We start from the raw sequence: 1,146,706 nt of genomic DNA, 5'->3' as shown, positions 1-1,146,706 counted from the left end.
TTACATATACAGGTGAACAGTGCCCTTTGAAAATTATAAGCAGCTCATTTGGGGAAGGGCGGGTACCCCTTGGATAAATGACACCAAATTTGCACTGCAAACATTACTCAGTTCCTCTTGAGGCACATGGGTTTTCAAGAAAATCTCCCTTTGCATGTGGAGGAACTACTTGGTCAGATGATTCCAACTGGGACCTGTGTCCCTTCCCCAGTCCATAGGTGACACAGCAAAAGCGTGATGGAGTGATAGCACCATCACAGTTCAGGCTGCACCAGGATTTCCACTTTAAAAGGGATATGAAAGTCTACAAAAATTCTGCCTGTTAGCTGCTTGGTTTTTCTATAGCAGTTTGTGTGACAACATAGAATTTGAGCTTTGCTCTAACCTTTTTAAAAAGCTCCATGTGACTAACATTTTTCCAGTGGCTGACGTTTCTTTCTGCCCCTTTTTCTCAGAAACTCCAGTGCTTGGGGGTGAAACTGAGAGACGGGAATATCTGGTTTGTGTCAATTGGATGAATTATTGCAGAAAGTTGTTTTCTGCATTTATTATTATTATTGTGACTGACAACAATACACTGGCTCCGAATTAGTCAATGCTGACCTCAAGCCAGTCCTTAGTCTATTATGGGTGCCTTTCCTGAGACTCAGCAACCCCTGTCATTATGCTAAAAGAAGAACAGGAGTACTTGTGGCACCTTAGAGACTAACAAATTTATTAGAGCATAAGCTTTCGTGGACTACAGCCCACTTCTTCGGATGCACTTCTTCTTTTTGCGGATACAGACTAACACGGCTGTTACTCTGAAACTTGTCATTATGCTGACATTGATGAAAAAGTCCCACGTATTTGCTTCACACTCAGTCCCATTGTTCAGGAAATGGGTGAGGGGCACGGGGCATGAGTGCATTGATCTACTACTGCTGCTTGCTAGAGTCTTTCATCTTCCCTTGGCAATCATTCTAAAGTCAATCTGAGTTTGTGCGTGGAAATATCAGCTGTTAAGCCAAAAGCTTCACTCTCAGGGCAGAGCTTCCAGAAGGAACCTCTGCTGGCAGAGTGAATCTTGTGTGCACAACATGCATGCTCAGAAAATTGGCCAGGCAGGACAGGAACTCATAGTCTGCAGGTGCCACTTGGGTTCAAGGGCCACAGCTTGTCACAGAGACTCTTCCTCCCACTCTGACAGAGGCCTGTTAGCAAAAACTCTGGCTCCCATCAGACCCAGGGCCGGCTCTAGGTTGCCGCCCCAAGCAAAACAAAAAACAAAAACCTCTGAGAGCCCAACTGCCGAAGCAAAAAAAAAAAAAAAGGAATTGTGCCAGCTTGGTTTGCTAGTGCCTAGAGCTGGTCCTGCTCAGACCCCCAGTCCTGCTGCACTGGTGCAAATGTCTTTCTTGGGCTCATCAGTTTGGTTCAAGCCATATTGTAGATCCAGCTTTTAGCCTGAATATCTTTCTAAATATTCCTTCCTGTGATGGGGTATGTAAACCCCACACAGGACAAAAAGGGGTTAAGGAGCTGCTCCAAGCTCAGGTAGCTCTGCCCCGCCACACCTGTGGGGCATGCCCAGGCTGGAGGAGGAGTTAAAAGGGGGAGGCAAGGAGCTCACCTGAGGGAAGACTAGAGATGAGAACAGAGGAAAGGGCTGACTGCAGGCAGGAGCCACCCAGCTGAACACTTCCTGAAGGCTCCTCCCTGAGGGAAGAGAGAGCTAGATTCTGATGCAGCCTGAGAGGGAGTCATTCCCCCTCTCTCTTACTGACTCCATTTATTTGTGTTAATTCCCCTTTCTTTTTGTTCACAGACTACTCTGGAGGGGGAGCTGACCAGCCCAGGCTAGAAGGAGGCTAGTCTGTAAAAGAGGTTTATTAGAACATCTCTGAGGGTGAGATTTACCTGCATTTTAGCTTTTTTACTGTATTAGGCTTAGACTTATGTGTTTTATTTTATTTTGCTTGGTAATTCACTTTGTTCTGTCTGTTATTACTTACACAAAGAAGGATTTAAGTGGTTCTATTTAGTAAAATCACTTTTTACTTATTAATTAACCCAGAGTAAGTATTAATACCTGGGGGGGGGGGGGTGCACACAGCTGTACATAGCTCTTTATCAGTTTCAGAGTAGCAGCTGTGTTAGTCTGTATCTGCAAAAAGAACAGGAGTACTTGTGGCACCTTAGAGACTAACAAATTTGAGCTAAGAACCATGAGCTACTACAGCTTGAGCTACTGAGCCTGGCCAGGGCTAGGTGAGTTCCAGTGACACAATGATTGCATGCCACAGGGCCACACAGGGAAAGTGGAAGGTCTCAAGCTGAGACCCTCGGCTGGGGTTTTAGGCACACCTTGAAATCCTTAGGCCCCTTTAAAAATACCAGCCTGGTGACTTAGGGCTAAGCCAACCCCTGTGGTTCTACCAGTTGGCAGCCAGTGCAGGGGGGTGAGCACAGGTGTCGTGCCTGATGGCTGAGAGCAGGAAGGTGGGGCTGGAGATGCAAGACAGGGAAGGAGAGTAAGAGCATTACCTTCATGAGAGCATCACCACCCAGGGGCTGCCCTCATGGTCAAGGTGCCACTGTGCTGGGGGCTGTACAGACACAGAAAGAAACGGTGCCTGGCGGGAAGAGCTTCCCCTGTAACTTATGACCAGGGGAAAGGGGTGAGTGTGACACAGAACGGGGGGCGTGAGGGTGACAGTGAGGAGATCACACTGAGCCATGGGCTGACAGTGACAGTTCAGGGGCACTTTGACCTACCAGCCAATGCTGCTGACCCAGTCAATAGGGAGCTGACTTCTTTTATGCCTCCCGGCAGAAGCGGGTCTTGAGGAGGGATGTGAAGGAGAAGGCAGAGGCCTTGAGGGAGGGCATGCCATGTGGAAGGGAGCATGAAGACAGTTGGGAGAGAAGGGGAGACACCTTGGGATCAGGGCTGGCACCGTTGGCAGAACACAGGGGTGATGTGACAGGATACCAGAGCTGCAAGAGAGGATCCGAAGGGTGAAGACAAGCTGAGGAGCAGGCAAGCCAGTGGCAGGATTGATAGAGGGGGGGGGATGGAACCTGGGGGATGAACTGGGGAGATGATCACAGTGGCTGCATTTTGCCTGGCTCTGAGTGAGGCAAGGTGGGTGTCAGGGAGGCCAGAGGGGGGAGGTGAGGCAGTCGAGAGTGAGTTGGTGAGGGCCCGCCTGGATGGGTGTTTTAATGAGGCAGGGAGGGAAGGCTGGATTTAGGCCCCAGAGGAGAAGCAGCGGGATGCGGACATGACCAGCCTCGGCATGATGAAGGATGAGTACAGTCAGAGTTGATACCATGTTTATTTCTGACCTCCCTCCAAATGCTCAGATCACTCCTGTTTTCACTTGTCTTTTTATTTACCATAAAAGCCGCTGGGGCTCCAAGTGCAGGGGCAGGACACAGCCTTAGCATGAGGTCTAGATGGGACCTGGGATCCTGTCTCACCTCAGCACAGGACTTGTTGGGTGGGATGCAGCTCTTTGAAGACCAGTATAGGATGATGGGCTTTGTGCTGGGTTCATCTCCCAGTACAAAAGCAAACTTTACAGCAGGGCTGGGATTCCTGACTGCCATGAGCCCCTGAAGATGACACCTTCTCCAGTGCCTCAGTCCAGCATGCTGCTGCTGAGGACCTGCCCAGAGGCCCTCAACAGGTTCAGCTTCATGGAAGCATCAAGCCCCAGGAATAGAAGCCAAAAGAAAAGTTGTGATGCATAAAGTTGGCAGAAGTGTGGTCATGGACTGGCCACTAGGTGGCAGCATAGGGCTTTGTCATGGGTTTGCTCCCTGGTACTGTGGCATCACAGCCTGGGCCCAGCAGCATGGGAGGGTTCACGCAATCACTTCACTGATCTGAATGCTGGAGCTGTGGAACCCACCGGCCCGTGGGAGCAGAGTGATACGGTGACAGCACCTTGCTAGTCAGTTCTAATGGGGCATGTATCCTGCTCTCATCTCTGCAGTATCTGAGCCTTCAGGTCGCGCATTAAGCAGTGTGATTGATATCTGTCCTATGAGGTTCGTTCTCTCTCATCTCCATCGGGAGAACTGTGTGCAGGATGGAGGGGGTTGTTTTGGTAGTTTGTTTTATACATACACACTATCCTGGGTTTAGCTTAGGGGGGAGGGATGGCTCAGTGGTTTAAGCATTGCCCTGCTAAACCCAGGGTTGTAAGTTCAATCCTTGAGGGGGCCATTTAGGGAGTTGGGGATTGGTCCTGCTTTGAGCAGGGTGTTGGATGAAATGAGGTCCCTTCCAACCCTGATACTCTAAGGCAGGTCAGAGGAGGTAACCCAGCACTTGGAGTGCACAGCAATAGTCATTTGTTCTTGGGGGCTTTTAGGGGCCAGTCACAGACTGGAACAGAGGACACTGTCTCTGGCAAGACAAGCTTCACCTTGATGGTAGAAAGCTCCATTGTTCCTCAGGAGCAGAGAGGTGTCCCTGCTGCAGAACTTTGGACTTTTTAATGCGCTGGGCCTGGGCCCAGCCATGGAGTGTCTTGAAGATAAGGACTGAGACCTGAATGTGATGCATACCATAGTGCTGTATAAGTTTTTCACATATACCACGGAACGGCAGCTGCTTTGGAGGCAGAACACAGCGGATTTGCAGCAGTGGGGGTGGTGAAAGTTGGATCACAGATACCAGAGCAAACTCCTGCTCTTGGACCCTGCTTTTCCTGATTTGGGTGCAGTCAGCCTAGTCTGCGTCCCCTTAGGGCATGTCTACACTGTAGCAGGGAGTGAGCCTCCCAGCCCACAGCTTGGGCAGCCAGCTCAGACTCTTGAGCCCAGACAACTCCCTGGGTCTGAGCTCAGGTAGCTAGCCCAAGTTCCAGCCTTAGTTGCAACACCCACCCAGGGCTCAAGCCCTGCCAGTGTGATTCTGCCTGCCTGGGCTGGGAGCCTCTCTGCCAGCTGCATTGCAGACAGACCCTTAAAGGCCCACTCCCACCTCGTGCCAAACTCTGCAGACCAACCCAGCTTCTGAGGGCTCACTTCTGTGCTTCCCATGCACCCCCAGTTCTCCATCTCCAGGGACACCCACCTGGTGGCGGCTTCTTTGTATCTGTGAATTTCACTGGCTCTGCTCTGCTGGTGACATCACAGTTGGTTGGTGGGGAGATGACTGTCATGTCACAAGCAGACAATGATGATCTCAGGTGAGCAGGGGCCGGCAGCTTCTCCAAGTACAAAGGCCAGGTGAGGGCTCCCTACTGTATAGGACGAGATGGAAGCAGAACATTCTCCGGAGCCACCCAGGAGTCTTTCCATTCTTCATTTTCTGAGTATTCCCTTGTTTGATTGTGTAACATACAGTGAGAGACAAGGCAGCCCCTCCCTTCTACTGCCTCCCACCCCCATTATCCCCAGTGAATCACATTCCAGCCCTGATTCTCTAGGATCTGAGAGTTGGGATTTGGAAACCAGCTGGGCACACTGGAGTGAAAGGGATTAATAAGGAAAGAGCAGCACAAGTCAGTGCAAATGTGAGGTAGGGAGCACAGTGAGGGAGACAAGATCTCGGCTGAGAAACCGCCCCAGAGTACAGGCAAATGCCCCTCCTGTGCACTGTGCCAGAGTACAGGCAAACGCCCCTCCTGTGTACTGTGCTACCCTGTGCTGCTTTGGGCCTTAAAGCCTGTGAGCAGGAAGACTTGGATTCTCTTCCCAGCTCCACCCTTGAGTTCTTGGGCAAGTCCCGTCACTGCTTTGTGCTTCAGTTTCCCCAGAACCAAAGGGCGTGGGCTAAAACGCACCAAGTGTTCACACTACATAGGGGCCAATCCTGCAAGATGCCAAGAGCCCTCGATGCCCATTGGCTTCAATGGGAGGATCAGGCCTGTAGTGATTCCTGAGTGATGCCTCCATTCTCAGGAGTTTGGTTCTACCCAGAGCCTCCCACTGGCCCCTTGCCAGGAATTGCCTGTGTCCAGGTTTTCCAATGGCTCTCTTGCAATGAGGTTGATAGGGAGCTGAGGTACACTGCAGGGAAGAGGACAGCACTGTAAACTGTAGGGGCTTCTGAAATGGCTCGGAAGCCAGAGAAGGTGCAATGGATGTGCCTGGAGTGAGGGAGCTGTCTGGCTGCAGCATGGGAGAGTGGTGCAAATATTGCTGCCAGGAAACACCATTCAGGATCTACAACAGTCTTTGCAAATACCTTTTCCCACAACCCTCTCCATTCTAACAGCTGTGTCCCAGGCTGGAGCTAACACTGGTGCCCTGGGTTAGACAGAGAAGAGAAGGTGACCAAGGATAGATCCCGGAGCTGCCCTGTAGTGAAGGGGAGAAGATGGTCAGAGAGATAGGGTTCATACTGAGAAAGGGGAATGCTGGGGAGGTGGGCTTCTTGATGAAGAGCCACAAGAAGAAAAGAGTGACTGATGAAGATGAGAAGGAGCCAGACTGGAGAGAAGCAGGTGTGCAGCCACCTGGAGAAGGACAAGCTCAGTGCTAGGTTTCACCCTCTGCCTACGCATGGTGTCTGAGTGTTTTAGGGGATGAGAGAGATGGGAGGAGCCCACTGTCACCAGATGTTTGCTGAGGGACAGGAGATCAGAGGCTGGAAAGTAATTGCTAGTAAGTGAGGAAGGGTCAGTGAGGGTATTTAAGAAGAGGGATGATAGGAGCAGTGTTGAGTGTGATGAGAATGGACCAGGGTGGGACACAGAAGACCCCACCCAACTAAGCCAGAAAGAAGCTGGGAATGAGCGACAGGGATGGATCACTTGATGATTGCCTGTTCTGTTCATTCCCTCTTGAGGACCTGGCATTGGCCCCTGCCAGAAGACAGGATACTGGGCTAGATGGACCTTTGGTCTGACCCAGTATGGATGTTCTTGTTTTCTTATGATCATGCTGTCAGGGTCAAAGGCCTGGGACTCTTTCATCCCCTCAGACTCTGGAGGGCCTGCTGATGTTGGAGCCGGAGTTACAGCCCGTGAGTGGATGTTCCCACAACGGCCCCTATTGTGGGAGGATGATGGCATTCCCGTGGGCCAGCTGAGTGCTTGAGAGGCCTGCTCGGGTTATGGTGCCCTTTCTCTTTGTTTGGCCAGGTGGCTCCACTCCAAGGAGGCTTAGTCCTTCAGGCCGGCTGTTAGACAAATCTAGGGAGAGACGTTCGGAGCCTGGGCAGCATTTAGAGAAAGGGTAGGTGACTGTTCATGATCAGAGCTAGGATTGTTTCACCAAGGAACCCCTTCCAGCACTGAACAAGAGGGGGCCACCCACCCCAGTGGGGAGAGGGGCCTCAATCATTTCCAGGATAAAAGGAGAGGTAATCTCTGTCAGACATTTCCTCTGCACACTACAAGCCAGATCCCCAGCCGGTGTAAATCAGAGCAGCTCCACTGGAGTCCCAGAGACAATCTGCAGTGAGGACAATGGAGCTGCATCAATTTACGTCAGTGGAGAATCTGTCCCTGCTTCTCATCTGCCCTTACACCATCCCCTCATCGCAGCAGGAAAGGCTGGCTTCCTGCACAGCTCCCTCCTACAGCAGGCCTGCCAGCACTTCACCTTTGATATGGAGCATGGTTTGGAAGGGGAAGGAAGGTTGATCCAGTGCCAGTTAAAGGCAGATAGTGAACTGGTGTCAGGTGGACACCTCCAACCAAGACAGAACCAGATAGGCCAGAGCAATCCGCCAATGCCCTGTGTTACCAGCTTTGCCTGTTACTTTGGGGTATGCTCATCTATTAGGGTTACTCTTTGGGGAAGGGGGGGGTCTGTAATTCTATCAATGTATTGCTTGTGTCACTTGTGTTCTCATACGGAGCTCTACTTCTCCCTGCTGCAAGATCCCGCCCCATGGAACTATCCTGCAGGACCTAGATTCCCCAGGGCTGGGTTCCTCCAGCCCCAGAATCAGACGGACACACACATTAACAGAGCACGTCTGAGAGGACCAGGTTAATCAGCACTCCCAAGCTGACCCCTTATATGTCCATGGACTCAGTAGGCTGGGTCGAGCAGCATTTCTAAGCGCATCCTAATAGGCCCTTGGATTCAGCAGGCAGGGTCAAACAGCACCTCCAAGCTGTCACCCTCATATGCCATGGGTACGGCACCAGAGTAGAGTACACCTGAGCACCTGGGTCGAGCAGCACTTCCAAGCTGCCACCCTTATATGTCCCAGGTTCAGCACATCCCTATCCCCACTTTCACATTACAATTGTTCTGGTAGTAATCCATTTGATGAGCAAACCCCACTTTGGGGCGCTGCAGGGATCTTTTAGCTTAGTAGGGTGACCAGATCACCCAAGTCAAATATTGGGATGCGGGGGGGGGGGGGCGGGGGGCATGGCCAAAAAAAAAAAAAAAACCCTTCCTCCGCAAGCGCTGGAGGGAGGCCCGGGAGACTCAGGGGAAGCGCGGGGCCGGGGTGAGTGAGAGCCCGGCCTGGCCCCGAGCAGGCAGGACTCAGTTGGGTGGTAGGGCGAGGAGGGGGCGGCCCGCGGGGCCGGGCGGTGGCTGTTCTCACCCTCGGGCAGCGGGACTCGGGAGCAGCCGCTGCTGCAGCTCCCACTGCCGCGGGGGAGGAAGCGGCCATGGCGCTCCGCGGCTGCGGCTCTGGCGCCCCCGAACCCCTAGAGCCGGGGCCTGCTGCGGGGACCCAGCAGTGTGCACTCTGCGCCCAGCCCCTGGCAGTCGCGTCTGGGCTGCTGCCCAGCTGGTACTATCCCGCGGCAGCCCCGGAGTGGGGACAGCAGGCCCCAGCCCCCCCGTCCCGCTCAGGTCCCGCAGGGGAACGAACGGGGCTGGGCTGCCGATGCCTCCGCCCCGGGGCTGCTGCGGGATAGCACCACCTGGGGAGCAGCCCAGACGCGACTGGCCAGGGGCTGGGCGCACCGTGCGCGCTACTGGGTCCCCGCAGCAGGCCCAGGTTCGGGGGCACCGCAGCCGCCAAGCGCCATGGCCACTTCCTCCCCCGCGGCAGTGGGAGCTGCAGCAGCGGCTGCTCCCGAGTTCCGCTGCCCGGGGGGTGAGAACAGCCACCGCCTGGCCCCGCGGGCCGCCCCCCTCCTCGCCCTACCGCCCGACTGCGTCCTGCCTGCTCGGGGCCAGGCCGGACTCTTACTCACCCCGGCCCCGCGCTCCCTCTGAGTCTCCCGGGCCTCCCTCCAGCGCTTGTGGAGGGAGGAGGAATGGTGAGCCTGGGGAAGAGGCGGGGATTTGGGGAGGGAGCCAATCAGGGGAGGATGGGGTGGAGTCAAGGGCCTCCTTTCCGTGGGTCCATATGATGAAGATGTCATCAATGTAGCGCAAGTAGAGGAGGGGCACTAGGGGACGAGAGCTGAGGAAGCGTTGTTCTAAGTCGGCCATAAAAATGTTGGCATACTGTGGGGCCATGCGGGTACCCATAGCAGTGCCACTGACTTGAAGGTATAAGTTGTCCCCAAATCTGAAGTGGTTGTGGGTGAGGACAAAGTCACAAAGCTCAGCCACCAGGCTTGCTGTGGCCTCATCAGGGATACTGTTCCTGACAGCTTGTAGTCCATCCTCATGTGGAATATTGGTATAAAGTGCTTCTACATCCATGGTGGCCAGGATGGTGTTTTCAGGAAGAACATCAATGCACTGTAGTTTCCTCAGGAAGTCGGTGGTGTCTCGAAGATAGCTGGGAGTGCTGGTAGCATAGGGCCTGAGGAGAGAGTCCAAATAGCCAGATAATCCTGCTGTCAGAGTGCCAATGCCTGAGATGATGGGGCGTCCAGGGTTTCCGGGTTTATGGATCTTGGGTAACAGATAGAATACCCCTGGTCGGGGTTCTGGGGGTGTGTCCATGTAGATTTGTTCCCGTACTGTAGCTGGGACACAAATCAGACATCAGGAATGGTAACATACACAAGCCAGTAAGTGAACACTTCAATCTCCCTGGTCATTCTATTACAGATTTAAAAGTCACTATCATTGAACAAAAAAACTTCAGAAACAGACTTCAAAGAGAAACAGCAGAACTAAAATTCATTTGCAAATTCAACACCATTAATCTGGGCTTGAATAGGGACTGGGAGTGGCTGGCTCACTACAGAAGCAGCTTTTCCTCTCCTGGAATTGACACCTCCTCATCTATTATTGGGAGTGGACTACATCCACCCTGATTGAATTGGCCCTGTCAACACTGGTTCTCCACTTGTGAAGTAACTCCCTGCTCTCCATGTGTCAGTATATAATGCCTGCATCTGTAACTTTCACTCTATGCATCCGAAGAAGTGAGGTTTTAACTCACGAAAGCTTATGCCCAAATAAATCTGTTAGTCTTTAAGGTGCCACCAGACTCCTTGTTGTTTTGGTCACCCTATAGCTTAGGTACAAGAAGCATTTCTGCAGAGCGAATGAGGAAGCCAAAAAACACCCATTGGGGGAGAGAGAGAGAGGAGCAACCAGCTTAACCATGAAAGTTATTTATTGCCAGGTAAGAGCCAAACAAACAAAACAGTTATAATATTAAATCTAACTTAAATTTGATTCTAAAAATCAAGTTTAGAAAACTATAACTGATCACACAAGTCAGGGTCAGAAGGCTATACTGAGAGAGAGAGAGAGAGAAAGAGCTGGGTTCTCACCACTCCGTGAAGCTTGAATCAATTGGGGGTCCCAGGTGGTAGTGGTAGCTGAGGGTCCAGAGTGCTGGAGACAGGCAGAGCCCCCAGCACAATCAGTCAGGAGAAGATGAAGTTTACTTGGGGTGGGATGTGTGGAGGCTTTGCACTGTCCTCTAAAGGAGGTAGCACTCTCTTTGTGCACACGAGTCCCGCAGTTAGACAAAGTGGCGTCTAGTGGCTCTAGGACGCCTGGGTTCCATGCCTGACCCCACCAATGACTTGCCAAAGCGGCTTGTCAGAGACAGTCTCTGGCACCAGGTGTCTTTTGTCATCCATTCTGTTCCCATTTCCTTGGAGTTCCTCATTGCTATCCCCAGAGAACGTGTTACTGTCACCCTCTGATGGGATAGGCCAGTCTCCCCGACAAGTCGCTGCGAGGTGTCCCAGCCTGGTCTGGATCACGGACCCTACTGTGGATGAACAGTATTTGGCCCGTTTTTCCCTGCACCCGTCTTACAACTTAAGAGTCCGGAAGCCCTGGATCACTGGCCCTGTCCAATTCACCCCACTACACTGCGCTGCATGTGGGACTTCAAAGGAGCTTGAGTGGGTGCCAGTAATACTCTAGCTAGGTGGGGCTGGGTGCACCAGGCAGGACAGAAGCCTGAGAAGCTGCAGTTGAGCTGAGGACGTTGCGGCAGGGAGCGAGACTGGGTCCTGCAGGAAGGAAAGGAATTGAACCAAGCGCTGAACCCTGGCTCCCGGAGAGAGACACTGAAGGGGGGTCGGGGCATGGGAGGCCAGTGTGTAAAGACTAAACTGGGCCCCAGAAGGGGAAAGCTTTCATTACCATTAGACTGTGATGTGCAGATCATGAGGGGCCTCCTGAGAGAAGGAAACTGAGGCAGGGTGTCTGCAGAGCCACCCCCAGCCACAAGGGGGTGCTCAGGAGGCAGCGGCCTGATTATATGGCTCCACACAGTAGTCATCTCCCAGCCCAGCTTCGTAGCTTACTGCTCCCAATGGGCCAACGTTGGAGTAGAGTTGAGGGGGTCCCAACAGGGATTACATTCAGCCTTCCACAGCCAGAAGGAAGATGGTCTCAAGGGGGAATAAAAGGGTGGAAACACTGGGGGAATAGCCATTCTCCCCCCCACCCCCACACCCCATGAGAAGCAGGGAAAAGAGACAAGAAAATGCAAGGTAGAAATGGAATCCACAAGTTGTATCTACACCTGTGATGTTATTGACACAAACTGGGACCGTATAGATCATTGTTGCAACCAAGGTCCTGTAGTGGCACCAAATCTTGTATAAAGGGGATCAAATAAGGTGTCTAAGACAAGGTTGTGATTTGCTGGTTATGATTATGCGATCTGTATGTGTGTATCATTTTTGTATTTGAAGTTATGAATGTTGTGTATGTACTTGTATCTCAATGTGTTTTGATTCTAAGTAGCCTCAGTGAAGCATTTGGTCAGCTTCTTGAGAAGGGAATATTCTCAGTAAGTGCCCAATCAAGAAACACTTAACTGACAATGGACTTTGGGAGACGCCAATCCACATCTGAACTTTTCTGGAAACATTCAAACTAACATGTAAACAATGGCATCAGCCTGCAAACTGAGTCATGCATGGACATGTGACTTGCCCATGTGACTTCAGACTCCATCTTGCTGCTGTGATTTTCCACAGTAAGAACAAAGGGGTGTCCTTCCACGGGCAGAGGATATAAAAGACCCTGGAAACTCCTCCATCTTGTCTTCAATTCTGCTTCTGACCTCTGGAGGAACCTTGCTACAAACTGAAGCTCTGAACAAAGGACTGAATGACCCATTCCAGCTGTGGATTTACTCCAGAGACTTAATTTGAACCTGCAGTTTATTCCACCACTGCTACAAGCCTGAACCAAGAACATTGCCATGTAATTGATTCCATTTAACCAATTCTAGCTCTCATCTAAAACTTTTTCCTTTAATGAATAAACCTTTAGATCTTAGATTCTAAAGGATTGGCAACAGCGTGATTTGTGGGTAAAATCTGATTTGTATATTGACCTGGGTCTCAGGCTTGGTCCTTTGGTATCGGGAGAACCTTTTTTCTTTTACTGGGGTGTTGGTTTTCATAACCATTCGTCCCTATAATGAATGGCACTGGTGGTGATACTAGGAAACTGGAATGTCTAAGGGAATTGCTTGTATGACTTATGGTTAGTCAGTGGGGTAAAACCAAAGTCCTCTCTGTCTGACTGGTTTAGTGAGCCTTAGAAGTGGAGAAACCCCAGCCTTGGGCTGTAACTGCCCTGCTTTAAGCAATTTGTCTTGAATTGATACTCTCAGAAGTGTCCCACCGAAGCCAACATTGTTACACCTGGTAAACAGGGTCACCTGAGCCTCCTCTCCCCTCAGCCATCCTCTGACCCCCTCTGGCCGGAACCGGCTGGTCAGGTCACCGGGGTCCTCTTTCCGCAGCGCATTGTGCTCCCACTGGCCAGAACTGGCTGTGACTCCTGAGCTGGGCCTCCCGGTCACCAGTTGCTGGGGTATCCATTCTCCACGCCATTGGCTGGGGTTCCAAGTTCCCTCGCTGGTCCTCTGTAACAACAAACTCCCTCTCCTATCACCTCGTTAAACCAGTAACACCCAGGGACGCTGCATCCCACCCCCTCTGCATGCAAACCATTGGGAAAAAAAAAAAAAACAAGAAAACCGCTCACTGAACAAAAGTCAGTTGTTGCATATGCAGGAAGGAGCTGTGTTTTGTTAGAAGTCATTGTCCTATGGTAGTATTAGTAGATGATAATGAACTGTATTTTATGACTTATGTTTTTGCAATATTAGGAAAATTATAAGTTGTGATTTTTGAATACTATGTACCTGTTCGGACTGTAAACTACTTGAAGTTTAAACCACAGTTGTATCATAATGTAACACCTGTAACTTTAGGCATGAATATGACCATGATAAGAAAATTGTTGTCCATCCTATGTTATATTCACATTTACAATATATTGCACAGACAGGAGAAGAAATACGTATTGAAGTACAACATGATAATACAGAAATCAGCCAAGTGCTGAAAACTATTGCAGATGTAGAACATCACTCTTGGTGGGAAACACTATTAGGGTGGTCGCCTTCTGCAACTAGTATGCTAAATTACCATTGTGGTGATCATTGCAATCCAATTGGCTTTATTAGTGAGCATAATAACTTTGGCTTGCTGGATGAAGAAAACTGTTTGAAGAATACAGGAAGCTGGCATGCAAAGTCAAATAAGGCCCTTGTTAATTATACCCAGGAGGCAAGCCCAAGCTCAGCCGGTCTGAGTTTTGGACTCCTGGAATAGTAATGACGGCTTTGGTAAAAGTGTCATTAAAGAGGGGACTGTAAGGAAAAGGCCTTTGTCTGCAGCCAGATTAAAAGAGCAGCCAAGCAGCAGCTATTAGCTGAGAAGCAGGAAGTCTCATCCTCACATTCCATCTAAATTACATTAAAACAATGTGATTTCGGGCTGTTCAGAAGGAGGCCCAGTCCTAATGGCCCCCACTAGCACCAGATTAAAAAAAACAGATCTTAAAATGGCTAAAGAAAACTAGCATTCTGTCTGTCAAGAAATCACTTACGAATACCCGTGGTTGTGAAATCCTCATTTCTTTATTGTTTTGTCATTATGGTCCCCACTTCCCTATTGTTTATCTCTATGGTCTCTGTCTGGTTCTTTAATTGTTTCTGTCTGTTACATAATTAATTTTGCTAGGTGTAAATTAATTAAGGTGGTGGGGTAGGATTGGTTAGAGAATTTTGTTACACTATGTTAGGATTGGTTAGTAAAATTTTAGTATAATGATTAGTTAAGGTACAGCTAAACAGGACTCAAATTTCACTATATAAACTGGGGTCCAAAAGGAAGTTCTTTGGGAACCAACTCCAGGACACAGCCCCAAAGATCAGAGCTGCCAGATCTCAACAGTCTGCCAATGACACCGTGCAGAAACTGGAGTCCCCCAGATGGACCTGATCCTGACTGGCCATCAAGAAAAGTTCACCTGTCTTATTGGGAGTGGTGAGCACTGTATGTGTAGCGTGTGCAGTCTGGTTTTGGTGATTGTTAATAAATAGAGGGTATGTAGTATATCACTGTGTAAGGCTCTTTCACTGGTAAAAGACCAGGTAAACCTGCAAAAGATTAGGCCCTGAGTCCACAGGGAAAGGGTGTTTGCTCTGAGTCCACGGAAGGATAAAGTTAGGTGCTTTTCTCCTGGAACCCAAGGAACTGGGATAGGGTGGAGGTGCCTAAATTGAGAGGGTTATGCCTTGAGCCCTAGGAACTGGGTAAAGGTGGGTGCCCTTGAATGTGTGAGTAACAGAGACTTTTGTGCAGGTAACACTCCCAATAGGTGGTGCCTAGAGACCTGACCCGGGCCTCTCTGTTCTTGAGAGCTGGACAAACACAGAACAAAATGACTGCTCCTGCCCCACGGTCCCTGCACTCTAAATATAAGACAGATGGGTACAGCAGACAGTGGAGCACATTCGATTTTTGTGAATGTGTTGTTTCCTCTCTTAGTGAGGCTACAGAGCAGAGTTAAGGATGGTTGGGTGCACTTGTTACCTTAACATGTTTGGATTTTTGAAAGTGTCACTTTAACTCTGAATTCCCTGTGTCTATAGTCCTCCCTAATATATGTCACGCCACTGAGACATACCTGTCAGCCATCACAAAGTTTATTGGCTGGGAATTTCCTTAACTTTCTGTAAATGATTTAAAAATCCATACACAAGCACTAAGCCCGAAGCCCAAAGGGACCACTCCCATGTAATGTTTCAAGATTTGTAACACAGGTCTGTCCCAGATCCTAGTGAGCACCCTTGTTCTCCACCCAGCAAGGCTGCTGCGAGGTGAATCCAAGCCTCTGAGCTCAGCATCCCGAGGGTGCTTCAAGCTCCTGGAGCCTAAATGGAGTCCAGCCTCTGCCCCGGTCTTGGTGTCACTAGGCACACACACAGACCTCACTTCTGGCCACCCCCCCTCAGTGCTAGAACCCACTGTCCAGCTGCCTGCCCTTCGGGGCGTAGCACTGACCCTTCACACTCCCCAGTGCGTGAACACACCCCATTCCACCTGAAGGGTGTGATACTTCTGGTTTACAGTTTAACTCTCTCGGTGGCTGTGACCATGCGGTTCTAGCAGAACCCAACTGAGAGTGCCAATTCAGGACAAATTGCTTAAACAGGGAAGTTACAGCCCAAGGCTGGGGCCTTTCCACCTCTAAGGCAAACCAACTCAGCCAGACTAAGAGGACTTCGGTCTTAGCCCACTGGCTAACCACAAGTTTCACAAGCAATTTCCTTAGACACTCCAGTTTCCCAGTATCACCATCAGTGCCACTCGTTATGGGGACAAATAGTTATGAAAACCAATACCCCAATAAAAGAAAAAAGGTTCTCCTGATCCCATAGGACCAAGCCCCAGACCCAGGTCAATATACAAATCAGATCTTACCCACAAATCATGCTGTTGCCAATCCTTTAGAATCTAAAATCTAAAGGTTTATTCATAAAAGGAAAAAGATACAGATGAGAGCTAGAATTGGTTAAATAAGATCAATTACATACAGTAATGGCAAAGTTCTTGGTTCAGGCTTGCAGCAGAGATAGAATAAACTGCAGGTTCAAATCAAGTCTCTGGAATACATCCCCAGCTGGGATGGGTCCTCAGTCCTTTGTTCAAAGCTTCATCTTGTAGCAAAGTCCGTTTAGAGGTAAGAAGCAGGATTGAAGACAAAATGGAGATGAGGCATCAGCCTTATATAGTCTTTTCCAGGTGTAAGACCACCTCTTTGTTCTTACTGTGGAAAATTACTGCAAAATGGAGTCTGGAGTCACATGGGCCAATTCCTGAATACTTGGCTGAGTCTCAAGGCATATTTGCCTTCTCTCAATGGGTCCATTGTATAGCTGATGGTCCTTAATGGGCCATCAAGCAGGCTAGGCAGAGCTAATCCCAGCTTGTCTGGGATGTCACCCAGAAGCATAGCATAAGTTTGAAATACAGACAGTATAGAGGCAATATTCATAACTTCAACTACAAAACTGATACACACATATAGACAGCATAATCATAACCAGTAAACCATAACCTTGTCTTAGACACCCCATTTGACCCCCTTTATACAAGATTTGGGTGCCACTACAGGACCTTGGTTGCAACAATGTTCTATGTGGTCCCAGATTAATCAATAACGTCACAGGGGCACACTGCAGTTGTGAAGAAGTCAACACACATTGCCCAGTCTTATGCTTGTGCCTTACAGATAAAGTACAAGACATACCTACAAAGCAATGAAACACCCTAAGTGTTCTGTCCCTCACTAGATTCATAGATTCTAGGACTGGAAGGGACCTCAAGAGGTCATCGAGTCCAGTCCCCTGCCCGCATGGCAGGACCAAATACTGTCTAGACCATCCCTGATAGACATTTATCTAACCTACTCTTAAATATCTCCAGAGATGGAGATTCCACAACCTCCCTAGACAATTTATTCCAGTGTTTAACCACCCTGACAGTTAGGAACTTTTTCCTAATGTCCAACCTAGACCTCCCTTGCTGCAGTTTAAACCCATTGCTTCTTGTTCTATCCTTAGAGGCTAAGGTGAACAAGTTTTCTCCCTCCTCCTTATGACACCCTTTTAAATACCTGAAAACTGCTATCATGTCCCCTCTCAGTCTTCTCTTTTCCAAACTAAACAAACCCAATTCTTTCAGCCTTCCTTCATAGGTCATGTTCTCAAGACCTTTAATCATTCTTGTTGCTCTTCTCTGGACCCTTTCCAATTTCTCCACATCTTTTTTAAAATGCGGTGCCCAGAACTGGACACAATATTCCAGCTAAGGCCTAACCAGAGCAGAGTAGAGCGGAAGAATGACTTCTCGTGTCTTGCTCACAACACACCTGTTAATACATCCCAGAATCATGTTTGCTTTTTTTGCAACAGCATCACACTGTTGACTCATATTTAGCTTGTGGTCCACTATAACCCCTAGATCCCTTTCTGCCGTACTCCTTCCTAGACAGTCTCTTCCCATTCTGTATGTGTGAAACTGATTTTTTCTTCCTAAGTGGAGCACTTTGCATTTGTCTTTGTTAAACTTCATCCTGTTTAACTCAGACCATTTCTCCAATTTGTCCAGATCATTTTGAATTATGACTAGCTCATCCTTCCCTTGGGGAACATCTGTGTTCTGGCAGGTGGGCACCCCCTTGCCTAGCTTGCCCCTGCCACAGCCTCCCTCTTCTTCATCAGCTGCAAAAATACTCTCTCCCCCAGTTTTCCCCCCTACTGGGGTCACCTGCTTCTTTGGTTCTGCCTTTTGGTATTTGCACTGCTCTCAACCCCCTGCCTCCTTCAGACAAGGGGAAGAAGTGTTTTCTCCCAGGTAGAGCAACCCCATTGTCCCAAAGTGTTTTACTTGGCATGCTGATTGACAGAGACATGGCACAGCCCTGCTAACTCATGGGGGATTGTAGTGGGGTGGTCACCCGCTCCTGCCCCTGAAGGGCTTGAAATCAGCCCCGGGGACAGGGCTGAAGCTGCGTGAGGGCTGCTGCTAGGGAGAGCAGCAAGCCTCAGCTGATTGGGGAAACAGCCACAGCTGGGGCCACGCCCCAATCAGACCCTAGCTGGCCTTATAAAGGCCAGGGAAGCCAGGAGCTATGGGACTCTCCGTTTAGCTTTTGTGGGAGAAGGGCCTGGCTGCCTAGAAGCTGAGGAAGGTACCTAGAGTGGAGCAGGGCTGGGGAGCTCCAGCTTGGCAAACCCCCAGGCTGCAGGCCTTGTTAAAGGCCAGAACAGGTACTTGGGCTACAGAGGGGTAGTCTGGACTAGGCAAAGGCAGTAGGTCCAAACCCTCCTTGCCAATGATGAGTGGCAATTAACTGTACTTTGCCCCAGTGAGCAGGGGCTAGATGGTGACTGGCAGTAGCCATATGCTGAGACCAGGTTGGGATAGGGGGTTGGGGGTTCCCTAGGGAGGGGAGACCCAGAGACTGTGGGGGTACTGTGAGGTGGCAGCCCCCAAGGGAAAGGGGCACTGGAGTCCAGGAGGAACACAGGGGCCAATGACACGTGAGACACTGGCTGACAGAGGGCGCTCTGGAGGCTGGTGAGCTAATTCCCTGGATGTCCAGCAGGAGGTGCCATGCCAGTGAGTTGCCGCATCGTTACAGGGATTCACATACACACTGGTGTTCCCTGACACTGTCATTTCATAAAATTATCCCCAGAAGTGGTTGTGACGTTATTGACATAAACTGGGACCGTATAGATCATTGTTGCAACCAAGGTCCTGTAGTGGCACGCAAATCTTGTATAAAGGGGGTCAAATGGGATGTCTAGGACAAGGTTATGGTTTACTGGTTATGATTATGCTGTCTATATGTGTGCATCAGTGTTGTAGTTGAAGTTATGAATATTGGCTCTATACTGTCTGTATGGCAAACTTATGCTATGCTTCTGGGTGACATCCCAGACAAGCTGAGATGAGCTCTGCCTAGCCTGCTTGATGGCCCATTAAGGACCATCAGCTATACAATGGACCCATTGAGAGAAGGCAGATACGCCTTGTAACTCAGCAAAGTATGCAGGGACTGGCCCATGTGACTCCAGACTCCATTTTGCTGTAATTTTCCACAGTAAGAACAAAGAGGTGTTCTTACACCTGGGAAAGACTATATAAGGCTGATGCCTCATCTCCATCTTGTCTTCAATCCTGCTTCTTACCTCTGGAGGAACTTTGCTACAAACTGAAGCTCTGAACGAAGGACTGAGGACCCATCCCAGCGGGGGATGTATTCCAGAGACTTGATTTGAACCTGCAGTTTATTCCATCGCTGCTGCAAGCCTGAACCAAGAACTGTGCCATTACTGTATGTAATTGATTCCATTTAACCAATTCTAACTCTCATCTCTATCTTTTTCCTTTTATAAATAAACCTTTAGATTTTAGATTCTAAAGGATTGGCAACAGCGTGATTTGTGGGTAAGATCTGAATTGTATATTGACCTGGGTCTGGGGCTTGGTCCTTTGGGATCAGGAGAACCTTTTTCTGTTACTTGGGTACTGGTTTTCATAACCATTTGTCCCCGTACGAGTGGCACTGGTGGTTATACTGGGAAACTGGAGTGTCTAAGGAGATTGCTTGAGAGACTTGCGGTTAGCCAGTGGGGTGAGACTGAAGTTCCCTTAGTCTGGCTGGTTTGGTTTGCCTTAGAGGTGGAAAATACCCCAGCCTTGGGCTGCAACTGCCCTGTTTAAGCAATCTGTCCTGAGTTGGCACTCTCAGTTGGGTTCCACCAGAACCGCATTGTCACAGTGGTACAGACTGCAGACAGAATCCCTCCCACCCACCCATCCCCCGGCAAATCATCACAGTATCAACCCTCTGTTGTCTTTTGAAAATGTTCACTGGTAAGGACAGAGCCACCGATATGATTAGGCCTCAACTGGAGTATTGTGTCCAGTTCTAGGAGCCACATTTCAGGAAGTATGTGGAAAAATTGGAGAAAAGTCCAGAGAAGAGCAACAAAAATGATTAAAGGTCTAGAAAACATGACCTATGAGGGAAGATTGAAAAAAATTGGACTTGTTTAGTCTGGAGAACAGAAGACTGAGGGGACATGATAGCAGTTGTCAAGTACATAAAAGGCTGTTACAAGGGGGAGGGAGAAAAATTGTTTTCATTAACCTCTGAGGACAGGACAAGAAGCAATGGGCTTAAATTGCAGCAAGGGAGGTTTAGGCTGGACATTAGGAAAAACTTCTTAACTGTCAGGGTGGTTAAGCACTGGAATAAATTGTCCAGGGAGGTTGTGGAATATCTGTCATTGTCTAATGTGATCTTAAAAAGCTCCGAACACCCATCAGGGATTGTCTAGATCAGGGTCGGCAACCTTTTAGAAGTGGTGTGCCGAGTCTTCATTTATTCACTCTAATTTAAGGTTTTGAGTGCCAGTAAGACCCTCTAAAAATGTTAAAATATATCTTTCTATAAGTCTATAATATATAACTAAATTATTGTTGTATGTAAAGTAAATAAGGTTTTTAAAATGTTTAAGAAGCTTCATTTAAATTAAATTAAAATGCAGAGCCCCCCTCTCCTGCCCCCCGACCGGTGGCAAGGACCAGGCAGTGTGAGTGTCACTGAAAATCAGCTTGCGTGCCGCCTTCGGCACGCATGCCATAGGTTGCCTACCCCGGTCTAGATAATGCTTAATCCTGCCATGAGTGCAGGGGACTGGACTAGATGACCTATCGAGGCAGAGGAGGATTAAGGTTTCATGGGGCCCTTCCGTGTGCAGCCCCACCAATGGCCCCACTGCATTGTGCCCCTTCCCCCGTGGCCCCGCTCTGCTCCACTCCACCCACGCTCAGCCCTATTCTGCCCCCCCCGCGGCCCCAAGACCAGAGAAGCTCTGTTTCCCCCTGCCTGCCATGGCCCCCGGGCCACAATGAGGAGTGAGAGCTCCCCCAGCCCTGAGCAGGGCCGCCTCTGGCTTTTTTCCGCCCCCCCAGCGTGGCAGGGGAGGGCGCTGAGTCCACAATCCCCGACTGGCCGGAGTGCTGGGAGCAGGGCGGAGAGCCCAGCCGGGGCTCTCTGCTCTCCCCGGCGACCAGAGCACCGGGGGGAGGGCGGAGAGCCCCCGGTGGCCAGAGCGCCGGGGGGAGGGCGCCGAACCCGGCTGGGGCCCCGCTCTCCCCGACCGGCCAGAGCACCGGGGGGGAGGGCGGCGAGCCCGCTGCGGCTCCACTCTCGGGCCAGAGCGCCCCGCTGTGCCGTCCCCCTCCAGGCACCGCCCCAAGTACATGATTGGTGGGCTGGTGCCTGGAGCCAGCCCTGGCCCTGAGGCCCGGCAGGGAGATAGAGCTCCTTCAGTCCCAGGCCACAGCCAGGGTCCAGGTGCTGGGGCTTCCTCTGCCAGGGAGTGGGGTCAGGGTGTGGGGGGGGCGCCCCAATTGGCCAGGGCCCCTGGGCAAAGGCCCCATTGGCCTGGTGACTAATCCGCCACTGTCTTGAGGTCCCTGCCATTCCTACGATTTTATGCCAAGCAGACAGAGTGCACCAACCAGTTCAGCTGGGTTCACAGCAGCTTTGCATTGACAGAGCTGTGCAAAGCAGCTGGAGTGAACTGGGGGATTGCAGTTGATTTATTAGCATAACGGGCTGTGGCAGTGAGACTGGTGTTGTGTGAAAGGGGGCAGGGAGAGATCAGTCCTGGAGTCCCAACATCTCTGTGCATGACCAGCCACCACTGCACTGCAGCCTCAGTTCCCCTGGTAGCACCACCTCGGTTCACAGCCTTTCATGCACTGATGCCCAGGCTGGTTGGCAGCCATCTACCAGTTGTCAAGTCCCCATCATACCACACTGAAACATTATACCCAATAGAATTATCCAATGCAAATTAGCTGTAAAGAAACGGTAGTGATTGATGGAGTTACCTGTGATATCACGAAGTCCCCACCTAAGGCTTGGTCTACACTAAAAAGTTAGGTTGACCCAGCTACATCACTCAGAGGTGTGAAAATCCATGCCCCTAAGTGGTGTAGATAAGTCCCCCCCACCGCCTTGGTGTACCTACCACCTCTCAAGGAGAACCCCACCCATCTGCATAGCTAATGTCTACACTGAAGAGTAACAGCAGTGTAGCATTTCAAATATAGGCAAGCCCAAGAATTACCTGAACTGTTGGCGTGACTCTGTCTGCAGCGTATTTAACAATAGCAATTACACACCCCAATGGTTAATAGCTTAGTTTGACTACAACCTAATTTTTTTAAGTGTAACCTATGCACAAGATTGCAATGAATTGTAAATTCTCAGACAATTCATTCTGTGGCCAGAGAGTAAGGGCTGTAAATTTGGGGAGAATACACTTTGTTCTTCAGACCAAACACAGAGGTTGAGTCCCTGCTCTAAGTGGAAAACCCAGCTCACCCTCAACTATTCAATCATGTTCACTGCCTCTATAATGTATGAAAAATACCACTATTGTACTTCTCTACCGCTGTTCATCCATATGTACTGCACAGTCACCAGACTTGCTCCAGGTCCTCTGCAATGCATCTTTCTCTGGGGTGGATCACAGCAGCAGTCCTGACCTAGCAGTGCTACGCAACAGCAGAGAGCATTACATGTATAACTTCTCTAAGCAGAAATAGGGGGAGATGTTAGGTTGGGAGAGTGTAACTCCTCTAGCTGGAATTCAGCCAGGCCTCTGGGGTGAACACTCGGCACTTATGAAACATGCCATGGGCTCTCTGGTGACCCCAAAGAGGCTGGGGTTTATGACTCATTCAAAAGAAGGCGCACACAGCAGCTCTAGTGTCATGCTGAGGCTGGCCCTGACTCAGAAGAGCAATGTCTAATGCGTCACTCACTGCTCCTTGCAACACAGCACCTTCGAGCACTGACCGGGGAAGGTGGCCTCAGCACTGATTCAGAAGAGAAAGCCACCCGGAGTCACCCACCCTGCTTTCTGCAGTACAGTGGCTCCTGGCACTATGCTGGGGCATAGGGGTCAGCACTGACTGTTACTTGCACACTGCAGGGCACACACCTTTACCCAGTTCCAAGGGCTCAAGGCATAACTTAGTTGATTTTGGCACCCCCACCACTTTCCCAGTTCCTAGGGCTCAGGGCGAAAGGCACCTACCCATACCCAGTTCCTAGGGCTCAGGGCCACCCATACCCAGTTCCTAGGGCTCAGGGCATACTTTCCTGCAGGTGTGCAGGATCTTTTTTACCAGTGAAAGAGCCTTACACAGTAATATCCTTATCCTCTATTAACAATTACCAAAACAGAATGCACACACTAAGCATACAATGCTCACCGTTCCCAATAAGGCAGACCAACTTTTCCTAATTGCCAGTGTAACTTTAGCGCCCTCGTGGCCAAGATGGAGTCTGCTCTGCAGGCAGCTCTGGCCAAGAGATGGCGCGCGCAGGAATGCAGCAGGAGAAATCCCCTCCACCCCAGGGGCACCTGTTCCAAACCCCCCAGAGTGAACACACCCACCCACAGGAAAAGTACAGTGGATATAACAAGGGAGATATTTATTTACAGAGGGATGAGTGGAGAAAAACAACAAGGGGAAATATAGGGGGAGCAGTAAAACAGGGTTGCATTCAAACCAAGGCCCCACGGGCCCAGTGGTAGCACAGTCTGGAAGGGCAGACACTGAGGCCTGGTCTACACTACGAGTTTAGGTCGACTTTAGCAGCGTTAAATCGAATTAAGCCTGGACACGTTCACACGACGAAGCCCTTTCTTTTGACTTAAGGGGCCCTTTAAACCGGTTTCTTTACTCCACCTCCGACGAGGGGATTAGCGATAAAATCGGCCTTAGCAGGTCGGAATTGGGGTAGTGTGGACGGAATTCGACGTTATTGGCCTCCGGGAGCTATCCCACAGTGCTTCATTGTGACCGCTCTGGACAGCACTCTCAACTCAGATGCACTGACCAGGTAGACAGGAAAAGCCCCGCGAACGTTTGAATTTCATTTCCCGTTTGCCCAGCGTGGAGAGCACAGGTGACCACGCAGAGCTCATCAGCACAGGTAACCATGATGGAGTCCCAGGATCGCAAAAGAGCTCCAGCATGGACCGAACGGGAGGTACGGGATCTGCTCGCCATATGGGGAGATGAATCAGTGCTATCTGAACTCCGTAGCAGTAAAAGAAATGGCAAAATATTAGAAAAGGTCTCCAAGGCCATGAAGGACAGAGGCCATAACAGGGACGCACAGCAGTGCCGCGTGAAAATTAAGGAGCTAAGGCAAGCCTACCACAAAGCCAGAGAGGCAAACGGAAGGTCTGGGGCACAGCCGCAAACATGCCGCTTCTACGCGGAGCTGCATGCCATGCTAGGGAGTGCAGCCACCACCACCCCAACCGTGTGCTATGACTCCCTCACTGGAGAAACGCACAGGGAAGAGGGTTCGGGGTATGAGGAAGAGGAGGATGAAAATAATGTGGATAGCTCACAGCAGCAAGGAAGTGGAGAAACCGGTTTCCCCAACAGCCAGGATATGTTTAGCACCCAGGACCTTGAGCCAGTAACCCCCAAACTCACCCAAGGCGTGCTCCCAGACCCTGAGGGCACACAAGGGACCTCTGGTGAGTGTACCTTTGTAAATATTACACATGGTTTAAAAGCAAGCGTGTTTAATGATTAATGATTAATTTGCCCTGGCAATTGCGGCCAGTACATCTACTGGAAAAGTCTGTTAACGTGTATGGGGATGAAGCGGAAATCCTCCAGGGACATCTCCAGAAAACTCTCCTTCATGTACTTCCAAAGCCTTTGCAAAAGGTTTCTGGGGAGGGCTGCCTTATCCCGTCCGCCATGGTAGGACACTTTACCACGCCAGGCCAGTAGCACGTAGTCTGGAATCATTGCATAACAAAGCATGGCAGCGTATGGTCCCGGTGTTTGCTGGCATGCAGACAACATCCATTCCTTATCGCTCTTTGTTATCCTCAGGACAGTGATATCATTCATGGTCACCTGGTTGAAATGGGGTGATTTTATTAAGGGCACATTCAGAGGTGCCCGTTCCTGCTCGGCTGAACAGAAATGTTCCCCGCTGTTAGCCACGCGGTGGGGGGAGGGGTGAAGTGATCATCCCAGAGAATTGGGTGTTGGGGGCGGGAGGGGCGTTAGTTGGGTTTGTGCTGCATGTTAACCTGGGAACCGCAGCCCCTCCTTTTACATTGCAAACCCATTTTAAATGGCCAACCCAATGGGTGCTTGGTATGGGAAATGAGGGCGCTACAGTTTGAAACCATTCCCACATGTTAAGAAGGTGAAAAAAGCCAAAAGACCATGGCTTACCATGGCTGCCTGCAAGCCGAAATCTGTTGCCTGGCACTGCGTGAGTGGTCTCTCACACCAAACCAGCAGGCCCTCAATATAAGAGGAAAAATGCGACCTTGTAACGAAAGCACATGTGCTGTGTAATGTGAACAGCAAAATTTAATGTGAAAAAGTGTACCCATTGTTCTCTAAAATGTCTTTTTTAACCACCTCTCCCTTCTCCTCCACCAGCTACAAATGTTTCTCCTTCACAGAGGCTAGTGAAGATTAGAAGGAGAAAACGGCGGACTCGGGATGACATGTTCACGGAGCTCCAGATGTCCTCCCACGCTGAAAGAGCACAGCAGAATGCGTGGAGGCAGTCAATGTCAGACTACAGAAAAGCACAGTATGAACGAGAGGAGAGGTGGCGGGCTGAATCGTGGGATGAACAGAGCAAGTGGCGGGCTGAAGATGATAGGTGGCGTCAGCTTGCAGACAGAAGGCAAGAGTCGATGCTCCGACTGCTGAAGCATCAAACTGATATGCTCCAGCGTATGGTTGAGCTGCAGGAAAGACAGCAGGAGCAGAGACCGCCGCTACAGACCCTGTGTAACCAACAGCCCTCCTCCCCAAGTTCCATAGCCTCCTCACCCAGATGCCCAAGAACACGGTGGGGGGGCCTCCGGCCACCCAGTCACTCCACCCCAGATGATTGCCCGAGCATCAGAAGGCTGGCCTTCAATAAGAGTTAAAGTTTTAAACTGCAGTGTGTCCTTTTCCTTCCCTCCTCCCCCACTCATCCCGGGCTACCTTGGCAATTATCCCCCTAGTTGTGTGATGAATTAATAAAGTATGCACGAATGTGAAGTAACAATGACTTTATTGCCTCTGCAAGCGGTGCTCGAAGGGGGAGGGGAGGGGAGGGTTTTTGGTTTATAGGGAAGTAGAGTGAACTGGGTGGGGCGGAGGGTTCATCAAGGAGAAACAAACAGAAGTCTCACACCGCAGCCTGGCCAGTCACAAAACTCGTTTTCAAAGCTTCTCTGATGCACACCGTGTCCTGCTGTGCTCTTCTAACCCCCTGGTGTCTGGCTGCGTGTAATCAGCGGCCAGGCGATTTGCCTCAACCTCCCACCCCGCCATAAATGTTTCCCCCTTACTCTCACAGATATTGTGGAGCGCACAGCAAGCAGCAATAACAATGGGGATATTCTTTTCGCTGAGGTCCGAGCGAGTCAGTAAGCTGCACCAGCGTGCTTTTAAACGTCCAAATGCACATTCCACCACTGTTCGGCACTTGCTCAGCCTATAGTTGAACAGGTCCTGACTACTGTCCAGGCTGCCTGTGTACAGCTTCATGAGCCATGGCATTAAGGGGTAGGCTGGGTCCCCAAGGATAACTATAGGCATTTCAACATCCCCAGTGGTTATTTTCTGGTCTGGGAAGAAAGTCCCTTCCTCCAGCTTTCGAAACAGACCAGAGTGCCTGAAGACGCGAGCATCATGTACCTTTCCCGGCCATCCCATGTTGATGTTGGTGAAACGTCCCTTGTGATCCACCAGGGCTTGCAGCAGCATTGAAAAGTACCCCTTGTGGTTTATGTACTCGGTGGCTTGGTGCTCCGGTGCCAAGATAGGGATATGGGTTCCGTCTATCGCCCCACCACAGTTTGGGAATCCCATTGCAACAAAGCCATCCACTATGGCCTGCACGTTTCCCAGAGTCACTACCCTTGATATCACCAGATCTTTCATTGCCCTGGCAACTTGGATCACAGCAGCCCCCACAGTAGATTTGCCCACTCCAAATTGATTCCCGACTGACCGGTAGCTGTCTGGCGTAGCAAGCTTCCACAGGGCTATCGCCACTCGCTTCTCAACTGTGAGGGCTGCTCTCATCCTGGTATTCTGGCACTTCAGGGCACGGGAAAGCAAGTCACAAAGTTCCATGAAAGTGCCGTTACGCAAGCAAAAGTTTCACAGCCACTGGGAATCGTCCCACACCTGCAGCACGATGCGGTCCCACCAATCTGTGCTTGTTTCCCGGGCCCAGAATCGGCATTCCACGGCATGAACCTGCCCCAGTAACACCATGATTTGCACATTGCTGCGGCCTGTACTTTTTGAGAGGTCTATGTCCATATCAATTTCCTCATCACTCTCGTCGCCGCGCTGCAATCACCTCCTTGGCTGGTCCTGATTTTGCTTTGGCATGTCCTGGCTCTGCATATACTCCAGGACAATGCGCGTGGTGTTCATAGTGCTCATAATTGCCGCGGTGATCTGAGCGGGCTCCGTGATCCCAGTGCTATGGCGTCTGGTCTGAAAAAAGGCGCGAAACTAGTATCTGACGGAGGGAGGGAGGGGTGAGTGACGACATGGCGTACAGGTACAGGGAATTAAAATCAACAAAGGTGGCTGTGCATCAGGGAGAAACACAAACAACTGTCACACAGAATGGCCCCCCCCAAAGATTAAACTCAAAACCTTGGGTTTAGCAGGCTGTTGATTTCACGGAGGGAGGGGGAAGCAAATGAATACAGAACAAATCTATTTTTTACATCTTAAGCTGGCGATGGTGCAGCATGACTGATAGCCCTCAGCATCTTCTGGGTGCTTGGCAGAAAATACTGGGTGCTTGGCAGAAAATAGCATACTACGACTGACAGCCATCATCGTCAAGACTGTTCGATAGGACTGAGCATGTCTGCCCAGGTGCCCATGATTGACAGCCACTGCATTACAACGACGACGGATATCAATTGTAATATACCATGTTCTACCAAAAGGCAAGGGGCTGCTGTTGTGTGCAATGCAGCCCCACATCTGCCAGCACCCAGATCACCGATGAAGGCTACCAGTCATACTGCACCATCTACTGCCAAAAGGCAATTAGCTGCTGCTGTGTAGCAATGCAGTACCACGTCTGCCGGCACCCAGAGGACATATGGTGATGGTGAGCTGAGCTGAGCTGAGCTGAGCGGGCTCCACGCTTGGCGTGGTATGTTGTCTGCACAGGTAACCCAGGTAAAAAGGCGTGAATCGATTGTCTGCCGTTGCTCTGACGGAGGGGGAGGTGCCTGACGACACATACCCAGAACCCCCCGCAACACTGTTTTGCATCATTCAGGCATTGGGATCTCAACCCAGAATTCCACTGGGCGGCGGAGACTGCGGGAACTGTGGGATAGCTACCCATGGGGCAATGCTCCGGAAGTCGACGCTAGCCTCAGTACTGTGGACGCGGTCCGCCGACTTCATGCACTTAGAGCATTTTATGTGGGGACACACACAATCGGCTGTATACAACCGATTTCTATAAAACCGGCTTCTATAAATTCGACCTAATTTCATAGTGTAGACATACCCTGAGCAATGTGTCTGCACACAGAGTTCAGAAGTCCTGAGCAAAGTTCCAGTCCAGTGGTGAGTCTTGGGTGCTCCTGGTCGTCTTCGGCGCCAGTGAACTTTCCCTCGACAAACCCCTCCAGTGCCCTCTTCTGCCGCTCTCTGCAAAGCCACACAGAGCGATCCCCTCCCCACTTAACTATCTAGCAACCTCCCTCCTTGTTCCCAATGCAGAGTCAGAAGCCCCAGTACTCACAGCCCCATGCAGCTCTAGGCAGCCGTGATACTGGGTCCAGCTCTGGCCTGTCCTTCTCGACAATTCCCCCGGCTCAGCACCGCCGGCCCGGCCCCGGCCCCGGCCCTGGCCCCCAGCCCCCGGCTCAGCACCGCTGGCCCGGCCCCGGCCCCCGGCTCAGCACCGCCGGCACGGCCCCGGCCCCGGCCCCGGCCCCTGGCTCAGCACCGCCGGCCCGGCCCTGGCCCCGGCCCCGGCCGCCGGCTCAGCACCGCCGGCCCAGCCCCCAGCCCGGCCCCGGCCCCCGGCCCCGCATGTCCCGATTTTCCCGGACATGTCCGGCTTTTTGGTATTTCCCCCCGGACGAGGATTTGAAGCCCAAAAAGCCGGACATGTCCGGGAAAATCCGGACGTATGGTAACCCTAGTCCTGGGGTGTCCCTGATTGGCCCTGTCCGTCCCAGGCCTCGGGCAGGTTCTCTGCTGCTTCACTTTTCCAGGGCCTGCAGGCTGCCTCCACCTCTCCTTGGAGCTCCAGCGCTGCCCCCTGGAGTTTCCCTCCTTTTTCCTTACTCTCCCCCTCCCCCTTAGGAAAAAGATTTAAAGGGCCATGCTCTCTAAACCCCAAAGGGGTTACACCAGTCAGGATCAGGTCATCTGGGGTCTCCGGATTCTGCACATTGTGATTGGCAGGGTGTTGAGGTCTAGCAGCTCTGATCTTGGGGCTGCGTCCTGGAGTTGGTTCTCAAGAACTTTCTTTTGGACCCCAGTTTATATATAGTGAAACTTGAGTCCTGCTTAGCTGTACCTTAACCAATCATTTCACTAAAGTTTTACTAAACAATTCTTTGACCAGTCCTAACATACTGTGAAACAATTCTTTACCCAATCATACCACACCACCTTAGTTGATTTACACCTTGCAAAATTAGTTGTGTAGCAGACAGAAGCAAACAAAGAACCAGACAAAAACCATACAGATAAACAATAGAGAAGTGGAGACCATAAAAGCAAAACAATAATGGAGTCTGACGAAGTGGGTATTCACCCACGAAAGCTTATGCTCCAATACGTCTGTTAGTCTATAAGGTGCCACAGGACTCTTTGTTGCTTTTTACAGATCCAGACTAACACGGCTACGCCTCTGATACTTGACAATAATGGAGTAGAGATTTCACACCCACAACTGTTGATATGTGGTTCCTTGCCAGACAGAATGCCATCAATCAAAGTTTTCTTTAAACATCTTAAGATCTGTTTCTTTATCTGGTGATAGTGGGTGCTATTAGGACAGGATCACCTTCTTAACAGCCCGATATCACATTGTTTTAATGTAATTTGGATTGAATGTGAGGCTGTGACTTTCTGTTTCTTGGCTCATGGCTGCTGCTCTCCTAATATGACTGCAGAGAAAGGCCTCAGACCTTACATGACCTCCCCTCCCGACTGAGTCACTCACCCTGCTCCACAGTGCCCCCTAGCACCACACTGGGTCGATGGCTTCCTACAGAAGCTGGGCTTTCGTTGGTGGTCTCCCATATCCAAGTACAGACTTAGCTCCTGAGAACTGAGGAGCACCAGGGCACAGCCAGTACATTAAACTTGCCCTCTTGGCTATTTGGCCGAGGCTATTGATTGCGGGTCATTTTGGCTGAGGGCTATGCTAACTGAATCCAAGCTGGCCTGTGTGCCAGGGCTGAAGTTACTGAAGGGGAAGAGGTCACCAGTCTCCAAAGCTGCACTCCCCACAGCTGCACAATGGGAACGCCAGAGCACTCCAGAGTCCCACAGAAATCCGCCTCTCTGCGAGCTGAAGTCATCAGCCTCAAGAGGGGCCTTTCTTCTTCCCACTAGGGCCTGCATCAAAGGGCTTCTGTTGCAGTTGTGTGTTGGCCGGCCCTAATTGCAGACTGTGTAATCCTCAGGCAGTGCCAGCGGCACCTACGTAGCCCTGGGTCTTGAAGCTCTGTGGGGAAGCTGCAGACAGAAGAAGGGACCCAGGGTTAGGGACAGATATGATGCCTGGCCCAGAATACAAGGGATTTTTAACCCTTATAATGCTGGTGTTTTCCTGCCAGCCAAGGAAATGCCTAGAAGAGTTTATGTACATCAATTACCCAAAACCCCCACTATCTGAAGTGAGGTCTCCTCCCATGACAGCGTTAGCTGGAGACACTGCCCGGGTTTCTGGCTCTGGGTTCTTTGGATAGGTGTTACTCAGATATGTGAGCATGGGAGCTGCTAGGGAAGGGGACTCAGGTTCTGCCCACCGAGCCCCACCCTCCCCTCACTCTGATCTGGCCTTCCTTTGGTGCGGGGGGTTCTGGTAGGGTTGCCAATTCTGGTTGGACGTATTCCTGGAGGTTTCATCACACAAAATAATCTTTAATTCCTGGAGACTCTAGGACAATCCTGGAGGGTTGGCAAACCCAGCTCTAAGCAGGTTTCCCAGGGCAATTCTATCCAACTCATGGGTATTGTCTCCCCCCTCACAGCCCCCTGATCCAGGAGGGAGATGGTCCTGCAGACAGGCTCCAAAGGAAGAGTGGCCCCAGTGTGGGTGGGAAGGGAGCATCGCTGGAGACTGGGGGGGGTCTCAGCACTACTCTGGGGAGGCCACGTCCCTCTACACCCTGCTGCTCACCCAGCCACTCAGATTAACTCTGCAACCATGCCGCCCTCCCCTGGTCTGGCTTTTCCCTCTGGCCTATCCGGCGTGTGGCAGGGCATGTGTCTTAAGATGGGGTTGAGCTGGATCTCATTAGAAACCAGCTGAGCACGTTGACCTGGGGGGCTGCAGCTGGGAAGCTGGCGTGGAGAATAGCTGTGTCCTGCATGGCAACAACCACTGTGTGTGCCAAGGGCAACCAAGGGGCTGCTGGCTTTATTATATATTCATCCCAAGATGCACTGGGGCAGCTGGGACTTCCTAGGGACATTTTACTCCTGGGGTACAGTATGGAGCATGCTCCTATACGCGGAGAGAAGTGCAGGCTGGGTACAGGTGTTGTCATGAGCGGCAGGGTGGAACAATAGGGAATGTGAATATCAGTACAGGGGGGATGACACATGGCCACTGGGGGAAACACTGTCTCCCTTTCAATTGGCTTAGGGCTATTACCCAAATAGTGATGCAACCATGAATGACTCCTCTGCACCCTTCCCTGCTGCTGGGGGAATGGATTCCCAGAGATGAGACGATCCTCATCAGAGCTGGGCCAGCTTAGATCAAAGCTGAACATGTTCCTCCATCTCTCCCTCATCCTTTCCTCCTCCCTCCCTCCATCTCCCTGTCTCTGCCCTGCCTCGCAATACAGGCTCAGGTTTCCTCACCCTAACCCCCCAGCTGGCTGCGCCCTGCTCCTCCCGTGTAGTCGATCCCTGTCAGCCCCTAGGGGCAGTGGCTACCCAGCACAGTTCAAACTGCCCCAGCTGGGATGCATGTGCTGGTTTCAGGCTTTCCCAGCAGTGATGAGCCAGAGGCTCCTGGAACATTGGAGTCTCTCCCAGCAGTTGAAACTAGCAAATACGCTTTCACGTAGGGTGCTGCATTAAGGCAGAATCCCAGGAGCAGGGCCCTGCGCTTTAATAGGGCTCCCGAAAGGCACTGTTCCCCTCTTCCTCCAATGATATGCACAAGAGGGGTTGGACATTTGGGGGCAGTCTGGCCACTCTCAGCATGTCGAGGGTTAACCCCACCTTCCAGGCTTTACCATGGATTTTCTGAACCGTAATTCCCGCAGATTCCCCATGGGCCCAGACGTGCTCAGCTAAAACCTCCACAGCAGTGGGTTCTGGGGAGTCAGTGCTGGCCTTTGATCTGCATATGGTGCCGTCAGGGTTCCCAAGGAGAGAAGCAGATGGCAGGATGGCCTGGGATGCCAAGCACATAGCAGGCCTGGGATCTTTCTCCATGGGAATATGCCTGGGGAGCTGGGAACAGCTCAGTTTAGTGTGAGTTTGTGCATGTCAGGAGAGTTCAGAGTCCCGTCAGCCCTGGAGCTGTCCAGCCACGGATATACCACAAAGGGCCATTGCTAGGGGGCTCCAGGAAGCACCCCTCACATCTCCAGGAGGGAGGAGCAACCATAGGCTCCATCCAGAGGTGCCCATCTATGCTGCAGAGCACTCTCCATGTCCATGTGGCCCAGGGAGAGGAGTGGTGCCTCTGCCAGGATCAGGTGTTCATGTGGCAGCCTCGCCCATCGCCCCCAGCCCCCCGCAGAGGGAGTGAGCAGATGGCCCTGTACAATGGGGCCCTTTGCCCCACACTGGAGAGTGGGGTGGCATGCTGCCCTTGTTCCTGCCCTGGCATTGGAGCCAGGGAGTGAGTGAGCAGAGGTCCTGGGTGCTGGGGCCCAGGTGTGGGAGCAGCACAGGCAGCGAGCTGAGCTTGCGTCCCCGTCAGCCCAATGCTCTCCTCGGCTGTGTGAAGACCATGGCTGTGTGACACGCTAGCCATGCACAAGCCAGGCATCAGCCTGTGCTGGGAGAGGCCGAGGATACTGGGTTGCAGGAACCACGTCAGGCAGAGCTTGGCCATGGGCAGGCCCCCTGGGGCAGGGAGACCACATGCCATGAAGCCAGTGGGAGGTAGAGACAGGATGGAGCAGCAGCTCCACCTTCTGTGCTCAGTTGGATGGTGAGATTGGGAGTGGCAGAGAAACCAGTGACCTTCCCAGCACCAAGACTAGGAAGCCCCATCACCCACTCACCTATCGGTCCATCCATCCATCCATCCATCCATCCATCCCCACACAAAGATCCATCGCTCTCCCTCTCTTAGAGAGGGCCCAGAGCACCCCAGACCACCTTCACTGCAGACAATAACATAGACCCAATGCTGCCTGGGTGCCAAACAAGGGAGATGCTGAAGGGGGCCAGAGAAGGACCCTCGAGCGGGGGAGGATGAGTCACTCACCCCGGGCCCTGGTGAGCCATTAGAAAGTTTCCTCACTCTCAGCACACAGCAAGAGCCAGCGGGCGCAGGTCAGAGCCAGGGCTCGGACAGCTCAGTGCGACTGCAGGGTGTGGAGGAAGTTCTGGGCTCTGACTCAGCGGCTGCTTACAGAGGGCACAGAGGAGTCATTGATGTCTCCCTGGCATCAGGAGTGGCCTTGTCTCAAAGCTGCTTCCTTGTTCTGGATTAATGAATGGGCCATCAATTAATAGCCCGCAGCCAGCGCTCCTGCCCCCTCCCCACAAAGCCCCCTGCTGGGAGAGACTGGGACTGTAGTAGCTGGGAGCTCCCCCAGAGCCAGCGCTCTGCCCCACCCCACAGAGCCCCTGCTGGGAGAGGCTGGGGCTGGACCAGGGAGCTCTCCCCACAGCCAGCGCTCCTGCCCCGCTCTCTACAGCGCCCCCTACTGGGACTGGGGTAAAACGGTTTCCCAGCCATAGCTGGCGATCTAAAGACAACAGGGCGCCTTTAGAAAATGTATTATTACTACAGCCAGAGATGTTAGGGCCAGAAAGGCCCATGATGACCCCTCATCTGACCTGCCCAGCACGGACTGTAGTCTGACCAGCCCTGGAAATCTGGCTGAGCCCGCGCCGATCTCTCAGAAAGACACAGAATCCAGACTGTAGATGGGCCCCTGGAGAAGCAGAGTCATGAGGGGTTGAATGGGCAAGGAGAAGCTGTGTTGGACTACATGGAAAGGCAGATTGGACTGTCTGAGCCCTTTAAGGCCAGAGGAGGTAGGTTGAGGGGCTGGTTCCCCTGCTTCATGTGTCCATAGAAAGTGGATGAATCCCAAAGAAATAACTGAAGCCATCACTGGGAGAGAGGAAGTGGGTCTGGGGAACTGTCAGGCCCAGAGTAACCTTTAAGGGCCTGGGACCAGGGCCTGGCAGAGGGGGTGGGGCAGGCTCCCCCGCAGCCAGAGCAGATGGGGCTTGGGGTCATCAGACTCACCTGAGAAGGATTAAGAGCCCGACTGGTGACTGGGGGAGTGATCGAGAAGAAGGCTGCAAGGCCAGGCCCGGGAGGGAGCTACTGGAGATGCTGCGGGGGGCGGGGGTGGTCGTCTCTGCTGGGGTGTAGCCCCGAGGAGGAGAAGGACAAGGAGGAGGATGACTGTGAAACCCCTAAGCTTGAGGGGTGAGCTATGGACCGGGGAGGCTTGGATTTAAAGCCACTGTGCCAGGAAGGGGGGCTGTGAAGCCTACACCTGAGCAGAGAGGGACGTCAGGAGGATGGGGGGGGGGATATTGTTTTCAAGACCTTGGTGTGACTGGATTACTTTTAGGAACTTGCAGGGAAACTGAAGCAGAGGGCTGCCGTGACACCGCACGTAGAGACACTACCGCTATCTTCAGGCGCCCCCATTGATGTGATCCTGCAGGCAGCCACCTCAGGGACCACCCCCCATCCTCCATTCTTGTGCCAGCAAAGAACAGGAGGGTGACCCAGCTCAAGCAGTGTGGCCAGCTGCCCAGCTGGTAGCCAGTTGGGTCAGTGGTTGCACAGGGCTCAGTATCCAGCGAGTCAATCACCCTTTGTTGGCATCAGACGGAAAGGCCTAGGTTTCGGCTGCTGACTCACCTCTTTTGCAACCCAGATCACGCGCCCCCAGAGAGCAGCTGTCCTCCCTCCTGCGCCATCCATGCACCCCCCCCCACCGCTGTTACTTGGACCCATCACCCGGCGAAGTGACTGTTCAGAGTTTAAAGGTCAGAAGAGGCTGTGGCATGATCTCAGCCCGCAGGCTGACAGGCCAGGGAGGGGCAGGAGTCTCTGCCAGCCTGATGCCCAGGGACAGGGGAGCTTGGAAGCAGAGCCAGCCCATCACTGCCAGGAAGGTAAGTGCGATGCCCGCAGGGCTGGCGCGTGCTAGAGAAATGGGAGATCCGTGCTCACTGGTTTGAGATGTGGGGGGGCCTCTGTGCCACCTCAAAACACCCACCTGACCTGTCCCAGCCTGGGACCCAACCCCCACCAGGGAGGGCAGAGCAACATAGAGCCGGTGATGTTAGGGGACTGATCTCATTGCTTGTCTCTGTTCCTGGTACCCAGCAGGATCCAGAGCTGTAGGGCAGCATCAGACCCTACCTGCTGGGATGGCTCCAGCTAGCACCTTGTTCTGAGCAAGGTGCCCGCTGCATAGGAGGGCAGGGAGGGCAGGCCCTTGTGCCCTGGGCAGGCTGCAGGAGGGAAGACTTGGTCACTGCGGCACTCGAGAGCGTGGTGGCAGCGGAGTCAAGGTTTACTCATTGCAGCAGGTCACGTTGCCCTGGCGAAGCCCGTGGCCGCAGGAGCTCTCTGTTCTGCCAGGCCATGCTATAAGCTGCTATAGGCATTGCCCCTGTGGGAGGCTGTGACTGGGTACCACCTTCCCCACACCCGTGGGAAGAGCCCCTCGGAGCACCATCCAGGCTTGTGGTGAGACCACCCCCGCCTCTCCCAGCAGGGGGTGCTGGCTGGCTGACCCTGTGCACTGCAGCAGCGGGGTGGGCTGGGCTACAGCCACTCCTCCGCCCCACTGCGCAGTTCTGAGCAGGCTATCACGCTGCAGGGGGACAGACGGGGTTTCTCTGGTTTTGAGCACTGGGGGCCTGCTATTCACTGAACTACTGACTATGCGTGTAGTATTTGCTGGGCCCTGCAAGGCAGGAAATCTCCCCCACAGCCAGCACCCCTGCACCCACCCTGCAGCGCCTCCTGCTGCCAGGGGAGGCCAGGATAGATATTCTCGCACGCTGAGAGTATTTTGTGCTCTCTGTCAGAGCTGAAGCTGGAAAGCCCCTTCCCACACCAGCTGACTTGCTGAGCTGCTCCTGAATATGGGAGTGCCCCTCTGTCTGCATTTACCGCCTGGCCGTCCCCATCCCTTGCTTTGCCCTGTGCCTGGGATTTTTCCCTGGCACCGAGATGGATCTGAGCTGTAAGAAAGAAGAAAGAAACCCTCCACGGGTCCCTGGGCCCTCAAGCAGTGCTGGGAGATCCATCACCAGACAAGGCCCCATTGTGTCTATGCTCTGGACTCCACTGGGCCTGCTGCAGATCAATAGCTGCATTATACACTCTTGTGGGCTGCCGGGGCTGTTCCCAGCCGCTGCTGGGCTGTGAAAGCATCGTGGGATGGTATTCCAGGCAGCTGGAGTGATCTAGTTGGGAGGAGATGGGGGGCAAGAGAGGGAGAGCAGGGCAGGAGGGGGAGAGTGCTCATGAGCCGCTTGCAAATAACTTAATGGCCCTATTGCACAATGAACAAATGGAGGTTCCGCACCATTAGTTCTAGTACAGAGAGCTGGGAACAGGTGTTCCCGTCTGGCTTAGTCATTAAATGTGACTGGCTGCCCCTGAGACTCTGTGGAGAGGGACAGAAGAATAAGAATCTCTTACGTATGTTTCACTAGCTTCCCCGCAACCAGCTTTATGGACAGGAACCGCTTCCCTGCCACAATGCAGCCAACTCTGGGCTGGAACGTGGCTGCTGTTTAACAGCACACAGCAACACCACACGAGAGGTTAGGACAGAGAGTGAAGATGTCTGGATTAAATTGAAACTGCCAGGGGTGGGGGAGGGTGGGGGGGGACGCGTACTTAGGGAGACAGAATGCAACAGGCTGTGTTGGAATTTGGCCAGGACTCGGGGATTTGTCACCCCCACCCTGCCAAGATGTTCCAGGGTTTCCCTTGGAGCAACGGTCCAATACATCCAAGTTTGTGCTAGCCACACTGCATCGCATTAGACCATGAGTAGCCCGTACAATTGTTTGAAGTCTCCTCTGAAACACGGCCTCCCTACTGCTAGGCCATTCACTCACTCCTGCCCTATCAGCGCTGCAGCCCGTGGGGTTTTTCTAGGTGGTCTTCCGGCCCAGCACTGCTCTGACCCCGCTCAGCATAGATCTGAGCGGCTGAAAGCCTCATGCAGCCACATCAGTGCCCACCCAGACGAGGCTGCAGAGCTGTGAATAAAGCCTGAAAGTCCGCGCCAAAGAAGTGGCACCATCTCGCCTTCCCAGCCCACGTCCCAGCACATCCCAGCCGCCCTTTGTTCCCCCAGACAGTTGTTTGTCAAACAAGGAATTGAAGGGAGAAAGGGAGCCCCCCACACACAGACACACAAAACCCTCCCTGCTCAGCTTTGTTCTTCTAACACAGGCGGACAGTAAATTCTCCCGGCTCCCAGCGGCTTGGCTCGGCTGAATGGCTGTGCATGCCCCCCCCTCGCTGGGAGGCGACACAAGGGGACGGGCATCACCGGTTTGGAGCCTGCGTCCCAGACCTTGCTCCGTACGGCCGAGGTGAATGGAAAAGTTCCTGGGAAGCCTTGTGCCCAGGATCCCAGAATGCTCAGGGCACGGAGGTCCCGAGGGGGAGGGCGATGGGTTTGCCAAGTGCAGGATGTGCTGGAGTGTGGGTGCATCTGAAAAGGCCACCAGCAGGGGGTGAGTCAGAGCCTCCTTGGGGCCTGCTGGGTGGGCTGGGGGAGAGACACCTGCAGACATGTTCATGTTGCTCCCCCTTCCCCTGCTTCCCGGCTTTCTCACCCGGGCACAATAGAAGGGGGCTTGTGTTGCAGGCTGTCCCCAGATCCACAGAGCTGTGAGCAGGGGGAGTCCAGGACTCGGCTAGTAGGGGGCTGCTGGTCGGGACTGAGGGGCACAGGCAGAGCTGTGGGAGGAAGGGAAGCCAAGGGCTGGGATAGCAGGGGCTACGGGTCGGGAGTGAGGGGCACTGGCAGAGCTGTGGGAGGAAGGGAAGCCAAGGGCTGGGATAGCAGGGGCTACGGGTCGGGAGTGAGGGGCACTGGCAGAGCTGGGGGGAGAGCCCAGGGCTGGGATAGCAGGGGCCGCAGGTCGGGAGTGAGGGGCACTGGCAAAGCTGGGGGGAGAGCCCAGGGCTAGGATAGCAGGGGCTGCGGGTCGGGAGTGAGGAGCACTGGCAGAGGAGGGGGAGCTCAGAAGAGGAATAGTAAGAATTCCTTTCTAGGAGTATGAGGCAAACCCGGCCGTGGGGTCTCACTGGGACCTTCGTAGCAATAGTGCCATATGCTGTATTCGAATGAACACTCCAGGCCTGTTGAGCTTTGTCACCCGTCCGCACTGCAGTGAGTTCATGGGTCCGATTTCTAACTCTGTGTCTGGAACCTCATGCTTCAGGGTGCCGGATGCTCATTCAGGAAGGAATCCCCACTTCCTCCCCTCCCTTCACACACACACACACCAGTGTCCAGGTGCATAATGGCTCTGTTGGGTTTTATTTAACTTCCCTCTGAAGTGTCAGATCCTGGCCACCCCCAGAAACAAGTTCCTGGTCTCGATGGACCATTAGTCTGATCCAGTGCGGCCGGCAGAGGGATGTAGAGCCAGGCTGGATGGGCCATTGCTCCGACTGTGCAGCAGGAAGTGAGATACGGGGCTGAATGGAGCCAGGTTCCAATGGCTCTCCTCCCACAACGCTGTCCCGTCCACTGTCACACTCCCAGTGCCCTGTGCCTGGCAGATCCTCCCAGAGCTTGTCCCTTACTTGCTGTGTTTGATTTTGGTGACATCAACCCACACAGCCAGTTTGTCCAGTTGAGAGGGATGGATCAGCTGCAGAGCCGGGCTGGGGCCAGGCAGGGGGCCAGGCCCATGAGGGGTGAGCAGCTGCTGACAGCGCAGGGAGATTTGCACTGGGCCTTGCTGGCTGGTTGTTTGCAGCCTGGGGAGAGGGCAGTTGGGAGAGAGCAGCTTTCCACAGCCCTTGTGAGCAGAGAGGAGGATCTGGCCTGTTTCCACAGTGGGCACACCCAGGCCAAAAATACCGGCCCATGGCAGGGTGGGGCATGCTGGGCACAGCCCAGCTATTTTTAAGATCTGGATGTGTTGGAACAGCATCCAGACGGGTCCTGTGAATCAGAGAGCGGGGCAGGGAGAAAGCGGAACTGCCAACTGGAGAGAGAGATAGAGAGAGAAGCAGCAGAGTCTGGATATAGGAGTCTCCCCCGCCTCCCACCACAACGGTGACCAGATGTCCCGATTTTATAGGGACAGTCCCGATATTTGAGGCTTTTTCTTATATAGGCTTCTATTACCCCCCACCCCCCATCCTGATTTTTCACAGTTGCTGTCTGGTCACCCTACCCCCACATGTCCTCCCTTTCTGGAGATTGTGGGAGGCTCTGCCCTGGGAAGGATGTACAGGGGACACTGGCTGTCTCTCCAGCTCCCCCTTTTAATTAGGGTTACCATTCGTCCGGATTTACCCGGACATGTCCTCCTTTTTGTTCTAAAAATAGCGTCCGGGGGGGATTTGTAAAACACTCAAAATGTCCGGGATTCCCCCCCTCCCCCGGCAGAGCAGAGCGAGCAGCTGGGAGGGCTGCAGGAAAGTCCCGGGCTGGACTCTGGAGCAGCTGTAGAGGAGCCGGATCCGCCCTGCATTCTGAGCTGGCAGCTCTCCCCTGCAGCCCGGTCCAGCAGCACTGTGCAGGGCCAGGGACCGGGTTTTGTTGTGCTGGGGAGTGCAGCCATGTGTCCGGCTGGGCTTGCACAGAGCCCAACACCCTGTTCTGAGCAGCAGGGTAAGGGGGCCAGGGAGGTTCTGGAGGGGGCAGTCAAGAAACGGGTGGGGGCTTTTGGAGGGGAGTGGAGAAAGTTTTGGGCAGTCAGGGTACAGGTAGGGGGTAGGGTCCTGGGGGGCAGTTGGGGGGGTCTTAGGAGGGGGCAGTTAGGGGACAAGGAACAGGGAGTCTTAGGTAGGGGGTGGGGTTCTGGAGGGCAGTTAGGAGCAGGGGTCCCAGGAGGGGGCAGTCAGGGGACAAGGAGCGGGGGGGTGGGGAGCTGGGAGTTCTGGGGGGGGGCTGTCAGGGGGCAGGAGTGGGGAGAGGGATCGGAGCAGTCAGGGGACAGGGAGCAGAGGGGTTTAGATGGGTTGGGAGTTCTCGGGGGGGCTGTCAGGGGGCAGGAGTGCGGAGAGGGATCGGAGCAGTCAGGGGACAGGGAGCAGAGGGGTTTAGATGGGTTGGGAGTTCTGGGGGGGGGGCTGTCAGGGGGTGGGGAGTGGTTGGATGGGGCGTGGGAGTCCCAGGGGTCTGTCTGGGGGTGGGGGTGTGGATAAGGGTTGGGGCAGTCAGGGGACAAGAGGCAGGGAGGCTTAGATAGGGAGTGGAGTCCTGGGGGCAGTTAGGGGCAGGGGTCCCAGGAGGGGGCAGTCAGGGGACAAGGAACGGGGGGAGGGTTGGGGGTTCTGGGGGGACGGGAAGTGGGAGGGGCAGGGGCGGGGCTAGGGCGGGGCTCCTCCCGTCCTCTTTTTTGCTTGCTGAAATATGGTAACCCTATTTTAATATGTGTTTGTTCTGCTGTGTTACTGGTTCATTTGTTTCAGGGGTGTCATCATCCCTCCCCCTTGTTTTCCCTGGGGGCGAGGGGCTCCCCATGGGGGGCCCTTCCGATGGAGTGAGCACTTTGCCCCACAGACAGGGGCTTGGTGTGTGCCCACTGCGAGGGGCGTAGTTGAAGTTATTGGCTCCGGTCGATACAAAATCTGCCTCTCAAATGAGCAAATCCACTGTGATTTTCCTGGCCCGGGAGTAGCTTGGAGGAATGTCTACACAGTATTCAAGCTGGAGCCGGGGCTCTGGGTCCCCTCCCCACCATCGCAGGGTCCCAGAGAAGCCTGAATATTTACAACACAGTTTTTAAGCTTGTAGCCCAAGCCCTGCAAGCCTTAGTCAGCTGACACAGGCCGGACTCGGGTGTTTAATTGTTGTGTAGAGGTACCTTGGGAATCAGGTTGTCCAGGAGGGACTCTGGGTCGAGGAATTTTTTATTCCACTTGTCCCCTTCTTTGTTCTTGCCTCGAACATCGTTCATTCCAAGGCCTCCCTTCCACGACAGTGCAGAAGCCCAGCTGGTGCCTACTCTCTCCTGCTATGGGCAGTGGGGATCCTGTTTGATGTGGCTTTACAGAGCCCTGAGCAGCCTTGGATGCTGGCACCATTCGAGGGGAGGGATCATAGTGTTCGCCACAACAGAGAGTATGAAATGTTCCTGGGACGGGGAGCTGGGTCACCTGGGATCTTTCCCACACTCTGCTGAAACTGGAGACCCTGGTGAGAATTCAGGCCCCAGAATAGAGGGGTGGGGGCGGGGACATCGTGGGGGCAGCAGCAGACAGAGTCTGTACCTGCCCCTCTGAGATTGGCACACCCCCCTTTGCCCTCAATGGGCTGCTGTTATTCAGCGGCCAACCCCACAAGTCCCAGAGATGAGGACCTTCTCCTCCTGGAGCGAGCATAGGTAGATGCTGGAGATGGGGCTGTGAAGCCTGCTAGTGAGGCGGATTGGCCTGGGATTGTTATAAAAAATGCCTTGACTTTGGAGACTCCTGGGCTGCGGCTGTGGCTGAGGGTGGAGGTGTGCAGGCCCCTGGAGGACACCGTTGCCACCTTTGTCCCAAGCGGTTAGCCCATATTTGGGGCTTTGCTGGTTGTTTCTATTAGGAGGAGAAATTGACAACTGAGTCAGGTGTTTTTTCGATGCAATCCTGTTAACTGACAGAGAGTGGACAAAGTCCTGTTCCCCCAAGCACTGCAGGAATCAAATAGCAGGAGGCAGGTTTTTTGCTCACAATTCTAAGCCTCTTTCTAGGCAGCACTCTACCCAAAAAGCTGCATCTCATCACTTTCCTTTTAGGCCATGTTTCCAGTCTTTCTCTTGCTTTATGCTTGGCTTTTTGGCTAATCCTCTCTGCCTGTTCCCTGGGTGCTTCTGCTCACAGACACATGCCTCCATCAAACAGTACCCAGCGCAGCCCCTCCACCCACATACCTCAGCTCCTGACCAGCCTTCTTTCAGAGAGCCCCTGTGAAATGGCTACTACAGCTGTGAAATCTACCCTCCAGGGCAGGCCTTGCCCATTTTATTCACTGTCATAACTCTCCCAGCCTCAGCTGCTCTCTCAGGTTTGGGGAGCAGCCACCATGAGGTGCACTCATTCCCTTGAGTACCCAATTCCTTACTCTCCTGCTTCGGGCAGCAATTGCAATTGGCCCCCAAAGAGGCCATCTGGAAAAGGCATCAGCAGCTCCATGCGTGTGGTTGTGCAATCATAGCACTGTCCTTTCTCCAGCCACCTGGCAAGCTGCCCCTCGGGGTTTCTGATGCCTGCTCTGGCCTGACTGTGAATTTTCTCCCATACACAGCATGGGGATTTAACCACTGCTAGGAGTTCCTTTGGGTGGGGCAATAATTCCTCTGCAGAGAACTTAGACATTTGCTGTAACAAGCCACCGCCCTCTTCAGTCCCTTGTGTCAATGCTGCCCCCGCACCCTGAGCACCAGCAGCTGGGCCCAGTAGGAACAGGGTTTGGGGTTTCACAAGACCCTCTTTTCAATGCTGAAAATGCTCCATCCCACTCGGCTGACGCTGCGCTGGCTTCTCTGCCTCACCCAGCCTTGCAGAGGGTTTGCGATATTGGCAAACCCACAAATGACCCTTCTGTAACCCTTCTACAAAGCTCTGCGCGTCGGTGAGTGTCCGGGGAGTCGACCAGTTCTGCACAGCCTCAATTGTCTTTTTCTGAGTGGAAACTCCCTGCTCATGAATTGGACTGAGCAAGGTAAATCACCTCTTTGGGTTCGGTTCAGACTGGAGGCTTCACGCTTACCCCAGGCCATGTGTAAATGTAGCCGTTCCTGCTCAAAGGTTTTAACACACACCAGGATATCCGCTAGGTGTAACAGAAGACTGAGAGGGGCGTGCTACGTAATGCCGTCTCCATTAGCCTCTCAAACGTGGCTGGTGCATTGCAAGAGCCAGAAGCCATCACTTTGAATTGCCACCAGCCTTGCCCTGCTGTGAAGGCAGCATTTAGGACCCACTTCCACTTGCCAATACCCACTTTTAAGATCCAGATTGAACCCGCTGCAGCAGCCATGGTACCATCTATTTGTGGTAATGGACAAGACTCCTTTAAAGTGATTTCATGTTGTTGTCTACACAGGATCTGGAGCTGCCATCTTTTGTCTTTTGCCACTACAGGTGGGGCCCAAAGACTGGTGGAAGCTTGATTATACCTGCTGGATACCTGGCCTCAGCAGCTTGCTGCAGTGGCTGTTTAAAGGGGCAGTTTTCCCCAGTATCAGTGCAGTACACACTATCTCTTTGTTGGATCAGGAGAACAGCACCCGATTCCTAACCTTAGGCTGTTCTCATTTCCAGGTGTTGCACTGCACTAGAACAGGTGCAGTGGAAACCCTGGGAGCTTTCCCCTGGGAGATTTCCTCTATCCAGGCACTTAGTAGACTCACTAGTTTACATTGTGGTTTTGTGGTTCCCTTTTTATTTGCTGCTTGTCAGAAACATTCAGCAAATGAACAGGGATCCATTCCAGCTTCAGGCTCACAAGAACTTTAGCAGCTAAAACTCCGCCCAAACCTTGGGTCTCAACCACTCTCCGTCTTGGAAAGCTACCACAGCATGTAGCTGCTGTTATGGTTTTTGCCGCGGCAGGTAGGACAGCTTTCTCAGCACCAACCAATTGGCTACAAACTATTTGTCTCACCTGGGCCGCGTCTGTAAAGGGAATCGCCGCTGGCTGAAGCAGTAAGACACCTGCCCTGGCGTTGATTGCACAGTTATTAGCCAAAACGGAATCCAAACCGATTATTTGCCACTAGCTCGGCAATCCAGACTTCTCGCTCAGACTCCAGGGGTCAAACTTGCAGTCTTGTGGACAGGTGTCCTTGTCTTATCTGGTCACAGGCTCCATTTAAGAACAATCAGGTGGTTCTGTTTTAGATTCCCTATTCCCTTGCATTGTTAACATGTCTGGTCTGATAACTGTTGTGGCCAACTTTTAATGGAACGACTTCCCTTCCTTTTTGCCAGTTTCCCTTATTTAACGACCAAATGTCTCACTTTTTCTAATCTTTAAAAAAAGTCACAAACTGTCTAGAACTCCCCTTGCCAGCATACGTACCAGACACATAGCTGTACGTGCAGGGCTCATGGTATCAGCATCCATCTTCCTCCCCAGCAGTGCTTCCTCTTCTGATGCACTGCTGCAAAGAAAGATTCATGTTCCACAGCTAATTCCACAGCCTCTCGGAGTGCCTTTGGCCTCCTTTTGCTGATCTTCACCTGCAAGACCAAGCTCAGCTGAGGGTCTCTAAATTGATCCATTGCTGATTTAGCCTCATTGATATGTAGACATGCCAGGAACCCATGTCTCTGCAGATCCTATGGCAGTTCAGGTGGGATTTCTTCTTTCCCTCTCCTAGCTCTTAGCTGTGCTCTGGCCAGCTCAGATTGATGGCTGGCTCCATTCCACATGTCAAGAGCTTAGCCCAAGTCTGGATAACTCTGCCTCGATTCTGGGGGTAGGTTCTGCAGCACCAGCGGAGGTGGCCAACCAAGCCAGCTGCTGGTAACCCTCCTTTCTGTCCCTCTCCTCAGCTGTTCATTTGGGCTATGAGGTTGAATATGCTTCCCGGGGACTTTCATCCTCAAAGCTAGTGGGGTTTTGCCTTATTTGAGCTGTCACAATCCAAGCTCTCCCTCCGCTCTGGGCCTTGGTGACCTGTTACAAACAGACTTGTCATGTGGGCCCGTTTTGGTTGACAGGGTGTTTTAATAATGTCTGGGGCGCTCGGGGTGCAATGTTCCCCAGGGGGAGGGGGTTCTCTGCATTGAGTCCTTTCAGTGTGTTTATTGTAATGTACAAGAGTTTCTCATGTTTACAATGCTTTTTAATGCGACTTCTGTTTGATTTTTATGGTGAATAAAGGTGTTTGTCACATCATCTTTCTCCTCCTCCCCTACCAAGGCAGGCGGCTTGTCCCAGAAGTCCTTGTATACTTGTACCCCAGGTGGGAGGTGTGTGTGTGGACAGTATGGCTGTAAAGCACATGTGACAGAGCATAGCACTTCCTACTGTGTCTGCACAGCGCCTAGCACAATGGGCCCTGCACTGTGATTAGGAGAGCGGGGGCTCGATGCTACTATAATATGAACAGTAATAAGCATTAAGAACCTTACAGAGTGTTCCTAGAGTTGTAATGGCATGTTTGCTTGCAATATGTTATCCAGCCACTAGGTGTCTCTGTGGGCTGTGTAACGTTCCAGGCAGGATGCAGTCCCTGGTAAACACAAGAGACCAAACGGGGGCTCAAGCTGTGTGGAAACTGGTTTGTTTGGGTCTGCAGCTGTGTCTTTTAATCAGCACCTACTATCTGAGGCAGGCTGTTCCACCGAGTATGACATACACCGCTGGCAAACAACGGTGGGGAGGTTAAAGCGCTTTGCGAACTGACAGCTCCTCAGGCTGTTGGACTTCAGCTGGAGCACACAGGCCATGAAGGGGACCAGGTCCCCAAACTCTCCTAGTTCTGCCATCAGGCTGCCCCTCTCACGCCTGTCCGACACCCTTTATCTGTGTGTATCCAACATGCATGTTAATAACTCACTCCTGCTCTGTGTTGCCAGCCCAGGCCCCCTGCTCTGCTTCCTGGAGTCCAGCAGCTACCTCAGACTGGCTCCTTTGCAGGTGGCAGCTAGCCCTGCAAGGGAGACCAGCTCCGCAGGACGCACGCTGATACCTTGGTTCTGAGTGAGGCTGTTTTATTGCAATGCGGGGGTCCAGGCCTTGGGCACACAATGAAGGGTTTGGGCCATGCTCTCGGGAGACCCTGGGCCCTGTCTCGTTCCTTGGCTGGTTATGCTGGCAGTAGCGAAAGGGTTAACCACCCAACCCCTACCCCCATCAGCTGTTCCTGTCGCAGATTGACAGGCCTTTCAGTCACGCTCTGAGAACTTTTGCCAGCTGCTCTCGGTGCCCGAGTGCTCCCAGCCCTGTGTGGCATCAGCCTTCAACGGGTCCTCAGAAATCATGGAGGCTGAAGAGAGCATAGCAGGGAGAGGCAGCTTCCATTAAACTCCTATGGTGCTCCGGGAGGTAAGGGGGCTGGCAGATTGAGGGGCTGGGCAGGATGGAAGGAACCCACATGTCTCATTGGTTCTGTGCCAAGTTCTTGTCTTGGGGCTGCAGCAAAACCCTGGATCCAAACACCCCCAAGTTGGCAGAAGTTCTAATCCCAATCCAGATCCCAGGGGCCCAGACCCTTGTCCTGGGCTGACCTGCGCAGCCCAGATCTGAACAGTCCCCCCACACAGGGCACAGGTCCAGCTCTTGCTGGAGAACTGGGTTCTGAGGAGCTGCTGCTGGTGGTTTGTGAGGCATCCAAGCCCCTGCAATCCATATCACCTCACTGCTTCCATCATCTAAGCCACATGGAATATCCTTCCTTCTCCTCATTGGCAGCCAGTGGATCCAATCCTCTGAGGCAGACCCTTGGGTGGCTTATAGACACCATGGAGGCTCCAGTGCCACCCCTTCTCAGCTCCCCCCTCCTTGGCGAGGGGGCATATCCAGGAGAAAAAGGGGGCAGCCAAAGCGGCTCTTGCAATCCCCAGCCATTGGAATGGCCCTTGGGGGCCACTGTCAGCCAGCACAAAGTACTACGTCTGGAATTGAACTGGGAGCAGGCTGACCTGAGGGAGTGGGGCCATGAAGGTAACAGATGATGTGGAAAAAACTGAACTACTCAAGGCTTTTTTTGCCTTGGTCTTCACAGACAAGGTCAGCTCCCAGACTGCTGCACTGGGCAGCACAGAATGGGGAGCAGGTGAGCAGCCCTCAGTGGTGAAAAGCCAGGTTAAGGACTATTTAGAAAAGCTGGACATGCACAAGTCCATGGGGCCAGATACAATGCATCCAACGGTGCTGAGGGAGTTGGCTGATATGATTGCAAAGCCATTGGCCATTATCTTTGAAAACTCATGGTAATAGGGGGAGTTCCAGGATGATTAGGAAAAGGCAAATATAGTGCCCATCGTTAAAAAATGGAAGAAGGAGAATCCGGGGAACTACAGACTCACTTCAGTACTTGGAAAAATCATGGAGCAGGTTCTCAAGGAATCCATTTTAAAGCACTTGGAGGAGAGGAAGGTGATCAGGAATAGTCAACATGGATTCACCAAGGGCAAGTCATGCCTGACCAACTTGATTGCCTTCTATGATGAGATAACTGGCTCTGTGGATATGGGGAAAGTAGTGGAAGTGATATACCTTGACTTTAGCAAAGATTTTGATATGGTCTCCCACAGTATTCTTGCCAGCAAGTTAAAAAAGTATGGATTGAATGAATGGATAGAAAGCTGGCTAGTTTGTCAGGCTCAACGGGTAGTGATCAATCGCTCGATGTCTAATTGGCAGCCGGTATCAAACGGAATGTCCCAGGGGTCTGTCCTGGGGCCGGTTTTGTTCAACATTTTTATTAATGATCTGGATGATGGGATGGATTGCACCCTCAACAAGTTGTTAGATGACACTAAGCTGGGGGGGGGAGAGGTAGATACACTGGAGGGTGGGAATAGGGTCCAGAGTGACCTAGACAAATTGGAAGATTGGGACAAAAGAAATCTGATGAGGTTCAACAAGGACAAGTGTAGAGTCCTGCACTTAGGATGGAAGAATCCCAGGCACTGCTACAGGCTGGCTAAGCAGCAGTTCTGCAGAAAAGGACCAGGGGATTACAGTGGACAAGCAGCTGGATATGAGTCAGCAGTGTGCCTTTGTTGCCAAGAAGGTTAACGGCATATTGGGCTGCATTACAGTAGATCGAGGAAGGTGATTTTTCCTCTCTGTTCGGCACTGGTGAGGCCACATCTGGAGTATTGCGTCCAGTTTTGTGCCCCCCACTCTAGAAAGGATGTGAACAAATTGGAGATAGTCCAGCAGAGGGCAACGAAAATGATGAGGGGTCTGGAGCACATGACTTCTTAGGAGAGGCTGAGGGAACTTGCTGTTCTCAGTAGTGGCAGATGACAGAAGCAATGGTCTCAAGTTGCAGTGGGGGCGGTCTAGGTTGGATATTAGGAAACACTATTTCACTTGGAGGGTGGTGAAGCACTGGAAGGGGTTACCTAGGGATGTGGTGGAATCTCCATCCTTATCAGTTTTTAAGGCCTGGCTGGGATGATTTAGTTGGAGATTGGTCCTGCTTTTAGCAGGGGGTTGGACTAGATGACCTCCTGAGGTCTCTTCCAACCCTAATCTTCTATGATTCTATGACTTAATGCTGCATTTGCCCCTCCCCTCTGAGCTCAACTTGGACCCTGCCCATGACCTGGGCCTTTACATTTGTTCTTACTTTGTTGGTGGTTTCCCTTCGCGGGAGGTACGAGTCATCTGGCCACAGGTGCACGTGTGTCTGGGGGAGATGTACCAGCCAGGTGCCCCCAACCCCATGTGTGGAAGAGGAGCAGGGGCAGCTTGCGGGCAGCAGCCGTGTTGTGTCTCATTTCTCACCCTGCATTTCTGCCGTGGCCGTTTCTACCCAAGGAAAAATGTTCCTGATCGGCTTAAAGGCCCCTTGAATCTATTCCGAAGGGAAGTTCAGCTGTGCCTTGTGCCGGCTAATTCCCAGAGGCGCCCTGGGGGGGCTGCCCAGGCAGTAAGCCGGGGGGTGTGGGGGAGGCAAGTGTGCATTTGCAGATTAGCCGCTTACTCGCCTGTGTTGCCCATTCCAGCTCTTTTCTTAAAGGCACCTTCTCCAAATTCTCTGCTCCTCTCTAAACCCTGGGCTGTGCTGGGAAATATGGGGGGCGTTCTCAGGATGGATCGGCTGTGCCTTCCCTTCCAGCATCCCTCCCTCCCACACAGACCCAGCAGAGCCCCGTTTCCTCGCCCCCAGTGGAACTCGGGAGCAGGATTAAGCGGGTGTCTCTCTGCAACAGTCCATGCCATCCTGTTTGCCCCGCCATGCTCCCCAGATGCCTTCCCCCGAGCTCCCTCTAGTGTTTTCAGGTAGTTATTATATCTGCTCGCTCCTGCTCTGTTCCATGATTATGCTTTAAAGACACCACGTCCCTTGACTTTAAAAGAGTCCCTGTACAATGTGACACACAGCTACGGTCCTCCTGACTGGGGTCTGCTTCAAGGGGACCCAAAAGGGGTTTTTTAATGGTGCGTGGGTCCTGTGTCACTCCATTACCATAGATAAATACAGGCTGGAAAGGGTTTTCTTTTCAAAAGCGGGACAGTGTTTCTCTTTCAACTTGTCTTTTATCCTAGGCCTCATCTGCATGTGAAATCTCCCCCCTTCTTGTTTCTGTCAATGGTACTAAAGTGACGGATCAAAGCCCTGAACGGACATTCGCACAGAGCTTTATATCCACACAGGGCGACGCAGTGCTGCCCCAAGCACGTGGCATTCTGGGTGGGTCTCGCAGAGTGCCCACAGCTGCTGTGAGGCTCTGTGCACTCTGGGTAATTTGGAGCTAGACATTGGGGTCTCCTTCAGTGCCCGCAAGGATGTGGAGACCCTCCCGGTGTATCCCAGAATTCCTCTGGCACTCTCGGACAGCTGTCAGCCAGCATGGAAGGGGGAAAGGACCCTTCTATCGCTGCACTCTGTCAGCTAACCAATCCCTTAGCAATATCTGGATTTGGAAGCCCAATGATTCTGGCCATCGCCGGGGGATCTCCGGGAACTATGGTTACTGGGATTTCGAACACATTAAACAAAGGGGTGAGAGTGTCACATCTTTAACTCAGGCTTCCTTTATCCAAGCTGTGAGCTAGTCGTTGCAGTTAAATGGGCATTAACAAATGGCACTGGGTTTAGCGCAGTGCCCCGCATATCCCTTCCCCTTGCTATGGTCTGACTTTCCCTCTTGTTTCTCTAGTCCTCCAGTCACCAGCATCTGCCTGACTAGACAGTACCCACGTTCCAAATGCTGAAACAAGCTGGACCCCCCTGTCCCCCAAAAGCTTTTCCAGGCTCATCCTTTTAAAGCCAGCACTCTGAGGGGCGGAGCGATATGCTGCTCGCAGCCTGTCTCTTCCTACCACTTCCCCCAGAAGGATCTCTCTGCTCTGCTGAGTTTGTTGGCATCGCTCTCTTCTCCTAATGGGATCCAGACCAGCTCTCCCGGCCCGGCCCCTCCCCTCCCGGGCAGTGCTGGGATGGTGTCATTCCCGGTCACCCCAGCCCCCTCCCCCCCTTTCCAGCAGGGGGAAGCTCCTTTCCAACAGGGGGAAGCTGGAACTCACGTGCGTCCCAGCCACACATCACTTTCCACACGTTCCCAGTGGAAACGGAGCCTGGCCCGCAGAAACCACAGCCTGTACTGTGCAAAACCATGGCCTTGTTTATCTCCCCATGCCAGCAAACCTCAGCAAGCGCACCCCAGGCCCACCACACCCTGCACTGCGTCTGAGCCCCCAGGGAAGCAGGGAGGGATGAGGGTGAGAAGCCACGGCTCTGCCTCGTCCCCTGATCTGCCAGCACAGGCTCCAGCTGGCTTTGCAGGACGTGCTGCAAGTCTGTACCGTGAACCGAGCAGAACAGCCAATGAAGGAGGAATGTGGCAGGGACCAGGCCAGCGCAGTAATACCTTCAATCTGTCATGTGCACCACCAGACTAATTTCACAGGCAGTTTAGGAATCCCCTGGCCACTGTCTCTTTTTCCCGTGTGGGTGGGTGCACAGGTTGGGGCTGCAGTTAGTTGTCAGTGGCTCAACTCTGGCGGAAAATCGAGCCTGTGTCTCCTGTGGGAGCTTCTGGGTGCTGATCGTATGAAGATCTCACCCGCTTTTCTAGTGCCATGGATATTACGCCCATTTCACAACCCGTTCCTCACGCTGCACCGGCACCTCCCGCTGAGTTGATGTGTGTGAATGCAGTATGAGAATCACTGCAGCTCTCCTTTGATTCCTAGGAATTGGCCTCCGCTATTTTCCTAATCCTACTACTTACCCTCAGGACCAGTGCGTCTTGGATCCTCCAACTGGAGGGCTCATCTAACCCAAACAAGGCCTACCAGAAAGGGATGGCCTCATTTTTATCCTACCTCGGGTGGTCGCTCGGCAGGAGTGATAACAAAACAGAAATGGCAGCTTTACCCACAACATCTTCATGCTTCTGAATTCTGGGGCTTGCTGAAGCCCGACAAGCTTGAGGTTATCCAAACCTTTCTCCTCCAATGGAGCCTGGAGATATGTTTCCACAACATTCCCCCTGGCCTGGATCCATCTGAGAATAGCTTTGGTACGGAGACAAGTACTCGCTGAGTTTTGGGTCCTTTGGATTTTAACTCACGATGTACAGCTCTGCATCACAGGCGTCTCCAGCATTGCCTGGCTGGAGCTATGAAGGCTTCGCTCCTGATGAATCTATTTCCTTTGTTTCTCTGGGTTGGGTTTCCTTTGACTCCGGGGTAAAATTAGCAGATACACAATCTCCTCTAAGAAAGTCAAGCATATGGTGGTTTTTAAATGTGACCGTCGGATACCAGTAGGATATTGCATCTCTTTCTATCACGAGTTTGGCAGGATCGCAACTTTCTGCGGCTACGAGATGTATCTGCATTGGCTAATGCCGTGGAAAGCTCCTAGCGCCTCCCCTAGAGAGCGGGATTTCCATTGGCCAGTCCATGCTCCCACTGAAGTCACTGGGGGATTTCCCAGCAATTTCAATGGCAACAGAGTTCGGCCAATGCTGGGAGAGCTTGGAAATGCTGCCTGTTGATTCCAGCTTTTGGAATGAAAGGCTGGTTCAGTGATTAGGGCGCCAGCCTAGAACTCAGGAGCCCTGGGCTCAAGTCTCTGCCCTTCCACAGATTCCCTTGGGCAAGTCTTTTGGGCTGCAGTTTGTCACCTGCCCAAAGGGGATATCAGCAGTGCCCTATCTCATAAAGGTGTTGCCAGGCTACTGGAGATTACAGCAGTGGGGGCCAGAGACTTATCTGATCTACACTTAAAATTTAGACCGAACTAGCTACTTCACTCCAGGGTGTGAAAAATTCACCCCTCCACACTGTCTTCCGCAGTTTGGCCCTGATCCTTCAACTTTAAACCCTGGGAGAGGAGGGAGAGCTAGTGACGCTGAAGGACAACATTGGCATGAGACCAAATGGGGATAAACTGGCTGTGAGTAGAGGCTAGCTGTGAGTCAGACAAAGGTTTCGAAGGCAGGCAGGCTCTGGAATACCCTCTCAGTCGAGGAGGGGGGCAAACAACTGACCTAGTTTTAAGATGGTACTTGGTAAGTTTAGGAATGGGATGATCAGCTGGGACTGCCTGCGATCCTGGGGGGATCAGGAGGTCCCTTCCCATCCCATGTAATTTACAGACCAGCCACTGCAGGATCGGTGCTTTTGACTGGAGATCTCTGGAGGGGTGGAGGTGCCAACACGAGACTGATGTAAGGGGACTGTTGCCCCCTTACTAACATTCAGTGGGGTGTTTTGGTTGCTAGCTCCCAGCACTAAAAGGGGAAGGGTCGATGGCAAATCAGGAGCCTGAGACTGACAGTCCCCAGGGGCAATGGGGAGAGGCCAATGCTCCAGATCAGCCTGATTGACAGGGCGGGCAGGCTAATCAGAGAGTCAGGAGGCCAGGGTGGGTCCCCTCCTCCGTGTGAGCTGGAATGGCCTGAGTCAGACAGAGTGGGGCCGAGCTAAGGAGAGAGCAGGGGCCCGAGCTAAGCTGCTGGAAGCAGAGCTGCAGCCCCAAAGCCAGAGCACAGCCCAGAGAGAGCAGACCTGCCCTGGGAACAGAGCTGTAGCAACCAGAGCCAGAGGGGCCAGACAAGCAGCCAGGGAGCAGGTCAGAGCTGGGAGCAGAGTCACAGAAGCAGCCTGCAGAGCAGAGCTGTGCTGGGGGCAGAGCTGCAGCAACCAGAGCCAGAGAGGCCAGAGAAGCAGCCCAGGGAGCTGGAGGCAGAGCAGCAGCAGCAGCCGTGCTGAGGCAGAGTGGAGCTGGAGCTGGGGCTGGAGCAGTCCGGAGCTGGGGCTGGGGCAGTCCGGAGCGGTGTGCAGTCCGAGTGCAGTGAGCAGCTGGGGAGAGTGAGGGGGACCCTGGGCAGTGGGCCCAGCACAGGGAGACGCCTCAGCCAAGAGGCCTTGCAGGCCAGACTTACAGGGGGATCATAACCCCGACTGGGCGGGGGCGACGCTGGGAAGAAGGGTCCTGCCACCTAGAGCCTGAGAGCGTGTGGCCACCGCCAGAGCAAGTGTCCAATCCACAGCGTCTCTGCAGCACGGCCAGGGCCTGAGAAGCAGGCCTGGGACCTACAAGGAACAGACTGAACTGCCCTGACGTTCCAGAGACACTGGTTGTAATGTTCCCTGCCACAGAGCAGGGTGATGTGTTTTCCTCTAACCTTTCCCATTTTTCCTTATTCTTTTTTAAAATTAATTGTTAATTAAACAACTTGTATTTGCTTTAAATTGTATGAAATGATCAGTGGGTCAGGGAGGTGCCCAGTGCAGAGAGAGTACCCCGGAGTGGGGACACCCTAGCCCCTGTCCTGGGTGACCACCGCAGGGTTGGGGGTCGAGCCCCCCAGGAACCCTGGGCCCAGCCTTGTCAGGGTTTATGAGGACTCTGCCAGACAGGAGAGTGGAAGGGGAGTCCTCAAGGGCAGGGAGGCCTCTGGGTAAAGGAAGTGGGAGCGAGGACTCGGATCCTTTCGCTAGCCCTCTTCACCGGGGTAGTGCAGAAGCCAGGAAAGTTCCCCACAATAGCGGGACCATTCCCCCGCTTACACTTTCATTGCACACTGGCAGCTAAATCCTGCCAACATGTAGCCACTGCCTCGTCCCCTACTCACCTTCCCCAAGGGGTGCCGGCTCCAACAGACATCAGATTGGTCTGGTCCCTTCGTGCGTTTGTGTGGCCCAAGTAAACCCCATGACTTCCCTGGAGTTACTCTGAATTGACCCCACTGGGAGGGGGAAGAAAGTGTGGCCCAGGCTGTCTTCCTGTGTGTCTGGCTGAACAATCAGCATGCTGGCTGCATTTACAATAATAATTCACTGCAGCTGGAGGGAGAAAACTCCCACAAATCTTTAAAGGCAGGGCCCAAATTCTCTGGTTCAGATGAGCTGCGCTCAGCTCCAGACCAGGAACAGGCAGGGAGCAACAGATACTTTCTGCCACCTTAAAAGGTCCCTGAGCTAGGAGCTGGCTGGGGGTTGGTATGACCCGCCCACAGTAACTTAGAGCAGATTCAGGGCGGCTCTAAATTGCATTCAGCTGCCTATGCCCACAAGAGGTCCTATGGGCAGCTGGGGATCACCAGAGCGTAAGGATGCCCTGGCCACACACCCTTTTCCCTCTGTATCACCCCCTGCACCAGGACCAGTAAGGGGTGATGTAGAGCCATCACCCTGGCCCTGGGCCACTGGGGGCTTCCCACTATGTTGGGAGAATCCTACGGGAGCCAGATCCGTGTTTCTGGCTCTTCGTTCCCCCAGAGCAGGGCAAAGCAGCCAGAATAGAGGTGAGTGTCAGGTGCCGGGGCTGGGATCGTGTACAGTACCTGGTGTCTCCCCTCGTGCATGACAGCAGATAACGCAGAGGCCGGCATGCCAGGGCAGCAAGCTCCGGAGTGCCTGTCAGACACAGCCCCAGCGTGCATGCAAGAAGCGACTGTCCGTACGATCCCTGAGAGACAATATTTGCCATTCGCAGAGGATCAGCAGCAGTCTCAGGATTATTAGTCTTGTTACCAACTGGCACTGGGGGGTTATCACCAGGGGAAGTGCCCGCTGGGGGTCCAGCTCTCAGACACGGGATGCCAGAAACTGAGGGAGGCCGATGGCTGTTCTGGCAGAGAGCCCCAGCACAGGGGTGGTTCGATGGCATCTCGCCTCGTCGCTCAGCCCCCTCAGAAAGGCTGGATATGCCAGTGAGACATGGAGACAGGTCCCATCCACTCTCTACACAGTCACCCTGTCCCCTACCCCCGCCTCTACCGTGCAGGACCAACACCCCAGCTCCCAATGCTGGGCTGGGCCCCAGGAGTCCTGGGGAAGCTCAGAACCAGACTCAAACTCTGTACTGGACCCTACGTCTGTAATGGGCAGAGCCAAACCCCTGGATGGATCTGGAACCCAGGCGAGCTGGGATCTGGATTGGAACCCCTTAGCACCGGCCCAGCTGCCCTTTCAAAGGAAAGGCGTTTTCCATTCATAGCAACACAGCCCGGACCTGGGGAAGGGCCTCTCCTAGATGGGAAACACTGCTGGGGCATTTGTAGGGGAAGAGCCAGGGAAATTCCTCCCTGTGAACATCCCAGAATGTCCCTGAGGAACAGATTCCCCCCATCCTTTGGTGCTGGAGATCCCACCCCTGGCTGGGCCATGAGTTGCAGGGACTGAAGCCAGAAGCTCTAGATCTAAGAGCATGAGCAACTGCTTCACAAGCTCAGAGACCTAACCCGGGAGCTGAGGCTGTTGCAGGCTCATCAGCCTTTACGGGGGGCCTGGCCCCGGTCACCCGGCACACTCCTCTGTCCCACTCCATATACCCCTCTCACCTAAGGGGAAGGGCAAGTCCAGCCATATCCCTCCCATCTCGCTTCCTCATAGCAGGACCTGCCGCTCCCCAGCCCCCTGATGAGGATCTGACCCCAAGCCCTCCAGTCCCACGAGCTGTGAGCTCTCACACCCCATAGCTTGTGACACACAAATAGGGAAACCAGATGTCCCAATTTTATAGGGACAGTTCCAATTTGGGAGGCTTTTTCTTATATAGGCACTTATTATCCCCCACCCCCTGTCCCGATTTTTTACACTTGCTATATGATCACTCTACACACAAAGAACAGTCAATGACACGTTGCTCGAGGACCCACATATTTCCTGGCTGGTCCATGCACAGGAGCCTGAGCCATCAAGTTCAGATCTGGGTGCCGGTGCCTCTGCCTGGCCATTCCCTGGGCACAAGAGCTGCAGAATCCCCCTTCCCATTCATAGACTGCCCATGCAGAGCCATGGCAGGGGGATTTTATACTCAGCTATCTGCCCAGCCTCAATTCCCTTTGACGGACAGTTGATTCAGCCAGTCACTGCCTTTCCTTTGCTTAGCGTGATGGTTTCACAGTCTCCCGTTCCATTTCATGTGCTGGGATGGGGGTGTCTTGTTCCTCAATGGCTGGCCGCTGTTTCACAGCAGCCCAGGGCTCAGCTGGGTGGGGCTGGGCTGTAGACATGAGGGAAGGAGGTGCCTGGGCTTGGGAGACTTACTGCTTTATCCAGGATCTGCCTGTGCCACGTACCCACGGCACTCCCCCCTCAGCGCTCAGTAGTATGGACAGAGGATAAGACAGTTCCCAACCACCCCTCCCCAGGCTGGGGGAGCCCTCTGGCTTCCAGCATATGGGCCCCTGAGTCTCTTCTGGTCCAGTTCTCTCCGAGGTGCCTCAGGCTCCCAAAGGGGAGAAGAGAACAGGCTGCTTCTCCCCCACACCTGCCTGCCCCCCGGCATTGCAGCAGCCTAGCCCCTCAGCAGCGATTTCTCTGGGGCAAGGCCTCTCAGCCTCCGAAAGGGGCCAGGGCTGCCCTCCTGTGTGCTGCCCAGGGGCCCTGCTTTCCCTCTCCCCTTCCACAAGGAGTCCTGCACGCTCTCCATCTCGCCCAGCCCCCCGCACGGTAGGGCAATTAAAAAGGGATTAGCCGGCCCCGGAGCGTCTGGGAGCTGGAGCCTAATCCAGGCAAGAATTCTGTACATGGCTAGGGCAATATTTGGGGGCCCCTGAGTGACAATGGTGATTGAAGGCTTCCCCTGCGAGATCCCCGTGACCCACCCCTATAAACCTCAGAGGGAAACCTGAGCACTGAGGGAGCTTTGACCAGCCACGGGCACTTGGTCTTCTCTGATGCGTTTGTGCCATGGCAAGTTCTTCATGATGGGAAAGCAGTGAGACCAACTACCTCTCCGGCAAAGAGCTGGCTGCTATGTTTGTGCCACTGTCCTCTACTGGGCGGAATTCAACTGTGTGTCATAGGCCCTGTACTGCTATTGGGGATTCTCCACCAGCTCAAGTGGCAGAGTCTTTTAGCTCAAGCAAGAGGAGGGAGCTGAGTTTTAATGGATTTTATTTTCACAGCACCCCTGTGAGGTACAGGAGCATTACCCCCTTTTACAGGTGGGAAACTGAGGCACGGGACAGCTTGAGTGATTTGCCCAAGGTCACACAGGGGACCATGGCAAAATCAGGTCTCCTGAGGCACAGTCCAATGCCCTCCTCACGAGTCCATCCTCCCTAGCATGTGTTGCTACGGGATACTGTCTGGGGTTCTGGACAGATGTGTCCAGTGCTCTAGAACTCAGCAAACACAGACAACAGAAAACCAAAGTTGTTGGGAAGGGACCGAGGCCCAGATCCTCAAAAGTATTTAGGCGTCTAACTCCCATTGAGCTAGCTCTGTCTCACCCACCCAGCCCCTGCCACTGGCTGAGGCCAGCCAGCCAGCTAGACTCCCTGTTAAAGACACCTGAATGGCATGCAAAGTGGAGACCGGCCGAGAGGAGATCGTGCTGCCCTCTGGCCTCCTAGAACAAAGCCAACGAATGCCCCGAGAGCGGACAAGCCCTTCATGACGGGGAGGGGAAATCTGCCTGAGGCCGCTGAGATGGTGCCGCGCATCATCCGCCACACAGCAAAGCTTGTCTCAGCATGCACAGAGAAGCATGGGGGTGTGTTGAAAGGCTCGGGCAATGCATGACACTGGAAGCAATCTTGACGAAAGATCCAACCTGCCAGGTACAGAGCCTTGGACGTGTCTGTCGCCCTGAACCCACGGTATCTGCAGATATAACTGGTAGCTATGTAGGTTCGTGTCCTGCAGACAGCAGGATCTTTGCCCTTCCACTTAGAGCCAAGGATTTGACCTTCCAGCCCTGAGCTCCAGGGGGAGGCAGCAAACGACGCATTTCCGCCATGCTGGGGGCATCCAACACTGCTGCTTTCCTGGCGGATTCCCCGACTAAGGAGATCCCAGGCATTTGCTGCTGTTTGGAATCTGCTCAGAGCTTGGGGCATTCCACAGAACCCTCCTCCAGTGCCAGGATGCACACCGATGCGATTCTTATCCTGGGCTGCGTGGCAAGAACGCCACATGTGTCTTGGCACCAGGCTGGCAAGGGCGAGAGGCTGGAATGGAATAAAGCAGCTCCAGGGACCAGTGCTCTCTTCTTTGGGAGCAATTAGCAGGATCAGACCAGATCCACTCTGAATCCAAGCCAGGCCCAGAAAGCCTAGTTCAAAGGGCTTGCATGGCTACCAGCAGCCGGGCCATAGGGCATCTGCCCGCTAAAAGAGAGAATGCAAGAAAATTGCTTGTCAAGGCTGAAGTGGGCTGGGGGGCAGGAAAGCGAATACAAAAGATCCTCTGTTCCCACGGAGCCATGGCAATGGGTCCTGCCTCACAGAAACATCTGGGGATGCTTCAAAGGCTGCATTGGGTCTGGGACAGGCTGGGACTGGACACCGCTAGCACAGGCAGCAACACCGGTTGGATTCTGCCACAGAGAGGGATGGACACCCCAGCATTAGATCTGGGCTCTGAACGTGGGGGCTTGCCTTTGGGTTGGCCCCATGATAAAGATGAAGGCCGAGATCTCCAGCTGGGGGCTGGCTTGGAACCCTTCAAAGGGGCCTGAGGCTCAGAGGGCTGGTGTGCCCCAGTGGCTGAACAATTGGGCCCCTGGAAGGTGTCTCAACTGGGGCCCCCAAACCACTAGCCACTCTTGGAAACCTTGGTCGGCTGGAGTGACCCCTCTCCTCCAAGCTGAGCGGCTTTGGGTGGTGGGTTGGGGCAGGCCCAGCCCTGGTCACTTCTACGCTAGTTCCTAGATCGTCATTGGGATCGCCTGGTCTGACCTACAAGGGGAGGGATCCAACTTACAAGGCTTGGAGCTTGTTCAGTGGCCAAAGCACATCCCCTAGAGCCACTCACGGCCACCCGGGGTGTCTGCAGCACGGATTGCTCCCAGCACCCTGACTCCCACGGGGGTTCTTCATCACTAGGCCAGCCTTCCCCTCTGCCATGTGCTAGCTGGGTGTGGTCCCCTCTAGACACACATCCTCTAGGCTTGGAGCGTATGTGTATGTTCCGGTGCTTGTGTTCACGTGGGGGAGGGGGTGCGGGATGCATGCGCACGAGTGGCTTGGAGCATGTGGGGCAGGGAGGGAGCCCTGGCCTGTGTCTCCTCACCCCCACCCCCTCCCCAGCATTATTTTCCTCTCTTGGTGAACAAGCAGAGCCTCCACCCCCGGGCTGTTCCCCATCCCAGTACACACAGCACAGCAGCTGAATGAGCCGGGTGTGACTGGGCATTTGTCCATCTTGCCACTCGCCAACATCTGGCTCCTCTTCAACCCCCCCCCCCCGCTTTGTTTGTCTCCCTTGTGCCATTTGTCCCACTCCCTTTCCGCAGAGGCATTTGGGCTTAGCCATTCCCCAGCTCCCTATAAGGCAATGGGGGCAGAACATTCGTTAGATGTGGAGACTGGGACTGTCACTGCGCCGCTGGGGCATGCTGCCCCCTCCACTGATGAGACTGGTGTGAGGCGCTTTGCCCTTCCGCCTCTGTGTCACTCTAACTGGGCGAGAGGCCAGCGTGGGACAGCCCAGTCTGTCCTCAGGTAAGGATGGTGCTGCATGGCCAACGTGCCATAGGCCTGCTGGCTACCCAGTACTTGGTCTCTCTGCCAGGGTAGCACCAGGGATTGGGTGCCAGTGGGCTCAGGAGCTGGACAGAGAGCTCCCGAACGCATTTCATGTGGGCCACCAGGCAAGCCTCAGAGGGTTGTTTCTGGAAGTGCCCTCAGCTGGATTTGAACTGGGAACTGGGAAACCTCCGTAGCTCGTTCCTAGCCCCATGAGCCCCCCAGTCCTCATGCAGCACTTGCTGCCACGCTCCTGCATTGTAGAGAGGCTTTGACTGGCTGAGTTGTACTGGGTCCTGTGCTGCCAGAGATTTGTGGTTATTAGAGAGCTCCAAGTGGAGGGGCCTTAACCACTGTGTCCCAGCCAAATCCCCTTTGGGATAACTGTAGTCGGCCTCCATGCATTCCCACTAAAGGTTTAGATGGACACAGGATGCTTCTTCCCTTCCTGTCCTAAGCGGTTGTTGCTGTGCACTGTTAAACAGCTGCTGTGTTCCTCCCCAGCAGTGGATGAATTCCAGTAGTAGGAGAAAGGACTGTACTAGATAGTGTAGCAGGAAAGGGCTTAGGGATCCTATGGGGTGGGACGTGCTAGATGAATGCATGACACTGTGATGACGCCATTAGGCCAGTCCACTCGCTTTGCCCTCTGAGAGACGGGGCAGATCTCACCTTAACATAAGAACATAAGAATGGCTGTACTGGGTCAGACCAAAGGTTCATCTAGCCCAGTATCCTGTCTACCGACAGTGGCCAATGCCAAGTGCCCCAGAGGGAGTGAACCTAACGGGTAATGATCAAGTGATCTCTCTCCTGCTGTCCATCTCCACCCTCTGACAGACAGAGGCTAGGGACACCATTCCTTACCCATCCTGGCTAATAGCCATTAATGGACTTACCCACCATGAATTTATCCAGTTCTCTTTTAAACTCTGTTATAGTCCTAGCCTTCACAACCTCCTCAGGTAAGGAGTTCCACAAGTTGACTGTGCGCTGTGTGAAGAAGAACTTCCTTTTATTTGTTTTAAACCTGCTACCCTCCAGCCGGTCAGGGAGAGTGGGGCCCCGGCCGGGCTCTCCACCCTCCTCCCGGCATTCTGGCCGGTCGGGGAGAGCGGGGCCCCAGCCGGGCTCTCCGCCCTCCTCCCGGCGCTCTGGCTGGTCGGGGAGAGCGGGGCCCCGGCCGGGCTCTCCGCCCTCCTCCCGGCGCTCTGGCTGGTCGGGGAGAGCGGGGCCCTGGCCGGGCTCTCCGCCCTCCTCCCGGCGCTCTGGCCGGTTGGGGAGAGCGGGGCCCCGGCCGGGCTCTCCGCCCTCCTCCCAGCGCTCTGGCCGGTCAGGGAGAGCGGGGCCCCGGCCGGGGGTGGCAGGAAGCTTTTTTGCCACCCTAGGCAAAAAAGCCAGAGCCGGCCCTGCCAATCACTTAGTTTTGTGAGATCTTTTTGAAGTTCTTCACAGTCTGCTTTGGTCTTAACTATCTTGAGCAGTTTAGTATCATCTGCAAACTTTGCCACCTCACTTTTTACCCCTTTCTCCAGTTCATTTATGAATAAGTTGAATAGGATTGGTCCTAGGACTGACCCTTGGGGAACACCACTAGTTACCCCTCTCCATTCTGAAAATTTACCATTTATTCCTACCCTTTGTTCCCTGTTTTTTAACCAGTTCTCAATCCATGAAAGGATCTTCCCTCTTATCCCATGACAACTTAATTTACATAAGAGCCTTTGGTGAGGGACCTTGTCAAAGGCTTTCTGGAAAACTAAGTACACTATATCATAGAATCATAGAATCATAGAATATCAGGGTTGGAAGGGACCTCAGGAGGTCATCTATTCCAACCCCCTGCTCAAAGCAGGACCAATTCCCAACTAAATCATCCCAGGCAGGGCTTTGTCAAGCCTGACCTTAAAAACCTCTAAGGAAGGAGATTCCACACCTCCCTAGGTAACCCATTCCAGTGCTTCACCACCCTCCTAGTGAAAAAGTTTTTCCTAATATCCAACCTAAACCTCCCCCACTGCAACTTGAGACCATTACTCCTTGTCCACTGGATCCCCCTTGTCCACGTTTGTTAACCCCTTCAAAGAACTCTAATAGATTAGTAAGACACGATTTTCCTTTACAGAAACCATGTTGACTTTTCCCCAACAATTTATGTTTTTCTATGTGTCTGACAATTTTATTCTTTACTATTGTTTCAACTAATTTGTCCGGTACTGACGTTAGGCTTACCGGTCTGTAATTGCCGGGATCACCTCTAGAACCCTTTTTAAATATTGGCGTTACATTAGCTATCTTCTAGTCATTGGGTACCTAAGCTGATTTAAAGGACAGGTTACAAACCATAGTTAATAGTTCCGCAATCTCACATTTGAGTTCTTTCAGAACTTTTGGGTGAATGCCATCTGGTCCCGGTGACTTGTTACTGTTAAGTTTATCAATTAATTCCAAAACCTCCTCTAGTGACACTTCAATCTGTGACAATTCCTCAGATTTGTCACCTACAAAGGACGGCTCAGGTTTGGGAATCTCTCTAACATCCTCAGCCGTGAAGACTGAAGCAAATAATTCATTTAGTTTCTCCGCAATGACTTTATCGTCTTTAAGTGCTCCTTTTGTATCTCAATCGTCCAGGGGCCCCACTGGTTGTTTAGCAGGCTTCCTGCTTCTGATGTACTTAAAAAACATTTTGTTACTAGCTTTTGAGTTTTTGGCTAGCTGTTCTTCAAACTCCTTTTTGGCTTTTCTTATTATATTTTTACACTTAATGTGGCAGTGTTTATGCTCCTTTCTATTTACCTCACTAGGATCTGACTTCCACTTTTAAAAGATGCCTTTTTATCTCCCACTGCTTCTTTTACATGGTTGTTAAGCCACGGCTCTTTTTTAGTTCTTTTACTGTGTTTTTTAATTTGGGGTATACATTTAAATTGGGCATCTATTATGGTGTCTTTGAAAAGTGTCCATGCAGCTTGCAGGGATTTCACTCTAGCCAATGTACCTTTTAATTTCTGTTTAACTAACCCCTAATTTTTGCATAGTTCCCCTTTCTGAAGTTAAATGCCACAGTGTTGGGCTGTTGAGGTGTTCTTCCCACCACAGGAATGTTAAAAGTTATTATATTATGATCACTATTTCCAAGCAGTCCTGTTATAGTTATCTCTTGGACCAGATCCTGCGCTCCACTCAGGACTAAATCGAGAATTGCCTCTCCCCTTGTGGGTTCCTGTACCAGCTGCTCCAAGAAGCAGTCATTTAAAGTATCGAGAAATTTTGTCTCTGCATTTCGTCCTGAGGTGACATGTTCCCAGTTAATATGGGGATAACTGAAATCCCCCACTATTACTGAGTTCTTTATTTTGATAGCCTCTCTAATCTCCCTTAGCATTTCATCGTCACTATCATTGTCCTGGTCAGGTGGTCGATAATAGATCCCTAATGTTATATTCTTATTATAGCATGAAATTACTATCCATAGAGATGCTATGGAACATGTGGATTCACTTAAGATTTTTACTTCATTTGATTCTACATTTTCTTTCACATATAGTGCCACCCCTCCCCCCACCCCCCCACACGACCTGTTCTGTCCTTCCGATATATTTTGTACCCCGGAATGATTGTGTCCCATTGATTGCTCTCAGTCCACCAGGTTTCTGTGATGCCTATTATATCAATATCCTCCTTTATCACAAGGCACGCTAGTTCACCCATCTTATTATTTAGACTTCTAGCATTTGTGTACAAGCACTTTAAAAACTTGTCGCTGTTTATTTGTCTGCCCTTTTCTTATGTGTCAGATTTTTTTTATGTGAATGTTTCTTGTCTGATCGGGCCCCTACTTTATCCTCTTCCATCCTTTCCTTTTGACTAAAACCTAGAGAATCTCTATCAATAGACTCTCCTCTAAGAGAAGTCTCTGTCCGATCCACGTGCTCCTCTGCTGCAGTCAGCTTTCCCCCATCTCTTAGTTTAAAAACTGCTCTGCAACCTTTTTAATGTTAAGTGCCAGCAGTCTGGTTCCACTTTGGTTTAGGTGGAGCCCATCCTTCCTGTATAGGCTCCCCCTATCCCAAAAGTTTCCCCAGTTTCTAATAAATCTAAACCCCTCCTCTCTACACCATCGTCTCATCCACGCATAGAGACTCTGAAGCTCTGCCTGCCTACCTGGCCCTGCGCGTGGAACTGGGAGCATTTCTGAGAATGTCACCATAGATGTCCTGGATTTCAGTCTCTTCCCTAGCAGCCTAAATTTGGCCTCCAGGACGGCTCTCCTACCCTTCCCTATGTCCCTACCTACATGTACCACAACCACCGGCTCCTCCCCAGCACTACACATAAGTCTGTCTAGATGCCTCGAGAGATCTGCAACCTTCGCACCAGGCAGGCAAGTCACCATACGGTTCTCCTGGTCATCACAAACCCAGCTATCTACGTTTCTAATGATCAAATCTCCCATTACTAACACCTGCCTTTTCCTAGTGACTGGAGTTCCCTCCCCCGGAGAGGTAACCTCAGTGCGGGAGGATACCCCAACACCATCTGGAAGGAGGGTCCCAACTATGGGAAGGTTTCCCTCTGCTCCCGTTAACTGCTCTACTTCCCTGGGCCATTCATCCTCCTCAACAGTGCAGGGGCTGTCTGACCGGAGGTGGGACAAATCTACAGTGTCCTGGAAAGCCTCATCAACATACCTCTCTGCCTCCCTTAGCTCCTCCAGTTCTGCCAACCTGGCCTCCAAAGCCCGAACACGGTCTCTGAGGGCCAGGAGCTCCTTGCACCAAATGCACACATACGCTACCCGCCCACAGGGCAGGTAATCATACATGCTGCACTCAGCACAATAAACTGGATAGCCCCCACTCTGCTGCTGGGCTTCTGCCTGCATTCTCTCCTACAGCTACTTAGGTTAATGAAAGGGTTTTGTTTAAATCAAAACATTTTAACCGTGATTGGCTCAGATGAAAGTCCATGAAGTTTGTGCCAGGATCCGACAGGTGGGGGCTCTGTTACCTGGCCTGGATTCCTGTATCCCCTGGAACTAGGGTTACCATATTTCAGCAAGCAAAAAAGAGGACAGGAGGAGCCCCGCCCTAGCCCCACCCCTGTCCTGCCCTAGCCCCGCCCCTGTCCTGCCCTAGCCCTGCCCCTGCCCCTCCCACTTCCCACCCCCTTCAGAACCCCCAACCCTCCCCCCCACTCCTTGTCCCCTAACTGCCCCCTCCTAAGATCCCCCCACCCTAACTGCCCCCCAGGACCCTACCTTTACCCTGACTGCCCAAAACCTTATCCACTCCCCCCAGAAAGTCCCCCCGAACTCCCAACCCCCCCATCTCTTGACTGCCCCCTCCAAAACCTCCCTGCCCCTTCTCCGACCCCCTGGCTCCCTTATTGTTGGCCTTCGCCTAACGTCTCTGTGAGCTTGCTCAGGAACTGCCTGAGCCGTTCGTCCCAGCACGCTGCGCAGCAGTGGAGGAGGAGCAGGGGAGGAGCTCCAGACTGCCGGAGGCGATCTGCGAATGCAGGGAGGGAGGGAGGGAGTGATCTCTGCTGCAGGGGAAGCGGAGGAGGGGCTCTCTCTGGCTGTCGGAGCCCCATGTAAGTGGCACCATCCGGCCGGCTGCCCTGTCAGCAGCGCGCGCTCTGCATGGTGGGGGAAGTCCAGACATTTACAAATTCCCCCCGGATGCTATTTTTAGCTCAAAAAGCCGGACATGTCCGGGGGAATCCAGACGAATGGTAACCTTACTGGAACTGGCTCTGGGTGCAGCCGGCATACCAGGAAGTACAATGCTTGGAAGAGTTTCCTGTTGATTTCTGATTCTGAGATGGATGCTGGTGAGTCGGGCGACCCAGATCCGAGCTAACACGGGCTGGGGTGATAGAGCCCCCTCGGGCCTGCCGCCGCCACCAGCCCTTGTTTCCGCTGGTGCTGGGGGTGGGATGGTGGAGGGAGGGGCAGGAAGTGGGTCAGCCGTTGGGTTTTTATAACCAAGAAGAGGAGCCTGCGAGTTCCTCGGCAAAGGCAGGCATGTCTGGCTAGTTACTGGGCAAACAGGCGACTCCTAGATCCTCAGCAAGAGGGAAAGGGGCTCTTCTTACAGGGACTGTGTCAAAACAGCCCCCTCTCAGCCCACAGGCCTGCTCCCTGGGTGTGTCTCAAAGTCAGATCTGCTGACTTTAGTGTTACTGACCAGAACATGGTATTGCAACTTTTTGGTAACAATGGTCACGAAATGAAGGTTTTTTCCCCAAAAAATTGCATGTTTTCAGCAAAAAATTGAAATGCAAAATACTTTGGCCAAAAAAGGTTTATTTGGGATTGCCACCGCAGTGCCTCATGGGAGTTGTACTTTGGTTACCTCAGGCTCCCGTTCTCCTCTACAGTGCCAGGCTCCCTTGATCGACTACATCACCCATGCTGCACCTCAGTCTACCCTCTTGGTGCGAGGAGCCAGTGCATCATGGGAGATGTAGTCTGGCTGGAGAGCCCAGAGAGGAGAGGAGAATGGGGGCACGAGGCAGCCAAACAACAAATCCCACAAGGCACCAGAACAGCATTGCAGTGTTAAAAGATTTTGGCTTTCAGGTTGGTTCAGTTCTTCGATGACAACTCGCAAATGCCATCTTTCGACCTATGAGCTGAGCCTGTCTGATCTGGGGTCCCCAAGAGACCCCAGCCATGCAGCCCACATGCCCATCAGCCACGTCCCCGGGCACAGTCACATTTTCACCACCAATATTGTAGTGCAATGAGGTTTTGTCACCTGTCAGACTGGGCAGTGGCAGAGAACCGGGGCTCTGGGGTTTGCTGCTCACAGAGCTGGTGATATGAAACAGAACAGCGCTTTCAAAGCAATTCGCTGCGTTTCATGGGGGTGCGGGGAGCTGGCCAGACGGATCTGGGGGCTGCCTGCATCCCTTCCTCCGTCCAAGTCAATTCATGGGGCTTAGCTGGGACATGAGCTCATGGAGATGAATTTCACCTGCCTCCAGGACCGATGCCATACGAGTAACGTCTGCCACCTCCCCGGCTGGTAGCAAACCTCAGCACTGACCCCGGGTGCCTGCTCCAGGGCCGGGCAGCCAGGTCACTCTTACGGACCACTTGGATCTTGGCCCCTCTGTTGCGTCTGCCCACCATAGGGCAATTAGTGTCTGATGAACCAGTGGGCTCTGTGCCCACCACCTCCAAGAGCTTCCGTCTGTTGGTTAGGGTCAGAGCAATCACCCTTGGGCCTTGCCCTGCATTTTCCAGGAGAAATGGGCTGTTGACATCTGTCTCCTAACTCACCAAAGACAGCTCTGTGGGGAGAGACAATCCCAGGGCTGTTTTATTTATTTCCTTCACACCCCAGCCTGCTCCTGGGTGCCAGTGAGTGAGGACAAAAGCCCTTTTCCTGGAATCCCACTGCTGCTGGCCCCGTTTTGTTAAAGGACAAAACACTGTTTGAAAAGCAGCCGTTGTGGATAATTAATGAGTTTCACCCCCCACACACACCATAGCAGGAGTAGGAAAGGACTAAAGACTGGCAGCTAGACAGACAGTTCAGGAGAGATCAAAAAGATTGGGACTACTTAGTTAGAGATGAACTGTGTAACAGGGGATACGGTGAAGACATACAAAGTTGTGAGCAGTATGGAGGACAGAGCTCCTGTTTACTAGCTCGCAATACAAAAGCAGGGGGATGGTCCAAGCCAACACATTTAAAACAGATACCAGGAAATACATTGTTGTTAACCCGAGGGACTCCCTGGCACATGATATTATCAAACTTTTCAAAGGATTTCAATGGGAGTAAGGTGCCTAAATACCTTTGACATCAAAGCTATATTTATCAGGATTTACTTTAATCTTCCCCTTGCTAAGATTCTTTCAGGAGGATAACTGCCCCCTCTGATCAATAGCTCCTGTCCCTTCCAGCGTCCCAGTCTCCCCCCTACCCAGAAGAAAGTGTTGGATCCCAGCAGTGAAGGGAGGCGTGTGGGTGTGGAAATGCCTCCCTGCCCTGCCTCACCCTTGGGAGGTGAAGGTGCATTGATCAGGCCGTCACTGTCCAGCCCCTGGCACAGCCGTTCTCCGCCCCTCCTGCGCCAGCCGAGGGGAGCTGAACAGAGGTTATTTCAATATAGTGTGAGCATTCAGTCAAGCGAGTATAAACCTGTCAGGGTGTCTGCTGGGCGCCTCCGAAAGGCAGCCTCTGATGGATTCCCCCTGCGGCAGGAGCCAGTGCACCAGGCTTGTCTTTAACCTCCTTCCCCGGGTGATGGATTGCATTTTTGCTGGGGAGCTCTCCTGAGTTTTGTTCTGGCATGGGGGACACATGGAAGCAGAGATGGAGGAAGCCTGCATTGTTACAGTGCCCCCTGGCACAAGCCGTGCCCTAGGCAGGCCAGCGGGTTGGAGTCCCAGCTGGCATTGTCAGGGCATTCACTAGCCTGCAGTCTCAGAAGCTCAGCCATAGAGATGCTTCTGTATAGCTGGCAAGAGCAGGGCACTGCTGTGAGAAAGCTCACACTGTTGGAGTCTGGGTGAGTGTTGGACCAGGGCACTGCTGTGAGGAAGCTCACAGCATCTGAGTGATGGCACATGGCACCAAGGAGGGCCAATCGGGGGGGGGGGGGGGGGGGCAGGAGGGCCATTTGGCCTGGGCCTCAAGCTCAAAGGGGGCTTCAAATTTAGACACTTGTTAGTTTTTTGGCATTTGATAAGTTTCACAACTTGGTTTTATGTGCATGCCTATCGGACCAAAATGTGACACACTCTCAGCCTAGAGTTGCAAATTTAAGCAAATAGGAAAAATATTCAAATTATGTCTCACTCTTTTTTTGGTGCCTTATTTTGTTTTCATGTGTTGTCATTTTTAATTTTTTTATGGCTGGGGGCCTCAAAAGCTGAAAGTGGCCCAGGCCTCTCCGGACCTCTGAGAGGGGCTGCATGGCACCACCTGGCCATCACTGTGGTCTCGGGAGCCTCACAAGCGCCAATGTATTTCTCCAAACCCCTGTGCAGCAGGGCAGCTCACAGCACCTGAGGGCAGGCTTGCATGGGCACATGGCACTGCCCTCCCAGGAGCTGAGAGTAACAGAGGAGAAAGGGCCAGAGGGGGTTTGGCAGAGCAGGAGCGTAAAACCCAAAAGCTGCAGTGATGGATTTGGGGGAGGGGCCTGACTTCTGGATGTTGCGGGGCAGGGCCGTCTCTGGCTTTTTGGCCGCCCCAAGCAAAAAAAAAAAAAAACAGGGCGGCCAGAACGGCAAAGCAAAAAAAAAAAACCTGCCGCGGGGCTGGAGCACGGGTGCAGGGGGACCAGCTGGGAGGGGAGGGGGAGAGAGCGGGCGGGAGAGAGAGAGAAGGGGGTGGCCAGGGCTACACCAGGGGCGCTGCCACGCGGCCCCTCCCGCTGCGCCGCCTCCTGCCGCCTGCCAGGAGGGCTCTGCTCCGGTCGGGGGAAGGGAAGGAAGAGGACTGCCCTGCAGGGCGCTCTGGTTCTCCGCGTCGCCGCCCCCTACAGGGGAGCTGGAGCGGAACAACAACAACAACAACAACAAAAAGCGGCTGTGCCGCCCTAGGATTGGGCAGAATGCCACCTCCAACAATCTGCCGCCCCAAGCACCAGCTTACTCAGCTGGTGCCTGGAGCCGGCCCTGGTTGTGGGGGTGACTGATGAGCCCCCCAGAGGGGTTAAATGCACGTCCAAAAACTGCAAAGTACCTGGCCTCTGAACCATTTATCAGCAAAAGGCTCCAGGAGTGGGGCTGGTGAGGAGCCAGCAATAATCGGCCTCTTCCTTGTGGTGCCAGGCAATCCCTCCAGTGAGAGGTGGCTCAGAGCTGCAGTCTCCCTCCCAGACGCAATGGCTGCTGTGCTCGTGGGGGCTGGGCTCTGTGCTGGGGGCTTTTCTCTTTGGCCCCGCAGCCACCTTGCACTGCTACACATGTAGCTCTGCCAGTGCCCCTCAATCCCGACCTGCAGCCCCCTGCCAGCCCAGCCCTGGGCCCCTCTACCCAGCTCTTCCATTCTAGCTTTAAGCCTCTCCCAAGCACTAGAGCTGGAAAAGCCCCGTTAAATCTCCTCTAATCTACTGCCTTTGGGCCCGGGAGGATTCTTTCCTATAGCACAATCTTAATGCCTGTCCGAATTTAAATGTCCCAAATGAGGGAGCTTTCACCCCTTCCCTGAGGGAGAGGAAGGAGGGCGTGTGATCAAGGTGCTAGCCCAGCACTTGGGAGTGCAATTCCTGCTTTACCATAGACCTCTTGCGGGGTCTCAAGCAAGCTGCTTACGTCTTGTCTGCACGGCGCTGGCAGAGCCCACTAGAGGGGTGCGAATCACAGAATGCTCTACCTGCCTTGCACAGACCCTTCTGGTGTGCTCTAATGGTACCTCATTCACATTCACATGATCCTATTTGAAACAGGCCAATGGGAGCTGGATACCTCTTAGCACACACCACCAGCTGGCTCTACACAGAGCGGTGTGAGCACAGCACAGGAGCACGTTTCACAAATCATGCCCTTCTAGTGCGCTTTGCTGGCGCAGCGTGGATAAACCCCTTCGTCTCACCGTGCCTCACATCCCCATCTGGGGATGACAGCCCTGCCCTGCCTCATTGCGGTGTGTGCAGATAAAAGATTAAAGATAGGGAGGTGCCCAGATACTAGGGTGAGGGAGGCCAGAGAAGCCCCTAGCTAGATTGGAGATGCTGCCACAGCTTCATACATCCAGGAAGGTTTTCCTGATAGTCACCTATGCTGAATTTCAGATCATCCTTCCTAGCTACCCCCTGTTGTGCCAGGCTGTCATTGCCCAAGGGGCTGCTCACGGTTTGGGGTCCTGGGGCCGTTCCAGCTGGAAGGAGAAATTGCCGGAGTCTGGTGTTTTCTTTGGTGCTGGCTTGTTTATTTCCAAGGGCCTCTCTGACCGCAGGAGGAACAAAGAACAAGAGCATGCAGCTGCAGGCCTCAGGAGCCAGCAGACCCCGGCCCTCCCTCTTTAGCTTTTCCTTGCTCAGAGGTGACTGCTGGGCTGCCCTGCGATTCGCCTCTGCCTCTCTCTGTTCTGGTCTGTTCTTGGTGTCCCTGCATTCTGCCTGTTTTCATACATCCACCTCCTTCCCCAAATCAATACCCAGCAAAGCCCACACCGCCCACAGCTCCAGGGTGGGTTCCCATAACCTGCCTTAGGTGGGCGCTGGTGAGGAATGCCATTATGTTAATTGAAAGGGCAGTTCACCCAGCCCCTCTCAGCGGTCCAGAGGGGCCCAGGCCACTTCCAGCCCCCAGCCATAATAAAAATAAAAAATGACGACACATGAAAACAAAATAAGGCACCAAAAAAAGAGTGAGACATAATTTGAATATTTATTTAACAAATGCTTTTCTAGCCTTTTTCTGTGCAAATGCACTAATTATTAAGGAAAAATCTAGATTTCGTTCAATGTCACAGTTGATATTAAGCATGGCGAGCCCATTCAAATGCTCTTATCCCATAGTTGAACGGTGATCGTTTTTTACCTGCTTCAACACGTTGAAGGTGTGTCACTTGAAGCCACCGATGCAGGAAAACTGACAAAAATATTTGGCTTGCAATCCAATTTAAAGTTCATGGAATATATTTGTTTGAGGAAGATGACCTCGTCACTAAGATCTTTTGAGATTTCTTTGTTGTACTGAATTCGTTCAGCTGCAGAAAGTAGATCTTCATCACTCAGTCTGCTGAACTGCCAAAGAAACCCCAAAAGGGTACAAATTAGTCGCAGTAACTCAAATCAACCTGTAAGACCTGATTGAATAGTGTCAATGATGACAAGGAAGACACTGCCCCTATAATGCTGCTCAGCATCGAATTCAGTAGGTAAGTTGCGATTGGTGGAGAACTCAGATGAAATGCCAATATTCTGTGCTACTAATTTGGACTCAGTCAGGATCACATCCCATTGTTCACGATTCTGTTGAATGTCATTGATAAGACTTTCGATGTTATCCCTCTCAACATCAAGTGTAACATTGCATGATCCGATTACCAGATTAGTTTGGTGGATCATTGTAAGTAGCTTAATTCACAAAGATGACATCAGAATGTATTCAAATTTGGACATGTGCTTCTGAATAGACTGAAGTTCAGTTCGAGCCTGTGCAGTGAGATTGAGAGATTCAAGCTCATTTAAAGCCTTTCTCACTGAATTCAGATGCTGTGCAACTGGTTGAACACGATCAATCTGTGCAGACCATCTAGTTTTGGACATCCCATGCAGTGAAACAGGAAGATATTGCTTCAGAATTTCCCACCTTTGTGGACTGCTACTGAAGAGATTGTACATTTGCTGAACAGTTCCAAAGTAAATAGTTGCCTCCTTGAATGATTCAGCACAGTCAACAGCTACAAGGTTTAGTGTGTGGTTTCCATAGCTGGAGAAAATACAGTTTGAATTATGCTCAAGCAGAACTGCTTGTACACCTTTGTACTTCCCAGCCATATTAGATCCATTGTCATAGGCTTGACGAATGCAGACTTGAAAATCTAACTTAAAACCTTCTAGAACTGCTAGTACTTGAGCAGCAATTTCTTTTCCAGTTTTTCTCACAAAATTATCAAACAAAATAAACCTTTCTTCAATTGAAAATGTTTAGCTGTCTACAATCTTAACATATTGAATAACCATAGTAGTCTCTCCCTTGTGAGAACAATCTGGAGAGGCATCAACAATGATTGAAAAATACTTAGCATTTCGAATCTCATCAAGAATTGGTATTTGTACGAATGACCCACATAGCTCAATAAACTTGTTTTGTATGCATGTGGAGAGAGAATGGACTTGCATGCGCTTTTGACTCTCTTGCAATTCTCGAACACATTTAACATGCTCTGAGAAAAGTGTGTCATATTTGCTGAGGAGCGCAACTATGCCTAGAAAGTTTCCATCTGCATGATCACCAATACGTTGACTGGAACCAAAGAAAGCCAATCCCTGCTCAGAAAGAAAAAGGATGACATTCAGGATGCGCTCAAGAAGTTTTTTCCAGTTATTAGTTTCTGCAGAGAGTTCAGTCAAGAGTAAATTCTCAATTTACCTTTCAGCTGATGCTGCCCTACTGGCTGATTTCCATGCAACATAGTTTTCTTTGGGTGACGTTGAACTCTCATGTGATGGTATTCGCTCTTTCAACTTCCTCCAACCTCTGTTGATGCTCCATCCTGATTGATCAGAGAGAACTGATGCATTCTGTCCAGTTTTGCATCCAGTTTTGGGCGCCCACTACAGAAAGGATGTGAACAAATTGGAGAGAGTCCAGCGGAGGACAACAAAAATGATTAGGGGGCTGGGGCACATGACTTACAAGGAGAGGCTTGGGGAACTGGGATTGTTTAGTCTGCAGAAGAGAAGAGTGAGGGGGGATTTGATAGCAGCCTTCAACTACCTGAAGGGGGGTTCCAAAGAAGATGAAGCTCAGCTGTTCTCAGTGGTGGACGATGACAGAACAAGAAGCAATGGTCTCAAGTTGCAGTGGGGGAGGTCTAGGTTGGATATTAGGAAACACTATTTCACTAGGAGGGTGGTGAAACACTGGAATAGGTTATCTAGGGAGGTGGTGGAATCTCCATCCTTAGAGGTTTTTAAGGCCTGGTTTGACAAAGCCCTGGCTGGGATGATTTAGTTGGGAATTGGTCCTGCTTTGAGCAGGGGGTTGGACGAGATGACCTCCTGAGGTCTCTTCCAACTCCAATCTTCGATGATTCTATGATTTGCAGCACTTTTGTTCAAAATGAAGCAGGGTGCACAACACAGAGATTGTTTTTCCGTATTCCAACATAACCAGTCTCTTGTGCAGGTCTCACCATTTGGCAGAGTTTTTGTCATCAGACGAGTAGGGAAAGCATGATTAGCAGCATCTCGTGGAATGTTACCTAGAATTTCAAAACAACTAATTTGAATAAAAGATTGCATTTGGGCAGCATTGCTCTTGTCAATAATTCTAATGTCAGTCACAGTCAAACCTTTAATACTCATGAATTGCTCTCGCTGCATAAGATCTACATCATGATCTTCCTGTTGCTGTTGAGTTTCTTGATTGTATACAGGATCTTCTGCTGCATCTGTTACTGTTGGCACATCTCCTTCTTGACTACTGTCCTCATGTTCAGGTATTGGCATTGAAATGTCACAGACACAGATACAGACAGAGGGATAATGTCCAACATTTTCAAATGTGTGTCCTCACAAAACTCACTGTACAAGATTATCCTCACAGATTTTCACCTTGAATCTGGGCCTATAGACTATGATGGCCAAGCTAAGGATCAATCAACCAACCAGTCACCTCTTTTAGCTACCCTATGAAGATAATAATGAGGAATTCTCACACATAAATAATTCCTTAGTCAACTAGACGTAAAACTATAAAGACATGAACATGTAACAATTCTCTACCTTTCAACATGCACTTGATCCAGCACCAGCCACTAGTAGTGGTTTGTTTATATAATCAGCTGATCTGAGAGGACACGTTCATCATGATCTAATCTTGTGCCATCAGAACCGATATATTTTTATTAATATTTATGAACATTTTTTACTCTTTAATATGACAAAATCTATATCAGTTAACAAAAAAATTATGTCTTTTACCAAATCACATCTCTTATTTGCTAAAATTTGCAGCTCTAAGCTGAGAGCGTGTGTCACATTTTGGTCTGATAGGGATGCGCATAAAAACAAGTTGCAAAACTTATCAAATGCCAAAAAATTAACGTGTCTAAATTTGAGGCCCCCTTTGAGCTTGAGGGCCAGGCCAAATGGCCCTTCTGCCCCGCCCTCCCCCCGATTGGCCCTGTTCACACCCTTCTATCTCAGTCAGGTTTGAACTTGACCCATGCCAAGATTTCACCCAACTCATTACACTGTAATTCATCTATCTCTCTCGGGCGTCCCCCTGGCCCTTCAGGTCACTCCACCATTCCTCCCCTCTGCACTGTCAGCGTCGTCCCAGTAAGGAGGAACCCTGAGCCCAATAGTCCAGGTGCAGCAGCTGGTGGTGTGGAGCCTGGTCCTTCCATTGACTCCTTTTGGCTTCGTGCCGTGACCTGCAGCTGTGGGCTCGTTTCTCCTGCAGAACCCAGCCAAGTGCCCTCAGCCCCTCCCTGCCTGGTTGCCTTCCCCTGCTGCAATGACCTGCTGCTGCCTTTAGACAGGAGCAAGAACATCTCTTCACAGCACGGAGGTACCGGAGCCCCATGGCACATCTTATCCACCCTCTGTACTCTGGCCGGCAGTGGGAGATGGACTCTCCGAGCGGGCCCCACCCAGGAGGGCACTCTGACAAGGCAGCTCAGAGCCCTTGAGGAAGGCCTGTCAGACTGGGCCAATCCCCGCGAGGGGGAGTGATTTCCCGTGCCAGCCGTCTCTTGGGGCTCATGCCTGGTTCTGGACGATACCCCATGTTTGTCAGACTCAGAACAGCCACCAGAAACCCCACACGGTCTGCCCCATGGCAGCTGGCCCTTGCAAAGGAGATGGGGCTCTGCCTCACCTGAGACACAGCCCTCTCTCCTCCCCAGATGGGAAGAATGAAGATGATGGGCCTCAGCCAGGCCTCTGCCTTATCTAGGCCTGAGGACAGGGAAGGGAGGGATGCTGATGGGCTGGCAGATGGCTGCCAATGCTGCAGGGAGGAAACCAGCTCCTGCAGAGGACCCTGAGCAGCAGGGGAAGGAAGGACTCCAGCTAGGTAGGGCTGGGAGCGACCTGCCCAGGGAGGCAAGAGACCAGCCACCAGGAAAAGCCCTGGAGCCAATGTGAGAGGAGCTGGGAACTGAGCCTGGAGGGGTGAAAGACCTTTTGTTTATTTAGCTGGGGTCTCTTATCCAAGGTGGTGATGGAGATGTCCAAGGGACTGCGAGGGGCCTGAAAAGGGGCTGATTCTGAGCGACCCAGCCAGACGCCTGAGCCAGCAAATCCCAGGATGAGATGGAAAAACTTGGTGAGGGAAACCAAGGCAGGGGCTGCTGCAGAGCCCCTCCTCCCCATCCCAGGGCATGAGGGGGCAGTCTGGAGCCCTGTGACAGGTGTAATTGTGTAGCTGGGCTGCAGTCCATACCACAGGAGTGGACTGAAATAAAAGAACAACTGATATTTCCACCTGTTCTGGCCCCACATCTGGCAAGCTGCTTCTGCATGTCTAGGAGCAGTGCTCGCAGCCGGGCAGCCAGCAGGAGGCCCGAGATCTGCACACACAGATGCAGAAAGCTCTCCAAGCCAGCGCAGCATGGTGTGCAGGTGGATAAAGAAGCTCCAGCCACGATGCAGCATTCAGTCAGGCCTGATATGACGGAGACAAACCCGAAGCCCTTCGTGGCTCCAGAGGATTCAAAGCCCTTTGTAACCTTCCACCCTGGATCTGCAGCTCTGACCAGCCACCCCGATTTCCTCTCTGCACCTCACACTCCTCAGGGAGGGCTCTCAGAGCACAAGGCTCTCGCTGGAGATCAGACAGCCCTGTACGGGTGACGAGCAAAACTGAAAGCAGCAATTCCAGTGCCTAGTGAAAGAAGGAGACTTGCCAGAAACATACGCATCTCTGGCACAGTGGACCTGAACTCCCACCAGACCTGCGCCACGTTACTGGGCTGCAACCACCTCGCCAGGGCAGAGTGGCTGCTGGTGAAGGAGCGGAATATTCATATCCCTGTTGTGCTCTGGAAGGGGATTCTCTCTAAAACAGCTGCGGGGCTCTGGGGTGTAAACGAGTCCTGGGCAGGAGGACGACAGTCCCTGGAGTCGGCAGAGCTGATGGGTGTACAGGGCTGTGGAGATAGGGACAGACAAACACCCACCCGGATCATTACTCCCGACAGAGCTTGGCCACATGCAGCGAGAGATTTCCTTTCCTGGATTTGAAACTCTGCTGTCCTTGCCGTCAATGACATCTCCTGATAGCGCGAGCTCTCAGCAATGCTCATCAACACGGGCCTCATTGTCGTGTACATTCGGGAGCTGTTCCCAAGGTCCCCGGGCCCGGCAGCAGCTCCCAACATCTATCACGGAGTCCCAGGCTTGGTACTCGGAACCGCTCGGAGTGAAGCCAGGCAGGACTCTGGGGTAGCATGTCCCCTCGGGGAGCACTGTCACCTGGGCAAGGAGCCTCCTTGGCTTCAGCGCCTCCTGGGTCTGACCTTGGAGCGTTCAGTCCCCTGTTCACCTTGTGAGCTTCCCACAGCGAGTCCCCCTGGATGGGATACCTGGGGAAGCCTCACTTGCCCCCAGAGGGACCCTGCACCCCACTCCACATCCAGCAGTGATTCTCAGCCAGTGTGTGACACAGAAGGTTTATTAGTCGACAGGAACACAGCATAGAACAGAACTTGTTAGCACAGAAATCAGAGACTTTCAGCCAAGTCCATCTTGCAGGGCGGAGTGGGGGAATCCAGAGCCCAGTCTGGCCCTCCCCCCCAGTCCCAAATCAGGAAATCGACTCACCTCCTTCAGCCCGGCCTACAACTTGACCTGCTGCCCCTCCTCTTTCCTTTGTCTCCTTCCTGGTCTGCCCCTTCTCTTTGTTCTCCAACAGATGTGCTGGTTCTTGCAGGGGATGGGCCCCAGACATTAGTTGCCAGGATACAGCAGTGTCACGGAGCCCCTGGGCGATGTTCTGGAACTGCTCCCCACAAAGCCAGTCAGGACTTTGGGGAGCCTCCTCTCCCTCGGAGCAGACTGTCTTCAGGGCAAGAAGCTCACATGGCTTCATCTCCTGGGTCTCTCCTTGGAGCATTCAGCATATGCCCCTCCATGCGCTTCCCACAGCGAGTCCACCCAGGCAGGGTCCTGGGGAAGCCAGAGGGTCCTGCATGCACCCCCACTTCGCAGTCAGCCGTGACTCTCAGCCAGCCAGTAAAACAGAGGTTTATTAGATGACAGGAACTCGGTCTAAAACAGAGCTTGTAGGTACAAAGAACTGGACCCCTCAGCTGGATCCATCCTGGGGTCCCGCGAGCCAGACACCCCCGTCTGCCCTCCCTCCTAGTCCCCAGCCAGCTCCAAACTGAAACCCCCTCCAGCCCCTCCTTCTCTGCTGAGTTCCTTTCCCGGGCCAGGAGGTCACCTGACTTCTTTGTTCTCCCACACCTTTAGCATCCCCTTGCAGGACGGAAGGGCCTGGCCATTAGTTGCTAGGCGGCAGAGGGTCGGTCAGAAACTGAGGCACCCACACAGTATTCAGAGGAAACATTAAGAACAGTCCCACTTCGTCACAAGAGGCTCAGCCGTTCTCTGTGCCCAGGCAGCACCTGCCCTCTAGGGGTCTCTGCAACGATCACACTCCATTGTCCCACCACCTACATACTTGAGAGCACACGGGGAAACTGAGGCACAAACACACAGTATTCAGAGAAAACATTAAGAACATTCCCACTTCGTCATCCATAGGCAGCACTTGGAGCATTTGCACTAGAAGGAGGAGACTACATCGCACACCCCGAGAACAATAGGGGTGGGGGAAGAACTGCTACAAGGCACAGGAGTAGGGTCGTCAATGCTACTTGCTTGGGGACTGTCGCCAGCCAAATTTCTGACCGGGAAAAAGGCCAGGAACCATCTCTGAGCAAGCATCAAGCCAAGCGGCCAGGAGTGATTCCAAAGGAAAGAGGCAACAACCAAAATTCAGCAGCGACAAAGCTAGAAAGTTTGCTGAAGAGTAAAATGCATGACCAGAGCTGAGCCCAGGAGCTGGGTTTGGGCTCGAGTGAGCCCAGTGCTTAGGAACAGTTCTGGGACCAAGAAATCTCCTGGTTCGTGCAGACCCCCAAGGGACTTCTCCACCAGGGACGAAGCGTGTTCCCGGCCAAGAGAGGCCAAGTAGGAACGGCACAGCAGACCTCTCCTAAAAGACTTTGGGGGCCAGATCCCCAGCTGGTTCGAACTGGCCCAGCTCTACTGACTTCATGTTTATTCACCGATTCACACCAGCTCGGGGATCCAACCCACCCACTGTAGGGACTGTTGGTAGTTCAGGTTAAAGCGGCTCTCTCCGTGTGAAGGGTTTCAAAAGGCAGAGTTGGTTTGGGGTGAGACTCCCCCAAGTTTCCTCACACGTCTCCTGTCAAACGGGGTATCCAAACGGGATCGCCGGCTAAAGGAAGGGAGGGGTGGAGTTAAATGGGAACTCAGAGTCCTAGAGAGGACCAGGTGGTGCTTGGAGGTGGCTGTTAATAAAGGTGGAGAGACTTCTGGGACTAGGGTGGTTTCTCCAGAGAGGGGGAGAACTCCCACGCATGGGCCAATCAGTTAGGTGAACACTGGCAGACTGGCAGGTGCCTGTAAATAGCTGGCCAAGCCCCAAGCCATGGAACAGTTATCCCCTACCAGCTGTCCCCCTTGGGGTACACTATGGGCTCCCGCTCCATGACCAGCCTGCAGCTCACCGAGCCTTCAAGAGAGGGTTCCCTGGGTGTGAGGAATGTGGCGTCTGGGGAGTCAGGCTGCCCTGGAGCTATGGAGATATCAGAGCCCAGGGCTCAGACTCAGACAGGGATCCGGATTGGGACGCCCAACGGATCTGGTGGGAACCCCACTGGCCTCTGGGATATGGAGCTCTGGAGAAGCAGCAGGGACATACGGCCCTGTGCGTATGTATTGGGGAAGAGGTCAGGCTGGCTGTTCCCAGCTCAGAAGGGGATTCTGGCCTCATGGTGAGAGCAAAGGACTGGACATCAGGACTCCTGGGTTCTTTTCCTGGCTCTGGAGAAGTGTGTCTTGGGGTTAGAACATGGCTGCTTGGGGAGGGAATGTTTTCCCTAGTGGTTAGAGCCGGAGGGTGGCTCTGGGTCAGGACTCCTGGGTTCTGTTCCTGGATCTGTCACTGATTTGTGGGCCCTTGGGTGAGTTCCTTTGCTACCCCATGCCTCAGTTTCCCCTAGGATCTGACCCTTCCCAACCTCACTGGAGGTGAGTCGATAAAGCCTTAGGAATTTTCAGGGCTTTCAGAGCTAAGGGACAGACGGGTTCACAGGATCGCCCGGGACCATATCCCACTGCCAGCAGCCGGCCCCAGAAGGGAGGTGGCGTTAGGAGGCAAACGGGTGATCTCAGTCCCCAGTTCAAGCGCTGGGTGTATTTGATATGTCCTCGGCCAGCTGTCAAAGTGATTCATGTCAGACGGGGTCCCAGGGCCCGGCCAATAGGAAATCATCTGCAGGCGCCCTTAGCCAGAATGTCAATGAGTGGGAGTTGGCAGGAGGGATGTGGACAGTGCATGTGTGGTTTTAAAGGGGCAGTGTGCAGCTCTGCGGCCAGTGAACAATGCATGGCGGAGCTGAAAAGCGCCCCTCAGTCTTTAAGGTAGCGGGGAAATTTCTGTGAGCACCTCTGTCTCAGAGGGAGTTTCCATGCAGCTGTCCTGGCGCTGGGAATCTCTGGCTGGAAATTCAGGGCCCTGTGGTTAGAACTGGGGAGAGGGAGCCAGGACTCCTGGGTTCTCTTCCTGGCTCCGGGAGGGCAGTGTGATAGAGTGATTAGAGCAGGCGGTGGGGAGTCCACATTCTGAGTTCTGTTCCCAGCTCCGAGAGTGCAGTGTGATATAAGGGTTAGAGCAGAAGACTGTAACTCAGGACTCCTGGCTTCTATTCTCAGATCCACCACAGATTTATGTGTGAATTCAGGGGCAAGTCACTGCGCTGCTTTGTGCCTCAGTTTCCCCACTTTGCAAAGTGCTTGGAGGTCTGTGGAAGTGCAGCATCCCAGGAAGAGATCATTATGACGTGAGTCTCTTGTTTTCTGGAGAGTAGGGAGATGTTTGGTATCATCTCTGCCCCCCCTCCCCGGCATCTGGCAGGTTGGAGAAGGTGGGGGTTGTCCCAGTGGGGGAAGAAGAGCTCCCTCTGGGGCCCATTGAATGAGGAGATCCCGGTGACACCCCAATTGGTGGCGTGGTAAATAACGGTGAAAGGTCAGTTCTCCGAAGCAATCTGGGTCACGTGGCCTCATTCAAACAACGTGCGTTTAACACAGCCAAATGCCAGATTTCCCATCTGGGAATCAAGAGTATCAGATATGCTACCAGGATGGGGGGCTGTCGTTGGGAAAGCAGCGACTCAGAAAATGACTTTAAGGCCGTGGTGGAAACTGACCCAGGTAGAGCGTCCAGTGCAATCCTGTAGCTAAGTGAGCTAATGCGACCCTTGGATGTATGAGCAAGAACATCATGTCAAGTAGACCCAGGGAAGTGACATTACCTATGTGCATGGCATTAGTGTGGCCATTAGTGGATACTGTATCCAGTTCTGGTGCCCATGCTGCAACAGGACCCTGGCAAATTGGAAAGAGTTCATAAAAGAGCCACAAGGATGAGCAAAGGTCTGGCCAACCTGCCCCATAGTGAGAGCCTAAAGAAGCTCAATTGATTTAGTTTATGTGAGAAAAGGTTAGGAGATGACTTGATCATGGGCTACTAAATACCTCTCCTGATAGCAGCCTTCTCTTCTACCTAGCCAGCAGCAGGAGGAGATCAGTTGCTGGAAGCTGAAGCTAGACGCATTCTCATTAGAAATAAAGCTCAGCTCACCCTTTTAACTGTGAGGTTGATCAGCCATTGGCAGTGGGTGGTAGATTCTCCATCATTGAAGTCTTTGCCTCAAGGCTGAATGTCTTAGTAAGAGATTTGCACAAGCTCAGCTAGTAGGTGTGGGTGGGATGCAGCAACCCCTCGGGGATGCTCTGTCTGTTTCCTACAGGACCTCAGACTAGATTCTCACCTTCAACTCGGTGCATCAGATTGAGATTGGCGGGGGGGGGGGAGAGGGGGGATGTGGCTGTTATCCGCGTCCCTGCTGAGTGTTTTGATTGGACGAGCTCCTTGTGCTTGGGCACTTCGAGCTCCCATCCTTTGGAGTGAGGTTTTGTTGCCTATGTACCATTATCACCACAACTGTGTCCCTCTGAAGAGAGCCTCCATCAAAGGGAGCGGTTCTGCGAGGGCCATGTGGTGGCCATCCGAGCGTACCTAGGCAGTGGGCCATCTGGGTGGCATGTCGAAGGGCAGGGGGGCAGCTGGGACAAGGCTGGAATTCTTCCTGGAGAGGCAGCGGGTGGGAGGGGGGGTGCATGTGGGGCAAGAAGGGGGAGTTCAGGCCAGGATTTCATGCGAGCTGAAGAGAACGGTGCCAGGCTATAGCAGTGTTGTGCCTGCGGAGAGATCCCTGTGGCTGGGGCCTGCAGGGTGTGCTGTGGGGGGCCGAGTGGACCGAGTGGGTCTAGGGCTACGAGTGGAAGGAAAGCGGGGAGTGGGTCTAGGGCTACAACAGCCCGGTGCCCAGGGAGGGGGAAGCCCCAGAGAGGGGTCCCGACTCTACGCCCAGGAGCCCGGGGTTGTCACTGATGCCTGTGCAATGTGGCACTGTTGCCCTCACTGGGGAAGTGTCTCAGGTCCACGCTAGGGCCAAATGGGGCCTGGGAAGCATTGTGCCCAGTGGCCAGTGCTGGGATGTGGCCCTGTGCCCTTCCCAGCTCCCTTGTTGGCAGGCAAACCCCACTGGCCCTCAGACATTGTCCGCAGCATCCACCCCACCTGGCCTGATGCTGGGAGCTTCCGTTGTCCTGGCCTTGCCCAACCTCTGCCATCCACCCCTGGCACCGCTGGGGCAGGCCCAGGAGCCACAGTGAAGATCCCAGAGACGCCAAAGGAACAGAGGATTCTGGGCTGGGGCAGAGGAGGGATGACCAAGAAATTGCGGAGCACCTGGCCTGCTCAGCCTCCAGACGGGCCAAAAGCCGTCAGCCGCGTGGGGGAGGCAGCTGTAGGCACTGGGTGGGCGCTGGGACTGGATGGGCAGGGTGGGCGACCCGTTGGGGGAACCACGGGGCACTCACAAACTGGCCAAGAATTCTTCCCATCATACTGATCGAAATGTGCCGATAGGCAGGGTAAGAAAAATGCTGCTTAAGAACCTATTGGGGTTTAATTGAAGGAGATTTACTGTTATGTTATGTCGACAATTTGTGTCTTAACTTTGCAAATCTCCCCGCCTGCTGTCATTAAATCATTTGTCTAATCCCCCCGCGGGAAGAACTTTCTCCTTGCTGTTTTCGCCAGCTCATGTCCTAGAAAATGATGTTTCCTAATGGAGAAACCATCGACAACTGGGGGTTTTGGCATCTCTTTGCCAGCCAATCAAATTTGAGGTTTGGAACAAGAAGTAACCTTTGCTGGAGGAGTCAAGGATCCTTTTCTCCTTATGCTTTTACAGTCAGCCTGTTCCAGTGCTGATCTCAGTTAGATTCTGGCTGATTAGTTTATTTATTTATTTATTTATTTATTAAGGTTGGACCGTGTATCTTCAAATGACCGAGGTGCTTTCTCCTATTCCCTGAAGTATTCTTTAAACTTTTTTTTTTTTAAGGCACAAAGCAGATGTTGCTCTTAACTCGAATTTGCCTCACTTCCTCTTAGGGGATGGGTTTAATTTTTGGGAAATGGGGAGGGGAGAGGAAATCCATCCATTTCTGAGTTTGAAGGACTTAGGGTCCATATACTGCTCTCTGTGGCCAGAGCGGGAGGGCACTGATCTGAGAGTCAGGATTCCTGGGTTCTCTTCACGGATCTGGGCAGGGAGAGGTGCCTGATATAATGGTTAGAGCAGGGGTCGGCAACCTTTCAGAAGTGGTGTGCCGAGTCTTCATTTATTCACTCTAATTTAAGGTTTCGCGTGCCAGTAATACATTTTAATGTTTTTAGAAGGTCTCCTTTTTTAAGTCTATAATATATAACTAAACTATTGTTGTATGTAAAGTAAATAAGGTTTTTAAAATGTTTAAGAAGCTTCATTTAAAATTAAATTAAAGTGCAGAGACCCCCGGACTGGTGGCCAGGACCCGGGCAGTGTGAGTGCCACTGCAAATCAGCTCGCGTGCCGCCTTCGGCACACGTGCCATAGGTTGCCTACCCCTGGGTTAGAGCATGGTGGGCTTGGAGTTCGGACTCCTGAGTTCTGTTCTCAGCTCTGAGAAGGGAGAGTTCTCTCATGGCTACAGCATGGGGGGTGCTGTTAATCGGGACTCCTGGAGTTTGTTCCCGGGAATGGGAGAGAAGTGGGGGCTGGTGGTTAGACCAGGTAGGCTAGGAGTCAGGACTCCTGGATTCTAGTCCCAGCTCCAGAGCGGGGAGTGGGGCCTAGTGGCTAGCACATGCAGGACTAGTCAGGACTCCTGGATTCTGTTCCCAGCTCCGGAGCAGGGAGTTGGGTCTAGTGGTTAGCACATGTGGGTCTAGTCCAGACTCCTGGGTTCTAGTCCCGGCTCCAGAGCGGGGTCTAGTGGTTAGCGCACTGGGAATCAGGATTTCATGAATTCTATCCCTAGCTCCCCCAGTGACCCACTCGATGACTTTGAGCAAGTTGCTTCCTTGCTCCCTGCCTCTATTTCCCTCTCTGTAAGAGGGTGCAGGGGACCATTCCTCCCGTGCAGGCTGCCAGGATGGGCCAGGCCCTGAGCTCCTCCCAGGGCAGACAGGAGAGTGATCCCCCAGGAGTCATGCCAGAGCAGGGATGAGTTCTCAGTCCTGCTTCTCCTACCCAGCTGGGGCACCACCAGAGCCCCTCTTCCAGGAGCAGGGGCCTGCAGCGGGAAGCAGGCGGCTCTCTTCCAGGAGACTGCAACATCATTGCCAGGCTCAAATTTCCTTCCTCCTCTGGCTAGTTTTGGAGCTTGTTTTTCTCCCCTGCAGCCCGGCGCCCAGCTGCCGGCCTGCACCCATGTGTGCGGGAAGAAAGGCTGGCGCAGGAGGAGTGGATGTGGCAAGCACTCCCCCTCCCCCAATGACCTAAGCAGAGAAGGAATCCAGGCGATTGCTGTGCCAGGTGTTTGCAAGAGGGCTGGGCCGCTGCTTGGGAATTGCAACTGAGTGGGACTGGCACTGAGCATGTGCGGGAGGAGCGGGAGCCAGCTGTTGCAGGAGCCATAAATCCTGGGGAGACCGCATGCTGACCCCCGTTCTCTGGTGGCAGTGCCAGCAGGGCCGGATTAACCTTTTGTGGGCCCGGCACCAATCTTATTTGTGGGCTCCCATGGAGGCAATGGAGCATGATGCGTGGAGGTCAGTCCCCAGAGTGAGGGGCCAGCCAGGGGCAATGGGGCATGGCAGGGGCAGCCCTGCTCTGCCCAGCCCAGTGCAAGGGCACGATTTACAAACTGGCAGTTGCCAGACACACAGTGGCCTGCCCAGCCCTGTGCTGCCAGCATGCCCCTTCCCCTCGGGGGGTGGGCCCATGTTGTGCCACACAGCACCCCTACCCAACATCCTCCTGACTCCCTATGGCCAGCACCCCCAACCCCCTCCACACAAATGCATAGCGCCCTGCACAACACCATCCCTGCCCAGCACCCCCCTGCCCACAGCCCCATCACAACTGTCCAGCACCCCCCACAGAACCCCCACTCCCTAGTGCCCCAACATACACATCTTCCCTGCCCCCTCACAGCCCAGCACCCCCCTCCCTGCAAGAAACCCACTCCCCCAAGCCCTTCCTCCCAGCCACACTCACTGGCCCTGCTGGGAGGCAACTGAGTCTGCCAGGCTGAGCTGGCAGCGCAGTCAGAGATAGTCCCGGAGCGGGGAATCGCTCTGGTCCCTCGGGAGTGGTGGGATCAGCCAGGCCAGGGCCTTCCCCGGCCGGGCTCCCTCAAGACACACTTCCCCTGGAGGGGCCCAGCCAAGCTCCCCACACTGTCCCCTTCCCCCCCCCTCCCCCTCCCTCCAACCCTGGCTGAGACTGGCCAGGCTTCTGCACCAGTCCCAGGCGGCTCAGCTCCGGGGAGACAGGTGGGGTCCCACAGGTGGTGGGAAGCAGAGACTGCCCAGAGCTGGAGGTGCACTGGGGTCCGGCCAGGGGGCAGAGAGGAACAGGAGAGTGGGGACGAGGAGGCAGCAGGTGGGCAGGCCAAGAGGAGCAAGTGGTGGGTGGGGGAGGCAGCGGGGTCTCGGGGCTCAGTGCAAGCGGAGCAGGCCAGGGCCCCTTCTGAGCATGGGCCCAGCTCCATGGAGCCACTGGAGCCATTGTAAACTCGGGACTGACGCCAGGACCCCGCACTTCCCCCTGTTCACTGGTAGCAGTGCCAGGGACCACGTGCTGACACCCGTTCTCTGGTGGTGGTGCCAGGGACCCCGTGCTGCCCCCTGTTGGCTGGTGGCAGTGCCAGGGACTTGGTGCTGTCCCTGTTGGCTGGTGGTGGTGCCAGGGACCATGCTCTGTCCCCATTCATTTGTGAAAGTGTCAGGGACCCCACGCTGCCCCTGTTGGCTGGTGGCAATGCCAGGGACTTGGTGCTATCCTTGTTCTCTGGTGGTGTTGCCAGGGACCCCGTGCTGCCTCCTGTTGACTGGCTGGGAGTCAGGACAGGACCCCTGGGTTCTTTTCCCAGCTCTGGGAGGGGAGTGGTATCTAACAGTCAGAGCAGAGGACTGGGCAGCAGGACTCTTGGGTTGTGTTCATAGTTACTGCTGATTCATTATGACACTGAACGAGTCACTTCCTTTCCCTGTGCCTCAGTTTCCCCCTCTGAATATATTTATCTCCTCTGGGAGTTCCTGGAAAGTGGGTGTCAGGATTTGGAGGGCTGTGGTGATTGCTACTCATCCGTCCCTTGCTCCAGCATTGCCAACGCCCCTGTGCTGACACACCAGGCATTGCGTGACTCAGCACTGGAGGCGGATGGCCCGCAGATGTTCTCCCGGTACCTCTGGAGGAGCAGCAGCATCTGCTGGGTTCAGGGTGGAGCCCTTAGCTTTGCCCTCCATACTGCACCCAGCTTGGTAGGACAAATCCCCCCTCCATGCCCCTAGTGAAGGGGTCTCAGAAGGTCGCAGTGACTGGACTCCCCGTGGCAAATTGCTGGAAGTCCCCAGGGGCTGAGCTGGACTATGCACAAGGGAACACGTTGGCATCGCATGGGGCTGGATTACAGTCATGTCTCAGTCTTGCGGCTCATGGCTGCTGGGCTCCGTCTGCTACCATGGGAGGTGGGTCTGGTTCTGTCCCATCAATGCTTCCATCCCGCCGGGGTAACGGAGCAGAAATGGCCCATTAGCCCGGAACAGCTGCTGGAGCGGTGGCCCTTGGCGATACCTGCAGGGGGCAGAACCCCTTTGGTTGGCACTGACCGAAGGCTGTGGGGAGATCCTATGTCCTTAGGACCCGGTAGGCAGCATGCAGGGCTGTTTCAGCGGCCCACACAGCTTCCATGAGCTCTGGAGCCTGGAGCCTTGCTGGGGGAGGCCTCAGGAAGGACCCTGGACAGGCAGGCAGGAAAGGCAGAGCCGAGGAAACAAGACATGGGCAAGCACTCGGGGAGCATCTGGGATGGTGCCCAGAGGAGATGCTCATTCCCATCAATTTCGGCCGCTCTGGCTCTGCGCGCCAAGGGACAGGCCTGCTGGAGCCAGGAGAAGGTGCCCAGTGCACCAAGGAGGTTGGGGCGAGGAATCTCTGATGATGAGCAAGACGGGACCTTCCATGGAGGTGTCCTGTCTCAGGGCCGGGCATAGACAGGCTGCTGCAGAGACCCCACAGGTCTGTGAGCCACACAGGTGCTGTGCTCTTGGCCTGAGGTCAATGCTTTCAGCTCGGGATGATGCCAGGCCACAGGATATTGCACCATCCAAGCCATTGTCTGACAGCTGCTGCCCTATCTGTCCAGCTGCTCACGCCCTTGGCAGGACTCGCTACTGCATCTACCTTGGCTGGCATGGCTGGATTGCTGCGGAAACCACCGTCTGCTGAGCAGTGCAAGTCTAGACACTGCTGCTGAGCAGCAGGAGCTGAGACGCTGAGTGGCCCCAGGTCACAGGGCTTCTCTGAGAGAGGCGTTCCCAAAATCAGGGAGCCCAGCCGGCGCTGCCCAGCACGTCCGTGGAGAGCATGGCCCCTGCAGGGGATAATCTGTGCCAGTGGGACCCAGACTAACCCATGTGGGTTGCTGCCCCTCTCTAGTGGCTATAAAATCTGGGAGTCTCTTACTGCACCCAAGATAATGGGCATGGCCCTTTAGCTCAGGCAGGAGAGACTTGTGCTTTGAGATCCCGTGATCTAAAGTCCAGTCCCTGCAGACGTCCCAGTCAGTGCAGCCCTGGCACATCGGACGCTGGATGAAATGGACTGGACGCCATTATTATTTGCATGGCAGGAGCACCCAGGAGCGTCCTCCCAGACCTGGCCCCAAGGTTCCAGGCGCTGGACGCCACATATAACGAAGAGCTCACAACCTATGGCTGGAGTCAGCAGGAGCAGACAGGTAGGCGGACAGGGAGCACAGGGCACCGAGGAGAAGACACCGATCATGCGGATTCTTCGCAGCAGCTGCTGGACAGAAAGAGCTGTGGTTCTCCTGGGCTCTCCTGCTTGCAGCCTGGGCTGTCTGTTGTCACCACCAGGGGTCTCCCAACACTTTTGCCCAGGCTGAGTGTTGCAGAAGGGCCTGCGGTGGGTGTGTCCCCAACCAGAATGGGGCTGGGCCTGGGTCCCGTGTGGGTCCAGCATGCTCCCCGCTGGGCCAGCAGTGAAAGGGTTATGTGTCCGCACGCAACCTGGGAACTCCTTGTTTAAACAAACAAGCCAGGGCGGGAGGGCGTGGGCGAGGAGAAGCGATAACGTTCCTCCCCTGCGGAGCCACCTGAGTATCCCGGCCATCTGGCATAGGTGGCCAGCCATGGGCAGAACTGCTGGCACACCCCCCATATCCCCTGTCAGTGCCCGCTGCCATGCCAGGCAGACATACACCAACCTACTCCCTGATTGACTCCCGGACCTCCCCGCCCAGCCATCTGGAAATGCTGTGGTGACACGGCTGTGGACTTTCACTCGTGAGGTACAGCCAGCTTCTCTGCTGAGCAAATCAGGCAGCTCTCGGGGCCAGATCACCGAGGGGCAGGGTGAGCACATCCGGGCACCTCGGTCACATATCTGGTGGGCAATGGGCACAGCTGGTACCAACAGCTAATGAGGCACATGGTGGCTTTCTTGTGGTCTTACAGGTGGTAAAAACCACTGGCGTGGCCTGTAATCTCCCTCTCTCTTACAGCCCCTGATGCCAGAGCACCCTCCTCACTTATAGACCACCAGCTCCCCGAGTCAGGCCAGGGCTAGCAGAACCAGTTGGGAAACGTTTCCCTGCCAAAAAAAAAAAAAAAAAAAATTCCTCTGAAACACTTCGGATGTTTTTTGGTCATTTTCTTTTTTAAATGTTTTAGAAATGTTTCAAGTTTTTGTTGAAAACCCAGAAACCCCCAACTGTGCTTCAATTGCTACAATCTCAAACAGCTGCAGTTTGCAGGGGGAGGGGGACAACGTGGAAGATTTTGACAAAAATTAACAATTTTTGTGAACATTTCTGGCTTTGCAAAAAAAAAAAAAATGTGTGTCAAAAAGTTTGGCTGGAGAATTTTTTCCAAGATCTAATGAACTTTCTCTTTCTTTCTTTCTTTCCCACGTGGCTCACACTGGGCCCTGGGATTTTATTTTATTTATTTATTTTTTGGTGCAAGAACAATTGCAAAGCCCAGGCTGTTCCTTTCCTTAGTTTCTCAGTTCAGATGCAAAATTTCCACAACCTGGTGGGACTTTTGGTGGCGCATTTGGTCACGCTTTCCAGAGTCTTTTGCCCCCTGGAGGCGGTGGGATACATGACAGCCTGTGGATGTGGCGGGTGACGGGGGAGATAGACACCGCCTTTCTTCCATGCTAGTTTTGTCTTGTCTAGTTTGCTGGAGAGCTCTTTGGGCCTGGGGCTGGCGCAATGAGGCCCTGGTCGAGTTATTAGCTTGTATTGCTGTAGCACCGAAGAGCTCTGGAATCCCATTGTGCATGGAGCTGTACAAACCTGGACTGGGCGCTGCCAGTTGCAATCGGGCTATTGGGGGGTACTTACTATGCACAAGGAGGCTGAGGGAGGAAGGCAGACCCTGGACTGTTTTGGAAGGTGGGAAAAGGGCTGTTGAAACGCGGGATTATGACTAGGGGTGAGGGGATGGTGGGATGATGTGCAATGCGTAGCTCTCTCTAATGGGGGGTTGGTCATGCTGTGGGGTCCCCAGGGGGACTGTGCCGGCCTATGGAGGAGGTGCCTTGAGGAACCAGCCCTGGGCATGGGGCTGATGGACCTTCGCGGGTGCTAGGGAGAAATCCAAGCAACGTGTTTGCTCAGTGCTGACCTTGACCTCTCCCCAGAGGAGCCTCTGCGACGGGCTGAGACCTTCAGCTGGGGACATGCCAGCCAGCAGCCAAAACACGGCCCAGCCAATGCTCACTGCTCCCACCGGGCCCAAAGCGCTGCCGGGAAGTGTTTACATCTCGCTCCGAACAACAGGACCCCAGCACTCAGCAGGCAGATATGAGGCAGCTCCCACCCCGCCCTTCCCTCTGCTAGGGCAGGCTGGCAGCATGAAGCTCCAGGCCATGGGACAGTCCTGCAAGGGCTCCCCTCTGCCCTTCCCCTACCCCACAGCTACACCACCTCCCCCGACTACCCAATTCCCTGGGCATCAGATAGCCTTCCTGGCTCCTGGGCAACCTAAATGGCCTGACTAGCTGGCAGGTAGCCTCATGGCTGGTGTAATTCTGGGAGTGACAGCGGGGCAAGCAGATGCCATGCCAGGAGCAACATGGGCATACGCACTGCCATCATCTCATCACTTAGTTCTTGGTGAGCTCTGGGCAGGCGCCAGGTCTGGCAGCCCTGGAGACGGAGCCTGCTACATACCCCTTGAGCGGGAGGCCAGCATGAGCTTCCCCCGCCCGGCTTGCCTGGAGCAACCCTTCCGTGGGTGGAAGGAGACCAGTGGCCTGGGAAAGGATGGACCAGGACTCCCGACTCGGGTCACCCAGGCCCCTGGAAGTTGGCATGTTGCAATGACTTCACAGCGACTGCTGAGCAGGGCTTAGATTTGAACCCCACTCCTCATCTTTGCTAGCCCTTTCCTGAGCATGCAAGGAACTGCCCCAATCCAGAGAGGACAGATCTGCCTACACAGCTGCTTCCACCCTGCCCCCAGTTCATTGCTTTCCCATCCCCGAGCCTGTGTTTCCCTTGGAGTGCAGCCCTGGGCGTGGCGATGCCAGTGGCCGAGGGATGAGTGCAGAGGTATTGATGTGACCCGGCAGCCCCCGGCTGGCCGCAGGACATGCAGAAAGGTGGGAAGCGCGCAGCACCATCCACTGCACAGCACTTGCTATTCTTGGCAGCGCTGGGTGGAAAATTAGAAGCATCAAAAGAATTTTGTTTTCCTTTGGCTGGGCCAAAGCCAGGCAGCTGGGCCACAGCTGAGCAAGGAGGAGGCTGACGGATTCCATCATCCACCTCTAAGCCGATGGCCAATGACTTGGTCTGTGGGATCTGTGACCCCCCCCCCCATGAAATCATTGCACCTGAGCAGGCTCCTCCATGCATTCTATGTCGCCTTCGCGCACGCTGGTTCTGCTGATACATACCCCATTGGGTATATAGGTGCTCTGCTGGGCCATCGCTAGAGGCCTTGGCTTGTCAGCTCATGTTATAGTGACTGGAGATCCCAGGTTCAATCCCCACCCTCTAAAGCAGCCCCTGCAGGAGCCAACCAGAGGAAACGGGACCGAGCTCCTGGTGTCTCCCAACAAACAGGGACCATTTGCCCCCCGTCGTTTCTGCGCCAGCAGGCAGGGTGGAGAGCCATGGAGCATCCTCCCAGCTCAGCAGGACGATCTCTATCCTCTGGTGTTGCTAGAGAGCTTCTCCCGCCTTCCTCCTTTGGCCCAGGAGAGCAATCAGGAGGCGCCGAGCTCCATGGACTCCTTGCCTGAACACTTGGGGATGGAGGTGGACAGCTGCTGTGCCAGCATTGGGTGCACAGCGTTGGGCACAGCCATACAGCCACTGACATTGCAGGGGATCCTACAAGCAGCAAGGAGCATCCATGAGCTGAGAGGCCAATCTCCAGGGAAAATGTCCTCACTGTGTCAGCCTATTCACATGCTGGGCTTCTGCCCAGCTCTGCTGATGCCCCTGAGTCCTGCCAGCAGCCCCATCTGCACAGCCTGGCCTGGGCTGAGACTGCACTAATTCTGTGCAGCGGATCAATATTCCCCCTGGATTGGATGGACCTGAGTCCTCAGGCCCGCCACTCAACAAATTCCCACCCAGCTGCTAAATCCCCAGTACCCCCCATGGGTGAACCCATGGAACAACAGCCCTGAAGGCCAGCGCCCCACAGCCTGGGGAAAAGCCGTGTCTCGGAGAGGAAGGGAAACAGAAACCCACCAAGACGCTCATGTGGCATCTGCCTGTGGAGCCCAGATCTGCAGCTTCTCCAAAGATGGGGGTGTCTGGTCTCTGTCCCCTCCCCCCCCCCAATATAGGGCACAATGTCTGGTCCTAGATCAGAACCAGAGTTTGAGCGTTTTAATCCGACTCAGGCCTGTGCCTACCCCACATGGGAGCTGCAGTGGAGGGGACCAGGACTGAAGGAGGCGTTCCCTGCGTGGCTGGGCAGTGGGGGTGTGATGGGGGAAGGGCAGAACTTAATTTGTAATGAAATAGGGGCTGGGGCTCAAGCAATTTTTTTATTTTCATAACTAACACGGCAAGCCCAGGGGCGCCGGGGCTGTGAACTGCTAGGCTCGGAGGTGCCGGCCCGGGGCTGTGAACTGCTGGGCCCTGAGGTGCCAGGGCTCTGAGCTACCAAGCCCAGAGGTACCGGGGCTCTGACCTGCCAGGCCCAGAGGTGCCGGGGCTCTGAACTGCGAGGCCCAGAGGTGCTGGGGCTCAGCCCTGGCACAAATTAAGCACTGGGAAAAGGCGTCCTGTCCCTGCTCTGGATGGCCCCCCATCAGTCTGAAGATGGGTGCAGGCAGGGAGGGGTTGGGAAGAGGCAAGGCGTGCATGGGGAGCAGAGATGTGCTCAAGGTCACTGCACTTGGATGGTTCCGTCCCGCAGCTGCAGGCCTGCCAGAGCCATTTTGGCCCACACACATCCCAGAAGATCCGGGGCAGGCGAGGATTCAGGGTGAAGGTGGCGCACAACCCGGGGGCCTGGCCATGCTCCAGGGACTCTCTGGCCGCTGCTCTGGAGTTCTTGGGAGGAGACAAGACTGGGCCCCTCTCTTTGCCTGTCACCCCCCTTCCTTTCCCCAAGGATCACACAGGGAGCCCCAGGCACAGCCATGGGGCTTGGCCAAGGAGGGGGCTGGGTCATGGTGGCTCTGTGGGCAGCTATGGCTGTGCGGAGGGGCGGCTGCCAGCCCTTGGGGCACCGGCAAACAACCTGTTCTGCAGGATACTGCGGCGAGCAGGATGGTGAAGGGTCGGCTCCCGCCTTGGACAAAATGCTGGTTGCAGTGGCCAGATGCTGCCCGGAGCCAAGGAGTGAGCCACTCACAGCCCATGGGGTGGCAAATGGGCCCTGAGACCCTTTCCTACCCCTCTCGCTTCCTAGGATAAGGGCAGGAGCAAGTGCAGGGATCAGGGCCTTGGTGTGTGAGGGGCCCTGCTGGCAGGAGCATGGCTGTGCATGGGGGTGGGGGAAATGGGGGGGTTGTGTGGGATGGAGTGTAGCAGGGGTGTGAGGGATGTGTGTCTGGGAGGAGCTGCATGCTGGGGATGTGTGTGGGGGAGGGCTATGTATGAGGTGGATAGGTCTTGGGGGTGCATGATGAGGGAGCAAGGGGGTGTTGGGGTGTATGGTGTGTGGATGTGTATGATGATGAGCTATGTGTGCATGCCGGATGTGAGTATGAGGACAGGAGGTGCTCTGCAGGTACAGGAGGAGGGGTGTCAGGGGTGCATTGAGGGTACAATGTGGGGTGTGGGAGTGCAGGAGGAGGTGAGCGCTAGGGGATGCCCTGGAGGTGCAGGGGATGCGCTGGGGGTCGATGAGGGTGTGGGGGTGCACTGGGGATACAGAGGTGTGTGCTGGGGGACGATGAGGAGCGTGAGGGTGTGCTGGGGTGCAGGAGGAAGGGTACACTAGCGGGTGCGATTAGGGGTGTGGGGTGCCCTGGGGGTGCGATGAGGGGTGTGGGGGTGCAATGGGGTACAGCAGGAGGGGGCGCTAGGGGGTGCCCTGGGAGTGCAGGGAGGTGCGCACGCCCTAGCTTTACAGCTCGGCAGGGCCCCAGCCCACTGCCCAGGGAGCGTTTCCCCCTCCGCCCCTGCAGCCTGCGGGCCGGGCAGCGCCCCCTTTAAGCGCCGGGAGGGAGCCGCCCTGCCTGTGGCTGCGCTGGGCGCTCCCCTCCCCTTGGCCCCGCCGGTCCCCGGGGTTGGAGCCAGCAGCAGCAGTCGCCGCGGAGGCGCAGGCCGGGTTCGAGGAGCGGCGCCGAGCGCACGGCAGCCTGGGACTCCAGCTGCGTCCTGCCGGCTCCTTCCAGCGCCCCGAGCCTGCCCCTGCTGCTCTGAGTTCGGGGCCCCCGGGGGCCCGCGGCGAGTCAGGTTGGTTTCCCTCCTTCCCGGTCCACGCGGGCTCTGCAGCGCTGCCTGCCCGAGGGGCGGCCACAGGCGGGAGGCGCAGCCCCGATTCGGGGCGCCGGGGAGGGCCCGGGCTGGGCGTCCTCCTCCCTCTGCTGTAGCCCTCTTGGGGTCCCCCAGGCGGGCGATGGGTCCCTGCCGGCCAGCCCTGGCGCAGAGGCAGCGCTCGGAGCAGGTGCTGCGGACGGAGCCTTTCCCCAGAGCCGCTGGTTTCCTACTCCTGCGGGGCGGTGGACGCCACGGTGAGGGGCGCGAGGTGGCTCAGCGCGGAGAGGATTGGGCGGGGAGCAGCGGACGGAGAGATCCTGGGGGGTGCAGAGGGACCATGTGTGGGTGCTGCGGGGAGCGATGGCGAGGCGTGTGGTGTAGTGGTTAGAGGGGACCAGGGATGGACGTCATAGAATCATAGAATATCCCTAAATGGCCCCCTCAAGGATTGAACTGCGGACTCCTGGGTTCTATTCCTGGCTCTTGGAGGCGGTGTGGGTGCAGGAGCTAGGGACTGAGGAGACCTGGTTTGAATTCCTAGCTCTGTCCTTCCTGTGTGAGCCTGGGCAGTCACCCCACTCCCTGTCTCAGTTTCCCTGGCTGTGCAATGCAAGTGCCCCATGTACAGCACTTTGAGTTGAGCGCCTGTTAGGGCTGGATCGGGTGTGCGTAGGGGCAGGGGCACAGAGTCCGGGATCAGACTGGGGCTACCAGTCCCTCCTGGGGGCTGGGGCTGAGGCAGAGATGTCAGAGCCAGGTGCTCTGGCCTTCAGGGCTGTACAATGCAGTTAAGTCTCTTAGGAGAGTGACCGGCTTTCCCAGCATCAGCACTTCCCTAGGCAGCTCCAGAACCAGGCTTGGGGGGATGGGACAGAGACAGGCCCAGGGGTGAGCTCTGTGATAGATACAGGCTCTGCCTGTTGCTCCCCCATTTCAGTGCCACCCCTCTCTCTGACAGTGCTGTAGTAGTGAGGGGCCTGGATGCCAGTGGATGGTGAGGGGGCTGGAGGGAGCAGAGGGCCCCAGCACCCCCTGCCGGCTCCCGGCAGTGATCTGGCGTGTCCAGTGTGGAAAAGGCTGTTTGGGCAAGAAAACTGGGTCCCCAGGGGCTGATTCTGGCAGATCTAGGGTCTGAGCAGGTGTGTGGGGGGAGGTGGAGGGGAGAGTAGCTTAACTCCCTGAAACCCCCCTGCTGTCTACAGTGTCCCCTCGTCCCATCATTCTCCTCCCCCAATCTGGTGGCAGGCCTCTGGGGAAGGCACAGATGGCTGGTCTTGAGGCGTTTGAGGCTGGGAGCCATGCTAGTGCAGAGGAGGGAGCTGCAGGGGCAAAGCAGGAGGGGGAATGCTGTGGGGGTGGGGGCTAGATAGTGAGCGAGGCTTCTAGGGTAGAGCCAGGGCACCTGCAGAGAAGGCAGGTTGCCCTCCACCACAGCCATCGCCCCCAGTCTCCAACCTCCCATCCAGCAATGCCATGTACTGCCTTGCTGGCCTTGATTCCCTTCCTCGTGCTTCCCCCAGAGCAGGCGGCTCATCGAGGGGTCTGTCCCAGGCCCAGAAGGGGGTGTTTTTAAGCATGCTGGGTTCACAGTTGCACCCAGTGCTGGCCTTGACAACCAGCAGCTCGTGTGGGCTCTGGGGTGAGGGGGCAGGACTGTGGCCTTCCCAGCTGACTTCTATTTTGCCTGTCACCCGATCCCATAAAACACTTTTACAGCCTTTCAAGTGTACAGCAGTTCGCAGGCTGGCACCGGCCCGAGCCCCGCCAGCCAGCCACAGCCTCACTGGAGTTTGCTTTAAAGGGACAGCGTGCGTCCTTTGGCCAGTGGGGAGCAGGGAGCACATCCTGTGAGAACAGCACTGTCTCGGAAAGGAGCAACGTCTCAGGGGGTGTCCCACCACCCTCCAGGAAACTGGACTGGAATGGGAGGTGTGTGTGACGCCTCACTCCTCTGTTCTCACGGGAGAACAAGTGTCACCTAGCTGGATTATTCTGCACTCTGTATTGCTGTGATGCCCACACAGGCATTACCTGCTCGATGGAATGCGTGTTATTCTGGTCAATCAGTAACGAGACCTTCCATTTCTCTAGGGAATTATATCAAAGTCCATCCATCCATTTCCATACACACACACCCATCCATCCATCCATCCCCGTGCGCGCACACACCCATCCATCCATCCATCCCCCGTACACACACACACATACATACATACATCTGTCCATCCCTATACATACCTGTCTATTTCTCTATCCCCCTTCAGACCCACCTACCATCAAAATGCAGCTGCCTCTGTGGAACAACACTACTCAATGGGGGGCGAGTGGTTTTTTTTCATGGGGGAAGGGAGTGAAGAAAATCTTCCCCACCAAGGGGGCAGAACTGGAATGTGGTTTGGCTGGGACACTGGGATTAGCACTTACAGGATCACGGGATTTTTTTTAATGACTGCGATGGGCTGTTAGTCATGGCAGAGGGCTAATGAGTGCTCACAGATCTCGCAGCAGGGTTTCTTTGGGAATGGGCAGTGATTCTATCCTCTAGGGGCAGTTTAGTCGCCCACCCACACATGCCATGCTGAGAAGCTGTTGACTCCTGTGACTAAGGACACAGCTGGGCACAGGGTGAGAAGCTGGCAGCATGCTCTAAGCCTTCCATATCTGGCTAAGGACCATTGACACCTGCCTTGTGTAGGGAGGTGAACGCCACCTGTGCAGGGAAGTGGGAGATGTGTTGGCAGGTATTTTCGTGGGGTGCTGGCTGGAGGCTGCAGTGGGTGGCGGCTGGCCAGGAAAGGAAGATGCTAAGAGGTAACAGTAATTGTAGTTTTGTTATTTCTCGGTTCTCCCCTGCTACCTGCAGCTCCTCTTGGTCTGTAAGTGTCATGACCCCACGCCCCACAGTGTTCCTGAAGAGGTCAAATCAGGCTCTTTCCAGCACTGACCTATGCTGCGCTGCCTCCCCTCCCCCGGCAAATTGGACCCCTGCAGCTTGACCCATGGCCAGTCGCTGTTATGGCTGGTGATGGCCTTGCAGACGGTTTTGGGTCCCCCTGGCTGCATGTCCTCAAGCTGATTTGAATTAATTGTTCAGTCTGGGGTTCTGAGAGTCACAGGGTCCATCACTGGAGAGAAACCAGGACCTGCCACATTTCTTCCCACGCCCCCCTGCCTTTTCCTAAAACTGTGTTTTCACGAGGAATTTATAGTGTGGACAGATCTAGAGGTCACAGCTTGACCAGCCCCCGCTGTGCCAGGCGCTGTACAAACCTGGAAGAAGCTGCCAGGCTAAAAGACAAGACCTTGATGATTCAATTTCAAGCTGTCCAGCATGATCGGGGGTGGATTGTTTGGTTTTGCAGGGGCAGGGGAGTTGTTTAGCTAATGAACGTACCATGGGGTTATGCAATTAATCCAGGGGGCAAATGACACCCCTCCCCCCAGCTCCAGTATGAAAGTGACCGGATGATGTTCAGAGCTGTCGGCATGCTTGCCTGCGTCTGCCGCTAACCAAAGCTGCTCTCGGCTTCACCAGAAATGGGGCATGAGCTAAGGCGCGCCTCTGCTGATTTCATGGGGTGTTAGATTGGGCCCGGGGACAGCCAAGCCATGAAAAGTCAGATGTGACTCTGAGGCGGCAGCCAAGTGTTTTGATGTGTCTCAGCCCCCGTGTGACTGGCCTACCCAGACTCCCAGATCGGGAGCTGGTTCCCATCTTGTTCAGGTTTTGAAGGGTCAGATGCTGTGGGGGGAGGCTCCCCCCAAGAGCTGCAGGGGGCCCCTGCATCCCAGGGAGTCACTGCCATGCCATCTCCATGACTATGGGCAGAAATTACAGGCTTCCTTCCCCAGCAGTGACGCTGGCCTCTCCCCGGGCTCCGGCGCTGAGCTCTCCTGGCTGCCATACCGGTGCTGCGAGCCTCAGACCCGCGGTGCGGGCACATCCCCCGATGGCTGCAGGCATTGGCTGGGCTGGGGGACTGAAAAGCAGGCGCCCCTGTGGCTGAGATGCTAGGGCCCTTGCAGAGCCGATTTATGCTTTGCACGCGTCACCTGAGGCAGATCGTGGCTCGCCGGCTTGGTCAACTGGTGGGGGTTGCACATTGCTCTGGGATGGGCAGCAAGCTGCGTCTCTTACCTACAGTCCACAGGTCCTAGCCCTGGACCCCTGAGAGCAGCTTCCAGGCAGTGAGGGCACAGATTGATCTCCAGCATAGCAGCCACGTCTTCAGCCCAGGGTATGGAATGGCCTCCAGGCGGCAGGGGGTCGTGGCGCATGGCACAGATGGCGTGATGCAGCATCGCAGTGCTGGGCCATGGTGATTTGATTCCCTGAGCAAAAGCCAGGAGGTGGCCACCTGCCTGCCCGGCAGCCGCTTCACTAGGCTCAGCCCTGCCTGGCAGAGGAGAAAGATGTTACATATGTATAGATGTTACCTTCCTAAGTACTGGAACCAAGGAGTCCTGGTGCCCAGGCCCCTGCTGTAACCACTACACTACACTTCCCAAGCAAGAGATGGGGATAGGTCCCAGACTCCCAGAAGTCCTGGCTCCCAGCCCCACAAATCTCCTCTCCCTCCCAGAGCTGGGGAGAGAACCCAGGAATCCTGACTCCCAGCTCTCCCCCCGCCCCAGCAGGCAGCTCCCGGCACTGCGGCCTGCCCAGTGCCTCCGCAGCTGGCTAACTGCACCTCCGTGTGTGAGCCCTGATGACTCGGGCTGCCCCCCGCCCAGTCCAGGGAACTGATGCTATGGGAAAAGAGGCCGTGTTTTCTTGGCCGTCTTCTCCTTCTCCTCCAGTCGAAGGAGGCAGCTGCTTCCAGGCAATCGCATGGGGGAATTTTCTGCTTTTTGATCTAAAGCGAAGCGCAAGCTGCTTTGGCTGGAGCAGCCCAGCCCGGCGGGGTGTGGGACAGCAAGCGTGGAGGGGAACAGAATCCATTCCAGGGGGCTCAAGAATTCAGATCCAGTGGTTTTTCTCACCCTCGTTCCCCATGGACTCCCAGGGCAGAGAGCTCGCTGGTTGCCTGATTCAGATGCAGACCCATGGCCCCTGGAGTAGCTCTGGAAGATGCCCTGTGCTGGCTCCGTAATTGCTTTGGGAAGTTGATGTCACTTAATCACAGTCAATGCAAGGAAGCCATTGCACAAGCCACATTGGCTGTGATGCTGCGGTCTGTTCCCTTGGCAGAGGAGCAGGACAGGACCGGGAAATAATTCCTCAGGTGGTGTGGGGGAGGGAAGCCAGGAGGATGAAACTCAAAGGGGGATTCACTCCCAGGTGCGGGGGTGGGGCCTGGCAGCCCTGCTCTGCTAAGCTTCTGTCTGGCAGTGGTTAGTGGGCCTCATTCTGCTCTCCTTTGCACCTGCTGACCCTCACTGACTGCCCAGGGGCAGCATAGAGCAGCATTTAGCCTCTTCTGTGTCTAATCAAATGATATCAGACAGATAATCCAGCTGTGATGGGGCTTGGGCACCGATCCAGCAAGCGTTCTAAAGTTACTCGCATCAGAATGACATCCAGCCCTTCTTGTCCGTACCTCCCAAAGGTGGGGGAAACTGAGGCACAGAGCAGGGATGTGGCTTGCCCAGGGTCACATGGCCAGTCAGTGATCAGACTGCCTCAGTCTGGTCTGCTCCTCGTGCATGGGGCAAGCCGCAATTGACTCCACAGGGCTCTGGGGGAAGAGAACTAACTGGGGCTGTGGGAGACTTGGGTTCAATTCCCAGCTCTGCCACAGACTTTCAGTGTGGCCTTGGCTAAGCTACTCTCTGTGCCTCTGTTTTTCCTCTGTGAAATGGGGCATGAGCCCTGCCCTGTTGTTCAGTAGATACGTAAAAGGTGGTGGGTTGAGCTGCTCAGACACTGTGGTTGCTGGGGGGTCAGCCGGGCACATAGCCCTGAGACTGAAATATTTTAGAATCATCTTTTGTCCTGACATTGCACGTCATACGGATTATTGTTTTCCCCAGGCTGTCTCATGAAACACTCTCCTCAGCCACGTGCTGCTAACGGCGCCGAAGATCCTTCAGCCCAGGCGGATCTAGTCTGATCTCTTGCATAATGCAGCCAGAGAACCGAAGGGGTAATGAAATCCAGACAGGTTGCTTTTCTGCTGGAGGCCACTGGGTGGCATTGTATGTGTGGCTGGGGATGAAGGGGGTATTTGCTGGAGGCAGACAAAGCAAACCTAGGGCAAGTGCTTCCAACCATAAAACTTTGCTCAAGAAAGAGTTAAGGCTAGAACTGTGGTTTAGGGGGGCCCGGCGGACTCCCTGGTGCAATATTACTCTAAATTTGACACCGTTATGCTAGAAACTCTGGAAATGAACAGCCAAGCCAGTGCCTGCCCCACCCAGCCGCCTCACCGTCCGATCCTGTCCCCCTCATTCATCCTATCCACATGACCTTAACTCTGCCCCCTGAAATTTGCAAAGATACATGCAAAGGTAGAAATAAGCAGTGCCTGGAAGCTCATTGAGACTCATACCCTATTCAAGGGATATGCTCCCAATAGGCTGCGGCCCACACCCTGCAAGCAGTCTTCGTAAGTTCACTTACCCGGGTAAGGCCCATAATGTTCCCCACTAGCAAGAAAGCGACATGCAAGAGTTACTCTGCAATGTAGTTAAAAATACAGACTTGCAAGGTTAATGGGCGTGAACGTAAAACCTACACGGCCATATAATCGACGCACTTCATAACAGCAAACCGCTCATTCACAGAAATATTCTTCTCCACCCACACAGCACCCTGTGACATGAGAGAGAACTCTGGCCTAACAATGTGCTCCCACTATATTCCTTCTGAAATTATTATTACATGTTTAATAAGCAATATGTAACCTACTGCAGCGATAACGGAACAGAGCAAAGGAGCAGGTTTCACCTCATTGAGCAGTGTGAGTCGGGGGAGTGCGGCAAACTATCGAGCATCATCACTCTGCCTGGATCTCTTTATTGTGCATTTCCAGGTGTTGACATCTGAGGGCTTTTTCAGGGGTAGGATCTGGGCAGAGAAAGTGTAAAGAGGTTTCAGGAGAGCATTACAGCCTCTGGCTTCTGCTCAGCCAAATTCGCTTGGTTTGAATGGAGGGCTGGGTTGGAGAATTTCCCGTGGCTTGTCTTATTAGTGAGAACCAAAGATTAAAATCAAGTGCTCCTCCAACATTCACAGGCAGGCTCTGCACCGGTACCTCTGGGTCTGATGCCATGCAGAGCGGAGAGGCTGTTTGCTGGCCTCTTGTATGGGTTGTGCCTGGGTCCCCCTGAGGGAGCTTGGGCTATTGCTGCAGTCCCAGGGGGTGTGGACTGGTGGACAGACCATTGGGCTAGGACTCTGTAGCTGTGGGTCAACCATTGATCTGCTGAGTGACCATGGGCAGGTCACGTCCCCTCGCTGGGCCTCAGTTTCCCTGCCCGTCCTTTGTCTTGTCCCTTTAGATTGCCGGCTTTTTCTTGGCCCAGTGCCCAGATGTTCCAGGCTGCTGTATCGCTGTGATGCTCAGTTGATCGCAGCTTATCGGGGAAGCTCAGTACTCAGACCAGAGAGGAATGGGTTCCTTCGCTGTTTGCTTTATGGCCCCGTGTCACACTGAGCTTAGAGTGGCTTTAGTGGGAGGCTGGGGAATGCCAGCACGTTCCCAGATGCACCGTTTGTTCTGGTGGCGGTGCCGCTGCAGTTACGTACCAGAGCAGCCTCCAACCCTTTCTTCCCTTCTGCCCTCCAAGCTGCCCACTGCGGTTTGGGGGAGGGGATAGGCTTTAATCCACACTGGAAACATGTGAGGCTTAAAGTTTTCTCTCTAGAAGTTTTTAAACACGTGGGGTGAAAGCTGGGGGCTGTGGGGCCAGGTTTTCATCCTTAGAGTCCTTAACGTGGGTCAAGTTACGAGGAGATTTAGTTGGGGTTGGTCCTGTTTTGAGCAAGAGATTGGACTAGATGACCTCCTGAGGTCTCTTCCAATCCTAATCATCTATGATAAGTCCTCTCTCTTCCCTGTCCCCTCTGTGCCCCCCAAAATACCCCACCTGCTCCCCTGATTCCCTTTCAATCCCCCTCCACACTCCTCCAGTCTCCTGCTGTCCTAACCCCACTAGACCCTGGCCCTCTTTGCCTCTGCCACCATCTTTGTGACCACCACCCCCCCTGCTTCACCACCAGACCTCTGCCCCTCTGGATTTGTCCCCTAGCCTCTTGTCATCCCCGTTTTCCCCCACACACACCCATGAGGGTGTATCCTGGGGCAGCAGCAGCTCAAGTTCTAATTTTAAATCCTGCTGTGTAGATGTCTTTGCTGATCTCTTTCCCCCCAACCTCCCTGTGGAATTCTATTGTGGAGGGGGATTTCAAGGGGATTGCTTTGTGTCAAATCAGAGCTGTGACAGGAAGCTCCTGGCTTTAGCTTGAATAATGTCACAGCTCCATAATGCAGTAATGTAGAGGCTAATGCAAATGTGCGCCATTGCCCTCTGCTGGAGGACATCAGAATTGCACCCCTATATGTCATAAGCCCTAGATTGTGTGCCTTCAATGGTGATTCTCCGTTAGCTCTGGGGGTCAGCACTGAGCTCAAAGTGGGTACAGAGGGGTCTTTCTGCTCCAATTCACTCCTTCCTTCCACCCCATCTGCAGATGTTGCATTTCCCTTGGGGAATACAATGGTTTCATCATCCCCTTTGGTTATGCATGGCAGTTTTCCGCTGTCCTTTGCATAGCCACTTCTGCAATGCAGCTTTGCATTCCCGGCTCAGTCTCTTTGTCTCTCGCTGCTTGTAATGCAAAGACCTTTTGTTGGCTGGTTTGCGTTCAGTTGGCATGGGGAGCAGCGCTGGCCACTGCGAACCAGCAGGGGGCACTCAATGACACAAAACCTGGCTGTTCTTGTAGGCCCTACTTTAAAGGAGACAGCTGAGAAGTGGCTGACATTAAAATATGTAAATAAATAAAAATAAACTCAGCCCAAGTTGCTAATATGAGGTCAGGCACTGGAGTTTTCAGTGCTGCTACATTAATCCCCAATTGCAATTTGGCCCTGTTGTGTTAGGTGCTGTGCAAATGGGTCATCAGCGACTGTCCCTGGCCAAAGAGCATATCATCGAAACAGCTGAGGGGTAGGAGCTGAAGTGACTTGCCTGGGCTCTCACAGTAGGTCAGTGGTAGAGCTGGGATTAGAACCAGGTGTCCTGACCCCTTGCCTCCTGCTCTACCCGCTGGTTGGCACTGCCTCGCTAATTGCTCCGTTGTAACTGAGCTGATCTTCGCAAGGGGGGTTCACAGCAGCTGGCCAGGAAGCAGTTTCCTCAACCCGCAAATAGTTTTGAGAGTTCACATTTTTTTCCCCAACTCGAGTGAGGAGGAAAAGTGGAAATCTCGGAAATATTTGCAAATTGAAACACTGATTTTTTTTTATTATTATTTATTTATTTTTTTTTCCATTTTGGGTCAATCGAAATGTTTCCTTTAAAATATTTCCTTGTCCCTCTCTACTTGGCACTGGTGAGGCCCCAGCGGGAGTACTGTGTCTGGTTCTGGGCCCACAGGAGAGCAACAAAAATGGTTGGTTTAGAAAACCTGACCTGTGAGGAAAGGTTAAAAAAACTGGGCATGTTTAGTCTTGAGAAAAGAAACCAGAGGGGGGAACCTGTTAATACCTTCCATTACGTTAAGGGCTGTTATAAGGAGGATGAGGATAGATTGTTCTCCGTGGCCACTGACAGTAGGACAAGAAGTAATGGGATTAAGCTGCAGCAAGTGCGATTTTGGGGTTCAATATTAGGAAAAAATGTCTAACTATCACAGTAGTTCAGCTCTGGAACAGGCGTCCAAGGGAGGTTGTGGAATCCCTGTCAGTGGAGGTTTTAAGAACAGGTCAGACAAACCCCTGTCAGGGCTGATCTAGGGTTACTTGGTCCTGCCTGAGCACAGGGGGCTGGAGTTGACGGCTTCTTGAGGTCCCCTCCACCCCTGCACTCCTGTGGTTCTATGATTTCCACCTTTTTTTAATCTTTGTTTTTAGTCTAGTTTGCTTCAATTTAGAAAGGAAAAGTGGCTTTGAACCAGCAAATTGGAATTTTTCATTTCAAAACTGTCAAAACAACCCGATGACAAGTTTGAAACTTTTTTCCGAGCTGGGAGATTGGCCGAGCCCGGCCCTGCTTCGGGTACAGTTCCAGTTTCAATGAATTGGCATCTTCTGACAAAACACAATGAGTCACAAAATCCCCGCCCGGCCCTAGTGCTCGGCCATGTCGGTTCCGCATAAGCCCAGCTCAGCTGGGCTCCAGATGTGCAGAACCCAATGGGGGCTCCTGGCCCAGATGTGGCAATTCTCAGCAGGCCAGATGCAGATCCTGCCAGGAGGCCACGTGGGCATGCTCCGATGCCAGATCTGACCCACCTGCTGTTTACCAAGCGAGTGCCAATGTGCCCGGATCAGAGAGGGGCTGGCCTGGGTATAAACAGCTGCGCAAGGTGCAGGGTGAGCGAGTCTCCGTCTCGGCCCCTCATCCAGAGCAGAAACCCCTCCAGCTGCTGGCTTTGGTGGGGTCCTCTCACTGCAAGGGTTGGACGGATCTGGCCCAAGTCCCTCCCAGCCACCTGCCCCACTCCAGGGAGAGCAGGAGGAATGTGTGTCTTGCCAAGGGTCATTTCTCCTCCCCTGAGGCGGACTCTGAAATCACCCTTCCCCCCCCCCCCACGCCTTGGGGAGGGGGCTGTAATCTGAGCTCACTGTCTCCCTCGCTCCTCTGCCTTTCCAGCTGTCTGAGGCTCAGAGTCCAGCCTGCGGAGGAGCTGGAAAAGTGACCATGATCCCCGCGCTGCTGCTGCTGTTGCTCCGGATCCTGGGCGGATGGGGCAGGATGGCTGGCCCCCACCCCAGGCTCAGACTGTCCTTCCAAGGTAAGCACAGCGCGGCCCAGGTGCTGTCTGAGGAAAGAGGTCCCGGCCGGAGCACGCGGATCCATGGAATCCCCATCCTGCCACCAGGCCTCGGGGAGGGTGTGTGTGTGAATGACCTGGTTGGATCTGTAGGGGTGTCTCATGGGCTGCACCTCCCCGCGCCCTGTGAGAAAGGTGGTCGCGTGGAACCCTTTTGGCATCTCTTATCCAAGCTGTATCCGGAAACCCACGCCCGAGTTAAACAATACGGGACGCAGTGATGAATGACAGATTCCCACAGGACGGTTTCCGCCATCAGCCACCACTGGCATAAATCCTGTTGCTCTGCTGACTGCCGAGGAGTCCAGGCCATATTCTGATCTCGGTTGCGTCAGCAGGTGCAAATCCTGAGCCAGCCAGTGGAATTACTCTGGATTTCGGCCAGGGTAACCAGGATCAGGTTCTGACTCTGTGTTTGGTGAATACGGTACATTAAAGCCTCCAGTCCCAGAGACAGAAGAAGGTGTATTTTCCTGGAAACGAAAGCTGCCCTCCCATAGCTGTCCCGCCATGCCCTGCAGCATGCGGGGTGGCATTAGGGAGTGGCGTTGGCATAGGCTTTTGTGATCAGTATTCAGGCTGGATTCCTAGCAGCAGCTTTGGGAGCTAGATCCCCAGTAGGCCGAGCCACGGGTAACTGTAAAGTAACTTCAGCAGAGCTGTGCCGGTTGGTGCCAGCTGGGGATCCAGCCCTCAGGGCTTGGCTGCAGCTTATGCGGGTGACCCCCAGCAGGCAGAGTTCTGGGAGGGATTATGGGGCTTTGGGCTGGGCCGTGTATGGCACCAGGAGGGCCTTTCTTGTGGGGTTCTGGCTGGGATCAGAGCCAGCCTACGTGAAGCGAATGCTCTGTCCAACCCGAGGGGCAGGTGGGGGCTTGCGATGAATTCTTATTACAGCCATGCCAGGCCTCCCAGTAGCGTGTAGTGCCCCTCGCCCCTGCCAGGCTGACACTGGGCCAGCTCCGCACCCGGGCCGGGGGCTCCAGCTGACGCTGTAGAGAGAGCATGGGGTGCAGAGATGCTGCATCCCCCTTGGTGGCCCGGGAATGCCCACGGACAGGCAGCAATGTCATCCACAGCACTCTGTCCCCGCACGCATGAACCCTGTCAGTGCTGCAGGCCAGCCCAGGAGCTGGACTTCTGCAGCCTGGCTGGACGCCCCACTGTGCGGGGGCCTGGCCTGCCCCATTCATTGTGGATGGTTGATGTTGCTGGGGGAGCAGCTGCCTTCCCATCTGGCGGTGGGGGCAGGGCTATAACTTGGGTCACCTCCCCCATCATCCCCCTCTCCCCCCCACACACACACAGCTCCTCAGGTAGGATCTGGATTTCAGCTCAAGGAGATGTGAACTCTCCCCCTTTGCCCACACCCCAGCATGTGATTGCCCCATCTTTGGAAGGTCTCAGGGTTACATTTTCAAAGCAAGAGGAAAGGGGGTTACCCCCAACCCAGCCTGTACACCCTGCCCTGCTGGGACATGTATATGTCTTGGGAGCTGGCTGGCTCGAGGAGGGGATCTGGACCTTTTCATCTCCAGGTCCCCAGTTCTGATCCGGCCCTGGAGCAGGGGGGACTGGCTGGCCCCAGGTTTGGGAAGTGCAGTCCTGAGCAGCTGCTCTCCGATTCACCCCAGGGTGCAAGTGACCCCTGGCATTTCCCAGGGGTTAATGACCATGTGACATGGGTTCGGGGGTGGGAGGTAGCAGGTGTCCCCCAGCCCCTACCCTTTAGGCAGCCTTGTCCCCTTGCTGGAAGCCTCAAACCCAAGGAGCAGCTGGGGGGTGGAGACATCTTCCCCTCTTGCTCCTTACAGGACCCTCCTGGGGCAGGTGGGGGTGGGGCTGGCCCTGCTGCTACAGCTCTCTGGAGAGGGGCCTGGAGGGCTGGAGCCGGCCCCTCTCAGCAGCAGGAAGAAAGGGGCCTTCACAGGGGTGATGCTGTGGAATGAGTGGAAGCCGTGCAGCCCACCCACCCCCCAGGCACAGCTCCAGACAGCCTCTTGCTGCCCCATGCCCGCTGACTCCAGCTCCACCAGGAGCCCAGGGCGCTTAAGGAGCTGGGGCACGGCAATGGGCTGGGCTGCAGCAGTGCCTGGGCTCAGCGCTGATCCCCCACGCAGCGTGCCACGGGGACTGGTGCTCGCTGGCCTCGGCACCGAGGTGCCTCCTGGCTTCGGGGACCGGTGCAGGCCCTGGTGCCCTTGGGGGCCGGGGAGGGCTCTGGTGCCCTTATGGACTGCTCTGACTCCCTCCCCCCCAGCACTGGGAGCTGCCAGGGAGGGTGGCATGAGGCCATTATGCCAGAGAGCACCCCTCACCCCAGGGTACCCTACCACTGGGCAGATCAGTCCAGTTCTGGCCCCTTCCCACGGCCAGGGCAGCAAACAGGAGCTGGGGTGCAGCCCAAAACAGGGCTCTGTGTCCTCCCTCCTGGGAGATGAGGTGGCTGGGGCAATCAGTGGCAGGGTGCTGCCGCACTGAGAGCGGAGGCCTCCGGGAGGCCTTTGCCCTTTCCACTAATTTGTCCATCAGCCAGAAACTCATTAAAGAGGTATGTAGGGGGGGAGGGGGGCTGCCTTTTGAGCGGTTTCCAGAATAGTTGCTAAGCAGCAGCCTGGGGTTGCTGGGTTACCTCACGTGATGCCAGTCCTTGAATGCTCCCAGTCAAGTCCCTGAGCAGCCGGTGTCAGGCAGGATTGAACCAAAGGGGAAATGGCCGGCGTGGGACAGGGAAGGGTTCACTGTGATATGTGGGGGAGCTACTGACTTCTCCAGCCCCAGCCTCTCTCAGTAGGGGGCACTGCGGGGAGCGGGGCAGGAGCACTGGCTGTGGGGCCTCAGCCTCTCCCAGCAGGGGGTGCTGTGGGACACGGGCAGGGGCGCTGGCTGTCAGTGTCCCCAGTCCCACCTAAGTGTGTTTGCTCCCAGTTCCTGTATCTGCTGCAGTACTATCACACCTGGTTTCAGCAGTGTGTCACTGACCCCTGGATTGGACCCTCACCCCCATCCCCACTTTAGAAGTGGGCCCAGCTCGGGGAGCAGCAGTGCCTTTTTCCCAGGTGTCCCACTGCTGGACAGGGGCCATGGCTGCCAGGCTGAGGGTCCCTCATACTTGGAGCTGGGACTGTCTCCGCACTGGGAGGAGACCTAGCTGGGCTAGCCCGTGGGCAGCCAGGGCAGTGCGAGTCCATGCCTAACCAGCAGAGCCTGGGGATTGCTTGTGGTCCCTTCTAGCCATACTGACTAGAGAGGAATGTGAAACTGACCAGCCTGGCTTCGCTCTCCTGTCCAGTTAGAGCTGAGAGGCCGTGGAGCAGGCGGGCGATTGTCCCCTCGTGTCCTGGCAGCAGAGGGAACCTGCCGGCCTTGTGCGAAAGGAAAGCCACAAGAGGCAGTGGGGTACTAGGCACAGGCTCCTCCCTGTGTGCCCCCTCCTCCCCCCACTGCATTGAGCCCTCCCCTCCTTAGGCTGGCTTCAGGGTCCTGGACGGCAGGGGAGCCTGGGGGGGGGGGGGCGTGCAGGCAGGGCCTGGGCTGGTGCGGCAGCAAGAAGGGCAGCAAGAAGGCGTCAGAGCGCAGGGAGGGATGTGCTGGCACAGTGGGGGAGGAGGCAGGAAGGGGTGGCCTGGGAGGGGGCATGGAGCAGTGGGGGAGGGGCAGTGGGGTGGCCTGGCAGTGGGGGAGGGGATGGGCTGATGCTGCAGGGGAGGGGGATACGGGGTGAGCTGGCACAGTGGAGGGGGCTGGGAGCAGTGAGGGAGGGGGAAGAGAGGGGATGGGCTGGCACCGCAGGGAAGCGGATGTGGGGTGAGCTGGCAGAGTGGGGTGGGGGCAGAGGGGGGGGGTGAACTGGCGCTGCGGGGGAGGGGGCAGAGACCTGGCTGGACTCTGGCCCCTGAGCCATGCTGGGCTGTGTGGTCCCTGCAGGCGCCTCTGGCACAGGCAGCCTGTCCCCTGCAAGTTGCTCTCCCCCGCCTCCCCACAATGGCCCGTTTGTTCCTGCGGGGGCCAGCAGATCAGGCACTGTGGGGCCTCTTCTCTGGGGAACAGCCTGTTGTGCTGTGCTGCCACTGATGTGGTGAAGCTGGTGGGGGGAGGGGGTGCCAGGACAGAGGATCCAGGGACAAGCCAGGGATGCAGAGGGAAGCAGCAGCCCCTGGGTACCCCCTTCACCCCATGCACCCTCTGACCATTCTTAGATGTCCCCAGCCAGGGCAGGCTGAGCAGGCCTGTGGGGTGCACAGCTGCCACAGCCCATCTTCTGGGATCATGGCATCCAGCTGACTGCCTCCCCCAGGGACCTGGGGGTTCTCTGTGCTGGGGTGCCCCATACATTCAGAGCCACCGGTGTCCAGTCCCGCTCAGTGCCTCTGTTTCTCCTCCCCGGTCTATTTAGATTGTGAGTGCTGGAGACTCTCTCTCACTCAGGGTCTGGCACAATGGGGCCTCTAACTGCTCCCCTAAGGCACAGCACTGTGCCCAGGTGCCTGCTGGGCAGGGAAGCCCTCTCACCAGTGCCATGGTCCCTGGGTATCCTGATGCCAGGCAACATTACTTATGGGGCACCTGGCCCTGAAGGATTAATTCCTTCTGCAGGAGACTTTGCTGGCCAGCTCTGGGGGACAGCAATGCCAGTGTTGGCAGCACTGGGACCGGATCCAGGGGTAATTCCACAGCCTCTGCCTTCCCTGACATTTAACCCTGCCAGGAGGCAGCTGGCCTGGCCCTGTACTCCCTAACCCAGGGCTCCAGCCTCTGTATTAACCTCTTCAGTGCTGCCTCTGGCATGGACTAAGCACAGCTCCAGGGCTGCGGGCCGGCCTGCAGACACTGCCAGCCCCAGCGTGCCTGAGCTGCACACAGCCTGCGGTATGAAATCCTATGGAGAACAGCGGGGGCTAAATGGGAAACATTAACTCTTGGGGTGACATGAGTGTTGTTGGGTCTGCCTTCTGGAAAGGGAGTGGGGTCTAGTGGTTAGAGCATGGGGGTGGGGGATTGGGAGGACTCCTGGGTTCTATCTCTAGCATTGGGAGGGGAGTGGGATCTAATGGTTAGAGCAGGGCAGCTGGGAGTCAGGACTCCTGGGTTCTGTCCCCAGCCCTGGGAGGGGAATGGGGTCACCTTCCTATTGGAGGAGAAATTAGTGACACGGAGTGTTGGTTGTGTTGTTAGGGTGACTTGTTTACGTGCATGCCTCAGTCTTTGAACTGAGATGGTCAGTCAGCATGCAGGGCAGTCCCTTCTCCCAGCAATCTCAACCGAAGGGCAGCGTTCAGCTCCCAGGAGCAACTCAGCCTTGAGATGTGACTCCAGTTAGAGCCCACGGCAGAGCAGATCCTCTCTCTTCCTGCTCACACACTCCTTCTCTGCTCAAGCTGCCTCTACGCAGACCCCGTATTACTACAATGCATGTCTTCCCAAGACTCAAAACTTGCTCGCGCACTCAGAGAAAACAATCAGAAGCCTTGACAGCATCACCTGCTGATGCCGACCCCAGCGGTGTGACTGTGTCACCCTCTGGTGGTGCACATATGGCTGGGGAGGTGGGCTCAGTGGGTTAATGTTCATTCCCGGGGAGCGATGTCCCCATGTTCATTGCCAGTCAGAGAGTGCTACCTGGCCCCATAGCAGCACAGTGCTCGTTTCAAAGCTTCCAGAGGGCTGGGCTGGCTCCCACACGACTCATGTGCAAGAGACTTTGTTCCTGGGTCTCCACCCCAATTGTCTGAGTTGGAAAAGCACCAGAAATGGGGGTGATCTCTCTGATCCCATTGGAGCCCCCAGAACTTTGAGGGGGGGCAGCAGCCCTAATGGGCATCCACCGTGTTTATTTCACTCCGAAGAGAGCAATCCACCAGTGGTTAGAGCAGGGGACTGGGGCTCAGGACTGCTGGGTTCTATTCCTGGCTCAGGGAGGAGAGTGAGGTTTTCTGGTTAAAGCAGGGGACTGGGAGTCAGGACTCCTGGGTCCTATTCCTGGGGGGGGGGGGGAAGGGGGTCTGATAGGATGGGTTACAACGGGGGGGCTGAGGGCCAGGACTCCTGGGTTCTATCCCTGGCTCTGGGAGGGGAGTGGTGTCTTGTGGTTAAAGCAGGGAACTGGAAGTCAGGATTCCTGGGTTCTTTTCCCACCTGTGACCGTATCCTTGGATATGTCTACACTGCGATAACTTAGAGCCCAGATCAGCTGGTTCAGGCTCACGGGGCTAAAAGCAGTGTAGACATTCAGGCTCCGGCTGGAGCCCAGTTTCTGAGACCCCCACCCCCTTGGTGGAGTCCCAGAGCCCAGGCTCCAGCCCCAGCCCAAATGCCTACACCACAATTTTCCAGCCCCGCAGCCCAGCCCAAGCCAGCTGCCCCGGGCCAGTCCCAGCCGCATTGCGGCTCTTTCACTGCAGCGGAGACACACCCCCGGTGGCCCAGCTCTCAGAGGGGCAGTGCCCATGGCTGCATGCTGGCTGCCCTGCTCTGAAAAAGCGGGCCCCCAGCGCTGTTTGAAACTGACCACAGTGGCACCCAGGGCAAGTCCTGTGCGGCAGGTGCCAGGAACCAGATGATCTGCATGTGGGGCTTGGGGCGGCGCTGTTCTCTGGGCCTGTGCTGGCGTCCCTGACACTGGCCATCTCCAAAGCCCAGATCCACAGAGGTGCCTAACTCCCATGGGAGGGTGGGTGTCTAAATACCTTTGAGGACCCAGGCCCGGGGTCTTTGCATTCCATTCCCTTGGCCTGTGATCCCGGAGAGAAGCTGAGAGCCAGGGCAGAGCCGGCCTGATCCCAGCCCCCATGTCTCCCTGCAGAGTTAAAAGCGCGCCATGGGCTGCGCACCTATGGGCTGGAGCGCTCCTGCTGCTACGAGGCGCTGCTCCTGGACGAGGAGCGGGGCCGGCTCTTCGTGGGCGGCAAGAACCACCTGGCCTCCCTGAGCCTGGACAACATCAGCAAGCAGGACAAGAAGGTGACTGCTGCACAGCAGAGGGCGGAGGGATCCGGGCACCCACCATGGGGAGGGGCAGTGGGCAGAGGCGCCCACTCGAGAGGCGACATTGCTGGCATTCCAGCTGCCTCGCCTCACCTCCCCCATGAAATCGCCCGTAACGACCGTCCAGCTTGGAAGCCGCGGTGGGGGTGGGGGGGTCGGCTGATGCCTTCGCTGCTGGGACCTTGAGTCCCCACCACAGCTGCTGGAGGAGCCCCTGCTCCCAAGGCACCGTGTGTCTTGTGTTGCATGTCTTGAGCGTACTGGTGCTCAGCTGGGCAGGCACAGCCCTGCCCAAAGAGGTGCTGAGGACTGGCACGCTCGAGCCACTTCTCCAGGCTGCTCTGGCTGCTGCTGTTCCAGGGCATGGGATGGAGAGGGGAATTGGGAGCCCCTCTACAGGGGCATGGTGGAGCGCATTGTCAGGGCAGGGGCCTCATTCTGCCTCCAGGGATGCTGCCCCTCAGTTCCTGGTGTGAACCGAGTTGGGAGGGTCTCGGCCTTACGCTCCACAGGCTGACCCTCCCGAGCCCAGCACCACAGTTCATGCAGGAACTCGGGGCTGGGCTGGCGGGGGGCTGCGGGTTGGGATTGAGGGGCCCATGGGGGGAGAGGGAGATGCCTCTCCCTGATCTGTTCCACTCTCTTCCCGCAGATCCACTGGCCGGCGCCTGTGGAGTGGAGGGAGGAATGCAACTGGGCCGGCAAAGACATCAACGTAAGTGCTCCGGCCAGGCTGAGCTGGGGGTGATTTAACTTAGGGGGGTGGGCAGGCTTCCCTACTGACCCCGGAGCACCCGCCCTGGCTGTGCAGGGGTTGCCAGCCCCCCGTGCCCTGCAGGGGTTTCAAGCCTGGCCTTTGAGTTGGGCACCATGGAGCGGCTCCCCACAGCGCCTTGTCACAGCGATGGAGCCCTGCTCTGACCACCCTCCCCTGGCCTGGTCTGTTTGGGGGCATCCTGTGTGGTGCCCAGTGCGGAGAGTGGGCAGCCCAGCCCAGCACTTCCCCATGGGAGCCAAGTATGTTGGGCAGGGTCAGAAGTGTTTGGGGTCTGCCCCCCGTTCAGTGGAGACGGGACACCCTGTTCCACTCTGAGGTAGGGCATGGGGCCTCGTGGAGCCCAGATCTCTTGGCCCCAGGCCACCTGGGGTCCCATGACAGGCTGGGGTGAGACCACATCTGACTCACAGGGGGCTGGCCAAGGGGCACAAGAACAGTGTGGGGTGAGCAGGCTGCCACGGGGTGAGGCCACTGCCCCCAATGGTTCTGCCAGCCCCAACGGTGAGGGGCCCCAAGGACTAGGCGATGCCAAGGCACCCAAAGTGGCCCAGCCAGTGTGCTTTTGGGAGGGGCCCCTGTGGGGCTTGGGGTGACATGGCCCCCCTTCCATTGATCCCCACAGAGGGAGGCTCTTGATCCCCATTGGGCAGGGGTGAGCCCCTGGGGGGCAAAAGGGGTCTTTCCCTGCCCCCTTGCTGTGGCACTGGGAGGACCAAGCCGGAGGCTACCCACCAGCCTCTCTGCTCCTATTGGGCAGCATGGGCCATGCCATCCGTGGACCTTGCCCCGCTCTGACCAGGCCACTGCCCTCCCTGGAGATAGACAAGGCCTGGGCGCCGGGACCCGCCCCTGGCTCGTGTAGTGGGGGGTTCCCAGAGCGGCTAGCACATAGCAGCAGAGCCTGCAGGGGGTGCGGGGAGGCTTAACACTGCCGGGGGGCCAGGGTCTCTTTGGGGAGCCCCCTGGGCTGGGATGCGGGGAGGAAGAACCATCCTGGCAGGCTGCTGGGAACTGTCCGGGGGTTGGGAAGTAGTCCCGGCCAAGGGGGGGATCAGTGCAGTGATGCAGAGGGGCAGCAGTCAGCAGGCTGCGGGACACGTCGTGGGTACCGAGTCCCCCTGAGCTGAGGGATCCCCCGGGGGCCAATTGCTGCAAGGCTGGGCCCAGGCTGGATCAGGCCCAGGCAGGATCAGATCCAGGGAAGCCTGAGGCTGGAGAGGGGGAGGCTGATCCAGGCAGCTGGGAAGATGGTGGGTGAAATCCCAGCCCCACGGCAGTTGGAGGCTGAGCTCCTATGGGGTGGCCGTGCCTGAGTGACTGTTTATTGAGCATTTAACCCCTTCACTGCTGGACACCTGCCTGCCACTTTCCAGCACGAACTTTGCTCTTCAGAGCCTTGTCCATGCCCGGCAGAGGGGGAAGGGATCCCGGGATCCTCCCCGAGGCCCCAGTACCAGCTACTGACGGGTGCTGCCCCTCCCTCCACTCCCCCCACCTCACCTTCATCAATCAAGTGGCTGGGAGAAACAAGGGCCGATTGTTTGCCTGGCTGGGCAAGTGCTGGGCCTGTCTGCTGGGCTGGGGTGGGGGTGGTTGTGGGTCACAGCCCCAGGTGCTCCCCGAGGGGTGCTTTGTGTTTTCCTGCCCCAGTGCACTCTGGAATGCCTGGTGGCAATGTGTAGGCAGGATTGGGGGGGTGGGGCGGTCCTCTGGATGGATGCGGGGGGGGGGGGGGTTGAGCTGGGAGGTGAAGGGGATCGAGGAGTTTTTGCAGCCTGGGCTCCTCCCAGGGACCTTGGGCTAGTCGTTGCCTCGCTCTGGGCCTCAGTTTCCCCACCATGAAATGGGGATAATATTTCCCTATCTCCCTCTACTGGTGCCCCTCAATCCCACCAGGTGGGAGGCAGGAGGGCCCCAGGCAGGGTGGGAGGGGGCAGGCAGGGCTGAGGGCAGGTGGCAGGAGGGGCCCAAGCAGGGTGGGGGCTGGGGGCAGGAGGGGCCCAGGGAGGGCTGAGGGCAGGCAGCAGGAGGGCCCAGGGCGGGGCTGGGGGTGGGCGGCAGGAGGGGGCAGGGCAGGGCTGGGGGGTGGGCAGAGGAGGGGCTGGGCAGGGGCAGGTGGGTGGCAGGAGGGGCCTGGACAGGGCTGTGGGCAGGAGGGGCAGGGTGGTGCTGCATGGCATACTGGTCTGGCTGGACATGGCCATGGCGACTTCACTCCCATCTGGTTTCCTGCCGGCAGCGCTGAGCCTGGCTCCTGCACTGGGGTGAAAGGGCAGCAAACAAGCAGCCTGAGGCCTGTTTGTCTGTCTAGGGGCGCTGACCGGCCCCTGCTAATGCTGGCCCCACTGTTTATCCAGCCACTGCCCTTAGAGGAGACATTGGACAGAAGTAGCCTTGCAAGTGCTCTTGCTCCTGGTCGGCTCTGCCCTCTGCCAGGGTCCCTGGGGCCAGATTCAGCTCCTGGGGCTCTTTGACCCCCCACCCCCTGCAGCTGGGGATAGCTGGGGAGGAAGCCAAGGGCTGGGCTAGCAGGGACTGCAGGTCGGGATTGAGGAGGGGCACCGGCAGAGCTTTTCGGCAGATCCCAGGGCTGGGCAAGCAGGGGGCTGCGGATCAGGATTGAGGACATTGGCAGAGCTGGGGGACAGCAAAGAGGGGGTCCAGGACTGCAGTATCATAGAATCATAGAATATCAGGGTTGGAAGGAACCTCAGGAGGTCATCTATTCCAACCCCCTGCTCAAAGCAGGACCAATTCCCAACTAAATCATCCCAGCCAGGACTTTGTCACGCCTGACCTTAAAAACCTCTAAGGAAGGAGATTCCACCACCTCCCTAGGTAACCCATTCCAGTGCTTCACTACCCTCCTAGTGAAAAAGGTTTTCCTAATATCCAACCTAAACCTCCCCCACTGCAACTTGAGACCATTACTCCTTGTTCTGTCATCTGGTACCACCGAGAACAGTCTAGATCCATCCTCTTTGGAACTCCCTTTCAGGTAGTTGAAAATAGCTATCAAATCTTCCCTCATTCTTCTCTTCTGGAGACTAAACAATCCCAGTTCCCTCAGCCTCTCCTCATAAGTCATGTGCTCCAGCCCCCTAATCATTTTTGTTGCCCTCCGCTGGACTCTTTCCAATTTTTCCACATCCTTCTTGTAGTGTGGGGCCCAGAACTGGACACAGTATTCCAGATGAGGCCTCACCAGTGTCGAATAGAGGGGAATGATCATGTCCCTCGATCTGCTGGCAATGCCCCTACTTATACAGCCCAAAATGCCGTTAGCCTTCTTGGCAACAAGGGCACATTGTTGACTCATATCCAGCTTCTCGTCCACTGTAACCCGTAGGTCCTTTTCTGCAGAACTGCTTCCTAGCCATTCGGTCCCTAGTCTGTAGCAGTACATGGGATTCTTCCGTCCTAAGTGCAGGACTCTGCACTTGTCCTTGTTGAACCTCATCAGGTTTTTTTTGGCCCAATCCTCTAATTTGTCTAGGCCCCTCTGTATCCAATCCCTACCCTCTAGTGTATCTACCACACCTCCTAGTTTAGTGTCATTTGCAAACTTGCTGAGAGTGCAGTCCACACCATCCTCCAGATCATTAATAAAGATATTAAACAAAACCGGCCCCAGGACCGACCCTTGGGGCACTCCGCTTGAAACCGGCTGCCAACTAGACATGGAGCCATTGATCACTACCCGTTGAGCCCGACGATCTAGCCAGCTTTCTATCCACCTTACAGTCCATTCATCCAGCCCATACGTCTTTAACTTGCCGGCAAGAATACTGTGGCAGCTCAACTCCAGGCTGGAAGTGTAGGGTTGGGGTGCCCAGCCCGGCCATTCCCTTCCCTTAGGTTCTCATTAGTGTTACTCATTTTCCAGGAGCTGTCGGACCCTCACTCTGAGTCATGTGAGGATCTCCTGATAGCGCCCTCTCCTGGCGCCACGGCCCTGCCCACGGCACCAACAGGGCCATGATAAGTAGCAACGAGCGGAGGCTTAGGCATGCGTGTCTGGGCCCTGGGTGGCACCATCTGTGCCATGGCCTGGTGCCCTGATCTGTCCCGCATGCAGCTATTACCCAAGCGGCAGGGACTGGGGCGGCACCTGGTGCCCCCCCTGCTCCAGGAGCAGTGCCACTGCTCTTGGGGTTCCCTTCTCCCCAGCCCACTGGCCTGCTAGTGGGGGTTGAGGTCACACCCCAGCCAGGGCAGCACCTGCCTGAGAAGGCAATTCCAGACGGACAGGCCCTGCCGCTCACCAGGCACCAGGCCCAGGTGACTCAGGGCTGGGATGGAACATCCCTGTCCACACACCTGAGAACAGTGAATCACTGCCCCGGGCAGGGATATGGGCGGGGCCCCTCTGCCCTGGGGGCAGCTCTGGGGGGGGACCGGCCTGGATCTTTGTGCCCCTGGAATGGCTCAGGGCAACCGCAGGGGGGAAGGATCAGCCTGGATTCCCATCGCCAGCTGCCCTGGTGTATGAGTCAGCGTGGGAGGCCTTGGCCTGGGGGCTCCTTGTGTGGGGCAGGAGCTCCCCCACAGCCAGCACTCCTGCCCCACTCACCACAGTGCCCCCTGCTAGGAGAGGCTGGGGCTGCTGGGAATTCAGTGTGTTCAGTGGGGAGTGAGCAGTCTTTGGGCCGTGCTGCAATGAGAGCCTGTTGGCCAGGGACACTAGCACCCCCAGAGGCGTAGCAGGGAGCCAGCGTCCCAGCCTCCAACTCCTGGCCATGGATCCCAACGCTTGAACCTTGCATTCCAGGGGCCAGAGCAGAGGGGCCAGAGGGCCAGCTGGAGCCCTGGGCTCAGATGTGTTGTTGGCCAAACCCACCCAGAAACTCCAAGGGGGCTGTTGCTTTGGTCTCAGCCCTGTGAGCTGTATCCTGGGGGAGCTGTGGGTCCGGGGCAGCCGCTGCCCTGCCCAGGACAGATAGAGGGGAGCCCACAGAGAGCTGGGCAAAGTGTTGACCAGGGTGGTGCCAGCTATGGGGGCGCAGGGGGGAACATGCCCCCGCCAGGCCCCGCCCCACTCACCCCCATCTCCCTTCACCCTGTGTCTTTCAGGCCGAGTGTATGAACTTCATCAAGATCCTGCACCTGTACAACCGCACCCACCTATACGCCTGCGGCACGGGTGCCTTCCACCCCACCTGCGCCTTCGTGGAGGTCGGCCAGCGCATGGAGGTAAGCCCGGCGGCACCCCTACTAAGGGACAAATGAGAGATGGTCTCCCAGCCCCAACGCCCAGGGTATCCCCTGCCCCCCACCTGCCCTGCAGGGGCCAAATCTGGGGCAGATGGGACCGCTACCTCTAATAGAATCATAGAATACCAAGATTGGAAGGGACTGCAGGAGGTCTAGTCCAACCCCCTGCTCGAAGCAGGACCAATCCCCAACTAAATCAACTAAATCGGGGGGCGGGGGATGGGGGGGATGGTTCTGTTAGCAGCCTTGGCCCCAGACACCCCTGCCATTGCTGACGTGCTTCGTTCCCTCTCTCTAGGAGCCCGTCTTTAAGCTGGATCCTGCAGCCATGGAGGACGGCAAAGGGAAGAGCCCGTACGACCCGCGGCACGTGGCTGCCTCGGTGCTCGTGGGTAAGAGCGACGGCCCTGAGCTGGCATGTGGGGCCCTCTGTATCGTCTGCTGGGCCCTGCTGACTGCCACATGCCCCTGCTCCTGCCCCTCCCCACAGCACCCCCTACTGGGAGAGGCTGGGTCTGGAGTAGCTGGGAGCTCCCCCCACAGCCAGCACTCCTATCCAACTCCCCACAGCGCCCCCTAAGGGAAGAGGCTGGGCTGGCTGAGACACTGCTGGCTTGTGCCCTCTGGGGGGTGCTGAGGGCAAGATGCCAGTTCTGTGCAGAGCCAGTACACAGGAGCCCCTGTGGGTCACCGGGGACTGTCCCAGCAGAGGAATCTGAGCCTTGAACTCACCACTGAGATGGGGAGGAGGGGTGAGCGGGGCCCAGGTGGTGGGAGCCGGGGATTCACTTGTTAACCCCCTGATCCCCCGGGGGTGCCCCTGTAAATTCCCCCCCTCCAGTGACGTCTGGTGAGGAGCGTGGAGCGGATCCCTTGGCTGTCTGAGGAGCAGGGCGCCTGGCCTTTCCCCTGGCGATGAGGCAGGCGGAGGTAGGCAGGGAGGACTGGGCATGCCCGTGTTTAATGCCCCTGACCCCTCTGATCCCTGCCCCAGGGGAGGAGCTGTATTCTGGGGTGGCCACCGACCTGATGGGCCGCGACTTCACCATCTTCCGCAGCCTGGGGCTGCGCCCGTCCATCCGTACCGAGCAGCACGACTCCCGCTGGCTCAACGGTCAGTGCCAGGGCTAGGGGGGTTTCTGGGGAGGGGGGGTGAGGCCCAGGAACGTAATCCTGCTGCTGCCCAGGGGCCGATCCCTCGGCTCGAGGATGCTGGGCTGCGTCCTGAGTGTGGTGAGTTTGGCAGCCTCAGCCAAGCTCCTAGTGAATTTCACTCCCTGTCACAGACTCGTCCGGGCCCAGCTCCGGCTCAGCCCCCTGCGCGATGGGTGGGGGAGGCTCCCAGATCTGAACATGCCAGTCGCTGGGCACAGGTGGGAACAGTAACGTCACGGGGAAGGCAGAGCTGGGCCCTGAGTGTCTGTCTCTGGGGGGAGATTTCAGAACTCGGGAGCAGGCGTGTGTTCTGTGCTCCTTCCCATTATTGGGGGCCCTGTGCCCCTGCTTGTCCCCTCTTGTGCATGCCCCTGATTGGGGGTCATTTCCCAAAGGCTGAGGGGCACTGGCAGGGCTGGGGTGGGAGGGGATCCCAGGGCTGGAATAGCAGGGGCTGCGGGTCGGGAGTGAGGGACACCAGCAGGACGGATGAAGAAGCTTTCCTGGCCCTAATCCTGTGGGCATCTGTGCTCCGTTCATCCCCTTTGGCATTTTGCTGACTCGCCCTCTGAATCCCACCATCTGTCTTGCTGGGATAATGAACCCGTCGTCCTGCAAGAGCTTCTGGCCTCATTCACCCTTGGGGGGGCCTCATTCCCACCCTTCACCTGGCAATGCCTGGCCCTGGGATTCACTCTCGGCTCCCTCACAGTGTCCCCATCCCTGCAGACAGCGGCTGGGGGGGCTGCCAGGCTGGGGCTGCCTGTGGACCCTGCCCATGCTAAGCCCCAGCCCTATTCTGCCTGGAAGGTGCCATCGCCTGGAAATGGGCAGCACCAAGAATAGCAGAGCCCCTGGGAGCTGCTCGAGGTCACCCTGAGACAGTGCAGTGACCTGGCACCCCCAGGCTCTGCCTCCTGGGCACCAAAGCTGGGACGGACCGGGTGCAGGAATTGCCAGGCAGGGTTGTGGGGGGGAACCCAGGGCTGGGCTAGCAGGGGCTGTGGGTCGGGAGTGAGGGGCACCAGCACAGCTGGCTGGGGGAGCCCAGGGCTGGTCTAGCAGGGGGTATAGCTTGGGGGGGGGAGCTGGGATAGCAGGAGGTTGGGGGGCTGTGGGTCGGGACTGAGGAGCATCACCCGTCTACCCCGTACCCAGTCTCCCTTCTCTCTGGCCCTGGACCCGCTCTCATGGCTGGGCTGACTCTCCTTGTGGGAGCTGGTGGATCTAGGCTGCCACCTAGTGGCGTGTGACTGCAGGGCCCCCTTTGAGCAGGGGGCAGTTGTGGAGTGATGGAGCCAGGGGGTGGTCTGGCTGCATGGGCATGGGGATCCCCGCAGCTGCACGTTCCAGGGGCAGGGGGATGAGCACAGCCAGGTGTGCCCAATCCCAGCCTGGTCTTGCTGGCCTGGGCAGGTCCCTGATGCGGCACGGATGAGGGGGGTGCTGGGGGAGCACGGAGCTGCCTGTGGCAGGGCAGGTACCACGTTGGGGAGTGGGTGGGTGCCCTCCTGCCTCCCCCGAACCTCCCCAGACAGGCAGGGGACCTGGGTTGCAGCTCCGACCCCAGGCCCCATTCACTGCCGAGCCGGTTCCAGGCAGCAAACCACCCCTCCGGCACTGGCTGCAGGTCCTCCCTGACAGTCGGGGCAGGGCCCGGCTGATCTCCTGGCAGTGCAGAGCCCACGTGACCCCTGGCCTGGTTCAGGCTGTTAGCTTCACTTCTGGGGAAGGGAGGGCTGGGGGCTAGAGCAGTGGGTGTCAGGACTCCTGGGTCCTATTCCCTGCTGTGCCACTGATTCACTGGGTAACATCCCTTCTTCGTACCTCGGTTTCCCCCGTGTCAGTCGGGGGTAGGGCACTGCCCCTGCATGGGTTAGCACGCAGGTCAGATAGCAAAGCTCTGGCAGCCCTGACGTGGGCCGAGTGCAGCTGTTATTCGCTCTGCTTTCTGCCTGAGCACCTGTGCTGGATGGCATGGGTGCCCGGTGCTCACCTCATGCCTCCCCCTGCCTGACCCTCCCTTCCTCCCCGTGTTCTGCCTGGCCCAGAGCCCAAGTTTGTGGACGTGTTCTGGATCCCGGAGAGCGAGAACCCGGACGACGACAAGATCTACTTCTTCTTCCGCGAGACGGCGGTGGAGGGGCAGCAGGGGCTGGGCAAGGCCAGCTTCGCCCGCATCGGCCAGATCTGCAGGGTGAGCGCTCCCGTGCCCACCCGGCCCAGCTGGAACAATGGGCTGGTCCCTTTCACTGCATCCCTGGGGGGCCGGGAGGGATGGGTGTGACCCCCATCTGTGCTCCGCCTGCACAGCAGTGACACTGGGATTGGAGCCGAGCCCTCCTGGCATGTGGGCAGCGGCTCTGCCAGCCAGGCCTGTGGGATCCTTCCCCAGGAGCCCCACACTGGGGACAGCTCAGTCGGGCTCTCCCATGCCATTGCAGCAGGTCCAACCGGGAGACGGGGAGTCCATCGTCTGTCGTGCCCTGTGTCAGAGAATAACAGAGTTCTCACTTTTTGTTTGGGTACAGCAAGTCAGATACTTTATTTTCTCTAGCAATTGCGTAGAGGGAGAGAGCTAAACAGGTCTCTCAACAGGTAAACAATTACAGCAAGCATTTATACCTTTTGTTACAGACAATAATGAGCAACAGCAGCATTTTGTTTATACATAGGTCATTCTGATATCTTGTTTTCCTCGCTTGCTTGTTTCGACTCTAGTCTACATACAATATTATCTACACAAGGTCGCAACAACTTCTCACACAGTTCTTTCCCACTCGCCTCACCCAATCCTTGCTTCTACAAATCTCGCATTATTAGGGTTACAGTTAGCCTGACTCTTGCTAACAAACTGTCATGCATTGCAATCCCCTTCCTGTCAGTTCTTTCTCTGCTTCCACAACCCCCCCTTTTGTACTACTAGTACAACAAACATTTTCAAATCTCTATTTGCATTAAGTCTTGGAATTCAGATTCTACAACAGATGCTTCAACCTTTAGGGGTTTTGATTGGATGTAATGACAATGCATGATGAGCATGGACATGAAAGGTATTACTATTACGTCCTTTACAACAACAATAACGTAATCCTACACTAACTAACACCAACACAAACAATAATATTCCCATAGCAATAATATGATGGGGTTGTTGTACAGTCTTAGTCATAAAACACAATACATCATACTTAGTACATAAGGTGGACACTCTATAAGCTGTATGAAAGGCATACTTTTCAACTTGATATATATATTTTTAAGCATGTGAGTTTGCCCTTGTACTTCAGAGACTTTCTGAACCTCTGGTAACAGTGAAAGCAAATTTTGAAATCGATCAGGTACTAAACTAGTCCAATTAAAGGGTATCTGGAACCTAAGGCCTACTTGGAAAATTCTGCCTGCAGGCCAGTAAATAATATGATTGCCTGCAGTGGTAATGAGATTAAAATGTATGTCTTGCAATGTGGTGGCTTTACCATACACACAGCTATCATTAGCTTGAAAAAGTAAGTGTCCTGTCGGGGTAGTTCCTTGTCCCCTACCCTCCCAGCAAACGTAGACATGAAGAGTAACAACTTCTCCTGGCTTCAGTTTATGGTTATACTGAAGCTGTGGGGGTTCTAATGTCCATTGACTCCCTAACCCCATCCAAATGTCAGATGTAATCCCAGGAGCACTGACTAAAAATCGATTGGGCATATCAGGTAGTCTAATTTCCCAGATGTCTCGGTGAATTACCCAATCCCACATGCATCCTCCCCATGGACCCAGCAGGATTTGGTATGTGGGACCCCACAGCCCCCTAACCGGTCCATATGCATGGAAGGAGCATTGAGAACGTCCACACTTCCACCCAGAAAGTCTCCAAGTATGTCTCCATGGCCACAGATCAGATTCATAGATTCATAGATTCATAGATTCTAGGACTGGAAGGGACCTCGAGAGGTCATCGAGTCCAGTCCCCTGCCCGCATGGCAGGACCAAATACTGCCTAGACCATCCCTAGTAGACATTTATCTAACCTACCCTTAAATATCTCCAGAGACGGAGATTCCACAACCTCCCTAGGCAATTTGTTCCAGTGTTTAACCACCCTGACAGTTAGGAACTTTTTCCTAATGTCCAATCTAGACCTCCCTTGCTGCAGTTTAAACCCATTGTTTCTGGTTCTATCCTTAGAGGCTAAGGTGAACAAGTTCTCTCCCTCCTCCTTATGACACCCTTTTATATACCTGAAAACTGCTATCATGTCCCCTCTCAGTCTTCTCTTTTCCAAACTAAACAAACCCAATTCTTTCAGCCTTCCTTCATAGGTCATGTTCTCAAGACCTTTAATCATTCTTGTTGCTCTTCTTTGGACCCTTTCCAGTTTCTCCACATCTTTTTTAAAATGCGGCGCCCAGAACTGGACACAATACTCCAGCTGAGGCCTAACCAGAGCAGAGTAGAGCGGAAGAATGACTTCTCGTGTCTTGCTCACAACACACCTGTTAATGCATCCCAGAATCATGTTTGCTTTTTTTGCAACAGCATCACACTGTTGACTCATATTTAGCTTGTGGTCCACTATAACCCCTAGATCCCTTTCTGCCGTACTCCTTCCTAGACAGTCTTTTCCCATTCTGTATGTGTGAAATTGATTTTTCCTTCCTAAGTGGAGCACTTTGCATTTGTCTTTGTTAAACTTCATCCTGTTTAACTCAGACCATTTCTCCAATTTGTCCAGATCATTTTGAATTATGACCCTGTCCTCCAAAGTAGTTGCAATCCCTCCCAGTTTGGTATCATCCGCAAACTTAATAAGCGTACTTTCTATGCCAATATCTAAGTCGTTGATGAAGATATTGAACAGAGCCGGTCCCAAAACAGACCCCTGCGGTACCCCACTCGTTACGCCTTTCCAGCAGGATTGGGAACCATTAATAACAACTCTCTGAGTACGATTATCCAGCCAGTTATGCACCCACCTTATAGTAGCCCCATCTAATTTGTATTTGCCTAGTTTATCGATAAGAATATCATGCGAGACCGTATCAAATGCCTTACTAAAGTCTAGGTATACCACATCCACCGCTTCACCCTTATCCACAAGGCTCGTTATCCTATCAAAGAAAGCTATCAGATTGGTTTGACATGATTTGTTCTTCACAAATCCATGCTGGCTATTCCCTATCACCTTACCACCTTCCAAGTGTTGGCAGATGATTTCCTTAATTACTTGCTCCATTATCTTCCCTGGCACAGAAGTTAAACTAACTGGTCTGTAGTTACCTGGGTTGTTTTTAGTTCCCTTTTTATAGATGGGCACTATATTTGCCCTTTTCCAGTCTTCTGGAATCTCTCCCGTCTCCCATGACTTTCCAAAGATAATAGCTAGAGGCTCAGATACCTCCTCTATTAGCTCCTTGAGTATTCTAGGATGCATTTCATCAGGCCCGGGTGACTTGCAGGCATCTAACTTTTCTAAGTGATTTTTAACTTGTTCTTTTTTTATTTTATCCGCTAAACCTACCCCCTTCCCATTAGCATTCACTATGTTAGGCATTCCTTCAGACTTCTCGGTGAAGACCGAAACAAAGAAGTCATTAAGCATCTCTGCCATTTCCAAGTTTCCTGTTACTGTTTCTCCCTCTTCACTAAGCAGTGGGCCTACCCTGTCTTTGGTCTTCCTCTTGCTTCTAATGTATTGATAAAAAGTCTTCTTGTTTCCTTTTATTCCCGTAGCTAGTTTGAGCTCATTTTGTGCCTTTGCCTTTCTAATCTTGCCCCTGCATTCCTGTGTTGTTTGCCTATATTCATCCTTTGTAATCTGTCCTAGTTTCCATTTTTTATATGACTCCTTTTTATTTTTTAGATCGTGCAAGATCTCGTGGTTAAGCCAAGGTGGTCTTTTGCCACATTTTCTATCTTTCCTAACCAGCGGAATAGCTTGCTTTTGGGCCCTTAATAGTGTCCCTTTGAAAAACTGCCAACTCTCCTCAGTTGTTTTTCCCCTCAGTCTTGATTCCCATGGGACCTTACCTATCAGCTCTCTGAGCTTCCCAAAATCTGCCTTCCTGAAATCCATTGTCTCTATTTTGCTGTTCTCCCTTCTACCCTTCTTTAGAATTGCAAAGATGGTACTCCTGATGCGTCTGTAAGGGCAGTGGGCCAAGCCTGATACTCTAGATCATTCCGAATGGCCATTAGCTGGTCATTCAGGAAATCCTGAATTTCTGAACATGCTAGATCCCACTGCAATTCCTTCCCAGCCTCAGTGATATTCAATACCATCTCTGTCAGCAACTTCTGGGTCATTGAACTAAGGGCGGAAATAACATTATTAGTCACTGGAATAATTTCTATGCAGGTAAAATTTCCAGTGGCAAAACCAACTCTTTGGGTATTCGTTTAATTGTTCACTGATTGGGTGACCAAATAACAATAAGGGCCTCTCTCGTTTAACACAGTGCAAATTCCAGGAACAGCCATCATATCTACTTCGCTATAGAACCCATCAATTGCAATTACAGATTCTTGGGGTTCACTGTAGTGATATCATATACTTTTATCTCCACTGATCCATTCTTTTCCATTCAATTGTTCACTTATATGGGATATCCTGAACCTTAAAAATATTTTTTTCAACCAATATTTAAATAAATCACTAAAGTGCGAAGGCCTTGGCCATTGGTTTTATCAAATATATGGCATTGTCTGTATTTGGATGTGTTACAGGAGTAATAGTGTAATGGAGGAGATGGCGGGGCAATGGCAACAAGTTGCCTTTGGTACTTATTTAAAATCCAATTAGGGAGGGCAATACATGCTGAAGGACTTATCCAAAACACAGGGCGCAGCCTGTAGAATAAACCCCAAAATCCAATCAATACCACATTCCCAAGCATGGGTCCCACAAGTTTCTTCCTGCCAGTGTAAAATTCTTTGTTTCTTCACCAGGGTCAGTTCTTAATGTCTTTTGTAGTCAGGAATCCCTGGACTTTGTGGTTTCAATGAAGCAAGTGTTCCTTCTTCTCTTTTCCTGAAACAGTGTGGTTCAGCATCATACAGGGGAAAATGTTACTAGCACATCACCCTGTAATGGTTTTGCGTCTTCTAGAAAAATCCAAAGGTACATTAGGTCTGTCAGTGGACAAGGGAGAGGTTACTAGCACTTCACCTTGTCTTTTTTTTTTTTCTTTTTCCTGCTGTCCAGAAGGCACAGCACAGCTAGAAGGAGAAATAGGCTTATCAGTCGGAGAGTCCTCCCGAGGTGGAGGGGTCTTTTTGCAGTGAGAAGCATGGGTCCAGGTAGGCAGTCTTTGGCACTTCACAGCGGTGTTGGTGGTTAACAGGACTTGGAAAGGGCCTTTCCAGTGTGGAGCCAAAGCAGTCTTTCGTTGATGGACTTTACGTAGACTCAATCTCCTTGTTTCAATGAAACAATGGGTAGCACTTCTTTTATCTGTGAGAAAAGAAACCTAACACATTTCATTAATGTCTGGCAGTGTTTTGCAGATCTCATAGTTGCTTGGGCACATTCAGGCCCCCCCGCTTTTCTTGGTTGTCAGCCCAGTCTTAGCTGTAGCAGTGTCCTTGAATGAGGCCAGCGTCTTATCTTTGGACTGAGCTTGCTAGCTATTTTTTTCCAGTTAACTCGTTCTGTTCTTTTTCCTTCTCCCCTTCTTGGCTTCTTTTAACCTACAAAGGAAACTTCCACTCTTCACTCATACACCTTTTCCCAACAATGAACACATACACATTGCCATTATACAGTACATTAGTCTTATTATTCAATGTATGCCATATACACCCTTCCAGTAAAATAACTTATATACAGAGCTTTGGAGCAACAAACCAGGACAAGCACACCCACTTTTGAGGAATCCATTTGGTACAACCTCTGATGTCCAATAGCTTTCCTCCCTCCCCACTCTCTGGCTAGAAATCTGAGGTAGCCAGAAGGATCCCATGTGCAATATGGGGAGTGGGTTAACCTTCCATGTCCTCGCTTCCAAAGACTGTTGGTATGCAAATTTTAACAGCAATTTTTCAGTTAAAAAATCTGGCCAATGAAGTTTATTTTTCTTACTTAAGCAAATGTATTAGACTTTAGTATATCACATTTTCCTGATTTATCCAAACACTTTGTATTCCAAGTTGAATAAAACAAGTATCTACTTTTTGATTTAACCCTTATATTTAATTTTGAACTAGACTGTCTTATGAAAATATTAAACACAACAATTCTGGCCACAAGACAAACACCACAAGACAGGACATAGAACACAAAAATAATTCCTATTGTACCAGTAAATGCATGGTACGTTGAATGCTGTTCAGCTGGCATCCATTTTCTCTGATGATCTGAAAGACAAAAGAACAGAGGTCTACCCCTTCTGAGCAGTCAGTCATTGCTTAAAATATTTCCTTTATATACAAATACTCTTATTGATTTCAGGCAAAACAGAGGAATTACCCCATATTTCCTTGTATTTGTTTCATAGGCAGCCCAGGTTTCAGTAGCTTCTACCTTATCAGTTAGATAATTTGCATTAGTACAGATGCTTTCTGGCTTGCTTCTGGATCCAAAGCTATCCACGGCTTAAAGACTCTTATTTAAAAAGGACACAATTAACTTTTAACTCCTGTTTTCAAACACACAGTGATCTGAAAAAGACAACACAACCTATTTTGGTAGGTTTGCATTTCTTTTACCTCTGCTACAATATACACTGCACATGTTCTGGGGAAAATGCACATCCTCTCCACAATTCAATTTCCACAACACTAGCAGCATCAATTTCTACACAAGGTATAACTGTTTCTTTTGTGCTTACAAAATCTCCATGCACCCCTAGTAAAGTGACAGCTCAACCACACAGAGCCAGGGGCACTGTCCTTCTCTCTCTTTACCAGATCTTTTATCTGCTATTTTGTTACCCAAAACCAAATTCAAATCTTTTATTCTCCTGGCTTTGACTACCCTGCTGCAGCCACAACCTTTGGTCTTTAGTTAAAACATTTTAAATCTCGTAAAGCATTAAGTCACCTTAAGGATTAAATGCTAAATACCTTAAACAACACTAGTTTCCTGTGTCTGGCAAAACTATTCTCAGTTTTGCAACTTTAAAACAATACCAATTCATCTCAAACTTATAAAACACAGATTGTACACAGCAGGAGTGTTCTTCAGTAAATTAGATTAACGTATTCATAGTCAAATAATTCCACTTAAATAAACTCTTGCCTGGATTACTTACAGACATTCCTACCAAGTGTCACTGCTTGAGTCCCTCTAGCAACTACAGAGTTAACTTCTCACTCTCTTTTCTTAAATCACTTGCTTGTCTCCCAAACCACACCCTATCAACTCAGTTTTTACCATTCCAATTATTGTCCTGGGGATTTGAAATCCCCATGCTTATAATTACTTACTCCTTTCCTTCCACTATGCCCTCAAAGTTTTCAACCTGTTTTCCAATCTCTCTATCTGTTGCCTGCCCGCTTGGGCCTGATCCTGCTTTTCTCGCTGAACCGTCCCTTCCTTGTTCCACTACCAATTTAGCTAGGAGGGTGGGCTTCTCAACTAGCCTCCACCCTTCCTGGTCTCTTCCCTTAAACATTCTTACTCACAAGGCTACCCGAGTCCTCCCTCATGAGGCTTGCCACCTGGGCAAAACACATGGCCCATTGGCGTTTAACTATTAAATTTTCTCTTGTGGCAAATACACTGCTGTTACAGCATATGGAAACACAAATGGTTAAATTCTGACAAGTCCCTGAAGGACTGGTACTTGCTTAGCCAGTGCTTCCTTTTCTGCCTGGAAGTCCTGTCTCAAGGCTTGCAACTTGGCCTGGGCGTAGGTTTGAGTTGCTGCCTGGTTCATGATCTGTGCTCTTAATTGCTCAATTCTAGTTATCAAGTACACAACTCTTCCCTTTTCTCCATACTTCTCTATTGCCCAGTCTTGCTACGACTGGGGTAGATCCACCTGACACCCTTCCCGATCAACCGGGGTGGACAGAGGAATGCTAAACCCCTCTCCGGTTCTCAGACTTACTACGGCTGAGAGTAGGCACACTTTCATACTCGCACACGTACGTCCAGACTGGCCACGTCTGTGTATAACGTTCAGAGAAGGCGCTGTGCAATCTCCAACTTGCTTCCTCTCTTTTACGCCCTGGGGTCTCCAGGGGCGTCTTTTCAGTGATTCCAGTCCAGGCCGGCTGCCTGTGGCTTCTTCAGCGTCCCCAAACCACGCCGGCTCCAGGGTCGCAAAGGCAGACTGTTGGATCTCACTGGACAGTTAAGCTTTGCAAATGTAATCTCAGCATTGTAACTTGTATTGCCTTTGGTTTGACTATGTCTATATTTTTTTCACAGCCAGCTGGGACCGAAAGCAGTTTTTCTTTGTACTTAGCCTGATCTGCATTGATTTTTGACCTTGAACGCAGATCAACTTTCTCTTTATCTCTGGACCAAGCTGAATTTCAAATTAATCCGTTCCTTTCCTCAATAGACAAATTGCTCCCATTGTGTGTCAGAGACTTTTTGGTGATTAAAAGCTCCTCTGAGATGTATGATCTTATCTAGATTGAAGGTACCTTCTAGTGGGCATTGTTTAGATGAATTTTCACGCGTGTAATGATTCCAATTCTCTAAATACCTGCAGGTTTTAGAACCATAATGTACGTACATGAAATCAGATGGGGTACCCTTAGGGGGTGAGAGGGAATGCTTAGACTGTCCCCCACCCATTTTCCAATCACACACACGCAGGGAGGGAGGATGCCCTGTCCGCTCTAGCGGCACATAAACTAAGGATCTCTCCCTACAGGGTACTCACACAGGAGAGGCTAACGAGGATGGCCATGACCCTCCTACACCTCCTTTCAGCAAAGAGCGTCGGCTAGTCTCTGAGAGACGGCACCGCTCACTCTCTTTGCATCCAGCGAGATGATCAGACTGTCAGTGGCTCACACAGAGAGGAAAGGGGAGGGAAGATGGGTTCACACACTCCTAGACCCAGGTAGCTTCCTCGCCGGACGATGTCAGGCCGAGTTAGCCCACCGTGGGTGGGATCTCCTTAAAGATCCTCTAGTTACCGGGCTTGCGTTAGAGTAGTTCTGGTCATGAGCCAAAAGACTTCGCAGAGTGTGTGTGTGTGTGTGTGTGTGTGTACACACACACTCACTCTCTCTCTCTCTCTCTCTCTCCAAATACCACGATGCATCTGTACCTTATGTCTGGACTCAATACACTATGAGGTCGTAACAACCCCTCTTGAGGCAGTTAAAAACCCCTCAGCACCGGTGCATACCTATGCATATGGGGGCGGCCAAGCTAACAGTTCTGATCTTGCTGCACAGTCAATAAGTTCAGATGGCGTGAGCCCAACAGGGAGAGACGGCCCCACGGACAGTCCTCCTCCGACACCCCAATAGAGATTTCAAAAGGTCTCCTACCTCTATTGTGGCGCCATGGGGTTCGAAGGGGAACAATCTGTAGCAGCTGCCGGTGCCTCTGCGGGCGTTGCCATCCCGGACGAGCCCCCAAATTAGAATCATAGAATATCAGGGCTGGAAGGGACCTCAAGAGGTCATCTAGTCCAACCCCCTGCTCAAAGCAGGACCAATTCCCAACTAAATCATCCCAGCCAGGGCTTTGTCAAGCCGGGCCTTAAAAACCTCCAAGGAAGAAGACTCCACCACTTCCCTAGGTAACGCATTCCAGTGCTTCACCACCCTCCTAGTGAAATAGTGTTTCCTAATATCCAACCTGGACCTCCCCCACTGCAACTTGAGACCATTGCTCCTTGTTCTGTCATCTGCCACCACTGAGAACAGCCGAGCTCCATCCTCTTTGGAACCCCCCTTCAGGTAGTTGAAGGCTGCTATCAAATCCCCCGTCATTCTTCTCTTCTGGAGACTAAACAATCCCATTTCCCTCAGCCTCTCCTCATAAGTCATGTGCTCCAGACCCCTAATCATTTTTGTTGCCCTCCGCTGGACTCTTTCCAATTTTTCCACATCCTTCTTGTAGTGTGGGGCCCAAAACTGGACACAGTATTCCAGATGAGGCCTCACCAATGTCGAATAAAGGGGAACGATCACGTTCCTCGATCTACTGGCAATGCCCCTACTTATACAGCCCAAAATGCCGTTAGCCTTCTTGACAACAAGAGCACACTGTTGACTCATAGAATAACAGAGTTCTCACTTTTTGTTTGGGTACAGCAAGTCAGATACTTTATTTTCTCTAGCAATTGCGTAGAGGGAGAGAGCTAAACAGGTCTCTCAACAGGTAAACAATTACAGCAAGCATTTATACCTTTTGTTACAGACAGTAATGAGCAACAGCAGCATTTTGTTTATACATAGGTCATTCTGATATACCTTGTTTTCCTCGCTTGTTTAGACTCTAGTCTACATACAACATTATCTACACAAGGTCGCAACAACTTCTCACACAGTTCTTTCCCACTCGCCTCACCCAATCCTCGCTTCTACAAATCTCGCGTTATTAGGGTTACAGTTAGCCTGACTCTTGCTAACAAACTGTCATGCATTGCAATCCCCTTCCTGTCAGTTCTTTCTCTGCTTCCACACCTGGGACCTGGCAGCGCTGGCGTCCTGGTGGGTGAAGAGGCTCCCTGGGGGCAGGCATCCTGCTGAGCCCCCTGCCCAGCCCCCACTCAGCCTGTCTGCCCCTCCCCACAGAATGACCTGGGTGGGCAGCGGAGCCTGGTGAACAAGTGGACAACGTTCCTGAAGGCCAGGCTAGTGTGCTCGGTGCCAGGCAGCGACGGGGGCAACACCTTCTTCGACGAGCTCCGTGAGTGGCGTGGGGTAGGCGCCAGCTGCAGGATCACTGCCTGGCATGGCGGGTGCTCTGTGACAGGGCATGTGGGGAGGCTGCGTGCTGGGGAGGAGGGCCGGTCATGTCAGGTGGGGGGAGGTATTGGCGGAGGCAGTATAGGCAGGGGGAATGTGTGCCTGGGGTGGGGGGCTGATCAATGACACGCCCATCCCTCTCTGCCACTCACAGGTGACGTCTTCCTGCTGAGGACGAGGGACACACGGAACCCCCTGCTCTACGCCGTCTTCTCCACCTCCAGGTACGGCGAGGCCCCACTAACACCCACCCCCCCAGCGCTGCCCAGCCCACCCAGTTCCATGCTGCCCCCCCAATGCCCGGCTCCCCAGCCAGCTCTGCGCCAATCCCCAGCTCGCCTGCCTCCCCACATGTCCCCCCAGCTTGCTCTCCCGCCAGCCAACTCCACACTGATCCCTCTGCTCACCCAGCCCCTCCCATGCGCCCAGCCCCCTCAGCCAGTTCATCCAGCCCCCCCCAGCTCATCAGCCTCCCCAGTGCATCTGGCCCTCCAGCTCATTTCCCCCCACCCCCAGCCAGCTCCACGCTGCCCCTCCACGACCCCTTCACCAGAGCACCCACAGGTTCTGCAGCTGGACCTGGTATAGGGGGGTGCTCAGGGCCAGGGACCCATAGTTCTTCCCCTCCTGCCCCATGCCCACTCTGACCCCTTCTCCCTGTTCCCCTTGCCCTTCCCCCACTCAATGCCCCCTTTGCTTCCAGTGCCCCGTGCCCCCCTTACGCCCTTGCCTGTTGCTTTCCCTGCAGCTCGGTGTTTAGGGGCTCTGCCGTCTGCCTGTACAACATGCACGACATCCGCCGAGCCTTCCTGGGGCCCTTCGCTCACAAGGAGGGACCCAACTACCAGTGGGTATCGTACCAGGGCCGTGTGCCCTACCCTCGCCCGGGCATGGTACGTGCCATGGTCCCCAGCTGGCCGGGAGGGACGCAGGGCAGGGGGCTCCCCCTGCAGCCAGTGGGGATCAGGCGCCTCCCCCAGCGTCGTCCCTCAGCAGGGCTATGCAGCTGCCCGAGCCCCTCGATACCTGCAGCCCTGCATCATGCCCCAATCCTGGACCCCTTTTGCTCGGAGCCTGGTACCTCAGTGCCCACACACAGCTTTGCCAGCCTGACCTGGGGGGAGAGTCCACCCTGCCTCCGCCAAGAGGCCTGTGGGGGCAGGGGGTGGCCAGCTGTGAGAGGGGTCTGGGCAGCAGGGAAGGCTCAGCTGCTGTCAGTGCTCTGCAGGATGCAGCAGAGCCAGGGCTGTGTGCCAGGTCTCAGCACCAGTGGATTTGGTAGGGAGCTCAATGCCCAGTGCAGAGCGAGTCCATTAGCCAAAACAAGCCGCCACCCTCACCCAAAGGGAAATGACTGAGCTGGCTCTGGCCAAGGGGCCCGGAAAGGATGAACCACAGGGGCTGCGGGTTGGGATTGACAGGCACCGGCAGAGCTGTGTGCGGGAGGAACCCAGGGCTGGGATAGCAGGGAGCTGTGGGTCGGGAGTGACGAGCAGCAGCGTCTCATGTTCCCCGGTTTTCCCCAGCTGACCTCGCCCCTCTCTGCCCCCTCAGTGCCCCAGCAAAACCTTTGGCACCTTCAGCTCCACCAAGGATTTCCCCGACGATGTGATCCAGTTCGCCCGCAACCACCCACTCATGGCCAACCCTGTGTTGCCACACAACCAGCGACCCATTTTCCTGCAGACCAGCGGGGACTACACCTTCACCCACATCGCCGTGGACCGGGTGACGGCCGCCGACGGGCACTACGACGTCCTCTTCATTGGCACAGGTGCACCCGCTGCCCTTCCCAGACCGAGGTCGCTCCTGCCAGCCGCAGATTTCCCTGGAGCCGTCGCGGGCGGAGCCCGGGACCTCTAATGTTTCACCCACGCCACACGTGCCCAGTGAGCACCTGGACTGCCCCAGCTGCCCTGAGGCCCTCCTGCAGCGCAGGGAGCTGGGCGTGTGGTTAAGTGCAAGGACAAATAGGGGAGCGACAGTGGCTCAGTGACTGGGGTTCTGTTCCCTGCCCTGGCACTGGCCTGCTGGATGAGTCCCGCTCCGTGCCTCAGTTTCCCCTCAGTAAAATGAGGATAACAATACTGCCCCGGCCTGAGAGCTGTGGGGGCTGAGAGTAAGGGGGTTATGCTGGCCTTGCTCATACTAAGCCGTGACTGTGACCCCTTGTCTTCCCTGGGACTGCCTTTGCCAGTCAGGGCCCCCTTCTCTCGATGCCCACATACAGATCTGGGAGGTTGACCCTGGGCAGTGGGGTCCTGGGCCTGCGTCTCTTCCGAGCCGGGTGTGAGTGTGTGAGAGCTGCCCAGGGGTGGGACATCTCAGCTGTGGATGTTGTCATGCCCTGTCACCCCCTCCTTCCCTTCCGGCAGACGTTGGCACGGTGCTGAAGGTGGTCTCGGTGCCCAAGGAGAGCTGGCAAAACATGGAGGAGCTGCTGCTGGAGGAGCTGCAGGTGTTTAAGGTAGGACAGTGGTCAGGGCAGGGAGGTGCTGGGGGCCTGATTTTCCCCCCCACACACACACACCTGTCTTGTTGCAGGCTGGCGAAGTTGTGCCCCCCCCTCCCCTTCTACCCCTCTTCCGTTCTTGGGAGCTGGCGAAAAGCAACCTGAGCCATGGGCTGGAACTACTTTGCCTCAGCGTATCCCTTTCCCCTTCTGGGTGCTAAAAGCCAGTGCCACATCCTAATGAAATGGGGGCTGAGGGAGCTGTGGCCATGTGGCGACCAGCCCCCACGGCAAGGTGTGTGACTGGGTGCCTGTCACATGGGCCCGTCCCCCTCTGTCCACGTTGGGTGGGGCCGGCGGTGCTGTGGGCAGGCAGCCCTGCCACCCACGTTAACCCAGCGTCGCCAGCCTGACCCAACGGTTGGAGCCAGGACTCCTGGGTTCTATCCATGGTCCCGCCACTCTGTGCTCTCAGGTGCGTCACTTGGGTTCTTGGCACCTTGCCCATGGAGCAGGGCAATGGGGCTGACACCACCCTCCAGAGAAGTGCGGTGACACACACACCACCACCCCCCCAGGCATGGCCTGGACAGACGGGCAAAGCACCAACGACTGGGCTGTGCTAGGAGCCTGGTGTCTGCCTGGACTCCCCCTTAATATGCCTTGTGCTGTTTGTCTCAGCAGGATTCGTCCCCCATCACCAGCATGCAGATCTCGTCCAAGCGGGTGAGGAGTCCGGCGGGCACAGGCAACATCTGAGAGGGTTGGAGGGGAAGAGATGGGGGTGGAGAAACAGCTGTGGGATGTGCTGGCTCTGATGCTGTGCCAGAGTGCCAGCTGTGGCACTGTGCCAGCTGAGCTGGGGTGCTAGTCGTAGCTGGATCCTGGGCAGGCACTGTACCATCTGTGTCTGTGCAGCCCCTCACCCCCCGTGCCCTGGAGCTAGCCATTGTAATAACAAGGGTAGGGCCTGCTGGGGATTAGCTCCGTATTCTGGCACAGCGTTGTCCTTGCGCCACCGGAGACCAAGGAAAAGTAGTCCTGGGTACAGGGGCTGGAGGAGGTGTAGGGAGACTGACCCATGTGTCGGCCCATTACTTGGAGAGCTCAGGGCTGCCCTGGTGACACGTCCAGGGCAGCCAGTGCAGGTGGGCGCCAGGCTGGGCAGCCGTCTGCCCCTCCCCCCAGCTGGTGTGCTGTGCCGGGGCCCTCGCTGCAGTCCCCATGGCTCTCCTTTGGCATCATCCCCTGCAGGAGAGCTAGGCTGGCCCTGACCTGCCTTGACCCAAATGCCCGCCAGTGGTGCCCAGTGGGTGAGGCTGGGCACTGTGGCCACCCCATCCCAGGGGAAGATTCTCCCCTCCTTTCCCCATGCTGGCACCTCCTGAGACACAGGCCCCATGTGGGCGGTGACCCCCTGGCCACATGCTGCGTGGGCACCTTCCCAGGGATGCGGTGCCGTGGCATGCACCCGGGTGCTGGATCCGCCCCCGACCGTCTGGCCTTGCCTCTCCAATAGCAACAACTCTACGTGGGCTCCCCGACGTCCCTCTCCCAGCTGCCCCTGCACCGCTGCGGGATCTACGGCAAGGGCTGTGCCGAGTGCTGCCTGGCCAGAGACCCCTACTGTGCCTGGAACGGCACCAGCTGCACCCGCTACATGCCCAACACCAAGAGGTACAGCCCCTTCCGCTCCAGCCACATGGGGCCCAGGGGCTCCTCACTCAGATCATTTTCTCGCTGCTCCTGGAAGCGCCGAGCCATGGGGAGGATGCCATGGGACCGGAGAGGATGCCGGGAAACCGGGGAAAGGCACGCGAGGGGTGCTGGCTGCATCAGAGGTGCCCCCCACACTGCAGGGCTTGGGGTGACGTCTGGGGTAGGGTTGGCACTGGGGTGATCTTGTGCCAGCCTTATCCTGGGCCTAGCTGAAGCGGTAAGATCCAGCCCGGGGCGGGAGGCCTCTGTTCGGTGCCACAGGCTCCCAGGGTGACTTTGGCCTCAGTTTCCCCATCTGTGCAATGGGGAGAAGAGCCTTGCCCAGCCACCCAGAGGCGTGTGAGGGGAGCGACATTAAAGAATGTGAGGCACCCAGATGCTAGGGTGATGGGGGGCCTGGTAGGAACCTTGGCGCTGCCAGCCGTCAGCACAGCAACAGCCTGTTCAGGACAACGACAGCCCCTCGCTAGGGACTGATAGGAGAGACTCCTTGGCCCTGTGTCGCAGAACTGTGGGGCTCCGTCCCCAGGGTCCAGCAGGGTGCCTGGCTTAGGGTGCTCCTGGTGGGTGCTGGGGGGAGAGGGCTTGCTCCCCAGGCGCTAGGAGAGGCTGCCAGAGCCCCTGTGCTCCTCGGAAAATGTCTGTGCGTCTATCTGTCCCCCGCTGTGCCCCCACCTTGACCCCTCTTCCTGCTCCCCCCCTACAGGCGTTTTCGGCGACAGGACGTCCGGAACGGCGACCCCAACACGCTGTGTTCTGGAGGTCAGTGTGCCCTCTCCCTGCCCCTGGGGTACCAGCTCAGCCCTTAGCCCTCTGCGTGCCCATCCTCCCAGAAAGAGAAGTGCCCAGACAGTGCCACTGCTGCCTGCTCGTGTGCCGCAGGATGTGGGGCGGGGTGCTCCCCCTGCTCACACGCCTGGCATGAAGAGACATGGGCACAGGTCATGGCCGTGTCTCTGCCCGCTCAGCACAGACGCCTTTGGGGGCGATAGCTTATGCCTGCTGCGTGGCCCATGGCTCTGGTGCATGCCAGCCACACTCTTCCTGTCCCAGCCACCCTGGTGCATTCGCTTGTGCCTGCTCCATGCCACGTGACCCAAAAGGCTCGGGCATGTTCGCTCGTTCCGGTCCCATGGCCCGGTTGCCCTGGTGTGTTTTCCCATGCTCACGCTCTCTGTGGCCTGTGCCCGGCAGATCCCCACCAGAGCAGCGTGCCGGAGAAGAAGCTGTATGGGGTAGAGGGCAGCAGTGCCTTCCTGGAGTGCGTGCCCAAGTCCCTGCAGGCCCGGGTGCTGTGGACCTACCAGAAAGCCAGCAACACCCCGAGGAAGGAGGTACCAGGCCCCCCATCTCCAGGAGCCAGGCTGCTTGGCCTGACCCACGTGCCGCATTGATACAGGGGCTTTGTGCTGGCTGTGCCCAGGCTGGTCAGAGCCAAGAGAGACAGGCTGGCACCTATCATACCCCAGGCTCCTGGATCCCTGTGCCCTCCCGGCTGGGCTCCAGCACCCCCCTCCCATCCTCTGCCCCTTCCCACCTCCTCACTGCTGTGTATGCATGCCACATGGCCACCCCCAGCCGGACCCCTCCCAGCTGCATAGACCCTTCAGCCCCACCACCTCACTCTCCCCTCCTGATCCCTCCCTGGTGCGAGGACACCCAATCCAGCCGGGCCCTGCCCTGCCCTGCCCCGCCCCGCTCCAGCAGTCCCGGCCCATCCTTCCCCTGTGCCAGCTCAGTCAGCTCCAGCTCTGAACCAAGCTCTCGGCACCTATCAGGCATCTCTTTGCCCTGATGCCCCTTCGGCCCATCCCCACCCAGCAGCACTGGCGCAGCCCATGGCCTGCTAGCAGCAAGCCCTGCCCCCGAGCTACCCAGCCCCGCCTAGGAGGCCAGGGTGGTGCGCTGAGGCACTGCACTTTGGCCCTGGTGCTGGCCCTGCTCCCCCAGCTTCAGCTCTGCCTTGTCTCCCCGGGCCTGCAGGTGCAGCTGGATGAGCGGGTGCTGCTGACGGAGCGGGGCATCCTCCTCCGCAGCGTGGCGCGCAAGGATGCCGGGCTTTACCACTGCCAGGCCACGGAGCATGGCTTCACCCAGACCCTCCTGCGCCTCTCGCTGGAGGTGATCGGCGCCCAGGAGGAGGCACCCGCCGAGCCAGCCAGCAGCAAGCTGTGGTACCAGGACTTCCTGCAGCTGGTGGACCACCCCAACCTCAGCGCCATGGATCAGGTCTGCCAGCAGTTGTGGGGCCGCACAAGCCACCAGCCCAAGAAGAAGCCACCCCGGCCTCCCCCGCTGAGCATCCAGGCCAAGCCCCACAAGTGGAAATATGTGGAGGAGACACGGAAAGCCCGCAAACGGCGCACACACGAGCTGCCCCGCGCTGAGAGAGGACCCCGCAGCGCTGCCGCCTGGTGACCTGCCGGACTCCTGCTAGGAGGCGGAGGGAGGGGAGGGTGGGGAGAGGGGAGACCGGCGAGCCGAGCTGGCAGTGGGTTCCCTCTGTGCGTAGCTAGGTGGGGGTGGCCGCGCCCTTGAGACACTCTTCTCCCCAGCCAAGTGCGGGGGGAGCCCCCGGGGCCTGCCCCACAACCAGAGATGGGGGCCCAGGCCTCAGACCAAAGGCTTTGGGAGACCAGTGGGAGAGGAGCAGGGGCCTTGCGCCATCCAGATACTGAAGAGGCCTCCTGGATCTGACCGTGCCCCAGCCTGGATCGTCCCCCATGGGGCAGATCAATCCAGCAGGGACTGTTTTTGTTCGATTGGCCCTCGGCCCCTGCCCAACATCCTTTAACCCAGCCCTCTCCAGAGTCAGGAACCTCCCGGAGACAGTTCCTGGCAAATCCCTGTTTGGCATGCGCTGGGGGGCAGGGAAGCTGGTACCTGGGTTCCCCCTGCTCCCCTGGGGACACGACCACTGATGTATTTATTAATGGACTGTTACTGATGAATGTAAACCCGCCTCAGGCTGCACCCGGACTGGGGGGCGCTGGTCTGGTCCTAGGTACATGGGCACATTCCTGGCTGGTGGCTTCTGGGATGGGTGTGTGTGGTCCCATGGTGCAATGGGGGTGGGGGGGGCGCAGCAGGCAGGAGATCAGAGCCCAAGCCGCTCCCTGATTGGAATTAGGGGCAGGGTTCCCGCCTAATGAGGCAGCACAGGAGAGAGCACTGTGTGGCTGGGAAGGTTCCAGCTTCCTGCAGGGTGTGGGGAAGGAGGAGCAAGTGACCCCAATGCCCCGAGTCTTCGGCCCGATCCCAAACCCAGGGCAAACTGATCCGTGGCCCCTGGGGAAGCATGGGGCGTGCCGGGCATTCAAGGCCAGGAGCCAGCTGGCCTTGAGGCCTGAGCCACAGAGTGGTTCCCCACGACCACCTCCCCAACCTGGCTCTGTGGGAGTGGAATAACCGCAGGCCTTGTGGAAGTGGGATCTGGGTCTAGACCAGGCACTTTCAGCCCGGCTCTGGCAGTGCCTGGCGGCCATTCTGGCTGCTGGCCATTGGTGACTGGTGCTGAACAGGTGAGCCCATCGCAACTGGCCTCCCTTGTTGGGTGTCGCCACCAGAAGCCTGAGGCCTGTCTGGGGATGGAGAGCGGCTGTCACCCATAGGGGGGGTCAGGGGAGGGGGCTGCCCTGGGGTGGAGGCAGCTTTCCCAGTTGCTCCTGGCCAGGGACAAGGCATTTCAGTCCCAGGCTGCGTCCGTGCAGCGCCTTTCACCAGCTGGGTAGCGCAGCGGGCTTCAGGTGACCAGGAGTCCGCCACTGCCCTGCCAGGGGACCTTGGCCAAGTCCCTTCACCTTTGTGGCCCCCTCCTTCCCCTGGCCACGAGGCCCGGGGAACAGCCAGCGCATGGAGAGCAGTCACTGAAATGCTCCAGGTACGAGCTGCGTGTTATAACGTTAAGTCTGAGCCCTGGCTGGCCGTGCCCACACAGAATGGAGTGCATAGCTCAGCAGGCACAGCGGCAGGTCATCAAAATGGGGCCTCTCCCCCGAGGATGAGATTTCAGCCCAGATCTACAGTGGTATTTAGGCTCCTAACTCCTGTTGTAGTCAATGAAAGTTAGGCTCCTAAAGACCTTGGAGGATCTGGCCTTTGGGTGGGTATATCGTTCGCGTAGCCCCTTCGAAACCTACCAGCCTGGGTCTCCTGTCTTTCCTCTCCCCTTTGGGTGTGACGCCACTGACCCTGCTGTGGAGACGCGGGTGAGCGAAGAGGAAAGCACCACTTAGGTTTTCAGGAGCCAGCCCGCATGGATGCGATCACCGCTGCGCTGACAGTGAGGCAGGAAAATAGGGGGTGGAAAGAGAAGGAAGGCGGCGGTCACAGGCCGGGCGGGCCAGTGCAGCCCTGGTGTGGGAGAAGGGAGCATGGCACAGAACTGGACCCAGCCCGGCGGGACTGTATTATATTAACACAATAAAAGCAGTTGATGAACCCTTGTGCTCCTGGTTTTCTGAAATGGGCTGAACCTGCTTGGGCAGCACTTTGCCCCTGCTACGGGTGGCTGAGCCCAGAACCAGGCTGAGGAGCCTGGGCTACCAGAGCTGCACTTAGCCAGGATCAAACCTGAGGCCTCGGGAGCTAAGAATCAGGTGCCTTTGATGGAAGCTCCTGGGCTCAAGCAGGCTCAGATGCTCTCTGGGGTTGGACCAGCAGGCAGCAGGTGTATGTGCAGCAGAGGGCGCTATTATAGTGTGCAGAATTGGTTCAAACGGCATCCGTGGGCAGGGTTGGCTCCAGGTACCAGCTTTTCAAGCAGGTGCTTGGGGCGGCCGCTCCGGAGAGGGGCGGCAGGTCCAGGTATTCAGCGGACGGTCCCTCACTCCGCCTGGGAGTGAAGAACCTCCCGCTGAATTGCCACCGCAGATCGCGATCGCGGCTTTTTTTTAGATCGTGATCGTGGCTTTTTTGTTTGTTTTGGCTGCTTGGGGCGGCCAAAACCCTGGAGCCGGCCCTGGTCCCAGGCCCCAGGAGGTGCCGGGGGGAGCTGGGCAGGGGGCAGGAAGCGAAGGGACACCCCAGGAGTGATGGCTGGCTGGATCCTGAAGCCTGCTCGCTGCCCAGGCTCGGGGGGCATGATGCCCGCGTGTGCCTGGTCCCAGTGGCTCTAGCAGGCCCTGCTCTGGCTGGGGATCCTCTCTAGCTGTCTCTCCACAGGACAGGGTCATCTGAGTATGCGGCGTGACTGGTCCCTCTCCAGGGCTGGGATTGCACTGGGGAAAGGAGGAGGTCAACCGTCACCCAGCTCCTCTGCCCATCAGCCTGGAGGGCTTTGGGGAGGCTGGAGGCACCCCTCACATTTGCCCCATCTCACCCCCCACATCCCTGTGGGACCTCCCATGGTACCCCTCACAGCTGCCCCATCTCTGGCCATTCCCCTCACAGCTGCTCTCCCTTGCTGTGCCCCCACCTTACCCCTACAGCCCCATCTCCTCCCCACCCACCCCTCCAGTCCAGTGCAGGTCCCCTTGCACACCCTGTCCATTAGCCCCTCGCCCCGGCCTTTGCTGCCTGACCCTGCTCTGGCCTGGGCAGGGTGCCTGCGCAGTGACCTTTGGGCGGAGGGTGGGGTGGTGCCACCCAGTGGGTGGTTGGGTGACTCACAGGGCAGGGCAAAGCCCCGTCACAGCGGCACGGCACGGCACAGCCCAGCCCAGGGCTGCACCTTGGGCTCTGTTCAGTTCCCCATTCGCCCAGGCAGGGCTGGGGCAGCTGCCCAGCCTCAGCGCCCTCCCAGCAGGATTGCAGGCGCACACACCCCGGCTCACCTAGAGCATTGAGAGCTCTCCCCTTACCCCCCACCCTCCACCAGCTATCTGGGCCCTGTGATGCTACGTGTCTGGCTGCTGCCCCCTGCTCCCTGGCTGTGAGACCTGGCAGCGCCAAAGTCACCAGCTCCCAGCCACTAGAAGAGGGAGAAGCCACCTGCGGCACTCACTGGCCAGTGCTGAGCTCTGGGGCTGTGGCTGGGAGGCAGCCCAGACCCCCTGCCCTTCCCCGGTGCCAGTGGGGGAGGGGGTCTGTGTCCCGGCAAGCAGCCAGAACTGTTGCACGCATGGGAGGGAACTGGGGGCAGGAGACACAAGGGTTGAGTCTCCTTTGCACTATGCCCCTTTTAGGCCCATCTGGCAGCACTAGGGGCCATTATTGCTCACCCCCCCCCCCACTGGGGCTCCCTCAGCTACTGGCACCTCCTAGCCCTGGGGCAGGCAGCTCTAACTGGCAGGGGGACAGGTCCCCAAATGGCCACCTCCCCTCAGTCCTGCACGCCGAGACTCAGAGGATGGGACTGGGGCCAGAGCGGGAGTCTGAGCAGGAGGTAGGAACCCAAGGGCTGGGCCTGGGGTAAAGGGAGGCCCAAGGGTCCATTGCAAGGGCACCACCTGGGAGCAGCAACCGGCCTGGGCATGTGCTGCCTGGCGCCACCCAAGGCCTGACCGACTGTGATGGCTTCCCGTGCACTGATCTCCGCGAGTCTCTGCACCGGGCCAGGGGTGATGCCAGTGCAGGTACATCAGCCCAGAGCAGCGCCCTGCACTGTTGGGGGAGATTGTGGGAGCTCCATCACTGGCCAGTCTTACACCCAAATTGTCTGGTTTTCCACAAGCTCTGCCTTGGACGTTAGTGGGGGACAGGGCTCTGGCCTGTGACAGGGGCTAGGGGTCAAACTAGCTGATAGCAATGGCTTCTTCTGGCCTTGCAGTCTTTGATTTGCCCCTCTAGGGCCCCCGGGACATTGCAGGGGTGGGGAATCACTGAGGGGCAGGTTTGCCCCAATCTGCCCCCTCCTGTCTCTTTGGCCCTTCATTCCCAATCAGCATTAGGCTGGTAAAGGCTGCCCTCTCCTCCAACTCTACATGTAAACGAAATCCCCCCAGTTTCGCTTGGGCTCTGCGTCGCCCGCTCTCCGGTGGGCAGCGCTGCTGGGACATAATCTTTGCAGCTGGTGACATAATCTGCACTGCTCAGTTTCCACTTCCAGCCAAAGCAGGCCAGGCTGCTTCCTTGTCACCTGCTGGCACTGGCTGCGCCACCCCTCCGCCCCGGGCCAGGCAGGCATGGGAACTTCCCACGCAGGGAAGAAATGGAAACCGAATCCGATGTCCCTGCCCCAGCCAAGGAGTGATCCCCGGCTTCCAGCAGCAGCCCACACTGGCCCCTCCCTTGTCACCCAGCTCGGCCTTTGCAGTTTCGTTTCTCTAGTGAATGGAAAACGAAACTTAGCAGATCAAAACCGGAGAAACCCTTAGCTCTGCTGCTGCCAGTTAAGGTGGCCTTAGGGAGCAGCTCCAAAGTGCTAGCCCAGGTGCTTCTCTGCCCTGGCTCCCACACTGGGGTGCACTGCAGGTGCCCACCTCCCCCAAATCCTGCTGTTCTTCCTTCAGCCAGGCTTGAAAATGCCCCTCAGCCAGTGGGCGGGTAGTCGCTGTCAGGGTCAAGGGGGAACCTCTCCATCATTTAACCAGCCCTTTCGTAAAGGAAGGGGCCGGCCTGGCAGGCTTGCTGCTGGAGACAAAGCACAGCAGTGGGGAGGCTGCCACGAGGCTGCAGACAGACGGCTCCAGGACCCCCACTGCCGCTCAGGGGTGTCCAGACAGCAGGCGGCAGAGTGACATTAACAAGACTCTGAGCTGGGAGTTCATGTCCCCCCCACGGCCCTTCATTTGGGTCTCCTTGATTCCTAAATTCCAGGGCCAGAATGGACTCTGCTCTCCTGTGCAGCACAGGCCAGTGACCCTGCCCCAAAATAACCTCGGGCGCAGCCCCTCCAGCAAAGCATCGGGTCTTGCTTTAAAAATGGCCAGGGATGGAGAAGCCACCATCCCCCTTGGGAAGTTGTTCCAATGGTTAATTACCCTCCCTGTTAATTACTGTCCCGGGGGCAGTTAGCAGAGAGTCCCTGTGTCCCAGCCTGGGAGCATGAAACTGACACGGGTGAGGTCCGGTTTCAGAGTAGCAGCTGTGTTAGTCTGTATCTGCAAAAAGAACAGGAGTACTTGTGGCACCTTAGAGACTAACAAATTTATTAGAGCATAAGCTTTCGTGGGCTACAGTGTCGCTCTCAGGTGGGTGGGGGAGATAGACACTGAGGTTAGGGGCTGGCATGAAGGACAGCGCCCCCAAGCATGGCCTGAGGGCAGCCCCCTCCTAGGAATCCCTGAAGCTGGGGATGGGGGAAGTGCATTGGGCTGCCCCCTGGAATTGGGGATGAGGACAGACCCCAGGTTTCTCTCCTGGCCCATGCCCAGCAGGTGTCTGGTGGACAGTTCCAGTCCTGTAGCCCAGGCCACCTTAACAAGCTCAGTCTGACGCCATCCACAGGGGAGGAGATCAGCAAGGCTGGGCTGTGCCCGAGTTGCTTAAAAGCAGCAGCAGTAGAGGAAGGCAGGGACAGGGTGCAAAGCAGCAGAGATGGAGCTGTACCAGGTGTCCGCGGGCTCACTGGATGCCTGGATCGCGGAGCATCTCCAACCCAGCGAGGAATTCCAGCTGCAGGTGAAAGACACTGTCCGGAGGATCTGTGATTTCCTGAAGGAGACGTGCTTTGACAATATCAAGGTGTTCAAGACGGTGAAGGTGAGTCTGTTCTGGACCAGCTGCCGGTGTGAAAGAGCTTGTAAGGGCTCCTTTGGTGCAGGCGAAAGCCTGGGTGCCTACGCTGTGATCAGGGGAAGCCGAAACCCCCAGCTGGACAAGCCAAGGGATGCTGAACAGGGCTCCCACTTACAGCTGACTACAGGGGGTCATTATCCCAAATCCACCCTGGCTTCCTAGTTGCCAGTGAAGTCGGGTAGGAAAGTAGGAGCTGCATTGTCAGGTCAGAGCAGTTTTAGCCCAGTAACCTATCCTTGACAGTGACCAACACCAGCTGCTTCAGAGGAAGGCACAAGATCCCATCTCATGGACAATTATAGAATTATTTGCCTATAGGGGAAGTTTCTTCCTGACCACAGGCTGTTAGTGGTTGGTTTATACTCTGAAGCATGAGGGTTTGTCTCCCTTGTACATTTCCCTTTCTGCTGAAAACAAGTAGGGATGTTCTAGTTATCCTTCGAATGTCTAATCCTGCGGAGAGTGGCCTCATTGAGTGAGTTCCACAGGTTAACTATATGCTGTGTCACAAAAAATACCTTTGAGCTGTTTTAAATGTGTTGCCTTTTAATCTAGCATTATTAGACATCTGATATATCTTCTCTGAATCAATGGCTTCCAACCTTTCTCCTGTTGGGTCACTACCTTGTAATCAACACTCCCTTTACCAATAACAGCACAGGAAGTTTGCAAAACCTCTCCCCAGTCCCATTTATTACGTCCAGAAAAATTACACTAAAAGAAAGTTATTGAGATTGCAACTCAAACATTAGGAAATGCCAGAGGTAAGGTGGCCTGTTTAACCTCAATTCGGCCCCATTGTGCATATGTATTACAATACAAGCTTTAATTACATGATTGCATATTATTTTTTCCATGGGATCCTGCCTCATTCAGAGCACAGGGTGCTCTACGGGTGAATCAGGGCCAGGTAGTGAAGGAGACTGGTGTCTGTAGGATCCCTACAGACTTTGCAGCAGATGGAAGATGTGCAATGAATGGGGCAGGAGGTTCCAGGAAGGTCTCCTGTGTAAGACAGTTGAATGCTGCGCTGGAGAACTGGATTCTCTCCCTGCCTCTGCTGCTGAGTTCCTGTGTGATGCTGGGCAAGTCACTTACCCCAAACTGTGCCCAAAGTGTGCATTCTTCATTTTTTGGGTGCCCAGTTGGAGCCCCCGAGGTCTGATTTGCAGAACTGCTGAGTGCTCACAGCTGCCACTGACGCCAACAGGAGCTGGGCTTTGACTGTACAATGTTGTGACGGTGCCGCCTGTGGGAGCCAGCTGAAGTCACTCAATTAGGGTGAACTGCAAACAAAATGGGGCAGACAAACCCCAAACGCTGGTGGATATTCCAATTCTTAGATTTACCAAGCCAGCACAAAACAACTTCTATATTGCCTCACTGGTTACTCAGAAGTTCAAACTACGCAGTTCCCTTAAAGTGCCCAGCCTCAGGACTCCATCCAGACACACGTCAGATATGATGATGATTACCAAAAATCTTATCTCATCATATAAAAGAAAAGGTTCTTCCAATCCCAAAGGATCAGCCACATACCCAGTTCCAATTATAACTTAGATCTTGCCCAAAGTACACGCTTATAGTCAATTTTCATTTAACTAAACTAAAATTTATTAAAAAAGAAAAGAGAGAGAGAGTTGGTTAAAAGATTAATATACATACAGACTTGAATTCAACTCTTGAGGTTCAGATACATAGCAGAGATGAGCTTGTAGTTGCCAAAAGTCCTTTTAGAAATAGTCCATAGGTTATAGTCCAATGTCCATGCTCAGGGTGACTTCAGTCAGTGACTGGGGATCTCAATCCTTATGGCTTAAGGTTTCCCCCTCTTGAAACCCAAAGCAGATCTGAGATGAAGCAGGATTGTGTCCCAGGGTTCTTATACATTTCTAGCAGCCTTTTGGCCTGAGAAAACAATAGGCTTAACTCTCCTTCTCCCAAATATCCTGGCAATTAGCACAGGGTAATTTATCCATTAAACAGTTCAGATACAGGTTACCACAACCTTCAAAGAGATATATAGACAATAATACTATTTCACTCAAGTATCTTCCTAAATGTTAATATTACCTTTTTGATCTTTGAATCAAAGCTATAGGAATAGACTAGACTTGTTTGCTTACATCACGAGACCTGAGCAAACACCTACCCTTCTACCTCTTAACAATGCAGACTTGCATTTCAAAGCTCTATTCATTTACATATCTTCCTAACCAGTTTCTAAAGTTCGGCCATGGGTCAGGTCAGTCTGTGAGTTAATTAACTCTTTCTGGCCCTGTCATCTTTCAATGAGCTATTATATCACACTCATAACGTCACAAACATGCTATATAAATACTATGTTATCTATGGGACTGGCCAAACTCTGACATATCTGTACTGAGCATGTGCGAAGGGAGATATTTCAAAGGTTCTTAGCTTGGGCAAAGTTGCATGGATTTTCACGGGCATGGCAAAAGGCGCATCCCTGAGACGCAGGTCACCCCACTGCCAATTTCAACTCTCTGCCCCAAAGCACGAGTGGGGGATGTTAGACCATCATCAGTGATCAGAGGAGGCTGCGGGGGGAGGGCGCCCCAGCAGTGTACAATACAACACTGGATTCATCTCAGGAATATTTTCTATCCCATCCTAACGCTTCTGGTTTGTTTCTGGCTGCCCAGCATGGGGGGTTGTGCCAGAGGGGTGACCCGGCTGAGCGGGCGCAGGGCTACAGGCCCCCATGCAGCTCAGCGCCCTGGGTTTGTTGAGAGGGCAGCGCAGTGAGCAAATGCTTCTGTTCCTTGGCAGGGCGGCTCCGCAGGGAAGGGGACGGCCCTGAAGAACAATTCGGATGCGGATCTGGTCCTTTTCCTCAGCTGCTTCTCCAGCTACCAGGACCAGATGGAGAACCGTGCGGCTGTGCTTGACACTGTCAAGCAGAAGCTGAACCGGTGCCGACAGACCATCGCCTTCAGCGTTGATGTGGAGGTTTCCCAGCCGAAGGAGAAGGGCACCTGCCCGCGCTCGCTCTCCATCACCATCCAGTCGAAGAAGCTGTGGGAATCCATCGAGGTGGACGTGCTCCCGGCCTACGATGCCTTAGGTAGCAACTGTATCCCTGCCCCTCAGCTCGGCCTTCAGGGATCCAGCAGGTTTGGGGGTACCCACCCCCCTCAACGGCCTCATGGGCCCCAGGGCTTATCCTGAGAGAGCTCATGGGAATGAGGGTGCAGCCTATGTATGGGACACAGCAATAGCTCAAGGCCCATTGGGACTGGATTCCCCTCAGATCTGTGTGTGGTGACCCTCCCTCCACTGTCTCCCCCAGGGCAGGTGACTCCTGGCAGTAAACCTTCCCCCCAGGTCTATGAGGATCTGATTCGGGCCAGAGCCGGGCCCGGTGAGTTCTGCACCTCCTTCACCGAGCTGCAGAGGGACTTCGTTAAGCGTCGCCCGGCCAAGCTCAAGAACCTGCTGCGGCTGGTCAAGCACTGGTACAAAGAGGTGAGTTGCCCTGCCCTGCCCCGCCCTGGTCAGTGATACCCCCCTTGCTCCTTCTCACGCTCCGCCAGCCCTAGGGGTTACCACTCTATGTTAATGCGGGTTCAGCTGAGGAGTTCTTCTGGCTGACAAAAGAACCTCCCACACCTTAAAAACCCCTCTGGAATAAAGCTACTGAAGGTGATGACAGGAGCCCCTCCCCCTTCCAGCGCTTCTCAAGTCGTTCCAGAAGATCACTTTGCTTCCCAGCATTTTGCTTGCCAGAGGTGGTGGTCATCTCGGCTTAAACTGGTCTTTCCTAGCTCGCTGCTCTCCTGGATGCTCTTGGGGTGGGCTGCGGCAGCTGGGTTCCATTACCCCATCAAAGGGCCCTGGGTGTCACTGGAGACAGATGGGACACTGGACTAGATGAATCTTGGCTCTGATCCAGTCTGGCGAGTTTGCTGAGTGCCTCTCTAGCAGTCCCAGAATATCTGTCCAGATCACTGGTCCCCAAACTGTGGGGCACACCCCCCTATGGGCGCACAGAGGAACATTCAGGGGGGACACCGCAGGGCCTGGGCCAGCCTCCACAGAGGGCAGGGAGGGAGCGCCACCCAGCCCTGCTCTGCCCCCAGCTCCAGCTCTGCCCCCAACTCCATGGCTCCGCTCCCAGCCACAGCTCTGGCCCTGGCCTTGGCCCCCGGCTCCCAGTTCCCGCATGGGTGCAGACAGATTACATTATGGGTAAAGGGGGCACGACATGAAAAGTTTGGGGACCACTGGTTTAGATGCCTTAGGTCACTTTGAGGCAAGCGCTCACGAGAGCTTCTGATCATGGACTGGACCAGAGGTTAAACAACAGAATCGTTGGCCATCTTGAACAGAGTCTGACTGGGAAACAGAATCCATTAAAAATAATTCAAAAACAAAACAACAATTTATATATAGATACAGATACAGAGAGATAAATTCCTCATTGGAACTAAATTGTGTAGCTTCATAACAAACAAACACTCAAACATCCAATCTCAAATGTGTCCTCCTCTAATCTCAGGGCAAGCAACTGAACAAAGAGCAAATTTCAGATAATGATTTAACGACCTATTTGCTGCTCACTTGAGTGGAAATTACACTAGCCTGTCCAATGACACTTTACAGGGTCAGGAGAGAAGGATTTTCTTTATCCTAATAAACACCTGAAATGAGTCAGTGCCTGATGCCACAGCCTGTGGGGACTTCACACCAGCAGTGGAAATAAAATGTGGAGCCTTCCATTTCAGAAGCACGGACCTCTGCCACCTGAGCTAAAGGAGAATCCCCACTAGATGTTAGCAATATAGGGTCTTGACACACAACTGAGCAGGTCTGATTACACATACACACACTCTCTCTCTCTGTCTCCAGCTAGTACATTACACCCCGGCTCACCTTGTCTGGCCACTGCAAAGTGGTTGAGGGTTGTGGTGAGCACAGGACGTGGGCAGGGGAAAGGTCAGGGGAGGGCACCCACCGGACCAGGCAGCAAGAGGAATTTTGAGGCCCCTGTACTCTCAACACACCCCATGTCTCAGGCCGGCTTCCCCCCATCTCCTTAACAGCTTTCCAAGACAACGTCGGGCTTGCCCTCCAAGTATGCCTTGGAGCTCCTGACCATCTACGCCTGGGAGAGCGGCACCAAAGGGGCGGAGAACTTCAGCACATCCGAGGGGTTCCGCACGGTGATGGAGCTGCTGTGCCGGTACCAAGAGCTCTGCGTCTACTGGACCGAGTTCTACGATCTCCAGTCCTCCCTGATAGGGCCCCATGTCAAACAGCTGCTGCGGAAGCCGTGGTAAGACCCCTGCATCTGCTCCTCTCATTTCTGCGCGGCTCACTCACATCTGGCTGCAGCTCGACCTTCCTTCCTGCGTGGGCGGGAGACTCTGTCATACCCGGGGACATGCGAGCAGGGAACTGGCATCTCTGCTCAGCGTCTCTCAGCCCTGCCACCCCCGAGACCCCTGCGGTTACACTCAGCACCAGCCAAGCAACATGGCCAGCCCAGCACACCCTGCACCATGTGCAGCCAGGCTGCCTCTGGGGGCGTACACCCAAGGGGAGCACCAGCCCCATGGAACTCACTGGCCAAACCCCATTAACTGAAGGGAGCAGGATTCCACCCAGCAGCACCCGTATGAGCGTGAAAGGGTGGGGGGCTCACAGCCTGGCACAGGTCTGTCCCCCACTCCGCCACCATTACCCTGTGCCTCAGTTTCCCCATGGGCATGATGGGGATGACGACACTGACGGGGTGAGGGCTCGTGAATGATTGTGTGTGGTACCCGGCAGCACCCCTGGGCCAGCACTAGAGATGGGTGCAATAGTATCGCAGGGACTAGGGCAGCAGCTGTCTCCAGCCCCTCAGCTGCCTGGACACTGGCTCTTCCGGGGGGGTGACCCCGGACCATACTCACCCTCCACCATTGCCCCATCCCCGAGCCCCTGGGACTCTGGCTCCAGTCGGCCAAGCCTGAGACTCCCTCCTCCAGCTCCCCTCTGCAGTGCCTGAGCCAGGCAGGCAACGTGGGCAGCAGGCAGCTGAGATGTGTCAGCAGCCTGGACGCAGAGCAGGGCCCGGCTCATGGGGGAGAGGGAGCGCGCTGGGGCACACAGCAGAGCCTCTGGCCACGTGGGCAGGTGGCTCAGCCCAAGAGACATAGACAGAGAGAATCTGTTGTGTGTTCACAGCCCCGTGATCCTGGATCCAGCCGACCCGACGGGAATCTTGGGGCAGGGAAAGAGCTGGGACCTGCTGGCGAGAGAAGCCGCCGTGTGCCGGGACCAGCTGTGCTGTAGGAACGGCCTCGCCCCCATCCGCTGCTGGGATGTGCAGGTACCGACGCCTCTCAGGGCCTCTTCCCACCCCCGCCTGTGACGAGCTCTTCCCTGTTCAGAGCCTCCCGAGCATGGAGTAGCCGGGAGCTCCCCCCACTGCCAGTGCTCCTGCCCCCTCCCCACAGCACCCCCTGCTGGGAGAAGCTGGGGCTAAAATTGCTGCCCCTGCCCACAGCCAGCACTCCTGCCCTCTCCCCACAGCAACCCCGCTAGGAAAGGCTGGGACTGAAATAGCTGGGAGATCCCTCTCCCCCCACAGCCAGCGCACCTGCCCAGCTCCCTGCTACAGAATCTGATGGGCCAAGAGCTGCAGGAAACGTTCGTGTTGAGATTCCACTCCCCAGCAGAGGTTCCTATTCTAGGGTGCCGTTAGAGGTTCGCCGCTGCCCCACCTGGGCTGTCTGACCCCCACCCATCCCCATCTCCTTGTGTCTATTCCAGCCAGCCAGACCCATGCAGGTGATGGTGAAGCAGCTCTCAGAGGTCAGCCTGGCCCTGCGTCTGAGCCCATACACTACCATATGGGAGATTAAGGAGAAGCTCGAGCGTGCATTGGGCATCTCTCCCTACATGCAGCGCCTGGCCCTGCAGGAGCCTGGCCTGGGAAACCAGCTGCTGCTGGACGATCAGACCCTGGCATCACACGGCATCTTCTACGACACCACAGTTCTGATGCTCACGACCGAGCCCCAGGAGATGGAGATCTTCGTGAAGGACCATAACAGCAGAACCATCCCCTATGGTGTCCGCGCCAGTGACACTGTCCTGGGCCTGAAGAAGAAGATCGAGGATCGTACAGGTGTCTCCGCCAGCCAACAGCGGCTGACGTTCAACAGCAAAGAGCTGCAAGACAACTACACGCTCTCCCATTACAGGATCCGGAGCAAGAGCACGGTCTACCTGCTTTTGCGCCTCAGGGGTGGGTAAGATGCTCACTGAGTCACAGGGACCTGCATCCCAGCAGAGAGAGCATCACAGTGGACTATGTTTCCCAAGATTCTTTGCATGATAATTCAGGCTTTGCTAATGCCCCCCACGTTCCAGAATCAGCACCGCGTCCTTCTGTAGTGCCAGCCCATCCCACACCTCCTGCTGCAGCTCTTGGAAGCTCTTTCCCGCCGCTCCATGGCCCGTTTCGGGATGTACTGCCCCCAGTGCAGAGCTGGGTGCTGGGCGCCCACCAGACATTGTTCATTAATCCCATTGTTGTAGTCCCCTTCCTCCTCCCTGTCCCGACTCCACTGCTGTGTGTCACCATCTCTGTTATTATGTCGTGCCAAATCCTGACCGGTGTGTGCTGCTTGGAATCTGAAATAAACAGCTTCCGCTAATCCCAGCTCCTGAGTGTTGTGTCCATGGGATGTGGGTCCCACCTGCCCCGTGCATACAGCCGGGGGTCATGGATTCAGAGATTCATTTACTGAGATCATCCAGTCTGACCACCTGTGTCACACATGCCGGAGACCTGCCCCACATTAATTCTTCCAGCATATCCAGCAGCAGTTCTGTGACTGGGTCGTGGCCCCCTCATCCGACCTGGCTACAGCAAACTTGGCCAAGTTGTCTCCCCCAGCAGCTTTGTTCAACGCACACAGCCCCACTGGCTGCCTCAGCAGGGCAGTGCATTGTGCATCCCATAGTGCCTCAGTGGAGACAGCGTACCTGACAGATGGGGACACACAGCGGCACCAGCAACATGTGGGCCAGTGCACGCTGGGATATCTGTGGCACAGGGAGCTGGGAGTGTGTCATGGACACGGTTATGGGGGCAGGACCGGCTCCAGGGTTTTTGCCGCCCCAAGCAGCGAAAAAAAAAAAGCCGCGATCGCGATCGGCGGCAGCTCCACCATGCCGCTTTCTTCTTCGGCGGCAATTTGGCGGCAGGTCCTTCCCTCCGAGAGCGACAGGGACCCTCCACCGAATTGCCGCCGAAGAGCCCGACGTGCCGCCCCTTCCCCTTGGACGCCCCAAGCACCTGCTTGCTCAGCTGGTGCCTGGAGCCGGCCCTGTATGCGTGAGGCTCATTTACAAGCCTGGCTGAGCTATAATCAACCTGCTGGCTTGTTACCAAGTGCCCACCTCCAGGCTGAGCTGGAAAGGCACAATCCGGGAGGAGTAATGTCCTGTATCGAGCCAGGAGGGGGCGCTGTATGGAGGGCAGGGGGTGTGGGCTCAGTGAGGGAACCAGAGGGTTGGAGGGTGGAGACTGTGCCCATGATAAGAGGGACTCTGGCCCAGTCCAGTGCAGCCCGCTTGGAGGTCTGAAAGAGGGATTTGCACACCATGTTTCAGCTCAGCCGGCCCATGGGACTGTCAAGGCCACGGGATGCCCAGACGATGTGGGATGGGACAGGCCATTGCTTATAGGCCCAGGGCAGCCTTCGCAAGTTGAGCACAGCGGGGGGGGGGGGGGGGGGGCATTCCCTTTGGTGAAAAAGCCCATCAGCCGTTGGGGCGGTGGCTGGTCGCCTCCTAGGCTGAGTCTTAGAACCGGATCCCAAAATGCCACCCTCTCGGCTTGAGGCTGGCGACAGAGGCTGCCTGTGACGGGGAGAGCCCAGCAGGGCCCTATTGAGATTCCAGGCCTAAGGCCAATGGGGATAGGCTGGGAGAGCCACCTGGGGTGTGGGTCTCGGGAGCCACGGGGCAGGGTACCAAGCTACTGCCCCCAGAGGCTGGGGTAGGAACAGCTGGGTTGATATTTTAGCAGCACCCTGAGAGCTCACCAAAGACCCTTGTTCTGCTGCCAGGCCTCTGCCACTTACTGTGCCCCACCTCTCTCTGGGTAATAACCCTGTGGGGGTGGGGCACAGTGATAGAGTCACCCACTGGCCAGCTGGGTGAAGCCCCATGCCAGGCAGGGCCCTGTGATGGCACAGTGCCCCTGGGACTGTACCTTTTCCTCTTCCAAGCTCATCTCTCACCGAGGCAGGGTGCTGCTGGCCCCCGTGGGAGCAAAGATGAAATCAAGCCCTCCATGATAGCGTGATCTGGGGTGGGGGAAACAGGCGATGCGCTTTGGGAGTCAGGGTATTGCTGAGCACTGCTCCAAAATAACCCCCGAGAGCAGATCTTTCAGGCAAACGGCCAATATGGATTTTAAAATTGCCAGTGATGGAGAACTCCCCACACCCCTTGGTTAATTCCAATGGTTAATTACTTTCACTGTCAAAAACCTACGCCTTACTTCCTGGCTGAATTTGTCCAGCTTCAACTTCCCCATTATGCCACTCCACCTAAGTCGTTAAACCACATAGAGGACCTCACTAAACTACGAAGGCAAAAGCACCATAAAACCAAATGCCCTTTGGCAGACCAAGCGATGATGTCTCTGGACTGCTTTCAGAAAACTGCTTTTCTCATTGATTGTGAGATGCAGGAGACCTTAACTGCTCCTGAGCCCCGACACACTGGGCAGTCCAGTTCCTCCATTGGTTGTGGTTGCTCACTAGTTGTGGTGCTTCTTCACAGGTGATGCCAGTGCATTCAGCATGGTCACCCTTTTCTGCCATGTTTTCCTCACGTTCTCTTCCTCGCTGGGGCGGCCAATTACAGGCTTGCGTAGCAGGTCTCCCATCTGCCATACAGTATCTAGGTCCCAACCGCACAAGCCTTTTTTGTTGATGATATTTTCTAACCTGTCCTGCTCTGCAGCTCCCTTCCTTTCATGCTGGTTGTTTTGTTTTTCCACAAAATGTGTATTTGCAAATGCACCATTTGGATCATTCGGGCACTGCAAGGTCAGTCCATATGCAATATAATGATTTCCAGGGGCTATTGGAACAGGTATGGGGGAACATGGGGCTACTTCTAGAGGCAGGAGGAAGTGAACCTAGAAGTGGTATCAACCCAGCAGCTCAGGAAAGGTGGAGAAGCAGCAGATCACTAGTGATGGGCTTATAATTATTTTGAGCTTTGGTGGCATTGGCTGGTGTGAATTGCTGGAGATCCCTGACTAGAAAAGAGGCCAGTTGCTGCAGGCCGCTGGGAGCAAACCACCCGTCTGTGCCATGGAGCAGTTTCGTTGTCTCGTGCCCGCTGAGTGCGCGAAAGACTGACAACGAAGCATGAATGGCAGGTTGGGGAGAGAGACATCTAGCTGCTCAGTGTTGGGAGCAGCTGTTGAATGAAACCGCACAGGAGTGAGGGCATAGGCGCCAACTCTGTGGGTGCTCTGGGACTCAAGTGAAAAAAATAGGGGGTGCTCAGCACCTTCTGGGCCTGATTAATCTTTTGCAGGCCCTGGTGCCCAGACTGTGGCCCCGCCCACTGCTCCACCCCAAGGCCCTGCCCCCCGCCCGGCTTCTTCTCCCCCAAGTCACCACATGAGAGGGGGAGGAGGCGGAGAGGAGCACCCACCAGCAAAACAAAAGTCAGTGCATGTGAGTGAGGGGGTTGGTGTGTGGTTGGGGGTGTGGTGCTGGAAACACTGCAGCTGTTCCCAGCCCAGAGAGAGATAAGGGGGGGAGGGGGAAGGGGGAGATAGTGAGGATGTGGCAGATGAAGGAGGGATGTAGGGGCCATGGGGAACATTCATACACCCCTATCCATGCCCCCATTGATGCCCACACAAAGGGTTAATTATATGCGGAAAATATCTCTGTCCAGCCTGCTGCCCCCCAACACTTAGCAGAGAGGATGAGCACCCAGCGGCAGATGCAAAGCCAGGATCAGCCAGCAGGGGGAGGCAAAGGGCAGCATCCAGCTTCCCTCCTGTGCCCGACTGTGCACACAGCAGCACGGACTGCAGCAACAGGAGGGGGCGGGGAGCCGCTCACTCTGCAGCGCAAGGCATGCTGGGATCTGCAGCCTCCCTGGGCCTGAGGGAAGGGGAGGGCAGCAGTGGGGCACCACAGAACACACTTGCCATGTGGCAGGAATGAACATTTGACTGGGCCCCAGCTTATGGTGGAGGGGCAATGACCGCAGAGCTGACGTCACAGCAAATCATTTCCACTGCACATGAATTAATGTGGCATTGCCACAGGCTCGGCTTTGGGTGGGCCTGGGTGTTAAGTGGGATGGGCTGTGGCCCCTCCGTGGCTGTGGCCAGTGGTGAGCTGGAGCCGGTTCGCAAGAACCAGTTGTTAAATTTAGAAGCCGATGTAGAACCGGTTGTAAAGGGGCTGGTGGGTGGGCAAACTCCAGTCCACGGGCCACATCCTAGGATTACCATATGTCCGGGTTTCCCCAGACGTGTCCGGCTTTTGGGTCTTTAAATAGCCGTCCGGGGAGAATTTGTAAAAAACTAAAAATGTCCGGGATTTCCTCCCAGACGGCTATTTAAAGACCCAAAAGCGGCTGACAGGGCAGCCACGCCGGATTGAGCCGCTCACTTGGGGCCTCTCCGGCAGCAAAAGCTCCTCCCCTGCTTCCCCCCTCCCCTGCAGCTTCAGCACACCGGCAGTGCTGCGCGGGGCCTAGGCATAGGCCCCGCTCCCAGCTCCGCCCCTTCCCCGCCCCCATTCCAACCCCTTCCTCAAATCCCAGGCCCCGCCTCCTCCTCCGGGCACACCGCTTTTCCCCTCCTCCCTCCCAGACTTTTGCACGGCAAGCCTGGGAGGGAGTGGGAGAAGCGGAGCGCTCAGGGGAGGTGGCAGAGCGGAGGTGATCTGGGGCAGGGGGGCGCGGGGAGGGCTGCCCGCAGCAGGTAACCCAGAGGGGGAGCGCAGGGGAACCGCTCCCTGCCCCAGCTCACTTCCACTTCGCCTCTGCCTGCTGCCTTGAGCGCACAGCCGCGCTGCTCCGCTTCTTGCCCCCTCCCTCCCAGGCTTGCCGCATGGACAGCTGATTCGAGGCAAGCCTGGGGCGGGGGCGGAGAAGCGGGGCGGCTGCGCGCTCAGGGGAGCAGGCAGAGCCAGAGCAGGGGCGTTGGATGCGGCGGGGGTTCTGGGGGAGGCTGTCAGGGAGCAGGGGTGTGGACAGGGAATGGGGCAGTCAGGGTACAGGGAGCAGGTGGAGGGTTGGATGGGTTGGGGGTTCTGGGGGGGGGCCTGTCAAGGAGCGGGGGTGTGGAGAGGGATTGGGGCAGTCAGGGGACAGGGAGCAGGGGGAGGGTTGGATGGGTCAGGGGTTCTGGGGGGTCCTGTCAGGGGGCAGGGGTGTGGAGAGGGATTGGGGCAGTCAGGTGACAGGGAGGGTTAGATGGGTTGGGGGTTTGGGGGGGCAGTCAGGGGACAGGCAGCGGTTGGATAGGCATGGGAGTCCCGGGGATCTGGCGGGGGCGGGGGTGTGGATAGGAGTCAGAACAGTCAGGGGACAGGCAGGGAGTGGGATCCTAGGGGGGCAGTTAGGATGGGGGGGGTGTCAGGAGGGGGCAGTCAGGGACAAAGATAAGGGAGGCTTAGATAGGGGGTGGAGTCCCGGGGGGTGGTTAGGGGCAGGGGTCCCGGGAGGGGGTGATCCGGGGACAAGGAGCAGGGGAGTTGGATGGGTTGGGGGTTCTGTGGGGGGCAGTCAGGGGGCGGGAAGTGGGAGGGAGTGGCTAAGGGGCAGGGCTACACACACACACACCCCCCCCCCGGAGTGTCCTCTTCTTTGAAAGTTCAAATATGGTAACTGTACCTAGGGTTACCATACGTCCGGTTTTTCCCGGACATGTCCGGCTTTTCGGTAATCAAACCCCGGTCCGGGGGAATTGCCAAAAAGCCGAACATGTCCGGGAAAATGCCAGCCGGGCACTTCCCCTCCCGCGGCTGCTCTGCTCCTCCCCTGACTCTTCGGCTCTGTTTAAGAGCCGAACTGCCCGAGCGCTATGGGCTTCAGGCAGCCCCCTTGCCTCCGGACTCCAGCCGCCAGCCGGGCACTTCCCCTCCCGGGCTCCGGCAGCGCAGGGTCCAGAGGCACGGGGGCTGCCCGAAGCCGGTAGCGCTCGGGCAGCTCGGCTCTTAAACAGAGCCGAAGAGTCAGGGGAGGAGCAGAGCCTCTGGCCGCGGCGGCTCTGCTCCTCCCCTGACTCTTCGGCTCTGTTTAAGAGCTGAGCGCTACGGGCTTTGGGCAGCCCCCATGCCTCCGGACCCTCCGCCGCCGAAGCCCAGGAGGGGAAGTGCCCGGCCGGGGGCGCAGGGTCCGGAGGCATAGGGGCTGCCCGAAGCCCAAGCGCTACCAGCTTCACGGTTTGCCGGGCAGCCTCCAGACCCTGCGCCCCCATCTAGGCGCTTCCCCTCCCGGGCTCCAGCTGCGCTGGGGAAGCACCGGCCGGGGGCGCAGGGTCTGGGGGCTGCCCGGCAAACCGTGAAGCCGGTAGCGCTCGGGCAGCCCTTTTTGCGTGGCTGGGAGTGGGAGGGAGGAGGGGGCCGAGTTAGGGCGGGGAAGGGGCGGAGTTGGGGCGGGGGTGGGGGGTGAGGAAATGGGCGGGGCCAGGGCCCGTGGAGGGTCCTCTTTTTTATTTGTTAAATATGGTAACCCTACTGTACTACATCCGGCCCACAGGACCGTCCTGTCCGGCCTGCCTGAACTCCCAGTTGGGGAGGCTCCCCCAGCCCCCCCCTGCTTTTCCCCCCCGTCACAGAGCCCCAGCGCTCTGGGCAGCTCTGCAGCTCCTGCCACTTTGAGCAGCATGGTAAAGGGGCCAGGGCTGGGAGGAGGGGTTGGATAAGGGGCAGGGAGCGGTTGGAGGGGGCGGAGGTTCTGGGGGGGCGGTCAGGGGACGGGGAACGGTGGGGTTGGGTAGGCATGGGAGTTCTGGGGGTCTGTCAGGGTGGTGGTGGATGGGGTCGGGGCAGTCAGGGGACAGGGAGGTGGGGTGCTGGGGGGCAGTTAGGGTGGAGGGTCTCGGGAGGGGGTGGTCAGGGGACAAGGAGCGGGGGGGTTGATGGGTTGCGGGTTCTGAGGGAGCAGTCGGGGGCTGGACGTGGGGTGGGGTCGGATGAGTGGGGGGGGGAGACAGGCACGTGGGGCTTGTACTCACCGCGCGGTTCCCTACCTGGTCTTCACTCGCTCCGGGTTTTCGGTGGCATTCTGGCAGAGTGTCCTTTACCCGGAGCGAGTGAAGGCCCCCCCCGTCCCCCCACCACCACCACCGAAGTGCCACCAAGTGTGGTGACGACGCAGGAAACAGAACGCCAGGTTTGTTGGTAGCCAGAGAGCTTTACAAGCCTCTTGCAAAAAGCCTCCCAGGAAAACTTTTCCTGGGGTTTTTATTTCTCTCCTTACTTTGTTTACAACTCTTCTTAGTGGTTACATTCTTGCGCATAGAAGAGCCAGGCAGTATACATGCACATAAGATAACGAACCCATCTCTTGAGCGCGTGAACACCAGCTGCGAGGGTACAATCAAATCAGCCAAATAAGTTTCCCAAACACAAACGCTGGATTGAAGGTCACTCCTGCCTCGTAGCCATGGGAGCAGTTTGCCGCGCCTGTGGACTGGCGATTCGGGAGCTATGCATCTCTACAACCAAGGACCCGGTAGGGAACCAGTTATTAGGATTTTGGGAGCTCATCACTGGCTACGCCCCTCTGTCCCACTGGTTGCATTGCATTCTGCTTTCTCTTGCAACCGAGCCTGCTGCGTTTAGAACAGCTCTCTACGAGATCGGGCCCGCTGCATGTGAAGCAGACCCCTGGCACCAGCCTGCACCCGATGCTTACATCTAGGGTATTAAATGGGAAATCAGTGGGACAACCCCCTCCATGCAAGCAACAAGGCAGATTGGGGTAGATGCTAGGTAGATGGCCACTCGCTGTCCAGTTCGAGGGTTACTCAACTCCACAGTCTGCTCAGGCTGACCCCAGTCATGGGATTGCACATTGATGGGAAACAACACAGCTGCACGGTGCAGCCCTCTAACACCATCCTGATTGTGTAAAAAAGAGAATTGCAGCTAATATCAGCAAGAAGAGAAGGATCCAGTTCTGATCTGTGCAGTGTGGCCAACCCCACATAGGCTGAAATCGTGAGTCAGGTCCCTGCAAAAATCATGAGATTGGCTTATAATATCATGATATTTACAAAATAATAAATGTTGTCTTTTTTTAATTTGCCTTCCGGTGTTGCTGCGCTTCGGGGTCATATTTTCAAGCTTTTTTCTGGAGCCACAAGTGCTAGAAACTTATTTTCATTTAAAAAAAGAAAGCCGAGAGTCTTTCATAGTCATCTGCCTCCAGGAGCTGGGGATTTAAGAAAAATACCAAATGTCTCATGAGCCTCGCACTAAAATCACAAGAACTGGCAACACTGTCTATGGATAGCATCAGCGGGAAGGCTCCTAAGCTTTGATCCATTAAATTGAGAGGCTTCAGAGTGGTAGCTGTGTTAGTCTGTATCAGCAAAAACAATGAGGAGTCCTTGTGGCACCTTAGAGACTAACAAATTTATTTGGGCATAAGCTTTCGTGGGCTAAAATCCACTTCATCAGATGCATGGAGTGAAAAATACAGTAAGCAGAATGTACATTATAGCACATATTCTGGCCTTGCAGTCTTTGACTTGCCCCTCTAGGGCCCCCTGGGACATTACGGGGATGGGGAAACAGCGAGGGGCAGGTTTGCCCCAATCTTCCCTCCTCTCCCCCCCACCCCCCGTCTCTTTGGCCCTTCACGCCCAATCGGCATCAGTCCGGTAAAGGCAGGCCCCTCCCCCCGCCCCACATGCTGGGGTGCTGAAAAGGGGCCTCGAGCAGTGATGGCTGAGGCCTGGGTATTTCTGACCCACTCTGCATGTCTCCCACAGTATTCTTGCCAACAAGTTAAAGAAGTATGGATTGGATGAATGGACTATAAGGTGAGTAGAAAGCTGGCTAGATCGTCGGGTTCAACAGGTAGTGATCCATGTCTCATTGGCAGCCGGTATCAAGCGGATTGCCCCAAAGGTCGGTCCTGGGGCCGGTTTTGTTCAATATCTTCATTAATGATCTGGAAGATGGTGTGGACTGCACCCTCAGCAAGTTTGCAGATGACACTAAACTGGGAGGAGTGGTTGATACGCTGGAGGGTAGGGATAGGATACAGAGGGACCTAGACAAATTAGCGGATTGGGCCAAAGAAATCTGATGAGGTTCAACAAGGACAAGTGCAGAGTCCTGCACTTAGGATGGAAGAATCCCATGCACTGCTACAGACTAGGAACCTAGTGGCTAGGCAGCAGTTCTGCAGAAAAGGACCTGGGGGTTACAGTGGACGAAAAGCTGGACATGAGTCAACAGTGTGCCCTTGTTGCCAAGAAGGCTAACGGCATTTTGGGCTGTATAAGTAGGAGCATTGCCAGCAGAGCGAGGGACGTGATCATTCCCCTCGATTCGGCATTGGTGAAGGCTCATCTGGAGTACTGTGTCCAGTTTTGGCTGAGGCCTACAAGAAGGATGTGGAAGAATTAGAAAGAGTCCAGCAGAGGGCAACAAAAATGATTAGGGGGCTGGAGCACATAATTTATGAGGAGAGGCTGAGGGAACTGGGATTACAGTAACTCCTCGCTTAACATTGTAGTTCTGTTCCTGAAAAATGCGACTTTAAGGGAAACAATGTTAAGCGAATCTAATTTCCCCATAAGAATTAATGTAAATGAGGGAGTTAAAAATTCCCCTGGAACCTGTCACCAGATGTAAGAGGTCGGACTCACCCCTGCGGCTCCTCCTGCTGGTCATCCAGGGAATTAGCTCACCAGCCTCTGGAGCGCCCTCTGCAGGCCGGTGATCCGCTTTGCTGCTTCTACTGGGCCCCCATGTCCCTCCCAGGACCCCGGTGCCCCTTGCTCTGGGTGCTGCCCCTGGCAGTACCCACACTCACTGGGTCTCCCCTCCCAGGGGAACCCCCATCCACTAATCCCACCTCGCCTCAGTGTAAGGCTACTGCCAGTCATCGTCTAGCCCCATTCCCTGGGGCAGACTGCAGTATCAGCCACTAGGAATTTTTAAATTCCTTTCTAGGGGTAAACAGGATACATCTGTTGGACTTCCTTGATTGATTATCCTTCTGGGGGTTGTCAGGATACATATGTCTGACTTTCTTGACTGATTGTTTTGTATACATGTATGCGGAAAGCAGCTTCGTGCATGTGGGGAGCAGCTGAGATAATAGGCAAATAGTTGACCTTTGCTCTAACAAGGTTTTCCCCCCTTAAAAGCATTTTGAGAGCTCTATGGCCCCCAATCCTCAGTTTTCACCGGCTGGTATAGCGCCATCATTTGTCGATATACAATTTGATTGGTCATTTGTCGGACTAACGCAACTAAACAGGGAGCAAAGGAAGCTAGGATTAGTAGGGTTGTAATGAAGAGTACAAAGAAGAGGAAACCTTTTCGGAGCCATCCTAGTTGCGGTAAGCAGGAAGTAAACCAGTCCATATCCCACCCTCCCCAGGTCTGAACTGGGACATGGGCTAATTTCCTCATTTCTTTCGTTAACTGTTTTACCGCTTTTCCATTATCGTCGATTTGTAAACAGCAATTGGACTCATTTAATTTTGCACAGACTTCTCCTTCCTCCGCCAGTAAATAATCGAGGACTATATGATCCTGATAGATTGCATTCCTCATCTGGGTTGATTGATCGGCCAAAAGGTCAAGAGCCGCGGCTGTTTGGTTGGTTAAGATATCCAAAACAGCCTGTAACCTAATTATTCAATTTAGGTTATAAATAGGTTCTCTGGCCCCGGATATTAATTCATTGGGATTCCAAGTGCCTGGTCCATAGTGTTGGATAATCCTCTCGGGGGGCCACTCCTGAGCTCCCCACGTTTGGGAGCTTCTGGCGGCCAAGGTAGAGTCCACGAACCGCCTTTCTCTGATCAAATCTTCATATACTTTAACTCCCAACTTATTTCCCTGCATCTGGGGTAATAGAAAGAACAAGGGTCTAATATAGCCAACGTAACATACCCCTGACCAATTTGGAGGCAATCTGCGGTAGGCATAGGATCCACAGATCCAATAATGGCCTTTCAGGGCCCAGGTTCCATTAGAAAGGGACCATCCCAGGCCTCAGAGTCCTCTGGTTGTTCGAAATATAAATAATTATCGGTCCCTAAAGGTCCCCCAACGGTTGAGTCACCGTACGAATCGCAGTAACTACACTTCCACGCCCCAGCTCCTGCCTTCCAGACATAATCACAGCCCCATCTTGGCTGATTGATGCTAGACCAGAACTGGCTGAAACCCCATACTCGAGTTCCATTATGATGCTGCCATGCCCATTGAAACCACCGTACCACGTGGTCCTTGCTAGTGGTATTGTCTCGCTGGCAAGTTAAAGATAGGGCATCAAAGAACCTATCCTGTCCTACCGCCTTGCAACCTTCGCCTTTAGGTTGTTGGTAGGAACATTTCACCCAACTATTATTGGTAAGTTTCACATGGGTGTGGTTCCTTCGCCCTTGATATTTAGACCAGTCATACGGGCGACAGTGGGGATCCCAGCAATCAAATCCTGGGGATAGAGTCCAATCACATTTGCTTTCTCCCACGTACACTCCCTCCCGCCTTGTCCGATTAAGGCAAAGAATACCCATTCCAGAAGAATAAAGTCGCCAGGGACTACTATCCTCAGTCCAAACTCCTGTTCCATCATGGACTATGCTTAAATTACTGAGCCACCATTTGGACTATACCGGCTGGGCTACCCAAGGCCATTCATTCAATTCTCCTGGGCCTCCACACACCCAACAGTTACTGAGATTAAAGGAGTTTGCTATTGTCTCCCCCAGTTGTAAGAACCTATTTTCCCAACCACAATTGTGATGGAAGTACATAAGCAGAAATATTAACAATAATTTCATTATCTTTTTCTAAACAGTCCCTTTAGTCCGTCCAGCTGCTGGTATTCCCAGGTGGAGTCTTCACCTGTGCCACCCCGGGCGTCCAGAGCCGGGGCGGGCAGAGGGCTGGTGTCCTCTTCCGCTGATTCAGTCTCCAGGTTAGGGCTCAGAAACCGCTTTACCTGCGTATGGTGCATCCATTTGTCACTCCCAAGAATTTTAACTGCAGCTTGGCTGATGAGCAAAACAGTATATGGGCCGTCCCACCGTGGTGTGAGGGGGTCCCGTTTCCACTTCTTGACAAGGACCTGATCACCGATCTGGAACGGGTGCACGGGCTGATCCAAGGGAAGGGCCTGAAAAGGCACCGCGTATCGATGTAACTGTAACAAGACAGATTGCAGCCCAGAGACCGGTTTCCATAAGGAGTCCTTCCCCATTTCCCAGTTTACATCCTCCCGGAACCCCGGGATAAGGATTCAGGGAGGGAACCCGAAGACCAGTTCAAAGGGTGAAAGCTTAAGACCCTTACGCGGGGCCCTTCGAATGCGGGTAAGGGCGAGCGGTAGCGCATCAAGCCACTTTAAACTAGATTCTGTGCATAGTTTAGTGAGGGTATCTTTGAGAGTTCTATTCATTCTTTCTACCTGACCCGAGCTCTGCGGCCTCCAGGGTGTATGCAACTTCCATTGTATACCGAGTGCCTGGGACACCTGTTGGACCACTTGTGAAGTAAAAGTGGCTTCCTTGATCAGACTCAATCGTTCCGGGATGGAATCGGGGAAGTATTTCATGCAACAGGGCCTTAGTAACAGCCCGGGCCTGACAATTCCAGGTGGGGTAACACTCTACCCATCCAGTAAGCTGATCCACAAATACGAGTAGGTATTTATAACCCCTGCAAGGGGGCATTTCTGGGAAGTCAACTTGCCATTTTTGGAAAGGGAATGTGGCCCAGGGCCGGCCTCCCATTGGGGCGGGAGGGCCACATCCCTTTTGGTTGGTTCATTGACAAACAGGGCAATTACTAACAATTCTCTGGGCTTCCATGTGCATGCCCAGCCCCTTAAGGGATTGGGTGGCCAAATCGACCATTGCCCCCGACCCCATATGTCCCTCTTTGTGTATGAACCGAAGAATTTCCTGAAGCACTGGTCGAGGGACAAAAATCTCGCCCCCCCGGTAATTTCCACCATCCAGAGGGAACCTGCCGGGCTCCCGCAGCCTGTGCGTAGCATACTTCCTCAGCGGTGTATTGGGGAGGGGCGGTTTTAGCTTCTGTATCTTGAACCAAGAGGAGACATGAGGCCCCTTCTCGTGCGGCCTCCTTTGTGGCCTGATCAGCCAATTGATTATACCTACGCTGTTCGGCCTCCGGGGCCCTTCCATGGGCACGTACATGTATTACGGCAACCCGGAGGGGAAGCATCAGGGCCTCAAGAAGTGTTTTGATGAGGCTCCCATGTTCGATTCTTTGGCCTGAAGCTGTGATAAATCCCCTTTCTTTCCACAGGGTCCTGTGAGCATGTACCACCATGTAGGCATATCGACTATCAGTATACAGGTTAATAGTTTTCCCGGTCCCCAACCGGAAAGCCTCAATAAGAGCCACTAGCTCCACCGCTTGGGCGGACAAATTAAGGCTAAGTTTAAACTTGTGTACTCCTTTGTTCTTAATTATTACCGCTGCTCCGGTAAACCGCTTGCCATCTATCACATAGCTGGACCCGTCAACGTACCCTTCAATTTCAGGGTTGGGCCAAGGCAAGTCCGAGAGGTCAGGGCGGGGTTTGGTTTCCTGTTGCAAGACTTCAATACAGTCATGAGTGGGGCTGATCTGATGGGAGACCCGAGGATCGGGCAAAAGGGTAGCTGGGTTGAGGGAGTTAACTGTCCTAAAGGTTAGGTTGGGGGCTAGCAAGAGCCCCACTTCATATCTAGTATGTCGACTGGGATTTAGATGCTTTTCCCCGGCGCCTGTCCCCAGTATTTGAGGCACCCCGTGGGAGACCACAACCTCAGCGTCCCCTCCCAGGGTCAACTTTTCGGCCTCCTGGACAAGGAGAGCAGTTGCTGCAACGGCCCATAAACAGGCAGGCCACCCCTTGGCGACAGGGTCCAACACCTTTGAGTAGTATCCAATAGGTCGCCAGGTTGGCCCCGACCTTTGGCACAGAACTCCAGCAGCCACCCCTCCCCTCTCGTGAACGTATAGGGTGAATGGTCTCCGGGGGTCTGGGAGGGCTAGAGCGGGAGGCTGAACCAAGGCTTCTTTTAGCTCTCGAAATGCTTTTTCCTTCTCTCTGGTCCACGTCCAATGGAGCAGACCTTCTTTAGTTAAGGATTCATATAATGGTTTGGCTCTTCCCCCGTAGTCAGGGATCCAGAGCCGACCAAAGCCAGTCAATCCCAGAAAAGCCCTTAATTCTCGGGGGTTCTGGGGTTGAGGGCTATCAAGTATAACCTGGATTCTTTCCTTACCCAGACTACGACTTCCCTGGCAAAGATGATATCCAAGAAAAGTGACCTGCTGCTTAACCAGCTGAGCTTTCTCCTTTGAGACTTTATACCCCTGTGCCCCAAGGTAATTAAGGAGCTCTATAGTTTGCTCTTTACAGGCTGCCTCTGTTTCAGTACTTAAGAGCAAATCATCGCAATACTGGACTATGTTACATAAAGGGTGTCTAGCCAGGAATGGGGCGAGATCTCTTTTTAACTGGCTGCCAAAGATCTCGGGTGCATAGGTAAGTCCTTGTGGGACAACGGTCCAAAGGTATTGAGCTTTGTAGTGGGTATCTGGGTCCTCCCACTCAAAGGCAAACAATCTTTGAGACTCCAGATCAAGGGGAATGGAAAAGAAGGCATCTTTTAAATCTACAACAGAGAACCAACTGTGGTTCTTGGGAACCTGACCCAGAATAGTATGGGGATTCGGGACAACTGGATAGGGGGCTTCTATTAACTTGTTAATTTGTCTTAGGTCCTGGACCAACCAATACTGCCCATTAGGCTTAGGCACCCCCATTATAGGAGTATTGTATGAGGATGTGCCTTCCCTGAGCCACCCGCACTGCAGAAACTTTTGAATCAGAGGCTTTAACCCGATTTGAGTGGTCAGTTTAAGAGGGTATTGTCGAATTCGGACCGGGCTGCTTCCTTCCTTAAGGGAAATATGCACTGGTGAAACATTCCGGGCTGAGCGACGCCTCCCTCCTCTGCCCAAATCTCAAGGTTAACCCCTGACAGCTGGCTCCCTTCACCCCTCCCCTGGCATTCCGGGGAGAGATTTCTAGCGACTATGAGGGCCATCTGGTAGTTGGAGGTTTGCTGTTTAGGAAGTCTAACTTCCATAGTCCCATTGTCGAACGAGATTTCCACCTGCAGTTTAGTAAGGATATCTCGTCCAAGCAGCGCGATGGGGCAAGAGGGGCTGCAAACAAACTGGTGGGAAATTTGACGGTCCCCTATTTTTACTAGGAGAGGCAGAGTTTTTTTCCAAAGCTGTAGTTTGTCCCTCAATCCCCTGGACTCGGGGAGCATTATTAAGGGGAGCAAACTAAGAGTGGCCCCAGTATCAATAAGGGCTTCAATTGGGCGGCCCTCCACTTTTTTACTGTGGGATCCAGGCTGGCAGCTTGCGCTGCCAGAAGGGGCCACTGGGTCCCCCGGCCCCCCTATAGGGAAGATCCCTCCCCCAAAAGTCCTGTACTGTTGTAGAGGATGGGAAGGGACGGGGTTCCATTTTTACGTTCCTTTCCCATGGCCTGTCGCCGGGGGCATTCATTCTTCCAGTGACCCTCTTCCCTACAGATGGTGCACTGATTTCGACCCAGGTGGGGGCCCCGCCCCTTCCCCGGTGGCCCTGGCCGTCCCTTAACTTTGTCCCCCCTTTCTTTGTATCCTTCCCTTAGGGCCATGGCTAAAACGTGGGCCCCTTTCTTCTGCTCCTCATCGTCCCTCCCATCATAAACCTTCATGGCAATTTCTAAAAGTTCCTCAATATTCTTGCCCGACACCCCCTCCAACTTCTGCAACTTCTTCCTAATGTCCTCATAGGACTGTCCAATGAAAAGGGGGATTAGGACCCGTTTCCCGTTGGTGTCCTCAGGATCAATGTCTGTGTATCTTTTACAGGTATTACAAAGCCGCTCATAAAAAGCAGCTGGGTTTTCATTTCTTTCCTGTCTTATATTATATAACTTAGCCCAATTTGGGGTTTTTCTAATGCAGCGTTTCATCCCCGTACTATAGCCATGGCATATCGGCCGTGGCGGGCTCGGCCTGCCGTGTCATGTGACCAGTTGGGAGGGCTTTCAGGCAGCTGCTCAGCCACCACGTTTGGGTCTCTCTCTGTTTCAGTTACCCACTAGCTGGCCCTCGAGAGGACTAAACGCCTCTCTTCCACGGTTAGTAGAGTGTTAAGAGCGACCCTCATGTCGCCCCAGGTAGGGTTATGGGCCGTAATTAAGGTTTCAAACACTGCTGTTAGCGGGGCGGGATCTTCCGAGAACGGGGGATTCTGTTGTTTCCAATTATATAGATCACTAGCGGTAAAAGGAACATATACCATAGTGAGATTGCCCTCAGGGGCTACAGTTTCCCGCAGTGGACACAAATAATTCTGTTGCAGGGGCCCTTGGAGTACCGGGCCACCCTTGCTCGATGAGCGAATAAGGGTAAGCTTAGTATCCCCAGGGTGATATTCAGATGACACGTTCCACCGCTTTTCGGAGTCCTGATCTGTCACGGGGCCAGTCTTGCTCTTGGTGCGATCAGACACTGAGGAGTTCAGAGAGGTTGGAGGGGACTCCTGTTTGGAAGAGCCCTGGTGGCTTGGCTCACCCCTTTCAGCTGAGGCATTATCCTCAGAGATGGGAAGCACACCTTACAAGCGCAGAGCAGGCCTTTTTATACCCAGTAACAAACAACTTAGCATGCATACATTCTGCTAACCTATGGAATTTTTAAATTCCTTTCTAGGGGTAAACAGGATATATCTGTTGGACTTCCTTGATTGATTATCCTTCTAGGGGTCGTCAGGATACATATGTCTGACTTCCTTGACTGATTGTTTTGTATACGTGTATGCGGAAAGCAGCTTCGTGCATGTGGGGAGCAGCTGGGATAATAGGCAAATAGTTGACCTTTGCTCTAACATATATATACATACACACATACAGTATAAGTTTTAAACAAACCATTTAATACTGGTACACAGTGATGATGATTGTGAAGCTTGGTTGAGGTGGAGGAGTCAGAGGATGGAATATTTCCCTTACTGCTAAATGATGAACTAGCAATTGGCTAAACCCTCAAGGATTAACTCTCTCTCTACACAAGGCAGCAGGAATGGAGGGAGACATGCGCATTTCCCTTAAGTACACTGCCTTGTTAATTAGATCAGCTTGCTGAGATGCAGCTGCTGCAAGCTCCCTCCCTCCTGAGTCCTGGTGTGTGTCCCCTGCTCTATGGAAGATGGGGTAAGCGAGGAGCAGGGAGGCAGGGGACACCCTGACATTAGCCCCCCTCTTCCTTCCATCCCCCCCGCACAGCAAGCAAGAGTCTCGGGGAGCAGCTCCAAGGCAGAGGGCAGGAGCAGCACATGGCAGTGGAGGGAGGGACAGCTGAACTGCAGGCAGCTGCTGCACAGGGAACTTAGGGGAGTGGGGAGCTGATAGGGGGCTGCCGGTCCACCCTGGTTCTAAGCCCCCACCAGCTAGCTGCAACGGGCTGCTCTTCCTGCAAGCGGTAGACAAAGCAGGCGGCTGCCAAATGACCGTTAGAAGGGAGCATTACACAACTTTAAACGAGCATGTTCCCTAATTGATCAGCAACGTAACAACGAAACAATGTTAACCGGGATGACTTTAAGTGAGGAGTTATTGTATTTAGTCTGCAGAAGAGAAGAATGAGGGGCGATTTGATAGCTGCTTTCAACTATCCAAAAGTGGTTCCAAAGAGGATGGATCTAGACTGTTCTCAGTGGTGGCAGATGACAGAACAATAAGCAATGGTCTCAAGTTGCAGTGGGGGAGGTCTAGGTTGGATATTAGGAAAAACTATTTCACTAGGAGGGTGGTGAAGCACTGGAATGGGTTACCTAGGGAGGTGGTGGAATCTCCTTCCTTAGAGGTTTTTAAGGTCAGGCTTGACAAAGCCCTGGCTGGGATGATTTAGTTGTGGATTGGTCCTGCTTTGAGCAGGGGGTTGGACTAGATGATCTCCTGAGATCTCTTCCAACCCTGAAATTCTATGATTCTATGAAATCCCCCCAGTTTCGCTTGGGCTCTGTGTCACCCGCTCTCCGGTGGGCAGCGCTGCTGGGAGCTTTCTGCTGCTCCTTGCAGCTGGTGACATAATCTGCACTGCTCAGTTTCCACTTCCAGCCAAAGCAGGCCAGGCTGCTTCCTTGTTACCTGCTGGCACTGGTTGCGCCACCCCTCCGCCCCGGGCCAGGCAGGCATGGGAACTTCCCACGCAGGGAAGAAATGGAAACCGAATCTGATGCCCCTGCCCCAGCCAAGGAGTGATCCCCGGCTTCCAGCAGCAGCCCACACTGGCCCCTCCCTTATCACCCAGCTCGGCCTTTGCAGTTTCGTTTCTCTAGTGAATGGAAAATGAAACTTAGCAGATCAAAACCGGAGAAATCCTTATCTCTGCTGCTGCCAGTTAAGGTGGCCTTAGGGAGCAGCTCCAAAGTGCTAGCCCAGGTGCTTCTCTGCCCTGGCTCCCACACTGGGGTGCACTGCAGGTGCCCACCTCCCTCAAATCCTGCTGTTCTTCCTTCAGCCAGGCTTGAAAATACTCCTCAGCCAGCGGGCGGGTGGTCACTGTCAGGGTCAAGGGGGAACCTCACCACCACTTAACCAGCCCTTTCATAAAGGAAGGGGCCGGCCTGGCAGGCTTGCTGCTGGAGACGAAGCACCTCTGCCAGCAAAGCATTGGGTCTTGCTTTAAAAATGGCCAGGGATGGAGAAGCCACCAGCCCCCTTGGAAAGTTGTTCCAATGGTTAATTACCCTCCCTGTTAATTACTCTCCCTGGGGCAGTTACCAGAGAGTCCCTGTGTCCCAGCCTGAGAGCATGAAACTGTTGAGTCTGAACTTTTGATGAGCTTAAACTTAACCCAGACTTGATGTCTCTGTCTGAACTTTTAACCGAAGCTCTGACCTGCGAACTACTCATGACACCCCCCCTCCCCTTAAGTAGCCATCTCCCCTTATCTCTTTTTGAATTTACATTTTAACCTGTTTTATCCTGTAAAATCTTGTTTGATTATGCATGACCATTATGATCTGTTAATCACTTTGTTTACTTCTGTGTATAAATATTGATGCTCACCCCTAATAAACTTGCCACACTTACTCTGAAGCCTTTCAAGCTAAGGATAGTGTGAGCCCGTTGATCAACGAATTGGTGTCTGGTCTCTGACAGATTGTGAGCCCATACCAACTCTGCACGAACTTGGGTGCTGGAGAGGTGAGTGAGGACTTGCTTTTTTACCTAACAATTTGGGGGCTCGTCCGGGATTTCCTTCTGGTGCGGTGCCTCTGTCCAGTGGTCAGACCACTCATATACGAATTGGCAGGCGCCACGGGAGATTTCTCCCAGCCAATTCAATATTGAGGGGTCATGTACTGGACAGCAGGGTAAACGCCAGTTGGAGGGCTCCTGTCAGACACCATGGGTCAAGGGACTAGTGTGCCTCTTGAGAGTCCGTTGGGGATTGTAAATAAGTTATGGAACGAAGGGAAACTCCCAGTACAGACAGGAATGTCTAGGAGAAAGTTGTACACACTGTGTGTAAGGAATTGGACTGGGTATACCGCGGTATTGGCCAACCCGGAGATGAGGTGGCCTTCGTATGGCTCTTTCGAACAGGCTGCCTTAAGAGGAGTAAGGAGCCAGATCGAAAAAGACCATCCGGGACAGTTATGTTACTGGTTTTGTTGGGACACAGCAGCAGAGCTGTGGAGATCTTTAAAAATTATGGCAGTCGGGTATTCTCCCGAGAGTGAACCCCCTCCATGTTATTTCGATGAAGGGTGTAAACCACGGCGTGTTTTGACTCGTCAGTTGGTCCCCACTGCACCTGCCCCTATTCCTCCGCAGGGGGACTCTCTCCAGGGCGCAGAGGGGAATCTGCAGGACTCCAGGTCGGAATCTCTGCAGAGGGATGAGGGGGAAATGGAAGGGCACACCTCGGGAGGAATAATTACTAGGCAAATGACCAAGCAGATGCAGCAGGCTGCATACCCCTCCCCTGAGAATAGCCCAGAGGCTGCCTCCGCCAAACCTTTTGTGAGTGATAAAGGTGAAAGTAGAGAAATGCCTTTACAGGTGCACGACCAACCTTTTGTGGGCAATAATAGCCAGTTACAACATACTAATATTGTGGAATATAAAGGATGGCTAGAATGGGACTTGAAAGAGTGGGGACGGTTGTCAGGGTCCTTTGGGGAAAATCCCCGAAAGATCACAGAACTTTTAGAAAGATTGTTTTCAAGTCATAATCCTACTTATACGGATGTAGATCAGTTGTTAAGTAGAGTTTTGACCGGAGAGGAACGTAGTAGATTGTGGATGGCAGAAAGGACGTGGGGGGATAGCGATGCGGTTAATACTACTTGGATGGATAGGCGGGATCAAGCTGCTGGCTGGAATCCCCTAGACTGGAGTCAGCCAAGGCTGACTCAGCTGCGAACAGATCGAGAGCGATTGTTAGAGAGACTCAAAGAAATGGCTCGCCGCTCGCCTAATCAGGCTAAGTTCATGCAGATTCGGCAGGAATCTGATGAGCCACCCAGAAAGTTCTGGTCGAGGCTATTGGAGGGGGCCCGAATGTTCACTCAGATGGATCCTGAGAGAGAAGCAGACCACCCTACTCTTATTTCGTTTTTTGTGAATCAGTCAGTGCCCCCTGTAAGGGAATATTTCTTAAAGTTTCGCCCTGGTTGGGGAGGTGAGTCAGTCACTTCAGTGTTGGACGTAGCTGATTTTGCATGGGAGAAAGAAAGGGAAAGTAGTAAAAAGAAAGAGAAAAAGGAAGACTATAAGTTGATGGCTTTAGCTTTTCGCGGCGGTGTTCGAGGCAGAGGCTGTGGCCGTGGCAGGGGATTTCAGGGTGCTCGGGGAAGAGGGGCCTGGCAACCCCAGCCACCAGGAAATTGTTTTCAGTGCGGACAGCCCGGTCACTTTAAGCGTGAGTGCCCCTGGGGACGCCCAGAGGGTCCGGTTGCATCCGCAGATACTTACACCAGGGACGAATACACCCCTGCACCACCAGCTCAGCCCGTTCCCCAGGCCTGGATCAACTACGGGCAACAGCAGCAGCTGCAGCAAACTCAGCCTCCTCAATGACGGTACCCCGGGGGCGAAGGCAAACAATGTGATGGTCTTATTTCCTTAATGTCTTTAGCCGGCTCCTTCCTCACTTTCTCCCCTCCCAGCAAAGAGCCTCATCTAACCCTTTCAGTCCAGGGACTGCCTGTCTCCTTCCTCATTGATACTGGAGCTACTTTCTCTCTTTTAAATCATGCCCCCTCTCCCTGGCTATCCTCTGAGGTTAAAACTGCAACTGGGGTGGAGGGCAACCCACAGTCTCTGGGACTCACTTTGCCTCTAAATGTTATTTATGCTGATAAATGTTTTTCTCACCGTTTTCTTTTTTCCCCAGCTTGTCCGATCCCTTTGATGGGCCGGGATTTACTCTGTAAGCTTGAGGCTACTTTAACCTGCACTCCTGAAGGGGTAGGATTATTGATGACAGTGTTAGGAGATTCGGCCCCAACTCAGGGTAATTGGGAAACCCCCCCCTCTCTCTCCCCTGACCTCACTGACTTGCCTTTAACCCTCTGGGGAATTTCTGACACTGATGTTGGCCTGCTCCTTTCAGCAGAGCCAGTAAGGATTCAAGTGAAGCCCTCCTTAACCCCCCCGTCAGTCCCTCAATACCCCCTGTCGTTGGAAGCCCAGGAGGGCATCCGCCCCATTATCGAGGGATTCATTGCACAAAAGCTAGTCCGCCCTCAGCGCACCCCCTGTAACACCCCTATACTGCCTGTCAAAAAGCCTCCTAAAAAGGACGGAGACCCTATTCGTTGGCGCTTTGTACAGGATCTACGGGTTGTTAATCAGTATGTGGTCCCTCTTCATGCAGTAGTTCCTGATCCAGCTACTATCATCAGCCAAATCCCCTGGGATGCTGAGTGGTTCACTGTTATTGATTTAAAATCAGCTTTTTTCAGCATTCCTGTGCACCCAGACTCTCAGTATCTCTTTGGTTTCACCTGGGAGGGACAAAGTTATGTCTGGCAACGACTTCCTCAAGGCTACAGAGACAGCCCCACGATTTTCAGCCAATGCCTCCGCCACGACTTGGAAGGCTTCACCAGTCCACAGGGATCCACGTTAGTCCTATACGTAGATGACATCCTATTAGGTAATCGCGAAGAAGCTGCCCTCCGCATCGATGGTAAGGCACTTTTATTATACCTACACACCAGAGGCCACAAGGTAGACCCTAACAAGATTCAGTGGGTCTCACAGAAGGTCCGATATCTGGGCTTCCTGTTAACCCCAGAGGGAAGACAAATGGACCCAGTCCGCATAAAGACTATCCAAAACTGCCCTCTGCCAAACACCAAGAAACAACTTCGAGGTTTCTTAGGATTAATTGGCTTCTGTCGCCCCTGGTTACCGTCCTGCGGGGAGTTAAGCAAACCGCTCCACCGACTCACTGCTAACCTTGCTCCTGACCCTTTGCAGTGGTCCCCAGACACAATCCAAGCCTTTCAGTTACTCAAGGACAGTGTGGCCTCCTCCATGTCTCTCCGCCCCCCCAATTATAGCAAACCCTTTCACCTTTTTGTCCACGAGAGGGGCGGAATTGCTAGTGGCGTCCTTACCCAGCTGAGCGGGCCCCACCATTTCCCGCTTGCTTTTTACTCTCAGCAGATCGACCCTGTCGCTCAGGGAACCCCATCCTGCACCCGGACTCTGGCAGCAGCCGCCCTGCTGATCACAAAGGCAAAGAGCCTGACCCTGGGTCATTTTACCACCGTTTGGACCTCTCATGCCTTGTCAGCCCTTCTGCGTAGGGGCACAACCCAAGTCTTTTCGGCCCATCGCCAGCAACAGCTAGAGGCCGAACTCTTGGAAGACACTAACCTAATTTTTGAAAGGTGTGGGCCCCTTAATCCAGCTACCTTACTTCCTGACCTGCCAGTCCTCCAGGATCAGCACGACTGTGTGGAAGTAGTTTATAGCATCTTACAGATAAGGGACAACCTGTTTGACGTGCCACTGGACAACCCTGATTGCATCCTCTTCTCGGACGGAAGCTCCTTCTATGTTGATGGCAAGCGTTTCACCGGTTATGCAGTCACCTCTGAATGGGACATTCAAGAGGCCGCCTCACTGCCAGGCAACTGGGGAGCCCAAGCCGCCGAACTCTATGCCCTGGCCCGAGCTTGCCAGTTGGCCGCTGGTAAGACCGTTACCATTTTTACTGATAGCAAGTATGCTTTTGGAGTTGTGCATTGTCACATCCACCTCTGGAAGTTTCGAGGTTTCCAGACAGCTGCCGGTAAACCCATTCAGCACCTCCCCCTCATCCACAAGCTTTTGGACGCCCTCCAAGAACCCTCGGTCCTGGCTGTAGTTCACTGCCGGGCCCATACTAAAGATGATAGCCCCGTCACCCGTGGGAATGCCCTGGCTGACGCCTCCGCCAAGACGGCTGCCGTCTTACCCTTAGCCATGCCCATGTTGGCTATTGCAGCTTCCTCCTTTACTCCACCGTACCCCGTACCAGTACCCGCTGCTGAACTACAGTCGTGGGAGAGCCTCGGAGCCACTCTGGTCAAAGGGACCTGGCTTATGCCGGATGGCCGAGCCTGCCTCCCTCGCTCCACATACCCCGTGGCAGTTCGCTGGCACCATGATAAGGGGGGTCACTACGGCACGCACGCCCTTGTGGACACCATCGCTCGCTTTTGGTATGCTCCAGGCATTCAACCCTACTGCCTGTCAATAGTGAAAGCATGCAGCACATGTCAGCGTAATGGACCTGCTCCGCCTCTTAAAAAAATTAAGGGTGGAAGACCTCCGCCTGCTGCTCCATTTCAACATCTTCAAATTGACTTTGCAGATATGCCAAAGGCTTTTGGAAAAAAGCACCTCCTTGTTTTGGTTTGCCCTCTGACTTCCTGGGTCGAAGCTTTTCCTACTGCTAATTGTACTGCTGCCACAGTGGCGAAGATTCTCCTTAGAGACATTGTACCCCATTTTGGCATCCCTCTCGTGCTTGACTCAGATCGCGGACCTCACTTTACTGGTCATGTCCTTGGCCGTTTAGAACAAGGACTGGGCATTTCACACTCCTTTCATACACCCTACCACCCTCAGTCTAGCGGGAAAGTTGAGCGTATGAATAGGGAGCTTAAGTTTACATTGGCTAAATACTGTCAGGAAACAGGATTAAAGTGGCCTCAGGTACTTCCCTTGGTCCTGTTTCACCTTCGTACTCGCCCAACCCGTGTATTGGGATTATCCCCCTTTGAACTGCTCTATGGACACCCCCCTTTCAAAGGCGGGGCGCTACCACGTGCTGATGTTTCACTATTGGGAGGGGATCATATGACCGCGTGCCAGTTTCTCTCCCTACAGGCTCGCCTCCGTACCCTTTGGAAAGCCTCGCAGTTTTCCCAGACCGTGCCGCTGGAAGAACAGATCCACCCGTTCCAACCAGGGGACTTCGTCTGGGCCAAAAAGTTCATTCGTGGCGACACCCTCCAGCCGAGGTTTACTGGACCCCACCAGGTTCTTTTAACAACCCAGACTGCAGTGTTCCTGGAAGGAAGCAAATCCTGGATCCACCACTCCCATGTCAAGCCAGCCGTAGTGGACCACAGTGACGGACCAGCAGCTCTTGACACCACTGAGGACACTGCCTCTGACCAGTGGACCAGCTTACCTCTTTCCGACATCAGACTTAAATTGACTCGGAAAAAATGAAAGGACCTTTTATTCTGACAACTGTATGTTTTTTATTGTGCTTTTTCGTTTATTTTCTGCTTATGAAGATAATGCTTTTATTAGATATTCCCACGAGGTTAAAACTCGTATTTTAGGAAATAGAAGTAATTGCTGGGTATGTACTCAATTTCCAGTAAATGTAGAACAGGGACTCCCCTTCACACCCATTCCCCTGACACTTTTCAACGTACCAAACATCTAAGGGAAATAGCTAAGAACTACTCCTCTGGCCAGCCACCTTATGATTGGTGGGGAGCCTTATGGAATTGGCTGCCTGGATTTGGGTGGGTTAAAAAACTCCTGGTGGGTATTGTTGGGGCCATAGTAATCCTTATAATACTGTGTTGCTGTATTCAGTGTGTCCCTTCCCTCATAAACTCATGTAGGTCAGTTTATTCTTTTCCTACTTCAGCCAAGGGCCTTACTCTCTTCGAGTTGGCCCAGGCTGAAATTGCCAAGCGGCCCTTGGCTCCTTTAAATGGGGTGTAGCTTTTGGTAAATAGTTATCCCAAAGCTACAAATGGAGGAATGTTGAGTCTGAACTTTTGATGAGCTTAAACTTAACCCAGACTTGATGTCTCTGTCTGAACTTTTAACCGAAGCTCTGACCTGCGAACTACTCATGACACCCCCCTCCCCTTAAGTAGCCATCTCCCCTTATCTCTTTTTGAATTTACATTTTAACCTGTTTTATCCTGTAAAATCTTGTTTGATTATGCATGACCATTATGATCTGTTAATCACTTTGTTTACTTCTGTGTATAAATATTGATGCTCACCCCTAATAAACTTGCCACACTTACTCTGAAGCCTTTCAAGCTAAGGATAGTGTGAGCCCGTTGATCAACGAATTGGTGTCTGGTCTCTGACAGATTGTGAGCCCATACCAACTCCGCACGAACTCGGGTGCTGGAGAGGTGAGTGAGGACTTGCTTTTTTACCTAACAAAACTGACACGGGTGAGGTCCGGTTTCAGAGTAGCAGCCCTGTTAGTCTGTATCCGCAAAAAGAACAGGAGTACTTGTGGCACCTTAAAGACTAACAAATTTATTTGAGCATAAGCTTTCGTGGGCTAGTGTGTCGCTCTCAGGCAGGGTGGGGGAGATAGACACTCAGGTTAGGGGCTGGCATGAAGGACAGCACCCCCAAGCATGGCCTGAGGGCAGCCCCCTCCTAGGAATCCCTGAAGCTGGGGATGGGGGAAGTGCATTGGGCTGCCCCTGGAATTGGGGATGAGGACCAGCCCCCAGGCTTCTCTCCTGGCCCATGCCCAGCAGGTGTCTGGTGGACAGTTCCAGTCCTGTAGCCCAGGCCACCTTAACAAGCTCAGTCTGACGCCATCCACAGGGGAGGAGATCAGCTGGGCTGTGCCCGAGTGGCTTAAAAGCAGCAGCAGCAGAGGAAGGCAGGGACAGGGAGCAAAGCAGCAGAGATGGAGCTGTACCAGGTGTCCGCGGGCTCACTGGATGCCTGGATCGCGGAGCATCTCCAGCCCAGCGAGGAATTCCAGCTGCAGGTGAAAGACAGTGTCCGGAGGATTTGTGATTTCCTGAAGGAGACGTGCTTTGACGACATCAAGGTGTTCAAGACAGTGATGGTGAGTCTGTTCTGGACCAGCTGCCGGTGTGAAAGAGCTTGTCAGGGCTCCTTTGGTGCAGGCAAAAGCCTGGGCGCCTACGCTGTGATCAGGGGAAGCCAAAACCCCCAGCTGGACAGGCCAAGGGATGCCGAACAGGGCTGCCACTTACAGCTGGCTACAGGGGGTCATTATCCCAAATCCGCCCTGGCTTCCTAGTTGCCAGTGAGGTCAGGTAGGAACGTAGGAGCTGCATTGTCAGGTCAGAGCAGTTTTAGCCCAGTAACCTATCTCTGACATTGACCAACACCAGCTGCTTCAGAGGAAGGCACAAGATCCCATCTCATGGACAATTATAGAATTATTTGCCTATAGGGGAAGTTTCTTCCTGACCACAGGCTGTTAGTGGTTGGTTTATGCTCTGAAGCATGAGGGTTTGTCTCCCTTGTACATTTCCCTTTCTGCTGAAAACAAGTAGGGATGTTCTAGTTATCCTTGGAATGTCTAATCCTGCGGAGAGTGGCCTCATTGAGTGAGTTCCACAGGTTAACTATATGCTGTGTCACAAAAAATACCTTTGAGCTGTTTTAAATGTGTTGCCTTTTAATCTAGCATTATTAGACATCTGATATATCTTCTCTGAATCAATGGCTTCCAACCTTTCCCCTGTTGGGTCAATACCTTGTAATCAACACTCCCTTTACCAATAACAGGACAGGAAGTTTGCAAAACCTCTCCCCAGTCCCATTTATTACGTCCAGAAAAATTACACTAAAAGAGAGTTATTGAGATTGCAACTCAAACATTAGGAAATGCCAAAGGTAAGGTGGGCTGTTTAACCTCAATTCGGCCCCATTGTGCATACGTATTACAATACAGGCTTTAATTACATGATCACATATTATTTTTTCCATGGGATCCTGCCTCATTCAGAGCACAGGGTGCTCTACGGGTGAATCAGGGCCAGGTAGTGAAGGAGACTGGTGTCTGTAGGATCCCTACAGACTTTGCAGCAGATGGAAGATGTGCAATGAATGGGGCAGGAGGTTCCAGGAAGGTCTCCTGGGTAAGATAGTTGAATGCTGCCCTGGAGAACTGGATTCTCTCCCTGCCTCTGCTACTGAGTTCCTGTGTGATGCTGGGCAAGTCACTTACCCCAAAGTGTGCATTCTTCATTTTTGGGTGCCCAGTTGGAGCCCCCGAGGTCTGATTTGCAGAATTGCTGAGTGCTCACAGCTGCCACTGACGCCAACAGGAGCTGGGCTTTGACTGTACAATGTTGTGACGGTGCCGCCTGTGGGAGCCAGCTGAAGTCACTCAATTAGGGTGAACTGCAAACAAAACGGAGCAGACAAACCCCAAACGCTGGTGGATATTCCAATTCTTAGATTTACCAAGCCAGCACAAAACAACTTCTATATTGCCTCACTGGTTACTCAGAAGTTCAAACTACGCAGTTCCCATCACCATCCAGTCAAAGAAGCGATGGGAATCCATCGAGGTGGACGTGCTCCCGGCCTACGATGCCTTAGGTAGCGACTGTATCCCTGCCCCTCAGCTCGGCCTTCAGGGATCCAGCAGGTTTGGGGGTACCCACCCCCCTCAACGGCCTCATGGCCCCAGGGCTTATCCTGAGAGAGCTCATGGGAATGAGGGTGCAGCCTATGTATGGGACACAGCAATAGCTCAAGGCCCATTGGGACTGGACTCCCCTCAGATCTGTGTATGGTGACCCTCCCTCCACTGTCTCCCCCAGGGCAGGTGACTCCTGGCAGCAAACCTTCCCCCCAGGTCTATGAGGATCTGATTCGGGCCAGAGCCGGGCCCGGTGAGTTCTGCACCTCCTTCACCGAGCTGCAGAGGGACTTCGTTAAGCGTCGCCCGGCCAAGCTCAAGAACCTGCTGCGGCTGGTCAAGCACTGGTACAAAGAGGTGAGGTGCCCTGCCCTGCCCCGCCCTGGTCAGTGATACCCCCCTTGCTCCTTCTCACGCTCCGCCAGCCCTAGGGGTTACCACTGTATGTTAATGCGGGTTCAGCTGAGGAGTTCTCCTGGCTGACAAAAGAACCTCCCACACCTTAAAAACCCCTCTGGAATAAAGCTACTGAAGGTGATGACAGGAGCCCCTCCCACTGCCAGCGCTTCTCAAGTCGTTCCAGAAGATCACTTTGCTTCCCAGCATTTTGCTTGCCGGAGGTGGTGGTCATCTCGGCTTAAACTGGTCTTTCCTAGCTCGCTGCTCTCCTGGATGCTCTTGGGGTGGGCTGCGGCAGCTGGGTTCCTTCACCCCATCAAAGGGCCCTGGGTGTCACTGGAGACAGATGGGACACTGGACTAGATGAATCTTGGCTCTGATCCAGTCTGGCAAGTTTGCTGAGTCCCTCTCTAGCAGTCCCAGAATATCTGTCCAGATCACTGGTCCCCAAACTGTGGGGCACCCCCCCCTAGGGGCGCACAGAGGAACATTCAGGGGGGACACCACAGGGCCTGGGCCAGCCTCCACAGAGGGCAGGGAGGGAGCGCCACCCAGCCCCGCTCTGCCCCCAACTCCAGCTCTGCCCCCAACCCCGTGGCTCCGCTCCTGGCCGCAGCCCCAGCCACAGCTCCGGCCCTGGCCTTGGCCCCCGGCTCCCGCATGGGTGCGGACAGATTACATTATGGGTAAAGGGGGCACGACATGAAAAGTTTGGAGACCACTGATTTAGATGCCTTAGGTCACTTTGAGGCAAGAGTTCACGAGAGCTTCTGATCATGGACCAGACCAGAGGTTAAACAACAGAATCGTTGGCCATCTTGAACAGAGTCTGACTGGGAAACAGAATCCATTAAAAATAATTCAAAACAACAATTTATATATAGATACAGATAGAGAGATATAAATTCCTCATTGGAACTAAATTGTGTAGATTCATAACAAACAAACACTCAAACATCCAATCTCACATGTGTCCTCCTTTAATCTCAGGGCAAGCAACTGAACAAAGAGCATATTTCAGATAATGATTTAACGACCTATTTGCTGCTCACCTGAGTGGAAATTACACTAGCCTGTCCAATGACACTTTACAGGGTTGGGAGAGAAGGATTTTCTTTATCCTAATAAACACCTGTCAGTGCCTGATGCCACAGCCTGTGGGGACTTCACACCAGCAGTGGAAATAAAATGTGGAGCCTTCCGTTTCAGAAGCACGGACCTCTGCCACCTGAGCTAAAGGAGAATCCCCACTAGATGTTAGCAATATAGGGTCTTGACACACAATTGAGCAGGTCTGATTACTTACACACACTCTCTCTCTCTCTCTCTCTCTCTGTCTCCAGCTGGTACATTACACCCTGGCTCACCTTGTCTGGCCACTGCTAAGTAGTTGAGGGTTGTGGTGAGCACAGGACATGGGCAGGGGAGAGGTCAGGGGAGGGCACCCACCTGACCAGGCAGCAAGAGGGATTTGAGTTCCCTGTACTCCCACCTCATCCCATGTCTCAAGCCGGCTTACCCCCATCTCCTTAACAGCTTTCCAAGACAACGTCGGGCTTACCCCCCAAGTATGCCCTGGAGCTCCTGACCATCTACGCCTGGGAGAGCGGCACCAAAGGGGCGGAGAACTTCAGCACATCCGAGGGGTTCCGCACGGTGATGGAGCTGCTGTGCCGGTACCAAGAGCTCTGCGTCTACTGGACCGAGTTCTACGATCTCCAGTCCTCCGTGATAGGGCCCCATGTCAAACAGCTGCTGTGGGAGCCGTGGTGAGACCCTGCATCTGCTCCTCTCATCTCTGCGCGGCTCACTCACATCTGGCTGCAGCTCGGCCTTCCTTCTTGCGTGGGCGGGAGACTCTGTCATACCCAGGGACATGCGAGCAGAGAACTGGCATCTCTGCTCAGCGTCTCTCAGCCCTGCCACCCCTGAGACCGCTGCAGTTACACTCAGCACCAGCCAAGCAAGATGGCCGGCCAGCACACCCTGCACCATGTGCAGCCAGGCTGCCGCTGGGGGTGTATGCCCAAGCGGAGCCCCGGCCCCATGGAGCTCACTAGCCAAACCCCATTAACTGAAGGGAGCAGGATTCCACCCGGCAGCACCCGTATGAGTGAGAAAGGGTGGGGGGCTCACAGCCTGGCACAGGTCTGTCCCCCACTCCGCCACCATTACCCTGTGCCTCAGTTTCCCCATGGGCATGATGGGGATGACGACACTGACGGGGTGAGGGCTCGTGAATGATTGTGTGTGGTACCCGGCAACACCCCTGGGCCAGCACTAGAGATGGGTGCAATAGTATCGCAGGGACTAGGGCAGCAGCTGTCTCCAGCCCCTCAGCTGCCTGGACACTGGCTCTTCCGGGGGGGTGACCCCGGACCATACTCACCCTCCACCATTGCCCCATCCCCGAGCCCCTGGGACTCTGGCTCCAGTCGGCCAAGCCTGAGACTCCCTCCTCCAGCTCCCCTCTGCAGTGCCTGAGCCAGGCAGGCAACGTGGGCAGCAGGCAGCTGAGATGTGTCAGCAGCCTGGACGCAGAGCAGGGCCCGGCTCATGGGGGAGAGGGAGCGCGCTGGGGCACACAGCAGAGCCTCTGGCCACGTGGGCAGGTGGCTCAGCCCAAGAGACATAGACAGAGAGAATCTGTTGTGTGTTCACAGCCCCGTGATCCTGGATCCAGCCGACCCGACGGGAATCTTGGGGCAGGGAAAGAGCTGGGACCTGCTGGCGAGAGAAGCCGCCGTGTGCCAGGACCAGCTGTGCTGCAGGAACGGCCTCGCCCCCATCCGCTGCCGGGACGTGCAGCTACCGACGCCTCACAGGGCCCCTTCGCACCCCCACCAGTGATGAGCTCTTCCCTGTTCAGAGCCTCCCGATCATGGAGTAGCCGGGAGGTCCCCCCCATGGCCCCTGCCCCACTCCCCACAGCGCCCCCTGCTGGGAGAATCTGGGGCTGGCGTAGCCGGAGCTCCCCCCACAGCTAGTGTTCCTGCCCTCTCCCCATAGCACCCCCTGCTGGGAGAGGCTGGGGCTGAAATAGCTGGGAGATTCCCCTCCCCTCACAGCCAGCACTGCCCTACACGCAAGGCCTGGCCCTGCCGGAGCCTGGCCTGGAAAACCAGCTGCTGCTGGATGATCAGACCCTGGCATCACACGGCATCTTCTACGACACCATGGTTCAGATGCTCACGATCGAGCCCCAGGAGATGGAGATCTTCGTGAAAGACCATAACAGCAGAACCATCCTCTATGGCGTCCGTGCCAGTGACACCGTCCTGGGCCTGAAGAAGAAGATTGAGGATCACACGGGTGTCTCCGCCAGCCAAGAGCACCTGACGTTCAACAGCAAAGAGCTGCAAGACGACTACACGCTCGCCCATTACAGGATCCGGAGCAAGAGCATGGTCTACCTGCTTTTGCGCCTCAGGGGTGGGTAAGATGTTCACTGGGACCTGCACCCCGGCAGAGAGAGCATCACAGTGGACTATATTTCCCAAGATTCTTTGCATGATAATTCAGGGCTTTGCTAATGCCCCCCACGTTCCAGAATCAGCACCGCGTCCTTCTGTAGTGCCACCCCATCCCCACGCCTCCTGTTGCAGCTCCTGGGAGCTCTTTCCTGCCGCTCCATGGCCCGTTTCAGGATGTACTGCCCCCAGTGCAGAGCTGGGTGCTGGGCACCCACCAGACATTGTTCATTAGTCCCCTTCCTCCTCCCTGTCCTCGTAGGCTGAGTCTTAGAACCGGATCCCAAAATGCCACCCTCTCGGCTTGAGGCTGGCAACAGAGGCTGCCTGTGACGGGGAGAGCCCAGCTGGGCCCCATTGTGATTCCAGGCCTAAGGCCAATGTGGATAGGTTGGGAGAGCCACCTGGGGTGTGGGTCTCAGGAGCCACGGGGCAGGGTACCAAGCTACTGCCCCCAGAGGTTGGGGTAGGAACAGCTGGTTGATATTTTAGCAGCACCCTGAGGGCTCGCCAAAGACCCTTGTTCTGCTGCCAGGCCTCTGCCACTTACTGTGTGGGTGACTGGGCCCCAATGCGGGCTCCAGCCGGTAGTGGAGGGGGAGATAGTGAGGATGTGGCAGATGAAGGAGGGATGTGGGGGCCATGGGGGACATTCATACACCCCTATCCATGCCCCCATTGATGCCCACACAAAGGGTTAATTATATGGGGGAAATATCTCTGTCCAGCCTGCTGCCCCCCAACACTTAGCAGAGAGAATGAGCAGCCAACGGCAGGTGCAATGCCAGGATCAGCCAGCAGGGGGAGGCAAAGGGAAGCATCCAGCTTCCCTCCTGTGCCCGACTGTGCACACAGCAGCACTGGCTGCATCAAGGGCGGGGGGCTCACTCTGTAGCATGGCCCCCCACATGTGCTATAATGTATATTCTGCTTACTGTATTTTTCACTCCATGCATCTGATGAAGTGGGTTCTAACCCACGAAAGCTTATGCCCAACTAAATTTGTTTGTGTCTAAGGTGCCACTCCTCGTTGTTTTTATTAAATTGAGAGCGACTCTCAATCAGCGTTTGCATTGCAAATAGGATGACCAGACAGCAAATGTGAAAAATCAGGACAGGGGGTGGGGGGTAATAGGAGCCTATATAAGAAAAAGACCCACAAATCGGGACTGTCCCTATAAAATTGGGACATCTGGTCACCCTAATTGCAAACCAATTGCTGAGAACCCAAGAGAGTAGGGTTAGGTCATTTTTGCTGCATTCCCTGAAATCAATTTATTCCTGGACTTGTTTGGGAACAGACAGAGCCTGGATTTTTTTTTTCCCCTAATAACAAGAAGTGTTCTACGTTAGATGCACTGAAGTACTGACAGATTTCAGAGTAGCAGCCGTGTTAGTCTGTATCCGCAAAAAGAACAGGAGTACTGAGAGCACCTTCTAGACATCGCCAGCTCATTGAAAGAGAAGAGAAAGCTCGGCTGGAGGTCATATCTGTTGGATAATGTAGTATATTTGGGTGTTTTGTTAACTGCTTTTGCTTTAGAAAGGGCGGAAGAAGGGGAACAGAGAGAGATCAGGCAACGAGAGAATTAAACAGAACCAAGGAGTGTGATGGATTATTTTTCACTGGCAATTTTTAAATCAAGAGTGGATATTTTTCGAAAGGACCTGCTCTAGTTCAAAGGAGAATTAATTCAGGGAAGTTTTCTGGCCTGTGTAATGCAGGAGGTCAGATTAGATGATCACAGTGGTCCCCCTTGGCCTTGAAGACAATGAAAAAGAGCAGAGGACTGTGTGTTAAAGGGGGAAAGAGTCGGAATGTGCCAGTGCCCCAAATCTGCGACCTCAGGTATGTCACATCACCTCTCTGCGCTCGGGTTTCCCTATGGATAACACTGGCCCGTCCTGCAGAGGGGCAATGAGAATTTACGCTATGCTGCTGGCAATGTGGGCTGGCCAGGGGGATTGTAGGATGGTCCTTTTCAGTCAATGGGGGGGAAGGTCCCTGTGGGATGGGAAGCTGGAGTTACCCCAGGGCTTGGGGCTAGCGGGGCTTAGCCAGTTCCTGCGCACCCATGGCCGGCACAGCCTGACCAAGACAGCAGTTCTTTGGGACTCACAGTGGGGGAGCGGTGATGGGGCTGGCAGATGTGTTTGCTGGAGGGGGGACATCCCTAGGTTGTCTGAGTCCCACAGGTACCTGGGGGGGCAGCCCGGGGACCCCCTCTCTGGAGTCCAATTTCTTCAACTGCTGGCAGCTCTTCCTTACTGAGTTCAAATCAGCCAGGCCGAGTCAGTGCCATCCAGGGTCAGGGCCAGATGAACGCAGGGGCTTTAGGGGCTGTAACCCAGGGCCTCGGCCTAAGGGGGACCCCACAGGCCCGCAGGCTGGATGTGGCCCGCTGCTTCTTTTCATCCGGCCGTACACCAGTCCCCGAGCCTCAGCGCCGCCCCCACCCCACGGGGTTGGAGCCCCGAGCACCGGCTGACCGGCATGCCCCTAGGTGAGGGGCGTTCAGGGAATCTCTGCATGCTGCCCCTGCCCCCAGTGCCAGCTCTGCAGCTTCCATTGGCCGGGAAGCGCAGCCAATGGGAGCTGTGGGGGCACCGCCTGGGGGCACGGGCAGCATGCACAATGCAGACCAGCCTGGCCCTTCCGCCTAGGAGCTGGACATGCCAGCCACCTCAGGGAGCAGAGCAGCGCGGAGTCAGGGCTGGCAGGGATCCTGCCTTAGCCCCACTGCATTGCTGAGCAGGAGCTGCCCGAGGTAAGCGCTTCCAGGCCGGAGCCTGAACTCCCTACCTCAGTCCAGAGCCCCCTTCTTCACCCAAACTCCCACCCAGAGCCTGCACCCCAACCCCCTGCCCCATCTCTGGCCCGACCCCCACCCCCAGCTGGGGCTGCATCCCCTCCCACACCCCAATCCCCTACCCCAACCCTGAGCACACTCCCACACTCCGAACCCCTAGGGGCCCCACAAAATCTAATAGCCCTGGGCCCACAGGAGAGTTAATCCGGGATGCTGGGGCCAGGCTGGGGGGCTCCGAATTTCGATGCTAGCCGGCCACCAGATCCATCCCCCAAAGATCAGAGCACTTTCTTTGCTGCTGTCCCAGCTCTCCCCAGGCCGGAGAACCCAGCCCACGCAGCCCCATGGCCACCGCTCTGCAGCTGACTTCGCATCTCCCTGAGGGCCGCCCGTAGCTGAAGGGTTAACACGGCTCCGGTCCGCGCGCGGCGTCTGCGGGGACTTGTAGTCCGTGTCCCAGGCCGCGGTGCCCCAGGCGCGGAGCATCATGGCCCTCGTAGTCCCGGGCGCCTGTCACAAAGCGCGAAGGCCGCAGCGATCCCCCCCTCGCGGACTGCGCCTCCCAGGGGGCAGCGCGGCGGCAGCCGGCGAGTGCTCCGCCCGCGAGCAAGGGAAGATGGTGGCGCCGGCGGCCGCCGCGTGGTTCCCGTCTCAGGCAGCGCCTGGCCCCGGCCGTCCCGAGCCCGCAGAGCGCGCCCGGCACCGCACCGCCCCCTGAGAGCGCCCTGTCCGGCCCGCCATGCCGCGCTCCCGCCGGGCGCACGCAGCCCGGAGGGGCGGCCGCGGTGAGTCATCGTCGGGGCTGGGGGTTGCCTTGTGGGGAGCTGTGTGCGCCCCGGGGGGAGGTGGCCGTGGAGCGGGGAGTGCTCGGAGACGTGGCTGTGGGACCGAGGTGCCAGGAGAGGTGGGTGCCCGGGGGTGGAGCTGGCCGGTCGGGTTACCTTGTAGGAAGGGTGCCCTGGGCACTAACCGTGGGCCCCATTCTCTAGCCCCGATTTACTGAAGCGACCCCCCCCCCCTCCGCCGCTAGGTCCGTGGCCCCGCTGCCTGTGCGAGGGGTGTTGTGGCTGCGGTCATGGGGCCGCTGGGGCCGGCAGACTCTGACAGCCGTGGCAGGGCTGGCAGCGGGCGCGGGGCCGTGGCAGGGCTGGCATCTTTGGGGTGAATCTCCCGTGACTGGCTGCAGCGAGTGGAATTGTCTTTCGTGTGCCCAGAGACCACAAGGGGCAGGCTAGGTGGGACCCGCTCACCCTCTGCCAGCTGTGCCTTAGGCCTTTCCAGGCAGGGCTGCATGGCCTTCTATAAACTCCACTCCCCCCTCAAACAGTGTCTCCCCCCTCAAACAGATCTGTAGGTTGCTGCCCTCCCCCTGCCTATGTCTCCCATGACCCTGCTTGGGCTGCCCACTCCCAGCAGTAGTTCTGGGCTGGGCTGCATGTGGTCTCACTGGCCTGACTGAACTTACTGTTCAGACTGGGGGTGGGGTGACTGGGAATGGGGGAAGCATTTTGGGGCAGGTGCTATCATTTTGTCCTGTGTTTGTGCAGCACCTGTCACAGTGAGGGCCTGGTCTGTGCCTGGGACTTTAGGTGCTTCCACAATAATATGCTGTTATCCTCAATGTACAGAGACTGTGGTCTGGTCTACACCAAAAACTGAGGTTGATGTAGTTACGGTGCACAGGGTGTGAAAAATCCAGGTATGCCAACCTAACCTCCTCTCCCCCATGCAGTGTAGACTTGGCTAGGTTGACAGAAGAATGCTTTAATCGCTCAAGGAGGTGGAGTTACTACACCATAGGGAAAACCCCCTTCTGTCACTGCAATCTGCATTGACATTACTAGTTCCTTTAGCGTAGATGTGGCTTAAATGACTGACACAGGGAATCTGTGGAGGAACAGCAACTTGAACCGAGATCTCCCAAATCTCGCACTAGCACCCTATCCGATAGACACTGTCCATCCTTCCTCTTGTTGTGGTTGACTGAAGTCTGCTTAGCTGAACAAATCTTGCCTTTCCTATTCATTTAGGGCCCTGTGAATTGAAACAGCAGGTGCAAATACACTTAGTTCTGTGTGCAGTTCTGTTTGTGTTTTGTGCATTGACTGTCCCCTTGTGGTGATACTTGGTCAGGACATCTGTTTAAAAATGATTAATTGCATGATACATTTACAGGGTGCTCAAACTTTGACTTAGTACTAAAAATATAAATCCAAAAGCATTATTTTGCTGTTGGCTTTTAAGATTAAATTGGGGGCAGCGGGTATGCCTGCTAAATCAGGGCAGCTCAAGATCATCTTCAATATTGCTTTTCAGTCTGTGAAGACTACAGATTCCAGCATGCATGTTCCGCTTTAATAAAAGCACCCAGAAGTGTAGTTGGCATACAGCACCTCATATTAAAGATGAGGACAGCTGTGATCTGCTTCCTTTTCCCAAATTAGGTACATACTTTCTGCCAAAATGGAACCCTCAAATGTGTGTTTTTTAAAAAAATAAATAAATAAAAAAGTTTAGGAACTGAACCTAGTTTTAAAGGTGAACGAGGGGGAAAATTGAAGTAAGTGGAGATATGTCCTGTGTGCTCCCACTAACAAACCTTAGAGGGGGGGAAGATTTCAGCACAAGAGGAAAAAAAATTAGACTCCAATGGAAATTCTGGATTCAGTAGAGAACATAAGAACGGTCGTACCAGGTCAGACCAAAGGTCCATCTAGCCCAGTATCCTGTCTACCGACAGTGGCCAATGCCAGGTGCCCCAGAGGGAGTGGACCAACAGGCAATGATCAAGTGATCTCTCTCCTGCCATCCATCTCCATCCTCTGACAAACAGAGGCTAAGGACACCATTCCTTACCCATCCTGGCTAATAGCCATTAATGGACTTAACCACCATGAATTTATCCAGTTCTCTTTTAAATCCTGTTATAGTCTTATTCTTCACAATCTCCTCAGGTAAGGAGTTCCACAAGTTGATTGTGCGCTGCATGAAGAAGAACTTCCTTGTATTTGTTTTAAACCTGCTGCCTATTAATTTCATTTGGTGACCCCTAGTTCTTGTATTATGGGAATAAGTAAATAACTTTTCCTTATCCACTTTCTCCACATCACTCATGATTTTATATACCTCTATCATATCCCCCCTTAGTCTCCTCTTTTCCAAGCTGAAGAGTCCTAGCCTCTTTAATCTCTCCTCATATGGGACCCGTTCCAAACTCCTAATCATTTTAGTTGCCCTTTTCTGAACCTTTTCTAGTGCCAGTATATCTTTTTTTAGATGAGGAGACCACATCTGTACGCAGTATTCGAGATGTGGGCATACCATCGATTTATATAAGGGCAATAATATATTCTCAGTCTTAGTCTCTATCCCCTTTTTAATGATCCCTAACATCCTGTTTGCTTTTTTAACCGCCTCTGCACACTGCACAGACATCTTCAGAGAACTATCCACGATGGCTCCAAGATCTTTTTCCTGACTTGTTGTAGCTAAATTGGCCCCCATCATATTGTATGTATAGTTAGGGTTATTTTTTCCAATGTGCATTACTTTACATTTATCCACATTAAATTTCATTTGCTATTTTGTTGCCCAATCACTTAATTTTGTGAGATATTTTTGAAGTTCATCACAGTCTGCTTTGGTCTTAACTATCTTGAGCAGTTTAGTATCATCTGCAAACTTTGCCACCTCACTGTTTACCCCTTTCTCCAGATCATTTGTAAATAAGTTGAATAGGATTGGTCTGAGCACTGACCCTTGGAGAACACCACTAGTTAAACTCTCAGAATGGAGAGGGGTACCATTAATTCCTACCCTTTGTTCCCGGTCTTTTAACCAGTTCTCAATCCATGAAAGGACCTTCCCTTTTATCCATGACAACTTAATTTACGTAAGAGCCTTTGGTGAGGGACCTTGTCAAAGGCTTTCTGGAAATCTAAGTACACTATGTCCACTGGATCCCCCTTATCCATATGTTTGTTGACCCCTTCAAAGAACTCTAACAGATTAGTAAGACACGATTTCCCTTTACAGAAACCATGTTGACTATTGCTCAACAGTTTGTTTTTCTGTGTCTGACAATTTTATTCTTAACTATTGTTTCGACTAATTTGCCCAGTACCGACTTTAGACTTACCGGTCTGTAATTGCCGGGATCACCTCTAGAGCCCTTTTTAAATATTGGCGTTACATTAGCTAACTTCCAGTCATTGGGTACAGAAGCCGATTTAAAGGACAGGTTACAAACCTTAGTTAATAGTTCCGCAACTTCACATTTGAGTTCTTTCAGAACTCTTGGGTGAATGCCATCTGGTCCCGGTGACTTGTTAATGTTAAGTTTATCAATTAATTCCAAAACTTCCTCTAGTGACACTTCAATCTGTGACAGTTCCTCAGAAGGCCCAGAACATATCAGTGGTTGTGTGGGACTTAAAGTGGCTCTGGCTTCATGCATCTTAAACCAGGAAGAACAGGAGGATGTTCTAAAACATTTAAAGGATTGCCTTGTATTTTTGAAACTGACTAACTTAAAATCCCAGTTTCTGATAGTCTCCTTTAGATAGTAATGTCTATGCTTTTGTCTAATTTCCTCCCTTTTAAAAAATAGAAGGGTTAATTTGCTCTGCTTGCTGCTTCTGTTCAAAGGTCTTTTCAGCAGGGGAAAAACTGATTATATATGGGAAACAGAAACTGACTAGTGCAGTGGCTCTCAAACTTTTTTTACTGGTGACACCTTTCACATAGCAAGCCTCTGAGTGCGATTTTCCCCCCCCCCCCTTATAAAAAGTGTTTTTAATTTATATGTTTAACACCATTATAAATGCTGGAGGCAAAGCGGGGTTTGGGGTAGAGGTTGACAGCTCACAACCCCCCATGTAATAACCTCATGACCCCCTGAGGGGTCCCAACCCCCAGTTTGAGAACCCCCGGACTAGTGCTGTCAAATGCGCAAAGTACACTGGAGTAAATAGAGAATTTATTCTCTCTCATTTCATTTTTAGTCATATTATTTGGGTCATGGACCAAGTCCCATTGCGCTAGGCATTGTAGTAACACAAACAAAAAGCCTCTCTCTGCATCTTTTGTGTTAGTAACTATATAATAGATTTAACAAAAAAGTTGACAGGAATGTGACCTTTTTTCAAGTTGACAGCGTCTTTTTAAATCTTATTTCTGTGCTGAAATCCCTCTTTCCAAAGTACATTTTTGTTTTATCTAGCTCCGTTTTCACTTTCCAGTTCGCTCTTAATCTTGTTCCTAAGCAGCATCCTTGCATGAAAGAATACTACAAATAGGGTACGTTCTGTCAGCCTATGTCTGAACTAAAAGGAAGCAATGTGTCAGTTACCTAGCCTGTGCTTGCTAGCTACTAGAGTCTTCTGATACCTGGGTGCAAACAGGAAGAGCTTCCAGGTGGGAATTTGTCATGGTTGTTATACAAAGCTGTAGCTCTTTTGCAAGCCACACTTGTTCTGCTATTTCTGTGCGTGCATCTCCTCTGAAATCAGGTACGCCATCTCATCTCCATTTCATGTTCTTTGCTGCTAGTGAAGTGCCCACAATGAGATCTATGCTGTATGCCATGCAAAAGTAGCCTGTTTCTGCCTCAGGTAGCTTAGCATCTGGAAGACACTGAAGACTAGATATGCTGTGAGATCGGGAGGAGGGAGCAGACGTACCTGGATGTATTATTTTTCAATATCCGTAAAATGTAGTAGTAAAACTTCTCACTTATAGAGACAAATCTTTGAGTGGACAAATCATGGAAGCCGATACTGTCTGTCTGCAGTTCAGTGACTGCTGGGGAATGCATTGCTAGCCATGTTTCTGTTCTTTGCAGACCACGTCATAGTTGGCGTTATGGGGGAATCTTCAGTGAGGTTATTCCAAAGGGAATAACTTCAGTAAGTGGGATGAATTTTACAGCTTGTGCACTGCAGTGTCCCTGACCCAGCCTGGAGCTTTCCATTCTTCACATCTGTAAGAGAGGCATGCCCAGTGTGTCTCTTCTGCAGGTGTGTTGGATGAGTGCACGTTCACCCGTGCAGCTGTTTGCAGTACTCCAAATACACACAGCTGCAATTGTGCCAGACTGCTGTTTGCTTACTGGCTTGGAAGCCAATGTTGTGCAAACACCTGTTTGGTGTCCTGGACATTGTAGGATCACCTGGAAGGTCTGGCTGATGTGGATCTACTCCAAACCATGGGACGCTCCTGCCAATGGCACAGCTTATTCTTTAGGTTGTGGTAGCACCTGGATACGCAGGGTGCTCTCCAAACAACCAGTTTAAGCAACTGTATTCAACAGAGATGTGAGACACTCTCCTACCAAAGCTGGATTTGAACATGGTATTCTCTAACATGGATATAACATGGTTTTAAATGTTTGCTACATGTAAACATAGGCTATTAACCAGGGCTGGAGTAATTTTCTAGGTACTTATTAGCCAAAGGGCTAAATCTAATAGCCAGAGAGCAATGCAAAAGATGAGGGTGCAGGATAAGATCTGGGGGCTGTTTTTGCTGAAATCCACAGCAGGGCGCCCTGTGCCTGTGCTGCTAGGAATGGGCAGTTCCTGGATTCTGCTCGGGCAGCCCCATCTTGGTTTGGCAAGTGGCCATTTGGCTAGAAGCCATTTTACAGAGACTTCCTTCTAAGGCTCTCAGAATGCAAATCTGTTAGTAGTAGGTGGGTCCATGCACGCCTGGCTGTGGTGTAAAGGAGGGGATGCAAAGGGGGATTCTCTCTTCCTCCCCTGCTTGGGAGGCATGAGAGATCGATGCTGAGAAGTGGGATGAGCCTTGCCGTGTGTTGGGTGTATCATTAGACAATACAGAGCTGTCTTTATTGTTCGCCTGACAGAGCTTTCTGTACTGCTACTTGGCGTCAGCATGAGGGGCAAATTGCGGGCACTTAACCTCAACAGCAGCTAGCTGAGCATGTAAAAGTTCGCCCATGTGCTCTGCAGAGCTCTGTGCAGAAGGTTGCATGGGGTGGGCTGTTCTCGGGAGTGGATCTGAGCCCCATCCCGCTCCGCATGTCTCTCACCAGCCCAGGGGGCTCGGGACAGGTTTTGTCTCTCCTTCGGGTTTGAAAGGCCCATGACCCCCACGTGCCCTGTTGTGAGGGACATGCTGACTCTGATTCCCAAGGATCCCAACCTGCTGCCTTTCCCCCTGGCTACTGCATTGTGCAGCACCCTGCTGGCAAATTCCAAGGGGAGGGATCGCTGAGAGGGTGGGCTGTGTGCTCAGCACTACGCTTTCATCTCTCTGCCAATCCGCTCAGGCACTCAGTGCCACGCTGTTCTTGCAGCAGGCATGGAGCCCGAAGAATATTAACCTTTCAGTAGCATGTCACTGGTGCTCTGCTTGTTGTGATGAGTAGGACTCGATATACCAGCTGCCTTCTGGTCTTAATCCTTGTGCCTTAGCAAGAGGCTAAAAATAAAACCCAAAGGTTTGTCCCAGTTCCCCTTCCTTAGCATCCTTCTGCCTCAGCCTGTGCCCCAGTCCCTGTTCCCCTTCTCTCTCCTGCACCCCAATCCAGGCGCACCCCCCCCCACCCCCCCCGAACTCCAGCACTCCTCTGCTCTACCGCCAACCTCTTTTGGCAGTGGCTGCCTGTTTAGTTGTGTCGCTGTAACTTAATGTGGTGCTGTTTTGTTCTGGTTATAGCAGCAGAGGCCTTGGCTCTCTTCCCACGAAGCTTGTCCGCTTCTGTGTGGGATCATGTAAGGTGAGCCAGCCTCTGTTTACCACTCAGCTCAGCTTTCTTATGCTGCATCAGCACACAGTTTCCAGGGCCTGTGTACCTCTGGCCTTGTGAAGAGGTGCCTGATGCAGTCTGTGCATGCGCCGCACTCCCACTATGGGAGCCTGCTTGGGTTAAAAGCTCACTCCATGCAGTTCTCCAGCAGGGCTCCTCCAAACTACCCTCTAATATGTGTATAGCACTTCTTCCCCCAATGATCCCAAAGGGCAGTCACGTCTACCACCACTGACCTGCATATGAGGGGGAGGGGTGCAGGCAAACCCTCCATGCAGTGTTCTCTGCCTGGCCTCCTTCCAGCTTCTTCTGAAGTGCTGGGCTTTAAAGAGCTGACAGGTGTGTGCCGTGCTGGCTCTGGCTGGTTTAACACTGAAAGTGGCATTAAGTTGTTTGTCAAAATAGAAAGTTCCCAGCTGTGAGCAATGTCCTCCCTCTCCCAAGTCAGGCCTCAAGTGGGGAGGGGCAATAGGGCAGTCTGAAGGGGTATGGATCCAGATTGCCCTTGGAGAAATACTGAGGCGAGTTCAGTCTGGACTGGACTGGGCTTTCAGGGATCACAGCTGTTTCAGGAAGAGATGCAGTTGAAGACTACCTGTGATGTCTCCAAGTGGTTTAGCCTCTGAAGCATCCTCTCTCTGATGTCCAGCTTTCTGCAGGACCCGTGCCTTTGGCCAGTCTGGCTTGCACTCTTCACCACTCCCTTGGGGACTGCCACTGGTTTGCTTTGTGGGGATGAAGGAGGACAGTTGGCTCTGTGAGCTTACATGATTAAGACACTTATCTCTCAACGGCAGCTGCTGGCTTCCTGTTGCTGCCCAGTGTGTCACTGAGTTCCCCCATCGAAGCTGTGCATGCACCACTTCTCCAAAGCACCGCTCTGGCGCTCTCATGCCCTAGGGCCGGCTGCAACCCAAGCTGCCCAGCCAACCCCTCCAGGACACACAACCCTGCGTGGGGAGCACCAATTCAGTGGCTCGACTCTGCCTGGCAGGCAGAGAGGGAGGTCAGGCGTGGGCACTTAATCCTGGACTTCCCTGGCATTCAGCACTTGCTCCATCAACACTCCTGCTGCCTCCTCCACTGGCGTCCCCCCATCAGTCGCTGTCCATGCGCTCAGAGGCTGCTCTGGATCAGCTCAGCCATTCATGATCCTGTTGCCTGGTTCCTGTGCTTGCCATGCAGAGTAACTGGTGCTGCTTGTTATTCATGAGCTAACTTGAGCGTGTAGTCAGTGCGCTTGGTCATAGTGCTCCACAATGGTCATGAATGGGCCCTGCCCCAAAGAACTTGCAATCAAAGCCAACAAGGGGGAAGATGGATTGGACTGGGATGGACTGAACTCTTAATAGCAACATACCAAGTTGTCTTGTGGCCAGTCTTGGCTCCCTTCTCTCTCATCTCCTGCGCCTTGTCCCCTTTCCATATGCTGCTGATTATCAGAGGCTCCAGGTTTTGCTTCTTTATCAGCAGGGCATGTCTAAACTGGGGTTGCTAATTTGCCAATATCCTCCCTTGCTATCTGCGTAGACACTTGCTGCTTCCTTATCTACATATGGTGCAAGCTAATATTCCCGGCCCCATCAGTGCTTGTGGCAGTAGTGGCGAGGCGTGTGAGTCGCTGAACCCAGCCCTCGGGACAGACTCATCACCGGTGGGGATCTAGCTGACACCCCGAGTCAGAGTACAGCTGGCTACAGGCATGTGGCGTCCACACAGCATGTTGGGAGGCATGGCACTTTGCAGGCATACAGCTAGGTCCCTACCTGGCAGAGTTGGCAACCTGAGTTGGATGACTCGTGAGTGAGGCTTAATGGGCTGAGGATGGGGACTTGAGAGATCCAGGGGAGTGGAGGGGGAATTGACTAGATCTCCCTTCACAAGCTTCCCTGGCATGTTACGTGGGCAAGTTCAGTCTGCCTTTGTACACCTTAAGCTACTGGCAGCTACAGGAAGCTGGGCCAGCTAGTTCAGTGATGGCAGATCCCAGAGGAGGAGGATCATATTTCTTACAGTTGCTGGGGCAGGGTAGGAAGGTGATTAATGGGACAGTCGAGGATCTCCAGGAGAGGAGTATGGGGCTCTGCTCTCTCTGGCGGCTGCCCCTGTCAACCTAACCTCAGCCCCCTCCCCTTCTGGTTCCCCAGGAGCTCGGAGCAGTGCCAAGGCAGAGTCCCAGGCCAGCGACGATGAGGTAGCCAGTGAAGTACTGAGTCACTACAGCAGTGCCAGCGAGAGCACCAGCGTCGCTGAGGAGGGGGCCGGTGAGTGAGTGGCAGGGGGTGTGATGGGCGGAGAAGGACTGGCTAGAACCTGTGGCCAGACGAGCAAACCAAGCACGTAACAACAGAGAGCTCTGTGTCTCACCAGAACCTCCCTTTTCCCCAGCATCCTCCACCCCCCCCCCCCCCCCCGAGAGGTGGTCTCAGTTGTGTAAAGGACTTTAACTGATGGAGCGCGAGGGCTTGTCCCAGGCCCAGTCACTCTAGCTGACCATGGAGCTGCCTCCAGGTCAGCCCTACAGTGCTACAGTGTCAGTGGTTCTGATCAGGTGTATGAAGCATATGGGTGCCAGGTGGCACAGCTGCTACTCTTCTTCCTGGGACTGGACGTGGGGGTTGGCACTGGGGCCCGAGGTGGGAAGAACTTGTCCATCTGGCTGCTGCTTGCAGGGAGTGATGCTGTGGACGAGCAGGCCCAGCAGGAGGAGGTGGAAGACAAACTGAAGGAGTGCATTGACAACGTGACAGACAAGAGGTGAGACGGGAATGGCCCATGCCAAGGCTTCCTCCTGTTCCTCAGCCCTGGCCCTTCCTCAGGGAAAGCACAGATGTTCAGCATGCTTCAGCTGTACTGGGAGCTCTCACCTCCTCTCTCTCGCCCTTCTCTCCAGAATCCCTGCGATGGGTGTCAATAGGTGCCGGGAACCCTTTGCTCCTAGTAGGTGCAGCATGCTAGTGGGCTCAGCCAGACAGGGAGGAGCCTTGAGAGCTTGTCTCGATTTCATCCCTGATGGGAGGCATGGCAGATAGGGTGCAAAGGCAGCTCCCCTAGGACCTTGCCCTGTACAGCCTCAGAGAAAGTACTTCTGTTCCTCCTGTAGCTGCAGCGAGGTCACACTGGACAGGACTCCCCTGGGCTGCTGTGGAGCAACCCTTAGAAGCATGTAATCATAGCTCACACCCCCTTTACTCCGCAGCCCTACTGGGCTGGGCACCTCCCTCAAGAGGGGTAAGCTGGCCTTGGAAGGGGTGTGCTCTGCACCCCCTGTTGAGAAGAACCCATTGGGATGGTGACTCACCCTTTTCTCAGGGCTTCCCTGGCTTGGGAGGTTTGTCAGCCCTCTGGGACTGGCCCCAGAATGTCTTCCCTCTCTTTCCTCCCCTCCCCCCGCCAAGCCTGCCTGCCTACAAGGAAGCTGATCTAGGTGATGAGTGGCTGGGGTGGCCCTTGCCAGCCTTTTCAGGTCCCCGCCTCCCCCTCAATGTCTAGCACAGGGTATCTTTTCCAGCACCAGGACCCGGCAGGTAGCCCTGGAGAGCCTGCGGCTGGCTTTCTCCTCCAAGACACTTTTCGACTTCTTGTTGGAACGCAGGCTCACGCTCACAGACTCCTTGGAGAAGTGCCTGAAGAAAGGTAAGGCTACCTCTGCCCTTCCAGCCCTGGGAAGGCCCCCCGTAGCAGTGGGGCCACCATCTTCCCTGCAGATCCGGCTCCTTGGTATGAAACCAGTCTTTATCTGCAGCCAAGATCTTCTCCTGACCTCAGCAGATCATAGCAGGAGCGCCCACAGAGCATCAGCTGCAGGGGGGCGGGGTAAGTAGCAGGAGCAGAGAGACCCAAGGGGGACGACCAGCAGAACATGCAGTGCCTTGAAACGAAACCTTTGCAAACCCACCTACCTTTCCTTTGCTTGCCTGGTAGGGCTCTGTTCTGCCAGGGCCAGCCCTTAATGCAGTTTAGGGAATGCAGGAGCTAACTCTGTCTTCAGCTCCTACAGCGGGAGCGCTGGTTTCTTCACTCTGCTCTGGGCAGGTTGAAAACTTCAAATCTATCAAAGAAATCACCTTGGTTGAGAGTCCCCTCCAGTCTCAGGAGACCAGCCCGAAGTGCTGAGCAAAGTTCTGCTTTGTCTGCATTGGACATTTGCCTCCATCCAGCAGCTGAGGGGTGTCGATGCACCTTGCTGCGTGTTCCTTGGTTGCACGCACGTGCCCTGTGCTGCTCTGATGCTTGAGGCGGCCTCCCAGGTGGAGGAAGGGAGAAGATCTTGAGGCTGATGGAGGTTCTCTTCTCCTGCCCCACAGGTAAAGGGGAGGAGCAGTCTCTAGCTGCTAGCGTTCTCACACTACTGTGCCTTCAGATGGGCTCGGGCCCCGAGGGGGAGGAGGTATTCCGCAGCCTGAAGCCCCTCCTCATCAGTATCCTGACTGACTCCTCGGCCAGCCCCATCGCTCGCCAGAGTGTAAGTAGCAAGTCTCCGGGACACGGGAGCCCAGCTGGGTTCCAGGGGCACAGAGCAGAGAGCAGCGCTGATGTGCTTTAGAGAGCTGTGTGCTGTGTGGAGCTGGGTCTCCCTGGGAGCTGGGTCTGTCTCGGGTTAGATCTAGGCTTGTAGCAGGACTGTGGCTGGGTTATCATCACAGAATGTGTGAAACTGACCAGTGGCCGTGGAACTCTGCATTAACTTTCCACCAGCTCCGACTTCTACAGGGAGGAATGCAGCTGTGGGTGTGATGGGGAGATGTGGCTCTGAGACAGGCTGAGTGCCGGTCCTGGCTGGGCCAACCTGCTTTTGGACTCACTCATGCTGAGCCTGCAGACCTGGCCCCTGGGAGAACGGACCAGACTCAATATTATGTCAGAGGACGGGCTGGGACAGGGTCCTCTCTCCCCTGAATCCTCGTTCTCTTCCCATCTCTGCTCTGTTGGTGGTCTTGTCTGCGAGGCTCGCTCCGCGATCCAGGGAATGAAACCATTCGGGAGTGGGAGGGAACTCTCCAGAACTGAGACGTGGAGGCCTGACCTTCCCCCTTCGTCCAACCCACCTGGATCCAGGGACACGGGCTAGAGGAATCAAAGCAGGCGGGCCAGCCCCAGGGATTCAGAGACAGGAGACCTCCCTCCTGAGCCGCCCTGTGCGCTGTCCCTCGGGCCAGCAGGGCGGCACCCCAATCCCTGTTCTGCTAGGAATCAGACTGCAGCTTGCCCCGGACACAGGATGCCCAGGCTCCTGACTACACTCAATCCTTAGCTTCACGTGCCACGGGGTGCGGCTTTGGAAAATGCTAGAGTAACAGCTGCCCTCTTAGCCAGCACCAGGGTATGAACCGGGAGCTGCCAGCACTAAACAAAGTCTCTCCAGCTTGGGCTGCAGATCCAGGGCTCCCTAGCTGGGCTGTAACACACCTAGCCTCTCACCGACCCCCAGAGCTGGCACCCCCCCAGTGCTGCTTGTGTGGTGTGCTCCCACAAGGAGAACAGCCTCAGCCTTACTGACTTAAAGTGGTTCAGTATCAGCCCAGTTTCCTGGGCCCTAAGGGATCACGCAACCCAACTGCCCCCGCTTGTCCTCCTCCCTGGCATGCTCAGAGGCCAGGGATCAACTGGGCCTGGGAGGCTGGACCACTGTCTTGCCCATAGACAGGTCCATGCAGGGCATAGGTGACGTAACACTGGCAGGCAGCATGAGAGCAGCTTGCCCTGCCTTGTGCCTGCGTTGCAGAGAGAGAGCCCCTAGGCTGGCCACCAGCAGGAAATCACCCGAACACTGTCTGCTTCTGCTCTGTGCCCCCTGCTTCCTGCCAATGTGGGGCATGCTAAGAGCCATGGAGGCCAGGAGCCGGGCCACATCAGCCAGCGCAATCCCTGGTGTAAACGGAGGGCTTCCTGGCCATTTCCCACAGGAGGGGAGGGGAGGGGCCCAAGCATAGCCTTAGAGCAAAGGTGCCTGTGTTAGCTTGTGGCACCGGAGGGTTTTACCAGAGGGGTGGCTTGGAAGGAGTTAGGCACTGGGAGCTAGGGGCAGGGATTGGCCCTGCATTACTTTCCATAACCCGCTCCTCTTCCTGTCTAGTGTGCCACGGCCCTGGGTATGTGCTGCTACATCGCTGCTGCGGATGTGGAGGTAACTATGCCGTGGGCTAGCACCCAATGGGTGCTTTAAATGGAAAAGCCAGGGAAGTCTGCTCAGCCCCAATAGGGTTGGGTGTCCCCTGCCTTCCACACCCCAGAGCCAGTTGCACCGAACCACCACTGCCACCATCTCGAGGGGTGCAGCAGTTGCTACTGCTCGTCACATGACTGCTTCAGGGAAGGTGGTCTTAGCCTTCCTTGTCTGCAGTGCTATTGTACCAGCCTGGGGGTCCTGCCTGGCTGCTGTCCCTGCCCTGGAAATGTCCAGTTCACCAGTCACTAGCTTTGCCCTTGGCTTGTTTTGTCCCACCTGGCTCTGCCTAGTTGGGTGATGGATGTCTCCCCTCCGGTGGGGAAGGGGCTGTGATCCTCATGCTGTTACCAGAGCAGCTGTTCCTGTCCCCCATGATCAGACCCACCCTCGGAGAGACCCAGGGAACTGGCTGCCATGTTGCATAGGATGCGGGAGTCTTCAGCGCTCATCTTCACGTCCTTGCACCTCCAGCTGCTGCCAGTATTCACAGGCAGCCAGTCTCTGGGGCTGGTTCTTCATCTGTGACCAGGACAATGTGGAAGCACCAAGAGACACCCTCACCCCCCCTGCAGCTCATGACTGGGTTAGGCCCGTTCAAGGAGTTCCTCTGCCACAGAACCTGGAGCTTCTCTGGATAACAGGCTGCTTCTGGGCTGGGCAGTCGATGCACAGTCAACCTGTGGAACTCCTTGCCAGAGGATATTGTGAAGGCCAAGACCATAACAGGGTTCAAAAAAGAACTAGATAAATTCATGGAGGATACGTCCATCAGCCAGGATGGACAGGAATGGTGTCCCTAGCCTCTGTTTGTCAGAAGCTGGGAATGAGCAACAGGGGATGGATCACTTGATGATTACCTGTTCTGTTCATTCTGTGGGGCATCTGGCACTGGCCACTGTCGGAAGACAGGATACTGGGCTAGATGGATCTTTGGCCTGACGCAGTAGGGCCATTTTTATGGGCAGACCCCGGATGTGTTGACCCAGCTGAGATGCTCTCATCAGAGGCTGCTGGGGCTCATTTCTGCCCTTCGATTCCTCTGGCTGTGTAACTCCCTGGTGTGCTCACTCTCTCTCCTGCCCTAGGATCTGATTTCCTGTCTTGCCTGCCTGGAGGGCATCTTTGGCACTTCCTGCCCAGAGGAGGGCCGCTCTGTCCCCACCCACCACAGCCCCCTGCTCCAGACTTTGCACTGCAACGCCCTCCAGTCCTGGTCCCTGCTCCTTACCATCTGCCCCAGCTCCCAGATCAAGAAGATTCTGGACAAGTGAGTGACCTGGCAATGCTAAGGAGCTAGATGTGGGCCGGGGGTGAGCTGCCATTTGACTCTTTCATGCCAAGGGTTCAGAGGGCAATGCATGTCCTATTGTACCGGCTGGGTGGCAGGGCATTGGACTGTGGAGCTGACTGAGGAACAGCTTGACTGAGTGGAGAAGTATCCCATCCATTGTATGTGGGGAGCTAGCCCAGACTCCAGCACTGGCCAGGTCAGTCTCCATTGTGGCTGGTGAGTAGCACAGGAGTGTGCTAGCCACTCTCCATAGGAAGTGTGGCAGACTGGCTCCCTTGGTCTGTCTCCACCCCCTCTTGCCTGAGCAAGGCCCAAGAAGGTCTCTCCAGGCTGCCCATTGCCCTCTCAGATGCCCAGGCGAGCGCACGTATCTGGCGCTGGCTCTGCCTTGATTCCCCAGCTCTCCTTCTGCAGTCACCTACTGAAGCTGCCGCTGCTGCTGTCCAGTGACAACGTCAACCTGCGGATTGTGGCGGGTGAGACCATCGCGCTGCTCTTCGAGCTGGCCCATGAGCTGGAGGTACATCTTGGGGTGCTGCTAGGGCTCAGGCAGGCTCAGTGCTTAGTGGGGCCTGTGTGGAAAGGCTAACCCTCAGCCGTGGTGTGTCTGCCACAAGCTGGTGGCCAGCTCAGTGCTGCAATAGCGAGGAGCAGAGGAGGCTGTCTGTCTGGGGAAGCCTGCCCAGGGCTCCTGCTGTAAGGGGGCTGGCTTGCTCTCACCTCTTGCTGTTTGCTTTCCCTATGCTCCTGGCAGGGTGCCTGTCTGTCCCCTGCTGCCACGATCCACGTCGCTGGCAGGGGATGCCCAGGGGCGTGGGCTGGTTATGTGTTCAGTGGGTGGTGTCCATTGGGAAGACTAGCAGTAGGACCTGCTCCCCCACTAGAGAGCTCTCCCAGCCCAGCTGCCCCTATCCAGGGAAATCCCAGCAGCTGGGCTCCAGGCACTCCTAGCACTCCAGCCATGGCTAATCCCTGTTCTCAGCCAGGCTTCGAGCTGTGGAGTAAATTCCAAGCAGGCTGCTCATCTCCCAACCTCGTTCCCTCCCGCGCAGGAGGAGTTCTTCTACGAGGACACGGACCTGCTGTGCACCAAGCTCAAAGCCCTGGCCACCGACAGCAACAAGTACCGGGCCAAGACGGACAGACGCAAGCAGCGCTCCATCTTCCGCGATGTGCTGCACTTCATTGAGGTGCCCACTAATCCCTGCCAGCCCCAGAGAAGCCTCACTGATGTGTGTGCTAGAACCGGGCACACCCAAGACAGAGGCCAGCCTGGGTCCTGCTAGTGGGCTGCTTGGCAGGGTTCTCTGTTGGGATACAAAGCTCTAGGCCCCCTTCAGCCTGTTACTGCCCCGGCCCTGACTGCAGATCCCGGCTGGCACCTCGCTGGAATCTCTCTGGGGGTGGGGTCGTGCCACCCTGAGGTGACCCTGCCCTAGTGGGGTTGGAGGTGTAGCCCAGCAAAGGGCTCAGTCACTAAGGACTTTGAGTGTCTCAGTCCAGCAGTGCCCAGTGTGTGACCCACTCAGGTTGCAGGGCTGAGCATGTGTCAGAATGCCAAGGGGCTGGGGTGGCCGCTGCCAGCCAGTCTGCAGGGATTATGAAATAGTAAGTGGCTGGCGGCTATGTTGGCACCTCAGCTGTCCCAAGGTGGGCATCTTCCGCAGGGCACAGGGGCCTGCGCATCTGAGGAGAACTGCCAGCTGGCTTATGCCAGTGCACTGTGGGTGAGTCATTAAGCTGTGCCTGCTGGGAGCTGCTGGGCTCATGGGCCCTGCTTTCTCCAGTGGCATCCCCTGCTAGGGGTGGCTCTTTACCATGCTCCTTGGCTGTGTGTGGGATTGGGGGTGGGGGGCACTCGTGCTCTCCTGGCGAGGCACTAATGCCACCTCCCTGTCCCCAGAATGGCGAGTGCCATGAGGAGACCATCAAGTTTGGCCTGGAGTGCATGTACGTGGACAGCTGGGTCAGGAGGAGAATGTACAACGCCTTCAAGGAGGTGCTGGGCTCCGGGGTCAGGCATCACCTGCAGGTACTATACTGGGAGCAGGGTGCTGAGAAGGTCTGGCTGGGGAGAGGTGGGATCGGAGACCCTCCCAGGTCAGGGGGAGTGTCTCCTGAACAGGTGCTTGCCTTGCTCCAGGCGATTGTGTGTGGCGGGGGGGTTCGTCGGTGGGGCGGGGAAGCGGCTTCCCCCTCCCTGTGAAGCCCGGAGGGCGCACCAACAGGTCTCGTCTCATGTCACCCTTAGAACAACGAGCTGCTGCGTGAGATCTTTGACCTGGGGCCTCCTCTGGTGCTGGACGCTGCAGCTATCAAAGCCAGTAAGATCTCCCGCTTCGAGAAGGTACGTCGGTCAGCGCCTTGAGCCAGGCCTGTGGTCCCTTTCTGCCTGCTCCAGCGTCCCCTGCAGGGGCTGCCTGTGTCGCAGGGGGTGCTGGGCAGGGCAGAGCACTGGTTTCCCAGCCCTCCTTGAGGGGAGCCTTGCGGGGAGGCACCAGGGGAGGACTGGCAAAGGCTGCAGGTTGGCAGAGCTGTGATGGCTGGGAGGACTCTGCCGACCCAGCTAAAGTCCATCTCTGGCTCCTATGGCCAGGCTGGAAAGAGCAGAGGGGACAGCTCCCATTCCAGGTGGAGCTCTCCCCACGAGCCTCAGGGGTCCAGAACCAGGAGCTCCCTTCCCACTTGGGGCCAGGTTCCCGGGGCCTGTTGGGATGGTGGGTCCAGTGCCAGGAGCTCCGTTAACATGGGACTGGGCCCGGACACCTCCAGGTTGCGTGGCCAAGGCACTGGGCTCTCCCAGCGAGTGAGACAGAACCCCACTTGGCCAAAGCAGCTGCTTCCTTCTCTGGTGAAGGGATGCCCCCCCCCCCGACTGCGCCGGCTGGAAGGGGGAGGATCTGGTGGAGTGCCCCGTGCAGGGATGTAGAGGATTAATAGGTGGCATATCAGGAAGAAGCCACCAGCGTTGGCTGAGTAATCTCCCCAGGGAAGGGCTGGGAGCCCCAGGGCTGGGGATGTGGAGTGTACCAGCATTGCTGCCCACAAGCAACCCTGCCTTGTGCTCTGGGGCCAGCCAGGGTGGGTAGATGGTCCCTAATGGCATAACCCCATAGTCCTGTACCTCCCCATCCAGCTGACTGTTCCCTATCCTCTCACCCCCAGCACCTGTACAACTCGGCCGCCTTCAAAGCCCGGACAAAAGCCAGGAGCCGTGTGCGCGATAAGCGAGCCGACGTCCTGTGATGGAGGCTGCTCCCTCCACCACCTCCTGGACAACCCACGGACTGCAGACCCTGACCACTGTGACACAGGGGAGGAGCTGGGGGGTGGGGCTCTTGGCCCTCCCAGCTCATCAGCTCCCGCCACGCCCCTCACCCCAAATCGGGGGGGCTTTTAGACATGTACAGACTTGTATTTAAATGGTGTGGCTGGTGGATTCCAATGAGAGGGCCATGGGGCGGTTTTAGTTTTTTAACCCCAAAAATGTAAGCGAGGTTTGGGTGTGGGGGAAGCTCCCCGCTTTAGCTGGTGATTTTAGCCTCCTCCGGCCACCCCCACTCCCCACCCCCCCGCCCTGCTCCTGCGAGCGCATTGGGCCTTCCAGGTGCTGTCCCATGGAAATGCTGTGAATCAGTGCACAGCCTGGGGGGCAGGCTGGAGGCAGCGGGGAAGGGAGGAGGTGGATTTTCAGCTGAGTGTCTTGTTCTCTCCCCTGCTGTGGGAGCTGTTTGGCTTGGCTGGGTGAAGTGGGAATTGGCAATTGAAGTGGCTGGTGAAATGCTGAGCGTGTGGCATTAGGAGGGACTGTTCCCCCTCCACTCTCCTTGTTCCTCAGTTACCCCCCCATAGCACCCATGTTCATGCCCTGCTGTCCCCAATACACAATGGTTTGCATTGGGCCCTTCCCATGTGCACAGGCCAACCAGCTCTTCCCCTGCCCTTCCATCAGCATGGCTCAGGATGTCCCCAAGGGCCTGTGGGCCATCAGCAGCCACTGGTTTGAGAGAAATCCCCAACCACTGTCAGGATGGAACTAACAGAGCCCTATGGGGGTAGGGCCATTGCTGAGGAGCTGCTGCTCCCCTTGGGTGCTCTTGTTTTGTAGGGTGGGGTCTTGGGGTTCATCTCCCATAGCGAGATGCAGGGAAGGACAGAGCTTGCAGTGGGGATTGCTTGCTGAGAGGGGTTGATGCAGTCCCTAGTGTTACCAGTGAGTGGGAGATGAGAGTCCGTGTCTCTCCCCCCCGGAGAGAAGCCGGAGATCTTGGAGTGAGCGGCAGCCTGCTCGGGGCCCTGGGCCCCTGGCTGCTAGGAGATGAGGATGGGGATTGTGGGTGATGAAGAAAGCAGGGCCTAGAACTGAGCACTGGAGCAGGCTACCAGCACATATTCCCCCAGCTCTGTCCCTGTTGGACAGATCTCACCCCGTTAGCCAGGTCTGACTCAGTCTAATAGTAATTAATGGAGTGCACTGCCTGGACTAGCCCCAGCCCTGTCTGCCCCCCACCCCCACCCCAGAGCTGAGAGAAACTGAGCAGGTGGGAAAGGTGAAACTCACCATGCTGAGGGAGCAAAGGTCCACCGTGGGGGCAGGACAAGCTTTGTAAAGGCTCAATGAGGCATTGCAGGGCTGGGAACGTGCTTGCTTTAACCAGGCATTGTCTCTTTAAAAATCCCCTTTAGAAGTGATTCTTCCTCTTCCCCCACGCTGACCCCACCCCCAAAACACAGGCAGGCTTAGTGGGACCCAGGGCCGGCTCTAGGCACCAGTGTCCCAAGCATGTGCTTGGGGTGGCACTTTTTCAAAGGACGGCATTCCGGCCCTTTGGGGTGGCACTTTTTAAGGGGTGGCACTCTGTCCCCCACCCCCCTCGTTTTGTTTTGTTTTTTTGCTTGGGGTGGCAAAAAACCTGGAGCTGTGCCTGGTGGGACCCTACAGCATGTGGTGGGAGGGGAGGGTCCCCTGTTTCTGTAGTGCCCCCTCTTGCCGTGCTTGCGGGGGGGAAGGCCAGGAAACACCCTCCCTCTGCCCTCCCTGATGAAGACTTGCCCCTGTGAGGGCTGCAATTTCACTTTCTTCTGAGCCCTGTTGCCTGCCTGTTGGGGGGGCGGGCCCCCACCCAGAAGCATCTCAGCTGGAGTGCTTTGAAGGTGGCTCCCTGCCTGGGGTTGAGAGGCCTTCCCTATGGTCTCCCTCTGACAGCACAATGGCCTAAGAGGCCGAAGCTGGTCCAGGTGCTGTCTGGCTAGGAAGATCACATCAACTTCTCGCTGCTGCTCTGCTGGACTGGGCTCTGCCATAGCCAGGGGGCACACAAAACAACTGTGCCAGAGGGGGAGAAGAAAGACAGCAGGGGCAGAGCGAGGTGGGACAGGACAGCAGCATGGCCCAGCTCATGCTCTGGATCATGGAGGGATGGGGACTTTGCTGAGGGGAGCCTCAGCTCCCAGCAGAGGCTCTGCTTGGGCCCAGGGCCTCCTGGTGCTGCTGTTTTCAGAGACGTCTTCCCCCGCCCCCAGGCCATTGGGGTGCTCACCCCATCCTACAGGGCTTCCCTGGAACGGATTGCTCGAGTGATTTTATAACAGGGTGATTAGCAGAGATCATTAAAAGGCAAATGGCTGGGCTGCCTGGTCTGATTTCAGAGGTGATAAGTGTAGGGCAGCACCCCCTGCTGGGGAGGGGCAGGGAGAGGTGATCAGAGCTTTGGATATGGGAGGGCTTGCTGGGTTGGGATGGGCTGTTCAGGGCAGCAGTGTGCCCCAGGGCCATCTCTGCAGCTCCTGAGCACACACTTTCCCTGCACCAGGGCTGCCTCCTCCATGCAGGAGCCAGGCATTCCCTCCTCCTGTCTGCATCTGGCAGTGCAAGATGGGACCCTTGCCCTCTCCCAGCCTCCTGACATGCATGCAGAGCTGGTGCCCCCCGCCAGCCTCACCCACAGAACCATCCTGCAAAGGGAGCAAGAGGCAGCATTCCAGGGGGGAGGGATAGCTCAGTGGTTTGAGCATTGGCCTGCTAAACCCAGAGTTGTGAGTTCAATCCTTGAGGGGGCCACTTGGGAATCTGGGGCAAAATCAGTACTTGGTCCTGCTAGTGAAGGCAGGGGGCTGGACTCGATGACCTTTCAAGGTCCCTTCCAGTTCTAGGAGATGGGATATCTCCATTATTTGATTTGATTTGCACCTGTGCTGTGGCAGCTGCCCCTTGCCACTGGGGGGAGCCAGCATGGAGCTCTCTACTGCTTTGTCTCATGGGTTCCATCCAGTCTGACCACCTGTGTAACACAGGCCTGAGTCCTCCCCTACTAATCCCCAGAGCAGAGCTTCTGCGAAAACACTCTGGCTTGATCTGAACATTGAGAAGGATGGAGAATCGACCGTGCCCATTAGTAAATACTTCCAGGGGCTAAGGCAGTGGTTCTCAACACGGGCTTCATGTGGCCCCTGTGGTGGGGTCCCAGCTGCCCACCTGGCTTGCACGGCAGGGTCCGGGCTGCCTGGCCGCTGTGTGGTGGAGGGGCTGCTGACCAGACCCACACAATGCACTTTGGGCTCTGCTCCTGGCCCCACTCTGTGGAGGGGATGCTGGGCAAAGGGGTTGGGGGGGGGGCACTGTGGTTCTCAACCTGCAGCCCAGGTAACACATGGGCTGCATATGCCGCCCACAATGATAAATAGATTGCGAACCCTGGGTTAAGGGTGGGAAGAGACTCAGGGCTGATTCTCTACAGAAAAGGCCTGAAGTCCTAAACAAGCCCTCATGGGCTCTTGCTTTCTGCAGCCATGGAAGGTCAGGCTCCAGTGTCTGCCATTCCCGGTCTAACTGCCGCTCCCATCTGGGCTGGTGCCCCTCAGGCCTGAGCCCTGGGCTCCCCCAGCCACCACTGGGCTGGGACCCCTCTAGCACAGGCCCTTTATACCCTCCCCAGCAAAGACAGAGCAGCTTCAGGGTGTGCCTAGGCTCAGGCTGTTTGGCAGGTGCCCACACCTGGAGGGCTCTGACCATGGCCCCTCCCTCGGGGGCAGAACCAGCGGAGGTGGGGGCCATGCCCTGAACTCCAGCCACAGCAGCTTCCTGGCCTGCTCGAGCCAGCTGGTAGCCAGCTCCCATGGGGCTGTTGGAAGGAGGAGGTTGATGGGTGGGGGGAGGGTGCTAGCACAGCTTTATTGTCACATACAAAATCTGTATTCATAGAATCCTAGAATATCAGGGTTGGAAGGAACCTCAGGAGGTCGTCTAGTCCAACCCCCTGCTCAAAGCAGGACCTAATCCCAACTAAATCATCCCAGCCAGGGCTTTGTCAAGCCTGACCTTAAAAACCTCTAAGGAAGGAGATTCCACTACCTCCCTAGGTAACCCATTCCAGTGCTTCACCACCCTCCTAGTGAAAAAGTTTTTCCTAATATCCAATCTAAACCTCCCCCACTGCAACTTGAGACCATTACTCCTTGTTCTGTCATCTGGTACCACTGAGAACAGTCTAGATCCATCCTCTTTGGAACCCCCTTTCAGGTAGTTGCAGCTATCAAATCCCCCCCTCATTCTTCTCTTCTGCAGACTAAACAATCCCAGTTCCCTCAGCCTCTCCTCATAACTCGTGCTGCAGCCCCCTATTTTTGTTGCCCTCCGCTGGACTCTTTCCAATTTTTCCACATCCTTGTAGGTGGGGTTCCCAAAACTGGACACAGTACTCCAGGTGAGGCCTCACCAATGTCGAATAGAGGGGAACGATCACGTCCCTCGATCTGCTGGCAATGCCCCTACTGATACAGCCCAAAATGCCTTTAGCCTTCTTGGCAACAAGACTCATAGACTTTAAGGTCAGAAGGGACCATTATGATCATCTAGTCTGACCTCCTGCATGATGCAGGCCACAAAGCCGTCCCAACCCTTACCCTTGACTCTGCTGTTGAAGTCCCCAAATCCTGTGGTTTAGAGATTTCAATTAGCAGAGAATCCTCCAGCTAGCGATCCCTGCCCCATGCTGCGGAGGAAGGCGAAAAACCTCCAGGGCCTCTGTCAATCTACCCTGGAGGAAAATTCCTTCCCGACCCCAAATATGGCGATCAGTAGAACCCCGAGCATGTAGGCAAGATTCTCCAGCCAGACTCTCATTGGCCATTATACTATTTACCAGCGATGGCACGCTGTTCCTTTGACGAAACTTGCGTTATCCCATTAAACCATTCCCTCCATAAACTTATCTAGCTTAATCTTAAAACCAGACAGGTCCGTCGTCCCCACCGTTTCCCTCGGAAGGCTGTTCCAATATTTCACCCCTCTGACGGTCAGAAACCTTCGTCTAATTTCAAGCCTAAACTTCCCCACGGCCAGTTTATATCCATTCGTTCTCGTGTCCACATTAGTACTGAGCTGGAATAATTCCTCTCCCTCCCTAGTATCTATTCCTCTGATATATTTAAAGAGAGTAATCATATCCCCCCTCAGCCTTCGTTTGGTTAGGCTAAACAACCCGAGCTTCTCTAGTCTCCTTTCATATGACAGGTTTTCCATTCCTCTGATCATCCTAGTGGCCCTTCTCTGTACCCGTTCCAGTTTGAGTTCATCTTTTTTAAACATGGGAGACCAGAACTGCACACAATACTCCAAATGTGGTCTCACCAGTGCCTTGTACAACGGAAGCAGCACCTCCTTATCCCTACTAGATATACCTCGCCTAATGCATCCCAAGACCACATTGGCTTTTTTCACCGCCACGTCACATTGTCGACTCATAGTCATCCTGCGGTCTACCAAGACCCTGAGGTCTTTCTACTCCTCCGTTACTTCTAACCCATGCGTCCCTAGCTTGTAACTAAAATTGTTGTTCGTCATCCCTAAATGCATCACCTTACACTTTTCACTATTAAATTTCATCCTATTACTATTACTCCAATTTACAAGGTCATCCAAGTCTCCCTGCAGAATATCCCGATCCTCCTCCGAATTGGCAATACCTCCCAGCTTTGTGTTATCCGCAAACTTTATCAGCCCACTCCTACAATTGGTTCCGAGGTCAGTAATAAATAGATTAAATAAAATGGGTCCCAAAACCGAACCTTGAGGAACTCCACTGGTGACCTCCCTCCAACCTGACAGTTCACCCTTCAATACGACCCGCTGCAGTCTCCCCATTAACCAGTTCCTTATCCACCTCTGGATTTTCATATCGATCCCTATCTTTTCCAATTTAACCAATAATTGCTCGTGCAGTACAGTATCAAATGCTTTACTGGAGGGCACACTGTTGACTCACATCCAGCTTCTCGTCCACGGTAACCCCTAGGTCCTTTTCTGCAGAACTGCTGCCTAGCCACTCGGTCCCTAGTCTGTAACAGTGAATGGGATTCTTCCGTCCTAAGTGCAGCACTCTGCACTTGTCCTTGTGAACCTCATCAGGTTTCTTTTGGCCCAATCCTCTAATTTGTCTAGGTCCCTCTGTATCCTATCCCTACCCTCCAGCGTATCTACCACTCCTCCCAGTTTAGTGTCATCTGCAAACTTGCTGAGGGTGCAGTCCACGCCATCCTCCAGATAATTAATGAAGATATTGAACAAAACCGGCCCTAGGACCGACCCTTGGGGCACTCCGCTTGAAACCGGCTGCCAACTAGACATGGAGCCATTGATCAGTTGAGCCTGACGATCTAGCCAGCTTTCTATCCACCTTACAGTCCATTCATCCAGACCATACTTCTTTAACTTGCTGGCAAGAATACTGTGGGAGACCGTATCAAAAGCTTTGCTAAAGTCAAGGAATAACACATCCACTGCTTTCCCCTCATCCACAGACCCAGTTATCTCATCATAGAAGGCAATTAGGTTAGTCAGGCATGACTTGCCCTTGGTGAATCCATGCTGACTGTTCCTGATCACTTTCCTCTCCTCTAAGTGCTTCAGAATTGATTCCTTAGGATCACTTGCTCCATGATTTTTCCAGGGACTGAGGTGAGACTGACTGGCCTGTAGTTCCCTGGATCCTCCTTCTTCCCTTTTTTAAAGATGGGCACTACATTAGCCTTTTTCCAGTCATCCGGGACCTCCCCTGATCGCCATGAGTTTTCAAAGATAACGGCCACTGGCTCTGCAATCACATCCGCCAACTCCTTTAGCACCCTCGGATGCAGCCCATCCGGCCCCATGGACTTGTGCTTGTCCAGTTTTTCTAAATAGTCCCGAACCACTTCTTTCTCCACAGAGGGCTGGTCACCTTCTCCCCATACTGTGCTGCCCAGTTCAGCAATCTGGGAGCTGACCTTGTTCATGAAGACAGAGGCAAAAAAAGCAGTGAGTACATTAGCTTTTTCCACATCCTCGGTCACTAGGTTGCCTCCCTCATTCAGTAAGGGGCCCACACTTTCCTTGACTTTCTCCTTGTTGCAAACATACCTGAAGAAACCCTTCTTGTTACTCTTAACATCTCTTGCTAGCTGCAACTCCAAGTGTGATTTGGCCTTCCTGATTTTACTCCTGCATGCCTGAGCAATATTTTTGTACTCCTCCCTGGTCATTTGTCCAATCTTCCACTTCTTGTAAGCTTCTTTTTTGCGTTCAAGATCAGCAAGGATTTCACTGTTTAGCCAAGCTGGTCGCCTGCCATATTTACTATTCTTTCTACGCATCGGGATGTTTTTTTCCTGCAACCTCAATAAGGATTCTTTAAAATACAGTCAGCTTTCTGGACTCCTTTCCCCCTCATGTTATTCTCCCAGGGGCTTCTACCCATCAGTTCCCTGAGGGAGTCAAAGTCTGCTTTTCTGAAGTCTAGGGTCTGTATTCTGCTGCTCTCCCTTCTTCCTTGTGTCAGGATCCTGAACTCGACCATCTCATGGTCAGTGCCTCCTAGGTCCCCATCCACTTTTGCTTTCCTTACTAATTCTTCCTGGTCTGTGAGCAGCAGGTCTAGAAGAGCTCTGCCCCTACTTGGTTCCTCCAGCACTTGCACCAGGAAATTGTCCCCTACACTTTCCAAAAAGTTCCTGGATTGTCTGTGCACCATGGTATTGCTCTCCCAGCAGATTAAGAAAGGATAAATAGTGGGGGGGAAGCTCCTGTTAGAGGGGGAAGGGTTATAAATAAGGTGTGACTGGAGAGGATAATAAATAGGGTGCTGGTGGGGGGGGGGGAGTAAGCATGGGGATTCTCCTCACTACTCCCTGCCCTTAGTCTATTGCTAGCTGCTTGCTGCTGAACCAGACCCCAGTACTCCAGCACAGGCCCCCCAAGGCCAGGAGTGCTCGGCCTGGCCCCAGAGAGCCTGGTCTCTGGTCAGTCCATGTTCCCTGCAGAGAGGGGGTGCTGTCTCCTTGTCCTGGGGTGCAGGAGGCAGTGCCCCATCAGAGAAAGCAGCAGGCTGGGCAGGGTGACTCACATCTGGTCCCCGGCCTCACTGATATTCAACCGCTTCCATAGCTGCAGGCTTGTGGCCCTCATCTGCCGCACAGACTCCTCCTGGGCCTCTAGCCACTGGGACAGGACCCGCAGCGACTCGCTCTGCAGCACTGCAGGGGAGAGAGGAAACCCTGTGGATGGTGCTCCTGGCCCCCAACCCCATCCTGGTCCTTCTTGCCTATGGCCATGGTCACCATGGGCTTAGAACTCATAACCTGCAGTAGAGGGACCGGCTCTAGCCAAACCAAGCCACGAGGGGGCAGGCCCACCCAGTAGCACCTACTACTGCTTCAGCTCTGAGCGCCAACTGAGGCCAAGAGCCCCCTCTGTTGTGCCGCAGTGCCCCCTTGTGGACAGCCTGGGAGCTCAGCTAGAAAATGGGGTGATGCTCAGGGAGTCTGCCCTTGAACCCAGGAGGATCCCCACCCAAGTGCTCTGATTCTACATGGGCCACCCCTGCCAGGTCCCATTTGCCCAGCAGGTGCCCCCAGCCCAGTGGGGTGGGGTCAGTGTGGTGAGTGCTGAAGGAAATGGTCCCACATACCACTCAGGTACACAGCCAGCGTGGCGAGGGCAAGGCTGGCCAGCACCAGGGCCCCGAGGAGGCCGAAGAGGGCTGTGCGGCAGCAGGCAGGGTGGAAGCAGGGGCAGATGGGGGTGGTGCGGACGGCTCGCAATGTCGGCAGGAGGGCTGATCCAGCCACACGGCGCTTGGTGGAGTGGGCCTGAGGGGTCTGTGGGGTGGTAGACTGAGACGGGCTGTTCCCTGGAGGGAGAGGTTAGAAAAGAGTGAGACACCAGCCCCTAATGCTCCCGCTGCCCCCTTACTGCCCAGCAGCCCTACTGAGAAGCATCTGCATGAGGGCGGGTGATGAGCTTCCCTGCTGCAGTGCCAGGCCCATGCCATGCAATGGACCTACTGCAGGGCCATGCCAGTGCGGGCTGTCCCAGTGCCACTCCCAGGCCTGTGCCCATAAGGGCATAGCGCTGCTCGACCCCTGCCTAAGCAATCCCAGGCTGGCAACAGAACCAGTCGGGCGGCAGGTGTCCTGAGGGAGGAACCAGCCTGATCTGGGCAAACCCGCACCCCGTGACAGCTCCTTTCCTTCTCCGCCACCCCAGGGCTATCCCGTACTTGCCCTATCACTGGGGGGGGGGGGGAGACTTGGCATTAATTACCCAGGCTGACACCCCCCAACAACCACAAGCCTCAGAGCCAATCTCTCCCCTGCCCCCCAGTGCTGAGAGCCTCTTTGTTTCAGCCCCAGACTCGCCCCCACCTCAGCCATCACCATGCTCCTAAAGTGACCGTGATGCTGTGGTCTGTGTAGTGCCCTGCTGCCGCCCTCTAGTGGTGGCTGGGCCATACAGCAGCTGATGAGCCTGCTATGGCCCTGGCTAGCCGACCTGGACCCTTTCGCTCAGGGCAGAGAGATCCAGACACCAGAGGTTCAGTCCCTGCTGCCCCAGCCCAGCTGGCCTGCAGCACAGGCAGCCCCTGGGGGGAATAGTCCTCACCCTCCGCAGCCTTGTGGCCACCAGACACCCAGTACAGGTCGCTGATGGACTCCACCGAGTGCAGGTTGATCTCTGCCAGGTCGTTGCCATTGAGGTCGATGGGCTCCCTGGGGGAGGAGGTGTCTGACTTCACCGCAGTGTCTGTCAGAGGAGGAGGAGGAGGAGCTGTGAGGTCTGCTGGCTTGGCCCCTGGCCCTCAGCCTGGTCAGTTTCACTCTGACTCTGGTTTGTTTCAGTGGAACATAGCTAGCCATGGCAGTGCAGGAGGCAGGATTGTTCCCTACATTCTATTCCCTGCAGTGTCCTGTCCAGGTTAAATGGCCAAGTTATGGGGCTCTCACCACCTCTCCCCAGAACTTATGGGGGTACCTGTTAGCCTGACTTCACAGCCAGGGCCGGTGCAACCATTGGGCGAGCTAGGCAGTGGCCTAGGGCGGCAAGTGGTTGGGGGCGCCCGGGGCCATCCTCAGGCATAGGCAGCTGGGTAAAGCACCTGAAAATTTGGGGCACCACTGGGTCTTAGTGTCCACCCTACTGGTTTTCCTATCCCTGTTCTGACCCTTCCTGCAGGCTCTGAGTCTTCCTGGGAACGTTTCAGAGTAGCAGCCGTGTTAGTCTGTATCCGCAAAAAGAAGAGCAGGAGTACTTGTGGCACCTTAGAGACTAACAAATTTATTAGAGCATAAGCTTTTGTGGGCTACTGCATCCGAAGAAGTGGGCTGTAGGCCACGAAAGCTTATGCTCTAATAAATTTGTTAGTCTGTAAGGTGCCACAAGTACTCCTGTTCTTTTTCCTGGGAAGGGGATCTAGTAGTTAAAAGAGAAACAGTCTCCAGCCTGCCAGACCTACCTTATTAGCACAGCACTGAAACTGTTAAAGAGCCATTCAAGGGGTAATGAAGACATTTAACAGGCATTTGCCAATGCCCAGATATCTACTGTCAGTTTCTGAATGTACTGACAAAAACAGTTGTGCATGACTGTAATTTACTCAGAACATGTCAGTCTACCTACAGGACCTTAGTTTAAAATTTGCTTTAAAAATATTTCATTAGTGAGTTGGTGAAGATTATAAAATCACATCTCTAAAAAATCCTTGCATAGATTTTTAGATGCATAATCATCTTTAGCCTTAAATGCTTGGATCTTCAAACATGTTTTTTTAAATAAATTCTTCAAAAGACCACCCTTATCTAAAATACACATTTTAATTATTATGGTAAAAAAAACTTACTTCCAAAGTCTTCCTGTCCTTTCTGTCCATCCATTTCTCCCTTCACCCTCTCTTCCTCCCCCCCTCCACTGAAGGAAGCAACAACCCTTTGCTTCCAGATAGCTGGACAGAGTTTCCCTTTCTTTACTTCTGACTATCTGATGAACTAGTTTTAAGCAAAATCAGTACCTTAATAAGATATAAAATCCTTTGTTCTGCCTAAAATCTTTGGAAACATATTTTTTAAAGTTGGTGAAATTTCATAAACATGTGTATAGTTATGGAGATCACACACAGTAAATTAGTGTTCCCTTTTTCTAAAAGCAATGAACATTGTTATGAACACACTAAACTTCTGTGACTGATTCATTTAAAATAATGTCAGTTTCAGTGAGTTAAATATGTAGAAATCTGGAATGATTACTTTATGAAGGCTTAAGAGTACATTTAAAATATAAAATCAGCTTAGAAATACTGATTAAGTAAATGTAAAACAGAGAAGAGCTGCATCATGTATTCCATATTTAATGTTGTATTCAGCTGACTCGCCCTTACTACAAAGTTTTTGCAAATAAACGTCTGACAAACTTCAGGGCATATCAAAAAATCTGTGACTGACATTTTTTATTTCCAAGTTTAGTGCTTTTAATTAGGTACCTTCTGCATGTCCATTCTGCGTGAGGGAGAGGGTACAGGGGTCTCTGCGGAGAACTGAGACTCTCGGCCACAGTGAGGCAGGCCAGGCGTTTTGTTATTCTTTCTGCCTTGTCCCTCTGCCCCCGCCGGGCTGCAAGCTCAGGCTGCCATCAGGCGTAGGGGCACCAGTTTAATAATACTGCATAGGGTCCTATAAATCCTAAGGATGGCCCTTGGGGTGCCAAAAAGCGGTGCCCTGGCTCAGCAGGGAGAAGTCGCCTTCCAGAGGCACCGGAGAGCCAGAGCATCGGCTTGCGGGGGCAGTGAGCCCCAGCCATGGAGGAGCCGGTGCGGCGCAGGGGGGCAGGAGCCCTGCAAAGGCGGTGGCGCCGCTAGCAGGGAGCAGCCATGCCCCCGCCCCTCCTGCCCAGGCTGTGGCCTGGCCCCCCTCAGGGGGCTCCTGCAGGCTGTAGCAGATGCATGCGGGCAGAGGCCCCGTGCGCTCCCCAGCTCCCCCCTCGCCATGCTCGGGCTCTGCGGCTCCTGGGCATGTGAGCCACCACCTGAGTCAGCTCCAGGAAGGGGAGGGGCGGCGGCTCACACTCCTGGGAGCCGCAGAGCCTGAGCACGGCGAGGGGAGAGCCGGGGGGGCGTGCGGGGGCCTCTGCCCACATGCATCTGTTGCAGGAGCCCCCAGAAGGCAGCTCCTCCCTGCCAAGCTGCTGCAGCAGCCCAAGCCCGGCAAAGCCAGTGAGTGGATTCGGGGCAGGGGCCGCGTGGTGGGGTGGGGAGGGCTCATGGGGGGGCTGTGCACCCTCCAGGGAAGTTCAGGGTGCAGGGAGCGGGGAACCTGGTTTGGGAGCAGCCCCTGGGCACAGCTGGCCCCTGGAGTCTATAAAGGCTCGTTGGGATTTGCCCTCAATGAACCAATGTTACGGGGGGCATAAGGTGGAAGTTTCGCCTAGGGCGCAAAATATCCTTGCACCAGCCCTGCTCACAACACTTTCCCTCTGGTTCCTCCAGGTCTCATCTGGCAGCTTCTGCCCATGCAGAACCCCTTCTTGTGTAGAGTCTCTGGGGGAGCTGCAGATGGACTGGTCCACACAGTCCCACTGCTTGGTGCAGGCAACCCGGAGTCACGTCCAAGCTATGCCAAGCAGGCATCGCTATAGCGTGTTACAGCCGGTCACACCCCTGTGCACTTAGCTGGATTTATCCCACAGGATGCAGCGGATGTGTCATTCCCGGCCAGCCCATGGCAGGACTCAGAGGCTGGTATGAGCCATGCCCTAAATGAGCATTGCACACTGATGTTATACTACCACGCGGCCATAAATACACAGCTGACTTGTTAATGCCACCTGGCTTAATCATGCTAATGCCCCACTCGCCTAAAACGGTGCCTGTCCTTAGCTGTGTCCATGCAAAATCCATTTGGTCTGGACATTGGAGCCTAACTGCCACCTGCCATTTGACAAGCAAAACCTTCTGCAAAATGGGACAAATCATTGCTAAGAGGAAGCAGTTCATTGCCCCCACCCACCCAGAGAGCCCCATTGAGTCCTCCTCATGCTCTCCCCAAACCCTTTTCCTCAGCCCCCACAAATTCTCAGGGTCAGTTCTGGTTACCCTTGTTGCTCATAAGGGGGTCCACCTTACGTCATCCCAGGAAATGGTTGGCCCTTTTTTAAATTGGCACTAGATGGCTGGGGGAGAGAGGGCAGGCTGGCGCCTTTCCAGGCTGGCTCACTAGTGTGATCCAGCCCTTATCAGCACTGATACAAAGTACAAGAATGGTTAATGCACATCTGGAAATGGGGGCAGGGGAAGGGTGTTGAAACCCCCATCTATTCCACAGACTCACTGCTTGACCTTGGGAAGGTTGTAGTGCTGCTCTATGCCTCAGTTTCCCCAGCTGTATAATGGGGGGGGAATCCCCCCTGCCTCACAGACACGTTAATGCACATGGTGGTGGTGCTGCTCAGACATGATGGGCAAAGACTCTGATGGCTGACAATGCAGCAGCGATGGACGATGCTGACTAGCAGTGCCAGACTAGCGAGCATTGCTTTGCTCACAGACCAGATACCAGCAGCGTGTCTCTCTGCCAATGCCCCAGACATGTCCTCTGGGACCTGTTCAACCCTTGGCCTCTCTGATCAAGGACACCAGGTAGGGCCAGTTGTGAGGCTGCAGTTTGTAACATGAGCTGATGAACCAGTCACAACCTTGCCAGAGCCTGTTACCAAGGCCCCACCCCCACAGACAGCTTTTGTGCACAGCTTTGGATTCCCACAGGTCCAAAAATTGCCCACCGTCACCCAGGTCTGATGCGCCCGTTTCAGGCTCAGGCTGTTTAGCAGCAGTCATCCCTGCCAGGCTCCTGGAGCTGCGTGAGAGGGAGGAGACACCTGGCCCATGTGAAATGTATCCACCGGCAACAGACACTGGAGCCTATTAGCCCTGTCACCTTAACATAACCGTCACACTGCCAAGCTGACCTGGGGGGAAATTCTGTCCCGAGCCCAGATCTTGGGATTGGATGGACTCTGAGCATGTGCACAAGCCTCACCAGCCAGGCATCTGTACTAGTTACTGATGAGACCCTTGCGTTGTTCTGCTGCCCACACCACAAAGCCAACGGTTGCTCCAGCCTACGTGCCACAGGGTCCCCTTCCTGTAGGGTTTAGTTTTCTGCTTCAATGGGACCCAGCCAGCTAGAAGCAAGCCCAGTGTTTCGAGCTGTTTAACCAACCCAGCGCCAGTGAGGGACTCAGCCATCTGGCCAGCCCCAACAACCATGGCAGGCTCCAGCAAAATCATGAGAGTGTTTTAAAAATCATGAGATTTTTTAAAAACGCTATTTTGGGGTCTTTTCCTTTGTCTTCTCACTTTGGAGCCTTCAGACACCTTGCGGGGGGGGGTGTCACATTTTCAAGCTTGTCTTTGCAACCATAATGGCTAGAAACGTACTTTTAAAAAAAGGTGCTCACATTTTCATGTGTTCCCATGACTCCAGGAGCTGGGGCTTTAAGGATCATCAACCTTAACACAGCACGTGTGTCCTACTGCCCTGTGTGGTATGGGTCTGTCTCTGGTCCAATCAGCAGAGACTATGAACCGATACAGGCCCCCCAAGCGTAAGCTTGGGTCTTTAGTACTGGAGAGCCATGGCTCAATCTTATCATGTGTCAGCCAAGCTAAGTGAGGGTTGGGGGGTTGGTACTTTAAAACAGAGATGCCATAGCTCATGAAGGTCTCCTGCAAGCAGGTTAAGCTGGCGCTCATGTTCAAGGTACTCCCAGTTCTCCCAGCGTCTCCCTGTTGCGCGTTCTCTGCTGCCCTAAGCCTGAGCTGATGGCACCCCGGTCTTGTGCCCAACTGTCAGGGAGGGGCAGTGCCCAGCCTGGGGTTAGCGAAGTGCAGAGCAGGCACTGAGCCAGCCCCATAGGACGTGGGGATGGGAAACCAGGGGGTTAATGGGGTGTTAACACCCTGATAGGCTGGCAGGAGTGACAGTGCAGTTATCCCTGCATGCCGGCCTGTGCTGCCAGCAGCCTCGCTGGGGTCAGCCTGGCCTTGGACCCACCTGCAGCTGCCTGCCCCATCTTGGGCCTGAGCTGGGGGCGCCACCTTTAAGCCTGGCCTCTCCTGGGCTGGGATCATGCTGGGGCCCCCTCTCTGGCCTGTGCTGGCAGCTACTTCCTCCATTCTGATCTTGCCTGGGGTCGCTGCCCTCCCAGGGCTAGGCCAGGGTGGCCTCACTTTCCCCTTGTAATCCCACGGCTGTGCCTGGCAGGATGAACACTGAGGGAGGCAGCTCGAGGCTGGCACAGGAGCAGGGGAATGGCTCCCATGCCCTCCATCCCACCCCCTTCCCACACACTGACGGGCACAGTGCCCCTGACGACTACCCTTCCCCCATACCTTCTCCAGCCTCCCTGGGCATCGCTGCGGGGCCAGCAACCGCTGCAGCCGTTGTGCCTCTGCCAGTGGCCGTGCCGTGGGAGCCGCCAGAGGAGGGCTCCGGGTCCCTTGGGAGCTGCCCGGGAAGCCGGCGCTGGTGCTGAGAGCACCAGCTGCTCGGGCTTAAAATAGGCCTGAGAGGAGCCCACCAAGCAGCTATAAATAGAGGGGGAATGAATTGGGGCGGGGGTGCGATGGGCTATATTAAGGGAATGCCTAGGATGCCGCCACAGCTGGGGGCAGCCAGGGGAATGGGAGGCAGCCAGCCTGGGGAGCAATGCAGGCTGAGCCAGAGCTGGAGAGGGTAGGGAGGGCCCAAAAGCTGAGTAGGTAGGGGAAAAAGGGGCCCCAGCCCATGACTTGTCTCAGACCCTCCTTCAGAGCTATGGCTGGCTAGGAAATAGTTAATCCCATGAGACACGTATCCACTTCATGGCTGGGAATGAGAAGGGCTCGAGCCTTCTGGAACATCCCCAACCCCCAATAGGAGCAGGGGCAGGGGCCACCCCCCCTAACTAATCTGAGGCTGGAACTGGAGGGGCTGCTATGGCGGTGTGGCCTGTGCAACTAGGGACTGGTCTTGCCAACCCAGGAAGGCCCTTCCAGGCTGATGATCCAGGTGGGGAAACTGAGTCACGACAGAGCAGGTGACCTGCCAGAGGGTCTGCAACAGCACTGAGGAGGGCAAACCTGGTGGTTAAGGCAGTGAACTGGCACTTGAGGGACATGGGGGGACTCCCAGTCACTTAGTCCCTCCCTGTGGGAGGAAGAATAATTCTGCCCTGTCTAATTTGTCGGGACTGACCCTCACCAGGGCTGGGTGCAATGGTTGGTGAGTCCCACTAGAGCATACTGCCTCTCACATGAAACCCTGTTACTGCATCATCTGCCCTGGGTTGGGAGCTTTTGCTGGTTCCAGACACATCACGTCAGCTGCAGAGGAACGTGACAATCCCATCAGGGAATGGGAATGAAATCAGATTACAAAAATTCCTGGGGTATCCTGGGGAAAGCTTGGAGACCTGCACCCTCCATTTCCCAGGCAGATTCCATGGTCCTTGCACATTCAGCCTCCCCTGCTGATGTCAGTGGGAGTTTGACATATACAAAAGCTGCAGGCTGGTACTTGCTTGGTGCTATGCAAAGAGGATGTCTGGCACCCCAGGCAGAGGGCCAGCACAAAGCCAAGATACCCCGTAAGCCCTACCAGGGGGTTTCAGCAAGGCACAAGCCTAGTGGGGCCCCTCTACGGGAGTGACTTACACCCAGAGTGTGGGGAAGGTGGCAGGTTTCTTTGAATCAGAAAACCAGAGTTCTCCTCATCTATCCGGGACAGCGACTTGCTCCAATTAACCTCTGCTGAGAACGCCAATCACTGAGGAGCTGTTGGTCCATCCTGGACACTACATAAGAACCTGTGACCCCCAACTGGCAAAGGGCACAGAAGGGATGCCTAGGGGGTTACAGGGTGGCATGTGAGGGCTCTGCCAACAGTAACACACTGGTCCTGTTAGCCACTGTGAACTTGCAGGTGATATTTAAGGCATGATGGATCCAGGCTGGAAATTCTGACCTTGAAGTTAAAAGCAGATTGCCAGGCGGTGACAGGCCAGGGACTGACTCTGTTCAGCCAGGGGGCAGGAAATGCTTCCCTCTCTTTGCCTGCTCAGGTGTGTAAGCTGAGGGGTGTCCTGCTTATGAACAAGAACAAAGGCTTGTCCTGCCTTAGCTAAGGGCCCCAAGCGATGCCTTTCAGCCTTCACAGAGGAGACAAGTCGAGCGTGTGGCTGGGTCCATGAAAAAGGGCTTGCAGGGCTACCTGGCTGGAAAATGCTGCAGACGGCTGAGCTAAACGTCATTATACAGGACAGTGTTGGCCAATATATGCTGGTAGCACATGTGTATATATAATATTAATCATAGCATATTAGGGGTACCATGCATTAGTTTGCACAAACCACAAATAACATTAGGCACAGCCAGTTTTATAACCTAAATTGGCCTATACCTTTGCTCTAATACTGTTCTCTTTGCTAAGTAGCCCACACCACATTGCAGAAGTCAGTTTTTGGCTTAAGCAAATAGAGATGCTGTTGAGTTCAGGTCAGAGGAGTGTTTTACCATAGCAACAGAAAGGGAGTTACTCTCACAGGTGAACATGGCCTGTCCCAAAAAAGGAGGACAAGACATACGATTGTTCTACACCAGTACAAACCTAGGAGGTGTCTTCATGCCCCATGGTACAGTACTTGGAATGTGTGTGTTCAGAACAAAGCGATAAGGGGTACCAGAAAACAAGACACAAAGCTGAGTGGTTACCTGTAGTTTCCGGTGTACCCTGTACTTGTAACCAGGCAGGATACAAACCGATGGCTGTAACTTTGGGAGCTGTGTAAGGTGAACAAAACAAGGCTGCACAAGCCAGCTTCCTGGAACTGTACTGAACCTTTTTCCTTTTCTATATTCTTCTTGCCTTTTAGCAATAAACCCACTGATACTGCGTATTTGATCTCCTGACTCTATTTCATAACGAACCAAACTGTGGTCAAGCAATGGCCTATGCAATTTCTCAACACCAGTATCTTGTTAATGAAGTCGCAGCTCCAGAAGGCTTTTATTTGACATGTAATGCCATGGTCCCAAGCTTGCTACTTGCCTGCACTTAATTCGCGGCTCTTTGGTAAATACACTTTAGCGCGTGTTCACTACAGACATGTCTAAGTGCTGGGTGTGTGAAGCAGAGCTGTGTGCAAAGGGGAAGTAGGGACATACTGTGAATCCCACGAGTGGCCAGTGGACCAGGGGTTTGGCACTCCAGAACCTATCACTAACCTACCAAGGAACAGCAGAGCCAGCATGGCTGGCGCAGCCAGGGAGCTGACCCCTGGCGGGCACAGACAAGGTTTCCTCACACTAAGGGCAAGTGGTAGCAAGGGGCTTCACAACCCTGGGTACCCCTGGGAAGTGTCATAGAGCCTCTAAGCAAAGCTCCCCGTCTGGGCTTGTCGGGGCAGTGGAGAAAGACACCAGCTTTACACAGTTAAGGCTTTAGTTAAGTTATATTGCATTCACATGGAGGTAACACGTATCACTCTGGTTCATTTCATCCTTGGGAGCAGGGCTAAAAGTGAACAACCATTTGAGGGAGTGGCCAGAGTGGAAAAGGTGTGGTTGATTGGACGCGCAAGCTTTTCACTTTAATTTGGGGGCGGGATCATAATAAATACTGCTGGACTGTGATTGGCTGAAATCCTTTCCCTCATCTGAAGTCATCTTAATGGACTGGTTTTAGTTGGCCATTAATTGAAGCTGTAGGAGTGGGGCTGGGGGTCTGATCACATCCGGGCTGAAGCCATGGGGAGGAGAGACCACGATGGGGCTTCCAGGGATGTAGAACATAGAGATGGGACCATGCCACACAGCTCAGCCATTCCCAAGGGCTCGGGAATCAAAAGCCAGTGGCCAGTCAGTGAGATCTGACCTGCTGCTAAGGTGAGGTGCGTGGGAGCCCATGGCTCTTGGCTTGCTCCCCTCACTAGAGCATCTGATGGCTGAGGCCCTCAGAGGTGCCCCGCAGTGCCAGGGCCCCTCTTGAGATGGCAGCAAGAACATGCGCAGCTGGCCCTGTTCCAGAAATGCAGCCCTCAGGGGTGGGGAGGGTTGGTGTAGGGGCATTGGGGGCAGGGAGGAGGCTGAGGTGGGGGAGTCATGCTGCCTCCTGAAGATTTGGGGCCTTTGAACTGCACCATCCTCCCTGCCAAACTCCCCCACTGCCTGCGACTCCACGAAGCAGCTCCTTGCTGATCTAACAGCAACTGAGTGCCTATTACTCACTGGCCATTGTGTCTCTCACTAGCCCTGGCCCTCAGAGGAGATAAGAGCTAGAGCCTCCTATGAAGAGCAATTTATAGAGCTCATGGGGTTGGGGCATGTGCTTTGGGGATGGAAGGTGTCCTGGTTCTGTCTCTGCTGATACGGCTCATGTTGGGTATGTTCCACGGGGCTAGTTTTCCCCTGGATGAACTTGTCTGGGACTGGGCATCTCCTCCCAGAAGGATTAAAGATTAAAGAATCCTTATTGAGGTTGCAGGAACAAACCATCCCGATGTGTAGAAAGAATGGTAAATATGGCAGGCGACCAGCTTGGCTTAACAGTGAAATCCTTGCTGATCTTAAACACAAAAAAGAAGCTTACAAGAAGTGGAAGCTTGGACAAATGACCAGGGAGGAGTATAAAAATATTGCTCAGGCATGCAGGAGTGAAATCAGGAAGGCCAAATCACACTTGGAGTTGCAGCTAGCAAGAGATGTTAAGAGAAACAAGAAGGGTTTCTTCAGGTATGTTAGCAATAGGGTGACCAGATGACAAAGGTGAAATATTGGGCTGCAGGTGGGAGAGAGGGACCGGCAGAGGAAAAAAAAAAAGGTGGTGGCGGAGCAGAAAAAAAAAAGCCACCGGAGGGCCCCCACACACACACCAGCTCGCCTCGGAACCCCTTGGAAACCTGAGGCATAGTCTGTGGGCCCCCGGGGACCCCAGGTTGAAAACCACTGCTGAGTTCAGCCAGCCCCTCCAACCGCACCGCAGGTGTCAGGGGAGCCCAGCAAGGGACAGGCATGACAGGACCACAGCCGAGTAGTGCAAAGAGGAGCAGAAACGGGGTCCCAGCCGCAGAGCTGCGCCCACGGAATTCTCCAGCGGTGGCTTCAGCGGGTGGGAGCTGGGCCAGGGGGAGCCGAGTGGGGCCACCAGGCCCGGGGAGCAGTGGCAGCTCCCTGCAGCCCGGCTAGACCCCCTGCAGCACTAGATGGGGGGCCAGCGCGCCTGCAGGGCAGAGTCTTTTTGTGACGGCCGCCGCTAGGCAGCACAACCCCGTCTCCACCTGTCTCTATGGTGGCCACAACAGCTGAGCACGCCACGGCCCAGAGCTGCCAAGCCCACGTGCTGCGCTAGATTCCCAGGGCAGCCTGGCTTACTTCCCGGCCGCCCTCCCCACCCGGGCCGGGCCGGCCCGCTCCGTGAGCCATGGGCACGGCGCAGGAGGCCCAGGCCTGCCTCACCTTCTACCGGGGGCTCGGGCGGAGGGAGCCGCTGCGGGATCTCTGCCGCGCCGTGCTCACCTTCCTGGAGAAGCTGGACTGGAGCAGTTCGCAGGGCGCCAACCCCTCCCTCCAGCGCTTGCGCCGCCTTAAAGCTGATCAGCGCAAGCCTGAGAGGGAGGAGGAATGCAGTGTGCTTGGGGAAGAGGCAGAGCAAGGGTGGGGATTTGGGGAGGGATCCAATGGGGCAGTGAGGTGGCAGGACTGGGGGCAGGGCCAGGGCGGGGATTTGGGGAGGAATCCAATGGGGGGAGGAGGGAGCGGAGTCGGGGGCAGGGGGGGCGCAAACCCCTCCAGGCTCCGCCTTGTGCGCCGGAGTGGAGGGCAAAATTGCTTGTTTGTCCCGTGTCCCGACCGAACATCGGTCGGGACACGGGACAAACAAGCAAATATCAGGACAGTCCCGATAAAATCGGGACATCTGGTCACCCTAGTTAGCAACAAGAAGAAAGTCAAGGAAAGTGTGGGCCCCTTACTGAATGAAGGAGGCAACCTAGTGACAGAGGATGTGGAAAAAGCTAATATACTCAATGCTTTTTTTGCCTCTGGTCTTCACGAACAAGGTCAGCTCCCAGACTGCTGCACTGGGCAGCACAGCATGGGGAGAAGGTGACCAGCCCTCTGTGGAGAAAGAAGTGGTTCAGGACTATTTAGAAAAGCTGGACGAGCACAAGATGCGCTGCATCCAAGGGTGCTAAAGGAGTTGGCGGATGTGATTGCAGAGCCATTGGCCATTATCTTTGAAAACTCATGGCGATCGGGGCAGGTCCCGGATGACTGGAAAAAGGCTAATGCAGTGCCCATCTTTTAAAAAGGGAAGAAGGAGGATCCAGGGAACTACAGGCCAGTCAGCCTCACCTCAGTCCCTGGAAAAATCATGGAGCAGGTGATCCTAAGGAATCAATTCTGAAGCACTTAGAGGAGAGGAAAGTGATCAGGAACAGTCAGCATGGATTCACCAAGGGCAAGTCATGCCTGACTAACCTAATTGCCTTCTATGATGAGATAACTGGGTCTGTGGATGAGGGGAAAGCAGTGGATGTGTTATTCCTTGACTTTAGCAAAGCCTTTGTTACAGTCTCCCACAGTATTCTTGCTGGCAAGTTAAAGAAGTATGGGCTGGATCAAGGCCGGCTCCAGGCACCAGCGTAGCAAGCAGGTGCCTGGGGCGGCCAACGAAGAGGAGGGCGGCACGTCCGGCCGTTCGGCGGCAATTCAGCGGCGGGGCCATCACTCCCTCTGGAAGTGAAAGACCTGCCACCTACTTGCCGCCGATCACGATTGCAGCATTTTTTTGTGTGTGTGTGTGCACGCTTGGGGCGGCAAAAACGCTAGGGCCGGCCCTGGGCTGGATGAATGGACTATAAGATGGATAGAAAGCTGGCTAGATTGTCAGGCTCAACGGGTAGTGATCAATGGCTCCATGTCTAGTTGGCAGCCGGTACCAAGCAGAATGCCCCAAGGGTCGGTCCTGGGGCCGGTTTTGTTCAATATCTTCATTAATGATCTAGAGGATGGTGTGGACTGCACCCTCAGCAAGTTTGCAGATGACACTAAACTGGGAGGAGTGATAGATACGCTGGAGGGTAGGGATAGGATACAGAGGGACCTAGACAAATTAGAGGATTGGGCCAAAAGAAATCTGATGAGGTTCAGCAAGGACAAGTGCAGAGTCCTGCACTTAGGACGGAAGAATCCCATGCACTGCCACAGACTAGGGACCAAATGGCTAGGCAGCAGTTCTGCAGAAAAGGACCTAGGGGTTACCGTGGACAAGAAGCTGGATATGAGTCAACAGTGTGCCCTTGTTGCCAAGAAGGCTAACGGCATTTTGGGCTGTATAAATAGGAGCATTGCCAGCAGATCGAGGGACGTGATCGTTCCCCTCTATTCGGCATTGGTGAGGGCTCATCTGGAGTACTGTGTCCAGTTTTGGGTGAGGCCTACAAGAAGGATATGAAAAAATTGGTGAGAGTCCAGCGGAGGGCAACAAAAATGATTAGGGGGCTGGAGCACATGACTTATGAGGAGACGCTGAGGGAACTGGAATTATTTAGTCTGCAGAAGAGAAGAATGAGGGGGGGTTTGATAGCTGCTTCCAACTACCTGAAAGGGGGTTCCAAAGAGGATGGATCTAGACTGTTCTCAATGGTACCAGATGACAGAACAAGGAGTAACAGTCTCAAGTTGCAGTGGGGGAGGTTAGGTTGGATATTAGGAAAAACTTTTTCACTAGAAGATTGGTGAAGCACTGGAATGGGTTACATAGGGAGGTGGTGGAATCTCCTTCCTTAGAGGTTTTTAAGGTCAGGCTTGACAATGCCCTGGCTGGGATGATTTAGTTGGGGATTGGTCCTGCTTTGAGCAGGGGGTTGAATTAAATGACATCCTGAGGTCCCTTCCCAACCTGATATTCTATGATTCTATGATTCCCCTTTAAACGGGCTATCCCAGCATAGATTCATTATTGTTTTATTTGGGGGAGGGAAGGATGGATTCTTATGGCTGGACTGGGCAGTCCCGGTTGATCCCCTAGGAACAGTTGATCATCCTGTGGCAGATCCAGCTGTCTAGCCAGGAATAAAGGGCGCGTCAGTGCAGGAATTTCCACCACCACCACAGGCTCCCTTCTCCCCGAGTTCCATATTTGTGAGCCTGCTGAGGTCACAGGAGCCACTCCTTGATCCAGGCAGTCACCTGAGCTCCATCTTCCTCTCATAGGCAGACTTAGGGCAGATCTGGGAGCCCACAGTGTTTCTGTCCCACACTGTGCTGCAGATGTCAGGATGATGGGCCCGCGCAATGCAGTCCGGACCCCTGATGGGCTCAGTCCACCCCGGCTTCTCACAGCTAACTCCCGTCCACCCGTGGTAGCAGCGGCAGCAGAACTGCCCCCATGCCCTCTGGCCCGGCTCGTCCATGCCCACATAGTTGTTCAGCATGGGATCCACTCCCCACTGCTGCGGGCTGAGGTGCAGGAAGGCTCCCAGCTCGTCGGGGCGTTGCCTCACACACCGTCCATGCCCATGACACAGCTGGCGGCTGCACAGCTGGGCCGCTGACGTCACGTTCACCACGTAGGGCCCCAAGGTGTTGATGATGTAACGGCGGAGGCTCCTGCAGCTCTCCTGGGGGCGGAAAGCCACATTTACACCCAGTTCTGCTGCAGAGGCTGGCATGACCAGGGAGCAAATGCTGCCACCCATCTGCCCCACCATCGACCCCAGCCCTGCCCTGGAGGGACCCCACCTCCAAACTGAGCTAGGGCTCAGGGGCTCATTGGCTCGTGGGCCTCCCTGCCGAGAAAGAGGAGCAGCCAGTGCCAGCCATGCAGGGCCCCGGGGAAGGGATCTGAGAACCCACACACTCATCTCACACCCCTAAGAGTGAGTCCCTCTTCCCAGACATCTCCTACACAGCTGCTTGCATTACGACTAACACATAGATGAGTAAATGCAGGCATCGGGCCACGTGGATGGGCACTGTTCATGCCACATGGACAAAGGGCAGGGCCGCCAGAAATGAATGTACAGACTATTGCACCTCTTAGTATCTAGGCGACGACCCCCTGGGTCTGCTGAGGGCCTGACTGGGGCAAACTGGGGTACTTACAGCTGAACGGGAGTAGGATTTGTCCCCCCACAGTGCCAGGCCGATGGCACCGAGCGCCGCGCTCTCCCCGATCGTATGGACCAGGTCAGCCTGATCAAGGAAAGAAGGGAACGAGAAAGGGACATTTAGACAAGTAAAATTTGGGCACCAACTCTGGCACCAGTCGGTGGGAGCATGTTACCGTACAGGGCTATTTTCTTTGCTGGTCTCATGGCACTGGCACCGCATCATCTGTGCATGTGTGAGAGGCAGTGCCCGTGGGATCGGTACCCGCCTGGTTCCGGACAGGTGCAGCGTGGTCCTAAGGGTGCCCACGAGGCGTGAACGTAATGTTTATGTTGGTCTGCAAGTGATATTGGCATCCCCCATGACACTGCATGTGCCCCCAGTACAGCACAGCCCCATGGCACTGTCGGGGCAGCATATGAGCCCCTGGCCCCACCTGCACTGAGCAATGCCCCTCATTCAGCGGTCGATGTCACTGATGTGCAATGAGCCCTAAGCAGAGATCAAAACAAGCCGGGGTTTGCACTGACTGAGGCCGTGTCTACACTACAAAGATAAATCGACCTATGTAAGGTCGATTTACAGCCACCACATCTATTACTGCGGTGGCTGATGTTCACACTGCCCTCCTTCTGTTGGTGGTGCACATCCTCACCAGCAGCGCTTCCACTGACTGAAGAGGGACAGTGTGGGAGACTGAGATCCAGGGAGTGGAGACTGTGTGGCTGAGGAGCCAAGAGCCGACTTTCTTGTCAATTTCACAGCTGCAGTAGGGGCCTGAAATGGACAAGATGACCAACAGCAGATGTTACTACAGGAAATTCTGTGCCAAAAAATTAAAAATTATGCACATAAAATTTTAAAATTTTACTAATTGTATTTGTCAATAAATAAATGTGGCTCCAGCATGGGAGTGGGGAGCACAGGCCACTGGCTGCACTGGGGTGGGCGATCACCCTGAAGCCCCCACCTCCCCCTGTACAGTGACTGGCAGTGAGGCTGCACCTGACTCTGACACAATGCAAGGGCTGGGCCTGCCCCAGAAATGCCCCGTGGGCCCTGCCACTCTGCACCACGTGCTCCAGGTGTGGGCAGGCTCAGTGCATCAGGATCCAAGTGTGGAGGGGCTTAGTGTGGGGGGATTCAGGTGTGGGGTGAGAGTGTTCTGTGTGGGGCAATCTGTGTGCAGGTGGCTCAGTGGGAGACCTGGATGCACAGTGGCTCATTGGAGGGTTCCGGGTGCAGGGGCAATGGGAATCTGCAGGGGATCCAGGTGAAGGTGGTTGCGGCTCAGTGCAGGGGTCTGGGTGAGGGGAGATGTGGCTCAGCGGAGGGGTCTGGGTGTGGGTGGCTTAGTGGGGGGGGTGTCTGGGTGCTGGGGGAGTGGGGCTTGATGAGGTGGGGGTTCAGGTGCAGCTGGTTGGGTCTCAGTGGGGTGGGAGCGTGGGGGAGGGGTTTGTCAGAGGGGTCCAGGTGGAGTGGGGAGGCTTGTCAGGATGAGGGTTCGATGGGCCTGCTTAACAGGGGAGCCCCAGCTGCTGCCGAGGGGAGGCTGCATGCTGGGTTCCCGCTCGCGCCCCCCCCCCCAGCAATTCCTCTATCCCCTTTTCTTCTCCATTCCCATCCCCTCACTCCCACATTCCCCTCCCCATGCCCTGTTCCACACCCCCTTTCCTTCCCCACTGCCTCTTCTCCCCACCCCATTACTTCCCTCACTTCCCCTTACCCAGCCCCACTGCGGGCACTCACTGTTGCACAGAAAACAGGAAGGCTCCCAGCACACAGAAGGAGAGCCCGACTGGCACTAGGACCCAGGAGGCGGCATACAGCTGCAGTCTGCAGAGCCCAGATGCAGCCTCCTTCAGCTGGGCAGCTCTGCACTTGCAGAAATGGGGGGGGGGCAATGGCATGTAACCCCATGTACCCCCCATTCCTCGCCTCTGTTTGGGGGGCAATAATATCCCAAAAACTACACCCATTATCAAACCCCCCCCCCCCCCCCCCAATGTGTAGCTTCCCTTTGCTTCCCTGACATTTTCTGCAGGGAAGCACAGGAATTCTGCAGGGGGGGGCAAGGGGGGCATTTTCTGTGGGAGCACAGTCATGCAGAATCCCCCCAGGAGTAATCAGATATAAGGAAGGCAGTGTCTACACAGACACTACCTTGTCCTAACTACACTGACATAAGGCTCTCACTGAAATAGTTTTATGTCAGCATAGCAGGGGAGTTACATCGGCAGGAGGAGTATTTCAGTGTGTACACCTACACTGGTTTGTCTGCAAAAGCTGACTTTCATTGACAAAACTGTGTAGTGTAGACAAGGCCTGAGTCAACAGCCCCCACCCTTGCTAGCCCCTGGCTGTCCTAGAGGTGCAGCTTCACCACCTAGTGGCCATCAGCGGCTGATCCAGGGCTATTCCCAACCACCAAGAAGGCTGGAGTCTACTGATGAACAGGATACCAGGCACATGGATCTCCAGCTCTGGCTCTCTTCGTGGTGTCCCAATCCCTGGCTCTTACCTCGGACAGGTACCTGGCGGAGTGCCGATAGGAGACTCGGGAGTATGCTATCACCGGCAGGGGCTGCTCCAGGCCAAACCGTGCCACGCGGAAGGCCTCTTGCAGGCGGTGGTGAACGTAGCTCTGGCGCTTGGCCAGCGGAAGCTTGGGTGGGAGGTAGATGCTCGGGTAGAGGGCGGTGGAGGCCTCCCAGAGCCACATGAGCCGATTGTTCCGCAGCACCTCCATGGCATGGCACTCCCCCGTGTAATTCCCCCCCTTCGTCCAGTTATCGTTGAAACAGTCAGGGAACCTGTAGAAGCCCCACAAACCCCAGGGCCTCAGCTCTTTCCCCAGTGCCAGCGTCCTCTCCATGAGCTCCTGGGCTGCTCCCTCGAACTCTAACTCGGCCAAGTAGACTCGCTTCTTGGCACGCATCTCTGGGAACCTCTCCCGGACCCACTGCTCAGAGGCCTCCTTGTACACTGCCTTGGGGCCCCAGTTCCGTTTCCACAGCGGCCTCCACTCCTCCCAGTCGACCACGGCCAGTCCGTGGAAGTCTGGCTGCAGGAGCTGAGTGATCGCTGCCGCAGCCCTCTCTAGGTGCTGCTTGAGACGGACTTTCTGGGGGATCCCCCCATTGTGGTGCTCGCCCTCCGGGGAGATGTAGGGGTAGAGTCCAAACTTGTTCTTGTAGAAGATGGTCATGTTCTGGCCCTGGAATGCATTGCCTTGGTTCTCCACGATGTCGTAGTCCTCGAGAGGCAGGGCAACCCCAAAGCGCTGGTAGCACCGGGCTGTGGGCATGTTCCACACCACCACAAACGGCTCGTGCTGGAGAAGGGGGCCGGCGGATGCACTCTCCCAACTGCACCCTCTCAAGGGCAGGATGGCTCCGAGGCAGAACAGGACCCAGGGCCAGACAGTTAGGCCCAGAGTCATGGTGGACGTTCTGCAACTATGTCTGGTCCAGACCCCCTCCTGCTTCCTTCCTGAATGAACACCCTACAAGGGGAGAGCAAATCAGAGGCGGGGTGAGACCAGGGAGCCACGCCTGATCTAACACTAAGGGGAACAGCTTGTCCACAGCTTCCTCTCTCAGCCCCACAACCTCTCCCTTGAGCTCCAACCATGGCAATGGGAGCAATCAACACAACCTGTGCCCCAGGACAGACTGTGGCAGGTCACCCTGGAATCCTGGGGAAAGGCCCCAGCCCATGTCACCCACCTCAGGCTAAGGAGGACCTGATGCCAGCTGAGAACTGGTCTTTTCTTGCTACATCCTGAGATTGCCCAAGGTCGGCTTGTGGCTGAGCCCATTGGGGCGCCAAAGGGCTACTGGCGAGGATAGCTGTGCAAATTATGCCCCAGGATTGAGAAGCATAAAACCCCATGGCTTAGTTTGCTCTGGGTTCCTCCTTGTCCTTTGTTTTCCCTTCCAAATTACAGGTGTAATGGGTGTTGAAACCTATAGGTAGTGTTTTCTCTGATTGCATTAATGCATCCCAGCCAGCCCTCAGCCTGGGCTTTGTCTGCCCCCATGATGTTGTCTCCACTGTTTCCTGCCCCTTGGACTGGACCTCACCTCTGACCCGGCCTTCCCACCAGATCACACTTGGACCAGGGACTCGTTCTCCACAGGGAAAGAGCCTGAACTCCCAGTTGACACCAGCAACCAGAATCACCCCCAGATCAGTGCCCCAGGAAAGGAGCCCCTGCTTGGCCCGTCTGGGTGCAGCTCCCAGGCTGGGATGCGCAAGAGGATCTAAGGCTCCTAATTCCCAATGGAAGCTGGGAACCTTTGTGGATCTGGGCCTTAAGTTCTTTGGGGCAGGGAGTGTCTCTTATTATGCACGACGGGCAGAGCTGTCCCTAGGTTACGGCGAATCGGGGTGACCGCTCCGGACCGTGTGCTTTGGGGGCCCCACGGGCTGACACAATTGGCCAACATGGCTGGTCCCAGAAGTGACGGGTCAGTCCCGGAAGTGACAAATTCATCACTTCCGCCCCGGGCCCCGCAACCCCTAGGGATGGCCCTGATGACGGGGTCTTGATCTTGGAAAACCTCCTACAATGAAACAGCCACATTCTTGTCTCCTGCCATCGCTCTGATCTGCGGTCAGGGCCTCAACAGCATGTGGCTAAGGGCAACGCTAGGTTCTCTCTGCTGGTGCCCCTCCACACCAGGGTACACAGATGGTCCTGAGTGGGCACCAAGAAGATCAGGCTGGAGGAACCACCTAGGGGGAGATTTGCAGGCAGGGGTGCAAGTAGCGCAGTACCCTCCAGTACGCAGTATCGGCAAGAGATTTTTAGTGGGTACGGGGTATCAGAAAGACTTGGGGCTAGCTCCCCACTCCGGAGGGCGGGGTGGGGCTGCACTCTGCTCCTTAAAGGAGCAGAACTGGGCTAGGGAGAGCATTCATTCTTTAAATGGCTTTAATAGCACAATACATATGCTAACAAATGTAAACAAAGGCTTTGTTTAAGTTTTTTAGCATATATATTGTGCTGTTACATTGGTCAGGGGTCCTTGAGGGGGATGGGGAGGATAGCGGGTGATGGACAGAAGGTGTTTAAACAGTGTTTTTGATTCTATTTCTCCCCATTGGTCTGAATTATCCATGACATTCATACTGCATCACATCAAGTCCAAATCATTAGAGGAATGCCTCTGCTTGCATCAACCAGAGGATGTTTGGATTCTGATGTCAGCCCAATTCTGCAGCCTTATGGAAATCAGGTGTTGTCCCCAGTGTACACAGAATTCTTCTTTGCAGCCAAACTAGTCTAACATGCATTTTGTTAACTGGAACTGGAGCAGCAAAATAAAGAAAATAAATGCTTCATTTTCCAGCTTTGTGGGTGAGAGAACTATAAATGAAGATTATAATGCCGGACACTGATGGCCATAAACCAGCTGCCTCAGGAATCTGCCAAGAACTTTGCTGGAAATATGTTCCTCATCTTAGCAACGGAGCTACAATTTATCAGACATCTGCCCACCTTTATTTGAATGAAACTGCTTCTGATCTGACAGCTCAGGCATTGTCAGTTTCATCCAGAACAATTTACAAACTTGGAACCTAATCCTGTAAACTCTTAATCATTTGATCAATCCCATTGAAGACAATGGGACTATTTGCATGACTATGGACCACTTTTGTGGACTAGTAAGAGTTTCAGAAGTCTGTTCCTATAAAAACAATGAGGAGTCCTTGTGGCACCTTAGAGACTAAGGCACCTTAGAAACTAACAAATTTATTGTGGTTGTAGCCCACGAAAGCTTATGCCCAAATAAATCTGTTAGTTTCTAAGGTGCCACAAGGACTCCTGGTTGTTTTACTGATACAGACTAACATGGCTACCTCTCTGAAACCTGTTCCTATAAAGGAAGTTGAATGCCCCATTGAAATGCAATGTTTGGGTACAATACCATAAAGCAGTTAAGGATACAGTTCTACTTAAAATTTGTCTTTTAATAAGTCAGACCTATGCTGAAATGGCTCCTCACCAAACTCCTATATTCCATATAAACAGACTGAATACTATATATGTGGGGGGAAAGAGAGTAGTTAAGCATGTTGATGTTTGTATATACAAAGGGGGGTGTCAGAGGGGACGGGGAGAGCGTGGGGTCCCCGGGCTGGGGGCAGGGCAGGGAGGAGTCACATGGAGGGTCACGTGGGGAGGTCACGTGCCCCCCCCCTTTTGTCCCTCCCATGAGTGCTGTACCGGCAAGAAATGATTTCTACTTGCACCACTGTTCGCAGGGGGCAGTTAGGCACCACTGGGAGTTGGGCGAATAATGCTCAGGCTGCCTGTAAGCCGCAGCACCAGCGGGGAGCATAAAATATCACGTTCCTGCTCATGCACAAGCCATGCCACTGCCCCCCTCCCCACTGGCTCAGATGCACCCTCCCTGCGGTCGCTCCAATGGCCAGTGAGGCGAATGCAAGGTGGGGGAAGGGGTCCAGAACAGTTCTGGCTCTCCCCACTTAAGACCTGATCCAACCGTTGGACCAGGCCCGGCTGCAAGCGGCCAGGGCAGCCAATGCCAGCTCGCCACTCCCCAGCTGCGACAGAGATATCTTCGGAGAGAGAAGATTAGGAACTAGATCGGTCTCGGGTGCCACATGACAGCCCAGAGCCACGCTCTAATTCCCCCCAGAATGCACTGCCTGGGCTCTCACTGCCTCCTGGCACCCCGGAGACAGGCTCTAATCCCCCCCGAATCTGCTGCTCAGAGCTCAGTTACAACTGACCTTGTTGCTTGAATGTCACCTACCTTTTCCCCTGTCTATTTTCACAGCCCTGGTAATTCTAGGTCTGTGTTTTTCCCAGCACAACACTCCAAACTTATCTATACACTGCACTCGCACCAGCAGCCCAGCCCTCCTGGGAGACCCTGCAATAACAAACCCAAGTGCAACACTCAGCACTCGCAAGCAACGCTACAATAACAAACCCACATGTGTATAGCCCAGCACTTCCAAGCAACCGTACAATAACAAACTCACGTGCAACATCCAGCCCCTGAGAAACTCTATAACAACACCCTAGTGTGTGAATTCCAGTGCCAACAAATGACCCTGCAATAGCAAACCAATGTGTGCAGCCCCTGTGCCCCCAACAACCCTACAGTACCAGCGTGCATGTAACTAGCTCCGCTTGAGCCCTTAGCGGGGTTTGATCGATGGCACTAGAAGCACAAGCACTATTTGAGCTAAAGAAATACCTCTTAGCAGGCAGCTGTAGTAGACTTTTAGCCTCTTACATGAGCCAGCCACTAGAGGGAGACAGAGACACACTCTCCCCAGTGTGGGTTACATGTGCTCTTGAGCAACTCTGCAATGACCCGTCCCTGAATATAAAGCGCATCATCAGAAGCAAGCTCCCCACAGAGCAGGACACTCCACCTCACACCTGCCAGAACAACAGATGCAAAACCTGCAGCCATATCTCCACTGCTACAATGATCAACACCCACCCTCCCCCAGCACACCTTTCAAGATCCACAGGTCCTACACATGCCAATCACAACATGTGCTGTACCCCATCCAGTGCACTAAATGCCCCAGTAGCAACTATGTTGGTGAAACTAGGCAATCCCCATGCTCTGGAATGAACCCTCACAGGAAAATGATAAAAGACAAAAGCACCCTATCACCCATGGCCGAACACGTCTCACAAGGCGATCACTCTTTGTCCTTTGACCACTCTTTGACCACTCAGTCCTCAGCCCCAAAGGAAACCTGCACAACACTTACAAGAGATGAGCCTGGGAGCTTAAATTCATAACTTTGCTAGACACTGAAAATCCCGGACGGAACAGAGACAGACAATAGATTTATGGCTTATCACAACAATCTATAACCCACTAACAACCCCCTTCAGCTCCTTTCCTCCTCTAACTGCAAGGGTGTTAATGGGCCACCCCACCTTGACTGGTCCCTTGAAACGTGTGTTAAATACTTATGCTAAACAATTGTTCAAATCTGGGATTTAATTGTGGCACTTTGAGGAAGAGCTCTGTACAGCTCCAAAGTTTCTCTTTCACCAACAGAAGTTGGCCCAATAAAAGATATTACCTTACCCACCTCTAATATCTCCTGTCTAATGTCTCTCTAATATCCCCTAGAGTCAGAGAGCACATGGGCATGTGATGGGGAGGGGGCATTTTTGCAAAGGAAGCTTCCGAAAGGAGCTCAGCAACATTTTTAGATGGGGGGGGATAGAACGGGTGCCCGACAGGTTCTGCAGAGATGCTGTACTAGCCGAAACATTGCCAGGTCAGTACAACTGGCCCCACGGAGCTCACAGTGTGTAGTGTTCAGGGATGCACAGACAGCTGTTCCGTACTTGGCGCTCCTCAGGGGGCTGGGATATTGACAGGCCAGCATTCAGGGTGGCTGACGTCCCACCTGGACTCATTCTCATTTCCCCCACCCCAGCTGAGGGTCCTTTCCCAGCAAGCTTCACAGCAAATGAAGATCCCGGCAGCAGGGAGTACGGTGTGAATGATCACATGACTAACGATGACTACATAGAACCAGCTGATGGCTCTTGAGGGTGATGGGGTAGGGCGGGATGCAGCAGATCGATCTCAGCCACTCTCTTCCCCAGTTCTCCCGGTGTTGTCACTGGGATTCAGAAGAGCTACAGCCACGGCAAACCCCATTGCCACCTTGCATATCAACAGTGCTTCCCCACTAGAGCTGCTCCCTTCCCAGGTGCAGGGGGACAAGTGTGCAGGAGGCTCCTGGGGGTTCCCCTCATCATATGGGAACATGGGTCTCTGCAGAGAGTGCTGCCTCCTACAAAGGAGCCTTGATCCTGGTGACTCCAATCTACTGGACAAGAGTGGATCCAGTGGGCCCACAACAGAGGTAGGGATTACCAACCCAGAAGTGGCTGCATTTCACCAGTGGGGGAAGTGACTCCTGTATAGTAACCATAGGCCAAGGAGGCCAGGTTTGATTTTTCTTGAGAAAAAATAGGGGTGGTTCCAATGCTGGTTCCATTTTATCCGAAGCCTCGATCTTCAGATAACAGCCAGCGTGGGCCCATCTCTCTTGTGAATACTTAGAGCCACATTCTACTTTCAGATCCATACACGCATCTCCACTTACAAGAACCCAGTTAAACTCATAAAGACGGCTATAGTGGGTCAGACCAATGGTCCATCTAACCCAGTATCCTGTCTTTGGCAGCGTCCATGCCAAGTGCTTCAGAGGGAACAAACAGAACAGGGCAATTAACGAGTGACCCATTCACTGTCGTCCAATCCCAGTATCTGCGGGTTTAGAGACAGCCGGAACATGGCATTGTGTCCCTGGCCATCTCAGTTAACAGCCACTTATGGACCTTGCCTCCATGAACAGATCTAATTCTTTTCTGTGTATAGAGTAGGTTGGCAACCTTTGGGAAGTGGTGTGCCAAGTCTTCATTAATTTAAGGTTTTGTGTGCCAGACCGGCAGCATGAGCAGCAGACGGAACCTCAGACCGGCAGCGGGCTGAGCCGCTCAGCCCGCTGCCATTCTGGGGTTCCATCCACCGGCTCCTGCCAGCCGGGGTCCCAGCCTCTGGCCCCGCTCAGCCCACTGCCGGCCCAGGTTCCGTCCATCCAGGCTGACAGTGGGCTGAGCGGGGCTGGCAACCGGGACCCTAGACTCGCAGCGGGCTGAGCGGCTCATCCCACTGCCGGTCTGGGGTTCCATCCACTGGCCCCTGCCAGCCAGGGTCCCAGCCACCGGCCCCACTCAGCTCGCTGCTGGCCCAGGTTCTGTCTATCCAGGCCGGCAGCAGGCTGAGTTGGCCTGGCGGCTGGGACCCTGGCTGGCAAGGAGTCGGCGGCCGGGACCCTAGGCCAGCAGCAGGCTAAGCAGCTCATCCTGCTGCTGGTCTGGGGTTCCGTAATCCAAGCCGGCAGAGGGCTGAACGGGGTTGGCAGTCGGGACCCCAGCTAGCAGCAGCATGCCACTAAAAATCAGCCCGTGTGCCGCAGGTTGCCGACTCCTGGTATAGAGCAATCCCTCACTAAGCCCACCCCCCTACTCACACACAAAACCAGCTGCTTCTCCTCATCTCTCAGCACAGTTAAGAGCAGACAGAGCTGTGGCAAGAATTCACATTACCAAGACTTCCCTCTACTTACGAAACAAGTTGCCAAATGGTTCCCAGTATAACACGAAGCAGCCTTGTGGGTCAGAACCCACCACGATTGCCCCAACAGTCAGATCAAAGGCCTTTTGGAGAGGCACTTGCCTGGTCTGCTGAAAGTTGCATTTATTCCCTTCCTTGCAAGATACGCTTTCGCAATGGGGTTTCCCAGCCATTAGCCTGGGGAAATTCACACCTTAGTGGAGCCTGCTATGAGTCAATTGTCCCATTGTGCTATCTAGCACATGCCCAGTACAGGATCATTTGCAATTAACCCCTAGAACAACTGACCAAGGGTCCTGGGCCTTCTCCATCACGAACAATTCTTAAATCCAGATTGGTTCTAGGAATTATCATGGGGCAGTTCTCTGGCCTGTGTCATGCAGGAGGTCAGCAGATGATCACAAGGGACCACCCTGGCCTTGAAATCCATAAGTCACATCACACAGTTTGCGTGACATAGGGGAGTTGGCGAATGGGTCTGGAACTAACCCTTACTGCTCTCCCACCTGTATATATAGGACTTTAGCTCCATCCCTAATTCAATTAACCTGGTCCCTGGGAGGGCCTTATTTTAAAATGACCCATTCTCCAGTTTGGGTTCCCCCCTCCAAAGAGAGAGAGACAGACTAGAAGTTGGCAACCAAAGAGATGAGGGAAAAAGTGATAGAAGAGCGATGGGTCAGAAGACGGCCCCTCCAGCCAGTCTGTCCTCTCTTGAACAAGAAGGGTGGCACCTCCTTGATGCCAGCTGGGATGCCCTTCTGACATCCGCCCACCATCCCTCTACATAGAGTGCCCCAAGAACTTCTTCCGGTCCGTCTCGTGCCTAGTTATAAATGCCTCCCAAAGGATCTATTTGCAGCAAGACAGTGGCCACCGCTGTCTTCTCTCCGTGTACCTCACACATTGCAGATATTCTTGTCTGTCCTGTACGGGCGCCTGCATGTGACTGTCGCCCTGGGGGTCTGTCTGTGAGACTGATGGCCTGGCAGTGTGCCAGGCCCTCCCTGTGTCTCAGCTGGAATGTGTCTGTTATTAGCTGCAGTAGCTCAGGGTGATGGTTGATCCCAGGCCGGGGAGCAGGTTGTGGGGGGCCCTGAGAGAGAGGCACCTTCCCCTCTGCGCTTGCCATAAACTCCTGCAGTGTAGCCTAGTGGGTCGAGCACTGAAGTGGGTTCTATTCCTAGCTTAGCCATCTGGGTGACCTTGGGCAAGTCATTGTGCTATATGTGCCTCAGTTTCCCCATCTGTGAAAGGGGGCTAATGTTCCTGACCTCCTCTGTAAAGCACTTAGGGCTAGATTCACAATAGGACTTTAGACACAACTGCTACTTTACACACCTGAATCAGGGATTCACAAAACCACTGCCCCTACCCCCAATCTCTGTAGGTGCACAAACTTGTTCAGCACCTAAAACTTTCAGGGTAAAAGTTCCCTGAGCACGTCTATTTCTGCCTCTGAGCATGCACCCTGCAGCCCCAGGCCACACATCCAGGCACCTACACCCCAAAAAGCGATCCACAAACCACAGGTCTCGCAGGCGGTGAGATCAGCGCCCTGCTGCTTAGCCAGCCGTGCCAGTCTCCTGCCCTCGCTGAATCCTTGCCTGCTGGAACTGGGCACATGACCATTCAAGCTTGGCACAGGTGTAACCCACCAGAGCTTCATCATCAATGCACAAGGACAAGCCCCATGCAGATTTGTTAGCAGGGCTCTTAGCTGATCGGCCTTGGACACACAAGGAGCAGGCCTGGGGAGTCCCTTTGCTACCATGCTTTCAGCTCCAAGCCCCATGTCCCATATCTGGGCCTCAAAGGCCTTCCCCTCTGGCAATGCAAATAGAGTAGGAGGCCACTTGATGATTTCCCCACCCCGGCAGCTTCGGGGGGCCCCCCATCATAAGGCCGGCCCTGCTGCTGCTAGAGATTTCTCCAGCTGCTTCCCCAATGATCCAAGGAGGCGGCTCTCGTGAGTATCTCTACATCATAGATTTGCAGGGTCTTTCTGTAGAAATCCCCTTCTGGCTGGACCAGGAGAGATACAGGCTCCCTGATTTACCCAGGTGAACATGGCAGATGGCCCAAAAGGGAATGACTGGGATTTGGACTCCCACCCTACCACCCACAGGAGTTCGTGGTAGCCCAATCAAAACTAAAACAACCAAGCAGTGGGTAAGGTGGAGGGGGAGAGTTCTCCCCACCCCCAACTTTTAATCACCATCTCATTGGCACACTGTGCGGGAGTCAAATGTCCTTCTTCATCCAAAAGATGGGGAGCCCTCTTAGGTCGCGGTACGGTGTCTCCAGGAAGGTGTGACCATAGGGATCCTTCCCTGGTGGACTGGAGGCGATGGGGCCAGGAGAACCTGGTTGGCCTGGCAGAGGGAGGAGGCGCGGTGGAGGACCAAGGGGAGGGGGCAGAAAGTGTGCAGAGCTTACATGGGCAGCTTGTGCAGGTAAAGGGGGTGGTGGAGGCAGCCCAGCAGCAGCAGTCCTGGAATGGAAAGGGGAAGCATGGGGAGGTGAAGGTGGCAAGGGGAGTGGAGGGGGAATGGCAGATTGTGAGGAGTTTAAAGAGCAGGTCGGTGGAGACAGAGATGGTGGCGGAGGTGGTGGTGGGCACACAGTGGTGGTGCAGTGGGCAGGGAGCGTGGAGGAGGGTACTGGAGGCAAGTTGGCTCCTGAAGTTCTGCTGTTAAGATGGGAGGTGGTGGGGCTGGGCTTTTCCAGTCCCCAAGCAGGTGCTCTAGCATGAGGAGGGGGGCTGGAGAACATCTGCAGGAACTCCATGGGGACCAGGGAGCTCATGAACCCCATGCTCTGCACCGGCTCAGATGCGGTGTAGCCCAGGTGGGCATAGAAGTGCTGCTTGTCATGTGTAGTCAGGTGCAGATGCCTGAAGCCACGGGACTTGGCGTAGCACTCGGTGGCTTCCATCAGCTTCCGGCCATACCCTTGGCCCCGCAGCACCCTGGAAACCACTACCGTTTCCACAAACAAGCTCTGGGGCTGGCTGACTACACGGGACAACCTGGCGTGCCCAAGGAGCTGGGTCTTCTCCATCTTCCCTTCCTCGGCAGCCTCTGTGGCCCTCTGGGTTTTAATCAGCACCAGGCACAAGGGGAAGTTGTCCGTGGACTTCTGGAGTGAGTACATGCGAGAGGTCTTGCTTTTCTTCCACTCTTCGTTGATGAGCTCGGCGCAGACCTCCACCAGATCCGGCCTCTGGTGAAGGGGAACTGCTGTGAGCAGCTCCGAAACTGAGCCCATTCTTCCCACGGACGGGAGACCAAGTGGGCAAAGCTTTGCAAGTCACAGAGAGCTAGCACCGCTCCCCGAAGCCACGATACACCTGGGCGGGTGCACACAGCCAGATGCAACCTTGCTGCTGGAATTCCAACGATCACTGCAACGGGCCATTCCCACCGGCCTTGGGCAGATTTGCGGCAGGGTAGGGAGACACCAGGCCCCCCGGGGGGGAGGAAGAAACTCCCCCAGGTGAATCCAACCAGGCGCACGCCCAATCTTGCAAGGGTTCAGTAAGTGCTATGGGTCGTCTTGCACCAACAGCTGATGGAAACAAAGCAATCGGCAGAGCTGTCACCATCTCACTCCATCTGGCACCTGGAGAGTTTATTCCTTTTAATTTTTTCCATTTCTGGATGAGCATTTGAAAATCCACCCACAAAACTAGCCCTATAAATACCACATCTATTAGAGGAAGGGATAATAAATGGGGCAGGAAGGTCCCGGAGGAATACTGGCTGGGTCACAGAGCTGTGCTGGTCCCCTTCCCTGCCCCAGCAAAGGGGTATGGGCCAAAGAGTGCTGGCTCCGACTGGTCACACCTGGCAGATGGCCCCTGGGGGCCAGGGACACAGAGTGTAAATCCGAGCATGCTCTAGCTTACATCCAGGGGTGGGTGACAGCTGGTCCAAGAGTACATGGAGGGCAAAAGTGGCCTAAAGCCATCTCAGGCCAGGCGCCCTGCTCCTGCATAGACAAAGAGGAGTGGGGACTCCACAGTCTGCACAGGAGATCAGACTCTGGGGCTGGTCGAGTCCTCACTGCTGAGTCCAATGGGGCTGATCAGTGCCAATTGCGATGCCAGGTTCTGTGATCGGGACACCTGTCCGAGAAGGACAAGGCTGAGAACCACCAACTCATTGCACGCATTCCCTTGCTGCCCACTTGAGAGAAGGCCTCGGCCCGACCGTCAGGACAAAGAGGGAGAGGGCTGTGTCAGGCTGGGCTGGGCAAAGTGGGAAGGGGCCATGCCACAATCACAGTCTGTTCCAGATGGGCACCGTCTGTACCAGGCCGAGGAGGTTCCTGCCCCATCTCAGCTTTGGCTTGTGCCGAGCTTTAAACCCAGGAGACACATGCACGCGCTGAGGCTTGGTGACTACTTTAATGGAGGCTGCCTGTGCCCCCCAGGAGATGGCAGCAAGTCATGGCATACAGGGTACCTCTCCTGTGTGCCAGCTCATCTCAGAGCCTGCTGTCGGGCAGCTGGATTGGACCCTCACAAACCACCTGTGCACCTAAGCTAGGGGAGACAGAGCACAGTAAAGGCTGCACCTTGCCAGTGGACAGTTTAGGTAGAACGTCCCTGCCTCCCACAGTCACCCCACCCACTGGCACTGAGCCAGCAGGTCACAGCCCAGCAGATAGGCCTGGGGATGCAGTGAAATCCTCACCCTGCCGCCCCTCCCCCGACTTCCGCTCTGGCTGGGTCATGAACCTTGTGAAATTGCAACATGCACAGTCACCACCACAACTTCCTCTGAGCCATCCACTCGCTGGATTTAGAGACACCTTGAAAAGACCCCAGCCTCTCCCAGCAGTGGGCGCTGTAGGGATGGGGCAGGAAAGCTGGCTGGTGGGGGGGGGGGTCCTAACTACTCCAGCCCCAGCCTCTCTCAGCAGGGGGCGCTATGGGGAGCAGGGCAGGGGGTGCTGGCTGATGAGGGGGCATCCCAGCTACTCCAGCCCAGCCTCTCCCATTATCAGAGCACCGGTCTGCAGGTTGCTCAGGCCAGCACCTTTCATCAGCACTAAAGACAGTTAAAAAGACCCTGAGAGACAGAGCAAACACTTGCTGTCCTCTGTCCAGGGCTTACAGGGACCAGCCCACCCTTGGCACTGCGCCCTGGCACCACTCTGGAGATGCTGACCTCACACCCATCAACGGGGCCTGAATTTCCTGGCACTGGCGTGCGCCTTTCCCCCAGGCTAGTTCCCCTTGCTAGGAGCTGGCGGGCTCTGGGAAGCCACAGGCAGTTTGCAAGAGGAACCACCAGCTAAGCAGTTTTCTCAATACAGTTCGATAGCAATGACTGTGCTTCCCTGCCAGGGTCTGGAGACAGAGAAGGGTCTGGCCTCGGCAGGCGGACGGACTCCCAGCCCTGCTGCAGCTCGACCCTGAGACAGGCTAACATCTCCTGACCTGGGACAGCCCAGATCTGACTGTCCTGCACCCCATAGTACCTGCACAATCCACCCTGGTGCAGCCAACCCCAGCTCAGATCCCCCCACCCTGAGCCACAGCCTCATCTCCGGGGCTTCGTCCAGTCTCGTATTAAAAGGCCCAAACGAGGGGACGCCCTGTTCTGGGGAGGAACAATCACAGCCTCGTCCATCTCTGCAAATGGGCCCCACTCTCCAGCCAGCCTTTGCCATTGCTCCATTTCAACCTCGTAGTGAGAATCAAAATACCCATTCAGGCCCAGCGGAATGGCATTAAAGCCAATGGCATTCCCCTCTCGGGCCTGCCTGGAGCAAAGCCAGCCTCCCAATCCCCTCTGCAGGCTAGGTATCATCACCCCCACGGGGGAAACTGAGGCATGAGGCATGTCCAGAGCCAGTAGTGGAGTTGGGAAGAGATTCCAGGAATTCCTGGCTCCCAAGCACTATGGAGACAGAGTCAGCTCTGTTAGCCGGGGAGCATGTTTTTGCTGGGTGTCCACTCACCCTGCCCAGCATCAATGCCCGTCGAGCTCCTGTGCTCTGCGTCTCCTCCCTGCCTGGGGATCGGCTCAGAGCCTCTGCTCTGACTGAGGCCCCAGAGACGCTGTCCAGCCTCTTTCACAAGCACCTCACAGGAAGCTGCACGTTCTCCAGCCAACCACAGACACTGACACCCAGTTTTGCTTCCCAGCCATGAATGACGTGTCTGTTTAAACACAGGACAAGCTCTTGCCCACGGACCTGAAATGGAAATTGGTGTGGGGCAGCCCCTCCCCAGCGCTGGCACGCAGCCCCAAAAAGCTCTGCTCGCTGGGGGCTCCTAAAAACCAGGTAGGGCACGGCAGGATTTCAGTTCAAAGGTGGCCGAGTTGGTGGGTTCTCAGCCTGATCTCCCCATGGAGCCATCGTGTGGGCACAAACCAGCCCCTTACGGGCAACTTCAGCACAAAGGCCAAGAAGGGGGATGGCGGTAGAGACGGAGTTCCCTCCACAGCTGGCAGTGAGGGGAACATCCAGGGGGGCACAGTGAGGAGACAGCTTGCCCTGGCGCTGGCTGAGCTAGACCTGGTCTCTGGGGCTTCAGCCTGGCACCTTCAACCTTCAAATAATAACAAGACCCCAGCACAAAGGCCCGGGGCATACAAAGGGTTAATCCAGGGAGTATTCACTATGGTACCCGGCGCACTCCGATAATTGCTATGCCAATACTCAAGCCCCTGGGTGACCAAGCTTCAGGGCAGCAGAGTAGGGAGGAAGGAGGACCAATCTCCAGATAGGCCTGCCTGTCTAGTGAACCTACCCAGCAAGGGTCCTAGCAGGCACCCACAGGGCATTGCCAGGGAACACTCACCCTGCCAGGGTCCCAGCGGACACCCACAGGGGGTGTGTTTACATGGCTCAGAGCACAGAAGTGGGCTGCATCTGTGCAGCCTGGGGAAGTGTGGACACATGCCTGGGCAAACGGATAAACCCCTGCAGTGTCCCTGGTGAGAAGGGGGCCCAGCTGCACCCTGCAAACATTCCCTGGCACTGGAATAGAAATTAGAGGCAGACGAGGAGGTTGCCCCCAGGGTCAGACAGAGCCGTGGGGCTCCCACCCACATTCCTGGGGGGGGAGTGGGTCACCAGGGCTCCACTTTGCTCCCCTAGGGGTGGGGAGACCCCTCCACAGCAAGTACAGCTCCACTTCCAGGGCATCGTACCTGCCATTCAGCTCTCCTGCTCCGGAGGTTCGTCCTAATTCTCCCTCTTGGGACCAGATCCCTCCCTGCACCTGGCCCAAGAGGCAGCAGCCTCCCCTACTCAGGGTAAGAGGGGGGTAGGGGGACCCCAGAGCAGCCCCAAAAGTGGCCCAACATTGTGCCTCTACCTCATTGAGCCCTATGGGGTTTGCAGGGGTGCAGAATCACCGATCGGGGTGCTGATCCAGCCCCACATCCTCCCACCCCCATCTGCTCCCTTTCTCTACCCCTTCCCCCCAGGATGGCCCCTGGGCCCAGAGCTGCTGCAGAGGTGGTGTAAAGGCCAGAACTATTCCCCAGGGGCTCACGCCTGCCTGGCACAGCCCCTTGGCATCAGCCTTGCTGGCACAAAGGGCACCTGATTCCCCATTGCTCTGTGCAGCCATTTAAGCCAGGGCAAAGTGTGGGTGAAACTCCCTCATGGTGACTGAGTGGCACTCAGCACCCTCTGTGCACTGGCATAAATAACTACCCGGGGCGTAATGGAGAACCTGGCCCCAGAGCACGACTGGCACAGCCCAAGACGTTCACACCCTTCGGGTGCTCCCACCACTGTGTCCCTCTTGTGGCTTCCACAGACATGGGCTGGCCAAGTTTCCTGCCTTTACCACCAGGGACGGCTAAGGTGCAGGGCAGGGCCCTACCCACTGGCACTGTTGGCAAAGCACTAGCAAGAGCTGTGGGTAAATATGGGGCTTCCCTCCCCAGTGCAGACAGGGGGTCTTTTGTCTGAGATCCAATGTGTCACTAACCCACCGTCTAGACGGCGCAGGGAGACAGAACCGCCCCAGATCACGCCTGTGAGTTTAGTCCCCAGCTGCCAGGCCGGGTCACAGCCCGAGAGGGGCGCTGTGGGGCAAGGGTTCCTCCCCCGCTGCCAGGCAGGGTACAACCCCGAGCGGGATGCTATGGGGCAGGCGCTCCCCACGCTCAGAGCCCGAGCGGGGCTCCCCCCCGCCGCAGCCAGGTCGGGTCACAGCCCGAGCGGGGCGGTATGGGACAGGGCCCCGTTTTCCCGCCGTTCCACCCCCTCGCAGGGCCCCGGTACTGACATGGCGGCACCGTGAGCTGTGGCTCGCGCGTCTCCTCCCGTCCCGTCCTGTCCCGCTGCTCTCCCTCGGCGGCAGACACAGCGCCGCCTGCTGGCCGGAGGCTGCCGACCGCTGAACCCGCTCCTCGGCCGTGTGAACAGAGCAGTTCCCCGCGTTCGGTCAGCTCCGGACTACTGACACCCGGCCTGGCCAGGCCCATTGACACCCGGCCCAGCCTGGCCCATTGACACCCGGCCCATTGACTCCTGGCCCAGCCCATTGATACCCGGCCTGGCCCGTTGACACCCAGCACTGCAGGGTGGATAAAAATCAATGATTTTTTTTTAATCAAAAACATCAGATTTTTTTTTACTTAAATCGGATTTTTTTTTTTATAAAACGCCTTTTAAGGAAAAAACCTATCTAAAAATAGTTCTAATTAAGATACATTCTAGCTCAAAGATATCTCATCATGGAATAGGGATTATAAATTCTAATTCTATAGTATGAGACAATATATTCATGTAATGTTTAAGACAAGTTTTGTAAATGCGTTCCAATAGTTCATGGATTAGTGACCCAATTTTATGGGATTCCAGGGGCTTCTGTATAGATTATTTAGGTTAATCTTTCTATCTACCCAGTGGGATTCAGTGCTCAGTCTAGAACAGAGGTGGGCAAACTACAGCCTACGGGACCCTCCTGCCCAGCCCCTCCTCCACTATTCCCCCTCCCCCGCAGCCTCAGGTCACTGCGCTGCCAGCGCAATGCTCTGGGCGGCGGGGCGGTGAGCTCTGGGGGCAGCGCAGCTGCAGAGCCCAGACTGACCTGGTGCTCTGTGCTGCGCAGTGCGTGGCTGGCTCCAGCTGGGCAGCACAGCTTCAGCACCACCAGCCACTGGTGCTCCAAGCAGCGCGGTAGGGGGGCAGGGAGCGGGTTGGATAGAGGGCAGGGGAGTTCGTGGTCAGGGGGCGGGGGTGTGGATAGGGGGCAGGGCGGTCAGAGGGTGGGGAATGGGTTGAATGGGGGCAGGGGTCCTGGGGGGGCAGTCAGGAAGGAGGAGGCGTTGGATGGGGCGGCGGGGGGCAGTCAGGGGTGGGGATTCTGGGGGGGGGTCAGGGGACAGGGAGCAGGGGAGGTGGATGGGGCAGGGATCTCAGGGGAGCAGTCAGGAATGAGAGGAGGGGTAGGATGGAGTGCCGGGGGGCAGTCAGGGGCGGGGTTCCTGGGGCAGTCAGGGAATGGGGAGAAGGGGTGGTTGGATGGGGGCAGGGGTCCCAGCAGGGCAGTCAGGAACAGGGCCGGCTCTAGGCACCAACAAAACAAGCTGGTGCTTGGGGCGGCACATTTTAGGGGCGGCATGGCCGGCGCCAGAATGCCGCCCCTAAAAATGTGCCCCGGCCGCCCTAGTTCACCTCCGCTGTTGCTGCCACGGTGCGCGAAATAGCTGATTCGTGCGCCGCTGCTCGCCCTCCCTCCCAGGCTCTCAAACCTGGAAGGGAGGGGGAGATCCCGAGCGGCCGTTTCGCACGCCTCTGCTCCCCCTCCCTCCCACACTTGAGAGCCTGGGAGAGAGGGGGAGAAGCGGCGCCCGCGCCGCGGCCACTTGGAGTCTCCCCCTCCCTCCCAGGCTCTCAAACCTGGGAGGGGGAGACTCCGAGTGGCTGTGGCGCGGGCGCCGCTTCTCCCCCTCCCTCCCTCCCTCCCTCCTAGGCTTGAGAGCCTGGGGGGAGGAGGCAGGGCTGGGGATTTGGGGAAGGGGCGGAGTTGAGGCAGGGCCAGGGGTGGGGTAATTAAAGAACGGGGAGGGGCGTGGCCCAAATTGTTTTTGCTTTGGGCAGCAAAAATCCGAGAGCCGGCCCTGGTCAGGAAGGAGAGAAGGGGTTGGATGGGGTGGCACAGGGCAGTCAGGGGTGGGGGGTCAGGGGACAGGGAGCAGGGGGGATGGATGAGGCAGGGGTCCCAGGGGCACCATCAGGGAACAGGGTGGTTTGGATGGGCCAGGAGTCTGGGGAGGTTGTCAGGGGGCCAGAAGCGGGGGGTGTGGGTAGATAGGGGGGGGGCCGGCCCACGCCCCCCTCCCCTAACTGGCCTGCCATACAATTTCCAAAACCCGATGCGGCCCTCAGGCCAAAAAGTTTGCCCGCCCCTGGTCTAGAAGATACCATCAGAGATGCTTAGTTTTGCAGTTCTCAAACTGTGGATTTGTGTCTCCAGAGATAACATGCTTGTTAATAGCAAAAATGTTTTAAAATAAGTAAATAAATAATATTTATTGAGAGAGAATATGGTGAGAAATAACAGACCTCAACCATATTGTCCCTCTGCAAATTTTTGTACACAGAATCAATCCCTTACCTTTCTCTAAAAGTGCAAAGTTTCAAAAAGTTCAGTGAATAGAAGATGGTTGGGGTCAGAATAGAGCTTGACAGGGAGAAGAAGTCTGGAGATAAATGTGAGAAGGGAGGGACAGGCAGTAGAAACTAAAGTGAAACTGAGCAGCATATTCCAGAAGTCTTGAGGTCTTTCTGAGTGTAGCTTTCATTGATTTGAGATCTACCATACTGTTGCCGGCACAGAGGCCCGAGGACAGCAACAGTGGGGTTCGTTGCCCGGTGTGTTTCGCGCCAATAAACATACCGGGGTGGAGAAACAATCAAAGTTTATTTGAGATCTCAAAGTGGTGCAAGGAGACAGACAAGTCTCAAATCAAGCACACCAGCAAAACCAGTTTCTCTCTTCTTACACATTTTACAACTAAGCCCCCCCTCTCTCCCCCTCTCTATACCACCCACCCCTCTCTACCACCTCCCCTCTATCTCTCCCTCTACTCCCCCTCCCCTCCCTACTGAAGGCATGTTTATGCATTTAAGCAATTAAATCATTCTAGGGCTATAAATCTAGCTTGTTAGTAACTTCTCTCTAAACTGTTACCTGGTCTTGTTTACCCTTGGTTTATTACCTCTTCAGCCAGAAACATGCTAGCCTCATCATTATCGCTTGGTACCTGGTATGAGGGGAGGGGGGTTTGTAACTGAGAACTGTCTGTTTACACATTCCAATTCCTGTCCTTAGCTTTTGAGGTCGATTAGAGTTAAACATGGAAGGACAGAGTTTAAACATGGAAGAACTTTGGCTCAGGCAGCCTAGTAACCCCAACAATACCATTATCTCACTATGTAAGGGGGACTGTTGTTCCCTTACTAACATTCAGTGGGGGTGTTTTGGTTGCTAACTCCCAGTACTAAAAGAAAGGGGAAGGGTCGCTGGGAAATCAGGGCCCTGAGACTGACAGTCTCCAGGGGCAATGGAGAGAGGCCAATGCTTCAGGTCAGCCTGATTGACAGGGCGGGCAGGCTAATCAGGGAGTCAGGACGCCAGGGTGGGGTCCGGTCCTGCATGTGAGCTGAAATTGCCTGGGTAAGACAGGGTGGGGCTGAGCTAAGGAGAAAGCAGGGGCCCAAGCTGAGCGGGGGAGCAGAGCCACGCCAGCCAGAGGGTCCAGACATGCAGCCAGGAAGCAGGTCAGTGCTGGGAGCAGAGTCGCAGAAGCAGCCTGCAGAGCCAACCTGCTCGGGGGAAGAGCTGCAGCCACAGAACCAGAGACATAGCCCAGAGAGAGCAGCTCCTGAGCTTTGAGCAGAGCGGCAGCCACAGAGCCAGGTGCGGTGAGCAACTGGGGCCAGCCAAGGGGGGATTCTGGGCAAAGGGCGCAGCGCAGAAAGACACCCCCAGCCTTGTAGGCCAGACTGGGAGGGGGATCTTAACCCGATGGGGGGCTGATGCTGGGAAGAAGGGTCCCACCACCCAAAGCCCAGAGCTGTGTGGCCACCATCAGAGCAAGTGTCCAACCCGCAGGATCCCTGCAGCACAGCCAGGGCCTGAGAAGAAGGCCTGGGACCTACAAGGAACAGACAGTGAACTGCCCTGATGTTCCAGAGACACTGTTTGTAATGTTCCCTGCTACAGAGCGGGGTGATGTGTTTTCCTTTAACCTTTCCCATTTTTTTTTTTTTAATTAATCGTTGATTAAACAACTTGTATTTGCTTTAAATTGTATGTATTGATCAGTGGGTCAGGGAAGTGCCCAGTGCAGAGAGAGTTCCCTGGAGTGGGGACACCCTAGCCCCTGTCCTAGGTGACCACAGCAGGGTTGGGGGTCGAGCCCCCCAGGAATCCTGGGCCCAGCCTTGTTGGGGTTACGAGGACTCTGCCAGACAGGAGTGGAAGGGGAGTCCTCAAGGGCAGGGAAGCCTCTGGGTAAAGGAAGTGGGAGCGAGGACTCAGATCCTTTCGCTGGCCCACTTCACCAGGGAAGTGCAGAAGTCAGGAAAGTTCCCCACAATAGCAGGACCATTCCCCCACTTACATAATTAGAAGGGAAAACCTATAATGGCAGCAGGTCGTAAAAGAGACCCAGTTTGGAAATATTTTAAGGAAATTCCTCTACCTCTGGGTAAGACAGGCATGCGTGCAAAATGCAAACAGTGCAACAAAGAAATGCAAGGCCTGGTTGCCATCATGAAAAAACATCATGAGAAGTGTTCCTTCTCAGAAGGAAGCTGTGTTGAAGATGATGGAACATTGCTTCAGGTTGGTAAACTTTTTTATTTCATACTTCTTTCTTAAGGTCTGCCTGACTTCCTTCTGGACTATTCTTGAATTCTCATGTTTGAGCAAAAAATATAGTTGTTACTCTATGGTACTATCATTTTAGATGCAGTTGTTATGAAAAATAAATAGCTGAAATAGGCAGATCTTCCTTTTACAATTTCACCTTTAAAGTAGTACTGAATGTCAGTGAATGCAATGAGTAATACTAAATGAGCAGTGTGGTAATAATAATTAAATAACTGCATCGACTTATTTTGTTTAGGAGAATCCATCCTCAACATACAGGATTCTGAAGACTATCCACCTTCAAGATCACCATAATTTTCTATAGTTTCAGAGTTATCTGCCAATGATAGTGTTTCAGTCACATCAATTATGTCTCATAGTATATCACCTGTAGCAAAAAGAAACAACCATATATAAGTTTGTGATAAGAACCAGCAGATTACAAAAAGAGGTAATTGATGAAAAAATTGCCCGGTTTGTTTATGCAACAAACTCTCCTTTCCGTATGATTGAGGACCCACACTTCATTAACATGGTTCAGTCATTAAGAGCAGGATACAGTCCACCCAACAGAGCAGATGTCACAGGCAAATTGCTGGATAAAGTGTATGAAAGAGAAATTGAGTAGTGTGCAAAAGATCTAGAGGGTGAAATTATTAACCAGAGTTTTGATGGGTGGAGCAGTGTCCACAATAATCCTGTTATGTGCTTGTGTGACAACAGAAGAAGGGAATGTCTTCCTTACCGAAACAACTGATACATCAGGAAATGCACACACAGCAGAATACTTACAAGCAGTAGCAGTAAAAGCTATAACAAACTGAAAAAAAATTCAAATGTCTACTATGCAGCTTGGTCACAGACAATGCTGCAAATGTATCCAAGATGAGAAGAAATTTAGAAGAGAGTCCCAAGCTAATAACATATAGTTGCAGTGCTTATTTGATGCACCTCCTAGCCAAAGACTTCATTGTTCCAGAAATAAAGGCTAATGTTGTTGAAATTGCAAAATACTTCCGTAACAACCACTTTGCAGCAGCTGCTCTGAAAAAAGTGGGAAGAACCAAGCTAACTCTCCCACAAGACGTGTGATGGAACTCAGTAGTGGACTGTTTTGAGCACTATTTCAAGAACTGGCCTAATTTGATGACAGTTTGTGAACAAAATAGTGAAAAAATAGATGGCACTGTCACAGCCAAAATTCTCAACATTGGGCATAAGAGAAGTGTTGAACACATGCTGAGTACCCTGAAGCCTATTTCTGTAGCCTTGAACAAAATGCAGGGAAATAGCTGTTTTATTGCTGATGTTGTTGAAATTTGGAAGGAACTGAGTTGAGATCGCAAAAAGAGAAATATGCAATGACAGAGTTAAATTACAAGCATTAAAAAAACGAATGGGACAAGCACTATCTCCAGTTCATTTTTTTTTTTTTTTTTTTTTTTTTTTTTGGCAAATATTCTCAATACTCAGTACCAGGGTCAAACCTTAACTGCTGAAGAAGAGGAGTTGGCTATGACATGGACATCCAGCAATCATCCTTCCATAATGCCAACTATAATAAACTTCAGAGCTAAGGGTGAACCATTCAAGAAATATATGTTTGCTGATGATGTTTTAAAGAAAATCACACCAGTGAACTGGTGGAAGTCACTTAAGCACTTGGATTCAGAGACTGTTGAAGTGATAATCTCACTTTTAACAGCAGTAGCTTCTTCTGCCGGTGTAGAAAGAATATTTTCTTCCTTTGGATTAATTCATTCCAAATTGAGAAATGGTTTGGGACCTGAAAAAGCAGGAAAACTTGTTTTTCTTTTCTAGATTATGAATAAACAGGAAAATGAAGCTGAAGATGACTGAGTTAGCTGCAGAAGCCAATATTTTAAGTTTCTCATGTTGACCTGGCTGACACAGTTGATTTAATTTTTGTTGCTTGTTTTTTTTTTAAATATGTCATTTAACTATTTTAGTTAAAAAAATTTTAACAAAAACAAACCTGCTTTTAAAAAACTTGAATGTTTAACTAAATTCAAAAATTCATATACCTGTTTTGTTAAAATATTGTTTGCTGTTGAAGAAAAAAATCCAGAATACATGTTGTTGTTGTTGTTTTGTTTTAGTTAACTAAAACAATTTAAATGTCTGTCTGGTGATGTTCTCCTCCTAATACAGCATGGCAAGAAAATCCTCCAAATATGAATGATTAACCTGTTGAATTGGAGATAGTTCACCTCCCAATGACTTCATAAATATCTGCTCCCATTACCTTTGGTAAATTAAATAACAAAACAATCATTTATTTTCTGATATACCTGTAAAAGTAATCTGAAAAGTTTTCAAAATAAATCACTTTAAATATGTATAGTATGTACCTACTAAAAATGAAACCTACATCTATCTGAGTTGTGAAGAATATGTATTAAGGTTATAACAACCAACAAGAATGCACTTTTATGTAGAAATCCAGGATTAAATTGAGTCTTTCTGACTAGTGATTTAAATCAAATCCACCCTGACACCCAGCCCATTGCTACCCACCCCATCGACATCCGCCCTATTGACACCCCCAGTCCTTTTACATTCAGCCCATTTTCACCTGGGCTGGCCCCATCCATTGATATCCGTCCCGACGCGGCCCAGTCCTTTTACATCCAGCACATTTTCACCTGGCCCAGCCCCATCCATTGACACCCGCCCCAGCTCATTGACACCCAGACCAGCCCATTCAAAATGGCCCAGCCCATTGACACATGATGCATTGACACCCGGCCTGGCCCACTGAGACCCGGCCCATACACACATGGCTCGGCCCATTCACACCCGGCCCGGCCCAGTCCTTTGACATTCAGTGCATTGACGCCCGGCCCAGGCCATTGGCACATGGTGCATTGACACCTGGCTCAGCCCAATGACAGCTGGCCTGGCTCATTCACACTGCGCCCAGCCCAGTCCTTTGATATTCAGCCCATTGACACCTGGCCTGGATCATTGACACCCGACATGTCCCAGTTCTTTAACATCTGACCCATTGACACCAACTCGGCCCACTCCTTTGACACCCAGCCCATTGACACCAGGCCCAGCCCAGTCCCTTGACATCTGGCCATTGACACCCAGCCTGGCCCAGTCCTTTGACATCCTGCCCATTGACACCTCACCCGGGGAATGCTATCACACTTGCAGTGTAGTCAGACCCATAGAGAGAGACTGCCCGTGCCCCAGAAAGCTTACAGTCTAGAAAGATGACAGACAAAGGTCTCATGCCTATGATTGACTTGCCCAAGTCATCCAGCAGATCATTGGCAAAGCCAGGGACACAACCGCATCCAATCCCCCAGAGCAGAGTCCTCTCCATTTCAAAGGCTTTGATCTTAAGGCCCATCAATATGGTCTCCTGCCTCCCGTTTAGCAGTTAGTGCAGCAGCTGGAGTAGCATCCTCCCAGTGACCCGTGAAGTACTCTGAGGAAGGAACCTGCTGGCAATGAGGCTCCGTGGACTCATCTTTCCAGACAAGATGGTGTCTGGTGGGATGCTATTCCCTCTCTCTCTCTCTCTCTCTCTCTCTCTCTCTCACACACACACACACACACACACACACACACACACACACACACACACACACCCTTTCAGTGGCTACCATGTTGGTCTAACAAGCCCAGCATTCCATTGACATTACTTGGGGGGGGGGCAGGGGAGTGCTAAATAATGAATCATCCTGATGGTCATTTTCTAAGCCTTGGGTTTGGGAGTCTGTTGATTTCATCTCCTCTGGATGAGCCACCAACTTTCCAGTGTGGAAAGCTCTACCCAGGAGCTGAGATGTCCAGCTTGTCCTAGTTCAGTGTTTATGAGGGAATCCAACATCGGCTGAGTCTTGTGAGCAATGCTGATGTCCCTTAGGGTATGTCTACATGGCGGCTGGGAGTGGCAGATAGACATGCACTAGCTTCACTTGAGCTAGTGTGCTAAATATAGCAGTGTGGACATTGCAGCATGGGCAGTGGTACAAGCCCTGCTCCCCTCCCCCTGCCATGTTCTGACTAGCCTGTGCCATAATGCCCACACTGCTGTTTTTAGCGCACTAGCTCCAGCTGAGCTAGCATGTGCCTGTCCATTTGGACTGGGAACTTCACTTCCATCTGCAGTATAAACATACCTAGAGCCCTCAGTACCACCCCCTTGCAAAATCACACCTCCTGCAGCTACCTACTTGCATCCCTAGCCTGTTCTTCCTTTTGCTTCCCACCCCTCACCAGCACCATGTCATAGAATCATGGAAGATTAGGGTTGGAAGAGACCTCAGGCGATCATTTAGTCTAACCCCCTGCTCAAAGCAGGACTAATCCCCAACTAAATCATCCCAGCCAGGGCTTTGTCAAGCCGGGCCTTAAAAACCTCTAAGGATGGAGGTTCCCTAGGTAACCCATTCCAGTGCTTCACCACCTTCCTAGTGAAATAGTGTTTCCTAACATCCAATCTAGACCTCCCCCACTGCAACTTGAGACGACTGCTCCTTGTTCTGTCATCTGCCACCACTGAGAACAGCCGAGCTCCATCCTCTTTGAAACACCCCTTCAGGTAGTTGAAGGCTGCTATCAAATCCCCCCTCACTCTTCTCTTCTGCAGACTAAACAAGTCCAGTTCCCTCAGCCTCTCCTCATAAGTCATGTGCCCCAGCCCCCTGATCATTTTCATTGCCCTCCGCTGGACTTTCTCCAATTTGTCCACATCCTTTCTGTAAAGTATCAGAGGGGTAGCTGTGTTAGTCTGGATCTGTGGCAGATCCTTTCTGTAGTGAGGGGCTCAAAACTGGACACAATACTCCTGATGTGGCCTCACCAGTGCCGAATAGAGGGGAATAATCACTTCCCTCGATCTGCTGGCAATGCTCCTACTAATACAGCCCAATATACCATTAACCTTCTTGGCAACAAGGGCACACTGCTGACTCATCCAGCTTCTCATCCACTGTAATCCCCACGTCCTTTTCTGCAGAACTGCTGTTTAGCCAGTCAGTCCCTAGCCTGTAGCAGTGCCTGGGATTCTTCCGTCCTAAGTGCAGGACTCTGCACTTGTCCTTGTTGAACCTCATCAGATTTCTTTTGGCCCAATCCTCCAATTTGTTTAGGTCACTCTGGACCCTATCCCTACTGTAACGATGCGGCCTCTGGCAGGACACTACTGAGAGTATCAATTCAGGACAAATTGCTTATAGCAGGGCAGTTACAGCCCAAGGCTGAGGGTTCTTTACTTCTAAGGCTCACCAAACCACCCATACAGAGAGGACTTCGGTTTCACCCCACTGGCTAACCAGGAGTCATCAAGAAATTCCCTCACACACTCCAGTTTCCCAATATCACCACCAACGCCACTTCTTATGGGGATGAATGGTTATGAAAACCAATACCCCAGTAAAAGAAAAAAGGTTCTCCCAATCCCAAAGGACCAAGGTCCAGAACTAGGTCAATATAGAAGTCAGATATTACCCACAAATCATGCTGTTGCCAATCCTTTAGAATCTAAAATCTAAAGGTTTATTCATAAAAAGAAAGAAATATAGATGAGAGCTAAAATTGGTCAAAGTAATCAATTACATACAGTAATGGCAAAGTTCTTGGTTCAGGCTTGTAGCAGCGATGGAATAAACTGCAGGCTCAAATCAAGTCTCTGAAGTACATCCACAGCTGGGATGGGTCATTGAGTCCCTTCTTCAGAGTTTGAGTTTGTAGCAAAGTTCCTCCAGAGGTAAGAAGCAGGACTGAAGACAAAATGGAGGGGTTTCCAGGGCCTTTTATATCCTCTGCCATGTGGCAGGAAACCCCTTTGTTCTTACTGTGGAAAATCACAGCAGCATGGTGGAGTTTGCAGTCACATGGGCAAGTCACATGTCCATGCATGACTCAGTTTTTTACAGGTAGAGCAGCCATTGCTCACATGTTTCTTGATTGGGCACTTAATCTGAAGAGTCTCTTCACAATAAGCTGGCCAAATGCTTCACTGGTGCTACTTAGAATCAAACACATTGAGATACAAGTACATAGCCAATATTCATAACTTCAAATACAAAAAAGATACACACATACAGACAACATAATCATAACCAACAAATTACCACCTTTTCATAGACACCTTCTTGACCTCCTTTGTACAAGATTTGGTGCAACTATAGGACCTTGGTTGCAACAACGATCTGTACAGTCACAGTTCATGTCAGTAACATCACACCTACCCACAAGCGTAACTACCTCTCCTCCCAACTTAGTGTCCCCACCGTGTCCCCTTCCAACACTCTCATGTAGCTCCCTGCTCTCTCCCTGCTACACCTTCAGCTCGGAATTTCCTTCCAAAATCCATTCAGCCAGTCCCCCTCGCCTCTGTCACTCCTAAATACCAGATGGTGCACCATCAACTGAAAAATGCCAGCACGTTTGTGATCCACCAGTGGGTGGGGATATTATAGGTCTGATCCACACAGGCTGAGAGCCTTGTATAGGCCCTGCTAAGACGCCTTGACTCTTCAGCTCAAGCTTGCAGTCGTTCATGTGGTTAACTCTGGAGGTCTCCTGTTCAATCCCCTGGGTATCAGCCAAGATGGAGGCCATCACATGCTTACACTTGTGCAAACAAAAAGCCATTTGATTGGGTGGCAGTGCCGGGTGCTCTGCATGTGTGAATCGGCTCTTGAGGTTGGCATGTGAATTCTTTGCATGGCTCTAGCTTGTGATTTCTTTTTATTTTGGAATGATCACTTCAGCCAGGTGCTGTGCGTCTTTGTGAATTGCACTTTGCATGGTGCTGTGTATATGTATGGTGTGTTCCAGGGGTGGGGTGTATTGGCTATGTGAAAGTTACTAGTGACCCCCCTTTAACAGAGCAGCCTTTATGTTAACCAGTGGCCTGCAAATAAAGTTTTTCAAGTAGCCCTTAAGTTCCAAATACCCTTTAATTAAACTAGTTTAGTATTTAATAAATTTCAGAATTTGTTTTCACTGTTACCAGAGATTCAAAAAATCTCTGAAGTACAAGGGCAAATTCACATGCTTCAAAATATATATCAAGTTAAAAAGTATGCCTTTCATACCGTTTATAAAGTATCTATTTTATGTACTAAGTATAATGTATTGTGCTTTATAACTAAGGCTGTACAACAACCCCATTATAGTATTGCTATGAAAATGTTATTGCTTGTATTGTTATTAGTTAGCTTAAAATTATGTTATTATTGTAAAAAATGTAATAATAGTAATACCTTTCATGTCCATGCTCATCATGCATTGTCATTACATCCAATCAAAACCCTTTAGGTTAAAGCATCTAAAGTAAAATCTAAATTCCAAAACTTAATGCAAATAAAAATTTGAAAATGTTAGTTGTACTAGTATACAAAAGGGGGGGTTTTAAAAGCAAAAAAAAAACTAACAGGAAGGGGATGCAATGCATAACAGTTCGTTAGTAAGAGTTAGGCTAACTGTAACCCTAATAATGCAAAATTTGTAAAAGCAAAAAATGTGTGAGGCAAGTGAAAAAAAACTGTGTAAAAAGTTGTTGTGACCTTGTGTAGATAATATGGAATGTAGACTAAGAGTCTACATTAGTAAGCAAAACAAAATATCAAAATAACCTATGTATAAACAGAATGCTGCTGTTCCATGCTGTATCTCTTAATCACACCTTTAGTTTTGAGGACCTCCTTCCAAACCTTGGGTCATGGTTTATGGGGCTCTTTCAAACAATTGTTAAATAAATTCTTTTCTTTCTATGTGTTATTTAAACAATAATACAATGTGCCAAATGCCTGTGTAATGCTATGATCAAAAGCTCTGCTGTCCATAAAAAAACCCAGTATCTGTCCCTCCAGCTTAATCGCAAATTGCGTAACGGGCCTGACAATTTTTGGGTTTGTCAGGCCCGAAGGGGGGACTGAAAAAGTTACTAGTGACCCCCCCTTAACAGAGCAACCTTTATGTCAACCAGTGGCCATTAGGGGAAAGCAGACACTTCAAATACACAGTAGCCTAAACTTTTCAACTGTCTTCCCTTCAAGGCCTTAAGGTAGTTGGAGCTGGTCCCAAGCCGGTTTTCACTGACCAGATAGCAAAAGCACGGGTCTAACAACCACCAATCAAGTGTTAACACTGCAAGAACCTTTGTCTAAATGTGTATAAAGAATCTGTAAAATGTGTGTAAGACAGAGTTTTTGTACTAAGGTGCAAAGCTCTCCTTTCTTCTGCAGAATAAAGCAACTCTTCCTTATCCCTGTCTGGCTGTTATTGGCTCTCAGCTAAGTGGACCCAATATTTCGGTAACAGCTACATAGGGTGCACGGGCCCATGTGTGGGGGGGTTATTTAACAGCCCCACGCTGAATGGTTCAATGTAGGAGGCTTACACCGCAGTAGCCCTTGCATGCTGCTAGTTACAGCGCACATTTCGGGCTATGAGGTATGAATCTCTTTCTGTTGTTGACATGACAGAGATCGCTATACGTGGTATGCACCTCCCGGTGAGGTGGTTTTAGCATAGGGATGGATCTGACACTTACATGTCAGTTTATGATGGGGTTCCGCATATCATGCATGTTTCCTGTTACAAAGTACAGAGTTACACTATGTGAGGGGTACATGACAGAAAGGAATGAACTGCATCCCAGACTGTGTCCATATTGGTGTTCGGGCGTGTTTCAAGGTGAGGGGGCCATGTGGATGCAATGGGGCCACGTGGGGGTTGTTTCAGGGGTTGGATGTATGGGGTTACATAAGGTGCATGGGCCCACGTGGAGGTGTATATGTGGGGTGTGGGTGTGTCGGGGTGGGGTGTATGGAGCCATGTGGGATGCATGGGGCCATGTGGGAGATGTATATGTGGGGTGTATGGGGCCATGTAGGGGTGTATATGTGGCCTGTAGGTGTGTCAGGGGTGGGGTATATGGGGGAATGTAGGGTGCATGGGGCCATGTGGGGAGTATATGTGGGGTGTGGGTATGTCAGGGGTGGGGTGTATGGGGCCATGTGGGGTGCATATAGGGATGTCACTCTGGGTTGCCCTCATGTTCACACCGGGTCCCTGCCCAGCCAGTGTAGCACTGGCAGCTGAATTCTTCCACCAGCTTGGCTTGCTCCTGCTTTGCCAGTTGTCCCTGCAGGTGGTGGTGGGGCCAGCTGCGGTGCCTCCGGACAGTGAAGCTGGAGGGGCTGAGGTGCAGGAACGCGCCGGGATGGCCGGCCCGCCGCACACAGCGCCCGTGGCTGGAGCACACCGTGCGACTGCACAGTGTGGCGCTGCTGGTCACGTTCACGATGTAGTGGCCCAGGCTCCTGTCCACGTACTTCTTCAGTGCCAGGCAGGACTCCTGTATGGGGGGCACAGTACAGGCCCAGGCAGGGCTCTCTCAGGGGAGAGGAGGGGCCCATTTTCCTGTAGTGCTTCCCTTCCACACAGTCCCCCTGGGACCCACCCTCCCAGCTCCTGAGTGCAGGGGGAGCCAGACCCCAGGGCTCCCACTCTCATCATCACACACACCTGGGAACTGCCAGTTACACACCACATGAGACCCTCACACACACCTTCCCATCCTCTGAGCGCAGGAGCATCCACACCCTGGCCAGGATTCTATTCCCAACCCGTAAGCGGCCGTAGCCCCCCATGTAACGTACCCGTGAGTGAGTGTAATCCTCGTTGCCCCACAGCACAACCCCTGAGGCACCTTGAGAAGCACTTTCCCCAATGGTGTGGACCAAGTCCTCCTGCAAGAAGCAGAGAATCACCATGAAGATAACAGCTTCGGCTACTAACACCTGGGAGGGGTGGAAGGCTGTTCCCGTAGGATCCACGCATGCATCCTTCCCACACAGATCGCCCCCTTCTGGCACAACAGGAGACAACCACCAGCACCTGCTGCCTCAAGCCAGATTGAGGAACCTCTGTGGTTCTGTTCCAGGTGAGAAAGGTGCATCAAAGACAGTGCCATGGACTCGCTGCCCACTTGCAAAGCCATGTTATGCTGACAGGTGTTAATGACTGCCAGCAAGCGGGATCTACAAACAATCACACACCTGGTTAAAGCAACCTTCTTGCAGGCTAAAAGGAAGGAGCAATTAAGCCCCTTTATGTAGTGACAGCTGGAAACAACAGAAGTCACCATCCAATGCAATGGCAAGCCCTGATCAGAAGGTAAGCTGTGCAGGCTGTGGGGTTCCCTAATGGCAAATGCAGGGGCTAGGAGCTGGTTTGGCAAGCTGTGAGGGGGTGCTAGAGCAGGCAGGGAGATGTCATGGCCCTGAGAGAGCAGAGGGACAGAGCTCGGTGGACCCAGCACAGACTGAAGAGGCAGGCCTGGGGATTTCTCAGTAAGGAAACTGCCAGCTGTTTGTTTCTTTCTGTTCAGGGAAGCTGGACTTTGCGCCCATTCTTTGCAAATAATCTTACTCAGAACCGACCCAGCAAGGCCCTAGCTGCTGGCTAACCACTCGGGGCCACTGGGACCACAGCAGTGTAAAACAAAGACAGGTCTCTGCTAAGCTGGGGTGGGAGGGGGGTGGAGAGTTGGCTGAGTTGGGAGTATTTTCTTTCCCGGAGGTACAAGGAAAAGACAGGGGAATAGCCTGAAACAGGCCAAATGTAGTGAAACCCTCCAGGAGCCCAGACCTTTGTCTTGTGTAAAAACATTGCTCTCTTCTGGACCCATGGCCCAGGATATGGCCCTTGTCCCTCACACGTCTCCCACTGGGATCCCTATGGATCCCCCTTCTGTCCTCCAGGGCTTCTCCACCCCACTTCCCCGAGCTGACTTCATCCTACCAGACTTCCTCCCTCTGCCCCTTCCCCACCAACGGCTGCTCCTTGGCCCCAGGTGACAATGGTAAGCAATGGCCGAGAGGACCTGGGCTAGAAGATGGGAAACACCCCCGCCCCTAAAGCTGGCCTCTGCCTCATGCTGCCCCTCTATTCGGCGCTGGGGGGGCACGGCAACGCTGGCTGGGGGCATCACCTGCGAGAGGAAGTCCTCTGTGAAGTCGTACTGGATACGGGCGTAAGGTAGGACTGAGAGGCTGCCAGTCCCCGTCTGCCCCTGCACCCGGAACGCCTCGGCCACACGGTGCCGAACGAACTTGCCAACCTGGTCTGTCACCCGGAGCTCCTTGGGCAGGTAGATGCTGGGGTAGAGCGCCCGGCTTTGGTTCCAGAGCCACCAGAGCTGCTCGTTCCGCCGCTGCTCCACGGCGGGACATTCCCCTGTGTAGTTGGCCGCTTTGAAATCATAGTTATAGCAGCTGGGGAAGCCATAGAAACCCCAGAAGCCCTCAGGCCTCAGGCTCTTGCCAAGCACCAGGGTCTGCTCCATGAAGGCCCGAGCACTTTGCTCAAATTCCTTCTGAGCTTCCTCGGCCACCCTGTCTGGGGGCCAGTCGGGGTGCCGCTCCTGGACCAGCTCTTGGGACTTCTCCTTATAGAGCTCCATGGCATCCCAGTTCCGAGCCCACACGGGGCGCCAGCTCTCCCAGTCGATCACCGCCAGGCCCCGGAAGCCTGGCTCCGAGATGGTGGCCTGGATGTCGTGCCGCGCCTTGCCGAGGTGGGCCTGGAGGCTGCCATTCTGGGGGACACCCCCGTGGGCCACCATCCCCTCCGGGGTGTAGTGTGGATAGAGGCCCAGTGTGTTGCTGTAAAAGAGGGCGATCTCCTGGCCCAGGAAGGACTCGTTGCGGTTCAGCACCATGTCAAAGACCCCCAGGTCAAGGGGCACATGATATTTCGTGCTGCACTCCTGGCTCGGGGCGTTCCACACTGTGACAAAGGGGCGGTCCCAGAGAACTGGGCCCCCGTCTGCCGCGCTTCGAGCCACCAGGGCCAGGCTCAGCAAGCATGCCCAGGGCAGTAAGAACACAGTGGCCATGTTGAGCCTGCGTGCCAATGGCTGGCGTCTAGTCCTTGAGGCCTCGGGAGAGCTCCTGGGGGCCCGGCTCCTCGAATCGGGAGAGCAAAATCTCAGTGGATGCTCTGGCTGCCCAGTTTCCCCACTCAGCCCCCCAGGGATGGGGAAGCTGGGAGAGATGGGGGGTGGGGTGGATTCCTGCTGCCCCCCAGGGGAGCCGAGTGCTGTCAACTTTCCAAAGCTAATTCCTACTGGTTTGTCCCAACCTCATCCCTCCTAATAACTCCCAGACTCTCCCCGCAGAGGAGCGAGGGCTGGGATCAAACCGCTGGCTTTCGCAAGGATTTGCGGTGGGAGGCCTGGCACCTGCTCCAGAGCTTTGCCCTCCCCATGACCTTGGCTGACGTGTCAGTGGGTTCTATTCCCCGCCCCCATCTCTTCCCCTAGGAGATACCGAACTGGACCCGGCATGGCCCCTCCCTCTTTTCCTTGCGCTCCTGTCCTCAGAGGGGGTGGGGTGTGTTTTCCCCATGTGAAGGGACTGCTGGGCCATGATCCAGGGCCGCTGCTCCAAAGGGGAAGCAGTGTTTGCAGATGGGGTGGAAGAGCCCTGGGTTAGCTGCTCTGTGCCCCGGTTAAAGATTTACCTGCGGGGGGAAAGAAGGAGCAGGGAGAACGGGTCAAAGAGATAGCGTGGGGTCAGCGGAACATGGGTTAGAGCTGCAGTGCTAAACTGCAAGGCCAGAATCCAAGCCATGGCAACAAAGCCACAGCTCCAAGGAAGATCTCAGCGCTAGGGATTAGCTGGCATGGGCAGGCACTGCTCCAAGGAAGTGCACAGCACTGGGGATTAGCTGGCATGGGCAGGGTACTGCTCTGAGGAAGCTCATAGCACTGGGAGCCAGCTGGCGTGGATAGGGCACTGCTCTGAGGAAGCTCACAGCACTGGGGGCCAGCTGGCATGGGTAGGGTACTGCTCCGAGGAAGCTTGCAGCACTGGGGGCTAGCTAGCATGGGCTGGGAAGGCAAATCATATCCTGGGGTTGGATGTGGATCATGCCCATATGCTTGTGGCTGTGCTCAGTAGCAGAAGCAGTGGCCCACGCTGACTAGCCTTGCCAGGATCCAGTGGAGCCAGCCAAAATTAGCCAGGCTACTTCTCAGGCCACAGGAGTCAGTCCTCCCAGCCCATATGGGGTGGGCCCCTTCCCTTCCTGCCCCGCTAGAAGCTAGGCCTGCAGCATCAGTGGGGAAGCTGAAGAAAGTGGAGACCTGTCTATAAATCTCTGGGCTGGTGTCGGGATGCAAACTGATGTGGGGGAACGGGGATAAGCAGGGGCCAAGGGCAGAGAGACTCATGGGAAATGCAGTCCTGGGGTGGTTCAGCTCCATCCCCAAGGAATCCTTGCATCCCCATGCTCTGCATAGCCACGTGGTGCTGAGACTTCACCTGTAATGCCCCAGCTGGGCCGAGGGTGTCACAGCTCACTACCGTGAAGCCATCCTGCCGCCCAGGGCTTCGGAAGCAGCAGATTTGGGAAGCCAGAAATATGGCCCTGGCATCGGGCCGCCCCCGGGAGGGAGAGCATTTTAAAAGGGGGCAGCCAGGGTAAAACACCAGGCCCAGGGCTGGGCCCACTCCCTGAAGGACCTCTGATCACAGCCCTGCTCTGCCTGTGGCAGCATGTCCCTGTGGGCCTAACATGACCACGCAGGCCCGAGGACGGCTTAGGACCCAGATGAAGCCCACTACCAGACCCTACACCCTGGGATTGGTGGGGCTGGAGAGGAGGGGATGGATGAAGCTCAGCTAGAACAATGCCTCCCTCTGAGCCAGGAGCTTACTTTGCTATAAGAAAGCTCCAATCTCCCACCAGCTCTGGAATCCTTCCTCCCAGTTTGCCTCCTTCCCCAGCCAACGGCAGGCTGGGGGAGTGGGATGGAGCAGACCCTTCCAACCAGGGATTAAGGGGATGAGTGAAGCTTTCCAGCCTATGAGAGTCTTAAGGGGTGGCATAATGGGGGAGGGGCTGTTTCCACCCCAGTAACCACAGCCGGTGTCTCGGGGGCTGGGGTCTACTCTGGAACATTTCCAGGTGGTCCGTCGAACAGGATGGGGGAGGTGCACATGTGCAAGCCAGATGGTCCACATCCCGCACAGCCCTGGCGCTAGCCAACCCCGAAACCAGAGCTCTGATCCAAACCAGGATCCGGATCCAAAGCAGGTCCTGATTTCTATAAACGGCCAAACCAAAACTCAGGACCGGACCACCCCTTAGGCTGCCTCAGTGTTTGTAATGGGGGCAGCGTTGGGGGCTCCAGCCCTGGCCTCCAGAGTATCCTCTTGTGGCATGGGGTGGTCCTGCAACATCCATGCCTCAGTTTCCCTCTCTTCAGGGCTCCTCATTAATTTCACAGACTAGTTTGGCTGTTGCAGTGACTTGACCCTCTGCCTAAGTCCCTAACAAAAGATCCACCCCATCCCGGGTATACGATGCCAAAACCAAACACAGTTTTCACACTGGGCCTGTCTAAGAGTCTGGTTGGTCTACACTAGCCCAGACACGCCTCTATCTGCCTGCCCTGGGGCTCAGCTTTTCCCCCTTCCCAGGCTCCTCTCCATCCCTCCCTCCCCCCCAGCTCCTTTGTGCTGGCCCCTGCTCCTTCCTCAGCAGCCACCCCCAGGCCTTCCTGCCTGGAGTCCCTGCTCCCCTGGCACATCATGATACCCTGCCAGAGCCCTCAGTAGCCTTCTCCAGGCCTCTACCTTCTCTAGCCCAATGGGGTGACATGATTCACCAGTCACATGACTGTCAGCATTCACCCCACCTAGGGAGGTGAACTGACTGGGTCACAAGTCTGCTGAGCCCCATCGCCTCTGAATAGGCCCAGACAGCCTAGAAGAATGTGCGATAACGGTGCAGTGCTGCGGGGTGCCCTGCAGGGGGCGGTGTGTGATAACGGTGCAGTGCTGGGAGGTGGGGGAGCTGTAGTCCAATCCCCTGTTGTGATTAGGGGCGCAGTTCCAGGCATCGATCAGCAGGTGGCAGCACACGCACGCACACACTTCTCAGTAAAGCAGCCAGCCATGGGGAGGAGGAGGAGGGGAATGGGGCAGAGGCAGAGCTCAGCCCCCCTCGAGTGCCGAGTCTGGTTCCTATTACACTGCGGTGGGGGAGCCGCCAGGGAGATTGGGAAAGGAAACAATCCAGCCTTCAGCTTCTGGAGACCCGGGGCCTTGACTCGTGCAGCTCAGGCTATTAACTCTTCGCTGGGCAGCGGGCGTTTCAGGCCCTGTCCAGGGCGCCCTGGGTTGCGCCCGCACTACGCCAGGGGAGGCTGCCCCGTTGCAGTGCAGGCACGGTCGTGGCTGGAGTAAACTGGCTGGCTGCAGCCTTTAGCCAAGCAAACGCCCCAAATAAAACAGTCACCTATTTTGGACGGGCTGGGGAGGAGGGGGTAATGTTGGTTGGAGCAATTGGGGGGGGGCTGCACCTCCCCTTCCCCATCCTGCCCCTGAGTGCCCCCAACTGTGCACTGCACTCACTAGCCACTGCTTTGTCCATTCTGGGAAGAGACGGTGACACCGGAGCCTTCGCAGTGCCAGGATTGCTGAGGCAGAGGAGGACACCTTGGGGTGGGGAGCAAGGTGTGCTGATTTGAATGCAGCCCCAGGCGGGAACTTGGTCCTGTCTGATGGCAGCCCTGTAATCGGAGTCGTAATCTCCGCTAACTGACCCCCTACTTGGCACATTGGCAGAGGGGGGCCAAGGACAGACTGGGTCAGTGGAGACCAAATGCCCCTCTCTGGTTACAGCACAGAGGGAGAGGCCAGCGACAGTACTGCCTGTGCTGTGGCTGATTTCTGGGGCCGTCTGTGGCTGTCACGGCCCAGGAATATCAGCCTGGCCTGGGCACAGCACCATACCCACTTTTGCAGTGGGGAGAGGAGATGCCCCTATGCCTGGGGAATGCCACGCTGCTCCCACCATACTGACAAAAAGGTAGGCCATGCTAATCACCCTTCTGGGTGCCATTTCTCCTGCCAGGGCAGAGGAACTGAGATTTCAGCAGGTTTCTGGAAAGCCACAAAGAGTTAAAGCACCTCTGAAACATGGAAATGACAGGACTCCTCCACCCACACACCTCTCACTGTCATAGGACAAAGGGCTTGAAGTGATCTGGGCCAGACTGCATGGGGGCGGGTAGGTGAGGAGAAAACACGCCCCCATGAGCCCGGATCAGAGTCTGGTGGAGAGGAGGAGAGTGATTCAGCCTCTTGGCTCACAGGGGGAAGTGGAAAGCAAAGGCTTAGGTCTAACCCCTGCATTGCCCCTCGCCCAGGAGAGCAAATTCAGGGCCAAGAAAAGCACTAGTGAGCTGTGAAGCCTCCCAGAGCAGTTCATAACCCAGCATCTCCACCAGAGCCTGCATTCTACAGGCCGTTGCAAATGAATGGGGTTTTACAGCTGGTCAAAGGGGACAGATGGGGCCGGCTAGAATAAGAGACAAAGGTGGCAGGCACCTGGCAAGAGTTTCCCCATACAGCCCCCTGTAGGTTTTCCCCATGCAGCTCTGCCAATGCACTGAAGTCCTGTCCCACAGCCCCCCACTAGCCCAGCCAGGGCTCCCCGCACCCCACAGCTCTGCTGGTGCCCCTCAGCCTGGCCTCACAGTGCCCTGTGTATCCCAGCCACAGGCATGTTCTGAACAGACAGCGAAATTGTTGCACACAGTAGTTTTGGGGAGCAGATGCATCTCTGCTTGACTGCAACCAGTGGATCTGATTTCCCTGGGGTGGCTAGCGAAGAGGCCGCTCGGAGGCTCCAGCTGGCAGTACCCATTGTGTGATGAGTGGGGAGGGGGCTCCGGCTGCCCATAGCAGGCACTGTCTCCACATCACACAAACCACCTCATTGGTCACCTCAGCTGGGCGGCCACAGACTGGATGGGTCATTGAAAGGGCCCCTGTGGGCCCTCCAGGGCAGGATATGTGGTGCTTGCCCTGCTCCCATCTATGCTGCACCCACTCCGGGTATGTGCCAAGGTGCTTGTGCCCCTCTCCGGCTTTAATCCCTCACCCCATGCGTTGTAGGGCAAGGGCCCCCCCACCTCAGGCCAGCACAGGCTCCCGTCACAGCCAAAACTGGGGACTTGTAAAGGCCCTCCGGTGCAGGCACTGGAGAAGCCAGTGGAAGTCTGGCCCTGCCAGACAGCAGCTGCCTCCTCCTTGCAGCCAGGGCAGGGCGCTAGCCCTGCTCCAGGCCCTGCGGAAGTTCCCCCACGCTGGCCTGGGCTGTGTTTGCTTTGGCTGCCCAAGCTCAGCTCCTGCCAAAGCTGGCAACAGGAGCCTTAGAGGCGGGCAGCAGGGTGGCGGTGCCAGCAAGGAACACAGTGCAAGGGGCAAGGTTGGGGCAAAGGCACATGCCTAGGCAGCAGGGAGGCCAGCATTGCCAAGGGGAACTGGGCTGAGAAACCTCCAGGGAGGGAGAGCACATGGGCTGCTGGGCCTGCCCCATGGACACCTAGCAAAAGGACCCCGTGGCCTTCCCCATCCCCTTCTCCACTCCTTCCAGCCCCTCCATCCCCTCCCTTCAGCTCCCACCCAACTGGCTGCACAAACCTCTCCTTCCCCAGTACTAGGTTTACAATGGCTCCAGTGGCTCCATGAAACCAGGCCTATGCTCAGAAGGGGCCCCGGCCTGCTCTGCTTGCACTGCGCCCTGAGACCCCGCTGGCTCCCCCCACCCACCACTTGCTCCTCTCGTCTTACCTGCAGGTTGCCTGAGGGCTCCTCTCCACCCCTTGGCCCCACCCCCTGCTCCTCTCAGCCCCCTGGCTGGAGTCCAGTGCACCTCCAGCCTTGGGCAGTCTCTGCTTCCCACCACCTGTGGGGCCCCATCTGTCTCCCCAAAGCTGAGCCACTTGGGACTGGTGCAGAAGCCTGGCCAGTCTCACTCAGGTGTGGGGAGGAGACAGTGCAGGGAGCTTGGCTGGGCCCCTCCAGGCAAGTGCGTCTTGAGGGCCCCCATCCGAGGCAGGTCCTGGCCTGGCTGATTGCACCACTCCCGAGGGGATGGAGCGATTCCCAGCCCTGGGACCAACCCTGCCTGCGCTGCCGGCTCAGCCCAGCAGACATACCCAAGCAGGACCCATGAGTGTGTCTGGGAGGCAGGGCTTGGGGGAGTGGGTCTGTGGGGAGTAGGTGGGGGTGCTGGGCTGTGAAGGGGCGGGGAGGATCTGTGTGTGTTGGGGCACTAAGGAGTGGAGATTCTATGGGGGGTGCTGGGCAGTTGTGGTTGGGTCTGGGGGGGCACTGGGCATAGGGAGTTGGGGGGGGTCTTGGGTGGGGGGGGCTGTGTGGCATCATATGGGCCTGCCCCCAAGGGGACATACTGGCAGCACAGGGCCAGGCAGGCCACTGTGCATCTGGCAACTGCTGGTTTGTAAATAGTGCCCTTGCACTGGGCGGAGCGGGGCTTCCCCTGCCATGCCATGCCCCGCCCCATTGCCTCCAGCTGGCCTTTTGCTCTGGGGACTGACCTCCCTGCACCGTGCTCCACTGCCTCCATGGGGTCCTACAACTATGTTTGGCGACGGACCCACAAAAGGTTAAGGCGGCCCTGTCCTTCCCCTTTCCCACTGAACACTTGCCTCAACCCCCATATAACCCCTTCCCCTCACTGTCCCATGGTGCTTTGGGGCATGGTGCCTAGCGGGAGTGGGAGTCAGGCTGGAGCCCTCTGTCCCCTCATCTCTCCCATCCCCCTCTTCTTCCTTCCCCTTCCTCCCCTCCTCTGTCCTGGAACAAGGGGGGCCATTCTTGCAAATTGCACTGGAAGGCCAGCGGCCGCATGCAAGTCAAGCCCGGCCTCATCTTTGAAATTATTAGTAGGTAACGAAAGTGCCAGCCACTCAGCCGCCCTCCCCCTACTGACCCCAGCTCCATCCCATCCAGCCACGTGCCCAAGCCTGGCAAGCTGCTGGGGCCCTTCCCCATGAGGTCAACATGGCCGCAGCTCCAGGACTTTTTCTAACCAGACTACCGAAAAGCCCTGTTGGGCTGTTGCCCCCTGAAAATGTACCCCAAAGCATCATGGGGGAGACATGCCCTGCAAAAACACACAAAAACCAAAGACACTAGGCTGACCCTGGCAGAGAGGAGCCAACTATGTGATACTGCAGCTACCTTGCCTGTGCATCTGCTGGCTGGCACACAATAAGCAGGGTTGGGCTAGCCCAGACTTGGGTGAGTGACCACCACACAACCACCAGCTGCTACAGAAAGTGGGGTGGGGTATTCTCAGCTGGTGCTGTGATGCAGGGAGTATAAGTGGGTGCAGGGTTGGTTCGAGAGTCTCATTACTGGATCTACTTTGGGGGCCCTGGATGTCACGAATAAATAAAATAAAACAACCCCCTGGCTGTTGTGTGTTAGACCACAGGGAAATCTTGGATTTTAAGCATTTACCAAAGTAAAATTTAGCACCTGTCTCTTGCTCTGTGATTTCTATTATAGAAAGGATGAAGACTGGCATGTTTTGGCATTTCTGACAATAATTTGGGGGCCCTAGAAAGTTGCTGGGGGGGGAAACACCCCCATATCCTTCCAGTAGCACCAGGCCTGAGTAAAGGGCTCAGTAGGGGGCACACCCCCTCAGTCACTGCTGACCCCAATGGGACGCTCAGAATGCCATGTTTCAGGGAGCAAAGGGGACTACTCAATAGGGGGCACTCTCCTGTCAATCATGGCCACTCTCCAGGTGCTGCTGTATTTCAGGCCAGCTGTAAAAGCAAGGCCCCTCCCCTAGTGCTGGTACCAACACAGGGTGATCATACCCGGGGCATGGGGCAGTGCTGGTATGGGGGAGGGGGGTAGCACCCACTGCATGTGCACTGTTTAAGGAGAACACAAAGACGAGTGGGCAAAGACAACCCCCCTCCCTACTGGCTTCACACCATACTGAGGGGCATGAGACCAAGGGGAAGGGAAACATCCCAGAGCAGCAGGCACCCCACTGAGCCAAGTTTCCAGCACTCAGATCTGGGGTCTGGCCGCAGGGGGTGAGCCATGTAGCTAAGTGCAGCACCCTGCAGTGCATGAGCAGGGCCAGCTGTCAGAGATGGGTCTCACCTCCTGTAATTAACCCCAAGGCCCCAGCCGCGTGGCTTCCAGAGAGGGTCAGTCACCGATGGTGGTTTCAGCAGCCACAGCTTTCCTCCTTGCTGCTGGCCTCGAATGAGCATGCAGCATTGCTGTACGCAATAAAAATACCCCTGCGTATCTCCCCAGCACTGGCTGCATTTCAGCCCCCAGCAGCAGAGAATCCATGCAGAAACCACACTGCTGGTGCACAGGGCCACCAGTAGTTTTATGGACAGATGTTGGAGGACAGGCCTCCCATGAGGTACCAGCCTCTGTACATGGAACAAGTCACAGGCTGAACAATAAATGACCTGGCTGGGCTGTGGAGACATGGGGCTAGCTGCTGCTCCCCCCTTGCCCTGGAGCTGCAGGCATGACTCACACCAACTCCCTTAGTACCCCCTCCACAAGCTAGCCTTCCCCACCGCAGTCTGCTGCTGACATCCCAGGGGGAAAGGGAATCCAGCCCAGCAGGAAGCCACTGCCCAGCCAGGGAGAGTGCACACCCTACAGGAGCAGGAGACCTCACAGGCAGATGTCTCTATGCCATGTACCAGGAGCTAACAGAGGGCAGCCCAGTGAGCCGGGGAGGGAGGGGTGCTTGGTACCGTGCACACTGGCTGTTGAGTCATACACCAGGAGAAACGGGGAATTGTCAGCATTGGGGGGGGGGGGGGGGGGGGGAGAAATGGTCTGGACTTGACACAGATATAGGTGCCTCCCTATCCCAGGCACTGTGCCAGCCAAGATGGGCCCAACCATAAGCCCCGGGAACACCTGCCCCAGCCTCCCCTGCAGCAGGGGTGGGGAAATAGGGCTGCCCCCTGCTCCCAGGGCAAGGGGGAGCCACGCTGTAAGCAAACAGCAGCCGCCTGCTCTCTTGTTCCGCCTTTAATGGTGAGGTAAAGCACTTTGGTTTCTCGGTGACAGAGGCAGGGCGCTGGTTCCTGGGATGCACCTGGCCCAGCCCCTGCCTCACTCAGGCACTGAAGGGCATATCCACACACATATAGTAGTATTTGTCACATCAGGCCTTGTCTCCCCAACACTCCTCTGCTCACTGCCTATCCACCCCCCTCCTTACAACAGAAGAAGGGTCCTGCCATCCCATTGCTCCTCCACACCCCACAAAGCCTACAGTAGAGCTAGGGGGTACCCCACACCCCCTGTGCAGCTTGGCTCATGCTGAGAGGCCCCTCTCCCTCTGCTGAGCCGGGGAGGGGATGAGCATCCCCCCCCACCCACACACCATGGGGCACGGCTCCACACTGGGGCACACCCAGCAGCAGGGAAGGAGGAGCTACCTAGGCCTGGGGGATGAAGCTAATCCAGGGCAAAGCCCTTGTATTTCCACACCAGGGCAGATCTCCCCTGACTCCCAGCTGCAGGCTGCCCCCTACATCACTGCCCAAGAACATCCCTCATCCCCCAGCTGCAGGCACTCTGCTGGCCAGCAGGGAGCACTAGAGGGACCTCTTGCCCCCTTGGCTGTGGCAGAGGTAGAGGGCCACCTCCAATAGATCCACTACATCAGCACTAAATGAAATACAAAAGGCTCCTGGGTTCCAAGTCTGTCTGCCCCACAGAGGGGCACACCAGGCTCTGGCTACAAGTGCCATCTATTGCACCCATGCCCCTGCCATGCTAAGCACCAGAAGACTGCCTACTGCCATGAGGACCTGAGTAAGGGGCCAAGCTAGTCCAAGCAGGCCAGGAGCCCCAGCACCAGGAGTCCCAGAGTGGCACAGGTCGGGCAGGCTCCACTGTTGTGGGTGCTCAGCTGCCGCTCGCACGCATCCCCACGCCAGCCCTGGTAACACTGGCACCGGAAGTGGGTCCGTAGGTATGCGGTGTCAGCGGCAGACAGCTCCCCCTCCACCCGCAGCATTGGCTGCTGCCCGTCGGCTTCACCCCGGGGCCGGATCTGGAAGCTGAGAGGGTTGAGGTGGAGGAAGACGTTGGCGGTGCTGTCCCGGCGCAGGCAGCGCCCCCAGCCCTGGCACAGTGCCCGGCTGCAGTGCTGAGCCGCCGTGGTGACGTTGACGATGTAGTGACCCAGCTCCTCCTCCAGGTAGGCCTTGATAGTCCGGCAGGTGCTCTGGGAAGGGAACGAGGGGTGAGCGAGAGCCAGAGGAGAGCTGTGGACTGACTAGGAATCCAGGGGCAGTTCAAGCCCACCAATAGCACTGCCAGGCGTTAGCATTATTCTTTCACCTACCTTCAGATCCCCAGGGGCTGGCAGCACTATTGCTGCATGCAGGGGGTGGCACTACCCTATGCCCAGGCCAAGCCAGGAGGCAGAAATGCTGAGCAGGCCAGGCTCGGCAGGGCTCCAAGGAGACTGGCAGCTTCCTCTGCCCCACCGATTGCAGTGGGTCAGGCACCATGGGATGCTCAGACCTCATGGGCACAGACCAGAGCGTCCAGCAAGGCCACAACACGCACTGTGCGCAGCCCCGGCTCACTCACAGCACAAGCTGCGGTAGGCAGATGCAAGCAGGGCACTGGGCCCAATCCCATTTCAGTCTTTGACTCCACAGGGGGCAGGAGCAGGCCTGTTGAGAGGTGCTCCCCATGCTCAATACCAGAGGTCAGATGGCAGGTGGATGCTTCCCTACTGCGGGCAGAGGGGGACCTGTCCTCCCCCGGTACCTACCTGGCTCTTGGTGTAGTCTGTATCACCCCAAAAGATGGCACCAGCTGCCCCCAGGGCTGCGCTCTCGCCGATGGTGGAGACCAGGTCCATCTGCCAGGGAGGAATCCAGACAGAGCCAATGGTTAGGGTGGAAACTTGCAGCAGGAAGTAGGCAGGCGCAGCTCCCTGAACCAACCTGCATATTCTAATCTATTGCTCCCACCTGGATACTCCAGAGGCAGGAGGCTCAGGCCATTGGCTCACGTGGGAGGGCAGTGCTGCAGCAGTCAACCCCTGGTTGGGGGTGGTGGTGCTCAGACTCCAGTTAGAGACTAGCGGAGAGCTCAAGTCTCTGACGCAGCCTGAGTAGGGCTAGGCCTGGCCAGGACTGTGCCAGGAGGCCTCCTGGGTGGCACTAGTGCCCTGCTGTGGTGTTAGAGGCAGGTGCTTTTGGGCACGCTAACTTGCCATTAAAGATCTCAGTGTACTTTTCCTGCTCCCCCCACCCCCAATTCTGCTGCCCAAATCCCAGCTCCCTACACTGCACCTCCCTGATTGCTCCCCCAGTCCAGCTGCCTGGGGAATTCTCCATAACATGCCCCACACTGTTGCTGGGTGTGGTAAGAACAGCTGCTGAACTCTACCCCAGAGGTGGCTGCCTTTCTTGCACCAGGGAGAGCAGTCCCACCCTCCCCCCTTGCAGTCCATGAAGCAGCTGGGGGTGAAAGGTTGCCAATTACCCAAGATTGGAGATATCCCAGGGCTGCACCCAGCCTAGTTGCACATGGGGGTGGAGCATCCCCACCCCATGCTCCTCACATTCCTGCCTCTCCCTTCCTTGCCCCAGGCCAGCATGCATGTTCCTGGGCTGGGCCTAGCCACCAGGGCTGCTGAGACAGCAGGTGGCCTGATGGAACAAGCACTGAAAGTCCTGAAAGTCAGGCAGGAGGGAGGTGACTGGGCCTCACAGTACTGGGAGCCACCAGCAGCCAGGGAGCTGCCCTGAGAGCACCAGAGGTGGGAGGCAGGGCATCCTTGCAGCTCAACTCCAGCCTGGGATGGGGGTGGGCAGCTGCAGGATTAACTTGTCTAACAAGTGGGACTGATGGAGCTATTGAGAACCAAGCTCTGAGCAGCCTCCCCACACATGGCCTTGCCCACATACCTGGCTGCTGCAGCCCCCCCGAGATCCCTGCCCCAGGCTCTCCCCACACAGCCCTGCCAATGCCCCTCAAACCTGACCCACAGCAGCCCCCTGCTATCCTAGTCTCACAAAGGGGTTGTAGCTTATTAAAGTCCCTTCACGTCACATTAATCCAAACAGAGTCAGCTCTTCAGCACAGAAGTTAGTGCAGGGGTTCTCAACACAAATTTTGGTGGCTTCAGAGTGTGACCACCAACTCTTGCTAGTGCCACACTGACTTTTTCCTAAAATACTTAATTAACTTTAGGAAAAACAAAAATATACACATCCAAATCATTGTCATTTATTTATGTAGCATGGGTTTTTTGGGGGTACAGACTCAAAAATAGTGCTGTGAAAAGTAATATTTGTATGTTGGTTAATATCACTTTTCACAGCACACTGGGTAGCTAGCTGGGAGGCTGTGATAAGTCTGCTGGGAAAAGTGATACTTGCTGAGAATAGTGATATTAACAAACATGCAAGCCCCAGGACAAATTAAGGCCTGGATGGGGGAGGGGGGTCTGAACAGGAGCAGTGGCAGGGTTTTTGCTGCCCTAGGCGGCAGCGCTCCTCCTCTGAGCATTTGGCGGTCCTTCTGCTCCACATCTTCGGGTCACTTCGGTGGCGGGGTCCCGGAGCGAGTGAATTTCCTCCACAGACCCAGAGCGGAAGTACCCCCTGCTGCCGAATTTCTGCCGAGGGTGGCAAAATGTCACCCCCCAAATCCTGCCGCCCTAGGCGACCACCTAGGGTTGCCTAATGGAAGCGCCAGCCCTGGGTCAGAGGAGGAAGTAGTGGGGGCCTGGGGCCATGGACGCAGGGCCAGGGGAGACAGCAGGGGCCCAAAGCAAATGGGGGAAAGGAGGTGGTGTGCCTGCATGGCTGGAGCTGGGGCTGGGGGTCAGTGCCCATTGTTGCGTGGTCAGAGCCAGGGTCCATGCAGCTGAAGCTGCGGGTCAGAGCCTGCTGCCTCACAGCAGGGGCTAGAGGTCAGCACCAAGGGTCGGCTCTGCGGCTGGAACCAGGGACCAGAGCCTGAAGCTGGGGCCACACGGCCAGAGCAGAGGGTTGGCACCTGCAGTCCTATGGCCAGGTTCCTGAAGGCCCACCACTGGAGCCTGCTGCCCAACCACCCCAGGGCTGAGCCCTACCACCCCCTATCAAGTTGGGTTGAGAACTCACCTTGCTCCTGCAGTGCTGTACCCCACCAGTCTCTAGAGGCAGTGCAGGGCACTGCATCCAGGAGCAACAGGTCGGGGGGGGGGGGGGGGGGGGGGAAGGAGGTGGAGTCCACCCCCCCCCTTCACTGCCCAGGAGGCTCTTGTGGCCATGCAAAAACCCCTGGTGGCTGCATGTGGCCACAGTGCCACATTTGAGAAATGCTGGACTCGTGGATTCAAAGCAATGCTGGGCAAGAAGGGACCTTGAGAAGCCATCGAGTCCAGCCCCCTGTGCTGAGGCAGGACCAAGTAACCCTAGACCAGCCCTGACAGAGGTTTGTCTAATTTGGTCTTAAAAACCTCCAGTGACAGGGATTCCACAACCTCCCTTGGAGGCGATTAGTCTTTGTCCTACTGTCAGTGGCTATGGAGAACAATCAATCACCATCCTCTTCGTAACAGCCCTTAACATATTTGAAGACTGGTATCAGGTTTCTCCCCCACCCACCCCCAGTCTTTTCTCAAGAAGAAACATGCCCCAATTTTTTAACCCGTCCTCACAGATCAGGTTTTCTAAGCCCTTGATCATTTTTGCTGCTCTTCTCTGGACTCTCTCCAGTTTGTCTACATCTTTCTAAAGTGTGGTGCCCAGAACTGGACCCAACACTCCAGATGAGGCCTCATCCATGCTGAGCAGGACAATGTCCTCCCCTCCAACACTCCCGTAATAATGAAATTAGCCTCTTTGGGGGAGGGGGGCAACTCTACCACATCAGTTTGATCCACTCTAAACCCCAGGCCCTTTTCAGCTGCACCACCACCTAGCCAGTTAGTCCCCATTTTGTAGCTGTGCATTTGATTTTTCCTTCCTAAGTGTAGTATGTTGCACTTGTCTTTACTGAAGTTCATTTTGTTGATTTCAAACCAATTCTCAATTTGTCAAGGTCCTTTTGAATTCTAATCCTGCCCTCCAAAGGGCTCACAACACCTCCCATCTTGGTGTCCCCTACATATTTTTAATAGGCAAACTCCCCACTCCATCGTCCAAGTCATTAATGAAAATATTGACTAGCACTAGACCCAGGACTGATCCTTACAAGACCTCACTAGATGCACTCTCCCAGTCTGCCAACTAACTATGAAGTACCATCTTTCAGCCAATTGTGCATCCACTTTATCATAATGCTACCTAAACCCCATTTCCCTCCTTTCCTTATGAGGATGGCCAGCAGCCCACTGCCCTGCTCCTTACCAATGCTACGCCTAAGCTATCACTAGGGCACTTGCCAAACACCAGCATCCAGTGTCTCATAATTAACCCTCATTGCCTCCATGAGGACTAGTGTGCCCATGTTACAGAAATGGAAACTGAAGGGACAGGAGAGGATTTATTCAAGCTCAGAAAAATTAAGTGCCAGGATTGAGAATAGAAGCCAGGAGTCCCGGCTCGCTGTCTCTTCTTCTAGCCACTAGACCCCACTCCGCAGCCAGAGCCAGGAATAGAATGCAGGAGTCCTGGCACCCATTTCCCACTCTAACCATTAGAACACCTGGTCCTTCCTCCCCTGCACACAAGATCGGGCCTGTCCAGTAAGAGGGGAGCTGCACTCTAGCAACAATATGTACTACAGAGAGAAGCAGCCTGCCACCCACAGAGACCCCACTCCCATCCCCCCCCCCCCCCAAACCCCTCTGCCCCCCCAGAGCACTTCCTGTGGGAAGTGACCCCAGCCAGGAGCTGCACTCAGGACACATGAGGAAGCATTTAAGCATGTGCTGCCCTGGCAGGCAGTGGAAAAGGAGGACACAAACACCAAGAGCAGGGGGGCAATCTGCCCAGCTGGGGTCACTTGTGTCCTCCCACTCATCTCCACCCCCTCAATATGCCCAGAAGGCCAGGGTGGAGAGGCCCCCTCCCATGCAGCTAGGAGCCGCTCAACTGGGCAGGACAGCATGGGGACCCCGAGAACCTCTGACTCCCTGGTAAAGTCCATCCCCTTGGTATGTTCTGGTGCCTTTGCTGTAATATGCTGGGAAGGTGTGTGATCACACTGCCCCCTAGTGGTGAGCCCATCCACTACCCTCTCCCAGAACCAGAGAGCTACAGGCCCAGGAAGAAACAGGGTTCTAGCTCCAACATTTCTGGCAGAAATGGGTCTGTCCCTGGGGCGCCAGCACCGCCTTACCCTGCTCAGCACGTCCAGCTTACGGCTGTAGGTGGGCCTGGCGTAGACGAAGACAGGCAGTGAGTAGCCGTCGTGGTGCTGGTGGGAGATCCGCAGAGCCTCCATGACCCGCGAGCGCACGAACTTGCGGCCGTTCTCAGAGGAGGCCAGGACCTGGTCTAGGTAGATGGAAGGGTAGAGGGCTTTGCTCTCCTTCCAGAGCCAGGACAGCCGGTCATTGCGTGTCTTCTCCACGTCAGGGCAGCGTCCCGTGTAGCTGTCAGGGTTCTTGCTGTAGTCGTGGTTGTAGCAGTCCGGGAAGAGGTAGTAACCCCACAGCTGCTTAGGCCGGTAGCTCTTGGCGTACTGTAGGGTGCGGAGCATGAATTTCCGGGCCGAGCTCTCAAACTCGTACTGGGCCTCCTTGTTCACCATGTCCTCCTGCCAGTCGGGGTGCCGCGACAGCACCAGCTGCCGGGAGTTCTTGCGGTAGATGTCTTTGTTCTGCCAGTTGCGGATCCAGATGGGCCGCCATTCCTCCCAGTCAATGACAGCCAGACCTTCCTTGGCCTCTGAGCGGATGTACTTGCGGATGCCCTCCTCTAGCCGGTCCAGGTGCTCCCGGAGGCTGCTGTTCTGGGGGACACCCCCATTCACAGCCACCTGCTGCTCATCGTAGTAGGGGTAGAGGCCCAGGCGCTCCTTGTAGAAGATGGTGAGGTTCTGGTCTACAAAGCCCTCATTGGGTGAGGCCTGCAGGTCAAAGAGGCTGAAGTCCAGCTGGACCTTGAAGCGGGGCCTGCAGTCCTGGGTGGGTGCGTTCCAGGCCACAATGAAGGGCTTCCGGGTGAAAAGGGGGGCAAAGGTTGGCTTCTCATCCTGCCCACGGCCGCCAGCGACAGCAAGGACCAGGAGCCATGGCACTGCCAGCACAGAGCCGCCCCGCATTCTCTCTCACTAGGCTGCTCAGTCACAGGATGGCTTCAGGTCACAGCCTGCAGAGGGACAAGGCTGTAAGAGGGTAGGGCAAAAGGCACTCCCCCACCCCGCTAGCAATAGAGCTTTGCAAGCTTCCCCCAGTTCTGCCAATGCCCCGAAGGCCCCCTACTATCCCAACCCCACAAACCCAGCTTTGCCAATGCCCCTCCAATCCATTGAGGTACTCAAATCGTCTGCCACTGGCCCCCATGTGAACACCTCACAAATGTTGGTGCATCTCTGCTCTGAACTGGGGAGAATACTTTTCCACTTTGCTGAAGGGAAACTGAGGCACAAAGCTCAAGTGACTAGCCTGAGGCCATACAGGATGACTGCAGTGGAGCTGGGAACTGAACCTAGATCTCCTACATTGCAGACTAGCATCTCAGACCCCAGACCAGCCTTCCTGCCCTACTCTGCCAAAGCACTTTGGTCCTGACCTGCCACAACCCACCTGAGCCCAGTACAACTTGATGGGCAGCAGAGACTCATCCTTAGGAGGGGAAGCTTCCAGCCACAAAATCCTCCAGCACCAACACAGGTACAGGGCTGGGAGCAGTCCCAGACCCAGGTCTGTCAGCACAGCAGGCTGAACAGCCTCCCCAACCCCAGCAAAGGGCCGGCTCCAGCGCTCAGGTCCAACAGTATAATTCCAGCATAGCTTTCTTGACAGTCCCACCAGCAAGAGCCAGGCCCCATCATACAGCAGGCACATAACCTCCCTGGAAGGGAGCTTGCAATTTAGGGCCTGGTTCCGATCTCTCCCACACGTGGCGCCGACTACTCGGGTCGAATCACTCCGGATTGAGGCTGGCGATAAACCGGTAGGATCGGGCCCCACGCCGAAGGTTTGAAGCCCTAAAACATCCCAGGAATGTGCGGGCCTTAGCTTATCAGCGCAGTCGGTGGGTCGGACACGCTTTGTTCCAGACCGATCCCTCCCTCTCCCCCGGCTGCGCCCTCGTGCGACCCCCAGACCCCCGCCGGGGTGTGCCAGCGAGGCCACCTTTTGTTCGGCAGCTCCGCGCACGGAGCAACAGGCTTCGCACGAGCTACGGGACAGCACGAACTTTTTTCCATTGTAATAGCCTGTGAGGCCAAGTGATCGGCGAGAAGCAAGAGCCGGAGATCAAATAGCAAAGGGGGAGCGGGGGAAGAGAAAAATGTGGGTGTCAGCAAAGCAAGCGCTCGCACAAAGCCGCACAGAGCAGCCCCAAGGAGCGGTGCTGCAGCGAGAACAGATCTGCTCTCAGCCCGGCCGGCAGGCTAGCGGCACAAATCCCAGCAGGGCGCAGAGCCGGGAGAGGGAATCCGTGCAGCGGCGCGTCCGGGAGAGAGCCGGGGCTCCCCAGAGTTACCAGCTCCCCAGGCTTGGGGGGGTCTACCCGCCCGTTGGGCCCCCCCTCGCCGAACCCCCAGCCAAGCCGCACGTCGGGATCCAGACCACAAGCTGCTGGAGCGGGGCAGGGCAAGGCAGGGAAACAGAGGACCTTTCCCGGCCACCCAGGGCTCCGCTCCAGAGCGGGACGCTCGCCAGGCAGCGGGGGAGGTTGGCAGCCCCCGCGTTAGAACCGGGGCCGGTAGGAGCGCCCCACGCCGCTGCTGCCTCCCGCCCCGCTCCCGGCAGCTGGGAAAGTTCCCGCCCCGCCCAGTCCAGTCCCGGCCGGGCCGGGCGAGCGACCCCAGCAGCTCGCCTGCGCTCCGGACTCGCACTCACCTGAGACTCAGCTCCCCCATCACCCCCCAGCGAGCCCCTTTTAAAGGGCCACGAACCCAGCACCGCCCCGCTCGCCGCTGCCAGCCTCGGCAGCCCCTTTAAAAGCCCAGAGGCTGGAGCGGCCCAACGCGAGCTGAAGGGGAGGCGAGATCCCCAAGGAGTCCCCCCGCCTCTAGGGAGGCACTGGCTCAGCGCGCGGCCGAGTGGCCGGAAGCGGGAGGGAAGTCTTGCGGCCCTTGGCTCGGTCTGCAACGTTTTTAACGCTCCGTGGCAACGGGGACTGTTCTTTTTTTTGTGCCCTAGTCCTCACTCCCTTCCCCAGCCGACAGGAGCCACTTGGTACAGCCCGGCTGTCTTGGCATGCCAGGCGCCGCTTGCTACTGAACTACAGGGGGGCGGCGCACGCCGGGGCAGGGCGGGGCTGGGGGAGCGGCCGGGCTAACGGAGCCCGCCCAGGGCGGCAGTTAGGGGAGCGGCGAACTGCTGCAGCGCCGGCCTCTGCCCGCAGGGGGCGCTGTGGGGAGGGTCACTGGCTGTGTGGGAGGTCCCAGCTCTCCAGCCCCAGCCTCTCCCAGCAGGGGGCGCTGTGGGGAGTGGAGCAGGAGCACTGGCTGCCTGGCGTCCCGGTTACTCCAGTTTCAGCATCTCCCAGCATGGGGTGCTGTGGGTAGCGGGGCAGAGGTTGCTGGCTGGTGTGTGTGTGGGTCCGGGCTGCCCCAGCCCCAGAGTCCCCTGCGATTCCAGTGTTCGGAGCCCGTTTTCTCCGGGCGCTGCAGACAATGGGGCAGGCATGTCTGCTGCCTTGCCCTCGCCCAGGAGGAGTTGGTCTAAGGATTGATTTGGGAGCACTGGTTCTCTGATCAAGTCACAAAGCGGTTGTTATGTCAACGTCTGGGAATCCCTAGGAACGTTTGTTTCATTATGGATTCTACATAAACATCTGCTGGGGGAACAATGTCATCCGCAGTGAATGGCCTTTGTCTCGGGTGGGCCATTTTCCTTCCTAGGAATGCGCCCGCCAATCTGCTGGGTTCAATGGCTCCCCCAGAGCCCTGGCAACTGACTGCCGGGGCAGGGCTTGGCATGCCAAATGGCTGGCACGTTCCAGCCAGACGGCGTTCTGGAACCCCTCCAAAGTGCCACTAGAGCTCAATCAAAACCAACTCTTCAGAGCCAGAAGGCCAAGCGGCTGGATCTTCTCCCATCTCAAGGTTATTTGCATGTTCTTGTGATAGCAGAAGCTGACGGCACTCAGGGGTTCAATGGGGCTTGTCTGAGTTTGGCGGCTGGCTGGTGTACGGTGCCAGCTTGGGAACCTGCAGACACAGGATGCTGAGCGATGAGCCCTAGTTGAGTTCAGCTGCAGTCGAGGGTTTTCCTCATCTCTGGAAATCAGGCTTCTGTCTAACTACATAACAGAGCCACTGCTTTCCCCATACCACCTGGCCAGCAGGCCTCAACCCTGTCCCAGAAGGGCCTTGAGACCCATGGTGTCCCAGGCCTCTCTGCTGAGAGTGCTACCACCAGGAGCAGAAATGGTGCTTGTCAGCTCAGGATGTCTCCAAGGCTTTACGCTTTGCTTGAACCCTCCTCTCTGGGAGCCCTGGGCCGTGCCAAGGAACATGGGTGTTAAAGAGACAGTGCTGCACACTGGATTCCTTATTGATTAAAGCCTCCAAAAAGTGTCTTCAGTCACCTACGGTACTGGGGACTGGGATGGCTCTGGGGATGGAGATGGAGTCTCTCACCTCTAGGTCCCTAGTTCCATAACCCAGCCAGGTCAAAGGAGACCAAAGAGCTTTGCCTTGGGGTGGCTGATCAGTGGCCTGTTGGCCATGAATTAGATGGGGAGGGATGTCCCAGTCCATTTCCAAATGGGCCAGAGTATCTACGTGACACCCACTGCCACCAAACCTGCCGGCACTCCCAGCAGCGAGACCAAGAGCTGAGTTGGCCACAGGGTCCCTCTGCAGTAGGGAAACGGCCCACAGGCTGACCTAGGTGGCCCACTGCAGATCTCTCTTGATCCACCCAGGATTGCTGCTGCAAATGGGGATAGTAGGACGAGATCATTGGGGACACCATTACAGGGTGCACAACTGGGCCCCAGTTCTCAAATGGTTTGGGCCCATCTACAGTAGCACTTCCCTCAATGGTGAGGGTGGGTCCAAGGGGAATGTATTGATTGCTTTTGCTGGCCTCCAGCGGACTTCCCTGTCTCACACATAGATGTTGGGCTCTGCGGGGTGGGGCTGAGGCATGCGGGTGATATGGAGGCCGTTTGCCCAGCCGCTGCCCATGCTGTATCTTGGCTGCAAGCAACCAGAGGCCTTTGAGCTCCAGGGCTGTCACCACAGCCCCAATCTCACCCCCCCCCCCTCCCCACACACACACACAATCCAATGCAGTTTTATGTTTGCACTGCCAGCTGGCCTGGGCACCTCCCCTTCCTTCCTCTGCTGGGCTCTCAGGGCACCAGGGAAATAACCTTGGGGCTTGCTTCTAGTTGGGCCCTGCTTTTCCAGCCACATGTGAGCCACTTACAAGCCACTGTGGGTGTAAAGTAATTAAGGGCTTGTCTACATGGGGAGTTTGACCACATACACTTAGTCCAGAAGTGCCTGCTTCTGATTTAGCTTAGCTCCCTTTGGCTGTCCACATGTAGGCTTACAGTGGTTTAAATTTACTCCCTTAGCTTCTACTGGTAGAACCCTCCCCCCCCAAACACACACACACAGGGTAAGGAGCCATCAGCACCGTGGCAAGCCCAGTACAGAAGATCCACTCCCACCCCAGGCATTACTCGCTGGTTACACAAATGGAGGGACAAACAACAGGGCATCACATTAGGGCTGTTCTTAACAAGCAGCCACCCCACAGACAAGCACTGCTACCGCCCCACTCTACTGCTTCTGCTGGGAGAGGCGGGCCTGGTAACTGGGGGCTCCCCTCACACCCAGCGCTCCTGCCCCCTCCCCACAGTGCCCCCTGCTGGGAGAGGCTGGGGCTGGAGTAGCTGGGTGCTCCCCCCACAGCCAGCGCTCCTTCCCCATGCCCCTGCTGGAAGAGGCCGGGGCTGGTGTAGCCAGGAGCTCCCCCCACAGCCAACGCTCCTCCCCCACTCCCCGCAGAACCCCCTGCTGGGAGAGGCTGGACTGGAATAGCTGGGAGCTCCCCCCACAGCCAGTGCTCCTGCCCCACTCCCTACAGCAGGTGCCAGAATCATCAGGGCAGAGTGGTACCAGCAATGCCCCTGAGCAGCAGCGGGTGGGTTCTGGCAGTGCATGCCCACCGTGTGAGGCCCAAGGCCAGGGAATAACAACACAGAGGAGAGCTACTGGATTAGCTGGCGCCTTTGTCCCAGCTGAGACGGATCTCCAGCAGCAGAGGAAATGAAGGGATGCTGATCTGTAATCCGATCACAGCCCCCCACACCACTGCACTGGGGAGGGGCAAGGGGGTGAGGCCCAAAGGCTCCCTGGAGAGCTGGAATCTGCAGTTCGGGGTGGAGGGGGTGAGCTCCCAGCCAGAGGAGGGGGAAGGCACCGGGGCTAGGCTGAGGAAGGGGGCCAGGCCAGCCAAACAATGGGGGCTCCCAGAGGAACTGGCTGTGGAGCTCGGGGCTTTGTTCCACACAAAAGGCTCAGGAGGCAGCAGTGGGGCAGCTCCCAGCACTGAGGCTAGCCAGCCCACATTCTGGGAGCTGGGGGCTTTGTCAGCCCAACCCCAAGCCCCGCACATGAGCATAGGCAGCCAATTCAGGATGGATACGCACATCCAGCTATGCCAACTACGCCTGCACTTCCCCTCCGTCCGCCCAGAGCTACACCCCCTCATTACAGGCCCCAATTCCCACACTCCCCCCAATAAAGACTCCAATTCCCCCACCCACCCCCATTACAGACTCCAATTCCCGCTGCCCACCCCCCCCATTACAGATCTCAATTCCCGCTTTCCACCCCCCCACCCACCCCCATTACAGACCCTAATTCCCCCTTCCCACCACTCCGCCCACCCCATTACAGATCCCAATGCCCCCTGCCCACCCCCCATTACAGACCCCAATTCCCTCCACCCCATGTTACGCCAGGTCTCTACAGGGGCCAAGGCTGACTGTCACTAGGAGATGCTGTTCTGCCTGGGGGGCTGCCCCGTGGGTGTAACACCGCGCAATGGCTGCAGCGTAGGATTATCATTCCATGCCTCCTTGCTGGGAACAAAGCAAAGCAACCCAAGCTGGGGCTGACGGAGGAGATAATACACGCAGCCTGCCCATCCGGCTTCTTGACAGGCCAGGAAATCCATGTGCCTGGGATGAGGGAACAGCCAGGAAGAAACGCAGGAAGCCAGATGTGTTCCAGGCTGGAAGCATGAGACACTCACCGACCAGAAGGAGGGGCAGAGGCTGGCATAACTAGGAGCTCCCACCACCAGCCAACACTCCAGCCACCTCCCCACAGTGCCCCCTGCTGGGAGAGGCTGGGACAGGAACTGCTCTGTGTCTAGCACTCTCACTTTTCTGGACAGTGCCTCCTCTGTTTTAATCCTGAAAACACTGTAAATAAGCCACTTGTCCCCAATACAGAGAACTGAGATAGCAAGTCCCTGCTGAGTACTCTGGTCTGGATACAGAACCAGAGCACCCCCCCGCCACACACACTTACTTTCCACACACAAACCACAGCCTGAGACCCACAGCCCTGTATCCTTCCAGTTACCGAGTCTCATGTTGCCACACTAACAATATAACTCACAAAGCCCTTTGCAAAGCTGGGGGTCATTATCACCATTGCACAGATGGGGAAACTGAGGCACTAAGAGTTACCCAAAGACACATTGAAAGTGGGTGACAGAACCGGGTCCTGAGCAGGTGCCCATGCCCAGCTAGATGAGAGTAATGGACATTGCAAGTCACTGGATGTTCTACTCCCCTCTGGGACAGCTGGCCGGGGTGGTTCTAGCACAAGGCACTGGGCACTCACAAGGCACTCACGCTCCAGTTAGTGCATTAAGTCTTGTCTCCTACCCCTGGCCTGGCATTGGGTCAGGATCAGATCCTTTGCTAGCCTCCTGCGGCCCCTCTATAGGTTAACACTGGATGTGTCCTTAGCACCACCCATTGGAGGGTGTCATAGCACTTTGGGGACATTCATTTACCCACAGAAACTCTCTGGGAGCCCAGTCAGTATCATTAGCTCCATTTTATAGATGGGGAAACTGAGGCACAGAGGAAGCAACTTGACATGATCATGCAGCAGACCAGCAGCAGAGCTGGGCCTAGAACCCAGCTCTTCCAAGGCCTAGCCCAGTGCACCAGCCACTAGGTAACACTATCAGAATGGGCATGTGATGGAGCTGGGAATAGACCCCAGGAATCCTGACACACATTGCCCCCCATTCTCACTGTTAGATTCCCACGCCCCCCACTTTCCTTCCAGAACTGGGAATAGGACCCAGGAGTCCTGATTTCCACCCCGCACTCCCCTTCCAGAGCTGGGAAGAGAACTGAGGCATCCCAACTCCCTGCTCTTATCACTCCCTTCCTGACCTTGTTTCTATTGCTAGGTCCATCCCAGCCCATTATTCTCTCCAGGTAAAGCAGGTCCCTTCGCCCTCCCCAAGTATAAAAAATGACTCACCCACCTGGCTTGGCTTTCTGTGGCTCCGGGTGGCAGCAGCAATGTTGGCGCAGGGAAGGGTGTGGTAGGGAGATCAGTCCACACTGGGGGAAACCCCTCACGGATGGCGCCCCAGTGAAGGAAGGAAGAAAGAAATGAACGAAGGAGCCGTCGAGGAGAGTTTTGACCCCTGCAGGGGATCTCTGAACAGTCCAAAGGGTCCGGATTGGACAGAGACGCTTCCTGGGCTGTGCCGTCCCGGGGCTAGGATTCCAGGGACAGCGGGGCTGGACAGTGGCTCTGTCTCCCAGTGTCTCTTTCTTCTTCTCAGCTCTCCTATGCTCGGTCCCCCTCTCCAGAGGTGCACACTCTCACTCCCTCCAGCCCAGGGAGTTGTGCGCTCCCCAGTTCTCACCCGCCCCCGTGGAGCTGCCCTATGTGCCTTAGCCAGTGCCCACCCCCTTGTTCCCCTAGACTCCCCCCTAGCTTGGAAGGCCTTTCTCCCGGAACCGAGCCTCATTTCCTGCTGGCAAATGGAAAGGGAAGCAGTGCAGTCCCTGCTCAGCAACCACAAGGCCTCCACAAGCTGAGAGGTGGGAGGGAGGGTGGCTCAGAGGTCAGCGAGGGCTCAGGGGATCTCCCCTGCGTTCGCCTCCACTTGCAACCCATAGCGATTGCTACTGTTCCATCATGCGCCAGCCCAGCTTCCCCCACCCCTGCCGATGGGGCAAGATTGGGGCTTAGCATGGGCTGGATTGGGCGCCGCTTCCCATCCTGTTCCTGCTGTTCTGAAGTCGTCACCTGCCCCACCCCAAAAGAAAACACTGTTACAAGAGTCACCCAAAAGCTCTCCAGACTCTTGGCTCCAAAGTGCATCTCTCCCAACCTGTAGGTGGCACTGCAGAGCAGCCAGGCCTGGCATAGTGCCCCCAAGCTGTGCTCTGAGTGTGTCCGGTACCACCACAATGTGTCAGAAGGTTCTGCTCCCCTTGACTGGTTCTTCCTCCACTTCTGGGTCTGCCTGACTCCAGCAGGAGAGCACTGTCTGCAGGCGAGGGGACCGGAGCCTGCACTGTTAGAGGATGCCAGAGAGGCTATAGCCCCCATTGCTCCCTAAGCTGAACTGCACATGGGTGCAGGGCCAATACAGGAGCCACATTCTGGGGCTGGCGCAGAGGTCCCTCGCCAGTTGTTCGTGGAACATTGGCGGGTGTGCCATGGAGATCTGGCAGGGCACAATGGCGCAGGTGCCCCATCTTCTTTACAGGTGCTAAACCCCATAAAAGACATTAGAAATGCACAAAGACTTTCCCACAGAAGTACATGCCGGAGCTGCCCCAGAGATGTTCTGCAGTCACCCGGGAAGTGGGGGGTGGGAAGATGTCCCCATGACACTCTCCTGGGCCCAGACTGAGGTTGTAAAGGGAATTTGCAGGACCCTGGGATGTGTCCTGAGTTGATGTCAGGGAGGTTGATCCTTGTCTGGGCTGGCCTAGAATTTGTGGGATTTGGTATGTGGCAGGCGGGGGAGGAGGTGTCTTCTCAGGCCTTGTTGCCTTAGAAGGGAAAATTGCTGGAACTCTGCAATTGTAGCTTTAGTTCCAGCTTGTTCCCAAGGATGGTGCAGTTACAGTTCAGCGCTAAGGAGCAGTTTCCCGAGGGGCTGTTTGCTATTCCTAGCCCAGGGTACATGGGTGCTGCCAGAATCCCTTGGCTAGCAGGAGGGTGAAGGGGCAGGTGAAGGAGCAGCAGGACAGAACCAGCATAGTTCTCTCGGGGAGCATCATGGCTGTGTGGTCCCAGGAAACGCCGGCATTTCGGGAGGGGGGAGGGGAGGGAGGGATTTCCTCTGCCCATCACTGCACCGCTGAGTGCGCGGGTTGTTCATGGAACTGCTGGGTCAGCCCTCCAGTGCCTCCCCTTTCTGACCTCACCATGGTGACTCAGCAGCTTTCTAGAACCAGGAGCAATACAGGAAGTGTTTCCTGTCCCAAGCTCTGCTGGGCTGGGGCCAGGAAAAGAAACTGTAGAGATCTGTCCTGGCCTCAGGATGGAATGGACCTGGTAGGACCTAGCAGAGGTCAAGCTCCCATGATGCTCAAGGGTTAGCCATGCTGTTCCATGAAGAAAGAACTCACCTTTCTCAGCAGCCTGGGGTGGGGTGGCTGTCGTCATGTTCCTTCAGACAGAGGAACATGTTCCTTCCTTCCCCCCCACCACCCAGCATGGGACCCCAGAATCTAATGGCTGATGCCTAAAGCCTCATTTAATCCAAACACCCCTCCGCCTGAGCCACATGAGTGATGGCTGCCAAGGCACCCGAAGAAAACCTGCCTCCTTTCTGAATGACCCCCAACCAAGTCTCTGTTGCTATCCCCATCCATCCATCTATGCAGGGTCTCCATCAGCATGATACCCATGCATCTTCTATGTATCTGTAAGTGTCCTGCTCCCTGCGGCTCTCCTACACCCTCGCCATCCCCTGGCCCCTCCTCTGGCGCATGTTGCTTCTCCAGTACCTCATCACTGAGCCCACCTGCTTCCTTGGGATGGGTGCTGGGATGGCAGCCAGCAAGCCGCATGGGGTGGGATTCAGGGGCAAGTTCTCTTATGCCAGCAGCCCCAGCTGTGATCCCAAGGCAGCCCCCTGTGTCACCACTACCCAAGTCCTGTTCACTATCGCTCTGTGTGCAAGGGCCAGGCTGGCTCACGGATTCGAGCTCGTATTGGTGAACCGGGAAGTGGGCGGGCTCACCCGCCCACTACTAAAGGTCCCTCCTAGGAAGGCTACACGGCCTTCCTAGCTCAGCAGTGACTGATGTCTGCCCAGAGGTCTCTGGGAAATGGATTGCACGGTCCTACTCCAGTTCCTAGTGGACAGAAGCCCACGCCGGCACTAACTGGACCCCTTGCAAGCAGTCTCAGCTGATGGGTCAAGGACTGAATGGGCCACGGAGACCAATCTCCCTTCTCTGCCCACTGAGGTCCTTCCAAGCAGGACAGAGGCACAACAGTGTGTGATATGGGGAAGCCAGCCCTGCCACAGCCCATGCTGTACCTGCTCTGTGGATAGAGGAGTCCAGGTTCCAGGAACATTTCCCCAGCACAGGAGCCATTTAAATCAAAGCACCTTCCCCAGGATCCACCACTGGCCATGGGGCAGCGCCATGGAACAGCTGAAGGTGACACTTGTCTCCATGCAGACTGAGATCAGGCAGGGAGGCTAGCCTGGCTGGCATGGGCTAGGGTGGGTGGGCAGGGCATCAGTCCTTTGGCTGGCTAGCTGGCAAGTGCTGCAATGACAGACCAGGCTTCAGCCAGCGGCGCTGGAGTCAGCCTGAGCAGAACTGCAGGCTAGCAGCCCAGCCTGGCACTCTGGAGCTGCCCTGGCCGTCCTTGTGCATAAGAAAGGCCCGTCTGTCTATGGGGCTGATTTGGTGGGTTTTTTGGCCATGCTTTTTCCAGAAGGCAGAGTCAGTTTTTTTCCACTGAGAACAGAAGCGAAGGTCCTGTTGAAGGCTCCTTTATGTGTGTGTTTGTGCAGGTCCCTCCGGGTGCCTGTCCAAGAGGGGGGAGAGAGAGAGAGAGAGAGAGAGAGAGAGTGTGTGTGTGTGTGTGAATATGTCCAGGGTGTGCATGTGTGATTCCTGGCACACGCCCAAACATGGAGCTGGCCAGGAGGCTGCCAGGGGCTGCTAGTCTGAGGAATCTCACAGCCCCCAGTTGGACAGACTGTCCCTGATCTACCCTGTCTCTGCCAGGGCCGCTGCTCTGACTCCCCCACAGTGCAATGGAGTTGATGTGCCCAGGACAGGACAGGACAAACTTCACCCACCCTGCCAATGAGCATGAGAGCTGAGCGGGGAGAGCCGTCCCCATATGCCAGCCTCTGCTCAGCGTGAAAGTGCTGCCTGGCTTCAGAGTTCTGCACCCAGCGAATGTTGCTGTAGGGACTAAATCACCATTTCTCAAATGCGGCCACCAGGGGGTTTCCCTGAGGCCACAGCAGTTTCCTGGGCGAGGGGAGGCAGGGCTGGCCTTACCATCAGGGGAATGGAGGCAGCCGTGGGGTGACCAGACAGCAAGTGTGAAAAATCGGGACAGGGTGGGGGGTAATAGGAGCCTATATAAGAAAAAGACCCAAAAATCGGGACTGTCCCTATAAAATCGGGACATCTGGTCACCCTAGGCGGCCGCCTCAGGTGCCAGACGCGAGGGGGGGAGGAGGGGGGCGGCGTCACTAGGACCCAGAGTGTAGAAAATTGTGTCTGCTGCTGGTGCATATGTATTCTCTCTGCTCTAGATGCACAGAGATGGTGGAGTGCTGTGCTGGAGGAAGGAGGGCTCAAGAGACGTAACAGGCAGGCAGGAGAAAAGGTGAGAGGGAATAACAGAAAACAGCAGGAGCTGCAGGGAGAGAGAGGAGGAGGAGCCTCTTATGTACCTCTCTAGCACCCACAGGAGCCTGGACTGATTAACACCAGCTTCTCAGGGAGCTTCCTGTTTCCTGCTGCTTCCCTGAACCCACTTGAGGAGAACAGGCAGTCAACTGAAGTAGTAGGAGCCAGTTAGGCCCTTAAGACACTGATATCTTCCCTCCCTCAGACCCTGCTACCAACCTGCTTATTTGTCCCTTTCTATTGAGTGTTGAGAGCCACTATAGCTGGCACAGAATAGCAGTCATGAATGAAAGAAGAAAACGCCCCTCTGGGACAGCATTCAGAAAAAGAAAGAAAGCAGGAAGGAGCTCTCCTGAGATACATAGAAACAAATGTTCACGGTGAGCCTTCCGGCCCCAGTGAGGATGTGAGTGGTAAGGAGATGCCTGATCTTCCAGTTAGTCAAAGTGCAGGTGACCTGGCAGCTACTGCAGCATCCATATCTCCATCTCAAATGGATGTTACCATACACATTCCTGAAGAAAAGTGTAGATCAGAGAAGAGTGTGGTGGAGGCGCAAGAAATAGCTGCTGCTGAGTTTAATTCCTTAAGTCTAGATGATCCAGGACTGTGGACCCACTTGAGCAGTAGCCTGAGGGACTTCCTTGTACTGCGTGGGCCACAGCAAGTGAAAAACTTCATGTTCCCCAAAGACAATTAAAATAGAAGTTTCCATCCAATACATTACTGGTGTGAAATCCCCAACGGTGACAAAATGGAGAGGCCATGACTTATGTACTCAAAAATCCAGAATGCTGCAAACTGTTTTGTTGTAAACTCTTCCAGTCTAATGTTCCAGCCACATTGGGATCTACAGGAACAAAGAACTGGAAAAATCTGGCTAGAAATCTGGGATGCCATGAAAAGGCAGCTAATCACCAGAGAGCATTCAATAGGTGGAAAGAGCTTGAGATGAGACTAAGGTTAAAGGCTACCATAGATGATCAGCATCAAGAGAAGATTGCAAAATGTTCTGAAAAGGCTCATTGCCATTGTGAGAATGCTTGCTACCCAAAACCTAGCACTGCGTAGCACTTCAGATCAGCTGTATGTGCCAAACAATGGAAACTTCCTTAAAATTGTGAAGTTGATGGCTGAGATTGATGCTGTACTCCAGGAGCATCTAAGAAGAGTCACCACCCAAGAAATGTACACACACCACTACCTTGGAAAAACAATTCAAAATGAGATCATACAGTTACTGGCAACAAAATTCAAATAGAAGATTGTGGCAGATCTGAAGTCAGCAAGATATTACTCTGTTATTCTGGACTGCACACCTGACATCAGCCATATGAAACAAATGACTTTAATGGTGCGTTTTGTAACAACAACAGAACCTAGTGAAAATGTCCCTGCAATGGTGACTGTCAGAGAGCATTTTCTAGAATTTATTGACATTGATATACTACAGGAGCTGGTATGACAAATGTGCTTCTTAAAAAGCTGGAAGATACGGGAATTGCGATAGCTGACATGAGAGGTCAGGGCTATGATAATAGTGCCAACATAAGAGGAAAGAACAGAGGACTGCAGACACGGATCCTAGAGTTAAACCCTTGAGGGTTTTTATCCCATGCAGTTCTCATTCATTGAACTTGGTGGTCAGTGCTGCAGCATCAGCTTCTAGTGAGGCTGCTGAATTTTTTAATGTAATTCAAAGCATCTATGTATTTTTCTCTGCATCAACTCATCAAAGGCAAATTTTGAAGCAACATCTGGGAACATCCTCTCTGACACTGAAACCACTGAGTGCCACACGATGGGAAAGTTGAGTGGAGGCGATAAAGCCTATCAAACACCAAATTGGGAAGATAAATGATGCCATAGTTGCCATTATGGAGGATAATGCTATGACAGGAACTGTTCGTGGAAGAACAGTGGCAGAGGGAAATGGAATCAGCAGAAACATACATAACTTCAAATTTCTGTGTGGCTTAGTGTTGTGAAATGACATACTGTTTGAAATAAATGTTGTAAGCAAGAGACTCCAAGCTGTTGACCTTGATATATCTGGAGCAATGGAACAACTGGACAAAGCAAAATCATACCTACAGTCTTACTGGTCAGATGAGGGATTTCAAAACATTCTGAAGAGTGCACAGAAGTTGGCAGAGGAACTTCACACTGAAGCTATTTTCCCACCCATTCAAGAATACAAGAGTCACCGAAGAAGACATTTTGATTACGAGGCACAGGATAATCCCATAAGCGACCCCAAACAACAATTCAAAGTTGAATTCTTTAACCAGGTGCTAGATTGTGCAGTCAGTTGAAGAACGTTTCATGCAGCTCAAGGAACACAGCAGTATATTTGGGATGTTGTGTGATATTCCAAAACTCCTCACTATATGTGAAGAAGACCTACAGCAGTAACGCATGGCACTAGAGACAGTGTTGACACATGATGACATGCGCGATATTGATGCAAGTGATTTACGTGATGAACTGAAAGCCCTTTCAAGATACATTTCAGCAGGATCAACTCCAAAGGCTGTTCTGGAATATATGTGCACAAATAAGATGACCACCCTCTTTCCAAATGCTTTTGTTGCTCTGTGCATACTTCTAACACTTCCTGTAACAGTTGCCAGTGGAAGAACGCAGCTTCTCTAAGCTGAAGTTAATAAAAACACATCTACGCTCCACAATGACACAGGAGAGGCTGGTTGGCCTTGCAACCATCTCAATAGCGCATGAGCTAGCCCAGACTGTGGACCTTCAGGAAGCAGTTCAAATCTTTGCAACCCAGAAGGCACGGAAAGCACCACTTTGATTATTCAAACAGATAAAAATGCCAGTGTTTACTATGCAGACAAGAAATGTTACATTTGCTGTTCAGGTGTTTGAAAGTTAAGTGTTACTTAAAATTTTTGAACAAGGCATTTTAAGTTGTTAATTCTCCTTTATTGGGGTAGGTAGCAGAGCAGTACCATGAGAGGAGTAGAACAGGAAGAAGGCAGAATTGAGACCTTTCAGAGTTTTGGCCCAAGCGAGGCGGTATGGGTGTGTCATTTGAGCTCCCCACCTCAGGTGCCAAAATGTTGTGGGCCGGCCCTGGGAGGAGGGGAAGTGTCATAGAATATCAGGGTTGGAAGTGTTATATGTTAGTCCTCAGAACCCTCCCCCGGTTGTAATGGCAGAGTTGGTGTCCCCTTTGGCTCCAATTCCCCCACCGTATAAAGATAGGGTGCCTCAGGTCCCAGAGATTGCCCCCTCGGTGGGATTCTATCCATTGATTACTGAGACTCGGATAGCCCGTACTGGAACAGAAAATCGCCCAGCCACTACAATGCAAGTTTATACCCATGTGCCTTTTAACCCAGTGGACCTAGCAGCTTTTAAGGCACAGGCAGGGGAATTTTCTACGAATCCAAGCAGGTTTATCTTGGTCTTTGAAGGGTGTCTGGCTAGCCATAAGCCTGACTGGGATGACTGTAATGTCCTTATGCAGACCCTGCTGTCTGAGGTAGAGCGTAATCAGGTTGTGTCTAAGGCACGGGAGGAGGCACAGCTTAGACATAAGGCAAACGCAGCAAACATTCCTGTTGCTGCAGTTCAGGTCCCTACAGCAGACCCCCAGTGGAATCCCAACGTGCCGGCAGATCTCACCCGTCTCACTGTATACAAGGAGCTCCTATTACATGGTCTCCGACACTCAGCTGTCTGACATAACAATTGGGCTAAGCCGTATGAGCTAGTACAGGAGCCAAAAGAGACTCCGGTTGCTTTTCTGCAGCGTATTCAGGATACCATCAGGCAAACTACTAATGCAAACCCCGATGATCAGGCTACTGAGGCAATTATAAAGGGTATCTTTACCAGCTGTGCTGCCCCTGATATTAAAAGGAAACTTTAGAAAAAGGAGGATTTGATGGGCATGACAATGGCACAGATTTTGGAAACTGCAAACAGGGCTTACAGCCTTAGGGAGGGAGAAAAGGAAAAGAGGCAAGTGAAAATGATGGTTGCAGCAGTACAGGCTGGTGGCAGGGGAAGATTTCAGGAAGGTGGAAGGGACCGGGGAATGAGAGGTCGTGGGCGTGGGCGCCCTGGCTCACAGGAAAGGCGTCTGGGTCGCAGCCAGTGTGCCATATGCCGAAAGGAGGGACATTGGAAAAATGAGTGCCCCGAAAGGGAAGGTACCCCTATGATGGCAGCGGAGGATCAAGAATAGGGGTGTCAGGGGAGACGGACTATCCTGCCCCCGGAACCCCGAGTAAAAATGCGGGTGGGAGATTCAGACATAGACTTTTTAATAGACTCTGGAGCTGCACGAACTGCTGTAAACCAAAACAACAAGGAGTCTGGTGGCACCTTAAGACTCCTTGTTGTTTTTGTAGATACAGACTAACACGGCTACCCCCTGATGCTGTAAACCAACCCCTTCAGCTGCCTGTGGCAGATTCCCTCACTGTGGTGGGAGCCACAGGGAAAGGAACTAAGTGCCCAGTATATGCCCCAGCGGAATGTGCTTTGGGAAACAGAACTCTATCTCACAAACTGGTTTACCTCCCCGATTGTCCAACGCCACTATTAGGACGGGATCTGCTTTGTTGCTTAGGTGCCACCCTGCATTTCACTCAAGATGAAATAAGCCTCACCTTACCTCCAGAGAATGCCTGGATAATGTCCCTTGCAATTGAGCCCTCAGCCATGCAAGCCCCAGAGTGGAGTCAATGGGAGAAACGGGTTTTTCCTCTGGTATGGGCATCAGGGATCCCAGGAAAGGCAGCCCATCATACTCCTATTACTGTTCAGCTCTTGCCAGGAAAAGGTCCAGTGCGAATTAAGCAGTCTCCGATCAAAAGGGAAGCCAGAGAGGGATTGCAGGAAACTATAAACCAGTTCCTAAAGTGCGGGGTACTTCGAGAATGACAGTCAGCTTGGAACACTCCTATCTTGCCTGTACAAAAGCCCAATGGTACATACCGGCTGGTCCAGGACCTGAGGGCAGTTAATGAGCGGGTTAAAACTCTGCACCCCCTTGTTCCAAATCCGTATACATTGTTGGCCTCTATAGGGGGGCAGTACACCCATTTTTCAGTCCTGGATTTAAAGGATGCTTTCTTCACGATTCCGGTTGACCTCCAGTCTCAGGAGATTTTCTCTTTCGAGTGGGAGGACAAAAGGAGGGTTAGAAAGCAGCTTTGCTGGACAGTGCTGGCTCAGGGATTTAAAAATTTCCCCACCCTTTTCAGCCAGGCCCTGGCCAGAGACTTGGAGGAGTGGGACAAGGTGGATGACTTGTTAATTGCTGCAGTGGGTCTAACCTCTTGCCTTAAAGCCACTGTGAGCCTCCTGAACTTTGTTGGACTTCGAGGATATCGAGTAGCACAGAGTAAGGCTCAGATTGCCCTTCCAGAAGTTCACTACTTAGGATTTTATATAAAGCAGGGGGAACGTCAGCTTTCAAACGAAAGAAAGGAAGTTATCTGTCAAATTCCTATCCCAAGCAATCGTAAACGGCTCAGGGCATTTCTGGATATGGTAGGCTTCTGTAGGATATGGATTCAAGTTTCGACTATGGGCTAAACCCTTGTATGAATGTGTTAAGGGAGCGGATCATGACCCCTTTTACTGGTCTTCAGAAGCCGACAAGGCATTTAAGGTTTTAAAAAGGAAACTGATGGAAGCTCCAGCCCTGGGTCGGCCAGACCTCTCTAAGCCATTCCAACTGTATGTCCATGAAAGGAAAGGAGTGGCCCTGGGAGTGCTTACTCAGTTATTAGGCACCTGGAAATGTCCCGTGGCAAATTTCTCTAAACAACTGGATCAAGTTGCTAAGGGATGGCCGGCATGTTTGCGAGCGGTCGCAGCAACTGCCCTAATGCTTGGGGAAGCTGAGAAACTGACACTGGGAGGAACTGTGCAAGTATATACTCCCCACATGGTTCAAGCCCCGCTGGATACTAAAGGTGGTCTCTGGCTTACACAGGCTCGAGTTGCTCGGTATCAGGCAAAGCTTGTAGAAAATCCTGAAGTTACCTTACAGACCTGTCCCTCCCTTAACCCAGCTACCTTGTTACCGGAGACGGAGGAGCAGGAACATGACTGTTTGGAAGTCATAGATGCCCAATATTCTAGCCGCCCAGACTTGAAAGATCAACCTCTCCTGAATGCTGATTATGAGTGGTATACGGACGGCAGTAGTACAGTTGTAAATGGGCAAAGGAGGGCTGGCTATGCTATTGTATCTCTCCATGAAACTGTGGAAGCAGAGGGTTTACCTGCTGGGACATCAGCCCAGCTGGCTGAATTGGTAGCCTTAACTCGTGCACTTGAACTGTCAAAAGGGAAAAGAGTTAACATTTTTACTGATTCCAGATATGCTTTTGGAGTACTATATGCCCATGCTGGTCTATGGAAGCAACGAGGAATGTTGACAGCTCAAAGCTCTCCTGTCAAGCATGGACCCCAGATTCTCCGGCTTTTAGAAGCGGTACAGCTCCCCTCAGTGGTAGCAGTACACTGCAAGGCTCATCAAAAGGGAGATCAAGATGTGGCCAGAGGTAATGCTAGGGTGGATAGGGAAGCTAAGCGAGCTGCTACCCTGGAACCACTGGAAGCTGAAGTTGACCATATGCATGCCCTTATCCCATCAGTGGGGGAGCTCCCGACTCCTCAGTACTCTGGCAAAGAAAGGGATCTGGCTGACAGACTCGGTCTCCAGGAAAAAGAGGGGTGGTTCCACTCCCTGGAAGGAAAGATCCTACTACCAAAGGGCCTAATTCAGTCAGTGCTGCAGAAACTACATCAAACCACTCATGCAGGGAGAGAGGCTCTCTCTCAGCTAATGGGTAAATATTTTTTAACCTCTGGACTTAGGCCTCTGGCCTCCCAGGTGCAGGCTGAATGTTTAGTCTGCCAAAAGAACAACCCTCGACCGGGAGTGTCAGTACTGCCAGCCACTCTGGAGCCTACCCCAGGCCCGGGACTGGTTTGGCAAATAGATTTTACTGAGTTTCCCCAGACCCAAGGATTCAGATACCTCCTCGTCTTGGTAGATCGATTCAGCGGATGGCCTGAGGCCTTCCCATGCCGTAATAACACTGCCAAAACAGTGGCTCTTAAATTTGTCAAAGAGATCATTCCTCACTTCGGACTCCCCCAGTGGATGGAATCTGACAATGGAACACACTTCACATCCCAAGTTGTTCAAAAGATATCGGATGCCCTACAGATCCCCTGGAAGCTTCACACGCCATGGCGACCGCAGGCCAGTGGGGTAGTGGAGCGTACAAATCAGACACTTAAGCGGCACCTCTCAAAGGTTTGCCAAGAGGCTTCCCTTAAGTGGCCTGATGCTTTGCCCCTTGTTCTGCTCCGCATTCGCGCTCTCCCTAAGGGCAGGTTAGGGCTCAGTCCCTTCGAGATTGTTTGGAAGGGCATGGCCTATGAATGGTACACTGGTTCTGGCAGGGAAGTGGGAAATGGGGTGTGGCTTCTTATCTCAGTACATGTGCTCTCTGTCTGCTGTTCTCTGTTCTCTCCACAGGTATACCAAAGATTTGCAACCTCTCCCGCTGGATGCCCCGATCCACTCCTTGCAGCCAGGCGATTCCGTACTCATCCGGACCTGGAAGGACGAGCCTCTCCAAGAGAAGTGGAAGGGACCCCACACCGTCCTGCTGGTCTCCCATACAGCAGCAAAGGTTGAGGGACACAAGAACTGGATTCATCACTCTCGTCTGAAAGCAGTGCCTGCTCCTGAACGGTGGACCGTCCAGCCTGCAGAGAAAACTGCCAGCGACGATTTGGGACTTAAGCTGTTATTCAGACGACAATAGTGTCTGTTGGGAATGCCCTGTGATATCTTTGGACAGTCACAGCGCACTCCCCGCGAGACCTCTGAGCGTTGGTTGTGTTTATTTTCACAGGACCGGCCTAACCTGGTGGCCTGGTCCCTTTTGTTTTTAATCTGCTTACTATTGATAATTGTTATTTTGTGGGTATTTGGGAGGCAGGCGGGGGGTGGATGAAGAGGTGAGCGGCGGGCGCATGGGTAGCGGGTGGAGCCCCCCTTTGGGGAGGCTAGCCCCCGCCACAGCAGCCAGAGCCCCGAGACCCCTCTGCCCCACCTCAGCTGCAGCCACAAGCCCCCCGCCCGGAGAATCCCAAACACCCCCCGATCTCGGCTGGAGGAGCCCCAGCTTGCTGAAGCCCCGAGTGGCCCCCATACACACCCTCAGCCAGAGTAGCTCAGGGCCAGCCGAAGCTCCAAGCCCCACCACCTGCCCGGAGAAGCCCCTGGGTCAGCTGCAGCCACAGCCGTGCCTCCCCTCCTTTCCCCTCCCCAGACCCAAGCCGCCCAGATGTTTTTCATTATTATTTGGACTTCTATTATGTCAAAGCATTTTTAAATTTACTTCAGAATTGTTGTACAACCACTTTTACCAAAAAAGCAAAAGAAACAATAATAACAAAAGACAAGAACATGCAAAGCACCTTATTTGTGTGTCTATTCTGTTAGGTCCAGTAAAGAATAGAGCTAACTGTCCATTATTTCTATTATTGAGTCTGCAAAAAAAAAAAACCAAAAAACCCAAAACCTTACATACCGTATTTTCCGGCGTATAAGACGACTGGGCGTATAAGACGACCCCCAACTTTTCCAGTTAAAATATAGAGTTTGGGATATACTCGCCGTATAAGACTACCCCTCTTCCAATGCACACCAAAAAAAAATTAAAAAAACATCAGATTTGATTTCAATATGGTAATTTTAATTCAAATGCTTATGACATGCAGGTACTTAGCAGGAAAACTGTCACTTATAAACATAAGGCTGTTTGTCAACAAACATGTAAACATAAAACAGTGCAAGTGGATTAAACTTTTCCTAATTCACTCTAAAGCTGAAAGGAAGGATAAGACAATAAACCCATGGGAGCTGCCATGCTGTTTGTTTTCTAAGCTGTCAACCAAACTGGAACTGATGATGATAGGAGGAAGATAACAAACAAGAGAGAGAGAGCAAGTGCCGGGCAAGTCCCTGGCGAGTTAGCAACGCCCATCATAACTGCAAGCTACGGTATTTTTACAGGTTTTGCTGGCGTGACAGTTTCCCTTTAAAAGCCTTCAAAATCCTCCTGTTCGTCATCTGATATCATAAGTACATCAATGACATCTTGTGATACATTTGTAAGGCAGTCGTCGTATGGATCGAATTCCGTATCAGATGGTGTGGTCTCAGCTTCGGCTTCCTCTTCATCTTGCCACAAGTAGTCGTCCTCCATACCATCTAATGAATTTGATATGCCACACTTCTTGAAAGACTTGATTACTGTTTCTGCATCAATATCATTCCAGGCTTTTATGACAAACTTGCACAAAACATCCAACTGTGGAGCACGCATGTTTCCTCCTTTTGTGAATGACTTTTCGCCGCTAACCATCCATTCATTCCACTGTTCTTGAATGCGATCTTTAAATGGCTTGTTTAGGCACACATCCAGTGGCTGTACCAACGATGTCAATCCTGCAGGAATAACTGCCGCATCTGTGTTTAGTCTTGCAAGCATTTGCTTGGTGCTGGGAGTTAAATGAGCCCTGAACATATCCCACACCAGTAGACTACATTTTTGAATAAGTCCACCTGGTCGCCTGCTCCATACATTATCAAGCCATAGCTTTACCCCTTCTTCATCCATCCAGCCTTTTTCATTCACATGTACAAAACAACCAACAGGGAACTTGAATTTCGGCATTGTTTTTCTTTTAAAAATAATCATTGGTCTCAGTTTGGCGCCATCAGCTGTGCATGCTAGTACCACTGTAAAACTGGACTTCTCATGTCCTGTTGTTTTAATTAAAATTGTTTTTTCACCTTTTTGATGGACAGTTTTATTTCCAACCATATCAAAATTCATTGGAGTTTCATCCATATTTCCAATACTACTTAACGCATAGCCATGTTTAGTGCGCTGTTGTATTACGTATCGATGGAAACTATTTACTTTGCTATCAAGATCTGCAGGTAATTTTGGGGCAATTTTCATCTTTTGCCTCAGTACCATATTATGCCTTCCCATGAATCTAGTACACCAGGATACAGTGGCCTTAAATCTGTTGCTGTGATCTGGGTTAGATTTGGCCCACTGAAGTGCAAACAAATGTATTTTATTTCGTGTCACTACATAACCGTTTTGGCGATGCTCATTCACCATGTCTGCTACATGTTTTTCGAGTTCTGGCCAATGTGGAGTGCCTCTTCTTAATGCACACTTACCCCTTGGCATACTCTTTAATGCTTTTTCATTTGCTTTCCAGTCCCAAACCATCTTTTCTGTTACTCCATATTGTCTTGCAGCAGCGCAGTTATTATGTTCCATGGCAAAGTTTACAACTTTAAGTTTGAAACTGGCTTCATATTTCTTTCTTCTTGCTGGTGGAGCCATGATGGGGTTTTGACTGTTGGACATTTGTATACTGTACTGTATGTACTGGTGCTATACTGTATGAACAGGTACAGATACTGGTGCTGTACTGTATGTGGTACCCAGTATACAACAACCAGCCAATCACGGCAAGCGATGTACCTTACCGGCGATTGGCTGGTTGTTGTATACAAAGCCTGCTTGGATTGGTCAGCTCTCCCTGCCTGCCCAGCCCTCCCTGTCTCCAAGACTATCAGAGCGGTAGCGCAAACACGCCTCTTTCACCCGTCTGGCCCGCCCTTGTATCCTATTACCTCCTTCTCTGCCTCTCAGATCTCACACATGCGCACCTGCGCCGCTTCACTGCAGTCCTCAGGAGCGAGATCTGAGAGGCAGAGAAGGAGGTACGGTAATAGGATACAAGGGCGGGCCAGACGGGTGAAAGAGGCGTGTTTTTCTGGGCACAGCGCCGCTCTATCTCTTTTTTCCATACCCCAGGCGTCCCGGACGCCTGCAGCTTGCTCCGCCCTTCACTTACACCTTCCCGGTGAGGCGCCCCCTCACCTCGTCATCGGGCGGGGATGCGGCCGCGGCCGTTTTTGAGCTCCCCCCACCATATGCGGCGACCGCAGATTCTCCAGTCCGTCTTGGAAGTTTCAGCACCCGCCCTATAAGACGACACCTGGCGTATAAGACGACCCCCGACTTTTGAGAAGATTTTCCTGGGTTAAAAAGTAGTCTTATACGCCAGAAAATACAGTAAATAAATTGGATGTATATATGTGTATATTACATTATTAATTTAGGAAAAATAAATTATCTTAGGAAAAAGTGTCTGTGCAGCCACCAGCAAGCATTGGTGGCCGCACTCTGAGGCCACCAAAACATTTGTTGCAGGAACCCCTGGACAAAGCCGACTCGCTGTCTGGCCTCATGCAAGTCCCTGTCCCTCCTGTGCCTGTTTTCCCATTTACAGACTAGGGGACGATGACACCAGGCTGATGGGAGGGGCTGGAGAAAGACAAAGTGTCAGGTGCGATCCTGGGAGGAGGGTATCGTTGTGAGGGCTCAGCCCATGGGAGCACCGTTTCACTGTTCCACGCAGCTTCTCCGCATTAGTCTGCTGCCCCGAAGCAGACAGGAGGGGCCGCCCTCCTCTGCCTTGCAACCTAGCTGAGGCTGTCATTGCCAGCTTCCTGGGGCATGGGTGGAAGTTCTCCAGAACAAGCTTACCAAGCTGGGGGTTTAGCCCAGAGTCTGCCCCTTTGGAATTAACGCACCACCAGCAGTTTTGGCCACATGCTCCTGCTGCAGGGGAAGTGCAGGGTGGATGATCCATGCAGAGCATCGCTTGCATGGACGTAGATGAGATCTGACCTCATCGTGAGTGTGTGTTCCACAGGAAATGGAGTGTGTCTTTCCTGCCGGTGAAAGGCCCAGAGAAATGAAGTGACTTGCCCCAGGTCACGCAGGAAGAGTGTAGCAGACACAGGAACTGAACCCAGAATAAATCACTCGGGCAATGTCTATGTAACCCACACACCTCCTGGGTGTGGTGTTCTGTCCCATCGAGTGGCATCAAGACCACTTAGAGAGAGATTAATGAGTTTGCTCCACAGCCATAGCTAACAGCTATATGGCTTTAGCTCATGCAGTAGAGACTCATGCATTTAGCTCCAGAGATCCCACGTTCAATGCCACCTGCCGACGACCGGGGTCTGGTGGTGTTACAAGTGAGGGCTTGTCTGGGATTTCAACTGGGAAGTTTCTGAAGCTCAGGACATGCTTCCTCAGCTAGAGGAAGCCACACACCTCCTAGGCGTGGCACTCCATCCCATAAAGTGGCACTGTAGCGGGGTGGTCATCCCGCTCCTGCCTGGAGGCGTTAAAAGCAGTCCTGGAGGGGGCTGCGACTGGGTAAAAGGGATTAAGAACAGCTGGGGAAGCTGAGTGAGTAGCTGACCACAGCTGTGGCCAGCTCAATTAAGGCCCAGCTGGCCCTGATAAGAGGGTTGTGGGCTAAAGGCTAAAAAAGAGACTCTCTCTCTAGCTCTATCTGGGCTGCCTGGGAAGCTGAGAAGGGTCTCTAGGGTGGAGCAGTGCTGGGAAAGGGCAGAGAGAGCTGGGGAGCTCCAACCTAGCAAAGCTGCAGGGCAAGTTAAGGGCCCACAAAAGGTACTGTGGCAGCCCAGAGATAGGCAGAGGCAGCTGGTCCAACCCCCCTTGCTGATGATGAGTGGTTTATAGACTGCCATCTGCCCCAGGGAGTGGGGGCTAGATGATGACTGACAGTAGCCACTGAGGTAAGGTAGCGATAGGGGGCTGGGGGTTCCCCTGGGAGATCCAGACAGAGGGGGTACTGCAGTGGGCAGAGCCCCTGGGCAAAGGGCACCAGGGTCCAGGAGGGACATGGGGGGCCAGTGTCCAGTGAGACACTGGCCTGCAGAGAGCACTCCGGAGCTGGAGAAGAGCTAAGTCCCAGGATGACCAGCAGGAGGCACCGTGCCGGTGAGTCATTGCCCCACCACAGGCACCAAGACCACTTAGAGAGAGATTAATGAATTTTCTAACAGCCATATGACATTTAGCTCCAGAAGTCCCAGGTTTGATCCCGCCCACTGACGACCAGGGGTCTGGGAGAGAAATGAGAAGAGGCAGCAGCCCCAGCCTCCTGCTCCCTGCCTGTTCCCAGGCACTGAGTGCCGGAATGTGACCCATACTCAGGAAGAGATAGCCTCCTGTTTGCCATCGGATGGCACAGGACGTAAAGGGGACAAGGAAACCCCCGGCCCACAAAGCTGTCAACAGGAAACTGCCACAGAGTCACTTACTGAAAGCTTTTTGGCTTGATGCACACTGAGCCTTGTCTGTGCAGTGATGACTTTGCAACAGCAGCCCCCAGGCCGGGTGGGCAGGCAGGCAGCTGGGTCACTGCTCCCTCCGGGCAGTATTTCTCCCCCGCCAGCAGCTCGCTCACCTTCCAGCACCTGGGGCTCAGGGCCTTGAACAACTCTCCCTGTGTAGAAACCCACCCCACTGGGTTTTGGTGCCACAGACCCTGGCTGCATTAAAGACTGCCGGCTTCCTGATCCCTTCTGTGTTTCAGGGATTGCCCTGGGGGTTCTCAGGGCAGCCGGTGAGCCGGTCATGGGGAGGCCCAACACATCATCTCAGTCTTTTCCTCCGCACAATTCACCATCGTTAAATCGAGGAGCACAGTCCATGGATTTCTACTATTCAGCCTCTGGCCATCCTCGCCTTCCTGCGGAGGTGTGGCCCACAAACACTACATGTCCCAGCATGCAAAGCTCCAGCCAGATCCTCTGGCCTAATATGGTGCCAAAGGCCATATTCACTACAGAGACTGTGACACTCTACCTCAGGGGAGCACCCTATAACCCCCATATTAATCATTTATATATAATTGGGATATTTCATATAAAGCATGCCATGTAAGGTATCATGGGAAAGGTTATGAATTGCTGAAAGCCATTGTTCTATCTAAGTATGTATATCATTGGTGTATATGAAGTTATGAGATTGTTTTATGGTTGTCACTAAAATCTGCTGTGAGCTGGGGGATCGTCCAGATATTCGCTTACAGAGATTACCAGGGAGCTAAGCAACACCCGGGTGGGTGTCGAAAAAGTATCAACAGCCATTGTCCAGCAAGGGAGTTACAATTCAATGACTCACTTGCACAAGGTCATACCAGGGGAATTAGGACGGAAGACTCCCATCACCTGCTACAGACTACGGACCGAATGGCTAGGCAGCAGTTCTGCAGAAAAGGACCTAGAGGTTACAGTGGACGAGAAGCTGGATATGAGTCAACATTGTGCCCTTTTTGCTAAGAAGGCTAACGGCATTTTGGGCTGTATAAGTAGGGGCATTGCCAGCAGATCAAGGGACATGATCATTCCCCTCTACTCGGCATTGGTGAGGCCTCATCTGGAGTACTCTGTCCAGTTTTGGGCCCCACACTACAAGAAGGATGTGGAAAATTTGGAGAGTCCCCTGGAGGGCAACAAAAATGATTAGGGGGCTGGAGCACATGACTTATGAGGAGAGGCTGAGGGAACTGGGATTGTTTAGTCTGCAGAAGAGAAGAATGAGGGGGGATTTAATAGCTGCTTTCAACTACCCGAAAGGGGGTTCCAAAGAGGATGGATCTAGACTGTTCCCAGTGGTACCAGATGACCGAACAAGGATCAATGGTCTCAAGTTGCAGTGGGGGAGGTTTAGGTTGGATATTAGGAAACACTATTTCACTAGGAGGGTGGTGAAGCACTGGAATGGGTTACCTAGGGAGGTGGTGGAATCTCCTTCCTTAGAGGTTTTTAAGGTCAGGCTTAACAAAGCCCTGGCTGGGATGCTTTAGTTGGGGATTGGCCCTGCTTTGAGCCGGGGGTTGGACTAGATGATCTCCTGAGGTCCCTTCCAACCCTGATATTCTATGAATTGCTCAGCCTTGCCTGTGGACTCAGAAATGCCCACCAGACATGCCAGGACTTGTGTTCTCCAAGCACATGGAGTGAGGATATAAAATATGGGACATAGGCTGCATGGTTGGTGCTTTCTCCTACCTCACCCATGTTGAAGGCAACAAGAATGCTGCAGCTGAGGAGACTGGTCCCCAGGCTAACAAGGAGAGCCTGTGTTTGAAGGACTGCAACCAACCTGAAGTATCCAGTGGGCTGAGAATCTGCTTAGTCCAGATATTGCCTAGTCTAATATAGTTGAGAATTGAGACTGCACGCTTAACTTTTTTCTTTTGATAACTACTCTGACTTTTTGCCTATCACTTATAATCACTTAAAATCCATCTCTTGTAATGAATACACTTATTCTAATGTTTATCTTTACCTGTGGGTTTCACTGAAGTGTTTGGTAAATCTGCTCACATTACAAAGGTTGGTGTATGTCCACTTTCCATTGAAGTGGTGAACCCATTAATAAATTTCATTCTTCAAGAAAGGTTCTTGAGCAGTGCAATATGGCATATTCCTGAGGTAGTGCTGGGAGTTGGGGGAGGGGGATTTGGCTGGTGCCTTTCTCTGTGTGATTCATGAGTGGCTCTGGGAGCATTCATGCAATCTGGCTGGGTGTGGGGCTCCACATGCGATTGTACTGAATGGTAACAGCACCTGGAGGGGTTTGCTGCTTGTCACCAGGCATTGTGTGAGATGATCCAGATTTGTGACTTAAGGAGGCACAGTGGTCCACCAGTCCCAGGTTACACCCCCAGGGATCCCATCACAGAGGCACAACCACAGGTCCCAGCATGCAATGTTCCTCACTGCCAGAGATGGGGATCGGCACCTGCCATCTTTATGGGTACTACTTGGAGGGCTGCATGCTAAGATCCATAGTCCCTCACAGTCACAGGGCCGCAATGTGCCCTGTGTTAGGTGAACGCAGCTGTTGGTCAGGGGAAGGTTGGGTGCCTTGAAATAAGTGAGTGAGCCATGCCTGGGGTGGGGGGAGAGTGCATGCAGCAGGTACTCAAAGGCTGAGGAATAGGGTTCTCCAGGCAGTGCACAGCTTACACTGAGTCTCACTGCCTCCAGCAACACAGACTATTAAACAACTCAGGAAAGAGCAGGTCAGCACCGTGAGCTTGCTGGGGCCCATTGCCCAAGGCATGACCTCACAGGCAGCCAATGGGAAAGCCCCCCCCAGTGAGCAGAGCTCTGGAGCCCTTTGGCAGTACAAGCCCCAGGGAGCAGGCAGCAGGGGTGAGCCGGCTAAGGAAGGAAGTGACCTCAAGGCAGATGAGATATGGAGGGGGGCCAGAGAATCAAAGGGAGCAGGAGCGCTGCCAAGGGACGTGGTCACCAGCAGCAGGGGAGCCCAGCACTGACTTTTATTGTTCAGAGTTCAGCGCAAATGGAATAATCCCGAAGCAGGGGAAGAAAACACAGCTTGGGCCATTTCTCCAGCTGCTGTGGAAACAGCCCACAGCCTCCTCCCTGCCAGCATGGCTTTTGGCCCCCACGCCCCCCTGAGCACTCCCAATGTGGGAAGACCCCTGCAGTGGGCTGGAGAACCGGGACTGGTGGAGGGAGCCTTCCTGAAGCTCCTCACACCCCGAACTTGGAGGGTGGATGGCTCCCACTCCCTGTGCAAGGGAAGGATCTTCCCATTAACAAACAGGAGCATTCACTGAGGTGGAGTTTCCTTCTCCTACTGCACAGCCTGCTTGGCTGGTGTGAGAGCATGTTGCAGCTGACTACTGTATATTTAACCCTTCAGCGTACACAGTGCAGGATTTCACAGATAGGGTTGCTGTTCAATTTTACATTCACCAGCAGGCACAGACATTGGGGCTTAGTCTCTGCAGTTGTTTGGCTAGATGGGTTAGTTTCCAAGCAGTATTTCTATGCAGGAGGCACCAGATGGTGCTGTTAGGCACGCTGTTAGGCAGAGCCTTACAAGCCCTTTTCTTAGCATGCGAGCACAGGCCAGTCTTTAACAACACACCATATTTGCGATGCACGTTCTTTGCTTGGGAGCTGGTGCAAACAGCAACTGTTTGCTCTCTACCTTGGGCTCTTGAGCTAGAGTTGGTGCAGAGGTGATCCCTGGGAGCCAGACATCTGGAATCCCTTTGAAACTGCAGGGGAAATTCAGGGAGGCAGAGTCTAATTGGAATCGGGCCTGGATAGCAGGGCTAATGAACGTACTCTTGCAGGACCTACCCTGGGAATTTTAATAACCTTAAGTGATCAGCAGCTTAGTTTTAAGTCTGCCAAAAGATGGCACCTGCAATGCCACAGCACTGCAGTCCTGGTTTAGAAAGCAGAGCACGCCCTAGTGAGTCACTGGAACTGCTCCCTGCTCATCCCTTGCCCAGCTAGTCCTGACCTGGCCTGCCTGTGCCATCTGAGAGTGGCACAGAATGGTGTGGTGTGGCTTGGCCGGAGCCCCTGTCATTTGGTATGGAGTCTCTGTGACGCTCAGGAACAAGCTGTTCTCTAGCCTGTGCCAGTTTAAATGTTGCAAATGAAGAGAAGAAAATTTTGTCCCTCCCATCAGGAAACAATTCTGGGCAGACAAGGCCATTGTACTTAAACAGAACCTCCTGTCCCAGTGTTTCCTACAGCACAGCTAGAAGGGAGCTGCCAACTGCCTTCCACTGCCTCTGCCCAGCCCTCACACTAGGACAGGGGTGAAAGGAACAACGAGGAGGAGGTCCCTAGGGAGTGTTGGTTAAGCAGTTTGCTTGTGAAGGCGGTAGTTGGCAAGTGACTGACCCCTATTCCTGACCCTGCCAGCGACTCCTTGTGGGACTGGGCTGAGTCACTTCACCATTCTGGGCCTCAGTCTCCAAGGACAGTAATACTGGCCCAGTACTGGAAAGGGCTCTGAGCACTTCATGGTGATAGCTCTGGGTGAGCCATGTGGGTAGTAGGCCCTTTCCAGTGGGGCTTCCTATGCTGAAGGTAACAGATTCCTCTAACCTTAGGCACCTTTATCTGCCACTCTTTGGGTATAGAGGCCAGGCACCTGGTGCAGTAGGTGCTAGAGATTAGGGAGCGTTTAAGGATGTGTGTTGGTTGGAGACAGGCTCCTCCCTCATGATCCCAGCAGCAGAAATGTTTCTGCTGTAGCAGTTTGGGGAACTTAGCACTGCATCACTCCAAAGGCTCTCAAATCCAACATGCAGCGATGCCTCGAGCTGGACTGGCCTATGCATTCCTGGACATTGATTATGCCATTGTCGGTACCTGCGTAGTCCTGAAAGAACAAGAGCAGGCTCTGAGCTCAGCAGCACAGGCTGCCCAGATCACATCACGACAGCACACTGCAATCAGCATTGGCTCCTGGCTGTACACTAGCACCACTTCAGTCCTCGTCTTCACTGGACTCCAGGGGATGGGCCCATGACACCAGCCTGACACCATCACTGTGCATGATCACACCTCTGCTCCAGCACAGTGCAGGAGACACGTGCAGGAGACAGAGCGTTCTCGGGGACTAGCCACCAATCTAGAACTCATGGCCAGAAGAAACCAGGGGAAACAGAAACATAATATGAAGGAACCAGCCAGGCCCAGTGGGATCCAAATAGCTCTGCTTATTGAACATCCTCAGCATCCAGGCCTGGCTACATAGAGCTTGCTGCTGTGGCTGGGTTCTGCTTCTGGCAGCTTCTTAAACAAAACACAGTAAGCGCCACTAGAAGGTGGTGGGATAGCTCAGTGGTTTGAGCATTGGCCTGCTAAACCCAGGGTTGTGAGTTCAATCCTTGAGGGGGCCACTTAGGGATCTGGGGCAAAAATCAGTACTTGGTCCTGCTAGTGAAGGCAGGGGGCTGGACTTGATGACCCTTAGCGTCCCTTCCAGCTCTATGAGATATGGATATAGGATATCTCCAAGGTTTACAAATGATTTAAAGGGTTATTGCCCTATTCCTATACACTACAGGCTCCTCCACCTTTAATGTAATTGTAAAGTGCCAAAAAGTTACAATGCATCACTCACTCAACACACTACAAAGTCAGTCTGAGAACTAGTTTGTAACTTCTCTGTGGATCACATCTCACTGGCATCCCACCCATTTCGGAACAGCGTCTGCACTTTCTCAGGTCGCTGGATCAGCAACAGCTTTCTGCCCTATAGCATTCTGGTCTCTTGTAGTAGAAACAGGGCCCTGAGGCTCACTGGAGCTATCACAAATTGCTCTGGCTGTATTGCAAGTTCAGTGTTTTCAACAGGCGTTGCTGTGGGACAGAACATTCCACAGGACTTGTGCTCCAAAGCAGGTCTCTCTGTCTTCTCCACGACATGTCTGGTGCCTCCTCTATCTGATAAGGCAGAAGACTAGTCTGTGATACAATCTCTAGATTTCCATGACTTATCGCAGGGATCTCTTATGAAGACTTTCTCCCATGTGAAAGCTATGCAGTTGGGTGGGATTATTTTGCGGCCAGTTGATCACACTGTTTCTTAGGAATGTCTCTCTGTAGATCAGGCCTTAACAAGTCCAGGAGAGACCTTCAATTACATCCCATAAACAACAGTGCTGGCTCCTGATTTGTAGCAGCATGGACTACGTTCCTATAGGCCAACATAAAATTCGCAATCTTATACTGTAAACTGCCTTTATCCGGGGCCGTAGTGCAAACTGTTTGTTTGAATGTCTGAATAAACTTTTCCGCTACTTCGTTTGTGGCAAGAAGGGAACGTGCTGATGTGATGTGGTTGATCCCATTTCTTTTGACACACAAATTAAACTCTTTTTGGATGGGAATTGAGTTCCATTGTCACTTACAATCTGGTCAGGAACTCCTGTCTGTGCAAACAAGTCTTAACACTTCCACCATCTGCGTGGAATTAGCTGAGTTCACACAGAATACTTCAGGCCATTTAGAATGGGCATCTTCTGGAATCAAAGACATATGGTCCATTAACAGCCCCTTGAGGCTTCGTGGATCTGCTGCCATGGGACAGATGGCCACCCCCAAGAATGCAAAGGAGCATATCTAGGTCTGCGTTGTTTGTTAACCATGCCATTCCTCTACTTGTTTGTCAATCCCTGTCCACCACGCACAACTCCCAGCCAGGGTTTTCATTCCCAAAGGGTCTCGTGTAATTCTTGGCAGAGGTGTGACCTGAGCTACATTGGAACAATGACCCTAAGGCCACACATTAGGCATAGGTGGTGGGTGGGCAGGGCTAGAGAGGGCTCATTTTCCCCCCCCCAACCTCTCTCTGCTTTGCCACCCCGCTGCCCACATGCACGCCCAGCTCAGTAAGTGAAGCCCTCTAGCCAGTGGCACTCTGCCTGCATATGGATGCACATATCGCACAATGCTGGGGCAGGCTCCTCCGAATCAGTGAATGCCCAAGCGGGGAGCTGGGCCCAGCCCCACGGAACTGGAGCTGCTGATTTCCCCTCTCCCTCTGAGTAGGTCCCTTCCAAACACCCACAGGGGTGGGACTCAGGCCCCCTCCTCCCCAAGAATATTTTCACTAGCCACCTGTGACATTCGGCAGCCTGGATATCCACGTAACTAGTCATTTCAAGCAAAGAAAGCTGGTCATAGTTGTCCGTGCACATTAGGCCATCCATTCATCAGCCAGCATGGACCGTTTTCAGTGGAAGATCGTACCATGGCGTTTGTCACTGGCAAGGGTTCAAGCTGGGCCATGGAGAATATACAGACTGTCTCTGACTCCACTTGAGGAGCCGTCCGTGCCATGGCTAGCATGACAAGCAGAAGCTTTGAAGTTAATCTTGTAACAGCAAGCAGCCAAAAATACAGCCCCTCTCTGCAACCATTGCAGGGGCTCCTTTTCTTTGGGTTTCAGATTGCAGGTGGAGGTTGATGATCTAGACCCAGAATAAGCCAGTTCCCTTACAGAGATTGGTGAAACTTTGTAACTCCCCAGCCTAAGCTCAGAGCTGCTCTTTCAATGGCATGTAGCCCATCTGCGACTGCTGCCAGCAAATCTCTCCAAGAGCTGGAGATGGGACACTAGATGAGGAGGGCTCTTGGTTACTACAGAGAATTCTTTCCCAGGTGTCTGGCTGCTGGGTCTTGCCCACTGTCATGGAGTCATCTGGAACTACTCCATACGAAGCCAGTCAGGACTTTGGGGGAGCATGCCTCCTCTTTCTGAGCATACTGTCTCCAGGGCAAGAAGCGTACACAGCTTCCACCTTCCTGGGTTTGACCTCAGAGCTTTCAGAATCCCCCTTCCGCACCTGTTAGTTTTTATTATTTATTTCAGGACCCTACTTCCAGAAGACTGCGGGAATCCAACAGAAGTCTCCCAAGATTCCCTCAGTATTGCCCATCTATCAGCGCTTATCTAAAATAATCACAGAGACCACAACTTAAACAACCGATTCTTTATTAACTAGGGAATTAGGAATAGGATAGGCAAGAAGGGAATGGGGAGGCAGGATTAATACTGAACAGATTTTATAACCAGGCACCTTTCACACAGGAATTACAAAAGGGTAAATGATGGCTGCTCTCTATACCATGTCCAGATGCTGCTGAGACCAGGATTCGATGAATAACTCACTGGACCACGATCACCACAAACAATGACTGCACTGGATAATGACTATGAGGAATCAGGTAAGAGGCCTAACTAACTTCCCACCCTGACCCCTTTGCGACATCCTGTCTGTGAGTAAGAGCCCTAACCACACGAGGTAGAAACCCTGTGGATGCTGCTTCCCTTAAAACAATAAACCCCAACAATAAATCAGATCTTTTCCCATTCAATTAGAGTTAAGCTATTACCTAGACGGATAAGTGGTGTCTGATCTCTTCCCTTCTCTCCGAGGTAAGAGCAGAGGAAGAAGAACCCCTTCCCGCTCTTTCCCAACCTATATAATCCCTCCCGTTGCCTAACAACAAGCCACTAGATTTCCCGCCTTTTCTCTCCTAAGGGAACAAGAAGGCTGTCTAACATGGCGGACTATTTGTCCTTTACAAACCGAAATGGCGGACAATAAACAAAACCATATTAAACACCATTACCAAGTATCTGGTCATAATTTGATTTGGGTGGAACTCACATACCATGTGCTTCCCGCAGCGAGTGCACCCAGGCGGGGCTCCTGGGTAAGCCAGAGGGCCCTGCACCCCAACTCCGCAGTCAGACATGACTCTCAGCCAGCCGGTAAAACAGAAGGTTTATTAGTCGACAGGAACTCAGCATAGGACAGAACATGTTAGCACAGAAATCAGTGACTTTCAGCCAAGTCCATCTTGGGGGGAGGGGAGCCCAGAGGCAGGGCTCTAACCCTCTCCCAGGGCCCCAAGCCAGATGAGACTGACTCGCTTCCAGCTGCCTGGCCACTGCCCTGCCCATTGCTCCTCCTCCGGCCTTTGTCTCGCTTCCGGGCCAAGAGTCACCTGGTCACATCCCCCTCCTGGGTCTCAGGTTACAAAGGGGTGGTCATAGCATCTGTGCAGGCAGCTGGAGCAACCCCCACAAAAGTCAAACACCCTTATTCCCACCACCTAGACATTAGTGTAGTACAAGGGGAAACTGAGGCACACACAGCATTCATGCAAAACAATAAGTCTCACATAGAACATAACAAGGGAAATCCCCACTTCATCACACCCATATGTTCAGGGTCTAACTGATCGCCACATTGGGGGTCAGAAAGGAATTTTCCCTTGGGTCAGTTTGTCAGAGACCCTGGGGGAGTTCCGCCTTCCTCTGCAGCATGGGGCACGGGTCACTTACAGGTTTAAACTAGTGTAAATGGTGGATTCTCTGTAACTTGAAGTCTTTAAACCATGATTTGAGGACTTCTGTAACTCAGCAAGAGGATAGGGGTCTATTACAGGAGTGGGCGGGTGAGGTTCTGTAGCCTCCAATGTGCAGGAGGTCAGACTAGATGATCATGATGATCCCTTCTGACAAAGTCTATGAGCATAGTTCTGTTCTGCCAAATGAAGAGATCTAGACGCAACAGGCATGATCTTCCGCCACACACAACCTCACTGTTCCTATTGCATATGGGGAAGTAACACATGCTGACTTTACAGGCAAAAATGCACCTTAGTGCGGAAGAGCCCTCTCAGACGATATGAGCTTCTTGGCCTCATCAGAAGGCCTGGGTGCAGCATATGGGCCAACACCAATTCTGGGTAACAGTTCGTTTAGGGGATGTCACACTGTCCCTCTGTTTGGCAAGAACCTGTGGTCATAACTGACTGTCCCTAGAAAGGAACATAATTGTGACACTTTTGTGGTTGGGGAGCCGTAAGGCTTGTCTTGTGATTGAATCAAACAAGCTTTGTCAATGGTTTAGCCACAGAACGCAACAGGGTCCTAGAACAAGTTCCATTTCCCCTCTTTGCTCCCTGAGCGCATTCAGGCAGCCTCACAAGTACCTCTAGGGTATTCTCCAGGTGCTCTTGATCATAGAATCATAGGACTGGAAGGGACTTCGAGAGGTCATCTAGTCCATTCCCCTCAGGGCCGGCTCCAGGGTTTTTGCCGCCCCAAGCAGCCCCCCAAAAAAACAACCAAACAAAAAAGCCACGATCGCGATCTGTGGCACTTCCGTCACGACTCTACCGCCGCTGCTTCCTTCTTCAGTGGCAATTCAGCAGCAGGTCCTTCCCACTGAGAGGGACTGAGGGACCTGCCGCCGAATTGCTGCTGAAGAGCCGGACGTGCCGCCCCCTTCCATGTGCCGCCCCAAGCACCAGCTTGCTACGCTGGTGCCTGGAGCCGGCCCTGATTCCCCTGCAATCATGGCAGGACTAAGTATTATCTAGACCATCCCTTACAGGTGTTTGTCTAACCTGCTCTTAAAAATCTCCAATGATGGACATTCCACAACCTCCCTGGGCAATTTATTCCAGTGCTTAACCACACTGACAGGAAGTTTTTCCTAATTTTCAACGTAAACCTCCCTTGCTGCAATTTAAGCCCATTGCCTCTTGTCCTATCCTCAGAGGTTAACGAGAACAATTCTCCTCCCTCCTTCTTGTAACAAACTTTTATGTACTTGATCCTGGCTCCTGTGACCAATATGTTGCACTTAGGAACACTGAGTACCACGAAGGCCCTGTAATACCTGGTCCATGACTTGCGGCCAAATAGCAGGTGCTATTCCAAACACAAGCTTCTTATATGGAACTAAGCCCTGGTATGTGTTAATTATGAGCTATGATTTGTCAGTCTTTGTTTCCAAATAGGCTTGGGCAAGGCTGGTCTTGGAGAAATGCTTCCCATCAGCTGATGAGGCAAATACAGCCTCTGTTATAGGCAAAGGATACTAAGCCACATGCAATACTGGGTTAATGGTAATCTTAACATCACCATCGATGTGAACAGCCCCTTCCTTTTCATTGCTGTTACTGTAGGGGTGTGCCATTTAACCTTGGATATAATTCCGGAGTCCTGCCAATGCTGCAGGTCTGCCTTTACCTTTGGCTGTTTTGCAAAATAATCTGCTACAGTGGAAGCTTAAAATGGCTGCCATCAATTGGGTCTTCGATCTACAGCCAATGATAGATCTGGTTAAAGCCAATAGGGGGGCCAAGCAGTCTTCTTTCAGGTTGAAGTGGAAGGAGCAATTAAGCCCTCTTGTATCGTGAAATAGCTTAAAAACAATATAAGCCACCATCCAAGGCAATGGTCTGCATGGCAAGAACTGATTAGAAGCTAAGCCATGTGGGCTGAAGGGTTCCCTAAGTGCAAATACAAAGGCTAGGGGGATTGGCAAGCTGTGGGTATGTGCTAGAGCTGAGAAAGCTAGCAGGCAGGGAGAGAAGCAGTCACGAGTCTGGCCCTGAGAGGCAGCAGAGAGACAGAGCTCTTTAGGCACAGGAAACACTGGAGATACAGGTGTGGGGATTTCTGCATAAGGAAACTGCCTGATGCTGTTTGTTCTTACTGTGTTCAGGGAAACAGGACTGGCTGTCCGGTTTTTGTAAACAGGATTGCACCAAAGAAATACCTGACTCGTATCACTGGTTCCTCCTCCTAAGGGAAAGAACCCTGCTTGACCCCAAATACTGGCTGACCGCGCAGGCTAAAGGGGAAGCAGTGATGGAGGAGCGATGTGACTTTTAGGAGTTGCTGTCTCCTCAAGCACAATTGTGACTTCCCAAAGGTTGTGATTCCACCCTGAAGCCAGCAGCTGCCTCGTCCAAAAGTTCAGCTTCATTTTTGCTTGGGGATGGAATTTGGGTGGTTTTTTTTTTTTTTTTTTTAAACCTGCAGACATTTTATGCTTTGCCAGGATGGCTGAATTTCTCTTGGCTATTCTCTAACCCCATTGTAATTTTGGGAGGCATTGAGGCAGCATGCTGATGCGGACCTGGATAGATACAGCACAAGACAAGCATATGTCCTTCTCTATGGGACTCATCTGTGCACTGGGGTAGGCTCTCCCATTTAAGTAAGCAGGGGAGCAGCTGCTCATATTTCCCCAGGAACACAATGGTCTCCCATGGTTACAGCTGGGGAGATCTTGCTGGGTCATTGACCTGCTAGCAGCTTGGAGAATTTTGCCTGAAAACAGGCCAGCAGGTGATATAGGACTTGGTTGCTGGTGGAAGGGAAGGGGTAAGAGCTACATTGCTTGGGGCATTTAAAATTGGACGGAACAAAGGCTTCACAGAAACAAGCCTGCCTTGGCCAAGGAGAACGGCACCTCATGCTGTGGAGAACTCCTCCAGAATCACACTTTTGGGTCAGGGGGTCTCAGGCCCAGGCAAATATAGCCAGGTGGGCTGGCCAGAATGCAGAGAGGAAGGTTAGAGATGATCAGGGGTTGGAAGGGCTGATTTAAAAGGTAGGAGGAAAGGAAGGGAATTGGCAGGGGTTTGTCTGAAAAATGGCAGAAAAGGAAGGCGATGCTATCTGCAAATGTCCGAAGGGTGGACGCAGCCGGGAGCAGAGGAAGTGCTCTAGCAGGAGCACTAGGGCGTTAACTAGCAGGGAGTTAAGGAAAGGAAACCTTAGGCTGAATCTCAGGAAAAGGTTGCTGGCAGTGAGATTGCTGAGGCTGCAGAATCCTCTTCCCAGAGAACAGGGGGAGCCCTGGAGACTGGAACAGTTACTGTTTATACCACAGTAGCACTCCGAGACAGAGATCAGGGCCAATGCAGTGCTTGGTGCTGTATGTGTGCAGAGTGACCAACAGAGCCTGCTCCAAAGAGCTTACATTCTAGATGGACAAGATGAGGTGCAGGAAAGGGAAGTAATTGCCCAAGATCATTCAGGTGATTGGGGTGGAGCCAGCAACAGAACCCACATCTCCTGAGTCTCAGGACAGCGCTCTGCCTGCTGGACCCCCACCCCGTATCACTTGAGAAGACTGGACATACTTACCTCACATGCTGCCTTCCCAGCTTCATCTTCCCTCTCCCTTTTAATTGCTATTGCCTGCTCCATTGACAGATCGGCACAGCCGTGTCATTCTCGGTGCTGACTGGTTTGATTTTCAGCATCTCTGAAAATGGAGCAGCGATGAACCACCCTGCTTGAGGGCCATGCTGGAATCCTTTGCACCTTCTCTTGTGATGCAGGAGGCTTTTTTTGAATTAAAGAAAATTGGGGAGGAGCCACAAAGCTCTGGACAATACCCAGTAAGGGCCGATCCTGTCCTGGCCCTTGGGAGCTGTGGATGGACCGGATAGGATTTAATAGCTTTCCCATCATTAGCAACCAGGGATATTCTGTAAAGACCAATTCTGCTATCTTGTCCATTTTCCCATCCCCATGTGATCTATTGTCCAATTCTTCACCCAGACTGCGTTTAACTGCCACCAGCCCTGAGCCTCACACCCTTTCCCCTGGGGAGATTAAGCTGATTAGATTTCTCTTAAACTGATTAGATTAGATAACAGCTATTCAGCCTGGATGTTCCCTGGCTCAGTCTCCCTTCAAACCAGTGGCCCAAATCAAAGCCTTCTTGTCCCACAGTTTATCAGCTGTCCCTGAGCCTGTGATTCTCTACACACCGCATCCTCTCCCAAGCTGGGCAGCACTGATAAAGTGCAGGAGTTGCCTCCAAGCTCCATCCTTCTGCATGGAGGCTGGTGGCAGACGGAGCAGTCACATTATCAGGGAAGGGCTTTGTGCCAAATTCAGCCAGTTTCTCTCTGAATGACATCTGGGTTTCTGGCTGTTGGTAGATTGAAAAGGTCTAAGGTAAATGGCAGCCAGGTGCTTCACTGATAAGGGAACTCAGGAGTAGAAAGGGAGCAGGGGGAATCCGGTAAGCACTTCACAGAGTCAGGAGACTTCTGGTGCAGCCCTGGCTCTGTCCCTGCTTGGCTGAGCTTGGGCAAGTCCCTTCCTGCTTCCGTGCCTCAGTTTCCCCATCAGCATAATGATGATGATGATGATGATTCCGCACACACCTCTGGAGGGGTGTCTCGATTCATGTGTGCCGAGATCCTCCCTTAGGAGGAGCCATAGAAGGGCAAAGTATAACAGTGAGATAGGGCTTCTGCCCCTCTGCTCCACACGCCTTGCCTAACTCTTGACCGTGTGCATGGCGCTTGGTTTGTGATGGAGACAGAGCACCACATTTACACGCTATTACAGCACGAGCATCCAACATTTCTACTGGGCCCACGCTCCTGAGAGATCCCAGAGTATATCGCAGGCTAGCTGCAGGGATTGTTCAGTGACCTGGGACACCTCTGGGGAGGAACATGGCAGCCACCTTGCAGCAGGGAACAGAGCCAGGAAAGATGCTGGGGAGCATTCGCGATCACTAGGCTGACCACACATGGTCAGGGGCCCTTGCTTCTGCATGGCAGCTGAAGACAGCATCCCCAGCCCTCCACTGGTGTAGCACCCATTCAGAGTGGCACACCACATACTGAATCATCGACACTCCTGTGGCAAGAACCAGCTCCTCCAGTCTTGAGCTGGCATGGCCCTGTATAGTCTGATCGTCTCAGTACTGGAGGTGGCCTGACCGCAAATGGTCTTGTAGGTCAGTAAGGTGACTGATCTAATCACATGAGCATTCACACACACTGGGAAATGTAAGACACTGAACTGGCTTAAAACCAGGGGTGTGTCACTGAGATTTTTCTTTTCCCAACATGCAGGCTGTCTGGGGGAAGTTCCCAAACAGATCACGAAAGCACAGGGTGTCTGATGGGGAGCCCAAGGCTCAGCAATGGGGTTAACTAGGCTCTTCATTACTGTGTCAAGACTTGACCACTTCTTCCTGCAATCACCGCATCCTCCCCCTTGGCTCAATCGGCAGGGTGAGCATCTTCCTCTGAGCCCAGAGCTTGGGATGAGTAACCTCTCCTCTGCTAAACTGGGAAAGTCGGCAGGTCTCCCGTAGAGTACACTGCCAAAGCTCCAGCCTTCCAGAGGCAGCTGCGACTGCCCGGAATGGAGGTGGTGGTGGTGTGGGGGGTTAGAATAGCTGACTGATCATACTTCCTTTTCAGCCCTAAGTGAGCACATACAGCCCCCTTGGACCTCCCCTGCGTACAGTGGTCTCATGGAGAACATGAGTTGCAGTTTTATATGGTGCTAAAGCCAACAGAAGCTGCAGAAGCCCAATGCACCCTGAGACAGGAATTGGTATTATAGAGGTTGCAGGAGTGTCTGAGAGCCCCAGGCATGGGCCAGGACCTCACTGTGCTAGGCACTGCACAAACAGAATAAGAAGAGCTGATGAGCCCACACCTGAAGTTCTGATCCAGGTGTCAGTCCAACACTGCTGAACATGCTAATTGCTGATCTAAATATCCCCACCCACCTCTGTGGCTGGGCCTTGACACTGGCTCAGAGGAATGGGATGCAACAATCCAGTCACTGGCAATCAAAGCTCAGGAAACCAGCTTATCCCAGTACAGGTAGGGGACAGCTATTTCCTTAGGAATTTGGGAAAGCCACTAAGGGAAGCTCAGTCAAGGCTGTGGAAAGGCATCTGGCCAAACAAAGCCAAGGGCCTCTAAGGGTACATCTACATTGAAAGACCCACAGCCCCACCGGGTCTGGCCTGGGTCAGCTGACTCTGGCTTGGGGGCTATAAAATTGCAATGTAGACAGTCAGACTTACGCTGGAGCCTGGGCTCCACCAGGGGGCTGGGTCGCAGAGACATCACGAGGTCTGAACATCTACACTGCAATTTCCAGGCCCAAAGCCTGAGCCCTACGAGCCTGGATCAGTGGATCCAAGCTCTAGGTCTCGGTGCCCTGGGGTTTTTATTGCAGTGTAGATCTACCCTCTGGTAGCTAAGGTCCTGCCCGGCCTCCTCTGTTGCAGGACTCCTCCCATCTACCCAGCAGGGGCTGTTGGGACACTAGAGGGGCGCACACATCTTGGGTCACACACAGGTTTCTGGAAGCCTGACAGTAATACAGCAAGATACAGGGAAAGAGGAGCCTAGCTGCAGAGGTGCTTCCTGTTTTGGGTGCTCAACGTCCGAAGCCTGCAGACGGATTCATCCCCCGCCCCAAAGGCGCTCACAACTCCCAAGTGTCGTGATGAGAGGTCAGTACCTCTGGAGTAGGGGAGGAATCAGTCTACACCCAAAAATGGAAACATCCAAGATTCATGCCCACTTCCCTGCAAACTGTAGGGCAGACTTAAGGGGCAGCTACTCTTTATGAGGGGCATTGCATGGGTTCACAGTGGCCGATGAGGTTTGTTCCATTCACACCCAAAGAGATCATTTTTCTCACCAGCACCACTGCTCACTCTCAGATCTTAGTTTGAATTGCACCTCTGTTCTTAGACTTCAGCCTCCTAGCTCATCTCCTGTTAAAGATTGTGCAATCAGGGCTCAGCTGACCTTTGGACAAGGCAGAAGGGAATCCCTCTCGCTCTGCAGCCTGAAGAAAAGCTAGCACTCGAGGCGTCACCAAAGAAGCGTCATTTGACCAGATACACTTTTCAGACCATAACCACACTCTGCTCAACCACTTGGAGAGAAGAGCTCTGCTGGCCCCAGCAGGCAAACACGGACGGGTCTTGTCAAATTTCACCAGTCAAAGCAAAACTCTCACCAGCGGGTGAAATACCACTGAAGACAGTAAAAGTGGAACAAGTGGCTCATTGTCTGGGATGGCCACAAACCCCAGCGCATGTTCCTCCACATGGTCTAGAAACACGAATGAAAATGTGAATTGCAGCTTGGATGGCTTAAATCTCTGAGCTAGATCAGGACATAGCTTATAAGGACACAGAGCCGCATGCTCCTAAAGCAACTGGATGCTGCCCTCATCTGGGCAGCAGCCAGAATGACAGTTATTTGTAGTGCCTGGGTGACCCTAACTTCCAGCGCTCTTGGGACGCAGCATGTTGAAGCGTGGGAATCAGTCATTTCGCTGGGTGATGTAGGTTTTGAAAGGAGAAGGTCGCTGAGCTCTGGAAGATTAGTTTCCAAGCGGGTAGGGCCCTTTCTAGGTCACCGGTCCAAATGCAGGGAAGCTGAGCGTTAGCATCCAAAGGCCTTTCTGAATTTAGCTTGCGGGGTCTACGTCTGAATCTTTGAGTCAGAATCACAAAGGACATGCCTGGCCCTGACCAACCTGGGCTCATCTGAAAAGCCAAAGCCCAAACAAAGCTGAACTCCCTGCTCTTCACCTTGTCTATTTATATTCCAGGCTCTTTGGGGCAGGGACTGTCTCTTGCAGCACCAGTACCTAGCACAGTGGGCCCCCATTTCTCAGCCAGGGCAAGACTGACAGAGGAAGGGGGGGTTAACCACCCTGCTGCCAGAGAAACAAGAGGACTAGTCTCCTGGGCCATGAGTCCAGCTGCCTCCATGATCAGCACTGTGACGGTGCCCCCCATAAGGCTTTATAGAAATATGCTTAGGAACATATATATACGACATAACTGGAATATGTTTTATGCTACATATGCCATGTGACATACCTATGTAAAGGTTATGATCTACTGAATCTATTCATCCTATTTGTATGCATGCATCATTTTTGTATTCAAAGTTATGAATATTGGCTAGGCACTGGCTTGATTTTTATGTAGCCTTTGTAAAGCATTTGGTCAGCTTCTTCAGAAAGGAATGTGCAAATTAAGTGTCCAATCAAGAAGCACTTAAGGGACAATGGATCTTGGGAGGCTCCAATTCACATAAGAAGTATACAGGAGGATGTTCAAGGTAGCAGGTAAGCAATGGCTGCTGCCTATAAAAACTGAGTCTCGTATGGACATATGACTCCAAAACTCCATCTTGGAGCTGGAATTTGCATAGGAGGGGGTCTCCACCCACAAGAGAAAGTCTACTTAAACCCCTGGGAGACCCCTCCATTTTGTCTTCAGCTGGCTAAAGAGATAGCCTCTGCATCCCAAAAGATACCTGAAAGAAACTGGAACAAAGGACAGTAACGACCGGGGGTGTGTGATTGCTAGATCCAGACTAGAAGGAGACTAGTCTGTAAAAGGAAGCTTACTGGGTGAAGTTTTTATCTGTATTCAGTTTTTTTTAGACAGACTTGCATGTTTATTTTATTTTGCTTAGTAATTCACTTTGTTCTGTCTGCTATTACTTGGAACCACTTCAATCCTACCGTCTGTATTTAATAAAATCACTTTTTAATTATTAATTAACCCAGAGTATGTATTAATACCGGGGGAGAGGGGGAAACAGCTGTGCATAGTTATCAGTGTTATAGAGGGTGAAAAATTTACGAGTTTACCCTGTATAAGCTTTATACAGGGTAAAACAGATTTATTTGGGGTTTAGACCCCACTGGGAGTTGGGCATCTGAGTGTTAAAGACAGGAACACTTCTGTAAGTTTAAGCTTTCAGTTAAGTCTGCAGCTTTGGCCACGTGGTTCAGACCCTGGGTCTGTGTTAGAGCAGACTGGCATGTCTGGATCAACAAGACAGGGTGCTGGAGTCCCAAGCTGGCAGGGGCAGTCGTAGTCTTGGCACATCGGTTGGCAGTTCAAGGGGATTTCTGTGATCCAACCTGTCACAAGCACTGTTCGTTCTAACCCAGGAGAGATGGCCGAGGCCGAGCAGATCGTCCACTCACGTCCATCTGCAGTTCACAGCCATAGGCATGGAGCCTAACTCAACTCTCACTGAAAGCCCATGGAGTCTTTCCAGTTGCTTCAGCAGCAGCCGGATCAGAACCCTACTAAGCATTATTTATCTGGACAGTTGCTAGGAAGTCCAACGCTGATCTGATGTGTTTCTCTCCCTAAAATTAAGTGCTCCTGTATGAACTTTCCTTTGGAGAACTGCACCCCATTATCCTATTATGCCCTTGTGGCAGCTCCTCTCCTGTATGTTACTCCTCCAGTTTTGTAGGTGACTTTTTCACATCCTTCCCCCAAGCTACACATGTATGCTAGATCACAGCTCTTGTCAATTCTCCTAAGGCTGTTGGCCAAAGACCAGTGTCTGCCATTCTTGACAGACATCTCAGCCTGAAGAAATGTCAGCATGGCCTTTTAGTCTGAATCTGCAGTTGTGGGTTCAGCTCTGGTGTTGATACTGCTAGCAGGTGCTGTGCTCAGTTTGTCTGTTAAATGGGGTTGGCTCTGCAGCCAGGCTCTGCTGGGAGGCAGAAATCTCATGAGTCTGAAGAGCCAAAGAATTTCAGTGTCCTGGCCAACATTTTCCTCCCCCACTTCAGAATGCCCAACATCCAGGACTTTAAATGGCTGCTTGGTTTGCCTACAGAAGAAGTGTCTAAATTTTTCCATGATCAAGAGCCACATACATTCAAATTGGAGCCTGTAGCTGCCTTCTCTTTAATGCAATGGTGGGGACGACAAATCGCCACAGAGGTCACTTGGTCAAGAAAGAGCGCTATGGGCTGGAAGTCATGGCATTAAACAGAGAAGTAAAGGCTACATGGTTCCTTGCTAGACAGTAGAGCAACCTTGGGCTACACTATGGAATGTCCTGGAATGTAACTTGGCATGTCCCAGGCATACATGGGCACTGCTCTGATAGGAAGCCAACTCTCTGAAAGTTACACAGAGCTTGGGACACCAAATTCACAAGGGGTCATGCCCAGTCTAGTCTTCCCTGTTTTTGTTAGTTTCAGAGACAGAGTTCTCAGTTTTCAATTGCAGGGTCACGTCTTTAACAAATAACTTCTCTCCCAACCTTACAAGGCATCTGAGTTAAACAGGTGTTAAGAAAAGGAAAACTTGGGAAGTCTAAACAGAATCACATCACCTTTTAATTACGTTTTACAATCATGGCACCCTAATCTTACCCAGTTCTCCAGTCATCTGGGAAAAACAGGATAGGAAGAACCTGAATTGCTAATGTAAGAAAAGTCAGGAGTTCCCATTCCAATTAGCAGCATCTAAGCCATTTCAATTTTCCCCTCCCAATCCACATCCCAACAAGAAATGCTGGCAGGACAAGCTGCTTCCAGCAACTGCTGCTTCCCAGATGCTTGCACATCATCAGCCAAGACTGCCGACAAGATTTTCACTGCATCAGTCACTCTCATTAGAGCTTTCGTCAATGGCTCATTTTCTCCCAGGGACCAGGCCTGTGCTAAGGAAATGATGAGTGCTGTGGTACAGCAGGAAACCATTTACAAGCCGTTTGGCTGTTCAGGGGAGGGGAGAGAGAAGGCAGGATCCAGCACAGAAAGCAAGACAGTGTTTATTTCAACATACGCTGTAATTGGTATCAAAGGCCACCCACATGAGGCAAGCTCCTGGAACAGCTCCACACTCAGTGTTGAGACACTTCTTGGACCACTACCTCCATTGATCAACTGACCTGTCACTCTCTTGAGTGACTGCTGAAGATGTGGTTCTAGATTTATTTTCTAACCCGCAGTGGTGCTCTGTCAGACCAACGAGTATATTTAGTGTAAGTTAATTTTTTAGGGCTTATCTAACACTAAAAAATTCTTCCATTTTAACTCTAATCAATATAGCTAAAGCTGCCAACCCAGGCTACACCTACACTAGGAGCGCTTTCCTAGTATAGGAACACACCGCAGTGTACTACACCAGCAAAGCCCTCCTAGTGTGGCTGCAGCTAATACCAGCAAAGCTGTACTTTGTACCAGTAAAGTAAAATCACCCCCAAGAATGAAATACATCAGTTAGAGGGCAGCTGTGTTGGTATAACCGCATCTACACTAGGGGCTTTTACTGGCATAGCGATGTTGGTCAGAGAACACACCTCTTCACAGCCTTGACACAGGTGGGCCAACAGAAATCTGTAGAACAAACCTGGTCCTAGTGTGGATGCATTCATAATGGCATAAGAGTACTTATACTGGCATAATTTATTCTAGGCCGAGAAGCAGAACTAACTATACTGGTATAAGGCACCTTTATACTGAGAGCCATGCACAGATAAAAAATTTGTATCTCCATCCGATCCGCAAAAATGGTCCACGGACTTCAATCACCCTGACATCTGCTGGGAGAGTAATACACAGACAATCCAGGAAGTTTTTGGAAGAGTGTTGGGAACAACTTCCTGGTGCAACTACTGGAGGAACCAACCAGGGGCCATTCTCCTCTTGAACTGTTGCTTACAAACAGGGAAGAATTGGTAGGAGAAGTAGAAGTGGGTGACAACCTGGGCAGCAGTGACTATGAGGATAGTTGAGTTCAGGATCCTTACAAAAGGAAGAAAGGAGAGTAGCAAAATATAGACCCTGGACTTCAGAAAAGCAGACTGACTCCCTTAGGGAACTGATGGAGAGGATCCCCTGGGAAGCTAATATGAGGGGGCAAGGAGTCCAGGAGAGCTGGCTGTATTTTAAAGAAGCCTCATTGAGGGCACAGGAACAAACCATCCCGATGTGCAGAAAGAATAGCAAATATGGCAGGTGACCAACTTGGCTTAACAGTGAAATCTTCGGTGAGCTTAAACTCAAAAAGGAAACTTACAAGAAGTGAAAGCTTGGACAGATGACTAGGGAGGAGTATAAAAATATTGCTCGAGCATGCTGGGGTGTAATCAGGAAGGCCAAAACACAACTGGAGTTGCAGCTAGCAAGGGATGTGAAGAGTAACAAGAAGGGTTTCTACAGGTATGTTAGCAACAAGAAAAAGGTCAGGGAAAGGGTGTGACCCTTAATGAATGGGGGAGGCAACCTAGTGACAGATGATGTGGAAAAAGCTGAAGTACTCAATGCTTTTTTTCCCCCCTCAGTCTTCACAGACAAGGTCAGCTCTCACACTGCTGTCCTGGGCAACACAGTATGGGAAGGTGAGCAGCCCTGAGTGGTGAAAGAACAGGTTAAGGACTATTTAGAAAAGCTGGACATGCACAAGTCCATGGGTCCAGATCTAATGCATCTGAAGGTGCTGAGGGAATTGGCTGATGTGATTGCAGAGCCATTGGCCATTATCTTTGAAAACTCGTGGTGATCAGGGGAGGTCCCGGACGATTGGAAAAAGGCAAATATAGTGACTATATTTAAAAAAGGGAAGAAAGAGAACCTGGGGAACTATGGACCGGTGAGCCTCACTTCAGTCCCCGGCAAAATCATGGAGCAGGTCCTCAAGGAATCCATTTTGAAGCACTTGGAAGAGAGGAAGGTGATCAGGAACAGTCAACATGGATTCACCAAGGGCAAGTCATGCCTGACCAACCTGATTGCCTTCTAGGATGAGATAACTGGCTCTGTGGATATGAGGAAAGCAGTGGACGTGATATATCTTGACTTTACCAAAGCTTTTGATACGGTCTCCCACAGTATTCTTGCCAGCGAGTTAAAAAAGTATGGATTGGATGAATAGACTATAAGGTGGATAGAAAGCTGGCTAGATTGTTGGACTCAATGGGTAGTGATCAACAGCTCAATGTCTAGTTGGCAGCCGGTATCAAGCGGACTGCCCCAGGGGTTAGTATCTATTAATGATCTGGATGATGGGATAGATTGCACCCTCAGTAAGTTCGCAGATGACACTAAGGTGTGGGGAGAGATAGATATGCTAGAGGGTAGGGATAGGGTCCAGAGTGACCTAAACAAATTGGAGGATTGGGCCAAAAGAAATCTGATGAGGTTCAACACGGACAAGTGCAGAGTCATGCACTTAGGACGGAAGAATCCCATGCACCGCTACAGGCTGGGGACCGACCGGCTCAGTAGCACGTCTGTAGAAAAGGACCTGGGGATTACAGTGGACGAGAAGCTGGATATGAGTCAACAGTGTACCCTTGTTGCCAAGAAGGCTATCATAACTATAAAGGGAAGGGTAACAGCTGTCCTGTGTACAGTACTATAAAATCCCTCCTGGCCAGAGATCCCAAAATCCTTTTCCCTGTAAAGGGTTAAGAAGCTCAGGTAACCTGGCTGGCATCTGACCCAAAGGACCAATAAGGGGACAAAATACTTTCAAATCTTGGGGGGAGGGTGTGTGTGTGTGTGTGTTTGTGCTCTTTGTTTGGGAAGTCGTTCGCTCTTGGAACTGAGAGGGACCAGACATCAATCCAGGGTCTCCACATCTTTCTAAACAAGTCTCTCATATTTCAAACTTGTAAGTAAACAGCCAGGCAAGGCGTGTTAGTTTTACTTTGTTTTCTCAACTTGTAAATGTACCTTTTACTAGAGTGTTTATCTCTGTTTGCTGTACTTTGAACCTGAGGCTAGATGGGGGTCCTCTGAGCTCTTTAAGTTTAATTACCCTGTAAAGTTATTTTCCATACTGATTTTACAGAGATGATTTTTACCTTTTTTCTTTAATTAAAAGTCTTCTTTTTAAGAACCTGATGGATTTTTTCCTTGTTTTTAGATCCAAGGGGTTTGGATCTGTATTCACCAGGGAATTGGTGAAGAGTTTCTCAAGGCTTCCCAGAGAAGGGAATCCACTTGGGAATGGTGGCAGCGGACCAGATCTAAGCTGGTAGTTAAGCTTAGAAGTTTTCATGCAGGCCCCCACATTTGTACCCCAAAGTTCAAAGTGGGGAAGCAGCCTTGACATGGTGGCAGAGCGGTGGGATTCATTTTCAACCCAAAAGCCAGTAAGATTTTTTTTTTCCTTCTAGCTGCTTGGAAAGCAGAGCTGAAGGTAGATGCATATCTTATCTCTCCTTGCCTGAAGGCAGAGGTTTTAAGTCTTTTTTAACAAGGGAAGGGTAACAGCTGTCCTGTGTACAGTACTATAAAATCCCTCCTGGCCAGAGACTCCAAAATCCTTTTACCTGTAAAGGGTTAAGAAGCTCAGGTAACCTGGCTGGCATCTGACCCAAAGGACCAATAAGGGGACAAGATACTTTCAAATCTGGGCGGGGGGGGGGGGGGGGGGAGAGAAGGCTTGTGTTTGTGCTCTTTGTTTGGGAAGTCGTTCACTCTTGGAACTGAGAGGGACCAGACATCAATCCAGGGTCTCCACATCTTTCTAAACAAGTCTCTCATATTTCAAACTTGTAAGTAAACATCCAGGCAAGGCATGTTAGGTTTACTTTGTTTTCTCAACTTGTAAATGTACCTTTTACTAGAGTGTTTCTTTCTGTTTGCTGTACTTTGAACCTGAGGCTAGAGGGGGGTCCTCTGAGCTCTTTAAGTTTGATTACCCTGTAAAGTTATTTTCCATACTGATTTTACAGAGATGATTTTTACCTTTTTTCTTTAATTAAAAGCCTTCTTTTTAAGAACCCGATTGATTTTTTCCTTGTTTTTAGATCCAAGGGGGTTGGATCTGTATTCACCAGGAGTTGGTGGAAGAAAGGAGGGGGGGTGGTTCATTTCTCCCTGCTTTAAGATCCAAGGGGGTTGGATCTGTATTCACCAGGAGTTGGTGGAAGAAAGGAGGGGGGGTGGTTCATTTCTCCCTGCTTTAAGATCCAAGGGGTTTGGATCTGTATTCACCAGGAGTTGGTGGAAGAAAGGAGGGGGGGTGGTTCATTTCTCCCTGCTTTAAGATCCAAGGGGTTTGGATCTGTATTCACCAGGAAATTGGTGAAGAGTTTCTCAAGGCTTCCCAGAGAAGGGAATCCACTTGGGAATGGTGGCAGCGGACCAGATCTAAGCTGGTAGTTAAGCTTAGAAGTTTTCATGCAGGCCCCCACATTTGTACCCTAAAGTTCAAAGTGGGGAAGCAGCCTTGACAAAGGCTAACGGCATATTGGGCTGCATTAGTAGGAGCATTGCCAGCAGATCGAGGGAAGTGATTATTGCCCTCAGTTTGGCACTGGTGAGACCACATCTGGAGTATCATGTCCAGTCCCATCCCCCCCCCCGAAGCGATGTGGACAAATTGGAGAGAGTCCAGCAGAGGAGAACGAAAATGATCAGGGGGCTGGGGCACATGACTTGAGGAGAGGCTGAGGGAACTGGGCTTGTTTAGTCTGCAGAAGAGAAGCGTGAGGGGAGATTTGATAGCAGCCTTCAACTACCTGAAGAGGGGTTCCAAAGAGGACAGAGCTCGGCTGTTCTCAGTAGTGGCAGATGACAGAACAAGGAGTAATGGTCTCAAGTTGCAGTGGGGGAGATCTAGGTTGGATATTAGAAAACGCTATTTCACAGGGAGGGTGATGAAGCACTGGAATGGGTTACACAGGGAGGTGGTGGAATCTCCATCCTTAGAGGTTTTTAAGGCCCGGCTTGACAAAGCCCTGGCTGGGATGATTAGGTTGGGGTTGGTCCTGCTTTGAGCAGGGGGTTGGACTAGATGACCTCCTGAGGTCTCTTTTGACCCTAATCGTCTATGATTCTATCCACGGATATAAAGTGGATATCTGTGGATTTGCAGGACTCTATTTATACCAGCCTCTATACTGGGGCTTTTACTAGCACGATCATGTTGGAAAAAAAAACAACCACAGCACAAACAACAACAACACACACTGATAAGACAAGTTTTACCAGTAAAACCCAGTGGAGACCAGCCCTAAGGGAAAATTAACTTTAGTTAAGTGTTGCTGAGTGTATTTTGAAACAAGACATTCCGTTACACACCAAAACCCAAACGTTACAAACCTGAAATCACAGAATCACAAATAATTCAGATGCTACTCTTAAAACCCCCATTCATTCCCTCACCAAACAAAAATTCTGCACTTTAAACAACCTTAACTTTGCCCTTGTAACAGGCCAATTGACAGTCTAAGCCTTCCCTTTCCATCCATCACAATTTTCTCACAGCAGTGCATAAAAGCTTTAATACCTTCCTCCGATTCGTACAAGTTTGGTCTCTCATAGAGAAAGAATGGATAAAACAAAAGACACTAACTTCTGAATGCACAAATCGCACTCAAATCTTCCCCCCAAAAAACAACTCCACCTACTCCTAATTAGACAAATATCAGGGAGTGTAGGAACATAATTTGACATTAAGTTTTACATTAGATGATAAAATTATGTCCCTTACATTATAACAGCCTTTACTGAAAAGCAAAAGTTAAGTACAGTATAACTTAAAGCACAAACTGTATGGAAATTTACACTTAGCAGCTTAGCTGCTATAGATTGGATCATTGTCAGCAACTACTTCAGATTATTACTTTGTTCCAACACCAACTTTGTTCTCAGCATGAGTGCATGCGGACAGACCTGCCCAAGACTCTGTGGTTTTGCAGTGCCTATGTGTGAGAGGTCACAGAAAAGTCATGAGACGCCATCCTTGAGTTTGACAGTTTGAGTGGTTGGCATCTAAAAATCTCTTTAACCAGAAATTTGAAACTCTGGGGACAATTTTTTTTCCAATCCCAAATCTATAATTTAAAAGAAAGTTATACTTAGAGGTTGTTCCAATCATAAGTCAAAAGTGGGAATCAAACCAAGGCTCCTGTCTGAACCCACTCAAAAAAATCATGGAACACCACCATCTTTGCCAACACCACATTGTTTACTCGACTGGAGTGTTCTACCCTTTTTCCTTCACTCTGTGGGTCTGTCTCATCTAGATTACAAGCTCTTCGGGGAAGGAACTGCCTCCTGTTATGTGTTTTTACAGCTCCCGGCACAGTTCTTGATTGGTCCTTAGGCACTACTATAAACAAACATGATTGATGATCATCCGAATTCCAGTTGCAACTACAACTGTGGTGTCAGGGCCAACAAATTTGCAATTCTTGCTATATTAATCCTTGCGAACTAACTCTACCAAATCCATAAAGGACTTGCCCATTTGCTTCTCCAGTACCTGCAAGGGGATCACTCACATCTTAGGGAATGTCTTCACTACCAGTCAGCGAGCGATCCAGCAGAGATCGATTTATCATGTCTGACACGATAAATCGATCCCCAAGTGCTCTCCCATCAACTCCTGTACTCCAGCTTGGCAAGAGGTGCAGGCAGAGTCGATGGGGAAGCAGCAGCAGTCGACTCACCGTGGTGAAGACACCGCAGTAAGTAGCTCTAAGTACGTCGACTTCAGCTACGTTATTTACGTAGCTGAAATTGCGTAACTTAGATCGATCTCTTCCCCCTTCCCCCCCCCCAGTGTAGACCAGGCCTTAGGACCGCAAGATCACAACCAAGACCATCATGATGTAAATAAACTTCAACACCACATAATCCAAGCTTCAGCACTCAGATAGCCCCCAAGGCTAACTGTTCATGTGTTCAATACCACAAACTGCATCCACACACATGGCACTTGAACGGCCTATGTAGTAATAATGTGAGGTGTAAGCATGGCGAGGTACCACATGCCTGTGATCTCAAGTGGGCTGGGGTGATTAGAAGCATTCAGTGGGCTGCAGGAGTCTAAAAGAGCAGCTGTGCTTAGCTTTGCCTCTCCCCCCCCCCCCCCCCCCATCAGTTGAAAACAGTTGTGAGATTATAGGGGATAAGCTCGATCAGCTGGAGATAAGCTCCGTTAATTTTGTAAAGACTTCACAGATAGATTCCAAAGCCACTACGGCTGTTCTATTTATGAATCTGTTAATGAACAGCCCAGCTTGGTGGCTTTCACTTACTACCACAAAACAGAGGGCACAAAACACCATGCTTTAGAGACATCGATTGAGATCCTGAGGTGGATGTAAGCAGACAGATTTGTGTCCCTCAGGCAAGCCCTATGTCTGAGCACAATTCGGAAGTGTCTTTCCTTGTGTCAGTACAACTGAAGGGGAGAGAGAATCAGGTAAGGCCCCTGAGTAGAACTGGGGGGGGGGGGAGGGGAGGAGGGTTGGGAATTGCTACAGGGGCTGTGACATCTGTATGGGTAAAGCCTGCATGGTAAGTTCACACCCTGTTAGCTCTAATATGTCCTGTCTGTCCATTACATACAGAGGCAGTGAGACCAGTTACTAAATCACATTCCAAAAATAAGACAGCTCTTGAACTTTTGGGATCTACAAATAGTTTTATTGAAATTTAACAAAATTTGACATATGCACTCAAAGGCAGAGGAAGGAGGACCATAAATATTGTACATGTTTGAATTGGAAACTCCTATCCATTCGCTAGAGGAGCTGTAAGTGTAGTGTTGGTGGGTACAATTCTACACATCCACACTTGAAATCACAAAGTCACACAGAAAGAAGTTGTAAAAAAAATTGAAAAGAAACCAAGTGGGGTTTTTTTTTTGCTTGCTTCAACAATATAGTGGACATAGATACTATTTACAATCACCTTCACATTTTAAATATCCCTTCAGCAGTTCCCAAGGGTGGTCCTCATCCCATCTGCGTAGGCTCAAGGGGACCGGGGCTACTAGGAAATAGGGTTGGTGGAGAGAAAGGCTGGGATTCTAGAATCCATGCAGACTGACTGCACAGCTTCAACCCCAGTGTGCTAACCAGCCTAGAAAGAAAAGGGTCAGGAAGAGGGGTAGGAAGCCTGCTGACTTAGAAGTAGGGTGCAATGAGCCCTTCCTTGGGGGAAGGCTCTGATCGGATTGCTCGGGGTATGTGAAGAGAGGGAGTTTCCCCAACAGGCTGTCTCAGAGCATTTAAAGGACAGTGAAAGTGGCTATAGGTTACCCATGGTGCTTTGCTGAGTGAAGGGTGCTCTGGCCACCTCTCCCTGTTCAGAAGCAAGAAACATGAGAGGGCTCAGCTACTATGTTACGGTCAGACAGTGAGAAACAGACACTGTACTCTGCACACAGTGGTATGCCTGCACTGTAATTCGATACCACAGCTGGCCTGTGCCAGCTGACTCAGGCTCAGGGGCTCTTTAATTGTGGTGTAGACTTTCAGGCTCGGACCCTCAGCTCTCACAGGGTCCTTGAGGCTGGACTTGAAAGTCAACACTGCACTTAAACAGTCCCTTATCCCTGTGAGCCCAAGTCACCTGGTGCAGGCCAGCCACAGGTTTTTAATTGCAGTGTAGACATACCTAGGGCCTTTTAGTCTTGGCTGGGCACCTCAAGAGTGTTACTCACTGTGCACTGGGCAACCCCTTCCCGCTCTCAAGACCAGCAAGGGTTTGCCAAGGTGAAGTTGTGCTACACAAACCCCCATGCAAAGGGGAGGGCATGGATTCCTCTGTGAAAGCCATTCGACAAGCTCCGCCTGCCCTGCTTGCTGCTATGAAACACACCATCTCCTTCCAGAGTCAAGCGTTTCATCCCGCTGCTTGTGGTGTGCAGATGGTTTCTGTGAATCACAGAAGGGAGAGCTCAGCCTGCTCAGGACTCTAACCCCCCTCCCTGCTCTCTCTCTCTTATACTAGTGGGAAGCATCTTGCCTTTCCCTCCATACAATCTTCCCCAAAAGAGCTAGCTCACCATTCAGCTCACTCGTTTCTGACCAACTCTTGGCACGGAGCTTGTTTAACAACGGCCGGCTCCACCTGACGTAGCCCATGACACTGCCCTAGGCCAGTTTGGCATTCAGAACACAGATCTAACCCTGCTGCTCCAAACCTGCCCAGCACAAGGACGAGGAGCCTATTCCTGCATTTGTAAACACAGGTACCACATCCCACACCAAAGCACATGGGAGGTGATGCCCTACCAACCTCTTCTCCAGGGGACATGCAGGGGGAATAAGATACTGGCCAGCGGTTCTCATTTCTCTCTCCCCATGCACTCTCCTCCATACCAAACACCTCATTTCTCCAGTGCTAGATTCCACCCACCACTCAGTACCTAACCAATACTGCTCTTCACTCAGGAGGAGGCCAGTGGCCTCCTGCAGTCTCTCACCTCCATCAAGAGAAGCCAGGAAGGCTCTCAGCCCAAGCTGTCTCCTGCACACACCGCACAAGCAGCAGCAAGAGCATAGTTTTCACTGCTAAGTCTCCCCATATCAGAGCAGGGGTCCTGGGTTGAGTCAGCCTCACATAGCTTGATCCCTTCCTTTGTTGGAGATGGTGTCCTCCAGCCCGGCTCTGCCACCAGAGATGTGCCTCTTTCAAGGAGATCTGTGAGCCTTGGTCTGAGATGAACCCAAGTCACCTGCTAGAGAATGGCTGGTGCAAACAAGAGACACTTTAATAGGATTTTTTTTAAGAGCGACTTTTCCAAGTAGGTGGAAGAACACTGATCTAGAAGGAAATGCTCAGCGTCACAGTGTAAAAGTGCTCTCTTCTGGAGCTGTAACAAGCATTCTATCTGTGAAAACCAACTTCCATGCCAACTGGGGAGGAGAAGGGGGGAGCAGAATCTTTGGTCCCTCAGTGCTGTGGTTTCACTCCAACCACTACAGAGAGCGATCAGGGAACAAGGCCGAGTCTGAGGTTATGGGGAGACAGTGACACAGAGCCAGCATTGCTATTGCTAACTACAAGACCCCATCAGAATGGCATACAGCCCCTAGAACTGTTCTCAGGGGTGTGGAGCGGGATACATCCAATATAGACACACCAATACTGCTAGCAACTTTGCACTAGCAGCTTAAATTAAAAATCGAGGTAGCAAATGTCTGAAGTGCTCAGAACGTAAATGACATGCTCTTGAAGGGGAAACGAGATGTCTCTAATAAGCTGACCACTGCGGGAGCCACATCTTGATCCAGTTTTAAAGCTTCACAAGAGTTCTTGGAGGGGTAGATAGCGGTAAGGATCCCTGACATCCTGCTTGTGCACAGCGACTCTGCCCATTCTCATGTAAGCTGGAGCCGAGAGATCACGATTTCTAGTGTTTGGGATGGGGTACTCTCACTCTGGCTCAGCAGCAGCCAGCTAGCGCTCAATCCTTCAAACGAGGAAGCAGGCATGAAGTGGCAGATGCACCAATTCATAGTTTCAGTGCTGCCACCAAGAGTCTAGCTGGCAGAGGAGGCCACCCCAATAGCTGCGTGTTTCTTTATCAAGTTGGGTGGGGAAGAGAGAACCTTCCATTAAAGTGCATTGCATTCCCTCTTGTCACCACAGGGAGAAAGAGAGGAATGGGTGCAGTGGAAGAACCCAGGCTTGATACCTCAGTGGGTTTCCAAGACAGGAGGGGGCTGACGCCAACTGCTTTAGAGGGTAAAAGCCAACTCTTCATTCCTGCCTTGGCTCTATAATAGTTACACACAGCCAGGGCATGCTGTCGGCACTGGGGCACAACTGATCAACATGTGAAAGTTACCCAGAACCGCATTCTGAGAGGGATTGAGCCCCAAAATAAACACTATGGCTAATACAAGAGGTCATACCTTGTACCCTGCACTTCAACACACCAGATTCAGGAGGGGGAAGAACGCCACTCAACAGGAACGCAGCCTGCTCCCGCCAAGGCAGACGCATGCTAATGGGTGGCAAGCTAAGCCCTGCTGTGCGAATCCTAACTGCAAAGCTGTGTGGGTTAACATGGGCTGCCAGCCCAGTCACTCAGCTCTAAGCACTGCTGCTGCTTTCAGCAGTGTCCATTGATCTTGCTGCAAAGATCAGACTGTTTGCTCTGCTGGCTCTGCACAGTGCCATCAGTGGCCAATGGATTTTCGGAGAGGTCTGAACACCAACAACTGAGCCGGGGTATCTAAAGCCATTGGAAAGGCTTCTGGGGACCAGACGAGCCATATCGCTATGAAGTACAAAATAACGCTGAGCACGGGAGGGGGCCATATAAAAGAGGAGACTGAGGTCTGATGCAATGGAATCTGGTCTCCTACCTTCCCGAGAAGTGCTACTCTGTTTCAGTGGGGTTCTCAAGATTAGCTTCACCTCAGACCGCTCCATTTACACTCCATTCCAGACCAACTTGGGGGCAGTACTGCATAACCAACCCCCCAAAAAGAATAAACTACACCACTATCCTTTTATTCATCATCACTTCGTAGGGAAGGGGCATTAAGGGTCTGCCCCTAGCCCCACAGAGGTGAATTAATTGACCTCAACTCTACCTGGGGCAGGTACCTGCGAAGCAGGGATTTTGTTCGGCGAGAGATGCAGGATGGCTCTCCCTTTAAAACCTCAAACACAAGTGTCACAGGCAGTTCAGTGATCCATCCAAACATCTGACGGCAGCCACGAGAAGGATTTCAATCTTCCGACTCAGTCGAGGATATTGTTAAGCATGTTGCTAAACAAGTTCACATGTCTTGTCTGACTTGTGAACAGATCCCTAGCCAATTCTATTCCAGGTAACTAGCCGATTCTGCACCACCCCATCTCATTCTGCTCCTCCAGGCAAGAGGAGCTCTAAAGTCAAGAGTATGTGCATCTGTGCTTGCAGTCCATTGTGGTTCAGGGACACAAGGCAGCCTTGTGTGGTTACATTAGGTGCAGTAAGGCTGGGCAGGTCGTGTGCACTGACAGCACACAGCAGCAGCTCACGCTCCCCCTGCAGCTCAGACCTCACAGATGATAACGGGGAAGTCCACGTGAATGCGAGGGTGCTCCAGTTTCACTATACCCTGAAAAGAGAGCAAGGAGGGTAGTGAGGCGGGGAGACACTGGCCAGAGCAGAGTCCTAAGAAAAGGCCAGCAAACAAAGGACCCATGCTCTGCAAGTCACTGCAGATGGAGACAGACAATAGAGCTTATGTCCCAGTCCAGTTCTTAATGGACAAGAGTCCATTAAACCATCACAACTGAGCTGTTGGTTGACACTCTGAGCACCAGGCAGGCAAAACAGACTGGATGCGCTGCTAGAACTAGCCCCTAAAAGTGAGACTAAGATGCTCAGATCCTAGGATGCTGAGCATGACGGATCTGAACGACAATGGCAGGAGAGTGAGGGGAAGCAGCTCGGCCTGTCACTGCCCATGTTCCACCTGATCCATGACTAGAAGGTCACCAGCTTCCAGGGCTGTTAGTCTGGCACCTTTAATTTAAAAGTCATTTAAAAGACTGGAAAAGAAAGGCCTCTAAGTGACCGAAAAGAAGAAAAGATCTAAGACCCTTGTGCATAAGCAAGCTTTCTGGCCAAGGAGTGATACTGTGAACGTAACAAGCATCTGTATCAATTAAAGCAGAACTCTAAGCCTTAGGCATTTAATGTGCTCTGGTGTGAATATTCTTCCATTACAAACACAACAGAAAGCAAAGTAGCTTCAGAGTTTATAGGCAAAGGATGTGTGCGCTAGTGGGCTTTATGCTCTGGTTTCACAGCAGGATCAGAACTAGACTGAACCAGGGCAATCCTCACTAGACTTACGAGAGGCTGGGAATGTGGTCTAGTGTTTAGAATATGGAAAGAGAAGACATTTCTCCACCTGCAGTATGGTGACTATGCTTCCTGGAATTGAACTGGTTAGTTTGTGTTTGCAAGGCTTCTGGAGGGCCAGAACTATAAGGCGCTAGCGAAGGACAAAACGCCTAGTGCAAGGATGACAAAAACTGAGGAAAACAGTTTTATTACATTTAATAAAAGATCTGTATTTTCTGGAGAACAGCCACAGTTTTTGCAGGAGTGTAACATGAAAAAAAGCAGCTAGGGAATGGCTTGACCTGTGGCCTCCCAATTAATGGGCCTTGCTTGGTTATGACAACGCGGACTGGTTCTGTCACATGGCAGCTACTGCTAGAAAGTGGCACCAGCTCATATGGGTGCCTGGGTATAGCATGAATGCAACAAATGTATTTTGCAAAATAAACAAGACCTTCATAATTATATACAAAAGCCTTGGAACAGATGAGAATTCCCATGGCCCATGCTAGCAGGGGCCATAGAAATCAGGGATTCATCCATACTCATTGTTATATCAGTCCTGTCAAAAAGCCACAGCTAGGCAGAGTTTATTTTTAGTGCTCATGAAAGGTGCCAGCCCAACAGTCCTGGAGAATGAGGTCCCCTATCCATAAAACAAATACATCACAGGTAGTGGTGGTAGAAACTGCATCCTGTCTATGTGCCTCACTCCACCGTCCAAATGAATCCCCTCAAGGAGTGAAAGGGAACCTTGCATCCCACAGCCCATTCAGCCTCTCTCCTGAGAATGCCAACAATGGCATCAATTAGTGGCAACTGTGCAATATGGACAGCTGCCCACTAGAAGCTAGATTGAGACAAACTCATGTCACAGTAGCCACTGAACTGCTGTCAGATGGCGACAACACACCCATTTTCACTAACCTAGAGGCAGTACTGCTGTGTTGGCATGAAATCTGCTCTACCCTAACATCTGCTTCAGCACTTCTGAATTTTAAACCCCTGAAAACTAGTCAAATCATAACCAATACCCCACATTTAGAATCTCTGGTCCCCCCGGTCCCTTCCTATATCTGACTCTCCCGCCCCATTTATTCTTTTGCCTGATTTTAGGCCAGTTTGTTATATTGTTCCTTTTACAGTTCATAATAAAAGATAACTCCAAGGACCTGAGCGAAAGGTTTAAAAATGAAGAAGTTTTATATCAATGCCGAGTGTTAATACCGTAAATCACAGAACAGGGAGTTAATGTTCATTTTTTAAGGCCAGATTGTCGGCTTCAGAAAGCAGGGACTTCCTGACACAAGTGTATCATGCTAATTGGTTTCCCTGACCTCGCTGTGCCGGTTCACTAAGTCACTGTTTGGATTTTGTTCCAGTCTGGCGCCATCAAGTGGCTCCATGGGGTATACCAATGCTAGAGCTTCCCTGGCATTTGCTGTCAGGAAACTAGTGTTTAAAACTGTCTAGTTATTTAATAGTTGTTTCTCTCACCCCTGTCAGTGAGAGGTAGGGAGGTTGAGCCAAACACCCCCATACATAGGTGCTCTCTACTCAATCTTATCATTTCTGCTTCAGAACAAGGAGACCTGGCCACGAGGGTGGGGGGTGGAATACTCACCCTTCCCTTCAGTAGCTTTGAGCAGAAAGAGAAATCTGAGCAAAAGATTTCCATGTACTGTTGAAAGCCACTGTCCCATAGGCATATCTAGTCAGGATTGCAGTCAGCTACCACTAGACTTCTAGGGGATGAGACTTGGCACAAATCCTAGGGGCCCCGTGGGTAAGAGATCACAAAGGAACCCAGGCGACCTGCATAGCACGCTAATACATTACCAGTCGAGTCCCCACAAGGGTCACTTTTGTTTCTGAGCACGTTACCTGAGGTATCAGGTTCTTGTGGATCCTTTTCAGTGTGGCACGCTGTGATGTTTCACTCCCTATTCTTTATAAAAATATGCTTATGATATGAATATGACATAATTGAGATGTACTTTATGCAAGATGGGTCTTGTAAGATGTCATTGGAAAGGTTATAATTTACTGAATGTGATTATCCAATTTGTATGCCTGCATCATTTCTATATCTGAAGTTAGGAATATTGACTATGTATCTGTATCTCAGCTATGCTACTTTGGGAGACACCCACTGCTAACACTTCTGGTACTACAATGGAAAAGCCAGACAGGCTGATGATCCATCAGCGAGGACAATGGACTGTGAAAAGGCTTGGCCTTCCTGAGGATGCTCCATACTGCCACTGACTCATGGACAAGGTGATACTACAGAGTCAGGTGGTCTTATCACCTGATACTAGGTTTGCGCCACAGCACATTACCTGGGACTTCTTGTAACTTTCCACTGGAAGGGAAGGGGTCAAGTTTGGGAAACAAAGGATTCACGCCTTATGTGAATCCTATTTAAGGGTGAGAAGGAAGGAGAACGGGACTCCTCTCCATTGCTTGTCTGCCCAAGAAGAAAGACTACTAAAGCCACCTGAAGGGAAGACAGGGGAGGAGTCCAGATTGAGACAGGGGTCCAGTCTGAAAAGAAATATAACTGGAACTCTGAACCACATAAACTTTGCAACCTGCCTAAAATAACATTTAGAGTAAGAAATTATATTTTGTAACCTGTTTCTTAATTATATTGAGCCCAGCTTGCATATTTTGTTTTATTTGGTCAGTAATCTGCTTTGTTCTGTCTGTTACCTCTTATATTCACTTAAAATTCACCTTTTGTAGTTGTTAAACTTATTTCTTGTTTATAATATAACCCAGTTTATGTAATTTCTATCGGGGGTGGGAGAGGGCAAGAAGTTGTGCGTATCTCCCTCCATTTTAAGGGAGGGGGCGAATTTCATAAAACCTTTGGGTTTGTACCCCTTAAAGGGAGTGGGCACCAGAGTGTTGGGGTAAGCCTCTAAGGCTAAATTTTTCCAGAGTGGATCTCTGTCTCTCTGTACAGCTGGATGTGGCCCTGCCTGTGTGCTTGATTGGAAGAGGCTTGTGAGCCTAGCCCAGCAAGACCAGGTAAAGGAACCCAGGCTGGCAGAATAGGCTGACTCAGTGGCTCCCAGCACATCAGGTGACACTTCAAAGGGCCAAAATCTCTCACAGTGGGGTCACTTGTTTCTGAGCATGTTACCTGAGGTATCAGGTTCTTGTGGATCCTTTTCAGTTTGGCGCGCTTTCTCCCATTCTTGGTGACAATTGTCTCCTCATAGAATTCATGGGCGAGATCCCCATCCTCATCATAATACATGGAGCTGCAAAGGAATGAGGAGAGGAGCACATAAGAGACTGGGAGGACTGGCCATCAATGATCCCTACCCAAAGTTTTTGGGAAGAGGGCATGAGTGGGCTAGCAGAGATCAGCGGTCTTGGACATTACACACTGGAGAGGGCTGGGCATTATGGGACTGGGAAATGGAGCCTGTCAGCTTGGGTCAGCAGCCAAGAGTCATTTCCATCTGACAGCTGTGAAACAAGAAGTTGGCCTCAGTGCAGTACCTAGCAGGACAGAAATCTGCATCATAAAGCCACTCAGACAACTGGCATTAAATACATACAGTGCTCAGATTTCAATGGAAGTGTCAGCAGCTGCTGTGTAGACAGATCAGCCCACCCCGAGGTTGCACAGTCAGGCTCAGTGGAGAGGTAAGGGACTAAATGGACCATGGAGATTGCAGTCCCTCCATCACAGGGGCCTGGCCAAACCACGGGTGAGATGGGAGAAAGAAGAAGCTGGAGCTACTGCTCCCATTCTGCATATGGAGATAAGGTTTGCTATCAACTCACACAGCTGGAGGATTGGTTTTGTACAAAAGCAATTATAAACAGTTAAATACAGACCAATGGAGCCATGGTAAATCAGCACCAAGCATGCTTCCCAGCTCTGATTCCATGCATACACTGGCAGATCTGTAGCACTCAAGGGTACAACGGCCACCAGAAGAGTTTCACTCTTGGACAAGCAAGCTTAAGCTAGAAAGCTATTCAGCACAAAGAGTACAAGGCCATTTTTAACTACAAGATCAAGTCTTACGTTCACTGCTCAAACACACCTAGTTTTAAGTTAAGAGAGAGCACACTTAGATCAGGCATGAAATAAGAACCACAAACTAAGCTCACTAAATGGGGACCCTGCAGTTCAATAGCACTCTCTCCTACCCAAAGAGAGACTGCTGCAGTTAAAGGGGAAAATAAGTCACTAGATGACTTCGGGATTTCTTGTGGCAAGAGGGGAATTCAGTCTGATCTATTCAGTGCCTGGCTTATCTGCTAGCAATGGAGCTAATCAAGGCACACGGATGGTGGGTTTTGTGATGTAAACACCTCTTTTACTAGGATCCAAAGTGAGATGGCCAGTTTATTTCACAGGAATCTAAATCATCAGGTGATAACCAACTTGGGTCACTACTAATGGATCTATATCAGAACCCGTGACCTGGTGGTAAAAGGCCCCAGAATCAACTCAGCTATCAACTTCCCCCTTGTCCCAGTTTATGATATGTTTGAACATCCTTCCCTTTCTCTATGGGACTGAACCAATTTTACCATATAGCACTAAGATTGCACATATGAACTAATGTAAACACCACAGCTCCATGCACACACAGATACTGAGTGTGCCAAGATTTGTACAGCTGACCCACATGTATCTGAAGTCCTCCAATGACACGAACGACAGCTACAGCACTGACATCTCCCATGCTACACCATCCAATGCTACCCTATCCATGAAATAAACATAAGATACAAAAGCAATATATTGGTACCTCTAAAGAAGCCACACATGGGATGAGAGAGTAGCAAAGTAACCTTTCTACACAGAAGCCACATATAAACAAAAAATAAAGGCCCAACTGCAGACTTTTGGATTGCTGTTGAATCACCCTGTTTCCACACATTGCAAATCCTGAACCTCCCGACTGGCTTGTGGGCATAAAGAGAGACAAGCTACTGATTTGGTCTAGACAAAAGAGGGGTATTGAGATGATGCCAGTTCCCTGATAAACATCAGTTACTACACCTTCCTTTATATCCAAGGAAGAGTGGTAGAATTTCAGCTAACCACAGGCAACAACTTGCCAGCTACGCCATTTGATTCAGATGCACCTGGCCACTCTCCTGTCAAGAGAGGAGGGACACCAGTATGCCAACAGCTAATTAGGAGGAAATGAACCCAAAGCAAGAGTCAAGGATTTTGGCACAATATTAATCACAATTTAAGAACTGGCAAAAAAACAACTTTGTGGTGCAAACAGGTTTGACGGAGGCAATCCATTTCAACCTAGTCACTAAGATAAAGGCATTAGCTGCAGTTCTACATTTACTTTCCTCTCTGCTAACAGTCTGCTAGCTCCCCAATAGGACTATACGGCTGCCCCTGCCAGATTTGCTCCACAGAACACCACAAAGATCAGACAGAATTTTGTTGGCAGGTACAGTCTGCTTCCAAGTTCTTGCCAAAAGGCTTTGAGGCTTTTCACCTCTGGAAAAGCCTCAAACAGCTACTGATGGGAAATAACTCCAGACACAGTGATCAGCAAAAAGCACAACAGGAGCCACAATCTAAACTGGTGATAGGACTTGCCCTACCCCCAATGCATGAAGCTGGGATGGCAGGCAACCAGCAGGATCCCATGTCTTTGCCTCAGTAAGTACAGTCTGCGCTTCTCACTGAAGGAGTAGCTGCTCTTGAACACCACTGACTTTGCACATCTAAGTGACTGGTACCTCTATAATTGAGGGGCTATTCCTCAACCCACATAAGGCAGGGAGCACAGCTCTTCTTGGGTCCCTCTTTGAGACCTTGACACAGCTGGGTCGCTGGACTCAGTCGTTCACTCTTCCACCCCAATGGTAAAGTCTCATCTCCTTGGCCCGACAGTCAGTTCTATCTCCTTAAAATCAGATCTGATTAAGAGCTGCAACTAGCTGCACCATTTATTTTTAAATAAAAAGGAGACAAATCAAAAGAAATGATATACTCTTATCTGTGCACAGACGCCACTGAGGGGAGCTATATTCCAAAGGTTAGTGGTGACAAACTCCACTCAGAGCCTTTTGTTTTGACCCTCTCCCTCCCCCATTCTTGCCAAGAGCCCTGGGAAGTGTAACATTTCTGTCTTCCCAGACCTCAGCACCCTCTCCCTTTATAAAAAAAAAAAAATGAGGAGTCCTTGTGGCACCTTAGAGACAAATTTATTAACAAATAAATTAACAAATTTATTTGGGCATAAGCTTTCGTGGGCTAGAACCCAGTTCATCAGATGTATCAAATAAATTTGTTAGTCTCCAAGGTGCCACAAGGAATCCTCGTTTTTTTTGCTGATACAGATTAACACGGCTACCACTGAAACCTCTCCCCTTTATAGTGAATGCCCCTTATAGGCAAATCCATCCTCCTCCCAGCCTGCTACATAGGGTGTCAGGGTGCAAATCCTTTATCCAAACTGTACCTTCTAATCATTAAAAAAGTGCATAACTTTAATGGAGACTCTGCAGTCCCCCCTAGAGGGGCACCACAGGGAATATTCCATGGATACAAACATATAGACCAGAGGTACTTGCACGTGCTGTGTATCACTGGGTGCTATAAGGCTCCAGATAAGGTTGCTTAGGGCACAATGGTGCCCACCTGAGCCTCAGATTTGCCAGGATGTGACAATTTACTCAGATGTTACAGCTGTCTGGTGCAGACCCCTGGACCTCACATGCCCACCAGGACACCCCAAGGGCCACTTCACAGCAGAAGAATGTGGCCTGTAAGGGAGAAAGGCATCGCAGGGCAGTAGAAGATTGTATAGCAAATTATAGAATATCAGGGCTGGAAGGGACCTCAGGAGGTCATCTAGTCCAACCCCCTGCTCAAAGCAGGACCAATCCCCAGGCAGATTTGTGCCCCAGATCCCTAAATGGCCCCCTCAAGGATTAAACTCACAACCCTGGGTTTAGCAGGCCAATGCTCAAACCACTGAGCTATCCCTCCCAACATGATGTGCAGCCCCCAGCCATCGCTTCCCTCCAGCTCTGACACCTTCCTGCCGCATGGAAAGCTGCTGGCTACCACCTGCCCCACAGGAGCCCAAGCCCCAACACCCCCCATTCCCACAGCAACACAACCCATGGAAACCAGCCCCCTGATCCCATAGGACCCCACCCCATAGCAACCCACTCCCTGCCCCATGGAAACGAGGTCCTCTGCCCCATGGGAGCCCAGTCCCCAGCAACCCATCCCCTGCAAACCAGCCCCCCATCCCATGGCAGCCCGCCGCATAGCAACCCACCCCCTGCCCTACGGAAACCAGCCGCCCGCCCTTACCCGCGGCGGGTGAAGACGAATGGGGTAGCGCTGCGGCAGCCGCGCGCCCGAGCCAGGGCCTGCTCCCCGCCGGGGCCCGCGGCACCGCCCGGCCCAGGGGAGGCGAAGGGCCAGAGGCCTCGGGCCTTGGAGCCGCTGGCGCCCATGCTCAGGGCGGGAGCATGGCCCGGGGAGGCGGGAGCCGCCCGGCGCCTCCGCGGAGCCCAGCAACGGAGAGCGCCCTACGCCACTTCCCGTTCCGCCCTACGCCACTTCCGGCCGCGAGGGGCGCCCGCCTCACGTGCCGCAGGGGAGGGGCGGTGACTCTGCCTCACGTGATCAGGAAGCGAGGGTGGGCGGGGAGAGTGGGCAGGGGCGGGGCTACACTGTGAGACTCCTCTCCCTCACGTGCTCCCATTCCGCTTCCGCTGCCTTCGTCCTGATCGCGGTCACAGAGCCGCTGCACACACATGCCCCATCCAGCTCCCGCTACCTCCGCTACCTCCGCTCCTCCATCACCACCACCAATCACACAAAGCCTCCATGCCCCTGCTGCCTCCACACACAGCCCCCATCCCGCGCCCTCCGCCCCGACCCCAGTCACACATAGCCCCCAGTCCACCTGCTGCCTCCACCCCTCCAGCACACATAGCCCCCATCCCCCTCACACACACCCCGTGCACACAGCCCCCATCCACCTCCTGCTGCCTCTGCTCCTCCACCCCCCCTATCACACACAGCCTGCCTCCTGTTGCCTCTGCCCCTCCACCCGCCTCCCCGGCACACACAGCCCCCTTCCCCCTCCCGCTCCCTCTGCCTCTCCACACCCCCTGGTACACACAGCTCCCAGTCCCACTGCTGCTTCTGCCCTTCCACCCCACAGCACACACAGCCCCCATCCCCCTCCTGCCTCCTCCTTCTCTGCCCCCTGGTCACGCACAGCCCCCAGTGCCCCTGCTGCCTCTGCCCCTCCAACCCCCCGGCACAAAGAGCCCCCTCCTGCCCCCCCCATCACACACAGCTGCCAGTGTGACATAATGGGGATTTTCCCTTGTTATGTTCTAAGTGAGTCTTACTGTTTTGCATGAATGCTGTGTGTGCCTCAGTTTCCCTGTGTATTGCACCAATGCCTAGGTGGTGGGAATAAGGGTGTGTGACTTTTGTAGAGGTTGCACCAGCTGCCAGCATGGATGCTATGACCACCCCGACATAACCTGAGATCCAGGAGGGGGATGCTACTAGGTGCCTCTTGGCCCGGAAGGAGACAAAGGCCGGAGGAGGAGCAATGGGCAGGGCAGGGGCCAGGCAGCTGGAAGCAAGTCAGTCTCGGCTGGCTTGGGACGCAGGGTGAGAACCAGAACCCTGGCTCTGGGCTCCCCTCCCCCTATGGACTTAGCTAAAAGTCACTGATTTCTGTGCTAACAAGTTCTGTCCTACGCTGTGTTCCTGTTGACTAATAAACCTTCTGTTTTACCGGCTGGCTGAAAGTCACATCTGACAATGGAGTTGGGGGGGCCCTCTGACTGCCCCAGGAGCCCCGCCTGGACGGGCTTGCTGTGGGAAGCGCACAGTGTGGAAGGAGATGCTGAATCCTCCAAGGTCAGACCCAGGAAGGTCAAAGCTATGTAAGCTTCTTGCCCTGGAGACAGTATGCTCAGAGAGAGGAGGATCCCCCAGAGTCCTGACTGTTTTCATAGGGAGTAGTTCCAGAGCATGGTAGTTGGGGTTTTCCAAGATATCGGGTGTGACCTCCTGTTGGGGGATGACTGTGTCTCTTTGGGACAGGATCCATGCCCTGCTCCTAGAACAGCAAAGGATTTGAATCCGAATCCAGGGAATTAATCGGCTGAGACTAAAGCGGTCAGTGAAAATGCAAATGACCTGGCTGGCAGGGGGCAGGAGTTGCTAAGCTCGGGATACCTGCCTGTCTGTAACCAAAGCCCTGGAGCTGAGTGGGACAGAGAGATGCACCCCGCCCAGGGCCGGTGTAACCACTAAGCAAACTAGGAGGCTGCCTAGGGCGCCAAGATTTGGGAGCGCCCAAAAGTGGTGCCCCAAAATTTTTTTTTACACTATTTCTGGAAAACGAATGAATAAAGAAAAGAGAAACGTCGTTGAACTTGCATTTTAACTTGTCATTCTTCTCTCGTACATTACAGCTATAGCCTATGCCAGCTCTGCATTGCGGACACAAGCGTACTGCTTCACTACGGTACAAAGTGGCAATGACATAATTTTTCTCGTCGTGTGCAGCCGTTATGGGATCTGACAGGCCGTTATGGGTTTATAATGCTAAGTTTACTAGTTTTCGGAGGTTGTAGACTGAGGCTAACTATTTTTGTTGAAAGCAACAGAGGGGTCCTGTGGCACCTTTAAGACTAACAGAAGTATTGGAGCATAAGCTTTCATGGGTGAATGCCCACTTCATCAGACACAAGGCCTTTGTATATGTTTATCATGTGCGAATATGCGTGTGTAGGTTGTTGAAATTTGTCATATTGATATTGTCAGTTGTTGTTGTATGACGGAGTAGTTATTTTAAGATCCATGCTATGTTGTGCAAAGTGAAAACAATAACAATGTCAACACTGTCAGGTTATTCATTTATTTTCTTTAAATATGTAGACTAAATAATGAAATTAATTAATTTTCAAGCTGAACATGTATTAATTCTAATAAACAATGCCACATTATGCAGCATTCATTTTTGAAAGTTTATAATAAGCAATGCTCCAGGGGGAGGAGAGGGAGGGTTGTGTGCAAGGTGGAAGTTTCGCCTAGGGCGCAAAATATCCTTGCACCGGCCCTGTCCCCACCCCCCTGCACCCGGTGGAGGTGGCTCATGCTGGCTCTGATGCTGTGAGCAAAGCAGCGGGCTCATCCCGGTGAGAAAGAATAAGCTGCAAGCTGCCTGGGACAGGCCCTTCAAGGTCATCAAGCAGCTGAATGGGGAGAATGTGTGGCCAGTGGGAAAAAGGTGAAGATCCCCTGGTGGGTCTCTTCACTGAGACAGGAGCCAGTCCCAATTCCCCTCTCTGACCAGCTAACCCTTGCCCAGCAGGCAGATCAGAGAGATGCTGCATTCATACCAAAAGCTGTTTTCCAACCCGCTTGGGCTCACTAACGGAGCTGTCCACTAGGTGGAGACAGGAGCCGGCCCTCTCATCAGGTGTTCCCCATTCAGAGTAACTGGGAACACAGCTCAGTCCCTGGAGGGAGAGGTCAGAGACATGCTGGCTTTAGGGGTGACCCAGCAATCCACCAGTCCCGGGGGCCCATCCCCTGGTGCTGGTCCCCAGGAAAGATGGGTCGATCCGATTCTGTGTGGCCTATCAGAAGCTCAATGCCATCACCATGTCTGGTGCCTGCCCATACATAGGCCTGATGAGATCCTAGACAAGTTGGGGGAGATTCGGTACTCCATGACCAGGGATCTCACCAAAGACTACTGGCAGGTGACTTTGGATCCAGAAGGCAGGTTGAAACCTGCTTTTGTCACCCCTTTGGGGCTGTACAAGTCCCTGGTCCTACCTTTTGGACTCCAGGAGGTGCCGGTCACCTACAAGCACCAGGTGGATCAGTTACTGAGGGGGATGGAGAATTTTACCCTAGCATACATTGATGATTTTTGTGCCATTAGCCAGACCTGGGAGGGTAGGGTTACCATACTTAACAAATAAAAAAAGAGGACCCTCCACGGGGTCCTGGCCCCGCCCATTTCCCCAACCCCGCCCCAACTCCGCCCCTTCCCCGCCCTAACTCTGCCCCCTCCTCCCTCCCACTCCCAGCCACGCGGAAAGGGCTGCCCGAGCGCTACCGGCTTCACGGTTTGCCGGGCAGCCCCCAGACTCTGCGCCCCCGGTCGGCGCTTCCCTAGCGCAGCTGGAGCCCGGGAGGGGAAGCGCCCAGCCGGGAGGCGCAGGGTCTGGAGGCTGCCCGGCAAACCGTGAAGCCAGTAGCGCTTGGGCTTCGGGCAGCCCCCTTGCCTCTAGACCCTGAGCCCCCGGCCGGGCACTTCCCCTCCCGGGCTCCGGCGGCGTAGGGTCCGGAGGCATGGGGGCTGCCCGAAGCTGGTAGCGCTTGGGCAGCCCAGCTCTTAAACAGAGCCGAAGAGTCAGGGGAGGAGCAGAGCCGCCGCGGCCAGAGGCTTCGTGCAGCCCCCATGCCTCCGGACCCTGCGCCGCCGGAGCCCGGGAGGGGAAGTGCTCGGCCGGCAGCTGGGGTCTGGAGGCAAGGGGGCTGCCTGAAACCCATAGCGCTCGGGCAGCTCAGCTCTTAAACAGAGCCAAAGAGTCAGGGGAGGAGCAGAGCCGCCCCGGGAGGGGAAGTGCCTGGCTGGCATTTTCCTGGACATGTTCGGCTTTTTGGCAATTCCCCCCGGATGGGGGTTTGAGTGCCGAAAAACCGGACGTATGGTAACCCTATGGGAGGGCCATGTGTCCCAGGTGAAGAGAGGGCTGAGTCGCCTCCAGGCTGCAGGGCTGACTGTAAAAGCTGGGATGTTCAAGGTGGGGATGGCAGATAGGTCGTACCTGGGCCACAAGGTGGGGAGCGGCTGCCTAAAGCCAGATCCAGCCAAGGTGGGGGCAATCAGAGACTGGCCTGCTCCCCAGACTAAGAAACTGGCCTAAGCCTTTATTGGGATGGCAAGGCGCTACCGGAGGTTTGTGCCCCACTTTAGCTCTGTGTCAGCTCCCATCACTGAGCTATGCAAGAAGGGTGAGCCAGACAAGTTGGTCTGGACTGGGCAGTGCCAGAGGGCTCTCTGCATGCTGAAGGAGGATCTGGTCAAGGGCCCGGTGCTGGGAAACCCAGACTTTGATAAGCCCTTTATGGTGTTCACCGATGACCCAGACACAGGGCTGGGCACAGTGCAGAGGCAGGTGTGACAAAGTGGGGTTTTATTCATCTTGTTATGTTGCATGTGAGTCTTACTGTCCTATACTAATACTGTGTGTACCTTAGTTTCCCAGTGTACTGCACCAATACTTCCGTGGTGGGAATTGGGTGTGTGATTTTTGCTGAGGCCCTCAGGGCAGGTGAGGCTGCCCAGCTATTTGCACCTATGTAACCTGTGACCCAGGAGGAGGATGTGACCAGGTAGCACCTTTTGCCCCGGAAGTGAGACAAAGAGAAGGAGGAGGAGCAACAGGGGGTGTCAAAGGTCAGGTCAGTGAAAGCTGGCAGTATGCATGGGGTGACTGGAAGAAGGGGATGACCTCCGCCCCTCCACCCCCACAGCACACACAGCCCCCATCCCTCTCCTGCTGACCTGCCCCTCCACACACCCCTGTCACACACAGAACCCATCCCCCTCCCACTGCCTCCACTCCCCCATCACACATAGCCCACAATCCAACTGCTCCCACCTACATACAGCCTCCATCCCCCTCCTTCTGCCGCTGCCACACCATCCCCCATCACACACAGCTCCCCTCCCACTCCCGGCTGCCTCCACCCCTCCACCCCACCCCCAGGGCGCACACAGCCCCCATCCACCTTCCGCCTCCCACATCACAGACAGACACCATCCTCCCTATAGCCCCCACCCTCTCAGCACAAACAGCCCCCATCCTCCTCTTGCTCCGCCCCGGCACACATCACCCCAATCCCCCTCCCACTGCCTCTGCCCCTCCACCCCCCCCCCCCCCCCGTCACACACAGCCCCCATCTTCTTCCCACCTACTCCCAGTCACACACAGCCCCCAGTCCCCCTGCTGCCTCCGCCACACCACCCCCGCCACCAGCGCACACAGCCCCCCATCCTCCTCCTGCCCCCACCCCACACATAGCCCTTATCCTCCTCCTGGGCCCCCGTTACACACAACCCCCTGCCCCTTCCCTGCTGCCTCTGCCCCTCCACCCCCCCGGCACACACAGCCCCCATCCACCTTCCGCCCCCCATGTCACACACAGACACCATCCCCCTTACTGCCCCCACCCCCCCGGCACAAAGAGCCCCCTTCCTTCTTCCACCCCCCCGGCACACCCCGCCCCCGTCCCACTGCCTCTGCCCCCGGTCACACACAGCCCCCATCCCCTCTCGCTGCCTCTACCCCTCCACACACACCCCTATCACACACAGCCCCCAATCCCCCTGGCATACACAGCCCCCATCCCCCTCCCACCCCCCCATCACACAAAGCCCCCACCCTCCTCCTGCTGCCTCCGCCCCTCCACCCCCCCATCACATCCCCCTATTGCCTCCCTCTCCCTCCCCTGGCACACACAGCCCCCATCCTCCTCCCACCCCCCACACAACCCCCATCCCCCTACCGCTACCCCCCATCACACACATCCCCCAGTCCACCTGCTGCCGCTGCGCCTCCCCCCTACTCACATACAGTCCCTGCCCCCCAACTGCCCCACACTACCCCAGGGCATAGCCTGGCTGGGGGTGGAGGTGGTAGAGGAGGGTTGGGCTCTGTGGAGGCAGAGTGTAGAATAGTCGTAGCATGATCCATTGGCACCTGCCACCAGGCTGGCACCTGGGCGTCCCAGTCTAGTGGGGCATTGTCCCTGGTGGGTGAGCTTTCCCAGCTGTGATGAGTGCTGGGGGAGTGGGAGGGCATCTCCCCTGCTCTGGTTCCTGTACCCCTTATGGTGCCGCCCAGAAACAGAGCCAGGGGGCCTGCTGGAAGCCCTCACCCTCAGACCTCATGTGTAGTCGCTCATTCTCCCAGGATCAGAAGCTTGGATGGGGTGGGCAGAGAAGGAGTCATGCCGGGGAAGCAGCTCTGTGGCAATGGCACATTGGTGCCAGGACTTCTCCTTCATTCTGCTCCAGCAGCAAATTTAGCTGGCTGGTAGCATGTGTCTGAAAGATTCCTCCACCCACTGGCACTACCTGTCGTGTGGCCAACAGTGCTGAGGCCTTCCATGCTGTGCTCAGGAATCCAGCCTGGGCTGGCAGTGGGATGGAACCCACCCAGCCCTCCACAGCTACATGGGCTCTGCATAGGGCCGACTTTAGGCCGATTCCCTGGAATCGGGCCCCGTGCCTTAGGCGCCTTTTTAATTCTTTAATTTTTTTTACTCACCCGGCGGCAGTCTGGGTCTTCAGCGGCACTTCGGCGGCAGGGGTCCTTCACTCACTCCAGGTCTTCAGTGGCGGGGGGGTCCTTCAGTGCCACGGAAGACTTGGAGTGAGTGAAGGACCCCCCGCTGCCAAAGTGCCGCCGAAGACCCGGACCGCTGCTGGGTATTCGAATCAGGCTGTGCAGTCCTAAAGCCGGCTCTGGCTCTGCAGGCCCGACAGGGACAGGGCAGGGGGCTTGTTCCCAGGCTGAGCAGGGAATAGAAAGGGTTTAGGGTAAGGGTAGAAGTAGGGAACTCCCTCCCAGGAGGCAGCCCTGCTCTGCCCTGACTATGGCTAATGTCAATCCACAGCACACTGTCTATTACTGTCATCAAACCGCCGGGGACAGTTCATCCCGTTGACCCGCCTGCCCCAGTAGGGCTGAGGAATCACAGCTGCAGGCCTCAGCATGGGGATCCTGAACTCCAGCCCCCAATTTTGTTCCCATTCTGTCTCCCATCTCCCATGGCCTTGCTCGACCAATTGCAATGAGTCCTCCTCAGACATCCTGTAGATCAGTGCCCCAAATACTGCTATGCCGGGGTGGGATGTACAGTACAGGGTGGGAGGCTTGCGGGGGGGGAGGAGGGTACTGAAGGTGGAGTCATGGGGGGGAAAGGCTGCATGGGGCAATGTTCTGGCAAATTCCCAGCAGCGAGAATTCAATTCCACCTCCCTAATTCCTCCTTGTGGATACTGGCATCAGCTTCACTTCCTGGTCTACACTGGTGCATATCACTGCTGTGGGTAGTTGGAAACCGCTGCCATGCTTCACCCCAGAGATGGCTGCATTTTAGGGACAGGGGAAATGAACCTTGTGTTTCTAAGAGGGTCTGGCTTATGCAGGGTGAGTGGCATATCAGTGTAACTTGTTATATGCTCACCCGTTCTTCCTGAGGGTGGGTCCCTGGGAGATTGGTTCACCTCTGACCAGCGCGGGGTGGGGGTGGGGGAGGCGGGGAATTGCACAATTCATAGTGTGAGACAACAGCCTGAATCCTTGCAGGTTGCCCCATTGCTTACCAACAAAATTTGGGCTATCGTAGTGGGCCAGCCAACTCATGACTCAGCAAATCTCTGACTGTGAATCCGGTGTTGCCAAACCAAACAGGCACCCCTCAGAGAAGGGCAGCCTTCTGCAATGGCCGTTAGCTTGCAAGGGAGGGTGCAGTGCACTATACTATGGATTCTACCACTCCCCCCCGACCACCATTCCCCTCCTGAGAGAGGAGAGCATTGCCTGGACTGGGATACAGAATAACAGACCAACAGGCAGCAGGTCCTCAGGTCACATCAGGGCTGATCACAGGTCCATGTGGAAGATGTGGGCACAGCTATGCATGGCAGCAAGTGGAAGTTGCACGGACATGGTGAGGGGCAGGGTCAGTTTGCCCCCATGGTTGAATGGTCCCTCCCCCTTTGCCTCCCTATTCAGTGTGGCCCAGGCATCCCAACTGTTGCACCTTTAGGCTTTGCCTGTTCCTCTGGGTGTGGCTGGCAAAGCATGGTGGGAGGCCACTGGGGTGGGGGTGGGGAACAGGCTCAGGAGCTGATGCTGGGCAGAGACAGGACACCTGTCCTGCAGCTGATTTTTTTCCCCTGTGGGTGGAGTGAGGGAAGCCATGCCCACACAACCCCTTGTAACATGCCCCCAGCCAGCCGGATTCCACTTTGAAACACAGAGGACAATCAGCACAGATGGGAGGAAGGGGACAGCCCCTCATCTCTCAGCTCAGTGCTAGGAACACAGTCCAGGCAGGTGGTGACTGAAAGTTGCTACCACAAGCAGGCCCCATAGGTGAGTGAGCTAGACTGTGCCCGGCTCGGACGCACTGGCCCTCCCCTGGTTGCGCCAAGGACTGGATGGGGCATGGGGACTAAACTCCCCTCTCATCCCAAGGGCTGGCTGCTTCTGGGCAGTGCTGGCTTATGCGAATAGGAGCTTGCCCTACTGCTAGTCATGCAGACACCATCTGCCTGCAGGGTTGTCGTTCTGGGGCCAAAACTGGCTCCAAAGAAACAAAACAGCAAAACAGCCTTGCCCCGAATCATTTATTGATCCACACAGAGCCAGCACCACGCACAAGCCGAGCCTCCAGGAAGCGCGGTCCTCCTGGCAAGCTCGGGATATTCAACAGAGTCGAGTTCAAAAACATTCACTGAAAAACTCAAATTCCCACACAAGGCCCTCCTGCAAAGCAGGTGGCCTCTTGGATGCATTCGCATGGCCTCAAGTCCCACATGCTCATTGGGAGTGGCTCGGTTGCTTCACTCCAGCCTGGCAGCCTTGCACCAGTGCCCCAGCTCCCTGTGTACCGGGGGTCTGCTGCTCCTCCAGGGAAGGGTTAAGGTTAGGGCCTGTCCAAGGCTAGGGCTACATCCCTCTCCCTCCAATGCTATCTACTTGCCATTGCTATTGGCCCATGCTCCCGCCAGGATGCACCGAGGTTGCTGGGGGCAGGTTGTAGGGCGTCATCCCTCCATTCATGTGATGGACCTAGTCATGCAACAGCGCCCAGGGCCTCTTCTCCAGGATACCCATGGGGGTAGACCCATCCCTGGCACCAGCTCCATTGAGGATACACTTTGGGATGGGGTTGCCCCACGTGGTCCCCTGAGCTCCTCCTGGCCTTCCTTTGGATGCTGCCCTCTACCGAGGCCACCTTTGGTAATGGGGATCCTGGAAAGACCAATGCAGGGTCTTGAGGGCTGCATTGGTCCCTGGAGCAATTCCCCTGGGCTTGCCCCCACAGACAGCCCCAAGCGCAGCTGGATCAAGAGAGTCCTCAGGTCTGCCAGCACAGCGCCCTGTGGCTGCACCTGTCCAGGGAACTAGGGTCTGGCTATATCAGGCAGTCTTGGCTGTTCTGTTTAACAAGCCACAGGGCAGGGCTGAACGGATCCAGGGCCCTCCCACTCTCTGAGTCCATTGCTACCCCCCAGGAATGGGAAACAGGGTTCAGGGGCTGCCATTAAAGTCCACATTGAGCCACCATCTATCCCTGGACACGGCTAGGCCCAACGGAGCCAGAGGCCCTGACAGGAGGATTAACCCAGACTGGCTGTACCGCCCCACCTCTCCCCAAGGCGCAGCCAGAAGCGGCCATCCCAGCAGTGACCCAGCAGCCCCACATATATGCACACATGATGGGGGGGCAGTTCACCCCACCCCCCCAAGGGAAATGTCCCACACAGCCCCTCCATCGCTCACACTTGTGCCTCACACGGCACCAGAGCCCCCCAGGGGGGAGCCACCCACCTCCCATTCCTCCGCCACCCCCTCCCACACTCCCCCCCCCCCCCCCCACCTCCCTGCACCACGCAGGGGAGCTCCCAACCCACAAGCATAGTCCCGGAGCGGATCCGTCCATGTCCGCCTGGTTTCGCCGCCTCTTCTCCTAGCCACCTGGTGCCAGTTGGAGTGTCAGGTCCGGGACAGGGTGGCTCAGCCCGGGGTGCCGGTAGTCAGTGCCTCCTGCATCTTCTGGCGGCAGCACGCATACTTGTGCAGGATCTGCCGGACGTGCTCCTCCTCCTCGCGCTGCAGGATGCGCAGGAAGTTGTGCAGCTCGGGCATGCTGAAGGCGTCCCACTGCAGGGCGAGAGGGAAGAGAGCCTGTCACCCTGGGAGCCTGTGCCACGGTGTGCAGCATCACCCAGGTAGTGGGTCTGGGCTGCGGGGCATTAGCAGAGCTCTCGGGAGATTACGGGGTTGAAACCCAAGGCTGGACTAGTGTGCGGGGGTGGTGGGGGAAAGCTGTGGGTCAGGATGGAGGGGCATCAACAGAGCTGAGTGGGGTCCATAACAGAAATAGCAGGATGGCTGCAGGTTAGGACTGATGGGCATTGGCAGGGGGAGAAAAAGAGGGAGCCCAGGGCTGCAAGTCAGTTGAAGGGCACTGGTAGTACTGCATGGGGTCCACGACTGGAACAGCAGGGGGCTCCGGTCCAGTATCCTTCAACTACACTGCCCCATACCGACCTAACCTTACAGGAATCAGCAGTGATCTCGGATTCCCTCCTAATGGCAAGAGGGGTTTGAGGTTCTTATGCTGGGGCAGTGCCCCGCACCTCACTGTCCCCATCTCATGCTCTCAGGCGTAGCCTTCTGTTTCTACCCTGTCATGCCCACGTCCCAAATGGGACCTTGCCGAGCTCCCCTATTTGATCCCATTGTTCCCCTTATCCTCTGGAATGGATGATTTTATGAAATTGTAGCATGAACTGACTGTGTCAGGGAACACCTGTCTGTATGTGGATCCCCCAAGATTTAGCAGGGTCATGTCTGTCTCTGCCAGGTCAGAGATAATGGGGACTAATCAGCATACAACAATCAATCCTCTACTCAAAGTAAAATGCTCTGGGACAAGGGGATTGCTCCAGCTGGGAAAAGACACTTCCTGCCCCTGTCTGAAGGGAGGGGGGTTTGGAAAGTTACCAGGAGGAGAATAAAGGAAGCAGGTGCCCCCCCCCTGGAGTCTATAAAGGAGCTCACAGAGGGGAAAGGTCCAGGAGTGAGCCATTTTTTGCAGCAGATGAAGAAGAGGAAGGCTGCAGCAGGGACAGGCTAGGCAAGGGGGTGCCCACCTGCCAGAACACAGATGTTCCCCAAGGGAAGGGTAAGCTAGTGAGGGACATCGCGTTTAGGGTGTTTGATTGTTTTGTACGGTCTATAATCTCCTGCCCATCACATCAACATATATAAAGAGCATCAAATTGAAAGACTGTACAAAGCGAGTGTGCGCGTGTGCACGGCTTCCCAACTATTGTGCGCCCCTGAGAGAGTTAAGTTGAAACCGGCATCACCCCTTTCGGGAGGAGTTCTGAGAGCGGGGTGTGCTCACGCACTGGGGAGTGTGAAGGGTCAGCGCTGTGCCCCAAAGGGCAGGTGACTGTACAGCGGGTTCCAGCACTTGGAGCGGGGTGGCCAGATGCGAGGTCTGTGCCATGAGTGTGCCTAGGGATCCTGAGACCAGGGCAGTGGCTGGACTCCGTTCAGGCTCTAGGCAGGGCCGGCTCCAAGTTTTTTGCCGCCCCAAGCAAAAAAAATTTCCCGTGCCCCCCGGCCCCACCCCAACTCTGCCCCTTCCCCACCCCATTCCAATCCCTTCCCCAAATCCCTGGCCCTGCCTCCTCCCCTGGGCGTGCCGCATTTCCCCTCCTACCCCTCCCTCCGAGGCAAGCCTGTCGGGGAGAAGCGGAGCAGCGGCGCGCTCAGGGGAGCAGGCGGCAGTGGAGCGGAGGTGAGCTGGGAGGGAGCGGTTCCTCTGCTCCCCCGCCCCCCGGTTACTTTCTGCGGCCCTCCCCACGCCTCCACCGCCGCAGCTCACCTCCGCTCAGGGCCGGCTCTCGGCTTTTTACGCCCCAAGCAAAAAAAAAAAAAAAAAAAGGAGCTGGAGTGTTGCCCCTTGGAAAAAGTGCTGCCCCAAGCACATGCTTGGAGTGCTGGTGCCTAGAGCCGGCCCTGGCTCCAGGAGCTTGAAGCATCCTGGGGATACTGAGGACAGAGGCTCGGATTCTCCTTGCAGCAAGCCTGGTGAGTAGCCAGGAAGGGGCGCTTACAAGAATCTGTGACACCCCTCTGCACTCAATTCCCCCTTTCCAGCCGTCTGGCCCTGCCATCAGGGCCAGTCAGCGAAGCAGCCAGCAGGGGGCAGTGCTGTAACACCCTTCCCACAACCCATAGGCTTCCAGAGGGACTCAGGCTCCCACTCGAGACACATCAGGCATTCCCAGACTCACATTGACCTCTCCGGTTTCATTCTCCTTCAGAACGAAGCTGAGGACCTTCTCGTTGGGGCCAGCCAGCAGCCGGAGATGCAGGGGCTGCTCCTCGTCTGAGAGCTTCCGCAGGTACACTGCAATGACAGACGGGCCACGCAGCTCAGTACAGTGGAGCAGATGGCTCCAGCTACTCCAGCCCCAACCTCTCCCAGCAGGGGACATGGGGCACTGGCTGTGGGGAGTCCTGGCTACTCCAGCCCCAACCTCTCCCAATAGGGGGCGCTGGGGCAGTGGGACAGGAATGCTGGCTGTGGGGGGGAGCTCCCAGCTAGTCCAGCCCCAGCCTCTCCCAGCAGGGGGCGCTGTGAGGAAGTGGGGCAGCCACTGTGGCAGGGTAAGACTTAAGCCCTGCTGGTCAGTGTAATCTAGGGTGACCAGACAGCAAGCGTGAAAAATCGGGATGGGGGTGGGTGGGTGGAGGGTAATAGGAGCCTATATAAGAAAAAGACCCAAAAATCGGGACTGTACCTATAAAATCGGGACATCTGGTCACCCTAGTATAATCTACACACCGGGAATAGCTCTGGCTGGTTTTAAAGCCGGATGAAATAGGGACTGAGCCCAAGGGAGGAGAGGAGGCCAGGTACCTTGGTCATCCTTCTCAGCTCGCTCGAAGAGAGCAAACTTGCGGGGGTTGTCAACCACCATAAACTTCTTGAGCAGGGCCTCGATGACCTCGCTGGCGCGGGTGCGGGAGATGATGTGCAGGTGCTTGACCGTGTCCTTGGGCAGGTAGAAGGACGTGCGGCGCGTCACCACCTGGGAGCGTGGTGCCTTATTGACGTCCTGAATGGAGGGCGCCTTCTTGCTGGCTGGCACCGAGACCGGCCGAATCAGCTTCAGCTGCACCTTGATGAAGCCAGTGTAGGAGCCATCTTTGTTCTGGGAGGAGGCAGAGTCAAAGAGAGAATGAGCTGGGCAGAGCTGGGGAGTGGGGCAGGAAAATGGGGTGGTGAACATGAAATGGGCTCTGGGTGCAGCCCCTGGGGGGCAGGGAACACCCAGAGTTGGATCCTTGTGCCCCCTGGAATGGGCTCCGGATGCAGCCCTGGGAGCACAGAAGACCTGGACATGGAGCCATGATCCCCCTGGAATGGATTCTGGGCATAGCCCCTTTTTGAGAGTTTGAATCTGAAGCTCTAAGCTCTTTGCTATGCCCCATCGCCCAGGCGCAGATCTACTGCGCTCCTGGCCTCACCAAGCTCATGAAGAGGTTGCTGTTGATCTGGCTGTTGTATTCCTTTATCTTCTGCTCAATCTCGGCTTGGGTCAGAACCGGCTTCTCCCAGTCAATCTGCTCATCCTGCAGGAGAGAGAAGCATAGGGTCAGCCCACCTCCCTGGATAGCAGGGGCTCCCACGCGGCTCCTATCCCCACTGCTACCCCCTGCAACACTGCCCGGCCACAGGATGAGTTCCCTGCCCCCACGGGAGAGGTAGATACCAAGTCTGCTTTAATCACACCTGCTCTGCAGGACAGACCAGAAACCCCCGTGGGCAGATACCTCATACGAGGGGTGCATCTGGAGAGAGATAAAACCCTGCTGAGCCTTCCTGTAGGATCCCCCCAGCCCTGGCTGGGGGCAGCTCCCTGGATCCACAGGTAGGATCAAAGTGGGGCGTCAGGAATCATCCCCCCTGCTTGTTATCCCAGAGGCTTCTAAGAGGCTGCGAACCAGAGAGAGGTTTAAATCATGCAGCAGCCAACCCCACAGAAGCCACAGGCTGGCCCAGCAGGTGGGCACTAGGGGAGGCTCAGGGCAGAGGAAGACTATGCCAGCCAGCAAGGCAGACTGTCATTACCACTGGAGAAACCACTTCAAAGCCAAGAGCTACAGCAGCTGCTGGCCTGATCCAGGGGCGAGGAGACACTCGCTGCCGAGCAGCGGCCACTGGCGGGTGTATAGCTCACACCCCCATGCTGACACAGGGAACTTACACAGACGGGGCTGGGGTGCAAGTCAGCGACCAGCCTCCAGAAGAAAAACACAGGAGGCTCCAGCAGGAGATCCCATCTCCAGGGCGCCTCAGGCAATTGCATCCCCGACCCTGCCAGCAGGCCAGGTGCCTCTGTGCCACCCTTGGCCAGGGGGTAATCAGTAGATGCCCTGCATTTGAGCTAGAACAGACTACTCGGATCACCTGCTCTGAGCCCCTGCAAACACAGGCCAGAGAATTCCCAGGATTACTTTCAAGGGACTAAGTGGCCCAGGCCCTGTGGTACTAAATGGGGAGCGGGCACAGCATGGGGGTTCCAGGCTAAACACCTGTCCCCCCTGACCAATGCGAGGCAAAGAACAGCTGCTTGGTCTGGGGTATTTGTTTCAATGCACATGTCGCTCTTCAGGGGCTAACTCGGCACTGCCCGAGTGTGGTTTTGGTTTAACCCCATGGCCATGCGCCTGCAGTTTGAGTTGCACCATAGCAAGGGTTGGGGTGGGGGTGGGGGCATGGAAATGGAGAGAGAGGAATTTATCAACTCCATGCTGCTCAGGGTTGGCACAGGAGATCTAGACACAACTCTCCGCTAGGGCATGTCCCCAGCCAGGAACCTGGTTAGGAGCCCCAACACCACAATGATGGGCCATCTTATAGCACCTCAGTAGGACAATGCAGCCAGCTCATGTATTACCAGCTCTTACTTCCCACAGATCACACACAAACACGCCCAGGACACACATGCCGCCAGAGCAGGAAAGCCAACCCTCTCTCTTTCCGCTGTCACAGAACTTCATTGCACCCTCTTGCATCAGCCTGGCTTCCTGCTGACATCAGCCCTCTGCACGCCACCCCCCCCCCCCCATGCAAGGGGAATTACAGATGAGCTCACCACAGACCAATCAGAGCTCTCCTGGGATTTCTGGGAACCACTTCCTTTCCTTTCCCACCACAAAGCCGGCAGCTGCCTGCGCAGGATGGCAGTGGGGGAGAAGAGAGAAGCGAATGGAAGCGAATGGCACGTGGCACACACACCCCTCCACTGCATGGCACACATCAGACATGCGTGGACACACCCCTGGATGCTCACACCCATATACACACAAACAGATACTACATAGCGTATGGGTAGTAACTCGCACCTGGCATTAGCACCTGCGGCAGCTGCCCAGCATACTGTCTGGGGAGAGAGATGGCCAATGAGAGGGCAGATTGTGCTGGGGAGGGGGTCCCGAAGCCAGTCAAAGGGGCAACTGGCAGAAGTGTTAGAGAAGGAGAATGGAGATGCTGAGCTAGCGGGCGAACCGGAGCTGGGCTGAGCAAATAAAAAAAGAACAGGAGAATACAAGCAGGGGACTGAGAGGCGAAAAAGAGGAAAGAAGGAAAAATAGGAAAAGGTTTCAGGTCAGGAGAAGCAGGAAAAAAACAAACAAACAAAAACAGACCTGGGTATGTGTGCAGACACTGTTAGAGAAGGGAGGGAAATCAAATCTACAGACTTACTGGAGAGAGAGAATCAAAAGGGGGAAAAAAATCTGAAATATAATTGGGGAAAAAGGGAATTGATCAAAGCTGCGTGAGATGCCGACAGATCCTGAAAATGGTAAACGAGAACCACCCCGCCCCCCTCCAAAAAAACACCTACAGTACTTGAAAACAGAGAGAAACTCTTTGAACATCTTGACGGAACACAGCTCAAAAGATGCCCAATGGCCAGGTGAGGGCCCACTAGGTGTGGATAAACTCGGCGCAAAGAGGTACAGCCACAGAATCTAAGGAGCACTTTGAGCCGAAGAGGAGCAAAAAAAAAAAAAAAAGGGGGGGGGGGGACGGGACAGCAAGAGTGGAACTAGCAAGAGTGGAACTGGACTTACAGCCAAAGAGAGGAAACATTGATTCTTCTCTGAAGTGACACAGGATATTGTTGAGTGAGCTCTTGTGTTCTTGTTAACAGCAATGCATTTGGTACCAACCGCACAGCAGGGACAAGCACACAAAGATTAATGAGTTCGTCACCTATATAGCTTATTATTATAAGTAGTAAGTCTTTGGTAATGTTCGATATTATTTGTGCTCCTGGTACAATTGGGGGTTTTCCCTATAAAATGTAAAGGTATCCCTTTTGCCTTGGTTCGCCTCTGGCTCTCCTCACAGCTAGCACAGCCTCACCTAGCCAGGTCACCACATGTGCAACATATACACACAGTTCAAAGACAGCCTGCCTGCCTCCCCTCTCCCTCTCCCTCTCTCCTGGTGCTGCACGCCAGAGACCATCTCATCTCAAACAGAGGCTACAGCAGCTTCTAATTTACAATTGCTAGACCTGTTTTCTCCTCTTAACCCATGTCCACCTGCCTTCCTGTATCCAACCCTAGACAGTGCAATCAGCCCCTTACTACCACCCTCGCCACATTTACCCCATCAGGTCTAGCAAGCATTCACGGAGGGTGGCAGGACTGCTTCCCCATCCCCAGGCTGCCTGCTAGTTAATATCTATCAGAGAAACTGGAGTGCTCTGTGGCTTACCTGAGCCTGCTTTATCACCCACCAAGCTGTGGTTGCTACTCTGGTCCTTCCCCGAGCTCCCATATCTCTGACCCCACAGATCAGTCAGCTGATGATCCTCTAGGGCAGTGATTTTCAAACTGTGGGTTGCGACCCAGTACTGGGTAGCGGAACGTAAAGCACTGTGTCGCAGCGGCTCTGGTCAGCGCCGCCGACTGGGCTGTTAAAAGTCCCGTTGGCGGTGCTGCCCGGCTAAGGCAGTCTAGTTTCTACCTGTTCTGACACACCGCTATGCCCCAGAAGTAGCCATCAGCAGGTCCAGCTTCTAGGCGTGGGGGAGCCACGGGGCTCTGTGCACTGCCCCCACCCCAATTACTGGCCAGCCAATGGGAACTGGGGGCGGTGCCTGTGGGGGCCAATGGGCAACCGCCAATGGGAGCTGGGGGGAGGGGGTAGGCGGTGCCTGCGGGCAAGAGCCGTGCACAGCTGCTTGCATACCTCCGTCTAGGAGCCGGACCTGCTGCTCACCGCTTCCAGGGCACAGCACGGTCTGTGGTGCCAGGACAGGCAGGAAGCCTGCCTCTGTACCACTGCTGCATCACTGATCTGGAGCCACCTGAGGTAATCAATCCCCTGGCCCAGCCCTGACCCCCCACCAAACCCGGAGCCCCTTCCTGCACCCCAAGCCCTTCATCCCCGGCCCTACCCCAGATCCTGCACCCCCAGCCCAGAGCCCTGAACCCCTCCCACACCCCAACTCCCAGTCCCAGCCCAGAGCCCCCTCCCACACCCTGAACCACTCATTCCTGGCCCCATCCCAACCCTCGGCCCCATCCCAACCCTCTGCCCCTCCCACACCCCAAACCCCTCATCTCCAGCTCCGTTGGGTCATAAGCATCAACAGTTTTCTTCAACTGGGCCACCAGAAAAAAAGTTTGAAAACCACTGTTCTAGGGAATGGTTCTCCAGTGTGATCATTCAGCCTGCACTGCCCTAGCTCTGGGCACGTGCTTGTCCCCTGGTTGTGGGGGAGGGAGCAGGTACCCAGGTTCTGCTCTACAAACAAGAGACCAGGGAATAACTCAGAGCGGCAGGCAGGGGGCCCTTCAGGCTGAGCCACAGACTCTGGGGTCTGAAGCACATTAATAGCAGGACACGCCACTAATCACGAGGAATTATCCAACACATTTGGAGCTGTGGAATCCCACAAAGCCTCCATCTAAAGCCGGGGACGGGGCTGCAGTGTCCAGACATCCATCTCCTGACAAATGCCATTAGATCAATGGCTTGTCCCACCAACACAGCATGGCTGGGCATTACAATTACCCTGATTTTCCCGGAAGACTTGACAGACAACTGGAAAACTGCCGGGTTACGTCAGCACACACCCGAGAGATGAACGATGATTAATGAAAGGGAAGGAGAGAGCAAACGCTCAGAGCTGTCTGTCTTTGTTAACACGCATTTAACTCAAATGCTCAACAAACAGGCAGGAGGAAAACTCTCCCTGTTAAAGTTTCAATACCCTTCAATTAAAGACTGAGAAAGCTCTTGCCCCATGTTACCAGATGCTCTGGAACTACTCCATATGAAGCCAGTCAGGACTCTGGGGGAGCCTTCTCTCTCTGAACATACTGTCTCCAGGGCAAGAAGCTTACACAGTTTCAACCTTCCTGGGTCTGACCTCGGAGCATTCAGCATCTCCTTCCACACCGTGGGCTTCCCACAGCGAGTCCGCCCAGGCGGGGCTCCTGGGGAAGCCAGAGGGCCCTGCACCCCAACTCTGCAGTCAGGTGGGACTCTCAGCCAGCCGGTAAAACAGAAGGTTTATTCGTCGACAGGAACACAGCGGCGTAGAACAGAACTTGTTAGCACAGAAATCAGTGACTTTCAGCCAAGTCCATCTTGGGGGAAGGGGAGCTCAGAGTCAGGGCTCTTGTCCTCCCCCTGCGCCCCAAGCCAGCCGAGGCCAACTCACTTCCAGCTGCCTGGCCCCTGCCCTGCCCGTTGCTCCTGCTCCAGCCTTTGTCTCGCTTCCTGGGACAAGAGTCACCTGGTCGCATCCCCTTCCTGGGTCTCAGGTTAAGAAGGGGTGGCCATGGCATCCGTGCAGGCAGCTGGAGCAGCCTCCGCAAAAGTCACACACGCTTATTCCCACCACCAGACATTGGTGCAATACACAGGGAAACCGAGGCACACACAGCATTCATGCAAAACAGTAAGACTCACATAGGCTCACATACAATATAACAAGGGAAAATCCCCACTTAGTCACACCGCAGGGACATCTCCAGCAAAAGCAGGGGAGACACAACTGCACATTCCTGCTCTTCCTACAGAAGCAGTCAAAAAAAAAAAAAAAAAAAAATACAGAGCCAATGTCTAGTTTTCTGGTTGCCTTCCCAAGTCACATTTAAGACAGGAAGTGCAAAGCTGCTTTAAACTCCTGCATGCTATGGTTGTAATGTGCTCTGTTAAACAAGGACCGCTGCCCAAGGCCCAACATCTGGCTGCCCCCGAGTCTGGGAAGAAGGTTGGGTCGTGTGGATTTTGCCTCGTCCATGTAGCCTTTGGGAATCAATACATTAAGGGCAAGTTACTAGCACTGTTCTCTGTCCACAACTGTAATTCCATGGGCGGGAAGCTCTGCTCTGCAAGCAGGCCTAGAGCAGCTTAGGCAGAGACTTACAAAACCCAGCCCGGCTACGCATCGACAGGATGTGGGACCATGGGCGTGCGTCGGGGTGGAGCGCGTTTCCCATGTGCAGAGATCAGATCCAAGGAACTAAAGGGGGAAATCTCTGTATCCTGAGGACCAGGGCAGGCGGAAGCCTGCGAGGGTGGGGTGCACAGCTCATGGCTGAAGGATGAAAAGTCACAGGGAGGGACACTGGCATCCTGTTTACAGAACAAAGGGAATTTTCTCCAAGGCCCATTTTCTGGGACATTACATAACGCATCACTCCCTGCTCCAATGCCGCAGCACCTCCTACAGGCACCCCTGGCTCCAGACATTCCCTGCCAGCTAATGCTAGGGCAGTGATAGAGTTCCCCACACACAATCTCACACACCTCCCACACACCAGTACCCTCAGCTGCTCCAAGCCCAGCTAGGGGAGTAGCTGCCGCTTTGCTCAGATCAGCCTTGTTTTGCTTAGAACAGCTTTGAGGTTGCTCTGCTGCTCCGCAACGGAAATATCACAGGGCTGGTTAGTTACCGGGCAATGGCAACACAGACGCACAGGGCGAGGGTGTGTTACAGGCCCCCTCACCCATGCCAAGCCACACAGGAGGAGTCCACCACAGCCTAAGCTAGGCAGCCTCAGCTCTGTCGCTCAGCTGCTTGTGCATTTAGCCCTGGTGGTCCCCGGAGAGTCAGCCCCACATATGCAGGAAGAGGCCCCTAAGTGGCGCCTAAAGGGGTGGTGAGATGCCCAGCCCACCTGCACATGCCGCATGTCATGATCAGCACAGGTCAAAGAGGGGCAGCCTGGAGCACTGGCACAGGACATTGCGCCAAGAGGTAGCGGATACCGGGCACCCATGGGTATGCTGGACCCAGGGAAAAGGAGGTGCGCCCCCTTGGAAAGGGAGAGGGAGGCCCTGGCAGCAGTGCCCCCTCCCAATGGCATTAAGTCATCACGGCCACACCCCACCCACAACATGGCACACGCATGGGAAACAGCTGCTATGCCAGGGTGAAGACAGCAAGGTGCCTAGCAGGTATAGGGTGCCCTGCCAGCTGGGAGGGAGCACCCCCCAATGCCACATGCCCAGCTGCCTGCCACCAGCACCAGTAGGCATGAGAAACGGCCATGAGCCAGGAGGGAAGTTCAGCAATCAGGGTGCAGGAGGCCAGGCGTGCAGGTCAGCACGGTGCCACTGCAAACCCGTCAGCCAATCCATACTGCCTGCACACCCGGTGCAACACAGCCAGCTGATCTTCCCTGGATGTCTCCTCTCCTGGCCCCAGGCTGCCCTTATCACTCCCCTGGCCTGCGATAAGGCCCTGCTCACTCCCTATGCCAGAGCCAGCAGCACCTTGAGTTATCACACAGCAAGCAACCATATACAGGCATAACGCCCTCTCTCACCACTAGAACAGTGTTCTTGGGGATGGGCCAGGCCCTGCTTTCTATGGCATTGGCATTACACACACACACACACTCTGCAGCCTCCAGCATGCATTCAGACTGTTTGTCCAGGGTCCATGTCCCCTCCCCAAATCCCCACAGGAGCATCCCACGTTCCAAGAGCCCATCAAGCAGGAGCAGAGCCTGGGCTGCAAAATGGACGAGATCTGTGTTTGGTCCCTCTCCCGACCCCAGGCAGCCCGGGGACCATAGCAGATTTTCACCCTGGATCCAGCAGGGCCGTAGAAGAGCTGTTTACATGTTTGAGAGGCCTAGGATTTTTGGATCCTAACTAATATTTAACCCCCGGTGACACCCGCTGCCTCGGCTGAGATCCCACAACCTCCTGCCTTTGCTCAGTAGGGGAAGATGGGGGTGGGGGAGGGAATTTCCTCCCAGCCCACTCCCCTCACGCTTTCTGGCTGCATTTCTCTCTCTCCTTTCTCCAGTGTGGGGGCATCCTGCCCCTCCAGTCACTGCAGCTGGGTTCTCAACTGCCCCTTTCTTGGGCAAGGCACCAAAGCTACAGCCAGTCCAGGCCGGGGGGGCATTGTTCCCAACTGCCTGCAACCTCCCTATCCCTCTGACTGCCCCTACTGGGGGGACAGCTGCTCAGTGACATGGTGAAATGGTTAACAGACGGTGTGGCTGCTTCCGCTCTCCAACTGAGTCAGATGGATTGTATTACAACCCTGCTGCATCACCCTTAGTCATGGGTGAGTAGCACTCCCACTAGGCACAGCACCGTGTGTGTGTGTGTGTGTGGGGGGGGGGGGTACTGCTCCTCCAGTGCACAGACACCACACAGCTGGCCCTTTGCACGGAGCCCAGAGCGGGAGGGCAGCAGCCCTGACTCCCCTTAAACTTCCCGGGCCAGGGACAAAGAGCCAGCGTCGCCTGGAAGGAAGCGGACAGGGTTTACCCTGGGAGCAAAGCTCAGCCTAGCCCCATCCTCAGGAGAAGGCCCTGTGCTCTCCTGGCCTGTGCCTGGGAGTCAGCCTCAGGCAGGCTCTGCCCCTCCCCCTCCAACACTCCCATTAAGAACCATCCTGCTTTGTGCTTTGCCAGCCCTCAGGGAAGCAGCAGCTGGTGATGCTGGGCAAGGCCATGGTGACACTAACCCAACAAGGGCAGCACTCGGAATGTCTCCTGGTATCCAGGACGTCCAGTCGGCCACAACCTTGGAGTCCATTCGGACTCATTGGTGGCAGGAGAGGTCCCCAGAGCCAGGAGGCCAGAGATGCTCCCTTCTTATTTGCCACTGGCCAGAAAGTTGCCCCCCCACCCTCCCCATCACAGCCAGAGGCAGGTCCCAGTATCTCACACAGTTGTCACCTCCAGACACGAAGCTCCCCACACTGAAAAGCCTGGCAACACAGATCACTGCCAGCTGCCCCCGGCCCCTCCACAGTGCCCTGCCCTCTGCACCAGCTCCCCATTGAGCAGAGAGCCCAGGGAAAGGTCCCAAAGCCCGCCATGGCCCTGATTATCCAAGAGATGCTTCTCCTGCTGCACCACAATCTCCAGTGGACCAATGGGGAAGAAGAGGAAGAGGGGCCAGTGGCTACAGCGCGGGACTGGGGCTCAGCAGACCCGGGCTCAACTCCTGGCTCTAGCACTGGCCTGCCGGGTGAAGTGGGATGAGCCCCAGATTTTCTTAGGAGCTCAGCTCCCCGGTAGGCACCTAAATGAAGTCGGCTGATGAGAATAGCTCTGCTTTGTAGTGGTAGTCTCAGCACAGTCACTGACTCACACACAAACGCTACTTCTCCTGCAGGCCTGGCAGAGGGCGGTTTCCATCATTAAGTGCTTGGGAGTTCTCAGATGGGGGCCAAACTCAGACAGAGCCAAGGATCTGAATGTACTTTACACCTGGGAGTGAACCAAGCTTCACAATCCATCACACCCAGGATCATTGTACATAATGGGTAAACTGAGGCACGGAGCTTTGAAGTGACTCACCCAAGGTCACCTGGTGAGTCAGTGGCAGGGCTGGCAACAGAGCCCGGGAGTCCTGGCTCCCAGCACCTCTGCTGTAACCACTAGGAAACACTTAATCACACAAACAGAGGAGACTAACAGGGCTCTGTCACTCACATAAGGACACTTCGCAGGGGTGTCTCCAGGGGGTTTCCTGAGCCAGCTGGGGGATTTACCCTTCTGTTGGGGTCTTAATGTATTACAGCTGGGAGGCTACAGCCTTTGCCAGCAGCAGATTTGGCACTCGGGGAACAACTGCTTTCCACCAAGCTCTGCAGAGTGGCAGGCACTGGCACAGCTGCAGGGGGCAGCAGGGCCCCCTCTCCCGCCGCTGACAAACAGGCACCACACAAAGGCCAGACTCTGCTCAGCAGCAGCCCAAGACTGGCACAGCAGAGGGTGTTGCAGAATAGGATCGAGGGGCATCAGTCAATCTGGGGGTCAGGATAGGACCAGCAAGAGGGGCTGTGGCCAGGAACATAGGGCACTAGCAAAGGGCAGGGGGCTGAAGTTTGCACAACACCCATTCCCACTTTGCTTAGTTTTTGCCAGCTAAATCAGCAATTCCCTTTGGGGAATTAAAAACTCCCCCAATTCATCCACGCCTCCCCGTATGTACGTATGCACACACAATCTGTTCCAGTCACCAGTTGAGTGGAACCAACTCATCCACACCCAACCTCACCCCAGAGGCTGAGATCATCCCATGTCTCACACCCTTGTGTCTCCTGATCTCAGATCATCTGCCAAAGCCACGAGCTGAGCCAAAGGTCAGCCAGATTCCCGGTCCTTTGGTGAATAGCACCAAGGGGCAACATGTCCCACAGTGCTGGCCCAGTTCAGCTCCTGTAGGGCCACAGGCTGAGTGGCCCCAGAGCACTCTGTAGGGCTCCAAGGGGACACCATGCGCAAGGACCTCCCTAGCCACTGTTATCCACTAACAATGCAACCTCCTTTGGCTGGTGGCAGCTGGAGGTTTGTCATCGCAATGCTGGGTACTGGCCCATGGAGCCCTTTGGCCAGTGGGTGGCACAGACGCTACCTACCCTGCAGCTTTTAAGACAAGTCCAGTCATCTCTTTGTTGGGTTCTGAGGGCTGAGCGCCAACCCCTCAGGTCCCACAACTTCTTAGGACAGATGGAGACAGAGGCAGGGCACGAGAGTGGCTAAGACAGCAGTGGGCAAACTATGGCCTGCCAGCCATTTTAATCCGGCCCTCGAGTTCCCGCTAGGGAGCGGGGTCTGGGGTTTGCCCTGCTCCAGCCGGGGGGAGCAGGGTTGGGGGCTGCTCCACGTGGCTCCTGGAAGCAGGGCATGGCCCCCACTCTGGCTCCTATGTGTAGGGGCAGCCAGGGGCCTCTGCTCTGCACGGTGCCCGCGCCCCAAATGCCACCCCTGCAGCTCCCGCTCCCTGAGAACCGCAGCCAATGGGAGCTGCAGGGGCGGTGCCTGCAGACGGGACAGCGTGCAGAGCCGCCTGGCCGCGCCTCCGCATAGGAGGCGGAGAAGGGACATGCCACTGCTTCCGGGACCCACTTGAGGTAAGCACTGCCCGGATCCTGCACCCTTGAGCCTTTCCCTGGTCCCCAACCCCTTGCCCAGTCCTGATCCTCCTCCCACCCTCTGAACCCCTCGATCTCAGCCCAGAGCATCCTCCTGCACCCCAAACTCATCATCCCCACCCCAGAGCCCTCCCGCCCAACCAAAGCCCTCACCCCCCCTGCACCCCACTCCCCTGCCACAGCCCGGTACCCCGTCCCTCACCCTGAACTCCTTATTTCTGGCTCCACCCCAGAGCCCGCACCCCCAACCAGAGCCCTCACCCCCTCCCACACCCCAACCCCAATTTTGTGAGCATTTAGGCCCGCCATACAATTTCTATTCCCAGATTTGGCCCTCAGGCCAAAAAGTTTGCCCACCCCTGGGCTAAAAGGTGGCCAGGATCCCAGTGCTGGAACAGCCCTGGGCCCTTCAGTACAGCAGCACCCTTCAGGCTGGGTCTCCATCTCCACACCAGCTTGCCAAGTTCAGACACTATGTCCTTCTCCCCACAAGCCTGCCCTCGGGTAGCACAGAGCCAGGTGGGTTGGGCCTCCTCAGGCAGAGAAGGAACCTGGCAGATGCCCCATCACAGGGCAATGGTGCCATGTGGCAATTTGAGCCTGTCCCTCAATGACCATTCACCGTTCTGGGTGCCAGACATAGCTCAAGCTGGTGCCCTGCCACAGGGTCCTCCGGGGCAGATCTCCCTAACTCAGACTCCATCTGCCACCTCCTCACTCCTCCCTCCCCCATCTGCCAGGATGACCTGGGAGTGTTAGATTGATGCATAAAACCAGAGAGCTCCTCCTGCCCTTACCACCACCTCAGTGCCCAGCACTCTGGGGACGGACACCACAGGAACTGGAAGCCCGAAGACAGATGGAAAAGGTGAAGAATTCGGAGAGCCGGATAACAATGCAGCTGCACCCAGTCTCAACCCACAGCCCCCGCCCGCAGTTCCAGTCCTGGGTCCCTCCCAGTTCAGCCAATGCCCCTCAATCCTGACCCAAACCTTCCCAAAAGCCAAGTCTTCCAGTGGTGCCAAACTAAGTGATGGTTTTACACTAAATGCCCATTAAGAGGTTGGCAGGAGACCCACCAAACTCACGCCATGTGTGATGTCGCCACAGCTGAAGGGCAATACCCCACCTCTCTTTACCCCACAGACCTCAGTGAGCCATGCGCCAGCCAGGCCAGGAAGACAAGAAACCCCCCCTCCCGACTGGCCCCCCCATGGCATTTGGCCAAGGTACTTCAGCCCCCGTGACAGCAGCGAAAAGGTTAGTTTCACATACACACACACACCTCAAAAAAAAAAAAAAAAAAAAAAAAAAAAAAAAAAAAACACGGTTCCCGGAAAACACGCCTACCCAACCAAGCGCATTTGATACACCCCTGGGAAGGCTCAATGGAGGCGTATGGAGGACCAGCCCTCCGCCCCGGTACCCTGGGATGGGCCCAATCAGCCTGCTTGCTAAGTGCCCAGAGCCTGGGCTGACGGGGTACGACTCGCTGGCTAGCCAGCCCCCCTCCACCAAACTTCGCTCACCTCGGAGACACATAGGGCAGCCCCCCATCCGCGGCCTGTTCAGCCCGTGTGGCTCCCCAAGGCACATAGGGGACCAGCCAGTGGAGAAGCAGGACCCAGGAGTAATAGGCTCGGGTCCGAAGAAATCGGATCAGGCGGCAATGAGGTCTTTTGGGCAGGGGTCTTGTTCATCCCACAGTGTGTCTGCGCAGCGCCAAGCAGACCGGGGCTCTGGGCACAAGGGCAATCGAAATAACAGTCATCTGGTTCAAAGGAAGGGGGGCAAACTCCAGCTCGAGGATCTGGATCTCCCCATCCACGTACAGGGAAATCCGGATTCTTCTCCCCTCCCCCGGCACGCTCCAAGTCGGGGCTCCCCTACCGGGCACTGGGGTGGGGGGGATCCGGATCCCCCCCCCCACTCTGAATCGGGGCTCCCCTTTCGGGCACTGAGGGGGATCCGGATCCCCCCCACACACACACTCCGAATCGGGGCTCCACCTCACCTTGTCCTTGTGGGGTTTGCGGATGAAGGAGGTGCGCGCCGTGAAGTACTGCTCCAGCTCCGAGTCCGAGTCCTCCTGGCTGCAGTAGCCGCTGCTGGTCGTGCTGCTCCAGGTCATTTCGAAGGACGGGGTCCCCGGCTCGCACTCGCTCATCCCCTCCCCGGCCGCTGCTCGCCCTCCGACCCTGGAAACCAGCCTCGCCCTTCTCCGGCCCGGGCTGGGAGCTCTCAGGTCACCGAGCCCGCTCGGAACAAGCCCGGATCTACCGGCAGCCTCCGAGGCTCGGTCCGAACCGGGCTCGGACGATGAAGCAGGTCGGGGCGCAGCGTGCACCCTCACGCCGAAGCACTGACTGCCCGTCTGCACGCCCGTGGTCCCGGCTCCTCCTCGCCCTCGCCTGGCTGCAGCTGAGCCGTTGAGATTGAAACGTACACACTGCACCAGGGGCCGGCCCGCATTGGGGAAGGCTGCGCAGCCAGCTGGGGCGGGGCGAACCCGCTCCGGACCCTCCCCTTTCCGGCCGTGATTTCATCCCCAAAGCAGCTCGCCCTGCCTGCGGCGGCAGCGCTTCGTCGGCGCTTCACAAACATTAGCCAGTCTGGGGCCAGCATCTCCCATTATGAAGGGACGCCACTACTACCTCCGCCTCGCTCAGCGTGTCTGCATGAGCCTGGCAGGACGCCCATCATGGCGGTATCTGGGCGCTTCACAGGCCTTATGTATTTATCCTCCCAGTATGGTGACCAGACAGCAAGTGTGAAAAATTGGGACGGGGTAGAGCCTATATAAGAGAAAGACACAAAAATCGGGACTGTCCCAATAAAATCTGGACATCTGGTCACCCTACCTCCCAGCCCCCCTGCCAGGCAGGGAAGGGCCAGGACCCCCATATCACACATGGGGAACTAAAGCACAGAGACTGGGGCCAGCTTCTCCAAGGTCTTTACAGCCTAACGACCTTGCAGGAGCTGGGCCTAAAGTGACTCGCCCAAGGTCACACAGGACACGTGGTGGAGCTGGAAATTGAGGTCAGGCCTCCCCTGTCACACATTAGTGCCCTAAGCCAGCCTGGGAATAGCCCCAATTCTCAGGCCTGTGCTCTAACCACCTGTCAATACTCTCAGGTACATAGGTAGGTGTGCACGGAGTTAATCAGCCCTTTCACCCAGGAGTCAGAGGTGGGTGCAGCTTAGGCCAGAAGGACCAAAGGAGAGAGACAGACACACTAACTCAGCAGGACATGAGGATCATTTCCATTAAGATGAAACTGCCTTTCTTCTGCATGAGGGAAGTGGTGACAGTCCCAGCAGCCACAGTTCAGTGTGGGGCAGTGCAGAGTGGGGATGAAATCTGGCTGCCCTTTGTCCCCTCCCAGATCTGCCTCGGTGATTGTCCCCCAGCGGCACCTTGGAGACACAGGCAGGGTGCTGGGGCTGCTGACCCTGCTTTCAGGTTCTCATTTGCACGGAGAATTCCAGGCAGTCTCACTTTCTTGCATATGTGATCAGGGAGGGGCAGTCCAATTTGGAAAGAGCGAGAGCCAGTCCTCCCACCTGGTGGGAACTCCCCCCCCCAAATGCAGACTGACCCCCCCCAATCTTAGCCCCAAAATGCAAACCTCCCTCCCAAACTCAAGCTAGGCCCCCCAAGCATTTAGCCAAATCAAAGCACAATCTAGCCCCCCCCAAAAAAGCTTTCCCCAAACACAAACTGAACTTCCTTTGCCTAAAGCACAGGGCCCCCGATCCCCCGCACAGACGGCAAGGTTTGGTTCGCTCCACTCCCCTCTGTGTTCCCTGGAGAGATGCAGCTATCGATGAATTTCTGATTGCACCAGGAAGAAGCAGTAATACCATGACAAACCCTGGCCTTTTATGAATTCTGGTCCGGATTCGCAGGCTGGGGCATTCAGACAGCTCTGAAAAGCACCCAGCTGTCTGGGAGTGGGTCAGATCCAGCGTCTGAGGCAAAGTGCTACTACAACAGCCGAACAGGGCCACAAGGAGCCTGCTCTACCCACCATCAGTGAACCTCTCAGCTAGGGTGACCAGACAGCAAGTGTGAAAAATCAGGACAGGCGATGGGGGATAATAAGCGCCAATATAAGACAAAGCCCCAAATATCAGGACTGTCCCTATAAAATCGGGACATCTGGTCACCCTACCCTCAGCTGAGGCAACAAGAGACACGTGATGACCCACAACCCAGCCAGGAGCCACTCTGCCTTTAGGGTTCTCCTGAGCAGGCTACACAGGGATGGAGACCTTCACCAGCTCCAATCCAGCCAACTGGCTGTGATGATTCATTGTTGCTATGGCCCCTGGAGGGCCCAGTCAGCATCACTGTATTAGGCCACATTGTGCTGGGGTGTACAGACAGAGGAAAAGATGGGCCCTGCCCCACAGGGTTCCCATTGTCACCACCTAATGGCTGCATGGCAGCCCCGGGCATGTGCCCCAGAGCCAGAGGTACTTATATAGTGCTCATCAGGATTGTTGGAGCACCCCACAAGGGATTTTACACTCACACCCCAAGGAGGTAGGGAAAGATTCCCATTTTACAGATGGGAAAACTGAGGCACGGGGAGTCTGTGGTTGAGCCAGGAACTGAGCCCAGGCCTCCCAAGTCCCAGTCCAGTGCCCTAAGCACTAGATCACCCTCCCTGCTGCTCTACAGATGGATTAACAGCCCCTCAGACACTATTCACCAGCACAACACTCACTGCTGTTTAAAAGGTTGTCCCCTCAGGGTGGGGCTCAGACAGGATTTCCTTTGCATTGGATTTCATCCTGAGAACTTTTCCACATGCTCAGAGAGGGACAATGGTGGGTCGGGGGGGGGGGGGGAGAATTGGGGTCTGTAATGGGGGTGGGTGGGGAGTGATGAGCAAAGGGACAATAGTGGGTCTGTGGAGGAGGGGAATTGGGGTTGATAATGAGGGTGGGGTGACAGGGAAGATTCTGACTGACTCAGCACCTGGGGCGGGGTGTGTGGGCAGTAGGGGATCCAGACCCACTGGGCGTCCAGACAGAGGGGCCAGGTGCTTGTCTACAGTGTTGGTAGGTGTCAGAACAGCCACCCCAGCACATGGCATGGAGTTAATTGGCAATGCGCCCACCCAGCTGTGCAAATGAGCCTCACCACCCTTCCCGCACTGCCCCTGCCCCTGGGAAGGCCTTAGCTGGGAGGCCCCAGCTGCTGGGAACGGAGCCACAATCTCAGGATGAAATTGGAGCTGGCTCCTCCACCAGGGCCACAACAAGATTTATGAAGCTCTCTCTGGATGCCAGCTGAGCCCACGTGCACACTGCTGTGCACGGGAGGGGAAGGAACGTCCCAGCAGCTGAGCAGCACCCATGCCCTGGGCTGGGGACAGATAGAAAGGGGAGGAGCTTGATGAACTCCAGCCCCAGCCTCTCCCAGTAGGGGGCACTGTGGGGAGGGGGGCAGGGGGCACTGACTGTGGGGGAGCTCCCAGCTGCTTCTGCCCTGTTGCCCCCAACATGGGTGCGTTTTGCAGCCTGCAGACCTAGGTCAGAATCCCAACTGCTCTCCTACCACGTTGGTGTCTTTCTCCACAGTCTGTTCATTAGCCTCGTCCGGGTCACTGTCCTGGTACCGGGGGCCGCTGCAGTCTAACCGGATCAGGGCACGGCACCGATAGTGGCAGGTGAACTTGCAGTCTGGGGGAGGGGAGAGGAAAGAGGAGACAGCGTTAGGTGGATGGGAGCCAGCCTGGGGGAGAATCCAGCAGCCTGCTGGAAGGAGCAGCAGCCCCCCGGGTCCAGCGCCTGCCAGAACCCCAGGGCTAGGACGGGACAGTCTGATGCCAGTGAACATCCCGATCAGCTGCATGATGGGTCAGTATTTCTTATCCGAGCTCCCTGTCTCCCCGCTTACATCCCCAGGTCCCAGTGAGAGTCCTGCTGCATGGGAACTCGGAGCGGGGCTGTATGACAAACCTAACCTTGGATCACCCTCACCCCCTGTTAGACCAGGAGGGAGTTGTTGGCTCCCCATCTCAGCCAGTGCTGGTGGCCAGTGTGAGGTCCTCAGAAGCAGAGAGGCCCCACTCTGGGCTGAATCCCGACTATCCGGGCCTGCGCTTTGGGATTTCAGGAGAGAATGGAATAAAGGAGCCGGGGTCCCATGAGATCCCCACCAGAAATTGATCAGCAAGCGCACGGGCCTCCTTCAGCCACTTGGAGGGACCTCACCTTTCCAGTCATCCCAGCTCTGCTGCCTGCCCCCAAGATCCACCAGGGAAGGGAGGGAAGGATGGTGGGACCGGGCTCTGGGGACACTCACTCACACGGGTTGTCTGGCCCGTACCACGCCACGCACACCCCTGCGGAGCTGGGGTCTGCCAAGGAAGTGGCATAGGAGGATGAGGAGACATGAGCCAGGGCTCAGCCTGGGAAGCAGCTGTGCAGGTGGAGGGGAAAGGACCAGGCGTTACAGGCGGACGCCAATCCCAGGTGGAGCCAGGCACAGCCTCAGCAGCCAGGGAGAGGGACAGAGGGGGATGGCACCTTTGATGGGTTCCTGTTCTGCCCTCTTCACTGTGGTGGTGGTGGAGCACCTTCAGTGGCACACCCAGCATCTGCCACTGGCCAGGGAAACAGACCCCAGGGGATGCTCCGGCCCCGGCTTAAGAGAAGGCTGGGCTGAACAGGAGCTAATGGGGCTGCTGCCCCTCTGATTTCTCTGTCCCTGTGATTAACACACCGTGCAGCTCTGTGGCACCTGGACGCTACCCTGCCAGCCCCAGGACCTCTGATGGACCCAGCAAAGCCCCCTGTACCCAGCCACGAGGCCTCCACTCAGACATCCTCCATGGGGTGAAGGAGAGAGCAATTCCCCACAACACGCACACACTTCAAAGGGACTGAGACAAAGAGCCTCTGTCCCAGCAGCATCACCTTTCCCCAGAGCCACGCTGCCACCCGCCAGCACAAAGAGCCGATTAACGGGCACCCGGCTGCCTCTAGAACCATTCGCCTGGATGGGCTGCAGCCAGACGTGGCTCCTTCAGTGCAGATGGCCTTGTGCAGGAGGAATGCTCCAATGGCAGTCACATGGTGCCACGACGCAGCCTAAGAGATTCCCCCCTCACTTGCCCTGTGTGCCCCCCCGATCTCTGTAGGGATGCCCTCTTCCCCACACCCTATCTCACAGGGGTCTCCTCTCCCCCATAGGAAAGACGTTTCCCTGTTAGAACAAATTCTCCATTTCTTTCCCCTTGTTCTGTGTTACTGGCCTCAGTCCCATCACCTTTGAGGTCTGCTTGTGACATTACAATCCTCTCTGTTGCAACCTGTGATGTCACAAAACAGAAGATTCAGCTTGGTAGCAGGAATCGGTCAAATGCTCTGGAAAGAAAAATAGTTTGGGGTTTCCCTCCCCTCCCCCAGATCTCCTGAGCAACAAAGACTGAGGCAAAGACTAGGGAATCTTGGTATAAACATAATTTAAAAAAAAAAGAGAAACAACATGGTCCTCATTTCATTCCAGGCCATTTTGTGGCCCAAACACATCACTTTTCTGGCCTTTCCACATCAGAAGATGAATTTCAAAATGTTCCTTATCTTAAACCAAAAGAATAACTGGTTGAATGAGAATATGGTTTCATAGGCCAAATATATGGCTTATATATAATCATGATAGGTGTTGACAATGGGTTCAGGCAACTCAAGGGCCTCTAGGGTGACCAGATGTCCTGATTTTATAGGGACAGTCCTGATATTTAGGGCTGTGTCTTATATAGGTGCCTATTACCTCCCACCCCCGTCCTGATTTTTCACACTTCCTGTCTGGTCACCCAAAGGGCCTTCCCGCGCAATTGGGACATCAGAACAATCCCAGTGTCTATATCCAACACAAGAGCTTCCTTCCACCGAGAGAGAAGCCAAACTTCCATTTTGCTGAGACACTTGAATGCCTAGTCAGCTTCTAACTAGCCCACTGAGTCCCAGGCTGCCCTGTTCCTTGCCTGCAGCCAGCCGGCTCTTTAGGAAGCAAACCCATGGTGATTTCCAACCCAGACTTTCCAACCACTGGCCCTTCGAGCTGCAGGAGAAAGAGCTTTGGGGAGCAGGATTTAGCTGCAGAAGCAGAACCATCACACTTAATTCTCCATGGAAAGTTCCTCCCAAGTTTTCCATGGATTCTCAGCTGTTCTTTTAGAAGGGAACTATGACTTTTAATAGGGCTCTGGCGCCCTCTAGTGGTTATCGCTGCAGCACAGCAGGACAACGATTCTTTGACACCAGTGTCACACCACTGGAGTTACTCAGTCACACCAGTAAGGAAGCAGAGGCTCAGATCCATAGATTTTACAAAAAGAAGAACAGGAGTACTTGTGGCACCTTAGAGACTAACAAATTTATTAGAGCATAAGCTTTCGTGGACTACAGCCCACTTCTTCGGATGCATATAGAATATGCATCCGAAGAAGTGGGCTGTAGTCCACGAAAGCTTATGCTCTAATAAATTTGTTAGTCTCTAAGGTGCCACAAGTACTCCTGTTCTTCTTTTTGCAGATACAGACTAACACGGCTGTTACTCTGAAACCTGTCATAGATTTTACAGTGCCGCAGTCCACTTATCTTAGACACCCGCTGCTAATAAAGGCCATGTTCAGAGGCAGGGGTGGCTGGGATGGTCGTCGCTTATAACTAGGCCTGCCAGAATTAAATTGTTACTTTTTTATCATTTTGATGGAGAATCTCGAGATTTATTTTTAACTATTTTTTAGATTTTTATCCATTTCAATTTTCACAGTTGCTGGAAATGAGGAGAGAGGGGGGAGACAATTGTGTACTGAGAACAGACGCTGAGATTCCAAAAGGTAATGCTTTAGAACGGCTAAACACAACACTGACAACATCACCTGTCAAAATGCACAAAGTAACCGCCCTTCAATCAAACTAACGAGTTCTCAAGCAGCGTTTTCCTTACATCGTGAATTGGTACATTTGGATTATTACTGACTGAAATATTTGTGTTTGTAATGAAATTGACATTTATCAACACTGACAATAAAAATCAGATCCTGCCAAGCCTGCTCACAACCGGGCACCATGTCTAACCAGCTCTGCAGCTGCTCCTCATTGAACTGTGGTCTCATTAGATCTCACATATAAGCCTGGTGAGTGCTTGCATGGAACTGACCCAGGGGATGCAGAAAGTGGGATTGATAACTCAGTAGGGGGTGCTTTCCCCTGGCAGTCACTGCCCCAGGGCGCTAGGGGGTGCTGTGCTGCAGGAAGTACTGTGGGTGCTCAGTAGGGGACCCTCTCCCTCTGAATCATTGCCAATCCCAATGTCCCAGAGTGATAGTAGGGCACAGTGTGCTTCGGGAAGTGGTGTTGGTGGGTCAGTAGGGGGCGTCCGCCTCTCTGATTTAGTATTGACCTCGGTGCAGTACTGACCTCTTGTGGCCAGTCACAGTCCCTTGGCATTTATAGAAGTGCTAAGTATTATTATTATTCTTTTCACACGAATCGTTGCATGTTAATACCAAGTTTGGGCCAAAGTGCAACATTGGTCATTAAATTCTGCTGACCTGGCCTCCCCCTGCAGTTTCAGTTGGACAGTTTTGCTTCCTGTCCCAGGGTTGCTGTGTGTGTTAAACAGCTGCTGTGTTCCACCCCAGAGGCAGCTGCATTCAGCGGGGTGGGAGTCAAAGAGTTTATCTGTAACTGATGCAACACTTTGGCATGACAGATGCTCTCAGTGATAGATTAATTACAATCAGAAGAGCTTTGCCACACTGGCCTTCGTGCTGTTCAGTTAGAGCCTTGGCTGCCTGTCCCTCTGGGGAAGCAGCTCTCCTGACACTAGAGCAGCCACGGATAGGATAGGGAGAAGCAGACTGCCTCAGGGGAGATGCTGAAAGTGTTCCCATGTCCCATCCTCTGGGGGGGGGTCAGAGGTGCAGAGCACAGGGCTCAGCGTGGGGTGACAGCTGCGAGCAAAGCAGATTGTGGGAGCGGCGTCGCTGACCCAAAGCAACCCAGAAAAGCAAGAAGGGAAAGGAAGACTCAGCTCAGCTGTCTCTGGCCCAGCATCAGGGCCAGGCAGATCTCCCCATCCCCTCAGGCAAGGTCACACAAGCAAAGGTTTCAACTTCCTCTTTCTTCCCAGGAAAATTCCACCCCCTGCACTTTTTCCAGGGTTAAAAACAAACCAAAGGCTCTGGCTTCTCCTTTGGTCCAGAAAGGATCATGGCAAATCTCAGGACTGATCTACACAGGGAAAAATCAACCACAATAGCCACTGAAGAATAGCCTCTTCCACTGGGGAGTTGGGCACCACAGGGAGCCAGCTGGCCTGGGATCCTGCAAGCCCAGGATGCCCAGCCCTGGGATAACCCACATGGCAGGGCTGCTGTAGAGCCACAGAGCCTGGAGGCCTGTCTCAGGACTTCCATGCTTTCTGTGGCAGAGCCAGGTGTCAAGTCCTGGCTAGAGCTGAGGCTCCCAGTGCTTTCAAGCTCCCAGCTCTAGGGTAGGGAGCCTGGAAACTTGTCACGACAGGGCTGCCCCAGAGCCCCGGCCCTCAGAAACCTTGGGGGCTCCAGCTCTAGGGCTGCCAGGGACCCCAGCAGCCCACTGGCCACCTGCCTGGGATTTGCTGGCAGCAAATGGAGACCCAGATGCCCCTGGGGAAATGGAGGCAGAGGTGGAAAAGAAATGACACTAAATTGCAAGCAAAGCAGGTTGACAGCTGGGGCGTGTCAATCTGTCGGGGTGGGTGGGGCCTCCCTGTCCTTCAGCATGGGACACTTCTGCCTCCAATTATTTCCGTCTCTAAAATATTTTGTTCTGCCCTATACATTTCTCCCTGCTCAACAGGGGCAGGATGGGCGTTCCTGAGCACGGGCCCAAATCAGTTGACTGGTACTGTCTCTAAGGGTGCCAGTTACCACCACTCCATTGCCCCACATTACGGCCCTCACAGGGATCCGTGCACTGACCACTGGGCTGTCAGGTCTGTGCCCCATGCCCTGACCCTTCAGGAGCCCCACCCGCCTCCATGCCTATCATCTTCAGCAATAATGTCACAGAGCCTGCCAGCATGGCTCCCCATTTGTCACTCTCAGTGCCCGTTGCCAGGCCCAGCCTCAGTGCTCAGCCATTCCAGAGACACTCCTTGCCTCTGCCAACTCTCCCAACCCATATAAACACCCCGGTGCCATTCTGTACCCCTCCAGCCAGCCTGAGCCAGGCCTGCTGCCTCCCCTGCTCCCCAGGAATGGGCCCCACCAGCCCCTGCCTCTTCTAGCAGGAGGAGGAATTTGGGAGCTAGCAAATGGTTCCATTCCCTCCCTGTCCAAGGCTGGGTGAGTCAGCCCTGCCTCAGTGTTACCGTCCCCCCAGAGAGATCTCCCTACTCCACAGCCGCACATCACTGAAATGCAGCTGCCTCTGAGGCAGAACACAGCAGCTATTCGACACCACACAGCGATGCCACCCAAGCCTTTGGATGGAAACGGAGGAGACTGAAGAGGGATTCAGGGGAGGCAGATCGTAACATCCCCCAAGGAGGGACCTGGCTAAGCCCTTAAGGTTAATATCCCCAGTCTTGCAGACAGTGCCCCACCATCTTTAATGCCCGCAAACAGGCAGGGCATCAGGTTCTGGCAGCAGAGCTCTACCCCCTGGCCTAGAGGGAAGGGCGCCCCCTTCTTGCAGCACCTTGGGTTCCCCAAGAATACCTCTCATCCAGCCCAGCTCTGCCTGGCTTTCAGGATCAGAAGAGATCCCAGCTTGACATACTATGGTTGGAGGAGAGCCTTGGTCTATCTGTGCCACTGGGGCCTTGCACCCACGCCTGCCTAGTGCCAGCACAGCATGGCAAACAGATCGAGGTAGAGAGTCAGTTAACCCCAGGGCTTCCTCCCGCATGCACGCTTCCTGTGATTGGCAGGCGAACGAGCCCTCTGATTCTTACTGACAGCTGCACCTGGCTGGCAAGGGATGCAGCATAGGGGTTCCTGACCTGCTGTGCATCTGCTGGGAGCTCCAGACCCTACAGTGCCAGGGACTGGGGTTTAAACACCTTCAAAAGGAGCTTTCACTATCTCCTCATCCACACCGATGCTGCATCCTGGGGCCCTCTAGCTACAGGGGCTGGCTGTGGTTCTCTCCCCACTGTGCTGAGTGCTGGTCAGAAGAAGGCAACTGGAGATCAGCATAGGGAACCATCTCCTCTTCCCCACAGTGCCCCCCACACACACACATTCACAGGGCTCCCCAGGGGAAGACTGGGAACTCCTGGGGGTTGGGTAAAGCACCACTGTGAGATGGTGTCCCAAGGCAGCTTTCACACCATGTAGGCAGACCCCAGTGCCATGTGTGTGTGGGCATTCCACATATCCACGGCATCACCATTCTCACAGGCCCTGGGCTGGCTCTAAGTCCTGGGGGCTCTGAAGTCTTCACATGGCTAATTTCCTCTGTGCACCATTGTGAAATCACCAGCAGGGGGAGCCTGTTGGCTTGATAGGGTGACTTGGCCAGGTCGCCAGGCCTGGGTGCGATAACACTACAGAATGACCCATAGCAGAAAGCATTGCTCGGCAGAACCGAGAGTTCGCTGTGCGTGACAATCCCAAATTTCATCAGCCTGGAAATGATCCTACTATGGGGCCAGGACCTGCAGCAGGACCTGGCTGCAGCTTCAGGCATGAGCTAACACTGGTCTCACTGTGGAATCTGCACATTGTGCTTAGCCCAGAGCAGGCCAGGAGCTGGTGAGCTGGATTGGGGGAGGCAGCAAAGTGCTGGCCTCTGGGGGGACTGGACTGAGTCAATAATCACCCTGTTCTGTTCATTCCCTCTGAAGCACTTGGAACTGGCCACTGCCAAAGGCAGGATACTGGGCTAGATGAACCATTGGGCTGACCCAGTATGGCCATTCTTATAGGTTTGAAGAGCTGAGCCCTGAGTTCATCCCAGGCTGAGAGAGGTCTGGAGAGGGGCGAGTATCCCAGAACTGGGCTGCTCACACCAGCTCACAGGCCCTCCACATGGCCCGCCCCATGTGGCCTGGCAGCAACATGGATACAAGATGATGCATGGCCTGGCACTGATTATTTGTGTAGCGGAGCCATGCGCTGGGCACTATGCTGTCCCTGGCTGGAGAATGGGAGACGAAGGGTCCCACCATCCTGGCAACCAAAGAGGAGAGCCAGGGAGAGAACAGAGGAGGAAAGGGAGTCTCCTGCCCTCTCTCAGACCACAAGGGGACCCCTGGGTGGGTTGGGGCAGGAGGCCTGTGCCCTGAGCCACTGCCTGAACTCTGGGAAGGAGGAAGCTATAGACCCCTAGTTCCTGCCCCTCACTTCCTCTCCTGGCTCCTGTTCTGCAGGCTTTGGCAGGGGAACTGGAGGGCAGCCTGAGTAGCTGAGGGACCATGGCTGCCCGCAATCTCCACCAGAAGGGGCAGGGCTCTCCGCCCCCAGATGCCTCTGGCCTGTCTGCAGGGAAAGGTGCCAGGCTGAGAGTTTATAGCCTGGGCAGGGCAAATGCCCCCGCCAAAAGCCCACCCCCCATCAATGGGCCTCAGAGCAGCATGGGGCCAGGGTTCCCTCTGCTGGGTTACCAAGAAGGGGCCAACAACCCAGCGTCGGCCAGTCCCGTTGCCTGCGCCCCCCTGCAGGAGAGCCCCGCTGCCCCGAGCCCCCCGCCCCGGTACTCACGGGCGCACTGCAGGCTCTTCCGGGGGCCTCCCCAGACGAAATCTCCACACAAGTCGCACCAGGTCTGCTGGCCGCGGGTGCAGGGCCGGAAGGCGTGGCCCTCACCCAGCTGGCCCGTCAGCCGGGGGTCGCTCTGCCCGCCCAGCAGGCGGATCTGCCGCACGCGGCTCAGGAGCTCGGGCACCTTGCCGGGCGTGATGCGTAGGGCGTTGGTGCGCTCCAGGCGCACGGGGCGCTCCGGGGTGCCCCGGGGCTCGCGGGTCAGGTCGATCCGCTTCTCTAGCTCTAGGTTCTTCAGCTCGATCATCTCCTGGGCTGTGGCCATGGCCCCGGCGGGGGAGTCCAGGGCAGAGCCCCTCCGGCGATGGCACTGGGGTGGGGGAAGCCTCAGCGCGAAGCCCGGCATCCGGCCCTCCCTTCCTCGCTCTGTCTGCCTCGCTCCCCTTTTCAGACCGCCCGGCTCTTTCCTCCCCGCCCCCTGGGTTTGAACGAGGCGCAAACTCCGCACAGACACTGGCGGGGATCAAAGCGAAGGTCCCGCTGGCTCCTGGCTCTCCTCGGCCGGTGCGCATTGCCCCAGCATCGCTCAGCGGGGCCGCTTTGTGCTGGGGGGTCCCGGATTCTCCTCCTCGTTCATCTTGCTCCGTCATACAGGCGGAAACACCCGCGCCCCCACCCCACAGCGGCTGGGTCTGCGAGCGCAGCGGCCCCGGCTGTGCGCCCTGGGCTCCTGGAATTGCTGCCAGCGCCTCGGAGCGCCCGAAGAAGGAAGGACCGGGCGGGAGCGCGGGGCAGATTCACGCTGAAACCTTGTGGGCCGTGGGGAAAGCTCTCCAGGCAAAGTGTGGGGGGGAGAGAGACTTGCTGAGCGGAGAGCGCAGAAAATAATACCGCGGGCAGCAGGAAAAGTGGTGCCCGGCTGCCCTGGTATCCCAGCGCGCCCCCGAGGCTGCAGTGGCAGGATCGGGCCCCCCGGCCCGGCCGGAGGTTCATTTCCTGCAGTTCCTAGAGCGATGCCCGCAGGCCTGCGCCCGGCGTCCGCACTGGGGAAGGGGCGAGAGCGGGCGGGGGCCCCTGAGAGAGAAACCCCGGGCTGCTTGGGGCCTTTCGGAAAGCTGGCTGAGGGGAGTGGGCTGCGCGCTGACTCTTAACCCTTTGTGGGGCAGGGTCCCTGCCGCCGGCCTGGGTCAGCCCCACAGAGGTAGTGTCCATGGGTACAGCAGAGGGGTCGGGGCAGGTCTGGTGATTCCTGGTTGGGGGTGAAGGAGACTGGGTCCGTGGTTAGAGCAGGGCAGTAGGCGTCAGGGCTGGTGGGGTCTGTTACCATCTCTGGGCAGGAAAGGCTAGTGGTAGCGCGGGGGTGGGGACTGGAAATCCGAACTCCTGTGCTGTTCCCAGGTGTGTGTGATCTAGAGGTTAGAGAAGGGGACTGGAAGTGTGGAGTCCAGGGTTCTGCTCCCAGCTCTGAGGGAGTGGGGTCTAGTGGGTCGAGCAGGGAGCTGGAGACTCCTGGGTTCTGCTCCCGGCTCTGACACTAACCTAATGGGCAATCTGGTGCAAGTCATTTAACCGCTCTGTGACTCATTTTCCTCCCCTGTACTAGCCTTTACCTCCTATGGATGGGGTCTAATAACTAATGCAACCTACAACCTACAGGGTCTAATACAACCCTACAAAATGCCATGCTGAGCAGGGATAAAGGGGGGAGGTATTTCAGCGCCATTTGGGGCTAGGGGCTCTATTCCATGGTCCGTGAAACTAATCAGACTTCTCTGAAAAGCATCAAGCATGGACAAAGCCAAGTGACGTGGCAGCACTGGAGCCTCGCTGAAGATTCGTCTCAAAGGCAGAACTGGGTCCCAGAGGTGGCTCCAGGGGAAGTTGTAATGTATAAAGGACAAAGTAACAAGGTTGGGTTGATTGTCTATGGGGGCAGTCGGTTCTGAAGTGAATAGTGTCTACCCCTCAGTGCGGCCTAATGATGAGCACCCTGGACTGGGACACAGTATTCCCAACTCTGCCACTCCATGCCTTAGTTTCCCCATCTGTAAAATGGGGATAAGGATATTGCCCTCCCTCGGACAGGGGAGAGCGATGGCTGACAAGTTCTGTGTATTGTTCTTCCCTTCCTTTAGTGGCTCTTCTCCTTGATCCCTGCTGCTGCTTGGTCTCAGCTACTTGGGGGTTGGTACATCATCTTGCTTTGATGTGTCACACAACCACTCCAATAAAGATCAACCTTATTCAAGAAGAAGTCTCTTTGTTACAAGGGCTGGGCAAGGCTCTGGCAGGCAGTAAGGCAGGAGGGCCACAAATAAAGAAATCTACCCCAGTGCCCTCTTCATAGGGCAAGGGGTGGTGCAGAAATCCACAGAGGGCAGCTAGTGAAAGCAGGGCATCCCATGTGGAGATTCACCTGGTCTCTGTGCCCAGACAGGGACAGAAATGCCAGTTAGTGCAGACATCTCCCCCTCCCCACCCAGTGCTTGTGCCCAGTGAGGGACGGAGATGCCAGTCAGTGGAGACTTCCCCTGGTAGGTGAAGGCACTGCTGCTTCCAGTTTCCACCACTGCAGGGTGAAGGCAGAGGCAGCCCTGGCTAATGGTGCCAGCATTGCCCTTGCATGCCGCTGAGGGGCAGAGCAGCTCGGCAGCCCCCAGGGCAGGGAGCGGAGTTAGAGCCAGACAAAAGTTATGTACAGATGTTTTAGCCTATTCCCAGTAAAGCCCCCAAGCAAGGCAGAGGGCAGCATCCCTCCTGGCTGGGGGAGAGGGGGCAGGGCAAGGGGAGAGAGCAGGATGCCCTCACCCTGCTCTGACCCACTGCCATCTTCCAGAGGGAAATGCCCCTGGCTGGCACAGGAAGCCCATAGCCTGAGCTAGGGAGCCCCTGGCTTTACCAAGTTCAATCCCAGCTTGTGACAGCAGGACCCCCTTCTTCTCCTCACCTGTACTGCAGAGCTAGGGAGTGGCCTTGGCCCTTTACTAGCTACCGTCTCCTGCCCCCTGCACTCCCCAATAGGATGCACTGCTGCAGCCTCCCTCCTCCATACACTCGTGCTGGAAGTTCGAACCATCCACTCCAAGCCAAGAAGCTCCTTGGGAATTCAGCAGCTGGGCTCTCTGTGCCGTCCCTCCCAGGCCACCTGAGGAAGACAGCTGGCCCCAGCCCAAGCAGGGAGCATGCCTCAAAGGGGGGGGATGATATCCCAGTTTGGACAGGGTACTTCAGGCCTGAGAAAAGCTGGAATGAAGCAGGCCACAAAGAGGAATAGGACCAGAGAGGTGACCTATCATCACTGAGGCCCAGCAAAGAGAGGAAACAGCCAAGCTGCATGTGAATAGAGGGAGCTACCTTGGGAGGGGGCCCACCCCTAAAGGGGAGCTGGGCTTAGCCCCACTTTTAGCATGAAAATCAGCAGATTCTCCTGGGAGCCAGCAAGTAGCTCAGCTGTGAGTTAGAGCTGTAGGAGGCTCCAGTCCCCATGTGACCCCGCGCAGGCAGCCTGTGGTGTGTCATCCCACAGAAGGGAACAGAGATGCCCACCTCGACTCCCAAGAAGACAGCCTCTGGAGTGAGTCCTGCAGGGAGTAGACCAGCCCTTGCAGAAGAACCAAGCTCAGGGGGGAAGGGGCATGTTTGACATACAGAACTTGGGTCCTTTTGAGGAAATAAAACGGGACTGGGCTCTGTGGCTGGCACATTCTTTGATGCACGGGCCAGTGCAAGAACCCATCAGCTTACACATAGCTCCTGGCATGATGGGTGGGATGTGGAGGATGTTTCCAGCTGCCCCTTCCTCTTGCCACCGGCCCACTTAAGACAAACATCTTCCAGTGTCAGTGAGCTAGCCTGAAGTCCAGCATGGGCAGCTGCATCTCCTTGCCCTCCAGGCGCTCCCAGAACTGATTGGGTGAGGGGTAGGTGATTCATTCAGTCCAGGGCCCTGCTATAGACCAGTTTTTGGGGACAAGGACACTGATCCACTAGGACAGTGCTTCCCCACCTTCCTCACTCTGGCTGATGAGAGGGGGAAGAAGAGGACAGAGAGAAGCGGAGGGAGAATTTGACCCATAAAGTCACTCACTGAACATAAGTAGCTCCAGCTGATCTGGGTGCTGGAATCTAATCCCCATCCCCACACCCTGGTGCTGCTCCAGCTGCTGAGAGGTCAGGCTAGCTGCATCTCACGTCCAGAACTTCTTGTTGCCAGTGGTCACCATGGCATCGCAGTGCAAAAACAAGAGTCAGCTGTAAAGACTGTCTGGTTTCAATGGAAAAAAATCAAGCCAGAGAAATGGGTGGACCCAGGCAAACCAGAGGAAAGCGTCCCAGGGGCACTGGTTGTGGGTTCTTGCTGGCACTAAAATAGAAATGAAGAGATCCAAAAATATCCCAGCAAGAGTCTAAAATCGCTCCCAGGAAGAGCCATTTCTGGGGCAAGAGTCCCAGGGAAAAGTTAACGTTTAGGAGGAGTTTAAAAGTCAGCACCGGTTCAGGAAGAACAAGAATAAAAGGCAATTTCCCTCTCTCTCCACGTGTTCTTGGCCTGATATATCCAGGCCTCAGAAAGATTAGTTCCCTGTGACCAGACTTCAAGCTCTACAGTACTAACCTGAGGTATTAAAAACCTCTATGCAGGGCTGACACAGGGGATAAAAGAGTGTTAGCTGCAACACTAAACATTTAAACACATTACTCCAGATTCTAGCTCTAGTGTAAATACAGTCAGTCCCTGGGAATCAGTGGTATTCTTTGTCCAGTGTAAATCTAGAGTCACTTCGCTATTACAGTAGGCTGACTCTAGATTTATACTTGTGTAAATGGGATCAGAATTGGCTTGAATGTCTTCTAGACTTGCTCCCTACCTATGACATGGGTTTCAGGCTGTTCTGGCCAGCTTGCATCCCACAGGCAAATCACACCAGCAAAGCCCGTATTTTAGCCATGTTGATCCCTGGTTCTCTCAATAGAATTTTATGCTGTGTAAATAGGGCCTACTCCAGTAATTCATAGCACTGGAAAAGGGGGAAGCAGTTCCTGCCTTACCCCTCCGCTCAGATCAGCTTGTGTCCTGAAGCATGAGGACTGATAGCCCCAATCATTTATCCTTCTAGCCCAAGGTAGCCATTTAAATACATCACAGGAAACCAGCTCCCTCACCTACCAGTGCAATTCACCAGCTGCTTTCTCATCCTCCTATAGAGGATGCAGCAAGGCCAGCCAAGATGCGATCTGTTTTCTATGGGGCAAACCAGCCCCACTGAGTTCCATTCACAGCTAGGAGGGTGATGCAAAGCATGAATGGCAGCTGGGGCCTGATCCTGAGAGGTATTGAACATCCACCATTCCCAGCCAAGCTGACTTCAAAACACCAGACTTATGGCAGAAAAGGCCAGTGCTCTAACTGGGCACAGTGGGTCCTGTGCTGTTCTTCCACAGCTGGGCTCAGGGGAGAAGAGGGCCTCAGTAGCATCCAGCTACTGTAGGAGAGGCAGGGATAGGTCCCAACTGTGGATCTCTAAGTCATCAGTGAGGAGGCAGCTTTTTAGCAGAGGCCACAGCGATACTGACAGAAACTACCATGCAATGTCCAGCAGAACCAGCTGTGTGCGTTAATCCAAAGCACTGGACTGTCACATGGCAGTGCACAGCTTTCCATTCCAGTGATGGTCAAGGCAGCCCAGTCCACCCCACTCAAAAGGATCGAGCTGATACTGCAGGAACATCCTTCTCCTGTGGCCTGGAGCTCAGCTGCCCCTTCTTTCTTTCCTAGGCGACTTGTTTACAAGAGGATAAACTCTGGTTTGCTGATGTCTGGCTTCCTTAGCAGGAAAGGGTGTGTGAAGAGGCTGATAAAGGGAAGGAATTTATTATACAGCAGCATGTACAAGCCAGGTCCTCAGTTCCCTGTCAGAGAACAACACTCAGCCTTTTGGTGGATGACGAAAAACAGGGGGATATCACTATGCATATTTTACCGAAGGGGCAACTGAAGTACAGATAAGATGTGACTTGCCCAAGGCCACCCATTAAGTCAGTGGCAGATCTGGGATTAGAACCCAGGACTCTCAACTTCTAGTTTAATGCCTTATCACTTGAACCTCTCTCTGAAGAAATCAGGGGCACTTCCCCCTAAGTGTCAGCCAGAAAGCGACAGCAGCAGCTCTTCCAGAATCGTTGACCACTTTGCCCTGTGAGCTGTAATACCCTCAGCCTCCCCCCGCACCATGCACTGATTCTGTGCCCTCTGATCTACAAAGGCAGGGAGGGGACCTAAGCATCCTGACTGAAAATATGCCCTAGACCCACAAGTTCAAAGCCCAGCTTGATCAGCTCAGCCCTTCATCTTCCGGAGCCACATACACTTAATTTAATGTTTTGTCCATTCACCATGTGATCTTCTGGCCAAACCTTTCAAAACTAAAGCTCTCAGAGGGCCTCAAAGATCACACAGGGCAAAAGATCTGAGTGAAACAGGTAACGTTACAGCTGTGGTTTGCCTAAAGGTTTCCTGTTCCCTTACAGTGCAGAGCTCCACCCCAGCATGGAAAAGGTTCCTCTGTGTGCACTTTTGAAAAGTCAGAAGCATTTCAAACCAGCCTGTTACCTGATTATTTCCTGCTCCACTAACATTCAGTGCCGATTGTAAAATCACATCATGGATGAGTCAACAACTTCTGACAGAGAAAGTTTGGCAGCAGCAGTTTTAATCTGCAAGTGCCCTCTTTGTTCAGTACCCGAACGTCATCATATTTCTGTGCTCTTCCAGTTCAGTCTCTATCACACGTATGGCTAAAAGCAGGAATTTCTAAACCAGATCAATCTCAACTGGTACTTTCTAATTCCCAGTCACATCCTCCACACAGAAACGGGGGGATCTGTCTATAGCCCTCGTTAGTGTGGTCTCTGAGCACCTCACCATTTTCAGTGTAGTTCTGCTGATCCTTCCTCCAGGATAGGACTGGGGCAAACCCAGGGCCAGTTGAGATGCCAGAAGGGGCCTGAGAGAGGGTTGAAGGAAAAGGAAGATCTGAAGTTTGGGAAACTACAAGGAAAGAGTAAAGAAAATGCTGAATCTAATGTTCACAAAGGAAAAATTGCTCTCTGAAGTCACAGGCTGGCTCCTTCTGTCCGGCTCTTCAGACCAACAAACATCTCTGTCTAAACTAGCGTCTGCCCAAGAGCCACATCCAGACACAGGTGACATGGGCCTCAAACGCCCCCCCAGATCATTTCCAGGAGTTTGACTTTCCAGCCCCACTTCCATTACCTAGTTTTTGCACATACTTGTGGTATTTTTCATTCACTTCGCTTGTTCCATGATTGCTGACACTTGGGATTTTATCGTGAGTCTCAAGACACTTGGTGATTTTCTTAAAGCCCCAGCTCCCCGAGTCACATGATTAATGGAGCATTTCGGCTCACACTTAAATGAGAAGTACGTTTCTAGCCCTTGTGGTTGTGGAGAAAACCTTGATAATATGGCCACTAAAGGGTGAAAAACCAGAAGACCAGCACTGGTTATTTTTTAAAAGCTTGTTTTTTAAGACAATCTCCTGATTTTGGGGGCCTAACTCACAGTTTTTGAACACTGGGGATTGGTTAGCCTCACTTTTTCTAATGCATCAGATAGAGAGGAGACTGAGCTGAAAGTTCAGGTGAGAACAGCATAGCCTTCAGAAGAGTTCAGAGCCGGATCCAAACTTCACTGCTCTACTTATCATGGGTGGAAGCAAACTCCAGCATCTAACATTTTGAGTGTTCGGATAAGGCTGGCTCCTGATTCGACTAGCTCAGACCCATCTCTAACATCAAACTAATCTAGCAGAAGCAGCCCTCTCCCCTTTTCTGGAGGCATATTTATACAAGCCCATGGCTTCTGGGCAGGATGACCTGGGGGTCAGCAAAAGTTAGAGAGACAGCCAGAGAGGCCACTTTTGCGGCTACACGATGCCATAGGACAGCTCTTGCAGGACCATTTGTTGTAACTGTCCATATGGTCATTAGAGAGACAAGGTGTATGAGCATAAGATTGTTTAGCATAAGTAGTTAGCACATATTGTAAGGGAACATTCAAGATGAAGTGGTCTGTTAACACCTCGGCAGCCATAGGACTAAAAGAGAGGGTTAGTGGGTTACAGATTGTTGTAACAAACCATCCATCCAGTCTCTGTTCAGTCTATGATTTTTAGTGTCTAGCAGAGTAATGAATTTAAGTTCTGCTAGACACTAAAAATCTGGTCCACTTTGCGTTTTGCTGTGAGGCTGGGAGTACCTTTCCCAGACCTGAAGAAGAGCGCTGTGTAACTCAAAAGCTTGTCTCTCTCACCAACAGAAGTGGGTTCAATAAATGATATTACCTCATCCACCTTGTCTCTCTCATACCCTGGGACTAACACAGCTACAACTACGCCTCACATACATTATCATTAACAGGATTGAGCTGGCAGGATTCAGGCTCACTGGAGGCTAAGGCCTTGGCTACACTGGCACCGTACAGCGCTGCAACTTGCTGCGTTCAGGGGTGTGAAAACGCCCCCCCCCCGAGCGCAGCGAGTGCAGCTCTGTAAAGCGTCAGTGTAATCAGCGCCTGCAGCGCTGCACGCTCGCTCGCAGCGCTGCCAGCTATTCCCCTCGGAGAGGTGGAGTACATACAGCGCTGCGAGAGAACTCTCGCAGCGCTGGCAGCGCAACTACATTCGCGCTTCCCAGTGCTGCCGCTGCAGTGCTGTGAATTGCCAAGTGTAGCCAAGGCCTAACACTGGGGGAGCCAGCACACCTCTTAGCATGACCCAAACAACTGGAGAAGTTACTGATGAGCTTAGCTGCAGGGTGTTCAGCATGGTGCGGGGGGAGAGCAATATCAAACGTGACTGAAGACGGGCTGTATGGGGACTGATCCTTGGCATTCTGACCAGAACACGACTTTGGATGACCAGGGCTGACACAAGGAGCATGGCTTGTGCTGCTTTCTGGATGGAGCTGATTGTTAATTTCATTTCTCACTATAATGCAGAGAAAAGAGAAAACCCCAGAGCGGGAGGCAAGTCCCTCGGTAGCCACCAAGACACCACATTATGCTCTCAACCGTGAAACAATGAGCCTCTGAAAATTGAAGTATTTGTCCTAACCACATCCTTTTACCCGCCCCTCCCCCAGCCTACACTGCAAGGCCCATGCAAGGATGTTATAGAACTGAGCACCTAGATAAGGAAGGCACAGAAGATGTCACCTTCTGGGCAATTCCCTCCCTGCCTGTATAGCCCTGACTAGCATCTGAGCATCAACAGAGACCTTGTAAAATCATTACCGGCAGAGATGGGGTGTATAAAATCCTCCCCAGTAGGACGATGCAGGAAATAAATGAGGAAGTGGTTTTGTCATCTCTAGGGTGGCTGCTGCAGACTGTTGCAGAACAGAGATGAATGAGAACAAGATGGTTAGTGGTTCAACCCATTTACTGGAGAACAAATTATAGGGCAGGAAGGTGGGAGTCACAGCAGAAGAGGGTCTGAGCCCAGTGCGGCGATTGCTGGCCTCTGAGCCCTGGGAGCAGAAAATGTATTTTTCTTAAGGCCCATGGTGTATTCCCAGGAGCAGGTAGTGAGAGCAGCAGTCAGTGGTTAGTTCCAAACTTGCCAGCTGCCATTGTGCTGCTGCCGCAGAGTGGCGAGATCTGCGCTCATTGCCATGCTGCATGATGGCAGGTGGTGCCTGCTTTGGGCAGGATGCCCGGTGACACAAGCTGCTTCTGAGTCATGGGTGGCAGCACGGAGAAAGCTGCTTAGCATAAATGAGTCCCCGAGGTCAGGAGCAGCCTGTTCTCAAGCAAGGAAGGGTTCAGAAACTAGGAGACAGAATGGGGTATGAGAGAACCAAGGCTCCCAATCTCAGTAGTTGTGCTGGCCAGTGGCTGCTGCCTCCTGCTGAGCTGAGCATGATCCCATAGTAGCGGATCTGGGCCTACTGTCCTTGGCTGCAAGGTTGGAATCTGGAGCAGCCCATGCACTACCGCAGCATGCACAGTTACACAGGAGGCAGGCAGCAGCGGTGCACTGGGCCCAGGTTAGATGAACAAGGAGCTGTCTGTCTCCAGTTCTAACTGGCGACCCTTTGCTCTCGGATTGCTGGAATGCCTGGGAGGAGAAGTCCCTCTTTGGAAAGCTCTGGCTCTGCATTATGGCTGCACTTTCAGGTCCTCTTTTATTTTCTTCAGGGCATCAGCCATCAGGTTGCAAGCTTTCTTGTGCTTCTGCCAGTGCTGCACCTGGCACTCCCTGCAAAGGGAAAGGGGACAGAGGGGCAATGGTAGAAAGGAACACATTGGAAACTGGGTCAGGGGGTTGGGATGCGCTATGGAGCCCTTCAGCTCTACGTGTCTGCTTTAAATAAGGGCCAGCCAGTGACAAAACCTGTTACCATCTACTTGTGGCTCAGTGGTCAGTGTGAAACAGAGTAGAGGTATCTGTTGTAGTGGTCAATTGCCCATAGCCACTGTCACTGACTGGCCCCCTCTGCTAGTCTCAGCAATGAGGCTAAGGAGTCCCAAAGAGGCCAAGGCCACTGAATTCCCACCCAGGGTGGTTCCCTCTAGGTATAAGGTGAAGCACATTCACTGGGGAGAGGGTAAGGTGGGGAAGCTCACACTGCTGCTTTTGTTGTGGATAAACAGGGGACTCTGGGGTATCAGCCCAACACCTTCCAGCATCAGCACAAAATTCACTGGGCTTTTCATAAAAGGGAACATGGAAAGGCTGCTTCTGCTCCGGCTTGTGACATAACTGACCCCAGTGGAGATTCACTGTGGTGCAAGGACAGTTGACCTCACAGTTCCAGTGACGCTGATCAGAGGGTTAAGGGCTATGAATTCATGCACTGATTGGAAACTCCATGACACTCATGAAGCCCAGGTGCATGGGGTATAACACCCCTCATCATGACAGGTGCAGAGATCAGCCAGGGCTGCTAGACCCAGCATCATTCAGGTAACAGTGAGCACCACTTGCTCCAGACAAAGGACCAAGTCCGAGCATTGTCACGGCCACGTCTCACAGTAGGATTCTAGTACCAGCTGCATGCCCAAGGGAGAGGTGAGATCCCAGCTGAGCCCTGAGGGAGCTGGGAGCTCTGACAGATCAGACAATGCTAAGAATCATTACCGTTTGCAGTACCACTCGTTCTGGCAGCGAGAGCAGCGCTTTGTTGCCTCAGAGCCGCACAGCCCACACTTGGGTTTCTCTGGGACGAGAGCCTCCATCACATCCAGGTTGTATGTCTGCGCCCACCTGGTTGGGGATAGAAAGCAGGCATCAGCACCTGGAGCAGGAGACTCATGATGTGAAAGGTGGTGCCTGTCCTGATTCATCTTCCTTACCCTCCAGCCTTTAGATCTGACCCTGCTATCCTTCTCATTCCACTCTCTAAAGGGACCTCCTGCCGCAGGCTAGGATTACTGCATCGCTCAACATCTCAGTCCTCCCTAGGGCAGTGAAACTTACACTGGTTATTTTCCCTTGTCAAGAAGCCCCTGCTCATTGGGATGATGGCTGTGCTGAGCCTCCTGTAGCTAGCAGCCTCATGGCACAAGAGGAAAATGGGGACTGGCTTTGTAAATGGGCTCTCCTGCAAGAGGGAGCTCAGGGTTGGGGCTGGGGTCTTACCGGCATGCCAGGTGTTTCAACTCGTCCTCTGAGGGGCTGAACATGTGCTTCACCTGGTGCTTGGCGATCGCCTGCCACTTCCCAGAATTCTCTCTGACAATGCGGTCCCTGATGACAGGAACCTGTCAGGACAGTGAAAAGGGTGAGAGGAGAGTCGTGTCCTAGCATTATAAGCCTGCCAATATGGGGGTCAGGGCCGGCTTTAGCAAGAGCAGGGCCCGATTCCTGGGGGCGGGGCTTGCCAAGCCCCACTCCCAGGAATCAGGCTGCACTCCAGCCGGGGTCGCGGGGCTTGGGTCCGGGCCGGAGCCACTGGGGCCGAGGCCGGGGGTGCTCGGCAGGCGCACTTGGCCAGGGCCGGGGCCGGCATCCCGGGGCCCGAGCTGAGCTGGGCCGGAGCCGCTCAGGCCAGGGCCGGGGGTGCTCAGCTGGCGCCGAGGCCGGGCTGGCGTGCTCGTCTGGAACCAGGGCCTGAGCCGAGCCGGGCCGGAGCCACGGGGTCGGGGCGATGCGTTCGGCTGGAACTGGGGCCGGCACCCCGTGGCCCGAGCCAACCCAGCCCAGAGCCGCGCGGGCCGGGGCCGGTGCGCTGGGCCGGGGCCGGGGCTAGTGCCCTGGGGCCTGAGCCGAGCCGGAGCCACCTGGGGTTCTCGGCTGAAGCCGGACTGGGCCGCGCCTCCCCGGATCCCTCCTCGCGCCCCCCCCACCCCAGTTTACCTGCTGCCGCCTGGCCCTGCTTGTTTTCAGACTTCCCGCGAACATCTGATTTGCGGGAAGCAGGGGAGGGGGAGGAGCAGGGGGCAGAGCGTTCAGGGGAGGGGGAAGTGAGCTGGGGACGGGGTGGACAGCTGCGGGGCCCTCTTAGGCGCGGGGCCCGATTCAGCAGAATTGGCCTAAAGCTGGCCCTGATGGGGGTGATTGGGGCAGGACATGCAGGGGCAGCAACAATGCCTAGGGTCAGAGTAGCTCAGGCAGGTGATGAGCACGGACTTGTATGAGAGCCAGAAGCAGGGATGAAGGATGTGCGTGGGATGAAGGAAGATGTGACAAATCTGTGTGTGTACATGTGCATGTAGGGAGCTAAAGGAAGATGTGACAGAGCTGTGTGTGTACAAACATTTGTGTGCAGGGGCATGGGCAGTGGGTATCATAGGCTGGGGGAGGCTGTGCCTCCCCAAACAGCCTGGTGTGGCCCTGTCCGCACTCCACCCCCAGACCTCCTCCTGCCTGCTTCCCATTCCCCTTCCCACTCTTTTGTGGCCGGGAGTCTGGGGCAGGCAAACTGGGGCTGGTGCTCGCAAGGCCTGTGGCTGGGGGTGCTGGGGCTGCAGCCACACCGTGCTGCCCGCCCAGTGCTGGGGGTGGGGGCGCTGGGACCACGCCGCCTGCCTGCCCAGCACTCCAGGGCTGGGGGCACTGAGGCCAAGCCGCTCACCTGGGCCTGGGGGACACTCTGGCTGTGCCACCCACCCGGCATTCTGGGGCAGGGGGCGCTCCGGCTGTGCCCCCACCCAGTGTTCTGGGGCTGGGGATGCTGGGGCCAAGCCATTTGCTCGGGGCTAGGGGTGCTCCAGCCTCACCGCACGCCAGGGCTGGGGCTGGGGGTGCTGGGGCCAAGCTGCTTGCCCGGGGCTGGGGGCGAGCATGGGGGCTGGCAGCTGCGGGGGCAGAGGGTGCTCTGGGCTCTGGCAGGGAAGAGGGGGCAGAAGGGGAGCGGAAGGTGCAGGGCCTCGGGCAGAGGGGCTCAGGGCTAGCCTCCCCCAACAGCTCATTCACCTGCCGCCCATCCGCAGGGATGAAGGAAGATGACAGATCTCTGTGTATACACACAAGTACGTGTAGGAGTTGAAGGAAGATGTGACATATGTGTGTGTGTACAGGTTGAAGGGAGATGTACACATATAGACCTGCCAATTGTGCATGTAGGGGGTGAAGGAAGATGTGGTAGATCTGCAGAAGCCACAGCAGTCTGCTATGAGAAGAACCCCTTCTCAGCGTTTATTGAGAAGAGGCCATAGCACGTGCCTCCTAGTTGCATGACACTGAAGGGAAAGCTCAGTTGTTAACAGCATTTATTCTGGGAGGTGCTTTGATCCCCCGGACCTGCTTCATCTTCCCAGTACATTTGCCTCCTTAAATTCTCCTAATTCCCTCCCTTACACCAACACACCCCTTGAATTCCCATGTCAGCCCCAGCATCCCTTCTCTCCAGGAGGATGGAGGTGATGAGACTTCTTTCAGATTCCTTCACTGACAGAGGCAATAAGGGCTAAGTGAAACAAGGCTATGTCTCCCTCTGATCCTTGGGAGTGAGAGATCAGCAGCAAGGCTTGAATTCCAGTAACATGAAGCACTCTCACCAAGCTTGGGGGAGGGTGACCCAGCTCCCAGAATCTCTTGCCTGATTTGATCTTTTTCCCAGAACTGAGAACTTTTTCCACTCATCATTTCTCTGAACAGAAACACCCTCACGAGAGCCTTTCAGTGCAAAAGAGCAAATGCCACCCAAGAACAGAGCACGGAGCTCAGGCTCCAGAAGAAAAGCTGCTGCTTCAAAGGAGCTGTCGTCCCTGCAGAGTAAAACAGCCAAGCAGAGATGGCGAGAGAAGGACTGCTCTCTGAGAAGCAACCAGTGGAAAAAGACTTTTTCATCATCGCTTGGCACAGTGACAGTGGGTGAGTTCATTCGGCAGGATGCATGATCAGCATGTGTGACTGCAGCTGGCTTCCCCCAACCCACTCAAGATGCTGAATTCCAATTACATGCATGAGGCCAGCGATGCAAGCTGAAAAGGAGATTGACAAGGCTAGAATGGCAGCACATTGAAGGGCCACACAAAACTCTCCAGAGCGATAGCTTCCGGCCCCTGCATTGCTAACTCTTAACTTTAGCAAAGCTTTTGATACGGTCTCCCACAGCATTCTTGCCAGCAAGTTAAAGAAGTATGGATTGGATGAATGGACTGGCTAGATTGTTGGGCTCAACAGGTAGTGATCAACGGCTCGATGTCTAGTTGGCAGTCGGTATCAAGAGGACTGCCCCAAGGGTCGGTCCTGGGGCCAGTTTTGTTCAACATCTTTATTAATGATCTGGATGATGGGATGAATTGCATGCTCAGTAAGTTTGCGGATGACACTGAGTTGGGAGGAGAGGTAGATATGCTGGAAGGTAGGGATAGGGTCCAGAGGATTGGGCCAAAAGAAATCTGATGAGGTTCAACAAGGACAAGTGCAGAGTCCTGCACTTAGGAAGGAAGAATCCCATGCACCGCTACAGACTGGGGACCGACTGGCTAAGCAGCAGTTCTGCAGAAAAGGACCTGGGGTTTACAGTGGACAAGAAGCTGGATATGGGTCAGCAGTGGGCCCTTGTTGCCAAGAAGGCCAACGGCATATTGGGCTGTATTAGTAAGAGCATTCCCAGCAGATCGAGGGAAGTGATTATTCCCCTCTATTTGGCACTGGTGAGGCCACACCTGGAGTATTGCATCCAGTTTTGGTCCCCCCACTACAGAAGGGATGTGGACAAATTGGGAGAGTCCAGCGGAGGGCAACGAAAATGATTAGGGGGCTGGGGCACATGACTTACGAGGAAAGGCTGAAGTAACTGGGCTTATTTAGTCTGCAGAAGAGAAGAGTGAGGGGGGATTTGATAGCAGCCTTCAATTACCTGAAGGGGGGTTCCAAAGAGGATGGAGCTCAGCTGTTCTCAGTGGTGGCAGATGACAGAACAAGAAGCAATGGTCTCAAATTGCAGTGGGGGAGGTCTAGGTTGGATATTAGGAAACACTATTTCACTAGGAGGGTAGTGAAAAACTGGAATGGATTGGTTACCTAGGGAGGTGGTGGAATCTCCATCCTTAGAGGTTTTTAAGGCCCCACTTGACAAAGCCCCGGCTGGGATGATTTAGTTGGTGTTGGTCCTGCTTTGAGCAGGAGATTGGACTAGATGACCTCCTGAGGTCTCTTCCAATCCTAATCTTCTATGATTCTAACTTGCTCTGAGCTGGCCAGATGTGGGAGTGGAGAGTGACTCCTTAGCTACCTCCACTCCATCCTTACCAAAATCATCATCATCCCTTGGTCCTTGGCTTACTGCACACCTTCATCCTTTACAGCCTCCCAGCTCTCTGGACTCCAGCCTGTTTAGAACGATGGTGGCCCACATAAAGAGGTGTAGCTACAGCACCCGTCTCAGTCTAATCAAGGTCCAGGTCAAAACTGCCCTCTGTTATTAAACCCCTTGAGCCAACTTTAAGTGCAATGTCTCTCTCCCTCCTTCCCGTCCCATTCTTCTACTCAACACTAGCCTCCTCTGACCCTCCACAAAGTTGCCACTCTGGGTATAAGAGCCTTCTCCTCTGGAGCTCCTGCCATCTGGAAGAATCTCCACTTTCCCATCTCTTTGCAAATCCCATCTGAATGCACCTGTCTTCTCCCCAGCACATGCCTCTCGGTTTCCTTCTCTCCCTGCTAGTATTTAAGTGCTCCATAAAAGCATTTGAGGATATGCTTCTGTGAAGGATGCAATACAATTTACACATGCACATGCTACAAAATCAAGGACCCCATCCCTCACCCCTTACTCAACTCCCAACTCCCCAGAATTCAAGGGGATTTCAATATTAACACCAAGGCACTTGCAATCAAGTTGCTTGAGTGGCACAACTTTTCTGGCCTTCTCTCAGAGTAGAGGGCCAACTGTTCCAGGGCAGAGTGCATAATAAGGAACTCTTCCACTAGTCCTACCATACGTGGAGAGGAAATTAAGAGTTATGGTAAACAAAGAGTTAATTGTCACAGCGAGGCAGCTGGTGTCTCCCCCTCCACTCAGACACCTTGATAAAGAGTCAGTGTGATCATGAGGTTTATAACCCAGTGTCTAATTGTTGGCTGCTGCCTTGCTCCCCACTCAGCCCTGCTGCAGCATGAAGCAAAGGCTATCCACAAAGACGCTATTGGAGCAGGGTGCGGAGAGAGCAGTGCTAGTGAAAGCTGGAGTCTGTGCAAGGCTCCCATCCAGGTACTGTGTAGAAGAAAAGGCAGGCACAACTTGACCCATGATACCGATATGGCCTCCATTACCATGGTAGCTGCACACCTCACAATCTACAGTGCGTGTATCCGGACCTCATACACCCCAGTTGCAGACAGTGCTATTATCTCCATTGTCCAGATGGGGAACTGGGGCAGACAGAGAGACTGAATGACTCACCCAAGGAGTCTGTGGCAAAGCAGGGATTGAACTCAGTTCTCCCAAGTCCTAGGGTAATGCCCTAACCACTGAGCCATCCTTCCGCTCCATAATATAGAATTCCATCTCAGAGCTCCGGTGACTCTGGCTTTGCTCTCATATCACCTCCCCACTTCTCAGCTGCCTGTCTGGCCTGTGTGGAAGCAAGCCCCTCAGGGGATGGCAGCTGATAGAGCAGAGGCCCATTACTAACGTGAGGAAGAACTGGATGCCGTTGTAGGGCCAGTAAAAAAAGAGTGCAAAGCACTGGTTCAGTGCCAGGGCATGTGCCCTCTCTCATCACAGCACCACATTCTCCAAGCAGTGGAAATATACTCAGCCTTTGGAAATGGGAGGGGGGATTACAGAATGCTATCCAATATGAAATGCAGAAGCCTTGTGCAGCTGGAATGGAGGAGACAGACTGGCCTTGGGAGAGGGATGGTGCTGGAGGTACCTGCTCCAGAATGAGGTCCTTTTTGGGTGGAACAGGCTCTGTCACTACGAGGTGGCTCAGAAATCTCTGCATCTCCACCAGATTTGGCAACTGGTCAATGAGGACATCAGTCAGGAATGCACGGAGCTAAACCCAGAGAGGGAGAGAGAAGGGTGAAAGGAGAGAGATCAGAACAAGGCAAAGAAATAATCCACTGGTTAAAAAACAAGCTGATGGAAAAGTGGCCAGGTGGCCACATGCCAGCTCAGCAATGCCCCACTGAGCAGAGGACTAACTGCAAGAGAAAGAATGTACAGAAGGGTTAACATAATCAAGGGCTAAATTCATCGGGGCTCCATTGCGCAACATCGACAGCACAGCTAGGTATTAAGCAGTGTCAAAAGCCTGCAGTACCTGGAACTGTAGGAAGTGCTGTGGGTGAGGACTGAGGGGCATTTTCTGGATTGTGTCGGGAGCTCAGGGCTGGAATAGCAGGTGGGGGGCTGTGGGTTGGGACTGAGCTGCATTGGCAGAGCTAGTTAAGGGAAGTTTGTATAGCACCTGCCAGCATGGTGTATGGCTCTAGTGCTCTCAGACTCATCCTTCTACAGGCACTAAATCCATACATGGCATAACCCTTATTAAAACAAATCTTTCCACCTCAGCAAGCCACTTGTGAAATTCTCACTAAGGTGGTGGATTGGCAGCCCTATATCTCCACAGAAACTGCAGCAGCAGTGTTAGTTTCCCAACACATCCTGTCAATGGGTCTCAAACCTGGCCTGGAGAGACCATTCTAGGATGAGTCTAGTCCCCATGGCCCTCTCTGTCCTTGGACTCTGCTGATCAACAAATTGCTAATTCATGCCAGTTGGTGGGGTATTTGCCTCTAAACTTGACTGGCATGAACAAAGAAGCCATCTTGGAACTGACGACATGGTGTTTCCCAGCTTGTGATACGGTTTCAACCAGGAAATGCTCACCTGGCACATTTTTAAAGTGAAGACAAGAGGGTATCTATACCTGTGGGAAGGTCCTAGTCCTCCCTGTGCCTAGGCACCATGCTGGGTATATGTACAGGCTATGCACACTATGTACCTTTAGGAGCTGGCTCTTGTTGAAACCGTCCAAGTTGTATTTCCGCTGGCATTCTGGGCTCAGGAGGAGATTATAGAGGGCAATCCACACCTGCCCATCCAGCTTGGTCATCCTCACGTGGTCTTCAGGAGGCACTACATGCCACACTCCATTCTCAAACTTCTTTAGCTTGCCTGAGAGACACAGCCAGTAAGACAGAGGGTGAGACTGAGACACCAGAGAAAAGAGGGCCCAATGGTTAGGGTGCCAGGCGGGACTCAGACCTAGGTTCAATTCTCTGCTCCAACACAGACTGCCTGTGTGACCCTGGGTGAGTCAATTAGTCTCTCTTCACCTCAGTTTCCCTCTGTAAAGTGGGGCCAATAGCACTTCCCTACCTCACAGGGGTGTGTGAGGATAAACATATTAAAAGATTGTAAGATGCTCAGAGAAAGGTGATGGGGGCTAGATAAGGATCTAAGAGAGATGAACAGAGCCCATGGTTTTATCATCTGTGCATTCACTCAGGAATAGCAGACAATGCTTAGGGCCAGGGTCATTGTGGGAAGAGAAGAAACGGAAGAACTGATCGTGGGTCTGAGGCAAGAGCGAAGAAAGATGATGTGTAGCTTCTGGGAGCAGCTTGGATTCCTGGAGGAGATCATGGCTGTGTTTCCCACACTTACCTGCCTTTACTTGCCATTCAAGGGATGTGTTGTGTAGCCAGTGGTCCTGCCTACATAGACCTTGCTACTAAATTAACCACCATGCTTATACTTGGTTGTGGCTGAACCCCTGTAATGCTAGTGTGGACTAGCCAGCCTGGTTCTGAACCAGGTTAACTCTGCCAACACTGATCTGATCCACTGTATGAGAACTCAGTTTAAGGTGGCCTGGAAGCGTGCTTGTTAAACCTGGTTGGAACTCCAGTTTGGATAGGGCCTCAGTGCACACAGCAGTGGTGGGAAGAGGGCATAGTTGCCAAGGAGAAGTAGGCTGATAATCAGGTCTTTCTAAGCAGATCCTGTTGCTGCTTGCAGAGCATGAGGAGATAGGGGAAGGGGGCTGGCAGATACATTAGGGATGTATTGTGCTCTTTTACTGCATTGGGGACATCAGCTTGGGAGCTGCCAGATTTGGATGAGAGACAGCCACAAGCAGGGTCCATTTTTGGAAGCGCAGCTCCTCAATCCCAGCTGAGCGGTGTCTGCTCAAGAGCTGTGCCAATGGGCGCATACAGTCCCATGCAGGAAGTGATCCCATGTACCTGGATGGGGGGGGAGGGAGATGGGAAGGCCAGATGGAAATCCATGTGAAAGATGGAGAGTGAGAACTGAATCTAGGCAGGAGCTTTCAACTATTTCTCCCTATATGGGAACCACCTACCAGATGGAGCTCCAGGTAAAAAATGCTACAGCCCCATGAATGCACTAAAGGTATGAGCGCATGATTCATACCTGCTTCACGGCGGCTCCATGGACAATGCTCCAGGAGCTCTACCAGGAGGCAGGGCACGTTATGAGTGTTCAGCATCCGTGTCAGGGCACTCAGTGGCAAACTGGAGAAAAACAGGAGAGGAACTAGTGAAAACACCTATTGTGAGCAGTACAAAATCAGCTACAAATGGTCCCCAAGGCTCTGGGGAAGAAGCAAAAGTGACCAAATAAAATAAAGTCAGACCGGGGCAAAATCCACACAAGCAGCCATTGAGAACAGCCTGATCCCACACCAGGATCTACACAACCAGTCACCAAGCATGACAGGATCTACACACCAGGACACTAGTACCAGGATCCACACAGCCAGCCATCAGTCAAAGACAAATCCAGACCCTGGTGCTAGGTTTGATACTTTCAGCTGCTAGGATGGATCTGCAAACCAAATGCCCAGCAAGATTCACTCTGAGAGCCAATCAGCATACTGAGTTCTCAGTGCCAGTTACTGAGAACAGGAGGAAGCACACACCGGAACTGTAGTGCCATGATCTGCACACACAGCGGGATCCAGACACCAGGGCACTAGCACCAGAACTGATGCTCCCAGTACTGAGCACAGGAGTACTGACACCCGCAGACCAGTGCAATGACTTAAACAACTCCACCCCAGTTCCTAGGCTCATCTCTAGATTCTCCTGTGAGCCAGCTGCTTACCTGTCTACCTGATCAGTGATGAAACGGAGCACAGAAAGAGCCCTCAGGGAGATCTTAAACTCCATCATCTCTGCCTGCTTCTGTAGTTCCTATGGGGGTGAAAGCACAGACTCTCACAAACACACCAGATATAGGGCTAGATTTTTTTCTGCAGAGTAACAAAGGAGGCAGCATATGAGCTGGCTCTCAGTAGCCAAGGACTCGTTAAGAAGCCCAAGTCACATAATGCTGATTCCTGCCCCAAGATCAATGTAAACTGCAGTCACACAAACACCTTTCTTACAAGACAGTGACGGAGAGCTGAATGGTGTAAGCACTGCTGAAGATAGCAGCTATTCCAGGACATGAATGCACCAGGCTCCCCATATGAAGTATGCAATAGGCTACTGCTGGCAGTGTCACAGCCAGGTCGCAGCAGGGCAGACCATTTACCCAGTCCTGATGCTGAGGGCTCAAGTCCAGCCCAAGGAAGGAGTAATTGCCCTGATCCACCATTTGAGAGATCCGAACATTAGCATGACCCCACCTCCAGATATCCCCCCCGAATCCCTTCTGTAAACTCGAATGTCATGATCCCGCGTCTGGAGCCTCCCCAGGTTGAGTGGATGGATATAAACTGGCCATCAAGAAGTTTAGGCTTGAGATTAGGCGAAGGCTTCTAACCATCAGAGGAGTAAAGTTCTGAAACAGCCTCCCAAGGGGAGCAGTGGGGCAAAAACCCTAACTGGCTTCAAGACTGAGCTTGATAAATTTATGGAGAGAATGGTATGATGAGGTTTCCTAAAATGGCATGTAGTCGATCTGTGACTGCTAGCAGCAAATATCTCCAATGGCCAGTGATGGGACACTAGATGGGGAGGGCTCCGAGTTACTACAGAGAATTCTTTCCTGATATCTGGCTGCTGGATCTTGCCCACATAACTGATTGTTATATCTGGGGTTGGGAAGGAATTTTCCCCCAGATCAAATTGGCAGCGACCTTAGGGGGGTTTTGCCTTCCTCTGCAGCATGGGGCACAGGTCACTTGCAGGTTTAAACTAGTGTAAATGGTGGATTCTCTGCAACTTGAAGTCTTTAAATCATGATTTGAGGACTTCAGTAACTCAGGCAGAGGTTAGAGGTCTATTAGAGGAGTGGGGAGAGGGCGAGGTTCTGTGGCTTGCAATGTGCAGGAGGTCAGACTAGATTATCATAATGGTTCCTTCGGGCATTCAAGTCTATGAGAGTCTGATTCCATTGCATTAGGGGAATAGGGAGCTGAGCGATCAGGGCAGACAGCTAGGGAGGATGACAGAGAATGCTGTGCTCTAACGCAACTGCAGTCCTAGGCAATGGATAGGACTTCACCTACCTTCTCTATGCCAATGACTCACAGATCTACCTCACCATTCAGAACTTGTCTCCTTATGTCCAAACTAAACTCTCTACTAGTCTCTCTGACATCTCCATGTTGGTGTCCAACCATCAGCTTAAACTCAACATGACCAAAACAGAGCTCCTAATCTTTCCCACCCCATAAGCCTCCCTCCCTCCGTTCTTTCTCTGTGAACACTGCCACCATCCTCCCTCAGGCTTAAATGCTGGTTGTCATCTTTGACTCAGCCCTCTCTTGGTCCTCACATCCAGGCTATGTCTAAATCTTGCTGATTCTTCCTTCCTAATACCTCTAAGATACGACCTTCCTTATCCACCCACACAGCTAAAACTTTTGCCCAGACTATTATCATCTTGCGTCTCAACTACAGCAACATCCTCTTCTGGCCTTGACAAATGCAATCTTGCCCTGCTATGCAGAAGCATTCTGACTGAAAAGATCATTTTCCTAGACCTCACTTTGACCACATCTCCTCTCTTTGAGTTCCTCCACTGGCTCCTCTTTCTCCATTGCAAATAGGAGCTATTTGTCTTCACCTTCAAGGCCCTTCACAGCCTATCCCCACCTTACCTACCATCTCCTATGTCAGTGGTTCCCAAACTTATTCCGCCACTTGTGCAGGGAAAGCTCCTGGCGGGCCGGGCTGGTTTGTGTACCTGCCACATCCGCAGATTTGGTCGATCGTGGCTCCCAGTGGCCGCAGTTCACTGCTCCGGCCAATGTGAGCTGCTGGAAGCGGCAGCCAGTACGTCCCTCGGCCCGCGCCACTTCCAGCAGCTCCCATTGGCCTGGAGCAGCGAACCGCGGCCACTGGGAGCCGCAATCGGCCGAACCTGCGGACATGGCAGGTACACAAACCAGCCCGGCCCGCCAGGGGCTTTTCCTGCACAAGCGGCGGAACAAGTTTGGGAACCATTGTCCTATATGCTATTGACATAGATCAACTCTTGCCTCTGATCAGCCGGTGGAGCCAGGCTTCATTGCCCACTTGTTAAATTTCCAAACAAGCATCTTTGTGCTTTCTCCCTTGCTGGCCTTCACATATGGGAGGAGTTCCCCATAAGCATCTGCAAAGCCACCTGATTATCCACCTTCAAAAACCTGCTTAAAACTCTCCTTTGATGTGACACCTACAAAAAACTTGACAATGGTTCAAGGGTTCCTAGGCCAGAAGGGACCATTGTGATCATCTAGTCTGACCTTCTGTAATAACACAGCTATAGAGCACCCAAAAACAATTCCTAGAGCAGACCTTTTACAAAACCAATCTTGATTTAAAAATTGTCAGTGACAGAGAATCAGTCACAAGCCTAGGTAAACTGTTCCAATGGTTAATTACCCTCACTGGTTAGACAGCTGGTGTGCTGAGACTATGGCCATCATGCAGACCAAAACAGTCTCATTGATCCCTTGTACTCCCCGCTCTGTCTGTATCCATCAGTTGTTTGCAGGTCCTGAAGAAGAGCTGTGTAGCTCGAAAGCATGTCTCTTTCACCAACAGAAGCTGGTCCAATAAAAGATACTATCTCACTCACCTTGTATCCATCTGTTGTTTCTTGAATTATATTGAGATTGTAAGTTCCTTGGGGAAAGAACTGTCTTTTTGTTCTGAGTGTGTACAGTACCTAACACAATAGGGTTCTGGTCCATGACTAGGGTGCCTTGGTCCTATGTTAATACAAATAATAAATACTGTAATAATCGGCTCCATCATGGAAAAGAAAGCAAGTTTGTTGTTGGTTTAACTCTGTCACATGGAAGGATGGCTGTGGATAAAGTTAGCAGAGACTGGACTGGGCCTGAGCAAACTGGACAGATGTTTTTCTAAAAGATATGCTAATTCAAACAGGAATTATTTTGGAGAAGTTCTCTGGCCTGTGTTATACAGGAGATCAGACTAGATGATCACAATAGTCCATTCTGGTCTTAGAATCCTCACAGAATAAGTAGTTTTCAATACTGCAATAGCTAAGACTGACATTCTCCCTTGGGCCAACTCCAAGGGTTAACAAAAATGCCCAGTGGGGAAACACTTCCCTACTGTTCTCAGGAGTCCCGTGACTTCCTCTCCAGCTTTAAAAGATGAGCATAAGTTTGGGCAGGAGGCCAAAGGGTGAATGCCATTCTGGAGACGACTGCTGAGGTTGCTGTATCTCACTTTAAATCCATTTTCAAAGAAGATTCAGAGAAGAATTTTAAGAGCTGAGAAAAAATAATCCCAGATGCACAATACTATCTCACACCAAAATGCAACTGAAAAAGCAACAAGCGATGGAGCAACAACAATGACACACCCAGAACTGGGAATGGTTCAGGAGGTTGGGTATGACCTTTTTCTTCTTAGGTCATTGGTTCAAAACTGGCCTAGGACTGCAGAGACTGAGTTGTTACCATCTCATAGGCGTTGGGTGGCCAGTGTGAAATGAGTCTTAGGCCAGTTCCAAGTGGAAACCTATAGAGATCTCAAAAAAATACCATTGCAATTAACCCTGACTGGCTCCCTCACTCCTAGTCTTAGCAGACAGGTCAAAAACACAATGGTTCATAGAAACTGAACTGCCCTCTTGCCCCTAGAGAGAATCTCATAAAGTCATGGTTGAAGCACACTTGTAGGACAGAGTGGGAAAACACACACTGTCTCAGCTCATGATGAGCCACCAGTGAGAACAAGTATCAGAGGGGTAGCCGTGTTAGTCTGAATCTATAAAAAGCAACAGAGGGTCCCTGTGGCACCTTTAAGACTAACAGAAGTATTGGGAGCATAAGCTTTCGTGGGTGAGAACCTCACTTCTTCAGATGCAAGTAATGAAAATTTCCAGAGGCAGGTATAAATCAGTATGGAGAGAACGAGGTTAGTTCAATCAGGGAGGGTGAGGTGCTCTCCTAGCAGTTGAGGTGCGAACACCAAGGGAGGAGAAACTGCTTCTGTAGTTGGATAGCCATTCACAGTCTTTGTTTAATCCTGATCTTATGGTGTCACATTTGCAAATGAACTGGAGCTCAGCAGTTTCTCTTTGGAGTCTGGTCCTGAAGTTTTTTTGCTGTAAGATGGCTACCTTTACATCTGCTATTGTGTGGCCAGGGAGAACAAATCACCAATCAAGAGACCTCCACCAACACCAAATTCATGTAGAGGAATAGTGAAGTAGAGTGGATTTATTCATCAGATTCTGGATACGAGGGCCTTCATGGCTATAACTATGGTCTTTCCCAGTCATGGAAATTTAACTTCCCTCCAAGTTACAAGGTCAGATAGACCTGCTGAAAGTTGGAAATTTGCACTTTTAACCCACCTGCATTGATGATGCATTGGTCAGATCCTCAGGCAGAAGCTTTTCGTGGGTTGGAAACTCCCCGTTGGTGCTCCAAGCTGCTAGCAGGGTCAGTTTCCGGTAGCTATAATCAATCAAGTCCAGAATGGTGTCCTCAGCTGATTCGCAGATCTCCTACACAACAAGAGGGCGGCAGAGTGCTGTTTGAGAGGAGAAGGTATTCCCTTTTTCAGATGGCCTTCTGATTAGAAAACACCAGTCCAACTGCACCAATACCTGCAGACCTCAGTGTCACAGGGGGTTGATTGAGATCTACCTTATGACTTCAGGCTGAACATAGAGATATGGGTTGTTTGAGTTGCCTTCTGTATTTCCATACTCTCAATTGTCTGGGGTTTTATGCTTTATCTTTAAACTGGCAGAGGTGGGACTAGAACTCAGGGGGGCCTTGTCAGAGGGTCTGGTCTATGCCCCAGTTTATCACTAGTCTCCTGGGAGTGACAGTTTTAGCATGCCAGGCTCCAAGGGCCCATACAATCCCACAGGGAAAGGTCTGTGACCTCCAAGCCTGGGCCTTTGGCACCAGTGTCCCCTGTCTCTCTCTGTGGCTCCCTGCAGTGAATCTAGACAAGCCAGAGACCTGTGGGAGGCTGTACTTAAGCCCTTCAGGGTGCAATGCTCTCAGTATTTATAGTGACACAGGCAGCCTTTTAAAAACACGGTAACCATTTATTGGTCACCAGGCACATAGAATCTGGAAGTCCTTAGGTTAGCACAGAAAAATGAAGGTTAAAATATAGTCCATTCTGGTCAGTCCAGAGCCCCAGTCAAATTGTAGTGAATCCCATACTCAGGTTCTGTCTCTCCCCCACAGTCTGACCTCCTTGGTCAGTTTCCAGATGAGAGTCCTGACTCCTTCCAGAAGCCAACACTTTATCCCCCCACCTCACACCTTTCAGTCCTTTGTTCCAGAGCTGGGGTCTGTGCCCAACTTCCCTGCTGTGAGGTGGGGGAATCCATCTCCCTGTAGGTTGCTAGTGTAAATGTCCTGGTGCCTGGGCTTTCCACTGTCATCTCAGATTTTCTGTTGATATGAGGTCGGCCTCAGTCAGTCCTTTTTTTAATGACCCATTCAAGCTCAGACAGCTAGGTTACACACATCCACCTAGCTCTCTTAACTGGCCCTGACAGCAGACTTAGTTCTTCCCCCCTCCCCAGGTAGCCAGGCAAAATATAGGGGAAACTGAGGCACACATAAGATTCACAAAAATAAGAACATAAGACCAGCCGTACCGGGTCAGACCAAAGGTCCATCTAGCCCAGTATCCGGTCTACCGACAGTGGCCAATGCCAGGTGCCCCAGAGGGAGTGAACCTAACAGGCAATGATCAAGTGATCTCTCTCCTGCCATCCATCTCCATCCTCTGACAGACAGAGGCTAGGGACACCATTCCTTACCCGTCCTGGCTAATAGCCATTAATGGACTTAACCACCATGAATTTATCCAGTTCTCTTTTAAACTCTGTTATAGTCCTAGCCTTCACAACCTTCTCAGGTAAGGAGTTCCACAAGTTGACTGTGCGCTGCGTGAAGAAGAACTTCCTTTTATTTGTTTTAAACCTGCTGCCTATTAATTTCATTTGATGACCCCTAGTTCTTGTATTATGGGAATAATAACTTTTCCTTATCCACTTTCTCCACATCACTCATGATTTTATATACCTCTATCATATCCCCCCTTAGTCTCCTCTTTTCCAAGCTGAAGAGTCCTAGCCTCTTTAATCTCTCCTCATATGGGACCCGTTCCAAACCCTTAATCATTTTAGTTGCCCTTTTCTGAACCTTTTCTAGAGCCAGTATATATTTTTTGAGATGAGGAGACCACATCTGTACGCAGTATTCGAGATGAGGGCGTACCATCGATTTAGATAAGGGCAATAATATATTCTCAGTCTTATTCTCTATCTCCTTTTTAATGATTCCTAACATCCTGTTTGCTTTTTTGACCGCCTCTGCACACTGCGTGGACATTTTCAGAGAACTATCCACGATGACTCCAAGATCTTTTTCCTGACTTGTTGTAGCTAAATTAGCCCCCATCATATTGTATGTATAGTTGGGGTTATTTTTTTCCAATGTGCATTACTTTACATTTATCCACATTAAATTTCATTTGCCATTTTGTTGCCCAATCACTTAGTTTTGTGAGATCTTTTTGAAGTTCTTCACTATCTTTGGACTTAACTATCTTGAACAGTTTAGTATCATCTGCAAACTTTGCCACCTCACTGTTTACCCCTTTCTCCAGATCATTTATGAATAAGTTGAATAGGATCGGTCCGAGGACTGACCCTTGGGGAACACCACTAGTTACCCCTCTCCATTCTGAGAATTTACCATTTATTCCTACCCTTTGTTCCCTGTCTTTTAACCAGTTCTCAATCCATGAAAGGACATTCCCTTTTATCCCATGGCAGCTTAATTTACATAAGAGCCTTTGGAGAGGGACTTTGTCAAAGGCTTTCTGGAAATCTAAGTACACTATGTCCACTGGATCCCCCTTGTCCACATGTTTGTTGACCCCTTCAAAGAATTCTAATAGATTAGTAAGACACGATTTCCCTTTACAGAAACCATGTTGACTATTGCTCAACAGTTTATGTTTTTCTATGTGTCGGACAATTTTATTCTTAACTATTGTTTTGACTAATTTGCCCGGTACAGACATTAGACTTACTGGTCTGTAATTGCCGGGATCACCTCTAGAGCCCTTTTTAAATATCGACGTTACTACAGAAAATTACCACTTCATCACAGGTCTGGAATCTACTCCCATGATCGGCCACTACACCACACTGCCTCTCTAATTTCAACTTTTGGGAAAGGTTTGCCATGTTTCATACGCATGACCTGAAATCACATCTGGGATTTCCCCATTCTGGGGCCTTTGATTTAACACAGCTGAACTCATCTCTTACCTTGTGAAAAAACATTGTCTCCAGGAGGTTGACAATAGAAGCTTCATGGTGCAGCTGAGGGAATGTGGGGAGAGAAAGCAAAGGTCAGAGGAACATCGTCTACAGTGCCCATGGTAATATACATCCAGCCTGTAACTGAGGTAGCCCCCAATACAGGTGCAGCCAAAACCCCAGCCAATGAGGCAAATGTAACCCATGGAGTCCTTAGCCAGCCTCATTTTTAATACAGATATGTGGCCTGTGGAAACTACAGGTCCTGACTCCCAGCAAGCAATGCTCCATCATCATCTGAGAGCAGGCTGGAGCACTGCAAACTGGGAGCCAGAGTCTGAACCCCTGTATCATTGCAGTCTGCAAGTTTATCATGCAAATGATACCCTCTGGTTCCTCGCAGGTGGCCAGTATGGCCCCTCTACTGGAGTAGTTTTCCTGGCTTCACTAGAAAAATACTAGTGCACTGAGATACAGGTGTGACTTTTGCTACAGAGATCAGTCCCATCACCAAAAGGGCCAATGAAGACCTCTTAATGAAATTCTTAAAGCAGCAAAGGGCCACCACTTTCCAGTCACCTTGGGGGTCTTACAAGAGATTTTTGGGTGACCACAGAGTGCGGACACCAACTCTTGCTGATGGCCACTCTGACAATTTTTCCTAAAATACTTAATTAACTTTAGGAAAAACAAATAAATATGCACATATACATGTCCAAATGATTGTAATTTATTTATGTAAATTTTTATTGCAGACTCAATAATAAAAATAATATAGTTGTCTCTATTCTTTGCTAGACCTAAACAGAATAGAAACAAATAATGTGCTTTGCACGTTCCTGTTGTTGTTGTTGTTGTTTCTTTTGCATTTTTGGTTGCTTTTTTTAAAACTTGCTAACTAGTAAGTCTGTGTCTGTGAAAAGTGATATTTGTATGTTTAGGGGGGCAAAGCAGTGTTAACAATCACTTCCCAGGAGGCTGTGGCTGCACGAAAAGCCCCTGGTGGCCGCATGCGGCCACGATGGCCGCATTTGAGAAACGCTAACCCAAGAGATCCCACCAGATGGCAGGAGATGTTGCTGTGAAGATGCCTGGAATCCCAAGAGCACATTGGTGGCATTACAGGTAGTGTGGGAGGAAGTTCTACACCTTCCTCTAAAACAGTGGTGGCCATAGGGTGACCAGACACCAAGTGTGAAAAATTGGGATGGGGGTAACAGGAGCCTATATAAGAAAAAGACCCAAAAATTGGGACTGTCCCTATAAAATCGGGACATCTGGTCAACCTAGGTGGCCAACCTGAGGCCTGTCAGGGGAATCCACTGGCGGGACCCCAGACAGTTTTTTTACATTTGCATGGCCGACCGCTGCTCCCAGCAGCTGCAGTTCGCCGTTCCCGGCCAATGAGAGCTGTGGGAAGCGGTGGCCAGCACGTCCCTACAGCTTGCACAGCTTCCCGCAGCTCCCATTGGCTGGGAACGGTGAACCACAGCCACTAGGAGCTGCAGGCGGACATGCAAATGTAAACAAACTGTCTGGGGGCCCACCAGCGAATTACCCTGTGTGACCTGCAGGCCACAGGTTGCCCACCACTGCTCTAAAATATCCATCTTTGGCTGTTATCAGAGCCAGAGTACTGGACTAGATAGACTCTTAGTGTCTATTGTTATCACAATTCCTATGAAAGTGCCCCCTGATCCAACATTAGCTAGCGGCCCTATTTGAAGTGTCCAGGGCAGACAGGACTGTGGAAGGATTTCTTAGAATCCCAAAGAATTTACTGGACTGTCCTTCCTCCACATATGCGCTGGGTGCAAACAGCATGGAGTCCTGTCAATCAACAGCATGAACACCTGTGAGCTGTGCTAACTAAAAGGCAATGAAACTCAGCAGAAAAGACGGTCTCTCTGTTTTTAGAAGCAAGAGATTTTTAGTGCCATGTTAAATGGCCAGAATACCATACATGTTCAGTGCTTAAATTAAATGCAAATGATCAGCCCTGAGAACTTTCGGTCATTCAAGATGCTATGGCTGTTTTTAAAGGAGCAGCAGCTACCCCAGTGTCCTGGCCAAAGTCTAGGATAGGTGATTACATTCTGCTGTCTGTCAAAATTTCCACTGTAGTTTCAACTGGATAGAAGATCCTTCCTCATTTCCTGTCCTAAACTTACGTAGTGCTGCTGTGTGTGCTGTTAAACAGCTGCAATGCTCCACCACAGGGGTGGCAGCATTTCAAAGGTGGGGGAAGTGATCCTTGTGAAGAGAAGTTCTTTGGGATCCTTGAGAAGAAAGGCCCTATGTAAATAAGGATAAGTTATTTTATAATTAAGCCATTCCCTAAAACCTCTTCTCTCCCCTCCAGCCCTTGTGAACAGTGACCGTCCGAAAGAATTTGTGTTTCGTAAGAGTTTTGCCTGTGAAAATGACTCACATGCAGCTACCATATGAAAAGCCTTAATGGAATATGGACAAGGTGTCTTGTGAAGCATGCCTGTTGAAGCAGAAGTACCATGCAGTGCTACCACCCTGCAGGACATTCCAGATCATGGCAATGCACTTGAATACTGTGTGTTTGTTCTCCAAGACCTCTCTGTACTTACCACCAAGTAGATGGGAAAGGTGCTTTTTGGCTTGAAATCCTTCAGCTGGCACAGCACAGGGAACACCTTGTGCTTCCAGATCTCCACAGAGATCAATTCCTCGATGAGAGTAGGGATCTGCACAGAATAGAGCGTGGAAAATGAAACCTTTCAGGCAAGAGAAAACGTATAGAGAAGCCAAGTGCCATACGAGTATTTTAGTCCTAGAGGAGAAGATGTTGGGACAAACTGCAGCTCTTCTACTTGGCAGTTTTGTTACACTGTTCATCTAGGTATTTTCATGTGCCTCATCATCGTATTATCTGCTTCATCCCATTGACAGTCATTTCTGAAATCAGTATCTGTCCCCACCTTTCCATTGGGTAAGATGGGACAGGGCATCTGGTGCAGGTAAAGGAGGGAGGCAGAGTTCTGCTAGTCTATTTCCTAATACAGCAGCAACATTTCCAACGGATCAAATTTATCTCTGAGATAAGCTCCAATGACTTCAGTGTTACATCAGAGATAAGCGTAGCCCATGATCTCATGGACAGAGAGACTCACTTTGTTTAGCAACAGTCCCTCTCTGGTACAACCAAACTTGCATTCAATGTTCAGTTCTGGGGTCCTTTGTACTCAGAATGTAGACAAACTAGAAGGAGTACAGAGGACAGCAACAACTATGATTTGGGGACTGAGAAGGGTACTGGGAGGAGAGAACAAGAGCCAAAGATGTAACAAATTTAGGCTAGAAAATAAGGCACACATTTTTAACAATGGGCAGAACAATTTATCTAGGAATGTGGTAGATTCTCTGTCACTTGAAGTCTTTAACTCAAGCTTGGCTGTCTCATTCTAAAAAAGTATGCGTTAACTCAACCATGAGATATGGGTTTGATGCAGGAATCACTGTGTGAAACTCTATGGCCTACATTATTCAGAAGGTCAGACTAGATGATGAGAATGGTCCCTTCTGGCCTTAAAATCTATGAATCTATAATGTGGCTAAATGACTGAGGTCCAGAGTGCAGTGCCACAGACAGGGCTGACTACACAGTATTGGGAGGGGTGCAGATGCCAAGCAAGGAGAGAATTTGATTACCACAGAGTGTATTTGAACAAAAGAAAATTTGGGCTCCATATCAGGACACTTTTCCTGATAGTAAGGTGAATTAATGCATGCATCTCCCCAAAGAAAGAGGCAGGAGCCCACTTGGACTAGGCACTGTAGGGGGCAAGATTGCCTAGGCTTGGTTGGCAGAGAAGGGTGAATGGGGCCCTGTAGAGCTTTCCATCTCGGTCTCATCCACTGGATGCTGTCCCCATGGGGGAGGGTGCTCTTATCCCCCAGCTCCCTGTGGCTTGCACAGTGCTCACCTTGGCATAGTTCACCAACAGCTCGATGAGGAGCTGTTCCTGGCTGGCAGAGGCGCTCAGAATGGCCTGCATGTTCAGCTTCTCAATGGCCTCGTGCTGCTGGAGCCATCTAGGGAGCGGGAGCAAGAGCAGGGGCAGGGGAGTCAATGTCCACATCCCATGGCACACCTGGTACCCCAGCCCCCCTCCATGCCACCTTCCCCACTCAGAGACAACCTCCCAAGCCAGGGGGATGCTTGTCCCCCTCTGAGGGACTCATCACATCCCCAAAGAGGTGCCTCCCCTGGAACTGGAGGGCTTCTTCCCTCAATCAAAGGCCCACTCCCCCAGATATGGTGGGGCTCACCTGTGCCTGAAGAGCAACCCCTCAAACCCACTGGGGACTCACATCTGCCCCGGCCCCCACAACCCCCCACTCAACTCAACCCCCGCTGACACTCCACGTCCCTCCTTATCCCCCCAGGGACTCCACACACATTGCCCCCTCCCCTCCAGTCCCCATGGACGCCCCCACCCCCCCAACTCAACTGGGGACCCCGCGCCACATCAGACCCCCCTCCTTACATCCCACCCCCCACCCCGAGCACGCCACCCGGCCCAAGTCTCCTGGGCACTCCCCCCCCGCCACATCTCGCTCCCTTAACTTCCGGGGGACTCTCCCACACCCGGCCCCAACTCCGCGCCCCACGGCCCTTCTCCTTAACCCCCCTCCCCCCAGCCCGGCTTCATGGGGGACCCCCCGTCTCGGACCCGTGGTCCCCGGTGTTCAGCAGCGAGCCGCTCCGCAGCGCCTGCACCAGAGCCTCGGCCTCCCCCGGCAGCAGCAGCGCGGCCGCCTCCGCCATGGCCCCACGCCGTCACCATGGAAACCGACGTGGGGCGGGCGGTTGGAAAGCGGCTGCGAGAGCCGGGGCCTGCGCGCGCCCGGCAACCCCCAATCCGTCCCATTAGGAGCGCCGGGCTCGGCCCTGCCCCTCCCTCGGACCCGGCTGCGAGCCCATGGATATTGCCCCCTGCCCGAGTCCCAAGGGCTCCCCACACACCGGTCCGTCTCCCCCGCCCGCAGGCACGGGGCAGTGCGAGGGGAGCAGAGAGCCAAGTGCCCTCTGCACCTGGGGGCACACGTGTGCTCGGAGGGAGAGGCCCTGCCCCCGTAGTCCAGCCCTGCTCCCCCACCAATGGGCACCAGTCCCCTCGCTGCACCGGAGAGCCCCTGCCCTGTACCCTGGCCCTGCACCCATACGAATGGTCACCAGTCCCTCTGCTGCACTGGAGAGGCCCTGTATCCCTGCACTGCTCCCCCTCATCCACTACCTGTCCCATTGCTCCGGAGAGATCCTGTCATGTATCCCAGCACTGCTCCTCCACCAACAGGCACCAGGGAGGCCCTGTCCCCATCCCCTGGCACTGCTCCCTCACCAATGGATCCCAGTCCTCTCACTGCACTGGAGAGGCCCTGCCGCTCTACTGCTCCCACGCCAATGGGCACTTGACAATACCAGGGGGGCACAGGGTGCCCTTGAGGGAGAGATGAAGAGCAGGCACCACCTCTTGGTACAGACCCAAGCAGTATTTTTAAAGTTCTGTCCCTGTTAATTTGCAATTTACTGTACTCCCAGTCCTTCCCCTCCCCCCCAACACACACACATGCACACACACTTCATGCTGGGTTGTTACATTCCATTGTGCCTGTCCAGTGAGGGACTAGCCTGGTCCATTTCCCTCTCTGGTTCCCCTGTCCCAGCCTAGGGCTCCTGCATTGGAGGCCCCCACACTGCATATGAAGGTTAGGAACCATTAAAGTCCTTGTGTGTTAATTATGGTCAAATTCTTTAATCAACAACTGAATCGTGAGTCAGCCCCCCTCCCCAATTTTTTGGCTCCCTCCCCAACACACACACGCTGGGTGGCTCACTGAGATGAGTTAGGGGGTGGAGGTGGTGCTCCCTCCCCGAATCCCCTGGCGTCACCAGCCTGAGCCACGCCTGCAGCTTTTTGGCCCGGGCAGCTGCCCCTGCTCACCCCACCCCAGTTACAGCCCTGCCCTATAGTGGTTTCAGTCAGCTTCTGCCCCCTTGGGGGATTGGGTCCTGCTCAGCACTCCCCACAGTGGCAAAACTTAGCTGTGTTGCTGTCTGGGCCTGGCTCTCTGCTCCGGGTGCTGCAACCACCGGTTTTGCCCTGCCCCCTGACTGGACCAAATTTGTGTGAGTGGAATTTTGGAGTGGGGTTGTGGTGCCATTCACTCAAATTTGGCCGACCTAGGCTCCTGTCATCATGACGGCTGGGCCAAACCTGAGTGGCTCTAGACGCTGCAGTGCCTGGAGCAGGGAGGTGAGCCCAGCCCGCCCCATGGGACAGGAGTTGCCATGATACCCTTTGAAGCATTCTGGCGACCCAGTTTTGGGGCCCAACCCACAGGGGAGGGTTAACCATTTTCCCTCCCACACACCGCCCCCATAACCAAAGCCAGACTAGTTCTAAGCAATGACGTTTTAGTCCCATTAGAACACCAGCTCACACCCCCAGTTTCCATTCTCCATGAAACTGGAAATTCACCAAAACTTCAAAATGCAATTTGAACAGTTTTATTACGATTCACTCACTCAGCCCCCGCCTCCCGTTTCCTAACCTGGCTACTCCACTCCTACAGCACCCTCTGCTGCTAGATCCACAGAACAGCAAGCATAGGTGTTTCGTTCCCAGCTGCCATGGGAGATGCTGGGAGGCTGGAGAAGAAATAGTTGGGCCAAAACTAGGGTTACCATATTTCAGCAAGTAAAAAAGAGGATGGGAGGAACCCTGCCCTAGCCCCACCCCCTCCCACTTCCTGCCTCCCCCCAGAACCCTCAACCCTCTCCCCCCCGCTCCTTGTCCCCTCACTGTCCCCTCCTGGGACCCCTGCCCCTAACTGCCCCCCAGGACTCCACCCCCTACCTAAGCCTCCCTGCCTCTTGTCCCCTGACTGCCCCCTCCTGAGACCCTTCCCCCATCCTAATTGGCCCCCTAGGACCCTACCCCCTACCTGTCCCGACTGCCCCAACCCTTATTCACACCCCCACCCCCAGACAGACCCCTGGGACTCCCACGCCCCATCCAACCACTCCTCACCCCGACAGCCCCCCCCAGAACTCCCGACCCATCTAAACCCCTCTGCTCCCTGTCCCCTGACTGCCCTGATCCCTCTCCCCACTCCTGCCCCATGACAGCCCCACTCCCAGAACTCCCAACCGCCCCCCGCTCCTTGTCCCCTGACTGCCCCCTCCTGGGACCCCTGCTCCTAACTGCCTTCCATAACCCCACCCCCTACCGAAGCCTCCCTGTTCCTTGTCCCCTAACTGCCCCCTCCTAAGACCCCCCACACCCTAACTGCCCCCCAGGACCCTACCCCCTACCTGTACCCTGACTGCCCAAAACCTTATCCACACCTCCCCCAGAAAGCCCCCCCCCCCCCCGAATTTCCAAACCCCCCCCCCCATCTCTTGACTGCCCCCTCCAGAACCTCCCTGCCCCTTCTCCGACCCCCTGGCCCCTTGTTGTTGGGCTTCACCTAACGTCTCCGTGAACTTGCTCAGGAACGGCCTGAGCCGTTGGTCCCGGCACGCCGGGTAGCAGTGGAGGAGGAGCGGGGGAGGAACTCCAGACTGCCAGAGGCGATCTGCAAATGCAGGAAGGGAGGGAGTGATCTTTGCTGCAGGGGAAGCGGAGGAGGGGCTCTCTCTGGCTGTCGGAGCCCCATGTAAGTGGCACCATCCGGCTGGTCGCCCTGTTAGCCATGCGCACTCTGCATGGGGGGGAAGTCCGGACATTTACAAATTCCCCCCGGACGCTATTTTTAGCTCAAAAAGCCAGACATGTCCAGGGGAATCCGGACGAATGGTAACCCTAGGCAAAACTATCAGTGCTTCTGAGAGTGGAAAGGAAACCAGCCCCCTTCCCTTTTAACACAAGGACTCAGGTGTTCCACATGTAGACTGTATGTGCAGCAAGGGGACACCCTTCAACAATCCCCAATACAGCAATGACAATGTTTCTATGTGACCTAGATGGGCAGCAAGAAGGCCGGCACAGACACCATGGAACCGATGATTTCAGTGACACATGGCCAGCACACACTGTTTGCTTTGCACTGAGATGTGGGACCTACGCTTTGCCATTGTGGAGGAACGCAAAGACATCCGACGTGAGTTCTCTCTCTTTCTCCAAGCAGCATTAGCCTGAAATACACAACATACTCTCCATTAGAGGAACCAAGTCACTTGAAAGAGCCGCAGTCGGGGGTCTCAGTTCCTCTCTGAGATGTGAACAGCTCAGCCATCCTTTTCCAGCGTTCTTTTCTCTGTGGGGCAGGGTGCTGCTGGTACTTCCCCAAGAGAGATTCACTTCCAGCAAACAATGATGTTGGGATCATTCTCCAGTCTCTCATCCAGCTCTCGGTAGCTCATGCCTCAGGAAGAAGCAGAGAACCACAGTGTTAGACCCAGCACATCTATGGAACTAATGTGAGTCCACCCTGCCAACCACAGTCCCTGTTATCGCTGATGGGGGGAAAGGCAGGCAGAGGGGTGACAACTCAAGACTAGAATGCCTGATTATGTTGAGTTGAGTCCTCAACTCTCATGCTCCAGCCATTGGGTCTTGGTTTGAGCTGAAGAATGGCACAAAATCCAGAATCTGTGGATTCACTGTTGGGTCTCCCAGCTTGGTCACTGGAAAAGTGGGGCTAAAACACAGACCTAGACCAGCCAGATATCACAGTTTGATCCTGGCTATCTTGGCAATTACCATGTCTGATAAAAGGAAGACTCAATATAGACTGGCACTGTGCCAGCTTTCCCCATTCTGCTTTACCAACCGATCTCAACCCTCACCTCTGACACCCGCACTGATTGCAATCTTGCCCACAAAACTCCTCACCTCTGACGCCCATTTCAATTTTATCCCTTTCCAGAGAACATCCTCCCTCCCTGGTACGGCCGGGTGATCTCAGTGGCTCATGCATCGCTCCCCCTCACCTGTAACTTCCCTATGCCAACCCTTCTCTTAGGCTGTTCCTGAGCAGACACTCCAGCGCCCCAAGCAGTCCAGCGGTTGAGATGTGGAGAGCTATTAATATATGGAGATATACCTATCTCATAGAACTGGAAGGGACCTTGAAAGGTCATCGAGTCCAACCCCATGCCTTCACTAGCAGGACCAAGTACTGATTTTGCCCCAGATCCCTAAGTGGCCTCCTCAAGGATTGAATTCACAATCCTGGGTTTAGCAGGCCAATGCTCAAACCACTGAGCTATCCCTCCCACTAAGTTTGTGCCGGGTGTGGGGCGTATCCACTTTTAAATCCAAGTCTCCAGAGGAAAAGAGGTTCATCTAATACCCTTCTGAGGCACTCAGCTCTCAAATCCCCTTCTACAGCCAGCTCCCTCTCCAAAACACATCTTTCCATTGAGCCTTTCAGCGATCCCCACGAGATTCCTTCTGCATCTCTCTCTAGCATACGGCTGAACTGTTTGTTCTGTATCTGTTCTAGACTTTAAGCTTCTATGAGCTGCATGCAGCACTGCCTTATACAAGCAGTGAATACTGTGAACACTCCAATATTTTGCTGTCTAACAGGATTCAAAAAAGGGCCAGGAAAAAAAAAATCAAATGGGTTCTGCTGAAAGGGTCTCCTGAGCCAGAACCTCTTCTGGGGTCCTGAGTTCCCACTGTTAGGGCCCAGCACGGATGGAAAATGGCTCTCAGCTAGGTTTGTTACAAGGTGAAGTTGGGCAACGTCTGCAAGTTATTTCATTTGATCAAGTGGGTTTGTCTGGTGCCTTGCAACTCCTGCAATAGTGCTGCAACTCATCCAAATTGCAAGAACAAAATCCCTTCCACAGCAGTACAGCGCCTAATGCAATGACTGCAGCTCATAGATGCTACTGCAATGCAAATCCTAGAGTACCAAATGTTACGGACCTTGAATTAACACCCCCTTCTACTGCTGAGCCATGCTTGGTCTCTCCTCTCTCACTCACACACACACAAAGCTGGGTTCCTGTACCTGTTTTACAGCAGATCTCATCGTAGCTGTGGCAGCCTGTGTACAGCCGGGCTGGGTGACTTTTCTCATCCCGTACTATCTTCACGGGATACTTCTGGAGCCGTCGGATGAGGCCCTTCATCAAACCGAACTGGACAAGCTTCCTGAGAGAAGAAGGAATTGCTCTCAGAAGGGCTGCCATCCCAGGAAACCTAGAGTTGGAAGGGTCCGTTCACCAGCCACACGGTCTCAAATGTCTGGGGGGCTCAGCTCCAACCCAGCCTCTCCTCCTACTCGAGCCAAGTCAGAATGCTGAGCAGGTGACCTGCCAGCAGGTTTGGAGGTTACACACCAATGAGGAGGACTTCACCACATGACCCAACAGTTAGGGCTGCTGGGCTGGCAGAAAGTGAACCATAATCTCAGTATGACTCTGAAAAAAGAAGGTGCTAGAGCAAGAAACAGAGTCAGGAGACCTGGGCTCTACTCCTGCCTCTGCTGCAGCTTCACTGTGTGACCTTTGGTAAGTCACTTTGCTGCTGTGCCTCAGTTTCCCATCTGTAAAGTTGGGTGAATGATATTGAGGGGGACACCCTAAGCTAGCTCTGCCAACTAGCCATGGGCTTCCCGCATCACTGAGCCATTGGCATACATCTGCGCTTCCACTGGCATGCAGCAATGTCATGGCCTCATCCTCAGAACTTCCTTCGGAAAGGGGATGCAGCATCAGACCTTTCATCCACTCTCTGAATCTGCAGGGTGTAGCGGCAGATGAGGTCTCGCACCGTCGTGCCAGGGCTCAGCCCGCAGTAGAGCTGGAAGACGTCTCTCAGACTGGCTCGCTTGTGACCTGTGAGGAAGAGAAACACCACTGAACAGGGGATAGAGCTACGGAAGAGATTGTCCTGGAGATTAACAGGGCTTGGCCAATCCGCCCGTGCGCGTGCGTGTCAGTGTCACTACCATCCCCAAGTTAAATGGTGGTGGAATGGTATTGTGGAAGCAGAGAAAGAACTGACAGGAAGGGGATTGCAATGCATGACAGTCTGTTAGCAAGAGTCAGGCTAACTGTAACCCTAATAACGCGAGATTTGTAGAAGCGAGGATTGGGTGAGGCGAGTGGGAAAGAACTGTGTGAGAAGTTGTTGTGACCTTGTGTAGATAATATTGTATGTAGACTAGAGTCTAAACAAGCAAGGAAAACAAGATATCAGAATGACCTATGTATAAACAAAATGCTGCTGTTGCTCATTATTGTCTGTAACAAAAGGTATAAATGCTTGCTGTAATTGTTTACCTGTTGAGAGACCTGTTTAGCTCTCTCCCTCTATGCAACTGAGAGAGAGAAAATAAAGTATCTGACTTGCTGTACCCAAACAAAAAGTGAGAACTCTGTTATTCTCCGACAATTTGGGGGCTCGTCCGGGATGGCAACACCTGCAGAGGCACCGGCAGCTGCTACGGATCATTCCCCTTCAAACCCCATGGTGCCACAATAGAGGTAGGAGACCTTTGGAAATCTCTATTGGGGTGTTGGAGGAGGACTGTCCGTGGGGCCGTCAGTCCCTGTTGAGCTCACGCCATCCAAACTTATTGACTGTACAGCAAGATCAGATGCAGAGCGGTTCTGGGGAATTGTTTTGCCGCCCCCAATAAGGTAGTTGTATGCGGTTCTGGGGAACTGTTAGTTTGGCCGCTCCCATATGCATAAGAAAGATGCATAAGGTATGCACCGGTGCTGAGGGGTTTTTACCGCCTCAAGAGGGGTTGTTACTGCCTCATAGTGTATTGAGTCCGGACATAAGGTATAGATGCATCGTGGTATTTAGAAATAGAGGCCTGTGGTGTGTGTGTGTGTGTGTGTGTGTGTGTGTGCACGCGCACACCAGTGTGAATTGAGAGTTACCGGAAGATGCCCAGAGTACTCTGCAAAGTCTTTTGGCTCATGACCAGAACTACTCTAACACAAGCCCGGTAACTAGAGGATCTTTTAGGAGATCCAACCCACGGTGGGCTAACTCGGCCTGGCATCATCCGGCGAGGAAGCTACCTGGGTCTAGGAGTGTGTGAACCCATCTTCCCTCCCCTTTCCTCTCTGTATGAGCCACTGACAGTCTGATCATCTCGCTGGATGCAAAGAGAGTGAGCGGTGCCGTCTCAGAGACTAGCCGACGCTGTTTGCTGAAGGGAGGTGTAGGAGGGTCATGGCCACCCCCGTTAGTCTCTCCTGTGTGAGTACCCTGTAGGGAGAGATCCTTAGTTTATGTGCTGCTAGCACGGACAGGGCATCCTCCCTCCCTGTGTGTGTTATTGGAAAATGGGTGGGGGACAGTTTAAGCATTCCCTCTCACCCCCTAAGGGTACCCCATCTTATTTCATGTACGTACATTATGGTCCGACAACCTGCAGGTTTTTAGAGAATTGGAATCATTACATGCATGCAAATCCATCTAAACAATGCCCATTTGAAGGTACCTTCAATCTAGATAAGATCATACATCTCAGAAGAGCTTTTAATCACCAAAAAGCCTCTGACACACAATGGGAGCAATTTGTCTATTGAGGAAAGGAACGGGTTAATTTGAAATTCAGCTAAAGAGAAAGTTGATCTGCGTTCAAGGTCAAGAATCAATGCAGACCAGGCTAAGTACAAAGAAAAACTGCTTTCGGTCCCAGCTGACTGTGAAAAAAAAAATTATACATATAGACATAGTCAAACCAAAGGCAATACAAGTTACAGTGCTGAGATTACATTTTCAAAGCTTAACTGTCCAGTGAGATCCAACAGTCTGCCTTTGCGACCCTGGAGCTGGTGTGGTTTGGGGACGCTGAAGAAGCCACAGGCAGCTGGCCTGGCCTGGAATCACTGAAAAGACGCCCCAGGAGACCCCAGGGCGTAAAAGAACTGCCCTCCCAAGAGAGGAAGCAAGTTGGAGATTGCACAGCGCCTTCTCTGAACGTTATACAGACGTGGCCAGTCTGGACGTACGTGTGAGAGTATGAAAGTGCGCCTGCTCTCAGCCGCAGCAAGTCTGAGAACCGGAGAGGGGTTTAGCATTCCTCTCTCCACCCCGGTTGACCAGGAAGGGTGTCAAGTGGATCTACCCCCAGTCGTAGCAGGACTAGGCAATAGAGAAGTTGGAGAAAAGGGAAGAGTTGTGTACTTGATAACTAGAATTGAGCAATTAAGAGCACAGATCATGAACCAGGCAGCAACTCAAACCTACGCCCAGGACAAGTTGCAAGCCTTGAGACAGGACTTCCAGGCAGAAAAGGAAGCACTGGCTAAGCAAGTACCGGTCCTTCAGGGACTTGTCAGAATTTAACCATTTGTGTTTCCATATGCTGTAACAGCAGTGTGTTTGCCATAAGAGAAAATTGAATAGTTAAACGCCAATGGGCCACGTGTTTTGCCCAGGTGGCAAGCCTCACGAGGGAGGATTCGGGTAGCCTTGTGAGTAAGAATGTTTAAGGGAAGAGACCAGGAAGGGTGGGAGCTAGTTGAGAAGCCCACCCTCCTAGCTAAATTGGTAGTGGAACAAGCCAGTGCCCATGGAAGGGACGGTTCAGGGTGAAAAGCAGAATCGGGCCCAAGCGGGCAGGCAACAGATAGAGAGATTGGAAAACAGGTTGAAAACTTTGAGGGCATAGTGGAAGGAAAGGAGTAAGTAATTATAAGCATGGGGATTTCAAATCCCCAGGACAATAATTGGAATGGTAAAATCTGAGTTGATTGGGTGTCACAAGCAAGTGATTTAAGGAAAGAGAGTGAGAAGTTAACTCTGTAGTTGCTAGAGAGAATCAAGCAATGAAATTTGGTAGGAATGTCTGTAAGTAATCCAGGCAAGAGGTTATTTAAGTGGAATTATTTGACTATGAATACGTTAGTCTAATTTGCTGAAGAACACTCCTGCTGTGTACAAGCTGTGTTTTATAAGTTTGAGATGAATTGGTATTGTTTTAAAGTTGCAAAACTGAGAATACTTTTGCCAGACACAGGAAACTAGTGTTGTTTAAGGTATTTAGCATTTAATCCTTAAGGTGACTTAATGCTTTACAAGACTTAAAATGTTTTAATTAAAGACCAAAGGTTGTGGCTGCAGCAGGGTAGTCAAAGCCAGGAGAATAAAAGATTTGAATTTGGTTTTGGGTAACAAAATAGCAGATGAAAGATCTGGTAGAGAGAAAAGGACAGTGGCCCTGACTCTGTGTGGTCGAACTGTCTTACTAGGGGTGCATGGAGATTTTGTAAGCACAAAAGAAACAGTTATACCTTGTGTAGAAATTGATGCTGCTAGTGTTGTGAAAATTGAATTGTGGAGAGGATGTGCATTTTCCCCAGAACATGTGCAGTGTATATTGTAGCAGAGGTAAAAGAAATGCAAACCTACCAAAATAGGTTGTGTTGTCTTTTTCAGATCACTGTGTGTTTGAAAACAGGAGTTAAAAGTTAATTGTGTCCTTTTTTTTTTTTTAAGTAAGAGTCTTTAAGCTGTGGAAAGCTTTGGATCCAGAAGCAAGCCAGAAAGCATCTGTATTAAGGCAAATTATCTAACTGATAAGGTAGAAGGCACTGAAACCTGGGCTGTCTATGAAACAAATACAAGGAAATATGGTGTAATTCCTCTGTTTTGCCTGAAAAGAAAAAGAATATTTGTATATAAAGGAAACATTTTAAGCAATGACTGACTGCTCAGAAGGGGTAGACCTCTGTTCTTTTGTCTTTCAGATCATCAGAGAAAATGGATGCCAGCTGAACAGCATTCAACGTACCATGCATTTACTGGTACAATAGGAATTATTTTTGTGTTCTATGTCCTGTCTTGTGGTGTTTGTCTTGTGGCCAGAATTGTTGTGTTTAATATTTTCATAAGACAGTCTAGTTCAAAATTAAATAGAAGGGTTAAATCAAAAAGCAGATACTTTTTTTATTCAACTTAGAATACAAAGTGCTCGGATAAATCAGGAAAATGTGATATATTAAAGTCTAATACATTTGCTTAAGTAAGAAAAAGAAACTTCATTGGCCAGATTTTTTAATTGAAAATTTGTTGTTAAAATTTGCATACCAACAGTCTTTGGAAGCGAGGACATGGAAGGTTAACCCACTCCCCATATTGCACATGGGATCCTTCTGGCTACCTCAGATTTCTAGCCAGAGAGTGGGGAGGGAGGAAAGCTATTGGACATCAGAGGTTGTACCGAGTGAACTCCTCAAAAGTGGGTGTGCTTGTCCTGGTTTGTTGCTTCAAAGCTCTGTATATAAGTTGTTTTACTGGAAGGGTGTAACATACATTGAATAATAAGACTAATGTACTGTATAATGGCAATGTGTATGTGTTCATTGTTGGGAAAAGGTGTATGAGTGAAGAGTGGAAGTTTCCTTTGTAGGTTAAAAGAAGCCAAGGGGAGAAGGAAAAAGAACAGAATGAGTTAACTGGAAAAAATAGCTAGCAAGCTCAGTCCAAAGATAAGACGCTGGCCCCATCCAAAGACATTGCCCACAGCTAAGACTTGGCTGACAGCCAAGAAAAGGGGGGGCCTGAATGTGCCCAAGCAACTATGAGATCTGCAAAACACTGCCAGACATTAATGAAATGTGTTAGGTTTCTTTTCTCACAGATAAAAGAAGTGCTACCCAAAGACCCTAGTAGCCCTGCCATTCATTGAAACAAGGAGACTGAGTCTACGTAAAGTCCATCAATGAAAGACTGCTTTGTCTCCATGCTGGAGAGGCCCTTTCCAAGTCCTGTTAACCACCAACACCCCTGTGAAGTGCCAAGGACTGCCTACCTGGATCTATGCTTCGCACTGGAAAAAGACCCCTCCACCTCGGGAGGACTCTCCAACTGATGATCAGCCTATTTCTCCTTCTAGTTCTGCTGTGCCTTCTGGACAGCAGGGAAAAAAAGACAAGGTGAAGTGCTAGTAACCTCTCCCTTGTCCACTGACAGACCTGATGTGCCTTTGGATTTTTCTGGAAGAAGCAAATCCATTACAGGGTGATGTGCTAGTAACCTCTCCCCTGTATGATGCTGAACCACACTGTTTCAGGAAAAGAGAAGAAGGAACACTTGCTTCATTGAAACCACAAAAAGTCCAGGGATTCCTGACTGCAAAAGACATTAAGAACTGACCCTGGTGAAGAAAAAGAATTATACACTGGCAGGAAGAAACTTGTGGGACCCATGCTTGGGAATGTGGTATTGATTGGATTTTGGGATTTATTCTATAGGCTGCGCCCTGTGTTTTGGATAAATCCTTCAGCATGTATTGCCCTCCCTAATTGGATTTTAAATAAGTACCAAAGGCACCTTGTTGCCATTGCCCCTGCCATCTCCTCCATTACACTATTACCCCTGTAACACACCCAAATACAGACAATGCCATATATTTGATAAAACCAATGGCCAAGGCCTTCGCACTTTAGTGATTTATTTAAATATTGGTTGAAAAAAATTATTTTTAAGGTTCAGGATATCCCATATAAGCAAACAATTGAATGGAAAACAAATGGATCAGTGGAGATAGAAATACATGATATCACTACCAGTGAACCCCAAGAATCTGTAATTGCAATTGATGGGTTCTATAGCAAAGTAGATATGATGGCTGTTCCTGGAATTTTCACTGTGTTAAATGAGAGAGGCCCTTATTGTTATTTGGTCACCCAATTAGTGAACAATTAAACGAATACCCGAAGAGTTTGTTTTGCCACTGGAAATTTTACCTGCATAGAAATTATTCCAGTGACTATAATGTTACCTGTACCTTATTGCAATACACCCCCCCCCCTTATGCCATTAATATCATGCCTCACGTAAATACATAAAGGTGTTCAACCAACAGATGTGGTATAGTACTACACCAAAGAGAGATGTATTAGGATATCAATGGACTGTGATTAACACTATAGTAGGGACTGTTAAATTTTCATTACCCTTATCCAGTTTCCAGATCACCTCTACATACCCAAATTGTTCAAAGGGGGCTGTCATTAGATTAACACAACAGAGGGCTTGGGTTATTTCCTCTAGAAAGAAGAGAGACTTGACCGGATCCCTTTGGGATGGGGCCAATAGTGCAGCAGCAGTTTGGAATGTTTTTATGAGAGAACATGATGAGAAATTGGGGCAACTAGAGAAGGCCACTAGCCTTATTTCTGGGGCACAGCTAACCCAGGCTGTAGTTGGTGAGTTACATGTTATTTATGCCCTTAGTTCAATGACCCAGAAGTTGCTGACAGAGATGGTATTGAATATCACTGAGGCTGGGAAGGCACTGCAGTGGGATCGAGCATGTTCAGAAATTCAGGATTTCCTGAATGACCAGCTAATGGCCATTTGGAATGATCTAGAGCATCAGGCTTGGCCCACTGCCCTTACAGACACATCAGGAGTACCATCTGCTCTGTGGCCATGGAGACATACTTGGAGACTTTCTGGGTGGAAGTGTGAACGTTCACAGTGCTCCTTTCAAGCATATGGACCGGTTGGGGGGGGGGGGGGGGGGGGCTCCTACATACCGAATCCTGCTGGGTCCATGGGGAGGATGCACGTGGGATTGGGTAACTCACTGTGACATCTGGAAAATTAGACTACCTGGTATGCCCAATCGATTTTTAGTCAGTGTTCCTGGGATTACACCTGACATTTGAATGGGGATAGGGAGTCAATGGACATTTTGGCCGTTAGAACCCCCACAGCTTCAGTGTATCCGTAAACTGAAGCCAGGAGACGTTGTTACTCTTCATGTCTACGTTTGCTGGGAGGGTAGGGGATAAGGAACTACCCTGACAGTACGCTTACTTTTTTAAGCTAATAGCAGCTGCGTGTATGTTAAAACCACCACATTGCAAGACATACATTTTAATCTCATTACCAATGCAGGCAATCATATTATTTACTGACCTGCAGATAGAATTCTGCAAGTAGCCCTTAGATTCCAGATACCCTTTAAATTGAACTAGTTGAGTACCTGATCAATTTCAGAATTTGCTTTCACTGTTACCAGAGGTTCAGAGAATCTCTGAAATACAAGGGCAAATTTACATGCTTCAAAATATATATCAAGTTGAAAAGTATGCCTTTCATACAGCTTATAAAGTGTCTACTTTATGTACTAAGTATGATGTATTGTGCTTTATGACTAAAATTGTAAAACAACCCCATCATATTATTGCTATGGGAATGTTATTGCTTGTGTTGCTATTAGTTAGTTTAGGATTATGTTATTGTTGTTGTAAAGGACATAATAATAGTAATACCTTTCATGTCCATGCTCATCATGCATTGTCATTACATCCAATCAAAACTCCTAAGGTTGAAGCATCCGATACAGAATCTGAATTCCAAAACTTAATGCAAATAGAGATTTGAAAATGTTTGTTGTACTAGTAGTACAAAAGTGGGGGTTGTGGAAGCAGAGAAAGACCTGACAGGAAGGGGATTGCAATGCATGACAGTTTGTTAGCAAGAGTCAGGCTAACTGTAACCCTAATAACGCGAGATTTGTAGAAGCGCGGATTGGGTGAGGCGAGTGGGAAAGAACTGTGTGAGAAGTTGTTGCGACCTTGTGTAGATAATATTGTATGTAGACTAGAGTCTAAACAAGCGAGGAAAACAAGATATCAGAATGACCTATGTATAAACAAAATGCTGCTGTTGCTCATACCTTTTGTTACAGACAATAATAAATGCTTGCTGTAATTGTTTACTTGTTGAGAGACCTGTTTAGCTCTCTCCCTCTATGCAACTGAGAGAGAGAAAATAAAGTATCTGACTTGCTGTACCCAAACAAAAAGTGAGAACTCTGTTATTCTCCGACAGTATAAACACAGAAATATGGAGCTGCAGCTGGGATATTGCACCAATCAGAAGGAGGGAACGTTGGTCAGGACACACGGCTTATCCCAGACTCTGAGATCGTGACATTCTACCAGAAGACGTGGGACTTTACAAGACCCGGTTTAGCATCTCAGCTGAAAGATGGCGTCACCTTGGGTCTGAGTATCAGGACCAAGTCCTGCAATGGGACACATCATTCTCGCCTGGAGAAGTGCTCCCAATGCGGCTTCGCTCTTACCAAGCTCATAGGAAATGGTCACACTGGATCAGAGCCAAGGTCCATCCAGCCCAGCCACCTGTCTCTGACAGCAGCCAGCTGAGTCAGAGAGAGATGTAAGAACTCTGCAGTAGTTGATTTGGGATAATGTTGGGGGCAGATTAAATATCATCCTGGTCTCTAATAGTTAGAAATTGTCTTAATACCTGAAGCACAGGTTTAATATCCCTTTTAATTGTGTTATCATTAATTATGGTAACTGGCTATTCTTGCCATCCATATCATTTATTCAATCCCTTTTTAAATTCTGTTAAATTCTTGGCCTCTGCAACATCCCGTGGCAGTGAATTCCACCATCTAATTACACACGGTGAGAAAATGTATTTTCTTTTTTGAATTTGCTACCTTTTAATTTTATTTGATGTCCCCTTGTTCTTGCATTACGTCACAAGGAGAATAAAGAACAGGAGTACTTGTAGCACCTTAGAGACTAACAAATTTATTAGAGCATAAGCTTTCGTGGACTACAGCCCGCTTCTTCGGCTGCATATAGAGTGGAATAAATATTGAGGAGATATATATACACACATACAGAGAGCATAAACAGGTGGGAGTTGTCTTACCAACTCTGAGAGGCCAATTAATTAAGAGAAAAAAAAAACTTTTGAAAGGATAATCAAGCTAGCCCAGTACAGACAGTTTGATAAGAAGTGTGAGAATACTTACAAGGGGAGATAGATTCAATGTTTGTAATGGCTCAGCCATTCCCAGTCCTTATTCAATCCTGAGTTGATTGTGTCTAGTTTGCATATCAATTCCAGCTCAGCAGTCTCTCGTTGGAGTCTGTTTTTGAAGTTTTTCTGTTGTAAGATAGCCACCCGCAGGTCTGTCATTGAATGACAAGACAGGTTAAAGTGTTCTCCCACTGGTTTTTGAGTATTATGATTCCTGATGTCAGATTTGTGTCCATTAATTCTTTTGTGCAGAGACTGTCCGGTTTGGCCAATGTACATGGCAGAGGGGCATTGCTGGCACATGATGGCATATATCACATTGGTAGATGTGCAGGTGAACAAGCCCCTGATGGTATGGCTGATGTGATTAGGTCCTATGATGATGTCACTTGAATAGATATGTGGACAGAGTTGGCATCGGGCTTTGTTACAAGGATAGGTTCCTGGGTCAGTGGTTTTGTTCAGTGATTGTGGTTGCTGGTGAGTATTTGCTTTACATTGAACCTATCTCCCCTTGTAAGTATTCTCACACGTCTTATCAAACTGTCTGTACTGGGCTATCTTGATTATCACTTCAAAAGTTTTTTTTCCTCTTACTTAATTGGCCTCTCAGAGTTGGTAAGACAACTCCCACCTGTTTATGCTCTCTGTATGTGTGTATATATATATCTCCTCAATATTTATTCCACTCTATATGCATCCGAAGAAGCGGGCTGTAGTCCACGAAAGCTTATGCTCTAATAAATTTGTTAGTCTCTAAGGTGCCACAAGTACTCCTGTTCTTTTTGCGGATACAGACTAACACGGCTGCTACTCTGAAACGAGAATAAAAACTCCTCACCTCCCTTCTCTAGACCATTCATTATTTTATAGACTTCTATCGCGTCCCTTCTTCGTCGTCTCCTTTCTAAGATGATGACCCCAGTTTTTCTATTCTCACTCTTCTCTGAACCCCTCTGATTCTGCAATATCCTTTTGGAGCTGGGTGGCCAGAACTACATACAGTATTTCAGATGAGGCTGCACCACTGATTTATATAAAAACATTAGAAGAGTCTATTATTCTCCACCCCATTCCTTATGCCTCCAACCATCTGGTTTGCTTTTTTAACTGAAGCTGCCCACAGTGTAGACGTCTCCATTGATCTGTGTACAATGATGCCCAGGTCCCTTCCTTGAACTGATACAGTTGACTTAGAACCCTGGCAGGTGTGGAAGTTTTCCTTTCCACTGTGCATTACTTTGCATTTATCAACACTCAGTTTCATTTACCATTGTGGTGCCCACTCACCTTGCTTGGTTAGGTCTCTCTGAAGTTCTTCCCAGCCATCCCTGATCTTGACTAACCTAAATAACTTTGTGGCATCTACAGCTTTTGCTGCCTCAATACTCAACCCCTTTGTCAGATCATTAACATATTAACACAGGACCTAGTACACAAACTTGAAGGCCCCACTACCAGCCTTTTGTCATGAGCAAACTCGAGGGAGAAGGAAACCAAAAGTTCAGCATTGGCTCTAAGTCCCTAGCAGCTCTCTGGAGGAATCAGATTCTATGACAGCATATCCTGGGCCAACACAATCTTATCATATCTAGCTCAGTTCAGGCCTGCTATACCTTGCTTGGTGACATAAGAGAGACATTCTTCTTGGAGGCATTTATCATCCACCAGATCCTGGACTTTAGGTGTAGTACAGTATACATTTGAGTACTGGGAAGGAGAGAGAGAGATGAAATTACTATTAACCAGAGGCTGAAGAGTTTTAGCTCTGGGCCTAGGATTTAAGCCAAACAACCCTAGAGACTCCAAGACAAACAAACAATTTGGTGGACCCAGCCAAGGAGAACCACCTGCAGCACATAATCACTACAGAGCAGAGTAACTGGCATGTGGAAAGCACTGTGCTTTCCTAGAAGGATTACCCTCTATAGAGTATAGGGTGCAACTGCACATCAGACGCACAAGATTCTTCCCCTTTCTAAATCTGGCATCGTTAGCCAGTGATTCTGCTCGACCAAATTCTACAGCCACTGCTTCCCCAGGCCTATAGTTCTGCTTATACCCACGTGACTGTTAGTGCAGATGTGTCCTGTATGCAGTCTTCTCCCCAACAGTACCAGAAACCAGGCACTATTAAAAGAATATGGGGAAAAACATAGCAGGTCCCATGTATTCAGATGTCCCAGCTCCAGTCTTACTTCCAAGGACAACAGCAGAGCTGCAGGTCAATACTAAAGCTTTATAACCCTATTGTGGTTCTTAGTACCAGCCTAGCACTCCCATACTGGTTTTGTCCTAGGTCTTCTCCCAAGCAGGGGCTGTCTGTCCACTAGCGAGGTAGTTTTGTGCTGTGCCTAACATGAGGCCAGCAAACTCCTTCCAAGAGAGACCAGATCTACAGAGGTGAAAGGTCACACGTGTCAGGCTAATAATGGGCTGGAATCTTTTGCTCCTAGCCATACCCACCTGAAGTATGGAGACCAGAGTTACCACCCCATAGTATCTGCAAGACAGACAATGAAACATTAGAAATCACTGATTATAGATTCAAACGCCAGCCTCTTCCCTAGTGAATGCATAGGTTTTACTACTCTCCGCTAGCTGCAGGCCGGGTTTTCTGTAGTGGTTCCTCTACAGGGAACTCTGCAGGGGATTTCTTCTAAATTCGGAGTTCCATGTGTCAAGGGGATCGGGACACAGGGCTAAAGTGAGAACTGGGGACGAGAAGGGTGGGTATATGTATCTGTGTGAGTATTCTGATCAGGACCCTTCTCCTTCCCGATGCCCTAGATCTTAGCACTTACAGCAGGTTCTGGATGGCAATTCGCACCAAATTGAGCTCCACATCGGCTTCAGCAGAGATTTTCTGGATGTGTCGAAATCCATCAATGTACGGCAGGATCTAGGGAGACAGCACGAGAGCACGATCAAACCAAAGAGAGGAAAATCTGCATGCGAGACTCCCTATAGTGACATCAAGGGGAGCGTGCGTGTGAGGGAGATCTAGTGTGTCTTCAGATTGTGGTCATAGATTACATTATCAAACAATTAAATGCCTCAATCATCATTTGCATGGTTATTGCATGGTGTCACTATGGGGCAGAGTTATTGTGTTTAGATACCTTAACTGTGCATTGATATGTTTGGATTTCTCTTCAGTTAACTTTAGCTGTACATTTCCTGTGTTTATAATGTTTTGTTTGGGGAAAGTCACAACATCCCTGCAATGTTTTTTTACCCTTAAGTGACCGATACATACTCTCAATGGTATCTCTGTCTTAAGGTAGCTTTTTTTCTATGAGACAGTGATATGGTTCTATACACCAGACACATGCACTTCTAACATCCAAGAACTCTTGTCTCCCAGTGCAAATAATTTTGCAGTTGGATAAGAAAATTATATCATTATAGAACTGAACAAAAAAGGCACAGGCCATCTTGGACCAGATTTTTCAGTAAACATGGTCCATACACAAAGGGTCAATGAGACCATCAGAAGAGATTTAACATGGACACTAGATACTGTGCTGAATGAGAATACAGTGCAACCTCACTATAAACACATGCACCTCTGTATTTCATCCCTGTTTGGAAGTGTCTGCAACTGGAGCACAGAGTTCCACACTATTTAACACTTTGTTAACCATCCCTAGTCACTGGATGGACACTTCCCCATAAAGGACATCTTTGCTTGATTTGGATAGTGTTGGCAACAGCTGCTGCCGTTTATCACATGTTCACTGGGAATGGTTCAGCAGAGGCATACCACTGCAATCAGCGAAGTCTTCTCCACAAAAGGGATCAAGCTCCCCAGTCCTAAGACCCTGGGAAGGCTGGGCTGCTACCCAATAGCATTCTCCTTCCTCTTGTCTCCCAAGTACAGGATTTATAGGCCCCAGGCAAGGGCTACAGGTTGCTGAGCTGTGGTTAACCCCTTGTTCACTGGGCACCAGGTAGCGCAATCGACCTGTCACATCTCCATTCAGCTAACTGAATTGCTGGGATGGAAGATGACCCCATTAGAATGTCCCCCCTGCTTTGCCCCACCCGGATGAAGCAGACAGACCTGCTGAGTAGTGAGATCCCACTGGGCATTGAAGAAGTCGTCCTTGTCCAGAGTGAAGACGGGCACATCATACTCCTGCACAATGGGAGGATCTGGCCGCTGCTCGATCACTTTCAGGTGAATGGTGTTCGACTCATCTAGGAGGAGGAGACGAAAGCACTCAGCTCTGCTAGCAAACACCTTCTGTCTCTCTCAACTTTCCCAACCAAAATCTGCCCTGATATAACAGTGTGAGTACCACCCACCCCATGAACAATGGGAATTGCACCCGCTGCTGAAACCAGGGCAGGATTTGACCCTCAGAAGCCAACCTCCCCTTCCATCCTCTGTTACAGCAATCTGGTCAGTATAGAGCAGCTTCCCTTTTGTTCCCAGCAGTAACCAACTCCGCTGTAATCACAGCCCATTGGCACTCCAGGGATGGCAGAGGCAATAAGGGAGCAGTGCACTCCCCCAGCACATCTAACTCCCTTATCTCCCCTGTGCTCCTCCCCCACGAATGTCCCCCGAGCAACACTTCAAATACCACAAAACAAAGTAGCACAAGGGTGGGGTACAGGTGGAGCTGCAAGTCCGACCCCTCACCCCCAAGCTACAAACTTTAAATCAGGAGACTCCTCTGCTTCAGACAGGATCCATTAGTGGGGTGATGCTAAGGGACTCATTGTGAGACTGGGAAGGGACAAAGAAAAAGATTACATTACAGCTGGATGTCCAGCAACCCTACCTATTGGCAAAGTACATTTCCCAGTGGCGTTGAGCTCCTCCAGGAGGATGGTCATTATTGGCACCAGCTTTTGTTTACTCTCTTCATTGGAGATGAAGCCACTTTCCAGCTAGGAGAGAACAGGGTCAGTGTCATTGCCTCTCAGTAGCAGCAAGCCACCTCGCATCTTTCTATAAAGCTGCTGTGGAGCGGTTATGCAGGCGATACAGTAAGGAAACCCCACTGGTATTTTTTCCTTTGTTCTTTTCTTACTTTTAGTCTGATCCTGAAAACCTGTCATTCACCTAATTAATGACAAATCTCTCCTTTACACCATGCTGTGTTATGGAGGATCAAGGGGTGAAATCCTGGCTCCAGTGAAGTCTCGAACTCCCATCGACCTCAATGGATTTCACCTAAAGAATTATTGTTTAGGGCCGTTGTAGAACTGATGAATAAAATTGTTTTGAATTGTTCACTTTATTATTGTAACTTCATAAGTAAAGTTTTATGAATGAAACAACATTCATTCATAAAACTGGTTATCCCAATAACTGGCTAATTGACAATTAAGATGCTTGTTAAGAGCCATAGGGTTCAGCCAGCTGCCCTTGTAAGTTTCACTTTCAATCCAGTTGCTGCTTAAATCACTGAAACTTGCACTGTTTCAACATTGTAACTTCTGATCACTGTTTGCCATTCATTATACTTGTCTACATTGTAGCTTCTGTTCACTCTTTGCCACTCCTTACACTTGTCCATATTGTAACTCAAACTCCATTTTAAAACGCTCACTCCATTTTGTAAAAGCCTGCTGCAACCTTCATTTTGCAAAACCCTAACGTAATCTTATTAGTTTATTTTAAATGTGTGAATGAGGTATGGATGGATGATGGAATCAATCTCCAGCGCCAGCCTATCCTAATGAAAAAGTTCAAACCCCAACGGTTGAAGATGCAAACAGCCCTAACAAAGAAAGAAAAGTCCACCCTAAAAAGAAAAGAACAAAAGTACAATAGAAGGAGAATCAAAGCCAGGTCCAAGGCTAAAAGTCACATCTGCAACTGACAGGTGATCAATCACACCCAACCCAGAGGCAGCGTGACACAGCAAGACCTATAGACTCTGGATTCAAACTAAAAGCCTATAAGAAAGATGAGTGAGATGGAAGACTTTGAGGGGGGTAACGTTCTGCTGCCAACATGGGAGGGCAGACCCAGCCCTTCCTTGTGCCCCGCTTTCCTGGCCAGTTAGCCGCCACAAGCTATGAACCCAAGCTGCAAAATCAAGCCACGGACTCAAGCTACATTCAGGACTGGTAACTATACAGCAGCTGCAGAACATCTGATGTGTGTGTGTATATAGGTATTAGTTATTGGTCATAAATCAAATTGTGTTATAATAAACGTGGCATCTTTGTCTTGTCCCCTGAAACGATCCTGTGTAGTTTTGTCTGCACAACACTGTAAGCAAGCACAGAGGCCTGCAAGGATGTTTTAAAAAAAATTTCTTTTTTTTTTTTTTAACTTGAGAAATATTAAGAGTGTCAAGTCTGGTTTTCCATGGCTTTGTTGGCAGATCTGCGGGAATGATCAGGGATGTTTACCATGGGTTGTTAATACCTTACTTGAAAGTTTAAGCTTCTATTCAAAGTGTTGCTCAGAAAGAAACACAACTGGGTCTCTTGATCCTAAACAACAGACATCATCACCCGAACTACAAGCTTCCCTATACAGTCATTATGGTCACCTGCATGATTCTGAAAGGACATAGCTTATACCATTTACTGTTAAAAAGGAAATTTGAAGTCAATGAACTCACACTTAATAGTAACAAACCATCCCCATATTATTTATTACCAATCATTAAAACTGGCTGACTTAAAATAGCCTTATTTTTAACAAAAAGTGGCTGGAATTTCTCCATTATGAGAACTCATTTTCCCAGGAAATGGACCACAGAAAATAGTGAGAAAGAGACACTACCTGACATTTCATTTTGTTTAAATAAACAAAAAGTGAATGGGTGTGGCATTATGTGCTTTTTGATTAACCATTGGAACAATTTACCAAGGGTGGTGGTGGATTCTCCCCAACAATTTGTAAATCAATGTTGGCTGTTTTTCTAAAAGCTCTGCTCTAGGAATGATTGTGGGAAGTTGTCCGGTCTGTGTTATACAGGAGGTCAGACTAGATGATTACAGCAATCCATTCTGGCCTTGGAATCTATGAATGACAATAAGGCCTTGTCTACACTGCCACTTTACAGCGCTGCAACTTTCTCGCTCAGGGGTGTGAAAAAAAACACACCCCTGAGTGCTGCAAGTTACAGCGCTGTAAAGTGGCAGTGTAGACAGTGCACCAGTGCTAGGAGTCGCACTCCCAGTGCTGGTAGCTACTCCCCTCATGGGGGTGGGGTTTTTTACAGCGCTGGGAGAGCTGATTGCTTTCAGGGCTGGCTGGGAGACATAGGTATGAATGTGGCCTAGCTGTCTGAGCATGAATGGGTCATTGGAAAAGGACTGGCTGAGGCCAGCCCCATATCAATGGGAAATCTAAGATGATAATGGAAAACCTAGTCACCAGGATACCGACACCTAGCAACCAACTACCCTGAGGGAGATGGATTTCCCCACCTCACAGAAGGGAAGCTGAGCAGAGATCCCAGCTTGATAGCAAAGGACTGGGAAGGTTCAATCTAAAAAGATGATCAGACCACATGGCCTACCCTGTGTAGGAAGGGCGAGACCTCTCGGAGGTCTGGCACATCAAAGGCGTTTCTCCTAGAGACTGTTCTAAAGCTGGGGGGTGTAGCGCCAATCCTGTGGATCCGTGACAAACAGCATTAGATATTGAATGTGTGCATCAGTGCCAAATCTGACCTCTAAGGTGGTGAGATAGCCAGCCAATTTCTTCACGATGGGTTCCAATGCACAAGTCTTGGCTCTAGCATCACAAACAAAGCCCAGATTGAAGAGCAGAGCGTTCCGGCTGTATTTTTTGTGCTCAATACAAACTGGGCAGCCAATCAGCTTCTTCTCCATAGCGGTCCTATCAAAGAGAAACAGGCACAAGCCGTCAACTGCGATTGTTCTGGAAGCACTGGTCGGAACTCCATAGTGAAAGATTTTGCTTTTAAAATAGACACTCCTTTGTTTTGTATGAAAAATACAATGGATCCTCCCCAAACTTATAGCCCTTACTCCACGCCCAGAATGAATTTTCTGAGAATTTACAAGTAAACGCGTTCATCAGTTTATGAGAGTAAGTCATTTATAAAATTTAGCATCTATGCCAGGCTTTGTCCTGAATTCTCTTAACAGAAAAATGCATACTCTTCAAAGTTTCCATGTAGTTAAAATTCATTGACATCTTGTGCACAGACTGTAATTAAATTATTAAAAATGGTGGTTGCTCATTGCTATGATTATACAGGGCAGTTCTAGGTGGTACTCACACTGTGATGAGTTTGTTCTGCAGCTCGGGTTTGGTGATGATGTACACCTGGACTGTGTCAAAGAGCTCTCGGGATATGAAATCCTCCGGGACCTGCATGGCCAAGGAAACAATAAAGTATCACTGAAGAGCCAACAGACATAACCCTACAGTCTCATAAAAAAACCAAGCAACAGGCTACAGGCATGACAAGGAGAGTGAGCACCTGTGAAAAGTCACTTTTGTAGAGAGACATAAGATGTCACAGTATAAAATGTCACAGTTCAGCTGAAGAGACACACAGGGCCTAGCTGCAGGCCCTTGGCTGATGGGGCCAGCATTGGCTAGGTGCTGGAGACAGCAGACTGAATTCCCTCAGTTCACTACCTGTTTGAATACCCAATAGACCCCAGCCCCAAATACTCTGGCATCACTGACCTGGTAGGTTATTTTAGGCCCCAGCGTTGGGTGGAATTCACTGAAGAAGATGCACTCAATTCTGCTGCTGCTGTCCATGGTTACTGCTGCAAGAGATACAACACAGAACTGATGCTTACCAAAAGAGCAATCAAGTGGATTCTCTTTGGATTTCTCTTCCCTTGGTCTTTTTCTCCCTCTCTCACGGAGAACACTAGTGCAATAAAAATAATACAAACCTTACCTTAATGCAAATTTTCAAAGCACAAGAGTCAGGTGTTCCAAACTTAAGTTACAGCAGCTGTAAATCTGGCCTGTGTGACATATACAGACTCTGAAGTTAATGCCGTGTGTGATAATACACATGCATTGGAGGGACAGGTAGTGTATAAAATATCTCAGTCTTTGACACAGCACTAGTGTGGCTTTATGCACTGAATTCCAGTGCAATCACCATACTAGTGGCTGGGCTCTGCCTCATTAACAAAGTCACTTCACATCAAAACAGGCCTTTGCCTCTCCTTCCAATCCAGCAGTGACTTATGTGAAGCAACACTTTAACACACCGTACTGCTCAGTGGAAGTTAACTGTACATGCAAAATATAAGTTATTCCCTGACTTCTATAGGATTAAAACATTAACTTGAAAGGTGACCTGCAAAGGTACACAAAAATGGAACAGAATTACGATATCATAAAAGGCAAGAGTTAAAGATCAGTAACTGCAAGAGAAAGGTGTCTTAGTCAGAATATTTAATTTTTTTTATTCCTCAGGAGCAGGGGCATGGGGTGAATGTTAGGCATGAATATTAAAAAAAATCAAAGTTTGCTTCTATTGGGAATTAAAGTTTAATATGAGCTTTTTGCAAAGATTCATGTTGCAAAGCTCAAACTCGCAAGTTTTATGGACCATGAACACAAAGGTCAAACTGAAGTTCATGTTCAAATGCAAATTAATATTCGCAGAACATTTCCCTCCCCCATAGCCACACTTCCTTTGCTCAGTGTTACAGCTGCTAATACCTAAAGCTTCTATAGCACTGATCGTCCCAGGATGTCAGCGCATTAGTACAGCTGATGAGTATCATCACCCCACTGTACAGAGACAGAAAGCCTGTTCAAGAGCATACAGCAAGCTGGTGAAGGGGACTCTGGAGTCCCGGCCCTGTGAACTAGCCACTGAACTCCCTTCCCCACAATGGGGATAAAACCCAGAGTCCTGGTTTCCAACCCCCTCAGCCTACTAGACCCCTCTCTCTTCCCAGAGCTGGGACAGAACCCAGGAGTCCCGGTTTCCAACCCCCTCAACCTCTCTCCCCTCCCAGAGTTGGGACAGAACCCAGGAGTCCTAGCTTCCAGCTCCCCTCCCGCCCAGGCTGAGTGCACACCTGGGGTTCTCAGGTCTGGGTGACGCAGGGGTGTCCGTGCTCTAGGCGTAGGTGAAGGGAGCTGTCCACGTGATGCGCGCTAGACGGGGGCGTGGCAAACAGCCGCTCCCAGGCGACCCTACAATAACACCGGGCACCGGCACAGGGCCCCATCCTTTTCTACTCAGCCGCAGACACGAAACCAAGCAAGCACTTACCCCACTTCGCACATGCGCTTAAAGCCACCACCTGAGCCGGCGCAGGAGCACACTTACCTGAGCTTTTCGACAGGTGCGTGTGCACGGTAGCAAGGGGTCGCTACCAGCCGGCCGATCCATGCATGCGCACTGATGGCTCGCCCGGATAGGACTAGAACGCCCCACCTTTTGTCACGTGTTCCTGGAGCATGAAGGCGACGCCGCCGTGACAGGAGGAGAGGTGGGTCTTACTGATGATAGACAGTAAATTTCAGCCACTCAGAGGCCCTAGGAGGAGGGTCAATATAATGAAGGACGGCATACCCCACCCAATCAGGAGGCGGGGTTGTTTTTCCTGCTTGTCTCCGGGTTCTAGGAGATGCTGGTGATCCAGGGTCAGGTGAGGCTACCCCCGCGGCAGCCCACACCCAGAGCCGAGGGAGCCCCTCCACCCGCGGTACTCTCCCCCGCTGCGCTGAGCCCCTCCCCCCGAGAGAGCTAGGCCCCATGGTGGGTGGGGTTAAGGGGCATGCAGACCTCCCAGTTGTAGTGGCTGCCAGCAATGCCCTGAGGCCCGTGGGGGGCTGGTGGGGAGCAGGGTGACCTGGTGAGTGTTGAAATACCCGGACTCTTTGCTGCTTCCCGCCACGCAGGTGCTGGGTGTACTGCGATCATGCCCCATAAGGTGACATTGACATGGCCGCTCTCCCGGTACAGAGCAGGTCACTGAACCGGCTCTCTGGTCCCATTGCCAGGTTCCCTTGGGGGCAGGTGGCTTGAGAAAAGGTTTCGTCAGTGAGAGGCCTCTGCTTTCCTTCCACTCAGCTCTACAGCGTTCTCCCTGTTCCACTCAACGTGTGGCTAAGCCCTAGGGATGGGTTTGCAGAGGAGGTGGAGGCTGTGTGTCTGTGTTATCTTAACCCTAGCGCTCCGTGGCACATATCGCGTGGGCCTGATGCCTTATGCCCTTGCAGTTATTTGAGATCTGTTCATCTAGTGTTACAAAAATAATGGCCCCTTCTTGTCCCAGCTGGGTCTGATCCTACTCTCACTTCAGGATCTGCTCCATGTGCATTTTGGAGTCACACTGCTGACTTTACAGCCCTGTCTTCAGGAAAAGGAGCCTTCTGCAGCATTAGCTGAAATTGGCTGCAGAATCTGTTTCACTGGAAGGATGTAAGAGGCAGGAAGGAGAAACCCAGCGGGTTTTCAGATTCCAGATAGAAATTGTAGCACTGACAGTTAGAAAAGTCATCTTTTGGCTTGTAAACACAGCTCCCTCCATCTGGTGTCTTGAGTGAGAAGTAAATATGGAACGTCATGATGATACTCATTTTTCAGAGTCTAAATGATCTTTGAAGCCAAGCCTTCTATTTTTGATGATCTGGTGGGAGGAGCACCAAGCCCGCATGGCAGTGGGTGAGATGACCTGTGTATTATAAACTCCTCTCTGGAATGATTTACACTTTGCATATTCTAAATACACACTGCCACTATTCTATCTGTGTTCAATAGACAGAAATGTGATAGTACCATAATTGCCTTGCAGTGGTATAATATATCAGCTTGTGTCTTCGTCTCCATTATTCTTCCTCTGTTGGATGAAATAGATCCCATCTGCTCCAGCTAGGTGTATCAATATCTTCTACTTGTCGAGCTCCTCTTGATCTCATCTGAATTTTTGGAACAAAGGGCCATGTGTTCCGAGTGATGCTTCATGTTCAATTAGCTGATTCCCACAGAATTGTTATAACATCCCCCTAAATCAAGCCATTCTCTCTTGTCTATCAACAGTCCAGTGACAAAGTTTGATGCTTTTAAAGTTGGTCCCGTGAGCTCCTTCCAGGCTGAGCTGTTCAGCACGTGTCCTCCTGAATGGCATTCAGATTGTCTTGTTGTTGATGCATATATCTTTCAGCAGCACACCTGACATTTTTCCAATAATGTGGAAAGACCTGCCCCACCCTGCTAGGGGGCTGAACCCTTGCCATTGCCTATGAGTGAGTGAACAAGCAACCAGTATCTGCAGTTTATAAACTGCCGTGGCAAACTTCAGATTCACTGGTGGGATCTTGTATGAGCCTTCTGATGTATAATGATAATTTCCACCCCTTGTTGTTCTTTGGGACTTAACTTTATTTTTCTCATTTTCCTGCTTTCTAGATAACCCATGGATGTCTAGGAAGGACAGCAGAGAATTTCTTGCTTTAAGCCAGGAACGGGCTATGGTGCTTCCTTGTTGAATCTCTCCCTTGCCTTGATGTCTTGGGGAAGCTGATACCTGCTAGACAGCCCTTGTAGCCAGTGGGAGTTGAATGGTGTAAGCGCTGCTGCCGTGGGGCAGAAGACCGGCTCATATCGCAATGGCTCTGACCATCGAGACAGAGTCACGGATCTACCGCTCCTTGCGAGCCGTCTCTGGCATCACTGCCCACCTTGTCTCACTTGGTTTCACCATCTTTGTGGCCATACTGGCCAGACCTGGGTCAAGTAAGTAGAAGCCTGTGGGGGGCAGAGCTACTGGACAGCATCCATGATTAAACAAATGTGTGGGATCGATTTTAGTGCTTCTGAAAGTGATGGGTTGGCAGAGGATGCATGCAGGCCTTATGTAAATTCCCCAGGGACCTCTGCCACCCCTATGGCTATTTGAGTCCTGCCCCTCTCTGCCAATGCACATTAATCCTGACCTGCAATGTCCTACCTACTGCTCCTGCTATTCTAGTCCTGGGGCTCCCGCTCTGCCAATGCACCTCACTTGTGGTCTGCTCCATTCCCAGCTACCCATTGCTAGGCCTTTTGCAATCACAGACTCCTATTTCTTCTCTTGGTGTTTTTTATAATGTGGAGGATGAGATCCCCAGCCCCACTTTCAGTGATGACTGAAGAGGTATGTTGCACACAAGTGGATCACCCCGCTGGCTTCCCTCAACTGTAACGGTTTTGCTGACAACCATTGCGCTGTCAACTTGAAATAAAGAGTTTAAAATAACCCCCATCTGCCCCTGGGTCCCCCACTGCCTGTTTTTGCAGGTCTGGTCACATTTCACAGTATGGTTCCCTGGGTGGGAAAAAAACACCCAAATGGGTGAAAGTGACGAGACACAAAGTGCTGTCAAAGGAAGTAAACAAACTGAAAACACAGTGTGTTTCTTTCCAATCACTTTCAGTTATAATCTATCTAACTAAGGAACTTGTATGGCCTCCACTGCTGTAGTACCTGAGTGCCTCGCAATCTTTAATGTGTTTATTCCCACAACACCCCCCAGCCAGATGAGGCACAGAGCGAAAGTGACTTGCCCTGGGTCATGCAGGAAATCCGTGGCAGAGCAGGGGATTAAAGCCAGGTTTCCCAAATGCCAAGCTAGCGCCCTGACCCCTGGACTATCCGAACTTAGGTGGCTGCATGTGATAATGGTGGGTTAAAACATGGAGTGGTTTTTGAGGTGATACCTCTAGCGGTTTTTCAGCTATACGTTAGTTTTTGGCACACCGGATGGCTAGTCTGAAAGGGCTCATTCCTCTCTCTTGTTTCATTCCAGGCTTGTTCTCCTGGCATCCTTTCTTAATGTCGCTTGCGGTAAGTCAGACAAAAGAGCTCCATGTTACCTGCCTCCTTCCCTGTAATCTATGCTTCAGTAGCCAGCACTAACCCCACCCTCTCAGGGCTGGGGGCTGCTCACAATGGGCTCAGTGCAGCGTTGCCCTGCATCTCGTCATGTCATCGTAGTGCGTAGCAGGTGTAAAATGTTGCTGAGTCAGAATGACAGAGTTGTCTACCTGCTTTGCACTGGCTTGAATGATGACACAAGGCACTGGTGGTGCTTGGAATCCCACTTAGCTGATTCCCCACCCCTTGTCCTCGCTCTCCCAGCTGGGTATCATCTCTCCTGGGCTATAACCAATTCTGTTTAGCTCTTCAAGTATCTCTCTTCCTCTCTCAGCACCACTGCCAGGCTCCTGAGGAGTTCAGGGCTACTGGGCTAAGTCTGGTCCAGGCACCTGGCCAGGTGCAGTAGACTGATGGCTGCAAGCAAGTTCTAAACCACAGGTTCTTTGCCAGCATGGAGAGAAAAATTGTAACCAATGGGAGCAGTGTTCCCCCTGTTTTTCCCACCCATGTGCGGAATGAATTTTGTTATGTGCACCAATACACATCACCTTCATATTGGTACACATAACAAAATTCATGTGGCGGGGGTGGAGCCAAGGGGTTTGGAGTGTGGGAGGGGGCTCAGGGCTGGGGCAGAGGGTTGGGGCTCTGGGGTGGGGCCAGGGATGAAGGGTTTGGGGTGCAGGCTGCCCCAGGGCTACGGTGGGGTGAGAGGACTCCCCCCAGCTCTTTCTCCCCACAGAAGCACCTGGGCTGCTGGGGAGCGGTGCTTTTCCCTGCCATGGCAGGTCCAGAGCTGGGTTGGAGCCGGGGGAGGGGTGCCTTTCCCCTGGCCGCAGCAGGTCCTGGGCTGGGGCCAGCAGGGAGAGATGCCTCTCCCTGCTGTAGCCCTGAGCGCCTGCGCGGCGCTTAATAGGCTGCTGCGTGGCTGCACAGCTTAGCGGGAACTTAGATTGGAGGCTCAGGACTCTGAACACCCATGAAACTTCTGCCCTAAATATTCTAGCGTTACAACCTCTAGTTACCATTTCTGCAGCCAGGATCTGTGGGGGGCCTCGTAAAACCAACAGAACTAACCTGCATGTCTCAGACAGCTCTTCTTTCTTATGCAGCCCTTTCCCGGGCACACTTTGCATCACTCAGCAGCCACCTGCTGCAGGGGGAGTTGAAAAGGCTGGTGGTAATAGCATATGTGAGTTGTAGGGGTGGCAGGAGCAGTGGGTTACATCCCATGTTAGTGGGAGATGCCTAGTTCAGAGCCATGACACTGAGGAATGTAACAGAGCCTATGGAGACCAGCTGTACTGAATCTATGTATCTTAGGCACTTATCACCTTATTGTCTGGACCCCAGATGGCCATGAATGTATTTCCCCTCCCAGCTCCCCTGTGAGATAGGGAGGTGGTAGTATTCCCACTTGACAGATGGGGAACTGAGTTCTAGAGAGACTAAGGACCATGTTCTTAAAGTTATTTAGGCACCTAACTCCCATTTAAATCAATAGGAGTTAGGTTACTTTAAAAATATGGCCCTAAATGACTTGCCCAAGGTCACACAGGAAGTGCCTGGTGGCGTAGGGAATTGAACCGGGGTCTCCAAGCCCCAGTCTAGCCCCCTAACCATTGGACCATCCTTCTCTGGTTGCTCACACAGCACTGGCTACTCTCCCAAAGCCCTGTCTCTTGGTGCTGTAGGGCTCAGTGTAAAACCTGAACTGGCTTCTCAGGAGGGAGGCAACCATTCCTTTGGTTGTTCCAAAGTCTTGGTTGGCTATTTGGAGGGACCGTCTCCAGGATGTGATGCTAAGGGTGGGGACAGTTCTCTGGCTTCTGTGGGGCTGGGGAGAGAAAGTGGCTGCTGCCAGCACTAGCCTGCCTGCTGCCGTGTAGTGTCCATGACGAACCTTTTCCCTTTGTACCCCTCAGTTCTCCTTCTTGATGACTGAAGCCCTGCTGGTTTTCTCCCCGGAGAGCTCGCTGCTCCGCTCCTTCTCTCGCAAAGCCAAGGTCCGCTTCCACTGGGCCCTGCAGCTGCTGGCCCTCCTCTGTGCCCTGCTGGGCCTGGCTATCATCAGCTACAACAAGTACCTTAACAGCAAGGCCCACTTTGTCACCTGGCATGGCCTGACAGGCCTGCTGACCGTGCTCTATGCCAGCATGCAGTGCGTAGGCGGCGTTGCTCTCCTCTACCCCAAGCTGATGAAGAACTGGACGCTAGCCAAGCTGAAGGTCTACCATGCCACTTCGGGGCTGGTGGGTTACCTCTTGGGCTGTGCCAGTTTGATGCTGGCCATGTGCTCCTTGTGGTTTACCACCACAGTAACAGGTCTTTCCTGGTACCTGTCAGTGCTGTGCCCCATTCTCACCAGCCTAGTTATCATGAACCAGGTGAGCAATGCATATCTCTACCGCAAAAGGATCCAGCCCTGAGGTGCCACGCTGAAAACCAAGTTTCCCTGGGAATGTTCAAGGTGCCACACGCAGTCCCTGGGGCATTGGACCAGGGAAGTCACCTGCGTAAGGTGTCTCTGGAGCTAGCTTTCTAACTAACTCTCTATTTTTAATACTGGAAATGTCTATAGCATTGTGCCCACTCCATGAAATTGCTCTTCCCAGAATGCCTAGCAGCCCTGGGCATGGTGGTATAGTTGCCATCAGACACTGTGTGTGACAGACCGCAGCAATGTAGCCCATATGTGCTTTGGTACTGAATGGTTTCCCAGCCATACGCAGGTCTAGTAGCTGGAACAGCTGGGTGCTTATCCTCAGAGCCCCGTATGAACTACTCCATGCTCAGACTTCGTACAACCAGAGGCGAAAGGATTAAAGCTGGAATTCAGAACTGCTTCCCCTGGTTGGGGTCAACACTAGTGCAGAATGTTCTCATTGATAAAGCACCAGGGCTGTATTGCAGTGGGGGGGACTTGTTATATCCCTTTGTGATTAGGCATGTCTGGAATTTTCCCTTCCCTCTCCTTTTATAGGAGTAAAGATCAGTATTTCCTAGCAACAAGCAAACCTGCAGGGAGGGCTACCCTGGGCCCACAGCCCTAATCCAGAAGGAGGCGCTGCAGTGCAGAGAAGAGGGGATCATGGTAGTAGAGATGGAACAGGCACCATCTGCCCTTGAGTAATGTTGCCCCTCTGCCATGGGCTGGGAAGTCTGTCTTGGAGAAGGTGGGAGAGAAGGGCCATGGCTACCTTCTCCCATGGGCAGAGGAGCCTTTCAGGCACCCCGTGGAGATTCTCAAATTAAAGCTAATTGATGGTTGTTTCAGCCCACCTGGGTGAAGGGGCTGAGGCTGAGGGAATGAAGGCTAGGTGGTGACTAAGGAGCAGCCCTGGAGCAGAGGGGCCTGGGATCTCCATGAGCAAGACTAGAGACAGGTGAAGCTAAGGAGAACATCGTGGCTGAGCTAGGGCTGTGCTGGGTGGGCGAGGCTCACCCTGGGCAACCTTAGTGTGGATCTCCTGGAAATCCAAGCTCCAGGAGTGGCAGAGCCATTCAGCACCTCCCTGTGCACTTCAACTGGGGCTGCTCCTTAAAGCCACTCTGAGTGGAGCCAGCCAAGGGCCTTAGTCTGCATATTCTCTGTAGAGCAGGGCTCCAGCCTTGTAGTAGCTGGGACCAGCTGCTGAGAGGGATCTCCCCAGGGTGCCATTTGAGCAGCTCAGATCTGCAGGGCTGGAACTATTGCCCAGATGGCTTGGAGGGGATGGGAAGCTGGGACCTTCTCCATGGAAGTCAGAGAGCTGAGGGCATGCTCTCTTGCTTCCTGGAGCACCTTCCATCCAGGAATCTCACAGCACTTTCACAGGTGCTAATCAGTCCTTCCCACACCCCTCATGAAGTAGCCAGTATTGTTCTCCCCATTGTACAGCTGGGGAAACTGAGGAACAGATAGGGAAGTGACTTGTCCAAGGTCTCACAAGGAGCTGGTGGGTAGATCTGGGAATCAAACCCAGTTCCTGAGGTTTAGGCACCATCCTCTCCCCACTGTTCCTCTGATAGCCTTCTGGGCAAAGCTCAGGCCCACTGTCCCCTTCCTTGTGGTATGTGGGTGTGAGAGCAGCAGGCTTACCCCCATTGTGTGTGTTGCTGGGACACAGTCCTGTTGTATGTAGTGTAGTGTCTTTAGCTATATCATGTGGGAAAGTGTCCACAGCCTCCTGGGCACTGAGAGATTGGGAGGGGGGGACATATTGCACACATGGTGCTGTGTCCCACAGGCAGAGCCTGTCTTCTGGGGAAGGGGAGGAACGAGTTGGACTGAACCTTCTGCGCCTGGTGGGAAGGAAAGGACTTTTGGAAGCAAGTCCTGGTTTTATACCTCTTGGGTAAAAGAACAAATGTTGGGTTAGGCTCTCCAGGTCCAGCCCTTCTCTGCAAGAAGTCTGGGGCACATGGGCCAGACTAGGGTTTGATTCCATCACAGCACACAGTGGCCCTTCCTCACACCTGTAATAACCCTGGTGAGGATTCCCAAAGGTGCACAATGGTGCTCTGCTGTGTTAGCTGCTGTGCAGTATTCCCCTTGGCTATTGTGTGAGCATGGAATGATCCTGGCAGCCCATTCACCTTAATGTTGCACTGACACCTCCCTTCTGTTACAGGGAGAGGAAGGAAGTGCCCCTCCTCTTTGTTAGCGAGGTACAAGCAGCCTTTGTTCAGGAGGCAGCCCCAGGGACTCACTCTGCTGTGTGTGCAGTTCTCCTCCCGGGTTAAACGAATGCCCCTGCTAGCAGGGAGGTCCCACCGCTCCTGCTCCGCGGGCCTTGGGGCTGTAAAAGATGCAGAAAGGGTTTGACTCCTGCTGGAGCCCAAGGAAGCTGCAGCCAGCAACAGCTGCCATTTCAATCCTCTTACTGAGGTGCAGCACCTTTCCCTCTCGGGGGCAGGGGGAGTGGGAGCAGAGCCTGCTCAAGGAACATTAAGCTGGAGTCAGAGGTTTTTTAATTAAAGATTTCAAGCAACTGCAGCCTTGTTAGCTTTGTGCCACTTTGTTTTGGTTTTAATTGCCTCGTTATCCACTAAGTTCCTGCTGAGAGAACAGAGGAATCCTCTTTGATGGGTGCTTTCATCCCTCCATTAACATGCAGGAGGGAGCATTTATCACCACCGGGTATGAACAGCTCCCTTTGCCTAGGGATCCTACCCCTAAGCAGCTAATGGGAAGGAAGCAGGCAGAGGAGAGACATGGACTAACCTCCTGGATACCCTACCAGTGAAGATGCTAGCACAGGCGGGACGATGATGCAGCAGGCTGTATCTCACTCAGCGTCTTAGCATAGTTTCTTCCTGCCATTCTCAGGCTACAGGTCAATTTCACTAGCTTTTTTTGGCAGCTGCGGAAAAGGAAAAAAACAGCTCAGGCCACCTGAGGCACCTGCCAACAGTAAGTCTGGGTGCTGCTGGGAGAAGTCATTGTGTCATGCTTAGTCACATTGGCTGAGCGTGCATCTGCTGTACGGAGCACCTTCCACAGGAACTCAGTGGAATTCACCCTTCCCGCAGTAACTGTAAAACTGCTGGGCTAGGTGCCCCCCTTCTCAGACACTGCTCTCTCAGATTAAATGAATCCAGCTCGGAAACAGGGCAGCTGCTGCTTTAAGGTTAAAAAAGGAGAAGCAGATTTTGCATCTAAATTAGCTTCATTTAATCAAGTAGATTAAGTGACTAGCAGGTTTATGGGAGGGTGGTAGGAGCTATGGCAGCTAATTCTATGCAGCTGGGATCAAGTGCAGCATTTTAACCCTCTGGACACCAGGATTCTCCAACACACGTTCATGTCAGGTGCATTAATTCACACAAGCCAGTAGCCTCGAAATCTGTGAAGTTTGGCTCCTAAATCAGCACCTAAATAAGTGGCCGGATTTTCTAGAGTGCCCACCCGGCCTGCATCTCCCATTGACTTTGATGGATAAGGGTCTCTGCCATAGCATGCGTCCCTTGGAGCAGAATCACGCTACAGCCAGAGTTCATTCTGGAGACCATCTAACCCTCAGAGCTGCAAAAACAAACAAAAACAAAACCCCGCTTCCTTGTGCCTGTAGCTGCAGGGAGACAGCCTGAATCCACAGCTCTGAGTGACCAGCTCCCCCATTCAAAGCAGTCACCCAAACCTGGAAAGGACAATTTTAAGGGCCAACATTAACTATTTCACTGTTCATTTCAGCAGGAACATCCAGTCCCAAACTGGTTCTTAGATATCAAAGACTCCAACTGTCTGTCATGCCCCGTCCCGCCTTCCCCTGTACTATGGCCACAATGAAATTCATCCCAACTCTGGTGTACAGGAAGCTTTAGGGCGGAGTAAAATAATTGGAATTTAACAAAGTGAGGCAGGGCTTCTGGATTCACATCTGATTGGGTAAAAACCTCATGTTTTAACTCACCCAAAGCCAACACACAATCCTCCGTCAGCTGCGCCTCAGTGCTGCACATGCTGGAGACTCCTGCTGTTGGGTTTAGATCCCGCCAGCCACAGGTCACACAGAGCCTTGCTCACAAGCAGACAATGAGTATTAAATGGTGCTGGAAGCAGGGTACAAATATTCTGCAGAGCCTAATGCTGACCCATAGCAATCCCTGCTGTTCCAGGCCTGCTCCTTCCTTCCCCTCCACTAAATCTCATTCCTATGTTGTCACGGACTCACAGGACATGCTAACTCTTGGCCTGTACAGTCCCTGGGGGAACCCCCTTCAGTGTGACAGTCCTTCTCAGGGGTCCACCACCTCCTGGAACCACATCTCTCTGAGCCTTTAGCACACCTCTCTCTTGCCATGGGCCCCCTCAGGGAGTCCACTCACTCTGGACCCCTGGGACCTCCACAACCAGAGGGAATAATGCAACCCTGTTCTTTAGCCTGGAGCAACTCAGTGTAAAACAGGAGGGTTTTTTGAGCATCTGAACACAGCATAGGAAACCCTCAGGGTCCTCAGGCCTGGTCTTCCTCAGCACAGTACATCTAAGTCTCCCCTGCATCCAGGTGGGCTCTGCCTGCTCTCTCCAATCTAGAGCCCCTGTGCTTTCCAGCTGGGCATCCGATATCACCTGCCCCCAAGCCCCACCCCTGTCCTTTGTCTTCTATCCAGGTAAACAGGGTCGCCTGGGCCTCCTCTCCTCTCATCTATCCCTTGTTCTCCACTGGCTGGTCACCAGGGTCCTCTCTCCACAGCCCATTGGCCAGAACTGGCTGTGGCGTCCAAGCTGGGCCTCCTGGTCAGCAGTCGCTGGGGTATCCATTCTCCAGACCATTGGCTGGGGTCCCAAGTTCTGTCGCTGGTCCTATGTAACAATAAATTCCCTCTCCCATCACCTCGTTAAACCAGTAACACCCAGGGAAACTGCGTCCCACCCCCTTGGTATGCAAACCATTGGGAAAAAAACAAGAAAATCCCCCACTTTGTCACATCTCTCCCCCCTTTGAGTCTGAACTGAGCAGGGTCACTTAGCCAGTGACCTGGGGAAGTTCAGGGAACCCATCCCGTGATAAAGCATCGGCTATAACACTGGCACTCCCCCTCACATGAATCACCTCCATGTCATAACCCTGGAGGAGCAGGCTTCATCTCAGGAGCTTGGCATTAGCCCCTTTCATTTGGTGTAGCCACATTAGGGCGAATGGTCAGTGTACACAGTGAAGCGCTGCCCAACTAGATATGGCTGCAGCTTTTTAAGGTCCCACACCAGGGCCAGGCATTCCTTCTCTATGGCCGCATAGTGCTGCTCCCAGGGCAGCAGCTTCTTGCTCAGGTACACAATGGCGTGTCTCTCCTCCTTAGTCTCAGTTTGCATCAGCACCGTCAGTGAACACCAGGAAGGGTTTGTTAAAATCCGGGTTTACCAGCAGCAGGCTTTGGCTGAGTGCCTCCTTCAGTGCAGAAAGAGTAGGGTTACCATTCGTCCGGATTTACCCGGACATGTCCTCCTTTTTGTGCTAAAAATAGCGTCCGGGGGGAATTTGTAAAGCACTCACAATGTCCGGGATTTCCTCCCTCCCCCGGCAGAGCAGAGCGAGCGGCTGGGAGGGCTGCAGGGAAGTCCCGGGCTGGACTCCGGAGCAGCTGGAGAGGAGCCGGATCCGCCCTGCATTCTGAGCCGGCAGCTCCCTTGCAGCCCAGTCCGGCAGCACTGTGCAGGGCCAGGGACCGGGTTTTGTTGTGCAGGGCCAGGGACCGGGTTTTGTTGTGCTGGGGAGCTCAGCCACGTGTCCGGCTCGGCTGCACAGAGCCCAACACCCTGTTCTGAGCAGCAGGGTAAGGAGGTCAGGGGGCAGGAAGGTTCTGGAGGTGGCAGTCAAGAAACGGGGGGGGGCTTTTTGGGGGGAGTGGAGAAAGTTTTGGGCAGTCAGGGTACAGGTAGGGGGTAGGGTCCTGGGGGGCAGTTGGGGGGGGTCTTAGGAGGGGGCAGTTAGGGGACAAGGAACAGGGAGTCTTAGGTAGGGGGTGGGGTTCTGGAGGGCAGTTAGGAGCAGGGGTCCCAGGAGGGGGCAGTCAGGGGACAAGGAGCAGGGGGGGGTGTTTGGGAGTTCTGGGGGGGGCTGTCAGGTGGCAGGGGTGGGGAGATGGATCGGAGCAGTCAGGGGACAGGGAGCAGAGGGGTTTAGATGGGTCGGGAGTTCTGGGGGGGGCTGTCAGGGGGTGGGGAGTGGTTGGATGGGGCGTGGGAGTCCCAGGGGTCTGTCTGGGGGTGGGGGTGTGGATAAGGGTTGGGGCAGTCAGGGGACAAGAGGCAGGGAGGCTTAGATAGGGAGTGGAGTCCTGGGGGGCAGTTAGGGGCAGGGGTCCCAGGAGGGGGCAGTCAGGGGACAAGGAACGGAGGGAGGGTTGGGGGTTCTGGGGGGGCGGGAAGTGGGAGGGGCAGGGGCGGGGCTAGGGCGGGGCTCCTCCCGTCCTCTTTTTTTCTTGCTGAAATATGGTAACCCTAAGAAAGAGCCCTCTGGCCCTGCTCAGTCCACACCACCCTGTCTGGCTTGCCCTTCCCACAAAGCTCCATCAGGGAAGTTGCTAGGGAGCTAAAGTGTGGCACAAACCCCCAGTAGTACCCCACCATCCCAATGAAAGCTTGGACCTACTGCTTAGTCTGGGGAGCGGGCCAATCCTTGATTGCCTCCACTTTGGCCAGTTCTGGCTTCAGGTGGTCGCTCACCACCTTGTGGCCCAGGTATGACACCTCTGTCATCCGCACCTTGCACTTTCCAGCTTTTATAGTCGGTCCTGCATCTTGGAGAACACCCAGCACCCTCTTCACCTGGGACACATGGTCCTTCCAGGTTTGGCTAAATACACAGATATCGTCCATGTACACTAGAACAAAGTCCTCCTGATTCACCAAGTGCTGGACAGTTGCAGGTACCCCCTTGAGGCCAAAAGGCAGGACCAGGAACTCGAAGAGCCCTATTGAGGTGGTGAAGGCAGACTTTGCCCTGGCCTCTGGATCCCAAGGCACTTGCCCATAGCCTTTGGTGAGATCCATGGTAGTGAAGTACCAGGCAGCCCCCAACTTATCTAGGATCTCATCAGTCCTAGGCATGGGGTAAGCATCAGACACGGGTGATGGCATTGAGCTTCTGATAGTCCACACATAACTGGATCGACCTATCCTTCTTGGGGACCAACACCATGGGGAGAGGCCCAGGGGCTGGAGGATGGCTGGATCACCCCTGAAGCCAGCATGTCTCTGACCTCTCTCTCCAGATCCTGGGCTACTTTCCCAGTGACCCTGAATTGGGAACACCAGATGGGTGGGCTGGCTCCCCTCTCCACCCAGTGACCAGCCAGGTTCATGAGCCCTGGTCAGTTGGAAAACAGCTGCCAGTACGAATGCAGCACCCCTCTGATCTCAGCCTGCTGGGCAGGGGTTAGCTGGTCTGAGAGGGGAATTGATTCCAGTGAGGGGTCAGCCCCAGCCTCAGGGAGGAGACCCACCAGGGGATCCTCTCCCTTCTCCCACTGCCCACACCAACTTCTCCCTGTCCCAGTATGGCTTCTTCATGTTGACATAGTACACCTGGTGGCTGGGTGCCGGTTGGATAGTTCCACTACATAGTTCACCTCATTTACCTGTTTGATGACCTTGAAGGGGCCACCCCAGGCAGCTTGCAGCTTGTTCTTCCTCACGGGGATGAGAAGCATCATCTGATCCCCAGTAGCAGGGGGGAGGGATAACTCAGTGGTTTGAGCATTGGCCTGCTAAACCCAGGGTTGTGAGTTCAATCCTTGAGGGGGCCACTTAGGGATCTGGGGCAAAATCAGTACTTGGTCCTGCTAGTGAAGGCAGGGGGCTGGACATGATGACCTTTCAAGGTCCCTTCCAGTTCTAGGAGATGGGGTATCTCCATTAATTTATAATTTAATTTATAGGAGTGGGCACTTGCTGAGCAGTTGTACCAGACCTTCTGCTTCCCTTGGGCCCTGACTAGGTTTCCCCTGGCCAAGCCAATGTGCTCAGCAAGCTTTTCCCAGGTCAGTACATACTCCACAACTGATTCTCCATTGGGAGAGATCTTCCCCTCCCACTCATCAAGTCTAGGGGTCCTCCCACACAGCAACTCGAATGGGGAAAATCCTGTGGATTCCTGGGGCACTTCCCTGTATGCAAACAGCAGGTGGGGTAAATACTTGTCCCAGTCCTGCAGGTGCTGGTCCATAAAAGTTTTCAGTATCATCAGTAAAGTCCCACTGAATCTCTCCACCAGCCCATTGGACTGAGGGTGATACGCCGAGGCCCAGGTGTGTTGGGCCCCACACTTCTCCCACAAGCACTGGAGCAGGGTTGACATGAAGTTGGACCCCTGGTCTGTAAGGATCTCCTTGAGGAATCCCACTCTGTTGAAAATGGTCAGCAGTGCGTCTGCCACAGTGCCTGCCTCGATCGACGACAAGGCTGCTGCCTCAGGATAGCGCATAGCGAAATCCACCACCAGCAGAATGTATTTCTTCCCTGATCAGGTCATCCTGCTGAGGGGCCCCACCATGTCCATAGCCACCTTCTGGAAAGGCTCCTCTATGATGGGCAAAGGTCTCAGAGCTGCTTTACACTTATCCCAGGCCATCCCGACCCTCTGGCAAGAGTCACAGGACCTGCAATACTGTTGGACAATGTCAAAGATCCCAGGCCAGTAAAAGTTCTGCAGCAGCCTCTGCCTGGTGCACTGGATGCCCCAAAAGGGGAATATCATAAGCCAAGTACAACAGTCTGCGACGGTACCTCTGAAGGCCCACCAACTGCCTCCTGGCTTTCCAAGGTTCAGTTTGCCCCAAACCAGCCCATTCTCAGTACAGAAATCCCTTCTCCCATAGGAATCTCTCCCAGTGATCCTCCCCCTGGGATCCTGCACCACTGTGGCCAGCAAGGGCCCTCAGCTTCTCTAAGGAAGGATCCTCCTGCAGCTCTGTCTGGAATTCAGCTGCTGGGTTTGAGGGTACAGCCTGGTTGGGGGTGCCTCAGTTTCCCCACCTTGGGACAGAGGCTCTGGCCCAGCCCTGTCAAGCCCTACCCTTGGTGCTTCAGTCCCCTTCTTTGGGAGGTCATAGAATCATAGAATCATAGAATATCAGAGTTGGAAGGGACCTCAAGAGGTCATCTAGTCCAACCCCCTGCTCAAAGCAGGACCAATTCCCAGCTAAATCATCCCAGCCAGGGCTTTGTCAAGCCGGGCCTTAAAAACCTCCAAGGAAGAAGACTCCACCACCTCCCTAGGTAACGCATTCCAGTGTTTCACCACCCTCCTAGTGAAATAGTTTTTCCTGATATCCATCCTGGACCTCCCCCACTGCAACTTGAGACCATTGCTCCTTGTTCTGTCATCTGCCACCACTGAGAACAGCCGAGCTCCATCCTCTTTGGAACCCCCCTTCAGGTAGTTGAAGGTTGCTATCAAATCCCCTCTCATTCTTCTCTTCTGGAGACTAAACAATCCCAGTTCCCTTAGCCTCTCCTCATAAGTCATGTGCTCCAGACCCCTAATCATTTTTGTTGCCCTCCGCTGGACTCTTTCCAATTTTTCCACATCCTTCTTGTAGTGTGGGGCCCAAAACTGGACACAGTATTCCAGATAAGGCCTCACCAATGTCGAATAAAGGGGAACGATCACGTTCCTCGATCTGCTGGCAATGCCCCTACTTATACAGCCCAAAATGCCGTTAGCCTTCTTGGCAACAAGGGCACACTGTTGACTCATATCCAGCTTCTCGTCCACTGTGACCCCTAGGTCCTTTTCTGCAGAACTGCTACCTAGCCATTCGGTCCCTAGTCTGTAGCAGTGCATGGGATTCTTCCATCCTAAGTGCAGGACTCTGCACTTGTCCTTGTTGAACCTCATCAGGTTTTTTTTGGCCCAATCCTCTAATTTGTCTAGGTCCCTCTGTATCCGATCCCTACCCTCTAGTGTATCTACCACACCTCCTGGTTTAGTGTCATCTGCAAACTTGCTCAGAGTGCAGTCCACACCATCCTCCAAATCATTAATAAAGATATTAAACAAAACCAGCCCCAGGACCGACCCTTGGGGCACTCCGCTTGAAACCGGCTGCCAACTAGACATGGAGCCATTGATCACTACCCGTTGAGCCCGACGATCTAGCCAGCTTTCTATCCACCTTACAGTCCATTCATCCAGCCCATACTTCTTTAACTTGGCGGCAAGAATACTGTGGGAGACCGTATCAAAAGCTTTGCTAAAGTCAAGGAATAACACATCCACTGCTTTCCCCTCATCCACAGAGCCAGTTATCTCATCATAGAAGGCAGTTAGGTTAGTCAGGCACGACTTCCCCTTCGTGAATCCATGCTGACTGTTCCTGATCACTTTCCTCTCCTCTAAATGTTTCATAAGGTCCCGCATCCCTTACTGGCTCTGGCTCCAGGTAAGGACCAGGGTGCTCCGAGTGCCATCCGGCCAGTCCTCCAAATAATTACCCATTAGCACCTCGGTAGGCAGGTGATCGAGCACCCCAACCTCTTTGGGTCCCTCCTTAGCCCCCTCATTTCAGGTGTATCCTTGCTACAGGCACCTTGACAGGGGGTCCAAACACTCCCCTCAGGGTCATGTATGCATTGGGCACTAGCTGGTCTGGGTCTACCACCTCAGGCCACGCCAGTGTCACCTCTGCGCCCGTGTCCCAGAACCACTGGATGCTCCTTGTACCGATTGTCCCCTGGGGCTTGTCCCACACTCACCCAGCGGATTGAGTACAGGCGCTCTGGAACTGGAGCCCTGCCTTTGAGAGGTCTCTGGGTGACTCCCCTTCTGAGTCCCTGAGGTGGGTCTCCCTCCTCCCCCTGATCTGCTGTCCACAAACTAATCCACCAGTGCCCCCGCACTGTGCAAATCATTAGGCTTCCAGTCCACTAGCCATAGGGTTACCATATTTCCACAATCAAAAAAGAGGACACTGGCGGGGGGGGACAAAAAAGAGGACACTGGCCCCACCCCTGCCCCCCCATCCACTCCCTCCCACTTCCCACCCCAACTGCCCCCTCAGAACCTCCAACCCCTCCCTGCTTCTTGTTCCCTGACTGCCCCCGCTGAGAACCCCCCACCCTAACTGCCCCCCTAGGACCCTACCTGTCCCCTAACTGCCCTGACCCTTATCCACTCACATGGGTGGCAGGGTTGTAGAAATTGTGGTGGTGCCCAGAACCCGCCCCCCCGACCCCGCCTAAGGCTCTGGGAGGGGGGTTAGGTGCGGGGGGAGGAGATCTGGGGTGCAGGTCCTGGGCTGGGCATTAGGGTGCAGGAGGGGTGCAGGGTGCAGGCTATGGGATAGAGTTTGGGTGCTGGGTGCAGGCTCCGGGCTGGGGCAGGGGGTGGGTGTGCAGGAGGGGGTGAGGGAAGCAGACTCGGATGGATTTTGGGGGTGGGAGGCGGTGCAAAGGGAGGGGATGTAGGCTTTGGGAGGGAGTTTGAGGGCAGGAGGGGGTGTGTGGGAAGGGGAGGGGATTTGGGAGGGAGTTTGGGGATAGGAGGGGGTGCAAGGGTGAGGGCTGTGGGGCTGAGGATGAGGGGTTCATGATACAGGAGGGGGCTCAGGACTGGGGCAGAGGAGGGCTGGGGATGAGGGGTTTGGGGCATTGGAGGGGCTAGAGTGGAAGGGCAGGGTAAGGGCAGCCTGTCTTGCCATTAGTGGATGGGGGGCACTAGGACCCGGGGGCAGCAGACAGCAGTTACTGCTGGCTCTGGCAGTACAAGCAGGCAAGGGAGAGGCAGGCAGGGAGGAGGGGGACCCACAGGGAGGGGTGGCAGGTGGACGCGGGGACCCATCCAACCCTCCCCCTGCTCCCTGACTGCCCCCCAGGACTCCCCTTACCATGCCCATGTCCACATGTAGGCAAAACACACTGCAGGCAGCAGGGGGAGAGCAGGGGAGGGGCTCTGGCTGCTGGAGGCCCAGCCATCCAATTAGCAGCCACACTCTGCATGGGAGGGAGGGATGGGGGGAGAAAAATCCCAGACCTTTTAACATTGTTACTAATTCCTCCCGGACGGCTATTTAGAGACGCAAAAGCCGGACATGTCCGGGGAAATACGGACAGATGGTAACCCTAACTAACCATATCTTAAGGTCTGGAGGGCAGATGTCATACAGCTGCTCCAACCCCACCAGGTTATACACAGCCTCTGCGGTAGTGGCCCCCATGCCCTTCCCCCACTTGCAGAGATATTCCCACAGCAGGCTGGCAACTTCCTTGTAGGTGACGCCTGAGGTCTTGCATACACTCTGGAATAGTTTCCTGTACGCCTCAAGGGTCAGTTGAAGCTGCAGCAGCAAAGCCTGTTTGAACAGGTCATAGTGCCCCATCTCAATACCATCCATTTGGCTGAATGCCTCTATAGCCTTCGGACCCAGCAGGGGGGTTAGACAGCAGAGCCTGTCTGCAGGGTCAATCTGGTGCAGATCACAGGCCTTCTCAAAGGCTGTAAGGTAGGCCTCAATATCTCCCCTCTTTAAACTGGGGCAGCAGTTTGGTGTCTAGATTTCGCACAGAACTGGCGTCTTGGGGCCCTTCCCCATTTACCGGCCCTCTTGGCCTGCTTCTCCTCTAACTCCAACTCGTGCTTTTGATGTTCTGCACGGTCCGCCAGCCTCCACTCCCTCAGCTCCAGCCTCCGCAGCTCCTCCAGGGAGAAACCTGACTGGGGAGTTGGACTCCTGGCCACTACACTGACTCCCCCCAAGGCTACTCCCCAGCTCTCCAAGCATCCCGGGAGCCCCTCCGGGATCTGGAGCCTGTTCCTCAGACCGGTCATTCTCTACAAGCTAAGCCATCAGCTGCTCCTTAGTGAGCCTCCCCATGCTCAGCCCTCTCTCCCTGCACGGATGTGCCAGGTCCCTCTAACAGAGCTTGTTATAGGCCATTTCCACACTGGTTCCTTCAATTCCCTTGTTTTATCGCTGGCAGCCACTCGCAGCCAACTGTCTACAGGGTGCATCCACAAACCGTCCTCTGCTGCCATGTTGTCATGGACTCTCAGAACGTGCCCACTCTTGGCTTATATGGTCCCTGGGGGGAACCCCCTTCAGTGTGACAGCCCTTCTCGGGGGTTCACTCTCAGGGGTCAAGTCCCCCTGCCTCCTGGAACTGCACCTCTCTCTCGCCGTCAGCTCTCTCAGGGAGTCCACTCACTCTGGACCCCCGGGGCCTCCACAACCAGAGGGAATAATGCAACCCCGTTCTCTAGACCAGAGTGACTCTCAGCCAGTGTAAAACAGGAGGGGTTTTTTTGAGTGTCTGAACACAGCATAGGTAACTCTCAGGCCTGGCCTCCTTCAGCACAGTACATCTAAGTCTCCCCTGCATCCAGGTGGACTCTGCCTGCTCTCCCCAGTCCCAAGCCCCCTGCTTTCCACTTGGGTATCCGATATCACCTGCCCTTAAGCCCTGCCTCTGTCCTTTGTCTTCTATCCAGGTAAACAGGATTACCTGGGCCTCCTCTTCTCTCATCCATCCTTTGTTCCCCACTGTCTGGAACCGGCTGGTCAGGTCACCAGGGTCCACTCTCTCTGTGGCCCATTGTCCTCCCACCGGCCAGAACCGGCTGAGACTCCTGAGCTAGGCCTCCCGGTCACCATTGGTGGGGTATCCATTCTCCCGGGCTTTGGCTGGGGTCCCAAGTTCCGTTGCTGGCCCTCTGTAACAACAAACTCCCTCTGCAATTACCTCGTTAAACCAGTAACACCCAGAGAAACTGTGTTCCACCCCCTCGGCATGCAAACCATTGGGGGGAAAAAAAAAAAAAAAAAACAAGAAAATCCCCCACTTCGTCACACCTAATCCACAGGATTTCCAGTTATTCCAACCTGAACCCTCACCTGTCATCGCACTCTCACATGGTGCACCCCCATCACTCTAGCCCTGGTGCTCTCAGAGACTGAAAACCATCATGTGACTTAATGGGGGACTAAGATGAGACCCACTGAATTAGTTTCTCAAGGGACTGAGCAAGGATCTGAGCATGGCTTGCTAGAGATAAGAGCCCAGCCCCCAAATTCTTCTGCTACCAATGCCAACCAAGCCGCAGGAGCCCTCGCCCCCAGCTCTGGTCTTGGCAGAGCCAGTCTCAAGCCCTGTGCTCTAGCAGCCATCTAGACTAAAGAGACAGCTGCTCTTAAATAGAAGGATCATCAATGGCTCAGAAAAACCATACAGTTTGAAAGCTTCTGCCACACATTAGGATGGGACTCGGACTTACTGGTGATGTAGGGATCAGAGCAGATAAGGGAAATAAAATGAAATGGAAAGGTGACCCTCCAAACAGGACCTGGGCTTTGGGTGATCTACAAACTAAAGTGAGAGTCACTCTTTGAAATAATTGTTTATTGATACTGAAATTCCTGTATGTTTATTTCTCGGTTGACAAAACCTTCTTTTGTGGCCCTTTAAAAAAAAAAAAAAAAAAAAAAATCACACATGCACACTCCTCAATTTGGTAGCTGCCTCCCAGGGAAGTATACAAGGTGGAGTGGTATGGTCTTGGGGGGCTGGTTCTCAAGGAAAGCTTTTCCAGATAAATCCCCCCAACCCCTCTCCAAAAAAATCCCATCAGCACAGAGGAGGGGAAAAGGAGAGGGGAAACCAACATTTTAATCAAAGGGAGGGGAAAAAGCAGATGTTGGAAGAATTGTCCAGAGCCCCACCATAAAACAGAACAGATTTGCCATCTGACAAAGAATCAATGCACAGATGATTCATCCAAGCAGCAGTGAACGCACAGGTCCCACCCAGTTCAGAGGCTGTGTTACAATTTAAGTCACCGCGAAAGAAATTGGAGAAAACCCAAAGTAGCAATAACACAAATAAAATTAACCCCCCTCTAGGACACCCACAGAAAGACTAGGGTTGATGTATGTCCATGGACTAGTCTCAAAGCTCTGTGGTCCCAGGCTTTCCAGTCAATAATTCAAGGTAGGTAGCTGCAGCAAGGGGGTGGTATTAAGCAATTACTTTGTAGCTAAACAGGCTTATCTAATGATCATGGCAAATTCTCAACTCAGGAATTTATTGTAGTCAGTTCTTGCCAGATAATGGGGCCAGAGGGGAAAGGGTTAATACAGCAAAGGGATTAAGAAAGACTTCCCACTCCTCAGATCAGTAACAAAACTAACTTTGAAAAGGAAAAAGGAAGCTGCAGGGTACTTTTTAACAACCACCACCACAAAAGTAAGAGAGAGAAAGTGCTGTATCACTTGCTGAGTTTGCCCTCTGGGATGCTGTGAGGGTCATCTAGTGGTCTAGCACACAGGCTTCAAAATTGGGACCTGACCAACCATGCATAGGGCAAATTCTGAGGCCGGATGAGTCCAGTGCCTCTGCCCAGACAGTGCCATGGCCACTACTGAGGCATATACAGTCAGTTAGCCCCAGTGGTGGCTACTGGCAGAGGCGGCCAGCGTAAGGCCTCTCTGGACAGACCAGCCCATGTCCTGTGCTGAAGAGACACACGTGAGTCTACCCCCCTTGGTGGTTGGTGCCCAGCCCTGCTTAGTGTCTTTGAGGAACCTCACATCACCACTGAAGAAAGCGAATGAGAACCAGAGCCCCAGCAGGAGAGAGAGCCCTTCCAAGGAGCCAGCACTGGCTAACGGTTACCACCCAGAGACAGTCTAGAAACACGGCATCAGCCAACTGTGGCTATTAAATGCTGGAATGAGGTAGCCCTCTCCCCTTGAGGTTGCTGGAGGTGTCCCCTTGCTCCCTGCAGACAGCATTACTGGGGAGCAGACAGGACTGTGAGAAGATAGGAGGGATCACTCTGACAGGGGAGGCGGTATGTTCACAGGTCACAGCTGAGGGGGAGCATCCTCAAAGGTGATGAGGCTGGACTCCTGGCTGGCTCCTTTCCCTGCAGCATTGGCATCCCGGCTGCTTTGGCTCTTCTCAGGGAGCAGCGGGCTGTCCGCCTTGGGACCTCCCTCATCCTCATCGTCCTCCATGCTGGGCCACGCTGACTGGTCCTCCACGCGTTTCAACCGCTCATTCAGCGCCTTCAGGGCGAGTTGTCTGTAGGACAAGGACGGACATGCAGGGTTAGTGCAGGATCAGCTTCAGGCACTCCCAGGGAGAAGGGAAAAGGCACATGTTATAGCGTGCTGGGCACTTCATGGGTATTTGCAGGGGGGCGGGGGACATCTTCCAATGCTTCTATCGACCATCTGTCCAGCCCAAATAACCACTAGGGTGGGAGCAAAAGAACTCTAATACGATAGCCCTGCTCAGATTCCCACCCACTCTCCTTTTGCTGCACTTCTGCCCCACTTCCTCTTGTTCAGTCTCTTTTGAGTGACTGGTATAATTTTGACTACAATGCAGTCAATGGGCCAGATCCTTATTGTAAATGGAATTAAAAGTGGCTTCAGTGAAGTCAAAGATTAAAGTTACCATCCTTGGTGCTCCTACCTCCTGCTGGCTCGTAACTCTCTCCACCAAACCTGCATGCAGCTCTCCATCCCTCTTGACTCAGGTGTATTTCCCATTTATTCTGGCTGCTGTTTCTCCCAGTCTGCAACGGCTTTATGGTTTAGTCTAGTCCCCTCTCTCATCTCCCCATGGCAGAGCACCCTCAGCAGCAGCAAAGAGTTAAGGACGTGTCTCTGCACTTCCTGCACACTCCCTATCTCCAGTAGGGTTTTTGTGTCAGTTTCACTTGGTTGCTCTTGCCTGGGAGATGCTATGGGCAGTAGCGAATGCACCAACACAGTCCTCCCTAGTGGGCATTCCTTGCAGGGGAATTTCACAGTGCAGAGGCCTAAGTGCCAGGGAAATGCAGAGCTCCTGCAGATATTCCCCAGATCTAGCCACCAATAAGCACAGACCCTCCTGTGGCTACGTCTTGGATAACCTTGCTAAGATTTGAACAGATCAGGGTCTCCTGAAAGGCAGCAACCCACCAGGTTAGGCCATCAACACCAAGAACCACATTTGGTGAAAACACCAATGAATGGGACTTGGGAGGGTCTCCCAAGGGAAAGAATCTTTCAGGATCTTGGCTTCAGTCGCGACAGCATCTGAACCAAGACCCTCTTCCTGCTGCCCTCCCCAAGTACAGTCATTTGCACTTAAGGGCATATCCCTTCCAAATGCAGCATTGATAGGAGACCCACGAGATTGTAAGATCTCTGCGGCAGAGACTATCTTTTACTATGTGTCTGAATAGCACCTACAGGGCCCTGATCCTGACTGAGACTTGTGGGCACTATTGCAGTAGTAAATACTAATAGGGACTGGGCAGCGATTCTGTGATCCAGTTTAGGCAATGAAGGATTTCAGCCAGTCTGGACACAGAAGAGGGAACATTTTCCTCCCACACACTACACTAAAATCTTCAGACAAAGGACACAGATTTCAAACACTGGCCTCTGAATTAGGGCCTCTAGGTCCTCACTGGGAGCTCAAAGCGGCTCCTAAGATGTGTATTTGGACAATCTGACTTATTGGAGAGTCAATCGCTTCCTCCCTGGTCCTTCCACCTAACTCCTGCCCCAAAACAGACACTGCTGGAGTCCTAGAAGGCAGCAGGACCAAACTGCAGCTTCCCTTCCTTGTGGGTATCATGTCATTTGAAATATGGTGCTGGCAGAGAAGCAGACAAGGTGCTAACCACGGAATCAGCTTATTGAATGCCTCAGCCTGGCTGTAGTGTTAGATCACCCAGGAGCACTGTTCAGTGCCTCTGTTACTCTTCTGCTGATAACATTATCCCTTGAATAAATCTCCTCCTTTTCTGGGATTAATGTCTGCTCATCAGCTGAGGTCAAGCCCCCACCCTTCTGAAGGGAAATTCTGAAGAGTGTGGGAGTATTTGTGGAATATATGCATGCCAGAATGCCAGATTACATTTGGTGCAGGCCTGGGGGCATCCTGTGCCCCAATCTGCCCTGTGTTAACCAATGTCCATCCTCTCCTGGGAGAATCTCCCCTGGGCTGTTCCTACACAAACTGCTTCCCCCTAAGCATGCTGGCCGGAAATGCAACTGTGGAGTGAAACTGGCACCATCCTTGACAGTTTTACTCCTGCTGCCACTGGGGAACCACTAGAGTAAGAGGGACAAAGGCTTCACCGTTGGGCAGATGGAGGTAAGAGACTGAAGTGGAAGGGAGAAAGAAAGGAGGTGGAAGAGACTGACAGGTCAGAGGGTGCAGCACACATTGGCCAGTGTATTTCTTGTTCTTTGGGTCAGAAGAGGCTGGGAGAGTTACTGACACAGGGCAATCATTGTCTAGGGGTGGGGAAATGCCATGTCAGGCAATGCTCCCATTTAGCTGCCCCCAGCTGGGAGAAAGGGTCTTTGAAGGGGAAGGGGTAAAGGCAGCCTAGGAGATACCACTGCTGGATAAATATAAAAATGCAAATTAGAGTTAGTTTAAATTTGATTAACAAAATATATTTGTGTTGTAAAGAGACCCTGACTAGCAAGTACAAGGAATACCTTGAAATAATGAGTCATAAGGCCAGAGGGAATGAAGTCGGGAGGACATCTGGTTCAAAGACTAACTGATGAGATAAGGGGAAGTTTCTAAAAAGGCAGCCTTTGACTCATATGGGTGACTGCGGATGATTTTAAATAAAACAAAGAGAATCTGTCTTAAAATGAGCCAACATGGCCCTTCCCACCCTCCACACCAGTGTTAAAGCTTATGTGAGCCCCGGTGCATTGAAAAACTGTTAGTCAGCAAGAGGGAGGGGAGGAAAGGCCTTGAGGATTGTAAATATTATCTGGATTAAGATTGGAAATAAGGGTGAACTGTCTCCAACTGGTTTTTAGCTGAGGTCAGTAACTGGCAGTGACATCACTTGTTTATTGAAGGGCAGAAAAAGTAAACTCTTAAAGGGTTCATTGCTAACATCTGCATGACTATGTTGCAGCAGACCAATATGGGTCTAAGCACTCCTGGGTTTAGCCCGTTGAGTGTAAGTATCTTGATCAAATGCTTATGTGTTGTTACTATATTGGGTGTAATAAATTGCTTATTATTTAGGCTTTTTAGGCATGTTCAAAGCAATTGTATAAACACTATTTGGCCTTTGGATTTAATAAAGGAATTTATGGTTAAATTAGTGTCGTAGTAATACCATGTGCAAAAATTAATAATTCCAACACCACCCACAAAAACAAGAAGGAAGTGGTGAGACAGTAGCAGAGAAGCAAGAAGAGAGGGAAAGGCAGGAACAAGGACCCAAGACAAAGGCCTGTTAAACAGAGAAACCCATCTTTAGAACTGTCCTGTCCCACCCCATGTCTCAGAAGTAATTTAACCCTCACTGCAACAGGAAGCCAGACTAGAGAGGTTAAAATATATGGAGCAAAAGAAGGTGCTTTATCTATTCTACATAAAAACAAGGATATTTGTTTTCCAAGTCAGTAATGGATTACAATGCAACCCTCACTGCAAGCCCCTTGCAGTGTCTCTACTCTGAATCTGCACTGGCCATTGACTCACATTTGCCATGCTACATTATATAGGAGCGCTCATAATCTACTGGGAAATTATGCTGTGTAGTGCAAGATGCAGCCGGAGGAATGAGACATTCCAGCTCTGAGTCATTTCTCTTCACTGCCCAGCCATAGTCCAAGAGCCTGCCAAATTTATTCATTGGATAGACGGGGGGGAAGAAACAATTGTCTCATCTCTAGAAGTGCGTTCCCTCTGAGACAGGGCTGAGGCATACTGACAAGGTAATTGGGGCTGCGGAGTTTGCACTACTGCTCATCAGATCCCCATTTCTGTGGGTTGTGTCTCTTAGGCTCTCAAGCTGGCTGGTTTCACTATCACTAAAGTTGCTTTAAAACATACCCTGGTGTGTGTATCCAAAGGGAACAACTCAAGTGGAGTTCCTGGGACTAGACGGAACTTAGCAGGTCTGTGATAACTGCATGAGACTCAGTGCAACACCAACATGAGCCAAGGGCTTACGCCTGTTCCAGATCCCACTTCACCTCACCATCTCAACAGGACTCACCTGAAATTTCCTCCTCAGCTCATACGCAAAGACGCCAGCGAAAGAGAGAGAGCACTTGGAACCTGGGTTGGCTGGAGGAAGAGGAAGCGCTTGAACCAGCAACATGCGCCATTGTTATTGCTCTCCCAGAGCTGGTTTAGTGGAAAGCAAACCGTCCCACCTTCTCTGAGACAGAGCAGGGGCCAGGTGGATCTAGGCCCACCCATAACTAAAGGCCTGCCCCCTCAATTACAGGAGAGAAAGCACTAGGTCCAGACTATAATCGATTGCTGGGGACAATCAAAGAGAAAACAGGAATGGGCTTGAGATTAAAGGCTGGAAATCAGGGAACCAGAAGAGACACTGAGTAGAGCACCCCAGATAGCACCCACCACCCCTCAAAGGCATCCCAGGAATCAGTGGACTCTGCCTAGAGATATGAGCGGACAAGAAATAGGCCCCATGGGTGCAGAGCACCCCTCCTCTCCGCCCCCCGCACCAGCCAGCTCTCTTCTCCTGGTATGATGGATGGTCGTCTTAGCTAGCACCAGGAGGGAGCTGATGAGCAGGTCCCATGACTTTGTGGGGGCGTGGATGGGGTGTGCAAGAATCAGGAGGTGAAGGGAAAAGTGCAACCAGAACCTCAGTAAGAGGTTTTGGAGGAGCCAGAATAGGGGCTGCAACCTGACACATTCTACATACATGTGCGCCAGGGTCTCCCTCTCCCCACAAATGGGACAGGTGTATGTGTGTGTGTGTGGGAGTCACGCCAGTGTTCATGGCACTGTGAAGGGGTCACATCCCCAGTGGGCTGTGGGACCAAAGTGGAGCACAGACTGGATCTCAGCAGGTGGCAGCAGGCCCCACCACTTGGTGTCAGGGTGGAACCCAAGGGTAAGTGAATGGCATGAAGCACGAGCATGTACAGATGTTCCCTGGGCCTGGTTCAGAGGTGGACCGACTGGCTGGATGTCATTCAGCCCACTCAAATAGCGTGTCGGGAACGGCTGAGGAGGCTCATGGGGCAGGGCCCTGATGAGTTCTGGAGGGCTGGAGTGAGTGGGGAGGACCCTCCCATAGGACCCGCTCGAAGAAAGTAAGAGAAGCAGGAGGCTAGGCTGCCCTCACCTCATGGAGCACGACAGAGGACAGACAGGGTTGGCAGCCCCATGCACTGGCCACGGGGTCCACCCAGTCTCTCTGATCGTAGTCCAGGAGGTCTCTGATTCTGGTGGTGCCAGCTAGGACCATCCTCCGGCACACGAGAGAGGACTCCACACCTGCACACAGCAATGGCAGGTTGCGTAGCAGTGGTTCTGTGAGGAGGTCCTCCCGCTCAGTGGCAGCTACAGACCTGGTCCCCAAGACTGACTTGCAGGTCCTGAGGAGGTCCTGGGAAAAGACTGGTAGCTCAGAGAAGCCTCAGGGGAGACCTCTTGGGTGGAGGCGGAGCACAGGGGCTGCAGCTGGCACTTCTCTGAACAAATCAATTCACTCCTAGGAAGCTTTAGTGAATCATGCTGAGACCCAGATGCTCTCTGATGTGACTAGAATATTGGTGTCAAGACACCAGCAGGGCAGGAATGTCTATTTCCACCCTCACTACAGGCACTCAGCTTCCACTGATGTCAATGGCAGCTTTGTACCTGGCACAGCTGCAAATCCATGGCCTGGCAGAGAATTCTGCCCAGTTTTTAAAGCCATCCCCATGCCCCTTTCCCCTGTCTGGTTAAACCCATCACAGACTTAGGACAGAGAGCTGCCTCTGCAGAGGGACTCTTCACATCAGTCTCTTCACTGCTTTGCATAGTGCCCATGCCCCCAGCCATCTGCAGTCCTCACTGCCATTGTCTGTACACCCCAGGTCAGTCAGAAAAGCCAAAGCAAGTTCTTCACATTGAAACTAGGCTCTGTGGGAGTCAACCTGGGTCCAGGAAGGGACTGAAGGATTTCAGATACAACTACTGTGCAGGCACTTAGGGCTCCCAATGGCTCACCCTAACAGAAGGGCTGGTCACATGCCCTCTCCCCTCCCACAAGGCATATGCGCCTCTTCTTGTTTAAGCAAATGATGTGTCACCAGGGAGGGAGACTCCTGAGAAAAAACACCCACATCAAGGAAACTGCCCCTCTGGGTAAAACAGTCAGTGTGGAGCTCAGAACAAGCCACAGGGGGAGGAGGCTGCAGCATCCACATGGTCCGCACCTGCTCCAGAGTTAGCCATTCTAAAAGGCCAGAGAGCAGGTGTACCCTTATTTGTACCTCATCACATAAGCACGATCAACCCTCTACCCTGAAATGCGAAGCTTTCATTTAAAACTCAGCCAGCAGTTATTGTGAGGCAATAGCATCAGCACTTCTGGATGGGCTACAAGAAGCCGGCTTGACAGCCAGCTCTGAGGAGGAGGAAAAGAAGATCTGGCTTAGCAGGACATTTCAGAAGTCCAATCCAGGCCAACATTGCAGGCAGCTAGGAAGGTGATATGAAGCTGGGAAGAGCTTTCTTCCACAGCAGAAGGGCTGGATTTCCAACCCTGAAGAAAGCTCAGATCTAGGGCATCAGCAAATACATACAGATGGTTTTTATTATAAGTTCGGCAACTGCACTGGAGGAGCCAAACCCTCCTTTTCCCCTCCAAGCTTCCTAGCAGGGGCTCCTCCCTCAGTCCTTCAAAACTAGGCGAAACAAAGCATCAATCTACCCAGAATACACCTTGACTACAGTGCATCCTATAGTGCTCTGGATACCTGGCATTGGCAGCTGTTGTGGAAACAGGGAGTGGAATGTGAGGATTCATAGAAGAGGGCACATAGCAACCCCCTGAACTGTCGTGCATGTTGTACTCTAGTTATTTGCTTTCCCACACTGACCACATTCTCCACCCAGACATGCAATCTCATTTCAGTGCCTTCCCTCCCCTCTAGCAGGATTCTCCACATCTCCAGTACTCCTAGCAGGATTCCTCCACTTTAATCCCTCCCGGCCTGTGATGCCACCTTCTGACAGGGGCTACCTATGAACATTCCTACTTAACCTGCCAGTGGAGGGACAGAGGGGTTCTCTCTCCACTGCACTTTTGTCCTCAATCCCAACAGCCCATCTGCAACCAAGAAACCATGCATTTGGGCAGGGATTTAACCCTTTGCCAGCTCCCTTTTTATCCTCAACTGATATAACAAAAGTCTGTTCCACTGCACAAAGCAACACATGATGACTTCTGCTTTAAGGAATGGCCATCCGGTTGAATGCCAGGTGGAATGCACCTGAAGCTGGGCAACTACCTAGAGGGCCTGATCTGGCAGAGAGCCAAATGCTCTCAACTAAGTTCGGCAGAAGGCACCTAGCACAGCTGGGCCCAGAAATATGCCCATTACATTGAGCCCTCATTAACAAGAACATGATTAGCTGGCAACGTTTTTCAGCAGGTTCTTAGCTCCATTTCAGTCTGAATACTCCAAGCTGGGGCTTGAGACTTATTTAAGTCAATCTTTCCTGAACTGCCCATGGGAAATTACTAACTGGGCAGCTGTGCAGATGTGGCAGCTGCTCAGGTTACTGCCACCTGGCTAGCTCTAGCAGAAACTTGAATCAGTTACCATTATTCCAAGCCCTATCTCCCCCAAACAGGACTAACCTGAATACAGGGAAATGTTTACACTGAAGACAATAAAATGTGAAGGTTTCTTGCCTCACTTGCTTTCGAAACTCATGAAACACATGATCAGATTGCACAGGAGTTACAGTCAACTGAGAAGTTAAAGGGAATGTGTGCAAAATCTGACTATGAATAAAATGGTTCACGAAATCAAATTTACAACAGTGTTTGCAATTTTTCTTTTTAAATATTTTGCCACTGAGTTCAAACCCAACCAGCTGCCTGGATTCAACAGATCAAGGAAGTGAAAGTGACTAGAAACGGTGAAACTGACTCAGCTCATTTTCTTCCCTATACTGAAAAATGGAGGAAGAGTAAGCTAGCATGACTGGCAAAGAGCAAATTAAGGCCCCAGTCACATGGAGACTCATGAACCTTTGGCCCACTGATTTCAACAGGAATACTCTTGCACTTAAAGTTAAGCATGTGCACAGGGACTAGATTATTAAAATGGCAAGGATCTAAGCCACGTATTAGGAACAAAGATAATAGTTTTAAAAAAGGAAGGTTCAACAGCTTCCCTTGAATTCTTAAACGGGAATGATGAGATGGCTCCCACTTCTGATGGAATGTTCTGGTTTGATGCACGGAAAGTCCCTTTCCTTGGTAGCTTTATTTTTCTCTGCACTGGAAATTCTTTTTTTTTTTTTTTTTTTTTGGGGGGGGGGGGGTGAGAATAGGTAGTAAGAGGTGAACTAAAAGGACTGCCACCTGCTGACCTCAGGGTTTCATTCCCCTTAAGAGACCTTGTCTGTACAAGGATCCCCCTCAGAACTTCTTGTGATTATCATCGCTGAAGTTTCACTAGCAATAGTAATGATTGGAGTGCTACTGTGCACAAGGCAGGAGTGTTTTTAACAGTGTGTGGGGTAGATCTGCTCTCAGTAGAACCAGATGACATAGGCCCTAAAATGCAGCTGTCCCACACCTGGGCCTCCACTGCTGCTGTCACCAGGGAAAAAATCCTAGCGTAGATAATAGTTGATGGCTCCCCTATGTCAGATGCAGGGGGTAAACACAGAGCCCTGAATTCAGATTGTGAGAGGCAAGTAAAGGAGGGGCAGATTTTCAAATATTCCCTTTTTAAAAATAATCCTTATAACATTTAAACCCAGACACAATAATTTGAAACCAAGCAGTTTTGTGATCTTATTAAAACTCATCTCAATTCATCTTTAGTAGGTATCTAGCACTGGGTATACTGCATGAACTCATGATCTCTAACCACACAATATATTTCAAGGGAACATACAATACCTTCTCCTCTCAGCATCCTGCGGGTCTGTTCCAGGCAGGCTGATGGTGATGGACGAAGGAGCACCCACATCATAACGTTTCACTGTTTTCCGGCAAACTTTTACCTTCACCAAGATGCCATGCACCAAGTTGGCCACCAAACCAATCACGGGCTGCAGGATCTCGGGGAAGAACGTGGCAAAGGCAAAGTGGTCTGACATGTCTCCACGTCCCCTACTGTGCCGCTGGTAGAAACGAAGATAGATCCAGCTGGAGAGGACCCCAAAGCCATAAGAGGCCAATAGGTTGCTTTCAATTAGGGTGGTCAGCCTCAGAACAGCCAGGATAAGTAGTAAGAGCATAGGGACCACTTTCATCCGCACCTGGGGCACCTTCAGAACAGTGCTGTCGCCCATGGTCTGCTTGAGGGCCACCAAGACCCCACCGAGGAAGCCCAGCATGCCGTGAATGCGAACGGTAAACAGGTACAAGAGATTGAATGATCCCACATAGGTGAGAAAGTAGGCAAAGGCTCCCAGAAGCCCAACTGAGATATTCACCACTGCAAAGAAGATCAGGAGCTCCAGTGCTCCCCACAGGGGCTCCAGCAGCCTGCCAGCCAGCACTACTGTGGCCAGGCTCACGCCAACGTCCCAGACATGCTTCTCCACCACACTGTGTGTGGCCAACGTCCAGATCCAAAAGTTGGGTGGAAAGAGGTAACCAGGAGTCACGCCAAGCCCGAACACAGTGTCCACAGCAAAGGATAGAAGGTAGAGCAGGATGACAGTGGCACAGATGGACTTCACCACCACACTGGTGCTGGCCAGCACAGCCAGAAAATGCTGCCGGGCTACTGGGAGGTACCGGTTCATGTTGAATCTCTGCCCACACACACCTTCACTAAACCAGTCAGGGGCCTTGATTTGATACTTTTGGGGGAGTCATTTATCCAGCAGCTCTCTCCACCTCTTCCTCAGTATGAATACAGCAGACTTCAGTCCTGACACCGGCCACCACAGGCACTGAGAGGGGGGACGACAGAGCCTCTCTGCACTGCTGATCAGACTCCCCTCCCCGCCCCCCCAGACAGCACAGCAGGGGCCTATTACCCTGCCTGCCGCAGAATCCAAAAGGGACAAGCCCAGAGCCCCTTGGCCCTGTTACCCAAAATGCTCAGATACTCCAGAGCCCCAGGCCCCACTGGAGTGCCTCTGCCACACTCTGTGCCCCCTGCACCCCGTTAACCCACCCCCGCTCGTCCGGCCCAGCCCGGGCCCCCTGCACCTCGTTACCCCACCGCCCGCTCTGTTACCCCAGCGGGCGGGGCAGAGCCCGGCTCCCCTTGGCCGTATGCACACGGGGGGGAAGGGGGGACCAGGTCCCGAGCCTAGGGGCGTGTCCCTGAGCCTGCCACTCACGCCCCCCTTCACCTCAGGAGGCTGCCCGGCCTCTCTCCTGGGCCTGCCCCAGGCCCGGCCCCGCGGGCCTCACTCACTCAGCCTCGGCCCTTCCCGACCACTTAGCCCGACCCCACCTCCCGCGTCCGGCTGCGGCCCGACTCGACACCCCACGCCGCTGACTGCTCCCCCCGGGCCGCGCCGCGGCCACTCGGTGCCTCACTCACTACCCCGCCGAGAGGCGACGCGAACAACACGGCACTGCGCCTGCGCAACGCCCTCGGGGCCCACCTGCTGCACCCCGGGAATTTGAGTCTCGAGGCCGGGCACTGCCACGGGACGCAAGGGGGAGAAAAACGACAAGTCCCAGCATGCACCGGGCTGGTCGGAACCAAGGGCGCCGTTGGCGAAAGGGATGCTGGGGGATGTAGTTTTGGGTGGGGATGAAGTTCTCCAGGGCAGGGGGAAGCTGGCCCGTGCGCTCGCTCAGACAGTGTGTCTCCACTAGCCGCCGTGGGGGGAAGCGCAGCGCGGGATGTGGCTGTCCCAGGGCACCCCGATCCACACTGGCCAGGGACTCCCTGTGTGCCCAGGCTCGGGGCAAGGCCTCAAAGCAGAATCCCAGGCCTGACCTAGGGAGCTGGGGGCCGGGAGGGGCCCGGGGTGGGGAAATGAGACCTGCCTCACCCCTTCCTGCAGGCGGGAACGGGTCTAGTGATGTAGGTAAACTAGGGACACCAGATCGCAAGTGTGAAAAATTAGGACACCTTTTTGGGGAGGGGTCTGTAGTAGTTGTGTATATAAGACAAAGCCCCTAATATCAGGATGTCTGGTCACCCTAAGCTAAACCCATGCAGTGAAGTGTGATGGAACTGCAAACCTGGACACCCCATGTTCCCCAGGCATTGGGGCACCTGCCTCCTGGGCGAGGGGACAGACTGGGAATAGAGGGAAGCCCTGGTGGGGGTTAATCCTGAGGGGTCCTACCCTCAGCTTGCCCATCCTCACTCTTCCGGGGGCTCCTTCATGCAGCTAGGCCACAGGGGTTACAAAAGCCAGGGCTAAACCCTGATGTTTTTGGCAAGACCAACAGGGGACACTAGGGGGAATTCCCAGCTTTCCAGGGGTGGGAGCAACCACTTGCTGGTCAGTGTACACCAGGCTCTGAGGATTTCAGCAGCATGACAAGAAAGTCACCTAGGAACCCCTCATGGCAAGGTGACTCGATGGTTATTCTGTATTCATTTATGGACAGGGGCTTCTCAGCATGGGAGCAATGTAACAGGCTCTCAGGCTTGTTATAAAGCATTTGGAGTCCATCTCGATGCCACCCATAACAAAGGGCACCCTAACATTTCACCAAACACAATAAAGGGGTCCCAAACTTCTCGCCAGTCACTGCCAAGGTCACCCTAGTGTCCCACTAATCACAGCATAGGGAACCCAAGCATCCCACCAATTACAGTCGAGGACAGCTCAATGCTCTAAGCACTTCCTCCACCTTGAGACTGTGGTATCCTCAGATGCATGTGATGTTCTCCTGCTCGCATGTTCTCAAGCCCTTCAAACGAAGACACCAACATTTCCCGGTATTGATACTGTTCTTATGCTTTATTCCATAGCATCATGGGCTCCATGGCCCCATATAGCCAAACACAAAAGGTCCCTGCCTCCATTAGCTTACAGTCTGAATTAGAAACCACAGTGCAAACAAAGATGGGTTAAGGGATGTGTGATGGAGAAGATAGGGGCTAGGACAGTAACTAGACTGAAACAGCCTCCAATCCCTTTGCTATCCATGTTGTTTAAATGTCTGTCAAACCAACACAAACAAGCCTGCAGTAAACACAGCCCCAAACATTCCAAAACCAGTAGTCAGCCCCCCGCCCCCCAGTCATGAAATTGACTTAGCAGTCATGAGATTTTCACACTAATCAGTGCTGGGTTCTTTTTATTTGCCTCCTGGATTTTGGAGCTTTATGTGCCACATTTTCCAGCTTTTCTCTGCCATCACAAGGGCTAGCAATTTTACTATTTTTTAAAATGAAAGCTGAGTCTCAGGTAACCACTTGACTCCTGACACTGGAAATAAAAGAAAAAAACCTTACTACTGTGAGACCCATGTCAAATCACAAGAGTTGGCAATAGCAAGTCTGATAAGGACAGGGAGGAATGAGAGCTCACTAGAAAATGATGGTGTTGGAATCAAGGATTAGAAAACATGTCTTATAGTGATAGATTCAAGGAGCTCAATCTACTTGGCTTTAACTCCCTTGGGACTGTCACCTGGTGTGCTGAGACTACCTCCGAGCCCGTTTTCTCTGCCAGTTTGGGCCTCCAGACCCCTGCCTTGTTGAGCCAGACACACCAGTCTGCTCAAACATAGACCCAGGACCTGCACCACGCTCGCCAAAGCTGCAGACTTAACTGAAAACAGCTTAAGAAGTGCTCATGTCTGTAGACACCCAACTCCCAATGGGATCCAAACCCCAAATAAATCTGTTTTACTCTGTATAAAGCTTATACAGGGTAAACTCATAAATTGTCCGCCCTCTATAACACTGATAGAGAGATATGCAAAGCTGTTTGCTCCCCCAGGTACTAATTACTTACTCTGGGTTCAATAATAAACAAAAGTGATTTTATTAAGTATAAAAAGTATGATTTAAGTGGTTCCAAGTAATAACTGACAGAACAAACTAATTTACCAAGCAAAATAAAACAAAACTCGCAAGTCTAAGTCTAATACACTAAGAAACTGATTACAGATGAAATCTCAGCCTCAGAGATGTTCCAATAAGCTTCTTTCACAGACTGGACTCCTTCCTAGTCTGGGTCCAGCAATCACTCACACCCCTGTAGTTACTGTCCTTTGTTCCAGTTTCTTTCAGGCATCTCTTTGGGGTGGAGAGGCCATCTCAAACCAGCTGAAGACCAAATGAAGGGGTTTCCAGGGCCTTTTATATTCTTTCTCTTGTGGGCGGAAACCCCTTCATTCTCCTGTGCAAAATCACAGCCACAAGATGGAGTTTGTAGCCACCTGGGCAAGTCACATGTCATTGAATGATTCAGCTTTTTGAAGGCCGACGCCATTGTTTACATGTTAGTTTGAATGTTCCCAGGAAAGCTCAGATGTGGATTGGCGTCTCCCAAAGTCCATTGCCAGTTAAATGTTTCTTGACTGGGCACTTACTGAGAATAGTTCTTTCTCAAGAAGCTGACCAAATGCTTCACTGAGGCTACTCAGAATCAGACACATTGAGATACAAGTACATAGCCAATATTCATAACTTCAAATACAAAAATGATACAAACAGACCACATAATCATAACCAGCAAACTACAACCTTTCCACAGACACCCCACTTGACCTCCTCTGTACAAGACCTGGTGCAATCATAGGACCCTGGTTGCAACAATGATCTATACAGTCACAGTTCATGTCAGTAACGTCACAAAGGGGTGATTTGATCACAGTCTATAAATACCTACATGGGGAACAGATATTTAATAATGGGCTCTTCTGTCTAGCAGAGAAATGTCTAACACAATCCAATGGTGGGAAGTTGAGGGTAGATATATTCAGACTGGAAATAAGGCGTAATTTTTTAATTAACCATCAGAACAGCTTGCCGAAAGTTGGGGTGGATTCTCTGTCACTCACAATTTTTATATCAAGATTGGATGTTGCTTTAGGAATTATTGTGGGACAGTTCTCTGGCCTGTGTTACACGGGAGGTTAGACTAGATGATCACAGTGGTCCCTGGTGGTCTTGGAATCTAGGAATCTATGATTCAAAGGGTTACAAACAATGCACCAAAGCAAAGGGAATACAGAAGCAATTTCCCTACAGTCTCATGGGCATTTTACTTCCAAGAGCTGTCACTCGCCCAGTGTCTCATTCATCGGGACATCATGATGACTGTCCTTTATGGGCTTCTAATGGGTTTCCATGCTGGGGTGCCTTTGGAAATGCTTGGTTAGGAAAGCGATTGAGCTGCGTGTGAAGCCTCCAATGCTCCCACAGCTCCAAGAGAATTACTCTCTCTTTGCTCATGTTCCCTTAGCTTGATTTCCTGTTCCAGACATAAAGGAGAAGACCGTGCTCATCCGGCTGAGTCATTCCACCAGCTGACATCACGGGGTCACAGCGAGAAATGGGGCTGTTAAAATGGCCCCTTCCTTACTGCTCAGACCTGCTCTAATAAAATCCTCACATCTCACAGCCCGTTACTGCTGCTGGATGTGCCCCAGATTTTACAAATGTCTTCCTTTTCATTGGGACTATTTTTTGTAGACCTCTGCCTGTGACACCAGGCTTCCTTGGTTGCCACCTGCCCAATTCTTCTCTCTCAGCACGTCACTCAGGAGTAACTCCAATGGAGCTATGCTAGCATAAAACCCTGGTGAGAAGAGAATCCGGCCTCAGGAGTCCCACTATAAATGGCTTAGCGTGTGTCCACACGAGGAAAAAGGGTATTAGTGAACACATGATAAAATCCTAGATACCATTAGAGGGAGCCTCAGGCTGCTAACTCCAGGGAAAGCAACAAACCGCCGTGTCTTTCAGGATTTTACCTGGTGGGAAGAACACACTTTTCTTCCTAGTGATGACAAGGCCCTAAGAGGGGAGAGAAATTCTAACAGCTACATCTCAGACCCCTCTAGAGAGGCTTTTAAATAGCTCATCACTGGATCACGAGAAAAGCTGAAAGCACAGCTGCTCCTACTAGTCTATTTCAGTAGTGCCTAGAGGCCCTGGTTGAGATCAGAATGCCAGGGTGCTAGGCGCTGTACATACACACAGTAGTAGGTGGTCTCGGCTGGGAAGAGTTTACAGACAAGACATTAACAGATGGAGAAACAGAAGAAGAGAGAAGACAAATTGGTTGTCCAAAGTGGCAGTGGCAGACCCAGAAAGAGAACCGAGATGTCCTGAGTAAGCCCAACTTTCCAGTCTTCCTTTTCTAGCCGCTCTGTGGATGCTCTGCTCCCCACAGCTTCAGGGGACATGAATAGTCAGCGCGGGGGGGTAAAGTATTGGAGGAACAGCTACATCTTCTACCCTGAGCAGTAATAGCTCCCCATCTGTGACTCTGTCAAGCGACAGTGGAAGTCTGGACATCCACCTGTGGGAAAGTCAGCCAGGGGGAACATGGCGGCTTTGTGAGCCATCCATGCTGCTGCTGCTGAGGTGGAGGAGATTTCTGGAGGTCTCATGAATGCATTCTAGGGGGTTGTGGGAGGGCACCTCACACTCACCTTGCTGCTCAGAGCAGCAGTACTGCCGGACACTGGCAGCTTTCCCCTCAGCTGTAGGAGGGGAGGAAATGGGCCCTTGTCTTTTGTTCATGGGATTGGGGACACGGTAATTTTTAATTGCAAAACAGATACAGAGCTTGGAAAGGTCCAGGCGCAAGTTGGGCTGGGAGCAGATTCTGCAGGAGAATTTTAAAAGCACAGCATCAACCCAAGAGGACAATATGTTTGGGTAGAGGACCTCCAGCACAAAGCACACAGGACCCTAGGGCAACGCTCACCACTAAGTTCCCCGTTGTTGACCATCCAGAGTCCACAGCTACAGCTCTACATTTCAAAGCCAACATGTTGATGCATCCCTAAAGGAATGCCGAGTGTCATTCCCCAAGCCTGATCTCTCTGGGGGTGAGATTGCACCTAAACTAGTTATATAGGTAGTATGATGAGTGGAACTGAAGAGAGAGGATAAGGTTTCAGGCGGGACTTAGATTGGTGAAGGACCTGAGGTGCAGCTATAAAAGCAAAGTACCTGGCTGCTACTGGCGTTAATAGCAGAACCTCAGCAGATACTGCTGGCCTCACAGCATATTAAACACTATAACTCTGCCTGCTTAATGCATCACTTATTGCTAGTGAAACCATACAGCCAATTGGATTTGATTTTTATCCGTAAACATTGGTAAACATTGATTTCACCAGACACACACAAAATGACAAAAAAATATATTTTCACCTGTAATAATCGAAATTTAGAGAGCAGCAAAGTTAGAAAAATGCTGCTTGAGAACTGATTAGAGTTTGATTTAAAATTTACATTGTATATTTTGACAGCTGATGTTGACAATTTGTGATTTAATAATTATAAAGTTTTAACTTTTTGAATCTCAGCATCTATTGTTACTAATTATTGTCTGACATTCCCCGATAATTTCCAACAACTTTGAAACTTGAAACAGCTGACAAAAAAATTAAAAATGCTTAAAATCCATAAGTTTGTGCAGCTGTGAAAAATTAAATTGATAAAAATAAAAAAATGTTTAAAAATAAACATTGATATTATCCGTTGAAATGATAAAAAATAAAAATAGAATTCTGCCAAGCCTGGTTATATGCTCAAGGATAAAGAAGCAGTTTATGCCCACATTTGAGAGGCTCTTCCTGCCAAATTTCAGTAACGGGGGGACTTTTCCTTGCTTCAGGAAGACTCCTTGCCATAGGACACTCCCTCCTGGCCACAGGCCCCTGCCCCAGCAATACACAGTCGTACCATTAGATTCACTCACCTCTTCCTCTGAGTGTTGGCCATCATGGAAGGACTGATAGTTATGGCTGCTGGTGTCTCAGCCAGGCTGTCTGGATATTGGTGCTTGATTGTTTTTCCCTTCTCTGTTCTCTGTGGAGACTGCTTCCCAACAGGTCCCATGCACATCGAAAGTGCAGTCCTTTCTCTAACAGCAGATGACACAAACATGGATGGGGGTCTGTGTGTATATAAGTATGTGCATGTGTGGGCACACATGCGGGTATGCATATGTTCATGCATGTGCAGGGTTTTCTGCTGTTCTTAAGCTCTCTGATGGAATAACCTGTGACAGTGCACCCCATAAGGCTTTATGGAAATATGCTTATGAATGTATATATGACATAACTGGAATATGTTTTATGCTACATATGCCATGTAATATATCTCTGTAAAGGTTATGATCTACTGAATCTATTCATCCTATTTGTATGCATGTATAATTTTTGTATTTGAAGTTATGAATATTGGCTGTATACTTGTTTGATTTTAAATAGCCTTAGTAAGGTATTTGGTCAGCTTCTTTAAAAAGGAATTTGTATGTTAAGTGCCCAGTCAAGAAGCACTTAATGGACAGGGCCGGTTCCAGGTTTTCTGCCGCCCCAAGCAGTGGGAAAAAAAAAAAAAGGCGATTGGCGCACTTCGGCGGCAGCTCAATCGTGCTGCTTCACTCTTCGGCGGCAGTTTGGTGGCGGGACTGAGGGACCTGCCGCCGAATTGTTGCCGAAGACCAGGACGTGCCGCCCCTTTGTATTGGCCGCCCCAAGCACCTGCTTCCTTAGCTGGTACCTGGAGCAGTCCCTGTTAATGGACAATGGATTTTGGAAGGCTCCAATCCACATAAGAAGTCTACATGAGGACATTCAAGGTAGCATGTGAACCATGGGTGCTACCTTTAAGTTCTGAGTCATGCATGGACATGTGACTTGCGCATGTGACGCCAAAACTCCATCTTGTAGCTGGAATTCTACACGGGAGAGGGAGGGGTATCCACCCACAAGAGAAAGTCTATTTAAACCCCTGGAAGACCCCTCCATTTTGCCTTCAGCTGGCTCAAGATATTGCTGAATATTTCATTACCTTTGAGAGACTGTTCACCCCCCATGCAATCCCTGAAGATCAAAAGATGATCACATTGATCGCAAAATTGACTGGCAGAGCTCTGGACATATGCAATAAGATGCCTATTGATGATGCTTCAAACTATGGTAAATTTAAGGAGCTGGTTTTGAAACAGTTTCAGGTTACACCTGAAACCTACAGGGTTAAATTCAGGAGTCTTAAGAGGGAACCTGGATTGAGTAATGTGGCTTATGTAAATGATATGAGAAATTTGGTAGATAAGTGGGTGTGAGGGAAAGGCATTACAAGCTAGGGTGACCAGATGTCCCGATTTTATAGGGACAGTCCCGATTTTTGGGTCTTTTTCTTATATAGGCTCCTATTACCCCCCACCCCCGTCCTGATTTTTCACACTTGCTGTCTGGTCACCCTATTACAAGCTTTGAAGGAATGTGTGATTTGGTTACTCGGGAACAATTTCTGAATATGTGCAGTGATGATGTAAAACAGTATTTGTGGGACAAAAAAACGGTAAATGCAGTGGGTGAATTAGCTGGGTATGCAGACTCTTATGAGCAAGCACAAGCTGCAATTAAACATAAACCACTGGCAGAGGGGTACAGGGCTAGGGGAAAGCAGAATCACCATTTTACCCCTGGGAAAAGGAGGCTGGGCATTCACCTCCCCACACCCCAAATCTCCTGTACAAGTAGAGGAGCCCAAGAGGTGCTATAATGTAAGTCCACTGGGAACCTGAGGAATAAGTGTCCCTTGCTGAGTGGAAACAGGCAGCAAGTAACACATGAAGCTGCTTCTCAGAGCCCTGCTGCTGCCTCTTTCCACGCAGGATTTGTAAAGCTTGCTTCTACACAACCAAGCAGGGAGCATATGCATGCTGTTAAACTTAATGGTAGATTACTTGTTGGATTGAGAGATACGGGGGGGCTGAGATTTCTGTGGTCAGGAGGGACCTGATCCCGGAGAAGGATTTGTTGCCAGAGAAAATGGCAGAATTAGAACTGGTGGGAGGTTACAAATTTCTTGCACCTTTAGCTAAACTACACATGCCAACTAGGGGTTTGCAGGCTGAACTGACTGTTGCAACAGTGGCACACACTTTTGCACCATTTCTACTAGGGAATGATTTCTTTAATGTGGTAGAATATGTCCCAGCATTGAGAATAGGGTTACCAGTGAGAATAGGGTTACCATTCGTCCGGATTCCCCCGGACATGTCCGGCTTTTTTAAGTTAAAAATAGCGTCCGAGGGGAATTTGTCAATGTCCGGACTTCCCCCCATGCAGAGCGTGAGCGGCTTACAGGGCAGCCGGCCGGATCGTGCTCCGGCAGCCAAAGCCCTTCCTTCACTTCCCCCCTCCTCTCCCCTGAAACTTGAGATCAGTCCCCTCCTCTCTCTCCCTCCCCCCTCTCCCTGCATTCGCAGATCGCTGGCTGTCACCTCGGCCTCCGGCAGACTGGAGCTCCGACCCTGCTCCCCTCCCCCGCTGCCAAGCGCGCTGCTCTGCAGCACGGTAAGGGGGCCGGGGGTCAGAGAAGCGGCGGGGAGGTTCAGGGGGGGTAGTCAAGAGACAGGGAGCAGGGGGGAGGGTTGGATGGGTCAGGAGTTCGGGGGGGGCTGTCTGGGGGTTGGGGGTGTTAGGTTTTGGGCAGTCAGGGTACAGGTGGGGGGGTCTCAGGAGGGGGCAGTTAGCGGACAAGGCACAGGGAGGCTTAGGTAGGGGGTGGGGTTCTGGAGGGCAGTTAGGAGCAGGGGTCCCAGGAGGGGGCAGTCAGGGGACAAGGAGCAGAGGGGTTTAGATGGGTCAGGAGTTCTGGGGGGGGCTGTCAGGTGGTGGGGGTGTGGATAAGGGTTGGGGCAGTCAGGGGACAGGTAGGGGGTAGGGTCCTAGGTAGGGTGACCAGATCACCAAAGACAAATATCGGGACGCGGGGGGGGGGGGGTGACGTGGGGGGGGGGACGTGGCGGGGGGCGGGGCCAAAAAAAAAACAAAAAAACCCTTCCTCCGCAAGCGCTGGAGGGAGGCCCGGGAGACTCAGGGGAAGCGCGGGGCCGGGGTGAGTGAGAGCCCGGCCTGGCCCCGAGCAGGCAGGACTCAGTTGGGTGGTAGGGAGAGGAGGGGGCGGCCCGCGGGGCCAGGCGGTGGCTGTTCTCACCCCCGGGCAGCGGGACTCGGGAGCAGCCGCTGCTGCAGCTCCCACTGCCGCGGGGGAGGAAGCGGCCATGGCGCTCCGCGGCTGCGGCTCTGGCGCCCCCGAACCTCCCGAGCCGGGGCCTGCTGCAGGGACCCAGCAGCGCGCACGCTGGGCCCAGCCCCTGGCCAGTCGCGTCTGGGCTGCTGCCCAGCTGGTGCAATCCCGCGGCGGCCCCGGAGTGGGGGCAGCAGGCCCCAGCCCCCCCCCGTCCCGCTCGGGTCCCGCAGGGGAACGAACGGGGCTGGGCTGCCGATGCCTCCGCCCCGGGGCCGCCGCGGGATTGCACCAGCTGGGCAGAGCCCAGACGCGACTGGCCAGGGGCTGGGCCCAGCGTACGCGCTGCTGGGTCCCCGCAGCAGGCCCCGGCTCGGGGGGTTCGGAGGCGCCGCAGCCGCGGAGCGCCATGGCCGCTTCCTCCCCCGCGGCAGTGGGAGCTGCAGCAGCGGCTGCTCCCGAGTCCCGCTGCCCGGGGGTGAGAACAGCCACCGCCTGGCCCCGCGGGCCGCCCCCTCCTCGCCCTACCACCCAACTGAGTCCTGCCTGCTCGGGGCCAGGCCGGACTCTTACTCACCCTGGCCCCTGGCCCTGCGCTTCCCCTGAGTCTCCCGGGCCTCCCTCCAGCACTTGCGGAGGGGGGAGGAAGGGTGAGCCCGGGGAAGAGGCGGGGATTCGGGGAGGGAGCCAATCGGGGGAGGAGGGGGCGGAGTCGGGGCGGGGGGGGGTGCGAGCACTTCCGGGCTCTAGGCTCCGGGGCATTTCCTTGTTTGTCCGGTTGTCCCGACCGCATGTCGGTCGGGACGCGGGACAAACAAGGAAATATCGGGACGGTCCCGATAAAATCGGGACGTCTGGTCACCCTAGTCCTAGGGGGCCAGTTAGGATGTGGGGAAGGTCTCAGGAGGGGGCAGTCAGGGGACAAGAGGCAGGGAGGCTTAGGGAGGGGGTGGAGTCCTGGGGGGCAGTCAGGGGACAAGGAGTGGGGGGGAGGGTTGGGGGTTCTGAGGGGGCAGGAAGTGGGAGGGAGTGGAAGGGGCAGGGGCGGGGCTAGGACAGGACAGGGGCGGGGCTAAGGCGGGGCTCCTCCCGTCCTCTTTTTTGATTGTTGAAATATGGTAACCCTAAGTGAGAAGGAATCTTGTGCTGAAAGCCCTGGGGGGAGAGAAGAGGGGGGGTAAAGTCACATGGACTGCTGGGGGAATAGGAGGGTGTCTCTTAGATTCCTCTGTAGTAGTAAAGAATGCAGCTCTGGGGGCAGGGATGGTTGTAGCCAGTTCCTGTAGCTCCGGGGCTCAAGGCAAGTTCCAGAGGGAGGGGCTGGACGAAGCCAGATCCTGTCCCGTAATCATCTCCCCAGGGGAGGGGAATGTTCCACCTTGTAGCAGGGGGGCCACCCCAGCTGCTGATTGCCAGGAAGTTGCAGGTCAGCAGGGAACAAGGCTTGCCCTGGGGTGCACAGAGACATGTATCTCGAAGGTGGAAGTTGGGGTCCTGGTGACTGCTGCGGTGGGAACAGACCCCAAGGACTCTGTAACTGGAAGCAAGCTCAACCTGAGGGAATTTTGCTGGCCAGTGAAGGGTCTATCATAGCTGGTAGCTGTGAGCCCACGGCTGGACCAGGGTCACTTTCCCTTTTGGGGGACACAGGGGTGTCTGACCCAGAGGAGAGCCCAGAGAGGGAAGTCCAGACGGAAGGTGAGGGGGGACCAGAGAGTCCACCCACCTTTTGTAGGGAGGATCTTTCACAGGAGGAGGGTGAAAAATCTGCATTTAAAATGCCAGACCCCTCTTCTGTAGATCAGGGCTTAAGGGAAAGCTGGGGTCAGATCTCGTGGAGGGGAACACCCCCCCAGTCTAACCTTTTGGGAACAGAAAGTGGGGTATCCAAGGGGATTTTACCAATCCAAAGCACCCCATTGACAAGGGACTAGAAATCAAAAACAGAGGCACTTCTTCCCTGCTGATCTTCAACAATGATCCCACCACGGCCTTACTAAACATAAGGAGATGTAAATCTGGCCCCTCCCTTGAGCTCTCCTTCTGCAAACTCTCACCCTCTCCACTTGGTCTCTGCAGGCGTCTCCCCTGCTCTATGGCTGAGTGCCACCAGCTAGGGATTTCTCGCTGGAGGCCCCTTTTCCCCCAGCAGGTTCTCACTTCTTCCCCTCCCACGGGGCTCCCTGCTACTCCTGCTTCTCCTTCTTAATGACAGCCTTGCTCCTTACTGGGAATACCCATCCCCTCCTCAGCTGCAGCCCCCAACCCTCCTACAGGCCCATGTACCATTCTGGGTGGGTGCTATGAAAGTCATCCTCATTGCCCAGCGGCTTAGCAGAGCCCTGAGCTGATGGGATTTCCCTTCCTGTTGGGGTTTCGGGCCCTGAGCAGAAGATGACAGCACCCAAGTGACTCAGGAGCGTTGTATATGCTGGGCACTGGAAGGAAGGGAGAGCCTGATGCCTTACACAAATTTTGACAGATTCTTGTATGTTCCCCTGAAGCCTTTTACACAGCAGAAACCATAGGGCTTGATTTGCTTCTCATTTAGGGCCGATTCTCCTGCTATAAAGCAGTGATACGCAAACCTCCGTGGTTCAGGAGCCAAATTAGCACTCAGCATTACCCAAAAGACCTTCATTGTTTCATTTACTATAGTACTACATAGTCCTATTTAAACAGTATGACAGGGGAATGATAGGTCCATCAATGGCTATTAGCCAGGATGGGCAGGGACAGTGTTCCTAGCCGCTGTTTGCCAGAAGCTGGGAATAAGCGACATGGAAAGGATCACTTGATGATTACCTGTTCTGTTCATTCCCTCTGAAGCACCTGGCATTGGCCACTGTCAGAAGACAGGATACTGGGCTAGATGGACCTTTGGTCTGACCCAGTATGGCTGTTCTTATGTTGACTGATCAAGTATTATTATCAACTACAGTTGGTTAATAATACAGTGAAAGCATCCTAATTAGTTAATAACTTAAGATTGGTTAATAATGAAGTCACACAGTGTTTTAACATCATGTGCCGCAAAAGCCACATTGTGGCGTGCGAACCACAGTCTAAGTATCACTGCTATAAAGGATCCTACTGTTGAGTTTGGTGGCCTTAAGTTGGCACCTTACCCTGGTGTAGATCAGTGTCTGTGGCGCTACATCTGAGTTTCATTTCCAGTGCCATCTCTTTGCTACTTGCAGCCAGAGAAGTGTTACTTGGCTAGTCAGCTGTTTGGGGCAGGGATATGTGGTTTTGGTTTGTGTTTGTACAGCGCCTAGCGCAATGCAGGCTTCTAGGCGCAATCACAATGCACATACCTAACAAATAATAATAAGAGAGGGAAGGCTGAGAATGCAGCACAGTTCCCTCTAAAGACAATGTTAAGAGAACATTATGATTGTCAACAAACCCTAATTGCTAGCAACTCAGGCAAGTCAATGGTCCAATTGCAACCTTAACTCTGCCCTCCTGTGTCCTCTGCCCACCTTCTCCCTAGCCTCATAGGTGGGCAGATGGCATTTTAACCTGCCCATGTGGGGTTAATGAATCGCAGTAATGCAGCCAGTAGTTGTTGGCTGATTTCAGCCACACTCCCATTTCTGGCTTCTGCCAGGTGGTGGCAGGGTAGAACTTTGAGGCCCAGCCTGGTTCTTGAAGGGCCCCAATTTGGTCAATGTCTAGCTGACATTTACTGAACTCATCTTCCCGTAACCCCTGGGGGGTAATGCAGGGCAGCCCCATTGCCCAGGTGGGGAAACTGACACACACATAGAGGGGAGATAACTTTACAACACGGCCAGGATTAGAACTCATGCCCTTACCAGCCTAATGTTGACCTGTTCCGTCCCACCACCCCTTGGTGCAGCTGTCCACTAGCCTGTCTCCCACCATTGCCAACAGCCAGCCAGCAGGCAGCCGGTGGCCGTGCCTTTGTGGGGCTGCATTTTGTGGCATAGGAAGGTGTATGTGTTTGTGACTAAACTGCAGCTGAGAGACAGATCCAGGGACTCAGATGCTTGGGGTGCATTTGTGAGACCTCTATCATGTCTCCCCTCAGCCAGCCCTCTGGCTCTCCTAAGGAGCCTGCTGATGCCATAATGAGCATCAACCAACCAGGTGTGCTGGAGAACACTAATGGGTGCTCCCTTCACCAGCGCCTTCCTGGAGGAGCAAGCTGCTTCCTCCAGCCTTGGGGCACTCGGTCCTGAGTCCTGATATGGCACCAGCCCCACTCAGCTGCCCCGACAAGTCTCATGGCCAGGATATGTTGGGACGACCCGTCCTCCTGTAGGAAACTGCCCATACCTGAATGAAGGGCTTGTCCACTTGCATCCTCTGTGTTGGGCCCACGTGGTTAGCAAGGGGGCAGCTGGCTTTGGCCATTGCAACCCCCTGCCAGCTGAGTACAGGAGCACAGCCTGCCTTGTATATCTATAAGAACGTAACAATATTCTGCACTGACATGTCAACCTCCCGGAGTCAAGCAGGAGCAACCAATCCGTTAAAAAATATATTCTGCTTGCTAGATATATTCTACTTACTGTATTTTTCACTCCATGCATCTGATGAAGTGGGTTTTAGCCCATGAAAGCTTATGCCCAAATAAATTTGTTAGTCTCTAAGGTGCCACAAGGACTCTTCGTTGTTTTTGCTGATACAGACTAACATGGCTACCGCTCTGAAACCAATCCATTAAAGCAGCTACAAATTCCCCAGCATATATGGCATCCCAGGCACCCTCCCCAATCCCATTCAAAACCAGTTAAAAAAACCCACCACGTGTGAAGTGAAAATATGAACATTATTTAATAACTGATCCTCTGTAATAAACAATTTGAAAATATTTTACAAGGAATCACACACACAATATTTTACAAAGTTTTTTGTCTTTTTTTTTTAAGTTTTCTGACTCTTCTGTACAAAAAAAGATAACAAAATAAAATCAAATTAAAAAAAACCAACCCTTTCGAATGAGCAGAAGAAAGCGTTCAGATGAGGAATGATCAGGATCTGATCCCAGCAGAACAACTATCTAGTGGTTCACTTTGTTCTTTTAGTTGTTTAGTTTTTTAAACGTAAAATAGAATATATATATATTTATATTTATGTATAGGCTTTTTTTGTTATTCTCAAATGAGCACCTAACTAGACTATAGAATTACACAGACTCCCAGTAACACAGAGCCAGCCATCTGTTCAAAACACATTTCCCAGAGACATTTAACCAAACACACACTGAAAAAGCTACAAGCAAAATGACCATTAATTAACCCAGTCATTAATTAATGAATCACTTCCCTTACCCCTCCACCCCCTCCGGCTCAAGGGTCAAACCGGCAAGGTCCGTGGCTTCCCCCTGCCCACCCCCCTCCCATCCTAGCCCCCAAGTTGGTTTAGTTGAATTAATTTTATAAAAGCATTACGAAGGTCCGGAGACATCAGTTCCAGCCAGCCCTGGGCGCCCCCTGCTGGCAGCTGTGTGTAGGGTACAGGGGTACGTGGACACGCTAAAATGATGATGGTCAATAGACCAATGCAGCCCCCAGTGCTGCACTGGAAACGGAGCAGCGCAGGGTGAGATGAGGCATGCTCCAGCCCCCATTACCTTCCAAAATGGGGATGGGGTAGGTCACTGGTTCCCCATTTCCTGCCCTGCGCCCACCTCCAAACCCTGGCTCCTCTCCTCCACCCAGTCTCCAGCACTCTGCACATGCATCAAATTCCTTCACGGGCTCCCTCATTAGCCTCAGTGTACTCTGCACAGCTCTGCCTCGACCATCCCCTCTACCTCCACCCCCACCTCATCCCCTGAACTCTGCCCCGGCCATTCCTCACCCCCACCTCATCCCCTGCACTCTGCCCCCACCATCCCCTACCCCACCCCCACTTTATCCTCTGCATTCTACCCCTGCCATACCCCAGCTCATCCCTTACACTCTGCCCCAGCCACACCCTGCCTCACCCCACCTCATCCCCTGCATTCTGCCCCAGCCATCCCTTCCCCCCACCCCACCTCATGCACTGCACTCTGTCCCTACCATCCCCTGTCCCCTCCCCATCCCCTGCACTCTGCCCGGTTCTTCCCTGCCTCACCCCCACTTTGTCAGCACGCTCTGCCCCAGCCATCTCCTCCCCCATCCCACCTCAACCCCTGCACTGCTGGCGCTTCACTGGGAGACCTCTGAAATTCCTTCAGGCTGGGAGTCCCAGCCTCCTGCAGGGCACACAGCTGGGGGGCAAAGGGGCTGGGGTGCTTATGGCAATGGTGGGATCTGGTAAGATTTCCTCCAGGGAAAATGAATACAGTGCCAGGGGAATTCAAGGGGAAAAGCCATCTCTAGCTCTGGGTGTTCTGACAGGTCTCCTGTCTGGCCCTGTGGCCACTGGGTGAAGTTTGTGTCAGGATCAGAGGAGGGATACAGGGGGAATGGCGCTACCAGGCTCCTGGTGAGGGGTGATGGCACTAGCCTAGCACAAAATGGCCCCCTGAACCAAAGATTGTGTTAGGGTCTGTGCAGGAGTGTGTGTATGTACGTGTGGGTGGGTGTTCACAGGAGGGGTAGCCACATGGGCCAGGTGTGTGCACGGTTTGGTGTATGCATCTGTGAACGCACAAGTGTGTGTGTTCCCTTGTGCGTACGAGGGGATGTGTCTGCACATGGCTGTGTGCACACATGGGGTGAGTGTATATGTGTGGTGGGGGGTGTATCTGACAAGGGCTGTGTGCTGTTGCTGGACCGCAGGAAGCGCTTTGCCCAGCAGGCACAGAGCTGTAGTGCCAGGGTGGAAGTGGGCACAGTGAGGGCGCTAGCCTAGTAATGCCCCAGGGGGCTAATGTCTTGTTTCAGGGCATGGCAGGTATGTGGGAAGGAGCCTGGCTTTGCTCTGGGAGCCCAGGCTGGGGCTGCAGGATGCCCTGATCGGGAGACGCTGTTCTCAAAGAGTAGGGTTACCATATTTCAGCAAGAAAAAAAGAGGACGGGAGGAGCCCCGCCCTAGCCCCGCCCCTGCCCCTCCCACTTCCCGCCCCCCCAGAACCCCCAACCCTCCCCCCGTTCCTTGTCCCCTGACTGCCCCCTCCTGGGACCCCTGCCCCTAACTGCCCCCCAGGACTCCACTCCCTATCTAAGCCTCCCTGCCTCTTGTCCCCTGACTGCCCCAACCCTTATCCACACCCCCACCCCCAGACAGACCCCTGGGACTCCCACGCCCCATCCAACCACTCCCCACCCCCTGACAGCCCCCCCCCAGAACTCCCGACCCATCTAAACCCCTCTGCTCCCTGTCCCCTGACTGCTCCGATCCATCTCCCCACCCCTGCCACCTGACAGCCCCCCCCAGAACTCCCAAACACTCCCCCCCTGCTCCTTGTCCCCTGACTGCCCCCTCCTGGGACCCCTGCTCCTAACTGCCCTCCAGAACCCCACCCCCTACCTAAGACTCCCTGTTCCTTGTCCCCTAACTGCCCCCTCCTAAGACCCCCCCCAACTGCCCCCCAGGACCCTACCCCCTACCTGTACCCTGACTGCCCAAAACTTTCTCCACTCCCCCCAAAAAGCCCCCCCCCGTTTCTTGACTGCCACCTCCAGAACCTTCCTGCCCCCTGACCTCCTTACCCTGCTGCTCAGAACAGGGTGTTGGGCTCTGTGCAGCCGAGCCGGACACGTGGCTGAGCTCCCCAGCACAACAAAACCCGGTTCCTGGCCCTGCACAACAAAACCCGTTCCCTGGCCCTGCACAGTGCTGCCGGACTGGGCTGCAAGGGAGCTGCCGGCTCAGAATGCAGGGCGGATCCGGCTCCTCTCCAGCTGCTCCGGAGTCCAGCCCGGGACTTCCCTGCAGCCCTCCCAGCCGCTCGCTCTGCTCTGCCGGGGGGAAATCCCGGACATTGTGAGTGCTTTACAAATTCCCCCCGGACGCTATTTTTAGCACAAAAAGGAGGACATGTCCGGGTAAATCCGGACGAATGGTAACCCTATCAAAGAGCAGAGATGATGTAGCCTGGCTGGCCAGTGCTGATGGGGCTGCGCTGTCCGTGTTCCAGGTGCAACTGGCTCTGCCACACGCTAGCAGCCAGGGGAATGGAAATACAACCTCTGCATGAGCCCCTGCTCTGTGAGCTAACAGAGAGCTCTCCTAGCTGAAAGGAGCAGCCTGCTACAGTCACCCGGGTCATCTGTTGGAGGGAGACAAGATCAAACAAAGGGCTCATCCGAGCTCAGTGGACACTCTGCTGGGCCTTAAACCAGTTGGTTATACAAGCAGCTCACAAAGTGGCTCCTGTATATTGGCTCCGCACTGTGGTGTCACACAGCAGAGCAATGCCCCCCCGCCTCCCAACCATTCCGAGCTCTTCCTGCCCAGGTGGCAACACGCCAAAAATCAAGGAGATTCTATAGGAGTGTACGTCTGGTTTTCCCTTCGGTTTCTATTTGCTGCTGAGTGGGGACACACATTCCCTGGCTCTGTGCCTTCAGGCAAACCCAGAGATGGGGGCAAGGTGGTGACAGGCTGGTTTGTACCCTAGGGGTTCAGTCCGGCTTTGGTGAGAAGTGAAAGGAAATGGGGGCGAGGCGGGATCTCAGTTAGTACCTCACAGACGTTTGCCCACGTCACAAAGCAGTCGCACGGTCTGGCACGGCTAGGCCATCTTGGCTCAGGAGAGTCCGAGAGCTAGGGGTACAGGATGAGGTGGGGGGCACAGGTCAGCAGCTGTGGATCAGCAATGGCTGGGCTCATCTTTGCTACAGGAGCACTAAACTGAATGAGCCGTGGACAGAAAGGGAAGCATTGAGGTCTTTTCAGACATTCGGCTGCTGGTTCTGAAGACGGTGATGGCAGCTGTGACAGCACACGAACCCCTTGCTAATGATGTAGCGGTTGAGGCAGGATTGGGTGTGGAGATAGCAAGAAAGACTAAATAGTCCACCCTGCTCCCAGTACAAAGAGTGATTAAAAGGGGAGCTAAGAAGACCCAGCAGATGTGCCAGAGGCCTATTGGCAGATGGATCATGGTGCACGGCATGGCATCGTTTGCATGGGACTGCAGTCTATTCTGCTGAGCTGCACTAACGTGGCCTGGCATGGTACTGAGCTGTGCCACTCCGCTCCAGTGCATCGCATTGCACTGAGCTGTGCCACTCCGCTCCAGTGCATTGCGTTGCACTGAGCTGTGCCACTCCGCTCCAGTGCATCGCATTGCACTGAGCTGTGCCACTCCGCTCCGGTGCATCGCATTGGACTGAGCTGTGCCACTGTTCCGGTGCATCGCGTTACACTGAGCTGTGCCACTCCGCTCCGGTGCATCGCGTTGGACTGAGCTGTGCCACTCAGTTCTGGTGCATTGCGTGGCCCTGGGCTGCATCCCACTGCTCAGAGCTGCCTCACGCTATATGAAGTCGCGTCACATTTCCCACCACTGTGTTCCAATACTTGGAGGTGTGTCGCATTGCATGGAGCTGCTTTCACACTGCGCGGAGACACAATCGCATTGCCCTGCTCCCTGCACTGCACTGAGCTGCCCCTCATGATGTTGCTCTATGTGCCCACCCATGAAGCAGCAATGAGCGAGGGTCCTTTCACCTTTCCTGGCCACCCAATGCAAAGAGGCAGAGGGGATATTTGGCTGAAGAGAAGTGGGCTTTGGGGTCAGGAGGGTACTCAAGTGCAGCTGAACCTGTGTAGAATGGCAACCCTGCCTGTGCACCAGGAACAGCCCCAGTGGCTGGGGACAGGCACAGAACTAGCCCTGCCACTTTGACATCCCATCTAGACACCACTCACTATAGGGGGAGGGATTCTGACTTTGATTTCAAAAGCCCGCCCCACACATAAAACATGCCGCTATGAAGACAACTGGAAGGGCTCTTGGTGCGGGACGGGGGCTTGAGTTGAGTGGCATGTGCTCATAGAACCTTCTCCCCTAAAACCAAATCTGAAAGGTCCAAGTGGGGGGCATATCATGCCATCTGGATACATACTTGACATCAGGGACAGAAAGTGCTGGCTGCTGCTTGAAAGATGGGTCAGTCTCAAGTCTCCCAGTTAGCGAGACCCTAGGATCCAGATGTTCTGCCCTCTCCCAGGCATCTAGGTGCTTCACAGGCCCAGGGTAACATGCGTCATGCAACGAGGCATTCCGAGTGTGAAAACCAAGGCCGTGGGCACCCAGGGAATAATGTGTCAAATGCACCACAGCATCCCCCTGCTGGTGGTGCACCTGGCACATTACTGCTGCCTGTGTAGCATCTTCCTCCTTCTCTTGCCCTGCATGCTATTTCGGGAGACTGAACCTACCCCTCTGTGTGCCTGACCTCCTGAACTGTGGCCAAACCCCCTCACTAGCGCATGTCCCTTCCCAAGCATCCACCAGGCTCACATGGGGCAACCGATGGCCAAAGGTGTGTAAGATTAAACTCTCCCTTTAGAGGTGGAGTCAATGGGAGTGACGTGCAGGCACCACTTAGTCATTTTGGAGGGTTCAGTTCAGGGACACTCCTCCTCTAGCAGAGCTGCCCTGGATGCCAGTCCCTCTGGGGTGGTATTTGGGGTGTGAGGGCCAAATGCACCCTGGTGTATCTCTGCTGACTTAACAGTTACACCCGGGGCGAACTTGGGCTGGGTTTTTTGGAGGTGTTGAACCCCACTGAGGTCAATGGGAGCTGTGGAGGCTCAGCACCCTCCTTATATCCTGGGTGTTTTAAAAGGCCCTGTTGGATCCTCTCCAGATCTGTGTGCCTGGTGGAGAATGAATCAGCACACAGGATCAGGGCATGCTACTCAAAGGAGTGGGTAGTGCCTGCCTCAATGATGGTAGTCTGGTCCAGAGAGAGACCCATGAACCCTTAGCCAAGCGTCCTGCCAATGTACCCTTGGGTCAACTGTCCAGGGGCATCTGTTATCCGGCCTGGGTTGTAGTGGGAGGATATCTCTGGGGAACGAGGAGACAACATGGACCAGAAAGTTCTTCTTAGCCATGGTTAGTCCCACCCCCTGTATGCCAGGGCTAGAATGATGCACATGAATGGCTGCTGAAGGTCTTGGATCCCCTCTCCCACTTCCCCACTACAGAGTTATCGATTTAAATAAATAATACTGATCATGACATTCAATTCAAGTTTCTTTTTTTGTGTGTGTGTCCTTGTTGCTGACAATAAATATTTGTACTTCTTCAGGCTAAAACGTTGGCAAGTAGATGTAGAAAGATATGGTTTAAAATCCTCAGGCTACAAAATAATAATTGAAGATTGGAATAAAATGGATGTAAATAAGGTGAGACTTGGACGGGATGGCATTGGAAAGCACCTAGGGATTGGGCAGCATGGATAAGCAAATGAGGACATTATAAAACTATAACATTGGTTGTTTTTTGAGTTCAAGAAGCCACGGTGATTGGCTGAGAAGTTAACAAGACTCGTCTCGATTTGGCAAGAAAACACCATTTTTTTTCTCTTCTATTTTGTTTTGCGTTTTTGTCTGGATGGGCAGGGCGGGAGGGCGGATTATCTCAAACAGAAGAGTAATCCGGCATCGGTGTTGGTTAAATACTTTAAGACAGCAAAATGGTAAGACATCTCTCAATGGAAACTACAAAATCTCCCATTTTCCACAGGGAAAAGAGAAAAAAAAAGAAAACCAAACGAAAAAAACAGGTCACTGTTCTTCGTATTTGGCCAACAGCTCAATGGAAGGGAGAGGACGGGGTCAAGGAGTCAAGAGCTCAAGGACGCTCGCTGTCTGAAGAACAGAAGCCTCAAATGGGTTGTGATTCCCCAAGTCTTGCTCAAGCTCAGTTCTTGCCAACCTGCTGCACAGAGACGCTAGAAAGGCAAGGCCAGGTTGGAGAGGATGGGAAACAAAGCAAAAGGAAAAAGAAAAAGAAATTCCAGGCTCCTCAGTGGAGCGAGAGGAGGTCCTCATGAGCCACAGCCAAGGTGTAACCAGAGCGGATGGGACGAGAAGAAGTTGCCCTTTTCCAGCACGCCTGGAGAGGATGGACATGGAGTTTTAAACAAAAGAAATATGGATGGGTTGGACCAGATGGATGTTTTAAAGGCAAGATGCCGAGGACAGAGGCTGGCGGGTGGCAGTCAAGTAGAGGAGCAGCAGCTGCAGGGCTAACAAGACGCTGAGGGAGGGTTTGAAGGAGGCCCCTCTGCCACAGTCTGAGGTATCTTCCTGCGGAGACAAAAGGCGAGATGGGTTTCTGCAGGGATCGGGTGGGCAGCTGAGATCATCACACACGTGCCAGTGGGACCCGGGACAAAGGCAGTCCCCATGCAGTGACCGGCTTCCGCTGACTGACACTCAGAACAGACGCACTCACTCTAGGAGAGCTTCGGAACCAGAGGGAGGTTATTGCCTGTGACCCGGCGCATCCTTAGAAAAGCAGGAGCTGCTGGCAATCTTGCTTTCCATCCCCAGCTGATTCCATGCACAGCTTCCCCTGCCTCCCTTCTCCCAGGACCCCTGCTTCCCCTGCCCCTGGAGCCAGTTCCCCCGCTTACCGCTGCATCGTAGTCAAAGCAGATGTGGGGACCTTTCCGGTACCGGGGCTTGTCTACCAGCTCACACTGATTTGGATCTCTCGGCGGAGCTTCACGTGTCAAGGAAACAACATTGTGCAGGCATGATTCTGGGGGTGAGGGCAGAGGGACGAAGTGGGGCTGGGGTGGCTTAGAGAAGTTAAGCAATGGGACAGGAGGCCCCCCAGAATGCAGGGGACTTCATGAGGTCTGCGATTAGGGAAGGACCGAGTCCTCCCAAGATATTCTCCCCGGTTCTCTTCTTTCTTCACTTAGAGGCTAGTGCACAGCATTGCCCCTTGGCTTTTAACCCTTTCTACCAGGAGCCGTGTATCTCAACCCATCGTCATCGATCCCCTTCCTATCTTTGAAGCCCTCTGGCAGGTTGCCTTGGTCTCCTCTCTTCCCATTGAGAACAATCCCAGCTCCCTTAACCTTCCCTCACTGGTCACCGGGCCTGGAGAATGTAAGTGATCACCTGGGCATCTGAACACTCTTGGGTGGTGCGGGCCCAGAAGAGAAACAGCTCAGTGCTGAACTCATGTGATGCAGAGAAACAACCAGCTCCAAGGGGAGTTGATCTGTGGACTATGTTTTTTATTTCTAAGGCGTTGGGCTGCTGGGAGGGTCCTGCACTAGCATGGGCTGCACTTAGGGCTCTCCTGAAACCTATGGACTTGAAGAGGTGCTTATACTGTACTGGCCCTCGGTGTGGGGTGAATTCCACCCTCTGTGATCATCCAGGAGAAAAGCTCCTCTTCTCTCCAATGGCTGTTGGCCGTGTCCTGGGGCTGAGGTGGGAGCTGTGAAGCCCAATGCAGCAACAATCAAAGGATACCTCGTATCTCCGCCTGAGGGAGCTTGGTGGACTCACACTGGCTGCACATCGGCTTATCCGCTACAACGAACAGCAGGTTGGTGTTGGCGAGCCTCTGTGCGTGGAACAGTCTGTGGGAGGGGAGCAATGTGGTTAACCAAGGCCACATCTTCTGTGCTGCATCCTCCATCTCTGCTGTGCCGCTCCCGAGGAGCAGAGAGCAAGCCCAGCTACTGCTACCTGGGAAACCCTAGCCACCATGAGTGCAGTTCTTCCTTGGCGTGGCTGACCTGTGACCCTGAGCCCCACACGCCAGTACAGGCCGCCACATCCCCTGCCATCAGTGACCTCCCAAGTACCATCAGGGAGGGATGTGATGGAAGATTAAGGTACCAAAGGGGCGTCCAAAGCTTTCTGGTGGCTCTGTTCAGCCAGGTGAAATTCCTTCCTTCCCAGGCTGCGAGGGCTCGGGTGTCAGAGCCACTGTGTTGACGTTAGAGGGGAAAGGTTCCACTTGATGAAACCCCAGTAGTCTGCACAATTTGGAGCTCCCCTCGAGTCCAGCTCACTCAGCCCATGGGGCTGTCGGTACCAGCAATTGCTGGTGTCATGGGACAATGCTATTGCGAGTGTTTATTTATATAAAGGGCCACGGCCATGAGTGGTACTTTACAGAGAGAGACATAATTCACACCCCCAATCTAAAATTAGATCAGGGCCACAACAGCCATCACATCACGGAGGGAACAGTAGCTCCAGCACCACCAACCCCAGCACCGCTGCATCCTCCTTCCCCTTCTCAGCAGGCGAGGGAACGATCCGGGGACTTGGGGTGGGGGAGGAATCGCTGCTGCCACCTGGGCATCTCAGCAATCAGTAACTGACCATCGGCTGAATTAAAGTCATTATTAATTCATGCACCCACAAGACTCTTCTGGTCTTGCAGTTCTTATTGAGTCAGCAAGGTGCCCAAGCTTTGCCCAACAGAGGGTGACGTGTCAGTTGGGCAGGAGATGAAGGGCCCCATCCAAAATGTGTAACATGGAGCAGGATGCAGCTGCCCACTGAGAGACTACAGATCCCAGCATGCAAGGCACTGCTCGGAATTGAGTAGCCTGACCTCGGTGCATGCTGGTGGGCCTCTGGCTAATGTGGCTTAATTAGGATCGGCTAAAATGATCATGTAACAAATTCTGTGGTCCCTTACACAGATTTGTATTTGGCCCAGCATAAAATACACCACCATTTTAAACTCCAAGGCCTCCTGAGTTAAAAAAGAACCTGAAGTGGAAGAGAAAGTTCCTCTCGCAGGCATCAATGTTCTCTAGCTCTTCATCAGGAAGCTTTCTGGGCAGAGGAGTCTGATCAGCTAACAATGGCTCAGAGAGTGCAGATCTCTCGTACAACCCTGCGGATCAGGGACTCCGCAGCCAAATGCAACAAAACAAATCACACAAGCGCAAGCAGTGACGTTCTAGCAGCTGCCTGTGATTCTGCATGGAGCTGATGGCACAAAGAGTTTGGCTTCAAACCCGCAAATGCACTCAAGATGCAGTACCACTGCATGCTTGTTGGCTGCTACTGCTGATGGCACTGCCAGCGCTGCTGTGTTTGTTCCAGTCCTTGGCGCTACTGCAAAGCAACTGTGCCACTCTCAAGGAGAAGCAGTTGAAGTGAAAAGAAGAGATGGAGCCTCCTTTGCATGGGACCTGATTCAGCTCCCACTGAATGGAGTATTTGCTTTGATTTTAACAGGAGTTGGATGGGGCCCAAGGAGCCATCTTCATTGTTCTGCTCTTCTTCAGCAGCCTGGCTCCTTCCTCTCCAAGCGGTTGGACTGACGAGCCTGCTGCACAGAACTGACACTAGAGCACTCCAGCGTCCTCAGCCTCAGGACCCCTTGGCAGGAGAAAGACCCTCTGATGCCCCCAGCCCTCCTTGCAACAGAGTGCATGCTGTCTAGCTGTGAAATGCACTCTGGAAACATTGTTCTGGTTACCAGCTGCTCTGAACCCTGCTGCTGTGGGCACCCGATCGCACTGACCTGGAGCAGTTTCCACAGTCAATTATAGAGTTATAGGTGGCGTTGACAGTGCTGAAGTAGTACTGCGTCTGCTTCATGATGCAGCTGGTCTCTCTGGACTCCATGCTGTCGGCTGTGACATCCTCTGTCACCAGGGACAAGAGACACAGTGGGACATAGCAGGAGGAAAACCCCTGGCTGCTCATTCCCACCCCACTGGAATGTGCCCTGCTTCTCTAAGCCCCTCTGAAGCAGCAGCCAGAACTAAGGTGGACTTTGCTGGCCAAAAATACACTCCACAATATTCTGGAAAGCAATACAATGTGCCCCAGAAATCTGCACGCTGGGGCTGGGTGGTTACTGCAGTGACTCCAATGCTGGCCAGTGGAAGATCAGCTGGTGACATCATCTATCTATCTCAGTAGCTTAGTATGCTCCATCCCCCGGTCAGACATTTACTTCCCCTCTCTCCAGTGCTCCCTCCTCCCCACTCATCCCTCCTGCTACTGCACGGCATTAACCTGGGCAGGACTTACCTGTTTGAAACCAGCTGCTGTAGGTGAGGCCGTACAAGAGCTGCTGGAACAAAGACCTTTGGGAAGGAAAACACAGAGCCGTTAGCTGACATGAGAGGCCAATCAGAACACACTGCTAGGGCCAGGCTATGCACTGAATATAAGGCTGTGGGCTGCTCCCTGGGAGCACTAGTATAGACAGTTTTACACTGTGTCAGCTAAGCCCCCTTCACTCCAGCCTGACATGCAGCTCACAAGATCAGAAGCAGATGTTTCTTCTCCCATTTCTCTCTCTGTGCAAGGAGGTTGCTTTGCCTGGCTTTGAGCTACTCTGACATCACGAAGGCAAGTACAGCCATCGCATGGAAAGGAACCCTCCCCATCCCACCGTGAATCTGATCAAAGCCAAAGAGACCCAGCCACTCTAAGCCTTCCGTTCCATTGAAGAGCACTCACTTTCCTGAGGCTATTTCTCCTTCGCGTGCGGAACTCAAATTCTGTCACTTGGCAGCAGGGCCGGCTCTAACTTTTTTGCCTGCGCAGGCAAAAAAGAAGAGCATCGCCCCACCGTAACACCGCCCCCCCCAGCGCTGCGCCGGGCCACCCAAACCCCTGCCCCCCGCCCCAGTGCCGTGTCGGGCCACCCAAACCTCCACACCCCCCCCCCCGAGCGCCTTACCGGGCTGGCCAAACCCCCGCCCCCCCCCCCGAGCGTCTCGCCGGGCCACCCAAACCCCCAGAGCGCCGCGCCGGGCTGGCCAACTCCCCGCCCCCCCGAGCGCCTCGCCAGGCCGCCCAAACCCCCGGAGCGCTGTGCCGGGCCAGCCAAACCCCCGTCCCCCGAGTGCCTCGCCGGGCCACCCAAACTCCCGGAGCGCCACGCCGGCCAAACCCCCGCCCCCCCCGGAGCGCCGCGCCGGGCCGCCCAAACCCCCAAGCGCCGGCCGGGCAAACCTCCGTCCCCCCTCGAGCGCCGCGCCGCCCAAACCCCCAGAGCGCTGCGCCGCGCCCCTTCCAGCGCTGCGCCGCAGAAACACCCCCTGCACTGCCTGGCCGAAACAAAAAAAAACAACCCTTGAGTGCCGCACCACTGAACAAAAAAAAACAAAACCAAAAACACTGCGAGCGCCCCCGCCACCCCAACATTGGCCGCCCCTTCTAAGGTGCCGCCCCAAGCACGTGCTTGGTCGGCTGGTGCCTGGAGCCGGCCCTGCTTGGCAGGTGACATCACTGACGTAGATACAAGCAATTAACACAAACGCGGCAAAAGCTGGGTGAGAGACGACGTTCCATGTGCTAATAAAATACGATTTTCTAACCAAACCCACACAGCATTCAGGAGCTCTTCTATTGGCCCCAAGGCTATCCCCTTCCATCTCTCTCAATCCAGATAGATAGATCCATCCATCCAGATAGAACTATCTTCTAATAGCGTATCAACCACTACTGCATCTCAGCACCAACCTAATGATCCATATAACACGCCCATAAAAAGCACAAAAGCCAAAAATGTTCAAATTTGGGTGGCAAAAGTTAGATACCTATATCCACATTTATACCCCTAAATAAAAATGGCCTGATTTTCAGACATGCGTTGCTGAGCACCAGCAGCTCCTGATAAAGTCAGGGAAGCCACGTATTTAGGTACCTAATTTTAGACATCCATGTTTGAAACTTTCTGCTTAACTGTACAGAGCAATGTCTAACTGATGCCTAGGGGTGTGTGGGTGTCTGTGTGTGTGTGAGACAGAGAGAGAGATGCTGACTAAAGGGAGTATCTCACATTGTATCTGAAAGGTGTAAACACCAAGGGAGCAGAGCAGGGAAATAATCAGGAGATCTGGGTTGAAATGGATTAGTGCAGACATAGGCTGAATTGCAGGGAACATTTTCTGATGCTGAGACGTGTTAGGTGGAAATGGAGGCTCCCTAAGGAAGTGAGGTGGAAGCCCCACAGATTTAGAAGAAGCGTGGACAAGCCCCAGGAGCATGGAGTGTAGGGAATTCTCCGGCCCGGGGGATGGGATGGACCAGATGGGAGCTTTTAAGGCATTTCCACCTGACTTCTATCACTAGCACTCTCTCACTCTGCCTCGCTGTGGCACATCCTTACTCTCCAGTTTCACTCTAAAATCTGGGCCGCATACAGCTCCCTTGGCTGCTCGGGGCTCAGCAGCAGCAGTGCCGAGAAAGATGGAGATTTACCATGCGGCGGCTGATGTCCACCAAGCCAGGTTCAGGAAATCTGCCATGGTGGGCTGGAAAGAAAGAGGAGAAGGAAACAACGTGTCAATGGAGCAGGGCCGCAGAGAGACCCTACAATAATAAACCAGTGGGCAGCATCCAGGGATTGATGCTGCAGAAGAACAGGTGTGAAGCGCTCCCCGGTAGGGTGACCAGACAGCAAGTGTGAAAAATCGGGACATGGGGGGGGGGGTAATAGGAGCCCATATAAAAAAAAGCCCCAAATATCGGGACTGCCCCTATAAAATCAGGACATCTGGTCACCCTACTCCCCGGAGATGTGTGTGCTAGAGCCACACGGATAGAGGCTCCATTTGCTCTTGTCTCCCGCACTTTATAACCTATTAGTGGCTCTAAACATGGCTGGTGTCCATACCTCCTCAGGTTAACGCTTGGTTAGTGACTGTGGCCACTAGTGGTCTTTCTCCCAGCCAGAGGTCTGTGCCGGCACACTGCTGTTACCGGCTAACCTGTCTGGCTCACTGCTCTTTTGCAGAGTAGTATTAACTCCTTAACCAGGCCTGCGTAACTGGTGTGGCTGGTCTCCCTTCCTCCCCGCTCTCTGTGTGGTAGGACACCCCCGAGTGCATTGCAGTACGTGATGCTGGGGCTGCTCCGTGTCGCGTCCACTGGGCGCTCGAGCCCCTGCTGTGGCACTCTGGGAGAGCTGCCCGTGTTTTCCCAGAACGCACTCAGACCGACGCAGTAGGCAGCTCGGTAAAGGTGGATGCACGGCCACAGCTGGCACACGACTGTGCTGCGAGGAAAGCTGCTGCATGGACACAACTCAGTCATGCTGCTGGGTACCATATCGGAGGAGACCGCAGCCTGGCCACAAAGCCTAAGCGCATGTGTGAGACATGAGGCTATTTCAGACTCTGCACCCGACAGGGAAGCTGAACCTTGATGAGCTACTCTCCACAGTCCCCCGCTCCACAAGGCATAAGGAAGAGGAGGGATAAAGCAACCCTTTCCCAGTCCAGTGCAATGTTGAATCCCCTGGGGACATAGCACTTGGGGCTCTGTGAGAGCACACTGTCAGAGTATCACTCAAGGCTTGGTACCAACAGGCAGATTAAGAGGACTGGCCAGCTTTCTCCTGTTGCATTCTGGGAGGACATTTGTTGCTCTGATTGGCTGCATTATCCAGCTGCTATGCCCTATGGGAAAGCCAAAGGAATTCCCCCCACTGATTTTCTTGGGCCAATCAATGGCTCTTTAATTGCCTGGCTGTCAGGGATACAGCCCCTGGACCAGCAAGTGAACTTAGCCCTCACCTGGGCTGTGCGAGCGCTGCCCATAGCCCTGCACTCACCACAAACACCCCTCTGGGGGCAGCTCCTGTGTTGCTCTGAGCTTCCGGAGTGCACACCGACTGGAAGTTGTAGGACTCCTTCCGCGCGAAGAAGGAGTTGTTGTAGAGGGCAGACATCAAATTAGCATCCACCTCGCTGAAAAACTTCCCCACCTGGAACGGACGACACCAGAGCAGAGGCTATCTTGATTATCACTTCAAAAGTTTTTTTTCTCTTACTTAATTGGCCTCTCAGAGTTGGTAAGACAACTCCCACCTGTTTATGCTCTCTGTATGTGTGTATATATATCTCCTCAATATTTATTCCACTCTATATGCATCCGAAGAAGTGGGCTGTAGTCCACGAAAGCTTATGCTCTAATAAATTTGTTAGTCTCTAAGATGCCACAAGTACTCCTGTTCTTTTTGCGGATACAGACTAACACGGCTGCTACTCTGAAACCAGAGCAGAGGGGCAACTCTGTGCTGAGCATGGGAAATGAGACATGCTCTCTTTACAGCAGGGCTCTGCGTTGAGTTATCCAGCCAGAGCTCACGGGTGCAGTACAGGAGCCAGTCTTATGGTCACAAATGAAATTAGTTTGGAGGTCTCTGCTGAGTCCCCTGTGGGTGCTTCTTAACCCAATACACAGTTCAGTACCAGCAGGAATGACCCAGGAATGGAATAGCGGTGGTGGGGCCGCAGCGCAGGACTGAAGATCACTGGGAGAGCTGGGGGGGGAGGGCAAGAACTGGAATAGCAGGGGGTGCTGTGGGGCAGGATGCAGGGGCATTGGCAGATCCGTAGAGGGGCTCAGGCCTGGAGGAGCAAGGAAGCTGCAGGTCAGGACTGAGGTGCATCGGCAGAGCTGTGTATGTGGGGAGGCTAGGGCTGGAATAGCAGGGGGGCTGCAGGCCATCAGCCATGCACTGTGCTTAGGGGCAGCACTATCAGTCCTTCACTTTCAGACACAACTGAAATTTACCCAAATTTGCCATGAGGAGGCAAATCACCACGTTTCTCTGCACTCTGACTGGGATTTCCCTTCCTTCGGCTCCCAGCATCTCAAAGCCAAGACCCTCCTCCCCAGCCTTTGGCAGAAGAACTGCTGCTCACCTGGTACCAATGATCTTCCTGGTTGGAGAGCACCAGAAAGCCTCCGTCATCAATGAGAACGCAAATGAGATCCTGCAAAAGGAGAAGAGCATTGGTCTGATGTAGGCAGCTCAGAGCTATGGGCAGCCCTGCTGGGCTCAGCTGTGTTCAGGCAGCCGTGCCCATGGGGGCAGAGCCCGGGCACTGCCTACTGGCCAAAGTCAAGCGAATTTCAAGAGAAATGCAAGCAGCACATGAAATCCCTGGACAGGTGACAAGGTCAGTCAGCCCTGCCCTGAGCACATGGTTCCTTGGGGCCCTCCTTCAGGATATGTCCTGAAAGCACATGGGTCTTCATGTGTTAAAGGGCTGCTGTACTATGTGAAAGGCAGCACTGAGATATAGCTGCCACATTAGGAGATATGGGCCATAGAGGGGATGGAACAAACCTTTGTAAAGAAAGTCTGTAACAAAATCCACCTCCCAGGGCAACGTCTGATGACAAGGGACAGGGACAGAGTTAAAGGTGTCTGCATGACTCTACGTGTGTTTTCGTCCTTTTTCAATTTGATGTGTTCAGGGGCAACCCTTAACTAAGAATTTCCTGCTTTTCTGATGAGTTTTAAATCACATCAGGGTTTTTCTACTGTGATTTCCTCTGGAGTTACAGATGGGTATTTTCAACCTTAACCAAAGTCTTTTGTCTTGGAATTTCCTTTGGGTTTTGAAAACATTTGTCACAAAATACTCTGAGTTGGGAGGCTTTGCAGGCTCTCCCATCCCTGTGTTGTGTAATAATTATCCCTAGCTCTTAGCATTTCTCAGCAGTAGAGCTCAAAGTGCTTTACAAAGGATCATGATCTCCATTTTACAGGTGAAAGAGGGGAAGTGACTTTCCCCAGATCATCCAGCAAGTGGAGCTGAGAATAGAACTCATGTTCCCTGAGAGTCACAGAAGGGGCTAGTTGTGTGACTGCAGGAGTCCTGCAAGGTGATGATGTAGATCAGAGGTTCTCAAACTGGTGGTTTGCGAGCTCCATTCAGGTGATCTGTGGATAGTTCCCTCTAAGATGTGCACCTGGGCGGCCACACACAAGAGAATGAAGGGCCACCCACCTAATTAGTGGAGCCGCTTAGGCATGGCTCCACTAATTAGGTGCCAGGACCCTGGAAAAGACGCACATGTAAGGTGAGGTGGTGGCTTTGGGGGGAATAGAAGGTAGGTGGGAGGGGGCAGTGGGGTGAGAAGAGGGTGGGGGGAACTTGGGACGTGCAGGGCTGCGGCGACCAGAGAAAGAGGCGACTTTCCCCAGCTCCAAGGCTGTGGCTGCAGGGGGAGGGCACATCCATTACAATAGAAAGGTAAGACTACTGATATTAAAATATGAGTTGTGTGCTTTTATGTGTAGAACAAAAAAACGTTAATTATTATTACGTTTTTTTTATATAGCGCTTCTTTCCAAAGCACTTTATAATAGTTAGCTAACGGTACAAACAACATTTGGAAAGATCATTAAGTGGTTCACCGAGACCATCAGCAATTTTCAAGTGGTCCGCAGAAAAAAAAGTTTGAGAACCACTAATGTAGATTGTAAATGTCAAGGGGCAGGGATCACGCAGGCATCATGAACGCCTGGGGCGCTACACACATGCTTAATAATAATGGTAAGTGCATGCGGGGTGAGGTGGGGGGCGGCGGTGCTGAATTTGGCTGCCATGCTCTGGACTCATGGCCCAGGGTAAGGGGCAGCTGTCCTCTTGAGCCTTCCCTGTACCACTGCTCACCTTGTTGTTGGCCTCACAGTCCATCTCGCAGCTCGTGGCGGGGTCGCACTGTCAATTCGAGCAAACACAAAGAAGCGGGGACAATTGTAAGCAGGGCAGAAAGCGGGGTGTCCGCAAGTGATCTGGCTCATTTGGAATCACATACATTTTTCCACTGACCACGTCCCAGCTCCTCCTGGCTGTACCTCCCCGGGGAGATCAGAAACCAACCGGGAGAGAAGGAACATGGACGTGGGAGGAAAGGGGAGGGGGATGTAATGGGATGATGGGTGGGAGGGACGGGCAAAGGAGGAACCAGGTCTGTGTGGGATGGAGGGGATTGGGATAGCTAGGGGGCTGGCTGGTAGGAGATACTGGCAGGGCTGTGCAGATCTGGGCTGAGCTGGGATCACTCCTGGAGCAGAGCGGGACAGGTCTGAGCAATCCCACTGGTTATCTCTGTGCTAACTAAGATCCCGCCCGTAGAGGCAAAGCCCAGCAGCCCTGCCCAGGAGTGCGACAGCACAGATCTTTCCCCTTCCCTCTCCCCACTCACCCTGCGCGTTCCCAGCTGATCCCGATCTGTCCGATTACTTGCCAGGACTTTAAACTTTTCAGCCCAAGCCTCCAGGTCGAGCTTCACTCCAACCACTGGGGAGAGGAAAGGAGGGTGTGGGAAGGTCACAGAGCGGCTCCCCTTCATTCCCACAGCCATGCCCCGCGCCCTGGAGAGGTGTGTTGACTGTGGCCAGCGAGTGTTGCCCCGTATGTTAAATCACAAGGAGCCAGACTCAGTACAGTAACTCCTCACTTAAAGTTGTCCCGGTTAACATTGTTTCGTTAATAGGTTGCTGATCTATTAGAGAACATGCTTGTTTAAAGTCGTGCAACGTTCCATTATAAAGTTGTTCGGTTTGCCCCGCTCCACCCGCCTGCCCAGCGCTCCTGCCAGGGAGCGGGGTTGGGGAGCGGGAGCTTGCCCTGTTCTGCCTACCTGGCGTTCCAGCTGGGGAGCAGGGTCGGGGCGCGGGGGCTTATCCCACTCCGCCTGCCCAGCATTCCAGCCGGGGAGCGTGCAAGACCCGACTCTGCTCCCTGGCAGGAGCGCCGGATGGGCAGAGTGGTCTAGCCCCTGCGCCCTGACCCCACTATGCCCCATCTCAACCAAGCTTCACAATCACCATTGGTGAGTACAGTATTAAATAATGACAAGTAGAGTAGCAGCTGTGTTAGACTGTATTCACAAAAAGAACAGGAGTACTTGTGGCACCTTAAATTTGTTAGTCTCTAAGGTGCCACAAGTACTCCTGTTCTTTTTGCAGTATTAAATAGTTTGTTTAAAATTATTTAAAACTTATACTGTATATGTATATAATGTCTTTTGTCTGGCGAAAAAAATTTCCCTGGAACCTAACCCCCCCATTTACATTAATTCTTATGGGGAAATTGGATTCGCTTAACATGGTTTCGCTTAAAGTCGCATTTTTCAGGAACAGAACTACAATGTTAAGTGAAGAGTTATCGTATAGTTGAGGGCTCAGGATCATCCTCCTAGTTCCCACATGGGCCAGAGGGAGGTGGCTGCTCCACATCAGTGGAACCACCCAGGGGAAGCCCAGGATTGACTGGACACAGAGAGCTCAGCCTAGAGCCAGGGGCACAGGTTCCAACTTTTCCTTTTCACTGGGGGTGCTCAACCCCCGCTTCACCCCAAGGCAGGGCCGGCTCCAGGCACCAGGCAACCAAGCACATGCTTGGGGCGGCACCTGGTAAGGGGTGGCGGGGGGAGCGCGGCGCGGCATTCCGTGGGGGGGGGGCGCTCCGGTGGCGTGGCGCTCGGTGGGGGGGGGGGCGCTCCGGCGGCGCGGCATTCCGCGGGGGGGAGGGAGGGCGCTCCGGCAGCGCGGCGCTCGGCGTGGGGGCGCGGTGCTTGGGGGGGGTGGCGCAGCGCGGCGCTTGGTGGGGGGGAGTTCTGGCGGCGCTTGGTGGGGGGGCGGCGCGGCGGCGTGGGGCGTGCCCCTTGGGGGGGGCCGGGCTCCGGCGGCGCGGCGCTCAGCGGGGGGGCGGCACGGGCTCCGGCGGCGCGGCGCTCGGCGGGGGGGCGCAGTGCTCGGGGGGTGGCGCGGCGCTTGGGGGGGGGCGCAGTGCTCGGGGGGGTGGCACGGCGCTCGGGGGGTGGTGCGGCGCTCGGCGGGGGGGCGCAGTGCTCGGGGGGATGGCGCGGCGCTCGGGGGGGGTGGCGCGGCACGGCGCTCGGCGGGCGGCGCTTTTTTTTGCTGCTTGGGGCAGCAAAAAAGTTAGAGCCGGCCCTGCCCCAAGGCCCCGCCCCCACTCTGCCCCTTCCAGTAAGGCCCCGCCTTCACTCTGCCTCTTTCTGCCCCCTCCCACAAGGCCCTGCCCTCACTCTGCCTCTTTCTGCCACCACTCCACCCCCTCCCCGAGGCTCCTGCCCACCCCCTGCTCTTCGCCCTCCCCCAAACCTCTCTCCGAGCCACCAAACAGCTGTTTGGCAGTGCCACCCCCTATCAGCTGTTTGGCGGCAGCAGGGAACAGCTGTGGCCGGTGGGTGCTGAGCACCACTATTTTTTTTCCAAGTGGAACAAAAGGGGGAGACCCCGAGCCAGGTTAGTGTCCTGAGTGGCAGAGCCCACAGCTGGACAGAGCGTATCACCCTGCAGGCTGGGCCCAGACAATCCAGGAGATGCCCATAGAGGGGCTTTCGCCTAGGTCTGCCATGCAGACATCTCCCCGGGCACCCTGACCTGCTGGCTTCAGGGTCCTCCCGCCAATGCTGAGCTCCACGGCTGTGCTGACCAGGATCCCAATGGTGTTGTTTTCGAGCTCCAGCCCTCTGTAGCTGGCTGTGGGGAGAAGAGAGAGACTGGAGACCACATAAGATGCGGGCAGGGCCACCAAGCAGGTCCCTCTGGAAGGGGAGGCCCTGGATCCATCCCTGCTGCCATGGCACTTTCTTAGATTTACAGAATCCAAGGCCGGGGGGACCATTGTGACCATCTAGTCTGACCTCCTGGATAACACAGGCCAGAGACCTGCCCCACAATCCCCCTAGAGCAGATCCTTTAGGGAAACCTCCAATCTGGAGTTAAAAGTTGTCAGTGATGGAGAATCCACCACGCCGCTTGGTAAATGATTCCACGACACCTTATTTCCAGCCTGAATTTGTTCAAAGGACCTCCCTGCCAGGCGGGGCTTGCGGTATTGCATCTGCTGGGTCGAGAGCTGGGCAAACCACACAGCAATAACTGTGTTCACACCTCCAGCTGAACCCTCCCACTCCCACTCAATGGAAAGGCTCTTGGGCTTCTTCTCCCTTCTAGCCTGATTCCACCTATGGCTGCCGGTCCACTGATGCTCCCACCCAGGGGCAGGGCTCTCTGACGGAGCCTCTGACTGCTCCAGGCCATGGATCAACTGGGGCACTGCAGAAGCATGGACAAACCATGTGCACCTTGCTCTTTACACGACTGTCTTCCTGGCGCCTAGACAGCAGGAATGCCTTCTGGTTCGCCAGCACCAGCGCATATGGCCTGGCAGAGTAACGCTGCAGGCTCAGCTAGTGCCGGGCACCTTGCTCACCATTACAATGCAATTCCCACCTCCAGGAAAGGATTCTCCTACCCACCAGTGGGCAATGGACCAGGATATCTGAACCAGCAGAGCCCAAGAGATGAAGCTGCTCAGGGCCAGATCTCAGGCATGTTTCCCCAGGAGCCCTCAGCAGGGCCTGCTCTGTACCTCCGGAGACATAGGCGCCAACTTCTGCTCCCGCCGGTGGGTGCTCGACCCCCCCTCTGCTCCATCCCCACTCCACCCCCTTCCCCAAGTCTCCGCCCCTGTCCCGCCTCCTCCCTTGAGCGTGCGGTGTCCCTGCTCCTCCCACTCCCTCCCGGAGCAGAAGTGCTGGGAGGGAGGGGGAGGAGCATGAACAAGGTATGCTCAAAGGAGGAGGTGGGGAAGAGGCGGGGGGAGCTTGGCTGCTGGTGGGTGCGGAGCACCCGCTAATTTTTCCCCGTGGGTGCTCCAGCTCCAGCCACCTACTATTCTATCAGTGCAAGCTTTCATGTAGCAATGCGGCCAATGCCAGCAATGTGGGCTCCTTCCGAGGGCTGAGTCTCTGGGGCTGTGAGCTTCCCCAGCATAGTGCCCTAGATACACTCGGGGAGTCACACATTAACACCACAGCTTTTACTTTGAAACCTATCTGGGTTCAGAGCACTTGCCAGGGGTGGCTGTAGTCTCCACTCAGTGCCAGCCCTGGAGCACCCACGCAGTCAGCATCTATGTCCGGAGGTAGCAGAGATGCTTCCAGCCCCCAGACACAGCTCCAGGCCCCGAGAGCCATTGCTGTCTCCTCTCTCGGTACTGCTGCAAAGCAGCTGAGCCCGGGGAATCCTGTCTCATTCCAGAGGGCCATGAAGCACTGGGCTAGTCCCTGCCATGCACACTAAGCTGCTGTCTGGTTGGGGTGCCGGTGCAGGGCGGTACTTACGGTCCCGGTAGGGCGGTTTGAAGATATACCCCTTGTTGTCTAGGCTGCGCCGATAGAAGCTGGCATTGAAGGGCTCCGGGTCCTCTTCCCAGTCGTCGGCAGCTCTGGAGGGGGCGAGGAGAAGAGGCCCCAAATCAGTGAGGCCATCAGTGGTGATAGCTCGTGTATGCCTCCCGGCCCGCATGTTGGGGCTGCACCCTCACAAAGACAGGGCTGAGACGCGAAGGGCAATCAAGGCCACTTACTTGTTAGGGAAAACTCGGGTGATGCCACCATCCGTGGCCGCAAACACGGCCAGGAGACTGTACCTGCAATGAGACAGGACAGGAGCACAGAGCGTTACAGCTGGCCACAGGGCACTCCAGCTCCTTTTCCCACCTCAGTGCTGCCCTCACTTCCATCTAGCTATGGTTTTTTTTTCCTACTGCCCATCACTGTAGTATCCGGGCCCCTTCCATGCCAAATCAATAGCAACAATGAAATCCCCCATGGACTTTGTGGAGTCCCTGGCACTTCTGCCTTGTCAGGGTTGAAACCCTGCTTGGGCTGGGGATGTTTTGGGGGCAGAGTTGGGTATTAAATGGGTGTTTGAATGAGTGCAATCAGTTGCAGCTGGGTCCCAGGGAGTTCTATGCTTCCTACAGCAGTGCATCACTGATGGCGGAAAGGCTCTCCCTAAAAGGAAGGTCTTGTGCAACGGTTCCTAAAGATGGTCTAACTCTGGATTCGCCTAATCTGGATCAGCTATTGAATGCACTGGAACTGTTACCTTGAGCGCCACCCGTGCCAGCAGGGAGAGCTTCCCACAGCCGTGCCCTGCCCCTGCCACCTACTGTTCTAGGAGTGCAAGCTTTCGTGTAGCAATGCGGCCAATGCCAGCAACGTGGGCTCCTTCCGAGGGCTGAGTCTCTGGGGCTGTGAGCTTCCCCAGCACAGTGCCCTAGATGCACTTGGGGAGTCACACATTAACACCACAGCTTTTACTTTGAAACCTATCTGGGGTCAGAGCGCCTGCCAGGGGTGGCTGTAGTCTCCACTCAGTGCAGAAGCTGGCTACTGCATGAGCCTTGCTCAGTGAATGAACATCAAGGTCCAGGCAGAAAACCTGGCCTCAGGTAGGGGTTTCACGGCTGCTAATGCTGGTATTATCTAGCCTACACGGGCCCCTCCAGAGCCCATTCCAGGAGGGCCCTGCCTTCCAGCTGGGGTTTTCCATGTGTGTCATTCACTAAGGGACTCAGTCTCTCTGCTCCCAGCTAGAATTGCCCCTGGCCAGGCTGCTGCTGGTGGGACTGGGTCTGGAATGGGGCTGTGCCTACGTGTTGAGGTCCTGGTCCTTCCACACCCTCTCCACCAGCTGCTGGGTGATTCCTGTGTCCAGGATCAGGTTGTGAAGGAGGAAGTTGTCACCTTGAAAGCAAGAGGGAGAGAAGAGAACAATGAGGTTTGTTCCCCACCCGGACCCTCCCCTGCGACCTGCCAAGCAGCAGTCTCCCCCCACCCAGGATTCCTGCCCCAGGGACTCTTGCCCCCTGAGTGACGGGTGAAGAAGGGTGGGTTCCCCTTGCCCTTTGGTCTTGGCTGCCTTTCCTCTCCGTCCACTAGAGCCCCTTCTCCATGCTGTCTGAGCCGCTGTGCCATGGCACAAGTCGTAGACACAGGAAGTGGGCTGTTCTGCACCAGCCACGAGGAAGCTGGAGCTGGAGAACTGCAGAGACAATCCCAGGGTAGGGCAGGTGGGAGGTGGATTCGGGGGTCCCACATGGCAGCCAGCTGTGCAGGTCCCTGAGCTACCGAGCCGAGTGCCTCCTTTGACCTTCTCTGGGACATACTTACCATTAAGCAATACAGATATAACCACTGGGGAGAACACAGGGCTTGCAGGCAGGCATCTCTGCCAAGGTACTCTAGTCCTAATCTACATCATCCTCTGCTAGCCCAGCCCAGCTCTCCATACACAGCTCTGCTGATGTCGCTCACTGCCAACTTGCAACCCCCTTGCTATCCCAGCACTGCTCTGTAAATGCCCCTCCATCCTGCCCCGAAGCCCCCCTGCTATTCCAGTCCTTCATCCCCCCAGCTCTGCTGATGCTCCTCAATCCCAACCTGCAGCCCCCTCTGCTATTCCAACCCTGGACCCCCACCCCAGGTCGGCCGACGCCCCACATTCCTGCCCTTCCGCACCTCTTCCTGCTGCCCCAGCCCGGCTGGCCCTCTCTTAGGAACAGACTATCACACGGTGTGCTGCTTTTGGGGCTAGGACCAACGTCCGCTTGGCATCAGAGCCCACCAGCCTCCTTTGGCTCACGAGCCGATCCCAACCTGGAGCTCAGCCCTGCCAGGCGTGTGCCCCAGCCTGCTGAGTCAGCTGCTGATCTGGAGAGGTGTCGTTAACCGTTTATCCCCCTATTCATCCCCTCAGCCTGCTGTGACTCTTCCCGACCCAAAACCCTCCCTTTCTTCCCCAAGAGAAGCCCAGGACCGCTCTGCCCATGCTGGCCCCTGTGGTACTTACACTGTTTGGAGTCTGGGGTCACCTTTTCCATAAGGGCGATAAAGTTTTCCAGGAATTCTGTGTTGTTATCCGACAGGTCAAGGTCTTTGCAATATTCTCTGGGATTAGGGTGAAAAGATTTGGCATTTGGAAGGAGGAAAAAGTTACTGTCACTTTTCTCCCGCTCAGGACTGGTGCAATCCTGTCTGTGTGCGGGTGTGCGTGCGCATAGGGCTGCCTGTATATGGGTGAGCGTGCACGGGCTACATGTGGGCTGATGCCTTTGTGCTTCTATGTTCGTGGGGCTGCATGTGCAGAGTGAGTGTGCGTGTATTTGAGGAGGTGTCTGGGAGGTGTATATGTATGCAGCACCCTATATGTGTGTGCACACATGGATTTGTGCGTGTATATAGGCCTCTGTGCTCAGACGTGTCTATGAGGAAGAACCTACACAAGTGTGTGAGGTGGTGCTGGTGAATATGTGCAAGGGGCAGATGCTGGGTGACATTTGGGTGTGTGAGTGGGCCTGCACTATTTGCAAGGGCTGCGTGGAAGCATGTACATTCACCAGAAAACTGCACATTCAGGCTTCCCACAGTGGCACTGCATCATCACCCAAGAACCACTGGAAGTTTATGAAAGAGTAAGTGGCTAATTTCAGTGGAGACAGCTGCCACACTGGAATTTATCAGCCATATCAACCCTGGATCAGGCACTGCTGCCGGCTATCTTGATACCTAGTCAGCCATGCCATCAAACACCATGGGGGAAGGCTGCTAACGCTGCGACAGCACAGCACCACCGCCAAATGGGCTTGCTAATGTCACTGAATGGAAGTACCCTATGAGCAGTCACTGCACCCTCAGATTGCTCCACGTCTGCTCAGATAAGCTAGGGATTGCTGGTTGCTTTTAGACTTCTCTTTCGGTTCTTGGATTCAATGAGCAGAAATAAGATGGTAGCACATTCTTCAGCCCCAGTGGGTCTTTGGTCAATTGCCCACGGCTCCTTCCCTTACGCTGACTCTTGTCATGACAAACCCCGGGCCTTTGTTGTCAATGTACCAGGGCTCAGCTGGCCACACATGTGAGTACTAGATAGTGTGATGGTACTAGATGCCATTGCAACTTCTCTTAGCATGCAGACCAGACATGCCAAGAATATCCACAGTGCTCTGCAGCCTGAAAAGGACCCACAAGTGTCCTCTGGGTGAAACTTCACAAAAGGAAACACCTGCCTCTGGGGTCTGAGACGCGAGGGAAGCAATCAGATGACATGCAACTACTTGCTTTCACTAGCAGGAGGGGTGACTATCACTGCCGCACGGACAGCAGGAAGTAGCCAGAAGCAGTGTCCTGTCACTGGAATGCCAACTAGAACCAATGGATGGGCAGCATCACCTGGAGTGACAAAGCTGGTGCCAGCTGCTATGACTCCCCAGGAAGATGGTGCCACCTGGCAAAACAGTATGATCCTTCTGACATTACTGCCCAGAATGGTGGCAAGAGCTCCTCAAAAGACAGTGCCCTCTGGCACAGAAGGATGAGGCTTTTCAAGGATGACAGCTTGAAGGGCCATAAAAGACCTTTGAAGGGAACACCAAGTAAGGTGAGATCTTCAAACCTACCTCTCTTTCTATGGGTGATGACTGGTACCTATCACGGTGGTATCAGAACACCTGAAAGCACTTACGCAGCATCTATCAGAAGTACTATTTGCTGGGCTGCCTAAAATGGGATCTTATAAAGGGTGAAGGCGAGGCAGTTACAGAATTTATAATCCGGCTGCTGATCCCAGGTCTAGCTTTGAGGTGACTTAATGGGATGGAGACCTTGGAAAAGTCACCAAACACTCATCATTGGCTGACACAACACCCAGTAGTAGTTTTTCTCTCAGCCCTTCCATGGAGGTGAAGGCCCCATTGCACTCACCCTGTGCATGCAGCTTCAAAATCCAGCTAACGTATAATTGCTGCAAGTGTCGCCGCAGGTGAATTAGCCAAGACTTGGGGACTGTCTTCCTGTCATAAGCGAACTCTAACACTGGGGAGGAAAACTGTGGAATGTGGCAGGCCCTCAGGTGAAATGGGAACAAGGCTGGAGGAGATGGACATGGTTTGGTGTTTGAAGGCCTCTCGCGCTGGAGTGCCTTCTCCAAAAAACATCTGATCTATATAACTTCAGATGCTGCTGCAATAGAAAACAAGATGCTTCCAGATGCCATGGCACGGCTGAAAAGAGGCCCAGGGTTTAATAAGCAAAGACTCTACTGACCACATTAAGTCTGGGAGGAATTTCCTTTGATTTCCATACCACAGGTACCTATTTCCAGGTCTGGGTTGCACCTGATTAGACCAGGACCGAATGTGACTCTAGTTTCTTTCTCATGTTATTTTAGTAAGGGTGGGCCTCACAGTTCAAGACAGGAATTCTTCAGTGGACCTGGAGAAGCCTAGGATTCAATGACCATGTGCATGAATTCCCTTGTCACCTTAAGAAGCAGCTGGTCTCTCTTTGGTAGGCCCACTCTATTGAGAATGCCATTCTAAAACACGGAAGGATGCCTATACTGAGCTTGCAATACTGGTTAATGATGTTTGATGGCATTCAGACTACAATGTCTTACGTTACAGACTGTTACATATGGGTGCCTTTATGTGCCATGATGTAGGTATTTTTTATGCTATGGCATTGTGGCCATTGAGGACTGATTGTGATGGCCTCAGAAGTATCCCCGCCTATCAAATTGCCAGCAGCTATTTAGGTGTTTGCAAAAGAACCACCACATCCCCAAACACATGAATTCTTACTGCACACGGAGGATAAGCCATGGCTGTCTATGGGCCCAGGATGAACAATTCAGTAGATTGAGAGACTCCTGAATATGAACAGCATTAGAATCGCGAATGCTGCAGATGGCATCCTGTGATTTGACCATGTGGCCAGGAACGCTGGTGACGTGAGCAGGTAGAGTGGTGGAGCACAAAGTAGGTTAAGCACTTGATGACTGGAGACTGAGGGAGTATAGATTAGTGGTTAGAGCAACAGATATAGGAGACAAGACTCCAGCATTCCTTCCCTGGCTCTGTCACTGACTCACTGTGTGACCTTGGGCAAGCCACCTCGCTGCTCCATGCCTCAGTTTCCTCATCAGTACAATGGGGATAACTATACCTACCTGCCTCACGCAGAGGGTTGTGAGGATTTGTTTATAAAGAGTGTGGGGACTGCTAGATACAGGGAGCAGTGGAAGTGTATCAAATCGATTCTGGTTCGTGCTCCATTCACCAAGTGCTCAGCATACCACGTGCTCTGACAAATACGCTCCCATTGCTGGGGCTGCTGTTTGTATGCTCCAGTCACAGCAAGCCACATGCCCATCAAGTTAGCCTCACCAGCAAGAAAGCAACCTCTGGAAGCAAGATCTCTGGCAAGTCAGTTGTTCGTATTTTTCATTCAGTTAGTGCTTTTGTAGACTCCGCTCTTGGAAGGAACGGAGGGAAGGGGCAGAGAGGGAGGAAGCAGAGAGACAGCTCTGGGGTCTGTCTCATTGGTGGCAGTTTCTACTGCACACAGCTTCTCTCATCTTAGCAACATGTAAATAAGTTGGCCAGCCATGCTTTACCCAGGTTACTGTATTGGAAATACCGGTATACACATACGCACACACAGACACACTCGTTATACATATCTGTACCTTTTATATAGATAGATAGGTGCTGGATTAGCTGTGTAGAAGAACATGTACATCTGGCATAGATGTGTTTGTGTTCTGCAAAGAACCCCCCAGTAGCCTCTGGGGGTCCACTGTTGTCCCAGTCCCCACAGTGTGTTGATATCGGACCGCAGGCACGCACTTGGCCTGGAGTCCTGTCCTAGGGTGCATTAGAAAATGAAGGTAATTGATAATTTAAAAGAATAAACTGGATGGTGTATGTGTGTGAGAAGTGTGACTGCATGTGTGTGTCTGGGTGTGAGGTGTATGAAATTATATAGGGCCAGATTCTCAGCGGTGGTAAATGAGTGTTGTGCCATATGCTGATTGACACCCGCTGAGGATGTAGCTTGGAGCTTACGATATTCAGGCCTGGAGTAACTTCGCTGAAGTCAAGGGGATGAGTTTGGCTCAGTCTAGGTTTGCCCTGAGCGAGCTCCTTTTGGGTTCCATGTCAGCCCCAGGTGGGAGTCCCTGTCTCCCAAATAACCACAGCTGCAACGTGTCGCTCAGGAAAGAGAAACTAACTGCTTTTAAACCTGCTTCCGGCCATGCTGGTGCTACTTCCCCGACAGCTGCTGCCTCCAGCTGCTGGGCTCCCATTGCTTCCAGCCGCCAAGTACCCAGGCATCAGGCTGCCTCAATCACGCCAGGTTCCTCGTGCCCATGAGTTCTGGTGTGAGGGCTGCCTTCCTGGCCACTGCGCCAGGGACTGAACCGGGGACTTCCAGAGCTAACAGCACAGGTTGTCCAGGCTCCCATGCTGGCATCTGTAACATACTCATCTCTGCAGATCGGGCACCGTGGGGAAGCCTGTATCACACTAAGCACGAGGGTTACACTGGCATGATATTGCCCCTTGCTGCCAGACTGCCATCACTTCTAGGGATAGGGTGCAAGTCCCAGCTGCTGTTGCCTGCCAGGTGCAAAGTGCATGGGAAGGGGTCAATTTAAGGACTGTCGTTACAAACTCTTGGCTCTGTGGCATTGGTCTCCCTGGCTGGGACAGCAGCTGAGTCCCCCTTGCATGGGGCAGAGCGGGTCCTGCAACCTGCAGGGCTTTCTAGCCTTGTTTCATCAGTTTAATTATTACTGCTTTATTTTAATTATGCTGAAGTATCAAATGTACTAGGAAGGAAGGCAGATCCATGTCCACAGGATAGCAGATGGCAGGGTATATGGATGCCCATGGGGAACGCTTGGGGGTCTGAGACCCCTGTGGAGTGGGAGCATCTCACAACACCCGGCTAATGAGGGCAACTGATGCTCACCACTGTGTGACCCTGATATCAGCCTAGAGCATTGCCTGACACACAGCAGGCCCAGCTCTGGGGCTCAGATCAGCTAGTCTGCCCTTCATGGGCTTGGCTCTGGTGTACACTGAAGTGACTCCTGGGGAGAAACAAAGTGGTGGGGAGGGAACCCCTGGGCATCCCATCTTTAAACAGCTCTGCAACTTGTGACCACATGCAGCAGATGTGACTCTTCTTCTCACCAGGTCAAACGACCCCAGGAGAGGTGATCGGCGTGCACTGTCTCTCTAAAGAGCTGAGGAGTGGACTCATGACTGGCCCTGAAATAACTCTAGTATTATGGGACCTTCACTGTAAAATATGGTAGCATTTTAAAAGCATATTATTGAAAGGTTGCCAGTTCTCATGATTTCATTGCAAGGCTCTACATTTGGTGTTTTTTCTTAAATCTCCAGCTCCTGGAGGCTTGGGATTTGGGAGAATCTTGGCTCTCAAATTTAAGAAAAGTAAGTTTCTGGCCTTTGTGGTTGTGGAGAAAAGCTTGAAAACCAACCAGGAGGCAAATAAAAAGAACCCCCAGGTGGATTATTTTGGAAAGTCTCCTGATTTCTGAGGGGCCTGACGCACGATTTGTGAATGCCTGGCGTCTGAAATAAGGGGAGGGAGAGAAAAGTTACTGGATCCTAATGTTCTGGCTGAGGCAATTCTGTGACAGTCCAGGTAAAGTCTCTGTATTTCTGACAAAGCCACAAACTCGATGTTCTCCCACTTTCCTGCTGGTTTTTACATGTTTGAGGCAGGGAGTCAATTTCACGTGTACCCACCATTTTGGCGTTGCTAGGTCACTGCGCACACAGCGATCTGACCAGGACTCTTTTATGCAAAACTATCCAGATGATGCAGTGCCGCTTGGACAGATTGGACTTGAAAAGAGCAGCAGTGGAGATGCATCTGTATGTGGCAGGAATGCTTAAGGTGTAACAGCACTAACAACAAGGGTGTGTATATGTGAAGGTGGGGTTCATCTGGAGGGGCATAAAGTCCCCTCTTTGTGTGAGCAGCTGAGCAGGGAAGCCATATGGTTTTAATTTCCTGCTGCACTGTGCAAGGTCCGAGTCGCCTCTTTCCACTCCACCAATATGATGGAAGTTGTCATTCCCCTCCCATCTTCTAAGCTTTTCACATGATGGCTAGAACGCATTGTAGATTCCCACACCCCTCTGTGGCTCAAAGATCTATAGGCGTCCCAAGGTCATCTTTAACTACAGCCACCTATATATCTACACAAATGCGTACAGATATATGTGCTTACACACGCACAGAGATATTAATATGTGATATATGGTTTCTGAAAATTGCCAGGGGACATATTAGAATTGATGGGATATCATACAGTCTTATTGACACTCATGTAATCTCATATGGTCCTCCTGGGACAACTTACAGTCCTTTTGGTACCCAGGGCTATCATAGGCCTTGTAGGTTAGGGAAGCAATAACACAAGATCCTATTTTTTTTCTGATGTGTCACAATATTGATACCAATTTGGAGCAAGAAACATTCACAGAACAGATTTCAAACTGGAAGATTCTTACCTATTATTAGAAAAATGGTTAATATGCAATAAATCACTACAAGGCAATTCCTAGTTTCTCTTCTCCTTTATAAACTACATCATTTGGATTTGAATTTCAAACAGTCTGAATTTCAAACTGTTGGATCGGGCCTTCTCTAACATACATGAACAATACATTGGTAACACAATGGATTTCTAATAAAAAGCTAGAAATTCATCAAGAGCTTCTGGTAATGTTCTATGCTGGGAGCTGAAGTTGGAGTCACCTGACCGCTATAATGTACAGTAGATTCTCATAAGATGTGGGTTGGTTTTTTTTAATAACATATGCTTTGAAATTTTATGTCTCTAGTTGTCACCATCTCTGTTTAAATTGCACAATCCTTAAGTGTCTCATTAATATTGACTCTATGCCTTATAACGAACATTACTCTTCTGGAAAATTCCTATAGCATTTAAAAGAAAATAATCCCATTTGAGTTCCATGTTATATTAAGGGTACATTTATAAATGGCTTATTAAGGGTCAATGAATGATTAATGGATGTTATAAGCATGTTACAGACATGAGTAGTATGTGTTATAGATAGTTATAAGCACATCAATAGGTGTTATGGATGATTCTAAGATGTGGTTATAAGCAATCTATTGAGCTGTTGGACTCTATAACAACTGTATTAACCATTTATTAACCCTTTATAAATATACCCTTAGTAAAAAGTGTGACCAATATTTCTATAGATTTTTTCCTATAGATTTTAATAGAAATTTCTGTCCCTGCTAGAGAATTCTACAAAATAAAAACATCTTGTATAAAGGAGTTCCTTATGTACTAAGCCCTATCAGTTTTTAAGAGTTATTTCTATAGGACCCTCTGAGTCCAATCCCTATTACCTCCTATTAGACTTTTCAATATGAGTGGAGCTGGGTGAACAAATTGATTGGTAAAATTTTCACTAAATAAAGTGCATCATTCAATTGGCTCTGATTCAAGAGTGTTCACCTGGCATTTTGTGAAAGCCTTCGCAACTCTTCAGACATCCACAAATTTTAGTCAAACTATTATTTCTTCAAAAATTCACGCCAAAAGTGTGTTAAGTGCTACTTGTTATTCTGCTGTTTAAAATCAAACGTGTTTGGTCAACCAATCAGTGACCAGAAACACCATGTGACTGACACAGCTAATCACGTGAGCTGAATAATGAATCATTGACGCAAGCGATCCCAGCTCTGAAAACGATTGTTTGAAACTATCTGATGGACACCTAGGAATAAAGGACCTGTTTGCAGAAACTCAGGCCTGGCTCCTAAACAAATCTGCCATTCTCTCTTCCCGAAAAAGGACCTTAACTTGAACCAAATATTATCCATAATTGAACCGTCTGACCCGCACAGCCAACATGACTGTATGATGCCACAGCAATCCCACTATGACTTCTGGGGTTGTCTGCTGCTCTATGAGACTTTTCAGAAACTATACCTCTATATGTACATGTATATATGCCTCATATACCGCTATACATATATACTGTGCTCGTGTATATAACTGAACAGAAGATAGACACGGGCTGCCAACTGTGGTGGAGTCTCAACAGAGTGCAGGTAGCAGCTACCGTCTCAGAGAGGCACACAACACACACAAGAGACAAAGAGTAAGACAGGCACAATGAAGTGGCATCAGTTCTGGAGAAGAAGGGTGATGAGAGGGGATATTTGTAGGGGTGGAGGTGGAAATGGGAAGAGGGGAGTTGAACTAGACCCGGGGTTAGCGTGGGGAGCGTGTTTAAATGGACACCTCAGCAAGCACACACGCAAAGCTACCTGGGAGCAATGAATACATGTCCCTCGGACTCAAAGCTGTTTGGCAGCAGGAATTCAAAATCTGCAACAGAAAGGCAACGTTATCCGGTGGGGGTTTCAAACAAAGGAAGGGGCTTTGGTCTCAGAATATGAGAGTGAGAGAGAGAGAGAGAGAGAGAGAGGAATAAACGAAAGAGATCAAACAATTGACTGATTTTTAACAAGAGAAAGGAAGGGGAATTCTGTTGGTAACTGTAGCATCGCACAAGAAGGAGAGTTATAGCCAATATGTTGCCAACATTAGAAAGATTTGGTGATTTGATTGGATTTCTTTTTTTTTTGGTTTGTGCTCTGAAATGCAATATATTTCCTCTGTTGTATATGTATGAATACAGGCCGTATAGTTACATATACACACATACATATATATATGTGCACACATTTATATATATACGCATGTTCAGTAGGTCATATGGGCATCTCTCTCTTATGAGGATTGTTAACAACGAAAAGAAACCACATGCTATGCTTGTATATGAAGAGAATTACTACAACAATTTTTTTTTGTAATAAAAATCATTGTTCAGGCATCAACATGGCCAAACCAGGGTCCTTTATGAAGACAGTCCAACCAAAGACTTACCCACCAAATTAAAATCAAATGCAATGCATTGTGGGGGTGTTGCTGCCTTCTGGCTGCCAATCGTCTACAGCTCAGCAATAACCATCCCCCTTGGTCAGGTTGCAATGGATCCTTTTAAATCTGGATTAAGATGAGGCGGGGGGAGGATCTGAAGAGGCTATTGGAGCAACCTAGGCTAATCTTCCTGCTCTTCCAATGGAGGTTTTCCGCTCTGGCTCTTGCAGATTCAAGGACCAAAGCTGAAGACCACAACGTTATCTCTCTGCATTTCCCTCGTTCTGTGCTAGTGGTTTTCACTGCCATCGCCATTATCCAGGGCCGGCTCCAGGCACCAGCGTAGCAAGCAAGTGCCTGGGGCGGCCAATGAAGAGGGGGCGGCACATTCGGCCGTTCAGCGGCAAGGCCGTCACTCCCTCTCGGAGCGAAGGATCTGCCGCCGAATTGCTGCCGTAGAATGAAGTGGCGGTAGAGCTGCCGCCGATCGCGATCGCAGCTTTTTTTTTTTTTTTTCTGCTTGGGGCGGCAAAAATGCTAGAGCCGGCCCTGCCATTATCTCCTGGTTATGTGGCCACTGCATCTTCTCGGTACAAAACCTGGGGCTGGCTGCCAAGAAGAATGGGCGATATTTGCCCCAGGGGGCAATGTGTTGCTGAAGCCTGGCACAGTGGGCCCAGGAGAGGACCTGATGGGGTGGAAAACAAAGGAATCAGCCAGGATCCGTGCAGCTGTTTGGAAAGGCAGAGGCTACACCCATGACTAGAAAATCCTTGGGTTGCTGAAAGCAACTCTCCAAAGCAGAAAGTTTCATTTTAAGTTCCAACAAAGGCTAAGGTGTCCCCAGACCATTGGGCAGGGAATGGGTGAGGAATGAAGGCGAGGGGTTATCAGTCGTATTAAACATGGTTTCTCTTTCCTTAATGGTGGGTATGGCACCAGGCGTTTGGAGACACCCTGGCTTTCCAGCCCAATCATGGATGTTAATTGCAGCCTTGGAGAATGGATTCTGGCTTAGACAAAGGCTAGAGCAGCATATATGGGGATGGAGGAATCTCTCCCAGATGACCCAAGTGGTTTGCAAGGAGGGAAAACAGGTGGGGGAAACCCCTGCCGTGCATTTGGCACATGCCCAATCCTATTGGGATTTGATGGCCTAGGTGGCTAGTCCAGCAGGGCAGGGTCCTTTGCCTTGCTCCCCCAAGGGGATGGCTGTTGCCAGCTCTCCATTGCAGGCCATTTTCTGACAACACAGGCTCGACTAGTACAGCCTGTCTGCATTTTTCACAAGGACCTACATACTCATAAATATTCAGAGGTTAGCCCTACGAGCAGCCAAGCCCCTCGCCCTTCCCGCCATGTCTTCCCACAGTGCATTGCAAGACACACAAGGCTCTTTGCCAGGCAGCACAGCCATAGGTTGGACTGTTGTTTTCTGTAAGGCGGGGTCTGGATACAAGCCAATGAGAGGAGGAAGAGGAAAGGAATACAAAAACACTAGTAATTATTCCATCAGCATTGCCATTACAGGGTCACTGGGAGGAGGCAACTCAAGGCTGATAGAACAGGGCTGAGGGCAACGCTCCCCTTACCTTTCTCTTTCCTTCCCCTTCCTCTGTGTCTGTCTCTCTATGGCATCTGTGCCCCTCTCTGTGTCTGTCCATCCCTCCCAAGCCTCTGAGCCTCTCCTCTCCGTCTGGCTGGGGGAACTGATAGAGGAGTGGGTAGCTTCCAGTGGTTCTGCTCAACCCACTGTGGAGTGGGGTTGTAGGTCTCCTTGGTGGATGTGGGGTGGGAGTGGGGGAAGGAGGGCAATGAGAGCCACATTCTCTCCATTTCCCCAGCAATCTGCATGCCTCAGAAGGTGCAGAGAATGCGACTGGGAAGCTAAGTCAATTTTCCACACATTCTCTCATTACTTTAAACCCATTGGCTGTGCTTTTCACTTGATCACGGCCCTGATTCAAAGCCTATCCATCGACTCTGACAGATTTTGGGTCAGGCCCTCTATGAGGCACAGAGTCAAGCCAACATTTTCACCAGTTGGACTTTAATGAATCCCACAGGATCTGGAAAAGCAGACTGAGGAGGGACCTGGTATTTTTCAAACGAAATAAGGGTTGTTGTAACAAGGACAGGGATCAATTGTTCTCCATATCCGGTGAAGGTAGGACAAGGAGTAATGGGCTGAATCTGCAGCAAGGGAGAGTTAGGTTTGATATTAGGAAAAACTGTCTAACTCTCACAGTAGTTCAGCTCTGGAACAGGCATCCAAGGAAGGTTGTGGAATCCCTGTTGCTGGAGGGTTTAGGAACAAGTTGGACAACCCCGTCAGGGCTGGTCTAGGGTTACTTGGTCCTGTCTCAGCGCAGGGAACTGGACTTGACAGCTTCTTCAGGTCCCTTCCAGCCCAATGTTTCTATGGTTTTATGATCTCTCAAAGTATTTCAATGCCTCTTTTCCAGGGAGGCATTGGGCAGCCTTATTTATGGAGTCACTGAACCAAATTCTGCCCTCAGTCCCATCCATGCCCTCCCATTGTATTACATCGATGTTCCTGAGAGTAAATGTGTCCCTGAACCAGACCCTGACATGTCTCCTTTTGGTTTGGAGAGCAGGAGAGGCAGAGTTGGTCCTTGGCTGCCTGACATCTCTGGATTTCCGTGACAGGGTTTTCAGACTCAGTTCTCCCCAAAAGGCAGGACCATGTCTTGCTAGTGCCTGGGCAGGACCAGCCATTTCCTCTCTGTGTTTGTATCACAGATAGAGAAGCAGTGAAGGCAGATGCTGAAGGGTAAACTTTGTCCCACTGCACAGGGTTCAGGGATGGAGCACCATTAATGCCACTGGGAGACTAGGGGGGCAGATTGCTGGGTCAAATTCAGAAGTTATTATTCAGCCCCTACTCCTGCTGAAATTCGTGGGAGTTCTGCCTGAGTAAAGACTGTAGGAGTTGGTCCAATCTCTGGAAAGCTGTGCTTATGCGAGGCCACATCCTGAGAGGTGACCAGCACCACCCATTCCCACGGAATGGGAGTTGCTAGTTGCTCTGTATTTCTCGGTGTCTGGCCCTTTATCTTGAGCTACACAAAGGATGGAGAAAAAGGAAACCATGGAAGGACAGCTCCATCCAAACTCATCCCCCTTTATTTTTCCACTGAGGACGCTCCTAGATCCCGATCTAATGGCCACTGAAGTCAATGGAAAGACTCCATTAACTTTAAGGGTCATCGACTCAAGGTTCCACTGCATTGTGGGAAATTCATGTCCAAGCAGCATCACACCAGATTGTACTGTATACACCTAGACCCATTTACTTGAATACACTGTGCCAGCCAACTCCACCTTTGGTGCCACCAGACCCAGGATATCTCAGGCGGCTGCAGCTAGCTCGGAACCCCGAGGCTTTCTCTACACACACACATTTGCAGCACATGGACACACGTATTTAGGTTTAAGAGCTGTTCATTTGGGGATAAACCCTTTCCCAATCGACTTAAACTAAACCATAATAACTTGGATTTAAACAACAATAAGAAAGTCCTCACTCCTCCATTAAACTAAATAGGCCTAACATCACACCTGGAGTTAAACCAGTGCAACTCAACATGTGGACCAGCATGACATAGCCACGGCTGGGACTGAAATGATGCACCGACACACAATCTGGGGCCTTCCTAATATGACAACTGAGACTTGATCCTGGAAGAAAAGCTTCGATTCACACATGCCATGGACCTTTCTGAGATTTCAGCCCCTTTCTCCTGCTCAGCCAACATCTTCCCACTCAGGAGGTCTAACGCTTATTATGATTAGTTTTTAAGCGATCACTGGATCTAGTTCCAAGTACCGCTGAGTCTGGAGGTCTCTGCACAGCCCTATCCCATTCAGTTTGAGTTGTCTTGAAGAGGAGGGACGCACAGGAGCAAGGATGGGAGGAGGAGAGATTTGTAGGGAAGGAGTGAGAGAGGGAAAGAAGAACAAGAAAGGGGGCTGGGGGAGGCGGAAGAGCAGGATATTAAACTAGCTACGAAAACCTTGCTGAATCAAAACATAACAATTCCATAGGAGATGGACTCTTTAACGATATCAAATCGAATTTCTGAGCAATGCACAGGGAAGGAGTGCAGAGATAAATAGGGACAAAGCTCTCATGAACATAACAAGACATGTTGCTTTCAAATAAAGGGGAAAGAACTGGAGGGAGGGAGTGGAGGAAGGAACAGTTTGGCGGAGGTTTGCAAGATTAGGTGTGGCAAACGGGCACAGGAAATGGGCAAGCAGGCTGGGTGGGGGAGGTGGGGGAGAGTCGGTGAAGGGTGGGAGTGAGGGGTGGGGGGTACTGGACACGGGGGGTGGTGGTGGTGAAGGGTTAGTGGTCTAAGACTGAAAATACTTGCCCTTCATTTTGATGTTTGGTACTGTGTGAATCCACCAGAGAGAGAAAGCAAGAAAAAAACAAACGAAAAAAACAACAAACAAAAAAAAAGGGGGGGAGGGTTGGGTGGAAAGGAGGAAGGAGGGAGGGCACAAACAATATTTTATTCAATTTTTGTTTGAATAAAAATATTGTGTATCATAATCAGACCGAAAGGAAACCTCTTGCAAAAAAACGACATAAAGAAAAGAAAAAAGGCCACAGTAAAATAATAATAAAAAGTATAGATATAACTAGAGAACTATAATCGATCTATATTTATATAATCAAAATAAAAATGAAAGTCAGTAGCAAACAGTTGCAACAGTCTTGATATAGAAATGTTCTTACTGAGTTAGCAGACCATGCAAAAAGACAAGGTTACAAGAGACCAGAGGGGAGACACGAGAGTGCCCAGAGGCACAGAGACAGAGAAGGAAGGAAGGCGAGAGAAGGAAAAAGGTATACAGAGATAGGCAGGGGGATAGAGAGCTCAAGCCAGGGAAAGGGAGGATGTTGAAGGCTGTTATCCCACTCTGATATAAGTGGCTGCTCAGAGAGCAAGGACCTAGGGCAGATGTGGGCAAACTACGGCTCATGGGCCACATCCGGCCCACGGGACCGTCCTGCCTGGCCCCTGAGCTCCCGGCCGGGGAGCCTAGTCCCCGGCCCCTCCCTCGCTGTCCCTCCTCCCCTGCAGCCATGGCGCCGTGTGGGCCGCGCTCTGGCCTGCCCCTCCCGCTTGGCAGCACGGGGAGAGCAATTGGCTCTGGCCTGATGTTGCGGCTGCGAGCTCCTGCTGCTGGTAAGGGGGGGGGGAATGGGGGGGGTTGGATAACGGAGAGGGGGGTCCTGGGAGGCAGTCAGGGAGGAGGGGGCGGTTGGATGGGGTGGAGGTTCTGGGGGGGCGGTCAGGGGGCAGGGATGCGGATGGGGTTGTGAGGGCAGTCAGGGGACAGGGAGCAGGGGGTGTTGGATAAGAGGGTGGGATCCCGGGGGGCAGTTAGGGGTGGGGGGTCCCGGGAGGGGGTGGTCAGGGGATGAGGAGCAGAGGGCGGTTGGATAGGGGGTGGGAGTCCTGGGGGGGGTTGTCAGGGGGCGGGGGTGTGGATGGGGTCGGGGCAGTCAGGGGACAGGGAACGGGGGGTTGGATAGGGGGCAGGGGTCCCGGGAGGGGGTGGTCAGGGGACAAGGAGCAGGGGTGGGTTGGACGGGTTGGGAGTCCTTAGGGGGGCAGTCAGGGGGCAGGAAGTGGGAGGGGGCGGAGAGGGGTCAGGGGCCAGGCTGTTTGGGGAGGCACAGCCTTCCCTACCCAGCTCTCCATACAGTTGCGCAACCCTGATGTGGTCCTCGGCCAAAAAGTTTGCCCACCCCTGACCTAGGGTGTGGGCTGAGCAGTCCTTCAGGAGGAATCCCAGGAGCCGCCATGTCTGGGGAGAAGTCTTGGCCTGGACATGATGTGGGTCACTGCAAGCTCCCTTTGTGTGTAAACCCAACCCCTAGGAAGGGCGTATGGTTTGACCCACAGCACCTTGTGCGAGGTGTTTATGGAGCAAGGAGGGGAAGTCACATGTGCTGTGGGGGGAGGTCATGAAATTCTTTTGAGCCCCCTTCTGCAGGTGATCCTGAGTGGAGAGTATGCTCAAGCTGCAGCCCAGAGACAGCAGCAGCATGTCTCGCTTCCATCTCTAGAACAGCAGCTACTCTTCCTGGAGCAGATGTTGCAGCTGCTCCTTCCCCAGCGGGCACTGGGGCCAGTGAGTGCCAGTCCTTCGCTGCCCAACATGGGGCTGGATGAGGCCCCTGAAGCCTACCTGCTCATCTTCGAGTGGTGGCTGCCGAGGAATTCTGGGCCCTTCATTTATCCCATTTTTTAACAAGTCAGGCTTAAGCTGCAAATCAGGCCCTGGGTGAGTACAGCTACAAGGCCCTCCTAGTTGCCACCCTGGGCTGGCTCCGTTTGGAGGAGCTGTGCTCCAGGGCTGAGCCCAGCCGTGAGCCTGTGAACCACAACTGATCCACTGGGCAGTTCGAGCCCACATCATGAACCATAAAACTGACGGCCATAGTCACTCCAGAGCAGTTTTTAGGACGCAAGCTTGGCTTGATGGCCCCAGCCATCTATGCTGGCATAGCCTGGGCAACACACAACGACTTCTACATGGAGGCTGAGCAGCCAGAGCAACCACCTAGCGGACTCAGGATGCACCCAGACATTGGTGCAGAGGGCTTGGAACAGCTCCAACTCCTTCAAGTGACAGATCCCAGGGGCTTCTCCTTGAGGGGCATTGCCCTGGTTCCCATCACCTATTGCCATAGGATGAGACCAGACACACCACTGGTCTCTCCTGGATTCCATGAGATGTCCATGGAGTCATGGAATTGACTCCCAGCCACAGGGCCAAGATGCAGGCTATCACAGGGCTTTGCAGGAGTTGGATCCCAATGGGGCTTGCAATGGAGAGGATACCAAACTGGACATGTTGGCATGATTGTAGTAGGGAGGTAGGTAACAGGATGGCAGTATTTGCAGGCTAGCAAGTGCTGTTCCTGCTGGGAAAGGGTTACATGGGATCTGCTGACTGATGCAGATGGCTCATTGCCCCATCTAGATATATCTAATGAGTGAGGACCTAAGGTGTGGGCTGAGCAACTCCTTGAAGAGGAACCCTGGGAACAACCAAACCTGGGGAGACAACTCCAGCTGGATTTTATGTTGGTTCATTCCAAATTCCTATTGTGAATAAAATCAAACCCAGACCTACGTTCTGACCTGCTATACTAGGAAATATGAATGCAGCAGGGTGCTCAGAGAGAGAAAGGGACAGTGGGTAGCAGAGAGAGACAGACAAAGACAGAAGGAGAGAGAAAGAAGGGAGAGAAAGATGGAGGAGGAAGCCTGATTCACCCCCTTCAGGAGCGACTCGTATCCCGAGGTGGGAGAATAGGTTCTGGCGTAGAACGAGAGAGAGAGAGAGAGAGAGGTGCGCAGGTTAACACATAAGTACATAGATTAATTATAAATTAATTAAAAAGAAAATCAACCAACCAAAAATTAAATCATAAAAACAAAAATGGTTTAAAACAAAACCCAAAAGAATCTTAACAAAAATAAAACATGCAAATTTTCACAGGCTTTCAAAGTAACTGGCTGCTACAGAATTATCACCTAGTACATCGAAAGCATATACAGCAGCACGTCAACCTCATCTCCTCTAGAGGGGTCTTTATTTTTTTTTTTAGGAAACATTTTGTTTTAGGGGATTTTTTTAATGCAAAATCTAAGTCCGAAACCCTCGCATTCCCAGGCAGACAATTAACCTTCAATTTTAAATGTCATTGTTCGTCTCTATTTTGAAATGATTATTTTTCATTTTAGTAGCACACATTTTGTTTATTTCCCCCGCCCCCATTGGTCATTCTCTGTACCAGCTGGTAGGTTCAGGGTCAAAGGACATGTGAAAGGGCAAAAGGAAAAGGAAAGTGTCTACTTACACTTCACTTGGAGAATCTGGTCGCTGAGGTTTGCCCGGATGTAGTACGTGCTATAAGGTGGCAAGGCTAGCCCCAGGCTGTGGAAGAGAAGGAAGGAATCAGCATGTTTCTAGCCTGCTGTCAAACTATTTCCCAGGGGTAGGGTGCTGGGGATCCAGGGGTAGGATCCTGGGGTAGGATCCTGGCCCTGGGACTCCAGTGGGGCCAGGATTTCACCCAACATGTTGTTCTAAACTGGTGTTTGACAATGTAATGGGGACATCTGGGACCTGATCCCTCAGGAGTCACTGGGCAGTCTGTTTTTGGAGCAGGAAGCTCTGTCCTTTCAGAGCTCTGTCCTTGCATTTGTGAGCTACCCCGGCACCCACATGGAACCCCACTGAGAACAGGGGCAGTTCTCAGGATTGAAGCCAGAACATGCTAACCCCACCGACGATTGTTAGACTGAAGGAATGTTTGGAACATACTCTCTCCCACCCCACTCCCCCATTAGATATAGGGACGGATGGCTTCAAAGTGTCTTTAACTAGTACATTCCCTTTAGCTAACCAGATACAGAGATCCAAATCCAGTTCTTCCCTCCCAGGAAGACCCAAAGTCCGGCCCAGGGGGTTCAGGAATTCAGGCAGGTGGATGTCTTAGAGCCCCCAGAACACGCTCTTCCATTCCTGATAACCACAGGGAGATCCAGGAGGGTATTTTTGCTATCGGGGACCCATAACCCCACCTGCCTAGGGCTGTGCTCTCTAGGATCCATGAGAGCTGGGTCTGTCCTAGCCACCAGGTTCTGTCCAGCTCCATGCGGGACGTTATTTGAAGGTGAGACCCCACCACTGATTTCCCATGCAGGGTCCCCCCAAGCTGCTGGAGCCTGTTCCCTGAAAAGCCCAGAAATGCGATGGGCTGATGGGGAAGTCAGTGGTGACCAGGGGGCTGGAGGCTGCTGGGAGAGGGGGGCTGGCATCGGAGTGAGGACAAGGGGTGCGAAGTGGTGCGGGGGGGTGGGAAGAACCAGGATGGCCTTTCAGAGTTAGAGCCCGAAACAGGTCGGGAGCCTGAGAAGGGGACAGCTCTGGCCTTGCGGAGGGGGGTTGTGGTTTTGGGGCAGCCTCCCTAATCTACCCCCCATTTTGTCCATTGCCAGCACTGTCATCTCCACTCTGCTCCTGTCTCTCTCCCACAAGGTGGTGCTTCCTTCACTTCCCTGTCAGCAGTCTGCCTCCTCTCCCTTCCTCAGGGGCTCTGCATGGGCAGGTGAAGCAGAGAGTGCCCAGTCTGTCCCCTCCCCACATAGGGACAGCCCTCTCTGTCTGAACTGGTTTGGTTGTGTCTGGGAAGCCCACAGCTCCCAACAGGCCAGCAAGCAGCTGGAGTCCTCTGATCCCTTTCCATTACCCTGTAGGGATTTGAACGCCATATTTTTTTTATCAGGCCACAAGCACAGGGACTGTCCCCCAGCCCCTGCCTGGGTGTCCAGCCTCTGAGACAAGGCTGCATTGTTCTCTTATGACTGCCTCCCTTTTGTGCTTCCTTCCCCTCTCCTCCCCCTCTGTTTTATGGCTGTATCATGCATGGGATCAGATGGCCAGCTCTCCAGAGCAGGGACCCTGTGCAGTTTCTCTAGTCTTCTTCATAGCAATCCCTAGGGAATAGATATACTCACAATGAACCTGTCTACCCACTAGATGGCAGCCTTCCCCAAGGCAGATTATGCTCTAGTCTAGAAGCCATAACAAGCAAGCAAGCAAGCAAGATCTATTTTTCTATGGCTAGCACCTGCAGTTCCCACTGATTTGAGAGGTGACGGGGAAGCTTAGGACCTTTGAAAACTGGGCCATGATTTTATTTCCAACCATGACTTCTGCCCTCTCTCCATGGTCATGGCAGCTAGCATGCGTAGCCTTCATGAGCAATTCACGGGCATGATTTCACACGAGTCCCAGCTCGCGGTTTGCTCCTCATTCTACTTTAACATTTATTATCAGGTGACTGGGAGACGCTGGTTGGCTGGTGACTATTTCGGGCCGTGGCCGATGACAGATGGGAACATCATAGCAGCTCGCCACCAAATTCTGAGATAGACGTCAGATAACTTGACTTATTTCTCCAGTAAAACTCAAATGCCAAAGATGCCAGGTTTGCAATAATAAGCTACACTACAGTATAACGTAGTGGATGGAAAAGGCTGCGGGTGCAGCAGCACTCCCTGGCCAAAGTCAGAAAATGCCAGTTAAAGGAGGCCCACACAACTTTCACTCTGCTCCGATGTTAGTAAGTATTAATTCTCCTAAAATCCCTACTTACTAGAAGTGGGCAGGAAATGGTTTTCCCATCCCAAGAGAATGTTGGGGATTTCAAACTTTTTTCCTGTCCTGAATTGCGATCAAATGGCAAAATCTCAAAATTTTTCACAAGCTATCTGGTAAATAAATTTGTTATTGGGTTAATCAAAATGTTTCATTTTGAAAATTTCAAAATGTTTCATTTTTTACTTTTAATTCCCCCGCCCCCCACTTTTTAACCATCCATTAACTAAATTTTTTAAACAAAAAGTTGTTTCCAGTAGAAAAAACTAAACTTTTTTGGTTTGCAAATGTTGAAACGGGGCATTTTGACAAATTCCGAACACATTTCCGCCCCCCCCCCCCCTCGTGCTTTTTTGGAATTGGGAGATTTGTTGAAACTGACCCTTTCCCACCAACAGTTTTGGTCTTGATGAATTGCCATTTTCTAATGGAAAACGTTTTGTTGGAGAATTCCCAACTAGCTCTATTAATTACTTCATCACATACTAGTTCTCCAATAATATATCCAATCACTTTTTCCTGCGGTTTAAATACCCTTGTTGGGCCCTGTGGAGTCTCTTTTATTCCTTGCACATTTTACAAGGCTTTAGCAAAAATTCTATGATACCATCTTGTATCTGAAAAATAGACTGTGACCATATCATTACGGTGTATTGTAATGTCTATGCATAAGAAGGTAGAATTAAGGTTGTACGTGCAATCTTAACTTGGGCATTTTCTGAATTTCGAATTCTTAACTGTGCAACCCTAATGGTTTATTAAAATAGGTTTTTTAAAATGGAATTTCCTACGTTTTACACATTTTTTTAAAGAAGAGAAAAATCCATTGTCTGGCTCAGTCTGCCCAGGCTCCATGTGTTCAAACCTTTAGGCAGTGTGAGTTACATGTTAATAAAGAGCGTCTACTGGACACCTCTTCTTGCAGTCAGGATTATGTAACACCCCTGAGAAGTTGCTGACATGGGGACGTGACATTAGGAATGTTTGTCATGAAATTCGGTGTCTTTCAGTGCAGTGTAAGATGCAAGATGAAATTCAATAGAAGACAAGTGCAACGTACTACACTTAGGAAGGAAAAATCAAATGCACAACTACAAAATGAGGACTAACTGGCTAGGTAGTCGTGCTGCTGAAAAGGATCTGGGGTTACAGTGGATTAAACTGAATATGAGTCAACAATGTGTTGCAGTTGCAAAGAAGGCTACTATTATTCTGGGGCGTATTAACAGGATTGTCATACATAAGACACGGGAGGTCATTGTCCTGCTCTGCTCAGTACTGGTGAGGCCACAGCTGGAGTGCTGGGTTCAGTTCTGGGCACCGCACTTTAGGAAAAAATGTGGACAAATTGGAGAGGGTCCAGAGGAGAGCAACAAAAATGATCAAAGGTTTAGAAAACCTGACCTGTGAGGACAGGTTAAAAAACCTGGGCATGTTTAGTCTTGAGAAAAGAAGACTGAGGGAGAACAGAGCTGGGGACCACACCCATGTCTCCTGATTCCCAGCCCGGTGCTTAAGCCACCGTTCCATTTATCTCGGACCCCACCAAGAGTCTCTTGTCACCCATTTCTCCCTCTCCAGCCGGTGGCTGGCATCCATCTGATTCTGTGCCTTCAGAGGGGCTAATACAGGGGATGGAGCAGAGCCCTCCCACCTCCTGCCGGCCACACCTTGCTCACCTGTAATTGGTGCTTCTGATAGGGGCCCAGGTGTAGGTCCTGATGACTTCATCGATGTATCGCTGGAATTGCAAAGGGGACAAGCCATGGTCAGGGCTCAGGAGGAGACACTGAAATGGCAGCCCGGGTGCTACAGCCCACGGACAGGACAGTGCAAGGAGTCACACTTCAGGCTCTGAGTGCAACAGGCCTCATGAGCACCCGGACTGTTACATTGTCTCACTTTCCCATTGCGTTCCATCTTTATCCCCAAGAATATAAGTATTTCCCTCCCCATCTTCGCATGGGCCCTGCCAAGTCCTTACCTCATCCAGGGATTTGATCAGGGTCTTGATGACTCTCTGCCCTTCGCTGCCATCGATCATACTTCTCCGGATCTAGGGAACAGGCAGGAAGGGAACTGAGCCCCGATACACACCGTGGCTCTGCGCCCCGAGAGGCTGAGCCCTGGGCAGTCTGCTGGCCGTGTGGGCTCTCTGCGATCCTGTCCGTGCCCAGCGCTCCAGACACACGGGGGGAGGGGGCAAATGTGGCCAGCCAAGAGCCCAACGGATCACCAGAAGGGAGAACAGGGCACCGTGCCGGCCCCAGGGATGTTGAGATCAAAGGGGAGGGATGACAACCTCTCTGATGGTCCTGTGAGCGGGTGGGATGGGAGCAGAGGATGTTTATGGAGCGAGGGCTGGGTACAAGCATGTTCACGCGCCCCAGCCCCTAGAACTCCTGTGCAGGACTGCTTTCCCTGCGGGAGTCAGGATCGATGCAAGTGGGCTGGCGCTCAAATCCCCAAACCCCACCACCCCTGCCTACACTAAGGACCAAATGGGGCAAGATGTCTGCCCTCCCTTCCCATCCTTAGGCTGTTCCCTGCAGGGCAGGGCAGGGTAGGGCAAGAGCAGCATGGAGGAAGCCTGCTGCCCGGGCTGTGCTTGTCCTGTGCACAGAATGCAGCAGGTTCCAGGGCCCCTTTGCCAGCAGGGCCCCCTAGCTGCTGTTTTTAACTCAGCCTTTGCCTAAGTCTCTAGTCTTGGTCGAGGGGTGGAGGGAGAGCCCAGCTCACCTCCTCCTTGTTCTCATCCTCCAGCTCAGCATCCAGAAAGTCCAGGGTCACGGGCTCTCGGAAATTGATGATCTGAAAGGAGGAAGAGGTTGGTGAGAATCAAGGGTTCATGGTCAACAGAGCTGGGCCCAAGCAGCTTGGACCCAAGCCAACTTCCCCTCATCCAACCCACCCGACAGCCTGGGCTCAGCCGCTCAGTGCACTAGTAAAGCACTTGATTGGTCAGCCAACGCCCTGAGGCATTGTGGGTGCTGGAAGACATGGCAACAGCTTGGAAGAGTGAGACCCAACAGGCTGTACTAGCAGAGCTGTCTAGCTGTTTGCCTTCCCTGGCACCCCTCACCCCATCTGCTCACTGGGGATCCCAAAGTGCTCTGCAGACACTGATGAATTAACGCTCTCCAGTGTCCTGGAGCAGGGAGGGTTATGATCCAACTTTTACGTAAGGGAAAACTAAGGAACAGAGTTGTTGGGCTTTTTTCTACAGCCTTGTACTCCTGTCAGCCCCACAGAGCCAGCACAACTCCAGGAGATGGTGCTCTAGGCTATGGTGTGCCGACAAACTCGGGCTGCACAGGTAGAGGCTGGAGGCAGTGAGGGGTGAGTCCAGAGGCAGTGGGGTCGCACAGCGGTTGCGGAGGATAGATTTGCCTGCAGAACCCTTATTCCTGACGATGCATAAGTCCAGACTGACTCCCAGCTCCCTGGGGGCGCATGCTGGGCCGGCAGATGATATAAGCATCCCTTTGTCTGCCAACAGGGCACATTAGATACAAGGATCCTGGGGAGACCAGAAGCCACCAGTGCTGTTCGTCCAGTCGCTTTTCCAAGAGAACCACTCGCCCTTTAACCCTCAGTGGGCTGATCCTGAGGCAGTATGGGCAGGTCCCCACTGCCCAGCCCTGCACCCTGGCACGTTGTGTTTAGCCCCGGTTCTGGTGGCTGCCCAGTCACTTTCCAACCAGCACTGAGCTCTTCTCAGGCTTCCCTGGTTTTCTTTGCCGATCAGCCCTGGGGCTCTCTGGGCAGAGCTTGCACCCCAGGCACAGAGCCACCTGTAGGTGATTGAATGAAACTGATGAACAGTGACCTGGAGGGGTCAGGGCATCGAGACCCTGCCTGCCCCAGCATCCAACCTAGTGAGCGCTCTGGAGCTGGGGGGTGTCCAAGGAGGCATGACGTGGCTGCTCCTGGAATAGGAGACTGTTTTCAATCAGATTGGCAGGTCTGCAAGGCTTCCTACCCTGGTGATCCCAAGTCAGTTCTCACAGCACACTCTGGGCACAGAAAGGAGCTTACAGTAGGAGCCCCTCACCCACAGGGATGCTGGACTATTTCTGCTGCTATGAAAATAATTTAGTTGTTAGGGGCTGAGCGGGGACTGGGGTGTGTGTGTTTATAACTCAGGTATGTCTACATGGGCCACAATCACATACCATCAGCAGGGGAGAGTCCAGGGCCAAGGTGTGGCCCATGAGGGGACAGCCATTGTAGGGATTGAATGCTGGGTGGGACAGATTTTCCCTTTTCCCACTCATCAGGAGTTTATCCAGGGATCTATGTGGCTGCTGCAGTGCACAGGACTCCTTCCCCCCAGCAAGGGAGGGGGCTGGCTCCTGGCCTGGATCTCTGCGGGGTGGAGTGATAAAGCTGGGCTGGAGCCTGCGGGTCTGACTGGGCACTCGGGGGGCAGTCTGGGAGCTCTAGAAGAGCTGCATGCTGGCATGCAGAGGGGTGAGGAATCCATGAATGGGGGGTGCTCCCTGACCAGTTACTAGAGGGCTGGGCTTGAGTCTGGGTGGGGGCTTTTCCCATACCACCTCCCAGGGAAGCCTCTTGTCAAAAGGCTGTTTTGAGCCATGGGGTCTGCATCCCCACTTGTCAACCTTCCAGAGCGGCAGGCTGAGGTACTGCTGCAGTGCTAGAGTCACCCCAGCCTACAGGCAGGATGGGCGCACAAGCAAACACACCCATCTACCCCCCACCTCCCAATCACAGTACGAGGAGCGCTGGGCCATTCTCTGCCCTGGTACAGCTATCCACCCAGCAGGTGTGCTGGGCTGACGGGGCCGGGAGCGAGCGCAGGCACCATAGTTCTCTGCATGCATGCGGGCAAAGGGGGCTACATAGCAGAAAGGAAACATCTGGGACAGAGCCCCACACTCCTGTGTTCTCAGCAGCCCTGACACCCAGATCCCATTCAGAACAAAGGGGTGTTCACACCTGGGGGGATTGGGCCGTCCTGTCTAGAGACAGAGGCTGCAGAGTCCAGATCTGATCGTCCCCAGAGTTTGGTGCCGTTTCGATCTGGTGTTCAGGCCTGTCTCTAAGAATGGGGGAATGTCACAGCTTGCCAGGCCCAAGTTGAAGGTCCTGCTCAGACTGATGCACCCTTCCTGGCCTCTCTGACTGTGCTGGGCCGCGGCAGGTAAACACAACACACACCTGGGAAGCCACGGGGAGAGGAATGGGCCAAGTGTGCTTTCAGCCCCATAAGTGGAAGGGGACGGAGGCGAGCGAATAAATCCCACCGTGTCCCTGTCCGTCTCTGCCACTTATCCGCCGCCCATTAATAACGCTGATGAGCCCCGTGGGACATCTGTGCCAATGAAACATATTTCACCCTGATTGCTGCCATTTCTCAGTGACTAATTCCCAGCTCGCCTCTGAATGATGAATCTCTCCGATTAGCTCTGAAGCAGGGAGCCGATTTTCCCCGCCCTGCACTGACGGACGTGGCAGCCCCACAAGATAAATGATCCCACTTGCTGCTTCATGTCCCCAGGAAGGCATATTTCATAAAGGGCTGGGCTAATCCCTCCGCGTCCTGTCTGGAGGGGAGCAGGGGCCCATACATCATGGCCCAGAGTGGGAGCGATTAATGCCCATGGAGCAACAAGGCTTCCTACTCAGCTGTGAGCACTAGAGAGGGTTTTGGGGGCATAGGAGTGAGGGGTAATTAGCTGGGGATTGAATCCACCCAGACCCAGCTGGAGCCCATGTGCCTGGGATTGGGTGCCCTGCTCGGCGTGGCACAAGCACACGGGTACACCCGCTTGCAGATGCTCAAACACATACAAGCATATCCATGCACAGCATAAGATTGCAATGCAGCAGCCTTCGCCCTGAGGCAAGGGATCAGAAGGGCGCCCTCTGCAGGTCACAGGAAGCCAATGCCACCTCTCCTGCCAGTCAGTGCAATATAATGGCCACAGTGGGCAGGATCAAACTCCTGGGTCCTACTCCTGGCTCCCTCCGACACTGACCTGCCATCACCACGAGCAAGTCGCTTCCCTGCTCTGTGACTAAGTTTCCCCTCTCTGTGCTGGGGGATAAGGATCCTGATCTGCCTGCCAAGGGGTGGGGTGGGGGGCTCATAAAGTTGTTCTGTGGCACACGGTGCAGACAGAGCTGGCATCTCAGCAGTGAAGGGGGACAGGGAGGTCTGTCTGAGTCTGTCTCTTCCTGGCAGAGGGGGCTGTGGCCTAGTAAAATCCAAGAGATCCCGGAGAGGCTCCTTCCATGAGAAGCCAGTGTTTGCTGTCTGGCTGAGCCTGAATTTCATGTGGTCCCGCAGACGTGCTTTTCTGGGGGAGTCAATCGTGTGTGTGAATCCCTCTGATCACACCGTTATTCAGAATCCCTGCTTTTCCTGGTCAGCTGGGTGGGCACTGAGGCTGGCAGAGTGCGATTAGTGGGACTGGGATGTTTGTCCCAGCTGTGACTGGCTCCAGGGGCTTTCCATGGGGGTATCCCTGGCTATGCTCCAGATGTGCGTGTGGAGCGGGGGGGGCAGAGATGTTCCATGCATTCTTTCCCAGCCTCCTCTCCCACATACCTTGGGCTGTGCCTACCTCTCTAACTGAAAGCAGTGACCAGAACCTCACCTGGCATAAATCTGGGTCGATCCAGTGACTTCACTACAGCTATGCCAGATCCAGGGTGTTCAAGTCTCTGTCATTCCCCCCTGCCATGGCACGGAGGCGCTCTCTCTCTCTCAGGGCTGGACTAGACCAAACTACATCAGCACTGGCCTGCTCCTTCAAAGCCCTAACTGGGGGGAGAGCCCGGCTCACCCGGCACTCTTCTCCAGCAGCTGTATCACCAGGAATGGAGCAGGTGATGTCAGCTTTTCACAGAGACAGGTCAGGCTCACAACCCTTCATTTTAACAAATTGGAAAATTGAGGCACAGAGCCCTGACGCCAGCTGCCCAAGGCTGTGCAGCACCAGGAAAAGCCCGGAGCTTTGCTCTTCTTCCTCGAGGGAGCAGCATCCTTCAATATGTATGGAATGGCCATGACTACTGCCGTCCTACCCCGCACTGTCTGCTGACACTTGGCTCCGGAGCTGTGAGTCAGACCCTTTGCGAGTCGCAGACTGCACAGGCTCAGGGCAGACTGTAGTGGGTGCGGCAGGACAAAGGGCCTGGGACTGTGAGGGCTCCAGGCTCCCCTGCATTGGGACCCCGGAGAGTAGATGTGTTCCAGGCCTGGCTAGTGATGGTGGGGGTCAAAGCTAGGGAGCAAGGCCCCTGCCCTTACCTGGGGTTGCAGGTTTGGATGCAGCAGGACGTATCCATTGAGATCGATGGCGAAGATGTAGCCATTAGCCCCTAGCTGTGGGAGGCGAAGAGAGGAGACTGTGGGTTAGGGCTCTGATAGAGAAGCAGCTTGGAGCTTGCCAAAGGGAGGCCTGGAGCTTGGTGTCTGCCCAGCACAATCAAAGCCTCAGTGTGCGGGGCCCACATCAGCTGATCCCAATTCAGAGGCCCCTGCATCTTTCAGGGCCCACCCCACACTCCCCTGCCTCCTCCAGGGTCCAGAGAAGCCTGGTTCTGAGTCTCATCCTCCCAGGGATGGAACCCATCACCTCTCCTTGATGGACAAGGAAATGCAGCCCAGATTCTCACTCTGCAGAGGGCTGGAGTCTATTCTGGGGGGCCCAGAACCCCAAACGAGGCCCTCCCGCCCTGGGCTGAGGGAACCTTCTCTTTCCCTGACACTAGGCTTTGTCTGCTGAGACGTCTCTGCCTGCAAAGTCGCAGTGAAATGCCAGGTTGAATCGAAATGCCTCAGCAACCACGCACAGCGCGGTCTGATACCCCCTTCCTCTGCCATCTCCAACATCTCGCCGAGCCGACGATCCCATTTGTTTGAGCCCTCCCCGCCTGAACGTTTGATACGCTCCTTGCCCAGGGGCTCCTTGCTGCCTGGCTCGCTAGAAAAACCCTGCCCCGGCAGTGGTGACGGGATCCCTGGATCCCAGCGGACGATGGTTATTCAGAGGTTGAATCGTACCGTCCCACACACACACACAGGAGCGACAGGGTGAAGTGTTCTCAATCTAGCCAGGCAGGAGATCTGACAGAGCAGGGACATGCCTCTAGTTCTGACCCTCAGAAGCCAGGCTGCTGCTTCCCGGCCAGGCAGTAGGGTCTGTGTAACCCAGCTGTGGTCTTTCCCAGCAGGGTGTGGCATGTGGGGTCAGATCCTCTGCTGGATGAAGTCACATCCCTGCAGCTCCTCTAGAGTACACCAGCTGGAGAGGTGGCTGGCACCCTTCAGTGGGGTACCTGCTTCCTAGCAACAGAGGCTGTCCAAGACTGTATCCTGTAGTGTCCCTCCTGCACGGGTCGCTATAGGGGCTGGTGCAGTGAGATTTGGTGCGGGGAAGCGATGCAGAAAGGACTGAGGGAGACTGGTGCTGCTCGGCACCCAGCACATTCTATGCCTCACGTTCCCCTTCCCTCATGGCCAAGGGCAGAGCAAAGAAGCCCCTGTTTCCCCTCCCACCCGCCATGGCCCCGGGGATGGCCTGCAAGGTGGCGTGCGAGGGACCCCTCTGCGTGGGGCCGGCTTCCCCACGCACGTTGTAGCGCGGCGTCAGCTTCTTGATGTCATTGAGAGCCACATCGATTCCCATCACGCCCAGGATGAGCTGGTTCTGCAAGAAGCAGACAAAGCGGCATCAGCCCCAGGATCGAGGGCAGAGCTGTGGGCATCCCGTGGGGGCAGGAGCAGGGGTGCCATTCTATTCCCTTAATGGGTGCAAAACACACACACACACAAACACACACGCTTGGATTTGGAGGGCCTGCTGCAGATCAATGCAGAAACTTCACACCGGCAGCCCACTCAGCTTCCACAGAAGCGCTCTGAGCAGCTGCCCTTCCTTCCCTGAGCCCAGACGCAAAGACTCATGACCCAGCAGTCCCGTCTGCACTGGGACTGGAGACGGTGCTAGCTCCTTAGGAAAACCACACAGCACAGCTTCAAATCTCAGTGCCAAGGAGAGAGCCGTGGGAGAGGCTGGTTCTCATGGGCCCGTTCCCCCTACAGCTTTCTGCTTAACTCCTCCATGTACATCTGGGGCATCTCTGATACCAGGGCTCTGTCAAGGGAGCAGTGAATGACTAATACAGAAGTTATTATCCACTCACCCTGGAGATGTGGCTTGTTTCTCTCTTTCTCACAGCTTTCCGTCTCTAGGCATCTTCATCCCAAAGTACTTTACAGACTCAACATATTATGCACTACCCCCTCCACCCCAATACTGAAATGCAGCCAGCTCTGGGGTGGAATTTAGTAATTATTATATAGTGTAATGGATCTGTAAAGCAGAGGACTACAGTTCTCACCAGCCCTCTTCTCCTGGCCGGGTAAGGGAAAGATCCTGAATGAGGAAGTGCCCAGGGTTTTGTTTGGGAGTGGGGGCCACATGGCAGCAGGGAGCTGCAGAGACGCCCCAGAACTATGGCCAAAGCTGCAGATGGAACAGGCTGTGACTGCCGGACGTCACAGCTGGGTGCAGCTCTGGGTGTGATTTATGGGGGGAGCAGCAGCGTCTGGGCAGGGAGTCAGTGCAAAGGGGCCCCAATGAGAGAGACTAACTGAGTCTGGCTTGGAAACCCACAAATGCTTATTTGCTTGAACAGAAACTGGACTGGAGAGAGTACCCCATGCATCAGGATTGCCCCAGGGACCCGAACAGGAAGGCTATGGCTCATCAGGGCTAGCACCTACAAGGCCTAGCTGCTGTGCTTGCCTCCAAGATGCGGTACACTGGGCACGCTACTGGCACCCTTGGGCTTGGGGTACGGAGTAACCCCAATAAGTACAAAGGCAATGCAGCAACACTACAAGCAGGAAGAGAAGATGACCACAGTTCAACATTAGGGGGCTTGTGAAGCAGGCCTAATGTACTCACTAAAATGAAGACAGAACAGCTCAACTCCTCAAAGACACTTAGGCGTCAAACTCCCCTCAGGAGTTAGGCACCTAAATGTACCTTGGGAAAGGAGCCAGCTGTCAAGGTCTGGATCCAGATCTGAAGTTTCTAATAGTTTGGCTCCAGATTTTGGTGCAGGGCCCACCTCTGCGCAGGACACGCCCACTCCCTTCTCCACCCTCACACATCCTGCCCTGCTGCTGTTCCCCTTGAAGAGACACCAGTGCCCACAGCTGCCGTCCCGCTTGATGTGGGACAGGACAGGCTGCTTCAGCAGGCAATAGACCAGCTCCCCGTCCTTGTTGCTTACCCAGTTGGGAAACAGATCGCTGGCTGCTTCGAAACACAAAATGCAGCGGCAGTGCCACTCCTGCAGTGATCAATCCAGAGCAGTACAAAGAGGGGAGCACGACACTGGGGGAGAGGAGGCTGAGCCAGTGCGGAGCAGTGAGTTGGGGGGGGGGGGTGGAATTAGGGCACCATTGCTGGGGGTCTGGTTAGCAAGGGCTATGTGTCGCATTTGCTCGTTGCTTTGTGTTTCACCTGCCTGCCCCTGGGAGCTGCCCAGAATTCACCCTCACCACCTCCCTTGTCAGGCAGCACCCGACTCCCCTTCAGCTGGCGGCCTGCTCTTCGTTATACTGGAGCAAATCTGTGGGCACCTGGGGCTTTCCTCGCATCCCTGTGGTCTGGGCCATGCCGCTTGAGAGCGCACAGCAGCAGAGGCAGGCCCAGGCTCTGGCTCTGCTAGTCCACGGGGTGGGTGCAGGTGGAAGGATTGGTGCTAGAGCAGCCAGTCTAGAGATGCCAGCCACCTGAGTATGAGAGTTGTGCAGCCAGCCCCAGTGGGAGTGGTGGATCCCTGTTAGGGGAGAGGCGGGGGGGTGTGCCCCAGCTCTGCTCTCCCTTCCCACCCTTCCTTCACCACCGCTGTGGCTGAGCCCCTCCTAGCGGTGCTCCTGCCCTCGCCAGCGCCTACCGTTGGCTACATCCAGTGACACAGCATCCCTGGAAAGGGTCGTGAGCATCTCCCAAATGAGCGCGGGCTGCTGGCCCAGCAACGGATCCCTATGCAGCACCCCAGGATCTCGTCACATGCCACAGCTGGAACTCCAGCCTTTTCTTTGGTTCCCGGCACAAACAGCCACCACGGCGCACACGTGGCTCCCTCAACCCCCTGCGGGTTGGCACAAGCTGGGTCTAGCTGCACAACTTTTGTACTTTAATATCGTATCAACCCAGGAAACTACAATAGGTGGCAAGAAAGCCCAGTGGGAAGGGGGCCGGGGGAAGAGCTCCATTCGGCATATGGAGCCATAAATTGGTTCACTAACCCCCACCACTACTTTCCTCACCTGCCCTGTGTCCCTGATCTGCAAACAGGCTCCACTGAGTAACGGAGCCACTGCTCCATCTCTCTACACCCCACCCTCCCCCTTGCCCCTGCAGCCCCCCTCAGGACATCCGTGGCTGCTGGGGTGAATGCAGCATCTCAGCTGACCCAGCCCTGCCCTTTTGGGTGGGTTATCAGCATCCTCATGGCTCTGGTTCCATTCCCAGGGAATTACAATGAAAATTAAACCAGCCCCAACCTCCCTGGTCACATGGTGCTGGCTCCGCCTCCTTGGCACCAGCTGCCACCTTGCATGCAAAGAAGCTACAAACACATGAAGTTCTTTTCTGCTCCATGCCTCTCCCCCGGGATGTGATTGCAAGGGGAGGGCAGGGGTCCCGAGGCACCTCCCTGCAAGGTAGCAGCCTGTGCAGCCCTATGATACAGTCTGGGCATGTAGTGGCACGTTGGGTATGGATGCAGGCAGCCGTATGGAAAGCTCCCTGGAGCTCTGGTCAAACTCTAGCGTTAGCAACCAGCAGGGCCTAGTGACTGCAGAGGACCAGCTAACCCAGCACCACTCTACAGCCACAAGCAAAAATCATCCTTTATTTAACCCAGCAGGCAGGGAAAGGCCAAATAACCAGAATTTAGACCCAGATCCACAAAGGTATTTAGGCTCCTAACTTCCACTGATTTCCTGACATCCAGGCTGCACCGATACCCTCCAGCTTTTGGGGGGGGGGGGGGACTGTGACCCCACGGCTCAGCTGTGCTTCTTCTAGAGCTTTGCCATCACCAGAAACATCTGAGCGAGACCCCCTCGCCCTTCCCTGCCTCTCGCATACGCACGTCCTTGCGCCGACACACACTGAGCAGTGGGGAGATTGTGGAGTTGGAGGCATCCCATCTCCCGTGATGATGCTATCCACTGACACAGATGCTTTGGTCCCAGGATCACAAAGTGTTTTACCAACGGTAATTAGTGGAGCCTTTTGCACTTGCCCCTTTCACGGAAGGGATAAAAAGGGACCCAGCTCTAGACACAGCCCCTGCTGGGGTGGAAAGCAGCAGCTGTTCAGCAGCACACAGCAGTCTATACAAACAGTTCATGGTGGGAAGGGAAGAATATCGTATCCAGTGGGAGCTGGTAAAACAGGGAGGCAGGCTAGGAATTTGGCCAAAGACCAGGGCAAACAGCCCTTCCATTTCACAAAGCAGCAAGGCATTTTTAAATCTCAAGACCTTGATTTTCCATCTCATGCAAAAGGGGGAGGGGGATCTTTGCAAGCAGGTTCAAGGCTGGGACAGGGAAACCACCACCTGCTGGGCAGTCATCACTAAGGCTAAGATTATGCCACGGAGGTCGCAGAAGTCACAGAATCCATGACTTCCAGCGACCTTTGTGACATTGGGGGCCCCGCAGCTGACCAGCTGCTGCCAGCAACAGGGGACCCCGCAACAGCCCAGCCTCCGCGGGCGACAGGGGACCCTCTGGCGGGACCCCCCCGCAACTTACTGGCCACTGCTGTTGGTGGCGACCCCTGAGCTGCCCAGACGCTGCCATTGGCAGGGGTCCCCCCACAGCTCCCAGCCACCGGTGGCAGAGGGATCCTAGAGCTGATTAGTGGCTGCTGGCAGGGGTCCCCGCACAGCTCCCAGCCACTGCGGGTGGTGGGGGACCCCTCCCAGCCACTGGACAATGGGGTCCCTGCAGCTCCCAGCTGCTGCGGGTGGTGGGGGTCAGGATGCTGGACCCTTCTCTCTCCCCATTTTGTCAGGGGATGTTTTTAGTAAAAGTCAGTGATAGGTCATGGCTGCCATGATTTTTTGTTTATTGCCCATGACCTGTCACTGACTTTTACTAAAAATATCCATGACAAAATCATAGCCTTACTCTTCACCACCTCCTGCAGCACCGAGTGTTGTTATGCGACATCTCCCATCCCAATACTGACCCACCCCAAGTCTGCTTAGCTTGGGAGAAAGGCTGAGCTTGCAGCAAAAGGTAGCACGCCTGAGAGAATTCGTGCATAGATCGTCCCTCCCTGCCCAGCCAATGACTCCAGCGATTGTCTCCAGCACGAGAAGATGGGCAGGGAACAGAAAACAGCCAGAGCAAATGAGGTACCCAAGTCCAACACGTGTCCATCTTTCTCGCTAGTTTTCTGGCCAGATTTATTTGTGATCTGAGCTGTCCTCTTCCTCTTTAAAACCCAGCAGGGACTCGCCCCAGCTGGCCCCAAACGCCCCAATCTCCCACTCCTCTTGTCCCTATGCTCTCCGCCTCTCTCCATGCCATCTCTCACCCACGGGCACAAGGGCCACGGCCTCTGCAGCTGCTGCTGGCTGAGCCAGCCTCCCTGCATCTCTCCACTTTCTAGTCTTATTGGAAGATGAACCCTTCCTCCTCTCCCACTGGCTCCTGGTCCCCCCATCACTGTTTGGGATGCAGTTGGAATTGACACACACTATGCACAGTAACGCTGGGTTGTGTTTTGTCTCTCTCCCCACCACACACACACACGCACGACTCAATTCTCCACTCCCACTGGATTGGCCCCAGTGTGACCCCACTGACACCCCTGCAGTTTCTCTTAGTTTACAGGGGTGCATGAGCCCCTGGAGCGGGAGAGAGGACGGTAACATTTCGTACCTTCCTGTTGCTGCTGCCATCCTCCGTGAGGTTAAACACTGGCAGGGTGCCAGTCACCATCAAGCCCAGGCCCTGGACAGAGAAAGGAAAGGCAACCAGTCAAGCAAGATCTTGGGCATGTGTGCTCTGGTCTGACAGTTCCTTCGCAGGCTCCGCGCCACTGCTGGCCTGGGCCCATTGCATGGCTGGGGAAATCTGGGCGTTTATCCCAGGCTGGGACAGACACCAGAGAACAGAGCTGGTGAGCTGCAGTACTGAGCCCTGGGGGTCCGCTGTGCTGATAAGGATCTGCTACCTGAGTCTGGCTTGACACACCTCCCACCGTGAAGTTCTGAAGGGGGGTCGCCATGTGGTTTCCTTTTGGTACCAGCAGAGCGACTGTAAATCTACCCTGACAGTTCTGCGTCCTGTGGGGGGTAATTCCCAGGACTGTTCACATGTTGCAGGGCTACCAGGTCCCTGCCAGGGGCTAGCAGCTCCCAGCTCTCTGACTGAGGAGCCTAAAGCATTATCATAACCCCTGTTTATTGGAAACCAAAGCTAAACGTCCATGGAGCAGCACCGAGCAAGCAGCGGTTCCAACAGCTGGGGGAGGGAAAGGACAGGTGGGTGCGATGGAGAAAGGGCTCGCGTCTGTCTTGCTTACCAGAGCATCCTGATAGACATTTGTCCATTGAACCTGTTTTGCTTTGTTCCCTGCCAGGACCATGGGTCTCCCCAGCACGTCCAGGTACTCCTGCAGACACAAGGAGAGAGGCCAGCTGTGAGACAGAGACAGGCACCCCTTCCCCACCGCTAGTCAGAGATGGGCACACACAGTCCCAGCCCTGCTGGGAGCAGTGAGAGGAGAAATGCTGGCTCATATGCAGGGTAGGTGACAGAGCCCAGTCCAGGGGGATCCCTCCACCTTTGCTCCCCCACATCCCTGGCTACTCCTAGCACTAGCAGAGATGTGGCCTTCCTGCTTTCAGTTTCTTAGCCCTGGTCCCATCCTCAGTGGGCTATGGGCTCCGCTCCATTGCTGCCAGCACAGCCTCTCAGCTGCCCCTCAATCCCACAGTGCCTGCTTCCATTCTGGCTCTCCTGTTGGAAATGGCTGACATCAGCCAGAGGGACTCTTAGCCGGGAGCTCCACGCAATCCCATAGCATGCAACGGTGTCTGCCTGGCTGATCTGGGTGTGGCTAGGTCTTTGTCTCGCCTGGGGCTGGGAAGGATGAGAACAGCCACACCAGTACTTCCCCTTTAAAGGCAGGTATAGCAACCCTGCAACATGGTCGGCTGCCTCCCAAGCTCTCTCTTGCTGCCAGGGGTGGCTCCTGCAGTACCCTGCCTCAGTTTCCCCATCACTCAGTAACTCCATAGAGATTTGTGTCCAGTAAAAACGCCCCTCCTTGGGGGCTGGTTTACTGCTATAAAATAAACTCAAACATAAAGTCTCCTCTGCCCCACTCTCCCACAGGGCCTAGCCCCCCCTCCTTCCAAGACCTGTTTGCCTTTCTAGAGTCCCAAGCTGGGCACAGCCCCTCTGTCCTGGGAGCCTCCTTCCTCCCTGCCGCATCTGCAGGCATCTGCCAACCTCCTGCAGCGCCTTCTTGCTCCAGGCCTCCCCAAGGTCGGATCAGGTCACCGGACCCACTAGCCACATGTCAAGGCTAATTCCCCACTCTGGCACTTCAAGTGCAAAAGGTGGAGGCCCGTAAGGATTCTAAAAATTAATACTTGCCACTCCAGGCTTGTATTAAACTCCCAAGGTTACAGCTTTTCTCTGACCTTGGCTTGGTAAATGCTGCCGCCACCCTAATGAAAACTGCCTCTTGCAAATCCTGGAAAAACTCACTTGGGAAGTTTTCCCTGAGGCCCCTCATTTTTTCCACCCCTCCCTTGGGGAAGCCGAGAAAGAAAACAAACAAAAGGGAAACCCAACTGTTGCCACCAACTAATTGAAAAACATATGCACAGACTTTTTAAGACACAAAACCAATCAGGTTTTTAAAAAAGGTAAATTTTATTAAAAAAAGAAAGGAAACGCATCTAGAAAATCAGCTATTGCTAAATGTTATAGAGCACACCGAAAAAATTCCTTCCCGAAAAAAAAAAACTGCTTACCGGGAACCTGCTCTTCTGTTTGTCTTCCACCAAGTACCGGCCGCTGCACCTGGCTACCTTCCTCCTGGCTCGAGAAGAGCTCCTGGCTGCATGGCTCCAGGGATTCCGGGGTGTCTCCATCCGGCCCACCACCATCATTCCCGTTTTCCTCCTCCTCCCCCCCCCCCCACCGGCTCTGAAGTGTCCATGGTGGTGCTCGGAGTGGAGGTGGGCTTAACCCCAAGTATCGCATCCAGCTCTTTGTAGAATCAGCAGGTCGCGGGGGGAGCACCAGAGCGGCTGTTTGCGTCGTGGGCTTTGCGATAGGCACTGCGCAGCTCCTTCACTTTAATCCTGCACTGCAGGGTGTCCCGGTCATGGCCCTTTTCCATCATGTCCTTTGATACCTTCCCGAAGGTATCGTAATTCCTACGGCTGGAGCGCAGCTGGGACTGTACAGTTTCCTCCCCCCAAACACTGATGAGGTCCAGCAACTCGCCATTGCTCCATGCTGGGGCTCGCTTGGCGCATGGAGGCATGGTCACCTGGAAAAATTCGCTGATAGCACTCCACGCCACGCCGGGCTGAGCAAACAGGAAGGGGATTTTTAAAATTCCCGGGGAATGTAAAGGGTCGGTCACATGGTTGGTTACCTGAGGCCAGGGCAGTAGAGTTTGAACTGATGACCAGAGAGGCTAGAACAGGCATTGTGGGATACTGCCGAATAATTCTGGAGGCCATTCACAGCGCATTGGGCAGCCACACTGGCGCCACAGTGCTGCAGTGGCAGCGCTGCACTCGCTATTCCTCTCGGAAAGGTGGAGTACATGCAGCGCTGCAACCACAGAGATACAGCGCTGCAAATGCCTTGCCAGTGTGGACGGGGAGTGAGTTACAGTGCTGGGGGTGGCTTTACAGCGCTGCAACTCGCAAGTGTAGCCAAGGTCCAAGAAGTCCCCTCGGAGCTGGACTGCGCACGTGGGGGCAGACGGGGGAGGGACTGGCACTGGACAATTCTTTCTCTGTCTCCTCTACTGTCACCATGACACTCGCCTTTCTCTGGGCATGTACAGGCTCTGTCATTGCAGGGTCCTTCCTTCTGCCCCCTGCTGGCAGAGAACCTCCCCCACCAACGCATCCCCCCACCAGTGCAACGCCGGACACTGACAGCAGCATTGACAAGCATTCAGCATTGACTCAGGCACACAGGTTAAGGCCAGTTTTGGGGCCCAACTTGAGACTCCTTAAAGGGGCAGAATTTCCAGTCGACGGGTGCTCCCCACTCTCTGACACCCATGCCCCTTTGAGGAGTCTCAAGTTGAGCCCCCCAAATCACTAGCCCCTTTTGAACACCTAGGCCTGAGCATGCAGTGTAGGGAATGTTTTGTGGGGGAAGTCTCCAGCCCCTGCTTCTGGGAGGCAGTGTGGCCTAGTGGATAGAGCACTGGGTTGGCATTTAGGAGACCTGGGTGCTGTTCCTAGCTCTGCCGTGCTGGGTGACCTTGTGCAACTCACAGCCTCACTCTGTGCCTCAGTTTCCCCATCTGTAAAATGAGGATCATGGCACTGCTCTCCCTTTGTAAAGCACTTTGAAATGTGCTAATGGAAAGAGTGATGTAGCAGTGCCCATCTCCCCTCTCATTCACTCACCCTTTACTACCCCCGTGGCAGCACTCCTGCTCTATACTGCTGGGACACAGAGCACAACCAGGCCCGAAATGGCTCCCATGGGGAAGTAGCTTTTCGTCCTACTGGCTCGGGAAGGATTTAAGCAGCTGAGCCCCACCAGCACAGCAGAAGGAGGGTGGTGAGGGGAGCACCAGGAGTGATGTGAACCACACCCCATCATTTCTAAATCCTTTCTAAACCAGCATCTCCCTGGGTGCCAGAGTAGGGGGAAGGACTGGGGACAGACTGGAGGCTCAGTGCTTTCGGCCACCTGCCCAAGTGCATTAGGGGGCAGCGCTTGCCAATCAGCCCTCCCTTCTCCCCAAATCGATTAACCCCCTCCCACCTGCCCACCGCAGGTTGCCGTGGAGAGAGCAGCAGGCCCTGAGGGGGCTGTTTTCTTTCTGGATGACAAGAGAGAGAAGCAAGGAGAAGGCATGGAGCAGGAGGGAGCCATGCAGCCAGAAAGAGAAAGCATAGCTCCTAGGAGAACACCAGGGATGGCATTAAAGCTGTATCCACACTCACCATTTACCCCCGTGGGAGAACTATCTATCTAAGCTGCTTACATGGCCCCCGTCGTATCTGGGCACCTGACACTCTTTCATGTATTTTTATCCCATCCCTATTCAGCAGGGCAGGGCTGGTATCTCCAACCTGGGGCTCAGTGTTGCATGGGACAGAGCAGGGAACCGAACCCTGGTCTCCTGCCAGCGCTCTAACCACTGGGCCATCCTTTCTCTCCACTCAGCTGCAGCACCGGGTCATTGAGCCCTGCTCTGAGCAGGCCTGAGCCCCCACAGGACAGCAATGGCACAGTTGTCCGGCGGCAACATTGCGGAGTTGTTTAAAATTAGAGCATTGGAGGTGAATGCTGAAAGAAACCGACCTCCGGGCTCTTACCGCTGTGGGTACACCCCACTCTCCATGAGCTTGCGGATCCGCACCCATGACAACCAGCTGGAAACAAGAGTGCTAAGGGCACATCCTCCCTGCAGCCGCGGGGCCTGGCTGCAGCTCGTGTAGATGTACCAAGCGAGCTGGGGTGCAGAAGCCTGAGTGATTCCACAGGGTTCCAGGCAGGCTCGTGCAGCCGGTGATGGCGCCTGCGTTGCCATGGTTTCAGTGCTCCGGAACCCAAGCAAAGCAAGATTCAGGCTAGCTCAGGTCCGTCAATATGAGCGACAATCCCAGCCTGTGCTTGCAGCGTAGATACACAGCGAGAAAGGTTCTCAGTTCTGCCGCAGATACCCTGTGAGACGCTTCGCCCTGTGCCTTTCCCCACTGGCACAGCCATGGGGGACTGAGAGGAGAGATCTGTCTGGACAGGCGGCTGTGAGTACCCTGCAGAAATGGGATTGAAGGGTGGAGACGATCACTGGCTGGCGAAGGAGGTGGCAGGAGGAAGTGAAGGCAAAGAATGGAGAAGAGGGAAGCAAGCACTGTCAGCCACACGGAAAGAATTCAAAGCAAACGGCAAATTCCAGCACAAAGCACGGCCACGCAAGAGATGCCCCCTCCGCTGTGGTGCCCAGGCCATACTGGGCCTTGGATCAGGCCCACAAACTGCCGGCTGGCAGCGAGTCTCCGCTGGCCAGCTGCTCTGGGTGCACCATGCACTGGGTCACACTCCTGGAAGGCTGGCGGGGCTGGGAGGGATATTCCCATGTTCCAGTCTGAATCGGAAACATTCACTGTAGGCCAAACGCTCTGAGGAGTGCTGGGGGGCTGTGCCAGAGAAAGGGAGGGTCCCAGGCAGCACCGAGGGCTCAGGGGTCTCTCTCTGCCCCCTCAGGCTGCCTCCCTTTTGTGTTTGTTGGCACACCTTCGCACAGCGACTCTGCATCACGGGATGCGTCTCCGCCCTGGGAGGCAGCATTAAGAAGTGGCATTACATCACCATGGGCCCGATGCGATGCGGCACCGTGGAAGCATACGGTTCAATAGCCAGCTCTACCGCAGGTCTTGGGCCCATCACACCCTCTCCTTACTACGCGCCCAGCCACATCTGGGACTCCGTCATTTTCCTCAAGGCCAGGCTGGGGGATATGGGACAAACCACCAAACCCTTCTGTGAGTGGCACTACAGGTAAGAGGTAGGGACAAGGAGCCACTTCTTCCAGAACATCCACTTCTTGCCTCCCAACCTGCTCACACTGTCCTATGGGCCCCCTAAGAAAACCTACAGCTGCACCATGTATGGGGGGCCCTCTGGCAAACTGCAGGGCTGCAAGATGCAGTCCCGTCCCCGATCCTGAGTGACCACTGGATCAAGAACATGGCAGTGACCCCATCAGAGCCCAGTGGGAACGTCAGCAGGGGAAATGGATATGATGGGTAAGCCCAGCCGTTCACCACATGCAGGGACCCAGCATGGCGGGGTGCTGGCCAAGCCCTTCCAAGTGATTGTGGAGGAGTCTCTGCCGTGTGGTAGGCTGAATGGCTCTGGATGGCCAGGAGCACCATGGGTCGGCCGGGATGGGGCTGAGAATGGCTCAGGCACCAGCTCAGCAATTCTCCAAACGGTGCTGTGAGAGCCCTGAGAAATGTCTTTGGTACGTGAACGCCGGTTACATATGATGTTCATGTTACTCTGTAGCCCTGGGTGGAGAGCAGGAACTGAACCAACGACCTCTGGATCTTAAAAGCAGGAGCCTCAATGGTTGGAGCTCAAAGATCCGACCCAGACCCGTGTTGGGCTCAGCAGCCTCTCTCTGGCTCAGCCACCACTGAACTGGGTGCAGTTCCACCGCATGATGGGCCACGGAGGTGTAGTGAGGGAGACGATAATCGCAGACGATGCTGGAGGACAGGACTGGTTGTCCAGCAAAATGGTGCCTGGCTTATCACATCCTCAGCAAAACTCTCCGTTCCAATGGGAAGGTTTGCCCGAGGGAGGACTGCAGGATCAGGCCCATAGTTGGATCAGACAAACAGTAGTCTGGAGCACGTCCAGACGAACACGCTGGCGATTTAGATTTTTGAATATGGGGAGCAGCAGACGCCAATGAGCTCAGTAATGTGACATCTGTCACTAGCACAGCAGCTTCACTTTACTACCCTCTGTTCCAACCAATCTACTCTGCCTCACCCCAGGCACTAAGAACGGGGGACACAAATGGCTACATTATCCCGCCCGAGCAACCCCTCTCAGAGCCATTACATGGATGGAGTTTGACTTTTCAGGAGAAATGCGACAGACTCCGGGGGCATCTGAGCTCAGATTCAAGACAGCAGTATGCTTTGTGTTAGTGTGGTTCTAATCTTGTTTTACACTTAATTTCAAAGGGATACAATTACTGCTCTGCAGCCGAGACGTTAAATGCCGAGAACGGATGCCTCTGAGAAACGAGTGCATTGTAGCTCTGCATTGCTGGTTGAGGTCTTTTTAGTTGTTTTCTTGTTTCTGAGCTATTAGGGGCTGTGTTTTCAAGCTGAGATTCTCATTAAATCACCTGACTCCAAGAGCTAGGAGGTGAAGGAACTCATCAAATCTGCAAGACTTGTAATCCACAGATTCCAAGGCCAGAAGGGAGCACTGTGATCATCTAGCCTGGCCTCCTGTATAGCACAGGCCAGAGACCTGCCCCACAATAATTCCTTTCAAACTAGTGCAGACCTTTAAAAAAAAAATCCAAATCTTGATTTAAATGTTGCTGGTGATGGAGAATCCACCATGGTGTCTGGAAATCATTCCAATGGTCAATTACTCTCACTTAACAATTTACGCCTTATTGCCAGTCTGAATTTGGCTAGCTTCATCTTCCAGCCATTGGACTGCGTAAGACCTTTGTGTGCTAGCCTGAAGAGCCCATTAGCAAATATTTGTTCCTCAGGAAGGTACTTACAGACTGTGATCAAGTTGCCCCTTACTCTTCAATTTGTTAAGCTAAATAGGTTCAGCTCTTTGGGTATGTGGACACTGCAGCCTTCCTTCATGTAGACAGACCCGCTTTTTAGTGGGGCTCACGGTAGTGTGCTAAAGATAGCAATGTGGGTGTGTTGGCTTGGGCTGCACCTGGGGCTCTCAAGGCTAGAATCATAGACTCTCAGGGTTGGAAGAGACCTCAGGAGGTCATCTAGTCCAACCCCCTGCTCAAAGCAGGACCAATCCCCAGACATATTTTTGCCCCAGATCCCTAAATGGCCCCCTTAAGGATTGAACTCACAAGGCTGGGTTTAGCAGGCTGTCATAACTATAAAGGGAAGGGTAACAGCTCTCCTGTGTACAGTACTATAAAATCCCTCCTGGCCAGAGACTCCAAAATCCTTTTCCCTGTAAAGGGTTAAGAAGCTCAGGTAACCTGGCTGACATCTGACCCAAAGCACCAATAAGGGGACAAAATACTTTCAAATCTTGGTGGGGGGAAGGCTTCTGTTTGTGCTCTTTGTTTGGGAAGTTGTTCTCTCTTGGGACTGAGAGGGACCAGACATCAATCCAGGTTCTCCAAATCTTTCTGAACAAGTCTCTCATATTTCAAACTTGTAAGTAAACAGCCAGGCAAGGCGTGTTAGTTTCTCTTTGTTTTCTCAACTTGTAAATGTACCTTTTACTAGCGTGTTTATCTCTGTTTGCTGTACTTTGAACCTAAGGCTAGAGGGGGGTCCTCTGAGCTCTTTAAGTTTGATTACCCTGTAAAGTTATTTTTCCATCCTGATTTTACAGAGAGGATTTTTACGTTTTTCTTTAATTAAAAGCCTTCTGTTTAAGAACCTGATTGATTTTTCTTTGTTTTTAGATCCAAGGGGGTTGGATCTTGATCCACCAGGAGTTGGTGGGAGGAAAGAGGGGGGATGGTTAATTTCTCCTTGTTTTAAGATCCAAGGGCTTTGGATCTGTATTCACCAGGGAATTGGTGAAGAGTCTCTCAAGGCTACCCAGGGAAGGGAATTAGCATTTTGGGAATGGGGGCAGCGAACCAGATCTAAGCTGGTAGTTAAGCTTAGAAGTTTTCATGCAGGCCCCCACATTTGCACCCTAAAGTTCAAAGTGGGGAAGCAGCCTTGACATGGTGGCAGCGCGGTGGGATCATTTTAAACCAAAAGCCAGTAAGATTTTTTTTCTCCTTTCTAGCTGCTTGGAAAGCAGAGCTGAAGGTAGATGCATATCTTATCTCTCCTTGCCTGAAGGCAGAGGTGTTAAGTTTTTTTTAACAAGGGTCTTTGTTAAGAGAAGGGTTCAATCAGTGAGCAAACAACTGGTAAAAGGAATTTACAAGCTGAATTGTTTTTTTTTCTTTCTACCTCTCGGGGATAGCTAGTTAGAAAGTCTCTGTTACCTCAGCAGCAGCCAGAGCTGAGTGCATCCCAGTTTCAGTCAACTGCAGAGGGGTGTGGCCCAGCACAAGAAAACAGGAAAATGACTACCAAAGAAGTAGCTAACAAAATAGAAGTGGCCAGACTAGAAGCAGAAGAAAATGAAAAAAAAAACATCAGAGACTGCTTCAATTAAAAAAACTCGAGCAAGAAGCTGAAGAGAAAGCCAAAGAGGAGGCCTATGAAAGAGAAGAGAAAGCCAAAGAGGAGGCCCAAAAGAGAGCTATGGAGCTGAAAGAAAAAGAGATAAAGCATGAACTGGAATTAGCACGGGCTGAGCCGGTTATACTAGCCAATCCTAACAACCCCTCTCCAGGTACCCCTTCCCATCCCAGAAAATTCCCCACCTACAAGGCAGACGATGATAGTGAGGCCGTCTTAGAAAATTTTGAAAGGGCCTGCCTTGAATACAGCATCACTACAGACCAGTACATGGTAGAGCTGAGGCCGCAGCTCAGTGGACCCTTAGCAGAGGTGGCGGCTGAAATGCCTAAGGAACACATGAATAGTTATGAGCTTTTTAAAAACAAGGCCAGAATCAGAATGGGGCTAACACCTGAGCATGCCCGTCGGCGGTTCAGAGCCCTAAGGTGGAAACCCGATGTGTCATTTACCCGACATGCCTACCACATTGGGAAAAATTGGGATGCCTGGATATCAGGAGCAAATGTTAAATCTACGGAAGAGTTGCCCTTCCTAATGCAAATGGAGCAGTTTTTAGAGGGTGTTCCTGAGGAAATAGAAAGGTACATCCTAGATGGGAAGCCCAAAACTGTAACCGAGGCGGGGGAGATTGGAGCCAAATGGGTGGAGGTGGCAGAAAAGAAAAAAACTAGTAGAAGCTGGAGCGAATATCAGAAGGGGCAACCCGAAACCAAACCTTACCACCGGGGACAAAACCAAGGCCCCACCCACATCCCAAGGGAAATCCCAGATGCCTTCTCACCCCACCACACCAGTCTCCACCAACCAACATCGCCCCGGGGATACCTTAGCAGGGTAATGTTTTAAATGTAATGAACTGGGACATATAAAGGCTTATTGCCCCAAGAACCCCAACCGATTACAGTTTATTACACCACAATCAAACCAAAGATCGCCAGACCCAGATGCCTCTCTCATACCCTCGGAGCGAAGGGAAACCTTGAGAGTGAGCGGAAAGAAGGTTATTGCTTGGAGGGACACTGGGGCACAAGTGTCAACTATCCACCAATCCCTAGTGGACCCCAAACTCATCAACCCAGAGGTTCCAGTGACAATTCAACCCTTCATGTCACAGTCTGTAACCTTGCCTACAGCCAAGTTGCATGTCCAGTACAAGGGCTGGTCAGGAATGTGGACTTTTGCAGTCTATGACAATTATCCCATCCCCATGCTGCTGGGGGAAGACTCGGCCAACCAGGTGAAGCTAGCCAAGAGGGTGGGAATAGTCACCCGCAGCCAGGCTAAGCAAGCTTGCACCCCCATCCCTGTTCCTGAGCCGTCCACCAGGGCCCCGTCTGTGTTACCAGAGACCCAGACAAAGGTGGTGGAACCGGATCCCCTGCCAACGACTGCAACAGCCGTAGTGGATCCAATCCCAGAGACCCATCCAAAGCCAGGCCCAGAACTGGAACTGGCAACGCAACCAGCACCAGAACCATTGCCAGCACTGAGTCCAGCGCTTGCAAACCCATCTACAACTCCAACGCCAGAGGGCACTAGCAAGCCTGAACTGGCGGAAGCAGCAGATAACCCTACCCAAGAGGCTCAGCCAGAGCCTGAGATACCACATAGTGCACCAGCGGACAGCGGTTCACAGTCAACGGAAACAGCCCCAGCACCTGCATCGCTTCCAGAGGGACCAAGCCCAAGTCCACAGTCCAAGGAGGAACTGATGTCTCCAGCATCAAGGGAACAGTTCCAGGCCGAGCAGGAAGCAGATGACAGCCTTCAGAAAGCTTGGGCGGCGGCACGGAGCACCCCACCGCCTCTCAGCTCTTCTAACTGATCCCGGTTTGTTGTAGAACAAGGACTTTTATACAAGGAGACTCTTTCTGCTGGGCACCAGGAAAACTGACATCCTCAAAGACAGTTGGTAGTTCCCACTAAGTATCGGGTAAAGCTCTTGAGCTTAGCCAATGAGCATCCCAGTGGCCATTCTGGGGTGAACTGAACCAAAGACCGGTTGGGGAAGTCCTTCCACTGGGAGGGAATGGGCAAGGACGTTGCTAATTATGTCCAGTCTTGTGAGGTGTGCCAACGAGTGGGAAAGCCCCAAGACCAGGTTAAAGCCCCTCTCCAGCCACTACCCATAATTGAGGTCCCATTTCAGCGAGCAGCTGTGGATATTCTGGGTCCTTTCCCAAAGAAGACCCCCAGAGGAATGCAGTACATACTGACTTTCATGGATTTTGCTACCCGATGGCCGGAAGCAGTACCCTTAAGCAATACCAGGGCTAAAAGTGTGTGCCAGGCATTAGCAGACATTTTTGCCAGGGTAGGTTGGCCTTCCGACATCCTTACCGATTCGGGAACTAATTTCCTGGCAGGCACCATGAAAAACCTGTGGGAAGCTCATGGGGTGAATCACTTGGTTGCCACCCCTTACCACCATCAAACCAATGGAAAAATTGTGGAAAAATTGGAAAGAGTCCAACGGAGGGCAACAAAAATGATTAGGGGTCTGGAACACATGACTTATGAGGAGAGGCTGAGGGAACTGGGATTGTTTAGTCTCCAGAAGCGAAGAATGAGGGGGGATTTGATAGCAGCCTTCAACTACCTGAATGGGGGTTCCAAAGAGGATGGAGCTCGGCTGTTCTCAGTGGTGGCAGATGACAGAACAAGGAGCAATGGTCTCAAGTTGCAGAGGGGGAGGTCCAGGTTGGATATTAGGAAACAATATTTCACTAGGAGGATGGTGAAACACTGGAATGCGTTACCTAGGGAGGTGGTGGAGTCTCCTTCCTTGGAGGTTTTTAAGGCCCAGCTTGACAAAGCCCTGGCTGGGATGATTTAGTTGGGAATTGGTCCTGCTTTGAGCAGGGGGTTGGACTAGATGACCTCTTGAGGTCCCTTCCAACCCTGATATTCTATGATTCTGATTCTATGAATGGCCTGGTGGAGAGGTTTAATGGAACTTTGGGGGCCATGATACGTAAATTCGTAAATGAACACTCCAATGATTGGGACCTAGTGTTGCAGCAGTTGCTTTTTGCCTACAGGGCTGTATCACATCCCAGTTTAGGGTTTTCACCATTTGAACTTGTGTATGGCCGCAAGGTTAAGGGGCCATTACAGTTGGTGAAGCAGCAATGGGAGGGGTTTATGCCTTCTCCAGGAACTAACATTCTGGACTTTGTAAGCAACCTACAAAGCACCCTCCGACACTCTTTAGCCCTTGCTAAAGAAAACCTAAAGGACGCTCAGGAAGAGCAAAAGGCCTGGTATGATAAACATTCCAGAGAACGGTCCTTCAAAGTAGGAGACCAAGTCATGGTCTTAAAGGCACTCCAGGCCCATAAAATGGAAGTGTCGTGGGAAGGACCATTCACGGTCCAGGAGCACCTAGGAGCTGTTAACTATCTCATAGCCTCCCCCACCTCCAACATAAAGCCTAAGGTATACCATGTTAATTCTCTTAAGCCCTTTTATTCCAGAGAATTAAAGGTTTCCCAGTTTACAGCCCAGGAAACAGATGATGCGGAGTGGCCTGAAGGTGTCTACTACGAAGGAAAAAGGGATGGTGGCGTGGAAGAGGTGAACCTCTCCGTGACCCTTGGACGTCTGCAGCGACAGCAGATCAAGGAACTGTGCACAAGCTTTGCACCAATTTTCTCAGCCACTCCAGGACGGACCGAACGGACATACCACTCCACTGACACAGGTAATGCTCACCCAATTAGAACCCCACCCTACTGGGAGTCACCTCATGCCCAAACTGCTATACAAAGGGAGATCCAGGACATGCTACAGATGGGTATAATCTGCCCCTCTAATAGTGCATGGGCATCTCCAGTGGTTCTAGTTCCCAAACCAGATGGGGAAATACGCTTTTGCGTGGACTACCGTAAGCTAAATGCTGTAACTCGTCCTGACAACTATCCAATGCCACGCACAGATGAGCTATTGGAGAAATTGGGACATGCCCAATTCATCTCTACTTTAGACTTAACCAAAGGGTACTGGCAAGTACCACTAGATGAACCCGCTAAGGAAAGGTCAGCCTTCGTCACCCAGGCAGGGGTGTATGAATTCAGTGTACTCCCTTTCGGGTTGCGAAATGCACCCGCCACCTTCCAAAGACTTGTAGATGGTCTCCTAGCGGGATTGGGAGAATCTGCAGTTGCCTACCTCGATGATGTGGCCATTTTTTCTGATTCATGGACAGAACACCTGGAGCACCTGGAAAAAGTCTTCGAGTGCATCCGGCAGGCAGGGCTAACTGTTAAGGCTAAAAAGTGTAAAATAGGCCAAAACAGAGTGACTTACCTGGGGCACCAGGTGGGTCAAGGAACTATAAATCCCCTACAGGCCAAAGTGGATGCTATCCAAAAGTGGCCGGTTCCAAAGTCAAAGAAACAGGTCCAATCCTTCTTAGGCTTGGCCGGATATTATAGGCGATTTGTACCACACTACAGCCAAATCGCCGCCCCGCTGACAGACCTAACCAGAAAGAAACAGCCAAATGCAGTTCAGTGGACTGATGAGTGTCAAAAGGCCTTTAACCAGCTTAAGGCGACACTCATGTCTGACCCTGTGCTAAGGGCCCCAGACTTTGACAAACCGTTCCTAGTAACCACAGATGCATCCGAGCGGGGCGTGGGAGCAGTTTTAATGCAGGAAGGACCGGATCAAGAATTCCATCCTGTCGTGTTTCTCAGCAAGAAACTGTCTGAGAGGGAAAGCCACTGGTCAATCAGCGAAAACGAATGCTACGCCATTGTGTACGCGCTGGAAAAGCTACATCCATATGTTTGGGGACGGCGTTTCCAACTACAAACAGACCATGCTGCGCTACAGTGGCTTCATACCGCCAAGGGGAATAACAAAAAACTTCTTCGGTGGAGTTTAGCTCTCCAAGATATTGATTTTGAAATACAACACATTTCAGGAGCTTCTAACAAAGTGGCTGATGCACTCTCCCGGGAAAGTTTCCCAGAGTCAACTGGTTAAAGATTGTTCTTGGAACGGAACATATTGTTAGTTTTTATATAATCAGTAGTATGTCTAAAGGTACATGTGTCTTATTAACTCTGTTTTCTCCTAGAGCTCCAGGAAGAAATCACAGCCAGTGTGGAACCGGATGTCCAACACTATCTGTGATTTGGGGGGCGTGTCATAACTATAAAGAGAAGGGTGTAACAGCTCTCCTGTGTACAGTACTATAAAATCCCTCCTGGCCAGAGACTCCAAAATCCTTTTCCCTGTAAAGGGTTAAGAAGCTCAGGTAACCTGGCTGACATCTGACCCAAAGCACCAATAAGGGGACAAAATACTTTCAAATCTTGGTGGGGGGAAGGCTTTTGTTTGTGCTCTTTGTTTGGGAAGTTGTTCATTCTTGGGACTGAGAGGGACCAGACATCAATCCAGGTTCTCCAAATCTTTCTGAACAAGTCTCTCATATTTCAAACTTGTAAGTAAACAGCCAGGCAAGGCGTGTTAGTTTCTCTTTGTTTTCTCAACTTGTAAATGTACCTTTTGCTAGAGTGTTTATCTCTGTTTGCTGTACTTTGAACCTAAGGCTAGAGGGGGGGTCCTCTGAGCTCTTTAAGTTTGATTACCCTGTAAAGTTATTTTTCCATCCTGATTTTACAGAGAGGATTTTTACCTTTTTCTTTAATTAAAAGCCTTCTGTTTAAGAACCTGATTGATTTTTCTTTGTTTTTAGATCCAAGGGGGTTGGATCTTGATCCACCAGGAGTTGGTGGGAGGAAGGGGGGGGGATGGTTAATTTCTCCTTGTTTTAAGATCCAAGGGGTTTGGATCTGTATTCACCAGGGAATTGATGAAGGTCTCTCTAGGCTACCCAGGGAAGGGAATTAGCATTTTGGGAGCGGTGGCAGCGAACCAGATCTAAGCTGGTAGTTAAGCTTAGAAGTTTTCATGCAGGCCCCCACATTTGTACCCTAAAGTTCAAAGTGGGGAAGCAGCCTTGACACAGGCCAATGCTCAAATCACCCAGCTATCCTCCCCCTAGAGGGTCAGGTGGGCTGGAGCCCCCAAGCTGTAACATCCACACTGCTATTTTTAATAATGCATGCTAGCAGGGCTGGAGTCTGTCTACCCGGGCTGGGAAGCTCATGCCAGTGGCAGGGCAGATGTACCCTATGAGTCTATCGCTATAAGGCAGACTCTCTAGCCCTTTACTCATTCCTATGGCTCTTCTCTGACCCCACTCCACTGTATCAACATCCTTCTTGGATGGTGGATCCAGAAGCGGCCGCACCAGTGCCAAACACAGAAACAGAGAGTTGGCAACGCTGCCTGAGAGAAAGATTTTGTCACTTGCACCTTTACTCTCAGGCCAGGTCCTCAGCAGCACCAGCTCAGGATATGGCCCATGATTTTCAAACTGACCATGTGTCACTTAGGACCATGCCTGTGCCATGCAACATTCCCTGATCGTAACCCTCTGCTCTGGGCTCTGCTCTGCATACAGCACCCGTCCCCCATTGGACTGCTCAGTACCCATACAGGGCTCCCCATCTGTCCCATTCTCCATCTCTATAGGATGGTCTATACCTACACCCTACTCCAGAGTCATGGAACCTGGATGTGGGGAGCACATGGCACCTGAACCCTACTTCAGGATGGGATGGTGGGGGGGACAACACGACACCCGGACCCTACCCCAGGATGGGATGGCGGGGGGGACAACACGACACTTGGACCCTACCCCAGGATGGGATGGCAGGGGGGACAACACGACACCCGGACCCTACCCCAGGATGGGGGCAAGGGGTGGGGACACCAGGACTTTATTTGCTCCCCATCCTTGCTGGTTTCCCTTTGAGTATCCAACACTTCAGCTGCAGAGAAATCAAGGAAAGGCAAAGGGAGCAGAGAACTGCCCCCACAGATGAGGAGAAGGAGAACCAGGGGAAGAGCAGAACATCCCCAGCCATTCAGTGAGGCAAGGGGACAGGCCAGCCCCCAGAGTCCCATGGACAACCTTGTGCAACCAGCTGAAACTCACTCACTCTCCCATTCATTTCCCCCTCCCTCTTTTGCCATGTTGTTTTGCAATTGTCTGGCTGGAATGCCTGGGTGGGCTGTGAACAGAAGGCCACTAGCCCAGCCTGGCAGCCCCATTTGCCGGGTGCTAGTAACTTGTCCCCAGCTCTCACCTGACGCCTGTCACCTTGAACAGCCTGACAGATCAGCTGGCGCAGCTGGCGCCGCTCCATGTGGATTAAAGTACAAAGTTTAATAACTAGCCACTTAAGGAGGGAAGGGAAAAAAAGGTCCAAGAAGTGGGCCATTTGTTTCAATAATGCGGCTCATCAGGCTCTGTGACAGGTACCTAGTCTCTGCTCTCCTTTCCCAACGTGGACTCAGGTCACGCTGAAATGGGTCTGGGGGCCCCAGTTGGGCACAACATAGATATCTGCCTGCATTGTGTACTCAGCAATTCAGGGTGCTTGGGGGTTTGGCCTTGGGAAAGATTCAAGGCTGGGACAGCAGGGCGAGTGGGTTGCAGGTGGGGACTTAGAGGCATCTGCAGAGCAGGGTGGAATGGCCTGGCAGGGTTTGCAGCTTGCAGATTTCATAGATCCCAAGGCCAGAAGGGGACACTGTGGTCACACAGGAGATCAGACTAGATAACCCCGGCCAGCAAATTTCCCCAGAATAATTCCTATTGTACCAGTGCAGAGTCCAAGGGGTAGGCGAGAGGTTCTACAAAACACAGCCAGTCTGTATTTAAAAATCGCCAGTGATGGATGCGCTGTTCTTGGGGTTGGGGGTGAGAGAGGAGACATTTCTCCCAGTGAAGTCTGGTTGGATCAGAGCTAGCTCTGGCCCTTTGATCTGACTCAATTTGGCCCCAGTCCTGGGCAGAGGGAAGTTCCTGGGCCCCTGCCAGCACCGGCACATCTGTCCCCACACTTCTGAGGTGGTGCTGCCTGTGTGCCAGAGATGTGTTCGGGCCCCGCTGCAGGAACAGGGGTAAAACCTTCAGCGGTGAAGGCTGCGTCCGCTCTAGCATTCCTCACTTGATCTACCACCACTGCAGCTCCCATGGCATGCTGGCAGCTCCGGGGTAGAGGAGGCACTAGCAGCATTCTACCCCTGTGCTCGGTGTCATGCTAGCCAGCAGGGCGGCAAAAATGCCGGCAGCTAGCGTGAGCCAGGGCCCTTACTCTGGGGCAACACTGGTGCTGGGGCAGCAGTGGAGGATTCAAGGGGAGAAAATCTAGCGCAGGCCCAGCCAGCCCTGTCCATGGGCGACATTACCGGGCTCGCTGGCAGACAATCCAGCAGCTGGGAGATGAAGCCAGCTAAGGACAACCTGGAAAGAGGTGCCTGTGTGTAAGAGTGAGGGCGATTAACTCCCCTTTGGATTGGCTTCTCCTCCATCAGCTGGAGTCCTACCCCAGCACTGGGTGTCTCTCTCAGAGCCCAAGCCACTGGGTCCAATGCAAGAACCTCAGGAACCGGTTCTCTAGCTTGTGTCATGCGGGAGGTCAGACTAGAGGGATCATTTGAGCTTCCCTCTGGTGGATCTCTGGGTGTATGTGTGCTGGGGGCCGGCGCGGCTCCTTACCTGTGTGTTGATTCGGATGGCCCCAATGGAGGGAATTTCGAAGTAGTAACCTATGCAGAGAAACAAAGCAGGGAGCTGTAGAAACACGCCCATTGCGCACAGCCTGGTACCTCCCCATTCGCCCTTTTCCCAATGCCCTCCCTCCTCACAGCCTCAGAGCCACTGAGGATGTGATCCCAAAGTCCTACGGGTACCACCTGCAGGGATCCCTGAGCTAGAGCCCCGGGCCCTGGAGACAACAGGCCCTGGGTGGGGGGAAGGATCCAGCAATGGAGTGGGGAGCAGGATCCCCAGTCGCTCTCTTTGGATTGAAACCAGGGCGGAATACTGCAGGCAAACAAACAGATAGGGCTGTGGAGAAACGAGACTGAAAGGAGCTGTAAGGACCAGAACAAAGATTGAATCCTACAGAGCAGGAGCAAAGGGCATGCACAAAGCTGGGGTGGGGTGGAGCCCAGGGCTGGCAGAGCAGGGGGCTGTGGGTAGGGTGACCAGATGTCCCAATTTTATAGGGACAGTCCCAATTTTTGGGTCTTTTTCTTATACAGGTTCCTATTGCCCTCCCCCCCCCCCCCTGATTTTTCACATTTGTTGTCTGGTCACCCTAGCTGTGGGTCAGGTGTGATGGGCATGGGCAGAACTTATGGGTGGGAGCCCAGGTCTGGGACAGTGGGAGCGGAGGAGCTGTGGATTGGGATTGAGAGGCACCGGCAGGGCTGTGGGCATGGGGAGAGCCCAGGGCAGGGATAGCAGAGGGCTGTGGGTTGGGATTGAAGGGCATGGGCAGAGCTGGAGGGGAGGGAGAGGGCAGGGGGGACGCAGGTCCAGAATGAGCTGTAGGATCAGGCCCATGTGGAGGAACCTGAGCCGTGCTGCTCTCCCAGGCTCTGCTGCAGCTAGCGCCAATGCTGTCAATCTACAGAGCATTCACACTATGCCACCCAAAGCCCTGGGAATTCAAGAGCCAGTTTGCAAAGTGCCCCTCCCCCACATTAGATGATAATGAGGCATCAATCAGCTTCAAAACAGACCAGTGATTTGGGGAGCCTGTCAGTGGTCACTTTTGATCTTCAGTGCCCCCTTGTGGCAAAACCAAGTGACACAGCAATCCTGCCTCAGTTTCCCCTCCATTGCTGGAGCGATCATTATCTAGCCTGCCTGTTGATTTTTTGCTACAGCCTCGGCCCTCTCGCCAGGTCTCTAGTGGTCCTATTCCCTTGCAGAGCATTCGAGTCCCATGGATCAGGAGGCCAGTCACCCTAGGTAAGGGGTGTACAGTGTGGGTTTCTTCAAAGCATGGCTTGCCGCTTCAAGGCCTTAGTAAAACCCTTTGCTGGGTTTCGCACGGGAACCCAGAGACTCTGTCTGAACCCGTCAGAGTCACCCTGGGGTCTGCTCTTTGAGAGGATCCGGTTTCTTGGATAGCATTTCACCAGTCTCTGGCTGAAGGCTCCTGCGCCTCAGCCTCCCTGGCAGCCACCCCTCCCATCCACTCCACAGCTCTCTTATCTCCACAGCCCAGCTGTGAGGCCAACCATCAGCCCAGCTAAGCAGGCAGACAGCTTTCCCTAGTAAGCCTCCAGCAGCCGAGACAGTGTGTGCACCCCATGGCGCCGGGGCCCAGCGTGAATCCCCTGAAAGAGGCCAATTTGCAGAGAGCGGGTTCTCTGCCTCCACTGAAAATCAGGGGGTCTCAGGCTCCCAAAATCACGGGTCACTTTCCAAAACCTTAGCACCCACATGCTGAATAAGATGCAGAACCCCAAGAGTCCATTGCTGTAACTGCTGGGCGCCCCATGTTCGCACGAGCGAGGCGCGGCTGGGAGCTGATAAGCCATAATGAGAATTACCTGTTGCGGGGCTGCAGCGTGGTAATTGAGACTCAAGTGGGGCTAAGAGGGGTGAGGAACAGATGCTGTTGGCGCGTGGTGCATGAATTCCCAGACGTGCTGGGAGGGGAGAGGGCACCGAGAGGATAGCTGAATTAACGCTAGCCCGGGGGTTGATGGGTGTCCGTGACTGATACAGCCAGGTAAGGGGGAGATCCCTGGTCAGGACAAAGGAGAGCCAAAAGCAGTGTCGGCTAGTGAAGAGGCAGAGATGGGAGGCAGCAGGTAGAGAGGAGGGAGAGAGACTTGCAGGAATGGAGAGGTGGGGAGGGAGAGTCCTTGGCAGAGGCCGGAGCCAGGAGGCTGCTGAAGAAGCCTGGGGAAGGGACAAGCAGCAGGCTCAGGGAGCGGAGGTGTGACTGCAGGGTGCAGAGCGAAGGCTCCTCACGGCTCCCCCACAGAGCAGGCCCTAGGAGAGGGCTTGGCACTGGCAGACATATTCGTCAGGCAGGGAAAGAGGTATTGGGCTGATGGCAGGAGGGGAGAGCAGCGGGCCAGGCTGAGTGGGCAGAGCCCTGTGCCAGGCCTTTCCAGGCAGTGTGGGGGAATTGGGGGGACTAACTGCCCAGCCTATCCCTGGTCCTGAGTCAGCTCCCGGGGAGAGGCTCACTGCTCCTTGGGGCCCAGTTGCCTCCTTTGCTCATGGAACCCCGTCCCCCCAACCCCGCTCCTGGGCAGCTCTGCTATAGGGTGAGGCCCTCCCCATAATCTGCTCCATGCCCCCATTCTGCACTCATGGCAGTGACCCCCACAAACGGCTCCCCCTCCCCTATGTGTGGGGGTCCTGCACATGCCACCCGGCTCCCCTGGCAGACTATGTCCCCAGTGGGCACAGAACCGACACAGGGATGGCTACCTCTCCCTTTACAGGCAACTACATGCCAGCGAATAGTGCCAGCCTGGAGCCCTCTATCCAGACAGCAAAGGCAGAGCAAACTTCCCATGCACCTCCTCTGTCACTCAGTGCAACAGAACTGTTGGAGGCCGAGGGCACCTCAGCCCGGTCCTTGGCCCCTCTGCTTTACGGGCCAGTAGGGTGGGTGAGCCTGGCTCGGTGCTGGGGTTCATGTGAATGGAGCTGAGGTAGGGGGACCCTGTTTTCTGTGCAGTCCAGCTTTGAAGAAGAGGCATCTCCCAGCTGGGGCAGTGAGCAGCACACAGCACTGGCTCCCAGGGAGATTTTGTATCCTCTCTCCACCTCGGCCACCGGGGAAGGTCAGACCAGGAGGAGGTGCTTTGCTTGTGCGGATGGAAAGCACAGATGCCTTCTGTCTGCGAAGGGCGCCTCTCCTGCACTTTCCCTGCAGGCTCCCAATCAGCCAGCAGATGGAACTCTTGGGTTAGGTTTGTTAATGTTGCCTCTGAGAAGCTCGGGAAAGCAGGGAGAACCTATTTGGAGCGTCTTGTGAATTGCACTGAGTGAGTCACAGAGTGCCGGGCCTGGCACCCCGGCTCCTCACTGGGCCCTGTACCCCAAAATGCCAGAGCACAAGGGGCAAGACATCAGCTGGACCCTCCAGTTAAACAATGTAGCAGCAAAACCACAGCCCTGTACCTCAGAGGTTAGATCTGTTTGTGTTGGGCAATGCCACGCAATCATCGAGCGGGGTGAGCTTCCCCACAGCAGTGCCCTGCCCACAGCACTCAGAGCCCAGCCAGGGTGAGCTTCCCCAGAGCAGTGCCCTGCCCACAGCACTCAGAGCCTGGCCAGGATGAGCTATTCCCCCCCAGTGCCATCCTACTTACCTTTGTTAGCACAAGCCATCCACTGCAGGGGGGTCACGTCGTAGTTGTGCTGTCCCACCGAGAAGGTGAACACTCGCACCTGGCAGAACGGGGGGCAGGTTAGTAACGGGGGACAGAGACAGGGATCTGCTAACTGCACCACGCCCCGGAATGTCTCAGCACCAGAGCGCAACACCACGAGAGCTGGACCATGTACCAGCTCAGGCTGAAGGGCCTCACTGAGCTAGCTGGCCTGGCTAGGCTTGGGGCACTGCAGTGCAGGAGCCCAGGGCTGCAAGCTGAAGCCAGACAATCTGAAACTAGAAACAAGGCACAAATGTTTCACAGCAAGGGCGACTAAGCACTGGAACAAGGTCCAAGGGAAGCGATGGAGCCTTCATCCATTGGTGTCTTCAAATCCAGGCTTGGCTGCCTTGGCATTAGCCAAACCCAGGTTAGCGGGCTTGGCACAGGGGCAACTGGGTGTGGTTCTCTGGCCTGCAGGAGGCCAGACTGGACGATCCGATGGCCCCTTCTGCCCTCAAACTCTAGGAATCGATGAGCACAGCAGTGTGGTCTAGCGGACAGAGCATTGGACTGGGAGACAGAAGCTCCCAAATTCTTCTTTTTCTCCTAAGGACCCCACTTGAGATCAGGGCCTCCCTGTACAAACACAGCGAGAGACAGTCGCATACAACTGAAAAAGGCGAGACGGGACAATGAGCCAGAGAGGTGAAGTGACTTGCCCAATAGCACAGCCAGGCAGTGATTGGGCTGGGAAGATCGCCCAGATCTCCCGTGTCTCCGTCTTGTGCCCCTCTCCACTAGACCATGCTGCCTCTGATGCCCGCCCACCATTCCACTGATGGGTCTCCCGCTGATCCTGTCCGTGGCCTGGTTCACTCCCTGTGTGCAGCTTGGATTTAGGGCCAGCCTGAGAAAGGCATTTAGGCACTGTTCTGCTCTGTGTTGCTATGCCTAACTGATTTAGGAGCCTGAGTCCCATTGACTTTCAATCAGTCAGTTAAGCGTTGCTTTGCGCAGCCGGGTTGTGAGACTTTGAAAATGTTATTACAATCTAAAGTGAAGAAAATCTCACTCCCCATAGACCCTTAGTCTTTAAGGTCCAGTATTTTCTGTCAATCCCTCAAAGCACCCCGTTCGAATCAGCTTAGCATTGTTAGTATCGAGACACTTATTACTCTTGCTTTTGCAGTAAACGCACGGGTGGGGGGAGGAAAATGTTTGACTTCCACCTGATCTAGACAGCTCTTTGAGCCAAGCAGCAGCTGTAGACTACAGCACCCAGCATGCAACACTCTCTCTTGGTCTAGATTAAATTACTATGAAGTGGGTGCAAAACTGGCTGAAAGACCGTACTCCAAGTGTAGTTATCAATGATTTGCTGTCAGACTGTGAGGATGAATTTAGTGGGGTCCTGCAGGGGCCGATCTCGGATCCATTACAATTCAATATTTTCATTAATGACTTGGATGATGGAGTGGAGAGTGTGCTTACAAAATATGCAGGGAACACGAAGCTGGGATTGGTTGGCAGCATTTTGGCGGACAGGATTAGAATTCAAAACAACCTTGACAAATTGAAGAATTGGTCTAAAATCAACAAGACGAAATTCAGTAAAGACAAGCGCAACATACAGCACTTAGGAAGAAAAAAATCAAGTGGACAACTACAAAATGGGGACTAACTGGCTGGGTGGCCGTGCTGCTGAAAAGGATCTGGGGGTTAGAGTGGATCAAATGGAATATGAGTCAACAATGTGATGCAATTGCAAAAAAGGTAATATCATTCTGGGGCGTATTAACAGGAGTGTCGCATGTAAGACACAGGAGGTCATTGTTCTGCTCTGCTTGGCACTGTTGAGGCCCCAGCTGAAGTGCTGGGTCCAGTTCTGGGTGCCACACTTTGGGAAAGATGAGGACAAACTGCAGAGACTCTAGAGAAGAGCAGCAAAAATGATCAAAGGTTTAAAAAACCTGATCTGTGAGGAAAGACTAAAAAAATTGGGTGTTTAGTCTTGAGATAAGAAGACTGGGGGGGGGGGGGGGGGGGCGGACCTGATAACAGTCTTCAAATATGTTAAGTGTTGTTACAAAGAAGATGGTGATTAATTGTTGCCCACACACCCACTGACAGTAGGACAAGAAGCAATGGGCTTAATCTGCAGCAAGGGCGATTTAGGTTCGATATTAGGAAAAACTGTCTAACTCTCAGGATAGTTCAGCTCTGGAACAGGCCTCCAAGGGAGTTGTGGAAAAATCCCCATTACTGGAGAGTTTGAAGACTAGGTTGGACAAACACTGTCAGAGCTAGTCTAGGCTGACCTGGTCCTGCCACAGCCCAGGGGGCTGGATTCGAGACTTCCTCCAGCCCTACATTTCTGTGCTTCTCTCTCATTCACCCCATGTGGCCCAGCTCTGAGAGGACAGGGCTGACAAGGGGCTGGGTCGGGCTGGAGGGCTTGCTGCTTGGCTGACCCTCCAGTCCTCCCCAGCAATTGAAGGGATGCTCGGCTCGTGGAGGCTGGACTAATGAATGTGGAGCAGTTCCACTCCTGCTGCACGGTCTGGGCTGGAGAGGACTCTCCACTCCCCTTTGCCGAGTTACTGGGGGGATGGATGGGGGTCACAGTGCAGTGACCTGCTGCCAATAGACTGGCAGGAAAAGGAGCCATCTAGGCACAACCCATTTGCCTCCTGGGGACTCCTCTCCCACAGTCCCGCAGTCCCTTAAGAGCACTCCCCGCTGATGGGACTGGGAGACACCGAGGTGTTCCCATTCCCCTCCCTCCCAGCCCGGCTCTCCTGTGACACCTCCCTCTGAGTGCCAACAGCCCGGGCAAGGGAGCTCTGCCCATTTCCTTCTATGGCACTTCAGCACAGGTAATAAAACAGCCCTGGCACGTGAGCTGCCCCATTACAAGGGCAGTGGCTCAGTGTGGGAGCAGGCGGGCAGGAAGGGCAGACGTTGTAATAGCTCCCATCAAATGAGGTGGAATCTGGTGATAAAGCTGGTGATTGTTTCCCCTTTCCTTGTGATGAGCTGGTGCAGGGCCAAGCAGCTCCAGTGACTCACTCCCAGCCCCCTTGCAGAGCTTCTCACCCACCTTTCCCGACTCATGCTCAATCCCCTACTCGTGATACCACCTCTGCCCAACTCGCTGGTTCATTCACAGCATGTCGCTTCCAGGGAGAAACCCCATTGCATTTCCCGGGTATGTCTTTGCCTGCTCTTCTGTCCCTAGCATGCGGCTCGGTGCACTAGATCTCTTGTGGAAGTCAACGAATGGCTACGCAGGTGGTGTCGGAGAGAAGGCTTTGGATTCTTCGACCATGGGATGGTCTTCCAAGAAGGAGTGCTAGGCAGAGACGGGCTCCACCTAACGAAGAGAGGGAAGAGCATCTTCGCCAGCAGGCTGGCTAACCTAGTGAGGAGGGCTTTAAACTAGGTTCACCGGGGGAAGGAGACCAAAGCCCTGAGGTAAGTGGGGAAATGGGATCCTGGGAGGAAGCACAAGCAGGAGAGCGCAACAGGGGAGGACTCCTGTCTCATGCTGAGAAAGAGGGACGATCGTTGAGTTATCTTAAGTGCCTATACACAAATGCAAGAAGCCTGGGAAACAAGCAGGGAGAACTGGAAGTCCTGGCACAGTCAGGGAACTATGATGTGATTGGAATAACAGAGACTTGGTGGGATAACTCACATGACTGGAGTACTGTCATGGATGGATATAAACTGTTCAGGAAGGACAGGCAGGGCAGAAAAGGTGGGGGAGTTGCGTTGTATGTAAGAGAGGAGTATGACTGCTCAGAGCTCCGGTATGATACTGCAGAAAAACCTGAGAGTCTCTGGATAAAGTTGAGAAGTGTGAGCAACAAGGGTGATGTCGTGGTTGGAGTCTGCTATAGACCACCAGACCAGGGGGACGAGGTGGACGAGGCTTTCTTCTGGCAACTAGCAGAAGTTGCTAGATCACAGGCCCTGGTTCTCATGGGAGACTTTAATCACCCTGATATCTGCTGGGAGAGCAATACAGCGGTGCACAGGCAATCCAGGAAATTTTTGGAAAGTGTAGGGGACAATTTCCTGGTGCAAGTGCTGGAGGAACCAACTAGGGGCAAAGCTTTTCTTGACCTGCTGCTCACAAACAGGGAAGAACTAGTAGGGGAAGCAAAAGTGGATGGGAACCTGGGAGGCAGTGACCATGAGATGGTCGAGTTCAGGATCCTGACACAAGGAAGAAAGGAGAGCAGCAGAATACGGACCCTGGACTTCAGAAAAGCAGACTTTGACTCCCTCAGGGAACAGATGGGCAGGATCCCCTGGGAGAATAACATGAAGGGCAAAGGGGTCCAGGAGAGCTGGCTGTATTTTAAAGAATCCTTATTGAGGTTGCAGGAACAAACCATCCCGATGTGTAGAAAGAATAGTAAATATGGCAGGCGACCAGCTTGGCTAAACAGTGTAATCCTTGCTGATCTTAAACGCAAAAAAGAGGCTTATAAGGAGTGGAAGATTGGACAAATGACCAGGGAGGAGTATAAAAATATTGCTCAGGCGTGCAGGAGTGAAATCAGGAAGGCCAAATCACACTTGGAGTTGCAGTTAGCAAGAGATGTTAAGAGTAACAAGAAGGGTTTCTTCAGGTATGTTAGCAACAAGAAGAAAATCAAGGAAAGTGTGGGCCCCTTACTGAATGAGGGAGGCAACCTAGTGACCGAGGATGTGGAAAAAGCTAATGTACTCAATGATTTTTTTGCCTCTGTCTTCACGCACAAGGTCAGCTCCCAGATTGCTGCACTGGGCAGTACAGCATGGGGAGAAGGTGGCCAACCCTCTGTGGAGAAAGAAGTGGTTCGGGACTATTTAGAAAAACTGGACGTGCACAAGTCCATGGGGCCGGATGCGCTGCATCCGAGGGTGCTAAAGGAGTTGGCGGGTGAGATTGCAGAGCCATTAGCCATCATTATTTTTTGAAAACTCATGGCGATCGGGGGAGGTCCCAGATGACTGGAAAAAGGCTAATGTAGTGCCCATCTTTAAAAAAGGGAAGAAGGAGGATCCGGGGAACTACAGGCCAGTCAGCCTCACCTCAGTCCCTGGAAAAATCATGGAGCAGGTCCTCAAGGAATCAATTATGAAACATTTAGAGGAGAGGAAAGTGATCAGGAACAGTCAGCATGGATTCACGAAGGGGAAGTCGTGCCTGACTAACCTAATTGCCTTCTATGATGAGATAACTGGCTCTGTGGATGAGGGGAAAGCAGTGGATGTGTTATTTCTTGACTTTAGCAAAGCTTTTGATACCGTCTCCCACAGTATTCTTGCCACCAAGTTAAAGAAGTATGGGCTGGATGAATGGACTGTAAGGTGGATAGAAAGCTGGCTAGATCGTCGGGCTCAACGGGTAGTGATCAATGGCTCCATGTCTAGTTGGCAGCCGGTTTCAAGTGGAGTGCCCCAAGGGTCGGTCCTGGGGCCGGTTTTGTTTAATATCTTTATTAATGATCTGGAGGATGGTGTGGACTGCACTCTCAGCAAGTTTGCAGATGACACTAAACTAGGAGGCGTGGTAGATACACTAGAGGGTAGGGATCGGATACAGAGGGACCTAGACAAATTAGAGGATTGGGCAGAAAAAAACCTGATGAGGTTCAACAAGGACAAGTGCAGAGTCCTGCACTTAGGACGGAAGAATCCCATGCACTGCTACAGACTAGGGACCGAATGGCTAGGTAGCAGTTCTGCTGAAAAGGACCTAGGGGTCACAGTGGACGAGAAGCTGGATATGAGTCAACAGTGTGCTCTTGTTGCCAAGAAGGCTAACGGCATTTTGGGCTGTATAAGTAGGGGCATTGCCAGCAGATCGAGGAACGTGATCGTTCCCCTTTATTCGACATTGGTGAGGCCTCATCTGGAATACTGTGTCCAGTTTTGGTCCCCACACTACAAGAAGGATGTGGAAAAATTGGAAAGAGTCCAGCGGAGGGCAACAAAAATGATTAGGGGTCTGGAGCACATGACTTATGAGGAGAGGCTGAGAGAACTGGGATTGTTTAGTCTCCAGAAGAGAAGAATGAGGGGGGATTTGATAGCAGCCTTCAACTACCTGAAGGGGGGTTCCAAAGAGGATGGAGCTCGGCTGTTCTCAGTGGTGGCAGATGACAGAACAAGGAGCAATGGTCTCAAGCTGCAGTGGGGGAGGTCCAGGTTGGATATCAGGAAAAACTATTTCACTAGGAGGGTGGTGAAACACTGGAATGCGTTACCTAGGGAGGTGGTGGAGTCTCCTTCCTTGGAGGTTTTTAAGGCCCGGCTTGACAAAGCCCTGGCTGGGATGATTTAGCTGGGAATTGGTCCTGCTTTGAGCAGGGGGTTGGACTAGATGACCTCTTGAGGTCCCTTCCAACTCTGATATTCTATGATTCTATCTCGTGCTACACAGGCACGACCCATTCACTGGCGGGCCCATCCCTTGCATCCCCAACCTTTTGTCCATCCCCTTTCCTCTGAAGAGGATGGAAAGGCCAGGTCTCTCCATAGCTCACAAGACTCCCCTGAGGTCAGAGCTGGGCTGCAGCAGCTCCACATTTTGCTCAGTGCCCTTGGGGACTCAGCCCTTGTGTCTATGCACAAGGGACAGCACAAGGCAGTGCCTGTGCAAGCTTCCCCTCCGTTGTGCCTCTGGAGGGCTCCAGCTCGAAGGAGAGCTCAGGCCTTGGCTACCCTGCAGGCTTGCTCTGGTCCCACCACTTGTGCAGCTGCAGCGAGATGGGGTTCACTGCAATTTGCATCAGTGGATCACACTTTGTTTTCAGAACCCAGTGCAAATCACGGCTTCCCCTGCACATACTAGGGGTCTGCTCTGGTGGCTGGAATCCTGGCAAATTCCGAGTCCAGACCGGCCTTCCGTCGCCATGGCCCTTAGCCTCTCACTTGAGACTGTAACCTGACTAATGTTGGGGTGGCAGTGGCTTTTGTGCTATGGATACTCGCAGTGGGCTGAGAATAGAGCACTCATTTCACACAGGCCACCAAACTTCCCTTGCACGGGGCTGACTTTTGGTCTCCAGAGAGCTTAATCCAAAGGCTGCTTTTCCCACTCCCACCTCAGTGGGATCACTGCTCAGCGGGGACCTGCTGGGACCATGACAGTCCCCACCTGCCAGACCAGCACCCTTTAATCCGGGCTTTCCTTACACACGCATAACGTAGCAATAGGTGCACACAGCATCAAATCCTGCCTTCACCTATCCCCTGTGCAATCACTGCAATCAGCTGGGCTGCATGGGATGGCCACCTGGGCAGGGCTCTGGGCTATACTGTTTGGAGTGCCCTCTAGTGGTAGCTCTAAATACAACACTTCTTAGTAGAAGAAAGGCCTGATAGACTACCAAGTATCAGAGGGGCAGCTGTGTTAGTCTGTATCCACAAAACAATGAGGAGTCTGGTGGCACCTTAAAGACTAACAAATTTATTTGGGCATAAGCTTTCGTAGCTGGTTTTTCACCCACGAAAGCTTATGCCCAAATAAATCTGTTAATCTTTAAGGTGCCACCAGACTCCTTGTTGTCTCTAATAGATTACATTACCCAGAATGCTTAACAGGAAGCAGCGTGTGCCTGTCGCAGTAGTAGGATCAGTACAGCTCGGTGGATCCTTAGCTGCAAACCTTAGATTGTATCAGAGGGGTAGCCGTGTTAGTCTGAATCTGTAAAAAGCAAAAAGTGGCCAACTCTGCCCACATATCTACACCAGCAACACCATCACTGGACCTAACCAGATCAGCTACAACATCACCGGCTCATTCACCTGCACGTCCACCAATGTTATATATGCCATCATATGCCAGCAATGCCCCTCTGCTATGTACATTGGCCAAACTGGACAGTCACTACTCAAGAGGATAAATGGACACAAGTCAGATATCAGGAATGGCAATGTACAAAAACCTGTAGGAGAACACTTCAACCTCCCTGGCCACACAATAGCAGATGTAAAGGTAGCCATCTTACAGCAAAAAAACTTCAGGACCAGACTCCAAAGAGAAACTGCTGAGCTTCAGTTCATCTGCAAATTTGACACCATCAGATCAGGATTAAACAAAGACTGTGAATGGCTATCCAACTACAGAAACAGTTTCTCCTCCCTTGATGTTCACACCTCAACTGCTAGCAGAGCACCTCACCCTCCCTGATTGAACTAACCTCGTTATCTCCACACTGATATATTGGTTTGCACATACCTGCCTCTGGAGATTTCCATTACTTGCATCTGAAGAAGTGAGGTTCTGACCCACGAAAGCTTATGCTCCCAGTACTTCTGTTAGTCTCAAAGGTGCCACAGGACCCTCTGTTGCTTTAAACCTTAGATTATTCCTTACAAAAATGGATCCAAGGCCACATGTGTCCAGTACCCCATGATGGGACCCTTTTCTCCAGGCAGTGGAACAGCAGCTTGTTAGCCACTGTGCTCCTCAGTGAGTGTTGGAGAGAGAGAGAGAGTGTGTGTAAGTCTGAATTGTGGGCTCTGCTCTTAAAAGCCAGGAGGAGGTTTCCCTGCCCCCAGCCCTGCTAATGCAATTCCCACACATCTTGCCTCCACCCAAGGGGAAGCTTTTGCCTTATCAGCCTGCCTGTTATCTCACTGGACCCTTCATTGCAGACCTGAAGAGAGTGAAAGTCTGTAGGTATGTAAATGTTAACTAGGGCTGGATATAGGCCCTCAGTCAGCCACTCTGATCAACCTTCTCGGGACCCAGAGGGAGACAGAAATGACTCGCACTTGCCTGGAAACTGCAGAATACTCTGAAAATGGACATTTAATATCAGCTTTTAAATCAGACACGGGCAAACTACAGCCGGCGGGGCCCGCGGGACTGTCCTGCCCGGCCCCTGAGCTCCCAGCCGGGGACCCTAGTCCCTGGTCCCTCCCCCCCAGCCATGCCGCTTGCTGGCAGTGCTCTGGCCTGCCCCTCCCGCTGAGCAGCATGGGGAGCACAGCTGGCTCTGGCTGGGTGTCACGGCTGCGAGCTCCTGCTGCTGGTAAGGGGGTGGGGAGTGGGGGGGTTGGATAAGGGAGAGGGGGATCCTGAGGGGCAGTCAGGGAGGAGGGGACGGTTGGATGGAGCGGAGGTTCTGGGGGGGGTCGGTCAGGGGATGGGGAACAGGGAGGGTTGGGAGTGGGAGTCCCAGGGGACCTGTCAGGGGGCGGGGATGTGGATAGGGGTCGGGAGGGCAGTAAAGGGACAGGGAGCAGGGGAGGTTGGATAAGGGGGTGGGATCCCGGGGGGCAGTTAGGGGCGGGGGGTCCCGGGAGGGCGTGGTCAGGAGACGAGGAGCAGAGGGCGGTTGGATAGGGGGTGGGAGTCCTGGGGGGGTTGTCAGGGGGCGGGGGTGTGGATAGGGGTTGGGGCAGTCAGGGGACAGGGAATAGGGGGGTTGGATAGGGGGCAGGGGTCCCGGGAGGGTGTGGTCAGGAGACGAGGAGCAGAGGGCAGTTGGATAGGGGGTGGGAGTCCTGGGGGGGTTGTCAGGGGGCAGGGGTGTGGATAGGGGTCGGGGCAGTCAGGGGACAGGGAATAGGGGGGTTGGATAGGGAGCAGGGGTCCCAGGAGGGGGCGGTCAGGGGACAAGGAGCAGGGGGGGTTGGATGGGTTGGGAGTTCTGAGGGGGGCAGTCAGGGAGTGGGAAGGGGTGGATGGGGGGCAGGGGCCAGGCTGTTTGGAGGCACAGCCTTCCCTACCAGGCCCTCCACACAGTTGCGCAACCCTGATGTGGCCCTTGGGCCAAAAAGTTTGCCCACCCCTGTTTTAAATGCAGCACCATAAAGGGCTGTGATGGAAACCTCGGACCTGCATCCCTGCCTAGCTACAGTGGCTGCTGCTCTTGTAGCATTCCCTACAGCACCCCCTGCTGGGAGAGGCTGGGCTGGCGTAGCTGGGAGATCCCCTACAGCCAGCACTCCTGCCCTCTCCCCACAGCACCCCCTGCTGGGAGAGGCTGGGGCTGGAGTAGCTGGGAGCTCCTCCCACAGCTCCCCCACAGCCAGTGCTCCTGCCCCACTCCCCACAGCACCTCCATCTGGGAAAGGCTGAAAAGTGGAATAGCTGGGTGTCTTCCAAGAGCCAACGCTCCTACCCAATTCCTCACAGTGCCTCCGGCAGGGAGAGGCTAGGAGTAGAGCCCAAGAAACAAATGCACAGCACACAGCAGTCTGGTCATTCTGGGGTAAGAAGCGAACGCATATACCGCCTGTTGGAGCATGGGCAGTGCTCACGGGCTGCACTAGAACCAGGACCACGTCAGCAGGGGATTGGTGTGTCTAATACCAGAGCACTCACCGTTTTATTGGGCCAGTTGTACTTCTCAAACACATCCTGGACCCGGTCTTCCCCGCCATCCGTGAACATCATGATCATCTTATTGCAGTTGGCTCGCGTGATGTTGGACTGCAACCAAGAGGAAAAAACAGAGTGAGGGCAGGCCCTGGAAGAGACAGAGCACATAGATTGTCTCTGTCATGCTCCTGGGTTAAACCAATGCACGGGCTTTTGCTAATAAAGGTTGTATACAATGTGTGTGTGTGTCTATTATACACAGCAACAAACTGGCTGGGGTATTGTGCCCCACTGTCTGCTGCTGGATGGGATCAGAACGACTCCACCACGTGTCATATGCCCTATACTGCTGACATCTATGGGGGATTCTCCTTTGGCTCAGATAGTGTGTTTGGAGCACAGAGGGTGTGAGTTTTATCCCAACGGTCACTCTGACGTTCTGGGAGGCCACTATGCCCGGAATAGTAACCACTGTGTCATCCGAGGTGCCTACCAAATTGTTTTTGTATTGTATGTGTGGGTGCCTATACATATCTACGGGTGAGAACAACACATCCATATAACATGCCCCCATTCTCAGGGCAGGAGGGATGAAGAGCCCAGAAGTTCCTGTCAAGAAGCAGCCCTGGTGATGAGTAGCATCAGTCGCAGTATCATCCCACTCAGGCCATTACACCTGCTGCAACTTCCTTCCTATTCACTGAAGCCAGGAAGGACCCTAGGAGGTTATCTGGCTGATTCCCCTTGGCCAGCAAAGTCGTGCTCCCCGTTCTCCAGCCTGGTCTGAAATGAGCCAAGCGATTGGGCGCCCGCTGCTCTCATGGGGAGAGGAGGCCCCCAGAAGTCTCCTCTGAGGCTATGGCTACACTGGCGGTTTACAGCGCTGCAACTTTCTCGCTCAGGGGTGTGGAAAAACACACCCCTGAGCGCAGCAAGTTACAGCGCTGTAAAGCGTCAGTGTAAACAGTGCCCCAGCGCTGGGAGCCCCGCTCCCAGCACTGGGAGCTAATCCCCTCGTGGAGGTGGAGTACCTGCAGCACTGGGAGAGCTCTCTCCCAGCGCTGGCACCGCGACCACACTCGCACTTCAAAGTGCTGCTGCAGGAGCGCTCCCCCAGCAGAGCTTTGAAGTTTTGAGTGTAACCACAGCCTGAGATTCAGACTGAATTTCCCCTCCCAGACCTAGCCCGGGCACTTTGGGCTCTGGAAGGGAAGGGAATGGGAAGCAGAAGGGGCCACAGCCAGCTCTGCTCTGACGATGCCATGACCCGGCAACGAGAACCATTGAGGACCCCCCAGTGCTTGCTGCTGAGCAGCCCAGGGTAATTCTGCCTCTGCCTGGAATGAGCGAAAGAAAGTTGTCAGGAAACTAGAGGGGCCAGCAGGAGACAGAGAGCCATGCCTGCACCACAGGACCTGCCCAGACAGGGAGAAAAGAGCAACATGCAACTGGAAGAACTCTCAGCTGGGCACACAAGGGACAGTGGGAGAGGTTGGGGCTGGAGTAGCTGGTCCTGTCCCCTCCCCACAGCACCTCCTGCTGGGAGAGGCTTGGGCTGCAGTAGCTGGGAGTTCCCCCCATGGCCCGGGCTCCTGCCCCCACTCCCCACAGCGCCCTCTGCTGGGAGAGGCTGGGGCAGCAGGGAGCACTAGGGCAGCCATTGGTAATTCCTCTCCTATACACCTGTCTCTCCTGCTGCTCAGATGGTGACAAACCCCAAATCTACCTAACTCCCTTGTCAGGTTTGGCTGCATCTCACGGTCTCTCCAGGGTGGGTTTGGAATCCATGTGGGTGCCCAGAGCTGCAAGCCAGCCTGTGCGTTTCCACTTGCAAACAGAGATGTGTGTGCCTGTGTGTTTGCATCCACAACAGTGTGCATGTATGTGTGTACTGCAGTGTGTGTGTGCATGTGTACCACAGTGTGTGCACATGAGTACAGCAGTGTGTGTGTGTGTGTGTGTGTGTGTGTACAGCAGTGTGTGTGCGTGCATGTGCACAGCAATGTGTGCATGTGTGTGTGAGTACAGCAGGTTGTGTGTGTGTGCAGCAGTGAGTGTGTACATGTGTGTGTGAGTACTGCAGGGTGTGCGTGTGTGTGTACAGCAGTGAGTGTGTACATGTGTGTGTGAGTACAGCAGGGTGTGCGTTTGTGTGTGTACAGCAGTGAGTGTGTACATGCGTGTGTGAGTGCAGCAGGGTGTGTGTATACAGATTTCTCTGCCTCTATGCAGGACTCAGCCCTGGCTCACCATGTTGGCCATGACAAATCTGTTTTCCCTGCCTGATTCTCCAGGGATGAAGGTGGTGGAGGTGAACTGGGGGTGGGGGCTGTCTGGACAGAAATTATGTTGTGACTATTACTGCTCAGTGATTAATAGGGCCATTCATCTTTATCTGGCCCACCGCCTTGGCGGCCTGTCTGAGCTGAGCCCTCTCACGCTGGCCCTGCGAACTTTTTAATGAAATGTAAGAGGCAGCAGTTCCTGTGAAAACTGAAATTCCAGTCCCTGAGACTCTCCATTGATCTGGCCAGGGCTGCAGCAATAACACAGGCAGGTCCTGCCAGCAGATCCCTGCCCCGGGACAGGCTGAGCTGTGCTTTTCCAACCTGGGCGCTGCTGATGGCCTCACACAGCGCTTAGCAGCTGCATGTGATGCTGGGTGAGAGCCCCGAGGTGGGCATCTGTGAAGGGAACACCATGCAATTCAAGGCACACCCTGTGCGGGACACTGAAGGGAATGGTGAAAAGGACTGCCTGTTAGTGACTGAAAAGCTGATCGCTGGCGGCTGCGGTGTGAGGGGCCTGAGGGACTGAAGAGCTCTGTACCAAGGAAGGATCAGCCATGTTACAGAGCAAAGGTCCATGCTGGGACCCACACGGATGTCCCCATGGTTTGGCAGCTGCTTGGACCTATGGGCTCCAGCCCATTGCTAATGGATTTTGGAAGAGGATCCCATCGAAGACATGGAGGCTCAGAAAGGAAGGGCTGACCTGAGACTCTGAGAGGGAAACTGGAGGCTTCCCTACAAGGCTAGAGCGTATCCAGCTGCCAGGCAGAGGCCATGGGAGAATCTCCTGTTTCCAAAAGGTATGTTTTGACAGCATTGTCTCCTGATTTCCTTGTGCTTCCTCATGTGTCGTATCCAGCTGGTGTCTCTTGTCTTATACTTAGAGTATGTCGACATAGCATGCTTCTTTCGGTGGCGTGTAGTGTATATACCTAGCACGAGTATGAATAGCAGTGTAGATGGTGAAGCACCACGTAGGTGAGTAAAGACACGCCTGCAGGGTGTGAGGATACTCGCCCAAGCAGTGCCTCCCATCTACACTGCTGTTTTTAGCAGCGTTGTGTCCTGCTGTCTCCCCACCACTTGACCCTTACCCCACTGCCTGGGAAAGACTCCAGCAATGGGGAAAGACACTGGCGGAAGGGAGGCAGCGACCAAAAGCTCAGGCTTTCCCCACTGTCTCCCCCGCCAAAGCCTTTCACTGACCCGTGTAGCTACACACCACAGTGTAGACGCAGCCTGTTTTTTTCACTGTGGTGCGTAGCTATGCATATCCTACACGCCGGTGTGCAGTGTAGCCATACCATTAGCACGGAAGCTCTTTGGGGCAGGGACTGTCTTTCTGTTCTGTGTTTGTATAGTGCCTAGCACAACGGAGTCCTGGTGATGATGGGGGCTCCTACGGGTTATGATAATAAAAATAATAAATGATAACAGCAAGGACCTTCCCCACTAGGCTGAAGAGGAGAGACGTTCACAGAGTCACAGGATGGGGGTAGCCTCTTGCAAACGGCTGATTGAACACAGTCCCCAGGCTCATGAGCTGGAGAGTCATCGGGCAGTGAATAGTCCTGGTCTCCTGCTCGGAGGCCCAGCATTTCACCTGGAAGCCTGCAGTCAGGATCCTGGAGCCCCCACCCCAAAAACCCGAGAGTCTGAGTCCTGGAACTACCTGGGATTTTGTCCTTTGGAAGCCCCTGTGTTTGAGTACTAAAGCCCCCCTCCCACAAGGCCCCGGGTCTGAGTCCCAGGCTTACGTTTTGCAGCTGGTCAAAGGCGTACTCAAAGCCGGCTTTGTAGTCAGTCGTCCCCTTGGCCACCATCTCCTGCACGTCTTCCTTGAAAACTTTCTTGTTGCGGATGTTGGCCTGGACCAGGTGCTTGAAGCAGGACACAGGTTTTGCCTTCTCATTAAACTAGGAAGAAAGAGAGAAAGGGACCGAGCGTCACAGCATGTTGGAGGAGTGGAGAGGGAACTGCAGCAGCGACGCTGTAATCCCCAACTGAAAGGCAACCGGCTTGGGAGAGGAGGCAGGAGGAGAACCAAAGACTCGCCTTCCCCGTGACAAATGCTTAGTGGGTTACAAATCACAGCTCCCGGCACTGCTCAGCACTCATAACTTATGGAGCTTCTCCATGGGACACCTAGCAGCTCACAGTCCCTGTTGTGCTAAAAATAATTTCGCCTGCCATTGTACCTGGCGTGGCTGGGATGGATCTGTATCAGCGTAAGTGCCAATACGCTGCCTGTAATGACAAAAATCTAGCCCAATAAAAGGAACACATGCCAGAGTGTCAAAAATCCATCCCGGATAGAAACAGGGGGAATCTCGTACTGCAGGACCCAGGAGAATGTTTCCACAACAACTTCAAGAGCTGGGCTTAAAATCTGCATCCTCTCCTGCAGGCCTGGGCAGAGCTGGGAGCTAGAGAGTAACGGCTTGTGGCTGGCAGAGATGGGGAGATGAGAGGAGCCTTGCCTAGTCAAGCAGCAGGCGGCAGAGAAGCCGGGTCAAGCAGTGCTGTGGTGCCCTGCAGATCTGGCCCATGGCTATAGAATACAGTCGTGTAATAAAGGAACACTGGGACCTTCCCAAGGAAGCTGGTCTGTGAACTTCTGCTGGAGAATGCTTGCCGGGCAGCAATCCCCTCTAGACAGCTCAGTCTTTGGGCAAATTTGCATCTTATCCCCTTTGTGAGATTGTCAACAAGGGGTGTGGGGCAATTAGTGCTAGTTACGATAGGGGGGTTGTGTGTTTTGTGGATACCTAGTCACTGGGGGGGCGGATGAGTGTCTAATCCAAAGCCCAATGGGAGTCCTTCCACTGACTTCTGTGGGCCTTGGATCCAGCCCTGAGAGCTGCACTGAGATCACAAACTCATTTCACACAGGCCACCAAGCGGCGGTCAGCTGGCAGTGACTTGAGGCACCTGGATTTGGAGACAACTTTTTATTTCAGAAGGTTGAAAAAGCTACTAGGGGGGAAGCTGTTCTAGACTTGATTTTAACAAATAGGGAGGAACTCGTTGAGAATGTGAAAGTAGAAGGCAGCCTGGGTGAAAGTGATCATGAAATCATAGACTTTGCAATTCTAAGGAAGGGTAGAAGGGAGAACAGCAAAATAGAGACAATGGATTTCAGGAAGGCAGATTTTGGGAAGCTCAGAGAGCTGATAGGTAAGGTCCCATGGGAATCAAGACTGAGGGGAAAAACAACTGAGGAGAGTTGGCAGTTTTTCAAAGGGACACTATTAAGGGCCCAAAAGCAAGCTATTCCGCTGGTTAGGAAAGATAGAAAATGTGGCAAAAGACCACCTTGGCTTAACCACGAGATCTTGCACGATCTAAAAAATAAAAAGGAGTCATATAAAAAATGGAAACTAGGACAGATTACAAAGGATGAATATAGGCAAACAACACAGGAATGCAGGGGCAAGATTAGAAAGGCAAAGGCACAAAATGAGCTCAAACTAGCTACGGGAATAAAAGGAAACAAGAAGACTTTTTATCAATACATTAGAAGCAAGAGGAAGACCAAAGACAGGGTAGGCCCACTGCTTAGTGAAGAGGGAGAAACAGTAACAGGAAACTTGGAAATGGCAGAGATGCTTAATGACTTCTTTGTTTCGGTCTTCACCGAGAAGTCTGAAGGAATGCCTAACATAGTGAATGCTAATGGGAAGGGGGTAGGTTTAGCGGATAAAATAAAAAAAGAACAAGTTAAAAATCACTTAGAAAAGTTAGATGCCTGCAAGTCACCCGGGCCTGATGAAATGCATCCTAGAATACTCAAGGAGCTAATAGAGGAGGTATCTGAGCCTCTAGCTATTATCTTTGGAAAGTCATGGGAGACGGGAGAGATTCCAGAAGACTGGAAAAGGGCAAATATAGTGCCCATCTATAAAAAGGGAACTAAAAACAACCCAGGTAACTACAGACCAGTTAGTTTAACTTCTGTGCCAGGGAAGATAATGGAGCAAGTAATTAAGGAAATCATCTGCCAACACTTGGAAGGTGGTAAGGTGATAGGGAATAGCCAGCATGGATTTGTGAAGAACAAATCATGTCAAACCAATCTGATAGCTTTCTTTGATAGGATAACGAGCCTTGTGGATAAGGGTGAAGCGGTGGATGTGGTATACCTAGACTTTAGTAAGGCATTTGATACGGTCTCGCATGATATTCTTATCGATAAACTAGGCAAATACAAATTAGATGGGGCTACTATAAGGTGGGTGCATAACTGGCTGGATAATCGTACTCAGAGAGTTGTTATTAATGGTTCCCAATCCTGCTGGAAAGGCGTAACGAGTGGGGTACCGCAGGGGTCTGTTTTGGGACCGGCTCTGTTCAATATCTTCATCAACGACTTAGATATTGGCATAGAAAGTACGCTTATTAAGTTTGCGGATGATACCAAACTGGGAGGGATTGCAACTACTTTGGAGGACAGGGTCATAATTCAAAATGATCTGGACAAATTGGAGAAATGGTCTGAGTTAAACAGGATGAAGTTTAACAAAGACAAATGCAAAGTGCTCCACTTAGGAAGGAAAAATCAATTTCACACATACAGAATGGGAAAAGACTGTCTAGGAAGGAGTACGGCAGAAAGGGATCTAGGGGTTATAGTGGACCACAAGCTAAATATGAGTCAACAGTGTGATGCTGTTGCAAAAAAAGCAAACATGATTCTGGGATGCATTAACAGGTGTGTTGTGAGCAAGACACGAGAAGTCATTCTTCCGCTCTACTCTGCTCTGGTTAGGCCTCAGCTGGAGTATTGTGTCCAGTTCTGGGCGCCGCATTTTAAAAAAGATGTGGAGAAACTGGAAAGGGTCCAAAGAAGAGCAACAAGAATGATTAAAGGTCTTGAGAACATGACCTATGAAGGAAGGCTGAAAGAATTGGGTTTGTTTAGTTTGGAAAAGAGAAGACTGAGAGGGGACATGATAGCAGTTTTCAGGTATATAAAAGGGTGTCATAAGGAGGAGGGAGAGAACTTGTTCACCTTAGCCTCTAAGGATAGAACCAGAAACAATGGGTTTAAACTGCAGCAAGGGAGGTCTAGGTTGGACATTAGGAAAAAGTTCCTAACTGTCAGGGTGGTTAAACACTGGAACAAATTGCCTAGGGAGGTTGTGGAATCTCCGTCTCTGGAGATATTTAAGGGTAGGTTAGATAAATGTCTACTAGGGATGGTCTAGGCAGTATTTGGTCCTGCCATGCGGGCAGGGGACTGGACTCGATGACCTCTCGAGGTCCCTTCCAGTCCTAGAATCTATGAATCTATGAATCTATGATTTAGGACAAAGTAAAACCTGTGACCTAGAGGTGAAAAACTGGGCAACACTTTCAAACCCAGGTGCCTGAAGTTAGACTCTTAAATCAATAATTAGGCTCCTAAATAGGCTGATTTCTGAGGTGCTGGACACAGCAGTTCTGAATGATTTCAACAACAGCAGCAGTAACTTGGTACTTCTGAAAACAAGGTCACTTTTATGTAGGAGCCTAGATATGGAAAATTCTGGCCAGTATCATAACAAACCAATCCAGCAATCCACCCCACTGCATCTCCACTGCAAAATTCCCATTGTCAATCTGACAGACGTGCTCATTCTGCTTCTGTTTTGATAAATGTGATAGAAAATGAGCAGGAGAATAAAAGAGCAATAAATAAAACACTATAATCACCTTCCTAGAAACCAGTAATTTCCAAAGAGCCTGGAATCACATCTTGCTTATCATACTGCTTTCAGCCCATAACACTCTTATTTAATGGGACACTGGCAGGAACATTTTAGACTCTAAAATTTAGGTTTAGTAAAAACAAGACTTATCAGCTAAGACGACTAGAAATGTTCCCATCTTAAACAAACAGTCCAGTAAAAAACAGCTTCCTTAAAACTGAACATGGCCCTTGTGACCCAGACAGGGCAGTACTGGGCTAATGCAGGAGAACCAGGAAGTGAACCTGACTAGCCTATTTTCATTGCTCCAAGCTGAGTGAAAAGCACACAGAAAACATGATGCAAAGGCAGCAGCACTTATGTGGGGAGCTGAAGACAGCCCAGATGTTACTCAGAGTCTGAAAAAGCTTTCAGATTTAGTCTGATGGGTTATTAGCAACCAGGGTCACACAGGCAGGATGCCCCATTGGCTAGGCCTGTGTTCAGTTCCCTGCTCAGCCACAAACACACTGTATGATGTTGGGAAAGTCTTTCTGTGCCTCAGTTTCCCATCTGTACAATGGGGACAATTACCCTATCCTGCCTCCCAGGGATGTGAGAGGATACACTGGAGATTGTGATGTGCTCAGACGGGGTGTGAGGTGCTGGTGACAGGGGCTGTGTAACTACCTGAGACAGATAGAAAATGGGTCTCTTAACAATCTATTGGGCCAGACCCTCAGATGTGCTGGAGGAGGGAGGAGTCGGCGTACTGTCCTCTGCTGGCACAGGGTTTTCAGAGTGCAGTGTGCTCTCATAAAATACGCTTTATGCTGTAGGTAGGCCAGATGTGCACCCACCCCTGGAGAATCCCCAGCTGCGCTGTCAGGGCAGCTCCCCATCCCCCCTGTGTTGCCGGAAGGGGCATAAAAGGGACAGGGAGTGGGCCAGGATCAGCCTGGTGATTCCTAACCTGATGCTGTCTAGTTACCCTACCAGCCGTTCACACACGCCAAATAGAGCTGTGAGCTCATGCTCAAGGCCACAAAAAAGCATTTCCTGCCCATTTCCTCCACACCCCCTGACTTCTTCTGGGACTGGAAAATCATCTCAGCTCCTGACCGGGACAGGGGAAGGAGGAAGAAAAGGAGTGAGAACCAGTAGGAACTATCCCCCCAAGTGAGAAATGGATGTCTAGAAAGAAGTGGGATTCATTCCCCATTTGCTGAAAGTCAGGGCCCAATTAATCACACAGCCAAATTTGGCTCTCAGTTATGATGGTGTAAATTCTGGAAGAACTGCATGGATTTGGGTGGAGTTAGATGACATTTACACCAGTGTAACCAAGAGCAGAATGTATCTGTCCATGGAGAAAGCTGTGATTTCCCTGAGCATCTCTGGGTAGGATTTCTGCAGGACATTCGAGTGCCTTATCACAAGGTGGCAGACCCACTTAAGCAAATGTCCAGCACAGAGAGGCCTGACCTCCCATCAGGGAGTAGTGGTGAGAGGATGGACAGAGCAGGGGCTCACAGATTGCTGGAAATACAGAACGTTCAATAGGGAGGCAGGGATCCAGCAAAAATAGCCAGGTTACACTCATTACTTTCCTGCCAGAGAGAGGGCATGTGGGACAAAGAGCAATTATAGCTCCTGACTCCTGCTAGGCTAGGCCAATGGGCCGAGAAAGCAGCCGGCTGTCTCGCTGGGTGTGATCAGGGCAGGGTACGGACCTATGCAACATCAGTTGTGATGACTTCACAATGTTGCTACAAGACATCGTTCATTGGAGGTGGCTGCACAGGTCAGCTTGTAGAATCCTGGAAACATCGGGCCAGAAGGGACCTTGAGAAGTCATCGGGTCTGGCCCCTGCGCTGAGGCAGGACCACGTAAACCTGGCATGCTCTTGGTGCTATATATATCAATCAGTAATAATGGATGCTGTCCAAGGAGAGATCATCGCTTGTCCTGGGAGCAGATCATGCTGAGAACGGAAGTAGCTGGGGTCAGCAGCTGCAGCTAATCCTCCATAAAGATATTAAGGCCAGGACAGGAGGCACATTTCACAGTCTAGACACCTGAGGATCTGAGCTGTGCTTGGGGCCTGAGGATAGACCATCTCTGACAAGTGCCTGTCTCACCTGTTTTTACAAGCTTGCTAAGATGGGGATTCCACAACCTCCCTAGGAAGCCTGTTGTAGAGCTTAGCTATCCTTAGAGTTAGACAGTTTTTCCTAATATTGAACCTAACTCTCCCTTGCTGTAGACTGAGCAGATTTTGTTGCTCTCCTTTGGAAAAACAAGTCCAACAACTGCCAGTTTGTTTCCCCTACCCTAAGAGAAAAGCTTGTGCAGAGCACATCCTCTTCAAGCTGGCCTGGCTCGTCTCTGCTCTGCCCCAGCCCTTTGGTCCCATGCTTCGCAAGCTGCTCCAGCCCTGCCTTCCACCAACGCCAAAGGCTTTCAGTGGCTTGCGGCAGCCTCAGGAAGAGGCCGAGTGGGATGGCACGTGAGACGATAAGGGATGAATTTGCAAAGGTGGCGTCTAATTTTGGGAGCCACGTGTTTTTGGGCAACCTGCTGGCATCTCCCTGGACTTAATTCTCAGAGGTGCTGAGCACCCCTCGACTCCAACAGACATCAATGAAAAGCAGGTCCCTAAGGTCACGCAGGCTGACTTCCCAACATCAGAGACTGTTTCTGACCTCTCCCTGGGAGTCTGATGGGCCATCTCTCCCCTCGTTCAGGTCCCTCCTAACCAGCCTCTTTCCCAAGGCTTGTACATACACCCTTGTCCTCCCTGCAGGCACACACTGACTCATTTAGAAGGGAAAACATGGTGGCTCTTATGGGAAGCCTGCCCGCCTCACCACTCAGTCATTTTGTTTCTGCTGCTGTACCCTCTCCCTCATTTACATGCGGCACAGCAGGCTTCACGCTTGCCTGTTAAGTGTCTGACAGGCTCCTGGTGCTATATGAATCAATCAGTAACAATAATGGATGCTGTCCAGGGAGAGATCATCACTTGTCCTGGGAGCAGATCGTACCGAGGAGGGAAGTAGCTGGGGTCAGCAACTGCTGCCAATCCTCCATAAAGATATTAAGGCCGGGACAGGAGGCACATTTCTCAGTCTAGACACCTGAGGATCTGAGCTGTGCTGGGGGCCTGTGGGGAGCACTGAGGACTGATCAGTTTGCAAAACCTCCCAGGGCATGCTGGCGCCATTCGTCTTGTATTCCAAACAGCCCCCTGCGGATGCTCTGGGAGCTGAGTCTTCATGGCTGCTTTGCAGCACACAGCAGGGTCTAGAATCGGGGACAATGTCTGCAAAACTGTTTGAGAAGCGCTAATTATGTTTTTTTATTATTATAAACCCCTGGAGAGGAAAGACTGGGAACAAATCCAGTACTGCCAACCCCAAGAGGTTAAAAATCAGGGGTCAAGCCTCCAAACCTCGCCCCCCACAAAACTGGCTTAAAAATCAGGAGATTGTAAGGAATAATAATAGTGAACACTGATTTCGTTCTTTGCCTTCTGGTGGGTGAATCTTTAGAGGGCATCCCGGTACTTTTCAGTGCAATGGGGCTAACAGCCTTGCCCTGCCTCACAGAGCTGTTGTGAGGACTAATATGTTAAAGAGTGTGAGGTGCTTAGATATGAATGTCATGGCGGGCACCTAGGATGGCTGCTTTGCTGGAGCAGCACCAGAGTGCTCAGCACCTTGCAGGATCACACTCTATGGACGCCATCCGATGCCCCCTGAGGGCTCACTGTGAGGAGCCTTTCCCTGGGCTACAGTGGATCATGCCTTATTCATGTACTGCCCCTCTTGGACCTAAGGGGGGTGATGGGAAGAGGAAGCCGTCGATCTGCCAAGCTGGACTAGTTTTAATGAGACCCAGGCCTGAGCCACGTTGGCTGGTGATACTGACAACTGGATGATAGACCTTCGGCTCTGGGGGCAATTGAGTCTTGGCTCCAGACATGCTGCTTCTTCAGTCATCCCAGAGAATGGGCTTCCCCAGAATGGGAGAGAGGCCTTGATCACCTGGGAGCACAGTTGGTCTAGAGAACCACCCAGCCTGCCCTGCCTGCCATCAGACATCTGGCTGCCTGGTTAGCTCCCCAGAGCTCCAGTGGTGACGGCTGAAGAGGTGTCCTCAGGAAGGTCACTATTACATCCTGGTCACCTTTTGGCTGACAGGAACATCATATATCTTGGCTGCTGGGGCAAACTGGCCCCTAGTAGCTTCACAGCCACAGAGTTTGCTGCAATTGCCAACACGCAAGAAGTCGCAGTTTCCTCTGTGACTTTTGTCAAGGCCTCTGCTCTGCTCTCCGGCCTGAGCTGAGCTTCCCAGATGAATCTGAACATCTAGGACCCTTGTGTTATATCCCCCATAGCCTCTAAGAGATGTGATGCCACCGAACACATCCCAGTGCGACAGCCTGGGATGGGACAGGGCCCCAGGGGCAGCGAGTTGTATGGCCCATAGTGCCTGGGCTTCAGCAAATTCAGGGCCCGGGCACCTGGCTCACTAATGTTTAGGGCTGGGTCTCTTCTTCGGCCCCACTTGCTGCCCCCGCGTGCCCCTCCCCTGAGCATCCCCACCTGTCCTGGGCAGTTGGTGGCTGCCTCCTGCAGTTCTGCGCTGCGCTCCCTTGCCAGCCACGGCGCTGCAGGCTACAAGGGAGTGACGCTGGGGGAAGGCTGAGGAGGCTGCTGTACCAGTGGCAGTCCCTACCCCCGGCAGGCAACTCCAGGTGGGGGCGTATCCTGGCTGGACCTCCTGAGCAGCAGCCTGGGGGCTTGTGTGAGTGTTGTGCCAGGGGGGCCGTGCCGGGCCCTCCCCTCACCCCGAGCTCGCTGTTGCCGATGGGGAGAGGGCTGAGGGGAGTCCTCCTCTCTGGCCCGCCGTCCCAGGGCAGCTTGCCTGATGCACCCCAAACTCCTCATCCCCATCTTAGCTCCACACCCCCTTCTGTACCCCAACCCTCTGTCCCAGCCCAGAGCCCGCACCCAGCACCCACTCCCGCACCCAGCACCTCAAACCCCCTCCCGCACCCGCCTCTCTCCTGCAAGTCGTCCTTCACCAGCCTCTGTCCCTTCCCAAGGGGCGCTCTCCCTGCCTGCAGCCATCCCAGGTCCGAAGCACTAGCCCGCGGTGCCTGCCCTAATGCCAGGTCTGTGGAGGAGTCTCCAAAGTCTGCTCTTTCCCCGCAATGGGGAGAACCTGAACGAGATGTTTTTTTGAGGCATCTACATGCCTGAAAAACGAGGGGACTCTCAACCGACCCCTAATGCCCCCTGGGAGGGCGTGGAGACTAGGAGACAATTTCCTCTGACTCATGGCAGATAAAATGTCCCCGTTGCTCCAAACTGTTCTGTGTCCCATCTGGTGGCAGGGATAAGCCAGACTGTGAGCCCCATACGCCTTATGGCTAGTACCTTACTCCAGTCGGCAGAACGACTACCTGAAGCCACATGTATCCTATTAACTAGATCCTGCTCTGCCCTCGGGAAGCCAGAGCTCTTCCTGCCTGGAAGCCAGTCTGATCCCAGAGCACCCACTGCAGAGCCACAAAAATCTCCTGAGCTAGTTAGGATGATGCAGCTGAACATCTCCCTCGGCCAGCCCCAAGTCCCAGCCTCCCCTTTGCCTCTCACGCCAACGCCCGTTGTCACCACAATGAACATCTCCCACGAAGAAAACCGTCCGTCAAAGCCGGCGTGGGGGAAATGACAAGGGAAGCATGTAATTTATTTCTCGCAGGTGTGTTTTGTCGGTTGCAATCGATCAAAGGCAGGGAGACATCGGGAGAGGGTGGGGAAGGGAAAGGTGACAGAAACGGTAAATGGGGCTGTGGGAGCTATGCAAGGCAGAGGGCAGCGCCTCTGAGGGACTAGCTATTCCCCCTCACCCACTTTCCCATTATAGAAAGAAAGAAAATGCTTGCCTCCTCCCAGACGCTGTGGCATTTTGTGAGCGGCTAAGCTGCTTCCCAGATCTCAGTCACTACAGAATCAATTGTTGCTTTAACTCCTGGGTGCTGGAGGCTGGTGACACCATGAGCTACTATTGCCTCACTGGAAACCATCAGCTGGCTTTACTGATTGTGTGGCAACACCAGGGAGGTCTTGCCATGCTGGATCTCAGGACCCTCCTGCTGCACCAATATGTCTCCGGCCCCACATGCCTCAGGCCTGCTTTGCCAAGGTGGTGAGAAATTCCATTGATCTCCATAGGAGTGGCGGGGGCTCAGTGTTTCTGAAGGTTTTCCAGGGTACTTGTTCTTCCACCAGCCCTGCTAAGGTGTCAGCAAAGCTGCCAGGTTCCAAGATGTCATCCAGGCTCCCTGGGAGTTGACTTTGGACTTGGGTTTGACACCCTCTTTGATGGGTGTTGGGGGATTCGCGGTTTTAGGGCGGTTGAAAAGGCCTGTCAGGTGCTGGGTGAATTGGCTCAGGGATGGGATGGAGAGGGAGGAAGGAAAAGAGCCTGTGGCAACCCTCATTAAAAACAACCCTATCCCAAGAACCACGGTCATTTCCTTGGCGCTGTAGCTCTGATGGCACCCAGGAGGTCAATGAGCACTCGAGCTGATGCGGGAACCCTCCCCACGAGGCCTCAGACACACGGACCGGTCACAAGACCCTCCAAGCAGGAGGGGAGGAGGAGGACAGAGATGAAACGATGCCCAGGCTAGTCATAAATGTCCCAACTCTTTGATGCAAGCGTGCATGGTGACACAGTAATTGGAGTGTACATCGTGATGGCGCGGTGTCAGGGTCAGGGTCCATATCCAAGTGACCACATTCAGTGACACAGTCTCTCTATCGCTCTACCTCTGCAAGACTGAGCACCATAGATGCTGCACCTTTTTGCAGCCAAGAAGCAGAGTGCAATTAGCTGGTATTTAACTACTCTACAGAGAAATTACTGGATAACAATTCTTTAGCTCCTCGCTGTACACAGCTCCAGTCACAACGACATAGTTATTTAGCAGGTAAGTGATCCACTGTCATAGCCCAGAGTAGCACTGAGGTTACTTGTCTATAGAGAGTATCTACATAACAATTACAGTTTGTTGGTTAGCCATAAAAAAGGTTACAATATAATTAGTGCCACTCAATTTACCCTGTTGCCAAACAATCATGGATACTGTATAGTACGAGGAGTGGGGCGGGGGTGTGTGCCATGTGTGACAGTTTTATTAATATGTAGGATTGGTGCCCTGGGGGCAAACTTCTGCCCTTACCGGGATGAGCCAAACTGGGAAGGTGGCAGGGAGTGGTGCCGGCTTTGCCTTGGTGATGAGAGTCAGCCTGCAGGCACAGGGTGGACGCACGATGCAGTGGGTGCGATATGCATCCCAGGTGAGTGCATGGTGTGGAAGGTAACATATGCGCTAGCTGACTGAGGGCTTGACCACACCCCGTGAGAGTCTGACCACACCCTACTGGGGCCAGGTGTGCCACGTATGTGGTTGGTGGCCAACCTCCTTCCCTAGCGACTCTTGGACAGCTTGCAATCCTGGACTGCTGTTACAGGCAGGGAAGAGACTTCTACACCCTCTCCCTGCACTAGCGCAGCCAGGGTTTCACCTTGTCAGTAGTTTGCTAGTGGCAGGAGAAGCTCAGAGGACTAGGGCATTCAGAGGGGCACCCATAGGGAAGAAGGACCTTTCAGGTTCAGCTGAACTGTCCAAATCTCATGCTGAAGTGACCTGAACAAGGGCCTGGAGCTAGGGAGGTCCTGAGTTCTAATTCCAGTCTGGTCACTAGCTCCCAGCGGGGCTTTAACTCTCTGTGCCTCAGTTTTCTCATCGGTACAAAGGGGGTGACAACAGGCATCTCACTCTGGGTGCGTGTTCAGCGCTTTGGACAAATGAAATTGCTCTGCGCTGGCAACAGGGCCCTGCCATGCCAGGACAGACCCTCTGATGGTGCGTCAGAGCCTCTGCTCCTGGGAAAGGAAATGAGCAGGAGAAAGTGAGCTGAACTCCAGCATGGCTCAGGATCAGCTGAGGCTTTTGCTGCACCCCTCCTGGTTTGCCCATTCCTTGTGCAGGCAGTGGGGCCGGGGCCATTTTCCAGAGAGCTGCATCAGACTCTGGCTGCGGATTTCCCTGAAGATACTCAGCCGGGGTGGAGAGGTGTCCTCAGACAGGGTTGTACGTGGTGAGAGCTGCTTGAAGGGGTCTGGGGTACTGTAGTGGGGTGGTCACCCACTCCAGCTCACAAAGGGTTAAAGCCAGCCCTGGGAGAGGGCTGGGGCTGCGAGCTAAAGGATTGCTGATTGGGGAAGCAGCCGCAGCTGGGCCATGCCCCAATCAGGCCACAGCTGGCCCTATAAAAGGCCAGTGAGCCAGGAGCTGACAGACTCTCTCTAGCTATATGGAGAGAGAAGGACCTGACTGCCTGGGAAGCTGAGGAAAGTACTAGTAGGAGGTGCCACAGGGGTGAGTCCCGTGTGGTTACAAGTGGTGGAGAATGCGGGCATGAGTGGTCCACCCCTGATACAAGGGGCCAGGGCAAGGCCAGTGGGACTACTGCCCAGAGACAGTGGAGTGACTCAGGGGATGATGGATCCCGGGTACACTGGGGTTTTCTATGGGGAGATCCCAGGTGTTGTCCCTGGGTGGGCCCCGGTGTCAGCCCCCGGGTGGAAGGGGGCTGATGACCTGCAGGGGGGCCAGAAGACCCAGAGTGGACCGTGGGAGGTGCAATGGGCCCTCCATGGACAAATGGCCCAGCTGGCGAGGGAGCAGCGGGCCTTGGTGAAACTCCTCCAGAGGGAGTGTTGGAGGAGCCACCGACAGCAGGACGGGAAGCGGAGCACCAAGGCCAGGAGGCCAGTGGAAGGGCGCAGGGCTTGCCACACCTGCGGACAGACAGGGCATTTAAGACGGGATTGTCCCTACTGGGGTAGGGGCGGGGTGCCACTGCCCAAGACAGTCCACCAGGTGAGGAAACCTTGGCAGTTGCTGACCTATTGGGCCTGTGGGCGATGGGGCCACGTGCAGTGGACATGCCCAGGCCCAATGCGGACAGTACACGTCAGTCCTGGCAAGGGGACGGGACTCGGGCTGGACCACGAGAATCATAGACTCATAGAATATCAGGGTTGGAAGGGACCTCAGGAGGTCATCTAGTCCAACCCCCTGCTCAAAGCAGGACCAATTCCCAACTAAATCATCCCAGCCAGGGCTTTTTCAAGCCTGACCTTAAAAACCTCTAAGAAAGGAGATTCCACCACATCCCTAGGTAACCCATTCCAGTGCTTCACCACCCTCCTAGTGAAAAAGTTTTTCCTAATATCCAACCTAAACCTCTCCCACTGCAACTTGAGACCATTACTCTTGTTCTGTTATCTGGTACCACTGAGAACAGTCTAGATCCATCCTCTTTGGAACCCCCTTTCAGGTAGTTGAAAGCAGCTATCAAATCCCTCCTCATTCTTCTCTTCTGCAGACTAAACAATCCCAGTTCCCTCAGCCTCTCCTCATAAGTCATGTGCTCCAGCCCCCTAATCATTTTTGTTGCCCTCCGCTGGACTCTTTCCAATTTTTCCATATCCTTCTTGTAGTGTGGGGCCCAAAACTCCAGATGAGGCCTCACCAATGTTGAATAGAGGGGAATGATCACGTCCCTCGATCTGCTGGCTATGCCCCTACTTATACAGCCCAAAATGCCGTTAGCCTTCTTGGCAACAAGGGCACACTGTTGACTCGTATCCATCTTCTCGTCCACTGGAATATGGGTGGACGAGAAGCTGGATATGAGTCAACAGTGTGCCCTTGTTGCCAAGGAGCTAGGCCCTTTTCTGCAGAACTGCTTCCTAGCCATTTGGTCCCTAGTCTGTAACAGTGAATGAGATTCTTCCGTCCTAAGTGCAGGACTCTGCACTTGTCATTGTTGAACCTCATCAGGTTTCTTTTGGCCCAATCCTTTAATTTGTCTAGGTCCCTCTGTATCCTATCCCACCCTCCAGCATATCTACCACTCCTCCCAGTTTAGCGTCATCTGCAAACTTGCTGAGAGTGCAGTCCACACCATCCTCCAGATCATTAATGAAGTCCCAGGCAGCACAGAGGCTGGATACCCAGACACATTAGGAGGCACTGCCCCCTCAGGGAAACTGAGGGGCAACAGGAGGAGGTGCCTGTGGACCCGGAGGGGCTGGAACTGGAGGTGGAGTCGGTTGCTGGGACGGAGGGGATCCCGAAGGAGGTCGGGACCCAGACCGTCACTGGGCCGATCTCCAATAAGGAAACCCAGACTGAGTGGGTCCAGCAAGAGGCTGGGGCCCAGGTGGGCTACGTCCAAGAGACGAAATGGACCCAGACCTTGAAGGAAGAGGGCCTGGAAGATCCTGATCTCCGGGCACGGCTAGAGGAGCAGGCCCGTCGGAAGGTGAAGGTACAGGTCTGGGAGATGGCCCGAGGCTGGGAGGCCTCTGAAAGGAAGCAGGTGGCCCTGGAGGGGCGGCCCTGGAGGGCCAACTTTGGGGAGCTCAGGCCATGAGCCCCCCCTAATCCCAGGAGTGGGGATTTTGAGGGGGGGGATGTAGTGCGGTGGTCACCTGCTCCGGCTCAGAAAGGGTTAAAGCCAGCCCTGGGAGAGGGCTGGGGCTGCGAGCTAAAGTTCTCGCTGATTGGGGAAGCTGCCACAGCTGGGCCACGCCCCAATCAGGCCACAGCTGGCCCTATAAAAGGCCAGTGAGCCAGGAGCTGATAGACTCTCTCTCTCTCGCCTTTGGAGAGGGAGGGACCAGGCTGCCTGGGGAGCTGAGGAAGGTACTGAGGATGGAGCAGTACTGGGGAAGGGCCAAGGAGCTGGGGAGCTCCATCCTAGCAGAGTCCCAGGCTGCAGGCCGAAGTAAGGGCCCACTAGAGAGTACTAGGGCTGCAGAGGGGCAGCTCCACTATAGGAAGAGGCAGCAGGTCCAAACCCCCTTGCCTGGGATGAGTGGCTTATACCGCAGTCTACCCCAGTGAATGGGGCTAGATTGAGACTGGGCAGTAGCCAAAGACTGAGGCGAGGTGGGGATAGTGGGTGGGGGTTCCCTGGAAGGGGGTAGACCCCGAGACTGAGGGGTGCACTGCCAGGGGGCAGCACTCCGGTGTGCAAGGACCACTGGGTCCAGGAGGGACACGGGGCCAGGAAAAGTGGGACACTGGCCTGCAGGAGGCACTCTGATGGCTGGAGAGCTAATTCCCGACCAGCAGGAGGTGCTGCAGGGGTGAGTCTCGCACAGTTACAGGTACTTTCCTGAATTTCTTGCACAAGGCCACAAAAAGGCCACAAAAGAAAGAGCATCTTCAAATCCAGCTCATCTGGGAACAATCCCAGCACCCACCATGGTCCAGGAAACACTCTTTCCGTAAGAACTATCCACTGCCTCCCCGATCACTAGCTATGCAGCTCCCTAGATGTTAAGGCAGAAGGGACTGTTCGGATTGTCTCATGCACGGCACAGGCCAGAGAACTCCACCGAGCGATTCCAGCCCAGAAATTTTCTCTTTTAGAAAGAACAATGCAGTCTGAATTGACCGGGAGTTACATGGGTTTGCTATTTAGCCAAAGGAAATGTAGTCTGGAAATTTCCTCCCAGTGAGCCGTGTCAGTGTGGGAGGGCTGCAAGTCCCGGTATTTGGGTGCACTACGCCCAACTGAGACCAAACGGTGGTGCACAGGCTGGTGGGCCATGGACATAAAGGGTGTTCTCCATCTCTTGTTGCTAGGTTTCCCCCCCCCTCTGCCCTCCTCAGAGCGGTACTTACTGAAGCCACATTGACGTAGTCATCATCCGAAAGGGTGTCCAGCATCTCGCAGACTGACGTCTTCATCAGCTTCAGGGTGAGGCCACTGACGCTGCCGCTCCTGAGGAGGCAGAGGGGACATGGCTTGTGATGTGGCTCAAGGCGATACATAGCTCTGGGGTGGGGAATACAGGATGCTGCTGTTCGCAGGAACAGGGTAGGGGAGGGGAGAATGGCATGACCAGTGACCCCACTGCTCCTCAGCAGCCCCCCAGAGCCTTCCCTTGGGGGAGGTGGAGGTGGCAGAGTTACATGCTCACTCTGGGTCCACCCATTTGCAGCCTGTTGATTGGCTAGGTGAGAATTTCACAAGAAGGCCCTGGCCATAAAAGGAATCCAGGGTTCCTACAGATTCCTCCCGGGCAACACTCACACATCCACGATGATCACCATGTCCTTTGGAGAAGAGGCCCCTTGGATATACCTGCAATGAGCAAAGACAGAGCGTGAAGCATGCCCCGGCCTCCCAACCCACCTGGGGAAGGGACTGGCATTGCATCGCAGCCCGGGGCCACCTGGGGAGGATGAGGTTGGGATGGGAGAACTACAGCAGTGGCTGGCAAGAGGGCATGTATGTGTATGTTTATTGTGCTGGGCTGGATAAAACTGCTCAAGAGCCAATGATTAAATTACTCTCTGATAACTGGAGGACAGTCAGCTCCACAGAAAGCTCAGGGCTCTATGTAGCAATTATGAATACACACATGGTTTTTTAAATGCCTTCCACTGGCCGTTCTAATAACTATAGCCTGCTGGACTACACTACCCAGAATCCTCAGCAGGAAGTTTGGCGGGTCTGGATTCAGAGAGTGCAAAATGAAGCATGATGGACTGGCAGCATCAAACTTCAAATTCTCTGTGCACAATGCACAGCTCATCAGCTGGAGCCTGTGTTTTGAGCACCACATGCTGTGAGAGCTGTTCCCTGTGGCGTGCAGAGCAGCTGTCATTATCGTTGAAAGCTAGGGATGGTTGGCTGCGGAGATCTAAGGTCCATAGGTGAGGTTTGACTTCTACATTTGGGGTGTGTGTGTGTGTGTGTCAGCTCCAGTCAGGCCAACAGAGCCGCACATGTGGGAGGGAGGGGGGCGGCGGCGGACACAAATTCCGAGCCTGCCCACAGGGGAACCATTTGAGATGGGGAGAGCGCAACTTTCACCGTGATTCCAGGGGCTGCTTAGGCAACTGAAAACTCCAGTGTTTTTGCAGATAATAACTTAGAAATATCTGACAGGAGCATTGTATCTAATCCCTATATCAAGAAAGAAAATTAAATAAATATTAGACCCACTCAACTCTAATACTAACATGTTCTGACATCTTGTGCCAAGTTACTTATGGGACACTGGTTAGATTTAAAATTGTAATGTACATTCTTACTAAGAGATGCTTACTGAAGTCAGAAGGGACCATTGTGATCAACTAGTCTGACCTAGGCCCAATAGCGTAGCTAGGTGGGTTCAGGGGAAGCAGCCGCTTCCCCTCAGTTCATTTTTCAAAAGCAGTGCCTGCCGGGCCGCCGCTGGGGTCCTGCAGGCAAGTGTGGGGGGGCAGCATGGCCGGACTGGGCTGCCCGGGGAAGCAGGAAGCTGCCAGGGAGAGGGGATCTCGCCAGCTGCTGCCCGCCCCAGTGCTCCCCTCCCCCCAACCCCCGGGAGAAGCAAGCAGCGCCCGCCCGCCCCTCCGAGGGGGGGCACAGCATGGCCGGAGGAGGCTGGGGGGGAGGGGCCGGAGGAGGAGCCAAGGGGGGCATGGCCAAAGGAGGAGCCGGGGGGGGGACGCCTTTTTTATGGTTGCTCCCCCTGCACTCAGAAGCTGGCTACGCCACTGCCTAGGCCATGGAACCTCACCTACTCACTCGTGTAATAGACTCCTAACCTCTGGCTGAGTTACTGAAGTCCTCAAATCATGGTTTAAAGACTTCAAGTTACAGAGGATTCACCATTTACACTAGTTTAAACCTGCAAGTGACCCCATGCGAAGGTGAACGCCCCCCCACCCCCCACGGTCTCTGCCAATCTGACCGGGGGGAAAATTCCTTCCTGACCCCAAATATGATGATCACTTAGACCCTGAGCATGTGGGCAAGACCCACCAGGCAGATACTACAGAGAATTCTTTCCAAGGTAACTCAGAACCCTCCCCATCTAATGTCCCGTCTCCAGCCATTGGGGATTTTTGCTACAGGCAGTCACCAATGGGCCACACGCCATTGTAGGCAGTCCTGTCATACCATCCCCTCCATACACTTACCAAGCTCAGTCTTGAAGCCAGTTAGGCAGGGCCATCCTTACCCATATGCAAAGTATGCAGCTGTGTGCTGCTCAAGCTCTTCCCCAGGGCCCCCGCCCCAGCCCTGCCCCCACTCCCCTGAGGAGTGCAGCATGGCCGGGCCTGCACTCACTGGCGGTGGGAAGTGCAGACCCGGCCCCAGCCGTGCTGCTGGTGAGTGCTGGGGGGTGGTTCCCCCCTGCTCCTCAAGCCAGCCCCCCCCCCTCCACGGAGACCTGGGGACAGCCCCCCCCCCTCCCTGCAGAGGTCTGCCCCCCCCTGCAGGGGGGGCTGCGTTGGGCCCCAGAATAGCTAGGGACAGCTCCGCAGTTAGGTTTTTCTCCCCCACTTCTCCCCTTGGGAGGCTGCTCCAGAACTTCACTCCTCTGATGGTTAGAAACTTTTGTCTAATTTCAAGCCTAAACTCGTTAATGGCCAGTTTACATCCATTCGTTCTGGAGTACACATTGATGCTTAACTTGAATAATTCCTCTTCCTCCCTGGTATTTATCCCTCTGATGTATTTACAGAGAGAAATCATATCTCCCCTTAGCCTTCTTTTGGTTAGATTAAACAAGCCAAGCTCTTTGAGTCTCCTCTCATAAGAGAGGTTTTCCATTCCTAGGATCATCCTAGTAGTCCTTCTCTGCTTCTGTTCCAGTTTGAATTAATCTTTCTTAAACATGGGAAAGCACAAAGCAGAACTGCACAAAATACTCCAGATGAAATCTCACCAGTGTAATGGTACTAACACTTCCCTGTCTCTACTGGAAATACCTCGCCTGATACATCCTAGGATTGCATTAGCCTTTTCACGGCCGCATCACATCAGTGGCTCATAGTCATCCTGTGACCAACTAATACACCCAACTCTTTCTCCTCCACTGTCACATCCAACTGATATGTCCCCAGCTTATAGCAAAAATTCTTGTTGTTAGTCCCTAAATGCATGGCATGACCTTGCACTTTACGCTATTAAATATCATTCCATTTTTGATAGGTTTCAGAGTAGCAGCCGTGTTAGTCTGTATCTGCAAAAAGAACAGGAGTACTTGTGGCACCTTAGAGACTAATAAATTTTCATTATTCCAGTTTACAAGGTCATCTAAGATCTTCTTGTATGATATTCGGGTTCTCCTCGGTATTGGCAAAACCTCCCAACTTTGTGTCATCTGCAAATTTTATTAGCATACTCCCACTTTTTGTGCCAAGGTCAGTAATAAAAATGTTACATAAGATCGGTCCCAAGACTGATGCCTGAGGAACTCTACTAGTAACCTCCCTCCATTCAGCCTGACAGTTCACCTTTCAGTATGACCTGTTGTAGTCATCCCTTTAACCAGTTCCTTATCCACCTTTCAGTTCTCATATTAATCCCCATTTTCTCCAATTTAACTAATAATTTCCCATGTGGAACTGTATCAAATGCCTTACTGACATCCAGGTAGATTAGATCTACTGCATTTCCTGTCTAAAAATCAGTGATCTTCCTAAAGAAAGAAATTAGTAACTTTGTTACCACCTCTTGAATACAACAATTGAAACAATTGTAGAAAAATCATTTGTCTACCTACTTTTTGCAGTTCACAAAGTTTGGAACAGATCATTTAACTTTAGGAAACACCCTAACAGCCCTTTTTTATCTTAATCACCTGCTAACCACTTTGTTTATAAACAACATTCTGACTCCCTGCCTCAGGGGTGCAAGCTGGGAGCAGTCTCCTCCGCAGAACTTGTTACAGCACCTTCCCATGCCCCCCAAATTCTGCCTATGTTAAGGTCATCTTCCTCTTTGGAAGATGGGGTGCTGGGTGGGAGGGGCAGACGGCACTGGCTCCAGCAGATGGCAGCTCCCATTGCTGTGTTACGTAAGGTTTAAATGGAAATAATACATGATATGACAACAGCTTAGACGATGAGCATGGCGACTACTGATCTGGTTATCCCCCAAAAATTCATGATGGCAGAACTCTCCTCCTGGCTTTGTACAGGCACTGGGGACACTGCAACGCAAATCAGTCAAAAATGGGGCGTGGGGAAAAACTTGCCCTATCCAAAGTATAGGGAGAGTGAATGGCCAGACTGCTCAGTTGGGCCTGTGGGCGTTCCAGAAGCTTGGGAATAGCCTCTCTTCCTCTACCAAATACCCAGCTCTGCAGGTAATGGTGTCTTTTGAAATCAGTGTTACCAGGATGCACAGTTTGCGGCTGTCCCTAAAAGTGGGGTGTACGCACTGCCTGGGAAGGCAGGGGCTGTGTGCCTGTGTGCTTATTCACTCATCCAGATGGACAGGGCTTTGTCGCTCTCCCTGGGGCTCTGACTCAGTGACTGGGAGTGGACAGGAGCAGGCTCATGGGAGATTCTGCCAGGCGCTCTCCTTTCTACACAAGTCCTTGTAGCAGAGCAAGGCTCACACTCGGTACCACTCAGTAACTGCACTCCTCGTGCACTGCAAGCTCCCCTGTCCTTCAGTGCCACGTTTCCCCAAGTGCTGCTCCTCAGCCCCCCTCTGACCCCTGCAGCCAGATCCACAGCTAGTGCGCCCAGCACACTGTGGCCTGCTGAGCCACTGTGCTGGCTGCTATGGATTGTGATGGAAGTTGGGACACCAAGGCAAACGGCATTACTTGTATGCCATGGAGACTGGAGCGTGGCAGGTGTTACAGCAGAGCTCTGCAGCACCGTAGCACAAATTGGCATAAAAAATCCTCAGCTATGGGGGGCATGGATCAGCGTTCACATAGCACTCCCTGTCAGTACCCCTAGCCCAGGCTGGGGAAGCTAATGATCCAACCAGTGGACCAAATTGGGTGAGGAATCCGGGTCACGGGCCCCCTGCCATACGTTGTACTTACGCTAAGAAGACCCTCAGCTGTAGCAGCCCCACTTGCTCAGGAAAGCGTGCCAAGGAGAAGGGGAGAGAAGATGATGCTAGCTCTCCTGGAAAGCCAAGGGAAGGCTGCAGAAAGGCCTTGCAAATTGAGAGCGACCCGCCATTCAGTATCATATCAGCTTAATGAGCTCGAAATGCTAAACTCTTCCATCAGCACAGTTTCCTTTTTTTTCTTAGTGATTATGTTGCTGACACACACATTCATATTAAGATGCTGTTTGCCCCCCTGGTGGTTTCAAAGGCCAGACCTGATTAGGTTATTTTTAGCTGCTTGGAGGAAAAAACCTCACCCCAAACCCATGGGCTAAGAACAATTAGGAAAGCCTTTATCGCCTGTTTAAAGAGCACACACAAAACCAGGCTGTCTGCTTCCCACCAAGTGCCCCTCACAGCAACAGGGTGAAAGCTCTGCACCATGCGGTGAGGTTCATACCTGGAGGCAGGGGGACACAAAGCAGAACACAATACTGGCGGCAAAGACCTCATGCAAAATCCTAACTCCAAAACAACTGCAAAAGGACCTCCCTGTCCTCCTCCAGAATGCTGCCCTCTGCTCGGATGCCTGCAAAACAGTGGACACTGGTGTGTTGTGCTAGGGTTACCATACGTCCGGATTTTCCTGGACATGTCCGACTTTTTGGGCCTCAAATCCCTGTCCGGGAGGAAATCCCAAAAAGCCGGACATGTCCAGGAAAATAGGGAGGGAGGGGCCGGCGGTGCTCGGCCGGGGGCCGGAGCCGCTGGGGCTGGTGGTGTTCGGCCAGGGGCCGGAGCCGGGGCTGGGCAGTGCGGAGCCGGGGGCCAGCGGTGCAGGGTCGGGGGTGCGGGGCTGGGGCCGGCGGTGCAGGGCTGGGGCCGGCACGGGGCCGGTGGTGCGGGGCCAGGGGCCGGTGCGGGGCCGGGGGCCGTGGCCAGGGGTGCTCGGCCGGGGGCTGGGCCCGGCGGTGCTCAGGCGGGGGCTGGGGCTGGCAGTGCTTGGCCGGGGGCCAGCGCCCCAGGGCCCAAGCCAAGCCGGGTGGGAGACGCCGGGGCCAAAGCCTCTTGGCCTGGGCCGGCCGCCGAAGAGAGCCGCTCGGCCAGGGGGGCAGAACTGGGCCACGCCTCCTCGCACCCCCCGGCCCCAGCGTACCTGCTTCCTGCCTGCTTCAGGCTTCACGCGAATCAAATGTTCGCAGGAAGCAGTGGAGCTGGGGCGGGGCCGGGAAGGGGCAGAGAAGAGGCGGGGCTGGGGGCAGAGTTGGGGTGGGGCCGGGCCCAGTGGAGTGTCCTCTTTTTGGACACTTAAAATATGATAACCCTATGTTGTACCCACTGATCAGTATGGCCTCACTGTTTCCTTGCGCTCCCCCCGTCTGTCTGTTCTAGCCACCTGTCTTCTACAGCCTTAAAACACTGATCCTGTAAACTCTTCAGGGCAGGGGCTGTATCTCACCATGAATGAGACCTCCTGCCAGCTTCTGAGGGTCAGCGACTGCTGTGGAAATGCCACCCACCGTCTGCCATACCCTCTTTCTGTACCCCACTGCGGCATGCAGGAGCAGCTCCTCCAACAGGGCTGGATCCATGACTTAGCCCTGGCAGGAATAGACTCATGCATGGAGCACGTGGAGCCTTAGCTAAAATGTGTTGGCACTGGCCAATATCGCTTCCGCAGAGGGAAGCGTAGACACGTTCTACCACAATATGCTGTGAACCAATTCCTACAATGGCTCCAGTTAGTGAGGCGCTGGGAACCCTGGGCTATGCCCCCAGAAACCCTAGTGCCAAACCCAGGTCACTGCAGCCCTGTGTGGATGTGGCCCGTGTATGGCTCTGCAGCATGGATGCTCAGAGGAGGGGTTGACAAGCATGGGTCTGCATGCAGGGGAGACGGTAGCGCAGGCATGCCCTATGTGTCTGTACAGCACCCAGCACAGTGGCGCCCAGACTGGTGCTCTCACACTGCAAATTATTAATATTTACTGCCAGATCTTTGCACTTTGATTGGAATGTTAAATGACCCATTTCTGTGTGTGCATAAAAAACAGTGGAAATCTGCAGTTTTCCAATGGAAGCAAGATCTGTTTTTACCCTCCCCAGTTCTACCTTCAAAGGAGTGGGGTGTGTGTGTGGAGAATTAAAGGCTATGCTGGGAGATTTGAAAACTCTCCTCATTCCTGACAAACAGCCGGCTTGCAGCCCCACAGCACGAAATGCCACGCTGCACGTGACGAGGTGCGGGGCAGGAACAAGTCAGCTGGCAGCAGTTTTGTGAAAAGCACATCCAGGGCATGAAGCAGTTTGGAACAAAGCCACAGAAACATTTGTGTGACACTGGGCACCGTGTTTCGTTCCTTGCGCACAGCTCTGTTTATAAGGATCTTTGGACCAAACTTGAGGTTATTTGTTTTCTGGAAGCTTCTGCTGAGATCACGACCCCATCGCACTGGGTGCGGGACAGACGCATGGTGAGAAACAGCCACCCAACGGGCCTGTGATGAAAACAGACAAGCAGGGCCGGCTTTAGGAAGTGCGGGGCCCAATTCAAACATTTTTGAAGGGGCCCCAAAAAAAAAAACATGTAAAAAAAAGCCTTTCATTTCTTCCATGTATTATTTACTTTCCATAACTATATAAATAATAAAATTATATATTATGTACATTGCATCATATATGCTGTTGATCGGTTATTAATGAGCTCCGTTTCACATGTGTGGGTCCCCTCCACTCCCTGGGCATGTGCTAGGGTGACCAGATGTCCCGATTTTATAGGGACAGTCCCGATTTTGGGGTCTTTTTCTTTTATAGGCTCCTATTATCCCCCACCCCCTGTCCCGATTTTTCACACTTGCTGTCTGGTCACCCGGTGTGCACATGTGTGGATCCCAGCTGCTCCCTGCCCCCCTCATTGAAGCAGGAGTGCAGGGTTACTGCCCTGAGAACTGCAGGGCACCAGTGGACATGGGGCTGGCTGGAGGCAGGGCAGGGGCTGATTGGAGGTAGGGTCTGGCTGCAGGCAGGGCAAGGAGTGTGGGGCTGGCTGGAGACAGGAGTGTGTGGGGTGGGCTGGCTGGCTTCAGGCAGGGCCGCAAGGGGGTGCGGCATGGGTTGGCAGGGCTGGAGACAGAGGAGTGCGGGACTGGCTGGCTTCAGGCAGGGGGGTGCGGCAGGGGTTGGCTGCAGGCAGGGCAGAGGGTGCGGGGCTGGCTGCAGGCAGGGGGGTGCAGGGCTGGCTAGAGACAGGGACTGCTGCAGGCAGGGGGTGTGGGGCTGGCTGCAGACGGGCTGGCTGCGGGCAGGGAAGGGGGTGCGGGGTTGGTGTGGGCAGGGATGTGTGTGGGGCTGGCTGGCTTTGGGCAGGACCGCAGGGGGGTGTGGCAGGGGTTGGCTGGAGGCAAGGCAGGGGGTGCGTCAGGGGCTGGCTGTGGGCAGGGGGTGCGGGGCTGATGCAGGCAGGGCTGGCTGGAGACAGAGGCTGGCTGCGGGCAGGGCAGGGGGTGCGGGGCCAGTGCGGGCAGGGGGTGCAGCAGAGGCAGCTGGAGCCCCGGCCCTTTAAATAGCCCCCGGAGCCCCCGCTATACCAGGGCTTTGGGGGCTATTTAAAGGGCCTGGGGCTCCCCTGTTTCCACCGCACAGGCCCTTTCAATAGCTGCGGGAGCCCTGGGGAAGCGGCGGGGCTCCAGCGGCTATTTAAAGGGCCGGGACAGTAGAAGCAATGGGAGCCCTGGACTTTTTAAATAGCCCCCAGAGCCCCGCAGCCCTACCCCAGGGATCCAGCAGTGGGGTTCTGGTGGCAGTTTAAAGGGCCTGGGGCTCCAGCCCATGCTGGGAGCCCCAGGCCCTTTAAATTGCCCCCTGGGGAAGCTGGGCCACCCCGCTACGGTGCACTGGCTCTTGTCGGTATGCTGTGCCGGGGCTTGGGTGCGGGGCCCTCTTAGGTGCAGGGCCCGATTCAGGGGAATTGGTTGAATTGGCCTAAAGCCGGCCCTGCAGACAAGACAGACAAAGGGTGGGAGGGGAAGTGACTTACCTGAGCTCACAAGCAGAGCCGGGACTAGAATTCAGCTCTCCAGAGTCCCAGTTCAGGGTCCTGTCCACTAGCCCCCTCTACCTCCCAAACACAATCCCTCCCCCATGGTTTCCTATGTCTCTGAGGCTGAAGGGGGGTGGGGGGGGAGCCTGGTTACATCTCCACATATCTTACCTGCACTGAGTGTGCACCCTTCCTCCTTGCGCTTGCTGCCCTGTACCCCTGCCTCCTGAGCTGACAGCTCCTGGCCTGCACAGCCAGAGCCTCTGGTAACCTTCCTTCTGTAACCCTGGCAGTCCAGGAGGGGTAGGGCTCCTAGCTGGCCAGCTGCAATCTGTTGAGCCCCCACTGCTGGGGAATGCGGAGTGGGAATGCCCTGGAGGTGAGGGGAATGGGGCTAACGAAGGTGGTGCTTAGAACTCGTGCCAGGCCTGATGGAAGCCAGGCAGGAATGGGGAGAGGCACAGTCTGCTGCAGCGGCTGTTACCAAGTGGGTACTCCACCCGCCCTGCCAGCGGCGTGCTCAGACTCGCTCTGCATGGGGCTGTGGCTCTCCAGAGCCTTCTCAGAGATGCCCCGGTTTCCACGCACCTCTCGTTTCTCTGCTGCACTTGCCTTCGCTGAGTTGCACGGCAATCTCCCCCTGGCTTCCCCACCTGGCCCCCTAGGACAGAGTGAGAGTACATGGGGTGGGAGGCAAGCAGGTGCCATGGCCTTAGGGAACATGTTTTCCCTTGTGGTTCTGTACAGTGAGCAAATGCCTGACAGGCAGAGAACAAATGTACATGGATTTGACGCTCCCTGCGTCACCCCAAACCTCAGCCCATGGCGTCCCCACATTGCTGTGCTAGCACATGCCCTCCGGAAAACAGCTGGTGGGCTTGGATGCATGTGGCGGCAGCTCTCCGGGCTGTTCAGCTAAGGGACCCACAATCCAGGCCTTTCAGTTACAGGTCAAATGGCACCGCCAGGCAGCGAGAGAGATTCACGGAGCACTACTCAATCACTACCGCAGACACACCATTCATAATGCCACCCCCACACACAAACTGCCACACCCACCCTACACTGCCACACACACGCCCCTGCTGCAGACACACACTCCACCGCCACACACGCACGCACCACCCTGCCACAGACACACGCACTGCACTTCTGAAGACACAAACACCACACTGCCGTAGACACACCCACAACACTACCAGAAACACACACCCCTCTGTAACTGCCACACACCACACTGCCATACACACACCATACAGCCATGCACAAACACAAGACGCTGCCACAGATACATACACATCACACTACTAAAGCCACATCATATTGCTGCAGTCGTAGGCACACATCACACTGCCATACACACACATCCCACTGCTGCAGACACACAACACACACATTGAGACTCGACACCCCTCAACAATGGAGAAACACAATACACCCCCCAACATTCCCAGCCACACATTCCACCCCACACATCACACACATCCAAGCAGAGATGTGCAAACACACACTGTGTGCATTACAGAGGCAGGCACACCAGTCCAGCTGCAGACACAGACACACACAGTTTCAGGCAGACTGATACACTCAGGGCTTGTCTACACCACCCGCTGGATCGGCGGGCAGCAGTCAATCCAGTGGGGGTCGATTTATCGCGTCTGTGATAAATCGACTGCTGAACGCTCTCCTGTTGACTCTGGTACTTCACCAGAACAAGAAGCATAAGCAGAGTCAATGGGAAAGCATCAACTGTTGACTTACCGCAGCAAAGATACCGCGGTAAGTAGATCTAAGTACATCAACTTCAGCTACGCTATTCACGTAGCTGAAGTTGCGTATCTTAGATCGACCCCACGCGGTAGTATAGACAAGCCCTCAGGGCCCAGATTCTACAGGTGCCGAGCCCCCTGCAGTACCCAATTACCGATACACCAATCGGAGCTGGGAGCTCAGCCCATCACTTGCACACCCCTAAATGTTCACTCACAGACACACTTCAGCTGTTGCTCAGCTGGAATTTGGCTTCTCCTTGGGGCCTGCCTTGAGGCCTAAGCCTCCTTTCTCACGGCCCCCTCAATGACAGAGGATCCATCTGCCAGCTAATCAGCCAGCAGTGTGGTGACCCTCTCTCATACAGCTGGCTGTTGAGTCAGCTCCCATCAACATCGCTCACTGGGTGTCCCATCTCCTGGGTGGGTGTGAACATCCCACAGACCTGGCAGCAAAGGGGAAGGTGCCCTCAATCCACCGAAGAGGCGCACAGAGCGCTCCCTGTCCATGGTGGAGTGTGTGTGTGTGGGGGGTGGGGAGGGTAGGGCTTAAATCACCCCAGGTTTTACAATGCTGGTGCCAAGTGCCAGATGAATGAAGACATCTCACCACAGATCACACTCAGCGTAAGAGGGTCCATCTCTCTGGGGTAGAGGGGGCTGTGCAACCCCTCTGCTGAGATGCCAGCAATGGCATGAACACTTGCCCAACTCATTTTATGGAGGCCACCAAACAGCTGTCCGAAGGTAACAGCTTTTGGCCAGTGGGATGGATTCGAACCAGCAGCTCAGAGGTAAATAGCTCCAGTCTGGTTCCAATCGGTCCCCACAGCTTTAAGCTCCATTCCAGTTCCTGTGTGGTGTCTGAGCATGTTCCATCAGTGAGTCAGCCCTGTCCTCCCAGTAGAGTCGGGGTGAGGCATATCCAGAAGTAGCTGTGGGCTTGGCCGGGAAGCTCCCAACTTTCAGTCCCAGTTTGATACCTGCTCCCAGCCTGGCCCTGGGCCAAACTTCCCAAAAATGCCCCTGGTGCCTCCATTTTCAGAGAGCTAGTTGTGGCGGCAAAATCCACTGCCCGCACTGGTGTGTATGCATGCAGAGGGGTCTGGGCCAACAGGAGCCCCCATGAGGCTCATTGTTTGTGTTAGGGTGTGGGGCCAGAGTTCCCAGTGGGAGATCCTGAGTCCCACTGGGCTAGGCACTGCACACGGATGAGCCTTCGCCATGTGTGGACCTAGGAAATCCAGCCTCATCGGGCCTGTAAGAGAGGAAGGCTGTGTTGGCTCCTAAGGCGAGGGTGAGATCTCAGCAGGTGCCAGGGTACTGGGAGCAATAAACATGGGCATTATTCTTATTGACTCCTATGGAGACAAAACACTGCTGGGTATTTACTCCCAGGGATTTAGTCACAATCCAAATCCCTTGGCAAATGCTGATGCCTGAAGAAAAGCTCTGAGAATGGTATTCTTATTTATTACTTATTTGTATTGTGGTCATATGTAGGAGCAACAGCCAGAGCCTGGGACCCCGCTGTGCTAGGTGCTGCACAGACCAGACCATAGAGACAGCCCCTGTGTGGCATGACACAGCCTACTCCACCTCCCAGTCTTTAAACACCTAATTATGATGTCTTTGCCAGAGGATGTTGTGAAGGCCAAGACTATAACAGGGTTCAAAAAAGAACTAGATAAATTCACAGAGAATAGGTCCACCAATGGCTATTAGCCAGGATGGGCAGGGATGGTGTCCCTAGCCTCTGTTTGTCAGGCCCTGTGTAGTAAAGCAGCTTTCCGCACTGTAACTCCCGAGGTGTACACACTGCCAAGCCACTTAGTGCGCAGAAACTGCGCAGTTGTAGTGCTATAAAAAAAACCACCCCAACAAGAGGGGTAGAGTTTTCTGTGCTGGGGCCACAGCGCTGCGGTGCCAGAGTAGACACCGTGGTCGATTACAGCGCTGTGATTGGCCTCCAGGAGGTGTCCCACAATGCCTGTTTTCACCTGTCTGGTCATCGGTTTGAACTCTACCGCCCCGCCCTCAGGTGACCAACAGTCATCCCCACCCCGTAAATTCCTTTGGAAATCTGAAAGTCCCCTTTGCTCGGTGATGCATGCAGTGGTCTCAGCGCATCTTTCCAGGTGGCCATGCTTGCTCCACACACTAGGCGATCCCGCGCTTGGAGCAATGCCAAGCTGCTGGACCTCATCAGCTTTTGGGGAGAGGAGGCTGTCCAGTCCCCACTGTGCTCCAGCCGTAGGAATTATGATACCTACGGACAGATTTCACGATGCATGACAGAAAGGGGCCATGACCGGGACACACTGCAGTGCAGGGTCAAAGTGAAGGAGCTGCAGAACACCTACCACACGGCACAGGAGGCAAACCGCTGCTCCGGTGCTGTGCCCATGAGCTGCCAGTTCTACAAAGAGCTGGACGCGATATTCAGCGGCAACCCTCACTGAGAAGACCACTGTGGATACTTCGGTGGCTTGCATGCCAGTCGAAAATGGACCAAGCCAGTAGGAGGAAATCTTGTATGTGGAGGATGTGGAGGGGGACCCAAAGGCAAAGGATGACTCAGAGGTCAGAGATGCATGCAGCCAGGAGCTCTTTTCTACCCCAGAGGAGGCTAGCCAGTCACAGCTGTTGGATGTTGGCAAAGTGCAAACAGGAGAGGAGGCCCCTGGTACGTGGATCTGATTTTGGTAATTGCTGAAGCAAGCTGTTGGGGGCAGGAGGGTTGCAGAAAGCAGGCTTGTCTCCCACCACATCCTAGTCTGAGTGGCGGAACAGGCTGTTGACAGACTCCCTCACTTCACGGGAATCTCCCTCAGAGATCTCCAGGAAACTCTCATGGAGATACTGGGCAATCTGCTGCCGCAGGTTCTTCGGCAGAGCTGCTTTGTTTCTTGCCCCATTAACGGTAACTTTCCTGCACCACTGTGCCATCACGGGGGGTGGGGTGTGGGACCATTGCTGTACACAGGTGAACTGCATAGGGGCCAGGGTGGAAGCCGTAGTCTTGGAGAAGACCCTCCCTTGATTCCCTGCTCACCCGCACCAGTGAGATATCTTCCATAATGATCACATCCTGTGGAAAGTGTGGGGACAGGAATGATTATCAGGCCACTCCTACAGTGCTGGCTCTCCCCAGGAGACATGTGCCCAGTGTACAGCAGGGTCCGGGAAGAGTGATTTACCCTGCCCCTGCAGCTACTCACCATTTTGGAGATCTTATGGCTCATGTGTGCTTGCCTGGGGTCAGCCAGTTAGTGACAGGTGTGAGAGTACTGGCTGTGTTTTAAATCACTGAATCAGTGTTCTGTGTGTTGCAAACAATACTACTTCTGTAAAATGTTGTGTTTAAACTTCACAGAGATGACCTTGGAAACCCAGCCTCCCTCTTTGTTATCAGCGGTTGAACGGCAATGCAGAATTAGAAAGTGGCCAAGAAGAACTAAGGAGGACTTTCTGCGTGATGTTATGATGCACTCCGCCGCCGAGAAATAGGAATTGAAGGAGTGGCGGGACAGCGAGAAGAGGGACCAAAAGGAGAATGCGGCATGCCAGAATGAAGCCACGGAGCGGCTCCTAAAGTTATGGTGTCCCAAGCAGACATGCTCCAGGTGATACTAGCTCTTCAAACTGAGCAGCTCCGCGCCCGCCCTCCCCTGCAGCTGCTGTCGCAAAACTCTTTCCCATGCTCCCCCAGACACTGCCAACACACTCTTATCAACCTCCTGGCTCCAGTCTATATCCACGGTATTCCACTCTTCCCCCCTCACAGTCCAGTATTGTGGTCTCCCACTACCCACTGCATTCAACACCCATCCCTCTGCAGTTTGGCCCTGCTGAAGTACAGTACGCGCTGCATTGTACTCCAAAGGAAAATGCTGGATATGATCCCTGGACATACATAAATCTTTAGCCGTCCCGGGACCCCTACTCCTCCTGGGACCTTCCCTTCCCCTGTCCCCCTCACCATTGATGTTTTTTTTGGTTTGACTCTCTCCTCCAGTTGTTGTTTTTTAATAAAAGAATTGTGTTGGTTTGAAACCAATCCTTATTCTATTAACTGAAAGCAAAAAGAGCCCTGCAAAGCAACATACAATTATGTTAAACCCACATATTGCATCATCTGCACCAATCACCACCTAGCATTACAAGCACTGCACTCCTGAGCATAGCAACACATATTAGTGGCTTTCAGCTTCAAATTTCTACCTCAAGGCATCTCTGATCCTTATAGCCCTGCACTGCGCCCCTCTAATAGCCCTGGTCTCTGGCTGTTCAAACTCAGCTTCCAGGCACTGAGCCTCTGCGGTCCAGCCCTGAGTGAAGCTTTCACCCTTCCCTTCACAAAAATTATGGAGCATACAGCACGCGGCTATAAGCATAGGAATATTGTCATTGGACAGGTCCAGCTTCCCATAGCGGCAGCGCCAGCAGGCTTTTAAATGGCCAAATGCACACTCAACAGTCATTCTGCACTTGCTCAGCCTCCTTGCTGCTGTCAAGTTGCCCCATGTATGGCTTCATAAGCCACGGCATTAAGAGGTGGGTGGGTCTTCTAGAATCACAATGGGCATTTCGACTTCCCTACAGTGATCTTGTGGTCTGGGAAGAAAGTCCCTGCTTGCAGCTTCCTGAACAGGCCAGTATTCCGAAAGATGCGTACGTCATGCACCTTTCTGGAGCAGCCTGCGTTAATGTCTGTGAAACGCCCACGGTGATCAACAAGCGCCTGGAGAACCATTGAGAAATACCCCTTCCTATTAATGTACTTGGTGGCTAGGTGCTCTGGTGCCAGAATTGGAATATGCGTGACATCTATTACCCCTCCGCAGTTAGGGAAGTCCATTTGTGCAAAGCCATCTACAATGGCATGCACGTTGCCCAGAGTCACGATCTTTCGGAGCAGGATGATATTAATGGCCCTGCACTTCCATCAACACGAGTCCAACGGTAGACTTTCCCACTCCGAACTGGTTAGCGACCGATTGGTAGCAGTCTGGAGTAGCCAGCTTCCACAGTGCAATGGCCACGTGCTTCTCCAATGACAGGGCAGCTCTCATTCTCATGTCCTTGCATTGCAGGGCTGGGGCACACTCATCACACAGTCCCATGAATGTGGCTTTCCTCACGAGAAAGTTCTGCAGCCACTGCTCATCATCCTAGACGTGCATGATGATGTGATCCCACCACTCAGTGCTTGTTTCCTGAGCCCCAAAGTGGCGTTCACCTGTGGTCAGCACCTCCGTGAATGCCACAAGCAATCTCGTGTCGTAGCTACTACACGTGGCGAGATCAATGTCGCATTCCTCTTGCCTTTGTAGTTTAAGGAATAACTCCACTGCCACCCATGACATGTTGGTCAGAGCAAGCAGCTTACTGGTCAGCAGTTCGGGATCCATTCCTGCAGCCCGAAGAGGCAAGGTGTGCAGTACAGAAACCGTTGAAAGATGGCGCCAAATGCGGATGGAAGCACAGGGATTGCTGAGACGCAAAGCAATGCATCACGGGGCATTGGGATAGGACCCAGGATGCTCCGTGACTTGCTCCACCTTCCTACAACTCTTAGCAGCAGAAGAGAAAGATGTGTTCTGTGGGATAGCTGCCCAGAGTGCACCACTCCGAATACCTCTGCAAGTGCCACAAGTGTGAACACGCTATTGCGCAGGCAGCTGACAGTGTGAACACACAACAGCGATTTCCCTTCAGCATTCTCTGAGTGGTGTTGTAACTCCCGGCTCTGTAACTCCGCCAGTGTAGACATGCCCCCAGGAGCTGGGAATGGACGACTGGGGATGGATCACTTGATGATTACCTGTTCTGATCATTCCTGGCACTGGCCACTGTCAGAAGACAGGATACTGGGCTAGATGGACCATTGGTCTGACCCACTGTGGCCGTTCTTATGTTACCAGCGCATCTCCAGATGGCCTGATCCTTCCTGCCATGTCTACACGCTGCTTGGCAAGGACCTGATCCTGCCCTGGTCGACATCAAAGGCAGCTTCGTCATTGACTCAAACAGGATCTGGCCTGATGTGAATTAGTGCTTAATTACTGTCAATTACTCACCATTACTGGGAATTACTTGTAAATGGACAGGCCTTGATTACTAAAGTGAGTGAGGGATGTTCACTAATTGGAAATGATTATATTTTCTTTGGGGGTGAGGCTGAGCTCTCCGCCTCACAAGCAGCCATGGGACCAACCAGGCCCTTTGCTTTTGGCACGGTCCAGGGAACAGGAGATGTTTTCCAGCTAGTAAAAGAGCCCTATCCTCTCTCCTGCTTTGCCTCGGAGCCCCTGGCTCCACATCCCAGAGTGCATGTGTGCTGGCTAGGGAAGTGCAAGGGTGAGCACTTTGTTCTGGGTCCTGAGTCCTGCATTTGGGGGCAAGGCATGGGAGGGGGAGTTTAGGGGTTTATTTTCTTGAACTAAGCCAGGGGGGAGCTGTGACGGGTCAGCCACAGCAGGGGGACAGCAGGTAACCCCTCCCCGTCCCCATAACCCTGAGGAGCAACAAAGAATGTTGTACTGAGTCCCAGAGGGAGGGAGGAAAAGGGACAGGACACTGATTTTTAGGGCTGTCCCCTCCATCCTCTGCTCTGAATCCTGGTGCCACGAAGGCAGCACTAGCCCTAACTGGTATGGCAAGAACAAGTGCTGTTGCCCCCTGTGGGACAGCGAGTCTGTGTGGATTGTGTACATGATTCCTGCCACTGACATCCAACCCAAGGGAAGACCGAAGCTCTCGGGATCCCTACATGTTGATATTCCCCATCACTTGTAAACAGTGAAGATCAGACTTAGGAGAAAAGAGAAGGAAGCCCAGCACTGCAGCAACATCCCCATTCATTGCAGAGATTCGAGCTGGCAGCAAGTCCCATCTTGCCCTGTGCCACTGATGCTCACAAAGGACCCATCCTCGCACTTACTCATGCTGCTGGGGAACAGTCAATACAAGAAGATGCACACGCACCAGGGCCTTCACTTGGGCCAGCAGAGGACTTGACCCAGGCTGGGTTGAAATGCCCTCCCATGCTAGCTCCAAACAGATCAACGCTGCAGCAAATACTCAGTTCTTCGGATTCACTTGAAATCCAGAGCCACGTACAGAGGGCCGGGGGAAATACCTGATGCCATCCCCACTCATAAACTTCAGAGTAGAGCATGTGCCATGGACGGAGCCTTGGACAAAAGGGGGCCTGTTGGGGGCCTCTCCTGCTCCAGTGATTCTGAGCTGCTCCAGGCTGCGTAGCAACCCGTAGGCTGCCATAAATCAGAGCCCCGCTCAGGCTGCTCTAATTTATACCAAGGGCCTGTTTCAGCCCCTGAAGCAGCCCTGAATATGTATGATATAAGGTGGCTTGGATTCACCTTTGCTTCCTAGAACTCTGTGCTTCCTAGAGCTGAACCAACCCTCTGAGCCTTGGGGAAGCTGGGAGCTGGATCCCAGCTCTGCAACTCAGACCCATTTTAAACTGGGGCAGGGTTGCTCAAAACCCTAACTCCAAGGACCCTGGTTTATGACTGGGACAAACAACCCAGCCTGCTGATTCTGACCTCCACCAACGACCAGGAGCAGAGGGTGACAAAGGATCTGTCTGCTGTACCAGGCCCTGGCGTGCCTCTGAAATGAGCTCTAAAACCGTGGGATCGATTTATGGGCAGCCAGTGGAGAGACTGTAAAACAGGGAGCGAGGGGACTGGAGAGCCCCGTGCCCCTGGTGATATTACAGGTGCGCAAACAGGAACGTATGCAAGGGTGCAGGTGAAATAAACCACATTAGACTTCGGTGAGTTTCATGGCTCTTCAGGGGAGCACAGGGCATATTCTGGGCACCTGTGTGAATGGGTCTACCTGCCTCAGCCTTTAAAGCTGGACCTATTTCTCCATCTAGAGCCCTATGCCCTGGTCTGTTAAGCCATGCTCCAGTCTCCCACACTGGACGGCATAAGGAGGCTGAACTAAGATGCTGCTCCTAATGGATGGTGGCAGCGCATTTATCTCTGGGCACTGCGCTCGGCATAATACTCAGGGCACTGCAGGAAAAGGGTTTATTTAATAAGGCCATTTATCAAAGCAGGGAGCAAGGGAGAGCTGCCCACTGACTGTGCTGCTGGGCAATCCAAACGGCTCTTGGCAGGAGCCAGGGCCGGCTCCAGGGTTTTGGCCGCCCCAAGCAGCCAAAAAAAAAAAAAAAAGCCACGATCGCGATGGCAATTCGGTGGGAGGTCCTTTGCTCCAAGCCGGAGTGAGGGACTGTCTGCCGAATTGTCGCCAAAGAGCTCGACGTGCCGCCCCTCTCTGGAGTGGCCGCCCCAAGCACCTGCTTGGCAAGCTGGTGCCTGGAGCCAGCCCTGGCAGGAGCTGTGTGCTGGGCCCAACCCTGAGAAAGAAAGAGGGAGCTAAGGAGCTTGGCAAGCTGGAATTTCAGACCCTGAGCTACCATCACATGACCCTGCTGGAAGCACATTGTTGTTATGTGTATTACAGTAGGACCTACGGATCAGGCCCCCTTGTGCCAGGTGCTGTACACTCTAAACAGACCGAAGGGCTTACACTGTAAATAGACTGGCAGAACTCAGCTCTCCTGACCCCTCACCGTTGCCCTGCCCACTGGCAATGAGGGATTAACTCTTGGAATTAACTCCAGGGCCTGTCCCAGCACTCCCCATTCTCCTGTCCCAGGAGGGCTCTCCGTGTGTGTCTGCCCACCCTGTGCAGAGCTATCTCTCTGCAGGGGCAAGGGAGAACTTGGTCTTCGGCCCAGCTGCAACCTCTGTCTCTCTGCCTCCTTCACCCCACACTTCCCTCTACAATTTCCCACTGCTGCTCGCGTAGTCCCAGCAAGGGGGGCTAGCGATTGTGGGTGTGCTCTCATAGGGAAGGTGCTGGCGGCCACTGGTCTTTTGGCCACCAGGCCGTGCACACCTGCTCTGAGCAAGGCCAGGCAGGGCTGTGGTTATGGGAACCCCAACCACTGGGCAATGCAAGGGGAAAAGGGCTAGTGTAGACATAGCCAAAGGTCAGGGTATATCTACACAGCAAAGAAAACCCGCGGTACCGAGTCGCAGAGCCTGGGTCAGCTGACTCGGGCCGCGGGGCTAAAAACAGCAGCATAAATGCTCCTAAGCCCGGCAGGGGGTGGGTGGTGGGTCTTGGAGCCCAGGCTCTGGCCTGAGCCCCAGGGTCTACACTGCTATCAGCCCGAGCCCAAGTCAATTGACTCAGGCCCTGACGCTTGGTGCTGCAGGTCATTTATTGCAGTGTGGACATACTCTTGGGGTCTGTCTTCAGTGCTGACTGAGCCCTGGCTCTTACGGGTGTTGCTCTAATACTCTCTCCTCCTCCCCCCCTTCCGCACACAAACCCTCTCAGCCCAGTTTGGCTAGCTGTCCTGCCTCAGGGTGGGGGGTGAGGAAAGGGTTGGGGGTTAGAGTCCAGCTGCTACTTCCACTCTGCAGTGAGGACGCAGGCTAAACCATGCACTGACAGTCCACTGGTGCCTTCCCACAATTCCCCACTGTGTGCCCAGGAGGACAGACCTGTGCTCTAACAGTTCACTGGGAGAGAAACACGGAGACCCATGAGATGTGCCCCCAGAAGTCCTAGTGACACACATGGGGCAGAGCAGCACCTGTGTGGGACACAGCAACTAGGGTCTGCTTTGCAGGGCAGCTGCTCACACCTGGGCAAGGCTAAGCCAGGGGCCGATCACCATGGCTACCTCTGCAGTGAGGATGTCCCCCCAGGCTGCAGAACCTGCCCCTGCTGTAGGTGAAGTGGGGATTCTCTCTCCATGCGTAACAGCCTCCCTGTTAGTTCCTCTAGAACTGCCCATGTGGGGTGTACAGTTCTCCCAGGCCCCTCCCTGAAGGGCTCACAGCCGGCTCTTCCCACAACAGTTTGACTTTGGTTAGCGTTAGAAACAGAGAAATTCTGAGGAGCAGGCACTTTCCGTTCCCAAGTGCATAGGCCTGGGAGGTCAGTCCCAGCTCTGCAAAACACTTCAGTCCTTGTTTAGCTCTGAGCATGCGCTTAAAATCCCACTGACTTAAGCCCATGCTTAAGTGCTTTGCTGCTGCTGAGGAGAGAGAGGATTCATGCTGGTGCTAATGAGGATTATTCTCCAATAAGCTCCAGGAGAAAGCGCATCAGTGAGGGCCTTAGCACAGTAACCGAACACAAGCCAGCCAGACTCGGCTCCTTCCCTAATAACCCTGCACAGCCGCCACAACTGAGGAAAGTTAATAATTAATGTGCAGCAATCAAAGACAATTAACCATAATGGTGGGGCCATTAATTTCCTGTCAAAGAGAGAGCCTGATTGGCGCTGGGGTGCGCGCTCCCACCGCTCTGTCCTATTTGTCAGTCTGGTGACAAGGCAAGGCTGGGCAGGGCAGAATGCCTCTTGAAATCCTACGCATGCCTGTGCAATGTAGTGCCCTCCCTTAGAGGAAAGCATGCAAAACCCCTGTTCCTGCAGTCAGGAGCTGCTGGGGCCTGATCCTGTATACTTGCCACATGCAGAACTCCCATTGACTTCAATGGGAGCTAGGCACCTGCTTTGGGCCCGACCCTGCATGTCCTCAGTGTGCAGAGCTCCTGCTAACTCCAACCTCTCTCTGACTCTCATGAAGCATTAGCCGGATGAGGCCCTGGTAAGACAAAGCTGCCCTGCAGCAATGCTGTTTCTGCTACAAGCCTGTTTTCAACTGGGTTTGCGGCCAGTCTCCCCAGGCAGCGTGTTTTGCACACAGTCTTAAGGGGAAAATTATGATACAAACATGTTGTTTTTGTAAAAACAAAGCGGGTTGTGTGGAAATCACAGAAATGATACACAAAGCCCATGGAAAACAACCTCCCCTCCTCTGTGATTTCAATAGACAAAAAACTAAGGCATTCAAGATCTGAGTTTCAGAGTAGCAGCCGTGTTAGTCTGTATCCGCAAAAAGAAGAACAGGAGTACTTGTGGCACCTTAGAGACTAACAAATTTATTAGAGCATAAGCTTTCGTGGACTACAGCCCACTTCTTCAGATGCATATAGAATGGAACATATATTGAGGAGATATATATACACACATACAGAGAGCATAAACAGGTGGGAGTTGTCTTACCAACTCTGAGAGGCTAATTAATTAAGAGAAAAAAAAAACTTTTGAAGTGATAATCAAGCTAGCCCAGTACAGACAGTTTGATAAGAAGTGTGAGCATACTTACAAGGGGAGATAGAATCAATGTTTTTAATGGCTCAGCCATTCCCAGTCCTTATTCAAACCGGAGTTGATTGTGTCTAGTTTGCATATCAATTCTAGCTCTGCAGTCTCTCTTTGGAGTCTGTTTTTGAAGTTTTTCTGTTGTAATATAGCCACCCGCAGGTCTGTCACTGAATGACCAGACAGGTTAAAGTGTTCTCCCACTGGTTTTTGAGTATTCTGATTCCTGATGTCAGATTTGTGTCCATTAATTCTTTTGCGTAGAGACTGTCCGGTTTGGCCAATGTACATGGCAGAGGGGCATTGCTGGCACATGATGGCATATATCACATTGGTAGATGTGCAGGTGAACGAGCCCCTGATGGTATGGCTGATGTGATTAGGTCCTATGATGATGTCACTTGAATAGATATGTGGACAGAGTTGGCATCGGGGTTTGTTACAAGGATAGGTTCCTGGGTTAGTGGTTTTGTTCAGTGATGTGAAGATCTGAGTGTCGTTTCAGCTGTCCAGTGATTGGCACCTGAGTCAGCCTAGCCTGGGTGACAGCCTCCCCACAGCAAAGCCCTGCCCTGCCCCCTGTCCTCGCTGTTCCTGCACTCGTCTGCACCCATCCCATAGTTCTTGGTGCTCAGATGCCCTAGGATTCTTTCCCAGTCAGCTGTGTCAATTGAGAGAGAACTTGTCTGTCCTTCAGGGGGAATTGTGGGAAGGCCCTGGAGGGCTGTCAGCACTCAAGTGATCTTGTCCTCACTGCAAAGTGGGCAGGTTCCAGCAGTGCAGGCAAACATGGGTTCAGAGTGCAAATAAGCGCGCGCTTGAGGGGTTTGCTGTGGATGGCAGGAAGATTTGGGCAACAACACATGTAGGTGTACGGGCCAAGGCTACAGTATGGACATATCCATAGTGATAGTCCCAGCTCCTAAGAGCTTAGTATCCATAGACCAGCCAGTGAAAAGACGGATTTATTAAGCCCAGTTTTAAAGATGGGAAATGGAGGCCCAGAGAGAGTAACTGTCATACATCAGTCCATGGCAGAGGGAGGAGATGAACTCAGATTAATGTGGCACCTTTCTCAAGAATGAAATTTGTTCAGATTAAAGAAGCAAAGATGACTAAAGCAACAGGAAGAATGTATTCTCCAGAGAAACCAACCGGCTCTTTCCTTCTGCGCAACAAATACAATCAGAAGGAAAGAAAGAAAAGTCTCAACAGTGTCTATTCGTGGCTTCTGGGCAGCAACTTCTCCAAGGGATTTCCAGTGTCTGCTATGCGCTGGATGCATAATGTGTATTTACATGAGAGAAGAAAAGGATTCTGAAATGTGACAGCTTCCAGCACTCCTTGTTCATGTCTAAACACGGATTTGGAGCAAATCCCGCATTCATGTTGCCACCCACAGGTTTCCAGGAGAGGGTAGTTTTTAATGTGACGAACTAAACAAAGAGAACCCACCTGTTAAAAATATCCCCAGGAAAAACCTCGTTGGATGTAATTTCCCACCCCCAGGCTCCTCGTCCCCCGCACACCCGCCGCAGGTCTGGCTTTTTCTTCTCTGCATTAGTGTCAGGCAGCTTCCTCCTGTCAGGCTGCTTGGGCCCAGCAGGGGTGTCACTGAGAGGGGTCAATATCAGAGGGTAGCCGTGTTAGTCTGGATCTGTAAAAAGCGACAAAGAGTCCTGCTTATGCTCCAATACGTCTGTTAGTCTATACGGTGCCACAGGACTCTTTGTCGCTTTTTACTGAGAGGGGTGTCATTCTCAGCTCTCAGTTCAGGTGCCCAAACTTGACATGGGCTTTAGCTGATCTGACCTCTCAGTCTTCGTCTTCAAAGGAAACCTGCACAACACCTTCAAAAGACAATCTGGGAGCTTAAATTCATAACTTTGGTAGATGCTAAAAATCATGGATCCAAAGACATTGGATTTATGGCTTATTACAACAAACTGATGGATAGACAGACAGATGATGGAAACACTTTGCTCCCCTCATTCACCCCAATGAGGTATGAACTTGCAGAGCCAATGGAACCACTATTCAGGAAAGCATGTAAACACATATTTAACTTTAAGGGCTTTCTTGAATCAGGGCCTAATACACTGATCTACAATTTTTGAGAAATCGTCTGCTTCAGAGATAAAATGTGCTATTTATTATGTATTCTGATGTGCTGAATTCAAATATGACAATTAAAACAACTGATTGGCTACTGTTTCTAAGATATTTAAGGTTTTACATTTTATGTCTATGTATATTGTGTAGATAGTAGAGTTTTAATCATAAATTGTAAACCTAGGTCTTTTCATGTGTTTATAGTTGCTTTACATGATAATATTTCACCTGTCCAGTTTATGTAACACTTTAAAAATCAACAAAAGGGTTATATAAATACAATTTATTATGAAACAAAAGACAAAAAACTATTATGTACATAGTTTAGTCCTATTCAGTGTCTACTCGGCGCTTCTTGGCTTGTCTCTTGTATTCATTAAATGGAGCATCTCTTGTCACTGTTCAGCACACCTCAACTGCTAGCAGAGCACCTCACCCTCCCTGATTGAACTAACCTCGTTATCTCCACACTGATTTATACCTGCCTCTGGAGATTTCCATTACGTGCATCTGAAGAAGTGAGGTTCTTACCCACGAAAGCTTATGCTCCCAATACTTCTGTTAGTCTCAAAGGTGCCACAGGACCCTCTGTTGCTTTGTTCAGCAATAGTCTGCAAGCATTGATGGGCTCCATAATAGCGTTTCTCCATTGTTGCAATGTCCTGGTGAAATCGCTCGCCGTGCTCGTCACTCACTGCTCCGCAGTTCGGTGGAAAAAAATCTAGATGAGAGTGCAAAAAATTTATCTTTAGTGACATGTTGCAACCAAGGTTTTTGTATGCCTTGAGGAGGTTTTCCACCAACAACCTGTAGTTGTCTGCCTTGTTGTTTCCGAGAAAATTTATTGCCACTAACTGGAAGGCTTTCCATGACGTCTTTTCCTTGCCACACAGTGCATGGTCAAATGCATCATCTCGAAGAAGTTCACAAATCTGAGGACCAACAAAGACACCTTCCTTTATCTTAGCTTCACTTAACCTTGGAAATTTTCCACGGAGGTACTTGAAAGCTGCTTGTGTTTTGTCAATGGCCTTGACAAAGTTCTTCATCAGACCCAGCTTGATGTGTAAGGGTGGTAACAAAATCTTCCTTGATTCAACAAGTGGTGGATGCTGAACACTTTTCCTCCCAGGCTCCAATGACTATCGGAGTGGCCAATCTTTCTTGATGTAGTGGGAATCTCTTGCACGACTATCCCATTCGCAGAGAAAACAGCAGTACTTTGTGTGTATCCAGTCTGCAGACCAAGCAAGAGAGCAACAACCTTCAAATCGCCACAAAGCTGCCACTGATGTTGGTCATAGTTTATGCACCTCAAAAGTTGTTTCATGTTGTTATAGGTTTCCTTCATATGGACTGCATGACCAACTGGAATTGATGGCAAAACATTGCCATTATGCAGTAAAACAGCTTTAAGACTCATCTTCGATGAATCAATGAATAGTCTCCACTCATCTGGATCGTGAACGATGTTGAGGGCTGCCATCACACCATCGATGTTGTTGCAGGCTACAAGATCACCTTCCATGAAGAAGAATGGGACAAGATCCTTTTGACGGTCACGGAACATGGAAACCCTAACATCACCAGCCAGGAGATTCTACTGCTGTAGTCTGGAGCCCAACAGCTCTGCCTTACTCTTGGGTAGTTCCAAATCCCTGACAAGGTCATTCAGTTCACCTTGTGTTATGAGGTGTGGTTCAGAGGAGGAGGATGGGAGAAAATGTGGGTCCTGTGACATTGATGGTTCAGGACCAGAAGTTTCATCCTCTTCCTCTTCCTCGTCCGACTCAAGTGAGAATGATTCTGGTGCATCAGGAACCAGCAGTCCTTCTCCGTGGGGTACTGGGCGGATAGCTGATGGAATGTTTGGATAATGCACAGTCCACTTTTTCTTCTTTGACACACTTTTCCCAGCTGGAGGCACCATGCAGAAGTAACAATTGCTGGTGTGATCTGTTGGCTCTCTCCAAATCATTGGCACTGCAAAAGGCATCCATTTCCTTTTCCTGTTCAACCACTGGCGAAGATTTGTTGCACAAGTGTTGCAGGATATGTGTGGGGCCCACCTCTTGTCCTGATCTCCAATTTTGCAGCCAAAATAAAGGTGATAGGCTTTCTTAACAATAGTGGTTATACTGCGCTTTTGTGATGCAAAAGTCACTTCACCACAAACATAGCAGAAGTTATCTGCACTGTTCACACAAGTACGAGGCATCTCTGCTCACTTTGGCTAAACAGAAATGTGTCCCTTTGCAAAATCAAACACTGACAAATAAAAGAGCACGACACTGTATGATTTCTAGAGCTGATATAGGGCAATTTGTTCAGCAGACTGATGTAAGCTTCGTTATGATTGCATCATCCATGACTTCTAGGAATAACATGATGCAATTCATATCATTTATGACGCAATACCAGCTTCAGATTGCATCATTCATTGTTTTGCCTAAAAAGCAAGTACTGTCCAAACCCAGTCATAGATTTATTCATAGATCCAGTCAAAGATGTATTTTAGTCATTTCTGGTTTAAATTGAGATCCCTTCCCTTTATAACTCACTTATCCTCCGCCATTCCCAAGTCAAGGGTCGTATATACTGACCCAATAGCATATCTTGAAAACTAGAGCCAATCAACAATTTTAAGCATCATTTTCGTTCTCAGTGACCCAGAATTAGTAAAGTTTGACTACATTTATTTCAGAAGCATTTTGGCTGTACAGCAGTGATATCGTTAAGCACAGGGTTTTTTTCCCTCCTTTAAAATCCCCATGGAAATTCAATGGAAAAAGAACAGTAAAACAATGTTTCGTTTAAAAACCTGGGTCTGACCCTGCAATCCCATCGCTTTGCCTGTGCAGAGTGCCACTGACTCCAGCACACAGCAGGTGGATGAAAGGACCTGCACGGATCGGGCCTTAGACCCAGACACGTCAGACAATGGAAGAGTTACAGTTCTCAGACCATTAACATGCCTACATTGTGCCTAGTGTGGCAGATACTCAGCCCTGGTGCAGTCCTGCTTTACACAAAGGGATTTAGGCACCTTACTCCTAACTTTAGGCTCCTAAATTCCCTTGAGGTTCTGCACATTAGTGCTTTCATTTCCTGACTTAGGTGCTTTTAACTCCACCACCTTCGCATTGCATCACCATGCACGTGAACACGCTCATGCCTGTGTCTCTCCTTCTGGCGTCTGAGAGAACCTTATCTGTTCTGCAGCCAGCCCTGTTGGGATGGGGCTTTGTCTGGCTCCAGATAAGCAGGGACCCGGAGTTTAAAGGACAGACTTTAAACAAGCTGCTACTGTTTATGCAAATGCTGGCTATTAAACAGGAAAACCTTCCCACCTCTGATATTTTTTCTCTTTGTTGCCCTTCCAGGGCTTCTGCTTAGGATGCCCTCCTGCTGTGTCCTTCCAGGAGGTAAATACCTGTTTGGACAAGCAAGGGGCTAAAGACGACATGGATAAAAACCGATAACAGCAGTTGTCAGACAAACAAAAGAAAAGAGCTGTCACCTAAGCAGAGGCAGTCTCAGTGCAGGAAGAAGGCTGTTTAGCTAGGGATCAAAGCAGAAAGTAGGGATGCAAAAGCACCCTTATATTTTCTATTACCCCCCGCATCACAGGCAGCCAGTGCCATTTGGATAGTTAAAAGGAGCCCTGAATAAACAGGAAATCCCAAGCACCCTGCATTTGTGGTGGAATAATTAGCCCTATAGAGCTAGCTCCTCTACCAGGGCTAATCGTAACTGATTCAATCATGCTTAACTTGATGTGTGGCTAAATTGATGCTTGCAGCTATCACTTCAACACAGTCTGTCATTGTGCCTCGTATTCACTGTCTTTCTGGCTCCAGCTTTTGAGAGTCGTTCGTTTTTCTTTTTAAACAGGATCCTATGTGAGTGCTGCCTATGAACGAGCCCCACACTTACCATCTCCACTGGGGGAAAAAGGAAGGAAGATGATCAACCCGCTTGGTCTGTATCTAAGAATCTATCTGCCTAACCCTCTGTCTTCCCCAGAGGCAGGAAGGAAGGGGAGGGGAGGAAAGGAGCCAAAAGCTGCAGCTCCGATGCCCCTGCCTGTGTTATTGTATCCATTTTCCAACACCAATGATGTGTGAAATGAAAATTGGACAGAGCTGGCTGCTCCCAGACCTGGAGTTTCATACAGCCTAGCTGCCTCCCTACACGAGTGAGCGAGGGATGGAGGGAGAGGGGGAAGAGAAGATGCAGGCAAGAGGGGAGAGAGAAAGGGAAGGGAGGAGACTCCTGAACAGCTATACACCTGGCCTCGGTAAACCCATCTCCATTTTAATAGCTGCTTGTTGGGGCAATCCTGGGAGTGGGAGGGGCCTGCTGTGTTCATTTACATGCAATTGCCCAGAATGCTCTGCCAATGCATGGCAGTGCTGGCAATTTACAGTAGCTGAAAGACTGGGGACGTTGACCATTGGTGTTCCTGGCTCTTTTCAATGTCCTTTGTGACCAGGTCAGCTTTGCTATCACAGCCCCATGTCTGTGAGCTGTTGGGGGCCTTGATGCCGTACACAGCTCCATGAAAACAAATAGCTGGCTACCTCAATGGGAGCTTCCAAGTACTGGTGCAGCCTGCAGGGTGTGGGCCTAGCCCTCGGTGCCCAGGAATTTGCTGGGCTGTATGGAAGGCGGGTGCCCAGGTTGTAGAAGTGGTTCAGGGTGCACCACCTCCCATCCAGTATGTCATCCACATGCAGCCCTCTCGCCCCCCACCCCCAGGGACAATATCCCCCTCCCCTCTCACCAAGGCCTCCTGCGGACGTCGTACAGGTCGATCTTATTGGGCGCTCTCCAGGGGGTGGCTGCAATGAAAACACAGGAGATGTGAAACACCGCTGGGGAGGCAGACGTGGGGGGGGAGTCGATGAGCTAGCTCACTGGTTCTCAATCTATTGACCATCATGGGCTGCAGATGCAGTTCTCTGTGTTATGTGGGCCGCATCCACACAGTATATATTCTACCTGTATGGCCCTGAGGATGTCACATGGGCCACAGCTGTGTGCTGACTGGGCTGCCCGTGGGCTGAGAACCACCGAGCTACATGCTCCCTGCAGAGGCCAAGCTGCTGTGGATGTCAGCAGGAGCTTGGCCAGTACTAGGGGCATGTGATCAGCCCAGCACAGTGCCAGAGGAGGGGCTGAATGCTCCCAAGGAGTTAGGTATCAGATCACAATGCCTTATAGGCACCTGTAAAAGGATTGTGAATCTCAAAGCCTGAGTTCAGCACCTAAGCTCCCAGCATGGCACTAGGAAGCGCTGTGCTGCTGCCCCCTAACCTGGGCATGCCTCACCTCCTAGCAGGGGTGTTTGAGGCTGCTGCAGTTACTCGGGGGCCTTGCTGCCATGTTTTCCTTCCCCCCAGAAACCCGCAATGTCGGTGCAACAGACCTGGGTAATAGCGGGTCACGCCAGTAGCGCTGCCGAAGACCTGCCACAGCAGAGACGGGTCTTCCTTCCGGTTCTCGATAAACACGTCCTCCAGGGCTTCAGTCCAGTTCAGCTCATTGAGGATCACGGTGGCTGAAAGGGAGAGAGCCCAGACGGGCTGAGTGGGGGCATATGGGACCTAGGGAGAGGACCTCGTTCATTTCCCATCCTCGACCTGAAAGGGGCTGGCCAGGGAACACATGGACACAGCGGGCCACATCCTCCGCTGGTGCTGATTGGTGTAGATCTAGACCGCGGTGTGGCTGGCCCAGGAGAGCAACAATACCTAGCAGCTACTGCTCTGCTGTGAATCTCAGCTGTGTGCCACCACGTGGCTGGTGCTAACCCCTCAGCACATCTTAGCGCTCACTCAGCACCCCCTGTGCCTCCCCTGATACAGGGAAGGAGGGGTGGGAGACCCCCACTCCTGCAGCAGGGTACAGGAGCGAAGGCTGGAGCCAAGGGGATGCTGGGGGTGGGAGGGCAGGGGGCTTAGAAATGACAGCTGTGATGCTGGATCCCCAAGAGCAGAGTACCATGGAAGGGAGAGTCTGGGCTCCATGAGGCACTGGAAGCCGCCCCCCAGGCCCAGACATGTGAACATGGAAGCCAGCAGAGATGTGCCCTGGTTTATCATGGATCAGCATGGAGCTACCCAGCTCTGTCTGGGCTGCGTCCCAGCAGATCAGCCATGGGAGAAGCCCAGCCAGACATCACCCACAAGCCCTCCATGATTCTTCAGTGCCATGGGCTTTGCAGCCATTGCCTGCAGCACACTCCTCCCTCCGCACCGGCTCTGTCTTTCCCCACATCGGAATCACACTCAGCACAGTGTTGTCCCTTGGCCCCGTGTGCCCTCCTTCCCTGCCCACCCAGTGCACTGTGCCAGTGTCTCACCCACTGCCATCCCTGGGCCTGGGCTCCATCTCATTCCTCCTCCATGTCTCCGCTACTCACTCACCATCCATCAGCACATGCCTGCTCTTGCCCTGGTGCCCCTACACCCAGCATGGGCAGTGTAAGCAGGCAGCTACTCTGAGGGGAGCAGGCCTGGGTCACCACAACTCTGGAACTAAAACGGTGCAGCCCCGGGTCTTCTTTGTGTTGACACCCGATCCTGCAATGGAAGGTCCGATCCTGCCAACGCTGCCTCCCAAGCGCAACCATTAGCCCAGGGGCGACCCCATTGTAGTGCAGGGGGCTGGTCTCTGCAGGAGGTACTACATGCAGCTGTCAATGTTTGCAAAAACAGATCCTCAGGGCACGTCCTGGCAGCAGTTCTGGAGCGTGGCTTCAGCTGGCCATGCCGGGGCTAGTTATCCCCAGGTATCCCTTGTCCCAGAGCAGTGCAGCTGCAGCAGCACACACTTCCGCAGGGTCTCTATGAGCCCTCCTGACCCCTGCATGATTATCGGACAGCTCACCTGCACTAGGATCCGAGTGAGCTACAGCCAAGCCCTGTCACTGCCATATAGACCTACCCTCTGGCTGTAAGCTAGGGGCCTTCTCCTGCATCTGCGTAACCCAGGGTTGCTGTGTTCTCTGCCCGATCAGGGCTGGCTTTAGGACCTGCAGGGCCCGATTCCACGGTCCGGGTCTTGGGCGGCATTTTGGCAGCGGGGACGGGGGGGCGCTCTGTATCTTCCATGGCACTGAAGGAGCCCCCGCTGCCAAAGACCCTGGAGCCCCCAGCTGCCGAAGAGCCCCGGAGCGGACACCCCCCTGCCGCCAAAATGCCGCCGGAGCGGACCAGCGCCGGGTGAGCCTAAGGCGTGGGGCCCGATTCTGGGGAATTGGGTGAATCGGCCTAAAGCGGGCCCTGTGCCCGATCCTCAGGGGAGGGGAGTCTGTGACTGCAGCTGCTGAGGTCCCTAGTTCAATGGCCAGGGTGGGCCAAGATGGGGGTCCTCACAGATCTAAGCTCCATGGCCTGGGGTACTGGGAACCAGTGTCTTTCAGCCTGGGGAGGGGGAGATGGACAAATCCGAGCTTCCCAGACTGAGGTTTCTTTCTCGATCAACAGCTGGCAGGGACTCTGGGCCTCTTCTCCACACACTATTGCACAGATCCAGAAAGTCACCCCAGGCAGGTGCCAGGCTCCCAGTCTGAGTGGCTGGTGGGCAAAGGACCCCCCCGCCCCAAAACGACGGAGCTGCAGGAGGCACATTCAAGTCTGTGGTACGTGCTTGCCGCCAGATACCCGCAGCATATGGGAAATAAATTGGGTCTGTCCCCCATGGGGGCCGCATTTGAGTCCCTCCTCCATCAACCAGTCCCCAAGAGACAACGGGTGAGAGGAGCGGCCCTCCGGGAGCTCACCCCACTCTGCATTCACGACGGCCCTCGTGCTCGACGCTAAAGCAATTAAGACACCGTCAAAGAGCGATTTGAAATGATTCCACTATTGAGGCAACCGATGAGCTCAGAGCAGCCTGACTGTGATTATCAGATAGGCCGGGACTGCTGAAGTGCGTGAGACAGGTATGCGGTTAGTTGCTCTTTACAAGGGGTTGCTTCTTTCAGAAGCCTCTAAGGATGGTACTTGAATGGGGCAGCTCCTACAGGGCTGAGCCAGGGGCAAGGGATAGCTGGGGACATAGGGAGGTTTCTGCAATGGTTCAGGGCTGAGCTGTGGAGCTGAGCATCTGAGACAGGGTAGACAAGTCTAATGCCCTACAAGCCACCCAGCCCATTTGGGGTTTGAAGTGCACGCTGGTGAAGGAGCGGGGAGCACTGAATGGTGGTATCCATCCACGGGCAGGACAAGGGAGGGAAGAGACAGGGAATAGATAGGAAAGGAATCCCTTCTCTTCCATCCAAAGAGTACGTGAGCATTCCCCCTCCAACAGGGCCCCGGCACCACAGCAATATGTCAGGCGCAGCACAAACAAACGCTTAGGCAAAACAGATCGATGGCCAGAACAATGTCTGCATAGAGCGAGGGATCTCAGATTTCAGGCGACAGCATTAACTGCTCCCATGGCACCTGTGCAACAGCACTGCTGTGGCGGGCAGAATTTGGCACTGGGGGAGCTTGTTCCCAGAGCAGGGGCTTCTGAGGGGCCTGGCAGGCTCTGAAGATGCCCCAAACTTGCTGGGAGCTCAGCCCCATGAGCTGAGGGCTTTGGAGGGACACTTTAAAAGCCAACATTCAAGGAAAGCATTTGTGGCTCTGAACAACTCTCTTGAAAGCAGAGCTGTATCTTGCCTAAAATTAAACAGAGGAAAAAACCAACCACCACAAACTGGGCAGCCCCTTCAGCCCTGCTGCTTCCCACTGCCAAGAGGGGGTGCCAGCCTGCACTGTGGAATGGCATGATGCTGACTGCAGTGTCATGGCCTAAAACCACAACTAGGCTGGCACACACCTCCAGAGCAGCGCCATGTCCTCGAAGGGCTGCAGCGAGAGCCCATCTCAGTCCAGGTCTGGTGAGGGGACTGGACAATCCAGCCCCATCAGGGCTCGGGGCAGTTGCAAACAGGGACAGTTTTGCATCCAATCTCTCTGTTGCTCCCCTTTGCTGACACCATCTGCTGCACTGTTTGCACATCCCAGTGGGGGCTACTGGGCCACTGTCCAGTGGGGCTAGGACACAACCTATGCACTGAGCAAGCCAGCAAGGCTGCTGCCTTAGAGCTGCTCTTGGTCTCCAGCTTTCTGGCCATTGCACCCGTTTTGGTTTCTTGCATTCTCAGTGACCTTGTGAGAGGGAGATTAATCTTCCTTAAGCAGCAGTTTTTGTACCTGAATATAAACATCATAGGCTGCTCTCAGGAGACAGCTACCCAGAGAAAATCATGCCGGCTGGATCCCCTCCACTTGGGTGCGGCACCCAGGGCCCCAGAGCTCAGGAATCCAGGTCCAGTTCTTCTCCCAGGGTCCGTGCCATGCAGGCCCAGAAATCCAGATCCAGGTTCTCTCATGGCTCCAATATTCTGTAACAGCCAACTTTTTTCCATTGCCGACTCCCTAGCGCTGGTGATGGCTACAGACTGCCTCATTATCCTTCCTTCCTACCTACCTAGCTGTATCCAAGTTTTTCCACCTTGCCTATTACTGAGCAGTCACCATCTGCTAGCTACACTCCTCCTGTAGATCCCATAGCACAGGGGTTCTCAAACTTTAGCAACCCAAGGACCTCCATTTTGATTTAATTTTTTTCACAGACCCCCCAACTCCCAGATCAGCCCCAGGTCCTGCCCCCCCTCTACCTCTTCGCTCAAGGCCCCACCGCCACTCCTGCTCTTCCCTGCCTCTTTCCACCCCCTCTCCCAGCACCTCCTGCACACCCCTGAACAGCTGTTCCCTGGCGTGCAGGAGGCACTGGGAGGAGTTGAGGAAGGGAGGAGGAGGAGGAGTTGATCAGCGGGGCTGGCGGACCCCCTGGAGTACCCTTGCAGACCCCAGTTTGAGAAACGCTGCCATAAGATACAGAATTTGCCTCCATTCTCTGCAGCCAGAACAGGCTCCTGGTAACATCCAGCCTGGTAACCTGGCTCTGCCAGTGGCCAAGGTCATAGTGGTCCACCGGCGGCTGTTGCTGAGAGGCTGGACTTAGGTTCCAGGCTCAGTTTTATCCTGGGAGTTCCAACTATTCCTCCCCAAAGCCCCCCGGGCAATTCCTCCCCATCCTTAATGTGTCCGATGCCCTTACGACCCCCTATGGAGAGGCAGCTATCGGAGCTCTGCTCAGTCAGTTGTCACCACGCGGTACTGCAGCATCCCTGACCACTGAAGCAGTGTGGTCCAGTGGGTAGAGCACTGGACTGGGATGCAGGAGACCATTTAGCTCTGCCCTGACCCTGCTGGGTGTCCTTGAGCAAGTCACTTCCCTCTCTGCACCTCTGTTTCCCTGCTTGCCCTTTGCCTGTCCTGTCTATTTAAGCTGTAAGAAGCTATCTTTGAAGATCTGGGCCCAAGCTCTTTGGGGGTGTGAGGGAGAGGGGCTGTCTCTCAGTAAGTTCATGTGCAGTGCCCAGCACAAAGGGGGCACTGATCTCAGCTGGGGATGCCATGTGCTACTGTACACAAAAATGGGGAGGAGGGGGAAGGGCTCCGAGAGGTTCCGAAGGCACTAAGGAGTTATACGAAGGCCCCAGCAGTCAGCTGCAGGGCTGCTAAGGCGCTCACAAGAGGGGCTTTCTCATATGCCCTGGAACAGCTCCACCAAGGTTATGCTGGGGATGGCTGACTGATGGGGTGCGCACGCATAAGGGATGCCTGCACCAAACTCTCTCACATCCCAGTCTTGCCTCAACCCCTGGCAAAGATGCAGGGAAGCCTGGGTGTGCAGGGGAGAGCCCGATCCTGAAACACCTTTGGGTCTCCAGGCTGCAGCAGCACACATCGGAAGGTGTACGGGTGCTAGAATGTACCAACATTTGTCCTGCCAGCTGGGGAGTTTCACAGAACTGAAAACTGAAGCTTCTCTTCCTTTATTTTGTAAAATTGCTTCTCCTTATCCATTGTATTTTTTTGTAACCCCACCCCCAAAACCCTACAAGAACCCTAGGAAACTCCAGTGGAAAAAACTATGAACAGAACATTAAGGTGACACTGCTAAGCACTGAGAAACCACGGAAGGCCAAAGGTTAGGTCACACATGTAACCTTAACTCCGCCCTATCATGGGCATAAATTATGACACAGTCTCTTCCTAAATGATGACATATCATTTCTCTAATACTGCAAAACAACATGCAGGTTTTTAGATAGCCCTGTGTAGCAGTTTCTTGTGCTATGCACCGCTCCAGGTATCTTAAGGTTGCAGGGAAAAAATGGCACGATCAGTTGTATTATATGAGAACTAGCATGTGACCCGAGGAATATATTTAGTTCTCTTAGGGTACATCTACACTACAGGGGGGAGTCGATTTAAGATACGCAAATTCAGCTACGTGAATAGCGTAGCTGAATTCGGCGTATCGCAGCCGACTTACCCCGTTGTGAGGACGGCGGCAAAATCGACTTCTGCCGCTTTCTGTCGGCGGCGCTTACTACCACCTCCGCTGGTGGAGTAAGAGCGCCGATTCGGGGATCGATTGTCGCGTCATAAATCGATCCCCGAGAGGTCGATTTCTACCCGCCGATTCAGGCGGGTAGTATAGACCTAGCCTTAGAGGTTCCTCCTACATCAGTCCCTCCTCTAAACTCCTTAGTCATCCTTATTACCCTTCCCTCAAAGCCTCAAGGCACATTGGAGCCAGCTCGCCAGGCCAGGCAACAGATGAATCATGCTGCAAAGAGCTGGGGGTGTAATAAGCAGGAACACACAACAAAAGGACTATCCACTGCCCACACTATCCTCTCCCAACTTTGGGCCTACATCTATCCAGTAAAGGGGCCATCTATTGGCCCTTGAGAAGGAGCATCTGCTGGGGCCATAAAGAAAAACACCTCCCCATCAATTTAATTATTTGTTACTATTATGCGAATTGCCCCAGCGCTGTGGGGGGATCTTATCGGTCTGGGGTCAGGGTGCAGCTGAGCACAGAATGGGTTCATAGACTGTAATATACGACCCCTTTCAGATCTCTACAATGCTTTTTACGGAGGAAATCCTATGTCATAATGGTGCGAAGCTCTTAAAATTTGGCTCTGACCTGTCATGAAAACATGATCTTAAGGGCCCTTAACTCCAGCTGGAGTCAACAGAAGCTCAGCGCCGCTGCAAATCAAGGCTTAGTTTCTGTCAAATCAGCAGTTAAACATTAGTGTCGTGCCTCAGTTTCCCCCATCTGTAAAATGGGGATAATAATAGAGTGCAGTGAGGATAACACCACGAATGCCTGTGAGGTGCTCAGACACTAAGGTGATGGACACCATAAATAATCAATTAACCAATCAATTAAATAAAATATAGAAAAGTTTTTCATTTTTAAGTAATTCCACTTTCATTTTTAATTTCCTCCATCTGAGAAAATAAACCTTTCCATAATAGGTATTTAATTCCAGTTAATTCAGGCACATGGTAAAACCCTCAGACACGTGGTCTCATTCATTCCTTCTCACACACGCCTTCTCAAAAACCAAACCTGTATACACAAAAACCATGCGCCTCCCAAACTGTGCCAGTGTTGTGCTGCAAAAGCACAGGTGCTGGCAGATGGCTCCAACTCACTCTGTGACCCGGGTACCCTTCCCAAGGAACTGACAGCCAGATACGATGGGAACGTGGAGCCAGAAATAAGGACTGATCCATCCGAGCCCAAGAACTAACTAATGAGAGGAAAATCAGTGACTCCCAACCTCGTCCATTAGAGACAGGAATAAGCAGGTGCCCACAGCACCATGGTGGCAGACAGTCCTCTATGTTCCCCTTTGTCTCTAAAGGCCTCCTTTTCTGTTCCTTTCCTCCTGGTAGCCAATCAATGGCACAGCACATGCTCCGCGATGCCGCCTTAGCAGGGGTGAGGAATGTGCTTTACGTATTGATCTCCTTCAATGTATACAATAGAGAACAGAGAGGAGAAAACAAAAATTAATCTCTCTGGAGTCTCCTGCAGCCTCTATCCTGATGCCCTGCTGGGGCGGGCACCGTGCCCTGCAAATCTTTTCTGAACGGCACAGCAGCAACTTCAAAACCAACGTCTTCTTTCATTAATGAAAATAAACATGTCTCATCCAATTCTGCACTGGAGATTCTGGGGCTGGTGTAGCTGGGAGCTCCCCCACAGACAGTGTGCCGGCCCCACTCCCTACAGCACCCCCGGCTGGGAGAGGCTGGTGTAGCTGGGAGCTTAGCCACAGTCAGTGCTCCTGCCCCGCTCCTTACAGTGCCCCCTGCTGGGAAAGGCTGGGACTGGAGTAGCTGGGAGCTCCCCATAGCCAACCTGCCCTGCTCCCTACAGTGTCACCTACTGGGAGAGGCTGGGACTGAAGCAGCTGGGAGCATCCTTTGCTAATATACCCTTATTCCATAGAAAAAAATCTCTGTAGTAGAATGTTAGAGTTATATGGTTATGCCTTTGATAGTCAGAAAATGCGTAGGTCACAGTTGCATGCCTAGCCTTTCCTCTGCCCCCTTGTGTGTGTGTGCCAAACAGACTTTAATAACAGGAACACACACTATTTGTCAAACCATATCCTATATCAGACAGCTTTTTCTACATCTTAGATACACACATGCAGCATGGGGGAAGGTATTTTTATTAATGTCATTGACCTAATGGCCTGAGAATATTTATACTGATTTAGGACTGAATCCCACACTGGCCCTTAGCCTGCTATATATGACGTGTTGTCTTCTCTCTAAAGGCTAGATCTGAATATATTTCTCTGTATCATGCCCTATATAGTGAAGAGGACTTTTTTTTCCTTCTGCAGACAGATATATCTCCAACCAGTAATTTATGATGTCAGTATCTCAGATGCTGTTTCTCAGAAAGCTGCACATAGTGAGTTGTGTTATCAGTGTATTTCACATGATTTCTTGTTTCACTGTGCCAACAGTTGTATTTTTTTCCATGAGGAAAAAAAAACTGGTGGTGGGGAAATGTCAGATTTCATGGGAAACGGTTACATTTCATAACCACCTCATTTAATTGTGGGCATCAACCAACACAGCTTGATATGGTACCCAAGATAGATCAGTACACACAAGACCTCAAGAGGAAAAACAAGGAATCGCCATTCACTTTTAGCTTCTTCTTGTTATAGTATTGTTAATAAACATCCGTAATGTGGTTGGGGCTGCATTGTGCTAAACACTGCACAAACACGTAGCAATAGTGCACTGAGCCAGACCAAAAGATGCAACACGTGGGTATCTACGCTTGTAGAAAAAACTGCATGATATATTGTTGTGCTGAAGGGTATTTGCTAATGGCTGCTTGAGGTGAGTCTAAAGATAATCAACAGAAGGAGAAAGCAAGCCCCTTTCTGTAGTCAAAACAGCTGAAGATAATGGAGCTGACCAGACAAAGCACTATGATGGATGGCAGGTCAGAGCTATGCCAGGCAGGTATTCAGAAGACCCGGGTTGTAGTCCTGGCTGTGCCAGTGATCTGCTGGGTGACTTTGGGCAAACCAACTCACCTCCCTGTACCTCACTTTCCCCATCTGTTATGATCCTGACCTCCCTTTGTAAAGCGCTTTGAGGTCTGCTGATGAAAAGTGCTAGATAAAAGCTAGAGACCATGATTATTATGGGTAGATTAATAGAACTCCCCAGATCTGCCTCTCCAGTGAGCGCTGAGTCTGCTTCCTCTCAGGGTCTCCCTCACAACAACTTCCCCTGGCTGTCTGCCTCCAACACCCACAGCTTGCAACCAGCATCACCCTGTTAATCTACCCATAATAACCATTGTCTCTAGCTGCTGCTGAGGTCAGGGAACAGGACTGTGACCATTCTTTGTAAACATACGAGATTGCTCCAGGAATGTCTCTGACTTGTACCACTGATTGTTCATCCTAATGGAACCAGCCCTGCAAGGTTCGGAACTTTTGGTAACTGCTGGGTTCAAGGGGCAATGGTATTATTCGGGAAACAGGCTGTGACTGTAATTAAAGGCTGCATCCTAATTTGGTTAAACCAGTTTCCTGGGGCATGTCCTGGTAACGCAGATATCCCAACAGAGTTTGTTGGTACAAGCAGCAGGTACCGTAATATTTTACATTTGAATAATGATTTTTATTCCTGCGAAGTGATGTCTGCGATATATACGCAGGGCACTGTGGAAATGCAGCAGACTCTGGGGAGGAGAGCAGCAGTCAACCAACACACAGGATTGCTGCACAAAATGGCAGGGGGGAATTTTATACAACGTCTCCTGAGCAAATCTTTTCTCTCGTGCACTGCACTATGGGCTCGTCATCACCCACCCACACAACCAACAGGGATTTCCTGTATAAAGCCCGCTCTGAACAACATACACAATGCACTGCATGGGGCCTTGAGGATAAACGTCTGAGACAGTCCTGCTGAGAATGGAACCAATAGCTCCAGGAAGAGGAAATATTTCAAGCCTGATACTGAACTCAAAATGCCAGCTCCTCTGCACGCTTTCTCTCTTGCTTTCTTCTTAAAGCAACTTGTCTCTTGACAGAAATGGCTGTTCTCAAGCCCTCTCCCACTCTGACCCCTTACTGATCTCTCCTGGACATCTGTCCTGTCCACCCATGGTTGGGGGAAGGCATCAGAGCCAGGACAGAGGTTCTGTCTACAAAGAAAAACCTGGGGGGCCGAGTCTGAGAGCCCAGGTCTTACAGGGCTCAGGCTGCGGGGCAACAAATAGCAGCGTAGACATTCCTGCTTGGGCTGGAGCCTGGACTTTGTAACCCGGCGAGCAGGGAAGGTTGACACTGCTGTTTTTAGCCCATCAGTCTGAGCCCCACAAGCCCGAGTCAATTGACCTAGGCTCTGAGGCTCGGTGCTGTGGGTTTTTCTTTGCAGTGTAGACACACCCAGGCTCAGTCTCCACTACAGGGTTAGGTCGATGTAAGCTGCCTCGTGTCGACCTAGCTGTGAAAGTGTCTTCACTTAAATCTGGCTCCCGCTACACCAATTTAGTAACACCACCTTCCCACGCGGCGCAGAGTGTGAGTGTAGATGCTGCATTGCTTATGTCAGCCGATACTGGCCTCCAGGAGCCATCCCATAATGCCCCACGTTGACAATGCAGTTGTGTCACGGAGTATTGGGGGACTCAGGGCCCTGCACCCCCGGCTTCCTGCGATTCACCATGACCCTCAGCCAGCTAGTAAAGCAGAAGGTTTATTTGGATGACAGGAATACAGTCCAAGACAGGTCTTGCAGGCACAGACAACAGGGCCCCCCTCAGTTAGGTCCAGCTTGGGGTCCCAGGGCATCCCAGCCCATCCCCCTTTGGGGGGTCAGAGCCATCTCTGCCTTCAGCGACCCCTCCCACAGCCTTTGTTCAGTTTCCCGGGCCAAGGTGTCACCTGGCCTCCAACCCCTTCCTGGGTTCTCATGTTACACGCTCAGGTATTCTCCGGTCAGTCTCCCATCCCCCCAATGCAGACTGTCCTAGCCACACCCCCTGTCAGCATTCACAGACCACAGTAAGAACAGGCCCAGTTCGTCACATCTTCCCCCTTCGAGACCGAACTGAGCAGGGTCACTTTAGCCAGTGACCCGGGGAAGTTCGAACCTACCCCCGTTCCCATGGATGCCCCCGCATCCCTCCCATTCCTTGGTGAGAATTACACCAGGCCCCTCCAGTTTCACGCCCCCCCCTTAGGTCGGGGGTGCTTGATGGCCCTCGCAGTTCGCATGTGGGAAGGTTTATGCGGCCTGTGCCCTTTTCCCACCCCCATACCTCTGGGGTTCCAACTGGGCTGTGGTCTTCTCCCAGTGCTCCAGTCTGGAGGTCTGTGCTTTGGGCTCTCTTGGTTTAGAGCCGCCCTTTTAACCTTGGCCACCCTCCGGAAAGGATCCTTTATGCTGGGCAAGGGTCCTAAAGCTGTTTTCCCCTTGTCCCGGGCCTTCCTCCCCCTCTGACAGGGGTCACAGGATCCGCAGTACTGTCGGACAGTAACAAAGACCCCAGGCCAGTAAAAGTTCCGTAGCAGCCTCTGCTGGGTACGCCAGGTTCCCTGGTGCCCTGAGAGAGGAATGTCATGGGCCCGGCACAGCAGCTGGCGGCGATACTTCTGGGGTACCACCAGCTGCCTCCTGATCCCCCCTGACTCCATTTTCCCTGGGGGAGCCCATTCTCGGTACAGGAACCCCTTCTCCCACAGGAACCTTTTCCGGCCACCTCGTCCCATGGTCTGTACCGCATTGAGGTCGGCCAGGTCCCTTATCTTCCGCAAGGAGGGATCTCTCTGCAACTCGGCCTGGAACTCAGCAGCTGGGACAGGGATGGCCACCTGCTCTTTCTCGCCCGCTGGGTCTGAAGCTGCAGCCTCCCTGAGCCGTGTCCCTGGGCGTTCCCTCCCCACCAGGTTAGGGTCCTGCGCCTCAGGCAAGGCACCCCCCCCAAGGCCAGGGCGCAGTGCCCCTCGCCGGCTCTGACTGCGGGTCACAACCAGTGCCCTTTGGGGGTTGCTTGGCCAGTTCTCCAGGTCCCCCCCATCAATACCTCAGTGGGCAAATACGGGTGTACCCCCACATCCTTGGGGCCCTCCTTGGCCCCCCACTTCAGGTGTACCCTTGCCACGGGCACTTTGACGGGTGTTCCGCCCACCCCCGTCAGGGTCAGGTAGGTGTTGGGCACCACCTGATCTGGGGCCACCACCTCAGGCCGGGCCAGCGTCACCTTGGCGCCCATATCCCAGTATCCATTGACCTTCCTCCCATCCACCTCCAGGGGAACAAGGTACTCTCTCCGGAGGGACAGCCCCGCGCCCACCGTATAAACCAAAAACCCTGAGTCTGGAGCATCCAGCCCCCTAGAGGAGCTGGCCTGGAGCTCTCCTCCCTCCTTAGCAGGTGGTACTCTGCCAGCCCCCCTTTCCTGGGAATGCTGCCTCTCGCCGGGCTGGGTCTCTACCCAGTCAACCCTCTGTGGGTTCGGTCTGCTCAGTCTGTCCCTGAGCCTGGGGCACTGGGCCCGTATGTGGCCTTTTTGGCCACAGTGGTAGCAGCCCATGTCCCATGGGTCCCCCCGAGTGGGTCGGATGGTCCTGACGCCGGATGTTCCCCTTTGATGGGGTTTTCCTGTATTTTCCCACGGGGAGGTCCCATGGTGACTCTCTCTCTGCGTTGTGGTGGGACTGTTCCTTTGGGACTCCTCCCTGTTATCTCCTGACCGGCTCTTTACAAACTCATCGGCCAGCCGGCCTGCATGTCGCGGGTTCTCTGGCTTTCTGTCCACCAACCACAGCCTCAGGTCGGATGGGCACCGCTCATACAGTTGCTCCAGTACCAGCAGTTTGACCAGGTCCTCCTTCGTCTGGGCCCCATCAGCCCACTTGCTGGCGTATCCTTCCATGCGGACGGCTAGTTGCAGATATGCGATCTCAGGGGTTTTATCCTGACTCCGGAACCTTTCCCGGTACATCTCAGGAGTCAGCCCAAACTCACGTAGCAGGGCCTTTTTGAATAGTTCGTAGTCCCCTTTCTCTGCCTCTTCCAGTTGGCGGTACAATGCCACGGCTTTGGGGTCCAGTAAGGGGGTAAGGACCCGGAGTCTGTCCGCGGGATCAACCCGGTGCAGCTCGCAGGCCGTCTCAAAGGCCTCCAGGAAGTCATCCATGTCCTCCCCCTCCTTGTGTGGGGCCAGGATGCACTTATTAAAGCTCCGTGCAGTCCTGGGTCCCCCCTCACTCACCGCAGCCGGGGGTTCGCTGCCCTTCAATCTCGCCAGTTCCAGTTCATGCTGACGCTGTCTCTCTTCATGCTGTCTCTGTCTCTCTTTCTCCTCCCGTTCATGCTGATGCTGTCTCTCTTCATGCTGTCTCTGTTGTTCACGATCCTCCAGCTCTCTCAGTTTTAGCTCTTTCTCCCATTCCAGCCAATTCCGCTCCACGGATGCCGAACGTCGCCGGGAGGATCCCCTGCTGGCCGGGGGGGTCACGGCGCCCTCGGTATTTGCTGGGCTCCTCCCCACCCTTCCCCTAGGCATAGGAAGGAGGGGTCTCGGGAAGCCCTCAGCAGCCGGCTGACCACTCCCAGCTGGGACAGACACTGGTGCCTGCGCTGCATTTGCCAGGCTGCTTCCCTGAGACACAGGGATCAGTTCATTCGCGCGATCTTCCACCTCCAGCCGGGCAATGAGCTGTTCTTTGGTGAGCCTCCCAATGCGCAGCCCCCTCTTCTTGCACAGCTCCACCAGGTCGCTCTTAAGCCACTTGGCATACATCTTCCTGCTGGCCACTCACCGGCCTGTGTGCTCACAGCTCCCCACAGTTCCCAGGGAGACCCCTAGTGTGCCAGCCCTTCTCGAGGTCACCACCTCTCTGCCAGGGTCGAGCTGCAGACTCCTCCGCCCCTGGGACCACTCGCTGCGATCCCCCCGGGGGACCCTGTTACTGCAAAAGTCCTTCTCGCTGGTCACACACTCCCAGGGGTAATAACCGTCTCTCTCTCACTCTTCAGCACGCCTGGTCCCCGTCAATCCCCCTTCGTTTTACTGCTCCCCAGTCACTTACTGCAGGAAGCGCCGTCCACGGGGTGCAGTAGATCCCGCCGCTGCCACCAGTTGTCACGGAGTATTGGGGGACTCAGGGCCCTGCACCCCCGGCTTCCTGCGATTCACCATGACCCTCAGCCAGCCAGTAAAGCAGAAGGTTTATTTGGATGACAGGAATACAGTCCAAGACAGGTCTTGCAGGCACAGACAACAGGGCCCCCCTCAGTTAGGTCCAGCTTGGGGTCCCAGGGCATCCCAGCCCATCCCCCTTTGGGGGGTCAGAGCCATCTCTGCCTCCCAGCCATCTCTCCAGCCCGCTTCCAGCACTCTGCCTTCAGCGACCCCTCCCACAGCCTTTGTTCAGTTTCCCGGGCCAAGGTGTCACCTGGCCTCCAACCCCTTCCTGGGTTCTCATGTTACACGCTCAGGTATTCTCCGGTCAGTCTCCCATCCCCCCAATGCAGACTGTCCTAGCCACACCCCCCTGTCAGCATTCACAGACCACAGTAAGAACAGGCCCAGTTCGTCACAAGTTGATACAAGCTCTCCTGGTGAGGATGCACAGCACCGACATAAGGAGCCAAGTGCGCACACAAGCAATGTAATTACTGTGGTGGCTGCATGCTGATGTAATTTTATAGTGTAGACATGGCCCGAGAGGGAGGGAAGTTTGCTTTCTGTGCAGTGCTCAACCTCTCCGGGCCTTTCTGACCCCATCTCACATATGGTGGCAATGGTACTGGCCTAACCTCTTGGAGGAGCGGCATGAGGCTTTGCTAAAAAAGAGCTGTGAAGTGCAGAGTTATTTAGGCCACTCAGCAGAGGGAAAGGGGCACTGGCATTGCCAGACTGGCCCAGACCCATGGTCCATCCAGCCCACGTTCCGTCTCTGACAGTGGCCAGCGCCCGATGCTTCAGAGGGAAGCGACAGAGCCCCCAAGTGGCAGATGTGGGATAAACTGCCCCCCGGCCTCATCCTGGTTTCTAATAGTTAGAGATTGATTAAACCTTGAAGCCTGAGGTTTAATCTCCCTTCCATCATTTTTGTTCTCATTAACTATGATAGATGTGGATAGCCTTGATCTCCATATAAGTATCCAACCCCCTTTGGAATCTTGCTAAGTTCTTGGCCATGGTGACTTCTTGTAGCAATGAGTTCTGCAGTCTAACTGCATGTTTGTGAAAGAATACTTCCTTTCATCAGGAACACCGGCCCTCCTGAGTCCCAGCTCAGTGCATGGCTCCCTCAGCTACTTGGAGGCATTTTTTGGTGGGGAAAGCAGCAGCTGCCCCTGTTTTTCACTGATGCATTTGGAAAGGGGGTCCAGCATGCCTGCAGTAATTTAGGAGATTAAGTAGTAGCGTATGTAGCTGAGAGGGCCACACCAGATGTACACTGGAACCTTAGCTATACAGTTATGTGCTTATAAAGAAAACACCAAACAAAATGTCCCACGCATGCACAAGGCCTGATTTTCCGTGGGTGAATACAAAACTAAGTTTCTTCAGAACATTTTAAAGCACTTCCAAGAGAGGGCTACTTCTCTCCCAAATTTCAACTTTGCACCCCCCTGCTAATTCTGCTGCAGAGCAGTTCAAAAAGAGAATGCAAAGGGGTTTTTTTTTGGTTTTGAAATGGCGAATGTGCGTATTTTTCCTCTTTCTACCCTTTCAAAAATGGATGAATGGGTTTTGCTCAAACTTTAAACAAAGATCACTTTTGGGCAGGGACCACGGCTGGAAAATTCCAGATTTCAGAAAACTGTAAGTCACCAAAACCAGAGGCTTAGAATAAAAACTGTCCTGTAGCCTTAACACCCATGAGTCATTCCAAGGCTTTCCAGCAGATACAAATATTCCCCAGAGCGACTTCATGGCCAAAGCTCCATGCAGGCGGGGTGTTGGGGAGAGACACAGATGTGTCCCTTGGAAAATCTTCTCTTGTGCCAAGTGCCAAATACTTTTGCCAAAGCCTCAGGCAACTCCCCAAGCCACGCTGATGGGCGCAGGAAACTTCCCTTGCTATGCTGAACCTGACCACCAGGGTGAGCATGTCAGTATGCGAGTCTCCTTCACTACAGCCAAGCTGCTCCATTATTATCCCCTGTCGGAATTAGGGGAGTGAGCAAGCAGACGGCCTGATCCTGCCAGCTGAGGGGACTTCCCCGTGTGAGGGGCTCAGAGACGCCCGTTTCTCTCTGCTGTCCCACTCCTGGGATTCTCTGCTGGAGCTTCTTGTCTCTTATTAGTGGGACTGAATCAGGGGACTAGGTCTATCCAGGACACCTTCCCCGCTCAAACACGCTCCAAATCCCCATTTCTCTCTCCTTCCCCAGCACTACCCTTGGTGATTCCACCACCCCCTGATACGTGAGGCTGGATCGGACCTCTCCAGGTGCCCTCCCCACCTCCAGACAGGCAGGACCAGGCCACGCCCTCTAGCAAGCGATTAGGGATTTAATTAAAAGTGACACAGTAAATAAAAAAAAATTAAAATGTAATTTGTGTGTGTAGTGACGAGTGACTGTGGAGGGCGTTTCATTCCATGTATTAATTAACATGCGCGCCGGCGATAGTGCCCCTCCGGTGCTTCTGTGCCAGACTGGCACGGGGCAGGGCGGGGGTGCTGGAAAGCCAAGGGGCACTGCTTGTGCCTCTCAATCCCACTTGCTGCTCCCCGACAGCCAGCCACACCTCCAACATCCCCGGGGAGAGCTGCTGCCGCCACATCCGAACCCCCTAAATGCTGGGAATCAATGCTTCCCTGCCTCCTCCTAGTCCTTCCTTGAAACTGGTGGCTGCCACGTGGACTTCATGGGCTGGCTAGAGACAGACGAGGTCCCCCTGCCACCCAGGATCACAGGCCTAATCTAATGCCTGAGATGCCCCTTTCATGGGATCAGACCCTAACAATACCCTCCTTTTACAAAGGGGAAGTGAGAGGCTGGGACTCTCCGTGGAGCATCGACCTGTTCGAGCCTCAGCCAAGGGCCCCTTTCCCCTCCGTTCCCAGCCTTCTCTCTGTAGGGCTCCCTGGCCAGGGCCGGGCCTCACCCCTGGAGGGTGCCGGTCCTTGGGAGATGCTGCCACTGGCTGCTCCCCATAAATTGTGTTGCGCACATGGGGTGGGGGGCTCCACTGTATTGGGCTGAAAGCTACGCAGGGGAAATGATGCCAGCGATGGGGCCAGGCAGAGGGTTCCCTAAGCAGGCTGGACTGGGGGGACGTCCCACCCACTGGATGCCCCATGTCCAGTCTCTATCCAGGGCCTGGCATCCTCCTTCCCCGGTGGGGAGGGGCCGGTGTTGCGCAGGGGTTCGGTTCTCCACACGGCAAACCCCATCAGCCAACAGTTACATGTGGGTACCCAAAGCACAACTGCCCGGGGCTCTGACTACGTCTGGCTGCCCCCCGATTGCTGCTGGCTGGGCAGCCCGGCTGGGAGAGCCACGCTTCCCTGGTGAGTTACAGGTGAGCCAGTTGTCAAGCACATTCCCTGGACATACAACCCTGGCTCTCTTTTTTTAAAATTAACACTAAATAAAGAGCAGGAAGAAACTTCTCCTGGCTCTGACCCTTTTCCTGGGATCTCACTTTCCATCATGGAGAAACGCCAGGCATCGGGGCTCGTAAATGGGCTTTGGAAAAATGAAATTTACAACGAATGAGGCAGCGCTGATAGTTTCTAATTACCGCAGTTCCCTGGCATGGCTGCTCCTCCCGTTTGAATATCCTTATGGAGGCACTGATCAGGGGTCTGCAGGGTCAGCCCCGAAGCCTTCTTTTGACTCTGCCCCAACTCTTTGGTTGCTGGAGCAACTGTTCTGAGTTTGTGAGCAGCAGCACTGGGCAGGTAAGGAGTGCTCAGGAAATCTTTCTCCAAATTGAAAGCAAACTTGTTTCTTGTGGTTCTTTGGCCTATTCTATCCAAAACCCCATTTACAATCCCGGTGGGAATCTGTGCAGCTTGATACAGGGTAATGTATCTATGCATCACGATTTCAGAGCTCATTCGTGCCTTCCAATAGTCTGCCAAGGTCTATGGTGCTGTGGTGGGGCAGCTACTCCACACAGGGAGGAAGGGTTAAAATAGGCCAGAGGGAGCATGCGCAGAACCCTCCAATTAGAGGGCTCACTAAGCAAGCCAATTGGGAAGTGGCTTGTTGCAGTGGCCAATCAGGACCAGCAGAGGCCATATATAAAGGGCTGCTCAACAGAGCAGAGTGGGGTCTCTCCTTGGCCTGTTAAGGAGAAGGATGGCTGCCTAGAAGCACCATGGCTAGAACAGTGCTGGGCAGGGTAGCAGAGCAGAAGGAGCTTCTGGCTGACCGCTGCCAGACTGAGGCCCTGGAGGAAGGGCAGATAAGATGCTAGGGCTGCCCCCACTTGCCCTGAGGGAAGTGGCTAACACAGACTGCAGTTTGCCTCTGGAGCAAGGAACTAGACTGGTGACTGCAATGGGCCACTGAGGCGAGTGGCTGGACTATTGATTGCCAGTTCCCCCAAAAGTGGGGGAGACAACAGAGAGGGGCACAGCCAGAGGGCTGTGCCCAGAAGAGGACACCATGGTCTGGGGAGTGACATGGGTCACAGAGTGGTGGAGACGGCAAAGCGGGAGTAATGGCAAGTGAGACACCACCCGAGGAGGGCACCCTGTGGATGGACTTGCGCTAATTCCAGAACGGCCAGCAGGCAGCGCCATGGTGATGAGTCTTGCACCGCTACAGGTGCCCATCGCAAAACTGTCCTTTAATTTGATGGCTAGAGCTTCACAGCAGAGAAGTCGCAGTGACCCCCCAGCTGTGGATCTCCGCAGGAGAAGGGTCTGCCCACTGCTTCCCTCTGCAGTCCTCCAAGGAGCTGCAGCGACAGCGTGCTCCTCCCACCATGGGAAGTTTTGGAGCTTCATTGTCATGAGGACTGGGCCCTGGCTGCAAAACCCAGAGTGAGGTCCGGAGCTGAATTTTCCCCAGGCTGGGACCATTTGCAGCAGGCTGGGAACCACCTCTGGACCCAGGCAGTTATTTCTCATTCAATATGTAATGGTACTTACACGCAATCTTATTTCTAAGCAGATGGAAGCACCAGTTGCTCATGAAGAGTCCAAGGGCAGCTTTCTCAAGACCGGTCTGTCTAGGGTGTCCCATTGCACAAAGAACATGCCAGCGCACTTAAAACTCACTATTGCCTTAACCAGACAGCTCATCTTTTTTCCTCAAGCCCCATCCGTCCAGGGCCGGTGCAAGGAAGTTTTGCGCCCTAGGGGAAACTCCAACCTTGCACCCCCCTAGCCCTGTGGCAGCTCCCCCCTCCCCCCCCGCCTTGAGGCCCCCCCCCGCAGCAGCTCCCCCCCCTGCCCTGAGGCACCTCCCCGCAGCAGTTCCCCCCCCGGCCTGGGGAGCCGTGCAGCAGCTCCCCACCCCAGCTCACCTCTGCTCCGCCTCCTCCCCGCCCCTGCCACCCCCGGTCTGATTCTCCTCCCCTCCCAGGCTTGCGGCGCCAAACAGCTTTTCTGCCCCTGCTGCTCTGGCCGGATCAACCCCCAATCCCGGTCTCTTTCTTCCACAACAACATCCCTCTTCCTGAAGGCGTCTGCATGGCCCTCTCGGCAGTCACTAATGAGGATGCTGCACTGGACAGCCACCAGAGGGCGCTCTAGGACCCTCACTTTTCCTCTCTCCCCAGAACACACAGGTTGCTTCTCCAATGCACCTGAAAGCCACTCTCACAGCGGAGCAGGGCGGGTGCGTGGACTGCTCCAGAAGCCAGGCTGCCAAGCTCATACAAATCAGAGGTGCCCTGTCAGGTCCCGTCTCGTTCCTCCCCTGCAGCAGCAAGCACAGGAGTCGTCCCCCCAGTCTAGTGTGCGTTGTTCAGTCCATATTTAAAAGGCTGTTTCCACAGCCCAGTCCCTTGGGGAGATGATTCCACAGCCTTGTAGCTCTTGTCAGCAGAAAGATCTCCTGAGTCCAACTAAATTCTTTTCTCCCGCTTTGGTACCCAGGCCTCACCCTCGCTGGCGTTTACACCCATTCCACACATCCAGACTGCTCTGCTCACACATCATCCTTCAGCTGGGCTCTGCCCTCTCCTGCGAGTCCCTGCCGTTAACTTTGGTTCTGCACTGCCCAGACCAAGTGGCCTTAATCTGCCCCCACAGCACTGTGCTTACTGCGCATGCTCAGCTTTGCTCCCTCAGCTCTGGCTAGTTCTGAGCACGTTCAAGGCTCTAGTAAGCACCTGCTGCCCAGATGGTCTCCGCCAAAGCCTGCAGGTGATGAGAGTCCATGACACTCCTCCCCAGAGAGTGTCTGCACGTGTCCCAGGTGGGTGTGGGGGTATCACTGCAGAAGTTCGTATCTCAGGACCTTTGTGTTGCAACATGATGACCTCATGCCAGATGTTTTGGGCCCTTTCCAGCTCCCGGCATGACAGGGGAGTCCACCACCAAAGGCAGCGTGGATGCTAACCACCCCCAAGAAGAAGGACCAGGGCTTGCTCTTGGGCCTACACTAGGCAGAACTCTGTTAATCCTCCACAGCCACAGCATAGGAAAAAGAGCATCCAGCTCTTCCCCAAGCAAAGCCCATCTCTAGCTGAGGGCTGTGGGGGATGGACGGTTGTTTCACGCCATTCACTGACCTAGGAGCAGAGTCTATTCCAGATGGGTGTGTGGAGCCACTGCCAGTTCTGCCACCACATCCTGTACCTGAGTCTATTTCCAATGGGACATCAGGCCGGCCCAGGATCTTCTCGCTGCAAATCAACTCACTGTCCCATGGCACATGCAGCCTGTTGACTTCAAACACTGGGCTCCATCAGGCCTTCTTGACCCTGGTGGGCATCTGGAGCAGTGCAGACACACTGCCCCAGGGGGCTCCAGGAGGAATCCTGCCTTGGGAAGGCACAGCCCCTCCCAGCACAGGGGGAAGGCACCTGCTGCTCCACTCTTCCAAAGGCCCAAACACAACCGCCTTGACTCTCTGGAGATGCGGCTGCTACTGACTCTGGCCAGACAGGAGAGGACAGATCCCCTAATCATTCCCTTTGCAGACAGATGCTGACCAGGGAGCCAGGCAAGGAGTGGGAGCCGAACAGCCTCCTGCCCAGCAGCAGAGAAGCTGGGATGCAGCTGGTGCCAGTGTTTAATAAAAGGTTTAAAAAATGATCTAGTGGGGAGATGTGGTGGAAAGTCCGCCCCTGCAGCAAGGATTCCCGCAGAGCGGCCTCAGGCTGCGTGCCCGGGGGGGCAGAGAATTGCCGGGGCAGCATGCTGCAAATGGACCGGGTCTGCCCTAGATGCTCAGTATGAGCAGACTCTCTGCCTCCCGGAGCATGTGCTGGGGATTCCTTGCAAGGCTGGGGAGAAGGAGAGCTGAGCATCTGCCTGCTCACCATCGCTTGGGCACACACGGACTCCTTCCAAAGCCGGGGATGCAGGCTCCGGGACTGACACTGTAATATATTCTGGCAGGCCCTCCAAACTACCAGGTCTATCCATAGCTCTTCCCATTCCCAAGGATCTCCAGTGCTTTCCAAACCTCCATGACTGGGCAGAGGCAGGCATGCTGCAGAGTGTGCGTGTGCATGCACTGCAGAGTACGTGTGCATGTGGGGAGTGCACAGCAGCTAAAGCCTGCAGCAGGGCCTGGCGTCTGTTCCCTCCAGCCCATTTCCTCATACTGAAAGAGGTGCACTCATCACTTGCCCTGCTCCTTTGATGAGCCAAGCGCCGCTGCTGCCCCAAACAATCCCTAGCCTTATAGCCAGGGAGCATCCTGGCATCCCATCCACAGAGGGCGAACTAGAACATAGCTCTATCTGTGGCCCTTGGCACTGGTGCTTAGATACTAAGATGTCTGCTGCCTTGGAACTGTCACATAGTGCCTAGTGCTTTTGCTCCAAGCCCTCTTCCCTCCCGCCATGCTGCATGCCAGGACTCCACCCTGACTCCACCACACTTGGCAGCTATTTCCACGCATCAGAACGCTGCTTCAGCTCATTTTTGCAATGGCTGTTTCCAAAGAAGCAACGTTCTTCCAGACAGAGCTACTAAATTCTGCCCCCACTCCTCTGCCCCCGCTATCCCCTCCCGGCCATTATTTCTCCAAATAGGCCCCAACTCCCCGGAGTGAGTTAATCTCCAGCCTGATTTTCTTCCATAGCCGAGTGTGGTGATTTATGTGGCTTTGGCAGGACATTAGCAATTGTGCCAGCTGAAGAGCGGGGGGTTGGAAATCATGAATATTTCATCCTGCTCACCCGCCCCATGCTTCCCCCCCCTTCCCCGATCTCATGATTTGCTTCATTAGCTCCTTGGCCCATGCTAGCTGGGTAATAAAACTAATTGCAATTTCTAATCCACTGATGCCGATGCAGTGAAATTGTTCCACGGATGTGTGCCTGTGTATGTACATGCCGCTAACGAGTTTGTATATCAGCACATGATGGAAAGTGCAGTTAAATAAGGTGATTTGAGCTAGGCTCCAATCACAGGCAAGACGGCGATTTGGAAGCGGAGGGGAGCCTTGTGGGGGAGTGTGTGAGATCTAGGAAGCTCTGTCTGGACTCCCTACTTCCATACTCCTAGCTGGGAGAAGGAGCATGAGTTTTCCTAGCGAATGTGTAAACAGTGACCTTGCTTGGGCCAACAGTGGGGCTTGAACCCGGAACCTTCACATCTAGAAGGATCAGCCTCAACCCCTTGCGCTAAAGGCCCTCTGTGGCTGGCTGTCGCAGACTTATCAATGTCTACGGTGGACCAACCACTAGACCAGTGGTTCTCAAACTTTTGTACTGGTGACCCCTTTCACATAGCAAGCCCCTTATAAATTAAAAACACATTTTATATATTTAACACCATTATAAATGCTGGAGGCAAAGTGGTGTTTGGGGTGGAGGCTGACAGCTAGCGACCCCCCATGTAATAACTTTGCGACCCCCTGAGGGGTCCTGACCCCCAGTTTGAGAACCCCTGCACTAGACAAAGGTTCCTGGTGTATCCAAAGTAGGGAGTCTGGCCAGCTCCCTCACACAGGCTCAGTGGATGCGCGAGCTCCCTGGGGCACATTGGAGGGGAACTCTTGGCAGCTCCCTGGTGGATATGTACTGCGCAAATGTATATATGTGCCAGCACCATCAGGTCCCTTCATGTTCACAAGCACAAAGTTCCCCATAGCAGTGCAGCACAAAGTGTATGTGCTGTGGTTAGCAATGAGGAGCCAGAGAACCCCTGAGCCTTTGATTCAGGACTCCAGCTGGGCGCAGGTGATGTGCACTGCCAGTGTGTAGGTTGTAGTGAGCAAGAGTCACAGCTTGCGGACCCTGCTCTGCTTTGCAGGTTCCTGGGGAGAGGGCAGGAGCATGGGGCATGGGCGCATTCTGGTGTAACAGACAGCTTTAGAACTCAGCAGGCTCTGGCTTTGTCCTCGTTATTGTTCAAGGCCCAAAGACAACGTGATGGTTGATGAGTTTTGCTCATAGAATCATAGAAGATTAGGGTTGGAAGAGACCTCAGGAGGTCATCTAGTCCAACCCCCTGCTCAAAGCAGGACCAACCCCAACTAAATCATCCCAGCCGGGGTTTTGTCAAGCCGGGCCTTAAAAACCTCTAAGGATGGAGATTCCACCACCTCCCTAGGTAACCCATTCCAGTGCTTCACCACCCTCCTAGTGAAATAGTGTTTCCTAATATCCAACCTAGACCTCCCCAACTGCAACCTGAAACCACCGTTCCTTGTTCTGTCATCTGCCACCACTGAGAACAGTCTAGATCCATCCTCTTTGGAACCCCCTTTCAGGTATTGAAAGCAGCTATCAAATCCCCCCTCATTCTTCTCTTCTGCAGACTAAATAATCCCAGTTTCCTCAGCCTCTCCTCATAAGTCATGTGCTCCAGCCCCCTAATCATTTTTGTTGCCCTCCGCTGGACTCTTTCCAATTTTTCCACATCCTTCTTGTAGTGCAGGGCCCAAAACTGGACACAGTACTCCAGATGAGGCCTCACTTATGCCGAATAAAGGGGAATGATCACGTCCCTCGATCTGCTGGCAATGGCCCTATACAGCCCAAAATGCTGTTAGCCTTCTTGGCAACAAGGGCACACTGTTGACTCATATCCAGCTTCTCGTCCACTGTAACCCCTAGGTCCTTTTCTGCAGAATTGCTGCCTAGCCACTCAGTCCCTTGTCTGTAGCAGTGCATGGGATTCTTCTGTCCTAAGTGCAGGGCTCTGCACTTGTCCTTGTTAACCTCATCAGATTTCTTTTGGCCCAATCCTCTAATTTGTCTAGGTCCCTCTGTATCCTATCCCTACCCTCCAGCATATCTACCACTCCTCCCAGTTTGGCATCATCTGCAAACTTGCTGAGGGTGCAGTCCACGCCATCCTCCAGACCATTAATGAAGATATTGAACAAAACCAGCCCCAGGACCGACCCTTGGAGCCTTCTGCTTGATACTGGCTGCCAACAGGACATGGAGCCATTGATCACTACCCATTGAGCCCAATGATCTAGCCAGCTTTCTATCCACCTTATAGTCCATTCATCCAGCCCATACTTCTTTAACTTGCCGGCAAGAATACTGTGGGAGAGCGTATCAAAAGCTTTGCTAAAGTCAAGGAATAACACATCCACAGCTTTCCCCTCATCCACAGACCCAATTATCTCCTCATAGAAGGCAATTAGGTTAGTCAGGCATGACTTGCCCTTGGTGAATCCATGCTGACTGATCGTGATCACTTTCCTCCCCTCTAAGTGCTTCAGAATTGATTCCTTGAGGACCTGCTCCATGATTTTTCCAGGGACTGAGGTTAGGCTGACTGCCCTGTAGTTCCCCGGATCCTCCTCCTTCCAGTCATCCGGGACCTCCCCCGATCGCCATGAGTTTTCAAAGATAACGGCCAATGGCTCTGCAATCACGTCTGCCAACTCCTTTAGCACCCTCGGATGCAGCGCATCCGGCCCCATGGACTTGTGCTCGTCGAATTTTTCTAAATTGTCCTGAACCACTTCTTTCTCCACAAAGGGCTCGTCACGTCCTCCCCATACTGTGCTGCCCAGTGCAGCAGTCTGGAAGCTGATCTTGTTCGTGAAGACAGAGGCAAAAAAAGCAATGAGTACATTAGCTTTTTCCACATCCTCTGTTACTAGGTTGCCTCCCTCATTCAGTAAGGGGCCCACACTTTCCTTGACTTTCTTCTTGTTGCTAACATACCTGAAGAAACCCTTCTTGTTACTCTTAACATCTCTTGCTAGCTGCAACTTCAAGTGTCATTTCTGGGGAAAGCCCAGGGCTGCTCCCAACAACCAGCCAAAGGGGGGAGACAACACAGAAATGAAAGACCTCATCCTCTGGGTGGGAAGGGACCTCAGTGAGACAGTCCTCCCTGCACCAATGCAGCACGACTTTCATTTTCTGCAAGCCAGTGCAGGTAGCAAGTAGCCGACCGCAACCTCCTTCTCACTCACAATGCAGAAGGCTCTCCTACCAGGCCCTCAAGCCCCAAGACCTGCAGTGGGACAGTCTATGGGAATTCATACTCATCTCTTTGCTATTTGACAGCTCCCTGACTCTACCCTGGGGCTAGTTAACTTGGTGCCAACTCCTCCAGGACCCCTGGTGAATCTAACCACCCCGGGTGCTGATCGAATCTGCTGACTGAGGTTGGCTGTGCTGCAAGAAGCATCCTTCTAGCTGGTTCAGAGCAATGCCTCTCTGGATCATGTCAACATTAGGAGCCAGCACCAAACCACGTTGTTCCTCCAACGCAGCTTAGCCACTGTGCGGAATGCCAACCTGGCTCCTGGATGAAAAGGCCACCCTCACCGCATGTCCCGGGCAGCGACGTCAAATCCGGCCTCAAACATCTCAGGTGATGGGGACACCACAACCTCCTCTGCAACACGTCCCATCACACGGGGGGGCCTTTGAATTAATGAATTCCTTTCCATTAGCTCACACGGACGTGTCTCTGACTCTGTCACAGGAGATCACCGTACTGGCTCAGACCAACGAGCCATCTAAGGCTGGTACCTTGACCTGACGCTTTGGAGGAAAGCGCAAGAGACCCACAATGGACAGCGTCAGAATGCTCTGCCCAGTGGGGAGGGTTCGTCCCAGCTGCTGTCAGGAGGAGGTGGTGTGACTGGACCATCCTCTGGGAGTTACAGAGGGGCAAGGGACTCTTCTGGTAAATGTCATGAGGGGCTCTGGCTTAACAACGGCCCAGTAGGCTAAGGACTGGGGAGGTGCTATCTGTAGCACCTACCTCCACTCCAATGGGACTAGTTACGGGACAGGGAGCTGGCCTTAAAAGCAGGGCTCTCCTCCCCTCCCACCCTCCCCTTCTGGGGACACAAGAGACGATGCCTGGGGGGTGAAATACAGCTAAGCTCTCCCAAGGAAGCTGCAGGGCTGGCTGCTCCTATTAACAGTGTTGGCATGGGAAGCTCATGAGAAAGAAGGAGGTGTTGCTCTGCAGCCATGCAGGGACCAAGCACTAACTGGGCTCCAGATAGGCAGCTGTACTGAGAGGTTTGGAAAACACCCGGTGCCTATTCCCACCCCCGGTATGGTGAGATCGCTGGCAGTGTTTTAGACTGCCCCAGCCGTAGGGGTTAGAGGGCGAGGACTTTGCCTCACTGACAGAGGCTGAAGGTAGGTGCACGTACCTCCCTCGTGAGAGCCAGCCAGTGATGGTGCTGGGTAACTAGCAGACCCCGTGGCCCCAGTGCAATACAACTGGGGCTTCTACGCACGCGTTCCCCAGGCTCCTTTCCCATCTGACACCAGTGTTCACCAGGAGACAGTGATGCCCAGGCAGACCATGTGTGAGAGCTCTCCAACTCTAATCACTCATGACAAGGCCGAGGCCAGTCTGCAACAATGGACGCACCACTGGTTCAGCCACTCCATGGCCTTGCTTCTCACAGAGGCCAGTCCCTAATGCTGCAGAGGGAGGTGGTCCCCTCTCACCCACCAAGCACCTGACTGCGCAGTAGCACTGGGTGAGGAGGACGGAGAGCCCTGGAGGACCAAGTGGCAGGAAAGGTGGGCTGGGTTCCAGGGCAGTGGGGTGACACATTCCCTTTCCTGGTATGTGAAGCCAGCCGGGTCAGTCCCATGGCAGAGAATGGACCATGGCTCCCTTTGTTGCCTCCTTCCCTCTCTTTGCAATTCAGCATCCAGCAATGCTGAGACTGGAGAGACAGGGTCTGCTTGGCCGTCCCATCCCACCCTTGGCCTTGGCTATAGTCCTGTCCTATTCCCCTGCCCCCTTAGGAACCAAGCCAGTGTGTCTCAGCTGCAGCAAGTTCCACAAGATACAGACACGTCCATCGCATGTCCGGCAGAAGAAGCTCCTGGTGGTTTGCCCCGCTCTTACTTGATCAGGTTGTTCTTTGGCACCAAGCTCACAAACCCGACACGGGCCAGGGCTTTTGTTTGACAGCGAGAGGGAGACCAGGGGAGAGCAGCCTCAGACCAGCGGCAGTGACACTACGGCCAGCACACACAATCCCACGGCTTCATCTGAGTCATTAGGCTGAGCTGCAGACATTCTCAGCATGGTCTGGGAGAAACTGGCTGCGCCATTGTGAGAGGAGATTGGGGATCTATTTACCAACTGTTCTGCAGGTAAGGGAACTGCCCACCCAGCGTCAGCGTGGGGTAAACTTTCCATGCAGGAGTGCGGCTTACAGAGGGAGGCAAAGAGATACCAAGGGGCCTCACAAGGGCCAACTCTCCCATTACAGAGTGGTGGAGGTGACAGAACCCCAGGGCAAAGCAACAGGGTGGTTTTGTTGCAGTGCTGCTAATCGTCCAAGGCTTCGCCTGGGTGCTGCAATGGCCGGAGGCGGATGCGACCTCCCCTAGGTTGGGGAGTCTTTGGGGTCAGACCCATCTCTGCTATAATCCCTGCTCCCTTGAAGAGGGGAGAGAGGGGTTCACTCACTGTAGCACGCACACCCCTCCTCCCAATGGCAGCTATGCCAGGGGAAGGTGCATGCTCCGTCTTCCACAGGCCATGCCATGGAACTGCATTGAGGGATGTTCGTGCAGGGGCTCAACAGCTCTACATTTACGGTAGCCTGTTGAGTCCCCAGACTCCGGTAGTTACAGGCTGTGCATTATTTTTCATAAACCATGAGTTGCACAAAGACAGTAATAGAGAGAGGAGAGCTAACACATGAGCGCGGCCCTCCACCCTTCCCTCAAGAGCTTTACATCCAGGTCAGGGGACTCTCTCTAAAAGACACACTCTAGCTCAGTCAGAGTTATTGACTTGACAGAGAATTACAGGGTGGAGCTCTCTGACCTATGTTATACAGGGGTTCAGCCTAGGTGATCAGAATTGTCCCTAGAAATTTAGGAGAAAGCAGCACTCACAGCCTTTGTAGATGTCCGTAGGGATCTGAACGGCGGCATACGAATAGTTAACCTTGGTTTTGAAGTTCACATCTTCGGTAAACTCCAGCTTCAAGGAGTTGGACTTCTCCCTTTCAATCTCTTCTCCCTCTGGATCGTCCTGGGAAGAAAACAAAACACAGCTTGTCAACACACCGCCAACCTGGGACAGGCAGAGCAAGCAGAGGGAGGGCCGAGCGTGGGTAGCGCTTAGCCCAGGGCAGCCCAAGCGCAGTGAGATCCCACGGTGGTCCAGTGGCCAGACCAACGCTACGCATCAGCACAGTGCGGGGCAGATGAAGGCACCCATGCATGTCAGAATGCTCGGGTTGGCATGGGACTGGGCAGCTGTAACCCATGGGCTGGCTGGCTCGCCAGCCCTACCACCACCAGGACCAGCACACGGTGTGGATACCAGCCAGGCAAAGTGATCACATGCACAGGGGAGCTAGGCAATCCTAGCTCACTGCCCACCTCCTAATCACATCTGGAGGCACAGACCCAAAAAGCCTTGGCAAGAGCATTCGAGCAGGAGGCTTAGAAAGAAACCCTGTGTTCTCCAGAGAAAAGGCTGGTCGGCGGCCCAGGTTCAGCTCTGAGCAGGGTGTTACCCTACAGGGTTGGTTCCAGGCAGTTTGTGCCAAGAGCATGTCTCTCTTTTGGTGGGTCCTTAGAGACCACAGGGGCCGGTTTTCCAGGTGCAGAGCCCACACAGTGGCTAGTGCTGTAGCCTCTCAGCTCTGCTGACACGATCAGACCCACGGCATCTTTCTGCTCTGTGTGGACATTATGGCTCCCATAGCACTTTTTGGAAGAGGAGGGGGTTTGCCTTATTGTCTTGGAGGATAGTTCCCTTCTCCTCCTCCCAGCCATTGTGCTCTGCGATGTTCGTTTCCCTTTCACCCTGGAAGTGGCTGCATTTCAGTCAGGCTGCATGCACCGAGTTTGTAAAGAGCCTTGGGCTCCTCTGAGATGGAAGGCGCTATCAACATCACAGCATTTCATGTTACCATGGTTGCTGGCATCTGAGGAACGCCAGGAACGAGTTCCCCAGACACAGTCAACCAGCATAATTTTCTGCAGTGACTCAGACCTCATCCCATTCCTTACAGTGCCCCTTGCTGGGAGAACATTATTCCCCACAATGTCACCTATTGGGAATGGAATGGCTGGCAGTTCCTCTCCCATTCCTACAGCGCCTCCTACTGGGAGAAGTCAAGGCTGGCATAGCTGGGCACTCCCCCCACAGCCTGCACTCCTGTGCTATTCCCAAATACCCTGCTGGGAGAGGCTGGGACTGGAGTAACTATGAGCTCCCTAAAGCCAATTCCCATCCATCCCCGCAGCAGAGATGGAGCAGCTATCAGATCCCTCCAGCCTCTCCTGTTACCCAGAGACGAGCTTGGAGCTTTGTGTATCAACTCGTGTAGGTGGAGATGAAGAGGGAAGCTGGCTGTGTGCGAGGACAAGCTGGTTCCTGGCTCACTCCTCGGCTCCGTGTCACTTTGCCTCTCTGTTTTCAGTGGCACCGCAGGTATTAAATCAGACAAAAAATAAAAAATAAAAACCACCCTGAAAATCAATTAGCAGAAAAAGGCGACTATCAAAGAACAAATTAAAACGGAGTGCGGCTTAGCGCTCTGTCAATAAGCAATGCAAACAATATTTAATTATGGTGGAGAGACGGCAAATTCCCCACTGCTGGAGCTGGAACACACTGGCTCTCTTTCACACTCCACTTCCCTCTCCCTCACCGAAGCAGACTGCCGTATCCTTGGCAAGGAAACTGAACGAAGGGACCTGTTGCCGTTTAGAAGGAGATTTAACCTGGTGAAGAGGCAAAAAATCGCTCGAAACAGCAGCATGGGGCTGCTGGGCTCTGATGACTTGCTGGCCCCATGTAGGCCAGCGCGGGGGTCTCCAGAGAGCTCCGTGCATGCAGGGGCATGGGCAGATCACAGCTGAGATGCAGGCCTGAGAGCTGAGCAACACCCTGTGGCACTTAGGGATGCAGATTTCAGCACAATGGCCAGCAAGGGGCAAGGAGGCTGCTCCAGGTGCAGCTGGGACAAGATGGGGAGTGAAGGGAATCAAGGGAACATGCCACCCGAGAGGCAGGCTCATCTGCCACAGCCTAGCAGACCATACCAGACCACCTAGCCTAGGGCCATCCACACAGGAGCTTGGAGAAGGACATTGGCAGTTGCAGGTGCTGCCATTGGGGACAGGAGGAACCTGCTCCTCTCTTCTCTGCAGGACACTTCTCTCTGTGGAGCCAGCACCGCCCCCCAGAGGGAGACTGGCAACAAATCCCCTTCCAGCAGGCCCCCTGGGATAGGGACACCTGTGAATGGTCCTTTCTCCCCCCGGCTAGTCACTGCAGTGATGGGCACATGACAAATACAGCAGATTGGAGAAACAGAGACATACACATGCTCACTGGAGCAGCCCAGGCTACTTGCCATCAGGGCCGCTCTCCTGGCTGTCCCAGCTGCTGAGAGCCCAGGGGAAGGGTGTGTGTGTGGCCTGAAAGGCCCCCAGGACTCTCTAGGGCAGGGCCTCTCAGCTTTCCCCTAGCATGGACCACCTCCGCAAGGAAGAGATTATCTGGCTGGTCACCTCCCTCCCTTTGTGATCGCTGAGACCCCTCCTGCCTTCCGCCTGGCATCTACAGCCATGGGTTACATGGAAAAGCAGTGCTAGCAAATTACTGCATGGGACTGTCATGCAAGGGAGCGGCTTGGGCTGGGGTATTTGGTGGGGGAGAGATTAGCCTGGAGTCGGTTTCCTGGGGGCTAGTGTCTCAGAGATCTTAGCAGGAGGGCCCAGCTCTCTCTGGGCCTGGTATATCACTACGGAGCACCTGGGGGATTCTGTGGGGCAGACAGGTCAGGAATGTTATGGCCCAGGGCTTTCCCTACCTCTGGTTCTCAAGGGCTGTACTTCCTCTCTGCATCCCCCTCCCCAAATCTTTAAGGCATGAGTGAGCAGGAATCATAAAATCATAGAAGATTAGGGGTTGGAAGAGACCTCAGGAGGTCATCTAGTCCACTCCCTGCTCAAAGCAGGACCAACCCCAACTAAATCATCCCAGCCAGGGCTTTGTCAAGTTGGGCCTTAAAAATCTCTAAGAATGGAGATTCCACCACCTCCCTAGGTAATCCATTCCAATGCTTCACCATCCTCCTAGTGAAATAGTGATTCCTAATATCCAACCTAGACCTCCCCAACTGCAACTTGAAACCATTGCTCCTTGTTCTGTCTTCTGCCACCACTGAGAACAGTCTAGATCCATCCTCTTTGGAACCCCCTTTCAGGTAGTTGAAAGCAGCTATCAAATCCCCCCTCATTCTTCTCTTCTGCAGACTAAATAATCCCAGTTCCCTCAGCCTCTCCTCATAAATCATGTGCTCCAGCCCACTAATTATTTTTGTTATCCTCCGCTGGATTCTTTCCAATTTTTCCACATCCTTCTTGTAGTGTAGGGCCCAAAACTGGACACACTACTCCAGATGAGGCCTCACCTATGCCGAATAGAGGGGAATGATCACATCCTTCGATCTGCTGGCAATGCCCCTACTTATACAGCCCAAAATGCTGTTAGCCTTTTGGCAACAAGGGCACACTGTTGACTCATATCCAGCTTCTTGTCCACTGTAACCCCTAGGTCCTTTTCTGCAGAACTGCTGCCTAGCCACTCAGTCCCTAGTCTGTAGTAGTGCATGGGATTCTTCCGTCCTAAGTGCAGGGCTCGGCACTTGTCCTTGTTAACCTCATCAGATTTCTTTTGGCCCAATCCTCTAATTTGTCTAGGTCCCTCTGTATCCTATCCCACCCTCCAGCATATCTACCACTCCTCCCAGTTTAGCGTCATCTGCAAACTTGCTGAGGGTGCAGTCCACGCCATCCTCCAGACCATTAATGAGGATATTGAACAAAACCGGCCCCAGGACCGACCCTTGGGGCCCTCCGCTTGATACCGGCTGCCAACTAGACATGGAACCATTGATCACTACCCATTGAGCCCAACAATCTAGCCAGCTTTCTATCTACCTTATAGTCCATTCATCCAATCCATACTTTTTTAACTTGCTGGCAAGAATACGGTGGGAGACAGTATCAAAATCTTTGCTAAAGTCAAGATATACCATGTCCACCACTTTCCCCATATCCACAGAGCCAGTTATCTCATCATAGAAGGCAATCAGGTTGGTCAGGCATGACTTGCCCTTGGTGAATCCATGTTGACTGTTTCTGATCACCTTCCTCTCCTCCAACTGCTTCAAAATGGTTTCCTTGAGGATCTGCTCCATGATTTTTCCAGGGACTGAGGTGAGGAGCTGGTGTGTAGAAGGGGCTGGGCCCACCTCTTCATCAGATTCTGCCCACCGAAACCAACACACCCACATTTAAATACCAGCTAAAAGAAAGAGAGCCCAGAAGGGCTCCTGAGCTGTCTGGAGAGGAGTGAATTCTCCCTGGAAAGCAGCTTTATGCCTGTCCCGTTGTACCTGTTCCCAGACTGAAGTACGGATCTTTGAGCCCGTATGAGACGGGCTGATTGCAGTAGCAGAGATCATCCTAGGGAAAACGATAAGAGACATGACTGGAAGAGAGAACAGCTCCGGATGCTACTAGCTGATACAGCAGGGCTGCCAGTTTGATCCCCTGCATGGCTTGGAAAGGGCATGTTAGACTGTGGAAGGAAGATCTACCCCAGGGGACATGGGTGAAAGAGATGCAAGCTCCTGGCTGACACGCAGAACTAGTCAAAAAAACTATCTATTTCCCACAACAAATCTGCAACTAAAGGAACATTCTTCACTTTGTTTCGATATATATGGCTTTTTCAGCAAAATGAAAATTGAATATTTCCCAGTTTTCTTTTTTTCTCCTTTTTCTCTTTTTTCTATTAAGGTTGTGGGAGAGTAAGGAAGAGGGGGGAAATCCCCCCAAAAGGGAACATTTTTGTTGTTGAAAATACCTGAAAATTTCAATGGAAACTAAAAGCTAAAAACATTTAGATTTTGCTCAAAAAATATATGTATATATATTTTCACTAACAAGGCTTTTTTGGCTAGATATTCAGAAGGGTCCCATAGCTCCCCTGGGGGTTCTCTACTGTGCCCATCAGCGGGGTATCCTATCCTTTGCTATGTTCCTGGTGAACAGTGATGCTTGAGGTATTCCTGTGAGCTCTTGGGTGGCCTTGATTTCTTCCCTTCCTTGCTGAGATGAACGGTCTTGGTTCTGGTCCCTTTGCTAGCTGGGGCTTTTGCTTTCAGCAGAGAGACATTTCACGTCAGTATCAATTTTTCTCCTCCTTTCAAACACAACAGCTTTAACAAATGGAACAGCCCTGGCAGCCCTATGTGCCGGCCTCCCTGCCTCACTACAATTCGTTGTCTCAAGTGCACGCAGCCTAGTTTACCATTGTCAGAGCTTCCCTCTTGACACTGTTTTTCAGAGCGTTGATCGGATCCTTCATGGCAGAACCCAAACCACTGCTCAACTGGGGACACTGGCAACCTGACGTTCCCCATACTGTCTCCCGCCATTGTCAGCAGTGTGAGCTTCCTCCCAGCTAGTGTCAATGACAATGCCAGCCCAGCCAGCAGCGCCCTGTCGATACCAGGTAGCAGGAAGGCAGCATGTGTGTCCTCACAGCAGTTCTCTCCCCACCGCCAGACAGCAGCAGTCACTGCTTTGGGCTCTATGTGTCGATTCTCCACATGCTAGTGGAACTCCCTCCTTGCCCGAATGCAGCAGCCCTCATCAGGAAGATGCTGCAATCTTGGGGCAGGTTTTCAAAGGCTCAACGAGCAGTTTGGCATCTGGGTACCATTGAGAATTGGGTGCCTAACTCCCCTTTGTGTCTCTGAAATTCTCCCCTTGACCATGGCTTTACCTGCAGACTGGACGACTAGGGCTAGGTCATGCATCATCATCAGAGACGAGGGCAGAACCAGGGGTAGGGCGTAAGCCAGTCTCTGCCTAGTGGGGGGCACAGAGACTCACCAGGGTGGGGGGGAGATTCCGAGGCCCCACAGAGGATCCTTGTCCCCATATGCATAGGGGGTACACTCCCAAAACTCAGCCGTACATGCCCAAGAGGTCCCTGGATGGATCCCGCAGGCATAGGATGGAGAGGAGGAACCCAGGAGTAACAGCTTGGCACAGGAGGCTGCTCCAGCTCTATTCCAGGGCTTTCCTCTCTGCCCAGGCAGCCCCAGACCCTGGCGTTCAAGCAGGAAGATGCACGCCGGGGAAGAGTCCAAGCTGCATAGGAAATGTCCATGGGCAGCGTACCGGGGTAGCAGCTTACTGAGCACCAACTTGTGGCCAGGGGTCGCTCTGCAGCCACCCTACCCCAGTAAGTCCCCTCCTGCCGGCCCAGTAAACACTCCCCACACTCTTGGGACTAGTGGCACCCCACCCGGGGCAAGTTTAACAACAGAAAAGGTTCAAACAATCCCCAGTGAGTCCCCGGAATAAAGTCCATAAGATAAAAATTCATCCACAGCCCTGGTTCTTCTGCCCCACACCCAACTCCTCCTCTGTCCCAGTCTGCCGCACGCATAGCTGCTAGTCCCAGCCCTTTCTGGCGGCAGCTCAGCCCTGGTTTTCTTCTCCTTCAGCCCCGTGGAGACAGGCAGTCTATATAGCACCTTCCTCCAGAGAGCTCCTGCTGATTGGCTGTGAGAGAGGAGAGCCCCGCTCACTCTACACCAGGGTAGGCAACCTATGGCACGCGTGCCGAAGGCGGCATGTGAGCTGATTTTCAGTGGCACTCACACTGCCCAGGTCCTGGCCAGCGGTCCGGGGGGCTCTGCATTTTAATTTAATTTTTAATGAAGCTTCTTAAACATTTTTAAAACCTTATTTACTTTACATACAACAATAGTTTAGTTCTATATTATAGACTTATAGAAAGAGACCTTCTAAAAACGTTAAAATGTATTACTGGCACGCAAAACCTTACATTACAGTGAATAAATGAAGACTCGGCACACCACTTCTGAAAGGTTGCCAACCCCTGCTCTACACTGGTCCTGGGCCCTTAAAGGAACAGTGTCCTGTGGTTCTCCCCATCCAACTCCTAATTCCCCAGGACTGCTTCCCCTCTTCTGCTACGAGGCCATTTCCTGGGCCTCTGTTCACTCCAATGCCCTGGAATGGGATCTTCTGGCCCCCTCTACTCTTAAAGGGCCAATATGCCCAGTTAGAGACAAGTACTTCCTCCAGCTTCCAATCCAGCCTGGCACAAGGGCAGCCCCTTCCTTGCCTTCCAGAACTACTGCCCTTCCAGAGTCCAGTCTGACTTCAATTCCACCAGGCTCAGTCCTGCCAGCAGGCAGCCAGCTCCAAGTGCCACCATCTGGCACTGTGACAGTCCTCAGACAAAGCTGGCAGCCGCACCAGGTAGAAGCAGCCCTCTGCCTTCCCTAACCTCTCTGGCTGGGATTCCTGGCAGGCCCCTTAGACCAGTACCTCCAGGACACGAGGCTCCTTCTCTAGGGAATGGAGAGAGACTGTTGTCTTCTGGCAGCGGGGCCCTAGGCTCCCTGTGCTCATCAAGGTCCCAAAACTGGCCAGTGCGCCTGGGGTCTTCCTCCTCATCAGACAGGGGCTGGCCATCTGCTCTGTCAGGCACAAGGTCAGCACATTGCTCTTGCTCCTAGGGCTGTCTGTGCCTTCTCCCCCAAACAAACAATCATCCCCCCTGGGGATCAGCTAAGGTCCGAACTGTTCCCTGCTCCCTGGCTGGGCAGGATCTAACCCGGATGCTCTGCATTAAGAGCAGGGAAGGGACTTTCACTCTTGCATATGCCAGCAGGGTACGACGTTGATTTCCCCTTGCAGTGGGCACACAGGCAGAACACAGTGATTCCTACAGAGGACAGCTCGCTTTCTTACCAGATCAGTGGTTGTGGGTCACCAGTGTCGTTAGATGCTGATAGATGTTTGCTGTGTGTGTGTGTTCCCTCTGTGTGCCGCCCCAGCCCTGTGCAGACAGCTGGCAGGGCAGACCTCGAGCGAACGACCCAATGACTACAAGATCCGTTAAGGGACGAAGGCACCCAGCCAGGTTTATTGTTGACAAAGCATGGTACTAGTATCCCACAGGCTCTACCGGACCACTAATCATTGTATGCCCGTTACAATGGACCAGCTCAGTGACTGGCAGGACTTTCCTCCCTAAGGCCAATCAAAGATACTCCCTCTGAGATACATCTTTATACCCCAATACAAACAAGTTAGTACTGCTCCTTTGACATAACTAACAACTTCAGGGGGTAGTAACTAACTATCACCCATCACCTTGTACATGTTGGTTCAATCAAAACAGCTCTATTACATACCGTCATCCTGACCATATCTTTTAGGAGGGGTCAGTGTGTTCCTGTTATCCTTGGGGAATGTTTTTGTACCATCTTTGATATCAGGATGTGTTTGCATGAGTACTCTGTGACTAGCACTTCTCAGGATTGTATATTTTTGCAATATCAGCCCTGTTCTTGCCAAATTCTGTGAGCAGGTCCTGCCTCATACCAGGCCTTTGATACAAGGTCTTATGTCTCAGGTTCTCTTCCTACTACAGCACCCACTCCTGATTCCCTCCCACATTACAACCAGCGCAGAAGGCTATTCCAGCTGAAAACCGCTTTGATCTCTCATTTTCTTTTCACCATGCCTGCTGATTGGTTGCTCTGGGCATTTCATGGAGCTTGGGACAAGGAATAGCCTGGTCAATTTCATGAGTGTCACTAGTCAGTTTCCACGCCTTGCTCCTATCTGGTGGTGCAATGGCGGGGGATGCTTACATCTCAAAAAAATAAAAAGCCATTTTAACTGAATCTTGGTTTTTGCAAGACCTCAGGTTTGGGCCTAGAGTACTTGAGTGTGTCCCCGTAAGCTTGAACTTTGCACCCATAGCAGCACCTGCAGCTCCCTGGGGAACCGCTCCTCTCTTCAGCACCCATGGCTCTAATTACCCCAGCCAGTGCCTGAGGTCATGTCTACACAAGGAGCGCTTTTGCCAGCATAATTCAGGCAAGCGCTGCCCACAGCGAAATAAGCTAGTCTGGTAAAAGCACAGCATTGTCAATATAGCTGCATCTGCACTTAAGGTTCCTGCTCTGTCAGTCAGGGTGACACCTCGTCATGCTCCTGACTGACATGTCTGCAGTGTAGCCCTGGCCTGAGTTATCCAGCTTGGAGCGTCTCTGTCTGAAAAAAACAACCAAAAGTGCCATGCAAGTGCCAGAAGAACTCAATCTTCTCCTTGCCGGCACAACCATGATGTCCTGGGATTTGTGAGACCAAAGCTCTCATTCCATCCAGAGAGAGAACCCGCCGTGCTGACCTTTGACGCTGAGTTCCTGGCATGGCCCATTGACACCGCTGGATGCATCAGACAAATAGATTGCTGACTGAGATGAAATCACACCAGAATGAATCCGGCCCACAGATGTATTAAAAAGAAGCTCCCAGTGGACCCCTAACCTTGCAGAGAGCATGCCCGAGCCACGTTCCTCGTGTGCACCTTGCTCAGTGGCAGAGGGAAGCAGAGAGAAGGACATGGCATGGGAGTGAGGCAGGCTGCAGCTATGGTGGCACAGCACTGAGCAGTTCGGTAGCAGACCCTTGTGAAGCTTTCCAGCTGCCCCTTCATGGACTGGAACAGGCAGCACTGCTTTCCCCACCACTCTTGCTGTGCACACCATTTGCTGCTTGGCAACTGCAGTGCGACACGGAGAATGGCTTCCAAGGCAATTTGGCTGGTGTTTGAAGCCTCTCTCATCATTCCTCCCCTGCTCCAACATGCCTCTTGAAAAACTGGAGTGCCTGCTTTGCAAATGCCAAGTGGTTGAGAGTTAGTCTTCCGCCAGGCCTGGCTGGCACCACAGACCCATCTGACAGCACGGCAAAGCACAAGGACACCTCTGGCTGGGGCTCAGGCCTGACGATTATCATGAGCCCAGGGGATAAGATGCTCATCTGATTTCCAAAGGCTTTGTCCTTGCTCCTAATCATGACACTCTGGCATCGAGGAAAGCTGCCAGGAGGGGAGTCATAAACAGAACTCCAGATAACGCAGGCTCGGCTGCTGTTCCCCTCCATACACAGATCTCACCTGAAGGCTCCCTTTGATTGCAGTTGCAATCACTCATGCACTTGAGACACTTGAAGCAGGCCTGATATCAGGTTCTCGGCTGCTCATCCCAGACAAGCCCTGAAAGGGGGACCAGAAAGCTAGTGCAGTGCTGTCTCCAGAAAGGAAGTAGCACCATTTGTCTCATTGGTGGCAGCACCCTGCATTACAAAGCCAGTGTCCTGGGCCAATGACTGCATGGCCATCTTTCTTGATCCCTTAATCCCACGGCCAATGAAGCACTGGGTTTGGTGTATGGCTACACAGAATTCAGCAAGGAAGGGGATTAAAAAGCTCCTTTTCTGAGCATCTGAAACAAGGGAAGCCAGCCCAGAGGTGGGGCTAAGAACCAGGTCCAGGATATGCTGGGAGCACTCTGCCTTTTCAAAGGAATAGATGTGGGAACAGAAGCCAGAGACTGCTAGGAAAATACAAGTGGAAGCCACTCCCAGCCCAACTCAAGAAGGACATGTTAATTCCCCAGCCCTCTGTTACAACCAGCCAATCAAGGCTCTTTCCTGGATGCCTTGAAAACACGCCACACATCCAGTGAAGAGAAAATTAATAAGTTAATGAAACTGATGGCCCATTTCAGTTCATTTGAAGGGGAAGCACACCTATCAGGAGCTGAAGGAGGAGGCCAGGGCTTTGACTAACAAACAGCGATCGCGAGGCAGAGGATGGGATAGGAGCACAGCGGCAGAAATGCAGAAATCATCCCCAGCCCATGGCAATATCTGGACACTGCTTAGGGTGCGCTGAGAGCACAGCGCACACAGGATTAGCTGGGTGGACTGCAAGCCAAACCTGAGGTACACTGGCAAAGCAGTGTGGGGCAGGGGCTGGCAGGACTGGAAGTCAGGATTGAGAGGCACGGGCAGAGCTGGGTGGCGAGTGGGGAGCCAAAGGCTGGACTAGCAGGAGCTGCAGGTCAGGACATGGGCACTGGCAGAGATGAAGCTCGCCCAATGCTGGCCTCTGCCATCTTGGCTCTAGCTAGTAACGTGACATACGCTGAACATCACCCCTGACCCCTCAAAGGAAACCTAAATCCAGCTCACAAGCAGCTTGAAGATGGCACCTGCCTCGCTCCCAGGCTGGAGCATCCCCTGGTGATGAAGGCTCATTAAGCATGCAGCTTATTTATAGCTGCAGATGCTCCCTTGGGCAGGAGTATGCAGCCCGCACTGGAGGCAGTGAGCACAGTTCAGCTCTAAAAACAACCCCTGCTCTTCCCACGGCATCATGCCAATTATGGCCTCTCACCAGCACAGGCAAGAGATCAAACCACCCACCCTCCAGCCGGCCTCAGCTGTTGGACCCTCGCGACATAACTGGGGTAGGGTGGAAAGAGAAAAGGCAGCGATTGACCCCTGCAGGTGTGTGAAAGGCACGTGGGGGAGTTGAAGGGGACGTAGGGTGACCAGGCAGCAAATGTAAAAAATTGGGATGGGGGTTGAGGGTAATAGGAACCTATATAAGAAAAAAACCCCAAAATCAGGACTGTCCCTATAAAATCGGGACAACTGGTCACCATAGGGAGACGACAGCTCTCCTGTGCATTGGTTCCCCTTCTTACACTACTCACTGAGGCACAAACGCCCAACTCCTCCCCTCCTCGCCCTCAGGCATCTCGGGGACAAATTGTGACATAGCAAGGACAAGCAGAGGGCAATCACCCTGCCCCACCTGCTGGAAAATATCATCTCCTTGCTAAGGCAGGCAGGTCAACAGTGGCAGAATAGTCCCGTTGCTCTCTGCACAGCACCGGCTCGTAAGCACCATCGGCCGTCCTCGCTCTGCTCCCCAGGGCAGTGACCCTGGACGAGCCCTCACGCTGACTCTCCTCCCAAGAAGGAGCAGGGCTTTGGAGGCTGCCGAGACACCTCCAGACCAGCAAGGAGACGCTGCCTGCCAACTGGAGATGTCTCCTCCTCTCAGGTGCTGACTCCTTAGGAGCCCTATTGGGTCCCTCTGGCTCTCAGCCTGCTGAAGGGTCAGTGCTAGGGCAGTGTGATCAGCGATCACAAAGAGAACTCGCCTCCCAGACTCGACTGCAGGTCACTTAGCTTGGAGGGAGGGTCTGGTCCCTTCACATCGGAGGGGAGCAAAAGGCAGTGTCCTGGGAATCTGCAGGCCGGTCCCCCCCACAAATGTTACTGGTGTTGCAGAAAGGGAATAGGCTCGAAGCGTGTTTGCCCATGGAAGGTCACCTTCCTGTGACTCTGATCCCACTTCCCGGGGTCCTCTCCTTGTTCTTTTGGAAGAAGGCCTGGGGCTACGTCCAAGAGTCTACAGGGCCGGGAGGGGGGGGAGGTGGAAGAGGCTAATCTGCCCTCTCCGAGAGGTTAAACTCACTTCCTGCCATTTCCAGCTCTCACAATGAACCAGCAGATCTCCTGCTCTTGCTGGCTCTACAAATAGCAGGTGCCTGCTGGAAAGATGGGGCACAAATGAATGAAAGAGGCTGGGGAAAGCCAGGGGGCCTGGCTTATCGACAGAGAGGAGCAGCTGTGTTCCCAAGCTATGGTCCTTCGGTAGCACTGACCGGCAGGCTGTTCCTGGGTGTTCCTCCTCGCCTACGAGAATGGTGCCTTCTTTCATGATCCACCCACTGCCCAAGGCAGATTGCCTGTGCTGGAGGTTGGCTCATCAGCGTAATCTACCCCACAAGTACTTGTCCGTGGTGTCATCCAGGCTGTGCATTCCAGGGGCTCTCCCAGGAGCAATCAGATTTACTCTCAGTTTCCTTCTGAGATAAGCGACTTTTATAGCTTAGCTTAAGCCACTCTTAAGTCAGATCCTGCCACCCTCACTTGCATCCCGGGAAGAATTCCATTGGTTTCATTTGGGGCCAGATTCTGGGGCGATATCACAGTGTGAGATTGGGAGGGCAGGATCTATCCCAGAATGAATAAAGCTGTTTGCACGTGTAATGGCGCCTCCTAATTGGATCAGCTGCTGGGACTGACGCACGAACCTAAATGCACGAGCCCGGTAGCTTGAGCTGAAGAAGCAGCTGCATTAACACAGAGGAAGCAGCAGACTCACCAGCCTGTTAGCCATTAGAGGGGGACAAACAGCCGCACCATGCTAGCCGGAGTTGCACGCACGCACGCACGCACACACAGCAAAGTTAATTCCTCTGCAGTCAGACTAAACAGCAGGCTCCCTTGCTGTCCCTTCAGCCATTCGCTCACAGGTCCTCCTCCTCGTCAGAATGCAGTGCTGCCCCAGGGAAAAAGGCTGCTGGTTGGGGATGGCAGCCCTACATGGTGCCAGGACAAATGATGCCAATGAAAAAGCATCTTGACGTCTTAGCATATGTGTAACCCACTGTCCAGGGAGTGTTCCTTCAGGGCCACCTCTGTGCCCAAGCCACAGCTGTAGCTGCTCCCGTGCTTAGCTCTGGAGGTTCCTGGCCCAGTCTCTGACACAGCAGCAGGTTATTTGTCAGCTGCAGAGAGTTGTGTCCTCTGTCTCATCCTACAAAAGCCATAGACAAAGCCCTGGAAACTCTCTCCATGCAGCCAGCTTGCCTCAAACCTGGCCTGGGGACACCCCCATGAGGGGTGAACGCTTCCAGCATCCAGACAGCCTGTGACTCTTCTGCTAAGGGGGAAGATTGTGCTGGGGGGAGGTGGGAGGTAATATGGCCACTTGTCCATCAGGAGCCACACCGATCCATCTCACTTAAGCTCTGATGCAGCTGTGTGCTGCCAACAGCTTCCCTTTGTAGCCGATCCTGGCCGGACTGAAGCCCCTGGGACTTCAGCAGGTGCTTAAGGTTAAGCATGTGCTTAAGTGCTTTGCCGAGCTGGGCCCTAAGCCTGGAGTCAGGACCGGCTGTAGGCACCAGCAAACCAAGCACGTGCTTGGGGTGGCACAATTCTAGGGGCGGCATTCCGGGAGACAGTTGCGCTTTCGGAGGTTTTTTGGTTTTTGTTTTGCTTGGGGCAGCAAAAAACCTAGAGCCGGGCCTGCTGGCGTGGCTCCAGCTATTATATCAGGAAGCCTGGGGCCCACGGAGGATTTACACATACTGGCCTGCGAACCGTTCCCCTTCCTGACTGCTGTAGCACGCTGCTCTGTCTAGAGAGCAGCGCCAGCAACCTGGCTGTCCTAGGAGAGGCATGATCTAGCATGGCTCAGCTTCCTTCTATGGGCTCTCACGCCTGAGGACCTCTAGGAGGATGCTATGAAAGAGCAGGTTGGAGACACATGATTGCAGCTAAATATGTACAAGGTGGTCAGGGAAAATCGTAGGTACTTCCATGGCACCCATTGCTGAGCACCTCATGGACTTTAATGCATTAATCCTCACACCCACCTGGGAGGCGGAGCAAGGCTGTTAGCTCCATTGTACAGATGGGAACTGAGGCCCAGAGAGACTGGCACAAGGTTACACCAGAAATCTGTGGCAGAGCAGGGACATGAACCTATGTCCTGGGACAGTGCACTAATCAGGGGACCAGGCTTTCTCTGAGCTGCCTCCTTCTTTCTTGTTATGTAGTTCTGAGACTGCAGAAGCACCCACAGTCTGCCAAGTGCTTTCCAAACACGGCTGAAGACAGTTCCCTCCCCTCCCTTCTACTGGGAACAGCAGGCATAGCTTCCCTCACCAGCAGGGACTCTCTCTTGCTGGGGTTTAATCTCTAACGGGGACTAATCACTCTGGGTGCTTTGAAAAACGCTGGGCCCTTCAGAATCAGCGCTCTGCAGAGTAAAGAACTGCGGAGCAGATGCTGGGGCAGCAGATGAGCCCCCCCACAACCCTCTCCAGAGCATAGATTCACAAGCTCAGCAAATCCACACTGCTAGGGACTCAGTTCCCTAGGTGCACTGACCCTTCTGCAATGCCACGGCTGCAAGTGCTGGTGTCTTGTGGAGTCACTTGTGGCGCCCAAGAGAGCTCAGAGGAGGCTGTTCCTGCTCACCAAACTAAGGAGGTAGTCTCCAAGGAGGGCTTGACACAACAGACTGCAAGGGATTTCAAGGAGCCCTTTCCCCGCCACTGGCTCAAGAAACATGGAGCTGTTTAGAAGTGTCCTCGTCACACCGTTCTCTGTTCCAGTGCATTGGAAATAAGTTACAGTAACACCTCGCTTAACGTTGTAGTTATGTTCCTGAAAAATGCTACTTTAAACGAAACCATGTTAAGTGAATCCAATTTCCCCATAAGAATTAATGTAAATAGGGGGAGTTAGGTTCCAGGGAAATGTTTTTCAATAGACAAAAGACACACATACACACACGGTATAAGTTTTAAACAAACAATTTAATTTACAAACAAAGATGATTGTAAAGCTTGGTTGAGGTGGTGAAGTCAGAGGGTGGGATATTTCCCAGGGAATGCCTTACTGTTAAATGATGAACTAGCAATCGGCGGAGCCCTCAAGGGTTAACACATTGTTGTTAATGTAGCCTCACACTCTACAAGGCAGCACGAATGGTGGGAGGGGAGACAGCATGGCAGACAGAGACAGAGACTCACACCGTGTGTGAGCGAGAGAGAGATGCGCATTTCCCCTTTAAGAACGCTGACCCCACTCTAAGTACACTGCCTTTTTAAATAGATCAGCAAGTTGAGACAGCAGCTCCTGCCAGCAAGCTCCCTCCATCCTGAGCCCTGTCATGTCCCCCCACCGCTCTATGGATGGGGTAAGCGGGGTGCAGGAGCAGGGGGGAGGGAGATACCCAGACATTATCCCCCACCCTCTGCACAGCAAGCAGGAGTCTCTGGGAGCAGCTCCAAGGCAGAGGGCAGGAGCAGCACATGGCAGTGGGGAAAGGGACAGCTGAGCTGCCAACAATTGATAGCCTGCTGGATGGCTGCTACACAGGGAATTTAGGGGAGCGGGGAGCTGATAGGTGGGTTGCCAGTCCACCCTGGTTCCAAGCCCTCACCAGCTAGCTCCAACGGGCTGCTCTTCCTGCAAGCAGTGGACAAAGCAGGCGGCTGCCAAACGACGTTATAAGGGAGCATCGCGCAACTTTAAACGAGCATGTTCTCTAATTGATAAGCAACTTAACAACGAAACAATATTAACCGGGACAACTTTAAGTGAGGAGTTACTGTATTTAATGAGAAATCAAAGACAAAAAACAATCCCCAATGAATGTGACCTCAGAAGCGGAGCGGAAAAGGTAAAATGGGGAGTCAACGCTGAAAGGCGAAGGCTGCCACAGCTGACTCTACTCACCACTGCTAGGATCAGCTGACATCTGCTGAGCTGCCTTCGCTCAGAATTCCCAGCCAGCTTGTAAGTCAGACTTGCAGCGCACCTGCAAGGTGATTTGACGAAAGGGGAACATTGGGCTGGTGCCCTTGAGATGTCCTGGAGGCATTTGTTATTTGTTTCTCCTTTTATTCCTGCTTGCTTGTCACCTTAGAAATACCAAGTCTGTCAAATGTGGTCTCCCTTGGTTTTGCTGTAGGACTCAATGCATGTATCAGGGATGCGGGCTCTGAACTTTCTCAGCCTTGAATTAACTGGTCAGGGTGCGGAACACATTAGAATGCACTCTCTGAGCATTAGCGAGGCATTAACCAAAAATACCCGTGAAGAAAATAAAGAGTTTTAAACAGTCCTGACTAAAAATATCTTCATCCTTCTGAGTGATCAGGTTTCGCTTATTACTATTGTTTATTATTTTCTGAACTGCGATTCCATTGTGCTAGGCACTGCTCAAACACACTTCCTTGGTATCTCTGACATCACAATCCCCCCCAGTTCTCCCGTCACCCATAGAGTCTTCCAGGAAAAACAGGAGAGAGAAAAACTGAATTTCTAATGATAATATTAAGATAAACAAACTGAAAGGAAAACAATTAGGCCTTAAAAATAATAAAGAGGCAATAAAAATCCCCAAACGCCCCAGACCTACCGACAAGTCCATTTTTCCTTTGCAAGTCACTTTGCTGTCACAAGCCGTCCCTCTCTGCCCATTCCACAGACAATGGAGGAGGGGAACAAAGATGAAATCTTGCTTTGGTAGAATAATACTCCCCTGACACTACAGCTGTGGCAATAATGTTCTCCACGGCTCGGAAGAGTAATAGGATTGCTATGCAAGGCTTGCTTTTTAATTCCAGCCAGTGTATTGTGTGTGTGTAACTACACTGTCTATGGGATCCTAATACAGTAGACCTAGTAGCCTGGAAAGATGCTGAACTCAATTATGTGTGCAGTCTCCAAGCACAGGGCATGTACAGACCGTAAGAAATGACTAGAGCTCCCATGGAGGTGCTCTAAATCCAGATTCAGCCCTCAATTACACCCGTGTAAATCCAATGACATCAACAGCCCGACCCAGTGTAAACCAATGGAGTTTATGGTAGATTTTGCACTGATTTAACTGAATTCAGAATCAACTTCCCATAGCATGTACTAGATGCAAAATCGAGCAATGGCTTAGGTGTGCGCAAACGACAAGCAGCCTGTTTTTCAGCAGAAGTCAGGGACCAGGCCCCACTGCAGGAAAACACCTTAGTACACCAGATCTTAATCCAATATGCCTCTTTGAGCTTGGGCCTTCCCCCTTAAAGACTGGCCCCTGCCTAAAATACACACAGAGAAAAGAAGGATTGATGCCCAAGCTGGAAATGTTAAACTCCGGTTCTATCCTTTGAAATCACTATTATGGAGAGAGTCACAAGATGGCATTAGCATGCACCTGTTTGCCGTTTGCAACCACCTCTGTTCAAGGACTGGTGTATGTAGTGTAAAAAACGAAGTTACACTAATGATGCATTCAGACTCTACGTCACTGGTTTCTCTTCCAATAGGAAGCTGCTCTGCAGGGCCCCCACTGGGTGGAAGGGCAACATCGTTCAAAACCTGACCCTTCTAGGAAAGTATTATTTTCTGCTAGAGAAAAGTATTATTTTCACCCACTTATACTCACGGGAGGGTCTTAACGTGCTCTACAAATATTCCTTTATGAAGCTCCACAATTTCCCTATTAAGTAGGTGTCATATTATATCTAGTTTGCAGATGAGTAAGTTAAGGTACAGTGAGGTTAACCCTTAGCGTTTCTGCACCATCACTATAGAATATTGCAGTATTTCTTTATAATGAGGACAGTGCTTTGCCCAAGGTTACACAGTGAGTCAGTGGCAGAGCCTGTAGAACCCAGGAGGCCTGCTTGCTCATCCCCCACTAGACCACACTGATGCCTCAACTGAGCTTTCCAACTTCAGTCCCAGGACTCCTCCATTTGTGTGTGTGTGTGTGTGTGTGTGAGTGAGGGGGGGGGAGCTGTCCTCTCTCTGTTCAGCGTGAGGTTTCTCTCTCTCACTCACACCCATTCCGTGGCAAAACACACTGCCTTTTTGCCCTCCACCATGGCTGGAGCCCTGTTTTCAGACGTAAAAAATCCAGGCTCATTCCCACCACACACTGTTGTCATGTTCATCCACTACTTCCAAGACACTTTAAACTACACCAGATAGTTACAGACACTCTGTCTGTCATTATGTTGTTATATCATCCACTTTTCAGTGGCTAATTAGTATTCTCCAAGTTTCAGAGCTGTCTGGCTGCTTTCATTCATCTATTCATATAGCCACATACACACAGATCCTGCAGAACAATCCTGCATGCAGCTGTCTATATGTAGGATACTTCATGTGTCACTGAGACCTACAAGGCAACGTAACCACATCAAGATCTGATGGTTGCCAAAGAGTGGATACATTGGGCCAAATATTTATCTGGGTGATCAATCTACCGACTTCAGTGTGAGCTGTGTCTGATTAAACCAGGCATGAATCTGGCCCATAATATGGAGTCACTGCAGCGCACATAAAATGAATTATTATTATTATTTGGATTACAGTAGCACGTAAGGGCTCTGTCAAGGATCAAAGCTCCAAGATGCTAGGTGCTGTGCAAATACATAGTGAAAACACAGTCCCTGCCCCAGAAGGCTTACAGTTCAACCCTGATGCAACTGCATTGGCTGCAGCCGCGTTACCTCAGGGCTCAAGTATGCCCACAGTGTAGACAAACAGCTCAGAATTCTCAGACCACAATGCCTATGAGAGGAAGCAAGGCCCGGTGTTTGGACAACTAGTGTAGGACTTAGCAGACGTGGCTTCAATTCCTTGTACTACCACGGCCTTCCTGGGTGACCATGCATAAGTCACTCAGCCTCAGTTTCTGCATCTGTGCAATGGGGATAATGGCCCGGCCCTGCCTCCCAGGGGTGTTATAAAAATAAATACATTAAGTATTGGGAAGCGATTTGAGAGCTACTGATGAAAAGTGCAGTGTAAGAGGTAGGTATTATTATCTACCTCTTCTGCTAGATCAGTGGTTTTCAACCTGTGGGCTGCAGACCCACTATGTTTAAGATTTCCAAAGGGGTCCGCACCTCCATTTGAAATTTGTTAGGGATCTGCTAATGAAGGTTGAAAACCATGTGCCAGATCCATGCCCACTTCAGATCTGGAGTAGTTAGGTGCTACTCTGCTGGAACTACCCCTTCACACACCAGGGACGAATCTAGCCCAATGGAGCAAAAATAGGGGGTGCCATGGCAACCCAAGAGCAGCTTCCTCTGCTTTGCTTTGGCAGATCTGTACCATTTATTAGCTGCATTGCAGTAGCACGGTCCCTGCACCAAAGAGCTCACAATCAACGTATGATCATCTCCTTCAAATGTGTGTGAAACTTTCCCACAGTTCGTTTGTTCTTTCGGGACCTGAGACGGACCCAAACCACAATTCAAAATACAAACTCCCTCTGCCTTGATATTTTGGGGAGGTTTGGAACCAAAAAGAGGCCTAGGTTTTCAGACTGAGTTCAGATGTAACCCGAAATGGTGGAAAACGTGCATGAATAGCCAAGCTCCATAGATTTCCATCATTTAAGTCAGAATAGCTGTACAAGTATCTTCTTTAAAAAGTGCCAGTGGACCAAATTCCAGTTCATGTTATGCTAGTGTAGCCCCAGAAGAACGTGATTCGAATGAAGAGAGTTACTCTAGACTTACATCAGTTTAACTGAGGGCCAAATAAGGCCTGGTCTCTAGCCACACTCAGAGCATTTTATTAAGCAATAATAAAATTAATAAATAATAATAATAATAATAATAATAGACGTTCTGGTCTGCTGGCTCCTAAAGGCTCAAAATCCAAAGGCAAATACAAAGAACTCAGCACTTATTATTTTTAAAATCTCATGATCTTTGAGGCCTGACTCCTGATTTTTGATTGCTGGAGGTTGGGTTATACTGACTGCTTCAGTTAGTATTAATTACTTGTATCATGCTAGTGCCTGGAGGTGCCAATAAGTGTCCCGCTGTGCGAGGTACTAAGTACACGTGTAATGAACACATGGTCTCTACTCCAAAGGGCTAGCCTGTGTACTAAGCGTGTGTGGGCAATGCCCCTGCAGTGCCGCCCCAAGCATCTTCTATTTCCCTGTGGAAGTGTTGATATTTTAGTGAAACTCGGGGCTTACAGGTATGCTGTCAGGTCAAATCAGTCCCAAAATGTAGTTGTTATAAAACAAGCTAATCCAAAACCTAAAGCCAGTGGAAATGATCCTTTGGAGTTTTTGCTTAAAGTCCAACCAGGACCTTCCCCTCCCAAAACCCAAGTCAATATCCCCCTGTGATGTTTGCAACTCATACATTGCAACATTTGGCCAATGCATGAGAACCAGAAAGTAAAACTGACTAGAAACAAAAGTGAAACTAATTTATTTTAATCACCCCAATTCAGATCTGAACATAAGAACATAAGAATGGCCATACTGGGTCAGACCAAAGGTCTGACAGTTATTAGAGACATGGGATTTAGATGGATAGAGGAGACAGCCATCTGAAAGCTGGGAAATTTGCGGGAAGAAAAATGCTAGATACAGCAAAAAGTCAATGAGAGGTTTAAGATGATTTCACTTTGAATAATCAGGGGTCTTTGTCAGAGCTTGTCTACACAAAAAGGTGGTGCCATTTTAACTTTCTCTGTGGAGTTAAAGCCCTACAGCCCCCCAAGGATGGATACAGTTATATCGTTATAAAGGTGCTTAGCCGACTTTGGTATGGGTAGGGTGACCAGATGTCCCGATTTTATAGGGACAGTCCCGATATTTGGGGCTTTTTCTTATATAGGCTCCTATTACCCCCGTCCTGATTTTTCACACTTGCTGTCTGGTCACCCTAGGTATGGGAAAGGGCACCAGCTATACCAGTATAAAGCACCTTTCAACCAAAATCCGCATTAGAGGTTCTGCTGAAACAGCTATTTTGATAAGAAACCACACCCCTCAGCGGTGTAGTTACACTGGTACAAACCCTGTGTGTAGAGCAGGACTTATATATGTAAGGATATTTGTTAAAAATATTTGGGGCCCAATCCTCTTCTTACATCAGTTTTACCCTCGTGTAACTCCACTGACTTCCATGGAGTTACTCCAGATTTACATCTGACAGGAGAATCAGACCCTTGATTTTTGTCCTGACACTTGTATGTCTACACTGGAATCAGCCAGGTGAGTACATCTCATGTTGCTAGCCCATGCCAGGGTCTGTGCCATCATGTGTATTTTAGCAGTGCTAGCTAGAGCAGAGCTAGCAGGGGTATGCCTCTCTGCATTGCAATCCCACCTCCGATTGCAGCATGGACATGTCACAGAACCAGAGGGCTAGAACGGGCTGCCAGGGTGATCTAGTCTAAGCCCAAATATCCGCTGTCTCTTTACACAAATGGTGCCTCGTTACGCTGCTGGCATGAGGTGAGTGCCAGCAGTGTCACCTGAAAGTTTTAGTGGAGGCTCTGATGCTCTTTGAAACCGCCTGTCTTTATCATGTGTAGATTTCTGTTGGCAGAGGAGCTAATAAATTAACACTGATCCTAAAATCAGCATAATTTGCCTTGACGCTGCTTTGATTTTGACAGCATAGCGGGGTTTTCCTGAGCCGTTTACTGAAATCACCTATCTCCTGCCCATCTTAATTGCATTGTCATGATGGTCTCCATGGACCAGCACTGACATCACCGCAAGAATTAATTGGGAGTCAGCACCGAGGATCTGTATTTAGTAAGAAAAGCCATAGGTATAAATCTGCAGTCACTCTCTACTGGGCTGGGCTGTTTCTAGGCATAGGGGGCTTGATCCAGCTCTACTGAGATTAGCTGGAGCCTTTCCGCTGACTTCACTAGGGGCAGCATGGAACCCAGGGTTCCAAAGGTGACTGTGTCAATGACGGCTCCGGGAGCGACGAACTCCCTCCGTTCAGCTCCACGGGGTGCTAGTCAGCAGAGTTAATGAGGACTATTTAAATGTCAGCACCAAGAACAAACGCGCTGCTGATCATGCTAACAGAGACAGCCAGACCCCTTAGGCTCGTGGGGGGAGGTTAAGGATGGTGGGTTGAGCTTGGTACCACCAGTCTTTCCTCCAGCCTGACGAGCAAATGCCACTGTAACCCCCGTGTAACTCTTTGGCCCAGGAAATAGAGTTACCACACGTGCTCAGTAACCATCACCAAAAACCCGGGCCATAATCTTCATATGCCCACAGGCACTAATCCATGTGAACGGCTGGAAAAGCCTGCTCAATATTAATAATAATAAATACCTATTACTACTACTAATGAATAATAATACTTAGCAAATATATCTGTTCCCTCTGGAGATCCCAAAGCACTTTATCAAGGTGGGCAGGTATCATTATTTCTCCATTGCAGATGGGAAAACCAAGACACAGAGTGAGACGTCGGTTCCCCGAGGTCTCGCGGTGAGTCAGTGGAAGAGCCAGGAACAGAACCACGATGACAAGGTGGTAGTGTCTGACCTTGGGACCCTGCTGTGTCCCTACTGATAGCATAGGAACAAAATGATGGCTGCTTTGCTAGAGAAATACGCCCCAGGTGTCCAGAAGGCATTTCAGGCACATCAATCCACCAGTAGAGCACCTCTTCAGCATCTCACAGCAAGAGATGCAAAGCTCTGAGTGCACCAGGAATTCTGGACCAGGCCTGAAAGAAGCATTAGCACCAGGGCCTAGCTCCCGAAGATATCCAGTTACATCATTTCCATTGATTTAGGGGCCTAAACACCTGGAGGAGCTGGGCCTAGGACTAGAGCTGGGAATTTTCCAATTAAACTTTTTTTGTTTGTTTGTGGTGATGGGGGGGGGGGGAGGGGGAGGCAGGTAATGTGGAAAATGCTGATTTGCCAAAATCAAAAATATTCATGGGAAAAGGTCGGTTTTGATGAATCTCCCAATTCGAACAAAGGTTGAATTCCCCTCCTCCCCCCCGAAATTACAGAAATGGGACATTCTGGGATTTTCAAAAGGAAAAGTTTCTTTTTTGGGGGTTGGAAATAACTTTGTGGTTTGAGATTTTAGTGAATTTATACTGAAAAAAGGTATTTTTTAAAAAAAGTCAGAACTGACCTGAAATGTTCTGTTGACAAAATCAGGGATTTTGGGGGGATTATTGGGTTGTGAACATTTTTGAGATTTTGACTTTTCATCCCGATTTCAGATTGGAAGATTTTTTTTAGCACTCAAAAAGTCTCATGGGATGGGAAAACTTTTCCCCACCCAGCTATAAGTAGGACAGGCATGGGACACCCTCTGAGACCACACTCCTGCATAGCTGGTTGGCATTATGGAGGACAGAGAGCTGGGACAGAGGGCTGATCTATGCCCATCTGAATAAGTCTGATGCCCCTTTAAATCCCAAACTAAAAAATATGGGGGCCTAATTCTCATTTACACTAAAGGCCCTTTTATGCCACTGAGGGCACATCTACACTGAAGCTCAAGGAGGCATATCAATCTGTGCTAGCTCTGATTGAGCTAACATGCTAAAAATAGTGTGTAGCCATGGTGATGTGACTGGAGGGATGCTAGGCATGTCGATGTGGCTAGCCCCACTTGCCCCTTGTGCCATCTCTGCTACATTCTATTTTTAGTGCACTAGCTCGATTGGAGCTAGAACAGGTATGTCTCCCTAAGCTGGAATTTGCCTCGCCAGCACAAAGTGTGGATGCGCCCTCTGACTGTGTAAAAGTGCTTCAAAGTGAGTTACAGGATACAAAGGTGGGGAGGAAAGAGAGGCATAGGAGAGGGGCAGCTGTGAGCTAGTATACTGAACACAGCTCTAAAAAATTAGGACACCTGGGTTCTATTCTGGACTCTGCCACTGACCCACAGCATAACTTTGGAGAAGTCAGTTCATTCTGCTACCCCCGCCCCTAAGCCCAGGATGACGGCACTTTCTTTGCAATGGGCTTTAAGAGGCATGAACAAAAGGCTCTATGCAAATGCAAAGGAATCTTATTAGATTTCTCAGCTCTTCACATAACACAGAAATCCACAAGGGTGCTGACGCCAGGGGAGCAAGATCCTGAGCTCTCCACACCATATCCCAGCTTTTCGAACCTGCACAGGTTATACATAACAATCAGTCTCTTGCGCTCACGTGCGCCTCTTTTTTTTTTTAATCTTTGCCAAAGGTACTGTTTAGAGATCTTTCTAGACCATTTATTTTTAAATTACCAGCCAGAGGAGAGACAAAGGGACGAGGGGAAAAAAAAAAAGAAAGTAAGTTAGTTCTCGGGCTGATAGCTTATCAGAATGAAATCCAAATGTCACATTAGTTGAGAAAGTTGGGAGATTAAAATTTCTAACGCCCTTCATCTGCAGCTGACATTTCAGGGGGCTTTTCTCCCTCCCCCCGTTCTCCTCCTCTCCACATTTAACTTCTTGAGCAAAAAGCTTGCAGAGCCTGCTCTGTGCACTGGGCCTGCAGATATCTTCTTAAGGTTAATTTTTTAGGCTTTAGTTTGACCCAAGGACTGTAGTTTGTGCTGTACACACAGCGTGTGTGAGAGAGTGTAGTGCTTGTAGGCATTACACAACATCATTTGAACTGAAATGCTTTCTTTTTACGAAGCCATGATAAGTCATTATTGTTATTTACTGGGTTTTACTAGCTTGTGCCGTGCAGACCTATTCTGTGAACAGATTTTATTCCTTGTCTTGTGTATTGGCAGCCTCACCAAGCTCATACATTCGAAAATCCCGAGTCAGACCACACAAAATACTGAGACTGGTTTAAAAACCAGGAGGGTTTTTTTTAAATAATTCCTGCTGGGATCTGTTCATTCCACTGCTGGGTTTTGAGCCTGCAGGGGTCATGTTTTCAAGCTCTTCTCCACATATCAGGGCTAGAAACTTAGTTTTTTAAATAGGAGCTGAGAGTCTCAAGTAATCACGTGACTCCCAGAGCTGGGGCTTTAAGAAAAACACCAAATGTTAGGAGCTGTCTGAGGAAATCCTTGGAGGCGGCAAACCGGTGCAGAAAGGGATCCTTCATATGATGGCCTGCGTTGCAACTTCTGTTGTGATATTCGGGGCATTTTCGGTCTATCCTCTGAGGTGGAGACAGGCCTGAAGTGAATTCCCAGATCTAAAGACCCCCACAGTTTGGGTAGAGCTGAATTTTGCATTTTTCTAACTATCACCTGGGATCTGCATGCCTCTGCACTCTGGGATCTGGATTCAGTTCCACTTTGTAGCCAGCCAATCATAGTGACACAAACCTAAACACAGGCACCAACAGGGCCGGCTCCAGCTTTTTTGCCACCCCAAGCGATTGGCGGCAGCTAAACTGCGCCACTTCATCCTTTGGAGGGAATTCGGCGGTGGGTCCTTCGCTCCCAGAGGGACCTGCCGCCGAATTGCTGCTGAAGACCAGGACGTGCGGCCCCTTTCCATTGGCCACCCCAAGCACCTGCTTCATTCGCTGGTGCCTGGAGTCGGCCCTAGGCACCAAGCCCCCAAACTCTAGCGGAATCTGGTTCTGGAGTGGAATCTTGCAGCTTTGGCCCCTCTCTCCTCTGAACAGGTTTGTACTTCCCACACAGTGGGCCAGATTCTCAGTTGGTGTAGGGACAATGAAGTTACGCTGATCTACACCATCTGATGGTCTGGCCTACATTTCTGCAGCCTCTTCTATACTGTAAATGGCCTGAATCTGTCTATAAGAAACCTCCGGCTGAAGTGTCATAGACAATATGTGGCATTAAAGCGGGGGTAGCGTCTGCTCTCAGTTACACTGAGGTAAATCCAGAATAACTTCACTGACTGCAATAGTTACTCTGCATTGACCCCTGGTGTGAGCAGCCGTTAGACTCTACCGTATCTATGCTGGGCATGCACACAAACAATCTTTTCTGTACATTTCACCCGGTGGAACCAGGCTGCAGCTACTGCAAGGAACTAAACCCTCATGTCCTTTCCTAAGTGTCTCCCACATTATTAGCCAATTACTCCAGAGTACATGGAGGATGCTTGGTTGGGGTCCCTGGCTGCACTGTCAAACCACCCTCCAATGGACAGCACTCGCTCCGTCTCCCTCCCCTTGCAGGACGACAAGGTAGATGCATGCAGCAGCCTTCTGACCCCAAACTGACAGCTATTAACGATTCTCAAAAAGCTATAATGAGACTCCAAATATAGCTGCCTGCCAATCATTTCGCTCCACTGTCCATGGCAAGACCGGCTGGTTAGAACGCTGTACATGTGGAGGAAGCAGAATGGGGGGAGGGGAGGAAGCAGTCATTGTTCCTTCTGAGCAGAAGCCCACAGTGTGGGTATAGAGCGGTGATCTGTGGAGCATATCCTTATTTGCACAGGATAGGGATGAGTACAGGACACCCATTGTGGAAGAACTGCTGGATGGAAGAACTGGTTTGGAGGGTTGTGTGCTAACTGAGTCTGTAACAAGTAGGGTACATCTACACTGCACGTTAAGTCAGGCTCTGACTCCGTTCTGAGCCCAAACTATCCACACGCAAAACAGTCCGACTCAGGCCAGCAAGCTCTCAGGATCCTGGCCCTGCTAGGGCATGGGTCAGAGCCCGGGTCCTGCTGTGACGCGGATCCAAGCCCTGTCATTCTGCAGTCTGGATGCAGCTCAAGCTGCAGACCAGAGTCAGAAGGTCTGCATAGTGCAGTATGGACCTGTTAACAGGGTTGGGAGACCCTGGTCCAGCAACTGTAAATCCAGGTTTATAATGCATTGTGGACACTCAAGATTGGAAACACCGAGCTCACAAGCCCGGGTCCCACAGACCTGGGCCTGCAATGCAGTGTAGACATACCTTTAGTGGCCTGATTGGCACTAAACATGGATCCCACATAGCAAAAGCTCAGTTAGTAATTGTGCCAGCTAATAGCACTTTGCCCCTGCCACAAGTCAAAGCTGGCACATGGCATCCTGCTGAAACTGCTTTAGCTCACTGGTTTACTGCAGTGTAGATGGGACACCTTTTGTAACTGGTTTGGCCAGTCCTCCTCCTTCCCAGGATATCCCTGAGGGCATCACCCATGTGCTGCTGGTGGCTGCTCTGCAGGCACATGCCCTGGGCATTCTGTCTCCTGCTGAGGCACTGTGGGACAGCTGCCCGGATTTTCCCAGGATGGACTCAGACAAAGCCAGACAGCGTGGTGGGCGCCAATGCACGAATGCAGCTGGGATGGCAGAAAAGCTGCACAGTGGACACAAACCTGTGGCAAGTAAACTGACTGTGTCTCACTCCAGTTACAGAGCCACAATTAGAAGCAACTGAGTGATTTGCGATGTGTGTGATGTACAGAATTGCTTCTGTATGCCTAGGAACACAGCAGCTATCACAGCTACAAAGACAAACAGCTTGATTCTGACCTCACTCACAATGGTTTTACGACTTCATTGACTTCCAGGAAGTTATTCCCAATTGACACTGGTGTAAATGAGATCAGAATCAGTCCCTTTTGCCTCTGACAAGGCCAGAAGCTTCAGTCTGCTGCTGGCCCCTACAATAATGCACTAATTATGTGAATTACACAGACAGCACCAATTCATGATTCTAAAGACACCGTCAAGCTGCCACGGCACCGATTATGTTTATGAACGCTCGTCGTGCACATGCAAGCCTTGACAGCTTCAGCACCTCTAACTTCCCAGAGTCCTCTGCATAGCATGTCATAAGCTGCTTCTGAACGCACAGAAAGCCGTTTAGCTGCATTGCTAAGGAACCAAGCACCTGCTGCTGTGGTGGAGTGAGGATGAGCCAGCAATGGGCATCCTCCTCACACAAGTCTCCCGTTCAACTCAGTGGGAATTTAGCATGACCTAGCACCTAGCACAAGGGGTCCCTGGTCTGTGACTAGGCATTACAAGAATAAGAGAGAAAAGATGGTAACAATTGTTCCTTCTGGCCTTAAAATCTAAGAATTTCCAGAAGGAGGGGATCTGAGTTCCTGGATCTATCCCCACCCCTATTGTTTTTTGTAGATCCAACCCCCAGATGAGCATCTTTTCAGCTCATCTCTCAAGATTTCCACCACATGGGGCCAGAATCTTACCAGAACTGCTCATGAAATAACGACACCACACAATCTGAACATGAACCACAGCCCTCATTCAGGCTCAAACCCAGACCTCTGGGCCTAAACCTGAGCCAGAGTAAGATGTGAATACAAACAAACACCACCCCCTGAAAATGCACAATTTGGTCTACAGGAGAATTGCCCTCAAGTCCATCGTCCTTAGGCAGAACAACAGGTGCCCCTGTCCTGTCACCCGCACTGAGTTACCCAATGAGCTTCACTCAGTCTAAAGTCACGTCTACACTGCACTCCGAGATGTGACTGCAGGCTCCAGTTCAGGGCTAAGGTGTGAGGAGGTGTATCTTATACCTCGCTGTGTGAGTGCAGTTGAAAGGAATCAGTTAGGCATGCCAGACGCTGAGAGGGTCTAAGGGACTAAGGGACTGGAAGTGAGACTACGCGGGGAGAATTTACATGCTGAAGGGGCCAGACGAAGATGCAAGTTACAGCAGCCTGGACTCACCCCTAAGGAATGTCTGTACTGTAATTGGGAGATGTGATTGCAGCATGTGTAGATGTACCCAGATGTAGATCAAAGCTAGCTCAAGTAACAACAGCAGTGAAGTACGTACCCAGGGTCCTGGGCAGGCAGGGCTAACCCTTGCAGCTGCCTGTGGGGACCAGGAAGGGCATGAGGCAGTTAAATGAGGGAGCAGATATCTCCTAGGACAGCTGAGCAGAAGTTCTGAGGCCTGGAGACCTCGGAGCCCAAGATATTTTCATCCCTCTGTTAGGAGGATGCTACCTTGCCCCAGACAGGTGTGCATTGGAATCCCAATCCCACTGAAGCCAGTGGGGATCGTGCAATGTACATCCCAACGTGAGGGAGCGGGGTGGGTTATGCAGCAGGATTATACAATTTGCCTGTGATGTAGTTGGCTGAGTTCACATTCAGAGGCTCTGCCATTGCTATACTCACTCTTTTAAGGGCACAACTTTCTCCATTCCCATAAACAATGAGAAACATAGCAAAGGAAACCTAGCTGCATGACGCGCCATTTCTAGACTGTTGGCTGTATCTGCGGCTACAGCTTTCCCAGTCGACATCTTGTATCAAAAAGGTCAGAGCGGGACGGTGTCTGTGTGATATCTAATGTGAGCTAGTCTTTTGTACAAACGTAGGAGGCAGGCTCAAAAGATAGGGAAGCAAATCAAATACACTAGCTTACAAATGTCTCACAAAGCAGCAGAATTGGAAAGTGGAGCGAGGTACAGGGCTCAAGTGCTGGAAAGGATGATACAAAGATGTCCCCAGTCTATACTGCTGAGCACACCATGGGTAAGCTATGCCAACCACAAAAGAAGGGGAAGTCGCGAAAAAAGCCTGTCTTCCATTTTATAACTCTGGGAAATTAATGACTTGCCACTGATCAGTGGCAAAAAATTAACACCATTGTTGTTATGGCATAAAGGACCAGATCCTCCAGGGCCAACATGGGACACAGCTCTATTGATTTCAATGGAGCTTTGCTTATAAACAGTAGCTGGGGATCCACCCTGTAGGATTTGGGCCTCAGTTCTGATTTAAACACTGCCCCTGCCATAAACATAATCATAATGCCTGGAAATTTATTTTAATTTTCAACCATTCTGCCAGTGGTATCCAGCTGAGACTGTTTGTTGATTTGAACACTTGTCTAGGACTAAACATCGAATCCCTCGCTTCAGGGAAGAGGCAAAAAGTTCTTGACTTCTGTAAACATTCTGAGTGTCTTGGGGTCCCTGAGTGAACCTTCGGACAGTCCCCATTCGTTTGGGGAAAAAATAAATTAAAAACGTGTTCACGAAGATAGTGGAGTGTCGGCAAAATGAATAGGAAACGCAACTCTACTTTCTCTCCACATTTCAATCTGGCGTGAGGCTCATGAATGAAGTCACAGTTTCACTGAATAGGCATTGTCTATTACAACTAACTTCATTTCAGGGAGTTCTCGTGCTCAATTTAAATCTAAAAAATGGAACTAAAAAGAGAAAAAGATGCAGGTTTGCTATTTACGTCAATTGCAAGTGTCCTGCTATCTTTTTTTTTATTATTTCATCATCTTTTCTGTCTTTTATTTTGGTTGGAATTAAATTAGCCGGGATTTCATTGGGAAGAAGTAATAGTTCTAATAGGGTAGAGTCCCATCTATGGAAAATTACAAGTGTTTTCAATAGAGCCCATACAATTTTGCTGTAATAAAAAGAGAGAGAGAGAGAAAGAGAGAGAAGCCCAAATGGGAAATGATTTGAGCGCTGCCATTGACATGGATACAAACTGCTAACTTCATTTGGTTCCAGCCCTGGAAACTAAGTTCCTTTTCTTTTCTGCTTTGTTATGAGAGCTGCAGGTTTTAAAAAGCTGCGATTGCTGATGGCTCGGGAGACCTCAATGGCTTTGCAACCATCTGGAGATGGAGGTCCTGATTCATTCTCACTAGCACAATTTGCATCCTCTGGTGTGCAGTAGTAGACGCCCTAGAAGGGGCAATTCACCCTGGAAGAGGGAAGCAGCTGTCTCCCAGGAATTCCATAGAATGCAAGACTGCATAGGTGCCCAGCCAATGGAGACTACTTGAAAAACCTGCTGCAGCTCCCAAGCTTTCTGGACATACCCCCTTGCAGATGGCCCCGCCCACTTTGTAGGCTGCATCAGTGGACGTGCGCGGATCATTGATTTTGGGGGGCTGAACTGCAAAATCCCTCCCCAACCCAACCCCAGAAGTTCATTTCAAAGCTCAACTGATTTTTTTAGGTTGTTCTCAACAAAACAAAAACAAAAAAATTCATTTGGGTCAAAGGAAAAGTTTCAAACAGCTATTCAAATGGACATTTTCTAAACAAAATGCCGATTTGAAATGGTTAGTTTAGAAAATGTCCAAAATATCCTATTATTTTTCCTAGTGTTTTTCCAGACAAAACTATTTGCTGAACTTGACCCAACTTTTCGATGCTTTTAAAAAAACGTTTTTTTGAGGAATTTACTATTCGCTGAAAAAATATTGCTGAGCTCTATGCATCACATCAGCTGATACAGCCTAGGCAGTCTGCACTGCTTTGATTCATGTTCCAATTGGACTTTCCACTACTGAGGCCCGTCTTCTGTCTGCACAACTCAGGGGACAGATGAATCAAGCCTTTAATGACACACAATTTTAGACCCAAGACCAATTTCCTAAACCACCATGCTTTGTAAAGCAATTATCAGTTTCTTCTCAGGAGTTGTCACTGCCCATTCTGCTGTGGCTTCACTGCTATTGTTATGTGAGCTAGTTGTGACCTTGCTCAGGTACATCTACAAGGGCTGCAATGACACCTCCTAAATGCAGGGTAGACATACCCTTGGTTGCCAGAGGGGGCTACAGCTCATTTCAGGGAAATCTCACGGAGGGAAATTTGGACAGTGCTTGCTTTGGCCACTCCTGGTTCCAGCCAGTATCAGGAGACCCTCGTCTTCATGAGCACTGCCAATCACTGAAAATATTTTATAGTCAAGACTGGCCTTTTCAAAAGCCAATACTGTGTCAAGCCCATTCCAGAAACATAGGAAGATTTTCCTAGCCCTCGTCAGCTAGAGGCTGGTTTATGCCCTGAAGCACGAGGGCTTATATCCCTCATATGTTCTAATCCCATCTAATGTCACCGTGGATGTTCTCATTACACATATAAATGTCTAATCCTAAAGCTAACAGCCAGAAATTGCTGGCGTTTTGCATAGGAGCAGCCTACCTTGCACTAAGATTGCTGCTGCATAACTACCAAGTGACTCCTGCCTGGTAATAGGAGGGAGGTCTAAGAGAACATCTACACTGTAATTAAAAGCCTGCGGCTGGTCCATGCAAGCTAACTTGGGCTCACTGGGATTGAGCTAAGAAGCTCTGCAGGGTCCTAGAGCCAGGGCTCCAGCCCAGGTCCAAACATCTACACCACAAACAGCCCTGCAAGCCCGAGCCTTGCAAGCCCGAGCCAGCTGGCATAGGCCAGCCACTGGTGCCTAACTACAGTGTAGACATACCCTTAGAGGCGAGTGGGTAGCTAAGCACTTCATTTCCAGGAAGAGAGAGAGACTGCAGGAAGAGAAAGGATCGTCTTCTGGTTAAAGCAGCTGAATGCTGCCCTGGAGAATTGGATTGTATCCCTGCCTCTGACACAGAGTTCCTGTGTGATACTAGACACATTTTTTACAAGTGATCATTAATTGTGAGTTCCTCATTTTCAGAGTGCCCGACTTGAGCCCCTGAGGTCTGACTTGTAGAAGTGCTGAGCGCTCATAGCTGTGACTGAAGCCAATGGGAGCTGGGCTCTGCCAAATACAGTGCTACGTAATGCTAAGGACTCTGAAAAATCAGTAATTCTGTCTCCAGAGCAGGATTTGAATAGCATGCAGGAAATTAGGCCCAGGGCCACACGTTGAAGAATGAGGAACCATCAAAATATTGAACAGATGTTCACTCAGTGAACACCATCTTCCCTGTGCACTGAATGAAGCAGGGCCCTGTGCAAAAAATAGGATGTGATCATGTAGTTAAAGACTGTATTGTAATGCATACACACATGGGGGCTGAGTTAAGGTTGCAGAGGCATCCTTAATTCTGGCATTTCCTAACTTTGGAGTGCTTGACTTTGCAACCTTAACAACATTTTTTCAACTTAGAGTTTTTTTGTTTGTTTGTTTTTTTAAACAAAATTTCATACTTTTTTTTATAAAAGCAAACTGACAATCCCCCAGAAATTCCACCACACGGAACCATTTTGACTCCCTCCTGGGTCATCAGTGGAGCTGGCACCATTAACTCCACTGCAGAGAACTCTGCCACTTGGGTCTTAAACTGGGAACTATCAGGCAACCTTAACTTTGGGCATCGCTACCTGTGCCACCTATCATTTTTAGCTCTTTGCCCAATCTAATTTTAAATGCTTCAAGGGATGACAGAGCTTCCAATTCTCCCCCTCGAGAAGTATGTAGGTTGATAAGCACAGGGATGATGCACAGATGTACCATGCTTACGGAGCTTCCTCGCTCTCTGTGTTTAATTAGTGGTCTTACATTAATTAAGAGACCTGTAAATAAAATCAACCCATGCCCCATCTTCTGTTTTGTCAAAGCATCTTCCTGCCCCCTGCTTTCCTTGCTCAGATTAGTCCCATGGGCTGATAAAGTCTCATACTTCCCCTCCAAGGAAGTCACACCTGTTTGCATCTGTCACTGCTGTTTATCATTCCTGTAGCTCTCATTAAACTTACTGTTCCTGGGACAGCAGGAGCAGGCCATGTGACCTGTTGCTGTGTCAGCGGGGGACGATGGTGTCGGGGAGGGTTTGTCAGTGATTGCACTTGGAAGAAATCGATCTGATCTGTTTTGAATTTGCCCTCAGGCACTGTTCTTTCTTGTTATTTCAGAGCCTATGTGACAGGAAAGCTAGATCTGAATATCTGATGCATTGTTTGGCACTCAACTACTATGTATAAATTCTAGAGGTGGTTGAATCCTATTCATCAGACTGAGCTGAGGCTTATCAGCTCATAAACCATCCCTGCTTTCCGTGCATGTATTTGTAAGTGCTCAGCCAGTAGTTTGGACTAATCCTTTTCAGATGATGGGTGCTTTGCAAGTTATTCGTTCCAAGTATTTGCTGGATTCCCGATGTGCCATTGCCTATGTGGATTTGCTTCTGCTCCTTGCGTGGATGATTTGAACCAGCAATATATGGAAGAACGAATCACGCACTGCAGTGTGAATTCATTCAGCTTGCAGGAGTTGCAAATATTTTCACGGGTGCCAGAGAATGTTAGTGACCAACAAGGAAGCTGACCTCACACAGAGAATGGTTTATTCACAAATCTGGTGTTTCCTTTAGATAACCAGCTTTAATAATTTCTCCAGGCCACATCCTAAATTCATTCCTCTCTCTTTACAGAAGCCAAACTATCAATGATTTCAAATGGAGTCTGCCCATGTCGGCCTGAAGAAATAGCCAAGGAAGAACTGCAGGATTTGGCCCTGAGGTGCAGATCTTGGGACCAAACCGAGTGTCTAGGCAACACCCACTAAGACGCCGTGCAGCCAACTTGGCCTGTTATTTTTTATGTAGCCTAGAACGTCCCAGAGGTTCCCACATTTCTTCATCTTAACAGAGAGATTGCCATGGGGCACTTCCCCTCCCAGTCACCCACCTGGGGACCCCTCCCCTCCCACTGAGCTCACATCCCAACCCAGCGGGCGCCACAGCAATTACTCAGGTGGGAAGTAATCTTAGGAAAGTCATATATTTTTAGCTTTATATGTTGTAATGCAGAGCTGGAACCAGATGCCCAGCTAGTGTGAAATGACCCAGCCCCGCTGTCTGGAGTGGCGCTATACTGGGACCCCAGCCGAGAAGCAACCCCCCCACCCCCCCACTGTAACATGGCTTGGCTTGCCGTTGATGGTGCAATTGCAGTGCTGCATTAGTGCCGTTTATCTGTGCCCAGGTGCATGTCTTGCCCCATTTGCCATGGCGATAGAGGGCCACAGGGTCAGTGGTAGTAGTGGACGGGGGGATGGGGGACGAGGGGAGGGAGAGCAGTGCAGAAGGGTGTGTCCTGCTGCCTTCCATGGACTCAGCACTGCACCACCCGGGTTAGGGAAGAGGGTGGGAAGAGCAGGGCTAATACGGCCCCAGCTGCACCTGGCAAGTGGCAGCAGCCGCTGCTCTGCTCAGACCGCGTGGCCAACGCAGGTCACATGCAGAGGGGGCGATCCCGCAGTCCCCCCACCCCCCTCCCGGATTTATGACACACACCACATGCTGGAGGCCCAGCTCCAGCAGCGCTGCTCTTCTAGGCAGGTGGGCACAGACAAAGATACATGGCCCTTCCAAGGTGAACTGACTTTGGGGCTGGTGACCTCCTGGTCTCAACTCTGTTTCTCCTTCTTGGGGCCTGGGTAGGGTTGTTCTGTGCTAAATGGTCATGTCCACCCCATTGCCTTCCCAGTTCAGCACCTAGCTGCAGGCTGGGGGAAACCAATTCTGTGAATCGGATTCTGGGTCAAAGGTCTGGATGCTCTCCCAGTCCTTCGCTGCTTGTCTCTGTGTAAAGGAACACGTGGGACATCGGGGGACAGGCCTGGGCTCCCAAACCAGGGCCGCTCGTATGTCATTTACAGTTGCTGCCCACTGCTATTGCCTTCCACTCCAGCTAGGGAGTGTAAGCGGCTGGCAGAGGCCTAGGGGTGCAGAGTGTGGTTAACTGGGGGGGCGACTGGGGGCTCTTTGCTCACGAGGTTCTGACTTGATCACATTTCATCGCTTTTCCCCTCCAGCTGTTTAACAGCTCTGTGGAGGGAAGGGGCAGCAGCAGGAAAAACTTCTTCCATCGCTGTGCCTGAGCCGGGTCTTAGAAGTGGGAGGGGAGCTCAGTCAGATGAAGAAACAGCTATTTCCTGCCAGCCCAGGGCTCAGAGAACAATCAACAGCGGGGGCTTGTACTTAGGGCATCTTTCATCCTGAAGGACCCCAAAGTACTTTACCACCCCCATACCCAGGCAACCTTTCACATGCCACTAAAATGCAGCCACCTCTGGGGTGAGGTAGGGCAGCAGCAAATTCCTGTGAAGTGCTTTGATCAGACAAAGCACGAGCTGAGCGCTATCATCATGAAGTGTAACTGGCACATGTCGACCCCCTTGGGAGCCCTGGGAAATTCAAGCTGTCTGATTTATATTTAAAGCACTGATTGCCAGCATCACAGGACGACTTTGCCGGGAGGGGGGTCGAGAATTAGATTCAGTCTCTAATTAAAGGTTTGCTCCTCATTTGAATTTCAGATACCAGTTTTAATTTTAGAAACTTTCCCAGGCAGCAGAGCGGCTTGCCTTAGTGAACATGCACCTGGATCCCCCTGAGACTGGCTCCGGCTGACGACCCATCACTGTCAGAGCACAGAGTCAGGGGGCAGCCGCTGAGTCTCTCTGCATGGGCCTACACTACAGCCAGGAGCCATCCCCTAGTGTCCAGCCCAAGCAGCTGGGCTAGGCCTGGGGGAGAAATCTGAGGGTTGTAGGGCGAGGAGGAGGAATCTGCCCCAAGCTGTGGGATGGAGGCGCCCTAATGACTGGAGTAGCCTAGCAGTTCTCATCTGCAGGCGGAAGCGCAGGAAGGCCATGCCCTCCCCACCATACTGTATAGGGAGTGCCCGCCACCCCAAGCGGGGCTCTGCAGTGTGCAGTGCATACACTCTCTGCAATGCAGAGCCATCCTGTGCACTCTGGTTCTGCTTCCTGGGTGACGGCGGACATGGGGCTGCATAGGGCACTAAGTGGACTCTCTCAGAAATTGCCTGGTGTAACAGACCAGCATAGCACTGGCTCTTAGGGACCGTAACCAGTTACTGCTAGGGAGCCCAGCTGGCTCAGCTAGAGAGACAGCACTTGCTACAGTCATATGTCTGGAGTTATGCTCATTCTAAAGATCCCAAGGCATCTTGTAATCATGCTCCAACAGCCAGTGCTCCTGCCACACAGCGCCCCCTGCTGGGAGAAGATGGACTTGAGAAACTGGGAGCTTCCCCACCACAGCCAGTGCTCCTGCCCTGCCCCCTAAAGTACCCCCTGCTGGGAGAGGCTGGGACTGGAGTAGCTGGGTGTTCCCCCCATAGCCAGTGCCACCTCTCCTGCTCCCCACAGCGCTCCCTGCTGGGAGTGGCTGGGGCTGGAGAAGCTGCCCCCCGCATCAGCCAGTACTCCTGCCACCTCCCCACAGCACCCCCTGCTGGGAGAGGCTGGGGCTGGAGTAGCTGGGAGCTCCCCCACAGTCCTGTGTAAGGGGTATAGAGCATACATATGTCTTGAATAATTACTAAGTATTAATTCCTCCTGGCCATCAGAGAAGCTATCCACCTCTGTTTATCTCAAAATAGGATCCACTTAGGAAGTAAAGACAATAAGAAAATGATTTTGTCTAAGGACCCACAAATCAGCCAAGGTTAGGAGTTACACTCCCCAAGAACACAGACTAAAATGGCTTAATGCGACTACTGCTACTCACCTACGCAAGAATCTCTCATAATCTGCATATGGATAAAACCTCTTTCTCCCTCCCAACCTAGCTAAAAAGAACTCCAAATAAGTTACCAAGAAGGCTCGCACCCTGCTTTCCTAGCAAAGCAGCCCATTGCATACTGAGGCCCTGTCTACACTGGCAAGTTTCTGCGCAGTAAAGCAGCTTTCTGCATTGCAACTCCTGAGGTGTACAAGCCACTTAGTGTGCAGAAACTGCGCAGTTGTAGCGCTTTAAAAAAAACAGCCTGACGAGAGGCGTAGTGCTTTCTGCGCTGCGGTGCCAGTGTAGACACTGTGGTGATTACAGCGCTGCGATTGGCCTCCAGGAGGTGTCCCACAATGCCTGTTCTCACCTGTCTGGTCATCGGTTTGAACTCCACTGCCCTGCCCTCAGGTGACTAACGGTCATCCCCACCCCGTAAACTCCTTTGGAATTTTGAAAGTCCCCTTCTTGTTTGCTTGGTGATGCGTGCAATGGTCTCAGCACATCTTTCCAGGTGGCCAGGCCTACTCCACGCACCAGGCGATCTCCCACTTGGAACAATGCCAAGCTGCTGTACCTCATCAGCATTTGAGGAGAGGAGGCTGTCCAGTCCCAGCTGTGCTCCAGCTGTAGGAATTATTATACCTACGGACAGATTCCACGATGCATGACAGAAAGGGACTATGACCCGGACACATTGCAATGTAGGGTCAAAGTGAAGGAGCTGCGGAACGCCTACCACAAGGCGTGAGAGGCAAACCGCTGCTCCAGTGCTGCGCCCACGAGCTGCCAGTTCTACAAAGAGCTGGATGCGATACTCGGCGGTGACCCCACCTCCACTGCTAAGACAACTGTGGATACTTCGGTGGATACATGCCTATCAAGAGTGGATTGAGCTAGGAGGAGAAAAACTTGGATGAGGATGTGGCGGCAGAGGGTGACCCTGAGGCAGAGGATGACTCAGAGGTCAGAGATGCATGCAGCCAGGAGCTCTTTTCTACCCCGGAGGAGGCTAGCCAGTCACAGCTGTCGGAGACTGGCAAAGTGCAAACAGGAGAAGAGGCTCCTGGTAAGTGGATCTGATTTTGGGAATCGCTGAAGTGAGTTGTTGGGGGCAGGAGGGTTGCAGGCTTGTCTCCCATCACATGCGTAGACTGAGCAGCGGAACAGGCTGTTGACAGACTCCCTCACTTCACAGGAATCTCCCTCAGATCTCCAGGAAACTCTCATGGAGATACTGGGCAATCTGCTGCTGCAGGTTCTTCGGCAGAGCTGCTTTGTTTCTTGCCCCATTAACGGTAATTTTCCCGCACCACTGTGCCATCATGGGGGTTGGGGTGGGGGACCATTGCTGTACACAGGTGAACCGCATAGGGGCCTGAGCGGAAGCCGCAGGCTTGGAGAATACTGGCCCTTGATTCCCTGCTCACACTCACCAGCGAGATATCTTCCATAATGATCACATCCTGTGGAAAGTATGGGGACAGGAATGATTATCAGGCCCGCCCTACAGTGCTGGCTCTCCCCAAGAGCCATGTGCCCAGTGTACAGCAGGGTCCGGGAAGAGTGATTTACCCTGCCCCTGTGGCTACTCACCATTTTGGGGGTCTCGTAGCTCATGTGTTCTTGTCTGGGGTCAGCCAGTTAGTGACAGGTGTGAGAGTACTGGCTGTGTTTTAAATCACGGAATCAGTGTTCTGTGTGTTGCAAACTGCTTCTGTAAAATGTTGAGTTTAAACTTCACAGAGATGACCTTGGGAGCCTAGCCTCGCTCTTTGTTATCGGTGGCTGAACGGCAACGCAGAATTAGAAAGTGGCCAAGAAGAACTAAGGAGGACTTTCTGCGTGATGTTATGATGCACTCCGCCGCCGAGAAACAGGAATTGAAGGAGTGGTGGGACAGCGAGAAGAGGGACTGAAAGGAGAACGCAGCATGCCAGAATGAAGCCACAGAGAGGCTTTTAAAGTTATGGAGTGCCAAGCGGACACACTCCAGGCGATACTAGCTCTTCAAACCAAGCTGCTCTGCTCCCACCCTCCCCTGCAGCCACTGTTGCAAAACTCTTTCCCATGCTCCCCCCCCACGACACCACCAACACACTCTTATCAACTTCCTGGCTCCAGTCTATATCCACGGTATTCCACTCCTCCCCTCACAGTCCAGCACTGTGGACTCCCTCTACCCACTGCACTCAACACCCATCCCTCTGCAGTTTGGCCCTGCTGAAGTACAATACCCGCTGATTTGTACTCCAAAGGAGAAGGTTGGATATGATCCCTGGACATATACAAATGTTTAGCCGTCCCGGGACCCCTACTCCTCCTGGGACCTTCCCTTCGCCTTCCCCCTCACCGTTGATGGTTTTTTTGGTTTGACTCTCTCCTCCAGTTATTGTTTTTTAATAAAAGAATTGTGTTGGTTTGAAACCAATCCTTATTCTATTAACTGAAAGCAAAAAGAGCCCTGCAAAGCAACATACAATTATGTTAAACCTACATATTGCACCATCTGCACCAATCCCTCCTAGTATTACAAGTACTGCACTCCTGAGCATAGCAACAAAAATTAGTGGCTTTCAGCTTCAAGTTGCTACCTCAAGGCATCCCGGATCCTTATGGTCCTGCGCTGCGCCCCTCTAATAGCCCTGGTTTCTGGCTGTTCAAACTCAGCTTCCAGGCGCTGAGTCTCTGTGGTCCAGCCCTGAGTGAAGCTTTCACCCTTCTCCTCACAAATATTATGGAGCACACAGCACGCGGCTATAAGCGTAGGAATATTGTCATCGGCCAGGTCCAGCTCCCCATAGAGGCAGCGCCAGCGGGCTTTTAAATGGCCAAAAGCACACTCAACAGTCAATCTGCACTTGCTCAGCCTCCTTGCTGCTGTCAAGTTGCCCCATGTATGGCTTCATAAGCCACAGCATTGAGAGGTAGGCGGGGTCTCCCAGGATCATGATGGGCATTTTGACTTCCCCTATGGTGATCTTCTGGTCCGGGAAGAAAGTCCCTGCTTGCAGCTTCCTGATCAGGCCAGTGTTCCGAAAGATGTGTACGTCATGCACCTTTCCGGACCAGCCTGCGTTAATGTCTGTGAAATCCCCACGGTGATCGACTAGCGCCTGGAGAACCATTGAGAAATACCCCTTGCGATTAATGTACTGGGTAGGTAGGTGGTCTGGTGCCAGAATTGGAATATGCGTGCCATCTATTGCTCCTCTGCAGCTAGGGAAGCCTATTTGTGCAAAGCCATCCACAATGTCATGCACTTTGCCCAGAGTCACGGTCTTTCAGAGCAGGATGATATTAATGGCCCCGCACACTTCCATCAACACGAGTCCAACGGTCGACTTTCCCTCTCCGTACTGGTTAGCGACCAATTGGTGGCTGTCTGGAGTAGCCAGCTTCCAGAATGCAATCGCCAGGTGCTTCTCCAATGACAGGACAGCTCTCATTCTCGTGTCCTTGCGCTGCAGGGCTGGGGCGATCTCATCACACAGTCCCATGAATGTGGCTTTCCTCATCCAAAAGTTCTGCAGGAACTGCTCGTCATCCCAGACGTGTATGATGATGTGATCCCACCACTCGGTGCTTGTTTCTCAAACCCAAAAGCAGCATTCCACTGTGGTCAGCACCTCCGTGAATGCCACAAATAATCTCGTGTCGTAGCTACTACGCGTGGCGAGATCAATGTTGCTTTGTAGTTTAAGGAATAATTTCACTGCCACTCGTGACGTGTTAGTCAGAGGCAGGGCGCGCAGTACACAAACCACTGAAAAATGTCACCAAATGTGGATGGAAGCACAGGGATTTCTGGGATGCAAAGCAATGCAATTGGGACAGGATCCAGGATGCCACGCAACCCCCTCCGCCTTCCCACAAATCTTGGCGGCAGAAGAGAAAGAGGTGCTCTGTGGGATAGTTGCTCCAAATACCACTGCAAGTGCCGCAAGTGTGAACACATTATTGCACAGGCAGCTGACATTGTGAACGCACAACAGCGGTTTCCTTTCAGTGTTCTCTGAGCAGCGCTCTAACTGCCAGCGCTGTAACATTGCCACTGTAGAAGTGCCCTGATAGTTGATCCAAAGATGGATGAGGAAGCTGCAAATTAAACAAACTATGCATAACTGGCTGTGAGACTGAAGGTCAAATAGGGCAAACTGGCTGTTACCCTAAGAAACTCAATCCACATGTTCTCACCCCAAATTATCAACTATACGTTTGTTTTCCTAATAAATCAAATATACCATGGATAATCTGTTTTGTCCTATCAATACGTTTTTCACTCTGAATTAGAAGCTGCACGTTTATCTGTTCTGTGAATCAGGTAAACTCGCTCTTTATAGATGGATAATATCTCTTGTTCTATTGCAAGCCCTAAATAATGTGAAATGCTCATATAAAATCAAAGCCTGTATCCACCAAATGTAAAGGCTTAGAATGGATTTTGTTTGTTTCCTTAGTAAATGACTGCTGCATTCTAGGGGTCATAGGCACAAAAAGAAAGGTGGAAAGATATAATCACCTAACCACAGTATAACTTGGAATTATTAAAAGAAATTGCTTAAAAAGGGGGAAATTTCAATTAACAACATGGGCTAATACTGAACTTAAATCCTTGAGCTGAATAGAACTAAAAAGCCTCCGATAAGAATTGAAGAAATTTATTATTCACCCGCGCCATCTACTTGATACCAACAGAAGCAGCAGAGAAACTGAAAGGGGTGAAATCTGAGCACTAATGTGGCAACGGGCCAATGGAAATCCAATGATGCTCCCCTGCAATGAGCCCAGGATTTAGGGTATATAAATCTGAGGTCACCATGGGGGACCCCAGACTTGACTGAATCCCTGCATTGCAGCAGACTCCTGGACCAGCCACGTGGAACGGACTCTCCCGACAACGCAGGGTTAACCAAATATGAAAAAGTGGTGAGATTTCATGTCAAAGATTGTATTCCTCCTTTATGTATACATAAATAACTGAAGGGTACCTTGTTCAGTCTAGACCAGGGGTCTCAAACTCAAATGACCATGAGGGCCACATGAGGACTAGTACATTGGCCCAAGGGCCACATTGCTGACACCTCCCCCCCCACCCCCACTCCACCCCTTCCATGAGGCCCCGCCCCTGCCCCGCCTCTTCACACCCCTTCCCTGCCCCCATTCCAACCCCTTCCCCAAAATCTCCAACCCAACTCTGCTCCCTCCCTACCCCCAGGGGGTGCAGGAGGGGTGTGGGGTATGGTGGGGGCTCAAGGCAGGGAGTTGGGATGTGGGGTGCAGGAGGGGTGAGGGGTACAGCAAGGGGTCAGGGTGCAGGGTGCGGCAGGGGGCTCAGGGCAGGGGTTCAGGGTGCAGGAGGGGTGCGGGGTATGGCAGGGGGTCGGGGCACAGGAGGGGTGCGGCATGGGGCTGAGGGCAGTGGGTTGGGATGCAGGAGGGGTGCGGGGTGAGGCAGGGGGTCGGGGTGCAGGAGGGGTGCAGGGTATGGCAGGGGTCAGGGTGCAGGGTGCGGCAGGGGGCTCAGGGCAGGGGTCAGGGTGCAGGAGGGGTGCAGGGTATGGCAGTGGGTTGGGATGCAGGAGGGGTGAGGGGTGAGGCAAAGGGTCAGGGGTGCAGGAGTGGTGCAGGGTGCGGCAGGGGGCTCAGGGCAGGGGGTTCGGCTGCAGGAAGAGTTCGGGGGGCAGCATCTGGCCTGGCGCGTACCCGGGGCAGGACAGGTTCCCTGACTGCCTGCCTGTCTCCCTGCCCCCGCAAGAGGCTGAAACATGGGGAAGGGGGGGCGGAGGGGCTGTGTGTTTCTGTTGCTTGAGGCACTGCCTCCAGCAGCTCCCATTGGCCGCGGATCCCCGTTCCCAGCCAATTGGAGCTGCTGGGGGCGCTGCCTGAAGTAACAGTCACAAACAGCCCCTCCGCCCCCCCTTCCCCACGTTCTAGCCTCTTCCCGGAGCTGCGCAGGGCAGGCCAGCCAGGCAGGCAGGGAGCCTGCCCTGCTCCCGGTGCACGTCCGGCCGCCGCTCTGGTAAACACTGGGGGAGAGCGGGGGGGCTGTGAGGGGCTCGTGGGCCGCAGAAAATCACCCCGCAGGCCACATGCGGCCCGCGGGCCGCGTGTTTGAGACCCCTGGTCTAGACTCTCCAGTGAGACATCAAATAACCATATTTTAGATTTTAACTCATGGTCTATGTATGAGCTCCTTTATAAACCCAAGCAAACTGGCCTAAGAGAGATTTGAACCGTAACTTCAAGTAATTGCTTTTGATATTCTAAACTTGTCCCTCATCCCCAATCCATTCATATAGCAGGGAGCACACTCTTAAAAGTGCCTTACAGACAGGTATATTCTGACTCCTTGGAGAAATGTTAGAAGGGTGATAAATTTGTTAGGTACTAAAGAACTGATGATCCTAAGCAAATGTGATAAAAAATCTTAGTAATTTGCATTGTTCCTTGGTAAAACTGCTGAGCCTCAACCCTACTCTGTGACAACTGCTTGTAAGACTGTATTGGGGTGTGTAGAACATAACTGGAACATTGGTTCTGTCTACACTTGATTGGTGAACTGTTGGTTGTATACTAATGTGGTTCAAGGTGAAGTAATAAATTGCTGTTTGGTGAAGAATAACCCAGTGTCCTGATTTGAGAAATACTGTTCAAGTTAAAAGTTGACCTAAGAAGAACCTAGTGTTAAGTTGGTAAGCTATTGCCCCCTGGACTCGATAAAAAGAGGTTCTCCTATTAGATTCCATTCTAATATCACACACATCAAATTAGCAATTTGTTAGATTTCAGCATTAAAATCTAAAAAGTTCCTCAGCAAAGTCATAACGTTGACCCCTATTCACGTTGACACCTATCCCATTCCCTACAGCACCCCCTGCTGGGAGAGGTTGGGACTGGAGAAGCTGGCAGTTCTCCCACAGCCAGTGCTCCTGCCCCTGCCACACAATGAGTCCAGCTGTTAAAACTAGGAACTTGCCATGAGTTCCCAGACCTAGCAGTCAAACACCCTGTATTGATACGAACCCGAGTGAACTAGGTCCTGTTCCCCTGTCTGGGATAAGTTTGCCATGTAAAAGGTCCTGCTCCTGCCAATAGCTGCCACAGGAGCAGGTTCCATGCATTGTATCAGAGTGGGTCAGGCAGAGTAGAGCGTCAGCCCAGGCCCACCCCCTACCTGTGACTATTGGAGGATGCAGGGATTATACTCACATATTCCGTGTCTGCCTTGGAGTCGTAGTATTCAATATCCTCCTCCTGCAAAGAAAAGGTAAAAGCTCCGGTTAGTGCTATGCACAGCCCTGGCTGGCAGGCCCACGCCACCCCAAACGCTCGCAGAGGCTGTTCAGTCCCCTGCCTCCCCACTGGCCAGGTTCCTGGAAACAAGGCTCAGAAGGAGGTTCCCAAGAGAAAAATGGGAGCTTTAAAACAAACCCCATGACTGAGCCATCGCAGTGACCATCAGATGGGTCCAGCTTCCCCTTCCTCCATCCCCTTGCACTTTATTTCTTTCTGTTTCTAAGAGTCGGTGTTAATTGTAGCACTTGCTTCACCATCTCCCCCTTGATGATGTCAGAGTGGGGGTTATGACATCACGGCCTACCACCTCTCCTCCTGCCTGACCATCACAACCTCAGTGGCATCTAAGTGCATCATCACAGTGAGGTTGTGATGTCACTGATCATCATCTCTCTTGCTTGGTGATATCATGATGCATCATCATGGGGGGGGGGGGCTTGGTGACATCACAGTGCCTTGTCCAAGAAGAGGCTGTGATGTCACAGCCCCAAAGAACGTTACTTTACATCAACCACAAGTTAGTGAGCCATCTGCAGGAATCATTGGGAGTAATCTATAGAGAGTAAAGAGACGCAAGGAAGAAAGGAGCGCAGCAGTGTATGGACCCTGGACTTCAGAAAAGCAGACTTTGACTCCCTCAGGGAACTGATAGGCGGGATCCCCTGGGAGAATAACATGAGGGGCAAAGGAATCCAGGAGACCTGGCTGTATTTTAAAGAATCTTATTGAGGTTGCAGGAACAAACCATCCCAATGTGTAGAAAGAACAGTAAATATGGCAAGTATCAGGGGGTAGCCGTGTTAGTCTGTATCTACAAAAACAACAAAGAGTCTGGTGGCACCTTAAAGACTAACAGATTTATTTGGGCATAAGCTTTCGTGAGTAAAAACCTCACTTCTTCGGATGCAGTAAATATGGCAGGCGACCAGCTTGGCTTAACAGTGAAATCCTTGCTGATCTTAAACACAAAAAAGAAGCTTACAAGAAGTGGAAGATTGGACAAATGACCAGTGTTGTGGAAAAAGTCACCCACACATCATTTTGATCAGAGACTCAAGCCTGAGGCCCGTTTATTTAATACATACCAACGCGTTGGGGGTAGCAGCCAGATACTGCTCCCCCGATACAAGCACGCAAAGCCTTTTTAAAGTTACAAACCATAAACAGATTACACGCTGTTCCAATAATGATAACCATATTAGGAATAGGAGAGTTAGGGTCTTTCTGTACTTTCTGGCACTCTTTTGCAATCTTTCCAGAACTGGGTGCAAATTGAGTTAAGGGCTTCTTGGTGGTTTCCGACAATGTCATTTCTTTGCCTTATATGGGGTGCCCATTACACGGATGTTCCAGGCAGGGTGCAGTTACATAATGGGGTGCTTACGCAATTGGAGTAGGGGAAGGCATGGTTACACAAAAGGGGTAAGGGGAGGCATGATTAGTCATTTTAGCTGATTGCTTTATGCTTATTGCATCACACAAGCGGTTATTATATTTTAACAGTCATAGGCACACACCCTATTATTTCTGTTGCTGGGGCTTCTTATCCCTCTTCTCCCCGGCCTCCCTCCCTCCTCTGGTCATACCCTTGACTATTACTGTTAGGAAGCACAACACTTAGCTTGGTTCAGGCTTGGGCCTGTTAGCCGCTGGGTGGGTCCAGGCCAAGCAGGAAAGCTGGGTGGGTCCAGGCCAAGCAGGAAAGCCTATAGTATAGTATAGTATAGTATAGTATAGTATAGTATAGTATAGTATAGTATAGTATAGGGCTAGCTTAATTTTCCCCCACACCAGGGAGGAGTATAAAAATATTGCTCAGGCATGCAGGAGTGAAATCAGGAAGGCCAATCACACTTAGAGTTGCAGCTAGCAAGAGATGTTAAGAGTAACAAGAAGGGTTTCTTCAGGTATGTTAGCAACAAGAAGAAAGTCAAGGAAAGTGTGGGCCCCTTACTGAATGAGGGAGGCAACCTAGTAACAGAGGATGTGGAAAAAGCTAATGTACTCAATGCTTTTTTTGCCTCTGTCTTCACGAACAAGGTCAGTTCCCAGACTGCTGCACTGGGCAGCACAGTATGGGGAGAAGGTGACCAGCCCTCTGTGGAGAAAGAAGTGGTTCAGGACTATTTAGAAAAGCTGGATGAGCCCAAATCCATGGGGCCGGATGCGCTGCATCCAAGGGTGCTAAAGGAGTTGGCGGATGTGATTGCAGAGCCATTGGCCATTATCTTTGAAAACTCATGGCAATCAGGGGAGATCTCGGATGACTGGAAAAAGGCTAATGTAGTGCCCATCTTTAAAAAAGGGAAGAAGGAGGATCCGGGGAACTACAGGCCAGTCAGCCTCACCTCAGTCCCTGGAAAAATCATGGAGCAGGTCCTCAAGGAATCAATTTTGAAGCACTTAGAGGAGAGGAAAGTGATCAGGAACAGTCAGCATGGATTCACCAAGGGCAAGTCATGTCTGACTAACCTAATTGCCTTCTATGAGGAGATAACTGGGTATGTGGATGGGGGGAAAGAAGTGGATGTGTTATTCCTTGACTTTAGCAAAGCTTTTGATACAGTCTCCCACAGTATTCTTGCCAGCAAGTTAAAGAAGTATGGGCTGGATGAATGGACTGTAAGGTGGATAGAAAGCTGGCTAGATGGTCGGGCTCAACGGGTAGTGATCAATGGCTCCATGTCTAGTTGGCAGCCGGTATCAAGTGGAGTGCCCCAAGGGTCGGTCCTGGGGCCGGTTTTGTTCAACATCTTCATTAATGATCTGGAGGATGACAACTCAACTGCATTCTCAGCAAATTTGCAGATGATACTAAACTGGGAGGAGTGGTAGATATGCTGGAGGGTAGGTATAGGATAGAGAGGGACCTAGACAAATGAGAGGATTGGACCAAAAGAAACCTGATGAGGTTCAACAAGGACAAGTGCAGAGTCCTGTACTTAGGATGGAAGAATCCCATGTACTGCTACAGACTAGGGACCAAATGGCTAGGCAGCAGTTCTGCAGAAAAGGACCTACGGGTTACAGTGGACGAGAAGCTGGATATGAGTCAACAGTGTGCCCTTGTTGCCAAGAAACCTAATGGCATTTTGGGCTGTATAAGTAGGGGCATTGCCAGCAGATTGAGGGACGTGATCATTCCCCTCTATTTGGCATAGGTGAGGAGTACTATGTCCAGTTTTGGGCCCTACACTACAAGAAGGATATGGAAAAATTGGAAGGAGTCCAGCGAAGGGCAACAAAAATGATTAGGGGGCTGGAACACAGGACTTATAAGGAAAGACTGAGGAAACTGGGATTGTTTAATCTGCAGAAGAGAAGAATGAGGGGGGATTTGATAGCTGCTTTCAACTACCTGAAAGGGGGTTCCAAAGAGGATGGATCTAGACTGTTCTCAGTGGTAGCAGATGACAGAACAGGGAGTAACGGTTTCAAGTTGCAGTGGGGGAGGTTTAGGTTGGATATTAGGAAAATCTTTTTCACTAAGAGGATGGTGAAGCACTGGAATGGGTTACCTAGGGAGGTAGTGGAATCTTCTTCCTTAGAGGTTTTTAAGGTCAGGATTGACGAAGCCCTGGCTGCGATGATTTAGTTGAGGATTGGTCCTGCTTTGAGCAGGGGTTTGGACTAGATGATCTCCTGAGGTCCCTTCCAACCCTGATATTTTATGATTCTATCTTGTAGGAGATCAGACTAGATCAGTGATTCTCAAACTTTTTTTTCTGCGGATCACTTGAAAATTGCTGAGGGTCTCGGTGGACCACTTAATAATCTTTCCAAACATTGTTTGTACCGTTAGCTAACTACTGTAAAGTACTTTGGATAAAAGTGCTATATAAAAAAAACCCTTAATAATAATTAATGTTTTTTGTTCTACATATAAAAGCACACAACTCATATTTTAATCACTAGTCTTAACTTTCTAATGTGATGGATGTGCCCTCTCAACCCCACTGCGGCAGTCCCTAAGCTGGGGCTGGGAAGGAGGGAGGTCTCTCCCCAGCCACAGAGCTGATTCTATGATTCTATGATTCTAAGGAGGGCCATCTCTCCTCGGGAGCTGCAGCCCTGGAGCTGGGAAAAGTCTCCTCTTTCTCTAGCCGCTGCACCCCTGCAAGTCCCAAATTCCCCCCATCCCCTCCACTGATTAGGTGGGTGGCCCTTCATTCTCTTGTGTGTGGCTACCCAGGCGCTCACCTTAGAGGGAACTATATGTGGACCACCTGAATGGAGCTCACGGACCACCAGTGGACTGCGAATCACAGTTTGAGAACCCCTGTACTAGATGATCACAATGCTTCTCTGTTATCAGAGGTGGTCGTGGTGGTGTTGGGGGAAGGCTGGAAATGCCATGAGCCCCGCCCTCCCCTTCACCCCCAGCAGCAGCAGAAGCAAACAAACAGCCTGAAAAATAAAAAGCAGCTTCACCATTCCCTTGGAGAAATCCATGTAATTAATTTGGGGTATTTAGAAACCATTTATGCAGAAAGGTCTGCTCTGATTCCTCATCCCGCGTGCTAGGACATGCGGCAGCTGATAAAATTCATAAAGAGAAAGGCAATTCAGAGAGCAGTAATACTGTCAAAATAGAATTTTATATTCCATCCAAAGGGGTAATTAAAGGGCAGAGGGAGACTATTCTGGATGCAGGAATACAGCAGCAGTGGCAGTGCGCTCAGTGCTAACATGGCTGCCATTCAATCAGCCGCTACACAAAGACAGCTTTCTCTCCTGGAGCTGTGTCAGTGCTGATGGGATTTTATTATTATTCCTATTATTATTTAAAGGGAAAAACGATCCGTGCTGAGAACAGCAGCTCAGGCAAGGAACCTGCAAGGATCTCAGTTCACTGCATTGCCACGGGCCCAGCTCAGCAAACGGGCTCAGGCCAAGCTCAGGGACATGGCTATACAGGTGTGCAGACACGGCTGAAGGGGTCAACTACCAAATGTGTGTACACTGGCCTGTTGTTCTGTTCCACAGGGAAGTTGTAGGCAAGAGCCGGTGTGGGGAACAACTTGTCTGCAGCCAGTTAGGGATTTCAGGATGGAGAGGTGTGAAACCCCACAAACCAGCCACAGTGCTGTGAGCCTGTGCCCTCACCCCCACCCCCTGAGTCTCTGATTGGCAGCAGGGGTTGAGCAAGCAGGAGAAACTAGTTAGAGAGAGGGATGGCAAGAAATTCTGTCCCGATGGCCTGTTGCAAGCCTCCTGTGAAGAAGATGTGGCGACTGGCACAGGGGGCTGGATGCACAGTGCCCCTTTGGGTCTCTGGCAGTGTGGAGCAGCGAGAGTGCCAGCAGCTGCTGCAGGGACCCAGGAGTCTGATAATTGGCGCGCTGGGCTAGGGGAACAAGCCCTGGAAGTAGCCTGGTCTCATAAGCCTGCATTGCCGGTAAGGACCAGCCAGAACTCAAAGGGAAGGGAGCTGCTGCTGATGGGGAGTGTTTGTTACTGATAATGGCATTGGAGTGATTCCTGCCTCCCCAAAGGCCATAGGCGGGCTCTCCACCACAGGGCAAGAGAGGGAGGCTAAGCAAGGGGAGCCTCTGACGGAGAATAGCAACAGTGATGGGCGTGTGAAAGACACCTCGTGGCCATCGCTAAGGGGCTCATAGACTGGCATGGTTCCATAAAGCGGTGGGCCAAATCCTGCCCCCTCAGGTTTGATGGGAGCCCAGAGGGTATATGGAGCCTCTGAATCACCCAGGGTAGCCATGCAGCAGCAGAACACGATTCCTACCGAACATGCACTAAACCCTGTGGAGAGACGCATGCTGCCCCAAGCAGGCCGGCTGGCATGTGTACTCAGTTCCCAGTGAGCTATGCCATGGTGCACAGTGTACATTAGCCCAGGGCACAGCACACCAGCTGGCTCTGTGCTAGCAAGATGGCCCTGGAAACATGCACAGTCAACACTGCTCCACTTCCCCTTGTGTCTCCCAGCAGCAAGGGCCGGGCTCGGGCAGTATAATACTGCAGATAGAATATGACAACCAAGACCAAAGCTATAGACCTTACTTCATTGCACAGGAAGGGGTGTAATAAATCAGGTGACCAGACCAGCACCCCAAGATTAACGTATGGTGCGGTCAGTCCTAGGGGCTGTCTGGATATGGACAAAGCTAAGAGTCACCCACTGACTATAAACAAAAACATGGTTTTCTGTAAAGATGTTGTTTTCATCATAGCAATTTTGGTATACACAGTGGCCAAAATGTTCAAAGTGACCAGTGATTTGGGGGGGGGGGTCCAATTTGAGACATCTTAAAGAGGCCTGGTTTGCAGAGGGTGGATGCTTGGTGCTTTCTGAAAAACAGCTTTCTGTAAGGTGTCTCCAGTGGGTCGCCCCAAATCACGAGTCACTTTGGAAAATCTTGGCCAATGTCGAGCATTTACAAGCTTTGCATATACTAAACAGGAGCTACTTCCTCCATTGCACCTGCCTCTAGGGTGGAACCTGGAAGCTTTCAGACAAGGCCAACAATGCACAGCAGTTTAGGACAGGAAGTGAAAAAGAAGGTCAAACATCAACAGAAAGTGAAGGGGGAATTCAGGAAGGCAGAATGTAATGATGTGGTTTGAGATCTTCAGCGACTAAAGGGGCCAAGGCTATAGGTAGGAGGAGGCAATCTGTGTAACACCCTGTCCTGTAGCATCACGCCAGGGCACTGGTTCAGTGCTCATGCAATGGGAAGAGTGAAATGCCGGCTGTGCAAACTTGTGATCATTGAGAGAGAAATCCACAGCAAGCCTACAAGCCAGGTTCCCCTTGGCCCACACTCTTAGTTCACATACCTCACACTTTTCAGGGTGCATTGCTGTTTTGTCTTTAACTCATCCATGCATAAAAAACACTGAAAAATTGTCTGTCTGCCTCATAGGGTATGTCAGTACTGCAATCACAGGGTGTCACTGCAGCTTGTAGCTTTAATCTAGCTAGCTCAGGTCTCACAACAGCGAAGCTGTGGCAGCATGGGCTTCAGAGGGGCTGTATAAACCCACCTGGAATCCTAGGTAATTACTTGCAGAGCTAGCCCAGGCGGTCGCAGCTTCACTGCTCCGGGACCCAACCTAGCTCGATTAAAGCTAATTTGGGTACGTCAGCTCGAGCTGCATTCACACTCTGTGACTGCAGTATAGACATATCCTTAGGAATGAAATGCACCTACATGGCTACAAAATCTCTTCTCCCATCCCTCTCCCTCCACCCTTCCCTTCCAGTCTGATAGGTAATGTTTCTCAGCTGACAACAACTCTTCTTGGCTACATCACCACCACTGTAACCAACTCATGTCTTCCTAAGACTTCATAGCTGTCCCTATGCTACAGCCATAGCCACTTGGCTGCACACCTGAGACACGGGTCCCTTAGGACACAAACTATCCCAGCCAGATCAGTTGCTTAGCACCTGTTACATATCCCCTGGAGCTGCTTCCTTTGCACAGATGGATTTTGTTATTGGCCAAGAGTTTGCATCTGGTGAGTTAATTCAACTCCCTGTGATGCCGTCGGTATTATCACCTCTGTCATGCTGATCTCACTAGGAACGTATGCAAGGAGCAGAGAGATACTAACCCTTCTTTGGAGTTATCCTTAGACAAAAATCTGCTCAGCTAAAGCGCTTTCCTGTTTCTTCTCTGGATCGTTAAGACCCAAGCTGACAGCATGCTCAAGCTTAAAGAGATCTGGGCAAATTACATAGGCATAGAGTGAAAGAACAATCAATGGGGAGACGTCTGGCAGCTGGTTAGAAAGGAACACAACACGTAAGGAATAAGCTAATCTGTGACATTGACCATCACATGTACCTTCCTCTGCACGGATCAGAGTGTTCAGTCAGGAGAAGCCTGACTCCCAGGGATCCATATCCCACAATGGTTCCCCAGTGCATTTGCAACAATCTAGTCCAACACTAGAGATCTGGAAAGAGATGGTTGGGTTTGGACCTCACTGTGCCCATGCTCGTATGGGCAGAGGCAGCAGAAAACTCATGGAGCTGAGATCCCAACCATGGGACTCAGGATCCATACTCAGGAAACAGGGCCGGCTCCAGGATTTTTGCCGCCCCAAGCAGCAAAAAGAAAAAGAAAAAAAAAAAAAGCCACCGCGATCGCGATCTGCTCTATCGCTGCTGCTTCAGTCTTCGGCGGCAATTCGGCGGCGGGTCCTTCGCTCCCAGAGGGAGTGAAGGATCCGCCGCCGAATTGCCGCAGAAGAGCCGGACATGCTGCCCCTCTCCGTTAGCCACCCCAAGCACCTGCTTGCTGGGCTGATGCCTGGAGCCAGCCCTGTCAGGAAAGAGGCAAGGCAAGAGGTGCAGGGGGTACCACAAAGGGCTTCTCCAGCTCACGCAACACACAATGACTAATAACTTACTCGCTCTCTGGGCCTGCCCCATCCTGAAAGTGATGGAGCGGACAAACCCACACTGGGTCAGGGAAGGAAGGGGTTAATGATCTGTCTGGGCGATGGGGTCTGAAACTGTCTCTGTGTTTATACAGCTCCTTGCACACTGAGGTCCTGGTCCATGATTAGGGCTCCTAGGCGTTACCGCCTCTTAGGGGTTTTATCCTGCCATCTGTCACCGTACTCTCTGGGCTCCTTCCACATACAACAGAAAGCAGTAGTAAAAGCTCTTGTGGACTTCATGAGGTCTCTGTCTCTCTCTTTTTTCGGGGTCAAAACTCTTCTTGGGGTATTTTTGTTTGATTAGTTATTTCAGATTTTTAAAAATTTGTGTTTATTTTTAATTTTGGGGGGTGGGAGGTGAGGGTTGTGTAGGTGGGGTGGTCAGTATGGTGAGTGTAAACCTTGCTATAGTGGAAAGACTTTTGCAAAGAGGAAGGTTTCACAGCATCTCCGGACGACCGTCGGACTCTGGATTCACCTAACCCAGAAGTTCTCAAACTGTGGTGGTCCGCGAGCTCCATTCAAGTGGTCCGCGGATATTTCCCTCAAAATTTTTTACTGGTGATCCCTTTCGCATCGCAAGCCTCTGAGTGCGACCCCCCTAATAAATGAAACACCCTTTTAAATATATTTAACACCATTATAAATGCTGGAGGCAAGCGGGGTTTGGGGTGGAGGTTGACAACTCATGACCCCCCATGTAATGACCTCACGACCCCGAGAGGTCCCAACCCCCAGTTTGAGAACCCCTTGGCGGCCACACACGAGAGAATGAAGGGCCACCCATGCAGGTGTGGCTCCACTAATTAGGTGCCTGGACCCTGGAGAAGATGCACATGTAAGATGAGGTGGTGGCCTTGGTGGGAATAGGGAGTAGGTGGGAGGGGGCAGTGGGGTGAGAAGAGGGGGTCGGGGGAATTTGGGACATGCCGGGCTGCGGCGGCCAGAGAAAGAAGCGACTTTCCCCAGCTCCAGGGCTGCGGCTGCTGGGGAAAGACCTCCCCTTCTTCCCAGCCTCAGCTCGGGGGCTGCCGTGGCGGGGGAGAGAGTGCCATCCATCACATTAGAAAGGTAAGACTACTGATATTAAAATATGAGTTGTGTGCTTTTATTTGTAGAACAAAAAAATGTTAATTATTAAGGTTTTTTTTATATAGTGCTTTTATCCCAAGCACTTTACAATAGTTAGCTAATGGTACAAACAACATTTGGAAAGATCATTAAGTGGTCCGCCGAGACCATCAGCAATTTTCAAGTGGTCTGCAAAAAAAAAAGTTTGAGAACCACTGACCTAACCTCCCCGTGGAGTTTGTTCTATTGCCAGATCCCATAGACCAAGAATGGCTGAATGTGGAGTTAAGAACATACCCTGAGTCACCCCATTTTGAAAAAAGCTTGGCCACTGATTTTAGTGGGTTCCCCAAAAAGAGGCATGGAGGGGAAGTCTTGTCCAGTTAATTTATCTATTTTGCAGGAGCTGAGAATAAGTTATTTTCTCCCCACAGAATATTTTCTAGTGCTTTGCCCAATCTAGCTCTAAAGTGTCTCTAGAGATGGGAGCGAGTGCTGGTGATCGAGCGAAATCATTACGCCTAACCCAGGCAGAGACAAATGCTGAACCCCACCACTGCCTTTCTAATTGCTGAAAAATTGCTTCTGATAGGGTAGAATGAGACTATTTGATGCTAACAGAGCAAAACTCTGCTTTGGATTCAAAGCCCTTGGATCCCAACTTAACAGACTTATTCGGAATGATGCTTTCTCATGGGTCACTGGCTTAGTAACACAGCCATGGGTAGGACTCCTATGGGGGACAATGAAGGGTTGGAATGCCCTCTCCCAATTCATGCCCCCTACAAAAATAAGCTCCAGCTTTCTCTCCCTTCCCTTGTTATTAAACACCTCTCCTACTCCCTGCTTCCAACCTGCAATGGTAACAGCATTCCCTTCCCATTCGCTAAGCACCACTGGGTGGTACTGAACGCTCCAGAGTCAGAGCAGTGCCTTGCTTAATGGATTATTTTCCTGGTGCTTCTAAAATGAAGGATTATAGTACATTTAATTCAGTCTGAATTTTGGGGCCCGGCTCCTGGGTGTGAGGGTTCATTTCTTCTTATTTATGACACACTATTTTCTAATTTATTCCCTTTCCAAATGTCTCAGAATCTCTCCTGGGGAACTGCTCATGTGTCTTATGGAGGCGGCGTGCCGAAGTCCCTGCTTTGTATGATGCAAACATTTCCCCTGTCATAATCTTGAGCTACACTTTAATATTTCCTTGATTGTCTGGGGTGTTATAATCTCCTATTGACCGCCTCTGTGCCTTTTGTGATGTGTTAATCCCTCAGCAATTGGAAGCCGTGCAATGCAGCCTCGCCACAAGACCTGATCTAAAGAGGCTGTAAGAATCTTTGCATCAGGTAGCAAACAAAACTGGGAAATGTGCAAAAGACCAGGCGCCCCCTACCTATCCAGGCATGATACAACAGGACGCACCCATTCACATGAGTGAAATTGATTGGTGGGCGTGCACACATACCCCCTTCCAGAAAATACATAGCTATTAGAAAAAAAGGTAAATTATTTATAGCAACAGGACTATAAGCTTTCACTAACATCCCTGGGTACCTTGGCATTTCACCAGTCAAATCAACTCTCCAGGATCCATATCTGAACACCAGCGGTGTTGCAAATGCCGTAACGAAAGCTGTAAAGAGTTTTGGTCACAATGTTCCTAATTGTACTGCTCCTAGCTTTCCTCTTGGGCTGGATGAGGCCCCTAAATCATTACCAGTCTCTGGGCCCATCGGGGAGGTTTGTGCAACAAGGGAAGACAAGGCATGGCACATATATATTTAAAGTTGGGGAGAACACAGTATGTTACACTATGAGTGTGCCATTACAGGCTGTAACCTAATGAGGCACACACACAAGGGGGCAGAGCTAAGGTTGAAGAGTTAGATGTTTCCTGACATTCAAGGGCTTAGCCCATTACCTCCCTCCCGCGCCCTAGGTGCTGTGACACAATTGAGGCAATCCAGTGACGACATGGGGTAAAGGGCTGAGCCATACCCTGGGAGTCACTCCTGGGGGTTTGTAACTGAGATGACAATGCACCGCGCTGATGCCGCATTGTGAAGATGCCACCGCACAGGAGACTTGCGAGGGCCATCCCGATTTCACAGCTGGCCCTGTCAGCCTGCAACGAATTCCCCCTCAAAGCCCCCTGCCTACAGTGATTCTGAGCGGCCGTCACATGGCAATTCCATTTAATGCACTCTCTTCCCTCTACCCCTTGCTGTGCTGTCTCCTCCTGTCCAGATGTCCCACTGTGCTGGCCCCAAAGCCCCAAGTCGTCCCCCTCAGGCTTCCCAGCAGTTCAGTCAGGCAGTGGAGATGAAAGGCACATTTTCCCACCTGTTTAAGCTGAAGGCAGCGGACTCCTTGGGAGCCTCAGTGCTACTTTTAGCTTCTCTGCAGCACATGATCAATTTAGCCCCGCATGGGACTCGCCTGTCATTGCGATGGAAGAGAATGACAAACAGCAGCCTGGCTGGCATCTGGGGCATCTGCTGCTAATTACACAGGTGTACGTCAGAGCTGCACTGCATGGAGCCAGCACAAGGGGGGCGGAGGGGGAAGCTGGCAAGAATACCTCTTCAAAATAACCCTCCCCACACCCAACCTTAGCTGGCACCGCAGGTGTACACAGACCAACACACCCAGGTGCATGTTCCTGGCGGGCCAGAGTCCATCTTCCCAAAATCACCCTTTGTTGTCAGTCTGAGCACAGAGGCCAAGCACCAAACAGGCTATTAAGAGTGAAATACGCTTGTTAATGCAACTGCATTTCTGAATTGAGGCAAAGCCTTGGGCATGTGCACAGAGCCAGCAGGAGTTGGGACAAGGTTCCAACGTGGGCAGGTCCTAGTCTACATAGCGGAGCTGTGTTGTGACTGGGATGGAGGATGGCCTGGCTGCACAGCAATGGTGGAATCTATAGTGTAGATGGGTGCTGAGCTGAACAGGGGAGGCTGTGGTGCCATGAAAGGGCCACGCCTGCTGTAGCAGTAGAAATGCTCTCTTTGTTTGAAGATGCTGCACTACAACTAAGCTGTCAGTCACAGGCCCTGGCTGTCTGCAGATCTGCCACGGCCCCGTGCTTGTAACAAGGTGGCTTGACAGTCAGTTGAACAACGGTATGAACTCCCCCGCCATCCCCATGGTGTAGCATGTAGCTATCTGTACTCATGACGTCAGAGTGTTGTGAACCCAACCTGAGAGAGGCACTCCTTTAGCACCTCTATTCCACCTACACGTACCTGCTCCCCAAACCTCCCTGGGCAATACATGCTCCTGCCCAGCCCAGTGCCAGGCACCCAAACTGGAGTGCTCCTAATTGTTCCCACTTCTGTTTCATTCCCTCCATCTCCTGCCCCCTCCCACTCCATGCGGTCCCCATTTCCTGGGCCAGACCTGCCCTCCTGGCTGTCCTGCGGCTCTTCTGCCCACAGTGTGCCAGCAGCAGCAAAGAGCATCTTCCAGGTTCTCTTGGGCTGAGCTGGGCTAAAGAGAAGGTCCCTGTGCCCTGCAGGTGCTGGGACACTGCTCTGATGTGTTCTGGTGCAACAGAGGCACTGAGCTCTGCTGGGGGGCACTGCTGCTGTCCCCACCACAGGCAACGGCAGCCAACAGTACTGCCCAGCACTAGTGCAGCATGTTATGGTGGAGCCTGCGTGCTCAGGGAAGGTGCTAACTATCTAGTAGGAGAAGGTGCTACAGCTGCGGTTTGCTCCCAGGGTGCACTGACACTGCTGTTCAGGGTATGTCTGCACTGTAACCACGGGGTGGGATGTACCCGAGCTAGCTTTAATCTAGCTAGCTCAGGTCCCAGAGCAGCCAAGCTGCAGCAGCGTGTGTTTCAGCATGGCTTAGCTTGCCCAGAGCCCTGGGGAACTATTCGCTGGGCTAGCTCACTGCCCTGGGACTCAAGCTAGCTAGATAAAAGCTAGCTTGGGTATCGCTACTCAAGCTGTAATCACACCCCGGGACTTTTCTCTAGCCATGTTTCTGTCCCCTCACCTCCCGCATCGTGCACCATGGGGCTCTGCCCTCTCTCTCTCCCGTGCCTGTCCGGGGACTTGAGGGATCTCTATCTTAACAGCTCACAGTATGAATTGTTTTGACAATAGCTTTAACTCCCAGGAGACAGCAATGGTACCTTGTGCTTCTGGAATGCAGGCTCCCACTGCTGCCAACCCAGAGCACCATGCTTCCAGCCTTCCATTAAACAGCACGTGCCCTGGTGCAATGGTGGGTCTCAGCTATGGGGCAATGCACAACTGAACGGGAGTCAGTCAGCTGGCACTGGTTGAGGGCCCTCTATGGCAGACTGGCACAGCCAACAATTCAGGCTGGGATAGCAGGGCAGCCAAGGAGTCAGCCTGGCATATTGGCAGGGGCTGGGATTAGGAAGTGGGTTTCAGCATCACCCATTGCACAGCAGTCTCAGCAACTCTCATTAGCGCGATAAGGAAAAAAAAAAAAACGGAAAGGGGGGGAAGAAAGAATTGACACAGCATCTTCCAATTTCTGCTATTAAAAAGCCTAGTCATTAAGGGAATGTACTTATTAATTATCTGTGATTTGTTGTGAAATGCTGAGGGGTTTACAACAACAAGGATGGGGAAAAAAACTAATTTCTATTCCGTTGCCTTCCCAGCTCCTTCTCTGCATCCCTCCCAGCTCCCACACAGCTCTGCCCCCTTTCCAGAGCTGCCCCAGTTCGCGGCCATCTGCACTTCATAATTAACTGAACCCCTGGGAGACCCGTAACACAAATGAGCTAATTTCATGTTTAATGATCTTTAATCAGAAGTGAGTGTGACTAACAACAGTCATCCAGAAGGTGCTTTGTTATTCATTTTATCTTCCAGTGGCTCCTCTGAAAAGCTAAATTCGCCTTTGACATGTGATGGCCCAGCTCCGGAGGAAGAGGAGGAGGAGGAGGTGATACAAGCAGGCAGTGCAGGGCAGCAGAGCTTAGAGAGATGAGCAAGCTCTCCAAAATCCAACACAAAGTGCTCTCCGTCTCTCAGGCCAGTACACAGACATGCAGCACTGGGAAAGCTAGTAGAGAGGTGACTTGTCCCTCCCTCTGTGCTGCGGGATAGCGTTCCAGCAGGATTCTGTTTCTGGAGACCATTAGTAACTCTGATTGGAGCCAGTGTCACCTCCAGACAAGAACCTGAAGCCTCAACCCCACAATGCAACACAAGATGGAAGGGGAAGGGGGGCTTCTCTGACACTGCAGAAGAAACAGCACAATATTCTGTTGGGTTATTTGAGAACTAGCGTGTGATCATGTAATTAAAGACCATACTGTAGGAGGCCCACGTGACAGGGCAGAGTTAAGGTCACACAGATAAAAAGTGATAAAAAGTGACAGGAAATCTTTATTCTCCAGTTATCTATCATATGCCCATCACCATGAGACTTGAGGGCATGTTTCTCAGGCACTCTATAGTCATCTTTACGATGGTAGTCAGCCAACATGGGAGTGAGCCCCAGGAGGAGCTAGAATTGAATGTGGAAACATGATCCACTTCTGTATATCATTACTGTCCGCACTTGACAATTCTAACCCCACGACCAGCAGAGCAAACATAATCCCACTCAAAACCAAAACACACCCTGGACACCAGATCAGCATCTAAAACAAGAACAGCTCAGACCCGGAACCAAGCCAAGCTGCTAGAGACCCCCACCCAGTACTGATATATTAGCAACACATTAAAACTCTCTTCTGGCATGAAGCCTACAAAAAACTTGACACCAGTGAGGCTGCTCGTGTGCTGAGACCACTGCCTCTCATACAGATGAATAGTTTCTTATTGCATCCCTCTGTCTGTATCCATCTGTTGTCTTTCCCCTTACACTTAGATGGTGCAGTCTGCGGCCGGGACTTTGTGTTCTGTGTTTGTACAGCACCTGGCCCACTGGGGTTCTGGAGCATGCCTAGGGCACCTAGGCACTACAGTAATACAAATAAATAATGACAAAATAATTGCAGACATGCCACTTACAAAAGTAAGGAAGATTCTCCCTAAATGCTCAGGATGGAAATGGGAGGCGACAAAGCCAGAGAGAGACTGGGAGATCGATGGGAGAGAGGACACAGCATGGCTTTCTACTCCAACACCCAGAATATGAGTCAGAGATTTCCTCAAATGATCAGGAATCCCTGAAGACATTTCATCCAACTATGATGAGGAAACAAAGCCCTAGCCCTGGGAAGAAAGGAGAGGCGTGGCATGGGGCTATGGAACAACCTGGCCCTGGATTGGGAAGGGACAGACGGTGATGCCAGTCACTGGGAATCACGATACACACACAGCGTGCGCTGTGCGGCTCGTCCCCATCTCTGACAGTGACCTGAGGACTCTGTCTCTTTTCTCTCCATGCTGGCAGCACCCGTCCAGCTTGTCAAGCTAATGCAAGTCTGGTTGAGTGGCGCTGAACAGCAAGGGGAAGGCATGAAAGCTTCTGCCATCCCACGACAATGGCACTCAGGTTGCCGCTGCTGGGGGAGGGGCTGTCTACGGCCCAGGCGTGTGCAGTCGCCTCTGTGCCAAGGACAGCAGGTGAGCGTGCTCTGCTGCCTCCAGCAGGGTAATGAGGTGGGAGAAGTGCAAGGCTGAGCTCCCCTCTGTTAAATATCAACACAAGGGAGAGTGCCCCATCTGCCCAAGTGGGGTGGAGGGAAGCCGTGGCAGTGGAGGGAGTGTCTCTTCCTTCCCTTCTCTTGCAGCCCATTCAGGGCACGCAGGCTAACCAGGAAAAATCACTGTTCCCTTGTTATGCTTATAATTACACAGGATTTTTTTTGGGGAAAAGGCAATATACCACGTTTATTGAAGATACAACAATTAGCACCGTTGTCCCTGGCTAAATCATCGGCACCCAGCGAGATCACCAGCCCTGCTCAGAGCCCTGAAGGATATGACATGGAGAAGGATCAGACCAAGTCACACAGTTGCCAAGTTTGGTACAGCTTCATGGGTGACATTTGATGCAAAGTATTAAATGAACTTGTCTGCATGTCTGAAAATAATTCACGTCGACCCATACACTTCAGTTTATAGTCAAAACACCCCTTCCCGAGCAGTGGTGGGGATGGAGATGGTGCTGCACAGAGCACAACAGCACTGAGCCTGGCAGGACAGGGAGGTGGGTGGGCGGCTAAGGGTACTGGTGTGTGTCTGAGATTGTCCAATGGGTTAGGTAGGTGGGAGTAACTGGTGCTGTGGGAGATGGGGTGCCAAGGTGTCTGGGAGTGGTAGGATGGGGATTGGTAGCTGGTGGAGGGGTCTCTGGAGGGCTGCGGTGAGGGGTCCAGCTGGTGATCTCTTTTGGGAGCCGGGGTATCTCTGGGGGTATTGTGGGAGGAGTCAGTGGGTCTCTCAAGGACTAGTGCCTGGCTGGGCAGAAGGGGTTTGACTGGGGTCTCTCTCAGGGATAGGATCTGTGGTGGGGTCTCTGAGGGGCAGGCAGTCTCTGAGGGGGACTAGTGACTGGCTGGGGAGAAGAACTCTGATGGGGATATCTCCTCAATATATGTTCCATTCTATATGCATCCGAAGAAGTGGGCTGTAGTCCACGAAAGCTTATGCTCTAATAAATTTGTTAGTCTCTAAGGTGCCACAAGTACTCCTGTTCTTCTTTTTGCGGATACAGACTAACACGGCTGTTACTCTGAAATCTGTGAAGTAGCGGGTCTGGGATCTAGCTGGAGGTTAGAGGGTCTCTAGGGTTTGCAGGAGGTTTCTCTAGAGGGCATCAGGGAATTGGTCTGGGGGTGTGAGGAAGGGGGTCTGCAGACTGGTTGGGAGGCAGGGCCATGGGGATCTCTGTGGCGGGCAGAGGGTTATTAGAGATTCCCAGATTCTGAGGCCATAAGGGAGCACTGTGATCAGCTAGTCTGCCCTCCTGCATAGCACAGGCCAGAGCCCTGCCCCACAAAAATTCCTAGAGCAAAGTTTTTAGGAAAACAATGATAAATTGTTCCAACGGCTAATTACCCTCACTGTCAAAAATTTACACCTTATTTTCAGTCTGAATTGGTCTTGTTTCAACTTCCAGACGTTGGATCATGTTAGACTTTTCTCAGCCAGACGGAAGAGCCTATTAGCAAATATCTGTTCCTCATGTAGGTACTCTTAGACTGTGACAGTCACCCCTTCACCTTCTCTTTGCAAAGCTAAACATAGTACCGAGCCCCCACTCACCTTCCATCCCTGCCGGCTGGGCCACTGAGGCAGCTGCTGCCTCTGCCGCAGCTGCTGTGCCATCCACAGCTGGTTCCAGCAGGGGCAGCAAGCACAAAGACAGCCATACAGACAGACTGCCGGAAGCTAAGCTCCACAGCGACCACTAGTGTCCAAAAGTTGCAACTGCTGCTCCGGCCCCAAGCTGAGCTGTGGGCAGGTGCAACTGGCCTACTGAAAGCATGAATGTCCTGAGAGATTCATGCCACTGGGCAGCCTTGGCTTCAGAACCCGCTCTGCCCCTTCATCCACCATAGCATAGCCTGACTCCAGACCCTGCTGCCAGTCCACAGTGCCCACGCTATAATGCAGCCTGCATGCTGCTTTTCCAAACCACATTGTCTGCATCTCAGATCGGATGACTACTGCTGCGAGCTAGCTGGCGAGCCACTGATTGGAGGTGTCTGCCCCATCCCTAATGAAGCACTAACCCTATGCAGGTTTCCCCCAGACTGATTCAAGAATCATTGACCTAGGGAATGGTAACGAACCACGGCTTCCCTGCAGCTCTTCCCTTCCGTCGATCTCAAAGGTGGCTGAGCATTACTACATCCATTACTCAGAGGGAGAGAACGAGGGCTGGTCACAGCAAGGTCTTTCTCAGATTTTCTCCCAGCCACTGGAGGATCTGCCCTGCTCCAGGGGTGCTAGAAACAGTGGGAGTGATAATGACAGGCCACGGGGGGGGGGGGGGGGGGGGAAGCAGGGGGATTAGCACCGTATTGCATAGCAGCAGGGCTAGATGACATGGTAGGTAACGCCGTGGTAGTTGATGATCACCAGCACTCGTGCTGGTGCTACTGGTAATAATGCCCCAGAACTAGAGCAAGAGGGGAAGAATTTGCCCAACAGCATTAGGGTAGACCCCACCAGAGAGGGGAAGGGACTTGCTAAGGTCATCCAGCAGGACAACGGGAGAGCTGGGAACAGCAGCCAACTCCCCGGATTCCCAGCTTGGTGATCTACCTATTGGACTTGACTGTCTCCCGCCCCCCAGGAGGGCCAGCAGCACGATACTCTGCTGTCACTGGCTCATAGGGAAAAGTGATGTGTGCTCAATAACCTGCATCAGCTGCGAGGTTCCCCATTCCTGCGCTGATCAGCCCTGGTCCAGCTCAGCTTGAGCTACCAAGATACCTGCTGTCATAAATATAAAGGGAAGGGTAACCACCTTTCTGTATACAGTACTATAAAATCCCTCCTGGCCAGGGACACAAAATCCTTTTACCTGCAAAGGGTTAAGAAGCTCAGGTAACCTAGCTGGCACCTGACCAAAAGGACCAAGAAGGGGACAAGATACTTTCAAATCTGGGGAGGGGGAAAAGGCTTTGTTTTGTCTGTTCTTTGTCTGTCTGTTCTGTGTGCTTGTCGGAGACAGATCAAGAAAGCAAGCTATCAAACTCCATTAGTAACTACTAGTGAAGAAATGTGTTAAATTACTTTTATTTTGGCTTGTGATTTTCCTTGTCTAGAGGGAGGTTTATCCCTGGATTTATAACTTTAAGGTTTTGCCTAGAGGGGAGATCCTCTATGTTCTTGAGTCTTTTGTTATTCTGTAAAGTATTTACCATCCCAATTTTACAGAGGTAATTCTTTTACCTTTTCTTTAATTAAAATTCTTCTTTTAAGAACCTGATTGATATTTCATCATTTTAAGATCCAAGGGTTTGGGTCTGTGTTCACCTGTACCAAGCTGTGAGGATATTATTCTCAAGCCTCCCCAGGAACGGGGGTGTAGGAGCTTGGGGGGATATTTGGGGAAGGTAGAGCTCCAAGTGGCCCTCCCTAAATGTTTGTTTAAATCACTTGGTGGTGGCAGCGTTACTTAATCCAAGGAATAGGGGAGTTTTTAACCTAAGCTGGTAGAAATAAGCTTAGGGGGATCTTTCATGCGGGTCCCCACATCTGTACCCCAGAGTTCAGAGTGGGGAGGGAACCCTGACACCTGCTCTGAGACATGTGGTATCTAAGCACCATTTACAGCCTTCTGCTTTGGTTGACTGTCTCAGCTCCACCTGGTTCCCCTATGTAATTCTGAACCCCCTTCTCCTCCCTGTCACATACGCTCTCTCCTCTTTCCCATTTGCATTACGACCCTTTCCCAGTGCATCACCTCATTTACATGCACTGCCCTGGGGAGACAAGCAGCAAGGGCACTGATGCAGAGAGATTCCTGCCACGGCCACTCTCTCCGCCCAGGCTGGCTGAGGCTCTGCAGTCAAACACCCCTGCCAGAAGGCATTAGCTCAGTAGCCTCTGAACTGATCTTACTACTTAGGCCATAATGGCTCAGGCTTAGCAATCCTAATTAGATGGCTGAGGACAACACCGCTTTGCTCTCTGCTGTCTCTCCAGTGCCTGTAGCTGCTCCTTCCTTTGCCCCTCCCCACAATCCTGTGTTTGCTACGCTTTCAGATTCTCTTCCCCACTCAGTTTTTCATTCCTGCCCTCACACTCTCTCTCACCTGCTCCTAAGCAAACCTGGCCTGCTTTCCAATTAGCATCCATCTGTTCAGGTGGGTATACCGCTCCCCGCTGGGGAGGCTTGAGGTTAAATACACATTAAACAAACCATCTGATTGCTGGAGTCACTCATGCGCTGCCTGAGATGTTTAAGCTGTGAAAGCTGAAGCCAGGCCGCGGGGCCCAGCAGCAGCCATCAGCCAACCAGACGCTGTGCCAGCATGTCTCAGAAGCGGCAGCTGCCACCCACAGGATCGATGGAGGGTTCAGGCCTTGTGGTCCTCGAGGGGGTGGCTGGGACAAGGCTGTGTGTGTCCCTCTCTTTAGGAACTCAGGGGGTGACCAGTTTGCTGAGAAATACAGTGTCTGGAGGAGAGCGGGAGCCATGGTCTGCCTAGCTCAGCCTGATGGGATTGACTGGCTTCCATAACACAAAGCATTTACATGGGGAGATAGGCCTGTGGGCTCAGCTTTTTATGGAATCATCCTCATTAGAACTTAGATTTGCAGAGCATGTCCAAGAGAGCCCTACACAGGCACAGGACCCACCGCTGAAATGAAGGTGAAACTCAGCAGCTGTTCAACAGCAAACAGCAATGCTGCATGCACGCATCTGGGAGCCCACCACCATGGCATCCAGGTGTCCAGTGGGATTAATTAATTCAGCCTGGAAGGGCCAGCAGTAGATCTTTTCAGTAGGCAGGAAGTGAAGAATACCAGGTCTGATAGAAATGACAGAGAGGGGAATTTACACTGGCAGAACACCTAGGACGTCTAGCCAGCACAATGCAGCTAATACTCCAATTAAAAGATGCCATAGATCTTGCAATGGGATAATATCACTTCTAAAGTGACATCAAGCCACTATATCATCATCAATTCCTCATGCTGTGACCCTGGCAGGAACAAGACATCTCAGCAACATGGGAGCAGAAGGGTTCTAAAGATGAGAAACATCCTTAGATTCCCCCCTTAACGGGATGTCAGCAGCAAAACTCCATTCAGGCTAAATCCCCGTCCAACTGGAATCAACAGTAAAGATCCCATTGACATCAACAGACTCAGAACTTGGTCCTTAGTCTCTACCAGGATAGGCTTTACTGTGGTCTTCACACTCGGATTGTCTATGGGCTACCACTCATCCGATGTGCTTGCATCAGGATCCTCGCTACCCTCTGGCTCTTCTGACCAGTAGGCTATGTTCTTCCAACCCTGATCTGCTTGCCAGTCACAGACCTCATTCTAGAAGTGGGCCCCACATCTTACAAGGGGCTCAGGTAACAATTGTTCCCGTTTTTATATCATCCACTTTTCACTTGCGCGGATTGGACTAGACAGTAAAGCATAGCAAAGCCACTTTACTGGAGATGCTTCTTACAGGTGCAGTGTACTTTGGATGTATAGCTCTCTCCTCCCAGTGGGACACGTCTCTGGAGAGATCTCACTCTTTCCATCCAAGCTGAAACCTAATCTCTCCAGCCTGGCTTCCATTCCAACCCCTGACTGCTGGTTTTAGTTTTATTATTCTGCACAGAGCTTTGGCATTTCAGGGTTCACACTGACTGACTGACAAACCATCAGAGCTCACCTAACATGCAGGTATGGCTAATTTGACATCTCTCATCTTGCAATGTGCATGCACACGGAACTGGCTTGGGTCCTTCTTTTTAAAAGACTGATTCCAGTGATGGCTTCCTTCACTTTCTCATTCTCTAGACATGACCCCTGCAGCAGATATGCATGCTCCTGAAGTGGTGTGTCCTTCGATAAGGACATGTCACCAGCAATCCTGAATCAGACATTCACTCACTGGGAATGGATACTTGAGGCCTAATTGGAAGTGGATATCCTGATGTCCCAGAGCGCATACCCCCGAGTACCCCTGGACACCCCCCACATCTGAATGTCGACATCCTGGATCAGAAACATGTTTTCTAGAAGTGGCCACCCTCAAATCTGACACACGCACACACTCTGGAAGTGAAGAACCCCCCTATCCCACACCCAAGCTCTTAATAGATGTGGATACCTCCGAGGCCCGACATGCAGCTTCTGGAAGTACACATCTCAGCTTAGGAGCCCCCACCGAAACCAGAGCCTTAGCACCACTACCTACCCAAGCCCTCCGATATGGCAAGTGGTCACTGTCAATCAGACCCAACACTGCCTGGCACTGACGGAAGGACACTGTACTTTGTTAGAAGGAGGGACAGTGTCCCTAAGGCAAAACATTTAAAGAATGGTGTTGAGAGAGAAAAGTCAGGAGGCCTGTAGCCCTTGTTCAACCCAGCTTCCACTCTAATCCTCTTCTTCCTCCTCCCCCTCCCTATGTTAATTTAAGTGCACCTTCTGTGTGAACCGCTCTGGTGTCTGCAGGCTCTTTCTGAATAGGACTCCAGGAAAGCTAAGGGGTGGGTGGAAGATATGGAGGACTTGGAAGCCTAGTTTCCAGCACACGTTATTCCCTTCACCGAGAAGGAAAATGTAGTGGCAAAAAAAGTGAGTCACAGAGTTGAAGGCCTGAAGAAACCACCAGGTCACCTAGTCAGACCTCCTGTCTAGCACCAGCCACTAATACCCCCAGCACCCACACACTAAATCCAACAACTGAAATGAGACCAAAATATTACAGCCCACAGACTCAACTACTGTCTGCTACAAGCAGAGAATACGAGGTCTCGAGGTGCACCAATGCCTGAGGCCCTGGCAATGGCAGGGAATCGATTAAATGAGACACTGTTGATTGGCAGGGAACTGATTAAGTAGATCATTGTTTTAAACTGCGGGGGACTGACACCAGGTAACTGTTCCTCAATACTACGTTAACTGCTGACCATTTAATTATACTCTAATTGCCAAATGGCATCTGGGTAATGGCACTGTAAGCACCATATCATTACAGGATACACACAGGGTTACCTCAGTCATCTAAACCCTCTGTGCAGGTTACACAGAAATTGCTTTGAGATCTAAGTGCAATTACATGGTAATCTGCAGAAACTGGTAAATACCACGTCATTCTCTGGTATTTGCTTGTAAAACCCAACGGAGTGACCACGGTCTCAGTCCCAAATTCCTTATGTAAGGTCGACAGACCCTGGTTGTTGAGGGGCAGGATGGAATCTGAGACCTCTGAAGCTTAGGGCATGAGCCTCTACTGCATGAACTGGGGACTGAATCAGGTACCTACACACCTAAATGCTGCTGGAGAGGCTGCTTCAATGTGTGTCAGGTGCTTTGAGATCCTGAGATTAAAAGCAAATAATTTTTAGTGCATCTAAGAATGCAAAGGGTTCATAGATCACTGATAGAAAGTTATAGCCAAGGGCCAACTCTTTTGGGCCAGTTTTTAATCATTTAAATATCTGTTGCTTGGTTAGGAAATCTCCCAATGCATTCCCTGTACCAGGAGTCAATGCGTTGGATAGACAAGACCCTGTGCCCTAAGCATTTCAAAGATAAGGGATCCAGGGTGTTACAGAAGGGGATTTCAGCTGATTCAGTAAATGGAGCTCAGCTTGGTTGGAAATGCCAGGGGGACACCAGCTTACAGAACATTACTGCCCCAACAAGCCCACCTGCCACACACCCTTTCCAGACAATGTGTCACAGGTTCTGGAGAGGCCTGAGTGTGAACAGAAATCTGGGCCAGATGCCAAGACACAGCCAATGAGGCTTTTCATAGAGTCAGGCAATACTCAGCATGAGGAAGGATGTCAGAATCTGGGCTTCGAGTATTTATTTAACTCAACATGGCAGTTTATACAGCATCTGGAGAACTGTACAAAAAATCCTTGCTATGACCTGTTCCATTGCATTTCTACAGGTGCCACCTCACCCTCACCAGCTCATCTCCATGAATCCCTCCCCAAAAGTTAACAAACTTAGAGCGGAAAAAGCCTTTAAATGCCCAGAAAAATGTCCATGGTCACAAATGAAAAATGAGCTGAAATTAATGTACTTGGGTCAATTTGCTATCTGAGTTCAGACATCAGTTGGCACTTGGCTATAACCTTCTGTCTGTGATCTGTGAATCTTTTTTGTCATTGAGTGCATTAAAATTAGTAATATTTTGTTCTTCATCTGAGGATCCCAAAGCGCATGACACACCTTGAAGCACCAGCTCAAGAGAATCTCAAAGCAGGAGTTTGGAATTACATTATTTCAACAAAAGACAGCATGATGCAACCGAGAGAGGAGGAGAGTTAATCTGACTGCATTTCTTGATCTCCAAGATCCATCATGACACACTGTCTCATTTTTAGAATCAGTAGACTAATGCACTGAAAGCTCATAAGTGTGGGTCTTGCCTAGAATATGCCTATAGACAAATTCTGGTTGGTCACACCCCGTCTACAGGTAGATGGAGTCTTGCCAGAGACATCTACTATTACATAGAAGGAGTTCTGGTGGATCTCAGTTTGTTCCCCAGTGAGTGGTCTCATGCTCTGGATTTAGAAAGAGTAAATATGAGCCTGCGTGGATGGACATCAGCCTGAGATACTCATATGGAAGCTGTGTGGCAGATGGAACTCTGGTGTTTCCAGACTGTCTCCTGGTAGATGAGTTCCTGCCTGAGAAATATGCATTTTCTACTCATTCCACCTTCTAGAAACTCAAACCACCAGAAAACTAGATTCTACCAACTGGTAAGTAATAGTAGGTCAAGCACACAGGTATCTAGAGCAAGCTCCACCCCTGGCTATCTTTGTGTCTTTTTACAGGTAGCCTCCCAGGCACTAAGGCCAAGGCAATCCTGTTTCTACATTTCAATTTCGGTCCTATGCTGATCCACACAGCAGAGACATTAAAACACTGAGTTAATAGCCAATTAATTACAAACAAATCTGTGACCTTCCCAGGAGCTGCATCTTGACCCACTTCCTACTATTCAGGCGAGGACCACCCTCCAGTATGCACCAGGTGGAGGAGAGTCCCTGGCTGATGAACTGGAGGGGAAGTTTGCAGCCCACGAAACCAAGGTCAAAAAGTAATTGGAACGATACCTGCTTAGTATCGGCTACCATCATATTAAGAATTCATCACCAAGAGGAGATCAGCCCCCTAGTTGTTGTGGGAAAACATCTGGGACAGATTCTGTTCTGTTACCACCCTCATGGTAACTCCCTTGCTTACAATACAGTTTAAAGTTCACTTTTCTTTTTACTCTTTCGGTACCTCAGAAATAGTTCATTTCCCCCCTACATCAGTTACAGCAACTAAAAATAACACTGAAAAGGTCAGTGCAGTGATATCATTGCTGTGGTCCTGCAGCATAGTGGGTGGAGGGAGCCTGGATGACGACTCTGAGCTAAACAGCCCAAAGAGATGGCAGGCAAGTGAGTCACATGCGCAGCTGCAGTGCGGTTCAGATGCGCAACTTTCCAACCCCAGGAAAATGCCTCCTTAGAAGGATGGAACAGCTGGTGTGTGAACACCAGAAGCCCAGCTGACCATCTCCAGGCACAGCTCACAAGGCAATGTGCAGGGATTTCCGGTGGGTACTGTCACTCACACCAGCCCCTTAGCCTCACGATTCACTGGTGGAAAGCATTAACACACGGTTACTAAAATCCCCTTTGGCCATGGTTTAGAGAGGCACATATGAAAGATCACACAGCATGTACCGCAGATGTGGCTCATGTAAGACATAGGGTTAAGGCTTAGCCTCCAGTTTACCTGCCCTTCGAACAGCTCACACAGACAGGACCATATGAATCCACGGCATACAGCTGGGCATTGTGGATGACTGATATTGGAATATGGCTTACGCACCCTGAGTGGCTTCACATCTTCCTCTCCTTTCTACTAAGGGACAGCACAATGGCCATAGAATTGTAGGACTGTAAGGGACCTCGAGAGGTCATCTAGTCCAGTGCCCTGCTCTGATGGTAGGACTGAGATGGCCAGTATCACTGTGAGGCTGAGCCAGTCATCTCTATGGGCTCCCTCCGTAGAACCTAGCACAACTGTGGGCCCAGTCCTGCTCCCATGTCAGTTAATGGCAAAACTTCCACTGACTTCATCAGAAGCAGGAGCAGGCTGATGGGGCTATATTCTATTCCATCCTGCCTCAGGCAGACTCCTGCTGAGTAAAGAAATGAATAAGAACTTCAGGATTTAGCGCTTGGAGAGCATGATCACATCTATGGACCGCACGGGGTAACGACAGCAATTGGGTAGTAGAAACACAGCACAGGGACTAAGAGTTATAGGGATGTTGTAGGTGGGACTAGTTCTGATCTCATACTGCCACTGCTCCATTGACTCAGGGAATTAGTGCTGATCTACATCAGCGTATGCGAGATCAGAATTAGTCCGTGTATATTTAGTCTAGGAAGCCTGTAGTCAGTAATTTTAGCAATGCTGCTTTGTTTTGGGGCACATAGGTGAAATATAGCTCATGTAGCTTGGAGCCCTCACATTAGTTACTGACATCCAAAGTGGGGTTGGGAGGTACCAATCGCTGTTTCTGTTCCTCTGCAAGATCACTCCAATTAGCTAATCCTTTCCTATGGGTCAAAAGGCCTCCCTGGGATCTTGGCCCCTCTGCCTGTGAGGGCCCTTCTGCTAATCATATGCCCTAGAGACATTTTAGCAACTCATCTAGATGTTCCCGGTAATTCCTGCTGAGTTGCATTGATCTGGGGATATCTCATATTCTCCAGCTGTCGGTTTCATTCAGTCAATCAGCATGGAGGGCCCGTGGGCACATGAAATCTCTTTGAAGATTTAATTGGCTCACAAAGGACCAAGTTCTGTTGTCGTTTACCTTGAAGACAACTGGGAGCCACTCTAATGACTCTGAGGGACTACAGTTGGTATAAACGAGTCCAGAGTTCGGTCCAAAGCTGGAAGCTCTGTCCACTCTCCATCCCCTAAGGCAGGGGTGGGCAAACTTTTTGGCCCGAGGGCCACATCGGGGTTGCGCAACTGTATGGAGGGCCAGGTAGGGAAGGCTGTGCCTCCCCAAGCAGCCTGGCCCCCGGCCCCTCCCACTTCCCGCCCCTTGACTGCCCCCCTCAGAACCCCCAACCCATCCAACCCCCCCTGCTCCCTGTCCCCTGACTACCCTGACCCCTATCCACACCCCCGCCCCCTGACAGCCCACCCTGGGGCTCCCACCCCCTATCCAACCGCCCTCTGCTCCTCGTCCCCTGACCACCGCCTCCTGGGACCCCCCACCCCTAACTGCCCCCTGGGATCCCACCCCCTTATCCAACCCCACCACTCCCTGTCCCCTGACTGCCCTCCCGACCCCTATCCACATCCCCACTCCCTGACAGGTCCCCCGGGACTCCCGCTCCCAACCCTCCCTGTTCACCATCTCCTGACGCCCCCCCAAAACCTCCACCCCATCCAACCGCCCCCTCCTCCATGACTGCCCCCCAAAACCCCCCTCTCCCATATCCAACCCCCCCCACTCCCCACCCCCTTACCAGCAGCATGAGCTCGCAGCTGTGACACCCGGCCAGAGCCAGCCGCACTCCCCATGCTGCCCAGTGGGAGTGGCGGGCCGGATTGTGGCCTGCGTGGCAGCGTGGCTGTGGGAGAGGGGCTGGGGACTAGGCTCCCCGGCTGGGAGCTCAGGGGCTGGGCAGGACAGTCCCGCGGGCCAGATGTGGCCTGCGGGCCATAGTTTGCCCATGTCTGCCCTAAGGGATGCTGGATTCTGATTCGCAGAGGAGCAATAAAGACAGCTGTGCATTGCTCTGAAGCTGTGCTGCACCTGTAGGGCTAAATTCACCACTTGCATAGGCACAGGTAACTCCACTGAGGTGACTTTACACCTGCTTATGCCAACAGTACATTTGACCTCTATAATCTTTGAACTGGAATATGAAATTGAGTTGCTCCTCTAGATGCCAGCTTTAAGATGTGAGACAGACAAGCAACACACTGAATAACTAACCCATCATATCAGTTAGCAGGCGGAAGAAGGCTGAAGGGAGCAGGCATGCCTGCAAGATATCATCTGGTCTGTTCTCGATCAAATCTTTCCATTGGTATAAGCATTTATAATCAATAGTAAATATGCAGGTGGTTCTTCATTTCCCAGAACCATTGGGTACATAGTAATAAATAGGAGAGGATTTTGCTTTTGTGCGCAAGGTGTCCTTTAACAGCTCTGAGTTGGGCCCTGATACTGGAGTGGGCAAACACAACAGCTGTTACCTGCTCAGCTATAATTCCTACATCGCTTAAAGCATTGGCAGCTTTTTATCAGAATTAGGGGCTAGCTGACAGAGGAGCACTGGTGATGGGACAAAGTATTTCAATTATACAGTCAACGATTTAAAATCTAACTGGTGTCAGGAGTGGCTGGAAGTGCTTATCTCACGGCCTATGGCAAATTAGCTGTTGATTTCAGTCTGGTTCCTTCTGGACAGGTGTCCCTATTCAAAAAATCCCCTCTTAAGTGGTCTCTATGGTTGGCTGTCTCAGATAATAAGCCAAAGACTGGATGGATGCAGAGACTGAATTACCCTCTCAGCTCTAAAGGTAGTCCCTCCAGCTCGGAGTCTGCCATGCTGCTATTACAGTGAATAATTAACATTGGAACATATGTTCCTAGGGATGTTGCAGGATTTATTGCACCAACACCAAAAATGCCCTTTCCTTTTTTAAAAAAAATAGCCTCTTAAATCGAGGAAAGGAAGGATAGTTTATTCCCTTCATGTGATCTTTAATTTCTACTGGGATACACACCAGAAGGGGCTTTAGCTTAACATTTCATCTGAAGGACGGATGACTCTTGGATGGGTTCTGGGTTTGTAAGCCACTGTTGTTTTACTTATTGCCTTTGGACCTTCTTCATGCTCACTGAGCAGTCAGTATGCCAGAGATAGCTGCATGCACTAGTTCTAAACCTTTCATTCAGTGAACAACAGAAGTAATCTTGCCTTCTCTTTGTGATGGCCACTGGAGCTTTGGTCACACTGCAACTCTTCTAAATATTTAAGTAATGACTCTGGGTTTAGAGGAATTGGCAGAGATTCATTCTGAAAGACGTTGGGGTGCTTTCAACTGCTTTCGACGACTGACCCCTGGATCCACATGCGGATAGTGTCTGAGCTGAATTTTTCAATTTTTAAGGGGCTCTTGGAGCATCATTGGCCATTTTCCCATTACTTATTGCCAAAGGGGCATTCCCTTTCCCATTACTTATTGCCAAACCAGTGGCACGCTGGATTTTCAGTGGGCTAATTTGTACCCATTCATGTTCTCTTGTTGTAGCTGTTCCAGTTCCATCTAATCCTGTGACTCCTGCGTCCTGGCTAAAGTGGTTTTCCCCCCGGCTCCCCAAACCATGTAGGTTGCAAGCCAGCAAAGGCCCAAGAAACTAATGCTGTCTGACCCTGATATTAACATCAAACTGCTCTCTGAGGCTCCCAGCAATCCAGGGTGGCGTGCTGGGCTCCATTTATGGCAGAGATAACTATCTTTCTTGGAACGCTACATTTTTCCCCATTAAAAGCCAACTGCTTCCATGCAGTAGTATCTGCGCAAGCACACGTAGTTCTGATTTCAGGCACCATGAAAACCTGTGGAAAGGATGATCTCTTTATCCGTCACTGGGCTAGCTACAGGAATCTATTTCCCACATGGGATGGATTCATTACCGCATTAAGTCCTCCATGAAGCTGATCACATTGACAGTTAGCCTGAACTGTCACCTGACCCACCCCAATGCTGTGGGTAGTAGATATTTGATTAATGCATAACTGGTGTGGCTGCAAACATGCCTGCCTTTCCTGTAGCCTTCTGCCTACGAGTTCCTTTGTGCTGCCTCCAGCAGCATGGGGCAAGATACATTACCAGGGACAGGCAGGAACAGTTGTCATGATCTGCCTTGGCAGTTTTTTTTTTTTTTTATAAAGCAATTTTCTCTCTTTGCCACATTTAAGTGACCCCGTCAACAGGTTTTTTTCATCTCTGAAAGATGTTTTATCTGATCTTGCTTTGCCTACTATTTTTCTTCTCACGGCATCTTGCTCCACTTCTATCAAGTCAAGACTGGCTCACGAGACCTGGGTGATTCCACCTTAATTCTGATTTCAGCAACCCTTCCTGCCTTGCCAGCTGCCCATGGGGAAAGACAGTGGGCTCCTGCCAAGCAAACCATCCGAAGGGAAAGCCTATAGATCCTTGCCACGCCAACCACCCACAGGGAAAGCCAGAGGGATCCTGCCATGCCAACCACCCCATATGTGGGGAAAACCAGTCCGCTCCTGCCATGCCAGCCACCCAGAGGAAAAGCTACTGGTCACTCCCATGACATTGCCAATTCTTTTCTTTTTTAGAAAGGAGGGGGCCTCCATTTTCTTTGAAGAGCAAATGACAAAGACATGGTTTTTCTGTGAATGATTTTCTTGTTCTACTTCCAGCCAGAATGGTTCGACAGCAAGGTTGGTGCTGTAACACAGAAGTTCTCAGTGTGCCCTCAGAGCGTAATGAAAGCTGACATTATATCAAACACAATAAAGACTCTCTGTTGATGAAGATCATTCCTGAACACACAAACCTATTAAACCAAAAAGAAAAAAAATATATCAATTCTACACAGTCACCAGCCAAAAGCAAATGTGATTTGTTATCTAAAAAGGGGTTATAAACACAGCTTCAATGCACTTTCGGCACGGTAATGAAAACTAGGTTTGAAATGGCAAGATGACTGCAAATTAGAGCATTTGATTTTATTTTCTAACTTTTTAGGTAAACCTTTCACAAGGGCAAGGGCAAGGTTAAAGAGACGATCTTTCTGTTCTCAGTCGATAAGTGAGCTCCATAATTAAAGGGGAAGAGAAATGAAATGAGGGGTGATGAGCTTGCGTTTGCTCTTCTGAAGAGGCTTTGAACACAAAGTCCTGCTGATGCAGCTCTGCAAAATAACAGATAGATATGCACACATATACCTGCACACAGTCTTGCAGCCTGAACCGCAGAAACATTTCAGAAATGAGCAGACACATCAGTACTCTGTGCAAATTACAAAGCTTTGTGGCTATTGCTGTATCCCCCATGTCCCCAAACACACACTTGGATCCCTCTGGAAAAGCACTGGTGGGTGCACACCGACAACGACTAGTCGTGCCAGCAGAACTACGCAGCATGTCCAAATACACAGCAGAGTGCTGCACCATCCACGAGAGCCCGCAGCACAGACCTCTGTCAATCACATGCCAAGACTGCAGCATTTCTTTGCTAGGAGCGAGCATCATTCCGCGCGCAGCGTATAGAGCTCTTTTCTTGATGGTGCACTGTTTGCCCCTCATGGTCGGGAGCTCGGAACAGGAGAGTCCGTCAGCTTTTGTGGTTAGGCAAATCATAGAAATGTAGGGCCAGAAGGGACCACGAGACATCATCTAGTTCAGCCCCCTGAGCTAAGGCAAGACCAAGTCAACCTGGACCATTCCTGACAGGTGTTTGTCCAATCTGTTCTTAAAACCCATCAGTGATGGGGATTCCACAACCCTCCCAGGTAACCTGTTCCAGTGCTTGATTGTAGGGCTTGTCTACATGTACAGAGCTACGGCACTGGTGCAGTTGCACCACTGTAGCTTTAGTGAAGATGCTACCACGCTACCAGGAGAGCATCTTCCGTCAGCGTGGTTAATCCATCTCCCCAAGAGGTGGTAGCTATGGCAATTGGAGAAGCTCTCCCATTGACATGGCACACCCTCCATACGGGCGAGGTTGGTAATGTAGACCCAGCCATAGTTAGAAAGTTTTCCCTAATATCTCATTTCAATCTCCCTTGTTGCAAACTAATCAGATTTTTTCTTGTCCGACCCTCAGTGGACATGAAGACCAATTGCTCACTGTTTAATGCACATTGTTACCGTCATTTCACTGGGCTTTTACCAAACTTTGCCTCAAACCCCCAAGCTCCGTGCAGGGTCTGTGCTGCATCAATCGACAGGCGAGAGGAGTGACAGCGCTGGAGGAAGCTGCACGATTCATCGTACATTCATACGAAAGGTACATTCGCTGTATTCCATCCCATGGGAAAATGGGAGGGGTCTGTACTAGCTTGGGCACTCTCGGGATCCTCCATCGCTATGGACGGCCAAGCTGTCTGCACTGTGTTTAGAGCCCTGGGCAGAGGTGCCTGTGAGATTGGAATAATGCTCCTCGCCTGTACAAATACATTAGCTCCTCATCCACATACATTAATTAACTCCTATAAAAGGTTTTCAACCTCCCAGTTGTGGTGGAAGAGAGATTGCGGCATCAAAGGCAAACTTGCACATGCGAGCATTAAAAACGCAGAGGGGGTGAGTCTGAGCATGTTCAAACAGGCCAACAAAAGGAGGACGGGAAAGGGAAGCAAAGGGTGCCAGCCAGTGGCCTCTGACTCATGGGGGCACATAAGTGATGGCTCAAGGTACAAGCAAGCTCTGCCCAAACTGTAGACTAGACCTTATCTCTCTCTAGCTGTGCCCTGCTTCCCTGGATAATAGCTGCATTGCCCATTGGAAATCTGCTGGATAGCTACTGCTTCAAGCACCAGCAATACTCCACTCCATGCCTTCTCTCCCTTGGGGGTGGGGCTGGCATGGGGAGGTGTAGAGGGTCCGGACTCACCCCTGCGGCACCCCCTACTGGTTGCTTCGGGGAATTGTCCAGCCTCCAGAGCGCCCTCTGCAGTACCCTTGGCCTAATACTAGGCCGCAGCCTGGGGCTTTCCAGGCTGGAGCTCCCCAGCCTTTCCCCAGCCCTGCTCCACTACAGATACCCTGTGTCTAGCTCCCTGCAGCCAGGCCCTTCTCTGTCTTGAGCTCCTGGCTCCCAGCCTCTTTATACAGGGCCAGCTGAGGCCTGATTGGGGCGTGGCCCCAGCTGCAGCCACTTCCCCCGATCAGATCAGCCTTCACGCTGCCTGCTCCCTGGGCTATCTCAGGCCCTTCCAGGCAGGAGCAGGTGTCCATCCCGCTACAGGAGGGAAGATGTCCAGTGGCAGTTGGGCTCCATTTCCTTTTATTCATTTTAAATCGGATGCCTTTCCATTTCTTTAACTATTCCCTTGTTCTCGTGCCAGGAAACAGGGTCACTGGGAGTACCTGATTCCCCTTCACTGGACCATTCATTATTTTGAATGATCAGTGTTCACTTATAATTATTCAATTATCAACTGAACGTACAACCTGACATTTGCTTTCAGCAAACATTTCAGCATTGCTGCTTAAAAATTGATTGTGGCGAGCATTCATGCCAGTAAATCTCAAGGCTCCAACCTCTGTAGAAACTGACAATCGAAAGGGTCGCAGACATGGGACACATTTCTTTTTTATTTTCAGTGAACATTAACAGAGTATAAATGGCTAAGCACTGGACTGCGACTCAGGTGATCAGGTTTCAATTCCCAGCTATGCCACAGATTCCCTGGACGACCTCAGGCATGTGATTTCATCACTTTGTGTCTCAGGCCTTGATCTTGCAAAAACTAAAGCACATACTTAACTTTATGCACCGTGAGCAGCCTCTTGGGAGTAAATGGGAATTACTCACAGTGCATAAAGTAAAGCATATGCGCCAAGCTTTGCAAGATTGGGGTCTTCAATTCTCATCTGCAAAATGGAGATAATCGTCCTTCCGTTTTTCCCACCTCCGTCTGTCTGGTCTGTTAAGCCCATCGGCTCTTTGGGGCACGGACCGTCTCTCAATAAGTGTTGGGATACTGTCCAGCCAGAAGTCCTCAAGCAATTAATACTAATAATGCAATGTTGCCTCCTTGTTGTTCAGCCCGGCCATCACAGCACGGCTGCACAGTACAGCTCCAAAGGCCGCTCTATTGATGCGCAAGTGCAGAGAACAGGTTTCACTGACTTTGAAGCCACTTATGTTAGGTTCTTTTCTTTTCCCTCCATTCACCTCTCTTTTGTTTGCAAGACCCGGTTAGAAGCTAGAAAACGAAATCTCTCTTATTTATTCTGTCCTTCCCCATTTGGCAAACGGTGATCCTATTCCACCTGAGAGTCTTTTCTAATGGAGCTTGAAATTATCTGGGCTTTTTTGTTTGCTTCCTTGTTTTGCATGGCAGTGTTAGCACTGCAGGGTTTGGTAGTTCGCTGGTGCGCCCCCTGCTGGCCCTGCAATAGCACAGCACCCAGTATCAGGCAGGGTTCTCCGGCCCACTAAGTTCATGCAACGCCAACTAATCTGAAAAATCATCCTGCGAAAATCCCCCCTGCAGCTTCTGGTTAAATCATGTGACATTGTTTTGTTCCCTGATTGGCTGATGACTGGAGTTAATTGACGCAGCATGGATTGCCAGAGTTTTTTGGGGAACCCACGACATAATCTGAAACTGAGGCCTCCCAACCTTCCAAAACAAGTTGCCACTTAGGGGAGATGGGGAGGGAGGATTTAGAGAGTGAGTCCACCCCACACTCACCCTGCAGCGGTGGCTCCTCTCCCAAGGGGAAGGGCCTGGCGTGCGCCTGGGGACTTAACACTGCTCAGGTTTGACCCAGCTACCCTGAGGGGTGGCTGGGCCAAACCTGAGTAGTGCTACATTCCCAGGCACCAGGTTGCAACACCATTTGGTACATTCAGAGCAGGCAGTGGGGGGCAGGAGGGGCAATGAAGATACACTTTGAAGAACAGGAAAACTTAAAGGGAAGGCCTTGTTCTGGACCAGAGCAATCCCTCAGGCTGGGCCCGAAATAGAGCGGAGAGAGCGTCAGACAAGGCTGCCTCTTTCCAACGCTGATGTCCCAAGGCGCTTCTCCATGCCAGGCCTCAGCTTCTGTAATCTATGGCACTCAGATAAACCCCATCACCATAGTATCTGGGCGCCTTGTGATCTGTAAGGTATTTAACTTCCCAACTCCCCTATGCAGCAGGGTAGGGCTATTATCTCCATTGTACAGTTGGGAAACTGAGGAACACACAGGCCCAGTGACTTGGCCAAGGTCACACAGGAAATTTGTGGAAGAGACGGGAACTGAAATGGGGGGACAGACCGGTTCCATGCTCTTTGAAAATCCATCCTCCACGTTCACTCAGCCCTAGCTGGCTCACTCTGTGCCCTCCACCCCTTATCCTAACTGGGGTCTGTGGGAGCAGGGTGAGACAGGGACGTGGCCCCATGCAGGGCTTAAATTGAGCTGGAACCGTCTGGAGCAGAGGGCTGGTAAATATTTTCAACCCCCTGGAGTTTTCATAGCAAGCTGGGGAGGGGGGGGAAGGAAAGCGTGGGGGGCTCCCGGAAATACTCTGAGAATTTAAGCCTTGGCCCAGGGATTCTTCTCAGCTGGGTGGGCACCGTGCAACATGGAGATCACGGGGCGCTGCCCTCTGATGCTTGGTTGGCTGCATAGCTGGGACAAAGCCCACCCCAACGCACACAAGGAAGACAAAGCTGGGAGGCTGGCAGTAATTACCTGCTGTAAAAATAAAGCCCCTCCTTAGCCAACTTGGACTCTAGGTTGGCTGTCAGGAGGCATCAGGGCAGGGCTGTTTGCTAATCAGCATGCCAGATGAGGGGCAAGCTACAAACAGCTGCTGGATAATACAGAGCTGTGCTCCTTTATGATATTTCTGAGCAGACCCCACCTCACCTCTTTTCTTCCTTCTCCCCTATCTCCCTAGCCCAGCCAGCCCCCAATGCACCCAGTAAGGCTGGGAGTGGGGTGAAATCACTGGACAAAAGAACTGTGCTCAGGCAGAGCCTTGTGTGGGGAGAATGCAGAGGGTAGAGGTGGGGGTGGGTGGGGAGAGGAACGGGAGAGGGAATAATGAGGAACTAACCCAATTAGAAATCTGCATTGCCCTTTGTGTTGTAAAGAAGGGGAAGAGAAAGAGAGAGAGACAAAGGGAGAGGGAGCGTGGTGCTGAAAAGGGGAGCAGCTCAGCTGAGGTAGGCAAAGAGGAAGCAGAGGGCTGGGCTCTTGAATGACTGAGCACGGAAAAGCACGGGAGCTGGGGTCTCTCAGAATCAGCCCCCAGAGAGGAAGCATTTTAGAACTGATCACATTGTCAGACAGACACTAACACGTGGCAATGCCGAGGGGTCCCTTGTCCTAATGGCTGCCCTGAGGATGCCCACAGTATGGCCCACCCCATGCCATGCTTGCTGAAGGAAATGTGACCCACTCTGGTGGCCCTCCACACCCTCCCGCTGCTGCTGTCCAATTCCATTGGGCACAGGAGTAGCAAACAGTACTCTATGTGGCAAATGGCAGCACTGGGAGAGGTGGGCTTCTGAGCCAGCCACTGCACCAAGGAGGCAGGATTTGGTCATGTTTTTAGCCAGCCCAAGAGCCCCATAGCATCTGAGAGTACATGTACACTGCAGCCGGGGGCGAGCTTCTCAGCCCGGGTCGAGAGACCAGTGCCAGCGCGCTAGCACCCTAAAAATAGCGGTGTAGTTGGAGGGGGTGGGCCTTGACGGCTCAAGCCCCAGCCCAACCCGCAACGTGAAAGCAATGTCTAAACAGTGATTTTAGCACCTTAGAGCTAGTGTGTCCGTGAACCCTTACTCACCAGGGGGTGAGCGCAGAGTGGAGATCCCAGGGGAGAGGAAAGCAGCATTTCTCTTGGCCTGTCACAACTCTAACATTTCCATCATGGTATCGCAGGACAGCACAGTCCCCACGGATCCAGCTATTGTATTAGGCACTAAACAGAGGTCCTGGCTAGAAGTATCATGAGATCCCAGGCACCTTGTTGTCCTGACCAGTTTGGTTCATTATATTCTGCTAGCCTAAACTCTCCCTGCAGTTACAACTTGATAGGATATTTGCTTTTACTTTCTGCAGTGACTCTTGTGCAGTGTTGCTGCATGCTCTTAAACATAGGTGCTGGAAGTAGGGGTGCTGCTGCCTCTCCCGCCCAGCTTGAAGTGGTTTCCATCATATATAGGGTTTACAGTTTGGTTCAATGGCTCTCTGCACCCCCACTATTCAATTTGTTCCTGCACCTCTGCTCTTAAATAGCTGCCGCATTCCACCCCAGATGTGGTTGCAATTCAGATGTGGGAGGAACGATTGTTGCTTACATGGAGTCTATAGTTTGTAAATGTTGAAAAGCCTGTGAGTCACCCATCAGGGCATGAAGCTTATATAGAAATGTAAGATATTATAAGTAGAATTGCCCAATAGTCCACACACAGTCCAATTCTGTTCTCAGTTATACCTGGTGGAAATCTGGAATAACTCCCATGGTTTGGGAAGAGCTATTCTGGATTTTTGATGGCTGTAACTGAGAAGAGAAGTTGGCTAGCTTTCTGTGGCATGGGTGTTGGTTTAATTGTATTCATGTAAACCTGGTTGAAAAATGGGGTGGGAACATGACATTTTTTGAAATTGTTTCCATTTTGCAGGGTATTGAAATAAAACAATTTTTCATTTTTTGGAATTTTTTCAACAAATTGGTTTCTCAAAGAATTTAAAATATTTGGTCCGCCAATCTTTCTGCTTTTGAGCACTGAGTGCAATGAAATGAATAATGCCTGTTTTTTTTTCTCCGTTTCTCCAGCTTTGGAAGTGTTCCATGTGTCTTTTTGCCGCTTTGGAATTTTTCCAAGGTTGAGGAAGTTTTGAAAAGTTATAGAGTAGGAAAGGGAAAAGGGAAAGGAATGAAAAGTAAAGAAGGGGAGGGAGAAGAAGAAAAAAGCTGGGAAAAAGAACCCTAGTCTAATTCAATCTAATGCATTAATTGGCAAAAATGAAAAAAAATGGAACACCCCTTCCCCCCAAAGTCAACAGTTTGAAAAGGTTTTGTTTTTCCAAAACCAGAAATGACATTTTTTGTTTCATTTCAAAATTTCCTGTAGAAAAACATCATTGAAAACTGACATAAAAAAGTCATTACCAAGAAACCAAACAAAAAGCAGGTTTAATATAATATCCGACAGAGGGGAAGGAGGGGGGGAAGTGTAATGGACGTGAACAACACATCTCGAAGAACAACAGTTACAGAAGGTAAGTAACCGTTCTTTCTTCTTATAGTTGGACTGTACTGTCCGTATAATCAGGAGAGCGACTCTGGAGGGGCCCTCTGGGCTCAGGATATCGACCATGGGGTCGTCCTGCTCCACGGTCTCTTCCGCCTGCAAACCCAGATTGAGGGCTACCCGGCGAAGCAGGTCTTGATGTGCCCGATGGTCAATCAGGGGAGGGCCGGACACCAATGTGCCCGCAACTGCCTCATCTGGCGAGGAGGAAGAGGTCGGGGCCTTCTGCCCATCCTCAGTATCCTGCAACCTGGCCTCAGCCAATTGCTCCTCTGCAGCATGACCCACCGCATGGGATTGGGACGGTACCGTACTCGGTGCCGAGTCCCCTCTTTCCCGCTCCGGTGGTCTAGAGACCGTTGCCTCCCTATACGATGGCAGACGGTGCCGCGGGGAGCGGGACCGGTACCGGGATGGCCCGGATCTCGAGGCCCTCGATGGGGGCCCTTGTTGGTGGTAGGCCCAGGGCGTCCAGAATGGCCATTGGCTCGGCTGGCCCCATTGAGACTGTCCGTAGTCCCTGCTAGCCTGTGACCTACGGGCAACCCCGCCGTATCGGTCTGAGTCAGTCCCCGAGACCACGGACGGTGACCTGGAAGGCCACGGTGGAGCCGTAGAATGGTGCCGGTCCGATCTTGGAGAGTAGCGCCTTCGCGACCAGGACCTGGAATGGCGCCTCGTCGACCTGGACCTGGAACGGTACCGGTGATCCCGGGACCGGGAACGGCTACGACTGGTCGGCCTTGGGTAACGAGCCGCCGATGCTTCGCGGTGCCGACTCGTGCTCGGTTGCTGAGTCGGTGCCGATCGTTTGTTGAAGCCCGACTGCTGCGGTGCTTCTTGCGCCGGGGGCAACCGGGAGTCCACCGAGGCGGAGCTCGACCGGGACCGGTCCCTGGAACGGTGCCGAGACGGCGACCATGACGGGCGCACCATCGCCGGCTTGCCTCTGCGCGGCAGTATAGGCGGGGCGCCTTCAGCGCGTACTGGGGCCTCAACGGACAAGGCGATGAGGTCCTTAGCTGCCTCAAACGTGTCCGGAGTGGAGGGCTGTTCCACAAGTTCCTCTAGCCCTTCATTGTCGCTCGACGCGCTCATCCCGGGGCTCGACGGGCCCTTCGGCGCCGGAGCCACTACCGGGGTCCTTGATGAGGCCGTGTCGGCCTTAGGGGCACTCGAGGTCTTTACCGGTGCCGCCTTCTTATGCGGTGAGCGACCGCGGGCCTTAGGTTGGCCCTTCACTTTCGCCGGCGAAGACGATCGGCGTCGTGCCCTACCCCGCTGGGTCGGTGCCGCGGTCTTCGAGTGGCCCACCGGCGCTGGTTCCCGCACCGAAGCCGGTGCGCTCCGCACGGAGGCAGACGGTGCCGTCGAAGTGGAGGGCTGTAACGCCGTCTCCATGAGCAGCTGCTTAAGGCGAAAGTCCCTCTCTTTTTTAGTCCTGGGCTTAAAAGCCTTACAGATTTTGCAGCACTCTTTCTGGTGAGCTTCCCCCAGGCAACGCAGACACGAAGCGTGGGGGTCGCTCAATGGCATAGGCCTGCGGCACGTGGCACAGGCCTTGAAACCCTGGGCGTGTGGCATACCCCACCGCCCGGGGCCGGTGCCGGGGCTGAACAAACAACCCCAGCAGGAGCTTTAAGGACTCTAATGAGCCGTTAACTACTGAGTAACACTATCTTATAACTAACTGATAACTACTAGATAACTCTAATGACTATTGCTAAGGGACACTCTCAGACGAGAGACAGAGTTGTTCCAACGCCGCCACAGACGGTAAGAAGGAACTGGAGGGGTCGGGTCGGCAGAGATATATATACCCTGGAGCGGGGCGCCGCTCTGGCGGGAAGGTGGGGGCCCCGCCGGCCCGACGGGAGCCGCTAAGGGAAAAAGTTTCCGACGTCCGTGCACGCGGCGCGTGCACACCTAATGTGTAATGGACGTGAACAATCACTCGAAGAAGAAAAGAAAGACCCCTTGTCCTTTTGCAGTTGAACTGCAATAGGAGATGAATGCTGGGCAAAAGTGTAAGTGTTACTATACATACTACTTAAACCAGGAGCTCTTTGGGGGTGAGGCCTGTCTTTGTACAGCACCTAGCACAATAGGGCCCTGGTTCATGACTGGAGCTCTTAGGTATTACCGCATGCATGCACACAAATAAATAAAGCAGCAGCAGCTGTTTGGGGCAGGGACCGAGGCTTAGCACAACAACCAGAACCAAGCCTCTGGGTACGACTGCACTATAAATGGTAAATAAAATAATACGTGTGCTTGGGCTCTCATCCATGGTGCCCAACGATGGCTTCTATTTTCTTCCATCCTCACTCTCCCAAGGAGGCTTTAAAGCCTGCTTTGGCCAACTTCCTGGGATGATCCCAAGGCTTCAGCTGTTATGAGCATGCATGTCTTCCCTTCTTTAATACACACACCCTGTCTGTACATGATGTGTAATGCCATCGGTCATAATCATAGCAGAACATTAGGACAAAGGAAAAGGCTACAGTACAAAACAGACATGCTGTGTCAAGGTCTTTTTACTGCTCTGCGCATCATGAAACTTCAATGACTCTTAGGTGAATTACATACAAGCACAGAAATGTAGGGACCTTGAGAGGTCATCAAGTCCAGCCCCATGCTGAGGCAGAACCTAAACCAATGGTTCTCAACTTATTGACCATTGTGGGCCACAGATGCGGTTCTCTCTGTTATGTGGGCTGCATCCACACAATATATATACTGCCTGCATGGCCCTGAGGATGTCTCATGGGCCACAGCTGTGTGCTGATTGGGCCACAAATGGCCCCTGGGTTGAGAGCCACTGACCTAGACCATCCTTAACAGGTGTTTGTCCAACCAGTTCTTAAAAACCTCCTATGATGGGGATTCCACAACCTCTTTGGGAAGCCTGTTCCAGAGCTTAAACTACCATTATAAAGTTTTTCCTAATATCTAACCTAAATCTCCCTTGCTTGCAGATTAAGCCCATTACCTCTTGTGCTACCTTCAGCAGACATCGAGAACAACGGATCATTGTCCTCTTTATAACAGCCCCGAACATATTTGAAGACTTAGCAGCCCCGCCTCTCACCCTGAGTCTTCTTTTCTCAAAACCAAACATGCCCATTTTTTTAAAACCTTTCCTCATAGGTTTCTAAACCTTTCTAAACCTTTTATCATTTTTGTTACTCTCCTCTGGACTCTCTTTACTTTGTCCACATCCCCTACATAGATGGGGATTGCAGGGCTGGACCCTGAACCACTGAAGCCAGAACATGTTCAGCTCCTGTCAGGATCAGGTCCTTAGCATCCAATGCTGTGTGCTGCACCTGATCCATTCATGCACACCAATACAAAGCAATTACTGTCTTAGGGCGACTGTCACTGGAGATAAGGTTTCACAGAGACATTTCCACTCCTCACACACTCAGGCCTAGGGACTCGTCTTCCTTAGTGCTAGAAGACACTGTAACCCTAGCCTAATGCAGGGGGCATTCATTTCCATCCTCCCTCTCTCAGCCCGGGGTACTTCTTCCCTGGGTGCTGTCACTGAACCTCAGCCTGATGGGAACACCCCCTGCCATCACTGGTGAGATGTGTCCTTTCTCCCCCCTGTGCTGCCAGGGCACCGCGGCCCCAGCTTCTTCGTTTTCTCTTCCAATAATGCACTCACTTCTCTTTCCTGCCTGCATCTCTCGGCCCTAATTAGGAACGACTTCCTGACGACGCATGCACGCTGAACTCCAGCTGCCTCACCGACGTGCCCTCAGCTTCTGCAGGGAAGCATGGCTCGGCTGAAATCCAAACCCCACAAGCTACATGAACTCCATAGTTTTGTATGCTGCTAAGGCGGACTGAGGCGCCTTGCCCTGCTGCTGATGACAGAACGTGGGGCTATTCTAGAAAAGCTCCACGGAGCTGCTGAAAGGGGGGACCAGCAGCTGTGAGATGAACAGGAAGCAATGGCTTCCTCAATGCTTCTGATCCTTGCCTCTGCTTTGGTGGGTGCTTTCTCCGTCCCAACCTGGAGGGAGGCCATAGTGATTTAGACACTGTGTTGCCCATCCTGAAGGAAGGACTCATTGGAATGTGATTTCTCCTCTCCGGGAGGGTTGCATGGGCTCTCTCCGTGAGCAGCTAAGGACCTCATACACCAGTCACCAGGGATGTGCTTGTGCGCCCTTCCAGGGTGAACTAGGTGCAGATGACTCTGTTGGCTCCTCCCCTTTTCCACCATGCTTCTGCAAGGATCAGAGACAGCTGAGAAGTCTGTGTTCTAAATGAGGATCGCCGAACTGCAGGATAGTCCCAAGTCCACAGCAGGGTAGCTAGGGCTGGCTTGCAATTGAATGTCCTGGTGGGTCTTCTGCCCTTGTTGCCCAGCCTTCCACAGCATTCTTTAGTCAATCACACAGGCAGAATTTTGAATCTGGATCTGAATTCTGCAACTCGGGCCCCCCTCTCATACGAGATCCTACTGCAGCTCCACAGCTGTTCAATGAACTGGCTGTTGAAAGTCTATGACTTTATTATGGAGGTCAGACCAAATGATCACAAATGGCTCCTTCTGGCCTTAGAATGTACAACTTTGGGTATGTCTACACCAGAGGTTCTCAAACTGGGAGTCGGGACCCCTCAGGAGGTCGTGAGGTTATTACATGGGGGGTCACGAGCTGTCAACCTTCACCCCAAACCCTGCTTGCCTCCAGCATTTATAATGGTGTTAAATATATTAAAAGTGTTTAATTTATTAGGGGGATCGCACTCAGAGGCTTGCTGTATGAAAGGGGTTGCCAGTAAAAAAGTTTGAGACCCACTGGTCTACACTACCTGCCGGATCGGCGGGCAACTATTGATCCAGCGGGGGTCGATTTATCGCGTCTAGTCTAGAGGTGATAAATTGATCCCCGAGTGCTCTCCCATAGACTCCTGTACTCCACCGCCGCGAGAGGTGCAGGCGGAGTCAACGGGGGAGCGGCAGCAGTCGACTCACCGCGGTGAAGACACCACAATAAGTTGATCTAAGTATGTCGACTTCAACTATGTTATTCACGTCGCTGAAGTTGCATAACTTAGATTGATCTCCCGCCCAGTGTAGACCAGTCCTTTATGAGCAGTGCTGGCAAAACTGGCAGCAGGGGATGGGGATATACAGAAGAATGCAGAAGGATTAATCAGTTAACTTTGCAAAGAGCTATGAAATATCAAAGATGCTCTGCACAGATCCTAATTTGATGGTCCAAGCAAAAGAGGGGTTAAGGGAGTTTAAAAGGCATCCAACTCTGCCATGGGTTTATTCACCGCAGCACAGTTTGCCAGCAACTCCAGATAAGGAGCAGCACTGAGACACTGAGCATGTGGGAAGCCCGGGGAAAAAAGGAAGGAAAACTGCAGTGCTAATATCTCCTGCCCTGCAAATGGCCCCACTGAGTTTAACTGTGATCAGCAGCAAAGAAGAAGCAAAAAAGGCATAGCCTGCGATTGCTGGCTGCAAAACACAGAGAGGTTGGATGGCCCATCCGCTCCGCTGCGCCGACTCATTTGCAAGGAGCACATAAAGGAAGATTGCAAAAAAATAAAACTACCTTCTGTAATTGTTATAGGTACATTTTGCACCTGTCACTAGTCTGAGCAAAGTGGCAAACAGAGGACTGAAACCTGGTAAACAGCAATGCAGCACGCACTCCGGAATGACAGCAGCCGATGCTCCAGCTGTCCAGGAATATCTGTGCAGAGGAGGGGGAGTGAGTGCTGGGCTGACCCACCCTTCACAGAGGTCTGCTGCTGTGGTTAAGCCAGGGTCTCGGTGCTGGGAAGGCATTTATATGTTGCATGAACAAATAATATTGCGTTTTGGATTTGCATGTTGAAACAGAAACAATCCTGCTAAGAGCATAGGCAGGAGGTGGGGGGTGTGCCCAACCTCAGGGCACTGTCCAGGAAATATGCTCCCCCAGGGAGCTCCTAGGACGCGCCCGAAAGACAGACACACCCGTAATGGGAGATGAGAGCAAATCAATGAAGGAAGCACAGGAAAAACTCAGGGCAAAAGTGAGCAATTGCAAAGTGGATTAATAAACTTGATATTGGCCTGCTGGCCCAAACTGGGAGTTTACTGGGTGTGTCTTTCTATACATATCAGGTAGGAAGACGCGCATGCATGTGCACGTGCACACATACGAGAGCTCTTCCAGAGAGTTTCCACGCTACATCTCATCCCCAGAGACATTTTTTTTCTGGGAAGTTTGGTAAAGAAAGTCAGACCTGAAGGTTTAAAGTGATGTTGTTTGGAAAATGTCACTGAATGCACTTTTAAAAAATTATTCTAACTTTTTTTTTTTGCTCTTCTCTCTAAACTAGCTTGGCCTAGAAACTTTGCCGAGCTTCGTATCATCTTCAAGGGCTGAGCTTCTGCAGACCTCACACCCAACGCCATGAAAACTTTTGGAGCACAGAAAGAAAAAGGGAAGTTTGCTAACAAAAAAAGCTTTAAAGCTCACATTGGAAGCCTGCAGCCTAGGAGTCTAGCTATCACCCTATTCTAGGGTTACCATACGTCCGGATTTTCCCGGACATGTCCGGCTTTTGGGGGCTCAAATCCCCATCCGGGGGGAAATCCCCAAAAGCCGGGCATGTCCGGGAAAATCGGGAGGCTCGGCCGGGGCCTCTTTGTGCGGGGCCGGGGGCATGGTGCCGGGCTGGGAGCCGGGCCCGCGGGGCGGGGGGCCGGGCCGGGGTCGGGGAACCGGGCCAGGCCCGCGGGTCGGGGAGCCGGGCCGGGGTCGGGGGGCTGGGGGCCGGGCCGGGGGGCCGGGCCCGTGGGGCTGGGAGCCGGGCCGGGCCCGCGGGGCGGGGAGCCGGGCTGGGGTCGGGGGGCTGGGGGCCGGGCCGGGATCGGGGGGCCAGGCCCGTGGGGCTGGGAGCCGGGCCGGGCCCGCGGGTCGGGGAGCCGGGCCGGGATCGGGGGGCCGGGCCCGCGGGGCGGGGAGCCGGGATCGGGGGGCCGGGCCCGCGGGGCGGGGAGCCGGGCCGGGATCGGGGGGCCGGGCCCGCGGGGCGGGGAGCCGGGCCGGGGGCGGGGGGCCGGGCCGGGCCCGCGGGTCGGGGGGCTGGGGGCCGGGCCCGCGGGGCTGGGAGCCGGGCCGGGCCCGTGGGTCGGGGAGCCGGGCCGGGGTCGGGGGGCTGGGGGCCGGGCCGGGGTCGGGGGGCCGGGCCCGTGGGGCTGGGAGCCGGGCCGGGATCGGGGGGCCGGGCCCGCAGGGCGGGGAGCCGGGCCGGGATCGGGGGGCCGGGCCCGCGGGGCGGGGAGCCGGGCCGGGCCCGCGGGTCGGGGAGCCGGGCCGGGGTCGGGGGGCTGGGGGCCGGGCCCGTGGGGCTGGGAGCCGGGCCGGGCCCGCGGGTCGGGGGGCTGGGGGCCGGGCCCGTGGGGCTGGGAGCCGGGCCGGGATCGGGGGGCCGGGCCCGCCGGCGGGGAGCCGGGCCGGGCCTGCGGGGCTGGAAGCCGGGGGGTGCGCCGGGCCGCCGGGGGTGGTCGGCCGGGGCCGGCACCCCAGGGCCCGAGCCGACCCAGGCTGGAGCCGCCGGGGGAGCCAGCCTGGGCTGAGCTGGGCTGGGCCGCGCCTCCTCCCCCCCACACCCTCCCTTACCTGCTTCAGGCTTCCCGCGAATTAAATGTTCGCGGGAAGCAGGGGAGGGGGCGGAGACAAAATATGGTAACCCTACTATTGACAAAACCACCCTTTCTTCACAAAAATTTGACACCCTTTAAAATCTAATTTACACTGCCCTTCCAAACTTAACTGCCTGCCAGTAAAGCTTGCAAACATACCAAGGTCAACATAAAACATTGCTAGTAGTGTACAAAGTGACCTCTCTTACTCTCTAAGGGGTTCCGTTTGCAGTAATCCAATAATGGGTTATCTTTGATCTGGGCCTATATTTTTGCAAATTAAGGTCCTGATCCAATGCCCATTCAAGGTGACTGCAGTATGCCCTGGATTGGGAATCATGGTTAAATGGGGGATGAGCCCAGGGACTAGGGAGGGGACTATGATTTTTATATTATTCTGAGATAAACACACTTGGAGATGCCTGCCCTAGCACCCAGTCACCCTGACGGAGAGTTAATGTCACCATTCATAAAGACAATGAAACCAGCAGGGCCAAGGCCTGGCCCTACTCCTCCCACACAAACAGCAAAGCATCACCATCATCAGCCAAACCTCCCTTGCTCTGATCCCACGAAGACGTACAACCCATGAATGCCACATCCCACATGTCTCATCTGCACCGTATGCCTGCTCTGTGGGGCTTTGCCACATGCCTGGAAAGTCAGCACCTTGGGGCTATACTGATTTCCTCTGATTTCCAGCCATAACCCAAACCACCCTCCAGGTAACCTGAGCCCCCATCCCCACAGGAAGCCTCCTCCAAGTCCAATTGTGCCTGGTTCCTGGTCCCTCCTATGTTCCTAGGATTCTGCTGCCTTAGCACTCTGGATTGGGTAAAACCCCTCGCAAGACACCTTCACCTTGGAAAGGAAGATGGGCACAATCTCTCCCCCCTCCTTGCCCCTCATGTTGGGGAGGGTAATGATAGGGCATCCTAAATTCATATTACATTGTGTGAGGCTCCCACTCCCATGCTTAATACTGCCCTTCAATGAAAAGGCCCCCAATGAAAAAGCAACTCCCCACCACCCCGGGTCTCTCACTCCCTTCCATGGAAGGATTGTTGGCCATCATATCCCAGCTCGCTGTCACCAAGTGCAGATGACGGAGGCACTGATACAAGCCCCTTTCAGCTGCAAAGAAACCAATACACCATCTGTGATGGGTCTGGGAGAGATGCACCTGGTGCCATTTCTTGGGCTGAGGCCTCCAGAACAAAACCACCTCATGGTGGCGGGCTTGGTCCAGAAAGGAAGGATGGCCCAGTAGTTTGAGCAAGGACCTCCTGGTGCCAACTGGCAGTGGGCATAAGGGAGCATGAGGTTTTACAGGGATCCCCTGGATCTGACGGTTACAAAATAATGCACCAAAGGTTGGCATGTGAGGTCTCGACCAACAGCCAACACTGCACTGGTCACCCTAGTCATGGCGAGATGTATGTATGGAGGATATTTAAGGAGTGAAGTATCCATACTGAAAACTATGTTCTGAAGGTCTGTGAGTTAAGACAGGTGAAAAACAGGATCTGTTCAGGCAGGGGGCAAGAGACGCTGACCATTGTGTATTGTGTGTCTTACAACATGAGTCTGTTTGCACATGGAGCCACCAGCTAATCAAGACCATGAAGTCAACAACTTGCAAACTCTACAGGGAGAAACATACAACAAGAGAGTCTCCTGCTAATGACTAAGATCAAAGAATTAGTCTGGTATACCAGGAGAATGCAGACACACCCGGGATCCTTTACTGAGGAGACAGATTGAGAGTGCAGCTTGTTTCATGATCACAGTCTACCTGGCTGAAAAACGCTGGTGAGCAATACTGTAACACATGACAGTACCTAGTTAAGTCAGTCTAGGCTCTAGCATGTGTGCTATGATTTTATTTTACATGTAACCATTTATTTCCATTACTTTTGCTTGCTACTTCTTGAATCTCCATTCTTTGTTAATTACACTTTGTTTTTACTATAAGTGTGTCTAGGTGCTGTGTGTTAGGCGGCGTTTTGTTCTGAGGTGTCACTGATAAGCTGGGGCGTACTGTTCCTTTGGGAACAGCGTATCTGTCAATCCTGTGAATAGCAGCAGGGGCTGGGCACCCTAGGGGGAGCTCAGAGGGCTCAGGGATGGAGCGCACATTGTGAACCTGCAGAGGGAGAGCGTAGCTGGCAGACGCTGGGAGAAAAGTGCTTCTGTTTTCTGTGGAGTCAGGGAGCTGAACCTTGGCACGCAAGGCAGTGCAGTGTCCTGAGGAAGCATCACACATGGGAGACCTGGATTCAGTTGGGCAAGTAACTTAGTTTCAGTTACCCGTCAGTACAATGGGGATAACAGCACTGCCCTGCCTCTCAAGGGTGTGTAAGGATAAATAAAGTCAAGCCCATGAAGCGCTTTGAGATCTACTGATGCAAAGCGCTACACAAGAGCTAGCTGTTATTAGTGCAGTGCAGACAAACATTAGACACACGGGCAAACCAAGGCAGCAGCTAGAGTGACTCAGCTGCAGGACCCAGCTTCCATTTCTAACATGGCTCCCCATGGCATGACAATCCAGCCATGCACATGGACTTTGGACCACTTCTCCTTGAGCGAGGGGTTAATCTCCTAGGCAGGGGGTTAGGGGAATGGGTGATGGGACACGTGGGCAGGCGGGAATAGGCAGCTAGCGTGACAATTTTGTTGTGGGTAAGATCAACCTGCATCAGCAAAGAGACTCAAGGAACCCCATACATAGTTGGGCCAGAGCCTCAGTTTGCGTAAGCCATCGTAGTTCTATTGACATCCCTTTACGTCAGAATACAAATGTTTCAGTGGCTCCTAGTGCTCAGCCCTCATGCGATCTCCTCTGAAGTCCCCAGAGCAGTTCCCCCTCCTGGCTATTCTGGCTGCGGAGACCCATGGTTGAGGAACAGCATAGGAGCACATTATGAAAGCAGCAGAACCCAGCAGTGCGAGGACAGGGGCAGGGAGAGGATCCCCTGGGGTTGTCGTCCTGTTGGGTGGATCCAAAGCCAGGATGGAGGGCGTGACGATGCCTGAAGGTCACTCCAAAAGACACTGCTGCAATCAAGCCCTTTGGAAAAAAAAAAAGTGCTGGCATGTGGTTTAATATAAAAAAAACCCTAGAAAAAAGAAACTTTCCATGCAGGGATCACGGTTCTGACTGATTGCCCAGCTGATGATTGCTGGAAACAGCCTACCAACCGCTTTCACTCCTGCTCTTGTTTCATTTTCCCCTGAACCTCCATAGCAACCCATCTGCAGTGAGTGACTCTAATGTTTAATGGTCCTGCCATTAGCACTAATGCATTCCAAACACTCAGCATCTGCCGTCGTGCATTCAGATGGAAACACAAAAATAACCACACTTGGCGCAATCTGTCATAAACTCCAGCTTGAGGTTACAAAATGACACACTGGGAGAGTGGAGAGCGGTGTGGCCAAAATTAACAAGTCACTTGGTAAAACAAGTAAAGGAGGAAAAGCCGCAGTGTAACTATCAAGCAAGGGAAAGGGGAAGGGTGGATAAGCCTCACGCAGAGCTGCCCAGAGACAGGCAGCAAGAGGTCGCTCTCCAAGGGGCTGATTTAATTGTTCGCGGTGCACACCAGCTAAACGTAAACAAACCTAGGATACAAATTGGGGCAATAAAACCCTTCCTTCTCTCCAGTGGCATTATTTGAAGATAAGCACTTGGGGCACATGCAGGTACTGATGGAGAAGAAGAGAAATTTTATAGCCTGAGACAGGGTGGCATTCATTGTGAATTACCTTTCAGTGCCTCTCCAGATGCTCTAAACTGCCTCCTCCAAGTCTGTGGACTGATTCCATGCTGCAGTTAAATCAGTGGGATTTTCCCTTCAGAGGAGGATTCGGTCGCTGTATTATATATTTTTTAAAGCAGGAGTGATGGTGTGATAAATGAAAGGGGGGCGGGGGTGTAGCTCCCTTTTATGGACCCAGCCAGCCAGTTAGCTAGAAAATCCCTCTTAGTAGCTGTTCTCTACTTGCTTTACCTGTAAATGCTTAAAAAAGCCCATAGGTAAAAGGAAGTGAGTGGACATCTGGCCAAAAGAGCCAATGGGAAGGCTAGAACTTTTTGAAATTGAAACAAGACTCCCCTTTTGTCTGTCTGTTGTTCTCGGGGAGAGGCAGACAGGGCTGGAACTATCTGTAAAAAGCTTGGGGCCAGGTATGAAAAATAATCAGTATCATACCTACAAACTACTCATTTGAAACCCCAGATATGTAAGTAGATCAGGAAATGTCTAGGAAGACGCAATCAGGTTTATCTACTTTTATTTCTTTATGGCTTGTGGACTCCTCTGTGCTAACCCCAAATGCTTTTGTTTTGCTTGTAACCTTTAAGCTGGATCTCAAGAAAGTTATTCTTGATGCTTAATCCTTGTAAGTGTTTTTTTTTTTTTTAAATCTAGCAATAGCCTGAGTTTCCGGATGTATTTTCTTTCTTTTTGTTTTTAATAAAATTTACTTTTTTTAAGAACAGGATTGGATTTTTGTGTCCTAAGAGGTTTGTGCACATGTTGTTTAATGAGCTGGTGGCAACAGCTGATTTCCTTTGTTTTTCCTTTCTCAGCTCTTCCCCGGGTGAGAGAGAGAGAGAGAGTGTGTGTGTGTGTGTGTGTGTGTGTGAGTGTGTGTGTGTGTGTGAGAGAGAAAGGGCTTGAGGTTACCCCACAGGAAGGAATTCCCAAGTGCACCTTCCTGGGTTCTCAAAGGGGTTTTGCACTTGGGTGGTGGCAGCATCTACCCATCCAAGGTCAGAGAAAAGCTGTAACCTTGGAAGTTTAATACAAGCCTGAAGTGATCAGTATTAATTTTTAGAATCCTTGCGGGCCCTCACCACCTGCACTTGAAGTGCCAGAGTGGGGAATCAGCCTTGACAGATGGACTGTATACAACACAGAACACAAACATGCAGAAGCAGGTAGGAGCTTAGAACGTGTGTCTCCACAATCTTCGGAGTGGGCAGTGCCAGTGTCCGAAGAAAGTTAACCAGTCCTTGACCCCTCGGTTGCATCAGTCCACCACCCTAATGAAACATTGTGAAGTCCAACGAACCAAGACATCTCCTCAGTAATCGCCGGAGAACAAAAGACCACCCAAAGGTGCAGAGAGCACATATGTGTAACCTGGGCGGGAGGATATTTCTACCTGGAAAACCTCTGATTTAATTATTTTTAAGCTTTTCAAAGGAAAAAAAGAAAAGTAGAGGAGAGTTCATTTTGAACCCAAACTAACTAGCATAAGCTGTTGGTGTGCAAACTTTCTCTCTGGAGCCCTCCTCATCCACTAGCCCAACTATTCCGTTTCTGAATGCCACATACACAGCTCTGCCCATGCACCACAATTCTGATTGACTGCCTTCCCTGTACCCCAATCATCTCCCCATCAGCCAAGATCTGCCTATACACCATTGTCCTGACCTGCACCCCCCTGCTATTCCCGACCGAGACTCTGTCCATGCACAGCTCTGTCAATTTCCCTCCATCCTGAGTGGCAGTGCTCGGTGCCCTTCTGCTCCATTGTGAGCATAGACTGCTGAATATGGTAGTTGGTCCTGCTGTAACACCGCAGACATCAGCGCAGTTGTACCCTTATACGACAGCTGAGCTTGCCCCAGTCTTAAAGAACCACACCAGCCTTGGAAAAGTCAATAACTTGTGTATCTCCCACTTGTGCTCCTCTGTGCAGCAACACAAAAGACTTCCCACTAACTCCCAGGCAGCAAGGTGACAATGGGGCTCTGCTGGTGCAGTCTAACCCAACTTCTACGGAAAGTCTCCATTTCCATCAAAGGGTGTCTGGTATATGGAGAGCATAAGGTTATACAGTTAAGCAACACAAACTCAGCAAGTACCAGAGTTAAAATAGGGCACACATCCCCTTAACTCTGCCCCCTTGTGCATGTATTTTGTAATGATCTGATCGCATGACCATGCTCTCTGTCATATAATACAAAATATCTTACTATTTTCACACACACACACACACACACACACACACACACACACACACACACACACACAGACACGGAAGGAGCCTTTATGCTGGAGCTAGAACACAAGCAATGAACTGGGACAGAGCAGATCTTGGCTCCTAGAGCCATCTCTGTGGAACACAAATTAACCGATCATCCCCACTAACAGATGTTTACTCCTTCACATTATACATATGCAGAAAATGAGATTAAAACCTGGCCAGAAATGCTAGGACATGACATTTATTTAATCGTTCCTTTCTTTCCTAGGCTTTTAATAAACACACAGTCATCACTGATGCAGTAGATACATTGCACGCTCTCACTTTGGTGGGTTGCATGAGGAGTGATTCTGCCTGCAGTGCATGGGGTGTGCTGTGAAGAGCAGGGACAGCTACTCAACCATCTCACCTATCCAAGAGAACAGCACTGGGCTGGCCTGATAAAGCAGCTGTGTGTTCTGGAGCAGTTCGCTAGTGCACATCGGTTCTGGGTGGCTCATTCCTAATTACCTGCATTTTGATTAAGTTGCAAACGGTACTGTTAAAAACGGTTTTCCTAAGGAAGTGGATTTCAGAAGCACTTGTCGCACACATGGCAAAATAAACCAATGGCCCACTCGCACCCCAGCCAGTTTTGTTTTGTGTATATTGAGGTCGTTGTCCACCTCTGGGTCACTGGTTCGAATCTGGCTCAAGATGGTACGGACATTAGTCACTCCCATCTGCAGGATGTGTGACATGATGGAGGATGGCATTTGCAAGACCAGTATCCACAAACGTTACCCATCACATTTGTTGCTGACCGGCCCCCTTGTTGGGAGCAGAAGCACCAAGAGTTGAATGGAGCTGCGGGAACTCAACTTCCCTCTTGCGTGAGATGGCCCCTGAAGCTCTGAATCAAGGCACCGTGGTGGGACAGGGTACAGGAAAGCTTGCTGTGCTGGACACTCCTACGGGACCTGTTCTGGGGATGGGGCTTCAGCCTCCAGGGCTGCTCATCTGGCACTGAATCCAGCCAAGTGACAGAGCAACATGTTACTCCTAGAATGGGACTCTGCGCCCACATGGCGATCGACATTTGAGAGCCACGCTGTCTGGGAGCACTGCGGATGTGCCATGGAGGGAGGGGCTCTCTCAATGGTCTCCAGGGTGGATGAGAGCAGCTAGAGGACATAGTCTTTGTAATGCAGGATCTATGTGCGGGGGATCCCAGCGATCCCCACCAAAGGAAGTTAATGAATGCCATTACTGCAGGTACCAGTGTGCAGCACATTTAGGGACTGCTCCTGCCCCTACCACTGGGCTCTTTAGGAACCAGCAAGCTCAGTCTGCATCCCAGAGGAGCTTGGAGTCTGCCACTCCACGATCTACATGCTGCCATCACTCAGTACAAACTGGCTCATGAGGCTGCACTGCAAGTCAAGAGGTCAGAGACCAGGCTGCCACCAGAGTTCCTGAGGACAGGAGCAAAGCACTGATAAAAGCATTCGCAGCTCAGAAGAATAATGACCCGACAGGAGAAACAAGAGGAAACATGTCTTTTCCCATCCGACACTACAAACAATATTGATTTTGAGTTGAGGCATCTCTGTTCTTCCTCCTGGGGAAGGAGCTTTAAGAATGGTGGCCTAAAATTAAACCCCTTCCTGCACCAAGGAGAGCACGGCTGCTATCCGCCAAAGGGAGCGAACGTTCATCCAACTCAGCATGCAACCTCCATGGCAGCTGCCATTGAGCAAGTGTCTTGGTAGTGGGTGAAATGGGGCCTGATTCGCATTAGAGCTACCCATAGCCAGCCACAACCCCTCCACTCCAGCTAGTTATACCTATCTATCAATATCTATACACACAAAGAGCATTGTAGCTGGCTATAGTCATGTATACAATCACACACATTCGGCAGAGTCCGGAGCACTGAGAGCTGCCGTCTTTTCTCCCCATGGATTGGAGGAGGCCTGTAGAGGGGAGGAAAGGACACTGGAGCCATCCTAAATCTACTGCAAAAGCACTGGCCCCCCTGGGTGCTGACAGCAAGTCTGCTTATTGGTCCCATAGATTCATAGACACCAAGACCAGAAGGGTCCATTGCGATCGCCTAGTCTGACCTCCTGGATGAGGCAGGCCAGAGACCTGCCCTGAACTCATTCCTGTCTGAAGTAGAGCAGATCATCTAGAACAGGGGTGGGCAAATTTTTTGTCCCGAGGGCCACATATCGGTATGGAAATTGTATGGTGGGCCATGAATGCTCACGAAATTGGGGGTTGGGTTGCGGGAGGGCTCCAGCTGGGGGTGTGGGCTCGGGGGTGGGGCTGGGGATGAGGGGTTGGGGGTTCAGGAGGGTGCTCCAGGCTGGGACTGAGGGGTTCAGACAGCAGGAGGGGGATCAGGGCTGGGGCAGGGGGTGGGGTCGTGGGAAGAGGTTAGGGGGGCAGGCTCTGGGCGGCACTTACCTCAAGCAGCTCCCAGAAACAGCAGCATCTCCCCCCTTCCGGCTCCTACCCGGAGGTGCGGCCAGGCAGCTCTGTCCACAGGTGCCACCCCTGCAACTCCCATTGGCTGTGGTTCCCGGCCAGTGGGAGCTGCAGGGGTGGCACTTGGGGAGGGGGCAGCGTGCGGAGCCCCCTGGCTGCCCCTATGCGTAGGAGCAGTAGGGGGGACATGCCGCTGCTTCTGGGAGCCATGCAGAGTGGGGCAAGACCCCGACCCTGCTCCCCGGCTGGAGTGCCAGAGCAGGACAAGCCCCAGACCCCATTTCCCGATAGGAGCTTGAGGGTCGGATTAAAATGTCTGGAGGGCCGGATGTGGCCCCCAGGCTGAAGTTTGCCCACCCCTGGTCTAGAAACACATCCAATCTCCCAGGATGGAGAATCTGCCATTCAACCCCTTTCCAATGCCAGTCTGAGGTGCTCCAGAATGACTGGGAGAGGGGAGCAGTTCTCAGCCCTGGGATCCAGATTTCCCGTTCCGGTTCTCAAGGAAGGGCCCTCTCTCAGACTGTGATTGCAGCCCCTGTGGAGGCAGCCTCACCTCCTTCAGGGAGAGGTAGCGCTGGCCCCCAGGACGTGGCTGGCAGACAGTGGATGCAGCACTAGCAGTAAGAAAATTTCACAATCACTGAAGCTAGTTAAAGATGGAGGCAGGAGGTGGTGGGAAGGGGGGGGTAATGGAGGAAGCAAGAGGGAGACAGGACACTGAAGAAGAGAAAGGAGCAGAGGGAACTGGGGAGAGCATTAGCCCTGACAGATGGGAGCTGAGCCTCAGCGGCCCAATCCCCCTTCCCTCCAGCCCCAAGGAAGCCTCTCAGTTTTGGGGTTCCACAGATTTAAGAGAGTCCTGGCTGGGAGCAGCTGCCGTGTGCTGCCTTGTGCTCTAGAAACACGGGCTGACCCTGTGCCTGTTAATCTCCCCAGATCCCCCATCCCTGAAAAGGGGGGAGGCAGAGGCCATGTATGGGCTGGCAGGTAGGGGATGGAGGGCATAGGAAGCAGTGCAGAGGGGCCTGTGCTCCCTGAGAATTCCCAACCCACTGGAGATGTCCTTGGACTTCCCCCATAGCTCCTGTGCTGTCTGCCACACCCCCTGCTCACACCGAGGGCCAGCGAACCCCACCCCTCGTCCTCCAGCAGACGACTCACAAACTCTCCGGGGGCAAACTCACATGTCTTAGCCTTCCCCAAGCTCCTCTTTCTGTGCCAAGTTAGACATGGTGCTCTCCCCTCCATAGCTACTCCCGGAGTCCCGACACCATCCCACTGCGTCTCTCGGCCAGGAGCTCCCATCCCCACGCACCAGAGGCTCTCTTATAGATCCTGCCAAGGGAGAGGAGTGGGGGGGGGGGAGGCCCCTTCCCTCACCAGTGGCTGAGAAGGACTGAGTGCAGAGAAGTATGAGCTGATTATATGAGGCTGGAGGTTACTTTGCTCACCTCCCTTTCAGCTCCTCAGGAGGAGCAGCAGCCTGGTCGCCTGGACACGTTAAAGTGCCTCCATCATGTGCTGGGAGCCAGAGAAGACAGGTTGGCCTCAGAGCCATGAGTCTCTCAGGTACCTGAGCTGGCCTAGATGGCTCTTGGGGACCAGGGTGTGCTGGGCCAGGAGCACGCTCAGCCACAGGAACAGGAGATAACCCCTCCAGCCTGCAGTCAGACAGGCATCAGTGGGCTGTCTGGAGCATGGCAGAAAGAGGCACTAGAGACCCCATAGAGTTGGGGAGGAGTGGACAATGAAGACCCCCTCCATATGAAGATATCAAAGAAAACACAATGCACATAGGATTGCCTGTTGAAAGGCATCTCCTGCGGTGCAGGACAGACACGGCAGAAACAATGCACTGTAGTGGGGATTTCAATCCATTGCTCAGCAGGACACCTCTTAAACTAAGTCCGAGTGACAGCTTTTGTATTCCCCCTTCCCCTCCCCACCAATTGCTGCTGATTATGTCTGCCCCTGCCTGAGAGATTGGACTGAGTCTCAGAGATCTGGCCTGACTCCAGAGCAAAACTGCTCTGTGTCTCAGGGGTGTTCAGGTGCAGGTTTCCAGTTCAGTCTACTCATCTCCAGTCTCCACAGAGACATGGTCCTGACAGGTAAGCGCATGGCTCCTCTGCTGGATTCAGGGGGTGGCCTCACAATCCTGCATCTATGGCATCACCCGTCAGCACGACTGAAATGACTGTGATGCAATGCACATTAAGTGATGGCATCAGAGAATGAAGCAGGCAGCAGGAGGTGAAGCGCTGTTCTTGGATGCAGGTATCTCAGCCATCTGCAGTGAGAATAGGAGTGGGACTGATTGAAAGACACAGGGCAATTTAATGGGGAACCGGAGAATTACATATGCCGTTGTGAAGTTGGGGTGTCTGGGCTCTTTAAAAGCCTCAGCAAGCTGGTTTTACTGGGCCAGTGACTATGCCAAGCACCTGCCTGTGAAGCTGACAGCTGTGTGCCCTTCCCATGACAGTATGTGCTGACTCAGTGCCATGGCATCTGAAGCTTTGTTACATCATTGCTGCCAAGCAGAGCCAGCCTCAGACATACCCCAATCTGGGGACAGATCAAGGTGGAAGGGGCAACCCCCAGTGAATCAGGGCTCATTTGCTTCCCGTGACAAGTTTGCTGCTCACTGCCATGCCTGCTGATTTGAGTCAGCCACTGCCTGCTGGCACTGCCTAAGAAGTGGTTCTGTTTTGCAGCACAAAACACCACCGCGGCTGGCCTCAGGGCTTCCAGCTCTCGCGCTCCAGTGACGTTAATGAAGGGAGCGGAGCTGCTCCTGTGGGAGCTGGAGCTCAGAGCAAGGCAATTCGGAGTCCTTGTTGGAGTGACCTTGGATCTCTGTGATGGTGCCTGCCTTCCAAAGAGACAAGGCAAGAACACGTGTCTATTGGCATATCCCCTGTGGATTGAAAAGGTGACATCCTGACACTTTTGGTTGTTTATGGCAGAGACTAGAGAGTAGCTAAAAGCAGCCTCACTTGCATCTCCAGCTCAAGTGGAGGGCACTGTCTAAGCTTGCTCAGAGCACATGAAGCTCTAGGCACTCTTTGTACCCAGTACATCCTAATTAGTCAACGGCAGCTGCCCCTGTATGTTCGTTGCAGCTCAATGAGATGCCAAAGCCACTACAGAAGGAGAATGCTGTGGCCTCTGCATCACAAGGGCTACTAGTCCAGCTGCAAACCTGAAAATAAGAGTCCAGCAGGAGTGCAAATATCATCTGGTTTGCTGCTGGATCCTGGGAACGTTAACCCCTGGGAGGCTGCAGGCATGCCACAGACACTCTGCTACAAGCCTGGGGAAAAAAGTCCAGGGTGTCCAGATGGGGACAGATGTGCACAATACCTTACAGCATTTCCCCCTGGGCTTTAAGGAAAACAGAAGGGAATAGTATTTCAAGCAGGTTTGCTGAGCGTCTCACAGAACAGGATAAGTATGAAACTGGAAAGGACAAAGCCAGCTAGCAAAGGTAAGGGGGGTATTACCCATTTGGGGCAAACCTTGCTTTATGAAGAGTGCCAACTTGGGAATCTCTGTAAGACAACATCTGATGTGTATTTCTCGTTTCTGAATCACTACATGCTGCTTCCTAAACGGAAATGGGACAGGAATAAACTCCACCTGTCCCTACAGTACCTGCTAGATAGCTGCCTACAGCTCTCTGTTGTAACAGCCCTGAAACCCAGCAGTTGGAGTTCCCCATTAGCAGGTCATTGTGTGTTTGTGGGAGCACCAGTGGCTGACCAGTTCTGCTCATGGAAGCCAAGGGAGGGCTCACACCTCCCTTCTGTGCGCTGCTCCTCTGAGCTGTTCTGCTGATCGTTGGCCTGAGGTTGTGTTTTGTGACGCTGGTGTCCCGAGTTTTGTTGGATGTGATGCAGCCAAACACGAGAGCATCCTCCCAGCTGTCTGCTTTAGAACCAGCCTTCTCCTTAAATAACCTCAGCCCTGAGAGTCGGCTACTGTAGGCAGCAAGATCTCACCCATGAGGCAGTTGTGTGTTCTCTGGAATGGCTTCAGAGGGGCCAGGTGCATGTCTCTGCCTGCTGCAGAGCTTCACTCCAATGTATTGTTCATCTTGGCTACGGAGACAGGGCTGAAGGAAAAATTAGAGCCATGTAGCCCATGAAGTTTGAGAGTGGAAACTGAGCACAAGAGAACCTTCAAACCACAAGTAATGCATACGAAGAATTAAAGACTCTGTCCCCCCACCCCCAGTTTATTTAATCTAGAATGGCCTGCTCTCTAGGAGACAGCGGCCTCCAAACAACCACATAAACCCAGAAACAGCTGCGCATTAGGCACTGACCAGGGAACTATCTGGGGATGAGATGACAGGATTACTGTTAAGATTGGCTTCTTGGGATAGAAGGGGTATCAGATTCCTGGAGCGATGGGCCCAGCCTACAGAGTTCAGATCCAGATCTTCCACCCAAAGGGTGTTCAGAGCTGGGATTTTGGTTCAGACCATACTCCAGATCCCAGACCCTTCCCCTACTGTCAGGAAGTCACTGGGATCTAACACTGTAGAGAATAAACATCTTGTACATGATGTGCATCTCCAGATCTTCCTCTGCCAGGCAGCTGCAGCTGACAACGTCCCCGATACTCTAGCTCAGCATTTCCTGAATGTCTGATGAGAGACAACTCCTGGTGCTATGAGAACCTGAGCAGTACAGTGTAGGAGGATCATGGGAAGCAAGCAAATGAGGACAGACTGAGAGAGGCAGTAGCTGTAGCCGCACAGATAGCAGTTTCCATCATGATTTGGCCTCAGGTCTTACTCTCATCTACCCCACATCTTTTCAGTTCCTTCCTTATTTCTGTCTCCAGGCCCAGTCTTCACAATGGAGGTTTTGTCATGCCACAAAACACCTCCTCTGCACACACACCCATTCCACATCCCTCTTTGCAAACAGTACTCTGGCCACTTCCTCTTGCAAACAGCACACACTAGATCTCCGCAACACATACGTGCTGTGCTATGAGAGACTTTAGCAATGCTCAAAGAGGTCAACCTCTGTTCCTTAGAAATAGAGATGGCCAGTTCATTCCATCGAGATAATACTAACACCTCCAAGGTCTTCTCTTGTGCTTTTCATGCACAGATCTCAAAGTGCTCCCAAAGGAGGAGATCCTTAACCCCATTTTACAGATGGCGAGAGTTTGGCCACATCTGGCTGCTGTGATAGGCATAAAAACACAGAGGGGACAGGAACCTGCTGGAGACACAGGCTGGGCCAATATCTTTTTGACAGTGCAAGAGGTGGTTTCTCTGGGGTGGTGGTCTTATGTTAGCCTGGGGTTATTCATGGAGTAAGGTACTCCTCAAAGTGAGGAATGGTCACAAAATCTGGGGGTTGGTCTCTCAGAGGTTTTTTTTTTTTTCCAGACTCCATTTGCACTGAAAGGAAAACAACCATTTCTTCCTTTTGTATTATTGTTATAATTTGAGAGCATTTCCAGGCAGAATCCTTCAGATTCCTGCTGCGCTTTATCACTGCCATAATTACAAAGTCAAATGCAATCATTAAAACAACATTTTCCCTGCACCAGCCTCAATTACTCCTTCCCCCAGAACCAACCCCAAATCGGAAATACTGTCTGGCAATAGAAAAATAGGCACACAAGTGTGTGTGTGCGCATCTGTTGTCATTTAACACAAGACCCCCTACTGCACCGAGCATGCCCCTCCAGATAGGGTCCCTGATGACCATGCAGATGACTCGTCTACTGAGATGGCGAAGATGTAAATTCTCTAGGGAGCTCTCCACAGGAACTCAATACCAAAGTGTTTAACCATTAGCTTGACCTTCACCTTCTGTCTTCTGACTGCTCTTATTACCTGCATGCACAGACAGAAGCAATGCTGGAAACAAGCTTAAAATTACTTCATTCACTTTCATTAGGGCTGGCAGGCAGCAGGGACAGAAGACGAGGAGCAGGGCAATGTGTCTGAACTTGCAGAGATGAACAGAGTGTCATGGACACAGCTTGCTTTAAAAATCACAGCGCAAGTGAGGGAGTGGACAGAGAGAGAGAGAGAAAGAAAGTCGTGAATGAAAAGCTAGCAGATGGGGAGAAGGAGAGGGAGAAAAACCACAAAGACTGAGATAAAACCAAGAAAGAAAGAACTGGAAGGCCCAAATTCTGCCTCAATGATTCCCATAGAACTCCAGTGGTTTCAGGGCTTACATGCTATGGGTAGGGCTAAATTCTACCCTGGGAAACATAGTGCAAGACAGAGACACAGTGAGACGAGCCCATTAAAAAGGTCACAACACCTGTAGGGAGAGTCAGAGCCTTACCCTGATGTTGTCCTGCCAGCGGTGGGCTTTTTGGAACTTCTCAGCCGCACCAGCGAGTCTCTGCAAATAAAACAAGAGAGAAGAAGTGACCACAGAGAAGAGAACATGTTTTGCAACAGCCAGGACACAGCTGATTTGAGCTCATCCCACCCCAGGAGGGCATCAGCTCCTATGGGGCCACTGACACCAGGAGTTGAGCCTGAGTCAAAGATCCAGCTCTCTGGAGGCTAGAACAGGCTCACCTGCGGAGGATGCGTTGTGTGTGCGCACACACACACACACACACACACACACTCTCTCTCTCTGTCTGTGGGAGAGTGTTTTCAGCAGCCTCTGTGACCGGACACTGCATCAGCATCAGGACAGCGCAGCTACGTAAATCAAACTATTAAAGATCTGTGGAGATCTTACAGCACAGGCTCCCCCCTCAGAGCTCCAGGCTGCAAGGGGCTTCCACTGCCCCCCTAGTGCCCATCACTAACTCACAACGGGACAAGAAGAAGCAACCAAGGGGCTGCAAAAGATCTTGCAATGGGATCCCTCCCTTTGTTTCTTGAAGGGCAAGAGAGAAGGAGGAGGAACCCACCCACTAACCACAGCCCTTGTCTATACTTACACACACACGTACGCAGTCTAACTAAAGCTTTGATATGAAAACGACTCCATTAAACGGGTGCAAAGGGCTGTCATTTCAGTTTAAAGCAGGCTTCTTGCTGTTTTGCCCTCGTCAGTTCCTTACTGACTTAAGCTGAGCTGAAATAAGCCACTCACAGTGAGATAAGCGTCTATACAGGGATCTGAACCAGTTTAACTAAATCCACACAGACACTGCTCGCTTTGCATATCGATAAACCTAGCTTTTCAGTCGTGACTTAGGACAGGAATTGAACTCAGGTCTCCAGAGCAGATGGAGAGAAGGCAGTTAGCCACAGCCAACCCTAGCTGCTGCCACTCTGTGGACAGTCCATAGCCCCTGAGATGGCGAGGGAGTTAGTGTCTCTGTCCAGAGCTGATTAATCCTCTCATGTCACACCAGATTATTTTTACACCTCGAGTGCAAAAGCCCAGGAGAGTCAGTTGGACAGCATTGAGCTGATCTGCAACACACCAGCCGTTCCCATGGGCTGAGGAACAGGGAGAGGAATCAGGGAAGATATCTCGGCAGCTCTGCCTTTAATCACTGACTGCGGTAGGGAGGCTCTCATACCAAGATGGCATTTAACGGCAGCCTAACGAGGTTTACTGCAAGAACAGGTTAAGCACAGACACGGGAGCCAGCTCCTTCCTTCAGAATGTACGAGATTTTAAAATATCATCTACATATCCAGAGCAAGAGGAGAGTCTTCAATACAAGTGAGTGCAGCATCAACATCATCCCTGGAAAGGGAAGCAAGAGGCAGGGCCTGGCACGACTGGGGGGAGGGGCGGGGGGGGGGATAAGGTGTGCTGTCTTCCCACGCAGCTACGTTACCCCATGCAACACGGCTGGCCCGGCCCAGAATGTGAAAAGTGAGAGGAACAAGAGTTGCGCAAAAAGGGGGTGAACAATTTCTTTGCTTACTGCAAGAAGACAGCATGCAGCTACTCCATTCACACTTGGGTGGAACAGGCCTTACTTCACCAGGGGACATGGCTGAGGGATATAGCGTGGGGCTGTCTAAAGAAAAGTTAGGCCCAAATTTTCAAAGGGGTCGGGCAGCTCTAGGTTTCCATCCTGAGACACCACGGGCCTGATTTTCAGAAGCACTGAGCAGCCATTGCTCCAGTGGCCACCCCCGGGAGCTATTGGTGTTCAACACCTCTGACAGCCAGACCTTGTGCCTCAAGTGGGGCTCCCAACCGAGGCACATGAATTCGCTGGCCATCTAGGGCACGTGAGTAAAAACAGAATGTGCAGCACTGCTGATGGGGACTAGGCAGCAAACCCCAGCACCTGAGAGAGAGCAGGGCCATCAGGCGACTCTTCGCCCTTCTGTTGAGCAGCCAGCATTGGCCACTATCAGAGACAGCAAAGCAGGCTAGATGGACCATTGGTCTCCTCCACTATGGTGGGGAGGCAGAGTACAGGAGCTAGACGGTTAGTCTATAGTGGGGAGGGAGTGTACGGGGCCAGACTGCTAGTCTTTTCTGGGCTGGTAGTGCTCTGATTTCTATCTATTGTGGAGCTGAGGCGGGGCTGGGGAAGCTGGTTGCGTGTGTACCTGGAGTTTCAGGTACAATCAGGACCGGATGAGCAAACAGTGTAATACAGACCATGCTCCCAATACTCCCAACATGTACTATACTGGGCTAGAAATCATTAGTTTTTCTTTGTGGTTAGGATCAAAAGTCTCCCTCGAGAGCCAGAACAGGGCTCTGCCATCCCTGTCCCAACACAAGCATCCACTGGGCAGTGCCCTCAGCCTCTCACCTAACCCCGCACTGCTGGGTTTGTCTGTCTTCCCCACTGCCCTGACCCCTCTCTACAGCGCATGGTGACCATTACGGCTCCTTTCCCGAGAGCCTGGAGGCCACTTTCTCCGATACCCACCCCTGGATCAGAGAAGCAGCCCTTAGCACTGGGCTCTGATACTGATCTGTGAATTGCCAAGGGCAGGGAGCAGTAACACAATGGGCAGCCTTTACCATCCCTCCCCTTAGCTATGTGCCCATTCTGGCCTGCTCCTCAGCAATGCTGACCCAGAGAGCTCCCATCCAACTCTGGGCCTCTGGGTCCAGGGCCCTGGGATGTTCCCTAGGGCTTTCCCTCTATTCATTTGTGTATCTCCTCTCATTCCTCTGCAGCTTTCCCATTCCCTGTTGCTTGCTCAGCTCCATACGGGGCTGTGGAAAGCGGGATTTCTGAGGCAGCCGGCAGAGGACAGCAGCCTCAGATGTCATGGGCCCATCGTGCGATCTACAGCATGGCAGGGCAGGAGGAGAAAAAGAAATAAAGGAAAGAAAGCCAGGCGAGTCAATTTGTATAATAAAGCACCAAGAAGTAGCTGTGGTTGGCTCTTTTAATTGAGCTGAAAGGCACAAGTATCAAGAGCCCGGAGATATCCAAGGGGGATCAATTCTGCATCACTAAGTAAATTAAAAACAGAAAGCAAAATAAATTGCACAACCTCCCCCCACAGCCCAGTAGCCCAGAACCAAGAGCTGTGTGCCAGCAGGGCAGGTAAGAGGAGTGGCCCCTTTCCAGATGTGTGTGGTGAGTCCAGCCCAGACCTTCCAGGGCCACAGGTCAGATGACAAGGGCAAACACAACTGGCTGTGTAAAGGGTGTGTGGGTGTGTGTGTAGCACAGAGCCCATGCGGTTTCCAGCATGGGCCATATCTTACTCTGGGAGAATGGGGTGTGTACTTCAGGATCTGCCTCTACTTGCCCTTAACAGCACCAAAGGAATGGATCTGACTTCTTACCACCCTCATCTGTCAGTGTTAGAGTCGCACAAGACTGGCTTCCCCAGATAGACACTTCCTCTGCTCACAGTGGTGATGTTTCCCAGGTGATGAGCACGTTAAGTCTGATCTCAGGTGCAACATGCGTATCACTGCAGCCTTGTAAAATCAGACACACCCCACTAGCTCACACGCAGCTGTTGGCTTTATGGGATTCTCGGGGAATATGTGCCATGCACGCCTGAGCTCAGATCCAGGAACTAAGTGGCTAATACGTAAAGAGGTTAATTAGCCATGAGGCTACCACAACAAACAATACAATAGTTAGTGAGATACATCAAGTCAAAGACATTGCTCATTGCAGGCCCTACTACCTACATATAGTCCTTTTTGTGTTTACACTCAGGCAACTGTCTGATTGATTTGCCCTAATAACAGACAATATCCAAAATGCCTAGAATCTCCAACTATGGTGTGTACAAGAACCGTACAGCCATCACTGGCATGGCTTAAAATGCACAGCCACCCTACGCAGGGTTTAGGGCAGAGAGTGAAGAACAATACTGTACCCCCCCACAAGGTGAAAAGAGCTGGGTGATCTTTAATGACGACAAGTGGTAAAGGTCCTAGCTGTTTTGCTGCTGTTATTCACGTGTTTTACTGAAAAATTATAATCAGACTAACAATGCTCAAGGAATCCTATAATGAAGGAAAAGCAAACTAAGTGACTTGAAGCCAACAGAACCCCTCACTGAAAACCAGGAAGCTACTGAAATAACTAGTCTGAGGAGAGTGATAAAATCATTGCATTAATAATTCATTGTCGTAATAAGCAAAGGAAGCTGCATGCTCAAAATGTCCAGTTTTGTTAGCACCAGTTTCCCATATGTCTGTCAGTGCCTCTTTACACGCCCCGTCAGCAACTATTTCACATTTGATCACTATACTCACAGGGCCAACTGCGCCCTTAGATACACCCTGGCACCCACACTGACTCATATGGGCGTTCTGAATCCAGATGAGAAATTTGGGCTTTGCTAACGGCTCTTTCCATTCTGCACATTCAGTTTAAAGCCAAGGGAAAGGCACTTGTCCTCAAAGCCTTTGTAAGATGTTCCCAAGCTGCTACTAAGGGCGCAAGAGTCAAGATACTAAGTGACTTGTCTGGTAATTTTTTGACTTCTTGTACAAAAGATCCAGAGAACTGTGACCCAAAATCATTTTCTAGGGGGCATTAACACAATAGGTGCACATGTGACTCTGTTGCTATTATGTGGCCAATTGTTTTCTTTTAATGTTGCCTTCCACAACTTAATTGGGATCCAAATTGTTCCATGTAAAACCAAATAAGATGGCCAAGGGACTGCTGTAGAGTACCAAGAATGGGCCAACTGGCTAGGAGTCTCTCCCAAGGAGCTCCTATTTTAGCTTCCTCCAGAAGGCAGTGAGAAGATTAGCTATTTTCAAGAAAGGAGAGAATTTCCCACAGTTAGATCTGAGACATGTTTGAAATAAAAACAGAGGGCCAAATCCCAGTCCCATTTAACTCAATGGGAGTTTTCCAATTGCCTGGAACAGGACCAGGGTTTCACCCATACGTCGTGCCACTGTTCACGTTGGGTTTGGTGCCTAGGTGCTCTGTGGTGGGTGCCAATATAGGAACCTGGGGTGATAGAAGAGCCTTAGAAATGCTCAGATCAATACAGGCAGAGACATGATATTGCAGCTGGCTAGGGGGCATGTGATGGGAGAATTGGTGGTGCTGCAGGAATCAGAGATAAGCACCTTGCGATGCTGTGGAAAAGAACTGGTGCCACCAAAATGTCAAGCCAGGGGAGAGTGCTTTAGCATGCAAGTAGGTGGGTGTTAATTGGGCCCTACCAGCCCCATCACTGCCAACAACCTCTGTTCTCCCACCCACTGCACTGGTTTCTCTGTACCATCTCTACCTGTCGTGGCTTAGCAGCAATACAGATATATCCAGACAGCCGCACGAGAGAGAGAACAAACCTGAGAGGCAATGGGAGAAGCCAAGCAGATTAAGGAGATGTAACCCACCCACTTAAAAAAAAAAAAAAAAAAAAGAAACTCAGCCAGTGAGTTTCTGCCATGCAGCAGGTCCCAATTCACCAATATAACAGGCCGCAAATGTCACATTGCCAATGCAAACCCACACTGATCATGATAATGCACTGATGTGATAATTTTTATACCCTCCCATTAGGAATTCCTCTGACTCTCCTGTAAATTGATGTGTAACACAGAACAATTCAGCCACTGTTAATGGCTGTGGAGCACAAAGCGTGAGAAAGAATGGTTAGCGTTCATTATTCGGAGACACTGAATAGAATGGAAGATCAGGTAAAATGTGCCAACCTTATCCCTGCAAGCAAACAAAGAGGTGAGGAAGAGAAGGAGAATTCTCTTGCTCATCCCATGCTTCCTCCTCTGTCCATTTCTCCCGATGGGCGAGGTTACATCTTTCCAGCCACAGATGTAGCGTGGGAGGTACACAGCCCTGGTGATAATCACAGGAGGCATTCTGCCAGCTGTGTACTGAAGCCTCGTGAGCACCGTGCTTGGAAAGGGTGCAGGTGCCCTTTCCCAAAGCTGGCGTCCAAGCACTAGTGGATATGGAACAGGCACGGTCCTAACCATGCCCTTGGATTTATGGAGACAGAGTCACAATGCATGTCAGCAACAGCTTGCCCGCCTGTGTGCAGTCAGGGACTACATGCACAGACGACCTGTACAAAGACAGGCGCTGGCTGCCTCCACATGAGCCAGTAAGGTAGGTAAGGGTCTCCTTGTGCCCTCCCCCACTTTGCATAACTATAGCCATGATCTGGCCCTATGTGTCTGTGTAAGCCTGCAGGATAACAGGGACACAGCTAGTCTGTTAGCCAATAGGATGGCTGACGTGACAGTGAGATACCAGACAAAAGGGACCCAAGGGTAGCAGGTGGAGCGGAACATCATGGCCTGGCAGCATCACACAGGCTAGGGCAGTCTTCTCCATGCTTTAAAAAGCTGTCCTCCCCACCCCTTTCCCAGCATTAAGATAAAAGCAATCATGCCTCCCCTACACCCCCGCCACATGTCAGGACTTGCCCATTCCATGCCCACCCCAGCTGGGCCTTTGTGTCCCCAGGTGGCATGTCCCACACTCCGGGGAATGCTGGGCTGGCTAGTGAAACTCAGCACTGATAGTCACAGGAAGTCACAGGAAACACAGGAATTCTCTGGATCAGACCGAGACCCCTCCAGCCTCACACAGTGGCTGATTTCTGCTTCAGAGGAAGAAATGAGACTCCTGCAGTAGGAAAGTGTGGGATAATCTGCCCCCACGGAGCTCCCGTCCTAACCCCTACCAGTGACTGTAGGGTGATCAGATAGCAAGTGTGAAAAATCAGGACGGGGGTGGGGGCTAGTTGGAGCCCATATATATATATATAAAAAAAAGGCCCCAAATATCGGGACTGTCCCTATAAAATCGGGACATCTGGTCACCCTAAGTGACAGCCCCTTTTATAGCCTTCCAAAACACTTATCTTTTAGCATTAACTACCCTAGCTCTGGCTGTTCTGGTTATCCCTCTCAAGCCAATATGCAGCAAAACACAGCAGTCTCTAGTTCAAGACACCCCCTTGCATTGCTGGCACAGTTCCTGGAATTAACTCCTGAAGCTGGGAGTTTTGCCCTTGACCTAAGTGGGATGAGGATTTCACCCACTGTTTCAAACCCCAGTTAAGGTGACAGGAGCGGATTGACCACAGGGCACTGGTCTGGGTCTCTGGACACGTGGGTTCTATTCCCGGCTCTGCCACTGGCCTGCTGGGTGACCTTGGGCAAACCACTTCCTCTTCTCTGTGCCTCAGTTTCCCCATATGTAAAATGTGAATAATGATTCTGCCCTCCTTTGTAAAGTGCATTGAGATTTAGGGTAGAGAAGAGCAAGGAATTGTTAACAGCATTTCAATGCCTAGGCATTTAAAAGCAAAGCAACAAACAGCTAACAATCATAAATCTTATACTATTCACATTAGAAACTTACTTTATTCTTGTCAAAATATAAAGGAATGCATATTTCATCACAATACAACCCTCTCAGCTATAGACTTGTAGTCTGTTTCCGTTGTATTGTTTCATTTTTATCTTGTTTTTGGGATCCAAACATTTTCTTTCAAGGGATACCATTAAAGGGGAAAGATCAGTTAATAGAGTTATCAACTGACAGTTGAATGTTGGGGAATAACGGGGGAACAGAATTCTATACAGTAGCTATTTTAATAGGAAAAGTGTGTAATATCTAATTCTGTATGAGGACTTGCATGTGGGGCTGATAAATGTGCATCATTAACGTGTGTGTATATCCAATCGCAGGACTGTGGCCATAGTTTCTGTGTTTCATTTTCCAGAAGGTTTTATGCTGTGTTTATATGCTGAGATTGCTGATGTAAGAAGAACTGCTGATGAAAGAAAAGTATTTATTCTGAATCACAGTTAAAACTGCAGTGCTGAAATATGCCTCTCTCTAGACTTGATAAGAATACTGGGTTTGTTTATAATTGTGGCCAGTGTAAGATTATGGATAGCCCTAACTATTTAATGCCTTGTTTTAAGTACCTAGATTCTGCAAACAATGCAATAGACAAATACTACAGATGGTTGAATATCTTCCAACAGAAATTATCAATTTGACAACATTTCGTTAAAAAAAAAAATCAATACAAAGCATTTCGATAAATGAACCCCTTCAATTCTTTTGTTTCAAAATTACTTTTTGTTTCAAAATGTATTTTGTATTATATTACCATGAAGGTTTAATAACAATTTTCAAATAATAAATAAAAAATAGTTGACAAATCTGACCTTAATTTCATTGTCTCAGTTCCCCATATGTAAAATGGGGATATCATTACAGGAGTGTTGTGAAGATTAACTAGTGTTTGTGAGACCCTCAGATACAATGTTGATGTGTGCCACAGAAAAACCCTCAAGGAAATTAACAATTCTATCTCCAGAGCAAGGTTCGAATAGCATGGAGTAAAATAGGGCCTAAGACCACACACTGAACGATGAGAAAACAAAATATTACACAGCTGGTCATTAACTGAGCACCATCCATCCTGTGCACCAAATGAAACAGGGGTCCTGTGGAAAAAAACAGTATGTGATCATGTAATTACAGACTGTATCATAATGTATGCACAAGAGGGCTGGAATTCAGGTTGCACAGGCACCTTCATTCTGGAATTTCCTGACATCTGAGTACTTGACTTTGCAGCTTTAATAATGTTCTTTTAACATAGCTTTTGTATGAAATACATACATATACAAATAAAGTCTGATTCTTGGAAAATGCGAGGCCTGATTTTCAGAGATACTGCACCCACAACTCCTCCTGGCAGCCGGGGGTCGCCCGCAGGACCACTGAAACCCAGTCACTGACTCTGACATGTCTGATAATCAGATCCATCTTGGCCACACAATACTGCCTCCAACATATATACCTGGTTGGGTAAAGGTGATGGGAAATTATTTAGACATTAAAAAGCAGAATTAGATCCTGATTAATGTTGTAGCATTAGAGACGATTCTAAAGAAAACAAAACAGTTACTTATTGGCACACTTGAGAAATAGTCCAATAGACTCTTGTTTATAGCCCCCAAAGTGTGCAGTGAATTGATTGGCACTCTCACTTGTGAGAGAGACAGACCCTGATCCATTACTTTAGCTCCTCTCTATCCGTATGTCTGTTATGGCCAGAAAGCAATAGACAGGACAGCTAGCAGGAGTGACAGAGCTCTGGGCTCCTTGGGAATAAGTAGCCCTCTCTTTAGTAGTCAGATATAAATTGTAATGAAGGTGGATTAAGTGGACCAGTTGGTTCATCTGATCTGAAAGGAACCCAAGAAGTGAAGAGGAAAAAAGTCTCTTCTGTGATCATTACAAAGCAGGATGTTTATGCAGTCTGTACTGGGACTTGCTACCTAAGCCCTTCTAAATTCTTATTATCTGTATCACAATAGGGGCTCCATAAGGGAGCCAAGGTCCTCAGTGCTGCACATAGAATAAGGAGGTTATCCTTCCTCCAGGGAGTTCACAATCTACACGGCAAGATGCAGCAAGGGCAAGAGACAGACAAATGGGCAGAGGGGGTGGGAGGAGGGTGTAGCCATCATAGGATGCATCGATCTCCACTCACAATATCGCCAGTCTTAAGCGGAATCAAAACTCATGATTCCAGTCTCCAAAAATAAAACAGACTGGCTTAAAAAAAATCACGAGATTTTTAAAGACCGATAAATGTACATTATTTTTCTTTGCTCTCTGGTTTTTGATCCTTTCCTTAATTATGGAGATAAGTTTGTAAAGAAGGGCTAGAAATTTATTAAAAACCACCACCATCTTAAAAATCAGATTTAATCACAGGACTCCAGGTGCTGGGACTTTAAGAACAACAATAAATATTGCGTGACGTACAAAATCACAAAAGTTGGTAACACTGACTTGGAGGCTGCTACAGCTTCCTGTGGTGGGAAGTTCCACAGGCTCATCAAGCACAGGTAAAAAAACCCCAGTATTTCCTTCAATCCATTTCAGATGTGTTTCCTTTTAATTGAATCAGCCATTGTCTTGTTCTTGTGCTAAGACACTAAATCAGAGCGCCCTAGTGACCGTCTCTGGACCACTGTTATTTTATATGCCTTTGTCCCACCCCCTCCTTCCCTTTTTACCATTTCCTCTTTAAGGCTCCGATTCAGCAAATCACTTAAGCACATGCTTACGTTCCAGTGATGTCAGTGCTTTAAACTGAGCACATTCTTAAGTGATTTGCTGAACAGGGGCCTAAACTATTTGTGTTTTCTCCTCATATTAAAGACTTTCTGTGCCCCAGCCATTTAAATCAGTGTAATAGGGTTCTTTTGGGGCGGGGGGGGGGGGGGTGATTTCATGTAATTAAAGACTGTGTCATAAGGCATATGCACAAAGGGACTGAATTAAGGTGGCACAGGGCCACCTTAATTCTGGCATTACAGAACTTTTGAGCACTTGACTTTGCAACCTTTATAATGTCCTTTCAGTGCAGTTTTGTGTACTATGTACAGTGGGTGCCACTGAAAATCATGGTTGCTAGTTTGCAGCTCCTACGGTGCAATGTTTTCTCCTGAGTAGAGGAAGATACCATGGACTCTGCAGGTAGCAGGAACAGTGGGCATTTAGTTTTTAATGGTGGCCAGTATATTATATACATATATAATTTAAGGATGGGAGGTGCAGGTGGTGAGCCTTGTACAATTCAGGACAGCATTAGAGATCTCTACGAATAGCTGCAGTCTCACTAGCTAGGATAATCATCATAAGGGGCACCAGCTTCAGGACATAAGACAACCAGGGTGAGTATGAAATTCCCCACCTTGGACATGCTAGTGCATAACTGTGTAGTATGGGGCAGTTTATACTTTCCTCAGAGACATCTGGTATTGGCTCCAGACAGAGACAAGGTGCTGGACAAGAGGGAGTGCTGATGTGCTCCAAATGGCAACTCCTATGTTCCTAAACAGAGTGTGTTTAAACCCGGATGTCGTGGAATAGATAAAGTGCTCACGAAGTGCAAAGCTGGTAGAACTGGCTTGAGCCAGAACCAACTGAAGGAAACCTTGGTACAAGCTTTCCCCTGCAGCTCGGCCAATGCACCTCATTCCCAATCTGCAAACTTCCGCTACTCCGGCCCTGGGCATTCTCAGCAGCTCAACCCAACCTGCAACACCCCGCAACACCTTTGATACCACAGCTCTGCTAATCCATCCACTTCAATCCTGACCTGCAATTCCCCCCGCTATCCCAGGCCCAGATTTCCTATACAGCTCTGCTGATGCCTCTCAGTCTTCACCTGCAGCCCTTCCCCTCCCCCGCTATACCTGCCTGTGATGGGGCGCACTCGCCCCGCACTGGACGGGGTTAATGCCACATTGTGCGCTGAGGAAGCCACGCCCCCTTCTCTCTACTGGGCATGCTCCAGGTGTACCAGTATAAAAGAGAGCGGCCCAGCTCAGTCAGGGAGGGCGCCAGGAGTTCCTGCTGAGGACAGGCTCCAGCCTGTGCCAGAGGGGAGCGGAGACTTGGATCACAGCCTCAGACCCCATGGAGCCCCAGGGTGCTGGGGGAACTAAGAGATCCCAACGCCTCCTGGACTACAATGCCTGAGACTGCGGTAGGAAGTGACCAGGGGTGGTGTCGGAGTGGTATCTCCCACCGAGGTAAGCTTGGCGTGTTTCGTGGGACTCCCCGCTGAGCTGGTAGCTGGTTGTTCCACTGCTGGGTCAGCGGTGCGTGAACTCTGGCCATTAGGTCACACTGCCTGACAGTAGGGGCACATTTCATAGACTCTGGCAGCTAGGCCGTACTGTCCGAATGAATCATAGAATCATAGATTTTAAGGTCAGAAGGGACCATTATGATCATCTAGTCTGACCTCCTGCACAACGCAGGCCACAGAATCTCACCCACTCATTCCTGTAACAAACCCCTAACCTATATCTGAGCCACTGAAGTCCTCAAATCATGGTTTAAAGAATTCAAGGTGCAGAGAATCCTCCAGCAAGTGACGCGTGCCCCATGCTACAGAGGAAGGCAAAAAAACCCCAGGGCCTCTGCCAATCTGCCCTGGGGGAAAACTCCTTCCCGACCCCAAATATGGCGATCAGCTAAACCCTGAACATGTGGGCAAGACTCACCAGCCAGACACCCTGGAAAGAATTCTCTGTAGTAACTCAGATCCCACCCCATCTAACATCCTATCACAAGTCATTGGGCATATTTACTGCTAATAGTCAAAGATCAATTATTTGCCAAAATTAGGCTATCCCATTATACCATCCCCTCCATAAACTTATCAAGCTTAGTCTTGAAGCCAGATATGTCTTTTGCCTCCAGTGCTCCCCTTGGCAGACTGTTCCAGAACTTCACTCCTTTGATGGTTAGAAATCTTTGTCTAATTTCAAGTCTAAACTTCCTGATGGCCAGTTTATATCAATTTGTTCTTGTGTCCACATTGGACTGAGCTTAAATAATTCCTCTCCCTCCCTGGTATTTATCCCTCTGATGTATTTATAGAGAGCAATCATATCGCCCTTCTGCCTGGGCTCCCACTAAGGCTCATGAAGATGGGGCCTGGGGACGATCCTGAGGCCTTCCTCATCACGTTTGAGTGGGTGGCCACCATTGCACAATGGCCAGCAGGACACTGGGCTACGCTGCTAGCCCCTTATTTAATGGGGCCAACCCAGGCAGCCTACCGTAACCTGGACCCCCAAGACGCCCTGGACTACGAAACAGTGAAGGCGGCCATACTAGACCAGAGCGGCAGCAGTACAGAGACATACACTGGTCTACAATTTTTGAGAAGTCGTCCGCTTCAGAGATAAAATGTGCTATTTATTATGTATTTTGATGTGCTGAATTCAAATCTGACAACTAAAACAACTGATTGGCTACTGTTTCTAAGATATTTAAGTTTTTACATTTTATGTCTATGTATATTGTGTAGATAGTAGAGTTTTAATCATAAATTGTAAACCTAGGTCTTTTCATGTGTTTATGATTGCTTTACATGATAATATTTCACCTGTCCGGTTTATGTAACACTTTAAAAATCAGCAAAAGGGTTATATAAATAAAATTTATTATGAAACAAAAGGCAAAAAACTATTATGTACATAGTTTAGTCCTATTCAGTGTCTACTCGGCGCTTCTTGGCTTGTCTCTTGTATTCATTAAATGGAGCATCTCTTGTCACTGTCCAGCAATAGTCTGCAAGCATTGATGGGCTCCATTTGCCCTGATAGCGTTTCTCCATTGTTGCAATGTCCTGGTGAAATCGCTCACCGTGCTCATCGGTCACTGCTCCACAGTTCGGTGGAAAAAAATCTAGATGAGATTGTATGCAAAAAATTTATCTTTAGTGACATGTTGCAACCAAGGCTTTTGTATGCCTTGAGGAGGTTTTCCACCAACAACATGTAATTGTCTGCCTTGTTGTTTCCGAGAAAATTGATTGCCACTAACTGGAAGGCTTTCCATGCCATCTTTTCCTTGCCATGCAGTGCATGGTCAAATACATCGTCTCGAAGAAGTTCACGAATCTGAGGACCAACAAAGACACCTTCCTTTATCTTAGCTTCACTTAACCTTGGAAATTTTCCACGGAGGTACTTGAAAGCTGCTTGTGTTTTGTCAATGGCCTTGACAAAGTTCTTCATCAGACCCAGCTTGATGTGTAAGGGTGTGTAAAGGTCCGGTGCAGGGGTCGGGCCCTCTCAGGGGCTGTCGGGGGCCAGGCCGCCTCACTACACGGCCTGGATCGGTCTCGGGGTTTCGCCCCTCTGGCAGGGGCTAGGCCAAAGGTACACGGCCTCTGCAATGAGCTCCCGCTCTCCATCAGGGTTCGGCAGTAACTCAGGTCCGGGCTCCGGTCCTCACTGCCGGAGCTGGGGATTACAAAGTCAGTCAAGCCCCCGCGCTAGCTCAGGGCGGGGCAACAAACAATAGTTCGGGCGCTCAGGTCCGTGGATCAGGAGCTGAGCCCTGACAAACTCAGGACGCCCCAGGCCCTTAGTCAGGGGCAGGGCAGCCCACAATAGTCCAGGGCGCTCAGAGCCTTCCTTCAGGCTGAGCAGTAAAGTCAGGAGTTAAGGCCCGACCCTCAATCAGGGCGGGGCAGCACACAATAGTCCAGGGGGGCTCAGAACCTTCCTGCAGGCTGAGCAGTAAAGTCAGGAGTTAAGGCCCGACCCTCAATCAGGGCAGGGCAGCACACAATAGTCCTGGGGGTTCAGATCCGGGTCACGGGAGCGGAGGACTAACAAAGTTAGTAAGCCCAGGCCCTCAGTCAGGGCGGGGCAGCAAACAATAGTTCAGCGGCTCAGGACCTTCCTGCAGGCTGAGCCCGAACAGAGTTAGCAGGCCCAGGCCCTCAGTCAGGGCAGGGCAACAAATAATAGTTCAGGGGCTCAGGACCTTCCTGCAGGCTGAGCCCAAACAGAGTTAGTAGGCCCAGGCCCTCAGTCAGGGCGGGGCAACAAATAATAGTTCAGGGGCTCAGGACCTTCCTGCAGGCTGAGCACAAACAGAGTTAGTAGGCCCTGGCCCTCAGTCAGGGCGGGGCAACGAACAATAGTTCAGGGGGTGGGCTCAGGTCTGGGTATCAGGAGCTGAGCACGGACAAACTCGGGACGCCCCAGGCCCTCAGTCAGGGTGGGGCAACAAGCAATAGTTCAGGGCAGCAAAACAATAGCTCAGTTACGGTGCCAGAGCGCTGGCTGGAGGGGGAGGCTGCCACCCGTTAAGTGGGGTGGCAGGGGGGACACAGGCCCACCCACTCCACTGTGTCCCAGCCCGGGGCCCTATGAGTGGCAGCCAGTCTGCCGCTGTGTCGGTGGGGTCCTGACCGCAACACACCGACATTGGTTCGCTCTCTGTTGTAGCTAGACTGGGGTCAGCTACCCCCGGGCTGCTTTCCATTTCACCCTCCATTGGTACCTGCTCCTCGCTGGGCTCGGCAGCGGGGTCCCACACCATGGGTTCCTCAGCTCGCAGAGGGTCGTCTGGGTCGGGCTGCTCCTCCGGTTTCCGGTCAGGGGGGCGCTCGGGCCCCTCCTCGGGGTACCGTGCTCGGGGAAGGCTCGGCCAGTCTACTTCGGGGTACCTTGCTCTGGGGAGGTCCGGTCGGTCAGCGTCCGGGTATCTGGCTCTGGGGAGGCTCGGTCCGTCCACGTCCGGGTACCTGGCTCTGGGAAGGCTCGGCCTAGCCGGAGCTCGCACCGGCACGTCTGGGCTCTCCGGCCGCTGGGCTCCAACTGAGAGCTGGGGCCTGGCTCTTATACTTCCTGTCCCGCCCCTTGACTTCCGGGGGACGGGAACAGGTGGCGGTGGCTCCGCCCACTTGGGTGCCAATGCAGGCTCCTCTCTTTCAGGGGCCGTCGGGGGCCAGGCCGCCTCACTACAGGGTGGTAACAAAATCTTCCTTGATTCAACAAGTGGTGAATGCTGAACACTTTTCCTCCCAGGCTCCAATGACTGTCGGAGTGGCCAATGTTTCTTGATGTAGTGGGAATCTCTTGCACGACTATCCCATTTGCAGAAAAAAACAGCAGTACTTTGTGTATCCAGTCTGCAGACCAAGCAAGAGAGCAACAACCTTCAAATCGCCACAAAGCTGCCACTGATGTTGGTCATAGTTTATGCACCTCAAAAGTTGTTTCATGTCATAGGTTTCCTTCATATGGACTGCATGATCAACTGGAATTGATGACAAAACATTGCCATTATGCAGTAAAACCTCTTTAAGACTCATCTTCGATGAATCAATGAACAGTCTCCACTCATCTGGATCGTGAACGATGTTGAGGGCTGCCATCACACCATCGATGTTGTTGCAGGCTACAAGATCACCTTCCATGAAGAAGAATGGGACAAGATCCTTTTGATGGTCACGGAACATGGAAACCCTAACATCACCTGCCAGGAGATTCCACTGCTGTAGTCTGGAGCCCAACAGCTCTGCCTTACTCTTGGGTAGTTCCAAATCCCTGACAAGGTCATTCAGTTCACCTTGTGTTATGAGGTGTGGTTCAGAGGAGGAGGATGGGAGAAAATGTGGGTCCTGTGACATTGATGGTTCAGGACCAGAAGTTTCATCCTCTTTCTCATCTGACTCAAGTGAGAATGATTCTGGTGCATCAGGAATCGGCAGTCCTTCTCCGTGGGGTACTGGGCGTATAGCTGATGGAATGTTTGGATAATGCACAGTCCACTTTTTCTTCTTTGACACACCTTTCCCAACTGGAGGCACCACGCAGAAGTAACAATTGCTGGTATGATCTGTTGGCTCTCTCCAAATCATTGGCACTGCAAAAGGGATAGATTTCCTTTTCCTGTTCAACCACTGGTGAAGATTTGTTGCACAAGTGTTGCAGGATATGTGTGGGGCCCACCTCTTGTCCTGATCTCCAATTTTGCAGCCAAAATAAAGGTGATAGGCTTTCTTAACCATAGTGGTTATACTGCACTTTTGTGATGCAAAAGTCACTTCACCACAAACATAGCAGAAGTTATCTGCACTATTCACACAAGTACGAGGCATCTCTGCTCACTTTGGCTAAACAGAAATGTGTCCCTTTGCAAAATCAAACACTGACAAATAAGCGAGCACGACACTGTATGATTTCTAGAGCTGATATAGGGCAATTTGTTCAGCAGAGTGATGTAAGCTTCGTAATGATTGCATTATCCAGGACTTCTAGGAATAACATGATGCAATTCATATAATGTATGACGCAATACCAGTTTCAGATTGCATCATTCATGGTTTTGCCTAAAAAGCAAGTACTGTCCAAACCCAGTCATAGATTTATTCATAGATCCAGTCAAAGATGTATTTTAGTCATTTCTGGTTTAAATTGAGATCTCTTCCCTGTATAACTCACTTATCCTCCGCCATTCCCAAGTCAAGGGTCATATATACTGACCCAATAGCATATTTTGAAAACTAGAGCCAATCAACAATTTTAAGCATCATTTTCGTTCTCAGTGACCCAGAATTAGTAAAGTTTGACTACATTTATTTCAGAAGCATTTTGGCTGTAGGGCAGTGATATTGGCAACATTTTTGTCAGGGACGGTATCCGATGGGGGCCAGGCCATGGGTGGTGGCTCAACATCTCCAGGACTACACTTGGCGATGGCTAGAGCCCAACAAGCAGTCTGGGGCACAGGTGGCAGAGATGGTAATCATGGAACAGTTCACTCAAATCCTCCCAGCCGGAGGGAAGGAGTGGGTGCGTAGACACCACCCCGCGACGCTTATGGAGGCAATAACCCTGATGGAGGATTAGTTGTCAGCAGAGACTACAGAACCCCAACCCTGCAAGGTGGGCAAACCTGTGGGGAGAAGCCCAGTAACCATGGGAAGGCCCCAGCTGACACCCACAGGAGAGCAACAACGCCCATGGGAAACCCCAGGCAAACTCCCCAAACCAAATCAGAAATCACCTTCCTCCTGAGGCCCTATACGGTGGGAAGAGGTGCCACTTGGAGGGGTTAAGCCGAATCGGATAGGCACCCCACCCAGTGGGCTGCAAGACCACTGTTATGAGTGTGGTAAAGCAGGGCATTTTCATCGGGATTGCCCATACATGGACTGTAATTACAGGCAAGTCTGGGATGCCAGCCCCGGGGCTCGGAAGAGGGGCCCAAGGAAACTAGGGGTCCCACTGCTCATCGAAGGGGTTTCTACGACAGCATTGATTGACTCATGTTGTAGTTAAACCCTCGTCCAGGGTGACCTTGTGCCTAATTTGGAGCCAGATGGAACCCCTATTTATGTCCAACGTATCCATGGTGACCTACATTCGTATGCCATGGCCCGGGTAATGCTGGTAATATGAAACTGAGGAGCCGACCACCTGGTGGGTATAACCCCGAGGCTCGCCTACCCAGTGATCCTAGGGCGAGACTGGCCATGGTTCCGAGAACTGTTACAGGAGGCCGCCCCGGACCCCCCGACAGGAGAAGGTGGGAGCCAGGTACAGAGAGGGCTACTTGGGCATGATCATGAGGATGAGGTCCTTGGGGAAGGGACCTCTAGACCCACCGAGACCCCAGTACCCCAACCGATGTCGATAGATTCCTCTTTCGAAGAGGCACAGGGAGAGCTGGAACAGGATGCTGATTTTATCCAGGAACAGTGCAAGGATCCCACACTTAAGCATGCCTGGGAACATGCCACCGAAGACCCCAAGGCCCACACTTTGAGGTATGGTGGGATCGCCTCTATCGTCTTGTGGAGGAGCCCCAAACTCATGAAATACTCCATCAATTGCTGGTTCCTCGAAGGCTGTGCCAGGGACTTTTGTACCTTGCCCATTTGGTGCCCTGGGCAGGGCATCTGGGAAGAGAAAAGACCCTCCAGTGGGTGGTGCAGCGATTCGACAGAACAAGGAGCAATGGTCTCAAGTTGCAGTGGGGGAGGTCCAGGTTGGATATCAGGAAAAACTATTTCACTAGGAGGGTGGTGAAACACTAGAATGCGTTACCTAGGGAAGTGGTGGAGTCTCCTTCCTTGGAGGTTTTTAAGGCCCGGCTTGACAAAGCCCTGGCTGGGATGATTTAGCTGGGAATTGGTCCTGCTTTGAGCGGGGGGGTTGGACTGGATGACCTCTTGAGGTCCCTTCCAACTCTGATATTCTATGATTCTATGATTCTTCTGGCCAGGGATTCACCAAGAGGTGAGAAATTACTGCGGGACATGCCCAGAATGCCAACAGTCGGGCCTGAAAGGAATACTCAAGGCACCCCTCATACCTCTTCATTACGGATGGCCACTGCCCCTAAGATAGCCGCTGAACTCAAAGTCTTTTCCTGGGTAGGAATACCCCGCGAGATCTTGACAGACCAGGGAACTAATGTGACTTCCCATTTGATCGCCGACCTTTGCCATCTTTTAGGCATATGAGCCCTGAGGTCATCCCTATACCACCCCTAGATGGATGGATTGGTGGAGCGTTTTAATAAGACTTTGAAGAGTATGCTACGCAAATTGGTGGACGAGGATCGGCGACAGTGGGATACATTACTCCCGTCCTTGCTGTTCGCTATACGGGAGGTACCCCAAGCCTCCACAGGGTTCTCTCCATCTGAACGCTTATATGGAAGACAACCCCAAGGTATCCTCGACCTCCTGAAGGAGGGCTGGGAAGAACAAGAGACCCAGGGAAAGGGGGCCATCCATTATGTTCTACAGTTATGGGAGAGGTTGCAGAGATTAGGAACCTTTGCTAGAGAGAACCTGGAGTAGGCACTGCAGAGTCAGGCCCAACATTACAACAAGGGAGCCAGGTTGTGAAGCTTTGAACCCAGAGACTAGGTCCTGATCCTGTTGCCCTCACCTGAGTCCAAATTGTTGGCTAAATGGCAAGGCCCTTTTGAAGTCACCCAGCGGATCGGCCTGGTTGACTATGAGGTTAAGCTGCCTGGCCAGCGACACGAAACACACACATACCATGTACATTTATTGAAGGCCTGGCACAGTAGGGAGACGTTATTGATTACTCCCTACTGTCCCAAACCAGAGCTGGGACTCCTGGCAGATGAATCCTTTGAAGATGGGCCAGTAACCATCGGAGCAGACCTTAATGTGAAGCAGAAGGAACAACTCCAATGACTATTGTGGTTTTACCCAGAGGTCTTGTCAGCACGGCCCGGACGGATGTCTGTCATGAGTCATCATATCGCCACCCTGCCGGGACAGAAAGTACGCAACCCTCACCGGCCCCTGCCTAAGAAGATGTGGGAGGCCGTTCGGAAGGAACTGGAGGATATGCTAGACATGGGCATGACAGAAGAATCCCATAGCGAGTGGCGAAGCCCAACAGTCCTAGTCCTGAAACCAAATGGCTCCTTCCGATTCTGCATTGATTTTAGAAAGGTGAACAATATATCTCGGTTTGAAGCCTACCCAATGCCCCGGGTCGACGAACTCATACAGAGGCCGGGGGGGGGGGGGGAAGGGAGCCAAATTCCTATCGAAGCTAGATCTTACTAAGGAATATTGGCAGACCTCACGACCAAAGATGGCCTTCCCAACCCCTTTTGGCCTATACCAATTTGTGACCATGCCATTTGGGTTACATGGAGTGGTGGCCACCTTTCAGTGACTTATGGACCGGATATTGTAACCTCATGGACAGTACGCGGCGGTGTACATTGAGGACATTGTCATAAACAGCACTAGCTGGGAAGACCACCTGGAACATCTTTCTAGGGTCCTACAGACCTTAAAGGAGGCAGGACTGACAGCCAACCCAGCGAAATGTCATTTTGGGCAAGAGGAAGTAACCTATCTCAGTTATACTGTCGGGGGTGGCAAGCTATGGCCCTTGGTCGACAAGGTACAAGCACTACAGGACTGGCCTGCGCCAATGACCAAGAAGCAGGTATGGCAATTTCTTGCCCTCGCTGGATATTACTGGCAGTTAATGACACAGTTTTGCAACTTTGGCAGCCCCCTTGACTGACCTAACAAAGAAGGCACAACCTCAGAAAGTCCAGTGGTCAAAGGAATGTGAGACAGCCTTCAAAGAGTGGTTGACACAAGAACTGGTCTTGGCCCATTCCAAATTCCAGAAACCTTTCATCCTACAGATGAATGCCTCCGAAGTAGGGATCGGCGTGGTGTTGTCTCAAGGTGAGGCTGGAGAAGAGCACCCTATATTATATTTGAGTCGGAAATTATTCCCCAGAGAAACTCGTTAATCAATTATAGAGAAAGAGGCATTAGCTGTCGAGTGGGGCGTAGACTCTCTAAGATATTACCTGCTAGGAAACACTTTCTGGCTGGTTACTGACCATGAGCCTCTACATTGGTTGCATAATAGGAAAGAGACCAACCCGCGGATAATGCAATGGTACCTATCCCTATAGCCATATGACTTCCAAGTGGTGCATCGCCCAGGTAAGGCACATGCTAATGCTGATTTCTTTTCTCTGCCAGAGGGGGAGGTAAGAGGCACCGAACTCCCACCCGGTCCACTCTTAAAGGGGAGGGTGTGTGATGGGGCGCACTCACCCTGCACCAGATGGAAAGGGATTAATGCCACATTGTGGGCTGAGGAAGCCATGCCCCCTTCTCCCTACTGGGCAGGCTCCAGGTGTACCAATATAAAAAAGAGCAGCCCAGCTCAGTCAGTGAGGAAGGACGTGTGCCAGGAGCTTCTGCTGAGGACAGGCTCCAGCGTGTGCCAGAGGGGAGCGGAGACGTGGATCACAGCCTCGAACCCCAGCAGCTCACGGAGCCCCAGGGAGCGGCCGGTGCTGGGGAAAAAACGGTTACTTACCTCTCGTAACCGTTGTTCTTAGAGATGTGTTGCTCATGTCCATTCCAATAGGTGTGTGCGCAATCGCTGAGAAGCTTTTCCCCTAGTGGTACCCATCGGGTTGGCTGTGGAGACCCCTAGAATGGCGCCTTTATGGTGGTGTATACGTCCCTACTGACTCACCGCCTGCTCAGTTCCTTCTTGCTGGAATACTCTGACAGTGGGGAAGCGGGTGGGATTTGGAATGGACATGAGCAACACATCTCGAAGAACAACAGTTATGAGAGGTAAGTAATTGTTTTTTCTTCTTCGAGTGATTGCTCATGTGCATTCCAATAGGTGACTTCCCAGCAGTTACCCAGGGCGAGGGGATGGAGTTCACCTGATCGCTGAGTGCAGGACTGCCCTACCAAAAATAGCATCATCCCTCATCTGGTGGGTGATGACGTAGTGTGACGCAAAGGTGTGGACTGAAGACCAGGTTGCCGCCTTGCAGATAGCCTGGATAGGGACCTGCGCCAGGAATGCTGCGGACACCTCCTGCGCTCTGGTAGAGTGCGCCGTAAGCGGAGGGGCTGGAACTTTAGCCAGGTCATAGCAAGTCCTGATACAGGACGTGATCCATGACGAGATGCACTGTGATGAGATTGGGAATCCCCTCATTCTTTCTGCAATAGGAATAAAGAGCTGTGGTGATTTACAAAACGGCTTTGTGCGTTCAATGTAAAATGCCAAGGCATGTCTAACGTCCAAGGAATGGAACATGCGCTCCCTGTTAGTGGCATAGGGTTTAGGAAAGATCACAGGTAAAAATATATCTTGGTTCTCATGAAACTGGGATACAACCTTAGATAGGAACGCAGGGTGAGGGCGTAGCTGCACCTTGTCCTTATAAAATACCGTATAAGGCAGTTCGGAGGTCAGTGCTCTGAGCTCGGATACCCTTCTAGCGGAGGTTATAGCTACAATAAAGGCCACCTTCCAGGAGAAGTAGGACAGAGGGTGGGTAGCCATGGGCTCGAAGGGGGGCCCCCCCATGAGTGAGGACAGGACCAGGTTGAGGTCCCACTGGAGAACGGGCCGACGTACCGGGGGATAAAGTCTGTTCAGGCCCTTAAGAAACCTGCTCACCATGGGGATACCGAACACTGACCCCCCCCCCCCAGGTGTACCCTCAGGGGTGATATCGCTAACCCTTGGTGCTTGAGATATAAAAGATAGACCAAAATAAGGGGAATCGTGGCTCAGTTCCCCTTTGTCGAGACCAAATGGAGAAACACTTCCACTTAGCCAGGTACTTCACTGAGTCCGAGCACTGAAGGTCAAGAGAGTTCAGCCATGGAGTTTCCATGCCCTGAGGTGGAGGGTTTCCAGGTTGAGGTGTTGCAGACGGCTGTGGTCCTGTGTGATTAGAGTCGGACAGAGAGGGAGCACTACTAGTCTGTCCACAGAGAGGTCCAGTAACGGTAAACCAGTGCTGGCGAGGCCACGCTGGCACGGTGAGGATCAAAAAAGCCCTGTCCTGATGAGTCTTGAAGAGCACTCTGTGTATGAGGGGGAATGGCGGGAACGTGTACAGCAGGTGATCCATCAATGACAAGTGAAAGGCGTCCCCAGTGGAGCTTGGGCTGTGGTTCAGGAAGGAGCAGAACCTCTGGCACTTCCTGTTGCTCCGCGTCGTGAACAGGTCCATGTGGGAAGAGCCCCACCTCAAAATCGAGTGAGCAATGTCTGGTTTGAGGGACCACTCATGTCCATGGAATGAGCGACTGAGGCGGTCGGCCAGCTTGTTCTGAGCCCTTGGAAGGTACAATGCCTATAGGTGTATAGTGTGGGTGATGCAGAAGTCCCACAGCGCGAGGGCTTCCCGACATAGGGGAGAGAAGCGAGCACCACCCTGTTTGTTTATATAGAACATTGCTGCAGTATTGTCCGTGAGCACTGATACGCACATGCCCTGAAGGCGGGCCTGGACCACTTGGCATGCCAGGTGAACCACCCTCAGCTCCCTTACATTGATGTGCAGCGATAGCTCTGCATGGGACCAGAGGCCCTGGGTTCTGATATTGCCCAGATGTGCTCCCCAATCGAGCGCCGAGGCGTCTGTGACCAGGGAGAGTGTAGGTTGGGGTTTGGCAAAGGGTACTCCCGCACAAACCAGCTGTGGTTGCCGGCACCAGTGGAGAGAGTCGAGAATCCGAGGTGGAGTTCAATGGGTCCCTGCCTGGTCGGTGCACTTGCACTAACCACATCTGGAGGGGTCGAAGGCGCAGCCTGGCGTGCTGTACCACGTATGTACAGACTGCCAGGTGCCCAATAGTTTCATACAATTTCTGGCCGTGGTTGTGGGAAAGCAGAGTCGGGTCTCGATAATGTCTGTGAGCGCTTTGAAATGCAGTTCCGGAAGGAATGCCCTCACGTGCGTGGAGTCCAAGAGAGCGCCGATGAACTCTATTCTTTGTGTGGGGGTCAATGTGGACTTGGGCTCGTTCAATATAAGACCCAGCCTGCAAAACATAGCCCGGGTCAGGGACACGTGTTCTGCCGCCCCTGCTTGGGACTCAGCCTTGATGAGCCAGTCGTCCAGATATGGGAATACCTGCACCTGGCGCCTGCGGAGGAAGGCAGCCAAGACCGCCATACACTTGGTGAACACCCAGGGGGCTGTTGAGAAGCCAAATGGGAGCACCCTGAACTGGTAGTGCTGGCCACTGACAACGAATCTGAGAAAGTGTCTGTGGGCTGGGATAATACCAATGTGAAAGTACGCATCCTTTAAGTCGAGGGCAGCATACCAGTCTCCCAGATCCAGGGAGGGAATGATGGCGGCCAGAGAGACCATGCGAAACTTCACCTTCTTTATGAATGTGTTGAGGTCTCGTAGGTCCAGGATAGGCCGAAGCCTGCCCTTGGCCTTGGGGATGAGGAAATAGCAGGAGTAAAACCCCTTGAATTCCTGAGGAACCTCCTTTATTGCCCCTAGAGTTAGGAGCGATTGCACCTCCTGCAAAAGGAGTTGCTCGTGAGAGGGGTCCCTGTAGAGGGATGGGGAAGGGGGGTGGGAGGGCAGGAGTGAACAGAATTGGATAGAATATCCTGCCCCTACCATGCTGAGGGCCCAGTGGTCTGACATGATCTGAGACCAAGCATGGTAGAAGCGGGAGAGTCGATTCACAAAGGGGAAGGAAGAATCCAAGATGGCGACTGGTGCACCGTCCTCGGGCGTATCTTCAAAAGTTAGGCTTGGGGACAGGGGGCTGTTTAGCTGAACCCTGGCCTTGGCCCGAGGAGGATTGCGGTGGACGCCTCCTATTATTCCTGCCCTTTCTCCTTGATGGATCTCGCCTAGAAGGCCCAGGGTAGAAGCGGACAGGGGCTGAGGCCGAAAAGGCTTTCTCTGAGGCGCTGAAGTGTGTAGCCCCAGAGACTTCAGAGTTGCACAAGAGTCCTTTAGGCTATGCAGACGCACGTCCGTGTTTTAAGTGAACAGGCCCTCGCAGTCAAAGGGGAGGTCCTGTATGGCGTTCTGGACCTCCTGTGAGATACCCGAAACCTGGAGCCACACACTGCGCCTCATTGCAATGGTGGTGGCCATGGTACGAGCCGCAGAGTCTGCCGCGTCCAGTGCTGCCTGGAGGGCGGTCCTAGACACCACTCTACCCTCCTCAAGGAGCGCACCAAATTCCTTGCAAGAGTCAGCCGGGATTAACTCTTGGAACTTAGCCAATGAGCTCTAGGAATTAAAGGCGTATCGGCGAAGCACTGCCTGCTGATTCGCTACTTGAAACTGGAGCCCACCAGTCGAATGACTTTACTGTCAAAGAGATCCAGCTTCTTGGTGTCCCGTGACTTAGGTGCGGGGCCTGGCTGGCTTTGCCGCTCCTTGTGGTTTGCCACATCAACAACCAGAGTCCCCGGCTGGGGGTGGGCAAAAAGCTGCTCGTAGCCCTTTTGTGGCACAAAGTAGCGTCTCTCGACCCATTTAGCCGTTGGTGGTATAGAGGCCGGGATTTGCCAGAGCACCTTCGTGGTGTTCTGAATTGTCCTTACAAGGGGTAAGGCCACTCTAGACAGACCCTCGGGAGTGAGGATATCCACCATTGGATCCAAATCCTCCATAACTTCCTCTGCCTGGAGGTTAAGGTTAACTGCCACCCTCCTAAGCAGGTCTTGGTGGCCTTTGGTGTCCACTGGTGGTAGAGTGGTAGAGGTGCCCACCACTGCCTCGTCTGGCGAGGAGGAGGAAGAGGTTCCCGGGACGGGGTCTTCCTGCCCCTCCAGTTCTCCAGAGGTTGGGTCAGATACCTCAGAGCTCCCGACGTCGGTGGAAGAGGGACTGCACTTGCCTGTCTCATACGGGGTCCCCAGGGGCCCTAGGGGTGTAGCGAGCCAGCGACATCGCTGATGGAGGGGGCACGTGGGGCCAACACTACCGATACCGGCCTGGATCCCTGACCCTGAGCCTAGTGGTAGGCTCAAGGGGTATAAAACGGCCATTGTACTGGGCCCTGCCACTGGGGTGGCCAAGTGATGGCTGGTGCCGGTTGTTCCGCTGGCCTATGGTGCCGGGATTGGTGCTGGGACCGGGAACGGTGGTGGCTGCCTCGGGAGACAGAAGATTCGGTGTCCGACTCTGACAAGTATTCTGTACCTGACCATGGGGGAGCGGAGCCAGACGGTGCCAGCGAGCATTACCGGGGAGAAGGAGATTGGCGCTGCAACATCATGGGCTTCCCCCGATGATGAATCAATGGCAGTGCCGCCAACGGTGACGCGACAGATGTCAGAGCCGTCCGTGGTGCTGGGCTCGATGCTGCAGTCAGTGCCATCGCCGGTGCTAGTGGCAGTACCTGAGTTTGCGAAGCTGGGCCCCGCACCTGTGGGGCCGGGTACTGCACTGTCATGGCAATGAGGTCTCGAGCCGCCTCATATATGTCCGGAGTAGAGTGGAGGTCAAGCTCTTCCTCCAAATCATCCCGGGTAGGGGAGTCCATTCTCGCCGGACGCAACGGCTCTGCCACTGGGGCCATAGTCAATGGCACCGGTTCTTGAGGACTAGACTGAGGGTGTCCCGCCGGAGGACGCACCCCACTGGAATCCCTTCTTCTTGACAGGGGAATGTCTCTTGTCTAGTTTCTTTTTCTTATGGGGGACTGCGAACGGTGCTGCCTGATGGCACTGGCCTTGCGGGCCGGGGAGCGGTGCCGGTGCTCCCTGGCAGAGTCCTTCCTCGGTGCCGGGATCCCACACTGAGGATGCTGGTGTCAGCTCTGGCTGTGGCTGAAGGGCCGACTCCATCAGGAGGAGCTTCAGATGATAGACTTGCTCCCTCTTAGTCCTGGGTCTGAAGCTCCTGCAAATTGGGCACTTATCTGATGGCCCTCCCAGAGGCACTTGAAACAGGCGGTGTGCAGATCACTTGTGGACATGGGTTTCGCGCAACTCTTGCATGCCTTAAACCCTGCGACCGAGGCATGCCCCGGCGCCAGAGAGAATAGAACGGGGGGAAGCCCCCCAAAGTAAGCTAAACTAATCTACAACTATTAACAACTACCTACCTAACGACTATTTACACAAAAACAAGGGAACCACTAGGTAAGGCACTTGCAGATGCAAGAGACTGGGCTGTTCCAAAGACCGTCACGGGCGATAAGAAGGAACTGAGCAGGCGGCGGGTTGGCAGGGACATATATACACCACCATAAAGATGCCACTCTATGGGTCTTCACAGCCGACCCGACGGGTACCGCTAGGGAAAAAGCTTTCCGGCGATTGTGCATGCGGTGCGCGCACACCTATTGGAATGCACATGAGCAATCACTCGAAGAAGAACTAAGAGATCCCAACGCCTCCTGGACAGTAATGCCTGAGACTGTGTTTGGAAGTGACCTGGGGCAGTGTCGGAGTGGTATCTCCCACCAAGGTAAGATCGGCGTGTTTCGATGGGACTCCCTGCTGAGCTGGTAGCTGGTCGTTCCACCGCTACTAGGGCTCTCCGGTCAGCGGCCCCCGTGAACTCTGGCCATTGGGCCACACCGCCCTGACAATAGGGGCGTGTTTCATAGACTGCGGCTGCTATGCCATACTACCCTGAACGAGTGGGGCGTTTGCATAGACTCTGGCCATTGGGCCGCACTGCCCTGGTAGTAGGTGCGTGTTTCATGGACTCTGGCCAGTAGGCTATACTACCCCCGGAAGGGGGAAGATTGGAGTAGTGGGCACTGCCGGAGGGCAGTGTCCTGAAGAGGACACCACGGTACAGAGAACGACGTGTGTCCTGGTGGGGAGACAATACAGCCGAGCAGACAACAGGCAAGACACCACCTGCGGAGGGCGCCCCACAGCTGAATGAGCTAATTCCTGGAGCAACCAGCAGGAGGTGCCACAGCGGTGAGCTCAACCTGTTACACTGCCCTTATACTGTCCTGAGCAGTGTCTGCCAATAATGGTGTACTGGGTGGTGGGTTATTCTTTCCATCTGTCCCAATGGAGACAAGGATAAACCAATCACATTCATTTTTACTTGCAACTGAAATCCAGGATTTGAATTCAAGTCTCCAGAGGCTGGGAGAGTGGCCAGCTCATCTGCGGTGCCACCTCGCTTCCTCTTAACTCTCTTCTCCGAAGAGCAGATGAATGGTGCTGAGAACAGGATTCCCATGATGCTATATCTGGCTATACTGAACATCCACACTAATGCCAAATGAGTTCATCATGAATAATATTATCGCAACCAATACAGCTACAGGATTATTGGTAATCCTTAATAACGATTAGACCATTATTTTTAAAGTGTTACCAATCAATCAGTCCATCTCAAGGGGCGCCCCATGCACAGACTGCAAGACACCTGGGAGGCAAGCGGTGAGCTAGAGAGACCAGGGAATGAGGCTGGCGCTGTTGACAGCCATGCAGAGAGAGATCTAGCGCTGGGCATTTGACACACGTGAGGGGGACCGGGGCAGGAAGGGGAGAGGGGTTGCCAGTGCCACAGAGCTGATCTGCAGAGACAGCAGACACAATTTATGGAGAGTGACACACAGCACCTTCCAAGACTGTAGGTGGAGAAGGAGCAGCACAGGGTAGAAAGGAACAAGAGCAGAGAGAATTAAAAAAGAAACCACAGAACTCGGGGACATAGGGCCCCAGAGCCCAATCCAGGCGGCACAGAAATCCAGTTCAGGTCTCCATACAATGGCTGCAGTTGGAGCCCATCGTGGGTACCAGGAGGTGCAGAAAACAAGGCCAGATTTCTCTACTCATGGGGGGCTGCACACAGGTTGCACTCCAAATACATCATAAAAATACACCCTAACACCTCTTGCTTTCCAGTGTAAACAGAGCCAGCCTGTGCCAGAAGGAGGCAAACACACAGACAACAGGTTGAGGATAATACAAACATCTCTAGATTGCTCCGGGACATACCTACCAAACAGCACAGTCAAACAACACATGTATAAAGCAACTATCATTTGGCTGTATCCCCAAAGGTTTGACAAAGTACAAGCCGAAGAAGGAAGAGAATTCCCTTTCTTGTCCCGGGAGTGAGGATGCCCTGGGAAATGTTCAGCTTTGGGGGTATGAACATCTTGGCCACTGTTGTTCACCCAGGTAAATGGCTTGATTTTCTTGTATGTACAATATGGAGGCAAACACTAACCCAAGTCAGACGTGGCTATTCCCTTCGCAAAGTGCTTCCTCACTACAGTGAACACATGCAGCCAAAACCCATACACTTGATTTTCAGAGGTGCCCAAATCCCACTGACACATCATAGGAGTTGGGCACTGTCAGGAGACCCATGGGAAGAGCTGCACTGGGGAAGACATCTGCAGCATACATAAGTTTCATTGCTCCTGCAAAACCCAGGGACTCTGCTACATATTCCTGTGCACCATCTCCTGGCACTTAACTACTTACATATGTACAGGCACCTAATTCCCTTAGGCCCCTTTGAAAATCTCTCTGTTGTCTACAGAGAGGTTTATGCCCTCCACATACAGACCAGAGGAGATCACAGCTAATGGGGCAGGCAAATGGAACTGCCCTCTGAAAATGGATCAAAATTCCCTTAGAAATAGCACTTGGTGCACAGGAAATGCCTGGTTCCTAGTAGAGCTGAGGACGTAGAATTGCATGGGATGCTCACTTCCTTCCTCACACCAGTAAGCGCCTTCGAAGTGACAGCCAAGGCTGAGTTGCCCACTGTCCTCCCAGTGGCCAGCCCCAAGCCCTGCCCCAAGTCGTGGTAGGTGCTTTCATTAGCATCACCATGATGCCCTGGCAGGTCCGGCACACCTAGAGAGCAAAACTGTCAATTGCAATGCTCAAATAACAATGAAAAGAATATCAGAGGCTTTAAAAATGGGAACATGCTGGCATGAAATATCTCCCAAATTCACCCAAATGAAAGGGCTCAATTTTCAGCATGCAAATATGCATTGCCTTCCCTGACCCCTGTGCAGGAAGGAGCAGAATTATTTTTTTTCCAAGAGAGTTGCTAAAGGACTAAGTATTGGATATTAGAAAACTAAAAATCTTGAATTTAAATGAGTCCTGCAGGTCATAAAAGGTCAATAATAGACTTGGGATTTGCTGGTCTTTCCAGTTCCCCATGACTGCAGGTAGCTGGGTGCTAAAGAATTGATGGGTCAGATTTGGGAGGGTGGAGGGGCCGCATAGTTATTTACTGCATCCTGCCTTCTTTTTTATTCTGCACACTCCTCCCCTCATCACCTGGGCGAATCCAGCCTGAGCTTTCTATTCAGAGACAGAGCTCCAAGTCAGGCCAGGATTAGGGCATATCAGGGAAAGCAGTGACTCAGAACTTTCAGACAATGACAAATGGAAGCCGCTAAGTTTCTAGAATTGCATAGAAACTCTACTGGAGCTGAGCAGACTCTCTCGTTGGAAGGCCCAGAAAGGAAAGGAGGGTAATAAAAAAAAAAAAAAAAAAAAAAGGGGGTCTGAGACCAGACAGGGAAAAGCATTTTAGGGATGACGGTTGGATTGCTGATGTTAGGCAAGGATGGCAGCCCCTCGCCACACGAGGCCAGTGCTATACTAGTGTTTGCTGGGACTGGACACGTGCTCTGATTATAATGCAATTGACCCAAGATGAGAATCCAAGCCAGCTGCAGAGCCCCAGTTGCTCTCTTCCTCTTTTCACCCTGTGATGATGCATCTGTCTTGCTTAGGAATTACTCCTGACAGAATTCTGTGCTCTTGTGGGGGCACAGAATTCATATGGTCCACATATTTCTGTGCCCCCCATGCAGAAAAATGCAAAAGAAATCTTTGGGGGGGGACACGCGCCTCTTCCCTGGCAGCCCAGGCAGAGCGCATCTGTTCCAGTGTGCCTGGAACAGTCTCAGGGAGGCAAATCATTGTGGGAGGAGGGGTCTGGGCCTGCAGGAGAGATGTTGATCACCATCAGGGGGCAGGGCTGGGCATGCGTGCCAACAAGCGAGAGAGACTCTGTCCCTCTCACTTGCTACTGTGGCTCACCGGAGTGTGGAGGGGTAGGTCTTTTTATTATGCATGAAGCAGGCTCTGTCCCTGAGGCAGAAATGTAGCAGCCTACCTGCATAGTAGCATTGTTAATGTTCCTATTGTTAGTTAACTGTTCCCATTCTCTGTCAATTCCCCCAGCAACATAAAACATGTAAAAGTTTTAAGGCCCCTACATTGCCAGAGTGATGTAAAGCCTTATAAATGACAGTAAGGGAATCAGCTAGGAAGATCTATGTGCTCTCTCACTTTTTTTTCCTGTGCCAAAGTGGCACAATGGGGTTAGATTACAGCTCAGGATTTATTTTACTTACACATTAAAAAAAAAAAAAAAAAAAAAAAGGACTTTGAAGGCAAATAAAACATTTACCAAGCAGTCAATAAAATGTCAGGACAATCAGAAGCAAGCACTTCCCAAAGTACCCAGCCAGGTCCAGGACAATGATTAGCAAAACTGTCTGACTTTCATGTGTGAAAGTCTGAGCAATTTACAATTTGTTGTTGTTGCTGCTGCTGCTTGGTGTTCTGTAATGTAATTTAAATGAAAATCCAGGATCATAATTAGAATGCAGCGTATTAGTTATCAAGTGTTTGTAACTTAACTTTCATGTGTTTAGGAAATGCTGAATTGTCATTGGAGTTTAAATAAATTACCAAAACAACTGAAACAGGTGTGATTATATTACATTATTTTGACAAATAAAATATGCAGAATTTTGAATTTTTTGGCACAGAATCCCCCCAGAAGTAAGGAATACAGCCCTTACCCCGGGCCAGGTGGTGAGAGCACCAAAGGGATCATAACGTCCCCATGTAATGCACAAATTTTGTTGCACAAGGGCTGCAAGGAAGCCACCACTGCTTCTGTGCTGAGGCTTATTGTCACACTGAGCTGATGGGTCTCTTGCCCCAACCCAGCTCCTGTTGCAGTCAAGGCTAAAACTGTGCCAGCCTCTCTACCAGTGGTTAGTTCCCATATGAAGGGAAGAGGGGAGGGTCTTTCCCACTTGCTTTCTCTGCAGGGGGAGCTCACAAGTTCTAGGTGGAAATGTTTTAACAAGTTGCTTTCTTTCCAGCCTCACATCCACATGACAGCCGCATGACTTCTCTATGTCTCTGCCGCCTTCTCTCTCCCTGCCACGTGCTGGCAGTGCAAATTAAGAGGCTGGGCAAGACAGCCATCTGGACCATCTGGTACAGCCAGCGTTTCCTTGTGGCCCCAGACGTTGAATGGTCTCAATCAGAAACACAGTTGTCAATTCACAGAGCAGCCAAGTGCTGTCTCGGGCCCCAGTCCAGCCTCCTCGGCAAAGCACTTCAGCACATGTTTAAGACTCAAGGGAACTTAAGTGTGTGTTTAAGTGCTTTGCTGATCGTAAGAACTAGCTGAACTGGAGCCCTGGTGAGAGTTACAAGCAAGAGGGCTTTAAAACAGGGAAAGGAAAGTGCAGAGAGACGGGCAAAAACTCTCCTGCTCTGCTTGGATTAACCCTGGTGACTTTCATATGCTCAGAGAGTAGGGCTGGCTCCTCTGCAACTTGTCCTGTGAGACAAACACCCACAACACGTATACAGTGCTTTGACTCTCATCCCAGCACGGCCCCATCACTTTGCCTCCCTCAAAGTCGACTAGGAGGTCTCCCAGCCATGCAGTGACAAGACCCAGCCCAGCTTTGCCTGGCCGAGTTCCCAACCTGAGGATGGAGGATTGAGCTTTATACCCCATGATTCTCGGCCTGCGGGGAGTATCTGCAGCCTCGCTGAAAAGAGACGCCATAGGGCAGCCTCTGTAGTCCAGGAGCCATGGGGCAAGGGAAAGCTGGCCTCAGGACTCTGACAATGAAGGTTACTGCTGAATATTTAAATAGTGACTTCCTTCCAATGGTTCACCCGGGCACCGGGCATCAGGGGCAGCTCCAGTTCTCCCCACATGGAGCTACCATACTGATTTTAATCAACAGCCTCCTGCTTCCACTGAGGGTGGCATTTCCAAAGCACTTCTTGGTAGGGCCTGATCCTGAGCAAATCCTTGAAGCCAACAGGAGCTGAGGCCCTTTAGTCCCAGTGCTGAGCACTTGGCAGGATTGGGTCCTTGGGCAACTTTCAGGATGGTGGGCAAAGCAGAAGAGGTAATGGCCCTTTCCCTGCCTTCTCTCCCCATGACTCTGCATGGACAAGAACCTTCCTTCCAGCTCCAGAAGGCTGCGACTTCCCGCAGTGCTTACCAAAGTTACTGTGATGGAGAGACACTAAGGGTATGTCGACACTGCATTTGGGAGAGGTGACTGCAACATGGACCATGGCCGCTTGAATATGTATCCAGAGCCCAGGGCGGCTGGCCTGTGCAGTCACTGCTCGTTACTCAAGCGAGCTTTGATCTAGCTCTACGTACATGCGCTGCAATCACACCTCCCAACTGCAGCGTTGATAGATCCTAAGCTGCTCTCAGTTTCCTGCTGTCACAGGAGTATGGGGAAGCATACTGTGCCTACGTGTCTGGCTGTGCGCTGCCAGGTCCAGCCCTGCCAGGTGACTTTACCACAAAAGAGACCAATGTGCAGACAACCAGCTCTGGGATGGGACAAATTCACTCCTGGTAGAACCCCCTGGCCGGAACTACACCCCACTGCCTCCAGGACCCCTGAGCAGCCAATGCCAACTCATTTAAACTCTGGCTCTCATATTAAAATCGAGACAGTTGATCGTTACAATCCCAATTCACTCTCATTACCTCACTGGCAACTTAAGGCACCAGGAACTGCTGAGAAGTCGGAATTAAGGTTGACCCAGAAGACAGAGACATTTACATCATCGTCAGTGGAAGCCATTAGGGATGGCTGTACCCTGACAAGTTCAGCCTGGTTGACTTAGCTAACAGCAGCAATCTGCCTGGGAATTGATGAGGCTCGGGCTTAGTTCTGCTAGAGCGGCACCGTGGCTAACGTCACTGGGCTGGCCCGAGGGAGGCAGGAGTGAAGGGAGATCCAGGCTGGGCTGGCATTATTTCTTGCCAACCTGCTGATGCACACCCTAGACCTGCCTTTACATACAAATTGCTGCTGCTCTCACTTTAGAGCCTCGTTGTCTTGGGGGGGGGGGGGGGGGGGGGAATTCTTCTCTGTTCATTTCAGTACAGATTGGAGGCCCCTATGCCTCCTTCGCACCCTCTTCCCCCATGCACCTATTGCCTGAGATCTCTCCTAGGTTCTTTCCCCTACCCGTGAATGTTACCTTCATTATTTCCTCCCCAGTCATCTCCCCCAACTCAATTTACTTCCCTCTTTTCCTTTCCTCCTCCCTTCTTCATATGCTGCTTTCTCCCCAGTGCCCCTTCCCCATTGCATCCACTCTCTCTTCTCCAAGATCATTGTGCGGTGACCTTTGAAACTGGCTCAAAGCTTTCCCAAGTTCCCCTTTACTGCCCACAGGTGGCTGACGAGAATGAGGCATACCCGATGTGCTCTCAGATGTTCATAAGTTTCACTGGGAAGGCTGCTGAGCAGATGGCACTAAGATACTTGAGCTGGGTGCAGGCAGACAGAATGCAGGTTCAGGGCAAATAACCTGTCACAGGAAGCCAGGTCAATGAGAGTAACAGCAGAAATATTGTCTCCTCTGGCTCCAGCCCCTTTCATTAAGCTACAGGAAGCAAAGAGGCTGCACCCGTAACAACGGCAATCAGAAAATCCTGCGTATGCAGCCTGATGCAGGGAGGGAAAGAGGGAAGGATTTAGAAAGAGCAGAGGGCTGTGGTGGAAGGAATTGCTCTAGAAAGAACAGATGCACCCTGGGACCAGAAGAGGCGCTGTTCTATATAGAAACATGTGCCAGAGGGTCTCAGACCAGGCCTAGACTAGACAGGAGCAGGCATCTAGGTCAGGCCTTCTACTCAGAGCACAGCAGGAAAACTGATGGAAAAGCAGCGATTGAACTAAGGGCTGCTGGATCTAAAAGTAAGAGCCAGTCACAGCTGCTTGAGCTAACAGACCAGCTCCATTAATTGGAAGACAGCCGTAGACTCATAACCCTTACACACGGCCAGACTGCTAAAGGGGAAAAGAGACCCACACCCCATTCCGGGCTCCATCCTCCTTCCTTGGACCCAACACATCATGACATTGACGCAGAAACAACATGGATCATCTCAGGCCGGGATCTGACTTGGGTCTGGCTCTTGGTCAAGCAGGGCCAGGCTGGGGGCAGGATGTTTTCATCTGAATCCAAACGTGTGGGACACCCTCCTGGAAGGGGATCCCTCACCGGTTGCTTCAGGGATTGAGGCCTGTCCTGTGCCCTTGGACAGGCTTCCCTTCCTCAGATTTGCACATCCCCATGTGCTTCCACCTGCTCCAATGGTTTCCCCATCCCCTTTCATCCCTACTCTGGAATTAAATTGAGACTTCCGTTTGCGTGTACTCGATTCGCAAGGCTGGGGTATGGCAACTGGCCTGAGGGCTACTGAGTTTGGTCTTGTGGGCTAGGTTCCCTGTGTAGGCTGGCTGCCTCCGTCTGAATTGCAGTGTTTTGTGTTGGCTTTACTGTGTGGCACTTTGATGCTCATTGGCCAGAGCCTTTTCAATGTGGTAAATAAATGTATTCATAAGCCCCTGAAACCAAGATCCAAAACCCATGGGAAGAAAAGAGGAAATATGGCCCAAGCCTGATTTAAAGGTGACCTGAAATGGGGAGTACATGGCTTTGTGCTCTTCCCTATTTCTTTAGGAGGCCCAAAGGAGGCTTGAAAGGGCTTGTTCTGCTTGCTGTTTTACATTAGAAATCAGGCCTAGTCTACCCTCTTCTTCCTGGAAGACTTTATAAACAGCTGGAGAGCAGGGATGGCACCATCACAGCTACCAAGGAAATGAAACCTCAGACTGTGCGTAGAGGGGATATTTGTTTCGACTGTATCAACTGTTGACACTTGTTTTTGCAAAGCTGTAATGTAACTCTGTTCTGTTCCAATTCCTTTGTCGCCCTTATGAGCGCCTTCCAGAAGTGCACTAAACTCAAGTGCCTGAGCAAACCGTTGGATGAAGAGGTTGTTGCTGAAGATTAAATACCCCTTCAAATAAAGGGCCAAGTCGGCTTCCAGCGCACATGTCCGAGCCCGCCACCAAAACCAGGCAGCAGACGTGAAATTCCTGATGTGGCCGAGGTAAAATAAAAAGAACAAGCAGAAAAAAGGAATTGGGATTGGGGGGGGGGGGTGCAGGGACACCTAGAACTTTGCTGCACTTCCTTTTCCATCATAAAGAACCGAACAAGACACAAAACCTGCCCCCTTCCCTGTACAGGTCACCTTTAAATCAGGGCCTTTCCCAGCAGCTTGGTAAAGCAAAAGCACCTCCACAGCAAGCTTGGCTGGCCAGCCTGTGTGAGCCCTGCTTTGCAGTTAGGGCAGATGGATTCACCTGGATAAAGGACTTTTCCTCCTCCCAGTCCAGAATCTGCCTCTGCAGTGATGCCAGTGAGTCAGAGCCTCAGTTAGTGGAAGTCGGTGCAATTCCCCTGAAGTCAGTGCAGCAACGCTGATTTACAGCAGCGGAGAATCTGGCCATACTCCTCTGCCTGTGACATCACAGCCTGGTGCCATGTGAGCAATTGTGATGTCAAAACTCCAGTGTTATTGACCCCAGCAGCACCCTTCCTTCCTAGCAGGCTTGGGATGAGAGTCCTCCCCTTTTTGTATAGCCATAAATGTTTTTGGACAATTAGAGAGCGTCATAAGAGTATGTATCACAAAGTGAGTCTCTGGTTAATTGATTTCTGTTCAAGTCAGAGGAAGCTTGTCCTCAGCAAGCAGGAAAGTCCCTCTTCAAACGAGCCCAAACGGATCACTGATATATACACAACAGGAATCAGACTCTCTTAAGAGGACATTATGGGGGATTACAGACCAGTCTGGCACAACATCCCAGCTCCTCCAGAGAGGGTATTACCAGGTGTTACAGAGTTTAGCAAGTAATATGCCTTTGCCGTTACTTGCCAAGCCAGTCCACAATCCCCAATAATGTCCTCTCTGGAGGGGCTGGCACCACTTGCCAAGCTGGTCTGTAATCCCCCATAATGACCTCACTAGAGACTCTGGCTTTACAGAATTCCTGATGATGTTCTTGCAGTCAGTAAGTCCCTGTGTGGCCCTGGACATCGTGGGAAACAGCTCATGGCCTCAGGACAGATACTGAGCATCCTATGGCTCCCGCCTGTGCCACTAAATGCACTCTGGGACCAGGGCTGGGAGCCACAGTGCCCTAAGACCCTCGCTCTCCACCTCTTGGGAGACAACTCTGAACATCAGGTGCTTAGGGGGAGCCCCCAGGCTAGTCCCCATTCACAGGAAAATGCAATTGGTGCCTTTGAGACGTGTAACTTGGGAAGACTGGGAATCTCCACTGAGGACAAGTCCCGAGGCTGGGAGTCCTGGAAGGAGATGGGCCGCGCTGCCATGGTGGGGAGGAAAGGGACTTGCTACACTACAATAGTAATTGATACTTTCAGCCCCTGATCACAGGATGCTTTAGTAACAGTAATTCAGAAAGCCTGTGAGGTAGATAGTGGGTAAACTGAGGATAATGTGTCCACTGCAGTCGGGAATTGCGACTGAAGCACATGTAGACACAACTGAGCTAGCTATGATCCACCTAGCTCTAGTAACAATAGCAGCGAAGCCCCGGGCAGCATGGGTGGCTTCATGGGCTAGCCATGACTGCCCAGGACCCTGGATAGATACTCAAAAGTCCATTGCCCACGCTGCTGTGGCATCACTGCTATTGTTACTCCAGCTAGCTTTGATCTAGCTAGTGCAGTAATCACAATTCCCAAGTGCAGTGTAGACTTACCCAAAGAGGGGGCTAATTGCCTAAACCAAGATCACACCACAAGTCAACAGCACAGACAAGGGCAGATGCCACAGGTCTTACTCCAGCCACTAGACACTGGCCTCGCCTTCACTCACAAGATCAAATTCAGCTTGGAGATCTAGAGAGAACCTTGTCCATCCCAAACCACTCACCCACTGCCCTGCTAGCTCTGTCTGAAGAGGCATCCCAGCATTGCACCATCACAGGCACAGCAAACTCAGAAAAAAAGCGAAGGGAAGAGCAGAACAGCGCTAGATGACACTCTGAAGCACACTGGTCAAGCATTGAAAGGGTTAACCAATCCTCCCACCCCCAATACCATGGTAGCTCCGCAGCCTAATTAAACAAGGAGCTGCAGAGGAGAGGTAGGCTGGCCAGAGACACACAGGTCTGTGGTGCTTTCAAAGGGGAGAACAATTGGCACCTAACAACTCCCTGTGCTAATGACCAGTTTTTAAAAGGTCTGAACAGGCTCCAAAGCCCAAAGAGGAGACTGATTCTATCAGCCGAGGGACTGGGAAAGGCAATTCCTACATCCAGAAGAGCTCAGTGTCTGTTGGAGGCTACACATCCAAGCCAGCAGGGTTATTCTTTGCCGGCAGCGTGGGGTGAGTATGCTCCAGTGCAGCCCCCTAGCCAAACGGGAGGGGATGAAATTCTCAGGTAAAGCATAGAGCCCTCACTCTGTGGCTTCAAATGCAGCCTTGTGTTTCTAGCCAGGTCCTCTGAGAATCTCCCCACAGTCCTCCAGAAGAAGGAGAGAAGTGAGAACTGTCCATTTCTGGTGAGCACAATTGAAGAAGGATGTTGATAAACTGGAGGGGGTTCAGAGAAGAGGCATGAAAATGATTAAAGAACTAGGAAACCTGCCTTATAGATTCAAGGAGCTCAATCTAATCAGCTTAACCAAAGGTAGGTTAAGGGATGACTTGATTTCAGTCTGTACATATCTGCCTGGGGAATAAATATTTAATAATGGGGTATTCAATCTAACAGAGAAAGGTACAACATGATCCATTGGCTGGAAGATGAAGCTAGACAAATTCAAACTGGAAATAAGGTGTAAATTTTTGACAATGAAAGTAATTAACCACTGGAACAACTTTCCAAGGGCTGTGATAGATTCTTCATCCATGACAGTTTTTAAATTCAGATTGGATGTTTTTCTAAAAGCTCTGCTACAGGAATGATTTGGGGGCAGTTCTCTGGCCTGTGCTATACAGGGGGTCAGACTAGCTGATCACAGCGGTGCCTTCTGGCCTCGGAATCTATGAGGGCCTGAGATTTCAAATGGAAAAAGTCAGCAGAAAAAAACCTATTAAAATTCCTTTTGAGGAAGCTGTTGTAAAGTGCAACCACTTTTCTCTTTCTTTCTTTGCCTCACAGTACACCTTTAGTTGTACCCCCTGGAAGGAGAGGAATTCTTTTGGGTGGTGCGAGGGTAGCGTCTAATTGAAATGAAATTTAGACTGATACATTTCCTAACCGAGTGAGATGCAGACGCCTGTGGAATCATCTCTTGGGAGATAGCGGCCCATGCCCCATCATTCGTTCATTTGAAACTGGAGAATAGACTACATACAGGGTACAGTCCTGTACTGAGTACAGAGTGGAATAGTTAACCTTGCAGAGTTGCCTCTACTTTGTAAGGGTATGTCTACACTGGAGCGGGGCTGTTATTCCCAGCACAAGGAGACATACACCCCCGCCATGGCTCTGATCAAACCGGTGCACTAAAAATAGAGTGTAGCCACAGTGGCACGAGTGGCTAGCTGCCCAAGTACGTATCTAGGGTTTCAGATGGGATCAGCCAGTACTGCTGCTTGGGCTGCTGTGACAACACTGCTATTTTTACCATGTTAGTTCGATCAGAGCTAGCATGGGCATTGTCCTCTCAGGCTGGAATTTACATCTCCAGCTCTGGTGTAGATGCACCCTGTGATCATACGCTAACCCCTTTTATAAAGGGCAGGAGCTGAGATATTTTCAGAAAGGAGCATCTAAGTGACACATCCATCTGCCTCCCATCTCTCAAGGGGAGTCTACACTTAACACGCTACAGTGGCACAGTTGCACTGCTGCAGTGCTTCAGTGTAGATGCTACTTATGCTGACAAGAGGGGTTCTCCCATCAGCGAGGTAATCCACCTCCCCGAGAGGTGGTAGCTTGTTGACAGAAGAATTCTTCTGTCAGCCTAGCACCGTCTGCATGGGGACTAAGTTAGCTTCACAACATCGCTCAGAAGTGTGGATTTTTCACACACCTGACCAACGTAGTTAAACTGACCTAATTTTCTAGTGTAGACCAGGCCTCGCTGCTTCCAGCCTTTTTGTTTGCCTGTTCTCCTTTTTCATTCCGGTCGTTTCATCTTGGCGTTTGTCACACTGGCTGCAGGAGAACGGCAGGGGGGGCGGGGGGGGGGGGAAGCACCCAACCCCAAACAAACAGTAATGATACTGTAAGTACAAGACCATCAAAAAATTATCAACCAGCAACAAGAGAAGACAACCCCTTATATACACACAGGGAATATAAATCTTTAGTAAACACTGTAAAGCAGCCAAGCAGCTCATCCTGTAATAATCTCTGAGACAGTTGATCCCAGGGCTCTTATTACCCCAGCAGCCCGCATCTGAAATCCACTAGACAGCAGGCTTAGCCACCACTGAGTATTGATCAATGAGGCGGCTTCACAAAATGCTGCCGCATTTTTCTTTCAAAGCACTAACTTGTTTGTCAATAACGCTCTCTTTGGCACAGCGAGGGTTGAGCAGGAAGGGATGCGGGGGGGAGAGGGGGATCTTTTCTCCTTCACATGTAGTCAGTGTCTTGTCTTTTTCTCTGTTTTCCCCAATGGGGAGGGGGAAGCAATGGGGGGCAGCAATGGTTTGCTAATGTTTTCCTGCCGATCAGAGAACAAACTAAACCATATTCCCGCCGGTAAAGAGCAACAGATGGAATTCGTAGATTTCCAAGGACTCATCACACCACCTGGATGGGCAGCAACAGTTATTAATGTCCACCTGCATCGATAGTGGCAGTGCACCGTGTCAACCGGATGTGGACCGCACTCCTGATACACTGGCAGAAGGAGGGGCAGGGATTAGTCAGAATATAAATGCCCCCATACATACCTAGTGCCAGTGCAGAGCAGGGAATGGAACTGGGGTGAACTGAGGCCCCCCCCCCGTGTGTCGATATTAAGGGAAAGCTCAGTATACTTAAGGCTTGAAAAGGCATCCATCACCTAGAATCAACCACAGAGCAAACCCCTCCACCCTCCCAGGGTGGTAGCCTGCTCAGGATTCGACCTGTGAGTTGCCAGCTCGCTGTGCAGAGGAAGCAGGGTCAGCGCAAAAGAGGAGACAACAGGTAATTCTGCAACCTATCTAGTTTGAAATGGAGCTAGTTTGAATGGGATTAGATGATGGAGTTGCCTGGGATAGCCAGAGCCTGGACTCCAGGACCCAGGAGGTCCCTTCCGTCCTATGTACTTATTACAGTCCAATACATCACTGAAGTTAGACAATCCTCTTTTATCCCAGAGGGCCATCCCAGAGGGCTTGTACCGGGCTGCTGCATGGCCAGTATACCACATTAGCACCTCTCTGAAGATGTTATCTAATTCTCCAGAACATTGACTTTCACTTAAAAACACCACCAAGTTTCCAGCTGTAACAGCTGCAAAGAAACCCCCACAAAAAGGACCCGAGTGTAATGGATGCAGAGAGATCAGAGTCTGCATGGAGCTCGCAGCAATGGTTCACAGATAAGTGCGCTGCCTTATACATCTCGGTGTGGCATTAACGCAGCTGCCCAGTGATGATCACTGGAATGTCAATGGAGAGGGAGGACCAGAGATCTGCACAAGCCACTTTTCCTTTGAGTGCTATGAGTGGGTGGTGTTTGGGAGATGCCGCCCCTTATTTTTCTCCCACAGTCAATGAGCAGAGCCTGGAGGGCACATTCCCATCCCAGTGAGGGGCCCAGTGGAGCTGCACAATCATATCTGGAATCTACCATGGGCAGCATCTCAGTCTGGTGGCCAACACGGATGGCATTTATTTTGTGGGAGGAGCACTCCCCGAGGTCCCCTGACTCCGACCCCTGGCTGTCCACCTGCGCTCCTTTGAACGGAATACTTTTAGCAGGTGGGAGAACAGCAATGGGCAAGGGAGTGCCCCAGGCAGAGTGTAATGAAATCGCTCCAGCTCAGAGCGAACAAAAGGGACTGGCAGAGGTCTGAAGGAGTCTCACTTGGCCTGTCCTACCACACCCCCTGGAGGATTTTGGATTTTGTCCCCACTTAGCATGTCAGATCTTTGCCCCATCCACCCGAATCCTTGGCTTCTACAGATCCTTGCTACCATCGGAAAGCTATAAACAGAGGCACTCAGGAGGAAAAACAGGGTCCCAGCTTCCTGATCCATGGCACTATGAGAGCTGTGTAGCAGCACAGAGCAAGTAATACTGACTGCTCTACTGAAATCAGAGTGCCTGTCTGAGCCAGGGGCATTCGACACATATGGGGCCACGTGGGACTCCGTGGTTGGCCTGGATATTGGCACGTTTGAACACAGATGAAAGGGACAGACTTTTCTTCTGCTCTAAAATCCTTTTCATGCCTCTAGAATGGACCTTACATCATACAAAACGGAAAAGTACCCAAGGTCAAAAGGACAGTGCTGGCTGCCTGTGTTTCCAGGGAGTCTGAGGCTTGTCTGGGTTCCTCTTCAACTCTGTCTCCCTCAGAAAAGTTTGGAAATCTGTATTTTCTCTCCTCTTGGCTTTGCCCTTCACCAAGGCAGAATTCTGCTCCCAAGTGACACCGAAGGGCTCAGCTCCAATCATCCAGCCTCTCTTGATAAGGGAAGTTCTGCGCTTGTGAGGAGGAGCATGGACAGTGTCGCTCTGAGATCACCACCTGCCCCGTATCATCCCATCCCCTTGGAATCTGTGCTCTAGGACACTCTGCTGTCTGGGCTGCCGACAGCACCCACGAGGGCAATGATCTCAGCTAATCACCTTTCAAAGCTGCCTGGAGGGATAAAAATGTTTCCATGCAGCATTGATGTGCACAGGATTCCACCCTCCTCCCAACTGGGCATCCAGGGAGAAGTGTAGTTATCCCAAAAGCAGGACAGACTTTGTGGCAGGGCACTGCTGGGGAAGCCCCAATCAGCTCCTGCCACTCCAGCCCCAATCAGGGGAAATGGTTTAGGGCTGGGTGAGTAGCCTAGGTTTGCCTAATCACTGACAGCACCTGCCAGCCTCATTAGGCAGGAGCTATAAGGCTGGAGGAAGTGAGTGAGGAGAGGAAGACCAGGAGGAAAGGGAGAGGTAGGAGCCTGCTGCTTTGTTGTTGACCAGGCCTGTGTTAGGCCAGGCCATTGTAAATAGCCTGTATATAGTAGGAAACTGATGGTGGGAAACAGACACCAATAAAGAGCATGGGAGTTGCACCAGCTTGGAGTATCCCTGAGTCTGTGAGGAGCAGGGCCAAGGGGCTGGATACGTAGGGGCATGACGGGCACCCCGTTACAGACTTGTAGAAAATGAGGCCTGCAAAAGCTTGGGGTGGATTTCATCCTACTTCACTTTTGTTACTTCACTGCTGAGTCAGCAAGGGGAGCTCACAACATTGCATTTTGTTGTTCCTGCAAAAATAGCAGCCGCTGTTCCACGCTGCTTTCTCCATCACAAATTTGACACCATTTGCCCAGAAAAGGCCAGCAACATGCTCCCCTATAGAATACAGCTGTGATACAGAAAAAGGGACAAGACCAATATAAGGGGCTTCCAATTGAACTGGCTGAAAACCAGCACAAGAGGAGAATGAACCTAGCAAATCTCCCCAGCTTTTAGTTTCCACTGCTCCCCCTCTTCTAGTAAAGTTCAAAATTCTTCCTTTCTGCTCTGAGCAGCACAGTGCTGGGACCAATCTTTAATGCTACCCCCAAACTGGAGAGACATGGGGGGTAGGAAGGCCTGACCCCAACCCAACACACTGTGGTTCCTTGAGATGTAGAGAGCTGCTGGGCACAGTGGCTAACACTCCCACCTGGCACTGGGAGCACTGAGACCCTGCTTTGCATTGCTCCTGCATGGATTCTCTTGGGGAACCCTGCAGAAGATATGGCATAATCCTGCTTTTCATCCAGTGAAGAAAACAGTACGGAAACACAGATTCCCACCCCATGTCTGCCCCCTTCCCACAGTGCTAAATGGGGAAGGAGAAAGATCCCTAAGGGGTCCCAGCATGGAAAAGGTTAAAAATCACTAGTTTGCAAACAGAAGAATAGGAACTGTTGGCAGGAAGCATCTCCAGAAGCAGCAATGTCTGCATTCTTTCATTTGACCACTTGACTATTGGATAGAAAGACTCATTTTGCAGAAGTAGCTCTGGCTCCATCCCCGATCTCCTGGAGTTCTGCAGGCTAGGATAACGGCATTTTGGCACATGGGTGAGATCAGATCTGCGGGTGAAACACGAGCACCTCCGCACCCCTTTAGTCCTTAACACGGGGCTTATGTGGTGCAGGTGGCCTCGTGAGATGAGTGATCAGGTAGATTTCCCTCCAGAATAGTCATATCCGCACAAATCCCTTGGTGTGGATGCAGTTCAGAGATTCCAAGGCCAGAAGGAATTAACTAGTCTGACCTCCTGTATAACACAAAAGGAGGGAAACACACAACCTTGCTTATTTCATTACAAAATAAAATGCTCCCCCGCCATGCCCATTGCATTGGTATCTGAGCACATTACCCATTACTGGAGTGAAGACAAAATGCTCCCCCCCCACCCCACTTTGCTGGGCTCAAAGAGAACGAAAATAAGCCACCGTCCCAGTTGAAGAGGGACGGCTTTGAGATTTGTGCATGGCAGGCAGCAGAGAAGAGTGGGGGATGGGGTCCTGGTGGATGCCTGGGCTCCCAGATGCTACAGTAATACAAATAATGAATAATCATCATCCCCCCAGATCTGCCCACTATTCCTACAGGTTTGCAAACATTTCCTCCATCCCTGACTAGCATGCTGTGCCTGGAGGTAGGCTGGGGAGCTGGTACACAAAGGGCAAATCCAGGGCAGAAGGGAAAGCCAGTTTGGCTTATTCATCAGTTGTGTGGTAGATTTTCCCGACAGATATCTCGGAGCAGATTTTTCAGAGAGGTTTAGCCTTGGGGAGCTCCATTGCTTTCATGGGAGTCCCACGAGTAAAATCTGCCATACGGCATTGGAAAACGGAGGGTTGAGATGCTAGAGGATATTCTCCAGCTGAATGGAACAGGATGATGTAGGCATCTGACCAACTCCTTACAAACAGCCTGTGGGTTTAGCGCTGGATGAAGCCAGCCAAAAGCCACCGCGCCTCTGAGAAGGAATAAGGCTCAGGGAAACACTCCTGGGCACCCAACTGGCCGCTCGGTGTTTTAAAATTCGGAATTAGTTTAATACTTATAAAGAAAGGACCTAACAAGCGCTGGTTCCACTTAGGCATAAGCACTCAGGCAGGCACAGTGGACATTACTGCCTAATCCTGAGCCATAGCCCCTGCTATTCCAGCCTTGGGTTCGCCCCCTAGCTCTGCCAACCCCTCTCACTCCTGACCTGCAGCCCACCTTGCTACGCCAGTCCTGCCCCAGCTCTGCTGTTGTCCTTCACTCCCCACCTACCACATTATCACAGGATTGTTCTTTTCATTTAAGAAACGGTCTCTGTTCCAGAAACAAAATTTGCTCTTGCTTTTCAGGACCGATATATCTTCTTTTTGCCAAGAAGCAGCTCATGGCTGTTTTTTCTAAGAGGCATTTAGACTCTGTAAGAACTGGTTACATTTCGGCAGGTTTGCACCAACCTCCCGATATCAGCCACAACAAAGGCCATCCCGGCCGGAATTTCAGGCATGAAAGTCAAGGTAATGCAGGCAAATGACGGAGCGGCCGTCACCCTGACAACTTGGGATCCCCTAAGCAGGTTTCTCATATGTAGATGGCTGGAAACATCATTCTGGGATGTCTCATAAGAAGAGGACCCAGCTCCCAGAATAAGCAGTTCTTGAGCAGCATGCCAAAGGCAAGAGCCAGTCACCCATTAAGCCTTGCTTCTCCACACCAGCTGCTTCTCTGGCCCCCATAGTGTCCCTGGAGCACTGCCCCAGGAAGCTGGGCATTTACTGCAGATAATGGAGTGAGCATTAATTCATGCGGGAAATCCCAGCAGGGCTTGTGGGGAAGGAAAAGCCATTGGAGCCAGCTATCACCACCTGCCCTTGGCCTGGGTCTTTCCCCCTTACTCAGCCCCATTCCCACCACCTATGACTATTTGTATTTCCTGAGGTGAGGCAGAGACCTATTATCCCTTCAACTTATTATTTAAAGAATACATGAAGGGGAAAAGATAAGTTGCCTGCTAGGAAAACTGCCCCTGTGCATCGTAGATACCCATGAAAGATAAAACTGTGGCTACTCTTCTTTTTTTCTTGCTTTCAGTCTCCCTCCCTCCCTTCTTCTGATGCATGAAAAATGTAACTTCTGGGCGTGGCAGGCCCGTTAACATCAGTGGTAGGATGTCAATGGATTTTCAAATGCTGCCCTGGGTGATGAATTCCAGCACAGCGGTTTCAAATTGTTCTCATTTCATCCCACTAGCAATGTTCTGGCACGTTGATCGCAGCAATGCATTCTCTACAACTGTCTTACCCCCACAGATCTGAGAAACATTTTTATCTGTAGATTTTATGGTATTTATGGCACATGGAATGCCGTCGACCTGTCTGCAGAGGAGGGTAGGTTGTGTGGGAACTGGCCACAAGGTAAACATTCAGATTTTATATATCTGGACGGACATCTTGTGCTTGTGGATATTTAGGAACTAAAGCCTCTATGTATACAGAAAACACCTACTGCTAAAACATAAATAATGGCTCAGGGAGGAGAAGAGAAGTCGCAGCTAACCCTAACTCTAGCTCTTCACAGTTTTTCAAACTCTGGATATGGGAGAAACCAAAGGCAGCCTAAGAGCTTGAAGTCCAGAAGGTAGCTACAAAATCCAGCCGGCCCAAAGCCCAGGAACGATTTGATCCCTTGCAGCTCCTGGCCTATAATGTCCAAGCAAAGTGTCTAGTTAGACATTTGATATACAGCAAGCGACCACCTCTTGGTGTGGTAGAATGGTTTAACAGCATGAGTCTGTAATGCTCATCAGCAGTGAAGCTACAAGTCAGTTATGCGAGCTTCGATGCCATCCCAAATTCATGGGCAATAAAACATCTACACCACCCTACAGGCAATCCTGTCTCAGAAATGATTTCTAAATGTTCTGGGTACTAGAGCTTGCGTCCTTCCACCCGGTAAGCTGCTTCGGTCCCAACTGCACAGAGACTGTAATTCATTCTTTATAGAAGTTTCTAAAAAATGATTTCAAACAGATTCATTGTGCATTATGTCACCATGCAAAGGTCTGATAATTTATGCTCTGGCAGACAGCTCCCATTGGAAAGGGAAGATTCCTCACTGGGACTTAAACCAGAATATTTCGGGATTTAGGCCAGGGTAACTTGGGGAAAGGGGAGGGAATATTTTGTGGCCGGTAATTACTTACTTAAAATAGCTGGCAGCTCCTGGCAGGTGCTCAGAGGTCTGGAAATATCGGCAGCTGTCCCAGAGGAGCAGTGTGCAGCCATGATAAATCACCCAGCCTCTGCAGTTTACTGCATGGGCATTAGCGCCACACAAGAGGTAGAACTATTTACCCATGGAATGAATGGTACCGATGCCATTCTCTAAGAAGCATATGTGCTCTGAATAGGAAACAATGCAAGTCTGTTACCATTGATCATGCCCATTTGTCCCCATGACTGCAGTGACAATGGCCCAAATAAATGTGTTAATCTCTAAGGTGCCACAAATCCTCCTCGTTCTTTTTGTTCATTACTGTTACTACTCATACTCCTGGGGAGTTAGTGCCTATGTGCTGCCACTCACGTGCCAGCCACACCCTACCCGAACTCCCTCGCCAGCCCTTGGCTATTGTTCCTCAGCCCTACTCCTGTAGCATTGCAATTAGCAACTGTGAGCCGGTTAGTGCAGTCAGCAGTTTTAGTTACTCCCACTGCCATCCAGCCCCGGGGAATTTTCACAAAACGGTAGCCCCTCTTTTCGGGGCTAATGACTGCAGCAAGCTCCATGCTGACACAAACATGCAGTGGCCTCTCTGCAAAGCTCACCTCTCCCGCAACTCAGGATGGTCTGGGTTTCAGTCACTGACGGAGCTGGGCAGGTGCGGTTTGCTCCCTCCAAGGCAAGCAGCTGGGAGCTATGAAGTGGCACAATGCTTCCGTCAGCGTAAGCTCAGGCAGTGCTGGAGTTTCCGTTATCAACCCTAATTGCAAAGACGTGATGACCCTGCCACGAAGACTGGATTTTGGCTGAATTCTGGCTTAGAGCCGGGGCACGTTAATCACTCTCACCCTGCACAATACGTCTACGGAGATCGGTTGAACTATGGAGCAGGTCTCCTGGCTTCTAGTCTTACCTTGGGGAGGCAGCATATCTAGTGGTTAAAACAGTGACCTGGGGGTCAGGACTCCTGAGTTCTATTCCTAGCTGTGCCATGAACTCACTGTGTTCTCTTGGACACATCCCTTAACCTCAGATTTCCCAGCTGTAAACCAGTGTGAACTGTTCCCACCCTTGGAGGAGGCAGGCTTAATTATGGCTTACAAAGCATTTGGAGTTCTGCAGGTGTGAAGATGCAAATATCAAAGGCAGAGTTAAAAAAACCCAAACCAAACCGGAACAAACTATTTACAAAAAGTGTCTCGCACTCGCTAGGCCAAATTAAGCTCTGGTGTAAACCCTATTCAGCTTTTTATACTGTGCCCATCACCATGGTGTCTGAGTAGTTGAAAACAGTGATTGCAGTGCAGTTGTATCTGCTTTAATTCAAGGCTTCATTTGGCCCCTACAGATGAAAATTAATCTATTTAGGAATTAAACAGGTGGTTCATCCCTAATGAGCATCAGTGTCTTGCTATTTTACCGGCATGCACAACAACAGCGTAAGAGAACAGGGGAGTCAGCATTTGTTTAAAGCTGCTTCTGCTGGGTGCATTTTCACTGCAACCCCACTAAGCTTTTCAGCCACTGAATTTCCCCAAGCATGGATGACACCTGCACTGGCCCCAAATGACTCCCATGTCAAAGCTGTTACCATTTGTCAGGGGTTACTGAGCCACAAACCAACATTTCTCAAAGGTGGCCTTGCTCTGAAACGTGCTTTGTGCCCGCTGATCCAGGGCTCTCTGTCAACACCCATGGAATCCATGTCTTAATAGCTTTTTGCTCACAGCAGCTGGTGGGGGAAAGCTAGGCCATAGTTTGCGTTAGCAGGGAATAGATTAAAGAAGCTGCCATGTCCTTCCCATCCCTATCTTCTATGATACTGCACATCTCCAAACTTCCTCAACTCTAGAACAGCTGCTGAGCAAATAAATAAATAATATTTAGGAGCTCCCTTCAGTTGACTAAGTCTTAACACTCCAGTGAAACAGGCAAGGGAACAGACAGGCCTTCCTGTAATATAAATGGAAACATTATGGCTCATTCTTTACTCATTAGCGGAGAGTTTTCTTTTTCTGTGAGGGGCAGGCCCTGCCTGTAATAGCTCACACTCTAAAGAGACAAGACAGACAAAGATGGAGAGGGGATCCAGGAGGGGGGAGAGAGTCCACGTCTCCTGACTCCCAGTCCAGTGCCCTACCCATTAGAACTCAGCATTAAAACCTTGTCCTGCAGCATCCAAATTTATATTCCAGCAGCAGAGACCAAAATCTCAACTCAAATTTGGCAACACTAATTGTCAAGCCAATATACTGAGGGGTGGACAGTCAAAAGACAGACCAAAAAACCCACCAGACAATCTTTAACTAAAAAACCTCCTGATTTTTGGGCCTAGGGCCTGATTTTTGAGGGGCCTGATTCATGATGTTTGGCGTTTTGGACGTGGCAATACTGTATTTAGGCTGCCCTTCACCAGAGTCAGGTCCCAAAGGCCATACGCAGGGTACACAGGAAAGGATTGATAATGAAACCCAGGTAGTGAAGAGAGCTACAAACCTGATTCACCTCTCAGCAGGGACAGCTGCAAACTGGACCAGAACCACTGGACAGAGGTCGAATGAAGGACATCACTAATGAACCCAATGGTAGAGACATAATCCATGGCGCCAATGAATACCATTTTGAACAGATTTCTATTTTGCACTCCAGAAGCATCTGAAACAGTGCTCCATTGTGCTCGCCGCTGTACATATATCTCACAAATATTCCCCGCGCCAGAGAACTTGCAGTCTAGGAGAACAATGAGGTGTAATGGACAGAAGACACAGAGAAAAGGGGGTGGGGGTGGGAATAGAAGGATGAGGAAAGAGTAAAAAGAGCACGTTTTGCATGCAAATGGGTGGTATCAGCTTGCCACCTAGCTAAACGCTGTCAGATGGCAATGTTCAGCAGACAATGCAGAGGTGAAGCTAGAGGAGGAGCCTGATGGCCAGCAAGAGAGTGGTACTTTTCTTCCATTTATCTCAAAGAACTTTTACAAAGGTGGCTGGGTATCATCGTCCCTGTTGGATGGATGGAGAAAGCGAGATAGGGTCCTGCCCCGGGCCAGACAGAATGTTAGGGACAGAGTTAGGAACACAACCCAGGTGTCCTGGTTCCCAGTCCAGTGATCCAGGATTTATGAGTTTGTCTAAAGCTGAACAGTGAGAAACAAGCTGACCCGAGATGGGCGCCACAGACTGAAGGAAGATAATCAGAGTGGCACTGCTGTACCATGTACAATGACAGGAATCGTTTTCCCATCAGGAGTGAACTCAACCTGCTGCAAGGAGAAGGATGGAGCTGAACTTGGGGGGACATTAAGAAGAGAATCCCAGCCCATAGGCAAAGAAAGACCTGAACTAGGCTCAGGGTTTACTCATATGCATACCAGAGTTTCTTTGCCAATCCTAGACCCTCCTCATTTTTCCTCAGCTGCTAGGCATCATATCTATGTCCAAAAGGCCTCAGCAGGGAAATGGGGTGGAGGACAGTGCCATACAGCACAGGACCTGTTGGACAGGCTAATGGAGCACTTTTAGGGAAAGGGCAGGGCTTGGGGCACCAGATCTCTGAAGCATTCTCAGCTTCTGCAGCCTTGCGGTTGCGAGAACGGGCAGGAAATGTGTTAGTCAGCATTTTGAGCCACTGCTCCTGCCTTCATCTCTTCCTTATTCAGACAAAATGCTCAGCTAAGCTCAAATCATTCAATCCAACAAGGTTCCCTAAATCACATTCAAATAATCTGCGGCGCTCCAGTTATGATCATCAAGTAGGCCTCGTCACAGTTCAAAATCCATTACAATAACCACAAGGAATTTCAGCGGCAATTATAAGAGATAGTTTCACTTAAAAATCAATTTTACTTAGAGCTCGAGGGAACAGTTCTTTAAAAAAAAAAATAAATAAATAAACCAATAAAGTGATAGAGCCTGCCATTCGGGCAGGAGAACAAGGAATTTGCCCGGGTGGCTCTTATTAGAACACAATACATTGTCTTAGCAGAGAGGGCATCAAATGGAAAAAACGATTCCTTTTGTTTTGCAAAAAATATGCTTTTTTTAATAACACAAAGTTCAAAAAGTGATTTTTTTCTTCTTCATATAACACTAGACATTAATACAACCAGACTAACAGATAAGCTCCAAAAGATCTCTGGGAGCTCTGGGTACATCGCACACAAAGAAAGTGGAGTTGGGGTGACAAGCTGCCACTTTCCCCAGGAAATTCCAGCTTTGGAAACACTTGGAGGGGAGACTGTCAAAGGCAGACTCCAGTTGGGGGTCTAACCCCCATGGAAAGTCAATGGGAATTGGGTGACTAACTAGAGCTGGGTGAAAATTTTCAGCCAACTTTTTTTTGGGGAGGTGGGAGGGAGAGGGCAGTTGGAGAATGCAGATTTAGGACACCAAAACATTTCTCAAATTTCTGTTGGTTTCACTGAATTGTTCTGGTAAAAAAAATAAATAAATAAATAAAAATGTTTTTTGTTTTGTCATTTAAAAAACATTTTGACGTTTCATTTTGAAATGAAGTTTTGTTTCAAAATTTCCTTTATTTTTTTTAATTAAAAACATTTTTAAATGGCAAAAATCAAAAGGAAATGTTTTGATTTGAAACATTTAGTTTTACTTTTCAATTTGAAAAATGTAGTTTTTGGTTCATGCTGTAACAATTTTCCCCCAGCCCCCAATTTTTCAGAATTGCCAAAGAACCAAAAACCCATTGTTCACCTAGCGCTATGCCTTGTGGCCATTTGTGCTTTTGAAAACCACCTCTTTGATTCTCACTATTTTGTTCAATAGAAGACCATTATAACCTTTGCATTGGAAACTGCTGACAATCAATATATTTTCAAAAGGCATCACCTCTTGCTGTGTTGTGATGTGTGAGCTATAACATGACCTTTTACACTGTTTAGTGCTGCATGGGGATTTCTATACAGTAGACTATGGAGCAATAATAGTTACTCCAAGATTAAAGTTGCTGCTGAGTTTCAATTATAAGGCTGATTTTACACCCACACACACCCACCCCTCTAAAATCTACAAAAAAGTCATACTGACCTGAAAATTAATAGGGGTTTGTCTATACAGAGACAAATACATCTGTGCCCAAATAAATTTGTTAGTCTTTAAGGTGCCACCGGACTCCCTGTTGTTTTTCTATACAGAGAGTTATTCTGGAATAGCTGTTGCTGATTAACTCCATGTGCAGAAGGTTTCTAACCATCAAAGGAGTGAAGTTCTGGAACAGTCTGCCAAGGGGAGTAGTGGAGGCAAAAGACATATCTGCTTCAAGACTAAGCTTGATAAGTTTATGGAGGGGATGGTAGGATGGGATAGCCTAATTTTGGCAATTAACTGATCTTTGACTATTAGCAGTAAATATGCCCAACAGCCTGTGATGGGATGTTAGATGGGGTGGGATCTGAGTTACTACAGAGAATTCTTTCCTGGGTGTCTGGCTGGTGAGTCTTGCCCACATGCTCAGGGTTTAGCTGATCGCCATATTTGGGGTCAGGAAGGAATTTTCCCCCAGGGCAGATTGGCAGAGGCCTTGCGGTTTTTTTGAGTTCCTCTGTAGCGTGAGGCACAGGTCACTTGCTGGAAGATTTTCTGCACCTTGAAGTCTTTAAACCATGATTTGAGGACTTCAGTGGCTCAGATATAGGTTAGGGGTTCATTTCAGGAGTGAGTGGGTGAGATTCTGTGGCCTGCGTTGTGCAGGAGGTCGGACTAGATGATCATAATGGTCCCTTCTGACCTTAAAGTCTCCGATTCTATAACACTAGAAGTTAATACAACCTGACTAACAAATAAGCTCCAACAGAACCCAGGGAGTTCTGGGTTCATCGCACACAAGGAAAGTGGAGCTGGGGTGACAAGCTGCCACTTTCCCAAACTGGAATTTCCTTGGATAACACCTGGAGAGGAGATGGTCAAAGTCACAGACTCCAGCCGATGGTCTAACCATGGAGTTAATCAGGAAAAATTACTCTGTTTAAATTCTCACCCCTACCCCATTCCAGGTTACTTTTGGTGTGTAGATAAGCTCTCGGTTAAGTGTGGAGTTGAGCTAGAACATTTTCTGCCACATTTTGAGTTCTATGAATCCCTGTCTCTCCATCAACCCTCACTTCCAGGCCCTGGGCCCTACAGCCTTTAGGCTCCCCATTGGCCTTCCCCATCTAACATACATCCTGGTTCATCAGACTGGGACTGCCCACCAGCAAACCACAGGGAGATTGCCATACGAGGAAGCTGCCAGGTTTGTAACAGCTTCAGCGACCCGTCCGAAAAATGCTGCCCTAGTACTTGTGACCAGGAGGAGCCTGCCCCCGGGAGGCGCCGGCATCCCGTCGAGTTGGCTCCAGCCTGTGTGTTCTTGGGGAAGAGGCAAAGACCACCAGTATCGAGGCAATGATCATCCATCAGCAATTCTGCTGGACTGGTCATGTTGTCCAGATTCCAGACCATCGCCTCCCAAAACAGGTCCTGTTCTCTCAGCTGAAAGAAGGGTACCATAACGTGGGTGGACAACGGAAGCGTTATATGGACTTACTGAAAGAAAACCTAAAAAAGTGTAATATTGACATTGACACTTGGGAGACACTTGCCCAGGATCACTTAAAATGGAGTGAAGTCCTACGTGATAATCCCCTGCATTTTGAATTTGCTTGCTGACAAGCTGAAGAGGACAAGAGGCGCAGAAGGAAGGAGAGATTGGCTTCCCGTCATGGTCAACAGCCTCCTGCTGAGCCTGAAAACATCTGCCCTCATTGCAATAGAATTTGTGGTTCAAGGATTGGCCTTATTAGCCACCTGAGGACCCATAACTCCCATGGAAGATGATCATACTCGGTAACGAGTGATCGCCCATCTTCTTCATCTTCACCTTCCCTTGGGTAACCCACATAGGGGTTGAGAACACGTTTCAATGCTGCTGTGTTATTTCTTCTCATTCTCTCCGGAATCCTTGCTGACATCAGGGGTCAAAGAAAGATGTGCCCTCATTTTGATGCAGCACGTTTCTAACTCAAGTGCTGCTGAATGAAGAACGTCTGAGAACGGTCTCTGAAAAGTAAGCGCATCCACTGGGACCCACCAACATGCAAGTCTCACGTGAGACACACATAAGCTACCTCTGATTTCACTGGCAACTGCCATTACCTTGTGACAGTTTCAAATATGCCTCTGAGCTGGCAGTGTCCTATGAACAAGGAGGCTCCTGAAGAGCAAACTAGCACGCATCTGTCAGGCTACGAGAGTAGTCTTAAAATTTACCAAGGTCACTGTAGATTCCTGCAGTGCCAGGGCAGGGAGGGTGACGCAGGAACCAGTGATGGCTGTGCCCAAGACAGAAGGGGATGGTGGGAAGAGCAGGCCAGCTGCAGCCAGGCAAGATCAGCTGCAAGTTGTGCAAAATGCCTCGGTGTCCAAGTGACCAGGCCTGATTGGCTGTCTGGGGTAGCCTGGGGGATGTGGACAGTGATGTGTCTGAGGTTAGTAGCAAAGGGTTAGTTCCTTGACAAAGCAGTGAAGAGCTTCATGTTGACGTGGCTGGGCTGCTAATGGTCTCTCTTATGATACATATCCCCAAGCATTGAGGAGTCCGGTGCTTCGCTGGGGCTAACTGAACCCATCAGAGCTGGACTCTCACTGTATTTCTTTCATTCCTTGTGGCCTCTCTCTTTCTTTGAACAAAATTAAGCTTCGTTTAAGGAAACCGAAAGAGGAGCAGGTGATTCTACCTCATTCATGGATACCTGCACCTCTTCAGAAGAAGCTGCTCCAAACCATAGGCCAGTTCTCAGTCCAGTTTCTGGTTTCGGTGGACACCAAGTTATGTGGGGAACAAGTTCAACTATTGGAAAAAGCACAGTCAACAAACCATTTGTAGCTACCACCAGACTGTTGATATCTTACATCTGTTTAAACTGTGCTGGAGAATATTTTGAGACATTTTCAAAATAATTGCAAGAGTTTTCTGTTTGTACTTAGCAGCTAATTAAGCAGATCCTAAACAAAGTGAACCGGCAAAAATCTTTCATTTTTCTGCTACACTTCTCATGCCATTAAAACCAAACTGGTGGCCGCTTCTTACTGGCCAAATGCAAAATTACTCCCACATGGAAATACAGCATATCACCTGCCAAGCCTGGAGAAAGGACAGATCCTCTGGAAAAATCCTATTAGGATAATAGAATCATAGAATATTACAGTTGGAAGAGACCTCAGGAGGTCATCTAGTCCAATCCCTTACTCAAACAGGACCAACACCAACTAAATCATCCCAGCCAGGGCTTCGTCAAGCCGGGCCTTAAAAACCTCTAAGGGTGGAAATTCCACCACCTCCCTAGGTAACCCATTCCAGTGCTTCACCCTCTCCTAGTGAAATAGTGTTTCCTAATATCTAACCTAGATCTCCCCCACTGCAACTTGAGACCATTGCTTCTTGTTCTGTCATCTGCCACCACTGAGAACAGCCTAGCTCCATCCTCTTTGGAACTCCGCTTCAGGTACTTGAAGGCTGCTATCAAATCCCCCTCCTTCTTCTCTTCTGTAGACTAAATAACCCCAGTTCCCTCAGCCTCTCCTATTGCTCTGCTAAAGATGAAGCCCAGTTCAAGCAAACATGGCACCCAGTTTACTGACTGTGGAATTCAACTAACATAAAATCACCATATGAAAAAAATACACTGATAAATTTCTTGGGTATTCCTTCCATAATCACCATAGCAAATCTGACCTGCACAGGATATTTCAATTCTGCCCTGTATTAATAAAACACTGTAGACCCTATTTATATAGCTCTGTGGATTTGCCAGCAACTATCACGCTCTGTGCCTGTAATCAGTAACATCCCTACCCTTCTTGCTTTACAGTAGTGGATCCTTCTCTTTTCCCGGTTTGTTGGGTTATTGAAAATAAACACTAATGTGCATAAGAGTTTGCTCTCCTGCTGGCCAACAATGGCAAATGCTGCTCTGACATAAGTGATCCATTCCTGTCGACATCCACCAGGTGGACAAGGAAGTAAACAAGAGGCCACACCGGAACGGTTTCTGCTTTACAAGAAACATCAGGATGGTGCATGGATGCCTAATGCCTGCCTGGCACCTGGAAGGTCAATGACAAATCACACAGAAGTACTCCGTGAAGGGCTGCAGGCTGGCCAACCCCAACCATTCAAAAATCATGAGTCAGGCCCCCAAAGATCATGAGCTGGACTTACAAATCATGAGATATAAATAATTATAAATTCCTCGGGTTGAAACACTTAAGGGTGGGTCATGTTTTCAAGCTTTTCGCTGCAACCAGGAGGTCTAGAAACTTACTTCTTTTTCTAAATGCAAACTGAGACTCTTAGGCAATGACCTCATTCTAGTTGCTGGAGCTTTAAGAAACACCAACGCCATGAGAGTTGATAATACTGGCCGACTGACCCATTCCTGGGCCGCCCAGGCCTATAACTCAGACAGGAACTCGCAGGCAGTTCAGGGCCACTTGCATGTTGCCAACAGCTGCTTTAGCATCAGGCTGTGCTTTTCCTACTGGGATTAGATTCTTTGCACCAGGCCCTTTGTTTGGATGGCAGCTGTTCATTTAACACATTTTTTTGTTTCCAATAAAATTCCCAAGGCCCCACTGAGAGAACAGAATTTCCAGGTATACATAATCCTACCTCAGCACAGGGGGATAGGCTAGATGGCCTCTTGAGGTTCCTTCCAGCCCTACATTTCTGAGATTGTCATAATATGGGGACCTCCCCGTGAACCCCCTATTCTCATGCTCCTTCTTGGAGCCCCCTCTCCTGTGCACCCTGGCAAAAAGGCAGCTATTACCTTTTCAGATGCAGCTGATACTCCAGTGGAGCCATGCCTCTAAACTAGTCCTACACAGTGTGGCATTCCTGAGCTGGGCATGTTATAAGCTTAGCAAGGAAGTCCTGCACTAAAGGTGGAATTCACCCATTCGCAGATGGCCAGCCCAAGGAATAGGCACCATTTACGTCTTCAGAATAGCACTGACGTGCTGCATTGGACTTGTGTTGCCCTCCTCTGCCCAGGGGTGAATTTCACTCTGTTTGCACTGAGTCAGGGTAGCAGTGGGGGGATAATGCAGTCAAATCAAATTCAGTTTTCAGGGGATGTTTTAAACAAGGTACTTCTCCATAACAACTCGTTCCTGCTAAATTTTAGCTCGATACCTGCAGCCATTTGGGTGTAATAGCTGCTACCATATTATATATCTATATTGCAATTGCTTCTCTTCCAATGACTAAAGTCATTTTTCATAACCACACTCAAAAATGGCAGAACCAATTTGGCTCAGACTTTCAGAAAAATAAAAGTAAAATCATTCCCCTCTAGGCAGCAGCCAAGCCTAGGAAATAAGAGGGGAAAGTTTCATAGAGTTGTAAGTGGCTGGTTACAGGGGGCTAAAACAAAAGCCGTTATATAACTAACGCCAGCAGTCGCTGCCTCTCCAGCTACGATCAGGATTATTACTACTCCACGCTCATTTCTCTTTAGCCATGAAAACATTTCTTGTTCTCATTGCAGAGTCAGCTTCAATTACTGTCCAGGCTAGCTAAGCCTTGGCATGCTCGCACCCACCGACTGTTGCGTAGAAGGAACGATCATGCTACTATACACATGGCGGGAGGGGGAAACCCAGACATCCCCCAATAAATGTCAACAGGGATGACACGTAAGGGCATCCTATTATCTCCTAAGCCCTTGAACATGCCTGTGTGCTGCAGTCGCTGCTCCACCCAGTTTGTGTTAAGTGCTGTTGGAGAGGTGAATGGTATCAGCTTACAGCTTCCAACAGGAGGGGAGTGACAAGGACTGACCTGCCATAAGCAAGGGCTGCCTGGTGCCGGGGCTGAGAATTGTGTTTTGACTTTCACAAGAGCACAGTAATTGCTCTAATTGAGGAGAACAAATAAATCTGCTTCGTGCCTTTCCGAGTGTTATTTTAATACCACTGGCAATAATACATCAGCTGTTTGGAGTGTCTACGCTTTCACGTTCCCAACAGCTGGGGTTCCTCACTGCATCACCAGCCAGCATTACAGTTCAGAGCCAGATCCCACATGCCTTGCTCATGGGACCAACTGCACTGACTTCAATTGGATTACTCAAGGCAGGCCAGCAGAGTTTGACCGTGCAGATCTATCCGTGGCTCTCCTTATAAGCTTTTGTTTCCAGGGATTTGGAATTTGGCCCAAGCCATTTGTTCTGTGAATCAGAGTGCTGGTACTCAGTACTTGACGGGCAGCCGTATAGACTGAATTCCTCCACCTATACCTACAGCAGGTACTGCACGGCCAAGCTTCCCCTCCCTACACCGCCCCACTCTAGAGTGACCACTTGCCTCCAGGAGCCAGGGGGGGATCTAATCGTCATGGCTCACACAGAGTGGAATTCGCTCCTATGAACAAGGCCTTGCACCACATAAGCCATCATCCTAGGGCGTGAGTGCGGTGGAACTTGTGCATAGGTTGAATGCTGGCCTTCAGAATGGGGGAAATTTTACCCTATATCCATAGCCCCTCTGCCGGCACCGCCAAGGGCCCCAGGTGTAAAGGTGTACATCCTCAGGCCCTGGATGGACACACATTCCCTCCATCGCAGAACTAAGGTTGCTGAAGTTCGAATCCCACTGACCTAAGTTTCTAAAAATCAAAGAAACTACCAAGTAATTGACTAAGTTCCCCCTGACACACACACTCTCCCCTCCTCATTTCTCCTCATCTGGCTCACCAACACCCATGCTCTTCTCACAACGCACATGCGCCTCCAGCACTCCCTGCAGTAAACGGTAGGTGGGGTGGGGAGCACACATCAGGCACCAATCCCTCAACACAGAGGCCCTGGGGTGTGCCTGGCACATAGCATGGCTGCAGTCCCCATCACTCTGGGCCTACCTCTTATGCCTGCCTGCGCATCCCCACTAGTCTTCCTCTCCCCATCAGAACTCTGCTTGATCCTTCATGCTCCTGATGCCCTCTCATGCCTGCGCCCCTCCTCCAGAGTCACCTCACTCCCTATTCCTAGCTCCTGACATCCAGCCAGCCTCTGTGACCTTCCCCCATAGCCTTTGAGGAGTGGAGCTGACGGCTCAGGGAGGCAGGCTGTCCAGGGCTCTAAAGGCAGACAGCTGACCTAACATGTCAGTTCCTTTAGCTGCTCCTTGCAGAGATCAGCTAAGTCACAAGGAGTGAGGGCTTTACATGTGATATTTCAAAAATGGTCTGTGTCCAAGCTGGCATCCAGATCTAGGTGCGGCCGGACCCATATGTGAGAGAGGAATTTACAGCGATAGTGGCTGTTGAGCTAGAGAAGTCCAAAACCGCATAAGCTGGTCAGGGCAACATTAGCATGTTTTCAATGTTTGCTCTGCAAAGGGAGGCAGAGCGAAGGATCCCGGGAGGGCAGGGCTGGGCCTGCAGGAAGGGTCACGAGGCTAGAGGACAACTAAGGAGGGATACGAGGCGACAACCAGTGACATGCAACCACCCGGCATCCACACCAGGAGCCAAAGGGAGCATTTCTCAGAGGCAGGTACAGTTTCTCCAGCAGCGTAGGTGCAGCACCACCCCTATACAGAACGCAGCCTGAGTTCTTCCCTCCCCCCCACATACACACCCTGCCAGCTCTTCTGGCTGATGGTGGTGAGGCCATGGACCCATCCTGCTCTCTTTGGGGTATCCAGCACTACGGAGCATTAGCATAGGATGCAATTTCATAGTGCAAAGTGCATGGTCAGGCGCTTAAGGACTAACAAGAATTTTTGCTATAACCTGGGGACATATCAGTTAGAAGTGACAGAAAAGGAGAAAGACCTGTGTGTATTGGTTGGTCACTGATGTGATGTGGCTGTGAAAAAGGCTAATGCAGTCCTAGAATGCATCAGGTGAGGTATTTCCAGTGGAGATAGGGAAGTGTTAGTACCATTATACAAGGCATGGGAGAGCTCACCTGGGATACTGTGTGCAATTCTGGCCTCCCATGTTTAAGAAAGATAAATTGAAACTGGAACAGGTGCAGAGAAGGGCCACTAGGATGATCCAAGGAATGGAAAACCTATTTTATGAGAGGAGGCTCAAAGAGCTTGGCTTGTTTAGCCTAACCAAATGAAGGCTGAGGAGAGATATGATTGCTCTCTATAAATACATCAGAGGGATAAATATTAGGGAGGGAGAGGAGTTATTTATTTTAAGAGCCAATGTTGACACAAGAACAAATGGATATGAACCAGCCATCAATAAATTTAACCTTGATGTTAGACGAAGGTTTCTAACTATCAGAGGAGTGGAATTCTGGAGCAGTCTCCCAAGAGGAGCAGTGGGGACAAAAAACCTAACTGGCTTCAAGACTGAGCTTGATAAGTTAATGGAGGGGATGGTATGATGAGACTGCCTACAATGGCATGTAGCCAATCTGCGACTGCTAGCAGTAAATATCTCTAATGGCCAGTGATGGGACACTAGATGGAGAGGGCTCTGAGTTACTACAGAGAATTCTTTCCCAGGTGTCTGGCTGCTGGGTCTTGCCCACATCTCAGGGTCTAACTGATCGCCATATCCGGTTTTGGGAAGGAATTTTCCCCTGGGTCAGATTAGCAGACTCTGGGGGGTTTTCACCTTCCTCTGCAGCACGGGCACAATCTCACTTGCAGGTTTAAACTAGTGTAAATGGTGGATTCGCTGTAACTTGTAGTCTTTAAACCATGATTTGAGGACTTTAGTAACTCAGCCAGAGGTTAGGGGTCTGTTACAGGAGCGGGCGGGTGTGGTTCTGTGGCCTGCAACGTGCAGGATGTCAGACTATATGATCACATTGGTCCCCGCTGGCCTTAGAGTACATGAGTCCAACCCTCAGTCTTTGCATGCAGACAGTGCAAGTGGCAGCCCCTGCGTAAGGATGCCAGGGCAGATGCTTGCTGATGCCCCTGGTTACGACCAAGTGCACTCTGGTTCCAGGGAGCAGGAGGCACTGTGCAGCGGGATAGTAAGGAGCCATTAATGAGGAATAAAGGGATGAAACCGGGCAAAGAAAATTTACTATCTGGGCAAGGGAAGTGTACTTGAATAGTAGGGAGAAAGGTAATAGTGAGATCAGTGAAACAGTGTCCCCAGAAAGCGGTAGATGCTCTAACACCTGAGACACTGAAAACTGGACAAAGCACAGAGCATCATAACGAAGGGTAGAGTCTTGCACTGGCCAAGGGGTGGGCTGGCTGATCTCTACAGCTCTCCCATCACTACAATACTTTGATAATCGTACCTAGAGACCTTGACGATCTATTAGGTAAATTATAGGTTTCATTTTTTAAAGTCCATTATTACGAATATACACAGTAACAATGTAACAAAGGATTCTGGTGTTTGTCTTAACCCCTGGGGTCTGAAGTCACTGCCAGCAGTGGATGTTATGCTAGGAAAATTCAATCCCTGACCCAAAGTTTTAAAACAAGGAGATGGAAAGAGATTAATGAAGTGAAGTGAAATTTGTAACATGGATCTGTTCAAATCTTACAGGTGTCTAGACATTAACTGAGTGCCCTCACTTGACTGGGCAGAAGGCAGCAATGTCAGGCGGATGCAGGCATGTTTTGAAAACCTGGCATGGGTCAATGAAATACTGCTTCTATTATGAATATCTGGCCTTGGAGGGTGATAACAGCTTAAGAAGAGTTTGCATGAGAAGAGGAAGTTACTCAAGTTGTGCAGTAATGACGGTTCTTCAAGATGTGTGTCACTAGTTCCTGTAGTGAAGCACCCATACGGACATGACAGGGGGAGGGATAGCTCAGTGGTTTGAGCATTGGCCTGCTAAACCCAGGGTTGTCAGTTCAATCCTTGAGGGGGCCATTTAGGGCTCTGGGGCAAAAATCTGTCTGGGGATTGGTCTTGCTTTGAACAGGGGGTTGGACTAGATGATGTCCTGAGGTCCCTTCCAACCCTGATATTCTATGATTCTATGACTCAAAGAGGAAAAACTCTTCCCTTAACAAAAACATATGGCAGTATTCTATGTCAAACATTGCAACAACGCAACTGAGAGCTGTGATCTTTGGCAGCCCAAGAAGCACTTCTGTGGGCAGCAGCATCAGGGTGTGTTATTGAACAACAAATTCCTGCAGCAGCAAAGCAGTGAGCTGTCGCGTTTGGCAGCACCATTGTACAATAACGCAGTAAGTTCATAATACATTTAAAAAAAGAACGGTTTAACACATCTGTTTTTTCCACCCTAGGATGTTTCCCTACAATGCCCTCGTTGCAGGGCTGTTGTGGTTCCTTGTGCTGCTCACAGGTTGAGGGTAAGAAAGCTACTTGTGTGGCCATTTGCACAGGTGGTGAATTTCTTTAATCCCTGCCCTCCTGTCCAGCTCTGAAAGCACAGCACATTTGGGTCAAAGCCCTACCTGTCATCTGTCCTTGGCTATGGAGACATTGACTCCTGCCTCCGATCCACCCATGACACCAGCCTCCGTCACATAGTTGTTATATTTTCCAACAAGCCCCATAAATGTCCACAGAGCTCCCTCATTATTCTCCTTCAACGCCTCTTATCCTATGCCATGATGCCTACAAAATACTGAACGCTGGCTAGGGCTGCTGGGGTGCAGAGACCATCAACTAGCATGCTGATCAATATTGTCTCTTGTCAGACTATGAGTTGTTTGGGGCAGGGACTGTCTTTTTGTTCAGTTTGTACAGCACCAAACACCATGAGGTCCTGGTCCAGGACTGGGCTCCTAGGCGCTACCGTAATGCACCCAATAGCAATACAAATGTACAGCGCCTAACACCACAGAGTTCTGGTCCATGACTGGGGTACCTATGTACTACAGTAATACATCTAATAGCAATTAAAACGTACAGGGCCGAACACCATGGGATCCTGGTCCAGGACTGGGGCTCCTATGCACTACCGTAATATCCCTACTAGTAATAAAAATGTGCCGCACCTAGCACAACGGGGTCCGGGTCCATGATGGGAGCTCTCAGACTCTACCACAATACAAATAATAACAGCCTCTCCTGATGGTCAGCCCTGATCTCTAACTACACACGCAACCTTCCTTCCAGAGCTCACAAAGCTAAGGAGAGAGGGAGATGTACTCACTTGGATTTTCCTCCCATACTTGGCATTTTCCAGCTTTTACAGCCATCTGACGTTCCTTTAACGTAATTTCCCCCATGAGGTTTAATATACGATTAATTTCTGACTGGATTTTTTTTTTTATTTTAAAAAGATAATTCTCCTGCTTTCTGTTGAAAATTCAGCTCTGCCCCATTTAAGGCATAATTCCTGCCCCGCAGACATGGTGCTGAAAAAGCTTCGGTGCTAATAAAACCACCTATAATGAGAATTCAGATCCTCCTCCCTCTCCTTTGGCCAGTTTGATTGACTCCCATTCTTACTATTAATAAAGAGCAACTTAAGCCCAAGGAAACGGATTTGAAGCGCAGCGACTCGCCAGCGTATAGCTATTTCTTATTACTTGTCTTAGTTAATTTTCCCTCTAACGTGCTGCTACTGGATTCCATTGTGGAGCCACTCCCCACCACCTCTGTCAGTGTCAGGGTGCTCTAGATCCATGCCATGCCACAGATCCAGCCTCCGGGCACCACTGCAGGGGGGTAAATAGGCAGAGAGGGGCTCCAAAAGCACAGAAGGCCTTGAGATGGGCTGCTAGGCCCTGCCCTTCCAGTGCTGGAGGAGCGCATGGGACCTGCTCATGATCCATGCCATTCCCCCAGCACTGTATGTATCACTGCTTTGGAAGTTTCCCCATGGCACCTATTCTGTGTCATGGCAGCCCAGCTTTGGCAACATCAGCTGAACTAGCCCCCATGTGCTAAAGAATTCAGCTGTCAAATCCTCTGTGTGTGTGGGCCTCAGCAGCCTTGTTCATGCTGTGCACTCAGTACTCCATGCTTGTTTACACCAGAGGTCCAAAGTCTGCCCTCGCACGTGTGGAGGCAGCTCCAAAGGAAGTGAAAGGGATTGCACACACGGCAGAATTTGCTTCCCAACATTGGAGGAAGTCGCCAAGATCCACTAGAGCTGGGTGGGAAGCTGTTTTTGCATCCTATGAAAACTTTTGAGATTTCAAATATTTTTCCCGTTTTGTATCGGGAGGAACCCGACACCTTTCAATCGATTTTGCTAAAATCCATTGAGGGGGGGAGGAGAAGGAGGGGGGGGAGAGAGAGAGAGCGCCACCGCAGAATGGCCAGGTGGTGAGGGCACTCACCTGGGATGGGGAGATGCAAGCAGAACCAGATACGGAGCAGGGATTGAACCTGGGTCTCCCACATCCCAGTCAGTGCCCTGGCCACCAGAAATTCAGTATAACTGATACATTCCCAAGAGATGTTTTGGTTATGACAAATTGGCATTTTTCAACAACAACAACCAAACCCTTTTGTTGAAAATGCCCTGACTTGTTCTAGCTCTCCCACCCCCGCTGGCTGCCAGCTCTGATGGACAGGGCTTTTGGTTCCACCATGATGACTTGCCGAGAGGAATCAGAATCCATCAGGTTGTTTCAGTGTGTGTCTCAGCAGAGGAGAGACTCAAGAGACCCTTGAATTTCTGTAAAAATGGGCCCGATCCTGCATCCCCTTGCTGATGGGACTGCAGACTTGGACTCCAACTTCACAAAAGAAAACAAATCCCAGCTTCCTTCTCCTTTGCAAATGTTGGGCCCAATCCTGCATTCATATACAAGCTGCTGGGTCAAGCCCACTGACACAGAAATTGAAGAGCTTTTAGTGTTTGTTTCTCTGATTAAAGAGCATATCTCAGCCCTATCATTAAACCTGGAAAAATCAAAACAAATTAACACATTTTTGTTATGGGGAAAAAAATAAAGGGGAACAAAAATAAAGAGGAAAAAAAAATCCCCTAAGGGAAAATCCATCAACTGAAACAAGATTTCACCAACTACATATTTCCTGACCTTTTCCACAGTCATATATTTAGTGTTCCACTGACGGATTTGATAAAAAGAAAGAATTAATAAAATAAATTTCATTTTTTAAAAAAGGTCAGGACATGTGTTACAGGGAAAAACTCATTTAAGTTTGTATCTTCCATCTCTCGAAAGCTGGAACCTCGCTCCCCTTCTCCTCTCCCCCTCCCTAACCAGAGGACCTTTTGGCAAGCTGTGGATTGAAGTCATTGATTTTCATTTGTTTGCACCACTGCGTTCAGAGCTTGGTCTATTTTGTTTTTCCTTCCTCAGCCAAGCTCTGATTCAGTAACCAGGAATCACTCAGAGGAGGAGATAAACGCTTGGGAGAAGCCAGTAACTAGTGGGATGTAGCAGATATAGCACAGGAATGCAGCCAATCACAAATGAGATTCAGGAAAAAAAACAAACTTGGAAGCCATCTATTACCCCAGAGGTATAGCCACTGAACATGGGTTTGCCACCAGCAACTGGGTAAACTGGTAAGAAGAGGCACACAGCAAAGAGGGGGGTTGCAAACAATAACCGAGGTGCAGCACAAACACTGAGGTGTACCCAACAGTAACTGAAGAATAGGACGTAAACACGAGGGCTTCTACTTTGTTTCAGTTGACATCTACTGGAAGACGATGTAAGCTCTGTAAGCAACCAACCAATAGAGCTGCTGCTCCATTCCAAAACCTAGCAGGCTAACTAGAAACCAGATGAACCTTGGAATTTCCTTTAGGATAAGACCAGCAAGGATAACAGCAGAGCACCCTTGTAAAATTTATAGCTACTGATTACAGCAGCCAGGCAAAAGTGCATCTCTCTAGTCATAGATTTTAAGACCAGAAGGGACTATTAGATCATCTAATCTGACTCTTGTATAACCAGGCCAGAGAACCTCACCCAATTACCTCTGTATTGAGCCCAATAATTTGCATTTGACTAAGACAACATCAGCCTCTCCATTATCCACTCCATGTTGGTTTAGTATCTTGGCTGCTTTGAAACATGCTGGATTGATACCTGGCACACATAATTGTCCACCCAAAGGAGATTTCCCTCCGTCTTACAGAAGCACTTAAATCAGTTCTGCCATGTTCGATTTAGAGATTGCCAACAGCACCGGAGCAAAACAGACTTCCCAGGGAAGCACTTTGGAGCTAACCTACCGACCAAAACTGTTCGTAAAAATTAAAATATTTCCCACTGACTCTTTTTCATGCGGGCTCCTGGTTCCTGATATTTCAAAAAACCTTTGGGGGGAAAAAAGCCCAAACAAAACCTTTCACAATATAGGCCATAGACATTCATGTTGGTAAACTGGCTGCTCAGCAAGTAGAGTAGACTTTTCCCCCCTTTACCATTTTCTGATTTTTTTTAATTGAACAACAAAATATAATTAATCAAAGTTAGCAAAAAAAATTACCCTGATAACATCATACCAAGTTAGTACGAGGCGACAACGGGGGACAATTACAGTATCTAGTCCTTTATACAGTACTGCAGCCAGGATGATTCAAAGCAAATACTCTCAATGAATGGAGATGAGCTTATTAATCAGAACATTAGTATAAGTGAATATAATACCTGCCATTCAGATTGTATATTTATCTCTGTGGTCCATGCAGTCGGCTGAAGAGATTGGAAAGGAGAGTCAGAAAGGGGGTGGGATGGAGAGAACAGACCAGGTGCAGAGTGCAAGGAAAGAACCTGCTCCCTCTATACAGTATCTCCAGAACAGTGGTATATTTCAGACGATCCCATTGATTGAAGTCCACCCAGGTGGGATTACAATTTGGGAACGCGGAGAAGAATGCCATGCTAAGTTTCTGACCGAGTCGTCAGGGTCAGAATTACATTTGTATTCTAATTAGGTAAAAATGGTAGAATGGCAAAGTGGCTTCAGCTAGATGTGTCAAAACACACACACACACACACACACACACACACACGCCCTGCATGAACCTCATTCATCAGCGCCCCCGGCATATGTAACACTAAGAACACACCGATAAGACACCTTAAGAGTAGTCAGCAAAAACTCCAACCATCAGACACATTTTACTTGTTACCTTCACATAAGCTGTGTCCGGTTACTAGGTTGGAATCTAGCGCGTGTGCTCCAATAGGTTGCACATGTGGCATTTGGTCTTGCTACACTGTCAGGAGCAATGTAAAGCCGCATGTGATACATCTCATGGGGAGGGAGGGAAATGATACAGCAGCTCGAAGCTGCAGAAGATGACTTATAATTATTATTGGGACTATGTATGGTCCATAACATGCACAGGCATGGATGGGGTGCGCCACTCAAACCAGGCTCAAGAGGTGCACGGGCCTGGCGCTTGCCATTTGACTGGGGTGAATTTTCCGTGGTGGGGTTATAAGAACAGGTTTTAATGCGGGGGTTTCTCAGGTTATAGCAGCTGGTGGGATGCAATAAAATACCAAGTTCTAGTGTGAGACGGTAACATTTCTGACCATGCATAAGTGACTTAGGGATTATGGGGGAAATTTTCCAACTTCCCTCTCTGCCTGCATATTCATGCAGAGATGGGCCTCAATCAAAGCTAAGGCATCAAACACAAATGACAGGTCGTGGCTTCGAAAGCCCTTCCTGGCCTACCTATCATCTCTTCTCAACTGTCGAGCTGTCAGCCCCAGGTACTGCTCTGCTAGCAACACCAACCTTCACTGCCCATTTGTTGAGCTCACCCACAAGCACCTTCTCATTCTTTCCCATTCACAGAAGAAGCTGATCATAAAATATCCATAAGGCCACTGTACAACCCTCCTTTACTTCTCTCCTCTATACTCATCTGCCCCACAAGCCCACTAGACGCTCGGTAGCAGTTAGGCAGCAGGCATGCTGCAACCGCTGCTTACCAGAAGGGTTAGAATGGTCTCACTGGTACCTTGCGCTCCCACGTCTCTCCGTTGTACTGGACTGTTGCGTGTAGGTGTCAGTTTGCTGTCCTGTGTTTGTTCAGTGCTCAGCACAGTGGGGCTCTGATTCCTAACTGGGGCCACTAGACACTACCATAATACAAATAAAGGAAAGGACTCTGATCCCAGCCTCTCTGGCCAGGCCCCTCTCTGTCATGCAGCTCACAATCCATCACTCTTTCTCTGACCTGTCCAGCTAGGGGCCCAACCGTGCACCACAGTGAGGGGCTCCTCCTAAGAGCCGCTGAGTGTCTTCCGCTAGCATCAGCAAGGGCTCTGCACCCTACCCAATCTTCTCATTTCCAGTTAGTTCTGTCCTTTCTACGGTGACATGGCCGGGGGGGGGGGGGGGGGGGGAGAGGTGTGAATGTGGTTTTTAAAGACTCCAGTAGAGGTACAGTGCTGCCTTTCCCACCTCTTTCTGGCCTCCCCTAATGTGTGATTTCCAATGTGGAGAAGGGAGGGCAGCTCCAGCACTGGAGAAGACACCTAATCTCTAGAGGTGCTCAACCATTGCCCAGTCTCTGCCTTGCTCTGCTTCCACTGGAGTCACCAGAAAAACTCCTATTGATTTCAATGGTAGCTGCATCAGGCTAACGCTGGCCCTTTCCATAATCTCACCCTAAGCCTCTCTGGCTCCCGTGAGTTGGAAAAATTGTAAAGCTGGGAGGGCTCTCTTGGGACAGGCCTCCCAGACAGGCTGCACTAAGCAACAGCACGGACCAAGCTGAAAGAACTTTAGATTCATCCTGATGGGAATCCTTTCCCCCCAGGCTGGGCCATATGGAAACTGGTCTGAAGCCTTGTTTCCAATTGCTTCTGCAGTGCCCAGCACTGTGTTCCAGGAAGGCTCTGAGCAGCGTAGTTCTTTTTAGCACTGTTGACGACTTCCCACAGGCGGGATTAGTGACCACAGATAAAGGAGCACTCAGCAGCAGGATCTGATGCGGTTTAGTGGAGGGCAGAAAGCAGTACCCTTTTGCTCCCAGGAGGAGCATCAGTTTGATCCATCTGGGGCGCTCTAAGTGGGTGCATTATTATTTCTGAGCAGACTAAACAAGGATGGACCAAGAAATTGACTAGTATGAGAGACACATCTGTGAAGGTCCACAACACACCAGGACCAGAGTTAACACCTGTATCCTCTCAACAAGAGAGACCACTGAGACAATGCAGGTCTGGAATCAAAAAAGCCTTTTCTCCATGCAAAAGATGAACTAATCTGGGTAATAAGTGACCTAAAACAATACAGCAGGATTCACTAGTATTTACGATGTGTGCGTCTAGGATGAAGCTGCATCTCGTAATCCAGTGGTGTAGTGGTAAAAGAGGGTAAACTCCATTTACCCTCGACTACATTACAGTCACAATCATCATCATTCCTGAATATTTCCATGCATGGGGCTACCCTGCAACACCTTTTGGAAGGTGAAGCTAAGCTAAGCAGAGGGCTCAGTCCAGCCACTGTAGCGTAGTTGCCGCCTACAATCAACTGAAGGAGTTTTTCCATCACTGTAGGTAAGCCACCTCTCCAAGAGGCAGTGGCATCTACAGCAGAGGTTAGGGTCAACCTAAACTACTGCACTCAGGGCAAGATATTTTTAGAACCCTCAGTGATGTAGGTAGGTCAATCTAAGTTTCTGGTGTAGACCAGGCCTAAGAGAATGATTTGGAGCAAAAGTTGCAGGACTTCTCTTGTCCACTTCCATTCCCCAGGCTAGTTCTGGGGGTGGTATTGCAGGAAGGCAAGTGAACAGAGATGAGATCTCACTATTGCTCTGAAGGGGGGAGATCTGGGCTCATCCTCATTTCTGGTGGGATGGTGTTTCCCAGCCTGGGGCCTGCTACAATACAGTGCCTGTCCCAAGTCCATGTAGCATTCCTAATGCCCACAGCTGTCAGGCGAGTCATGGAGAAAAAGGCGATTCTCTAAGGCACTCAGGGCCCAGATCATCAAGAGCTCTACCGAGTAGCACCAGCGCTGCTTGGGTGAATCCGGCGCTGCACAGAGAACGCACGGAGAGCACATGGGCACCGCAGCGATGTGATCTCGTCGGACTAGCCCATGCATAACAGCTTCTGCACGTTGACCTAGGTGGGGGTTTCCATGTGGCCTATGCATCCTACCTCAGGATGTTACTACAGTTCAGCCTGGACATGGTGAACTGGTAGATCTCTGTGGTGTATATCATCATCAAACAAGAAAGGCAACTTCTTGGACAGCCAAAGACACAAAGAGGCATTTCTGTCTACTGCCACACCTTGGGCACCCCAGAATAGCCAAGAATACAGTGATGATAGCTATCCTAGGTTCTGAGCACTCCCAGATGGCACAGCACCATTGTTACTGGAGCATGGTGACCTAGAGAGGAAAAGGCAACGGCTTTGGCCAGCTCTACAAAGCATTCACCTCTTCCCAGGAACATCATCTAAGTGCATCCTGCACATGGGCACTGAGACAACTGCATGGAGGTACTGTGAATATTGGCTGAGCAAGAGAGGTAGAGCTAGGAGTCATCAGCATGGGACTTCCTTTGGATTTCCTTAATGTTCGTTAAAGCAATCAGGTGCTGTGTGATGCTTTGCTACACAGCCCTGCTCATCTCAAGTTGCTGCTCCATACCATAGACTGGTTTTCTGTCCAATTTCTGGATTTGGTGGACCGACCCTGCCAACTTATGTGAGGAATGAATGTAAATATTTTTCCTGATGGGTGCGATATAATCAGTTAACAAACCGTCTTTAGCTACAACTAGACAGTTGACATCTCGCATCTATTTAAACTGTGCTGGGGAATATTTTAAGACATTTTCAAAATAATTGCAAGAGTTTTCCTCTTTGTACCGAGCAGCTAATTAAATGGATTATAAACAATGCAAAATGATAACATCTTTCACTTCCTGCAACACATCTCATGCTCTTAAAAGTAGTATGTGAGGGAGGTAGAGCTCCGCCTGCTGGCCCAGCCACAGAAGTTCATTAGCAAACACATCTCAAGACACTTTAAAGACTAACAGATTTATTTGGGCATAAGCTTTCGTGAGTAAAAAAACCTCACTTCTTCAGATGCATGGAGTGAAAGTTATACAGGCTAACACGGCTACCCCTTGATACACCTCAAGAGCTGTTGTCAATCCTGTTGTCAAATCAGTGAGGCCAGTGTGTGAAACGGGAAGTAAACAAGAAGGCAAGCTTAACAGCTGCTCCTGTACAAAAAACACAAGGAGCAAAACAAAACGCCAAATGCAGAAGGAAATCATCAGCAGGTAAATACTGTTACGTCGATTGTAAGTTCTCCAGGCAGAGTGTCTTTTAGTTATGTTTGCACAGTGCCTAGCACATCAATAACAACTAAGGGCCTGATCCTCCACTGGTGTAAATGAGTGTTTTTCTGCTTCTGAAGAGCCTGCCGCCATATGCACTGCATGGTAGGAAGCACTTTTAAACTCCAGTCGGCACTTTGGCAGCTCTTGCTGAAGAGTGACCTTATGCCAATCACCAGCAGCCAGGGAATCCCAGGCTGCGCACTGGTTCCCATCCTGCTCTCATGCCCATTGAATAGTGTGACAAAAACCTTCTCTACTGAATATTTAAACAGGACCTTTAAACACTTAAAGCCATGCAAGTCTCCTGGTTTTAGCTGGAGCAGCATTAAAGCAGGCTGGGGAGTTTCCAGCAGTCCCTCACCGCTCCCCACTAGCCTGGATTCTAGGCTGAGGTGCAGCAAGGGCAACTCCCTCACTGCCAGGGTCACAGCTTGGCATTAGTCAGGAGGACAGCTGATGCCAGCAGAGGACTCGGGAAGGGGCAGCTGGAATAGTTTCAAAGAGATTTCTTGATGGGAAGTGCAAAGAGAGGGCTGTAGTGGATGTGTTTTTTTAAAGTTCATTCTGGAGCAGTGCTGAGTATTTGCTTCTTTCCTGGGGAGCAACCCAAGACAGGAGGCACAAAATCTCACAAAGCAGAGAGGTAGAAATTACATGGGCAATGGAGTGCAACTGACGCCGCAACCAATGATGCATGTCCTAGGAAGACTGAGGAGCCTCTCCCTTCCATCAGTGCTGAGGGACGGGTAACAGCTGGGAAAGCCGCGGATGATGCACCTTCGAGCAGGAATGCCCAGGCCTGCCCAGTGCCTGGAAGACACTAACAAGCCATAAAGAAGGGACCCAGTGAATAACAGCCAGGGGACCTCACTGGAAATTGACATGCTCGATTCTTGGTGGGTCGCAGGAGGTGGTGCATAGGAAAGAGATAGCCAAATTGTTGTGTCCTGCCCCTCCATGACCCAACGAGATTGCTGGTTTCGGATAGGCATTTTCCCACTTGGAGAATTGTCCACAGATTTTAATTCTCACTGGATTCAGATGGCAGCTGAAATAGAGCCCGTAGCACCAGGCTCTCCTCCATGCAGTCTATTTTAGGCAGGTTCTTATACAGCGTACCAATTGCCGTGGTTACACAGCATTCATCCAAGCCCTTTGATCCAGTATTTAAAAGAAGCCAGTGCAGCCTGCCCATCCATGGACCTGGTGGGGTGCTCTCTCGCTTAGAATCTACCAGCCATATCAGAGGCATCTCATTCTCACCCACTTTTTGGGGGCACATTCCAGGCTCCCAGCTCACACTAGCTAGCTAAGGTCTCTTCCTGCATGGCCAGGGCTCATGGGTTTGAAAGATTAAAGCACCATGCTTCATGGGCGAAGAGGGTGGGGAGAAAGAAAACCTCCTCCTGCTGCCAGAAGAGACCCAGCTGAGACATTTTTAGGTCTGATTCTCCATAAAGAATGAGCTCTAAGAGGAAGGGCTGTCCCTACGCTCTCTCTGTGCTCCGCCACAGAGCAATCCTCTCCAGGCTAATGCATCTAATAATTGTTTGGACAGCTCCTGCCCCTTCCCCTCCTCAGATCTGAGATCTTTCGCCCTCTCCACTGGCCTGTCTCCTTCCCAGGGCTGGAAAGCCTATTTTCCTTCGCTGAAGCCAGATCTCCTGCTGCTACAGTAGCTTTGAGTCTTTCTTTCGAAGACGTTATTTTTACACTTCTCTTAAAATACAACACAGAGAGGCTTCTTGACTATATTAACATTAGGAATCTAATCAGCAATCAGACAGCTCATAATTTTCTGATTAGCTCTGATTATACTCAATCTTTGGGAAAGAAAAAAGAGAATAAGCGAGAGAGAGAGAGAAGGAAAAAAAGGAGGAAAAATATTCTTTGCTCATTTCCTTGTTCTAATTCCCTCGACAAGGGTGTGAGCAACCACACTGGCATCTCAGCTATCTCTGGTTAAGCAGGGCGATGCCATAGTGACCTAGTAAACGAAAGCTGCTGAATAAACTACAGTGCTGTCATGCTTCTTTCTCTTCAGCAGCTTGGTGCATAGGATGAGCAGCTGCTGTCCAGAGGCTTGTCCCAGCAGATAACTCAAGGTATGGATACGAGTGGTGGAAGGGAACTTACCCATGAAATTGCCACTCAGAGCCTTACCCAACATGCCTGGACCAGTACAACGGAAGCTAAGCTATTTCACCAGCATATTAGATGGAAAGCAAAGGTGGCCAAAAAGACTGGGGCCTAATCAATCCATGTGCAACATACGCAGACTTTCTCTGAAGAGCCATTCAATTCCCTGGTGTGTCTAGGAGCCTTCTGCCCATGGCTAGCTTGGCCTCCTGGAACAATATTTCCAAGGGAAGGCAGGGGAAGATGGTAAAAGCCAGGAATGGGAGTTGGGTGCCTAACTACTTTGAAAGTCCCACCCGAACTCCTGCTCCTGACCAATTCCATGCTAACATCCAGGAAAGAGCATCGTTTACAGAGGAGAATGCACATAACAGGAGCAGACTGGGCTCATGGGACTCAATCGTGAACTAGCCTAGAAGGCACTTGCACCTCCTTCTCCATGATTCACCCGCGAATCAAACGCTCCAACTCTGGGACTGTACCTGGGGAGGAGAAACTTCCAAAGTGCCCACCACTGGTCCCTGATGCATAACCCGATGGGGGTGGCAGAGTGTATTCTGGCTGATGGCTTAGCGCCCCAATATTGGAGTATCGGTAGCATGGTCTCGGACCCTGTTCTTCTCACTTACTCGGGAAGAGAGCTAGCAACATGGCCATCAGCTTACACTGGTCTGGTCTGAATGGGAGGGAATGGCTACTTATGCCAAGGAAATCCCAGGGACCTTTGGCCGTTCTAAATCAGTACATTACTGAAAAGCGTCACTGGGGTTAGTGGAGAAAAGGGGCACCCTGGATCGATGGCAGTCAGAGCAGAGGCTCCCTGTCCTGAGTCTTGGAGATGTGACGAAGAGGTTGAGCCATTTGAGGATTAACACAGGACACCACTGAGTGCCTGGCGGTGCAGTCCCATGAACATCTGCTCCAAATGACCAGGGCAATTGCTCTCCTGTCTAGGAGACACCAGACTAGCCCCAGAAATTCTCTTGCCTTCTGTGAGTATCTGAGAAATGAGAGCAGCACATTTCCGAGACGCACGGATGAAATAGAAGGGGAGGATGGATGTGAATGGTAGAACGTTGCTGCGAATGAGATGATCCAATAGGACTCCTCCACCTCATCAGCTACCCCACTGAAGAAGCCACACCCCACCAGGCCTATTCCTCACGCAGGGGGCAAACTGATGCTAAACAGTGCTCAGGCTACACCCTCTGCTGCCCACATATGATGTGGTACAGTCACATCAACCATATCAGCCTTAACGAGAGGCATTATTATCTATCCCCTCTTCATGGGAACATGAGAGCTACCCTACGAGATTAGGCCATAGTCCAGCTAGCCAAGTATCCCACCCCCTGTCATATCCGATAAGCCCACTGGTCCATCTCCTCCTATATCCTGCCCCTGATATGGGCCATGAAAATAGCTGATTCTTCAGAGAAAGGAGATTTACCCCCCCCTCCCCCGCCCTTCTCCCCAATATACCTAATCAGTCATGCAAAGCTGCACACAGGAGATTCATTTCCAGCTGCAGGAAATGATCCACCAATGCTGTGAAGCATGAGATTTTATTATTCGTATCATAGTCAGAGCCCACATTACTACAAACATTATTAATGGTCATACAATTATCCAGTTGGCTTTTCAAACCTGCCACAGTGTTTCACTCCATGCCCTCCCATAGCGGTGAATTCCACAGGTTACCTACAGGAGCGCTGCCTCTTACTGGTTCCCAGTTTAGTTTCACGTGTTCTCTGGTTCTCATGTTATGGGACGGGACAATAAAAGAGAGAGTGACTAGTTTCCACTATGCCCCACAGAATCTTAAACACATCAAATTCGGCATCTCCTCTCTTCCCTCTCCCCACACTTCTCTTTCTTTTCAAGGTCAGGTCACAACAAGCAGCCCTGGTTTGTAACCCTCACCCAAGAATTGGGGAATGGGTTAAAGTATTCCCATAGTTAATATACGCAGTTCTGGGCCAGTGACAAACTCACTGCTAGCCTGAGTGGCCAGACAGTATCTGATACCATACGGACCATGATGGCTAGAAACCCCTGCTGTATACCAGCCGGGATGCGGCAATTTCCAGTGGTGTAGGGCTGGAGACAAATGCCTCATTAGGCCACGAGTCCTCAGACCTCACAATGACATCACTCTGCTACATTCCTGTTTCCCCACACACCTTGCTCCTGTCATTCAAAATGGTTCTTGCAGACACTGTCCTGCATGGCCAGGGCTAGAAACCAACTCTCTATGCTATCTGAAAGCACAATGCAACCTCAGTTCTAGGGTGACCAGACAGCAAATATGAAAAAAGGAGCCTATATAAGAAAAAGACCCAAAAATCGGGACTGTCCTATAAAATCGTGACATCCGGTCACTCTACTCAGTTCTCAAACAGTATCAAGCATTAACCTCTAGAAATCTGCCTCGGATTGGCTGCTGGAATCATGGCAGCATAGAACTGGGGGGATGGGGAGCAAAGTAGCAAGTAGAATAACTCAGCTGGCAGTTCCCAGATCTCATGACCTGTCAAGGCTACAAACCATCTGGGAGGACCATTAAGCTTTTGCCCTGAGCATCAATCTGGGAGCAGTGAGCAGAAAGGAAGAGTCTCATTCTTTTGAGGCAGAGGGAAACTAGGAATATATGTCTATGCTATGGAGACTACACTATGGAGACATAACCCTGTAGTATAGATACAGAAAGTTTTGCCTTTGGTGTAGGAACACCACCTCCCTGAGAGACGGTAATTACATCGAGAGAAGCCTTCATCCATCTACCTCGCAGCATCTACATTGGGGGTTAGGTCGGCATAACTACAGTGCTCAGAGGAGTGGATTGTTCACACCCTTGACCAACGTAGTTATGTTGACCTAACTTTTCAGAGTAGACCAGATCTAGGAAATGTCAGTCTCTCTAAGGACAGGTACGTGTATACACACACACACACACACACACACACACACACACACACACACACACACACACACACACACACACACACACACACACACACACACACACACACACACACACACACAGATTTAGTTAAACTGGAGCAAACCCCTGCGTGAACACTTATGTAGGTTTAAGAGTCGCTTATTTCAGGTTAGCTTAAACTATTCCTAATCAATATAAGCTAAACCAAAGTAAGTCTGGTTTAAACTGAAATAAGATAGTTCACACAGACTTTTGCACTGGTTTAACCAAATCATTTTAGAATCCGACTGAAAATAAACTGGTGCAAAGCTGCATGTGGATGAGAAAACAAACCAAACACCTGATTTGTTAAGATCCTCCTTCCCCTCCTCATTTCACAGTCTGAGGGGGAGAGAGGAATCTTCCTCTATCACCCAGATTCCAGGTACAATCAATCACAGCTGTAATCAAACAGGCAGCTGTGGTGAGAGGCGAGAGGCACAGTTGGAGAACAGCTCTCTTTTGTATAACTCTACCGAGAGCTTGAACTTTGTACGTTGTTGTCGCACTCAACACAAATGCTGGTTTCTGCAGCCGATACAAATAAAACCTCCAATAAAAGGGTTCTATAATTAAACCACCTGAATTTGTGCATTAAAAGCTGCTTGAGTTCACATGGCCAGGCCCTTTCCCTCCTCCCCAATGCCAGGGAAGTCTTCTCCTCACACTTCAGACCCTGTAATCACATCCGCAGAGCCCTCTTTTGTAAAGCAGCGCTGGGGATGTAATTAGTTTGAGGTGACCTCTGCAGAAAAAAAAAATTCAAGTTTAAAAAGAAAATCTCTCTGGTTAATGCTATGCAAATTGCCAGAGAGGCAATCAAGCTGACTTTTAAAAAGCTGGCCCCCGTCGGAACCACTCACAAGACAGGCTTATTGTCTCTCTATCAATTTGCATCTCATTACCCACAATGCTCTGCTCCTTGGAGGTAACCTTTTTTGGGGGGCACACTGCATAAGAGTGGAGGCTAGGGATAATACGGTTACTCATGTTTACAAGGATGTAATGTGGCTGGGCACCTCCAATGCAATTGTTCCAAGACTCAGCCTGCTGCCCTCCCCTTGTCCCCTTCCTTCCCTGAGAGGTGGCAGCACTCCTGCAGCAGCTTTCAGCTCTCTGCTAAGCCCCTGCAGATGTCCTGGAGGGCAGGTGTGAGCTCAGCAGCCAGTTCTGCTACCTCAAAAGCCACGTCGGGGCTGCCTTCGGCATCAGAGCACTCAGTCCGTGCAGTGCAGCCCTGTGTTGCAATCCTTGCATCAGAGCTCCCAGGCCCTGCAGCGCAGCCTTGCATCATAATCTCTGCATTGCAGCTCCCAGCCCCTGCATCAGAGCTCCCAGGCCCTGCAGCGTAACTGTTAGTCACCACAGAGCTCCCAGCCCCTCAGCTCTGTATCACAGCTATTTACTAATGACAAACTTAAGTAAAAAGAGCAAAGGTTGAAAGTGTGTTTTAGTGGGAGGAGTAGCAAAAGGGGTGGGGAGGCATTTCTCCACACGGGAAACAAAGCTTAAAAACTCCTAGATATAAAACATTAAAAGTTTCACAAGAAATGTACTTCTCTGCAACAAAGCCAGTGAGGAAATTAACCTGGATTCTCTAGGGCAAGCCACACTAGCAATAGGATAAGCTTTCAGACTGCAAGTGCTTTGGGGCAGGGACTGTAATTTGTTACATGTTTGTACAGCACCTAGCACAATGCAGCCCAACCTGACCTGTGGCCTGGTGGCCCTACTCTAATAGAAATGTTATTCTTATTTAATAAGTAATAAGCCAAAACTGTTGGAAACATTTTCAAAAGAGACCCTCAGGTACATTTTCAAAACACAGTAACTCCTTTTCTGATTTTGACTACACTTTGAAGAAATTCTGGGCCCTGGGATGAGGCGAGGGATGAAATGTTTCAGGGAGAGAGGTTGCTTTTAGGGGAAGGAAGGCAACAAAATGAAAAGTCAGGCTTGTAAGTGGAACCTTGCTTCAACCTTAACAATCAAGCAGTAGCAGCTCCCGTCACACAACAATCAGCCAGCATACTGGAGCCATCAGAGGCAGCACCGCTAGGAACTGCAATGCTGCATCACAGCTGCCCTCCACCAGCTGCAAGCACTGGATCCGAGCAGTCCGTTTTAAGCTTCAGCACCAGGAATATCAGCAACAGGCTGCTGCATGAGACCTTAGCAGCTGCAATCAGAGCAGCCATCAGCCTCAACAGAGCTGACGGCTTCAGTGTGCAATGTGGAGGCTTGGATCACACTCCCGTATGTGTGACCCCTGGCTAGACTGGTCAGGGCAATTCAGGAGCGAACCTGTTTTGCACAGCCAAGGGCCCTTTGGCGATCTTGGGTCACTTCCCTCAACAATTCTCAGACCTTCCTCCCATCGCAGACCTCTATGACTTCCTTCTTTGAGATCCTCTGGCCTTCTCCAGCCTTCCCTCCCTTCCAGCAGCTTTGAACCTCTCCAGTCTCTGCTCCTCTAGTCACAGCAGACCGCTTCCATCTCTCCTCCGCTTCCGGCAGCTCCAGGACATCTTCCTGTCTCCGCTGCGTTGACCAGACGGCTCTCTCAGCCCAGGGGTCCAGGAGCTGGGCGTGCGGTGCCGGGCCGGGGTCCAGGAGCCGGGGTCGCGGTGCCGGGGTCGCAGTGCTGGGCCGGGAACCGGGGTCGCAGTGCCGGGCGCCGGGCGCGCGGTGCTGGGCTGGGACCAGTGCCCCAGGGCCCGAGCCAAGCCGGGCGGGAGACGCCGGGGCCAGAGCCTCTTGGCCTAGGCCGGCCGGCTGCCAGAGAGAGCCGCTCAGCCGGGGGGCTGGACTGGGCCGCGCTGCACCCCACCACCAGCCTACCTGCTGCCTCCCTGTTTCAGGGATTTGATTCGCGGGAAGCAGGGGAGGGGGAGGAGCAGGAGGTGGAGCGTTCAGGGGAGGGGGCAGAGTTGGGGTGGGGCTGAGGGCAGGGAAGAGGCGGGGCCGGGTCCCCATGGAGTGTCCTCCTTTTTAAAAACTAAAAGATGGTAACCCTACCGTTGGTGCCTGGAGCTGCCCTGCCTGCAGCCCTCACCAGGTGAGCAATGGGAGCTGTGTCCACTCCACTCTGGGATGTGAAATGTCTCTAACTATGCTCACCCTATACACCTCTTCTACGACTACCGAAGCACCAGCATTGGCTCTCTGCTCTTTCTGCCAGCTCCAGCATATCTGCACTACTGTGCCTGGAATTGGTTATTGGTGAATCCTATAAAGTCCCTGACATAGCGTTCCCCACTGACCTTCACTCACTCATCCTCTGCCAGCCAGTCTATTCTCCTCTACCATATCGCTGGCATATGTTGCTCCTTTGTACTTTGAGGCCCTTAGAAGACAATTTAGCAGCAACCCTCCCATAGGGATCAGTGCTGAAAGGTCCTCTCTGCCCCACCACATGCCAGAGTGCAATGGCAGCCACACAATTTTCATGCTCTCTCTCTCTCTCTTTTAAAACAAACTTTTCCATATCAAAACTTCCCACCGAGGCTGGGAGGGATTTTGTGTTTTGCTTTTTAGAGATGCCTGTAAAGCATCTTTCTCCAGCCTCCTGCTCAAACAGCGTGGGACTTTCGCGTTGCTAAGCACTTCCACGGCCCTCGACCAATGAGGAGCCACCACCTCAGTATCCAGGCCAGAGGTGCCAAGACAACAAAGAGATTTTTTAATAGTCAAGAGAGCACTACTGTGATGAAGAAAACCCGATCGTTTAAAAACCCTTCTGAATAATGGGTCTGCCTCCCTGCTGCTGAAATCAGCCGCAGCATTTTGTTATTATGATAACTAAATATGGCAGATTTTAACAGCTGGAAATGCAGCAACAATATTTAAAAGAGCTTTTTAAATTGTCAGGATTTTATTCAATAATAGTAATGGGCTTTTTTTTTTTCCTGTTTAAGACACAAGGTTTCCTTTTTCTGCTGTTTCCGCACCATGCTGGTCAGGCTGCGAAGCCCACGGCTGCGTGGGGATGGCAGGCCTGCTGAAGACAGCATGTGCATGAGAAATTGGTAGCGGCATGTGAAAATTACAACTGGCTGTTCAGGCTTCCTGCTCAGTTTCAGATTCTCTCTTCTCAAACTGGCTTTGAGTTCAGAAGCTGCAAAAATTACAAATCACTGCAAAGAAGTGCTAGATACCATGGCCAGGAACTTGCAGCAACTCTAGGAGTCACTGCCAGCGGCCCAGATTCACAGCCCACCGAAGTAAGTGGAAAGACTCCCATTCATAAATTAATAGGCCAGAAGGGATCTGTGATAATTTAGTCTGGCCTCCTGTAATATCCAGAATTCTAGACCTTCAGAGCCATCCCCCCCAGCCTCCTCCTGTGCCCCATGGTCCCCTACACCTTCTCCTGAAGTCATACAGCGGATGTAAAGAGCCATCCATCCATCAGGACAATGTAGTTCCAGGAAGCAGCTGCATTTCCAAAGTCCTAGTGAGAGCTGAACTCATGATCCCTAGGTTTACAAGACCTATGTGCTAATCCCTCAGCTATGGAGCCAGGCCAATAGACTCTTATAAACTTGGGCTCAGACCCTGAGATACTCTTCTAAGTTATCTCCTCTTCTAAGTAAAGAAAAACACTTTATTCTCTCAGACACCGTGAGATAACTGGTGGGAAGCATTTGCGTTTTAATGGCAGGCACAGGGCTAAAGATACTTGCTTGGAGATTTACCAGATTCCAAAGAGTATGAAAGCAGGACTTAAAGTGCACCGATATTAACATAGCTGGACTACTGGCCTTTTCAAGGGTATATTACTATTATTTGTAGGACTGTAGTGCTAGCCTTGCCTTGCCACTCTTGTTACTGGAACCTTTAGATCCCATATTAGAAATAAAATGCAAAAAAAAAAAAATACAAAACATTATGACAAACCTGGATAGAGCAGAACCTCACTAATCCCTGTGGTTTGACAAGCAAGGCACACTGAAATGGCGCTGCTGTAAGACCACTCATGTAGCCGCCCTATGCCAATGGGAGAGAACTCTCCTGCTGACATCATTAAACCACCCCCAATAAGCAGCAGTAGCTACTGACATAGCGCTGTGCACGCTATCACTTACACTGGCATAATTTATGTCGCTCAGGGCAGTGGTTTGTTCACCCCCGAGTGACGTGTTTTGCCGACATAAGTGCTAGTGTAGACATGGCCTTAGAGCGCAGTGTCTTGGAGTGCTCGACAATTCACACCCCAGAGCCTGGACAGCAGCATCCTGTAGACAAGCCCACAATTAGAGTTACAGTGCTCCTGGTACAAAGAATTCATTAGTCCTGCAAAACAAACCACAGTCCATTGCCAAGTAATTAAAACGAGGCTATAAATGTCGATATAAATTAACAATAGGGCATTTTATGATGTGGTATTTTTGATTTTTTTTAATTGCATTTGTTTCCTAATTCACAAAATTCTGTTGGCATCGGGTTTCCCAGTCATTAACAAGATAGTACCGTAATTCACTTCCGCCGGCTAAAATTCCCCCATGCAGCTTCAGAGGAATACACCATTCATCCTTCACTTCATTTTCTGGATGTTGCTATGCACGGCTACATACCCGGTTTGTTCCACCCCAGAAAAGGGTGGATTCCAGTGGCTGAGGACGGGGGAAGTGCACTGGCAAGAGTGCTCCATTGACCAAAATGGGGCCAGGATTTCCCCCATTTCTTATTCATTTAACTTGTACTGAATTCTTAAACCTTTAAAAATTTATGGCAGTGTAGCCCAGTGGTCAAAGCACTGGACTGGGACTCAGGAAAGGTGGGTTCTATTCCTGGCTATGCATCTGGGTGATCTTGGGCAAGTCATGTCCCCTTGTGCCTCAGTTTCCCCACCTGTAAAATGGGAACAATGATGGCAACCTCCCATGTCAAGCACTTTGAGATCAATGGATGAAAAGCACTATATAAAAGCTAGGGATTAGCATCATCCTTCTCAGTCAAAACTCATTAAAATCAATGCAATTTTGGCCAGAGAGTTGATTAAAAGCAAAGTAGCGGCCTCAAGTCTCTGGCCATGGGTGACAGTCAAAAAGGCAACGATACCAAGTGCCCTCACACATTGGAAACCCCTCGGCAGCCCCTTGGAATGCTGGGAAAGTATCCATTGCAGGGGCTGATGCAGACAAGGAACTTTTTCACTGAGATGGCTGTTGAGCTCTGCTCTGTCCCCACTTTCTAAAATACCAGCCAGTGAATCTCTGCCTCCGCTCCCTCTGGAAGGTGAATGAGATTGCAGCTAGCAGGGTGAAAATGTCGCATGAGCTCCCGAAATCAGTCACTGCAGATGTCACTGTCTGAGCCAGAGAGAGGACTGGGGGCTTCCTGGAACAAAGCAGCGCCCAAATTAGAGCCCACAGGTAACAATCCACCACTGACTGCTATATAGCTCTGACGACATGTACACTCGCGGGCACATCCCCCACCCCCTTTGAGAGGTTCTTAACAGGTGTTACAGGAGCCAGTGCAATTAGTGGCCTGTTTGAACCACAGCTAGCAGGGATGAAAGCTGATGCATTCAACCAGGGTGGAAACTTGGCTACAACACACATCACCACTTAAAGACACTTTGCCTGTCAAAGCAATTCAAGCATTCTATTGGGATGTAAGATTAATTGGCAGGGTGTCACGCTCTTGTATTGGGCCTCCTTTTATTATCATTAATTAATTAATTAAAAAATTAGAGACTGGGTAAAATGCAACACGAAAGGCTTCTTCAATACCCATAGACAAGTTGCAAGAAACAAAGTAAGGAAAAGCAGGCACTGGGCGGCAGATTGACTTGGCCATGCTGGCAATGTCATCAATGTCACTGGTGCAAAGAGGAGAAGGATGTAGTAGGTACCTTTTTTGACCAGCTCTAAAACAAAGTCCAATGTGCAGAATCAAGAACTCGACCTTGCCCCGGGGTTTGGCTTTATTAACAAAGAAATTAACAACGCAATAAAGTTCCACACTCCAGACTTGGCTGCTTCTAGGGCTCCTCCCTCTGGACTGCTCAGCCCACACTCTGGTTCCTCTCACTAGAGAGCCACTTCCACCTCCCTTATATCGTGGCTTGGCAACAAGCCATCTGTGACAGTGACTCAGCAGTATCCTCTTTACCCTTTCCCAGCAGGAGCAACAGCTATAACGGGGTGGGTGTGTTTCAGGCTAATCTGTTACATTGTCGAAAGACTGAATTCCCGGAGGGGGGGGGGGGGGGAAGAGACGACATGAAGAGAGAGAAGAAACTGAAGGATTGAGAAAATGAAAGTCCAAACAGAGAGAGAGGGAGAGGGAGAGATAGGAATCAAGTACAGATCAGAACAAATGAAAAGGCCAAAGAAGGAAGGAGGAGCTGCTGCTAGCTGTAGTGACCCCGGAGAAAAGTGTTATTTTAATGCTTCATTCACAGGCATCGGCACCCTTCACCTTGATGCCCATTTAGCATTGTCCTATTCAGCAAGTGTCCCCATGATCTGGTCATTATCTTTTGCTTACAAAAGAGCATCTCCATGTCACAAATATTCCCCTCTCCAGCTCTGCTACAGATCAATATCTCCTCAAGGCTTTCACTATTGTTTGGAGGGATATAATTGATTTCTCTGAGGAATGGCTGCGTGTGGGGAAGAGGAATAAATAAAAGCACTGCCGATGCGCCACTGCCAGAGTTCTGTGGAAGCCTGTGCTGTGTGAGTTGTGAAGCAAAAGGACTTGCTTCACAACTGAACTAGCTGTTTCTGCTGAATCAGGGGCAGGTGATCCATTCCATACCATTTACGGACAAAACATTTAAAGAGCTGGCTCTGAAGGAGATTTCCAGGTCAGGACCCTTCCTGCCTTCTTAAGGTACAAGATGCACAGTACAAAGGCCCTGATTCAGCAAAGTACTTTAAGCATGTCCTTAACTGTAAGCAACTCCCATTGACTGCAGAGGGACTTAAGTGCCTTGCTAAACTGGGGCCTAAGTTACTATTCTGCAGGGTGCTAATGAAAAGCCTTAGACTGGGTGAGACCTTCTAATTTTAGAGTACAGCAAGTTGACATGCTGTCAGAGTTCCCTCCCCACTCTGACCTCTGGGGTACAGATGTGGGGACCCGCATGAAAGACCTAAGCTTATAAGTACCAGCTTAGGTTAAAAACTTCACCAAGGCACAAATCCTTTCATTGTCCTTGGACGGTATTGCTGCCACTACTAAGTGATTTAGACAAAGATTCAGGAAAAGGACCACTTGGAGTTCCTATTTCCTCAAAATATCCCCCCCAAGCCCCTTCACCCCCTTTCCTGGGGAGGCTTGAGAATAATATACTAACCAATAGGTTAACAAAGTGAGCACAGACCAACCCCTTTGGTTTTTAGGACACTAAAAATCAATCAGGTTCTTAGAAGACTTTATTATAAAGAAAAAAGTAAAAGAATCACACCTGCAAAATCAGGATGGAAGGTAACTTTAAAGGGTAATAAAAGATTTAAAACACAGAGAATTCCCCTCTAGGCTCAACTTCAAAGTTACAAAAACAGGAATAAACCTCCCTCTCAGCATAGGGAAAATTCACAAGCTAAAACAAAAGATAATCTAACGCATTTCCTTGCTATTACTTACAATTTCTGTAATTTTAGATGCATCATTTCAGGGTCTTTTTAGGAGCTGGTTTACTTACTTGGTCTCTCTCTTTGTCCCGAGAGGAAACAAACAGAGCACAAACAAAACCTTCCCCTTCTTCTCCCCCCAGAATTGAAAATATCCTCTTTCCCCATTGGTCCTTTTGGTCAGGTGCCAACTAGGTTAATTGAACTGATTAACCCCTTTCAGGTAAGTGATTCTGTACCTGTGGCCAGGAGGGATTTTATGTTATTGCATACATAAAGGTTGTTATCCTTCCCTTTATATTTATGACACATGCGATCAGCACTTGAGTTGGCACTGACAGTTGAAACCCAGACTATAGCAAATGTCATCTCATCATGGCAATGTAAGACTGCAACAGGCACCATAGATACATGGCAGCAGGAGGTACACCCAAATCCATCAAGCAAATCGCCAGCTCCAAGTGTTCACAAATATCAAGTTGCACCCTGCCCGCCAACAAATCAGGAGATTTATTAAAAAAATCATTAAAAAAAATAAAATTTGGTGTTTGGTTTGCTTTCTGGTTTCTGCTTTTCTCCACAACCATGAGAAACTTGCCAGAAACTTTACTTTTTTCCCCCAAGCGAAAGCTGAGATTCTCACAGAATCACATGATGCCAGGAGCTGGAGCTTTATGAAAGACACCAAATATCGCAAGAGCTGCAATTAAAACCATGAAAGTTGGCAACACTAGATTCGGAGAAGCAGATACTGCGCTAAGGGGGTTACAGTTGGATGGAAAGTGCCAGGAGTTCGTGCAAAGGGGCCGCAGGGACACAAACCAGGAAACATGACATGGGAGATACAATACAGCAAGCCCAACAAAGCAGGACCAATTGCAACCTTCAGTCTATTCTCTCTCTTTCCCTTTTCAAGCTTTTCAACCACTTCCTAATTTTTTCTTGTTCAAGTGAAATAAAGCATGGGACGGAGAAGGGGGATTAACACAAGAAAATCCGTTGGCTCTCAAATCCTAAAACCCTGTTCAAAGTGCAATAGCTCAGTTCCTGGGGGCCATACTCTGTGCTGCAGTTCAGCCCTAAAAACCCTTGCTGAAGTGCTGCAGCTAGGGTGACCAGATGTCCCAATTTTATAGGGACAGTCCTGATTTGGGGGACTTTTTCTTATATAGGCACCTATTACCCCCACCCCCGTCCCAATTTTTTACACTTGCTGTCTGGTCACCCTAGTTGCAGCTCAGCAACTGGGCACTCTTCCAGTCCTGGAGCAGCGACTGATGCTGTAAGCACACTTTTTGTACCGATTCAACTAGAGAAATTGAGTACAATGGAGCTAGCTACGAGAGCAGGTTGCAAACCAGTAAGAGAAAGGGACATTAAACTGGTTTTGTCATATAAGGTCCATGTACCAAGCCACCGGTACTGGCTCCGAGAGGAAAGGAAGGAGTAAAAGGAAAGGGTCCAGGAAGTTAGAAGGAGAACCAGTGCCACAGACTAGGGATGAAAACCTGGCCCACTGAGGGAGTTTTGCCATTGACTTCAGTGGGAGCAGGATTCCACCCAAGGGGTTTTGTGAATGAGGGCTCAGATAGGAAGCCTGGACTGCAACCAAACAAGGAGGGGACATTAACACATCCACCTTATATAGTGTTTAGTGAAGGCTTATACAGACACTGAGGTTGCAGCCTTGCAGATCTCATTGTCTGATGCTTTTGTTCCTCTCTGCCCAGGAAGCAGCAAGTGACCCAGTAGAATGAGGCTGGATCACTGGATGGAAAGGCATCTGAAAACTGAAACAGGTTTCTCTGCCCCTACTGGCCCTTCCAAAAAGATTGGAGAGGGGCTGACTCTCACAAAGACATTACCTGTCCAGAACATCTCCTGACAGTTCTTGTGACATCTTAGGAACATAGCAGAATCTCTTCCAGGAGGGAAGGTTTAGAGTAAAAAGAGGGGTGGGCAACTGAATGGAAAAAAGGAGTAGATATTTGGGAGCAAAGTCCAGAAGAGCCCTGTGCAGCTCCTTACCTGGGTAGAAGAAAAGGAAGACCGGTGTAGGGAGCAATGTGATATGAGTAATGTGGCCTTCATCACAAGAAGTTAGAATGAAACCAATGTCCTTCTTTAGCTATGTGATACCCGAAGAGGGGGTCTGAGCCTTTTTTATGGCGCTTGGGAAACAGGAATTGAAGGCACCTATACAAGGAGTGTGACCATTTGGGGAATTTGGCTGCACAGCTTATGAATTCTGGTTGATATCATGAATATCATGGTTACTATGAAAATTGCTGTACCACTGAATGCCTCTATGTAAATGTGAAATGTCTCTGCCAGACCAGGGACAATAGTGGGTGGTTAGAATTTAATTACTGGACAATAGGTATGTTAAAGAGGTTGCTGAACAGGGAAACCCGTTCTCTTCAATTCCTCTCAGCAGGGGACTAGGGGTTTGGAGAGTGGATAGTTACCAGCAGCAGAGCAAAGATGCCAAGGAGGCAATGCCAGTCTTTAAAAAGCCTCAAAGGGGGTGACTGAGAGACACACACAGAGGATGCATGGGGGAGGAGAGAGAAGAGGACTGACTGGCTAAGGTCAAAGAAGGTAAACTGGACAGAGAAGGTTCCACTTTTCAGAACCCAAGCCATGCACTGCAGCTAAAGGACCCTGGAGGGCCCCAGATGATTGACTCCAGCCCACAGACTACTCTGGAGTGGTGAGGAAACTGAGGCAGGCAAACACATGTATCATTTTTGTATAGATTTGCATATTTCTTGTGCTATCAAAGAAAGAGCAATAGTGTGTTAGACTCCAGTGCAGTGTCTCTGCATTTCATGTGTTACACCGACCATATGCCCCACGAAGAAGTATGCTGCAGTCCCAGAACACCACATGGCTGGAGCTCTGGGAGAGGGTGCGGTTAAGCTATGGGGGCAGTCTGAGGGGTCAGCACTGATTCCAGGGGCTGGGCAGTGGGCCCTGTGGTTGAAGCTCTCAGGAGAGGGTGCCAGGTAGAAGGTCTGCACCCAAAGAGCATGCCCAGAGGCCCTAAGACACTGGGGACTTAGAACAGCCAGAGGTTCAGTGGCTGGATCCCCAGTCTGGTGAGTGGCCAAGAGGGAACTCTAGACTGGACCAGTGACAAAGAGTCATTACAAACTGCCAGACTCAGAGCTCACAGTTTGATGGTTAGAAACTTGCATGCTGTAGCTGAGACCTTTTTTTAAATCCTGCAACAGATAATGCAGGAGGGCACTCACTAGAACGTGCAGGTGTGGAAATAGTCCATTCCAAATACACCAGCAGCCACCGACGAACATTTTCCTTAGCATTTTGAGACAAGGAACAGGAATCTTGAAGATTCACGCTCCTCCAGCCTCCATGCTGCAAACTGCAGACAGGCAGGGCACTGGGACCCTGGAGGATCAGAGGGATCACAGATTGAAGCAGGCTGGAGCCCCATGATATCCCAGGGGCTAGGAGAAGGACCTTTGCATGGTCCCTGTTGATCTTCCAAACCAATGGAATAACGAGGAAAGCCAACAAGGAAAGAAGAAGGAATCTACTTTCCACACATTATGTCCCAGTGTGTGGATCAACAGATGGGAGATAGCTCCCATGGGAAGCGAACAAGGCAAGCTGGGAAAGTCCTGAATAAAGATGTGAGCGATGCTGACTAGTACATGGACATCCCCTGGAGGAAGAGTCTGCCGACTATAGGTTGCTTAGCTTCCCAGAACTACAAGCATGCCTTCCCCACACTGCTGCAGAGAACTTCTGCTCTGGAGGAGTTCCTGGGTTCCATGCAGAAGGAGGGTAACAGTGATGTGTCTGAAGGACCCATGCCAGGACCAGCGTTCTACACGTTACTTGGAAGAGAAGAGGACAATGAGGTGGCAACGTTTTGTGGATAGGGAAAAATTAGGTTAGTCAAGTCTGGATAAAGCTGTAAGGAGTTTCAAAAGGACCTACCTCAACTACAGGACTGGGAAACACATTGTTAGATGAAATTCAGTGCAAGCAAGTACAAGGTAATGCTCACTGGAAGGAATGCTTGGAGCTCTACATGCTGATGAGTTTTCAATTGATGGCAACCCCTCAAGATAAAGATCTAGGCATCAATGAACGTAAATATCTGCTCAGTACACAGCGGTGGTCAAAAAAGCCCACAAGTTATTAGGTTGTATTAAGAAACATAATGAATAATCCTGACATACTATCAAGTCAGTATATAAATCAATAGTATGCCCTCACTTGGAATACTGCTTTTAGTTCTGGTCACCATAACTCAAAAATGATAGAGTACAAACACGTGGTGGTTCAGCAAAGGGCAACAAAAGCTATAATAGGCATGGAAAGATGCCCACAGAAGAACAGACTGAAAGGATTCAGAGTATTTAGTTTAGAGAGGAAGAGATGAATAAGAGGCTAGAAGTACACCTCTACCTCGATATAATGTGACCCGATATAACATGAATTCGGATATAATGCAGTAAAGCAGTGCTCCAGGGGGGACAGGGCTGTGCGCTCCGGATCAAAGCAAGTTCAATATAACGCGGTTTCACCTATAACGCGGTAAGATTTTTTGGCTCCCGAGGACAGTGTTATATCGAGGTAGAGGTGTATATAAACTAATAGATGGTACAGAAAGGGTCGGTCAGAGCTTTCGATTTAGCTTCTCACACAAGTCAAGAAGAAGAGGGAACATCCAACGAAATTAAAAAGCAATACATTTAATAAAGCTCTAACACTTCAGGGTATAAGCTACCAGGCAACTGCTTCGAAAGAAACTTCTGCAGTCAGCCTGCTAGTGCATAAGTGTTGCCTATGAGGGTTTTAAATCTTCCTCTGCAGCATCCGGTATTAACTACTATTGGAGACACAACCATGGGCTGGATGGACTGTAAGTCTGATCCCATCTGGCTGCTATGTCGTAAAATGGGTTACTGAACATTATTTTTCATTGTACATATTATAGCAGTACCTAGGAGCTCCATCATGGACCACGACCCACTGTGCCAGGTGCTGTACACACACAAACAGAAAGACAATCCTTCCCCAAGGAGCTCACAATCTAAGCAAAGACAGACCTTTGGAAAGGAGGATGCTTGCAGGCAATATGTGCCATTGGATTTTTATTTTATTCATTATATTTTCAGTGGCTTTTAACGATCAGGCATTTCCCCGCCATGAAGAGACATGCAGCTGGGCATACAAGAAGCTACGAATGTGCATTGCCCTTGGTGGATCTGCGGTTTTATATCACGCATCACAGCTGTCTCTTGATGTAGCATCAAACCCAGGCAAGCAGAATTAACACATGCCTTGGATAAGCTTGCCATTTATTTTTTTAGCCTGTACTTTTCCTAAATGTTCCCCATCTTAATGCATTGCAGCCTGCGCAATTCTAGTGGAAATGCATTATCGAGGGAGGCCAAGGTGGGGGTGGAGTGCAGTCTAGGCAGAATGTTTCTTTTTTCTTTTTTGCATAAATTCTAGTAGGCAGATGTTTCCAACAACTTCCTGCTTCGCCGAACGTTTAATCGATGTTGACTTGTTTGCCATTTTAAGATTGAACACGAGGATACAGGAACGCAGCTCCCAACTTCCCCCGCTTCCTTCTCTAACATGGGACATTATCTTCTGCTGGGATGAGTGTCCTGCCAGGGGTGTGCCAGTGAATGGGTCGCTTCAGCCAGAATTGCTTGAAATGGAACCAGGGGAAGGAGTTGGAAGGGGAGGATGGAAAAAAGAGAGAAGAGGATAAATGGAGGGAGAAAGGAATACTACTAGAGCATTTATATAGCATCTTTCATCCAGAGAGCTTTAACAAAAAAGGTGAGGACCAATATTAGAGATGGTTGAAAGACACTAATTATCTTTCTGTGGAAATTTCAGAACTTTTTTTGCACCGCAAAAAATTTTCCAAGATTTTTTTTTAGTTTCTTAATGAAGCCCCCTTTCCCCTGCCACCGTAGAATTTTCATTTGGGGAGGGGGTTGTCTTAGCTTATTTAAAAAAAAAAAAAAAAAAAGGGCAGAAAATTTTGATCCAAATGGTCTGTTTTTTTTCATTTTGGTCCCAAGACTAGTTTTCATCCAAAACACATGCTTCAGCAGAACAATTTCAACCAGCACTAGTCAATAACCCTGCTTTACATAGAGGGAAACTGAGGCATGATGAGATGAGGTAGCCTGCCCAGGGTCACCGAACAAATCAGTGGCTGAATTGGGGACAGAATCCAGATCTCCCAAGTCCCAATCTGCACATGTTATCTTGCTGTGGTACTACAAGGAAGGGAACCAAAAATCTAATCACAATGTCATTTTTTCCCAAATCCACAAGACACTTCAGTTTAAAACCTATTAGCCTTTTTTTAATCAGTTCTTATCGGAGCTTTCTTATCAGCTACACAGCCTGGTTGAGAAGTATCTCTCCACCATCCTTATCCCTGGCTCTGATGCTACCTGCATGCTTCTTCGAGTTTGCCTCTTAACTGGGACAATCTCAAATCAGACAAGTCCCACATCCACCTGGATGCCTATAGTCACACTGTATAAACAAGCATTTAATGGACCAGCAGGGGTCCCTAACTCAGCCCTTGCTGGGGCTAAACTTCTGATTGTGTGTTTGTGACTCTCTGCCTTTCACAGTTAACTGTCAGAGAGGAAACTGGGGTGCAGAAAGGCAGGTCCTGCTCCACTTCCCAGTTCCTTTTGAGTCTCACATGCATGTTTTCCATTACCATAATTTCTTCCCCCTGCAACACCGCAGGGGAAGATGCTTTCAAAGCCTTACTAATAGGCTCTCTCTAGCTAAGTGACTCTACTTCCTTGCAATTAAATCTCTCTGTAAATAACCAACTCTCCTACAACAAGTTTGGAGGAGCCACAGTGGGCCGGGCTAATGTACTTTCACAAGCAAAGTTAAACCTCCTGCTTGGGGAATCACACAGCCATTCAGGTTTCCACTTCAGACAGGTGATAGTTTATCTGGTGCTGCATCACAGTTTGTTTTGTCATTTCATCACAGCCCTCTGGGGCCTGTTGCAGACCATTCTCCAGAGCAGCGATTGCCAATCCAGGTAGCCCCATGCCATTTTCCCCATGACATCCATTTCCCATCCACCGGGATCTGTGTTACTGCAGGTTTATTACATTACAAATGCTGAGAGATACCACTGAGAGAAACACAGTGGTACTGCGCTATGCTGCAAAGCCTAAGGCAGGCCTGCACAACTCAAAGTGGCGAGGGCCATATTACTCCAAAGAAAACAGCTGAGGGCCGAAACCCGCCGAGAGCCGCCAACCCTGCCCCAGCGCCACCCAAAACACAACACCGCACCACCCGCCCCACAAAAACAACCCCCCCCCCAGCACTGCCGAAACACTCCACCCTCCCCCGCCAGCGCCACCTGCCCCGCGGAAACAAACCCTCCTTCCCCAGCGTCACCCCACCGGAACAGCAGTATTGAACCTCGGTAATTTGTTATAGCGGGCCCCAAAGGTAGTATAATTAAGGTAAAAGAAAAATGTCTTTTTGCTAGAAGTAGAATAAGATCTTTCCCCCCCACTTTGTAATCAATTGCCCTGTTGAATGAATGAGGTGTGAATGAGGAAGGTATGGAAGGCAGGCACCTCCAGACAGCTGCAACGCTTGGAGAGGGCAGGGCCAGCTCTAGAATTTTTGCCGCTCCAAGCAAAAACATTTGTGGCCGCCCCCCCCCTTTTTTTTCGTGCCCCTCTGCCTCCGGCCCCGCCGCAACTCCACCCCTTCTGAACCCCTTCCCCAAATCCCCAGCCCTGCCTCCTCCCCCGGTGTGCCGCATTTCCCCCCCACCATTGCTTCCTGCGGGCCCCCCGTAACCTCGCGCCCTAGCTCACCTACGCTCCGCCTGCTCCCCCTGGTGTGCTGCTGCTCCGCTTCAGGCGAAGGAGGGCGGAGAAGTGGAACAGTGGTGCGTTCAGGGGAGCAGGCGGAGCGGAGGTGAGCTAGGGTCGGGGAAAGCAGGAAGTAACGGGGTGGGGGTAGAGGAACCGCTCCCGGCTCCAGCTCACCTCCGCTCCACCACCGTCGCCTCCTCCGAGTGCCCGCCGCTCGGCTTCTCCTCCCCCCCTCCCAGCCTTGCTGCGCGAAATAGCGGTTTTGCGTGCGGCAAGCCTGGGAGGGAGGGGGAGAAGCGGAGCGGCAGCGCGTTTAGGGGAGCAGGTGGAGCAGAGGTGAGCTAGGGTGGGGGGGTGCAGGAAGTAACGGGGGGGGGGTAGAGGAACCACTCCCCGCTCCAGCTCACCTCCGCTCCACCACCGCCGCCTCCCCCGAGTGCCCCGCTGCTCGGCTTGTCCCCACTCCCAGCCTTGCTGCATGAAACAGCTGTTTCGCATGCGGCAAGCCTGGGAGGGAGGGGGGAGAAGCGGAGTGGCGGTGGCGCTCTCAGAGGAGCAGGCGGAGTGGAAGCAAGCTGGGGCGGCGGGAGCACTATTTCCCCATACCCCAGAGTCGGCGCCTATGATGGCTGGTGCCAGAATGCTGCCGCTAGAAATGTGCCGCCCCAAGCACCTGCTTGTTTTGCTGGTGCCTGGAGCTGGCCCTGGGAAAGGGGATGGGAGCCAGACCAGATCAGTAGAATAGGTCAGCCACCGATTTGCCGCTCGCCTCCTCAGCTCGCCGACTCACTCCCTGCAACTGCCTGCCCATTTGCCTACTCACCCCCCCACGGGCCACACAGTGAGCCCACCTACTCAACCCCCGCGGGCCGCACAGTGTGCCCACGCGGGCCGCATGCGGCCCCTGGGCCGCATGTTGTGCAGGCCTGGCCTAAGGTAATGCTAATTGCTTGGCTGGTTCTTTCTGGGGGGGGGTCATTGGGCAAAGACAGTTGGAAGCTGATACAGATCTGCAGCAGGTCTACAGGAGGCCCGGATCTAAAGGGCAGCCTCCTCCCATTCCCATAAGAGTGGGAGGAATGGCTGGGAGAGGTGTAAAAGATGCCAACCAGGCCCACTGCTCTAGGAATCATAGGATATCAGGGTTGGAAGGGACCTCAGGAGGTCATCTAGTCCAACCCCCTGCTCAAAGCAGGACCAATCCCCAGACAGATTTTTGCCCCAGATCTCTAAATGGCCCCCTCCAGGATTGAACTGACAACCCTGGGTTTAGCAGGCCAATGCTCAAACCACTGAGCTATCCCTCCCCCATGGCAAGTGGGCCCTTCTGCTCCCCTCTATGTCACATAAGGAGATGGAGACCCATGGGCCAGAGCTTCTAACCCCAAGTCTGACATGTAGCAAATTACACATCACTGAGGTGTCACGTCACCCAGCAACGTGTCACACCACAGGATGTATCCAGCCAGACCCTGCTCCCAACCATCACCAAGGGAAAATCACGGATGTAAGCGTAGGATAATGTAATATCCCAAAACCCAACAGCTTCAGCGGGTTTTACACAGTTGATTCTGGGTCCCTAAAACACAACACTGAATTGTGCTGCTCAGCTCTGATCCAGTTCAATACTTGGGCTCATTTTGCCTATTATTTTAACCCTCTGTATTCTAAACAGGAACTCTCTGTAGTGACAAGAAGGACACTGATGGGATGATTCTAATTGTTCCTATTGGGATCTTTATGGACTGAATATCCCAGAATTCTGCACTGGAACGATGGACGGGATCAAGCCTTGTTCTCTTCGTTGTGTTGGAGGGGTAGAGGTTGCAGAGAGGTATCCGATTAGCTGAGGTCTGATGTGTGTGTATTGGAGACACAGCTAGATTAGTGCTTTCTCCTTCCAACACAGTCAAGGGACCAATTTCAAACACTTCTCTCTGGCCCCAGGGACAGGGGAGCAGCTGTCTTTTTCTACAGACACCACTGCTGCTGGGAGCCTTTGCACTGAGCACTGACTTTCAGACAGGCTCCACTGGTGCCCCATTGGGAGTGTTTTTGCAGTTTAAATTAAATCATGTATTAAAACACATGGCACCATATTGCTGTCTGACAGCATCAACAGGGGAGCTGGCTGTTCAACAGGAACAGCAGTGCTGAATCCAAGCTAGCCTCAGCACTGCGAGGTTAGAATTCCTGGGAAGTTTGCACAGTGGGAGCTGTGCTCCCCTGGAATGCAGGAAGGAAGCGATTAAGATGGTGGATTACTGAACCAGCCTTTAACCTCTGGGGAGCTGGATGGACACCCTAATTGAAATCACTACTGACCTCAACTTGGGAGCTTTAACCCCATGCAGAGTATTTTCTCAGCACAAAAATCCATGCAATGTTAATGGAAGAGTTGAAAATGATTTGTGGTTGCTCTGGAAGAAAGACCCAGTGCCAGGACACAGTTGGGCTAAGAGAGCAGGTTTTAAGTACACTGGAAAATTTTGTGAGTGCCACAGGACTGAAATTGCAGGGGGTTCTGCATAGGGTTACCATATTTCAGCAAGCAAAAAAGAGGATGGGAGGAGCCCCGCCCTAGCCCCGCCCCTCCCACTTCCCACCCCCCTCAGAATCCCCAACCCTCCCCCCACTCCTTGTCCCCTGACTGACCCCTCCTGGGACCCCTGCCCCTGACTGCCCCCCAGGACTCCACCCCCTACCTAAGCCTCCCTGCCTCTTGTCCCCTGACTGCCCCCTCCTGAGACCCTCCCCCCATCCTAACTGGCCCCCTAGGACCCTACCCCCTACCTGTCCCTTGACTGCCCCAACCCTTATCCACATCCCCAGACAGAGCCCTGGGACTCCCACGCCCCATCCAACCACTCCCCACCCCCTGACAGCCCCCCCCAGAACTCCCGACCCATCTAAACCCCTCTTCTCCCTATCCCCTGACTGCTCCGATCCCTCTCCCCACCCCTGACAGCCCCCCCCAGAACTCCCAACCCCCCCCGCCACTCCTTGTCCCCTGACCACCCCTCCTGGGACCCCTGCTCTTAACTGCCCTCCAGAACCCCACCCCCTACCTAAGCCTCCCTGTTCCTTGTCCCCTAACTGCCCCCTCCTGAGACACCCCCCCACCCTAACTGCCCCCCCCGGACCCTACCCTCTACCTGTACCCTGACTGCTCAAAACCTTATCCACACACCCCCAAAAAGCCCCCCCGAACTCCCAACCCCGCCCCTGCTCCCTGTCTCTTGACTGCCCCCTCCAGAACCTCCCTGCCCCTTCTCTGACCCCCTGACCCCCTTATCCTGCCGCTCAGACCAGCATGCTGGGGAGGAGGAGCAGGGGGAGGAGCTCCAGACTGCTGGTGCGAACGGCCGGCTAGTGATCTGCGAATTCAGGGAGGGAGTGCTCTCAGCTGCAGGGGAGAGAGGGGGAAGCGGAGGAGGGGCTCTCTCTGGTTGTCGGAGCCCCATGTAAGTGACACCATCCGGCCGGCTGCCCTGTCAGCCGCACGCGCGCGCTCTGCATGGGGGGGGGGTGAGGGAGTCTGGACATTTACAAATTCCCCCCCGGATGCTATTTTTAACTCTAAAAGCCAGACATGTCCGGGGGAATCCGGACGAATGGTAACCCTAGTTCTGCAGATCAGGCATAAGATGTCTGGCAGAGCTGTGTGGAAAGCCCAGGTCTGGAATAGCATGGGCTGCTACAGACCCAGACGAAGGCACGCAGGATTGGAATAGCAGAGGGCACTGTAGCTCAGGACAGGGTTGGATGACAACTGCCTCTCTCCATTCTATAGGCACTTCAATTCAATTTTAACAAAAGCAAACTCCATCCTAAAATTCCATCCCAGGGGAACTGGGAAGCACGCATGGCACTGAGACTGGAAGGGGCAGAAACCCAAGTACTATTCACCTTCGAACACCCACCTTCCCTCTGAGTGTGTTTGGCTCCAAGAGTGTTTATCCTGCTACCGTCTCTTGGGGCTGGGCCACCTTCCTTTACCAAGAACTTGAACACAAGGGGCCAAAATAATATCTGGGGTTTCCTGCATTGATTTCAATGGGCTTATGCCAGGGATGAATTTGGCCCCCACAGTTGTAAAACAAGAAACTCAGGGGACAGCTGCCTTCTCCCCAAGGATCATAGCCCATAAAACCTGCCAGAGGCAGACACATCCCAGAAGCCCTTTTCCACAGACGACAGGCCAGCTCCCTGATTCAGTCCAGTGCAACAGGAACCGGAGCGTGCTATGCAGAATGTGGCTGTGCTCCAGCCCAGGCCGGCAGAGACAGCCTGTGCTGCCAATGGAGGAACTAGGCAGACAGGGCCGGCTCCAGGCACCAGCCCACCAAGCATGTGCTTGGGGCGGCGCCTGGAGGGGGGCGGCGCGGCGGGGCGCTCCGGCCCGAGAGCGGGGCCGCGACTGGGCTCGCCGCCCTCCCCGCGGCGCTCCTGCTGCTGGGGGGTCTCCGCTCTCCCCCCGGCGCTCTGGCCGCCGGGGAGAGCGGAGAGCCCCGGCCGGGCTTGCCGTCCTCCTCCCGGCGCTCTGGCCGCCGGGGGCTCTCCGCCCTCCTCCCGGCGCTCTGGCCGCCGGGGAGAGCAGAGAGCCCCAGCCGGGCTCTCCACCCTCCTCCCGGCGCTCTGGCCGCCGGGGAGAGCAGAGAGCCCCAGCCGGGCTCTCCGTCCTCCTCCCGGTGCTCTGGCCACCGGGGAGAGCAGAGCCGCGGCCCTCCCCTGCCGCGCTGGCGGGGGTGGGGGGGCGGCAGGTGGCTTTTTTGCCTAGGGCGGCAAAAAAGCTAGAGCCGGCCCTGTCGGCAAACAACACTTCTGGCTCTGTGCTGGTCCCAAAGGGATGCTGAGACGATGAGCTAGCTCTAGCCAACATGATGGCTTGGAGAGCGCTGGGCTGCAACGGTCACTTCTGATTGATAGCCAGTACAAGATGAACACAAACTACCCTAACCTGTAACCTTCCCTCGCTCCACAACCCCTGCCTCTCCTAGCCCAGCCCCATCCCTTCACCATCAGCCCACCCACCCCCTCATCTCCTTGCAGCATTCAATCCCCCTTAACACCAGTGAAGACCCCTGCCTTAAGCAGAGCTGAGTGCTGTGTGGCATTGGCTTGTGCACTCATCTCAGCTTGCTTGTCTCCTGAGGCCATGGGGAAAACAGATGCAGATGCCAAAGCCATGGCCAGGGAGAAGGAGCAGTTCCTTATAAATAACCACAGACCAGATCCTGGGTAAGGTGGGTCTCTCCCGGGAGGGAGAGCAAGTGTCCGCAGGGTAGAGACCAAAAGCAATGTTAGGGGGGGCGTATCCACAGCAGCTTGGAAAACTGCTGTCACCAAAACTGCCATAGAGGATTATCCCTCACAGGATGTAGGAAAGTCACCTGACATGCTCTCTCTCTCTCTCTGCCTGTCATATCCAGGCAGCATCAAGGCCAATGTTTGATTCTTGTCATGTGTTTCCCCTGCATCAGCTATCCACAAGGAGCGAAGAGTAAACATTGCTATGGGAACTGTGTAACTAACTGAGCTAACAGGACTTTGCCCAGGGTCTTAAGAGGACAGTGAATTAAGACAGCCTTTCATTTCAGGAGACCTGTGTTCAAATCAGACCTTTGCACGGAATCAAGAAAAATGTATTTCAAAGGTCACCAAACTAGCAGCCCCAGCTGGTACAGTGATGGAATATTGGCAGGGGGAGGGAAGGGGGCTGCAAGTCAGGATTGAGGGGCATCAAGCAGAGCTATGGGGATGGGGGCTAGGGCTTGGATAGCAGGGGGAAACTTGCTCTATTCCATTCCTGGCCCCTCTGCCAGTATTTATTGCAAGACAGGACTGAAGGACACTGGCAGAAGCTGTGTGATGAAAGTTAGCCACATCCACTTCCATCCTCTACCACTACTAACCAGTGTTCTCAGCCCTTAACATTAAAAAGGTCATAGAACAGTTTTTAAACTAAGGGCTGGGGGAAAGCAGACAGGTGCGGAGGAACACATGGTTCGGACATCCCTTAGGGGAGGATCTATTAATAGAGAATCTCTATGTCCTAGTGAGGAAGAGAGGATGGAAAATGATAAAATACAGGCAGGGTCTGATCAGAAACAGTCAAATAAAAAAAGAGTTCGATTCAATTACATCGTGTAATGGCAGACAGCTAAAAGGAGACAAGTTTTTAAAGTGCTTATATACCAATGCTAGAAGGCTAAATAATAAAATGGGTGAACTAGAGTGCCTCGTATTAAGTGAGGATATTGATATAATAAGCATCACAGAAACTTGGTGGAATGAGGATAATCAATGGAATACAGTAATACCAGGGTACAAAATGTATCAGAAAGACAGAACAGGTTGTGCTGGTGGGGGAGTGGCATAATATGTGAAAGAAAGTGGAGAATCAAATAAAGTAAAAATCATAAATGAATCAAACTGTACCATAGATTCTCTATGGATAGAAATTCCATGCTCTAATAATAACAATATAGCAGTAGGGATTAGGGTGACCAGATCAGCAGTCCAAAATATCGGGACAGGGGGAGGGAATAAAAGCCCCCCCTTTTATTCCCTCCCCCCTGTCCCGATATTTTGGACTGCTGATCTGGTCACCCTAATCCCTACTGCTATATTGTTATTATTAGAGCATGGAATTTAAAAAAAAAAGGGGGAAAAAAAAAAAAAAAAAGCGTTTAAAAGGTGCCGGGGGCATTAGCAGGCCCCGGCCCCGCACGCTGCCCTACCCGCAGAGCCTCCCGCCCCCCGGCCCACCACGGGCATATGCGGCACGCAGTGGATCCGGGCGGGGGCAGCGTGGAGCAGGCAGGAGCTGAATCCCCACTGCTGCCAGGGAGCCCCGCGCCTCTCCCACCCGCTCGTGGCTACAGCTCCTTCCCAGCGGGATGCGCCTCCCGCTGCCCCGGCCACATGCGGCGCGCGTCCCCCGCGCCTACTCTCCCTCCCGCCGGGAAGGAACAGCTGGACGCGTGCCACATGTGGCCGGGGGGCGTGTCCCGCTGGGAAGTAGCCGCAGCCGCGAGCGGGAGGGAGAGGCGCAGGGCTCCCTGGCAGCAGCAGGGATTCGGCCCACGCCGCCCAACCGGCCCCTGCCTGCTCCACGCTGCCCCCGCCCGCACCCACCGCGCTACCCCGCGGGCTGCAGGGCTGGAGCAGCCTCCAGGCTGCGCTCCCGGCCCCGGGTGCAGCGGCCCGGGCAGAAGCCCTCTGTCGCGGCGGGGGGCTCAAAGCTGAGCCCCCCCGTCTCCCTCCCTTGCCAGCCCCTCTTTGCCCGCGTGCCAGAGCTGACTCACCAGCTCCAGGATCCAGGCACCACTGCCACCCCCTCCCTCCCAGGCTTGCAGCATGGCGGCGCAAGCCTGGGAGGGAGGAGGAATGCTGCGTGGTTGGGGAAGAGGCGGGGCTAGGGCGGGGATTTGGGGAGGGAGCCAATGGGGAAGGGGGCCAGGGGGGGGCACGGAGCGGGGGCGGAGCTCAACATTTCTTTTTTGTCCAGTGTCCCGACCAAACATCGGTCGGGACGTGGGACAAAGAAGCAAAAATCGGGACGTCTGGTCACCCTATTAGGGATATATTACCGACCACCTGACCAGGATGGTGATAGTGACTATGAAATGCTCAGGGAGATTAGAGAGGCTATTAAAATAAAAAACTTAATAATAATAATAATGGGGGATTTCAATTATCGCCATATTGACTGGGTACATGTCACCTCAGGATGGGAGGCAGAGATAAAGTTTCTTGACACCTTAAATGACTGCTTCTTGGAGCAGCTAGTCCTGGAACCCACCAGAGGAGAGGCAATTCTTGATTTAGTCCTAAGTGGAGCTCAGGATCTGGTCCAAGAGGTGAATATAGCTGGACCGCTTGGTAATAGTGACCATAATATAATTAAAATTAATATCCCTGTGGCAGGAAAAACACCACAGCGGTCCAACACTGTAGCATTTAATTTCAGAAAGGGGAACTACACAAAAATGAGGAGGTTAGTTAAACAGAAATTAAAGGGTACAGTGCCAAAAGTGAAATCTCTGTAAGCTGCATGGAAACTTTTTAAAGACACCATAATAGAGGCTTAACTTAAATGTATACCCCAAATTAAAAAACATAGTAAGAGAACAACAACAAAAACCACCGTGGTGAAACAATGAAGTAAAAGAAGCAGTCAGAGGCAAAAAGGCATCCTTTAAAAAGTGGAAGTTAAATCCTAGTGAGGAAAATGGAAAGGAGCATAAACATGGGCAAATGAAGTGTAAAAATACAATTAGGAAGGCCAAAAAAGAATTTGAGGAACAGCTAGCCAAAGACTCAAAAAGTAATAGCAATTTTTTTTTTTTTTTTTAAGTACATCAGAAGCAGGAAGCCTGCTAAACAACCAGTGGGGCCACTGGACGATCGAGGTGCTAAAGGAGCACTCAAGGACAATAAGGCCATTGCAGAGAAACTAAATGAATTCTTTGCACCTGTCAGGGCTGAGGACGTGAGAGAGCATAGGCGCCGACTCCGTGGGTGCTCCGGTGCTGGAGCACCGACAGGGAAAAATTGGTGAGTGCTCTGCACCCATTGGCAGCTCCCCGCCTCCTCCCCTGAGCGCGCTGCATCCCCGCTTCTCCCCCTAGCTCCCAGCACTTGCCGCCATGAAACAGCTGTTTCGTGGCAGCAAGTGCTGGGAGGGAGGAGAGTGGAGGGGGAACGTGGCATGCTCGGCAAAAAGGCGGGGCCGGGGCAAGGATTTGGGGAAGGAGTCAAATGGGGTAGGGACTTTGGGGAAGGGGTTGGAATGGGGAGGGGCAGGGGTGGAGTCGGGGTGGGCACCCACCGGAGCCGGGAAAAACTGGCATCTATGTGAGTAGGATTCCCAAACCTGAGCCATTCTTTTTAGGTGACAGACCTGAGGAACTGTCCCAGATTGAGGTATCATTAGAGGAGGTTTTGGAACAAATTGATAAATTAAACAGCAATAAGTCACCAGGACCAGATGGCATTCGCCCAAGAGTTCTGAAGGAACTCAAATGTGAAATTGCAGAACTACTAACTGTAGTCTGTAACCTATCATTTCAATCAGCTTCTGTACCAGATGACTGGAGGATAGCTAATGTGATGCCAATTTTTAAAAAGGGCTCCAGAGATGATCCCGGCAATTACAGGCTGTAAGCCTGACTTCAATACTGGGCAAACTGGTTGAAACTATAATAAAGAACAATATTGTCAGACACATAGATGAACATAATTTGTTGAGGAATTGTCAACATGGTTTTAGTAAAGAGAAATCATGCCTCACCAATCTACTAGGATTCTTTGAGGGGGTTAACAAGCATGTGGGCCAAGGGGATCCAGTAGATATAATATACTTAGATTTTCAGAAAGCCTTTGACAAGGTCCCTCACCAAAGGCTCTTACGCAAAGTAAGCTGCCACGGGATAAGAGGGAAGGTGCTCTCATGGATTGGTAACTGGTTAAAAGATAGGAAACAAAGGGTAGGTATAAATGGTCAGTTTTCAGAATGGAGAGAGGTAAATAGTGGTGTCCCCCAGGGGTCTGTTCAGGGATCAGTCCTATTCATAAATGATGAGGAAAAAGGGGTAAACAGTGAGGTGGCAAAGTTTGCAGATGATACTAAATTACTAAGGATAGTTAAGACCCAAGCAGACTGCGAAGAGCTACAAAAGGATCTCTCAAAACTGGGTGACTGGGCAACAAAATGGCAGATGAAATTTAATGTTGATAAATGCAAAGTAATGCACATTGAAAAGCATAATCCCAACTATACATATAAAATAAATTAGCTGTTACCACTCAAGAAAGAGATCTTGGAGTCATTGAGGATAGTTCTCTGAAACATCTGCTCAATGTGCAGCAGCAGTCAAAAAAGCGAACAGAATGCTGGGAATAATTAAGAAAGGGATAGATAATAGAACAGAAAATATCATGTTGCCTCTATATAAATCCATGGTACGCCCACATTTTGAATACTACATGCAGATGTGGTCGCCCCATCTCAAAAAAGATGTATTGGAATTGGAAAAGGTTCAGAAAAGGGTAACAAAAATGATTAAGGGTATGGAACGGCTTCCATATGAGGAGAGATTAATAAGACTGGGACTTTTCAGCTTGGGGAGATATGATTGAGGTCTATAAAATCATGACTGGTGTAGAGAAAGTAGATAAGGAAGTGTTGTTTACTACTTCTCAAAACACAAGAACTAGGGGTCACCAAATGAAATTAATGGACAGCAAGTTTAAAACAAATAAAAGGAAGTATTTCTTCATACAACACACAGTCAACCTGTGGAACTCCTTGCCAGAGGATGTTGTGAAGGCCAAGACCATAACAGGATTCAAAAAAGAACTAGATAAATTCATGGAGGATAGGTCCATCAATGGCTGTTAGCCAGGATGGGCAGGAATGGTGTCCCTAGTCTCTGTCAGAAGCTGGGAATGAGCAACAGGGGATGGATCACTTGACGATTACCTGTTCTGTTCATCCCCTCTGGGGCACCTGGCACTGGCCACTGTCAGAAGACAGGATACTGAGCTAGATGGAGCTTTGGTCTGACCCAGTAGTGCCATTCTTATGTACTAAAATTCAAAGCCAGCTAGATATGTCGCGGAACTTCAGCTGTCTCTCTCTTCAGTGGGTTTCAAATTGTTCATCCTAATTTCAACCCTACTGGTACATCCTGATTTTGAAAGTGAGACTTAAACAGGACATAATTTGGATTGTGTTGTGTTAAGTGGAATGTGGGAAAAGAGCAGAGGAAGAGAGGCTAGTGAAAATATGAGATGAGAAATGGAGCAGAGTGAAAACCAGACAGAAGAGCTGGGAAAGATGGCACAGAAGAGAAAGAAAAGATACGCAGAGACTGTATAACATAGCACCCTACCTATACAGGGAGTGGAGGTCTCCTGCCTCCATCTTTCAGCTAGGGAAAAAATATGAATTGAATGTCTGAATTGAACCACCCTTAAAAAAAATTATGAGATTAAATTACATTTGGAGAAGGTCAGTGTCTTGTTTTACAAACCTGGTGAGCCTGAAGTACAGTGTTAGATTAAATTAATGGAGATATCCCATCTCCTAGAACTGGAAGGGTACAGTGTGTGAGCTTCACCAAACCTGTGCTGTTCCCCCAACCCCTACTTTCAAGGCTGAACTCACCATTGCAATAAGCTTTGACGTATCTGCAAAACTGCTAGTAACTGACAATACATTGCAAGACTACTGGGCGCATGCTTTAGTTCAGTTTGTGTGTGTAGTCCAGGACCGGCAACAGATTCTCTCTGAGAGAGGAAGCATGGTCCAATGGTTAAAGTGTGCGCCTGGGATTTTGGAGTCCTGAGATCACTTATTTGCCCTGTACAGACTTCCTGTGTGACCCTGAACAAGTCAGTTAGTCTCTGTGTGCGCCTGTTCCCCATCTGTCTAATGGGGATAATAGCCGTGCCATGGCACATAGATGCGATGGGAGTATAAATACAATAAAGATGCTGAGGTGCTAAGATACTGGGAGCCATACAAAGACCTATGATAAAAAACAGGTCATGGGTAATGGGGGTCTATCATAAAGAAGCAAATAGCGGGCAGCCTGCAAGCTGCTTTGGTGGCCCCTACCTGGGAAATACACTTGCTGTTTAATCTGCAGACTCCTCATTTTTTTTTTTTTTTTACAGTATTTACGACAAGCTACAGAATGGTGCCCTCTGTTGACCAGATAATTGCAGAAGACTTAGCGCCTGCCTAGGGTACTATAACCTTGCTGCTTAAATTCAGCACTGAAATGGTTTAGAGTCCAGCACAGAGGTACCTGAGGGTAATAAACAAGGAGAGGGAAGGGGGAGCTGTACAAGTAAACTGTTCTGATTCTGCAAAGGTTTGTGTTTTCTTTCTTGTTATCCTAATAACCCTTTTATAGAGCATATTGTTGGCAAAGCTCTTTGCTGAGGCAGCCGGTTCTGTGTAGGCACAAGACAATTTGCAAAAGCAATAAGCTGACATTCAGCTGAAAAAGCCTGCGAGAAAGATGAGCCATCAGCAAATCCCCCTACACACACATGGCCTTAAAGACACATTGGCTCTATCTCACAGTTACAGGGAAAACAAACCAAAACAAAACACACACTGCTCTGGAGAATCACAGGTGGCATCTGGCAAGCTGCACTGATACATGCTTCCAGTGCAGCACAATCTCACAGCTCTGCTTTTTTGCGGCTTCCCCTATACTTGATGAATCCGAACACACTGATGTATGGATTCGACTGGACTCAGAGACCTGAGTGAGGGTTTCCTGGCACTGTGGCTATGATGCATGGCTCACTGGGCTCTCAAATACAGTGTGAATCCTAGCACTCGTGCCCTAGTGTGTTTCAAGTCTTTGAGCCTGGCTTTTTACCCCATCTGTGTAGAAGTACCCCTCTCACCATAGTGCATAGAAGCGTTTTGCATACGAAAACAGGAAAACTGTCTTGCCATTACCTAAAGGAAATCAACTTTTAATTGAGAAACTTTCAAGGCTAATAATGTGACATTTGGACTTTACTTTCTGCTCCAGTTAGTAAAGAGGAAAACATAAAGGAGCATACTGTGGAAAAGAGAAAGGAGCATAAATTCTGGCAAGTCAAGTGTCAAAGTACAATTAGGCAGGCCAAAAAAGAATTTGAAGAGCAACTAGCAAAAGACACAAAAACTGTGAAACAGGAAGCCAGGAAAAACAATCAGTGGGGCCACTAGACGATCGAGGTGCTAAAGGAGCACTCCAGGTAGACTCCATTGCAGAGAAAGTAAAGGAATTATTTGCATCGGTCTTCACTGCAGAGGATGTGAGGGAGATTCCCACACCTGAGCCATTCTTTTTAGGTAACAAATCTGAGGAACTGTCCCAGATTGAGGTGTTGATAGAACTGGGTGTGGAACAAGCTGATAAACAGTTATAAGTCACCAGGACCAGATGGGATTCACTCAAGAGTTCTGAAGAAATTCAAATATGAAACTGCAGAACTACTAACTCTGGTATGTAACCTATGACTTAAATAAGCCCCTGTACCAGATGACTGGAGGATAGCTAATGTAACACCAATTTTTAAAAAAGGCTCCAGAAGTGATCTTGGCAATTACAGGATGGTACGCCTAACTTCAGTGACCGGCAAATTGGTTGAAACTATAGTAATGAACAGAATTATCAGACACATAGATGAACAAGATTTGTTGGGGAAGAGGCAACACGGCTTTTGTAAAGGGAAATCATGCCTCACCAATCTATTAGAATTCATTGAGGAGGGTCAACAAACATGTGGACAAGGGTGATGCAGTGTATACAGTGTACTTGGACTTTCAGAAAGCATTTGAATAGGTCCCTCACCAAAGGCTTTTAAGCAAAGTAAGCAGCCATGGGATAAGAAGTAACTGGTTAAAAGTTTCTCATGGATCAGTAACTGGTTAAAAGATAGAATGAAAGAGTAGGAATGAATGGTCAGTTTCACAGTGGAGAAAGGTAATCCCAGGGATCTGTACTGGGACCTCTGCTGTTCAACCTACTCATAAGTGATCTGGAAAAAGAGGTAAATAGTGACATGGCAAAATTTGCAGATGATGCAAAATTACTCAAGATGGTTAAGTCTAAAGCTGACTGCAAAGCATTACAAAGGGATTTCACAAAACTGGGTGACTGGGCAAGAAAATGGCAGACGAAATACAATGTTGATAAATGCAAAGTAATGCACATTGGAAAACATAATCCCAATTACACATACAAAATGATGGGGTCTAAATTAGCTACCACATTCAAGAAAGATCTTGGAGTCACTGTGGATAGTTCTCTAGAAACATCTGCTCAATGTGCAGTGGCAGCCAAAAAAGTTAACAAATGTTGGGAACCGTTAGGAAAGGTACAGATAATAAGACAGTAAATGTCATAATGCCACTATGTAAATTCATGGTGCCCCCACACTATGAATACTGCGTGCAGTTCTGGTTGCCCCATCTCAAAAAAGATATATTAGAATTGGAAAAGGTACAGAGAAGGGCAACAAAAATGATTTGTTATATGGAAACTGTTACACACCCCCAAAGATTAAAAAGACTGGGACATTTCAGCTTGGAAAAGAGATGACTAAGGGGGGATATGACAATGGTCTATAAAATCATGAATGGTGTGGAGAAACTGAATAAGGAAGTGTTATTTACCTCTTCACATTACACAAGAACCAGGGGTCACCTGATGAAATTAACAGGCAGCAGGTTTACAAACAAAAAAGGAAGTACACAACGCACAGTCAACCTGTGGAACTTGTTGCCAGCGGATGTTGTGAAGGCCAAAAGTATAACTGGATTCAAAAAAGAATTAGATAAATTCATGGAGGACAGGTCTAGCAAAGGCTATTAGCTAAGGTGGTCAGGAATGCAACCCCGTGCTCTGGGTGTCCCTAAGACCCTGACTGGATGACAGGGGATGGATCATTTGATAATTACCCAATTCTGTTCATTCCCTCTTAAGCACGTGGCATTAGCTACTGTTAGAAGACAGGACACTGGGCTAGATGGACCACTGGTCTGACCCAGTATGGCCGTTATGTTCTTAAGAGCATCAAAACTCTGCTCATGTGTGCCATGCACTGTATTAGACATACACCAAATGTGACTTTAAAAGGATTATGGATAGCCAAGGACTTCCAGGGGTCCAAGGAATGAGTCACAAATTGGGGGTGGCAGGAAAGAGCAATGTTCAACTGTAATGTAGGACCAGGCTTGCTGGAAAATCTGGACAGTAGGAGTGGGGAAGTGTCACAATGACAAACCTAACCACTGCAACTTTAAGTCTTATTTCTGCATAGACCTAATCCTGCTAACGTCAAACAGAGCTGAGCATTTTAAGGGGGAGCCCTATTTAGGGAGAACTTTTCATCTTCTGGGAATGAAAGGCAAATAGATCTTACTAGGAGTGGGAAGATGCTTTGTATACCCTAGCCCTCATGGCATTATTATTCCCTTTTCCCTGGTTCAGGAGTTAGGTGCTAAGCATTATTTATATATCATCTCTGGATACCCCGCTCAATTGTAACAGCCTCTTCTAAGTGGTTTCCACTTTGGTAATTTACAGCACATGCAGATGAGCAGACGGAATGATCTGGCCAGGCAGGATCACTGGCTGAGATCACTGCTCCATATCTGTGTATAACTCCAACAAACTGTGCACACACCTAATCTGTGCAAAGACAGTCTGTTCTACAGTTACCCTCTTGTCCCTCCGCTGCCCCCTCCCACACATTATGTCTTGCTTTAAGATTACAAAGTCTTCAGGGCTGGGCCTGTCTTTTGCTATATGTCTGCAGAGCGGAGCGGAGGACCTAGGATAATATGACCTGGCTGGGGAGAGTAGGCCCTACTGCTACACTGACATACCACCATTGACCAACAAGTGGCTACATTCATAAAACCCTGCAACCTTCACCCACTGCAGAGCACCCTATGCTCTTCCCCTGACAAGAGTGTTAATTCTTGGCAAGCAGACTGGTTTGCCATTACTGAGACCCAGTCTACAAGCGGCCCCACTGCACCGGCTCTCTGCTGGTACAGGAGGCTAGATCTTGCTTTAGGGCCAGTCAATGCTGATGGTCATTATCCAGGAAAAAGGAGGAGCTGGAGGGCATGCAGCTGAGGTAAAGGGGGGTAAAGAAGCAATTTGCTGCTCGCTAGGGTCCGTGCAGAACCTCTCCACTATTAGTCAGAGCACTTTTTATTTAATCTTTTAAAAGTGCATCTTATTTAAATAGGATGATTCTTATTAAGATAATTAACTCCTCCATTTAGATCTAAATTAACCTCCCTTTACCCTACCTTCTACAACACCTTTCAGCCAGATCCAAATTCCCCTTCATCCCACATGCCTGTACTGGTTGTTATTGCACGATCCATCATCCCTTTCATCCATCCCTCATTACATATTCTATGTTCCCCTGAGTGCCACACAGAACTGTCACAATACTACATAGTCATTCATCTCACCCACCCCCATCAGAGACCTGCCATTATCCACCCTGCCCATCACCTCATCCACCCCCATTACAGACTCCAACTCCCCCTGCATAGACGCGCGGTCATTCTTGGCCCATCGCCCTTACCCAATAAAGGCCCCAATTCCATTCCCCTGCACAGATCCCTGCCCATCACCTTCATTACAGACCCTAATTCCCCTCCTCCACACAACCCCCCCATCATCTCCCCATGCCCCATTATAGACCCTAATTCCCCTTCCCTGCACAGATCTGTCCTTACTTTCTATCACTTCCTTCACAACAGAGCCAGAAATTCTTTTGCATGACTCCCTAGACACACTTCGCCGTTGAAGAAAGCCCATCACCTCCCAGCCCAGGTTAATAGGCAGTTTTCTGTGTAGCAGCGGCCAGCTTCAACTACCAGCAAAGTTTTTATTTCATTCCCGAACGCTGACCACCAAACCATCAAAAACCCCAAACCCATAAAGAAATCAAACTTTTATCATAGTGTAGCTGCTCTCTCTCTCCACCTCTTTCCAAAGGAAGAGCATCTTGCTAGAACAAAACTGTGGAGTTTTTAAAAATCCTTTAACATGTTTCATGTTTCTTTTATTTTTTTAAATGCTTTATGCAGCTGTCAGGGTGCAAAATGAGAATTTTCTTTTTTAGCACAGTCTTTGAAATAAGAATGCTATGTGGGATCAATTTTTTTATGGCAGTAAAGTAAAAGGGGAAAATAGTAGCAATTTTCTCTTTTGAACATGCCCTATTTAATGGAATGGATGTCACAGTGGAGTTTTATCCAACGGAGATGGAGAAAGAGCCACAAAATGATACTGTGGTCAATCAAAGACTTCTAAACTACAATCTTGTTTCTCTCTCTCTCGGTCTCAGCCACTCGAGATTTGCGTTGCTCTCTCCACATCCTCCCTGCCTGTCTACTTCCACTCCCCTCCCAGACCCGAGGGAAAGGAAAATAAAAAAGTAGATGCGGAGATCCAACAGCACTCCCTTGGCAAACACGGAAACACCAGGCACAAATGGCTCAAAACTCCCCACCCACATTGGGGGAGAGGGGGAAAGAGGAGGAGGAGGAAGCTTCTCTGGTATTAACTTGGATTTCTAGGATAACATGCCAGTGAGAAATTATGTTTCATTAAAAACACCAACAAATGTGCATCTGAAACCCTAGGCCTCAATGCATAGATATTAAACAGCAATGCTGGATTTTTTTAATGGCAATTGTTTTCCTTTCTTCATAAACACAGTAGGAACATGAGACTCCTCTTGCATCTTCACTCACCAGGTCTCCCAAGCCCCTCTTGGTTCTTGTTTCCTTCCATCTCATTGCTGCTTTCCATCACCCTGCTCACTCACCTTACCCATCTACATTACACTGCCTAGTCCCCCTGGCTGCCCAGCCTTGCTCACCTTTTTAGTCCTCCTGGCCTGCGCCCACCCACTCTCCCCCAAAACTTTCCTCCTACCCACGTTCCTCTAACCTGCTTGCTCTCTGCCTCCATTTCCTCCTTGTTCTCCCTCAGCCTCAGCTCTTCATCTTCTGGTCCTCAGCCCACCCCGGGGCGCCTGTAGCTCTCCTTCGGCTTCCCAGACATCTCTCTCCCATCCCATCAGTTAGTTTTTCCCTAGGTCCCCAGCCCATCTTCTCCCCTGCCCCACTCTCAGCCTCCCCAGTCAATCATCCTTCTGGTTACTCTTCCATTCTCTGACCTGCCCCGCACCCCCCACTCTGTCTCCCACCAGCAGCTCTCTAGTTTATCTGCCTGTTTCCCATCCATGGCCCTGCAGCAAGATAGAGGTGGAGGGAACCCCTCCATAAGCTATCCCCCATAGGAGAGCAGTGGTTTCCAGGCTCTCCCTCTGCCCCGATGGTGGTGTGTGAAGAGGGGAGTGGTCAGTGACCGATGCCCCCTTTCCTGGGGTCAGACAGAGTGGAGTCATGCACCTACTTCCCACTGCAGGCCTAAGGGACACCCCTTGTTTCGTCCCTGCTTTCCAGTGCCCGGTATCAGGTCAGTGTCAGATGCAGCTTGCCCCGTTCACAGGATATGGTGTCACAAAACAAAGCACAGAGCAGGGGGCTGTCCCTTGAACCAGGGGTCCGAAAATTTTTACTAAGGCAACCCACCCACTGCATTTGGTCTTTGGGGAGGGCCCTACCATTACCCCTCCTTCCCCTTCCAGTCTCCTGCTCCCCTCCATTCTTAGCCCTACAACCCCCCCATCCCTTCTCTCCAGATCTACAGCCCCCTGCTCTGCCCTCTCCTCCCCCCTCTCCAGCCTGACCCCTGCTGCCCTGGCCCAGTGGCAGTGGGGCATGCGTGGGGCGGGGAGTTAACGTGGGGAAGCAGCAACAGGCAACCTGCCTAGACCCTTGTGTGGACCTACTATTTGGGAAACACTGCATTAAGCCTTGCCCTGTTTTCTCACTCCCCCACCCCAGTTATCCTTTGCAGCCTCCAAATGCAGTGGGTCACCCTGGCCAGCACCCAGGGCACATCTCAGCCAGGCAAGGGAACTGGCCTGTCAGAGCTGTGGCTGCTTCCTGCAGAGTGACAGATGGCCAGCAGGGGCACTGCTGAACAGCCATAGATTCCAGGCACCAGCCACCGCTGGCTCTGGCATGGGAGTTAAACACACCAGTGGCTGCAAGAGCCTGTCTGTGCTAGAACTCTCCCTGACCCGTGCGGGTTGGAGCTGAATTGATGGCTGCAGAGTGGGAAAGTTGTGTCCCAAAAGGCCTAACCTAGACCAAGCCAGCCAAAGCAGCAGCCCTGGGGCTCAGCCTGCTGCCAGCAAAAGGAGCTCTGGGGCAGGCAGTGAATCTCTCATAGCATGGCGCCTGCCTCTTCCTCCCTGCCCGGAAGATGCTGTCACCGTCATTCCTATGCGAGAGTCCCATGCAGCAGCTCCTGCCAGCACTTCCCCCTGCAAATGCTCTCCAGAGTGAAGGCTGCACTGTGTTACAAAGGGGATACAAAAAAGCTGCTCTAATTAAAATAAAATATAGGAAGAGTCTAAGGGGGAAAACCCCATGCAAGAGAGAATCTGGCTTGTCAAACTCCTCCATCCTTCTAACAATCACTCTCGAAGCACTTGCCTACAGGCAGAGAGGTGTGGGCGGGAAGCTAGATGGTGAGTTGGTTTCTAAAATACCTTGCACACCAACTGGCTTCCAGTAGCTGCAGGAACTAGCTGTTGAAGGTTTCCTTATCAGACTGTTGGTGAACCAGGCTGTGCATGTGCAGGAGAAGAGGATAGGAAGGAGGGAGAGAGGAGGAAGGGGCTGAGAAAAGAAGCTGGGACAGGATGGAGAGCAAGGGGGGATGAGGACGGGAGAGCCTGTCTCAGAACAAGGAGCAATGCGAGTAGCCAGTCAGAGGGATTCAGCCTCTTTCCTGTCAATGGGAAACAAAGTTAATATTATACAGAACAAAAATAGACAAGAAAGAGTTTATTTCCAGACTCCTGGGACATGAAGGAGAGGGAACTGGCAAGGAGACAAATTTATTTAAAGCCTCTGTCAGCTTGTTTAGGTCCCAGCTTTAGGTTATTTTTTGCAGAGCGGCTTTCACAAAGCTGAAATGGCCAAATAAATTTGTTAGTCTCTAAGGTGCCACAAGGACTTCTTGATATTTTTGCTGATACAGACTAACACGGCTACCACTCTGAAATGGCAGGATTGGTGGGGATTTTTTTTTAATTTCAGTTAAAAACCTAAAAGTATTTTAAACTAAAAACATTCCCCTCTGAAGCAGAGACCAAAACAGGACAGTGCTGGGCTAGGACAGGAAGTGAAATGGACCCAGCCAGTGTCCCAAGCAGGGACAAACAGCATGAGTAAGGGAAAGGGAATGATTTTGGACTGGTGCAGTGGTGATTAGAGGTGTGCTGGAGGCCTGGAGCCAGGATTCAGATTCAAACTTCCCTCAGAGTGGGGAGTGTTAGGGTCTGGTTTCTGATCCAGCTCTAGCTGTGTTCCGCATTGGAGGAGTTGGAAGCAGCATAGCTAAAGGATTTCCTCATGGCCCATTCGGATCCTTGCTGTAACTCCATTAGCTATGGGGGGGTGGGGGTGTTCAAACCATGGTTTTGACCACAAAGAGGTCTTTGACTAACTGTCTCAAGTTAAGTTCTTTAATTTTTTGGGGGAAGGAGCTTTAGAGGCTGGAGCTAGAGGGGGAGGGAAGGGAGATGCCAAGTCCCTTTGCTGATGCTACCACATCTTTTTCTTCTTGGGCAGCCAGCAGGCGCCAGCTTTAAACAACACTGAGCCCGAAATGGCAACACTCAACACACATGGTGTCTTTCAGCCAGCTGATCCCAAGGCAAGTGGGCATCATGGCCTCACAGATGGGGAAACTGAGGCACAGAGCTATTAAGTGACTTGCCCAGGCTCCCACCGTAAGCCAAAGGCAAACCCAGAAGTAGACCCCAGCTCCCTCTTCACTTGCCATCCCATTCCTGTCTGCTGAATCAGGCACTGACACTGGGCTAAGGACAGTCATTTTGGGGTGGCCAAAGCAGGATCCTGATACAGCCCTTCCAAAAGGGTGCTAGAGGAGAACAGTTCACTTCCTGTCCCAACCAAAGGGTTGTGTCAGACAGATGTTGTGTCCCACTCCTGAGGGGGCGGCATCTCACTGACAGGTGAAGTGATCCCCAGGCTATGGTAAGCTGGCAGGGCGCTCTGGGGCCTGGCTGGAGGAGAGACTGCTTGTAAACGTGAGCTCATTATCCTGGGTGGCCCAGGCCGGAGCAGGGGTTCTAGTGCAGCTGGCAGATGTAACGACCTATGGGTGGGTGGGTGGGGGGTGGAGGCGGGGTCATGCCATTCCTGTACAGGAACACAGGAAAAGGGATGCTGGAGTCCCCTGTGAAGCATGGGAGTCTCCCCGGTTAGTGAGGCCTGGCTGGGACACACCCCTCCCCAGCCCCGAGATGTTTAACACAGGGAGCAAGATGGACAAACCTTACAGCTGAGACTGAAGAGGGAAAACAGCTCACAGAACTGCTCCTCCAGAAGGAGCACGGTCCAGGGACTACACTAAGAGGGTGGAAAGCTCCTCCTTGCCTGGTGCAGTGAGAGTTTCCCCCCCTCCTCCTCCCATTGCAGTCTCCTTTAAACTCTGGTGTAGTCTATATCTAATATACCATCTGTGCATCTTCACACCCCTTCCTGGGGCTGCCCAAAGAGAAGAAAATTTGCTCAGGGAAAAGGCACTGGGCTGGAACTCAGGAGATCTGGGTTCAACCCAGAGCTCTGCCACAACCAGTCCTGCATGACCCTGGGCAAGTCACTGACCCTCAGCTTCCATCTGTGCCATGCTTCTGCACCTCCTCAGGTGGTGGAAGGGTAGACACATTGAGTAATGGCTGTGAGGTGGGTGTGGGAGCACAGAGAGTCAGTCATGTGGAGCAGGGGAAGGAGAGGGGCAGTGCACAGAATGTAGGCCAGCTGCAGGAACAGCACCTTTGGGGACAGGAGGAAGCAGCAGGGTGGCTGCAGGAACAGCACCAGGGGTGGGGGGAGGCTGGAGAGGGGTAGTTCAACTGCAGCAGGGCAGAATGCATCAAGACATCATTAAAGCAACTGTGGGCTGGGGAAGGCAGATGCTGGAGAGCCTTGCTGTGCCCTGGAGCAGGCAGCCCCATGCAGGGCCGGCTTTAGGCCAATTCCACCAATTCCCCCGAATTGGGCCCCGCGCCCAAGGGGGCCCTGCGCCCAGTGGCAGGGCTGCCCAGAGTGGGGGGCAAGTGGCAGAGTATCCCTTCCCTGGCTAGAGGCGCCTTTTTAATTTTTACTCACCTGGCGGCGCTCCGGGTCTTTGGCAGCGGATCCTTCACTCGCTCCAGGTCTTTGGCAGCACTTTGGCGGCGGGTCCTTCAGTGCCGCCGAAGACCCAAAGCGAGTGAAGGACCCACTGCCAAAGACTAGGAGCGTGGCCTGGTGAGTACAAGCCCCATGTGGTTTTTTTACGTGTTTTTTTTTAGTCATCTCTGTCGGGGCCCCGTCGAACCTGTTCGAATGGGGCCCCGCACTTCCTAAAGCCGGCCCTGGCCCCATGCTTCCCCAGGGCGAGACCGGCCTCAGCAGACCGACCATCCCACAGGCACCTCCCCTCCCAGTCTCACATGGTCTCGCTGGCTGCTTCGGCATTTCCTTTCATTGGAGGGAGAGGGAGACGCACACAAAACCAACCTCCCCCAACCCTCAAATCCCTCCTGCCCCATTCCACTCTCCCCAGGCTCTGCTTTCCTCTTCCTCCACCAAGCCCCAAGGCTCTTTCCCTGGCTCCATGCACCTACTTCCCTGGTTCTGTGCTCCTGACCCCTCCACATGTGGCAACTGCTTCCCCTCAGTCCCATGTTCTCCCCTGTCTAATCCAACTGCTCCCCAGCCCCCTGTTCTCGTCTCCCTCTCTGCTCCCCACAGGTGATGTCCGTGGCCTGGGGACAAGGCCCAGCTCCCAGCTCCTTTCCTTCTGGTACATAGCAGGGGGCAGTAATGGCTTTGCCTATCAGGTGCCCTGATTCCAGTCCTGGAGGAGGAATGACGGGGTGGCTACTTTAATGCAGTGTCTCTTTCCTTGCAGGCAGCCTGTCCGTGGCTGAGTCAAGGGGGGCTGAGAGTCCAGCTCTCCACACGCTATGGGGCCAGGGTCCACAGTTCACAAACCCTAGTGCTGCCAGCTTGTGCAGTTTTATCACAAGTCTTGCAATATTTGGGGCTTTTTCTAAAGCCCAAGCTCTTGGAGTCCTGTGATTTTGTGAAAATTGCAGCTACATTTAAAAAATAAGTTTCTAACCCTCATGGCTGCAGAGGAAAAACTTGAAAACATGAAACCTAAAGGCTGGAAACCTGGGAGGCAAAGAAAACCCAACACTGATTATTTAAAAAAAAAAGATCTCATGATTGAGGGCAGCTTGATTCAAGGTTGGTGAAGACCTGGGGTTGACAATACTGCAGACACGCCCATGGGAGAGGAGGGGTTCACCTTGGATGGACATAAAGCATGGCCTCAGAACTCCAAGTTGCTTTGCCCTGTTGATTTTCAAAGGCCTGAGGCCTTTGGCCACTTGGGAGTGTCTTTTGAGGGGCTGGGGGATTTTTATTTATTCATCAAAGGTGATTTCAGAAAATCCATTGCAAACTCCACAGAGCTCATAAGCCGGCTCAGGAACTCTGACCCCACCAGGCATGAGTGTCCTGAAAGCGCATACGCAGCACATGTGCTTCAGAAACCCCACATCCTGCCACTTCTCTGACCTGGAGCTTCACAGCACCATGTCCAAGGAAATGCACCATGTAGAGCTCTGGAATAGCTTAAGAATCTTGCATCTGCCAGGGGTGGGGTCCCCAAGTGAGGAGGGAGCAGTGGGGGCCTTCCCCAGCCCAATCATTTTGCCCCTCTGCATAATGTGGCAGAGCTAGGATCACCCATAAACCCAGTTCCCATCTCATCCTGCTAACATCCCTCCCCTCTGCCCATCACCTTTACAGCCCCCTTTACTAGCCAGCTGGGGTGGGCTCCCTGTGGCTGTGGGCACTCTACCCCTGGCATGCCGCATCCTTGCAGCTAGGCCAGAGACACTTTGCTGGCCAGACCACAGAGGACATGGTGTGACCTGTCTTCCGCCACAGGCGGAATGCCAAAGCAGACCAGGATTAAGACGTCCACAGCCACCCGGGAAGCCAGCCAAACCGGCAAGGCATCCAACCTTTAATGTGTCAACTAACTGCAAGACGGCAATCCTGTTTTTGCCAGGGACACAGACCTTACATAGAAGGTATATGGGAGGATGCAAGCTGCCTTCAGCCCCTGGTTTTAGTATTGCCAATGCCACATTCCCCACTGGGTTTGGGGAGCGGTGGTGAGACCGTATAACCGTAACCATCGCTACCCAGTTCCTGGTTTTCAGACACTTGTGTTTTTTCCCCAAAGGACAATGATCAGTTCAAGGATTTCTGCTTTAGGTCACTGATATGTATAACAAGTTCAAAGCCTGGCACCTGGGAATAAAATGCCTGGGGAGCAGGAGCAGGTGGGTGTCGTGCTGAAAAGCTTAGTGGGAGATCTATGTGTTTGGAAGGGAAGAGAGGAGGTCGATCAGGGGACAATTCCAAACATCAGGGGTTACATGGAAGACAGAGAGCTGGAGAAGGCTGGAAGCAGGGGAAGACAGCCAGAGGGAGGAGGTGAGAACTGTGCATAGCCTTGAAGGTGCTAAGAACTGGCACAGATCTTGAAATGGTGACAAGCAGGAAGTGTTGGCACAGGGATTTCCATATTTAGAGAGGAAAAGAACTGACACTTACTAAATATAGACTGGCACTCTAACCTACTTATGTAACCTAACGTGACAGCACAAAGGTCCAGTTCATCAATGATGCTGGCACCTCACCCAAGAGCGCCTGACTCACCGAGTATCTCTGCTGCTTCATCACACAGTGCATAAGTGGTTTAAGAATCATAATTACTGCTGCTTAATTGAAAGCATTAATGGTGTTATGATACATACAGGAGAGAATGCCAATCCTGTCTCCTCCCGAAGGAGTCCGACGACTGGGAGGGAGCTGGGCCACTGAGGGGAGCGTACTGGCTGGACTGGCACCTTCCCACCAAGGACCACGACAATCCTGTCCACAGGCCTGTGGGGAGTTGTGTTAGATGGCAGAGCTCCTGGGTCCTCCAGTTCCCAGAGCGGACCAGAGTGTGACACTCCCAGCTGATTTCAAAATCAGCTGTCACAGCAGCCACTTTGTGGTCTACTCAATGGGTGACGTTTTATGCAAGTTGCTCAATGGGCTCATTTGCAGATAATCTGCGTGTAATCATAAATTTTAACTGATGGTCAATGCCCTGCACTGAGCTGAACAAAACCCAGCAGCTCTGGGCAGGGGAGGTATGTTAGGATTGGGGGTGGGGGGTGTGTGTGCGGAAGAGAGAGACGGACCAGGTGGCTACCGGGACTGTTGGGACTTCCAGGTTTCAGAGTAGCAGCCGTGTTAGTCTGTATCCGCAAAAAGAAGAACAGGAGTACTTGTGGCACCTTAGAGACTAACAAATTTATTAGAACATAAGCTTTCGTGGACTACAGCCCACTTATGCATCCGAAGAAGTGGGCTGTAGTCCACGAAAGCTTATGCTCTAATAAATTTGTTAGTCTCTAAGGTGCCACAAGTACTCCTGTTCTTTTTTTTGGGACTTCCAGGAGATTGCAGGTGCTGGGGCTCCTGGGGGGCTGCGGGAAGCCCAGGGAGGGTAGGAGGTGCTAGATTCCTGGGGATAGGGGACTCCTGAGAAGGGGTGTGTGGGGGCAGGGAAGCCCAGGTAGGATAGGAGGTGCTATATTCCTGGGAGTCAGGGGGGCGTTTGGGTGGGATGGAGGAGACTGATGCAGAAGGTTGCCAAAGGGAAGTAGCCTGGGGCCCGTACTGGCCCCTCACCTTGTGCTGGAGCAGTCGTACCTGTCCGCCTGCTCACAGGCTCCATGACTCCCTCTAGTGGCCAGAAGGCACAAACGCCTCCAGCTTTCCCGCAGCTCAGCCAGACGCAGCATTTCCGCAGGTCCATGGGTATGCGGATGGGATGGCCAAAGGCGTGATCCTTGGCAGCACTGTGCTGTAGACACATGTGCTTCTGTATGCTCCTTCCCTCTGCCTGCCTAGACAGTAACACACTGGTATCTTCACACTGAAGCACCAAAGGCAGCCTGTAAGCTGGATTTGGGGAGGTGGGTGAGCACGTGAAGCCTGCAAGTCATTCATCATTTAATTCCATATCCTGGTGTGATAAATGAAGCAGGTAGTAGCTCCCTTTTATGGACACCCAGCCAGTTAGCTAGAAAGTCCCTCTTGGTGGCGATTATCTGCTTGCTTTATCTATAAAGGGTTAACAAAGTCCCCAGGTAAAGGAAAGGGAGTGGACACCTGACCAAAAGAGCCAATGGGAAGGCTAGAACCTTTTACAAATGGGGGAAAAGCTTTCCCTTTGTCTCTCAAGTTTCAGAGTAACAGCCGTGTTAGTCTGTATCCGCAAAAAGAAGAACAGGAGTACTTGTGGCACCTTAGAGACTAACAAATTTATTAGAGCATAAGCTTTCGTGGACTACAGCCCACTTCTTCGGATGCATATGTCTCTCAGTTATTCTCTCTTGGCTCAAGAGACAGGGGCACCAGGAATACTGTGTGTAAAGTTTGAACCAGGTATGAAAAATTATCTTCCATACCTAGAAGGATTCATTGGGACAGGGAAAGTTTATTTGGCTTGTGAATTGCCTCTGTGCTAAACTCAGGTATTTTTTGTTTTCTTTTGTAATGTTAAGCTGGAACGCAGGGAGACATTCCTGGTGTTTAACACCTTTTCAGTTGCTCTATAACATCTAGCAATAGCCTGATTTTCCAGATGTGTTTCCTTTCTTCTTTTTTTAATAAAATTTACCTTTTTTAAAAACCTGATTGGTTTTGTGTCTTAAGAGGTCTGTCCATATGTTTTTCAATTAGCTGGTGGCAACAGCTGGGTTTCCCTTTGTTTGTTTTCTTTCTCGGCTTCCCTGAGCAAGGGGTGGAAAAGCCGAGGGGCCTCAGGGAAAACTTCCCAAGTGAGTTTTTTCAGGATTTGCAAGAGGCAGTTTTCATTAGGTGGTGGCAGTGTTTACCAAGCCAAGGTCAGAGAAAAGCTGTAACCTTGGGAGTTTAATACAAGCCTGGAGTGGCAAGTATTATTTTTTAGAATCCTTGTGGGCTCCCACCTTCTGCATTTAAAGTGCCAGAGTGGGGAATCAGCCTTGACACCTGGCATGCAGAGAAGAACCCTTTCACCTCCCTCTGCTCCATCGGCCACCTGACTCACGAACAGCGACAGACCTCTGGAACCAGTTAAAACCCCTCTAACTCAGACAGAAACACTGTGGGAGTCTCCCAAAGCACAATTCATAGGGCTCACCCGCCAACCGGGAGGAGAGAGCACAGACCTTCAGAACCCACCAGCCAAAACACCACTGATGTAAATAAACACCCCAGATCTACAGGTGCTGGAGGCCCTCAGTCAACAGCGTGCATGAGCTGCCGTACCTGACAACAGATGCATGCTACTCCACATTCAGCGTGGAGCCTTTGAAATAATTAGCCATTCTGAACTACAAAACATTGTCCCAGTGGGATAATAAAGTCCAACATCTGTCAGAAGAACTAGCGCCTATCAAATTGCCAAGAGAAACATTTTTTCTCCTCATTCATTTCACATCTAAATTGAAAACAACCCCAGAAAGTATCCAGTGGCACCAAATCACTATACATCTCTGAGCATGCAAGCTGTTCGCCATTGCCAGCAAAGCAGGCCAGCCATACAGCGATCACTCACTCAAATTAATAAATCATTGTATTTAGATATGAAAAGGATTGGTAACTGACTGATGGCATGCCCCCATATGGCACCATAAACTGGAAAAAAGAGAAAAATCAATCCAATCAGCCACACCTCTTTCTCCCCCCATTCAGCATCCACACTCGCTACAGCAGAAGCGGGGAAATGTGACAGCAGGTGTCACTGTAAGGAACAACAGAAAAGCTGTGGAGGGAGGAAACTATAGCTGACCCAGTCAATTCTTCTGTGCAGAAGTCATTGCAGAGCTTGGTATAGGAGCACTGGCTGTGGGGGATGCTCCCAGCAGGGGGCGCAGTACAGAATGGCCCAGGAATGCTGGTCGTAGACAGCTTCTTGCTACTCTAGACCAGGGATGGGCAAACTATGGCCCAGGAGCCATTTTAAGCTGGCCCGCGAGCCACACCACGAGGATCAGCCCTGCTCCAGCCGGGGTACAGGGACAGGGCCACACCACGCGGCTCACGGAACCCGTGTCACGGCCCCGCTCCAGCTCCTATGCACTCCAGTGGGAGCTTCAGGGGCAATGTCTGTGGATGGGCAGCGTGAAGAGCTGTCTGGCCGCGCCTCCACATAGGAGCTGGAGAAGAGACATGCCAGTGCTTCTGGGAGCCTCTTGAGGTAAGCACCGCTCGGAGCCGGCACCCCCTGAGCTTCTCTCTATGCCCCAACCCCTGCCCCAGCCCTGATCCCCCTCCCACTCTCCAAACCCCTCGATCCCAGCCTGGAGCACCTTCCTGAACCCCAAACCTCTCATCCCCACCCCAGAGCCCACACCCCCAGCCAGATCCTGCACCCCTTCTTGCACCCCTGCCCCAGCCCTGATCCCCCTCCCGCCCTCTGAACCCCTTAGTCCCAGCCCAGAGCACCCACCTACACCCCAACTCCTCATCCCCAGCCCCACCTCAGAGCCTGCACACCACTCCCGCACCCCAACCCCAATTTTGTGAGCATTCATGGCCCGCCATACAATTTCTATTCCCTGATGTGGCCCTTGGGCCAAAAAGTTTGCCCACCCCTGCTCTAGACCATCCTCTCCCAACAGGAGGTGCTACAGAGAATGGTCCAGGACTATCTATCTAGCTAAGGGCCGCATAGATGGCCCCCTATTTTCAAAGTAATGCTCACAACCTTTTGCCACAACACAATGCGGGAGGGAAGTTCTATTATCCTCATTTGACAGATGGGGAACTAAGGGACAAGTTTCCAAAGGTATTTTGGTGCCTGAAAAAAGCAACAGAGGGTCCCTGTGGCACCTTTGAGACTAACAGAAGTATTGGGAGCATAAGCTTTCGTGGGTAAGAACCTATGCTCCCAATACTTCCGTTAGTCTCAAAGGTGCCACAGGACCCTCTGTTGCTTTTTACAGATTCAGACTAACACGGCTACCCCTCTGATACTTGGTGCCTGAAGATGCAGACAGGCACCTACCCTTGGGTACTTTTGAAAATGCCACTAGGTACCTAACTCCAATTGGTTTCATTAGGAATTAGGCACCTAATCTGCTTAGATGCTTTTGAAAACCCCACTAGGTGCCTGCCTACAGCATTAGGCACTTAAATACCTTTGGGACCATGGCTTTAAGTGGTTTGGCCCAGGGTCACACAGGAGGTCTGCGGCAGAGCCAGGAAGTGAACCCAGGACTCCCTCCCGAGTGCAACCCCATGCCGTAACCATAAGGACATTTTTCCAAGCTGCTGATTAATCTAGAGAGTTTCCACCTACTCCAGACCCATCCTCTCCCAGCGGGAGGCACGCCAGGGATGGCGAGGAATAATGGGTGTCACAGAAGCTCCAAGCAGGGACAGCGTAGCCAACACTGTAAAACTGCTGGCTGTGGGGAAGCTCACAGCTAGTCCTGTCCCAAGTCACTGTGAGGAATGGTGCAAAAACATCAAATGTGGGTATGACCCAGCAGTCCCTTGGTGCAAACTGGCAGAGGGCCCAGGAGGGTACATAGGGTTTTACAGGGATCCCCTGGGTCAGATATCTGCATAATAGCTCACTGAAAGGTGGCAGGTGAGGTCTCTACCGAGAGTCAGTAGCCCACTGATCGCACAGTCACTGGGAATTGGACATGCGGGTCATATTGAAGGAGCTCTGTATCTATACTGATAATTATGTTCTTAAGGCCTTGGAGTTAAGGCAGGTCACCAGGAGGTGATATACCTTTCAGCCAGGTTCTAACATCAGCGGGAGCGAACACATAAAAAAAGGCGCCACCCAACATATCAAATGACTAATTACATACTTTTAAATTTGTTATAGATATTTATTTTGTACTTAAAATAAAAACACAAGAATGATCCAGCCACGGAAGAGTTTGCACAGCCGGCATTTCACAGGAGAACATCCACAAGCCCAGCAGCCGGATGCGGTGCCTTGCCTAGGAAGCCAGAAAGGGGGGGGGGGGGAGAAATAAAATAAGAACCCATTGGGTCTCCTTTGTCCCCCCCCAAGCTGAGCCACCCCTCCCTGTAGCCCAGAGCCATCACCTGCACAGCTCCCAGCCAGCCGGGCACCCAGGCACTGCCCGAGGCAAAGCACAGCCTGCCTGTGTCCCGAGATGCGCACAGCACTATTTCCAGGACAACACACGCTCGCGGCTCCTGGAGAAAACTATCCTGGGGAAACAACACCGTTCAGTGCCCCAGGGGGCAGCCCGGGACTCCTGCGCTCTGCAGGGGGACCGGACTAAGACAGGAGAAGGCGATGGAGATGGGCCATTAGGAGCAGTTACCTTCAGTCCTCGCCCAGTCCTGAACACTTAATCCCCATCAGTTCCTCAACAACCCCTCCCCCGCCGCGCTAGGGGGCTGTGCCTGCCGCCCCTTCTCCTGCACCGGCAGAGCTCACCTGTGCCTAGGCGGCATGTGCCAAGCGGGGCTCGGCTTAGTGAGCTGGGCAGCTGCAGGTGGGCGGGAGCCTCATCATCATCATTGCCAGGGAACCAAGCAACCAGCTGCCAAGCGAGTGAACTGGTCTGGGGATGCGGGAGGGCGGTGCGGAGCCGAGAGCCAGCCGGCGGCCGCACGCAAAACCCGGCTCCGGAGTCCAGTGCTGGCTGCATGGATGTTCTTTTGTTGGCGCTTTTTTGTTGTGTGTTATTTTGTCGCTCCACCCCTTAAAAAATTAAAAAGGTGCCACTTTTGGAGAATGTGCTCAGTGGGAGCAGCCACTCCCCCTGCTCCCCCCCTAGCTACGCTACTGCTTTCAGCCAGGAGGTAAATGACACCTATCACCCTGTCTGGCCTTTTGTATACTGCAGGCCTAGAAGTGTGGAGTGAGAGATTGTGAAACTGACAAGGGAGGAAATTGACAGGATGAAACGAACAGCTGAAGTGTGTCCCCTGTTTATGAACAAAGACCAAGGACTGTTCAAGTCCATCTTGGCCTGCAAAGAGATGCACTGAATCCTTCACCAAGGAGGCAAACTAACAGCATGCTTGTCTCATGAAAAAGGGGTCACAGCCACCCTTGCTGTAAAGCGTGGCAAGGATTTTGGGTGAGCAATACTAGTAGACAAGAGAGTATCTTGTCAATTCAGTCGAGGCTCTATATTGGGAATTATGACTATTTTATATGTAACTATTTGTTTCCAATACTTCTACTTGCTCCTACTTGAATCCCTCTGCTTTGATAAATAAATAGACACTTGATTTCACTACAAACACATCCAAGTGCTGTGTGTTAAGCAGATGGGTGATCTGAGGTGGAACTGCTAAGCTGGAGTATATTGTTTCTTTGGAAGCAGCGAACGAATGGTTACTGCGAGTGTCCAGTGGACCAGGTGGGCTGGACTCTCCAGGAAGACATGTAGAGGGCTCAAGCGTTGGAGTGCAGCTATAGCTAACCCGCAGAGTGATCGCAGTGAGAGGCCTACAGGGGAGGGCTTATATTGCCCATGGCATTGAAGCACTGACCCCTGGCAGGCACAGACATGGCCTCCTCATGCTAAGGGCAGGTGGTGGCAAAGGGCCTCACAAACCTGGACACCCCCAGGAGTGGCACAGTGGGGAAGCAACCTGTTACTCTAAAACCAGAAGTCTCTGTTGGGAGTGACCTAAGTGTTGTTCACACATGCAGATGGTCATTGTGGTTAAATTCAAGATATAAACCAAATATTAAATTTCTTAGGAATTCCTACAATAAACTAGATTCCACATACCTCTGGGCAAAAAGAAGAGTCACAACATGCCCAATACAAGGCTTTTCCTCCTTAATTCCCCACCCCCAAAGACTCGCACAACCCCACTCACTGGTCAGTGAAATATCAGTTGATTGGGGAGGTTAACTTCTAATGGCATTGGCATGTGAAAGAGGAAGAAGATAGGAGTTTTCACAACAAAATGCCTTCCGAGGCATTGTGTGCAAATTTTGCCCTAGTGTAAAAGGGTGCACGGTCACAGAATTCAATAGCCTTAGGCCCAGTTGTAAGTCTCAGTTTGGCCTTTTGAGAAGGGAGCCTGGTAAAGTTAAAGATGAGGCACCAGATTCAACTACAGTCAATGATCCTGGGCTTGTTAATTTCTCTTTTACATTTGAAAACTTGACAATGTAAAGAAACTGGCAATGAAGGGTCCAGCCACCATTACTAGGAGGATTTCATTCTGCAAGCAGCACCACTGACTTCAGTGCAACTACTCTCAGAGTAAGGGGCTACTCAACTTGAGTCAAAGCAGCAGAATCTGGCCTCTGCTGACTACAGCAAGACACAATGCAGGAAAACACTTTGAAACACAGATCTGCCAGTGAACCTCAGTCCTGAGCTGCAGCCCCTTGCCCTGCAAGCCTTGCCCCTACCCCCAGATCTGCCAGTGCACCCCTGTCCTGAGCTGCAGCACCCCCAGTATTCTAGCCCTAGACTCCCACACACATAGATCTGCTTATGCTTCTCAATTCTGACCTGAAGCCCCCCTTGCTATTCCAGCCTGGGGTCCCCCAAAATCCCAGTTCTTCTAATGCAGCTTGACCTTGCCCAGCAGCATGCCACAAGTCCTGGCTTTTCCTGTACAGACCTAGGCTACTGTAGATAATGCTGCAGAGGTTTAGTGTTCTAGGCTGAAATATGGAGATTCACTTTCCCCTTCACAATGTAAATCCAGGGCCCCTCTTCTCTGCTGTGTACATGAACCCTCAGCCTCACTGGGCCACGCAGTGCCTTTGATTCACATGTGCAACTGCATCACCGTACAAGGCCAAGTCCTCAAGGGACGCACGGTTTCTGTGGCAGCTAGAAACTCAGAATGGCACAAAACCAAAGAGAATTTACAAATGGTGTCACTGGCAATATAACAGCCCGTGGCTTCTCAGCCCATATCGACTTTGGCAGCCGCCCCCCTTTACCATCTGCAACATGCTGTATGCCATGGAAATGGGACCTAAATGTCATCGTCCAAAAAAAAAAAAAAAATCAGAACTCAAATAAGCTGTGGTTTGCAAACATGTCAGAATTAGAAATAAATAATAAAGAAGAGCGGTTTGCAAGCCGCTCACCTTTATTTATTTTGTCAGCTACAGTTTTGCTAACCACGCACAGTGCCGGGCAACATTTCTCTCCTTTCCCAAAATGTCAAAATTGTTATGACTGCGTGGTTGGAAGCATTCCATCAACAAAGGAAAACTGCCTCCAGTGCCTGTCAGTCTAGCGAGCCCCAGGACTCCTGCAGATAGCACAGCTTGGCCTGACAGTACATCTATCACCACGCAAGGAGATGAGCAGAACAGGAAGGAGGGGTTAGTTGGATTACGCCTCTTGACCCTCCCCCCTCCGCTCCCTCCATTTGATCCAAAGGGAAAGTCAGTTTAACCAAATGAGAAAGAACAGATGAAGGGAAAACCCTTTAAACCAGTGTTTCTCAAACTGGGGCCGCGGCTTGCGTAGGGAAAGCCCCTCGCGTGCCGGGCCGGTTTGTTTACCTGCCGCGTCCGCAGGTCCGGCCGATCGTGGCTCCTATTGGCCACGGTTCGCTGCTCCAGGCCAATGGGAGCTGCTGGAAGCAGCACGGGCCAAGGGACGTACTGGCCGCCACTTCCAGCAGCTCCTATTGGCCTGCAGCTGGGAGACGCATATTGTGCAGGCAAGTCATGGAAATGGGGGGCCGTTGCAGATGATTTTGGGATCAGCAGGCTGAAGTATACCAGGTGGCTGACGGCTAGCTAAAACTTGCAGAGGTCTCCACAGCCACTACCTCCTGCAGAGCCCCGTGCAGCTGGCAAACGGTGCTACTTTCGTATCATGTTCAATAAGCACTGTTACAAAACCTACAATTTACAAGGGTTTCTCCTCCCAAGCGGGTTCAGAGCAGGGAATGGGAAAGCAGGGCGACGTTTGAATTCCCAGCAATAAATCCAGGAGACAACTCGCTGATTTCCTGGAAAGCGGAGCTGCTTTCTCACCTCGCCTCCACCCCACACTGTCAGCTGTGGTTCCATGCAGACAGACAGAGCTGCTGCTCCCTCCAGCTGTAAGATTCCAGCAACAGAAAAGCCAAGAGAACTCTGCCTACAGTAAACATCTGAGAAAATATTGCAAAAGCAGAGTGCAGCTGGGAAGCAGTCTGAGTGCAAAGCCAAAGCAAAGGCAGGCAGCTAGAACAGAGGCACAATGGACAAGTGCATTAGCACTTAGCCTCTAGAGACCTCAGGTTCAAATCCTACCTTAGATCACAAGTGAAATGAAAGTCTACAGCAGTCTGAGCTGCATCCTCCTGGAGATTTAGCCTGACTGCAGTTGCATGTGGCAGTGTCTGCTTAGGAGAGGCCCAAGCCTTGAGGCGCAGTGAGGTGCTTAGTGTCACAATTCTGAGGGCAGCCGAGGCTGTGCTGCAGGACTAAGGTGCCCTGGGCAGAGTTGCGGGGGATGCCTGCATAGCAAATACCAGGCTGGTGGGAAGCTGGGGGCTCTCTCGCTGGCCACTGCAATGAAGCACATTCTCCAGCCACAGGGCTCTAGTGCTTTTTTCTTTAGAGCTTCAGCTCTCCACCCCTCAAGATATGCTTATTTACCATAACTTTGACATCTCGGTCATGCTATTTTCCCTTGACCCAGGGTCTTCTGCAGGAGCCGATCTACTTCCTGCAGCTCTCACTAGCAACTGAGCTCTTGCTGGCTCTTGTTAGACACCTCCATCTGTTAGGCCCAAAAACCGAAAAACATGCTTATCTCAGTTCTCACTGTCGTTTCCCATGCATGAAGCTGCACGTATACAGGATGTATAGAAGATATATGGAAAAGGGGAGGGGGTTGGACGGACCCTGGGAAAGGAATGTGAAGGACGGGAAGCTAAACAGATGTATCCTGATTACTACTAGAACTGAATTTAAACAATGCATAGGTTAGCAGAATTTAGACACGCTAAGTTGTTTGTCTCTCTGTATAAAAGAAGCCCAGTTGTGCTTGTAAGGTGTGTTCCTCCCTCTGGCATGAGTCGAGGGGGACACCCGCTCAGCTGACTGATGAATAAAGAACTTGAAGCCGTCTTCTAGATTCCCGTGCCTCCTTGGGGTAATTGGGCAGCTCCAGGGGGAAACGAGCCCATTTGGCTAACACATCCTTAGAGATTTTTAAGGCCTGGCTTGACAAAGTCCTGGATGGGATGATTTGGTTCGTCCTGCTTTGAGCAGGAGGTTGGACTAGAGCAGTGGTTCCCAAACTGGGGTTCGTGAACCCCTGGGGGTTCACAAAAATGTTACAGAGGGTTCTCAGGGGAAAATTTCCTAATGGCGGACAGAGCTGTCCCTAGGGATCCCAGGCAGCACAGGGCCAGCAGCCCGGAGCCCCAGCAACTCCCAAGAGCTATGCAGATCAAAGCCAGCACACCTATCACACTGAAGAGATTTGAACTTCAAAGACTCCTTATAAGAAATGGAAAGGGAGGTGGATTTTTTTTGCTGTTTTTAAAATTAAATAGGCTGCTAGTATTGTTTTTTAAATTATTATGAAGAACAAGTTTAAGCTTTGTTGTAACATGCGTTGTTTGCCTGGACTGCTCAAGACCTGAATGTTGTGTAGGAGGAACTCTTTGAGTTGGCTTCTTAAATACCTTCATGCTGTTTCACATCTGATACTCCTTGATGAAACCTAGGAGCTTTGTCTTATAAGAGGCTTAATCAAAGTGACACAAGCTACATAAGTCAGATCTTGGAAGAGTGTTGCCGTTTTCATAATGTAATAAAATACTGTAATGATAAATAATAAATAGTGTGTAATAAGCATGTCATAAAAACAAATTTTATACTTCCAAGATCACTGCTTTTATACTTTATCCTCAGGTAAGCGAGAAAATCCCTGGAAATATTCATTTTTAGGAGGTGGTTCATGAGACTTGACATTTTAGTGAAAGGGGTTCGCGAGTTGTTAAAGTTTGGGAACCACTGAACTAGAGGACCTCCTGAGGTCTCTTCCAACCCTAATCTTCTATGATTCTTCTGAGGACCAAGTGATCTTCAAGCCATTTTCTGAGCTACGTGCTCAGGTGCTGGAATTAGGGGTTCAGAGAGTGCTGCCGCACCCCCCGGCTTAAAGTGGTTTCCATCATACACAGGGTTTACAATTTGGTTCAATGGCTCTCAGCACCACCACTGTACAAATTGTTCCAGCACCCCTGGTCTGAGCCCTAGTCTCACAGTACCAGCCGATAGGTAGCTACTGAGTCATAGGTGGGTCTGTACCCAACTCCCATCTAAGGCAAGCCACCTTGTGGTACTGGTCCCGTAAGTTTCTCCTCTTTTGTAAGTACCAAGTTTACAAAGCAGCAACCATGAGCTACAGAGATGTAGCCAGACACTCCCTCCGAAAAGAGGCCTCTGCGGATGTATTTACACTGTAAAAAGAAACCCCTGGCACAGTCTCAAAGCCCGGTTCGACTGACTCAGGCTCACTGGGCTTGCGCTATGGGGCTAAAAATAGTAGTGTAGATGTTCAGGCTCGGGCTGGAGCCTGGGCTCTTAGACGCTCCTTCCCCACCGGGTTTCAGAGCCTCCAAAAAAACCCCTCCAAAACCCCAACCTTGTAGCCAGAATGGGCCTAAGACCAGACCCCCAATACCATTAATATCTCCTAAAAGAGATGCTGTAGAGAGCTCAAACACGTTCTGGGCTGGATGCAGGAATCACCAAGTGATCAACCAGTGATCAACCTACACAATCAGAATAATCCCTTCCGGCCTTAAAAATTGACGCGGCTATGACGAGTAGGGGAGGAATGGAGAAGCAGCATGCACTGCACTACCACGCAAGTTTACAACCAGGAAACAGGCTTAGCCAAGAGAATGCTGACCCAGAGGATGGAAGTGGCTTGGGAATGAAGGCAGGGTTGGGCAAGGACTTCCCTACTGGTTTGCATTTTTCCTAAGGGACATTTAGTCAGGATGCTGAAAGGAGAGACAACTGGACCAAGTAGAGTGAATAAGAACACACCGCCTGATCCAGCACAGTGACTTCAATGGGTTTAAGATCAGGCCTGCAGTAAAAATCTAAGTGCGCCAAAGTCCACTGTGGTCAGTGATCTATATCAAAAGTCATGGCTTTGCTTAGTACCTCCCAGGCTGACCAAGGTACACTGCATGCCGCTGATTGGTGTTTCAGCATGAAGGCTGCATCTTTTGAATGTCTGCTAGCTTCAAACCTGGAGATTAATGACCAGAGGAAGGAGCCTATCTGGGAGATGAAAGCATTTTGTTAAAAGCATGACAGTAATTATGTTCATATTAGTCACAAAACGCTGCACGCTCTGCGAGATTTTTGGTCGGTTCTTTTGCTTATTCCCTTTTCTGGCTGCACTGATTTCATATTTACATCCCTTCTGAAATGGGGATAATATTCTATAGGAGCTCTGAAATCCTGACTGCCCACAGACCTGGTTAAAATTAACCATAAAGATCCAACCTGAGCCACTGGCCACAGAACTGAGCTGGTAAGGTCATTTATCATGGCTCAGGTTTCCTAGTTTTCTCTTGCGCCAACATTTCCTGCTGATGAACACAAGGAGCTGATAGCTCTGGATAAAGGCAGGTTATAGTGCAGGCAAGTGATGTGCAAGCTTGCACCACACAGCTCTGCCAACAGCCTCAGTCCTTGCCTGACATGCCACGTGCCTTTGGTGCCTGCCCTGGGACAGCACAAAGCTCCGATCTTGACCAGTCACTCTTGACTTATAGCACCTCCTGCTGTTTCTACCTGGAAATCCACATACAGCTCTGCATGCACATCTCCATCTGATCTGCAGCACCACCTGCAATTGCAGCCCTGGGTCCCCACTCAGCTCTGCCAATGCCCTTCACCTTGACTTACAACACCGTCTCCTATCCTAGTCCTGGGTTCCCTACATACGCAGCTCTACCAATACCCCTCAATCCCAAATCACGGCCTCCCCTCCTATTCTAGTCCAGGATTCCTCATACACAGCTCTGCCAATGCAGCTCAATCCTGCCTTGCAGTACATCTGTCCCAGCCTGTTACTCCACTTCTGAGCAGCAACTGAAAAAACTCACCAAGCAACTTAGTATCTGAGCAATACACATGAATGTTCTCCACTTGCTAGACTGAAGCCACCAAACTCACCTCACCTGCCAGTCAGACATCAAGAGTTAGAGATGGTGAAGTGGCTTCCTTCCTCAGACCCCCTTCCTGGTCTGTTAATAGTGACACAGAAAGAGGCCAAAGGAAAGGGGAGAGAGAGAGAGAGAGATCAACGGGGTCTCCAGAAAGGAAAATTCGTAGCACTGCCAAAATTCATCATGCCTGAGCCCATATGCTCCTGAAAAAAGGATCCCAAGAAGCACTAAGACATCCCTCTAGGCAACACAGAAGGGCCCTGGTAACAGGAGACAAGGATGAGACAAACAGCTGTTCTCACCATGCTCAGGGACGCAGCATGAGACAGCAACACCGTGCACGCACCCAGAGCTGGGTTGCCAGCATCCTCCAGAATATCCACTTAGCTACAGTGAGACTGAGCATCAGATTACTGTTCAAGAGGCAGGTACAGGCTGTCAGCATTTATAAAAGGATTTGTGGTCCATTTCATTGTCGATACAAAAGAACTTGGCTCTTTGCTGCTGATTTCTAAGGCTACAATTACTGTAAATCAAAGCAGTCAGGAGACCCCATGGTTGACACAGGTGCCACAGCCATATCACAGGTTGACAAAGACTAGGCACCCAGTGCAAGTCATGCCCGCCACCTGGGAGGATGAAACACGGATTCTGATCATGCTGCTCAAGCATTTTATACCAGCTGGCTGTCGTAGTGGCATCAAAGTAAGCAATGTGTGTTCCAGCCCCCCAATCTGAGAGGGGAGCCTCAATTAATCTCTGCACCCCTCCGGCTTTATCAACACTTATAGCTCACATATAGTATCAAGTGTACAAAGAACTGCACAACAAGAGAACTGTGCCAAATCAGCCGGTTCCCAGCCTCAAAGGCCTACAGGATAGGATGGGCCTGTGTCCTGATAATTCTCTTTTTCCAGGTGCTTTGCTGGCTGGTTCTTGCTCATACTCAGAGTCTAACTGATCCCCAGATTTGGGTCAGGAAGTAATTTTTCCCCCAGGTCAGACTGGCAGGGACTGTGGGGCTTTAATGCCTTCCTCTGCAGTACGGGGATGCAGATCGCCCACTGAGATCATCCAGGTATCTCACACCTAATCAATTCTTTGCCACTGCAGGGATCTCTGACACTGGTGCCCTCTCCCCCTCCTCTTATCGGAGTGTGACACACAATAGTTTATTATGTTATACTTCGGTCTAATTCCAGTTGTTGGGTTTAGCGTGTGGGCACTGGATGAGGTTTAGTGGCCTGCGTTGTACAGGAAGTCAGACCAGATGATTTGCTGGTCCCTTATGGTGAAGAGAAACTATGATAAGCTGGTACAAGCCAGGAAAAACAATACAGTACTGAAGGGAGGTTATGGGTGGCCACCGGAGGGGCAATGTACCCCCGAACGTGCGGGTCTGGAGGAGAGGATTAAGGGAGCTTTGCATGCATGACTTGGGAGGCTGTTCGAGGCATGCAACACGAAGCAGCAGAATGCACAGTGCCAAGGGTGAGCTATGGGGGAGGTCAGCATGAGGCTGAGGTGGAGCAGACGGACCAAGAGGTGATGCCGCAGGAGATGAGAGGCGAACAGAGATGTAGAGGGGGAGAGGCCAGCAGTGGATAGCCATGGAGGTCAGAAGGAGGTTGAGCGTCAAGCAAAGGAAGTGGGGAAGCAAGGCAAAGATGCAGTAATGTGGAAGATGCACCTGGGGCAGTGGGAAAGGAAAATTATTTTGGAGATGGGAGAGAAAGCAGGCACAAGGCTGCAATGCTTCAGGAGTGAGGTGAACACAGCACTGACAGCTGAGCATGGAGGAAGGGACACAGACTATCAAGACCCCAAGGGCAGGAGCCTGGGTGGTGTAAAGGATGGTGTTATTGGTAGCTGAGACCACAGAAGTAAATGAGTTCTCCTAGGGAAAAAGTACAGAGTGAGATGTGTAGAGGGAACAAATACCTGATAATCGGCTCTTAAATCTAGCAGAGGAAGGCATAAAACAATCCAATGGCTGAAAGTTGAGGCTAGACAAATTCAGACTGGAAATAAGATGTAATTTTGTGACACTGGGAGCAATTAACCATTGGAACCATTTACCAAGGGTTGTGGTGGAGTCTCCATCACTGGCAATGTTTAAATCAAGATCAGATGTTTTACTAAAAGCTCTGCTCCAGGAATTATCTGGGGACAGTTCTCTGGCCTGTGCTGTACAGGAGGTCACACTAGATCAGTGTTTCTCAAATGCAGCCACCAGTGGATTTTTTTGCATCCACGACAGCCTCCAGAACAGGGGTGGAGATTTTTTTGGGGGGGGGGAAGGGGCAAAGCAGCAGCCCCTCCTCGCAGCACCCAGCTGTTGCTCCTGAATAGCTGTTGCCAAGAGCAGCGAAATGCGCAGCCTTGGTGTTTGCACTGGCACTGCCAGCAGGGATCAGCACCCTGCACCACGCAGCCTCCTTGGGGATTCAGGGCAGAGCCTCTGGAGACACATGGGACCGATGGCGGATCTCGTCAGTGGAGAAGGCTGCAGTGTTCAGTTGCCAGGGAGCTCCTCTGGGCAGCATTCCTGCTCCAGCCCAGCCAGGGCATGCAGAGCCTGGCACTTCACAGGCAGCCAGTTAGTTCCTGACCCACCTTCCCCAGGGTGGGCTCTCGATGAAGAGTCCCAGGAGATAAGGACAGAGAGATGGGTTTATCAAAGCGGCCACCAGAAATAGTTGGTGGCTGCACTCAGAGGCCACCAAAACATTTGTTGTGAGAACCCCTGGACTAGATGATCACAATGCTCCCTTCTGGCCTTGGAATCTAGGAATAAAGGCTGAGAGGGAATGGGGAAGGAGGATGCAGAGCCTCCAGAACTAAGGAAGAAAATATGTCCAGGGAGGTAAGCGAACCAGAAAAAGCGATCCACAGATGTCCAGGGAGGGCATGACTGAAGGAGCCAAGGCAGTGGATATACAGAAGCCTCTAAAGGAGAAGAAACCATTGGTTTTGGCTGACAGGGAATCACTGATGACCTACTGAGAATAAGGAAGTGAAACAGATGAAAGGGGTGCGATGCAAGGAATGTGAGGGCTCGGCTCCACACTCAAAAGCGGTTAAAGGTAAAGTCGGAGTGGGACGGTGGCAAGGAAGTTACTATGAAAACATCATGGTGTCATAATGCCACTTAACATTTACATTGTGCATGTTCACTGACTCCCCCTTGTTGCCATCCCCTTCGGAGGTAGCTATTGTCCTATCATACAGAAGTGGATACTAAGTCACAAACAACTGCAGTGACTTGTCAAAGGCCAGTGAGTCTGGCAGAGTTAGAACCAAAAACTCAGCAGGCCCTGTGGCTCCTAGTCCCAATGTTTGCTTCTCTTCTCTGGAGCACAAACAAAGCATATGCACAAACTAAGCCATCAGCTGTAAAGCAGGGTTGATCAGAAGTCTGATACATGAGAATTCCTTGCAAAGATGATTAATCCTTAGAGCTCAACAGACTTTCCAATGCATCAAGTTGCACCCATATGACCCTGAAATACGTTGGACATACACTGTACATCCTGTAGAGCCATGTTAAAGTGCTTTCAATGTACTCTCTCAGCACTGCAACATCATTACTTGGAGAGTCATTACATCAAAACTGGCTCCTAGCCACCAATATACAGCAGCAGATTGGGGTCAATGTACTAACTTTAGTAAAGTTCATAGCTCAGTGTGCTAAATGGCCACATCCAATGTGTTTTCATCACTCCACCTGCACTGCAGTAGAATTCCACAGTACTCTGTGAAGTACTTCAGTACATTTAAAGTGCACAGTCACTAATTTTAGCGTCATGATTTGCAGTATGCTAAGTGTATCACATCAGAACATAAAACCAGAGCATCTAGTTTTACATAATTCCCTCTCAAATTCAAATACATGGAAACTCTTTATATGAAATACATATGAAACAGGAGCTAAGTGTCATGAAAGAAACATTTTTAATTTATAAACTGTCGCACAAAGATGCTTCAGAATTAAAAGATAAGGGGGAAAATCCCACATGGGTAATTGACACCCTCCATAGCCTAAAAGTGTTTTGTTTGATTTTTTTTTGTCAGCAGTAAAGATTTTCATATTGTACCAGAACACAGAAGCAAGATGCGTTCAAAGACAGGAGACAGATGTGGCTCCAAGACAGAAATGTAGCAAGAATTTAAAGTGCAGCAGCTTATTTAAAAGGCAGCAGCACATTATTCTTTTTTTAAAAAGCAGTTTAAATTGTTTGATGTTTTTAAAGGAAACATTAATTTAAATTGTAATTTCCTAAAGGATCCACTGAGAGCTGACAAATGTCTCTGTGGACATCTGCAGAAGAGGATCCCCGGACACCTTTCTTCCCAATAGCCCATGCAGTTATAGATTTATACACTGACAGATGTTAATTTTTTTTATGTGAAGTTATTGATTAGTCTGTGTCTTGACTGTATACCTGAGGGTTCTGCATTACACGGTGTCGAGAATCATCTAATTGTATAACAGAATGGAAAAGTGTGTCCCCCTCTGGGATGGCGTTCCCAGACTCATTCTATCCACCTCCAATATTAGGCCATCATCCTTCATTTAACTGCAAGCCACAAAAAGTGTCCTGTCTTAAGTCCCCACATTCAGGAGCCCCTGCTGCAATACGGAGAAGTTTGAAAGACATTCGGTAAAGAAACAGTTCTGCTCCTAAATTCTACAGGACAAATTCTGCACTGACTAGTGCCAACCCCTCTAAACCCTAATCCCTAAACTACCCCAGTGAAGCCAAAGATATCGCATGGGACATAGGTCAGCACAATCCGACTCCTCTTTGTTTGTTACAAGTGAAGGTTTCACTGTTTCCTTTACTCTAAAGTAAGAGTCACCCCAACCAATATATGGCTGCTCTTTGTGCCAGGAGTAACTTCAGAATTAGGACTCCCAAGCTATATGCCTCCTGCCTGACATCTGGTGGCTTCTGCAAGCCAAGATGGGTAAGAATTGTCATGGATTGTAAGTCCTCTCCCATTAGATAACTAATGATCAGCAGGTAACAGGTGCCTGACCTTAGCATATGGAGGCTGAAGACATCTGAAAGTCCCCAGGAGAAATGGATGGGTATAAAAAAGGGGACACTCACCCAACTTACAAACACGGATAAAGATCCTATCAGGTCAGGGGCATTTGTCTTATCTGTCCAGCACCAGGCACAACTGTAATGCCATATAAGTAACGTATCCGATTCCAAACAAGGAAAGCACTGCCTGCCCTCAGGGGCCACCACTACGGTTATTCCAAACGAGAAATTTCCCCTTCCCCCTGCTTCCATCACATATCTTGCACAGAAATAATAAAGAGGAATCCTAATGCACCTTCCATTAGGGAGCCCCCTTTGTGCCATTCCCTGCTGCAGCCTTTGCACGGCAACAGAAGCTGGCGGCATCCTACCTGGCCCATTTGGCGGCCCCGAAGCAGTTACAAATAGATAAGTAGTGTATAAACTGTTACTTACGTGTGATTATCACTGACTCCTCCAACAGCCTCTCCGCTGCCTTCTCTCTCCCCCACCTCCCTCACTTCTGGGGCGGGAGGAAGGAGAATGACAGATGCAATATTTTGCAAAATGAGATAATTATACAGCAGCCACATGTGGAGATTAGATTAGTAAGAAATTTCAATGCAAGGATATTTAACAAGAATGAGACACAGGTACATGAAAATGCAGACACAAAAGGTCAACTTCATTGCGATGATGATATTGAGATTATGAAACAAAATGCTTATGACCTACATGGGCTCCCTGCAGTAATTCTGTTGTCATTGCAAATGCAAATAATAGGATTATTCTGAACAGGAGATGTATATCCAAATGGAGACAAAAAAAAAAAAAAAAAAACTTATGCTGAAGTGACAAAGGCAAGGTAACTCAGAGGCAAGGAGGAAACTTCATGTTAGCCTCATCCCAATCTGCAGCCTTTGTGTCCTGCACCTGTCCATCAGGTTGGGTTATGGATAGCGAGCCCATGTCTAAGGGCTTGTCTGTTTGTAGCTACCAAAGTAGTTACACCAGTGCAAGCCCCTAGTGTAGACATGCTGCAGTAGTATAAGTGGCTTACACCAGTGCAGCCAATCCTGGGCTAACCTACAGCAGTACAAGCCACTTTATACACTGGTGCAGTGTGTTTACACTAGGAGTTTGCACTAGCGCAGCTATGTCAGCACAAGACTATGTGCTGTAGACAAACACTGGGTTGTCAATCTCCTGGCTTCTGTTAGCTTAACGTGAGTCCTAGTGATGGATTAGCATTTTGGGCAGGGTTTAAAATTTCCCCTAATGTTATCTTAAGCATGAGACGGGAGGGGAGCGGAAGAGTCACTCCTGACAGGATACACTATCCTCTCGCAATGATCTGGTACGCACACAGATATACTGCACTCAGATGAAACAATAATTTCCCAATGAGGAAGCCACACTCCATAGGAGCGGTCATTACACTCCATGGGGACAACAGCAAGTCTGCTTTGCTTAAAAATGCATCTTATTTACCCAATAGGCCAGCCGTGTGTTTAACACATTTGGTTTTAAAAAAGTGCTCTCTTTGGGTCTCAGATGTTCTAACCTCTCCGAGCAAATACACCTCTGTGGGCAAACCTCTAGCCCCTTCCCTAGAGCCCCAGAGCACCCTGCCTGCAACAGGACCCCTAGAAGGAGAGAGATGGATGTGATCTGGGGTGCTCCCTTCCTTAGGAGTCAGAGCCTGGCCCTGCAGAGGCTCCTGTGGGAACCCGGAGCAGTGGTGCTTTGGCCACAGGAGGTAAGCTTGGGCTGAGATGTTGAATCACAAATGAAGGTGCAGCAGCAGCAGCAAGAGCTATACAGTGTTGCCCACTCCTGTGATTTTATCGCAAGCCTCGCGATACTGGGTGTTTTTTGGAAAGCTCCAAGTGATATTATTGGGTGAAACTCTCAGGTAAGTTTCTAGCCCTCACAGTTGCTGAGACAAGCTGGAAAACAGTGAACTCTAGAGATTTAAAAAACAGAAATCAAATGAAAGGATCCCAGAATGTATTCCTTCTAAAATCTTATGACTTTGAAAGTGATCTTGTGATTTTGGGGGGGCCTGACTTTTGAATACTTGGGGCTGGCAACATGGGTTACACAACCTCAGCCTTAACCCTTTCTCATTGTTGCTGAGTCTGCAAGCATAAAACCTACTTACTGGAGTGTGGAGGTTGCCTGGGCAACTGTGGGGGTGGATGGAGAAAGGATATGGCCCTCGGGGCTCACGCAGCACTATCCTGGGCATGCACTAGACCGCTTCTTAGAAACTGCTAAAAATGATCTCTCGTCTGAAGTTGCACCTGACAGGTTTGACCACTTGCCAAGTTTCACTGTACAATAAATGACACATTTGACACATATACATTGGAATGATGCGAGCCTGGGAACGCACCCAAATGCACACAGGTAACAGTTTAAACAAAAAATATTTGCGCTCACTTAAGTGGGAACAACTTCATGCAGGAAAACCTCCACAACAGACCCCGAGCAGGTTGAGCAGCCAGCACACCAGAATCCACAGCAGATCGTGCTTCACCGCAGCGCCACTGTGCAATGACCCCCACAACCTCGCACACGGAAACAAGGGGTCTGATGGAACTGCCAGGTCCTTAACTATGCTGGTGCTACTGAGCACTTGCTATACGTGGCCCCAAGGGGGCAGCACATGTTTCCCAACCTGCTAGCAAGTTCACTCATGGAGGAAGGAATTGGTTCAGACATATTTGGAACAAACTGCTCCTCTCTGGTCCGCAGTGCAGATTCCATATACACACAGCGGGTCTCTGATGCCGCTCTCCCCCACCGTACAGTAACTTCTCTCTGAGCATCTCCAGGTGCTTGGCAAACATTAATAAATTAAGCCTCTGCACACTAGAAAGGAGAGGGAATAACGTGCCTGTTTTATTGGGAGAAAGTATACACGATTCACCCCAGGGCCATAAAAAAAGCTTGTTACAAGATCAGAAATGAAGGCCACATAGCTTGCATCCCAGCCCTGTGTTTCAACCACTAGTCCATGCTTCCTGGCATCCCCAGAAAGCAGATGACAAGAGACACTGGCATAATTCCTGAGTGAGGTACAGGTGCAGGGTGTGTAAACCCACCTGACCTCCAGGCTTGGGAGCCCGAGCTGCAGTGGCTATTTTTAGCACACTAGTTTGAGCCCTGCCAAGGTGAGTCTGTCTCCCCAAGCTGAGAGGTTTGCTCCCTGCTGCAGTGTAGACAGACCCAAAGTTCCGGCAGCTAATGGAGCCTTGTTTGAGTAGCAGAGCCCCTGCAAGCCCCCACCTGTAAAGCAGCCAGCGATAAGCAAGGAAGTGCTGACTGTTGAGGGGTGCTATAGTGCACAGGCCGCAGACTCTTCTCCCAGCATGCTTTCCACACAAAAGACAGTGCTTGGCTTCCCTTCCCCCCTCCTGTTATGAGGGTGACCATGGCTCCCCCTCAACCCCCCCCTCCCCATTTCTAGATGCTCGGGAGACCAACCTTTACACACACTATTAGAACAAGGGGGGCCCTGAGCCACTCTTCTGTCAGTGCCCCAACAGGGCCGGCACGGGACACTCTATGGATCTAGCCTGCTCCTACCCAAATGGGGGATACGGGAGATGGAAGCTGTCTGTAAAGAGACAGACACTCCCACAGCCATGTCTAGCGCTGGGTTAATGCAGCAACTCCCAGCTCCGGCACGACCATTCTGCCTGGGGGAGAGGGGATAACGACTCCCCGCTCAAAGACACAGACACACCCCATGATGCCCTGCTGTTGAGGAGAGAGTGGCCCGGTCGGGAGCTGTCCATGAAAATTAGGGACCCTACGGAGCCATCTGTTTTCCCCAGCCATACTTCCAGCCCTGGCAATGACCTACAATTTGTTGCCCAACCCCAGGCAGACCCACCACACCTAGTCTGCAAAGCTGTGACCCACAGCCCATCCAAACAATACCAGGGAGATGACAGTAGCTGAAAATCACATTTTAACCAGCCACACATGAGGATCACCTACCCTTTCCCTGTGGTTTAGCATTTAGGAGTGAATCAGAGAGGACAGATGATCTTATGGGTACAGCACTGGGCTGGGACTCAGGAGCTCTGGGTTCAGTTCTGGGCTCTGCCAGAGACTCCCTGTGTGACTTTGGGCGAGTCACTTTATTATTATTAATTATTATTACTGTAGAACCTACGAGCCCCAGCCACAGGCCAGGACCCTGCCATGGCAGGTACCATACAAACACAGAACAAAAAGACAGCCGCTGCAACAAAGAGCTTGCATTCCAAGTACAACACAAGAGCAACAGATGGCTACAGACAAATAGGCAAGGGAGCACAAGGAAACAATGAGACGATGGTCTTTCTGCACCTCATTCCCTGGCTACAACGTGGGAACAACCACCCTTTCTCCCTTCTTCCACCCTTTTTTCTGTCTTGTCTATTGCTGATTTGGCTCAGTATAGTTCAGTTCTAAACACACTTTGTACTGTGCGCTCCATGACAGTTTTATGACTGTATTTACTAAAATTTCATGCGTTTTTTTAAATAAAGGCTCAGTAAAAAATGGATGGATTTGGAATGCTGACTATGACATCTGAATACCTTACATATTGTGCCATGGAAGAACTGGGATCAAATGGATATTTTTCCCACTGAAGATCGGCAACATCTTCATAGCATATTTAAAGGTGAGGTTATACAGATTTTTTCAGTCCAAGAACAATGCGTCAGAATAATGAGTATGTGATGCCATTCTGACAACAGCTAGGGGATTCAATAACTCAGAGGATACGTTGCCTTTCTCCTGAGGGCTGCTGTTTCCAAGCCACCCGAGGCTACAGATTCCCAGGCTTAGAAGTTACTATCTGCTGCTATGCAGCTGCCTATGGAAAACAATTTGGTGCCCTCACTCCCATTCCCAGCAGACAAGCCTCCTATAGCAAAAAAAAGCAGTTATCATAAATTGTCCCTTTGTGAAGAGTGCAAGCAAAGGAGCCAGGGCTGGATAAGTCATGGAAACAGGACTTCCCCTCTCATCCCTAGAGCTGGTGGAGGCACATTGGTGGGAAGGAGCAGGAAAAGCTTCCACTTGCGGCTCCTGTTCCTGTGGTTAGAGGATGTCAATTCCAGCCGTGTGAATGTCACATTTCACCAGACCTGAAGTTCATGGCAAGAACCCAGCATTGAGGAATGCACAGGCAGAATTACAAGCTCCTTGGTCTGTATCCTGCTGAGTCTCAACACAACTGTTTTTTTTTTCTTTATCAACTGGATCTAAATTCAGACTGAGCAGGTATTTATCGGCACACAGTGCTACAGGGAAGAATTCCTCTCAGCCTGGGATACAGATGCAATAGCAGCACATGCTCCTCACATTAGCAGGAAAGCTGACTTTTCTTTGTCTCTATAAAGGTCTCCAGCTAGTCTTAGTTCCCTTTGGACACCTTTACCTTTTCCTGTTTTATATATCTTTGCGAAAACCCAGTACATCTGGGTCAGGAAATCCCAGTTCTTGGTCCCCAGGTTAAAATCAATCTAAAAAAAAATACCCCGAACAGCAAACAAAGACAGGGAACAGTATTAGTTTTGATCAATTCTTAGTGGGTTTATAACAAAACAAACAAAACAATTATAGCCTGAAAGATTAGGTCTTTTTTGAAGAATTGACAAGCACAGTACAGTACTAATGGTCACAGCAAAATATCTGCCCATTTTCAGCAGCACTTTGATATACTATTACCAGACGCATGTCAGCCAGCGGAATGATTAAAAATGTTAAGGCTGGCAAAACATACAAAGCTTTGAAGAGCATGTATCAGAATGGATTTTACTGTGCTGAAACAGCCCCGGGCTCTGCAAATCCATTTCTTCCTACAATTGTGTTGAAGTACTAGTTTATCTCCCCTGTTAAGTAACCTGTATCAGAACGATCTGTGGAATATTTCTGAAGTTTCTGGTGACCCAGTTCACAGTAACAATGTGAAATGTATTAGTCTTCGCTGGGCAGAGATGGAGAGTGGACATGTCACATCTGCACAGAGACCTATAAATAGTCTCATGCAAACTGTGGTCAGGGATTAGGAGGCTCCTTGTTAATGCCAACAGGACCTGAAAATAATGTCAAATGCCCAGGGGAAAAGGAAATTCAATTACTCACAGCTGATGCCGAGAAGACAACTGCCCTTTATAAGTTTAGGGGGTGTGAACCGCAAGCAGTGGAGAGGTAAGCAGGCTCACAGAGGTCCATGTCGCACTGAATTAGCATTGGGGTACAAAGAACAGGTACACTGGAGGGAGCCTCGGGCTAGCTTTAATATGCAGAAAAATCTGAGACAGCACTCAGAATGAGTAGGAACTGAGTCCAGACGTGGGGTGGAGGGAGAGCATCCTTTAGTAAGAGCTATATGCTAGTGCAAGACATGACATTCCTTCAGAAAGCACCCCTGGGTTTTAGTTGTACCAAGAACTGACCGTCTCCTGCCACCTGTGACTCTCTGCACTGTGAAGAGCCCTACTGCCTTAGAGCAGTTAGAGCAAGGGAGAGCGAGTCAATATCTGGGGCCCATTCCTGGTGTCTATGCTCCCCCCAGCCCATATTCACCCTGGGGATCCATAGCGATCTCTGTGAAGCACTCGGTGCACCTTGGGTGAAGTGCTCTGTAGGAGTGCAAAGCAGAAACACCAAGGAGGCAGATTCTGCCTAGGCCTTAATCATCCAGTACTGAGTCTACTGTTAGAGTTGGCTTGGAAACCCTGATACCTAACAGCTCCTGCATATGCCAGAACAAGTGGGAGGCTGGGAGATGAGTCCTCCCCTTAGCCTGCAGCAAACCAATCAGCACCAGGGAGAGTTGGGGGTGCGTACGCATCATTCCTCGAGTAAAGGGGACGCTTATGCCCCTGACCTGAACTTGCGTGGCCACGAATCATTGTGTGTTTGGCCACGCAAACCTGCTGAAGAGCAGGTGGTCATACCACAAATACCTTAATGCAGCCCCCATCCCTGCAGTACCTGAGCAGTGCACAAGTGTATTTACCCTCACAACAACCCTGTGCTTTTAGCCCCATTGCACAGATAGGGAAGTGGGCGACTTGTCCAAGGTCACACAGGGAGTCTGTGGCAGAGCAGGGGAATTGAGTCAGAGGTTAACACTTAGCCTGGAAGAAGGGATGGCTCAGTTGTCTATCTATCTATGTTATCGCAATTTTATATTACCATGATGGAGTAGTCGCCACACTGACCATTCTCCCTGTATGTCATACTCTTTTCCCATACCATCTATCTCTGTAAGCCCTACCAGGTAGGGATCATCCATTCAGTACTGTCTGGAAAGTGCTTAGCACATCGTGAGCTCCATCAGATGTGAAAGGAGCAGATGCAATTGGCTCCAGGCAGGAGATCAAGCCCTATCTGTGTCCACAATGCTTTGAAGTAAAGGGGAAGAGGTAACCAGGTGTTGGAGATTAGGTTACGTCATCTAGCTCTTACACAGAAGATTTTCTTCAGTCAATTTCAAAGTGCTTCTATAAAGGGGAATAGGCAATATCACAATACTCCATTTTACACATGGGCAAACTGAGGCATGGAGAGGTAAAATGCCTTGCCCAAAGCCACACAGTGTGTCAGTGACAGTGCTGGGAACAGAACCCAGGAGTCCTAGCTCCCAGTCCAGCACAAAGAGAGTCACTGTTCTGAGAGTCTAAGCTTTAAAGCTGAACTGTATTAACTCTATTTCATACTTACAAATGTACTGTAAGCAATTTGGGGCTGGGATAGTAATTTACTGTGTGTGTACACAGCACCTAGCACTTACAACCATGGCCTGATTGACGTCTAGGTGCTAGCATAGTATAAACGCTAAATAATAGTCTTACTAAATGAGCCAGCCTCAGGAGCCATCCAGGTTAGGGAAGAATCGAGTGCTGTAGGGAAACTGTTTTCTGCTAGGATTTTAGCTGCCTGTAACATTAAGAACTCTTTCATTAGCCTGCAAATCCCTCTGAGGTTAATAGGGAGTTCTGTGTGCACCTTCACCCCCTTTAAAGGTTCATAATGTGAAATTACAGCCATCGCTGTCAGTGATGCCAAACACCTCCCAGAGTAGAGAGAGGGCCATGCACCCTGCAGTCTCCCGTTTGTGGAGTCGTACGGAGTCAGACTGCAGCCATGATGGTGCGTCTTGCATGCTGCCTATGGAACAGATCCAAAAACCTAACCCTAACTAAATACTTGGGTTTGTTAACCTAGGTCTTCTGGCTGAGAAACGCACAGGCACTGGCCTCTGGGACAAGGGGAGCATCCAGGCTCTCAGCTTCCAGAGCTAAAGAGTTTTTATCATCTGTGGAAGAAGCACCTTATGCAAATGATGACAACTCTTTACAGACCTATCTGAGGTCTATAAAAGGCCAGAGTTGATGTAACTAGCATGACTTTTCTAGAGCTGGTATCTAAGCTTCCAGAATCCAGGAGAGACTAGGTCACCTATCCTCCAGCCCCCATGGTGCTTCCAAAGCACCCAGTAACACAAGATCACAGCATTCAGCAGCCTGAACTAGAACCAAAACCTGGCCCCACTCAAGTCAAGAGGCATTTTAATCACAGACATGTGCAATGTCAGGCTTTAGCCTTTAACGCTGCTAGTGCTCTTCAGACAACTAGATCTCAGTGCCCACAGTGAGCTGGCCTCAAAGCCTGCAGTCCTAGAACAACATTAAAGCACATTCCCTTCCCAAGCCAGCCCTGGGGCCCCAAGCAATATCAGAGGTCAGTGGCTGACCTTCGTATTTCCAGCATCAATAGTCAAAGCCATGAATATGCTCTGCTGGATCCCATGCAAGGTAAGGGCACCCAGAGGGGCCTGAACTGTGTCTGAATTACACACACCCACACTCACACCCACACCATTAACATCCCTGGGTAGAACAGTCCCCAGATTCCAATATCCTTAAGCCATGTTGATTAATACATTACTCAGTGAGTGGTCCTACTGAAATCAACAGGATGACTAATGGAGTAAGATACTATTCAACACATGTAAGGATGTCAAAATCCGGCCCTTAGAGTTAATTCTACGTGGTACATTCAAGATAGCTTTGATTTGCTTTGGAGGACAGATACTACAGAGGGGCACAATGCAGCCAGGGAAAGAACTGGAGAAATGGCACCAGGATTATAACAAACAATGCTAAGAGACAACTGTGCAGTGCAGCACAGATCACTTTAGCACCAAGCCTTTCCAAATGACTCATTTCCAATCTTGCTGCACACTATGGAAAAATATGACGGGATACTCCTCATCTCTCTAATGTGCTTTAAATAGATGATGTTCCAGATGGTATTGACATTGTTAAACAAATTGTGAAACTCACATGCCAAACATTGTGGGTAAACACACCAAAGCACCTCTTGCAACTAAAGAGGCTAAAAACTCCAATCATCATCAACCTTAAATGCTGCTCACAAAGGGTAGGTCTATACTGCCCGCCGAATCGGCAGGCAGCGATCAATCCAGCGGGGATCAATTTATCGCCTCTAGTCTAGACGCAATAAATCAACCCCCGAGCCCTCTCCAGTCAACTCCTGTACTCCAGCGCCGCGAGAAGCGCAGGCAGAGTCGACAGGAGAGCGGTAGCAGTCGACTCACTGCAGTGAAGACACCACGGTAAGTTGATCTAAGTACGTCAACTTCAGCTACGTTATTCACGTAGCTGAAGTTACGTAATTTAGATCGATCCCCCACCCCCAGTGTAGACCAAGGCAAAGTGGGAAAGGGTCTGGGCTGCAATAGCTATTTTTAACAAGAAATCAGATGGTATGATACAAACTGTATCCCAGAGTCACAATACATTCCTCCAAGGGACCTGGGAGAATGGCAATGGGATGTGGAACCTCTCACCTCTAGATCAATAGGATCAACAGCTGAGGTCAACAGAGACTGAAAGTCAATGAAATCTGACAGCTGTTTGGTGGCCTGGGTAAAATGGGTTGATAGGTCTCAATCCAATTTCGAGCGTACATCACAAAAACCATCATCACGTCTGGCATTACTTATCTTCCCTGCCCTTGTTGGCAGTCTCAGCATGGAGACGGAAATAGGCTATGGAGAATTAAGACTGAATGCTCCCTTATGCTCCTAGGTGTTATTTACCCCGGAGAGCAGGCCCTGTTAGCTTTATCCTGTTACCTTCAGTATGGCGGTGGTCAGTTGTGTTTCAAAAACACATCATCTGGCTGTGGTTTGCCCCGGAAAGGACCACAACCCACTACGATGTTTGGAACATGACCACTTCCTGTCTATGCTCGGTGCTATGGGGCAATTAACATCATGCCTAACTAGGTCTATTTTCCCAGCACAGGCATGACCCTAGAGAAGGTCCGCCAGGGGGGAGGCAGAGCACACTATGGTGGAAGTTTGCACTTCTGCTGACCAGATTCTTCCTGTACTGAAGCTAAGGAGAGGTCTCCCATCTCTAAGGCTATTCAATCTAGGATCTTTCTTCAGCACTGATCACGACTGGAGGCTTCACAAGGAAAGGTACCAGGAAGGATTTCTTCTGATGAAGTTATCGGAAAGTGGGACAACATGCAATCCCAAATGGCAGCACAAAGCCATCCAAGGCAGAGATGACAACATGTTACAAATTAGACATGCCTGCTGAATATTGAAAGGACCCGTTCACAAGGCACATTCCTACTTCTCTGTCTCATTAAAACAATTTGAGGTGGACTAGCAGCTCTCGGCCCTGTGTTGTATTTCATCTGTGCATGCTGATTTGTGGCCCGAGCACAATTCTAAACAAAGAAAGGACAATGTAACCATGCAGCAAATGGGTGGAGCCCAATCCCTGGTGTAACTTCAGGAAAGAGATGGAAGGCGTAATAGGCATCGGATGAACCTGGCCCACAGTGATTATGCAGGGACGCTGAACCTAGATTGTGGACAGGTTCCTGGATAAGGGGGGAGTCCCAATCTCCTCTTTTAACTTGCAATTGGGCTGATCAAATGGGGCTATGTAGTCCCTAGAGAACATGCAAGGAACAAGTGGGACTATGCCAAGGAGAGTTATCAGAAAAAAACGGCCCAGGCATCAGATGCCAATGGCAAAACGTGAGAGGAAACCCGGTGGCTTATCAGCGTGCAATGCTGCATGCTAGCAAGCATGGCCGGCTAGAGAGGGAAGAACCAAGAGGGAAGCACAGTACCTCTACTTTTCCCCCTTTTCTGTATATTTCGGTAACTATACCTACTGTTAGTTGCAGCAACTCATTTTTCTGCACTGCCTTAGGAGGCATCCCTTGCCTACGCTCTTCTGTACCTTCTCCATCTGATGCTTTTAAATTAAGCCAGGAATAGAAGTAAACTCTTCAGAGAAGCGATGGCCAGCTAATATATCTTTGTACAGTGCCAGTCACAATGGAGCCCTCATCTATGGCAGTGCCTATAGGGAATACCGCAATACAAATAAATCAATTGCAGTATAGCCACTGGCCAACAAGTAGAAGTCACTGAACACCTTATTTAAAAAGGGACTGGATTTGATCTCCCTTGAAGAGGGGTTCCCATCTCACAGGCAGCAGTTACTAAGTAGATGAATATTTCAAATATAAGCTCAACTGCTGCTCCATTGAGAACCTATAGAAAACTCAAGAGAGAGAGAGAGAGACTGGGCACAGGCATGCAAGAGGCAGCCATAATTTGGATGGCTGTATTCCAAGAGCACAAATGTGAAAGCCATCTAGCATTACCCTAGAGAGGGCCTGCCTGGGTGGGAGTACGAGGGGAAAGTTGGCCCTGATCACTCCCCCACAGCTCCCCATAAAGTGACTGGCTCCTAAACTCATAATGAGTTAGATCAGGATGGTGGCACAATTATAATAGAGCAGGTTTTGGTTCAGTGCTTTTCTTCAAATATAAAATCTGAGAATGGAAAAAAAATCATTTTCAAGGTTCAAAGGTGGGTATTATGAGCAGTGGAGTTAAAGTATAAACCCAAAATTACTTGATTTTGTTCTTTAATTATTGGTAACAAACTTCTGCAGAATTCCCAGGGCAGTAACAACATGCAAGATGAAATGCCTTCAAAAAGGTTTTACACTCTTTGTTTCTGCCCACATTTTTAATACTTTTTCCTTTAAAAAAAATATAATGATGGAGGGGAAAAGAAAAGACTTTGTAGGAAAACAAAACAAAAATGTTTAGGAGCAAAATTATTACAGCCTTAGGGGGAAATATGTTGATTGTTTATAGCATATTTGTCCTGGTGGGGCTGTAAGACATAGAGAGAAAACTACCAAGTGTTAAAGTTTTGCATTTCTTTAAAAGGCTCTTCAGAATCCCAGCAATACTGTGTGTCCTGCACCTATGCAGCGGAATGGAGGGGAAGACACTCAGCAGGGATAAGAGGCTATGGCTCAATGGAACAGTGTAGCAAGGGGGCATGGTCTTCTGCCCTGAAAGACAAGGAGAGAGCCATGAGCCACCCCTGGTGGGCAGAGCCGGGACACTCGCAGCCACCCCACTGGAAGCAGAGGGGCAGGACAGGAACCGGAACTATAAATGACTGGCCCTCTAATTCAGTTGCGGGAGAGCTGCCAGAGGACCAGGACGTCTCTCCCCCACTGGTGGAGCTTGGAGCTGACAGAGGCTACCACCATGCCTCAGACCTGGAAGGGCTGCGAGAGCTACCAGACACCAATGAGCTGGTGGGACTGCCTCTTGCTGTTTATCCGAGCGAGACTGAGGTCAACCCTGGAACTCAGGTACCCCAGGACATGGAGGGTAGAAAGGAGCCCAGGGAAGCTGAATAGGGCTCAGCTGTGGGACTGATTGTAAGCCAGCCATTGTGTTGCAGGTGGATCCCTGCTGACCCAGTGGCAGACCACTCTGCCACTGATAGGACCCTGAGCTGGGCCTGCATCCCCATACCCCGACCACCGCATCCCTGGAGGGTGGCCATCTACCCCGTTAGCCCAGGAGGCCGGTACTGATCTGGCACTGGCCAGAGTTAGGGTGCCAGACAGGTTTGGCTGTAGCTCCCGCTGAGAGCGGATTCACCCCGAATTACTATGTTGCTCTGCATGGACCCAACCAGAGCTGTTAACTGTGGATAGCCTGCCATGATTGAGGGCCCTGGCCAGATAGGCTAATTGCTGCTCTGATTGATTACCAGCCAGGACTAGTAACTGCTGGCTGCCCCACTCTGCTTGAAGGCTCTGGGCAGATAGACTAATTGCAGCCCTGACTATCAGCCCGGACCATTGACTGTTGGGTAACCGGCCCTGCTTCAGGGCCCTGGGTTTACAGACTCCCTGCTGCTCAGCCAGCAGCAGGATAGAGCCAAGTGACTCCTAGCTAATTCTCCCCTGACTGAGTAGTAAGGAGCGTGGTCTCCTGCCCTGACAGATGGGGAGAGACCCACGGACTCCCTACAAACAGCCACCTCACTTCTGCATTGTGGGGTAGCTGTTTGCATTCTAAGGGGCCCATCATGACCTCTTGCCTGTCTCAAAAAACATGCACCAGTAATTCCAGAGCCTCTGTGCATTGCCAGGGAAGTGGGATTTACTGTGTGTAGTGTGGCTTGGCTTGGCTCTCTTTTGCTGTGGAGGAGACTGTGGGTATGTTGACACTGCGAAGTTGTCGACAAAACTTTTGTCTTTCAGGGTACTTTAACCCCCCCACACCTCCCTGCGCAAAACACAAGTTTTGCCAATACAGGTGGCAGTGTGAACGCAGCTTTGTCTGCCGACAAAGCTAACGCCATTCGTGGGGTTGGAAGCAAAAGTGCCAACAAAGAGCGTTTACACGCGCTGACTTTTAGCGACAAGGCTGTGTCGACACAGCCTTGTCGCTAAAAGCTGCGAGGTGTAGTCAAGCCACGTGAGGGAACTCCTACAGCAGTAGGATGGATAAGGCAGTATGAGGCCATAGGCACAGTTCCATGTGCTGGAAGCCGAGCTCCAAACAGCAATGGGGTGGACTTCCCCCGAGCAACAGGGGTTTGGTCTCCTTTGGTGGCAGCCATGGCGCAGCTTCTTCCCTAGTGCTAGTGGTTGCTGCGCCTTCCTCTTCAGGAAGCTGCTTGCAGACTCAGTCATGTTTTCAAGCTTTCCTTCCCAACCATGAAGGCTAGAAATATTAATATTAAAGCTCTTCTTTTCTTTCTTATTTTTTCCAAAGCTGCCAGCCATATTCACATACTCTGAAGTTCTACGTTCTCATGACAAGAAGCAGAGGCGAATTCAATGACATCTGGTACAAAAAGACATTGGGCTCAATTCTGCAAGCTCTCTGTGCATGGAACTCAGCACGTGGAAGGCTTGTGGTAAAATGCTGTCAGTGACAGGGGAAGGAAAGGAGGTGCACTCCACACTATTCTTTGGGATGGAGGTTTTCTCTTTCTAGGTGTACAGCACCTTGCATAACGGGGCTTTGATCCTGAGTGCAGCTCCTGGACACTCCTCTAATCTTAGTATCCCAAAACAAGCTCACGCTCCTTCCCAACCCATGGCAGAGACAGTATTGGTTAAATTTTTTTGTACTTTTTTGTACATTTTGATTTCTTTCCCGTTAGGCTCTACTATATTTTATTTACAGCTTCTAGTTTCCAGAAAACACAGGATTTTTTTTTTAAGCCTCCTGCACTTTTCCCAAACACATGTGAAGTTGGAAGGAGAGAGGGCCGCTTTTAATTGCCACCCCTGAATGTCAGCCCTGAAATCCTGGCATCATATTGAAACTGCCTCTGGTAACCTGAGTGACAGCACACTCTTATATGGAAGTTACTAAATTAAACAGAGCTTGGATTCCAGCCATTTACATCCTGCATAACACACTGAAATGCCAACAGGCATATTCCACTTAACTGAGGGCAGACCACAGGGTGTATAACTCTAGAGGTTTCATTTCAAGGGGAAAAGAGATGGAGACAGAGACAGACTGAAAAGGAGTAAGCCATTGCTATGAAATAATTATTAGCATATGTATTTTGGACAGCATGGTGTTTAACAAAGGGATGATTGCCCTAACCATGTTGCTAAGGCTAGATCAATTGAGTTCAGCGCCTCACGGTGCAGTGTCTGAACGCATTAAAAGAAACAAAAACTTGGACGTGGTCTGCCACTGTAGCAAGAGGTAGGATGCTTTGTCACCATGACTGTGCAGGAGTTGGGCTGAGCTGAACACCATGGCAACAGAGTGAAAGGTGTTAGGGAAGGAGAAAATGTGATCAGTAAAAGGGCTGAGTAACAGCCTAGAGAGCTCAAGTCACACCCAGAATTAGGACACAAAGATACAGCTCAAGGACTTTCTGGATCCCAGAACAGGGAACTCCCAGGAACTTCTGATTACATCCCCGAATCCTGCAGTGAGCAGATATGGATTAATCTGCCCCCAGAGGAATCTCTTTCCAAATGGCGGATCCCTTCCAAGACTTTCTTCTATTGTTTACTGAAACAACTCTGGATATTCTTGCTCTCCATGCTATCATCCAAACCCTCTTTAAATTTTTCTAGTTCTTGCACTCAGCAGTGAGTTCCACAGTCTAATTAGGCATTTTTTTTATCAGTTTTCAGTTTTCCACCTTCCCATTCCACTGACTGTCCCTCGGCCAGTAAAACAGCAGATGGGCTTCCAAAGAGGGACTCTCTGAGACTATAGGAAAGGAAAGTGTGTGTGTGTGTTTGGGGTGGGGGGGGGTGGGGGGGAAGGAAGAGGTCTGAGCTCAGGAGAAGAGAGGAAGCGGACTCTGTGTTTGGGGTGGGAGGAGAGGGGCCCTGAATTACCAGTTGTGTGATACACACATTTGGAAGGCATACAGTATCCTCAGAGAATGAGCAATATTGTGAACCTCATTACTATCGCCTCAACTGATGTCTAAGGCCAAGATTTTCAACAGTGACTAGTGATTCAGGAAGCTTCAATTATTTGGGTGCCCAACCTGAGAGACCTTATTTCCAAGTTCTCAGCACTGTCTGAAAACAAAGCCCATTTCACAGGTCTCAAGTTAGGAATAATTGTGGGATCCAAAAATAAATAAATAAATAAATAAAAATCACTAGTCCCTGTTGTAAATCTCTGACTTTTTCTTATTCCATGAGCTGCCCGTGCAAGGAACAGGACAGAGCCAGCAAAGGCTTGACTGTCCTCTGAGGTTTGGGGTAGGCGGCAACCCTGATGCACAGTGAGTATTTCAATCGTTTGAAAGCACAGACTGCCAGCTCATTCTGCTGTTGCTGCTTGTGCCTTGCAGGAGCCCCAGGCTACAGAGTTACCTCTGGAACTTGCTTTCCTCCTATCAGCTAGAAACAAAGGGCAAGAGGGGACCATATGCTATTAATGCCAGGGGAGGGCACGGTGGCACTAGCCAGGAGCTGGGAAATGGGAGTACTTGAAAAGCAACAATCATATTGCTCCCCACTTTCACAATAGCTCATGCAAGCGCTGGCCAGCGTACAGCAATCTGTCATGGCCAACAGCTGGCAGAAAACAAGTTTAGTAACAGCGGTATGTTTATACACATAGACGCTACCAGAGTGTCAGTCAGTCTCTGGGAGGAAGTTCCTTACATTAAAGCCCCGAGACTCATAACCATACTGATCATGTCCCCACTGCGGGGGTATCCACGTGACATTGACAGTGCTCCCAAAGTCCACTCCCAGCATGTGCTGGCTCAGTGTAAACCTGGAACAGACTCGCAGTGGGGAGTGGCCGACCCTCTTCAGTAATCCTTCCAAAGGGCAGGCTGGAAGTCCAGAAGGCACACCCATAGAGCAAGTTGACTACACCTGACTATGCAAATGGATGATTACAATAGAAATGGCCTTCCCTCTATGCATCATTGCTGCAATGATGGCACCTTTTCAAAGTGTTTTGGACAAGGCCCTATGAACTCACCCTGTCCAACAATGCACTTGGGGACGCAGTATAGCCTAGTGGAGAGAGCATCAATTTGGGTTTTATTCCCAGCTCTTCCACTGGCCTGCTAGGTGATCCTTGACAAGACACTTCACTGCCCCGTGCCTCAGTTTCCCCATCTGTAAAAATGGGGATAACGCTATTGACTTCCTTGGTAAAGCGGATTGTGATAGGAAGATGAGAAGTGCTATACAAGAGCTCGCTAATGGTGTTGTTCTCTTATTCCTACTGCCTTCTTGCCAGCACCTTCTTTCCCTTGCAATAGAAACATTAAAAGTCATAGGCACCACAGTGGTTCATGAAGATCAACACTTGGAAAGTTTACAAGGAAGAAGTATACAGCCCTAACCAAAGTAATTATCTGAGGTATTTTTGTATCAAAGAGACAAGGTGGGTGAAGTCCGTCATCCTTCTCTCCCTCATCCTTGCCATCTGTCAGCCACATCGGGTCTATGTTTACACTGTGAACCTCTGGGGTAGGGACTGTGGCATAACTGTTCTGCAAAGGAACATAGGCACACAGAGGGTGCTGTCAACTCCAGCAATTTTATCATAACATTTGTTGTTCTTGAAGACTCCACTCTCAGAGCCCTCAGATGAGAAGCTCAGCTTTCACTTTTACAAAACAGTATATTGTGAACCCTCGGGGTTCCAGTGTGAAACTCTAAGCTGTGATCTCTCAAACCAGAATGGAAAAACAAAACACATTTATTATTTTTAAAATCTCATGATTTTTATGCCAGCCTCGTGATTTGGGGGCCTGACTCATGGAGTTTAAACGCTTGGGGTCGGCAAGACTGCGCTGAACAAAAAAATAATAATAATCCCACATCTGGGCTGGTCAAAGACAGCTCTGGTCATACCCGGCGCCACAGACAACTGCCATCCAGAGCAACGCATGGGTCACAGCCACAGCTTCAGGCCTTTTCTCACGTTCTGCAGCCAATCCGTCCCCTATTCATCACAGCTGCTGAAGATGAGGGTGGGGGCACATCTTCAGATCCCACTTGCCCTTCAGCAGTGCAAGGTGAAGGGGGCCAGATCCCAGCCCTACTGCCCTGCTCTATCTATTCTACCCTAACTAGGTATATAAACACTATGGGATTATATGAGCAGCTCACACTTTTTAATGGGTTTCATTTGACCAGTGCCCTGTGAGGAAGGGAAGTGCTATTAGCCCCAATTTACAGATGGACAGCTAAAGCACAGGGCATATGAAGTGATGCCTCCTGGATCCCACCCATTAGGCCACCCTTTCTCTCTAGCCTCCCATGCAGAGTTCATGAAGAAGCTGCACTCCACTACAATTCCACATATCTGGGGATGGTACCTTTTGTGCTTGGGAGTTTTTTTACAGACAATTCTGGCAGCCAATGTTAGCAGGTGAGGTGGGGCCCACTTGGGACACCGAAGGTTAACAGAAAGAAATCCTTTCCCTTAAATAACTGGTCTGCTCCTGAGCAGCACATTTTTTTTTTTTTTTTAAAGAAAGCAGCAACTGGTTTAATAAAATATATAGTGACTTATTTTCAGATCCGATCTCGATACCAAGCTAGGATATGGCTTCTGAGAACCATGCCCTGAAAATACTGCAGAAAAAGCCTTCTGCTGGGTATGAGCTGCAGCCCATCAGACAACAAAGCGAATCTGACGAGACAGCAGTTTGTTCATTGCTAAGAAATGCTGCTGCGGAGTTTTACCAACTCTAACCTCATTCACAATGCATCAAGGTTCCACACAATATTAAAGAGGTGCAGCACAGTGGCTGGCACGCCCTCCCTCCCACATGGCAGAGCTAGAGCACGTTGGAAGGGAAAAGGGGTCTGTCGGCCCCGTGTGAGAGATGGCAGGGTGGCTCTTCCAAGCACAGCATTTTCCAGTGGGAGAGAGCGTGTGTGCGTGCGTTTTAGTCTGCTACCACCAGCTGTGTGTGGAAAAACAAAAATATAACTCACTATGCCAATGACTGCCAAAACATGAAATACTAAACTATGTTTGTGTGCAGGTGAGAGACAGAATGTGATGTGTGTGTTGCAGTGAAAGTGGTCCCCGACATCCTTCTATATCACACACACACAGATCTACACATGCATGACTGCAGCTTGGCAATCTCTGCTCTGTAGAGTCCCGCTGTTGAACTAACACAAACTGAATTGCTCTTTTACCTCTGCTGCACCCAGCTCCTGCCCCTTCTCCCCATGTCCACCCCTGAGAGACGACATTTCCTCTGGGGCAGACAAGCCATGGAAGAAACACAGTGCACCTGAACAGTGGGTATGAAGGGGATGTTCCCAGTTTCTAGACTCGCCTCCCTCCCCCAGCAGCACAAGCTGCCGACCTAGATGTGAAAAGAAATCAACAAAATTAAAAGCTACGCCTGTGAAGCAGTGGAATAGTGGGGCTGGACTGGCGATCTAGGGAGAGGGGAAGAGGAGAACCCGGCGAGAGCTTCCAAGTTACTGGCATCAACCTGTCCCAAGAATTTCACACAAGCCTGTCACATCTGCCAGAAGCGATCTACTCAGAGAGGAGCAGTGAGAGAAATAAATAAATCAAGAAATAATGAATAAATAAAGGACATTAAAGAATCTTAAAATACTGCCTCATGTGAAACAGACCCCTTGGGGAAGGTAAGGGGCAGCAGCCGGAAGGGTGGCTTAGTACCATTCCCAGTGCCCTGACAAGATTGCATCAGACAGAGATACCAAGCGGGTGGGGGTAGAACAACGGAGTTCAGGGCATGTTTCATACCCTCTCTTCCCCATGCGTAGTGACCTTCCTGTCACTGCTAATTATCATTGCATTCATGGACTCGGGGAAGAAACCACAGCAGATAAACTTTCCACTGTGCACACAACAGTGTGCGAGATGGAGACGGGAGGGGTAGAGAAGGCAGCCTCATGCTATGGTTGGGTTTGCGATGAGCATTCCTGAATTCAATGCATGCCGACACAGACTGGGGAGGGGAAGGGACACATTCAGAGAAATGACACCCACTTCCCACGCAGGGGAAGGCAAATCGAAGACAATTATAGATCTCCTTGATGTTTCTACGGGCAGGCTAGGACGGATGGTGAGCTAATCAAAAGGGATTTGATTCCTCAGGACAATGTGCACCAAATAACGGAAGACCACAAAGGAGCACTGAGGATTGAGATGAAAGCATCAGAGCCAATACAAATAAGAGACTATAGAACTCAGCGAAACAAATAACTGACATTGTCTGTGTAGCAAGGTGGAACAACAACATTTGAGAGCCCACCCTCACTTGGTACACTTTACCCATTGTGCAGCTGTGAAGTTAATATAATGCAGGGAGGCAGTTTGCTATTGTGACTGAAGCTGGTTGAATTCTATTCAACAGATACAAAATCCAGCCAATTGTGTCTATTTTGGGCTTTACTAATCATTTACAAACAACTCCATTCGGTATTTGAAAACATGCAATGAATCTCACAAGGCAACAAACCACAGCCTGCACGTTACTCTCTGAAAAGCATCCCGTGTGGCTAGCCAGGATCTGAGATTCAGAACGGGCCATCCGAGTCATTAGCAGTGGCCAAAGCACATAAGACACATCAAATCCATGGGAGCAAATCATTCAGGCCCATTTCAAAGCTTCATCAATTCAGAAATACCAAAGGGCTGCACTACAGTAGAAGAGAACCTCAACCTTCATGTATGGAAAACATTCCTCTTCTTGGTACTGTTTGGCCAGCTGCCATTCTGCCTACCCCACAAAACTGGACCATGGGGACCTGGGCTCAATCTCTGATTCTGCCACTGATGGCAGATGCGGCTTGGCCAAATCTCTCCCCCCTCTACCTTGTAAAAGAGGGACACCACCACTCACCTCGCCTACAGAGTCTAAATTAATTAGGGCCCAATTCAATCCTTAGAGAAGTCAAAGGGAATCTTTCCATTTCCTTTCATGGGAGTTAGATCAGGCCCTTACAGTGTTCATGAGGAGCCTGCAGATCTTCAGGATGGCAGGTGGTGCTGAAGTGCAAAGCAGTATTAGCAGTTACATGGCTGGACACTAAATCCAGGGCTTTGGTACTTAAAGGATGTGACTAATGTTTAATATTCATTAGATACTTTTTTAAAAGGCTAATTTTAATACTCATGAAAAAGGAAACCTGGAAGCAGACGGGAAAGTGCGCTAGGAGACAGACTATACTGCACTGGTACCCTGAGATAGAAAGCTTGGCAAATACCAGCTACATGACCTACTCCAGTGGGGCTCTGCCATCTCCAACTTCTGAGAGGCGGACAGCACTGGCAAGAGCCAGGCATAGTGCAAGAATGATTCAGGATTCCCTCACACAGCTCTGCCAATGTCTCTCAAGCCTGACCCACAACATGATGTTCTATTCCAGGCCTGGGGCTTTCCTGAACAGAGACAGTAATTCAAATTCAAGCCAAATTATGCTATAAAGTGGGCGGTGCTTTGTCTGACACCCACTAGGAACAAGTTCAGACTTTCAAACTCCATGTGCTGCGGAGAGAAGCCAAATTTGAATGGGGGCTTCCAGAAGTGAAAGGTAAGGCATCTGTGCTATTTAATCCTCCACAGTAAAGTACACAAGGACAGGGCTGAACTTATCAGTTCTCTGGTGATTAGATAAAGCAGCTGACCCTTCCCCGAAGCAACAGACACAGCAGAGGGGAAAGCTGATGTGACCACAATAATTTGCACTACCTGTAGCCGTAAGAAACTTCTCCAAGAAAGCCTGCACCTGGGAAAACCCCAGTTGACGTTCCAAGAACAGCCCTTGTCGGACGCTCATGCTCAGAGGGTTCCAGCTGGCAGCCCTCCTGCACTGCCATCAAGGAGTTCACAATGCCAGAGAGACAGCAGGCACTGACAAGATACTGTTGAAAAGCAGCTTGTGCCCTCTGTGGGGAGGATGGAGGGACCATAACTAGAGGCCACGATCCTGGATTCTGAGCATTCTGGGGCAGGAGCTGTCTGTTTTGTATGGTGTCTAGTACAGCGGGGCCTTGATCCTTGACTGGAGTCTGCAGGCACCACCACAGTAGACATAATACACCCCACAAAGAATCACAGAAGTGCCAGAGAACTGTTGCAAGGAAGCTCACAACGTAAGACATCTCAGCTAACACTTAAAGGGCACTGCTGCAGGAGGACAACACAGAGGGAATGGCATGCAGTGTGCACACATTTCTGCCAACACCACTGGCACCGAAAGGGCACTGCTCCAAGGAAGAAAACAATGACCCTTTTCTTCAAGGGGATGTACGTGTAAGAGAGAGACACACACGTACACACACAGAGTATATAATCTGTGTCACTAACCATTCCATTCACTTGGCTGTTTCCCTCTTCAGAGATGCCTGCTGCAGAGTGACACAGAGCCTGCCTGACATGGAGACAACAAATTAATCACAAGGAACACCCCCCCACACACCAACACACAATTGTTAAGCCACGTGGCAGTACACATAGAAAAGAGAGGAGCTCAGACCCAGGTCTCCACCTGGCAAACTGATCAGAAAAATGCATTAGCTTGAAGAGATGAAAGATTAAAAATGTCACCCCGAGTACAGCATCTACTCTAATACCTGTCCATGTTGCGATCCAAGAAGCTGCCTGACACATTGACTCAAACATGCAAAATGAAAGTGCCTCCAAAGGGTAAACCTGTCACTTTAGCAAGTGCTGATTTTATACCTAAATTTGTTTATAGTTGCAACAAGGCTCTCTCCAGTATACGCAGAGGCGGAGCCGCCATCAGCAGCCATACAAGTCTATTACAAGCCTCCATTCTCGGCGGGGTTTGGCAGTCACTAGAGCTTAGCAACAGGAAACTTTTACACGCCTTTATTGCTACCACCGAACTTGATTGTCATGCAGGGCTACGAGAGTGCATGGCCATTTACAGTAAAAGATGGAGCCCTTGCCCCAAGAGTTACAATCAAAGGCCCCAGTCCCACATGCAAATTTGTGCAAGAGGCTCTCATGTCAATAGGGAGTCCCATCCAAATCAACAACGTTCTGTCTTGGTGCAAGAGGCTATGTGAGCCCACTAACCAGACAGAGAACTAGGTGTGATAGGACACAAGGCAGAGAAAGTTCTGAGATCACTCCTCTTTGCGCCATATACACTGTGTTATTTGAGGTGATGGTCTTATGTTTAAGATGCCAGGCTAGGACTCAGGCCATAGTGGATTCAATTCCTGGCTCCGCCACAGCTTTTGGACAAGTCACAATCTCTCTGTGCCCCAATTCCCCATCTGTAAAACTGGGGATAATTACACTCCCTCTCTCCCACCCTTTGTCTGTCTGCCTCGTCTAGCGTAGAATAGAAACTCTTCAGGACAGCAGCTGTCCTTAGCTTGTCTTCACTGCAGAGTTAACTCAAACGACAATTCAATTGTTGCCCCTAATTTGAGTCCACACACAAAAACCCTTAATGCAAGAACGGTCGTGCTTTTAACTCTAATTGGCTGGCCCAAGAGGAGTATTGGCTAAAGCTCAAGTTAACACATCTCGACAGATGCTAACATGACCACCGGGTTGTTTGGATGCAGACTAGTTTCCCTCGAACTCTGCTAGTGTTGCAGTCCCTAACCACAACTCTCCTCCTTCCCCTGGGTGCTCAGAAAGAACAGGAAAATTCCCCCACAATTCATTGGAAAAGAATTCCTAGAGTGGCTCAACTTACTGCAGTGCAAAGAACTATGGGATATGCCCCCTGAAGCCTTTAGTGTCACACAAATAAGCGCCGTACCATGTGGACATGGCAGCTCCCGTGCCATTCCGCAGCATAGCTGCTCTCACACAAACTAAGCTATATAGTTGCTGTATTGGTAAGGGGAGCATGAGGTGAATAATATAGGGCCAGGTTTCCAAAACCAGCTGTCTGCTGTATCCACAAAACCCACTTGCACAAACACTCACATGTATGCATGTAAGTAGCCCCTTCTGTGCACATGCTTGTTTATGTGAGCAGCTACCACTTTCCCCATGCACTCCTGTCCCCACAATGCTGTATTGCTTATGGGATATTCATCAGAGGGATAAAACTTTCCTGTGTACAATCCATCAAGCTGGAAGCGTCCCCAGTCCCCAAATGACCATGCAATAAGCAGACGCAAGCTTGGAGTCACTGACTGATTCTAGGGCAGCCGGAAGTTTGACAAGTGAAACAGAAAACGTTGCTTCAGAAAAAAGACAAACTAGTGCCAACAAAATAGTTCATAGAATCATGGAATGGACCGCTACTCCTGTTGGGCTCCTTCAAAACTAAAAAGACAAGGGGTGGATCAACTCCAAAGCCACACACAGCACTGTGTCACAAAGAGAGCACGTGGAAACCTTCTGGGTAAACCAATGCTGCAGCTCAGCCACCTATTGAGCTACCCAAGTACTTACATGGCCCTCATCACTATAGTATTGGAGCATCTCACAGTCATTAGTGTATTTATCCTCCAGTACCCTGTAATGGAGGAAGTGCTAGTATCCACGGTTCACCGTCTGTGAGATGAGGCACAGGATAGATTAAATCAGTGACAGAGCCAGGAACTGACCTCAGGTCTCCCGAGCCAATGCAGTAACTTAACCCACAAAACCAGCCTTCCACCCCCCATGATTAAAATTGTGGCAATTGCCACTGTTGATCAAAACTCCAGGACAGCAACAGCTAGAAGAGTACAACCCCATATCTCATGCCGTAGGTCATCTACCAGGGTTATCTACATGCGTCGGAGACAATTCCACCTGTAGGTGAAGAACACTGAAGAATTCTCTGTCCTGTTGGGAAGGGACCACAGAAGAAACCTGGAAAAGCCAGGCACTATTCCAGAATACAAGTACCTATGCTGGGGATACTTCCTGTAGTCCCCAAAGCACAAGAAATAGACGTGTGGTCGTGGCAAGGAAATGAAAGGAAATGAAATGATATGTCACACCAACTCCGAATGACATCTTCTAATGGGGCTGCCAATGCTCAAACAATACCCATCTGCTTGAAATGGTAGCTCTAAGTACATCATCTCACATTGGTCTGAAACAGGTGATCGTCTGGAGCACCTTCAGAAGAGCTCCAAAACACCATCAAGCAAATGATCAACCCTATGAATAACCGACTCAGTCACAGCCAGGGCATCAGCTACAAAACAACGCAACAAGAACATGGCAAATCACAGAGGAATGGCTGCAAAAAAACCCACCACCCATATCACTAACATTAGGCTTGCTGAAAAACCCTCAGAGTCTGACCAATACCTTGATTGCTGCAGGGTAGCTGAAGCGTGGGTGCTCTTATGTTCGGGATTGTTTTCCTTTCAAGTGTAGCTTAGTTGACTTCTGAACAGTTGATAAAACAGCAGGGCACGTTTAGCAGATCACTTATTAGAATGAGTTAGACATTTAGTCTATCCGAGGGGGTGGGACTGATTTAGTGTTGATAGAAGGGTTACTTAGTGATGTTTCAGCCAGATGCAGCCCAGAGAAAGGAAGAGCAACTCCCCTGCAAGTGCCTGAGTCTAATTTAGCAGGGATGTAAATGGCGATGAGCGCTTGCTCCTCAAACAGGTGGCCATGGCAAGGTACAGGGGTATAACTGGCACTGTTTTGTTTGGCACAACCACCGGCTGCTGAATGTAACTCTGTCACTGAGGGGGTGGAAAGGTGGAGGTAAATCAGGCAAAGCAATAGCAGAAAGGGGTAAGATAATGTTAGGAGGCTTATTCCTTCACCCTCTCACTTCCCTGGTCCTTCTCGCATGAACAGAGAGCAACAATACCTGAAGTCCAAAGGCGCAAACAATTCAATGTTTATTGGGGTGAACTTTCAGCAAGCATGATTCCAGTTTCCTTCCTTAGTGTCCCCCTTCCCAGCTCTGACACCACAGAGCCTTGCCTATGTCCCTATTCCTGTTCCCATTCCCCCCTTCCTGATTGACTGCAGACTATATAGTAAAACTTGAGTTCTGCTTAGCTGTACCTTAACCAATCATTTTACTGAAATTTAACTAACCAATCCTAACACATTGTAACATGGTTATTTAACCAATTATATCCCACCACCTTAATTGGTTTACACACAACAAAATTAATTATACAGCAGACAGAAACAATCACAGAACCAGACAGAGATTATACAGACAAACAATAGGGAAGTGGAGGCTACAGTGATAGAACAATACAGAAATGAGGATTTCACATCCCAGCTATTGATAAGTGAGTTCTTGCCAGACAGGATGCTATCAAACTAAGTTACCTTTTACATCTTCTAGGCTCTTCCCTTTCTCTGGAGGTGATAGGAATACAATCCTGTCCTGATATTCCTAACAGCCCAATAGCACCTTATTTCCATGTGACTCCTTTGGAATGTGAGGATGGGACCGTTCACTTCCCAGCTTATGGCTGCCTCTGCTGCTTAGCCAAAGGCCTTAGCCTAAGAACAGGGCCTCAGACTGTCACAGTAAAAGAAGGCCCTTACACCGACAGACAGTGATTTTAATTCTCTCTTTTATACCTCTATAACTAGCTAAGTGATAAGAATACATGTAAATTCTTAAAGTATAGGCCTTTGCAGACAGGCCTGAATATCCAACACTCCACCCCCCCTCCCTTTTTTTTCTTTTGGGATCCTCCTGCCCAGGTATCCCTGGAAAAGCATAAGACATATGGCGACATTTCCTGATAGGACCAGGCATCAAGGTGGAAGGTGTCGATATTTCATTTGTCCCACTGCCCCCTGTGTAGTACAGTGCCCTGCACCTTCTCTCGTATGGACATACCACACCTATTCCAATGAGTGTTCCAGACTTCCCATTATAGTGGCCCGAGAAGGTTGGGTCCGGGTTGTCTTGCACACTGCAGGGTGGGGAGGGCTCACTGCATTACTTATAGGTTATCTCCATATGCAACGTAACACAAGTACAGTTAACAATACACAATCCACAGCAACACCGAGTCCTGACCACTGCAGTATGGTCCAATATCCGAGCCACCACCAAAACAGTGCCTCTTCTCCTTCAACAGGGTTAAGATATTAATGTGTCCAGTTGCTGGCAGTTGCAACAAGCTGCCCCTGCAGGTTTTGCGTGCTTTTGTGCACATCATAAGTCCATTGAATGTCCACAGAGAAATGGGTTATTGTCCAAACCAACTTAACCACTTGGTATGGAATCAGGCAGCATGCCTCGGTTTGATTATTCACAGCAATAAGATTTACAGATCCATTTGTGCACCAAAGTCCAGATAGCAGCGTGTAGATGTGTGTAGTTTGGTTAGGGGCTGGTGTAATTGTGCCCCCAGTAATATGTACATTTCCAGCAAAACACCTTATACACAGTACACCCAATTGTCCACCCCCTTGCCATAGGCCATTGACCTTGCTCCTCCACAGTCATAAGAGACGGGCACATACAAACATCTTCTGTGGATTTACACCATTTTACACACCCCTCCAAAGGTATTTGTAACTTTTCACTTACTCCTACATTTAGTTTTTTAAGGTAGTGCAATTTGTCTTTAACAACTTAGCCACCAAGTACAATTATTGTCACACAGCTGCCTTAACCTGTGCTGTCTTTATCTTGAGACTGTTTAAAAGGCAGTAAAACATTTGTCTTCATGGTTGCCCATGGATCTTTTACTCCAAAAATTCCAATGGACTACAGCAGGCCTCCGTCATACTTTGTCCCAAACAAAACAAAACACAAGACATTTAACATAAGTATGCAAAGTACCCTCCATTAAAACTTCAGAAAAACAAAAGTGTGGAAAGGCAGGGGAGAGAAGGGGGAAAGAGGTGGAAAGAAACCAGTTAAGCCTGTCAGGTCAGTTTAAAGTACAGGCTACCAGCAGCAAATTAAGTAAACTGAGAGAAAGAAGAAGAAAAAGAAAAGGATATAGTTAGCTCTGAACCAAGAGTAGGCTCCCTGGGTTGAAACAGTTGGGAACCCTTACCCCCAGGTTTCCATCCTGGCTCAGGGAGAAGAGTGGGGGTTGTTACCTGCTCCTGCAAACCCTGCCATTTTTCACTTTGAAACTTTTTTTTTTCTCCCTCCACTTCCCCAGGACCAAGTCCCAGCTCCTGTCTTTAAAGGTGATCTGTTAACTCTGCTTCTGATTTTAAACCCTGTTGTGCCAAATTATCTTTAACCACCCCTAACTACTTTACAACCCTTCAGCAGCCCTTGCTGAAACAGCACCAAACTTGAAAGATTACTGGCAGCTTCCCATAATGCTGCACTTATTTTAAACCTCCCAAAAGTGGACTGAAGTGCCTCCTTTCCCTGGAAGGTATTTAGTTCCAATGGGCAGGGACCTTCTTCCACTACCCATATACCAAAGGAGGTTGGGCTCCTCAGCCACCCCCCATCCCTCTGGGTCCCCTAACACTTCCTCCATTTCCTTTTTAATCTCATCCCAGGCTGACCTCTGTACCTGGTATGGGTCCTGGTTCTTCCTTATTCGTTTATCCAAAAAATCCTTTACCCTGGCTTGCCAGAACCCGCAACTACCATCACGAGAGTTTGCTATACCACCTCCAAGCAGCTGTGCGGACTGTTGGGGAGGGGGACTTACAGGCTGCCACTCACCTATCCAACGCGCTGCAGCCGAGTCAACGGCATCAAGATGTTAGGGGGCTTATTCCTCCACCCTCTCACTTCCCTGGTCCTTCTCGCATGAACAGAGAGCAACAATACCTGAAGTCCAAAGGCGCAAACAATTTGATGTTTATTGGGGTGAACTTTCAGCAAGCATGATTCCAGTTTCCTTCCTTAGTGTCCCCCTTCCCAGCTCTGACACCACAGAACCTTGCCTATGTTCCTGTTCCCATTCCCTGTTCCCATTCCCCCCCTTAACAAAACATGATCCTAATTCCCCCACCCCCAGTCCCTGTTCCCATCCCCGCCCCCACTTCCTGATTGACTGCAGACTATATAGTAAAACAAGTCTTTGCTTCAATTTTCCCTCCCCAAAACACTCCCTGGATCCTTCCATCCAAATGCTTGTTAACGCGTGTGACAGTCTCCCATGGCAAGCACGCAGCTGCAGGGAAGCTGAATAAAGACGTTTGGGTGCTTGGAAGGGGCAAGACACTGGTATTGCCAGAGGACAGGGCATAGTTCGCAACCTGCAGCAACGTGACTTCTGGATGCAGCACACAGAGCTCTATCACCTCCCCACATCATAACAAGCACCATCTCCATCAGAAACGCTGTTGTGCGGGGCTTGGGCTGGAGTGCCAGGTAGGTGAGGGAAGCACAGCACCTCCCTGCTGGCTTAGGAGTTGAGGCAGCTGCCAGGTAAGGGGAGAAGATGGTGCAGTGGGGCCTGGGAAGACAAGAAGGAGGAAAAAGCCCAGAGGAAAGAGATGGGTGAAAGGCACCCTGGGATCCTGTTCAAGGCAAGTCACACAGTTCCGGATTGCCAGATGGTATGGCAGGCATGGGGGTGAAGGCCCGTTGCTGTGCCCCTTGCAGGCGCTGCATGCAGGCAGAGAAGAAACCTAGTCCAGATGCCACAGAAACAAGGGAGGAAGGCGGCCCTGGAGTATTTGAGCCCAAATGATTTCTGCGGCACTCAATTCCATCCTCGCTGGGCACTGTCGCCAGGGTGAGGGTTGGTTAAACAGCACTTCTGCAATGAACACAATGCAAAGATACTTGGCAACCCACTTTATTACCATACGGCTAATATCTTACAGCTGCACCCTCAATTGCAAGAGCCATTTGTTTGTGTCTCATTAAAGCACAGTGTGTGTGTTTTATTTGGGTTAGACCAGCTCGCCGGGAGCAATCACTCTGCACTTCCAATGTCAGCAACTACTCTGAGCAGCACCAGCTACTGCAAACCCTCCCGCATACCCCTGCTCAAGTGCTTCTGACTCACTACGAGCTTAGCTTCGAGGTTCACAGCCAGAGGGAAAGGGGTGCACACAATACCAGGATCAAGATTTATAAGGGTCTGTTAGGTCCATACAACAGGAAGCAAGATAGGAATGGCTCAGTTGTGCCCTGACTTTGTTACAAGGCAGGTCCCTTGGTGTAGATGGGAACTAGCCAAGTCCAGAGACACTGTTAACATCCTGTTCACACTACAAAAGGGAGTGCCATAGATCTGTCCTGACTGAAATATCCAAACCAGCAGCATACAGAACAGCCAGAGACTTCCTGTCATCCAACACAGACTTTGCTATTGCTAATCCCCTTTCCAGGGCAAGTGCTCCAACACTACAGCAGTGTAAATCCCTATGGTAGATAGCATTGTTTTCCACAGTAGTGCCAGTGAGTGACAGTGGTGTTCACACCTTCCCAAAACCATTAGTGACTCCCATCATCTTGATTATGTTATTTCTATTAACAGAAGCATCTAAATGCCCTGTTGTGCCAGGCGCTGCACAGACACAGAAGCAGACTCAGCTCCTGCACAGCAGAGCTGACAATCGAAAGACAAGTGATATGTGAGGGAGAGGGACACACTGAAATATATATATTTGAACATAAAGAGTATATTCCCTTTCTCCTTTCCTCATTTCTGTCAAAGCCCAGAGCCCTGCCACAATGTCTCATCACAGGTGGGTCTCGAGGAGGGGAGAGAATAGCAGCTTTACGGATCCAGTACAGGAGAGGGTGCCATGCACAGGTGCAAGCAGAGCGGACAGCAGCAGGATTGTGGAACAATCGGGCACACAGGCAGCAGAGGCTGCAATTGCTGGATGAGCAGGAGGTCACCAGAGTGGACGTGGGGAGGAGCGGAGATGGGAAAGGGAGGACAACTTCAGCACTACACCCCAAACTTTGAGCTGCACCAAGCCACCGTGTGTGACGGAGAGAAAGGAACCCATTGGCTGTGGCCATCCAGTGCTTGGCTTCTGCACGCTGCTGTCTGCTAACCTCTTCCCCTTCCATCCCATTGATGCCAGGTGCCTACAGGTCACATCTGTATCTAATCACACAAGACCCATCTGAAGGATGAACCCACTTCCCCAAACCACTGTAGCTCAGGCAGATTTCAGCTGCTCTCTGTGGAAATTGCTACATTTGACATCCAGGAGTTTCTTCCACTTTCAGTCTCTCTTGTTAAGGAATGTCTAGAAAGGGTTGGGGACAACAGCACCCAGCTCCCTCCTTTCCCTCGCAGAAGCCCAGGGCTCAGTTCCCTCCCCTGCCTAATTCTCCCATCGCCACATAGAAGTGCAATGTGCTATCACTGCACCTCTCCCAGCAACTCTCTCCCCTCCTCCTCCTCTCTGCTCCTAATGCAAAGCTTGCTGTAAAAAGAATAATACTTGAGAGTAATCGTCTGCCTCCAGACATAAGCGAGTGCTCTTCTGAGAGCCCCAGTTAGCAGGCAATGCCCCTTGCAAGCACTCAGGCACTTCCATTTGTTTTTACAGTGCGGAACACACATTTATTCAATGTAAATTTGACTTTTTTTTTTTTTTTTTTTTTTATAAAAGAAGAAGAAATCCTGGATTCTCGCTCTCCTCTCCAGCTGAGTAAACATTTTCTTCTTTTCATCCCAGAGCATCTTTACAGACATGGGGAGCAGTACCTGTCCATGGCTTCTTCCTCCATTAAGCCCAACCAGGTCATGTCCCTGCGTACAATGTCCTGCCATCTAGTTGGTGGCCAGCCTCTAGGCCAGACTGACCTTGGTTGCGTTTACATTATTTTCTTTGCATCCTATCATCTGTTTGTCTTCTGCAGTGTCCCCACCATCATAATCCTTTTGATTGTAGCCAATCTTGTCCCTGGTGTCACATTCTCCTCGCCTTCTAAATTCTCCATTTGTCGAAAAATCATTCCATTTTACACCTGCCATCTTTTGAAGAACTCTTAGCTCTACTGCCTCCAGCCTTCTGACGTCTATCTGTTTCATTTAATGCAGCTGCTTCCAGCCCATAGAGTAATATTGTTAGTACACTGGCTTGATATATTATCACTTCAGTAGCAAATATAATGTTTTTATCCGTCCATAATTTCATCAGCTTCTGTGCAGTACTTGTAGCTAAACCACATCTTCTTTTAACCTCATCCTCGATGGAACCATGGCACTGATCAAGCTTCCTAAGAACACATAACATTTTACTTGTTCTACCACTTCACCGCTGCTGCATTTCAACATTTTATCTATTGTCCCTTGGAAAAGGGACATCCATTTCATCTTCTTGGCATTTATTTTAAGGTCAAGCTGACTACACCAATCTTCCAAGGTAGCAAAGAGTATCATCATTAATTCAAATAGGTCTGCCAGCTGTACAATGTCATCTACATAAACTAAAGAGATTAACTCCAGATCATTTAACGCCATGCCCTCCAACTTGTCTAACATTCTCAATGTCCAGTTTAAAACCATGATGAACAGTAACGGTGATTCCCTGCCCCCTTGTCTAACACCAAACTTTTACTTTAACCAGTTGCTTAATTTTCCACCAATTCTTACAAGTTGCAAATGGAGCCTCATTTGATCTAGGTAAATTAAAGGATAAAAGAAAGCTCTGTGAGGGAGGCATACAAGGTGGCCCCTGGAGTAACTGTTAAACCAACAAATATACCTCCCCATGCAGCTTTCCGCATGCTGGCCACACACACTCGGCTGGATTGTGGATTCCTCTGCCACTGCTGCCTTAGAGGGTGAGCACAGACTCCGCACAAGGAAAGCGATTTGAGGCATGTGAAAGAGAAAGGCAGACTCAAAGCCTCCCACAGCGATGGGTGTCCACATCTCCCAACCCACCCAGGTGGGGCACAAGTCATTGACATGCAGGACAAAGGACCAAAAAGGCATGCTGTTCTTCACTGCTACTGCAATGGGGTTTCAGGGAGATGACCTCTTGTTGTTGGAGGCTTCGGAAGAGCTAGGAACAAAAAGCAATCCTGGATCCTATGTCCAAACAGTTATCTCTTAGGAAAAATCTGAAGAGACTGAAGGGCCATAATCCATTTAATGTGGATGTAAGATCTTAACTGCAGTTTCTGCTAAGAATTTTTCATATAAGCCCGGAATCTACAGCTTGGCCTGGGCCATGGGGGCTGGCTAACAGAACAATACATAGCTAAGAGAAACCCTTTTTCAGAGAAAAGGCTGCATAAAATCCTGGATATATACTTGAAGGTGCCATGGAACAGATGGTTGCCAGAATCTCCAGGCTATAGCAACCACCATTCACATAGTTTCAATGCTCTGACTCCACACAGTAGCCCAGCAATAAAGAATTGGTCCATTACGGCAATGTACATAATGATAATCCGCTAGACCACTTTACACAGGTATCGAGCGAGGCAGAGGATAATGCCCTGTGTCAGCACTGGCCTCTCAGAACTGCACTTAAACTCCATCAAATCCTCAACAAATGAGGAGGTACGTGCATGTTCAACAAAGCTTTTAACCCTAGGCCATCCGCCTTTCAGGATCGATTGCTCGTGGTGGAAACACTGCTCCCATTGTCCGGGAGCACTGCCGTTGCAGAACGTGGGTTTTCCATAACAAATTTAACGAAACAATTCCACACAGTAGCTGAAACAATATTTGTGGGGGGCAGGAAGGGAGGGGTTAAACTTGAATTTGAAATAAGCTACTCAATTCTCAGTTGTGACTCTGACTGGTGGAGTTGTGGCATTTTAGGGTATGTCTACGGGAGGTAGGAGGGGAGCGGGGAGAAAAACAGCAGCAGTAAGTTTCACAGTCTGAGTCTACAATCTTGGGCTCAGGTTCTGGTGCTAAAGCTCGAACATACCCCTAGTGAGAGACAGTCCTTGTTTCAAAGAGATTACACTCTGAATAAGTAAAGGTGAGAGGGTAAACAGAGACACAGAGAAGTGAAGTGACTTGCCCAAGAGTACACAGCCCCCTGTTGGTGAGAGCACAGGCAAGGGATGGGAAAAAATACTGTGATGGAGGCTTGGGATCCATTTTATTAAAAGACAGGGGAAAAAAAGAAAGTCACCACAACAAGTCAGAGCTGGGAACTGAACCCAAGACTTCCAATTCTTAGTACATGTGGCCAGCACATGGGTAATGGCCTTAATGTAAAAATAAACATAAGCAAGTTATGAAAATATTAATGCATTTAAGTGGGGTATTCAGACTGTGGAGTGAGGAAGGTAGCATTATGGTTTACCCATTAATTTCTAAACTACATATCCACCAGTAAATGACTTTAGAAGAAACTTAATGTTATGGCATACACGCACAGAAGTTAGATCACATAAAATACTCCTTCTGGAAGGATGCAGAGTAACACTATTTTATCTCTTAGAATTCAGAATAACAAACACACAAAAACACAAAAGCAGAGAGAGAAAACAGGCTGCTCTCTAAAACAACGAGACAACTCACCCTTCCTTGTTTTGAAGTTGGCTCTTTCCAGACAGACTGTGGTTGCACACTTTCCTACAGAGCCATCTAGAATGCAAGCAGGACTGGGAACAACGCCAGCACACGCACACTTTCAGGACAGGTCTACACTGCACCTCGGGTAGACAGACAGACAGACACACACACACACACACACACACACACACACACACCAGCTCTGCTCAAGCTAGCACACTAAAGATAGCAGTGTAGCCAGGAGTAGCAGGGGTGGTGGCGGCTTGGGCTAGCTGCCTGCGTACAAACCCGCCCAGACCACCTGGGTACACACTTAGCTCAAGCCATCACCCATGCTATTCCTGGTTACTCTGCTAGTGCATTTACTTAAGCAAAGCAAAGCCCACTCCCAGCAGCAGTGTAGATGAATCCTTAAAGTGGTGACTTGCAATTCCAACACAGTCCTCAATACACCACACTTAAGGTTGCACAACAAGCACTGAAAAAGAGTCAGGCAATGCCCCAGTGAAGGCTCTGGCAGTGGCTCTTGGACTGGGAGGTGCTCATAGAGCAGCCAAAGACACCAAAGCGCAGCAGTAGAAGTTCACTCAGGATATGTCTACACTGCACACTAAGCCAGGCTCTGACTCATGTTTGAGCCCAAGCTCTCTTCATCTCAGGTCAGCAAGCATTCAGGATCTAAGTCTAGGACCCTACTAGGGGGATGGGTGAGAGCCCGAGTCCTGCCATGACTCAGGCCAAAGCCCTGTCATTTTGCAGTTTGGACCAGAGTCAGAAGATCTGTGTAGTGCAGTATGGACGCGTTACCATGGCTAAGAGACCTGGGTCCAGCAACTGTAAACCCAGATTTATAATGCAGTGTGGATGCTTGAGTGTGGGCTTGGAAACACAGAGTCTTCAAGCCCAGGTCCCACAGACCCAATTGCAGTGCAGTGCAGACATACCCCTGTTGGTGAGAGCACAGGCAAGGGATGGGAAAAAATACTGGGATGGAGGCTTGGGATCCATTTTATTAAAAGACAGAAAAAAAAGTCACCATAACAAGCCTTCACTGCTGCCACCAGTTTGTGACGGGCACTCTCATTGCAAGGAAGATGCCTGGAGAGTCACTTCCAAAGAGAACGAGGCAGGAAAGATGGGGTCATGGCTAAAGCACAGGACCGGGTGAGGACACTGAAGCCTTCATCCATGGATCTCAACAAGTTTATGGACAATGAATTTAGGATCACAATCATCAGTGGGGTAGGTAAGCACCATCATCAATTGTTGTAAAACGTGGACAACGGATGGGGAAACAAGCACAGACAGGGCCAAGGACATACGATGAGTCACCGATAGGCCAGGGACCAGCGTGTGGAAGTTCCAGCCTCCCATGCTTAGTCCATGAAGCTAAACCCGCCTCTCACAGAATTACATCCCACATCAAAGGGAACACTAACAGGTTTGTCAGGTTTTAGAAGCCCATGATAATGCCCCAAGCTGTTATAGCCTTCTGCATGCACTGTAGGGTAAGATCGTACTCTCCCTCCTCTGACTGATGCAGGTATATAGTGCTCCCCCCTAGGAGATTGTTACAAAGGGCATCTCAAATGCCAGCTTCCCCAATCCACAGCCAGATACCTCCCCTTCCACTGTCTTCCAGGATAGATGCCCCTTGACTCACTCTTTGCGAAAGACTCTCAGTAGACGCTGCAGTGGTGGGTCCCATTAAGGTCACACAGTAAGGTTTTAACCAGAGAGCCCCCAGCTATGCGGGTGAGGAGTGTAACGATGCACATTCATCACCAGTGAACCCCCTTGTGTCAGGGTGCAGTGATGCAATGGTTCTCATCTCCAGTACCTCCTGCCTTCACAGGATGCTCTGCCCTCTGGCTGAAAAGGGGCTGGTCCAAAAAAATCACCCTAACCTCTGGGCTCTGGGCTCAACCCCTTCCTGGGATGCCACTGTCTTTCCCTGGCTCTGTCCTGCCCTACCATAGTCTTCTGAGGCCTCTAGTCTCCTTCCATCTCTGGCGTTTCAGCCCTTTACAGGAGCCAGCCTTCTCGTCTCCTCCCTGTGGCGTCTCTCCCCTGACTGAATTCTCTTAGCCCAGGTGTCTGCTGATCCTTTTATTCCTGTCCTCTCCGACTGATGAGGAACTGCCCAATTACCACCCAGGTGGGGTAAATATGACTAACTGTGCCTTTAAGCCTTTTGCACCTATGATGGGGGTTTTACCCCATTGCGAGTCTCATTCTAAAGCTGCCAGAGTGCACAAGCTGTTGGCTAAGGAAGCCTGCTAGTAATAGCCTTGAGTCTGTATATGTGCACGCTTGGATTTGCCTTTTCACAAGACAACACTGAAGCATTAAAGACCCACCCCTGGCTATGCCCATCATTTGATTCTCCATTTAAACGGTCAAACTTCCCCAGCACCCTCTCCATCTTGGCTTTTGCAGATGTTGTAGCTAGCTCCTTCGAAGCCTGGCATGTGAAGTGCCAGCAGGTGCAGCACTCCGTCCTCCCAGCACTGTACATTTGCCACGAAGTGTTATATAGCCTGCCGTCGTTAACGGAACGGGAAAGGACTGCGCCGGGAATGATGTGAAAGTGTTTATCCAGTGATGACCCGCTGTGACTTCAGGAGACATTTTGCTATGTGAACACATACAAGGTAATCTTGCTTAGTTGAAGGATGATGGTTCCATTTCTTTCATGGAGCTGAAAGACCTATAACTCACACTCACTAGAGGCATCAAAGGGCTATTAAGGCCCTTCTCAAGAGGAATATTCTGCTAGCTCAACATCATATTTCAGGGAGACGGTGCCCCCCTTCTTCTTAAGACCATATTTCTGAGTTAAATAAATGAATGCATTAAGGTGACAATTTAAATCACCAGCAGCTGCACAAAAGCGGAAAGAAAGGGGATGGGGGAGTGGATTCAGAGTTACGGCTGCCACTCCATCCTCTGCTTATCCCCCAGTACCTGAGTACTGCAGAGATCTCAGAGCAGTGTGTGATTTCACACATTCAGGCTGCAATAATCCTGGCACCATAGGAGGGAGATGACAAACAGCCTTAAATCACTTCCTCGCTCTAGTGAATCTAAGTTAGCGGCTAAAGTCTGGGGTTTCTTTTTTAAAATTTGTTTGAATTGAGCTGTGGTGGAAAGGTGCCGGATAGGTGGTGGCCCTGGAAGGTAAACCTTCTGTCTAGCCACAGAACTGGGGCAGCACAGGCTGTAGAAGCTCCCACACTGCAGTTCCTCTACATTGAGAGGTAACACAGCTGGGTGGGAAGCTGCATCCCCATGCTGATGGAGATCACAGATTCATAGATTCCAAGGCCAGAAGGGACCATTGTGATCATCAGGTCTGGCCTCCTGTATAGCACAGGCCATAGAACTTCCCCAAAATAATTCCCTTGGAACTAGCACAGATCTTTAAGAAATGCCCCCCTGCAAAAAATCCAATCTTGATTAACAAACTGCCAGTGATGGAGAATCCACTACAACCCTGGGTGAATTGTTCCAATGGTTAATTACCACAGATACTTTCCTCCTGGCATGATGACCTGAAACTAAGGGAGGGGCAGAGAAAACGGCCGCATTGATATGGTTTACACTCTTGTATTTGGTATCTAGATGGGTCCTTAGGCTGTGAGCTCTGATATTGTGAGCAGCAACCATATAAGTGTTTGGAAAGTCCCTAGTGCATAGTGATAAATCGTAATGATGGGTCCTCTAGAGATACATGGAGAAATTCCTCTTCAGTCCTTGGCCTGTCTGCCTGGGCCTGCCCACAAGGTAGCCACTGGTAGCAGTAGTTTCTGAAACTTGGATGTTTGCCTGAGAGGAAGTGGCCTAAGATAACTGATTAAGAAGCACAGTCCTTGCCCACAAATAAGGGCTTCTCAGCGTGAACAAGATCTCCAGCTCACATCACCGAATAGCTAGCGAAGTTCTGTTATTTCGTTTCCTTTGCAGAAGGGTTACAGTGGTAGGACAGAAGGAAGGAAAATACCTGCCTCCATGTACACTGCAGTCAATAGGAGAATCCTTAAAACTCCACGATCATTGGAGGTAGGTGACATTGGAGACACTGCCAGCAAATGATCCAGTGTTATTATTCAGTAGATTAAGACCACAATTGAGAATACTCCCCAAGATAAGTGTGTGTGTCACTTTATGCATTGGTCTAGCTAACTGACAGAACCTTAGCAAAAGGTTATGTGCTGCTCCAGGAGTCCTGGGGTTAATGTGCTACACTCAGAAGACCTGGCTTTCAATTTCTTAGATCAGCCTCTTGTTATCTGCGCCCTCTGGTCAATCAAGAGTCAGGTTGATGGGAAGAAATCATAAGTTTTTTTCATCAAATTAGGTTATGCCAATGCACAGGGCAGAGATGAAGGGAAATCAACCACTGAGGATATAGGGAAACCTTTGTTGAGGATATGAGAAAACAAAATATTATAATTTCAAGTGCTCCAAAACTTCTGCAAGCTGAGAGGATGATGTACCCTACTAACACACCTCTGCATCTGTCCCGAAGGGCCCAACACTACATACATCTGGGGAATAGTTACACTGTAAATTAACATTCAGCACCAACAGCCTCACTGATATCAGTGGTATTTCCCATCCTATTGTGCATTTCATGCGTGTAATTCCCAAGGAGGTGAACTTTACTTACATTTACAAAAGTGCGAGCATACAGCCTTCTTTACAGAATACTTAGAATATTCCACCCTAGCGTGCTACGCAAAGCTCCCATTATGATTCAGATCGAGCTGTTCTCACCCTTGAGCCTACTGGTTATGCGTCAAATCCTGTAGCTTGTCTTACCCCCATAGGATTCAATGGGCTGAATAAACACTGCTGGATGGGTTCCTCAGTGCAATAATGGATGCAAAGTAAACCAATATCCTAAGGAGTAGCCAGTAGCTGCCCAGGGTATGGCACAGCTAATTTAACGTAAAATTTGCAGGGGATGGAGTTTGCAATAGATCCCCCAGTTGGCATTGGGACATACATCATCAGATGGAGAAAGTGCCTCCAAACTGGTCTCTATAGTGAAAAACACATACAGATCCTTAGTTCTGAGATGAGGACAGCAGGCAAGCTGTAATTATGTTAAATGCACAGACTTCTGCTTCATTCTTTTAAGACATGTAATCTTTCATCAGAGCCTAAGTATCTTAAGCTGAATGGGCCACATTCATCCCTGATGTAATGCCACACATTTCAATGGATGAATTCAACCCAGGTTGTTCTATTTGGGTGCCCAGAAAATGTAAACCTCTCCGATCTAAAGATGTCCTAGCTGTGCTGCTGTAACAGTGCCAAGACATCTGTCTGTGTGGCTTCCTTGCAGACCAGTGTTTTGAAAAGGGGATGCACAAACACTGACTCTTTGGTATTGCTAAAGTTAAAAGCTGCCTCTCTGCGTGCCTGCTTCTGATGATAGATTATTACACTTTGCATAGTACTCTCTGATGTTTGGGTGATTTGAGCATAATCAGACTTAAATGCAAGCAATCAGAGAAAATGCCTTCATAGACACCCTAATTTCCACACACTGAATCCTAATTGGCACAATGTATTACTTTTCTTCCAAGAGATGGAAATGCATGGTCAAGATCTTTTAATTCATATAATAGATATAATACATAAAAATACATTTACTGTTTAAGACACTGTCTTTTAATTTCTAAGGGAGAAAAAAAATAAAAGCATAAGCAAAGCGGGGGGGGACCCCAAACATCTTAAAATCCCATTAGAGTGATGCACATTTTGCAAGTTAATTCATCTCTCCCCTTTCCATTTTCTCAGCCATTGATCAAAAACAATTCTCCAAGAAGGAGAGGGGCAGATGCCTCCCTTCCTCCAGAAATCCTGATGACCCATCAGCATCCCATCAGATAGGCTGTGGGCAGGTGACATGCAGTTTGCTGAGGCTCTGGAAAGGAAGCACTGCATGTCCCAGACTAGCCAAGGCACGCAGTGTGTGTGCAGTAGCCAGCTGGGAAGCCAGATGGGCCTCCTGCAAGGGTGCGCAGGGCAGCAGGAGTGAGACCAGCTAACTTTCACCCTCTGATACCTGGGCTCCCTATGCACCCTTCTCCTTCCCCATGCAGAACCTAGGTGGCAGGATCTCCTCCAAGGTGTGTGCCTGGTTACCCTAGCATAACTACTTGGAGCCCTCTGCCACGTTTCCCAGGTTCACTGGTTAAAATGCACCTGAAATAACTAGAAGAAGCCGCCATGCTGGCTGTTAGAGATGCAGAAGTGCGGCTGCCTGGGAAACAGATACGACGGGCCCAAAGCTGTCACCACAGCCCACTCCATCATGTTGTTCCTGGGACACCTGGCACCTTTTGCGGACTCACTCTTTGAAATGCCACAACTACAGGGTTGTCCACATAAACAAGAACCATCCCAGAACCACTGAAATGCCAGCTGGGCTTCAGGGGAGGTTTGCTCCCAATGGAAGTATCATTCCCAAAATTATCAGTGTGTCACATGACTGGGCCATGGGTGGTGGTGCCTAGTGGGGGGAGCTGAACTCAGGCCTAATGGTCAGAGCAGGAGTCAGGCCCAATGGTTAGATCAGGAATCTGTAACCGGGAATGGGAGCCAAAGGTCAGAACATGCGTGAGAGGCCAAATCCCAAAGCCAAGGGTCAGGGCCGGAGTCAGAGGTGAGGAATCGGAGCCCAGGGTCAGAACTAGGTTATCTGGAGTGGCGCAAGGCAGGGAACAAGCAGGAGCAGGAGCTATCACAGCCATGGGCAAATGCTTTGAGCAAGAACTAGGGGTCACCAATTGAAATTAATAGGCAGCAGGTTTAAAACAAACAAAAGGAAGTACCATATTTCTTCACGCAATGCACAGTCAACCTCTTGAACTCCTTGCCAGGGGATGTTGTGAAGGCCAACATTATAACAGGGTTCAAAAAAGAACTAGATAAGTTCATGGAGGACAGGTTCATCAATGGCTATGTAGTAGTTCCGGGGTGGGGTTCGTCCCTTCCAGGGAGCACCTGGGAGCCAGGCCGCCCCGCTACAAAGCTAATAACAGTTCAGAGCCCAGGCCCTTATGCAGGGACTGAGCACACAAGTAACAGTTCAGGGCTCAGGCCCTTATGCAGGAAGTGAGCACACAAGTAACAGTTCAGGGCTCAGGCCCTTATGCAGGGACTGAGCACAGTTTGTGATAGCCCAGGCCCTAGGTCAGGCGGGGCAGCAAACAAGCAAACAAATGGGCTGTCAGGGGCCCAGGCCTCTTAGACAAGGAGGAGGAGAGACTGCCACCCGACACGGGGTGGCAGGGGGGAAACACAGGCCCACCCACTCCACTGTGTTCCAGCCCGGGGCCCTATCTGCAGCAGTCCGTCTGCCGCGCAGTCAGTGGGGATCCTGATCGCAACACACTGACATGGGTTCGGGGTCTGCTATCCCCGGGCCACTTCCCATCTCCTCCTCCATGGGTACCTGTTCATCCTGAGTCTCGTCTGCCGTGTCCCAGATCATGGGCTCCTCCGGGCCCCGAGCACCAGGTAGGTTTGTCGCTCCCTCTGGGCCCTCGGCGGGGGAAAGCTCAGACCTCTCCTCAGGATACCGGGCTCTCGGCAGGCTCGGCCAGTCCTCCTCAGGATACCGGGCTCTCGGCAGGCTCAGGCCCGCGGGAGCTCGGGCACCAGCGTCTGTCCTCTCCCGCTGCCGGCCAGCTACTGAGCGCTGTGGCTTGGCCTTTATACTTCCTGTCCCGTCCCTTGACTTCCGGGGGGCGGAGACAGGGGGTGGTGGCTCCGCCCACTCTGGCGGCTGTTCTGGCTCGTCCCTTCCAGGGGCGCCGGGGAGCCAGGCCGCCCCGCTACAGGCTATTAGCCAGGATGGGCAGTGATAGTGTCTAGAGCCTCTATTTGCCAGATGCAGGGAATGGGTGACAGGGGATGGATCAATTGATGATTACCTGTTCTGTTCATTCCCTCTGGGGCACCAGGCATTGGCCACGGTCAGAAGACAGGATACTGGGCTAGATGGACCTTTGGTCTGACCCAGTATGGCTGTTCTTATGAGCAGCCCTGAACTGCAGCTGATAGGCTTAAGAGCCAGTCTGCTGACTCTTCCAACCAGTCAGGCAGCCGACTATTCATCTGTAGCACTCGTTAGCTTGCTCGGAGACTGGCTGAGCCTGCAGGCCCTGATTCCTGACACTACCTGTGTTTTTACCTGCAAGGGTCTCCCCTCTATGCGCCCCGGGAGCACAGAGGGGAACGGTCAAAGAAGTGCCCTTCTTTCGACACATCTTTCAGAACAGAGGAGTTGCTATGGTAACAACTGACCCAGTGTCCCACCAATCGTTACATCTTACTAATGCTTTGGGAGCAAGACACAACACACCCTGCCCTCAATGCTGCACTTACATATGCTGTACCACCCAATGGAGAGATCCTAGCCGGTGACTGGCTGATCTCCTCCTGAAGCAGGGGGCAGAATAGCCTCTCTTATTTACATCCATTTACATGCTGCATTTTACAGATGCTGGGATTGATCTTGAAAGCCTTCGTCACATGGAACACACCCAATGATTTCCAGAGAGTCACCACTTCAGGAATTAAGGACTATTACGGCACATAAAAGGTGGCAGAATCAGGTCCATTATTCTTGTTCATAAGAATGTTTAATCTTTTTTTGTGCCTTACTAACTTTTTTTGCCTCAAACAGCATCCTGGAGCAGCAAGTGCCACAAGTTAATAATACTTCTTATTAAGAAATGTTTGTTTGACCTGCGCTGAATTTTTCATTACCCCAGACGCCCTTACACTCCTTCATTAGGAGCAAGGGGGGAAAGAAACACACCAATGGTCTTCTGGAGAAAGGTATGTTAGTTGCCATAGTTCTGTTTTATTGACTCTCTGATATTCAATACTCAACCTTGATCTGTTTAATCTAAATTTTAAAAAGGAAAAAAGAAGAGTACCTTGGGAATTAGACTCATTTCAACCCCTAGTAAAATAGTGGAACAAACATTAAGAAAAAGATCTAAGAGGCTAGAGGATAATGGAATTGAACAATCAGCAGCAATAATAGTGTAGCAAAGTTGATTGCTTTTTTAAATATATAAAATTACAAAATCAGCAAGGAGAGGAAAGTGGTAGATGTGACATTCAGATTATAATAAAGCCTTTAATTCAGCACCTCAAAAATCTTATTCTCATGAATGAACTACTGTTGACTCGGATAAGAACAAAGTCACACTGACTGATGGGCTGGAAACAAAGAGCAATGGGTCACACACTATGACAATGTTCCACTAATTAACTTTATACAGTACAACCTTAGAGTTACAAAGTGACTGGTCAACCACACACCTCATTTGGAACCAGAAGTATACAATCAAGCAGCAGCAAAGACAAAAGAAAGCAAATACAGTACACTGCTGTGCTAAATGTAAACTACTAAAAAATAAAGGGAAAGTTTAAAAAAAAGAAGATTTGACAAGGTAAGGAAACTGATTCTGTGCTGGTTTCATTTAAATTAAGATGGTTAAAAGCAGCATTTTTTTTCTCTATAGTAAAGTTTCAAAGCTGTATTTAGTCAACATTCAGTAGTAAACTTTTGAAAAAACAATCAATGTTTTGTTCAGAGTTACAAACATTTCAGAGTATCAGAGGCGTAGCCGTGTTAGTCTGGATCTGTAAAAAGCGACAAAGAGTCCTGTGGCACCTTATAGACTAACAGATGTATTGGAGCATAAGCTTTCGTGGGTGAATACTCACCATTCCCGAGGTGTTCCTAACTCTGTCAGGGGGAAGAAACAACTCCCTGAAGGGGCAGAGGATTGTAACTAGAGAGGTTTTGTGAACACCAGGCAGATCAGAGAGTTGAAATACAGGCAGAAAAGTAAAAATAACATTCAAGTCGGTCAAACCTCTAGTACCCTCGGGAAGGGAAGGGAAGAAGTAATTACACACACAGATATTTAACGGGAATCCTGGGATGCAAATGCTTAAGGAGACTGAGTGAACGCAGGCAACACATTAGACATGTTTACGAGAGGATGGTAGAAAAATGCCATTTGCTAGTCTGAGCTGCAAATGTCAAGTCATGGGGAAGGGAGGGAAGAATCTCTCAATCTTACAGCTCTGGTGTGACTGCTCCTTGATTCCATTCCATTCTGTGTAACACACATTTTTATGATGATCTAATGGATTTCTTCTATACTAGACCAAAAGCTTTGGATTCACCAGAGGAGTAAAGGAATCTATAGCAAGGCTCCATGCCTAGATCTAGACTGTTCTCAGTGGTACCAGATGACAGAACAAGTAGTAACGGTCTGAAGTTGCAGTGGGGGAGGTTTAGGTTGGATATTAGGAAAAACTTTTTCACTAGGAGGGTGGTGAAGCATTGGAATGGGTTACCTAGGGAGGAGGTGGAATCTCCTTCCTTAGAGGATTTTAAAGTCAGGCTTGGCGAAGCCCTGGCTGGGATGATTTAGTTGGGGATTGGTCCTGCTTTGAGCAGGGAGTTGGACTAGATGACCTCTTGAGGTCCCTTCCAACCCTGATATTCTATGATTCTAAGAGAAGCCTGCAATATTCTCCTGCCACAACCCACACTGGAAGGGACTTTCACATCTGTCAGGTAATGCTCTTAGAAACCCCAAGGGCCGACTTTACAAATCTGAAGCCTCTGACTTCCTGGCCAAGAAGGCAGCTATTGCAATGGTTGAATTAATCTTAAAAAGTAAGCCAGGTGTAGATCTTCCACTTCTCTGATAAGCCTGGCCAATCTTTCAGGTGCTATGAAAGTCACCTTCTCTTGACTTTCCATATCTCCTCCCAGGGAGCACACACCACCTGTGATCTCAACAGCTAGAGGCCTTTTGAGGTACAATTTTCACATCCAAGGTGTGGACCTTCCTTTCGTTATTATTTGGAAGTACGGAAAGGAAAGCCTCTTCTGGGCTCCCATGGAAAGCTGAAATGGCTTCAGGAATAGGGCATGGTACTGCTTGTAGCATCAACTTGTCTTGCTGGCAGAGAGGGCTCCTTACAGGACAGAGTCTGGCATTCCCCTCTCTCTCAGTCCAACAGATAGCTCCTAGGTGAAGAACTTTAAGGGACATAGCTAGGGCCCTACTAAATTCACGGTTCATTTTGGTAAATTTCACAGTCATTTGATTTTTAAAATAGTTAATTTCATTATTTCAGCTATTTAAATCTGAAATTTTAAAGTGTTCTAATTGTAGGGGTCCTGACCCAAAAAGGAGGGGGGGGGCGCGCTGTGGTACTGCTACCCTTACTTCTGCTCTGCTGCTGGAGGCGGCGCGGCCTTCAGAGCTGGGCAGCTGGAGAGCAGCGGCTGCTGGCTGGGAGTCCAGCTCTGAAGGCAGAGACGCTGCTAGCAGCAGCACAGGAGTAAGGATGGCATGGTCTGGTATTGCCACTCTTATTTCTGCGCTGCTGCCTGCAGAGCTCAGCCTTCAATCAGCAGCTGCCACTCTCTAGCCGCCCAGCTGTGAAGGCAGTGCAGAAGTAATGGTGGCAATACTGCAACCCCCGTGAAATAGGCTTGCAACCTCCATGCAATTCCCCTTTGGGTCAGGACCCCCAATTTGAGAAACAATGGTCTCCCCTGGGAAATCTGTTTAGTATAAGTGTCACGGAGTATTGGGGGACTCAGGGCCCTGCACCCCCGGCTTCCTGCGATTCACCATGACTCTCAGCCAGCCAGTAAAGCAGAAGGTTTATTTGGATGACAGGAATACAGTCCAAGTCAGGTCTTGCAGGCACAGACAACAGGGACCCCCTCAGTTAGGTCCATCTTGGGGTCCCCAGGCATCCCAGCCCAGCCCCCCTTGGGAGGTCAGAGCCCTCTCTCCTCCCAGCCCTCTCTCCCTGCCTGCTTCCAGCACACTGCCTTCAGCGACCCCTCCCACAGCCTTTGTTCAGTTTCCTGGGCTAAGGAGTCGCCTCGCCTTCAACCCCTTCCTGGGTTCTCATGTTACACACTCAGGTATGCGCCCTCGGGCAGATCCCATCCTCCACCACAGTGAGAACAGGCCCAGTTCGTCACAATAAGGTAAAAGCACACAAAAGACCAGATTTCAAAGTCCATGACGTATTTTTCAGGGCCGTGAATTTGGTAGGGCCCTAGACATAAATCAAACTCCTCCACCATGGCCTCGATAAGTAGGTTGAAATGGATTAAGCACCACGTTAAGGTCTTTGAAGGAGACATCGGAAACCAAACCTTAAGGCATTTCCTTGATGAATCTGGCCATGGATTGGGATGGAACTACCATGAAGTTTGTGCCCTGTGTCTGTATGAAGCACCTTGCTGTCCTTTGCAGATAGCTAGAACCGCCTCCTTCTGGACCCGCCTGTTTTCAGAGAGTTAGTAACAGTGGCATGTGCTGGGTCTGTCTTGGATTCTCTACAGCAAGATAAAAGGGCTCTCCAAATTCTGAGTTAAACTGAGGAAGGGGAGGTTTGGGGAATGGCTCTCCGGCTCTGAAGAGAGAGCATATAAAACCTTACCTGGGACAAGACAATCCCCATCACTCCATTAAATACATTACCGCTAGAAGCAGGGACAGTGCACGCCTTGAAGAGACCTATTCTTTTAGCAGCTTGGCTAGCTAATGGACCTGACCCCAGAGCACTCCTCTCTTAAGCACTGCACTCATTTACCCATTTTCTTAGCTTGACCCGGGCCAGCATGACCACTGCCTGCATTTGTGCTCTCTGTCGTTCAGCCAGCCAGCCATTAATCACCTAGGTTTTGGCAGAGCACGTCACCGGGGTCTTTTTGTCCAATCTATACAATGAAGGCCACTTTCCCCCACTCAGTATTCTTCCCAGGCTATGGTCAATTCCAACAGCACTCATTCTCTCTCTGATGGAGCTGTAGCCCCTTTCAGTCTCCCTGTGTTTGTAATTGTGCTCTGAATGCATTGCTGATGACTGTCTGGCATTACTCGTGCCCCCATTTAGTTTCACTGAATTCTTTATTTTGTCCATTCTTCTGCTGAAAGTGCAGTCTGGTACAGCATAATTTCACTATTCTGACTCTCTCCTTTCCATTGGGCTTCTCAGTAATAGTGTCTTGACAGAGGTCGCCTAGTATCTTTCAGGCAGAAAACATTGATCTGTGCTTCATCTTCTCTGCCAAAGCGGTTTGAATGGGACCGGTTGGGTTGTCTGCTATACCCTAATAGGAATAAGTTTAACAGATTTTTTTTTTTAGCTCCCACATGCATTGCTCTATGGGACGTAGAGTCGTGCTCTAAAAATAAAGTCAGAGAGGTGGCATTCCTCGGGGACTGCAACCAAGTCATTGGGCAGCTTCTTTCCTTCAGGTCAGCTCGACGGGGACTTGGGACCTGGCATCTTATATGCAGCCTTCTGTGTCCCTGGTTCTGCTACTGCTCTCAACAAACCTCCTCCCTCTGCTCAGAGCACAGCAGCTCACTTTGCTCCTTGCTGTCAAATAGAAGGGGTGGTTTCTATCACATCCAGACGGGTTAATTCCCAGCTACAGGGAACCATCAGTCCCCAGCCATTGTGCACTGTACCCATCAGATACACAGCTCAGAGCTGGATTATGGAAGGGGCAGAGTCCCACAACCCACAGTGGGAGGGAGCAAACAGTGCACACATGGCACCAGGCTCTGGAAACATAGTAGAAAAGAAGAACTGAACAATGGGGAAGCCTGGGTGAGGTCTCAGGGGTAGCATGAGGAAGCTGGGCCAGACTAAGATGGCCACTGCTACAAAATGGTTGCAGTACCCAGTGAGGCACTGCGCTGGTATGACGGAGTTTGGGTGAAGTCTCGAAGCTGGGTGGCCATGACAGCCGCCCTTTGTTCAGGATAAATGTAAGAAGCAATTAATCTTCTTTTTGGAGTAAGATACTGAAACAGAAGCCCCAACGCAGAACACAGGCCGCAAGCCAGGCCGGTCAGGAGCCCAGATATGTAGATGGCGGGGTTTCGCAGGGCGTTGTTTGATGGAAGTGTGTCTCTGTGAGCAGAAGCACCCAGAAGCAGCCACAGAGAGAGAATCGACCAAAAAGTCAAGCAGGCAGCAAGAGAGGGACTGGAAATGTGGCCCTGAGAAAAAGTCTAGAGAGAGCTTTTGGGGCAGAGTGCTGACTGGAAAGAGGCTTGAAACTATGAGCAGAGAAACTGCCTCCCGCTCAATTCCTATTGTGGCCCAGGAAACTGGACTTTGTGAACATTCTTTGCCAAAAAGACAGGATTGCAAAGAAATACCTATCATGAATTTCTCCCCCCAACAGAAACCACCCACAAGCCCCTGAACACTGGCAAGCAGCTCAGGTCAAAAAGGAGCAACAATACAAAGGCAGCCCCAGCCCAAATTGCTGGAAGGAATCATCTGTGATTCTGCTCTGAGTGAACAAGTCCCCCCAACGCCAATCATTAAAGTTTCAGCACTGGGGCAAACCTGCTTTGTAACCAGCTGTTTCTCAGCCACATCCCTCTTCCTCAGAGGGTGCAGCTGAGGCTGTTTTAATCAATCTCTGTTCAGAAGGACAATCCCATTAAAGAGCATATGTTTCCCATGCACCAAATCCCTACAGGAAATACGAGGCCTTTTAAAGAGGGAATCCTAACCTTGTTAGAAGAATCAGCTTCCACAGCCCCAAAAGCAGCAAATGAACAACGGAGGAGGGAAGGATCATTACATTTATTTAAAACATATAGGCTCTAATGGAGAATCCCCCTCCAACCACTCGAGTCCTTGGAAGGAAATTTAACCTTCCCAGGAGTCTGCAAAATGGCTCCTCCTCTATCTGGGAAATATCTAGTGTCCCTGGAGGTTTGGTCTCTTACTGCAAAACACATCATTTCCCCTTACTCAGGGAAGAGAGTGAGATGGGATGGGAGCAAATAAAAGTGGAAGTTAGTTTATTTTCTAAACCCCAAAAACAAGAGATGGGGGGTTGGGGGGGGGGAATCAAGCTGTGCATTAAAAAAAACAAACACACACACACACACACACACACACACACCCCTCTCTCCCTTCCAATGTAAATTGCAGCTGCCGTGTGATGAGAGGAGGCACTTTAGAATTTTTCCTCAGTGCTAAGGATTAGGTAAATTAGCCAGCAGCCTTCCGCAATAACACATCCAATCAGTCCCCTTCCTTTTTGCCTCATCAGCCACTGGAAAGAGTCTTGTCTGGTAGAAAGCTTGCAGATATCCTGGGGAAAGGTTAGAAAGCAAGTGCTTTGTTGCAGTTACATCTCTCCAGGGAAGGGCGCATTACTAGCCCTGCCACAAAGGGTTATTCCCCCACTTTAAAAGCCAACCATGAACATCACAGAGCTTCTCTACCCAATTAGCACGTGCCTCAGACCTGCCACTCACTCCAAACCCTAGTACAGCTAGGCCATGATCCATCAGAGTGCTTCAGTAATTGATTTACTTTAAGGGTGGAATTTTCTCCAGAGACCTGCAGTGAGAGTTGTGAGGCTGTACTGTGGATGGAGGTACACTAGACTCCAGAGCCCAGGTCCTCAGCTAGTACAAGTGCAGGAAACTCCACTGAAGTCAATGCAGCTGTTCCCCATATGCCAGCTGCGGATCTGGCCCCATGCACCTAAGCAGAGTGCTAGAGAATGACCTCCTGCCAGGAAAACCCTCACTTATGTTCCTCCTGCAAACTGGTCCGCTCTGGAAACTGGAGGACCAAAAGCTATGAGTTCAGCTCAGCTCCACATCTCCCTGTCTTACTCATTTTATACTTCTTCCTCCCTATGAATATAAACCAGTAAATGAACAACTCAGAACAGAATTCAAATCCTTTGGTGCTTCCAAGGTTTGTGCAGTCCTGCCTCAGCACAGGGGGCTGGACTTGGTGACCTCTTGAGGCCCCTTCTACCTCTACACTACACTCTGATCTTAAACCTATAGAGCTCAACAACCTAGAGCTTGTGAGGGGTGCAATCCCTTAGGTACCTTTAAAAATCCCACCTTGAAGCACATGAACAATCCTATCAACATCAGCCTGACTACTTGTGCTTCGGTGCTTTGCCGGATCGGGGCGTTTGTCACCAATGAAAGCCTGAGTAGTCAGACGAACGTTTTATCACTATATGAATTTCTTTATTGTTGAAGGAGAGTGGTTAAGAAATCTAATGAATCTCAGAGGCTAGATAGAGGTACAGAGCCTGCAAACCACCCCGCATGGGCCCCTCAATAGGGCAGGAGAGGAGTACGATTGTTTCCCTAGAAGTGCAGCTGTGTGGCCACAGTACCAAGTGCTGCAACCACAGAAGGCACTTCCCACACCCTGCAGCATCATGGGCCACGCTGGTCCTGTCAGTTCGACACAGGATCCTCTATCACTTTCCCACTAAAGGGATAGAGGGAGCCTTGATAAAGAACTTGGGGTGAAGGTGCCACATTCCTTCCTTCCAGCTCCTTTTCCACCCGACTCTTTCTAGCTGCTGGGACGGGCCTGGCACCAACTAGCTTCTGGCTCTGGGATCAGGGAGTAGGGGGGCTGAGCAGGCAATCAAGTGGGGATCTTAAATCTGTGAATACAAAAGCTTTTGGCTTGATTACACCTTGCCTTGAAGGGAGGTGACGGCGCCAGCAAACCTGCCCCCAAAGCAAAGAGGAGCAGGGATGCTGCAGCAGATACCTGAAATGGCAAACCCTATGGCTGCAGACACTGAATCGGAGTTCACAGGGCCCTGGACAACAGTGACTTCTGTGCCTGCTGTCCAGTCACATAGGTCCCAGTGGGCTCCTGGAACGCAACATCACAACAGTGTAGCCACACACAGCACCCTGTCTTGGAACAGCTCTACCACTACTGCGGCAAGTCTGTACACACAGACTGTAGCTAAATCCCCCTCTTCAGAGGAGTTATAGCGTAGTGCCACCAGAATACAGCTACAGAGCTTCAGACAGACACCAAACGTCCATCCTTTTCCAAGGCACAGTGAAGCAGCAGAACCATCATTTAATCTGGATGGCCTTTGTCTGGGATTTATTTTAGACAAAACCTAAATGACCATCAGAAGGGTGGGCAGGGAATCCTATGCTATGACTAAGGTGGCAATAAAGGGGTGTGGAACAGCAATATGGAATCTTAGAGTTTGTTTCATTTCTATTTGCTAAAACTTTAAAAAAAAAAACCTGGGAGGATATCAAACCTTTTGGCCCCTTCCCGTATCTTTCTATTTCCATCTCTATTTTAAATGAGGTGTCAGGATGTACATTCCCCTGGGATGGCAGGTGCTTCAGAACGTGCTCTCCCCATAACGCAGAGGGTGAGTGTTTCCCTTTTAAATGATTTTCGTTTCTATTCCCTATTCGGAGAATTTCATATTCCTATTAACGGGCTGCCAGAGACAGTAAATAGCGACAGGACTGCATGATGGGAAATCAATAGCAATAGGTGGGTTTTATGTTTGTCTGCTCCCCTGGAACTGTTTTCAGCAGCCATGTATTACAAACCTTTATAAAAACAGACCATATGAAGAGAGGGTTCCGACTGGCTAAAAGTTCCAGCAGGCAGGTATCACTGCAATGGCACAGAGCAGGGCTCATTAGCAAGGGGTCACCTGCGCCACAAAATAGTTTGTGAAAGTGGCACTGCACTTGAGAAATCAGTTCTGCTACTGCAAGGACTCGAGAGGCCTGGCAGAAAAACGCACTTGGCTGCACGTAGCTCATAAACCCCAGGCATAAGCTCTTGTGTGGCACACAGCAAGGAGCACAAAGCCAAGCATGAGTGGAGGCAACACAGGGGCGCATGTAGACGCCAGGCATCATCCTCCACCCTTATCAGGAATCATTCCTCCAGCCCATTGGTCATCCGCTGCCTAACTCTCAAAAGCAGGGGCTGAGAGGAGAATGGGCATGTCTGAGGTGACACGGAGCTCATGGTCCCTTCTTAGACCTCCAGCTTGCTGCTAGGCAGAGCCAACCAAGCAAACACGCTCTCCATGCTCCTTGTCCTATGGGCCACTTTGTGCCTGGCATATGTAGGATCCTGATCTAAAAGGGGGTGGGGTCAGTAGTAGGACACAGGATGCCTTGACCTCATACTTGTCTACATGAGGAAATGGAAAAGACAAGTTTCCTCTCAGCCACTCCACAACTGGATTTCTTGGCTACCTGCGGGAAACCAGAATCATCACAGAGTTCACAGCCAAACAGGACCACCAGATCATCTAGTCTGACCTCCCAAACATGACATGAAGCAAAATTTTAAATCATATAAAGAATATTCCACCTACTTGAAGGGACTCTGAGGGATCAGAAACTCAGGATCTGTGTTTTTTGCAGGCTGTCTAGATAGGTCCCATCCATCAGTTCCTCCTCTGGGCCATTCAACATCACTGTCATGTCATAGCACCCACAGCCTTTGCCCCCATACCTCTGGCATGGCCAAGTACCCCGACATTTCTGATGCGGTACTAAAGGCCTGAGAAATCCCCTGCAAACCTGAGCCCCATGCGAAAAGCTGTGTGTTAGAAATAGACTGGAGCCATGCAGCCACAAGAAGAATTTACAACGTAGACCTCTACCAGGCTCTCCTGCCAAGTCCCTTCCTAGAAGAAAGAGCTCCAGACACTGCAACACTGAATTTTAAAACAGGATGGAAATGATTTTTAAAAATGTGGCATCAGGAACACTTACAGCACATTGGCAGTGCCCTTGGGGGTTTTCCACCACTCCTCAGAGCACTGACCAGGAACCAGGGTTAGTAGTGAATGTATTGCATACCAACAGCAGAGTCCCTTCAGCAGGTGGCAGGCTGCCTTACAGCCAGACCACGCAGAGTGCTGAACACCTTCAGCTCCCACTGAAGCCAAAGGGAGTTTTACTATTGACTTCAATGGGGGCAGAGTCCAGCCAGCACCAACCCCTTTAGAAAATTCCACCTCATTATTTTGGAGGCTCGGGTCTTACACCAGCCATGGGCAGCACAATTCTGAAAGTCTGACCCTGGAAGGCCGTCCGTCTCTTTGGAGAGGGGGGAATGGCTGGAAGACAGCAGAATTTCAAAGCATCACAGAAGACAGTCCTGGGGCAGATATTCTCTGAAAAGGATTCAGACACTATAACCATCTCCCCAGCATGGAGAGATTTTCAATATAAAGTAATTACATGTTTCCACTTCATTCTAGCAGCTCAACAATGTACACCCACTGCTCCAGCTCCACCCACATATTTGGAAGAAGCCACAGAGCCAAGCATTTTGGTCACAGAGATATATACGTAGAGAAAACTTCTTATACACTTTAATAAAATCTTGACCGACTGTGCTTTGGGATACTCTCCCTCAAACCTACAAAAGAAAGAATATATTTGGAATATTAACAGGAGCATCAAAGGAACTGTACCACAACAGGGTGGCTCACCAGAGAGAACCCTGATAGAATTACATGGCCAAACATAATCAGAGATGTACTGAACAGATCTCAGCTAAGATTAGATTGTCCCCAGACCAGCTTGAGGAATGCTGATCTTGTAATATGCAAGAAACAAATGACAAAGAATAATGACCATGAGCTATCACTACATTGTACCACATGTAGAAAGGTGTCACCTCCTTTCTATACTGAATAATTAACACCTGCATAGTTACCCACATTTAGCAACATTACACCAAATACCCATGGACTGGTACTAAGCTATGAATAAAAACCTCTGCATCAGCAGCTTGTGGATCCATCAGCCCAGAATCTATTGCACTAAGCACCTATATTCTTACCTGTGTTCAGCCACAGCACACAAAACCTCCACACTGTATCTACCTACCTGTGCATTCACCTGTGTACTTGCTTACATCATCACAAAATGTGAACAAAGAAAGGCTCATCCATTAGGGTCAGATCTGTAAAAGCTACAGGATTGACTTCCTTTGGTTATAGAAGATGGACACTGGTAGGCTTCCATCTTTCTTGGGTGTTTGTGTTTCTCAAATAAGTGACAATAGAGATGGCAAATATGGGGCACTACAAAGAACAAGTGGCAAGGACGAGAAGGGAGGTGAAACTAATTTCTTTATGGGCTCATCCAAAGCCCACTGAAGTCAGCAGAAAGACTCCCACTGACTTGAGAGCCTGATTCAGAGTCCGTTTAATTTGTGTGAGCTTGTGCCCGTTTCAGTATTTCCAATAGTGGCAGTCTGTAGTAACACCCCCAAATAGCTGTTCTGGAGAGATTCTGAGCATCTGCAACACCACTGAAGTCAGTGAGAGTTTTCTGTGCTTAACACCACTGAGTCAGGTCCCGGATTTGCACACAACTCAGAGGCAAAACTGAATGAAAACAATGGTAATGTAAGTCATGACTGGGCATGGATGATAGGTCTCCCTGCTAAGAACTGGCTCCAACATTCCCTGTAGGATGATTTCAATGAACAGCCTGGTTCTAGCAGCCCAGTGCTTCTTTTGTTAAAAAGATATAATAAAGTAAAATTGCTGTCCTAAATATTACTAAAGCACTGGCTGACATGTTTAATAAACCTTTCCATTTGGATAAATTAGCACTCATCTGGACAAGTGCTGAAGAGCTGTTACTTGAGGAAAAATATTCAAGGCTCGGAGTTCAATTTAAATAATTATCAGCCTATTTCTGCTCTTACTGTTTTGCTGAAATTACTAGGAGATTGATGCAGTCTGAGCGTAAAGTGTCTTTTGTCTGCATGTAATTTATTGACCCCATCTCAGTCAAGATTTTTGGCCCATTCATTCTGCTACCTCAGCTTGTCTCCCAGTAACCAAAGAAGCCTTTACAGCCAGAGATTGTAAAGTCAATAGCAACTGAGCTATTTTTATAGATTTTGACAGGGACCCTTGATTGATCAGTCACCACCTAGTGCTCTCAACATTGGCTAAACCTTAGATCAGAAATAATCGTCCTGCTTCTGCACAGGCTGGTTCAAAAACAGACATTCTACCGATTTCCCACAGGGAAACAAACCACCGATCTGGCTAGACAAGTACCTCACCTTTGGCATGACCAAAACAATGCATCAGTGTCAGATGACGATTCCTCCCCCACCACCCCGCATGAATTTAGCCCGATATGCAGTATATAAGGTGATTAGCTGACCCCCAGAAGCATGAGCTTTGGTTACCCGGACCTGTCTGCTATCATAAAATCATCCAGCCCATTGTACAAACCATCCATGATATTTGACACACTGACCTCTTGTGGCAGTGAGTTCCGCAGGACAACAGCATGTCAGGATGTACCAAGGATACCGGACAGCACAATGTGTGAGAGTTTTCTAGACCTACCTTGTGCATTTATCATAGTAAACCGGGTTGTCATTTAAGGTCACTGTCTCATCTGATGAGGAATAGGTAGAGCTTGAAACTTGCAGGGGAGGGGAGGAGGGTTATAGATTCCTCACTGGGGCAGAAATTAATTACACAAACACTCCTCCTAGTCTATTCTATTTGCTGCATTTAATTAAGCACGGGAGGAGGGGGGAAATTGCCAAGATTTCTGTGTAGTTAAAAAGACATTTTTCATAAAAAAAAAAAAAAAAAAAAAAGTTTCAGCCCCACTTGAGTTCCACAGTCCATTTCACTAATCAGTAGGACAGTCATCCTCCCTCAATTTGAGCCCCGCATGTGTGGTACACTGCATAGCCCATGCTGCAGCTGAAAGGACTGTATTCAGGTAAGGAGAGAGGGCCAGGTCTGTCCAGAGGAGATAAAAGGTGCACACACTCTAAAATAACTCCCCGCCACCCAAACCAAATATGCATTCCGCTAGTGATTCAGCCATCTGCGCCTTATGGCTGCTATAGCTAGGCAAGAATCCCTTCAGGGCACATTCTGTGAACCTCACATTCACCAACCCATCCATCCTTGGCTCTCATCAAAAGACAAACTTAAAAACAGGTCCAGACGCTCTGCTCAGGTTTAATGGAGGCAGCTAAGGAGCTGTGATCATTTGATGTTTTCTGATGATAGTGGTGACGCCTGAGGCCAGCAATAATATTACCATGAAATAAATCTGCAGTGATATAATTAGCAGGGCTGCTATTACAGCCCGGGTTTTACTGCTGCTCAACGTATGGGGAATAAAAACTGCTTGGATGGGGGGGCGGGTATTGAGGATCTGGTTTGGGTGAGGAAGGGGCAAAGGGAGACACTGTGATGTCACAGGGAAAACTCAAGCATGAGCAGTGTGGGGATTATCTGGACTAATTTTATACACATCTCCGTAGGGTTAGAGGTTATTGTGGGGCTAGAGCTATGGAATCTTAAAGGGTTAAGTCCAGGTTGAGCTTTCCAGGAACTCAGCAGTGGTTTTAATTCAATTGCCTAGTATACAAAAGAACTGATACCAGAGTCCCAGCCAGCCCCTCCTGAAGAAACACACAGACCAGGTACAAGGTCCCAAATCTGACCAAGGAACTTTAAAATCTTGAACAACGTATCTTGGAATGAATAAGAGAGCCTGTGAATTCAGGGGGAGACAGCAACTGAGGTGGGGGTGGGAATCAGAGGTAGAGGCTGCATGGGCAGGCTGCCTCACCCACCCCAAGGCTGGCAGCCTACCCAGAGCTAGCAAGGAAAGGTCAAGGCTGAAGTCAAACATTATGTGCTCAGAGACAAGGTCATCATCATCATCATCATCATCATCATCAACATGTTCCTGTTATGCCTCTGGCTTTCAGGGCAGTGATGAAGCAACTCCACTCCTGTCTGTTTCTGGCAAATTTTCCAATGGTTCCCCAGCTGTGTCCTGTTTTTCAGCTCGGCTTCCACAGCTCTTCATGTGGTTTTTGGGCAGCCTCGTTTTCGCTTGCCTTCAGATGTCCATCCTATTGCTACTCTGGTGATGGAATCAGTTTCCACCCGAAGCAGACGACAGATCCATCTCCAACGCCTCCTGGCAATGATGGTGCTCAGATCCTCTTGGCTGCCTGTGTCAATAGATCTTGATTTGAGATTGATCTGGACCAAAAGATAGAGGATTTTTCTGAGACAGGTTATATGGAATGAAGACAGTTTGGACATGTCATACTTTCTCATTCCCCAGCATTCTGCACTATAAAGTAGCGTTGAAAGTACGCAGCTCTGATAAATCTTGAGTTTGATTTTGATGATGTATTTTGATGATTTCCAGATGATATTTAAGCTCCTGAAGGTGTTCCCGGCTTTTCTGATTTTGTTCCAGATGTCCTGGCTTGTTCCACCGTCCTGGCTGATGGTGCTGTCTAAGTCTGTGAATGTTTCTACATTGGTGAGAACATAATCCTCTATCCATACTGGTGATGGTGATGCAATATTACAGGTCATGATATCTGTCTTATTGCGGTTGATTCTCAGTCCAATTTGCTGGCTGAATGCATTGAGTCGAGTTGTTTTTTCTTGTATATGGTGTTAGGTATGTGATAGGAGAGCGACATTATCTGCAAAGTCCAGGTCTTCCAGGGATGAGAAAAGTGTCCATTTAATGCCTCACACTTTGAGAGACAAGGAAGGTGAGGTAATATCTTTTACTGGTCCAACTTCTGTTGGTGAAAGAGACAAACTTTCGAGCTTCACAGAGCATTCCTTCAGGTCCTGAAGATTGAATCTCTTTCACCAATAGAAGATGGGCCAATAAACAATATTACCTCATCCATCCTGTCTCTCTCACACTCTGGGACCAACACGACAACAACACTGCAAACAACATGTGGTTGCGTGGTTGTTATTTTAACTCTGGCCTCTCTACTTGTGATGTACCTATGGATCAGTCGGTCATACTGTTTTGAAAAAGCTGTCCTAAGTCCCTTCATCTATCAGTTGGTGACAACACCTGAACAGCAGTATATGGCAGGCCCAATGGAGTTCAGGCCCTGCTGGAGTAATACAGTCAATGAAACGGGGTACTGTAACATGGTGACCGATTTAAAAGTGAGGTGAACTGTGGGGTTTTCCCTAAGAAAAACTCATGTGTGGGTCTGTGGCTTAAAATGGGAGACTATAGGAGAGTTGCGAGTGGGATCAAGCTATAATATATCCCTGCAACCATAATATCATGTTACGGGCATCCCAGACTGTGACTGCCCATTCTCCCAGCCCTATCTCCATTTTTCAATTGTCGTTTAGTTGCACTCGAGCACATATCCTCCAGCAGGTTGCAAAAGAAGGCAGAGAAAGGAGCAGAGCAGTGGTTTGGTACAGTGGAGGCAAAGAACAGCGGACACTATTATACAAATAGGCTATTTAAGGGTGACCGTCAACATTTAAAACCCATGGCCCTCTAGCAGCCTCTGTTACAAAAAAAAAGTACTCAGACAAGAGGCTTTGGACCATCAGTCTCCTCCAGCAGTTTTACTATTTTATGTCTAGTGGTAACCCTTGAGGAATGGTCCTGTGGTTACAGATGTTGCACTGAGATTCAGGAGATGTGGGTTCTACTCCCAGCTCTGCCACACTCACTATGTGAAACTACTCTGTGCCTCAGTTTCCCCATGTGGAAAGTAGGGATCGTCAGCCACCACCACCACATCAGAGTGTTGTGAAGTGCTGTGCGTTTCTTTGATGAAAATTGCTTGAAAAGGCAAAAATATTATCTTGAGGTGTGTTTTTTCAGGACACCTACTCTCCAAAGCTGGCCCTGTTTTGCTTGTGTAATATTTAGCGCTTATATTGCTCCCAACACTGTTACCTGGTTCTCCTCCCCCCATCATCAGTCCTGAGGATGGGTTTTGTTCAATATCTTCATTAATGATCTGGAGGATGGCGTGGACTGCACTCTCAGCAAGTTTGCAGATGACACTAAACTGGGAGGAGTGGTAGATACGCTGGAGGGTAGGGATAAGATACAGAGGGACCTAGACAAATTAGAGGATTGGACCAAAAAAAAAAAAAAAAAAAAAAAAAAAAACAAACCACCTGATGAGATTCAACAAGGACAAGTGCAGAGTCCTGCACTTAGGACGGAAGAATCCTATGCTCTGCTACAGACTAGGGACTGAGTGGCTAGGAAGCAGTTCTGCAGAAAAGGACCTAGGGGTTACAGTGGACGAGAAGCTGGATAAGAGTCAACGGTGTGCCCTTGTTGCAAAGAATGCTAACAGCACTTTGGACTGTATAAGTAGGGGCATTGCCAGCAGATCGAGCGATGTGATCATTCCCCTCTATTCGGCATTGGTGTACTCATCTGGAGTACTGTGTCCAGTTTTGGGCCCCACACTACAAGAAGGATGTGGAAAAATTGGAAAGAGTACAGTGGAGGGCAACAAAAATGATTAGGGGGCTGGAGCACATGACTTATGAGGAGAGGCTGAGGGAACTGGGATTGTTTAGTCTGCAGAAGAGAAGAATGAGGGGGAATTTGATAGCTGCTTTCAACTACCTGAAAGGGGGTTCCAAAGAGGATGGATCTAAACTCTTCTCAGTGGTACCAGATGACAGAACAAGGAGTAACGGTCTCAAGGTGGTGGAATCTCCTTCCTTAGAGGTTTTTAAGGTCAGGTTTGACGTTGCCCTGGCAGGAATGATTTAGTTGGGGATTGGTCCTGGTTTGAGCAGGGGGTTGGACTAGAACAGTGGTTCCCGAACTGGGGTTCGTGAACCCCTGGGGGTTCACAAAATGTTACAGAGGGTTCTCAGGAGAAAGTTTCCTAATGGTGGACAGAGCTGCCCCTAGGGATCCCAAGCAGCATAGGGACAGCAGCCTGGAGCCCCAGGGACTTCCAAGAGCTATGCAGATCAAAGCAAGCACATCTATCACACTGAGGAGATTTAAACTTCAAGACTCCTTATAAGAAATGGAAAGGGAGGTGGATTTTTTTTGCTGTTTTTAAAATTAAATAGGCTGCTAGTATTGTTTTTTAAATTATTATAAAGAACAAGTTTAAGCTTTGTTGTAACGTGCGTTGTTTGCCTGGACTGCTCAAGACCTGAATGTTGTGTAGGAGGAACTCTTTGAGTTGGCTTCTTAAATACCTTCATGCTGTTTCACATCTGATACTCCTTGATGAAACCTAGGAGCTTTGTCTTATAAGAGGCTTAATCAAAGTGACACAAGCTACAAAAGTCAGATCTTGGAAGAGTGTTGCCGTTTTCATAATGTAATAAAATACTGTAATGATAAATAATAAATAGTGTGTAATAAGCATGTCATAAAAACAAATTTTATACTTCCAAGATCACTGCTTTTATACTTTATCCTCAGGTAAGGGAGAAAATCCCTGGAAATATTCATTTTTAAGAGGGGGTTCGTGAGACTTGACATTTTAGTGAAAGGGGTTCGCGGGTTGTTAAAGTTTGGGAACCACTGGACTAGAGGACTTCCTGAGGTCTCTTCCAACCCTGATATTCTATGATTCTATGATCAGTTCCCACACACAACCTCTGCAAAGCTGAATCTTTAGATCTAAATTCTCACCCAGCTACCTTAATGGCAACTATAAAAGTTATGGGAGTCTCCATTTGTGTGTGTGGAAAGTGAGTAGTGAAGATTGCTCTGGAAATAGTATACACAAGAGATATATCTGTTTATATGTAGATAGTTCATTCATACAAAGTATGCCAACTATTGGCAAGTCAGAATGTGAAACTGCTCATAAGTTAGGTTCAATAAAGTTGTTGTTGCTATGCAATACAAATGGTTTCCAGAGTCCAGCTTAACAAGGCTAATTGTGTGCATGCACATTCATTCATGCTGCAATGGATGCGAAGCAAGCTCACTGATTCAGCACCAACAGGGCCAAGTGAAGTCATGCAGTGTTGCCAACTCTTATGATTTTATTGCAAGTCTCACAATGTTTGATATTTTCCTTAAAGCTGCAGCTCCTGGAGTCAGGTAATTAAAAATTAAAGCTGAGGTATCATGCAAAAACGTTTCTTGCCCTCTTCATTGCAGGGGGAAAAAGCTTGAAAACATGATCCCTAAAGAACCAAAATCTAGAAGGCAAAGAAAAAACCCATACACATTTTTTTAAACCCTCATGTTTATCCAATGATTGGCACTTGCATTATCATCAATGCAAAGGAAAGGAAGACATTGCAGGCAACAGCCAGAGATCATAGAATCATAGAAGATTAGGGTTGAAAGAGACCTCGGGAGGTCATCCAGTCCAACCCCAACTAAATCATCCCAGCCAGGGCTTTGTCAAGCCAGGCCTTAAAAACCTCTAAGGAAGGAAATTCCACCACCTCCCTAGGTAACCCATTCCAGTGCTTCACCACTCTCCTAGTAAAATAGTTTTTCCTAATATCCAACCTAGACTTCCCCCACTGCAACTTGAGAGCACTGCTTCTTGTTCTGTCATCTGCCTCCTCTGAGAACAGCCGAGCTCCATTCTCTTTGGAATCCCCTTTCAGGTAGTTGAAGGCTGCTATCAAATCCCCCCCCCCTTTCTCTTCTGCAGACTAAATAAGCCCAGTTCCCTCAGCCTCCCCTCTTAAGTCATGTGTCCCAGCCCCCTAATAATTTTCATTGCCCTCCGCTGGACTCTCTCCAATTTGTCCACATCCTTTCTGTAGTGGGGGACCCAAAACTGGACGCAATACTCCAGATGTGGCCTTACCAGTGCTGAATAGAGGAGAATAATCACTTCCCTTGATCTCCTGGCAATGCAGCAGATCCTTCACTTGCAACTCATGCCCTGCACTAAGGGGACCAGAGACACACTATGCTTGAGACTGATTGCACAGCTCTGACAATAATATTTTAAGATGGTCTTATTTGGCTGAATTCATCTCAGTAGGTGCAATGGGTATGGAGAAATCAGAACACTATAGGATGGAAATCATGGGCTCTAAAGAAGAGATTTAACGGGGAAAAAAAGTCAGTTGGCCCAGAAGACATGGTAGACTGTTGTAAGCATTAGCATAGATAGAAGTACCAATCTGCAAGTTCTAGGCTGGGTTATGGAATTGTTCAAATCTATCCTCAAATGCTACTCTCACACTACAGCTGCTGCAGACAATGTCTTTGCCCACGTAGTGTCTGTAACCCCATTAGCTCCTTATTATTCGGCTAACGTAATTCAAGCTCTTTAATATTTGAGCATGAAGCCTAAGACCATTGTATCCAGTCACTCTGCAATAGAGACCAGTGTCCAGGTGAGGCATGCTCCTGGGGAAAGACTTCTGCTTCCATCAGTCTCACTTGCCTTGTGGGTAGTCACATGATTATATGCTGGTAGGTGCATTGCTCAAGATTTCTCCTACGGTTCTGGAATTTACTGAGCTGGGCTGCCTCTGTGGTAAGATATATTTTTAATTCTAGTTTGTTAGGCACCCAAAGGCCAGCAGACTTGGGCTGCCTATTTTAACACAAAGAGGATATAATCATTATTATGGCAACTGGGCAGCTTTTCATTCATCCCCAGGAAGCAGACAGTTTCTTGAAGCTCGAGGTTGTAGGTTTAGAGTCGGCTTGTACAGAAGGCTCAGGCAATTTACATACTTTCTGCTGAAATTCCACTGCCTAACAAGGATTGCTCTTTAAAGAGCGGATCACAGAGCTTGGCACTAAACTTGCATTAAATTGATACGATCTCTTTAATGTTATCTGCAGCTCGTTATCACAATTGTATGTGCAATTTACATTCTTGTCGGCTTTTTTTTTTATTAAGATTTGCTAGATACCTAATGTAGATATTTTGTCCATTGTTCCAATGTCACTCAAATGTTTAATGGACATCAGTTGCCCTGAGAATATGTAATAGCTCTATGCTATGGGCTATGCCTGATGCTGCCATGTTTCACGCTCACTTCTTCAAGGGTGCAGACAGAGCTGTGGGCAGTCCAGGCCCCATCATTTGCACTGAGAGAGAGAGAGAGCGCGAGAGAGGCAGGCGGGCTGCCAATTGTATAGAGTTTAGCGGCAGCGGCTTAGAGTCAAGCCACATAACAGGGCTTGTGCAAGCTGCCTTCATGTCGGTTTGAGGCTGTCTCTCATTCCTGATCTGCACCAGCCTCTGCTATGCCAATTCAGGGGTCACCCATACAGCTCTGCCAATGCTCCTCACCTGCCCCTACTCTTCCAGTCCTGCACCTCTCCTTAGCAGAGATCATGAAATTCACTTTCACTTGGACCACAAAGCAGGATTTGAACTGAGCTCTCAAGACCCTAAAGGCTAATGCCCCAAAACTGCACAAACGTCCACAGTAATTACAATCACTAACTGAGCTGGCAGCTCATAAAGTTGACTATCTAGTGTAGAATTAAGCTGAAACTCCATTCTCTGATCTCAGTTCCTGACTAGATCAGGTCTCTCCATTTCTTACTGCGACACTAAGCATTTGAGTACCTACAGCCATAATTTTTATTTATCCCCTCGATCCTTGTATGTTCCTCAATCTGCATGGAGAGCAGTGTCTGAGCCAGAGCCAGAGGTTTTTAAAGTTACATTTGGAAAAAGGAAGGGGCAGGAATGGAGATCCTAGGCTCCAACACAGTTGTGCCTATGCACCTCAATCTTGACCTACAGCACCCCTGGCTCTGCCAGCCCTGGGACGCCATATGTCTCTACCAAAGCACCTAAATCCTGGCCTGCAGTTCTGCCCATGCACAGCAGCTCTGAATTTAAACACCCATTTATTCCCAGCTGGGATTCAGCTGCGATTGCCAGTGATGCTAAGCTTTGGGTCAGAAAATGCATTATGTTTAGCACTGACTCTGCAGAGCACTTTATGTCTTCAAAGTGCTTTACAAACATTAACTAGTATGAACACATTAATTAACACTAATGCGTAAATGTGGGTAAGACAAACATCCACAAACTACACGACAACCTAAGCCAGGCAAACCCAAGTCTCCAGGGACTAAAGAGTGCATCAACTGACTATGTCCAATTTCCTCTCTAATAAACACTGCTCAGTGCCAGTCTGCATCTAGGGGAATATCCATAACTATGCAGGACTCTAAGGTATTTTCTACACAAAAGCTCCTTCACGTTCTTGGCTTTTTTTTAAAAAAAACTGCACCAGTAAAACTGAAGCTAGGGTTTGCCAGGTTTTAAATGTACGTGGGTTGTTCACTTCAGTATTCTATAGCTGTTATGTTGCTTAAAGGGATATTACCAACTTGAAATTCAGTCCATTAAAACCTATTTTTAAGAAAGTCTGGTACTACACGGGAGAAAGAGTCACAGAAACAACATGAGACACTGACTGTGTAGGGGAACCTGAAAAAGATGACAGCAAAGTGCTGTTAAATACAAAGCTAAACATTACCGGCAAAGTTTTAAAAAACTGCCCCTCTTTCTCTTCTATGAGTTTCAGGGGTCTCTGGGGCCCTTGCAACAGTAGAAATGAAAAAGGTTAACAGAGGACTGCAGCCCCCTACATTTTTTTAACTCAAAATTAAAAAAAAAAAAAAATTGTAAATTTGGGCCAAATGTTCACATGGTGCAATCTCCTGTAAGATGCATCCACATCATTTGTGACACCCCATTATTATATCTGCATTGTAGCAGCAAGAGACGCGAATCAGGAATCAGAGCCTGTTGTGCTAGGCAGAGTACAGATATATAGGGCCTGATTCTCATTTACCCTAAGGAAGCCTCTGTACACTACTGTGGCAGTGTGAAGAGCCTTAAAGAGGGTGTACTCATAATTCCCCCTCTCCCCTTTAAGGCTCCTGCGTGCTGCCAGAGTAGTGTAAAGGAGCCTTAGGCCTTGGCTACACTTGCAGCTGTACAACGCTGTGAGTTAAACCTGACTTCGTGCAGCTGAGTAGGGAAAGCGCTGCAGTCTGTCCACACTGACAGCTGCCCAGCGCACTGTCGTGGCCACATTTGCGGCAATTGCAGCGCTATTGGGAGCGGTACATTATGGGCAGCTATCCCAGTAAGCACCTCTTCCCATTCTGGTGCTGTGGGTTGTGGGAAGGGGGCGTGGGTGCGGGGCATTCTGGGTCCTGTCCCAATGCCCCGTGATGCATCGCTTCGCATCCCAGAAATCCCTTTGTTTCCGTCCACCTTTGGCGCCATCTTTCAACGGTTTCTGTGCAGCGCGATCTGTCTGCGGGAAATGGAGTCCGAACTGCTGAGGCGTATGCTGACGAGTCTCGCCAGCACGTCACGTTTGGCTGTCAAACTATTCCTTAAGATCCAAAGTGACAGTGAGAGTGAGGGTGAGGAGTCTGACGATGCTATCGAGCCGCGTACAACACGAAATTGCTTGTGGCATTCACGGACATGCTCAGCACCGCGGAACTCCGCTTTTGGGCTCGTGAAACAAGCACCGAGTGGTGGGATCACATCGTCATGGAAGCTGGGATGACGAGCAGTGGCTGCAGAACTTTCAGATGAGAAAAGCCACTTTCATGGGACTGTGTGAGAAGCTTGCCCCCACCCTGCGGCACAAGGACACGAGATTGAGAGCTGGCCTGCCAGTGAAGATGTGGGTGACTATTGCAATCTGGAAGCTGGCAACTCCAGACAGCTACCGGTCGGTCGCAAACCAATTTGGAGTGGGAAAGTCGACCACTGGAATCGTGTTGATGCAAGTTTGCAAGGCCATTAATCGCATCCTACTCAGAAGAACCGTGACTCTGGGTAACGTGCAGCAAATAGTGGATGGCTTTGCACAAATAGGGTTCCCTAACTGTGGAGGGGCGATAGATGGGATGCACATTCCTATTCTGGCACCACCCCACCTAGGATCCGAGTACGTTAATCGGAAGGGGTATTTCTCTATGGTTCTCCAGGCGCTTGTGGATCACCGTGGGCGTTTCATTGACATTAACACAGGCTGGCCTGGAAAGGTGCATGACACACGCATCTTTCGGAACACTTGGCTGTTCAGGAAGATGCAGGCCGGGACTTTTTTCCCACAGCGGAAGATCATGGTAGGGGAAGTTGAAATGCCCATTGTGATCCTTGGAGATCCCGCTTACCCGTTAATGCCGTGGCTCATGAAACCTTACACAGGGAGCCTTGACAGCAGCAAGGAACAGTTCAACTACAGGCTGAGCCAGTGCCGAATGACTGTGGAGTGTGCCTTTGGCCATTTAAAGGGCCGCTGGCGATCTCTGTATGGGAAGCTGGACTTGGCCGAAAACAGCCTCCCCGTGGTTATATCCGCGTGCTGTGCCCTGCATAATATTTGTGACGGGAAGGGTGAAAGCTTCACTCAGGCATGGACCTCCGAGGTTCAACACCTGGAGGCTGAATTTACACAGCCGGAGAGCAGGGCTATTACAGGGGCCCAGCACGGGGCTGCAAGGATTAGGTATGCCTTGAGGGAGCAATTTGAGGCTGAAAACCAGCAGTGATATCTGGTGCCCTGCAAGGGAGTGAAGTGCAGTAGTTCCAATCTTTAGGAATCAGTGTCTGCTTAGCAGACAAGCAGACTTGCAGTGCCTGTTTATTTCCTGGGCTAAGGAGCCTTTTACTTTATGCAATAATAAAGAATGTTTTCAAAGCCAAAGAATCCATTTATTGAAAAGAAAAAAAAATATTTATTGAAAAGCAACAAGGGGGTGGAGTAGGGAACAGTACAATCACAGATTCGTGTATGTCCTGTCTGGTGTGCTGTGCAGTGAGTGCTGCACTTCAGGACAGCTATACTGCATGGTGATGGGGGTTGAGGGCAGAGGGTAAGGGTCATGGTTTTCAGGGCTGGGTGGTGAAGATACTGGTGTTGGAGGCAGCGGGTGGCGTGAAGAACACGGAAGTTGGGGAAAGTGGGTTGGAGGTGACAGTGGGGCACAACGGAAAGAGTTTTGGTACAAGGGTGTGGGGATGTATCATCAATACACCAACCTAATGAAAAGTTCCATGAGGAGGTAAGGGTCACGATGGGACACTTGCCAGGTAAACAAATCATGGCCTTATGTAAGGCCCCCTGGTGGTCTAGGATTATATAAGATGATCATGGCCTTATGTAAGGCCCCCTGGTGGTCTAGTATTATATAAGATGAGGTAAACAAATCATGGCCTTATGTAAGGAACAGTTGAACCAATTGGTGTGGGGCTATACATGTGATAAACACATGATTCTCCTTCTTGTCCAATCCGTAGATGTGTTATTATAGCCTAATTGTGTTATGTAATGTTGAGAAAAACTATAAAAGAAAGCTTGCAATAAACAGAATTCGGATTCAGCTTGCAACCACATTGGTCGTGTGCTTTATCCGCTCCGCATGGAACCCCACAAATGGTGACCCCGACGTGATTCGGCTTGGACATCAAGGCAGCCAGGACTTTGCCCAGAGTGAGCTAGCAGAGATCATACTAGACACAGCCGCCAGTGGAGCAGGGATCAATGTTCTCAGACAGTAGACCCAACAGGTGTTGTCTCAGAAGCTGAGCAAAGAAAAAGCAGATCCAACCAAAAAAAGGATCTAAGTGGTCAGACTCTGTCATCTCTCATGAAGAAACTGGAACAATTGAATTTAGATATTGAAGAGGCTCTCAGTGCTGGCTCTTCTCCTTCCAGCACTCCTTCTACCAAAAAGCGCAAACAGCCGTGCCCTGTTAAGGTGGAGACAGGCCTTCTTCACAGAGATAAAGGGAATCTGTGGGAATAAGAGGGCAGGGTACCAAGATTTAAATGGTTTGCCAAGCTCAGTGTCAACTGGAGCACGACCAAAAACTGAACATGGTTTGAGAAAAGGCGGAGGTGGCAGCCGCGGCAGGAGGTACCGGAGGATACTGGCTCCTGGTCGTCCGAGAGAGACGTTCGTGAGCTCACAGCCAACGGAAGCGTTCGGTGAGGAAAGGCGGAGATGGTAGCCGCGGCAGGAGGTACCGGAGGATACCGGCTCCTGGTCGTCCGAGAGAGACGTTCGTGAGCTCACAGCCGACTAAAGCGTTCGGTGAGAAAAGGCGGAGGTGGCAGCCGCGGCAGGAGGTACCGGAGGATACCGGCTCCTGGTCGTCCAAGAGAGACGTTCGTGAGCTCACAGCCGACTGAAGCGTTCGGTGAGAAAAGGCGGAGGTGGCAGCCGCGGCAGGAGGTACCGGAGGATACCGGCTCCTGGTCGTCCGAGAGAGACGTTCGTGAGCTCACAGGTGAGCGGCTGCATTTAATAAAATGGACTCTGCTTTTTCTGCAGAGGAGGAGACGGTGCATAATTTTTTATTACGCATCGCTAAAAAGCGGGGAGAGAAGCTTCCCTCTGACGCGTTGTCCCGTTTGTTGAAATGGGGGCAGAAACACGGGAATGTACAAACAGGGCCTTCAGCTACAGGACATGCTGAATCAGTTGTCCCATTTGGCCGGTAAGAGCCATCCCCCGCAGTCCCACACATTGCGAGCCCTGAACCAGCCCGGCTTTCCTGTCACCAATGATGTTTGTACCCCAAAGTTCCGGGCGGAGTTCCCAGGGCAGGGTGAGAAGTTGCGGAATAGGTTGAAAAGAATGGCGGAGCCAGGCTTATCTAACTTTGAAAGGACATATAGGAAAAAACCGCCAGATAAGATCCCTCCGGCGGATGATGTAGCTACCCCCTGTCCTCATTGTGGTTTGTGGGGCTGCGCGATTGGGTGCACTGGACGGGATAACGTGTCCACGCACCGGCCACTGGATGTCGCCAACCCGTTTGCTCCAAAGCCTCCGGCATACTCATCCGATGTTTCCACCCTGCGACATGCTTCGGACAATATCCCGGGCGGCTCGGGCCCCCCGGACCCCGTAAGGCGTTGGCACGGGCTTATTAGGGAAGCCCATATAGAGGGGGAATTTGCGCCCGAGGCTTATCCAGTAGTGACACCGGATCCACAGGACCCAGCAGCACCGGACCTGCACTTATTGTTTGTCACAGCCTAGACACCTGATAATGTGGTACTTCTGTTTGTTCAGACTCCTTATTATAGGAGCAGGGGTCTTTGTATGTCCAAACTCTGTACCTTTTGTTAACCCACGACAAAATGTTTGTATCACCTGGGCGAACCAGACTGGCCAAAAAGCCCTTTTTGCTTGTCCATGGCCACCCCATCGGATCCCTTTAGAACATGTCTTATTGGCTATCCTTATTTACACCCCAATGGTTTTCGTGGGTATTTATGTAATGTTATGTTTTTTAATAGTTCTCCATATATTTCCCAGTTGTTAAATGTCACCTGTCGTCAGTTTTATAGGTTCAAAAAAAAAAAAAAAAAGTAGTCAGGTGGCTAGTAATTGTCCTAATGTTAGTTGGACCCTCCTATAGGCCTTATTTAAGAAAAAGGGGGGAGGTGTGGGGATGTATCATCAATACACCAACCTAATGAAAAGTTCCATGAGGAGGTAAGGGTCACGATGGGACACTTGCCAGGTAAACAAATCATGGCCTTATGTAAGGCCCCCTGGTGGTCTAGGATTATATAAGATGATCATGGCCTTATGTAAGGCCCCCTGGTGGTCTAGTATTATATAAGATGAGGTAAACAAATCATGGCCTTATGTAAGGAACAGTTGAACCAATCGGTGTGGGGCTATACATGTGATAAACACATGATTCTCCTTCTTGTCCAATCCGTAGATGTGTTATTATAGCCTAATTGTGTTATGTAATGTTGAGAAAAACTATAAAAGAAAGCTTGCAATAAACAGAATTCGGATTCAGCTTGCAACCACATTGGTCGTGTGCTTTATCCGCTCCGCATGGAACCCCACACAAGGGCTGCAGGCGGGGGATGGCGTTTGCGTTTGCAGTACTGCTCCTCTTTCTGCATGGCTACCAGCTCCTGGATAGCATCTCCTTGGGACTCCAGGATGCTTATGAGCTTATCAGTGCTTTGCTGCCGGTGCGCGGTGCTTTGCCGCCGGTGCGCTATGTTTTCCTGGCAGATCCTGCTTTCTCTCTCCCTCCAGTCCTGTGCTTTCTCATTCTCTTTAATAGATTGCCGCATCAGTTCTTGCAGCATGTCTTCTTTGCTTTTTCACGGTCTCTTCCTGAGTCTTTGCAGTCTCTGAGCATGCGATAAGAGGGACGACTGAGGTCTCAAGGTTGATGCAGCTGTATAGGCAAAATGCAACATTTAACAGAGGCAGCATTGTTTATACCAGACAGAGTAATGATTCCCCCCGCACTTAAGGAGTAGAAAACACACAGGGTCTACACAATTACATAATTTTCCCATCCGAAACAGAGCACACGGGAGCCTCAAAATGGTGAGTAAGGGGGGACTGATTGTTTCAGAGCTGCACTGTCCTCTGGGTTTCTGTGCCTTGGGGAGAGCCAACAGCTTCAGAGGGCACCTACACTGAACACTGTCCCAACATTTTCCACAGGAGTTCATCCTGGACGATATCTCGCTACTGAGGGTGGCCTGGGAAGCAAGGGAGGGTCTTCTACTGCAATGCAGCTTCCGCCCTGGCCCATATGCAGCTTGCCTGTGTGCAGCAATGGTCCCCCAGCCCCTCGCAGCACAGTGGTGCGGACACGTTAGCCTGGCTGGGACAAGGACCACGGTGGCTCTCCCGATAAACCTGCGCAAGCGCATTGCACACGTTCTGGATGAGGCCGATTACCGCGATGTGATAAACCACATCAATGCACTATTCCGCATCTAGGCATGCATGCCTAACCCTCCTCTCCCAAAGAGCCCGCACCGAAAAAATTCCTTCCCGAAAAAAAACCCGCTTACCAGGAACCTGCTCTTCTGTTTGTCCTCCACCAAGTACCGGCCGCTGCGACTGGCTACCTTCCTCTTGGCTCGAGAAGAGCTCCTGGCTGCATGGCTCCAGGGATTCCGGGGTGTCTCCATCTGGCCCACCACCATCACTCCCGTCTTCCTCCTCCTTTCCCCCCTCCCACCGGCTCTGAAGTGTCCATGGTGGTGCTCGGAGTGGAGGTGGGGTTAACCCCAAGTATCGGATGCTGTAGAATCGGCAGGTCACGGAGGGAGCACCCAAGCGGCCGTTTGCGTCGCAGGGTTTGCGATAGGCACTCCGCAGCTCCTTTACTTTAATCCTGCACTGTAGGGCATCCCGGTCATGGCCCCTTTCCATCATGTCCTTTGATACCTTCCCGAAGGTATCGTAATTCCTACGGCTGGAGCGCAGCTGGGACTGGACAGCTTCCTCCCCCCAAACACTGATGAGGTCCAGCAACTCGCCATTGCTCCATGCTGGGGCTCGCTTGGCGCGTGGAGGCATGGTCACCCGAAAAGATTCGCCGATAGTACTCCACACCACGCCGGGCTGAGCAAACAGGAAGGGGATTTTTAAAATTCCCGGGGAATGTAAAGGGTCGGTCACATGGTTGGTTACCTGAGGCCAGGGCAGTAGAGTTCGAACTGATGACCAGAGTGGCTAGAACAGGCATTGTGGGATAGTGCCGAATAATTCTGGAGGCCATTCACAGTGCATTGGGCGGCCACACTTGCGCCGCAGTGCTGCAGCAGCAGCGCAATACTTGCTATTCCTCTCGGAGAGGTGGAGTACATGCAGCGCTGCAACCACGGAGATACAGCGCTGCAAATGCCTTGCCAGTGTGGATGGGGAGTGAGTTACAGCGCTGGGGGAGCCTTTACAGCTCTGTAACTCGCAAGTGTAGCCACGGCCTTAGTGCAAACAAGAATCCGGCCCATAACGAAAAGACACAGAGCCCCAAAGTGCTTAGAGTCGATCTTGTACCTCCAGGCTTGTGTGTGCAATCCAGCATCCACGGGGCTTGTGTTTTCAGGTATGAGTACGCCAGGCATAAAGGTGCCCAGGCAAATTTTACTCAGCCAATTTAGAAAACACAACCCTTTAAGTCAAATGCACTTGGGTCGCCCCCACAGAGCAATTTTAGGAGTTCAGAGCCCGCAACTGAGGACAGTGCAATGAACAGAAGCATACTGAAACTGCCTGCGTCATACCTATCTCAGGAGAGACTTCAGTGTGGAGCAAGCACCAGAGAGAAAATACTTTAGGAGCATGAGAAAATACAGAAGCCCAAAATAAACCCAAGCCAAGCCCATAGGTACAGACAGCTGAGCAGCAGCGACCCACAGTAAGTGACCAACTCCAAGGCAGCTCAGTTCTTTGATGAAAGCTGGACACTAGTGGCGATAATAGAGAAAGGAGGAGAGATCATTTATTTGATCAGGAAAGCACAAGGAGACAAAGTAACTACTTGCCCAAGGCTAGCCAGTCACGCTTGAGGAAGTGGAACCCAGGATTTCCCTGGCCTCTGGGCCTTTGCTCTAACCACTAGAAAACACAGGTTTCTTGCTCTTGAGCTGTGATGGAGCCCACAGCCCAAGCACATTCTACATATAAACCAAAACAATTAAATCTACAAAAGCCGAGCACCAGGTTTTAGATGCCCTGTAGCAAGACAGAAAAAAGGCCCTTGTATATTGATTCATTCTTTGGCAACATCCCCTCCCAGCCAAAAATGCTGGAGGGCTCATACGCATATGTACAAGGTTAGGAAGTATCTTCAATGCAGAAACTTATCAGGTATCTCCATACATGAGTTACTACCTCCTATTTCCCAGCAGCGCAGCTCAAATGCATCCTGAGTGACAGACATGGCACGCCGCTGTGGCTGCTCGGAAAACCCACATGGAGCGAGTTGGAGAGGCCGCTGCTCAGGAAGTACTCTGGTCTCTTCCACACACAGGGCACATGGTGCCACTGGCACCATCGCTCAGGGCCCTGCAGACCCAACAATGGAAAGATGTGCAGCCTCACATCTCTCTGAAACCTCAGAGCTCACCAAGCAGCTTACAAAGTTTTAAAGCAAACAGGGCTGGGCTTCTGCCAAGCATACATGCAAGAAGAAAGGAAAACGTACGACATAATCTGCATGAAAGTGCACAAAGCTCTAAATCGTGTTAGCATTATTAGAAGGCTGGTTACATTGCTCTGCAAATGGGCCCAATACAGTTCTGATAGACTTGTTACAAACCTCTGATTGTCCCTGATTAACTTAGACAATAAACTCCTGTCCTGGTGTGTGCGCATTGTTCAACTCCCTCTTTGCAATCTGTAAATTAGAATTCCAGACTTGAGAGATTGGATTCAAATTGGATTACTGGATCAGGTCCAGTTCAGGAACAGTGAGAGAAGAGTGGAGGGAGGAAGGAAGAGGAAGAGAAGGGGAGGTGGGGAAGAGACAGAGACATGCACACATACAGGCCAAATAAATAAATAAATAAATGAAGCGAGTCATCCAAGATTTGATTAGGAGTGAATTAAAAATATAATTAAAACAAAAACTACTAGCCAGCAATTAGGAAACAAGAGGGAGAAGGGACAGATTATCACTATTAATTAACAAAGCAAGGAGATTATACCTTTAAATGTTTGCAGTTTAGGCAGTGTGTTATTTCCCCCCACACACACTTCTCTTTAAATGCAAGTGCTGAGCAGAGGAAGCTAATTTCCATCTTTATTGCTGGGTGGGTTTCTGCTCTGTGTGATTGGGCACAGTAGGACGTGTGCATGCTGTATCAGTTGAGCCCCTAGCTCCCAGCTAAACACAGGCAGTGTCTGAAGGAAATACTTCCCCCACATAGGTCACCTGCCATCTGAAATGGGGAAAGACAGGCAGACAGTGTGACCTAGTGGACAGGGCACTGGACTGGGACCCAGGAGATCTGGATGTAGGAGTCTGTCCTCTTCCTGCCCTGCCCAAAAGTCTCATGCTGTGTAGAACCCATGGGCCATGTCCGGGTAAAGAGGAGGAACCATACAGGCTACAGGCCTGCATGCGTAGCACACTCTGCTGGAGTCCTGGGAGCTCAACAGTCTGATGGACTGTGGTTCAGTATAGTCTTTATTTCAGTTCAATGACCCCTTCCTGCTGACTCTTCGTCTGCAGTTCATAGACTCAGACTCATAGACTTAAGGTCAGAAGGTTCCATTATGATCATCTAGTCTGACCTCCTGCACAATGCAGACCACAGAATCTCACCCACTCGCTCCTGTAACAAAACCCCTAATCTATGTCTGAATTACTGAAGTCCTCAAATCGTGGTTTAAAGACCTGAAGGTGCAGAGAATTCTCCAGCAAGTGACCCGTGCCCCATGCTGCAGAGGAAGGCGAAAAACCTCCAGGGCCTCTGCCAATCTTCCCTGGAGGAAAATTCCTTCCTGACCCCAAATATGGCGGTCAGTTAAACCCTGAGCATGTGGCACCTTCGCTCTTCCAGTGTTGGCTCCTAGGCTCGTCACAAGGAGGCCAGCTGTTGCTACCAATGCAAGTTTGCTTTGCTGACCTGAGCGGGTAGCCTAAAAACAGCAGGGCCACCGCCCCGATGGGAAAGTTCAGACAGCCCCAGACATGCCACTGGGAAGAGGGGGGAAAATGCTTTTTATGAGCAATAATTCACTATGCTACCCAGTCCTCCATATCACATGCCTCCAGAAGCCAGAGAGGAACAATGCTACAGGCAATTAGCATGGAGAGCAACAGGACAAAGAGAAGCAGCTCCTGACAACTCAGTGGCTTTCGCTGGAGGAGCAAGGGCAGTCCTGTTCCAAACTGGATTAGCCTTGCCCATTGTGCCCTAATACCACCCTCAGCACAAACATTGCTGTCACAAGTCAGATAGTTCTCCACAGGAGAGATTTAAGTGCATGCAACGACAGCAACATAAGACTTACTTACGGGGGGTGGGGGCGGTGGGAGGGGAACCACTCTGAATGGAGCACAGGAACATTTTGTTGCATGCCAATCTTTGCAAGTCTTCAGACAAGTGAAACCTTTCACTCTCCCTATCAGGGAGCTGAAGGGCTGATAAAGACTCCATTACTTAATACCTGTAAGGGAAATCTCATGGCTATCAGAGCTGTTAAAGGGATAAACCTGTCCAATTAAATCCCCTCTGCATGCATGATATATGCTAGACGCAGACTGAGCCTGAGACAACTCCCAGTGGAATAGAACCAGACAGCGTACACCAGACCTAAGAGCATCAGAGGATGAGCTGCCAACCCTACAAGCACCCTGACCAACCAGCTATCATCCCTGGAAAGCCCCGATACAAGGTTCTATAATAACGCACCACACTTCTGCAGTGCCTTCCCTCCCAGGATTCAAAATACTTTAGAAGTATTAATTGCACTACCATGCAAAGCAGATGAGTAGTGACATCCTGATGGCGAGACTGAGGCACAAAAAGTTAAGTAAGTTTCCCAATTTCTCCAAGTCTCCTGGGTGAAGCCAGGTCTCCCGATGCCTGGTCACATGCTGACACCACTAAGATGCTGTCCCCTTTCTCGTACACTGCACAGCCAGTGCTGCCAAGCACCATCTTTGGAGCCAGGGGAGAAGGGAAACACATTCCTCAGTAATAGCAACACCCCCAGGAAATCTCTTCAAGGAGACCTGCAAAAGTGTTTAAAATAAAAATACACCCCGAGAGCTTTTCACCTGCTGCTTGTGTTTTGATGTAGGGTAATGTGGAAGGCCATGCCTGATCTTCCCTGCCTTTGCTGAAGGACGATTTGGGGATCTTCTAGGATGTACACAATGAGCTCTTGCATCTTAACTGAAGGGACAAGAATGTTGAATCTTTACCAAAGAGGTCCTTTCACCAGAGCATTCATCAGGCATTGGAGATAAGTAGGTGTTAACAAAACCCATGTTCATTCACACAGGTCGGCAGCGGAGGAGATGGAAGGTGAAAACAAGCATGGAATTGTGATGGGGGAGAAAGGAGAGAGAATAAGCTGGAAAGGATTGGAATTGGAAAGAACAGAGGACCCATTTAACTGACCACTCCTGGGCAGCACCGGACTCCAACACCTCACTCACGGAGCTGCAGGCTACAGGAAACAAACAGGTATCCACCATAAGGCAGCTTAAACTTTTCTACTAGAATTTTTGCCACTAGAATTTGTGCAGACTGAGAAATACAGCCTCAGCTGCCCACCCTTCAGGCCTGTGCAAAGACCCTGGGCAGGCAGTCCAACGGGTGGAGAGGCCGGCTTTAGCACTGAGCACCGCCCTCAACGTCTTGCCCCCAGAGGTTCAGATCTAGGAACTATCAGGCAGAGTGACCCAGCTGAACCCAGCTGCCAGGCTGGATCGTGGAGAAATGGGCAATTGCTAAAAGAGCTGGGACCTGGACTGCTTACGGTCTGTTGGTTCTGGTCTCCATCTCCCATTCCCAGCATTCTAGGTTAAACAACATCAGAGAGTGTGGCTATTTGTATCTTATTTTATTGCATCACATAGACTCCCCTCAGAGAAGGAGAAAACACCAACACAGCCAGCACTGTTTAGGCAAGTCACAGTGTATAAATAACTCAGCATAGCCCATGGTAAGCAATGGGATGTACAGCTATCATGAGGCAAAGCAAATCATCTGTGGCTAAGCCTGTGAAACGGGAACCAATCAGCAGTCGAATTAGCCTTCAGAGGTCTGCATGGGAAAAGCCCAAAATGAAACCCAGGATCGAAGCTTTCCATCCTGCCCCTAACCCCTAAGAATGTGGGGAAAATTCAGATCCAGATACTAATAGCATACACAGCTCGTATCCCTTGCTGATTACAAAAAAGCAGTCATGAGACATTTATGGCCCCTGGGGGAGGGAAGGGGGGGGAACGACAATGCCCTGTTTTACCACTCTGAGTCGAGAGGAGCTAATCAACAACAGTGACTTTTCCACTTGTGTTTGACTTTAGCTACAGAGAGATGCTCCAAGAAACTGCTCAGCAAACAGAGAAAAGGACACTGCTGCCACAGCCCTTGGACTAGATTTTTATCTCCCCTACACTGGGATCAGCTAGGATAACACCATGGGATTCAGCAGGAGAGAGTGACATGGTGGGAATCGGGCACATGGAGTTCCAGAAGCTCCCGCCCGTGGAAAGCGCAGCCTCCCATGTTTCAGGGAGTTACTCTGGCAAAGGATCATGTCTATTGCTGCAATTAATAAATATTTCCCCTGTGCCACTTAACACCTCTGGAAAAGGTCAGTGGCATATCAACTGTTTGCACTGATGCTTTCTGAAATCCGACATCAGCTCAAACCACAACCCCTGCTGCCCTCTTCCCTTTGCTGTGCTGCAGCTTGGCATTTACAGAGCTGGTGAGGAAGAGAGTCTGGCCTGAGTGGAGCACATCAGTGGCACACAGCCGCAGAGAGCAGGCAGAGGAAGCCATGGAAGTGGCATGCACAGCTTAACACGAAGCAATTACTACTCTGATCTGCACATCCAGGTAGCAAGCGAAAGCACATGCAGGAAATAGCAAACCTCTGCCTTAACTGTCACGGTGGGTCCCTTCCTCCCTGGTCATTAGCTCCTCCTGACCCCAGGGCACATGCCACCCTGGAGAGTGGCTAATCATTGGCATGGGAAGTAACACACAACAGGCCCAGAAGGGAGGGAGAAGAAGCCAGCAGCAATACCACTGAAGGGGATTATACTTCCAAGAAGTAAATCACCCAAATCTATCCACAGCCAAAAATAATAAAAATCAGGTCCATTTAGTAAAGTTTATTTTTCTCCCAAACTCTTCTGCAGGCAGCGATTATACAGCAGCAGCACCATTATAATACAGCACATCTAGGCAGCATCTCCTGTACTTGTCCAATGCACAGAGCAGCATGGGGATTTCAGAAAGAGCAACAATGCAGACGTGGGGAAGGGGGACCCAGCTTCCCCCTCCTCCATCTCTCCTTCATCCTTCTCCCATAAAATCTGCTGTCTCCGGGGTCCTCATCAATCATGGATTCCCTTGCGGCTCCCCTGACTCACACAAGTCACCCCACTGATTTCAGCAGGGCTTCCTTCATGAGTGGCGCCAGCAAGATCCAGCCTTTGGCCCTGTGCATCAGAGGCCACTGCAGCTGCAGCCTGGAACACCCGAGCCTGTTTGCTGACACCGGATTCTTCACTGCCACGTCACCTGTGTGGAACTAGAGCTTTCTCCCCCTCCCAGCCAGCACCTGAACACAGAGGGTTGGTGCTCTCCAGAGATGGGCGGGACGCAATAGAAACATGTTTCAGAGTAGCAGCCGTGTTAGTCTGTATCCGCAAAAAGAACAGGAGTACTTGTGGCACCTTAGAGACTAACAAATTTATTAGAGCATAAGCTTTCGTGGACTACAGCCCACTTCTTCGGATGCATAAATAGAAACATGTTAACTCAGGTTAAAAAAAAAACCAACACCAGTGAATAGAGCAGGGGAGGGAGGCAATGCCAGCCAGCCCCCTCTTTCCAGCCAGGCACTCACTGCCCTCCGCAGGCAGAGTGCCAGTCTCATGAAGATGGAGTTCACTCACCATCAGTCATTTGGCAGTTGCTGACACCTTGACCCTTTTGCAAGGGTTGGGGGAGACATATTTCCCAGGCAGAACCAGGACAACTGTTGGTCTAGGCCAAAAAGCACCATAGACGTTTGAATTTGATGCAGGAAAGCAATCAGAGCCAACCATATTGTTTCCCTATAATTCATCTGATGTGACACATTGGCTAAGTATGTGGTGTCCTCTAGTGTCAGCCAACTAGGATACAAGCCTACTACAGCTACTAGCAGAGTTACTCCATTAGCTCAAGGTAGAGGGCTGTGCTTTTGGGATTGAAAGCCTAGGGTTCCATCCCTGCTGGTGACACTAGGCCGCAAGCAGAATGGTGATTGTAGGGCCTAAAAAAGGATACAATAAGAGAGTTAACACAGGGCTGGGTTGGTGTGAAAGGGGCTTCCCCTGGACAACGGGCACTGGGGACAGAGGCAGCTCCATACTGATTTCATGCTTATGGCTGGGGAGAAGGGTGGGCCAGGAAGAAGTCTCCTGGTATCTGGCGGAGTGCACTAACCCCACAGGGCCAGTGGAAAATATACCTGGAGGGAACAAGAAAGGAGGAGTGTTGCAGAGAGATCCTGTTGGGAATTTTTCCTGTCTCATGAGGAAACGGACAAGAGATGGTCCAGTGTAAAGAGGAAGAGCAGTAGCTAAGTGCCCAGCCTTGCAGCTCAGTTTTACTGAGGGAAGCAATCACTCTCCTGTCCCTGCATTACTCTGAAATGCAGGTGGGAAATAAGAATGCCTGTAATGGCCAGACCCCTGCTGCAGCCATAAGGCTGTGTCAAGCCACTGCCACCGAAAGTCAGCACCGAGGTGGTTTCTTGTGTTTAATTCTTGTTTCTACAGGGGAAGCGGGGGGACTGTAAATATTATTAATAAACGCTCTGGACACAGCTTAACTTTCTTTAATCAGGATGCATGAATGTTTTCCTTTGAAATTGTGAACAGCAGGCTCTTTGACGAATGGGCTGAATCATCGTCTAATTTGAATGACTCCTATACAGTGCCTGTGCAGCGTTTCAAAAGACTAGCTAGTACCTTCCTCCAGAAACCTTGCTCTCAGAGATGTCCTACACCTCCTACAGCAACAATACAGAGTGGGGAGGGGACTACTTTTCCAGCAGTGGAAGCATACAGGTACCACAAAAATTGTGCTACATAAGGCCTGATGCCCCCTCCCACTCTCACTGATACACGTCAGTCACACTTGACTCAGCCGCTGGAAAAAATCATTTAAGGAAAATCATCATTGTTCCCATGAGTCATGGGGGGAGGGGGACGGGGAACATCTCAGAGAGATGATTCAACTGGAAGGAGAGCTGAGGCAAAGGAAAATGTAGGTTGGAGATGAGGAAAAACTTCCTGGTAGAGAAGAGTTGTGTAAGGTTTTGTCTACACTAGCACATTTGTCAGCAAAACTGTCATCTATCAGGGTTGCAGACAGCGCTATGTCCACAGGAGACCTTACAGTGGCGCAGCTGCAGCGGTACAGCTGTGTCACTGTAAGGTCTGTAGTATAGACATAGCCTTAGGAACATAGCATTTAGAGACTCCCAAAGGAAGTGGAGGGAGTGCTGTGGTGTAGATCCTGGCCCCTTTGGCACTGTACAGTCCTGCACTGGCAGGGAGAGGGGCTGGAGGAGCCTATAGGTTTCCCCCATCCCTAGATTCTATTGCCTATCACAAATCTGTGAGGAGAGACCAGGAGCACCTGCTAAAATATTATAATTGAGGTGTATGGACATTCAAACTGACTTGATGAGAGATGAACCACCCAGGGTCTCATTCTGAAAGCGCATACTTCAGAAGATATATTCAAATCAGGATTTGAAATCCAAAGAAGCCACAGACTCTCTCAGCCCTGAATAAATACAAGTACCTCACTATGCCAGGCTACTGAATTGGGGACTCTTATCATAGACTGGCCAATGCCAGAGATAGAATCAAGCTGGAAGACAACTGAGTTAAGCATGAAAGCAAATATATTTTAAAAAAATGATTTGGGATGGTCCTTAGTTGCTGTGGGAGTTCACGCCACAGTCTGGGACTGGCCCCTAAGAAAGCTCCATCTCTTGTTCTCTTATTAAGGCACAGGGAGTTTGTATTTAACATTACATAACACAACAATGAAAGTCTGCTCCAAACAGCTACAGTGTGGTCTTTCCCTGCAGTCCAGCCCCCCTCCTACCACAATGGAGGGTGACCTTTGATCTCTCCAGCTGCACCCACACATCCTTACACGACACCTCATCCATCACCCCTGGTTAACTCAGCTGCATGCCCAGTTAGGCCGGCGTTGCCACTTGAACTGTGCTCCCAGGTGCAGAACTTCACCACACAAAGTTTCATAAAATCAAGCACTCCAGGGGAAGCTACAGTTCCAATAAATGAAACCGCTTCACTCCCACCTAGGCACAAGCTCTCTCTGTTCCACGGAGATAAAATCCTTGTTGTTTCCTCAGCTAAACTTACAGAGAGCGGCAGAAAAACTCCAGATGCTGAACATGATCGCAGAGAGGGTCAAGTTCAGATGACATGGCAGTGCGATCAGGTTATCTTGCTCCAGCACTAATGAAATGAGCTCACTCAAAGAGAAAATGACACAAAATGGGAAGTGAGACTGGAAACTTACACAGATGCCGAAGGGGACAACTCATACACTCGTATCACAGGATATGCGCACAGTCCATCCGGACCATCGGACACAGGCATGCAAGCATTTCAGGTTGCAGCCTCTTAAAGAGCCAAAGCTATCTCTCGGTAACACTTTTCGTAAGTTGTGCTAAGGAACTGAGTTACTTTCCCCCATTCAGCAGCTGGGGAGAATACACTGGAAAGGTTCAGAAGTCAACGTCTCTAACCGTAGCAGCACACGTAGCAGTTATCCTGAGACCAAGGACGACATTTTACTTGAAAAGTCCTCTATGCTGGAGATTTGCTGAAATTTACCAACCCATGTGCCTTCCACACCCTTTCAGAAATATTCACGTTAAGCTATGCAACCCCCTAAGAGATGCAGTGCCTAGGAGACAGCATGTCACCGTGTTCTGCTGGCAAGGTCACACCATTCCGCCAGGATCATCCCTTCGCGCAGACCCCAAACACACCACAAGAGACCAATGCACCAGGCAGCCCCTTACCTTTAAAGCCTGGACTTTCTTGGCCAACAGGCTCTCAATATCTCCCGACACTTTCTCCACTAATTTCTTGGGGACGTTCTCCTTGACCTCGAACAGGTTCCTGTTGTCATTGTAGATCTAGTAAGAGGAATAAAAGGAAGAGAGACGGTCATCACTACATAAAGACATGAGAAACATAGCTACTCCAGCCCTACAGTGCCAAGGGATTGTTCTGCATGGGTAAGATGGGGCTGTGGGATTTGGAAGTTGGGAGGCTTAGCACGCAAGGAAGGTACGCACAAGGTTATGGTCTGAAGCTCATCCCTCTGGGCTTTCCAGCTTCCTCTCTTCTCCAGCAGACACATTAAGAGCCTCTCCTCCCACAATGCCTGAGACATCCCAGTGCAATGGCCGCACACCCCTCTGGTGACCCAAATGTGCAATGCAGTCAAGGCCTCCCCAATTTTTTCACCCATTTTTCAGTGTCTAAATGATGTCCCCAGACCCCAGTCACAATCCACACTCCAGATCTCACTTGCCAGACGAGCTCACTGCCACCCCCCAGGGCCCATAGTTCAATAGACACATGTGCTATCTGCTGTCAGTCTATGGCACTGCCGCCCAGTGCCGAGTCAGCAGGGGGCAGAGGGGAGGTTAGCCAGCCAGATCGGACTGAAACTGGGATAAAACCTAGGACTTCCCCAGTAAACCTAGAATTTGGCTGACCTGTGCTGGAGAAGGGCGAGAGAAGTTACCCTGTGGTGAAGGTAAAAAAAAGTCCTGATACAATTAGCTACTCATTTGGGTTTTAAAAGTTTGCAGCCTGACTCCTGCAGCATGCTCCTTCACACGGATGGAAACAGCTCTAGCTAAGCACATTCAACCCCGAGGAAACCCCACTGCAGTTCCAGTGGAGCCACTCTGGGGATTGATCTGTCCCACCAGCCAGAAGCTGGTGCTAGAACAATCAGTGAAATCATTAATAACCACACTGACATGGTTAGCATTAGGCTTCAGAGTTAACAACTCTCATTGGGTCATCTCACAGGGAGGGGAGGAGGCTTAAATTATGCAGGAAACATGGGAGATCCCAGCAATCCTTAGGGTGACTGACTCCACTACAGCTGGTGGAAGTTCCATGCATGACAGTTTCCAGTGCCACCGATAACAAGGTACTGACTTTCATTTCTATCAAAGTACCTACCCCCTGGCCTCTGCCCAAGCCAGATAAACAACTGCCCCCACTTTGTGACCTCCCCACATGGCCTCATGCCCTTTGTCCCCCTACGGCATGCCATACCTCTTCCCTCTCTTAATTAAGAGGCATCTTCCCACAAGCCTGTAAGCCCTAGGTCTCCCATCAGAGGCGTGTTAAACCAGACAGCACAAAATCACCTAAGTAAATCTGAATCCTTGGAGTTCACAGACCACAAAGTCAGCATCATTGTTCAAGTGCACTGCTTAGCATCTCATCCCCCTCATCCCGCGTACAAGACTGCAGGCTCTTTGGGGCAGGCAATTCTGTCTTCATACCTGCCAAAAACCATCTAGCACACTTCAGGTGTCTTCGCCTTTCGGACATCAATTCAAATCTAGGTCTGATCAGTAGCAACAGTGAGTATTCAAGGCAGGGACTGTTTCTCACTATGTGTCTATACAGCGCCTAGCCCAACAGGGCCTGACCCGGGATGGGCCTCTAGGCACTACTGTAATCCATCTGAGACGTCTGTGGTGGCTTATGTGCAACACGCAGGGAGTCTCAGCCCAGGTCTCTCACCAGCAGACAAAACACATCATGAAAGTTACTAGACCTGGCCCAGCGCTGGCAGCCTCAGTGGAAGGATTAAGGATGGGCTGGGATAGAAACAATCTCTTCTCCATTGAGGGGATAACTCTATGACCAGCAGGAGCATTTGTGATAACGCAGGCCTAGATCAGAGCAATGAAAGCTGGTGCTTCAGGGCATGCCCTGGAGACAGGATGGTAGTATTCTATACGCACTGCACTACACCACTAGATAGGTGTATTTCAGGGTCAGGTGAGGTGGGGCTCCACTTCCCAGAGGCTAGTGATGGGATCAGGATCCCAGTGGACTAGCCAATGCCCTGATCCAGCATGACAAACACTATGTACACTTCTGTAAATTGGCAGGGGGTGAACTGGAGGGTGCTCGCACTGCCACTGTTCAGGCAGCACTGTGTGCACAAACAGGGGGCTTCGGTCACCAGAGCGGCCAGGCTGACACCTTTCACTAGCACTATGTTCTCTGAAGAGGCTGGAATGAGAACTCCTGCTCTGTATTCCAGCCCCACCAGTAGAAAGCAAATACCATGATTAATTAATCGGACAAACACCGGCTCCTGCACCAGGCCTAATGCAGAGACAACTCCTATAATGGAACATGCCCAATGCTAATTTAGGGACAGGGAAGGCCACCAAGATATTACCCTTCTAAGGCGATCTTCAAAGTACCCCTGCAAAACAGCCCAGCAGAAGGATGCAGACACTAACCCCATGGAAAAATTCCTTCGATATTTCCATCCGCTCCACCCCTTCCCTGAAAATTTGAGCTGAAGCAGTTTCTCAGTGAACAACAAGCTCCTGATAATTTGAAGGCAGCTAGAGGTGAATTTAAAGTGTCTGAATACTGAATCCCTCCATGGTCCCCCTCCCACCTTCCCCCAGTGGCCCAGACAAATGGTTACAGAAGCAGAGGCTGCATGTGGTGCTTTCTGAGGCTAAGGAAAAAGATGCTCTTCTCCTCTCGGACAGTCTCTGCAGAGTTCCTTCAGGATTAGCCCACAGGTTCCAGCCTTGTTTTCTCAGACCCTTGCTGTAATTGTCATTCCGCCCAAGCTATTTCTGATGTGCCCGATTTCTCCTTTCTTCTGTGCTGCTGGTGTATTCCTGACAACAGCCACCTCATGCTGACCTTTCATCCAGAAATACCACTTCACACAAGGCTCTGCTCCCAGAACTTATGGGAGAGATATCGTCCTTCCCAAAAAGTCAGGGTTTCAAGCAAGTTACCCTGGGTGCCAGCTTTCCCTGCAAATGGAATAACAATCTTCCTCCACCAATGTGCCTGTCAGCTCCATTCTAACTAGTAGGAGCAGCATGTTGAAATTTGCAAGACTCCCCTATTCTGACGCCTATGGAAAGTTCTTGTCGATTTCTCTATATTACTGGCTCACAAGAATGGGGCTGGTAGGCGCAGGGAGTGGAAGTGTGCTCCAGCACCCCTCAGAGCAAAGGCCCAGGGAGGTGATTTGTTTGCCTCACCCATTGCAATCACATGCCCGTAAGGAATAGCCGGGTAGATCAGGAGACATCTCATTGGGTCTCCTCCTTTCTCAGGCTGAAGAGCCACGTGGTTCACAGGAAAGATAGGAGGGATCGCCCTAGAAACGAACCCCTCAGAGCCAGCTGCTTCAATAAGTCTGTGCCTCTCAGGAACCCACTCACTTTGGCCCCAAAGTCATCCTATGTTCCATATCAATCTGGTGTCCCCACAGCTTTTATTGTTGGAAATTATTGACATCGGAAATAAAGATTCATGGATCTGGGGAACAGAGAATTATTTACAATAACAGGAGGCATCCCACAGACATTTTAAGTATCCTGCATGAATAATCTGTGAGCACCCCTCATTTCAGGTCCTTGTCACACAGCTGGGTCCCAGCAGGCTGGAAAGTGTGTGCTGCTGATAGCAATGGATGCTATTCTGGGAAAGAATCTCACCCGAGCACAGAACAGGTTAAAGATAGAAAATTGAACATAAATTATATTCTCCCTCACTCTCTTTTTTCCTTTGGTAAGTAACAGCATAACAAAATAATGTGTTTTGAAGGCACACTACCTCCAGCTGAGCAGCAGCAATTAGGAAAGCAAAAGAAGAGGAGCAATCTTCAAGGAGAAAGCTTTGGATAAAGAGGGCATCCTGAAATTCGTGTTTTCCTATTATGAAACGGAAAATCAGCTCCCATTGGTTACAGCCAGAAACTGTGCCTACCCATTCTGGGATGGGGGAGGGGAGGAAATAATAAAAATCAAGCAATGCTCCGCGGCCCACATCACAAACCCTCTGCAGCTATAGGCCTATGCAGGCTTTTGGTCTATCAGTTTATCTAGGTTAATGAGAACATTTCAATTCAAAGAGAGGGTGACCAACAAAAAAAAAAAAAAAAAAAAAGTCAGGTGAGGTGGTAGCATTGCCTGTTAAGGTTGCCCAACACTTCCCATTATAAGACCTTTTTTTCAGATGCGTATAACTTTGCCAAACTAATCGTTTGAGCTGAAATTTTACATGTACATGCTGAGTGTCTGCCTCGGGCCGAACAGTTTTGGAAAATTTCAGTCAAAATAGTCCAGCCGTTTCTGAGAATGAAGCTAGTGAAAAATACATTGTAATGGCCTAGCTCACAGAGGATCTTGGAGCATTATTTAGCATTTACAGAACTCTCTGAAGATACAAAGCACCAGGGAAGTTAGGGCTGCCACACTGAAGCCGACAGCTGCTCCCTCCTCAGCTCTGTTACAAAGCTTCCCATGGCAATTTGGGCATCCATGACAGATCAAAATTCCCTTGGTAACCCTAGTCATGCTGCTGCCATCAACTCTCGGCCTCCTCTTCTCTGAGTGGGCAGCTTTGGTGCCAGACACTAAAGGGAAGCGACTTTGAAATACTCAAGTATCTACAGTAATGGACTAGACTACTGTACTAACTACTGCAAGGTGCAGTACTGCGGCCCCTTCAACGTTCGCGCAGAACAGTGGTTCTCCACCTTTTCTATAACAGGACCCCCTGGAATCTTCTCCCATTCAGACATAACCAATACCCTGCTCCAGTTATCCGTCTGAGATAGACAGGCTGGCCATGCTCCCCGATATCCGCTTGCGACCTCCTTGGAGAACCCATTGTGCATTAATGGATATATTTAATAAGGCATGGACTTCAAGAAAGAGTCCATTAGAGAACCACGACGTTACAGGTGGAATAGACTCACTGGACCAACTTGACCATCTCCCAGCCAATGCAAAGAGGTTCCCTACAGCATGCTCCAGAGGCAGACACACCTGGGAGGAGGAATCAAGAAGGGGGGGGGGGGAAATTCACTGCAATGGAAGCGTCTGAATAATGTTCTGCCTTCTCTATCACCTTTCACGCAAAGCTCTTCGCAAACAGGGATAAACCCTCACAACAGCCAGTGAGGGACATGGGGTATGGAAATCACATCACTCCAGTGCACAGCAGCCCATGGCACCACCACACAACACATTAGCACAGGGAGTGAAGAATGAAGTATCCAGCTGAGTCTGCAAGATGAAGTTACCCGACATGCACTTTAAACCTGGACAGCAGGCTCAACACCCTCACTTTGGGGTGTTCATTCTATATGGCAGAACTGCCCCATAAAGCCAGCCAGGGGGGTTCAGTCAACAACTCAGGAGGAAGAACGCTGAGTTGTTTCCTCTGGCACTAGGTACTTCCTGGAGATTTCACCACCACCAAATGGCCCATCCAACCTTACTTAGCTGGTTAGAATGGACAGACTCATGGTCTACGGAGCTAAGGCTGGAGGCCATGCTTTGTTTCCTGCCATTGAACTGACAGCCCTGAATATCTATTGAAAAACTATAGTGATCTGCCGGCACAGGGCATTTCACCTTATCCTGAACAGGCACATGTGGGATTAGTGCAGTTTTGGTTGAGGTGGTGGGGGAGCTCCCAGACTTTTGCTGTCTTCATTAAAGATAAAGACAGGCTAGAAACAGAGACAAATTGAGATTTGAAACAGATTCCCCCTCCCCCCCCCCATCAAGTCCTAATGGGCTCTGAAATATCTACAGGGCAATCTCCTCTCACTCAGCCTTATCAATACAATTCTCTTCCCCGCAACACCTGGCAAATTATTAATACAGCAAAAAACCTTGCAAAAGGGCCAGGGTCCCCCAGCATAGGGGACAACGGTTACACTGGGAAAGGAAGACACACACACCCGATCAGGGCTACATTTGTTCACTGTTCAACAGAGCGTACAAGTCAGAACACTCACTCTCCCCATGAATAATGGTGAGAATCCAACCCAAGGCAGCCCTTCCCTCCCTCCCTGGGGAAGTCCTTCCTGCAGACTCTGACTTGGTTCTGAAAAACCTCTTGTGTACCAGGAAAGCAGGAGATGAGAGCTGACTGGGTTCATCAGTGTAATGAGGGACACCTGTCAGCAAACCCAACTATTTCTTCACCCCTTTCTGAGCCCAAACACACATCATGCCAGCAGCATGAGCACAACGGTCACTGGGTTTCTTTTGGTGTAAAGTTCAGAGCTGGAGCTCAGAAGTTCCAGTAAAAGCAGTCACAGACCTCTACCTGCTAAAGCTCAGGGGTCCCCTCTCTGCCTCCCTATGAGGCTGCTCCATCTCAGCTCTCACACCTGCCAGTGTGTGACAAACAGCCAAAGAGCATGCTGCACTATAAAATTACACAGGGTGTGTGTGTGTCTGTCTGTATGAATCAAACCAGGTTTGCACTCTAACAGCCCCCCACCTGTTCTGTTTACGGCATACACACAAAGAAGTTAGATAAAAACAAATACTCTCACTGGAAAGTTGCAATGTAATATTTCTTAGCGTTCAGAACCCTAACACCCAAGAGGCCAAAACAAAGAGAGAGGGAAAATAGGCTGCTCCCTAAAACAGAAAGCCACAACTCACCCCTCATTCCTCTAAGCTGGCTCTTTGCAGACTGTGCTGAAAGACCCAAACCACGTTTCTCTACAGAGGGCCTTAGCCTGCAAGCAGCACCAGAAAATCCCTTACAAATTAAAGTGATAGCCTCTAATTTTAATGCAGTTTTCAATACAACACCATACCTCATCCCAAACACAGGTTTAACCTGTTCCAGGTTGCAAACCTGGTTTATTTGAGTCTCACAGTGAGAGAAGAGCCTGAAAGCCAGGCTATGCCATGAAAGAAAGAAAAAAAAAAAAAGGCTATAATTTGTGGCTTTTAGGCCAATGTGCACCAAAATACACATGGGCCATAGGCTGGTCATTGAAGGCCTGGAATGCAGCGAGGGGAGGTCCTTGCCCCAGCTTCTCATGGGGCACCAGGAAGAGGGAGAGTGTAAGGCAGGTGGGAAGGGCAGACCCTGCTCAGGCTGTCCTCAAATTCAACTCATGCAGCCCCCAGCCCTAATTAATACAGTCTCCTTGATATGAGCATACACAGTTCATGCTGTCCTTCCTGCACTCAGCCAGTACTGGCTGGTCCCTACTTTAAGAGCTGCTCCTTCAGCGCCCCCCCCCACCCCAGTCACTGCACCCCCTCTGGATCTCTGGACCCCCTCCCCTGATCTTCTCAAGGCCTTTAGGACAGCTCTGCTCCATCCCAGGATGAGCCAATAGATTTTAGATAGGGGGAAGGGAGGAAATTCTCCTGGGCCAACAAATTATTCCAGGTGTGAGAGGAAGCACAAAGAGCCTAGCTTCTCACTCCTCCCATATCTGCTGGCTCCTGGGCAGCTCTGTGCCTTCTCCCCTGGACTCTCTCTGCTCCTAGAAGGTCTAAGCAGCAGGATCATCTCCTTATCCCCACACCAGCCAGCCGTCCGCCTCCACCGTGCAAATGATGGGGCCAGGGAGCTCAAGCCAGCTGCACTGTAACACAGGGTGGGGCTGAGGGCCCTGCCCATAGCACAGGGGTTCAGGGGAAAGGAAAGCAAAGCCCCTGCCCCTCATGCACTAGGGGATAGCTTGCAACCTGTCATGCTATGCAAGGCAATATGGTGTGAAAGCAATTGCTTCTCCCACTGCTGGTGCTGCTCCATGGAAATGCGGTGTTCAGCGGGATCCTGAAACACCCTCTGCTGGGCCTGTCCTGGGCAGAACCATCACTAACCTTGGCCTCTGCAGCAGGCAGGATAACAACTACTGCACCAACACCCCTTCAGCTCCCTTCTCCTCCAGCTCACCCCATGGTACTCAGTTAGCACCTCATCCAGCCCAGCTCCCACTGGTGTCTAAGATTTGCCAGTGCTCAGCGCTCAAGCCATTCATGGAGCATCTATAACTGCAGAATTGCCAACTGCAGCCATTTTATCACGAGTCTTGTGATACATGGTTGTTTTCTGAAAGCCCCAGCTCCTGGAGTCATATGAATGTGTGAAAATCTAAGCTTTGGGTTTTGTTTGTTTTTAAAAAGGTAAGATTCTAGCCCACTTGCTTACAGAGAAAAAGCTTGAACATGTTCTAAATCCAGAAGGCAAATACAAAGAACCCAACATTTCGCGTTCTTACAAAACGTCACAATGTTTTCAAGCCTATCTCATGATTCTTGTGGGCCTGCCTCCTGGTCTGGCCAGGGCTCCCAGAAGAAGGGTGAGCATTCCAACAGGGGCAGAGAGCTGAGAACTCTAGAGTAAGGGAGCAGGTCTGCCCAAACTCCAACACTCACAGGGACTCCCTTAAAAAAAATAAAAAGGCAGCTTAGTAAAAAAGTTATCAGGCAAATCAATAGTTAAAAAAACCCAAATGGACTATTCCACACTGAGCAAAGAGCACAGCACCTGGACGAGGCCTGCAACCTTCAGATCCTCCCCAAGCTTAGCGACTGCTCAATGCTGCAAGCAGAGACATAAAGAACCAGATTCCCATCTCACTCTCGCTCCCCTGCTGCACCTACTGTTCTTAAATTTCATCGCCTGGTGCTTATATTTCATGCTATGATTATAATCACTGTGGTGTCTATATTACATTAACAGGATGTCAGCTTCTGTGCAGCATCAGGGATAATCAAGCAGGCAGTGATAAGAATGACACCGGCCTTGCTGTCAGCATGTCGGGACAATTTGCGCTGTCTTCAGCATGTTACATGGAGGACATCATACATCACTGCAGAGGAAGAGGCGATGCAACCCAATGAAGAGGCAGCTGGAGAGAACGGGAGAGCGGTTAGAAGAGGCTGTAAAGGGAAGGCAATAGAGGCAGCAAGGAGAGAAGTGAGCCAAGAGGAGGAAAGGCAGGAGGGGGAGGAAGCAGCAAGGGAGTTACGGAGCTGCAGCCTGGTTGGGACAGGGCACATCGTGCCCCATGCACGCTGCTCCTCAGAGCCGGCTCAATCAGAACCATTATCACAGGAGCTGCAGTAGCACAGCGAGCCTGCCAGCCCTTGATGCTGCTGCTCTGGGATCTTGACTCTTCCCTGATCTCAGGGGGGAGCAATAAGCCAATTTTAGATGGAGGCACATGTTGCTGACTCAGGAGCTGCATTCTGGGAGGAAGCCAGTCTGGAGGATGGACCTGCAGTCACCCTTTCCCTCCCCATGCCCCCAAACCTCCAGCATGCCCCCAGTAAGAACCCTTGCTCCTATAGCAGTGGGATGTGCATGAGGGATAATGCAGGAAGGGAAGAGAGAACCTGACATTTTTAAATCCCATCTCCCTCTCCCTCCAGGCAAGCAGCTTTCCTGCCACCTTTGCTCCCACTACCTATTTAATAACAAAAAAGCAGCTGTCCTAGCAGTTCTTTGCAACATTGCTACAGGAGCAGTAGAGGGAAGCATGTAGTTAATCTGCTCCTCGGGGACAGCTAGCTATAACAAAGCAAACAAACAGAAGTGACGATGGTAAGGCTCCGATTCTGAGATAAGCTCTGTCCGGACAGAGCCTGATTCCCCCATGATGCACCATCAGTGTCAACAGGGGCCCACCCACACAGAGCTCATGGTAGGTTTGGGGCCTAAGTTCATTGAAGCATGCTCCACTGAAGCACATACAAGAGAAGACCTACAGGAACAGAGATAATATTCAAACACACTGACAGATCACATGAGCTCTAAGGGTACTGCTACACTAGAGAGTTTACAGCAGTGCAGCTGCATCACTGTAAGCTCTCTAATGCAGCCATTCTAAGATGACGGGAGAGAGCTCTCCCACTGATATAGCGCTGTCGGCATAGCTTATGTTGCATATGTATGCACAAGTGGCATAAATTATGCCGACATAAGCTGTAGTGAAGACATAGCCTAAGTTTACCCATGTATGACACACTGCACATTCCAAACACACACTGTCCACTAGCCATCTTAACAGGGACATAGCTCCTAGAGCCTTAGAAATCAATCCCACAGACTTCTTGGCTAAGGGTAAATGAAGAGCAGTCTACCCACAAAAGTGTAATCAATTTAACTAAGGCCTTGTCTACACACACACACAAATTGTCTTGCTTTAACTCTACAGGTATAGTCAGAACTATACAGCCACCCCTAGGGCAGATTCAACTATATCAGCATAAAGGTGCTTTATACCGGAACAGCTATTTCTGTAAGGGAAGGGGAATAAGCTGTACCAGTATAAAGCACCTTTATACCAGTATCACTGAGTCCACACTGATATAGTTATCCCAGTACAAAACCTGTTTGAAAATCTGACCAAAAAGGTGTGCGGTGGGTTGTTTTTTGTTTGTTTTTGTTGTTTTTAAAGCAATGCAAATCCGTAGGTGGGCAAATCAAACTGATATTAACATGGTTTATAGTGATTTAGCGGAGGCTGATTCCTTGCTGACTTTGCTTATATCCACATAAGCAAGGATTAAATCTATTTCAGTGATCGTACAGGAGCTGGCACCAGGTTAACTAACTTGATTAAACGCCCACCTTTAGTTAAACCACCACAGCTTGTGGGCACAGATAAACTCTTAGAAAAGTACCAAACTAATCTAGTTTTTGGTATTTGTAATCAGGTTGGCTTTTCAAATAGGCCTCAGGATACTGTATACTTACACATTTATTTACAAGACTGCATGGGAGTGTTTGAATACTGATCTGCCTGCCCTTAGCGGTTTACTTCCATGTTTAGGTATTTTTAAATTAGAACATTCCTTGGAATTGCTGTTTTAACTACTTAACCCTAACAGAAAGTTAACCACATGACAGGATGAGGGGATATTAAGTGTGTATCCCTGACCTAAGTAGCTAAGACCCCTCTGGGGGAGGGTGAAAACAGGAGGGAATTCACCAGAGTCCGTTTAGGAGGCATGTGGAATTAGGAGGTGCTTGGTTGGAGAGGCTGGAGAAGGGAGTGGGAAGCCCAATTAGGCAGGGTAATTTTGTGCAGAGAATGACAGCTTCAGCCGGTGCGTGGATCAGGTAAGCAAGGAGTAGGAGATAGAGGAGTCCAACTGAGGATAGACGGCAGTGGCTTAAAAGAAGTTAACAGTTTGAGGTGGGCAATTTCTCTGCTTCCCCAGCTCTCCCCATTGTGTGTTTATGTGGCTGCCCCCTTTGCCATTCATCCCACTGCCTTGAGTCTTAACAGTCTATTTTCCTTTCTCTAGCCTCCTTCAAGTCGCCTTCTTTCTGCTCTGGCCCTTCCTTTAAACTGACACTGCACAGCCCGCCAGGGGAGCTCCGTCCCAAGGTGAGACACTCGGGAGACAGAACTTTTGCTACAGCTGGTACAGACCCTTCATCCCCAAAGGGGGCCCCTCCCTCATAAGCATGGCTCATCATTGCCTCAGTTTCCCTAATAACAAACAGGGAAAGGCAACATGGCTAAAAGGATTGGGAAGCTAAGACTCAGAGGAGTTCCCTCAGGAGCTTAAGGAAAGGAGGCAGGACAGCTAAACCTAATTTTCCAAAGCATCTATAAAGGGGGCAGTCTCCACGCATGGGGGCAGCTGCTTCCCCCTCCCCGAAGGAGCATCCTTTGCTTGTTTTGTATTGGATGATCCTATTTGTAAATAAGCAGCCCAGGGACCTGTGGGCCCTTATTGTGAGACTGGCTCTAAAATAAATAACCGGGGCTCTTTCCCAAGAAAGATGCCAGAAAAGCATCTCCAGTTTGTGGGAAGGGCTCTGCTACATGGGCCTCATTAAAGTTTTCATGCCCTTATCATGAGACACAGAGAGAGAGAGAGAGAGAGAGAGAGAATGAGAATTCCATGCCCATCCCTGTTATTTTCCATTCTTTTTGCAGCCACGAAGGACCCAATTCTGCTCTCCATTACAATGATGTAAATCCAGGGTATCGCCACCAACTTAGTTACTCTGAATCTACACTGGAGCAAGGAAGAGCAAAATCTGGACAAGTGGGGCCATGCTACCAGTGATATTAACAGAGTTGGGCCTAAAACCACATAATGAGATTGGTTTAAAAATCACGAGCTTTTAAAAAAGTTAAGTGTGTGGTTCTTGTTACTTGCTTTCTAGTTTTAGACACACTAAGGGGTCACATTTTCAATCTCTCTCAGAATCACAAGAGCTAGACTTTTTTTTTTTTTTTTTAAATGCAAGCTGAGATTTTCCCATCATCTCCTGACTCTAGGAGCTGGGGCTTTCAGAAAAGCAAGAAATATCATGAGATTCTCAATAAAATCAGGAAAGTTGGCTGCATTATATCAGCCAAAGACATTCATTATCCAGCTCTTCATTTCCAAAGAAACCCCACTGAACCTGTGACTATTTCTGTCATCTATGTCCCATCTTCGACCGCCACCAAGGATTATCCAGTACCTCCTAGTTTATAGGCTGACAGCCCCAGTTCAGCTCCTGAATATGACGTTTCCTGTCCATTGTTTTCAGAACATCATCCGTAGTCATTTGATCCAGGAGAAGTGCAGTGGTGCTCGAGGGAAATTTGATAGGCAACAGTACTAATGAGACAGCCCCATCAAACATGCTGTCTGTAAGCAACCCATAAAAAGACAAAATGTCACCAAAATACCTTGGGAACCCACAAGAGACAATGCTCCCATTAGCAACTAAGAACAAGATCCTCTTCATTAAAGCTCTCTAATGAATTTTTACTAATCAGAGTAGGTTTTTCTCATGTTTTTCTAGTTTACAAAAAGGGTAAATTAAGGATTAATTTCTGCAGAAGATCTGAGAGGTCTAGATTACCTTGCCGTGGGGAGCTCAAACACACGGCAAGGTAATCTAGTGGCTTTGCATCTTTCAGGAGGGTTGGGTTCAAGCTATGATGAAGGTCACAAATGGAAAATAAACTTGGTGGGTTCCATCCTAGACTGTTTGGAAGCATCACCCCAGTTACCATGGCATCTGACAAGCTAGAAGGCTTTGGTCACAAGATACCCAGAAACAGTATGGGGCAGGGAGGCCCCCAAGTGATCAGTGAGGTGCACTGAGAAAGCTGGGTGAGATCCCAGGACTGGTATAGCAGGGGATGCAGCAGACCAAGTCTGAAGGGCACTGTGAGAGTGGTAGGACTGGAACAGCAATGGGGGCTGCGGGGCAGGATTGAGGCACGTTGGTAAAGCTGTGTGCGATCCCAGGACTGGATTAGCTTGGCATGCTGCAAGTCAGAACCAAGATGCACTGGATCTCATGACAGAGCAACAGGGCTGGTGGATGTGCAACACTAATGTGCACTGGCAGAGCTGTGAGTGAGGGGCTTAAACAGCACCCCTCTGTGATATGTCCAACCCCGTCTGGCTCCTTGACCCCCCCGCTGTCAGAAACTATACAGATTAGTTACATCGGAGAAAAACCACAGCCCTCAGTGAGAGCACCCTGCTGAAGATACCACTCAGTGCTATTTACGTGTACAAACTGTTAGCATGGAGCCTCCCAGGGAAATGCAGGTGCAGCTGTCACATTGCAACCCCGACAGCATGCTGAGGAAACCCTTCAAATTAAAGAGAAAAATACAGTGGGGACCTATAAGTTGAACCTTCCCCCCTGCAGCGGCTTCAGCCCTCAATCAGCCCCTTATTTAGCTGTGTCTACGCTGAACACGAATAGCCCCTGCATCAGACACCTGTGGGGCTTGGCATGAAGCGGAGGAGATATTCCTGGGCAGTGAGTGTGGGCGTGGGCCATGCATCCAGCACTTCTCCTTTGGGCACATAGAAAGGAAGAGGCTGAGCTCCATGATGCTTTCCCTACCTTCTATTCGGGGTCTCCACGCAGATTGGGACTCCACTGTGTAGGGATAGCTTAGGAAGGAGGCTGCTCTCTGCTGCCTCAGGCCCCCCAAACCATACAGAACAACCCCAAGGCCAGAGAACACTGGGCTTGTGTTCACTGACAAGAAGGGTGTGTTTTTACTGCAGGGTAACTAATATGCCTGCTGGGAGAGCTGAGTGGGGACAAGGCACTTCAATTTTATTGTGAGGTAAACTGGTGTGTGGGCAAAGGCGAGTTCTGACCAGGCCTAGCTTCCTCACGGTAAACACAGCCAGGTTCTTGTTTCCATTTAGGATTTCACAGTGAGACAACGATCGATTTTTTTTTTTTAAGCCATGAGATAAAAAGTGAAGACAAAGACACCGACTCAGTCAGGGTTTTCTTGTGCGTTGTGAGCCGCCACACAACGAACTCCTAACGGTGACGTCAACCCGCGTCTTTGCCTCTAGGTGCCCCCTCCTGCCCGGGCACGGTTTGGGGATTTTGCCTCTCACACCCCTTTTGAGGGCATTTTCTCAGCTGCGATGACCAGTCCCAGCTGGTCTCTTCTCTAGACTCTCTCGCTGGGTCTTCTATGGCTCAGTCCCCTTCTGAGGTTCATCTCTAAACCAACAGTCCCTTGCCCCACCTGGACTCAACCCTAAGCAAAACATCCTTCAGCCCTTCTAGGCTCAATTTCAATTCATTGCCCTTGTCACAGTACTGACCCCCCCAGGATCTGCACTGCTGGGAGTCCAAGTGCCACTTGAACTAGTCTTCCACTTCTCCTGGGCTTGTGTCTCATTCCCTGGTCTTTCCTAGGGAGAGGAAATGCCCTAGCGCCTCTCATGGGTCTCTACCCACTGCTGAGCTCCCTCAGCTCCTTATACAGCCTAGCAATGAGGCAATTAGTTAATCACCTGCCAGGGGAGGGGCATAACTAATGAGGTTCTTTTCCTGGCCTTACAAGTGACAGGGTTAACCCCAGCACAGGTCAGTTCCGAGAGACTGACACACAGGGGTGACGTGGGGCCTCCCTACCCTCACGCTGGTCTGTGCTGTCTGGGGCCAATCTATCTCCTGGAAAGGGCAGGAGAGGACCTGAAGCCCAGGAGAGACTCATCGGGTTTGCTGGGAATCTCTCAAGTCCATACGAGTGATGCAGCAGGTTTAGTCGCTTAGTAGCCATACGCCACGCACTGAGCAGCGAGTTAGCTATTGGTGGAGTTTCTCCCCTTACCAATACTGGGCTGGGGTAAGCCCACAGGCTTTGCAGAGGCACACCTCATGTGTGATCTGTAAGCAACTCTTCTCTGAGTTGCCTACCAGATGACAGTATGAGGACATGTTACTAGGCTAGCATAATTGCTACAGTCACCTGACACCATTTGCACAGATTACCAGGACCACGAACTGACTTTTCCAAAGATGTAAAAAAGAAGCCAGATCAAGAGTCCTTGCTGCATTTAATACCCTGGAATCCAATGAGGTCTGCAAACAGCTTAGGAGTTGGAGACAGTGCAACAGGGAGACAATGATCCTTTCCTGACTGCAGCTCCTGTTTCTGTTTCAGGAACAGGTCTCCACACAACTCTATCCATGCATCCTTTGTTCCCTCAGCCTTTTGCCAATACATCCCAACCCAGCACTCTTCTATTCCAGCCCTGCCCTCCCCAAACAGACAGACAGACACACAATGCACCTCAGTCCTGAGCTGCAATCCCAGCTGCTATTCCAGTAATGGGCTCCCCACACAGCTCTGCTGATGCATTTTGACACCTGCATGTGACACCGAGTGCTGTTTCAGTTCTGCCCCTGTATGTCCCCAAGAACTACTACGACAGTATACCGAGACCGCTGAGCTACCTTCATTTATAGCTTAAACCAACTCCAAACACAAGCAGGGAGTAATAGTCTGGTAGTTAAGGCACATATATATAGGGGAGCCAGGAGATGTGATCCCCCAGTTCTGCTACTGACTTGCTGTGTGACCCTTGGGCAAGTCAACTTCTTTGTAGCAGAGTTTCCTATTGATAGTGAAACTGACCTACCTCCCTGGGAAATTGTCTCTTTAATGTTTGCAGAGTGTTTTGGAAGCCTTGGGTGGAAGGGGCTATGTGAGTGCAAAGTATTCATATTCTGTTCTGAGTCTCCAGATGTAAGAGACTGGGTGCATAAAAAGTATACAAGAGGAACCAAAAACTCTTGTATGTTTCAAGTCAGACACATAAAAATACCACCAGACCTCTGCACATGCTTTCCATCAGCACAGGATGTGTCCTCGGGCCCTTGGTAAGCCTATAAGACCACACCCTCATCTCTTGGCTCTCTAGGATCTGGAGAGTGGGCGTGGGATGAGCTCTGTCTGAAGAAAATGCCTTGGAACACATCAGACCCAATACACAGTATGGGATAGTTTCCTACTGTCCCAGCACAACATTAACCAGGGACAGAAATTATTCCTTCCCGATAGCATGTTACCAGTTTCTAATTTCATTCCCACTCGCTTGTCATCAAGGGGATGGGAAACCTGTAGCATGGACCAGCCCTGCCATGTGCTTTATTCTTATGTAAAACACACATACCTTCCTACAGATACATACACACCCACACACCCCCTACACATACACCATATGTATGCACGCATACACACCCCTCAGATCCATGCACAACCACAAAGGCATGCACAGGCAGATGGGCATGTGAACAAACATGCAAACTCATGTCAAGACACATTCTCAAATGTCAGTCTTATAAAGCTTTAAATCAAGATATCACACACACACACACAGAGGTAAAATCAACTCCCCGGACGAACAGTGCCCAAAGAGCAAAGTGGCTTTTAAAACTCAAACATTTCCCTTGCCCACTCTTTTTCCTTTGCCCAGAATGTTAATTAGGGTTACTCTAAACAGCAGTAGCAGCAGCCTAAGCCTGAGCAAGATCCAACTGCTTTAAAGGAAACTTGGTTATGAGTTCTTTCATGCATGAGATGATTAAGCTAAAACCGAGATGTACATCAAAGGGTGATGTAGCAGGCTCTTTTCATTCTCCTTTTTAATACCATTTTAAAACTCTCCTTCTAAAAATAATACAGTTTCCCAGGAAGGATGCCATTATTTCTCAGTGCCGTCCGATTCTGCCTGATCTACTGGAGTATGATGTCAGGAATGTAGGTTCTAGCTTCTGTACTGCACTCACATCACCATACCAGTGATTCTCACTGCTACACTCTGAGGGCATGTCTACACTGGCCACGTTACAGCGCAGTGCACTGTGACGTGGGCAGTGTAAACAGGCTTTATCACCGGGGGAAGAGTTCTCCCAGCGATAAAAAAAACAACACCCCTCCCCCCCCGAACGAGTGGCGGTAGCTTTATAGCTGGGAGCACAGCTCCTGGCGATAAAGCGCTGTCTATACTGGCGCTTTTCAGTGCTAAAACTTTTGTCGCTCAGGGGGGTGTTTTTTCACAAACCTGAACGACTAAAGTTTTAGTGCTGAAACTGTTAGTTAGACACAGCCTAATGTGGCATCAGTACCACAGTCATGGTTTCAGCACTGTAGCTTCTGTAATATACCACAGCAAAGCTATTGCTGCTGTGCCTGAGCCCTGCCGACTGTGTGATACTGGGGCGGTATCAGAGCAGAGTTTAGTTGGTCAAACAACAGAAAAACAAATGTGCAGTTATAAGCATAAATAACAAGGCTGACTTTTCTCCGCGACTCTATATTAGCACGCAGGGATAACTAATATGCTCTACATACAGATGTATCTGAGTATTCAGCTGATCAACGAGTATCCCAAGACGCTAGCCCCAATTATTTGTCAAAAAAATTGTGACGGAAAGTGTATTCTTCATTAGTCCCTGTTCATTATATGCTATTTACCACTGTACTATTTAAAAAGTTTCTCATCCAAGCAGGGAGCAGAAACAATGCCATACATCTTAGGTGACCAATTACACACCTCAGATAGCACATAGTTGAAGTGAACAATTCATAACTATCCCATAGGCTGAATACAGTTAGTCTAAACTATCAGGGGAATAGTTATAAATAACAAATCCATGTGCAGAAATCTGCACTGGTTCACAGATGATTCAGAAGGAGACAGAGAAAGAAGGTTACATTCTCTACACAGTGGAAAACAAACTACTGTACAGCAGAGTTAGATGCTCAGATACTATGATGATGGCGGCCTTACTCTGAGGACATGGAAAGATAGACTGTAAATGTGTTTCAGGGCTAAGTTCCCCAATACCATGCTGTAACACAGCAGAGATAATGCAGCCCTGTCCCAGTGCCTCCTTTTAAAATGTACATTATGCATGGCTTAGCTGTGTTTTCAGCAAGAAGCACGTTCTAGGAGCTTTCAGCTCTGTTATCTTAGAAGCTGAAGAGTTTTTGAATGGGAATAAGTGCACGGAGGAGAATCACAAATACAAAACTTGTTAAGTGTGGAACCATTAGAAGAGCAGAAACCTGCTTCCATCCATTGGCCCAGTTCCCTGGTGCAAAGCGGTTCACTCCTACTTCGCTTTGACATCATTTAGCACTTGCCTCAATGCAGTTCACTGGCCTTCGTGATGCCAGGCTACCAGACACTGGCAACATCATAGTTCCAAACCCTTCCACAACGCAGGTGATGAGCAAACTCCAGTGCTGCCTCCTCCATCTCCTGTCTCCTTCTCCAACATAGCTCCAGCTGACAAAGGATACCACTACCCCTCTCTCTTGCTTTTTCTTTCCAGGGACATTGCTGGGTTATTCCAGAATAATTTACACTCAAAAGGGGCTCACATGACATTACAAAAATCAACTCGTTTCCAGGAATTAAATGTTCTCAGTAGTGATATCTTTTTTCATGCTCTTTATATTGCTACTAATGAACTAAGCCAACATAATGCCTGGTAATTCCCAGCTGGGACTGATCGTCAAGCTGATGAGAATTTTATAGTTGGATTCTTTCCTGCTCTTTTTTTGCTCCCCCCAATCTGAGCAGACAAATACACTCTCTCTTGTTTTTTGTGTGGCATGCCTTTTTCCCTTGCAAGACACACAGAACAGTCTCGCCAGGAGATCCTTTCCTAGTCACGTTAGTTATTACTGCCTCTGCATGGTTTCTAGTTATGTGTGCATTTGAAGAAGGAGGGGGACAAATGCTCAAGTTCTTGAAATGCCTTCATTTCTGCTTCAAGATGCCTCTGTGAATGTTTGGAAAGAAATGACCCGTAAACTTTTAAAGTGATTAACAGTTTATTAACTTGAAGGGCAAATCACATAACAAAAACAACAACAAAAATAGAAAAGTAAAGCATCAAGTCTCCCTAGAAACACTGGGAAGTTCTGAGGGAGTCTAATGATCTAACTGAATCACCTCTTTCTTTAAAATGAATTCTTCTATTTTGTGCCATTTTCCTCCACTACGCTCCTCACCCTGCCTGCTACGATCCGCTCTTCCAACTCATACAGTAGCATCCATCCATGCTGTGGGCATTTCTTACGTAAACAAATATTCCCAGGTATGACTCTAGGAAGTATGTGCTCCGGGTACCTTCTCTTAACAAAAAGAAGATTAAGGGGTGACTTGAATACAATCTAGTTATCTATGCAAGGAACAAATATTTGATAATGGGCTCTTCAGTCCAGCAGAGAATGGTACAACATGATCCAATTATTGAAAGTTGAAGCTAGACAAATTCAGACTGGAAATAAGGTGCAAATTTTTTAAACAGTGAAGGTAATTAACCATTGGAACATTTTACCAAAGGTCGTGGTGGATTCTCGGTTACTGACAACTTTTAAATCAAGATTGGATGTTTTCTTAAATGCTCTGCTCTATGAATTATTATTGGAAGGTGCTAAGGCCTGGGTTATACAAAAGGTCAGACTAGGTGATCAAAATGGTCCCTTCTAGCCTGGGAGTCTGTGAATCCATGGGTTTCGACTTTGCTCTGAAATCCACCTGGCCTGCTAATGCCAAGATCTGTGGCTCCCATCCACTGTTTATTCTACATCAGTTGCCTTGACTTCATTTTCAGTTCCCTCCATGCCTCTGCAATCCCAGCAGTCTCATCTTGCCATTGCAACTCACAATGCAAGGGTGGGGCTCTCCCTTTTCACAATGACCTTATAGGAATTCAGAGCTCTGCCCAGTCCCAGTCCTCTCTGGAGCTCCTGTAGAGAAGGGGACATTATGCCAGCAGGGGTGATAGACAGAAGCTTGGAGTAGTGCTGGCTGCATGGAAGAAGGAGGGGTGGTGGCTCCTAGCTATTCCAGTTACTATAGGCCAGGGAATGGTACAGAGCATTGGCTGTAGGGAATCTCCAAGCTATTCCAGCCCCAGCTTCTCCCAGTAGGGGGAGCTTTAGGGAATGGTGCAGAGGCACCACCTGATGTGGGAGCTCCAATCTACGCCAACCCTTGCAGGAATCGTGTTGAGATATGAGGTACTTCAGGCCACAGCTTCCCTCAGCAGGAGTTACTGAAGGCCAGGAAGGGTGAAGAGCAGTAGTGGTGGAAGAGCACCCAGCTACTCCAACAAGATCTGTGCTTGTGGATGAGCAATACAAAAAACCCTCCGGAGAAAATAAAAATATGTTTCTAGAAACCATGAAATGCCAATACTCGCTTGCTATGCCCCCCTCCCCGAGACTCCAACAACAAAACTGTGAAGATATTTTTAATAACTGACACCAAATGATGTAATGCATATAGCGTAATTATGCTTAAGTGCTTTCCACGTTAAATGTCATTTCAGTTATCACTTTTTAAATGCAATTTTTATTGAGTGCACAATAATAATTTAGCTACCGTATGAGCAAGTTACAAAAAGAGAGCAGAACCAGGGAGGGAGGAAAACCTGAAACCCGACAATGAAATGCACAGGGATACTCAGATGCTGTTTCTGAAAAGCTTGAAAATAATAATAAAAAAGCCCAAAATTATAAGGCTGCGAATTGCAATAAAATTACAGCCTCTACAAAGGCAGATAATGGAAAGGGGGGATAGGGAGACAAATCTGCATAATTTGTCACCACCGACCCCAGACACCTGGGCAGAATGTAAAGAGTAATAGAAATGTTTGGATATTTCAGAGGCTCAGTGAACAACAGTCCTCAATGACCATGGAGGAGGTCAGGGCTCAGGCAGTTCCTTCAACCCACGTTCCAGTATGGGAGCCTCCTTGCCCCAGCGCCCAAAAGAAACACATGGTGCCTCCACATGCCCCTCTACAATATACACAGCTGGGATTCTGGGAGAGCCTAGTCAGTGGAACTGCTTTGTAACAGGGTGAGCCCACAGCCTGAAGCTCCCATCTGCAAACCAATGAGAAGGAAAGAAGCATCAAAGAAAGCAGTTACACTTCCCCGAGGGCAGGGAATGAATGCACTTAGATCGTCTGTTAAATACTGACTCTTGGGGTATGTCTACACTGCATTTGGGAGGTGAGACTGCAGCATGTGTAGACACAGTCCCAAGCTAACTGGATCAAAACTAGATCAAGTAACAATAGCAGTGAAGCTGCACCAGGACAGACAGATGTTCCAGGCTAGCCCCACCTGCAGGTTCCTACTCACACAGAGGCTGCCTATACTGCCACAGCTCCAAAGCTAGCTCCGGTACATCTACGCGTGCTGCAATCACATCTCCTAGTTGCAGCCTTAAAGATAGGACTCTCCCTCCAAACACCTTCCCATGCCCATAGGATCAAATTCACCCTTGGTATGTGTGGGTGAAACTGTCACTGGAGTCAGTGGGACATGTGTCCACCGTCCCAAAGCAGAATGCTACACAGAAGACAGCTAAGAGAGAAGAGATTGTTAGCAACACAGGGCTGGCAGTCTCCAACCAGACTGACTCATGGGGGGAAAACAGCTAATTCCCAGGCCACAGTTACACAAGAGGCACTTCAGCTGGCAACTCTGAACCAGAGGGAGGAGAGAAAAAAAAGGCTCTTTTCAGGATCGGGGCCAAACGTTGGGCGACATTGTGCTGCCAATTCTGATGCACAACTCCCCGTTGATTTTATGGCCCAGGGGCTCCACTGAAGTCAGCGGGAGCTCGGGCTTTAAAACCAAATAAATAAATAGACAAAGGAAAATCCAACAAACAGAATCAGAGCAGCCAGGTTCCACGAGTGGAGATGAACTGGATCTTAATCTCTGGAAAATTAAATTGGAAAGAAAATGGAACAACAAAAATAATATTGGCTGATGCAGATCATTCTCTCTCCTGCCTCTCCACAGCAACTCTGCCAGCTCCATTTGACTAAAACTTGTCAGGATGGAGGAATGGGTTTTTTGTGGCAGGAGGGGGGAGTTGTTTTAATTTTTCAAGTGGGGGAAGGGAAGAAGAAACAGCCTGATCTGAGCCCACTCCAAGCAGCTGATGCTGGGAAAAAAAAAAAAAAAGTGTCCTAGCACACTGGCCTGGTGGGAATTTACATGTATTTCATTCCTTATGCAGGGATTACACTATTCACAGGCATTTGATTCCAGTTCTTTGGTGTCTATTTGGGTGACAGGAGGAGGAGCAAGCCCTTCAGAAGCCTGGTCGGGCTACTACTTTGCCGCAAGGCCTTGCGGTGACCTCAGAAAAACCCCACATCTCAGCGTGGGATGGGTCAAAACCTGCGAGTGTGATATTACAGCTCTGGGGACTGGCCCTGTAGTATTTGAGCCCCACATTATAATCACCACCACGTTTGGTGCGGATCGGCCTCCTTGGGGGACAGTGTCATCAGAATGGCCAATAGCTGAATGGGCCAGGGCAGTAAATCACCTTCTCGCCCTTCAGAGTAGGAGAGTTCTGTTGGTGGGACAACATGGAGCAAAGCATAACCTGCCACATCTGTTCAAGGGCTAAAGGACACCAAGCTCCAGGGCTGTCAGGCCAGCACTATGATACAAGTCTGGTTCTGATTTTGCGAGGGAGGTCAGGCAGAGGCCCTATGGCCCTGGGAGCACTGAGCATGCTCTAGATAAAATAATTAGTCCAAAGTGTACATGCAGAGGACTGAAGGAAATGCAAGTGGCCCTATTACCCCTTCCCAGTCCAGTCCTTGATGCAAATACCCCGGTGCAGCAATAATAATGGGCCTACAGAGCATGGTCCAGCTCAGTCCTGCTCGTTCTAGAATGGCTTGCTGGGCAGGGAGGGATTTTGACTGGATTCCCCATCCTGATCCCAGTTCTTCAGGGACACTTCACCGTGGAGATGGCCTCAGGCAAGCGAGAACAGACTTGGACTGGCTGAGGCTGCCCCTGTGAATGTTCTCTGAGGTCCAGTTGGCTCCCTCTCAAGAGGATGCGCAGGGTTAATGATGGTAGCCAGATAGCAATACTGGTGCATCACCCCAGCAGATGGAGATCTGCTGACTGAGTGCCCAGCAGGACCTGGGCCCAGTAGCACTGGGAGCAAAGGAGAGATGACGCACAGAGGCACTGCAGCCTGAGCGCTATGCTGGCATTTATAAACTAGACAGGAAGTCTCTTGAAGGTGAGGGCTCAGTGCTCCCCCCACTCCCTGAGGGGCCTTCCCTCATCGTTGATGTGCTCCAGCACAAGTTGCTAATCAGGGCACAGAGTGAGCAGGAATTGGCAGGCGCTGGGCTCCAGCACTTTCTTCTCAGTGGGAGCTGAGTGCCAGCACTTCCCCTGCACTAAAAAAGGGGACAGGTCTCACAATTTCACAGGAGCCAGGGAAAAAGGCTTCAAAGGTTTAAAATAAATTAAACAGAAGGTTAACAGGAATGCAATTTCCAAGGGAAGAAGAGTTAATTCCAGGGTCTGAACGGAGCTGTTCTACAGGACTTGGTCCTGCTTTTCCATCTCCTCCCCGTCTGGGACTCAGAACCGCAGTGCAGTATCAGCTCATCTGCTACCCACCTGCCCCATCTTCTCCCCCACAGCAGTCCTAGCACTCGGCTCCCTGGGTCCGGCCTGCCCTGCAGCCTGTGCCCCTGTGCTCCGCTCCCAGCCGAGACCCACTAACAAGGGCAGTACTCTCAGTGCCCCGGGAGCTTATGAAGTTCATTAGCTACATTATGCCAAGTGGAACACAGAGTCACTGAACTTTACCAGTGGAGTCTAGAGATGCTGCTGGCACGGTCCAATCACTGCAGCCTCTGCCACAGACAACCCTCTGCTAACACACCAGCAGCCAGCGGGTCAGCCTGCTTCTCCATCTGCTCACAAGCACCACCTGAACCTGGGGGGGTCGAGGGGGGGGTGTCAGTAACCGGATGGCACTCACCACCAAGGCTCCTTTTACTACATCCCTGATTAACTGCTATCCAGTCCTTCCAAATCCCCTGGCCCCCTTCTCACCCCAAGGCCACTCTTGTCATCCCTGACTAGTCAGCTCGCTCTTTCCCCAGCCTTTGGATTTTAGGCTACTTTGTTCTGCAGGGTGTGCTGGGCAGGAGGAGAGATACATCCCTCCCCCCCTCTCTGTTTCCTTGTCTGTCCCACTACCCAATGCCCCCTTGGGCGAGAAGCGCTAGGGTGACCAGCTGTCCCGATTTTATAGGGACAGTCCCGATTTTTGGGTCTTTTTCTTACATAGGCTCCTATTACCCCTCACCCCCGTCCCGATTTTTCACATTTGCTGTCTGGTCACCTTAAGCCCTCTCCCACATGCTGCCAGAAGATCATGCACCGTCTGGAATTCAACCTGCTAGTTGAGCCCTAACCCTTCAACCTTTACATGCAGAAAATACAGAGACACTTTGCTGTGGGTGAAATGGGAAGATGAGGGTAGCAGGTGTCAACAATGCCCTTGCTGCCCCTCACCTTCCCAACACTCCTCCACCTCCCTGACATTGCTGTGCCTTCCATACGCCCATTAGCCTGCCCCCCGGGATAGCTTTTCAAGGGACAGGATTTTCAGCTGCTAACTCGGCCAGGTTCACAGCAGAGCTGAAAACCCAGCATGCACCCAACCTTCTGAGCTCTCCTGAACATCATGTCTCAGACCAGATACAGGCGGTTTCTCACACACAATCACCTTTGCTACCAGGCTGCTGTATCAAGAGCAGAAAGGATGGGCATGGAGCTTTCTCTTGGGTCTCCTATTAAAAAGCTCCCCCCCTACATTTCCCCCTAGCTTCCCCACCCTCCAACTCTGACTGCTCCAATTCTTGCCCTCCTCTCTCCAAGCCTGTGCCCTCCATCCATCCCCCAGCCCTCCTGCAGAGCCAAAATCCACTCAGTAACTTTTGATTTTGAGAGACAGCAGATCTTCTCCCCAAGAGCCATCAGAAATCCCCAGGGCACAGAGGGCAAGCCGAGGACATGTGGCCCCACCAAAGGTCTAAGGAGCTCTGCCCCCCAGCACCAGCTGCCAGCCTGCCTCCTAGCATTTCAGAAAGGAGGGCATTGACCAGGGCTGCTAAACATCTTTGAGAAAATGAGCGGTAATCGATGATGTGCCATTGGAGCCCCGAGATAATACTATCTAATCAAACCGGCCCAGGGAAAACAGCATCTTATGGGCCATAAAACAGTCAGAGGCTTATTCCCCCTCATAAATACTGTGCAGCTGCCGCCACGGCAACAGCCCCTTTGGCTCTTCCTTCCTCTTCTCCCCTCATATCCTTCCACTTGAACGCTCTGCTGCTGACAGACCCTAATGACTTGGAGTCAGATTCGTCTGACTGTCAAATCAGGGATGCGCTAATGGAGATGTTCTCTAGTCCGGTCTAACCGTGGATGCATGCTCAGAGAGGAAGCAAAGACTCTACATTGCAGGAGAACACGTGCCTCGAGCAGCCACACCCACCTACCCGAACAGGTGCTTGTAGAAGCCATATCCACACACCCCCAAACGGGTGCCTCTAGCAGCTAGAGACCCACACGCGTGCACACGTGCCTGTAGTGCAAACATGCACATGTCCACACACACAGCTTGACTCTCCACTGCGTGGAAGTCCATGTAGGCAATTAGGGTGAAATCCTGGCCTTGCTGTCATCAATGGCAAAACTTCCATTGACACCAAAGAGGCTATGACTGGACTTCTCATTTGCATAATGAAGATGGTGACTGAGACCATGTCGCCTCAACACGCCCCCTCTGTCCACACACCACCTCTGTCCACACACCACCCCTGCATTCCAGGGAAGAAGGGGCCTGAGCATCCACAGCGCCCATTGCCCAGCCCCTCTGAAATCCATGCCCACAACAGGCCTCCAGTCGGGCACACCCCACATCCTCCAGGCACACAAACTAAGTGGCCACTTTTTAAAGATTTTGGCTCGGACTTTCACTCCCCTCTCCAACTTAAAATGTCACTCAAGAAACAGCAGCTGTCCCCAGAGTTGGGGCAATTTCTCCCTCCCATTCTGGTGTAGCGATTGAAGTCAAGTTATGCTGGTGTAACGGACAGAAGAATTTGGCCAACATATGCCCGAGGCTCCCCTCAATCAACCCCCCCACCCCACCGCCCCAGCGAGCTCTAGTATCGATCTTGGAGCATCGCGTCCCCTTGCCCATAGTCATTCCATACCCTTTTCCCTTCTTATCATTTGATGTTTGTTTTATTTTTGCCTTTCATCTAGAGGGATAGCTCAGTGGTTTGAGCATTGGCCTGCTAAACCCAGGCTTGTGAGTTCAATCCTTGAGGGGGCCATTTAGGGATCTGGGGCAAAAATCTGTCTGGGGATTGGTCCTACTTTGAGCAGGGGTTTGGACTAGATGACTTCCTGAGGTCATCTATGAACCAGGCAATTTATTTATTTGGAGATTTCAGCATTGACCCGTTGTGACCATATTTGGCTTTTTAAGCTTTAAAAAGTACATCCTCTTTCTCTCCCACAACATCCAGGGAAAACAAGGAATTAGGACTCCTGGGTTCCATTCCCAGATTGTACCAATGATTTGCTATTTGATCTCACGTGAGTTATTTTACCTCTCTAGATGTCAGCTTCCCCTGACTGTAAGATAGGTATAATACTGACCCACCCTTATAAAGTGCTTTGAGATCTTTGGGTGATGTGGGTTGTACAAAGGTAAAAATTACAACTCAGGCTAAAGCTGAAAAATTAGACCTTGCAGCATACCCCTAGAGTAAACATTCTAAGGCAAGAATTGCAGAGCCCAGGGAGCTGCCCTGAACAGTCAGACATTAACACGTGGGGGGGGGGGGGCTAGACTGTGAATAAACCTCAGCTGTTGACATAAAGAGTAGGACAAGAGACTGCCTCAGAGACAGTCCTCAAGTATATAGAACTTTGCCTTGTTAAAATACTTTTAACTAATGCCATTTGTCCGCAAAGCGATAGACACCATCCTTACAGCTTGTATGGCCCTCCAGAAGAAGCAAGCACAATACATGCACGATTGTTGGCGGACTCACTCGCACACACTTTCTACCGACCCTGTCGAGAGCTACGTAACCGCCTTCTACAAATAGCCCCTTACCTCCATGAGCAGCTCACGCTTCGCAATACATGTTCACATAGGAAGAGAAAACTAAGGGTAACCGAGTCTCTGCTGCGTCCAAGGCAGCCCATGTGGTGCAGTGGGCCCAGGGGCATTCTCAAAGGTGTCCATGTCCCAGGAGCATGCTGGCACATCTGCTGCACAGCTGGCATGCAGACAGCACTTCACATGCATTTTGCCCTTTGTAACTCTCATGGCTGGGTAAACGGAAGGGAGTTAACTTGCTTTGCCCAAGTCCGGGGCTAAGAAATGGGCATGTCAAGGCTCAGGTGAAAAGTAATGATAAACCTCTGAAAGCGGGGGTTTATAAGGAAAATGCCAGGTTAACTTTAACTCTAGTTGCGGGGTCACGGTCTTCATTCCAGATACTGGGAAATCAGAAAAGGTTCAAACCCAACCCCTCTCAGCCTAGAGGTTTGATTAATTAGATAAGTTTTTATTATTATTATTGGCACCGCTCTCTCTTTTCTCTGGTTTTGTCTGAAAGCGATGGGCCCAAAGGTTGGAAGGAATTCATTTCTGCCAGTGATGCTGACAGACAGCAATCAGGAAGGAGTGGAATTCTCTGCACAGAGCTAGTTACTGAGATTTCCAGCCTCACTTTAAGATGGGTAGTGTTATGTTTTAGAGCTGGGTGAATCATTTCCCATGTTCTGAGAAGAGATGGTCGCTGTTTAAAGTGCAGAGAAGAGAGAGTGTCAGGAGAACTGGGATGCAATCCTGGCTCTGCCACAGATTTCTTGTATGGCCTCTAGCAAGTCACTTCCCCACTCTGTATTTCAGTTTCCCCAACTAAAAGGAGAACAGTGATATGAGGTGCTGGCCTATCTCCCCAGCCCACGAAGGACTCATTGTCATATCCAGAGAGTTTTTCAGGCTGTTAGTAAAACAGTGCCCTAGAAAAATTCAAACAAACTCACTTCTCAGCTAGTTACAGGAACCCGCCCTCCCTTCAACTGAGTGCTCTCAGGGAACACCTGACCCCTTCCCAACTGGGTCTGATAAAATGACCATGGTGGGCAGAGTGGCTCAGGCTCTTAAAGGAGCAGGCCTGTTACAGGTGTGATTAAACTAAATTCCGTAAAGCTCTTCAAGATCTGAGATGGAAGGCCGGGGAGAGGCAAAAGCATCAGTCTTATGAATTACAAACCCATTACGATGAAGTCAGTTCTGATCACAGAACTAAAAATTAATGGTAGCTTAGGTATAACCAATCATAACTTGATCACATTTATAATGTGCAAGCAGAATGAAGTTCAGACCAGTAATATATATACTTGGTACTTGGCCTGTCAGCCTGACTTTGATACCAGACAAGATAATGGAGCAGCAAACATGGGACTCGGTTAATAAAGAATTAAAAGAGGGTAATATAATTAATGCAAATCAACATGTTTTATGGAAAATAGATACTATCAAACTAAATTGATATCCTTTTTTGATAAGATTGAGAGTTCGGTTGATAAAGCTAGTAGAATTGACGTAATATACTTAAGACTTCTGTAAGGTATTTGACTTGGTACCACATGACATTTTGATTCAAAAACTAGAATAATATCAAATTAACATGGCACACATTAAAACTGGCTAACTGCTATGTTTCTAAATGTAATTGTAAATGGGGCATCATCATCAAGCAGCTGTGTTTCCAGTGGGGCTCTGCAGCAAACAATTCTTGGCCCTATGCTATTTAACATTTTTATCAATGACCTGGGAGAAAACATAAAATCATCACTGATAAAGTTCACAGAGGATGACAAAAATTGGGAGAGTGGTAAATAACAAAGAGGACAGGTCATTGATTCAGAGCAATGTGGATCTTTTGATAAAACGGGACACAAGTAAACAATGTGTGTTTTAATATCACTAAATATAAATGCATACATCTAGGCACAAAGCATATAGGCCATACTAACAGGATGGGATACTGAATCCTGGGAAGCAGTGCCTCTGAAAAAGATTTGGGGGTCGTGGTGGATAATCAGCTGAACATGGACTCCCAAGGTGGTGATGTAGCCAAAGGGCTAATGCAATCCTGGGATGCATAAACAGGGGTATCTCGAGCAGGAACAGAGAGGTTATTGTACCGCTGAATCTGGCAGTAGTGACACCGCTGCTGGAATACTGTGTCCAGTTCTGGTGCCCAGAATTCAAGAAGGATGTTGATAAATTGGAGAGGGTTCAGATAAGAGCCATGAGCATGATTAAAGGATTGGAAAACCTGTCTTGTAGCGATAGACTCAAGGAGTTCAATCTTTTTAGCATCAGGGGGTAGCCGTGTTAGTCTGTATCAACAAAAACAACCAGGAGTCTGGTGGCACCTTAAAGACTAACAGATTTATTTCGGCATAAGCTTTCGTGGGTAAAAACCTCACTTCTTCAGATCTTTTTAGCTTAACTTTTTCTGTAAGAGGTGACTTGGTTACAGTCTATAAGTACAAACTTGGGGGACAAATATTTAATCATGGGCTCTTTAATCTAACCTGATCCAGTGGCTGGAAGATGAAACTAGACAAATTCAGACTGGAAAGGTGGTGTACATTTTTGACAGTGAAGATAATTAACCATTGGAACAACTTACCAAGGGATGTGGTGGATTCTCCATCATGGACAATTTTTATATCCAGACTGGATATTTTGATTTGCCCCATGTTAAGTGGTATTGAAGCTTCATACAAGGAATAGGTTTTGAATAGCAGGGATTTCACTTCTGCCATGTTGCTTGAACCTAGCCACAGTGGAAGGCCTAGAACCTAAATACCTTTTTGAAAACAGTCTTTATGCAAGTTAGCACGAGAACAAACATATAATCTGCATATTTCACCATTTGGTGGACGGGCTTTTTAATCATTTAACAGTTTTAATCCTTTATCCGATGTTCATCTAAGAGGATTTTGCTGCACTTACAAGATTTAGTATGGGGTCATTTGCAATAAATATATTAATTTAACAGGTTTATTTCCCAGCCACTCATGAATTTGAGCAAGGGGCATATTATCTGCCAATCGACAGAGGAAGGCTGCGAGACCCTCCCCCCATCTCCTCTCAAGGCAGTGGCAGGCTAGGGTATCTCAGCTATAGTGTCTTGAGAGGTGATGGTCACCCAACCAGACACTGACCAGCCCCTGCTGCCATACCCCACCCCCCTGCAGGGGAAAAAATAAGACTAAAGCATTAAAAGCAGCTGCAGCTTCCCTTAAAGTAACGTCTGTAATGGATGGTGAGAGGCAATCAGTGATGATGAATCGGGCGAGAGCTGCGCTTGATGCCGCCTGTCTGAGGTATGGAAACGAGGCAGGATTACAGCAGCTCGTTAAGTCACTCAGTAACACCTCACCTGCCTCGTCTCAGATTGGTCGCTTGCAGGAGATTGTAAATCTACTTTTCCAGAGACCAAGTAAAAATTGACTGAGACTAAAACATGCTCTCTAGTTGACTAAATTTGCCATGGAAGATGTTACCCAGTAACGACAGTGTAAATGACAGCCCAATATTAGAGGGAAAATGGCACAGCTGAAATCTCTGTAATTTTCAAGCTAGATTTTTGGTTTTTAGCTACAATAAAATCTGCAGCTGAGTTTATAGCAAGATTAAGCTTCTCAGACTTGCAAGGCTCTGTCTATGGAAAGCTGGGACTGAAGCAAGTCCTTGTGTTAATTCCCTAAGTGTGCAAGGGGGATGGGGGGAAACGGACGGACACATCTTCAAACTTTTCTGCAAGAACAAGATAGTTGCTGATTCTTTAGTGAACTTAGTGCTGGCATGGGTTGCTTGTCAGAGGGTCAGCTGATCCTAAAGTGTCTAGATAGCTGTACCTCAGTTTCCCTTGGCAGGACTTGAGTCTTAGGCAATCAATCACATGTCAAAAAAAAAAAAAAACAAAAAAAACACCACACACACACACACACACACACAACCTTCCGAACAAGCAGTTCCTCAGCCCTTTCAGTAAGCTCAGTCTACTGGAGAGGTCTATCTGTCTCAGACACATACATACCCCCTCCATCACCAAAGCACGTGAGTGCCCCATGATCTTTAACATGTTTATCCTCATACCACCTCTGGGATGCAGGGCAGTGCATCGTGCAGGTGGGCGGCTGCAGAACAGAGAGACTAAAGGATTTGCCCAAGGTCACACAGAAAGTCTGTAGCACTGCTGGGAATTGAACTCGAGTTTCCCAAATGCCAGGCTCGTGCCCTAACCCCTGAACCCTCCTACTACTTCCTCCTGCTACCTTATAGCCACTGACCTTCTTTTCTTCTTTTGAGTGGACAGGAGCCTTCCCCTTCTTCTACCCCCTCCTGCATGTCTTTACAGTTAGTGCAAACAGCTAAGGCCCTTCATAGGGCAAGAGCATTAACTCTTTCTCTGCCAGCCCAGGGAAGGGCTTGTGCACCCCAAGCCCTGACTTTCTCCACAGATCAGGTACAACACAGGCAGCAGCAGCACAAGCTTCCCCACACTGCTTTGTCTCTCTTAGGTCCCATCATCTGACTCTTCTTAGCGTATGGGACCCTGCCTCTTGTTGGGAGAAGATAATTCAGCCTCTTACAGCCCATTGGGTCCTGGGAGTCTCCAATAATTCTGCCAATAAGCCAAACAATGCTAACTAAGGGTTTTGGGGATGCAAGTGGAACAGAGTACCGTGACTGACCTTTGCTGGATTTAAGTCAGTAACATACAACTAAGGTGTGCTATGTATCCATCTCCCTGAGCTCCCACTGATACCACTGGCAGCTGCACCCCTGTAAGCTTGTGCAAGCTAAACCCCCAACTGACAATTACAAAAATACTTTCCCTTGATTTGCCAGTTGCTCTGTGGCTAAATAGCTTCGGTTGCCCTTCTGGCGCCAAAGGGAGACTCCACAGATCTGACTGTGGCCCAGCAGAACTAGCCACTCCTGAAATAAGAGAGTAGAGTCAGTGCTGTGCTACTGAAGAGACAGCCCCACTGCTTTCAAACACATGGCCAAAGCTGCACATGAGCCAGGCATGTGGCCTGCCTCAGTGGTCCCACATGGCAGTGCTTTGGGTCAAGCATCTTTGCTCCCCCAGAATGTGTCACTACTGGCAATTTGAAAGGATACTGGGTGGCAACTCTCCAAAATAGCAGCAAATGTTTACCCAGGTCGTACTGTGGATGGGCTCCACATTTTTAAAGGGACAATATTGTATCCCTAACTAGAAGGGAATACCCTGTCCAGTGGGTCTGTTTAAAGGTGAATTCAGTCTCTTGGGTTCATCCAGAATAAGCTGATCAAGAAACTACAAGGGTAAGCAATACTGACGCAACATTCAGCAGCTGCACTGTGAACCAGAGCCTCCCTCGCCATGCACATGTGGGCATCAGAGGGGACAGAGAGAAGTGTCAGCAACGGGTGAAACTCTTCTCGCCCTGTTCCCTTTCTGCCTCTAATTCATTGTGTTTTTTCAAATCTTCGCTATTTAGCGAGATATGAAGATGCCCCTCCTGCAAAAATGCTGCAGTTTCACAGGGCACCCGTCAACTCCTTTGCAAGCAAATGCCAATGCAAATTTTCCCACAAAGATCTTGGATTGTAAGCACTCCAGGACAGGGACTGTATGTTCCTGTGCACACTGAGGGCACTACTAAGACTCAAATAATGAAGAATCCTGTGCCCAAATCAAGCCATCGCTCATTAGAACAACTGGCAGCTGAGATTTAATCCACTAGTGCATGAAACTAAGAGTTAATGTTCCTCTAGTCTGGAAAATGCAACGTGCACCAGAGTCTGTTGCCCTCTGTCTGCATAGAATTAGATCTTATGGTTTTTAAGGTTTATTTAGCAAAATTAATAGGGTGATGCTACTTTACTCCCTATTTAAAACATTCCAGAAATACAATGTTTACTTGCAGTCTCAGTACTCCGATACTTAAGTATTTGCGTGGTTCAATAGCTTGGTATAGCAGTGGTAGGCTTCTTGCTTTGTGAGAGAGAGTCCCCAGGAAATCTCTTGAGAGAATTTTCACTACTTCCACACCTTTACATTTTGCTTCAGGACTTAAGACCATCCCATGAGGGGCAGACTGTCCCACATCTGCCCAATGCAGAATCTCTTATGCCTTCGTCTATAGCATCTGTTGCTGGCCCCTCTCAAAGATCAGATACTGGACTAGATGGGTCTGACCCAGGATAGTAATTCCTATGTTCTAACATTAGCCCTATTATACAGATGGGGAAACTGAGCCCTGAAGAGCTGATGAGCCGCATGCATAGCTACTAGAAATAAAATGCACATCTCCTGACCCTGTAAAGCCATCCTTCCTCCTATTAGCATATGGACAGCATCCTGACTATGGTCATCAACAAACTGGAGATACCCGAGTCTTCCCAGCTGCCCAGCCGGTGCTCTAGCAACACAAGTATTAACTAAATAAATAAGCCCTTGCAGCATCCACACACACTCACAGAGTTGTTGCACATCACAGATGCCCAGCTCCTTTGCTGCCGGGCTGATGGAAAGCAGAGTGCCAGGGTCTGCCACCTTTGCTACGCGGCAAGGATAAGCTACAAACAAAACCTTTGTTTGTCTCTTTGGGAGTCTACAAGAACAGCCCATTGTAGAGGAGCAGAGTCAAGACAGGTCTGTTCCATGGCTCAGAACCTTCGAAGGGTCCTTAATAAACGCTGCACTCGCACCACCCAGAGAATTAAATGTTGCTAATAGATCACAGTCACCAGGGCTGGCTCTAGGATTTTTGCCGCCCAAAGCAAAAACAATTTTGCCCTCCCCCCCCCGTTCTTTAATTACCCCATCCCCGGCCCCGCCTCCACTCCGCCCCTTCCCCAAATCCCTAGCCCTGCCTCCTCCCCCCAGGCTCTCAAGCCTAGGAGGGAGGGGGAGAAGCGGCGCCCGCGCCACGGCCACTCGGAGTCTCCCCCCCCAGGTTTGAGAGCCTGGGAGGGAGGGGGAGACCGCGAGCGGCCGCGGCACGCGAAACAGCTGATTCGCGCGCCGCTGCCCCCCTCCCTCCCAGGCTTGAGGGAGGGAGGGCGAGTAGTGGCGCGTGAATCAGCTGTTTTGCGCGCCCTGGCAGCAGCAGCGGAGGTGAGCTAGGGCGGCCAGGGCACATTTTTAGGGGCGGCATTCTGGCGCCAGCCATGCCGCCCCTAAAAATGTGCCGCCCCAAGCACCAGCTTGTTTTGCTGGTGCCTAGAGCCGGCCCTGACAGTCACCCCTGGGATCCATTCAGACTCAAAGCCACATCAACACTCTTATCATTCATAAAGCTGCCCAGCCTCAGTCCACCCGGAATGACCCAAACTGTCCCAAACAGAGGGGAACTCTCAAATCCACAGCCAAATCGATCAGGATTTGGCAAAGATCCTTTCCCCTGCCCTCCCCCAGCTTCTAATGGGCCAAACCCAAACCCTGGATCCAAATAGCCTCAAGTTCCTGCATCTGGATCCCCATTCTGCAGCCTGGGCCCCCCCTCTTGCCTGAACAGACATGCCAAGCACATGCAGGTAACAAAACATACACAAGCACCCGTATCCAGGGATTTTATTCACCCCATTTGCCAAGATAAACAGCATGCTGAGTGTGGAAGGAGGCTGGGCTGATTTAAGTGATTTCATTTTGCAATTTGCTGTGCTCTTTTTAAGTCGCTTATCCATTTCAGTGCTCAATATTCAGCTCTTTCCCTAATTAGAAAATCGCTAATCTGCTCTGAAAAATGTAAAAGTGAGTCTTGCTTACGTGCACTGCTTGGAATATGCAAGTGTGATTTTTTTTTTTAAAGTCCTCTTTAAAAGCCAAAACCTTTTTTTTTTTTAATTAAAGTCCCTGGTGGGGGCATCTGTTTCTCCCACCCCCCAAAATCCAGGCCCCAACCTCCAGAGCGACTCAGGGTATGGCTACCCTTGGTGCGCGGGGTGTGACTGCCAGCTCGAGGAGACATGCTCACGTGCTTAAATCAGTAGTGTAGCTACAGTAGCACAGGCTGCCTTGAGTACGTGTCCACAGGGTCTGAGCAGATCTGTACTCAGGGTGGCTAGCCCATACTGCTGCTCGCCCCTACCCGTGCTCCCCTGGCTATGCTATTATTTTGAGTGTGCTGGCTCGATGACTGCTAGCGTGAGTACGTCTATGTGAGCTAGGAATTGCACCCTTAGTTCCAAGCGCAAATATAACCTCTGAGTAGTGGCACCTGTGCTGGTGTGAAGCCCACACTCTCCTGACTACTCCTGCTTCATCTCCCCCTCTGCCTCTCTCTGAGGGATGTCCCCACCCAACTCTTTGCCATCACCCAGCGGGACTCACTCCCACTGGAAATGAGTGCCCTTCCCCCTTTCTGCCCTCTATTCCTCGTCAAACCACCCAGCAGATCTACAGTAGGTTTCAGGCTCAAAGCTGCTGGGAGCCCCGTCATCTGGCAGAACTCGCTATACATCGTAGTGACATACAGGAGAGCCCAGTCCAGGAGATAGCTGGAGGTCAGGCACAAGGCCACCTGTTAAAGTCATGTCAACCTTCATGTGCCTCAAGCCTCTGCTTTCCTCTGTCTTTCAGATATGTTGGCTAAGATACCTATCCATGGAGAACCAGAATGACAATGTTGTGGAAATAATGCACCCAAAACAGTAGCCCAGTGGCCCCAAAATTCTCAGGCACACCAGTGGTGTTCTCATCTCCATTCTGGACATGTGGCTCTGAACCAGCTGTTCCAAACCAAAACTCCTTAAAGATATTTTGCATCATTCCTCCTCTCCCACCAGTATAATCTGCATCTGTATGATAGAGGTCAAGATGAGGTAGTTTGCAATAGACACAGTCAAATTTCACAAGCTAAGTTTGGTCAGGTGTAGTCAAAACTTGTATGGGAGCCCCCCTCCAGCATGACAACTTCAGTGCTGCTGGGAACCAATAGCCCAGCATTTTGGAGGTAGTGTGGCCTGCATGAGACATAAAACTGCAGTAATTAAAAATCAGAGTAATGATTCTTGTCCCATGGACCTTTTGAAAGAGCAGAGGTGCTAACTGCAGGAATGAGGTTAAGTTCCAATGCAGATCATTCAATTCTGCCTCCCTCAATCCGCTCACTACTCACTTTATTTCCTCATTTCTTTTAGTATTGCTGTGCACTGTTAAACAGCTCCTACATTTCTCCCAGAGGTGGCTGCATCTCAGTGGCAGGTAAGTGAGATTATAAATTCCTTGGAGCAGAGATGGTCTTTCTGTTCTGTTTGTACAGTGCCTAGCACAATGGGGTCCTGATCCATGAATGGGACTCCTGGGCACTACAGTAATACAAATAATATAAATAAAATCCCAGGGCAAGATTCATCCCTGCACCTACACTGTAGCCATCACAGGAACAAAAGCTGAAGCATCCTGCACCTCCTCTCTTCAGGGGCTGCCATAGGATGATGAACTGCGCCTTCCTTCAGCTACTTTCCTGCTTTCAAGATCCCTACAGGCCATTGCATGGACACACGTTCAACAGGGCATAAGAATGACTCAGAGGTGTCTCCTCCCAACCATGGCCTAGAACACCCCCTGCCCTGGGTTGGAGGTGGAGGCAGTGCAGAGTTGGTGGAGTGGGCACTGAAGCTGGTATAAAACCCCCTATACTGGCATCACTTGCTGGTGGGGGGAGTGGAGCCAGCCCTTCAGCCCCTTGGCCCGGCTCAGCAGAGTCCAAGGGGGCCACATGGTATCTGGCCAACAGACAATAGCATGCTTAGTGCTTCCTTTGGAGGCAAGATACAATATAAATTCCAGACGTTATCATTAGTGCTAACTGATTTTTAAAATAGGCACCAGTAGCATTTTGGGAAAAGCTTGGGAAGTTCACCCAGAGTCAGCATAACTGTCTGGCTGCTAAGTGGACAAAGTTTACCATTTATCTTCTACTCCTCAGATCACTTGCAGAAAGGATGGGGGGAGAAAGAGAGAGTGACTCCTATACAGCTGCCATCATAAACCCTTTTAGCCAAACTGCCCTGCTTCATTATAGCTTGTCACCTGCTCAGGGAAATCACTTGTCATGAAGATTTTCTTTTCCACTTAACAACTTCAGACTCAATTTGAGGGTTGGCTCAGCAGGCTAATGCACTGGCCTTCCGGCTCTGAAGGACTGGGCCTACACGTAGGTTAGGTTACAAGCATTAGATATGTGGTGGTCTCAGCATTTGGCCACAATGCAAAGTTCCAATTCTGTTTGGCACAACCATGGCGCCACCTCAGCAAAGCGCTTAAATCCCACTGACTTACAACAAACTCATGCCGAAGTGCACTGTTGAACAGGGATGGGAGAAAACGTGGTTTGCTGAATCAGGGCCTGGCCTAAGGAGGCCTAGGGCTGAAATAGAAGGCCATTTCAGTTCATGAACGGAACTAGGGGGAGAGGCCAACACGGGAGAGCTAAATTCATCCCTCATTTAATTCCACTGAATTCAATGGATTATTGCAACAAAAGAAATTGGCCTGGCGAGTTAAAGGTCAGGACTGAAGTATGGAGGTCCCCGGGCTGGGATAGCAAGGGGGCGGCGGGTTCAGAACGCAGGTGCTTTAGCAGGGCTATGCAGAGATCCAGGACTGGAACAGAAGAGAGTGTTGCAGCTGTACCAGCACAGCTCACAGAGGAAGCTTCCACAGAACTTGCCACTAGCCTCTCATTTTCATTAGCACTAATTAAGGACAAGAGTTTGTTGTAACACTGTGGTGTTTTAACAGGGGACAGTTTATGTTTCCATAATAAATTCAGGGTAACCCAAGCATGAGGTGTCACTGACCCCAAATTCGAATGATTAGCTGGTGATACGATTTATTATCTACATACTGACAAAAATTAGAAATCAGAAGCAGAGCTGGATAAGTACCCTCCTACCCTTTTTTACAAATGAGTAAACTGAGGCAAAGTAACCAAGGTCACCCAGAAGGTCACCGGCAGAGCTGGGAAAAGAACCCATGTCTTCTAAATCCCAGTTCACTGGCCCTATCCACTGGCCCACATGTCTATTCATATGTCTTTCATATGTCCATTGCTTTAAAATAGCAAATAAAAAGACAAGGAGGCTTTCCCCCACAGAGATGAGATATTTTCCTAAAATAATTAATTCCAATTTATTAAAATTGCAAAGAAAGATAAACAACTACTAAGCCGGTTGATATTACTGCATTTTTATTTTTTAAAAACCTTGCTCCTCCATAAATACGGAATCTGAACTATAATCTAGATGCATAAGATAAGTGGACATTGAGTTCCTCTCAGCATTTGATAAAAATCAACAGAACAACATTACAGCCCAACAGTGGTGACGTCACAGGTAAGACTGTGGCAAAGCTGTCATTTACTTATTCTAGAATCTTCCTAAACAGCAGTAACCTACACAAGTAAAACTAAACATAAACCCAGCTCATTTATTCCTTGGACAAAAGGTGACCTCAGCCTTCCTAAAAGCAGAAGGCACTGAACGGACAACTAATGGGGTCTCAGTCCAGCTCCCAGAGGAGCTGTGATCCTATCACAAAAACCACCACCCCACAATTGGTACTGATTGGCCCCCAGTCCATGTAAAACATACACCACCTTGGTGGGTCAGCAGCAGCAGGAACTGAATCTGTGACCTCTGGTTCTAAAAGCATAGCAGCCTCATCAATCTCTACGTAGTCCAGCCACCACTAGAGAGGGACAGAGTACTACACCAAGTGGGCGGAGTCTACATTAGCAAGTCTTGGGATAGTGGCCAAGGACTGAGGGCCTGATCCAGCCCTGCCCTTTGAAGCCAAAGGGAGTCTTTCCATTCCCTTCAATGGGTGTGGACTGGGCCAGGAAGGAGCCATTGAGAATAAACTTTCCACTTTTTCTTAGATGTTTCTCCAAGAGTTGAGGAACGCTGTCAGTGCTCTGCTGCTGCCTATGCTAGACCTCTCCTATAGACAGCCACAGGACTTCACCCTCCAGGGCTGCCCCCAGCAATAAACTGAAACATTCCACTTCTTCCCAAAAACTCATGCATTAAAAGCAGAAAGATCATTCAGATTTATAACTGATCATTTTTAAAAACTGAGTTAAAAATTCATCCTGCAGAAGAAAAAAAAAATCTTCCACGTACACAAATATTGGAGACTGCATTTAATTGAATTTTTTTTGTCTGTAAATTAAGATTTACTTTTTAAAGGGAGACAGGATGAATCTGCTGGACTAATGATCCCTGCACAGATACAAAATTTGTATCTGCATCCAATCTGCAAACATGGGCCATGGATATGAAACAGATATCCACAGATTTGCAGGGCTCTATCAATAAATTCTCTAAATCCTTGTAATATAAACTTACTCCTGCAGCTGCCCTCTGCTCCCCCTGCAATGGATGTTCACTTTCTAATAACCCCAGTAAATTAATGACACAAGCAACCAGTTCCTTTCTAATTGGTTTATAACTGACCAGGTCTCCTTTTTGAATAGCTGATTAATTACCAAGCTGTCCAACGTGAGGCTGTGAATCGCTTGTCTCTCTGCAGAGATTTAACATAGGATGCTGAGGCTTCCATGCGTAAACAAGGTGACTGGCACAAAGAGCCTCTTGCACTCGCCCTGTGCTTGATGCTGTTGTCATGGATCTGTGTGCCAGCCAAAATTAAACCAGCCAGTGGCCTTTTCAGATAACACTCCAGCTGGTTCCACCCCTCAAAGGTTAATGGAAATAAAAATGAGAAAATCTTTATCGAGGTAAAACACTACATTTGTCAGGGAGACAGGGCTCATTTGGTGTTAAATTTTTTAATTTGGCTACTAGTTAAATCCAGGCAAAGACCTTGATGTTAAAATGAATTGAAACAACTGCACTAACATGCCTAAGCTTCCGTTGCCTACTCCCTTCCTTCTCCCCGCCTGCCCCCAAGAGGGAGAGAGAACTGCACAAAAAATGTGCAGATTAAGTAGAAACAAAATTATAAATCAGTGTGAGGCTGGGTTAATGCAGTCATGGCTTTCTGCTGTCGTCATTTCTCTGTTTGTTGTTTGCAATCCTTTTAAGGTGGCTGCATCTTGGAGCCAGTGTAATCCTGATTTTGTGTTTTTTCCGTCCCCCATTGCTGGCAATTGATTTCAATTAACATTTTCATTCCTCTGCCTGCTGCAAATAACCACTTGGTATTAGAGTCTCTCAAGTACAACCGGCAGTGGCTGCTCACTCTCTTACTGGCAGTTGCAGGAGGGTGTGGGGGGTAGGGAAGAGAGAGAAGAGAGAGAATCTGGCAAACACTAAAGTTTCAAGTACCTTCAAAATGTGAGGGAGATTCCATCACATGTAATCACATGTAAGTCATGGCTGCAGGTGGCAGAGAACTCATTTTTAAAAAACTGCTGGTGAACTCAGTGCTCATATGACCGAAGGACTAAGTAGAGGTTAGAACCAATTCGTCGTTGGAACTGCGCCTTGCATAGTCACTAACCCCAGCAGAATGGTAACACTGCAATCACTTTCTGGTCAGGTAGTCCATTGAGACCATTTTCCACAGGTGCAAATGCCTATGCAATGTGCACAGCCACAGGGCCGGCTCTAGGATTTTTGCAGCCCAAAGCAAAAACAATTTTGGCCTTCCCCACCCTCCCCGTTCTTTAATTACCCCACCCCCGGCCCCGCCTCAACTCCGCCCCTTCCCCAAATCCCCAGCCCTGCCTCCTCCCCCCAGGCTCTCAAGCCTAGGAGGGAGGGGGAGAAGCGGCGCCCGCGCCGCGGCCACTCGGAGTCTTCCCCCCTCCCAGGTTTGAGAGCCTGGGAGGGAGGAGGAGACCCCAAGCGGCCGCGGCACGCGAAACAGCTGATTCGCGCGCCGCTGCCCCCCTCCCTCCCAGGCTTCAGAGCCTGGGAGGGAGGGCGAGTAGCGGCGCGCGAATCAGCTGTTTCGCGCGCCCTGGCAGCAGCAGTGAAGGTGAGCTAGGGCGGCCAGAGCACATTTTTAGGGGCGGCATTCTGGCGCCGGCCATGCCGCCCCTAAAAATGTGCCGCCCCAAGCACCAGCTTGTTTTGCTGGTGCCTAGAGCCGGCCCTGCACAGCCATGATGAATGGGTCCCATTATGTGCACGTGCTTTGCAAGCTTTGCACACAGATAGCTGGCTTTACCATTGCACTTCAATCTTCTACAGCATCACCACCTGATACTCCAGTCCTGCACCCTCCCCTCAGCTCAGCCAACATATCTCAGTCCTGACTCATCATTTGCCCTTCCCCTACCTGTCCTGGGCTCTCACCTAACTCTGCCAATGAACCAGTCATGACCTGAAACACCCCCTGCTATTCCAGTCCTCCACTCTCTCACAAAGCCAGGACTGTGTAAATCACCTCTATCCTTCTGGGCAACAGCCCCTGCTAATTCCAGGCCTAGACCCTTCACCCAGTTTTACTAGTGCCCCTCAATCCTGACCTGCACCACCCTGCTTTTTCCATCCTGGATCTCTCGAACAGTGACTGAGAGTTCTGTTATGTAACATGCACAGTCTAGGAGATCCACTGATGCACCACCCAAATGGAGCATTTGAAGGTGGGTTTCCAGTGGGGCCAGGTGAGAGCATGGCAGCTCACCCCAACATAACCAGGCATGGATTTTGTTTTATTACAGCAAATACAAAAATGGGATTTGTCAGAGTAAAAAACTTTGTGCTTTCAAATGGTCTTTAATCCAGGCAACAAGCCCATTCAGGGAAGAAGGATATATAATCCAAGAAGCAGATACAGCCCTGATCTCAAGACCCTGTAAACTGGCTCCAAAACCTCCATTTGCCACTGGTTTAATAAGGGGCAACTTCTGTACAGGCTTATATCCTGCAAAACCCCACTGGCTTCAGCACAGTCATCAGGTGCAAGTCATAGTAGACTATGGCCTTACACATGAATAATAAAGCAGTAACTGAACTAGTGACAACTAGATAGGGAAAGAACATTGCATCCAAGTCTCCTCTCACTATCACCAGGGTTACAGCCATGTAACTCCATTGATTACAACTGAAACTACTCCTGGTTTGCGCCAGCGTGAGAGGAGAATCAGGCCACATAGGCACATCGTAGCAATAAAAAAATGCAGCCAAGTGCTTGTGGGGTTGCATTTTCTAAGTGCAGGAGTTACGAATACATAAAAGAATAGTGCCCCTGTCCAAGATGTGTCAAACTGGGCACCCAGAAAGACACAGCCTTGTCCTTAGCTTCCCTGTTCCCCCATCTCCGAAATGGGGGATATTGATACTCACTATTGGGAAGTGCTGTGAAAAGAACCATGCAAATGCAAAGTCCTAAAAAGGACTAATTTGCAACGGCTGCTTTTTTCGGCTTTTGTTTAGAAATCATAAGGCTGTTCTGAAGGGAGCTGTTGACAATACCAACAAGCATGGCTCATACCACAGACTATGCAATATAAAATTCTCCCCTCTTTGTGATGCAGCAATAAAAAGCCCTGGCAGTGCCAGGACACACGCAACCACAGACCCCCGACTTTGATCTAAATACTGAACGCTTCTCAGCCAATAGCTGTTTATCCCTCCCATGTCTCTCCTTCCCATCTTCCCCTTGCCTGCCCTTGCCCCTCCAGCCCCTTGTTGAACTTGAGCTTAGAGGCAGAGCAGAGAGAAGATGACAAAATAGGAGTTGGCAGCTCTGCAGTGGGAAGCCCAACAGAATAGTCACCTTCCGCCTCCCCTTTCCGCCCCATGCACAGCGCAGTCCAAACAAAGCTCAAAAGCGAAAGCAGCCCAGCAAATGCCAGCGCAGCTTGCGATCACAATGGAGGGCATGAGGAGAAGGGGAGCAGAGGAGGAGATGGTTGCCTTTTACATTTTTAATGCGCTGATCCAAAGCATGCCCTTGCCCCATCTGGAGTACTAGGGGAGCAGTGATGGTCAGAAGCATCTTGCTAGCCCAAGGCAGCTGCAAGCAGAAAGCCTGGGGGAAAGGGGTGGCACTGGGGGAGCATGCTCAGCCACATCCCTCACACCTGCTGCGAAAAGTACAGCACCAGCTCCCCTCTCAAGAGTGCCTAGGGTACCAGCATGTGCAGAGGGGACTCCAGACCATGCCCATAACCCAAACCTGGCAGGCCCTTTGGCCCTCCTGGGGTTGTACAGCATCACTGGCTGCACCAGTCATTCCCCCCTCCCCCCCAAAACCTTGCTCGGATTTAGTCTTATAGCCGTTTGCTGACTGTTGATTACAAGACTCCCCTGCCCTGAAAATAGTTCAAGCCTCCTGTATCAGTAGCTAGAATATACCCAGGGCCAGTGGGGCAGGAACCTGCGGGAACAGCGTTCCTGCACTTTTTACCACACACACACACACACACACACACACACACACACACACACACACACACCCCATCTGAGATCATGCCCCATGGAGGATGCCATTTTATACAGAAATGCACCGGGGGTGGGGGGGGGGGAGGGAGTACCTCCACTTAAAAATCAGCACTACGCCCCAGCCCAGAGCTCTAATACCTGGCTCAGGGCTTGTGGCACTGTAAAAATCTGGTGGATCTTCTTTAAGGAATTTAATTTTAGCAATCTAACATTACCCTGGTCCTCCCTTCCACAATGTAGAGCATGCATGGAAAATTCTCATTCCATTTTATTTTAGGTGTGCATGGACTTTGCAGTGAACAAATTAGGTTTTGAAATTAAGTGGGCTGCAAGCAGTCTGATACACTGTGTGCCGAGCACACGTCTCGCAGCCTCTGTCTTTAGACAGATGCAAAAGGCAAAGAGAAGAAAAGGAGCCTCGGAGCAATTGCCTCGTTGCCGATTGCAGAGCGTGATTTTCTGGGGCCTGGGTGTGAGGTTCTACATAAAGTGGTCACAATCAGGGGATCTTGTGGAAACCAGCGAATGAGAGCTAAGCAGGGTAAATATAAAACACTTGTACAGAGGAGGTAGATAAAAGCACACCTGCCTTTCCTATAGCTTCCCCAGAAGATAGAGCGAGTAGAGGGGCGAAGATAGGATAAGGGAAGAGTACATGGGAAAGGAGCGTTTTAGAGGGAAGGAAATACTTGCCTTGGGATGGTCTGGAATAGAAGCATACAGGCTCCCTCACACAGTGCAGGGCAAATCTTCCCCTATACCTCTGCGCAGAGTCCCTGGCCAGCAGAGCTCTGCTAGGCAAGGGCAAGAGTAGGAGTTGCAGCTCCCGGTGGAACTGACTGAAAGAGCCAGCGCATGGATGGGAGTAGAGGGCTTGGGCAGCTGGGTGGATTCTCCCCTCTCCCCCCGATAAGGATGCATTCAGCCCTAGAGGTTACTGCAGCAGAGACCAGACTCCCTGGCCGCACATGTTTCCCCAAGGTTGGAGCTAGTCACTACACTGAGGACTTGCCCAGCACACAGTAATCCTCAATTCAGGGAGCTGCTGGAACCTGGCACTCCATTGGAGCGGTCTTCTGAATGTGGCTAGATCTGCGCTGAGTCTAGCCACGGGTTGAGGGCAGTTCTCTGCTCGGTCATTACCATCAGGTCACTGCTCATAGGGTGTGAATGGAGAGTGGAACGTTAGTCTGCCCAAGCTATTCTAGCGAGCCGGCTCACTAGCACAGATGTCCATGGAAACAGTGATCTTTATGCAAACATGCATGGTGGAAGGCGATTCCAATGACTAAAATTAAACACCACCAATCCAGTTGCAGGAATGGCCCATTGTTCACTAGCAACTTGCAAACACAACACAGAACGCAATGTTCAGCCTACAAATAAATGGCTGCTCTGAGACCTGCAGTCAGAGACCTGTTTGGGACTCCCAGCCCCAGGCAAAATTCAATACAGAAAGACAGAGCAGACAGGAAACAGAAAGGCTCCACATGCAGAGCTGGATGAACACTGGAAGGACTTTCCTGAGCTTTTCCTCAGAGCAGGCGGTGAGTTTACTTTAGCCATAGCCTTTGGTTGATCAGTAGAGCCCTGCGCGGATACAAAATCTGTACCCACATCCGATCTGCAATCCGCAAAAATGATCGGCGGATGCAGGTACCCGCGGATATAAAGCAGATATCTGTGGATTTGCGGGGCTCTATTGATCAGCCTAAACTGGCCGATTTCCTCAGCCAATCAGCCAGTGTTCACTTTTCTGCAACCACTCCAGTGCTGGAGCTTTCCGCATGCAGACCCTTACTCCTGCGTTGTAGCAGGAGTGCTCAATCTGAGTTTAACACAAGGGGTCTGCTTCACCCCAACACGGCTCCCAAATGCTCCCGACCAGAACGCCAGCACAAAGGCAATTAAGTGAAGCAGATGAGGGTCTGACCGCATCCTTTGCCTGCTAGGAAATCCCCTCCCTTACCATAAGTGGGGCTGACCGGAAAACAAGAATTGTGGCTTGCAAAAACAATATTGGAAGGTCTTTTCTTTTTGTTCTGCATCGGAACATAATAGACTTTTCCAATAAGATCTGTGAAAACAAAGAGAGAGAGACCTGGGCCCAGAACATCCAATAGCTTAGCAGCCAGGGCACTCCCTTGGGATTCAGAAGACCCGGGTTCAAGTCTTTGCTCCTCCTGAGAGTCCATCTCTCTCACACACACGCAATCACACCTGTGGAAGCTGTTCCACTTTGTATAAGTAATGAAATATTCCCTGGTCAGAGAGAGGCACTGACTCTAGAGCCCTGTAGCTAGGGCATTTCCCTGGCATGTGAAGCTCTGGGCAAGTCATGTCCTCTCTGTGCCCTCCTGTTCCTTTTCTCTTGTCCATTGAGACCAGTATTTCTCAATCTGTGGGTCGGGACCAAAATTGGGTTGCTAGAATGTTTCAAAGGGTGGCGTGTCAGCTCCTGTGACTCTTGTCCCATGGGGTGGACTGGGCTCACCTCCCTGCTCCAGGCACTGCAACCTCTGGAGCACAGGTGGGCAACCTGTGGCTCCGGAGCCACATGCGGCTCTTCAGAAGTTCATATGCAGCTCCTAGTATAGGCACCGACTCTGGGGCTGGAGCTATAGGTGCCAACTTTCCAATGTGCCAGGAGGTACTCGCTGCTCAACCCCTGGTTGTGCCACAGGCCCTGCCCCCTCCCCACCCCTTCCAGCCCCCTCCCTTGAGTCTGCCATGCCCTTGCTCCTCCCCCACCCCCCTCCCTGCACACCAGGAAACAGTTGATCAGGTGGTGCGGGAGGTGCTGATTGGTGGGCGGGAGGCAGTGAGAGCAGAGCTGAAGCTGATGCAGGGCTGCTGCCGTATTACTGTGGCTCTTTGGCAATGTACATTGGCAAATTCTGGCTTCTTCTCAGGCTCAGGTTGGCCACCCCTGCGTGGAGTCCCAGTGCCACTCAGGTTTGGCCCAGGCGTCATGACAACGGGAGTACGGGTAGGCCAAATTTGAGTGAATGGCACTGCAACCCCATGAGCCAGATCACAAACTCCACTCACTCAAACTGGGTCTTGTCAGGGGGGCGGGACCAAACCTGAGCGGTGTTGCAGCTCCGGAGGTTGCAATGCCCAGAGCAGAGAGCCAAGCCCAGCCAGCCCCACAACACAGGAGCTGCAGGAGCCGCCACCAGGGCGGCTCTAGGCACCAGCAAAACAAGCTGGTGCTTGGGGCAGCACATTTTTAGGGGTGGCATGGCCGGCGCCAGAATGCCGCCCCTAAAAATGTGCCCCGGCCGCCCTAGCTCACCTCCACTGCTGCTGCCACGGCGCGCGAAACAGCTGATTCGTGCGCCGCTACTCGCCCTCCCTCCCAGGCCTGAGAGCCTGGGAGGGAGGGGGGGCAGCGGCGCGTGAATCAGCTGTTTTGCGCGCAGCAGCCGCTCAGGGTCTCCCCCTCCCTCCCAGGCTCTCAAACTGGGGAGGGGGGGAGGGGAAGACTCCGAGTGGCCGCGGCGCGGGCGCCGCTTCTCCTCCTCCCTCCTAGGCTTGAGAGCCTGGGGGGAGGAGGCAGGGCTGGGGATTTGGGGAAGGGGCAGAGTTGAGGCGGGGCCAGGGTAATTAAAGAACGGGGGGGAGGGGGGCCGCCAAAATTGTTTTTGCTTTGGGCGGCAAAAATCCTAGAGCTGGCCCTGGCCGCCACTATGGGGCGAGTGATGGGCAGAACCCAACCCCACTAGGGAGTAGAAGCCGATCCCCAGACTATTTTCTGGGTCACAGCAGGCCATAAACACTTACAAATGGGTCCTGAGCCCAAAAAGGTTGAGAGTCACTCGTTTAGACTGTAACCGTCTCAGTGCAGGGCCTGGCATTTGTTACTAAGAGTTTGTACAGCACCTAGATCAGTGGGTTGTGACAGTGATACAAATATATATATATATATATTTTTTTAGGACCTGTGCGCCACTTTAACCCGCTGTTCTCATTTTTACTGGTGTTAATGGTCTACCCGACCTGCTGAATCCATGAACCTCCCCACATCCAGATTACATGATTTATGTTTAAGGAAATAAAAGTCACATTTTATAAGATGCCTACAGTTCTTCCCTGTATCCCTCATTAAAACTTTTTGTCTCACACTGGATCCATCCCTCCACAGGGTACAAGCAGTATGGAGGGAAGAGAAACAGCTTGAGATTCATGGTGTATTAGAATTAACAGCCATGGCAGTCAAGTGTTGTATTTCTGTCCAATCTTTTTTGAAAGTCTTGTAAAATAAAACAGGGTCATCTCCAGGTATTTAATTGAAAGTTCCACAAAGAGAAAGAGAAGGCAAACATTTATCACCCTCTGAGAATCTGCTTGAATGATGGGCAAGAGTGGGCGGAGCCTAAGGAAGCCATGTGACCAATGGGTCAGTACCCGAGACCAGGATGTGGGCAGTCATGTCTAGTAGTTGGAGCAGGAGTCAATAGCCCAGAATACAAGCCCAGGGTCACAGGCACAGTCATAAGACAGGAATCAGAGGCCAGATGCCAGAGCCCAGGGGCAGGACCAGGGCTGGGTCTGAGTGTGAGATAGGAACAAGGCAGGAGCAGGCCTGCACACAGGTGGGTGCAAGGCTGGAAACAAGCAAGGGCTATCACAGTTGTGAGCAAGTGCTTTGATGAGCCAGATAACTGCTGCTGTGCTGAGCTCAAGAGCCAGCCTGCTAGCTTCCTCAGCCAATCAGGCAGGGTGTCCTGTCAGGCAGCCTAGCTGACACAGCCCAGGTTTGCTCATTAGGCCATCAGGAGATGGAGCAGTGCCTGCTCTAGGGCCTTATTCCTGACTCACAGCCAAAGCCCTGTTCCTTTTGCAAGGCTACTGTCTGCCTCCCTAGATCACACCAGGGCATTTTTTCTTCCATGAGACCAAGGTACGCAGAGCTGGGAGCTGAGTTTACTGCATCCTGGTCCAACAACATGCCAGCAAAACAACAAACAAAAGAAGGCTCACTTCAGACAAGGGCACACACCGAACAGTCCGTAGAGCCTCTCATGAGCAGTACAGTAAGATGGTCAATTTCCCAGTTCCTTCTGACTCCCAGGTTCAGACCCAGTTAATTTCCAACCCTGTTTGGTAGCTAGGCAGAGAGAAAAAGATAAAGCGGAGGCAAAGATAACCCTGCTTTAATTAACCTCTTCCCTGCAGAGGTTAGTGTGGGGTGTGTACACTCCAGCCCAAGCTTTTCATATTGCCTTGTGGCCCCACTAATCACCCTCTCCAAAAGACATACTTTTCATCAAGGTGAGCAAAAGCAAACAGCTTTGGAGTATGCAGGTCAAGCCATTATGCAGATCTGACAGGCCAAAACACATCCAGGACATTTCCCAAAAAGTCAAGAGTCAGGACTTTTTATTTTATTTTTGCTTCTTTTTCCAAACCACCTGGAAAAAATTCAAACCTGGCACTGAGATATGGCATCAGAAATTTCAGGGAGACTTTTTTTTTTTGCGCAGAAGTAGGGTGCGGGGGTTAACTTCCAGGCTTACTATGGGAAAATTCAACTGTAGCCAAATAGCTGTGGGAGTCCCTCTGTGTGTAGATGCCTATTGACCTAGGTATTGAAATTACATCAGCTGCACAAGTAAGTTCAACCCGTTGTACCTATATGTGCCTCTTAAAATTCAAATAAAGAAAAACCCCTCTCCTCAAGCAGGAAACAAGTTTCAAATAACTGACTAATTCCTTCATACCCTCCTCCTGCCCAGACCCCACATCCCCAGACACGTGGGCTACTTTAAGAGTGGAAAGGCATCTTTCCCATCGAAATGCACTAGACCAGCCCATCAACTAAGTGATTGGGCAACAAAATGGCAAATGAAATTTAATGTGGATAAATGTAAAGTAATGCACATTGGAAAAAATAACCCCAACTATACATACAATATGATGGGGGCTAATTTAGCTACAACAAGTCAGGAAAAAGATCTTGGAGTCATCGTGGATAGTTCTCTGAAGATGTCCGCGCAGTGTGCAGAGGTGGTCAAAAAAGCAAACAGGATGTTAGGGATCATTAAAAAGGGGATAGAGAATAAGACTGAGAATATATTATTGCCCTTATATAAATCGATGGTACACCCACATCTCGAATACTGCGTACAGATGTAGTCTCCTCATCTAAAAAAAGATATACTGGCACTAGAAAAGGTTCAGAAAAGGGCAACTAAAATGATTAGGGGTTTGGAACGAGTCCCATATGAGGAGAGATTAAAGAGGCTAGGACTCTTCAGGTTGGAAAAGAGGAGACTAAGGGGGGAATATCATGAGTGATGTGGAGAAAGTGGATAAGGAAGTTATTTACTTATTCCCATAATCCAAGAACTAGGGGTCACCAAATGAAATTAACAGGCAGCAGATTTAAAACAAATACAAGGAAGTTCTTCTTCACGCAGCGCACAGTCAACTTGTGGAACTCCTTACCTGAGGAGGTTGTGAAGGCTAGGACTGTAACAGCGTTTAAAAGAGAACTGGATAAATTCATGGTGGTTAAGTCCATTAATGGCTATTAGCCAAGATGGGTAAGGAATGGTGTCCCTAGCCTCTGTTTGTCAGAGGATGGAGAAGGATGGCAGGAGAGAGATCATTGCCTGTTGGTCCACTCCCTCTGGGGCACCTGGCATTGGCCACTGTCGGTAGACAGGATACTGGGCTAGATGGACCTTTGGTCTGACCCGGTACGGCCGTTCTTATGTTATCACATCCATCTAAGCCCAGCTCCCAGTCTAGAAATTCCTCAGCTTGATCAGTCTCTAAGAGGAAGTGACACTGTCAAGAATTGCAACAGGGGAAATTGCTCTACCAGATATGAAGCAAAACCTAGCAGGGGGGACAGCCTGGAAGTCCTGGAGCAAAGCTGCTAACAGGGAAAGCTGGCTGAAAAATGGGAAACTGTTTAGAGAAAGATTCCACCAGCATTTCTTCACTGGAAACCCGTTTTGACAGAAGACTGCTGACCACTTCTGCTATCAAGGATGCGGCCCATCAGGCCCTGGCTCAGGAGAAGGATGAATGTCTCTGGAAGAACAGACCACCTCTACTGAGCAGGGAGTTCAGTTTACAGGGACTAGTCTATTCTTTGCCCCCCTACTACCGCTGCCAGTTGTGCTTTTGCTACAGAAACAGACGTGTCCACTCGGAACGGGATTGAAGGCACCTGCTCAGTTCAGAGATCACTAAACAGCCATTAGTCATCACTGACCTGAGTTGGTTTCAAACAGATGACCCAGCTCCACAATCACTGCTGCCTTTAACCCTCAACTGCCATTTTGCTGCCCCTATAAAGGAAAGCTGCAGCCATTGTACTCACCCAGCAATCCGACAGCTCGGCTGGTGGAAAACACTGTGCACAAGAACCACCGATTGTACTGCAAATTAAGGTGTTTAATTGAAATGGGCACTTCTAGGCCTCCTACTGGTGGCAATAAGGCTGCCACCGCCAAGTGAGCCTCTATTGGTGAGAGCAGCAAGCAACATGGGGTCCAATGATTAACAGATACCACTCTTCTCTACACAGCACCTCCTATGGGTGTCTCTTAGGACAAGCTCTGGCCAGGCACAGTCCAGCCGGCTCATCACAAAGGACCACGAAGAAAGTAACACAAGAGAAAAGTTCCCGACAGATCCAGAGGGAGACACCATGTTGCCAGCTCTGTGTATCAACGTCAGCTATCAGACACTCATTTTCGTCCCAGATCCTATTCCCAGTCCTCAGCTCCTGATGACACCGCAGCCAGCGCAAAAACTAAATAGTTATGCAAAGCATTTGTTAGGCTGGCATACATGCGATCATTTCGCAGTGTGGTCTAGAAGTTCAGGGACATGGCAACTGGGGCCCTCTCCCAGGAGATGCTTGCAATTTCCAGAGAAGACTAATATCGATAATAGCGCCAAGTCAAAGAGACAATCAGATGGAGTGGGCTTGGGAAAAGAGGGGGAAGTTCATCTTCTGATGCAAGCAGTGAATTCTGAAATTAAGCCCAGAAGGCTAGAGTGTGCTGTGTGTATTATACCATAATGCAACTTTATTTTGTCTTTCACACAAACTCGAGCCCCCAGGTACCATACGGAGCAAGTTAATAAACAGCAGCCAAGGGAGAGAGGAATTAAAGAGGGAAAGACAATGAAGGGAGAGAGAGAGAGAGGATTTAACAAGAGCTTTGCCAAGGCAGGGAGAGCTGATAAAGGGGACTTGGTAAAACCTGCTGAAAAGATGCACTATTGGACCCGAAGTGACAAGGTCAGGCAAAGGGGAAGCCGCTGCTCAGTGAGTGGAGGGCGTGCTGCATGCCGGGACTGGATTTCTAAAAATCCTGCTGCTCGCTTGTGAGCGAAGGAGTAATCCAGGCCTCTCTTCTGGGAAGGGCAGCAGAACAGCAGTATCCGGAGGGCTGCCTAGGTGCGAGAGCCCCATTTATGGCAGAGAGTGTGGGGGCACACATATTCTGCTGTCTTTTCTCCTCCTCCCTGTGTGGGTTCACATAAAGACCCTGCATAGATTACTTCAGCCACTGAGTTGGTTGACATCACTTCCACCAAGCAGCTCTGCAGCCTGCCTAGCTATCTATGGTATTTATCATCACAGTAGTATTCCAGCACCTCAGTGCTTAACTTATTCTCACAACACCCTGTGAGGTGGTGAAGGATTATCCCCATTTTGCAGATGGGACACTGGAAGCAAGAAAGATCAAGTGATTTGACATGGTCAGATAGGGAGTATGTGGAAGAGCAAGGAACTGAACAAGGGTCTCCTAGATGCCAGGTCCAGGGTCAACCACAAGACCATTCTTCCCTTCCTCTATATGACCTCCTCCCCCCCTCCCCCATTCCCCATCCCAGCTACTTGGCCCAGTCTCTAGCTTTGATGCCTTAAAAAAAAAAAAAAAAAAAAAAAAAAAAAAGACCTTGATCCAGTAGTAGCAGCTGAGCCAGTGAAATGGCAGATTCTGATAGCAAGCCCAAATTAAATCCCTTTCTAAATGTACATGAACACTTTCCCGGCTTCTCACTCACACAATCGGATGGCTGCAGCGGAGGAGGAGGGGCAGTGCGCTTTGGGCTGAATTACAGCCTCTCTCCCTGTGAAGGGAAGTGTACTGCCAATCAGGCAGGAGGAATGCAAGTCTTCAATCTATAATTGTGCAAACACTAATGCTGCAAAAGCTAATTTTACGGAGTTCCACTCTATGGACTCCTCTTTGTCCCAGAATTCCTCAGCTTGGGAGATTAACAGTATAGAGAGGAAGAAAGAGAAGTTATTTTAAAATTCAGCATAAAACTCTCAGACTCAATGAGCTAAAAAATGATTGGAAAGTATCAGTTTGGGGGGGGGGGGGGGAAGGACTCAAACAGAAAAATAACTGAAAGAATGAGAAGAAAGTGTAGATCTGCCACTCTAGAAACACCAATACGTGCTTTTATTTTCAATCTCATCTTCATGCCCCTTTGGAGCTCACTTACTGTCTTCCCAAAGCCCATCCTGGTCTCAAAAAAACAAAAACACACCATTCCCAACTCCAGCTACCTTCAACCCTCCTCGCTGCCAATCGTTTGTTTTACTCCTCCATACCACATCAGAATTTGCTACCTCACTTCCAAACATAAGGATAATTCCCTAAACTAACATAACTGAGGACTGAAAAATTCAATACAGTTTGCTTGAGTTAATCGTTGGACCTGCACCAACAGCCTCTAGCCCAGAACTCTTCAGGCTCTCAATCCTCCACACTATCTACATAGGTACTTGTATGGCCCCGCCAGCCATCGTGGCTGGGCACCTCACGTAACGTATGTATCCCCACACACTATTAGCTCCATTGCACAGACGGGGAACTGAGGCACAGGAAGACTAGGTGACTTGCCGAAGGTCTCACAAGAAGGCTGTGCAGAGCAGGAATTTGAACCCAGGTCTCGAGAGTCCCAGGCCAGCCCCACCACTAACCACTCTCCTCCCACCCAGAGCCTGGACTATAGGGAAGCCAGGAGGGTTAAGGTACAAGGCCTGTGGGTCAGACAATGTAGCATCCAGTCCTGGCTCACTGCGTGGCCTTGAGCATGTCACTTCTCTTCGCTGTGTGAGTGGGGATAATGGTACCTCCTTGGTCCCAAGAGGGGCTTTCATGCACATAAAGCGGTTAGAGATCCTCAAATGCCAGGGCAACGGAGGAGGACAACTGCAGGTTTTGACTTTGAAACCCCCTTCCCAAATCAACACCCCAGGTGTTGATGGCGGTTCAGACTAATGGAGCTTGCACAGGAGAAGGAGACACATACACTCCTGCAGCAAGGAGACGCAGCAATATCTTCAGCAGGAGTTCATTACGCTTGTTTATCTTCATTTCGTCGGTAACAGATGAACAGCATAATGGCTCTGGCTTTCCTGGATGCCATGAGCCCAGAAACACCCTAATGAAAAATAAATGTATTTACAGGGAAACGTCAAAACAGCCCAAGACAAGTCAAAGTAATGTGCCTGCGATGGGAGTGAGTGCTTTTATTTCATCGCCCCTCCATGGCCTTCAAGCAGATCACGCAGCGGAGAGAGATAAATATTTTAAATAGCGACACTTTGGCGATGCACGGTTGTGCTAGACAAGGAATAATTAGAAAATAAATTACTTTTTTTTATCCCGGCATTTCCAAACATTGAATGAATTTGATTATTTGACAAACTCCAGGGCCATGCCAGGTTTGTCAATGCTGAGGGGGTCCTACGCAATCGGGGGTGCTCGAATAAATAAAAGGCTAGGGAAATACAAACAAATACAGTTCAGAGAAAGTGCTTAATATCTGCCTGGCAACTTTCATAAATCTAAAAGATTTCTGGCTTCACACCAACAGTCTGGTCTAAAAATAGCTTAATCTCCTTGAGAGCAAAGGAGCAATCATCAAAAGCAGACACACTCTCCCCCTCTGCGCACACACATGCACACTCCAGCAGCCACCACGCTCAGACATGCAACTTATCCTGTAGTTAATTTTTAGACACTTTCACTAATTCTGTTCTGCACAAGTTCGCAAAGCCATGTGCCAAACTGCTGGACTGAGCAGAGGGCACTGGAATGACTTAGAACCAACCATCCTTCTACAGTTTTGGAAGCCAATTTGCATACATGCAAATATGGTTCCCTAAATCCTAATTAATTATACAAATTTATGTGTATACGATATGATGAATACACACACTATTATTGTGCTGAGAAAACACTTCACCTCTTTGGAGGAGAATATTGATATTTTAATTTACCAGTGGTGGGGATAGTATCGCACACCAGCCAAGGTATAAATCACCCTACTAAGTCAAAACAGAACAACATGTGATGCCCTGTACTTCTAGCATATCTGCAGAGGTTTTCACAGACTCCTGGAACCATGACACACTTACGGAAAAGGCTGTATAACACAGAAAGGCGCCATATAAATACATGTATTTGCATCCTATTGATTCAAATTTATAGAATGCAGACACTATTATGCTATAAATATGCAAACAAGCAAGCTCTGGTTCGAACAAATTAGTTGAATAAGGACATGATGCGAAGCTGGCTGGGCTTGGGCTGAATCTGGCTGGCTTATATTTCCGAATAAAAAAAAGCATGTTAAAAAATAGAGCAAAGCAGCTGGAGTGAACTGGTGAGTTGCAATTGATTTATTGGCTTAGCAGGCGGTGTTAGTGAAACTGACAGTGTTAAAGGGGACAGGGAGTTGCTGAGTCCCAACATGTCTGTGTTTTAACAGCCCTGCTCTGCACACCGGCCTCAGCTCCCCTGGCAGCAGCACTGCCTCTGGGCATGCTGGAGCAAAGGCAGCAGTGCCATGGGGAACCTTTCAAGTACTGATCTCCAAGCTAAAAGCTGCCACAAAACCTTTAATGGAGCAGTAATAGGTTGGCCACACCATCTACCAATGAGAATGCTTGACATGTGTCCATACCATTGAGTCATTACAGTCAGCATATCTGTTGCATGCAAATAGCTGTAGAAGAACAGTTTAGTTATCTATGATGTATGATGGCCCTGCTTAAGAGTTATCTGACCCAGTCTGTAGCTTAGCAATTAGATATAACAATCTTTAAATAATTAAGCTAAATTACTACCTAATTTCTTCAAATATAGCCTCTTCACAAGATTTGACTTAATTTTAACTAGCTGAAAAGTCTGAAGTGTCTGTGTTACTCCATTGTTAAGATCATTCAAGACCTAGGGAAAAAAAAAGAGTGAAAGATGCTACTTTTCTGAAAGGGTGCAGTTATTAATTAATCCACAGGACATATCCCCAAACCCTCATACACACTTTCTCCCAGAAACAGGTAAGAACCCAGAAGTCCTTACTCCAACTCCTATGCTCTAAGTGCGTGACACACTCACTATTCCGGTATTGTGCTGGGAGCAGATTGTGCCCTAACTCATTATTTCTTTGTTTTCCAGCATCTGTATTTACAACAATGCCTCTGGATGGGTCAGTGTCTGGGGACTGAACCTAGGACTTTTAGGATGCACATCTATTGCTTGAGCTATAGGTCCAGGAGCAGATGCTTACCCCATTTTATAGGATTTACCCACAAGAGAGGGACTGGCCATGCTGTGTCAGCATGAGTTATACATTGTGAAGAAATTCAGTTAAGCAATCTTAACTCTAAAGTTATAAGAGCTTTTTGTATGTGGAGACAGATCTGTGAGCTCACAAAGATACCAAGAAGAGACTGATTATGCACACGGGTCCATACAGAGTGACCTCAAATTGCACCTGTGGCTGAATGAGCAGCCATTTCAGATATCAGGAGCTTGATCTTGTTCTCAGATACACTGGGATAAATACCCTGTAATTCTGGTGAGTTCCTCCAGATTTACAGCAGCACCACAGAAATCAGAACTGGTACCAAGTATCCTTCACATATCCTACCTTTTCCTTCCCAATTCCTCTGAGCCCCTGACTCCTGTAATAGATGTCTCCTTTGCGCATGCATGACTCTGCTAAGCAAACACTCTTTCCCCTTCATGCTATTCTCTGCCTACACCTCACTACTGCTCGATCCATCTCAATCTGTCAGCATTTCCAGCCTGAAACCTGCCACCCAATCTAGCCTGGCAGGATGCAGACAGCAAACGCTGGAGGCCCTTGACTTTGTGAGATGCAAATACAGAAGGGAAAAAAAAAAAAAAAAAAGACAGGATCTAATTTTCTGATAGGAGGACAAGTACAGCTACTGACCCCTCCATCTAACAGGAATGGGCACAGGCCTATCCAGAATGCTCCAACTGTGCACTTCTTAAAACAGATCCACTTCATAATATTGCATAAGTGACAGTGGGGCTGGAGAGGAGCAGAAAATGGAAAACAAATTGGGAAAAAACCACAGTGCCCTATTCTGTGCAGTAGACCATAGCTGTAAAGCGAAGGGTGCCTGCACTGCAGCCACAGAAACAGCTCTCACCCTGCTGCTGACACAAGGGAAGGAAGTAGTAGTAGAACCAGGAAAGACTTTTGGGCTCCAGGGAGAGATCTGATGGAGGCGGTTGGTCTTGGAGACTCCCAGTGCCACATCTTAGGGGAGAAAGCAGAGGTGTTTAGTGGAGCCTGCAAACTCTTCTGGACAGGTACCATGTCTTTGTTTATCCTCGTAAGGTGCAGAGCAACTGGTGGGAGCCCAAAAATAAATAGTAATACGACTGATGCTGGAGGTCAGACTAGAAAGGACAGTCTGGTAGTTAAGGTGTTGGGATGGGGTTCAGGAGGCCAGGGTTCAATTCCCTGCTCTGCTACAGACTTCCTGTGTGACTTTGGCCACTCAGACTCTCTGTGCCTCAGTTCCCCATTTGTAGAATGGGGATAAATAGCAGTGACCCACCTCACAGGGGTGTTGTGAGGAGAAATACATTCAAGATTGTGAGGTGCTCAGATTCTGCAGCAATGGGGTACATCTAGGTACCTCAGATAGAGAACCAGACTACAGGGGCACCAGTGATGTAGAGATGAGGGGATAGGATGAGCAGAGCACTGTGATGCAAGCCAGCTGTTTGGGTGAAATAGCAAGTGCAGCAACCTCCTAGACTTCACAAGCTCTGCCGATTTTGAGAAAACAGCCAGCGAGGTAGGAAAGAAGTATCAGATACCATGGTGACAGGCAGAATATAAGAACCTGAACAGAACAAGGCAGCTTTCACTTAATTCTTTGAAATAATCCAACATGTAACTTTAGCATGCAACGTTGTAGAGGGCCTGGGACCAAGGTGGATCAGAAGCGTTTAAAAGAGCGCAGTATTAAATGTACTCAAAGACAGAAATTCTGCCTCGATTTCTGGCTCAACGTGGCATAAATTATAACAGAATTTGGCCCCAGAGGATTTGTGAATAGATCCCCAGGAGAAATAAAGCAGGATAAAACAACGAAGAGTGTGACTAGACAAGCAGAGCCAACATAGTGAAACCTAATTAAATGGTCTCCTCAACTAGGCTGTCAATCCAGAAGAGTACCCTCTATGCAAAAGATCCAAATCATAGAAGAGGTGGAAGTCAGTGCCAAAAGACCTTCCAATACCAGCGAGACACCATTTGATGATAACAGAGTAGTAAGCCAACCCGGCAGCCAAGGACAGAAGACAAAAATAGGAAACAAGAACCTTCCCTGGACATCTGCGATAGACCCTCAGGGAGAATGAAACATTCCAGGACCAAATGCGAGGAGCTTTTAACTATATGACACTGCAGCAGGAGTTTCATTATCCAGACATTTGTTGGGTGACAATATGGCTAACCAAGGATCATCAGTGAGAATCAGAAGCTACACAGAAAACAAGGTCATGCGGCTGCTCTCCCTTCTGCTGTACTAACCCTCCATTTGCTGCAGTTACACTGCATATAGCTTACCACCAGACATGGAAGATGGGGAGATAAGAGATGCTGCATACAGAGAAGGATCATTGTTTGAAATCTGCTCCACTCACCGGTGAGTAAGGCATGAGGTGAGGATGTACAGAGAGAAATTCTCGGTACCAGACAAATAGGCACACAAGTTATGAGAGGACAGAGAAACAGGAAGGGACAGTACACGGACAGAAAGGGAGAGAGAGAGAGAGATCGATCTATAATATCATGGCATCTATGACAGAAACAGGAGGAGGGAAAAACCCAGAAGGTGCACTGTGGCTCAAAATTTATTCCCAATCTGGCCCAGGTTTATTCAAAACTTGGCAGACCATTCAACAGAACCTGTGCTCAGTCTGTAGTTAGTCAAACACAGATGTGATACCTGACGATTTTTTCATCAAAACAGTCACCAAACCAATAAGAGGGGATACCATTTTAGATTTAGTATCGGTGAGGACCTTGGTTCAAGTGATCATGACCTAATTCAGCTTAAACTAAATGGAAGGATAAATAAAAATAGGTCTGAAACTAGGGTCCTTGATTACAAAAGGGCAAATTTAAAGGAATTAGTGAAGTGTGGGGACTGAAGAATTCAAGGAGCTGAATGTGGAAGAGGGCTGGAATTACTTTAACTGAGAATTGCATAAGGTATCTGAAGCCCGCATCCCAAGCAGAGTTGGACCTTGCAAAGGAATTAAAAATCAACAGTAAAAAATTCTTTAGACACAAAATAAAAAGAAAACAAGGGAAGAAGAAGTGGGACCACTAGGCACTGAGGATAGGGTGTAGATTAAAGATAATCTAGGCATGGCCCAACACCTAAACAAATACTTTGCCTCAGTTTTCAATAAGGCTAATGAACAGCTTAGGGGTAATGGCAGGGCGACTAACAGAAATGGAACCAAATTGTGGGGGAAGGAGGCAGATAATCTCTACCCAAACATATTAAAGGGACTGGCACATGAAATTGCAAGCCCAATAGCGAGGATTTTTAATCAATCCGTAAACTTGGGGGTCATGCCCTATGATGGGAGAATTGCTAAAACAGTACCTATTTTTAAGAGAAAAAACTGATCCGTGAAACTATAGGCCTGTTAGTTTGACCTAAATTATATGCAAGGTCTTGAAACAAATTCTGAAAGATAAAGTAGTTACGGATATAGAGGTAAACAGTAACTGGAACAAAATACAACATGGTTTTACAAAAGGTAGATCATGCCAGTCCAACCCGATCTCTTTCTTTGAGACAATAACTGATTTTCTAGACAAAGGAAATGCAGTAGATCTAATCTACCTGGATTTAAGCAAGGCATTTGATACAGTTCCACATGGGAAGTTGTTAGTTAAATTGGAGAAGATGGGGATTAATACTAGAACTGAAAGTTGGTTAAGGAACCGGTTAAAGGGGAGACTATGACGGGTGTGACAGAATGCTAGGTATGAAAGCCTGAGTCAGCACACTGTTCCCAGCAGCTCCAATCAGGCAAAACAGATTGGAGCTGACTAAACAGAGCTGTGCCTAATTTGTGGGTGGGACAGGGCAGAAAGGCTAATTAAGCCATTAGCCAGAGCCCACAAATAGGCACAGGAAGGAAGTAAAAAGCGGGGGAAGCAGGCAGTAAGAGGGAGAGAGAGATAGCATCTTTAACAAGCAGGGGAGAGCAATGTATGCTGTGAAGGTGGCGGGACTCCTTTATAAATAAACTGCACAAGGTGTTGGACCAGCACAAGGGTCTCTGTGTGGTTTGTAGACCGAAGAGGCCTTGTTACATTGGTCATACTAAAAAAGTGAACTGTCAGGCTGGCGGGAGTTCCCGAGGGACTGGTCTTGGGGCCAATCTTATTTAACATTTTCATTAATGACCTTGGCACAAAAAGCGGGAATGTGCTAATAAAATTTGCATATCACACAAAGTTGAGAGGTATTGCCAATATGGAGGAGGACTGGAATATCATACAAGATCTGGACGACCTTGAAAACTGAAGTAATTTAAATGGGATGAAATTTAATAGTGCAAAGTCATGCACTTAGGACTAACAAGAATTTTTGCTAAAAGTCAGGGACTTGTCAGTTAGAAATGTCAGAGGAGAAGAAAGACCTGGTGGATTGGTTGGTCATTGGAGGACTATGAGCTGCCAGTGTGATGCAGCCATGGAAAAAAAGCTAATCCTAGGATGCATCAGGAAAGGTATTTCCAGTAGAGATAGGGAAATGTTATTGCCATTATACAAGGCATTGATAAGATCTCATCTGGGACACTGTGTGCAGTTCTGGTCTCCCATGTTTAAGAAAGATGAATTGAAACTGGAACAGGTGCAGAGAAGGGCTACTAGGATATCCAAAGAATGGAAAACCTACCTTATGAAAGAAGACCCAAAGAGCTTGGCTTGTTTAGCCTAACCAAATCAAGGATTTGGGGAGATATGATTGCTCTCTATAAATAGATTAGAGGGATAAACATCAGGGAGGCAGAGGAGTTATTTAAATTAAGTGCCAATGATGGCACAAGAACAAATGGATATAAACTGGCCATCAACAAGTTTAGGCTTGAAATTAGATAAAGGTTTCTAACCATCAGAGGAGTGAAGTTCTGGAACAGCCTTCCAAGGGGAGTGGAGGGAAGTTTATTTAGAGGATGATGAAATGGGTCACATGCTATTGTAGGCAATCTGTGACTGCTAGCAGCGTATATTTCCAATGACCAGCAATGGGGATACTACAGAGGGAGGGCTCGGAGTTACTACACAGAATTCTCTCTCAGGTTTATGGCTGCTGGGTCTTGCACACATACTCAGCGTCTAACTGATTGTCCTATCTGGGGTCAGGAAGGAATTTTTCCCTGGGTCAGATTGGCAGAGACCTTGATGGGGGGGTTCACCTTCCTCTGCAGCATGGGGCACTTCCAGGTTTAAACTAGAGTAAATGGTAGATTCGCTGTAACTTGAAGTCTTTAAATTAAGATTTGAGGACATCAGAAACTCAGCCAGAGGTTAAGGGTCTATTACAGGAATGGGTGTATGAGGGTCGGTGGCCTGCAACATGCAGGAGGTCAGACTAGATGACCACGATGGTCCCTTTTGGCCTTAAAGTCTATGTTGTGCAATTGAGAGGGCAGAGACATGTATGCATCCTGGGCAAGTGCTTTATGAAAAGATAACTAGCCCTACAACATCATCACCATTTTAAGTAACTTCCAAGCACATCTGGTTTTCAGTTTCATAATGAAAGTGGCATAATGAGTTCAACTTCCAGCTTAAAGAGATTCAGCAAAGTGTAGATAAGCCCTAAGAGTCCAATCCAACTGCCATGACAGTCTATGGAATGACTCTAATTGACTTCAATAGGAGATAGATTGGCAAACGTGGATGCATCTCTGTACGGAGCCAAGCCTTCTGACTTTCGCCCTACTACAGATTTCTGGCCACTCCAAGTTTAGAAGAGGATTTCTCCCTGCCAAAGTTTACAGCATTACAAATTTAGAAGCTGAGAAATATCTTCTTTGACACATTTCACTAGGCATGGACCTGAGCCATGAAGGCCTGGCTCCAAAGTGAAGTCTGTACATTCCTAAAGCACAGGAGTGTTCAGATTCATGGCTCTAGCCCAGCCCATTGTAACGATATGGGACAGTCACAAAGGGATTTTTCCATTCAGCCCATTATAAAAGTAAAGGCTAGCCTCAAAATTCAGTTAGACATGCAAACTTCCAGGCTTGTTCACATCAGGAGCTTTCATGTGCAGGTCAGAGTTGGGCCTGAACAAATATTTCAGGCCCAACGCAATAGTTTCTAATTAATAACATATTTGCTCCTGAAAAAAAATACACGGACTCCTAAATTCAAGGACTGAACATATTTTCTTCCTCAAAGGTGAACAGTGAGATCCCTGTCTCCTGAGAAATCTGGTCTTGTGCCTTATAGCTAGGGTGACCATATTTCCCACAGGAAAAAGGGGACATTGAGCGGGACTGGCCCAAACCCTTCTTCTCCCCATCCCCCAGTGCTGGCCCGAAGCGTTTCCCCCTCCCCCTGAGGGTGGTCTAAGCCCCCCTCCCCATGCAGGGCTAGCCTGCATGGCTGGGGTTGTTGCTTGTTGCTCGCTCAAGCCTGCCTTCCCCCCTGCACGGGCCTGGCATTGCCCCTTACCCCACCCTCGTGTGTTCCTCCACACTGCACCCCACTTTTTTGACAAAAGTGGGCATTTGTCCCATTTGCTCTTGCCAACGGATCAAGCTGGTAAGAGCAAACAGGACAAATACCCACGTTCATCAAAAAGAGTCAGGACAGCCGGGACAGGGCTTAAAAAAGGGACTGTGCCAGCCACGATGGGATGTATGGTCACCCTACTTATAGCCATCTTCAGTACCAATTAAAGAACACCTGCATAGAATATACAAGGCACCCCTCTCAGTGGGCCCTCATTCTTGTAAAGGAGATTTTAAAAACCTCCCAGCAGCACTCTCTGAGATGAAACAACCTCGTTAACAAGAGATTTTTACGACACACTCAATTTTAATCTACACCTGTTTACCTTCCGTGTGTTTTCTCCATCCCCTCTCTCCCACAAAAAAAATTTCCTTTGCCCATCTGGCCCATTTTGAAAGTTATTTTTAAGCATAAGTTTTTCCCCGCTCCAGCCCTGGAAGTCCTAGGGTCATATTTCAAAACAGGATGGATTGTTTTACCACCAGTAATGTGTGTAGCCATACATGCTACAGTTAGGGTAATCAAAACCTTCTGCCTCAGGACATAAACTGATTGGGATAGGAGTCAGGAAGCAATTGATCTCCTTCCAATGTACAGCATTGTATGACTGACCAGATGCACTATGGGGATATTTTCTTTCTCTGAAGCATCATGGGCATAAGCAACTTTTGGAGATAGCTTATGGAATTTGATGGACCATTAAGCCAAACTGTGTAAATCCCATGTTCTTGCTCTCACTCTTCTCCTCACTTACGGCCAGATCAATGTAAAGTACCCACAACTCCAACTGCAGTCAAAGGGGGTTGAGATTGAGGTGCCAAACAAAGATACCATAAAATGCAGGCTTATATCTACATTTCAGGAATCACAGCCTAATTCCATAGATACAGCTGGGCCAGCTATCTGCAGCAAGCAATTTAATGGAACTTGCAAATCTTGGAAGAAGGGCTAATTATACCCAGACTAATTTTTATGAAGTTGTTTGTTATGCCAGATCATTGACAAATGGTTTATGCCAACATATTTCGACCTATGGACAATTTAGGAACTATCTGACATGACTATTATGGCACTCTGTGCAACTGGTCTCCTAAGTCACAAGAGATTGTTTCTGCCGTTTGACTGGATAACTCCCAAACCTGCAAAGAGCTTTCCAGATGCAAATTTGGAACACCACTTTCTCAGCTTAACGTTGTTGCAAACAAAAGTTGATGTCTGTGAATGTTCACAGCATGTGAAAAAAAAAAAAAAGAGGTACAATTAAATATTTTTATTTTATTCACATTAATCTATGCAAATATACATAGATGTGTGCGTGTATATACATATTTTTTATCCCCCAGCAGTCACCCAGCTGAGGCTGTTGACATCACAGATTCAGCCTTCTAACTTCCACTACTTCCAACACAACCGTGGCAGCTGGAAGAGAGCTCATATTCAAATAGCAGCTAGGAGAATACATAAAAAATTACTGGCTAAGTAATTGCTTTTTGTATAAATGTTCTTTTTTAAAGTTTTCCCCAGCGTGGAAGTCCTTTTTAAAAAGAATAAATTTACTGTATGCCAATTTATTCAGAGCCTGTAGATTCAGTATAATGAAATCCTCCTAAGTAAATATCTGATAAAGAAGCAAGTGGTTAGCACTTGACCCCAGGAGCTGGGATTTCTTGATACACTGCTCTAATGCAAAACAGCAGGAACCTCAGAACTGTTCACACAGAGGAGTTAAGTGAATAAAACCTCGAACAAAGGTCCTGGCTCCTCAGCGGCACAGGCTGCCAACAGAGTGGGTTGGGTCCAAATATAAGACTTCACCTTTGACCCCCCAAGACAGCCAGACCAGGGAGCACTAGCAAGAGGACGTGCTGTGCTCGCAACGGGCAGGGCGTGCTACAGTGGGCTGCATAAAAAACCCAGAATCAGCCTCTTTGCAATGACTGCTGTACCACTGTCACCTTTGCCAAGTGCAGGACGAGACTACAGCAACTGCTGCAACATGTATTGCGTTTTTAATGGTCATCACTGCACTAAGCCATAGACTGATTCCTTTTCTCTCTCCTGGTATCCTAGGTTTTGGGTCCCAGCAAGCTCTGGGTGTCATAAGCCAGCCAGGTGCTCCCTGAAGAAGGGTATCAAGAGCATTTGGGAGGGGGGGGGGGGAAATCTCATTCCCTCACATTAAGACCTGCACACTCTAACACTTCAGTCCTTCACAAAGCACTGCCTGTGAGCTCCAAGCCCAGCCCAGAGGAGGCACTGAGAGGTCTTAGCACCTTGCACAATCAGGCACTTCAGTCCATCTATCAGGGGGCTCTCCCAGTCCCCAGGAGAAGACTGTCTCTGACAAGTTCTTCTGTCAAGGCTTTTTCAGCATCTCCTGCTCCAAGGTGCATCAGTAGCAGCGTGTCACCAGCAGCTGGGAAGGCTGATCCAGTGTGAGGGTTCTACCGGTCCTGGAGAACTTACAGAGGGATCAATCCTGCTCCCACATAGGTGACAGGAAGTTTGGTTACTGGTTGCAATAGGACCTGGATTTGACTCTTGGGAGGACTACTAGACACCTTCATCTCTCGGATGATGGATGCCCTAGAAAAAGCCTGTGTTTGAGCATGAATGTGAGACACCCACCTTCAATTCACCCTGTCCCTCAATCCAGGCACTGAATAGTATATGGGGGCTTGTTGGAGAAGATCATGAGAGTCTCTCCTTGAAAAGTGACATGCCCACTAACATTCTACAGGCCAGGCACACAGAATAGTATCTTTTCCTGCTGAGGCCTGAACTAAAGCTCCTAAAGTAACCGCTCTACAACTGTAGCTATCGGAGAATTGCTGGCACTAGTTATCTACAGAGATTAACATCCAAGGTAAGGTATGACTGCACTGGAAGACAGTACCATTAGCAAAACAATTTATCAAGAAAACAGTCAGGTGGCCAGAGAACGACCCCAGGGACTGCCCGTCACTGGCCAATTTCTTGTCTTTGCTCTCTCAGTGCTCTGGGCTGCTGTCTCTTTGCTTAGTCACTTTTAGTGCAGGCTTTTTGCCAATTCCCAAACTCTCTTTTGAGGACTATACACTCCAATATCCCTGCTTTAGCGCTGGTATCCTCTTTGGATCCTCTTTGTCCCTATTAACTGAAGTCAACAGGCACAGATGGAACCACACCAACCAGTCTACCAGCTACTGTTCTGCAGAACAGCTCCTCTCTGCCATGGGCCACAGATGTGAGAAATTTCTTCTGCAGCATCTAGTGCAATGCCAGAGCCGCATTGAAAGTGCTTACTGCCCAAACTTTGGCCTTCCGTGTTATTGGGCCTTTAAAGCAACATGTCCTAAGTTGCTCTTCCAATCCATTCATAAACAAGCAAAGCCAGTTTCCAGCCAGAAAAAGCTTTAACCTGATAAACAAAGACAGTAACTGTCTTCCTGTTAAAAACAAGGGAGAGAACTCCAGATCCAAAAGGGGGAAAAAACAACAGATAAAGTCTCAAGGAGACAAAGATCTTGAGCTTGTGCCTGGGTGTGACCTGAAAGCACGTGCAGAAGGTGCTGATTATTATTTATTCGTATTACAGTAGTGTCCAGAGGCCTCTAGCAGGGATGGGGGGCAGGGGGAGGGAAGGATGGAACTTGTTAAACAAATGTAGCAAAAAACCCACAGTCTCTGCCCAAAGTGCTCCCAGGGCAGGCTAGCAATACAATGCAACAGGAGAATGAGACAAACCAATCGGCAGGAACACGGGAGGTAACAATAGCCCAAGCCAGTTCTCGGTAGTTGTGCACGCGCACACCCCCACACCCACCCATGGCACCCAGCTAGCCATTCTCCACAGGCAGGGCTCCGTAGGCATCATTGCAAGAGTGAGTTTCAAGCCGTACAAGAGACCTCAACTCCCATCAACTTCAGGGCTAGTGGAAGGTGTACAGGATCAAGGTCCTAATAGGGAAACCAGCAGGATGGCTAGTCGGAATGACCCACCATGAGCTCCATAAGTCAGCATCCGCCTCCACGCCAGAGGAAGCCACGTGTGCCGGCTCTCAGCCCCACAGGCTGGGTGCCAAAGTAAAGGAGGAAAGATTCAGTGGGGAGGGAAGAAAATAAACCCAGCAATTCTCTTTGTATCTAATTCGAAAGCTCCTCCGACAGCACAAACTGCAGCCAGACAGTCTACAGGGTAATATTTATCCTGTGCGTGCGCATCTGTAAATGATCTCCACCACCGAGCCAGAGACTTCTCAGCTCTGCTAATTAATTGCTTAAGTAGTTCTCGCCCGGCTCTCTCTGACACAGAGCTATCAGCATCTCTCTCCCCTCCACTTAGTGCCTCAGTAGCATTGCTTGCTCTACCTGAAAATCCTACAAGAAAGCAGCTCTCTCTCAGCTGAGTGTCTTACACACACACTCACTCCACATTGGTTCTTAACAATTTGCACCACTAACGCACTCAGACTTGAGACGATAGTGCACACCCCTTTCTTCTGTCCTCTTCCCATGCCCCACCACTCCTCAGCAACTAACAGCAGCATCAATGTATCCATAGGATTTCAAACCACACAAACATCAGTTTGGGCCTGGTGGGTTTGGTTTCCTGGATTCCCATTCCATCATTTCACTTCCTTTACAGGAACCCAGCTCCCCATAATACACCGTTCATCAAACTCAAAGGGTGTCCTGCTGCCACCCCCTTGGAGCATGAAGTACACAATGAAATGCAAGAAGAGAACAAGAGATGGAACTGAAATCTCAGGGTCTTGCATCAATCAACATGCAGTCATTCTAGTACAATAAGAGTCCAAGGATAGCAAATGGGCAATGACCCCTTTCCAATCCAAAGCCCTAAGCAGCTACCCCATCATGATCCCCATGCATCAGGTTGCACCAGAACCAGATCCCTGTTACAATCGCAATCCCAGGGTATAACCCTAAGAACCCCTCAATGCCAACTGGCAAGGGGCATTCCAAGAATACCATGATCCTGATTCACCAAAGAATATCACATGAGGTCTTAAATCAAAGCCAAAGGCATGCTGGTCATTAACATAGCTGTGAAATGTATGTACAGATTCTATTTAAGTAGTCGTGTATATCTATGGAAAATAAGTTCCTAAAGTCTGTGTTAAGGAGGTCCAGGCATAGCGGCAGCCTGCAAGGAGAGGCCGCTAAGAGTTGCATCAGGGACCCGTACCAATGCTAATGGTCCCAATCTGGGGCTATGAGGATCATCCTCGCCCCATCTGACGTCACCTTCTGTAGGACCTTGTCTATTAAGGGGAAGGGCGGGAAGGCGTACAAGAAGGGCCCCGACCATGGAAGCAGGAACGCATCCGATACGGCCCCTTCGCCCTCTCCCGCTCTGGAGCAGAATCGAGGACACTGTCGATTCTGGGCGGTGGCAAACAGGTCTACCTGGGGAGCACCCCACTATAGGAAGATCCACCTGGTCACCTCCTTGTGCAGGGACCACTCATGTTGCTGGGAGAATACCCTGCTCAGACGGTCTGCGAGCGTGTTGCTCTTGCCGGGCAGGTAGAAGGCCCGCAGGAGTATACTGTGGGCTATACAAAACTCCCACAGGAGCTGGGCTTCCTGGCCTAAGGCCCGGGAACGCATGCCCCCGTTTGTTGATGTAGTACATGGCAGTCGTGTTGTCCGTGAGGACTCTGACCACCTTCCCTTGTATGTGCTGGCAAAATGCCACGCACGCCAGGCACACGGCTCTGAGCTCCCTGACATTTATGTGCAGGGTTAGCTCCTCTGGTGACCACATACCCTGGGTCCTGAAATCCCCCACGTGGGCTCCCCAGCCCAGGTCCGAGGCATCTGACACTAGATCTAATGAGGGATGGGGCTCTCGGAAGGGGATACCCCAGAGCATGTTGCTCGGGAGGGACCACCATTGGTCCACAATCTGCCACCACCCTGGGCAGCACTGTGACAACCTTGTCCAGGCCGTCCCTAGCCTGGGAGTACCGGGAGGCCAGCCAAAGCTGGAGGGGCCTCATCCAAAGCCTGGCATGTCGCACCACATAGGTGCATGCTGCCATGTGGCCTAGTATTTGAAGGCACGCGTGTGCCTTGGTTATCGGAAAGGCCATGACGGAGACGATGAGAGCCTTGAGCATCTCGAACCTGTCCCGTGGGAGGGAGGCCGTGGCTACTCGGGAATCTAGCAGTGCCCCTATGAATTCTATGCGCTGAACTGGAAGTAACGTGGATTTCTCCTCGTTTACCAATAGGCCTAGAGCCGCGCAGGTGTCTACCAGGAACTTCATCTGCTGCTGCACCAGAGCGCGAGACCCTTGAGCAGCCAGTCATCAAGGTAGGGGAAGATCTGCAGCCCTTTCCTCCTGAGGTGAGCCGCCACCACCACCATACACTTTGTAAATACCCTGGGAGCAATAGAAAGGCCAAAGGGGAGGACCGTAAATTGGAAGTGGTCCTGACCTACCAGGAAACGAAGGTAGCGCCTGTGACCCTCCAAAATGTGGATGTGAAAGTACGCATTCTGGAGGTCCAGCGCCGTAAACCAGTCCCCCTGGTCTAAGGATGAAATAATAAAGGCCAGGGACACCATGCGGAATTTGCAACGCACCAGAAACTGGTTGAGGTTCTGCAGGTCGAGGATGGGTCAAAGCCCACCCTTCACCTTGGGGATGAGGAAATACCTGGAGTAAAAACCCCTGCCCTGGTATTCCCGAGATACCCTTTCCACCGCTCCCAGAGAGAGGAGGCGCTCTACTTCCTGGTAGAGGAGTAGGGCATGCTCTGGGGCCCTGTCTGGCTGCCCGGATGGGGGACAGGTGGGAGGGGCTGAAACAAACTGCAGCTTGTACCCTTGGGAGATGGTACTGAGGACCTATTTGTCTGACGTGATATGGGACCACCGCAGTCGGAAGTCCGATACACGGTTTAGAAAAGGTAACTTTATTAACTGGGTGGGACGTACACTGGCAACAGGCCCGGTGACCCCCCCTCAGCAAGTCAAAAATGCCGTTTTCCCTGCCATTTGGCCTTCGAGGCTCTAGGCCGTGGGACCAAGCAGGATTGGTGTTGGGACCGACGTCTTTGATCCCTCTGCCGCTTAGGCGGGGATTCCTATCTGCCCCTAGCTTGCGGAGCAGAGGGTTGAAGCCTGGGTTTGTCCTTAGCAGGTGAGACGTAGAGGCCTAGCGTCTGCAGGGTGGTACAGGAGTCCTTAATCCTGTGCAGACGGGTGTCTGTCTGGTCCGCGAAAAGGACCTTGCCATCAAACGGCAGGTCCTGCATTATGGACTGGGATTCTGACAACAGCCCCGAAAGCGAGAGCCACGCTGCCCGTCGCATGGAGACAGCAGCCATTGAACGAGCAGCTTGTCTGCCAAGTCCGAAGCCGCCTGGAGAGCCGCTTTGGCGGTGGTAGCACCCTCCTCAACCAACGCCCTGAACTCCTTCACCTCCTTGTCAGGAATGAGGGGCTCAAATTTGGGGAGGGATCCCCACAGGTTAAACTCGTAGCGGCTCAGAAGCGCCTGATGGTTGGCCACTCTGAGCTGGAAACTCGTTGACTAATAAACCTTTTTACCAAAGGCATCAAGTCTACGAGCATCCTTGTCCTTTGGTGTAGGCGCGGGCTGGCCATTCCGCTCGCGGTGGTGGACCGATTCAACCACTAGGGAGTTTGGAGCTGGGTGAGTATAAAAGATACTCGAGACCCATCGTGGGGACGAAGTACTTCCTCTCGGCCTTCTTGGAAATAGGCCCAAGAGAGGCCGGGGTCTGCCAAAGGCCAGTGGTGATGTTGGCAACTCCCTGATGGAAAGGGAGCGCCACATGCCCCCGTACCGAGGAGGCGAGGACACTGAAGGGGGTGTCGGACAGCTCTTCCATCTTCTCGGCCCGGAGCTCGAGGTTGGCTGCCACCCTCCGAAGCAGCTCTTGGTTGGCTTTAAAGTCCTCCTGGGAAGAGGGAGGCGGTACTGCAACCGAATTGCCCTGCGCCGAAGAGGTGGACAGCGCAGCGCTTTCAGCGGCCAATGGCATCATGGGCTCCACCTCCGGGTTCGGTGCCGAGTCGGTGCCAGGGGTTCGGCACACACAACTTGATCTCGGTGCCGGGAACGTGACGCGGGTCGGCACTGAGAGGCTCCAGCCACGGAGCGAGGGTCTGGCTGCGCAGGTGCCTGAGGCCACAGTGCCCACTAGCACCACTGTCCCTGCCAGGGCATGGCCTGGAGCAGAGGTGCATCGGGCGCCAGCAGGACAGGCTGGTCCTGTGGTGCGGTGCGGCCATGGGAGAAACCGCTGCAGTCCGACGCCGAGGTCCAGGAGGAGCGCACGGTGCCGTAAGAACGGCTGGAGCGGTCCCGATCATGACGACTCCTGCCCCGAGACTTCGACCTAGAGGAGGTCGAGACATATGTCCGAGGAGCTGTCCCTGGATTCATTGCGGCGCCTGTGGCCATGGTGCCGGGGACTCCTGGAATGCGCCACGAGCATGGCATCTGTGAAGGCAGGCGCCCGAGTAGGAGCGTGAGTGCCGACGGTGTCACGACCTGTCCCTCTCGGACTTCCTGGAAGAGGAACGGTGCTGTCTCTTGCCGCCTCCTCGACGGCACTCAAGGCCAGAGGAGAGGGATCCACTCCTGGAAGAGTCCAGATGCGGAATTGACGCGCGTCGCGGGGCTCTGATCGGCACCTCGACCCGGGAAGGTGCCTCGGCCTCCGACACCTCCGGGGAGTGCTGATGGGTGCCCAAAGGCGGCTTCCAACGGGACCGGGGGCCCGACTGCGGTGGCGCTCCCGGCACCGGAAGTGTCAGTATATCACACGCGGCCTGAGCTGCCTCCAGTGTTGAAGGCATACGTACCTCAGGTGAGGCTCGCATGGACGGGACTGGACTACTCCGCTCAGTGCGAGTCGGAGGTCTCTGTCCTGGTGCGGATCGCGGGCTGCCCAACTTGGCTCTGGCCTCATCCCTGTTCTTCTCTCGGCGCCGCTGAGACTTCCCTGGCTTCTTAGCTGGGGAGCGGTGCCGGGACGTTGATGGCGCTTCGCTGTGCACCGAGGACGCAGTGCCGGGAGACGATTTAGAACGGCGCAACCGAGGCTCTTCACCGCATGCCGACGACGCGGAGCCCAGCACGATGTCAGCTCAACACGCCGGTGCCGGGGCCAATGCCAACTACATTAAAAGAGCCCGGAGTTGGATCTCACACTCCTTTTTCGTCCGCGGCTTGAAGGAGCGGCAGATCTTGCACTTCTCACTAACGCGAGACTCGCCCAGACAGCAAAGACACTGATTGTGAGGATCGCTTCTGGGCATGGAGTTGCAACAGGAGTTGCACAACTTGAAGCCTGGGCCACCGGGCATGCCCCAAGTCAGGCACTCGCGAAATAAAGTTCACTAATGGAAGAGATCAGTGAAACTGGATACCACTAAGCTAGATACGCTACAGCTACGCACAGCGGGAGCAAGTTCCGACTACCTTCACTGGCGGCAAGAAGGAACTGAGGGTGGGGGGAGCACGCAGCCCCCTTTATGGCGCGATATGTAGGCGCCACTCCAGGGGTCACAGCGGTGCTCTCCCACTACGGATACTGCTAAGGGAAAAGCTTCCGGCACCAGTGCACGTGGCGAGCATGCACACCTATAGTGGAAAACACATGAGCAATCACTCGAAGAAGAACCAGGAGCTGCCTAGGGATGGTGACCCAATTGTGAAAACATTCCTGAGACCACCCACAGACAGCACCCCATTAAAATAGCGATGCCATGACTGCACATACATGATGATGTCATTAAGTAATGTTCCTACAACAGCTCATAGGTGGCGATCCCAAATGGCATTATTAACAATCACATTTTGGAATAGCATATAGCCAGGAGTGACCCCACTGATTTAAACAGACATGAAGAGCATCACTGGGTATTTTAAAGCAGGCAAACACTAATTCAAATCTCACACTGACCAAGAATCACCACCACCAGCCAACCAGTGTAGAATGACAGCCAGCCTCAGGTCAGTCCCTAGCAGACAGACAGGTGGCCCCACCCCAACCAATGCCATACCTTGGCTGGCGCCCACGTTTGAAACCATTTTCCTAAAACACACCTATGGCTGTAACATGCTTTGCACCCCTGCTTAATAGGGTTACAAATTGTGGTACAGTTGTGCTAGAATCCTGCATGGACGGGGTTAGGTGATGGTTTCTGCTAGCAGTCTCACTTCTCTAAGTGGCTGATGCTAAGACCACACTAGCTGTGATCAGAAACAGTTTTCTAGCACGCTTCGCCTAGAGCCGTTTACTGGCTAGCACGTCTGTGCTGATACACAGACAGGGCCTAGTCTGCGCCCTTATTCGGCAGTCTCAGACAGGCTAAGGACTAAATGTTCCTGGAGACTGCGATTCCCCTTTTGCTCCTGGAGCATACGGCTGCAGGTCAGGGTTGAGGCACAAAACAAGAGAAGCTTGACCTGCTGGTGTATCTACAGTGTGGATAAATAGAGGCCATCAGTTCCCAGCTCTGTCATTCCAGCACCTTTCACAACCACTGAATTCCCTTTTCAAAAGAAAAAGGAGGCTATATTAAAAAGTGAGCGGACAATTCAAATGCCTGGTGAGAGTCTTGAGTGAGGTTAAGAATATTTTTACAGTGGCACTAAAGGTGAATGAACACCAGAGCTTTTTGATTTCCTGCCTGGTTTCAATAAATGTTGCGCTCACAGTCACCCAAGGGACTGCTGTGGTTTGTCAAAACCAATTAATTTTCTTCCTCAGAATGCTGCAGGCTCCTCAAAATGTCATTTGAGAGCTAGCATACACCCGAGGAGGGAAGCCAGTGAAAAACTGCAGCTCTGGCTGCAGAGCTCAGTGATTGGGGCCACGGCTCCTCACACCCCAACTCACTGACAGAGAAAGAGAGCCCACAATGGGAGCCCAGCAGCCAGGCCGGGGATGGAGACAAGAATAAGCTCAAAGCAAAGGCACCATAACAGAATAAAGCAACGTGGACAAAATTAAGGAGTCTCTGCATACAGTGCATCCTATGAGCAAGCTTCCAAGGAGAGAATTCAAAGCTCAGAGTTGTTTCTCTCATGTGCATTTCCAAGCACCAGACTTTGTTGCTGGCACTTGCAATGGTCAGCCAAGAGTTACAACTGAAGCCCCTGTTAATATTAAAGATACATGGGAGTTTTGTCTAGTATTTAGAACATAGGACTTGAGGTCAGGATCCCTGGGTTCTGTTCCCAACTCTGCCACCGATTCACAGTATGACCTAGAGCAAGTCACTTCTCTCTGCGCCTCAGTTTACCCATCTCTAAAACTTGGGGAGAAACCTTTACCTACTTCAGAGTGGCATGAAGCAAGAGCAAGTTAGCATTTGTAAATCACATTGGGATCAAAGACAAAATACACTAGAGGGGTGGATAGTATTATTAGGTCAGGATTTCTTTTTTCAATGGATACCAAAGCAGCAAAGATTCATCATATACTGGATGTTACGGCACAGACTAGATGGGATGAACGTTCTCTTTATATTTACCTCAAATATTAAACAGCCAGCATTTATACTAGAGTGAACACTAAGAGTAATTACTACCTGGGTGAAGTCATAGGTCATCCCTTTCCCTTTGTAAATTGGAGGGGGAAGGAAAGTATCCATTCCCATATGCCACTCATATCTTCTGCAAAGGAGGACGATGAGAAATGCCACCTGCCACAGGACTCCTCCTTGAGGTTGAAGTAGCCCGCAAATGAATTCTGATATCTAGCACTTCTACAGTAGTTTCTATCAACTTCTTTGCCTCAGTTTCTCCATCTGTACAATGGGGATTGTACAGATGGAGAAACGGAGGCAAAGAAGTTGGCCAAAATGTTCAAACTTGGGTGCCCAAATAAGAGGGATTGATTTTTCCAGAGATGCCCAGGACAAGTTGCTCTCATTGGCTTCTGTGGGAATTATGGGGCTCAGCCCCTCTGATGGTCAGGCCACTTTTATTCAGATTCCTAACTGTGGGAACTCGAGTTTGCACACTTCACTTTTAAGCGATTTGCCCAAGGTCACAAAGTCAGTCAGTGGCAGAGATTGCAAAGGGGGCTGAGCAGCCAACTCCCTAAAGGTCAATGGGATCTGCGGACCAATCTTCTCTGAAGATCCCTGTCCAAGTCTCCCAACTCCCAGTCCCATACCCTGCCTATAGAGGGTTGCACTGAAACACAACCCCAAAGCTCTGCCAATTAAAGAGCAGCAGCAGACTGAGCAGCAAAGTGAGTTCTATTGTGTAACAAATCTTTCAAAAAACAGCCCAGGAATAAATCCCCCTTTTCTTTCTCTCTGCTCACCAACCGTAGTTTCTTCTATGGGCTTACTTACCTTTGAGAGTAATCCGGCATTTACCAATACAAGCCTCTTTATGACAGAAACACAGCTCCCCCAGCCACATAAACCCATTGGATATGCTGTCTCCTCCCCCTCTAGGTACCTGGCTTTATAGTTGCAATGGGAAACTGTGCAAATCTGCTCCCTCCTCCCTCCTCTTTTGCTGGAGGCCCTGGAGATGAAAACTAGTGCAACTCCGAGAACAAGCTTCTAAATCTCTCTTTCACACCACTAGCACCACCTGTTTGAACAATAGCCTCCCAGCTAACCTGAACCTTTCTCCGAAGAAATTGCAGTCACTTCCCGTCGTTGTTCCCTTGAACATTTATACCATGTTTGGATAGAGAGACTTTTTGGTACTCTTACCATGTAATATTTACATTACTGTAAGTGCCCACAGGCCATGAGCAGGCTGGTCCCCTTTGTGCTGGCTGTTGTACAAATATATAATAATTGACCGTCCCTGCCCCAAAATTCTTACAATCTGAATCGTAAAAGGCAAAAATATCCCCACCCCAAAACAACAACCAACAACAAAAGTCACAAGACAGTGGTCAGGGGTTAAAATGAAGACAGGTGATAAGAGAGACAGGACAAAGAGGAGCCCCTCCAGCCCAGATCCAAAATCCCTTGGAGGACTTAGGCCTCTTTTGACTTCAATGGACTTTGAGTCAGACCCAGAACTCAGAAAGAAATGACGTAGAAGAGAGGACATAGAAGAACAGATAACTGTTGTGTTGCCTTCCTGCTGCTTAGCTCTCCTTTAGTTCCCTCCTATATTTTCTCTCTCCTCCCTTCCCTTCTCTCTGAATACTGTCCCTGAAATTGGAGGTGGAAAAGCCCTGTTCGGGGTCAAGTCCCTCACACAGGACAGCTAGCACTGTTCCTTAACGTATATTCTACAGGGCTTTGCTCAGGCAAGTTGTAAATGACACAAGTGATGGAACTTCTACTGCTCCCCGCGGGAGATCACTCCACAATGTAATACAGCTCCCCAGAAGGCAGTTTCTCCCAGCAGTGGAATTTTCTAACACCACCACCACTAATTCCCTGCTCTTGTATTCCATAGATCTCAAGTGCTTTACACAGGGGTTTAGTATCATTATCCCTATTTTACAGATGGGGAAACTGAGGCACAGAGAAGGAACATGACTTACCCAAGGTCACCAGTAGACCCAGGAATAGAACGCAGGTCTCCCAAGTCCCAGTCCAGTGCTTTTCCCACTCAGACTGCTCCCTTCCGGGGGCCCTGCCCGTGCCAGTTGCCCATCTTGCCCAATGAATTGCTGACAGCTATTGTTCTGTAGGAAGCTTTGCCTCCACCCAAGAGGAGGATTTTTCCATTATAAGGAATTTTAGGGGAAAGGAACAATGGCTCACTGGTTTGCCTGCCTTCAAATCACAGGACAAGCAGGGCCGAGCACTGCATTTTCAGCAAGCGTACTGTTTCAAGTCACATTCCCATCTGAAGTTGGGCAGGAAATGGATATTCCACTACAGTAACTCCTCACTTAACGTTGTAGTTATGTTCCTGAAAAATGCAACTTTAAGTGAAGTGATGTTAAACATCCAATTTTCCCATAAGATTTAATGTAAATGCGGGGGGTTAGGTTCCAAGGAATTTTTTGGCGGGGCAGACAAAAAGCATTATATACTGTACCGTATTGTGGTGGGGAGGTGCCTCTGGCTTACCCCTGGGGCTCAGGGCTGGGGGTGCAGGGTCTGTGAGGAAGTTAGGATGCAGGAGGGCACTCAGGGTGCGGGAGGAAGGAGGCTCAGGGCTGGGGCAGGCAGGAAGTGCAGAGCACTTACCTGGGGCAGCTCCTGTTTGGTACAGGGGGCGTGTAGGTGGCTCTGCACAGCGCAGCACTGCCCCCATGGCCGCGATTCTAGGAACTGCCCCCCCCCCGCCCCCCCCGGCAGGCAGGGCCAGCTTTGAAGGGGAAAGCGCCGCTTCTCTCTGGCTGCTGGCTGTGCGGCTGCCCCTGCTCTTCCTGAGTCCTCCGGCCCATGTTCGCAGGGCCGCATTCCAAAAGGGCTTCAAAGCTGCAGACCAGGGCCCCAGGGCCCCCTTAGCCCAGGGCCCTGCAGCCCCTAAGTTCCGGGTGGCCCTGCCTGTTGGGAGGAGGGGTGTGGGGAGGGGGGTCAGCTTCCCCGCTTGCTCGCTCGCTCCCTCCCTCCCAGAAAGTCCTAAGCGCCAAACAGCTGTTTGGCGGTGGGGGAAGTGCTGGGAGGGAGGGAGGGGGAGGCGGCGGCGAAGAGGAACTTGTCATTTGGCTGACTTTACAAGGGAGAATTGCACATTATAAAGGGAGTAGTGCACAACTTTAAATGAGTATGTTCCCTAATGGAGCAGCGACGTAATTTCAAAACAACGTTAAGCGGTAGGACGTTAAGTGAGCAGTTACTGTATTTTGAATTTTTTTCCATTCCAAAATGGACTGGAAAAAAAAAAATCTCAAAATTTCCCACAGAACAAGATATCATCATTTGGGGTCAATTGAAACATTTTGTTCTTATTTAGACCTTTTAAAACAAATTAATTTTTTTTGAAAGATCAGTTTGAAACAAGAAACCAAAATGTTCCACTCCAAGAATACCAAAAGGGGATGTGTCAACATAAACAAAGCATTTTGTTACTTCCCGCCCCCCATGCAAACAAAATTAAGTCAAAATTGACATGTTGTTCTAAACATTTAGATTTTTTACAAAACAGTATTTTTGTTGATCAACTGTTTTGATTAAAAGTTTTCCACCAGCTCTACTCACAACCTTTTCAGCCATCCCCTTAGTCTTTGAACAAGGTGCTCTGATATAACCAGATCACAGCCAAGTTCAAAAAGAGGAAAAACCTGAATCAATGTCAGATGCTGCTGGCTCCGTAATTTTTAAACTTTGAATGATTAAAAAGAAATGAGGACTCTATAAAACTGGCAAAATTATTGCAAGCCAAAAGCTGCTATGAAACAAGGGAACCCATGCAAATTATGCAGGTCAGAAGTCAGAGGTGCTCCACCTTAATGAGAACCCATAAATATACTTACTTGACGGGCAAGTTTGCAGCTGCAATTTACAGGGCTGAGGAGCCACCTATCCCAGACCCCTCATTGCATTTTAACACCGCCATCTTGTTATTTCATCCATGTGCCAAGACGGGTTATATAAAGAGGGACATCCTCTTTAGAGTACTTGGGAGCATATACTCATGTGTTGAAATGTGCGAAGTCTCAGATCACAGGACAGCGATGCAGATTTCTCCCCATGGTGGCGTCTGAGACCAAGTTTTGGTTTGACGACCCAGGTGGGGACAGGAAAGGCAACCTCTCCACCACCCAGTTCCCCCTCCCCCTCCCCCCCGAGCATTTCTTGGTGGGAAAGGCAATGCAGTTCCCCCAGCCTCAATTTATCCTGGAAGTCTGAAGCCACGCTGGACATTAAAAAAAAAAAAAAAAAAAAAATTCTTCTTGTTTTGATTCCTGATCAGCAATAAAGCTGCAGCTTCAGTTATCAGCTCCGCGCACAGGAGATTGTGTCCCAAACTATATCAATTCCCCTGCTGAGTGTAAAGGAAAAGAACCATCTGGAGAGAATATTAAGACAATTAACTTTCCATTAAAGAATAATGTATGTGTGTTTTTAAGGAGGCGAACTTTAACCATCTCAGCCTATTGATTCATTTTGCATTCAAGAGATTTGGTTTGGTTTGGTTTAACCGCTGCCTGAACCTAATGGTTTAACCTAGTATTAAAATAGAGGGTCATGTGGTTTCTTGGTGTCTCCACAGTACAAGCACGGAACCCAGGTAATTAATGGCACCAGAACACTGTCCATTCTCTCATTGTTCCCACGGCTGTGCAATGCCAGCACCCTAGATCATAATGGTTTTGTTTAACAGTCATGAGGATCTCACATGCATTGCCACTGGGTGTCTGGCTGCAAATTCAACATTTGTTGGAAACTTCAAAAAACAGGGCTGTGCATCTGAGAGATGTGTGCATGCGAACATCAGCATCTGCTGAACACTGGGCCTGTCCCCTCATCAACAATACTGGGGGTAAATCAGTTAAGTCAATGGAATCTGTGTCATCAGACCATGATATTGCCAGCTTGACAATTATCTGAAAATGCATCAGTATTCAAGCCTAGTTCTGTCAACCAGAGGGAGTTACAAACAAGGTCTTTGGGAACTATTACTATACCAGGTCAGGGACAGGAAGAGACCCTGCCACTGCACTCCAGGTTTGAGATATGCAAACATAGCCCCTAGGGGAGGTTTCCACACTGGATCATGGCCCAAAGAGCCATGCATAGTCAGCATCTCCTAACACCCCCACTTTCATGAAGGAGGGTTCAGCAGTCTCTCTGGCACTTTCCTAAACCCTACCAGTGTCTCTGGGGTCTGTTCTGGGCAAGCGAGGGGACGGGGGCTGCTCGAGGAAGGAGTAATCCAGCCAGCATTTAGAAAGAAGTGGGTGCAAGCTGCCCTCCTTCTGGCCCTCCAAAAGTTACTCAAAGTTGATGATACAGCCTAGGGGAGGCCACAACCAGGGGTAGGCCTTCGGGACTTGGCTCTAACGGCGCTGCGTTGCCAGGGAGCTAGAGAAGGGACAGTAGCACTGGGCTTGCACACAGCTGGATGCAACCTCCCATAGGAAGGGTTCTGGGTTGAGCTTCAAGGCCTCTTCCCGGGGTGGCACACCTCTTCCTCCGTCATAACCCTACCACATTCCCACAGGCATGGATGCCCTTAGGAGAGTGCTAGCTGTGTGCTGGAGCTCTGGGACGTACACTGCCTCCTAAAGCAAATCAGCTCCACACCTAACCACTCTGATGCCGACGCCTAACAGGCACAACCTGGCCCAAGCCCTGGGAGGCAGGTCAGTCTGACGAGTTGTGTTGGAGTTTCACTGGATGATTTAATTCTGAAGCCTGGAGTAAGTAGAACGCAGACAGACATAAACTGACTCCTCTTTCTGGCACTTGGGCTTTGTGCAACGGGTCACATTTTGGTTCACGATTTCCCCACTTCCCCTCTGTGTTACAACAGCTGGTTGGAGGAATTTTGACAAGATCATATTCCGGCAGAATGTCCGGTTCCATCAAAAACAAAGTTCTTCATGAAACTGGGTCAAGAAATTTGGAAGAAAACCAGGAAGAAAAACTTCCACCAGTGCCGAAACATTGACATTTCTGGAACAAAACATTTCGATCTTTCATTTTGAAATGACATTTATTTTGAAAAAGTTTCTATTTTGCCTTATAATATATACAAAAGTACAACACAAAAACAAACACCACAACACATTTTGATCGACCCAAAAACAGCTCTTTTCCCCCCGGAATTTTCCTTCAGAGAATTTCAAAGTGTTTAGTTTTTAGTCTGACTTGCATCAAAGCCAAATTTCAAAGTCTTAATAAAACCCTTTGCAAAAAATGGAACTTCCATCCTCCGCACAGCTCTGGTTACAACATGTCTTTGTGGACAGTGACTTCTTTCAAATGTGGGGTCTATACTCCTTAGACACTTTAACACAATGAGCAGGAGCACAGCCAAGTGACTAGAGCACATCACCAGCAGAGAAGAGGTCAGGTTTTGTCACAACTCCACCACATGACCTTTGCCAACTCAATCTGCCTCAGTTTCCCCACGTGTAATAGCTCCACAGGGAGGATGTGTGGCTAAAATTCATTCATATTTGCAAAGTGTATTGAGATCCTGGGCTGGAAAACCACAGAAGAGAGCCAAGAGTGGTTGTTTTTTTGTTTTGTTTTTTAACTGAGAAAATCAGCTTGTGATCTCATTTGTTGTAAGTGAGAAAGTGTCAGATAAATCACCATAGTTCAATCAATCAGATCCTCCTATTACTAAGCATTTCCAGGGACTCTCAGCTTTCCACTCACTCAGCTCATGGAATAAACAGACCAGAATGTTCTTTGCCCTGTTCAGAGCCTGCAAACTAGGGAATCTTTCCCCAACTATTATTGTTTTAAATGCAGGGAGGACAAATATTCATGTTTCCATAGATTCATAGACTCTAAGACTGGAAGGGACCTCGAGAGGTCATCGAGTCCAGTCCCCTGCCCTCATGGCAGGACCAAATACTGTCTAGACCATCTCATGATCAGTCCCCTTGGCAAAGGGCAGGTGACTAGAGAAAACGTATCAGCCCAGGAACAAAATCAAGTTTTACCAAGGCCTCTACCTAAATAAATAAATAAATAATAAACTGAAGCGCTAGAGGGCACGCCTTCACTTCCTCACCTTCACTTCAAAATATTGCAGAGCATTTTAAATTCACAGCTTCCCACTAAAAGAAACAAGTTTCTAGCCTAACATCTGAGGCTTCTAGGCTGCTTCTCCCCTTTGTTGTAATGTGCTGGGCTTCCCCTGCTAAAAAGGGGTCTTTCTCCCTCTCTCAGAGAAGAGCTCCTGTATCCACCAAGACAACTGGGCTGCAATCTGCAGTATAGACTCACTCCTTCCCACCTCCTCACTGGATTTGCACCACCCAGTGGAAGGGATTTAACGAGGGGTGCAAAAGCCATGCAGTGAACATCCACATGCAGCTATCCCCTATGAATTATTCATACATATTAGCCTCATTATGCAAATGAATTAAAAGCTGGAGCATATGTTTCCCTGACAGCTCTTAGGATGGATGCAATACACTCTAAGTGGAGAGGAAGGGTGAAGAGGAGGGGGCTGCCAGAAGGAACCACTTGCAAAGACCCTGCTAAAGGGTGACACAGGAACCCCCCCCCCCCGAGCCAAGCTGCTGCAAGGGGAACGTTAAAACGCTCCCACTCAGTAATACATAGTCAGCTTTGCACTCAGTGTTGAGCAGAGTGCTAAAGCTGTTGAATGGCCTGGGCAGATTAAAATAAACCTGAGCAGTTCACCTCCCTAAACAAGAGGAGCAGGAGAGGACAGAGCAATAGCATTGGGAGGCAGCGTGCGCATGCATGGGGGGGAAAAGGACGGTGAGTACAAGCTTAAATAGACAGCAAATGAACCTTGCTTCCTATAGGTGGGGAACAGAAGTAGGGGGCTGGGTATCAGCATAGGCTGGCCAGCATCGCACCAGGATGCATAGTCCCTATTCCTGGCTAGCACCTCCTGGGAAGCTAGCTGTCTGGAAGTGGGAAGGAAGGGGGTGGAAATTAATCAAAACCCCACCTACTTTCTCAGCACAGAGCACAATGCACCCACAACATGGGCAGCAGAGCTACTGCTCAGGATTTTGACTCCAACAGAAATTCCTCCTATGGGCTCTAGCTGCAATCCAATCCCTAGGAACCCTCCATACTTAAACACACCTCAGCACACTCAGGATAGATTCTGGCTTTTAAGATGGGCAAGACCAACTTCTTCCCCATCACCAGAGGATGGTTTTAAAGCATGGTCTAGTGACCAGAGCACTCGACTGGGAGTCAGGACACGGGTGCTCTTCCACTCATCTGATATAAGACCTTGGCCAAGTCATGTCCCCCATGTGCATTTCTGTTTCCCCTTCCACCCATTGTCGTCTTGTCTATTTAGACTGGAAGCTCGCTGGGGCTGTCTCTCAGTAAGTGTCTGTACTGCTCCTAGCACAATGGAGCCCTGATCTCTGTTACTGCAATACCAGTTCATTTTTACAAACACTCCGGACACTGTCCAAATCCCTACCACTACCCCCTGAATTCCCAGGGAGAGTCCTCCTCACCCAAAGGAAATTACGGCAAGCAACGCAACGCTCCATCATCCTCAAGGCAGAAGAGGGATCCCTTCCATGGCCCCCTGCCCCAGACAGATCGGCATTCAGGCTCACAAACAGGTAACATTACCCGGCTACAGAAAGCGTCATCCAGTACATGCAATTCTCACAGTTACCTGTATCATTATCATTAGAAGACTGAACAGAAACACACTGGCAGCTACCCTCACAAAGATGCTTCTCAACAGCTGATGTCATTAAAAAAAAATCTCTCTTGCTCTTTATCGACGTTTGTATAGGGGCCACAATAACACAGAAGGGTGAGAAACAGCAGATTGCAGAGAGACATGAGAAGGACAAGGGCAGGAGCTACAGTGGGTTCCATGCACTCACCCTTCAGCTCTGCAGACCCGAATCCAAATCTTTGCTCAGAACAAAGACTTTAAAATAAACTGAATCCTCACTGGCGCACATCCAACTCCGACAATTTGGTGGGAAGGTAGGTCTCAGCTCACAAAAAGGCCAGGACCGATGTGCACAAACAGAGGTGTATGGACACGTGAAATTCAAACAGCAGGTGGTGTTGGAGAAGCTTGCACAATATCTGGCCACACTATCCAGCTCCTCAGCCAGTGCTCAAGTCCTTCACTTCTACAAACCCCCAACATTAACAAATAAGACAACTTCCAGGCAAGCAGGGGTGCCAGACAGTCACGTAGAGGTAAAGAGTTGGGAAAGCAGAGCACAACAAGAAGTGAAAGTCCCGATGCAGTCAAACAAAAAAAGCCACTGAAGAAAAATTAGATGTCAGTTTAGGAGAGACTGGAGCCATCTCTCTTTCACGGTGCTCAACAGAGCCTTCGAAGGACTACATCCAGAAGGGCACACCCACCACGGGATTGCCCGTTAACAGAGGAAGCCCTCCGTGGGATCGGCATGGGCGGCCTTGGCTTTAAACTCATGCCCTCCCCCATGCACCCTGTTCAATCTCTGTGCTTTCCCCAACATTGCAGTGACACCTGTAGAGGAGGATCAAGCATCGATGGGCTGGAGGGCAGCCGGCTGCCGAGCTCTGCCAACAAGCTGTTCCTCACGCCCAGCTGACGGCTCAGCTTTTTGGGCCATCTGGACCTTTATGGACTGGGTGTTTCCTCATCACCATTAGGAGACAAAAAGGGCAGCATGATCTGCAGGCAGCAAGCTGGTGCTGGATGAAAAGGACGCAGGGCCGAGCCAGTCACCACGACCTACTTCTCTGGAGAGGGTGGCAGAGGCAGCCTGCTGGATTCGAGAGGGGATTGTCAGCTTGGTTCAGCCGATTGCAGAGGCAGAAGAAAGGGAGGGACCCTGCATCTGCTCTTCTCTGCCTGTCCCACAGTGCCTCACTGCTAACTCCCACCTGCCAGAGTAACACTGACACGAAGATCTTCAGAGCACAACGTCCCTGGGGTCAGCCTTTGGGCCTGTCCCTGTGGCATGCCCCATGGCGGCAGACAAGCCAAGGGATCCCAACAGTCGCAATTCTATAGCTGGGTTTTTCTTCACCCGGCTGTGAGGACTGAAGCAAAGGATCAACACCATCAGTCTGAGGGTGAAAGTGCTGGGAAGAGGTAAGAGGGGCAGATGACGCTGGTTTGAGGCACCAGCCTTTCATATTTGGAGATCTGGGTTCACATGCAGTTTAATTAACAATTGAGAAGAGCCTGGCAGTCTCATTGGTTTCACAAAAAATAAAAATGCTGCACAATTTGCAGCTGCTCACAAGAGGCCAGGCAGCGCAAATGCAAGACTGTAATGCAGGCCAATATTGAGGTACGTTGCCAGATTTGAGAGACGTCCCATGACAGAAATTGCAGGAGAGCACCGCAGGTCAGGACTGAGCTGCGTTGGCAAGAGGGAGTTTACACAGCACCTGCGGGCACTGGGCCTGCCTCAAGTCTGTGATACAAGTTCCTCTGCCTTTTAAATATAAAAATTTATGAATTACTTATTGTGAACCCAGGGTACTAATAGCACTACGTGAGTCAAGCATGGTGCAAGCAAGCTCTATGTAATGTACCATAGTGACAAACAGAGACCCCCTGAGGTACCTCAATCAACCCTGACTACCAGCAGACAGCCCCTCAATCCTGAGCCACAGCCCCTCTGTGATTCTAGTCCTCCCCTACAGCTCTGCCAATGCAACTAACCTTCAGCCCCACCCCCTACACAGTTCCATCAATGCCCCTCAATCCCACCCACAGCTCCGCTGCTACTCCAGTCCTGCGCTCCCTAAGACCCAAACACACATGCACACCTCTGCCAATGTACCTCAATCCCGCCTGCAGCACCTGCTGCTATTCCAGTCCTGGGTCTCTTGAGCATAGCACCAAACTCTGTGGTGCTTTTTGTGATGTGAAGACAGACTACAACAGGAAATCGCTAATTCACTGTCACTTTCTGACTAAAACTGGTAGTTTATGACCACACTAAAACATGGGAAGAGAGCTAGAATTTTAGGGACGTGGCAGCACACAATGTCAGTATTACATTACCTGTCCTGCAAAATGCTGAGAGGACTGCTGTGACCATGGGGAAATATTCTAAATATTCTAAATTGCTTCTAACAAAGCAAACACAAAAGAAGACTGGAAGTTATGTTTGTGAATAAAATATACCTTAATTTTAAACAGGTTAATTATATCGAATGACTACTTGAAAACCCCACACTCCACTACGCTGGACAGAGTCAAATTTGTAAGGATTCACGGAGGAGCTGGCTCGGGTGACCAAGACCATGGATTTGGATGGGAGGGAACAAACCACACCAAACCCCTGAGAATCACGGGTTTTGTCTCTGAAGTCACATCTGGGACAAAAAAAAATACAGAGCCTGATCCTGCACCACTGAAGTCAATGAGGGTTTAATCATTAGCATCTCTGGCCACTGGATTAAGCAGATGAGGCCAAGTCTGAAGCTCCAACCCTGAAAACACTTAAGCACATATAGTCCGATGCAGGATCAGGGCCTTAGGGGAATGCTGAACCTATATCTCTGAGCTGAAAAGCCAGCACTTTGGCATGCCACCTCACTGCAACCCCAGGCCTCTCTTGCCCTTTTATGACTGCAAAGAAAAAACAATTTACAAAAACAAAGATGCATCTGAAGTGGTGCAAGCTCAAAAAACATCCACCAAAGAGGCACACAAGATGACTGTACCTTCAGGCTTCAGGAGGGGGAAGAAACAGGGCACTTGACATTTAGTATGCCAACTCCAGGAAATGACTTAAGAGTTAAAATAAAAAAAGTCTCTCAGGTGGGCAGAATAAAATATTCAGCATCATGTTCCCAGAGACCAGCTTTCTGACAATAAATTTCATGCCTCATAGGCCAAAACAGTTATGAGGTTTCAGTCCCACATCCTTTCACAGCAACCAAAAAAATATAAATAAATAACCCTGACAAAGCTGAGGAGGGAATTTCTATTATTGTTATTTACTGGGTATAGTCAGGCCTGGATTGAAGATCCATTTCTGGAGCAGCACCTTCCCCAGCACTTGCTCTCTCCATAAACCTGTGAGAGATGACAGCGGGACCCAGAATGTACGCTGGCAGGGGTTCAAGGATGTGGACTGCACTGTTCAGGCAGAAGCTGGTTTTCTCCAATACCCCATGAGGAGCTAAGGGCATGAATCACCAAATTTAGATCCACATAATATTTGAGGTCCCAATCAGGGCTCCTGTTGTGCTAGGTGCTGTACAGAAATTTACAAAGAAAGTCCTGGCTCCATGTATCTGCAATCTAACTTGGGAACCACAGACAGAGCTAGAACATACATGCACAGAGCTAGAGCCCCCAAACACATTCAGTGTTCGTTCCAGATCCCCTGCCATGAAAAGCAACACACAAAGTCTGGGGGAAGAGGGGAACAATCAGCGTGTGCGCTAGTTGTATACAGGTATAAATTTGCTTAAAATGCATACACAGCAGGTACATGCCACAGTCCCTAAACCTACCCATTCCAGGTTCTGCAAGTGCCATGGTAAGGTGCGTATTGAGGAAAAAGATACAGAAAGATAATGGAGCAAATCTGCAAACACCTAGCAGAGAAGGTGATAAGTAACCGTCAGCATGGATTTGTCAAGAATAAATTGTGTCAAACAAACAAACCTAATAGCTTTCTGTGACAGGGTAACAAGCCTTGTGGATGGAGGAGAAGCAGTAGATGTGGTATATCTTGACTTTAGTAAGGCTTTTGATACTGTCTCGCATGACCGTCTCATAAACAAACTAAGGAAATACAACCAAGATGGAGCTACTATAAGGTGGGTGCATAACTGTTTGAGAAACCCAGAGAGTAGTTACCTGTGGTTCAGTGTCAAGCTGGAAGGGCATATCAAGTGGGGTCCTGCAGGGATCAGTTCTGGGCCCAGTTCCGTTCAATACCTTCATCAATTATTTAGATAATGGTAGAGAGGAAATACACTTATAAAGTCTGAGGATGATAACAAGCTGGGAGGGGATACAAGTGCTTTGGAAGATAGAACTAAAATTCAAAATGAACTAGATAAACTGGAGAAATGGTCTGAAGAAAATAGGTTGAAATTCAACTAGGACAAAATGCAAAGGACTCCACTTAGGAAGGAACAATCAGCTGCACACATACAAAATGGGAAGTGACTGCCTAGGAAGGATTATTGCAGAATGGGATCTGGGGGTCATACTAAATAGGAGTCAACAGAGTAACACCGTTGGGGGAAAAAAAAAAAAAGTGAACATCATTCTGGCATGTATTAGCAGGAGTGTTGTAAGCAAGACAAGTAGTAATTCTTCCGCTCTACTCCACGCTGATACAGCCTCAACTGGAGTATTGTGTCCAGTTCTGGACACAAAATTTTAGGAAAGATGTTGACAAATTGGAGAAAGTCCAGAGGAGAACAGCAAAAATAATGAAAGGTCTAGAAAACATGACTTATGAGGATAGATTGAAAAAATTGGGCTTGTTTAGTCTGGAGAAGAGAAGACTGAGAGGGGACATAACAGTTTTCAGTACATAAAAAGGGTGTTACAAGGAAGAGGGAGAACAATTGTTCAGCATAGGATAAAAGCAATGGGCTTAAATTGCAGCAAGGGAGGTTTAGGTTGGACATTAGGGAAACTTTCTGTCAGGGTAGTTAAGCATTGGAATAAATTGCCTGGGGAGGTTGTGGAACCTCTGTCATTGGAGGTTTTTAAGAGCAGGTTAGACAAACACCTGTTTGGTTCAGCCCATTGTACAGCTACAACAATCAAATCCAAATCTGGGTCCTGACTTGGAAATAGCCCCAATACCTCCAACCTCACATTTTCTCTTTCTGCTTTTGGTTTCCAGATTTCCCGCACTCAGAAGACAGCATAACCAGTCTCTAATACTGAAAGCAGCACTCATCCATCGTTCTTTCCCCTACCTGTCTCACAAGGAATTACATCTGCCTTATAATCATCCTTTTTTACAAGCTCCAATAAGACATTTCCATTTAGATGCAAGCTTCAGTTCCCATAGCTTCTCACAAAATTGTATTCCATTCTCCCCTCCACTCATGGTGATGCAGCTGGTGCTCTTGTTGTCTGAGTCAGTCCCAAACCAAAGTGCCTTTGTGATGTTAAGAGAGTGGGGTTTTGCTGGAGGTAGTGTCTTTCAGATGAGACACAAACTCAAGGCCCTGTCCAGATGGCACTTTTTGAAAGAGAGGGAGCATTTGTTAGTCCCTAACTTTAAACAATTATGTGCTCCTGCTCCCTAAATATCCCCAATAGGATACAGTCCTCCCTTTTCACTTCCTGTCCTAAACTGCTCTGTGCTGTTAAACAGCTGCCTCACTGCATCCCAGACTGACTGGTGGGCAACAGTGCTGTATGCGTGTACAGTTTGTAAAGCTCTTTGGGATGAAAGGCAGCTAGGTTTGAAGACAATGAAGCTCTGCCAATTTGCACCAGCTGGGGATCTGCCCTCTAAAGTATGTGTCATTCATTTTAAATTCTGCTTATGAAATCAACCCTTAAGCACCATACCAGGGGTCCCCCATTTGTTGATCCATAGATAACCTTGGCTATTCTTTTACGATTACAACAAGACATTCAGTAGGGTGATGTCAAAAGTTGTCAGTAGTCCACTGCTTGCTTGTACAGTCACCAGATATAAGAATAGCGTACAAATTTCTCTTTCTGCTTCGCTAGATACCAAAGTTATTCGCCCTGTGGACTTTAATCCTGTCTGATTTCAACTGATCCTGTGCTATTCAATTACAGCTTGGGGAACCCTATGCCACAAGAATAATTAAACAGAAGGAAGTGATCACCCTTACCTGCAATTTACTGACTGGCCAATGGGAAACAAGGGCTGATAAAGTAGAGCACAACTTAATGTTAATCTTCTGTCTAATACCATTTCATTTTGGATTCCGATGCATCTATTTAAAGTGCATGGGGGCAAAAAGCAAAAGGAGAATAAATTATATCTGCAGTCGCAAATGTGGAACTAAGTAGTGGTCCTTCCTAGGTGCTCTTCTGAAGAGCATGTTGTCCATTGTGCCTCCACACACACACACACCCCCCCAACCATATAGATGTCTAACCCTATACAGGATGTGCTGGTAGCTCAACACCAAGAGCCCAGTTCTGATCCGAGAGCTTGTCTATATGCAAAGTTGCCCCAATTTAACTAACAGCATGATTTTAAAACTTGTTTACTTAAACTGAGTCAAAAGGTGATGTGGTCGCTCTTAAATGAATATAAACCTGGCCTATATCCATTTAGCCTAAGTCAATTAGTAGTGATTTAAGCTAACCTGAAATAAACCAAATGAAGAATGTCTACATGGGGTTTTGCACCTGTTTAACTCAATCCTTTTAAAAAACAATTTAAACTTAAATCAGTGCAACTTCTGCATTTAGACAAGGCCACAAAGTCAATGGTAGGAAACTAGAGTAACTGCTGTCAAAACGAAGGAGTTGCACCTGTTTTAAACCAGTGTAAATGAAAGATTCAGACACCGAAATATAAATATATATATATATATATATATATATATATATTGCTTTGTAGTGGTGGAGCAATATATCTAGCATGCTGCAAGAACCTGATGTCTTTAGGATCCTCACACCTCCAGTATCAGAGGGGTAGCCGTGTTTGTTGCTTTTTACAGATCCAGACTAAGAATCCTGTGGCACCTTATAGACTAACAGACGTATTGGAGCATAAACTTTCGTGGGTGAATACCCACTTCGTCAGACACAGACGAAAACTTATGCTCCAATACGTCTGTTAGTCAATAAGGTGCCACAGACTCTTTGTTGCTTTTTACACCTCCAGTGTTTCAATATTTATTTCAGATTAGTCCATTTAAAATAACTAATAAGATGAGGGTAGAAGTGTTGGGAAACGGAGGCCCTAGAGGCTGACGTCCGTTTGTTTGTTTGTTGTTTTGTTTTTTTTTTTTCCCTCCCTCTCCCTCTCTCCCTCTCTCAGCATGGGCAGAAATAGGGCAGGCTTGCCTTTCACTACCCCAATTCGGACTTGGAGAAATCACTTCCAGGAATGAGGAGGGCATTCTGCTGCCACAGACCATTCAGTCCCTGGCTTCTCAGCTTAGCTGGACAATGAGGAACAGAACGGTGAGGAAACAGGGGCCTCTGCGATGGTGTTTTATTTGTGAACACCTGTACACGGGGAAGCAGATTGTTATTCGCCAACTAAAAATCACCATGTTTCATTATGGTATTTAGATGCAAACCAACCACTCAGATTATTCTAGCTTATGCAGCCTGTTTTAAGAGTGAGAGTTTAAATTTACAAGGCGAATATAAGCACTGTCTCTCTTTGGCAGCACAAACAGCTGGATTTAGTGTGTGTGTACGCTGTGCGGTACAGGGAAAGAACGCAACGAAGTGCTGAGATAACAGTCATGTGCAGCCATATAGAAACCCAGGTAGATGGATACAAAACACACATGCACACTTGATAAATGGATCAAACTGACTAGCAATCAGAGGCACAGGCAGCCACGACCCTGCACACAGAGAGACGGTGACTTATTACAAGCGGTCACGCAGGCAGCTACTCTAGAATAGGAGAGCTGTTCAGTACCACAAGGAAGGAAACAGAGGGCAAAAGAGACAGCTTACCCCTCTGAGCTGCTGGACACCACCGAATAGCCTCATCACTCCATCAATCTCCTGCTCCAGCCTTCTGGTCCAGTACTGCATCCTGCAGGAGGGGGAGAGAGACGCACAGTCAGAGCCCTGACACTTAGATCAGCAGGCTAGTCGAAGGGGGAGGAAGGAAGGAAATCGGTGCCCACAGCTAAGTTTACTGCGCTCTGTTTCTGCAGTGCCAGATGTGGGCAGAATACCAAGAACGTCTGCCCTTAGAGTTATGGCTGGGGCTTCAGGACTTTTAAGTTTACACACAAAGGAAAGGGGAAGGTAGGCAAAACAGAAATTGCCTCTTTTCGCCCTTTTACTAAGCAAGAGAGACATATATCGTGCAACCCCAAAGGGACTATTCAAGGCCTGGGTGGCTCAGTACTTGGCTTTTGCTATAGAGAACAGCTTATCGCTCCTGCAGGACTATTTGGCCAAGAGCACCCGTAGAACCAGTTCAGGACCAGCCATGTCTTCCGGCAGGGGACTATGCCCTGCCCCAGCAAGGGAATGGACTCTAGGCTATAATAGGGCTTTTCCAGTGTTAATTTATATGATTGCAAGGCCACAAGACAGCATTGACACACTTGGGAGCCTAATATTGGATCAGGAGAATCCCAGGGCTCAGCTAATAAGCAGCCCCAATATTTCTCACTCCCATAAGAGGTGGTGCTGCCAGGTCTGAGGAGAAGTTATTGGCAAAGCTGCCTCTTGGGTTACTTGACCAGAATGGGAAGCTGCAGCATGGACTACACCGTGTCACTCCTCTGTACAGATCACTTTATGGCAAGAGTTCCCATTGCTGGCAAGCCTGCATTTGTCCACAGCACACTCCATACTCGCCCCTCCACCCCCCCAAAAAAAAAAAAAATTATAGATAGATATAGTTGTAACAACAACAACACTCTTCAAATCCACAGCTTTTAATCCTCCTCTGCTTTTAATGAGCTTCCCTGACTTCTTTAATTCCTGGCCATGCAAATGTCAAATCTCCCACCTGGCCTGGAAAAGTGCTGCTGGCTTGTCTACATCCCAATTATTATTATTTTCAGTGCTATTCCCATGGCACCTTTTATCTCTAAGTGCTGCATCAGAAAAAGGAGCCAAAGAGGAGTAGACGAAACTGAGGCCAGTAATGGAAAGTAGGAAGCCAGCCTCACAGCAAGTAGGATCATGCAGTGGAGAGAGCAGAAAGCAATAGAGCTATCGGCCTTGGCCCATTTTAAATCCAGAAAAATTCCCCCAGATCAGGGCTTTACACACGCACGCTACAGCCCTGTTGCCACTGAACCAAACTAGCCTCTCTGCAAGGACAAGAGATGGGGAAACCCAACTTATGAGTTTATAAGAGGATTGTAATACTGTATTTTACAGTCTAATGATTGCCAGCCTTGGGTCAATAGGTATTTCCATTAGGCACAAATTCTAGAGGAACCTCCTCCCCCCCTCACACACACACAGCTTCTCTTTTACAGCAGAAGCACCACTTGTAAACACCTGGAGTGGAGGCACCTAAGGAGGACAGGAATCTGGTCCGGCAGACACCCGTGTTATTCACGCAGGTGGAGCTCTTGCCAATTGTTAACATTACACAGGAGGCTGCCAACAGAAGGCTGGTATAGCTGCACAATCCAAGCTTACAGAATTAATCATGCTGAAAACCCCATCTCTATGATTAAACTGGTCTAATGTTCTAAAGCAGGTGACGCTATGATTTTTGCCCTCAGGAGTTTGGTAGAGGAGGAGGAGAAGGCAGGCAGAGGAGCATATGGGCAAGAAAGCAGCAGACATTTTCTCTGAGAAGCAGAGAGCAAAGCCGCACGGACAGCTGTTTTAAAGGTGGAGGGTTACAAGTTCTAGAAGCCCTCCAAGGAGCTTACGCAGCTGACATCTTTCACTGAATTCTAGCTACCTACAGCATCTGTCCATCCCATCTCTCTCTAGGAACATTGGACTTGCCATATCAGATGAACCCTATAGCCCATCTAATCCTGTATCCATTAATCCTTAACAAAAAAAAATTAAAAAAAAAGTTTTCAAGTGCCATCAAGGCACAAGATTTCAGAGAGTTCTAACTATATGGGAAGTTTGAGGCATCTACATTATTCTGTTATTAAGATCATTCAAGACATACACACAAAACTGACATGGGGTGCTCATTTTCTTAATTTTTAAATTAATTTTAACTCAAATTAATTAACTGAGTTACTTAAATCTACAAAAAATTCATTCTGTGTCCAAAGAATAAATGCTGTTATTTTGGGGAGGAGATAAGGTATGTTTCCATGCATAAGAAAAAAGGTTGGAATTTTGCTTCAAGTGCAAAACTCAACTGAGCCTTAACTCTGGAGCCACGACCAGCATCTCCATATCCAAGTAGCTCTGGCCCAGCCTGCACCTGTGGTTATCAAGGGGTACATGTACCCCAAGGAGGTATGGCAACTCATCTAAATGTTTGCCTAGTTTTTCAACGGGCTACGTGAAATGCACTATCAAAGTCAGTAAACTAAAATTTCATACAGACAATGACTTGTTTATACTGCTCTAAATACTATATCAGTGTTTCTTGACCTCCTAGGTTATTATTTATTTTTATAATTATATGGTAAAAATGAGAAAGTAAGCAATTTTACTGTGCTGTAACACTTATATTTTTTTGTCTGATTTTGTAAGCAAGTAGTTTTCAAGTGAAGTGAAACATGGGGTATGCAAGACAAATCAGACTCCTGAAAGGGGTACATTAGTTTGGAAAGGTTGAGAACCACTGGCTTACACTACAGAAGGTTTGCCAGTATAGTTATACCAACAAACTCCCTTAGTGTGGATGCAGCTTACATGGGCAAAAGAGTGCTTATGCCAGTTCTCTGAACAAAACAAGCTATACCAGCAAAATGACTTTTTTGCCAGTATAACTGACTACACTAGGGCTTCTGTCAATATTGAATGGTCAAAGAAAAATAATTGCCTGACATTACTACACCAGCAAAAGTTTGTAGTGTAGACCTGGTTTATATCTATGGATTTCTAAATGCAGCCATCACTATAATATTTGGGGCCAGTGATTTTGGTGACCAGGAATGTTCAAGGCCAGGCACATCCTAGAATTTGGCATCATCTCTTCACCCACCACTTGCCATGTTCTGGGTAGGAAGGTACCATTTAAAAATATATTACTATTCTTCTATCTCAGCTGACCGCCTGCTTCTGTGATTGTTCCACTTGAAATTTTACAGAAAGGGATTAGAGCAAGGATGAAAAGGGCAAAGAAACTGATATGCCATTATGCACATGGAGATTTCACTTTGAAGCAACTCTGGTATGGAAGCTGTAAGCAATAAGACATGACAGTCATTGCATCTCTAGGCCATTATTGCACGCCTCAGGTGGCGTTACGGGGCTCAAGGAGCAATAAATTCCTCGAAATGCTCAGCCCAGAGTGTCTTACCGCTCTTGTGAAATGGTGTTTATAAATAAAATATAAAGCAAACAGCAAGGCCGCTTCACTTACTGGGATACTATTGACACAGATGCATTACCAGTCACAAGGCCCCATTTGCGACCTGTGTGCTAAAGCCTTTTCCTGAATTTAATTCCCGTTGCAGCAGCCTGAACTATCCTTCTCCAGTGAATTAATATGGGAGAGGAAGATATCCCAAAGACAAGACTTTTGGGTCACCACTGAGCAAGTTGCTCGATAGGCACCAGCATACCATAGTGAGGCTGCCTCATGGTCCCATCCTCCACCCCCTTTAAAGACTATCCTGCACAGTTTACCTAAGTCCCTGCTAAAAGCAGACCCTTGACCATGTGTAAATTCAAATTCCCGACCCTCAAAACAAAAACAAAAACAGTTGTTGTGTGTTTGGTGGTTTTCTCCCCCATCTGCACAATTTATAACCTGCTGTACAATTTGTAACAAGGAATATAAAGAAATCTTAAATAAAAAAAAAAAAAAAAAAAAAAAACACACACACACACACGCACGCAACAACGTCCTTTGTCATCGTCTCCTCAAAGGAAGCTTTAAAAATGTTAATTGATTTCATAATCTGCATATTTGATTTTTGTTTAGAGAGAAGATATATATAAAAAAAAGTTTTACTAGCACACGCATCCAGTGCTGCTGTCCAACCTGCGCTATATGGGAGCCAGAAGTTTGCACCTGCACATATATTCCTTCAGAAAAGGGGTGGATCTCCTTTCTGACTGCTCTCCTATTCCAGACATACCTGGTTTGGGCCCAGGGCAAGTTTCCCATTTTACATAAGCCAGTCCCCCTTCTCAAGGTCCCATACCTCCAGGGAAGACTTTGGTTAATACATCTGAGCTGCTGCCACCACCACCATTCCTGGGAGTGTTTGTTGGGAGAATTCCCGTGGAGTCAGGGAACACCCCTTCTTTGGCCCAAGACCCTCCCTCCCCTCTCCCCCCCCCCCCAATTTCTGTACATAACAGACTGCATTGCTTAGCGCTGGTCTTCTGCGCAGCAGCCCTCACGCACAAGCAAGCCACCAAGCCAGGTCAATTCCATTTGTTTGTGGTCTCAAGAATGTAAAAGGACAAGGGGAAAAACAACTTAAGAGAATATGCTCCCCCAGGGCTCAATGGGTTATACAGAAAGTATTTTGTACAAGTGTACACACTTAATGCTGTGTGTTCAGCCAAGAATGCTTCCTAGGTTTTGGTTCAATGCCCAAATATCGCTATTTAATAAGGTTATTAATTATAGTGTTGCCCAATTTTTGCTGTGCAGGAACTTTCCCTTTTAATTGGCTTATTCTTCAAAATGCTTAATTCTCCAACTACCTTCACATGTGTGTGCATTCTTCATTTCTTATATATCTGAAAGAGGAAGCCCTATAAGCGCCAATATTTACCGACCAGAAAAAAAAAATTACCTAACATTTATTGTTGTTGAACAGACTTCTGGAGAGTATTGGTTGTAATAGAACAGCCACAGAAATTGCTGGCCACTCTGCCAGTCATTTTCAAACCTCCCATACTGTCATTTTCATGACTCCCTGTTAATTTCATGTATGTGCACAGGTGCTTACCAGGAATAAGCGCGAGAAAATACCAGGACAATTCATACGTGTGTGTGTAGACAGACAGACACCCCTCAAGATGTTACTCACCCACTATCACCCCACAATAAAGCACCTTGGAGGGGGACGAAGGAGAGAGAAATTCCAGAAATCTAATGGAAGAAAGATCTATTAAGAAGATAGGATGGTCTGCTAGATAAAACCCTGGATTGGAATTCCCAGCTCTTCCACTGACCTGCTGCATCACCTCAGCCACAGCATATCCCCTCTCTGTGCTTTTGTTTTCCCCTCCCACTCAGTCTTGTCAGCTCATTGCAGCAGACAGTCTCTTAATGTGAGTGTACAGAACACTTAGCACAGAGGGGCCTTGACCTCAGCTGGGTCCTCCAGACCTCGGTGTAAAAATTAATAAATAAGTAAATAAAAACAGAGGAATAGTTTGGGGAGGTGGCTTTATGGGCCCGCAACGTAGACCTGGGCAAACGATGTGAACAAAATGCCGCAGATACTAGATTACATTTTGTAACAAACACACTTTAATTTGTGCTCCATTTGTTAACCACAAATAGTCTAGTGAACAAGTATAACTTGCAGGAATGTTCACAGAAATAGCCAATTTTATGGGGAATACGAGAGAATATTCCTGGAAAATGAGTTTTGAACCTGAAAACTCAAGTGTTTGCCATCTAAGAGTTACACTCCACCAATCAGGGAACAGACAACACCATGTGATCAATGTGTCCTGTCAAAATACCTTGAATTTCAAACTTTGCATATAAAATACTCACAACCAGCTTTTTTGCAGAGAAGCTGGAGGCCAAAGAATAATTCAGTGAATAAATTAAAAAACACAACAGGCTTGAGAAAATCATGCTGTTTGTAGATGATTGGCCAATAGAAAGAGGAGAAGTTAAGTGGTCAAATGTAGAAAATACCATACTTAATGGTACTGCAAAGGGTCCCCGCAAGATCGATGTATCCCTTTATCACATCAACTCTCTCTCACTCACACACACACCCCACTCACCCCCCTACCTGGTAATAAAAAAACAACCAGCAAAGCACACCACAGGAAATCTCTTTTGCAGACAGTGAGGCAGAGGGAAAGGCAATCGCAGCATGGGGCTCCCCAAACCAGTCACTATCCATCTCAGAGTGGGTTTCTTCATTACGTGACCATTTTGAAATGCAGCCATCACATGAAGGGCACTGGAATTTTAGCAATATTATTTTGCAGCTCTTCCACCTGAGGATCCCAAAGTTCTTTTCATCCATGAAAGAACTAAGCTTCACAGACTCTCAGAGCCTGAGTCTGATGTTGTAGCAACACCGGGTTACAGTTCTTTACGTGAGAGCAGAATCATGCAGGTGAGGTGCAAGGCAGGTTAGCCTCAGCCAAGGCACAGAGAAGTTAAGCCAATGCCAAAACAGCAAGTCTCTCTCTCTCCCCCTCTCTTTCCAAAAGCCTTGATCACACCTACACTAGTGTAAATCAGGAGTAACTGTACAGAAGTTGGTGGAGTCACACCAAGTTTCTACTGTTTTATAGTGAGATTGGAACCACACCCTTGAACTCTTAAAGCCTGTAACAGAACTGAAGAGCTGCAAGGTACTGCTTTAATAAATAAGTGAACAGGTGTCAGTTTTATAAAGCCTATTTATTGCTGAAGGAAGTTCACCCAACAAATCCTCTTGTAATTTTCACTCCCCATCAAGCCCTCATGACAGACAACGTCCATGCATCACCATTCAACCAGCTAGGTGCACAATGGTTTACATTAACACCTCCCTCTGTGCCACCACTATCTCGGCTGTTTCACCACTCTCTCAGCCATGAGGAGGATGAAGGGGTTGAAGAGATCCCATTCCCTAATGCAAGGTGAGAACAGGTCTAGCAAAGCTTCTGCGAGCAGCATGAATTAACTGACTTTATGATGTAACGACAGACACTCTGGTTTATTTGTTTATTGTGTATAATTCATGGCTCTCTTGGGAGGTAGACAGGGAGGGGTGGGGGAGATCATTGCAGTTCTCGTTTGTTCCAGGAAACGAATATCAGATGGAAAGCAAAGCTGCCCAAAGGAGAGCAGTCCCAGCTTCCACGAAGCAACTCATGGGATTCCAACACCCAGCTGGGGACCAGAACACATGCTCCACAGCTTGGAGAACTAGCAAAGCAAATCAGACCAACTTAGCCAGAGTTGGCAAGAACTCAGATGCTCTTAGTCTGGCATCCTTTGTCACCAGAGCCCAGACAATCTCCTAACCACATTCTGAGATTCAACTTCTTCTGCAGCATCTCACCATCAGAATGTTTGCACCCCGGCACCTGGACATTGCTTGGTGATGTAATGATAAAAAACACAAGAGAGCTATAATGCGGCTGCTTCGCAATGTTCCCACCATTTCTATGCAGGGTCCCAGCATGATGAAGGTCATTGGCTCTTAGGAGAATTGAGGAGTCTAAACATCCTCCACACCTCATAGAAACAACTTCTTGAGAAGAAAATATATTGGAGAATGCAAACAGTCTCCCCTAAGAGAAATGGTAAAAGTCCCCTGGCTTGGATCATTTAAGTAACTGGACTGATCCAGACACTGGGGAATGGACTGTAAGGAACAACTCTCCGCTGCCTGTTGGAATATGATTTTAAACAGAGCTTACACTTGTCTCTCATTTCCACAATGTCTAGTTTACAGGGTGTAGGGCAGACCCTGTCAAGTAGATAATGGGGCTCATGGCAATCAGGATCTGTAAGCACGGCCACAACTCTGGGCTAGAAAGAGCCCACCATGGGGATCACGGCTCTGTGCTGGAGTATCTTACCACAAGACGTTTATCATGGCAAGGAATACATTCCAAAGTGAAAAGCTATTAAGCAGCACAGACAGTAGGACTGGTAGAGGCCAGTTGGGTCCCCCTTCCTGACCTCAGCATGCTGCAGGGCCACTCCCTACATCATTCCCCCCAATGTCTCAGCTAGCCTACACTGGGCTCTCTGCAGTGATCAATTAGGCCTTTAAAACACAGGCCACCTTCAAAGGTTCAATAATATTCAGTTACAGTAAGCCTGATGGCTAGCTGGTGCTGAGCTGGGCCTGAAGTAAGTTGGCATCTACAAACTTCACCCCTGGTCAAACAAAGGTATCATTCATCTCTTCTGTGAGGGCCTACAGATACGAGAAACATTCAGCCACACCATTTCCCCTGCTCCTCGGCTTCTAACTGCATTAACCCACCATCTCCTAGGCTAGTTGAAGTAGACTGGCACAACATTATATACACGTCTCTAGGGCTTTCTAGGCACCATTTTCACTAGATATGTGTTTAGTTAAAACCCCTCTCACCACCATTACTCCACTTGAGGAATTCCTGGGCCACAATAGGAGTGGCATATAATCATTGTTATTATAAAGCACTTAGTGATGCTCACTCAATGGATCTTTCGATAGCCAAACAACCAGGACCCTGTCATTTTTACATGCAGGCTACCTTGTTCCCAGAAGCTGCATGTTGGATGTTCCTTTTCAGCAATGCACTCAAGGGAAAAGGAGGAGAAAAAACACTTAACAATTAATTGATTGCACTTTATGCCATTATCTCAGTGCTTTATGATTCATGCCTAAGAGCTGCCTCCAGTACCTTTGGATCCAATCAGCACCAGAGTAAGGTGCACACATCTGGACTCTGGAAGAATAAAGCTGTGTCCGGCTTTATCACAATACCACCTCATCCATCAGTGCTGCATAATATGAGGGGCCAAATTTCAGCATTAGCTGGTCACAGACCCCCAAACCTCAAGCACATGGCTCACATAACACCACAAATGAATACAATCTAGTTTCCCTTCAGTGACAACACAAAACCCAGCTTGCCCTATGAGGCCTGGGGAAGAACTAGATCAGTGCTACAGCTGGTCTTTTCTTTTAAAGAAGCCACTTTCCTGTACATTTTAGAGCTTAGACAAAGTGAAGGGAGAAGGCAGGGAAAAAAGGTGAAGTTGTGTCTGCTTCCCCCAAACACCTCAGCAGCATTAAACAGGTGATGCAACCACAGCCGTGCCTTGATTCTGATCTGCCAGACCCACTCTGGGGCTGCTTAAGGACTCTGGCTGAGTGACATTTACAAAAGAAAAAGCCATTGGACAACCTTGTCACAGAACTGTTCAGCATTAACTAGGCCATCCCCATAACACACAGGTAATTATTCTCCCCGTTTTTACAGAGAGGAAACACTGAGGCACAGAGGTTAAGTAACTTGCCCGTGTCCACAGAGCCAGTCAAAGGCAGAGCCAGGACTAGAACCCAGGAATTCCTGACTCCCAATTCTGTGCTCAAGCCTCAAAAGTGTACATTTACACTGCAAGTGAAGGTGTGTATGTAGCCTGTATAAGCATACCACTGCTAACTTTAGTCTAGCAAGCACAGGTAACAACAATAGTGTAGATGTGGCAGCACGTGCTAGCAACCGGAGAATGTACCCAGTGTGCATGTACTTGGGCAGCTCTGAAGCCCATGCTACTACGTCTACACTACTGTTATTACCCATGCTAGCTAGCTTAAAGCTAGCACGAGTAGCCATACCTTTACTTGCAGCATAGACATACCACTTAAGGAGGCAGCAATCAATTCAGAAGGAAGGATGTTTCCACAGAGAGTGACACCCGAAGGCACTTCCAGTGCTTACCAACCCTAAACACACGCACACATATGCATGCACAATAGAAACCGAGGAACCAAAGATAATTCACTTTGTTTTTGATGCCAATACTCATTTATGAAATCAAAATTCTTGTTTGCAGGCAACCAAAAAGCCTGTGCAGAGAATATTCAGAGATTTTTTTTTGGATACTTTTTTTTCTAGAAGACAAAACCAGTTTTTAATGTGGCACTCTTGATGGGTCTTATGACATCATCAACCCCTTTCTATTTAGAATAATGACTTCTTCCACACGCCACGAGATTTGAAATTACCTGTGAAATATATTTCCCCAGGCGTAGGCTCAAGAAGCATGTAAATTACCCAGGCTAATGGCCTCTAGAATTCTCTCTCACCAACACACACACACACACACACACACACACACTCACACTCCCAGTTGGAAACGTTCAAATGAGATCATGGGAGACATGCTAAGGGGTAAATATTTGTGGGATGAGAGAGGAGTTGTGCTGAGGCTTCCCCAAGAGCTAGCTCTGCCTTTAGGAGACAAGATACACAAGCCTTATACAGACAGACAGAAGCTGGTGCACTGTCAGCACAAAAATGTAATTTTAAAAGAGTGCTTTCTTGGGACAGTTGCCTGGCCATAATTTCCACAGCACAAGCAACCGAACATACTATGGATTATGCTGCAAAATGCACCCCTTAAATTTTCAAACACCTGATGTTATGGCACGTTGAGCAATTGGCAGCAATTTCTCCAACTCTTCTCTCAACTCCTCAGAGAAACAGCCCTGTTCAAGCGGTATATTAAGCGCGCTTTGGTGCCAAGGCACTTGCCAGAGTCCGGCCCCCAGAGTCTGGATTCCACAAGGACAATTGCCATCCACCCCAAGACAGGGAAAGAGGGATTCTTCCTTAGAGGTCAAACTCTCCTAGCCACGTCTCTACTCACAGAACATCAGTATATAGAATGAGATGCATCGACTCCAAGAGAAGGTGCTTTGTCCATTGGAAGGAGCAGATATCTGGGAATTATATGGCCTGAATTCTATTCCTAGATCTGCTATTGACTTACTGCCTGACCTTGTCATGTCAACTCATACCTCTGTTTCACCGGGGCTAGTCGTTCATTTTGAAGTGAAAACATTATGGAAGAGTTATGTAGGGGAGAACTAGGCATGGGGAGGGAACCAAGGATGCACACACGAGAGGAGAAAGACACCTAGGTGCTCATACTTCAGCAGAGGGGGGGAAATGAAATGGGACCTGAAAACATAACTATCCACACCCCCAAAAGGGCAGGACAGAGTCAGATAAATCAGCTCTTTAGCTGGTGTAAATAGCTGCAGCTCCACTGGGGATCTGGCCACGCCACTAACAGAGCCTACTGCAGGCAGGGCTGACAACCAGTCACCTTTCACCAAAGTCATACAAATCACAAGAGCCCCTGAAGATCTATACTGAAAAACAAAACAAAAAACCCAGTAGGTGGGAAATAGGAATGGCCACAAGCTAGCACAGATCAAAATGGGTCAGGTTTATCCCCCCAGGGGGATTCCATTGAAGCAAGTAGAGGAAGGCCAAGGATGAATTTGGCACAATGGTCTTGGCATGGGTTTTTCAAAGTCAAGGTCAAGCTGCAACGCATTTCCCTGGCATATCCATCCTGCTAAGCCACGGATTGACAGAAGCCATGGTATCACACTGCTCATTTTCCAGAAGCATAACTAGGACAAGCAACTTGAGCATTTTCAACAAAGAGTGTGTGCTAAGATCTGCACACACTCTTCAGGGTGACACTCAGAGTTCAAAATTAACTGTTGGCTCAGGTCTCTAATACAACCACCACAATATATACAAGTGATCAAGTCTGAAATACCAAGTCCAAGTACAGTGACAGCAGAGAAAGTGGGAATAAAAGGAATGAGGCTGTGACAATAACATGTTTCATTGCTGTGACCCAAAGGAGGACAGCGCTGGCTTCATTCACAAGATTTGCCAAAAATATTCAATACATGATTCAGAATATTCCATGTTTTGACTGCTGAATTTGATTTATTGAGTCATATTGCACCTCTCGCAACCTTCAAATGCTTTAGACAACTTCAAACTTTACACTTATAAATATCACCCCCAAAATGCAGCTGCCATTCTGTATACAACAGTTTTAGCGCCAGGCAGTAAAGACACATTCTGCACCCACTTAAACAGGAGCAGGAATTTAAGACGGCAGATTATAATTTTGAATAATTTTCACTTGGCCCAGTACAGTCAGGGCCTTAGTTTCCATAAGAACATCTGAGACAGCACCCCTTCAGGCACACAGCAACTCGCCTTCCCCAACACCACACTGGGATATCACATTTGTCCTCCTGAGTCAGGGATAAAGCAATTTGCTAAATCATCAACACCACTTCCTGCTTGGTTGTCTTTGGGAAGGGTCTCCCATCCACGTATTGCCTACGTCTAACTCTGCTTATCTTACGAGAGGTCACAAATGCTATGTGGTATGGCTAGATGAATGGGTAAATTCAGTTAGGGAAGAAAGTCAATAGGTTGTACAACCTATCATACAAAAAAATATTGACTCTAGCCGTGGGCACATCCATCCATCCACCACTTAACTATGATCTCACACAATATAAAAGGCTCACTCCCTGATGAGAAGACCACACACTCAGTTGCTTGAAAGCCACCAAACAAGTGACATTTATTAAGTGGCTCTTGCAAAAAACAAGCTGCTTTCAGTGCATGTAATCACATTCATAAACAGCTCAAACCGCCAGTGCAAGACTCTACTTCGAAAGATGTCAGGAAAGAGAGGGGAGGGAGGAAAAAAAAGAAAGATTCTCACACACCAACATGGGCAATTCTCCACACAGCATATTGGCCGGAGTATTCAGTCTGATCCCAGACAACATAAAATTGTACCTCATTTGCCTCAGAAGGTACAAACAGGGTTGTCAGAACGGTATGGTGTACAAGACAGCGCAGTGCAAGGGGAGAGGGAAAAGAAACCATTTATCTAAGCAGGCATGATGGTGAAATCAGACCCTGTGTCAGACCTTGGCTCTCAGGCATCCTTTCACAACTGGCCACAGAGTGGCATTACAGTTCCATTTCACCCTGCAGGATGCCTGGTAAAGAGAACAAGGAAAGGCAGGTAAAAGAAATACTGCCTCAGCTTGGACCACCTTAACCATAAGCACGGCCTCACTGGGGTGAGAACGCTGCCCCAATCCTCATCAGGCCCCTCAAGATAGTGAATAAGAAGCAGAGCTGATTAGATTTCTCTCCAAAGAGAAACTGAGTCAAGACAGCTCATTTCCAAGGCCAACAGACACAGTAAAAAAGAATGACATAGAGGTGCTCCATTCAGTCTTGGGGCAAGGGGAGGAAAGTTGGTGTTTATGTCAAAAACATCTACAAGGCATCTCTGACATCAGGTCAGATGTGTGGGGAGGGGACAGATAACGCTTCCTAGGAATAAGTGGTGAGGTATTGAAGCTCCATGAATGTATGTAAATTAGATGAGTTTCTTTCCTTCACACCAAGATAAAAATCAAAACAGAAAAAACTACAACCTCCATCCTCTTTAAAAATGGAGCCAAAAGGCCAAGTTCATTCCAGATTTAACTCCACTGCCTTTAGCAGAGTTGCACTAAGGATAAATTTGGCCCCAAACCTTGAAAACACTTGGATGGCCCTCCACCTGGAAATAACATGCTTCCAGGCTATTTTTTGCTGTAGGAGACTGAAGATGGTGAATTCTGCTACACAGACAGGATGGTTCAACTGCAACAATAAAATAGCCCACTAATGCACGATATGTTTGGGGAGGGGGGCTAATGTTGATTCACTCCCTCCCTGTGCTCTTGAAATGGCTGTCATTCCATGGCAGGCAGAGCAATGTCATTGGCTCAGTCACTGATCTACAATTTTTAAGATTTCCTAAGCAAAACAAAGAATAAATAAAAACTGAGAGGTACATATGTGGAGGGAAGGCATTGATTTTTATACCCAGTTTTGGGGCAAGGGCTGGGTGGGAAGGGAAAGCACAGAACCCTCTCCGAAGCTGTGATACATCTCTAACTGGTTGGAGGCTCACAGCCTCTCTTTGGCTTGCAGGCCTTGAATAATTAAATGCAGTTTACTCCAACCTTTTTTCCCCTGCTATGCATGACGGGCTGCAAAAAGGTTTACCATTACCTTGGGAAAGGGCTTCTTGTCCCCCTGCAGAGCCCCTGCCAGAACACAGGCCTTATATTCCCCAGTGGAAGTGCAGGTGCATTGTTTTATTCCGCCCCCCAGCACAAGAAATATGTTATCAGCTGTGAATGCTCAAGTATATGGCTCTAATTTATAAGGCTACACCAGACATGAGGAAATGGTACTTTGGCTCCTCGTGGCTCTGCTGAGTTCATTATAGAGCAGTAAAAGAGGCTCAGCCACACATAGCCCAGAATTTGGCTGAACATTCAACACCTGATAAAATTGTAGATTAGATGCTCTGCTTAGCTTCTTCTTCACTTTTTTATTCCTCAGTTTTAGTTTTACAGCGGCAAAAAAACCTAACTAGGAACAGGGGACGTTATCTCTTCCTGTCACTGCACCAAGCCCTTAACTAGGTGACCATTTGACCATTCTGAAGAGATTTATGCAAAGCTTATGAACCTAAGGACCTAGCTACAAGAGTCTCATTGATTCAGAGGAAGCGTTATAAGTGAGACAGCTTTATAAATCACCTGGCGCACAGCAGCTAACACCAGCCGCTCAGAGTAGAAACAGAGGCTCTAGACCCCTTGTACCAGGCTGGGGTGTATATAAAATGCCCCCTGGGATCGGTGTCTTGCTATTGAAGGAGCGTTCTAGGGGCCAGTTCTGGAATTTGTTGCAACGAGTCTATATTATAGATAGATAATTTCCTCGTTTGTCACTTGAGCGGAGATGGATTCACACTCTCTCCCAATTCTTTCCATCAATTTAACCGTTTAAGGGGTAAATCTGTTTATGTGCAGGAAGGCCAAGGAACTAAAGAAACTGGGACCGACAATGCTTCTATTCATCAACAAGTCAGGTATGCGGAGGCTGCTGCAAACCCATACAAGGCCTGCTGCATCATGAAGTGTCGGCTCTGAACTGGGGGATGTTGGGAACCGAGAGGGCCAGTTAGTCCCTGCCGGAGCTCACATCTGGGGGGACCTTCAAGATGATTGCTGGCTGATACATACTGAGCACTCTCCCCTTCGGGCTTGGATTCCCTGGGTAACCTTGTACAGCCAAACGGTCTCCTCGCTTACAGGGCCGGCTCCAGGCACCAGCCTGGCAAGCAGGTGCTTGGGGCGGCCGCTCCGGAAAGGGGCGGCACGTCCAGGTATTCGGTGGCAATTCGGCGGACGGTCCCTCACTCCCGCTGGGAGCAAAGGACCTCCCGCTGAATTGCCGCTGCAGATCGCAACTTTTTTTTTTTTGGGGGGTGGGGGGTGGGGGGGGCTGCTTGGGGCAGCCAAAACCCTGGAGCCGGCCCTGCTCGCTTAGCACTACACGCTGCCCTTCCTCCTATGTACCAGCCCAGCGCAACCAAGCATGCTAGTACCTAAAACAACATGCAGTTCATTGGAACTGGAGCTTCCAACACAGCTGAAACATTATACGTTGCCTGATGCAACAGAACCCCTTTTCCCCCACTAACCTTACCTACTTGTTCTGCAATACGTTGACGTGGTCCCATCTGCCTGCCCTCCAACTGTCAATATGACACACAAAAAGCAGACACAGAGCTTTATCTAGCCAATTTATAGGCAACCCCAAGGCTTGATACTCCAGCCCTTAGTCATGGAAATAACCCTTACTGGAGTGAGTAATCCCACTGACTTTAAGACTACCCACATTAGTAACTATTATTCATGGATAAGAGACTCCAAGTCTTTAGGGCATTTGATTTGTGTTCTTTCCCCCCCAGCATAAATTGCAATTATATTTCTAACCCCACAGTGATTTTTGCTCTGATGCACGGTGTAATCTCACTAATTTGCGCTTCATTTCGCCGCACACCTCATCATTTGCACATGGAAACTGCGGTGTCCCATTCTCATCCCCCCCATACATTCCTGCAACTTCTTAGAAATATAAGCCTTCCCTGAACAGCTAAGACTTCATTACTTTTACAAAATTTACTGCGGAACATTCACTAGCATGCTGTGAAGGCTCATAAATAAATTAGAGATAGACAATCCTCGGCAGGTAAATTAACATGCATTTCAAAATGCATTATCCTTGGTTCTCTATCATGCTTGTTCATTTACTCGCTAATTGGCAAAATCCGGTAGTTCACAATGGACAACCCTCTCCTCCCCCAAAAAATCATCCATGCAGCAGGGGACAGTAAGACAGACCCGGATTCAACAGCACCAATGTAAATCTGAAGTCACTGATTTCAGTGGTGTCACCCCAGATTGCACTGCTGCTAGTGAGAGGGGAATCTAGCCCACAGAAAGTAGAGTTTGACTCCTTATTTGAATAGACATGGATACGGTGGAACTCCATTACAGCCAGTTAATAAAAGTCAATGGAAGCGGAGAGCTCCCCAAAATTCTCCCCCTTATCTCCTACATGAGAATTCTGACAGACCTTGAGAAACATCCACACTAGGTATCAGAGGGGTAGCCGTGTTCGTCTGAATCTGTAAAAAGCAACAGAGGGTCCTGTGGCACCTTTGAGACTAACAGAAGTATTGGGAGCATACGCTTTCGTGGGTAAGAACCTCACTTCTACAGATGCAAGTCTTGCATCTGTAGAAGTGAGGTTCTTACCCACGAAAGCGTATGCTCCCAATACTTCTGTTAGTCTCAAAAGCATCCACACTAGAAATGCATTGGGCCCCCATCTATCCGTAGTTTAATTCCATTCACTTTGCTGGAGTTACGAATGCATTTGGCTCATTACATATACACAAATTCCACTCTGTTTTGTCTGCAGTGCCCACGGCTTGATCATAGTCAGCTACATTTCACTGAAGGTTTTATATCCCCAGTAAGTGCCCAGGCCAACAATTTGATTGCTGACATGGGGCATTACCATGCAGAAGAGACAGGATCAGGCCTCATCCCTCACTCCCTTCAATCCCCAGCTCGGTTGATGCTGGGAACTTGAGTCTCCCACAGGAGACAGTCCAGCAAGCATTGGTCTCTTGTGCCCCCATTAGCTCATTGAGAAGCAGCTTTAGAGGAAGCTGCTTACTTTCCTAATTGCAGGAAAGGACCCAGCGTTTGTATGGAGTGCATGGCAGGATTTGGAAGCCACATACCACACGTTTGCCTGGCCTGATTTAGATTCATATGCCTGGGTCTCCTGTCCTGCAGCCCAATCCCCCCTTCACTCCAACCGATCTGGCTAAACATACTGATACACGCATGCAAAAGTGGGTGTAAACAGGCATCTGAATTACAGACAAAAGAACCAATTCTTTACTCTGGGAAAATGCTCAGTATATTTATCATCTGACTAATATCTTCCAGTCTCGAATGATATTGACCAGCATTAAAAGATTATTGAAATAAGGACTCACCAAAAGAATGATAAGGAGGTTGTTACAGTTGGTGAGTAATTCTGCCCATGTGCTTTCCTCAAACAGTTTAGTGCATTTCCAACTCCATGACCACATCCCAAAGAAATCTATGCCATTCAGGTTATCAGTCCTGTATAGCCCTACAACAACAAACCAAAGTGCATAGCCCAGAACTCAGGAGCAACTCTACAACAAACCACTGCAGATACCAAGAAAGGCAACAAATTTACTAAAGAAATACATTTTGCTTTCCCAGGGTTCTTAGGAAAGCATATATTTAAATGTTCCGACAGTGTGCTTCCTAGCAGAGTATTTAATTCAATGAGTACTTGCTTGAGAATGAGTTTTTAAAAAACTCCATCCTACTTGGCTATTTCTTCAACTTAAAAACAAAGCTGTTGTCCAAGTTGTGCTGTTTATTGTACATGTACAGTATTGTACTGTAAATATACACTCCAGCACTAGACCCTCAAGGGCACTCTGCTGGCTTTTGAAGCCCAAAAGCCAATAGACTTGCTTGAGGATAAACTCCCAGGTTCCCATTTAGCCAGCAGCTGACCTTCTTCATTGGAATTTTAAGGGAGTTTTGCACAGAAATAACAGTTTCCTCAGAATGGAGCCTCTGGACTAGGCCCAATTGTGGATTCAGAGGGATGAATTCTACCCACTATCCTCTATCAGGAGGGTCCCTGTTGATTAAGTGGGAACCTCACACACTCAAGACCAGAACTAAGTCCTTAACAATTAAAACAAACAATAACAACAAAACAAACCTTTCCAGGGCTGAAAAAAGCAAGCCAGTGGGCCATGATGAAGGGGGTTCACGTAAGCAGGGAGCATAGTGCATTTAATCCATTGGAGATAAACAAGAAACGCCCCTCATCATCATATTTCCCATGAGCAACCTATACTGGGGGATGCTTAGCAGTACAGAGGGAACTGCCTTCCTGGCCTCCTCGCTACCAGGGGGAACATGGCTGTGGCAAAGAACATTTGAAACTGGTTGAGAGGGGGAACAGAACTGAGAAAATTAAGAACATAGAGGATCATTAAGAGAAAAAAAATGGGCCCTATTAATAAGGGATCCTGCAGAATGAGCTTAAATACTGAGCCAGGTCAGAAACGACACGCATTCGGACATGCTGGCTGACATGGTTCCCATAGTGGCTTCACTGTTAGGAGCAAGGGCTCACATGCAGCTGTTTCAGACACAAGCCCTGAGCAAAGGGGGAGAGAAAGAAAAGGAGATTTCAAACATCTGAGAGAAATACAGCAAATGAATGGTTTTCCGAATGGGTTACTGAAGCACATCAGGAGGTTAAGGCCCAAACTTACCAAAATGGCCAGTTTTGAGCCAACCTAAAAACTTCTCGTTTCAGAGGTGCTGAACACCTGCAGCTTCCGCCAATCTCAGATGGAGCTCTCAGTGCTCCGGATAACAAGGCCTGCAGTGTCTAAAATTAAAAATCTCACCAAAAATATACATCACTGCCCACTTTTGACAGCTGCCCAAGTTCATAGAGGAACGGCTGTGGTAGGGCCAGCAAATGAGGCCACCTCTCTGAATCCCAGTCCAGCCCCTCAACTGAAAGGCCATCCTTCCTCTCCTCTGACATCCAAACAACTAACAAGATGTGCTATCACAGCAAGAGACTTAAGCATCCAACTCTCACCATGGGGGATAAAATGTTTCCGAACACACATGCCACCCTACAAGAAAATGGGTCACTGCTCTCTAGCCAATGGCAACTTTCTTCAAGTCCACGTGATAAATGGCAGGTTCACAGAGGGAGGCATGGGCTTGCTCTGTTTGCAGGGTTTATATAACAATTTATATACGGGCTATTCTCCAGCAGTTATGCACGTGTAATTCCCATTAACAGGAGTTTGGCGTAGGCACCAACAGGAGAACAGTCCCCTAAGTGGTCAGCATTTATAGAGAATATGCATTTTATATTCTAACAATGATCAGGACGAATCCATCAGGGAAGCATACAGCAGTTGTTCTGCCTTCGCAGGGATCTCACTGCAATCCAGCACCAACTAGCTGATACCTTTAAGTATTTAAGAGAAAAGAAAAAAAAAAAATCAGCATCAACCAGCAGCCCTTTTTTCCCCTCCCAGAGCCATTAATCTCATTCACGACATACACACACGTGCCCACCCATAACAAGAAAATCAGTCGGTCAAGTGGACACCACCCAGCACGCCTGCTTGAATGGGTCTATTTCAATTGGGGATTTTGCTTTCTAAATCTCAATGAGAAATTTCCCTTTGGACAACTGCTGAGCTGAGCCTTCCTTAGCTCAGCATAAGATGATTAAAACCATGTTACCCAGGAGGAGAGAGAAAATATGGAACACTGACTATTTACCAGGGACAGAACCAGAAACCAATATCCAGAACCGCTACAGACAATGAAAGCGATTCCTTCTTTCAAAAAAATGAACTGTTTTCCCCCCGTCCCACCAAAAAAGGAAACTGTTCTAATCATTGCACATGCTGCCCTAGGTCATAATGAAACAGTTCTAGGGAGTCTGCAAAAACAGCCTCATTCTTGAGGACCCTATAAAGGGAGACAACTTAAGCAACTGACACAGAAAACCTCTAAAGATGAGCAGAGTTTCTAATAAAAACTCAATATTGTTCTTTGTTGATATATGGAAGAGAAAAATTGCTTTTATAATTGGAAGAATTTAGCATCCAATTTAGTTTCGAACAAAGGAATCCTGCAAAATTATACCTGCGCTACAGGTTTAAATTAAGTCTTTTCAATCGCTGGACCAGCAAGAGGGGGAGGGAGGCTTATAATAAGGGGAACTGCCAGGAGAAGGGGCTTAGTCTGAGTGTAACAGTAACTGTCACAAACAGTTTTCTTCTGTTAAATATTTCTTTCCTTGAGTGACAGATGTTACAATCCTGAGAGCTCCAGAGTACCGTATATAAGGCATTACAGTCCACACGTTACAGGGCATTAACCTACTGCCCAGCAATCATGCCTCATCATCATCCAATACTCACTCATGACTTCTTTTTTTCCCCCAGGTTCAGAAAACAGGTCATAATGAGAATAAAATAACACAGCAATAAGAGGCCAGGCTGAGGTCTCAGTTCCGATACTTTTCTTCTTCAGATGCAGCATAAACCAGAATTGCTTTCTGCCCTCTGTCAGCAAAGGAACACACACTCACACAACCCCCTTTTAGGGCCAAACCTTCCGCTTTATAAAATCTTATGAGACATATATTGTCATTACTGGGCCCAGTTTTGCATTCCTGGCACACGTCAAACTCCCACTGATTCAATGCAGGATTGGGCCCATTTTGGTAACACTGTCATTCTATTGAAGCTGTTACCGAAATATACCTTATACTAAGCACTGTTTTGCCAGGAGTTTAACATGTCTAGAAAAAAAATTGCTGTGAGCTAAAACCTAGCATAGCAGACAGGAGCAATTTAGTAATATTTACTTAATCAATTTGGGTGGAAGAGGGAAGCAATTTTTTTAAATAAATTATATTACTCTAGAAACATGATTTAAGATCCTTGTTTAAACTTTTAACACACACACATACACACAAAACCCACCACACCCTAACTCTAAATTAAAAACGGATATCTGGAAAATAATACGGTCTGATACACTTCAAGATCTCAACAATGTTTTTTGGGTTCCCTCCCCACCCTTCCGCCAGATTCTGAATGTAAGGATCCAATCCTACAAACCTTACTAGTGTGATGAAGGATTAATAACACAATTAGGTTCATTGATTTCAATGGGACTTCTCACATGAGTAGTAAATGCAAGATCTGGCCCTAAAAATGTGCTATTTGTGCAGTCCAGGCATATTCCACACACACCGGCAATAGATACCTCTCAAGGTTTTATTCTGAGGAACGTGTGTGCATGTTTGACAGCCAGATTGACAGAAAAAGATCCCAACAGCTCAGTATCAGAGGTCAATAACATGTGGGCTCAGAAGTATGATTACAATGGGCTCCATAACAGCCCTGGAGTCATCTCTATGATGTGGTATGATGCCGAATAAATAACACAGCTAACTATGCCTTTTAGAATGGAGTGCTAGTATAGTAACACAATAGACCATAATGATTCCAAATAAATAATTCAAATAATTCTGTTAATAAGCTTCCTTTTTAGAAGAGCTAAACATGAGTCTAAACATGCATTCAAAAATATTTTGGCCCTTCAGTAAGTTACATTCATTTAAAAAAGTCTTTCATCAAATATTTCCTTAAAAGCATAAGCTAAAAATCTAAATATATATATAAAAAAATCTGATGCTTAAATACCACAAAAATTGTGACTCAAAGCAACAAATAACCGGGGAGGCAAAAACAAAGTTAAGGGTGACAGTGCCATTATTAACCTATGTCATTGAGACCTTTCTCCACCTTCAGAAAAGCACAACATAAGGACACAGTGTCAGCCTTTACTCTGAACAGCCTGGCTTTCCCCGTTTTGTGGCACAAACCCTTAACATCTCATAACGTAGATGGTAGCGTCTCAAAACACATTCCAGAAAGGTTTTGGGTGGATTTGAGGAAGGGAAAACGGTGGCAGCTATCACATTGTGGAATGAACAAGTGAGAGTGCAAAAATTCCCAACTCCAACAGTAAATATAATTCCACATCCTTCCTTTATTACCCTTCCCCGCCCCCCGCACCTTTCCCTCCACCCAAAAAAAATCATATGCTTTCTGATTTTGTCTCACCAGACTAAAATCTATTTGTGTCAGTTCAGAGAAGGGGGAAAATATCCTCAGATTGATAGTTCCACAGGCTATTATTAGTTTGTACTAAACTCCACCGGGCACTCCTGGATTGCAGATGCTGTACTGTGCACCTGTAAACCAGAAAAGCAACCTCTGTTTCTTCCTCTCAATCAAAATTAACATTTAGATAACTGTATTAAAGAAAAAAACGGAAACCTTCAAGCACTGGTGAAGTTTGAGTCTTCTAGCAACTTGACGTCTATTTCTATTTTCCTTGGGGGGCGGGGGGGGCGGGGAACAGGAAGGATTTCACACCAAAGATTTCAAAACTTATTAGAAGAAAATAAAAATAAGGCTGCCTAAACGAACCGCCTAAAAAGAAGTAGCTTGCTGGAGTGTCACCTCCTGATAACCTACACAGAGCAATCTTTGGTCCTGCATACACACTCCAGGTAGTCACGCACTTGCAATACCGAGGGGCGTGCAATGCAATACTCAAAGCCCATCGCCACTGCTGCCCCCGATCCCTTCGCACGCTACGTGTATTAGAGAGTTTGCCAGAGAGGAGCTGCGGGTCATTACGTTAATTAACTTTCACCTATCCCTCCGAGCACACATCTCTCTCTCTCCCCACGCCTCGCTTTCGAAGGCATCTTCCTTGAAACCCGGGGAACTGCTATGCCCACGCCACCCGGGCACCTACCCCCGCCGCTCCTCCACGGGGCGGCGCGGGGAGGGTGCCAGCCCCCCTTCCCGCGCCTTGCCCCGAGGGACAGCCCGGGGGCAGGGTGCCGGGCGGGTACTCACGTGTAGTGCTGTGGAAAGCTGTAGCCGTGGACGGCGGGGGCGGCCAGCAGCAGGAGCAGCAGGAGCGGGCCGAGGGGAGCCGCGCGGCGGGGCTGCGCCGGCATCGCCATGTTGCCATGAAAGATGCAGCGGGAAGGGCGAGCGGCGGCGAGCAACCTCTGCCCCCCCTCCTCCTCCTCCTCCTCCTCCCGGGGCGGCCGAGCGCCTCCTCCTCCTCCTCCGCCGGTGCGCTGAGCCGGGCCGTTCTCAGCGGGGCAGCCGGCAACACTGAGCCCAGCAAAACGGAGCCTTTCCCTCAAATAGGCTGCCGAGGCGCCCAGCCTCCTCCCCCCTCGCCGCTTCTCCCCCCGGCCCCCCCATCGCCGGGCGGCACGCGCCCAGCCCAGCCCCGCCGCCGCGCATGCTCCCCCCGGCCCGCTGCAGCCGCCGCCGCGCGCCCCGGCCCGGCCCGAGCGCTCCGGACTCAAACGGGCGCAGCAGCGCAGCCCGTCCCCGCTCTCTACCTGTGTTCCCCACCAGGCTGTGTCCCCGCTGCAACCCCCACCCCCCATGCATCCACCCCTCCTGTGCCCCCTGCAAACCAGCCCCCTTATCTCCCTGCTCCAGCCCCTCCCTGTATACCAGCCCCCCATATTCTCCAGTGCGTCCACTCTGCCAGTGCCCCCTGCAAACCAGCTCCCCATCCCTCTCTGCATCCATCTGCCTTGTGCCCCCTGTAAACCAGCCCCCTGCAAAGCATCCCCCCAGTGCATCCACCCTGCCTGTGCCCCCACTGCAAACCAGCACCACCATCCCTCAGTGCATCACTCCTCCCTGTGCCCCCCAGCTTCCTACATCCCTTATAAACCAGCCCCTCCAGCCTACCTGTAAACCTGCCACCCCATCCCTCAGTGCATCCATCCCGCAAACCTGCCCCCCATCCCCTGGTGCATCCACACTCCCCGTGCCAGCCCCTGTACTCCTCCTGCAAACCAACACCCAGCCCCTCCTAGGGCATCCACCCTGCTTGTGCCCCCCTGCAAACCAGCCCCCCGTGCCCTCTGCAGACCAGACCCCCATCATCTCTGCTGCATCCACCCAGCCTGTGCTATTGACAGAACAAGGAGTAATGGTCTCAAGTTGCAGTAGGGGAGGTTTAGGTTGGATATTAGGGAAAAGTTTTTCAGTAGGAGGGTGGTGAAGCACTGGAATGGGTAACCTAAGGAGGTGGTGGAATCTGCTTCCTTAGAGGTTTTTAAGGCCAGGCTTGACAAAACCCTGGCTGGGATGATTTAGTCCTGCTTTGAACAGGGTTGGACTAGATGACCTCCTGAGGTCCCTTCCAACCCTGATATTCTATGATCACTGATCCCTGCAAACAAGCCCCCCATCCACCCAGTGATCCACCCTGCCTCTACCAGCCCCTGCAAACTAGTCCCCCGCCCTGTGCCCTCCTCAAACCAGTCCCCCATCCTCCCCAATACATCCACCCTGCCTGTGCCAGCCCCAGTGCCCCCTGCAAACCAGCCCCCATCCCAGTGCATCTACCCTGCCTGTGCCAGCCACTGGGCTCCCTGCAAACTAGCCCCCACCACCCTAGTGCATCCACTCTACCTTTGCCAGCACCTAGGCCCCCTGTAAACCAGCCCCATGCTCCATCCACCCTGCCTGTGCAAGCCCCAGGCCCCCTGCAAACCAGCCCCCACCCTCATCCCCCCAGTGCATCCACCCTGCCTGTGCCAGCCCCAGGGCCTCCTGCAAACCACAGATCCTCCCCAGCTGGTGCATCCACCTTGCCTGTGCCATCGCTATGCCCCCTGGAAACCAGCCCCCCACTCCAGCTGGTGCATCCACTTCTGTGCCAATCCCCATGCCAATGCAAATTAGACCCACCTCTCTGCTGCCAGTTACACCTGCTGGGGGGAAATCAGGGAGAAGGGTCTGTGCCTATTTGCATGAGAGAGGAAATTGAGATGATTTAATTCTACTCCACTAAAGAAACCATTCATTCCTACGACCTCAGGACACGTGTGCACAATGCCCAGGGCCCTCACTAATAATCTGTCTCATTCTGGCCCCTTCCATTTGGGCTGCAAAATTTAAGATTAGCACTCCCACCCCACCCCCAGTAGGCAGGAAAGTGTGTAATTTAGTTTGTGAACTTCATTTTTTTTTTTAAATAGATCTGTGCCATGCTTGGGGCACATCTGCACTTATAATTTTTTTAAAAGAACAATTTAGGGGTCATTGTCCAACAAATTGGGAGGATTTGGGGAGGGCTCTCTAAAATCCCAACTCACCCTCCAACCCTCCCACCACACCACACCCCCAAAAGCCAAGGCAAATAAATGGTCCTTGCACCATGCTCCAATGGGGCAACAAATTCTGCTTTTGGAGAAGCAAAGCAGGAAGCACATTGCAGAGCTGAGGACACCTGTCCCCCACCCTCCACAGGGCACCCTCACTCCATGCCCCCTCCCAGTTAAAATGGAGGTTGGGCAGCTAGCTTACATGCTAAAACAATCTCAACTGCCACATCATGTCACACAGGGCAGTGGTCTTGGAGGTAGCTGGCACCCAACTTCTTTGGGGTTTAAAACCTTGCACCTTCAATTTCATTCAGAAATAAATACAAAGTTAGTGCCGCACTGATGTAACATGCATCCTAAAGGAGATTCCCCCAAAACAGCAGGCTGCTGCAGTTTGATGGGCATTAAGGTATAGCAATGTGTAGAGTACATTACAGAAATGGGAGGCATTTGGTGCACTAGAGCAGAGCCCCTGCATGACCAGTTAAGGTTCACCACCATAGCACCCCTTATCAGAGCTTCCTGTGCAGGGGTTCTCACATCCTAGTGCACAGGTTCCAGCCTTCTGGCTGAGAAGCATCTAGTTCAGCTGCCTTTCAGCACAACAGAGATTTAGCTAATGCCCAGAAGACCAACAAATCAATCCATCTTCAGTGCCCTGTTCTCTGACCCCTTTCTTGGGGGACTCTGGAGTCTTTTCCTCAGCTCTAGTACTGAGCACAGACCCCCTCAGACTGAGGTGGTTTTTGGTGGGGGGGAGCATGTCTACTTTCCTGCTGCTCCAATCTCTTTATACACATCTCTCTGCAGCTTCCTCCCAAAGACTGGCCCCTCTCTCTGCCTTTTATGAGGCCTAGGTGACCATTAAGTTATCACCTGACCCTTCTTAATCCCACCCCCTTTGGCTGAGAAGTAACTAATTATGGCACAGGTGAAGCACGTGAGACAAACTGGCCTTTAACCCTCTCTAGCCCATGTTGGGGTTTTACTCCATCACAGTCAGTCCCCATGTCTAAAAGAAATGGTTGCACCATTTTGGCTGGGTGTGAATGACTAAAGGAATTCTGATGTAACCTAAATAGATTCACCAGCACCCAAGGTTATGAACTTCTGTAACAAAAGGCAGTCCAGCTTCTGTCACTGGGGGAGCTAGTATCTCCTCTTCCATGTCTTCTGCAGGTTCTGTTGTGAGTCTTTATTTTCTTTAAGTCCCAATTCCTGGAGTCAAGTGAATCACCCTTTTAATTTTTAAGAAAGTAACTGTCTAGCTCTCCAGGTTGTGGATAAAAGTTTGGAAGCATGATCTGACTGCAAGCTAAAGGTTCAAACATCAGAAGGTAAATAAAATGAACCCCAAAATTATTATTTTTTAAGTCTCATGATTTGGGGGGTCTTAGTTTAAAAAAAATCTTAAGACTTGGGGTTGGTAATACCACTTCAGGCTGATTGCATCAGAGCCTCAGTCTTAGCTGGAGAGAGTCACAGCCAGCTTGCCTTCAACAAAACCTCATCCCCAGCAAGAGACTGGGACAGTCGGTCAACTTCCCCACCCAGGATGAATGAGAAGGAGTGTCATCCCAATACTGCCTCACTATCTCCCCCAATAGCCTAAATTTAGGTTGTCTTTGGTCAGGGAACTCTGAGGACCAGAGCAACTTTGCCTCCTCTAGAACCTTAGAAACAGAGTGAAACTTTGCAAGATTATCCATATCCAGAAGTGTTTTTAAGCTAGACCCTAGCAAATGCTCCCTTAAGAGGTCTAGGTTGGATATTAGGAAAAACTATTTCACTAGGAGGGTGGTGAAGCACTGTAATGGGTTACCTAGGGAGGTGGTGGAATTTCCTTCCATAAGGTTTTTAAGGCCTGGCTTGACAAAGCCCTGGCTGGGATAATTTAGTTGGGATTGGTCCTGCTTTGAGCAGGGGGTTGGACTAGATGGTCTCCTGAGGTCTCTTCCAGCCCTGATCTTCTATGACTCTAAGAGACTTGGGTCCATCTTTTAGATGGTGACCCAAAGCACCACCAGCATCTCAGCAAGTGAAAGGGGGCTAAATGCCAGAACCCACTGGGAAACCGAAAGCTCCATCTGAATCCATGTGATCAGGTCCACATGAGGACATCTCAGAGTTGAGAAACACTGTCGTATAAATTAGAACTATGAAGATTTACTAGATTGACTATCAACCAGAAAAGGTCCATTGAGCAAGGCAGCCCAGCACACTGAGGTACAAAAATGTTGTTACATACCCGAGGTCACATAGAAAGTCAGTCATAAAACCAGCACTAGAATCCAAGGTCTAGATGGAGACGGTTTGCAGGATCCAAAAGAAGCCCCGCTTCCCACTCCTGTGCATCAATAAAATAATAATGAATGTAATACTTTTATCTCATGGTTTCCTTGTGCTCCTGTCCTTTCTTGTACTTATCTGTTGAATCTTGTCTTGGACTTAGACTGTAAGCTCCTCAGGCATGGACTGTCATTTTATTTTGTGTTTGTACAGCACCTAGCACAGCGAGGCCTTGGCCTATGATCGGTGTCCCCAAGTGCTACTGTAATACAAATACTACTAATAATTATGTAGATATTACACAGTACTTTTCATCAGAGAATCTCAAAGTGCTTTACTAAGTCAAGTAAGCATAATGTGACAGATTTGCAATCACAGGCAATATCTGTGGACCGCAGTGCGTTAAATCTGAATGGTTTATGAATGATTGTGTTCTGCTCCATGCAGTAGGGCTACCACAGCTGTAACAGAAATTAAAAAAACAGAGAGGTGATTAAGTTGAATCAATGAGACTAAACAACTCTAGAAGGGTACCAACCCCTAGAGGGGACTGTATCTACTGATTAAAGTTGGGTTTCCAGAGACGAGGAGACAAAGAAAGGGCTTTTGGCATAAAAGGATGAGCTTGAACTGACTCAGGGCCTTCTTTTGGATCCAGTAAACAGACAGAATCTTCTGTCAATACCCCTTCCTGCCTCCCCCCTCCCAGCCCCCCAAGCCTTGTGCAAGGACTTGGAAAGACTTCAGCCTACTAAGGTCTCATTACATGAATGGGAGACTCCAGGTATGTGTAGTGCATGTTTAAAGGTCTGTTGTTTGCATGTGTTTTCCCTGTAATGTTTTCACCTTAAGAATAAAGGTGCTTGCTTCAAGAGAGCTGTGTGGTAACTTGTAACCACTGGTGCTTAGCCCTCAGAGAGAAAGTGACACACAGGCACTAGTCATTAGGCAGATCGGCTTCCTGGGGATATCACAGTGTAAGGCTCTGCAGCCTTAAAATCCCCAGTCAGAAGGGAGTGGAGGAAGAGTCCCTACCCAGAGACAGGAGACTTGACTGGGCACTCTTGGAGTGGACCATGGAGGAGTGACAATCTCCACTTGATAAATGGGGAAACTGAGGCAAAGAGGGATGAAGTGTCTTGCCCCAGTCAGGAGCAAGAAGTACATTCAAGTAATTTGCACATCAAATTTAGCCCCTGTCCTCAGAAGGAGTCATATTCTGTTCTCAGTTACAGCCGTGCATTATTTTAGCATTAATGCATTTGCCATGGTCTACCTGAGAGAAGACTTTTTCTGGAGCAGCCAGTACAACTGAGAAGAGAATTTGGCCTTGGAAGTTTGGGTGCACAATGAATCCATCAATAGGCCCTAAATGTCTCTATTAACTGCTTTCCACTATTGCTGTCTAGGGTTGCTAAGAGTTGCTATCAAAGCCCTCCCAGAAAGAGTTTCCCTCTTTTTAAAAAGTTTTGCTGCAAACCTCCCTTGTGCACATGGGTATTTTGTTTTTGTTTTGTTCAGGGTCAGCTCTAGGCACCTGCATTCCAAGCATGTGCTTGGGGTGGCCCCTTTCAAGGGGCGGCATTGTGGTTCCCCCCTGCTTGGGGCAGCAAACAAAACAAAACAAAAACCACCACCACAAAAAAACAAAAACAAAAACAAAAAAAAACAACAACACACACAACACAACAACCTGGAGCCAGCCCTGGTTTTGTTGCAGTGGTTCCCCCACTCCCATTATACGTGTAGCCCTCTGCATTTGCAACTGTGAATGCTTTTAACCACGTTTTACTTTGTATTGAGAGCACTGTAATCTGGGAATAGACAGTCTGCTAAAAGCAACCCGTTTGAAAACAGTCTTAAGCATGATGGGGCAAAAATGAAGGTAATAGCACACATGAGAGGGAAAATGTTGGTTTACAGCCACTTGCTGCTAAATTAGCCCTGACATCTCCCAGATAAAGCCCTTTGCCCCTGGTACGAACCTGTATCAAGGGGCTCTCCTATATCCTCATCTTTACACAGATAGCTAGACACCAAACAAACTTTGGAAGTTTACATATATTTGCCAGTCAATGAACATAAGGGAACAACATCCATGACCTGCATTAAAACTGTAGGCATGGCAGGGATCTAAAGTCAACAACTTACCCTCAAGATATATGCTTCACCATCAAAGTAAGCAACTCACTAGGTGCACCTCCACATCAAGTAGTCCTGCCCCATTCCCTGCCATGACTTGTGCTGGAAAGTCTCACAGACACTGTGGCTACAACATTCCTTACACTTCCTGCAGCTGGGACCGGAGTACAATGTGGCCACTTGGAAAGAACAGTAGCACCAGGCACCATGAAGTTCCACAAAACTAGGATGCAGCTGGTACGTTGAATTCATTCACTGTGAGCAAAAAAAGTTTCTGCAGCTGTTTTCAAAATGTCAATTTTGATTCCCAAAGTACATCTCAGCACTTTCTCCCCACATGAATTGGAGGTAGCAGCACAGCACTGTAACATTTACTGGACCCCACATAGTTCACCACATGATTGTGTCACAGGGCTGTGGGTATGTCAGTAAAGTAGAGATCTTCCTCAGAGCCAGTTTTTCAGCACAGCTCCTTATGGTCCAATTGGGGTGGGATGGAATTCCATTTTCTTCAGGGCTTCTGCAATATCTTGCTCACCCAGGATCTGTTAGGATGCATGCATATGCCTTCCCAATACACCTGTATTGATCCAGCATGAGAAGCAGCCATGCCATGCAGGCAGCAACTAGTGAGAAACCACCACCACTTCACCAGAATATGGACCAAAGAAGAAGGCCATTGTCACAGGAAGTGTCCCATCCCTGGCAGGGGGGGTGGGGTGCGATCAAATTGTGAGGCTCTTCAAGAGATGTATTTGACAGCAGCAGAGCTATAAAATACAGTGGTGTAGTGGAAGGTAAAGGGGCTTTTTACTGCACTGTAGCATGGCAGGCACTCACCACCACAGCACCTCCTGCGGGTCATCTGGGAATTAGCTCAGTTCCAGCCTCAAAGCACCTCTTGCTGGCCAGTCTAGTGCCTGCTTCCTCCTGATCATCACTTATAGCACTTTAGACCCCACGTCCCTCCCAGATCCCAGTGCCCCTGACTTTGGGGTGCTGCCCCACAGCAGTGCCCCCCACACTCTGGGTCTCCCCTCCCCAGGGAACCCCAATCCCCTCAGCCCACCTCACCTCAGTGACCCACTGCCAGTCCTCATCTAGCCCCTTCCCACAGGAGCAAACTGCAGTCTGAAGTAACCACTCATCATCGGCAAGGGGGTTTGGACCCACTGCCTTTCCAGCCCCAGCTGCCTCCCTGCAGCCCTAGTACCTCCCCTGGCCTTTAGGAAGGCCTCAGCCTGGGGACCCACCAGGCCAGAGCTCCTCAGCTCTGCCTCTGGTACCCTGCTTGCTCTCCCAAGCAGCCTGGTCCTCTTTGCTCCTCGGCTGGAGCAAGAGTGTCTTTCATGCTCTCAGCCTGCCCTTTTCTCAGGGTCAGCTGGACCCTAATTGGGTGTGGCCACACCTGTAGCTGTTTACCCAATCAGCCTCCCTTGGCTGCTTTTAACCCCTTCCTAACTGGAGTGGGGTGACTGTCCCGCTACATGCACAAAAGGCTCTTCTAACCTTTCCGCTTCTGGAATGGAAGACACCAAAGGGAGTGAGTTTAGGGAGGCTAAGGAGAAGGATGGGAGAAGAAAGGGAAAGGTGACTAGGAGGAGAGGGGAGTGAGAGGATGAGGAAGTGAAAACGGGGCATTCCCAGCCTGCTCCTAACAAAGCAGACACGCTCAAGGTCTCTTGTACCATTGAATTCTTTGGTGTAAATCTCAGCCTAAAATCATCGCCTGCCTTCCCTGTTCCTAGGGTTTTCTCCTTCTTAGTCCCTAATTCCGTCTGCCTCTGTGAGAGATGCTCAAGCCTTTTTATAGCCTGGCTTGAGCAAACAGGCCCTGCCTGGTCTAGCCTCCGTTACTCTTATTCTGTCTCCCTCTCTCTGTCCCCAACAACTAATTAAGAATTTATTCACACTGGAAGAGTCGTTGGGCCAGAGAGAGAGTGAGGCTCTGGTTAGGGCCCATTCTTGGAGGGTGGGAGACCCTGGGTCCTGTCTCCCAGCTCCAGTCATGCTTTCATTAGTCATCCACTGTGTAAGAGCTTCAACAGGAGAGACTGAGGCAGACCCACATCATAGAATCATAGAATATCAGGATTGGAAGGGACCTCAGGAGGTCATCTAGTCCAACCCCCTGCTCAAAGCAAGCCAATCCCCAATTAAATCATCCCAGCCAGGGCTTTGTCAAGCCTGACCTTAAAAACCTCTAAGGAAGGAGATTCCACCACCTCCCTAGGTAACCCATTCCAGTGCTTCACAACTCTCCTAGTTTTTCCTAATATCCAACCTAAACCTCCCCCACTGCAACTTGAGACCATTACTAAATCCCATAGTTCTGTGGTTAAAGCACTCTCCGGAGAGCTAGGAGAACCCCATGTCAAATCCCCCCTCCTCTGGCAGAGAGGGGGAATTGAACCGGGGCTTCCCACATCCCAGGTGAGTGCTCTAACTGCTAGGCTAAAAGTTACAAGAGGGACCCTGCCTCTAGTCAGCAAATCATGCAAAAGGGGCTGGGAGGCAGTGGGACCATGGCACTGTCCCCTCTCTGCACCAGCATGCAGAGTTGGACCACTGCTTTGGAGGGATAAGGGAGAATGATCTACACCATTCCAGTGGATTGTGCATCTTCTGGGTACACTGACAACTCAGGGCAGAATTAGCACAATGGGCCTTTTCCCTTCTGAGTTATACTGGTTTGACACTGCTAAGGAGTTACTCTTGCTTTACACAAGCAGAAGTAAGACCAGAATCTCCTTGGATGGCCCAGTGTAAGGATTTTGTTTTGGAGCAGCTTGGAAGAGGCACCTGGTTCACATACAGAAGGGCTAATAATTCTGCACTAAGCTAAACCAGTGTAAATCTGAAGTCATACCATGGAGTTCGCCTGGATTTATTCTTGTGTAAATCCAAGTAGAATCTGGCTCTGCACGGCTAAAACATGCCTGTAACCGACATAGGTGTCCACCTTCCTTTTAGATTCAGCCCCTGAATGAGAGGATGGAAAGTGCTGGCTGACACACCATTAAAGTGAGACAAATAAGGGTAGGAGGTAATTAAGAGTAAACAGATGATAATAGCTAATACGCATTCTGACTTTAGAGGCTTACTCTTCTTATCCAGTGTTCGTAAACCTGAGCTTCTTGGCTGATGATGTATGGGGCCGTTTCATGCCAGATATTAGTGTTTCAGAAAAGGGAAAAAAAGAGTGCACTCGGTGCTAATAGAAACATAATAAGTAACTGCTGCGTTTACCAGAAGTCAGGGAGCACCACTGTGTGTCTGAACAGAGTTCAAGAGGGAAATAACATCCACAGCAGAGCGGTGTGCAGAGTTTCTGGAGTGCGCAGTGCAAGAACAGCAGTGAAGAAGGCAAAGAGGTACCTGTGGAACACCAGCATGAACAGCACAAGAGAAACAGAGCCCAGGTGCTCACACAAAGGATGCCCCAAGATGTAGACCTGTGAAGTGAAGCAATGTGTGTGCTTCAGGCCTCTGCTGGAATTCCACTGCAAATTCTGCAGAGAGCGTGTATCTTGACAGCCATGTGGCTTCTTTGTCCAAACTTATGGCAATCCAAATCAAAGGCTTGCTTTGACCCCAAAGTGGCCAGTATCCCTCCCCCCTCCCCAGACCTGCAGGATATGGGAGGTATGCTATCCATATCTGCTATACAATATAAAAGATATTCATGCTGCATTTCAAAGCGGCAGACTGCAGGATCACTCAGGGTGAAATTCACCCTGGTGCAGAGGCCCGGAACATGATGAGGCATCCCTTGCATGCTATTTAGGGGGTTTAATTGGGATCAGAGTGACACTTAGGCCTTTGCTAGCCCTCTGCACAGGAGGAATTACTGAGTGAAAGTTATTCTAGCCCTAGGGAGATGCAGGATAGTAGGCAAGGGAAAACTGACATTTGTCAACAACTGTCCCCTTACATCAATTATTTAGATGCAAAATCTAGCATTCTGAGGTGGGACATGGATTTGGGAGACTCACTGGATGACATTAAATTCATTACCTATAGGGCAGTGGTTCCCAAACTTTAACAACCCGCGAACCCCTTTCACTAAAATGTCAAGTCTCATGAACCCCCCCCTAAAAATGAATATTTCCAGGGATTTTCTCGCTTACCTGAGGATAAAGTATAAAAGCAGTGATCTTGGAAGTATAAAATTTGTTTTTATGACATGCTTATTATACACTATTTATTATTTATCATTACAGTATTTTATTACATTATGAAAACGGCAACACTCTTCCAAGATCTCACTTTTGTAGCTTGTATCACTTTGATTAAGCCTCTTATAAGACAAAGCTCCTAGGTTTCATCAAGGAGTATCAGATGTGAAACAGCATGAAGGTATTTAAGAAGCCAACTCAAAGAGTTCCTCCTACACAACATTCAGGTCTTGAGCAGTCCAGGCAAACAACGCACGTTACAACAAAACTTAAACTTGTTCTTCATAATAATTTTAAAAACAATACTAGCAGCCTATTTAATTTTAAAAACAGCAAAAAAATATCCACCTCCCTTTCCATTTCTTATAAGGAGTCTTGAAGTTTAAATCTCCTCAGTGTGATAGATGTGCTGGCTTTGATCTGCATAGCTCTTGGGAGTCGCTGGGGCTCTGGGCTGCTGGCCCTGTGCTGCCTGGGATCCCTAGGGACAGCTCTGTCCGCCATTAGGAAACTTTCTCCTGAGAACCCTCTGTATCATTTTGTGAACCCCCAGGGGTTCACAGACCCCAGTTTGGGAACCACTGCTATAGGGCAATATAGGTCTGTAGCATCTTATGCGCATTTAACATGCACAATTTCAGCTTTACGCGGTCGGCAAAAACAAAAAAACAAAACAACAAAAAAGAGAAAAATAACAATTTTAATACTGTACTTGTAGTGCGGGCGATTCCGCCCGCCATTCAACTCAATGTAATTTTGACTATATGCGGTTTTCGCTTTACGCACTAACCGCGGAATGGAACCCCGCGTAAGATGAGACTCGCCTGTATACTGTTAGTTAAGGAAACAGTATGTATAACTCCTTTAGAAACCAAGGGGACAGCTTCATTCATGGTGTAGCTTTACTGATTTCAAATGGAATGGCACCAGGGAAGAATTTGGCCCCAGCCAGGTGTGAAGAGAATATAACTTGCTCATTTTAAATTGTTTTCACTGACACGTGCTCCTGCGCTTGATGCAGAATGCTGCCACTTTCCTTGCTTTTATTCAGAACCTAAGCAACTTCTAGATAGTAACCAAGACTTGGCCTAGAGTCTGGCAGAGGAGATATATGTGCTTGCCCCATTTCTTGTTATGCGCCATATCATTTCAGGTATGGCGCTTGGGAAGAGCCAGGTTTTCCAGTGGTTTCCTGGTCTTTCAGCAAAATTTAGGCCATTCCTAATAACGTTCTTTCCAGTTAGGTAGATGATTGCTTAGAACTCAAGGTGGTCCAACTGATGGCCCATAGGCTGAATCTGGCCAACAGGATGATTCTGTCCAGCCTCCAGATGATTTTCAGCTTTATGCAGTCCTGTGGGCCCCTTGCGCCCCTGCTCCCAGTGGCGGCTGGCAGAGTTGCCATTCAGTTTTTATTGAGCTCAGTACAGAGATAAATCTTTGGCCTCTATTATACAGAGGTCAGACTAGATCATCTAATGGTCTCTTTTGGCCTTAAAATGTATGAAAAATAAGTGATTATTTTATGTTTCAGTTTGTGAAATGGCTAAGGACAGTATTATACAGCAGGAAGATGTAACAAAGCATGCTGTAAAAACGGAGGGCTCAGGTCTGGAAACAAAGAGCAACTGTTTAAACAGTCCCCATGTGTTGTAAACCCCTCCCCAAAAAGTGTTCTTTTCACAAGGATCCAAATTATAGGACAAAAAACACCTGAGTCAGCTAGATATTACATACCCACAGCAACACTGTCAGCATTACAGTGCTATGTTTAAATGCCAAATGGAATACAAGCAACTACCTGGTTGGAAGAATTATATATAGACTTGGCAGAAGTCAATTTTTTAAACATAATTTTGACTAATATCAATGTTTATTTTTATGCATTTTTCAATGTTATCAATTAAAATTTTCATGGTTGTGCAAAATTATGGGTTTTAAGCATTTTTTGTATTTTGATCAATTTAAATTTTCCTAGCTGTGGGAAATTCTGGGGGGGAGGGGTCAGACAATAATTATTTAATGACAGTAGATCTTGAGCTTCAAAAAGTTAAAGCGTAGAAACATTCAGACACAAGCTGTCAATATCACATGTCAAAATATACCAAGCAACTCTCCTTAAATCAAACAGTAATAAGTTCTCAAGAAGCATTTTTCTTACTTTGCCTATCTATAAATTTCAAATATTATAAGTGGAAATAGTTTTTCGTTGGTTGGTGTGTGTGTGTGGGGATAAACAACGTTTGCCAACTTTTACCCATAATAATCCTGCCGAGCCTAATTATACATCGGAAACATCTAATGAAGTTGTGTAAAGCACTTCATAGACATTAGTCTGGGGTGGCTGCATTACTTATGAGTAATTATAAAATCTTTTCTGCCACATCACAACATCATGTAGTTTGTAAATGCCACTGATTTTACAGCACTCTGTCTCAAAAATATTTTAGGATATTTTCCCAACCAAAATGGCAGTACTGTGTTTTGTATTCCCCTGCCTATAATGCAACTCTCACTTAGTACCATTATTATGGCCCTGGTTATGCAATGGGCTCCATATGGGTTCAGGAGTATGCTAGCATGGAGGATTGGGGCCTATATGTGCTCTCCTGAGAGGTATACATGGATGTCAGCACATGGTTCTTCCCATGAGAGGGGAGAAGGTCCTTCGTCCTATCTACATTCTGATCATCAACACAATAGCTGAATGAACACCTCACAGTTATGAGTGTACTTAGCCTCACAAAAGCCCTGTGAGGTAGGGAAGTTCTGTTCTCCCCACTCTACAGGAGGGGGCCTAATGCACATGGTGGATGGAGTGACTTGCCCCAGGTCACCCACAGGGTTGCCAGGAGTCCAGTTTTTGACCGGAACACCCAGTCAAAAAGGGACCATGACGGCTCCAGACGGCACCACCGACTGGGCCGTTAAAAGTCCGATTGGCGGCGCCCAGGGCTAAGGCAGACTCCCTGCCTGTCCTAGCTCCACGCGGCTCCCAGAAGTGGCCGCCAGGTCCTTGCAGCCCCTAGGTGCATGGGTGGCCAGGGAGGCTCTGTGTGCTGCCGTCGCCCCAAGTGCTGCCTCCGCAGCTCCCACTGGCCAGGAACTGCGACCAATGGGAGCTGCAGGTGCAGCGCCTGTGGGCACGAGGGCAGCACATGGAGCCTCCGTGGCTGCCTATTTGCCTAGGAGAGGCAGGGACCTGGCGACTGCTTCCTGGAAGCCACGGTAAATGACACTGGGACCCCAAGTCCCCTCCTGCACCCCAACCCCCTGCCCCAGCCCAGAGTTCCCTCCTGCACCCAAACATCCTCCTGGAGCCTGCACATCTCACCCCCCCTCACACTCCAACTCCCTACCCCAGCTCTGAGCCCCCTCCTGTACCCCAAACCCCTCATCCCTGACCCCACCCCAGAGCCTGCACCCCCAGCAGGAGTCCTCACCCCCCCATACCCAATCCCCTGTCCCAGCCTGGAGCCCTCTCCCGCACCCTGAACCCTTCATTTCTGGCCCCATCCAGAGCCTGTACCCACAGTCCAGAGCCCATACCCCTCCCCGCACCTCAACCCAGTGTCCTAGCCCGGAGCCCTCTCATGCACCCCAAGTCCCTCATCCCTGGCCCCACCCCAGAGCCCGCACCTCCAACCAGAGCCCTCACCCCCTCCTGCACCCCAACCCTCTGCCCCAGCCCAGTGAAAGTGAGTGAGGGTGGGGGAGGGTAAGCGGCAGAGGTAGGGGAGATGGAGTGAGCAGGGGTGGGACCTCAGAGAAGGGGCAGGGCAAGAGAGGGGAAGGGGTGTTCGGTTTTGTGCCATTAGAAAGTTGGCAACCCTAGTCACCCAGGAAGTTTGTAGCAGAGCAGAAAACTGAACGTAGGTCTTGTGAGTGGCAGGCCTGTGCCCTAACCACTAGATCATCCTTCCACCACGCCCTTCCCAATCTGAATAGAATGAAAACAAAATAAATTGATGTGTGAAAAATAAAATGACACAATTTCTCAGCAGTTGAAACACAGAATTCATGTGTCTTTAATCTTGGAAGGACACACACACATACAATCTTGCAACAAGAGCTAAACCTATGAGAGCATGACAAATCAGAAAGGCGGCCTGCAGCAACATGGACTGACAGTCTGTCATTAACTCATTCCAGCACTTGTTTTTCCCCCTCAAGGGGCAAGTGGTAGGTGTCAAGCCAAACTGCAGCAGCCCTAAATCAGAGTGCTCCTCTGGTCGTGGGTTTAAAGTCAGACTCTTCATGTTCCCCAAGCAGAGGTTTGTGCGGTTCCTGTATCATATTAAAAAAGCCAATTTGCACACTGGTGCTTCCCATATAAAAGCCAACTTCCTTCCCTCCCCACCATTAAGTAATTCAGTACATCTGGCACCTGGTCTAGCCTGCCAGGAGGCTTTTTCCTCATTACATTCAGGCAGCTGCTGCACCTTTAGTTTTTGTCCAATTTGGGGAAGTGCTGAGGGTACCTGGTCAAGAGGGAAAAGGGAACATCATCCCCTGGAATTTAAGATCTAAGTTGAATGTGGTGAATCCTTTGGTATTTTGAGCTACTTCAAATAAAACCAGGTTGCTTTTGCTGAAAATATGTTCTGTTCCTCCTCATTCTCTCTCCATCTTTCCCTCACCCCCCATCTCACCTGCCCCAGTGAGACTTCTACTCCAAAGACGACGGGGAAAATCTAATCTGTTCTTTTCTCCCCCAAATCCTCTCTGCCCACAAACCTCCTGACCCTACTGCCGCTCTCAAATCCTCTCTGTCCTGCCCCCCAATCCTTTCTGCCACCTCAAAAATCCTTCTTCTCCCAAATCGGAGGTCTCCATTTCTCTTCCCCAAATCTCTCAGTGCTCCTTTCCTACAAACCCTTCTCTGTCCCAATCTCATTTTGATCTTCTCAGTACAAGAGCCCAGGTCTTTCCCAAATGACAGAAAAATACCTATAATCTGGTCATCCCAGTTGGCAATAAAAAGCATGCAGCCAGTGCCAAGGCTTGCCAGGGCTGAGCCCCGACACCTCTGGGCTTGGCAATTCATAGCCCCAGAACTTCTGGGCTTGCCGCGTCAGTTATGAAAGTAAAAAAAAACTGCTTGAGACCTGGCACCTTTTCATTACAAATTAAGCAAAGTATGTAGCTAAAGAAAGTGTTTACAAAGCTGCATGGCAAGCGTGTGTACATGGAGCACCCATCACCCCCGCCGAAGGATAGTAAATCACAGCATGTACAGCTCTCTGTTTGCTGTCATGCTGCATTCTAGTACTGACTGACGGTGTGTGACCTGGGACGAGTCCCTTAGTCTCAGATCCACACCTAACTCCCACTGAAATCAAAACCTAAATACCTTGGAGGATCTGAGCCTCAGTTTTCCAGTCTTCTAAAATGCTTACCGACATTTGAGGAGCATTGATATCTACAGGTGAAAGGCATTCCCGACTATCAGTGCAAAGAAATATAAATTGCAAAGATTTATTAGATTCTGAGCTGTACCCTTTTGAGTTCACCCACAGGATCTGTGAACGATCTGTTTTATAAACCCCTTGATATTTGTGGTTTGTATTGGTTAATACTTTCTCAAGTCTTAGTTTGTAACTACATTTATTGCAAAATGAAAATCAATAAGTAAAAGAGGATTTTTAAAGAAAAGAGTACTACATATATATACACAAATGCATAGGGTTCCTTCGATCCCATCCATATCTCTCTATATATCTGCATCTATCTATATATATATATATATTTGGATGGGGTAGAAGGAACCCTATGCATTTGTAACTGCTTTTAAAAGCATCTGACAATCAAGTCTCATCTCTGTCTCTAAATGGAACTATTCTATAGAGATGCTTTAAATACACAAGCTGTATAGGCTACATACAGTGTGAATCTATCTCCCCCCATCACCCCTCACCCCAGGTCTTTCTTGCTTGCTTTGACTATTAACTCCACCATAGTGTTGCAAAGAAAAGAGGTCTCCAGATATCAAAATGATTCAAGGACCTAGGAGACCGCAAGAAAGAATAAGGGTATTTTCTAAACCAGTTCTCCATGAAATCGCTGAAACTAGCTTTGTCCTGGGGGATAATAGAATGGATCATTAGGTGCCTTAGAAAGTTCATATTGGATTTCAAAGACACATTGCAAGATAAAAAAAAATCAGTATTTTAGGCAAATAAATAAAAGTCAGAGGGTCCCCTTTACATCTGCAAAACACGGAGGTGCGGGGTTTGTAATCAGAAAGATTTCATTCTTCCCAAAACAGTGAGGATTTAAAGTCCCTCCTCCCCCACTCCTCCTCTTTTTCTCCTGGTGATTTAATCGCATATGATATTGTAAATCAAATCACTTCCTTTTCTCCTCAAGTGTGAATTAGCTCTTAATTAGGCTATTGGGTGAAATTTCCAGTTAAAATGAAATGCATGTGATTAATAGCTCGCAATAGACTTTCCGTTAATGTAAAGGTTAAAACATGGGTCTTTATCAGCATATTGGGGCCTGGTTTGGGCTTACTGTCAAAGATGTTACCTCCTCCATTGACTTCAGTAGCATTCCTCCTAATTTACCAGTATAAAATGAAAGGAGAATGAGGCTCATAACATTTAAGTTTTCCATTTCCAGCATTCATTTATAATAGAACAAATCCGGGGTGGTTCAGGGGAAGAATGCCAAACTGAGAATCCAAATGATCTTTCACAGCTCCCTTTATGAGCATCACTTGCCACCCATCCTCAGGATAGTCTCAGTCTCGGTGGAGGTGCAGGACAATTGAAGCATCCAAGAGACTTGTGGGGCTAACGTAACATTCTCCTGTGATGCTGCTGCATTGGCTAAGTTGCCTCTGCTCCATGATGTGATGAATTAGCCATGTGGTGACAATGTGATATGCTATAATCACATTACATCCTGATGTGGTGACATTTCCTTGTGTAACACATCCCAGCGCAGTCTTTGTTCCCCCTCAAGTGCGTGGCGGATAAGAGCCCACTACAGCTACCAGCTAATAGAGTTACTCCTTTAACTCCCATAGCAGAAGCTCTTTGTATTAATGATGCATGCCCCAGGTTCAAACCCCACTCTCAGCCCAAGCAGAGTTGGTTACACTTACAATAGTGCAAACCTTCACCATGCTGAGAGTGGTGTCTTTCCCCAGTGCAAACAAAGGTGCAATGGCGGTAGTTCTACTACCACTGGTCAGTAGCCTCAAGTTGTTCTTTTTGGAACTGACTTGGAAAAGAGTCGATTTGATGAAACCAGCCGCTGCTTGGAATTTCCTTCCCTCTCATCGCATGAGTTAATGAATTTAGCTTCCCACTCTAGGCCCTCACCCTGTGTCTCTGCTCCCCACCTGCAGAACAGGAAGTGATTTACCTAACATCACGAGGCAAGTCTTCGACAGAGCTGGGGACAGAATCCAGCTGTCCTGGCTCCTGGTGTCACAGCACTAACCTCGACCCATCACTGATATATACTGCTAAGCTGATTCTTTTGGGGGAAATGTTTGACAGTGACTCTTTTAAACCTCAGATGAGTCACTCTTCGGGGTCGGATGTGAAATGGGGTGCCTAGCTGGACTGGCACTTGCTGTGCTGAGATGCCACCAGTCAATAGGATGTACAGGTTAAATGTTAGACCAAGAATATGGAGCCACAAACCCACTTGCATCTATTAACTCACATCCTCAGCTGTGGCAAAGCTCTGCTTTGTGCACCTAGTGTGGTGGTTTTAAAAGGTGAGCATGGGGCAACCAGAGGCGGATTTAACCCCAGCATAATTTATTTCAGTTTATAAAATGCCAGATTTTTAACAGATCCCCAGGTGCTTTTATGCTGGCTGGGGATTGACAGAGCACAGAACATTTCATCCTTCCATATTCTCACAAACTCCCACCCAACGCCTCCTGCACCAGGGGCACCCTTGGCTGTCTGCTTAAGACAGTTTTAAGGCTCCTTTGTGCTGCCAGGGTGTTGTCAAGGGATCAGAGCTCAGCGCAGTATATGGCCCAGGGAGAGTTGTAAAATGTGCAGAACCCTTTTAGAACCTAGGCCTGGATTGACTCATCCTTTGCACCCTGTTTTAATTAGTCATTGTAGGTCCTTGGAATCAAAAGTAGAGGCCTATTCAAGACACTGTGCCTTTACAAACTCCAGCAGAGCAGAACACATTTGGCGGCTTTATACATAAAAATAGGTCCTTTTCTAGTGCAAGCATTTCCATGTGAGTGGGATAAAGCAAAAATGATTCTAGCACTAGCTAGTGTGACTCGATTTATAATATCAAACAGGAACCCAGAACACAAAATGCTAATTTGGTGCTAGCTACTGCAGACAACATAAGGCTGGCTGAGTGTCTGAGTCAGGTCTCAGTGAAAACAAGATCTTTGCTAAACAACGTCAACACAGTAACTAAAATGTGAATAACTAAATCATACACTGTGGAAATGAAATCGCGGAGTGAAAGTGAAACACTGAATTATTTGAACACGTTTCAAACCCAATTTAAATTTCACCCACTACTGAGACCTCTGTTTGCTGGCATCATAACTAATAACGGGAATGTTGCTGAAACGTCAGTTTAGCGAACAGCCCATTAGGAGAACGAGGGAAAAAGAGACATCATACAAGAAAACCAGCCGCTTACAACAAGGCAAATAAGCTTCTTGCATAGAAATTCAAAATAGCTGGAAATAAAAGCACTGCAGTAACTGTCCATTTTATAGCACACTCAGTAACCAAATCCATCCAAGGAGCCCTGACTGTAATCATTGTGCAGGAGATGCTGCAACAGAATTAAAGCTCACCACTGGGGGACTAGATGACTCAGATGATGGGGGGGAAACAGTGGACCTTTTCACCTTTAGGTCTCTGGTTTGAAACCAGCTCAGGTTAATTGTGAGTAGAAAGTCATTTCCATTTGGTTGTCAGTTTGAAATGAGTGGGTGGTGTATTGTATCCAAATTGCAATTGGCAGCATCTGCAGAGAGGCCAAGATAGACATGGAAACTGAACTGCTCCTGAGCCCTAGAGGGTCTTGTGGCTTGTCTACACGTGGAGTTATTCAGGAACAGGTATAGACCAGCCCTTAGAATGCTACTGGCTTTCTTAGCTATAAGTGAACAATTATTATTTATATTAAAGTCAGGGGTCAGCAACGTGTCCGGACACGGACACAAGTGTCCGTGCTAAAAATTTTGAGGTCTGTGGTAATTTTTAAAAAAATTGAATGACTGAATGACATAACCCCTCACCCCAATGTCCATCACTAAGTACAGTAATTTTGTCAAGTGTCTGTCATGCAACGTGGTGGTGCTGACCCCGTATTACAGTAGCAACTGGAGGGCCAAATCAAGGTCTGGGCCCCACTGTGCTAAGATCCATACAGAGACATGGTGAGAGACAATTGCTGTCCTGAACAGGTGTTGGTGGGGAAACTGAGGTACAAAGCAGGGACAAGACTTACCCAAGGTCATCTAGCAGGTGAGTGGCAGAGCCAGGAACAGAACCCAGGTTTCCTGTAGGCCACACTAGTGCTCTATCCACTGAACCTCATTGCTTCCTTGCACTGCACTCATATCTTCAGACTAGGGGTGCCAACTCTGTAATATTTAAAAACTGGACACTCCAGCAGGAGCGCTGGAACCTCCCCTTCCTTGTCCCTTCCCCCTGAAGACCAGCCCTGCCCTGCCCCTTCCCCCCAGGCCTCATCCCTACCTTGCCTCTTTCCCTAAGGCCTGGCTCCTGCCCTGCCCCGTCTCCCTGAGGCCCACCCCCATTCACTCCTCTTTCCCTTTCCCTTCATTGCTCACTGCTTTTCCCCTCTCCTTTGCTTCCTAAATGGGTCAGGACCAGGACGGACTTGCCTGCAGAGCCAGGGCTGGGAGCAGCAGCTGCCCGATGCATTTAAGAAGTGGCCCTGGCTGAGTAGAGGCCGGTGCGGGTGATGATTCCACACCTCCCCCGCCCACAGTAACCAGACTTTGGGTTTCCAGTGAGTAGTCTGACTGGATGCTGTCAGGTCCCCCTTTTTACCAGACTTTCCAGTCGAAAACCGGGCATCTGGCCACCCTACTTCACACTCCTGTTAGAGCTGAGCAAATAATGCATAACAAATAATTCATCTGTCAAAAGTTGCCTTCCTTTTCTGTTCCTGAAATGTTTACCAGGGGCTAGCTAAATTCTCAGAATTATTCATTATATTCCCCATTATTTGTGAATTTATTTGGGTTCCCCCCCCCTAAAAATAGCTTATGCCCAGTTTATCTGCGGTCTTTGAAATCTGAGTTCCTAATTACTTGGATCATAGACTCATAAGGGTAAAAGAGACTGCAAGGGTCTTCCAGTCTAATCCCCAGTCAGAAGTAACTGACTTCTGGTTAGTTACAGAAGTCATGTGTTATCGTTTCTGTTTCTGACTGGATGATTTATATAACCAACCAATACAGAGTGAATTGCAAATTTCAATGTCAACTGGTGAAATGGCTCTGCAGCAAACAAATGCAGTCAGCAAGACCTTTCCCTCAGGAGCTGGTGTCTGGAATAAGAATAGAAATGACCACAAACAAACAGAGAAATCCCCCAGCATGGGGCTTGGGACAGTCCTACAGTGCTGGGTATGGAGAGCTCCCTTCCCAAAAGTATCTTCCTTCTTCTGGTCCCCAATTCACAGCCCTTTCCCTGAGTACCTGTGCAAAGAGAGGAGAAAGCTGAACTGAGGTTAACCCTTTGTTCATCCGTTAGAGCCCCTGCTGCCTCCTCCATCCTGTCCCATTCACAGATTACATCTAAATATACAGTTTGAGCCTCTCTTTCACATTGGAAGATTTAAGCATAAAACTCACTTTGTGGGTGATATTCATGCCAACGCAGGACCGCAGCATGAGCCAGGTTTTCAAAAGAGCTCAGCGAGTTGGGTGCACATTGGGTGCTGAGCTCTTTGGAAAACTGGACCTCAACTTGGTGCTGAGCATTAGAAAATCCAGCCCCTGGACTTAAGTGGTGTGTAAGGGCTTATAATGCAGCCCCTCTGCACAGGGGTAAAGTGCCTCAAATCATCCCAGGAAGTGAATACGATCAAGATTAGCATTTACATTTCATAAAACCATAGAGTCATAGAAGATTCGGGTTGGAAGAGACCTCAGGAGGTCTTCTAGTCCAACCCCCTGCTTAAAGCAGGACCAACACCAACTAAATCATCCCAGCCAGAGCTTTATCAAGCTGGGCCTTAAATACCTCTAAGGATGGAGATTGCACCATCTCTCTAGGTAACCCAATCCAGTGCTTCACCACCCTCCAAGTGAAATAATGTTTCCTAATATCCACCCTAGACCTCCCCTACTGCAACTTGAGACCATAGCTCCTTGTTCTGTCATCTGCCACTACTGAGAACAGCCGAGCTCCATCCTCTTTGGAACCCCCCTTCAGATAGTTGAAGGCTGCTATCAAATCCCCCCTCACTCTTCTCCAGACTAAACAAGCCCAATTTATAATATGTTGAGTTATACCTATCTCATAGAGCTGGAAGGGACCTCAAAAGGTCATTGAGTCCAGCCCCCTGCCTCAATAGCAGGACCAAGTACTGATTTTTGCCCCAGATTCTTAAGTGGCCCCCTCAAGGATTGAGCTCACAACCCTGGGTTTAGCAGGCCAATGCTCAAACCACTGAGCCATCCCTCCCCACTCTATCCTGCAGCCTCGCCTTGTAAATCATGTGCCCCAGCCCCCTGATCATTTTCATTGTCCTCCGCTGGACTCTCTCCAATTTGTCCGCATCCTTTCTGTAGTGGGGGGCCCAAAACTGGATGCAGTACTCCAGCTGTGGCCTCACCAGTGCCGACTAGAGGGGAATAATCACTTCCCTCGATCTGCTGGCAATGCTCCTACTAATGCAGTCCAATATGCCATTAGCCTTCTTGGTAAAAAGGGCATACTGCTCACTCATATCCAGCTTCTCATCCACTGTAATCCCCAAGTCCTTTTCTGCAGAACTGCTGCTTATCCAGTCGGTCCCCAGCCCGTAGCTGTACATGGGATTCTTCCGTCCTAACTGCAGGACTCTGCACTTGTCCTTGTTGAACCTCATCAGATTTCTTTTGGCCCAATCCTCCAATTTTTCGAGGTCACTCTTGACCCTACCCCTACCCTCCAGCATATCTACCTCTCCCCCAAGCTTAGTGTCATCTGCAAAGTTGCTGAGGGTGCAATCTATCCTATCATCCAGATCATTAATAAAGATGTTGAACAAAACTGGCCTCAGGACCAACCCCTGGCGTACTCTGCTTGAAACCGGCTGCCAACTAGACATTGAGCCATTGATCACTACTCATTGAGCCCAATGATCTAGCCAGCTTTCTAGCCACTTTATAGTCCATTTATCCAATCCATACTTTTTAACTTGTTGGCAAGAATACTGTGGGAGACCGTATCAAAAGTTTTGCTAAAGTCAAGATATATCACATCCACCGTTTTCACCATATCCAAAGAGCCAGTTATCTCATCATAGAAGGCAATCAGTTTGGTCAGGCATGACTTACCCTTGGTGAATCCATGTTGACTGTTCCTGATCATTTTCCTCTCCAAGTGCTTTAAAATGTTTTCCTTGATAACCTGCTCCATTATTTTTTCAGGGACTGAGGTGAGGCTGACCGGTCTGTAGTTCCCTGGGTTTTCTTTCTTCCCTTTTGGATGGACATTTGCAGAATTTCCACCCCCGCCCTCCAAACACACACACTCTTTGCTCTGCTGTAGTTACGCCTACATGACAGCAAAAGCCCCTTGCATTGCTAGGACACTCCATTTCCTCATCCTGCACTCACTGTGTAATTTGCTGCGTGATCTTTGGATTTCAAATGCTTCCCTTCACATATACCCACCTTTCTTTCCATCAGCCATTTTCCAGCCCAGTCCTCCTAGCGTACTTAAAGCTCTCTGAAGGATATCTATCCGTTCCTTTGGAATTAACAGTACAGTATCAAGTATCATTCAACGGTTGCTGCTCTGCAGATGCTGCCTTGCAGTCACTTATAAGTGAGCTGAAAAGCAGTGACCCTAGTACTAATCCCTCTGGGACTTTACTATTGACCTTTCTCCACTGCAACCTAATGTCATTTAATTACTTCTGCTTGCTCCCATTTGCTTTCATATACTGGAGGGTGTTCAGGGTGATCAGTCTAAGACTCCAGCCCTTTGGTGAATTATTTTATCAATGGCTTTACTGAAGTCGAAGTAGGCAGAACCCTCATGTGTATTCCCCTTGTCAATAGTCTCCCCGACGCTCTCAGAGAGAGAGAGGTTAGGTTGGACTGGAGTGATCTATTTTATATACCATCCTGTTGGGTTTTTTTCATGTATAAATCTTGTCCCTTCAGTCTATTCCATCAAACTGCTTTTTGTAAGAGATTCCATGGGGCTCAATTCCACTCTCACTTTGGGGTAAACCAGGAGTGACTCCATCCAGTGTCAGTGTGATCAGAATCAGGCCCCATAATCTTACTGGGGACTGAAGCTAGACTAAAAGGCCAATGGTCACCTGCATCACACTTTTTAAAGACAGACTAACATGAACCACTCCCTAGCGCAGCAGGGATAGCTAGCAACATGCTGTTATGCTCATACTGCCTGGTCTGTTGCCTCATGCCTGCAGTATCTCTACAATATCCCAAGGTAGATATGCCACATTGCACACAATATGTTCACTAGCAAAGTAGCGGCCGTTAGGGAGATCTAGAAGTGTTATTAAAAGGCCTGATGACAAGGAACAGAATATCTGTTGCTCCCCAAGAAATTCCAGTGCTTTGCTGTGGATGATGTCAAGGGCACATGTCTGCCTGCAGTCATGTTCTGACCCCAGCACTGACATCAGGAAAAGGGTGAAAATGGATGTCAGCAGCCAGAATCTCTCAGCGCTCCCATAACTCACTGGAATGCAAACCATCCAGACCTGGTGATTTACTGGATTTACATTTTAAAAATGCTGTTAGCACCAAGCTGATTTCCCAACCTGTAAGCTCTTCAGGGCAGGGACCATCTTTGCATGTACCCGGACAGTGCTGAGCGCAGTGGGACCCTGGTCATGAGTGGTGCTACTGGAATATAAATAAATAGTAATAAGAAAGCCCACTGATGCCTTCATCCTCCATGCATGCTTGCAATTTTTTTATTTGGGCACCATCATCATCCTTTTTGAAAAGCCTTTATTCTTGTCCTTCTCGCATCTTCCATATTGGTCTTCCCTGCTTCATTTTGCAGATGTCCTACAGTAACCTTCCCCCAAGGATTCCCTTAGATACACTTACACATTGATGTGTTGTTCTTCCTACTTATTTTAGCTACTGTGTCCTCCTCTCACATATGTGCTCTGGTGACTTTTCTTCCATGCCTGGGATCAGGAGAATCTATATTTTGCCCCACCCAACAGCCATATTGACATCTTGCCCAGAGATCAAGGCTGCAGCTGATTTGTACTAAATGGAGTGGCTTGGCCCATATGAGAAACAAATGTGACGTGCCTAGACTATGAGCCCCAGCATGCAATTTTCTATCCTGAGGTAAGTTGCCCGGCTCAAATTAGGATGTGTATCCCCATATTTCATAAGGGCAGTCACAAACCATATTGTAGAATGTTGTGAACCGCAATTGGCCCCTGGGCAAGTTAATTCTCTGAACTAAGCCTCATTTCTTCTGTCCCACTGCTCTTCCAGATTTCACCCATACTGTAATGAACTGGCCTTATCATTACTGGGCACCTTCCCTCCTGAGCTGGAGGGAAAGGATCTAACCACTGGAGGACATTGTTTTACCCAGTTCAATGTCTAGCCAGCAAAGTGCTCTATAATCCCTAGGGTGCAGGAAAGGCAGTAATATCCTGACATCAGAGGGGGCCAGGTTCAGGAGAGCATCAGATGCTGCACGTGGCAGGAGCAGCAACATGGGAGCTGGCCAGTCAGCAGCTTAAAAGCTGGATCAAAAGCTGGGCAGGGAGCTGGCAGTGCCTGCAGGAGTAGATAGCACTGTGGTCTGCACTCAGGAAGACTGTAAGCACTTCAGGACAGGGACTGTTTCCTACTCTGTGTTTGTACAGTAGAGCCGCACCTTTGGCTGGCCCTTAGTCACTACTGTAACAAACACAATTTTTAATAATAGGTGGAGCAACTACACATGCACAGCAGCAGGATGGTGCAGAAGGGACCCCATAAGACTGTTTCCCTTTACACCCCTGTGCTGGGCTGCCCCTCAGGACTGGGCTAGGAATTCTTGGGTTAATCACTTAACGTCCTTGTGCCAAGGGTATTTGCTCATTTTAGTTTTTGTCAGCTCTAGTAAAGGGGTTTTGCTCAAACTATGTGTGGGTTTATGGGCTCTCACTCCCAGCCAGAACCTCATGCTTGGAATGCCAACAGCATTTGCCTCTCAGCTCACAGTACACAGAGCACACTGCTAGACATCTCAGTTGGGTGCGTGCACCACAGTCCTCGCAGAAATACCCAGCTGTGGGGTCAGTTACAACAACTGGGAACTCTCTTCCAAGGATCTCAGTGCACTTTACAAGGGTAAGTAAATATTAGTATCCCTATTTTACATATGTAGAAACTCAGACACAGAGAGGGAAGTGACTTGCTAAAGGCCACATGAGGAAGCCTGTGACATAGCTGGGAATAGAACCCACTCCAGGCTCCTCTTTCCAGTCTCCTGTTCTAAGCACCAGGCTGTACTTCTTCCCTATTCAGGAGGGTTCCTCTTTTCAGCTAACACACTGTCCTTTTATTCTCTTTGCTAATCGAGGCGGGCTGTTCTATTACCCATGTGTGCTTTTCTGAAAATTGGGCTAAATCTGCTCCTTGCTCTAATTAGAACTGAAAATGCCTCCGCGCTCTTGCCTGCAAACTAATTGTTCCAATTAATCCTCAAATAGGTCCTCAAAGGAAAAAAAATGCTTGGAGGGGGTAGCGCTGGAGGTCATATTAGCTAGAAGCCAGTGTAAACATTGCTAAGTACATAAAATAGCTACTTTGCAACAGGAGGAGAGATGGATGGCTCAGGAATTCACATGGTCACCAAGTCTAGCTAGGACTAGATCTCAGTGGCACCTGGAAGTTACCAAGGGATGGCTATGCAGTTGTCTGTGTGCTATGAGGCTAGCCTGCAGCAGCCAGGAGTCCTCATCCCCCAAATCCCATTTTAACTGGTAACCTGGATGGGCATCTCAGCAGATATTGACTAGGGTGTGGAGACTGAACTAATCCCTTCTCTCTTTGAGGGAGTCTCTCCAGGTCAGCATTAAGGCCTGTGGGTGGGGTGAAGCTTGCACTGTGTTATACCTTTCCTGGGGGTTAATTGAGGATTTCAGTCTCCAGTACAATCACCTGGCACCTTGCACCAGCACGATATTCACATGGAAAATGTTTAAAAAATCAGCCTGCCAATGCCCCACTGACTTATGCTGTCACTCTGGAGACCCCAGGTTTGGTTTCCAGTCTTGGGCCTTATTCCCAGGGAGAGCAGACATCTGCAGCCTCTGCAATAACTTATCATTTACAGAGCACTGCTCAGACATTAACTAATTAAGGGCCAGATTCCAATGCCCTCCCTCTTTGCACATAGAAGCCACCAAATAGCATTCAGGTGGCAAAGACTTTTGCCAACTGCTAACAAAGGCAGGATTTCAAGCAGGAACCTAATGGAAACCAATTCAGGTTTTATAACATCACGTTAGTGTGCTGGCCCAGAAGAGGTTTGCCATCCAGGACCTAAATCTTAAAGCATAGGAAGTTCACACTCAACAAATTTTGTATCTATAGCCTGAACTTGGGCATCGTGATCCAATGGAGAGAGCAGAGAACTGGAGTGAGAAGGCCTGGGTTTTATGCCTAGGTCGGCCACTGACTTGGTGCATGACCTTGGGCAAATCAATTAACACCGCTCTACAACTCAGTTTCCCATCTATAAAAAAATGGTGAGAATGACATTTTCCCAGCTTTGTAGCTCTCTGTGATCTATGGGGGGTATATCCCAGCCTAGCATTAACTAGCTGGTTCTGCATCTCTTGGGCATAGAGACAATGATGTTTCCATTTTATGCACCTCCCAATGCTGCCAAAGGCATGCTCCAGTGGCCCATTAATACTCCCCATGTCGTCTCTCACTTTTGCAGTCTAGAACTAATCTGCCTCCAGTCTCGGCTAATTGGAAATGGTTTTTTCCTCTATGTTGCGTGGATTTCCAAAGTTAAATCTTGAGTGATAGACAGTTCTGTCACAGCAGCATTAAGTGTTTAGAGAGCGATTGTTCTTGAAAGACTTTCATTTTTCAAACTTTGGCTTTTACAGAAAGCTGGAGAAATAAATGGGAACACTTAGGGCTAACCAACCCTTCAAGCTTTATACAGAGATCTACAAAAAGGAGAAACAACAGCCCAGAGCAATGCCTAATATATTTACAATTACAAGCATTTACAGTTTTCCCCACATCCCTGTAGGACATTAGGGGCTTGCCTTATATAAAGTCCTATTCATAACAGTCAGAGTGCTCCTACGAGGAATCACTCCTAAAACGTCAATATACTTTTTTTAACCTGTTTAATAAAAAAGGAGACAGCTGCAATTAGTGATGAATATTCCATATAAATGAGATTATTTTAAAAGCACCAGCAATATTATAAAATATTTTCAGTAAGTGAACAGCTGTCACATTGGCAACTTTTGTATGCTTTCATTCTCTTTTAAACATCACTTTTCATACTGGGTCACTTATTCTGTATGAGCCAAAACCTGCAGTCATGATTCAGTCACAATTCCCTACTGAAGCTAATGGAAACTCTGCCTGTTTAAAAGGTGAATAAAGACTGCCCTGTCTTTAGAATCTCATTGCAACCAATGGCATGACACCCAGTTACACTAGGGCTGAATTTGACCCATGGACTCTTGGGCCCAATTCTGCCCTCACTATAAATCTAGAGCAACTTCAGAAAGGGCAGACCACAGGCCCACTTTGGATATGCAATACACTTCACTGCCTTGCCTTGGGAAATTGGCGTCCACACACCGCAGATGCCTGCCAACCCATGCTGCAGCACGAGGACCCAAATGGTAACCTCTGTTACAGTGCCTATCTAAGATCATGAGCTCTCTTGCTGTTAAGAGATTAAATCCAAAACCCTGCTATCAGGATGGCAGCAGAAATGCAGGAAGCAGCCTCCACCTCTCTCCTCCCAGCTACTCAGCTTTGGCATATTTTCTTTCTCTTCCATTAGATGCCCCCAGCACGGTGCTTCGCTATCACACCTCTGCATCTCCCTCCTCCTCAAAAGGAATACAGAACAAATAGCATTTTAACAAGGCTTTATTAATAATAATAATAATTATTATTATTATTATTATTTCCCCCCAGATTTCTCAGCGAGGCCCTTCAGGAGGAAAGCTTTTGTCATCAACGAATACACAGCACAAAGCAACCCGGCCTTATCTTATTAATTACTCCAATGACTCCCCACATCCAATCATGCTGCCTGTTATTTATCAGTTAGAATATTGTACTGCAGTCTATGGGGGACACGCAAGCTGGGATTGGCTCTGTTTACAGAATTCCAGCTTTGGCAATGAGGAGAAAGGTGCTGGTGGGACCAACAGTGGCCTCCAAGCTGGAGTAGTGGCCACTGCCCTTCTGTGTCCCTATGTGCACTCTCTCGGTCCCTGGCTCCTCACGCTGCCCCCAACATTCTTGGAATAGGGTGGCTTGCCCAATGAGCGGGAGAGCCAGGGGCTAAACTAGCCCTGATCACAGGATAAGCCCCACCTGGGGAACCAGGAGTATAAAAGGAGCAGAATGTTACAATGAAGGGGAGAAAAAATGCTCAGGGGACTGAGATAGAGTCTGCAGAGATTGAGGAAAGCTCTCCGGGCAGGAAGGCCTGGGAGAGATTGCAAAGACCTGTGAGGAGGAAGAGAAACCATGAGTTGTGTGGACTTATGAATGGATTTTGTCTGGGGTTTCTGAGTTTTATTTACAGTTTATTTTATATTAATAAACCCAGTCCCCAAGCTGGGGTATTTTTTGACCAAGAAAAAACCTGAAGTGAAGTTTATTTGAACAGTCCAGGAGGGGAAACCGAGGCAGGCTGCCTGCAGCATGACCCTAGGCCATGAGGGGATGGAGGAGAGGCACCTGGCCCAGTTACAATTCCCTTATGTGCCAGCATATTCTGAGCTGTGGAGCCCAGCTCCCCACTGCAGAAAAGACATGAAGGCCTTCCCCCCAGGCAGCAGCTCCACCCCTCATCCTGCAAACAGCCCTCTGGGATATTTTGCTAAAAAGCTCTTTTGATAGCTGTTTTGCATTCAGCTTCCTCTGACGGCTCTGTGTTTGAAGAAGATAGCATCCAGGACCTCATAGCATGACACACACTGCATGCCATCGCCTCTCCGAGAGGGCTGTTCCCAAATCCTTACTTGACTCTTCCTCACTCAGTATTTCTACTTCAGTAATGGGGCCATGCAGTGCCATACAAAGCTGCCTCACTTTCCTCTGAAGCACCAATAACGGGCACGGTTGCAGGGGGTGAGGAAGAAAGTCAGGCAATAGGGCGTGGCTGGGATTAGTAAGCAGCTATGAGTTTTGCAAGAGGGAAAACACAAGCTCCTCACTCCCAGCCGAGTTGTTCCATAGAGGAGATACACATGCGTTGTGTATGTGCAAATACTTTGCCGTCCCCTCAGACCCTTCCTGTGAGAATCCCGAAGCATTTTACTCACATGGATGAATTAAATTTCACATCCATGGTGAGACACAGGCAAGTATTGCTACCCCAATGTTAGAGCATGAGGAAACTAAGGCACAGCGCGGTCAAGCGACTACCTGAGTCACAGAGCTGAGTCAGTGGCAGAGTTGAGACTAGGACATAGGAGACCTGATGCCCTGTTCTTGGCTCTACCCACTAACCCACTCTCCCTCCCTCAGCATATTTAAGCAGCACACTGCTATAGTTATACTACGTATAGTAAGCATTATTCAATTATTAACAAATGGCAGCTTCACAATGGCATTTTTCCTTAGCTTTCTCATTTCCAAAATTCTGAGGTACAGCACAGCCTGTATCTTGATTTCCAGCCACAGTACCTTCCCCACTCCAGAGTCAGCACCCCAAAATCCTGAGTTTCTCATGATGTTGCTGTTGTAGGTAAAAACAGCAGCAACTCTGCTGTCTTCCAACACAGCCTAGAGCATCACAGCCTTTTTCACTGAGAGCAGGACTGTTGGCTAGGTCTTTGGGGGTTTTGCCTGCTTTATTCATGAAGTGCCCTGGGATCCTAAATATCCATCTGGACAGGCTGAGGTGAGCCACAGATGGGACCTCAGTTTAATAGCCGCAGTCAGCGCAGAATGGCAGCATCTGCGCTGAGCAGGAGCTGGCCCCTAACTTGGTACTTATGCTCATGTTGACCCTTTTGGCCAACACGTGAGAGTGCTATTGAGTTGGCTCTAGCATGTTGCATGGGGCATGGGAATACCACGTGATTCTGTTTTGTGTTTTAACATGTCATTAAACGATTCATAATTAGGACAAGACCAAATCTTTGGTGCCCATTTGTTCTGTCCTATTTTGGCAGTGGGACTGATCCTCTTCTCACTCATACAGCTTTTAGGTGAGTAAATTTGATGGAGTTACTCCAATTCACCCTGCTGGGAGCGAGATCATAATCAGGCCCAGCTTTCTAATATCTATTCTAATTTAATTTGTGTCGCTGTCTCCACCTGGGAATTGTGATCTAGACGTGGCCCCCTTTGGGCCTTGTGCTATTTCCAAATATAGGGCCTTCTTCCACTGTCCGATGGGAAGCCCGGCTGCTTTAGTTTGCTCAGATGATGGCTCCATATTGTTAAGCTTAGATTCACGACACTTCTTTCCTCCTGCCTCCCATCACTTTCAATTGCACTGTATTTTATAGATGTATTTCAGGTTTTTTGCACGTAAATCAATATATAATAAAGCTAAGCACTTTTACACTCATCAAAGCACTGTGCAAACGTTAACTCTCCTCACGCCCTTGGGAGGTGAGTAAAGATACGTCTACACAGCCCACGGAGGGAGTCTCAGATCCTAGGTCAGCAGACTGGAGCCCACTCCTGTCTCCCTAGGCTTCAGAGTCTCAGCCTGAGCCCAAACAGCTATTTTTAGCTCCGTAGCGTGAGCCCCACGAGCCTGACTCTGTCAACCCACTTGCTGTGTAGATGAACCCGAAGGGAATAAGTGTTATTATCCTCCTTATCTAGGCCCTGCTAGTGTGCTTGACACTGGAGTAGCTACAAGCACATTTTACAAACAGGGAAAATGAGGAACATGACCCAGAGAAGCCAGCGTGGTTTTGCTGCAGCTGGATGCAGAGAATCTATGTCCCTCATGTGCTATGGGACTGTGTTCTGTTATTATCCTAGTGTGCAGGGGCTTTTGCATGCAGGTCAGGAGAAAGGACAGCATCAGTGGAACTGTGCAAACATAGTACATTCACCCCACTAAGGGATCTGCCCTGAAGCTACCGAAGCAGCTCCAAGGTTTGAGTCCCTCCTCTCTTGTCCCCTATGGAACTTCCCAGTGCATTGGGCTAAGGATTTAGCCCTGCACTATTTTACCAAGGTCACACAGCAAATAGGGGCAAAGCCAGGATGAGAACTCAGGAGTTCCTGGTTCTCAGCCGAAGCACAGTCTATCAGAGCACAGCTGCCTCTGTGCATTATAACAATGATAATCAGAGCTGTAATCTAGATGGGCAGCTTTGGACCTGATATATATACTTAAAAAACAGAAAGCAGCTAAAAGGACAGACCTGTGAAATGAAGCATTTCTCTGTGCCAAAATGAACCAAAGCATTCACATGCAACATCACAGCAAAGCCCCTTCCAACCAGAAAACACCTGGGAAACTTTAAAGAACAAACCAATAGGGGGAAAAGGAAGTAAAATATCATATGATGCAAACTTGTTAAAGTCAGCGATCTGTTAAATACACACGGTGTCTCTTCACCCATCCAAGGCACGTTTCAGACACTAATACAGTGTTTGCAAAAGGATTTCTCAAAAAGAACAGGAGTACTTGTGGCACCTTAGAGACTAACAAATTTATTAGAGCATAAGCTTTCGTGGGCTACTGCCCACTTCTTCGGATGCATATAGAGTGGAACATATATTGAGGAGATATATATACACACATACAGAGAGCATGAACAGGTGGGAGTTGTCTTACCAACTCTGAGAGGCCAATTAACTAAGAGAAAAATTTTTTTGAAGTGATTTTTTTTTTCAAAAAATTTTTTTTCTCTTACTTGCGGCAGCAGCAATTTGAAAAAAAAAAAAAAAAGTGGGAGGTCCTTCGCTCCTAGAGGGAGTGAGGGACCTGCCGCCTCCGAATTGCTGCAAGTGCCGCCCCTCTCCTTTGGCCACCCAAGCACCTGCTTGTTAAGCTGGTGCCTGGAGCCAGCCCTGGTAGTGCCACACTTCCTGCTGACTTTCATGCATAGAGCCAACCACTAGTAGCAGAGATTAAGACAGAGAATTCAGCTAGGCCATATTACAGTAGCATCAGTATTGTGTTTACTGATGCAAGTTATTTCTTGCTCTGTATTGCCAACCCCAACAGGTCAAAAACCCGTGAGTCAGGCTCCCAAAAATCATGAGATTGGCTTTCAAATCATGAGATTAAAAAAAAATCTAGAGACACGATCTGGGGTTCTTTTATTGTGCCTTCTGGGTTTTGAGCCTTTAGGCTGCACTTGGAATGCGTTTTCAAGCTTTTCTCTGCAACTGTGAGGGCTAGAAATTTACTTTTAAAAATATGAAAGCTGAGATTCTCATGTATTCAGCTGACTCCAGGGTGTGCGGCTTTAAAAAAAAACACCAAAATCACCAAAAATCATGAGTGTTGGTAACCCTGCTTGTTGTTCGTTAAATAAATTATTCTAACACCTGCCTCGGTTGCCAAGGAAATACCACAGATGTAAGTTAGAAATTTCCACTCTCTGTAGTTACACCAGGCAGAGACACCTTCCCTCTCCCCTGATTAAATATCATTATGAGGGGCTCTCAATCTAGGGTGACCAGATAGAAAATGTGAAAAATCAGGACAGGGGGTGGGGGGCAATAGGCACTTATATAAGAAAAAGCCCCAAATATCGGGACTGTCCCTATAAGATCAGGACAGCTGGTCACCCTATCTCAATCTGGGGGTCAAAGCCGTCAGGGGCGTGGGGAACAGGTATCAGAGGGTATGACCCTCACCTTTTCACACTGCTGAAAGGGAGAGTGGGGTCTCAGCCTGATGGGAAAGGGGTGTTGGTATGGAAAAGGCTTGAGAATCTCTGATCTAGATATCTGGCTTCTTGTGACTGTATTTTCAAGGAGTGAACATTCACTATCTGTAATAACTGAAGACTTTTTTGTTGTTGTTTGGAGTATTAAACATGATGTTGATTGTAAAGAAGACTATCCACACAGCAGAGAGAAATGCAGAAGAAAATCATAACAATAAAGAAGAAAATGAATTTAAGATTGAATCCCCAGGACGATAAGCCAACACCATCCTCAAAAAAACAGCAAAGAACTGCACATTCATTAAAAGTAACTATCTCACTCTTTGTACTGGAAAATGTTGTGCTGATTCACATATTTCAGAAATAGTGTCAGAAGAATGTTTTATTTTAGAAGTAATTTTGGAAATTTAAGAGATATTCAGAGATAGTGGTCCAAGTTATCTATGGGGCTTTACCTATGAATTCCCAGATTTTCAAATATTTTTAACATTTTATTTTAATCTAAATCACCTGATCACCGTTAATAATAATGATGATAATTAATTCTATAGTGCTACTTTTCAGCTGTAGATCTCAAAGCACTTTACAAAAGAACATCAGTATAATTACCCCCATTTTACAGATGGAGAAACTGAGGCACGGGGGGAAGAAATGACTTGCCCAAGGTCACCCAAAAGGCCAGCAGCAGAGCTAGGAATAGAACTCAGGCTTTCTGAGTCCTAGTTCAGTATACTGTCTGCTAGGCAACATTGCCTTCCCTTTTATGGTGTTTATGAGGTGATGGTGCCCAGCTTTCCCCTGTCAATAGAGCCATATGTACGTGTACTCTTTCATATATTCAGTGACAAAAACAATTTTGCACACATCTCCATGATCAAAACACAAAACACTGAACACTTTGTGAAACTACATGGAAGCAAGTGACTGACTGTTCGTTTGCTTTATCTTCCTTTGGAGATTTGAACTGCTATTTGGGCGATTGTGCAGCCCAACAACACATCTGCTGGGCATACCGACTTCCCCAAGCCACCAGAGGGGGCGTCCTCCTGACCCTGAGAGGTAGGAAGGCTACACCTGGAATAGCTCAGTGGAGGACTGGACGTGGAGTCAGTCATCTGCTGCCAGTGGGGTTGCCAACTTTGGCTGGACAAATTCCTGGAGATTTCATCACATGATACAATCTTTAATTAAAGTTTAATCTTTAATTCCTGGAGACTCCAGGGCAAGCCTGGAGGGTTGGCAACTCTAGCTACTAGGGCAGTAGCAACCAGACCAGGGACAGTGGTTGGCCCTTAAACCTTAATGGTCAGTTGGAAACACCCTTGGCCCAATGGGTTGGCTGCAGCCTAGGAGCCTCTGCAGTAAGGTGGGGGATGGAGAGTGGAAAATCCCCAGCAGCAGAACAAAGGAGCCCGGCATTGTTGGCAGGATGTATTTATTGAAAGGTCTCTCAGCAGAGACACACAGGACCCTGGGGCAGGAGAGAGGCGCATGCTTTTGCAGCAGGGGGGCCTGGTTAACTCAGACCAGCAGGAAAAAGGAAACAAGCTGTGTGCGTCTGCCCCACTCACTCTGTTTCTGAAGAGAAGCCATGAGCTACTGGGAAAGGATCCGGAGCAGCACAGAAGACTGTGCTTAAAAAAAAAAAAAAAAAAAAAAAGGCCAAAGAATGTCTAGAGTGGTGAGGTAACCAGGTAATTTGTGTTTTTCTCTAGATCTGTGTATCTGTTGTGCAGGGATTCTCAGGACAAATTATTTGGTGGCCTCAGAGTGCAGCCACCAACTCTTGCTGGTGGCCACTCTCACACTTTTCCCTAAAATACTTTATTAGTGTAGCACCCCCTTTCCACGTGGTTACCTTCTTTAATTCCAATCTGCTTACAGGTGTTGATGGACAGGTCTGGGTTCTTCTGGATCCTGCCACCCACTCAGCAGGGTGTATCTGCTTTATTTTTTCCTATGAATTTATTTGGCGGTGCCTCCACCCCCCTCGCTCCTTCCTGACAGGGTCACCAGGGCAGTTTGGGAGGAAAATTCTAACCACAGGGTAATCTCCACTTACTTGCCAGATAGTTGGAGACTTCCATGAAATAAAACAAACACATACAATATATTCAACACATTAATTATATTAAACAGGAGATAAATATAACATAACAGGGTAAAACACTATTTTTAGGTTCACCGGTGCCCACACTGATAATACCCATGACTTTCCCCAGTCACATGACTTGATGTAGCAAATGTAAGATTAGTGTCCCGTTGGTACGCGTACTTTGTTGGGGCCCTTGATGACCACAAAATTCTTCTCTGCAGTGCTCTAGCAGTGTGGTGGACTGGGTTCAGTATAGCCCAAAGGACTCACAAATAGGAGAAGTTGGTAAATCCCTCCACAGGTTTAATATGCAGCAGGTTATAACATCCCCAAACCCTCACTCTCTGGCTTGAGGACACAGTTCAGGGAATAGGGGGTCCCCAAAACAAATTCCCTGACTAACTAAAAGATGGTGCACCCACAAACTCCATGAATGATCCTCAGGTTCAGAGATGACTGTGGACAACTCAGTCACTGCAGAGGGGCTGATCTCTGCTGGCAGGATCCTCTTCAGACAGGAGTCAGGCTGCTTTGGTCCCAGGATTTTCCCTCATCACAAAGGGGTGCAGGGCTCAAGGTGCAGATTACACAACTGTACTAAAATCCAAACTGTAGTCTCCTAGGCCAGCGTCCAGACACACACAGAGCAGGCAATAGCCCTGCACTAGCTGCCAGAGCAGAGCTGACCATGTGGTGACTGGTCTCACCTAGGGAACTGGAAGGGAGGGCTAACTCAGCCTGGCTGGGGAAGTTTCCCAGCAAAACTCTACAAACTGGGAATCATCAGTGGAGAAGGAAAAACCCATCTTAGGGATCTTGCTTTCAGGTCCCTAGAGGCCAGTTCTCAGGGGGAATCCTGCATGCAGGCCTGGGACTCAACAGCTCCCCACACAGCCAGTCCTGCCCTTGCCCTGGCTGGCTCCAGACTGACTCAAAAATGGCTTCTCCCCTTTCCTCAGGGCCATAGCAACAAAGAACGTGGCCCCCTCCGAACGGTGGCCCCCTCCGAACATATGTCCGGGCGGGGCCCCTTACAATGCAGAAACTGGAATGAGGTATTTATTTTGCCACTTTTAGGGGCCCCCTTCCTTGCGGGGCCCCCTCCGGCAGAGGGTACGGAGGGCACTCGCTACGCCTCTGCCTTTCCTGAACTCCTTGGGAAGGGCATCTCACTCCCTATTGGTTGCCGGGCAGACTCTGAGTCTGCCTTGGCTCCCCTTCCCTACCGGGTACAGTGTGCCTCTCCCTGAGCTGCCAGCAGACAGAGCCCCAGGAATCTAGGTAATCTCCTTGGGGGTTACATTAGCTTTAGGAAAAACAAATACATTTGCACATATACATGTCCAAATCATTCTAATTTATTTATTGCAAGCTAGTAAGTCTGTTGTGAAAAGTGATATTAACAAGCATACAAGCATCGCTTTTCACAGCGGATTTACTCAGCCCTATCAAGCCTGGGGACAAATTAAGCCTGGATGGAGGGGGTCGTGGCAGGCAGTGGGAGCCAGGGGCAATGGGGATGAGTGGGGGGGAGGCAGTGGGAGGCTGGAGCCCAAAGCCATGTGGCCAGAGCCTGTTGCCCTGCCACCCCAGGGCTGAAACCCAAAACCACTGGGAAGGTGGGGAACTCACCGGCTGCCTAGTCCTCCAGCATTGTGCCCCAGGTGTTTCCACAGAGGAAGCAGGGCCCAACCACTGCTGGTAGTCCAGCAAGGCGGTGCATCCAGGAGCAACAGGGAGGGATCGTTACTTTGCCCCCCGCCCCAATAACAGCCCAGGAGGCTGTGGCTGCAAGAAAAGATTCTGATGGCTGCATGCAGCCACGGTGGCCACATCTGAGAAACGCTTCATGAGGTGAAGTGTAACTGTTCGCCAAGCCCCGCACATAGCCTGTCTCTGTGTCTGTGTGCTTTCCCTGCCACGTGCCCCCAAAGGGGTGACCCTCATGTGGTGGGTGTACTCGGAGGTGCGTGAGAGCCAGCACTAGTCCCAGGGATAAGGAGGTTGGATTTGGGGGGTCCCAGCCCTCAAAAGGGAGTGCTAGACAGAGGATCTGATCCCCAGAGTGTGCCTAGACACCCCAGTGAAGGGCAGGGCCTGGGCTCTGTGCAGACTCTGGAGGCTTAGAGCACAAGGGGGCCCAAACACAACAAGTGGGTGAATGTCAGGCCACTGAGAGCTCTACCAGCGTGGTGCGTTTGACACCAGGGTAGAGAAACCTTGTCCAGACAGCAGGACGGTAGCCTGCCTGAGCAATGTGTGCTGTGAGGCTTGGCCCTGCCAGGCAGGGGAGAAGTACACCTTGCTGCCCCTGAAGGTCCCAGCATACTCGCTCTGTGGGTGGGGTGGGGGCATTTGGCCATGAAGCCTGTGGAGGGAGCATGTGACGCTCTATGGAGGGAGGGGATCTAGGGTGTGGAGGTCAGCATGAGAGCGGCTCCCTGGGGTGAGGCAGCACTGTGGGTAGGGAGGGGCAGGTGCATAGGATAGAGGCTGAGCAGCAGCCCCCATCGGGGCCTCATATTTCCTGACCTGGGCCTCATTGGCTGGGAGCAGAGCTCTGTGGAGGAAGGAGGGGCAGTGACAGCATCTTCACACCCCCGGGCTGGCTGGGTGGGGAGCCAGCGATCCAGCTGGGACCGCTCACCGATTACAGTAACTGTCTGCGTGGGTGGTGGCGAGGTATTTAACACTGGGGCAGTGAGGGGGCCTTCACTGAGGAAGCCCTGCCTCCAGGAGTTCAGTCCTGAAGACCCAAGAGCCAGAGCATCCCAGCTGAGGGAAGGTGCCATGACAGACTCAAGGGGAGGGTGCAGGGTTGTTGTCACCTAGCCCCAGCTCTATTCAGGGCTTTAAAGATCAAAAGCCAGATTCTGATCTCATTTACACCTGTGTATATCTGGCATTGGTGTACCGAAAGCAGTGGAGTAATGTTGGGTTTCCACCAGTGTAAGCTAGAGTCTGATCTCAGAAAGAGGCTAGTTTTGTGGTTACAACATAGGAGTAGGCTGCAGGAGATCTAGGTTCAATTCCCAGCTCTGCTATTAACATCCTATAAAAATTTGGGCTAGTTGCTTCATCTCCCTGTCTCTCACTTCCCCCGGTGTAAAATAAGATAATAATCCTTCTGGGTCTGTCTTGTCTATTTACATCGGCAACTTTTTGTTACATATATCTACAGCACAGTGGGATACTGATCTTGGCTGGGGCCTCTATGTGTTTCTAATAATACAAATAATAATAGTCTGTCCCCAACACCCTGAATTGCACTCAAAGTGCCTTGGACAGCAAGACTACAATGCTCTCCTGTAGACCTGCCATGCTTGAAGAAGGATGCTGCACTAATGCTTCCTAGTGGTCTCCAAGAGTGGCCTTTATGAGGAGAATAAGCAACGTGACTAGTGGGGTTTTAAAAATGATGATCCTGTTTCAGTGCAAATGCCCCTTTGGAATGAGAGACAAGAGGGAGAAAACAAGAAAAGCTGTGACACAGGGAGAGGCAGAACTGTCTCCCAACAGAAAGCTTTCCAAAGTCTTCCACTAGATACCCTGGATCTTTAAAGGGCACCATCGAGTACTTTTAAACTAGTTTAACTCCCCATTGTCTGTAAGTCTTTCACAAGCTTGAAAATGCTGTCTCTCCCTACTGATTTTGTTGTTTTTGCTTTCACTGAGCAATCATTATTTCCCATGCTTTTAAATGATGCTGAAATTAGCTTGGTTATTTTTGTTTAACAACAGCCTCGATGTATATGGTGCTCTTATCCTGCAAAAACAGCTTTGTTTGTTCTCCAGCATCAGTGGTGATGTCAGCAAAGCTCCCGGAAGAGTGGCTGCTGTTAGTTAATTGCTGGCTACTTCGCAGCCAGCAAAGAGGTGGTAATGAGGCCAGGTGCTTTTGTAGGTCCTATATAAATATCCTCTATTGCATTTCTTGATAGAACTTTCCTCATCATAAGTCAACAACATTACATAGCTAAAATATAAGCTTTAAATCCTTGGCTGTTAAAAGAACACTGTCAGTATTTTCATTTTTTCTTAATAATTATTAATAGTAATACTTGGAAAACTTACCCCTTCAAGTTTATAATAGCAACTTCTGATTAAAATGTTTATGACCAGAGTGATTGTTCCTTGTGATAGGGCCTTCAGTGGCTGGGCAGCCTAGATTGCTGGTTAGGGGCTGTAAAGGGACCTGACCCCTCCTTCTCCCTCAGGTCCTGGCCCAGAATCCAGGTTCACTCAAACCCCTAATCAGGGGAGATGGAGATGTCTCCCAGCCATGGGGGGGAGGGTGGGAGGTTGTGTGTTTCCGGACTTGTTGTCTTGAGCTGCTCCCTATACAAGTCCTTTAGTTTGCAGCACGGCCCTGCTAGTCCAGTTTCCCCACAGTTGGGGCTTGTCTGCAGGCTCCTCTTAGCAGGGGAAGACTGACTTGCCTCCAGTGGCTGCCTAGGCAGGCACACAGAACTTCTGCCTCTTTCCCAGTCAACCTCTGCCTGGGACAAGCTCCCTTCTCCCCCTCCCGGCATTGGCTGCAGGTATAAGTAAGTAAGTGTGTGTGTGTGTGTGTGTGTGTGTGGCAGCTGAACCCACAGGTGTTCTTTAACCTATGGTTACCATTTCTCATAAATAAAAAAAGAGGACCCTCCCCGGGCCCTGGCCCTGCCCATTTCCCCACCCCTAGCCCTGCCCCAACTCCACCCCTTCCCCGCCCTAACTCCGCCCCCTCCTCCCTCCCACTCCCAGCCAGGGGGAAAGGGCTGCCCCAGTGCTACCGGCTTCAGGGTTTGCCGGGCAGCCCCCAGACCCTGTGCCCCCAGCCGGCGCTTCCCCAGCGCGGCTGGAGCCCGGAAGGGGAAGCGCCCAGCCGGGGGCTCAGGGTCTGGAGGCTGCCCGGCAAACAGTGAAGCCGGTAGCGCTCGGGCTTTGGGCAGCCCCTATGCCTCCGGACCCTGCGCCCCCAGCCGGGCGCTTCTCCTCCTGGGCTCCGGCGGCGCAGGGTCCGGGGGCACGGGGGCTGCCCGAAGCCGGTAGCGCTCGGGCAGCCCGGCTCTTAAACAGAGCCGAAAAGGAGCAGAGCCTCCAGCCACGGCGGCTCTGCTCCTCCCCGACTCTTCGGCTCTGTTTAAGAGCCGGGCTGCCCAAGCGCTACCGGCTTCGGGCAGCCCCCGTGCCTCCGGACCGTGCGCCGCCGGAGCCCGGGAGGGGAAGCGCCCGGCTGGGGGCGCTGGGTCCGGAGGCACAGGGACTGCCCGAAGCCGGTAGCGCTAGGGCAACCCGGCTCTTAAACAGAGCCGAAGAGTCGGGGAGGAGCAGAGCCGCCATTTTCCCGGACATGTTCGGCTTTTTGGCCATTCCCCCCGGATGGGGGTTTGACTGCCGAAAAGCCGGACATGTCCGGGAAAAAGAGGACGTATGGTAACCCTATTTAACCCCTGCTGTGCCCAGCTGCAGTTTCTCTGCTCCTTCACATTCCTCCATTACTCAGATAGATTGGCTTGTTATTCTAGGTTGTTAAGGACAGCTGGGGTTTGCACATGGGTTTGTTTTAGTAGGATCACTCAGGAGCTAGTTTGTTATTGCAGAGTCATTACAACCATTGTCACTGGTGTCTATGAGAAGAGGCTATGGAAACTGAGGGCACAAGATGGCCTTGAATTAAATGAATTCTCCAGGGAGCAGAAAAGTAGAAGTAAGCCTCTTCCTTCATTTCTGCTGGTAGCAGCTGGCCATGTCACATGTAGCAGGAAGGTCAAAGGGAATGGAGATGCCCTGCCCTCATCCAGGAGTCTGTCTCTCAGCAGACTGGTGAGTAGGAGATTGGTAACTCCTCAGCCCTGCAGTTTCTGAACTCAGACTCAGAAGCCCAAGCGTTAATTCTGTCCCTGCTGAGGCCCCACAGCTACTTTCCTTTGATGGAATCTGCATGCAGTGAGGAATTCTCCAGCAGTGAGGAAGGGGGCAGGTTTTTCCCTTCCAGGCTTTTATTATGTTGCAGTTTTCATGATTTTCCAGAGCTGCTGGGTTCATGAAAATTAATGCAATTCTGCCAGACTGTTTCCTTTGCTTCTGATGTGCCCTGATGCATTATGAAACTGTTCAAGTGACTGAAATTTCCCTTCTGCTGAGTGCAGACCATCAGGGCTTGATTCACACTGTTTCAGGAGACTCCTTTTTGACACACGTGGTGCTGTGCTAAGTGACCCAGCTGAATAAATCTGAGGAGCCTTCTCGTGCTCGTGCTCGGGCCTCTTTCTCAGCTGCCTCTTCCAGTTTGATGACATCAGCTCACTTGCTGGGAAATGTCGGTTCAACAGGCAGATTTTGCAAAATATGTCAATTCTGTAAAATTTCCAAAACATTTATCATCTTTCCTGTTCCTTTAATTCCTGAACAGTAAGAGGGAAAACAGATTGTAGACAGGAAACATTTAGCAGGCTGGAGTTTTTACAGAGATTAAGAATGGGTGGTGATGCTCTTGGTTAGCCAATTCACTGATGTGCATGTTGCAGTCCTGCTGAGTGTCCTACAGGAGGTTCTAGTGAGCTCAAGTTTGGCATGTGGAAATTCTCATATTTTGACTTCACCCTACTTCTGGTGTCCTATTGTTTAGTGTAGAATTGTTCTGTATTTCAGTGCAAGTATTCTGTAGCCTGTTAGTTTGGATTGATTTCTGAATAATAATAAAAAAGAAGGAAGTTAATAAGTTCTGAACTGATTCTGATCATGCACATTGGAGAGGCATAAAGATTTCACTAAGAGATGCCAAGTGGACATATCTGAGAGAGGGAGACCAACTCAGGGGAGTCCCAACCCCACCATTCACATAGCATTGTTGAATGGAGAATGGGTTCTTTCTCCTGAGGGTCCTCACCTTCCCATTTTTCTGGGGTCATCAGATGAGATAGGGTACTGTACTTGCTCCCAATGTGTTTCCAATTGGCTCCCACAATAGCTCTAGGATCTATGGGATTTTTCAATAATTTAAATCAACCAATACATTTTCTCATCAGGTATTTTGCTTCAGGTGGCTGTCAGATATCTCCTATTCCAGAGGTTCTCAACCTTTTCCATACAGGGATGCCCCCTTCCCATTTAGCCAGGATCTATTTGGGATGGAAATGGCAGGTGATTGTGACTCGCTGATACCTGGTCATGTCTGCCAGGTTGAGGATCCCTGTCCTATTCTAAGTACAGAGAAAACTGACTAATTCCAGGTACCACTGTGCAGAAACGGTTGGTGCCAATGTAGCCTTTTTAATAATAACCACTGCCTTTTTTTTCTGAAGGGATGGATGAACAGGGGGAAAGCAAGAAGACAAAAACAGTATTGATAGGGTAGTTGGGTAAGTGCCCATTGGATGCACTAGAATTCTTGCGCGGACTGTTTGAACTGATCCATGCATCTAGAGCAGTGGTTTCCAAACTTGTTCTGTCACTTGTGCAGGGAAAGACCCTGGCGGGCCGGGCCAATTTGTTTACCTGCCGCGTCCGCAGGTTCAGCTGATTGAGGCTCCCAGGCTGAGGGACATACTGGCCGCCGCTTCCAGCAGCTCCCATTGGCCTGGAGCAGCGAACTGCGGCCACTGGGAGCTGCGATCGGCCGAACCTGTGGACGAGGCAGGTAAACAAACCGGCCCAGCCCGCCAGGGGCTTTCCCTGCACAAGCGGCGGAACAAGTTTGGGAACTACTGATCTAGGGCTTTGGACAGGTGTGTAAATCTGAACAAGTCTGTTCAGTAAGACATGAATGGACCATAAGATAAATTCTCAGGCCCTTATGAAGTGTCATCTGTAGGCTGTCGCACTGCAGCCTAAACATCAGCATGCTCCAACCACGTTTTATCGTGACAATGGAACATTTGTATCCCGATGTTCCAGAGCACTACCATGATGGCAAATTTGTCCTTCCAGTGCAAGTCTCCTCCCCAACATTCCTTCCCCCCTACCTTTTATTTCTGCAAGGGCCGGGGGGCTCGCCCCTAAGCCCACCCGCAGATAGCACCGGGCTCTCCACTGCTTCACATTTCTTTCTGATGAAGGGCACCTGGCTCCTGTGGCCCAAAAGAATCAATGAAGAATCGTTAGGAAATAGTGCAAGGACTCATTCATTTCCAAAACTTTTTTTTTTCTCCAGTCACTGTTGTTAATTGGATTGTTGGTAGCCAGCGGGCTTCTGATCTGCTCTGCTGCCCCATGGCGGGGGAAGGGAGAGAAGAAGAGAGAGGGTTTTAAATGTCATAAATTACATACAGATGTGTAAGGGTTTATAATGATCAATAAAACAAACAATTATCCTGTCATTACCCAATATACTGTCATGATGGCTTCAAGCACCAGCAAGAAAGATATAAATAATAACACCATTTGGGGGGAAAAGGAAGAAAGTAGAAGCCTCATCAGGTGGCTACCAACACAGTGAAATGGGGTTCTGGGATTGAGGTGTTTCTGCAATGCCTTTATTAGTTAACATTCCAGTAGCATCTACAGTTCCCAACTGAGATCAGAGCCCCCAATGTGCTAGGCACTGTACAAATGGTGAGATAGTCCCCTGCCCTGAACAGCTTTCAATCTAAATACTCAAGAGACAAAGATTGGGAAGGAAAACAGAGGCACAGAGAGGGGAAGTAACTTGCCTAAGGTCACCCGGAAGAGTCTTGAATGGAATCCAGGTGTCCTGACTCCTGGTCCACTACCCTAGTGATTAGATCACACTGCCTACCTGCTGTAATGGTATCATAGGTGGCACAGGTAGTGACACATAATGAAGGTTGCCTGACACTTTCCATTGTACTTGCATCCTGTGCGCTGAAGGAGGCAAGGGGTTTTGTGGAACAAATAGCACATGATCATGTAATTAAAGACTGTATCATAATGCACATGCACCAGTGGGGCTAAAACTGAGGTTGCACGGGCAATCTTAATTCTGGCATTTCCTAACTTTTGAGTGCTTGACGTTGCAACAATAATGTTCCTTTAATGTAGATTTTTTTGGGCTGTATTAGGATGTTTCCAAGGGGCAGAGAGGGCTGCGAGAAATCCTTCAGGGCTGAATTTTCCCCTCCTCTCCAGAACTCGAAGGCCTGGTCTACACTACAATTTTAGGTTGAATTTAGCAGCATTACTTCGATTTAAACCTGGACCCGTCCACACGATGAAGCCCTTTTTTTTTTTACTTAAAGGGCTCTTTAAATTGATTTCTTTACTCCACCTCTGACGAGGGGATTAGTGCTGAAATCAGCCTTGCTGGGTTGAATTTGGGGTAGTGTGGATGCAATTTGACGGTATTGGCCTCCAGGAGCTTATCCCAGAGTGCTCCATTGTGACCGCTCTCGACAGCACTCTCAACTCAGATGCACTGGCCAGGTAGACAGGAAAAGGCCCGCATACTTTTGAATCTCATTTCTTGTTTGGCCAGCGTGGCAAGGTGCAGGTGAGTGCAGATCTCATCAGCAGAGGTGACCATGATGGAGTCCCAGGGTTGCAAAAGAGCTCCAGCATGGACCGAACGGAAGGTATGGGATCTCATTGCTGTATGGGGAGATGAATCCGTGCTAGCTGAACTCCGTTCCAGTAAATGAAATGCCAAAACATTTGAAAGTCTCCAAGGGCATGAAGGACAGAGGCTATAACAGGGATGCAAAGCAGTGCCACATGAAAATTAAGGAGCTAAGGCAAGCCTACCAAAAAACTAGAGAGGCAAATGGCCACTCCGGGTCAGAGCCCCGAACATGCCGCTTCTATGATGAGCTGCATGCCATGCTAGGGGGTGCAGCCACCACTCCCCCAACACTGTGCTTTGACTCCGACAATGGAGAAGCACGCAACACGGAAGCAGGTTTTGGGGACGAGGAAGATAGCTCACAGCAAGGAAGCAGAGAAACCGGTTTCCCCAACAGCCAGGATATGATTTTCACCCTGGACCTGGAGCCAGTAATCCCCAAACCCACCCAAGGTGTGCTCCCAGACCCTGAAGGTGGAGAAGGGACCTCTGGTGAGTGTACCTTTGTAAATATTACACATGGTTTAAAAGCAAGCGTATTTAATTATTAATTTGCCCTGGCATTCGCGGCCAGTACAGCTACTGGAAAAGTCTATTAACATGTCTGGGGATGGAGCGGAAATCCTCCAGGGACATCTCCATAAAGCTCTCCTGGATATACTCCCAAAGCCTTTGCAAAAGGTTTCTGGGGAGGGCGGCCTTATTCCGTCTGCCATGGTAGGACACTACCTCGCCAGGCCAGTAGCACGTAGTCTGGAATCATTGCATGGCAGCATATGGTCCCGGTGTTTGCTGGCATTCAAACAACATCCGTTCCTTATCTCTCTGTGCTCTCCTCAGGAAAGTGATATCATTCATGGTCACCTGGTTGAAATAGGGTGATTTTATTAAGGGGACATTCAGAGGTGCCCGTTCCTGCTCGGCTGATTGGCTGTGGCTGAACAGAAATGTTCCCCGCTGTTAGCCACACGGTGGGGGGAGGGGTGAAGCGATAATCCCAGAGAATTGTGTGTGTATGCGGAGGGGGGCGGGGTATTTGGGTTTGTGCTGCACACTAACCCGCAAACCGCAGCCCCTCCTTTTAAATTGCCAACCCATTTTAAAGGGCCAACCCAACGGCTGCTTGGTATGGGAAATGAGGGTGCTGCTGTTTGTTTGAAACCATTCCCACATGTTATGAAGGTTAAAGAAGCCAAAAGACTGTGGCTTACCATGGCTGCCTGCAAGCCGAATTCTGTTGCCTGGCACTGCGTGAGTGAGCTCTCACACCAAGAGGCAAAATGTGACCTTGTAACGAAAGCACATGTTCTATGTAATGTGAACAGCAAGGTTTAACGTGAAAGAGTGTACCCATTGTTCTCTTTTTAACTACCATGCTCCGTTTTCCTCCACCAGCTGCAAATGTTTCTCCTTCTCAGAGGCTAGCGAGGATTAGAAGGCAAAAAAAATGCACTCAGGATGAAATGTTCCCTGAGCTCCTGCTGTCCTCCCCCACTGACAGAGCACAGCAGAATGCGTGGAGGCAGACAATGTCAAAGTGCAGGAAAGCACAATATGAACGCGAGGAGAGGTGGCGGGCTGAAGAGAGTAAGTAGCGGGCTGAAGAGAGTAAGTGGCGTCAGCTTGCTGACAGAAGGCAAGAGTCAATGCTCAGGCTGCTGGAGGATCAAACTCCTATGCTCCAGCGTTTGGTTGAGCTGCAGGAAAGGCAGCAGGAGCACAGATGGCCGCTACAGCCCCTGTGTAACCAACAGCCCTCCTCCCCAAGTTCCATAGCCTCCTCACCCAGATGCCCAAGAACGTGGTGGGATGGCCTCCAGCCACTCCACCCCCAGAGGATTTCCCAAGCAACAGAAGGCTGGCCTTCAATAAGTTTTAAACTTTTTTAAGTTTTAAAGTGCAGTGTGGCTTTGTCCTTCCCTCCTCCCCCATCCCACCTAGTGCTTCCCTCCTCCCCCACCCCTCCCGGGCCACCTTGGCAGTTATCCCCCTATTTGTGTGATGAATTAATAAAGAATGCATGAATGTGAAGATTTTATTGCCTCTGCAAGCGGTTATTGAAGGGGGGAGGGGAGGGTGGCTAGTTTACAGGGAAGTAGAGTGAACCAAGGCGGGGAGGTTCATCAAGGAGAAACAGAACTTTCACACTGTAGCCTGGCCAGTCATGAAACTGGTTTTCAAAGCTTCTCTGATGCGCACCGCGCCCTTCTGTACTCTTCTAACCGCCCTGGTGTCTGGCTGCGCGTAATCAGCAGCCAGGCAATTTGCCTCAACCTCCTACCCCACCATAAACATCTCCCCCTTACTTTCACAGATATTGTGGAGCGCACAGCAAGCAGTAATAACAATGGGAATATTGCTTTCGCTGAGGTCTATCCGAGTCAGTAAAGTGCACCAGCGCACTTTTAAATGTCCAAATGCACATTCTACCACCATTCTGCACTTGCTCAGCCTATAGTTGAACAGCTCCTGACTACTGTCCAGGGTGCCTGTGTATGGTTTCATGAGCCATAGCATTAAGGGGTAGGCTGGGTCCCCAAGGATAACTATAGGCATTTCAACATCCCCAATGGTTATTTTCTGGTCTGGAAAGAAAGTCCCTTCCTGCAGCTTTTGAAACAGATCAGAGTTCCTGAAGACGCGAGTGTCATGTACCTTTCCCGGCCATCCCATGTTGATGTTGGTGAAACGTCCCTTGTGATCCACCAGTGCTTGCAGAAGCATTGAAAAGTACCCCTTTCAGTTTATGTACTCACTGGCTTGATGCTCCGGTGCCAAGATAGGGATATAGGTTCTGTCTATCGCCCCACCACAGTTAGGGAATCCCATTTCGGCAAAGCCATCCACTATGACCTGCACATTTCCCAGAGTCACTACCTTCATATCAGAAGCTCTTTGATTGCATTGGGTACTTGGATCACAGCAGCCCCCACAGTAGATTTGCCCACTCCACATTGACGCCCTACTGACCGGTAGCTGTCTGGGGTTGCAAACTTCCACAGGGCTATCGCCACTCACCTCTCAACTGTGAGGGCTGCTCTCATCTTGGTATTCTGGCGCTTCAGGGCAGAGGAAAGCAAGACACAAAGTTCCATGGAAGTGCCCTTATACATGCAAAAGTTTCGCAGCCACTGGGAATCGTCCCAGACCTGCAACACTATGCAGTCTCACCAGTCTGTGCTTGTTCCACGGCATTAACTTGCCCCATTAACACTATGATGTGCACATTGCCCGTACTTTGTGAGAAGTCTTTGTCCATGTCTCATCACTCTCATCACCATGCTGCCATCGCCTCCTCACCTGGTTTTGCTTTGGCAGGTTCTGGTTCTGCATATACTCCAGGATAATACACGTGGTGTTTAAAGTGCTCATAATTGCCGTGGTGATCTGAGCAGGCTCCACGATCCCAGTGCTATGGTGTCTGGGCTGAAAAAAGGCACGAAACGATTGTCTGCCGTTGCTCTGACGGAGGGAGGGGCGACTGACGACATGGCTTACAGGGAATTAAAATCAACAAAGGGGGTGGCTTTGCATCAAGGAGAAACACAAACAACTGTCACACAGAATGGCCCCCTCAAGGACTGAACTCAAAACCCTGGGGTTTAGCAGGCCGTTGAGAAGGAGGGAGGGAGGAAGCAAATGAATACAAAACAAATTGGGTCTATTTCTTGTTTTGATCCACTCCATCTATCTTTTACATCTTAGGCTGGCAGCAGATGGTGCAGCATGACTGCTAGCCATCGTCATTTTCTGGGTGCTCAGCAGAAGATGCTGCATTACGACTACTAGCCATCATCATCTCTTGGGTGCTGCACAAAAGATGGGAATGACCTGGCTGAGTCACTCCCCTGTCTGCCCAGGCGCCCCTGACCAACCTCACTGAGGTCGGCTAAAAGAGCACCCAGGAATACGACGACGACGGCTACCAGTCGTAATGCACCGTTTGCTGCCAAAAGGCAATGAGCTGCTGCTGTGTAGCAATGCAGTCCCACGTCTGCCAGCACCCAGGAGACGTACAGTGACGGTCAGCTGAGCAGGCTCCATGCTTGCTGTGGTATGGCGTCTGCACAGACAACCCAGGAAAAAAGGTGTGAAACGATTGTCTGCCGTTGCTTTCACGGAGGGAGTGAGGGAGGGAGGGAGTGGGGGGCCTGACGACGTACCCAGAACCACCCGCGACACTGTTTTTGCCCCGTCAGGCATTGGGATCTCAACCCAGAATTCCAATGGGCGGTGGAGACTGCGGGAACTGTGGGATAGCTACCCACAGTGCAACGCTCCGGAAGTCGACACTAGCCTCGGTACTGTGGACGCAGTCCGACGACTTAATGTACTTAGAGCATTTTGTGTGGGAACACACACAATCGACTGTATAAAAATGATTTCTAAAAACCCGACTTCTATAAATTCGACCTAATTTCATAGTGTAGACATACCCTAAGACAATAGGCCATTGGAGGAGACTCCAGTGTTGTTAATCAAGGACTAAACTCAGCATCTGTTTGCACTGAACTTACAGCTCCAGCTCGGGATTTCCCTGGGATCAGCTTCAGAGGAAAGAATCCCTGTGTGTCTGTCGGGACACTACCCCCTGATCCATCCTGCCCCCCCATTTAAATCAATGGGAAAACTCTTGCCTGCTCTCTCTGGAACAGACTCGGGCCCATCAGCGACGCTGGCCCCAGAACAAGGATATGAATGGAAAGAGCTGCCTTCACATAGGCACCCCTGATGCCGCAGCACTTGGGAAATGCCGACAGAATAGGCCAAGGGAGGACACTCCTGTGGGGGCAGGGAGCTCCCCCAAGCTCCACTGGAGATAGGAGGCCCGGCGGTTGGATACCCTGGGCCTCTTCCTCTGCCCCAGCTCCAAGGGACCCCACTTCACCTGCCTGTGGATGCCCCCCAAGTCCATTCAAGAGGGATTCCCCAGTGGGGCAGAGGCTTGCACAGAAATATTAATGGAGCAGGAGGCGGCTTCATGGCAACGCACCCCTGCTCCTACACCTACTGGAGCCAAGGCAGCAGCTCTGCGGTGGCTCTATTTCCATTCTTGCAGCATAGGGGAGGCTTCCCTCCCCATTGATCCTTTTAGCCTAAGCTTACCCCCCTCTGTGAGTGGGTATGCAAACCCCAAACTGGACCACAAGGGGTTAAGGAGCTGCTGTGGGCTCAGGTAGCTCTGCCCCGCCACACCTGTGGGGCATGCCCAGGTTGGAGGAGGAGTTAAAAGGGGAGCAGAGGAGCTCACCTGCAGGCACACCAGAGGAAAGGGCTGACTGCAGGCAGGAGCCTCCATGACAACCCTGGCCTGAAGTCTCCTCCTTAAGGGAAGGGAGGGCCAGATCCTGATGCAGTCTGAGAGGGAGTCATCCCCCCCGTTTCCTGACTCAGTTTATTTGCATTAATTCCCCTTGCTTTTTGTTCATAGACTACCCCGGAGGGGGAGAGACTTGGAACTGACCTACATGGAGGGCCAAGTCACAGGAAGAGGCAGGCTACTGCAGAGGCAGAGCAGCTGTCAGCAGGAGACAACTAGCGGGAAGAACCTGCCACGCCATGCCCAACCACAAGGAGGTGCTAGTGGTGAGTCAACCCATTCACACCTCCAACGTCGCCTGGGGGTGTTGAGGTAAAATAAGTGACAAACAGCCTGCATGCATCCTCACCATTTCTCTGAGTTCCCTGGAAATGTGCCAGCTCAGTGGTGAGCCTGAGAGGCCAGCAGGGAAAAGGTTAATGCAGTTGAAGGCTGGGGAGAAAAAGCACTGAACTTTTCACGGGTATTTATCCGTTTTATTTTTTAAATGTGAGTGCTTAAATGATGTATTTATAACAGCTGGAGGAGCTTTATAGTGCTGTAAACTGCAGCCTTTTACAGCCTTATAACCTGTTTTAGGCGGGTGGGGAGAGGAATGGTGCTATGAAACAAAGATAATGATGTCACTTTATTAGTGCCTTTGCGATTCATGTGCCAGGCTGCAAGGAAGTGGCATGATGTTTTCGATGGACATTTTGGGTGC

General features: G+C 51.1%; 16 protein-coding genes across 36 annotated transcripts; 5 read left to right on the top strand and 11 right to left on the bottom strand.

The window, feature by feature from the left end:
* Window positions 1-89,157: 89,157 nt before the first annotated feature.
* On the top strand, window positions 89,158-141,507 carry SEMA3B (semaphorin 3B). 8 transcript variants are annotated; one of them, XM_054034549.1, is made up of 19 exons: window positions 89,158-89,331; window positions 100,918-101,030; window positions 105,706-105,847; window positions 112,689-112,846; window positions 113,523-113,585; window positions 118,722-118,841; window positions 119,161-119,254; window positions 119,857-119,976; window positions 122,069-122,214; window positions 132,723-132,837; window positions 133,051-133,120; window positions 133,645-133,789; window positions 134,451-134,670; window positions 135,272-135,363; window positions 136,030-136,074; window positions 136,868-137,025; window positions 137,774-137,829; window positions 138,262-138,401; window positions 139,051-141,507. In XM_054034549.1, the coding sequence occupies exons 3-19, from the start codon at window positions 105,754-105,756 to the stop codon at window positions 139,483-139,485; spliced, it is 2,271 nt and encodes a 756-aa protein (XP_053890524.1). In that variant the 5' UTR covers window positions 89,158-89,331; window positions 100,918-101,030; window positions 105,706-105,753; the 3' UTR covers window positions 139,486-141,507. The 8 variants fall into 8 exon arrangements, with proteins under 8 accessions (XP_053890524.1, XP_053890526.1, XP_053890527.1 ...); XM_054034554.1 differs by lacking the exon at window positions 89,158-89,331 and adding an exon at window positions 94,720-94,920 and having other exon boundaries at window positions 136,033-136,074; XM_054034547.1 differs by lacking the exon at window positions 89,158-89,331 and adding an exon at window positions 94,720-94,920.
* A 3,869-nt stretch (window positions 141,508-145,376) lies between these two features.
* Window positions 145,377-153,359, top strand: LOC128841275 (2'-5'-oligoadenylate synthase 1-like). Its single transcript, XM_054036166.1, has 6 exons — window positions 145,377-145,650; window positions 148,480-148,774; window positions 149,000-149,175; window positions 150,753-150,985; window positions 151,882-152,026; window positions 152,470-153,359. Exons 1-6 carry the CDS (start codon window positions 145,486-145,488, stop codon window positions 152,953-152,955), a joined length of 1,500 nt encoding a protein of 499 aa, XP_053892141.1. The 5' UTR covers window positions 145,377-145,485; the 3' UTR covers window positions 152,956-153,359.
* Window positions 153,360-178,868: 25,509 nt separating this feature from the next.
* Window positions 178,869-185,777, top strand: LOC128840331 (2'-5'-oligoadenylate synthase 1-like). The gene is given in 6 exon segments (XM_054034175.1): window positions 178,869-179,379; window positions 180,773-180,864; window positions 181,089-181,264; window positions 182,843-183,075; window positions 183,970-184,267; window positions 184,351-185,777. Coding segments are annotated over 6 exon segments (1,386 nt in total). The 5' UTR covers window positions 178,869-179,188; the 3' UTR covers window positions 184,747-185,777.
* A 2,415-nt stretch (window positions 185,778-188,192) lies between these two features.
* IFRD2 (interferon related developmental regulator 2) lies at window positions 188,193-208,446 on the top strand. Its single transcript, XM_054033833.1, has 12 exons — window positions 188,193-188,371; window positions 197,505-197,621; window positions 198,030-198,114; window positions 198,869-198,993; window positions 199,665-199,822; window positions 201,434-201,484; window positions 202,612-202,793; window positions 203,232-203,337; window positions 203,870-204,007; window positions 204,721-204,849; window positions 205,069-205,164; window positions 205,983-208,446. Exons 1-12 carry the CDS (start codon window positions 188,326-188,328, stop codon window positions 206,061-206,063), a joined length of 1,314 nt encoding a protein of 437 aa, XP_053889808.1. The 5' UTR covers window positions 188,193-188,325; the 3' UTR covers window positions 206,064-208,446.
* Window positions 208,447-212,987: 4,541 nt separating this feature from the next.
* Window positions 212,988-221,607, bottom strand: LSMEM2 (leucine rich single-pass membrane protein 2). The gene is made up of 4 exons (XM_054033835.1): window positions 221,510-221,607; window positions 215,734-215,874; window positions 214,760-214,981; window positions 212,988-214,325 (listed from the first exon to the last, which is right to left on the bottom strand). The coding sequence occupies exons 1-4, from the start codon at window positions 221,529-221,531 to the stop codon at window positions 214,192-214,194; spliced, it is 519 nt and encodes a 172-aa protein (XP_053889810.1). The 5' UTR covers window positions 221,532-221,607; the 3' UTR covers window positions 212,988-214,191.
* A 7,497-nt stretch (window positions 221,608-229,104) lies between these two features.
* Window positions 229,105-247,590, bottom strand: HYAL3 (hyaluronidase 3). The gene is made up of 4 exons (XM_054036016.1): window positions 246,406-247,590; window positions 232,788-233,771; window positions 230,261-230,350; window positions 229,105-229,776 (listed from the first exon to the last, which is right to left on the bottom strand). The coding sequence occupies exons 1-4, from the start codon at window positions 246,415-246,417 to the stop codon at window positions 229,342-229,344; spliced, it is 1,521 nt and encodes a 506-aa protein (XP_053891991.1). The 5' UTR covers window positions 246,418-247,590; the 3' UTR covers window positions 229,105-229,341.
* On the bottom strand, window positions 242,599-248,765 carry NAA80 (N-alpha-acetyltransferase 80, NatH catalytic subunit). Of its 3 annotated transcripts, none has more exons than XM_054036018.1 (2): window positions 248,696-248,765; window positions 242,599-244,002 (listed from the first exon to the last, which is right to left on the bottom strand). In XM_054036018.1, exon 2 carries the CDS (start codon window positions 243,700-243,702, stop codon window positions 242,677-242,679), a length of 1,026 nt encoding a protein of 341 aa, XP_053891993.1. In that variant the 5' UTR covers window positions 243,703-244,002; window positions 248,696-248,765; the 3' UTR covers window positions 242,599-242,676. The 3 variants fall into 3 exon arrangements, with proteins under 3 accessions (XP_053891993.1, XP_053891992.1, XP_053891995.1); XM_054036017.1 differs by having other exon boundaries at window positions 242,599-244,056; window positions 248,696-248,737; XM_054036020.1 differs by lacking the exon at window positions 248,696-248,765 and adding an exon at window positions 247,605-248,627.
* A 10,047-nt stretch (window positions 248,766-258,812) lies between these two features.
* Window positions 258,813-266,234, bottom strand: HYAL1 (hyaluronidase 1). The gene is made up of 3 exons (XM_054036363.1): window positions 264,282-266,234; window positions 262,948-263,037; window positions 258,813-262,643 (listed from the first exon to the last, which is right to left on the bottom strand). The coding sequence occupies exons 1-3, from the start codon at window positions 265,185-265,187 to the stop codon at window positions 262,323-262,325; spliced, it is 1,317 nt and encodes a 438-aa protein (XP_053892338.1). The 5' UTR covers window positions 265,188-266,234; the 3' UTR covers window positions 258,813-262,322.
* Window positions 266,235-274,187: 7,953 nt separating this feature from the next.
* Window positions 274,188-289,164, bottom strand: HYAL2 (hyaluronidase 2). 4 transcript variants are annotated; one of them, XM_054035588.1, is made up of 4 exons: window positions 288,793-289,164; window positions 280,480-281,453; window positions 275,969-276,058; window positions 274,188-275,410 (listed from the first exon to the last, which is right to left on the bottom strand). In XM_054035588.1, exons 2-4 carry the CDS (start codon window positions 281,404-281,406, stop codon window positions 275,009-275,011), a joined length of 1,419 nt encoding a protein of 472 aa, XP_053891563.1. In that variant the 5' UTR covers window positions 281,407-281,453; window positions 288,793-289,164; the 3' UTR covers window positions 274,188-275,008. The 4 variants fall into 4 exon arrangements, with proteins under 4 accessions (XP_053891563.1, XP_053891562.1, XP_053891564.1 ...); XM_054035587.1 differs by having other exon boundaries at window positions 288,797-289,164; XM_054035589.1 differs by lacking the exon at window positions 288,793-289,164 and adding an exon at window positions 283,154-283,420.
* Window positions 289,165-334,272: 45,108 nt separating this feature from the next.
* On the bottom strand, window positions 334,273-347,012 carry TUSC2 (tumor suppressor 2, mitochondrial calcium regulator). The gene is made up of 3 exons (XM_054033663.1): window positions 346,783-347,012; window positions 342,601-342,721; window positions 334,273-338,715 (listed from the first exon to the last, which is right to left on the bottom strand). Exons 1-3 carry the CDS (start codon window positions 346,926-346,928, stop codon window positions 338,650-338,652), a joined length of 333 nt encoding a protein of 110 aa, XP_053889638.1. The 5' UTR covers window positions 346,929-347,012; the 3' UTR covers window positions 334,273-338,649.
* A 10,138-nt stretch (window positions 347,013-357,150) lies between these two features.
* Window positions 357,151-386,028, bottom strand: RASSF1 (Ras association domain family member 1). 2 transcript variants are annotated; one of them, XM_054034799.1, is made up of 6 exons: window positions 385,462-386,028; window positions 377,313-377,437; window positions 360,822-360,926; window positions 360,211-360,505; window positions 359,582-359,697; window positions 357,151-357,431 (listed from the first exon to the last, which is right to left on the bottom strand). In XM_054034799.1, exons 1-6 carry the CDS (start codon window positions 385,865-385,867, stop codon window positions 357,285-357,287), a joined length of 1,194 nt encoding a protein of 397 aa, XP_053890774.1. In that variant the 5' UTR covers window positions 385,868-386,028; the 3' UTR covers window positions 357,151-357,284. The 2 variants fall into 2 exon arrangements, with proteins under 2 accessions (XP_053890774.1, XP_053890775.1); XM_054034800.1 differs by lacking the exons at window positions 377,313-377,437; window positions 385,462-386,028 and adding an exon at window positions 373,755-374,201.
* An 8,876-nt stretch (window positions 386,029-394,904) lies between these two features.
* Window positions 394,905-418,438, bottom strand: ZMYND10 (zinc finger MYND-type containing 10). The gene is made up of 12 exons (XM_054036220.1): window positions 418,344-418,438; window positions 417,594-417,702; window positions 416,238-416,354; window positions 413,647-413,700; window positions 410,689-410,841; window positions 406,021-406,109; window positions 405,328-405,428; window positions 403,892-404,064; window positions 402,815-402,940; window positions 397,125-397,246; window positions 396,624-396,749; window positions 394,905-395,741 (listed from the first exon to the last, which is right to left on the bottom strand). Exons 1-12 carry the CDS (start codon window positions 418,436-418,438, stop codon window positions 395,642-395,644), a joined length of 1,365 nt encoding a protein of 454 aa, XP_053892195.1. The 3' UTR covers window positions 394,905-395,641.
* Window positions 418,439-421,094: 2,656 nt separating this feature from the next.
* On the bottom strand, window positions 421,095-443,764 carry NPRL2 (NPR2 like, GATOR1 complex subunit). Of its 4 annotated transcripts, none has more exons than XM_054036342.1 (12): window positions 443,681-443,764; window positions 442,060-442,145; window positions 441,644-441,735; window positions 441,069-441,237; window positions 438,209-438,317; window positions 437,482-437,618; window positions 436,220-436,317; window positions 435,882-435,918; window positions 435,032-435,125; window positions 424,351-424,468; window positions 423,640-423,782; window positions 421,095-422,040 (listed from the first exon to the last, which is right to left on the bottom strand). In XM_054036342.1, the coding sequence occupies exons 2-12, from the start codon at window positions 442,135-442,137 to the stop codon at window positions 421,973-421,975; spliced, it is 1,143 nt and encodes a 380-aa protein (XP_053892317.1). In that variant the 5' UTR covers window positions 442,138-442,145; window positions 443,681-443,764; the 3' UTR covers window positions 421,095-421,972. The 4 variants fall into 4 exon arrangements, with proteins under 4 accessions (XP_053892317.1, XP_053892320.1, XP_053892321.1 ...); XM_054036345.1 differs by having other exon boundaries at window positions 421,095-421,810; XM_054036346.1 differs by lacking the exon at window positions 442,060-442,145 and adding an exon at window positions 442,179-442,252 and having other exon boundaries at window positions 443,681-443,744.
* Window positions 443,765-443,943: 179 nt separating this feature from the next.
* Window positions 443,944-452,193, top strand: LOC128840903 (transmembrane reductase CYB561D2). 4 transcript variants are annotated; one of them, XM_054035439.1, is made up of 4 exons: window positions 443,944-444,002; window positions 445,766-446,092; window positions 447,145-447,182; window positions 449,141-452,193. In XM_054035439.1, the coding sequence occupies exons 2-4, from the start codon at window positions 445,966-445,968 to the stop codon at window positions 449,642-449,644; spliced, it is 669 nt and encodes a 222-aa protein (XP_053891414.1). In that variant the 5' UTR covers window positions 443,944-444,002; window positions 445,766-445,965; the 3' UTR covers window positions 449,645-452,193. The 4 variants fall into 4 exon arrangements, with proteins under 4 accessions (XP_053891414.1, XP_053891415.1, XP_053891416.1 ...); XM_054035440.1 differs by having other exon boundaries at window positions 443,988-444,059; XM_054035441.1 differs by lacking the exon at window positions 443,944-444,002 and adding an exon at window positions 444,143-444,209.
* Window positions 452,194-464,020: 11,827 nt separating this feature from the next.
* On the bottom strand, window positions 464,021-476,202 carry TMEM115 (transmembrane protein 115). The gene is made up of 2 exons (XM_054034937.1): window positions 474,572-476,202; window positions 464,021-465,720 (listed from the first exon to the last, which is right to left on the bottom strand). Exons 1-2 carry the CDS (start codon window positions 475,423-475,425, stop codon window positions 465,501-465,503), a joined length of 1,074 nt encoding a protein of 357 aa, XP_053890912.1. The 5' UTR covers window positions 475,426-476,202; the 3' UTR covers window positions 464,021-465,500.
* A 21,113-nt stretch (window positions 476,203-497,315) lies between these two features.
* On the bottom strand, window positions 497,316-1,095,124 carry CACNA2D2 (calcium voltage-gated channel auxiliary subunit alpha2delta 2). 2 transcript variants are annotated; one of them, XM_054035873.1, is made up of 39 exons: window positions 1,094,895-1,095,124; window positions 1,072,055-1,072,136; window positions 981,102-981,218; window positions 763,504-763,563; window positions 702,775-702,819; window positions 657,985-658,123; window positions 629,519-629,650; window positions 628,874-628,931; window positions 600,171-600,221; window positions 599,759-599,858; window positions 584,058-584,216; window positions 580,013-580,120; window positions 569,671-569,749; window positions 566,036-566,085; window positions 548,862-548,951; window positions 548,216-548,287; window positions 542,868-542,942; window positions 541,541-541,615; window positions 536,998-537,069; window positions 536,243-536,314; window positions 535,938-535,999; window positions 531,953-532,029; window positions 528,441-528,461; window positions 523,425-523,485; window positions 515,083-515,180; window positions 513,887-513,977; window positions 512,813-512,875; window positions 512,568-512,671; window positions 510,820-510,918; window positions 508,614-508,708; window positions 508,079-508,126; window positions 506,315-506,386; window positions 505,219-505,371; window positions 503,865-503,917; window positions 501,681-501,736; window positions 501,166-501,289; window positions 499,143-499,252; window positions 498,287-498,375; window positions 497,316-497,957 (listed from the first exon to the last, which is right to left on the bottom strand). In XM_054035873.1, the coding sequence occupies exons 1-39, from the start codon at window positions 1,095,002-1,095,004 to the stop codon at window positions 497,829-497,831; spliced, it is 3,351 nt and encodes a 1,116-aa protein (XP_053891848.1). In that variant the 5' UTR covers window positions 1,095,005-1,095,124; the 3' UTR covers window positions 497,316-497,828. The 2 variants fall into 2 exon arrangements, with proteins under 2 accessions (XP_053891848.1, XP_053891849.1); XM_054035874.1 differs by lacking the exon at window positions 528,441-528,461.
* Window positions 1,095,125-1,146,706: the final 51,582 nt, after the last annotated feature.

Source organism: Malaclemys terrapin, chromosome 7 (assembly GCF_027887155.1).
Source record: "Malaclemys terrapin pileata isolate rMalTer1 chromosome 7, rMalTer1.hap1, whole genome shotgun sequence".
NCBI lineage: Eukaryota > Metazoa > Chordata > Testudines > Emydidae > Malaclemys > Malaclemys terrapin.
Note: the sequence above shows the minus strand (reverse complement) of the source record. Positions and strands in the feature narration are given on the sequence as shown.

Excerpts from the sequence above, each read along its gene's own strand:
- SEMA3B (XM_054034551.1), top strand. The coding sequence starts at position 105,754 with ATGATCCCCGCGCTGCTGCTGCTGTTGCTCCGGATCCTGGGCGGATGG. Across the intron at positions 105,848-112,688 it reads GCTCAGACTGTCCTTCCAAG|AGTTAAAAGCGCGCCATGGG; the intron begins GTAAGCACAGCG and ends GTCTCCCTGCAG. Across the intron at positions 133,790-134,450 it reads CCTACCCTCGCCCGGGCATG|TGCCCCAGCAAAACCTTTGG; the intron begins GTACGTGCCATG and ends CTGCCCCCTCAG.
- LOC128841275 (XM_054036166.1), top strand. The coding sequence starts at position 145,486 with ATGGAGCTGTACCAGGTGTCCGCGGGCTCACTGGATGCCTGGATCGCG. Across the intron at positions 145,651-148,479 it reads AGGTGTTCAAGACGGTGAAG|GGCGGCTCCGCAGGGAAGGG; the intron begins GTGAGTCTGTTC and ends GTTCCTTGGCAG. Across the intron at positions 150,986-151,881 it reads CAGCTGCTGCGGAAGCCGTG|CCCCGTGATCCTGGATCCAG; the intron begins GTAAGACCCCTG and ends GTGTGTTCACAG.
- IFRD2 (XM_054033833.1), top strand. The coding sequence starts at position 188,326 with ATGCCGCGCTCCCGCCGGGCGCACGCAGCCCGGAGGGGCGGCCGCG. Across the intron at positions 199,823-201,433 it reads GCCCCATCGCTCGCCAGAGT|TGTGCCACGGCCCTGGGTAT; the intron begins GTAAGTAGCAAG and ends CTTCCTGTCTAG. Across the intron at positions 203,338-203,869 it reads AGCTGGCCCATGAGCTGGAG|GAGGAGTTCTTCTACGAGGA; the intron begins GTACATCTTGGG and ends CCTCCCGCGCAG.
- LSMEM2 (XM_054033835.1), bottom strand. The coding sequence starts at position 221,531 with ATGCCCAGGGAGGCTGGAGAAG. Across the intron at positions 215,875-221,509 it reads GCCCAGGGAGGCTGGAGAAG|ACACTGCGGTGAAGTCAGAC; the intron begins GTATGGGGGAAG and ends CTCCTCTGACAG. Across the intron at positions 214,982-215,733 it reads TGGCCACAAGGCTGCGGAGG|GGAACAGCCCGTCTCAGTCT; the intron begins GTGAGGACTATT and ends CTCTCCCTCCAG.
- NAA80 (XM_054036018.1), bottom strand. The coding sequence starts at position 243,702 with ATGGGCTCAGTTTCGGAGCTGCTCACAGCAGTTCCCCTTCACCAGAGG.
- HYAL3 (XM_054036016.1), bottom strand. Across the intron at positions 230,351-232,787 it reads CCGCCAGGTACCTGTCCGAG|GCTGACCTGGTCCATACGAT; the intron begins GTAAGAGCCAGG and ends TTCCTTGATCAG. Across the intron at positions 229,777-230,260 it reads AATCCTACTCCCGTTCAGCT|GAGAGCTGCAGGAGCCTCCG; the intron begins GTAAGTACCCCA and ends TTCCGCCCCCAG.
- HYAL1 (XM_054036363.1), bottom strand. The coding sequence starts at position 265,187 with ATGGCCACTGTGTTCTTACTGCCCTGGGCATGCTTGCTGAGCCTGGCC. Across the intron at positions 263,038-264,281 it reads CAGAGGACTTCCTCTCGCAG|GAGGACTTGGTCCACACCAT; the intron begins GTGATGCCCCCA and ends TGCTTCTTGCAG. Across the intron at positions 262,644-262,947 it reads AGGATTACACTCACTCACGG|GAGTCCTGCCTGGCACTGAA; the intron begins GTACGTTACATG and ends CCCCCCATACAG.
- HYAL2 (XM_054035588.1), bottom strand. The coding sequence starts at position 281,406 with ATGCGGGGCGGCTCTGTGCTGGCAGTGCCATGGCTCCTGGTCCTTGCT. Across the intron at positions 276,059-280,479 it reads AGCTGGACGTGCTGAGCAGG|ATGGACCTGGTCTCCACCAT; the intron begins GTAAGGCGGTGC and ends CCTCCCTGGCAG. Across the intron at positions 275,411-275,968 it reads CAGACTACACCAAGAGCCAG|AGCACCTGCCGGACTATCAA; the intron begins GTAGGTACCGGG and ends TTCCCTTCCCAG.
- TUSC2 (XM_054033663.1), bottom strand. The coding sequence starts at position 346,928 with ATGGGCGCCAGCGGCTCCAAGGCCCGAGGCCTCTGGCCCTTCGCCTCC. Across the intron at positions 342,722-346,782 it reads TTCGTCTTCACCCGCCGCGG|CTCCATGTATTATGATGAGG; the intron begins GTAAGGGCGGGC and ends ATTCCTTTGCAG. Across the intron at positions 338,716-342,600 it reads ACAAGAACCTGATACCTCAG|GGTATAGTGAAACTGGAGCA; the intron begins GTAACATGCTCA and ends CTCTCTTTTCAG.
- RASSF1 (XM_054034799.1), bottom strand. The coding sequence starts at position 385,867 with ATGCCGGGCTTCGCGCTGAGGCTTCCCCCACCCCAGTGCCATCGCCGG. Across the intron at positions 377,438-385,461 it reads GAAGAGCCTGCAGTGCGCCC|ACTGCAAGTTCACCTGCCAC; the intron begins GTGAGTACCGGG and ends CCCCTCCCCCAG. Across the intron at positions 359,698-360,210 it reads AGCTGAGAAGGATGACCAAG|TGTACCTGCGGAAGCTCTCA; the intron begins GTACCTGGCCTC and ends CTGTCATTGCAG.
- ZMYND10 (XM_054036220.1), bottom strand. The coding sequence starts at position 418,438 with ATGGCGGAGGCGGCCGCGCTGCTGCTGCCGGGGGAGGCCGAGGCTCTG. Across the intron at positions 410,842-413,646 it reads AGACAATGTTTTTTCACAAG|GAGATCTGCGAATCAGCTGA; the intron begins GTAAGAGATGAG and ends CTTGTTGTGTAG. Across the intron at positions 404,065-405,327 it reads ATGGAGCCGCCGTGAAGCAG|GCAAGCTAAAGAAGTTTGAG; the intron begins GTATGAATCATG and ends TGTGTCTCTCAG.
- NPRL2 (XM_054036342.1), bottom strand. The coding sequence starts at position 442,137 with ATGGACAGCAGCAGCAGAATTGAGTGCATCTTCTTCAGTGAATTCCAC. Across the intron at positions 441,736-442,059 it reads GGCCTAAAATAACCTACCAG|GTCCCGGAGGATTTCATATC; the intron begins GTCAGTGATGCC and ends TTGGCCATGCAG. Across the intron at positions 438,318-441,068 it reads GCTATCTCACCACCTTAGAG|CTGGAAAGTGGCTTCATCTC; the intron begins GTCAGATTTGGC and ends GTTCTCTCCTAG.
- LOC128840903 (XM_054035439.1), top strand. The coding sequence starts at position 445,966 with ATGGCTCTGACCATCGAGACAGAGTCACGGATCTACCGCTCCTTGCGA. Across the intron at positions 446,093-447,144 it reads ACTGGCCAGACCTGGGTCAA|GCTTGTTCTCCTGGCATCCT; the intron begins GTAAGTAGAAGC and ends GTTTCATTCCAG. Across the intron at positions 447,183-449,140 it reads CTTTCTTAATGTCGCTTGCG|TTCTCCTTCTTGATGACTGA; the intron begins GTAAGTCAGACA and ends TGTACCCCTCAG.
- TMEM115 (XM_054034937.1), bottom strand. The coding sequence starts at position 475,425 with ATGAACCGGTACCTCCCAGTAGCCCGGCAGCATTTTCTGGCTGTGCTG. Across the intron at positions 465,721-474,571 it reads CAGGATGCTGAGAGGAGAAG|ACAACTCGCCCTGAAGGCGC; the intron begins GTATTGTATGTT and ends CTTGTCCTACAG.
- CACNA2D2 (XM_054035873.1), bottom strand. The coding sequence starts at position 1,095,004 with ATGGCGATGCCGGCGCAGCCCCGCCGCGCGGCTCCCCTCGGCCCGCTC. Across the intron at positions 584,217-599,758 it reads ACTACGTCAATGTGGCTTCA|TTTAATGAGAAGGCAAAACC; the intron begins GTAAGTACCGCT and ends CTTTCTTCCTAG. Across the intron at positions 580,121-584,057 it reads CCTTTGACCAGCTGCAAAAC|TCCAACATCACGCGAGCCAA; the intron begins GTAAGCCTGGGA and ends TCTTGGTTGCAG.